Source organism: Tursiops truncatus, chromosome X, assembly GCF_011762595.2.
Source record: "Tursiops truncatus isolate mTurTru1 chromosome X, mTurTru1.mat.Y, whole genome shotgun sequence".
NCBI classification, from domain to species: domain Eukaryota; kingdom Metazoa; phylum Chordata; class Mammalia; order Artiodactyla; family Delphinidae; genus Tursiops; species Tursiops truncatus.
In genome coordinates this window covers 103,305,727-104,459,159 of record NC_047055.1, presented here as the reverse complement: position 1 = coordinate 104,459,159, position 1,153,433 = coordinate 103,305,727, and the positions used below count along the sequence as shown (strand labels likewise).

The 1,153,433-nt window shown below is 37.2% G+C and overlaps 2 protein-coding genes, 1 non-coding gene and 4 pseudogenes across 3 annotated transcripts; 4 read left to right on the top strand and 3 right to left on the bottom strand.

Annotated features, from left to right (window-relative positions):
- Nucleotides 1-89,038: 89,038 nt before the first annotated feature.
- On the bottom strand, nucleotides 89,039-90,286 carry LOC101330102 (UV excision repair protein RAD23 homolog B pseudogene; annotated as a pseudogene).
- A 229,158-nt stretch (nucleotides 90,287-319,444) lies between these two features.
- IL1RAPL1 (interleukin 1 receptor accessory protein like 1) lies at nucleotides 319,445-973,259 on the top strand. Its single transcript, XM_073798899.1, has 10 exons — nucleotides 319,445-319,523; nucleotides 320,322-320,601; nucleotides 412,910-413,096; nucleotides 415,624-415,777; nucleotides 678,577-678,651; nucleotides 928,283-928,415; nucleotides 931,104-931,249; nucleotides 956,804-956,947; nucleotides 971,924-972,094; nucleotides 972,541-973,259. Exons 1-10 carry the CDS (start codon nucleotides 319,445-319,447, stop codon nucleotides 973,257-973,259), a joined length of 2,088 nt encoding a protein of 695 aa, XP_073655000.1.
- On the bottom strand, nucleotides 383,402-387,721 carry LOC101325854 (transcription factor SPT20 homolog pseudogene; annotated as a pseudogene).
- Nucleotides 521,641-522,697, top strand: LOC141277605 (uncharacterized). Its single transcript, XM_073799115.1, has one exon. It carries the CDS (start codon nucleotides 521,796-521,798, stop codon nucleotides 522,528-522,530), a length of 735 nt encoding a protein of 244 aa, XP_073655216.1. The 5' UTR covers nucleotides 521,641-521,795; the 3' UTR covers nucleotides 522,531-522,697.
- LOC101321186 (very long chain fatty acid elongase 5 pseudogene) lies at nucleotides 642,393-643,284 on the bottom strand (annotated as a pseudogene).
- Nucleotides 718,345-718,417, top strand: TRNAE-CUC (transfer RNA glutamic acid (anticodon CUC)). The gene has a single exon. It is a non-coding gene; the product is annotated as a tRNA-Glu (tRNA).
- Nucleotides 973,260-1,047,873: 74,614 nt separating the features above from the next.
- LOC101319182 (large ribosomal subunit protein eL30 pseudogene) lies at nucleotides 1,047,874-1,048,212 on the top strand (annotated as a pseudogene).
- The last annotated feature ends 105,221 nt before the right edge of the window (nucleotides 1,048,213-1,153,433 follow it).

The following is a 1,153,433-nucleotide window of genomic DNA, read 5'->3' as shown; positions in this document are numbered from 1 at the left end:
CAACCTAAATTAATTAATTAATTAATTAATCAAAATAAAGTATACGGGAGGATGTGCATACCTTATATGCAGATACAATGCCATTTCGTACCAGGGACTTGAGCATCCACAGATTTTGATATACTGGGGTGCGGAGGAGGTGTGAGTCTTGGAATCAATCCCCTTTGGTCGCTGAGGGATGAGACTGTACTATTGCACTGTACAATAGTTACAGGAAATAAAACTATATAGAGAAATATCCTCAGTAAGGATGTGAAAAAAATACATTTGCTTTTGATGCTCAAAGAAAGCTTTATGAGGATTGTATCATTTGTGCTGCAAACTGAAGAGTGGGATAGGCTTTGGAAATGGAAAAATGGGGTAGAAGGACATTCTAGCAAGAGAAAGTGGCTGTAACATTAAACTGGCTGTGAATGTTTCTTCCACTGCCACACATCTTATGAGACCTAGCAGGCATAGAGTAATTAATAGCCGGAATTAATTGGCTTGTACTTAACTACAAAGGACTGATCTATAGGGCTTCCCTGGTGGCGCAGTGGTTAAGAATCTGCCTGCCAATGCAGGGGACATGGGTTCGATACCTGGTCTGGGAAGATCCCACGTGCCATGGAGCAACTAAGCCCGTGTGCCGCAACTAGTGAGCCTGCGTTCTAGAGCCCACGAGCCACAGTTGCGGAGCCCACATGCCACAACTACTGAAGCCTGCACGCCTAGAGCTCGTGCTCTGCAACAAGAGAAGCCACCGCAGTGAGAAGCCCACACACCTCAACAAAGAGTAGCCCCTGCTCACTGCAACCAGAGAAAAGCCCATGTGCAGCAATGAAGACCCAATGCAGACAAAAATAAAATAAAATAAATAAATTTATAAAAAAGAAAAAAGACCGATCTATAGAAGAAATATGGCCCCTGACTGACTGGCAGTTCACTATTACGGCATACAGACAACTGTAGAATTCATAATGACTGCTTAGGGTCAAGTGGGTTTGAGAAATTCAGTTGAGATTCAGCACCTAATTTTTTTTAAGTTTTTAAAATTATTTGACGGATTTACATTTTTCATTTATTTTTTTCTAAAATTAATAAAGACTCTCCTTCTGAGCACGTAAGTTTCATTGGGCCTACTCACCCCCTTGGATCTCAGAATGGGTAACTTTGCTTTTTTTGACGCTCTTCCCTTAGACCCATTCTGCCCCTAGCCTTTGAGAAAGATTCGCTTTTCGTGGCCTGAGCTGGATTCAGAGTCCCCTTCCCCAATCCTCAGGAAACTGAGAGGATTGGACTCCTTGAAGATGGAAAGCAGCAAGTTGTAATCGAGATGTGGAATTGAACTCTGGCGCTTACTTGCTGGGTGGCTTTGGTCATGGTACTGAAGTTTAATTTCCTTATTTAAAAAAGAATGGAATAGTTATTGATCTGCCTGAACTGTTGTCAAAATTTGAGATAGTACATGTAAAGCAGCTATAACATTTAGCACCCTTCACAATAATGTGGTGACATGCAACACACATCTAAAGGGAAGTTATTATTGTTATTATTACTTATTTGAATGAAATAATTAGTCTCTAATAGGTTTTGGTAAATAGATATTTATTGAGTACCAGAATGCTTTGGGTTAGGAATGACCACAATTAAACAACACTGTGACAGATAGATGGTCAACAAAGTGGTCTTTTAAAAAAACTCAGGGACTTCCCTGATGGTGCAGTAGTTAAGAATCTGCCTCCAATGCAGGGGCCTCAGGTTCGATCCCTGGTCAGGGAAATAGATCCCACATGCATGCTGCAACTAAGGAGCACACATGCCACAACTAAGACCTTGTACAACCAGGATAAATTAAATAAATAAAAATTAAAAATAAATAAGTTTTTAAAGAGGTAAAAAAAATCAGCTCTATTTGGGTTATATTTTGTGCACCCATCCTGCATGAAACTTCTTCAGAGATAACTGCTGAAAAAAGTTAATTGGAAAAATTATTTTTCTTTGCTTAACATGAATAAGCCATGTGTCTTCATTTGCAGTCTCTATGTGAAGGATTTTAGACTGTCAGCACAGTATTAGTGGACTGTGACTAGGACTGGCAAACTTGGGTCTGCAGTCCAGTCTGGTACACTGCCTATTTTTCTAAATAAAGTTTTATTGGAACACAGCCATACTCATTGATTAATATGTTATCTGTGGCTGCTTTCAGGCTACAATAGAGTTGACAGAGACTATATGACCTGCAAAGCTGAAAATGCTTACTCTCGGCTCTTTGCAGGAAAAGTTTATCAACTACTAACAAACTTTACAATTAGTGTGTTATAGGAAATCAGTGTTTGAAATTTAGTGTCTTATAGAATATCAGTATTTTATGACTACTGTTGATAACTGTGAATATTAATATTATGGCAGTATCTAAGTAAAAATTGTTCAAATATAATGCATTTGCATTTTTGAGGGACAGAATTGGTATCTACTTAGTCTCATTAAAGTGAATATTGTGGTAAGTTCCAAAAATCGGGATTCTACTTTTATCACTTGTCCCACAGTCTCAATTAAGTTATCTTCCCTCAGTTTCTAGGGCAACTGAAAAAGTATCAACTTGCAATGGATTAGGACAGTATAGTTCACTGTAGTTGAACCTCTGAGATCTGGCAGGCTGTATGGTAAAGGAGAAATGCAGTGAATTTTTTTTTTTAATCATGAGGGAATAGAAAATATACCAATTGCTACAGTAAAATAAAGCTTATTCTGGTGCTGGCTGTTAATGACACTATGTCAGTGGCTGGAAGGCAGTATATGATAAGTGTTAAGAAGGATAAAATTGGTGTCAGGGAGATTTGAGACTGGGGCCCAATAACACTACTTATATATTGTCTGGTTGTGGGCAACTTATTTATCCTCTCATAGTTTCAGTTATGTCTGAATTGTGAGGAAAGTATGAAAGATTACATATAACGTTCTTGCACATACTGCACAGTCATTTTTATATTGTGGTATTTAAATAACTCTTTAGAAACTTTTGAGAAATAATATACCATGTGCATTCTAACCAGTATATTTTGTAGTGTGTTTATATATCTTTCTTGAAATTTCAAATCTATGCTGTCTTCCTTATAATATTATTCTCATCAGTAATCTTACTCAAATATTACTTGATGATCAGTAAATAATATCGTTCACATTTGCCGTTACCATTTTAAACTTGAATGATTCAGGAAAAAAAGAAACCCAAGCACATAAGAAAACTTAGGAAGTAATACAGACGTGGCAAATAATAATAGTTAGATTTGTTACTCAGAAATAATTAACTGCATTTCATTAAAATTGTTAAATGGAGGTAATTACCAGTAGAGTATTAGGCCACATTTATTTTGATATTTACAGCAAGTAAAAAAAGTTCATCCATGTTGTTTATACATTAAAAATGGAAATATCTCTAAGTCAATGTATTTTTATTCTTCAATAACTGTATTATTTCAGTTTTTTAAATAAGTGTAACCTACTTGTTTTTTGATGGTGTAAGAGCTAGTAGGCAATGAAGATAGACTGTGTCCTAATTCAGAATGACTAAATGTACTGTAATTATATTTTAAAACCAAAGACTAGAAAAGTATAAAATGGAATAATCATAGTTAATATTTATGAAGCTTGCCAAGCACTATTCTAAGTACTTTCATACTATTCTAAGTAATTTCATGCATTCTATGATGGAATCTTCAGAACACCACCATGAGGTAGGTACTATTATTGTTTACATTATACAGATGAGTAAACTGAAGCACAGATTAAATAACTTTCTCAAGGTCACAGGGCTGTTGAATGTTAGAGCCAGGAGGCAGACTCAGGCAGTGGAGTCCAAAGCAAGAACACATGTGCATAATGGCTGTGCTATAGCTACAAGAAATAAAATACTGTAGAGAGTTCCCCCTGCAAGCTTTCATTTGCCTTCATTTACATTGAGACTGCATATAGATTAAATTATGTCAGGTGACGTTTGGTCTTACATTTAACTAATACTTTAAAAACTTGGTTACTTTTGTATAGTGCCTTTTGTATAGATAATGCTGTTGACTTAGATATTTTCATTATCTGTATATGTTCAGATTCCCAACCATTGATAGCTGTCAATTGCTCATAACCAGAAAAATGCAGTTGACATAGTATAAAAGTTGAATTTCAATGTTACTTAATTTTTAAAATTTAAAACAATTTTAATTTTTTAAGATTTTTATTGAAGTATAGTTGATTTACAATGTTTTGTTAATTTCTTCTGTAAAGTGACTCAGTTATACATATATATATATGTGTGTGTGTGTGTGTGTATATATATAAAATTCTTTTTCATATTCTTTTCCATTATGGCTTGTCAAAGGATATTGAATATAGTTCCCTGTGCTATACTGTAGGACCTTGTTGTTTATCCATCCTATATATAATAGTTTGCCTCTGCTAATCCCAAACTCCCATTCCTTCCCTCCTCTACCCCGCTTCCCCCTTGTCAACCACAAGGCTGTTCTCTGTATCTGTGAGTCTGTTTTTGTTTCATAGATATGTTTATTTGTATCGTATTTTAGATTCCACATATAAGTGATATCATATGGTGTTTGTCTTTCTCTTTCTGACTTACTTTGCTTAGTATGATAATCTCTGGGTCCATCCATCCTGCTGCAAATGGCATTATTTCATTCTTTTTTGATGGCTGAGTAATATTTCATTGTATAAATATATACACCCCATCTTCTTAATCCATTCATTCATTTAGGTTGTTTCCATGTCTTGTCTATGGTAAATAGTGCTGCTATGAACATGTGGTGCAGGTATCTTTTCGAATTATAGTTTTGTCTGGTGTATGCCCAGGAGTGGGATGGCTGGATCATATGGCAACTCTATTTTTATTTTTTGAGGAACCTCCATACTGTTTTTCATAGTAGCTGCACCAATTTACATTCCCATCAACAGTGTAAGAGGGTTCCCTTTTCTCCACACTCTCTCCAGCATTTGTTACTTGTAGACTTTTTAATGATGACCATTCTGACCGGTATGAGGTGGTACCTTATTGTAGTTTTGATTTGCATTTCTCTAATAATTAGCATTGTTGAGCATCTTTTCATGTGACTATTGGCAATCTGTATGTCTTCTTTGGAGAAATATCTATTTAGGTCTTCTGCCCATTTTTTGATTGGGTTGTTTGTTTTTTTGTTGTTGAGTTGTATGAGCTGTTCCTATATTTTGGAAATTAAGTCTTTGTTGGTTGCCTCATTTGCAAGTATTTTGTCTCATTCCACAGGTTGTCTTTTCATTTTGTTTATGATTTCCTTTGCAGTGCAAAAGCTTGTAAGGTTGATTAGGTCCCGTTTGTTTATTTTTGTTTTTATTTCTATTGCCTTGGGAGACTGACCTAAGAAAACATTGGTACGATTTATGTCAGAGAATGTTTTGCCTATGATCTCTTCTAGGAGTTTTATGGTATCATACCTTATTTTAAAGCCTTTAAGCCATTTTGAGTTTATTTTTGTGCATGGTGCGAGGGTGTGTTCTACCTTCATTGAGTTACATACAGCTGTCCAACTTTCCCAGCACCACTTGTTGAAGAGACTTTTTCCCATTTTATATTCTTGCCTTCTTTGTTGAAGATTAATTGACTGTAGGTGTATTGGTTTACTTCTGGGCTCTCTATTCTGTTCCATTGATCCATATTTGTTTTCGTGCCAATAACACACTGTTTTGATTACTGTAGCATTGTAGTGTTGTCTGAAGTCTGGGAGGGTTATTCCTCCTGCTTTGTTCTTTTTCCTCAGGATTGCTGTGGCAATTCTGGGTCTTCTGTGGTTCCATATAAATTTTAGGATTATTTGTTCTAGTTCTGTGAAGAATGTCATGGGTAATTTGTTAGGGATCACATCAAATCTGTAGATTGCTTTGGGTAGTATTACCATTTTAACAGTATTAATTCTTCCAATCCAAGCAGTGTTACTTATTTTAAAACCTTTGAAAATAGTTTCATATAGTTTCTTTCACGTTATAAGATTTGTGAGCCCTGATATGGTGTCCGAAAACCAGGGGTTTGAATTCTATCTCTGTTCCATCTTTATTGCAATTTTAAGTATCATTTTACCTCTTCAGAGTAAAGGAGAAGGAGAGAGATCTGTATAATTTCTAAATTTTTTCTACATCTGAGATTTTGTGGTAATGTATGTGACTGAATTGCTCTCACTTTATTTTCTCAAGTATTATATATTTCTCAAAAAGAAGGTCTTATAAATTTTGATGTTTCTGTGAACATATTAGAAGCATTTACATAGTCACACATTTACAGAATGCTTAAATTATAGATTTTTGAATATAATTAAATTTAATTAAAAAAAGATAATCCTTTGCTACCTGAAATCTCAGTCTCTGAGTATTAATTATAGTGATCTGCAAAAATATTTACCCCAAATCTGAATCAGTAACCTACGATACATTGTCACCCATCTTCCAACAGAAATATTTAAAATTTTAAAATATTAAAAATTATCTCACCTTTCACCAGTAGGTCAACACGTCATGCTCGTATTACTTAAACATATACAGTCTTGTTGTCACCTTTCCCACAAAGATGGTGGGAAAACATCTTCAAAGGAAATGGGAAAGATTATGAAGAAAGTAAGTGTGCCTAGGAAGCCTAAAAATGCCTGTGCATAACAAGTAAAGTTGGAAGTGGTAAAACATAGAAGGAAATTCAATGAAAACATAAGCATTTCCATTCACGTATCCTTATTTACCTACATTCGTGTATTTTCTTGGTTTATTTATATTATAGTATACAGTCATTTCAGTGAAACTGCATTGTGTCATTATATGCCATGCTTAAATACTAATGAATGCATTAACATTTTAAACATTAGCTTATTAATGATGTTAAGTGTATAATTGATTTTTAAATGTTCTATATTATGGGGCAGTCTTTGGTGGATCGTTATGTAGGTGTTAAGAAGTGTTTTGTGACATTTGAAAAAAATTGATTGGGGCTTTTGAATGGGCTGAGTAGGCATTATTATTTTTATTATTTAAAATAATGAAGTATAGACTTCCCCTGACCAATGGTTTCCGTCCAACATGTGACAGGAATGGATTACTTTGGGATCATGGAAGATTCGTGTAATTGAAATGATCTCTTCATTTATGAGAGAGATTTTAACAATGAAATCTGGATACTAAACCCTAACTTCCAACTTTGTGCTGTTTTTTATTTGTTTTTCTTGATAAATTGTGTTTTTTCCTTCTTTCGTTTGTGATGGTTTGGAGAGTAGTCAGCTTGTGTTACATTCATTTTGGATTTTTATTACAGCATTTCACATCTTAGACATTTATCTAATAAGCTAGCACTTCAAAAACATTAGATGGATTCTTTTGAAATTGCTAACACCCAATTGATTTTGATCTATAAGAATGATAATTTCATATAGTTTAACCGAGTTTTAAATTCTTATTATTTCTTGCCTGACATTTCATTTTTATATCCATTAAGTATAAGTGAGATTTAAATACTGTTTTTATTTTCATTCTTCCTTTCTTTTAAACTATGTTTAATGTTTATTTTATAATTTTGTTATATATTTATTCCCGTTAAACATATAACCATTATGTGCATGTATGTTACCCCTTCTTATGTCTTTCACTGGTTTCATTGCTCAGTCCTATTTTTTTCTACAAAAGCATTGTTAGTTCATTAATTCTTTTTTGTTAGTATATCAGTGATTTTTGTGGAGTGTGAACTTGGATGACAACTTTTCTGAGTCAGTTTACATCTCATTATATGTGTCTTCATTTCCTATGGGTGTGATTAAAAACCTGAATGTATATAAGTTCATGGATAATAACCTTTCCTTGCAGAATTCTATGGACATGCATCCAAATTCATACTGGGAAAAGTAAGCTACATAGTGTCTATACTTTGTGCCTTAGAAATAAAGGAGAGGAAGTGATGAATAGTAGAGGAGACCAACATTAATTTCTAGGATGACAAAGGAAAATGATAGAATTGGTTAAGAAAAAGTCTGTCAAGTAATAAGGTGGGAACATAAAAGTTGTTTATCATTTTCTTTTTTTGTTACAGAGAGAAAATCTGAGGGTAGATATTTTCAGCTCTTAGAAAATTAACCTATATTTTCTCTTTAATGTTTAAAAAGAAACATGACAATCAGCATATTTTAACTATAAAGAAATTCAATGTCAGTTTTCGAATGGAAAAGTAAGGACAAATGATTAAACAAAAATCAGTTATAATCTTATGCAGAGATTTTGAAAATTGACTTTTTATTTTACATCTTTCTAAATCTTTATGAGTATGTTTTTCTCTTTTTTAAAAAAATTAGATCATTTAATGTAAACTATTCATATCCTCTTCTTTTTTTTACATGTCAGAGAGCTTTCTTTAATACACTTACATGTTTTAAGAACCTTGTTTATAATGGTACATAGTGTTTTATATTACTAATATAATTTTTGTGCTTTTCCCTATAATGAATAATAATGTGATGAATATACTCAGATATAAATCTTTGCATGAATCCCTAATTATGAGAGGAAATTCCTTAGAATGTAGTTAATATCCTTAATTCTTATCAAATATCCTTTTGCAAAAATTGTACCAATGCACATGAGAGAGTTTTATCCTATTATCCCCAATATACTTTTAGCTTTTACCAATTAGACAGGTAAAAAGTAATATTTTGTTATAATTCCTAATCACATGATTAATAGTTCATTTGAATTTTACCATATTTTCCTGTTTAATGGAAATGTGTTTCTCTTATATGGAATTCAGTTTTATGTTCTTTATGCATTTTTACTCATGTTTTTCTCATTGATTTGTGAGAATTGTTTATATTGATATATTAAGGACATTAACATTTTTTCCACCGAACTACTAAGATATCTTTATTATACAGATGTGGTTGTAGGCAGTATAGAAATAAAACTAATAGCTAATAAGTCCAGGATTTGTTAAGGCCATTAATATTTTACATTCTTTAAATATTAAGATTTTCATCTTAGAAATGTTAAAGATAGAATGTGCCTTTCTGTTGATATGGTTGTTTTCTTGTTTGTGTTTTACTTTGTCTGAAATGCAAAGTAAAATACAGTTATCCATCAAAGATTCTTTTTCTCATTTATCAATTCATTTATTTATATGATAATCATTAAATCCTTATTTGCCTTCTGCAGAAACATTTTTTTTAACATCTTTATTGGGGTATAATTGCTTTACAATGGTGTGTTAGTTTCTGCTTTATAACGAAGTGAATCAGTTATACATATACATATGTTCCCATATCTCTTCCCTCTTGCCTCTCCCTAGAAACAATTTTTGATGTATATGTTGGATCATTGGCATCTATCCTCTAAATACATTTAATTTTTTAAAATAAATTTATCTATCTATCTATCTGTGGCTGCATTGGGTCTTTGTTGCTGCAGGCAGGCATTCTCTAGTTATGTTGAGCGGGGGCTACTCTTCGTTGTGGTGCGCAGCCTTCTCATTGCAGTGGCTTCCCTTGTTTTGAAGCACGGGTTCTAGCCACGCCAGCTTCAGTAGCTGTGAAGTAGTTCACATGGGCTCAGTAGTTGTGGCTCGCAGGCTTAGTTGCTCTGCGGCATGTGGGATCCTCCCAGACCAGGGCTCGAACCCATGTCCCCTGCATTGGCAGGTGGATTCTTAACCACTGTGCAAACAGGGAAGACCCATTTAACTTTTAATGTTAAAATTTATTCATTTCTCATTACATGAAATTTCTAAAAATCTTGTATGTTCTGGTATAATGTTATAAGTCATAATTCTAGTTATTACTTTAAAATGTATATCTCAGAAGTAACTAAAAAAGAAATTGTTCACTTCTTCTGTCTTTTCTTCAATTTCTGAATCACTGGTTTGATTTGCTGTATTTTATGTGACATGGGGAAGAGCTCGAGTCCACTACCAACACAATGAAAGCATTTATTATACATACTCATTTGTACTGTTATTCTCATAGGGACCACATAGCAGTACAAACACACCACAATTAGAGTAGTTGGAAATAGACTCTGAAGATAACTGTAAATGAAGTTTGGGGAGCTTTTTTTCTATGGCCGATTTTGTTACCCAAATGACTTTTCATTGCCCTCAAATTATTTGTGATTGCTTTGGCACAGTATTTAAATTCTCTAAAGTCTAAACCTAAACTATCCAGCCAAGTTTTGTTTGTTTGTTTGTTTGTTTTCTGGCCTCTTGCCTCTACAAGTGTTTACCTACTTTGGTTTCTAACCAACTGAGTCATTCACTGTTCCTGTATTCCTAATGCCTGCCATACTGTTTCAGTATACTCTTGCTTTTGTTTCCAGTGCTATTTAGATGTATTACCTCTAAATCGTACTTTTGTTTTAAGATTTTACTCAAATGCCTCATTTTGAAATTAAGATAAATAGTTTAGCGGGGTACGATTTTGACTTCCGTTTTGAGGCCAAACTTATTTCTAACTTAAATCTTTTGGGGCTATTTAAAATCCACTCAAAGTTATCAAACCTTGTATTCCCTAACACATTTAAGAATAGCTTAAAAGATAATGCTGTTAGTGATTAAATAACGATTTAGTTATATATAATAAGCATATGAGTCCTTTTTATTGCTGTAACAAGGAGAATAAAAAGTGAGTTTCCTCCTCCCAAGGTATATTATCCTTGCATTAATTCCTGTGTATGCAGAATCACACACATATTTGTAATAGAGCTATAGAAAATACTGAAATTATATCCATCTATCTAGATCAAGGTTATATATTAACCTCAGTGCTTACATATATTTTGAGCTTGTAGTTTTTTGTTGTATTGAGAGGGTCTGTGCATTGTAGGATAATTATTAACCTCCCTGGCGTCTACCAACTAGATGCCTGCCAACAACACCTCCCTCCCCACCTGTGCCAACCAAAAATGTCTCCATATATTACCAAATTTCCCCTGGGGAGTATAATTGCCATCCTTTCAGAACCATTGATCTAGATAGATGTAATTGCAGGTTTTCTGAGAAACTGTTATAAATGTTTCTATTCATGTAGACATTTGCTTCAGGCAAAGCATAAACTAGATTTTTTTAATCCTATATTTTTAATATAAGGTGTTACTTTTACTTTAAGAATGCATAAACTGTCCAAATCCACATATTAACATTATTTTAGCCCTCAAGACATAGCCTGGAGGAAAAAGGAAGAGAATTTTGAAATGGCATAGTAAAGATACATTATTTTCTTTTCTGAAATTTAGGAGCATCAAATATTTTGCTGCAATGACTATGTTCTCTAGGAAAAAAAATTCAATTTTGATGTCAATAACCTAGTTCTATATTAGAAAACATAAGCATTGAAATAACTTCTTGTGAAGCTTCATGTGAAGTTCAGATGTTTTGTGTCTAATACACTTGCACATTACGAATATAGTCCTTAATGATGACCACAGTGCTATGAGATTAGAAATCAAATACAGGAAAAACACTGTAAAAAATACAAACATGGGGCTTCCCTGGTGGCGCAGTGATTGAGAATCTGCCTGCTAATGCAGGGGACACGGGTTTGAGCCCTGGTTTTGGAAGATCCCACATGCCTTGGAGCAACTAGGCCCGTGAGCCACAACTACTGAGCCTGCGTGTCTGGAGCCTGTGCTCTGCAACAAGAGAGGCTGCGATAGTGAGAGGCCTGCGCACTGCAATGAAGAGTGGCCCCCGCTTGCCATAACTAGAGAAAGCCCTCGCAAAGAAACGAAGACCCAACACAGCAAAATTAATTAATTAATAAATTCCTACCCCCAACATCTTAAAAAAAAAAAAAGGAGGCTTAAATAACATGCTACTAAATAACCAAGAGATCACTGAAGAAATCAAAGAAGGAATCAAAATATACCTGAAAATAAATGACAACGAACACATGATGATCCAAAGCCTATGGGATGCAGCAAAAGCAGTTCTAAGAGGAAAGTTTATAGCAATACAATCCTATCTCAAGAAACAAGAAAAATCTCAAATAAATAACCTAATCTTAAACCTAAAGCAAATAGAGAAAGAAGAACAAAAAAAAACCCAAAGTTAACGGAAAGAAATCATAAAGGTCAGAACAGAAATAAATGAAATGGAAATGAAGAAAACAGTAGCAAAGATCAATAAAACTAAAAGCTGATTCTTTGGGAAGATAAACAAAATTAATAAACCTTTAGCCATACTCATCAAGAAAAAAAGTGAGAAGACTGAAATCAACAAAATTAGAAATGAAAAAGGAGAAGTTACAACGGACACCACAGAAATACGAAGGATCATAAGAGAGTACTACAAGCAACTACGTGCCAATAAAATGGGAAACCTGGAAGAAGTGAACAAATTCTTAGAAATGTACAATCTCCTAAGGCTGAAGCAGGAAGAAATAAAAAACATTAACAGCCCAAGCACAAGTAATGAAATTGAAACTGTGGTTAAAAATCTTCCAACAAATAAAAGTCCAGGACCAGATGGCTTCACAGGCGAATTCTATCAAACATTTAGAGAAGAGCTAAACACCCATCCTTCTCAAACTCTTCCAAAATATAGCAGAGGGAAGAACACTCCCAAACCCATTCTACGAGGCCACCATCACCCTAATACCAAAACCAGACAAAGATACTACAAAACACCAAAAAGAAACTACAAGCCAATATCACTGATGAACATAGATGCAAAAATCCTCAACAAAATACTAGCAAACAGAATCCAACAGTACATTAAAAGGATCATACACCATGATCAACTGGGACTTATCCCAGGGATGCAAGGATTCTTCAATATATGCAAATCAATCAATGTGATATACCATATTAACAAGTTAAAGAATAAAAACCATATGATCATCTCAATAGATGCAGAAAAAGCTTTTGAGAAAATTCAACAGCCATTTATGATAAAAACTCTCCAGAAAATGGGCATAGAGGGAACTCACCTCAACATAATAAAGGCCATAGATGACAAACCAACAGTGAACATCATTCTCAGTGGTGAAAAACTGAAAGCATTTCCTCTAAGGTCAGGAACAAGACAAGGGTGTCCACTCATGCCACTGTTATTCAACATAGTTTTGGAAGTCCTAGCCACAGCAATCAGAGAAGAAAAAGAAATAAAAGAATCCAAATTGAAAAAGAAGCAGTAAAACTGTCACTGTTTGCAGATGACATGATGACATTTTCTATACATAGAAAATCCTTATGATTCCACCAGAAAACTATTAGAGTTAATCAATAAATTTAGTAAAGTCATAGGATACAAAATTAATACACAAAATTGTCTTGCATTCCTATACACTAACAATGAAAGATCAGAAATAGAAGTTAAAAAAACAATCCCATTTACCATTGCAACAAAAGAATAAAACGCCTAGGAATAAACCTACCTAAGGAGGGAAAAGACCTGTATGCAGGAAACTATAAGCTACTGATGAAAGAAATCAAAGATGACACAAATAGATGGAGAGATATATCATGTTCTTGGATTGGAAAAATGAATATTGTGAAAATGAGTTTACTACCCAAAGCAGTCTACAGATTGAATGCAATCCCTATCAAATTACCAATGGCATTTTTCACAGAACTAGAACAAAAAATTTTACAATCTGTATGGAAGCACAAGAGACCCCAAATGGCCAAAGCAATCTTGAGAAAAAAATGGAGCTGGAGGAGTCAGGCTCCCAGACTTCAGACTATACTACAGAGCTACAGTCATCAAGACAGTATGGTACTGCCAGAAGAACAGAAATATAGGTCAGTGGAACAGGATAGAAAGCCCAGAGATAAACCCACGCACATATGGTCACCTAATCTATGACAAAGGAGGCAAAAATACACGATGGAGAAAAGACAGACTCTTCAATAAGTGTTGCTGGGAAAACTGGACAGCTACATGTAAAAGAATGAAATTAGAACACTCCCTAACACCATACACAAAAAGTAAACTCGAATGGATTAAAGACCTAAGTGTAATGCCAGACACTGTAAAACTCTTAGAGGAAAACATAGGCAGAACACTCTTTGACATAAATCTCAGCAAGATCTTTTTTGACCCACCTCCTAGAGTAATGAAAATAAAAACAGAAGTAAATAAATGGGACCTAATTAAACTTTAAAGCTTTTACACAGCAAAGGAAACTATTAACAAGACAAAAAGACAGCTGTCAGAATGGGAGAAAATATTTGCAAATGAAGCAACTAAAAAGGATTAATCTCCAAAATATACAAGCAGCTCATGCAACTCAATATCAAAAAAACAAAGAACCTAATCAAAAAATGGATGGAAGACCTAAATAGCCATTTCTCCGAAGAAGACAATACAGATGGCCAAGAAACACACGAAAAGTTGCTCAACATCGCTAATTATTAGAGAAATGCAAATCAAAACTACAATGAGGTATCACCTCACACTGGTCAAAATGGTCATCATCAAAACATCTACAAATAATAAATGCTGGAGAGGGTATGGAGATAAGGGAACCCTCACGCACTGTTGGTAGGAATATAAATTGATACAGCCAACATGGAGAACAGTATGGAGGTTCCTTAAAAAGTAAACATAGAACTACCGTATGACCCAGCAATCCCACTCCTGGGCATATACCCAGAGAAAACCATAATTCAAAAAGACACATGCACCCTGATGTTCATAGCAGCAGTAATTACAATAGCCAGGACATGGAAGCAACCTAAATGTCCGTCAACAGAGGCATGGATAAAGATGTGGTACATATATACAATAGAATATTACTCAGCCATAAACAGGAATGAAATTGAGTCATTTGTAGAGACGTGGATGGATCTAGAGGGTGTCATGCAGAGTGAAATAAATCAGAAAGAGCAAAACAAATGTCATATATTAACGCATATATGTGGAATCTAGAAAAATGGTATACATGATCTTATTTGCAAAGCAGAAATAGAGACACTGACGTAGAGAACAAATGTATGGATACGAAGGGGGAAGGGGGGGTGAGAGGAACTGGGAGATTGGGATTAACACATGTACACTATTCATACTATGTATAAAATAGACAACTAATGAGAACATACTGTATAGCACAGAGAACTCTACTTAATGCACTGTGATGACCTAAATGGGAAGGAGATCCAAAAAAGAGGGGATATACGTATATGTATAGGTGATTCATTTTGCTGTACAGTAGAAGCTAGCACAACATTGTAAAGCAACTGTACTCCAGTAAAATTAATTTTTTAAAATGCCAATGAAGGTTTTTTGGCTTTAAAACAAAAACTCCAGTTTTTCTTATCTTTATCTTCTTTTCCTGGCAGTACCACTTTATTTTTAGATAATTGTCCTTTCTCCTCCATCCCCCATTTCTAAGTTTTAGGTAGCAAAATTTGTCATTGAAGATCCAGATTCCTGATGTTGATGTAAGTTTTTTTCTCCCAAAGACTACATTTGATTTTAATTTTAGACATACTGTTCTTTGGCTTCATTAACTGCCATCAGCTTTTCATAATGTGACATTTTTTGATCCATAGTTGTGATACTCTCTCAGTTGTTTGGATTACTCTCTCAAGTATTTTGTTCAAGGAAAATACACAGGTAATATATTTTCTAAGATGCTGTGAATCAGAACATATATTTCTCTTCTGTAATTTCTTCCTGGAATTACAATTATTGAATCACAAGAGTTCTCTCTGAAAAGACCTTCAGGCACTGCTCAACCTTATTCGACTTTTAGTGTTGCAGAGTAAAATGAGGACAGTTTGGGTTTTTATTCTTTTGCACATAACTTGTTTTTTACTGCCTAGAAGTCTTTTTGTTTTTCTTTGTCTTTAAATATCTGGCAAGAATATGTCCATTCACGGTTGCCCCTCAGAAATATTGCCTTAAAAAAGGTAATCTTCAAATATTTTACATTATATGCTCCTTCTCATCATGCCCCCAGTATAGGTATTTTTATTTATGAATTATGTCCATGTTCTGCTCTTCTAATATATCTGTAAATCATATCAATAATTAATATGTAGAAGTTAATAAATGGATATACAAGAAGATGAGATTAAAATGAAAATAGAACCTCCAGTATTTGTTTCCTATGCTGCAAGGGATCGTTCAGTAACACCTCTAGGAATGTACTTGTCTGCCTTGGGAGATCACTGATCTGTATAATGGGGAAAGCTTAAACATGCATATTTGTTTGGATCCTTTTACTTTCCTGGAAAGTTTTCAGTAGTGTGTTGTTGTATCATTCCAAATCCTCTGTAATTCTTAGGTTGGTTTGTTTTTCTGTGCACCACTTCTGTTATCTTATTTCTCCTTTATTTCATTTTTAAAATTTTTTATTGTGGTAAAATACACATAATATCTATCATCTTAACCATTTTGAAGTCTACAGTTCACTATTGTTAGGTATATTCACATTGTTGGATCTCTCTTATTTCTTGCCATTTTTTCCCCTCTCTGCTTTAGAAGCTTAAATAATTCCTACATATCAGAGCTGTCTTTAATTTTATTTTACAGAATTGCAAAAATAATGCAGGAATTCATGTCCCCTATAAATAAAAATTTCGAAATAAGGAGATATAGTAGAATAAAACACAAGACTCACACCTTACTTTACCTTGATCCACCCACCATATACCACCTTCTGGCACAATCTTATTCCTTTAATAATTTTTGATAGGTAGAGTTCTGGAAGGTGATCTGTGTACATTTGTGCATATATATGTACACATGTATTTTATGTAATTATACTCTACATAAACTTCTGTGTCTTTTTATTGTGACCTAAAAATAAATCTAGGAAGCATTTTTATGAGTGTATATTTAGATATAATACAATTTAAAGAAAACTTTGACTATATTTTTCATACTCTTTTAAATTTTCTAAATAAGTGCTAGTTGATTAAGAGATTCATCAGTAAGGAATGGTGTAAAGTAATAAAAAGCCATCCTAAACTTCACCCCACATCTGCTGCCACCATTTTTCTCCCAGGAATAAACAGTTGAGACTTGCTTGTCTATTCTTTCATAAATTATCTAGGCATATGCAGACATATGTTCTGATTTATTTGCACAACATTCTGCTCTGCAACTAGCTTCCTTTTCACATAAAAATATAGATTTATGTCTGTATATATAGATTTTCTTATTTTTCCTTATGTACTGTGCAGTCTTCCATACAGTGGATGTATTTTCCATTTAATGGCTATATTAACAATTCATTTCCTCATGAATGGTTGGTTTGTGTATAAATTTTGTTATGACGAAACATGACATGGTGCACATACATTTACACACATTTTCGCATATTCCTGGGGAATATAGCTGTGGGATATATTTCTAGTAGCCATCTTCCTTGGGCAAAGGGTATGTGCCTATTATGTTTCTAGATATTACCAAATTACTTTCCTGAGAGACTGTGCTAATTTATGTGGTACAGATTTGCTTGTTTGATCTTTCTTTTTTTCATTTTGATTTTAATTTTTCCACTTTATTTTTCTTTCTGATTTTTTTTCTCATTTTAGCATATCAGAAAGTTCCTGTCTTGTGGGGCCTAGGTTTTCCCTCACATTCTATTAAGGTAGCCAAGTAGTTTGGAATTAAACTCTGGTTTTTCTTTTTAGGTTTGCGATGAGATTCCCATTCTACGATTTTGCTGTAGTTTATTTATAGTGTGTGTGTTTTCCTCTTTACTCTTCCTAGATTGTACACCTTGGCTTGGTGGTTGTCATAAGACAGCTTTTTTGTCTTATTCTTGACTCTGTTCACTTGTGTAGAATTATAGGAGAATGTTTAAAAAAAGGCAAGTCATTAAAACTCAGGCATTTATTCTCACATAAGCTCAGAATTCAAAGTCTATTAAGAAATAGGCAAAGAAGTAGTAAACAACACTTTGTTTAACATTCGTACTTAAAAAACTTTCATTCCTTCCTCATAATTCAAGTTGAGAAAGAACTTCAAATTTATTTTTAAACAGCTCATTTAATAGAATTTAAATTGACTTAGTGAGATAACTATTAATGTATATATCAGTATATCTTTTTTATGTACTTAATACCCTGACATCAACACCTGAATTTCAAGATACAGAATTTCAGGCAGGTTCCAGGTGGATCATTTATTTAAAAACGTGTTGAGCTTGTGGAAGGAGAGTGAGCCTTTTTCTCTCTCAGAATCCATGCAACAACTCTGAAGGTCTGAAAAAAAACTTCTTTTGCATAAAGCAATTTACTTAATTGAACAAAGTTTTCCTCCCTCAGTTTCAGTTCTGCCTTTTACCTAGCAGGGAAGATAATCCTTAGGAATTAATTTATAGTCTCTAAGGACAGATTCAAAACTTCACAAGTCATAGAACTGGCATAACACCAGAGAGGTTTGCACTTGATTTCATTTTAAATCCTCTAGTTCTTTGCCTATAAGATTCACACTGATTTCAGTGTAACTTTCATATGGGCCTTGGTAGCAGTATCTGTCTATCAGGAATGTGAGTGCTAACACAATAAAAATAATGAAGCAATCTGTATGCTCTTAGCAGTTGTGTCCTTGTGAGATTTCATTTTCCTTTATACCATGAAGTTATTTAGTAAATCCATCTATCATAAAAAGTACTGTTAGAAATACAATTTCTTCATGATGAATGATGTAAAAATAACCTTTTTACATAACAGTTTGTTCATTTGATAAACATTTATTTTGTCCCTTTTATTCTCGGGCCACTAGGTTAGGCATATACATGAAAGACCCTCATAACCCATGTAATTCTTTGGAATGGAGTAGGTGGTGGGGCCACATAGTGGCACACATATTAAGTAAATATTAAAGCAATTAGGATGAGTAATCTCGCTTTTCAAACACATATAACACATAGATCCCAATTTACAGCAAAACCAGCTATTTTATAATTAGAATTCCAAAGAAGCTTGTAATATTTGTTATAACAACCAGATCCTTAACATTTCAATTGCCAAGTTGTGTTTCTCCACTCTTCTGGAAAAAGAAATGATTATGCTTTGTTTTTTGAAGTGTAAATGGATGTCCTTTCTTAGTCAGTCAGTTATGAACAGAAGTTGCTACTCTTGCTCTTCTTATTTCTTCTTCTTCCAATTAGCTGACAGAACCACAGTTCTAAAGAGGACAGTACCTTGAGGTGTTCAGATGCCATCTACAGCTGGGAGGCAGAACATTGTTATTCCTTGGACAATTCATATGCATTCCAATAGCCAGTGCTTTGGCTTCGTTTTGTGGCCTTTCACAATGGTGATCCCATCCTAGCTCTTCTTCTCCCTCCTTGTAGGTTTTAGTGTATATGACACAGTACTATGTTAAAGTCAGTTTTGGGTGGTCTTTTGTATAAGTATCAAGGAGCATTGTATAAGTTAAATAAACCCAAAGGTTATTTTGCTGTAACTTCAGATGTTGAATACTAAAAGACTGTTTTATCAAGTATTTGGTTCTAGTGTCATCATCTAAATTTTAATGTGAACATTTATTTGCATGAAACTTTTGCTAGAACTATTACAGCTGAGTTTGGGTAGACACTTTCAGTACTTTTTCTCTGAGACTAGTGGTATTGCCTGTCGAGTATGATTTCTATTTGCTTTACCTGTAATCCCTTTAGGCATCACAACAAAAACTTTTGTAATTATAGTTATAGTTTTCTGAATGGTTTTCCACAGGAGCTGGCCAACTCAGTTAGAAGCTGTCCAATTTTTGTCAGCTTTATTTTTTTATTTTTTTTATTTTTTGCGGTACGCGGGCCTCTCACTGTTGTGGCCTCTCCCGTTGCGGAGCACAGGCTCCGGACGTGCAGGCTCAGCGGCCATGGCTCACGGGCCCAGCCGCTCGGCGGCATGTGGGATCTTCCCAGACCGGGGCACGAACCCGTGTCCCCTGCATCGGCAGGCGGACTCTCAACCACTGCGCCACCAGGGAAGCCCTGTCAGCTTTATTTTGGTTGCAGATTCCACCTTTTGGCTTGTAGATTTATTGTTGCTGTGATACAGCGCAACCACCAGTGGGCAAGAAACTAGGCCAGAGCATTGACCAATGATCTCTTTTGGCCAGTTCAGTGAATACTTGGGCGGTATCTGACTTCTACCACTCAAAATATTTGGGGATTCCCTACCAAAGATGAGATTAGATTTGACATAAATATACTACCATTTGTAAAATAGATAGCTAATGGGAACCTGCTGTATAGTACAGATTTCTCAGCTCGGTGCTGTGTGAAGACATAGAAGGATGGAATGGGGGGCAGAGGGAGGTTCAAGAGGGAGGGGATATATGTGTAAATATAACTTATTCACTTCACTGTATAGCAGAAACTCACACAACATTGTAAAGCAATTATACTCAGATTAAAAAAAAAAAAACTGAGGCTCCCATTGCACACACATCACTTTGTAGCTTTATTCCACTGGATTGAATCCGCCCATCCATCATTGAAGGCATATAAAACATGCTCTGCAGTTTGACAGCATTAATGGCCAGAATTAATTTCTTAAGTCTCATATTCCTCTTTCAGTCTCAGAAATGGCTAGTATCAAATCTGGCATTTAGATTTATAACTAGGTTTCTTTTCTTCTTTGCCTGTGTATCTACTTACAAAGTCACAACTCTTTAACTTAATCCCAATGGCCAGTGAGAAAGGTAAACCATTTTTGGAAACCTACTTCCAATAGATAAATAACTTTCTTCTTACGCCTGAAGGATAAGAAATTTTCTTCTTATCTCTAAACAGAGGACTTCTTCGGGACATGTTTAAAGTGATGAAAGGGAAAAAACTACAACCAAAATTACTCTACCCAGCAAGATCTCATTCAGATTTGACAGAGAAATTAAAACCTTTACAGACAAGGAAAAGCTAAGAGAATTCAGCAACACCAAACCAGCTTTACAACAAATGTTAAAGGAACTTCTGTAGGCAGGAAATACAAGAGAAGGAAAAGACCTACAGTAACAAACCGAAAACAATTAAGAAAATGGTAATAGGAACATACATACCTGTAATAAAAAAAAAGTCATGTACCACAACGTTCATTGCAGCTGTATTTACAATAGCCCAGAGATGGAAACAACCTAAGTGTCCGTCATCGGATGAATGGATAAAGAAGATGTGGCACATATATACAATGGAATATTACTCAGCCATATAAAGAAATGAAATTGAGCTATTTGTAATGAGGTGGATGGACTTAGAGTCTGTCATACAGAGTGAAGTAAGTCAGAAAGAGAAAAACAAATACCATATGCTAACACATATATATGGAATCTAAAAAAAAAATGTTCTGAAGAACCTAGGGGCAGGGCAGGAATAAAGACACAGATGTAGAGAATGGACTTGACAACAGGGGGAGGGGGAAGGGTAAGCTGGGACGCAGTGAGAGAGTGGCATGGACATATACACACTACCAAATATAAAATAGCTAGCTAGTGGGAAGCAGCCGCATAGCACAGGGAGATCAGCTTGGTGCTTTGTGACCACCTAGAGGGGTGGGATAAGGAGGGTGGGAGGGAGACGCAAGAGGGAGGGGTTACGGGGATATATGTATACATATAGCTGATTCACATTGTTATACAGCAGAAACTAACAGAACAATATAAAGCAATTATATTCTAATAAAGATGTGAAAAAAAAAGAAAACAAAGGCCTTTTCCCAAGCCTCTATCTTTAAAATCTTGTCTGTTTAGGCACACTACATGGGCAATTGATCTATTTTCGTACTTTCAACTTACTTTCAATTATGACTTTCAGACACCTAGTTCATTCCTAGGAACCGACCATTCCTGTGTTCCGCAGCCCAATTTCTACTTTCCTGATGAAAGTCACCAGTAGTCTGGCTAGAGACTGACATGTATTATGGAGAGTGCTACCATGCAGACATGCATAGCCTAAATCTAACAAGCAGGTGTTATACAATAAATCTGTGTTGAAGCAAAGAAATATCTTCCACTTAAAAGGTTATTTCAGATAACCCCTAAGGGGAGCAAAAACCATCTTTACTTACGTCTTAATTTTTAAAGAGGAAAAAAAAAATATTGAATGAAGCAGACAGAAATCGTGTGCCCGGGGAGAATGTCATGCACCTTTGGTCCCTGTGGTGTGTCTGCCCTTAGTTACTGTAAGTGGCTTCCCGCGTTCTTTTCTCAGGGCTTTATTAAGGGCACTGGGGCCATATGGCATGCTCTCTGCTTATGGAGGATCAAAAGGGAATTTCTTCTTCATAAGAGTTATCTAAAATGTAATTTTGAATGTCTTTTAGGCAAAGATTTCATTTATAAAACCTAATATATAAGTATAAGCTCTTGGCCTGTTTTTGATCCCTTAGATTATTTTGTATGTAGTTAGAATACTGACAACTATTAGTCAAGAGTGATTAGTTCTATAAGTCATTAGTTAATTATTACTGTATAGAAGTATTAGGTAATGAGGTGTGTGTAGTTCATTATTAATATGGGGAGTTCAAATATAAAGTGATATCAGGTAAAACAAGTTTATGGATATTCAGAAATGCAAATTTGGAGTTACTTCATACCTATTAGTTGTATGGAAGTTCTGATCCTGCCATTTCCTGACTCTCTGACCTTAGGCAGGCACATATGTCCCTGAGCTTCTTTTGTCCTAAGTGCATAATGGGAGTAATAAGGTCGGCCTCACAGGAACACCGTGAGGATAAAATTAGGAAATACATTTGTAGGAAGATCCTGTTATAACCAAGGGAAATGGTTATTAAATCACAGTATGTCCATAATACAACATATTAAGAGTTAAGCATTATGTAGAAGGAAAAGAGAGAAGTTTGGAGAGGCCTAACAATGGTGGAAGTACATGTTTTTATTTCTTCTTTGTATGTGTCTTTAGAAGGGATTAGTTGTTAATCTGATTGATTAGGTATTGTATGTACTTCTATTGACTAATTTATTGAATAAACAAGTTATTTTCAACAGTAGAGCAATTGAACTTTTTCATGTAGTCAAAGCTGTCTGTGTATCTAATCATTTATCCATCCATCCAACATACTTTGGCTTTTGTATCAAGGCTATACGTGCCATATGACCAGCCAACTAACTGAGAATATAAGATGCAGTAGGAGGAAGTTTAAAACACAGTGTCGGGCTTCCCTGGTGGTGCAGTGGTTAAGAATCTGCCTGCCAATGCTGGGGACACGGGTTCGAGCCCTGGTCCGGGATGATCCCACATGCTGTGGAGCAACTAAGCCCATGCGCCACAACTACTGAGCCTGCGCTCTAGAGCCCATGAGCCACAACTGCAGAGCCCACGAGCCACAACTGCAGAGCCCACGTGCCACAACTACTGAAGCCCGCGTGCCTAGAGCCCGTGCTCCACAACAAGTGAAGCCACCGCAATGAGAAGCCCGTGCACCGCAATGAAGAGTAGCCCCCGCTTGCCGAAACCAGAGAAAGCCCACACACAGCAATGAAGACCCTACGCAGCCTAAAATAAATAAATTTATTAAAAAGAAACACACATAGTGTCCAACTTCCCTAGATCATGCTGGATTTGAAGCTGGTGTAGTTTTAGATTTATTTATTTATTCATTTAAAAAGATTTTCAAGCCTAAGTTTTGGTTACTTACCAGAACCTACAGAGAAAATGTGTGTTTGAAGTTAATTTTGGTATTCTAAAACTTTTCCTATGCCATTAAATTATGCTGTTTCTCAGCTGAGCTTCTTGAATTTTCTTCTTAAAGTTACATGGTTTGTAGTCTCAATGTCAAGAGACTTGGAGATGTAAATTGAGTTTCTCAGGCAAAATATTGAATTTTAAGGCATTGTTACAAGCCAGCTTGCCCTTATATAGAAACTCTTTTATTTGGTGTAGGCGTTTTTGTCCAGTTTTTAGAAGATTTAGAACATACTTCAATAGCCACATACTGATTTCTTAATCCCAGCTATTAATTCATGTACTTCAGTTTCTATGATGATGTTTGTTAGGTTTATAATCTTGGCTGGCCTTGGTAAGGAAGACGAAAAAATTATAGCTATTAGACTGTCACAGTGGTAGCATCAGCTGTTTTTCTCTCTAGTGTTAATTTCTTTATAGAATAGAGAAATTTTATTCTCAGGTATTCAGGAGTACACGTTTTCTATCTAGCAGTGTATATTTGGGACTTTGGATAGACAGAGTTTTTGCTTACTTTCGTTAATCTTTAAAAACTGGTGTGTTTTCCTGCTGACATAAAAATCTAAACTATGTAAGCACATTTTACTCCTTTATAAGAATTGAGAAAGTAACCAAATTGGTACATCAGGAACAGGTAGTTAATTTATTCAACAAACATTAATTCTTTCAACAATAGTGAATGTGTACTGTTTATCAATTACCATGCCAATTATAAAAGTTCTGATTTTGTCTATTGGTATTCTAACTAATCTTAACTTCTGTGTTTCACAAGTTTATAACCCTCAATGGATCTTTGAATCTAAATAAATTTGATAATCATAATAATTAAAATACTGTTTTGTTTGTGTAAGGTTATGGATGTGACATAAAAAGCAACAGTAGCATGGAAGTTGCAAGCCCTTAAAATAATGTTCTCAAAGATTTTCCTTTAAAAAATCCTACTTATTCTGCTGTATTTTATCAGTACTATTTATATGTACCATTTTCATCCCTTCCAGCCACCCTACTTTTCAGCCACATAACACCAGTCTAAAAAAGCACATGTAGAATATTTATATGTGATATGCATACTCAACTACCTTGCTTATCCAGTCCCACGAATAACAAGTCAAAAAGGAAGGAGAAGTACAGAATTTTCAATATAGTTAAGCCACACTGCTTCCTCTGATCTTGAAGAATCCCTTGAGACATGGGTTTAACTTATTTTCTTGGTTGAAGTGATGGATTGATTGCTTCACAGCCACCTCGGTAACTAGCAAGTGCCGAATGCAGAGCCATATTGTTCTGCCAAGGCAAAACTATCATGGGAGGCCAGAATGTTCTCCTCCTTCCCCATCTTCACCTCTAAGTTATTTATATAGTTTTCATAGTGCACCAGGAAATTGGAAAATTCTGAGTGATTTTTCCATAGTGTTAAATTGCATGAACAAAAACAGGATGAATGTTTTTGGTGAAACAAGTTCAGAATTCTTGATGAAGCAATCCACTGGAGTCAAAGGGAATGTGCTGCCATTGTCACTCAGGGTTCTCCTTTGTAATCTCTAGCAGGTAATCTATAAATCCCAATGACCTACAAGCACAAGACAAGGACTGCAGGTGCTCAGGCAACATGATATCATTAGCAGTAGTCAATGCACGGCTGTGTTTTCTCACTAATACATGGGTAGAGTACCAAATTATCTAGCAATACCAGATCTCTCTCATACTGAGCTCATTAGTCTTGGAAGAATTCTGTAATCATTTACACTTCAAAGAAAAATGTTACCTAGGATATGGCACAACAATCAATGAGACATAAGTGAAAGGGTGTATGTATATTTGAAGAGGAAGACCAGGAGAATTACAAGTTTTAGCATAGAAATTAATTGGCCCCGTCTGTATTTGAGAATGGAAGGGGGTGGGTTATACTATGGCTGCAAACATATGCATAAGTAGAAGACAAAGAACTCATATATCATATATATAATATATATATACTGTAGCAGTTGAAAGTTTCCGTTTTTTTCAAGAAACTATAATCAATATAATCAACTTTCTAACCTCACGTCTAATTGGTCACCACATGCTTTCAATTCTTCGTCAGATTATAACTTGTCTACTCCCTTCTTTCTGTGCTTAGTGCTGGCATCTTATTTCGCAGCTACCTGTATTTTCACCTGAATTGTTCTAATAATCTGCTGATTAGCTTCTCTGTCATTTTCCTCAGTCCATCGTTTATACTGTGTCAGGGAGATCTTCCTAAAACAGTTATTCCTTTCTTAAAAATAGTTCAGAACTCCCCATTTTCTACCCAATGAAATACAACATTTTTAGCATGGATTTAAATAATTATTATTTATTAAGAAACTTATATTACTAGGTACATAACAATTATCTCTATCTCCCAAACTAACCTTGGGAGATGGGATGTTGTTATCTCTTGTTTTGCAGAACAGGAATTTGATACACAGAGGTCATACATCTTTCCAAGTTCCAAGATCAGGTGTAAGGAACAGAACTAGAATTCAAAACATGTCCTGTTGTATAACTGATTCACTTTGTTATAAAGCAGAAACTAACACACCATTGTAAAGCAGTTATACCCCAATAAAGATGTTAAAAAAAAAAGTCCTGTAAGTATAGAGCACAGACATTTTCCGTTACAGCATAGTTCTATTTAAACTTGAACCATCTCACTTTTATACATTCATCCCTGCCACTTTCACCTTCTTGTACATCTTATTATACATATACAGACCTACCCACCCACCATGATTTAAATCTGTCACCCTTTTTTCCATTGGTCATGCCATCCCCTCCGTTGGCATTTCCTTTGTCTGTAGTTGTTTCTCATATACATAACATCTACTCATCCATCAAGTTTCTGTTCATATGTCTTTTACTCTCCAAAGTTTCTTTAACCCTATTGAGTTTGTCCTCCAATGCGGCAGTGTTTCCAGAGCACAGGGTTCGTACCTTTATTGCACCTATCCCATTGTATTACAGTTATTCATTTATGTATTTATCAGTTACCATTACTGCTTGAGAACAGAGCACTCTTTTCATACTTTCTCTTTCACAACGCAATGGATGTCCCATCATAACTGCTTGTAGGTACTTGATGAGTGAATTCTCTATCCACCTCAACTCAGTGCATTTTGGCAATAGCATTAAAATATACACACCACTCTTTGGTTTAGAAATCACTTTAGAAAAGTAAACCAAGGGTATTTTCATGTTACTTAATAGTGCAAATTTGCATATACTGGAATAGTTGAGAATTGGTTATTCCTAAGATTTCTTTCCTGCCCAAATACCACAGCTCCCTACTAAAAAGTTTTCCGACATAACTCATCAGCTTGGTTGCAGAGAACACCTTAATTCTGGCCTTGGGTAGACCAGCTATGCTTGACTATACCTTCTCTGACTGATTAGGTAAACAGTCCTAGGGCTGGACTCACAGTTCTTCATTAGTTTTCTTTTATTCTGCCCTGTTGATACTAGTTCTGTCTTTGGCTCAGTTTTTAAAAAATAAATATCCACCTTGCAAATTGAATGATTCTCTATAATTTTGCTGAGCCCATCAGTCCAGGTTTCTTTCCACATATTGGTTGTAGTAATTATGAATGTTTTTACAACTCATGTATCTAGGTTATAGCTAGCTTCTAGTTTAACCATCCAAGAAATATTTTCTATGTCTATTATATGCAAATTGTTTAGCTAAGATGAATCAAGTACTTTTCCCGTTTTTGAGAAACCCACAGTGAATCCTTTGGTTTATGGTCTGGCCCAGAGTACAAAGACATTAATTTTGAAGACCTCTCTGGAGAAAATTTGTGTTTGTTTTATGGTTATGCTGTGATCAGTGGGTTAACCATATAGTTCCACTTAAACACACGTTTCTTGAGGCCTAGTGTGGGCTTAAAGAAGGGGGCATGTGCTTGTAATAAGTTGGTGTAGTGGTTATAGATGTTGATACTAGAATGAGTCCTGGCTGTGACTTTTGGCTTTTACCCAGGCTTGCTGTGTGATGCCTGCAAGTAACTGAAATGCTCTGAACTTCCTTTTCAACATATATAAAATGTAAATAATGGTAGTATTTATCTCAAAGGGACTTTTTGATGATTAAATGAGATGATGAATGTCAGCATAGAATAGTATATGGTATTTGATAAGCATTAAATTTTAGCTGTTTAATTATTAATGGTAGTTTTCAATAAATATTTGTCAATTAATGAAAAATAAACATGTTACTGTGATGCTTTTCGTGTATATCTGTTTTCTTGAATTTTTGACACAGTTATGAAAACTGTACTCTACTTTGGGTTTTAGGTAAACAAAACTCTACCAAGAACTGAGGTATGGAAATCCTGAATTAATGTTTCCTTTTGTACTACTACTACTACCACCATTCCATAGCATTTATATTTTAATAGAATTTGTCCATTACCTCCTTTCATCCTTAAAGAAATTCATGTGAGGGCTGGTGTTATTTTCCTTGTTTTATAACAAGAAATATAACACGACTAATACACAAAGGGATTAAGAGACTTGAGCTGTGCCATTTGGTTTGTAAATGGTAAGCCAAGTCCTGAAACTCAGGTATACTTATTTCTGTACTTTCTGCCTCTCCTCCCTAAATGCTGGCCAGTTTAAAACTGGAGAATGATCTGATCCTTTATGTAATTAATATAATATGGATATAGTATATTTATTTGGAGAGGAATATAGGGAGATGCAGATGGGGGTATTGGTCTAACTGTTTTTATAGATATAAAGGTAGGTAAATAAACACACATGGACTCTGCCTGTACGTTTTAAATGCATGTAAAGTGGAACACAAAATTTTTCTATATTGACTCAGAGTATGTTTTTTAAAGAAATTTCACCATAAATGTCAAGTTAATTTGCATTCAAGAACATTATGTCCCCACCTGTAAAATTTTTAAGATAAGGTCTTTTGTCATCTGGCCAATTCTCATCTCTTCAATTTCAAGCCCTGCCATTTGCTCCCCTTTCCAAACTCATCGTAAGACTCAGTGGTATGGAAATATTGTGCTTAGTACTTGTTTTATATCTGTGCTTCTTTTCCTGTGATACTTGCTTGGCCAGCAGTCTTTCTGCCCTTCTGTCAACCCAGGAGTTTCCTGGGAAATGCTGGGCTATCTTTGAAGACAGCTAATGAGTTGCCCTCTTTGTGGAGCCTTTTTTGAGTTCTCTAGATTGAACTCTCCCTGGACCTCATAATACTTTAGTTGTCCTTCCACATCAAATCGCATTGATCTAAGTCATTTTGGCATTTCTTAGTCCTAGCACAAAACCTGGCACAAATGTGAGATCAATAAATATTTGAACTGAGCTCAAAAGAATGAAGGTACGTGTGTCTTTGGTTACTGAAGGAAAATTGAAAGGACAAGAAGGAAAAAATGAGCAACTTTCAATTGATTGTCTTCTTTCAACTCCGTGTGTTCATTCAGTCAACACGTATTCATGAACACTTATTAAGTGCCTTCTTGCCATCAGGGATTCAGCAATGAACAATCTAATGTAGAGAGACAAATAATAAAATAAATATGTAAAATATGCTATATCTTACATGGTGATAAATGCATTGGAGAAAGATAAAACAGGAAGGTAGGATATGGAATATGGTGAGGGGGTTGCAGTTTTAAGTAGGATGGACAGGGAAGACTTCACTGAGTAGGTGGTATTTGAGAAAGAGTAGAAGGAGGTAGGAGATCCAGGCATGAGGAAGTCTCAGGGAAGAACATCCCAGGCAAAGGTAAGAGCAATGGTGAGGCTCTAAGGAATGAACATGCCTGGTGTTTTCAAGGAAGAGCCAGGAGATCAGAGTGGCTGGGGCACACTGAAGGATGGAGGAGATAAGGTTAGAAAAACCATGTAAATTCTTATAGGTTAAAAGTGTTAATTAATATGAGTAAGGTAGGAAGTGAGTAGAAGGCTCTGAGAATGGCATAATATCATCTGACTTAATATTTTTAAAGGGTAACCCTGGCTTCTCTCTATATTGAGAATAAACTGAGGGAGGGTGATGTGTAAGGTTGAGCAGAGGGACAGGGCAAAGAACAGGGAGACCAATTATGAATCCGTTAAACAGTTTAGACAAGAAATGATGGCTTGGGCCAGGGATGCAGCAGTAGAGGTGGTGAGAAGTGATTGGCTTGTGAGTATATTTTGAAGATACAGAGGTCAGAATTTGCTGAGAAGTTTTATGTATGGTGTGAAAGAAGACAAAGAGTCCGAAAGAATCCAGAATTTTGGGCTTGAGCATTTGGGAGGATAGAATTGTTATTTACTGAGATGGGAAAAGTTGTGAGGAACAGGTGTGCGGGAAGGGATCAGTGGCAAAATTCTTCTGAAAAGGACCGGATAGTAAATATTTTAAGCTTTGCCTGCCAAAAGGTCTCTTTTGCAACTACACAACTCTGCCCTTTTAGCAGAAAGCAACCATAGGTAACAGATAAACAAAATGAGCATGGCTGTGTTCCAGTAAAACTATTTACAGAAAGAGGCCCTGGACTTGATTTAGTTCACAGGCTGTAGTTTGCAGATCCTTGTTCAAGAAGGTAAGTAAATAAACTATTTCAAAGAGAAAAGAGTTATTGATTGTATTAAAGGCTGATGATTTGTCAAAGAATATGAGACCTAAGAATTGACCATTAGATTATCAACTTGGTAGCCTTTAGTGACCTTGACAAGGGCAGTTTCGGGGAGCGTTAGGAGTGAGAACATGATTGAAAGAAATTCGTTGGCCAAAAAGTTCGTTCGGGTTTTTCCGTTAGATTTTTATGGAAAAACCTGAACAAAATTTTAGCCAATCCAATATTTGGGTCAAGAGAGAATTGGGGAGAATGATAGGAGATAATAGTAGCTGTTGAATTTTTTAAAAACAAGTTTCACTTTAAAGGGGAACAAAGAAATGGGGCCATAACTGTGGGTGGGACATGGGGTCAAAGAAGCTGTTTTTTTTAAAATTTTTAACTCAGTTCTTTCGTTCTTTCTTTATGTTTGGCTGTGTTTGGGTCTTTTTTCTGTACGAGGGCTTTCTCTAGTCGCGGTGAGCGGGGGCCGCTCTTCATCGCGGTGCGCAGGCCTCTCACTATCGCGGCCTCTCTTGTTGCAGAGCACAGGCTCCAGACGCGCAGGCTCAGTAGCTGTGGCTCACGGGCCTAGTTGCTCCGCGGCATGTGGGATCTTCCCAGACCAGGGTTCGAACCCGTGTCCCCTGCATTGGCAGGCAGATTCTCAACCACTGCGCCACCAGGGAAGCCCCAAAGAAGCTGTTTTTAAGATGGGAAAATAATAGCATAGAATACTCATGGGAATGATGCAGAAGGGCAGGAGAAATTGGTGATGCAGGAGAGAGGGAGGCTAATTGCTGGAGCCATGTCCTTGAGTAGGCGAGAGGGGATGGAATCTAGAGCACAGGAAACTCGGCTTGTAATAGGAATACACGTTGGTGATCCACAGTGTTGGGCACAACGCAGCATGTGGGCACATGTGGTGACAGGAGGCTGGGGAGCAGTCCTCTACTGATTGCTTCAGTTTTCTCAGATAAATGAGAAGGAGTGTCATCAACTGGGAATGAGGAAGGAGGTCTTGGAGGTTTGAGGAAGAAGAAAAGAAAAGAAAATAGTTATCAAGAAGAGTTCTTGAATATTGCTTTACCTGGATTACCCGAGGGAACATCTAAAATTTCCAATGCCTAGGTTGCAACCATGGCCAGTTAACTCAGAATCTTGGGGTGATGCTTGACTTTAGCACTTTTTAAAAATTCCCCTGTATGCAGGTAAATTTGAGAAACACCGATCTAGGAGTACAGGAAAAGGTGTCAACTAAGAAATGGAGTAAGATTGCTGGGTCATGCTAAGCGCCAGTTTGAAGTTAGTGGTCCTGAATTTAGAATGAGACTAGTCAGAATGATTGTGTGTTTTTCTCCCCAGAGGACTGAACAACGTGAGAATGAGCAAGGAGTAATTGGAGGGTTGGCTATAGCTGGAGTTTAAGATTTCTCAAGTGAGCACCAGAAGTGAGAGGGGCAAAGGGATTTGAGAGTTTATGCAAGTAAGTGGTTATAATGGTAACCATGGAGTTTATGCTTGATAAGAGAAGTGAGGATAGGAAGGGTGTGAGGGATGGTGAAAAGCTAGTGGAATGAATGGATTGCTGGGCATGATGATAGAAAAGAGTTGTTGGAATGGGGGGTACTAGATGGAGTCCTCTGGAAACTTAGGAAGTGAAGATTTGAAAGTGTAATGCTTAAAGCTGAGCTTATGTCAAAACTAGGGTATGACCGTGGGACCAAGTGGTCATGGCAGAGTGGAAGACAAGATCTCTGGAGTGAAAGAGTTCAGTGAATTAGTAGGCCAAAGTGGTGAGAGAATTGTTTTTCAATGGATACTTGAAGTACCATAAATTATGACAAGAGTCATATTGGAGAGAGTGACAGTAAGCCAGGAGCTAAAATCTTTGGGCAATGAGGGGGCGCCACACTCACTTGGATAGCTCTTTATTCCCCTACTTTCAGAGAGACCGTTTCCTCTTTAGACACTTAACAATGCAACAATGTGAATTTTCTTGTACTTAATTCAAGATACTTTCAGGTGTAACCAGATATTAGCAGTTTCCTTTTTGCCCTACTTTATGCTGGCTATTAGTGATTCACTAGTTTCTAAGGCTAATTGTGTCATCATTGCTTTTTACACTTAAAGATACAATATCCAGTCATTGTTTGGGTAGAGGCAATTTTTCTTCTTGAAAGAATATACCTCTTAGCTACAAGATTGGTCCAGCAATGGTAATAGAATTACTCTGCATGGAGAAAACATTTTGTTTCTCTTGCTCTCACTTTTAGTATTAGCCTTAATCTGAAAGCAAAATCAGCAATCCTAAAGCAAAAAGAAAATAATTATATTTCTGAAAACAGAGAGTCAGAAAAATTAGCAGCACACTGAATATATATTTCAGTCTCCTGGGTAACAAGTTTGTTGTGGTGGCGGTTTATTTTTGTTTTCCCCTTGGGTATGGCAGTATGTTATAGGAAAAGTGCAGCATGTTGATAAAAATCCTATTAAATATTTCAAAAGTTGAAAATACCTGAAGCCCTTAATCCACCACATCAAATGGTAAATGATTCCCAGTGATAGAGTTCTCTGTATTCCAAGTTCAGAACTGACTGATGGATATTTTCAGACCATCCCTGAAATTATAGTGTATTTGAACAATGTGAATATTTGAGGTGTGGAGTACAAATGTTCACCTTTCTATGTCTGAGATAGAAGAGCTTTTGAGCTGAGATTGTGATTCACTGCCTCGCTCCATATCAATCACTAAACGTGCAAATTGTCTCGATTCCTGGCAGATTCATTGAGACCGAATAGCTCTCTGTCACTTGGAGGGAGTTTTCTTCTCCCACCTCCAATCCTTTACACAGGCTATTTCACAAGAGGAAACCAATTTCTTACCTCAATTTTCTCACCTCTTTAAATTGCCATTGTCTCTTCCAGCACATCTTTACGGATTAATTTAGATCATACTCCCACTCCACTAAATGTTCCTGACCAGTCTTAGGCACTCATATTTATATATCAAGTCAAAAGTTTGTCATCATGTGGGAAATTTCTTTTATTCATTAGGTGCTATATTCTCTATTTAAATAATCCTACTTATATTAACAATCTCATTTCCGTTATGCCTTTCCCACAGAAGTGCTTCATCAAATAGCTGAAACCTGGAGTTGGTCCCCCTCACTCTGTACATTCTCTGCCACATTGCACATGTGTGTGATTGTAATTGATTTGGAGATTTGACTTTTTAAGTAAAATACTCTGGAGTAAGAGTTTTCTGTCAAGAGGGGGTTTGCAGTTGTGTTGAAGACAGATGCATATCTGAGTCGCCTAGGTAGTTCCTTCCTCCCTCCCTCCCTCCCTCCCTCCTTCCCTCCTTCCCTCCTTCCCTCCTTCCCTCCTTCCCTCCTTCCCTCCTTCCCTCCCTCCCTCCCTATAAGATACATACTCTTTACTTCCAGCTCACCCCACAGACCAGGTATCTGAAATGTCATCAAATTCTGTGCCTAGCCCAGTGTTGCAGGTAGAATGAGCTTCCAGTAGGTTCACTTGACAAGAGGCCTAGTGCACATTCTCACGCATCGTGCATGTCCCTCAAAGGAGACCTCCTTATTAAGAGCGATGCTAAGTAATTGATGATTGTAATCATGGATTTTTAATTAAAACATCTGAAATGAATCCGAAAATGATCTAAAAGTCTGCATTTTTATTTTGTTTTACAGACAAGGAAATTGAAACAGTCCTATTTAAAGACTCCAAAACCAATACTTTTTCTACTATACCATAATGCCTCTCAAATAAGTATTTGCTGATTAGTAGCTCTATGCAAGAAAGTGCATTAAGGCATTTAAAATGTTTAAAGGGATAGTTCCTCCCTCAAGGCACTCAACATCTAGTTGGCGAGATAATGAAAACTCTTTTTGCCTCTCCCATACTCTTTAGCAGGATGTCCATAATGCATGATGATCCATATTGTGGTTCCTTCTCTTCTCCTTCCAGCCTTGTCTTCCTCTTTACCTCCTAAATATGAGGAAAATGTAGAGCTGCCCTTCTGGGTGGTAAAAGGGGCCTAACCCAGAGGCGTTGTTCACCGCAGTTAGGGGAAGGACTGAAGGGAAGCCTGAACCTTCTCCCTTTCGTGCCTGCTCATAACTACTCCTTCAGTATCCTAACTCAGCCCAGTCCTAATTTTCCCCACCTCTTGAAACCCTCCTCATCATTTAAGGCCCAGAGGTAGTGTTGTCTCCTTCATCTGGCCCTCCCTTCCACTCCCCCAGCCCTTCTCCCATGACTGCTCTTGGGTTTCCACCGAGCTCCCATCCCTGTCCTATGCGTATGTATCAAACATTTATTGAAAGCTTTTACTACATCAGGCTCTTTGACAAGAATTGAAGGACAAAGCAGATATCCCTCTAATTTGAGGGCACTTTCTTCTCCATTTTTCTTGACAACTGATTAGTTAAGCAAAATCTGATGGGTGGTGTGGTATCTGGTTTCTCTTTCAGTGTCAGGTTCACCTTAGGGGGCTGTGTATCCATTTGCCTCTTTGATTTGCAGTTGTTTTCCAGTAGCACTGTCTGACTGTTTGCCAGTATATATACTTTTCTTAGGTCCTCTGGGCAGCCTGCTATAATCATTTGTGAGAAAGCTCTTTGGGAACCAACTCATGAGCACTGGAATCAAAACTTGGCTTCCGTCTTACAATTTCCTCATTTATAATATGGGGATAATTATAGTACCTCCCTTACAGAGTTGTTGTAAGGATTAACAGAGATTTTACATGTAAAGCACCTAGGATACAGGAAGCACTCAGTAAATATTACTATTCATATGGTGTTCTTCAGTAATCAAAATATAACACCACACAGTTTGCATTCAGTACCTTTCTTTTACTGAAGCTTCTAATCAAATAAGAGTATGTATTCCATTTATTTTTAACATTTTGCTTTTAAGGGAGCTTGAGCTATATTTCACAGTCAAATCAAGTAGAGGCACCAATACATTAAATTATGCATCTTGGATCATAAATTCAGTAGTGAAATGCAAAGATCTGACCACGGGGTCAGTGTTTCTGCCACTAAACCTGGATGTCATTAACTTTCCTGTTTCTATACTTAGTTACTCTTGTTCAAAGGTTTTAAACATATCAACATCGTTCTTAATTAGAGAGCAGTACAGGCGCACCTTGTTTTGCCGTGCTTCACTTTATTGCACTTTGCAGATATTGTGTATTTTACAAATTGAAGGTTTTTGGCAACCCTACATTGAGCAAGTTATTGGCACCATTTTTTCCAAAGGCATATACTCACTTTGTGTCGCTGTGTTACATTTTGGTAATTCTCACAATATTTCAAACTTTAAAAATTATTATTATATTTGTTACAGTGATCCGTGATCAGTGATCTTTGAAGTTACTATTGTAATTGTTTTGGGATGCAGTGAACCACACTCACATAAGATAACGAACTTAATTGGTAAATGTGTGTATTCTGACTGCTCCACCGACAGGCCAATCCCCTGTCTCTCTCTATCTCCTCAGGCCTCCCTATTCCCTCAGACACAACAATATTGAAATTAGGCCACTTACTAACTCTACAGTGGCCTCTAAGTGTTCAAGTGAAAGAAAGAGTCACACATCTTCCATTTTAAATCAAAAGCTGGAAACTATTAAGCTTAGTGAGGAAGGCATGTTGAAAGTTGAGACAGGCTGAAGGCTAGGCCTCTTGCACCAGTTAACCAAGTTGTGAATGCAAAGGAAAAGCTCTTGAAGGAAATGAACAGCACTACTCCAGTGAACACACAGATGATAAGAAAGCAAAAAAGCCTTATTGCTGATATGGAGAAAGTTTGAGTGGTCTGGATAGAAGATCAAACCAGCTACAAGATTCCTCTAAGGCAAAACCTAATCCTGAGCAATGCCCTAACTCTCTTCAATTCTGTGAAGGCTGAGAGAGGTGAGGAAGTTGCAGAAGAAAAGTTTGGAACTAGCAGAGGTTGGTTAATGAGGTTTAAGGAAAGAAGTCATCTCCATAATGTAAAACTGCAAGGTGAAGCAGCAAGTGTGGATGTAGAAGCTGCAGCAAGTTACCCAGAGGATCTAGTTAAGATAATTAATGAAGGTGGCTATACTAAACAGTGAGTTTTCAATGTAAATAAAACTGCCCTGTATTGGAAGAAGATGCCATCTAGGATTTTCATAGCTAGAGAGGAGAAGTCAATACCTGGCTTCAAAGCCTCAAAGGACAGGCTGACTCTCTTGTTAAGGGCTAATGCAGCTGGTGACTTTAAGTTGAAGCCAGTGCTCATTTAACATTTTGAAAATACTAAGGCCCTTAAGAATATGCTAAATCTACTCTGCCTGTGCTCTATAAATGGAACAAGAAAGCCTGGATGACAGCATACGTGTTTACAACATGATTTACTGAATATTTTAAGCCCACTCTTGAGACCTAATGTTCAGAAAAAAAGATTCCTGTCAAAATATTACTGCTCACTGACAATGCACCTGGTCACTTGAGTTCTGATGAAGATGCACAGTGAATGAGATGAAAGTTTTCATTCCTGCTAACTAACAGAGTATCCGTTCTGCAGCCCATGGGTCAAGTACTTTCGACTTTCAAGTCTTATTATTTTAAGAAATACATTTCAGATGGCTATAGCTACCATAGCTAGTGACTCCTCTAATGGATCTGAGCAGAGTAAATTGAAAACCTCAGGAAAGGATTCACCATTCTAGTTGCCATTAAGAACAGTTGTGAGTCATGGGAAGAGGTCAAAATATCAACATTAACAGGAGTTTGGAAGAAGTTGATTCCAACTGTCCTGGATGACTGAGGGGTTCAAGACTTCAGTGGAGGAAGTAATTGCAGATATGGTAGAAATAGCAAGAGAACTAGAATTAAAAGTGGAGCCTGAAGATGTGACTGAATTGCTGCAATCTCATGATAGAACTTTAACAGATGAGGAGTCGTTTCTTGTGGATCCATGGTTTCTTGAGATGGAATCTACTCCTGATGAAGATTCTGTAAAGATTGTTGAAATGACAACAAAGGATTTAGAATGTTACATAAACGTAGTTGATAAAGCAGGGGCAGTGTTTGAGAGGATTAACTCTAATTTTGAAAGAATTTCTTCTGTGGATAAAATGCTATCAAACAGCATTGCATGCTGCAGAGAAGTTGTTTGTGAAAGGAAGAGTCACTTGATGTAGCAGACTTCACTGTTGTCTTATTTTAAGAAATTGCCACCCCGCCACCTCAACTTTCAGCGACCACCGCTGTGATCAGTGAGCAGCCATCAACATTGAGGCAAGACCATTGGCCAGCAAAAAGAGTACTCCTAGAGGCTCAGATGATGGTTAGCATTTTTAGCAATAAAGCATTTCTAAGTTAAGGTATGTACATTGTTTTTTAGACATAATATTGCATACTTAATAGACTACAGTTTAGTGAGAACATAACTTTTATATGCACTAGGAAACAAAAAATTCATGTGATTCACTTTATTATGATATTTGCTTTATTGTACTGGTCTGGAACCAAACCTGGAATATCTCCAAGGTGTGCCCGTGCAGCTTAATTATAAAGAATCCAGAATTCAACTATTATTACATATAATGTAAATATGTTTCAACAATTTTATTTAAGTAACTTCTCCTTATGTGAAATAAACATGCATATAATTTTGTTTACAGGACTCCTTGACTATTATTTATTTACTTTGCTGAAGCTTCCATCTGCCCGCCTACCTTAGAGTTATTTAAATTACTTGGACAGCCAGGGTGGATGTCAGACTAAAATATCTCCAGTTGTCCCTCCACTGCTACTTGCTCACATGGGAACTTTCTCCCTTCTGTATGTGGGCAGCAGAGTGCTCTACTCCAAGAAGGCCCTGGGATTCTCAGTCTTTACCCTTTCCCAGCCCTCTTGGCAACTCCCTGTCATTTGTGTAAAGCAGTATTAAAGTTAACCAAATGTTCATCACTGCCTCTTTCTACATTCTATATTCCTTTAGCAGCAGCTTTAATGTAAGGCACGTCTTCCTGGGTTCTCTTCCCTGGCAGCTTATGATTTACTAAGGATTAGCATTAGCCTAGGAGCAGTGTACTTCCAGTCCTCTCTCAGCCATACTTAGACGTTTCCAATTCACACTGACCTTGAGGTTCATTTTTTGAGGGCATTTTTGTTCGACTGTTTGTTTTCTGTATTAATCAGCAGTGCATTTTATTTCCATGTCATATTATTCTGATGTGAACAAAAAATGATACAAAATATAGTTTTTATTTTCTTGATATTTATCTTATCCACTGGGTAGCTTTGATTGTAATAAAATTTTTTAAATAAAAATTATAATTAAATATATATATATAATCCTGAATGAATAAAGTAGCCAAGTAATATAAGGAGGCAATGAGAATATGTCACAAACATCTGTGTGATAAAAATTTCAACAAAAGAAGTAGAAACAAGTCTGAGCATCTCTGGAAATTAGAACACAGAAGACATAAAAATGCACTATCACCGTCACTATTTTATATTCACTGCTTGAGGTGGAATAATGATAAAATATTTTTCTTGGACTATTTTATGCCACTAATAGGACCAAGAACATTTGAATAGCCTGTGTGTGACAAAAGCCCAAAGTTTAGAACAGTGCTGTCCGATAGAATTTTCTGTTCTGATAGAAATTTCCTATATCTACACTGTCTTAAGAGACTTAGACTTCCAAATTACCCTTAAGATTGTCACCCACACAAGCTTTCTAGGTCACTGTGTGGCCATTCTCAGGCCATGCCACCCTATAAAGAAACACAAGTCCTATATCATATCTAACAACAACCAACAAAACAAAGCAAAACAACCCACCAACCAAAACCAAACATAAAACAACATTTAAAAAGCAATTTTGATATTTACTAATTTTTTGGAAAAGTGACAAAAATATTTAAATGTTTTCTTCACTCATTGCTCTTCTTGAAGACCTCTCACCACGGTTCAGTGCTCCCTTCTCACTTCCCCTCCAAACACTGTCCCCAACTTATCTTTTCATATCATATGTCCCTCCACTCCCTCACTGGCCCCCTCATCTCACCCCTTCTCTAGACCTTTTCAGTTCTGCCTCTGTACCCATTATCCCATCCAACACATCAACAGGCCCCTGACTAAGAACAGGAAACACAAAACCCTCATCCCCAGAGAGCGGATGGGACAGGCTGTAATTCTTCCATAAGAATAAATATTTGCAAGGTCTAACTTTGGGTTATATATTAGAATCATTTATAGATGTTACCCTTTTTCTACCCTCTAGGCAAGATTATTTCTAATCTGAATTTCATGAAGCCTCTAGAGTTTTAGAAAAAGCTAATGTTTACTGAATGCCTTGAGTAGTAGCAGCACCCCAAAGCAAGAATAACATCTCAAGGTCTCTTCTACCTCTTTGATCTTATGAAAAAATGAATAATAAATATACACCTAGATATGATGCAAACCAATGAGCGAATGAGTTTGTAAGTGAAAGTAATTACAGGGAAAAACAAAAAACCAGTTGCCCTCCATCTTCCCTGAATTGGGAGCTTATCCTTTAGACTTTATTCATTTGGGATTCATTCAACAAATATTTGTTGAGTCTTGACTGTGTGTTAGGCACTGTTTTTAAGATGATTTATATGTATTGCTAATAAAAAAAAAAGATTGTGGTCCTTACCCATATAGAACCTACAAAGTATAAGGGATGCAGACAGAAAACAACAAAACCCATAACATAAATATAAAATTACCATTTGAGATCGCTGTAATGGAGGAATGAATGCAGTTGAATGATAAAATATAGCAGGATAGGGATGCTATACAAATGCGTGGCTGTTAGAAACTAAGTCCTCCATAAAATAGAGTACGATATGTACAGAGGCTTTCTTTCATGATTTTTAGATTTGACTTTGGTATCTGTCCTTTTATATATTATACATTGTTATCCATAAATGGCCTTTGGTAAAACATAGTCTGACCTTTTGAATAGCAGATGTGAAATGAAAACTTTAGGTCATTCCATGAAGGTGCTGAATGCCAGTCAAAAGTTGAGTTTGAGTGACATTTCCCATTTTGCCTAATGAGCACTAGCAGTGCAGTTGTTTGCATTTTAAAAAGTTGTCCATTTATTTTATGAAAACGAATGGAAATCAAAAAATGAAGTGCAGACATTGATAAGAAGGATAGTCCCATGAAAATTATACATGTCGCATTAGCCTTAGATGCATCTAACATGAGACATAAAGTGGTAGATAGTGGGCTCCACTGGGAAGAAAAATAACAAAATCAAAGAGTACAGGTGACATGTTAGTACTACAGCATCCTCAAAGTTGAACCCAAAAGTTGAGATCTAATTGAGTATTTTTAAAATATATGCTAAGTCTCATGGAATGGGAACCTGTCATATGAGTCTATTCCTGTCATATGAGTCTATTCCTGTCATATGAGTCTATTCAACTTTTGCACATTGAAAACTTCATTTAAAAATTCATTATGTAGACATTAATTGGAGTATTTCTTATATATTGTATTTATTCCCAAGGTGTTATTTCTTTCCATTTTATATCTGATAAAATGGATATTAAGTAACTTGAGGAACATAATGTAGCTAGGAAATTGCATAGATAGGATTCAAATTCAGAATGATCTGGCTTCCAAGCTCATGTTTGTTTTTGTGTGTGTGTGGTGAATGACATTTTTAAAAGTATATCTATCATGGGTTTTAGGTGAATCACCACAAAACTGTTCTCTTCCTCCACTCATGTAGACAGAAATAAAGAGTAAAATTGCAGCGGACAAAAGAGTAGTTGAAATATGCTCCTTTTTCCTGCTGTTGTCAAGGATGAGAACTTTAGATCCTGTTTTCTTTTTAAAACCTAATTTAATTTACTTTCCTGCACAGAAAAGGCATCAATTTATTTTTTAGAAATTTACTAATTTTTTTTGCTAATCCCAAAGGGAGGAGTATTTTTTTAGGATTAAGAGTAGTCAATTGGTATTAGGAAGTTGGGAAGTAAAGTACAAAATTCTATTAAAGACTTAGCGATTTGAATTTATCAAACGAAGAGCCGTTCTTTAATGTATTTGTACCTTGATGTATATGCAGAGTTCTGTTTCAACTTTTAGACCTTATCTTTGAATTTTCACTGATACCATAAGAAACATTAACTTATTCATATTTTAGGATTTATCTTTTCATCATCCTGGATACATATAGATAGAAAGAGTATCTCCTTTGTGTGTTTAATTTTTAAATAATGCCTATGGTCAATTCCCCACCATTAGGGAAGGTGCAGGTTTTGCTAAGAGTCTGAAAGTCTGTACAGGAAAATTGTTTTAGATAATATTCCAGAGGTTACTTGGTCTAATATAGAAGCAAAGTCAATTTATATAGCAGTTTTCTTTGCAGAAACGTGGCCCTATCAGAGACTCGGTGCTCCACTGTTGGGTGGAAAAATTACACTGGCTGATTTCAGAAGTTACCGTGGGAACACATTTTATATAGCACAGTTTTGCTGCTCAAGCCAGAAACCTGGATGCTTTGATCTTCCTGAAGTATCGAAAATAAAAACTCATGAAATCTGACATCCCACCTGCTCCTTTATCTGGGCTAAATGCTGTGGTAAACTTTTCTTGAGGTTGAAATATTTGAAAGGAAAATTAGTACACACAAACATGCAGAGACACATACATATATTTCTTTACTTGGACAATGATGTTGAATCCTAATTACTAAACTCATATACTGCTCCTTCCCAGGGAATATAGAGTATTATTGTTATCAAGATATTATGCCACACATACCCTCACTGGCTACCTTCCCTCTCAGCTCTCCTTGGTAGCTTGTTGGATTAAAAGAGAGAAGCACAAGTCTTACGTGAAGGAATATGTTGACAAATGGTGGTTTTTATCTTCATAGTTTTACCAAATGTCTGAATTGACTTTGTCATTTATTAGAATAAGTGTGCTGAATGCCCTCTGTGTGTGCATCAGGACAAGTGGTCTAATCAAGTTCAACTGTTCTGTGTCTATTTGGCTCGGCTTAATTAAAATTCAGCCCTGCTTTTGAGCAAGCCGCAGTGGTTTGGCAGACCTTCAAAGGGCTATACTGCAGCAGACAATAAAAGTGATAAAGGCGCACAATAACAATCAATACAATGGAAATACCCCTGTTACTTACAAATCAAGTAGAAAGCGGTTCCTTGAAGCAATCTCATCTGATTCTGGTGATAAAATTAAAATTTTGGAAATACTTTATTTCTAAGTTTGCCTACACTCTCCTTGTCAATGGGCTGCTTTTTATTTTTATTTTTTTTGCTACTAATGAAGCAAATGAAAATGACAGTAAGATAAATCAGCACAGTACATATCCTTTTTAAAATTGTACAACTCTTATTTCATTTGTTCTATACGTGGCTCAAAAATTGCGTGAAGGGTTTTTACCTGCATGGGGAAGAGAGCCCTAATTCATCTTCCATTCATTCGTGATTGTTGGTAGGGGGTTATATTCTTGGTGATCATCGTTTTTTATTCAGTCCACTGTTTTTGGCTGACTGCCCTGGTCCCAGATTTTCTCACAAACTGCCATCTGGCATTTTCACTGTCCCCCACATATAGCTCCTTCAGGACCTCCTGCAAGCTGGCTGGAGAATTTCACAGCTTGGGGGCATAGGAGTGTACATGAAGTTGCAGCCACTTCAGGATGGATTTCTCACCTACCACCTACATATCTGTCATTGCTAGATGTTTAGTGGAAAGAGCTGCTTGTGTGCTGGGGATCTGGAGACCTGGGAGGAAGCCCCAAAACACCTGTGGTTAGCTGTATATTTAACTAATCTGCATTTGAAGAATGGAGGTTGAAAAAGCCAGATCTCTGTACTTCATATGTTCATCTTGGAGCGTTAGTGTATATAAATTCATAAGGAAAATGCTTCTGAAAATTCAAAGAGAGATTATCATTACTCTTACAGCACAAGTGATTATAGCGGCTGAAATTTATCAATGAGTGTTATTGTCCAGTTGGGCTGCATATGTAAATATCACTTCACATTGTAACAGATATAAAGGAAGGTTTCACGAGGTATTAAAAATGCATACACAGGGACACCAGTTGTTCAAGACGTGTTTTGATATAGTCTCTTCTCTTTGTATGTTTTAGGTTTGATGTTTAGCTTCTGGGTTTTATTCAAGCAGTGAGATAATTCTAATAAAGGCATGTTTCACCATTTTCTTAGCGTTATCACTGACTTCTATAGCTGAAAGAGAGATGTGCTGGGATAGAGCCATCACAACTGTTCTCAGAATTCTAGCCAGTGGAATTGCCGGTTGCAAGGCCTAGATTCTGTGAACTGTTTCTATGGTTCCATCCCAGTACATCTCTTATCAGCTGTAATGGAAGCCATGTGCTTTTCACTTTCTATTCTGTCCATTACCTATTCATTGTTCTCTTAAATTACCTAAAGCTTTCATTCTTTTGTTGTTCTATTAAGATCACAAATGGGAGAAAGTAAATTTGAAAGTGTTATTTAATTATTAATACAAGAACAAGCTACCTTAACACACTGAAAAAAAATCTTAATTTCAAATTTGAGAAACCAGATCAGGTGTTAATTTGTATTCAAGATGCCGCATTAAGATAAGTTAATAGATAACTAATAAGAACCTGCTGTATAAAAAAATAAATAAAATAAAATCAAAAAAAAGATATGTTAATAGTCTTTGTAAAAAACCTATACTTGTAGTGATATACTAATACATATACAAGGGTCAGTGAAATTTCTGCTGTAGAGTATTGACTGTGACATTTCAATTTTGTATCAAATAATTATATAGATTCTAAATGTCTCTAAGACAAAGTTGTAAACACAACTAATATCATTTCTGTTCTTAGGTAATTTAATCAGGATCTCCATGTGAAAAGAAAATATAGAATAGTCAACGTTTATTCCTTCTTGAAATTTCCATCGTTTCTTTGTGTAGTAAATATTTTGGGAGAACAAATGCATGCTTGTAAAAACTGAAATTTTCTTAAAACATGTCATGCATATATTGCTCAACTTGATTCTAATATAGTTTATGGTAGAAAAAATTATTTCTAGGTAGTTATGTTAAACAGTTAGGACAAAAAACAATGACTGTCAAGTAAAACAAATCAAGTATGCAATATTTTCAAGACGCTCAATGATTTGGTAAATTTTTGTATTTTGACAAGCAGATGTCTTCTCTGATATTGTTCCTTATGTTGTGAATTATAATGTGTTAAACCTGTATCAGAGCAACCAAACAAAGGTAAAAATCTCAGAGAGTCATCTCTCCAAAGTCAAACACAAATAAAAACTCTGATGGACCAGCAGCCACCAAGTTGATACCCCCGTTCTCCACCTGATCGGTTTCATTCCTGAATGGGCATAACCGTAATCCGCTTTGGGCATTATACTCAAACTTCATTAGTCTTTGTTTCAGTCTGTCCCTTTTCTGAGCCAAATCCTCTAGCTTCCCTTTGAGATCATATCTAGAATAAGCTTACCTTGTTGTATTAGATCTCAGAAGTTTCTTAAAGCTAAATCAAGAATCATATCATTGGTAAGTAAAGTTTCATAGATCTGGAGAGGAGATATCTGCATCAAATGTGAATTAATCGAAAATCCTTTGACATACTAAATAGTTCTCTGTATCTGTGAAACAGACAAGTATTCACTTTTTCTCTTCTGACTGTTGTCTCAAGCTTAAGTTTTGTAGTTTTTTCCCCCTCTCTTGCTCACTTTTGACTCATATGTAACAGTGAGGCTAAAGATATATGCCATAAAGTTGCCAGAGGAGAAACAAGATAGGTGGAATCTGAGGCCAGCCACTCTGCCAGTGGATATCCCTTAAGGCCTTTCCATATGCAGAGTCCACCAGCTACAAAGATATATGAGACCAGGACACACCTTTGGACATCTCCAAGCAAAGACTCGAAACGCCAGATTTGAGCACTCTTGTGTGATTCACCCAATAGTAATGATGTGTATATGTAGGATGGTTTTATTTTGGACTCTTTTTGTATTGAGTCTGTGGGGGCTTTTGAAATAGGGATTTTTCTTCTATAATTTCAAACGCCTGAATGACATTCAGGTAAGAAACTCAGAACTCTAACTTCTCATACAATTTGGGACACAAGCTGTAATTTGTAAAAAGAAATGACTAAACAAGTGTGTGTGGACATATACATCCTCACATACAGATGCTTTGGTAATGGAGCCTTGCTCTTAGAAATCAGAAATACAGTTTGCTGATGTATCAACCTACATTTGACTCTAATTCTATTCTAAGTGTAACTCTTAGGTCTCTTTTTGAATTTGTTATGGGAGTCTTTTATTTTTCATTTTTTTTTATTGAAGTATAGTTGATTTTCAATACTAGTTTCAGGCATGCAACATAGCAATTCAGTATTTTTATAGATTACACTCCATTTAAAGCTATTATGAAATAATGGCTATATTTCTCTGTGATACACAGTATATCCTTGTTGCTTATCTATTTTATACATAGTATAAATCCCATGCCATTATGGGAGTCTTTTAAAGAGACAGAAACACAGTCAAAATAAAAACCATGGCTTCCCTGGTGGCGCAGTGGTTGAGAGTCTGCCTGCCGATGCAGGGGACACGGGTTCGTGCCCCGGTCCGGGAAGATCCCACATGCCGCGGAGCGGCTGGGCCCGTGAGCCATGGCCGCTGAGCCTGCGCGTCCAGAGCCTGTGCTCCGCAACGGGAGAGGCCACAACAGTGAGAGGGCCGCGTACCGCAAAAAAAAAAAAAAAAACCAGATAGATTCCGCTGCGTGTGTGTGCATGTGTTTATCTGTGAGAGAATGTTAAAACTATAAACACTAAAGCATGACTATCAAGAGCTTCAAAAGTTGGAGAAGTCTCTGCATATCAGATAAAATATGAAACAGTGTTACAAAATGTAACTGGATCCATTTAAGATAGTTTAAAAGTGTATCAAAGAAAGATACATAGTGTGACGGGGTTATTGTTCTTCTGACCTCATACTTTGACTTCATAATAAATAAAATATAGAAATCCCATGATAGCAGATGTATATCTCATTCTTGATCTTTCTGAAGTAGGATATGTTGAGATTTTTAAAAATCCTGAAATTTGATGGAAATAACAAAATGTAAGTATTTGGACCAGAGCTAATGTTTTTGCAGGGACTGAGATGATACTTGAATTGAAATTCTGTTTTCAAGAGTGACATAGAGACCTGAATCTATTTACATGGCATAGAACCTGAGAACAAAGCATTAATGAAAATACTCAGATAGAATTTTAGGTTCAAGGAGAGTACCTTTTTAATAAATGAAAATGCAGAATATAAAAACTCAAATAGGATATAGATGCACACCATATGACTCACTAATAGTGTTTATCTTTTATTTAACAATTATTTATCGAATGTCTCTTCTGTGGGATACTATAGTAGGCACTAGTAATTATGCGAGTAATAAGACAGACACAATTACTGACCTTATGGGCTTACGTTTGAATTTCTTGCTATAAAACTTGGTGCTCTTTCAAACAAACATAGGTTGCATTCTGGCTTTAATGTTTACTGACTGGATGATTTTGAATTTGAATAGTTTTAGAGAAAACTAAGGCTTAAATAGAGTTTAAAACTTGGTGGTCAATGATGGAGCTGGGAAATGAGGTCAAGCTTATCTCACCCCTAAGTTAATACATTTTCCATTTTTCTAGATTAGATAATAAGTGTATAGGAGAGAATAAAAACTGCAAAGTTTTATAGAAATAACATAATTGTTACTCAATTTGATTTAATATTTCTTATAAATTTAGTTATATAATCAAATATTTATTAAATGCTTACTATTTGGCAAGCATAGTTTGAAATCTTGGGGATATCGTCAGAAACAAAAAACAAGGTTCCACTTCTCAAGTTCTAGTGTGGAAATATAGGTAATATAAAGTTATACATGGAAAAATATCAAGTAGTGGTAAGCACTATGGTGAAAATAAATCAGGGAAACTACTTTAGAGTAGATGATCAAGAAGTTTTTCCCAAATGGACCCGAATGACTAAAAGAGCCATCGATGCCAAGATGTGGGCAGGAACATTTGAGACAGAGGAAAAAAACTAGTGCAAAGACCCTGAGACTGGAATGAGCTTGACGTTTCAAGGACCTGAGAGAAGTCACATGGGACTAGAGCAGTAGCTCTCAGTGTGATTACCAGACTAGCAGCCTCTGCATGTGATTAGTTGAATATCATATTCTCGTTAATGTCCTTAATTTGAAAATTATACTTTGATTAAGTAAGACCTTAACATTTGGGGAGATTGGGTGAAAAGTATACAGCAGGATCTCTTTGTTCTATATTTGAAATTTATCTGTAAGTCTGAAAATATTTGCAAATGAAATTCTAAAAAAGTAACTAGAGCAACTGTAAAAGCAAAGTGAAGGGCTTTAAGCAGTGGAGGCACTGTAGTGATGGGATCTAGTCTGTGTTTTAGGAAAAATATTCGTTCTGTGGTGTGGAAAATGGGTTGGAAGAGAGAACTAATGTTCATGCGATGACCAACAGAGGGACTGTTACCATTGTCCAGAGGAGAAATGGTGGTGCCTCGGTCTGTCATGATGGTGGTGTAAGAGCTGTGGGCAAATCCGTAGTAGTAGGCTTTGAAGTTCTAATTGACAAGGCTTGCTGATGGATTGGCTGTGAGAGGGAGTGACAGAAATAGATCAAGGATGACTTAAGTTTTAGGCCTGAGCCACTGGATAGGTGGCAATGGTATTTACTGAGAAGTCAAAGATTGAAGTAAGAGATTGACAAATAATGACACTTGATTAATTTTATAAGTAAATTATTAAAGTAAATCTAAACAGACAATTCACAATACTTTTATGAGTATTTGTGATTAGTAGCTTTAGTGACAAATTTAGCTTGATGGATGCCATATTGGCTATAAATAAAGTAACTCACTTGGGTTTTCTCATATTTATCCTGAGATTTTTAATTGAATGCATTTTTTTTTTTTTTTTTTTTTTTTTTGGGGTTTGCGGGCCTCTCACTGTTGTGGCCTCTCCCGTTGCGGAGCACAGGCTCCGGACACGCAGGCTCAGCGGCCATGGCTCACGGGCCTGGCCGCTCCATGGCATGTGGGATCTTCCCGGACCGGGACACGAACCCGTGTCCCCTGCATCGGCAGGCGGACTCTCAACCACTGCGCCACCAGGGAAGCCCAATTGAATGCATTTTTGAAACATGAAATTGTGAAATATATTAAAGAAAATAATGATACCAACAGATATTCTTAATTTGCTCTTATGAATTTTTACACTTGTATGTAATTTGTCAGTTCACTAAGCGAATATTTGTGGAGTGGCTGCTTTGTACCAGGTGCTGCTCTGATCGCTGGGGATACACCACTGAAAAAAACAGACCAAAATTTCTGCCTATGGGTAAAATAGATACTTTAGACAACAAGTAAAATGATTCTTAAGTCAGATGATATAGAGACAGAAATGAAGCAGAGAAGGAGAACTGGTAACATGAGGGGAGGAAGGGGTTGGCATCTGGAATGGATTTTAATTTAAAATAAAGTTGCTAGGAAAGATCTTGTTGATTAGGAACTGAGGGAGGGAGCTATGAGGATAACTGTTGAAAGAGCATTCCACCCAGTCTCTGACAAGTGATGAATTTGAGGCTCTCCTTCTAGAACATCTCATTGCCATGCAAATTATTCTACTACTATCTGTCCTCTTAATGTACCTGGAAATTTCCTGTCTTCCTACCTTAATCTTCTTTTCTCTTCTCAGGTCAATAGCAGGGAAAGTGTGTAGCAGCCAAAGGAAAGACTGTCAACCAGGGAGAGAGGTAGAAAGCTAACTTTGAGAAGTATCAGTATAGCAGATGCATCCCCCAAAGCTTCCTGTGTGTTGACATAAACTCCCACACACTTAGCAACTTCTACCAGCCAGAAAAAGGCTCATTCTCTTCTTTTTTCAAAAACATATTTATTGGGATATAATTCACATACCACACAGTTCAGTCATTTAAGATGTAAAGTTCATTGGTTTTTAGACATTCACAGAGTTGTGCAATCATCAACACAATTAATTTTAGAAGATTTTAATTACCCCCAAAAGAAACTCCATAGCCCTTAATAGTCACTCCCCATTTCCCCTAATACAGCTCCCCTTCTTGTCTTAGCCCTAGGTAACCATCAGTCTACTTTCTGTCTTTATGGGTATGCCTATTCTGGACATCTGTAAAAATGGAATACAATATGCTGTCCTTTGTGACTGGCTTCTTTCACCTTTTCTTTTTGGCTGCATCGGGTCTTTGCTGCTGTGTGTGGGCTTTCTCTTTAGTTGTGGCGAGCGGGGTCTACTCTTTTTTGTGGTTTGTGGGCTTCTTGTTGCAGTGACTGCTCTTGTTGTGGAGCATGGGCTCTAGGCGTGTGGGCTTTAGTAGCTGCAGCACGCGGGCTCAGTTGCAGCACGTGGGCTCAGTAGCTGTGGCTCGTGGGCTCAGTAGTTGTGGCTCGCAGGCTCTAGAGTGCAGGCTCAGTAGTTGTGGTGCACGGGCTTGGTTGCTTTGCGGCATGTGGGATCCTCCCGGACCAGGGATCGAACTTGTGTCCCCTGCATTGGCAGGCGGATTCTTAACCACTGTGCCACCAGGAAAGTCCCTCACTTAATACGTTTTTTAAGATTCATCCATGTTGCAGATTCATCAGTACTTCACTTATTTTTATTGCAAAGTAATAGTCCATTGTATGGATATACCACATTTTATTTACCCATTCATCATTTGATGTTCATTTGGGTTGTTTCCACTTTGGGCTATTATGAGTAATGCTGCTCTGAACATTTTGGGGCAAGTTTTTGTGTGGACATATATGTTTTCGATTCTCTTGGGTATATTACTAGGAGTGGAATTGGTGGATTGTATGGTAACTCTATGTTTAACCTTTTGAGAAACTGCCAGACTGTTCCCAAAATGGTTCCAGTATCTTATATTCCAAACAGCACTGTTATTATGGTTCTGATTTCTCTATATCTTCACCAACAGTATTTGTCCTTTTTTTGTGTGGCAAAATACACATAGCATAAATTTTACTGTTTTAACCATTTTAAAGTATGCGAGTCTGTGGCATTAAGTACATTTACAACATTGTGCAACCATCAACATTATCTAGTCTCAGACTTTTTTCGTTATTTGATTATAGCTGTCATAAGGGGTGTGAGGTGGTATCTCATTGTGCTTTTTATTTCTTTGGTAATGATTTTGAGCATCCTTTCATGTGATTATTGGCCATTTATCATCTTCCCAGGAGAAATGTGTATTAAAACCTGTTGTAAATTTTTAAATGATTTGTCTTTTCATTTATTGAGTTGTAATAGTGAAAAGACTCAAGTTAACAATGAATGTGTTACATGAAAAAAATTAACCACCCAATGCTGTCACTTTAAATATATTTGCCACCTCACACCAGTCAGAATGGGCGTCATCAAAAAGTCTACAAACAACAAATGTTGGAGAGGGTGTGGAGAAAAGGGAACCCTCTTGCACTGTTGGTGGGAATGTAAATTGATACAGCCACTATGGAGAACAGTATGGAGGGTCCTTAAAAAACTAAAAATAGAACTACCATATGACCCAGCAATCCCACTACAGGGTATATATCCTGAGAAAACCATAATTGAAAAAGAGTCAGGTACCACAATGTTCATTGCAGCACTATTTACAATAGCCAGGACATGGAAGCAACTAAGTGTCCATCAACAGATGAATGGATAAAGAAGATGTGGCACATATATACAATGGAACATTACTCAGCCATAAAAAGAAACGAAATTGAGTTATCTGCAGTGAGGTGGATGGACCTAGAGACTGTCATACAGAGTGAAGTAAGTCAGAAAGAGAGAAACAGATACTGTATGCTAACACATATATACTGAATCTTATTAAAAAAATGGTTCAGAAGAACCTAGGGGCAGGACAGGAATAAAGACGCAGATGTAGAGAAAGGACTTGAGGACACAGGGAGGGGGAAGCGTAAGCTGGGACAAAGTGAGAGAATGGCATGGACATATATACACTACCAAATATAAAATAGATAGCTAGTGGGAAGCAGCCGCATAGCACAGGGAGCTCAGCTTGGTGCTTTGTGACCACCTAGAGGGGTGGGATAGGGAGGGTGGAAGGGAGACGCAAGAGGGAGGAGATATGGCGATATATGTATATGTATAGCTGATTCACTTTGTTATAAAGCAGAAACTAACACACCATTGTAAAGCAATTATACTCCAATAAAAATGTTAAAATATATATATATATATATATATATATATATATATATATATATATTTGCCAATGATCCTGTGCTTACCTAGTATGAATATATGACATCAGAACATTTAGGTTGGGTGACTGTATGTTCAAGATAGTGTGGAAGAAATTGGCCAAAAAGCAAACACTTTCACACCCTTGTCTCTGAGGATGTCCATCTCTGAAAAACACACATGAAGAAATACGTTGAAAGATACAAGCATTTGTGGTGTAACATTAATTTATAGGATATGAATTTGTTTTGTTATAAACTACCAGAAAGTACTTTGAAGAGGATTTTTCTTAAATCATACTCTTGAGGAAAGTATTAGATAAAAATTTCTTATTCCACATTTCTTCACATACATGTACTTATTAGCAAGTTGCTGCTAAGAGTTGATATGTTGAGGACGTTTGATCTATAGTTTCTGAGAGCTGAATGGAACCTTCCGTTTCCGCAGTTGAAATGGAATATGGTTCACGATGAGACTTGGGATAACTGATGGACATTTTGCCCCCTTTTAGGTCCATCATTTATTTTTGTGTTGCAGGGCAGAGACAAGCGAGAGAGTGTGAGAGCTCATTTTACTTTCAAGTAGGTAACTACAGATATGTACAATTATTATTAAACTGAAAAGGAAGTGATGACAAAACCAAGATCCTGGTTATCCTAACTATTTGCAATTTCTCAGTCTGTGTTTGAAAAAGTTTAGTCCTTTCCAAGATCCCAAGGCTCTTCCCACCTCCACCCTCCCGCCCCAACCAGATTTATTCCAGGCAATAGTAAATACACCAGGTATTCAAGGGAAAATATTCACTTTTAAAGGCAGTTTTGAGGGAGTCTCTAAGACAGTGAAAGGAGCCACATGGTGTGCAGACCATTCTACAAAGTTTATGATTACTTTGGTTAAAGCCTCTGGTTTCTGCGTGAAAAAGTTGTCATGGCAGAAAAATCCCCTTTACCCTTAGTGCAGCTGGGCTTGTCCAAGGAAGGCTTTTCCCAGGTTAGTGTTCTCTCTACATTGGGCGTTTGCAAGTCTGTTGTACTTAGAGTAGTTAAACCAGTTCTGTTGAACCAAGTTGGCAAAAAACACAAATGAGCCAATGTTAATTTTTTTCAGCTCAGTATGGCTTAATTGCCTTTTCTCCCCCAAGTTTTCACCTCTTAGCAGGCCTTTTCTGCCTAGCATCAGAAATAACAACTGAGACTATTCAGGGGGAAAAAATGGCATTCTTCCAAAAGAGAAAGTGAACTTCAACACAATTCCTAGATTCAGAAGGATTGCAAAGGAGAATTATTTCTGCCAGCTTTGGTCATTTGACAGCTACGATTCTCCTTCTCAAAGATGTCATCTTAAATCTCCTTCAATTTACTAATGAGAATCCTGCATTTAGTTCTTTGATGTTTATGATGAGAGAGAAAGAGGGAGAGAGGGAGGGAGGCAGGGGGTGGGGGGAGGAGAGAGAGAAAACTTTTACTCTGTTTATGTGATAAGTTTAAATGTAAGTAACTGTTCTACTTTTGGCTTTAAAATGTTATTTTTGCATTCACAGCCTATGGATTTTAAATTGACACTCAATGTTTTTGCAAAAATGATTTTGAAGTAAATCTGCATGCAAAATAATAGGCTTTATTGCAGCTAGAGGAATATTTATCTGAACAGATACAAAAGTGTTTCTGTAAAGAATGGGTCTATTTTACTTTATCAGCAACTAAGGGGAAGGTTAATGGCTATGATGTATCTTTTCTGTTGTGTGTGAAACATGCAGTGTTCCCCTCCATTGAGATTTATGGTGTGGAAGACAAAGCAGGTGCTATTCCAAGCCCTCTTTCACAAGAGTGTAAACTCGGGCCTGAACTTATCTGTCAAAAAGTACGTTAAAAAAACGTGAGGAAAATCCTCGAATCGCACTTTTCCATACCTTGCCATCTCTAGGTCAGGAATTTAGCCAGCGTGATTAATGACCACTGTTATTTGCGAGCTTTCCAAGTCCCTACAGACATAATGAACTTGACTCTTCAGCCACGTAGAAGAGAACAGGCTGTTAGAGCTCCACACTATGACAAGTTCATAATTATGAGCTCTTTGCAGTTAGAAAGAAAGGAGAAAGAGGGAATGTCATCTCCCCTCATTGCATAGACATACCTTAAAACGTTTTCCACACCCTTTTTTTCTTCTCCTCCTCCCAACTTTCTGCCCCCTGCGCGCGCGCGCGCGTGCGCGCACACACACACACACACACACACACACACACACACACAGAGTCTCTTCTCTATTTTTTGATAATCCACATCAAAGTGTAACTCTACTTAATCTTGCCTCTTATGTTTCCTTCATGTAAAGCCAGTCAGGCCTACCGATTCCTTTGACAAAAATATCTTACAAATTTTTCTTTTCCTCTGTTATATTCTCCCTGCCACCTCATGTTGATGTTATTCTAATCCTTAAGTTATTTTATGCTTCAGACCCTTTCCCCATCTCAAGGTCATGCAACCTCTTTATTCCCTTATATCCTTTGTTTTAACCCCAGTGGTTTCTTTTCTTGTCACTCTTCTGACCCCATATCCAGGCTTATACATTTTCTCTCTCTTTGTTCTCTCTAATATGGGTATCTCTTGCTTCTCACACTCAACACTTACTTCTATCAAGATGCACCTTAAAAAGCATCTTCTAGCATAATCCTCCTCAGACCAGTCTCACCTAGTAATCATACTCTTCCCTTTTTTTGTGGGGAGGAGGATGCATTCTGCTCGGCTGCAGGCAAGGTTTTTACTCTGTAATATCAATCACATCTTAGGCTCCTTAAAGAAAATACAACTTCTAGCTCATTTTAATTCTTTCTAGGGGTAGTTACTCTGCTGTCTACACAGTTAGTAGTAGTGCCTTATCAAATGTAATTCAAACCAGGTCACTTTGCAACGTTGAAGAAGTGAAGAAACACTGACCGTGAACTTCCAGCAATCCCGCCGATTCCCCAGTTCCTCCAGAGTACTCGTGGAAATTACGTTCCTTATAAGCCATTGAAAAATTTGTCTGTTCTTGGTACACGAAGATTTCAGAGATTAACCTGTTGGTTTATCCTCGTGCTGAAAATCTTGTGTTGACCAAAGAAAGAGAACAGTTCCTGAATCTCCCTGTGATATGATCAAGAAACGGGGGAAAATTAATCTCTATCCCCTGCCTGTGTTTGCACAGGATGCCGCTTAGTGTCTTTCCCAATTTATAGTGTTCTTTTGACTAGAGAAAGGATTAGGCATCACCACGGGAGAAAAGCACAGTCTGATGAAGTTAACAGGGATTTTCACTCACGTCCCGTGTTTTAATGTTGGAAATGACAGTTCTTTCTCTCTCTCGTTCCCACCCCAGAAGTCCCATAGGTGAATGGCAATAATATGACACCACCTTTCTTCTCCGTTGCTTGCTGATTCTCCTGTACTCAATTCTGAGGCCCTTGAATACAGATCCTATGTCTTGTTCACCTTTGGGTGCCTATAGTTATCTCTGTGCCTTATACATAACAAATGTTCGATGACCATTTGCTGAACAGAATTGAGTCATTTTCAAAAACTAGTCAATATAATGGACTCTGATGATTTCCTTTTATTCTACAAAAGCTTTTCTATCCTAATTTCCTTTACCAGTGTCATACCACTCACAATTCAGCGTGCTATCCCATCAGGCCAGAAAATGTGGATGAACACAGCTGCTCAGGTATTCATCATTTTTTCTTTTGAACTAGTCTTAAAGACATTGATTATCTCTCTCTTATAAAGATGAATTATCCCATTTTGTGGTAGTTCCATTTTTACAAGTTTGTCTTCCTAGTGGACTGTGATTTTTTTTTTTTCCAAAAAGGAGGCAATTTCTCAGTATTCCCAGGACCTAGCATAGTGTTTGATAAATAGTTGTTGCTCAGTTCATTTTTGTACAGGTTGATCTCTGCATGGTCTTTTCATGCTTTTTCTGCCTTCTCTTCAGATTGTCTTTAGCTTGTCATAGGATCTGTATGTCATAGTCTCTTAGCCTCCTGCACACTTTCATCACCTCCACCTTTCTACATTTCTCAGGTGAGACATGCGATTATCTTTGTTTACCCTAGAAGGCGTTCTCCTTAAGAACAATGTCACATATGACACAGTATGCATTACATGTTCTGGAAAATAAGGCATAACATATATGGGAATAGTCCCATAAATTTCATTGTAATCCAAAAGTATTTTTTGAAAATCCTACTTAAAATAATAATTTTTCATTTCTCCCTGGTACCCAAGATTCCCTCACTTAGCAAGGGAAGAAATAGATTCTTTGAATATGAGATCTGGAAAGAGCCTTAGGGAGACTAAATGTAAATAAAGTATATAGAAGGTAGGAAGTTACTTTATGTTCACACAAGTAGTCAGTGGCAGAGTGACTATATAGCCCAAGTCTTCTGGCATAATTATAAGACCATGTATCAATCATGGTGACTCATGGCTTTATTCACGTTGACCTTGTCTTTTATTGTGTGGATTGTCACAGAAAAAAAATATGGTGGCCTTTGCATAGCTTAAATGAGTGAATACTTTCTGGTACGTGCATTTATTTTTCACATTCAAGTTTGATCTTAGTGGATTTGAATTTTTTAATTTTATTTTTTAGGAAAATAAGTTTAAATACATGTATTTTAAAAGACCTTTAAAAGTTAATCTAAAAGACAGTAAACTTGGGACTTCCATGGTGGTCCAGTGGTTAAGACTCTGTGCTTCCATTGTAGGGGACACATGTTCGATCCCTGGTCAGGGAACTAAGATCCCACATGCAGCGCAGTGCAGCCCCCAAAAAATAAATTAAATAAAAGACAGAACACTTATATGAATTTATGGAAAATGAGCAAACTTATTCAGAGTAACATTAAATGCAAATTCTTTCTGAGATCATCAGATATTATAACAGTGCATTTATCAGCATTATTCTTCATATTATCAAATTGAAACAATTTGAATGTTCCTCAACAGTAGAATGGTTAAGAAATTGTGCTAAGTTAATACAATGGAGAAGTATTTGGAAATGAAAATGACAGAAGTACAACTATGTGCTATAGCATGGATGGAGCTTACAAACATAATCAAAAGAAATTAGACTCAAAGGAGTACTTATTATACAATTCTATTTATATAAAGTTGTAAGTTTCAAATCTATCAGATTAGAAATCAAGAGAGTAGGTATTGCTAGTAAGAGGGAGGGCATAAGGATTGGGAGGAGTTCAGTGGAGCTTAAGGGTCCTGGTAATATTCTGTTCCCTGATCTGGTTGGTGGTTATACAGGCATGTTCATGTTGTGATAATTCATTAAGCTTGTGATGTATGTACTATTTTGTACGTATGTTTTGGTTTCAAAAAAATTAAAATTTTGAAAAAATAAGAAAATTGTTGAATAACATTGGCTTTTTTACGTATTATAATTTTAACTTAAGAGTTTAAAAAATAGTCCTATTTCTTTCTTGAGATATTGTTGGTGAAATCTAGTAGAAAATAGGATAAGGTGATATGTTTTAATTGAAATACCTAAAGAAAATCATCTTGGTAAAAGGTGAACTGCGAGGTTGGAAAACTGGTTAAAACTACCAGAAAGATCAGATGACTGACAGGTTTTTTGTTTTTATTTTTCTGATGACAGCACCATTAAAAAAAATTTCCAACTTAAGCTGCCCTTGTACAGCATGAAATAATTAATTGAAAATTAAGAAGTTCAACCAGTTATCCTGTGTGTCTGAACACACACACACACACACACACACACACACACACACACACACACACTTACAATTTCATAAAGTAAGAAGTTAATTGTAATGATGTTTGCATGTGTACAATGTCCAAAGAAATATCTTAGCCAGAGGAGGGAAAAATGGACCGTGCCTGAGGAAAATATTGAATTAAATATTGTTATGGGACCTAGAGGGAGAAGAGTAGGCCCCTCCTATGAGATTGTTTATGTAAGATTTTGGGTGTATAAAAGGAGTTTTCGGGGCAAATAAAGAAGTTGAGGAAAGGCATTCCCAGCGTAAAGTGCTCTGTGTGACAAACTTTGGAGGTGAGAAATAGCATAAACTCTTCCCTGTAATACAAGTGGGTATGTGAGGGTGGATTTATAGAGAGGTAGGGGTCATATCATCAAACCTGATTTATTAAAGAGTTTGGGCTGTATTTAATCAGGGACTTGGAGATCGTGAGAGATTTGAATCAAGGAAGGGATAGCAAAGTGATGAGTACCTGAAAGCAGAAAGACTTTTTAAGAAAGCTTTAAACAAGGGAAGGGTTATACGGTTGCAGTGATCACGGTACATCTGAAAGATATTTAGGCAATAAAATTGGTGGAACTCGTGTTTGGACAGGAAGTGGATGAAAAGTGGCAGTGAAGCCACTGTGGGTGATTTCTGAGGTTTTATTTTCCAGGTATTGGTACATGGCATGTCAGACATAATGGGGAAATGTTTTTAAAGGGATCTTGGTTCTTCTCAAATTTTACTAAGTTTGCGTGAGGTCCAATACACATTGGAACTATGGCAATTTTATCCAGTTCCACAGTCTCAGTACATGTTATTTTGCTCAGTTATTTGAAAATGAAAGTATACTTGATAATAAGCTGATAGCATATATGCTAATTTGATAGCATTGTAGATCAGAGGTCTCATGATACCTATTAATTTGGGAAATGAGGAAAAATGAAACTATTCTGAAAGAAGTCCCTATGTTATATATATAAGGTATAGTTGGTTTAATAAATGCATATGATGAATGTATATCATAGTTTTTGAAAACAAAGATGTATATGTTCATTAAATATTTTAACAGATTTTTTAAATGATAGCAGATCTTTGAAATCAAAGTCTTCATAGAAAATGTATTAGTTTCATGTGTGTACTCAAAGTAGAAAGGAAAAAACTGATTTGAGGTATTCTGCAAATGCTGCAAATTAGCCAGAGTAGGTAAAGGACTTGACGTATAAAATATACTCAATATCTTACAATAAATTTATCTGGAGAAAACTAATTTTCTTTGGCAGTGAGCACATAAGGAATGTGATCTAAGTCTTACCAAAGAGAAGATTAATAGAAAATAAATTATCTTTGAGTATTTGGTAGAAACACCAGGAAGACTTCATAAAGGGGTAAAATAAATAATCCACAAAGCATTACTAACAAACACAGCTTCAATTTTAGTGAAAATCTTTGGGAGGATTCTTACAAATCTCATCAGGTATATACTGAACATAAAGAGAAAATTCCTAGTCAGCTCCCATTTTGGCTACTCTTGTGGTAGTGACAGGTACAGGGTCTTTCTGACCTTTTGAAACATTGAAGTGAGCCAAATCATGTTGTTTAATGGATTCCATCTGACATTTTGAACTTGTTTAAAGACATGGAAAATAGAGCTATTAATAGTGTTTTGAACTGTGAATTAATATGATCCATGTGAAATTAATTGAGTTTTTGAACTTTATTAATATGGAGAAAACCAACTTAAAGATTATGAATAGCATGCACTTAAGAAATTTGGTAGACTAAACTACCTTAGAGCTAATTATTTAAAATTAAGCATTTACTCACAGGATCTGTTTAACAGTGTGTTATTGTTCGTGTTTTATATGGCGTTTTTCTTTTAAACGCTGTAGTAAAAATTTCCCTCAAGTTTGCCAGTAATTAGGAATATTGTAAAACAAATGGGATAAAACACCAAAGTTATAATGTGTTGTGTGTGTATCTGCATATACAAACATATATGTATATTGTATATATATACATATGTGTGTGTGTGTATATATACACACACACACACACACACTGCATTTCTTTTTTTTTAACATCTTTATTGGAGTGTAATTGCTTTACAATGGTGTGTTAGTTTCTGCTTTATAACAAAGTGAATCAGCTATACATATACATATGTTCCCATATCTCTTCCCTCTTGCGTCTCCCTCCCTCCCACCCTCCCTATCCCACCCCTTTAGGTGGTCACAAACCACCTAGCTGATCTCCCTGTGCTATGCGGCTGCTTCCCACTAGCTTTCTATATAAGTGAAGCTGGGAGGTGGAGATCAAGGTGGTAGAATAAAAGGACATGGAGCTCACCTCCTCCCACAGATACATCAAAAATACATCTACATGTGGAACAGTTCTCACAGAATACCCACTGAGCACTGGCTGAATATCTAATACAACCAAACCTGCAAGCAAGATCACCATGTAACAGGGTAGGATGAAAGGGGAAAAAAAAAAAAGCAAAAGAATTGGGATGGGACTTGTGCCCCTTGGAGGGAGCTGTGAAAGAAGAAAGATTCCCTTACTCTGGGAACCTCCTTCACTGGCTGGGAGCTCAGCTGGGACAGATGGGGAGCTTCAGAAGCTCAGAGAGTGCAGCATTCAGCTTGAAGCAGGCAGGACAGAGAGAAACCAGCACAGATGGTCATTGCCATGTTGCTACACTTCCCAGCCCCAGACACCTGCCTGCTGGTGTTCATGGTGGCTGGGTGCTGAAACTCGGGCTTCACTGGACAGGCCCAGGGAGAGGACTTGGTTTGGCTGCATGGAGACAGCCCAGAGGTCCTGGAGTGTGGTCTATGCTACAACTGGAGGTGTACACAGGACAGAGCCTGGGTCCGCCACAGGAGCCCTGTTGCTAACACGTGTGCAGAGGGGAGGGTGTGGCCCTGCCGTAGCAGCCTCATCCTCAGCATGCTCACAGTGGGTGCAGCTCTGCCTCTCCAAACGATGGGAGCACACACACACAGGCAAGTTGTCCACGTGCGGAGGCTAAAAATCTCAGCTGATTCCTGGTGCTTCCACCTTGGGTGTGGTGCGTGGCTTCCATGGGTTTATGCTGGCTGTTTTGTAAGCACTGACCCTAGGGGACATCCGAGCTGATTACTGCTGCTCCCGCAGCTGAGGCAGGTCCAGTGGCAGCAGAAGCAGGCTTTGCAGGTGTGCACACACAGAAGTGGGGCTGAGATCTGAGTTGATTCCTGGTGCTGCCACAGTGAGTGGGGGTGCATGGCTTTGGCAGTGTTACATTGGCGGCTTTGTGAGCACAGCACCTGATGGACAACCAAGCTGATTAATGGTATTCCCACAGCAAAGGCGGGGCCAAGGGCAGTGCCACCAACATTGTACTTTGTGGATGCACACACCCAGTGGCAGGTGATGTCACAGAGCGCATGTCCAGATGGACAGCTCTTGGGGAGGAACGTGCAACGGCTTCTTTCCCAGCGGGAGCACTCCAGTCCCACCTATCTCACACTGCAGCTTAGAACTGGATCTGGGGGCTTCTATTTCCAACAACTGGTGAGCAGACTCTGCCCTCAACAGGGCTGTGACAAGCACAGAGCAAAGTGAAGGCCCTGCTCAACACCCAGCACAGGCTCTGGTCATCACAACACCAATCACACTATTAAGGGGAAAACAGCCAGCACACCCTGAGGAAAGATGTGACAGGCACCCATACGAAAAACAGCCCTTGCACCAAAAATATTGGACTCATGTCGGCTACACAGGGATGTTCCCACATAAAAACAGCCCTTCAAGACCACAGTAGATAACTATTTCTCCTAAATTCAGAGTCAGAGAAATATAAGTAAAATGAAAAAGCAGAGAAACCACTCCCAATTAAAAGAACAAGAGAAATTAATTGAAAGAACAAACAATGAAACAGACTTCTCTAGTGTAACAGACCCCACATTCAAAAAGGAGGTAATAAAAATGCTGCAGGAATTAAAGCAGACTGTCAATAGAAATGCAGATCATTACAACAAGGAAGTAGAAACTATAAAGAGGAGCCAGTCAAAGTTAGACAGGTCAATGGCTGAGTTGAATACTAAGCTAAAGGTAATAGATAACAAACTAAATAATGAAGAAGGTTGAATTAAGTGATCTAGAAGATAGAATAATGGAAGTCACCAACTCAGAACAGCAGACAGAAAGACAAATGGAAAAACGAAAGCAACATATGAGACCTATGGAATAATATAAAGTGTGCCAATCTACACTTATTAGAGATCCAAGAAGGAAAAGAAAGAGAAAAGGGGATTGAAAATGTATTTGAAGAAATTATGGCTGAAAACTTCCCAAAAGTAAAGAAGGAAACAGCTATCCAGGTACAGGAAGCACAGAAGTTTCCAAACAAGAAGAACCCAAACACACCTACACTGAGACATTTCATAATTGAAATGGCAAAAAGTTAGAGGATTCTAAAGGCAGCAAGAGAAAAACAGAGTCGGTTACAAGGGAACACCCATAAGGCTATCAGTTGATTTCTCTACAGAAACATTGGAGACCAGAAGGGAGTAGCAGGATACATTCAAAGTCCTGAAAGAGAAGAACCTGAAACGTAGGATAGTCTACCCCACAAGATTATCATTTAGAATAGAAAGAGAGAGAAAGAATTTCTCAGACAAGCAAAAACTAAAAGAATACAGCAATGTTAAACCTATCCTAAAAGAAATATTGAAAGGTCTTCTTTAAATAGAAAAGAAGCAAGAATCTATAGTAAAGGGAAAATCAGAACAGGAAAGGTAAATATATAAAAGGATTGTAGATAGCTTAAATAAGCCAGTATATAGGTTAAAAAATACAATCAAAAAATTATTGTGAAAGCGATAATAACTACAATGAACAGCAAAAGGATAAATATGAAGATATGAAAGAAGACATCAGAATCACAAAATGTGGGGGAGGAAGTAAGAAAATGTAGATCTTTTAGAATGGTTTAGATTCCCAGTCTAAAGCATGTTGATAAAGTAATGGGTTAACATACTTGAAAACCAGGGTAACCACAAATCAAAAACATACAATTACAAAAACGAAAAAGAAGAGAGCACAAACATAATACAAAAGAAAACCATCAAGCCACAAAAGGAAAAACAAAAAGAAAGGAACAAAGAAACATACAAAATCAACTGGAAAACAAGGTTTAAAATGGCAATAAATATATATCTATCAATAATTACCTTAAATGTCAGTGGACTAAATGCTCCAATCAAAAGGCAGATTGGATCATAAAATAAGAGCCTACAATATGCTGCCTATATAGACCCACTTTGCAATGAAGGACACACATAAACTGAAAGTGAGGGGATAGAAAAACATATTTCATGCAAATGGAAATGACAAGAAAGCAGGGGTAGGAATACTCATATCAGACAAAATAGACTTTAAAACAAAGGCCATAAAGAAAGATAAAGAAGGACACTATATAATGATAAAAGAAGAGGGTGTTGCATTCCTTATCATATGCATCCAATATAGGAGCACCTAAATGCATAAAACAAATACTAACAGACATAAAGGGAAAAATTGTGAGGAATACAGTAATGATAAGAGATCTTAACACCTGACTGACATCATTGGACAGATCTTTCAGACAGAAAGTCAATAAGGCAACAGAGATCCTAAATGACACAATAGAAGAGCTACACTTAATTGATATCTTCAGGGCACTACATCCAAAAAACCCCAAAAAACCCAGAATGCACATTCTTTTCAAGTGCACATGGAATATTCTCTAGGATAGACCACATACTAGGACACAAAACAAACCTCAACACATGTAAGAGGATAGCAGTTATTTCAAGCACATTTTCTGACCAGAACAGCGTGAAACTAGAAATCAACTATGGAAAGAGAAATGAGAAAAAAATCATTACATGGAGACTAAACAACATGCTACTATAAAACCAATGGGTCAAAGATGAAATCAAAGAGGAAACCAGGAAATACCATGAGGCAAAGAACAAGGAAAACACAACCTTAAAAAAAAAAACTTATGGGATGCAGGAAAAGCACTCCTAAGAGGGAAGTTCACAGTGATACAGACCTTCCTCAAAAAAACAATAAAAATTGCATATAAATAGCATAACCTACCACCTAAAATGATTAGAAAAAGAAGAACAAACAAAACCTAAAGTCAGCAGAAGGAAGTAATAAAGATGAGAGAGGAAAACAATAGAAAAGATCAATAAAATCAAGAGCTGGTTTTTTGAAAGGATAAAAAAAGTCGGCAAACCTGTCACTGGGCTCACCTAGAAGAAAAGAGAGGGGACCCAAGTAAACAAAATAAGAATTGAAAGAGGAGAATTAACAACCTATACTGTAGAAATACAAAAAATATCACAATATAAAACTGTGGGGCTTCCCTGGTGGCGTAGTGATTGAGAGTCCACCTGCCGATGCAGGGGACACGGGTTCGTGCCCCGGTCCAGGAAGATCCCACATGCCGTGGAGCGGCTGGGCCCGTGAGCCATGGCCGCTGAGCCTGCGCGTCTGGAGCCTGTGCTACGCAACAGGAGAGGCCACAGTAGTGAGAGACCCGCGTACCACAAAAAAAAAAAAAAAAAAAAAAAAAAAAACTATGAACAGTTATATGCCAACAAATTTGACACCTAGAAGAAATCGACAAGTTTCTAGAAACATATATCCCACCAAAACTGAGTCAAGAAGAAATAGATAATTTTTTTTGGCCGTGCTGCACATCTTGTGGGATCTTAGTTCCCCAACCAGGGATTGAACCTGTGCCCCCTGTAGTGGAAGCATGGAATCCTAACCACTGGACCAGCAGGGAATTCCCAAGAAATAGGTAATATGAACAGACCAATCACTAGAAGTGAAATAGAATCTCTAATAAAAAAATCTCCCTGCAAACAAATGTCCAGGACTGGATGGCCTCACTGGGGAATTCTACCAAACATACAAAGAAGACCTTATACCCATCCTTCTCAAACTCTTCCAAAAGATTCAAGAGGAGGCAACACTGTCAAAGTCATTCTGTGAAGCCACCATCACCCTGATACCAAAACCAGACAAAGAGACTACCAAAAAAGAAAATTATAGACCAATATCTTCGATGAATATAGATGCAAAAATCCTCAACAAAATATTAGTGAACTGAATTAAACAACACATAAAAAGGATCGTGCTCCATAATCAAGTTGGATTCATCCCAGGGTCACAAAGATGGTTCAACATATGCAAATCAATCAATGTGCTACACCATATCAACAAAAGAAAAGACAAAAACCACATGACCATCTCAATAGATGCAGAAAAAACATTTGATAAAATTCAGCATCATTCATGATAAAAACTCTCACTGAAGTGTGTATAGAGGGAGCACATCTCAACATAATAAAACCTACTTAGGACAAACCCACAGCCAACATAATAGTCCACAGAGAGGGACTTCCCTGGTGGCGCAGTGGTTAAGAATCCACCTGACAATGGCGGGGACGTGGGTTCAAGCCCTTGTCCAGGAAGATGCCGCGGAGCAACTAAGCCCGTGTGACAGAACTACTGAGCCTGCACTCTAGAGCCTGTGAGCCACAACTACTGAAGCCCACGTGCCTAGAGCCCATGCTCCACAACAAGAGAAGCCCCACAATGAGAAGCCTGTGCACCACAATGAAGAGTAGCCCCTGTTCTCCGCAACTAGAGAAAGTCCGCTCACAGCAATGAAGACCCAACACAGCCAGAAAAAAAAAAAAAAAAAAAAGTCCGCAGAGAAAAGTTGAAAACCTTCCCACTGAATTGTGGGACAAGACAAGGATGCCCACTCTCACCTTTCTATTCAACACAGTTTTGGGAGTCCTAGCCATAGTAGTCAAACAAGAAATAGAAATAAAGGGTACAGGAAAGAGATAAAGTTATCATTATATGCAGATGACATGATACTCTATACAGAAAACCTTAAAAACTCCACACAAAAACTACTAGAACTGATAAATGAATTCAGCAAGGTAGCAGGATACAAGATTAACACAGATAAAATATTCCATTTCTTTACACTAACAATGAAATATCAGAAAGAGAAAGTTTAAAAAAAATGGCTTTTAAAATCATGTGAAAAAAATACCCAGGAATAGACCTGACCAAGGAGGTGAAATACTTATATGCTGAGAACTATAAAACACTGATAAAGAAAATTGAAGGTGATTCAAAGAAATGGAAAGATATCCCATGCTCTTGGATTGGAAGAGTTAATATTATTTATATGGCCATATTACCCAAAGCAATCTACAGATTTAATGTGATCCCAATGAAATTACCCATGACGTTTCCCACAGAACTACAATAAATAATCCTAAAAATTATATGGAACCACAAAAGAGTCAAATATGCTAGAGCTATCCTGAGGAAAAAGAGCAAAGCAGGAGGCATAACCCTCCCAGACTTTAGACAGTACTACAAAGCTACAGTACTCAAAACAGTGTGGTATTGGCATGAAAACAAACATATGGATCAATGGAACAGAATATAGACCCAGAAATAAACCTATACACCTACAGTCAATTAATCTTCGACAAAGGAGTTAAGGATATATGAATAGAGAAATAGAATGGAGAAAAGACAGTCTGTTCAGCAAGTGGTGTTGGGAAAGCTGGACAGCTGCATGTAAACCACTGAAGTTAAAACACTCCCTCACACCATACACAAAAGTAAACTCAAAATGGCTTAAAGACTCAAATATAAGACATGACACCATAAAACTCCTAGAAGAGAACATAGGGAAAATATTCTCTGATATAAATCGTAGCAATACTTTCTTAGATCTGTCTCCCAAGTCAAAAGAAATAAAAGCATAAATAAACAAATGGGACCTAATACAACTTACAAGCTTTTGCACAGCAAAGGAAACCATAAAGAAAATGAAAAGACATCCTGTGGAATGGGAGAAGATATACACAAACAATGCAACTGACAAGGAATTGATTTCCAAAATATACAAACAGCTCATACAGCTCAATATTGAAAAAACACACAACCCAATCAAAAATGGGCAAAGAACATGAAAAGATGTTTATCATTGCTAATTATGAGAGAAATGCAAATTAAAACTACAGGGAGGTATCACCTCACACCAGTCAGAATGGCTGTCATTAAAACGTCTATAAGTAATAAATGCTGGAGAGGATGTCGAGAAAAGGGAACCCTCCTACACTGTTGGTGGGAATGTAAATTGGTGCAGCCACTATGGAGACTGGTATGCAGGTTCCTTAAAGAAAGTAAAAATAGAGTTACCATATGATCCAGCAATCCCAGTCCTGGGCATATATCTGGTAAAGATGAGAACTCTAATTCAAAAAGAGACATGCATCCCAGTGTTAATTAGAAGCAATATTTACAATAGCCAAGACATGGAAGCAACCTAAGTGTCCATGGACAGATGAGGGATAAAGAAGATGTGGTATATATATATATGATGGACTATTACTCAACCATAAAAAAGAATGGAATTTTACCATTTGCAGCAACATGGTTGGACCTAGAGTTTCTCATACTAAATGAAGTAAGTCAGAGAGAGACAAATATATATCAGTTATATGTGTAATCTAGGAAAATGATACAAATGAACTTATTTACAAAAAGGAAACAGATTCACAGACTTTATAGAAAACAAATTTATGGTTACCAAAGGGAAAAGGGTTGGGGAGTGATAAATTAGGAGCTTGGGATTAACAGATGTACACTACTATATATAAAACAGATAAACAACAAGGTCTTACTATATAGCATAGGGAAATCTCTACTCAATATTCTGTAATAACCTATATGGGAAAAGAATCTGTAAAGAAATACATATGTATAACTGAATCACTTTGCTGTATACCTGAAACTAACAGAACATTGTAAATCAACTATACTTCAGTTTTTTAAAAAAGAAAAAAAGTGAAGCTAAATGCGTACTGTATATATTAGTATAGAATATATGAGATTAGAATTAGGTGGGTTTTTTCCCTCCATTTGAAATTTTAGCACACCTAATTCTGGCAAAATTGAGTATATATTCCTCCAAGGCCTTATAAAATGAGTCTTTGTGTCATGTTTTATCTCTTCTTCTAAAAATAATAAACTTTGCATGTTGAGAAATCCATAAAAGCAATTGCAGAAAGTACTTATATAGCTCTAGAGTTTTCATTATAGAGGGGTAAACTTCAATTCATTCTTCTTGTAGCAGCAAGAAAGATGTTTGAACATTGTTTCCCCCCCAAAAGTAATAATAAAGCTGGACAGAATTAATGAGAAGAATCAATTAGCACTTTGCAAATTCACCAAAGTCATGTAGTCGTCTGAGGGATAGTTCATAGCTTTGTAGTATAAATTACAACTGTTTAATAATGTGTACATGATGGGAGTCAGTGTCACATTGTGATTAAGAGCCGAAAATCTGAGCTCAGAATGCCAGGCTCAAAGCCTGGCTCTGCTACTTAGTTTTGTGACCAGGGGCAACTTATTTATCCCTTCAGTTTCCTCATCTATAAGATGGATTCAATTTTAGTACCTTTCCTCATAGGGTTATTGTAGGGTTATATGGTATAATACATATTAACCACTTAGAGACTGGTACGTAGTAAGCACTCAGGTGTTAGCTGTTCTTATTTATGTACTTCATCACAATCTCTTACTTGTGAGAAGGGAGGAAAAATCCACTTTTATTATTATTTAGAATAGTCTACTTTTGTTTCAGTTCCAATAAATGGACTTCATCGTATATAGTCTGCATTGACTACAGGAGGGATGTTTCTGTCCTAATGTCTGACTAAATGAACACAGAGCCTATAAGGACGAACTAATTGCAGGGATGTAAAACAGTATAGCCATGTTAGAAAACAGTGTGTATGTTTCTTAAAAAGTTAAAAATACACCTGTTATATAACCCAGCCTTTTTACTCCTGGGTGTTTACTCATGAGAAATGAAAACATACGTCCATGCAGAGTTGTACATGAATGAACACATCAACTTTTTTGTAATAGCTAAAAACTGGAAACAGGCCAGATGTTATGAACAGGTGAGTTGATTTTTTTAAATGGTGGTTATTCCATATGTGGACTACAACTCAGTAATAAAAAGGAATGAACTGTTGATACATTTAACAACATGGGTGAATCTCAAAATGATCATGCTGAGTGAAAGAAGCCATATAGAAAAAGAGTACACGCTGTGTGATTCCATTTCTATGAAATTTTAGAAAATGCAAACTAATTTATAGTGAGAGACAACAAACCAATGGTTACTTAAAAACAGCGGAGGTGGGGTGGAAAGGAAGCAGTTACAAAGGGGCTTGAGGAGAATGTTGGGTGTGATATATATGTTCATTATTTTTATTGTGATGGTTTCCTGGGTATGTACATATGCTAAAACTTATCAAATTCTACCCATTAAATATGAATGGCATTTATACTTGTATGACAATGAAAGGTCAACAAGGCTATTTTTAAAAATACAGGGACTTCCCTGGTGGTCCAGTGGTAGAGAATCCACCTTACAATGCAGGGTTCGCTGGTTAGACTCCAGGTCAGGGAACTAAGATCCTATGTGCCATGGGGCAGCTAAGCCCACGTGCCACAACTACTGAGCTCGCGTGCCTCAACTAGAGCCCATGTGCCACAAACTACAGAGCCCATGCACTCTGGAACCCCCACGTGCCCTGGAGCCTGCATGCCACAACTAGAGAATAGAAAACCCTCACACCACAACTAGAGAGAAGCCCACGCACCACAACGAAGAGCCCACACGCCGCAACGAAAGATCCTGCATGCCTCAACGAAGATCCCGTGTGCTGCAACTAAGACCTGACACAGCCAAAGTTAAATTAAATAAATCCTTAAAAAAATAAAAATACATTTCTTCCATAAACTAAATTGATATAAAAATTTAAACTTTTCTTGGGTTGTTTTATTGCTTCTTTTTAATAGTGAGCTCAATTGGAGTTTTATCGCTAAAATTTAAACTTCAGCTTAGGGTCACTGTCAAAAGATGTCCTACACTCTGTAAAAGATTATTAATGCCCAGTAATAAATTAGAAACTAGAGAGAGTGCTATTTTATATTGCAGTATGTCAGTTGAGTGTGTTTTGTCTGTTATGTATGGATTTCAGCAAGTTCAGTACATGGAAATATTTCTTTGTGTGTGTACATCTTCAATCCCACATGTATATCTACACTGCAGTTCTTTGAAGAGGCGAGCAGTTTATGAAAGTGTTCTCCTAGAGTGATTTGAATCATCCTCGATTTTACATACAGCGATTGAGTCATAAAACTTTAATTTATGCATATATTATGTATGAGGAGACTTCGTTCAAAGGGAGACATATGCATACAGTTATTGTAAGGAGCCATTTCTTATGTTTTTATTTATCAGTTTTTGGATAAAATTGGTTAATAATAAGCAACCTTTGGTAGGGTATTTTAACAGAATTCTGAATATTCTATATTTTAGTCTGCCAAACAGTCAAGTTATAAGGAATGTGATGCTTTATCATTATGTTAGGTCATCTGTGTAAAATAGGCTACATTTATTCCAAAATGAGAATTACTTTGAAACTTCTAATGCTTAGATATTTAAATGCCATGATTACGCTATAATGAATATTTAAATCTTTGAAGTCAGACATAGTTGCTGCTAATGCCAATCAAATCTAAGATGACCAAAGAAACCCTGCTTTCCTGCATAAGTAATCTTTCTCCTCATGAGTTTTCTGAATAGTCTGAGAATTCATGTGAGAATAGGAAAAACACTGTTTGAATGACATTTTATCTGAAAAAGTGGAGCAACCACAGGAGCAGATGTAGTATATTAGAGTCTGCTTGACCTGTTCACAAGGCTTTGTGAGTTTTGAACTCGAAATAAAATGCTTTGTTTGATTTTAAACATAGCTAACAATGTCAGTTTGGTATCTGAAGCCTTTATTATTCTCAGGAATTACATATTGGTAATCCAATATGAATTCTAAAATAATTTAATGGTTGCTGTTATTTTAACTTTATGATGGTAGTAATGTTCTTTTATAAATAAGCCTCCTAAGTTTCAAAGGTCAGTATGACATTGCAGCTTTGACTCTGAAATTTCGTACTGGTCATATTACTCTACTTTAAAACACTTTTTAATACCGCAGTGAACTGTGTAAAATTCTGTTTAAAATTTGAACTATATTATAGAAGTATTTTACTGATGGTAGAGCCAGGATGGTTCAGTTGTAAGGTGTATTATTAAAAGAAAATTTCTCAACAGGATAATTAAAGGTGAGTACTAAGACCTTATATTAGACTTAAATCTCTACTGATACCAGTGGACTTGTAGTCTATTTGGGGAATATTCCTGAGGTTTCAGGATAGAGCAGTATCCATTGTACTTGTAAGGCCTCTCAAATCCATCTCCCAAAGAAAGGACAAGAAATATTATTTTCAGAAAGCAGCTCATCTTGGAAACTAGAACCATGTATATCAAAAGCCTTATGCCTGTGGAGGGCAAAATTTCTCCACTGTAACTCAGAAGAAAATAGAGAAAAGGGAATCATTGTTACTGTCTTAAAAAGCCATTGAAACAATGATAGGAAATTTTGTGATTTGTACTTCTATTACTCCTAAACTTTGCACATCTCTAATTAAAATTTAATATTTACTAAACATCTAAGTAGTGTGCCACGGAAAAAGGTATCCAGATAAGTATAGAACAGACTTGCATTTCTCAAGCATTTTATTATTCAGTGGATAGAGGAAGTGGTCATTAGACATGTACCTAACTGATAATAATACACAGTAAATTGTGATAAGTGCTATGCATTTATTACCATTTATTAATTCAGTAACTATTTATAGTCTGGCTCCATTGCTGGGAAGATCAAAATGCCTAAAGTATGATCCCTGGTCTCAAAGAGCTCACGGTATAAAGTGGAAGGTAAGCACAAACAGTATAGAATGATAAAATCTATACTAGAAGGTTCACAGGGACGGTAGAGGCAGAAGCATGGGCATCTTGTTCTTTTTGTGAACAGGTATTCTTGAGGAACTTCTTTCTAGTGGCTTTCACTGTTGTATAGGGTGTGTTTGCAAAACAAGTAGTACAATAGAGGGAATAATTCAAAATGTGCCGCCTTGTTACATTATTGTTCCTCTTTCAAGGAAATATGTATAGATACTTAACCCAATGGGCTCAAATGGGTAAAAACACCGTAAGTAAATTTAATGTATTTCTTCTTGAATTTTACCAATATTTGTTACTGTAGATCAGCCTTTATACACTCTTCAGAGTAATTAAAAATGAAACATCTTATTTTAAATATCCTTGTAGTTTGAATTTCTAGGTACCTAAGAGGCTTTATAGGTATATCCGTACAGAAAAGAAGCAGAAAGTACATTTGGATAATGATTATCTTTTCAGTGTGCCAATGTATCATTTGCTATGGAGGTTTTTACATACCAGGTATTCAAACATTGTGTGTATGTGTCTTAGTATAGCATCAGTATAGTAACTGTAAAGCATTTCAAGTTTTAAACCATTTTTATGGACTTAATTGTGAAATTTGGAAAATGTTTTTAAACAGAATAATACATATACACATATGCACATACACAGATATATATGTATTTCCAATAGGTGTCTGAAAGTTATATATTTCCCAGAGTCATATGTTATTGAACAAAAACCAATGGTGAATTGCAAACAAGAAAAAACTATTATATTTTATTATTTTTAAAAATTGGGATTGTGGATTATATTTAATAGTAAATCAGTGCTTCACGTTTTTCTTTATTTTGAACATTGTTATTGAATATAACTCTTCCCTATAAACTCTGACCACATGATATGATTCAGTGTGAAAATGTTAGAAGCAAATTGAATAATGAGAAAAGGTATAGTGTTTAATTGTACTAGGACATTCTAAGAGGAAAGAAAACATGGAAGGAGCATTCTGAATGAGTGGTGAATCACTACCACACATTGCATATTGCCTCCATGAATTAATAGAAGGTGGATTTTTGTGCCCACAATCTGCTTCGATAGACTAAAAATGACAGTCGAGTCTCTTCTTGCTTACAACAAATGATTCTTTCTCAAAAACCTTTAATCATCTAAATATCACCAATGCAAAAATAGGACCCAGGTGAATCAAAGAGTTCTTTCTTTGAGCCTTTAGGAAATAGACATTACCATAGCAAAAAGGGACTTTCTATTATAAGGTTTTAATACCTCTGCTTTATTTTCCATTGCAACAGAGGTTTACAAAGGTAGGCCTGAAGGCTGTGTTAGGATTTTCTAGAGCTTCACCGTAGTCATGGTGGATGTTGAAGGGAAGGAACCTTAGGTACATGCAGGAGAAAAAAAAGCCAGACTTTAAAAAGAATCTCAATCTGTTTATTAAAGATGACCATCACTACATGCATATAATGGACAATTATGCTGAAGAAGTGTAGTATTCATACAGGGTTGCAGTTTTCTCTGACATAATATTATTTGGAAGATCTATACTTATCATTACACCAGTGATGGTAGCTGTGTAGCTCCTTTTAAAAACAGTTGATACGCTTTAAAATATATTAAATCTCCTTTCTTCTAATTATGACCTTGTTGATTGTCCAAGTCAGTAATTTGCCTTGACACTCATTACATTCCATTTTCTCAATGCAAAATTGTCTGTATCTACATGGACATATCATTTATTATTGTTCCATAATAAAATAATAGAATCCTCATTTGCATGGTCATGGAAATCATTAAATCTGACTCAGTTCTCAGTTTCATTTCCCCCTTTCACCATCTCCAATTCATGATTATCAACCCTTACACTGAAATTTTCTGATTAAAGAAAATTCACACTGTGCTAATTTCCAAATTTCTGCTCTGATTGTTTCATACTTTTCCTCCAGCAGTTGATCTATGTCTTATGTTTTATTGCTTTATGGACCAGACCAGTGTTTTATAGGATGTCTAGTAATGTTTTAGGTCATTCAATTAATCATTCCTCAGTGTGTTTATATATTAATCCATTGATGCACTCATTCATTCATGCATTTGCAAATACATTTGGAAGGCCTACCATGTTCTTAGAATTCCACAGAGAACTTGAGAAATAGAAATGACTACTTGGTCTTGTCATCCCAAAGACTGCACAGTATAGTGAGGGCAAGAGATACTTAAGCAGATAATTATAAAATAATGTGATAAATGCAGTAATATGCATCTTCATGCAATATTCTGGAAACATTTGGGAGGAGCATCTTTTCCTAGGGTGTCAGGAGAAGCTTCATGAGTAATCAAAGGCTGGGTCTTAAAGGACAAGTGAATGCTGGCCAGGTAAGGAGAATATTCTGAGATGAAGGGACTTGAGCAAACACAAAGCGGGGAAGAGCAGCATTGTGCTTGCAGGGAACTATTAGAAATTTAGTGTTGGCAGATCTTAAAGCATGAGGCATTTGATGTCAAAAGAGACTCAGGACAGTTAGGCAGGGGTCAGATCATGGAGTGGCTTTTAAATCATGTTAAAGAACTTGGACTTCATCTGTGGGTGATTATTAACCACTGAGGAGTTTTAAGCAGGAGAGTGATCTGGTCAGATTTATACTTTAGATGAATCTACTGGCTATATGTCACAGGGATATGTTAGGAGATCATCAGAATAGTCCAGAGAAGCAGGGATGCAAATGAGGATTTGGACTCCAGGAATGATTACCAAAATTATAATGAAAATGTTCTGGAATTTGGTGAATTGTGAATATACTAAATATTGTGAGTATACTAAAGACCAGTGAATTGTACACTTCACAAGAGTGAATTTTGTAGTGTGTGATTTATGCCTCAAAAGAGCTGTCATTTAAAAAGGCCTTAGTGGTGAATGAAAAATGGAGAGAGATGGAAATACCTGAGAAGATTTACAAGTTTCATGCTTTGGTGACTGGGTAGATGATTGTGCTACAAAATATAACGGAGGCTACCAGAGAAGGGGACATTGTTGGCTGGAAGGGGTAGTGATATTGGGGGGTAGGTGGTATTGATTTCAGATGTAGAGAGTTTGAGGTCTGTGTAGCATCCACTTGTACTTGAACTGGTGGTTGGCCTACTCCATAGATATAAATTTGGTAATACCTATCGTAGAGTTTCAGTAGCTCCCCCAATTTTTCTGCCTCCATGTATTCCAGAAGTACAACAGAATTTCATTAGTGGCATCCCTCTTGGCATGCCAGTGATTCTCATTCCAGAAATAGGGTATATTAGAATCTACCATGTGGAGAAGTATAGTTTAAAAAGGCCTGCCTATCAGAGATGTTAATGTGCCATGTCCTTCATTAGAAATTATTGATATCAGTGATAGTTAAAACCATGAGGTTAGGTACGGTTACCTAGAGTTTTATGTCAAGTGAGGAGAACATTTAAGGGGTCAGAGAGGGAAGTACAGTACCCGAATGCTCAAATGAAGAATGAAAACCAACTGGAGGAAAGACTCTTGGCAAATCACTGTTTTAAAATTATTATTTATTTAGTAAATGAATAAATAAGCAAATGAATGTGATTTCAAGGAAACCAGTGGAAGAATTTCAGGAATGATAGAATGATCAAACATTTCATAATCAAGAGGTAAATTCAGTAAGATGAAACAAACTTATCCATTGGATTTGGCAATAAGGAGGGCTTAGGTGACCTTAGTAAGTTGAATTTCAGGGATGACTAGTGAAGTAGTTAGTAATTCTGCAGTGGTCTGTTTCATTCATCCCATCCTCTATTCTTTGTAAATCTCTGCCTTAAATCCTAGAAATAAAAGTTCCACAGGTATTTGTTATACAAGCTATACATATTGACATGTAAAAACATTTCATTATGCACTGTTGAAGCACGCATTTCTAACAGCATTTCTGTCATTGAGAGAGATCCCTTTTCCCTTTCCTACTTTGTGCTTTCTTTTTCTTTGATTCTTCCCTGGATCCCTCCTTTTTCTCTATCATTCAAAAATTAATAATCAGTTTTACTCAGTGTCTTCCTTGCCTGTGACTAAAAGCAGGGGGCTGTCTTTCTGTTTTGTGCGACAACAGCAACAAGTTTTATTTGAACCCTTCATATATTTCCAACTTCCTTTTCCTTCCTTAATTAAGGATGGAGAATTCCAGAATTAGGTCTACAACTATCCTTCCTATTTTTTTAAATTTGTTTAATTTATTTATTTTTGGCTGCGTTGGGTCTTTGTTGCTGCACGTGGGCTTTCTCTGGTTGCTGCGAGCAGGGGTTACTCTTTGTTGCGGTGTGTGGGCTTCTCACTGCAGTGGCTTCTCTTGTTGCAGAGCACGGTCTCTAGGCACGTGGGCTTCAGTAGTTGTGGCTCGCGGGCTCTAGAGCACAGGCTCAGTAGCTGTGGCACACGGGCTTAGTTGCTCCACAGCATGTGGGATCTTCCTGGACCAGGGCTCGAACCCGTGTCCCCTGCATTGGCAGGGGATTCTTAACCACTGCGCCACCAGGGAAGCCCCCTTATTTTTTTTTTTAGTACATATATACTGACTCCTTCATTCACTGCCCTCAACTGTTCATTAAACTGTACTTTTGAAGTGCAGCGATCTCTATTATCAGTCTAGTGGCATTTGATAATCTTCATTCTCCCTGAAATTCAGGCAAACGTAGAGATGGTTAATTACCCCGTTTTCCACTTTTTGGATTTCTTTCTGGAATTTCTTACCTGCCCGATGTCCTGATTCTTTCTCTGCATTCCACTGGCACCTCCACCAGCTCCTTTAGTGGTTCTCTTCATTCCTCCCTTCCGATGTTTGTATACACAAGGCGACAGCTTTTACCCTCTGTGCTATTCTCCCCTTTCACCCCCACCTTTCTCAAGACACTTCTCACCACCTCTGTGTCACCAGTTTTGCAATGTATATCCCTCCCTAGTCTCTGCCTCCTACTAGACCTTGTCTGCTCTCTCTCACTTTCACCTAAATACTTTCACTTATCGTTCCTACTGTAACTTTAAATTTGATATGCTTAAAGCTGTATTTGATAGATAAGTAGATTTCTTGCTTGATAGAGAGGTAGCCTCAACACATGTCATTAATGTGCACCAAGAAAATATTATTTCAAATACAGAATTCAATTGATCAGGATGTAGAAAAGCATAATAAAAAGTGAACATTGAGAAAATAAAATTTCTTTTGCAATTCTCTTTTTTAGTTCCAAACATTGCGCAAATAGTTTTGAAATGCACATCTGCCACAATAATGTTAAATGTTTATCAGAGTTATCAGAGTCCTAAATTAGCTTAGAAATCCCATTTTGAAATTAAAAAACAAAAATTCACCTTTCTTCTTTGAGGGCTTATGCTTAAAACTGCCATTATTCTTTCTCACCTAACACCCAAAACTGCACCTCATTTGATTACTTGTTTCCTGATTGAGCAGTAATTTAATGCAATAGTCTTGCTTAAACAAGTATTACAAGGTAGAGTGGATTATATTTAACCCTTTATCACAAACCTTTAGGCTTTATAGGAATATTAAATAACTATTGATTTTAATGTGTAACATTGTCATCATTCTTCTGATTTAAAAACCAGATGGAATCTCCAGTAAACCACTCACTGCAGCCCACACTTGTTAGCATAATCAATTTATCACACTTGTTTTACAAAGTTGTAAGAAAACCCCACAGAAGGGTGTTACTAAAAATTACAGCTGACGTAAGCTTTTCATATCATGCCAAAGGAAGGGCACTTGACACTACCAAGAAATAAACTCTACTGCAGCCTCTTTAGTCATTTGTCAAGATGTATTATGTGCTTGTCAATATCAAGGGGTAAACACTGTCATTAATCTACAAGTGAGGAAAAATAAGTAACCACATCAGTGTTCGGGTGCCTGGCTTTTAATGGAAATTCATCTTTATTGCATCTTTCTTCCTTTTAAATTTTCTCCTGTTGTTCCCTTTTCATAAAATGTGCAGTTACATTGTAATGTTTGGAAAATATATATAATGCATTATCACGATGTTGGCCATTGTGAAATTTGCTGGGTGTGCTTAGTAAGACAGGCACTGACAATGCAGTAGTTAAACTGAGCCAGCATAGATTAGACTAAATGAGAACTCGCCAGCTATAAATTTAACAAAGAGTTCATTTTCTAAAGTGATTGCTTTATGCATTTGCAAATAGGAAATAACAGAACATCCAACTGTTTTTTTCCTAGACAAATAAAAAACTTGGATCTTGAAAAGCTTTCTTTAGAACCTTTAAATAGTTATTTTAATTTTAGATGCTGTCGCTGATGTGTTATGCAAAAGAGGGATATTACTTATAGTGGATGTGAAATGAGATTGCATTTATAGCCTCTGTTATTTGACTTAAATTGCCACTTATGTCTTGATATCTTTCTATGGAGAATCTATGAGTTATCTATATTAATTAGGTGAATATTCAAATGAATGTTAATGTGTTATATGACAATGTTTCATGTCCATCCGATTTTCCTACAAAATCTAGTGGCATTAGATTTCTCCTTTGTAGGATTTCTAGTTAAAACGAATATATTAGCAGTGTACCCTGTTTATCTAGCAATTCAGTAACAGTTACTCTCAAAGAATTAACAAATCAGAAGCATAACCGTGAAAATAGTTAAAGTCCAAGCGATACAAAGGCTGATTGCCAAAATAATAATAAATAATAATAAATCACTATTTATTGGGTTTATATCTGTGTCAGATATTGTATGTTGTCTCATGTAATCTGTTGAGGAACACTATGAGGTATGTATTATCATACTGATAAATTAAATGCCCTTCTTAAGACCACACAGCTAGCAAGTCATGAAACTTGGATTTGAACTCAAGTCTGCCTGGCTCAGAAATCTCAGCTATTATGCAGTGGGTTACACTGCCTCTTAGAGCATTTGCCCGCGGAAAATCTTCTTAGATTTTACTGTGAAAGATGTCAGGTGTGTTTACCTAAGTCATTAAAACACCTTAATTAGGCATGAGGTCTCTGCTTTCGTGAAATCCTATATTTTTTAGAGTTGTAATTGGCAGTTCTTGTATACCGAACATGATAGGTTGAATCGCATAGTGATTAACAGCACAGATTCTGGACACCAGCTGCCTGGGTTCAAATTATGGCGGTGACGCCTTGTAGATGTGTGACTGTAGTCAAGTTACTTAAATGTTCTATGCCGCAGTCTAATGACCTGTAAAATAGGCATACTTACGTTGTGTTATTATGAATAATAAATGTTGTAAAAATGTAAAGTAATTGAGACAAGGCCTGCAAAATTGTAACTGCTTAGTGAACGGCACCTATGGCTTACAATTTTAAGAATCAGTGTCTCCAGCTCATGTATTTCTTAACATGAATGAGAATATACCTTCCACTTAGTTCTGGAGTGTCCTTAATATCAGTACTACTTTCTACATTTTCTCCCCATCCCTACCTTGATTCATTCCCATTCATTCATGCTCTGTCTCTCTCTCTCTCTCTCAACAGCTTTATTGTGATAGAATTCAAATAGCATCCAGTTCACCTATTTACAGTATACGACTCAATGGTTTTAATATATTCACAGGGTTGTGCAAACATCACCACAGTCTAATCTTGGAACAATTTGGTTCTTCCTAAAAGAGATACTGTACCCATATCCCTCCTCTCCCTGCCCAGCCCTAGGTAACAAGTCATCTACTTTCTGTCTCTATTGATTTGCCTATTCTGGACATTTCCTATAAATGGAATTATGTAACATGAGGTCTTTTTTACCTGGATAGTTTACCTAGCATAATGTTTCAAAGTTCTATCATGTGGTAGTGTGTATCCATACTTGATTCCATTTCTTGCGGAAAAATATTGCATTGTGTGACTATACCAAATTTTATTTATCTGTTTATCAGTTATATTCGTTTGGGTTATTTCCAGTTTTTGGCCATTATGAGTAATGCTGCTATGAACATTCATGCACGAGCATGAACACGTTTTCATTTTTCTTGGATGTATACCTAGGAGTGGAATTGTTGGGTTGACAGCCTGATTGTATCTTATGAGAACCACTGTGGCCTACTTGGTCTTCCAGCTTCTGGCCTGGCTCATTCATGAATGTTTTTACACTGTTGCCAGGGTGATCTTTCTGAATCTTAAATATGATCATGTTAATCTCACATTCATGGCCTTCAGTGGCTCTTCTATTGTTTGGGAAATCAACTATGAACAACCAAGATAAGATCTCTGCTTTGGTATAGGCCACATTCTACCGGATGGATCTTTATGTCCTAATTTTGCATTAACGTTTTACCATTTTGTCATTCACCCTCTTCATTCTAGCATATGCTTTTGTCCTTTTTTCTACCTTCAGTGTGCTAACACCTTCATGTTTTTCAAACATTACCTTCAACTGAAGCATTACCTTCTATGAGAAATCTTCTCAGACACAGGTCTCTACCCTAATCCTCATACCCTTCAGATTTAGATGTGTCTTCTCAACTGACTCATAACATGTTCTTCAAGGTTAGCAGACATATGGTTCTATCCAAATGTCCATAAGACATTTGGTCTGCACCAAAAGGTCCTTGATATTTGGTCCTATCCAAAACATCCATGAACATATGTGGTCCATGCCAAATGGTTTTGGACAGGACCAAATATCAAGGACCTTTTGGCTTGGACTAAATAAGACAAAATATCAAGGACCTTTTGGTGTGGACCAAATGTCTTATGGACATTTTGGACGGGACCAAGTGTGCTGCAAGGGTTCTTCAAACACACATCATAGCCTACAACATATTCCATTATAATAGACTGTTTGCCTTTGCCACTAAACCATGAGAACCTACGGAAGAACCTTAAATTTCTTTATAGTGTGTGTTGCCAGCACAAGGAGTTAATAATTCCTGGAAGAAAGAATTGGAAGAATAGTGTCTCAACATAGAAACACTGAACAATTATAAATAGCACGACCATGCATCATCCTTGAAATCAGGCCCCATTAAAATAAATTACTACTAAAATCAAAATAAATTCTGTATGTGCTTTGATAATAAAAAATACATTCCTCCTTTAGTCTATTTTTCATTACACCGTGGTGCCTAGGAGTAAAGATAAATATGAAAAGACTCTCAGCTACATGACTTTCTAAGTTGTATTGTTGGTAAGTTATTCTGAATCGTGGAATAATAGTAATGTGTCGTGTTTGCATCTCTCCTTATAGAGATACTTATTTTATATTAACTTTCCAACATCCCTTTGAGAGGGGCATGGCAAATTACTCATTTCTATCTTACATGTCAAAACATTGAGACTCAGTAAGTAACCAGAATCACAACACTTCTTCTAAAGGTGCTAAATGTCTGTTGAATTTAAGTCCAAACTTAACAGAAAATCACAGGAAAATTAATAAGCTAATTTAAAATTTTACCTTTACCAAGGGAAATAAATGTAGGAAGTGGGTAAAAGAAGGTTAGAAGACCCTATGATCACATTTGGCCCTAGTTTCCTGATTAAGTTTTCATCCTCTCTCATCTTTTTGGTTAAAACCAAATGCTCTAGTGTTATTGATGATAGCTCTAGTACTTTAACTTTAAATTAAATAAATGAATCAAATGATAGGCAGTGTGACTACTGAAATCATTTGATTATCAGAAGACATGATAAACTTCTTTTTTTCTGTGTCAGATTCTAAAAGTCATTAGTCCCCAGCAGGACTTGTTTTTCAAAGCTTATTGAAAATTACAGTACTGCAGTTTTATTTGTACAACTGTAATTATTATTATAGCTTACAAATGTCATCAAATAGTTATTATTTTATCAGAGTAATTTGATCATATATGAATATTTGATTATAGTCATGATTTATTTTCAAGTAGGATAATGGTTATGTTTTAAAATGGCCTTTTTAAAATTTATTTTTCTCTTTTTTATTGAATGAAAGATTCTTTACGTTTTATAGTGTTTTACAATTTTCAGAAGTTTCATACAAATGATTTCATGTAATCTCATAATAACCCTTTTTACCCCACCCCTATATTGTCCCTCCCCTCTCCCCCCTCCCCACTGGTAACCACTAGTTTGTTCTCTACATCTGTGAATCTGTTTCTTTTTTGTGTTATTCAGTAGTTTGTTGTATTTTTTAGATTCCACATATAAGTGATATCATACAGTGTTTGCCTTTCTCTGTCTGACTTATTTCACTTAGCATAATGTCCTCCAAATCCAGCATCTTGCTGCAAATGGCAAAATTTCATTCTTTTTTATGGCTGAGTAGTATTCCATTGTTTATCTATGTACCGCCTCTTCTTTGTCAGTTCTTCTGTTGATGGATACTTAGGTTGCCTTCATACCTTGGCAATTGTGAATAATGCTGCTTTGAACATTGGGGTGCATGTATTTTTCTGAATTAGGTTTTCATTTTTTTTGGATACATACCCAGGAGTGGAATTGCTGGGTCATATGGTATTTTTATTTTCAGTTTTTTGAGAAACCTCCATACTGTTTTCCACCAATTTACATTCCCAACAACAATGTACTAGGGTTCCCTTTTATCAGCTTTCCTCACCAACATTTGTAATTTGTATTCTTTTTCATAATAGCCATTCTAACTGGTGTGAGGTCATATCTCGTTGTGATTTTGATTTGCATTTCCCTGATGATTAGTGATGTTGAGCATCTTTTCATGTGCCTGTTGGCCATCTGCATTTCCTCTTTGGAAAAATGTCTGTTCAGTTCTTCTACTCATTTTTTAATTGGCTTGGTTTTTTGTTGGGTTTTTTTTTGATGTTGAGTTGTATGAGCTGTTTATTTTTCTATTTTTAAACATCTTTATTGGAGTATAATTGCTTTACAATGGTGTGTTAGTTTCTGCTTTATAACAAAATGGATCAGTTATACATATACTTATGTCCCCATATCTCTTCTCTCTTGCATCTGCCTCCCTCCCTCCCTCCCTATTCCACCCCTCTAGGTGGTCACAAAACACCGAGCTGATCTCCTTGTGCTCTGCGGCTGCTTCCCAGTAGCTATCTATTTTACGTTTGGTAGTGTATATATATCCATGCCACTCTCTCACTTTGTCACAGCTTACACTTCCCCCTCCCCATATCGTCAAGTCCATGCTTTAGTAGGTCTATGTCTTTATTCTGGTCTTACCCCTAGGTTCGTCATGACCTTTTTTTTTTTTCTTAAATTCCATATATATGTGTTAGCATACGGTATTTGTTTTTCTCTTTCTGATTTACTTCACTCTGTATGACAGACTCTAGGTCCCTCCACCTCACTACAAATAACTCAATTTCGTTTCTTTTTATGGCTGAGTAATATTCCATTGTATATATGTGCCACATTTTCTTTATCCATTCATCTGTTAATGGACACATAGGTTGCTTCCATGTCCTGACTATTGTAAATAGAGCTGCTATGAACATTGTGGTACATGACTCTTTTTGAATTATGGTTTTCTCAGCATATGTGCCCAGGAGTGGGATTGCTGGGTCGTATGGTAGTTCTATTTTTAGTTTTTTAAGGAACCTCCATACTGTTCTCCATTGTGGCTATATCAATTTACATTCCCATCAACAGTGCAAGAGTGTTCCCTTTTCTCCACACCCTCTCCAGCATTTATTGTTTCTAGAATTTTTGATGATGGCCATTCTGACTGATGTGAGATGATATCTCATTGTAGTTTAGATTTGCATTTCTCTAATGATTAATGATGTTAAGCATTCTTTCATGTGTTTGTTGGCAATCTGTATACCTTCTTTGGGGAAATGTCTATTTAGGTCTTCTGCCCATTTTTGAATTGGGTTTTTTTTTTTTTTTTCAAATTGAGCTGTATGAACTGCTTGTAAATTTTGGAGATTAATCCTTTGTCAGTTGCTTCATTTGCAAATATTTTCTCCCATTCTGAGGGCTGTCTTTTCATCTTGTTTATGGTTTCCTTTGCTGTGCAAAGCTTTTAAGTTTCATTAGGTCCCATTTGTTTATGTTTGTTTTTATTTCCATTTCTCTAGGAGGTGGGTCAAAAAGGATCTTGCTGTGATGTATGTCATAGAGTGTTCTGCCTGTGTTTTCCTCTAAGAGTTTTATAGTATCTGGCCTTACATTTAGGTCTTTAATCCATTTTGTGTTTATTTTTGTGTATGGTGTTAAGGAGTGTTCTAATTTCATTCTTTTACATGTAGCTGTCCAGTTTTCCCAGCACCATGTGTTGAAGAGGCTGTCTTTTCTCCACTGTATATTCTTGCCGCCTTTATCAAAGATAAGGTGACCATATGTGCGTGGGTTTATCTCTGGGCTTTCTATCCTGTTCCATTGATCTATCTTTCTGTTTTTGTGCCAGTACCATACTGTCGTGATTACTGTAGCTTTGTAGTATAGTCTGAAGTCAGGGAGCGTTTCCATACAAATTGTGAAATTTTTTGCTCTAGTTCTGTGAAAAATGCCAGTGGTAGTTTGATAGCAATTGCACTGAATCTGTAGATTGCTTTGGGTAGTATAGTCATTTTCACAATGTTGATTCTTCCAGTCCAAGAACATGGTATATCTCTCCATCTATTTATATTTTCTTTAATTTCTTTCATCAGTTTCTTATAATTTTCTACATAAAGGTCTTTTGTCTCCTTAGGTAGGTTTATTCCTAGGTATTTTATTCTTTTTGTTGCAATGGTAAATGGGGGTGTTTTCTTAATTTCACTTTAAGGTTTTTCATCATTAGTGTATAGGAATGCAAGAGATTTCTGTGCATTAATTTTGTATCCTGCTACTTTACCAAATTCATTGATTAGTTTATGAGCTAATCAATGAATATATGTTGGGTACTAACGCTTTATCAGTCATATCATTTGAAAATATCTTCTTCCATTTAGTATGTTGTCTTTTCATTTCATCAATGGTTTCCTTTGCTGTGCAGAAGCTTTTAAATTTAATTAGGTCCCATTTGTTTATTTTTGTTTTTATTTCCATTACTCTAGGAGATGGATCCAAAACAATATTGCTGTGATTTATGTCAAAGACTGTTCTGCCTATATTTTCTTCTAGGAGTTTTATAGTGTCCGCTCTTACATTTAGGTCTTTAATCCATTTTGAGTTTATTTTTGTGTATGGTGTTAGAGAGTGTCCTAATTTCATTCTTTTACATGTAGCTGTCCAGTTTTCCCAGCACCACTTATTGAAGAGACTGTCTTTTCTCCATTGTATACTCTCACCTCCTTTGTCATAGACTAAGTGACCTTGATAAGTGTGTGGGTTTATTTTGGGGCTTGGGTTTATTTTCGGGCTCTGTATTCTGTTACATTGATCTATGTGTGATTTTGATACACCCATTAATGAATTGAAGAATAAAAATCATATGATCATCTCAATAGATGCAGAAAAAGCTTTTGATAAAATTCAACATCCATTTATGATAAGAACTCTCCAGAAAATGGGCATAGAGTGAACATACCTTAACATAATAAAGGCCATATATGACAAACCCACAGCTAACGTCATACTCAATGGTGAAAAGCTGAAAGCATTTTGTCTAAGATTAGGAACAAGACAAGGATGTCCACTCTTCCCACTTTTTTTCAACACAGTTTTTAAAGTCCTAGCCACAGCAGAGAAGAAAAAGAAATAAAAGGAATCCAGATTGGAAAGGAAGAAGTAAAACTGTCACTGTTTGCAGATGACATGATATTATACACAGAAAATCCTAAAGACACCACCAGAAAACTACTAGAACTTATCAGTGAATTTGGTGAAGTTGCAGGATACAAAATTAATGAATAGAAATCTGTTGCATTTTTATATACCAACAACAAACTATCAGAAAGAGAAATTAAGGAAACAGTCCCACTTACCATCACATCAAAAAGCATAAAATACCTACGGATAAAACTACCTAAGGACGTAAAAGACCCCAGAAAACTATAAGACACTGATGAAAGAAATTGAATACAACACAAACAGATGGAAAGATATACTGTGTTCTTGGATTGGAAGAATTGATATTGTTAAAATGACCATACTACCCGAGGCAGTCTATAGATTCAGTGCAATCCCTATCAAAATACCAATGGCATTTTTCACAGAACCAGAGTAAATAATTTCAAATTTTGTGTGGAAACAAAAAAGACCCTGAATAGCCAAAATAATCTTGAGAAAGAAGATCAGAACTGTAGGCATCACACGTCTCGACTTCAGACTATAGTACAAAGCTACAGTAATCATAACAGTATGGTACTAGCACAAAATGACCTTCTTAATTTTTAGAAATATAAACTGAACTAGTTTATGTATGAAAGATAGTTATATGGAATTTGTGTAAAATAATATGAGGGGAGGGTGAATGGGAATGGAGAGGAAACAAGATTAGCTTATTGTTTGAGGCTGTGTAATATATACATGGGTGTTCATTTTACTCCTTTCTCTATTTTTGTATATGCTTGAGTTTTTACATAGTAATGTGTTAAAATCTTTTCTATTTTTGCCTTTGTGATATTATTTTTTTGCCAAGGATGGAGCAGAAGGTCAAATAGAATATTGATATTTTGAATTTCCAGTTTCGAAGCTCCTACCAGGAGCTTTAAATGTAAAAGTTGCATGTGGTGGTTTGGTGATAAAGAGCTTTGGTGAAGAGACCAGACTGAGTGTAATGATAATTCCATTGAGATCTTGAAATACTCCTATTTGAAGAGCAAAAATATCCTACTGGGTGTTCCAAAGAAGAGCAAAGTTTGTGAGAAGGCCAAGGACAAGTTGAATATCATATTAAAGTACTGATGAGATTGAAAATGATACTTGGGTCCTTCTGGGTGACAGACTGTCTTAAATTCTTTCTCAACTGTACCATCGTATTTTCTTCCATTTTCATCATTTTGTATAACTTTTTTTGCTTAGTGTTAGCTTGTTAAATGATATGTTTTAAGCTGGTTATTAATCCACTTTGGTTTTGCAAGAGTAACACTTCCTGATATTCTATTTTGAGCTCATAACATATTTGCATGTACTTTTTAAAATCCTGATTATTAATGGTTTACCTTTAATGAAGGTAATAGCATTTTCTTTATGAAAACAGGAAAACACTATGAAACTAAAGCAGAACTGTACTTTCTTGCTTTTTTTCTGGTAATGCCCCTTGGATATAAGAATTCAGTTAGTTATTTTCCCTTTCTAATTTTACTAACCATTTCAGAGAAGTGGTTCAGCACAATCATTGCCAGATCTACTCCAAATCAAGAAATCTTTTAAATATCCTTAAAAGCTACCATAATAAGCCCTTGGCATTGTGTATCTTTAGGGGATAGTTTTCTTTTTCAGGTATTATATTTACTTAATGACATGAAGACTGAGTGGAGGAGGATGCAATATCTTCACCCAGGAAGATGGAGAAGAAGAGTGGCCGCTTGGATCAGTTAGATTTTTAGGAAAAATGAACATTTTAATGGCCTTGTGATTTTCATCAAACCATTTGGAAGGCCGTCCTAACTTACAAGTGGGTTCCTTTGAGGTTGCATCAAAAGCGCAGGGCACTTTCTTGTTATCCTTATCAAGGGTTTGACAGAGTGTTTACTCAGTGAATGTTTGTGAGTTTAAAAAAACTGAAATGCTATTTGATGGCTTTCTTGGTCATTGCTGCAAGAAGATGACATTTATGGTGAGAGCATACTGTGATATATTCATATGGATCCTTTTATGATGTTCCTAGTTCTAGTATCAATACAAAGTACCACCTCATCACAGGTGACTACTTCAGTCTGTTTTCCATATAGAGTTCTCATTGCCCTATAGAGTACAAGGCTGGAATTCTTTCAGTGGTACTGTTCTTCTAATGACTTTTCTTTAATTTTTTGGTTTTAGTTCTCTTGGTGCCAGGCTTACAGTAAACATTAATTGCTGTTTATAAATCGAATGGATGAAGGAATAATTGCTAGCTGTGTAACATGGGGAATGTTAAAGTTCTCTGAATGTAAGTTTCTTCATATGTACAACAGAGGTGATACTACCTAACTTTAAAGATGTTAGTAAGATAGATAGATATAGCTTATATAAGTTATATATCAATCTTGCATAGCACAGTAATTGGCAGATCATAGGTACCAAGGAAATGTTAGTCCTCTCTTCTCCCATCGTACCTTGTACTTTTAAAGGGATGTTGCTCACATCCGTACATGTTGTGCACTGGACAACTTCATAGGGTGACATTCATGTAGCATATAATATGAATGGCACCACTGAAGATATGTGACCTGAAAAACTAAATATAATGACTTTGCATTTTTAACACTCTGTGCCAGTGATTCTGAAAATGTGAGCAGTTAAAAATTCTTGCATCAGAATTAACTAGAAGTGATTTCTAAAAATGCAGATTCCTGTGTCCCTCCAGATCTGCATAAGCAGAATTCCTTGAGGTAGAACACATAGATCTGTATTTTAAACAGCTCCTCAAATAATTATTTTAACAGCTGTATTGTGATATAATTCACATACCAAACAATTTACCTATTTCGCCCAAGTCTTTCTTTTCTTTTCTTTTTTTTGCTATTAAGATTTTTCTTTTAATATTCCATGAGATGTCTTGATTGTACATTTTCCAAAGCACTTTTCCAGCCGCATCTCCCAGCCCTTCCAAAAGATTTCTCCAGTCTGTCCAGTGCAATAAAAGATACTTGATTATAGTTCTGTCCACCTTCTCTTTTCGAAAGCAAATAATCCTAAATGACTTTAATGGTCATACATTCTTATCTAATAAGGAAAAACATTTACAAATATCAGAAACTCAGTTTTGAGACACTTGCATCAAGTTTGAACTGAATCAGCATTTTGTGGGTTTTAAAAAAGGCAGCAGTTGGAATTCACGACTTGCTGACAAACACATTTCTGCTGAGGGAAGGGGAAGACAGGGATGGTGAATGCTGCATTTCTCCATTGGCCCCAAAGTGCTAATTCCACAAAGGGATATGTCAAAAGCAAACATGCAACTGTGGTTTTAAAACTTTTTACTGCAATATAACAATGAAGTAAACAGTAATTAGACACCTACCAATTTTCCCCCCAAAACAAAGCAAAAAAATGTAAACAGGAAAATAACTCTGCCTATACTTGTACAGCTTCTCAAATCATATTAGAAGGGTCTCACATTCAATGATCAAGAAATTTAAAATAGCAGCAATTATTTTCATTTTAAGAAAAGATTCCCCCTCTACCCCCTCAACCCCAAGTATTTATCATGAAAAAAATGGGCTTTCTTACACATTAATTTTATACCTATTTGAAGCAGCAACAGTAACCATCAGTAATTTGGCATTTCTGTTTACAGTTGCTCCAATTTTTTTTTTTTTTCAATTTCACAACGCCATTATCCAGTGTTGCCATGGAATAGGGACCATAGATTCTAGGTAGCAAAGACTCTTTCTGAAACCAATGTTAAGTCAAAGAAGTATAAAGCAGGGCATTACACTGAGTTTCTGGATCTAGTACACTACAAGAGTGAAACCTAGGAAAAGTTACCTACTGTTTTATAGAAGAAATAAAGACCTGCAAAAGCTGACTTTTGGTTGTACAATATTTTACACGCTGTGTGGATTTGTGGCATCTGCTAACTGAAGCAGGCATGCACGGTATTCATCCCCGCCCTGCATTCTAGATCCCCTCTTCCCACCCCCAACAATCCACTACCTTATACCAATTATGTGGACATGAGCCCAAGTCATCCCAGACGATCCAGTGAACAAAGTTAGTGTAATGCACTGGTGTGAAGTGTGAGATGAAAAAAAGTCTCTTTCAATCTTCATCAAAGTTTTGCTGTACAGGAAAATTGGCAGCCAAGTTCTCATTCCTCTCACAAGCAAAATATGCTTGTATCACAAGTCCTTCAGGAAATCCTAATGCCTTTAACCTTTCTATAGCTTCTTCTTCCTGAGGCGTTATTTGAATGTAGTTCATATGACCACTTCCAGCTTCTGCAATTCCTCCACTGCCACTTCCACCCCCTCCTCCTTGACCCCCCACTTCTTGAACTGGTTCAATATAACATCTGAATAAAATGCTCCTGATGGTGGCTAATTTGCTGCAGTAACTGAGGATTTTCTCGACCTATCTGTTGTAGCGATGCTGGAAGCAGGGAAGGATTCTGTTGAATAATTTGTCTCCTCTGTTGAAACTGAGGCTGATTCCGTAAAAATGCAAGAGGGTGTGCTCCAGAACTTGTTGTAGTTGTTGCTGTCGTAGTTGCTGCAGCTGCAGCCACTGAAGACTGAGGAGCCCCACTACTCGCTGCTGGAGGGGAGTCAACCACGGCCTGACTTTCTCTATCTCTGGGAATTCCCATTAAAAAATACTCCACTGCTGTCAGGGTTGTTGAAACTGGCTCTCAGTGCTGCGATTACTTGCTGTCGTTCATAGCCCATTGACATGATCTCAGTTACCATATTCTCCTAAGACTGACTTGTCACAAGGGCACTTGTTGCATCTTCAAAAAGGTTTGACCAAGAAGAATCACCTGATGTACTGTCAGTTGATGTTGGGCTAGCAGCCACTGGTGTTTCTGCTGGCTTTTCTGCAGGTTTTTCTTGTTTCATTGCACTAGCAGGTGCAGGTTCAGAAGATGCTGTCGTTGATGCTGGAGTGACAGATGCAGGTGTGGGAGTGGGGGCCAAAGTGAGGGCAGGGGTTGGGGCCTGAGCCACAGCTGGTGCTGTGGAGGAACTAACTGTGGTAGTGGTGGCAGAATTAGATTGCTAAGTTGTAGCTGGTGCTGGTGGTGTCACTGCTTTGGGTCTTCTCACCATAACTACCACGAAGTTTTTCTCGTCAATTTTATATTCTTTTAGAGCAGTATCATTATTGAGAATTTTGCCTGCTAAATTAATTTTTGACCTGCTACAGGAAAGGCATCTTTACCCTTTTCAGATTCAGTCTTCTCATTCAGTGCTCTTACCATCTCGTTTGGGTCGATGTCGATCTTGAAGATCTGCTGCTGGACGGTCTCCAGGGTGACCAGCATGGTGCCGCTGCGCAGCAACGCTGCCCAAGTCTTTCTTAATTATACTGAACCATTGCTCTCTTGGTTCCCTAGTTTAGTGCTCTTTGCCAGAGGAAAACAAAAAAAGAAATGCCCCCACCCTTTTCTTTCTTTGTGATTCTTCGTGGCTCCAAAGTAGCAAATGTTTGCACACATTGTCTTGTACATGTTTCTTCTGGAACTTTCATCACACTCCTTCATTCTTAGGGCTTGATATCTATCTTTACTTCTACTAGTTTGCATGTGCGCATGCATGCGTGCACACAGAGATGTGCACACACACACACACACTCAGGCTTAGAGTCAAATTAGGTTTGAAATGTGGGTCTACCACTTTTAGGCAAGATACACTCTCTTGGTTAACTGAAAAATGAGTTCATAGGGTTGTATGAGAATAAAATGGAATGAAATGTAAGGTGCTTAGTATATTGTGTGACAAATGAGGCTAATAATACCTATTTCATCAAGCTGTGAGAATAAAATGGAAGTTGCTTAGCATATTATGTGGAACATGCTGAACATCTGAAAATGATAGCTATAATTAAATTGAAGAGAGTAATATGCACCCCCTTATATTCCATAAAGTTACTAATTTTAATAAATTCATCCAACATGTATTGATTACTTACTAAATGCAAGATACTGTGCCTATGGTGCGGTAGGGAACATAAGTATAAATATTTCATGAGCTCTGCCCTGAAGGACCTTACCATTTATACAGTACACAAATAACCACATATAATAAATATTTCATAATGGAATGATAGAATAAATGCTGGTGTAGATTTGCAAACAAATTGTTATCAGAACACAGAGGAGAAAGAATTTTAATTTCAGACGGGTGAGGTCAGCTTTCATGAAGGAGGTAGGTAGTGTTTAGTCTGGGACTTCAAGGATGGTGAAAATATGGTTATGGAGAAAGGGAAGCCTAGTTTTGCTGGAGAATAGATACAGAATGGAGAGTTTAGGGGGATGTGGCTGAAAGGGGGATTGGATCTTGATCTTAGAGGTATCAAATGACAACCCACAAAGCCTTCAGATGACATGTTGTAGGCAGTTGAGAACTAGTAAAGATTTTTGAGGAAGGCAGTGACATCAGCTGATCTGTATCTTGGAAAAGTTACTTTAGCCATATGTAGAATATATTCATGGTATAAGAGTTAGGAAATAGAAATTGCACTTATGTGGGTATTCAGGATATTAGCAAGATTGTGAAATAGCAGTTGGGCAAAGGAGGTGCAAAACTATCCTTCCAAACTCAGGACATAGAAGGTGTTTCAAAGCCGCTACTGGTGAAGTCTTGTGGAAAAGTTAGGTGCTGAACTAGGGCAGTGCCAGTGAGAATAGAAAGAAAAGGAAAGAAAGGTGGGGAGAGGGGGATACACACATACTCAAGAGATAACTGGATTAACTAATGGATATATAACATAAAAAGAAATGAAAATACCTGCAAAAATAATGTAAATTTATTCTGAATAAATCAAGCAAGGCTATTTTGGAAACTGCAGCAACCCTTTATATTGTTCCCTAAAACACTTTACGACAAAAATGAACACACACATCAAAATATTGACTGTTTTCACTTGAAAATTTAACCTGTTTTTCTATTTATGCATGTCGTCTTTTGTGTCTCAAAGTATTTTGTTTTATTTGTGTATAGACTTTTAGGTATTTATGGGTTTTGCTTACTAATGTTGATATGAGGGAAATTTATTGATTTATTTTAATATTTTTATTTTTATACTGAGTTCTCTAATTAGTCCTAATTGTTTTTCAGTTAGTATTTCATATTTTTTCAGGCAGTCCTCTTTCCAAGACTTATATACTTCTTATTTTTCTTGACTCATGTCATTAGCTAGAACTTTTAAAGTAATATTAAATAATAGCTATAAGATCTGGTTACTTATTTTTAACTTAGTCTTTTACTATTAAATAGGATTTTTGAGGCATGATTGACATATAACATTGTGTAAGTTTAAGGTGTACAAAAAGTTGATTTGATAAATTTATGTATTGCAAAATGTTTACCACCATAGCCTTAGCTAACACGTCTCTCATGTCACATAATTACCAATATTTTTTTTTGGTGGTGATAACATTTAAAGCCTACTCCTCTCTTAGCAACTTTCCAAAACAAAATACAGTATTATTAACTATAGTCACCATGCTGTACATCCAGAACTTATTCATCCTATAATTGGAGGTTTGTACAGTTTGACCAACATCTGCCCACCCCCAGCCCCTGATAACCATCATTCTAGCCAATGATCAATTTTACATTCCAATATTAAAATACATATTAAAGCTCCAGTAATTTTTGTAAAGGTATTATTTTTGTAGGGATGGACAGACACATCAGATACAACTATGGAGCAGAATAATGAGTACCCAAGTTTAAATACAAATGTAGCACTTTAAAATATTTATTTCAAATAGTGGCCCCAAAAAAGTTTTATTTTTCGAATTACATTTGGGAAAATTTTATCATTTGAAAAGAAAGAAGTTGGATCCTTACTGTGTAGCATACACCAAAATTAACATTAGGCGGATTAAAGATATAAATATAAAATTGAAACTTTACTAGAGAAAACTTCAGATGAATATTTATGTGACATTGGGGTGGAAAATGCTTTTAAAAATATAACCATAAAGGAAGAAAGCCATACTGGAAAAAGACAAATGGATTTAACTATATCATAAGCTTTAAAGGTTGTCATTAAATATTTGAATTACTAATATTAAATCCAAGAATGCCAACAGTCCATGGTGGAAATGCTAATCTTAACTGTAATATACCTGTCATATTTAGATGGTAGTTGTTTTTGTTTGTTTGTTTTAACAATTCAAAATGTGGTTCCTTTTTCTGCCTTTGATTGCTTTCTGTAGAAATTCCCCCAGATGCCAGGCCAAATTTCTCACCCAGACTCCGGGACTCGAGTCGCCTATCCAACAGGGCATTGATGCTGCCAAGTTGGCATCACCTTTCTTATTAGCTTCAAGAAGACTTGAGACAGAAGCCGTCAACCCTTCATCTTTGGCATCTAGGTGGCTGTGAAACATATCACAATTTAGTCAAAAGACATAATCTTGTCTGGTTATATTTGAAGAAAATCATATTTAAAGAATGCATACTCTTTTCCTTTCCTTTTTTTACACAGTGTTCACAAACATAGGAATGATTGTTAACTTCTTATACTGTTTCCACTTGTAAATTAAAGAAGAAATTCTGCAGAAATTGAGAAAGAGAGCAAAAACACTGATTTTCTGAAATAAAATATTTAAGGATCTGCAGCCAATAATAATTTAATTCCCAAAAGCAGAGCAATTGAAGCCATTTCCAGCCATCAGTACACAAATAGAAAGCAAAATCTTATAATTCTCTTGTGTTTAAAGACAATAGTTATTGAAAACAATTTGTTTTAACTCTAGAGTTTCTTAAATCTCTTAATTACTGCTAGAAAATATTGTCAAATTGTATGCAAACTTTAGCATATTAAATTTTGGAGTCCATGTAGGTAACAATCATTTATTTATTTATTTTTTAATCTTTGAGTAAGCATTGGGAATTAATGATTACCCTAGTTCTCTTACCTGCAAAAAAAATGTGAACTCTCTTACCTGCAAAAAAATGTGATCTCTCTTACCTACTCCACCAGAGTTTGATTAAAGACATACATATGACAGTGGGCCAAACTATATCATAGTATGTCAATTTTCTATGAGATGTTAATAAGTATTCCTTGGTAAATAGTTCTATGGTTGAACAATTTGGGGAAAAACTGGAATCATTGTAGGTAAATTTAATAAATGCCTGCAGGATTTGTCAGACCTTTTAATTTGCTAGAATATATTTTGATGCTCTAAGGGATGTTCATAGCATCCAGCATGTCCTGCAAGCATTTTGCACACAGTATATATTGATATCTTTTGAGAAAGTTGCACTACATTGAATATAATTTGGAAACTGCTACTGCAAAGCCATATAGAATATCCAGTATGAAAAGCTGTACATCATGTTGTAGTAGCTGTTGCTATTAATTCATCTAAATGCTATTTATTGAGGACATTCCCTTGAAGAAGCCATGCTAGATGGCTTTGTAACTAGAAATATGTTCTACTTCAGCTTTATACTGTGGCTTAGATCCAGTGCTTCACGTATGAACACAAATAAATATGACCAGGTCAAGTAATTCCATGCCATCTAAGAGAGGGTATTTCAGGTTTGATTATTTAATTTAAAAGGCAGCTCATTGGTCTTACCTTCTTTTCACCATTGTGCATGTGGTTAATAAGTGAAGTATGAATTCCTTTCAATGTTTTTCATGTTAATATGTTTTATCACCACTTTTAAAATTTTTTTGTGGGAAAGGCCAGTCCCTAGACAAGGATTAACACAGGAGTTTTCTATTGCTTAACTTGTTTCTAATTTCTTACGAGTTTCTTTTATGCATTTTCCTGTGCTAAAAATACAATCATATACAAATTTATAACATATAATCCCCTTCTATATTTTGGGAATCAATTTACCTCTGAATGAGTTAGTAACTACTTCATAGAAATCACTATGTTTTTTAAAGTATGTTTTACATGTTTTCAAAATGAAGGATAATATTCATGTTATAATAGTTTGGTACATTGTGTACAAGGAAGAGTAGTGTACAAACTAGCGTGAAGATGGTATGCCTTGAGGATTGTGGGATAGAAAGGCATAGTCTTTCTAATACAAGAATGTACATCAGAGGTGTGAACTAGAAATTATAGCTCTGCCTTATTGGGACATAACACGAGCTCAAGTGACCCCTGCTCTCCTTGTTCATCTATCTCTGACACTTCCCATTAAGAAGACACGATTGGGTAGCTTTTCCGTGATCCAATATGAAACATCTCTGATAAACAAGGTTTCAGATCAAGGTATCTCAGAAAGGCAGTTGGCCTCCTAGTGCCCTGACTTCCCTTTGGCTTGTGCACAAATTCATCCCAGGCCCAGTTAGTGGAGGACAGCCCCTAGGATAGTTTCTCTCTGTTCACATTCCACAAGATCCAGGCAGAGCTGCTCTGCAAAAAAGATGTTCACATGGTGCCTTTTTTTTCTTAGAGGGGCAATGTTTTAAATACTTGGAGACTTCATGGCATGTCAGGTACACAAATTTGAAGTAATACAGGTGAGAGGTTCTTGTGACAATTTATGGAAAGTAACATTTTAATCTAGAGCTCTATGTTTGTGGGCAGCATGAGACAAGTCTAGATGAAAACCTGTTCACTTTTATATATACTCTTTGTAGATTTTGTGATGTGCTGAGTGTGTCCTCATAAATGTAGTTAAATAGCTGCAATTAGAGAACATGTTCTGGATGAGTGTCACAATTAAATGGTAAACTACATATATTGGTATTTATTTATTTTTAAACATCTTTATTGGAGTATAATTGCTTTACAATGGTGTGTTAGTTTCTGCTTTATAATATATATTGGTATTTAAAGTTGGTACAGATAGTAATAGAACTTTATAAAACGCATGTATGAAATAAGCATGTATTTGTCTTTAAATTAGTGGTTCTCAACACTATTTTATTCCTCAACACAATACCCCTGACCCAGCACATTCCTATCAGTAATACTCTCTCTACAAACTGTGCTTCTGGAATGAGGGCCATTGGCACCAATCTTTGTGGGGGGTGGGGGGGGAGATGGAGTTTGAAAACATGTTGTTGAAGATTTTTCCAAGTGGAGTTGACTTATCTTTCATAATCAAGACAGATGGTTATTAGGCTAAAGCAGGTACCATAAAAATAGATTATACACTTGATATAAACATTTTTTAACGTCTTTATTGGAGTATAATTGCTTTACAATGGTGTGTCAGTTTCTGCTTTATAACAAAGTGAATCAGTTATACATATACATATATCCCCATATCCCCTCCCTCTTGCGTCTCTCTCCCTCCCACCCTCCCTATCCCACCCCTCTAGGTGGTCACAAAGCACTGAGCTGATCTCCCTGTGCTATGTGGCTGCTTCCCACTAGCTATCTATTTTACGTTTGGTAGTGTATATATGTCCATGCCACTCTCTCACTTCATCCCAGCTTACCCTTCTCCCTCCCCACATCCTCAAGTCCATTTTCTAGAAGGTCTGCATCTTAATTCCCATCCTGCCCCTAGGTTCTTCAGAAACTTTTTTCTTTTTTTAGATTCCATATATATGTGTTAGCATACGGTATTTGTTTTTCTCTTTCTGACTTACTTCACTCTGTATGACAGACTCTAGGTCCATCCACCTCACTATAAATAACTCAGTTTCATTTCTTTTTATGGCTGAGTAATATTCCATTGTATATATGTACCACATCTTCTTTATCCATTCATCTGTCAATGGACACTTAGGTTGCTTCCATGTCCTGACTATTGTAAATAGAGCTGCTATGAACATTGTGGTACATGACTCTTTTTGAATTATGGTTTTCTCAGGGTATATGCCTAGGAGTGGGATTGCTGGGTCATATGGTAGTTCTATTTTTAGTTTTTTAAGGAACCTCCATACTGTTCTCCATAGTGGCTGTATCAATTTACATTCCCACCAACAGTGCAAGAGGGTTCCCTTTTCTCCACACCCTCTCCAGCGTTTTTGTTTGTAGATTTTTTGATGATGGCCATTCTGACTGGTGTGAGATGATATCTCATTTTAGTTTTGATTTGCATTTCTCTAATGATTAATGATGTTGAGCATTCTTTCATGTGTTTGTTGGCAATCTGTATGTCTTCTTTGGAGAAATGTCTATTTAGGTCTTAAACACAAAAGACCCCCAATAGCCAAAGCAATCTTGAGAAAGAAAAACGGAGCTGGAGGAATCAGGCTCCCTGACTTCAGACTATACTACAAAGCTACAGTAATCAAGACAGTATGGTACTGGCACAGCAACAGAAATATAGATCAATGGAACAGGATAGAAAGCCCAGAGAGAAACCCACGCACATATTGTCACCTTGTTTTTGATAAAGGAGGCAAGAATAAACAGTGGAGAAAAGACAGCCTCTTCAATAGGTGGTGCTGGGAAAACTGCACAGTTACATGTAAAAGAAATAAACATTTTTTAAAATAAAAATACAAGTACATTCATTTATTAATCTTTTCAAGTAGTGCCAGACCTTTTCCTTAAATATTGGTTTCCTTATTTGAAATCTAAGTCTTTTTGGCTATAACTCTGTTCTTAATGCATCATCTACCATTTCCAATTTCAGTTTCTTTAAAAGGGAGTAAAACATAAATGTAATTGTGAAGCAGTATGACTACAGAATCCTCCTGTATTTTTTATTTGCCCCCATCTTTAAGAATTGACTCATCCACACCTAATTTAACAGGACTTTGTTTTAGTGACCTTTGGGTTTTTTGTGGTCAGATGATGAGGGACATTTTTAATTCTTTAACAACCCTTTATTGAGGCATGGTTGATATGTAAAAAGTTGTAAATATTTAACGTATATACAATTTGATGAGTTTGGGGATAAATACACACTTGTAAAACCTTCACAACTGTCAAGACCATAAATAAATCTATGGCCTCCTGAAGTTTCCTCCTGCCCTCATCATTATTTTTTTGGTGTGTGGTAAAAACACTTAACATGAGATCTATCCTCTTAGTAATGTGATCCAGCAATCCCACTTGTGGGTATTTATGCAAAATTTAAATCAGAGTTTTGAAGAGATACCTGCATTCTCATGATCCTTGCAGAAGTATTCACAATAGCCAAGACGTGGAAAAAATGTAAATGTCCATCGACAGATGAATGGATAAAGAAAATGTAGTATATACATACCGTGGATTGTTATACAGCCTTAAGAAAGAAGGAAATCCTGTTATTTGCAACAACATGGTTGGACTTGTAGTACATTATGCTAAGTGAAATAAACCAGATGCAGAATGACAACTGCTGTATGATTTCACTCATATGTAGAGACTCCAGCCTTTTCAAAATTTTCAACTTAGTTTTTATAGAAACAACCTTTTTATTTTGCACTCACATTTGATCCCTTTGCATAATTTGTAATTTCATAATTACATTATATAGTAAACTAGCAAACATAGGTTCTAGAACAAACACAGTAGACTTATTAAGTAGACTTAATAAGGAAGCATACACTGTGTTGAGGGAACGGAAACGTCCTTTAATCCAAAAAGTCTATTATAAAAAAAAAATTATTGATCTCAAAATCTCCTTCCAAGAGTTCATGACAAGTCCTTCCTAGTTCCTTGGCCTTTGCTCTACTTTTCTATTCACCTGCTTCCTTGATTGAGGTCAATACCATCTGTTAAATACAGTTTTAAAATCAGTCAATACCACGTGTTGAATACAGTTGACCCTTGAACAACACAGATTTGAACTGTGTAGGTCCGCTTACATGCAGAGTTTTTCAGTAGTAAAAATTACAGTATTACATGATCCACAGTTGATTGAATTTGTGGAGAATGGGGAGCCACGGATATGGAGGGCAGACTATAAGCCATATTTGGATTTTCATCTGTGCAGAGGGTCGGTGCCTCTAACTCCTGCATTGTTCAATGGTCAACTGTATTGCCATCTTCCTGAATGAATTGATTTCTTCTTCCTATAAAAATGGAATCCATGGATATTTTTAGCCCTCTGACATGTCTTATTTATTTAAGGAGGAGGGTCACTTCTCGACTGCCCAGGAACTTATGAGCCTGACAAGACCAGGGAAGAAACTCACTTCAGTCTTGTTTCTCTGCTTTACCTCTTTTCTTGCCTAGTTTTTCAATGGTGTAAATTGCCCAATCTATCACAGAGTGTTTTCAGAGGCTGCCGCTCAAGTTAAGCAGGATGAGCTGTGAGCATCAACTTTAGCGGGGGCTCCAGAATTCATAAACCTTATAGAAAAAAATTCTTGGGGGCAGTCTAATGGACACTGCTTCCAGACCAAATCAAGAGATGGAAGTTGCCAAGGCAAGCATTCCTCAGGAGGCACCCTCCTGCAACACCCTGCATATTAACAGCCAAAGAATCAAGCCATAAATCCCCATCCTAATTGTACATCAAAATTAACTGTTGAGTTTTGAAAATACAGTAACCTGGGTCATCTCTCACAATCACCAAATCGGAATATTCCAGAGCAGGAGCCCAGATGAAGGAATTAGTTTTTAAAACATTACGGGCGATTACAATTTTCAGCCAAGTTTGAAAAGTCGCTGGAATAAATATATGAAACATAGTTGTATTTTTGGAAAAGTGAGTTTCTAAATGATAAATGTTTTCCTTCTTACATATGGATGTGCCTTTTAGTTTGGAATTTCTTCTACAACAGCAAATGAAGTCATTGCAGAAACTGAAAAACACACCTTCTGATGTAAATCTGTTTGGGAAAAAAAGGGGTTGGCTCAGTGAATGGGTGCCAGGCAGGCAGCCTGTCCTCCAAGGTTCTTTGCTGTTCCCTCTGAATCCAAAGGAGGGCTCTTGCTTGAAGCAGCTGCTTCTCAAAACATGAATGTGCATAAGGATCCCCTGGGATGGGTGGGAGAGGTTGTTAAATGTAGATGCTGACTCAGCAGGTCTGAGGTGGGGCCCGAGAGTGTGCATTTCCAATGAGCTCCTTGGTGATGCTGCTGCTGCTGCTGGTCCAGGGATCGCTCTGCGTAGCCAGAGTTTCAGCAACATTAATCCACCAGTTTTCAACAGCTGCATCTTCTTGGCATTCAAAACTTAGGTCTGTGTTCTCTGATATTTGTTTTCCGTTTACAACTGCTAAAAATTATTTGCTACCATCCACGAATTATTTCTCTAAGAAATAAAAGAAAGAAGAAGAAAAGAAACGTAAACCCTTTAATCACCTTAAATGGAGGTGGGATGTATTCACGCTAGACCATTAATGGTGTCAGCTCTTTGCATGTGAATACCGGAAACTGGGTCACCTCTCTGTAATCGAGGAGATCAGATCAGCTACATTCCTAATAGAGCTAGCCACCCGCCATCCATCTCCCCTTCAGGCCCAAGTCACTAAATGCCCGTGACTTATTCTTTTCAGGGTTATTTGTTAATTGCAGATGTTGTAGATGATTAATTAGTATGACTATACAAACATGGTGGACATCATGGGGGTGTTTTGCCTTTCTTTCAGTGTATTATCATTGGTGCAGCATTTCTAGTGTGATAGGAATTTTTTCTTTTATAGTGAAGTATGAATTTTGGACTGAATTCTAATGCAGAGCGTATGAATCCTTCTTAGAGATAACTGTGTTCCCATGTTTCCTCAAAAAGCAAAAATATTTTAGTGAATGTTGTCACTGTGTTTGTCTTCATGCAGCCCAGTGAATGTCTGTACCCTTGAGTATTGAGGAAAAACTCTCTTTCTTTTTTCACTTATAAAAAGGCCTATAATGCAGCAGAAATTGTAAACCTTTTTCAAATCCTAATCTGCTTTCCCTGAGATCCCATGGGAAATATCCACTGGGGAGAATTTACTCTCATCTTCATTACTTCTGTCTGCTATTCTTCATTTGCATGTAGATGACAGTCTTCATTTCTCAACATTTGCTAGGCTCTACTTATGCTAGGCAGTATGCTGTGTCCGTGGATACAGCCTTAAAGGCCTGAGCTTTCTCACCCTGCCCCTAAGGGGCTTGCAGTCCATTTGGTCTCAATTTACACAAGAAGCTGAGCAGAAAATTATCCAGTTAAAAGTTGATAATATGTGTATATTTTAAAATACTTTGAAGATTCATTGTCACTTTTGTCTTCACGCACATTTCTGGGAACAAAAGAGAAGAAAGAAACAGTATAGGTTAGGCAATAAATAAGAGAGACTGTGCTGAAGGAGAAGATGAATTACACTGGGATAGAGGTGCTGGGAATTCTAATAAACCACACACTGTATCAGTGCTTCCCTCCTTCTTCAAATATTTACTGAGCACCTACTAGGTTCAGCCAAAAAGATCATAGTTTTATGACAACAGTATGTTCCAGGTACAGTATCAAAATGTTGTCTCCGTGAGCAGTTTACGTAAACACTGAGATTCTGTTCCCTCATTTATAAGAATAGATAATAATATCCTCCCTGTCCAAAGGCAATGAGCTGAAAAGTGATTTCTGGTTTTCTGTCTATGAAATAATCTCTAAGAAGTAGAGAGAAGGGAGATGGGAAAAACTATGAGCTGGAGCTTAAAGTGACTTTCTGGGATAGTCTCAAAAGTAAACCCGACCTGCAGTCTCTCTCACTGAATGTCCAATTCCCCCCCTCGCACCCACCCCCCAAGCAGGTATCAATTTTCCTTTTACCGGTTAACCAGTAATAGCTGGAAGTAAGAACATAGACCCACATGGCCATTTCTGCCCTGAGCAAAAAAACTATATTTAGATGTTTCAGCTTGTTCTCACTCCATAAAAACCCAGTGGGTTTGGGGTCTAAGGCCATATAGAACTTGGTGTCACACCATTGCCTCTCCACTTGATCCTGCAGGAAGACAACTACCAATGATGCACATAAGGTTTTTGACTGTGACTAGGCTCCGTTCTCTAATTCCCATTGGAACTTCCATTGTAAGAATGACTCTTGTCATTGACTCTGAGGCCAAACATAAATGTGTTCAGTGACTCTAACTTTAGGCAAGATTCCTAAACTTTCTTTTCTCAGATTCTCATTTATAACATGTGCATAGAACTGTTTCAAGACTTAATGAGCTCATGTACACATAGTGCCTAGTAAAGTGACCAGGACATTTTCAGCCCTCATTATATTTGTAATTATCGCATTATTGTTTTTATTACAGGAAAGATTTTACTGACCTGGAGAACAACAGAAGACACATAAGACTTTTATCCTTTTCCTTTCTAGATTTGTATATGTTATAGTAGACACATAAAAATGGGTATTTCTCCACAGATTATCTTAGTATTAGGTATAAAATTTAATAAATTAGGGAGAAAATTCATAACTAACTACTTGAGCTTTCTGTGAAAACTTACAGAAATAATATACCTTAATTGGTGTTTTGATTCCAAGCAAAAGCAAAAAAGAAGAAAAAAAGGACCTGTTAGGAATAATTTAAAACGAAAAATTGCCTTAGGATACACTTCCTACCTGGTAGAAGTAGGCAAATTGATATAAATATTCTTATGGCTGTCACACACCTGTCCTTGTCCCTAAAGCAGTTCAGTCAGGGTCATGATATTAAGAGGAAGCAGAGGTGGTTACCAAGTACTAATAAAACCCTTGTTCTAGGGAACCAGCACTGTTGGTGATGATGCATAAAATACTTACGCTTCTCACTGGCTGACATGGTGCTTTATATTGACTTTGGATCTTTTTAACCGTGTGATCTCTTTCTCTGTAAAATCAATTTCCTTTGCCCCCTTCTGAAAATCCATTTCCTGGATTTCGTTTTCAAACTCCATCCATTCTTTTATCTGTTCAGCGTAATCTATGTCTCTTACCAAGGGTGTGGCCAGATACGCTCTTCTTTTCTTTCAGGTCCTAAAACCCTGCAAATACTGTCTTGAAAGGCCAACACATCATGTTGCCACTTATTATTTTTTCTGAGTCCACCTATTCTCTTGGAACTTTTCACCTGTTTAATATGCATCTAAAGCTTACCTGTCCAGAATCCATCCCCAGAGATGCCAAAGCTCACCACTATTTTTAAATCTTTCCGTCTATGTGGCATCTCTCCATTTGGGCATGAATTACAAATTCACCCCAAGTGTTCTCTACCTCATGAAAACATGACTGTGCCAGAGTGCCAATGGCCTTCATTAGCCTGGCTGATCTATGAATCTGAACCCTCCTGAAATTCATTAAAGGAAAAATAGCTAATTGAAAATGAATGTAAAGACACCCAGTGGGATCTTAAAACCTAGTCTTTCAAAGTGATGTGCTTTGGCCTTAATAGGGCTTTTATTTATTTAATTTCAGGCTTCCCTTGGTTTTTGTGACAGGATTAGCGGAGGAAACAAGCCCAAACGTCTTGTAAACCCTCAAGCTGGATGCTCGTCTCAGGGGAGCTCAGAGGGTATCATGTTTTAAGTATTATCTTTCTGGAACTTGGAATGTGTCTGGCTGACAGACAGCTCCGCTGGGTTTTAGCAATGCAGTGCTGTTCAGACGATTGAATAAGCTGAATTAGACAAAGTATTTTATTAAAATAACAAATAGATGGAACTTTGAAAGAACTTTCTTTTTTTTTTTTCCTAAAGACTTAGAAGTTAGGCTTTGTTACAGAAGTCATTTAAAAGATATTAATGATGACTTTTCCTATTTCAAGTAAAAAACCCAGAAAGATCTTGTTGCTCTTTTTTAACCAATTTTAATATGTGGCCAATAACAGAGACTCTTTCAGCCAAACCATGGTATGTGCAAATTAGTAATGTCCTTTTGTATTTGCAGATCTTATTTCTTCAGAGTAATAGAAAATGCTACCTGGCATTGTCTTATTAATCTTCATAACGAATGCTAAGGGGCTAGGTAGGCCGTATTTGGCAATATCCACATGTAATAGAGTTTTAAAAAAATGGGACAATGAAAATAAAATAAGTCTAGAAATTTAACACTCAAAGTGGAAGTTTAGCCGTGGAAATGAACTAATGTTACCAGAAAAGCGCTTACTTTCTGTTACTTTTCATAATGATTAGCTAGAACATTTTCTCTCATGAATGACAAGATTGCCTATACTGTATTTGACACATGGTGGGTTTCCAATTTGCATCAGACTGTGTGTACGGATGTGTCTATGTCAAGAATAAAATACTTAGGTATTTGATAGATTGGGACTCTTTTGCCCTCTAGAGGCAGTTCAAGGGAAGAGGCAGAAACTGTCATTCAATGTTAAGGATTGAAAGATGGTAGGTAAACCTTTGGCAGGGGAACTTGTCTCACAGTGGACCCGATCACAGTGGGACAGGTAGAGCTCAAAGCCTTTTAGCCACATACAGTGGACATCGGTAGCAACAGAAACTCAGGTTTTGTTTTAACTTGGATACTTTAACTGCTAGGGTCTCTGGGCCTGCCACCTAGTTCAAAATTCACTGTACTTTTTAGTTCACTGTAGGGTCTCACAATATGGTAACTGAATGGATAAATGAAAATATAGTATTACCAACAAATACGAGTTCTTTTGTTGGAAGAGTGTGTGAGTGCCAAGTAAAAATATTTTTCTTTATTATGTTCCTTTTACATGCACATATTCATATGCAAAAACATTGAAAAACCATAGGCCAGCTGATTTTTTTCCTTTTCTTTTTTTAAGGTTAGCTTTCAACTTGCTATTTATTACATACTGGTGTGTCATGTTCCTAAAATACAATTACTCCTCTGGTCATTTTAAAAATTTGTTCCCAAGTGGCATGCCATTTGATTTGCTGATTTATCTTTGAAGTAATGTATTGATGGAAAGAGGTGTGAACAGGCGTAAAGAGCAGCAGCAGGTACTTATTTACTAAGTACTCATCATATGCCAGATCAAGCACTTAGTAACTTAATTCTCACACCAAGAATCCAACGAATCACGCCATTTTATAGATGACAAGACCAAGTCTTTAAGAAGCCAAGTAACCTACCAGGATCACATAACCACAGAAATGAGATTTGAATTTGTGCGTTATGATGACAGAGTCAGGTCACCTCACAACCCTGTCCTCCACCTCCAGTTCCAGAACTAGTGACTGTCCTCACCTTTGCTAAGTACTGTCAGATATGGAAGCTGGTGTCACCAGATTCTCTGTCTCACCGCCACCTTTGGAGCAAGGCAATTATAGCATCCTTGATTTTGGTTGTCCTAAAATGGAGGAACGCTTGCTGGTGGTGGACGGAAGACTCACATTCATTCACAGGCTCGAATGGGTAAAATGGTCGCAAGCCAACATCCTGTCGTGTTAATTGCTGCTATTTAGAAATAAGGGGTTGGGGGTGAGAAGTACCTATCCCTTCACAGTTTATAAAACACACTGAAGTTAAGGGATATCAAGGGGTGTACTCAAGCACACACAACTTTTGTGTGGCACAGTCTGGAATTTAATCCACATGCTCTGATGGTAACTGCAGTGTAATCCCCGCCCGTCCAGATGGCCTGAGCCTCTCGTAGTTTGTTGCTTGGCTGATAATACCTTTGAATAGAAAATAAAAACTGGTTGGATATTTTTCAGAATATCTTTCATTTCAGATACATTCTTAATCCATCAAAAGGGACATTCTAAATAAAGGCTTGTTCCTACATGATGTGTTAATGAAGAATGGCAGGGAAAAACAAAACAAAACAAAAACCCTTTTAGGGAAGTTTTTTTCAAGCCAAACTACAGCTGGTTGAAGAATGACAGTACGATATCACACAATTGCCACTACTCCTAATTAATTGACTTTACAGGTTTTTAGATAGTCACTGGTGTGTCTTGTACTTATGACTAAAAAGTGCACTAACAATCTATAGCAGTGTTACAACACAGGTAGCACATTGTCAGATGCTGCTATGGATGAAAACCTCTCATTTGCTCTCGATCTGTTAGCATGAACCACTGGAGAGTTACAGATGCATTTATTACTGGCATTTTCCAAATGGCAGGGACATTTGTTGCTAACAGTCTCTGATGGGAAGGAGGAATTTGGGATTAAGGCTAAAGTTAGCTAACACTTCTTGAACTAGACAGGGTGTGAGTAGTGAACACCTGACACTACTTGTGACCATCGAGCCTGAATCATGTTTAATGAAGGCACCCTCTTTTAATTTTAACCTTTTTCAATATAAATCCAACCTTTTTCCTAAAGCTTCTTCCCTTCATTTAATTGGACATCCTCTTTTATTTTTCCTCCTCTTGTCTGTTACATAATGTGCCCTGTATCTTTTTACACATCTGTCATATTCTTCCCTTGTATTGGAACTATTTATGTATCATACTTTCCCATTTACTCCTCTGTCCCTTCTCTACCCCATTCCTTAAGAAAACTGTATTTTCCATGAGGGAAGGGCTCATGCAATTTTTATGTGTATATGTGTGTGTCATCAGCCTCTAGCACATATTACTGTTATATATTAATGGGCCTGTCTCATATTAGTGTCTCATTATATGAATGAAGAAATGAATTAATGAGGAGTGAATTAAATGGGTGGTGTAGTTTAGCTCGCTACATGGAACCAAGTAAAGTAGGCCATCCACCCTAAGTTTTTTAGTTTGAATCAAAACCACCGTCCTACTAATAATATGGGTTTTTTCTTTTGCTTGCATGAAGGTGGTAGAATTACTGGCCAAATATTTTGTTAGCATCTCATGCCAAAACTTCCACTCATCAATGATTTATTTCAATGATAATTACCCAAAATCTCCAAGTGTAAGTATCAGATGTTGAATATTAGTGTCCTGGTGCTAGGGGAGCCTTTCCCAGGCTTTTACATATGCTTCTCAATGTGATTCCAATTTTAGCATACAGATCTTTTACTTACTGTCAAGTCACTTAGCCTATTGGTTAAGGGAATAGAGTGTTCATAGCATTTCTTGAATATATTCTACATAATATCTTACCAGTTCCTACTTTGCTGCTCTATTAACATTCAGGTAGAGGGGAAAATTAGGGAAGGATGCCAATCCCATGTGTAGGACAAAAGTCGAAGTCATTCACAGTATAATTTGCATCAGTTGTTTTCTCCCAAGTGATTCTGTATTAGTGCTAAATATAATAGTACCAACTTGCATATGAAAAACACAAAGAATTGGTCACCAGTTTTTTTCAAATGTAAGATGCCATCAATTTAAAAATGCATCACTATTTTATGAACCATGGAGGAAGAAAAAAATGGTGCCAAATTAAACAATGTGGGTTATTTTAAGCTGTATCTTGATTTCAGAGATATTAAAATAGATTAAATGTCTGGTTCTTAGAATAGATGAAATACGGCATTTTTTCAGTAAGTAGTTATATAGTGTGTATTCAATGCTCTACACTTTCAACATTGATAACCTTCTTTTTTGAAGGGTGGAGATACACAGGGTGTTCACGACACTTACTCTTCTAGGACACTGTCTAAAGCCAAGTGTGCTTTGCAAGACCTGTCACTGCAACTCTAATTTCTGGATGTGTGAAGGTCTGTTCACTCTCTCAGATTCTTACATACAAACTTAAAGCGTATGTTGCCACAGCTTTCCAGAAGGTAACATCTATCCCACGAAGCTTTCAAATCTTTTATTAGGCACTTTTCGTGGCATTCTTTGGCCTATACTATGGCAGGCTTGCTCAAAGCAGTTTGTTGTACACAGAAAGTTAAATATTCTTAAACATTAAAAACTTTCACCGACATTAGTATAGTGACTTTCAATTAGCTAGCAACAAAACAAGCATATTCTTACATTCCCCCTACGTTTTAATGGCAGTCAAAGAGAGTATGAGTACAAATCTCAGTAATTAGCATAAGATGGGTGAAGTAAGAAGGGTGTGTTGGAATAGGACAGCGAAGATGGAGGGCCTTGGCCTTGCTATTGTCTATTCTACACATATTTGACCTTCAGTCTTTCAATTGAAGGACAGCAAAGTGCTCGAGCCTACTCCTGTGATCCTTTGTCATTACTTTCTTGTCTCCTTTATCTCCCCTATTTATCTTCATCTCTGCTATGGGTGCAGCGGATTAGCACATACTGCCACTACTACTACTACTACCACCACCACTACTACAACCACTACCATCACTACTACTATGACTAACTCATATATATTTAGCAATCGTCATGTGCCTGGCGATATTCTGTCGTTCATATATATATGTGTATATATGTATGTATGTATAGTTGATTTACAATGTTTCTGCTGTACATCAAAGTGGTTCAGTTATACATATATATCCTTTTTCAGATTCTTTTCAATTATAGGTTATTATAAGATATTGAATATAGTTCACATATATTAATCAATTTAACTGATTTACTTTAAAAATAGCCTTTATCTTTTCAATTAATTATAGTTTTACAGCAGAGTTGAAAATGCAGTACAGAGAATTCTCATATACCCTTCATCCATTTCCCCCAAATGTTAACATCTTACACAACTGTGGTACATTTGTTGAAGTTAAGAAATTAACATTGATACATTACTATTAATTAAGTTCTACACTTCATTTGGATTTCACAAGTTTATTCACTCATGTCCTTTATCTGTTCCAGGATCCATTCCAAGATACCAAGTTGCATTTAGTTGTCATGTCTCCTTAACCTCTGATCAGTGACAGTTTCGCAGTCTTTCCTTGTTTTGCATGATGACTGTGACTATTTTGAAGAGTACTCATTGGGTATTTTGTAGAATGTCCCTCAATTTGGGTTGGCCTGCTGTTCTTCCCATGATTAGACTGGGATTATGGGTAACTAATTCACTTTTCTCAACCTATAAGATGATACTGTTATGATTCTATTTTAGAGATGAGGTGACTGGGACAGAGAATAGTTGAGTAATTTGAGGGTCTGGGTTTGAACCCAGAAAGTCTTGTTATAAACCCTGAACTCATGAACACTATGTTATATTAAGTCAGGATTTATAAATTGGAATCGTTACTTCCTTAGCATCTCTCTAGTATTTTTTGGCTTCAGATTACCGTGAGTCACAGATTATCTGTGAAACAATAATAATAATTGTACTTAATATGCTGTTGCTCACCACAGTATTTGCGTTTACTAAGTTTCTGGACCGTGTTCGCTATTAGTATTGCAACTATTTTTTTATGAAGGGGGGCTCTGTCTAATTTTTTAGTTGCATAATCACAATTCTGTGAACCTGAAGGAGATTTGAAATCATAGGTTTTGTTGATTCCACCCTTTATCTCACTTCTCAAAGGAAGTGTGCTGGCGCTCTGTCTGTGTGCCTTATTTGTAGGCAGAAAGTACTCTGTGAATTCTGCAAAGCAATCCATGTACAGAGGAGGAAAACGTGGATACTCTAATAGTCCCTGCAAGTTTGGGAAATGATAAAAAAGTTAAGGCCACTTTCCAAATGAACTTTTAAAATTTCTAGGAATAGACGGCTCTCAGAGTTAGGCTATAGAAAAAAAATAACATTAGAGAAAATTCCAAAAATGTTACTTTAGCAGACTCTGTCTGTACATATGCTTATGCATGTTCTTTGGAAGCTCATACTCTAGCATTTAGCAGTACCAGAATTTCTATGCCAGTAATGTTAAATGGAAATCCCTCCCTCTCAAACTGGAAAATGTCTTGTAGGTTAGCATGTGTATAAAAATGCAGATGCCTTTCTCTAGAGTAAGAATTGAGGAAAAATAAAATAGCTATGAGATGTGTTCATTTATTGAGGAAAACATGAAAAAAAAATTACTCCAGAATGGTGTTATCAACTTAAAATTAGATATGCTTCTTTCTTTTCTTTTTTTTTTTTAACATTCTGTGCACTTTTATTTTTGTAAAATGTAAACTGAGAAGTACCATCTACCTTTCAATAATGGAGATACTGGTACTTCATATGCATAAGCTGCTTCCATTTTTGCTGCTAAGTAAGTCCTTTATTTTATTTTATTTAAAAAAATTTTTTCACATTCTATGTTTTATTTTTTTAACATCTTTATTGAAGTATAATTGCTTTACAATGGTGTGTTAGTTTCTGCTGTATAACAAAGTGAATCAGCTATACATATACATATATCCCCATATCTCCTCTCTCTTGCATCTCCCTCCCTCCCACCCTCCCTATCCCACCCCTCTACGGGGTCACAGAGCACCGAGCTGATCTCCCTGTGCTGTGTGGCCGCTTCCCACTAGCTATCTGTTTTACATTTGGTAGTGTATATATGTCCATGCCAGTCTCTCACTTCGTCCCAGCTTACACTTGCCCCTCCCTGTGTCCTCAAATCCATTCTCTACGTCTGCGTCTTTATTCCTGTCCAGCCCCTAGGTTCTTCAGAACCATTTTTTTTTTTTTTTTAGATTCCATATATATGTGTTAGCATACGGTATTTGTTTTTCTCTTTCTGACTTACTTCACTCTGTATGACAATCTCTAGGTCCATCCACCTCACTACAAATAACTCAATTTCATTTCCTTTTATGGCTGAGTAATATTCCATTGTATATATGTGCCACATCTTCTTTATCCACTCATCTGTCGATGGACAGTTAGGTTGCTTCCATGTCCTGGCTATGGTAAATAGTGCTATGCTTATTTCTAATCTCACATAGATTGAGTTCCTGCTATGGGCAGGGCACTTTCCTTGGTGCTATGTCCTAGATCACATATTACAATTAATACAGAATTTTCTGCTAAAAGGCTATAATGCTTGGAAATGTATTTTTCACATGTACAAAGGGAATATCTTCTCTTAGGAGACTATTGATGCTCTTGAGCTAAAGTATTGAAAGGTAAGCTTCATAAATCACAAGAAAATGCCCAAATTGGAGATAGAAAGCAGTTTGGCCAGGGATCACACAGCAGATGTCCTCATTGGGTGGGATATTGACTTGCTGAGTTCTTTTGTGCTTTCCAACTCTAAAATCCTGAGTTTTTCTAATGTTAAGCTACCTGATTGTAATTACAAACCTCTGTCACCATTCAAAGATTTGGAAGTCAGACTTCCTGCTGGAAGTGTTAAAAAATACTTTGGAAGGATCAGTAAGTAGTCTTGATTCAGAATTTTCAAAACTGCCACCTTCTTGGTGTCATGTGATGTTGCATCTGTGGCTGTAATGCATGTGGTTGTGATTAGCTGACACTTGTCCAGCAGTTCGTATTTTTAGGTTTCTCTCAGTGATGCCAAGCAGTGGAAAGCATTATTTCTTTGCCTGGATTTCTCATTGCATGTGTACAAAATGATATCTTTATGTCTGTAAAGGAATGAGACTCTATAGCTACCTGCCCTGGGTTCCCTTCATATCAAGGGGAAGGAAATATATGTCCAGATTTAAATGGGATTCTAGTCCCTTTATTAATTTTTCACAAGGCTTTCATTCTATGTTTTTGATGGATTATATCAAATCAAGCATGTTTATTTTTCTGCTCTGTAAAGATCAACTGAAACTCCTTATTTCTCACTGCTAAACCTGCATCTCCTACAGTCTGCTCTGTGTCAAAGAAGTTATTCCATTTCCTCAGTTAGTCAGAGCAAAAGCCTCAGGGTTATTCTTGACTCGTCTCTTTCTCTCCTACACCACGTCCAAATCAGCAAATTCCGTTAGCTTTATCTCCAAAATATGTCCAGAATCCTATCACATCTCACATCTCTGTTACTAGCATTCTGGTCCAAGCCAGCATGTTCTCTTTCTTGGATTATTTTAAGAACTTTCTACCTAGCCTGAGTCCAGCTTTGCCAAACTGTGTTCTGTTCTCCGTAAGTAGCCACGGTGATTCTGTTAAAATGTAAGTCAAATCATGTCTCTCTTCATCTCACTCAGATCAAAATCCAAATTCCACGCCAAATATAGAAAATCTCTCTCCCTTTATCTACCCGACAGCATCATTTCTTCTCTTTCTTCTCTCCACACCAGCCACACCACCCGCTTTGCTATATTTGAACACACCATAACTCTCCCACTCGGAACTTTTGAAATCACTGTTTTCCTTTTCCAAAATGCTCCTCTCCAAGATACCCATCCTCAAGGTTTGCTCCCTTACTTTCTTCATGGCCTCTGTTCCCTATTTCACTCATCAGAGAAGCCCTTCTTGACTACCTCAAACCAAAGGCCACCACCTCCAACCCACTCCTCACTCTGTCATTCCTGTACATTGTCGCCATGTCACCTGCCACCACCTAACATACTCATTTAATTTTCTGTCTCTCCCATTAGAATATAAGCTCCGTGAAAGCAGAGATGCATCTGTTCGTTTTGTTGCCTTATCATCAAGTGTAGAATTGTACATGGCACATATACGAGATCAATAAGTACTTACTGAATGAATATAGTTTAAAGACAGACCGTCGTTAAGTTGGACTAGGCCAAACACATGTATAGATCAACTTTCAGTAGAATATATAGCATGGCTTATATTTACACATATTTAAGTCTGGTCTTCAAATGTATTTTCATATTCCCTAACTATAAATATTTAGTGCTATGGGAGGGAATGATGTCAATTATTTTAACTCCTTTGGCATTTGAGAAACTACATGGAACTTTTACTATTCATCAATTGTGTTTTTTCCACTAGATCTAATATCTCTTTTTCTTATTGAACATTCTCTTCAGTGCAGTTTTAAAAACTATTTTACCACAGTTTTGAAATCTTGTTTGTTTGTTTTTAATTTATAAAGTCTAACTATAGTATAGATCAGCGCCTATAATACTATCTATATAATTCAGTATCTTCCGGAGTGTGTTTTCTCTGTCAAAGACTATGGTTCACATTATCATGGATGTGATGCAAATTTGGAACTGAAAGTGTAGCTATGTTCCTGTTACTTGCTTCTGTCAGAATTGTCAAATGCATATGAGTAGAACTTGCAAAAACACTTAATGGTATTAGATTGATAGTAACATTCTTTCACAATGTAGTATTGACTGTGCTATGCTAAAAATAGTCATTTCATTCAATAGGAAAATTAAAAAAAACATGGGCTAGACAAGTGAGAAAACGAAGATATGCCCTAGTCTGTTTTGAGTAGAAAATATATATTTTCCATGTTTTTCTTCACTTTTCTCAAAGCAACTAAAATTTGTAAGAGGATGATTTTTTAAAGTTGTGTACATGATTAAGATTAGAAAAATAATAAAACTGACATGACACATACTTTAAGCTTCAAGACTCATATTTTTGTATACACACAATATGTAGCTTAGAAATCATTGTGCTATTAGATTGACTTTTTAACTTACTGGATATTGGTGTTCTAATTTAGATGCGTGTGTATGACCCCCATGTCTGTTTTAGGATAAAATGGATTTATGTTGGGCAAATTAGAGTAAACTCACTTGAGTAATTAATTTAGGTGTTTTAAGGAGTGAATTTAGGTCACATAAATAAGAACTTTGTCTCAAGGAATCCTTTACTACTCTGTATTGTCATTTTACCTAGATCTTTTTTTCTTTCCATCCAGAAGAAAATCTGTTGATAAGCTATGTGTCATTCTTTGCTGTTAATCGAGGTCTTTAGTATACTGAGTACTGTATTAAAGTCTATGGCATGAGTTCATTAGAAATGAAATTTTGATCAGTCTCTACTTAGAATAATTGCTTTTATCTATATTTTTCAGGCTCATAGCTGAGAATAATTAATATTTTTGAAAATTTGGGTCAATTTATAGTTGATCTTGAATCACAGACTGACAGAAAGGGAGATATCTTGTCACTAATATGTGTGTTATGTATGACTATAGTTATCTATATAGTCGTATATAATATTAACAAGAGAGATTTGTGCACTGTCATGTGCATTCGTCTATAGCTTGTAGTTACTGCAGCCTTTCAGTTCAATAAAATACTAGTTCTGATTTGGTTTAAATTTCTAATATAGGCGTTTATACTAAGTTTCTTTGAGTAATGCTGGGCACTTCTATTAACAGAAAAGTAACTGTTTATATCACCTGTTAATAGAATGCACATTACTTCCACTAAATAATTTTTCTTCTCTTTGTGATCTGTTCTTCATTATCAGACATGGGGAAACATTAGTAGTCATGGCAGTTTAACCACTTTGAAGCTTAAAAATAACTCATTACTTTTTAGGCTGTGAAAGTATTTCCAAAATGCCAAACACATGAGTAGCAAGTTCTATTTTGCATTTTAAAAATAAATTAGATGAAATTATCACATTAACTCTTTCAGGAAGGTAGGATTCATTTACCTAAATGATTGTGTTAGTATAAGAAGTGTTACCCTACTGATCTGAAAACGGTAATTGAAGTTCCAAAAATTACACCCAGGGGGTAATTTCTATCCTGACAGCTGTGTGCATATTAGGACAATTAAAGTGCCAAAGGATTCTCATTTTATTTCTTGGTTATTATGTCTAAGGATATTGATGGCATATTATTGAGATCTGTTCAGGATCCAATGATTAAAATAAAAATGATGATCTCATGTTATTCACATAGCACAGTTATCCATTTCTCTTTTGATTCATAACTTATTTTTGCCTAATGCAGTTTAGTCAAGTCTCCTGGGCTTATATACTTTTTAGTTTTTGATAATCTATACTAATGGACTGCAAGGGTTGCAATATAATCTAATGAAGTGGCTAAGCCCAGAGTCTTGGGAATGGATTATGATCGTGTGAAGCAGATCGTGTTTGTTTAGCCTAATTTTATGACTGATTCACATTTATTAAGCAGGTCCTTGCTGGATGGGTAGTTCAGAATGGCTTAGATTTGAATAGAGAGTTGGAGAATATCAGCAGAGGCAGCTTCTAGGAATAGGAGTAGAAGCCCGACAGATATTTAAAATAAACACTGTGAATCAACATTTGGTGTTACCTGATAATTCTCAAAACTCTATTCTCTGTTTAAGGCTTTTTCAATAAATTTACTTATTTTTATTTTTAGCTGCATTGGGTCTTTGTTGCGGCGTGTGGGCTTCTCATTGCAGTGGCTCCTCTTGTTGCGGAGCACGGGCTCTAGGTGCGCAGGCTTCAGTAGTTGTAGCACGTGGGCTCAGTAGTTGTGGCGCACGGGCTTAGTTCCTCCGCAGCATGTGAGATCTTCCCGGACCAGGGCTTGAACCCATGTCCCCTGCATTGGCAGGCAGATTCTTTTTTTTTTTTTAACATCTTTATTAGAGTATAATTGCTTTACAATAGTGTGTTAGTTTCTGCTTTATAACAAAGTGAATCAGTTATACATATACATATGTTCCCATATCTTTTCCCTGTTGCGTCTCCCTCCCTCCCACCCTCCCTATCCCACCCCTCCAGGCAGTCACAGAGCACCGAGCTGATCTCCCTGTGCTATGCGGCTGCTTCCCACTAGCTATCTACCTTACATTTGGTAGTGTATATATGTCCATGCCTCTCTCTCGCTTTGTCACAGCTTATCCTTCCCCCTCCCCATATCCTCAAGTCCATTCTCTAGTAGGTCTGTGTCTTTATTCATGTCTTACCCCTAGGCTCTTCTTGACATTTTTTTCCCTTAAATTCCATATATATGTGTTAACATATGGTATTTGTCTTTCTCTTTCTGACTTCACTCTGTATGACGGACTCTAGGTCTATCCATCTCATTACAAATAGCTCAATTTCGTTTCTTTTTATGGCTGAGTAGTATTCCATTGTATATATGTGCCACATCTTCTTTATCCATTCATCCGATGGTGGACACTTAGGTTGTTTCCATCTCCGGGCTATTGTAAATAGAGCTGCAATGAACATTTTGGTACATGACTCTTTTTGAATTATGGTTTTCTCAGGGTATATGCCCAGTAGTGGGATTGCTGGGTCATATGATAGTTCTATTTGTAGTTTTTTAAGGAACCTCCATACTGTTCTCCATAGTGGCTGTACCAATTCACATTCCCACCAGCAGTGCAAGAGGGTTCCCTTTTTTCCACACCCTCTCCAGCATTTATTGTTTCTAGATTTTTTGATGATGGCCATTCTGACTGGCAGGTACATGTAAAAATATGAGATTAGATCACTCCCTAACACCATACACAAAAATAAGCTCAAAATGGATTAAAGACCTAAATGTAAGGCTGAAACTATCAAACTCTTAGAGGAAAACATAGGCAGAACACTCTATGACATAAATCACAGCAAGATCCTTTTTGACCCACCTCCTAGAGAAATGGAAATAAAAACAAAAATAGACAAATGGGACCTAATGAAACTTCAGAGCTTTTGCACAGCAAAGGAAACCATAAACAAGACCAAAAGACAACCCTCAGAATGGGAGAAAATATTTGCAAATGAAGCAACTGACGAAGGATTAATCTCCAAAATTTACAAGCAGCTCATGCAGCTAAATAACAAAAAAACAAACAACCCAATCCAAAAATGGGCAGAAGACCTAGATAGACTTTCTCCAAAGAAGATATACAGACTGCCAACAAACACATGAAAGGATGCTCAACATCACTAATCATTAGAGAAATGCAAATCAAAACTACAATGAGATGTCATCTCACACCAGGCAGGCGGATTCTTAACCACTGTGCCACCAGCGAAGTCCCCTCTATTTAGCTTTGATACAATTGCGTATTAGTTAATCAGGGTCATTGTATATATATGACCAGTACTTCTAAGTTATATTTATTATCTTCCTGAATGTGGCTGGCTATTAAGCATGTTCTGTCCATGAAAATTACCGATATATTAATGGTAAAAATATGAAAAAAAGTAGACTTACACCATTTCTAGGTACAGTGTCACACCGTAATTGAAATGCCTATTTGTATGAAAGCATTATGAATTGCAGTTCTGTGTATACATTTCTGAATATGGCAAACTTAAAAAATCATTTTTTCTTTGTGCTTCATGTTCAGTACTAGAAGAAAGTGATTTGTGGCTAATTTAACATTTAAGTAAAATTAACATTTATCCCGGGACATTCTAGGTACTACAGCCTGTCCCATTCATTAGGACATTTTGTACTTATCTGCAGAGCCACTCTTCTCAGAAGAGAATCTGCTAAATTTCTTCAGATTCTTATCCAGCATCAATCACTTTGATTAGGGTCTCACTCCACGAACCAGGCAGCTTCTCTTCCACAGCACCTCCATATGTCTCCTACAGTTGTTCTACTTTCTAGGCAGAACGTGACTCCCTTTGACTCATAGTTTGTGTCCCTGTCAAAAAGACAGTCGATAGCTCCTTTAATATTTTGATTTGCCCAAGACCCTTAGGGCTTGGTATATTACTGGTGGCCAGTCCTGAATCTGGAAACTTCAGAATGAGGGAAATTGTGTCCATGAATGTTTTGATGGGTGAAGTATTTATGTCAATAATGATGGTAAGGAACTGTTTGAAGAGCAGGGATAGAGCAGAAAGTTTACTTATGAAAAAATTTCTCCAGGGAAATTTTCATTGTGCAACCCAGTGATGAAAGGCTACCGTCTTTTTTGTTTTATGTTAATGAGGGTTAGGTTGCCTTTTCTTCTTCTCTATGATTGGTTTACAGTGTGCAGATTTTATATTGGAAAATATTTTTTCAGGTTAATGTACTTGTATTATTATATTATATGATGGAAAGCCAGAACAGCTATTATACATTAACTCCAGAGCCAACAGAATTTTTCTGTGTATTTTAGAACCTCCTCAGTACCCAAAATGTTAGCTGCAGTAGCTTCACTGTAATGAAAACATGTAGAGTAAATAAAATGGGAGAAAACAGGTTCAGAATACAAGAAACTTTCGTTTCTATAAATGGCAACCTGATTCATTCATACCTAAAAATATAGAGTTTTTGTGGATCTTAATGTAAAAAGATAAAGCAAAACATCTTTGAAGAAGCTTGCTGAATAAACATTTTGGGGGAAAGATAATAAAGCTTTTGAACTTGAACTTCTAGGATTTCAATGGAAAGATCAAGCATCTAAAGACTTGATTATCCAGTTGAAAGAATGATGTTGGGATGCCTTTACATAATTTGGTAAGATTTTAGTATTGAGCTTCTGCCTTTAATTAGAATAGCTACCAAAATCAAAAGACACTAGGTACCACTCCATGAATGGTCTAAATGAAACCTCAATGTACCTCCTCATGGATTTGGGAGGGTTATATAAACATGTCCTACCACCAACAGCATGAATGGTTTTTAAAAGAAACTAACATGAAAAACAAAGGTGTTTGACTCCTGGTTTTAGTATGTTATACCCTTGAGTTTCATATGGCTCTGTTGGTAGCAACTTACCTTGTTCGTGGAAACCTAGGAGTCATTCTAAATGTTACTTGATGATGTTTTATCTCAAAGGCAAAAACACTAGAATACTCCAACTTCCCATACAGAATTGTACCTTCAAACTAATGTCTAGTTGTTGAAATGGAAGAAGGAAGAGGCAGATGAAGTAAAGTAGTTACAGACTTGATAGGAAGTGCGAATGAATAAGTAATTGACCATTTGACTAGTTAAGAACCATTGCACATTTCATTATAGCTATAATTTTTTCAGTTTATGAAGCCATATTCAAGTAGGAATATACACACTCATTTTTAATAAATATAACAATCAAAAGTAAGTCATTCTGGGATAAAGATGTGGTACCTATATACAATGGAATATTACTCAGCCATAAAAAAGAACTAAACAGTGCCATTTACAGCAACATGAATATATTAACAAATGACCCATACACTTAAAAAGTTCTCAGTCTTGGTCTTCCCTGGTGGTGCAGTGGTTAAGAATCCGCCTGCTAATGCAGGGGACATGGGTTCGATCCCTGGTTGGGGAAGATCCCACATGCCGTGGAGCAACTAAGCCTGTGCACCACAACTTCTGAGCCTGTGCTCTAGAGCCTGCAAGCCTCAAATACTGAGCCTGCACACCTAGAGCCCATGCTCCACAATGAGAAGCCCGTGCACCACAATGAAGAGCAGCCCCCACTCGCCGCAACTAGAGAAAGCCTGTGCACAGCAACGAAGACCCAACCATCCAAAAATAAATAAAATTTTTTAAAAATGTTAAAAATTCTCATATTTAAATATTCATTTTTCATTGTGTTATATCATATTCTACTTCATTTTTAGGAATAAACTTCAAAAAGAAATTTTCTCTAGAAATGCTCCAAAAACTTGAAACTGATTTTGGTTATGTCAGTTTTACTCTGCATTGAAAGTTCACCAAAGAATTAAAATTAATTATTTTAATATCTTTTGGGAAACTTCAATCCTAATTTATCTCCTAAAATCACAGGAAAATTGTTAATGGTATAATTCATCCCAATTAAAAAAAATTTAAGAAGTTCTCAGTCTCAATAATCTTGGGCATATTTTAATAATCTCTTTAACTTCAGTCTCTCTTATTTTCCTCACCATTGACCTCTTCAATTGGAAACCAAATCTAATGATCCCATCTCTTAATTCGTTCACATAATTAATTGTATTTACTTATTTATTCACATGTCTTTCCATTACTATACGACTTCTTGATGACTAACGCTCCACGGTGGTGTCAAATATTAGCAGTTAAATGTCTGCTGAATTAATGAGCAAATGAATGCATGGAAGAATGCAAAGTAAACGTTTATTAATATAGAGTAGGGGAAGAAAATCTAACCGGTGGTACCAAAGAAACCTTTGTGATTCATAAGAACTAGGTATTTAACCTCTTGAGAATTAGAAATTCTGAACGTGAAGGTTGGGGCATATAGATAACTTACATGATGAAGTTATTTCTTTGAAATGGCTGAAATGAATATGTTGAAATATGTCCACATTTAAAGTTTCAATCTATAATTTTCTACACCCAAGAGCTATTATTAATGGAAATTAAGGTTTCTATTTAATTATTATTTTTAAAAGCAAGATTCCACTCCTGGAGAGACTGAAATAGTCATTTCTTATTTCCCTCTCTCCCTCATCAACTAAGTCTTACCTGTCACTATAACCAGTTGTTTATATCTCTAAAATGTATCTAGAATCTCTATCAGCTTTTATTTCTAATATTTACCTCCATTATCTTTCTTATTTCTGTAGTATCTTACACACTGCTCCTTGATTTCTCTTTTTAAAACCCGTATCTGGTCATATGATTACTGATGCTCAATTTTCATGATTTCCCATTGCATACAGAATATAATCTTCTTGAAAAGGCATTCAAAATTGTACAGCCTGTTCCACACATACATGTTCATCCTTTTCTCTGTCACTCCTCTTTGTAACCTCTCCAATCTATGTAACCCATTATAATCACCAGGCTTCGTGAAGCCCAATTTTTGAATGGTATCAAGTTCATGGAAACATTTGACATTCAAAGAGTAAATAAAAGTATTTCAAAATAATTTCATCTATCTCAAAATGAAACACCAAGGTGGTAGGGGGGACTATTATTAGTTCACAGGTAGCGTCTTAAATATTCTTGCCCACCATTCGTGTCTCCTCAGGGTGCTATCTTGATTGGAAGGACAGTCTCTTATTCTCTTTTCCACAGCAACTCTTCCCACTCTCTGAAACTCTGCAGTAATTGCTTTATTTTTCTACTCTACCTGCCTCAACATTTTAGTTGTAAATAAATTTAGCCTGTTTTCTTCGGTATTTTATCTACTTCACTCATTACTCAGTTTTTTGTTTGGTTTGTTTTTTACAATAAAGGAAAACTCATAAGCTGATGCTACAAGCAAAGCTCTTCTCTATCAAAGTCAGAAATGGGAGAAAGTTTGAAATGCTCATTTTTAAATAACTTTTGTCCTCATTACAAGTCTACTTTATATCACAGTTATTCAGCATGTGCTACTGAGAAAGAGCCCCCCTTTCCTTTTTTTTTCTTTTACTTCTCCTCATTCAAAATACAATGTTTTTTCAGCTTAGATGCCCCAACTCCTTAAGTCAGAATTGTCTATACCCTTCTCTATGCTGTCTCAGCTTTTTGCCTGTTCTTCTGGTGCACTGTTTGCCTTGAACAATTATATCTTGGCTGTTTCCTCTCCTAGACTGTGAAATATGTGATGACTTGGACAGTGGTCTTATTCATGTTGTTATCCCCAGTACTAAGTAAAGTTCCTCTTACAAAGGAGAGATTCCTATATGTGTTTGTCAAATTGATTTCATTTGACGGACTGTATTTCAGAGGTAGGTTTAAATAAATTCACAGGCAGTTATACTTTAGCCTGTCAGTTAAAACTATGTAGAGAAAGTGTATGCATCGTTAATCACTTAAAAGCATTTATCACTGATTTCAGTATGAAATCTAATCATATGGATGGCATGAGGCATACGAAATTATGATCAGTGTATTTGGCCAAAATAATTTTCTCTTCATATTTATAATTTTGTTGGAAGTAGTTGGACCAACATTATAAAACCGTGTCTTTAATTTGATCAGCTTTACCCAGAGTGTACATTTTCTTCATAAATGTGGTTATAAATTGCTTACTTTTGAGTATACATGATAAATATGTCTGCATGACTGATGTTACATCATTCTAAATTTTTTAATGTCATGTACAGTGCCAAGACAAACAACACAATTGTTTAAATTAAACATATTTTGAAAATATTTACTAAATTTGTTTGAAGTTTTGAATCTAAGATTATGAACAAAATTAAAAATTAGTTTTTCAAAATAAAATATAATACGAACACTTAAGAGTTTTATCTAAAAATAAACCAGTTTTAAAATACTTTATTTTTGTTAATCTAATATAGGAATTCTAGCACCTGTATTATTACTGTACAATAATTAGGCAAGGGAAGATGATATAAATATATTTTAAAATATCTTGATTAATCACTATGGAAACTGTCTTTATTCATCATGTTCAGATATCTTTTTTTAAAATACCAACTCCTAAAAAAAATAAAATAAAATAAATAAAATACCAACTCCTAGACATCATGTAAAATTTCCAAATTTAATCAAATTTACTGATATTGTAAATATATGAAAAACAGTTAAAGACTTTAGAACTCAGGGAAATGCTAGACACTTAAAATTTGGAGACAAACTATAGAAACAGTTTGGACAAGCTAAAATATAATTAAATGTAGAATTTTATAGTAAGGAAAAAATAAAAGACTTTTTTCAAGTCTAAACTTATGAAATTCTGTACGAGCTTTTGTTCCTTAATATGAAGTAAAATTACTTTGCCAAACTTGCTAAAAGAAATAACACATGATTAAATCTTTGGACCTGCCAGCATGGGTAAAAATAAGGTGATGTATGGAAAGGTAAAGTCGATTCTTTATAAGTAGGGAATACTTCAAAATATTCAGCTGATGAAATGGTGGTCGTTTATGGTCCTCGCCTTCTGAGACTGTTTGATAATGTGTACATCTGTTATTCTTTCTTGTCCTCAAATGGCCTGGAAGCTATGGTTTATTCACTACCCTTTCGGTTTCTTTCCCACCAGCGTGCAGTAGCCCATTCTACTTTGAATTCTTCACATCTCTTCTCTTCCTTGTTGCTGTGGTGTACTAACCTCCTGGTGGTAGCCTTCATTCCTCAAAGCTTTTGACACTGTCTCAAGTTCTTTTTTCTATGTTATCTTTGTCATTTGGGCAACTACTTCAAAACAAATTTTCTAAAATGTTGCCCGTGTTTTCCCATCACATGGACTTGCACCTGTCTGTGTAAACCCAAGTCAAATGGATTTATTTACTTGTCCAGGCCTACACCCTGGAAGCTGAATAATGACACAGAAAAACCATACAACCGTGAAGTGTAATGTCCCTGTAAATTGTAGTCACCACCTTCATCTGTGTCCTCCATACAGTCAGCCGCTGTAGGTTTCCTTGGCATTCTCCTGCTATTATTGGTATTTCTCAATTAAATATATAGTGTATATTAACTATTACTGTTAAAATGAGTTTGATAGTGGTTACATATAAAAATTAACTATTTGTAATAGACAACTATTATATGAGGTTATTTTCACTTAGGATGAAATGTAAAAGATTGGCTTATTTCAGAGTGTGTTCCATATTTTTATAATGGAGTTAAATATGTCAAGTCCTTATATTGTATATTTGAAATGTTTTACTAGGGCAGCTCCTTTTTAATACGTACAGGTTTAATTTAGTCTCTGAAGAAAGGTAGTCCATGCTTTTAATTTTATTCGTTAATACAATATTTTTTTTACTAGAATATAATACTTAACAAACACAATAGGTAAACATTTATTTACTACTGACTGAACTATTGAGCAGTAATTCTGAAAGTGCTTTACCAGCTATAAAACACTGTGCCAAACTATAAAGTGCTTTTACTAATCAATTTGGAAATCATAGCACCTGGTCTAATAAGCATGCTTGTTTTAAACTGAACAGATGCAGGGTGTGATGATATACCACATTAAAGTTATGAGTGAATGGATTTCCTTGCAATTACAAGTCATGTAGTGAAGGTAGTTAAGCTATATCTACTTCTGCCAGTGAAGGAACTGTATAATTTCATGTATTTTAAATATCATTTATAAACTAGCCTTCAGAAAATGGATATGACACCATAGTGCCTTTTGTTGTTAGTATTGTGTGGTTGTTTTTCAGTTGTCATTTCAAAATTGAAGCTAAACTCTATATCAGAAAAATAAAAAGAAAGTTAATCAAATTTATCTGTGCACAAAGCTTTAGCATTATGGATTCACATATAGCCGAGTACTAGAACGTTTTCAGTTTCAAAAATTGAGCCCTTTTGAAGTTTAGATATTTAATAGCAGAAATTCTGAATATGAGGGATATGTGATATAAGGAAAAATTGTTTCCATTCCGTAGTCTGTGTTGTGTATGTTTTTTGTATGTAATTCATATTGAATTGATATGTTTTCAGACATGAGAATGTTATTGTACTAGAGTTAGTTGAAGGCAGTGATATGGAACTGCATTTCAATTGTAGAAGGAAACTTCAATTTACCTGATTGGTTATAGGTAATTCGAATATTTTTTACTATAACAGTAAAAGTGCAAAGTCAAGCACAGGTATATTCTCCTAGAAAATTAAATACTTCTTGAATGGCGTTATGAAGTGACACGGAATAGCTATGCCTGCATTCTGTTTTCCTGCAAAGGCCTTGTTTCCAAGTTGGATAATTTTTCTTAACACTGAAGAGTGTCATAATGAAATTCTTCTGGAAAAATTATGTGCAATGATAAACATAAATCAGTTAAAGAATACTACAAGGTAGTATATAATTAAACAGTGATGTCTCAGACCAGGTAAATGGTTGCCTCAATGATCCAGTTATGAGATGGTGAGATTCTAGAGGATAGATATTGCAAAGGAAATCAAAAACAAAATATGTAGAGACATTTTCTGAAAGTAATAATTAGCAGTACTCCGAGGTGTGCTTAATGTGAAGAAATAGTAAAAGCAATAAAATTTCAAACAATAAAAATTCATACTGATTTGATAGTATGTTGCATAAATTCTCTTTACAACCCTATTATGTTTTTCCTTTTATCAATTACATTTAGGATTTTTACCATATTTTTCTTTTATTTGTATGAGCTTCCCCTTAACTTTTACCTTCATTTTTATCCTCTTAACTATGATTCCTTTGACCCCAGATTCTTTTGTCATGTCCATGCATTTTAGTATTTCATGAATGGCATCAGGATGTTTTCTAAAATTCTCTTTGGTTTCTGTGGAAAGAATTCCAAAGACCTGTTCGCTTTCTAAGCTTCAGGATTAGTGTGTTGGTATTGATTAGGAAAATTTCTATAGGCAACTTCTTATACTGCTCCCTGAACCTTAAATACGAAGACCCAGTATTTAGGCCCAGCGTTTGGTAACAGCTTGTGTGGTTGGACCTTCTTCTCTTCTTTGTCTTCATGAGTGGAGCTTCATGTACACAATCTAAACCCGTTTCTAGTGCCTAGTTAGCCTTTACCCAGTGCTGCTTTTTGGATGCATGTGGAGTTTTCTCCAAATAAAACTACCATATCATCTAACTGTAGTAGAAAGTCAGAAGCATTCTGTACTTAGACATTTTACCTTAACCTTTTATTACGGAAATTTTGAAATACATACAAAATAGAGAATAATCAATGAAGGCTCATATACCCATAAGCAAATCTCAGTAAGTATAAGCATTTTCCCAATCTTTGTACTTTCTGTACAGGCTTTATACATGGAAGTATTGATCCCCAGGATGCCCTGTTCTAGATTCTCCTCTCTACACCCACTTACACTGCTTTTCTGGAAATACCTACCTATCTGAGCATGCAATATGATCAACCATCCACTTTTTTTTCCCCCAACTATATTTTGATCTGTGAATTAGAATATTAGAATCAATGTAGGAAGAGAGAAGGTAATATGGAAAGGCCAAAGGAAGAAAAGGGAAAAAAAAAAGCTAAGACAGACTTTGGTAGTTCTAGTGAACCAGGGAAGTACAGCAATCCCCCTCTTACCTGTGGTTTCACCTTTCACGGTTTCAGTTACTCATGGTCAACTGTGGCCTGAAAATATTAAATGGAAAGTTCCAGTTATAAATAATTCATAATTTTAAAATTGTGTGCTATTCTCAGTAGGGTGATGAAATCTCATGCTGTCCCTCTCCATCCTGCCAAGGACATCAGTCTTGCCTTTGTCCAGTGTATCCTGCCCATTGGTCACTTAATGGCACTGTCTGGGTTATCAGATGCACTGTCATAGTATCACAGTGCTTGTGTTCAAGTATCCCTTCTTTTACTTAATAATAGGCCCAAAGAGGAAGAACAGTGATGCTGGCAAATCGGATATGCCAAAGAGAAGTCATAAAGTGAAAGTTCTGGACTTAATAAGGCAAAGAAAAAAAATCATATGCTGAGGTTGCTAAGATCCACAGATGGAATGAATCTTCTATCTGTGAAATTGTGAAGAAGGAAAAAGAAATTCATTCTAGTTTTGCTGTCATCCTCATACTGCAAAAGTTATGGCCACAGTGCATAATAACTGCTTAGTTAAGATGGAAAAGGCATTAAATTTGTACAATGAGATATCTTGAGAGAGCAAGGGAGACCACATTCATATAACTTTGATTATATTGTTATAATTATTCTATTTTACTATTAGTTATTGTTGATAATCTCTTACTGTGTCTAATTTATAAATTAAGCTTTATTGTAAGTATGTATAGGAAAAAATAGTATGTATAAGGTTCAGTACTGTCCATGGTTTCAGGCATCCACTGGCAGTCTTGGAACATATCTTCCTTGGATAAGCAGGGACCTACTGTAAATGCTGGATTTGTAGTTATTGTAGTGCTGTATAACAGAGTAGTAGAGCTTACATTCTTGACAATATCCTGGTAGTTCCTGTCCAGACGGCATAAACTATGCATAGTCCAGAATTGTATGCATTCAATTTAACCTAGTAAAGACCTTAGATGATGAAATTTCCCCCAAAATTTGGCATTTGTCCCTATTGGATTTTTAAAAATCCAGTGCTTTATAAAAATGTATATTTAAGTAGATAGTTGGGGATAGGATTTCAGGCATTGGTAATTTTTTACTATGTAAACGCCAAAGTTACTATATAGGCCTATTTCCCTGTAATGTTGGAACTACTGCCACAGTCTGGCTTCCTACAGCCTGCCCTGCTGATCCTTGAGATCCACCCATAGAAAGATGAGTGAATGGGGAAGACATATACACAACCAGCTCCATGGAGAATCATTACCCCACACCGAGGAATAGGGCAGAAAATAAAAAGACGCATTTAATCATTTTTGAAAGATATTTTTACTGGATATAAGATTCTTGGTTGATGCTTTCATTTTTCAGCACTTTAAATGTTTTCCCAATGCCTTCTCGCCTATGTGTTTTCTGTTGAGATGTGAACTTTTGATGTATTGGAGTTCCTTCGTAAGTGATGAGTCATCTTCCTCTTGCTAGTTTCAAATTTTCTCTTTGTCTTTTAGCATTTTTACTACAATGTGTTTGGGTGTGGATCTCTGTATTTTTCATGCTTGGAGTTTGTTGAGCTTCTTGGATGTGTACATTGATTTTTTTAAATCAAATTTGGGCAGTTTCAGCTACTGTTTCCTCAAATATTTTTTCTTCTCCTTTATTTCTCTCTTTCCTTTACTTCTGATACTTCCCCTACATGTATGTTGTGTGCTTAATGGTGTCCCAACTTTCTCTGAGGCTTTGTTAATTTTTCTTCATTTGTTTTTCTCTCTGTTCTTCTGATTGCATATTCTCTGTTGATCTACTTAAAGTTTATTGATTCTTTCTTCTGCCAGTTCAAACCTACTATTGATTCACGCTAGCAAATTTTTAATTTCATTTATTGTAATTTTTAACTCCAGAATTTTCATTTGGTTGTTTATACTAATTTCTTTGTCCTTATTGATATCTTTAATTGATGCAACATTGTCCTCATAGCTTCCTCTACTTTTTTAAACATATTTTCCTTTATTGTTTTGAACATATTTATAATGGCTGCTTTTAGTACTTTGTTAAGTTTGTCATCTATCCCTTTATATAGGCAGTTTCTGTTGCCTGCTTTGTTTCCTTTATATGGAACACACTTTTCTGTTTTTCTGCATGTCTCATAATTTTCTCATTGAAAATTGGACATTTTTGATAATATAGCAACTCTGAATAGTGACATTCCACCCCCCCCCCCCCCCCACACACACACACATACACACTCTGGGGATCCTTGTTGTTCATTGTTTATTTGTTTTGTGATTGGCTGAACTGTTTTAATGAAGTGTATTTCCCCCACAGTATGAAGCCTCTGATGCCACTTCTCAGGGGTGCAGCTTTAGTCATGCACATAGCCACCCTGGGTTGATAGAAGTTTTAGGAAGGCTCTCTGACTTTCTCCTTCTCTGATCTTTCCATTAGGCTGTTTGCCTTTGCTGGTGTTAGGCCCAGTTGTTTGGCTTCATTAATTGTCTGCTGATTGCTCTGTTGTTTTGGAGGATACCTGGGGGTATAAATCACTCCACAATCTGATTCCATTAAACTCATTCTCCTTTGCAAGGCAGTTTTTGAGGCACATCTTTGAGTTATTCCTGACCTCAGAAGGGCTTTTAGCTGTCTCTTTCCTTGATTCTCTCTGGTAAACTAGCTATCCTATGGTTTATCTTGTTGCTCCTACTTGCTTACCACCAAACTCTCCATTGTTTTGAAGAGTACCCTTAGGCTTGAACTCCCCCATACTCTCAGATAAAGTCTGTTCCTGTGGAGAATGCTGGGTCTCTCTTATTGACTGAATCTTTCCTTGTGCAAAATCTCTGAGTCTTTGCTTCCAAGCTGGGGACAGGGAAAGTAGGACAGGATTCTCTTGGACTGGCACGCTTGCTTTATGAGCAGGGGCTGGATAGGATCTACAGCCTCTGTCGTCTTAGCTTACCTCTGCCCTGTGAATGAGATGTGGTGAGGATGATCAGGCCTAAACTCCAGTATTCTTAGCATATCACACCTGGAGTAGGGCCTCTGCCTGTGAGTGGGGGCTGAGTAGAGGAAGAGAACCCCGTTTTTTCAGTTGCATTCACCAGGAATTTAGCCACTGCAACATGGAACTGCAGCGGATGAGAAATGCTGGTGCCCTGCCCATCTTGGGAAGATACCATAGCCCTTGGCTCGGATCTGGGGAGAGAGGGAGCCCTACTTTTTTGGCAACACCTGCCCAGATTTGAGCTTCCATCATCATGCTGAGATGTGGAAGGTGGAGGGAAGGAGGGAACAGGTGATAGCTCAAGTGCCACACACTGTCCCTGTCCTTATTGAGATTTAGTAGTTTCTTGAATAAGTGTTCTTTTATTTGCTGTATTATATTCCCTTAGGATAATTTGCTGTATGCCCTTAGGAAAATTTAAATAGTTGGTTTTTGTGTGCATTTTAATAATTTTTTACCAGTTCTGGTTGTTTCCTGGGGAGTGAGACTATGCAACTCCTCATACTGCCATTCCAGAAGTAGAAGTGTTCCATGGTGTATTTTAAAGGCCTTCTAGGCTCCTTGTTGCTTAAATATTTAAAACACTTAAGTGTTAAATATTTCTTTGTATGTTTGATGCTACTAGTAAGAAAAGTAAAGCAAGATTTCCCAAACATTCGTGACTCAGATTAAGAAATAGTACACACTCGAAACAAAGCATTAATGTCTTGGTGAAATGAGGCAGATGTTAGCTTCGCAATCACAATTGGATGTGGGCTTTGTTGTTTAAATGAAAGAAAATATTTCTCATTGTTAAGCTAGAACTTTTTCATCATTGAATGTTCCACCATACAGCTTATTTCATACCGTTTAAGAGCCTAGCTAGAATTTAAGATGAATGCAAATAACAATGTTTATAATGCAGATTGTAGGGTGGGAGGGACAACAATTTATATAATTTTCTCACCCTCATCAACTCTCACTCTTAGAGCATAGCATAGTGTTGGAAGCAGACTGCTTAGGTTTGAATCCTGGTTTCACCACTATGTGCTGTAGACTTTGAAATAGTTACCCCAAACTTTAGTTTCCCATTTAAAGAATTGAAGTGATAATAGAACATACTTTAGGGTTGTTATGAGGATTATAGGCATTGATCATTCATATAAAGTAGTAAGCAATCCCTAATGTTTAATAATAATACATATATGTATTAATAATCCCTAATGTATAAATAATAAGCTTAACATGGTAATACAAGTAAGAAATTGTAAGTTCATTAGTGAAATATCCTCTTAGCAACTTGACATAATCAATAAAAATTGAAGCCTACAAACCTTATTATTTAATGAAGTATAGATTTGAGTAATAGAGAAGAATCTTCTAACTTGTTCTTATAATCTCTGGTTTCATTTTACTGGATTTTCTTAAACATTATATATTTCTGTTAATACCTTCTCTGTGAGAATATGTAATACTTTTTATTAAATATTAGCCTAGTTCCCATAAAATTGTTTTATCAATGTTGATAAACTAAACAATGAAACTATTGGTGACAGATGTTTTTATAGCCTTCACTCCTTTCAGTCACATAATTTTTTAAGAACTCAAATTGTTTTGTGTACACTCACCATGTAGTACCTGAAATGAGACGAATCTTTATGCGAGGCTTTCTTCCACCTGCTGTTCATTCAGTAGTTTTTACCCAGTCTCCTTCTATTGTGCCAGGTACTCTGCTAGGCATTTGGAAAGCAGAAATGATTTCTTCAGCTGAAAGAGGGAGATGGCCATGAAAGCAAACCACTAGGATAAATTTTGATAGGTACTATTGGAGCCATACCTCCAAAGTGTTGTAGAACACAAAAAACAAAGACTCCCTAGAAAAGCTTCAAAGAGGACAGGAAAGGTCATTCATCTGAGGTTGTTTATAGAAGCCAATGAAGAATCTTCCTGGTATGGTGAGATGCAAGAAAGTCATTTCTGGCACAGAGAACAACAGATATGAAAGCATGAAATAATTGAAGTGTTGTGTTGTTCAAAAGATGCTGAAAAGTTCAGGTATTTGGAGAATCCAGTGAATGGGATAGGAAGGATAATAAGATGGGACAGCAGGGGCAAGTCAAAGCCAGGTTGTAAAGGACGTTTATGCTGTTTCAAAGAGTTTGGGCTTCATCCTATAGGCAAAGGGAAGCCAGGGAGAATTTTAACCAGAGGGAATGACATGGTCAGTTAGGTCTTTACAACACTAACTCTGCCTGCATTGTGAATGATTGAAGGGCATAGTGCTTACATTTCTATTGTAATGGTCTAGGTCAGGGCAGGTCAGAGCTGGATAAAAATAGCTAGATCCAAGACAGCTTTTCTGTTCTGTGCAATAGAGTGTTTCCTTCCTAACCCCCTCCTCTTCCCCAGAAAATGCATTTAGTCTTGTTTTATAAAACTGTTAAAAGTGTTAAGATACAACCACCCAGTTTTCTTTGCTTAGCCAGCTCAGGTGAATCACTTTAATGATGTCCGTGTTGTAAGGGAAGCATACTCTAATTTGGGAAATATATATCAGATGCCTTTGAAATTGTGCATTTTAGTGCAATGAAGAAATTGAAGTACATAGTGAAATGTTTCGAAATGTTGTTACTAATGAATTATCTACTACCTACATAATGTAATGTACATTTAGCAGAAATAAAGTTAATTTTATGTTTCTTTTGCCCTAATGATGAGAGAAAAATGTTAAGTATTTGGGAACTTAATCTGATGTGTAGGTTGTTTTAAAGTGAGCTCTTTTCTTCCAAATGAGGAAATTAAATGAGAAAAATATATTGATGTATACATATGGTAATCACTTGTTTGGTTGGTAGTTGAGATTTATATATGACTTTTATAAATGATTTCCAGTGGCTATTCCTAATTCATTCTTTTGCTGTCTTCAGCTACAGATTGTTGCAAAGGTCACTAAATGGCACACTGAACATGTTCACCCACCATGCCCTTCTTTAGGTTTTTCATACAGAAAACAGACACACACACACACACACACACACACACATACCTACCTCCTTGCCATTATTTTTATTTTTCAGAGAAACCCATGATCCTCTGTCATGTAATTCTATCAAGACATATATTTTTTGCAGCAACTAATTTTTCTTTCTAACCTCTGTTCCCATGCTAGAAGGTGATTTTGAAATTGTTCTTTCTTCCTGAACATTAACAGCCCCACCAGCCGTTGCTGGTGTTGCTATCAAGTTAACACGTGGGGTGTGTAGATTTACAAGTAGGAATGAAATTTTATCAGAGGTAATAGCTCTTACTTTGCTCAAGAACAGATCACCCCATGGCCATCTGGTCGCATATCAGTTCATTTCTCTTATAATTCAGGAATTAGTGTTTTTGGAATGCATGGGATGTGAACTATGCCTAGAAGCTTTGCTGTATATGGGGTTCTCTTGGAAAAATACTTTTGAATGCCCAGTAGTACAAAACACATTTATATTCTTTATATCCTCATGTTTCCTAAAGATGGTTAGAATTTTTTAAAAAACGTGTTTCTCATATTGACCTTCCTACTTTTAATTGTCAAAAGCACAAAAATGATGTAGATTCTTTCCAGACAGAGTACAGTGTTATCTGGCTTACATTGTGCTTCAAGAGCCATAATTTTATCTTTATTATATGAGCCTTAGAGTGTTCATAATTTTCTTCAAAGCAGCAGATATCAGCACCCTAACTAACACCTTCCACCATTCCTCTCCTGGTACTTGAGAAGTTGGCAGCACTACAAATGAAACAGAGGCTGGGACACTAAACATGGACCTGACACAGATGGACATCAGTTGTCTTGTATGACCTTGGGTAATTCCAGATTTGTTTTGTCCAATAATTCCCCCGGATCCTGCTTCCCATCTTCCAATGCCATGTTTTCCTATGTTCCTTGCTCAAGCCTGAGACATTATGAGCCAAAATTAGCAAGTGGTCATGTAAGTCTGGCCCTCCTGATATATTGAATGTGGGATGAGAATGTAATTGATAGAAGTATGAAAAGTTATGCAAACACTTCGGGGTTATTAATATTTTTGCTATACACTTGGTCCACTCTGGAAAATAAGGAGTTGATAATTTCTAAAGATAGTGGAAAATAGGCTGTAAATGATTTTAATGTAGAAAAAAGTTTTAAACTGTTGACTCATGAAGGTAATAATAGCTTAATGTTAATCAGGACTTTTACTTGTGCCTTTCTTTGCTTTTCTGACTATGTTTCCCAAAAACTCAGGGTCCTAGAATTTTATACAGAAGATTATCATATATGTCAGATCTGATTAGAAATCAGTATCAGTCCATAAAATATACTTTTTGTTACTTAAACAACTGACAATATTAAAAATCAAATCACCATGTGGTAAAGATTTGAGATACATGAAGATTGAAAAAGAACTGCTGAAACTTTTCAAGTCTTGAGAACTCCTACAAGGGAATCCTAGTGAAGTCTCCATCATCAGTGAGTCCTCCTTTGTATTGTTAGTGTTTGTATTTGGGTTGTAAGAAAGAGAACTTGACTCAGTCTATCTTAATAAAGGAGAGAGAATATAACAGGAGGACATTGCGTCAGTCACAAAGTTGTTTGCTATCCGTCATAGGCCCCAAGGATGGACAGAAGAAGGACATTTCTAAGCAGCGCAATATCAGAGTTTTATAAACAGTCTCTGTAGACCCTTCTAATCAAGATAAGCCTGTTCTAACAATTTTCCTTCCAAATTCCCGGAGGAGTGCCTCATTGGTTAAGCTTGGGTCTTAAGCACACCCCTGGACTTATGTGGGGAGGCGGACACGGGGGTTGACACTACCACCAGGATCCCATTCATTGGGAAAAGGCACTGCTTGTCCTTGTTTGCTTATTTGCTTTTCCAACTGCTGAGTCCTTTTCTCCATGTCCTCAAACGGAGCAGGATACAGAAATTCTTCCCTGCTGAAACGAACACTTTGTCATTTTGTATTTTCAGGAATTTATACACTGAAGCAAAAGATCATCCCCAAAACAAGCAAATGATGCTAATATTCTTTGTCATCTCAGTTCCTCTCTTTGTTTGCTTTGTGAATCCTATTGGAATTGTTAGGTTGTGTCCTAGGAATCTACTTTTATTTCGATGAGATTAATCTAAATAATTTAGCTAGAGGTATATTTGGGTTGGTATCAAGGTTGGAAATGATTGGATATTTGTTCTGTTTCTCAATCTGATTCCTAACTATCTTTAAGAGTTCCTTTTCATGCACCCTCAAATTCCAGTCTGTGCAGTACGTCAATCAATAAACATTTATTTAGGCCTACTATGTGTCAGTCCAGAAATCGTAGGCTTTTTTATCGTATGTGCCAACTCCTGATTCAGTAGAGGCTTATAGTGTTTTTTCCCTTGTGAGAAAGGAAACAAGGGAAAGAGCACTAGGACCAATTAACAGCATCTATCATGACTGAAGAAAGGGAGTATGGGTATAGCTCCCACACACTTTCATTTTCTGTTCTAGACACTGTAGGGGCTAAGTTGACAAATGTAATGTGGTCCATCTCTTATGGAAATTATTATTATCTGGTTGGACAGACTGCAGCTTGGAATCCGAGTTAGGAAGTTCCCATAGTATTCTAGGTGAGCGGAGATGAAGACGTAGATAGGACAGTGATACTAGAAAGGGAAAGAATGACATGGATAAGTGTAATATTTTCGTTGTAAGAGCTGGAAAGATGCTATAGATACCCTAGCACCGTAGGCACATTCTTTGGTCACTCCAACACTGAAGAAGGGAAACTACGTCTTTTTGTTGTTTTCTTTGCTTGAAGTACTTTCACCAGTTTCTGTAGTTCTGTCCTTAGGTGGTGCTCCTGTTTTCTTTCCATTATGTTCAGTGTAGTTTAACAAGATACACATGCTGGGTCTCACCAACCTGAGAGTCTATTTATTAAAGTTTCTTCTCTGCTCCCACCCAACTTCTTTTTAAAAGTACGGCTCCCATTCAATGACCTGCTACAGGATAGTTAACTAATGTAAGTATTATGGACAAAAACTGTAGAACTTTACTTGGCTCAAAGGGCCCACCTTACATGGATTCTCTGACTCTTCATTAAAGGAAGAAAATTGTTCTATAGACTCTTATTATCATTCGTTCATGATATCAGCATGCCTTAACCATGAAAGGAAAACACAGTTTTGCAATAGAGTCTCAAATTACTGACGGTTCACTGATAAGTGAGTAGGGTAATGTAGAGTCCTTTCTTCTCAGAAACTGTTCTGATCTCGATTCCTGCCGGGTCTGAGGTAAACTAATTTTGATTTAAACTTATTCTAATCTATGTAATTCAATCAGTCTCTTTAGCTTTAACTCAGTCTCATTTAAAGATAGCTTTCTATTTGACATTCCTGTATTTATCCCTAAAATAGCATCTGAAGTATGGAGAAATGGCTCTCATGACACTGTGTAGGTGAGAAGAAACGGAACTCTTCTCCTCATGCTGGTTCTTGGGGATTTAATGGCAGAATCCACTTAGTGGGTGCTCTGCTAGTATGTGATGATTGAAATTGACAGTTGGTGAAATTCATAGTCCAAGTTCTCTCAACTTGGTTAAGGTCTTTTTAAGATCCTTGGCTTATTTAGACACTGTAAACTCATCCCTAAAATCGTCTGCCTTGTCTTCCGTCTTTCTCCAGGTACAGGCTATTTCTCCACTGTAAGATTACCAGACCTTCTTTATAATGGGCTCAGTGGCTGGCGTACAAAAAGTGAGGAAGGCATGGGAGGGCAAACTGAGTCATCTCTGTGCCTAATCATGTCAGCCTGCTTCATGAGCTGAGTTATATGCTCTTGTGTTTCCACAGTTACCCTGCACAACAGCTTCCTCTTAGTGTTCAAAATGGAGACAGAAAGGTCCTCAGTGATTCTCACAATTTATGGAACATATGTTTTCCTCTTGATCGAAGCATAAGGAAGGGGAAATACAGATATGCATCTCCCTCACCTATGTCTATTTCCTGTCCTTTTTCTACAAGCCTCCAGTAAAAAGAAAAAAAAAAAAAAAACTTGCATTCTTAGTTTAGAAAAATCTTAATCATATTACATTATCAGTAGATAATAAAAATTATAGAAATTTTATTAAGTTTTTTCTTTGTGGTATCTATCATCTTTATCTTTTATTCACCTTCACTAAGGCTTCATTCTGTTATGTTTGATTTATGGCAATACTTTTTTAACATGTCTCTTGCCTCTTTTTCTCTTCCCACTCTAAGTTATTTTGCATTCCGTTGCCAGACTGTTCTTCTGATCACTCTACTTTGATTATACCATTTTTTTCTTTAAGATACTCTAGAATTATATATCTTCATTTACCCACTGTTTTCTTTTTCTTTTTCTTTTTTTTTTTTTTTTCCGGTACGCGGACCTCTCACTGTTTGTGGCCTCTCCCGTTGTGGAGCACAGGCTCCGGACGCGCAGGCTCAGCGGCCACGGCTCACGGGCCCAGTTGCTCCGCGGCATGTGGGATCTTCCCGGACCGGGACATGAACCCGTGTCCCCTGCATCGGCAGGCGGACTCTCAACCACTGCGCCACCAGGGAAGCCCAACCCCACTGTTTTCTTTCAGTCCTATTCCTGCTGAGTCCTAAGACCCTTTTCTTCTTATTGTAATTTCCTTAGGACTTATCTCTAGATTTATTTCTTCCTCATGCTGCCTTTGTTTATCATATTACCTCTTACTAATAAGACATCCATACATTGTCTGTTTCTTCAGAGCCTAGCCTTAGACCCACCGGAGTGAAACCTACTCCCTGCATAACTGCACTTCCTTCCATAGGTTTGCTAAAGAATTTAGTCTGTAGAACGTATCTTGAAGTGACATTGTAAGTTTTGGTGACCGCTCTTTGTACATATCTTTCCTCATAACTCAAATGTAAGCATCTTAAACAAAGAATCATGTTTTTCTTCAACTTTCACAATGTCTAATAGGCAGTATTGAGCCCTAAGTATTTACTCTTTAAAACAAAATTGAGTAGGAATTTAAAAATAAAAGCACATACAAAAAAAAACCATGGGTTTGTATCATAGAAATATTGCTTTTTTATGCTGTTCTTTGGATTTATTTTTTATGTTCTCATTAATAAATGTGTACTATTCTTATAATTTAAAACTGAGTTCACCAGTACTGTACTTTAATTACATTGTGATCCAAAGAATTAGACTGTGCAAAGTTTTATTTAAGAAACACCAGTAAGTCTGCAGTTAATCATAAAGCAGTATTTCTAGTGTTGATTTCCAAACATTTTATCTACATTAACTTAGAATATTTGCCACATGCTGCTTCTCAACTGTGACCATGATTATTCACTCATATTTATATTTCATCATTGAAGAGAGGCTCTCAGTTTCTCATTATTCAGTTTTGAACTATGATATAAATCTAATAAAATTAGAGTTGTTTAGAACAGATGGTTCATCAGAGATTTCAACCCAGGCAAACATGGTGGATTTTGTAAATAATCAAGGCTTTTTATTTCCGTTAATAGCCATGTTATACTTCTCTTACAAAATTTTAAGGATTTAGACTTAATGCTACCTTTAGAGTTTGTGTGTATATGATGAGAGGATTGGTTTGGGTGACGTCTTGTTTCTTTCTAGTTGTTATAGTCTGTGGCTATATGATCAGTCTGCCAGATTCCTTAGGGAAATTTGTGTACTAGAGTTAGTAAGGACTTAACAAAATTTAGGTTTCTCTGTAGCACCCAGACATATTTAGACATGGAAAACACTTAGCCTCTTGAATAATGAAAGTAATGAGTAATCTCTTTTCGTATTTCAGAAGTTCTGTAGACTGTTAAATAGAAATACCTCACAAACTAGGATGAAGAAAGCAAGAGAAATATATCTGTTTGGTTGAAGGGGGTATTACCACTGTACTCAGAAATTACTTTGGTTGAAAAAGAGCAATGATACATTCCCTAAGAAGGAATACTTAATTGTCCACCCTTGGAATAAGATGTTCTTTAGCTCTAAACTAAACTGAAGATTTTGAAGAAAATGCCAGAAAAAACCACTTCACTAAATGTTGAAATTATGGCATAGGCTTGCCATTTTTTCATCAAATTTAAACCAACCTTGAGAGTATTGTAAGGGTAATATTTTCTCAAGGATGAAATGTTCAATTTCTATATAGAAAAAGGGTATAAGTGAGCCTGTTATCTTAATATTTGGGCACACAGGGTCATCTTTGAAATGTGTTTTACTATTGTTAAAAAGAAGAAAAGGGCTTCCCTGGTGGCGCAGTGGTTGAGAGTCCGCCTGCCGATGCGGCGGACACGGGTTCGTGCCCTGCTCCGGGAAGATCCCACATGCCGCGGAGCGGCTGGGCCCGTGAGCCGTGGCCGCTGAGCCTGCGCGTCCGGAGCCTGTGCTTCGCGATGGGGGAGGCCGCAGCAGTGAGCGGCCCACGTACCGCAAAAAAAAAAAAAAAAAGAAGAAAAAAATAAGTGCACTTATCCTTGAGTTGGGCGATACCCAGGACTGATACATAGAGGGAAAATCTGAGATGTATATATTTTAGGGCCCTTTGTCTCTTGGTGCACCTATAATAAAAAGTTCATGGTTCCTAATATCTTTTTAAAAACTATTTTCACCGGAGTGTACTTGAAACTGTACATCTCAAGTATTTTAACAAACATACCTAAATATACAATTACTCAATAATTTAATCCATTAAAACATGTGGCTACTGCTTGTATATGAAATGGTTCCTTCTCAAAAGTGCCTAATAAGACTAAAGAGATTAAATCAGTTAGAATGATTAATTTAAAATCATATTGAAGTGTTTAAAAGTGTTACTCTTCCTGTCCTGATTTTGAAAAGAAAATACTTTATCTTCTTTCATAGTTATTGTTTCCAACTCTTTCTAACTCCATTTTAATATTTGACGTGAACACAGTATATTGCTGATAGTCTTTTTTAATTTGTCTTTTTTTTACTCTTCTATACAACTCTCCTTTATTCAAAAAGATATCTGCCAAGATACAACAGGAGAAAAGATCACAAAGATAAAAGAGAATTTCAATGTATACCTAACTCCAAACAGTCATTACCATCATCAAGGCATGAAGCCATGTGATTTCTATCACAAATTCAGTATTTCTCCTAAGGTGCATTGTACTATATTTTTATAACTTAAGCTAAGCAACTTCCCTTTATTTCTAATCACTGGGTATGATTTTCAACTGGGAAAGGAAAACTTTCCTTCCTGTTCCTTGTGAAATCTCATCTTTATATTTGGAGCTCTAGCTCTGATTATGTTTTTCTGATGGGCTTCATGCATTCATTCACAAACATTGCTACTCACCTACAGCAGGTCATAAACTTTATTAGTTATGGGAAATATAGAAATCCTTAGCATTCTGTGTCCCTTGAAGCATGTTTCTATGGGAGAGGATGGAAGTATATATGTAAATTACAGTGCAATAAGTTAGATTGTTTAAGCATATGAAAGGGAAATGAAAAGCAGAAAATGAGAGAGACCACTTGTAGCTGTGTTGTGGATTTGGAAAGACTTCATGGATGAGGTGATCCTGAAGGATCTATGGGTAGTCCATGTAGCTAATGGTGGAGGGGCAGAGGGGGGCAAGAATAGCTCAGATAATGTGAAAAGAATTTGCAAAAATGTAACATGTTCTGAGACTTTCTAAGCCATCTTGACTCCAAAAAGAAGTGTTGAGATAAGTGAATAAAACAGTAAATATAGAGATGACCATGAATAGCCTTGAAGGCCACATGAAGGAATTTGGACTGTATCCTAACAGATGATGGAGAGCTATTGGAGGATTTTGAGCAGCTGCACAACTAGGTTATTCTAGTGGAAGTGTGCAGAGTTGTCTGGGTGAAAAAAAAACGAATGGAGAAAAAGGCCAATTTGAAAGCTGTTGTAATAGTCCAGTGAGAAATGATAAGAAAGCCTACCAAGTGAGTGGAGAAGAAACAAAAGAGTACTGAGCAAACCAGGATATATTGAGAGGCTCAGGTAGCCAGTTTGATGGCTGATGGAGAAAACAGACAATATTGGAGCAATTACAAGAGAGGACAAATCTAGGGAGGAATCAGTCCTGCTTAGTTTGAGGCATGCTGCATTTGAAGTGCCTAAGTAGAGGAGTGTTGAACATTTAGGAAGAGAGGCTAGCAGTCATAAATCTGAGAGTCACTGAGGTATAGACTTATCCTTGGGTTGGTCTGAGCTGGGAGTAGGAGAGTAAGCATGTAGATAAAGAAAAGTCACCCCAACATAAGACCCTGCAGAACTTCAACATAATGGACAGCAAGCAAAGAGGGAGGTTTGTCAATCATGGTTTTAAAAAGTTAAGGTGACTGAGGATGCATAATTCATATTTCAGCGATTTGAAAGTGGCCCCATCTCTTTATACACTTGCAAATGAAATCTTAATCTCGTATGGTTACAATCAGATCAGTTTGATTACCCAGAGAAAAATAAGGCCATGACATAGAACTGAAGGATAATAAAAGTTATAAAATCAATATCCCATAGGTTAGCTAGTTGGAAGCACATTTTGTTCTAGGAAGATTCAAAGTGTTGTTTTATTCATGATAATAATTTACTTCCTTTCAGAATTCCATGGAGAGATAATAGATCATTATTTATTTTATACTGAATATAGACTATGAAGATTAAAAATAGCTCATGAATAAAGAAAATAGAAACCCTATGTGTGAGATTTTATGTAATTAAGGTAACGATTCCTTGAAGATCTTGTGGCCTGTTATGTAAATATGTGTAATTACGATAATTTCAAAAGCCGTGTTATTTACTCAGTAGTTTAACAGGTCCTTCACAAAACAGTCACTTTCAGAACTCAGGAGGGGTATAGCAATACTTGCCAAAAGAATGAGGATGAATATTTCAAGTGAATTTAAAATGTATTTTTATAAGACTTAAGAGTTTAAAGATATTTTCACAGTATTTTTACTTTCATGCAAGAAAAGTACTGCTATAGTATATTACCCAAGATCAGATATGGCATACATGAAGACTGTTGTGGATGAATGGTCAGAATGAATTGGTGGTGTTCTCATAAGCTTTTCTGAGTCATAGTTGTTTTTTCCTTGTTGTTCAAGGGCCCATCATAGGAGGTATTTGAATGTTATAACCAGAGATCTAAAATTTCAGGAAGAAGGAAATCATCATCTGTCCATTCATTCAATGAATATTTTTTCAGGACGAAAAATGTGCTATCCATGGGGCTAAATTTTCGGGTCCACAAAGGTGAATGAAGCACACGTTCTACCATTACATTCCACCTGTCAGGCAGAGGTAGACAAATAAATAAGTGTGTGAAGTTAAGTCCTGAGGGTCATTATATTGCACCGTTCCTGGGGAGTCATTGGCATTGTTGTAAAATGTGGAATGTTTTACAAGTATTACATGTGTTATGATAGAAATATATATAGGGCACAAGTTTATATGAGTGGTGGAGCAAAAGTTACTTGGAATGACCCAAGTTTTAATATGTTTATTAGGCAACCAGTGATAGGTGAGTGTGTGCGTGCGCACACACGTGAACTTGCATATGTGTGTTCACACATGTGGAGGGTTCATCATTCTAGGAAGACAGAACGTTGTGAGAAAGGCTGGGAGGTTTGAATCTTGGCATAAAAGTAATTATTTATGTCCAGAGAGCTGCAAAGGATAAGGCCAGGAAAAAAGACAAATGCCTGACCATTAGGAACATTTTGTACCGTATTTTCAGATTGTGGTTGGGCTTGTATAAGTAGAGGCGTATTAAAAGTACATGAAATTAGAAGGTGACTTAATTTTTTATTCTAGAAAGATTACTCTAGCAATAATGTGAAGGAAACCATGCCATCAATGTATGAATAATAAATTAATAATAACCAACATGTACTGGACATGTTCTATGTGTCATACATTCTGCTCATGCTCTCTTGTATTGTTCAATTTAGTGCTTACAAAAAAACCCTGTGAAGTAGGTATTATCACGTGGCCTTAGATTGAAATCTATTATTGATTTTTTCATATATCAATAATTATAGTATCATAAGATGAATATTTGAAATGGAAAATCAAAGGGCCAATGCACAATCTGAGAAAAATATGAGAACTTTTCATTCGTTTCCAGTTTGCGTCTTTAATGTGGTTATCCATTTTATATGAGGATAAGGGAAAAGGAGAAATAAGATGGTTCCCAGCTTTTTGGCTTAGATGTATGGTGAGGTTATTCACTGAGAAAATAGGGTGAAAGGAGTGCATTTGGAGAGAAGATAATAAATTAAGTTGGGATATTTGATTATGTGTTGTCTGAGAATATTAAGTGAAGATATTTCAGAGGAAGTTGGATGCATGGATCTGAAGCTTAGAATAAAGATGTGGGTTGGACACATGGATTTAATGGTTATCAACACACAGGCAGTAGTGTAATTATCTACAGAGGATATGATTTGAAAAGGAGATTAAGCAAAAGCATCCATTGGCATTCATATCAATATTTAGGTGATCAGCAGAGGAAAAAGCGCCATAAGAGGACAATGAGAAGGAATAGTTAAGGCAGAAAAGGAGAAAAGGAAAAGCATGTTTTATCTAAATGTAAAGAAGGTGAGATTCAAGAAGGCAATTGTTGAAAAGGCCAAGTGTTCCACAGAAGTCAAGTAAGATGAAAGTGAAAATGTCCATTGGATTAGAAAATTTAGTCATGAGCAACTTAGCTGAGAGCATGTTTTGTAAAGATTTGCAAACAGATGAAAGCCACCTTGAGGAGAAGGTGGCTAGGCCAGTAAAACAATTATGACCAATTCTTCTAAGAACTCTCATAGTAAAGGAAGGGAGGGGTGGTGTTCAGGGTCTTTTTTTTCTTGCTTTAGGTTTCTTACTGTGTGGTTTAGTTTATGTTTCCCGTGGTAAATATTTAAGCATGTTTATACACATTAGAGGGAAGGATGTTTATATATGGTAGAACCAGCAGGGGGGAAAAAAAAGGAATCAGATTAAGAGCAAAGAAGTGGCTTTGATCTATAAATGAGGTAGAGCGTTCACCCTTCTCGGAAGCAGGAAGGAGGAAGGATGGAGGGAAGGGTGAGTTCTAATATCAATGCCTGCAGAGAGTCCTTAACCTTATTTTTCATGTCAAATCACAATCAAAGACATTTAAAACAAAGTCACTAAAGAACATTAAAATGTGCTTCTGGGCTTCCCTGGTGGCGCAGTGGTTGAGAGTCCGCCTGCCGATGCAGGGGACACGGGTTCGTGCCCCGGTCTGGGAAGATCCCACATGCCGCGGAGCGGCTGGGCCCGTGAGCCATGGCCGCTGAGCCTGCGCGTCCAGAGCCAGTGTTCCACAACGGGAGAGGCCGCAACAGTGAGAGGCCCGCGTACAGGAAAAAAAAAAAAAAGTGCTTCTATTACGCTAAAAAAAACTACTGTTTTTCCTTAGTTATCACTCTTCAGAGCAATACTTTCTGGCTTGAATATCCTGCCTAATTAGTGTAAGACTTAACCTGTATTGTCCAAGGCACCAGCTAGATTTTGCTCCCTAGGAAAGGACATTAGAAACATGTTAGTTTCTTGTGATCAATATGGCTCACTTTTTAAAGAGGAAGTTGTTAATTTCTTTGAATCATTGATTATCTTTGGGCTGTTTCCGAGAATGTACAATAGTGCTGCAATTAGGAATGACACATACTGAAAAGATTATTGCTCTGGTTTTAAATTGTTTAGTTCTGATTTTAGAAGTTTCATCTGCCTCTGAAAAATTTCAAACCTGCATCTATATTCTTACCATGTAAGAAGTGGATCTAGTACACCATTTCCGCCTTCTACTGGCAATGATATGTCCTAACTCTGGCTTGGGGAGTCCAAATAGGATGCAGAAAATCTGTTGTGGATATCCAAAGTGCAGACTACCTGTTCATAATGAACGCTTTCAAAATCATTTCTTTGTAAGAGCACCCGTAACAGGTCTTTTATAGGAGAGGCTCTGAAATGGAATTTCTATAGTACAGGGGTCCCCAACCCCCGGTCCATGGCCTGTTAGGAACTGGGCCACAGAGCAGGAGGTGAGTGGCCGGTGAGTGAGCAAAGCTTCATCTGCGGTTCCCCATTGCTCACATTACTGTCTGAACCGTCACCCCACCCCCCGGGTCCATGGAAAAATTGTCTTTCATGAAACCGATCCCTGGTGCCAAAAGGGTTGGGGACCTCTGCTGTAGTAGGTTTCACCAAACTTTAAATTCTTGATTACCATGTTATCATCAATGTGTTCATAATATAATGTTACTAAACAACCATTAACATGATCTTCTGAAAACACAATGTTGATTTCACAATGTCACAGTCATATATATAATTTTGAATATGAGTCCTCCTATGAACCCATTGTTAGTAGTTTCTAAGTGAAGTTTATTTGGAAATAATGATACAGTCATCAGCCTTTGACTTTTACTACAATATTTGGCTATTCATAATGTCCCCATACATAAAGGGTGAATGTATAATCTTTTGTTCTAGTTCAGATATTATGCAGAAAATCCAAAATAACATTTTTCTTACTTTTAAAAATATGAGAACATTTACAGTGAAGCTGCAGTAGTTTTTGCTGGGTTTAGCCAAGTAAAATATGTACCCAATAAACTTTTACAGAAAAGGGTTAAAGTATACTCTGATAAAAAGTTACTTTGGGGCAAACTGACCATATTGCAGTTGTTACCTATCACTCAGCTGAAACAAAATCACTGTCTGGCTTTGGGCAACCATATACCCTAAATTGAAAATTCTGTAATCCATTTCATGGCATAACGCTGAAGGGCTCTAGAGTCTGTAGGTCAAATCAGGTACCCAAAGAACATGAAATTTTGGTCAGTTTACTTTTACCTATACCTGGAATCCTGTTCTGTCATGTGTAAAAATTGTGGCAGGTGTCATGAGTCAGTACACAGCTGTAAACATAGCTGTATGGTTGTCTCCCTAATGATGTTCTCATCATGATGTTTCTGTGTAGCTGTGGGAATAAATATCTGTCTGAATTCTCAAAGCCTCAGCACAATTGATCTGGGGCTAAATTAAACCCAAAGAGAGTGTAACATGCTCTTTATCATTACATTGTTGAATATATATATTTGAGAGTTATGTATTAAACTATCTCTATGCACCTAGCAGTGCTAAATCCTCTATAGATATGGATGAAAATGACTCTCATATAATCACTGCTCTTGTATTTGTAGATGCTGGTATGTAATTTTCTTTGGGAAGGTTTTTGGTTTGCATTTGCTTACTTACATGGAAATCAGTTAAAAGAAATTGGGAAGTATTTAGGGGGTGGAAACATTGGGAATGATACAAATATTATTTTAAAAACTTGTGTTAATTTCTGTATGTGCTAGTGATGCATATATTCAAATTTAACCTCCTGAAAATCCCAGGGAATAAAACTCTAAAGATCAGAAGATGCACAGTCTCTTTAACAAGTAGGGCTTGCATTTGCAAGCTCTGATAATAAAAGAGCCAGCCCTCGCATCCTGGTTGTACAAATTGGAAACCCATTTAGCATGCAATTATAATGCGTAAGAGATCATGGTGCTCTAATAAATCCCTAATCATATTCGTGGCCACCATCAAAGTGAGGGGCTGCCCAAGTTAAATATAGAAGCATGTACCTGGAGAGTCAGACTTTTGCTTGGCATGTTTTTAGTCAGCATTCCATGTGTATGCAGTGGTGGCTAGTGTGGTGTGCTTGAAAGTTTGAGGACTTGCCTTGCCACCAATCAGCTAAGGGAACTTGGGAACACCCCTTAAGCTCTCCTGGTACTACAACAATCTATGAGAAGAGAGACTTGGACTAAATGACTTCCAGTGTTCTTAATGTGTAACAATTTGATTAGTTTAGTACTAGAATAATAGTAAAGAAAATGATAACCCTGTCCTGTGGTGGGTGTATAGAGTATAGTGAGTGATTCAGATAAAGGTTATATACAGCAAACAGCCTAAGAATTTTTTTTCAAGAAATAATTGACAAAAATTATATGAAAGCAAAGAGTTACAGAGATAAAACCTTCCAACGTAGTGCTTATGTCTTCAGAGCAAAAGAGAGAGACCAGACAGACTTACATTGCTGGGAAACAGGTAGCCAAGTAGCTGCTTGAAAAGCCACAAAAGGGAGCCTTCTTCAAAGGGACGGGCACATGGGTGAGATAATCCCTGGTTTAGCCTTTGACAGGCTTGCATCTCAGCCCTCGCTTCTGTTTGAGCTATTATGTGCTGACTTCAGCATGGGAGCGCTGAAATTGGGGCATGACTGCACATTTCATTACCGACTCTGCTCTCCCAAACCCTGGGAAAATAATGCTTTTTTACAAACCTATACCTGTCAATCCAATAAAAAGGGGTATACAATAGATAATGAACGTGTCTCATTAGATTATTCATTTATAGAACAAAATCTAGGATGAAACAGTCCTTGGATGAATAGAGGTATGATTTTTATCAATGAAATAAAACGTATCTAACTGCTAAACCGTTTAACAACCAGTGAGCTTGTTAGGCTAAGTATAACGAAAGAGTCACATTTTATAAAAATGACTGGACCCACATTCCAAAATAAAGAAATCTGCTTTGGAAAATATGCAATTAAAGACAGCAAAAGAATTGGGCTCTTATTCAGCCTAAGACTTTTAAATCAATATAATGTTATTTTAGAATATTCATACATGAGAATTTATACTTTTGTATTAGCTTAACAAGCACCTAGGGAGTCTGAACAGTTAAGTTTATATAACTAAAGGAAGTACAGATAATGCAATCCCTATCAAACTACCAATGGCTTTTTTCTTTCTTTTTTTTTTTTTTTTGCGCTACGCGGGCCTCTCACTGCTGTGGCCTCTCCCGTTGCAGAGCACAGGCTCCAGACATGGCCCAGCGGCCATGGCTCACAGGCCCAGCTGCTCCGCGGCATGTGGGATCTTCCCAGACCTGGGCACGAACCCATGTCCCCTGCATCGGCAGGCAGACTCTCAACCACTGCGCCACCAGGGAAGCCCCAATGGCATTTTTCACAGAACTAGAACAAAAAATTTCACAATTTGTATGGAAACACAAAAGACCCCAAATAGTGAAAGCCATCTTGAGAAAGAAAAACAGAGCTGGAGAAATCAGGCTCCCTGACTTCAGACTATACTACAAAGCTACAGTAATCAAGACAGTATGGTACTGGCACAAAAACAGAAATATAGATCAATGGAAAAGGATAGAAAGCCCAGAGATAAACCCACACACATATGGTCACCTTATTTTTGATAAAGGAGGCAAGAATATACAATGTAGAAAAGACAACCTCTTCAATAAGTGGTTCTGGGAAAACTGGACAGCTACATGTAAAAGAATGAAATTAGAACACTCCCTAACGCCATACAGAAAAATAAACTCAAAATGGATTAAAGACATTGATCCTTTTAAATATGGTTTAGGCTAAAAATTCTTTCCTTCTGAGAGTCTGGGATTTTGGTACGTGCTAGATAAATGGGTGCCTATGTGACCAGCCCCCAATAGAAACCGTGGGTGCTGAGTCTCTAATGAGTTTCCTTGTAGATTTTTACATGTGTTGTCCCATCTTGTTGCTGAGGGATTGTGGGCATCCTGTGTGACTCCACCAGGAGAGAACTCTTGCTGCCTTGCACCGGGATTCCCCCTGATTTTGCCCATGTGACTTTTCCCTTTGCTCATTTTGCTTTGTGTCCTGTCACTCTAATAAGCTGTGAGTATGACTTTAAAAAGAAAGAAAGAAATATGTATTATTATTAGTCCAATTTTACAGTTAGGGAAATTCAGGGACTGGGGAGTTAGCCTGCCCCAGGCCACACAGTAAGTGTATGGTTGCTGTTAAAATTGGGGTATGCCTATGGAATGTGAATAAGAATGTTCCAGAGAAGGGCCGAGAAGTGCTGATGGTTTACTTCACTCCAATATCTACAGTGACCAAATAGAGATGTGGATAATATGGTCCATAGCTAGGATGGGTAGATGATATGGCAAACTGGAGAGGATGGATGGTAAACTGGAGAACTTAATACCCATCCATCAGTACATGTGGCGAATGAACCCCAGCCGACTGTGGCCCTCTGGCAATGCTGTACCAGTGTTATCAAATCATCCAAGTTTGTAGAGTCTCAAATCTGGATTCATAAGGGAAACCTCCAGATTAAGTATTTGGAAAATGAAACCTCCAAATTCTTAAATATTTGGAAGTTAATTAAAGATTTTTTAAAGATAAAATGTTAGGTGGGCTCCAGAGAACACATCAATCACTGAGCCCCCATGGCCTGGGGCCATCAGTACACTGTTCCATCCTTATACAGAAGCATTTACTGACTTTCCCAAGTTTCTAGTAGTCTAAACTCTGAACAAAATACACAGTAGTTAAAAGGCACTTTCACGCAATATTAATATTCCTAATTGCTTAGTGAGTTGATTCCAGTGCTAAAATATTTGTTTTAAGAATAAACATAGGAGCATGTAAAATCAGAGTTCAGCAACATATGTTTAGTTTGGTGCCTTAGCATTTATGCTGCAACGTTGGGAGCATCCCTGGGTTTCCTCTGATTAACTTCTCATGAGCTATAGCTGTCTCAGTCCACATCTCTTATACCAGATTATGAAGATCACTGGAAAAAAGAAAAGTCTTATCTCCGAAGAATAAGTTATAAAACCCTGTTAGAAACCCATATGACAACATTAAATCCTTTTATCTGGCAATCTCAAAGTAGAATTGGGCTCATATTTCTGACAGTATCAAATGCCATGAACTGTTTCAAAAAAGAATTGACACGTATACTAGGTGTTTTCTTGCTTGCTGTCTTGCTTGCGTTCGTCTTTGTTACTCCTTTCCTTCCTTTTTCCCTTTTGTTCCCACCCAGTTTGCTCATATTCTGTCTTTTCTGGGCTCTTAATATTATCCTTGACCTCTAATGCAACCATAACTTGATTGTTTTGGCACCAGGTGCTACTTTACAACAAAAAGGATTGAAATTATAAAAACATATTGAGAAGATAAAACATGTCCTCGGTAGAGTAATGTAAATGAAGAGTGTCAACACCATACCTTATGAGGAATACGTAAATAAGTTGCGAAAAAAAGAATCTACAGGAAATATGATAGCAGTTTTGAAATATTCAGGTCAGCAATGAAAATCTAGTGTTTAGCTAGTTTGAAAGGTTATTCTGACTTGGAAAGTGTGGAAGCTATGGGAGGTTGATTTTAGCTTAATAAATGAAATTATCTATCTGTAAAAATACCTAAGTAGTGTAGTGGACACCTCAAAAAATAGTTAAGAGTGGTATCAGGTTCCTGAATTGCCAGGCAGAAGTAATTGACCTCTAAATGTGTGCTCTGCCTCAAGAAGTCTAGAGAGAAACTATTCATATACAGTAATGCCATCATTTAAGATGATTTCTATGATATTACAGAGGATACCATTTAATCTAAACTAATTATAAACATCAAAACAGATTACATCATAAATTGACATTAATAGAAACTCAGTTTGTTGCTATAAAAAGTATGAATGAATGTTACATTCTCTTGTCATATTGAGCTTATTTTCTCAATACATTAATGAACAACAAATAATTGAGCAACAAAACTGACACTAGAGAAAATTTAAGAAACCATCAAAATGTTTTCAGAACTATTCCCCTCTGCCATATATTTTCACACATTATAAGTTGAAGAGTTACATCAGATGATCTTATTTTTAAGTTCAAAAACTCTTCATAGCACTTTCTCCTTGCTTGGGTCTTCCATAAAGCTATGAGAATACATGCACATTATGTCTGCTTTTCAACACTCTGTACCTAGTAATATTTTGTTCAAAATATGTTGGCCTCACTATATTAACCAATGTTTATCAAAAGGTGGCAATGGTTTTCTAGGAAACTCAGAAAATTTAAGATTACTCCAGGAAAAAAAATTGTTTTTTTAAAATTTTAAATTATGTGGTTAATGTTCAGTTGTTTTTTTGCTTTCACTGTACAGGTCTGGATTGGCGTGTATTACCAAGTAACTGGGAAGTAAATGTTGACATTTAAGTGGTTTTTGTTGCATATTTACTTTCAGGAAACACTAGGCTATTGTAGAAAATTCTAATAATTGTCTTCAGAAGAAGCAGATCTTAAATAACTACCAATTAACACATAGTGCTTTGCAAATGAAATTGAAATAAATCCCCAATTATATTTAATTCAACAAAGGGTTATAGAATATCCTTACGAAGGAATAACATAGACTGCATTGTAGTCTTTGTCTGTGGCCCTGAAAATTGTAGTTGCTACTATTATTCTCTACAGATTTCACCGTGTCATGCTTCACTGTTCACCAGTTGTCAGGGAAAAATGTATGTACCCTGGAGAAAATGAGACCAGTCTTACCTGTAAGCAAATTGATATTGATGCCTTTTTCCTAGAAATGCACCTGCATTTTATTAATGTTCTGATTTGGATCATATTGCTTTAACTGGTTATTTTTTCCAGTTATTCTGCCTGGGGAGGGAGCAGTAAAGAGGAGAGAAGTGGGAAAAGGTAGAAACAAAACACTGCTGGATTTAGGGCCGGCAGACATAGCTTGGATCACTCGAAAGCATATTTTCATTTAAAGTTGAAATCTTTTCCTCTAGTTTCTTCACGGTCATTATTAGTTTTTCTACTTGAAAGTAGATAAATGTGAGTGTATATATACATATAAAGGACAGCTTCTTTCTACTTTTCTGCATTCCCTGTTTTGCCCTAAGTTGTTGGTGAACTGCTCTGCTGGAAAATGAGGGGAAACCCATATGATTCAGTTTAGCATGCTCGAAACAAATGGTGTGGCTTTGTTTTCTGAGATCTTTTTCTTACTCATTTCATCCTAGGGAGATGGAAACCTTTGCATGGCTTTGGTTTTCAGGCTAGGTGTCAACAGGACTAGTCACTATGAAAGTACAACTGTAATTAAGTGGCCTGCAGGTGATCTCAACTCTACTGCATTCTGTAACATACTGGGGTGTGTATCTCAAGCTCCTTATTTTTCTTTTTTCCTCTACATCTATTTAAGCTCTTTTACTGTTCAGTAGTGCCTGTTAATCAGGGAACAACATGGTTTGAAATATGATTTTCTTAAAGCTGGTTTGAAAGCTTAGAAGAAATAAGGGGTTTGAAATCCATAAATTTTCTTAGTATTTTCTTTGCCTATGCCCCACCACCCTAGATTATTAAAAACTGCCCACCCCAAATTATACTCATAGGAAGAAAACAATTCAAGTAGGAGAAGCCCTTAAATGCTCTTTTATAAAACTCAAACTGAGAGGAAAACTTTTACATTAAATAATGAGAATTCAACCCTTTAAAAGTTTGATGACTTTTGAAACTTATATACTTATAAAATCCGATTCCATCTCTAGGGAGGAAAAAAAGACATCTTGCTTTCATTAAAGCAAAAATGACCAAAAACGTTGACCATACATTTGCTATTAAAGATAACTATATTTAATTCAACAGAAATTGGTTTTTCACCAAGTCTAAACGACCTGCAGCATTATAGAATTGGCTGCCATTCTCTCAGTCAGAAACCAGGCTATGGAAAGCCAGAACTTTCCTTTATATGTAGTACAAAGATTGTGCTTAGGGTTTAAATAAAATGAAAAGAATAAGATGGAAAATTAGAATATGTTGAAGGTTGAAAGATTTGATCCTGTGACTTTTACATAACTCAGGAAGGAAATAACCCAATTCCTCTCCACTTTCAGTGGAAAAGCAAGTCAAAACCATAGAGGCTGAGAACTTTCTCTACAAGGATTTTCAAAGATTTATATAAACATGTTGGGGAAATTCACAGAGACCTGGATAATGTTGGAAAATCTTATGTTTTGAAGGCAGGACAGAGCTGCCTGATACAACAATGCCATCTATCGGCTTCCAAGGAATGGCACTGACCATAGCTTGTTTTGACTGTCTGAAAAGGGGAGAGTTGAGTAGTTTGGAACTTGTGAATAGAAGCTCATTAAAAGAACAGGTGCCATTTCTCATGTGCTTTGCTTTTGAATGAGAAATTATATGTGATGTTTATACTCCACACATAAAAACATAATGCATATGAATATGTTCACACATCATCAACAACCCTCTCTTTCATGCTAGATGATGAGCTTTTCTTATCATATTTTTACAGTAGTTGGGTTTTGTCTACCTATTGACTAGCAGGTGTCATACCGAGGATTCGGTTTTATCTTAACCGACAGCACTCTCCTTTTTTCAGTATGTTACTTATGTCTTAGCTTCCCACCCCTCCCAACTCCAGTAGTTACTGTGATTTGTAGGCAGACTTAGTATAGAAAAAGCATAGAGGGCAGGGCCTTCTCTCGCTTGAGATGGATCAGTTCTACATCCAGATATTATAACCCAGCATGTAAAAGAGAAATTTTGGCTGCTTTGAGGAAAGAATAAGACATGTGATTGTGGCTGTTTTAGTTTCTTTGCCTTTAAAGTTCATTAAAAGTCATGTCCTATAAAATCAGTTGTAAAAATATGTGATCATTTTGAAAGATAGCATCTCGATTATAAAATAAACACATGCCTGATATTTACATGATTCAGAAATATACAGGGAGTGTGCATATTATTTCAAATAATATTAATATTAAGGGGCTCAGAAGTGGAATAACCTAAAAACACTGGAGATATCAAAATTGTCCACCTAAAATGGAGCTAGAAGTTAACTAAGTAATTAATTCTCAACATTTTTTGTTCTTGAATAATATTGAGAAAGTGCAAAAGAATAAGGATCTTGACATGCAGTAAATTAGGATATATTTTTCCTGGATTTCCTCAATGATGGCAAAAATATATATAACAATAATTGATGCAAGGAATTCTTATGTTATATTTAAGTTTATGGTGATAGTTGTATATGCATAATAAAGTTTTTGAACAATTGTAAATAGAAAAATCTGCACTAAAAAAGTAACATTTTTATTTAAATAATTCCCTTCCCCTCATTTTCATCAATTTGATCACTTGCTTTAGCTCTTGGGGGTTCTAGTTGGCACTTCATCTGACTCCTACTGATTAGTAATTTGGCTAATTGATTGTGAAATTGTAATTATTGCTATGCAACCTAAGTGTTTACTTTAGGGTAGTATAGACTAAGTCTTTCTTATTTAAAACATTTACACTAATAAGACTCTATTCAAACAAACATTTATTTGCATACTGTGGCTCATTTCAAAGAAGAATTGAGTTATAAAATAGGAACCTATTGTACTGTTGCCATCGCCTGAGTAAAAATACAAAATAGCACATTGTTTCCCAAACTTGAGTGCTATAAACCCCAGCTTGTCTATGTTGGCCATGTTGATTGCTATCTGTGCTTTACATACTTAATATCTTTCCTTAAATTGACTCCCATTTTTTTTAACTAAAAAATATTTTTAAAGGAAAGTTTATAATACTTCTATAAATGAAAAACTAGAATTTCCATAAATAGTAGGTTATCACTTTTAAAAATGGGGAGAAGTCATAATATTGCTGTGTTAATTAATATAATAAGTAAACCGTCATTACATCTAATTGATTTGCCAAAAATGAAATAACTTTTTCAGGGAGAAAAATTGAACAATTTTTCATCAGTCAGCAATAATGGCATATTTGGCTTAATTCATGATAAAGTAAGGTTCTTGGCATCAACAGGATGTTTCTATCTTTTAGTTCTAATGTTAACTAGTAGTGAGAATCACAGCTTGCATATGTAAGTTCTAGGGAAGGGTAAACATCATTTAATTAGTTTTTCTGATAGTGTTGGACACTGAGATCAATGCTAAGCATGTTGTAAGTGACTTTGGTTCAACAAACCTTGTGCTTTGCATTAAGAATCCATTTGAAGAGCAGGTCAATTGTACTTGAAAAATAAAACAAAACAAACAAACAAAAAGAAGCCGTTTGAAGAGCATCTGCTCTTCCTCAGAAAGAATCTGGATTAACCACTGATTGCTGCCATGTTGCTTAGAAAATACTTACAGAAATTGATATCAAATTGTTTAACCATCTCTTCATACTGTACAGAATATTTTCAGTAGAGTGTTCGGATAATTCCATAATGAGGTCAATCAGGTAACCCTGGCTATCAATAATTGTTGGTGGATTGAACATATGAATATTAAGAAGACATGTTCTCAGTATGCTGGCTGAGATAATGCAGAATGATCACCTTCTAGAAGGGAAGATTTATTATGTGTCAGGCACTATGCTAAATGTATCACATTAGTTATCTCATATAACCTCACTGCAGCCTTCCTATGTGGGTACTATTATTATTGCCATTTTGTAGCTAACAAGCTGAGGGTCAGACAATTTGACTGAAGTCTCTTAGCTAAACTCGCTGCCTTGGTGGACAATTACAAGGTATTGCATGCTACAGCTCTGTCTTTGTGCCCAAAGGACCTGGTCTCTGGCTCCAGACTTGGCCTATGGGTTTTCCCCAGTAACCAGGATGCAGGCTAGCCCAGTCCTGAGGGATCATTTCCAAGTATCCACCCAACCTTTCCTGCCCAGCCCTTCCCTAGATACCCAGTGACAGAGTCTGATCAAGGATGTGTGTGATTAGGATTAGCCAGGGAAAGAAATAATGACAATCTTTCTCTAATTCTTGCTTGATGTCTATTCCACTTGGTGCAGTCTTCCCCTTCACCCAGCCCTCAGAGCCTAAGTACCTACACTTTAGTCTGGATAACTTTCAAAATTATTTCTTGTACCGTGAGTGTACATACCCATTTCAGGGACACTGACCAATAAAACCAGTTCCAAATTTATAAGTCTTCTGGGAAATGTTTGAATTTCTTAAAAATATATCTATTTTATATATTTTTGTGTATATATGACCATTTAAAAATATGATAGCAATGCGTTCTCTGAAAATGTTAAAATATGTAATACATTTCTGAAAATTACAGTGAATGCCTATCCATTCACTGTGGCATTATGGTTACTTGGGTGGTTTCTTAGCTGTAACTTAGTTAACAACTTCTTGGTTTTCTTTTACATTTCTAGATTTTTTTTTTTGTTCTACTTAAGAGAGATGCCTGTTTTTTGAGAAATTTTAGAAAATAACCTAAGATATCTTTCTTTCTTTGCATTGATTTTTAATTTTGGTTAAATGAGAACTCCATTTCTTTTTCATGGCTTTTGCCTTAAGGGAGCAATTTTCTTTATCTTAGTTGAGAATTTTATATTCATTCCTCTTAAAAATCCTTATTTCTTATGGGTCATGTTATCTTTTTTTTTTTTTTTTCCTGTACGCGGGCCTCTCACTGTTGTGGCCTCTCCCGTTGCGGAGCACAGGCTCCGGACGCGCAGGCTCAGCGGCCATGGCTCATGGGCCCAGCCGCTCCGCGGCATGTGGGATCTTCCCGGTCCGGGGCACGAACCCGCGTCCCCTGCATCGGCAGGCGGACTCTCAACCAGTACGCCACCAGGGAAGCCCTCTTTTTTTAAAAATTTACAGTAGAGACAGAGTATTTTTGCTTCCCCAAGAAGGTATGGAAATTGTATATTTCAACAACATGTGATGCTATTTTCCATGCAAATGATGTAAATGTTTTCTTTTATTTCTTTGCTCTCACAGACTTGTTTATCTTTTCTCTCCCCCTAAATTTTAGGAGGATTCTGGTTCTCCCTTTTTGCTAGGTTGCTCTTGTTAACAGCTAGAGTCACAGTAAAGAAGGCTATTCTCACCGTATCAGTCACTTGATGGTAGTCTGCAAATCCAGGGGCCCTCTCTTTGTAGTTTTGCATTGATGCAATTCAGTGGTTTTCAAAACTGGCTGAATAAATGAATCATTAAAAGGGTTACCATTTTAAAGACAGCAAATGTTCAAGCCCCACCTCAGCCATAGTCTACAAGATATTCCCAGCGTTTCATGGTTGAGAACTTCCTGATTGAACCAACCCCAGCCCACATTATATCACAGTATATCCTATATCACACAGGAGGCTTGATAAATATATATGTTTTAAATGAATAGAATTCTGGCAAGATTTACCCATGTAAAGGATGGGTAGGAAGCATGTAGAGCATTGTTATTTGGTGACCCTAATCTTTTGTACAGAAATGAATTATATAATGCTCACAGTTTTCTCAAAGAATAATGATCCCCTTGCAAAACAATTGGTTTTATGCTATGAGCTTTTAGGTATAATTTAAAGTCATGGCAATACTGCATTTGCCATATCTTTTAGTATCTTTGGAGAAGGCTGCCTGGAGATAAGAACTTAAGTGGAGTGTTTTGTATTTTCGCCAGTACCTTGAGAGCAGTTTTTATTTTGTTTTTAATGGCAATAAAAATTAAATCCCAAAATCCTAGACATAGATGATAAAAGTTTGGTGGTTTATTTGGCAAGTGAATGCCTCAAGCACTTCATTTGTACCACTTTGAAATGGGATTGATTGATTAATAAATGCAGACTTTAATTCTCTTACATTTAAAGAGGTATCAGTGCTCTTTGAATGTTTAATTCCCCTTGGTAATCACCATGAACATTTTTAGGATTTACTTGAAATATATTTGTCTGTTTGAAACTAGGATGCCAGACAGTGCTTATTAATATACTCTTCAGTGCAGTACTATACAAATACACAGTTCTGTGATTGTTTTATCTAATTGTCCCCAGGTAAGGGATTTTTTTTTTAAGTTGGAAAAAAAAAACCCAGAAAAAGTTTAATGAAACACCATCAAATATGGCCTTTTTTCTTACAATCCAACTGCTCATATAAGTCTTCTGCCTAAAGGGGCATATTGGTATAGCCAAGATAGCTGTAAAATTAGTCTATGTGTATTAATGTCAATATTATTTCATTATAGACATGCCTACCCATAAAGAATCTAATTTTTGTATGATTTTTTTTCAAATACTGGCCAATCCCTGAAGGAAAATACATATAATGTAAGGACAGTTGCCAATTATAAAAATCATTGTTTAGATGGAAACCCAGAGTATTCACCCACTGTGGTCACTACTTGTGCTTACACAATGACATTTGATCAAGTTGTTTCTTAATAATTTATTCAGATGCTAATATTCAATTTAAAATATTCCTTACCTGAAAGTAAACACATCCTTGAAGTAAATGATTTGAACAAGAAAAACATGTAAGAAATGTGTGCATATACATATATTTAGAAAGTAAATACATATGTAATATAATATATAGTAGTATAATATACATTGCAATAAAATATATTAAGATTTTTCAAGGTGTTAGGGTGTTAGGTTTTAGGCCTTTACACATGCTGAAGGGTAAGATATTTCACTGTTTAACTTCAAAAGCATACACTTTGGTTATGTCACAATTGTTTGAGATTATTTCAGAGATCATGCAGAAAAGTATACCATGGTGAGAATGATTCAACTCTAATATTTGTTATGCAAAAAAATAAAGGAAAGGAAAGGACAGGTAGGGCATATCGTTCCATGCCATGATTTCCATGTCAAAAGGGATCAGTGCAACATAAATATGAAACAACTAATTTAAGCTATGAACTTAGTCAATAAGCTCATCTTTAAGTATAACTTTGATATGTTAATTTATTCAATTGGAGTATCAGTAATATACTTTATAACTTCTCCCTAAGACTGAGAAAATATTGGAACACCCACCCACACTTTGACTCTTCTTTCAGTAATTGTCATCAGTGTGTCCTAGGAAGCAGAAGAGGCATAGATAATCAACCAGGTAATTGTGCCTTGCTTGCCAAAGTTTGTGTTTTTCTTGCTTTTGTTGTTTTCACATCCACTTTGAGTGTTCTTTCATAAGGTATCATAAACCCATAGGAGTATTAAATGGGGTCTTAGAACTAAAAGGAAAGTTCTCATTCTTACAGTCTAGTAAATGTAGACACACTTAAATGTCTTAAATACACGCGTAAGACAAAGTCTCTTTGCCAAAAGTGCAGAGCGAGTACTGAAGTTTTTCCACTTAGGAACAAGAGGAAAAATCTATTGTTAAGACCATTTGTTCATGCTCCCAAGGTGTTCAAGGAGTTCAGCTTTCAGTTTTTTATGCATTTCTATCCAATATATATGAATTAGTGATTTCAGTGGTTAAGACTAGTCATCTCCATTTCTTCCTTGCTTGTCTATGTTTTATTGGTTATTTAGGTCCAGAACGTTCCCATCTCCATTGAAAATCATTTGATTGGAGCTAAGCATCCTATCCCACAACACTCAGAAGCTGATTTCAGCAACTACTGTACAGCTTAACACACACACATTTCAGCTCATCTCTCACATGGGTGTTGTACAGATTGAATGGGTGTTGAACTTATGACTTGTGGAAAAGTGTCAGCAAAAGCAGTTTTACCAAAAGACTAGATATGTAGCAGTTTTTTCCACCATTTTCATTATTTTTAAAAATTTATACTGATAATGTACCATCTCCTACATGAAATTGCCTTTGAACTGATCAGATGTGATGGACTTAATTATGTCCTTAAACCATCTCAAACCTGATCATAGGCACAGCAAACCAGCTGAAGATGAATAGCCTAGATTTAAATGACCTGGCTGCCTTCTAAATTCTTCTTTTGTTCGTGGGCAGAGTTGATAGGCTCTTGCTCTGGGATATAACTATGTATGGATTTATACAAGTTTGTCAAATGAAAGTTGAAACCTCTATATCTACTTTACTAGAAAGGACACCAATTTTCTAGTTAATTATAGTCTGTTAGAAAAGTTTGAAAGAGCTAATGAAACCTCACAATTGTACAACTAGTCCTTAATGCGGAGAAGAGGAGCTTATCATCTATGGATGAAATCAGGCCTACAGTTCTTTCATCTTTTTGTTTCCCCTATGTTATCTTTTCTTTTTCTTGTAAACCTCTGCTCTGTTCCCTTTGAATCCAGCTACACTTCCACATTCCCCACCACCACAACCTCTCTGTCTTTTCCTGCTCTTCTCTTTTTCTCGTCTTGCATCTTCCACTTACTGCCAGTGTCCCCTACATTTTTGTGTTCTTGTAGTTTAAACCTGTATTCTACCTGGTTATCCTATTTACCTTTGGTATGAATTCATCAGTTTAAAATTATTGTAATGTGTCATCATTTAAAGCTTTCATTACCAAGTTTCATATTGGAGACTTACTACTCAAAGTATGATCCATGAACCAGCAGCTTGGACATGCTAGAAATGCCAAACCTCAGGCCCCTCCCCAGACCTTGAATCAGAATCTCCCATTCAACAAGATCCCCATGTCATTCGAATGTACCTGAAAGTGTGAGAAGCACTGCGTTAGAATACATTTTCTATATAGTAAAGTAGCATTTAAAGAAAGGGTTTACAAAACAGTGTTAGTTATTTGTAATTTAACGGGGAAAAATGCTAAAAGAGTATAGTTTTTTTCTTTTGCAATGAAAGCTTTGTAAGGACAGAGATATTCTCCTTAAGTATTTAACAATGTTCTTAAAACTTTAAAATACTATGGTATTAGCTGTTATTCTAGGAAGATTTTTAATCAGTAAGTATTGAAAACATTAAGATCTGTGGTATGTATATAAACTAAGGGCCCAGGTAAAAATGAAGATTCAGGTATATCCTTCAAAATCTGCAGACCATAAATTTTATTATGTTTATGTTTGGATCATATAACAATATGTTTGAGTATTAATAATTATTATTATAGTTAGTGATTGTGGAAAGTTTATAATTTGACAAGCAGCGTGCAAAACACTTTATGGAAGTTAGCTTGTTTAGTGCTTACAACATTACTAACTAGCAAAGCTATAATTCTCATTTTCAGATGAGGAGACTGAAGCCAAGTTTCATAAGCTTATCAGTGGCAGAGCAGGGATTTAAAGCCAAGTCCATCTGATGTTAGAACTTACATTTGTAAGTTTCATTTTATACTGCCTTCCTTAGTGTATAATGTACAGTTAGGTTCATTAGTTGAAGTAGCAATAAAAAAAACCTTATATCATAGTAGCAAATTCTCATCTGGGAGTTTGAAATTGACATGTACACACTGCTATATTGAAAATAGATAACCAACGAGGACCTGCTGTATAGCACAGGGAACTATGCTCAATACTCTAATAACCTAAATGGGAAAAGAATCTGAAAAAGAATAGGTACATGTATATGTATAACTGAACCGCTTTGCTGTACACCTGAAACTAACACAACATTGTTAATCAACTATATTCCATATAAAATAAAAATTTAAAAATTAGACATCTGTAAAGTTTTTACAATGAAAAGTTGGTATTCTTTCAATATCATGGTGGAATCAGTAATTTCCCTTTATTTTAGTCTTTTTACATTAAACTAAATTAGCTTCTAAAATCCTCAAAACATTTCACTCATGTATTGCTATTTATTAATATATTTTAAAATAACTTTGTAATTATTTATGTATTAGTTTTTCTCCCTCCTAGTATAACATGATAGACACTTACTTCTGGAGTTCAGTTCTCTGGGTTCTCATCTGGGTTTCACCGTTTACAAGATATGTGACCTCATGCGTATTAGTCTTCTCTACTTCAGTGATCTTGTCTTTAAAATGGGGGTATAAAAGAGCATCTATCTCACAGTTTTGCTTGAGGATTATTTTGGATAATTTATGTAAATTGCTTAACATATTGCTGTATGAAAATTAAGCACTAATATCTATTAATATTATTAGATATTCATGTCTTGAGAATAGAGATTTTATCATATACATCCTTGTATATACCAGTTCTGGTATATGATGGGTAGTTTGGGGGATGGTTTCAGCTGTAAGTATCAGAAAACCTATCAGTATCTTAAACAGATAAACATATATTCTCATATAAAAAGAAATCCGGAAGCATGCATTTGAGTACTGATATGCCACTAAGAATTCAAGTTTTTTCCATCTTTCTCTATCACCATTTTTTAATTTGTGTGTTTTATCCTCATGTTCACAGAATTGCTACTGTAAGCCAGATACTGTGTTCACATTCCAGAAAGATAGGAGGGAAAAGGGCAAAAGAAGAAGTGAAAAGGCTGGGTGAGGAATGCTTGCTGAATCTATCCATGCTAAAATCTTTCCTTATATTCCTATCACAGCATTTCTGCTTGCACCTTCTTGGCAAGAAATGAGATACCTAGCTACATTTAGCTGCAAGAGAGTCTAGGAAGGTAAATATTTTAGCTTTCTAGCCCTTATATAAAGGAAAACAATGGAGAAGAGCATCCTGAATGCTTTCAGGGTAACTGATCCAAAAGATCTACTATAGTACTCATTGGTCATTCAATGAACCAAAGAAAAAAGTCAACGTTACCCTTTAAATAGAATGCATCGATCCTTTTTATATAAAATGAAATCCATATATATATTTAAATATGGTGATTCCCTTTATCCAGTATTTTGCCACTAAAGTGTTTGAAGTAAGGAATGAAACTTTGCACAGATAATTTATTTTGGCAGCATTGTCATGGTGACAGGAAAAAAAAAATGTCCCTAGAGCAGTCCCTGAAAAAAACTGCTGTTAGCAAATACTCAGAGGTCTTTTTGCTGCTGCAGGTAATCATAGGAGTTGGCAGAAATTAAAATGTGCAAAGGATAAATACAAATCTTTCCCCTTCTTTGCAATGTTGGGGAGATCTTGATTCTTTTTTAACCTCCATAGTCTTATTGTCACGTTTTGTAGCTTCTTTCTTTGTAGAGTCTCTGTGACAGCTCAGTTTTCACGGTTTCCATCTCTGTAAGCACCCAGACTTTTGTCAATTGTGGATGGGTGATTTCAGGAAATTGTTACCCAACCTCTTTGTCTTTAACCAGTCCTCCTTGAACTCATCCATTGATAACGCTGCCATATGCTTTCCACCCCAGCCTCAGTTATCCTCCATGGATTTCTGTTTTGCTGTGTTTTTAATCTTGAAAGTGCTCCACAAGCTATACCCAATGCAGGGTGATCTAACTATTCTTCCCCTTTCCATACCCTAGTAGCCTCACATTCATGAAGACCCTCTCCTTTCTATCGGCACAAAAAAGTCTTCCTCGTTCTACTTTTAAAGAGATACTCTTGACCTATATTGTTTCATTAATGCAGGATGACCTGAACTAAACTGACTCCACTTTAAATTTTTCTATTCATTCTTTTCTCCTTGTCAACATGTCTTTCTTGATTCGTTGATTTATTCACTGATTAACTAGCAAATACTTTTGGAGCATTAAGTGTGTGCCAGGCCTTTTGCTAAACATAATATTTATGGAAATAAAGAATTTAGGCTGTGTTCTCAAGGGGATTACAATCTATTGGGGAAGAATTATTTTATACTACTATTAGGATAACCTCTAGTTTTTTGAAGTCTTGAGCTGTAGTTGATCAAGTCCCTCACTCTCCCCTTCTATCTCCCCCACAAATACACATACGCACACACACACACTGAAATGAAAGTTTCTTAAAGTAAAGAGGGATTCATTCTACTTCTTTCTTTTTGAATTACATCCTCAACCACATGTACACAATAGGATTCTAATAAAAATTAGGTTTTCTAAAATATTCTGGGAAATACCTGAAAAAATTAGGATGGAGTGAAGTAAGGATAAATATTTTCTTGACTTGTGAGAAGATAACATAAGAAAATATCATATAATGTGATTCAATGAAGATTCATGGAAAAAATATATTATTAAAATTTGGAAATTAAAAATAATGGATATTAAGAAACTTTCCCTCTTTGTATGTATGTAGTATGGTACTGTTATGCTACTTGGTAGCAGACTAGAAATTTGAGCATAATCTAACTAGAGAGAAAAGATGTTTAATCCTAGTTCTGTGTTTTTCCAGTATACCATGTTTTTCAAAATCTCTCAAAAAATGTAAATAAGTAATAATTGATTTTTTTCTATTTGTCCAGAATTTTTTTATTCTATATTTTCTTGTTTCTCTTGCAACATCTTATCTTTGGTTTTTTTGTTTCAATCTCATATTTGCACTGTCCAGTTATTATGCCTACATTGTTTTTTCGCTCACTGAAGGGTATTAGGTACCATAAGAAAGATATAACTCAGTATCTCAGTTCATGGTCAAATACACATAAAGTATACCTCCTTTTGTTACCGAACCAAACTCGGGTTCTCTAGCCTGATGCAGAGCAAAGCCAATCTACTGACACTGAGTTGTGGTGAAGGAAAGTACAGTGTTTATTTGCAGGCCACCAATCAAGGAGAATAGGCAGCTCATGCTCAAAAGACGTGAACTGCCGAATGACTTTTAGGCAAGGGTTTTTAAAGACAGTGTTAGGGGAGAGGGTCTTAGCATGCATGATCAGCTTGTGGACCTTCTTCTGATTGGTCGATGGTGAGGTAACAGGGTAATGTTTTGGGACTATCAATCATCAACCTTCTGGTTCCAACCAGTCTAGGGTCTACTCCTTGTGGTCAGCATGGAGTCACCATCCTCCATTGGGTGGGGGTCTTAGTTCCTGCAGAACAACTCAAAGATATGCGTCAGATTGTTATGTATATCCCTTGAGGAGGAACTAGGAGTCCTGTGACTATGTTGTTCTGATCATTAACTGCTTGAGTCTGTTCTCTGGAACTCAGGGAAGGCCTAGGAGGCTAAATCCTTTTTTCTACAAACAAGAAATGGGGGATATGGGCGGCTTTTGTACTTGGGGAGGTCCCACAGGTTCCTGCTTGGTTTCAATCCATCGTTTGATACTCCTTAACCCCAAGGGGAACAGGAGCAGGACAAGAAAGGGAATAAATTTTGGATAGAGAGATTAATCATAAACTCAGCAGGGGAACTCAATTTTAGGGGGACTCGGTTTCACTTTTACACCCTTGGATGAAAACTGAATGCTCATGATGTATTCTTTTACATGAACATCTAATTATTCAAGTTAAACTCTAAATGAATTTTTTCCATCTTATTTAAGAGTAAGTTCATTTTTTCTTCCATAGTCAGGTAATCTTTTTCAGTGATCTGTAATGTCTCCCAAGAAGTTAGAATCTTAGCGAGTGTTTGAATCTTAAATTATTGTTTGTTCTGTCTTGGCGCAAAGATCCCACTCTTTGGAATTACAAAACCCTTTCTCTTGTTGCTGAAAGCATTTAATGTATGCAAACTTATATTTGGCTTGAAAGCATTTTTAAAAATAAACTTTTCAAATTGGAATGTTCTTACTAAATTCAAGCTTTTATGATGCTGTTTGATTTGGCATATGTTCCTTGTGATATCTGCATTGAAAACACTTTGCATTTGAGAGACATTCCCTGCCTTATTGGGACATTTCAACTCAATTTATAGTTATCAGTAGGAAAAGAAAGAAAACATTTCCATCCAAAAGAGGTTTCAGTAGGATTTAGCAGTAGGTACTTTAAAAAGAACAACAGCATCAACCTTGAACCTTTGCCTACTTTTTAAAAACAACGCAACATTACAAAATTCTCTCTTCCTTTTTTAAGGTTCCACAGAAGGAGGGTTCTTCCTAGTCTCTTTGAAAATCTAGTAGTCTTCTTGAAGAAACTTTTCTTTCCATCTTACCTGATCCACTTACAGTCAGAATAAGACTAAATTTATTACACAGTGTTAATTTTAATGCTACAGTGTTGGCCATTGATTGACTGCTTGGATCCTTCACAGAGAATGTGAATCTATCAGGATGCATTTGGCTTCACATAATAATCATTTCTTAGAGGTTTAGACCATGAGGATGGTTACTTACAAGGAGTAAGTATTTACTTACAAGGAGCTTGAGGGTAGATGTTTCCATGGTTAGAAACACATATCATGGTTAGACGGCTCCATGATTCTTCACAAATGGAAGACATCTGGGAAATTAGCATGTAACTTGATCTTATCAAGACCCTAGAAACTCCCTTTTTGCTCTGTTATAGTCCTTAACCTTCAAAGGCCACCACTGTTCAGACTTCTGACAACAGGTTATTTTTCTCAATTTTGTACCTTTTATAAATGGTATCATATACAGTGTACTCCTTTGTGTCTGACTTCTCTTGTTCAGCATTATGCTTGTGAGATTTACCGCATGTTGTTCATGTAACAGAAGATTGTAGTCATTACTGTGTAATGTTACAGAGTGGGAAATACGCTGTAATTTATATGAACTCTACTGTTTTAGTAGTTTCCAGTTTATAGATATTATTAATAATACTATATCAGCATTCAATATATGAGCATTTAATATGTCTTTAGGTAAACGTAGGACCACAATTTTATTTGATATCTCTGTAAGGGAGGAATTACCTAGTTATAAGGCATACATATATTGAGCTTCAGTAAATACTGACATCCAGTTTTCCAGAGCAAGACATCTTTTTCCTCATTCTGAGGATCATATTTTAAATTTTGTAAATATACTTTCCAATCATCAGGGGGAAAATATAAGCTAAAGCATGTGGGCAATGAATTGCATTTAATTGGAAACGTAGATGTGAAAACTAGGCGGGGGGAGAGTATATTTATATTACTTCACAAAAGAACATATTCCAAAAAGCAAGCAACTATACCTTGGGTGTATTAGAGAGTTAAAAGGATAAAGCCAGGTTTTTGAAAAGTGGCCTAGTTTTCTTTTTCCTCCCTTTTAAAGAATCTTATAGGTCATTGAGGGGAAAATAAATACTTGTCATTTCAGAAAGCATACCTGTTCTTTTTTTTTTTTTTGTAGAAAATAAAATCCACCTATAAAACATGAAAATTAAACTTGGAGCAGATCACAGGAGATAACTCTAGCCACCTAAACACTGTTGTTTTCTTCTTTTCTAAATTATTAACTTAAAATATTTGTAGTTATATTCAAGTTTCCTATATTTCAGTTTTTAATAATATTCAATTGTTTCAGGATATCTGATCTTGATATAAGGTTTTGATGTAATTTTTAGTAAATTTTGTATAAACTAATTCTGTGTTGTGTGTAGAGGAGCAGAGTTTCCTGTGCTATACAGTAGGTCCTTGTTGGTTATCTGTTTTCAATATAGCAGTGTGTACATGTGAATCTCAAACTCCCAGATGAGAATTTGTTACTATAAGTTTTTTTTATTGCTACTTCAACTAATGAACCGAACTGTACATTATACCCTAAGGAAGGCAGTATAAAATGAAACTTACAAGCGTAAGTTCTAACATCAGATGGACTTGGCTTTAAATCCCTGCTGTGCCACTGATAAGCCTACGAAACTTGGCTTCAGTCTCCTCATCTGAAAATGAGAATTATAGTTTTGCTAGCTAGGAATGTTGTTGTAAGCACTAAACAAGCTAACTTCCATAAAGTGTTTTGCACGCTGCTTGTCAAATTATAAACTTTCCATAATCACTAACTATAACAATAATTATTAATACACAAACATATTGTTATATGATCCAAGCATAAACATAATAAAATTTATGGTCTGCAGATTTTGAAGGATATACCTGAATCTTCATTTTTACCTGGGCCCTTAGTTTGTATACATACGACAAATCTTAATGTTTTCAATACTTACTGATTAAAAACCTTCCTAGAATAATAGCTAATACCATAGTATTTAAAAGTTTTAAGACCATTATTAAGTACTTAAATTGATTTAGCTAAAATCTTTCAAAAACGAATCTTAGTTCAGTGGTATTCTTTTAGTTTATTTCTCACTGTCAAAAAGTCTCCTTGCATGTCATTTTAAGTGAGAAAGTCAAATGGTATTTTGAAACATTGGCTTGAAGAAAACTGTAGTTCAGTTTGCTTTGATGAGAAGGAAGAGTAATTTCCAGTATTAAATTAGACTGAAAAGAAATATAAACGAGAGTTTTACTGGAAGATCTTTGCCTTTTATCCTTTTAAGGTTTCATGGAACTATTATAAAACTATTCCGTTTTGTTTAAGATGTTCCTTTAAACAACTTTCTAAACCTCAAGGCATTTGTCTTAGGCTTTGTACTCTGGGGCTGTATTGTCAGAAGTCTTTGTTTAAAAAAGCCTTCAGTAAAATTCTTTAAATTTGAATTTAGGCCCCAACAACAACAAAGTACTTAATATTGCTGCCTTTCTTTATGTAATGGTCAACCCCGCTTACGCTCTCCTTTATGTTGGTGAACCACTTTCTTGAATCCTTTTCTAAAATGAGGTTAAAGAATAATGTGACATAAATCTTATACATATGCTCTGATTTTTAAAGAGTCCTCATTTTTACTTTTGTTGGTCTGGAACTTAATGATTCTACCTCATGTGGTTCTGTTTGGTTGTAATCCTATATTCAACATTGTACTGAAGTCTGTTAAACATTGATAAGCCGGTTTTTATGCAGCAGGTCCTCAGAGAGCATTGCAATAAAATGCTGTAAAGACTGGATTAGGTTTAGGTATTTTAAGGTGGTTTTGAGACATTTTCCTAGTGTCTGTTCTTCCAAAGGTGCCAAATCAACTTGGCCTTGATTTAATATTGCTAAAATTGTAATGCTGAGCTGACTTGGAGCTTCACATACTTCAGAACGAGTTTTTCTAGTGGTGATTTAACAAATATTGCTATTTTTTTTTTAACTACTGCAGAATGCAATGCACACATGGGACATTATTGTGTAGTTGCCGTGAGACACCCGAGTTCTTTGCCAAAATCTTAAGTTCCTTTCATTGCTGTTCTAGTTATACCTTCTTCTGTTATCTCTTGCCAGGGTTCTAACAGCCTCATCTGATACTGTTTTTATTTAGTAAGGAGAGTTCTATTGTGTTTAATTTCTTCTGAGTTGTACAGAATTAAAAATCAGCCTGCATTCCAGAGATAACCACTCTTAACATTTGGGAATATATCTTTCCCATATATGCTTTCTATACATAGACATATTTTGAAAATTAAAATGGTATCATGCTTTACAGGTTGTTTTATAACTCAGTTTAAAACAATATTTTTGTTACATAATATTTTATACACAGAAAGTAATATATATTCATATGTAAGATATGAAAATAAAATAAACACACCCAATAACCACCACCTGACTTTACAGAATAGTACTGATAGTTGGAAGTCCCATGTATCCCTGTGAAATATTAATCCTTTCTGTCTCTTGCAAGGATAACTGCTCTTCTTAATGATGTATTTATCATCCTTTTAATTTTAAAGTTTCAGTATATATACACACATATATAAAATATATACACACGTGCATGTACACTGAGTAGTTTTTGTGTGTTTTTCAACTATATATAAATGTTATAATGCATGTAATCTTTTCTGACTCATTTTTAATTCAACAGTTTCTCTGAGGTGCCTCACAGGAACAAGTACAGCTGTAGTTCCATCCATTAGACTGCTATTTAGTATTCTATGGTATGAACATATGACACTTTGTAGTTATGCTCTTGTTGATGGGAAATGGCTTGATCTCAGAGTTGCTCTAACAAACAATACTCCTGTGAAAATTATTGTTTATGTCTCCTGGTGCACATGAGCAAGAATGTCTTCAGAGCTAGTGACGAGGAGTGAAGTTGATATAAGATGATATGTCCACAACCTTCAAGATGATGCAATATTCTTTTCCAAAATGACTCACGAATAACCCCAAAACCATTAGTGTGTAAAGGTTAACATATTTCCACACTTTTAGTATTGTATAACACCTTAATAAAATGCTGTCTCTTTTAATTTAGATTTCCCTGATTAATAGTGATGTTGAATAACATTTTACATTTATCACTCCTGTCTTTTTTTGTGTGAGTTAACTGTCTGTCCCTCATATTGTGTATAATGATTTTTGTCAGCTTTGTGTTGGTTAATACCTTTTCTCCATTTGTAACTTGTATTTTTACCTTATTAATGGTATGTTTTGTAAACTGGAAGCTCTTACTTTTAATGTAGTCATGTTTATTAATCTTTTCCTTGTGGTTTTTCCTTGAGTCTTGTTTAAAGAATTCTTTCCTACCATGAAATCACACAAATATTCTCCAGTATTTTCTTCAAAAATTATTAAAATTTTGCTTTACACCTTTAAATCTATAATCCATAAGGAACTCAGTCTCCTAATGGTGTGACACAGTGATTTGAATTCTTTTTTCTTTTCAATATGAGTAGTCAGTCATCCCAGCACTTTGTCTTGAATAATATATTCTATCCCCAGTGAACTGCAGTAGTAACCCCTGTCCTATGGCAAATGTTTTAGAATAAAGCCAGTTGCTATGAAAAAAATTGTCCCCCAAATGTCAGGGGCCTCATACAGTGTAAGAAGTTCTGGTCAATGTTTTCCTCCCCTTGATTGTTCAGAAACCCACGCTCCTTCCCTCTTGTGTCTCCGCCATCCGCTAGGACATTATATAGTATTCTGTATCCAGCTGGAAGATGGAGGAAGAAAGGGTAGAGAACGCATGCCAACTTCTTAAGCAACTTGCTCAGAAAACTATCTCATTGCCACTCATATTCCATTGGCAAAAACTAGTCATGTGGCCATACATAAATGAAAAAGCTGCAGGGAAACATGGTTCTCTAGTGGACAGCAGCTTCCCAGAGGTATTTCTCCTATAAGGAAGAATTTGATTTTTGTGGTGCTCAGCTGGCTATGTCAGCTGTATCAGGTTTCCTTGTATGCATTGGTCTCTTCTTCTCTAGTAGTACAAGTCCCTCTACCCTGTTGATCCTCCATTGTGTCTTAGCTAGTATTTGTCCCTTTGTCAAGTATCACAAAGAAAAGTTGGCTATTTTAATTGGAAAGCATTGGATCTACAGAATATTCTGGAAAGAATCAATATATTTGCATAATGGGTCTACTTATCCATTAGCATTGTATCTCTCTATTTACTTGCATGGGCTTAAATGTCTTTCAGTATCTTTTATAATCTTATTCAAAAAAGTCATATACAACCTTTTTAGATTTATTTTTAGGGACTTTATTTTTTTATATTATATCATTTTTGTTAATATTATAAACCATTTTCCAAAATTTTGTTTAAGTCTTTCCTTGACTTGATTTGTTACTAATTCCAATAATTTGTGTTCAGATTTTTTGAAGGGGTTGTATGTGGAAATCATGTTATATATAAATAACTATAGGATTCATTTTTCTTCTCATTTTTATCTTTTCTTTGGTTATCTAACAGAATAGAAGTGGTGACAGGCATCGTTGATTTGTTCCTGACTTGAGAGGAAATTATTTTGACCTTTCTTTATCAAATATAATGTTTGCTATAGATTTTTGCTTATGATACTTTGTTGTAATATATTGTAGGTTTCTGTTTGCTTATATTTTGTTTAGGATTTTCCATCTATGTTCACAAGTAAAATTGGCCTATGATGTTTTCTTCTCATACTATCCTACTTAGTTTTGGTATCAAGATTATATTGAATTCATTTTGGGGTTGATGTTTTCCCACTTCTGTTTCCTAAGAGAGTTTCTATAAGTGTGGAATCATCTGTTCTTCACAAGTTCAGGAGAACTCACCTTTAAAACCATGTAAGGCTGGTGTTTTATTAAGGAGATATTTCAACTACTGATTTTGTTTCTGTAATGTTTAAAGAACTCTTTGTTTTTTTTCATTTCTTTTTAGATAAGATTTTATAGCTTCTGAGTTTCAAGAAATTTGTTTAATATATTTTAAGTTTAGGGACATACTTTTTTCATTGAAGTATGGTTGACTTACAGTACTATGTTAGTTTTAGGAGTACAACATGGTAATTCAATATTTTTATAGGTTGTACTCCATGCAAAGTTATTATACAATACTGACTATATTCCCTATGCTGTACGTTACATCCTTGTAACTTAGTTATTTTATACCTAGTGGTTTATACCTCTTAATCCCCTTCATCTATTTTGCCCCTCCCACCACCCCTCTCCACCTGGCATCCACAAGTATGTTCTCTATATCTGTAAGTTTGTTTCTTTTTTTTATATTTGTTCATTTGTTTTATTTTATAGATTCCACATTTAAGTGATAACATACAATATTTCTCTTTCTCTGTCTGACTTATTTCACTGAGCATAATACCCTTCAGGTCCTTCTGTGTTGTTGCAAATGGCAAATTTTCTTTCTTTTTTATGGCTGAGTAGTATTCCGTTATATATATGTGTGTGTGTGTATATATATACACATATATATACACACACACACACACACACATATATATACATCTCACATCTTCTTTATCCATTCATCTGTTTATGGACACTTAGGTTGCTTCCATATCTTGGCTATTGTAAGTAATGCTGCTATGAACATTGGGGTGCATATATCTTTCTGAATTAGTGCTTTTTTCTGATAAGTACCAGGAGTGGAATTGCTGGATCGTATGGTAGTTCTATTTTTGATTATTTGAGGAACCACCATACTGTTGTTCTCCATAGTGGCTGTACCAATTTACATTCCTCCCAACAGTGCACGAGGATTCCCATTTCTCTGCACTTGTTACTTCTTGTCTTTTTGACAATAGCCATTTTGACAGGTGTGAGGTGACATCTCATTGTGGTTTTGATTTGCATTTCCCTGATGATTAGTGTTGCTGAGCATCTTTTTATGTGCCCGTTGGCCATCTATATGCCTTCTTTGGAAAAATGCCTATTCAGATCCTCTGCCTGTTTTTTTAATTGGGTTGGGTTTTTTGTTTTGTTTTTTGATATTGTGAGTTGTATGAATTCTCTATATATTTTGGATATTAAACCCTTATTGGACATAACATTTGCAAATATCTTCTCCCATTCAGTAAGTTGCTTTTTAGTTTTGCTGATGGTTTCTTTCACTGTGCAAAAGGTTTTAAGTTTGGTTAGGTAATATATGGGCATACATTAAAAATATCATTCAAAATCTCTTTTGTGAATATATGCATGCCTCTTCCCTTTATTTGTGTCATCTTTCCTTTTGTCCTGATCAATTTTCCATGTAGTTTTAAAATTTTATTCTTCTCTTCAAATCTTGGCTGTTTTGGTATTCTCGATTAATTTCTGTTTCTATTTTTGTACTTTTTTTTACTCCTACTTTGTTAGAATTTATTTAGTTCTTTTTCTAACTGCCTATTATATATATTTAGGTTAATTTCTCCTATAAAATATTAACAAAAAATTCCTCCAAGTGCATCAAGTATTTTGTTTGTTTATTTCTAAGTATATATAAATTTCCATTATGATTTCTTCTGTGACCCATGAATTATGTAGAATGATGTTTTAAAATGTCCAAATATATCTTCTAATTATCTTTTCGTTATTTCTAACCTGATTGTATTATATGATGTCAGATTTTTCAAATTTGCTGAGATTTTCTTTATTGCACAGTGCATGGCAACCTTTTGTGACTGTTTTATATTAGCTTAAGGAGAATGTGTTAGACACACATTTGGGAATATGGTTTTTACATGTTCATTAAATCAGGCTTGTTAATTGGGTTGATGGGAACTTCTGTGTATATGTTGAAATCTCCCACTAAGTTTGTGGATTTGAACATTTATCCTATAATTCTTTCAGACCCCTTTACCCTTTATATATATGGAGGCTATTTTAAGAAACTCAGAGGTTAGAACAATTTTATTCACCTTGAGATTGGTCCTTTTATTATGTAGTGACCCTTTTTCTTGCTAGTAATGCATTTACTTTAAAATGGCTTCTGTCTTATATATTATTATATAGTTATCTGAGGGTTTTTTTGGTTTGTATTTGTTTGGCATACCCTTATATTTTATCTTCAAGTTTTGTTTTCCTTGTATATATTCAGGTATGTCTCCTTCTGTCTCTTATAAACACTATATTGCTAGGTTAAAAACTACGTGTATCTGTCTAGATAGCTATCCACTCTGACCATGTTTGTCATTTAACTGGAGAGTTTATTTCACTCACATTTTTTACGTATATTTCTCATAATTACTTTTATACAGTTGACCCTTGAAAAACAAGGGGGCTATGGGCGCCTACCCTTCATATAGTCAAAAATCTGAGTATAATTTATAGTCAGCCCTCCATATCCGCAGTTCCACATCTGCAGATTCAACCCCACCGTGGTTGTGTAGTACTGTAGTATTTACTATGGAAAAAAAAAATCCGAATATAGGTGGACCTGCACAGTTTAAACCCATGTTATTCAAGGGTTAACGGTACGTGAATTTACATGTAGTATAGTATTTTCTGCTATCTAGTTGCTTTGTCTTTCCTCCTTTATTTCCCCTTCTTTACTGCATTCTTTTGGATTGTTTGAGTTTTATGTTCTTATTCTAATTTTCCGTCTTCCATTTCGGAATTTATGTACTCTTTATTATTTTAGTTGTTACCCTTAAAATTTTACTATGGATCATTTTACAAAGTAAAAAAAAAATCAGTTGTCTAATTTTTCCTCCCAAGTAAAGTAAAAACCTTTTTTTTAAAACATCTTTACTGGAGTATAATTCTTTACAATGGTGTGTTAGTTTCTGCTGTATAAAAAAGTGAATCAGTTATACATATACATATATCCCCACATCTCCTCCCTCTTGCGTCTCCCTCCCACGCTCCCTATCCCACCCATCTAGGTGGTCACAAAGCACCGAGCTGATCTCCCTGTGCTATGCGGCTGCTTCCCACTAGCTATCTATTTTACGTTTGGTAGTGTATATATGTCCATGCCACTCTCTCACTTCGTCCCAGCTCACCCTTCCCCCTCCCCATGTCCTCAAGTCCATTCTCTGGTAGGTCTGCATCTTTATTCCTGTCCTGCCCCTAGGTTCTTCATGACCATTTTTTTTTTTTTTAGATTCCATATATATGTGTTAGCATACAGTATTTGTTTTTCTGTTTCTGACTTACTTACCTCTGTATGACAGACTCTAGATCCATCCACCTCACTACAAATAACTCAATTTCGTTTCTTTTTATGGCTGCGTAATATCCCATTGTATATATGTGCCACATATGCTCTACCACCTTCTTTTCATTTTACCTGCTCTGATTATCTGGTGTTTTGTCCTATTTTGTATACTCACATATTTACCACACTCGTTGTGTACCATTTCTAGAATGCTTAGATAAGAATTGAGATTTTATTCAGTAGGCAGAGGAAATTATGGACATATTTGATCTGGGGAAAGACATGATCAGAATGATACTTTACGGAAACTAATCTCATGGAGTCAAGAAAAGAATGGAGGGAGGAAGAGATGAGAAACAGAAACACAAATAAAAGGCTATTTCAACAGTTCAGCAGTTTGAAAGAACGGTCTGAGCTAGTGTGATGGTTAAGGAGAATACATAGAATTTAACAACTGGTTTGATGTGAAGTGGTGAAGAAAAAAATGATGATGAGGTTTTTGAATCCAGGTTATTAAAAGGTTGGCAAAAATATTAGCAAGTAGGAAAGACAGAGGGAATAGCTTCTTTGAGGAGAAAGAAATAGCAATGCCTATAGCGTATGCCAATGATATATATTCCTCACAGAGTTCCACATACAGCAGAGTAATTGGGAGATCATTAAAACTGGGGAAGCAGACATTATAGAGGTAAATGTATACATGTAATAAATGGAGACAGTTATGGAAGACGGTGAATGTGCCAAATGAAAGTGCTTCATGTCAAACTGGTCATAGATATGCCCCAAAGATGATGTTCACATTTGGAAAACCAAGAAGAGTCAGTATTGGATATATAGAATTCAGGTCATGAAGAATTCAGTCTTGTGGAATATCGTCTGTATATGGTACTGAGATAGGTATTTCATATCTATATTATCTCATGTAATTATCTAATAAGGTGGTGGTATAGTATCAGTGGAGGAGAAAGTTTCAAAAAGAACAAGGTGTTCAGCAATGTCAAATGATGCAGAAGCGATAAGAGGAGAATGAGAATTAAAGAAGAGGGATTGTGTCATTAGGATGTAAATGATGAATTTTGCAGAGAATCAGTTCCAATTAAAAGAGATGGAAGCAAAACTGAAAGAACTTAATATGAAAATGAATCCTGTGCAAGGGAACATTGAAATGCAAACAAGATTTAATAATTGACTGGTGAAGGATGGTAGCAAAGCTGAGAGAAGATGCTTTTGACTTAGAATAGATGAGCTCTATGACAAGCATACTGTCTATACATAACCGGTACTCAACAAATGTTTTTTGAATGAAAAACTGTGTTCAGAGTTTGAAAAATAGGATCCAGATGGAAGGACAGATAAGCAATTGAAAGTTAGTGAATCGACAAGTTTTGTGATTTAAAATTTCCAACAATATCTATAAGAAACACTGCTTCGTGAAATTGCACAGATAAAGCTTAAACTTTGGATGTTTTGTGATTTTTGTACATGATTTTAAATGTACAGTAAGTGTAGGAAAATAAAACAAGTGCTGATAAAGTATTAAGAAATGGCAACTTGCTATCAATAACAATTGGCATTTAATATTTAAAAGGCCAAAGAGAGAAGAATTTGGATAAAAGATTTTTATTTGAAAACATGTGTATGTAGGTACATAGAAGAGGTATTCTTAATATAGCATCTTATAATTCATCTCAAATGTTAGTAGGCTCTTTTTATCTTTGGCTTTCAAAACATATCTTCCCCAATCATAATACCAAACACTCCATGCAGATGCCACATGACTGTTATTTGTTGTTCACTTAAACATTCATATACCTGCTGATTTTAAAGTCCCCAAAGTACTTTTGTCCAGGTGGATTTCTCTGTGTATCTCAGCATTGCAATAGTTATTGAAAGTGATTTCACTAGCAAGATAAGAATTTGTTGACACATGTAAATGGCTTTCTCTCCAACAAGGGATGGAACAAATATCAACAACTGCAAAATGTGCTATCATGCCAAAATATTTTTCTTTTTTTACATTTCAATCTAAAGCCTAAAATGTGTGCTGCATAAACATTTGCCATACTCAGTATGACATATTTGCATGCATATTTATTTTCTGTATAAGTAGTGAATGGCTAAAATGTGTTTTCTATATGCTTACATAAAGGCAGTAGCAGTGAGATATTGATAATAATAGTAGAAACATTTATTGACTACTTACTACATGCCAAGCTCTGATCACAATACTTTATAGGTATAATTGTACAAAACACTCAGATAATCTTATGTGAAAGATAGCATTATTTCTATTTTACAGAAAGTGGGGGGGGGGGGGTGAAAAAAGAGGCACAGAGAAGTTCAAATAATTTGCTCATTATAACAAAACCAGGAAATTCTGGAGCTGAAGTTCTAAGCTCTGCATGCCCACCCCACCATATACCTTCTAATCAACAGACTCTATTGTGATTTTATATTAGCTGAAATCCAGAGATGCAGAAGTTTTGAGAAGAGTTCCTGTCCCTACCCATTTATATTTGTGAATAAAAGTAAATCTATAAATTTCCTCTCCTATGATTATATTGTAAGAAAATAGTCATTGAAGCCAAGAGTATATATCATGTTATACTGATAAGTTGTAAAAGTAAGTTAAACTCTAATGTATATAGTTTGGAATAACACACTTACTATGCTCAGGTGGGTAGTTAACATTATTTGGAAGGTTATGTTTTAAGTGGAATTTCTCCATTTTTTAAAAAAATGAATTAGTTTTGAGGAAAACTGTAAAATTGTCAAGAAATTTTTACATATGTTGACCTAGGCTTGCAACGAAATATAATAAGTACTGGTAGCTTTGATTGTGCACATGTATATTATATGCTAGCATGTATGAAGTGATATTTTATAATTAGTTCATAATGGATTACTTAAAACATATAGATCAAGAGTCATTAAGCATTATCTTTAGATATTAAGAGTACAAACGTTAATCCAAAAATAAGAAAACAGTTTATATAAGAAACAACCCAAATCTGAGTCCTTGGGACCATTTTAAAAAATGTGTTGTATTTAATCATACATGTAGGTAAATATATCAAATATATACTAAGTACAGTAAAATACAAATATGTACATATATATATAAATGTATATATATCTAAAGGATGAGTAAATATACATTTATCACATTTAAATAATAAAAGAACACCAGGCAGACATTATGTGTACATTTATTTTTTTCTGTATTCTACACGTATCCGGGGGGTGGGATCCATCTTTTTGTCAAGGTCATTTATGGACCCAAATTCCTCAAAATTAAAAGATCATTTTATAGGCACACTGAAAAGAAACCTAGCCAACAGTTAGGTGGATTTCCAGTTTCTGGAATTGCAAGTAAGGAACTTAGAAGTCGCCACTCAGTCATGACAAGTAAAAAGATTAATAAATTGGGAAAAAACCCAGAACTCTTCATAGAAACCATTAGAGAAGTAAGTCACAGGGTAACCCGCTGTTTCCAAAGTTAGACAAATAGGAAGATATAGAGAATAGTAGTTTACAAGAGTAGAAACCCATGAGGAGAAACCTCCACTGGAACCAGTACTGTGGTAGGAAAACCTAAACTGCAATTAACAAATTATTGGAGACTCAGTGTGGACAAATCTGAGAGTTAAAAACTCCACTGGGGCTCAGTCTTGAGGACTCCCAAGGTTTTGTGAGTTTTACCTATAGGAGCACTACCAGATCCTCACAGTGAATATCAGAGAAAAATCTCCCTGTGCTTCTGGTAGGGGGAAGGGAAAACTAACCATTTTGAACGATTCCAGGGCATTTTGTTATTCTTAACAAAACCTGCCCTCAGGAGCCTAACCTGCTGAGATATCATCTCAGTCTTTGTGGGGAAAAGGAAATACCAAACTCCAGCCCCTTCTGTCCATCCAGTCCCACCTAAGGTGGAGTAGGGAGATAAAACTAAGATGTACTGGTGAAGTTCACAGTGCAGGGGTTCACTGAAAGACTGAGAATTATAAAAGTATAGAATAGTTCTCTTTCCTGACATCTTAACACTACATTACTCAAGGCCCACATACCACAGTTCCTTTCATTCATTGTATCATGTTCACATTTCACCAAAAAAGTACAAGGCTTACTAAAAGGCAAAATACACAGTTTGAGGAGACTGAACAAGCATCAGAACCAGAGACAGAAATGGCAGGAATGTTGGAATTATCAGGCCAGGAGTTGAAAGAAAAACAAAAACAAAAACAAGCCTATGATTAATATGCCAAGGGCTTTAATGGAAAAGTAAACAACTTGCAAGAACAGATGGGTAATGTAAGAAGAGAGATGGAGATTCTAATAAAGAATCCAAAAAAAGTGCTAGTACTTAAAAATGCTTTTGATGGACTTATTAGTAGACTGAACACAGATGAGGAAGGAATCTTTGAGCTTGAGGCTTGAGGATATAACAGAAGAAACTTCCAAAACTGAAAAGTGAAGAGAAAAAAGACTGGGGAAAAAAAGAGAGCAATATCCAAGAACTGTGTATAACTATAAAAGGTGTAGCATACTTGTAATGCGAATACCAAAAGGAAAAGAAAAAGAGAAAGGAAAGGAAGCAATATGTGAAGCAATAATGACTAAGAATCTCCCTCAACTTGATGTCAGACACCAAACCAAGGTGAGGAAGTTCAATCATCAACAAACAGGATAAATGTCAGCAAAGTTACACCTAGTCATATCATTTTCAAACTTCAACCAAAACACGCAGACTGGCTGAATGGATACAAAAACAAGACCTGTATATATGCTGTCTACAAGAGCATATATACTTCAGACCTAGGGTCACATACAGAATGAAAATGAGGGGATGGAAAAAGATATTCCATGCAAATGGAGATCAAAAGAAACCTGGAGTAGCAATTCTCATATCAGACAAAATAGACTTTAAAATAAAGACTATTACAAGAGACAAAGAAGAACACTACATAATGATCAAGGGACCAATCCAAGAAGAAGATATAACAATTGTAAATATTTATGCACCCAACATAGCAGCACCTCAATAGATAAGGCAAGTGCTAACAGCCCTAAAAGGGGAAATCGACAGTAACACAATCATAGTAAGGGACTTTAACACCCCACTTTCACCAATGGACAGATCATCCAAAATGAAAATAAGGAAACACAAGCTTTAAATGACACATTAAACAAGATGGACTTAATTGATATTTATAGGATATTCCATCCAAAAACAACAGAATACACTTTCTTCTCAAGTGTTCATGGAACATTTTCCAGGATAGATCATATCTTGGGTCACAAATCAAGCCTTGGTAAATTTAAGAAAATTGAAATCGTGTCAAGTATCTTTTCCGACCAAAATGCTATGAGACTAGATATCAACTACAGGAAAAAATCTGTAAAAATTACAAACACATGGAGGCTAAACAATACACTACTTAGTAACCAAGAGATCACTAAAGAAATCAAAGAGGAAATGAAAAAATACCTAGAAACAAATGACAATGAAAACATGACGACTCAAAACCTATGGGATGCAGCAAAAGCAGGTCTGAGAGAGAAGTTTATAGCAATACAATCCTACCTCAAGAAACAAGAAACATCTCAAATAAACAACCTAACCTTACACCTAAAGCAATTAGAGGAAGAAGAGGAAAAAAAAAACAAAGTTAGCAGAAGGAAAGAAATCATAAAGATCAGATCAGAAATAAATGAAAAAGAAATGAAGGAAACCATAGCAAAGATCAGTAAAACTAAAAGCTTGTTCCTTGAGAAGATAAACAACATTGATAGACCATTAGCCAGACTCGTCAAGAAAAAGGGGAAATGACTCAAATCAATAGAATTAGAAATGAAAAGGGGCAAGTAACAACTGACACTGCAGAAATACAAAGGATCATGAGAGATTACTACAAGCAACTATATGCCAATAAAATGGACAACCTGGAGGAAATGGACAAATTCCTAGAAAAGCACAACCTTCTGAGACTGAACCAGGAAGAAATAGAAAATATGAACAGACCAATCACAAGCAATGAAATTGAAACTGTGATTAAAAATCTTCCAACAGGGATTCCCTGGTGGCGCAGTGGTTGAGAGTCTGCCTGCCGATGCAGGGGACATGGGTTCGTGCCCCAGTCTGGGAAGATCCCACATGCCGTGGGGCGGCTAGGCCCGTGAGCCATAGCCGCTGAGCCTGCGTGTCCGGAGCCTTTGCTCCGCAACGGGAGAGGCCACAACAGTGACAGGCCTGCGTATGGCAAAAAAAAAAAAAAAAAACAACCTTACAACAAACAAAAGCCCAGGACCAGATGGCTTCACAGCTGAATTCTATCAAACATTTAGAGAAGAGCTAATACCTATCCTTCTCAAACTCTTCCAACATACAGCAGAGGAAGGAACACTCCCAAACTCATTCTATGAGGCCACCATCACCCTGATACCAAAACCAGACAAAGATGTCACAAGGAAAGAAAACTACAGGCCAATATCACTGATGAATATAGATGCAAAAATCCTCAACAAAATACTAGCAAACAGAATCCAACAGCACATTAAAAGGATCATACGCCATGATGAATGGGGTTTATCCCAGGAATGCAAGGATTCTTCAATATATGCAAATCAATCAATGTGATAAAGCATATTAACAAATTGAAGGAGAAAAACCATATGATCATTTCAATAGATGCCAAAAAAGCTTTTGACAAAATTCAACACCCATTTATGATAAAAACCCTCCAGAAAGTAGGCATAGAGGGAACTTACCTCAACATAATGAAGGCCATATATGACAAACCCACAGCCAGCATCACTCTCAATGGTGAAAAACTGAAACCATTTCCTCTAAGATCAGGAACAAGACAAGGTTGTCCACTCTCACCACTATTATTATTCAACATAGTTTTGGAAGTTTTAGCCCCAGCAGTCAGAGAAGAAAAAGAAATAAAAGGAATTCAAATCAGAAATGAAAAAGTAAAGCTGTCACTGTTTGCAGATGACATGATACTATACATACAGTATCTAAGGATGCCACCAGAAACCTAATAGAGCTAAACAATGAATTTGGTAAAGTAGCAGGATACTAAATTAACGCACAGAAATCTCTTGCATTCCTATACACTAATGATGAAAAGTCTGAAAGAGAAGTTTAGGAAAGACTCCCATTTACCATTGCAACAAAAAGAATAAAATACCTAGGAATAAACCTATGTAAGGAGACAAAAGACCTGTATGTAGAAAACTACAAGACGCTGATGAAAGAAATTAAAGATGATACAAACAGATGGAGAGATATACCATGTTCTTGGATTGGAAGAATCAACATTGTGAAAATGACTTTACTACCCAAAGCAATCTATAGATTCAGTGCAATCCCTATCAAACTACCAATGACATTTTTCACAGAATTAGAACAAAAAATTTCACAATTTGTATGGAAACACAAAAGACCCCGGATAGCCAAAGCAATCTTGAGAAAGAAAAACGGAGCTGGAGGCATCAGGCTCCCTGACTTCAGACTATACTACAAAACTACTGTAATGAAGGCAGTATGGTACTGGCACAAAAACAGAAATATAGATCAATGGAACAGGATGGAAAGCCCAGTGATAAACCCACGCACATATGGTCACCTTATTTTTGTTAAAGGAGGCAAGACTATACAATGGAGTAAAGACAGCCTCTTCAATAAGTGGTGCTGGGAAAACTGGACAGCTATATGTAAAAGAATGAAATCAGAACACTCCCTAATGCTATACACAAAAATAAACTCAAAATGGATTAAAGACCTAAATGTAAGGCCAGACACTATAAAACTCTTAGAGGAAAATGTAGGCAGAACACTCTATGACATAAATCACAGCAAGATCGTTTTTGACACACCTCCTAGAGAAATGGAAATAAAAGCAAAAATAAACAAATGGGACCTAATGAAACTTAAAGGCTTTTGCACAGCAAAGGAAAACATAAACAAGATGAAAAGGCAACCCTCAGAATGGGAGAAAATATTTGTAAATGAAGCAACCAACAAAGGATTAATCTCCAAAATTTACAAGCAGCTCATGTAGCTCAATATGAAAAAAACAAACAACCCAATCCAAAAATGGGCAGAAGACCTAAATAGACATTTCTCCAGAGAAGATATATAGACTTCCCACAAACACATGAAAGGATGCTCAACATCACTAATCATTAGAGAAATGCAAATCAAAACTACAATTAGGTATCACCTCACACCAATCAGAATGGCCATCATCAAGATATCTACAAACAATAAATGCTGGAGAGGGTGTGGCGAAAAGGGAACCCTCTTGCACTGTTGGTGGGAATGTAAATTGATACAGCCACTATGGAGAACAGCATGGAGGTTCCTTAAAAAACTAAAAATAGAATCACTGTATGACCCAGCAATCCCACTGCTGTGCATATACCCAGTGAAAACCATAATTCAAAAAGAGTCATGTACCACAATGTTCATTGCAGCTCTATTTACAATAGCCAGGACATGGAAGCAACCTAAGTGTCCATCAACAGATGAATGGATAAAGAAGATGTGGCACGTATATACAATGGAATATTACTCAGCCATAAAAAGAAACAAAATTGAGTTATTTGTAGTGAGGTGGATGGACTTAGAGTCTGTCATACAGAGTGAAGTAAGTCAGAAAGAGAAAAACAAATACCGTATGCTAACACATATATATGGAATCTAAAAAAAAAAAAAAAACAAGAAACGGTTCTGAAGAACCTAGAGGCAGGACAGGCATAAAGATGCAGACATATAGAATAAAGTTGAGGACATGGGGAGGGGGAAGAGTAAGCTGGGACGAAGTGAGAGTGGCATGGACATATATACACTACCAGATGTAAAATAGATAGCTAATGGGAAGCAACCACATAGCACAGGGAGATCAGCTAGGTGCTTTGTGACCACCTAGAGGGGTGGAATAAGGAGGATGCGAGGCAGACGCAAGAGGGAGGAGATATGGGGATATATGTATATGTATAGCTGATTCACTTTGTTATAAAGCAGAAAATAACACACCATTGTAAAGCAATTATACTCCAGTAAAGATGTTAAAAAAAAAAAGAAATATGACCCCTTGAGAAGTGGACTACCATTATTTAAACTCTTATAAGTCAGCATTAATTAGCATCTTTATGTGTGTCTTTGTCAGTATAATAAAATCTTCATTTCTAATTAGAAAGCAATATGTGTCACTTATGATATAAACCTGTATTAACAGATTAGATTAAATATTATTTTCTAGTCATAAAAGTTAATTGCTATGAATATTCCACAATAAATATTCTTAAAAATTAGTTTACTTTGGTTCAAATATTTTTAGCTTTTAAGCTGTCTCTTGATTGGCTGTACATTGGGTGCTTTTCCATACTTCATCGTGAGCCTAACGGGAAACCATTGTATGTTTGTATTACCTAAGATTCCTAAGAAAGCATTTTGAAGTATTTATTTTCCAAAGTTTGGTTGTACTTATGAATTTAAGATTAGCAAAGGCAGAAAAATGTAGCAATTAATAACAGTGGAAAGACTAAACAGTGTCAGGATTAAGGTGAACATGGAGTAGAATCACTGCAAGAGACTACTGGTTGCAGTGCCTTCCTCGTTTTTGATGTTACTCTGGCTTGATGCTTGGAAACATTTCTGAAATAAATGGATCCTAGCTCTGACATTATGCTGAAGGACGTGCTCAGAAAGAGCTTTCTTTTCTTACTTTCTAGCCATGCCCTTGGGCTAAGCACTAGAAATTTCTAAAGGGCAGTGTAAAAATAGAAGAGCAGGCAGTATTGGGAGTATATGTGTAGTTTCACATTTCAGGTTTATAAATGCAAAGGGATAATATCGCTTATAGAACAGCACATTTCTAGAGTGGTTTTATATTCGGGAAACATAAGAAAAGAAGGATCCTTGAAAATTTTATTAGTTTAGAAGGAACCTTTGTAAACAGATTAAAACCAAATTTGATAAGATATTCAGATGATACATATGAAAATATTAAACTGTAAAACATGGTTAAGACTTCTCTGTGATAAATGTCAGGATGACGTACTCCACAGTAAATTGTGGGCAATGTGTATTGATGTGATTTTGTGGGATATCTCATTACTATTGGCTATGTCTTTATAGCATTATTTTTACTTACAATATGCAAAGGAAGAGCAACTATGTCAAGAAAGGAAGAGATGATGTGGTGCTTTTTTATTGATATTACCAATATATTTTAAAATTATTTAAGGTTAATTTTGGAGCTGCACTGTCCAGTATAGTAGCCATTGTCCTTATGTGGCTAGTCTGAACTGAAATGTGCTGTAAGTGTGAAAAACACTGAATTTCAAAGACTTAATATGAAAAAGAAGTAAAATATTATATTTTAATATTGATTACATGTTGAAATGGTAGTCTTTTGGATATATTGCATTAAATACATATATTCTGAAATTTAATTTCAGCTATTCTTTTCCCTATTTGAATGTGACTACAGGAACATTTAAAAACTGTATACGTGGCTCCCATTTGTGGCTTGCGTGGTATTTGTGATAGACAGTGTTGTTCCAGACTTTCCTAATTACTGTGCTATTCCCCATCCATTGTCTTGGGGGATGGAATTTTAATTTACAAGTTAATGATTAAACTACAGAAATATAAATAAATATACTTTTAAAATATACTAAAATTAGCATTTCAAAAATTTTTATTGAATTTAATTCTTCAATCAAGATGTGGGAGAGAATTGACCCAAAGGATATTTACAAATTGTCCACCAATCAAAAATGAGAGAGGTATAAGAAATACTGGAGTTCTGTGTGTGAGAGCCTGCCCTCCAGCCTATACTACTCAGAAAAGTCTGTATCGCTAATAAATAATACTACTCTCATAGATCGTAGGAAATCATTAGACTCCCCTATGAAAAACTAAATTGCATAGAAAAGATGTAGCAAGGAATAAACGATGTATTTTGCTATTTTGTTTTTGAGCATGTGAAGGATAACTTACTCTAATTGAGAAATACATGTGAATAGATTCAGGAAGTCTCTCTGCAGTCCCTTATTCGCCGTTTGCTAGCTGGGATCAGGTTTGGGCTGTGCAATGCATGGTCATCTTACTCTGCAGAGTAGAACACCAGGAGTTCAGAGACTTGGGCTTTTGTTCTGTTCTGACCACCATCATTTTGCTGTGTATCACTTGGTAAGGAGTGGAAGGGAAGACAGGGATTAGATCAAGCAAAAGGTACTCAGAATGACCTTTGAGAAATGTATATGGGCTTACTTTTAAACAAATTTCTGGAATATTTTTAAAAAGGAGTCAGAGATTAGTTAATTAACGTACACAGAGCAAGGTGGCTGAGAGTTTAGATTTTTGGAGTCACAACATAACCTTTTAGTACTCAAATATGCCATCTGTACAGTATGGATAATCCTATCTACGTCTTGGTGTTGGTTGAAGAATTAAAGGTAATACATTTAATTGACTTAACAAAGTGCCTTGCATATATTTAATGTTCAGTTTGTTGTTAGAGTGGCTGCTTCTCGGAATAGCTAATTTTACAGTATAATGACACGGACACAGACTGTCAAGAACAAATGGAAGGGTTTCAGATACAATTTTTTTTCACATATGGCTTTGTGAGTTGAGTGCCCATTTTAGTTGAAAATATGTTTTTGCAGAGAGATAATTTCTAGAGGTGATTAAAAGTTTGATTATAACTACTCTTGGGTTTCATAATTTAAAAACATTTTCACAAAGTCTGTGATTAATTTTTTCCATTTAAAAATTTATTCTCAATAACGTGTGCATTAAATATAATTAGAATTTCATAAGGTATCTTGGGAGTTTCACTTTCACATACTTAGCTATGCAGGAAAAGTTAAATTTCGTAGCTGGTGGAGAACTCAGGGCAAAATGAAAAGATAAGAAGATAGTGAAACACTGTTCATGGTCCTTAAAAGACCTTTTAATGTGGTTAGTTACTTTCTAATGAATGCGAGTAACAAATTGAATGCCCACCTATGAACAGAACCTAAGTTAACAATTTAGAAATGAAAAAGTGACATAAAAGTAAATGAAACTTTTACCTTCATCACTTTTCACAGGGTCATTTGTTGATTAAAATATCTCCTGTGCTTACTGCTTGTCTTACTACATCAATCACTGGTGGATTTAAATTAGAGACATTTTGAAAATATAATTAGTAAGTGATGGCTTGTATCTATTGAGTAGTAAATTTATATTTTTAAAGTACCTCAGCTATAGTGTGTGCCTTTAAATAATTCATTTCTCACATGAAATAGGCAAATTACAAACATCTAGCAAGTTGTATAATGGTTTTTTAAAGGATGAAGAACAATAGTTAAGCTGTACTTTTGGTCACGCATGGCAATATGTAATTACTATCTGTGGGTCCTCAAGATCAGCTTAATCTCTAATATGTAATTCAAACACCTGTTGTACAATACAGTATAATACATGGATAATCCAAATGACCCATTTCATAAGCTGATGCTTTTTTTTTACAAACAGTGTTTTTAAAGTGACTTGGAAGTTAGGCTTATTATCCTACAGTATGGTGGTGGAAGTGGTGGTGGTTTTGTTTTCCTCCTCCTCCTCTTTCTTCTTCATCATTAGCATCATCTAAACTTACTAGATACAGACAAAATACTTTTACATACATTGTCCAGTTCAGTGGTCCTCAACCTCTAGTAGCATCAAAATCACCTGGATGGTTTGTCAAAGCACACAATGCTGGGCATCACCCCCGGATTTTCTGGTTCAGTAGATATGAAATGGGGCCTTAGAAGTACTCAGGTGAGACCAGTACTGCTAGTGCTGGGACCACATTTGGAGAATCACTGCTCTAGTAAATGCCTCTGTCTCCTTATCTATCCCCTTGTCTAAATCTCTGTGGACTCCCCAGATAAATCACCAGCCCTGATCTCTCTCTTGAGTGTCAGTGTCAGTACGATGTAGCAATTGCTACATTGCATCTCCATTTGGAGTTCCCACAGTCTCCTTAAATTTAACCCGCCTAAATTGGAACTCATAAGTCAACCTCCACAAAGATTTTTTCACTCTAGAATCATCAAGCTTTCATGAAGAGCTTATTTGCATGCTGTCTTAGTCACTTCAGGTTACCATAACAAAATATCACAGACTGTGTGGCTTAAACAAGCATCTATTTGTCACAGTTCTGGAGGCTGAGAAATCCAAAATCAAGGTGCCAGCAGATTTGGTATGTGGTGAGAGCCCACTTCCTATCTTGAAGATGGCCTTCTTGCTGTGTCCTCAGATGACAGAGAGAAAAGGAGAGAGCAAGCTCTCTGGTCTGTTTTTTGGGCACTGATCCCATCATAAGGGCCCCACCCACCTGACCTTTTCTAATTACCTCCCAAAGACCTCACCCCCTAATACCATCATATTGAAGATTCAGGCTTCAACATATGAATTTTGAGGGACACAAACATTCTGTCTATAACATATTGTCTTAAATAATCTTCCCACAAATTATTTATAGTTCCAAAGGAAAAATAATAGCCATTATAGTAAATATACATTGGAGAAATTTAACAACACTTTGAATAGGGTGATCAAAAATTCCATCACTAAGGAAGGCAAATGAACACTGTGCGCTTACAGGTGAGATAGTCTGAGCCCACAATATTACCTCATTACCATTTGACCATGGCTCAAACCCATGGCCTATCACATATGGCCCCTGTCTAACTTTTTGGCCTCACTTCTCTCCTCTTCCCACCTCCCACTTAACTAACTTACCTGAATAGTGAAGAACCTGCCAGTTTCTCTCTTGCTTTAGGTTTTTTATTGTTGTTGCTCCCATTGCTTGTCTCACCCTTCCTTCTCCCTAAGCACCTTCTGTCTCTTTGCCCAGTTGAAACCAACTAGTCCTTCAAGACTAAAATTAATATTACCCTTTCTAGGAAGGCTTCCCTGCTGATTCCCCTTTCATGAATGGTTTAGCAGCTGTGTTCCACTTAGGGCTCTCATAGCATTTATCATACTGTATTATAATGTCCTGCTTACTTCTCTGTATCTTTGGCTTGACTGTAAGTTCTTGAAGGGTGGGAACTCTTATTCATCTTTGTTTCCTCAGTTCCTAGACAGTATTAGTTAAGAAATAGCATCTTAATGAGAATACTGAATAAATGAATGGATGGGGAAGTTTTAAATGCCATACATCAGTGGTTAAATCTTCATTTTTATTTGGTGGAACATTGATTTAAGAAATGAACAATAATGTTTAGTTTTATGTTTGGTACTCAGTACTGGAGAGAGACAATTGAATCTGTCCCAAGTTCTTTCATCTCTTTTGCAGTTCAAAACCACTACTTATGGGGACCTTTTCTGCTCCACTATTTACGGTGGTTTACAAAAATTCAGGAGGATATAGTTTATTTTCATATAGAATCTTTTTTTAAAAAAAATTATTTATTTTTGGCTGTGTTGGGTCTTCGTTTCTGTGGGAGGGCTTTCTCTAGTTGCAGCGAGGGGGGGCCACTCTTCATTGCAGTGTGCGGGCCTCTCACTGTCGTGCCCTCTCGTTGCGGAGCACAGGCTCCAGATGTGCAGGCTCAGTAGTTGTGGCTCACGGGGCTAGTTGCCCCACGGCATGTGGGATCTTCCCAGACCAGGGCTCAAACCCGTGTCCCCTGAATTGGCAGGCAGATTCTCAACCACTGCGCCACCAGGGAAGCCCCTAGAATCTTTTTATATGAATGTTTTCGATATGCATAACTAATTTATTACCTAATCGATTTTATTCAAGTAACAGGCTTAAATGCACACACTCATGATTTTGTGTTTGTATGTTTAGGGAAAATTAATAGAGAATGACTAAAAGGATATGTATAATAAAATTTTATATCTAGGTTGTGGAATTAATCTTCTCTTTCATTTTTCTAACTTTTCTATAATTGATGTAAATTAACTTATATGAAGAAATAATTGAGGATTTTTTAATAGCCAAGGTTTAGTGTTAATGTGATTTTCTAAAAAACACCCATGCTTTCTATTTTTCTTTGAAAGGGAAGATTTTCATACTACCCATCATTACATCTGTAAAGTGAATTGATTCACAATTCCGATTCAGATGCAAAGTGACTATAAATTGAACTGATTCAGAAAATCATCAGGAAAACTTTACTAACTACTCTTAGCTCTGCTATTTTTACTAGAGATGATACAGGGAGGCTGCCCTTCCAATAGCTTCTTGTGCTTGCAAGCATTAAAGAGAAAACAATGGGTTTAGAGATACTAGTTACCCAAAACACCGCAGTGCATTCTTTCGATTTTTTGTACGTAAATGCTGATACATCATGAGCCGGGGGGGGGGGGGGGGGGGGGTTGACTCTTTTTTTTTAGGGCATTGAAAACTTTCTAGACATCAGTTATGATTTCATTTTGAAGTTGATTTGTCGTTGGACTTTTTTTATTCTTTAATACATTTGTCCTTTATCCTTCATTGTCTATGTAGATCCAGTGGCAAAAAACTGTTACTGAGTCAAGGCATTGTCGCTTATCAACAACTGACTAAGAATATAACCAAATTATTTTAAATTTCTTATTTGGCTTAGCATGGAGGAGGTCACTGTTCACCTAGCCAAACATTCTGCAATTTCAGAACTCCAGCCCATTTTACTCCTCATATAATTAAACACTGCCCTTCTTTTAACTGTGCCACTTGATAGTGACATTCAGTGGACGTTCCAGTACCATGATTCAACCTGTTGGACTCAGGTAGAGAGTCCAGTTAAATGTGGTGTTCACCATCGTAAGTGACCCATATCAACTGGGCATTCCCCTGTTCACTAGGGAGAAGCAAGAAGCCTATTATGTGTGTAGCATTTAGAGGGGTGCACTCTTCACAGATGCTCAGTGGATGTTAATTTCCTTTCCCTCTCCCACTTTGCCCCCCTTTACCTCCTTTGCTTACTTAGAGTTTCAAAAAAAATTATTTACTTGGCTACCAGTATTTCAAAATACATTTTATTCTGAAAATGTCAAAGCATTAATAACACAGATTTGTAAAGTCAGTTTGACCCTATCTTGGTGGTAATTGGGGATTGTGGCTGTTAGCCAGATGTACCTTTCCATTGGAGTCTATGATGATGAAGAGCAGGGTTTGACTGTGGCCATATCAGCCACTGCTGAGAAGAAAGCAGTGTTCTGCATGCATCTTCAGCTGCCGCATGATATGTTAGCGCATTTCACATTACATATAGCTGCCCAGTGCCAACTCAGTGCAGTAAATCTCATTGCGGGGCTCTTGACATTTTTCATAGTAGCAGAAAAAAAATATGCTTCTCCATTTTATCAAATGAATTTGAATTCATGGAAGGCTTTAAATTGTGCACACTCTCTGGTTTTTGTGCCTGTATACACTGGCAGTATGGATGAGCTGACCATCCTGGACAGACTAATCAAAGAATCTCATCTAATATTTTGGAAATGTGATTATTTCTGGTGGCTGTTTTAACCTCTACTTTTAACTAATGGTGCAGCGTATCAGCACTTCAAGGACCGTTCTGGCCCTATAACCTAGAATTTGGTGTCTCTAATAATAAGAGTTAGGGATGGCCTTATGAATATGCTTTCTTTCTGTTCCTCTAGATCAGTGGCTCTTAAATTTGGTGGCCATCAGTCATCTGGGAAACTTGGTGAAAATCCCAAAGGCTCAGATACTATCTTACTCCAGTGTGGGGAATTCTGATACATCCTAGAATTTGAGAACCACGGCTCTGGGTATTCAAGCAAAAAAGATCTATTATTTGACAAAATAGAAGCTCAGGGAGCTGGAGTTGTCCACTTGGCCTGCTGTCCTTGACCCCCACGCATAGCGGTAGAGCTCTATTGAACTCCCTCGGGCTTTCTGGCTTTACTGGAGGAAGACTGTACGAGAAACAGCCCTCCTAGTATCTGCAATCCACAAATCTACAAATCTCTCAAAACAATACTTTCTCTAAGTCTGATGCCAAAGTTCATTTGAGGATAACTTGAGCTAAATTTATTACCTGAAGTTTCAGTATTTGTATGTTTAAGTGCAGAAATATTAGTATGTTTAATTCTAGATTGCTTCCCCAGGATGTCCTGGGGATTTTTCAAAATATTTGGTATATATACTATATTAATTTCCAAAATCCAGAAAGCCTGCTTTTTAAACATATCTTGGTCCCAAAGCTTTCAGATAAGGATGATGAACAGTGTGCTTAATAATACTGTGCTTCTTCTGAAGAACTGGCTTCTTTTTATCCCATGGACTCTGCAAATGACTTCACTGGCCATGCTTCCCGTAAGTGCAGGGGCTGGAGAGCTCTAAGGCAAGCCTTTGGTCTTCCTTGATCAACAGCTCTATAATGTTATTCCTACATTCACTGTTGAGTCTCTCTTTTTAAATTTATCTTGATATCATCATCCATTTTATTATTATTATAATTATCATCATCATCAATTGTAATTATTTTGCTGAATGCATTTTGTAATCCTACTTTCTGGGATTAGTTTGAATGTGTATAAATTAATTAGATCTTCCTTTAGTTGGATAGATAGACTGATAAGATAGATAAATACTCTTAACTACGGGTCCTGGGGCATTCTCTGTGGAAAGATTTGGCATAACTGCCTTCATTGCATCTCTCTTTATCTCCATAATAAAATACCTTTAATTCTGAGGGTAAGTTTCCTGGTGAAATAATGAGCATATATTTCCTGCTAGGTCAGATTCCTAGTAGGTGGCAGACCAGATATTAGCAATCTCACACTCTGCTTCCCTGCATTCCCTGAATGCTCCAGGAGCATCCACCTACCAAAGACACTTAAATTCCTCTAGTCTGGAGAATTCCAGACTTTTAAGTTGTGCTTCTGATTCTAACACTTATTTCTGCAGTGAGTGGTTGTATGAAGAGTGACACACCCTTAAGAGCGATGCCAGCTCCTATGGAGAATACATGAATCCCAAAGAGAAAACTCATACTTGGTGTTATTTTCCTGCCCCAGATCCCTGGCTCAGAGCGTGAGGAGGAAGACAAGTGACAAATCACTGAGTTCTCCCTCAGGTCTTGACTTATCAGCCTGGATTGCAAACAGCTCTGATTGCATATTTCAGTAATTATTGTGCTTTCGTTAAAAAAAAAAAAAAAGATTAGTATGTTTTTTAGAGCAGATTTGGGTCTACAGAAAAATTGGACAGTAAATGCAGAGAGGTCTTATAGACTTCCTCTCCCTCCGCCCCACAGTTTCCCCATTAATATCTTGTATCAATATGGTAAATTTATAACAGAATGAACCAATACTGATATATTATTATTTTTAAAAATTTTATTGGAATATAGTTGATTTAAAATGTTGTGTTAGTTTCTGCTGTACAGCAAAGTGAATCAGTTATACGTATACATATATCCACTCTTTTTTAGATTCTTTTCCCATATAGGCCATTACAGAGTATTCAGAAGAGTTCCCTGTGCTACACAGTAGGTCCTTATTAGTTGTCTATTTTTTATGTAGTAGTGTGTATATGTCAATCCCAATCTACCAGTTTATCCCTCTCCTTTCCTCCATTGGTAACCATAAGTTTGTTTTCTACATCTGTGACTCTATTTCTGTTTTGTAAATGAGTTCATTTGTACCATTTTGATTTATTATTAACTAAAATCCACAGTTTACATTAGTGTTCACTTTTTGTGTTGTACAGTTCTATGGGCTTTGAGAAATGTATAATGTCAAATATGATATCATACAGGACAGTTTCACTGCCCTAAATATTCTCTGTGCTTTCCCTGTTCATCCCTCACTCAACTCACCCCAACTGCTGGTAACCATTGATCTTTTTACTGTCTCCATAGTTTTTGTTTTTCCAGGATGTCATACAGTTGGAATTGTACAGTGTGTAACCTTTTCAGACTAGCTCTTTCACTTTACGCAGTTAAATTTCCTCTATATATTTTCATGGCTTAATAACGCATTTCTTTTTATCACTGAATAATATTACATTGCAAGGATGATGTACCACAGATTATTTATACATTCACATATTGAAGGGCATCCTGGTTGCTTCCAATTTTTAGCAGTTATGAAAAAAGCTGCTATAAATATTTGTGTGCGGGTTTCTGTGTGGATATAAATTTTCAACTCGTTTGGGTAAATGCTTAAGAGTCTGTTGCTGGATGGTATGGTAAGGTTATGTTTAGCTTTGTAAGAAAATGCCAAACCGTCTTCCAAAGTGGCTGTACCATTTTACATTCCCACTAGCGATGAATGAATTTCCTGTTGCTCTACATCTTCACCAGCATTCGGTGTTATCACTGTTGGGAATTAAGCCATCCTAATAGGTGTGTCATGCTTCACTTTTAACATTTGAGAAATAGCACTTTTGTGTTTACAACATATATTTCCACTACTGACAAATGTATACCATCATGGTTACATGGTATCATTGCCCTGCTTCTTTTTCTACCCACCTTAGGCCCCTTCAGAGTTCGCTGTTCTCTATTCTCTCAACAAGTCTCTGTGGGTGGCCATGCTTGTCTTGCCAGTTCACTGTACTCCCACATTCACTTTCGGTTCTTGGGATTGCCTCTCTAGTGTCTAGCAAGATGATGTTCCTTTCCCTCAGCTCAAGACTCAAAAAGTGGCATTAAGATGTCAACGAGCCCTAATGTAACTCCATTTTCCTACATGAGCCTCCTCTCTTAGGCTTCTTTAGTAATGCTTTTCGAATTCTCTGGGTCTACTGCCAATTTTTTGTTGTTATGGAGAATTTCACACATACAAAAAAAAATAAGTAAATAATAATGAACCACCATGTACCTATCACACACTTCAACGGTCACCATAATCACAAACCCATGGCCAGTCCTGCCCCATCCTTTCCCTTGTTCAGTTTTCCCACTGTTGTATTATTTTGTAGCAAATCCCAGATACTATCATATTATCTCACACATAGATATAAATGTAAATCTTTCTAATATAAACTTAAAGTGATTATCACACCTAAAGTAATAACAGTAATTTCTTTTTATCATCAAATATATAGATAATATTCAAATTTAAGTTATGATCCAATAAGGTCCATGCATGATGATTGGTTGATTTATATTTTGTCTCTTTGAATTGATAGGATCCCACTCCATCTTTTTGCCCCCTTGCACTTTGTTTGTTGAAGAATCAAAATAATTTGTTCAATGAAGTTTCCCATAATCTGATTTTTACTGATTACATCCATGAGATGCAGTTTAACATGTTTCTCTGTACTTTCTATTTCCTGTAAATCAATAGAACCTTTATACGAGTTTGATTTATTTTCACATGACTACTATAACTTAATTTTTGCTTTGTGTTAATGCCAGTTCATTATGGGTTCTCTCATAACCTAGCTCTAGAGGGCATACCAGCATATCAATTTGTGCTAATCCTGAAATCCTTAATAAAGTTTTAGATGAATTATGTAAAGACTTTCACAGTGATGAACATTTAATTAATGAGATAGTGGACTAGAACCCTGGACTCCAGACATTTAAATCAAATCCCCTTTCCCTCTAAGCATCCTGTTAGCTTTGTAAAAGTAGCATGCCTCTTTGTAACTTTTAAATTGTACTATGACTACCTAATCATACAGGTTGGTAGTTAAAGCATTTGGACTCTTCACTGCTAAATAGGCATCCTGATTAGGGTACTTCCTGTGTGATCTGGAAGAAGTTACTGAGCCTAGTTTCTCTGCCTGTCAGGTGGAATTTCTATCAGTAACGACCTTCTGGAGTTGTTTTGATTATGCGGTAAAGATAATGTGTTGAAAATGCTTAGTACAATGCTTTGGGTATAACAGTAAATGCTCTATAATGTTGGGAACTATAGGCAAGGGGAGAACTGTTAGGAGAAAACTGAGGCAGAGATAGGGTGAAGGGGTTGGCCTAATATTACATAGGTGGTAAGTAATATAGTTGTTATTAACATAAGAGCTTGTATCAGAGCTGACCCCATTAAGTATCCCTTAAATTGTGGAGGCAGGAACATGCTTAGGTCTAGGCTATGTGGAAGGAGCAGGTGGTGAGTTGAATATCAAGTTGATGATCACGCTCACAGTGTCAATTGCACACAGCCATAAAATCCGTTAGGCTGCTCCAGACGGCTTACGGCTTACCTTGGCCTCAGCTAGACTAAAATTGTTTGCTTTGTTTAAAAACAGTTACACACACACACACACACACACACACGCACGCATACACACATATATGCATACACAAATGGAGGGAGGGGAGAAGCTCTTTGCCAAAACATATCACATCAAGTTTCTTTTTTTCTCCTCTGCACAAATGTTATAATGTTGATACCTACATTATGTTTAAGGCATAATTCTTTGGGGTAAAGTTTAAGTAATGGAAATAACATCCACTACTATTTGGGTAAAAATTACAAAGGCACTTCATACAGGGTTTTTATCCCCCTTTGAACTACACTTATCAGCTGGTAACATAGCAGAATAAAGCTTAAAGTGTTTTAAAATTTTTTGGAGATTTTCTTCTTTCTTCACTTAAGTTTTCCTGAGTAGGTAGTGGATACATGTACAATACTTCACTCTTCCTCTACTTGAATCTTCCCTTAATACTTCTCCTATTTTAAAGTGAGGATATTTTAACTTTAAATGTCTGTTCTATTTAATGACTGTTTACTTTTTTGTTAATTAACATATCTAAAATCCTAAATTGTTTGAAAAATAAATAATTTCCTGTCTGTAACTTTTTAAATGTCATACGCATGATTAGCAAAAGCAACTGCTATTGGCTTGCCAAAGCTAAATGTTAAAATGTGTGATGATAATGTTGATGTAATTTGTGACCTTTTATAAGTCACTTTGCCCTTTGAAATTAAGTAGGCCAGAATCAACATAGTATGTTGAATAGCTTAGCCTAATGTTTTTGTTGACTTTTAACGAGAACTTTATAAAGCAACTGTTGAGTATTATTCCTTTTAGCTTTTCCAATAAAAATCACTGAAGCAATCTTAATTTGTACATGTAACTCTTCCTTAGCGTTTAAATACATATTTTCCTTCATGTGCTTCCATACCTTATTACTTTACATTTTCAAGCACACACACACAAGAAGCTGAATCCATAAGCTGTTACGTTTTCCCTGAGGTAACTAGAATGCATTAAAACATCGCTTCAGCCAGATATCGTTACTTCCAAAGCTGATTCAGCCCTTTTAAAAGTAATCTTTGATTTTGAAAGAAGAGAACTTGTCATCCTTCAGTGCATGATGTCAGAATGACACTAGTGATTTCACTAGGAAAAAAATGTCAGTGGTTAAATCTTGCTGGTCCACAAATAACTCTCCAGTTGCTAAATTGCATTTTAGCATCACCTTCAAGTATTTAATAGGAGAATTGACAGTTGACAGCTGGGTAAAACTGTATCAGTTTCCTGCAGTAACTGGATAATGCCAGATTAACATTTAAAAGACATTAAAAAGACTATAGGAGAATTAAGAAATGTTGAAATGTCATCACTTAATCTTTAATATTTTTAACATTATAACTTACTTTGGTGTTTAAATTATTAAGGCTATGTTGAATAATAACCATAGGAGTTTTTCCAGAGGCATCATGTAGGAGCCTTTTTTTTTTTAACATCTTTATTGGGGTATAATTGCTTTACAATGGTGTGTTAGTTTCTGCTTTATAACAAAGTGAATCAGTCATACATAAACATATGTTCCCATATGTCTTCCCTCTTGCGTCTCCCTCCCTCCCACCCTCCCTATCCCACCCCTCCAGGCTGTCACAAAGCACCGAGCCAATATCCCTGTGCCATGCGGCTGCTTCCCACTAGCTATCTACCTTACTACGTTTGTTAGTGTGTATATGCCCATGACTCTCTCTCGCCCTGTCACAGCTCCCCCTTCCCCCTCCCCATAACCTCAAGTCCGTTCTCTAGGAGGTCTGCGTCTTTATTCCTGCTTTACCCCTAAGTTCTTCATGACATTTTTTTTCTTAAATTCCATATATATGTGTTAGCATATGGTATTTGTCTTTTTCTTTCTGACTTACTTCACTCTGTATGACAGACTCTAGGTCTATCCACCTCATTACAAATAGCTCAATTTCGTTTCTTTTTATGGCTGAGTAATATTCCATTGTATATATGTGCCACATCTTCTTTATCCATTCATCCGATGATGGGCACTTAGGTTGTTTCCATCTCCGGGCTATTGTAAATAGAGCTGCAATGAACATTTTGGTACATGACTCTTTTTGAATTTTGGTTTTCTCAGGGTATATGCCCAGTAGTGGGATTGCTGGGTCATATGGTAGTTCTATTTGTAGTTTTTTAAGGAACCTCCATACTGTTCTCCATAGTGGCTGAACCAATTCACATTCCCACCAGCAGTGCAAGAGTGTTCCCTTTTCTCCACACCCTCTCCAGCATTTATTGTTTCTAGATTTTTTGATGATGGCCATTCTGACTGGTGTGAGATGATATCTCATTGTAGTTTTGATTTGCATTTCTCTAATGATTAATGATGTTGAGCATTCTTTCATGTGTTTGTTGGCAATGTAGGAGCCTTTTAAACACAGTGTAAAATTGAGGAGAATCATTTCCCAGCCTGGCACTGGCTCCAGTCTCAAGACGGTGTAGAGGAACTCTGGAAAGGGTGTTAAGTATTTTCCGAGTGAACCTGGTTGCCTATCTCTTGCAGCCAGCTACAGAAGGGCAGGCAACAGTGGTGGATTTCTGTGGTAACCCATTTCCCCAGAGTCCATTTGCAGTATGAAGGAGAGGAAAGCAAAGGCATCTAAAAATCCTGGTGTCACAGGGGAAGTCCTTTTAAAACTATCTTTTAGCCTTCAGAGAATATTTTATGGAGCATGATAATAGCCAGGAGGGAAGAATGACCGGTGGAAAGGAAAGAGGAATAGTTTCAAGAGTTACTAATGAGAAAAATAATTACAAAATGGTAAAACAGAAAAGCAGACATGTTAAACAGAAACATAATATTGTAATTTTCTAATAGAACTCAGTAATATGCAGCTCTGCATACTCTTTTTCTCCTGGCTTTAGCTTATGCTTTCATCTTTGCTATCCACTTACCTTGATTCTCCTCTTCTTATTCTTATGTTGTTGAATAGATTCTTGTAAGCCAGTTGTGTTAGTCAGCTTCTGCATAGTTAAACAATGATAATATACAACTCCCAAACCCCAGTGCCTTTTAATGGCATTGGTTTACATCTCTCCCGTGTTACTTGCCATGTAGCAGCTGTGGCGATGTTCTATGTGTCCTCTTCATTCTTGAATCCAGGATAAAGGAATAACCACTATCCAGAACATGGCATTTTCATGGCATAGGGAAAAGAACAATGGTGGAAACAAGAAATGGATTCAAAAATCTGTGCTTGGGCATGACTTGAAAAAATAATATCAATATAATCTACTTTACCACTAAAATCGTTTCTGGGATAAGGTATAGTATAGTAACATTAACTTTATGTATTTATTTATTTTTTAACATCTTTATTGGAGTATAATTGCTTTACAGTGGTGTGTTAGTTTCTGCTTTATAACAAAGTGAATCAGTTATACATATACATATATCTCCATATCTCTTCCCTCTCGCATCTCCCTCCCTCCCACCCTCCCTGTCCCACCTCTCTAGGTGGTCACAAAGCACCGAGGTGATGTCCCTGTGCTATGCGGCTGCTTCCCACTAGCTATCTATTTTACATTTGGTAGTGTATATATGTCCATGCCACTCTCTTACTTTGTCCCAGCTTACACCTTCCCCCTCCCCGTGTCCTCAAGTCCATTCTCTAGTAGGTCTGCGTCTTTATTCCCGTCTTGCCCCTAGGTTCTTCATGACCATTTTTTTTTTTTTTAGATTCTATATATATGTGTTAGCATACGGTATTTGTTTTTCTTTCTGACTTACTTCACTCTGTATGACAGACTCTAGGTCCATCCACCTCACTACAAATAACTCAATTTCGTAGTAACAGTAACTTTAAACTGATGTGTATAAAGGGGTACCATTAAGGTGGAAACAATAAACAGTGGTAAGGATGGTTTTAATTCATTAAATTCTTATCGAGCATCTGATACAGAAGACACTAGAAAGAAGCAAATATTAATAAATACCTGTAGGCTACATTTAACATGCTCTCATTTCAATGAGGAATACAGTAAAATACATAAAACTGATATACATGTATCCACTAATAAGTGCTTTCTTCAGGAATAAAAGAGGTGCTACTTTACCAAAAGTGTGAGTTAGATAAATTTTCAAGCACTGAATTCTGGAAATTTTAGGATAGTTTCTGTGTGAGAATCTGTTAGATGATGATACTAGTAAAGACGATATAGTAACACATGGCTTTTATTGAGCATTTACTATATAACCAAGCACTTTAAAAAGCTTAAATTAGTTTCACAATAAATATTTGACATGTACAATTATTATTCTCATTTTACAGATAAGAATATAAAGACAGACACATATTGAGACTATTATTGTATTGGCCAAAAAGTTCGTTTGGGTTTTTCAGCACAATCTTATGGGAAAAATCCGAACAAAGTTTTTGGCCAACCCAATATTTATAAGGTCTGCTGAGTACGGGTGGATCAAGTGAAGCACAAGAGTGAAAAGGTGTTTATATTCAATTAATGTAAAACTTTTATGATTAATATTAGCGTGTTTGTGTATAAAACTTAGAGAAGTTTCTATGCTTGCTTTCTTGCAATGTTGTGAATGTTCCCATAGCCTAGGCTCAAGACATTTTCCAGCAGATGCGATCAAAGGCTATTTGCAAAGCAATCTCAATAAAACTTAGAAAGGGTAGAATCAATTGATAAGATGTGACATTTCTTTATAAGAAATATTGGGGAAAATAAAACATTATGACTATTGACGGTGTGAACAAATATTTTGGTACCCTATTACTTTTATTCTTACCATTAAAGCAAAGCTCTATCATTATTTCCTGTTGAATCTGCCTTCAGTCTTTGTGTATATCCTTTACATGAGTGAGGGGTAGAATTTTGAAGGGAAAAAAATATAAGAAACAAAGATTTCTACATAATGCTTTGTTAATGAGCAAAATTGGGGCATTGTATCTTCTATGTGAAAAATGTAATATTCAGAAAAATCTGTGGTACAAGTAATCATTATTCATTTATGTATTTATTACCCTAGGGGTATTTTTGTAAATATTCCATTGTTGGAAAGCAGTAAACTCTTTTATAATTTGCAAGTGTTACATCTCTATTGTTTAAAAAGGACCAAATGTGCGTATTGAAAGACAGCAGACAGTCATAACCTAATAAATTAACGAAACCATTAGAGGATATGCTAGTATTTCACAAACTGAAACTGTATGGTGAAGGGAGATTATTTCTAGTAGTTTTTACAGATTTTTTTCAGTTTTGTATCAAAAATATTAATTTTAGTAAGTTTTTTAGAACTCTTTTATGACTCCTGTTTCAGCCAGAACAGGAAACCTTAAAATAAATAAAGTTTTGATTTATTTATTTATTTCAATTGCCTCTGACAGAGTATGGATGAACAGTATTTAATTTGTCAATTTTGATTTATACCATTTGAAAATCATTAAATGATTTAGGATAATTTATGTAGTAATCTTGTCTAATCTCCTCCTTTAAAAAGCAATTTTTATTGAGATAAGAATTAACTGAAGAATAGATTGGATTCTCTCATACGATGTCCTTAGAAGGACACAACATCACTTCTGTGATAATTTTGCTACCATCTGTAACTTCAGCCTAGTTATGAGAATACATCACACAAATCCAAATTGAGGGATATACTACAAAATAACTGGCCAGGACTTTTAAAAGTTTCAAGGTCAGGAAAGGCAAAGAAAGACTCTGGGAACTGTCACAGACTAGAGGAGACTAGATATGGCAACTAATGCAGTGTGGGATCAGTTGGACCCTGGATCAGAAAAGAACCTTAGTGGCAAATCTGGTGAAATTTGAATAAGATCTGCATATCAATTCATCAAACTGTATGAACTGTGATTTTCTGGTTTTAATCATTCTTTTGTGGTTATATAATATATGAACGTTAGGGGAAGCTGGGTGCAGGGTATACGGGAATTCTCTATTTTTGCAAGTTTTCTGTAAATCTAAAATAATTTAAAAATGGCTGATGATATATATTTAACTTGGGAAACAACATAAAACCGCAACCTGTGTAATCAGAAAAAAATGAAACATTTTTATTTGAAGATGTTTATACCTCTGTGAAGCATATTTATGTCCACAAACTTAGTGTCTACTATATAAGGCATCCTACAAGGTGCTATATGAGAGAGAAAACTTAATTTTTAAAGCTTTTATCAAGACATTTTAACAAGTACCATCGATGACATTTGTAAAACTCTAAACTTATGCAATATCTGAACACAAATGTTGAAAGACGCAGTCACACTATCTGATATGATGATCAAAGAGAGGTTTTGAATCTTAGACTCATGGTTGCAGAATTTAGAAGATCCACAGAAACAACATGTTGAGGAGAATCTTATTCTAGTTTGGGGGCTTGGGGGGAACAATGGTATATTGATATGATCATGGAGACTAATAAGTCATACTTAGAGTTCTTGGGTATGGATATAGGGAAATAAGTCTGGAATTAATCCAATTATGGCAAATTTTTAATGCCTTATGAAGGCATTTACCCTTCATTGTATAGTCAGTCTTAACTGATCAAGGGATTTTGATCGAGTAAGCCACATGATTAGTTCTGTGCCTCAGAAAGTTAATGGCAGTATGAAGTGAAAATTAGAGGGAGGCAGGATGGGTAGCCAGGAAACCAGAGAGGAGACAATGGTGGTAATTCAGAAGCACCAGATTCATATACCTGACTGCCTGCTGGACTCTCAGTAGGTAGCTCAACCTCATCCTCACGTGTTGAAAATCAAGCTCTTGATCATCCCCCCAAAGCACCCATCACACCATTCTTTCCCCCGTCTCAGTTAATTGCATCATCATTCTTCTAGTTACTCAAGAGAAAAACTTGAAAGTAATTCTTGATGCCTTTCTTTCCCTCTTTCTCTCACCCACCATTTGATCCATAAGAAATCCTATTGTCTCTACCCTCAAAACATATGCAAAATGTGACCACTTCTCACCAGCTCTGCTGCTAGCATCCTGGTCCATCATATTTCACCTGGATGAATGCAAGAGCCCTCTGACTCCCAACTTCTGCCTGGCTCCCCATCATTTTATTCTCAACTAAGCTGGTGAAGAGTGAGTCTTTTAAAATAGAGATTAGCGCTTGCTATTTCTTTGCTCAAAAACCTCCAAAGACCTCTGATCTTACAATTAGAAAAAGCCAAAATACCAAATTACAAGGGTCTATAAGGTGCTACAAAGTCTTGATCTGGCTTGATCTCCTCCACTCCCATTCTCCCTCTTGTTTGCTCTCTTTCAGCAACACTGGCCTCCTTGCTCTTCCACAAACACTTCAAGAACATTCCTGCCTCTGGGACTTGGCCCTCGCTGTTTTCTCTAGCTGAACTCCTCTTCCAAATATATATATATATATATATATATATATATATATATATATATATATATATATATATTTTATATTTCACTCCTTCGCCTCCTTTGGGTCTTGACTCACATCACTCTATAGTTAAGGAATTTCCAGACCACTGTAAAATTTGAAAGCAACTCCAAGTCTCCTTCTCCTTCTCTCATTTTCTCTTGAGCAGTTTTCACCATCACACTTTATATAGTTTTTCCTTATGTATTTTGTTTTTTCTTTCTCACACACTTACCCATTTAGAACGTGAACTCCATTAAGGCAACAATTTTTGTTTTTTAATCAACTAAACACCATATTGTAAATCAGTATTTGTTGACTGAATTTAATAGGAAGTATTACCTAGAGCCATCCCTGCTTTTCTTATTTGTTTATTCATTGAAGAAAATATTTTGAACACCTTTTATGTGCTTGGACTTGGGCCTAAGAATACAATGCTTTTGAAGTTCTCCTAGGTTCCCAGGAACAGTCATGAAAAAAGTGTTATAAGAGGAAAGGTAAAATCTGGGGGTTTGCTCTCTAGTTTTAGCAGGAAAATATCTCTCAGCCTCTAATCTTACTTTTATTCTGCCAACACTACCCTGTAGAAGCAGCGGAGCAAACTTGTTATCTGGTTTTGCAGAAGTAACCCATAACTAAGAAGAAAAAACTATCAAGGCTACAATCTTCAGTTCTGCTTGAGATCTTAGTTGTAAAATAAACTCACCTTTCTTTTTCCAGTTTAGATGGTCTTCTGTAAGGCGGGTCACAATCCTTGACAGGCAGCCATTCCAAGGAAGTTTGGCACAATTCTTAATTATGGTTTGTCAGGCTGAAGTTTCAGCTGTTCATACCCATAAGCAGACTGTCCTAGAGTGTGGGAGACACAGAAGGAGAATACGTTGGCAGCAATTGTTCTGTCTCTTTCATTTTCTTCCGAATCAGTCCACAGCCCAAGGATTCTGTGAAGTAACAAAATTGGGTGTTATGGTTGTGGTCACATGCCCACCTCAACACAAGCAGTTGAAATTTCTTGAGCATTTTAAGGTAGAGATTTATGTTTTATTTGCAGGTCAGGATTATTCTTATTTAAATATCTATAGATATAAAAGGGAGGGCAAAAATGCTCACACACAAAAGTTGTATACCCAGTTAGAATTTATGTCTATATTGATAAAGAAATCTTTGATTTAGGATTCTTGGTCACTTTTTCCTAGAGGATTGAGATTGCAATGTGTGGGTGTAAGTATGTTTTGTTGCTAAGGGTGGGGTGATATTACCACAGTGACCAAAACTAGGATGAAATTCCCATTTATAAGAATAATGGTTGTACCCTCCCTACCTCAGAGGGGAAAAATGCCTGGATGGATTCATCAGTGCTATGCTTTCTTGCCATAATTTATTCTCTTCTACATTCTGCACAAGTTCTTTAGGCCCTGTCACTTCATCAATCGTAAGCTGTTTTATTATTTCAGAATCATAAGACTGTAGATAGTAGGCATACTCAAAAGGCTTTCACGTTGCTCTACCACATATAGAGAATTTTTTCCAAAGAGGCCAATTAGTATTTTTATTAATCCTACCAACATAGAAAAATAGATATTAAGTATTATTGATCTATACTACAGCCATGACAGACGTCTCTTGAAGTATATGATCACTGCCAGTGGAGCAGAACTTTCCAGGGGCAATGCAGTACTATTTTTATATTCAGTGATGGTAAGTCAGACAACAAATGGAAGCTACCTATTAATGAATTACCGGATGCTAGAATTTTGTAAGAGATTTTTATAATGCTGTTCAGTTATTCAATTACTCCTTCCTTCATTTTAGAGTTTGTGTCATAGAGTGTATATCCCCCCCAACATAATATGTATATACACGTATACACACATGCCCACATTTACGTACATGTACACACATTTACATACACGTATGTAAATCGGTGTGATACATGTACGTACAGTTACGTACATGTATGTAAATCTGTGATATATGCATATATCAAATGTTTTAAAAGTATATATAATGTATGTATAACATGCATATACTCACATATAAACACACATACACATATATTCTATATATAGTATTTATATATTCTATATAATCTCTGGAAGGTATAGGGCTCTCCAGATTTTCACATTATTTTGTTTTGGTGACTGTTTAGGTTTATTGGTAGAAGAATTATGAGTTTCTGAATCACTGATCATTCCTCTTCTCGTGCAAATAAGAGAGTATTTCAGTGATACACAGTCAGCAAAGCATGGCATATTCTCAGATGAGCTCACTATTGCCACATCTGTTGTCAAGGTAAAGACATAATCGCCTTGGCAAAGACACAGTCAATCAAATCACTTATTTGGGGTTAAAACAGACATCAGTCATTAAGCAAAAATGTTTTACTAGATATCTAAATGGTTTAAAAATTGGATCTCTCATATAATTGTCCATCCAAAGACTCAAAGAGTGGTTCTTTGTTTTCGAAGAATATTCTTTATAGAATCAATGAAAACACTGTTACTCTCTTAACAGGATACCTTCTCCACTTAGCAACAAAAAACAGACATTTTAAACAATCATATTCCCTTTTGTCAGTCTGAGTCAGATGAAATCTTTGGAGTTATCAACCCTCTTCCAACAACCTGAGATAGCAGTTGTACATTGGATAACTATGATGTTGGTTATTCCAAGCAAGTGCCTTTCTGAAGCCTTTTTAGTGGTTATATTTATTCTAAGTGCAGACCTAACTTTCTCATGAAAAGAACAGGCTGTATAGTTCCAGGTAGCTGGATAATTCCAAATTCGTTTTGATGTAATACTTTAATTTCAGATGCCTACAGCTGTCTCGTTCCTATCAGTCCGGCACTCAAAATTTTGCCCTGCTTGATAATCTTTTGTCTCTGTGATTTCTTTATCATTGCTTTACTTAGGAACAGAACAAAGAATCCATTTAGACTAAAAGATACCAAACTATGATGGCAATTTTATGTGATCAAAATATTTTGTAGACTCCTCACAGGATAATTATGATACTTGTGGCAGCCATTGGTAAGAAATGCATAATGAAAGATCTAGTATGCTTTATTACTACATCACGTACATATGTTCAAAAAATACTAATACATGTTATTCATCTAGCCTGTTTAGACTTTTGGAATCCTTTCAATAATTAGGATGCCCTCTCAAAGGTCTCCATCTTGAAGCATGAGAACCAGTGGTTTGGAATGATTGAAAGAAACGAAGTCAACCAGTAAAGGATGTGTTACCAAGAAAGTCACCACTGGGGACAGCTGCAGATCCTAATGGGGGGAGGACCCTAGGAACCAGTGTAGAGCATCTGCCTCAGAGTTGTTTTATCTGGGTGTCACAGGAGCTTTATTCATACACCAGCTCCCATCAGTCATCGGCTTAGGGCTATTCCCTAGGGGCCTTAAGTTTTCAGTTCTTTTTGCTTATAGTGCAAGTGGAAAGAGCCACTCAGGCAGCCAGGGAAAGCCCTCAGGTCTGACAGTTGGAAGTCAGGCCAGAGTGCACAGAAAAGATACCAGCCAGGAGAATTACATTGGGACCACCAGGGTCATCTAGGCATATCTTCACATCATAAAGTTGACTGATTAGCGACCTTAATTCCATCTGCTACCTTAATTCCCCTTTGCCATGTAAGGTAACAGTCACAAGTTCAGGAGATTAGAATGTGGATGTCTTTGGGAGGCCATTATTCAGCTTGCCACATTTGGTATGTCTCACTTTTTCCTGGTAACTCAATAAAATAATCCTATTCATTTGAATTTATCTGGTAAAATATTTAAGATGTAATCCAGAGGGGTTTGGTGCTAGAGATTGAGTTACGGTTTTAACAGATGGAATCTCATGTATCATAAAACAATATGGATATTTTATTTTGAAAGAGAAAAGTTAATTTAGAAAATTAGAACGTCTGTGAGCATTTGCATAATAGTTTTGCTACCTGAGGTTCAGCTATTGGCCTACTTTTAGCATTTCCAAAATAAACTTGTCATTTTTGTCATTATCATAACTGATTATAAAATAAATTACACTGAGCACATTGAACAAATTCAATCATTTAGTTTATGGAGATCTATCATAGAGTGTGGCTATTACATTTGTACTTGATTTCAGTAATGGTTAAGGGAAATTAGAAGGATATGCTGCTCATCATCAGACTGAGACCTTACACAATAATGCAGAAATTGAATCATAGGATAAGCATGTAAACTGAACCTGAGGAAATATACACTACAGAACAATTAGAGAGAAAGCTTGAAAACCATCTCCCATAACTCTCTGCTTTTTTCATCAGAAACAGCACTTGTTAGGCCTTGCGTGCTCATGATCCACATCTATTCCAGGAGATTTACTTTCTATAATTTCCTTGCACTCCCCCTCCCAACGAAGCCTTACACATATGCGGTTTCTATGGTGCCCACCTGGGTCTTCATCTTCCGGTCATTGCTCATGATTTGGATATTTCTAGTTCTCTTCATCAAAATTGTTACTAGTTAATCTGGAAAATTCATCCGCAAAAAGTATTAATAGTTTGTCCTATTCTCCCTCTCTATGACAATATGAAGAATGCATATTACAGCTGCCTTCCAGAGAAGCGTGGTTGTAAAGTGATTAAGCTAAGTTTTTACACCAAAAAGGTTAGAACTTAAACAGTAATATTAGTGTGTTTTTGTTTTCAAAGCAGTCATTTTGAGAAGACAAGTTCTTATTCCAGTGGCCCTGACGTTACTGTTATAGCTTTCGCCAAATCTACCTATCGTTCACCCACTTGGTGCCGAAAGGGTTGTCCTTCATTTCATAAATTCTATCCACTTTTGTAGCAATCTTAAATGTTTTCTGAGATGAGGTGTGCTATAAAAGCATACATGTAAAATAAAATTCATTCTTAATTGACAAAGAGTTCAAAATTTTTGTTAAGTTCAAGTTAACTGAATGAGGCATTGTTTGTTTTTAGACTTGGACCCTCTATAGCAAAAGTTCCACTGTTGTCTTTATATAAGTCCATTCTTCCATGACTGGCTAAAAGCCCAGTCTAACAGGAGCCCTCAGGTACATACATTGTCTTCATTAACTGCCTTCGTTTGAAACACTATTCATACAACAGTATGTCCACCAAAAAGAAGTAGATGACTTGACTTATGCTGATTTTTGAATTATAAAAAAATTGTGATTTCTTATTAAATTGGGCATAGTGATCCTTCTCATGAGTCTTTCCTTTAAATATGAAATAGCACATTGAATATAGTAATTTCAACTATGCGTGCATGAGTGGATTGTTTCTTGCAAGCAAGGATTTTGTTATATTCTACCTTCACTCTAACGTGAAATTAGTAGTTACTATTTCAGAGCATGTATTATATTTCTAGCTTCTTCTTAAGTCGTTATTTTATTTTTGCTTTTATTTTTCTAACATTTATTAGCATAATGTGATGAACACACCCAAAGTATTAATTTAATTATAAATCAATACTTTATAATATGTACATTAAAATATAGATCTAATATCTTACTATTATAAACATTATATATTTATAATTTGTTTTTATCTAATGCATCTAATGTAGTCCCCTCAGCAATATTGCAAGTTATGTGTTACTAAAGCATTTCTGCAATGAGGAATCAGAGCTAAGGGAAGGTAAGCAAATAAGCCAAAGGGCTGTCAGCTAGGCAGAATTCAAACCATGATCTGACTCCAAAGGTAGATATAATTCCTTTTCAGTGTGCTACACCACTTGTAATTTTCCATAAGCCTAGCACAGTACACCTTTTTGAGTTGAAGCGTATTTTGGAGTAGAGATATGACAATAAATGAGATAACAAGAGAAGACGGTGATTGTAACACCTATTGAGGTATCTTCTTAGAACCAAAGACTTAGACTCAGAAGCCTACCGTAGGCCACAGTTGGCATTGTATTCACTTAGAAGGATATAAAACAGGAAGTAGCACCAAGTGTCCTTCTCCCTTGAGAGTTGGACTTAAAGCAGTCTGTGTAGCAGTCCCCACAGGCATCTGAGAGTGCTACATTTTAACCATCTCATCCCCCCACTCCCCATACCATGGAACTAGAATCACACTGGGCATGTGTGGGAAGCACCCAGGCTTAAAAGCTTCATTCCTTAGTACTCAGTATCTCTTGTATCAAATCTGTAGTCATAGCCTCTGGGACATGCTCAGTTACAAGTCATCACACTTAAGGAAGTCCAAAGATATGAAATGTACATTTTGCATTTATTGTTCATTTACAGTTTCTTCCAGTCCACGTGAGATTTACCAATCAGGACTCATTTCTACCACAATCAAGTGGCATTATAACGTATTTGATATACTGCCTTTATTTGTTTCTGGAGGATAAGAACTGGAAAGTTTATGAAATATCAAATTCTAATGCAGAAGGTCAAAATGTTCTAGTAACCCTTTACCTAAAATCATTAAGGAGCGGGGTCTTGAAAAGTAGATTTGGGGATTAGTTCCGTTATTAAGATGACAAGATTCGGGTATGACCAAATCTTGGGTATGACCTTTGGGCGAAGGTAAAGATCCTTGCGTTTGAGGGGATAAAAGAACTGAGAAGCCAGGGTGTGAGATGGAGTAGCTTTGTGTATGTTGAAATAACCAAAATGTGGATGGGAGAATGGGACAGTGACTCATGCTCTACAGCTCTTACTGAAGAAGGGGAAATGACAAGGAGGTCCACACATGACTCTAGCTTTGATGGAAGGTGGGCGATGCAGTCTGATGGCATGAACTTCAAACCACCTGAGTTTATTGGAGGAAGAAGAGGACAATTCATTTCGAAGAAACTATTGGGAGGAAGGAAACCACATTCTCTATCTCCACCTTCTAGTATTTATTCTCATAATTCATTGAAGTGTTCTGAAATATTTGAACAAATCTATTCAATGGTAAGAAAACAAACAAAAAACACAGTCAACACATGAATTCCTAAATGTTGTCATGTTTGTATAGGTGGCCCAATATCACTTCTGTAGATCAGTAGTGAGTGTAACTAGAATTTGTAATAAAACAAGAGCAAGCACAATACTTGCGTTACATAGGGAATAATATATTGATATAGGGGATGTTAATAAGTCTTAGTATAGGGAATAACGTGGTGTCGTTTTTTCAGTGGATTGTTATTGGGGAAATGCTTTTTCATAACATAGCAGAAATGGATCTGAATTCTAAGTCTTCCATTTATTAGCTGTGTGATCTTGGGCATATATAATAGTTTACTTCACTAAACCTCAGATTTATCTTCTAAGAGATTAACACACCAATATTACTTACGTCGCAGGATTGTAGTCAGAATTAAATGATATAATGCACATGAAGAGTTTAGTCGAGTGCCTGGTGTGGTAAATACTTAATAAAGGTTAGCTATCATTGTTATTATTGTACTTATATTAAATTGCATTTTTAAGAAAAAATTAGTTTCCCTAGTAGGTTAATATGAAGAGTTAAAAGAAAGTCAAAGGGTAATGCGTTCAGTTATTTTCTGAAATAAAAGATATGTAATATTATAATGACCCAAGTCCCTATAAAGGATTAAAAGCAGAACATTTGTGCCCTTGACTTTAATTTCTTACTTTGTCCCTGAAGCCTTTATTTAGCATGACCCCAAGGAATTTTTTCCATATTTCATTAACAATGCTACACTTTTAAAAGCATTTATGCCCCCCTTACTCCCACCTTAAAGGACTCTTGGGTATATCTCTTGCAAGCACTTACACTTTGTCTAATTATAGGAAAACACAGGAGAAGATACTTTGTGTCCCAAACTCAATGCTGAATCACTGGAAAGCTATGCTGATTGCCGACTACCTTAGGGATATCTCGTTTATCAGTTAGCTAGCATTGATCCGTATTTAGAAAATATGCACTTTTAATTTGGTAATGGTATTTACCAATATTGCAATCTGCAGTGTCAGTGTTTATGGAAAAAAATCTTCTGAATGATGCTTAAGGGAGCCTCATCACACTCGGCACACATCTTTTAGAAATCTGTGTTTTTCCATTGCTCTTTCATCTTAAAATTATGTATTGCAGAGAATGAGCACCATCTTCTACTATCTTTGGGGTCTTGGATAAGTCACTTAATCTCTCACTTCATTTTCTCATCTGTAACAAGAGAATAAAAATGTGTACTTCACAGATTTATCCTCAGGATTTTAACTAGATAATACTTTTCTTTCTTTGTTTCTTTCTTTTTTTGCTGGTTTGGGGCTTTGTTGCTGCACGTGGGCTTTCTCTAGTTGCAGTGAGCGGGGGCTACTCTTCTTGCGGTGCGTAGGCTTCTCATTGTAGTGGCTTCTCTCGTTGCGGAGCACGGGTTCTAGGCATGTGGGCTTCCGTAGTTGTGTCTCTCGGGCTCTAGAGCGCAGGCTCAGTAGTTATGGCGCACACGCTTAGTCGCTCCACAGCATGTGGGATCTTCCCGAACCAGGGATTGAACCTGTGTCCCCTGCATTGGCAGGCGGATTCTTTACTACTGTGCCACCAGGTAAGTCCCTAGATAATACATTTTGAAATGCTTCTAGAGGGCCTTCTACAAAGAAAGTGGCAATATAGTCCCTTCCAAAAGTTTAACTGTATTAGTTAACCACTAAAATTATAATTAGGAGTTGGTAAAATTGTTTCAATGATGTAAACATTCCCAGTTTTCACTGGATGAGTTATGGGGCATGTCTTCATTTTATAATTCAGTTTACGTGGAAATTCTTTTCTAGCCCTCCTCTACAAGTATTCAGTCTACAGCTTGTGACACAGTGTACATGATTTTGGGTAGATGGTGGCTAAGTGCTTTATATAAAAGATGCATTATTTACCAGATCAAAGGTCAGTGTGTTCATAATTTAATATCCAAGGGTCAGACAGTCCAGAAATGTCTCAGAATTTCTGAAGTGACGTACATTTCTGAAATGAAACTGCCATTTTATAATGGATAGCACTTCAACTGAGTAGCCAAGCATACTTACATGATTTACATGGCATAGCTCATCAATGAGGCCCTCCATAAATCTACTCTGGGACAAATTTCCAGATTTCAGTTTTAAGTACCTCAACATTCTTTTCTCATTAAATAAGTCTTTCTCAAGAAAATTATCACAGCATTGCTCTTGGGACTGAATGTCCTTATGTGGTAGAATATTCCATTTTCTGAAAGATTGCTTATTAATTTGGTAAGTGTGATGGAGTCGTTTTTCTATTTTAGTTTTCTTAGATATGTTCATAGCAAAATTACTGTCATCTTTATAGTGAGGTAGAGGTGAAAATAACTTTACTATGATATGGACACTGCATCTCATTTTTCTTAATGAATAATATATTATTGTTGTAAATTTATTCATTAGCTATGGCAATTTTATTCTGATTTAATGTTGATGGATGGTTTTTATATTTTATTTTATAATTTTGTGTTCCATTTATGTATTTTCTTTAAAGCATTGTGAATGGATTTCTTAATTTTACTAAACTGATAGTAAGAATATACTGATGATAATACTAATAATAGTAGCTACCATTTTCTTAATGTGTACCATTTCTAAGCACTGAAGTATGATTTGCATACCTAATTTCACATAACCATAAAAAATCCTGCAAAGTCGGTATTATCTCATTTTACAGATAACCAATCTTAAGGCTAAGCTAGGAGACCAAATTTCCAGTATAAATTTTGTAATGAATGTATTCCTTGGTTCATTTATCTATTCAACAAATTTTATGGACTGCCTACTATGTGCCAAAGGACCTTGAATAGAGCATTTAACAAGATAGACATAACCCCTGCCCTCAGAGCGCTTCTTGTCCTTGAGAAAATTTAACGGTTAGCCAAAACATTACAAAAAAATGTGATAAGTATTTTGATATAACCGGTGGAAGTTTTTATATGAGCATCAGGGAGCCCTAGCCTGGGAGGAGAGAGGGCAAGGGTAGCCTCTTCATGAAAGACTTTTATCAGGTCAGTGGAAGTGCTTAAGGCAGCTATGGAGTGTGCAATAAGCTAGTAGTGATGCAGGAGAGAAGGTCCTGTATAGAGAACTCTAATCCATCATAAGAAAATTAACCTGTATTCTAAGAGCATACTTAATTATGGAAAGGCTGTGTTCAAAAGAAGAATCATAATCCAGGAAACAATCTTAAATTGTCATTTCCCATTGCTTGATGATTATTAAAGCAAATATATTTTGAATAGATGTTTCTTATTGCTGGGATAAAATGATTTCCTCAAGTGAAGTTTCACAAACATCTTTAGGCTTAACTTTTATTCAGTAAGTCAATGAAAATGCTAATTTTTAACACTCTGCAGCAGCTTTCTTCTAAACTTGGAAACTTTTATCTGACTGAAGAAATTAAAAAATCTCACCTGCATCAAATAGTCTTATTCATGCTGTAGTGGAGTCAGTTGTAGAGTTTCAGTTCAGTTCACAAATAGCTCTTTAATTCCTGCAGAACACCATATACTTGGTGTGTCAGGCAGTGATCTGCAAACATTTTTGGTCATGCGATCATATCAGTCAAAATATTTTTGAACAAGCAGTATTTGTCTATTAACAAGGAATTGGTATACATTACTATATTAATAGATAGTACACACTAAAAACCTAAATAACATAGAGAATTAAAGAATGGGATAAAAATAAATAGAAAAAGAAGTTGCAGATTTTCTTCTCATGGCCCAGTTGAGCAAGTGTTGAGTATCACCCAGGGAGTGGGAACTTGTTTTGCTTACCGTCACATTGAGACAGAGATGAATAATCTGTTAACTCCTACCTTCAAGGAGGTAGCAAAATGATAGTAAGACAGGTTCCCCACAACAGAATGCTGTGCTCTGTGGTATTTGAAGTTGGAGCCATCATAGTTCAAAGTCAGAAAGGTGTTTTCAGGACTAATTTAGTCGTGCACTGGGGCTAAGGAAAGGGGGTAATGGGCAACGAAGACAGGAAGGAAGCTCGGCGGTGCTTTTGCGGAGTGCTTCTCAAAATTTAGTGTGCCGGAATCAATCAGAGATCCACGCTGAGGCCTGGGAGTTTGCATTTCTAGCAAGCTCCAAGATGATGTTGGTATTGCTGGTATGCAGACCAGACTTTGAAGAGTGAGGCTTTAAAGGACTTTCACATATCAGGTGAGAAGTTTGTAGTTAATATGGTAGGCAGTTGGCAATTTCTAAAGGTGTTCCAGCTGGGGACAACATGATCCAGTCCAACTCCAGGCAAATTCATTTAGCAATAATTTATAGATTGGAAGGGAGCAGGCTGAGACTAGAAGAAGAGAGATAAGTCTGGAGGCAATTACAATAGTACAGGTGAGGTAATAACGCCTCTGAACTAGGACACTGGCAGTGGAAACAGGAAGAAGATAACATTGAAGGACATTATAGAGGTAGAATCAACCTGAGAAGAGAGATAACAAACTAACACAGGTATAATATATAAAACAAATTAAATCAAGGGCTAGAGAAACTAATGAGAAACCTGACCTCTTCTGTTCATCTGGTGATTTGGAAATATGAATTTTCATAAATTTGAATTCATATGCATAAATTATGTGTTGAGCTAACCACAGGAAAATGTCTAGTAGAAGAGATCACAAAATAAAACCAAAGCGCCGGAAATGGATGACTGGCTTTGAATGTGTTTATCGTCTCTGATCTTTATTTCCAGAAGGAAATGCTTATCCTGGCAATACGTGTCCAAACAGGTTCAGTAAATCGCAATCATTGTAAATAGTGCTTTATTCGTACTGAGCAAACATTTCCTGTTTATCGGCCTCCAGGTGAAAAACATTAATGTCCACATAAAAATCCCTGAAATTTTTGAAGTGTTAACAGCGTGACAGGGAGAAATGTATTTTCATTGTAGGCTCCGAATTTCCATAGCTGTTTTCTGCTGGTTGGCCACTTTTTCCTTTGTCACCTGACTTTATACTGCGCATACTATCAGTCATAGAGACCACTACATTCATTTTCCTTGCACGTGTCTGGCTTCTCCTACTGGATGATAAGTTCCTTGACAGCCAAGACTGTGGCTTACTCATTTTGTATCCCCAGATCCCAGCACAGATGCTGCATAAACTGTTTTGAGTGAATGAGTTATCCCAGAACTTGAAACAGATGTGAGCACAGAGAAAATTCCCTTTGGAATGAATGAATAAGTGGGTGAGTGAAAGAACGACTGTTGACTTAGTCCTTAGAATGGCCATTTTCCAGATTGAGTTTTCTTTATTGCTAAGTAAGTACCAATCTTACTCAGCCCAAAGTATGCGATCAATATTTCCCTCATCCATGCCCACATTCTATAAGTAGATTTCATTTATATGGTGACCTTGAAATCAGAAGGCTAACTCTAAATTTATTATTTAGTATAGGTCAACATTAATGTGCTTTGCATTATAGTCTAGTTTAAATATGTTACATTTCTTTACATCAGATCAATTTACCATTTTTCACTCACATCGACTTTTTCATCATGCTTTCAAGCCTCCCATTTTTCTTTTTTAAAAATAGTTTCTTTATACTCCGTTATTGTTGTGTATGTGTGTTAGGAAAAACACTGACCTCTTTGGTGGCCATTTTGTTACTATCCTCAGTAGTGTAATTTGGGGATCCGTATCAGTAAGCATAAACATGGTTGGACAAAGGATTTTAGCTCTCAGTTCTTTCTGTACTGTGCATGCACAGCCTCTGACTTGTGCTTGTAACTGTGGTTAGGTCTACAGGATATAAATTCTTAAACTAACAGCTGACCCATAGTTTTTGTTGAAAGGCATGTTACATTCAGATTAGTTTTTGTATATGAAACCTGACAAGGTTACTCAGGCTGCTGTATTGTTTCCAAACTTTCTAGGATTCTAGCACATTGTTTTAAATTAGTTTTCACTATTTCTTTAAATAGTTACATTTTCAGGAATCACAAATGGGAGCAGAGCCTTGGAGACCATCCAGTTGAATCCTTTCATGGTAGGGATGGCATAATAAAAAATTAAGTCACTTTGCGAAGGACACGTAGCTGGTTATTGACAAAAATGGAGTAAAAATGAAAATCCCCCAAGTCCCCAGCACAGTGATTTTCTCTTATGCTGTGTTACATCATTAAAGGATTTTATAGTTTCCCTGTGGCAACATAGAAGCTATGTTTAATGTTCAAGTATGATTCATAGTTAACATTCGTTGGATCTGTTGGAAACCTAGATATGATAAAAGCAAAAGACACCTTGAAGAAACACTTCCTATAAGACAGCATATATCTTAAATTTGGATTGCAATCTTTTGAAACCCTCCCAGTTTATTGGTGTCCCAAAAGACTTACCAAATTTCTAGATTCATTGTTCTAAGCTTTGTCAATAAGAGCAATATTTACTCCTGTGATACTTCAGTTCTAAATTTTTTCACTGCACATTTTCTATATATAACAATAACATTGAATCTTCTTGGGGATTTTACTGTTCAGTTCAGCATGAGAGTTTGTTGATCTAAATACAGATTCTGAAAATTGGTTTATGATTTGTGTTATCATGCGCTTTTGCACTGGAGGGCAGTCACTGGCATGTAGAATACAACTTCTGTTGATGCCCACAGTCTATGGTATTTCACAGGATAATGATGGATAATGCAAGGCTAGTGCACATGGTTCTTTTAATACTTTCATTCTTGGCAGGAACAGATTGAATGAGGCAACTTTTTACACAGCCTTTTTCATTCCATTTTCAAAGGAGGCTATCATGCAATATGTCATTGACTTTAATTCTACCTACTTACTGTCATAAAGTAATATTAATGGCTTGAAAAATCCAGAGCCTCTCAAATCTCCTTCGAATCTATGCTTCTTTCCATTTCCACTACCAACAAGCTACTTCAAGCCATAATAACCTGAACAATCGCAGCTGCATCCACTCTTGCCCTGTTTAGTCCATTGTCTACTCAACATTCAAGGCTATTTATAAAAATACAAATCCGATCCATTTATTCTCTGGCATAAAACCAGTCAGTAACTTCCTGTTGCTCCCCAATCCTTACTATGTCCAGCAGATGGCTTCCTGATTTGTCTTCCTTCTCCCATCTTCACCCCATCCATCTCTCCTCTCCCTCTCACTTTCTCAGCTTCTACCCTCTATGAAAGCACATGCTTTGGCTTTGTCACCTCTGACATGCTTTGGCCTTTGTATATGCTCTTTATCCTATCTGCAAAATATTCTTTGCCGATTTATTGGCAGTGCTTCAGCGAGTTCTCTCCTTTTCATGCATGAATTTTCAGATTCGATGTCACTTTCTTAGGGAAGCTTTTTCTCACTTCAGAAACTAGGTTAGAGCTTCTTATTATATATATAATTTCTAACGCTGTGCAGTTCTGCTTTGTAGCAATGGTCACGGATATATTTAATTAATTGTCTATAATCTACTATAAATTTGTGTTGTAATCATTTTTTAGTTCCATGCTAAATGTGGCCGGATATCTTTTGTTCACCATTGCATCACAAGAACCTGCTATACTATTTTGAACATGGTGGGTTCTCAGTAATATTTCTTGAGCTATTGCTTATCAGACCTCAATTTCCTACTAGGCTTGATGAACCTGAGGTTGATAAATAATACATTGTGGGAGAGTGGTCTTCAACATGGTGTTTTGAATTTCAAGGGACCCCAAAAAGAATTTATTACTAAGAAAATATTGGACCATCTCTTCATTTTATTTTATCATTAAAAATTTTTGGCGCCTATTTTATATTTCACATAAAGTATTGATAGAGTGTTACAAGTATACAATTTATATAGAGATAAATGGAGAGAGGGAATATGTATTCACTGTTCTCTTTTTCTTTCTGTCCTTCCACCATCTTTTTTTTCCTGTTTTCTTTTTTTAACTATTATGTGATCAAAAATTCTGGACACTACTGATGTAGAAGAGCTTGATTTGTTTTTACTTAATATATATTTACCCTCTATTTAATAAGAAGAGATGAGCATGTCTTTTAAATTGCATTTTCCTTGGCCTAAATTTCTACCCTATTATTTAAAATTGCCCCATTGTAATTTGTTAAAAAACATTTATTTTACTTCCCCAATGAAGGCTAGTAGACAAAACAGTGATAGTTTCATACTAAAGACAATAAGTGGATGGATGGTGTTGCGATACCATATTACTCTTAATTTTGCTCTGTTGTCTTACCTAATCTGTGCTGTGTATGCCAGCAGGTGTAAGTGTTTAATAGAGGGTGAATAAAATACATTTAAAATTAAACGTCAACCTCCCCGCCTCACCTACGTTAGTAAGAGTACAGTAAAATGAAATAGACCAAGAAATTAGCTTATTGGCAAATGCCCAAATGGATTATTAGATGTAATGGTACAAATTTACCTAAATATCACATTTGTCTCTGATCTTTTAAATTGAATCTTCAACAAAGCCTGGTTTTTTGGCTACTTTTATATTCCTGTGGCTGTTTTATTTCTTTTTAATTTTTTTTAAATGGATTCTGTAGGCATTGCCTTAAGCTACAGTCATTGCCTCACTATAGAGGTTATTTTACTCTCATTTTGTGATGACGTGTTTTAATCAACAACAACAACAAGTCATTTGTAATGATAATATTATAGCAGCTTTATTTATTTGCCTGACTTCTGTAAATTAGAGTTTCAGGACTTCCTTAAATACAATTAAAGCCAAAACCACATGTGAAAATGGAGACAGAAAAATTCATCAGAAAAAAATAATAAATCTTGGGCTTCCCTGGTGGCGCAGTGGTTGAGAGTCCGCCTGCCGATGCAGGGGACACAGGTTCGTGCCCCGGTCCAGGAAGATCCCACATGCCGCGGAGCGGCTGGGCCCGTGAGCCATGGCTGCTGAACCTACGCGTCCGGAGCCTGTGCTCCGCAACGGGAGAGGCCGCAACAGTGAGAGGCCCGCGTACCGCAAAAAAAAAAAAAAAAAAAAAAAAAAAAATAATAATAAATCTTGAATGACTCTCTCTTGAAAGAATAGATGGTCATTTAGTTAAAAAAGCAATTTCAAACTACCTGATAGGATTAGTTATTCATACCATGGTTTCTAAAAGAGTATTCATTGTTGCCTCCCTTAAGTTCAATGAAAATAATTACCAAATTTTTGTTATCTAGAAACTGAGTAAATAAACTGGATCATTAACTTGAAAACATTATCGGGGTCCCAAAGTTTCACTAATGGAATTTTACATATTTAAATGAAGCAATAAACGGGAAGAAAATATGTTATAAAATAGTTCTATTTAATATCTACATGTGGTCCATGGCAAAATCGAATGTCACTTTGAAACTTTGTTCCTATAATTATACTGGTTAAACTATAAAAGAAACAATGTAAGTTACTCTTGGAGTCCTTCTTATGCTCTATAGGTTGCAATTTAAACCATGTAACCGGAAGCAACTATCTTACTATAAAATAGAAATTCTATAAGGAATGTGCTAAATTTATACCCTAATATTAGTTAGAACAAATTTCTGCACAGATTACGTACAATTCAATAAAGTACTGGATAATACTGATTCCTACATGGAAATAAAGCATTTTATCAATACACTGTGGATATTCATATTTTTATGTTATCAACAGTGACCTTTTTCCTTTTTCAAGTCAACTTGCTGCAGAATCTCTCTTTTCTAAAATATTTCTAAAGTCCAATTCATATAGAAATCACCTCTCCTAGTGATATATGCCTATCTGAAAATAGCCAATATTTCTTGGTGTTTTCTCATGCAGTGCTGTACAGGACCTTCCTTATCTGACAAGAAAAATCTAGACATCACCTATGCATCTTATTATTCATCAGAAAGACATGGAGTAAATATGTTTTCTAGGCTTGATATGGGAATTTGACAAAGACGAGATATGAAGTTGAAGGCTGGTATTGAGCTGACTTGCAACTGTACTTTTTCTATTTCAGTTTAGAAGTTCAATATAACTATATGATTTTGGATTATTCAAATATTCCCAGTGTTGCTTGATGAATTATTTGGATGTGTTCTTCAGTAGAAAACATGGGAAATATAATTAGTGAATATGAAATGTATATGTAGAAGTGATTGGTACACAATGTTTATAGCAATTTAAGAAAACAAATTGAAAAGTCACTATAAGTTATGAAGAAGAAATGCATAACATTCCAACACCTTGATAAAATTTCTTTAAAGTCCATATGACCATATAATTACTTTTGGTATTAGAAATATATATTTTAATTTTATTTGAACTCAGATAACTTCAGGAAAATGCTATTATTAAAAAGAATCCTTTCTTCCATCCATTGTACTAGATACTTTAAGGACACAAAAATATGGGTGATTATTAAGTCATTGGTGAGAAATTATATTTAATAAAGTATGACTATGATTTGAATTTTCTGTGGATCAGGGTTTATTTACTGTTCCTTAATGTTGTATCCATTATATTGAAGTCATAGTGTAAAACTGAAAGAGCATGGGCCCTAGAATTAAAATGAAGGTCTTTGTGGATGACCTGAGCTACTCTGGCTCTTAATTTTTTTCACATGTTGGTGTTAGACTTCCTCCTCTCCCAGCAAGTGGTAGGAATTGTGTCATGATTGTCATAAAGTCAAAAAATATAAATCATGTACCCACAATATCTAGAGAATTCAAAATTCTAAGTTAAAATTAATTCAGTTGCCTTTATGTGAGTATGATTAAAAGTAAAAAAAGAAACATTTCATAAGGCAAATGACATTTTTGAAAACAGGGTAAAGATGAAGCCTAAAGCTTTAAGTGAGCACTATCAATAATTATGAAATGCACAGAGGTGAAGTTAGTGAAAATTTGGGAAATAAAGTGTTCAATCAGTAATTTATTAGGCATGCAAAATTAAGACTGTAGACATAGAAAAATAATTACCTGAGAGCAAACTAAATATCATGTCTATGTTTCTAAATGTCAGTACAAATGGCACATAGAGGGAGAGGAAGAAAACCTTTATTTTGCTTTCAGCATAGCACCACATGCTTTTGAATGTTGATTGTGTGTGTTTTTTTCTGGGTAAAATAGGGTCTTCCTAACTAAGAGAATATGAATTTGTGTTCAAACAGTGATTTTCAAATAGTGCAAGTTGTTTTAAGTTCCTTACCAAATTCTAAATAATGATTCATTTTGCCAATAATAACCTCAAGATGTGTTTAATAACTCACGTTTTTTTAACCATTCAAGTAATTTGACTAAATTCAGTTTCATAGCACACATGTGGTTCCTTTTAGCATCAAGAAAATTAGTACGTTTTTCTTTTCAAAAGGTTGTTATCTGTATGACTGAAGTTTTTCAACTTTAAAGTCTCTTTAATACTATATAGGTATAGCTAAAGTCTAGTTACACAATTTGTTCATAAAGGGAATTGTGTGATCTTAAACTATATCCATGGTTTTCAGCTCAATACTTAAAGCAATGGTTCTCAAAGTGTGGTTCCTGGACCAGAAACAATAGAATTATCTCTGAACTTGTTGGAGATGTAAATTCTTTCTCTCCTGTAGGTGGTTAAAATACTTGCTAAAAATATATCCAGTTCATATCTGGCACTTTAATGTCATAAAGTAATGTTGACAGCAGTGAAGTATAACTTGTGAGGTTATTTGAGAAGAGCAATGAGTCTTGTGTGATTGAACGGCAACAAGTCAAAAGAGTTGAGGAATCATGTTAAAAATGACTGGCTTCGAATTAGGAACCAAGATCGCCGAGTAGAAGGATGTGCTCTCACTCCCTCTTGCGAGAACACCAGAATCATAACCAGCTGCTGGACAGTCATCGACAGGAAGACACTGGAACTCACCAAAAAAGATACCCCACATCCAAAGATAAAGGAGAAGCCACAATGAGATGGTAGGAGGGGCGCAATCACAATAAAATCAAATCCCATAACTGGTGGGTGGGTGACTCACAGACTGGAGAACACTTATACCTCAGAAGTCCACCCACCGTTGTGAAGGTTCTGAGCCCCACGTGAGGCTTCCCAACCTGGGGTTCTGGCAACGGGAGGAGGGATTCCTAGAGAATCAGACTTTGAAGCCTAGTGGGATTTGATTGCAGGACTTCGACAGGACTGGGGGAAACAGAGACTCCACACTTGGAGAGCACACACAAAGTAGTGTGCACATCGGGACTCAGGGGAAGGAGCAGTGAAGCCAGGGGAGACTGAACCAGACCTACCTGCTAGTGTTGGAGGGTCTCCTGCAGAGTTGGGGGGTGGCTGTGGCTCACTGCAGGGACAAGGACAGTGGCAGCAGAAGTTCTGGGAAGTACTCCTTGGTGTGAGCCTAAATGCCCATCCACAGATGAATGGATAAAGAAGATGTGGTACATATATACCATGGAATATTATACAGCCACGAAAAGGAACTAAGTTGGTTCATTTGTACAGACATGGATAGATCTAGAGACTGTCATACAGAGTGAAGTCAGTCAGAAAGAGAAATACGGATATCGTATATAAACGCATATATATGCAACCTAGAAAAATGGTACAGATGAACCGGTGTGCAGGATAGAATTGATACACAGATGTGGAGAACCAACGTATGGCCACCAAGGGGGGAAAGTGCTGGGGGTGTGGTGGTTGTGTGATGAATTCGGAGATTGGGATTGACATGTATACACTGATGTGTATAAAATTGATGACTAATAACGACCTGCTGTATAAAAAAAAAGTCAAAAATTCAAAAAAAAAGAATGATTGGTGTCATTCAAAAATTATTGGGTAACTTTCTCTAAGAACTCATTTAAAGGATGGAGAATCAGGACCAAGTAGGGAGGCACTGAAAGAGGAACTGGTGGATTTGACATGAGATCATTTATTTGGCCACAGACTGAAAAGGGAAATTGTTGTGTGTCCTTCAATGTCATATTCCTTGCAAAGAAAGGAGTTCTTGGGTTGGCTGGTAAACCCAACCATGGCAACTGGCTTGAGGTTGCTTTTATCTGAAAAGGGTGGTGGTTCTCAAATTCCAGTGTACTTAATAATCCCCTTAGTAATTATTTCAAGTGCATATGCCTGAGCCACTTCCTCAGCGACTGTGACTTAAGAAGTCCAAGGACCACACTTAGAGAAGAAAAACAAAAGCTGTGCTAAAGGATTTTGGGTAGGCAGAGGGCTTTATTCAGATTTCCTATGCAAGTCAGTATTATGCATTGTGGTGAAATGCAAAATGCATAATTTTACTTAAAAAATAAATAAGAAATATAAACAAATAAAAATATTCTCAAGAAAGCTCTTTATTCTAGGAGTCGACACATATGGGGAATTCCTTTTGTCACTTTCTAGTTTCACCCACTTAGTGAATGAAACAGAATCAGTACCTAAGGACTTTTTAAATTGTTAACAACAGTGAACGAATAGCTCTCCCTCCTCGGTTTTCCAGTGTTCTGCTTTATGAAAGAAACAAAATTCCTACATTTAGGTCCACTAGCTATCCTAAGTGAAGTCTTTCTAGACTTATTTGTTTGATTTTTGATTGATCTGATTACACTTTCCTTATTACTGCTAATGGTGATTACAAGGCCACTCTCTTCTTGTAAATTTGCTCAAGCAGCCTGGAAGCTGAGGCTACTTCAATTATCATTTTTAAGCTATGAGAATAAATGGGTGGTGGAGAGGTATACTGCAAATTTGGAACTATAATGACATATACTCTGTTTACAAAATGGTTTTGACGTGGCTGACAGTAACCAGTAACTCGTGATATGACTCAGAGCCAAGGGGGAAATATATATCAAGAGGAAAAGTGCAATATATAAAAAATTTTATTTTAAAATGCATGTGACTTTTAGATTAAATTGCCTTATTTATGAAGACATAGCTAAGTTATAGTACATAGCAAATGAAAGCTTCTGAACTATGGTAAGAAACAATCATTTTTACATGGGAAGTTGACAGAGGACGATTTTGTTTCGTATTTTACTATCATTTAAAAGTCACGAAACTTCAGAAATAGATTTATAGTAAATGTGGCTTAATGGTATAGAATATTAGATGTTTTATTCGGGTAAAGTACAGGAAAAAAACCTCTCTGTTGAAAATGCATATGAGAGTTGATTTATTTAAATTGTGGTGAATTTACTAAATTCAGTAGATGAAGCTCTGTACTGAGTGTAAGGAGGCATGAAAAAATCCAGGAATCTCAGTTTATGTACCAAGTAAAGACCTCATATTCAAAATTAGTACAGGTTGTCATATTGTATTTAAAATGTTCTAGGATAATTAATTTTTAAAGAAAAATGACGGTGATCTTTTTGTCATAGTGACAAGTCACTGCTTATTTATGTTTTGAATTCAGGTTTGTTTGTTTTTTCACTGCCTTATTGCTAAGCACAATATGTCATGTAAAATATATATCCAAGTGCTTTGGAAAGCCTACAATGAGTTATAAGTGGGCTGAGCTTAATCAGTTTATTATTTCTTGAGCTTAGTAGCTACAAGTAAAAGCAAAATGCAATTCAATAATTGAAAATGCCACATATTGTCCCCTGGAGTTTCCCATGCAGAGGGAGAAATAGAAAAATGATAGTTGCTAGAATTTGGAAGCTACATGTGAGCAGCTTCTTTTAATAAGATTCCAGTGTATGTTCCATGTAGAAATGGGAACACTAATTTTTTTTCTTGAAATAGTATATCACCTCATATAATGCTTTTCTTTATCTTCACAGTTCTAAAACTTTAGACTGCATCAGAATTCCCTGGAAGGCTAGATAAACCCAATTTGCTGGGCCCCAGACCTGGAATTTCTGATTTTGTTAGGTCTGGAGTAGATAATTTGCTTTTCTAACCAGTCCCCAGGTGATGCTGCTGCTGCTGCTGCTGGTTCAGGGACCACACTTTGAAAACCACTGTCCTAGTCTTTTAATAAGCAAATGTGAAACCAAAAAAAAAGAAAGGCAGCTTCAATGGGATGGATTCCTCGACTGTTATAAATGTATTTATTATGAATTATTACCTTTAATTTTTAATGGAAAATCTTGAACTTTTATGGGAGCTATCGAAAGAGTAACATTTGTTTCCTTTGATTATTTTTTCGTCTCTGGCAATTTAACTAGGTAAAGGATCCATGCTTAAACCTGACGATCGTATCTGGGCTTGCACAGGCACTACAGTTCTGTCTTTTCTATATGATGAATGGGCATTAGTTGGAAAATGTGCACACTTTCTGCTGCATTGTGATTTTCCCCCTCTATCAAAGTCATCAATCTTTTGGTCCGTGTATGCCTTCAGATTTCTGTCATTGACAAGCAGAAGGAGGCTGGACAGTGATTCAAATGATGTTGATGAAGTCCAGAAAGCATTCCACTTCAGGACTCCAAAATGATTCACCATTTTCTTCTTTGGGTTTGGGTATAATGGTCTCGATAGTTCCTGACTCATCAGTCTTTTCAGCATCTTTACTCTCTTTACAATTAAATTGAAGGCTGGCACCAGAGAAACTGGGGCTCTGTCAAGTAATATGCATCTCCCCTTGCTTGAAAAGAGAGATGACTGTACAGTCAACCGAGCTGAATTCTGCTTCAGTGGAGAAGGAAAAAAAAAAATAAAAATAAAAAAAAGAGGAGAAGCCAGTTCTGCTGATTGGAGAACGTTCCATGATACATGGCCCATTGCTGGCTATGGGGCTAGGAGAGCCTTTCTCTTTTTCTTCGGAAAGAACAAAGTTGTTTTGCCTTAAATTACTTGTTTTACTGACTCGTTATGAAGATTTATTGAATGATATGGTCATTTCAGTACCTTCAGAATTAAAACAGATATTCTTAACAAATGATGTTTCCTTGCTACACTGTACTTTTCCCACACACTCTAGTGCTGTCTCCAGTTGAATAGACCTTTTTTTTTAACTGCAAAATTTTCACCAAATGATTCTGTTCTTTTATGGAGCAGAAGTGCTTAAGTTTTAATTTGTAATATATGTACTTTTCTTATAATACAGTAGCCAACTGTTTACACATAAAAACACATTTGCACAAAATGCAACAGTTGAAATAAAAGTATTGCATTGTTTAACTGAATTAATATAGTTTAAGAAAAAACACCCTCTCCCTAAGAAGTCTGTTTTATATTTTTGCATGTTCTAGGATAGTGTAGTAGTCACAATAATGACCCCTCCAAGATGTCCAAATCCCCAGAACCTGAACTGTGTTACCCTACATGGCCAAAGGGAGTTGCAGATGTGATTAAGTTAAGGATTTGAGTTGGAGAGGTTACCCTGGATTATCTGGGAGGGCCTAATATAATCCCAAGGGTCCTTGTAAGAGGGATGCAGGAGAGTCTGAGACAGAGGCAGAGAAGGAACCCTATGTAAGTAAGGCTTTGGTAATCAGTGTTACTATTGAATGCGTGCAGAATTTGAATAGGATCTGTTCTGACTTTCCCCCTCTTCTTTAACAACTTCAAACCATGAATGGAATTCTCTTAATAGCTTTCAATACCGGGTCTATTAGACTGAGTAAAAGGAGAATGATGTTTCTACCTCACTGCTGAGTAGAAGAGTGGTTCTCAAATTTTACTTTGCCCCAGAATCACATGGAACGCTTGCTAAAACTAGAGAGTTTCTGCTGCAATTAGGTCCAGGTGGGGTCCACAAATTTGCATTTCTAACACATTCCCAGATTGAGGCTGCTTTTGATCTGGGGACTATAGTTTGAGAATTAGTGGTCTGTGTAATCAACTCATGAGTACTAGTGGTCTAGAACAGCGTTTCATCTTTGAAGCTGATATAAAAGAAATGTCTCTTTCGGGCTTTGATCAAGTTAACAACAATAAAACAATTCATATTCTCTCTCTCTCTCTCTCTCTCTCTCAAAAGCCCTTTCTTAAAAGTCCCATTCAGTAACACATGTTATAATGGGGGACTTCGCATAGGACGATTGTTGTCAGTGCCATAAGAACTACTGTCTTCAAGAAAGGAAATAAAATGAGCAACAAAGGGTAATGTTTTATTTGAAGAACCTCTGATAATCTGCAGATATATCTAAGGTTTATTTTTAAATATTTTAATCTTTTTGCATCTCTTTGAGATAGGTAAGATTTAAATATTATTTATCCCTCTTTTTCAAGAAGAAGAGATTAAGTTATTTTTTTAAGGGAGCAGTGGGACATCAATTAGGCTGTTTTTCCTTGTTTCTAAATCTTGTGCTCTACCAGTTGATCCACTTTACCCAAAACAAGCATATTTCCTTTCTTGTACTTTGCTATATTGCTTAGAATTTAAATGTTACAGTGGAGTCTTGGATTCCTGTATCTTTATATGTGTGTATGTAGGTGTGCAACACACATACTCAAGTGTATCTGTGTATGTATCAAATTGTCTGAAGCAAAATAAGGGAGGCTTAATTCATGGTAAATGTATCCATGTTTTCATTGTGTTTCCTTCTTTGGACAAATATTATTACTAAAAAACAAAAACCACCCAAACCTTCCATATTATAATTTCACTGTGCAAGCTATTTAAATTCTGTAGAACAGTTTACATGGTGATTAAGTACATGAGCTCTGGAAACATCTGCTTTCAGAGCCTGGCTTTGTCACTTGCTAACATGTGAACTGAAGGAGGTTAATTAAGATATTTTAGTCTCAATTTCCTCACCTGTAGTGAAAACAATACTAGTCCCATCCTAGGGTTCTGATGAAGATTAAATGACATAATACTTGTAAGGCTCTTAGCACATTTTGTTTTTGTAACAATTACTCATTACTATCTCAGCTATTTAATGCTATGTTCTCACTACTTGTATTTGTAAAATAACACCGTTGTGTTTTTATAGAGCTCCAAATGAATCTTTTGAGTCTGAGAATATTTTGCTTCAGAATCTTAACGTCTTGATGTTTATATGTTAGGTAATATGTTTAGGTAATACTATTACTGTTGAACATAGATGTGGATGTTAAGCCCGTAACTTTTCATTTTGAAACGTACTTTCTCTACCTGTACTTTGAACATCTTGATCATTTCAGCTAAAGTTCATTGATGTGGCAGACTTCAGAAAGAATTAGGTAGAATAGTTTATTGACTCATTCAATCAAGAAATTATTATACAGTGCCTACTGTGTACCACATCCTCTTTTGGGGGGGATTCAGCAGTGAACCAAGCAGAGAAGAAAATTCTGCCCCTGCAACATTAATATTCTAGTGGATTGATTGCTTTCAAAAGTGTATAAAATAAATAATTGCAATTATATTTATATAACTAAGTCAACTTTATCCCTTTTTTCAGATTTTTGACAAAATGCTCCTTTTTAATTCTCATAACATAAAGCAGGTGAAACTGAAGAAAAATTACATTCATTTTTACAATTTATCTAGGCTCTTTACCATTTTTAATAAGCTAGCTATAAGTGATTTTTGAAATCTAAAATCCCAAACACATTAAATGACAGATTTTGAGTTTTTAGTTGGTGCAACGGACATCAGCCACTTTTGTTTCCGTATCCATCGCCTTCCTTTAATAGAGCCCAGATCTTCCTCCTGGAATCCACCAGGGCCCCCACTTCTGATTTATTTGCATCAAGTCTGGCTAGATCCTGGGACTGGGCTTGGGCCACCTGACTTTGGCCTAAGCTACTCAATACAGTCATTCCCCAAGCCTCATTGATTAGTTTGGAGAGGACCATGTGCCTTAGATTGGCCAGTGAGGATCACTGTTTACCTCCCTGCTTTTGTTTGAGTGATAGGAGTTCCAGCTGGATTTGAAACTGAGGGGCTGTGAAACTAGAGCTGCTGCTGTTTATATAATGTGAGAATGAAGTCACTCACGAAGGAAAGCAGAGCTCAGCCAAGCCCAGAGACAGAGAAACTGAATCTGGCACCTTGCTTTATGCCTCTGATTTAAGCTAGACCCACCCCTGTACTTCTCCATTATGTAACACCCAAAGCAGGAAATTTTGTGTTGGTTGATTTGCAGACAGGTGTATAGCACTGGTGATTGCATTCCAGAAGTGGCAGAGCTAAGGTGATGTGATTTTTCAAAAATGGTGGAAAAGCCTTTGTGAAATTGCAAAGAAAATGAAGCAGTATCTTTCTTTGAATTGTGCATAGTTGAATGACAAGAAAAATAAATATATATTAAACTTTGAAAAAATATTTTGCATGATCGTATTAAATGACATTAGGCTCTAGGTTCATGTAATTATAAACAGTTTTTTTTTTCACTTTTGTAAGTGCCCAAGGGAGCATTCCAAAATCGTGCAAGTTGTGGGACAATGCTTTGTCATTTGGGAATGGCCTACATATTACAAAATTTTAACATATATGCCCTGTGCTTGGCACAATAATGGTCCTCCAGAGATATCCATATCCTGATGCTCAGAACCTCTGAATATGTTACCATATGTGACAGAAGAGACTTTGCAGATATGATTGAATTAGGGATCTTGAGCTGGTGAAATTATCCTGGATTATCAGAGTGAGCCCAGTGCAATCGCAAGGGTCCTTATAAGAGGAAGGCAGAAGGGTTAGAGTCAGAGGAGATGTGATGGAAGGAGAGGTCAGAATGATGCAGGGCCATGAGGCAGGGAATGTGGGCAGCCTGTAGAACATGGCAAAGACATAGAAATGGATTCTTCTGTAGAGCCTCCAGAAGGAATGCAGGCCTTCCTACCTATTCAAGACTTCTGATCTCCAGGACAGTGAGATAATACATTTGTGCTCTTTTAAGCCACTAGGTTTATGGTTATTTTTTACAACAGCAGTAGGAGACTAATACATGTTTCAACCACTAAATGTCAGTATAGCCTTCCAGTCAACATGACAACACAAAAGAAATCACATATTTCTAAAGTGTGCACTGTGGAGATACACTGCTCTGGTCTTTGCCCTCTTGTAAATCCCTACTGCTGCTGCCTCAGGTCACCCTGATCAGCTCCCATCTGGGCTAATGTAGATTTCTAGCATTTCCCCCTTCTTCACATCTTCATACTTGTAATCCAGCCTCGCTACTCTGGATTAACAGTATATTTTCTCTCAAATCTAAATCTGATTCTGTTACTCCTTTGCCTAAGCATTCTCATGGCCTCCAAAATATCTATGGGATAAAGTTCAAGCATGATAATTTCTTTGACAAACTCTCCATGATCTGGTTCTTGATTATCTTTCCAGATATCCCCCTTATCACACTTTTAACCCTTCTCACATCCTGTAGCCCAATCTGTCATCCCCAGAACATGGGAGAGTATTTTCTAGTCTCTGTCTCTTTGCTTATTAAGCTTTTCCTACTGTCTGAAATGCCTTCCTCCCTTCTCCTCAACCCCATTCCCTTAAAAAAAATATTTTCTCCCCCTGTTTTCAAGACTCAGATAGTTTTCAAGATTTTAGATCAATGAAACTTTGTTATTCCTCCAGTTAGAACTGATCATGTTTTTTAGGAGCCCATTTCAGCCTGTATATACTTCTGTTATAAAATATACACCATCACCCTGACTTGTTTGCACTTCTTGTTCCTATTTCTAGACCATGAGTGCCTAAGCAGCAGGAATGGTATTTTACTAGTCTTTGTGTTCCAAGCAACTAATAAATTATCTCAGAGGGTAGTAGTGCCTAATAAAGATTTGATGAATGAATTAAATTAATCACTGCTCATCTGAGCCCATATGATGACATTTGATTGAGAACTGATATTTAAATTATTATCAAGTTAAGGTTTCTTTTCTTCAAAGCACCACCTAACATACCCTTGTAGAATCAAATTGAGCCATTTCAGTTATGTCGTCTTCATAGGCACAGTGAACCTATTCTTTAGCAAGTTTCTTGATGAGTACTTTGTGAAAATGCAAAAAAAATAATATTCTCGTGTCAAAATGAATTATATAGATCACCTTCTATTACTCCACTGGACTTAACACAGAAGAAAATTCCGTTAGTCTATATAAGATGTATTATGGTGTTCCCAAAACCATGATAATTTTTATTATCCCATAAAGGTCTAATAAAGTATTCATGGGGTTAATTGTACACTGCTGGAAACCTGTCATCTTTACCACGTTTAATGATACTTTTTAAATCATCATGCATAATTTGTGAATTAAAAAATATATTTTTAGGTGTCAAAGCAATATGAAAACGTTATGTCAAGTGAGTAACTATGTAAACCTTTACATTTGTCATTCATACAATTACAGAATATTTAATGGACTGGAAACATTCTTTAGAGCTCTCTTCATAAATAGGCGTGGTGGTAAATTTCTAATGGTGTCTGTATTCTTTTTTTTTAAGATCTGTTATTTATTTTATTATATGTTATTTTATTTTATATTTTTATTTTTTTAACATCTTTATTGGAGTATAATTGCTTTACAATGGTGTGTTAGTTTCTGCTGTACAACAAAGTGAATCAGCTATATGTATACATATATCCCCATATCCCCTCCCTCTTGCGTCTCCCTCCCACCCTCCCTATCCCACCCCCCTAGGTGGTCACAAAGCACCGAGCTGATCTCCCTGTGCTATGCAGCTGCTTCCCACTAGCTAGCTATTTTACATTTGGTAGCGTATATATGTCCATGCCACTCTCTCACTTTGTCACAGCTTACCCTTACCCCTCCCCATATCCTCAAGTCCATTCTCTAGTAGGTCTGTGTCTTTATTCCTGTCTTACCCCTAGGTTCTTCATGACATTTTTTTTCTTAAATTCCATATATATGTGTTAGCATACGGTATTTGTCTTTCTCTTTCTGACTTACTTCACTCTGTATGACAGACTCTAGGTCCATCCACCTCACTACAAATAACGCAATTTTGTTTCTTTTTATGGCTGAGTAATATTCCATTGTGTATATGTGACACATCTTCTTTATCCATTCATCTGTCGATGGACACTTAGGTTGCTTACATGTCCTGGCTATTGAAAATAGTGCGGCAATAAACACTGTGGTACATGACTCTTTTTGAATTATGGTTTTCTCAGGGTATATGCCCAGTCTTGGGCTTGCTGGGTCATAAGGTAGTTCTAATTTTAATTTTTTAAGGAACCTCCATACTGTTCTCCATAGTGGCTGTATCAATTTACATTCCCACCAACAGTGCAAGAGGGTTCCCTTTTCTCCACACCCTCTCCAGCATTTACTGTTTGTACATTTTTTGATTATGGCCATTCTCACCGGTATGAGGTAATACCTCATTGTAGTTTTGATTTTCATTTCTCTAATGATTAGTGATGTTGAGTATCCTTTCATGTGTTTGTTGGCAATCTGTATATCTTCTTTGGAGAAATGTCTTTTTAGGTCTTCTGCCCATTTTTGGATTGGGTTGCTTGATTTTTTTTGATATTGAGCTGCATGAGCTGCTTGTATATTTTTGAGATTAATCCTTTGTCACTTGCTTCATTTGTAAATATTTTCTCCATTCTGAGGGTTGTCTTTTTGTCCTCTTTATAGTCCCCTTTGCTGTGCAAAAGCTTTTAAGTTACATTATGTCCCATTTGTTTATTTTTGTTTTTATTTCCATTTCTCTAGGAGGTGGGTCAAAAAGGATATTGCTGTGATTTATGTCAAAGGGTGTTCTTCCTAAATTTTCCTCTAAGAGTTTTATAGTGTCTGGCTTTACATTTAGGTCTTTAATCCATTTTGAGTTTATTTTTGGGTATGGTGTTATGAAGTGTTCTAATTTCATTCTTTTACATGTAGCTGTCCAGTTTTCCCAGCACCACTTATTGAAGAGACTGTCTTTTCTCCATTTTATATTCTTGCCTCCTTATCAAAGATAAGGTGACCATACATGTGTGGGTTCATCTCTGTGCTTTCTATCCAGTTTCACTCATCTATATTTGTTTTTGAGCCAGCACCACACTGTCTTGATTACTGTACCTTTGTAGTATAGTCCGAAGTCAGGGAGCCTGATTCCTCCAGCTCTGGTTTTCTTTCTCAAGATTGCTTTGGCTATTTGGGGTCTTTGTGTTTCCATGCAAATTGTGAAATTTTTTGTTCTAGTTCTGTGAAAAATGCCATTGGTAGTTTGATAGGGATTACATTGAATATGTAGATTGCTTGGGGTAGTGTAGTCATTTTCAGTGTTGATTCTTCCAATCCAAATACATGGTATATCTCTCCATCTGTTTGTATCATCTTTAATTTCTTTCATCAGTGTCTTATAGTTTTCTGCATACAGGTCTTTCGTCTCCTTAGGTAGCTTTATTCCTAGGTATTTTATTCTTTTTGTTGCAGTGGTAAATGGGATTGTTTCCTTAATGTCTCTTTCAGATTTTTCATCATTAGTGTATAGGAATGCAACAGATTTCTGTGCATTAATTTTGTTTCTTGCTACTTTACCAAATTCATTGATTATCTCTAGTAGTTTTCTGGTAGCATCTTTGGGATTTGTATGTATAATAGTATCATGCCATCTGCAAACAGTGACAGTTTTACTTCTTCTTTTCCAATTTGGATTCCTTTTATTTCTTTTTCTTCTATGATTGCTGTGGCTAAAACTTCCAAAGCTTTGTTGAATAACAGTGATGAGAGTCGGCAAGCTTGTCTTGTTCCGGATCTTAGTGGAAATGGTTTCAGATTTTCACCGTTGAAATGATGTTGGCTGTGGGTTTGTCATATATGTACGTTATTATGTTGCGGTAATTTCCCTTTATGCCTACTTACTGGAGGGTTTTTATCACAAATGGGTGTTGAATTTTGTCGATAGCTTTTTCTGCATCTATTGAGATGATCATATGGTTTTTATCCTTCAGTTTGTTAATATGGTTTATCACATTGATTAATTTGTGTATATTGAAGAGTCATTACATTCCTGGGATAAACGCCACTTGATCATGGTGTATGATCCCTTTAATGTGCTGTTAGATTCGGTTTGCTAGTATTTTGTTGAGGGTTTTTGCATCTATATTCATCAGTTATACTGGCCTGTAGTTTTCTTTTTTTATGACATCTTTGGTTTTGGTATCAGGGTGATGGTGGCCTCTAGAATGAGTTTGGAATTGTTCCTCCCTCTGCTATATTTTCGAAGAGTTTGAGAAGGATATGTGTTACCTCTTCTCTAAATGTTTGATAGAATTCGCCTGTGAAGTCATCTGGTCCTGGGCTTTTGTTTGTTGGAAGATTTTAATCACAGTCTCAATTTCAGTGCTTGTGATTGGTCTGTTCATATTTTCTATTTCGTCCTGGTTCAGTCTTGGAAGGTTGAGCTTTTCTAAGATTTGTCCATTTCTTCCAGGTTGTCCATTTTATTGGCATAGAGTTGCTTGTAGTAATCTCTCATGTTCCTTTGTATTTCTGCAGTGTCAGTTGTTACTTCTCCCTTTTCATTTCTAATTCTATTGCTTTGAGTCTTCCCCCTGTTTTTCTTGTTGAGTCTGTCTAATGCTTTATCAATTTTGTTTATCTTCTCAAAGAACCAGCTTTTAGTTTTATTGATCTCTGCTGTGGTTTCCTTCCTTTCTTTTTCATTTATTTCTGATCTGATCTTTATGATTTCTTTCCTTCTGCTAACTCTGGGGATTTTTTGTTCTTCTTTCTCTAATTGTTTTGGGTGTAAGGTTAGGTTGTTCCTTTGAGATTCTTCTTGCTTCTTGAGATAGGATTGTATTGCTATAAAATTCCCTCTTAGAACTGCTTTTGCTGCATCCCATAGGTTTTGGTTCATCGTGCTTTCATTTTCATTTGTTTCTAGGTGTTTTTTGATTTCCTCTTTGATTTCTTCAGTGACCTCTTGGTTATTTAGTATTGTATTGTTTAGCCTCCATGTGTGTTTTTTTTTTTTTTTTTTTTACCTTTTTTCCCCTGTAATTTATTTCTAGTCTCATAGCGTTGTGGTCTGAAAAGATACTTTATATGATTTCAGTATTCTTAAATTTACCAAGACTCGATTTGTGACCCAAGATATGAGCTATCCTGGAGAATGTTCCATGAGCACTTGAGAAGAAAGTGTATTCTGTTGTTTTTGCATGGAATGCCCTATAAATATCAGTTAAGTCCATCTTGTTTAATGTATCATTTAAAGCTTGTGTTTCCTTATTTATTTTCATTTTGGATGATCTGTCCTTTGGTGAAAGTGGGGTGTTAAAGTCCCCTAGTATGATTGTGTTACTGTCGATTTCCCCTTTTATGGCTGTTAGCATTTGCCTTATGTATTGAGGTGTTCCTATGTTGGGTGCGTAAATATTTACAATTGTTATATCTTCTTCTTGGATTGATCCCTTGATCATTATGTAGTGTCCTTCTTTGTCTCTTGTAATAGTCTTTATTTTAAAGTCTATTTTGTCTGATATGAGAATTGCTACTCCAGCTTTCTTTTGATTTCCATTTGCATGGAATATCTTTTTCCATCCCCTCACTTTCAATCTGTATGTGTCCCTAGGTCTGAAGTACATATGCTCTTGTAGACAGCATACATACGGGTCTTGTTTTTGTATCTTGTTTTGTATCTGTGTCTTTTGGTTGAAGCATTTAATCCATTTACATTTAAGGTAATTATTGATATGTATGTTCCTATTACCATTTTCTTAATTGTTTTGGGTTTGTTACTGTAGGTGTTTTCCTTCTCTTGTGTCCCCTGCCTAGAGAAATTCCTTTAGCATTTGTTGTAAAGCTGGTTTGGTGGTGCTGAATTCTCTTAACTTTTGCTTGTCTCTAAAGGTTTTAATTTCTCCATAGAATCTGAATGAGATCCTTGCTGGGTAGAATAATGTTGGTTGTTGGTTTTTCCCTTTCATGCCTTTAAATATGTTCTATCACTCCCTTCTGGTTTGCAGAGTTTCTGCTGAAAGATCAGCTGTTAACCTTATGGGGATTCCCTTGTATGTTATTCGTTGCTTTTCCCTTGCTGCTTTTAATATTTTTTTGTATTTAATTTTTGACAGTTTGATTAATATGTGTCTTGGCATGATTCTCCTTGGATTTATCCTGTATGGGACTCTCTGTGCTTCCTGGACTTGATTGACTATTTCCTTTCTCATGTTAGGGAAGTTTTCAACTATAATCTCTTCAAATATTTTCTCAGACCCTGTTTCTCTTCTTCTTCTGGGACCCTTAAAATTTGAATGTTGGTGCCTTGAATGTTGTCCCAGAGGGCTCTGAGACTGTCCTCAATTCTTTTCATTCTTTTTTCTTTATTCTTCTCTGCAGTAGTTATTTCCACTGTTTTATCTTCCAGGTCACTTATCCGTTCTTCTGCCTGTTATTCTGCTATTGATTCCTTCTAGGGAATTTTTAATTTCATTTATTGTGTTGTTCATCATTGTTTGTTTGCTCTTTTGTTCTTCTAAGTCCTTGTTAAATGTTTCTTGTATTTTCTCCATTCTATTTCCAAGATTTTGGATCATCTTTACTATCATTATCCTGAATTCTTTTTCAGGTAGACTGCCTATTTCCTCTTCACTTGTATGGTCTGGTGGGTTTTACCTTGCTCCTTCGTCTGCTGTGTGTTTTTCTGTCTTCTCATTTTGCTTAACTTACTGTGTTTGGGGTCTCCTTTTGGCAGGCTGCAGGTTCCTAATTCCTGTTATTTTTGGTGTCTGCCCCCTTGTGGCTAAGGTTGGTTGTGCCTGTGTTCTGGTGGATGAGGCTGGATCTTGTCTTTCTGGTGGGCTGGTCCACGTCTGGTGGTGTGTTTTTGGGGGTGTCTGTGGACTTATTATGATTTTCGGCAGCCTCTCTGCTAATGGGTGGGGTTGTGTTCCTGTCTTGCTAGTGTCTGGCATAGGGTGTCCAGCACTGTAGCTTGCTGGTCGTTGAGTAGAGCTGGGTCTTGGCATTGAGATGGAGATCTCTGGGAGATTTTCATCATTTGATATTACGTGGAGCTGGGAGGCGTCTTGTGGACCAGTGTCCTGAAGTTGGCTCTCCCACCTCAGAGGCACAACCCTGACACCTGGGTGGAGCACCAAGACCCTGTCATCCACACGGCTCAGAATACAAGGGAGAAAAAAAGAAAGGATGAAGGAAAAAAATAAGGTAGAATAAGATAAAAAAAATAAGATAGAATAAAGTTATTGAAAAGATAATAATTATTAATTATAAAAATTATTAAAAATTAAAAAAAATTTAAGTAATAAAAAAAGTTAGAAAGAAGAGAGCAACCAAAACAACAAACAAATCCACCAATGATAACAAGTGCTAATATCTATACTTAAAAAAACCCAAAAATACAAAAAATGGACACAGAACCCTAGGACAGATGGTAAAAGCAAAGCTATACAGACAAAATCACAACAGAGAAGCATACACATTCACAAAAAGAGAAAATGGAGAAAATATATATATATCGTTGCTCCCAAAGTCCACCGCCTCAGTTTGGGATGATTTCCTTGTCTATTCAGGTATTCCACAGATGCAGCGTATATCAAGTTGATTGTGGAGATTTAATCTGTTGCTTCTGAAGCTGCTGGGAGAGATTTCCCTTTCTCTTCTTTGTTCAGCACAGCTCCCGGGGTTCAGCTTTGGATTTAGCCCCGCCTCTGCGTGTAGGTCGCCAGAGGGTGTGTGTTTTTCGCTCAGAGAGGGCGGGGTTAAAGGAGCAGCTGATTCGGGGGCTCTGGCTCACTCAGGCCGAGGGTGGGGTGGGGTGGGGTGGGGTGGGGTGGGGGGAGGGAGGGGCTCGGAGGGCAGGGCGAGCCTGCGGCGGAAGAGGCCAGTGTGACGTTGTACCAGCCTGAGGGGCGCCGTGTGATTTCCGGGTAAGTTGTCCCTGGATCACGGGACCCTGGCAGTGGCGGGTTGCTCCCAGGAGGGGAGGTGTGGGGAGTGACCTGTGCTCGCACACAGGCTTCTTGGTGGCGGCAGCAGCAGCCGCCTTAGCGTCTCATGACCGTCTCTGGGGTCCGCGCTGATAGCCGCGGCTTGCGCCCATTTCTGGAACTACTTTAAGCGGCGCTCTGAATCCCCTCTCCTCACGCACCAGAAAACAAAGAGACAAGAAAAAGTCTCTTGCCTCTTCAGCAGCTCCAGATTTTTTCCCGGGCTCCCTCCCGGCTAGCTGTGGCGCACTGACCCCTTCAGGCTGTGTTCACGCTGCCAACCCCAGTCCTCTCCCTGCCCTCCAACCGAAGCCGGGGCCTCAACTCCTAGCCCCGCCCGCCCTGGCGGGTGAGCACTCGAGCCTCTCGGGCTGGAGAGTGCCGGTCGGCACCCATCCTCTGTGTGGGAATCTCTGAGCTTTGCCGTCCGCACCCCTGTTGCTGCGCTCTCCTCCGCGGCTCCGAAGCTCCCCCGCTCTGCCACCCGCAGTCTCCGCCCGCGAAGGGGCTTCTAGTGTGTGAAACCCTTTCCTCCTTCACGGCTCCCTCCCACTGGTGCAGGTACCGTCCCTATTTTTTGTCTCTGTTTATTCTTTTTTCTTTTGCTCTACCCAGGTACGTGGGGAGTTTCTTGCCTTTTGGGAGGTTTGAGGTCTTCTGCCAGCGTTCAGTAGTTGGTGTTCTGTAGGAGTTGTTCCACATGTAGGTGTATTTCTGATGTATTTGTGGGGAGGAAGGTGATCTCCACGTCTTACTCTTCCGCCATCTTAAAGGTCCTTCTTGTGTCTGTATTCTTATATTTTGAGAAAAGAACTTAATGTCCTGGGCTCTTAACCTCACTTTATCTCCAACTTGCTGTATGACCTGAGGGGAAATTATTTACCTATGCTAAGCCTCCCTTTCTTTAACTCTAAAATGGGAATAATAATATTGGTAATCTCAAAGGGTTGTTGTGAATATCAAATGAAAATGCAGGTAAAGCGCATAGCATAATGCCTGGCTCAAAGTAAATTCTCTATAAAGATTAGTGTAAGTATCATTATTAGTTCTGGCTCCCTATTGCTTTATTATTTATAAGGTAATGCTCTTCACTTAGGACACAGTCTATGAATACTGCCGACTCCTTGCTACTGTAAGTCATAAAACATAATTAAACTGTAAACCTTCTTCTCAGTGTGATTTACAGTGTAACAGAGGGAGATATTACACATCTACAGCTAATTACAAGGAAGAATATTATTAATTGCTTGAGAATGTAAAATGGGTGTATAAAGAAAGGGGACATGATATTCACCAGCTGGGCTCAGTTATCAAGGTGATGGTGGTGGCAAGAAAAGGCTCTATTTAAGTATTTAAGAATGGGTCTAATTTTACTAAGGTGTTAAAGAGGTATTCCAGGCGAGGAGCAGGAAATGACTAAGAAAATGGAGAGTGGGAGTACTTAAATGAAATAAATAGCTATAGTTTTAGTCCAAAGTGTCACCCTACTGTTAGTTTTAGCATTTTTGCCACCCTCATCTCTTAAAAAACTCACTGTTAATAGACTTTTTCTTAGCAGACTGCAGTAAACTTTTAAAATGTATTTTCAGGTTTCCATGTGGAAATGTTTGTTTTCATTCACAAAATATTATGACACATACAAAATATAATGCTATAAAAATGAATGATTAGCATATCTGTTGTTTAAAAAGCTAGGTACATGCAGCAGAGTTGAAAGCACGTAACAAAGATACTGGAATGAAAAATGAAGTAATTGGCCTTATATAGCTTCTTTATGACCAAGTTGGACAGAATGCCTGTCCAATATGATTGGTTTTGCAGAAATGAAATATTAGCATGTCAGAAAATGGGTTGACACCATGAGGACAATCCTTTAGTCCAGTCTGTGACAAAGGCTAGGAACTCTACCATGGTGAAAATATTAAGGAGTCATCTTAGGTTGGGAAACTATGGACCAAAAAAAAAGACACCTTCTTGTAGAAGTGGCCCAACAAAAAAGGAAAAAAGAAAGAATATAAGGAAGAGAAGGAGGAGGAAAGACAGTGGTATTTGTCATCCCCTTCCCTGTTCCCATTTTTGTTGCATTATGTTACCATGGTAACCTGAAAAAGAAAATTCATCTCCAAACTGACATATACTAATAAGGTATAATATCATATATTTAATATATGTTTGTATTATGACTAATAACAGTAATAATAGTTATCGATTGATGAGTGTATGACAGATACTGTATTAGATATTTGTATACGTGGTGTACACTGCTGTGTAGATTTTTTAAAAATATCCATTCCGTAGGTAAGGAAGTTGAGACAACAAATAAATGACAGAATCAGAATTTGAGTCTTACTCTGTATGGCAAGAAAACATTCAGCCATTTCACTATTCTACACTGTGGGGTCTAACATGGTGCTTGGCTTATATATTGAAGAGTGAATGAATATTCTATGAAAACATTTACTGATCTTTGCAACCTTCTCCTAAGAATTCTGACAGAGTCTGACCAGGCTGAGATTTGATCCTATTTGCAAGCTAACAAATGGCAAATAGGCTTGCCATTTGTTTCTGGTTACTGACAGAAGACACAGGCTCCGGGGTCAGAGACTAAGGGCCTTTTTACTCATGGCAATAGCAGTTCTCCAAACCGCAGTTCCCTCAGTGTGGTATGAAGAAGGCCAGATGATACCTGTTTGCACAGTGAGTTCCATTACAGGAGGGGAACCCTGTATTGAGGGGAACCCTGTATTAATGGAAACCAAATATTTTATGCTGAACAATAAGCATGCCTGCCCATTGTTCTGGAGGGAGACCCTTTTTTATTTTCTAAGGATATTGCCTGTACAGACATCTTTAAAAAGATAGTCTGAGAAAAACTACCTCTGCTCACAAGATTTACAGAAATGTGAGAGACCTGTGGAGAATGTCTCCCAGCACCTTTCATTTGCATAAATGCATTCTTAGGAACAGGGCCTCAACCCATCCCATCTTCTCCCCTAATTCCCCATCCTCATACTTTTTGGCTTAGATTCCAGTTTGCTTCCTTGTGGGAAACTCTAGCTGCAATACAGGCATACTGACATTCACCAGCCTGAAACCGAAAGGAAACCCTGTATGTACTGTGCAAAGGGAATGTGGCCATTTCTGAAAAGGCGGTCTAACCTGCCCTCTAGAGTGTAGTGCTAAATCAAACCAATTATGTGAGTTCCCATACACATTCCTCTCTTTGTAAATGGGAAGTAAGTGCAAAATAACGGATGGGTCATCCAGCTCCTGTGGAAATTAGAGCAGCTTTCCCAGGAGCCTGCAGTGCTTACAGCCTCCATGCATGTGATTGGAATCATTCTCCTTCAGTAGAATTACCTCTGTTTCTTTACAGTAAACTTCCATTCCCTTAAGCAGTCTCCTAAAGTGTCCTCCTTTGTGACTCTGAGGAATGTGACTGGCAGGATAGCACTGTATTTATCTTCCTAATTTTAAAAGCATTTAATTACTAATAATTACTGCCAATGTGGTTTTTTTCCCCTAGTGCACATTAAAAACTTTGAATCCCATTTTCTGTAATAATTTAAATCAGTCTGTTAGGACAGAGTAATTAATTATCTATAATTTCTCAAAATAGAAATGCTGAAATTATTGAATTGAAACAGAAATCTAGTGGAGAATAAAACTGAAATGAATAGGATTGTGTGAGAAAGAGGGGTGCAGCAAAATGTAAATTTCCTTAAAAGTTGAAAGAGCTGTTTAGTACTATAATTGAGTTGAAAAATACACTAGTTGAATCAGTATTTCACATCATGTTTCCTAAAGCACTTTTTTTTGTCCTGAAACTTAAGAATATTGCTTGTGAAGTATTATTACTCATGATGGGTTTAATATACAACTGTGAACCACCAGAAGGGAGCAATTGAGAAACTGCGGGGCTTTTTTCCACTTCCGTTCCTTTCAGGATTAATTGAGTTTAGATAGCCTGTGTTTTTAACTTGTGAAACCAGTCCACCCTCTTTTGAATTTCTTTACAAAACTTCTTCTTTGACATGATGACAAAGCAAAATAGGCCATGTGTATATGCATTTTCCAGTGCAGTCATGTAAAGGGCGTGGGTTTTGGACTCAACCACACTTAAATTTGATAAGCTCTGCCTATATTAACTATATGATATATATTTGTGTTTGCCTTTATTGAAGAAGGTTAAACGTATTTGGCTTCCTTGTTTATTTATATAGCTAATTCTGTACATTAACTGTTAAGGTAATGATTTAATAGTTGTAAGGATTAAATAAACAAGCACTATTTATATAATGAGATCATAAATCAACCTTACTTCCTAGTTTTGTTTTAAGAGTATGGAGCTCTTGTTCCTCAGGGTCTCCATGAAATGTAACATATATCTTGTGACCCTTTGGATCACCTTCAGAAGGTAAAAGGCCTTCCTCTCAGTAATTAATGTGTCCAATAATAATCTAAAACTCTAAATTTATTTTAAAGTAGTGGCTTTCTTCTCCATATCTCCTCTATCTCCTAGTGTGTCCCAGTGGCAAGCTGGAAGTTGTGGTTTGTTTTCTTCTTTCTTTCTCTGCCATGCACTTTTATATATATTTTCAACATCTTGCTAACTTGGTTTTGGATCCACATGATTAGAGAGTTCAGGGAGGGAAAAGAGGAAAGGGGAGCAGTAGATGTTTACTTCACTGGTATTGTGGTGATGGTCCACAGACTCCTTCAGAGATAGCACTTACCTGCCCCTTAGTGAAACCTTTCACCTGTGGTTTACATCACTGGGCAAAATAGCTCCATTTTAGCTTATTCCAGTCTCCTCCCCCAGCCTCAAGGCATTCAGTGGGTCATCTCAAGTCTTCCTGCTGAGGTCTGTAGCCTTCCCAGATATTCCTCTTGGTCAGCACCAAAGATGAACCTACACCACATCTTTATCACACACAGCCCACCTCTTTTCCATTCGTGTTCCAATAAAATTTGGGATCGGTGCAGTGCAGCAGTCAACTATCTTTAACTTGGCTATGTATGTCCCCAACTGGCCAGTCTACTCAGTTGTCAATCAGACAGCAGTATTCTTTTTTTTTTTTTGGGTCCACAAACTGTAGGGTGAAGGTTTTCTGTTGATTCAGGGTGAAGAGGAAAACATTTTCAGCCCCTCAACAGTGGCATGACTCCAAGGCATACAGACAGTTGGTTCCAAAAGCTTTCTTCAGCTTTTTATGTGTTCACTCCCTCACATGTGTGAGTAGTTAAGAGACATAGCAGTTGGAATATGTTTTGTTCTTCAACTGAAACTTAAAATTTAAATCTTATTATCGATTTTTAGCCGGCCGTAGGGTGCCAGCTTGCCACGTGAGGGGGTAGGGAGTGCAGAGTGGGCGGGGCCGGAGTTGCCATCTTGGACTCGGCTCCACTCAATCTGGTGACCGGCGACGCTGGGCTGGGCTCAGCACAGGGGGTCGGGCAGCACAAAGAAGTTAAGTATTTGACCAAGTTCACACGAAGATTTGAACCCAGGTAGTCTTACTTCAGAGCCTATGTTCTTATCCGTGCCCATTGCCAGCCTCATGGTCCTTTGTTTGTACCGAGAGAGTCATGCTTTATCCCTAGAACTCCTCCACTGGCAGTTTTGTACAGGTTGGAGGAAGTGATGAGCTCAGACAGCAGTCAGGCCCAAGAAGGAGGATATTACTCAGTGTCCACTCAGTTTCTGTGCCTGTTACAGCTTAGTCTGTGGCTTGCCTGTTTACTCTCCTGATGAGCGGTTTAAGCCGTGTGGCTGACAGGGTCTTGGTGCTCTGGCCGGGTGTCAAGCCTGAGCCGCTGAGGTGGGAAAGCCGAGTTCAGGACATTGGTCCACCAGAGACCTCCCAGCCCCACGTAATATCAAACAGTGAAAGATCAGAAAGAGAAATTAAGGAAACAATCCCGTTCACTATTACAACAAAAAGAATAAAATACCTAGGAATAAACCTACCTAAGGAGACAAAAGACCTGTATGCAGAAAACTATAAGACACTGATGAAAGAAATTAAAGATGATACCAACAGATGGAGAGATATACCATGTTCTTGGATTGGAAGAATCAATATTGTGAAAATGACTATACTAACTACCCCAAACAGTCTACAGATTCAATGTAATCCCTGTCAAATTATCAATGGCATTTTTTATGGAACTAGAACAAATCATCTTAAAATTTGTAGGGAGACACAAAAGACCCCGAATAGTCAAAGCAGTCTTGAGGGAGAAAAACGGAACTGGAGGAATCAGACTCCCTGACTTGAGACTATACCCACTGTAATTACTCTGGCATGAAGGAAGGCTAGGAGAAGATGAAATTGGAAACAGAGATTGATAAAGAAGTCCTTAAATATTGCGGGTCAAGAATGGAGAAGATGAATTAAATTCAACAAAGAAGTTGGAGGCAGATTCAACGTACTCAGTAATGAGTTGGATGTAACAAATGAGAGAGAAAGAGAGGAGTTTAGAATAATGTATAGGCTATTAGAATAGTTTACTAGTTGGGTTATGGTGCCATTGGTTAATGGAAGTAGGAGAATTAGGATAATAATGGGGAATAAAAGAGAAGGAACAGATAACATATTCACTTTGGGACATACTGAGTTTAAGGTGCCTGCAGTACCTCCAGGTAGAGAAGTTCAGTAGGAAGTTGAATGTAGGAATTTGGAGTTTAGGAGTTAAATGTCAGTTGTAGTTATAGATTTGGGAATGATCAAGATGTATTACTTGGTTGAAACTTAAACATACAGAACACATAATATGATAAAAAGGGTTGAGGGCAGAAGCCCAGGGCCAGTAAATCCTGGGGGTCTGTAAAATATAACAGAGTTCCAAGTAAGTGAAGTCAGAGATAGAGAAGGAGTAATGAAAAAAGTAGGATTGAAGAAAGTGAAAAAAGTGCCATAATGAAATCCATGGGAAGAGAATTTCACAACTTATTGAATGGACAGTGGTAGGAGATGATTTGATAGCCCTTGAGGTTCTATTGCTTTTTCCTCATGAAATGTTAATAATGCAAATCTATTGAACCGTAAGAGTAACCTAACAGAAATGGGTATTTAACATATTTCTTCTGTATAAAGCAGATTAGATGAATGAAATTTGTAATCAAATAATATTTTGAGTGTTAATATTTTAATTTTTTAATGGTAAAGGATTTAAGGATTTTAGAACTGAGACATCACAGTGCATTTGTTTGGTTTATTGTATCAAAGGGTATAAAGCAGAAATTTTAAAGGTTAAAAAAGAGATTTTTTGATAAATATTCATTACAGGTCAAATTATTGTAATATATCAAGAAAATTTTGCTATGTACACTAAACCAAAATACATTGTAGGAATACTGTTTTTATTTTAGTCTCTCTAGAAGTAAATAATGATGTCCAAAAGATGACAGTATATTTCTCTGAGATAAAAATAATCTAGCTGGAATGTAAAACATTCCATTTGTAAAACACAGTAATGATTATGCTTCTACCCTTTTGGCTCTTGTGGTACAATGTTTTGGTCTGTGATTTGGTTAAAGATAGAAGGCTTGTTTATCAAATTTATGGATTGTGCAAAGTTAAGTAACAGAATAAAGATTTATAAAATACCCTCAGACTAAAAGGAAGTGCCAGTGTAAGAAGATGAAAATTAATAAGGGTACACAAAGAGTTCTCTACTTGGGCCACAGTAATGAGCTGCACAAGTAAAGAATAAGGAAGATACAGCTGGGTTCAGCAAACAAGATGTTACGGGGTTTATGCACCAGCAAGCTCAGTGTAAGTCGACCATTTGATGTGACTGTTAAAAAGGCAATGACAGTTTTTGGCCACTTAAATATAAATATATTACCTGGGTCAGTATTTTCAGAGTGTGGCCGATGGCATCAGAATCACCTGTAAGGTTTTTTTTTTTTAATTTGGGCAACTCAGTTTGTCTTTTTGTGTTTTTTTAATTAATTAATTAATTTATTTATTGGCTGTGTTGGGTATTCATTTCTGTGCGAGGGCTTTCTCTAGTTGTGGCAAGCGGGGGCCACTCTTCGTCGCGGTGTGTGGGCCTCTCACTATCGCGGCCTCTCTTGTTGCGGAGCACAGGCTCCAGACGCGCAGGCTCAGTAGTTGTGGCTCGCGGGCCTAGTTGCTCCGCGGCATGTGGGATCTTCCCAGACCAGGGATAGAACCCACGTCCCCTGCATTGGCAGGCGGATTCTTAACCACTGCGCCACCAGGGAAGCGCCACCTGTAAGGTTTTTAAAGTGTACATGCCAGGACCCAACAAGTTATTCACTGAAACGGAACCTCTAAGGTTGGGGCCCAAAAATCTGCATTAAAAAAAAAATCCCTATGCAGTTCTTATGTAAATTAAACTTTAACCATTGAAATAGACTAAGGGCAATTATAATACTATTCTGTTTTATACTGTTTTATCACTCCAGGATAATTGTGTTCTATTCTTGTTCTTATACTTTAAGAGAGATGTGGAATGTAGGCTGCATTCAGGAAAAAAGCAACTATTAGGAAAATGGGGAACTAAATCATGTCCATGAGGAATGTATGGAGAGAACATTTTTACTTAGACTAGAGAAGACTCAGAGGGCCTTCATAGATTTGTTATGTAATTGAACAATTAAGTAAATTACAGTTATTTATTTGGCTGTTATTCATGAATATGCAATAAATATTGATTAGCAGTTAACAAATTGTTGTGAAGATCAAATAGCAACATGGGAAAATGTTTGTAAAATATAATATGAAGATTACGGTATAAAAGTGTACAAATACTTTTATTATCAATGTCGAAAGCCAGAATGCACCTTAAAAAGTACCAGAAGAAAATGCACCGCAGTGTTGAGTGGTTTTGTTTGGATAATATTATTATAATCACTTTTTTTTTTGCAAATTATCCTCTTTTTCTGAATATTCTCTCAGTTAAATTACTTTTCAACATTAATTAAAAAATGGGAAATTACCCATTACCTCAAAGAATAAAGTATACTCCAAATGATAAACAATATTATGATCTTCCCTAAAATAGGCAGATACAAGGAATGAATATATGAAAGGAAGTGGAAGTGAGTTCAGACTAGATTTAGGGGAAATTATTTCTGGATCTCAACAGACTGTCGTAAAATTCAATTGTTAAATCGTATGTTCCAAGTTCTGCTTTTAAAACATTGCTGAAGCAAGTGCAGTTTACACTTTTTCATTCCATTTCCTTTCATTAAGCACCTACTGTTTGCTCAGGATGTGCGTACAGCTTCTTGCTGTAATAATGTAAGTTTAAAAGCCTCTGCATTAAAGAAATAATGTTCTAAGTTTTAAGTTGTATGTTTAGACTATAGAACTGAGATTAAAATGCTTGTTTAAAAGAAACCAGACTGTAACAATTGAAGAGCAACTCTGTTTTATAATAAAGAAAACATTCCCTGAAAATTGTACTGCTTTACATTGCCTGGATGTTATCATTGCCATTGTGTTCCTTGGCAGAGCCATTCAGAGGCAGTATTTGGCTAAAACTATCAACTTGAGGGTGCGGTGGTTCTCTTACTCTGGCGGGTCCCCCACTTGATTGCATTTAGTATCTCATCCTCTGACTAGGGGCTTAGCACTTTCCACTCAGAAAAATGATGCAGCAATAAATTTCGACTCTATGGAATGATCACTCTTCTTAATAATACATTATTTGGCATCTTTGAATATATTACTATTGCAAATGGTTCATCTGAAATTTTAACAGGTTATTTTTCTCAATTCAAAATCATACTGAAAAAAAATCATATTGAAAAGTGGAGAGAAGGCTGCCACAGTTGAACATTTATGGGTACTCTGGTGAAGCACCACTTTTTTCCCAATAAAATAATGTTTTACCATAAATTCAGTATGTGTTGAGAGTGACAGTTTTATAGTGTATATGAGCAGGATATAATATCTAGAGCTGTAATAATGATTTTCTCTACTGTAAAAGCCATTAAGCTCATATTAATACTTACATATTCATACTATTAAGCTCATATTAATTTTAATATACAATATGAGAGTTATGCTGGTTTTATCATATACTACATGTGGATTTTTCATTCATTCTCTTACCTAGTTTATGATGTATGGTATTTGATTAAGAGCAATAAAAACAAGGAAAAATAAAGGTAATATCCCTTTCTATCTGATAGTTTTCATTTGCTAGAGTCTATAATTGTGTCTTGAATCCTGTTTCATTTCACAATATGGAATATTATGTTATTTACAAACTTTATATCTTATCTACTACTTTACAAATATAGTTCACCATATTTTTGACTTAGTATGCTTTTCAATAATTTTTTTGTCTTTTATTTTCCATTTGCCTCTTTTGGAATTGAATTTTTTTAATTTCTAAAATAAAATTTATTTTGATAACTGTATTTTTCACTGTAGCCAGTTCTGTACATTTTGGAGAATTATAACAATTTTTATAGTCATTGTTGTAACACTTTTGTAAAAATATAACATCTGTAATTTATCTTAAGACAATTTGTTATCCATCTATAAGAATTTGTATTCTTAAAAGTCATAATATAAAGAATCCCTTCCAGAGAGACCTCCATTTCAGTAACATACTTAAGAAAAAAATTGTGCATATGCAGATGACACAGAACCATTGTCAAGCTAGCACTTTTATTTTTCTTTCTTTATTGGGCATAGTTATAGGCAGTTAAATTTGCATCAAACTATTTTGACTTTAGTTATAGTCATTACAATTTCTTTTTCATTAAGTTTCTAGGATTTAATGTGATTATTTAAATTCCCCTACTCCTGTAAAAGAAACATTTTTCACGGAACACTTGTTAAAAACAGCAAAACAGGGCTTCCCTGGTGGCGCAGTGGTTGAGAGTCCGCCTGCCAATGCAGGGGACACGGGTTCGTGCCCCGGTCCGGGAAGATCCCACTTGCCGCGGAGCCCCTGGGCCCGTGAGCCATGGCCACTGAGCCTCCGCGTCCGGAGCCTGTGCTCCGCAACGGGAGAGGCCACAACAGTGAGAGGCCCGCGTACTGCAAAAAAACAAAACAAAACAGCAAAACAGTAGATTTCTTCTACTGAAGTAGGAGAGAGACACTTCAGTTTAAAGTGGAGTTCACCTCCACTGAAACAAAAGTATGGAGCCTTTTTGGAGAGCAAAGTGCTTAGTCCATGTGATTAGGCCACCTCTTTTTGCTAGTTGGCCCCTTAGGCTCCTACCCTCCCACAGAGATGGGCAGACAGGGACCCTATCGTTCTTGATGATTGCATTTCAAGGATATGGCTCACAGGCCCTTGAGAAAGACATTCTTGGGTTGTAGAAGATACATCTCAGAGACAGAAAAAGGATTTACAACTGCAAGTTTTCTAAAGTAAATACTCTAAGAAAAGGGAGGTTGGTGGCCTACAGTCAGGTTTTGGTTGGAACAAACAGTACATTCTTTTGGCAGTGTTGAGCTTCCTCAGGGAGGAACTTAAGGGAGTGTGGTCAACATCTTAGGGATGTGGCCTTGACCTGTTAGAAATTATACTAATGCTCGCTTGATTCTCTTAGAGTGGAGGGTGGATAAAATCATTTGTGCTGAAATTTGCAGTTTTTATAGGCTAAAGTTAAGGTGTAATTGAAAGGATTACTCAGAGGAACTTGAGTGAAGTTTGGTCAAGTGGAGAGTCTTTGTCACCCTTCCCCTGATCTTGGGAAAATTGTCTACAAGTATTGGGTTATACTTGTGAGCATAAATTTTGTAAATGCTTTACTTTCCCAAACTTACAGTTGCAATTCAAACATCTGAATTAGAGAGATAAGAATTTAGACCAAAATATTTGGTTTTATTCTGTGAGATTTTCCCCAAATGTATGCAGTTGCAATGCAAGTCTGGTCATAAATACTGATGTTACTTATAGCATTTTCAACTTCATTCTGCATGATAGATGCAATGGATTCTAGATCCATACTACGTGGTCTCAACAACTGACTCTCTCTCTTACCAGCTATATGTCTTGTCAAGTTCAGTAAATTGTTTAAACTTTAGTTTCCTCATCTGTCCGATGGGCACTATAATAAATAATAGCTATTGCATGAGGTTACTGTGAAGATTAAATGATACAGGTGCTTGGCACTATACCTGGCAAGAAGTAAGGACTCAATAAACATGAATTTCTATGAATTTTATTAGATATCATTAGTATTGAATACGTACAAGTGGAGATAGAAATTACCTGATCCATATCATTAGCTTATTTGAAAATTGGTGGCAATAAGAGATTTCAAATTTTTATTTTTCATTTTTCACTATCATTTGCTCTGTATACTTGCTATACTTAGCTCATTTTCCTTTCTTTGTTATTTCCTCTGTGTAAAGGAGAATTATTTGAAAATGTGTCCTATTTAAAAGCCAAGCAAGCATTCGTCAGTTAAATATGAATTCTGTTGTTTTCAACAACAGGTGAAAATCTTCTTCATTCTGATTTCTATCATGAGAGGCTTGAAAAAACATATGTTTAGGGGCATTTGCTGTGAGTGAAAATTCTACCTAATATCCTCCCAAGCCCTTGCTCGACTTCCAGGGTTACATTTAGTTTTTTGCTAACAAGGACAATGCCAAGAAATATAGTTAAATCACCTGAGAGAGTAGACCTTTGAAAATATATAATCTGCACATGGACTCACGTTTATTTTAAATGATGATTGAACAGAGTTTAAGAAAGCAAATACATTTGGCAGTGTTAATCTTGGGCTCAAAGCAGCTGGGTTGTATACAGTTCCAAACGCTTTGTCAAGTGCTGTTAGATTTGCATTTAATACCCAACTATAATGATTTTATTCCCTTTTTAGAGGAATAATGATGGTAGTAATTATATTTCCTCTGAGTAAAATATACTTGGACATAATTTTGCATGGATTATCTTCTTGTATTGTGACAAAAGTCTTGTTATATAAATAGAACGTATTTTCTCCCTGAAGGAAACAATACTATGTACATATATATGTATGTACTTGTACCCTGTTTTATTACCAAACAAATGGGTCTGTTCCTTCAAGGATACATATATGTGGTAAAAACTTTAAAAAATATATGTGAAAATGGAAAGGAATAATTATTAGAAAAATAAGATAAAGTAGTGGTGAATTATACACAAAGTAGGAGCCATAAGCCCTGTCAACTTTATTACAGTTGGCCAATATGCGTTTAAACTAATAGACACATAAATTTTATCTATGGATCAGAAACTTTCTTATCTAAAACATTTTTCCAAATTCAGATGTCATCTAAACTGAGAAAATTCCTTGTGTTTCCCACCTCTCATCAGTGGGCTGGAAATGTATTTTTATGGAGTTTTGCTTGGTTTCAGGTTTGAAAGAGGGAATGGTACTACATGGCTAAATTTCAAAATTTTGTTCTGATAGTAGAAATTTTAATGTATTCTGCATTTTCTAAAATCCAAGAAATAAGAGATGGCATAAACCATTTTCTGGAATAAATTTAAAATTACAGAGATTGTTCTCAAGTCACCAAAAATAAGATAAAATTAAATTTAAATGATTGAGTTTAAAGTATCTGCAAAAAGAACAAACTTGCTTTTCATTTTGCCATATCCTGGGTCATGAAGGCAGAATAAATGTGCCCTTCAGGATCTCAACTCTTTGTAAACTCTGCTGTTAGTCAGAAATCTAAATTTTGACCTGTTTGTCTGCTTTCTAATTCAATTAAAGTAGAAAGAGCAATGCTCATTTTTTATTTTCTTGCACTGTATAGTGTTCCGCTACATTTGGCTAATGCTTTGTTGAGAAATGCCCCTTAATGTTTCAGTGGATAATTTTGTTACCCTAATATCTTTCTTGTGATTTCTAGTCTGGTTTCTCAAGAGAACCTTTCTACCCATACTGATCTAACCTGGGATATCTTGGAAGAATATGTGTAGTTGTCTAAGGAAGTATGCTTTAATCATATTTGTCTCTATTTTACCACTTTGGTTTCAATCTAGATACCTTATGTAGACTGAAAAACCATGGATATATGAAGGAAACAATTCGTTGTCAAAAAGAATAGTGAAATGTAGCATATTATGTTACAAATGAGGGGACATGTTAATATTAAAGCGAAACTTCCAGTTAATACATGAGCAATCTAATTTTTTTAAAACAATTAAAACAACTTAAGAATGTGAAACTTGGGTGTAGTAAATACATACACATTCATAAATATTTATCTAGCTGGCTATTTTCAACTGATTTTTAAATCACATTTGTTCCCTTTGGAAATGTAAGAGACATTTGCTGGCCTTTCAGTGGACTGTTAAGGTTTGTATTGGTTTACATCTGGTACAAAATAAATATATATATAACATAAGCAATAGGGATATGTTATGCAAGGTTACACAGGGTATGAACAGAATCATGAAAATAAGATTCATGCTAGAAATCTTTTGCCTCGATTCTGGTTTGCCAGTGGCATAAACACAGTAAACAGGGTAATGGAGAGGTTCCCAAATCTCTCATGAAATAACATCTCTCTGAACTGGTGATGAGTCTTCCAGCAATCTCGGTCAGTATAATACCTTTAACCTCAAAACCCAAAATGAATTTGGCAACAAGGAACAAAGCCATAGGAAAGAGTACTGAGCATAAAGAGCAAGAACCTATTGACTTGTGATCATTTTCAGCTAGTTGGAGATTGTTAAATCTTGGCTAATCTTTCTCCATTAGTACTTCCCAAGTACAGGAGGAACACATTACAAGCTCCAAGCAAGTGGGGTGTAAGAGGTGGAGTGAAGTGTTCAGAGTAGTCATATCACATTAGATATCCAGATATTTTCTGGCTTACTTTCTGCTTTAGGACAAAGAAGTCATCATCATTCCTTCATTTTACAATGAAGAACGTTGAGGCCCAGAAGTGTTAAATAATTTAAGAAGGTTATATAGTAAGAAATAAATGCAACTGCAAGTAGAGCCTGATTCTCCTACCTTCTAATCAGGAGTCTTTCCCAGACACCATGTTATAGCACTGCCTAAAATCTATTTATTTTTGTGCTTTTTCATTGGTTCGATGCAAGGTACAGTGGGTTGAGGTAACCATACTATCCATGACACGTGATCTGTGTTAGTCTCTTTAATGTCTCTATGTGTGACTGCACATATATATTCCCTTTTATCTCCATACCCACATTCCATTTTCCCTTTCTACTGAGTACAATTTTTGTGTTTAAGGTGTATCCTTTTATCTGAATGGTGTCCTTTCAAAATGTGAATTGTTTTCTGTTTGTGAATTATCATTTCCATAAAATACATGCTGTTATTATTTCATTGTTTATCCTTTTTTCACTAAGCACTATTATTTGTTAGAATCTTTCATGTTACTGGGTGTACTTCTATTCTACAACTTCTAGCGTTAGGGTGTATACATAATGAACCCTTATGATAATTAGGAACAGCTAATTTCCCAGCTCTCCATGTCCTTGCCAGGCAACCCTTTGGCTAGGTGCTCTTGTACAGGTACAAGTTATACATCTGTGCACATGTGCAACAAGGGCCATAATTTTGTATCCAGAACATTTTACCTTTCTCTTTCTCATTGATGGATATCCTGTTTACTTCCAACTCCCACCATTACAAATAACATTGTACTGAATAACCTGATATATATCTCTGATGGACCTGTGTGAAAATTTCCCTGGGATAAATGCCAATTGTAGAATTGCTGTCAAAGGGTACGTATATACTTAATTTGACTAAGTAATAACAGATGGCTAGGCGGATTGCTGCTACCATTTACACTACCACCAGCAGAGCACCAAGGCTCCTTTATCACCATATCCATGTGATTTCTCTTATATTTCATGTATTCTTGCCTTGTCTCCCCAGCTATACTGAAGTAAAGGACCAAGTGTCATACTTTTAAAATGGCCCAAATTAGAAATCCTAGGAATTATTTTAACTAGCAGTGATTATACTTTAATCCTACAGGTAAAAATCAATCAACGTTCAGACTGGTTCCAATTAATTGGATGTCTTGTTAGATACACTTGGTGTTTAGTTCATGTCTTTAGAGTTAAGCAATGTTCTGCATCAGACCCAAATTAAGCTTGTTATAGTTTGGTTTGATTTTATCTCTGGTTTATTTCTTTATTCCATCCAACTAAATATGATTTAATTTTACCCATTATTTGCTTTTGTTACTAAGACAGTGAAAATGGTAAAAATAAATATGATGTTTCTAAATCTGTCCAGTATGAATGCCATGGAGCATGAGGATTTACTGTTGCAATTTGGGAAGTTACTGTAATAGAAATAGTGAGGCTCTTCTTAAAATATTTGTTGTCACTCTGAGCTCAGAGGTCTGATTTTTATGGTAAAGAGATACTGTCAATGATCTGATAATATTTTAGATATTTCCTAATGAAGAGAGATTCAAATGTGTGTCATTTAAATGTGTTTTTAGACTTTTTTTAAACATCTTTATTGGAGTGTAATTTCTTTACAATGGTGTGGTAGTTTCTGCTTTTATAATCTGTTTGAACTGTTTTTCTTCAACTCTTGATGGAAGCCAGATATTCGTTGAATGTTTTGCTACATCTCAGCCTTGTACTCGTATGTATGCACACTACTTTATGTCATGTCTTGTCTCATTTTCCTTGTCTAGCTGTTTATATTGACAAAGAATATAATCTAAGAGTGGTAGATTAGTTGTGTTCCATCTCATAATGATTTCTTTATTTTTGATGCTTTGCCAGATATGCTCACACAGACACACCAGTCCTAAGTGAAATATTCTGTCACATTCTTCTCTTTTAAATATATATATATATATATATATATATATATATATATATATATATATATATATATATATAAAACTGATTTCAGCTGTTTTGGGAATACATATGGGGACAGGACTGAGGTAAAGATAAAAATTGAGCAAAACAGCGATAAATCATTTGTTCAGAGTGAGCATCTTTTCCCAAATTATTCATTCAGTGCTATTGATATAAACCTTCCTGTGTTCTAAAGAATCACTGGCATCCTGTTTTCTATGCTGTTGCTTATACTTGGCCATGAGTGTTCTTAAAGAGATGACCATGAAATTTATTAGGCATTCTGGGGCATTTTTTTGCCCTATCAATGATTTTGTTGACAACAGGGTAAAGCAAGACATGCTGGCCCTGTCCTCAGGAAGCATCAATAAGAATGGCTTTTCAGGACATGGAAGCAACCTAAGTGTCCATCGACAGATGAATGGATAAAGAAGATGTGGCACATATATACAATGGAATATTGCTCAGCCATAAAAAGAAATGAAATTGAGTTATTTGTAGTGAGGTGGATGGACCTAGAGACTGTCCTACAGAGTGAAGTAAGTCAGGAAGAGAAAAATAAATACCGTATGCTAACACACATATATGGAATCTAAAAAAAAAGAAAAAAAGGTCTGAAGAACCTAGGGGCAGGACAGGAATAAAGATGCAGACATAGAGAATGGGCTTGAGGACACAGGGAGTGGGAAGGGTGAGCTGGGACGAAGTGAGAGTGGCATGGACTTATATACACTACCAAATGTACAATAGATAGCTAGTGAGAAGCAGCCGCATAGCACAGGGAGATCAGCTCGGTGCTCTGTGACCACCTAGAGGGGTGGGACAGGGAGAGTCGGAGGGAGACGCAAGAGGGAGGAGATATGGGGATATATATATATATATAGCTGATTCACTTTGTTATAAAGCAGAAACGAATACACCATTGTAAAGCAATTACACTGTAATAAAAGATGTTAAAAAATAAAATATAAAGTTCCAGTGTAAAAAAGAATGGCTTTTAAATTCCCTACCACCATGATGACTTAAGGGATCAGAAAGCCTCTATACTTGATGCAGAAACATTGGAAAGCATCTGAAAAGTGGCCAAGGTGGTGAGGAAAACCAGTTAACCAGAAGGAGTAAAGCCTATATGATGCTGAACCTGGTAGTAAAATGATTCAAAGGTAGGGAGAAGGCGAAGTAGAGATGGAATTCCTAATCTAGCTGAGACTTGATCTCAACATGCAAAAATTGAGAATTTTGATATGAAATTTGAGAAGGAATAAATCATTACAGTAGTGATGGGCATTGTTACCTTCCTGGTTTCTCTGACCTCTATATATATTGGCAGCTTTGGGCTTAATCCTTCATGCCTTTGGTCTCTCTGCTCTTCTTTATGCTGACATCCTTGTATTCTTAGAAAATTTCCATGACTTTAAATAAAATAGCTATATGCCGATGACCCCAGAATTTATATCTATAGCCCAAACCCTTCTTCTCAATTCCAGACTTGGATATCTAACTTCCTACTCAGCATCTCTAAGTGGAAGTCAGTGGACATCTCCACATGTCCAAGCCTGAACTCCTGCTCTCCTCCAGCCCCAAATCAGTGACTTGTAATTCGTAATAGATAGCAACTTCATCCTAAACTTGCTCAGGCCAATTGGTGTGATCTTGACTTTTCGCCTCTTTTTATACCCCAGCTCTAGTCAGTCAGCCCCAACATTAAAATATACCCAGAATTAGACCACTTCTAATCTCCATTACTAATCTTCATTGTTACCATTATCTCTGTTTCAACTGATGTACTGGCCTCCCAAGATGTCTGAAAATTTGTGCTCCCTATCCATGCCTTACACTGTCTAGTCTCCATATATTAGCTAGAATGCTCTTAAAGCAGAACCCAAAATGTGTCATTGTTGGCTCCTATTTCACTCAGAGGAAAATTTATTGAGACATCGACATTGCTTATTCTCTCTTCTCTGGAAACTCTTCTCCCAAATAGCCCAAAGTTAACTACTTCACCTTAAGTCTTTGCTTGAATGTCTCCTTCTCAGTGGGGGTCCATTTAAAACTCAAGCAGGCCTTCTCCTTACTGTCACCAAAGCACGTACCCAGACCTGCTATAATTTTCTTTGGTCCCTGTCATTTGTCGTCCTCAAATATACTCTGCACATGATTTCTTTTATTTTTTTTATTTTTATTTTTATTCTTGCGTTACGCGGGCCTCTCACTGTTGTGGCCTCTCCCGTTGTGGAGCACAGGCTCTGGACACGCAGGCTCAGCGGCCATGGCTCACCAGCCTAGCCGCTCCGCGGCATGTGGGATCTTCCCGGACCGGGGCACAAACCCGTGTCCTCTGCATTGGCAGGCGGACTCTCAACCACTGCGCCACCAGGGAAGCCCGATTTCTTTTAATATTTATATTACATTCCTCCAACAGGAATAGAAACTCCATAAGGACAGAGATCTTTGTCATTTTTGCTTATAGATAATTCCGAAGTACCTGAAACAGTATCTACTAGATGCCGAATGAATATTTGTGGAATGAACAGATAAAGTGAAAAGCCTAGTGACGTTTGAGTAAATGAATTGGCTTCTCCACACCTCAAGTTGCACACACTGAACAGATTAAATAAAATGGTCTCTACAAGTCAACCCAGTGCAAGTGTATGCATCTTGTGTGGATCAAGATGAAGAAATGAAAAAATAAGAAAAAAAAACCATGAGACAGAATACATTTGACTGTAGTTTGATATTCATTGTCTTAGAAAATTATCACTAGGGAATTTCCTGGTGGTCCAGTGGTTAGGACTTGTCGCTTCCACTGCAGGGGCCTGGGGTTCAATCCCTGGTCAGGGAACTAAGATCCCACAAGTTGTGGGCATGGCCCAAAAAAAAAAATTATTAATATCAATATGTGTAATAATTTTCTTTTGGTAAAATTTTAAGGGCTTACCTGTCTGGGATGCAAAATGAAGTATTTATAAATGACCTGATAGGAGATACAAGATTTTCTTTAAAATACTCCAGCAAAAAAAAATAAGTAAAAGGAATACATCAGAAAAATTGGGAAATTACTGAAAATTATTGATGTGAAATGATAGGCACATGGGGCTTATTATACTACTCTCTCTTATAAAAATTTTAAGTGTGTGGTTTCTGAAATCCTTCCCTACTCAAAATATCTTTCATTGGAGCCAGAATATTATAAGTAGATCATTTGATTCACCAATATTAAGAGGCTCACTGGTGTCCCCAAGACAAATAAAGATCATTCCTCAATATAACTAAAATATAAAGGAGGGCTTCCCTGGTGGCCTAGTGGTTAGGAATCCACCCGCCAATGCGGGGGACACGGGTTTGAGCCCCGATCCGGGAAGATCCCACATGCCGCGGAACACCTGAGCCCCTGTGCCACAGCTACTAAGCCTGCGCTCTGGAGCCCGCGAGCCACAGCTACTGAAGCCCGCGTGCCTGGAGCCTGTGCTCTGCAACAGGAGGGGCCACCGCAGTGAGAAGCCTGCGCAGCTCGACGAAGAGTAGCCCCCACTCGCCGCAACTAGAGAAAGCCCATGTGCAGCAACAAAGACCCAACTCAGCCAAAAAATAAATAAGTAAATAAATAAATTTATAAAAATAGACATAAAGCCATAAAGACAGAAAATACAATATAACCTCATTTATAAACCAAACTTTCAACTATAAAAAATATTCAAAATGTGATTCTATCTACAGAATTTTAACCCAATTTCCATTTATTGTGAATAATTAATGCAAGTAAATGGGTAAATTATGTCTGCACATTTAGTAATTGTACAAATGAGTATCCTGCAATTCCATTAGCAGAATGGAGCATACATTTTTTTCTAAATACTTAATCTATTTATAGCAATAATTATATAAGTTGAGCAATAAACTAACTTTTAAACTGTGTATTATGTGTATCATTGCAAATATAAATACTGAAGACTGTCAAGATTTTTTAAAAGGAGGATTATTTGTTTATCTTCTGTATGCATGTATAGGTCCTAGATATAAACTGTGTAATAAATAATGTATAGATACATAATCGTGTATTCAAGCAATGAAGCACCATTAGATGAATAAGTTCTGAATCATGAGTCATTGTGTTGATAAAACATAGAGGAGAAAGAGATGAGATCACGGATATAACTTTTTTGACAATGGTCTCATGCCATACAATATTGAGAAGCAGAACGTTGTAAATAAGTCAGGTGAAGAAAAAATATTTGGGATTTGGCACAAATATTTGGATTTTTAATCTTTGAAAATCTAGGGAAAATGATAAGGAAAAGACACAGTTAATTGACTAATTTAACCATGATTCCATGAAGCTGCTTCCTTTTGATATGCGAAAATATCCTGATATGGAGCAGCAAAATTAGTTCAGAAAAAATCAGAGATGGTGAACACCTTCTTGAGTTTTATATTGTCACTTTTGTTTCATGGTCTCAAGCTTTTTTGTGGTTGCTGTGTTTTTACTTATATTTTATAAACTTTGATTTTTCTAAATAATCTCCTGAAGTTTTTGAAGCTTGGTCTTTTTCATCACCCCCACCCCTACGCCCTGGGCCACACTAAATGCAATCTTCTGGTCCCTCTTTTCATCTCAAAGATGGATTAAACCCCACATTCTCACCTGAGCTCAACTAGAAATGATCACTTCTCCCTTAAACACAAATTCTCTCAACCAATACTTTGTGCTTGTTTCTTTGCATTTTCTAAATCCGTGGTTTTCAAACTTTTTTTTGATACCTTGACACCTTAACTGGCCTGCTGCCTATGTACATGCTGCCCCCTGGACTTGTGCAGTGCTTAACCTGCACATCCGTACACAACTCAAACACAAGTTCCCGGAGCCTGCAGTTAGTTTTACTCCCTTCTCAGGGAAGAACCCTAACCTCCTAGAGGATGGCAAGGAGTAACAAGGCTCCATAGGAGATGACTAAGCAAGTACGAGGCTGCCTTGTCACAATCCCATAGGTGCTGAAAGTAGACAGTAAGATTCCATGTGTTAGAGCATGACTGCTTCATATTCACAGTATAGCAAACAGCAGGAGCATCAGCATGGTAGTACGAGTTTCTCTACCCCAAGTACCGTGAAGTGACACAGTATGCTGAGATGACGACTACGCACACAGCGGATTGCACCATTGCTGAAGAAACCAGGGCCAAGGGCTCAGCACCTTTGTTGCAAACAACTAACAAGATAGTACCCCCAGCCTTCACCCCACCCCAAGCCCTGAGGATCAAGCAGTCTCATGGTAGTCATGCTTTGGTAACTTTCACCTGATTAATTGCCACACAGGGGATGTTATGGCTTGCATTTTGGCACACTCAAGAAAAAGGATGTGCGTGCATGGGTGTTGCCCATGACAGTCTGCTCTTCCCAGAAAACTTGAAATGTGGAATGGTATTGATTAATTCATCCCATTTTGATAAAGTTCTGGTTAAGGCCAAATAAACTGATTTCATGACCTACTCACAGTTTGAAAATCACTGCCTTATGTACCTAGTAAATGCCTTGCAATTCTGATTAAACAAACCATTATTAAATGCCAAATATTTGCCGGATGGTGTGTTCCATGCTCAATATACGATGTGTTATAGCAGTGGGATTATAGGCTTTCGATCAATAGTTTAATAGTAGTGTAAGTTCCCATTTTGCTACATATTTAGCCATTGTTTAGTACTCCATTTTTTTTTATTGCCTTATTTTTGTGAAGCTAAAACATGATATTCTAGGTAAGCGCCTTGTAAAATGCCTGGTAGGTGCCAGGCATTAGTCTTAAATGATCTGACTTCCGTGGATTTGTTTGCAGTGAAAAATTATATGTGAGTTAAAGAAGGAAATATTGAAAAGCTACTCTAAGAAACTGCATGAAAATTGAAATTATTGACTGAACTCTTGAACTTGGAAAACACAAATCAAGTGTACCCAGAATTTACTTATTTTTTCACACACACACACACACACTTGTACTATGCACTAGCCAGTTAATGGAATGTAAAATAGACTTGAAGCACAGTGAAGCAAAAAACCAAAGGAAACCAAAACTCAGAGATTTAAAAATAAGTAAATTTGTGTTATTAATAGTACGTACTTTTCACTAATTTTCCACTTAAAATCTTTAAAGACAATCAAATAGCATACTTGCTTTTCTTTGTACAGAAATGAATCTCATTTGTCTCCTCTACCATTTAAGCACCATGACAATTTGAAATAAATATAGTTTATAGTGTAGGGTCGTGCTGGATGGTACATGAAACTACTGTCCAGTAGAAGTTCTTTGGTGTGGCACATTTTCATGTGAATATCAATCTGGCTATAACACATCTGGCTAAAATTTTTTATTTTGTAATGTTTGGCTTAACTAATACACTATCTTTGTTATCTCTTTTAAATGTTTATGCTAGCTTGTTTTTGTAGCCTTTGGAAAAATATGGAAGGCTAATATATTAAAAAATAGCTATTTTCTCATATCTCCTACGTAAGGCATATCCAAAGCATTATAAACTAAAACCCTTCTTTATATTAAATCTTGTTGAGAAGTACTTAAAGCATCCTGTGTTTACACTATTTGGGGGTTACTGTGCAACTGGAGATGAGCAATTAAGTCCTGTTGCTCTATTCAGTATGTCTGTGGTCTTAACTTTTAAAAACCCAGAAACATAAACCTAATATATTGACCCCTTCCTAAAGATAAAATGAAGATCATTATGAAAATAGTGGAGGCAAAAAGTTTTCATTATTAAAAGAAAGCATTAACCACTTAACCACTGCACTGGTGGTGCAGTGGTTAAGAATCCGCCTGCCAATGCAGGGGACACGGGTTCGAGCCCTGGTCCAGGAAGATCCCACATGCCGCAGAGCAACTAAGCACTTGCGCCACAACTACTGAGCCTGCACTCTAAAGCCCACGAGCCAGAACTACTGAGCCCACGTGCCACAACTACTGAAGCCTGCGTGCCTAGAGCCCATGCTCGGCAACGAGAAGCCACCACCATGAGAAGCCCGTGCACCACAACAAAGAGTAGACCCCCCTCGCCGCAACTAGAGAAAGCCTGTGCGCAGCAATGAAGACCCAAAGCAGCCAAAAAATAAACAAGTAAAAAATATTGTACAACTGTATATTCACTTGGGTTATTCATCTTTATTCAGGAAGCAGTGCTGATGTCAAACAAGGCAAAGAATATTGAAGAATATTAAGGAAAAATATGATTCAGCATTAGTAGTCATGTCAATGGCATCAAACTATAAAATTTTAATATTCCTGCACTTTAGTCACTTAAAAATAAAATCATTTAATGACAAAAGTACATATTTTAGCAATCTGGGATTTCATATGGAAGAAATATTGATTTGATACTCCATCTGTATGTCACCTCACATACTTCTAATATTTCTGAGTAGACATGAAATCATTTTGAACCTATTAAAATGGACACGGGTGACAAACAGTTGATTATATGAAATGCAGTCTTTGAGTCAACCTGTGACAATTTATAATTGCCTGTGTGTGACACATTTTTAATAGAAACTAAGTCCTATAGCATATTACGGTCAAAACCTATATTAGAAATAATTTAATCCATACCCCTTGATTAACAGATTTAAAAAACTGGGAAATAGGGACTTCCCTGGTAGTCCGGTGATTTAGACGCTGTGCTCCCAATGCAGGGGGCATGGGTTCAATCCCTGGTCGGGGAACTATTAATAAGATCCCACATGCTGAGATCCCGCCTGCTGTACAGCACAGCCAAAATTAAAATTTTTTTTAAAAAGTGGGAAATAAGTGAAATGGCTGAAGTCTTCCAACTAGCTGTTGAGAAAGCAAAGACTTAAATGTAGATAAAGCATGTATTCCACTATACAAAGAAACATCCTTTAAATCATTGTTATGTTTATTCATTCATATGAATATTCTACAAATATTTTCAAATACCTACATTGTGCCACGCCCTGTGCTAGGATAAAAATAGAAAAGACAGTGGTCTGCTTCTTAGATTGTGGTTTAGCAAGGGAGAGAGCTAATAATAGGAGAAAGAAGAAGACAGCATTACTATGGTAGAATGTGGTAATAATGGTTGTGCTACAAGTCATCAAAGGGTACTGGGATTTTGCCTAGTACCTTTGACTGGTGGACAGGGTGCAGGTATCACTTGAATTGCAACCTTTCTTGACTGTTGTCTCTTAAATGATCTTTACACTTTCAGTTTGACCTTCCTCCAGATCTGTCCTCCACATTGCTGCTTGGGTGGAATTTCTGAAATCTGATCAGAACACTTGCCTACATAAGAACCTTTGATAGTTGAAGCAAAGTAATCTTTAGAAAATAAGAGGGAATGTGGCAGTGTAGGAGGCCTATGGGAAAAGTGAAAGTTGACAATAGTGACTGAGATGATAGGGAGATGGGACCTTCTGGACTGCTGGTCAATCAGGAATAAGATACAGTTAGGGTTAAGGATTCTTTCATTTCTCTTATCCTTTAGGGGCAAATCTGTTTTTGCTTGAAAACTTGAAGGTGTTTTAATATAATAAATTGCTTACTGCTATCTGCTACTAGGTTTCTAGAGATTAAATGATTAAATTGGGTGTAAAAAAAGGATCTTCATATTATTAAAAACTCATTTTGACCAGTTCAGTATTAACAGCATAAAAGGAAAACTGAGGTAGTTCAATGGAAAATTGAAAAGAAAGGACTATTTTGATTCCTGGTAGTTTCTTTTTCTTCTTTAGTTATGTGTGAAGGGAGTTTGAAACAACATACTTTTAAAAGACACTATAGTTTATTTGATGATGGCTTTAATCTTTTATAAGTTGACAACTAAGTTAATTGAAAAGTATGTTTGAAACTCACCTCACAAACTGCTCACATGGTTGAAAAGTAAGCACTATTAGATCTTAAAGACAGTTATTTTTGTCATTTGATGTATCTTACTATTCACGTTATTCCACTGGAATTTGATACAGTAATTCTCTACAATTAAAAATCTGCATGAAGTACAAGATATTTACACGTCCGACATATCCACATAGCCTAAAAATTGCGTAAAATGTTAGCAAATTTTTGGAGACTCTTTACCTTATCTTCTAAAAGGTGACAGGTGCAGTTCAAATTGAATACAGGATAGAAATTGAATAATCAGATTATAATTTTGAATAATGCTGAATCATTTCTGATACAGAACTTTTCAAACATGTCTTCATTATGGTAATGAGTGTGCTACTCTTGGTTGCACCAGGGAATCTGGGAACTGATTGTGGCTATGTGGAAATTGTAAATGTCAGATCTCAGTTTAATTGTGGTGGAAATATGTGGTAGCTCATTCTGAGTATTAAACAGCTGTGCAAATATTGGCAGAGCAGAAAATCTAACATAATAGAAGTAATACTTAGATATTCTGAGATTCTTGTCTTTTAAAAATAGCATGAATTAAAATCCTCTGTAGGAAAAATAAAGGTTAAAATGCAGTGTATATATCAGGGTTTCTCAACCCTGCTGCACATTAGAATCACTTAGGGAGCTTTTATAATCAACACACATTGGGCCCCACTGGCAGGTATTCTGCATCAGTTGGTCTGGGATGATGCTTCGGCATTAGTACTGGTTTTAGAATAAGGTCTGCATCTAATTCTGCTGCATCTAATTCTACTCGGATTGAGAATCACTGGTTGACATAGATGAACATGAAGTTTCATATATTTCAGTTATAAAAATTAAGGTAGCAAATTTATCCTGTCTCATCAGAATTTTTTTTCTACAACCGTCATGCAGTGATGTGTTAATAGTTAACAAAAATTTAGTTGGCTACTGCAGTTTCATGATTAAACTGGCCAAACAAATCTTCCAAAGATAAATGAAATGACGCCCAAGACAGACAGAAATGTATATCACTCTGTCTTTTGTGATTTCACATTTGCTTAACTAGGACTAGTAATGCTCAGTAGAACAAATCATCCTGACAGTGCATTTTTATACACCTGTGAAGGTCTCATAAATAAGACATGGCTGAAATTATATCAGAGGAACATTTATCTTGAAAACTCTAAAATCCCTAAATCAAGGGATTATATATTACATATATTATAGCCATTATGCCAAAAGAGTAATAGATACAATACACACATACACATATGCCATGCTTCTTAAGCTATCTGAACTATAAAATATTAACAAAAGCTGCACATGTATATATATATATATTCACCAAATATATGTATAAGCAAAACAACACTTGTCTTAAATAGTCTCCTACCATTTTCATATAGCTCTATTACTTATCATTTTCACTTGGTACAAGAAAACTAGACCTATTTCCAATAGAGAATTCACCTGCAAGGGTTCATTTTTGCCACTATTAAGGATGCATGAAAGAATGTGTCACCCAAACACACACCCACAAAAATAGTACTCATTTTGAGGTCACAAGACTTAATTCAAATCGTATGTCTGCCTACATTTTGTAAGCCTTAACAATTTCATTAATAAAATTGTGATACTGTTAAATGCCTCAATGAATTCTTGGGAGGATTCAAGATGGTAAGAACAATGAAGGTAGTAGTTATGACTGTTTTGTTCCCTGATCCCAAGCCTCTAGAACAATGCTTGGTGCCTAACAGTGTTCCATGAATGAAGGAAATATGAGTACACACAGTTGGCTGCCTGGCATCTAGCAGATACAGGGTTGTGCACCGCTAGTGTTGTGGTCTTCCATAATGGTGTGAAGGATTGGTTCACACGTGTCTTCTTGAAAACATTCACTTTTTTTTTTAACTGAAAATAAGCAATGTAAATAAAACCCAGACTATTTCAGAATATACTCAAAAAGAACACTCAGGTAAAGACAGAACAAGATGATCAGGTAATTGAAATAGAAATGGTTTTTACTATAATGTTGTTGAACTAGCTGGTGCTTATCTAACATTTGCATGTTGTTTTTTATTTGTGCCTGTGCTCCAGTAAGTACCAGTAAGGAGTGATCAATGTTACAGTCTAGAGCAGCACTTCTCAACCATTATTGGACACTGGGAATACTTGGGGATCTTGTTAAAATGGGTTGTCTGGTTAGGGGACAAGGCCAAGAATCTTATTTTTTAAATGCACCTGACCAGTTTAATAGTCAAGGAAGACTTTATTCAAGACTATTCCAATAGGGGAGAGAAGTTGAACTCAACTCCACTGAAACAAAAGGTGAGAGAATTCTTATCGGCTGGGGTAAACTAATGGAAACGTACTGGAGGACACTGAGGGAGGGAAGCTGGAGACAGGAGCCCTATCTGTTTGATAATTACATTTCCAAGGGATGGCTCCCAGGTCCTTGAGAAAGTCATTTCTGGGTTGTAGAAGATTTACATCTCAAAGAGACAGAGAAACGATTTACAGTTGCAAGTTTTCTAAAGTAAATACCCTAAGAAAAGAGAGGTTAGTATCCTACAGTCAGGAAGGAACCTGTCTCGAGTTTAGTCAAGTTGAGGGGACCACTAAGGCAGTCTTGTTCAGTCTGCCTTTCTAATAAGCTCCCAGGTCGTGTCAATGCTGCTGGTCTGCAAACTGCACTGAGTAGCACATGAGTGCACTCTTGCATTGATACGTAGGAGATATTCAATTCTGATGAACCATGTTAACATATTTTTTTTTAGCTTCAAGAGTATGTATAGAAGTGTGAATTTGAAATGGTCAATACCATTGTCCTTCTAGGTGACCTATTAAAAATGCCTGAGAGTCTCTCCTCACAAGATGAAAGTTGGAATAAGGCAGGTTCCAGGGTCCAGAACACATTTGACATTGACCTCATTTCAGTAAGAGTAAAAGAGTGTTACAGTGAAGTTCCAGTGGTATATTTTAATTACTTTCTCTAAACCCCTAGAAAATAGGTCACATCATCCATTTTTAACAGATGAAAAAAAAAAAAACTGTAGTCATTTTTGGTCGGTGAAAGTGCAAAAAGTACAATTCAATTCTGCAAATAGTTATTACCTGATAAAGTCAACCTCTTAAGTAATCAGCTAAACTAGAGTAGATACGCCAAAACTGTAGAAAATCATTAAAGACAGAATAATAAAATACCGTGGGGACTTTTTAAAACATTGAATTCTCCCAAGGACATTATTATAAACGAATTTTCCTAATTGCGTAAGAATGGAGGGTTTTTTGAAAAATGTGAGTCAAAAGACTTTTAAGACATTTGAGTAACCTGTTTGGACACTGGCTTTAATTCTACTAAATTTGATGTGGTAATTTAAAGTGTTCCTCTTAGAATTATCAACATTCTAAAATGGAGTTCATTAACATGTTTTATATAGAAAATAGTGAAGTCCGAAATGTACTCAAAAAACAAGATTTAAATTGCTAATACTAAAAGTGTATAGTGATAACCCAATCCAAAGGTCAGAAAAAAAAACAATTAAAATTGAAGAAAATAAATCAGTGAATTAATAGGATTAAGAACGCTTTGCCTTCTTTTCATAAAAAGCTAAAAAGCCAAAAATGTGATTTTTAAAAGACTAGCTTTACATGAATGGAGTTTTTAATTCACTGAAAGCCTAATCCAAGTATTAGGATTCAAACAAAAAGTCCCTAACATTTTAATTTGCACTCATGAGAGGTTCAGTCAGACTAAGACATTTAATTTGGCAGCCTCCTTTTTAACAGATAGAGGTACCTCTTTAGTTTGCCTCGGTTAATGAAATGGATGAATTCCAATGATTTGGGATGCAAGGTAATAATCGATCAAGTGAATTCTATTTTCCATTGATTTTCATTGTAAAATTGTAGATTTTCTTTTCCATACAGCAAACATCACTCTCTGGAATAAACTAAGTTGAAAATTGAAAAAGAATTATGATGCAGAACATCTCTAAGACTGTCATACATTTGCGGCAATTTGCATCACTGCCCCCTAATCTCTTAGTTTTCTACCTCTGCTTGCTTCCTGGACAGAACCATTTCCTATAATAATAGCTAACACCCACAAAGTGTTTTCTGTCTGCCCCATAGTGTTCTAGAACCTTTACATCTATTCATCTTCAGAATTACCCTGTTAAATGGGTACCATTGGGATCATCAACATCCACATTAGAAAACTGAGGCCAAACTATGGCCAAGGACACATAAGTAGTATCAGAATTTAGGCTTAAACCAGGTAGTCTGACTCCAGAACCTTCATTTTAAAAAATGTATATGTCTTGTGTTTTTATAGGTAACACAAATACTGAAAATATTTGTAAAACAAATTTATAGTTAATGAATGTCTAATTAGTTACTAATGAAAGCAAACACCCTTATTACTATCCTCAAGGTCAGGAGGTAGACTCTTGCCAACCACTCTTGAAGCCTTCCATGTGCCTCCTCCTAACCAGTGCCCCCACACACAAATGTACAAGTGTAAACACAATAATGACTTTTCCAGAATTGCATCCTTGCTTTTCTTCTTAGTTTTATCACCCAAATATACATCCCTGAACACTGTAGTTGTCTTGTCTAATATTTAAAATATTTTAAGTCTCTTTCAATCTATAGGTTTCCCCCTTGTATTAGAGTTCTCCAGAGAAAGAGAACCAATAGGCTGTATATAGAGAGAGACAGATATAGATATATAATAGGAGATTTACTATAGCAATAGGCTCACGAGGTAATGGAGGCCAAGAAGTCTGACAATCTGCTCTCCTCAAGCTGGAGAACCAGGAAAGCCGGTGGTATATTCACTTGGAGTCTGAAGGCCTGAGAGCCAGGAGCTCCAGTGTCCAAGGGCAGGAAAAGATGGATCACCCAGTTCAAGAAGAGACTGGGAATTGGCCCTTCTTCTGCCTTTTCGTGAAATTTGGGTCCTCAGTGGATTGGATGATGCCCTTCTCACCCCCATTAGTGAAGGTAGATATTCTTTAGTCAGTCTGCTGATTGAAATGTTAATCTCTTCCAGAAACATCCTCCCAAACATACCCAGAAATAATGTTTTACTAGCTATGTGGGCATCCCTCAGTCTAGTCAAGTTGACACACAAAATTAATCATCATACCTCTCTATCATTTTTAAGGGGTTGATTTGTTGAAGATGCTGTATTGTTTGTTCTATAAAGTTTTCCATGGTCTGGCTTTTGCTACCTGTGCTTTTGTGATATAGTTTAATTTGTTCCACTGTCCTCTGTATTTCCTGTCTACACTCAATTTCAAGCTCTTCTTACCTGCCCGGCTCCCGTGGCACTCTGGTTCACTCTAGAGGTTGGTGACAGCTAACAGGGTGCAGCTGCAATCACTCGCTCTCCAGTAGGAGCTATGAGCCCACATGTATTTGGCTCTGGGCATTGATTCCTAAATGGCCATCCAAGGTCAAGTTCCAGGGATGACAGATATATGAGTTCAGGGTAGAATGAGAAAAATAAGAAGCACTTTTTTCTTCAAGTTAAATTTATTCTTTAAAAAAAAAAGTACCCTTTATTGTGAAATTTCAATTGTCCTGTTTTATTGTTATCCTTTTCCCTTTGTTGTTGTTTCTTTATATTTTTATTTTGATGAAATAAAAACACATGTCAGTCTTCGTTCTTTTTCATTATGCTGTTTACAAAATTCGAAAATTTTGGAAATACTACTTTAGCCTAACTGTCCTGCCGAAAATTACGGTTTTAATTTTCATAAAAGAAATGATTGCTCTGAACCAATGCTGTTTGATAAAAAGTTGAAAAAAATTCTCTCTAAAGTCAGTCTTGAAAAAAGGTACCTGTGATTTGTCTAAGCTTTTGAATAAAACTCAAATTCAATCTCAAATGTAGTTCACCACTTAAACTGCTGTACCCTTTATGGAAAAGAAAAAAGCACCATTCCTTTTTTTATACAGGAAACTTAGAAGTTTATCTCATGGAGGGAAAGGTGGCTAGGTAATTCTCCTATGGACATTTCTGGATCTGTTCCTCAGTCAAATTGCTTCCATTCACACTGCCTGCTGTCTTGAAAGTCCATGCCTTGCCTGCAATGCCAGCATCAATTCTTAGCACAGAAATAGCTTTGCTTGTTGAGGAAGATGTTCTGAATTACAGAAATTATTTTAAAAATTAGCCACTTCTGCCTGTGCTCTCAGCAAACATATTAGAGTGATCTGGGCTATTTTATATTTGTGGAAGAAAGGCAATCCAAACTCCCTTTTTTTCCTGACTTAGCTTAATACATCTTCAGTACTTGCAAACTGTGTGGTACACAATCAGTCACAGTATACTGCTATTTATTGAGTGTCCATGGCCACTGGCTGACATGGCATTGAATATAATATGGCATTGTTGCTCCAGGTCTTTTTGCCCTCGTGCTAAATGACTCAACCCATCAGAAGAAATTTATAATGGCCGTACAGTTCACCTATTTAGTCCTTATGAGATTGATTTGTTATGAAGTTACTTGCTGTAATGTCTTTGAGAGGGTAGGCCTTCATTTCAAAGCGAGACAGCCTCATCCAGGGATTTCAAAGCATGTCTGTATACAGTAAGTCTGTTTTAAGGAAATGGGATGAAGCCAGCTGTTAAAAATGAGAAAATATGTGTGAAAGGGTTTAGAACTGTGTTCTATAGAGGTACTAAATTAGGAGCTTCAGAGCATATGGAAGGTTAATATTATTTGAAAGTTTCCTTTGAATCTTGTGGAAAAATTAACACTCTTAATTAGATAATATGACTTCAGCATTCCCAGGCCGTCTGCTCCCCATAATATCAAACCTTCTTTCAAGCCCATTCCCTTTACTGTGGTCCCTTTAGGTACTCTATCATTATGTTCCTTTTAAAATATATGTATATGTATATGTATATCTATGTCTAGTTATCTTTTAGACAGGCAGGGATTTTTGTCAGCCTACTTCACCTCTACACCTTCCTACAATCCTTTCCACCACTGGAAACTTGAAAAACTACATCCCATTCTCTTCTGGATCTCCAGGCCTGCCAAAATTTCTTTCCTAGTCTGTCAGACGATCACGAGCTAATCTGATGAATAGATTCTTACTAAACTGTTAATGAGAAGTGACTGACCAGTAGGCAAGGCCATTCTTCAACCACTCAGGCTCTAATTGTAATTTAGCAGTCATCCTCCATAGGCAATGCTGGTGACTGGAATTTAGAGTTTAGAATTTTCTGGGATGACAGCCTGGTGGCTGATGGGCCCCGAGGAGGCTGATGACTGATACATGAGACCTTTGGTAGCAGAAGGAATTTGAAAGCCTCTAACTCACGGCAGTCTGAAATAGACATAGGCAAAGCCTTGTAAAGTCCCAGTGACATTTTTAAGATATCTGCTGTAAATAATCTAGTATCACCAGTTCACTCTGTCCTGTGTTTATCAGAAAAAAATAGAATCTGCTGCTGAAAGGTATTAGAAATACTGGCATCTTAAGCAAAAGACTTGAATTTTCCTGCCTGGCTTCTTCCCTTTGGCTTCTACTTTGCAGATGGAATGGTTGAGAAGGAGGATGGAGCAGTTGAAGGCGTAGCTGCTCTGTGCAGTTGCTTTTGTTTATTTTCTAACTGACCTGGCACAGTGTAGGCGGAGGCGATGCATGTTTCCTGACATTGGGCCAGTGATGTATGGCCTGACCTTCAAAATGAGGAACAAGATCTCTGTGGGTGAGACTATAGCCGTGCAAATGCTTTTATCCCCTGTTGCTCGGCAGTTTGCAACCAGTTCCGACAAAAAGTACCCACCCCGCTGAGTTTGCTGAAGCTTGTATATTGGTTTTAGTTTGAACATTTTGGCAAATTAAGGACTGAGTGAAACCATAAAATTGATTTTATTTACAACAAAGCCTTGTGGTGTCTGTCAGTTGCTTTCATATCTCTTTCCTTCAGTGTTTGAGGTGGTTTCTGTAGGTGGTTTATCTAACTTTATAATGAATCTGCATCTGTTTCAGTTAAAGGATAATATTTCCCCTGGGTGTCCTTTTAATCGATATTGCGCATGGTCTGCCTCCTTTCTAGTCTTTGTTTCATGTAGATCCAGTGGATGCCTTCCTTCCATCTTTCTCATTCAATATCAAGAGCCACTGACAACTTCTTTGTGATGAACAGATTACATGTCTGTTATCTGCTCTGAACTGTTAAGTCTTCTGTTTAAATTTCATCCTCTAACATTGCAAAGAAAGGATGATATAGCAACACGGTTTTTATAATGTGATAGCCAATATATGTGATACCTTTAAAATATTTGAATACATTTTCTTTCTGAAAGTACTATTATCATACTTGGAGCACCTTTTAGGGACACAAAAGAGTACCCTCACTTCCGAATAAACAGGAATTATGGGAGGAGGAATGGCCTGCATGTCAGAGAATTTGGAGTCTAGTCCCAACTTTGCCAATAACTTGTATATTTTACAGCAATATGCTTAACTTATTTGTGACCACAGTTCTTTATATATAAAATGAGGTGCTTTTCCTGGCTCAGTGGTTCTCAACCCTGGTTGTACATTAAAATCTCTGGGGGAGCTTTTTGAAATATACCAATAACCAGCCCCCATCATAGATCAATTAAAAAAGGAAACTCTGGAGGTGAGACTTGGGCGCTGGCAGATTTTTAAAGCTCCCCAAGTTATTATAATGTGCAGCCAGGGTTACGAACCAATGTATTACGTGATTTCTAAAGTCCTTTACAGTTCTAAGATTGTATGATTCTAATCTCTTCACAAATCTCTTGGTTATTGTTTTTTATATCTTGAGAGTTAAAATAAAAGTATTAATTGAATTAGACAAGCATATTAAATCAGTACATGTAGTCCACACAGGAATAAGCAAAACCAAACGTGTCTTAAAAAGTATATTTTTTACACTGTCATTCTGGAACTTTGTACATAAATTTGCTAACAGTACAGAATACTGGTTCTTCCTCACCCCAGGTGATTCTGATCCAGTAGATATGATACAGATACCCAAACTTCACATTGTCAGTAAGCACCCCGAGTGTCTCCCCCACGTGAATCTATTGATCTCATGTTTAGAAATACTGTCTTACACACTATAGTCATTTTCTAACTCTGCTAAATAATGAAGGTGTACAAGACATTCCCTCTCTGGTTTACCGTCAGCTGGTTCAAGTTTCTATTTGGTGCAATAGTGCTGGTATGGATGGCGCTGGAAGCAGTTGTTAAGATTCGGCATAGTATATATATTTTTTTTTTGGCATAGTATATTTTGAGTGAATTTTGAGTTTTCCTTTGAACAAGATTAAAAGTTAGAATTGTAAGGGAGCCATCTAGTGGTTAAGCGTATAGACCTGTGGCATCTTGTCCTAAGATCTTTGCCTTATGGGTTTTATCAGAATATAGATTTAAATATGTGTGCAATTAAGTATAAATTGTAATGGATTTTTAATTTTATATTTTTACTTTTTTGTTTCAAAAAATAATTTCTCATCATTTTATAAATAACATTCTATATTTTATGTAGTTCTACTCCTTTTATGAAACATGGATATAGAGATGAATAAGAAGTGATTTTTTCATGAAATAAAACACATTCTATTTGTAAGGACATAAAAATATGCAAGTAACTAAAGCGTAGTTTTATAATTCCCACTAAATGTTCCTTGGATTTGAATGTAAGAGGGATTTTAGGACTTAAAAATAGTTTATGCAATTAGGGAATGCAGACATAGTGTGAAGGATTCACAGTCTAAGATACATTACCATTTTTTTATACTCTGAAGTTTTTAACAGTCCGTAACACACGCATTGGGCTGATTAGGGCCTTGCCAAAAAAATAGACATCATGCTACTTACCAAATCATTTACAGCCACCAGGTATTCATTCATCAAACAAATATCCTCCTGGTTTTGTGCATGTTGCTTTTATAATGCAGTCATGATGAGTTTGACATTTGAGTGACAGTGTTTGTCTTTTACACATAAAGAGAAAAACAAGTTTATAGAAGAACAAGATGCCCAAGGCATTCATTTTTCTAAGCCCACATTTTAATTTCAGGGTATTTTCACAGGAAGCATTTTTAAAAGTTTACCATTTTAAATTAAATTGAAAATATTCTATCACAGCTTACATTGTATCAAGTTCTTATGCTGGGTCATATCTCCCTCTCTGGTATTCAGACTCCTGGGAGCTCATGCATTTATAGCTGACTCTGCTCTTCAGGTAATGTCCAGGTTTCCTCCCCCTGTGCTGCTTTTTTCCCCTCCCCTCTTCAGGATGCAGGCTTCCAAATGCCTCCTGGACATCACTTCCTGATATTCTTCCAGCACCTCAACATCCCCACATCAAATTAGTAAACTTGGGACTACAGCTCTTTAATTGTGCATTTCAATTAAAAGTTTCTAAAGTCCACAAGAAGAAAAGATTCCAGTCCTCTTTAGTCTTTCTTTCTTTCTTTCTCATGCTCTTCCCACTTTTCTCCTGTTATATTCGAAAATATATCTCGCATCATTCATTTGGGATACGCTGCAAAATGGGGATTATGAAGTCTGATCCTGTGGAAGGCATGTAGCCTCTGAGAGGACCCCCCAGGTTCCCACTCCCCCCTGGTGTACCTGCCCTGTATAATCCCCTCCTCTGTAGCATCAGAGAGACTGTGAATATGATGGATGCCACTACCCTGACTCAGTTACATTCTACAGGCAAAAGTGAAGGGGATTTTGCATATGTAGTTAAGGTGGCGAGTCAGTTAATTTTGAGCTAATCAAAATGGAGATTATGCTGAGTGGGCCTGACTTAATCAGTAGAATAGCCTTAAAATGGGTATTGAGCCCTTCCCCAAGAGAAAGATTCTCTGCTGGAAATGAAGTACTTCTTGATGAACTAAGCAGCCAGGCCAGTGGTAAGGAACTTCAAGTGGCCTCTAGGAGCTGAGAGTGCTCTCAAGAAGAGTAGAGACCTACAACCGCAGGGAACCAAATGTGTTCCTTTAACCCATTTGTCTACCCCTATGTCATTAAAACCTTCTAAATATTACTATAGCTTTATTGTTGCCCATCACCACATAAGTTTGGGTGAGGACCCAAGCTCCATAAAAGAATGCAGTCCAGCCAATACCTTGATGTGGCCTTGTTGGACCCAGAGCAAGGGGCCCAGTTAAACCATGCCTGGACTTCTGAACTGCAGAAACTGTGAGATAATAAATTATATGTTGTTTTAGGCCAGGAAATGTTTGGTTCTTCACTCTGCAGTGACTAATATATTATCTTGTGCTTTGGATCTTTGCAGTAACCTTCGAACTAATCTCTCTTATCTATCTCCATGAAATCCTACATACTACAGCCAGAGTCATCTTCCTTAAAAATGTAAGCTCAGTGAGGTACGGGGGTTTGTCTTGTTCATAGCTGTATCTCTAGAAGAAAACTAGAATATTGTATGTATCTTAGAAGAATACTTTATCTTAGAATAATGCTAAGACATTGTATGCAGGTTACAAATATTGAGTGATGGAGTGAATGAATAAATATCATCTATCCACCTTTACACACACCGAAACCATCGCTGGTCCCCCATTATGTACAGAGAGACATCCTTCTGATACAAGAAGGCTGCATAATAAAGTGCTTAAGTATATGGATTCTAGAGTTAAAGACCTTGCGTTCAGATTAATACTCTAATACTCTCCAGCTCTAATACTTCCTAGCTTTGTGACTTTTTGGAAATTGCATGACCACACTAAACCTCAGTTATCTCATTTGTAAAACATGATAAATAATAATTATTACCACTCATGATGGTTTTGAAGATTAAATAAGACAGTGCATTTAATATATTTTCACAGTGCCCGGCCTACGCAATAGATCAATAAATGTTGGTTATAACACCTAAGTCCCTCTACTATCTGTATTTCTCCTGTCGTCCAGCCATATGGAGTAGGCACCCATGTGTCTCCTGCCTTTGCAGCATGATGGAGAGTAAAATGCATCGATACTGGTTCAGTTTCAGGCTCTGAACTGGCTGTATGACCTTGAGCAAGATTCTTCACAGCCCTTAGTTTGTCTCTCTGTGGAATGGAGCTAATTGCAACATATAGCTCAAGAATTTGTCTTAACTCTGTCTCTACACAAAGCAGTCACATTGAACAACAGCTAAAACTGGCCAATGAGACCGTCTACTATAAGGATGATACGATGGATGTTTTTTCTCAACATGTTGAAGAACCACAGAAAACATTTTCTCATTTTATTGGAAGTAGTTGTGTTCCTTTGAGTCCACGTATTGTTGTTGTTTTCATCTGACCAGGCTTTCATCTTTCAGTTGACTGCTAACTGAAAAAAATCTGTACTCGCTTTAGTGGAAACCTTGCTCTGTATCCTTCTATTTCCCTTTTTCTTCCCCTTACCAATCTCTAATTTATGTTTTCTTGCTATATTTAGGTAATTTACCTTAAATTCTTGAAAAAGTAAAAATAAATATATAAATATCTTCCAGGGTTGTTATATATGTAACAAGCACTATTCAAGTGCCATTTTTAGAAGTGTAGGCATAAGTGTTTTACTGGCGAGAATTAATAGATAATATCAGAAAACCTGATACAGGGAAACAGATAAGAAAGCAACTTCAGAAATCCTGTCAAATGAGTCCCATTTCTTGCCACTGAATAGATCATGGATGCAATTCATAAAAATGCAAATACAGTAATTATTATATCACTCCTTTGGTTAAAAGATCTTGAGCTGTAGCATAAGGAAGTACATGTGCTAGGCAGCCTATGATTTAATGAACTGATGTTATTATTGAAACTGGTACTCTCTCCCCTCACAGAGGTATGGCTGAATCTATGGGTTAGCCAGCCACTTTTCCACCAGATTCTGTTTGAAAGTCAATTTGTGAATCATCCCGGTTGCCTCGTTGAACGTAATGTTGAGCAGCAAGATTTCTGTGCTCTATTGATGTGTTTAAGCAGCACTAAACAACCACACACATCAATGGAAATGCTGGTCAGATCATCTCTCTATCATTCTCCAGCAAAAACAGTTGACTGAGAACTTCCTGGTTTTTCAGTTGTTTGCGTCACTATATTCTAATAAACATGCTTCTCTGTGGAGATAGACTAATGCTTCATCATGGAAAAATAGTTGGAAGGTTTGACTGAAATAAAACTACGTTTGTGGATGCAGTCTCTCTTTCAAGATATTTAAATACTACTTCAGTTTGCAGGCTTAAAAGGAAATAACTTTCCTGTGACTTTATTGAGCAGAGATACGGTAGTCACGCTGTACGTTGGATTGGGGAGATTGACCATGCTCTGAGATCATTAACAAGAGGATTGAGCTCTATTCTGGTTAGCTTAGAATGGCTGTAATTTGTGCTAGCCATCACTGACTTGCACCAAAAAGATAAACTATAGGTACAAGCAGCAAATCTCAAGGCCTCTTATGATTCTTATCCTAGTCCTCCTGTTTCTTAAAATTTTTTTCCCATTTTGAGGTCACAACGGTAACACCTCATATACCCAACATTAGAAATAAGGACATCTGTATTGCATTGATATTGTTAAATTGGTATTCAGTAAAAGAAAACCATCCCTTGCAGTAATGGGTGAGAACTTGCCTTTCACCCAGAGCCAAGTTCATTAGAAATTCATGCTCACAGCCCAGAGAAAAACAGAGATTTTATGCGATTTCAACAAGTAATATATCTGCATGATGGGTTGTTCCAAGAAACTGAGCAAATGAAAATGTCAGTTTGCAGAAACTGTCAAAACCAGCATAACCTAATTTAGAATTGCTGCTTATCTAATAAACTACCAGTAGCCCTACCAGATAGAGTTCTGTCAGTCTTGCAGAAAAAGTACTCATTTCTCTTGCACCTAAGTTAGGTTTATAGACACCCTAGGCTCTGCTAATGGGAAAAGAGCATGAACTAATTAGATACGGCACCCAATCATTAAACAGCAGCAAGCATAGGTATAGTGTTCTTAGCTATGAAATGCCAGAATCCTTGATCTGGGTATGCTTGGGTATGTCAGAGTGGGAGCCAGATTTGTATGCAGTTACAAAAGTGTGCCGTGTTCCATGATTTGCATATGGCACATCCTGAAAAAAATACAAATTGATAAGTAATTTTATTAATGTAATGTTTACTGTGTGAGTTTGAGTTGCAAACATTTTCAGTATGTAACTTGTAGAAGCACTGACAGGTAATTATTTGGATATCTTCATGTTTGCATCTAAGGGACTCGAATACTACTACTTTGCATAATCACCACGCCTTTACCAACATCATCTCTGACTTCATGATTTGTGGCTGTTAGTTATCGTGAAACAAATGTTAGACTGGCAGTGGGTAACACTGCTGCAGTAGCGTATACACATTCAGTGGATTCTAAACCAGTAGTAGAGAAACTCTGAAGAGGGTGGAGCAGGAGATGACAAGAGTGCGGAGGTAGGAGGGGTGTGTGGTGAGGTATTAGTAAAGAAGAAAATATTCATGCACTTTGTGATTGCATAAAATAATTTGATTGCAAGTTTCAAAGACAGACTGAAAAAGAATGTAATCAATTCTCTGCATGTTGGCACAATAGAAATTTATGGGGAGACTGGAGGAAATGATAGGAGAACAGCTGAATGAACTCAATAGCTATGATGTGGAGCCTTCCTTATTGTTGAGAATGGAAAAGAATGCAGAAGCACAGTGCAACAGATTTGGCAGCAAGCTGTGTTTTCTCAGTACAGTAGATCCCTATTGCTCATGAGTATTAGAGAAAGATCTACACACCTGCTTCTGTTATTCTCAAGCCGAATGATGATTACACAGTTTATAAATAGCCTTTCCTTCCTCTCTGCTAATGTTTCTTTATATGTCGGAGAAGGTAGATTATCTAGCTATCTAAATATCACCTGGAATTGTTATACCATGCAGCATGTGTTCAAGAAAATGGAGCAGGACTATCCTGGTGGTGCAGTGGTTAAGAATCCACCTGCCAATGCAGGGGACACGGGTTCAGTCCCTAGTCTGGGAAGATCCCACATGCTGCGGAGCAGCTAAGCCCGTGTGCCATAACTACTGAGGCTGCACTCTTGAGCCAGTGGGCCACAACTACTGAGCCCACATGCCACAACTACTGAAGCCCGAGCACCTAGAGCCTGTGCTCCGCAACAAGAGAAGCCACTGCGATGAGAAGCCCGCGCACCACAACGAAGAGTAGCCGCCGCTCACCGCAACTAGAGAAAGCCCGTGCGCAGGAACAAAGATCCAATGCAGCCATACATAGATACATACATAGATACATGCATACATACATATAAAAATTTTAAAATCCTTATAAAAACCAAAAGAAACTGGAGCAGATGATTTTGGTTCAAAGTTTTAGATAATACGATATTTTCAACATCTTTAATCATATTCTTCACAGTTTCTATCTGTTCTTCCCTCACCATCTATTAAAAACGATCACTGTGGCCTTAGAGGCCTATTACCTGGAGTCATTTTGACACATTGTTGTCATTGCTTGCCATTGTTTGCCGTCCTCCTTGCAATTTCACAAACTACACAATTTGTGTAATTTCTGTTCATATACCATTTCTTAAGGCCGTCTTTGCTTTACTGTTTACTCAATCACTTGTGAATTTGGGAGTTAACCTTCTTGGCCTACATGACAACAGCCTCTCCTTATCTCCTAATTGTCTCCATTTCTTTCTAGCCGTTAGAGATCACCAAGACTCAGTTTGGTCATCCATTGGGTTTGGGAGGGTAGAAGCATCATTTTATAGATATCTTCAGTGACTCACATTTGTTCACCAAGAACCTACAGTCACGTACAGTCATCAGCTGTAGAGGATGGATGTGGGTATGTGGAATTTGAAGACCAGAATGTCACTGAGGTCAGAGGCAGATGTGGCTGTCTTCAGTAGTAGAGTTTTATTAGAACATGGCCTAGAACTTCATTTTTGAAACAAAAATGTGTGTAATCCCCTTTTTCCTTATCAATGACCTCTTAATATCTACTGAATTAGTACTGCAAGTTATGATTTAAAGAGGATTTTTAAAAATCTGAATTTAAACACTTTCATATTTCTCTATATTTTACAAAGAGATAAAATTTTGAATTTTATCATTCAAAAAGATAACAGCCTTTAAAATTAAAATTTATATACCATATATGCCTAGTAATCTAGGAAAATGGAAGTATTGATAGGAAAACTCTTTTCGTGGTCTGTGTTAAAATTGTATAGTCTTACTCATTTATAGTAATCTATTTAGAATTTTTCTTTTATAGTCTAATCTCTGTTGCAGAAGGTGGGATAGTTATTTTCCTTCTCATTAGTACTGCTTTTTTATGTGGTAGAGAATTATTATAACTAAATTACATTACTTTTTAAAAATCAGTTTTTTTTTTACATAAAGACCTTGAATATCACACCACATTCAATTTCCAGTTTTAAATGGTAATTTTTAAAAAAATGAGTAGTGTGCATTAGATCTCCTTTGCAGCTGAAACAAATTTTCAAAAGCTTAATGGCTTACAACAACACAATTTTATTGCCTTCCACTTCTGGAGTTAGAAATTTGACACAGGTCTTACTGGTCAAGTTGTCAGCAGAGCTATAGGAAAGAATCCATTTGCTTGCCTTTTCCAACTTCTAGAGGTGGTACACATTCCATGGCCCATGCTTCTCTTTCACCATCTTAAAGGCCAGCAATGTCTCATTTTTCTGACCATTCCTCAGTGGGCGTATCTCCCTCTCTGATTCTGTTCTTCTTCCTCCCTCCTCCACTTTAAGGGCCCTTATGATTACATTGGACTACCTGGATAATACAGGGTACTCTTCCTATTTTAAGGTCAGCTGATTAGCAATATTAATTCCATCTGATACCTTAATGCCCCTTTGCCATGTTATCCTACCAATTCACAGGTTCCTGGGATTAGGATGTTGGACGGCTTGGGGGGCGAGGGAGGGGCTTTATTCTGCCTACCACATAGTGGTACGTATGTAAATATACCTGTGTATGTTATGTAAACATATATGTATGTTATGTAACTATATTTTTTTCCAAAGTCTGCTTGTTAAAACAAACATCAGTAGAATAGATTAAATATTTTTTAGTTTGTTATTTTGGCACTAGATTTGTACCTATAGGATGAAACAAAATAAACCCAATGATACAGTGTGTGCTTTGACTCAAGAGACTGAAGTCAGAAAATTGCCAACATTTCCAGACTTTTCCCTATAAGCCATTAACAATTGCTGATGCCTCTGTGATACTGTATTCAACAAATGAAGAAAACATTTTCTTTGTTACTCTGTCAAGTGGAACCATTTTCAGACCCAATTCTAAATTCCTAAATTGAGGGATTAAGAGCAAGCTCTCAGTCACTGTCATCCAGAATTCATTTGGCATTGCTGCTTAGAGTGAGTACCCATGAAACTTTGTGTGCAGTGCAGGAATGTTTTGTGTTTGGGGTTTGGGAGTTGTGATAATTTGGATGATTCCTATGGAAATAGGAACTAGTAGAGTCATAAGGTACATGGCCATATTCTTAAGGTAAGCATACTGTCCGGTGACATCAATTGAGGTAAGAAATTGATTTAGGGAACTCCCTTTTGGGCTGAGCTAAGTAGTTCTTAACACAAAGGCACCATGATACCATGGTAAAAATGGTGGATTAGGATACAGGAGACTTAGTTTCTGGTCCTGGCTCTACCTCTAATTATCCATATCCTTTTGAACAAGTTAAAAGATATCTTTTGGCGTCATTTCTCTCATTTTAAAAATGAGTTGAGGTGGAATTATCACTGAAGTCCTCTATCATTCAAAGCTTCTGTGATGTTGTGTTATAATCCCGGTTTTACATGGCCACCATATGCTTCATATTATCTGTGGTGGCTCATGGAATAAAGGGGGTTGGGCTCAAAAAAAGTAATACAGCACTTAGATGTGATATCACAGAGATATTGCAGCTACGAGTATTGGAAACAAAGAGCTCACTGAAATGCTGAGAGCTAAAAAGGGCTCTTTTCGCACGTCTCTGATACTTTACTGTTTCCTGAGTTCAGTTCCAATGGCATTGGTAAATGTGAAGGGGTCTTAAAAAGAAATAGCATAAGGATTTTTTACTATAGCTTTGCCTTATTGTGTATGGAATAGACTTGATGCTAGAAGGTTGATAGCAAAGTGAAATTCTCTGTAGAAGATTTTTATCCCACCTGACTTCTTTTAAAGAATTGAAGTTGCCCTCCTAGGGGAAGACAAATGACCCTACAAGATGCAGTGAAAATAGAGAATGTTACCGTAGTAGAGATAGGAATGGGCCACAAACACACTCTATTCGATGCCCACATTTAACTGATCAGACATGCAGAGAGGCTCCATGATTCACTCAAGGTCATGAAGCGAGTTAGTTACAGAGTCAGGATTGAGACTGGATCTACTCTTTCCCACATTAGCTATGTTCAACCTTTCATACTTAAATTGCATATGATAATATATACTATTAAATGGGGTTTGGGGGGTTAAACGTTGATAATACTCAACATCAGTCACTAATTTGAATGAGTTAATACTTCAGTGGTGCTTTGTAACTGCCAAGCACTGTTCTAGATGCTTGACTCTTTTGGTTTTATTAACTCATTTCATCATCCCAACAACCCTATGAGACAGTTCTCGTTCTACTCATGTTTTACAGGAGGGGGAGCTATGCCCCAGTTCACACTTTGAATACATGGTAAAGATGGGATTTGAACCCAGTCAGTTTGGCTCAAAACGCTGTGTTCTCAATTATTCTTTAATACCTCAGAACTTAAATGCTTTAAGGGCTTCCCTGGTGGCGCACTGGTTAAGAATCCACCTGCCAATGCAGGGGACACGGGTTCAAGCCCTGGTCCGGGAAGATCCCACATGCCTTGGAGCAACTAAGCCCGTGCGCTACAACTACTGAGCCTGTGCTCTAGAGCCCACGTGCCACAACTACTGAAGCCCGCGTGCCTACAGCCCGTGCTCCACAACAAGAGAAGCCACCACAATGAGAAGCCCGTGCATAGCAAGGAAGAGTAGCCCCCGCTCGCAGCAACTAGAGAAAGCCTGCATGCAGCAATGAAGACCCAATGCAGCCAAAAATGAATTAATTAATTTAAAAAAATAAATTGCTTTAAGAAAAATTAAACTACTTGGTTGGACATGGATTCTTTTATGACTGCAATCAAATAAGGCAAAACAATTTATTACTTGGATCTTTTTTTTTTAATTAATTAATTAATTTATTTTTTGGCTGTGTTGGGTCTTCGTTTCTGTGCGAGGGCTTTCTCTAGTTGCGGTGAGCGGGGGCCACTCTTCATCGTGGTGCGCGGGCCTCTCACTGTCGCGGCCTCTTGTTGCGGAGCACAGGCTCCAGATGCGCAGGCTCAGTAGTTGTGGCTCACGGGCCCAGTCGCTCCGCGGCATGTGGGATCTTCCCAGACCAGGGCTCGAACCCGTGTCCCCTGCATTGGCAGGCAGATTCTCAACCAGTGCGCCACCAGGGAAGCCCCTATCACTTGGATCTTTATGTATATGATTTTTCTGTCTAATTGAGGCTGTCATTCATTCACATGTAATGATTAAGCATCTGCCGTATGTACAGGACTTTACCAAGTGTTCTAGGGGCTACAAGGATAATGTAGTTCAAAATGATAGCATGCATGGTAAAATAGTATCACTCAAAGTCTAATAAATAGCATTACAACAGTTCTCACATATTACATATTAAATATAGGCCATGCTTTGTCCCGAGTGCCTTGTATATATTTTCTAGTGTAATTTTCCCATCAGCCCCTTAAAACAAGTCATTTTCTCAGTTTTTATCAACGACGAAACTGAGACCTGAATAGGTAAGCAACTTAGCCATGATCACAAAGCAGCAGAATTAGCATCCAAATCTAGATCTGTGTGAGTGATGATCCCATTTTATTTCTACTACTCTGCTCCGAATCTAAGGAAGGAGTGTGCAGTACTGCTGTCCAGGCCCAGCTGGGAAGATGTTATTTCTGAATGCTTGGCTAGAATCCTTCGGGTCATTTTTGCCCAGATATTAGAGGCTCCTGGGGGCTTTCAGCATCTCCTCACACATGGTAGTGAGGAGAAATCATAGCGTTCATCTCCAGGCTTTCTATTTAGGCTCTGCTCACCAATTAAATTTAAGATCAGAGTGTTGCAAAGTATTTAGGAGTCTGAGTGATGGGATGAATAGAAACAGAGATATGCAACTAACTTTCTAAATGGGGATCTTAACTTAAAAAATAATGATGACTTTTGCCCCTTTCCTGCTGCTCTATTACTTTTTTCACATTACTTCCGTGTTGCTTGTCTTGTCTACCTCTAAAGATCTACTCTTCCTAAGATCTGGAGCCTCCTCTGATTCAGGCTCTCACATAGGAAATGCAATGAGTCTCTCTCCTTTCTCCAAATAATGATGTGGTTGCAGCCTTTTATGCCTATTGAGTGACACTGTTGAAAAGAGGATTGCATCTCTACCATTTAGAGAGTCTTGAATTATGAAACAGTTTTTCTGTCTCTTCCTCCCTTTCTCCTCTTTCTTCTTCACACATGCACGTCAACATTGTGTAATTCCGTGTGTATCCCTGTTATTTATTTGTTTTTCGGTATTATGGTGACTCACAGCTTAGGGGTGTAACTGCATATATATTATATTCAGATGGAGACTTGTTAAGACAAATACAGTCTCCCTGACACTGATGCTTGTAGTCAACACTGGAATAGGAAGTTTAGAGCTGCATTAAAATTTTTGTAATTGGCTGCCATAGAAACCAATGCAAGAGTGACTTTGTACTGAAATATGACATCTCAGGGATGTGTCTGGTGAATCTTTGATGCACGAAGTGAAATAAATTAGAAAGCCTTTTTTTTTTTTGCGGTACGCGGGCCTCTCACTGTTGTGGCCTCTCCCGTTGCGGAGCACAGGCTCCGGACGCACAGGCTCAGTGGCCATGGCTCACGGGCCCAACTGCTCCGCGGCATGTGGGATCTTCTCAGACTGGGGCACGAACCCGTGTCCCCTGCATCGGCAGGTGGACTCTCAACCACTGCACCACCAGGGAAGCCCAGAAAGCTATTTTATATAGACCCTTTTAGATCCTCAAAACCTGAGTCTCAAAGCACTTGAACAAAGTAACTATTTAGAAAAAGAAAAGACATTGGTCATTGGCATTCTTAAATTCATTAAAAAGACTTTCTTTAGTTGTTAATAGCATTTGATGGGAGAATTACTCTATCCAGAGCATGCAGCTCGCCTGAGAAGTGATTTAAGGATTTCATTTTGTGCCTTTTAAAAATTAAGCTTCTCATCTTCCATCCCTAAATCAAAAGTGGCATAAAATTTCAGAGGTCAAGGTTTAATGGTCAGCAAATAAACATTTGCAAAACTGTTAAATGATGATTTTTTTGCATTTACTATAAAATTGCATTCACATTTGCTGTATCAAGGAATATGTTCTTTCATTCACTACATGTATGCAAGCAATAAAAGTGGTGAGTTACCTGCATATTCCAATTACTGAGGTTCCTCTAACCATTCTAACTTCTGTCTTTAATACATGAACCAAACTTGGCATTCTTCAGATACTATAAAAGAACACCTTCACATACATTTTAGCCCCCATAGAATTCTTCAAAGGTGTACTTCCTGTCTTAATATACAGAATATCTCAAATATAAATTTCCTTTACTCTCTTGGTGATTCTTTATGATATCTGTGTGTCTTAGTTATTGTGATCTGCTGGTGCTTTAGTGTAGGTACAAGTACAGAATAAGAATTGTTAAAACCTCTTCCCTTTTTTACGAATGTGACTCGCAAGATGCCTTTAGCAATCAATGCCTGAAGGACAACTGAGCTAAATGCAAGTGGTTAATTAAGCCCCACCTTAGACCCCCGCACTTAGCAACACCAAAACTCTATTCCCATATACAGCAGAAATGTCTTATGCCTCCAGGTGCCACATTGATGAGGTACAGGTGACTCTTTCCCCACCCTACTCCCGATAGCTGACCTACCTCTCATCACCACCATGCTGCCTAGCCTCTGAGAGGATTCTCTTAACAGCCAGTGGGGCTGCTCTGAATGATTGCCATGGAACTCTTTCCTTTTCCCTAAGTTCCCACCATCCCCTTTTTCTTTCTTGTGCCTTTTGTTGCTACTCCAAATTTTCTGTAAAAAGCTAACTTACGTATAGAGTACCAAGCCCTCAGAATGTATATCCTTTCAAGTGGAAAATCAAATAATCACAGCATGGTGGGCGCTCTTTTTATAGTTTTCTATGTTATTGGTCTGTTGCTTGGATCCACAGAGAATGCTTCATTCTTCCCAAGGAGGAAAGGTTTGCACCTCCTCCTTCTCTAACCACAATTGTTCTGAAGTCTAGAGCTGTTCTCCAAGTTTGAGAGTTCTGAAAGTTTGGCCTTAGGCAGGGAAGAGAGTAATGTGTATGCATATGTGTGTACATATGCACTTACAGTCTTGGCCAGTAGTAGGCATATGCTTAAATTAATTTGACATGCTGTTTATTTTTAACATAAGGTGAAGCACAAAAATGAACCACTGCCTCAAAGATGTTAAAAAAAAATGTTCAGATCAAACGTGAAAGAGCAAATCAACAACCAATGATGTAATCATACCTAAATTAGGTTCATATATTTTGTTTTACCTGGAGCACACAAATTAGCTTTGTAAGTTTGTCAGCTATGCCTAGATATTTACTATAACCTATAATTTTCTAAAATCATATATGACTTTTAAATTCATCAAAACTCTATACCACAAAATGTATTAGATATTGGGGAAAGGGGCTTATAAAACAAAACACACATATTCATTAATTTACTTATTTTAGTCTGATTAGATGCTGAAAAAAGAAAAAAATGAGTAGGATCCCATGAATTTCAAAGACTATTACACAAATGAAACTGCACTCACCTGGCCCCAGGGACACGTCACACAGTTATTAAAGACACTACAGTATCATATTCTAATAATACACAGAAATAAAGAACGAAGAGAGAAATACAAAACTGCGCCAACAGTGGTGAAACGTAAACACATTAAAAAAAATCAGAAGCTTTGGGAAAACATAAAGTGAATGTCCTTTGTATAGTAAAGGTGTACAATTTAGAATGTCCTCTTTGGAGTCTAATTTAGACATCAGGGTAAGGAGGGGTTATTTGGTGGCAGTAATGACATGAAGAGATTAAAAACAGGACATGTAAGGCCATGTGTGTTTTGGTGTGGCATTTTGAGCAGTTAGTGGAACCACTAGGATTCGTGACACTATCTCTAGTTGGGGAAGGTACTTTCATATTGTAGGTAATTTTGTGGAGAGGTAGAGGAATAAGGGTGGGGTCTGAAGAGGTGACATAGTTCTTTCTGGATGCTTCAAATTTGCTATAAATTAACAAAAGCAAAAAGCAAACAAAGAAAGTTGCATACAACTCATATCTCACAATATAAGTCATATAAAAGGCTCTTACAAATCAGTAAGATCAACAACTCAACACAAAAATGGACATATTATATGAATAAGCAGCTCATAGGAAAGGAAGTCAACTGATTTTGAAATACGTGAAAATATTCGACCTCCTTCATAATAAAAGAAATCTAAAGAAACAACAATTTCACCCATCAGGTTAACAGAGTTAAAAAATGGCAAGAGTGTAGAGAATCAGATGCTCATACATTGCTGATGGGAGTTTAATCGATGCAGCCTATATGCACAGCAATTTAGCAATACCTATCAAGACGAACATGGCACATACTCTTTGACTCAGCAGTTCTCAAATTTATCTTGCAGTTACACTCATCCATGCCATACGTGTGTGCGTGTGTATGTGTGTGTGTACATTCATTATCTTTTGCATTGCATAAGATTTGAAATTACTTAAATGTGCATCAACAGAGGACTGGTCAAGAAAATTGTAGTTCATCCACACAGTGGACACCATTCAGGTATGAAGAAGAAAGAGACAATTTTATATGTGCTCATATGGAAAGATCTCGAAAATGTTAAATGAAAAAATAGAGGGTGCAAAAAAAATGGATATAATATACTACCAGTTGGGGGAAAGAATATGCTCAGGCACACACACACACACACGCACACACGCATGCACTATAATGACCATAGGATATCTCTGGCCTGTTTGTACTTGAAATTGGTTAAGGAAGTTGCCTCCGGAGAGCAAGACTGGTTGGTTGGGGAGACTGGAGTGGGAGGAAGACTAACTTTCCAACTTAGACACTTTCATGCCTTTCACATTTTATATCTTATTGTTTGGCTTTGTACTAAAAATAATTAAAAACCAAAGGGATTAGAGGAAAGTATGGGTTCTAAGACACATTCTATCTGAGAAAAAAAGTGCGCATTTAGCTTGAACTACTTTTGCTATATTAGGAATCTGGTAATAGTGAACACAAATCAGGAGAAAGAAAAATTTTCACAGATATTTTGACATCATACTGAGATCATTTGATAGTTTCTGCCTGGTTAATATATCTTAAGTGATTGTGGAGAGGATGCTGTGACCCAGAAATGCAATCATTCATTATAGTATCTCGCTTACATCCCATTACCACTGACAGCACTCTGTTACCTTTAAATTTTTTTTTGCATCAGAGTCTCAGTTATTTAACTGTTCTCCATTTATTAAGCAATATATGAATCAGACTCACATTCTGTATTCATAACAAGAATCAAAATATGTATTTCTTATAGCAGTTATAGATTACAACAGTGAAAAATGGATTTCAGAGTATGAAGGGTGGAGAACAAGTCAAAATCTAATATGAATGGGAGAGAACTTTTTTGTTATAATTAGAATGCCCTGATGGCCTAATTTTCCTCGTTACTGCTGAATGATATTTTTGAAAAGTATGTATAAGTTAAGGTACCAAATGCAAAACAGTGAAATAAGGAAAAGACATAAGAAATAAAGGAATCCCCATTTATTACCCAATTTACATGAAAATGTTACTTTAATTGGTAGCGTTAAATGCTGTATCGGAAATTTTACACATCGTTTTATATGACATCTCTTTCCTTAAGGTGTTGAAGTGATTATTTTCTTGTAATAATTTAAAAAATCTTGCACAAGTGACATAACTTAGATATGTAGACTCAAGTTGTCCATAAGAATTGCTGATTCAATTTTCTCCTCAATGTACCTCAACCTATAATTTATTAGTGAGAATATGACATTTTCCTCTTCCATTGGACTTCGTTTCGTTACCACACTTGCCACTTTCATTCACCATGCTGCTTAAGGGACAGATGTCCTAAAGGGAGGAAAAAGAAAACCGCAACTGAGAAATCAAAACAACAACAAAAATTTAGCTAAATAATGAAAGATATTTGGCAAGCATCTTGGTGATGTCCAGGTTAACAAACTTGTTTAAGAGTAGGATGGGCATCATTCAGGGTTTCTCACCTTTTGGAAATACGAAGAAAGCATTAAACCATTAAACTATTAGGCTGTGGCTTGTGGATAAGATTTCAGAGAGCCAGTTTACTGAGTGCTGAGGATGCTATTCTTTTGAGGCCTCTCATTACCTTTTAACATTTGGGATCCAAAGTAGAGAATGATTTCTCCTCAACACCAGAGGCCATTTCATCATCATTTCAGTCTCTTCTGAAGTATTGTTCTCTCATTTCTTCTGCTGCATGATATCTAAAATATTAAGATTTATTTCTCTGCATTGTATCATTAAAAATAAGAATCTTTCCACAAGGAAAAAAAAAGGTGTTCAGCTGAGACCAGGGGCTTCTTTTGATTCTTTTAAGTAAACTCCTGTTTGTGTCGGCAGTGGTACCTTGGCTGCTGTCCAGGAGTTTAATTGGCCCTCATTTGCCCAATCTCCTCTACCAGATAAACTTACTACGGAATCTCAGGACTCCAAAATCCCCCATCAGACAGAACAAGCCTTTTAATGAAAATCCCTCATTTTACCTAGCTTTTGGCTTGGTTTGCGCCACCTAAATCCCTTCTCACTTGTGAGAAATGCATTACTTTTTCTAACAACCATGCTAATTCTAAACCAGGAGACATTTATTTTGGATCATTTCTTTTCTGGAATGATTCAAAGTTCAGGAAAGTAAAATTGGAAAGGAAGTTAAATTAGGCTGAAATAGCAAGGAGACAAAATTAAATTGGATTTTATAACCTCTGTTTTGCAACTAGGTTGATGTTAATTTGTATCTTGAAAGACAAAGCGCTTGAACATTTGCTATTTTTTAATTTACAGTGTTTTCTTCTACACTAATAAATCAGTGTATATAATTCATGTGTCTAGATTCTGTACCTTTTATTCATCCATTTAGTTATTCTTACATTCCACAAATATTTAGTGAGTGTCTTCTAAGTTTAAGGCACTGCTAATAGAGTAGAGCAAAGAAACCAACAAATACAAAAGAAAATCCTAACTCTAATGGAGCTTATCGTTTAGGTAGTGATAATTGTATGAAGAAAAATAATGTATATAAGATAACAGTACAGTGTACATATGGAGATGGGGCAGATAAATTTATATTCCATATAACGTACCTATATCCATATCCATATATATCTACATGGATATAGATTGTATTTTGTATTAGAGGAAGTCACAGATGACACCTGTGATAGGATGACTTTTTTTTTTAACATGCCCACTTTTTTTTAATTGAAGTATAGTTTATTTACAGTGTTGTGTTAATTTCTGCTGCACAGCAAAGTGACCCACCTATACGTATACATACATTCTTTTTCATATTCCTCTCCACCATGGTCCATCACAGGATATTGAACATAGTTTCCTGTAGGAACTTGTTATTTATCCATTCTATATATAATAGTTTGCATCTGCTAATACCAAACTCCCAATCCATCCCTCCCCCACCTACCCTCCCCCTTGGCAACCACAAGTCTGTTCTCTATGTCTGTGAGTCTGTTTCTGTTTTGTAGATAGGTTCATTTGTGTCATATTTTAGATTCCACATATATGTGGTTTCATATGGTATTTGTCTTTCTCTGTCTGACTTACTTAGTATGATAATCTCTGGTTCCATCCATGTTGCTGCAAATGGCATTATTTCATTCTTTTTTATGGCTGAGGAATATTCCATTGTGTATATGTACCACATCTCCTTTACCCATTCATCTGTTGATGGACATTTAGGTTGTTTCCATGTCTTGGCTATAGTGAATAGTACTGCTATGAACATAGCAGTGCGTGTATCTTTTTCAATTATAGTTTTTATCTGGATATATGCCCAGGGGTGGGATTGCTGGATCATATGGTAGCTCTGTTTTTAGTTTTTTTGAGGAACCTCCATACTGTTTTCCATAGTGGCTGTACCAACTTACATTCCCACACCCTCTCCAGCATTTATTATTTGTTATTTTGTAGACTTTTTAATGATGGCCATTCTGACTTGTTTGAGGTGGTACCTCATTGTAGTTTTGATTTTCATTTCTCTAATAATTAGCGACTTTAAGCATATTTTCACGTGCCTGTTAGCCATCTGTATGAGATAGGATGACTTCTAAGAAAATTTTAAAAAGTGAAGAGGTGAGTCATGTAGCCTTATGGAGAGAAGAGAATTATAGGCAGGACATAGCAAATGCAAAGTCCTGTGGTGAAAGCATGTTTTGTGTCTAAGGAACAGCAGAGAGTGATATGGGTTGAGCGGAAATGCTAGAAGATGAAAGAGATGGGGTGGGGGTGGAACAGGTCAAGTAGGTCTTTGGTGACTCTGGAATGATTTGAGAGTGGATTCTTTTAAACAGGTATACATAAAGAAGCATAAATAGTGTACAAGAATATTAATGTGTTTTCTGTAGTTGAGCACCAGATTTCTCTTTGAGTTTCTTAGTAGCCAGGTCATAAAGGGAAATAAAACTTTTTTTAAATGAATTTCCATACTTGATGCACTTGATGTGTATTTCTATCCAATATTAGACAGGGTTTTAGATGATAAAATCTTACATCATTTAAAAATTATCCAGTGCCATACTGAAGCTTTCATGATTTTGATATGTTTTTATTTCAATCCCAATATTCAAGTTGGAAAATCCAGTGAGTTTATTTTTTCTTTTAATTTTTATTTACTTATTTATTTATGGCTGTGTTGGGTCTTTTTTTTAAACTTAATTTTATGTATTTTTTATACAGCAGGTTCTTATTAGTCATCCATTTTATACACATCAGTGTATACATGTCAATCCCAGTCTCCCAATTCATGACACATCTTTATTGGAGTATAATCGCTTTACAATTGTGTGCTAGTTTCTGCTTTATAACAAAGTGGATATGGGGGATTTATGTATAGGTATAGCTGATTCACTTTGTTATAAACCAGTGAGTTTTTAAAATAGAAATAATATTAAATTATTCATGTGCCAAGAAGAAACTTATTTCATTGTGTGTATTGATTATCTCCTTATATTCACTACCTCTTTTGTAAGTCATTTTGGAGACCCTTACTTTGAGACGAATGCAATTTTTTACGGATCTAGTAAATACTTTCTTATGTCCTGTAACATTTCAGGTTAAAATGCCCTGTAATCAACAGAAATGTACTATATTTTATAGTCCAAAATCATAATTTAAGTAATTAAAAAACAATGACCATCATTATCCATCATCCAAGAGAGCTTACTTCTCTGAAAAGCAACAAGAAAGTGAACTAACATGTCTAAGACGGTTATGAATTATCTAATGTTTATAAAAGTGGATAAACCCAATTATAGAAATATAGAAAAGTGTGAATTATATGAAGAGATAGATAAGAGGAAAATATTGCCCTTATGATTAAAAACAGTCATGTTAGCTAATGAGGTAGTGAGATTTCAAAAATTTTCTGGGTATTCTAAAATAGATAGTGATCTCAGCAAGCAGATTGTAAATAGTCTAAGGTAATGCAGTAGTAACAGAAACATACTGCGTGGAAAGAGTTAAGATATGGGTGACAAAAGACAGGAGACAGATTAAAGCAAAAGAAGGTACAAGCATGACAGTGAAAGCTAGTTGTCTATGGAAACTTGTTAAGGAAGCCCAGAATAACTAATGGTAAGAAGATAATAATAATAGCAGCTAATACATATGGTGTTTACTGTGTGGCAGGAACCAGTACAGGCATTTTATGCAAACTCCTCATTCAATCAGGACCACAACCCCATGAGACTGGTATTATTATTTTCATTTTACACATGAGGAAACTGAGAGCAACAAGAGGATTGACTGGATCTTAATACTCAAAGACAACAGAATCTATGGTGTTACATAATTGAAGTGTTTGGTAAAATTGGAGATCATCACACATCATTTGGGCACATCATTTCATATCACTTACAGTAGTTGGATTCAGTCAGGAGATCAGGAAAGGGATGATTTAAAAATCCAGATGAGTACAACTAGGACCTTTATCAGGGATTAGAAGTGAAACTATGGATTTGGGGTGGGAGGTAAATTATTTAGGAAACCTGAAAAATGGAAGGTAAATGGGTGAAAAGAACCTATTGATTCTATGATATCAATGAAAATCATAGTAATGTTTTGATATAAGGCAGTTGGGCTTGTATTTAGTGAACAGTTTAAAAGGTAGGATGATAAAAATCTCACCTAATGGGAAAATGCAGTTGACCCTTGAACAGTGGGAGGTAGGGGGTTAGGGGCACCAGCCCTCTGAGCACAGTCAAAAATTGCATATAAGTTATAGTTGGCCTTCCATATCCGAGGTTCCACATCCCGGGATTCAACCAACATGGATTGCATAGTACTGTAGTATTTACTATTTAAAAAATTCTGCATGTAAATGTACCTGCACAGTTCAGACCTATGTTATTCAAGGGTCAACTGTATCATTGTGCTTAGGCTGGATATAAAAGACTAGAAACAGGGAGACAGACCTATGAGTATTTCTCTAGAGTTTACCATGAGCCCAGAGACACTGTAGGAAAGGAAATTCAATAACTAAAGAACCAAAAACTTAAATGAATCTGAATAAAGAATAGCTGCTTACGTTGGATATATTTCCTGGGAAAAGATACAGGAGTCCTCTCTTAAGCCTCTCTTAAACCAGTAAATAGAACAAATGCCACCACCATCTTTCAAAATTTAATCTTTTCAAGCAACAATTTCAAGTTTACAATTTATGTTTGTGGATGTGATATTCTACTAAGAGACATCTTATATGAAACAATTATCACGTACATTGCAAAATGGAATATACATGTACAGGTGTTTTGGTGCCTGTGTATATGTGTGTGCGTGTGTGTGTGTGTGTGAGAGAGAGAGAGAGAGAGAGAGAGAGAGAGAGAGAGAGAGAGATAGGGAGAGAGAGGGAGAGAGAGAGGGAGAGAGAAAGAAAGAGTGAGAGCACACGTTTTAAGTGTTTTAGAACTATAGGAGAGTTATGAGATATTAATGGAAAAAGGAAATGTTTCAGTTCTAGGTGTATGCATTTATACGCATTAGTATGATGAGGCTGGGGACAAGTCAAAATACTTGAATGGAAGACAGAAAATCATATATAAGACAGATGAAATATTCCAGAGTCACCTTGAAATAAATGTAAGATTGATGTTGGTAGTTCGACAGTGACAGGAGTCAAGAGCTTATGCTGCTGTGAAACCACAAAAGATGCAACTGATGTTTTAATTGAAAATATCATGTCTGAGGGAAAAGCCTGAAACTAGGAGTTGTTCTTAAAAATTAAAGTGTATCTGTTGATATATGTCCGACTTGGCTGCTTTTCAGTTTTTACCCTCATACTGAGAATAATAATAAAGGTATTATAATTTCCTAGTTCAATCTGTCTTTAATTTTATTTCTTAAAATGGATGTCAGCTTTTTAAAAGCAAGACCCTAATGCCCTCTGAGATTATGTCATTAGATAAAAAATTATCGGAGGTGCTTTTATTGTTAGAACACTGCTTTTCTTAAGAAGTGAAGTTAATAACCTTTTGAGTTTTCAATAACTAAGATATTTGTGTGTGTGTTTGTGTATTAAGGAACACTCATAATGTTTGCTCTTCTAAGGCTGTTTTCTTCAGTTCCAGTTTTCTTAGTTGGGAGCAGAATTCTATATTTCCCTTGTTGTTTAGGAGGAGAAATACAATTATTTTGAATATTTTTTCTCCTTCTTCTTCCTGACCCATTTGATCACCTAACTGAATCATCCCTCCTTCCCCTCCTTTCTTCACCAAACTTTTATTAAGCTCCCACAATGTTCAAAAAACAAATTCATCACCTTTGAAGGGTCTCACACGACTCCCAGCCTACCTACTTTCATATCAACCTGCTAAAATTTCTCAAATAATCTTTTAATTATTTTCATGGTCTCTTCTCCTTTAAATGCTTCCTACATTTTACTTTATAGGCCAGCATAATCTTCCTTTAAAAATGTATTATTTGATTGGGGCTTCCCTGGTGGTGCAGTGGTTAAGAATCTGCCTGCCATTGCAGGGGACACAGGTTCGATCCCCGGTCCGGGAAGATCCCACATGCCGCAGAACAACTAAGCCCATGCGCCACAACTACTGAGCCTGCGCTCTAGAGCCCGAGAGCCACAATTACTGAGCCCGTGCACCTAGAGCCCGTGCTCGACAACAAGAGAAGCCACCGCAATGAGAAGCCCGCGCACTGTAACAAAGAGTAGCCCCCCCCCCCGCTCACCGTAACCAGAGAAAGCCCGTGCGCAGCAATGAAGACCCAATGCACCCAAAAATAAATAAATTTATTAAAATATATATATTATTTGATTAACTAATGAATTAATTTATTCTTTCCCCCTTTTCACAAATGATTTCTGGCTGCTTAAATTAAAACCGCATGTGATTAAATAGTAAACAACAATAATATCAAGGGCAAAATGATGCAAATAAATCAACTAAAAGGGACAACCATTTTGTTGTGAGTGCTTTTCTAAATATTATTTTAAGGTTTCTAATAGTGAATATAAAGGGCAATACACAGCCTCCTATGTAAGACTCAGCATCAGAGAGGAAGGTATGTCAGTTGCTGATTTCACTAAATTCCACCCAACCCTTTCATTCTAAAGCCTCAGTTTTTCCATCTGTACAATGGAGATAATGCTGACATTGTAGCACTATGATAAGTAATCTGATAGTTTGGTCTCCAACACTTCTGCATGCTGAACACTCAGCCATTTATCCAGCGGTAACCTCTCTTCGATGGCACTTAGTTCCATAAGGCCTTGTTTGTATAGATGATGATGATGGTGGTGGTGGTGGTGATGTGTTAATGGTGATAATAGTTAACATTTATTGGCAACTTTTATAATATGCTAGATATTATGCTAAGTATCCGCCTAGTTTAATGCCTTTAATCCTGAAAACAACCCTGTGAGATGGGTACTTTTTCAATTCCCTTTTTGAGACCTTAGAGAGGTTGAATGACTTCATGTCCACACATGTAAAATGAATCTGCTCTATGTTTATATATGGGGTACGTTGTCCTCATAATGATAGGTATGGGGGAATTGCCCTGTTTCCTTACCTCCTCCCACTAGTATAAGTTATTAATTGAATGAAATGTGAGAATAGTAAATTCAGAAGATACAAAGTTACACGTTTGCAACATATGAAATCTGAACTGCTTACAGAAATACTTTGAACAAAATAGAAAGCAAAACACCTTTTTAAAAAATTTCCCTCCTTTTAGGACAACAAGCATAGTATGTTTTGGAAAGTTTTGGCCATTTATCTAGTTATATTGTTAGTATCAGTGTATTCAGAAGTTACTTTTTTTTAGCAAAGTCTGCCCCAGTGCACTACATCAATTGAGTGCACAGAAAGATATTAGCACTGATAAGAAATATTAGTAAAACTGAATTTATTAGCCTGTACATTGAGGTTGCTGCATCTATTTACATCTCTCTGTTCTGTACAAAAACAGCATCTTAAATGATGCAGATAAGTAATAGTGACATTTTATCTCCCTTTCTAAAGTTGAATTCCAGAAGGTAGGGATCCTTCCATGCTTACATTACCATGACAAACTGAAAGAGATAAATCCCTAATGGATGGGACGAGATATGGGAGTTAGGGGATTAATGCTTAGATGCTTCTTCCAATTTATTTCTCCTATTATATGTGTTAAAAATACATACCATATGTCATGCAGCATGTTTTAATCCCATCAAAATTTCTCACATGATTCCTCAGGGGATGCGTTTTTTGCTGCCAAGTTTTCACTGCTAGAACGCTGACTTACTATTCCTTTGCAGAGAGCTTCATGGTTTATTTTATAACATGTTGTTATAACTTCTCCAGCTGTAATTTTTATAAGGAAAATTAGTCCTGGGGGAATTTATTTTGAGGGCAGTATGCTTAATGGTGACGGAAAAAGATAGAAATATTTCCAGAAAGCAATGTATTCTTCAGTTGTTTTAATAGAACAGAAATTCCTTTGACAGCACTTGTGAAAGCCTTTATTATACTCAGCATTTAAATTCAGTCCTTGAACTGGGGTCTTCCCAGATCATTTGAGGGTCAATTTTGGAATAGTTCTTGTGTCCTATGTCACTTGTCAATGAGAGCACTTTATGCAGAAGAGCAAATTTAGGGGAAAATTTCTCTTTTAGTAATATTAAGTACACGTGACTTACGGCAAGTGACAGAAAAACTGCATGTAACTTCCTTAAGAATTTTTCTTGTGTGACATTTTTATTTTAAAAAAACATTTTTTTTCAAAAATGAATGCTGTTAGGTAAAGAAAGACAGCTTGAACTAATTTTGAAGTCAAAAAGAAAAGAAGGTTAAAACTTTACCCCAAGAATTGAGATCGCATTACCTTCATGTTCCCCTGTGTGGTGCTTTAGTTTTAAATCCCAATAATGCCCTTGAAGTTTTAATTCATTTTACAGAACATTGTTCAGTAAACTCACATAGGCTGGGGTCCACTCTGACCCCCTGATATTTGATTTTTTACTAATTAGGCATCACTATAAGCTTTACTTGACTTAAGTAATCAAATAAAACAAAGCCAAAGTTATTTCTTTTTAAAAATTAAGTTGTTCCTACATCTATGTACCCTGTTTCCAATCAAGTACACTAATTGTAATAACATTCCCCCACAGAGAAGCTATTAGCATTTATGGGCTATTTTAAGAAGAGATAATAAACACATGTGGGCATAATTCCAGAGGTGCTCTTTGGGTTTCCTTCCTATTATAAGATATAGCATAAGTAGATGTCAGGTTTGCAAATGGTCTATTTTTAGTAAACTATGCTGGTCATGATACCGATGCCATCTTAAAGTTCTTCCATGAGGCTTAATAAATGCAGGAATGCAAACACAGGAGTTACTTGATGTCATAACACCATTTGCAATATACTGATGGTAAATATAAAATAATTTGCTTCTCCCCTTCTCCATCCTCCATCCCATAAGTTTACACGTATCAGACCTCAGCTTCTCTTTGTCAGACTCAAATTGGATTTCCTTTGCTGTCAGCTCTAGGCTCAGACTTCTATGACCCTAATTTGGCAGCTCTTCAAAGGGCTTGTGGTGTAAGCCTTTTCTATTTCTAACAAAAAGCAGAGCTCATATCCACCTTCTAGTAGTGAATTCTATTTGAAGTTTCGTTTTCCCAAATGATACCATACTTTCTGAGCTCATTTAAAAAATGATTTCTACTGTTTCTGTACTGAATAATCAGTAAATTTTTAGTGAAAATGAATTGATTTGAATAAAAAGTGTTCATTAACATTTTTCATACCCCGACTTTATCATCAAATTTTGGGCAGAAACAGTATAAAACATTTGATATACTATAGAATAAATGTTTCTTTAGGCCACAGTTATTTATAACTTAGGTTTAATTCTTCTCTTAGGTATTTCGTATATATTCTTATTGGCACAGATTTTAACAGAGAGTTTGAAGTTCTTAAGACATAATTCCTGAGACTTAGACTTTATTGCTTAGGGGGAGATTTGTAATTATTACAACAACTTTCCTTATTTTTTACTCTTTGTCCCAATTCATTCTACTTGGGATTTAAATTCGGGGGTAATTTATTTTACCATATGTTAGAGGAAACAGAAATGAAGAACACATGGTCAAAACTGGCATAAGGTTTCAAGAGTTAACTGAGGATAAAACTCGAATTTGGCAGACTTCAGTGGCGTAGATAAGAGTGAGTGAACAACATCCTAACCTAATTTACTAGAGTGTAGGTAAGAAAACAGAGTGGGAGGATGACGAGGTTTCCAGTCCAGTTGTGTAGTGTTTAGTCCTTCATCCTTTTGCTACATGCCAAGAAATAGACATTAAATTAAGAATGAAGACTTCTTGATTTTTCAAACTGCCTGTCCGTTGAAAGTACAATTACCCTTTGACTTAACAGGATTGCCACTAGAAGATGATAGCCTGGAGGAAGGCCAAAAAATGTACTGAAATGGATAGTGTGCACTCCAAAGAGAATGCCCTGCAAGAGGATATGTATGTGTGTGTGTGTGTGTGTGTGCATGTGTACACACACATACATATAAGCACAATCACAGAATTAAAAGATTTTAGCAAAGATGAAAAACATCACCCTTAATGTCCCATCATCCTAGTTTATGTATGTATGTCTTCATATCTGTGTGTGTATGGTACTACAACTACCATTCTTACTCCGTGTACACAGCTAATTTTTGTAGTTGGAATACAGCAGTATAAATAGGTAAAATATATACTTAATAAATATAATATGTAAATGAATCTTTATTTCATTAAAGTACCCCCAATTTTTTTCCAACTCGAAATGGGCCTTCCTAAGTATGGTTTTAAAGGCTGTAGATGCATGTCACTCCATGATTCCCCACGATTGCCTTTCAGATTGCTTTGACATTTTAACTACAACCGTCTGTGTGCAGATAGCATTTTCAGTGTTTGAATTATTTATTGGGGACAAATTGTAGGCCAAAAGATAACCTTCCAGCCTGTTTAAAAATGCTTTTTTCTAACTTTCCAGAAGAGGTGCAACCAATTGCATGTCCTAGGCTAAATTCTTGATCTTCCTTGAAGACATGTCCTTCCTTCAGACCTCCTCAACTCAGTAAATGGTGCCATTACCCACCCTGTTGTTCAGATTAAAAACCTGGTTTACAACTTTCTCCCTCTTCCACACCCCCATTTTCTTCCCTTTTAGCATAATTAAGTTTTGTCTCTTCTGCTTCATTGGCAGTGACTTCCACTGCACTTAGAATAAAACCCACATTTTAAAATATGATCTAAATACTGCCCACTTCTCTGTAACTCTCTAACTCTCAGCCCGGCTGAGCAAGCAAACTCCCTAATATATGATGTTTCATCTGTTTGGAAGGCTCTTCTCCCTGCACTTTCCATGTCTGGTTTCTTCTTATCCTTTGGGGGTAAATTTTAACGTTCCAGTTTTAGAGAGGTCTTCCCCAGCTCCCCAATCTAAAGTACCTGTTCTTTCCCCACATAGTACTGTTCCTTTCTTTGGTGCCCTTTTTGCAGTGTATAATATGACTAAATATGCATTTGTTGGTTAACTTGATAAATCTCTCTCTTCACAACTAAATACAACTCCAGGAAGGTCGCTATTTTGTCTGTTTTGCTTATCACTGTATATATGCCCTTCTAAACATACTGCCCGGCACGTTGAATTATAGAAATTCAGACTGTCTGGGTTTGTGTCCTGGCTCTGACATGTATTAACTGCTGTCCTTGGATACAAGTGTAAAATGGGCATAACAATAATAATACCTAACATACAGGATTTTCTAAGGATTACATTAAATTATTCATATATAGTTATTATCCTACTGTTTGTCACAGTATAGGTTTTCAGTACATATTAGTTACTATTGTTGTTGTTCTAATGGGTATTTATTAAATATTTGTTGAGTGAAAGAATGAATTTGTTTTATGATATAAATAAGTAGGTAATTATCTCCTCAGTATATGAATGTGCCATTTTTTATCTCTGTTTCACTCAGTGTCCTTTTTTAAGTTACTAATAGGCAAAAACATCACCACCACCATCATCATTATTATCATCATCTTGGTTTTAACTTATTATTGATTATTAGAGGTAGAACCTTTTCCCATCTGCATGAGTTTCTAGAAAACAATCCATGTTCCGTTTCCCTTCATTAACATTTAAATTGTGGAGTTACCTGTTTCCAAATCTGTTCAATGCAATGTCCAACAGGTTCAATAGTTAAAGCAGTCAGAAATATAACCCAGATTCACTTTTCTCCAAAAATAACTACATTACATAGAGTCCAAGTCTTATGTTAATGTAAATCAAATATCAGTTACCAAAAGATTGAATGGCTATTAAGAGAATCTTTTGCTGATGAATAATTTATTATCAATTTGGAAATTTTAATATCTCTACCAGGTGCTTAGGTAAGATTAGAGGTCAGTGACCTTTCCTCTGTTATCAGTGGTCCCAAAATATTCTGTTCATATCATATCACCATTAGTAGTTATTCATATTATATTACAGTTATTCATTTATGTGTTGGTCCCTCCCATTAAAGAATGAGCAGCTCATTGAGGACAGAAATTATATTTTATTCTTTATGCATCTGGAAGGAGGCATTGAATATCATACAGTTGTTATGAATGTTATTAGCTGTCTTATTTTCCCCCAAATAAAGTAATTTTAGTAAACATAGACTGGGAAAGCATCCGTAGCAAACCAGTCAATACTCAGTTACCATGAAGAGGATGAAGCAGAAGTGTTTGTGTCTCAGTTGTCTTTAACGTAATTGTCAGTAAGGATGGCGAAAATACTCTCTCGGGAGGGAAGAATCCAGATCACACAGCTTGATTATTCCTAAAATATTTTGCTGCTTTGACTCTGACTGTCCTTCAGTATATTCAGTCATGCTGTGCAAAGCACAGAATTGAAATAACATAATCCCTAGTCAAATCATAGGCTTATTTTACAGGGATAAGTCATGTTTGTGGCTTCACCTGAAGTAAGAAGGCATTAAGTCTCCTTATCACATCCTCCCATCACTATTAGGCAAGGGATAGAAAAGACACGAGAGGAGGAGGGAATAAGAGGTAGTCCAGGCTGTAAGTATTTGGCCTTTGTTAAAACTACCCTGGAATTGGCTCACCAGTTAATTCCTTTTTATTTATAATCTTACTCATTATCCATTTTCTCTCTCCCTCTCCCTGTCTCTCACTCTCTCTCCCCCCACCCTCCCAATAAAGCAAAGTTAAAACAGTGTGCTCTTCTTTTTAAAAGTTATAGATTTCCAAATTAAATATGTTCTCATATATTCTAGCCTCCCAATTATGGAAGAGTCAGAAAATATGCTGTTTAGATTTTCTAATATCTTTTAAAGTAATTAATAGCATATGGGTTAAGTTTACTTTAGATGCACATATACACATTCTATAATGAAAATGATAAAATTTCCTTTTTATCCTTTGCTCATGCTATTGTAGTGCTTATAGTATATTACTTTGTGTTGTCGCTCTCAAGACAAATTGGCCCCAAAATATACTATATCAAAAGCATGCCTAATTTTCCTAAGCTTACTGTGATTTTAATAGAGACAAGAATCAGAATTTTCTTCTTTTAAGACCTTCTGGGGTGGGGGCATATTCTCCCCATAGTCTCTGGAATATATATGTTAGCATTTTTGTGTACTTGAAATTTTTGTAAGTAATACACCTTTTACTATTCTTTTATAAGAGTTGATGAAGCTATTCTTTTATAAGAGTTGTGAAGCCATCTGTGGTTGCAGACTGAAGACTGGATTGGTTACAGTTCCATCCTTAAGTGAGCATTCTCAGAAGCAGAAGGGGGTAAGAGACAAGGAAAGAATTACAGTGCCTTGTTTTGTTTCGACTCCCATAGATCCTTTGTAACAGAACCGAAAAATGAGTGTGAATATAATGTTTATTTTATATGAATATATACATTTATAATTTTTAATTATAAATGTATTATGTAACATTGACTTAAGCACTGAAAAAGTATACTTTGTTCTCAGGGACTAGAGTCTCAGTTACTCTACAGGTACATGTACCTGTTTATAAAATACACACCAGTCCTGATAATTACTACACTGCAATTTTTATTAAACTCTGTTTCTTGGTTAGTCTTGCTAGAGTGTTACCAATTTTTTTAATTTTTTTCGAAGAACCAGATTTTGGCTTCATTTTCTCTATTGTAGAACTCTGTTCCTACCGATTGTTTAAAAATGTATTTAATGGAGTCTAAGCTGCATACTTTTCACTTATTTAGAGACATTTAAATAACCATGAATTAATATGTGTCTGTAAGTCAAAGCTCTTTAATTAGAAGTGAAATACCGTGCAGTTTTTCGGACATGTGACATATCGTTAATGCTAATATGCAAAGAATATCTTCCCTTAAAATCAGTCAGTCTTAGTTGGCTTGACCCCAATGTGTTGCATTTATTTGGGGTTGTTGATATTTTTATTTTCTGTTACTTAATTTGGCACTTGTTCATTTACGTTTTATAATAGTCAATGAGCAAATTAGAACCGTGGAGGTAGAATACAAGTGCATTAAGGACTTTCCACAATATAGAAGGAGAATAGAGCACACAATCATGCTTATATATCAGAGAAAATAATTTGGATATACATCATAATCTTATTGAATATCTAGGCAGGCACGCTAAAATGGGAATTTTACTGCATTCATTATATGCTTAGAGAATCTGTATCACAGAACCAGGTTTTGAAAGTATAGTTTGTCTCTTATAGTTGTATAGTTTGTCTCTTGAGGGAAAAAAATGGAGTTGGCAATTTTTTAAGTTTACTGTGGCTTGATTTGTGACCGAAAATGTGATCTATCCTGAAGAATGTTCTGTGCGCACTTGAGAAGAAAGTGTAATCTGCTGTTTTTGGATGGAATGTCCTATAAATATCAATTAAATCTCTCTGGTTTATTGTATCATTTAAAGCTTCTGTTTCCTTATTTATTTTCATTTTGGATGATCTGTCCATTGGTGTCAGTGAGGTGTTAAAGTCCCCCACTATTATTGTGTTACTGTCGATTTCCTCTTTTATAGCTGTTAGCAGTTGCTTTATGTATTGAGGTGCTCCTATATTGGGTGCATATATATTTATAATTGTTATATATTCTTCTTGGATTGATCCCTTGATCATTATGTAGTGTCCTTCCTTGTCTCTTTTAACATTCTTTCTTTTAAAGTCTATTTTATCTGATATGAGTATTGCTACTCCAGCTTTCTTTTGACTTTCATTTGCATGGAATATCTTTTTCCATCCCCTCACTTTCAGTTTGTATGTGTCCCTAGGTCTGAAGTGGGTCTCTCATAGATGGCATATAGTTGGGTCTTGTTTTTGTATCCATTCAGCAAGCCTGTGTCTTTTGGTTGGAGCGTTTAATCCATTCACGTTTAAGGTAATTATCGATACGTGTGTTCCTATGACCATTTTCTTAATCGTTTTGGGTTTGTTTTTGTAGGTCCTCTCCTTCTCTTGTGTTTCCCACTTAGAGAAGTTCCTTTAGCATTTGTTCTAGAGCTGGTTTGGTGGTGCTGAATTCTCTTAGCTTTTGCTTGTCTGTAAAGATTTTGATTTCTCCATCAAATCTGAATGAGATCTTTGCTGGGTAGAGTAATCTTGGTTGTATGTTCTTCCCTTTCATCACTTTAAGTATATCATGCCACTCCCTTCTGGGTTGTAGAGTTTCTGCTGAGAAATCAGCTGTTAACCTTATGGGAGTTCCCTTGTATGTTATTTGTCGTTTTTCCCTTGCTGTTTTTAATAATTTTTCTTTGTCTTTAAGTTTTGCCAATTTGATTACTATGTGTCTCGGAGTGTTTCTCCTGTATGGGACTCTCTGTGCTTCGTGGACTTGGGTGGTTGTTTCCTTTCCCATGTTAGGGAAGTTTTCAACTATAATCTCTTCAAATATTTTCTTGGGTCCTTTCTCTCTCTCTTCTTCTGGGACCCCTATAATGCAAATGTTGTTGCGTTTAATGTCCCAGAGGTCTCTTAGGCTGTCTTCATTTCTTTTCATTCTTTTTTCTTTATTCTGTTCTGTGGCAGTGAATTTCACCTTTCTGTCTTCCAGGTCACTTATCCGTTCTTCTGCCTCAGTTATTCTGCTATTGATTCCTTCTAGTGTAGTTTTCATTTCAGTTATTGTATTGGTCATCTCTGTTTGTTTGTTCTTTAATTCTTCTAGGTCTTTGTTAAACTTTCTTTCATCGTCTCGATTTTTGCCTCCATTCTTTTTCCGAGGTCCTGGATTATCTTCACTATCATTATTCTGAATTCTTTTTCTGGAAGGTTGCCTATCTCCACTTCATTTAGTTGTTTTTCTGGGGTTTTATCTTGTTCCTTCATCTGGTACATAGCCCTCTGCCTTTTCATCTTGTCTCTCTTTCTGTGAATGAATGTCTAAAAATTTTTTTTGATTACAATTTTAATTTACCTTTCTTGAAATAGAATTCATTTTTTAAAATATTTATTTATTTTTGGCTGCATTGGGTCTTCGTTGCTGCATGCAGGCTTTCTCTAGTTGTGGCGAGCAGGGGCTACTCTTTGTTGCAGTGCGTGGGCTTCTCATTGTGGTGGCTTCTTGTTGCGGAGCATGGGCTCTAGGTGCACACGCTTCAGTAGTTACGGTGTGAGGGCTCAGTAGTTGCGGCTTGCGGGCTCTAGAGCTCAGGCTCAGTAGTTGTGGCACACGGGCTTAGTGGCTCTGCAGCATCTTTCCAAACCAGGGATCGAACCCATGTCCCCTGCATTGGCATGTGGATTCTTAACCACTGCGCCACCAGGGAAGTCCTAGAATTGATTTCTTTTTTAACATTCGACTTTTTGTTAGATTTTAGTTTTATCCATTATATGAAAATTCTCAGGAAAAGGGAAATGTGGGATCCTTTTAAAAATTTTTTATTCTTGTGTCAATGGGTAACTTTAAAGATTTAAAATTATTTATCAGTGTGTACTGATGAAACATGATAGATATCAAAATGTTTTCATTAGCAATAAAGGTTAATTGTATTAGAAGAGTTCGCCACTTATGACCTGTCAGGTTGAGGTGGCACACATAAGGTAAGATAATACACAAATAATCAAGCTTCCCTCCCGTCAGCAACTGCCGTAATAAAAACTCATTGCATTTAGGGCTTACCAAATTTAATAAATGGATGACAGTTTTGAAAGTCATCAAAGAGGAGCACAGATAGATATGTAAATTCAGAGTCATCACTGTATACCTGGAAGTTGAAAGGAAAATGTGCAAAGATACATATAGTGGAGAAAACTTCATCAGGACCACCACTGATTGTGGATTTATAAGCAGGTATGGAAAGAATAGAATGGGCACTGAATGTGGGAGTATGCAGTGATATAGAAATAAGTACATATAGCTAGGAAGGTGTGAAATGGATACTCTCATGCACTGCATACAGGAATATAAATAGACACAAACTCTACAGAAGCAATTTGGCAAAACATATGATATTTTTTGACCCAGTAATCTTGATTTAGATATTCATTCTGAAGGCAAAATCAGAAATTCAAACAAAATGTATATAAAATGATATTGATCACAGTGCTGTGTATTAAAATGAAAAAACAAATTAAATATCTAATAATATACATTTATGGAATGAATATGCAGCCACTAACAATAACCTTTACAAATAATATTTAAAGAACAATTCATACTATATTATATTAATGGATAAGGCAGAAAATGAAATCCTGCTTCTTGTAGTACTGTTCCAATTATGAAAATATTTTAATGAGACTCTAGGTGCAAAGTTCAAAACCCTTTCAAATTATTTCAAAAAGCATTTTATTATAAAGATGTGTGGGATTTAGGTTTGGAACTAAAAAGAAGTCAAGAATTAAGTTCTGGGGACTTCGTTTTGGTCTCTGGTCCTTTCCTTAATGGGTCTCTTTGTCTCTCTGCTTTTTCTAAGCTTCATTTTGTGCATTCTCGCCACTCTTACCTTCTAGGACTAGCTTTCTCTATTTATTCATAGTTGCTTTTCTGTTTTAACTTTGAATTACGTGTGATCATCACAGCTTCTCTGGCCTGAATCTGTCTTAAGCACTTTGTTTCTCTTCAGAGAGGAGGAGTTTGATTGGACCGGTTCATTCTTTTCTGAAGAAACCAAGACATGGGTATTTGCCTGCCTAGGAATTGACAGCCCTTGATTAAAAGGTCATCTTCGCACTAATTGGTCATGGCTGGTCTGGGCATGAGGGTAGATAAATAAACAAATTGCCCTTCTTCTTCAACCACTTCCTCCATCACTGCCTGTCCTGGGACTACAAACTCTGTAGTGTAGCCAAACCAAACTTCTTTTCAAATAACCCCACTATTTCACTACTCACATCGTTAGCCTGCCTGTTTTCACTTCTTAGAGTTGCCATCATTGAATTTATGATGAATCTCAAAGCCCCGTCTATTACATGCCCCCCTGAAGTCCTTTTCTGACTCCCCTAGAAAAAGCTAACACTCTCATAGTGCTCTTTGCATGATTGTGGTAAAGAACTTACAGCATTGTACTTCCATGATGAGAGTGATGTACATGACTTATTGACTAAAAGGACATGCTTTTGCATCATTCTGTTGTACAGTTTATGAAAGGAAACTATGAGACAGTAAGTTTATTAAAATTGTAACACTGAACTTAGGGGGGAAAGCAATATACACACACTGCACACACACACAACTCAGCCAAACTTGGTGTTCTAACATCCTCGCATGTGAAAACTCTCAAAGTATTATTTCTAAGCTGTGTTGTTTTTCTCGTGCATGAGCCGTCGTTTTAATGGTAGAAGATGTGTTTTTGAGGCAACGGTGTCATCTTTTAAACACTGGAATAAAAAGTTTCCATTTTCTGCATGAGTCAGTTTTTTCAGTGACTGTTTCAAGCAAATGAACTAACACTGCATTAACTCCATGCTTTGTTTCAGTGGTTTCCTTGGGCGGACTGGTTTCACTGAATGTCATGTATAAATTGGTCAGATAGAATAAGAATTTAGATTTCAACAATCTTATTGGGAACTTTGAAACTTTTATTATCTCACAGGACCCAGAAATTGAATTGAAGCTTTGTTACTAAGCCAGGTTGTAGCAATGGACCCAGGAGTCAGTAGCTCAATTTTCTACTTCTTTGCGTCAAATTTACTCTTGAAAATGATGCATGCAATATTGAAGAAAGGCAGGGAGGAGCCTCTGTGAAGTGTTAAATATTTGGTTCACCGGGTCCTATCAGCAGGTAGGGCCTGCAGGGAGCTTGTTTATCCAGCAGAACGATCTCATTATGAGGACAGTGATGTAATATAGTTTACTTCATACCCTGAAGCCATTCAAGGAAACAACTCAGTGAGTGATATTCATCCCGGGCCCTGTATTGTACTATTATGACTTGCAATAACTGGCAGCATATTAAAATAGAGATCAGGGACTATGGCTCCTCATTGAATGAAGTTCTGAAATTTGAGCTGTTGAATTATTCAGTATTTTCCAATTTATAGAATAAAAGAATAACGTGATTGACTATTTCATGGTACAGTAATGGAAATAAAGAGAATGCACAGGCTTGATAGATTTCACAGTACATATTTATTTCTCATAATTGCATGGCACCCAAGTGGGTCTTTGTATAGGCCAGTGTGACCCTTGCTGTCAAATACAAAGACAAGAACTTGCCTTTGAAAACTAGGGAACAATAAAATATTTTTAAAAACACATTAATGATTGATCACTACAAGGGACCCACAACAGTGCCTTGTTTAGCTTTGAAAACATCCATGAATACTAGATTGAAAAAATAAAGTAACGTTTGAGACAAATGTCCCATCTTGCCCATGACAATACAGTGGGAACAATATAAACTACAAGTTTAGAACAAAGGAAGGGAACCCTGCTTAATGTGATATGCAGTAAGATACCAAATGCTTTATTCCAGCCCCAGCAGTGCCTGAGATAACAGTTTCTACATAAATATTTGTTGCAGTAAAGAATGAATCAATGAGCACCTCCCTCCACAGGTGGCTCACACTAAATATGGTTGAACCATTCCTTCTCCCCAAAATTCAGATATTTTCTCTTTGAAACATATTAAAGGAAAGGCTCAATGGTGTGACTGCTAAGGGTCTAGGTTTTTAACCTTTGAGAGGTACATGAAGGAACCTAGCTATGGCTTTTTGGTACCGCAGCCGAAGAAGGGATATTGAGCTGGATGAACCATGAGAAGTTATATGCTACATGTTCCTCTTTAAAAGTATTTACTAGTTAACCAAATAAAAAGCAAACTGCCACTCCTTGAGAATTTAAACTTTTATGTAAATAATAATAACTAACTGTGATAAACATTATCATGAAGTAGCACCTGCTAGGCCAGAAGATTCCTCTAGTTTTGAGTTTAATCAGTATTAATAAAGAGACTGTGAAGATAATCTCACTTAAGCCAGCACTTGGATCTTTTAATTGCTAAGCAACACTGAAAGTATTTAAATTTGCTTTGAATTTAGTGGATGTCCATATCAACAACTGTCCAGTACAGTTTTTCACATAAGTGCATCATCTCAAATTTATCAGCCCATACCCAGAGGCTGCACTCTCAAAGACAGGGGAAAACAAAGCCAAAAATGATAAAATCTGAATCAATGTAATTTTCTACTGTCTAAACATGGATTTCTACTTGCTTTGATTATTTAAAGAATACCTGAGAGCATGTCAACAAAACCTCTGAAAAGCAGAGTTTAAGGTTCAAGGAAATCTTCTATACTTGATTTTTTTTCTGTTCCTGGCTCTTTAAGTACACATGAAAAAATGCAAAAAATTCCCCATGATTTTTTTCTGAATTTATTACCACTTTTTTTCTTGGTGCAGTCTGATAGTGTTTATGAAAATACTATGTAAATGAAGGAGTTCTACCCAAATAAAATGGAACTGTTGTTTTTACACACATGACAAAGATGGGAAACAAAGATCACACAGGAGGTACAGATACTTGCTCATAATACCCTGAACGAAATACAGTATGTCAATAGATTCCCGTCATAATAGATATATGATTGCACGTGTAAATGCAGATGAATGCCCAAATAGTTGTGTGTAAAGCTAATATGTATATAGCATATTATGTATTTTCATGAGACTTCTACAGTGATAAAAATAGACTCAGCATCAGTAAAAAAAAAAAAAATGGCTCTAACCTTTTTTAAAATTCTCACTTAGAAATTCACTTGAAGGAGCAATACACAAACTGTGTGTGTTTAATTTTCACCCACAATCTCTGCAAGAAATTAATCAAATAGACAATCTCTGTGATATTATTCATATGAAAACAAATGCATATTAAAATACACAGCAGACTTCATTCCCATTTCCCTTGAATCTTTCTCTAACTCAAGGGGACTCTAATGCCCAGCAGAACTCACAATATGAAAAAAGATACACAGCAGTGCTTTCGTTGCACAGACTAGGCAATGGAAGCAATTCGTTCTGCTGTATAAACACCTGTGATAAATGCAGAAAACGTGCTGTAAGATAACAAATGGGTCTTCTACCCCAGCCACACTTGTCATCTGCCACCTCAACCTGCTTCTGCTCCTTATTTCCTTTAGTGATGTCACAATCCTCTCAGGAATCCTGGGTTGAAACCTCAGCGTCATCCTTGACTACTCCTTTCCTCCATCTCTCCTGTCTGATCAGTCTCCCCATCCTGTAGATTCTACCTCTACAATCTCCCCCACTTCTTACTTCATCTCTACTATTGTAAGAGATTTCTAAGTGATCTCCCTGTTTCTGGCTGTCTCCTTCCAATCCAGCCTTGATATTGCCACTAGAGTGATCTTCGTAAAATGTAGATCAAATACCACTTATTTCACGAACTTTTTCCACTTGCTCCATTGACTAGAGCAGTAGTTCTCAAAAGTATCAACCCGGGGCTTTTTAGAAATGCAAATTCTTAGGTGCCAACCAACACCTTCTGAATCGGGAGCTCTGATGGTGAAGCCAAATAATCTGTCTTTTGACAACTCCTCCAGTTGATGCTGATGCACACTAAAATTGGTAAACTACTGGGGTAAGTTCAATTTTCTTGGCCTGGTGTCTTGTCCATCCCACTTTTCTGATCTCATTTTTACCTGGTTATGCTTTTCTCCTCACCCCATCCCACTGTTTTACAACATTACCCTTTACTGTACTAACTGGGATATCCCATGGACTTGGAATTTTCTCTTCACAATTATCAAGTTTTGAATTGAGATATGGTTAAAATACCATCTCTTTCTTATATTCTTTTTGCTCTTCCCAGTTATATATTTCTCCTCCGTTAGTTTACTTGAAAAATAGAAAATAGTTCTGGGTTGAGATAGAGCCAAACTTCTTGCTCTGTGTTTCCTCAGCAATGCTGTCTTTACTCATGGAACCTCTCCATTCTGCCTTGTGTTATATGTAGTTTTGTGTCTTCATTGCTGCAAACAATAGCCCACTTGGAATTGCTCTAAAATTTAAAGACTTTTATTACTTGTAAGCTTAAAAAATAGAATTTTATTCTGCTATATGCTCTAAAACAAAATGAAAGTAAGTATGCACTTTAAACTTTGTTACTCTCTTAAGGATGAGTTTGCAGGGTGGGCGTCCTGCCATCCAACAGGTCTTTCCTGTGAGGTGCCTCTAAAATGGGAAACAGATTAGATTTGATCTCTGTTTGGTTTGTTGCTCATCATGTTGATATTTAATCCAGTGTCCAACAAGTGTCCCAAAGATATAAAATGCCTGAAGCTGGCAACACTTTTTGACCTATCTGTATGCACATACTCTTATCCGTTTCATGGCCCAACTAGAGGGTTTTGTAGAGATACAAAAAGTGAAATTAACCAAATCTTTCATTGAAAATGTATACAGAAATGAATGGATCCAATTATAATAGTGAATAAAATAGCTTGAAATAGAGTAAACTGTGTGTGATGAATTCAGTCAGAGGTTCAGAGTTGATACATAATGGCTGTGACAGCATTGCCATTCAGTTATCAGATAAGTGATTTCTTTTTGTATTAAAATAAATATGGCATTTGGGTACTTTTGTGGATTGTACTTTTTAAATTTTTATTTTATTTATTTTTTTATACAGCAGGGTCTTATTAGTTATCTATTTTATACATATTAATGTATATATGTCATTTCCAATCTCCCAATTCATCCCACCAGCCCCCCACTTTCCCCCCATGGTGTCCATATGTTTGTTCTCTACATCTGTGTCTCTATTTCTGCCCTGCAGACCAGTTCATCTGTACCATTTTTCTAGGTTCCACATATATGCGTTAATATATGATATTTGTTTTTCTCTTTCTGACTTAACTCCACCCTGTATGACAGTCTCTAGGTCCATCCATATCTCTACAAATGACCCTATTTCATTCCTTTTTACGTCTGAGTAATATTCCATTGTATGTATGTATGTATGTGTGTATATATATATATATATATATATATATATATATATATATATATATATACACACACACCACATCTTCTTCATCCATTCGCCTTTTGATGGGCATTTAGGTTGCTTCCGTGACCTGGCTATTGTAAATAGTGCTGCAATGAACATTGGGGTGTGTGTATTTTTTTGAATTATGGTTTTCTCAGGGTATATACCCAGTAGTGGGATTGCTGGGTCATATGGTAATTCTGTTTTTAGTTTTTTAAGGAACTTCCATACTGTTTTCCATAGTGACTGTATCAATTTACATTCCCACCAACAGGGCAAGAGGGTTCCCTTTTCTCCACACCCTCTCCAGCATTTGTTGATGGTAGATTTTCTGATGATGCCCATTCTAACTGGTGTGAGGTGATACCTCATTGTAGTTTCAATTTGCATTTCTCTAATAATCAGTGATGTTGAGCAGCTTTTCATGTGCCTCTTGGCCATCTGTATGTGTTCTTTGGAGAAATGTCTATTTAAGTCTTCTGCCCATTTTTTGATTGGGCTGTTTGTTTTTTTGATATTGAGCTGCATGAGCTGTTTATATATTTTGGAGATTAATCCTTTGCCCATTTCTTCATTTGCACATATTTTCTCCCCTTCTGAGGGTTGTCTTTTCATCTTGTTTATGGTTTCCTTTGCTGTGCAGAAGCTTTTAAGTTTCATTAGGTCCCATTTGTTTATTTTTGTTTTTATTTCCATTATTCTAGGAGTTGGGTGAAAAAAGATCTTGCTGTGATTTATGTCAAAGAGTGTTCTTCTTATGTTTTCCTCTAAGAGTTTTATAGTGTCTGGCCTTACATTTAGGTCTTTAACTCATTTTGAGTTTATTTTTGTGTATGGTGTTAAGGAGTGTTCTAATTTCATTCTTTTACATGTAGCTGTCCAGTTTTCCCAGCACCACTTATTGAAGAGACTGTCTTTGCTCCATCGTATATCCTTGTCTCCTTTGTCATAGATTAGTTGACCATAGGTGAGTGGGTTTATCTCTGGGTTTTCTATCCTGTTCCATTGATCTATATTTCTGTTTTTGTGCCAGTACCATATTGTCTTGATTACTGTAGCTTTGTAGTATAGTCTGAAGTTAGGGAGTCTGATTCCTCCAGCTCTTTTTATTTCCCTCAAGACTGCTTTGGCTATTCAGGGTCTTTTGTGTCTCCATAAAAATTTTAAGATTTTTTTGTTCTAGTTCTGTAAAATAATGCCATTGGTAATTTGATAGGGATTGCATTGAATCTGTAGATTGCTTTGGGTAGTATAGACATTTTCACAATATTGATTCTTCCAATCCAAGAACATGGTATATCTCTCCATCTTTCATCAGTGTCTTATAGTTTTCTGAGTACAGATCTTTCACCTCCTTAGGTAGGTTTATTCCTAGGTATTTTATTCTTTTTGTTGTAATGGTGAATGGGTTTGTTTCCTTAATTTCTCTTTCTGATTTTTCATTGTTAGTGTATAGGAATGCAAGCGATTTCTGTGCATTAATTTTGTATCCTGCAACGTTACCAGATTTATTGATAAGCTCTAGTAGTTTTCTGGTAGCATCTTTAGGATTCTCCATGTATAGTATCATGTCAACTGCAAACAGTGACAGTTTTACTTCTTCTTTTCCAATTTGTATTCCTTTTATTTCTTTTGTCTTCTCTGATTGCCATGGTTAGGACTTCCATGAGTGATGTTTCTGATGATGCTATATTTTTGTAATTTAAGACACCAAAGTTTGCAAACTATACTTGGTGCTCAGTTTAAGAAATAGTGCATAAGAGTTAATACAGTCTTAGCACATGAAGTAAAAAGTACACTTATTTAGGTGGCTATTGTGAAAGGAGGTTATGAGACAGTTTTTGAAAATCTCTTTAAAATTTTGTATAAAGCCTTTGAAAATGTATTATTTGATCCAGGAATTTTTCTTCTGGAATTATTTCCTGAGGAAAGTACACTTTTTTTTTGAGGGGATGGTTGTGGCACGTTGTATATAAAGTTATTTTATCACAGAATTATTTAGAACATTCAAATCTAGGGGAAAAACTTAAGGTAGGCTAACAGCAGAAGGGCTAAGCAAATTATATGTAACACTATTATGGACTGTTATGTAGTTATTATAAAATGTTCAGTAAAATGTCATGATGTAACTTTTAATAGAATTAGGATCTCAACTGAGAAAAGAAACTAAAGGATAGGTTATGAAACTACTACTCCTGTTGTTTCCTTTTATTTTATTTTATTTTTTTATTTTTGGCAGCATTGGCTCTTTGTTGCTGCACGTGGGCTTTCTCTAGTGCGGCGAGCAGGGGCTACTCTTCCTTGCAGTGCGTGGGCTTCTTATTGTGGTGGCTTCTCTTGTCACGGAGCATGGGCTCTAGGCGCGTGGACTTCAGTAGTTGCCGCACTCAGGCTCAGTAGTTGTGGCTCTTGGGCTCTAGAGCGCAGGCTCAGTAGTTGTGGCGGACAGGCTTAGTTGCTCCACAGCATGTGGGATCTTCCCAGACCAGGGATCGAACCCATGTCCCCTGCATTGGTGGGCGGATTCTTAACCACTGCGCCACCAGGGAAGTCCCCCCCTTTTTTTTTAATCAGAAGAATACAAACACTTTTAAGAATAAATCCTTACCAAGTGTGTGTTATGTAATGCATGGGGTTTTGTGTATTAGTATCTAGGATACCTGCTAGAATGTGGAGGCTAAGGTATGATGGAGGGGTAACTATACTACCAGGATGCTATTTGCCTTGGCATCACCTGTCTCCTGATAAAGAGGGAACCATATCTTAGAAGAAATTTGATAACACCTGAGCAAGGCCTGCACCCACCTGGAGATGACCTACATTGAGAGCATGGCAGATGATAACTTCCAGGCTTTGTCAGATAAAGGGTATTCTAGAAACTGGATTCCTGATAATTGGCAGAGTCTCTTGAGTTAACCTCAGTTCTTACCACCCACACAGATCTCTCCAAAATATTTGAAAGAGCTCTTCCAAAATTGTCACATTGTATATATCTTTAAAGCAAGAATCTGGCAATATTTCACATCAGATAAACACAATCCAGAAAGTAGAGATGAAGACGAAGTGTTGTGTGAACCAGCATATACTATAAACATTAACTTATGTCATATTTTGCTGTAATCATTGCTGCTGATAATTTGGGGGCACCTCTGCTTCCTCCTTGGAAGGATTCCAGCATTGCCACTTTTCATTTATGAAGTTCATATGTGGAAAGAGTAGCAGCTAGTGCAGACAAAGAGCAGAATTCACCTCATTGAAATCTAGCCTCAGCCTTTTTGTTCCATGTCTATGATAGCTGATGTGCATGGCCTACACTCCCTAGCCACGGTCATGTCTCAAGTTTGGCTTTTCCAAGCACACTAGGGGTAGAGACAAATGATGCCAATATGCCAGATATTTATTTTTAATCATTGCAGGTTTTCAAAAAATATGAATATGAATATATATATATATGCACACATTCAGGTCTATCTGTGAGACATTTTAAAAATTCATTGCATGTACACACTGCTGTATTTAAAATGGATAACCAACAGGGACCTACTGTATAGCACAGGGAACTCTGCTTAATGTTATGTGGCAGCCTGGATGTGAGGGGAGTTTGGGGGAGAATGGATACATGTATATTTATGGCTGAGTCCCTTTGCTGTGTACCTGAAACTATCACAACATTGTTAATCAACTGTACTCCAATATAAAATAAAAAGTTAAAAAATTCATTACATTTTCATTGCATAAAAGATTTTAAATGAAGAAATTAGAAAAACTTTTCACAGAGCCCACCCCTTGACATGAATGGTTGATTTTCTTGTTGAATGCAAAAGATATTTCAGTCTGTGACAAAAGATATGACTTGCAGAGTAAACTAATATCATTCCTCTTCCTTGATGCTTATATTCAGTTATTCACCTACTCCTGCCAATTTTACCTCCTAAATCTTTCCCGTTTCTCCTTCTCTACTACCACTGCCCAACTTCAGACCTTCAGTAACATCACTTTCCTGGATAAAGCCTTCTACCTGATATGTCTACCTAAAATTTCAGTCAGCATAGCGTATTTGAAAATATTAGACTGTGTCCATCGTCTCCCTGACTGAAAGTCTGTGATATTTCCCCATCACTTTCACAATGAAATCAAACAGTTTTTACATCTTATAAAAATACCTCCACAGTCTGTCTTTGCCCACTTCTTTCCCTCCATCTCTTGCTATTTCCTGCTCTAAACTTGTTGTTTCTACACCACAAAGCCATTTGTAGTTCCTGCAAAACTCTGCTATCTCTTATTTCTGTGCCTTTGCTTTTGTGTTCACCTCCAAATTAAATATCTGTCTGCCAATTCTTTGAATGGCTAACTTCTGACAGACTTCTCAAATGTTTTCTCTTCATGGAACATATTCTTGACTAGCCCTATGCATTTCTTTGTCATTGCATTTCCATTGTGCTTTCAGTTTCTGTCTGTCTCTTGGATTACAGTGTGAGCTCCTTGAAAACAAGAGCTGTGTCTTATGTTTTCATGTCTCCAGCCCCTAGGACAGAAACTGGAATGAAGGTAGTTCTTGCTACATGAATATATAAATCTGTGTTAGATCAGATTTCGTACAACAGAGCCTAAGACAGGATTTTTGATGCACACCATTGATAGAGGGAGTGCTCTTCAGGGAAAACTTAAGAGGAAGGGAGTGAGGGAGGGAGGGAGGAAGGCAGGGCAGGAAAGGGGAGAGAGCTGAGTGAATAGGTCACAGTTAACCTCTAAGCTCGGCCTGGTCCACACACAGAGGAGCTCTGGAACAGGCACTGCACTGTACAATTGTCTCTACTTGAGACAAAGGAACAGGCTTTTTTTTTTTTTTTTACACTCACATCAGTCACTTATTGGCAGTAGGCAGACCCAAGGGGATGTAAACTTCCCACCAAGATGGTTCTTGTCAATCAAGGGTTATTTTCAACAGAAGGAGACAGTTGTGAACTGTTAGCAGGCAATACTCTAAGTTGCTGAAGAATGGATAGATCTGTTTAGTAAAGAGGATGGGGGGACCTCTATTAAACTATCACAGATGCCTTAATTATTTTATCATTATTCCAATGTACCTACTCAAGTAGATACTTCAAGAGTAGTATAATTTGCCTTTTTATAAGTAAAGTCTTACATTTTCATATTAGGGTGCATTATATATGAGCTCTATGATAACACTTTTTTTTTAAAGAATGAAACTTTCAAGCTTGTTACCATGACATATTTTGCACTCTTATATATGTAGTAATAGTGACCAAATTAACAATGCTTTCCCTAATCTCATTTTAATTAATTAATTAATTTTAATTTGGCCACACCACGCTGCATGTGAGATCTTAGTTCCCCGACCAGGAATTGAACCCGAGGCCCCTGCATTGGAAGCGGAAGTCTTAACCACTGGACCGCCAGGGAAGTCCCTCATTTGAATATATTTACGTTATCCAATCTATGTAGCCTTTGTCCATGAAATAGTACATCAATATGAACTACTTGTAAAGGAATTAGTTCTGAATCTTAATTCCATCACCATCTTCATATAATCTACAATATTATGGGCGGTAACAAAAATAAATGAATATGGTGCTTCCTACTCTCACCACCCAGTGTAACTTCATGGCTTTATAAAGTCCCATTGACTCTGAAGGAGTATGTGCTGTATAGGAGACATCGAACTAGAGTATTTCCATGGAATCTTCTCATCAGGGAAAGAGAATACCAATAGCTAACTTTCTGAGAGAGGCTTACAGAAGGATATTTTATTCTGAAAGACAGAAAAACCGATTAAATACTATTGTCCTGCAGAATTACCCAATGATAATTTAAAAATAATAAAGGTTACCTGGTAACTTACATAATGGAATTAACAGTGTATAGAAATATGGAAATATCTTGGCTTGGAATGACTGTTTCCAAGCCAACAGACCTTATGTACTGAAGTAAGGAAAAACTGAACATATAATTGGCAATTCTTGTCATCAAGAGTTAGGTTTTAAGTTATCACATTTTCTTTTAAGATTTGAGATGTCCCGCTGGACAAGATTAAGAAAAACATGGTTTGCAGCTATGTAAGAAAAATGTCTTTATTCAAAGGAGGTCCATACTGAAGTATTTTAGGAGTGAGTGAAATATCATTATGTCTCTATTTTAATTTATTTTCAGATCATTTAGGAAAAAATTGTGATACATGCAGAGTGAGAATGTATGCAAATGTGGTGAAATGTTAACAAAGGAAAAAAAATAGCACTCCTCACTTATTTAATAAAATGCTTTAATTATTGAAAAAATATATGTTCATTTATTTAAATGTGTTTATCAAAATAATTTGAAGATATCTTGAATTGTTCTTTATATTATTTGCCGTCTTTCCCCAAAAAAGTATTAACATGTTAATAAATTTATAGTTTACTTTTGAACATCATACATTTAGTCTAATGGTAGTAATACTTCCTAAGCCACAGATCCTACATTTTATTTCCACATTAAAATTAACATAAAGTGTCTCTGATATCCAAGGTGCTGGTATTTCTTAATTTCACCTCTGCCTTTTCCTTGGCGTGTGAATCAGAGCTGTTTGAAACTTTTTTCCCAGTAGATACTAAATAACTTTAATTTTCAGTAATATTTATGGTTTTCTTTCAACACTATTCTCAGTAAGCGTATTTTGAAAGTATGTATTAATATCTCTATCTATCCCCCAAAACACAACTCTCCTTCTGTTCTCTTGATCTAATTTGTTACTAACTTTTTAGAAATTTCTAGGCTAAGTATTTTTGCTTTTAGCTTCAAGCATTTTGCTTTACCTTACAAATCTTTTGAGAATTTGAATAATTTCATCTTACTGTTTATACTGCTACCTTGAAGGTGTACCAGCCTTTTTCACTGGCAGTGATATCCTCTGAGACAGATGGCCTCAGTTACAATAATGTAATTCTAGAATTGTATTATAATTCATATCGTGGTAAAACAAGATAATTTCATGCTTATTGCCAGAACTATAACTGTTTAAAATAAAATCCCACCTAGGATTCATTTCATGCAGTGAGACAAATGTACAAAATTGTGTTGATAAATACTGCATGTAATTATGTAACCTTGACATCTCTGTTTGTATACAGTTCTGTCATCCTGTTTAGTGTGGTGAGCCAGCTCTGTGGCAGGCATTGGCAGGAGTGATGGTAATGACTTGGATGTTGTTGATGTCCACCAAGCTTCCAGCACAGTTACTCTAGACAGTACCTCGATACGGCTCTTCATTAGGAATCTTAGACCAACATTTGGTAGTAAAAGTAAACTAAATTAAAGAATGGTGTGAAATTTAAATTACATTTATTAGGAAACAGAATACCATGGTGGTAGAGAGAATGAATTCTAGGGTCATATGTAGCTGGATGAGAATACCAGAACTTCCACATATGAGCTGGTGTTGAGTTTCTTCAATTGTAAATCTTGGCATTATTTTGTTTATTTATTCAAGAATTCATTCATTCAGTCAGTCAGTCAGTCAGTGTGTGTTGAGCTGGTTAGCGGGCACAGTTCTAGGCCCTGAGGTTAAAGAAGTGAATTAGAAGGACCAAGTTCCTGACCTCAAGGGGCTTATGTTATGTTGGGTAGACAGAAAGCAAGCAAAAATTGGGTACATGATGTAACGTCAGATAGCAGTGAGTCTTGTGAAAAAATATTAAAGAACAATCTGGGTCAAGTGACTAGGATAGGAAGGTGGTATTGCAGGCAGGGCAGTTAGAAAAGCATTCTTGGAGGAAGTGACGTATGGAGGAAGGGAGGGAGGAAGCCATGCAGTTGATTGGTGACACAAGTTCCATGTAGAGGGAACAATGAGTCCAAAGCCTGAATGGGTGTTTTTGTGAAAGGGGAATGAAAATTTGTAAACTCAGCACATAATTAAGTGCTCATCAGATGTTAGATAATATTTTAAGATAAGAAATTTGGATAATTCCATAATTATGTGTGTTGTTTGCTCTAATATACATCTTCCTTTTCATTTTGATCATTTTCCTTCTTTTGAATTCTACATGAATTTTCCTGTTCTCAGATCCTTCAAGTTGCCCTCTTTTTAATCTCTAGTGAGTTAAACCCTGCTTGCAGTACTCAGATGCTACTGCTGTTAGAGGTCCTCTTTTCTTGGTTTTTGCCCTTTTGCTCAGTATTTGTATACTGTGAGCTATGTCAGATTGATTTTGTTGCTAGGGGTTGAGCAAGTGCTCTCTCTAGGCAGGAGATCCACAACTTCTCCATGATAGTAAACATGGTGATGTACCTGCCCTGTGGTGACCTGTTGTGTGTGTGTGTGTGTGTGTGTGTGTGTGTGTGCGTGCGTGTGTGTGTGTGTGTGTGTGTGTGTGTGTGTGTGTGTGTATGTAGGGGAGAGAGGTGATAAAAATGGTGCCAAGATGCCATTTGGAAGATGGTACTTCCAAGAAACTCAGAAAATACAATTAGTTCCCATCCCATCAGCTCCATTTCCCACCATGGTTTCTACTTTACACTTCCCCTAATGCTCCCAGAAATCAGCAAAGTAACCATCTACCTGTGTCTCTGGCTGTGAATCACTACTAGAGCATGACCCACTTTTGTTGTATTTCTTTTTGTCTTGTTTGGCTGTACAACACTTATTCCTCATTTTATCTGTGTGGATCCAATCAGAGAGAAAAAAAATACACTAAGTTGAACAAGGAAAGCTTATATAAAGAGTTTTTCAATGTAATAGGTTATTGGAGTAATGAAGGATTGGCTAGTAAGAAGGAATGATGTACTAGTCTGCTCAGGCTGCCATAACAAAATACCAGAGACTGGGTGGCTTATACAACAGAAATTTACAGTTCTGGAGGCTGAGAAATTCAAGATCAAGGTGCTGGCTGATTTGGTTTCTGGTGAGGGCCCTCTTTCCTGCTTATAGATGGCCACCTTCTAGCTGTGTGCTCACGTGGCATCTTCTTTATAAGTAATCAGAAGGAGAAAGAGAAAGGTTGCAAGCTCTGGTGTCTCTTCTTATAAGAGCACTACTCTCTTCATAAGTGTTCTGCCCTCATGACCTCATATAAACCTAACTATCTCCCAAAGGCCCCTCCTCCAAATAGCATTACATTCAGGATTAAGCCTTCAGCATGTGAATTTTAGGAGGACACAAACGTTCAGTCTGTAACAAAAGAACTGTAAAGAATAGAGGAATGGCCGCCATTACCCCTAGCTGAGAGCACCCAAAGAAAAGCTCCCATCTTCCCATTCCCAGAGTGAGAGCCAGACCTTACTGGGAAAATTCATGGCTTACTGAATGGCAGAAGTCACTGAGGTGGCACACCGGTAGAACTGGTTGGAAGTCTGCCCTCTGCAATTGGACAGGGACTTGCCTTCTAAGGTATCTGGGAAAGCTGTTCATGAGAAGGTGTCTCACCTGAGGATCTGCTAAAAAATTACCAAGCTGCTACCGTGTACTGCAGGACCTTGCATACTGCAAGAGCCTTCCAAGCAAGCATGCTGGAACCAGGGAGCAAACCCTTTCCTTTGAAATCTCTCTTCAGAACACTTTACTAACAAAGTGTCAGTGCCAGCTAGCAAAGGAAAACTGTTTCACAGGTCCAGATCCATTTTCAAAGAACAGGCAAACATGTGGATTTAGAATGAGAAGGCCATAAGCTAATAACCATCACACTGATTTAAACTAAGAATAAATATCAGCAGAAGCAAACTAAATGTTGAATATATTGTTTGTTAGTAGGATAAATTACTTTTCAGTGCCCTTCTGAGTTTTATCCATTGCTGCATAGTCTGTGCTTAGAGAAGAATCTTGTCCAATATAGATGCTCAATAAATATTGTTGAATGAATAAATGAATGAATGAACTAATTGATTCCATTTTCCTCTAATGTTTTTTCTTTCTCTCTTTCTCTGTCTTTTTAAACTACAGCTGATGGATGCACAGATTGGTCTGTCGATATCAAGAAATACCAAGTTTTGGTGGGAGAGCCTGTTCGAATCAAATGTGCACTCTTTTATGGTTATATCAGAGCCAATTACTCCCTAGCCCAGAGTGCTGGACTCAGTTTGATGTGGTACAAAAGCTCTGGCCCTGGAGACTTTGAAGAGCCAATAGCCTTTGATGGAAGTAGAATGAGCAAGGAAGAGGACTCCATTTGGTTCCGGCCAACATTACTGCAGGATAGTGGTCTTTACGCCTGTGTCATCAGGTATACTCTTGATTTTGTTACTGTTGAATCAATTATATCACATGTTGCTTTCTTATACCTAAATTTTGCTGCTATCCCTTTCACCTCAGGCTATGGTCTCAATATTTGTGTGTGTTGCTGCTTTCTAAAATTTAGAATCTAAATCATAAAACGATGGCATTGGAATTTATATTGAGACATTATCTCTGGCTTATGGAGAAAAGAGATACCATCTGGGTATCTACTTATGTTGCCAGAAATTACTAAAGACTATGAAATAAAATTTATAGAGGAGGTGAAATGTTGCAAATAAAATGTAAGCAAAGACTTGCAGAAAGGATGCATAGTTTATTGCTAAATGGGTTGTAACATTTTGTTATTGCCCTTCACAGACAGATAGAGCACAGATACCTCTGGTTCGAACACATCTGCAAAGATGATTTAGGTAACGTGTTATGTGCACAGGAAGAGGAAAGCAGCCTTGCCATGTTAGGGAATGCGAAGGCTATGTTCCAGATCATTTTATTGACTAAAAATGCTGAGTCAATACAAAAATATTTTGGGTCCCTCAGGGCCAATGCAAAAGTTAATAACAAAGCCTGTGCCCTTAATCCACAAAGAAACCCATTACACATCTACATATCTTCGTCTGCTTTTGGAAGAGATATATGTACTTTGCTTAGTGATAACGCGTTAAGACAATATCCATGTCTCACATTAGCAGTTAAAAGTCTCAGTTTAAGCATTTAGCCCTTCATGGACTGTGAATGACTGTGGATGTCATTAGACTATAAGAACATTGGCAAAGCAGGGCATAGGCATATAGAGGGTGTGTTTAAATCTATTTCTTTGTGTCCCTATTTCGACTTATATATAAAGCCAAATCTAAAGCAGTTGATTCTCAATTTGGAGAAAGTCTCAGAATCACCTAGTGTCTTTTTCAAATCAAAGTTCGACTTGCACTTCTGAAATTCTCATTAGCAGCTATTACTCCTCTATCATAAGGTTTGTGTCTCCCGCTCATCATCAGCCTATAAGAATAACCTTTATGGAGGGTTATGGCTACAGGTGTGTTAGGATGTTAAAATAGGTCAAAGCCAGATGAAAGTTAAACATAACTTTATCTTTTTAACGCTGACAACATATAAATCAGAGTTCATTTTGGAAAATATAAATGAATGCAAATAAAGTTCTGCTTGGGAAAAATGTGGAATGAATTATAAAAGAACAAATGCACTATTCCTTTGCCAACTCTTGTTCTTTCCCTTAAAAAAGGGAATCCAACCCTTTTATGTTTAAACATAACTCTTAATAGAAGTAAAGTTTTTGTAGGTGCATTGATAAATAATCGCCATACTAATATAGTTAGAGTACTGTTTGCACTGGCTGTTCTTACTTGACAAATAGTTATCAGATTTAATTTCATATCTGCTGCATTTTCTTAAAAAACATTATTTCTGATTGTTGATGCATGTGTAGGAGGTGATTCTTCAAGATAGGCAAATGTCCTCATTTATCTGAGATTCGAATTGAGCTGAATGTCCATAGTCTAACACTTAATTTCATTATTTATTTTTGATGGGAAAATAAGGTTGTGTTTATGTTAGTAATGTGAACTTCTGAAGCACTGAAGTTGCAATCCTTTGATGTGTTTAAATATACACAGTGATCCAATGCTCAGAAATTGCGTTAAAATGTCTGAACTTATAGTTGCAGTAATGAATGAAGGTAACAGAATTTCAAGAACAGTGACATTTGCCACATGTTCGTGTGTCTATATTTTAATGGAAGGTGAAACTAAAAGACAAACACCTTAAAGTTTTATATGTGTCAAGTGGTATTCTAGAGAAAGCGATAAACTGCAGGAAAAGATGCTTTTGTCACTGGAATTCGAGTGTTCCAATTGATTTGAAGCTAGTGTTGATCCGGCTTCCTGTTCCAACTTGGAAAGTGGTACTCAAAATCATTATAAACAGCAGTTTAAATAGCATGCCTTGGTGCTGATGACGTGAAGGGAGCCCAGGGCTGTTAGTTGAGTCACTGACATTTTGGCATGTTGTTAGCTATCAGACCACAAAACTGTCACCATTCGTTTTTAAATAATCCACTTATGAAGAGTTTTAGAAGTTTGAAAATGTTAGCTGCTGCTCAAAGGTTCTAGTCTTTCTGATAAGTGTTTTGGGTTATTAACTTATCAATGAAAAGTTTTAACAAGCGTTTTCATGTACAGTGTTTACACCTAAATATGTACAAGTCAATGGTGTAAATAACGGAAACGCCTAAGATTACTCTCAGTGTAATGAACAAGAGCTTTCCTACTCCCATCTATAAGTAGCTATTTTGGATAGAATAATACCACGTAATTCTTGGTTCCATGGTACCTGGCTTTTTACTCAGTTTTCTCCTTCTTGAATGTTTTATTTTTACATGAAAAAGTGAATGAAGGAGAGCTGTGTAACTACTTTCTTTTCCTTTATTGCCAGTTAAAAGAATAAGTTTACTTTTAAAAAAATGAAATTTTCCTTTCCTCTTGACTCCCGATTTTTTAATCCTCCTCTTCCGAGTTATGCCTTATTAGCAGTTTCATATGCATAGCGAGCTGGTGCTTGTGTAAGTAATTTAATGTCCTCTAAATTGTAACATACCAAGTTGTTTGGCACACTACTTTTTGGCTAAAAGTTTATTTTGTAGATTCATATTCATGTGCAAGAAATAATATAGGGAGATCCCATGAATCCTTTAGACAGTTTCTCTCACTGGTAACATTTTATAAAACTATAGTACAAAATCATAATCAGCATATTGACAATGATACATTCAAGATACAGAACAATGCCATCACCTCAAGGATCCCTTCTGTTGTCCATATCCACCTCCCCACCCCAATCCCAAACCCCCAGCAACCACTAATCTGTTCTCCATGTCTATTTTTTGCAATTCAGGAATGTTGGAGGGACTACCCTGGTGGTCCAGCAGTTAAGACTGCGCTTCCACTGCAGGGGGTATGGGTTTGATCCCTGGTTAGGGAAGTTTCACATGCTGTGCGGTACGGCCAAAAAAAAGAAAAAAAAGAAAAAAAAATACTGGAATTGGGTTTTTCATTCTTGTTTATTGTTAAGTAGTGTTACATGGTATGGACGTTGGCACAGTGTTCATTCCCTCATTGAAGGACATCTGGATTGCCTCCATTTTGTGCTATTGAAAATAGATATTCTGTGAACATTCATGTACATTTTTAGTGAACATAAGTTTTCATTTCTCTGGGATAAATGCCCTAGAGTGAATTTGACTTGTATGACAGTTGCATGTTTAATCATATAAGAAACTGCCCTCCTATCTTCCAAAGTATCTGTACCATTTTACATTCCCACCAGCAATATGTGATGACCCAGTTTCTCCACATGCTTGCAGCATTTAGTATTGTCACTATTTTCCATTGTACCCATCAGTGTATCATGATATCTCATGGTTTTAATTTGCATTTCCCTAATGGCTAATGATGGATTTTCGTGTGCTGATTGGCCATCTTTATACTTGTCAGTGAAATGTCTGTTTATGTCTTTTGCCCATTTTGTAACTGGATTATTTGTGTTCTTACTGTTGAGTTTTGAGGATTCTTTGTACATTCTAGGCACTAATCCTTTCTTGGATATGTGGTTTGCAAATATTTTCTGCCTATCTGTAGTTTGTCTTTTCATCCTCTTAACAGGCTTTTTTGAAGAGCAAAAGTTTTTAATTTTGATGAGGTTCGGTTCATTATTTTTTTTCAATTTACAGATTGTGTTTTTGGTACAAAAATATAAGAACTCTTTGCCTAGTCCTAGATCCTGAAAATTTTCTATTGTTTTTAAAATTATTGGTTTTTTGCCAAAAGTTTTATTGCTTTACATTTTATATTTGTCTCTGATCCACTTTGAATTTATATTTATATAAGGTATAAGGTTTATTTTGGTCAAGGTTTAGCTTCTTCGATAGATGTTCAGTTGCTCCAGCACCACTTGTTTAAAAAGTTTAGCTTCCTCCATAGAATTGCTTTTGCATGTTTATTCAAGATCTGTTGGGCATGTTTGCTTGGGTTTACTTCTGGATTCAGTATTCTATACCTTTGATCTATGTGTCTATCCCTTGGCCAGTACCACTCTGTCATGGTTAGTGTAGCTATAGCTGTATAGTAGGACTAAATATCAAGTACAGTGAGTCCTCCCACTTTATCCTTCTTTTTCAAGATCCTTTTAGCTGTTGTAGGGCCTGTTCCTCTCCATATAAATTTTAGCATAAGCTTATCTATGTCTACAAGGAACTATACTGGAATATTGGTAAGCATTGCATTAAATCTGTATAGCTCAAGTTGAGGAAAATTACTGTCTCTACTGTGTTGAAACTCCTAATCTATGAATGCAGTAGGCCTCTCCATTTACTTAGGATTTCTTTTTTTGATTTCTTCAGCATTTTGTATTTTTCAGCATACAATCCTGTACACATTTTATGGAATTTATACAGAATTATTTCATTTTCTTTGGTGTGTTTATAAATCATAGTGCCTTTTGAATTTCATTTTCAACATGTACATTATTAGCATTGTTAGAAGTATGCTTGATTTTTGTGTGTTAAGTTCTTTCTAAAAGCATACTTTTTCAAATTACATATATAGAATGTATTTTATCTAGTATCTAGTTCCTTTGTTCAAGTCTTGATTTTCTCTTTAGAGACTAAAAAGTTCTTCTTTCTCATTGAAAGTACATATTAAGCATCTATCAAAAGGTACTCAGTTAAATCCATTTACTGAGTCATCCATTTCAGAAATAACTACTGATCGCTAGGTAATATGCTAATGCTAGAATTACAAAGACTTTTAAAAAACATTTTTTTTTTACCTTCAGATCATTTGCATCAGAGAAAATAAGTGTGCAATAAATTGTTATAGATACTGTGGCCACAGTTTAAAACAGAATGGGGTACTGCCAAGATGGAGTAGCTGCCTTCCTCCCAGTCCTCCCCTAACAACTGAAAAGGCTGGATAGAACACAGCCAACAAGCAAAGCAAGTGTTGTGAAAGGTGGAAAGAAGGATTGTCTAGGAACCTCCGGACTTGAGGAATGAGATGACCACACTGCTCCACTTGTCCCACCAGATGATGTTGGCAGGGAGCTAATCTTCCATCCCCTGCCTGGTGGAAGCAGGCAGCAATAATATGATCCCCACGCTATGGTAGAGTCAGCACACATGAGTGGGGTCCTGATCTTCCATCTTTCACCCAGAGGAAGTAGGCAGGAATTATATTCTTTTGCAAGAGAAGTGTCAGTGGAATCTAGTGATGTCCTGAGTCTCCACCCCCAGCTGGCATCAATGGGAATCTGCGAGGCACTGTGAGGCAGGGCTAGTCACTGCTAGTCTTCACCTCACTTCTCTGGTATCAGTGAGGAGCAAAGCTTCTACCATCAAAAAGGCAGGACGAGGTGGTGCGAGGTAGGGCTAGTTGGCATCCAGTTTTCGACCTTCCCTCCTCTGGTGTCAGTGGAGCCCAGTAGGAAGTGAGCTGGAGGCAACAAGGCAGGAAGGGTGTCAGCATGGCTGAGGAGGAAGCTGAACATACATATCCACTTGGCCCACATTTTACATTTCAACAGGAAGGTTGCCTTTATTTAAAAAAAGAAAAACATGATGAAATAGGATCCACATCCCCATAATAACTAAAATGTTCAGGATAGAGTTAAAAAAAAAAATACTCACTGACCTGACCGTGAGTCAGGAAAATTACAACATTAATGAGAAAAGATACCAACAATGAGATGAATCTGACAAGGATTTTAAAACACTGATCATAAAAATACTTCAGCAAGTAACTACAAAATCTCTGAAAACCGATGAAAAAAAATGGAAAATCTCAGCAAATAAAAATAGGTTATAAAAAGAAACAGATGGAAATTAAGCAACTGAAAAATACAATAACCAAAATAAAAGCTGATTGGAAGCGTTTAAGAGTAGAGTGGAGATGATGAAAGACTGTTTGACTTCATTGCTACTCTATTAAAATTTTACATGAAAGGGCCAAAGAAATTCGAATTGCCAGATCCCTTGGGTCTCTCTTGGTTTTAACACTGACCTTTATCATGTCTATTATTAGCTCTCTGATATATAACTTAGTAAGTTTCCTTGGGACACCTTTTCTTTGAATTTTCCTTAAATGCTGGTGTTTACCAGAATTTTGTTTTCAACTCTCTCCCTTTATTCTTCTACATCGGTTGCTCTCAACTTTGGCTGCATATTTGAATTAACTGGGGAGGTTTTAAAAACTATTGATGCCCGTGTACCACCTCAGATCTGTTAAATCCAGATATCAGATGATTCTGTTGTGCAGTCAGCTTGTGAGCCACTGCTCCCCTATCCTTATTTATTCCAGTAGCTTCACTTAATAAATACTTATTAATGACTCAGAAACGAAATCCAAACATTTTCACAAGCACCGGAAATATATTTTCACTTTCCTAATAGTCCCCTCTTCCTATTTGTCTAAAAGACACATTGACTTCAACATGTACCAAAATCTATTTTGATACTTACCTCAACAAAGCTATATCCTCCTCAGATGTTTCCTTTCTTTTTCTGATAAATAGAATCACTATCACTCCAGTAACACTAGCTAGAAAATTATCACTTATCATTGTTTCCTTAACGTTCTTTAGCTTGCCTTAATTGCTACTAAGACCTTTCCAATGTACCCTTAGAAATGTCTTTTGAATTCATTCTTTGTTGTTCATACTAATTTCTACTCTCCAAGTGACTGCAATGTCCTCTCAAGTGGTTTCTCTGCCTCCAGATTTTTCCTATTTTAGTTACTGTTCCACACTGTTGTGCAATTATATGTCCACAACAGAGATACTATTTCATTTCTCTACCTAAAAGTCTTTAATGGGCCCTGTCACCCAGTATGAAGTCTGAAGACTTTGCTTGGTGTACACATCCCTTTACAACCCAGCTTCAACCTTTCATTCTAGACTCATCTCGGGTGTTTGACTCCGTAGGCACTTTGTGCTGTGTTCTCACCATCCTGTCTGCTGTTTGCAGATTACAGTATGAATTTTCCTTACTCTTTTACTCTTTGTTCCTTCATCCGAAATTCCATTTTTCACTGCCTATCTGAAGAATATAGAGCTATTTCTTGAAGAAGATCCAGTATATGTTTATCATCTTTCTACTTTTATCAAACTGCTCCAAAGACAGTTGTTTCAGTTATCTGTTATGGGGGGGAAACACCTCCAAACTAAGTGGCTTAAAACAACAACCATTTTATTTACACATGATTCTGCAATGTGGCCTGGACTCAGCTTGGTTGTTCTTCTGCTGATTTTGCCCATAGTCACTTGAGGCTGGAATCAACTAGGATACAGGATTGGCTGAGCCTCTTTCTCTCCATGAATTCTCAGGGTCTCCTTTTCTCCACGTGGTCTTTCCAACTGTCTCTCCAGCAGGATGGCCAGACATTTTATATGGCAACTCAGAATGTATGAAGACTTATCAAGCATCTATTTGCATCATGCTTACTAATAGCCCATTAGCTGAGTCTAGAGCTAATATGGGAGGAGATTTCACAAGAGCTTGAATTCCACAAGTTGTGTTTTTTTGGTGGGATCACCAAAATAACAGTACAACAGAGTCTGCCCTTTGGCCCTTAGTAATCCCTGCCCTTACACATGCAAAGTACACTCACCCCATTCCTAAGACCCCCAAAGTCTTATTGTGACATCAAGATAGGGCTACAAGTCCAGGACCTCATTACCTATGTGTGAATGAGGTTCTTCATGCTTAGTTCCTTGAGTACAACCGCTCAGGAGTGGCTCCTCTTGATCCAAAGGTCTGTGAGCTAGAAAGACTTGTTATCTAACCCTTACACACCCAACATTCTCTGGTCAGACAGGAATAAAATAACTAAGCTAAATAATCCTATCCAAAATGTGTGAGAGATACAGAGCAGTCACTGAACCATAGCAATTCTAAAACCCAGCTGGGCACACGTCAGCAGATTTTTGATTAGGGCCCAGTTCTGCTTACTGGGAGTCGTTCTCTGTGGCTTTTGGGTCCATCCTCTTCTTTTCCATGGCAAGTTAAGGGCCCAGGGGCCTCTTTTTAATTGGAACTTTATCAACAAACTCGGACGATTTCTTAAAATGCTTGTGAGCCTTTTATGTATTAAATTGTAATCTATTCCATTAAGCAGAGGCGCCACACACAAGTATATTTAAGACTGCTGTCTCTCTACTTGCGAGTCAGGGTTCTGGAAGACAGTGCACCAGATTCTTAGACACCCCTTTGCTTAGCCTGTCTTAGTGTATGCCTCATATACCTTCATAGCTAAGTATCTCAGGGTTTTCCTCCAAGACCGTTTAAGCAACCTTCTCTGGATGATAGAGTATGCGTTGCATCCCAAACGTGTTATCACTGATGTGATTTCCCCTCAGAGTTAGTGTGAGATAGTGTTGTTAGTGATCATGCACCCACAAAATAGTTACTGAATAAAATAGTGATTGGGGTTAATGTTCTTAGAATGCCTTGTGGAAAACATTGGCATAGCCAAAATTATACCATTTTCTGGGGCTTCCCTGGTGGCGCAGTGGTTGAGAGTCCGCCTGCTGAGGCAGGGGACATGGGTTCGTGCCCCAGTCCGGGAAGATCCCACATGCCGCAGAGCAGCTGGGCCCGTGAGCCATGGCCGCTGAGCCTGCGCTTCTGGAGCCTGTGCTCCGCAACAGGAGAGGCCACAACAGTAAGAGGCCCGCGTACCGCAAAAAAAAAAAAAAAAAAAAAAAAAAAAAATATATATATATATACCATTTTCTGATTCCTATCATTTTCCATGAAAAAAAATAATTCCATTTCTTATGACAGCTCTTATCTGAAACTAACACCAGTTATGAACTGCTTATCCTCCATCATGACCTTTGGTACTCCAAAACACTGTTCTATTCTCTGCCTGTAATATACCCTCACTGTCACCAGGTGGAAGTAAACAGTAATAATATGTTAGGCCTAAAAGACCAACAGGTAACAGCTGTAGGTGTAGTAGAGGTAAGTTTTCATTCATTTTAATTTGTATGATAGACGATAATTTTAATATTTATTATTGTTTTATGTGGTTATTGCTTAAAAATCAAGTCATTCTTAGATCAAAGGATAAATAATCTCAGCATCATTTTAGAAAGTCTTAAACATTTATGCCCCAAGGAGTCTCCCTTTGTTCAGGACAATCAAAGCCCATATAAATGTTTTATATCTTACCCAGAAATCTTAATGATCATATGCATATGTGTTTCAAGGACCTAATATAGTTTCACAGTCTTGGTCTCTTAATTGTTAAACTACCTCTCTTAATTGAAACCACAGTATACCCTTGAGAATATCAGCTGTAATTTATAGGCTATAAAAAATGCAATTAAGCCTACATAAGGTAGTCCTTTAAAAAAATCCATTGAAATACAATTGAAAGTCTTTAAGGTTTCAAGTCTGGATGCAGTGTCTTATACGGATGATAAATTGAAAATATAGAACTGCATATCAGTTACTCTTTCTATAATCTTTTGGTGGTAACATGTGTCTCTTGCCATAATAGTCCTCAAAGAGAATTTCCAGTTTCATAATTCTGATAATTCTTGGAGATCATGCTGAGGTGGTAAATCAACCTAGGACAGATACTAAAGTTTACCCTTCTTTCCGTATCTGAGACTTGAAGGTGTTTTCTAAAGGATTGATCTATTTTTGAACAGGGCAATAATTAGCCAGATTGTTGTCTTTCTGAGTGCTTTCTTTTCAGAAACAACAAACCCAATTGTTGGAAGTAAAAGCCTAGAGCTGTGTGAATTGGCTATTCAATTTACTGATTTTTAAAATCATCCTGAAAATACATGTCTGCAACATAACAGCCATTTTTTTCCTAAATACTAAGAAGATGAAATAAATTCTGCTCAAGTGATGATGGGATAGTTTCTTAGATCACTGGATTGAGAAAAGCTTTGGCTTATCTTTCCAAGTCTTATAAGAAAGAAAGCTTTGAAAATTCTTTGAAATTAATGGTGGCAGGTTCAGGGAAGACAGAGGCTAATAAATTTTCTCCAAAAAGTATCAAACTAATATGGAATAGGTTGGCTGCTGAAATATACATTTGTAAAATAATTAGGCATGTAAAGGTAAATGCTGAGTTCTTACGTATCCTTTTTTTCTTTCTATTTTAGGTAAAATGAATTACTATGAGCCCTTTTCAGTCATGGCTATAACATGTACATTTATCATATTTCACAAACATTACTGAATATCTATGATATGATATAAATGGTAATTACCTCGAGGAAATTTTAAAATTGCAAACAATATATGTGCCAGGCATAGAGGCCATTGACAATCCAGCAAGACTATTGGTGGTCATACTTTTGTACTCTATTATTTTTTTAATTCTTTTTAATATCTTTATTGGAGTATACTTGCTTTACAATGTTGTGTTAGTTTCTGCTGTACAACAAAGTGAATCAGTTACACATATATCCCCATATCTCTTCCCTCTTGCATCTCCCTCCCTCCCACCCTCCCTATCCCCCCCCCCCCAGGTGGTCACAAAGCACCGAGCTGATCTCCCTGTGCTATGTGGCTGCTTCCCACTAGCTATCTGTTTTATGTTTGGTAGTGTATATATGTCAGTGCTACTCTCTCACTTTTTCCCAGCTTCCCCTTCCCCTAACTGCTAATGTTGGTGCAGTAAGCAAAGATAAAGTGAATAGGCCTAATAAAGTAATAGCAGCTGATCAACAAAGTTTAGGATAAGTGAAAAAGTTGAGTATGAAGCTCCGGTTATCCAGGGTTCTTTCTAAGTCTAATTTTGTATGTGGTTCCCAAGAAAAAAATAAGAAGAATAACCTAATGCCTGTAGGGAAGACAATAAAGAGACTTTTCTTAGAAGGGCTCACGAAGAGCCTGTGATTTGAGCAAGACTTTGAAAAATAAACACATGGCTAGGGAAAGTGTGATGGAGAAAATTTTCCCTGTCAGAAGGGTTTCATGAAGACTAGTATAAGAAAAATTTTAAAATGATCTAGAACAAGGGTTGGCAAACTTTTTCTGTAAAGGGCCAGATGGTGAAAGTTTTAGAGTTTGCAGACAATATAGTCTCTATTGTAAATACTCAACTCTGCTGTTGTAGCAGGACAGAGGCACAGATGATACATAAAGGAATGAGTGCGGCTGTGCTCCAGTAAAACTTTATTTGCAAAAATAGGTGGTGGATGGATTTGGCCTGCAGGCTAAAGTTTGCTGACCTCTGATCTAGAAAATGCCTTGCAAACTGCAAATAGGTAAGCCAAAAGTAGAAACTGCTCTTGTTATTAACAAAGAAAAAAACCACAGTCTATTCATAAAAGAGTGACTAGATCAGTTTTGATGGAAAATGGGGTTTTGTAGGTGATGGTGAGAGGGATGGCTGTAAAGAAGGGTAAAACAAGACTTAAATGGCAGCTAAGTATAAAGCAAAGAATGGAAAGCTGAAAGCAGTTTTTCTGGAATTATCTTCCAGCAAGTATATGAATGTTTACAGAAATTGGAACGTGGAAAGCAGACAAGGGGTTTTTACAATAATTAGGGTGTGAAGTGATGGGGGCTACGGTTAGAGGTTTAATGGTAGGTATAGCAAGGAAAAAAGATTCAAGATCACTTTGGGAAGTTAAAAATACATCAGAGATGGTGCTTGATTGGATGTTGAGAGCCTGATTGGATGTTGCTATGGGAAACAAATAAAAGGAAAAAATAGCAAGAGGCACATCTTATACTTTTCCAGTATAAACCTAAACTTTTTCACCACAAAATCTGAGGGTCTTGAGAAATAAAGTTGCCTTGACTTTAAGCCGTCACTCTAGGAAAGCCTTAAATAGAGTTCCCACCATTGCTCCCTGACACAGCACTTGAATAAATAAAAGATGTCTGGGGTCCTTTCTAGGTTCTATGTTAGTCTACTTGTTAGTCTTTTTTCTTTTTTTTAAATTAACTAAAGTCCATACTTTGCTCAAATTTCTTTTCCTTTAAGGAGCTAATGCTCCTTAATGGCAGAGATTTAACATCTTGTTCATCTTTGCATCTCTGATTATGCATATATGACCACTGAGATCTGAGCAAAGAAAAATGTTTTGATCAGTTGTCAGGTTTGGGGACAGGTTATTTGTATATAACAAAAATCTTAGAAGTAGCAGTAGCTTAAACAAGAGAAGCTTTCTGCTCAAAGAAAATTCCAGATATAGGTATTTCAGAGCTTATATGATGTCTGCCTAATTGTGAATTGTCTAGGCCTCAGGTTTCTTTTCTGTCTCCACTCTGTTCTCCCTGGGGGTATGGTCCTCATCCTTATTTTCCAAGATGAAGTTCTGTCCACCATATCCATGTTAGTATAAACAGCAATATGTAATGAAAGGAACAAAGAACATGGTCCTTTCCACTTTTAAGAACAAGACCCGGGGCTTCCCTGGTGGCGCAGTGGTTGAGAGTCCGCCTGCCGACGCAGGGGACGCGGGTTCGTGCCCCGGTCCGGGAAGATCCCACATGCCGTGGAGCGGCTGGGCCCGTGAGCCATGGCCGCTGAGCCTGCGCGTCCGGAGCCTGTGCTCCGCAGCGGGAGAGGCCACAGCAGTGAGAGGCCCGCGTACCACAAAAAAAAAAAAAAGGACAAGACCCAGAGGTTATTTATGTCACTTCTCCTTACATCTCATTGGCTAGAACTTGTTCACATAATTACATGAAAATGTAGTGGTGGCTGGGATATGTGGTTTTTATTATTAGTACCCATGTGCCTGATAACAACATAGAGGTCTATTACTGAGGATCTTAAATTCGTTTCTCTAGAAGAAAAGCCCAAGACAGGGATTCTTGTGCAAGTGATCTACTGAGGAGTGCACTCAAGAGAAAAAGCTAGGAAAAGGTGAGTTTTCAAAAGTCTAGACTCATCCTGACCCCCAGGGAGCTGTGGAACATAAATTGCACCGCAGAATTTATCCTCCCTTGAAGCAAGGGGGCAGGGCCTGGACTTCACAGTCATCTCTATCCAGGTGGCTCTTGTCATGCTAAGATGAGTCTCTGGAAAAGGGTACAGGTGTGAGCTTTGTCCAGTCAACACCCACAGCAGTTGAGGTATGGGTACAACAGCGGGTTAAGAAATTCTGAGTGGGACACCAAAAGTATCTGCTACACTGAGCAAGAAGAGGAAGCAGATATTGAGGGGAAATTAGTAGCCAATTTTGGCACAGCCAAGAAGCATCCCTCCACATATACTGAAATGACTCAGTAGATCATTTTTGCTATGCATGCGGTAAACACTCTGTCAGTACTTGTTGAATGAATAATGCATATTCTTGAACGAACTTCTATTTTTTTTATTTCCACAGCCTTCCTTCTTTAAAATTCCTGAAAGGATTAAAAAATATTAATATTCTCAATACTACCATACCTGTCCCCAACATATGCATATGCATATGCATCCTGCCCGCAATAGCCTCTCTCTCTGCCCAGATTCACTCACAACCAATTATAGAATTACCTCATCAACATTGCTGAAGAAGTATTGATTGGACAAATCCCTGCTCTTTCAAGTATCTCTAGTTCTGGTTCCCAGAAAATTTCTCATTGTCCAGGAAATAAATGGACAACCAGCTTATTACTCTGATTAGGTTACATAGAAACTCCATATATTCATCTTCTCTAAAGCTTAGGTGAAGAATCAGTAAGACTTTTCTCATCAGTCTCTGTGGCCTGGATTTATGCAGGTTTTACGGTGGCATTTCTGGCTTTCAGGAGGGTTTCCATTTAGTAACAGCTTCATGATATAGAATCTGAGGTTATAAAACAAAAACTTAAAAGGTAATTGAACAAGCGCTTAAATGATTTCATTATATCTCTCAGTTACAGATCCCCATTTTCTCCCATGAATGTCATAAAAGAGAGTCCTATAAAAGGGTCAGGGTTGTGGAGTGAATGAGTAACATCTGAAGTATGTTCCAGTGGTTTCTGGAAAATGTCTTACATTGCCCAAAAAGCAAAAAAGAGAAAAAGAAAAAGAAATGAAAACACTACTTTAAAGCAATATCACATCATTAGTTATACTTCATATTATAGAAAAGTAGCTTAAGTAAGATAGTTTATTCTCCCATGTAAAGTAAAAGATAGGCATTCCTGAACTTGTATGATAGTTTCAGGGTTTGTCAAGGCCCAGACTGCAGTGCTTAGCATGTGACTTCCATTCACAAGGTTACTCCATGGTCCTAGTGCAGCAGAAGAACTGAATTTTAAATGTTATTTAATTTGAAATAGCCACGTGTGGCTCTTAGCCTTTGTTTTGAAATGGTAACATCAAACGATTATTGGCTCTTTCCTATAATATGTTTATATTATACATTTACATTTTGCCTAGAGTCCTGTAATGTAGATGTGGAAAGGATATTAGAACAAAGCTAATATTTAGAAATATTGAAAATCAAGCTGGATCCTCCGACTTCATAGTCACTGATGATTATAAAAATTCATTTTTTAAAAAAAATTATAATTAGGTGATGGATGTATTAATTATCTTGATGTTGGTAATCATTCCACAGTACATATGTATATCAAATCACCACATTGTACACTTTAAATGTGTACATTTGTCACTTACTCCTCAATAAAGGTTTTTTTAAAAAAAATTTTATAAGTTACTTATTTTCCTGATATTCCAGGGAGACTTTCCTTTATTTGCTTCAAGTAAGTAAGTTTATACACAGTTATCATTTCAATTAACTTTGATGGAGTTGTATTTGAAGAATGATTACAATAATCTGGCAACAAATTTTCACTTGATCTATCCTAATATTGAAGGTTAGGCTGTCTTTCTGGTCTTGACACTGTAAACCAATCCACTAATGGCAAACCAACCATTATTTTACATTAAAACAGGAATATTATTTCTGTTACTGAAGAAGCTTTGGAATTGGTTGCACGTAGTTGACATGATTGAAATGTCTAGGAATTTTTGATACTGTATTCATTCTCAATTGAACGAATTTTCTAGTAGATTATTAAGTATCTACTCTACACCAGCTACTGGACTAGCCATTGGGAGCAGAGCAGTGACTTAAGCCAGATGAGATTCTTCCTAGACTAGGCTGGCAGTCTGTTTTGGAAGAGTCTTTCACACAGTAATTACTTGTGCCCTGGCTTTTAAGAAGGAAAAGATTAGGGTGCCTTAAGGTCAGCTAACAGGCCAACCTAGCCCACTTGGTGTATAGGCTCACTCTCAATCAAAGTCTGCACTCTTCTAACTGAAATCCAAATATTTCTGGGGTTGCACAAAGAATTCCCAAGGGGTGTGCCACAAAGGTAGTTTGAAGGAAATTCATCTCCCGAACCTCAACTTCCATATGTACTCTTGTGTAAAATTGCCTGATAGCTCACAGTAGCACTTCTTTTACTTTACAGAAGTGAAATTGCATTATGATGTATTGTATGCAAAACGGACTTAGGTGTCAAACAAAAGAATAGTCTGAAATATTAGTTTGAAAAATCAAGGCTGCTTAAACTCAGAGATCTTCTCTGTGTTACAGCATTTCTGATAAGTTTGAAGCTTAATCCAAGTTGGTATACTCTCAATTCAGAACAGCCAAAACAACATATAGTAGTGATACTAAATTAAATGTAATTGGAATGTTTTATAGAACTATCATATTTTCAAGATACATTTGATAAAACCCAGGGGTAAATTTTATTTGTTGTTTTTCATATATTTGGTATACATGATCACCCCCCCCAAATAGTTTTCTTAAAAAATGAAAATTCTGTTTCATCAAATCATGCCATGATGTATTTTTTCCAGTTATCCTATTTGATATTTATAATATTTAATATTCTTCCCTCCTACTAAACAAATAAATAAACTTCTTTAAACTTACAAAAAATAGATGTCAACTTAAATCACCCAGGATTTTTCTAAGATCTTTCAAGGGAATTGTAACAAAAAAAAAGTTGAAAACTACTACCCACTGTTTCTCAAATTATGATCTGATGTATAATTAGATTTTAATAATCACCAGTTTAAAAAATCACTAGTTTAAAAAAAATTCCTGGATCCTAACACATACCTATTGAATCAGAATTTCTGGGGAAACAAGGACTGGGAACCTGACGGTTCAATGTGCATCCAGATTTTTCTTATCCACAGTAAGTTTGAGAATTGATATTCAGGTAATAGTGATCCTTTTAAGGGAATCATATCCCATACAAGTTCAGGGACAGCAGGGTGCTTTATAAAATCATAGGAATATAAAGAGTCTCTCGATGGAGGAGACCCAGTGCTTGACATGGCACCCAGCATGTAGTAGATTGAAAGTGAGTGAATACAAGGTATATACCTCCTTATAAAATATTAGCTAATTAAATATAAATTATACATCTTCCTTCTAGAATGTTAACGATGTACTACGTAGTTAATTTCTTACAAAGACTATTTACCTCTCCATCTAAATTTAATTTACAAATGGAATCATAGGTAGTAAAGACATAGCAGGGTGCCTTCCAGATTGCACTGCTGTGATCTTCAAATGAATGAGCACTGCAGATTATTCAGCCTTCTGAAAAGTTCTTAATTAGGGAAGCCAGTAGTGTGCAGAGTAACAGCCTGTGTTTTAACTTTGTTGACATGGTGTGGAAATCCCATGTAGATATCTTGTACAAAAGAATGAAAATATTTTAATTCCTAAATCGCAATTTCCAAGTAATTGTACTTCTAATGAAAATTGCCACTATGAATGTCTGTTCAAAGGCTTTGGTTTACAAAGTAAAGATTTGAAAATATCAAACTTTCTTGATCTCTGAATGTTGTTTTCATTAATTAAGTGAATATGACAGCTCTCTCTTTACCCTAATAGCCCCCCTGGAGGAAATAACATTTTTGTTTGTCTAAACAGTACTTAAAGACTACTCTAAAATTAGAGTTTAAGACCTTTAATTCTGGAGTGCAAAGCTCTATGTCCTTGACTCTGATGTTTATCATGAATATTAATTTCTGATCTTAAACTCAAGCCATGAAATTTTTACATATTGTCATACCTTTCCCTTGACAATTTTGGTAATTGCCATAATTTCCTCATCAGCAAGAGTTGTGTGTGGCTTCCCTGGTTTAACGAGGCTATAAAATTGGCAGCTCTGAATTCCTTCTTTTGTTTCAGTGTGAGGCCTATAGACTTGTTTGCTCTGAGCAGTTAACTAGACCTCTGATCTTGAAAGAATTACAGTTTTTATTGGTGCCCTTACATGATAAAGGACTTAAGGTATTTTTGTCATTACAGGATTTAATCATTACCTTTGGAATTATTTTCTTATTAGGTGACATTTATGTCCACTGCTCTAGACCCTTTCTCTGTTGCTCACATAAAAATATTGTTTTCCACAGGATAGCTATCCTTTTTTTTTTTCTTTTTTTTTGTGGTACGCGGGCCTCTCACTGCTGTGGCCTCTCCCGTTGCGGAGCACAGGCTCCCGACGCGCAGGCTCAACGGCCATGGCTCACGGGCCCAGCCGCCTCGCGGCATGTGGGATCTTCCCGGACCGGGGCACGAACCCATGTCCCCTGCGTCGGCAGGCGGACTCTCAACCACTGCGCCACCAGGGAAGCCCTATCCTTTTCTTTAAAATCGATTCATTGCTAGTATCAGATCTCCAAATATCAGGCTATATGTTCAGATTGTTTATCACTATTTAACTTTTAAATTCTTTAGACAGTATACACACAGACATACATGTATACATAAACATGCACATACTTTTTTTAAATAAATGCACCTCAACTGGAATATTGTTCTCTTTTGTTTATTTGTACCTTTAACAAGATTTATTGAACACCTACTAAGCATCAGACCTGCAGTCCTCTGAGGATAGGAAGAAAAATGGACAAGACACACATTGTCTGAAGATACCACAGTCAGCCAGGGTAGATGGACTTATAAAGAATTATCTGTATCACTGAATGGCAAATGCTGTTAGAGATCTGGTGACAGGGTGTTACTGCAATCAGGAAGATTCAGGGATGGATACACAAAACAGTACACTGAGGCTACATGCGATGGATTTTTACTGATAAAGAAATGGAAAGGACATTTTATATCACACAGTGGAAGTAGCACAATGCCAGCCATGGTGATTTGGGAAGAGGTGCTCTGAGAGGGGAAGACCAACAGATGTATGTGCCTGGAGTGAAGAGTGCACAATAGTGCATACAGAGGAAGCTAGAAAGGAAGCTGTGGGCAGATATGAGACGTGTCTGTGGATAGAATACCAGGCTCAGGAGTTTCACTTTTTTTTTTTTTTTTTTTTTTTGCGGTACGCGAGCCTCTCACTGCTGTGGCCTCTCCCGTCGCGGAGCACAGGCTCCGGACGCGCAGGCTCAGCGGCCATGACTCACGGACCCCGCCGCTCCACGGCATGTGGGATCCTCCCGGACCGGGGCGCGAACCCGCGGCGCCCGCATTGGCAGGCGGACTCTCAACCGCTGCACCACCAGGGAAGCCCCAGGAGTTTCACTTTTTTCTTAAGAGATGGAGACAGTGATCCAGGATGGCCCATATGCCATAGAGAAAATTATTCTGGTTACTGAGTCATCTAGATAATTATTTAACCATTCTTTGAGAGCTCCTCTTGGCCAGGTGATGGCTAAGAATCAAAGCCAAGTCTTTGTCCTCAAGAATCTTACAGTCTTTTGAAGAATAAAATTAATTTAGTCAACAATTAATGTCTAATATGACAAAAGTTATGAGAGTGGAAAGAACAGAGTGTAATGTGTATATAGATGAGGCATGTGATTTTGAATGAAAATCAGAAAAGCCTTCATGAAGATATGTGTTGAGTTCTGATGCAGGCATAAAACTTAGATGAAAAGGAGGTTTGGAGGAGGTGGGACAATAATACAAGGATAGAATCATTATACATGCCTTCTGATTGTCTATGACTGTAGCAAAGTGCCTATAATTTGGGTTGTTCTGAGATGTAGCTATGGAAGTAGGAAGGTATCAGTTCATGGACTTGGGTGCAAAACTAAAGAGGTGAAAACTTTTCACTAAAAGATGCAGGGAGCTGCTGAAGGATTTTAAGCAGATGGATGACAAAATCAAATTTGAGTTTTAGGGAGTTCATGTAGCAGCAGTGTGTGAGAAAGTTGAATGGAGGGTTTAGAGTAACAGCTAACTACAGGGATGTCTTAGATTGGGCACCCCAAGAAGTGGACCCCAAGGAAGCATCACTAGAGAAATGGGGAAGTAATATGGGAAAGAGAAGGAAGCCAATAAAATTTGTATTATAAAGCCAGTTACTCTATGAGCAACTGGACATTAGGTCCACTGGAAGACTCAGAGAAAATGTAGGTATGCCCTCAGAGTTATCACACCCAAGGGAAGAGGAAGACAGGTTATTTTTCCACCACCTCTCCATCTATTCCTTATTGAGGGCTTCTTCTAGAAGCTTTAGCTCTCCAGCATTGCTGACTTGCCAGTCATGGAAAGTTAGCTTGGTCACAAGGCCCAACAAAAGCCCTCAGACTGAGGGTTTCAGGTGTTTGTAGGAAGCAGCCTTTATTTGGTAGCCATTTATTTGGGGATCTGGCACCATGGGCTACAAGGGCTAACCAGATGGGAAGTGTTGAGGGTCTGGACTTAGGCCATGATAGTGGGAATCCAGAGAAGGCCAGGAGAGCTACTTGGCCATCACTTTCATAGCATTTGACTATGGATTTAATGTTAGGGATGAATCATCAATGATGACTTCCCAGAAAGTAGATAGATATTGAAGATGTTGTAAAACGTATTTCTTTTTAACAACCAAAAGGTTTTAGTGTATGTGTGAAACCAATATTGAAGCCTCTTTATAATTGTATCTATTTTAAAGAAGTATTATGTTATAGCACTATAAACACTGGCTAGGAACCAGAAGGCATGGAGTAGTTCTTGGATCTTCAAATTTCTAGATGTGGAAGTTGAATGATACTCTTAATCTCTCAGAGCCTCTCATGAAAAAATAAATGGAGGTAAACATCAAAGCATCTTTTTATAGGTTACGTGAACCAAAGTGTAAGGAAGCCTTGTACAAAATTTTCACTTTAAAATAGAATTCACTTCAAGTATTTTAGCCCTCGGACCTAGCAAGTTGTTTATTTTTTAAAAAATTTTTATTGAAGTGTAGTTGATTTATTGATACAATGCTGTGTTAGTTTCAGGTGTACAGGAAAGTGATTCAGTTGTGTGTATGTGTGTGTGTATGTATTCTTTTTCAGATTCTTTTCCATTACAGGTTATTACAAGATATTGAATATAGTTCCCTGTGCTATACAGTAGGTCCTTGTTGTTTATCTATTTTATATATAGTAGTGTGTATAGATTAGTCTCAACCTCCTAATTTTTCCCTTTCCCCTTTGGTAACCATAAGTTTGTTTTCAAAATCTGTGAGTCTGTTAGTGTTTTGTAAATAAGTTCATTTGTATCATTTTTTTTTAGATTCCACAAATAAGTGATATCATATGATATTTATCTTTCTCTGACTTACTTCACTTAGTATGATAACCTCTAGGTCCATGTATGTTGCTGCAAATCAAGTTGTTTATTTTTAATGAATGAGTGGATCTAGTTAAAGAACTTTTATTTCTCCCACACCTGTATTTGGACAACTGCCACTGCCATTAAGTGATAGTGCTTTGTTAAAATATCTTTGCTTAGTACATACTTCATATACTATTTCTTTCTCTGCCAAAAAAAAGTGTCTTTGCTTTAACATTTCAATCAACTAAATCATTTAATAACTCTACATGCCTATGTTGAGAAAAATATACTTAGAAGAGTTAAAAGTGTATTTTCATTTCTGCCTTAGTAAACCTCCTCTTTATCTGTGCTAAAGAGAAATTTCCACAGGACGTACTTATAGGACACTTGATTGTAACAAAATCCTCAGGTCATTGGAACTCAATTGTGAGTTACATCCCCACCCCCTCCAGTATGTGTATTAATTATCTTAGAGGGAATAACCTTTATTCTTTACTTTTTTCCAGGAAATCCTTGCATCTCTTCTGGGAGTCAGGTTAGCATTAGATCTCTTCTTCCTTCTCTCTGCTTGAGAGGGGACTCATTTTTCTGGTTCTAAAGGAAAAAGTTGCAATCCCTATAGGAATCAACACAGGGCAAGCACTGCCCCATTATCAGTCGAGAAGAGATTTCTTTTCCAGCTTTCTCTTTCCTTTCTAGCTTTTGAAGTTCAAGCTTATATAAGAATTAATTTAAATGAATTTGTTTGAAAATATCTTTTAATCACTTTAGCAAACTTCTACCAGAGCATTGGGTTACTTTCTTTTTCAAAGAGTTCAAATTGTCTTTTCCAAAATGTGTACTTAAAATTACTTTGAAAAAGGAGATAATTGGTGTCAGGAATTTGGGGCAATGGGTAAGGATATAGATGAAATTAAATCAGGAACATGTTGATAATTGTTGAAACTGGGTGATGGTATATGGGAGTTATTTAGTGTTTTTTATTTTTGCATATATTTAAAATTTTCCATAATTAAAAAATCAACAATACAAAAAATTTAAATGGCTCTCAGAATCTTATTTTTGTAGCATTTATCTCTTTTGTGTATCAGTAAGCTATGGCTATATAACATATCACCTCAAAAACCAGTGAGTTAAAACAATAATCATTTGATATTGAGCATGACTCTACAGACCAGCTGGGCTCTCTCATGTATCTGCTGTCAACTGCAGGTCAATAGGAAGTTCTACTCATTTTGCCTGGCCTACATGTTTCGGGATTATTTACGTAGAGGCCAGTCTAATATGGCCTCAGTTGGTAAAATTGACCTCTCCCCATGGTCTCTAATCCTCCACAGACTAACTCATGTTTTTCCATCCAGAAGGGGCTGGGTTCCAAGAAGGAGAATGACGGCATTGAGGCCTCTTGATGCCTAAGCTCAGAATTGGCACACTGTCGTAAAATTTGCTGCATTCTGTTGGCCAAAGCAAGTGACAAAGGCAGCCCAGATTCAAGGAGTAGAAAAGAAAATTAGTTCTTGTTGGAAGGAGCTACAAAGTGACATTGCATTGGAGACATGGATACAGGTAAATTGTATCCATCAATGCAATCAATCTAACATGTAAGCATTTCTTGCTTTTAAATCAACCATTACTTATATTCTGATAATTTACAAATTTGTATATCTACCCCTGACTCTTCCTCCAGCTTTAACCTGACTGCTGGTCACCTACTCTTTGATCGCCCATAAACACTTCCCATTCAGTGACTAGAGGGTTTTTTACTGCTTCCCTAAAACTTTCTTCTACTCCCCGCCCCCTTCCTCCCTCCCTCCCTCCCTCCCTCCACTCAATGTCATTACCATCCACTCATTCATCTGTTCACCCCTCTATCCATTATTGAATTCAATAAACATTTATTGAATGCCTATTATGTGGCTAGCACTGGGCTAATTATTGAAGAATCTAAGTAAGACCAGCAAAAACAGACACAGCCTTTGTCCTTATAGGCCTTACAGAGCACAGGCCAAGAAATACAATCAGAAATCACAAAATACATGGAAAATATAACAGCTGTTAAAGAGGAAAGATGGTGTTATGGGAGATTATAATCAGATCTGAGTTTGTAAAGATTTAACTGATCAGACCTGCAGAATGAGATGATGTAGCATAACCCTCAACCAACCCATGGCAGACATGTAGCTTGAGTGAGTCATAAACCTTTATTATTATGTCACTGTAAGATTTGGGGCTCATTGATAGTCTAGCCTATCTTGATGAACGTACATGGTGTTATGATGGGTCATCCTCCAATGTCTTGAAGACACCAAGGTTAACTGGCGGCAGAACTTGATGTAAGCAGGAAGTCTTAAAACCAGGTACCTAAGCCTTCCTTGAGTGAGGCTGGAAAATGAGAGTAGAGACGGCAAAAGATTATAGAGCCAACTGGTATACATTTCAAAGGAGCAGGATTTTAGAGAAGAGAGTGGATAAGTTTTACTTAGGAGCCATAGCAAGAAGCAAGAGCATCAACCCCAGCTCCTTTCTCTGAAGTGCAGACTGTGAGGAAATAAATAGGCACCACTTGAGATGGCTGCAGGGGAAGTGATAATCACAGAGGAGAGCTACGTTTTATTGGGTTCATGCCTGAAAGAGAAGGGCATGCTATGGATTTAAGGTAGTTATGTGATTACGGAAATATTATACCAGAGTGTATAGAGAAAGAGTTTGAGATATGGGATATGTGTGGGCACTGGATATGAATGAATGAGTGAATGAATGAATGAAATACAGACCATTGTGGAGCCGCGTGTGCAGTAAAGGTATGTGTGTCTTGGTGGGGGGATGCTTACAGTTTTAACATCAATTTATGAAACGAGATGACAGACATGGTGACCTCAATCTTACTGTCTCTTTAGGAGGATGATTCACTTGGTTGAGGTGAGGGCAGACCTGGAAGCCATTGAATCCGTTTGCTTTAAATGCCAGGTTGATGGTGAACCAGAATTTCAGGTCCCCAGGGTCCATTACTACTCCTTAATCTCATCTCTCGTTAACTCTCACATGTTTAATTACTTGCAATCCAGCTATTAGAAGTTTTTATTCCTCACTGTTTATAAGGTGATGTTTATAAAATATAAACCTGAACTTGTTACTCCCTGTTTAAAATTCCTTCAGTGATGCCTCAACTTTTCAGGATAAAATTTAAACTCTGTTAAAGCACAAAGGTTCTTTACCATCTCTCCTATAGCTACTACCCTAGGGTACCCTCAAGCCACTTTCCCCTACATCAGCCACTTACAACTACTTTAAGTTTCTTAGAGCTTCCTTGTTTCATGTTGTTGTGCTGGTATCTATTGCTGTTTAAAGTATCTGCAGTCTCTATCCTGCCCTTTTCATTTAGTTAACACTTCTCCTGACTATAGTCTGACATAATGACCCGTTGCATGTGTTTTCTAATGCTCTTTGGAAGTTACTCAATTAACTATCTGAAAGTTTCAGAAACACCTTGTCAAATACTGGTCAATCAACTTATTTCAGTATTTTTTTCTTTAATTGTTTTCTGAAATTTGGGAAGGCATGATTTTATTTCTTTTGGAAGTTTTCAATATTTTATTTATGATCACTAAAATAACAATGGTACATACAAACAGCTCGATGAATGTAAATACATTTTGATGAAATAAGGAGATCAAGGAAATAAAATAGGAGATATGAAAAGCCATTGCAGCAGAGAAAAATATATAGAAAACTACAGGGAGTGTGATTTGGAACTAAGGGCTATACATAGTCTAAAAGGGAAATGTAAGAGAGTAAAATTTGAGTCTTTATGTGGACTTGAATTAACTGGACACACAATCGCAGACGCTTATTTTGATAAGTGGAAAGCTTTGTCATCATTTGTACATTTTTTCCTTGATAGCAACCTTCATAAATTCTCTGCAGACACTTATCTTTTTTCAGTGAATGTAAGACGCCAAATATTGTAAGAGGCACAATATCTGTGCCAATAAACTATGACACAATGCTTTCTTATCACAGCAACTGTAAAAGACATTCCAGTTTCAGAGATGATAAAATGTGAGCAAAATGTGCATCTTAGAATTGATGAAATCTAGAAATTGATGAAAACAGACAAGTAACTAAACGATTAAATATGTGGCATTAGAAAACTTCCAGAGGAAATCAAGCCATGGCCTTACAATCTTTAGAAAAAAATAACTTAAAAAATTCACTAAAACCGCTTGACCAGTATTCGACAAGGTGCTTCTGAAACCTTAAGCGTGTTAATTATTTCCAAACACATGATGAGGGTTATTATCCCGGACTCTGTGAAGTGAGATGTTAACTTGTAGCAAACTGGTAAGTTGTAAATTATTTTCATCTGAGAGGGGTGCAAATTAATTCTCTTCAGAAGAAAACCAAACCCCAGGGTCACAGTTTATTGCCCTGTAGGACATTAGCCAGTTTTGTATCTAACTTTACAATCTTATTCCAAAACTTTTTCCTTTGTCAGAGAGATATTGCACCGGCCACTTGTTACAAATGGCAAGAAGACTTCATTCAAGACTAATGCAGTAGGGACTAGAGATTGAACATAGGGCGTTTTGTGTGTGTGTGTGTGTGTGTGTGTGTGTGTGTGTGTGTGTGTGTGTGTGCTTTTTTTTTTCTCTTTTGTTTGTTTCGGCCGCGAGGCATGCAGGATCTTAGTTCCCCAATCAGGGATCGAACCCGTGCCCCCTGCCGTGGAAGCGCAGATTCTTAACCACTGGACCACCAGGGAAGTCCCATAGGAGGTTTTTAAGCAGTGTGTGAGCTAGTGGAAAAGTACTGGAAGGCGTTAAGGGAAGGTTGGGCAGTGTGTTAGACCACCTATGCTAATTGATACTTATCAAAGTTAGACTCCTTCCCTCCCACAGAGACTGAGAGGCAGGGATGCTCTCCCTGATGATTACATTTCAAAAGGATGGCTCCCAGGTGCTTGAGAAAGACATTCCTGGGTTGTAGAAGATTTACATCTCAAAGAGACAGAGCAAGACTCTACAATTATAGGGCTTCTCAAAGTAAGTGCTCTAAGAAAAGGAAGGTGGCGGGTGGGAGGCTGTCATCAGGAAGAAACCTATCTGAAGTTTTAGTCAAGCTGAGGGAGATGTGAAGGCAGTTCTGATCACTGATTGCATATACCAGTCTATGGCATTCCTTTAGAACGAACTTTGTCATCCTCTGGTTCTCTCTAAACCTTTCACATATATTCACGGTATATTTGTATGAGGTTAAGGTTTTTTACATCTTTGAAAATTATATTGTGACTTCTTTTTCTCCTATAATTGTTGATAGAACTAGCGGAAATCAGACAGTGAAACCAGAAAACAAAACAAAATAACAACAAAAAGACACATTAAAACGCAGATTTAGAAAGGGCAAAAAAATCATTTCTGGAATCTGACTGATGAGACAGCATGGGGAGGCTAATGGAGTAAGGAGAAGAATAAATGGAAATAATTGTCTTTGGAATGTGAACATTAACATAATGGAGAGCAATGAATAAGAAGCATGAGAGTGTTAAGTATATTGTGTCATTGTCCCAAGAGACGCTCAGTTGAGAGATCACACCACAAAAACAAACAAAGAAAACACACCATTTTAAATCATAAGAAATGTATGTGATAACAAAATAATGAGAGAGCTCAGAAGAATCAGAGAATAAACAATTTATTACCAACTCTTAAGTAGCTTCGAATCCTCTTCCTAAATTTTCTTTGTAAATTCAAAAGTTAACTTGAATTCTGACTCAGACATAAATGAAGTTTGCAGCATTTATTTCTTTATTGCCAGGAGAAAGATTTATCTTGATCTATTTAAATCCTTCCAGGCATTCCTATTTATTTAAATTTATAAAAGTCCTTTTCTTTGATGTTACTCTAAGTTTATTTTTTCATTGTCTGAGAAAATGAACTGAAAAACCTAATTTCCGTTTCCTAAATTACTATTTTTCCCCATGAAATTTCTAGGACTCTCCAAATGATTGGAGTAAAATGGAGTGTGGCAAATTGCCTTCTAGAGGGACTCTTCACAATTAGAAGTTGCCAAAAGTAGAGATCAAAGCAGTGTATAATGGCTTTAAAACTAGCTCATGGATGATGACATATAAATCTTTTTGCTTTGACTACTTATATTTCGTAATTATTTTTACCAAGTCCCAAGTATAAAAGACATTTTGTACATAAAATGTACTCAATAAATGAAGATTAAATTTTAAAAACAACTACCTGCTTTCTTTTCATTCTACGTGTAATCGATATGCATAAGCAGTAAAGAATATGGCAGAGTTGCGTTACATTTTGTAGTCTAAAGATTCCTATAATAGTGACATGTCAGGAACAGGGCTTCCCAAAGATTGTTTTCAGGAGTAATATTATCTCTGGGTCAGTGCAATTAGCATTATCGAATGTAACTTTGTGTAAAGAGGAAAACATTCTATTATCTTTGCTGTCCAGTACATTAGCCAATAACCACATGTGACTGTTAAGCACTTGGGGTATGGTTATTAAAACTAAATAACTGAATTTTTTATTTTATATCATATAAATTAAGTAGTCATATTTTGCTGATGGCTACCATAGTGAAGAACACAATCTTCTTTGATGTGTTCTTCAAGAATAAAGAAAAACGTTTAAATTTTTTTCTTTAGAAAACAAAACCCAGCTTAACCTAGTAGTTCCCAAATTTAGTTGAGCAAGGAATCCCTCGTTTACATCTGAGTAGAACATTGGGGTACACTTCTTTTTAAAGCAACAGTAAAAAGTGATAAGGTGTTTAGGGCCATTTACACATTATTCCTTGTTTTATTTGCTTGTTCATTTGTGTATTCACTCAACTAACATCTCTTGAGCTATGTAATGGGCACGGTTGTGATACAGTCTTGTTCGTTTATTAAGCTCTTTCTAATGGGAGAGACTGATTAGTAAAGAAATAACTATAGTACATGCAGTCTGGTAAATTCCAAAAGCACAGAGTGCTTTGGGAATACAGAGGTGGACACATCATCGAGATTTGTCATGGGGAACTTTCCAGAGGGAGACTGGAGGACAAGTAGGGCATTGATTTAAAAAGAGGGCCTTTTTTCATATCTTATTTCACTGACTCCCCTCCCCACAGTTTGCTACTTAACCTGTTTTATTCAAGCTTGCTTCCTTATACCCTTAAGTCGGAGGGATTAAACCAGTTTTTGCAGGTTGGTTTGAGAGTAACATGCACTAAACATTTTCTGCTTCCTTTCTGCCACTCCATCCACTCTCCCTGTCCAACCCCTACACATTCCAACACACACCAAAGAAAGAGATCGTTCTAACTTTAAAAGTTTTACTGCTAATCACAAAAATTAAAAGCTATAATGCAAATGATAACCACAGAGAGGTTTAAATTTTTGTGTATAATCTTCAGTGTTCTCAAAATAACTCTCAAAATTTTAACCTGAGTGCAGGGACAGGTCTCCCATCTTTTAGTCTCCAATAGAACAGACACACATGCAGGTACACACACATAGCTACACATACACACACACTCATACACTCACATGCTCATGTCCTCTGTCTTTTCCCACTTCCAGCAACCTTCCAACTGATTTCTCTGTATCCTCCTTTCTTTCCTAATCTATTCTCAGCAAAGTAAGAAACATTCTAAAATGTAAATCTCATTAAGCCTCTCCCCAGATTATACTCTTCAAGAGTTATCTCAGTTTCTTTCAAGATAAATTCCGTAGCCTTAGAGTAGTTTAAAATTCCTGTAAGATGTAGTCCAAGTTTATTCCTGGACCCTAAGAACTAAAGGTCATAGAAAGGTGTCTAGCACATAGTAAACACTCAATCAATGCTAGCAATTATTTTAGGAAATGGTTCTCTGTCCAGGAAGCCTAAAAAGGTGGCACACTGTAAGATTAGGGAAGCAACTCGAAGTGCAGCAAATGTACAAAAAAAAGCAAATCCTAGAAATGTCACTAAGAACTCACTGTTCCCGACAACACTAATCTACTCCTCTAACCCTGCCGTCAGCCTACATACTTGATAGTTTCAAAGGAAGAAGTGTCTCCATTCACATCAAAACTACCTTTTTCACATAACAATGTATGCTTACAACAATATTGTAGACCCTCTCTTACCCTAAAAAAGTGTAAGTGTTAGGAAGCATTTTTTATAGATACTTAAAAAAACAGGTCATGTAAGACTGATTGGAATTTTAAAAACTACTTTTATTTTATTAACAGAGACAATGTAGGGTGGTTATCTCAAACACAGATTTAGTAAAGGATTTGTTCCTGACTCTGGAAGTGAGTGCCGTTAATTAGTGTCAGATTCCCAAAATACCCACCAGTATAACACATAGATTAAGCAAACCTGAGCTGATTACTTGGTGCAGTAAAAGAGACCAACATCTTGAGAGGTTCTTAGTAGGTTCTCAGAAGATGGAGCTTGAGGGTAGATATGTATAGGTTTGGGGGGGAGTTGGATTCAAGTAGATGAAAGCAGGTCTTTGAATGCAAAGATCAGAATGAAATTGGGCAAAATCCAAGATACAGACAAGGATTGGTGGATGCAGTGAATCAAGGGTTTTGGAGTAAGTCTTAATGAGTAAAGAGCTGTTGATAAGTGAGAGGGTTCATCCAGCTGAACAATGCATTGTCCAATAAAGGGTTTTTTCCCTCAAGATAACTTAGTGTCTTGAGGCAGAGCTGGTTGATCACTCTATAGTTCAGATAAATGTATTTTCAGGAATGTCCTGAAGTCACCAATGAAGCTATATATTAGTTTATAGCATTATTTCCTGGGAAAAGACTTCTTGGAACAAAGAGTAAAGTCATACTGATATAGGGACCTTGAAGATTAAACTATCTGGGTAACAACCTTTTTGAGTGTCCTGAGTTGTAAAAAGGGGATATCAGTGGGAACTTTTTCTTGTGGTTATTTTGAGAACTCAATGAAATACTGTGAATAAAGTCCTTAGTAGGATACCTGTCACTTAGCAGATGTACAAAGACTGTAAAGTATCTTCTGTTTTAAATGAAGTATTCTTAATGTAGCAACCCATTCTTTTATTCACTCATTCTAGAGCATCCACCGTAATCCATATATGTCCTTTGCTATGTGTAAAGGCACAGAGATGAAAGGACCATGTGCTCAAATAACCTTTGCACTAATAGACATGTTACCCTGTGACATGGAGTGTGCTCTGGGAAAAATATGAATTGACATGCTGAGGCAGCCCAGGAAATTTAGAAAAGTCAGAAAAACTGTCCTAGTGAAGTTGATCTTTGACCTGGGCCTTGAAGGATGAAGAGTAATCTGTGAGACAGCCAAGGGTCAAAAGATCATTCCAGGCTAAGGGAAGAGTACAAAGAGTAGGAGCTATTAATTTCCATGCTGGGTTCCAGATATGAGGAGGTGAGATTCCAGATGGAGCAGCAGCAGATGAGTCTGGATAAGAACAGTGTGATAAATAATAATAAATTCAATATATAATTACAGTAATCTGTGTTTTCAGTAAACATGAGTTGATTCCAACCAAAGGGTCAAGGTTTTTTGTTTGTTTGTTTGTTTGAATCAGGGTAAGAAATTGGGCTTCTGTCCTGTATGCTCTAGTGGTTGGCAAATATGTTTTGTTTGTACACTAGAGTCACATGGAAAGACTTTTATAATTGTCCAGGTTATGCCTAAAACCTCCTAGAGATTCTGATTTCATTGATCTGGGATGAAGCCTGGGAATCTGTAGTTTTAAATGTTTTTGTGTTTTGCTTGTTTGTTTAATGCTCCCCTAGTGATTCTAATGTATAGGCAAGACAGAAAAACTGCCTGCAGTAAAGAGTCACAGTCCAAGACCAATAGTCAGAAGCCCAGTATGAGTCATTGAAGCAGTAGCCTTAAGGTCCACATGCACAATTCTGTAAGCAAGGAGTCAAGAGAGGTTTGCTAGTGGAGCCATCCCATGATAACCCATGTTAGGAGGTAATGCTAGCAGTAGAGAGAGACTGAATTCGAGCAGAGTGAGTGTTCAGTCATTCCTGCTTACCTGGAGCTTGGTTTCAAAGAAGAAATGGAAAGAGGTTCTTCAGATCTTCCCAGTGATATCAGTCATAGGCTAAAGCTGAGGTAGTATACATGAGATGAGATGCACTCAAAAGAAAGAAGTAGATGATGGATTAAACTAAGATGTTGGGATAAAGAAGAGAGAGGGAGCTCAGTCAAGGAAAAATCCAAGGGTTGTAGTTATGGGGCAGGAGTAGCAGGTACGGGCATGGAGATGAAGATAGCACATTTAAAAAGGTTGAGTGTAAGGAGCTTCCAAATAAATCATGACTACTTCCCCAAGCATTACTTTACTCCAGACCCAGGCGCAACTGGGTAGTCCCTCCTCTTTCAGAAAATCTTTAACAGCCTGCTGTCTCTCCTTCTTTGTCGAAAACCCCAATGCCCTTAGGCCATTCTCTGACTGCTTTCTCAGTTCCAAAATATTTCCTTTACTCTTCTAAGGGTTGTTTTTTTGCTACAGTAGATCTTATATTATTTTTGAATTGAGAAATGAGCTGTAGTTAGCATCCCAGAGCCACAGAAAATGACAGTATTCATGAACTATTTCTGATGAACATGAAAAAAGTCAAATGTGGTCAATTTCCTAGGTAACCTCAAGGTCAAGCAAAACAGTCCACCTGCCCCATTGCCAAAGGTCCTGGGGCACATTATGAAAAATGAAAATTAAAGGCAAACAGAAAGCCTAAGCATATGTATTTTGATTTGTGATTGAATTATTAAGTGAGAATAATAACTACGTAGGATCAATGATGGTGTTGTCTATGGGATTCTAGGAAAAATTCTCTAATCTTCCCCAAATATTTTAGGATCTTGTGTCACAATTGCTGAAACCCTAACTCCAAGCTTAGGAGAAGGATAACATGGCTGCCAGCTTTTTACTGGTGTCAAGAAAAACACTAGAAAATTTGCAAAATGACTGTCAAAAACAATGGTGTTAACATGACAACAAAAGCAAATTTGTATATTTTTTTTAATCCCTCAGAGGTCAAGGGAGTGATATCTTCTAGTAATTCATCTAGGAAATTAACCACCTCTGGTTTTTAAAATTAGAGGTATGTAGTTCATAAATACTGTCATTTTCTTTTATTTTGAAGAATATGGTTCATAGGTAATTATTTGTTGGAAAATATTTTTATACATAACAGCGTGTTTAGGATAGCATCTGCTGATGCACCACAGATAAAAATTGTTGTAGCTGGGACAGCAATTTCAATCAGAAAGAAAAACCTTAAGGAGCTTCATAAAATTTACCACAATTTATGCTTCTGAGTCCATGCTATATATTTGTTGATTTGTTTCATTCCCTGAGGGATCAGTAGTGAATATTTAAGTAAAAGAGGACATGATTGCACATTAAATACAATGTGTCTTCTGGGAAGATAGAGAAATCTTTCAGTTTTAGCAGCATTCATGTTTGTGTGCCTGTGTATGTGTGTGTGTGTGTGTGTGTGAATTTATTCAATAATAAAAATACCACCTTCCATTTGCATGATATTTAAAAGTTTTTTTTCAGTGCATTTCTGATATATTCTCCTTTTCAGTCCCTCAGTAATCCTGTAAGGTAACAACAATATACGCAATACTCTTTTTTTTTTCATCTTTATTGGAGTATAATTGCTTTACAATGGTGTGTTAGTTTCTGCTTTATAACAAAGTGAATCAGTTATACATATACATATGTTCCTATATCTCTTCCCTCTTGCGTCTCCCTCCCTCCCACCCTCCCTATCCCACCCCTCCAGGCGTCACAAAGCACCGAGCTGATCTCCCTGTGCTATGCAGCTGCTTCCCACTAGCTATCTACCTTAAGTTTTGCAATACTCTTAACAAAATCCTTTGACATGCAGTATCTTATTTGAGACAACAAGCTCGAGAAGTAAGTAATATTATCTCAATTTAAATAATGAGACAGTGAGGCCCAAACAGGATAAGACACTTAGCAACCCGCAACAAGCTATTTGAGAATGAACTGATACTCAAACCTAAGGCTTGTTAACCTAACACCGTGCTTGATTCATAGAAAGATTCAGTAAATACCTGAATTCATAATTTGTATAGAAATAGCATATCACTACCACAACGAATTTTGGCTTTCTTTTGATTATTGTATCCCAGGGAGAGGTTTTGTCTGTAGCCAAGTATCATCTGGAAGAGTTTACTTAACTAATTTGAGCCATATAGACATTTCACTAATGTGGGAAAGCACACCATAATATAGGCTTAAGGAGCCATGAGACCTGCATGTTGTGTATTATTTGAAAAGAAGCAAAACATTTTAATACAAAACTACTCCACATGAATTTGATGGGGTATTTTCCCTTTGTTTTTATTAGTATAAATCTGCCTATCTTTAATAATTATTGGTGAGCATAAATTAAAAGAGAATTATTGAGAAATAACACCAAAGATCTAAGTATGCATAGAGTTTATTTCACAGAAAGATGCCTATAAAACTTGTATAACCAATCGGCAGGCTAAAAGAATAACCTCATGTAAATGCAGAATGCAATTACCATTTTCACAAATTTGGTACATGTTGGGAATGTCATTTCAATCAGGGCTAATCATAATATGTCAGGAATAACTGTGATAACCATAAGTGATAATGTTATGCTGCTCACTTTTTCTAATTCTGGTGGCAAAGTATGCAAAGGAAAATTTTCAAAGAGCCTGTAAAACATGTTCAAGATTTTTCCCACTTTAAAAAATATTTTCAGGGAAGTATTCATCATTATAGAGCAACAATTATTTTGATAACTCAATTGTTCTTAGACTAATCTCGTCTTAGAATTTTTGCCATCTTTTAAGGCAGCTTTTAAGTTGCTGTATTTTTTTAGTACACATAAATTTAAATATTAGTTTGAAAGTGTTGCCTATTTCATTTTTTTAGCAAGTATGCTTCTTATTGATAATGAGTAAAGTACATATAAACAACAAACTAAGCACCTCAGCACGAAGCTCAATGGGTATTCCTGTTGGTTGCATTATGAAGTTGGTATGAATGCCATTTTGATGCTCTCTCATTTTCTGGCTCCTGATGAACAAACACGTTAATGGAAACATTATTAATTTCATTACTGATTTTAATGGGTCTCACAAATAAATGCATTTATTTTGAATGCCTTAAATCAGGTGATCTTTTTTTCTGGTTTACATTTTTATTTTTTAATATTTAAAATTTTTTATTTTATATTGGAGTATAGTTGGTTAACAATGTTGTGTTAGTTTCAGGTGTACAGCAAAGTGATTCAGTTATACATATAACCATTGTTTTTCAGATTTTTTTCCCATATAGGTTATTACAGAGTACTGAGTAGAGTTCCCTGTGCTATACAGGAGGTCCTTGCTGATTATCTATTTTATATATAGTAGTGTGTATATGTTAATCCCAAGCTCCTAATTTATCCCCCCTGCCAAGTTTCCCCTTTGGTAACCATAAGTTTGTTTTCGAAGTCTGTGAGTCTGTTTCTGTTTTGTAAATGAGTATCATATGATGTCATTTATATGTGGAGTCAAAAAAAATGATACAAATGAACTTATTTACAAAACAGGTGATCTCTCTTATTATTGAAGTATAGTTGATTTACAATGATGTGTTCATTTCTGCCGTAGAGCAAAGCGATTCAGATATATATATATATATATATATATATATATGCACACACACATTCTTTTTAAAAATATTCTTTTCCATTATGGTGATCTTAAGCTGTAATTCATTGTAATTACTGCTTTTTATATTTTGAAAAATAGCAGCATGTGTATGAGTATATAGAATGTGTGTATCTCTGTGTGTTTGTGTGTGTGTCTGTGTGTGTTGAGTCGTGCTGAGATATTTTCTTTTAGCACACGTATTTAGAATTATCAAAAAAATATTTGTTTCTTAAAGGGAGGTCAGGTTATATCACTTTTCTACTCTCGAAAGGAGTAATAAATTCAGATAATAATTCTCTAAATTTGGGCTTAATAACCCAGAATCCTATAGGATGTCACTCTACGTTGTATTAGGCGACTACTCTATGTGTACATTTCGTGGAGGGTCATGGAAAAGGTATTTATGTGAAGTGTAGGACAGATCTTTGCCTACAAATAGAAGGAAGAAGTGTAAGCAGAGACATAAATCAAAATATAAATAATACAAATCAATGTTAATAATTTATTGTTAAATAAGGCTTTCTTATTAATGGTCTAACCTTTAAACGTTTTCAGAATGATATTTCCTGTTATGAAGCTTAAATCTTATAATGAAATCCATACTTGGGAAAAACCCTTTAATTTTCCAATTACATTATGAAATAAAATAAATTAAATAATGAGTCTTCGTGATAGAAAAAAAAATAACAGAAGCCAAGTTCATGGAGTTGCTTTCTCTTGGTGTGTTTATTAATTGTAGTCTTACACAGCAGTAAGAGCTCTTCATCAGTATTTTACTTGTCTGAGCTCAGCTCTGTTTAAAACTCCCCTGAAGGACAATTCCAAAACTAACCTATTCTTCTCAGGTTCCCTATTTGACCCTTCTTTTCCCTCCTCTCCCTTTAACCTATATTCTTCCATCTGGTAAGTTTTTAAACATTTGAGACCATCAGCTATGAATGCTCTTGCCTTCCCTTTATCCTAATTATTAATGTATTCATGACCACAACTAACCTCATGCCTTTTTTCCTGTCTCCAGGGATGAGGGTCTCATCTTCCACTTAAGAGATAATTATTTCACCTGTGTCCTTGATTCTTTTGATTCCTTTTCTCTTTCAACTCTATGGTTAGCTTCATCTTCTCCTTGCTCATGGAACTGCCGTTTCACTCTCTTCTTTTCTGAGCCAAACTTCTCAAGGGAGTAATCTCAGTTCTTTATCTCTGTGACCTAATCTCCCATTTCCTCCTAAGCCAGTGCAGTTCAGTCTCTACTCATCACTGGGCAAAAAGTGTTGTTTTTATGATGAGTGATGACATTTGTATTGGTAAATTTAGTGAGTACGTACTAGTTATTCTTTACCAGGTCTCTCTTCTGCACTTGACACTGTTGATTACTCTGTCTTAGAAATTCTCAACACACTTGACTCCTATGACACCATCCTCTGTTCTCATTCTTCTGTGGACACTTCGTCAGTATTGGCCATGAGCTCCTCTTCCTCCAAGTTACCTTTTAGTTATAGGTGCTGCCATGCTTCCATCCCAGTTCCTTTACTCTTCTCACTCTGCACACCGTCTTGGTGCCCCCATGCCTTCTTCCACCCTTTGCTTCACCATCTGACACTTTCATGTAGTGGTTCCACAGGTATACGAAACTCACCATGTCTGAACTCATGCTGAGTAAGTCTCTCCCCCTCTTCTCTTAGCACAGCATCTTTAGGGTGACCTAGGTGAGGAACAGTGGAGTCATTCTTGTTCACCAACATCCTCACTTTCCCATTCAATCAGTCACCAAGATTTGCACATTTTGTCAACTAAGTATTTTCTTTCTTTCCATATCTTCTCTTTTATCCCTAGCACCAAGCTCTGGTTCAGATATTTTTTCTTTATTTCTTTCTTGGTCTCCGACAACAGTACACGGATTTTCACATAACAACATGACATAATACTCTCATTTACAAAAGGATATCATTTTTGGATTTGGAATAATATCATATATTTTAAAGTGTCTATAAGATTAGTTTATTTCCTCATAAATTCTTATACAGTCATATGAACAATTCAACATCACTGCTTTATACACATGTGGCTTATATAATATGCAATTAGTTTTATAGTGTTGTTATTATTCAGTGGTATTTTAAATTTGTGAAATGTGCTAGTAAAGACCAAGCTATTCTACATTTTTTTAACCCGCAGAAAGATTAAACTACTTGTTATTTAAAAAAATGGCTGCTATTGGTTTTAACATTTTCATATTTAGCTTTGTGTGGAATAGCTCATGAATATTTCTCAGTTCTCCTCTCTCTTTTTCACATAGCATCAGAAATTCCTCCATTTTGACAGATATTTAGGTTAATTTCTTGATATTATGGTCACTATTCATATTTGTCAAGTGTTTTGATATAGACAGTTAGAAAGCATAAAGTACGAGTATATGTCTCAGTCACACAGATGATCCTTTCCAGGAGTAGAATGTGCATTTATTAATCGTGTTTCTACTCACAGTACTTAGCGTGGGATCTGTCACAGAGTGAGCACTAGATAAACATTTTTTAAATTAATGAAGCTGTCAAAGGTCACCCAGGAATGTAATTCCAGAGGACAGATGAAGTTTTTCACATCTTCATGTTCATACTCCACATTCTTCCTTATGCAGTTATTCAAAATTAATTGGCAAGAATTGCCACTGTCCTTTTTTTGTACTTGTTCTGAATTCTAGATTTTATTTTATTTTGCCATCTGTATTCTTTACACTTCCTTGAAAAATCAGGCACCGTATAAAATCAGACACCGTTTCAGTTGGTTGATACATTTCACAAGGGACCATTCCAATCATTATCTTCTTGGTCATTTAAATACCCATTTGTCTACTTATTTTCATGTAAAAAATTGGTATCTCTTTGAAAACCTTACATATGTAGCTATGTAGAAACACCAAAGCTGTTTTTTCTCTTTTATGTTGTGAAGGTTAGGGTAAGAGAAAGTGACACCTGGTTTCATTCAAGGTATTTTGTTAATTCATTGACACTTGCCTTTGAAAAAAGGATCCTGTATCTCCTTGTCTTATTTATGATGAATTGGTTTGTATATATATAAAGACATATTTATGACCTTAGATCTAGTCAAGTATAATATCTCTCTAGTTCAGTTGTATGCCTTTCCAAGGACTCTCAATTTTTAATCCAAAGTTTCTTGTTGAGTTTTAACTCCTACCAAATAGAAGCAAATTATTAGCAGCCACTGTACTTTCACTGTAGAAAATTGTATAAGGTGTTTTGTACATTGATGCATTTTTCTACTTCTACATCTACTTTTTTTTTTTTTTTTTTTTTTTTTTTTTTGCGGTATGCGGGCTCCAGACTCGCAGGCTCAGTGGCCATGGCTCATGGGCCCAGCCACTCCGCGGCATGTGGGATCTTCCCGGACCGGGGCATGAACCCGCATCCCCTGTATCGGCAGGCAGACTCTCAACCACTGTGCCACCAGGGAAGCCCTACATCTACTTTTAAATGTATTTTTTTATAAATCTATTTTTAATAATACTTGAAAAGATTAGTACTATTGAGAATGCATTGTTCGAAAGGGTCATAGACTTCACTATCATCTCATTAAGTGAACAGCCTAAAAAGATAATTATTTAATTTATGTTTCAACTGTAATAGTGACTTATTTGAATAATAACGTAGCCACCACTTGTTATACTTTAATGATAGTGATATTACACTTTTCCTTATTCTCACAATGACCCTGTAAATAAATAGACTATGATTATTTCCAATACCCAGCTGAAAATTCAAGGCTCACAGAATTTATGTGACTTCCCACTGTCATACTGGGACTGGAATCTGTACCAACTTTGTAGAACTTGAGAATTTATGCTCTTTCTTTTGTAGCAATAGTTTTCAGTATTTTTTTGCTTGCATATTTCTACATGGCAACACACTCCCATTATTTTACATAAAATATCTGCAGAAAAAAGTAAGGTAATATGTATAACCTAAACCTGTCGTCTTTTACATTTCCCTCCCAAACTTTAGCTGTTTAAATACCCATGATCCTCATGAGAATTATGACAATATATAGTAGTGGTTGAAGGCTGGCTCCAAATATGAATCTCTAATGCTCAGGTTTAATTTTCCTGGGTACTAGGATATTGGTATTTTTACAAGTTTCCTTGGTGATTTTAATGTATAGCTAGGGTTGAGAATGAATACTATATATGCCGTCTTCTCAAGGTTTCTCTTCTATTGTATTATATGAAGTGAAAAAGGCATATTAAAAAAATTAAAGTAAATTTATATTGTTTACTATCAATGACAGAGATCAAATCATTTCTCAATTCTTAATATCATGATTACAGTGGTTTTTCTCCTGATTCTTTTCAGTTTGTTTAATTTAATGCTTTGACCTTGGGCAATTTTCTCTTAGAGGCTATTTTCTATTCTTTCTAATTCTTAAATTAAACTTTTAACCAGGTAATACTATTTATTAGTTACTGTTTTGTATAAAATGACTCTTTACGGAAATGTGGAAAGGTGAGTAGGAGAATAACTGCTAATGGGTTGGGGTTTCTTTTACAGGGATATAATGTTTTAAAATTACGTTGTGGTGATGGTTGCACAACCCTATGAATACATACTAAAAACCATTGACTTGTGCGTTTGAAATGGATGAATGATATGTTATATGAATTATATCTCAATGCTGCTGCTTTAAAAATGTATATTTTGGTACATATTGGTGAAGAGGCTCAACAGGTACAAACTTCTACTTCTCTCTCCTTTCCTCTCTCCCCTCTCTATCCCTCCCCCCACCCTCATGCCCTGCAGGTTCCTTGACCCAGATAGAGCCATCTTTATTCTGTGTGAACAAGACTGGTGATTATATCCTTCTTTCCTAAAAATCTAGGCTTCACCTCCAGGTTGTTGCTACTGAGGTTCCTCTACTCTTGTAGATGTCCACTGTACAGAACCCCAGTCATTTCCATGTTGACTCTATTTTCTGTGTGTTCCAACATTAGGGTGATTATAATCCATCATACAAACTGAGATACTTTTCTGAATGAAAGAGGACACTACTAATAATTACAGTGGGATAACAGACATAGAATGGGGCTGTTCTGTGAAGATGAGTCTTATAGACACCCAAAGTATAGAAAAACACTCACACATCTTGGCCTCCAAAGTTTTGAACATAGTCTCATCTTTCCTGCTGTAGCAGCTGCTTTGCCTCACTCGGGTATGAGGTAAAGTTCATTCCTCCATGTCTCTCAACTGCAAAGAATATATTCCATAGATTTTAAAGGGGTCCCCTTAAAGAACCCTTTAGTTGGCTGGAGATGATGGGTCATAATCCCCAATTCTTCCCCAAGGAGATAGATGACAGCTCTTTCCCAAAAGTATCTGCACCAAATCCTACCTCTGCATCTTTGTAAACCATTTATAATCTGAAAGTCATCAAAGTGTTCAAGAGTGAGGAACAGATGCTTACCCATTTCCTTTAAAAATCTCTATTTAGTGATTTGTAACTCACATTACTATTTCACATCTGTTGCAAGTTGGTGCCTAGTTCCAACTTCAGTGTCAACATCTTGTTTCATATATATATATTCTTTGTCATCACAAATGTGAGAGTTATTTTTGAGTAGAATGTTAAAAGGAGTTCTTTGCTTTACTGGTTAAGTGTGGCACAGGCTTTGAAAACAGAAAACTAAGGTTATTAGATTTATGACTTTAGGAAAGTGACTTGGCTTCCTGAAGTCATAACTTAATCCTCAAAGGAGGGTAATAATACTACCTACCTCTAGGGCTATTATCATGATCATCACATATGTAAAGAAATTACTACTATGATTGTTGTTAAGATCTATATTAAACCATTAGTAGAACAAAAAATGAAAAAAAAAAACGGTGTGAAAGGTCACAGGCTAATTTTCAGGATACCATTCTAATGTCTTTAGAAGCAGGAGATGCAGTTGAGAATTCCTCAGAGCACAGAATCACAAAAATATCTACATAGATTTGATGCATAAACTTGTCTTACAGAGGTGCTCAATTAATACTGAATGAATGACACTATATAATTCTATACTTTAGCTACTAAGCAACTTTTAAAAGTATATGGGACCATAATGTTACTCCATTAGTTTCCCGAGGCTACTGTAACAGGTTACTACAAACTTAGTGGCTTAAAACGTGAAAATTTATTCTATCACAGATCTGGACATTCCAAGTGTGAAATCTGGCAGAACCACAGCTTATCAGAGGAAGTCAGCCAATGAGAATGCTTGATTCTGTGTATTATTCTAAAGTGATAGACTTGGCTTGAGGTCTAGTTGGTTCCTTGCACCTTTTAGAGAACAAAGGGCAAGGACTTTGTGACGGGTACTTTTGTCTTTTATTTTTTCCCTGTATTTGAAAATGTGTTTAAATTACAGATGTTGCATTCATTAGAAAAGTATCAGTGGTGATTTAAGTTTTGAAAAAAAATACCAGTTAATAAAAAGGGTATTTAATTTTTAAAGTATCCTTGATTCTGTTGTTTTGAAAGACACACATGTGTATGTAAATACTTCCAAAAGTATATGATAGCTACAGACTTTTTGCCTGTTTATGAAAAGATATCTGCATTATATTGGTTATTCTTTTTTTATAAACCTGACCTTCATATTCAATTACCTGTATTAAACATATGTATACCTATATGATTCTGATTTCTAGCTTTATCTGTAAATACCTTTGTTTTCTTTTGTTTTTAAAGATATGCACACGAATATAAATAGTCTAAAATGTAAAATGCTAATTTCAAACGTACACTTACGTTATAAAATGGCTTTGGAAGTTTTACTGCATTACCTTAAAAGATAACAGAAGATTTGCCTAGGTTTAAAAGATATATGTCTAAATACTTATATACATTTTTTTCTTATATACATTTTTCATGTTTATCAGAATACTGACTAGCATAATTTTTGAAGTTTAAAATTCAATTGAACCTTGTCAGTCTTAAATTTTAAGCTGACTATGGATTATTTTATCTTAAAGCATTGTCAAAGAGATAAAAGAGCATATCTGTATAAAATGACTTTCTTATTTATAGAGGAAAAAAGATTAGTATTCTCAACTTTAAATGGAAAGCAATAGCAGTAAGGGAATATAGTACCATACTGGCTAAAAGAGATGCCTTGCAGTTCATGATCCTTGAGTTCATGCTCATGATGTGTGTGACCTTGGAAAAGTAACTTGACCTCAATTAACTGTCATTTCCTAATCTGAAAAATGGGAGTTATAATAATGACACATGCAATATGTATCATAGGATTGTTTTCTGTATTAAATAAGATACTACACCAAAGGACTTAAAATAGAAAATAATTAACAGATATTAATTATTATGATTATTATACATTACATTAAAATTAGTTTTTAAATTTTTTTCTTGAGATACCTCTTTCTCTGGATTGAGCTTCTTGAGAACAGAGAGACCGTATCTTATTTTTGTTTTTTTGGCTTCAACAATTAGCACGATTTTTATCCTTAAAGGCTTGAATAAATGACTCCTTGAGTGAATGAATAAGTTGGCTGAGTTAACTGTAAAGTGCATGAGTGGCATATGAATTTAATTTCTTCAGGAGATGTTTACTTTTAGTATTATATGATAAATAGCATATATATATGTGTGTATATATATATATATGTGTGTGTGTATATATATATATATATATATATATATATATCTGAGCCAAATACATTTGAACATAGAATGCTATATTTATAATGGGTTTAAAAATGTTAAATTATGGGGTTTCCCTGGTGGCGCAGTGGTTGAGAGTCCTCCTGCCGATGCAGGGGACACGGGTTCGTGCCCCAGTCCGGGAGGATCCCACATGCCATGGAGCGGCTGGGCCCGTGAGCCATGGCTGCTGGGCCTGCACGTCTGGAGCCTGTGCTCTGCAACGGGAGAGGCCACAACAGTGAGAGGCCCACGTACCGCAAAATAAAATAAAAATAAAAATGTTAAATTATGGGTTTTGATTCTTTACATTTTCAGGAAGGCTCTGTAGATATTATTAAAAATTTGCTTTGCTAGGTTGTTAGTTATTTGCTTTTAATTTTAGGCAACAATTGGCTTAAAAGAGAAGCTTGTGTATTAGAAATACTGCTTTTTCATACACATTTTCTGTATTATAACTCTCTGAGGGACTAGTGACAGAAATATAACTCAAAAGAGTTCAAAAGAAAAATCTTGACTCAGTGACTGAATACTCCAATGGTAGGACTGTCACTGTTACGACTGCAGATATAGCTGAATCCTGAAACTCAATTGATACTGTCAGTACCTGGCCTCTCTTCTTCCTCCTCTTCCTCCTCCGCCTCCTCCTCCTCTCCCTGTTCCTGTCTCTGTTTCTCCATCTCTTAAATATTGTTTCTTCTGTATCCTTATGTTGGGTTCATTCTAAATCAGTCTCTATCCTTCTGATGACTAAAATGGCCCCTGATAGCCTCAGGCTTGTGTAATCTCTTGTGCCCCCCATTTGAGAAAGCTCTAGATTTTTGTTTGGTCTGGTTTTGATTGTGTGCTTTGATCATATGCCCATGCCTGAACCTACCCAAGGGGCCAAGGGGGTGTAGTACTCTGAGCCACGTGGACTGAGAAATGTGATCCTTTTCCCCAAGCATATACTGGTCAAATGCAAACATAGACATGTACATTCATATTCTTTCTCTCTCTCTCAAATATTGTACCTCACCATGGTAATGATCCTGTGAGAAACATTGGACCAGTCTCCTAGTCAGCTTGTCATACTGGAAGGATATAGGAAGCAGAGCAGTTTGACCCCTTTCCATTTTAGCTGTGTACTATTAGCCACGTTAGAAAACATTCTGAGCATCCATTCCCTCGCTGTCAACTAAAGATAATATACAAGATTGTGATGAAGACTAAATGATATATTACATCACGATGAACCTAATCTAGTACTTAGCACATAGTAAACATTCAGTATATATTAGATATATCTTGTTACTTGCCCTTTGACAAAACCACTTTGATTCAGAAAAGGGGATTCAGGAGTGGGGAAGAGGTATAAAATCTGGAGAAATACCATCTATACCCTTTTCATAAAAATAAACTTTTAATTGTATAGCTGTTTTAGATATGCAGAATTATTACAAAGTTAGTTCAGAGAGTTCCTATATACCTTGTGTCCAGTTTCCCCTGTTATTAACTACTTATATTGATATGGTACATTTGCACAATGAATAGGCCAATATGTACATATTATTATTAACTAAAGTCAGTACTGTATTCAGATTTTCTCATCTTCTCCCTAATGTCCTTTTTCTATTCCTAGATCCCATCCAGGATACAACATTACATTTAATCATCATGTCCCAGGCTCTTCTTGGTTGAGCCTGTTTCTGTTATTCCTTGTTTTTGATGACCTTGACAGTTTTGAGGAGTACCAGTCAGGTGTTTTGAAGGATGTCCCTCAACTGGGGTTTCTTGATGTTGTTCTCATCATATGTTTCTGGGTCCATTAGAAGATCAGGAACTTGTCCACCACTTTCAACACTGTAGCTTTGACCATTATCTGTCACACAGTAGGTAAATAAATAATTGTCTGCCAATTGAAAAAAAAATGGAACCAATGGCAGAGACTACTGGTTGCCTAAGCAATATTCTACTTTTCCCTCTTCCTTACCAACAAAAATTTAATTTAAAAATCCTTATTTATTTATATATCTATCTATCTATTTGATTGAGGTAAAATTCATATAATATAAAACTAACTATTTTAAAGTGAACAATTCAGTGGCATTCAGTACATTTACAATGTTGTACAATCACCAACTATATCTAGTTCCAAAACATTTTCAAACATTTCCAGAAGGAAACCCTGTACCCATTAGGCAGTTGCTCCCCATTTCCCCCTACTCCATAGCTTCTGACAACTACCAATCTGCATTCTGTCTCTATAGATTTGTCAATTCATGATATTTAATATAAACAGATTCGTACAATATGTGACTTTGTGTCTGTCTTCTTTCACTTGCCATACTGTTTTTGAGGTTTATCCACATTTTAGCATTTATAAATACTTCATTCCTTTTTATGGCATAGGGCTACTTTTATTTGGGATAACAGTGTTCCCAGCTTAAAAGGTGTGGTTATGTGGCACTGGTCTAGCCAATGAGGTGTAGGAATTCCTGAATGGGGCTTCCAGGCACTTTTCTTACAGGAAGCTGATTCAGTCAGCAATTCCCCTTTTGGCCCTTTGCCCTTTCCCTTCTTCCATCATGAAACATAACCATTATGGCGAGCACTCTAGATCTAAGGAACAGAACAGAACGATAATAGAATAGAAAACCAGAAGGAACTGACATCTCTAAAGAAACCATGCGGCTGCTATATCCAATCTGTAATCTGGACTCTGGACTCCTTTCATGTGAAAAAGAAATGAGCATTTTATGTATTTAAAAATATTGATATGACAAAACCTATTTTACTATGCATTAGAGATCCAGTTAAAGTTAGAGACATTTCTCAGTCAATGAGTTTATCATAATTCTACATTAAACCTAAGTAAGAGACTATTCAAATGTCCACTTACATAAATGTTTTAATCATTTCACCATTGTCATCCTTAGCTTAGGACTATTCCTGTGCACCTAATACGGCAGAGAGAAAAAGGTGAGCAAATTATGTCTGAAAATGGAGGTTGCTGCTTTATAGAGGAAGATGACAATGCACTGACATAGACTCCTTCTAAACATATATATATTGCGCTTCCAGGGAATAAACCCAAAATGTCAAGGGCGCCTCTGCAGCCCTGACTAAAAGGTGAGGCTCTTTGTATTGCCTGCTGACATCCACTTAGGAGAGAATGAAGTGTGATAATTTTGGAGTATATAATATTTTGATTCTTTTATTAAAATATATGGTAAATGAGTACAGAGATAGAGGCCTAGCATACTTCCTTAGTGTATAAAAAAGATAAACTGCATAGGAGGCAAGATAGGATAAGTGCTTGAGTAAAATAGAGGTAAGGGTTGAATGTTGGAGCTGCAAAGAGAGATTGGAATAATGATGACTAAAGTTGAAGATGAAAAAAATGGAAGTTGAAGGACAATGAAAAGCCAGTTAGTGGTTTTGAGAAGAAATGTTGAGTTGAAACAATTTTAGGGGAATAACGTTATTTTGGTAGGAGGAAAATTTTCAATGACATGAGTAAGATAAACTAACAAGGGGACTGGAACATGGAGTATGCTAGTATTCCAGTGAAAATAGCGAATGCATTGAGAGCAGTTTTAGGGGTGAAAATAAGCTCAAAAACTTTAAAGGAAATGGAACAATTTGTGTAGATGCACTATGATTGCTGCGATTTTTTTAAATTTTTATTGAAGTATAGTTGTTTACGATGTGTTAATTTCTCGTGTACAGCAAAGTGACTCATTTATATATGCATACATATATAGAATATATATATATGTTCTTTTTCAGATTTTTTTCCATTATAGGTTCTTATTTTTTTTTTTTATGGTGGCTTCAGGAAAAACTTTCTGATACAAGTAAGTGGTATGGGCTTAAACCTCAGGACCAGAATAAGTCCTTCATTCAAATGCATTTATTGAGAACCTACTATGTTTCTGGACTCTGCTATTTATCAGAGATTAAATTGTGAATTTAAAAAATATGGCTTTTGCCCCCATTAATCTTAGGTTATAGTGGGGAAATGCAGTAAGCAGATAAACAAGTGCATATTTGAACAGAAAGTAATAGTGTCACATTTTCCCCAATTTTAATTACATAGCAGTAAGAACACAGAATAAAATGAAGATAGGTGTGATTAGAAGAAAGAGGTCAAGAATGTAACATTTCTCGAGGACAAATCATTCAACAAGTACATTTGCATCTGCCCATTGGTGATGCATTTGGGCAGCTTTGCCTTCACCTTCCTCAGTCACAGCAAAGCATGGACCTCAGTAGAGGAAGGTGTAGAGAAAGGCAGAAACACATCAAAATATGAAGACTAATTTAGTCTATTTTTCTAATTAAATGTCAGTGTTTAAATTGTAAACATGACTTAGGATGTAGGCTAGTATCACCTGAATTTGTCTAATTACGCTAACATGCAGCTTAAAATAATGATGGTAACAATACATTTCTCTTTAAATTCAAGTAAATATCGTTAAAAGAAGCACAAAGCAAGTGGACTAGAAAGTGTCAAAGAAGCAGGATAACAGGGCACGGTAGCTGGGTCACAGGTCCCAATGTTAACAGAATGAAGCTTTTTTTTTTTTCCTGGAATCAAATTTCAAAGATTAATCTTCAAAAAGCTCCCTTAGACAGCTCAGTGTCATTACTTCTGGAGGTCTCTCTCTTAAGTGCCTGATGAAGATGACAGTTCCTAAACTGTCTGCCAACAAGTGTTAATTACTTGGGTAATCAAAACAATATACTTGTTGATTTCCCCTCTGTATTCGTCATTTACAATGAGAATAGCTTTAACTTTTGCTGGCTGTTAAAAGAAAATGCAAGCTCATTGCGAAAATACAGAAAGTAAATAGCCAAATTATTAATAATGGTTTTCTCCTATGGTGGGATTTCAGGTAATTTTTGGTTTTGTCTATTTATTTTCCATGTTTTGTACCCATGAGCCTAACAGGGAGAAGCTGAGATGTCATGAGTGGAGACCAAATGGCTCATGAGTAAATGGGGCAGGGACAGAGAAGTGGTACAGGTTCCATAGAACCAAGCGCATGGTAGAAACTCAAGAATCAAATACCTCATTCATTTTATTAAATGCCTAATTGTCTGAAACTATGAAATAGCATTATCTGATAGAGATACAGTGAAAAAGCATTCTGTGACGAATTCCAGGAGAAGGAAACACTGCATAAAGTATTAACCAACCTCATGATATTCTATGAGAAAAGATTGATTTGTATGGTTTTACATCAGAATATCCATATATGTATGTGCGTCTGTGTGTATAATATTCATTTAGTTAAGGGCTAAATTTTCCCAACAAACATCAGTGAGAAACTCTTTTTAATTGGGCTTCCATTCTTGTCCTACATTAGTGACTCTCTCTCTCTCTCTCTCTCTCCCTCCCTCCCTCTCTCTCTCTCTCTCTCTCTCTCTCACACACACACACACACACACACACACACACACAAGTGTAGGTAGGAGAACAAGGGAGGAAATTCTGCATTAGGGCCACTTCAAAGGTAGGTTAATGCAAATGAACAGGATGCCAAGTACAGTACGAAAATTGACATTTATTAGCACACTTTGCATGAAGTGCAAAATTTTCAAAGCTTTGCCATGCATATGAAACTGTTCCATTTTTATGCCCATGTTTTCATTATTCAGTAATGTATTACTTTCTGTTGTTCCCAAATGCAAGTTGTAAATCTGCTCAAAAAGTTTCACTGATCTGGGATTTCACTTAGTCTTTTGCGGTTGACCTGGTCATTTCATTATGACCAGAAAAGTAATTCAATGGAAATGAGTAAGAATAGAAGGCCATATGTCTTTGAAATTAAAAAATAATAAAATTAATTGTTCATTCTTAGTGGCTTATTTTTGGCCACACTTAAGTCCATATTTTCATCTCTGGAATTAAATTCTATCGCCATAAACATGAAATATATTTTTTGTGCACAGGAAAGGAAAATTTTAAAAACCCCATTCATCTATTCACTCATCTAGGTATTCATTTTACATAGACATTTGCCTTGATTCGCTTTCCTTTTTAAAAAGTATTTATAATTTCCACATAGTTTATGTAGACAAGTAAAGCATGAATCCATTCCTACTGTAAAAAAAAATTAAAAAATAAAACACACACAGAATGTATTAGTCTGCCTTGGCCAATACTCATCTCTATTCTCTAACTTCTCCAGAGCACAAGCAATCAGATTTTGTTTGTTTGTTTTTCTACTGAAATTGTATGAATCATTTTGTAGATCATTTTTATACATCTGCAACGTTTCCCCATGTCAGTATATATAGGCTTATTAACTCATGAAGAATATTTCACAGAGCGCACAAAAATTGTATTAAATCATTGCCCTACTGGTAGATATTTAGGATTGTCCAAATGTTCTACCATTACAAACAATATTTCAGTTATAATCCATGATTATGCTTCATTGTGTACAGATAAGCAAGTATTTCTCTGGGTAGATACTAGGAGATGGAACTGATAGTCATAGGGTACAAGCATTGTTGACTTTAATAGATACTGCAAAATTGCCCTCCAAATGTCGGTACTAATTTACTTTCACACCAGCAGATTGTAAGAGTTCATAGGCCCCCTATCTTTTAGAAGCATTGAAAAGAGAAAATGCTACTACCATGTTATTTTAATATGTTTTTCTCTGATTCCTAGTGAGTTCAGATTTTCATATATTTACTGGCTCTTTTGTCTTTCTCCTTTTTGAAATGCCTCTTCATAGCCTGTTCTTTTAAATCCTTTGTAGATTTTATACATTGCAGATATTTTCTTAGAGTGTGTTGTTTATCTTTTTTACTTTGTTTAAGTTGACAATTTTTAAATTTTATAAATTAAATATATCAATCTTATCTTTCATGGTTCCCCCACCCCCCTGCCTTGTTATATGTTATTTAAGAAAGCCTTCCAGCCTTCCCTATCCCAAGTATCAGAATCTAAACTCTGGTACATTTATAGCTTTTTTAAAAAAGCATTTTGATGTATAATCCGTCTAGAATTTATTTTGTGAATGGTGTACAGTAGAAATTGGTGTATATATGAATATGTGTGTGTCATAATATATGACAATTTCTTTGAATCATTAAGTCACATTACAAATAGTAGTCCAACAACTATGGAATATTAACTCAATTACATGGATAATTAGCAAGAGTTTTATATTTGTTTTCTCTGTGCTTTTAATATTTCCTCTAAAATAGGAATGTTACTTTCTGGCTATTTGGGTTATCACCAAAATATATTCCTTTTTGTTTACTGAGGCCAGTTCAGTACTTTGATTTAAATCCCAAAAGGCTCCAGTGAAGAACAGACCCATTTCCATTTCTTCTCTCTTTTGTACTGGTGTCAAGGTCCTTACCCAGTATAGTCAGTATTAAAGTAACACCTACCTCTTTCCCTTATAAGGACCCTCGTGATTAGATTAGGTCCACCTAGATAATCCTGGCTAATCATCTCATGATTCTTAATTTAATCACATCAGCAAAGTCCTTTTTGCCATATAAGGTAATATATTTACAGGTTCTGAAGATTAAGATGTGGACATCTTTGGAGAGCCATTATTCTACCCTCTACAGTGCTCATCACTGTTCAACTTGTCCTCATTTGTAGGGATTTGTGGGTGGGGAAGGGAGGCGGGAATAGAGTGGTAGGAATAGGAAGGATGTTTAGTTGCCTCCAGCTGAGCTTGAATCTGTGCTCTCAGTGGGGCAGTTTCATTTAAAACGGTATGTGGCTAAGCAGGCATCATAAAAGATACCTTTAGCATCATCCCTGAATTGAAGGATTGAAGGAGTTAACATAGGAAATTGCAAGTTAAAATTAAATGAGTTATATTTTGTAAAGCACTTAGAACAATGTCTGAGCAAAGTAAGCATTATAAATAGATATAGAAACATTATATATAGATATAGTGTATATATATATATATATATATATATATATATATATATATATATATAAAGTAAACACACCCAAAAGATGTTCACAAGGAAAGGAGTTTTAAGCAGACAATTGATTTGCAAATGTGATATATCCTTTTGACCAAAAGAGCTGATGGATTTAGTGAATTACTTTCCTTAGGGCATATTAAACTTCCACTGTTGACTGTCAGGAGGGAGTACACCTTGCCAGGTGTGTCCACTGGCGGTGATGATTGTGTATGCATTATACACTTATTGTCAAATTTTTATGAGAATACCAAGTTAAAATCAAAAGTGAAATGCATATACTGGAAAATGGCAGTATTAATTGGTCTATCTCATATTTATTTATTGAACAGTTACACTGTGCCAGATGCTACAGAGCCTCAATGACGAGTAACAGTCCTTTTGCTTGAGGCTTTTGAAGTATAACGGGGTGAATTCTTCTGGGTGTGCAGATACTTACAATACAAAGCGGATTACATTATAGCCTAAAGAACATGTAAACAAAGGGGTATAAAAGATTATAAATGAGAGTAATCATACATGTAAAGATGTCTTTGAGTAAGTAGTGTTTGAAATGAGTTTTGGTGGTTTTTTTTTTGCGGTACGCGGGCCTCTCACTGTTGTGGCCTCTCCCGTTGCGGAGCACAGGCTCCAGACGCGCAGGCTCAGTGGCCATGGCTCATGGGCCCAGCCGCTCCGTGGCATGTGGGATTCTCCCGAACCGGGGCACGAACCTGTGTCCCCTGCATCGGCAGGCGGACTCTCAACCACTGCGCCACCAGGGAAGCCCCTGAAATGAGTTTTGACTACAAAGGTGAAAATTAGACAGGCACAGTCCAGGCAAGGAATTAATGTTACCTAAGTTAGATAGAACATCCAAGGATGTAAAATCAAAAGCTTTGGCAGAAATGGAGCGTGTTGCACCTATGATCACAGTGAGAACAAGAACGGAAAGGTTCCATGTAGCTTTTAGATCATATCCCATTGTGAGGGCGTTGTATTAATTCCGTAGGAGGTAATGAATTTCGAAGAGGGAGATGTGTCATCCAGCCTACTTTTAAGAAAAATTGATTTGGCTGTCATATATTAGATAAATAGAATGGAGGTGAGGTCAGAGGGAAGGATAATAGTTAACAGCTCATTACCAAATGGCCTAAGTGAGAAATAGTGAAGGCTTTGACTAGGGTAGTGGGAAAGAACTGGAAAGGAGGGGGTGGATGTGAGAGACTGTGTAAAGCAGAATTTACATGATTTAGCAACTGATTGAGGAGGAAAAGGGAGGGGCCCATAATGACTGGTTGCCTGCTTGGATGACTAGGATAATGTGGTAGCAGAATAAAAACAGGAAATTGGGCAGATGATATATTCTGGTCTTTAACTGAATGGATGTAAGATACTAGAAGAATTTTGAGAATGACTATTTCAAACAAGTATTTGAAAATGAGGTTAGATGTTCAGGAGAAAGTTAAAGAAAGGGAAGAGATTTGGGAGTTTTAGTCTAAAATAATCTCAGGATGGGGGAGGGGGGACTTTGTAGCTCATTTAATCCTAAGAACTCTTCTCACGTGCCTTTTCCCCATATCTGCCAAATGGGCGTCTATCCTATATTTGAACTTTGGGTCCATGACATCCTGAGACAGGCATTTTTGTTTGCACCATTCAGTTTGAAATTCCTTCTTTATTTTGAGCTCATCAAAGTTCTTTCCTTTTGAGCCAAGTTCTCTGTCTTCGGACCCTACCCTAGAGCAATTGCAGTTCTTCAGTCTTACATAAGCTCTTCTGATATTTTAAGAAAGCTGTAACATCCCTGTTTAGGCTACTCTTCCAGTAAAGCAGGGAGTATAAATGGTGCTCAGAGGCAATTTAATATCTTAATGCCTTCCTTGGCTGTGATCCTTGCTAGAGTTTTCCCAGATATAAATAAACTTAGAGAAAACACAAAACAAAATTTGAGTGGGTTCTAAGCTCAATAAATCTAATGTGCAAAACTGAATTTCTAAAATCCCTGATGGGAATCATTAGGATCTCCCTATGGACAGATGCCTGGGGACACATGTGTGCCTCTGTCACATCTCCTACTTCTTACACTCTTATATTCTTTTATAAGCTAAACATCTCTAGTTCTCACAGTGATTTATATGACACAGTTTCCAATCACATCATTCTTCTTTGATCTAACTACCACAGAGAAGAGCAAGACGAACCCCTCCCTTGGTCTAAATATTGTGATTTAAAAACAAATTTTAGCTGAAATCAGTTTGGCTGCATCCCCCAACTGGCTCATAGTCAGCATGCTGCCACTGGTGTCTGTTAATCCTCTACAGCTGGCTGTGAAACCAAGTGGAGCCTCTTCCCTTAAGTGATGTTACATTTTGCCTTGTTGTAGCTGATGTTACTCTAACCCATGTGATTCTTTAGATCTCAAATCAATCATATTTATCAAGTTGCCTCATAGATCTCCACTTATGACATTGTTCACACTGTGGAATGGTAAACAACTTATATTCAGGATATCCTTTTACCTAGCAGGGTTCTTCTAGTTTGATAGTAAGTTGTCAGAGTTAGAGAAGGAATTTGGGGGAAATGTCATTGAAGTGGTATAGATGTAAAAAGTGCTTTTTAAAATAAAATGACACTGCTCTTTTAACCTGAATTTATTTTTATATAAAATAACACTATTTTTAGTTAAGAGCCTGAGCTATTAAATCAGCAGATCTGAGTTCAAATCCTGTTCCATCATTTTCAATTTATTTCTCCTCAGAATCTGTTTCCTTAAGTGTCAAAGGAGGATATGAATTTCTTCTTTCTAGGATACTGTGAAGGTTGAGAAGATGATATGCATAAAACACTTGGTGCCTTGTTGGGTACACAATAAGTGCTTGGCTGTTATTTTTCTCTGAAAGTCTGATTACAGTTTAGAAAAATCACTTTTTATGCTATTTAAATTCATTTTCATATTGAAAAGAAAACTGTATAATTAAATACTTGGGAAGAAACTTCTAACATATATATGGCGAGCATCTGTTTTGTTTTTGATTTTTCTAAAAGTAGATTTTGATTTGCTCTACCTTCTTCCTATCCTTTATATAAGCAGCAAAACATTCATTTTAAGGATGATCAAGGCCAAGGATGCAATCTAGAAATATGTGGCCTTGGTGTCCTTACATCTGTACTACTACCAAAGCTGACCTAGCATCATCTGTGACCCTCAAGAACCTTCCCATTTATAAAGAGTATTCCACTACCAATTTGTCATGGCTAACCCTGAGTAAAGAAGGATATTTGGGAGATGGTGGGTACTCCCCTGTTTCAGTGACTGCCCCCCTCTCCATCACTGCATGTATGTTTCACTTCTATTTTCTCATCAGCTGTAATTAATGTGGTATTAAACCTATCCCTTGAGATTTTAATTTTATTTATTATATTTTCTTTTCTAGAAGTTCTAAGAGTTGTCTTATTTTAAATTGGCTAGGTAATTTTTATAGACAGATACAGAAATATCTATATATGCTTATGTTTGTCTTTTATTTCTTTGTTTTAAAATGGCTGGTTGGTAACTTTAAATCTGTAGTTTCACTACAGAGAGTGGAGAGATAGCTTCTCTTTATTCTTTCTCATGATTCTTGCTCAAGGCACTTTATTTCCCCTTTGTGCTTAGTTGGTTTTTGTTTGTCTGTTTTTTCAACGAGCTGATCATTTTCCTTAGAATATTATTTTGGGGGATTCTCTGAGGCCTAGGATGAAGGGGAACTCTTCTGGAAAGGATTTCCATTTGCCTTGGCAAGTGCCTAAGGTGTGATCACTCTGGGATCACTATAAATTAAATGAAATTCATAGCTTGAGGTTTTTGGGGGAACTATGTAAGTAATATGAATTTGTGCTATAGATCTACCTTAAGGATGTGTAAGACGTTGGAGAGGGTCAAGTTTAGTTATGTTTCATCATTTTCTTAATGATTGTAGGCCTTAGCTTTACTGGATGAGGGTTCTCTCCAATTTGAGATTTGATTAAACCCCCAATCCCTAGGCTATCAGACCTGTGCCACCATTAAACCAAGATTGTGGTTACTGAGATTACTGAGTTCAGTAATGCCCCCAGGAAAATGTCTTCAGTGGGCCACTTAATTCTTTGAGCTCTGGTTTTACTTAGATTTTGGCCTAGCATCCTTATGAACTATTTCATTTTGAGGGAAATAATCTAGTATTTTTACTTATTTTCATTTCTTGGTCCAAATAACCTAGTTTGCCATATTACTAGAAATAGAACTTCCCCACTCTTTCTTATATAGGACTTTTCTCAACCAGATTTTCTATTTAACATTTCAGATTTCTAGGACATAATTCTCATTCTCTGACCTTGCTTTCTTGCTGCTGTCAGCTTTATTTCTAATCTACATTTTAACTTAATTTTCTCCTTTGGACAATTTCTATCAATCTTAAGCACCTTGAAATAGTACTCTCATTAATATGATAGGGATTTTACGAAAAATAATCTTTAAATAAAACGTCTGGATGGTTTGGTTGTGTGATTTAAGAATGAATTCATGACTTTGAAGAAGGAGTCAGGACTTGGAAAATTGGGTGAAATAAAAAGATGTAGTGAGAAACTCATGGGTATTGAGATGATTGATTTAGATTTAGATTTAGATTTAGATTGTCAGGGAATTAAATGAAGCCAGGAAGGAGTTATGGGATTTAAACTGATTAAAAGAGGTTAGACAGGAAGGAATGATGGAGGAATTAGACGCACAGGAGCCCATGTTAATCTTGGAGAATTCTAACCTGTATTCAGATTTTGAAGAAATCAATTAATGAATATTTGAGTATTGACCACATGAATCAGGGCTGTTGTGTAGTCTTCTCTTTTCTTAGAACTACTTATCAGATATTATCTATAACAAAGGATCTTTTGGCCTCAAAAGAATATTTTTGGTACATTTACTCATCAAACCAATACCTAGAAACAACAGAGAAATGGAAAGTTAATAATATGACGTCTGATACTTTATAATTTTTTTTCATCTGGAGATAATAGAAAGAATCAGAGAACGTCTAAGAATCTGAGAAAGTCTCACCGTATTATTCTCATGTCAGATTTTTTTTTTCTCCAGCTATTTTTTCTCATTCGGAACAGTTTACTACAAATGAAAAAGGGTATAATATGTGATTATATTATGGAGTATAATATATGTAAATAATACTTTATCTCCAAATTTCTAAGTTGTTTTAAATGTTTAAAGTTGTACAACCACCATTATTTATTGAGCTACTCCTCTGTCTCTGGCATTATGGTGTTTTGCATGTTAAGTATTTTTCTATTGAATCCTCAGAAAATCCTGTGAGCTAGAAATTATTATTGCTATTTTATAAGTGAAACTCAGACTCATAGAAAATTAGTAATGCGTAACTTTATTGTTTATGAATGTCTTCCACTTTTATTTACTTTCATGTGCATTTTAACTGTGATCCTCATGTCAAGCCTATGAGTTAGGTCAGATATTGTTATTCACTTTTTATACATGAGAGCAAAGAGGCTCAGAGGAGTGAGACTTGCCAAATCAATCAGCACACTGATATAGATGGTGCTCAATCTCAGTGCTTCTAATAAACAATGAATTATTTTTTCCACAGTGCCACACTTCTTTAAAAGATAAGTCATGATGATGATTATAACTTTAATGATTGTGCAGAGTTTGGGATTTAGAAAATCATTATTAACCCAGTAACTGTATTTAATAATTTGTGTATCTTATATCTAATGCTATGAGAAGAACCCAAGGGATGCATACAATGTGTGAAGAATTCTAGGAAGAATGTAAGAAGTAGACAATATAATCATAAATAGCAATCTGTATTCCAACAATTTAGTTAGCTTTGTCAGATACATTTTTTAAAGATACTTTTCTTTTTCATGTACTCCAGTGATTACAACTGGGAAACATTTGTAGCATAAAGCTATCACCCCAAGATAATTATTTATTTCTTTTTGGGTGTCAGAAAAATTTTTGTTTGTAAATTTAGGTGTGATGATCAAAGTCAAAAGGAGTGTGTGAGGTAAACTGTTAAGCTAATGGGCTAAAATTGTTTTTTTTCATTTTAGATTCTTATTATAGGTAAGAAAGTATGTCATGGAGCTATAGAATCAGTGGGAACAAAACTATATCTGTTAGCTAGTAATAATTCCAACATTAAAAGGTCATATTCAGTGTAGTTCAACTCTGGAATTTCAAAAATGTTTATAGTAATACGTTAAAGAGTTTAAATAACTGACCTGAGGTCAGGCAGTGAATAAATGTTGGAGATTGGACTTAAACCCTATCAACCTCACCTTAGCCCCATACTCTAAACCCTAAACACTCCCAATGGGAGATAAGCGTTTCTGTGATTTAAGGTTTGGTAAATTGGACAACTGTGTGTCTTGGGATCATGCTAAAACTGCAGGTTTTTAGAGTCACATAAATGTTTCTTAGCCATGTAAGTCTTGGGTTACCCATGGAGTAGATTAGTCACAAAATAATTATAGGAGTCAGAATTAAAATAAAATAAAGTTCAGATTAATTATAGCTCACATATTTCACTCTTTTATATTTTTGTTTCCTTTTTGGGCATAAATACAAATTGAATATTTTAAAATTATTTCTGTCAAAACAAATTTTGTAATGCTCATTTTTGTGTTGTTGTTGTTTATAGTATTTGGTTGAATTAGGATTTTTAAAATTTGAGTTTACCAAGCATAACACTTAAAGTCCAAAGGCTAATCCTATTTTGTATCTCAGAACTTTGGGCAATGAGTAACACACAGTTTCTCAATAAATATTTATTGAATTATGAATATTAATTTGTCTGTCAAATATTTTTTCAGCTACTAGACTAAGGCCTTTAATTGAAAAATGTTTCCTTTTAAGAAATGCTCAAATTCTGATACATCTTTCTTCTTAATAGAGTATGTTTCTAAAGCCTATTGAGTATTTAAGGGTGTTATTGAATATATATCAATAATGCTTAATGGAAAATCTGTTCCTTCTTAAGACAGTGATATGTACCATCCAACATAATGCATTTGTTCCAACTGATGATGATAAAAATATGACTCTCAGAGATGACAAAGTATACTATGTCCTAAACCTAGCCAGCTACGGCTGACTTCCTCTCTAGAAGTCAGCTACTTGTTGTCTGATTTAGGATGGCCTCAGATGGAATAACTGGGGTGGCTAGAATCTAACTCTGTGAGACTTTCATCCTCCAGAGGCTAGCTCAGGTGTGTTCTCATGTCAACAGGAGAAGTGCAACAAAGGAAGAAGAGATGTGTAAGTACTGATTTAAGCCCCTGCTTCATTACTTCTAAGATCCCATTGGCCCAAGCAAGTTACATGGTGGACTCAGACTCAGAGTGGAGGTTACAGGTTCAAGGGTATGGGTACAGGCAGGAGTGAAGAACTGGGACTATTAATACCACGCATACTTAACTAATTGAATCTAATAAAGTGTATTTGGAATTTGCACTATAACCTTCTCATTCCCTAATTAGAACTGAATCGTAAAAGACTACCTTAAACAATACACACAGACACACACACACACACACACACTTTGTTCATTTTCTGCTTATCCTGTACTTTTTGCAAATATAATTCATTACCTAAAATATTCATTTCTGTAGAGACTAAGCAAAAGAATAGCAGGCTTTTAAATAGAAATACCACATGGTATGGACTTTGTGTTCAGTATACAAGACAAATATTATCTACATGTTATTTATCAAGTAAAATATGTGTGTGTGGACACTTTATTTACAAGCATACCTTGCAAGAAAAGCACATTTTTAAAAATAAAAATGAGCTGATCATTCTACAAACATTCCAGTTGCCTATCATAATGAAATTGTGTTACGTGTCACTCTTAAAGCAATGGAGATGGCATTTGCACATCAGTTTAATTGCTTTGGATTAAACACTGAAAGATGAGAGCCAAGAGAGCTTATTAAGCTGAAATGAGGGCAAGTGATAAAAAAGTGATATTATGTCAACACTACATCTGGAAGTCTTTTGCTATTTCCATTTTAAATCCTAATTGGCAAAGTTTCTTAAAATTACCATTGAATGCCATAGAGTCTTGAAATATAATTTTAAAAATTAGAAGGTTAATGCAGGAATTGTGCTTGATCAATCCGATTTGAAAGCCAAGCTAGAGTTTTCTCTATTAATATTTACTTGTTCTTAATGTACTAGGCTGTAAGCTTTTGAAAGGCATTGTCTCATTTATTGCTGTGTCTTTAGGGCTTTGACCTCGTCTGTCCTGTTATAGGTGCTCAATAAATATTTGTGAATGAATGAATGCGAAGTATGGCAACCCCATCGTAGTTACTGTTAAGCATTTTAGGTGAGGAGTTGGGCACTACTGGTTTTGATTGGTGCCTACAATTGTACCCACAGGCTTCTTTCCACTCTGAAACACTGGGTGGTCACTGGCCTCCTCCCTCTCTTTATAGGTGAATCATCAGTCATTAAATACATAAAGTCCTCAGCCACCTACACTGAAGCAGGCTATGTGGAGTGGGGAATGGGTGAGGCAACTTAATTTGCAATTCAGAAGGTCTCCTGTTGGGATGTTTGATTTGGGGCTTGCATTAGCAACTACCATTTGTTGGCTGTGTCCACAGCGTCAGAAAACTGATAACCACATCATTTGATAAATCAGCGATAATGCTGATCTCACTCATTTGCATTGGAGAATTAGCACCACTTCCAGGTGGCCCCCATTGCTCATCAGAGGGATTTCACATTTGCCAGATAGCCTATATTGTTAGATCATCTGAAACATATCCTCTAAATTTGGTGAGAATAACTCCTCCATTTCAGTCATTCTGGATAATTTACTTTGTGGAATGTCTCAGCAGCTTACAAATATTATCTTCTTTAATACTTATAACAACTGTGTGAAAAGGGTCCTATGAAATATCTCCATTTTGCAGATGGAAAAATTGAAGCACAGAGAAGTTAGGTGACTTACCTATGGCCCCACAACTAGTAAGTGGCAAAGCCATGTTTTGAAATTAAAACTGGCTGGCTTCAGAGGTTTGTGCTTTTAACAACAGGGCTGTGAACCCATAGGTGACTGAGGTTCCCCTAAGGACCCTGAAAATGAAGTATTTTGTATGCCACAGTTTTATTGTTGTTTTAAATTTTTAATTGTGGTAAAAAACATGAAACATAAAATTTATCACCTTAACCATTTTTATGTATAAGTTCTGCAGTGTTAGGTATATTCACATTGCTGTACAACAAATTTCTATAACTTTTTCATCTTACAAAACTGAAACTACTTACTGAACAACTCCCCATTTTCCCACCACATCGTTTTTAAGTCCTGTCATCCCAAACATCTAATAAGACTATCAGGCTGTTATCACGTGACAATAACAGGGAAGCAAAGACAGGAGGACATTGTCTTATTTGCATACATTGGTATATGCCCAGAATTCAAAACTTCTAAGAAACATAAATGCACCAAAAATGAGGTGATTTGAAATAAAAAGGAGTATCTTACTGGTTTGTCTTCTTCTTGTTCCTTAGTTTAGCCTTGGAATTTTGTAGAAGGAAACATATGTTATAGTTCGTCAGAATGACCTATGACTGAATTGTGAATTCAGGAATATTTTCTTGGTTCAAATCCAAGAAAACAAAAAAAAGCTTTATTTAATTTTCTTATTTCTTATCATCATAATCTCTGTTTAAAGTTAAATTATATTTAAATAAGTAATAATTCTCATTTAGTATTCTTCTGATGTTTTAAAAAGACAATTGTGACATTCAACACAGAGTTAGAGAATATAAATGTACATTACATATGATTATAATTATAGTAAAATTTTAACCATTCAAGTAAAAGTACTAATGCTATATAAGTAAATGCAAAGTCATACAATCTATGTTTGAAAAAATAAACAAAAATTTGAAAAGGATGTTTATATTAATTTACCTTTTCAATTCTTTTTTAATATTTACTACCATATTTGATTCACAAATAATCCTGTGAAATCGTTTGAACTGTGCTGTAATAAAGGATGATATGGAAGTAGACCCAGATCCAGATTGGTGGTACTTAGGCTGAGTACTAAGCTATGAGCAGAGAATGGGAAGGAGTTCCTGCTTGAGGGTCTCCACCAACACATGGAGGTGAGGATGAACATGGCACATTGGGAGCACCAAGTGTTAAGTACTGCCAAAGCCACAGATGTGAATGGGGAAGTGGTAGGAGATTGGGAAAGAGATACAAGACAAATCCTGGTCTAAAAAGACCTTGTATAGCTAAACAAAATAGTTTGAATTTGATTCCACAGAGTGTGCAGATTCAGGGAAGGATATTAAGCAAAGGAGTGTGACTTGGTCAGAAATGTCACAGATGAAAATATTTTATCATTAATCCATTTGCTAGTGTCAGGACTCATTCAAGGTGGGTGATTGTTCAGCTATTAAGAAGGAAGCCTGAGAATTTCTCTAGGCATCCCTCAAAGTTAGAGTAGAAACAGTTAGGGATAAGAAGGGTATGCAGATAGATTTTCTATTTTTTAAGTTATTTAAAATTACTTGGTAATTAATTCAGTTACTTTGTGAATTATTCTAACACCAAACAGTAAAGGTTCTAATAGGATCAGGAAAAAGATGAATGTCATCGTATTTGGACATGTTAAATGAAAGATGTTTACCGGTCATCCAAGGGGATGTCTCAAATAGCAAATATCATTACAATAAAATTAAGTCTTTCAACAAAAATAACTGTTAACAAATATATTTTTCTGATATTTTCAAATATTCCATTCTTTTCAAGCAACCTTCCAGAAAATCAGGAAGATGATATTTTTGAGTGATATAAATCTTTACACTTACATATAAAATATTTTAAAAGTATTTTCCACATGTATGAATTTACTCAGGGTTTTTTGGGGGAGGGTGTTTGAACTAGTCATTTAGTTTCTTACCTTACATTGTTATCCTAAAATATATTGTTTAGGAGCTACAGAAATAATTTTTTCAATTAGCATATATATTTAAAGATATCTTCATATCACAATTATTCATTCTTTCCCCTATAATTCCGTTGTCATTTTTTTCAGTTTATCTAAACTTATTTTTTATTCACTCATCTGTTACAAGTCAAGAAACTTTTACCCTGTCTCTCTTGTGATTATTATCCTGTCTGATGGAGACAAAATAATTGAGACAGAATAGAGGAGCAAGATGAATGGCAGACAGCAGGTGCATTTGTATACTATGAAGTGTTTGCAAAACAATAAGCACCACATGAATAATACATTTGAAGAATATTGTCTGGCAAATGATATTGAGTTATATATCCAAATCGTCCCTCAATTACTGAAGAACGAATTACAAATGCCTAATTCATTTAGATTTATCAGACAGAGAGAGAACTCACCATGTAGTGCATCTAGTTAGAGTAAAAAGCTACTGTTTATTAAGAAAGGATTAAAATCTTTACCTATATGTATAATTTGAAAACCTAAGAAATATACAACTATAAGAAATAAGGAGGGCTTCCCTGATGGCGCAGCAGTTAAGAATCTGCCTGCCAATGCAGGGGACATGGGTAGCCCTGGTCCGGGAGGATCCCACATGCCGCGGAGCAACCGGGCCCTCGTGCCACAACTACTGAAGCCCGTGTGCCTAGAGCCCATGCTCTGCAGCAAGAGAAGCCACCACAATGAGAAGCCCATGCACCACAGCGAGGAGTGGCCCCCATTCACTGGAACTAGAGAGAGCCCGCACTCAGCAACGAAGACCCAAAGCAGCCAAAAATAAATAAATAGATAAATAACTAAACAAATAAATTTAAAAAAAAAGAAATAAGGAATATATAAATATAAGGAACCTAAAGAATAAACATGTGATAATATATAATAATAAAGATATAATTTGAAAACCTAAGGAATATATAATAAATATATAATTACATATATTTAATTTGAAAACCTAAGAAATGCATATATAAATATATATTTTTTTGCTTATTTATTTATTTTTATTTATTTATTTTTGGTTGTGTTGAGTCTTCATTTCTGTGCGAGGGCTTTCTCTAGTTGCAGCGAACGGGGGCCACTCTTCATCGCGGTGCGCGGGCCTCTCACTGTCGCGGCCTCTCGTTGCGGAGCACAGACTCCAGACGCGCAGGCTCAGTAGTTGTGGGTCATGGGCCCAGTTGCCCCGTGGCATGTGGGATCTTCCCAGACCAGGGCTCGAACCCGTGTCCCCTTCATTGGCAGGCAGATTCTCAACCACTGCGCCACCAGGGAAGCCCCTATTTTTGCTTATTTTTAAGTCTGGTGTGTGGGTTTTTTTTTGAGGAATTAAACATCTATGGCATATTTGCCATTGATCATAAAGTTGACTTTTATATAACGTAACAAAACTATCATTTGCACTAATATTATTACGATAGTTTATTTTCAGCTTAAGTACTTATGCTTATTTCTTTCAAATATTTAATATTTCATTAATTTAAAGTTAACTTGAATTTCAATATTTAATATATCTTACATTAACCCTGACAATAAACTTAAGAAGTAGATATAACTATTTACAGGTTTATAAACAAGGAAATGGAGATTCAGAGAAGTCAGGCAATAGGCTTGAGGTCAGTAAATTGCAGAGGTGGGATTCTGACATGGTGGTTAGCACCATAGCCCATTTTTTGTTTTTCAGTAAATCATTTCCATTTAAAAAAAAAAAAAAAACGCATAGAGTTGTGCTTTTGTGTAATTTGTACACCTGCCAATGTAAAATACTGAGACATTAAACACCAAAATGGAGTGAAAACTTAGAAACCCTTTGATCCAATACTCTTGTGTTGTTTTAAAAAAGATTAAAAAGTAATGCAAGACTCAGGGCTTTGGAGGGGTTGGTCTGCTTCTCTTCATTTTACCTTCTGACTGGCTTGCTGTATGCTCACTAGGTGGAAGGGGCTGAGCTGTCTGGGCTGTTACTCTTGTCACAGCCACTAAGGGCTGCAAGGTTCTGAACTGTATTGGCTGAGGCTGTGGCTGCAGCTGCAAGGCAGAGGAGAGCTGAGATCCCTGCTGAGGGAGGTTTGGCCCTGGGTGGCTCTGGGCAGAGCCCAGCTGAGACAACACATCTACCTGGGGCTGCAGAAAACCCTCCACTTTATTGAGGTTAATGGCCGTCGCTTGCTGAGCAGGTAAGTCCGTTCTCTGACTGGCCGAACTTTGTGCAGGAGCCTGTGACACTGGCTGCTGAGGATGTGAAGTTGCGGGTTGTTGAAGTTGTTGCTGTGGAATCGGGTGGCAGAAGCACTGCTGCTGGGTGTTCAAAATGAGTAAGCTTGGTGGAAGCTGGAGTAGAGCTAAGGGCCTGAGACTGGGAGCATTTTTAACAATAAATTGAACACATCCTTGAGAAGGAGCCGGTGGTGCAGCAAGCAGCACATTTGGTGGCTGAGCGCCTGCAGGCTGCTGGCCAGTCTTGATCCTTGTTGGTTGGTGGCCAAGAGTGATTCCTCCAGGCAGGGGGCTAGGCTTGATCCCTGTAGACAGGGGGCTGGGCTTGATCCCTGTTGGTTGGTGGTCAAGCCTGATTCCTCTGGGCAAGGGGCTGGGCTTGCTTTCTGTAGACAGGTGGCCAGGTCTGATCCCTGTGGGCAGGGCGTCAGGCTTGATTCCTGTTGGTTGGTGGCCAAGAGTGATTTCTCCAGGCAGGGGGCTAGGCTTGATCCCTGTCGACAGGTGGCAAGGTCTGATCCCTGTGGGTAGGGGGCCAGGCTTGATTCCTGTTGGTTGGTGGTCAAGCTCGATTCCTCCAGGCAAGGGGCTGGGCTTGCTCCCTGTAGACAGGTGGCCAGGTCTGATCCCTGTGGGTAGGGGGCCAGGCTTGATCCCTGTTGGTTGGTGGCCAAGAGTGATTCCTCCAGGCAGGAGGCCGGGCTTGCTCCCTGTAGACAGGTGGCCAGGTCTGATCCCTGTGGGCAGGGGGTCAGGCTTGATCCCTGTTGGTTGGTGGCCAAGAGTGATTCCTCCAGGCAGGAGGCTGGGCTTGCTCCCTGTAGACAGGTGGCCAGGTCTGATCCCTGTGGGCAGGGGGTCAGGCTTGATCCCTGTTGGTTGGTGGCCAAGAGTGATTCCTCCAGGCGGGAGGCCGGGCTTGCTCCCTGTAGACAGGTGGCCAGATCTGATCCCTGTGGGTAGGAGGCCAGGCTTGATTCCTGTTGGTTGGTGGCCAAGAGTGATTCCTCCAGGCAGGGGGCTAGGCTTGATCCCTGTAGACAGGGGGCTGGGCTTGATCCCTGTTGGTTGGTGGTCAAGCCTGATTCCTCTGGGCAAGGGGCTGGGCTTGCTTTCTGTAGACAGGTGGCCAGGTCTGATCCCTGTGGGCAGGGCGTCAGGCTTGATTCCTATTGGTTGGTGGCCAAGAGTGATTTCTCCAGGCAGGGGGCTAGGCTTGATCCCTGTCGACAGGTGGCAAGGTCTGATCCCTGTGGGTAGGGGGCCAGGCTTGATTCCTGTTGGTTGGTGGTCAAGCTCGATTCCTCCAGGCAAGGGGCTGGGCTTGCTCCCTGTAGACAGGTGGCCAGGTCTGATCCCTGTGGGTAGGGGGCCAGGCTTGATCCCTGTTGGTTGGTGGCCAAGAGTGATTCCTCCAGGCAGGAGGCCGGGCTTGCTCCCTGTAGACAGGTGGCCAGGTCTGATCCCTGTGGGCAGGGGGTCAGGCTTGATCCCTGTTGGTTGGTGGCCAAGAGTGATTCCTCCAGGCAGGAGGCTGGGCTTGCTCCCTGTAGACAGGTGGCCAGGTCTGATCCCTGTGGGCAGGGGGTCAGGCTTGATCCCTGTTGGTTGGTGGCCAAGAGTGATTCCTCCAGGCGGGAGGCCGGGCTTGCTCCCTGTAGACAGGTGGCCAGATCTGATCCCTGTGGGTAGGAGGCCAGGCTTGATTCCTGTTGGTTGGTGGCCAAGAGTGATTCCTCCAGGCAGGGGGCTAGGCTTGATCCCTGTAGACAGGTGGCCAGGTCTGATCCCTGTGGGTAGGGGGCCAGGCTTGATTCCTGTTGGTTGGTGGTCAAGCTCGATTCCTCCAGGCAAGGGGCTGGGCTTGCTCCCTGTAGACAGGTGGCCAGGTCTGATCCCTGTGGGTAGGGGGCCAGGCTTGATCCCTGTTGGTTGGTGGCCAAGAGTGATTCCTCCAGGCAGGAGGCCGGGCTTGCTCCCTGTAGACAGGTGGCCAGGTCTGATCCCTGTTGGTTGGTGGCCAAGAGTGATTTCTCCAGGCGGGAGGCCGGGCTTGCTCCCTGTAGACAGGTGGCCAGGTCTGATCCCTGTGGGTAGGGGGCCAGGCTTGATCCCTGTTGGTTGGTGGCCAAGCTCGATTCCTCCAGGCAAGGGGCTGGGCTTGCTCCCTGTAGACAGGTGACCAGGTCTGATCCCTGTGGGCAGGGGGCCAGGCTTGATCCACGTGGGCAGTTGATGGAACATGATTCCTGCAGGAGCTGTGGCCCTGGTGGTAGAGTCCTGCATGGGCTTGGAGCCTCTCCCCGAGGCCTGGCATCCTTGACCAGCGTACACCACTCCGATGATATTCAGGCCAGATGATATGGCCAAAACTTGGGTCCTTTGTGATGAGCCCGCAGTGGACAGGGCCGTGGCAGGAAGCAAGCTAACTCGATTCACCTCCGCAGAGAATTTCTGGGAAGGACTTGGTGGCTTAGGAGCAGAAGCAGGAGATGGAGATTTATGAGAGCTGCTTGCCTGCTGTGAAGTGAAACTGTCACCACTGGAGCTCCTTCCTGATTTCAAGGGAAGTGTGATGGGTGGAGGTGGATGTTTGGCTCCCTTGTCTGGCACTGAAGACTGAACTGACCCAGTCTTAGGCTGTTCTGGTGCTTTCCCTGGAGAAGGTTGCCTGAGACCAGCTGAGTCACTGGAGCTGTGTGATACCTGCACTGGACACTGGGCGCTCTTTTGGACCAATTCCTTGGACTGACTGACCACCCTCCCCACATCAGTCTTTGGCCCTGGCACGAAACTATAGAAATGTTCATCTGTGGAGGATTGCGGGGGAGACAGCTGTCTCTCACGTCTGACTTTTTTATGGGAGCTCCTTTTTCCAGAGATAAGTGGATCATTAAGCGACTGCAAGGTCAGCTTAGTTGTCTGGGACTGACTGCCCTCTTCACACCCAAATACAGAACTATCTTGTACCTCATGGGTTGGCCAGACTGTTGATTGTGAGTCATCATATTTGACAGATTTCTTCCTTTTAGCATATTTCTCCATGTCCACTTCAGAAGGTACAGCCAAGTCACAGGGTGTCTGTTTCCACACATCTACACAACTTCCTGTTTTAAAAGTTTTGAGGCCATAATTCCCACCTGTTTTACTTTCTCTTATTCTTTTGCAGGAAGTCAGGGCTCTTAGCTCAGGAGGAGGGGGACGAGACAGCTCCTGCTGCCGATTCAGAGAGGCCATAGAGTACCTCTTGAAGTTCCTTTTCATGGGAAGAGTGTTCATCTTTTGTTTGTTATAGAGCAGTCTGTTTTCAGTGCAGACTACTGATATAGAAGGGTCTAGACACAGTGGTTCAGCCGTAGCTAAGATCAGTTGGCTCTCAAGCAAAAGTTTGTCCTCCTGGGTCCAATTCTGATTATCGCTGGCTATGGCCTCTACATCACAGGCTAAAGTCTGCATCGTGGGACGTAAGAGAATATGCCTGCTTTGGTAATGGGGAGGTTCCCTGTCACTGGACTGCCTGTAGTCCCGTATTTCTGCTATGACACACCCACAATAAAAAACGTTAACCTGAGACTTTTCCAGGAAATCCACCAAAACAGGAGGTAATTCTTCTGCATCCAAGTATTCGAGCAATTCCCCTTCTTCATAGGGCAGTCGAATGGTCTCTGCAGATGATCCATTTTCCCCCTTGAGCATCAGCGAATAGCCCTCGTTTCCTGGGTACAGGTTGACCACCAAACACGGCAATGACTTTCTCCTAAGAAGCTTCTCTAACAGGTTCACATTGCTTCTTAATTCCTCCGTTACCCCAGGCTCCTTTTCACATTCTTCAACATAAATGTCATAAAGTTTTTCATACAGAGACTTTTCCCCATTAGATGAGTATTGCCTTTTTGGAGGTCTCTGTTGGGCACTTGCAATGACATAATCTGCACGATCCAAAGCTCTTTCTAGAGATTGTTGCATTTTGGTACAAAATAGGGGCCCTAAAAGAAGAGAAAACGTTATTGACGAAGCGGGTGAAAATCGCGTCTTTCATATGGATGTGTAGTTCTGCAAGCTGCCCCAACTCCACAGTGGAACTACCAGCCTAACTTCAGTACGGACACCAAGAAACCCGCCTCCAAGGAAGTGCTACACAAAATTCTTGTGAGTTTCTGAAAATACCTGTATCTATAGGGGCGGCAGCCTCTGAGATAGGTCTCGCCTCGCCTTGCGTCCTTGATCCTGACTAAGCCGGAAGTCGACGTGGGGGTTTGACGGGCTTCCGTGCGCCTGCGTGCTGTGCGTGCGCCTGCGTGCTGTGCGTGCGCCTGCGTGCTGTGCGTGCGCCTGCGTGCTGTGCGTGCCTGTGCAGTGGGCTGTCCTTTGGCCTGCATTTCGTGTTCTCCTACCTGTACTTCCTACTGGAGAGTCGGGCCAGGCGTCCATATCCAGTCTGTGCAGTTGTGCAAGGTAAACGCAAAAAATGTTTTTTAGGAATCGAGGCAGTGTTATTACTTTTTTAATATGTAAATTCAGAACTTTTATTTCAGCAAAGTTTTCTTGAATCATTGTCTGAAAATGTTTCTTCTGTTTCTTTGATTTGCTTTTTTCCCGTCAAGGATTTCACTTATAAGTATGTCGGATAATCTCTTCCTGCCTTTTTTTTTTTTTTTTTTTTTTTGCGGTACGTGGGCCTCTGACTGTTGTGGCCTCTTCCGTTGCGGAGCCCAGGCTCCGGACGCGCAGGCTCAGCGGCCATGGCTCACGGGCACAGCCGCTCCGCGCGGCATGTGGGATCTTCCCGGACCGGGGCCCAAAGCCGTGTCCCCTGCATCGGCAGGCGGACTCTCAACCACTGCGCCACCAGGGAAGCCCTCTTGCTGCCTTTTCTATCATATTATTTCTAAAGCTTTTTGTATTACTTTGTTTTCGTGTCTCTTTTCTATTCTGTCCTTTATGATCTTATGTTAATTGTGGATATACCTCTTCTCCCTCCGGAACTGTATTCGTTTTGTATTGCTGCTATAACAAGTTACCACGAACTTGGTGGCTTAAAACAACACCTGTTTTTTTTGTTGTTTGTTTTCCCCCTCATAGTTCTGCAAGTCAGAACACAGAGCAGTGTCAGTTTAGGGTCTCAGAAGTCCAAAATCAAATTTGCCTGGGCTAGGCTTCTTAACTGGAGGATCTGGAGAACAATCCACTTGTAAGCTCATTCAAGTAGTTGGTCAAAGTCAGATGTGGTTATAGGATTAAATTTCCTTTTTTTTTTTTTGCCAGTTGTCTGTCAGGGGCCACTCTCAGCTGTTAAAAGTTGCTCCTGGGCTTCCCTGGTGGCGCAGTGGTTGAGAGTCCGCCTGCAAATGCAGGGGACGCGGGTTTGTGCCCCGGTCCGGGAAGATACCACATGCCGCGGAGCGGCTCGGCCGGTGAGCCATGGCCGCTGAGCTTGCGCGTCAGGAGCCTGTGCTCCGCAACGGGAGAGACCACAACAGTGAGAGGCCAGCATACTGCCAAAAAAAAAATTGCTCCCATTCTTTGGCAAGTGTCTTCCTACATACTCAAGCCAGTGATTGCATATTGAATCCTGTTTATGCTTTTCGCACCTCTGACTTCCTCTTCTGTCACCAGCTGGAGAAGATTCTATGCTTCTAAGGGCCCATGTGGATAATCCAGGATAATAGTCCCTATTTTAAGTTATGGTGCCACATAACGTACTATAATGACAGGAGTGGTAACTCATTGTTTTCATATGTTCTGAGATTTAGAGTGGGCCATATTTCACTGGCCATTTTAGCAATTCTGCCTATCATAGGTACTTTGTAATTTAATCCTCATTTATTCCGTTTCTCCTGAGCTTGACCAGCTCGTGTTTCATACTTCATGTTGTTTGTTCTTTTGTCTTTGAAGTTAAAAAAAGAAGTTTATGATTCCAATTCTGCAATGCTTATTTAAGTACAAAATTCCTGTTGGAGTGTCAAGTTAAATTTTTCCTCTGCTTTGTGCAAGTGTGGATTTGGACGTGTGCAGATGTGTTCTGCAATGGTTTCAGCTGCTGAATCGATTCTCATTTTTTGGCCTTTTTTCCCCCGAACCAGCAAAAGAAGACACTTTGAAGTGGGTAGGGTAGGGAGATTGCATGGCTTACTTGATTTCATATTTTAAGGTCACCTCCTTTTGCTGCCATTACGATACATAGATTTTATTATTGTTAATGTTGGTGGTTGTGGTGGTATTTTTAACAAATTTTACATTTTTTCACAAGTCTTAATTTCTTCTGATTCTTTGTCACAGTCTTCGTTCATTAGAGCCCTTTACCTTCAGTCAGTTCCTTTTTTCCCTTCACCACTAAGTCTTAGAAGCTCATGTTTCCTCTCGAAGGTACCTCACTCTTCCTAGGAAGGGATGAACACCTCTGGTCCTGTGCTTTTTCTATACCCCTTTCTTTTGATTTCCCAGTAACCAGTGCTCTAATATACCTGGTCTCAAATCATTTCTCAGTATTTCCCATCTTAGAGTTTGACCTCAGAATCTCTTGCAAATTAATAAAAATAAGATCATTAACCCAGGAGAAGTAAAAAGTCAAGATGACAGGTCACAAAATAAGGAATACAAAAGCTATTTAAGTATATGAAAAAATCTTCAACCTCACAATTAATAGAATTGCAAGTTAAGACAAAAATAAAAGACCATATCTTTACCTATTAGATTGCCAGAGATGAAAACACTTCATAGCTTACCATGTTAGCTAATGGTATGAGGAAACAGGCCCTCTCAGACGCTGTTGTTGAGGGTGTTAATTGGTCCAATTCCTGTGGATAACAAAGAACTTAGTGATAGGATTTGCCCCCCAGGATTGGCTTCAGGGTGGCTGGGGCTCATAGGTGGGGATTTTTCACCACTGGCTTGTACTCATTAACAATTTACATACTTTTCAATTTTTTTTAAAAAGTGCCACATTTACCCTGTTATTTTGTACACCATTAGCACACAACTGGACCCATCAGTGGGGTGCAGCAATTTTTCATTCTGAATAGCTAACATAAAAGTGCTCAAGAGGAAACAAATAAAATGGACAAAAACCTAAGGAAATCCCGGTATTTAAGGGGAAATGAGAAAATGAATCGAGGCACAAAAGGAAAATATGCTCTGATAAAAACTCAAGATGAATGGACATAAATAAAATTAAAATTTCATATTGTGCTCAACCCAGATAACGGAGGAAAGCCAGGTAATTGACAACTCTAGTAACAACGTTTTCTGAGAAATACTAGTGAAGAAACTCAGACCATAGTAGAGAAAGGGATGGGCTTGTGTTGAGAAAGTGAGGAGAATAGTTCACACTACCACTGAAACATTTTTATTAGTGAAGGGAAAGAGGTAAATCATAGGTAGATATAGAGGACACACACACATGCACATGAACATAGAATATCTCTGTGTAAAATCTGTCAATAATGCACCCATAGATCAGGGAAATAAAACGTGCATAATGATATTATCAATAATATTATTTTGGAATTTTGGGAAAGGATGTAAGCCCTCATGTAGACTTTTATTCGACAAATGAGAAACTAACATACCCAAAGCCACAATTCAGATTAATAACTTATTCATGTTATGTGCTTTATACATTATAGACTTAATAAATGGTAAATAAAAACATCAGTAAATGCAAAGTCAAATTATGTAGCGATGCTTTGTACAATTTGGATACCAAATAAGTCCATATTAATAAAGAAAACTAGAAGCCAGAAGCAATGTAATAGCTTTTGCAAATTAGTCACCAAGGTGGTCAATTACTGTTGTATTCAATAGGCTAGTGAACAGAAGGGTTTTGAGAGTGGGAATGATTACAGTGCTGTTACATAAATTGTAGCTTTGAGAAAGCACTCAAGGAAAAGATGTCTAGTTAATCATTATGATATTCTTCATGTATGTATGAAGAATAATTTGGGAAAACCCTGCATCCTGATAAGACTGAATATAACATGGTTGAATTCCTCCATTCCATAAGAGTTCTCTCTCCCTTTTGTTTTCTTGCTTGCTATTATCATAACGGACTTTTAAGGAAAAAGCAGATTTTGTGGCTGGAAATCATGTATACAGTAGAGCCATTTTCAGTACTTTGTAACAGTTGTTTCATGTGAGAAGAACGTGAGAGATAATCTTATAGTATTGGCAGAAAAGTATTTTGACAGCTGACTGTTACAAAGTATCCTGTGTAATTATTCCACCTCCCCTCTGACTAGGGATAAGTGTTTTACATATGACCCATACTAATGAAAATACTGAATTTCAAAATGTCTGTTCTACGTTGACATCTGCAAATATTTAACTATCCAGTTCTAGAATCCCCTTGGTGATTCATTCCTCTAAAACTAAGAGAGCAGACCTAATAACAAGCCCTCATTCATGGTGATGTGGTGATTTATTTATTTATTTATTCATTCATTCATTCATTCATTCATTTATCTCCCTACTGCTGCATCTAGGGAGGCCTTCACATCAATGGCAGCTCTTTCTGGCGATAATATGAGGCAAGTGTAACTTAATATCAAAATGTATGAGACTTCACTCCCAGAAAGAGTGTTCTATTCATATTGAGCCTTTCTATAAAAATGAAAAGTTGGATCTGCAGAACAGAATTGGAGGAGGGCTATATTTGCAGTAGGATAAGGAGATTAAATATAAAGAGCTATAGGATTTATCTCTTTTATGAGTTGCTGGAAAGGAGCTTAAGCTTTTAAAAAGTGGTGACCTTGATATAAATTCCATATTTAACCAGTAGTGAAAATATTATGAAGAATGAAGAGGATGTGGAAGAACATCAGGCATAAGTGTGAAGATTCAAGAGGTGCAGTGAGGTTGACAATCTAAGCCGTTAAACCATCAGAGCAGAAAATGGTAACATCAATAAAACATACTATGTAACAGTTTGTCCATTAGGAAGTGTTTTTATATCAGGATGTTATTTACTTCTCACAACAACTCTATGAGGTTAAGTATCCTTATAATTTTATGATCAGGTAACTGAAGTTCAGGGAAGATAAGTTATTTGTCCATGATCACACAGCTTGTTAGTAGATTCTTCTGCCCTTGCAAATGTCCTTTTCTTTTTATATTCTTTATCACATTTTGATAAAGATGCGACCCATTCATATTTTACTTTTAACTTTTAATTATATCTCTAATATCACTCCATGGCATTACATTCTGCCCACCCGAGTGTAAAGTATTTTATTCCTGTATTCTTTGTTGACAAGAATCCGTAGTATAATTGTCACGTTCTACCATGTTTATATTTATGAAGATATACAAATCATTAGCCCATTTTCTTTTCTCTGAAAATGGCCTATTTAAACCATTTGTTCTTTAAGTGAATTGTAGGTGATTCAGATTGATGGCTCTTCTTTCTAGTCAGAAAAATCTAAAAATTGCAGTTGACTGGAATTGATACTAAAATTGCCTAAAAAGTATCGAAAAGAAACCAACTGTGAAATGTGCATAAATTATATAGAATAAAAAAGTCTCTTCCCAAAAACATCTAATTCTGCCTTTAAATTAAATTAACTCACAGTTTAATTCTGTTCTCCCCCCCATTTTTGTTTTCGATATAGAAATAAAAGACTTTCATCATAGATAGGAAAATGCAAAAGCAGCTTAATTTATTAAATGTACCATGTTTAAAGAGTGTTATATGTAATATTTGCAAATGTAGAAATATAATTTGTTTACCTCTTTTTTTTTTTAACCTCCTGGGAGACTTGTAGGAATTTACGTATAATGTAGATTAAGCACTCGGATATTTGTTTCCTAAACCACTGTATAGGCCAGGATCTAGTCAGCTAAAGCAAATTCTTTATAAGCAGTTCAGTAGGGAGAATTTAATGTGGTAAATGGGTTATAAATATGTTAGAAGAACTGAAATGGTGGGACATAGGCAGTCCAGGGGTTAGCAACCACCCCTGTGTCTGAAGGGAAGAAGAAAGGAAGGAAGTGGTGTTAGCAAACTCAGAAGCTGAAACAACAGATCCTCTCAGAAAAATCCAACCTGGAAGTCAGTTGGCAGGAGAGCCTGGGAAATGGAGGGCATATTTATGGGATAAAGTGGTAAACAAGCAGATAAGACTTCCTTTCCCATGGTACTTACACTGTATGGAAGGGAAAATATATACCTATATAAAGAAATAAAATCAGGAAAATATCAATTAGTGATAATTGATAGGATAGATATAAAATAGAGTGGTATACTAAAGAATTATAAGCCTTTATTTTCATGGATTTTTTGTATTCATTGATTTTATTCAAAATTGCATTGAGATAATATTTACCTTAATTTTTGAGCACCCCCTCACTGGCATCAGAGTAGTTCCATTGGGATAAGACTAATGTTTCAAAGGGCTTCTAGCTATTTTGCTTGAGCAACTAGGTGAATGGTGTGTTTATCAGTGAGACAGGGGAGACTAGGGTGAGAGTAGATTTGAGGGTAGAAGTAAAGATTTATTTGTGGGTCATGTTAGATCTAAATAAATTTTTTAGATTTCAATTGAGTATGATAAATAGGCAACTGGATATATAAATCTAGAGTTCAGATAGAGGTGAGAGCTGGAGATAGAAATACAGGACACAACGGAGAGTTGGTATTTAAAGTGAGGGTTAAATGAGATTATATAGAGGGAGATTAAATGAGATAATGCATATAAAGATTTTTAAAAACGATAGCTTTATTGAGATATAATTCACATATCATAATATTCTCCCATATAAAATGTAAAATTTAATTCTTTATTGTGGTAAAATATACATAACAAAATTTACCATTTTAACTATTTTTAATTGTACAATTTAGCGGCATTAATTACATTCACAGTGTTGCTCAATCATCACCACTATCCATTTCTAGATATTTTTCATCATCCCAGACAGAAACTCTGTACCCATTAAGCAGTAATTGCCCATTCCTTCCTCCCCACCGCAGCACAGGGTAACTGCTATTCTAATTTTATCTCTAGGAATTTTCCTATTCTAGGTATATTATATAAATGGAGTCATACAATATTTGTCCTTTTGTGTCTTGACTTATTTCACTTAGCATAATGTTTTCAGGCTTCTTCCATGTTGTAACAAGTATCAGAATTTCATTCTTTTAAAGTCCAAATGATATTGTATGTATATACCATGTTTTGTTTATTTCTTCATCTTTTGGTGGACATTTGAGTTGTTTGCACCTTTTGGCTATTGTGAGTAATGCTGTTATGAACATTGTTGTACAAGTATCTGTATACATCTCTGCTTTCAACTCTTTTAAGTATATAACTAGGAGTGGCATTGCTGGATCATATGGTAATTCTTTGTTTAACTTTTTGAAGAACCTCCAAACTGTTTTTCCATAGCAGCTGCACTATTTTACATTCCCACCAGTAATGCACAAGGGTTCCAACTTCATATATTCGCCAAAACGTGTTTTCCTTTTTTTTTTAATAGTTATCATAATGGGTGTGAAGTAGTATTGTATAAAGCTTTTTGTGCAGTGTTCTTTCCCCCACCATTTCCTCTCAGTAGAATATAAGTGTCATAAAACCAAATATTTTGTATATTCACTCCTTTATCCCCAGCTGGGCCAAGCATATAGTCTTTGCTCAATAAATATGTATTGACTGAATGAATGCATTTTAAATGCTCAATAAATGATATTTAACTCACTCTTCTAATAAATGATAGTTAATATATTAATTCCTGTATTATGTTGAGTGTCCCCTGTTGGGCTTAATGGTTTTGTTTTGTTTCTGTGAAATGACTTGCCTTTGCTATGAGAAGTTTAAGAGGCAATATGCTGAATTTACATAGAATGAAACTGCCTCAAACCATAACAACGGAAAAGGAGGGGAAAGACTTGAAAAATATGACATTAGAAAGCGATGGAAAAGCAGGCAAGATCTCACATGTTATCTTCAAATTGGAGCACTCGGTGCTATGAACATGTAAATTCAGGAAGGTGGCTGCAATCTCTTCTTCAAGGAGACTATCTAGCTTCCGTTTCCATTTCCCCCAAACCTTTCTTGAGTGAGGAATAGTTTTCCCGGATAAAGATACACTGTTCTATCTTCCTTGTGTCTGTAGAAGTTGGGCCACTTTCTAAATATGCTAAGTTCAAAGAAGTCACTCTACATGAGAACTCTGACTGTGAATTTCAGTAAACACTGTGTCTTCAAAATTACACCAGTCTCCAGAGTCTGGAAATATGCACCTTGGTCGATTTTATGGAATAGATTCAGTTTTTGTCTCCTATATGTAGTTAAGTATACAATATAAATGCCCATTATCACTAAGTTTATTTACCATCTTCACAGTTAATTTTACTTATCACTTATATTTTTATTTTGAAGTCAAGGAGAGCAAAGCTATAATCAGGAAATACTGACCTGCAAAGTAAAAATGAATAAAACATATGCCATTATTATATTCCAAAAATATTTAGAGAAGTATTCGTAGAAAAAAAATCACTGATTTATAGCAGCTATTTGCTGACATTGTCAAGATTTGGTTTACACACAGTAGCGGAAAAAGTATTGATATGTTTTTAAATTTCAGAAAATTGGTATAACTGAAAAATCTATTTGTACATGGGTAAATTTCAGCAAACTCTGGTAGTTCTCTGTCTTCTTTAAAGATCAGTGTAGACTTTCTTTTACTCTATTGGAAGTTTCCCTGGAATTTTCATTGTAAAATGAGAGGTGGGGTGCAGGATTAACCATGTGTCTGGATCCTGGTTCACCACTTTTCCACAGCATTCTAGGAGCAAGATTTAATAGTACAAGAACTATTATAATCACGTTAGAAAAAACTGCCTGTGTGCTGCTTGGAGAGAAAAAAGTGATTTGCAACTGACACAAATGTGGCTCACACATTTATTCTTCTGTTCCCTTATCTTTCCTTTATGTTTCTTTTTTTAAAAATTTATTTATCTTTTTTATTTTCTTCCAGGTTTATTGAGATACAGTTGACACATAGCATTGTGTTAGTTTAAGGTGTACAACATGAGAGTTTGATATACAGACAGACTGTGAAATAATTACCACAGTATGATTAGTTAACACATCCATCACTTCACATATTTAACTTCTTTTCTTTTTTTTCTCTTGTGAGAACATCTAGGATCTACTCTCTTAGCAACTTTCAAGTATACAATACAGTATTGGGTTTTTTGTTTTTAATTTTTTTGGAGTATAGTTGCTTTACAATGTTGTGTTAGTTTCTACTGTACAGCAAAGAGGAGATATATGTATACGTAAATCTTCCTTGGATTTCCTTCCTAGTTAGGTCACCACAGAGCATTGAGTACAGTTCCCTGTGCTATAAAGTAGTTCTCATTAGTTATCTATTTTATACGTAGTATCTATAGTGTGTATATGTCAATCCCCATCTCCCAATTCATCCCACCCCCTCTTTCCCCCTTGGTATCCATACGTTTGTTCTCTACATCTGTGTCTCTATTTCTGCTTTGTAAATAAGATCGTCTATACCAATTTTTTCAGATTCCACATATATGTGTTAATATACAATATCTATTTTTCTCTTTCTGACTTACTTCACTCCATATGACAGTCTCTAGGTCCATCCACGTCTCTACAAATGACCCAATTTGTTCCTTTTTATGGCTGAGTAGTATTCCATTGTATATATGTACCACATCTTCTTTATCCATTCCTCTGTTGATGGACATTTAGGTTGCTTCCATGTCCTGGCTATTGTAAATAGAGCTTCAGTGAACATTGTGGTACATGACTCTTTTAGAATTATGGTTTTCTCAGGGTATATGCCCAGTAGTGGGATATCTTTCAAATCAAGAAGGTCAACTACGCTGAAAAGAAGGTCTGTTGTATGCAGGGTGGGAAGAGATAATCAGGTGGTTGCAAGTAGCTATTCATTGCCAGGAAGTCTTTATAGCTGTGTTATAGTTTTTGCCTGGCCTGGAAGAGACATTTGCTTACTACATCCACTGTCAAGAAGTGTGTGCTATGTCGAAGAAGCATACAGGGAGAGGAGGGAAAAGTAGTGCAGTAGGATGTAGGTGAGGGTTGTTTAGAGGGATTAAGCAAAAAAATAAATGTAAATCAGAACTTCGTAGCCATTAACTAATAGTTCATTCATTCATGCATTCATTTAACAAATGTTTATTGAGAGTGCCTGTTATATGCCTGGCACTGTACAAGACACTTAGGGAAATCGTTAGGCTTCTTAAGTCCTTATGCTCCATTGGCCATCACTGAATAAATTCTTATAATGGATTATTCTCCATGTGTCAGAAGAAACTGGAGTGTTCAGAAAGGGAGAAAGAGTATAAGAGATTATTTTTTGAAAAGTGCCTGAATCATTTAAAAGTTAAGCATAGAATAACCATATGACTCAACATTTCCACTTCTAAGTATGCACCCAAAAGTACTGAAGGAAGACACGCAAACAAATACTTGTAGGTGAATGTTCATAGCAGCATTATTCTTAATAGCCAAAATGTGGAAACAAACCCAAATGTTCATCAGCTTATATACCAAGAAACTAAATATGATATATCCATACAATAGGCTATTATTAAGCCAAAAAAAGGAATGAAGTACAGATGCATACGGTAGCAGGAATGAACCTTGAACATATTATGCTAAGTGAAAGAAACCAGACACAAAAGTCCACATATTGTACGATTTCTTTTATATGAAATATTCCAAGTAAGCAAATCCGTAAAGACAGAAAGCAGATTGGTGGTTGTCAGGGGCTATGGGGATGGAGAAATGGCTAGTAATTGCTAATGGGTATGGATTTCCTTTTGGAATGATGAAAATGTCTTAGAATAAGATAGAGGTGATGGCTGCACAACATTATGGATGTAGTAAATGACACTTCACTGTGCACTTTCAAACAGTTAATTTTACGTTGCGTGAATTTTACCTTGTTAAAAATATGTGCCTTTAAGAATTCAAACAGCATACAGCTAACTCTCTCATTTTACCTCTTATGAGAAGAATACATATTAACAGCGGAGGCAGCAAAATAAGGGAAAACAGGTAATTACAAATTGAGATTGTTATGAAGAAAATAAACAGAAATAAGATGGATGGTGATAGAGGAGGTCAGCCATAGCTTCTCTGAAGAAATTTGTCATTTATATGACCTTGAGACCACTTCCTGAGCCTCAGTTTCCTTCAGTGCCATGTTTGTTTGTTTGTTTGTTTGTTTGTTTAATCTCTCTCTCTTTCTTTCCCTCCAGAAGAGGTCTAGAAGGAGACCTTGGGGTCTATAGTGGTGAAGTTTGAAAGTTCTCGTGCCCAAGAATAACTCAGGTGGAGAAATACTAGACTAGAATTTCATACACTGAGGCCTCCTCAAGTCTAATATTCCAGGAATACTAGGCTAGAAAAATTAAAATGATAAAATTATATTATTCATTTTCTGTCAAAAAGTGGGAGATAATTATTTTGAATTTATAGTTAGCAGAAGATTGAGGATGAAGTTCAACTTACAGGTTAAATTATTAAGAAAGAATTTCAAACAAGAAGACAATAAATTGGCATTTTTAGGTCTTATCAATTGCTCAGTGTTCTTACTCTAATCTTTTCAGAAGCACTGATTTCAACCACAGTTAAATCAATAGGTCCTCCAGAGCTCTTCTGAAAAGAAAACCTAATCCAAACAAATTTCACATTTAGTGTCAGTAGCTGGAAGCATAGTGTGTGTAAGGAAGATAAGATAGAGGGGCCACACACATAGCTTCAGGCATCACCATAAGGACTGATAGAAAAAAATTACAGATAGAAAAATTGGAAGGCTTTAAGATTAGAAATAAACTATCAAAGTATGTTTAAGGCTTAACAAACTGTAAGAGGTTCCCTCCACAATCTAACCCTGACTTGTTTTTTTTTTTTTTTTTTTGCCATACGCGGGCCTCTCACCATTGTGGCCTCTCCCGTTGTGGAGCACAGGCTCCGGACGCGCAGGCTCAGCGGCCACGGCTCACGGGCCCAGCTGCTCCGTGGCATGTGGGATCTTCCCGGACCGGGGCACGAACCCATGTCCCCTGCAACGGCAGGCGGACTCTCAACCACTGCGCCACCAGGGAAGCCCTAACCCTGACATTTGTGATTCCCAACATTTTATTTTCACAACGAATGATTAAACAGTACAGTCAAATTTATGGTTAAGTAGTCACCTTCCAAACAGTGGAGTAACTGAACTTTCAGATCTTCCATCCCTCTGTGCTGCTTTTCAGTGCCCAAGCGTTTGTAACACTTCAAGAATACTCTGTGCTTTTGTTTTCACACAAAAAAATTATGTACAAAAGATTATGACTTGAAAAAAGACCAGTGAATGTTAGAGTAAACCATGTAAAACATAGAAGCCTAAAACAACTTAATCCTTAAAAAACATTGATCAAATCCCTGTCTTTCTCAGCACTTCCTAAGTGGGAAGAGATTTCCAAACATTATGGAAATGTTATTATTTCCCCTAGGGACCAGGAAATTAACATAATATACAGGTCAAGTGTTTCGTGGCGCCGCCGTTAGAGGACATATTTAACAGTCATGTTACTGGTAATTCTGTTAGAGTGGAGAGAAACACTGAATACTATGGATTATCATTCATAGGGGGTGTGATTACAGAATGATTGAAACTGTGCTACCCTTAGGTATGGCATAACATGGCTTTTATTTTACTCTATAGCTAATCAGGCAATATACAAAATTTCTCTTCCCCCATATATTTTTCTTTCTTACCCCCTGCCTGCACTACCCAAATTTCCACACCTCGATCTGTAGCTGCGTGATGTTGTCATCCTTCAAAAGATAAATTATAAAATCTCTGGTAGCTCCCATGCATGCCAGTTCAGAATCTTTCACTTTTTCAAAGTAACACACCACTAAGGAACCTATGGAGAACTTCGATACACTGTACTGACTTCCAGAGACTACTTACAGAAAATATTCTAACTTTATTTTTTGTGTCATAGATTTACTTCTTGATTATGTTCCAAAATATTTGTTAATCCCCAGTATTTGCACTGGACTTAAGGCTAGATTTCCTTCTTCCTTATAAGACAGGGCCCTAAGCCAGTCCTTTCAGAAGCCATTTCTTTTACAAGTATGTATATATATATGTAGAAAGCGTGTAGTAGAAAGAGCTGAAGAAGCCATGATATTTCTTTAATACCTGCTGCTTGCTCCATCTTATTCTTTATTAGATGTTTGGGAGCTTAAGGACCTAACTTTTCAAAGAAATCTAAGTTAGGGCGTGTTCTGCCTTTCTCCAGTAGGCATCTATTCTAGAATATAAAATAATATAAAATCAGGGCTAAGAGTAGGTAACTTTCTTTTGTTTTAAACAATGTATATATAGTTTATGTGTGCTAACCCAGCACTACTTATCTTCAGTAGTATACAGAAGAGACCAATGAATTAGAAGTTAGGAGATATATGTTCTAATCCCATTTCTGCCACCAATTAGTAGAACTTAGACAAATCATTGACTTCAAAAAAAATAAATAATTGACTTCTTTAGGCTTTGGGTCCCTTTGCTGTAACCTCAGGAGGCTGAAAGAAGTAACTCTCTCTAAACTGTTTGTACAATACATTTTGTGTACTTGGTGTGTCCTGCAGGGTTACCCTTGCCAGAGAAAACTAGGTTTTGAAAAAATTTCACATTAATATCATTTCTTCACTGGAAAAGATGAGTATTGACTCTCAATTATGAACAACTGTTTTGTCCACATACCTGTAATATCCTGTCTCTCTCTACCCATTTTATAAACATTGGAACCAGCAGTCATGATTTAACTTTTGCCTAGATTGCAGCTCATCTTTTAAAACAATAGAAGCTGAGTAGATATGTGCTGATGATTTTTACCGTAAATCCTGGAGGAGCATTCTTTCCCCGTTTACCCCATTCCACTGTATTTCCCCGACTGCAGAGAGCCACAGTGCCATAGCAGTCATGCTGCAAATTTAATGATGGTGGATGGGACTCTTCACTTTGAGAGTGTCTAATTTCCCCCAGGGCGATCATATGTTTATTAATGTGTCACAGGTTGCTTGCTTCCTGTTAACTCTTCTCAGTAAATAGGACTGTAGCATTCATTGGATGCTGCCTTATTTTTAGCTTTTTAAATCACCTCCTGATGAACAGAAACAGTAAACAAGTATTAAAACATGGAAAGTAATTTGAAAGTAGTGCTATCCTGGGGAGTCTGGAATTCCAGACATTACCAGACAGTAGTAAATCAGCAGTCACCTCACAAAGCTAGGGAATAAAAGACAGGAGAATAACATCTAAGGGTGCTCATCTGGAGCCACTTTCTGAAAATTAGGAGTCAGTTGCATTTATAGTAGAGCAAGAGGGGGTGGCTGAGGTAGAGTCGTATTTTTCATAAACTTCTCATTCTTGTCCAACGCAGTCAGGTATCCCAGGACTTATCTGGATTCTTATGCTTCACAGTCATTAAACACCACAGAACTGAAGGCATCGTCATGGTGATATTGCCTATCTAACCTGCCTTGTAAACAAACACTGTTTAGCCCTACTGCAAAAGAGAAATATAAAGGAAGTAGGAAAAAGGGACGAAGTACTGCTGATAAGCTCTAATACTTACTGAGTGCTCACTAAAAGACTGACACTGTGTTTTAACATGCTTGATTCCCACAGTAACCTATGAGGTCTGTAGTATTATTTTCTCCTTGTACAAATGAGGAAATGGAAGCCTAAGGAGTCAAGTAACTTTTCCTAATTTCAAAAGTAATGAGTGATTGGGCTGGAATCTGAAACTCTGCAGTTGGGCTTTAGAGATCTTACTCTTAACCCAACTGCCTGTAGAAAAAAAGGCCTGGTATTTGATACAAGGAAGTGTGGGGAAATCGACAACAGTGTAAGTTTGAATAGAAAGAAAACATAAGATTTTTGAATTTAGAAGATTAATGTGGAAGGTTCAAGATTAGAATTCACTGATTTACTTCCTAGAAAAGTCTGTTCTTTAAGAATTCTAACGTGTTCTACAAATATCAGTATTTTTCTAAAACTTTGAATATTTTCTTAAGACACATTTGAATGCATCCTAAGATAGCTAATAACTTAGTTATTTTTTTCTGAAAAAAATTATCTTAAAATGAGCCGGAGAAGAGCATGCTCCAGTCTGTACTGGAGTTAAATTAATAAATAATGCATGAGCAATATTGCTGGCAGCCCCAAAGAGGATTTTTTTTTCCCTCTTGAGTGTGAAGCTCAAGCTAAAATTTAACACACTTTGCTTTCTCTCAAAGCTGTTTCTTTTTCAGTATCTTACATGCTAAAAGATTGACTCTACCTTTCATATACTCATCTGAAAAAAATTCTTTATCATCTTGTATGCCTCTCTCTTTCCTTCACTCCTTCACTGTCACATTATTCTATATCTTTAATATATTTTGAACATGATCCCTCCTTCCTATCTCGCTGGGCATTGCCTTTGTTGGAGTTGCCTTTTTTTTTTCCCTGAATGAATGCAGTTGCTTTCTAATTTGTCTCACTGTACTTAGTCCTCCTTGCAATCCAATCCAATCCATTTTTCTCACTACAGTCAGAAAAATCTTTCCAAAATCCAATTGTCATCATTTCCCAGCATAAAGTCCAAAGTCCTTACGGTGGCTTTACAGGACTTTCAGTCTGGCTCCTGCCCGCATCTCCAGTCTCAGTTCCTGCTGTTCCTTTATCACTATTTTATAACCCAGCCACACCAAATTATTTGCAATTACTCAAACATGCCAAGCTGTGTCATGCCTTCAAGCCTTTGTGCATACTATTCTCTGAAATAACCTTTCTTAAAATTGTTAAATTCTTACTCACACTTTAAGATACTCAGATATCACAATTTATGAGGACTTCTTGTTTCTTTCTTTGACACTACTGTGTGGTACATACCCCTTTGTAGTACTTACCACCTTGAATTTTTTTTTTTTTTTTTTTTTTTTTGCGGAACGCGGGCCTCTCACTGTTGTGGCCTCTCCCGTTGCGGAGCGCAGGCTCAGCGGCCATGGCTCACGGGCCCAGCCGCTCCGCGGCATATGGGATCCTCCTGGACCGGGGCATGAACCAGTGTCCCCTGCATCGGCAGGTGGACTCTCAACCACTGCGCCACCAGGGAAGCCCCTCACCTTGAATTTTAACTATTTACTTGTGTATCACTTCTGGAGTGTGAGGGACTGGGGGCAGGAAATAGGTCTCATCATTCTAGCAAAATCCCTAAGCGCATTCTCTCAGGATATTTTTCAGGCTACTAATTGACTGTTTAATGGTTGATGGTGTCACCTATTAACTATTTTAGATATACTTGTAATGTACATATTATATGAAGCTAGAGAAATCTACAATCAGTAGCCCTAAATTCTAATTTTGTGGACATTTTCTTTGTTACCCAATATAAAGTTGAATAACTAACAGTAATGGAAAACTCTGTTTTTCTCCTTTACTCTCAACACTTCTCATGCCAGTTATGTGGGGTTTTTCCCACACCAAGCAATTCTTCAACCTGCTGGATATCCTACAATTAAGTTCATTTCGGACACTGTTTACCTGGACTTAGCATCAGATCCTACAGGTTAAGGGCTCAGTTCTGCATGACTGCCCCCACCCGCGACACACACAATTCAGATGCCAATTGCTAGTCCACAAATTTACCTCCACTTCTGACTGACTGGTTGTAAATCAGAGGTCTGCAGAATGCGCTTCTCATATTCTTCCATTATGCTTAATAGGTCAGTTACATTTTTCTCCTTCTTTGTTCAGTTTACCAATTTTATTTTAAACTAATTTGTATTGGAGTATAGTTGATTTACAATGTTGTGGTAGTTCCTGCTGTACAGCAAAGTGCATCAGTTATACGTATATCCACTCTTTATTTTTGTTTTTTTTAATTTTTACTTTTTGGCACACCGCGTGGCACGCAGGATCTTAGTTCCCTGACCAGGAATTGAACCTGTGCACCCTGCATTGGAAGCACAGAGTCTTAACCACTGCACCACCAACGAAGTCCCTATCCACTCTTTTTTAGATTCTTTTCCCATATATGTCATTACAGAGTATTGTGTAGAGTTCCCTGTTCTATACAGTAGATTCTTACTAGTTATCTATTTTATATATAGTAGTATGTATATGCCAGTCCCAATCTCCAAATTTATCCTTTACCCCCGTTTCCCCCTTGGTAACCATAAGTTTGTTTTCTAGACCTACGACTCTATTTCTGTTTTTTGGTTTTTTACTTTTTCATAACATCTTTATTGGAGTATAATTGCTCTACAATGGTGTGTTAGTTTCTGCCTTATAACAAAGTGAATCAGCTATAAGTATACATATATCCCCATATCCCCTCCCTCTTGCGTCTCCCTCTCACACTACCTATCCCACCCCTCTAGGTGGTCACTAGACACGGAGCTGATCTCCCTGTGCTATGCGGCTGCTTCCCACTAGCCATCTATTTTACATTTGGTACTCAATATATGTCCATGCCACTCTCTCACTTCATCCCAGCTTACCCTTCCCCCTCCCCGTGTCATCAAGTCCATTCTCTACGTCTGCATCTTTATTCTTGTCCTGCCCCTAGGTTCTTGAGAACCTTTTTTTTTGTTGTTCTAGATTCCATATATATGTGTTAGCATACGGTATTTGTTTTTCTCTTTCTGACTTCACTCTGTATGTCAGACTCTAGGTCCATCCACTTCACTACAAATAACTCAGTTTCGTCTCTTTTTATGGCTGAGTAATATTCCAATGTACATATGTGCCACATCTTCTTTAGCCATTCATCTGTCGCTGGACACTTAGGTTGCTTCCATATCCTGGCTATTGTAAATAGAGCTGCAATGAACATTGTGGTACATGACTCTTTTTGAATTATGGTTTTCTCAGGGTATATGCCCAGTAGTGGGATTGCTGGATCATACGGTAGTTCTATTCTTAGTTTTTAAGGAACCTCCATACTGTTCTCCATAGTGGCTGTATCAATTTACATTCCCACCAACAGTGCAAGAGGGTTCCCTTTTCTCCACACCCTCTCCAGCATTTGTTGTTTGTAGATTTTCTGATGATGGCCATTCTGACCGGTGTGAGGGGATACCTCATAGTAGTTTTGATTTGCATTTCCCTAATAATTAATGATGTTCAGCAGCTTTTCACGTGCTTCTTAGCCATTTATATGTCCTTTTTGGAGAAATGTCTATTTAGATCTTCTGCCGATTTTTTGATTGGGTTGTTTGTTTTCTTCATATTGAGCTGCATGAGCTGCTTGTATATTTTGGAGATTAATCCTTTGTCAGTTGCTTCATTTGCAAATATATTCTCCCAATCTGAGAGTTGTCTTTTTGTCTGGTGCATGGTTTCCTTTGATGTGCAAAAGACTTTAATTTTCATTAGGTCCCACTTGCTTATTTTGTTTTTATTTCCGTTTCTCTAGGAGGTGGGTCAAAAAGGATCTTGCTGTGATGTATGTTATAGAGTGTTCTGCCTGTGTTTTCCTGTAAGACTTTTATAGTGTCTGGCTCTTTAATCCATTTTGAGTTTATTTATGTGTACGGTGTTAGGGAGTGTTCTAATTTCAATCTTTTACATGTAGCTGTCCGTTTTCCCAGAACGACTTATTGAAGAGGCTGTCTTTTCTCCATTGTGTAGTCTTGACTCCTTTATCAAAAATAAGGTGACCTTATGTGAATCGGTGTATCTCTGGGCTTTCTGTCCTGTTCCATTGATCTATATTTCTGTTTTTGTGCCAGTACCATACTATCTTGATTACTTTAGCTTTATAGTGTAGTCTGAAGTCCGGGAGCCTGATTCCTCCAGCTCCGTTTTTCTTGCTCAAGATTGCTTTGGCTATTTGGGGTCTTTTGTGTTTCCATACAAATTGTGAAATTTTTTGTTCTAGTTCTGTGAAAATGCCAGTGGTAGTTTGATAGGGATTGCATTGAATCTGTAGATTGCTTTGGGTAGTGGAGTCATTTTCACATTATTGATTCTTTCAATCCAGGAATATGGTGTATCTCTCCATCTGTTTGTATTATTTTTAATTTCTTTCATCAGTGTCTTCTGTCTCCTTAGGTAGGTTTATTCCTATGTATTTTATTCTTTTTGTTGCAATGGTAAATGGGAGTGTTTCCTTAATTTCTCTTTCAGATTGTTCATGATTAGTGTATAGGAATGCAAGAGATTTCTGTGCGTTAATTTTGTATCCTGCTACTTTACCAAATTCATTGATTAGCTCTAGTAGTTTTCTGGTAGCATCTTTGGGATTCTCTATGTATAGTATCATGTCATCTGCAAACAGTGACAGCTTTACTTCTTCTTTTTCGATTTGGATTCCTTTTATTTCTTTTTCTTCTCTGATTGCTGTGGCTAAAACTTCCAAAACTATGTTGAATAATAGTGGTGAGTGTGGGCAACCTTGTCTTGTCCCTCACCTTAGAGGAAATGGTTTCAGTTTTTTACCATTGAGAACAATGTTGGCTGTGGGTTTGTCATATATGGCCTTTATTATGTTGACGAAAGTTCCCTCTATGCCTACTTTCTGGAGGGTTTTTATCATAAATGGGTGTTGAATTTTGTCAAAAGTTTTTTCTGCATCTATTGAGATCATGTGGTTTTTATCCTTTAATTTGTTAATATGGTACATATGTCACATTGATTGATTTGCATATATTGAAGAATCCTTGCATTCCTGGGATAAACCTCTCTTGATCATGGTGTATGATCCTTTTAATGTGCTGTTGGATTCTGTCTGCTAGTGTTTTGTTGAGGATTTTTGAATCTATGTTCGCCAGTGATATTGGCCTGTAGTTATCTTTCTTTGTGACATCTTTGTCTGGTTTTGGTATCAGGGTGATGGTGGCCTCGTAGAATGAGTTTGGGAGTGATCCTCCCGCTGTCATATTTTGGAAAAGTTTGAGAAGGATAGGTGTTAGCTCTTCTCTAAATGTTTGATAGAATTCGCCTGTGAAGCCATCTGGTCCTGGGCTTTTGTTGGAAGATTTTTAATCACAGTCTCAATTTCAGTGCTTGTGATTGGTCTGTTTATATTTTCTATTTCTTCCTGGTTCAGTCTCAGAAGGTTGTGCTTTTCTAAGAATTTGTCCATTTCTTCCAGGCTGTCCATTTAACTGGCATTTAGTTGCTTGTAGTAATCTCTCATGATCCTTTATATTTCTACAGTGTCAGTTGTTTCTTCTCCTTTTTCTTTTCTACTTCTATTGATTTGAGTCTTCTCTCTTTTTTTGTTGATGAGCCTGGCTAATGGTTTATCAATTTTGTTTATCTTCTCAAAGAACCAGCTTTTAGTTTTATTGATCTTTGCTACTGTTTCCTTCATTTCTTTTTCATTTATTTCTGATCTGATCTTTATGATTTCTTTCCTCCTGCTAGCTTTGGGGTTTTTTGTTCTTCTTTCTCTAATTGCTTTAGGTGTAAGATTAGGTTGTTTATTTGAGATGTTTCTTGTTCCTTGAGGTAGGATTGTATTGCTATAAACTTCCCTCTTAGAACTGCTTTTGCTGTATCCCACAAGTTTTGGGTCATTGTATTTTCATTGTCATTTGTTTCTAGGTATTTTTGATTTCTTCAGTGATCTCTTGGTTATTTAGTAGTGTGTTGTTTAGCCTCCATGTGTTTGTATTTCTTACAGGTTTTTTCCTGTAATTGATATCTAGTCTCATAGCGTTGTGGTCGGAAAAGACACTTGATACCATATCAGTTTTCTTAAATTTACCAAGGCTTGATTTGTGACCCAAGATATGATCGATCCTGGAGAATTTTCCATGAGCACTTGAGAAGAAAGTGTATTCTGTTGTTTTTGGATGGAATATTCTATACATATCAATTAAGTCCATCTTGTTTAATGTATTATTTAAAGCTTGTGTTTCCTTATTTATTTTCATTTTGGATGATCAGTCCGTTGGTGAAAGTGGGCTGTTCAAGTCCCCTACTGTGATTGTGTTAGTGTCAATTTCCCCTTTTATGGGTGTTAGTATTTGCCTTATGTATTGAAGTGCTCCTATGTTGGGTGCATAAATATTTACAATTGTTGTATCTTCTTCTTGGATTGATCCATCCATCATTATGTAGTGTCCTTCTTTGTCTCTTCTAATAGTCTTTGTTTTAAAGTCTATTTTGTCTGATATGAGAATTGCTACCCCAGCTTTCTTTTAATTTCCATTTGCATGGAATATCTTTTTCGATCCCCTCACTTTCAGTCTGTATGTGTCCCTAGGTCTGAAGTGGGTCTCTTGTAGACAGCATATATATGGGTCTTGTTTTTGTATCCATTCAGCCAGTCTCTGTCTTTTGGTTGAAGCATTTAATCCATTTACATTTAAGTTATTATTGATATGTATGTTCCTATTACCATTTTCTTAATTGTTTTGGGTTTGTTATTGTAGGTCTTTTCCTTCTCTTGTGTTTCCTGCCTAGAGAAGTTCCTTTAGCATTTGTTGTAAAGCTGTTTGGGTGGTGCTGAATTCTCTTAGCTTTTGCTTGTCTGTAAAGGTTTTAATTTTTTCATTGAATCTGAATGAGATCTTTGCTGGGTAGAGTAATCTTGTTTGTAGGTTTTTCCCTTTCATCACTTAAACATGTCCTGACACTCTTTTCTGGCTTGCAGAGTTTCTGCTGAAAGATCAGCTGTTAACTTTATGGGGATTCCCTTATATGTTATTTGTTGCTTTTCCCTTGCTGCTTTTAATACTTTTTCTTTGTATTTAATTTTTGATAGTGTGATTAATATGTGTCTTGGCATGTTTCTCTTTGGATTTATCCTGTACGGGACTCTCTGTGCTTCCCAGTGGGCTTGATTGACTATTTCCTTTACCATATTAGGGAAGTTTTCAATTATAATCTCTTCAAATATTTTCTCAGTCCCTTTCTTTTTCTCTTCTTCTTCTGGGACCCCTATAATTGAAATGTTGGTATATTTAATTTTGTCCCAGAAGTCTCTGAGACTGTCCTCGATTCTTTTCATTCTTATTTCTACATTCTGCTCTGCAGTAGTTATTTCCACTATTTTATCTTCCAGGTCACTTACCCATTCTTTTGCCTCAGTTACTGTCCTATTCAGTCCCTTTACAGAATTTTAAATTTCATTTATTGTCTTGTTCATCATTGTTTGGTCTTTAGTTCTTGTAGGTCCTTGTTAAACATTTCTTGTATTTTCTCCATTCTATTTCCGAGAGTTTGGTAATATTTACTGTCATTACTCTGAATTCTTTTTTGGGTAGACTGCCTATTTCCTCTTCATTTGTTTAGTCTGGTCGGTTTTTACCTTGCTCCTTCATCTGCTGTGGGTTTCTCTGTCTTCTCATTTTGTTTTACTTACTGTGTTTGGGGTCTCCTTTTCACAGGCTGCAGGTTCGTAGTTCACGTTTTTTTTTGATGTCTGCCCCCAGTGCCTAAGGTTGGTTCAGTGGGTTGTGTAGGCTTCCTGGTAAAGAGGAGTAGTGACTGTGTTTTGGAGGATGAGGCTGGATCTTGTCTTTCTGGTGGGTAGGATTGCGTCTGGTGGTGTTTTTTGGGGTGTCTGTGACCTTATTATGATTTTAGGCAGCATCTGTGCTAATGGGTGGGGTTGTGTTCCTGTCTTGCTAGTTGTTTGGCATAGGACGTCCAACACTGTAGCTTGCTCTTCGTTCAGTGGAGCTGGTTCTTAGTGTTGAGATGGAGATCTCTGGGAGAGCTTTTGCTGTTTGATATTATGTGGAGCCAGGACGTCTCTGGTGGACCAATGTCCTGAACTCAACTCTCCCACCTCAGAGGCACAGGCCTGACACCCAGCTGGAGCACCAAGACCCTGTCAGGCACATGGCTCAGAAGAAAAGGGAGAAAAAAAGGAACGAAAGAAAAAAGTAAAATAAAATAAAGTTATTAAAATAAAAAATTAAAAAATATATATTTAAAATAAAAAAATTAAAAAGTAATTAAAAAAAGAAAAAAAGTATGGACAGACAGAACCCTAGGACAAATGGTAAAAGCAAAGCTATACAGACAAAATCACACAAAGAAGCATACACATATGCACTCACAAAAAGAGAAAAAGGAAGTAAGTATATATATCTATATATAAAAATAAAGGAAGAGAGCAGCCAAATCAATAAACAAATCTACCAATGATAATAAACTCTAAATACTAAACGAAGATAAACATAAACCCAGAAACAAATTAGATGCAGAAAGCAAACCCCAAGTCTACAGTTGCTCCCAAAGTCCACTGCCTCAATTTGGGATGATTCGTTGTCTATTCAGGTATTCCACAGATGCAGGGTACATCAAGTTGATTGTGGAGATTTAATCCGCTGCTCCTGAGGCTGCTGGGAGAGATTTCCCTTTCTCTTCTTTGTTCGCACAGTTTCTGTGGTTCAGTTTTGGATTTAGCCCCGCCTCTGCGTGTAGGTCGCCTGAGGGCGTGTGTTCCCGTCCTAGGAGCAGCTGATTAGGGAGCTCTGGCTCACTCAGGCTGGGGGTGGAGCACGAGGTGCAGGTACAGAATGCAGGGCGAGCCTGTGGCGGCAGAGGCCAGCATGAGTGACTTTGCAACAGCCTTAGGTGGGACTCTGGCAGCAGCGGGCTGCACAGGCTCCCGGGATGGGAGGTGTGGAGAGTGAGCTGTGGTTGCACAGAGGCTTCTTGGTGGCAGCAGCAGCAGCCTTAGCGTCTCATGCCCGTCTCTGGGATCCTCGCTGATAGCCAAGGCTCGCGCCTGTCTCTGGAGCTCCTTTAAGTGGCGCTCTGAATCTGAATCCCCTCTCCTCGCGCACCAGGAAACAAAGAGGGAAGAAAAAGTCTCTTGTGTCTTCAGCAGCTCCAGACTTTTTGCCGGACTCTGTCCCGGCTAGCTGTGGCACACTAACCCCTTCAGGCTGTGTGCACGCAGCCAACCCCAGTCCTCTCCCTGGGATCCGACCCTCCGAAGCCCGAGCCTCAGCTCCCAGCCCCCGCCCGCTCCCGCGGGTGAGCAGACAAACCCCTCGGGCTGGTGAGTGCTGGTCGGCACTGATCCTCTGTGCGGGAATCTCTCCGCTTTGCCCTCCGCACCCCTGTGGCTGCGCTCTCCTCCGTGGCTCCGAAGCTTCTCCCCTCCACCACCCACAGTGTCTGCCTGCGAAGGGGCTTTTAGTGTGTGGAAACGTTTCCTCCTTCACGGCTCCCTCCCACTGGTGCAGGTCCCATCCCTATTCTTTTGTCTCTTTTTTCTTTTGCCCTACCCAGGTACGTGGGGAGTTTCTTGCCTTTTGGGAGGTCTGAGGTTTGCTTCCAGCGTTCAGTAGTTGTTCTTTAGGAGTTGTTCTACATGTAGATGTAATTCTGATGTATTTGTGGGGAGGAAGGTGATCTCTGCCTCTTACTCCTTCGCCATCTTAAGGGTCTCCCCAAGGGTGGTTCCTATTAGGAAAACTTCCAGCTCAAAATTCTGCTTTCTTGGGTCATTAAACTAGCAGTGGAGACTCTCCAGCCTTCTGTTTCTTTATATTTTGGTGAGGCACAGCTCTCTCCAATAGTCCATAGATGGCTTCTTTTGTATTAGATCCCAGCTCAGGTCCGGCGCAGACACAGCTGACTGCGACCAGACTTTCTCTATTTATGTTTTGTAAATAAGTTCATTTGTGCCATTTTTTTTTTAGATTCTGCATATGTGATATCATATGATATTTGTCTTTCTCTGTGTGACTCACTTCACTCAGTATGACAATCTCTAGGTCCATCCGTGTCGCTGCAAATGGCATTATTTCATTCTTTTTTACGGCTGAGTATGAATTTACCAATTTTAGCATATTATGACCAGGCTTGACTTGTTTCTTGACCTAAATCTTCCTTTATTTTATTTTCCTAGATAAAATCTAAATAAAAATGTCTATTAAACAGTTTTTCAAACCAAACTTTTATATAATATAAAATTTTTTTCTAGCATATGAAAAATATACAAATGGTTTAACAGAACCAAGCATTGTTTAGCTGGCTGACAAGATAGAGCCCTGTGGAATAAGCCATGATACCATACATTAATTATCAGTAGAGTTTTTATCCCTCTCTTCCTCTCTCCCTTTTTGAGTGAAGTAAATACACTGCCTTGACAACAGTTGCTTTTTGTTCACACCAGGCCACCATATTTATTCTGCTTCATTACAGAAACTCCACTTACTGTATGAAAGTATCCATCTCACTGACAGTGGGTGAAAATGACACTGGACTGTGCTACAATTCCAAGATGAAGTACTTTGATAAAGCTGAACTTAGCAAAAGCAAGGAAATTTCGTGCCGTGACATAGAAGATTTTTTACTACCATCCAGAGAACCTGAAATCCTATGGTATAAGGTATGGACTATGAATGATTTTATCACTTATAAATAGATTAATGTGTACCTTATTCTAGGGCAAGTTGGATAAAAACATTTAAATGGGTGTTATATAGTTCAGTTCTGCCTTCCTAAGACACTGCAGCAAGTTGTGCTGGTCATTATAAGTTTTTAAACCAGGGGCTTTGATAATCCAAGTCAATATTTGTATTTTTAGTACATTGTAATAAGCTACTATGTTAATGTTTATATCTAGTTTATGCTGATAATCCTATCAAGTCTATTATAATCTGTGTTGATAATTTCAGGAACTAAAATGCATTAAGCATTCATTTCAAACTCTTCATATAAGCAGTCCAAAATGTCCCCAAACAAGGAGAAAAAGGATTGACTTGCTTCTGTGATAAAATGGTGTACTAGTTTTATTGAAATATTCTGTTTAATAGAAGTATCTTTGTGCATATCCTAATCCCTTTTGTATAAAAGCATACATGTTTTTAAAAATCCGATGAAAATGTATACGATTATAAAAATAGTGTTAGATTAACTTCTTTTCAAAAACCAGAAGCAACTTCAGGCTTAAGCAGAATAATCAGACGCTGTTCTTCCTGTCACATCATTGACTTTGACTGAATTTCAAGATTTGAACATGTTCTTCAACTTATTTATATCTAAAAGATGCTTTTGTTATTGAACATACCCAAGAAAATACAATATAGATGTTATGAACATTTGTCTGGAATATGTTTTCCATGATTTAAAGATACCTAGTGTAAACTTTTGCTTTGTCCAACTAACTGGAAATAGGAATTTAGGAAGCTGGATCTTTTAGTAACTAGATTCACAAATGTCAGTATACAGAATATGAGCCCTCAGGACTGATAACGAATTCAAAACTTGTTAGAAATGAAACAGGAAGTACATCTTTAACAATTTTTAAAGGATTTTTCCAAAATTAGTAATGCCCTTCTTTGAATGACTTTCTTTTGATTCTTGACAGTAAGCAATGGAGTATTCAGAACATCAAGGGAACTGTTGAAATATTTTTCTACTTTTCCCTCGGATTTCTGTATTAGACAGTATTAAATAGCCCTTAAATATTAGCCCCACTATTTCTGTTCCTGTACATGTGAGCTTTATTTACTTTTAAAGTTTTTTAATTATATATTTCTCACCCTGATTTTCTGTAGTTTGCCTCCACAGGAGGATTCTAAGCAAGCCCTGATGATTTCCTCAAAGGGGAGAGGTATTAGGGGCGTTTGACACAAGATCTTCAAGTACAGATATTTTTCTAATACTCATATGTGTACATTCAGCTTCTAAATATGCAATTTCCTTGTTGTTTGCCAATAAGTTGATCTTAAGAGTCATGCACTTTTCCTCACTTTTTGCAAATAGTATCTCAAAATTTGCTGAAACATTAGAGGCCACACACACACACACACACACACACACAGAGTCACACACTCAGTTTTTTAAATGGCTGGCCTCATATTGGTCCTTTAGTCATGCTTCCACCATCTCCCCAGTCATTGTGACCTTACGCTATAAAGACCATCATTAGTGAAGTGATGGGTGGAGATGCAGTATATGTGGAATTTAGAAGTTTTGTAACAATTCAGATTATTTTTCCATAGTCAAGGTAATATGTATTGCATACATTTAGTGTATAATTTATGCAACTATGACAGTTTATGCAACTAATATGAGGATATTAAGTGTATATTTTGGACTGAAATAACCAGATAATTGTCCTCCAATTATACACAGGCATTGAGACACATAATCAAAATAATGGTCTGCATAAATTTGATCTGGCAATAAATTTTTAACAAAATAATATTACCTCTGACTAGTGTTAAAAGGTTTAAAGTTATTTTATCCTCATTCCACTGATTTCGAATATGGCTAGAGAAAATGGACTTCTGTTTGGCAAAAACAGAAATCTCCTGAGCCAACATCATTATAATCCAAAGCTTAAAGCAGAGACCATAATTTGGTAGACTGTGAGACTATAAAGACCTTGCATATAAATAATGGCCCTTTCTTCCAGGGACTGTAGAATATATATGCTATGAAAAGATTGAATTATTTCTAAATGCAGCCTTAAAAGATTTAAAATACTGAACTAAAGCATTTTTCTCTATAGAATTAGTTTTTCTGCTTTCCACTAAAAAATTCATTTTATATTTTATATTATCAGTATCAAAGTAGTTAATTTCATAATCATCAAATGCAGACTATTTGCTTCTAAAAATGATGTCTGGAGTAATCTTAATAAATGTCATTTTCTTATATCTAATAATCAATACATATATGATTTAGAGACACTAAAGTTAGACGTTAATAAAGTGACTCTTGCTAAAAGTGCTTTTTTCAAATTGAGGTGCCTGATTTCCCAGAGATGTGGAGAAGTTTTGAAAATCTGTAGCATTAATTCACAACTCTAGCTCTTTTAAAATCTAACTTTAGAAGCTTTTAGTTTAGTTATTTTAAATACTTTAAGTTACTATATGTACTATAAAAATTTTGTCTTCTTCACGTAGGAATGTAGGACACAAACATGGAGGCCAAGTATTGTATTCAAAAGAGATACCCTGCTTATAAGAGAAGTCAGAGAAGACGACATTGGAAATTATACGTGTGAATTAAAATATGGAGGCTTTGTTGTGAGAAGAACTACTGAACTAACTGTTACAGGTAAGCACAGTCTTCAATATTTCATTTGCAAGTAATGAAACTAACATTTTAAGTTTCATTTTTTGTGCTGCATATTGATTTTTTTTCAAATCTTTGCAATGAAGGAAGTGCTTAACCAAATGCTAAGTGGATTCCTATAAGTGAAATTTATTCCTCCTTGCTTTCAAATCATGTTGCCCTGAAATGCATATGAAAGGTTAAAGAAAATAGGCTTAGGGGATTATAGAAATGTTAGCTTTTGAAAGTTCTTGAAATAATGAGTTTACAGTTTCAGAAAATTATGCTTATATTTTGTAGCGGTATAATTTTTGGAAACACTTCCTAGAATGTTGAAATGGAATATATGAAATCTACCTCTGTCTTCCTGTCTTGCTCCAAATTAGAAGAATTACTTTTCTTTTCATTTATCACTCTATGAACCTGATATACGTGTTCTCATGAACTTGAATATAACAAAATTTCAGATACAATAATTGAATAATTATGTGAGATGCATTGCATGGACTCATTCCCATACCTGGTTGCTAAGGTAGAAGGGCATGAGAACAAGGTTCAGAACACTGTCTGAAATCACGAATCTACAGCTCACTAGTCACATGACTATATTTTAATCACCACAACCTTCAAAATATCACTTTCCTCGTGTATAAAATGGTGATGGTAAAGTTTGCCTTGTTTATTTCATAGCATTTTTGCAAGAATTGAATGAGGCAAGCTAATACATATGAAATCAACTTGCAAAACATAGAATTATATCCAAATATGCATCGTTTTGTCATGTTAAATGATGTCATGTTAAATATTGTATTCGTTCCCTGTTTTATGTTATTGAATACTTCTCTCAAAGTGGTTCCAACACAAAAAAGGGGGGGATCAAGACCAATACTTTAGGCAGTTGAAGGCATTATTCTCATCTTATTAAGAGAGATTCTTCTTGGTGACATTCTTTGTACAATCTTTTTTTCTTTTTTTTTTTTTAATTTTTGTCCTACTGCATGGCAAGCGGGATCTTAATTCCCTGACCAGGGATCGAACCCGCATCCCCTGCAGTGGAAGTGTGCAGTCTTAACCTCTGGACCACCAGGGAAGTCCCTGTACAATCATTTTTATGAAACATATATATAAAAGTAAGAAAAGGATATCAGATACTTTAAAGAGATTTCCATTTGTTCATTGATTCACTTAAAATAGTTTTCCCGTATATGAAAATTGTTTTGTGGTAGTCACCTTCATCTTACAATAATCACCTTGAAGTCTTGAAATTATGATATGATATAGTTTGACTTAAAAACAAAATCTGATTTCATGAAATTCATTTGATGGATAGTAATTATTCAGCTTGAAAGGAAATTTAGTTAAATAAGTAAGATGCTCTTTGGTAATGCCTTTGATAGATATTAGACCCAGTAAATAACTGACAATAGCAATACATGGTACACTTGAATAGTAAACACACATTTAATCATGTATTACGTACCTATGATGTACACATGTATGATTTGCACTAGTTTTGTTTTCAGCTTTGTTGTGTATAATAGGTCTTCGTATAGAAAATTAACACTTTTATCACTTTACCTCCCTGTTTAATGGAACAGTGAAAAACATAACTATCTGTACTTGGGTTTTCTTTACAATAAATGTTGAATATTTTATTATTTCTTTTTTGCTCTTAATCTATACTGAAGTAGCTTTTCAAGGAGTAGGTACTGAGACAAAGGAATTAAAACATACTGAAAATAATGAAAAAATACCTATTCTGTAAAGAAAATAGAATGAACTTCTAGTCTTTATTCTTTGGAGTGTAGAGCTAATTCTTGGTAAGCACATCTTTCCCCTTTCTAGAAACGCTAGGTTACTAAAACACTGTCTAGAAGAGGTGATTGGAAAACAGTCTCCTAGAGACTGGAAACTGGGTCCCAAATGGTAAAATCATGTAAGTGAGGCTATTTTGTACAATCAGTAATAGAATTGTTTTCTCGTAAATGCTACCCAGGGCTATTATATTTTTGTACATTCATTTTCTCCAAACAATATCTCCTTTTCTTTATGCAAAAAGGAGGAATAATTATTTCTTGATGTCCAAAAGGAAGTTAATAAAAGTTTACATTCAGTTGAATATTATGAATACCTCTAATTTAAATAGCTCTACCTGTGACATTGATTTGGGGAAATAAAGTATAAAGCAAAATTTCATTATATATGAAATTTTGGTTGAATCATAGAGCTGCATATCCCATAGTTAAAAATAATATGTATTAAAATGCATTTTAGGTTTTAACAAGAAGTCTGTTGACAAGATATATTTATGCATAACATTGCTTTAAATAGTGTTACACTATAGCTCATTTACTTTGGCTATGGCCAAAGAGCAATTCTTAGAACCCAAGTTAAACTCTCAGTAAAGCAACGAAGGTGGGCATTTTCTCTGAGCAATAATTGATCCCTGCTTTGTATCTTGTTTTTCTGCATATCATGGTCATGTTATACTTAATGTAAATCTTATGCAAAGCATGATATCATTTAGTTTTAGTGGATCTGCCTTAGCTGATAATATATATTTTGAAGTGTGTTACAATGTTTCTTTAAAATAAAACAAAAGAGAGTCCAATACATGAAGAGAAAAGAAAATTTCTGGATAAATAAAGTGGCATCTTACAGGCCATATTGTAAGCTTTTATGGGAGATCTTTGGTTTATTAAAAGTATACGTGTCGGGCTTCCCTGGTGGCACAGTGGTTGAGAGTCCGCCTGCCGATGCAGGGGACGTGGGTTCGTGCCCCAGTCCGGGAAGATCCCACATGCCGCGGAGTGGCTGGGTCCGTGAGCCATGGCCGCTGAGCCTGCACGTCCGGAGCCTGTGCTCCGCAACGGGAGAGGCCACAACAGTGAGAGGCCCACATACCGCAAAAAAAAAAAGTGTATGTGTCTACTAACTGAAGTAGTGGTTCAGGAAGACAGATCACAGTGAAAGAAACAATAAACCTGCTTGACACTTTTGGTATACTTTAAACATTTTTTAATAGATCTTTATTGGAGTATAATTGCTTCACAATAGTGTGTTAGTTTCTGTTGTACAACAAAGTGAATCAGCCATATGCATACATATGTCCCCATATTCCCTCCCTCTTGAGCCTCCCTCCCATTCTCCCTATCCTACCTCTCTAGGTCATCACAAAGCACTGAGCTGATTACCCTGTGCTATGCTGCTGCTTCCCACCAGCCAACTGTTTTATATTCGGTAGTGTATATATGTCGATGCTACTCTCACTTTGCCCCAGCTTCCCCTTCCCACCTCGTGTCCTCAAGTCCATTCTCTATGTCTACATCTTTATTCCTGCCCTGCAACTAGGTTCATCAGTACCATTTTTTTTTTAGATTCCATATATATGTGTTAGCATACGGTATTTGTTTTTCTCTTTCTGACTTACTTCACTCTGTATGTCAGACTCTATGTCCATCCACCTCACTACAAATAACTCAATTTCATTTCTTTTTATGGCTGAGTAATATTCCATTGTATATATGTGCCACATCTTCTTTATCCATTCATCTGTTGATGGACACTTAGGTTGTTTCCATGTCCTGGCTATTGTAAATAGTGCTGCAGTGAACATTGGGGTACATGTCTCTTTTTGAATTATGGTTTTCTCAGAGTATATGCCCAGTAGTGGGATTGCTGGGTCATATGGTAGTTCTATTTTTAGTTTTTTAAGGAATCCCCATACTGTTTTCCATAGTGGTTGTGTCAATTTACATTCCCAGCAACAGTGCAGGAGGGTTCTGTTTTCACCACACCCTTTCCAGTATTTATTGTTTCTAGATTTTTTGAAAATGGCCATTCTGACCAGCATGAGGTGATACCTTTTGTCTGCATTGGGTCTTCATTGCTGTGCACGGGCTTTCTCTAGTTGTGGCAAGCGGGGGCTACTCTTCTTTGTCGTGCGTGGGCTTCTCATTGTGGTGGCTTCTCTTGTTGCGGAGCACGGGCTCGAGGCACGTGGGCTTCCGTAGTTGTGGCACATATGTTCAGTAGTTGTGGCTCGCAGGCTCTAGAGCACAGGCTCAGTAGTTGTAGCACACGGGCTTAGTTGCTCTGTGGCATGTGGGATCTTCCTGGACCAGGGCTCAAACCCATGTCCCCTGCATTGACAGGCAGATTCTTAATAACTGCACCACCAGGGAAGCCACAGTGAAAGAAACAATAAATGTGCTTGACACTTTTGGTATACTTTAAACATTTAAAAAAAATAAACATAAGATGTTTCAGCATCGTTTGTAGCCTCTACCCTCTTCTGTACGCCTCAGCCACACTGTTTTACTGTTTTTCTCCAAATATCCTCCCTCTTAATCCTTACTCCTTGTGTGCTGCCTCTGGAATGTTTCTTCTTCCACGTTGTCACAGAGCTGACTCTTACTCTTTCTTCGAGGCACAGCTAAAATGTTTACCTCTACCACACTGCATTATAACTATTTGTTGCCACTCCTGGTTTTTCACAAGAACATGAATTTTTCAGAGTTAAGGGCAATGTCTCTTTTTTTATAAACATTTTAGTTTAGAATAGTTTTACATTTACAGAAAAAATAAAAAGGATAATAGGGAGAGATCCCGTATTCCCCACACCCAGTTTCCCCTATTATTAACATCTAACATTAGTATGGTACACTTGTTACAATTAACTAATGTTGCTATATTATTATTAACTAAAGTCCATATTTTATTCAGATTTCCTTAATTTTTACCTAATGTCCTTTTTCTGTTCCAGGATCCCATTTAGGATAGCACATAACACTGAATTGTTTTGTTTCCTTAGGCTCCTTTTAGCTGTTACTGTTACTGACTTCCTTTGTTTTTGATAATCTTGACAATTTTAACAAGTGCTTATTTTGTAGAATGTCCTTCAACTGTGATTTGTTTGATGTTTTTCTTATGATTAGACTTGAGTTATATATTCCTGGAAGACCATAGAGGTAAAAATCACAACATATCGTACTATCAACATGGCGTCACTGTTGATGTTGACATTCATCACTTGGTAGTATTAGTCACTTCTTGGTCAGATTTTGCCACTGTAAACTTACTCTTTTTTACAGCTTTCCCTACTCTGCTCTTTGGAAGGAAGTCATTATCTGTAGTCCACACTTAAGGAGTGAGGAGTCATGCCCCTACCTCTTTGAAGTCAGAGTATATGCTTAAATTATTTGGAATTCTTCTACATGGGACATATATCTATTTTCCTACATTTATCTACTTATTCAATCATTGTCTATATCAGTATGGTATGGACTCATGAATATTTCTTTTATACTTTGGTTTGTATCCACCATCACCTTATTTATTTTGTTGTTCAGATTGTTCCAACTTTGGCCCTTTGGAGCGTTTTTAGTTTGTGTGTGTGTGTGTGTGTGTGTGTGTGTGTTTGAGTATTTATTTATTTTCAGACCCTACAAGGTGCTCCAGGATCATCTTATGTATTTCCTGCCCTAGCCCTGCAGTCAGCTATTTCTTCCGAAGAGCCCCTTTTCCTTTTGTTGGAGAATGGTGCTAGAAACTAAGATCTGGGCATTGGGAGTACTCCTTGCTAATCAAGTATAGTTGCTTCTAAGACCTGTCAGTTGACAGAGCAAGGAAATATGAGTATACTAACCCAGGTATATACACATATCTAGAAATATTTCTGTATGTAACCATTCATATCTATATTGAACTAAACATGAGTTCATACTTATGTCTCTAGCTCTAATCCATTACCATAGGGATCATTCTGGCCTCTTCCTTTGGCTTATGTGTAACCTTCTGTCCAATAGTGAGAAACCTGGTTACCACCATCTGCCATCTATTTCCTTAATTGTTTTTTTTTTGTTAATTTATGTATTTATTTTTGCTGTGTTGGGTCTTTGTTTCTGTGTGAGGGCTTTCTCTAGTTGTGGCAAGCGGGGGCCACTCTTCATCGCAGTGCGCGGGCCTCTCACTATCGCGGCCTCTCTTGTTGCGGAGCACACGCTCCAGACGTGCAGGTTCAGTAGTTGTGGCTCACGGGCCTAGTTGCTCCACGGCATGTGGGATCCTCCTAGACCAGGGCTCGAACCCGTGTCCCCTGCATTAGCAGGCAGATTCTCAACCACTGCACCACCAGGGAAGCCCCCTTAATTGTTTATTTCCAAATAGGTGTGCAATGGGATCAAAGTTGTTGACCTGTACCCCTATGAGAAACAACTTTATAGACTAGAGTATATTGCTTATATACAGTTTCTTTTGACTTTAGTCTTACAGACTCCACCCATTTCCAAAGTTACTTAGGTCAGCACCTTTTCCTCCCATCCCCTTCAGTGAGGTTGTAATATATTGATAGTTAGGTTGTTTTATCACATTCTGCATTCCCTCCGGAGATCTTCCATCCTCCTAAATAATGTCTTCAAAATTTTGCATATATTAAGGTTTGTAGGGGAGGAAAAATAATTTTCTGTCTACCCTTCAGAGTTCTTGGCTAAGACCCCCTGTAATAAAAGACAAATTAACAAGAGAAAAACAAACAGAAGTTTATTAACATGTATATGTCACGTGTACCTTGAAGATACCCAGGGAAACTTAGTACCTCACCAAGATGGCCAAAGCCACTCCCTTAAATATCATCTTCAGCTAAAGACAAAAGAAAGGTTTTTTGGTTGGGGGACGGGGAGAAAGGCCAGTTATGGGGGGTTACCAGGAAAAGCACAGTAAGCAAGGGTAAGTCTAAATCTAAATCTAAATGCCTTCTCCATTGGTAAGAGTTTCTGGAGATTTAGTCATTTTTCTCTTCCTGGTACAGAGAGGGAGACACCCTTACATAAATGAAGATTTTTTTATAAGTGTAAATTCCCCTTACAAAAGGGTAACTCTTAGTTTATTTTTAGAGCTTCTCCTGTGTCTGCAGTTTCTCAAAATAACCAGCTCAAAATTATCTTTATATCAAAGAGGCATATTTTTGGGTGGCACATTCTGCTACCCTTTATTCCCACCTTTGAAACTTCCCCAATAAGTTTTATAGTCTAGAATCTGAGTTGGTAGATGGCTTCATATCACAATGAACCATTCTTAGTCCTGAGAATAGGTTAGTTCAGTTAAGGAGTTGTTTTATATCTGGAGGCAGTTTTTCAGATGAGCTCCCAAAGTTAAACCTATACGGTGCAAGCCATCAGGGATTTATTAAGAGACGTTTCTATAGAAACACAAGAAGAACAAAGGTTAACGATTGGAGCAGAATATAAGCCCAGTTTCTGAGTCCTGAAGTCAGCTGGTTAAAAAGATTTCTAGATGTTGGGCTCAAAGAAGCTTTTTGTGTTTTTGTTGTAAAATATAACTAAAAAAATTTACCATTTTTGCCATTTTTAGGTATACATTTCACTGGCATTAACTGCATTCACATTGTGTGCAATGATAACCACCATCTACCTCACCACCATCTACCTCTAGAACTTTTTCATCTTTCCAAACCGAAACTCTGTACCCATTAAACCGTAACTCCCCATTCCCTTCTCCCAGCAATCCCTGGCAACCACCCCTCTATTTCTGTATCTATAAATTAGACCATTCTAGGTACCTCAAATAAGTGGAATTATACAATATTTATCTTTTTGTGTATGGTTTATTTCATTTAGCATAGTGTCTTTAAGGTTCATTCATGATAGCTCCTCATTTCCTTTTATTACTGAATGATATTCTGCTGTGTGGCTGTACCATAGTTTGTCCATTCATCTTTTGAATGGTGCATCTTGGGTGCTTCCAGTTTTTGGAGATTATGCATAAAGCTATTATATACATGATTGTGCAGGTCTTTCTGTTGATATAAGTTTTCAAATTAGTTGAAAAAATACCTAGGAATATAACTTTTAGAGTATATGATAAGATCATATTTAGCTTTGTGAGAAGCTGCCAAACTGTCTTCTAAAGTAGCTGTACCATTTTGCATTTCCATCAACAATGAATGAAGAATTTTAGTGATCTCTATCCTTCCACCAATTCTGTTGTTTGAATTTTAACATTCCAATAGTTTTGTAGTGGTATCTCAGTTTTTCAATTGCCAATTCCCTAATTATAAATTATTTTGAACATCTTTTTATATGCTATTTGCATTTTGTATATCTTCTTTGATCTGTGTCTGTTCAAATATATAGCCTCCTTTTTAAATGGGATGTTTGTTTTTCCATTGCTCAGTTTTAAGAATTCTTTGTATACTTTTCATACAACCCTCTCATCAGATGTATGTTTTGCGAATATTTTCTCCCATCCTGTAACTTTTCTTTTTTTCTTTCTTTTTTTTTTAACTATTGAATTCACTCCACTTTATTCTGGGATGTCTAGTACAGAGAACAGAACTCACAAACATACCAGCGGACATAAAAAACTAAGGCCATTCTGTGAGTTATTTTTAAAACGTAGTGTTTTTGCACATGATCTTTTAAAAAATGAATTACCTAAACCAAGATTCTCTTCTGAAATAAGAATTTAAGGTCAGCACAAGACAACTTTAGGGCCGTGTCTAATCTGAAGCTCATCATGTGACTATAACTTTTCTTTTGATTTTCCTTAGCAATGATTTTCACAGAGCAGAGGTTTAGAGTTTTGTTTTAGAGTTTTCTTTTTCCCTGAAACGTAGACTTAATTCTATAAATTTCTTCTAAACACTACTTTTGCTGCATCCCACAAGTTTTATGTTACATTTTCATATAGTTCAAAATATTTTTAAATTTCTCTTGTGAAGTATTCTTTGACCCATGTGTTATTTAGAAATGTGTTAATTCTAGACATGTGGTGATTTTCCCAGCTATTTTTCTCCTATTGACTTCTAGTTTATTTTCAGTGATCTGAGCACACACTTTGTGTGATTTCTATTTTTAAAATATTGTTAAAGTGTGTTTTATGACCCAGAATGTGATCTTTCATGGTGAATGTCCCATGAGAGCTTGAGAGGAATGTATATTTTGCTGTTGTCAGATGGTAAATTCTATAAATGTCAATTAAATCAAGTTTACTTACAGTGTTTTTCAAATCAACTGTATCCTTACTGATTTTCTGCTTGCTTGATATTTCAATTACTGAAAGTAGAGTGTTAAAATTTCCAAAAATAGTAGTGGATGTTTCTGTTTATCCTTTCAATTCTCTAAGTTTTTGCCTCACAATTTTGATGCTCTGTTGTTAGGTGTGCATGTGTTTAGGGTTATTATGTCTTCTTGGAGAATTGATCTCTTTGTCATTAGGTAATATCCCTCTTTATTCATATTTTCCTTGTTCTGAAGTCAGCATTGTCTGAAATTAATATACCTAGCTTTCTTTTGATTAGTGTTAGCGTGGTATATCTTTCTTCATCCCTTCACTTTTAACCTATCTGGTTCTTTATTTTTAAAATGGGTTCCTTGCAGACAACATGGTTCGATCTTAATTTTTTTCATCCACTTTGACTTTCTCTATGTTTTAACTGATGTAGTTAGACCACTTACATTTAAAGTGATTATTGAGGGAATTCCCTGGCAGTCCAGTGGTTAGGACTCCACGCTTCCGCTGCTGGGGGCCTAGGTTCAATCCCTGGTCAGGGAATCCCACAAGCCACATGACGTGGCCAAAAAAAAAAAAAAGTTAAAAAAAATAAAGTGATTTTTGAAATTGTTGGACTAATGTATTTGTCAGTGGCCAAAAACAAAAAGTTAAAAAAAATAAAATGATTATTGAAATTGTTGGATTAATAAGTTTGTCAGTGTTTTCAGTTCATTGAACTTATTCTTTGTTTTCCCTCTCTCTTCTGCTTTCTCTGGTTTTAATTGAACAATTTATATGGTTCTACTTTGTCTCTCCTTTCTTATTATCAGTTTTACTTGTTTTAAAAAAAAATTTAGTGGTTGCTGTGGATATTTCAATACTTTTTTTAAACACCAATCTCAGCCCACCTTCGTAAAACACTATGCTACTTTGTGTGTAGCGCAGGTACCTTATTACAAAGTATTCTCAGTTCTTCCCTCTCATCCCTTATAACATTGCTGTCATTCATTTCACTTATCTGTATGTTATAACGTCCAATAAATTCTTTTTATTTCTTTTTTTACTTTAAAAAATTTATTTATTTATTTTTGGCCGTGCCACAGTGGTTTGCGGGATCTTAGTTCCCCGACCAGGGATGGAACCTGTGCCCCCTGCAGTGGGAGCACAGAGTCATCCAATAAATTCTTATTATTACTTTAGATAAATAGTTATCTTTTAGATCAGTTTTTAATAAGGTAAATAAAATATTTTACTTTACCCTCATTTACTCCTTCTCTGACACTTATCTTCTTTATGTTGATTCACATTTCTGACATATATATTTCCTTCTGCCTGAATCACTTATGTTAACAATTCTTGCAGTAAAAGTCTGGTGGTGATAAATTCCCTGTTTTTGTTTGTTCTAGAATGCCTTTATTTTTCACCACTTTAAATGTTCCACTCCTCTCTCTTCATTCTTGAATGTTTTTTGAAAAGAGGTTCACTGTGATTCTTAGCTTTGTTCCTCTATAGCTATGGCATTTTTCCTGTGATTTTTCAAGATTTTCTATTTGTCTGTGATTTCTTTCCTGAAGTTTGAATATATCTAGATGTAGTGATTTTTGTTATTTATCCTGCTTGGTGTTTTCTGGGCTTCATGGGTTTCATATTTGGTGTCTGTCATTAATTTTAGAAATTCCATGGCCATTATTATTTCAAATATTTCTTGTTTGGTCCAGTTTTTCTTTCTTATTCCTTTTCTTCCTTCTCCTGCCTGTGGACATTATCCCATAGTGCTTGGATGTTCTGTTACATTTTTTTTCATTCTTTTTTTCTTCTGCATTTTGGTTTATGAAATATCTATTGACCTATTGACCTAGTTTCTATTGACCTTTTTTAACTAAGTCTTTCCTTGGCTGTGTCCAGTACGCTGATGAGCCCATCACAGACAGCCTTCATTTCTGCTACAGTGTTTTAATTCCTAGCTTTTCCTTTTGATTCCTGCTAAGAATTTCCATTTCTGTGCTTAAATTATCCATCTGTTTTTGCATGTTATCTTTCTTTCCATTAGAGCACTTAAGATATTAAATATAATTATTTTAAATTCCCTGTCCAATAATGTCAATATCTGTGTCATATCTGGGTTTGGTTATGATGGTTGCTGACAGAGTTTCTGGCTCCAGTGTCTTGTTCAGATAAGCAAATCTCAGCTCTGACTCTGGATTCACCTGTGTTTCCAAATTTTGGAGTGGTGGTTTGCCTTGAAGCATCAGTTCTCTTAGAGGTCTAAGAAAAGCTTTTGGTTTTCAGTTTTTTCCGCTTCTTGTTGTAGAAATGGGAGTGATGACTTCTAAGCTACTTACTTGGGGAAGCTGAAACCAAAAGCAGCAGTGTCATTTCTGTCTTGGGGTTCTCAAACCCAGTGAGAATCTAGCATGTCTGACCCATAGTAGTCACTAAACAGATGTATATTCTTGAATGAATTAATTCGGTATCATGGACATATTCCTCTTTAAATCAATTGCTCTTAAATTGTGTTTACAATTGAGCAGAATGATACCTTGTCACCCCAAAAGTATAAAAAATAGTGGAGGAATAACTCCCTTGATCCAGATCCCATATCCCATACTCCACTTTTGCTAACACTACTGAGTATTACATCAACCCTTTTATTTCCTACATTGTATTGTTGCTTTGTAGTGAACTTTAAGTCAAATAACTTCATCTCCCATATATCAATTGTTAACTCAAGTGCCTACCTACGGTTGAACTTTTAGGTATAAACATAGGACTGAGTTTTCCTATTAAGATTGCTTCATGCTCATTTTTAACGTCTTCCAGTTTATCAAATTCTTTTCAATTCTTGATTGTGTATTCTACTATATTAGCTTCTCTTTCTGGACAAGTGTCAATAAATTTTGACCCAGAAGATATTGCTGTTTTGATTGAAATCATTGTTTAAAGTGTTCTATGCAAAAGAGTCCTAAATAAAGCTGTGTAGCATTCTATTATACTCCTCTTTTCTTTTTTTTTTTCCATTAATGTACCTCTCTTTAGGTACAGTATTTTTATGCTACTAAGAAATCCATAACCCAGCCCATATTTCTTCACTTGCTTCTTTTCATTTAATAGTCAAATATAATAAAGTACATAAAATATAAATATGCAGCTACTTAGTGTATTATCAAATGAACCCACCTAGGTGAAGAAATGGAACATTACAGGCAGGACTTCCCTCATGGCACAGTGGTTAAGAATCCGCCTGCCAGTGCAGGGGATACGGGTTCGATCCCTGGTCCAGGAAGTTCCCATATGCCGCAGAGCAGTTAAGCCCGTGTGCCACAACTACTGAGCCCACGCACCACAACTACTGAAGCTCGCATGCCTAGAGCCCATGCTCCGCAACAAGAGAAGCCACCGCAATGAGAAGCAAATAAGTAAATAAGTAAATAAGAACATTACAGGCATCACAGAAGTTCTCCACATACCCTTCTGAATATAAACTCCTTCTTCCCTGCTATTGATTATGTTAATGCCCTCATGACTTTTATGTTGTTTTCTTGTCTTTTTTTAAAAGTTACACTAGTGGATAGTGCATACCTAAGCAATATAGCTAACATTTTGCCTGTTTTTGAAACGTATAAATTTGGACCCACACACTGTATTCTATTGTGTCTGGTTTTTTCAACTCCAGTTTGTTTTAAAAATTCATTATGTTATTCCATTTAGCTGCAGTTTATTTATTACTTTTATACTATAGTATTCTATTCTGTGAATATCTCACAGTTTGTTTACAGACAATTGGGATTGTTTTGATTTTTTTGCTAATGTACATAATATTGCCATTAACCACCTTGCAAGCACACACACACAAGCACACGTTTTTCATTGTACATATAAGTAGGAATTTATGGAGGATTTTACCTAGGAGTGGATTTGTTTATTCACAGTATGTGTATTTTCAAATTTAGTAGATATTGTTTAGGCTGCTTTGGGTCATGGGCCTACCCGAACCACATGGACTGAGAGAAGGAGGGGAGTAGTAATCCAAAGGAAGTTTGAGGTGCCAAGAGAAAGTGAAAAATATTCTAGGGAATATAAACAACAGATGTTCACTGCTTCTAAACATTGTGATTTCTTGGAGATTATAAAATGTGGTTTGATATTCATAAAATTATGTTGTGGGTCATATGACAATTTTCTGTACTTTATCTATTGATATATATATCAAGTTTGTATTGCTATACATTGCCATATCCTAGGGTTCCTTATACTAAACTCTAACTCACACCCAAGCTGTATCTTTAGCCCTAACCCTCTGCCAGATTATTTGTGGGAGTGCAGCTATAGGGAAAACATGTCAAGAGGTGGTCCATAAGAGACCAAGTAATTCCAAAATGAATTAGATGACCTTGGCTCTTCATACAGTGTGACCTATTTAGACAAAAAATACAGACATTATTGGTTTATGGTACATGCTTTTGGATTTGTTTAGGTCTAAGAAAAAAATGCACACTATATAAATTTTTCCAGATTTGTTTAGGTCTAAGAAAAAAATGCACACTATATAAATTTTTCCAGAGGTATTAAATTATATATTATTCACTTTTATCTGTTAATACTTATTTTTCCTTCTGATGAAAACATTTTTCTTTAATTTTAAAAGAAAGATTCAAAACAAAATAACAACCATATTTCCATCATAAAATTTTGAATGAGTCAGACAAGTTGAAAGCCATTTAATTTCTAGGGCTAGATCATGAGTAAAGTAATGGTAAGAAAATGGATTGTGAAAATGTTATATCAGGAAAAAATTTTTCCAACACAATGTAAGAGTCAGCAAGAATAGGGATGAAGTGAGGAAAGGAAAACTGACTTGAAAAAAACAAAAAGAGTGAGGTTATTGCTACAAGAGTGTAGCATTTTTTATACTTGGTATAACATTTTTAACAGAGTTAATGTAGCAATATACTTAAACTACTTTCCAATCAGCAATAGGCTGAATTTATGTTCTCAAAAGGTACATCTTCCTCCTGTTTTTATGGAGGAGGAAGCTGAGGCAAAGAAAGGTTAAGTGGCTTTATCAAGGTTACAGAACATCATTGTGACAAATTTAGGAATAAAACTTAATTTCCTGAACTTCAGTTTATGATTTACTACACTAGATAATTAATAGCAGGGCATCATACTTTTCATATTAGCTCTGCTGATCACTATGAAAGATTCATATTTTAAGTTCAACTGAAACACATTTTACTATGAGACCTTTAATTCTTCTGCCACTGATATAATTAGATGGTGTCTCTGTGGTCTAGCCTGGGGGTGACGTGATTACTTTTAATGTTTTTTCCATTTCTTTAAAAACTGGTATCTTTTATCTCCCCCTTTAAAAAACTGTTTTTGTTAAAATATTTCATAGACTCTAGTGTGCTTTGCTGACTGTAACTTAAAAAGATTTGATGAAATTGATAATAGGCGCATATCTTTTTAGACTTTACCTTGTGTGTTTAGTAGTGTGCAAGAATTAATGCCAAGAACAACCATCACGTATATTATTTTTGATAAAATGGAGCATATTACAGTCTTAGCTATTTTATAAATAAAGGTCTGTCATATTTTGTAACTGAAAGATCATTTATATTAATTGAAACTCTTGAAATCAAAGAGATTAAAGCTGATCAATATAGTGAAACTGAGTTTAATCATTTTGGCTGTCTAATCTTTATTTGGAGTTCAGTACCTAGAGCAAAAGATCTCTCTTTTGAGTAATTTCTAATGATAACTCTCCTGACACAAATTACCTTAAATTATTGTTTAATCTTTCAGTATATTGAGTGAGTTATCCAAAATGTATTAATCAAGCAGTGTTTGATTAATGTCATTAATGTCAAGATGTGATAACTTTGAATTAAAAGTACGATGTTTTTATCTTAAGCAAAAATGTATACATTTTAGACTATATCAATAGCAAGGTTGGGATGTGCCATTTCTAGCCATAGTGGCAACAAGGCATTATTCATTTAGATGATTTCCATCAATATAAGCAATAATAATAAGTATTAGTAATGAAAGTTGTTAGTACTATTTGTTCTGTGCCCAGGATCTGTTCTAAGTTCTTATTTATAATGACTCATCCAATCCACAGAACCTCAATTTACTCACCCTTTACAAAACTTTTCAAGTACTTGCTAAAAGGTACCTGATTTCCTTCTAGATTTTGTAAATTGAACTTAAAAATATTCATTTTTTCATTATCCACTTCATATGATGCTTTGAACTTAAAAAGTAACAGATACCCATTTCTGAAAATGTGGTTGAATAGGTACCCCCCTTCGCTGCTTTGAAACACCTGGAAATGCTGGATAAAATAGAATAGATAGGCCTTTTAAATGATTAGATGAGCTTGCAAGAGAGTTTTTTAAAAATCTCAGGGGCCTATATGGGAAAAGAATCTAAAAAGAAAAAAGAGTGGATATATGTATATGTATAACAGATTCATTTTGCTGTACACCTGAAACTAACACAACATTTTAAATCAACTATACCCCAATAAAATTTTTTTAAAAAATATCACACACATCCACACACACACACACACACACACACACACACACACAGCATCTCAGGGGTCAAAAGGAAAGAAGGAACTTTTAACTAGAGCAGTTAAAAGAACCTGAGGGCTTCCCTGGTGGCGCAGTGGTTGAGGGTCCGCCTGCCCATGCAGGGGACACGGGTTTGTGCCCCAGTCCGGGAAGATCCCACATGCTGCGGAGCGGCTAGGCCCGTGAGCCATGGCCGCTGAGCCTGCGTGTCTGGAGCCTGTGCTCCGCAACGGGAAGAACCTGACTCCGAGGCCACCATGGGGTCGGGGGTGCGGGGGTGGTCGGGAGCAGATGAGTGTTGGGATTGTAATTATCAGCAACCAAGTGCTTTGGTTTTATTAGTTACATGGCGAGATGAGACTAGGACTTGGACCCTCAAAGGGTAGGCAGTTGGAACTGAAGTTCCCATATAAACCAAGGATTCTGAATGGGCTGCCATGAAAAGGAAAAGGAAAACAAATATGACCGCTGACACAAGAAGACAAGGCAGTTTGCCTGTCCTGGCATTAGCTCTTCATTTATTTAAAACAAGGCTATTAATCCATAGCCTGTGTGTTTGGGCATTTGAATTTACACCACTTGTCTGGCCTGAAAGCCCTTAAGTCAAAAATTTACATAAAAATGGTACCAGGCTGGTAGTATCCAAGAGCAGTGTAAAGCAAAATGTCTAGAGGAATAGAACCTCAACACATACTGCATAATATTCCCATGGATGAAACCCCACTGAGGGTTTCAGGAAGAAAAAGAACATGACTGGCCACAAAAAAGTGTCTGAGGACAAAGTAGACTAGGACCCTTGTTTTATAAGATTTAAACATTCTTTTGGTGGCGAGACACAACACACTGAGTTGAGATAAAAAGAAAGGCAGAACTCTGTTACTTACAGATCCAACTGAAAGAAGGCTGCCAGGCAGGGGCACACAGGGGGTTGTACCCAGGGATGGGGTAACAGCAAGCTCCAGCTGTAGGGAGTAGCTGATGTATGACAAGTGGAGTGGGATTAGCTGGATTTTGAGGGATCCCTGCCGATTGGCTAATTTGAATACTTTCACGGACTCAGGGACATAGGAGCTGTCCCTAGTGCTCGGTGCCTGCCTTCCAGGGTGAGAGCCAAATAAGGGAAGTAGTTGAGGTACATTAATCGACTGAGAAGGGGAATTGACTGACCTCCATCCAGGACCTCAAGTGGGCCTGGGACAAGACAGCGTTAAAAAAAATCCCTATATTACACCCCTAAGAATGTCAGGTACTAGAGTCCATAGATACAGGCTATAAATTAGCTCTGCTTAAGATGATGAGTGATATTTTAAAAACCTAAATGAATGCTGCCATTTTTGGTGCTGTGTGAGAGCGTACATCTTAAGAAGAGTGCTTGGTCAGCAGTACTCCTTACCCCAGACCTATGTGCCTTTTGATTCGATTGAATTTTCTGGCCTTGATTTTGGTGTTACTGTGTTGCCTGATACAGTTCATCAGCAAGACCTAGCCTTGAATTTCTTGTTGCTTTTGATAGCTTTGGATTTTTCAGTGCTTAGAATGTGTTCATTATGATAGTCCTACCAGTGCAATCCCATGGACTGCTTGCCTCTTAGAATGGTTCATTATTCCTGTCACCAGTCAACCTTGCCCAGGTGTTAGAACTGTATTGCTTCTAGGCTTGCAGACCACTAACTGAACTCATACCTACCTCCTTGTTAGAGAACAGTTACTTTTCCTTTGACTGCTAGCTATATGGAGGCACTGTGCAAAATGATTTATGGGCATTATTATCTACATTTTACAAAGGAGGAAACTCAAAGTACATTGTGGACATGAATTTATAATTTTCAGTATGAATCATCATCATCATTTCTAATGAAGTTCCATTCTTTCATTTGCACTCTACTGTTTCCGATTGTCTTACACTCATTCCAACAAACTCAATTGTGAGAATGGAAGAGCTGTCCAATAAATACTCTTTGATAGAATGATTAGTTAAGCTAATTAGAGAAGCGGGCAAACATCTGCAACTGTGCTGTCCAGTACAAGAGACATTAGCAACCTGTGCCTAGTGAGCATGACTAGACTGGATTGAAATGTGCTTCAAGTGTAAAATATAGACCAGGTTTCAAAGACTTTATATAGCAAAATAATGCAAAATATCTCATTTGTAATATTTTATATTGAAGTGATATTTGGTAAAATAAAATATATTGCTACATTAATTTTACCTGTTTCTTTTCAATTTTTTAAATGTAGCTACTAGAAAATTTTTAAATTTTATATGTGACTTGCATTATATTTCTATTCAGACAGTGCTGCTCTAGAAAGTGACTATGATCTCAGTCTTGAAGAGTGTAAGGGAAAGACACAGGACCCAGAACCTTGGGTATAGTTCGATTGGTGGTTCTTTCATGCCTGGGCTAGAAGACCTTGCCCACATCCCCTGACTTCATTAGGTGTTGTCTTAATGTTGAGACTGTAAATACCCACTCGCAGTACTATGGTGAGGAGTAAATTAGCTTGTGCATGTTAAAGCATGCTATAGAGAAATGTACAAATGGAAGTGTCCTCTGTCATGATTTGGTCTGATATGTGAATCTTTACCTTTCTTTGTTATTAATTAATGGAGTGTTAATATTTATAATCTTAACCAGGTCTTTCAAAGGACACTGATTATCATCAATACAAATCATTGATTAATATTCATTGTTCACTAAGTAATTTTTTATATGTGTGAAGACATCTCAAAATATCTTATTTCTATGCAGTCTATTAACAAGTGAAGTCCAATGTCTAGAAGTGGTATAAATAATGAATGTATGCATTTCTGCATTTGATCTGATTATATATACATGTATATATATTTATATGCAAATATTATATGTGTGTATGTGTGTGTGTATATATATATATATATATAACTTTTTAGCATCACTTCTTTTTTACAAAACTGGTTCCTTCATAGGTCATCTTTCAAAAACCCATTTGAGTATGTTTCCACTTATATGAGGTACCTAAAATAAGTAAATTTATAGAGACAGAAAGTAGAATAGTGGTTACAATGTCTGGGAGAGGGAGGAACGGGGAGTTATTGTTTAAGGGTATGGAGGTTCAGCTTGGGATGATGAAAAAGTTATGGAAATAGATAGCAGTGGTGGTTGCACAACATTATGAATGTACCAAATGTCACTAAATTGTATACTTAAAATGATTAAAATAATAAATTTTATGTCATGTATAGTTTACCACGAAAGAAGTCCGTTTTAACATAAATGACTATCCTTAACAGTTTGGAGCATATTATATTTTATTTTATTATTATTTTTTATAGCTGACTTTAGGGTTCACTCTTCGTGTTGCACATTCTGTGGGTTTGGACAAAGGTATAATGACAGTTATCTATCATTATATCATAGAGAGTATTTTCACTGCCCTAAAAACACTCTGTGCTTCATCTGTTCCTCCTTCCACCCAACCCTTGGCAACCCCTGGTCTTTTTATTGTCTTTATAGTTTTGTCTGTTCTGGAATGTCATATAGTTGGAACCGTACAGTATGTAGCCTTTTCAGACTGGCTTCTTTCACTTAGTAAAATGCATTTAAGTTTCCTCCATGTCTTTTCATGGTTGATAAGCTCATTTCTTTTTAGTGCTGAATAATATTCCATTGTCTGGGTGTAACACAGTTTATTTATCCGTTCACCTACTGAAGGACATCTTGGTTGCTTTGGAGTATATTTTAAACTTAGCAAATCAAAGATTTTTGTAAAAAGAGCATCCTTTCCCTACTTCATGTTGGCTCTCCTGTTTGACAGGCACTGATATTTCCATAAAACTTATGAAACTCTAGTCATTATGTTGGCATTTAATATTAACTACTTCTAGTTTTGATGTCAGCAAAATTAACTGAGAACTCAACATTGGACCTATTTCAATATGGAAGCTCTGGTATGGAAACATTAGTAGGACAAGCTTAAGGAAACCTCTGTTCCCCAACATTCTCCATCATCTCCATCTCATTAAATCTGAGATTGAAAATGAACTCTAGGATCATGCATCCTTGGTGAGGATAGATGACTGCATACCTAAAAGTAAAACTGTTAGGCGTAAAATGTAACATAATAGGATCTAGAATCTTGATGAAATATTCCAACATATTTTATGGTAATTAAGTCTTTGAGCACCATGAGTAAAGATGACTATAACCTCAATGCTAAATTGCATTTAGTACCTCACTTCATGCAAACTCTTTAAAATATGAAGACTAAACTTGATATATAATGTCAACACTAAAACTTTTAAAACTTATATGATACTGGGCAAGATAAGTGGTTCAGTAAATTAATTAGACATTTTAGTGTGATAACCTATATCTTCATACACACATATGTGTATATATATGTTTTTTTGTCTTAGAGAATTTTCAAACCTATTTTATACATGGCTCCTATATTCTTAATTTTATTGTTGCTACTTAGTGGCAAGAAATTTATTACTTGGTATAAATAAAGCCAAGTTGATTTGTTTAAGCAGTAGGTTACTACTGGACTTAGTGATATTACATCATTCCACTATTAGTTTGAAAAAATTCCTATTATCTTATTTTTCAAAATGAATAATAACTCATAGAGTCTGCAGTTGAATCATTGCAAAAGCAGTATGATCATGCTGCTACTTCACTACGGGATTTTTTGTTAACAAACTGATCTCTGTCAGCTTAATGTATTCAGGACTAAGGAAAAAATGAAAACCACAAGCCAATTTCCTATCATACTCACTTTGTGTATTCTTTTTTTTTAAAAAATAAATTTATTTTATTTTTGGCTGCTTTGGGTCTTCGTTGCTGCACGTGGGCTTTCTCTAGTTGCGGCGAGCGGGGACTACTCTTCGTTGTGGTGCGCAGGCTTCTCATTGCAGTGTCTTCTCTCGTTGTGGAGCACGGGCTCTAGGCACGTGGGCTTCAGTAGTTGTGGCTTGTGGGCTCTAGAGCACAGGCTCAGTAGTTGTGGCGCATGGGCTTAGTTGCTCTTCGGCACGTGGGATCCTCCCAGACCAGGGCTCGAACCCGTGTCCCGTGCATTGGCAGGCAGATTCTTAACCAATGTGCCACCAGGGAAGCCCCTAACTTTGTGTATTATTCTTAATGGAGTCCCAGGTTTATATTTCTTCTTTCCTAGACATTAAATTAAGAAGGACAGTAAGAACTAGTGAAGAACTGTGGGGAAAAAGCTAATGATTACAGATGGAGAAAAAAGAAAAGGTTAAATAGACTGAGACTATTACTTACTACTATTATTTGGATTTTTAAAAACCTATGATGTGATATAATAAGATGTCAAGAATTGGGAGAATTCAGAATAATAGAGCAACTTGCATTTACAGCATTAAAAATATAAGTAATAGGTTTCATCACGATTTAGATATTTTTTAAACAATTGTCTACTGTGTACATGGCAGTATGTTTACTTTCTCTAGATTTCATCTTCATCTTCATCTCAAGTAAGGAGATTAAATTTATAGCTCTATGAGGTTAACATTTGACATTGGTTCCTGAAAAACTCATTGCTCAATACTGGGAGAGATTGCTGGTGCTGTCCTCCTTGCAGGTTTCTAAAATACGATAGATCCCCACCTCAGATAGGTTTAGGCATAGACAAGCTGGCAGAAGGTCACTGAGAGTCTAGTGATTTTGCATTATGTTCATTTTTATTAGTCATATTTTTCAAAGATATTTTATAGTTTAAAAATCAGGAAGCAATTAAAATCAAAACATTAGGTTTTGATATGACAGTTTAATAATTTCATAATAAGATTTTTAAATGACGGATGTTATTTTCAAAAGGTTTTGACTATTTGAAAGCGCTTTTCTTATTTTTGTACTGTGAAAAGGTCCACTAAGTATGTTCTAGGGTTTTCACTGGTCTTTCCTGTAGTGTTGAAGGCTCTTTCTTGATGATGAGATCAAAAGGTAACTCTTAATTTGCAATCAATGTGTATATTGTGTAATACATATTTAGAAGAATTTTTAAAACTACCTTTGAGAAAACTGCATGGAAATGGAGTTGGTTTAATTCATGTCAAAACATACGACTTTTGGGGCTTCCCTGGTGGCGCAGTGGTTGAGAGTCCGCCTGCCGATGCAGGGGACACGGGTTCGTGCCCCAGTCCCGGAAGATGCCACATGCCGCGGAGCGGCTGGGCCCGTGAGCCATGGCCGCTGAGCCTGCGCGTCAGGAGCCTGTGCTCCGCAACAGGAGAGGCCACACAACAGTGAGAGGCCCGCATACCGCAAAAACAAAACAAACAAACAAACAAAAACATATGACTTTTACATCATAAGAGGATTTAATGCTTTCACTTCTTAAAATGCTTGACCAAAGCTTTTAGTCATTATGTTAGCATCTGTTGTTCCGTCTGGAGGACTTAAAAAATCCTTAAAATGAATTGTAAATGGACAGTTCAACATGAATATGCAAATTATAGCCATGTTATGAATTCTGCGTAAGATGTAGAGTAGTAGCTTACTCTATGCCTTAACTAGAAGATCTTCCAATATATTTCTTAATCATCTGTTGGGTTTAGCATTGAGTTTCACTCCAATATATCAACCAGGACCTCCTGGAATCAGCATCCAAGATTTATTATGAATATTATAGACTTTGTTTCAAATGATGCAGTGCAGTGTGTTTACCAGGGAAATTTTTACAAGTGCAAATTAACATTTAAGAGGTATTTTAAATATAAAAGTATTGTCTGTAGTCACTGCTTTGTTCTGGTGTCAACAAAAGAAACTTTGGAACTTTTAATGAGCACTTATTGCTAATGTTCCATTAGATAACTATCCTCTGTTTACATACTACTGTCTTTTGAAGAACACATTTGCCCTATTCACTAAACCTTGAAACATACTCTAAACACAAATATAAATGCTATTTCTCTCCCATGCCTAATTCTCTAAGTCTTTTCTCTAAGTCTTGTAATTTCTAATCTTTGTTTAGAATTTTTGGTTTTCAGTACTTCAGTTATGATCACAAAGCACATGCTGAGCATTTTTTAAAATTGAGGTTTGCTCTATCAAAGGATGAAAGAAAGACACTGAAACATATGTCGTCTTTTTTAAAAGTAAAAATACATTTTAAACTTTTAAGGGAAATTATGGCTTCTAGATGTCATGAACATGTCATGTTTCTTCTATGCATCAACTTTTATGAATACTTGATTAAAAATAAAACTGGAAGGCAGAATGTATCTAATTAGATATTGTTGCTATGGTATTATTGAGCTAGTTAATGATATAACCCTTTGAAAATAATGAAGTTGTTAAAGTTGTCAACACCAAACATGAAGGAAGGGAGTGAAGTAGCAGGGATGTGAAAAATATCACATAATATTAAAACAATATGTTATGGGGGCAGCAAAAATGTCCTAAGCTATTTACTATTCACTGATCGGTTATGACATTGCTAAAATTAGATTAAAGCAAAAAAGCTGAGTACCAATATAATGAAATAGTTTTGTTGATGTTTTCCATTTGGGGTATAGAGAGTGGCCATCATCAAAAATTCTACAAACAATAAATGCTGGAGAGGGTGTGGAGAAAAGGGAACCCTCTTGCACTGCTGGTGGGAATGTGAATTGGTACAGCCACTATGGAGAACAGTATGGAGCTTTCTTAAAAAAAGTAAACAGAACTACCATACGACCCAGCAATCCCACTCCTGGGCATATACCCTGAGAAAACCATAATTTAAAAAGAGTCATGTACCACAGTGTTCATTGCAGCTCTATTTACCATAGCCAGGACATGGTAGCAACCTCAGTGTCCATCGACAGATGAATGGATAAAGAAGATGTGGCACACATACAGAATGGAATATTACTCAGCCATAAAAAGGAATGAAATTGAGTTATTTGTATTGAGGTGGATGGACCTAGAGTCTGTCATACAGAGTGAAGTAAGTCAGAAAGAGAAAAACAAATACCGTATGCTAACAGATATATATGGAATCTAAAAAAAAAAAAGTTTCTTCTGAACCTAGGGGCAGGACAGGCATAAAGAAGCAGACGTACAGGATGGACTTGAGGACACGGGGAGGGGGAAGGGTAAGCTGCAACGAAGTCAGAGAGTAGCATTGACATATATACACTACCATATGTAAAATAGATAGCTAGTGGGAAGCAGCCTCATAGCACAGGGAGATCAGCTGGGTGCTTTGTGACCACCTTGAGGGGTGGAATCGGGAGGGTGGGAGGGTGACGCAAGAGGGAGGGGATATGGGGATATATGTATACCTGTAGTGGTTCACTTTATTATACAGCAGAAACTAACAACAACGTAAAGCAATTATACTCCAATAAAGATGTTAAAAAAAACCAATATCGGTAGGGAGGGAGAAGAAAAATCACACTAACAGTTTGTAGGTTTTAGATTTTCCTTATTGATAAACCAAAGCCATCTCCTTGATTTAGATTTTATTTTAATGATTTTAATCTCTTTCCAAAAATCTTATTGAAAAACATTTACTTTTAATGGCAAAATGAGCCTCTTCTTAGGAATTCTCCTACTTGGGACATTTGCAAAAGCTTTTATTTTACTAGGTACAATGATTTTTGCATGCATTTTCAAGTACCTAGGAAGCCGTTATTGCTAAATAGTAATTGACAAAGTTTTGAGGATTCTGAACAAAAAAAAAAGTAAATGAATACAGGTATCTTACAATAATTCCCATTCCTTGTTTTCTTCTTCACTTGTGTGTGAGACAAGACCCAGGAGGTGATTGAGGGAGCAGGAAGCTCCCCTTCTCCTTAGTTAGTTGAGCAGGAAGCCATCTTCTAGGGATGGCTGCATTACCTGAGTTCTGATAGATGAAGGCATGCTGCTTGAAAGTGAAATTAAAATTTCCTGGAGTGACTGAGGGCAAAATCAAGAATTAAAGAGTGTTAACAAAGGGAAATCTATGGATTACTCTGTACAGGTCCCAAATGAGACCCTCGATATTATAATATTTTATCATAATGTATTTAAAATTGTCTTTATGTTTGACTATTTTAATGAAATGTGTTTGTTTTATAATTTGTTGGAGATTCTTGCTATCAGTTCTTGATAATCTTGCATTATAGTTATTTGTAATATTGAACCAGTCATGAGAATGAACTCCATTTTGTTATAGTAAATAATTATTTTTATATATTGCTGAATATATTAACTTATAATTTGTTAAAGATTTTTGTGTATTTGTTAATAAGGAATAGTTGGTATCATGTTAATAGTAGCTTCATAAAAGGAATGGAAAGCATTCTGTCTTCTGTTTCTTGGAAGAGGTTGTGTTGAATTGGTGCTAATGGTTCTTTAAATATTTGGTAGAATTCTCCAGTGAAATCATCCAGACATGGAGATTTCTTTTTTGAGAGTGTTTTAATTATAAATTTCTTTTCCTTAATAGTTATAGGGCTATTCAAATTATCAGTTTCAATTTGAGTTATTGTATAAGTTTGTGTTTTTTGAGAAATTGGTCCATTTCATCTAAGTTGCCAAGTTAATATGTATAGAATTCTTCATAGTATTCCCTTATTATCCTTTTGATGTTCACAAGGTCTGTAGTGATAGTGATTATTTCACTTTTGATATTAATAATTTGTGTGTTCTCTTTTTTTCATTGTCAGTCTTGCTAGCGGTTTGACAATTTTCAGGAGCTTTTCACAGAACAAGCTCATTGTTTCATTTTTATTGATTTCTGCCCTTGGCTTTTATTTTTTCCTTCATTCAGCTTGCTTTGGGTTCACTTTGATCCTCTTTTCTATATTCTTGAGGTGGAAGCTTTGATTATTGGTTTGCAATTTATCCTCTTTTCTAACACGTGCATTTAGTGCTATCAAATTTCATCTTAGCACTAGTTGGGCCAAATTCCATGAATTTTGTCGTGTTGTGTTTTCATTTTTTTTTTTAGGTCCATGCAATTTTTATATTTATCAAGACTTCTTAGACCCATGGATTGTTTAGTAGTGTGTTGTATAGTTTCCACATGTTTAGGTATTTTCCTCCTATATTTCTGTTATTAATTTCTACTTTAATTCCACTGTGGTCAGAGAACACACTTTGTATGATTTCCATTATATAAAATTTGTTCAAATTAGTTTTTATGGTCTAAGATATGGTTAGTCTTGTTATGTGTTCCATGGGAACTTAAAAAATGGCTTTTCTGATCCCTTTGGGTGGATTGTCTTATAAATTATTATTAGATACTGTTGATTGATTGTGTTCTATCCAGTCAGAAGATTTGGATCTCTAGTTCCTGAAGAATCTAACCCGGCATATAATTGGTGCTCAGTAAGAGTTTGTTGAATTGCATAAACCTTCTGTATCATTATCCTCATTTCTATTACCTCATCAACCTTTCCTGTCATCTGCTAAAATTTCTAGGGGAAAGGCAAGCAGCTGACAAAGTTACTCTGCCACAGGATTTGACTAGGCAGGCTACAATGATAATGCTGCATAACAAACAACCCAAAAGCTCAGAGTTTGCAATACTAATTATTTATTTCCTTGTCAAGGGTGTATAGTTTGGCTGTATTTTGACTGATCTTGTCTGTTCATGCCAGAGCTCCACTGAGCTATGCTGAAATCCAGGTTTTGGGTTAGATTCAAGTCTCTTCCATACACGTTAATTTTTGGATCCATGCTGAAGGAGCAGTAGTTATCTGGAACATGTTCTTCTCATGGCAAAGGGTGGAAGCTCCAGGGGAGCTGGCAGAAACATGGAATACCTCTTTAATGCTCAGCTTGTAATATTCACAGTGTCAGTTCCACTATCCATCGTTCCATTGTCCAAAGGAAGTCATAGCAATGTCAAAAGCTAATGTGTTGAAAATATATACTCTTCCTCTTTCAGTCAGAGGCACCTCAAAATCACATGGATTTTGAGGCATGAATGTAATTCTGTTACATTGAGGATGTGAAGAATTGGGAGAAGTGATCCAGTTCACCTCTGACTTGCTTTCTGAATCTGTTCTACTTTCTACAGGGATCAGGAAAATGAAAGTTAATGCTCCACATGAAAAAGTGGGGAATCTTTATTTGACTTAAAAACCGTAAGGGATATTTCCTTTAACATACAATTAAATTCTATACATTATGTTTTGGAGAATATGAAGAAATAGCTTTAGTAATCTAATGAGAAAGTGCCTTAGAATATACTTCATGCTACATCAATGACAATGTATTTTTTTAAACGTCTTTATTGGAGTATAATTGCTTTACAATGTTGTGTTAGTTTCTGCTGTATAACAAAGTGAATCAGCTCTATGTATACATATATCCCCGTATCCCCTCCCAATCCAGCCTATTTTCTCTGATTCTTTTGGTCTTAAACTATAGGTAAGCATTTGGTTGGGAGAATCTGGAGGGAATCCATTGTAAGCTTGCACGGCTAAGCTAAATACAAAGACTTAAAATAGAGTTCAGTTGACATGTCTGTGAGTGTGTGTGTGTGTGTGTGTGTGTGTGTGTGTAAACATTTGCACTTACCATTTATTTTTGCAAATCTTCAAAATTTTTCTATGAATCTGAAATGTATAGACTGTTTGGTACCTCTCAGATAGTCGTCACCGAATCCTATAGGATGATAATTGCCCAGGATTTTTCAGGCCACTATTTGAATTTTATTTGAAGAGACACAGTAGTCATTAAAAATACAACAAAGAAAACCCTGGGGAGAGAATTCTTAATTTAAATCCAGAACAGGCATATAGCACTTGGTATTTCATATACTCACCGGGTGACAGAGAACTTTCCTTACCTGCAGAGAATAAAGGAAACGGTTCCTCAGAGTCTATTCAGGATAGTAATTGGTTACAGTTGAGGTAGTAGTTTTAACAATATGGACACTTGTTCCCCAAGAATTGATCTGGGACCACCAACACATTAACACAGACTACTGAGCACAGAAGGAACCAGTGGTGACTTTCAGTCTCTTCTTATCAGATTGATTTGAATTAAAACCAATAACCCAGAAGACAGGTGCCACCTCATTATCAGCTTTCTTAGAACAATATCAAACAAAATAAAGAGCCATATTAAAAAAAGTATTTGTGTTCATTGGTATTCATGTGAATGACATTTGAAACACAATCACTAGAACAAAATAAAAGCAGCTGAATTAGAATTCAATTAGAACCTTTCTAATATTTGTCAAATAGAAAGTAACAAATTTCACTAAAAAGAATGAAGGAAACAATTTAGAACATGGTTATTGCTATTTGAATTGTGTCAGTTGGAGGGAAAGGGACATAGTTGAAATATTGGCGGTAAATAAACTTTAAAGTTATTATTTTTCTTCTAATTTTCCTTTCCATAATGACTTTCTAGTTCTTGTAATATAGCAATAAAAAATAGGTCAGGACTGGATGTGAGTGTCTCCAGTTGCTATGGTTGATATATTCTTCTCTAGTGATGTCTCTGTCGTGGCTCCTCTTTTCTCATTTTTTCTTTCCTTTTTTCTTTCATTATCTACTTTTTTCTTTCTTTTTTCTTACTTTTCCTTTTTTTCCTTACTTTTCCTTTTTTCTTTCATTATCTACTTTTACAACTTTAACAATGACGCTGAATATACTTCACTAGCCTCTCTTCCAAAGAACCCATTCCATACCTCCAGCTACCTACTGGAAGTGTTCACTGGGACATATCTCCATGTTGCCTCGGCATATCCTCTCCCTTATTTCCCATCCTTTTTCTGCTTTCCCCTCCCTTCAAATTAAACAACAAAAATCAATGCGCTATCTCTTGATTTACCAGTTAGTTAATTCTGCCACCTATGTCAAAATCTCCACTATCTTAGATTCTTGCCTATCCTTTAACTCCAAATCTCCTTTGTTACTGGGAAAGACAAATTGACATGTTTTTCCAGATGTGACTCTGGTTTTCACTGTTAAATTTCTATTGTTAATTATGTGAGTAGCCTTAATTCATATCTGCTTCATAGTTTCACTGATCTCACCTGCTTCAAATTTTTACTGCCCAATGGCTAGGTCAAAAATGGTAAGCACATGACACATGCTCCTCGGCAGACATTTCATTTGACCTTGACATTCTCTCCTGATGTTCCCAGACATGGCTTCAAAATTCATGTATCAGAAAGTCAAAATCAGGACAGTATCATTGGTACAGTATGAAATCTGCCTGCAATCTTGGCCTAAATTATTGTATTACTGTGTAAAACACTCTTCTTGTCTGCAGCTATTTCTACTCTAAGTATGTTGTAGAAACTTCCTTCAGATAAATCTGCCTAAAGCACACTTCTCATTGTATCATTTTACCATTCCACATGAATGTAATCGTTGTCTGTGTATGCTGGTATGTGGAAATGTTTGGGAAATCCTGATTAATAAGTTGACATGATTACTGCTTCATGACTTGTGTCTGAACTCATTGGTGCTAGTTTTGGAGGGTCTCCAGAGATCTGTTGGGAGGAATAGCTCTTCCCTGTATAGCAGAATCCACCTTCTCCTATTTGGGGTAGAAATTTTCTCAACTCCGGTTCCTCAGACAAATGATCCCACCTGCTAATTTTTTTTTGAATTTTATTTTATTTATTTTTTATACAGCAGGTTCTTATTAGTTATCCATTTTATACATATTAGTGTGTGTATATATATATATATATATATATATATATATATCAATCCCAATCTCCCAATTCATCCCATCACCACCACCCCCCACTGCCAGTTTCCCCCCTTGGTGTCCATACATTTGTGCTGTACATCTGTGTCTCTATTTCTGCCCTGCAAACCAGTTCATCTGTACCATTTCTCTAGGTTCCACATGTATGCATTAATATATTTGTTTTTCTCTTTATGACTTACTTCACCCTGTATGACAGTCTCTAGATCCATCCTCATCTCTACAAATGACCCAATTTCATTCCTTTTTATGGCTGAGTAATATTCCATTGTATATATGTACCACTTCTTCTTTATCCATTGGTCTGTCGATGGGCATTTAGGTTGCTTCCATGACCTGGCTATTGTAAATAGTGCTGCAATGAACATTGGGGTACATGCGTCTTTTTGAATTATGGTTTTCTCTGGGTATATGCCCGGTAGTGGGATTGCTGGGTCATATGGTGATTCTATTTTTAGTTTTTAAGGAACCTCCATACTGTTCTCCATAGTGGCTGTATCAATTTACATTCCCACCAACACTGCAAGAGGGTTCCCTTTTCTCCACAACCTCTCCAGCATTTGTTGTTTGTAGATTTTCTGATGATGCCTGTTCTAACTGGTGTGAGGTGATACCTCACTGTAGTTTTGATTTGCATTTCTCTAATAATTAGTGATGTTGAGCAGCTTTTCATGAGCTTCTTGGCCATCTATATGTCTTCTTTGGAGAAATGTCTGTTTAGGTCTTCTGCACATTTTTGGATTGGGTTGTTTGTTTTTTTCATATTGAGCTGCATGAGCTATTTATATATTTTGGAGATTAATCCTTTGTCCGTTGATTGGTTTGCAAATATTTTCTCCCATTCTGAGGGTTGTCTTTTCGTCTTGTTTCCCATCTGCTAAATTTTATCCACAAAATTCTCACATCTTCTGGTTAGCTGATGGCACCCATCATTTTAGCGTGAGCTTTCCTTCATCCATTTTTTGTCATGTTAGTGGTATTTCATTGGGGAAAAAAAAGTAAGATAAATAAATGTCCTTAGTCCAGTATTTTATATATTTTCAACATGTTTATTTTGAAATAATTTTAACTTAGAAAAATTTTCTCAAAACAGCACTTAGAGTTCCTGTGTATCCTTTGCCCACCTTCGTCAAATTTTTTTTTTTTTTTTTTTTTTTTTTTTTGCGATACGTGGGCCTCTCACTGTTGTGGCCTCTCCCGTTGCGGAGCACAGGCTCCGACGCGCAGGCTCAGTGGCCATGGCTCACGGGCCCAGCCGCTCTGCGGCATGTGGGATCTTCCCGGACCGGGGCATGAACCTGTGTCCCCTGCACCAGCAGGTGGACTCTCAACCACTGCGCCACCAGGGAAGCCCCACCTTCCTCAAATTTTAACAACTTATGTAATTATAGCCCAATTATTGAAATCATGAAATTGACATTGATTCAACAGATTAGTCTTGCTTTGTAAAGTGTAATGTTCAAATATTAGTATATTGACTGTGTTTATCCAAAGTTTTGTTTCTACTTAATTTAACAAAGAAATATTGCACTAGTGATTGATCTTAATATTGATAAGTAAAATAGTAAAAGATCTAAAATAATATTTTCATTTGATAACCATTTTCAAAATTTTTTTGCATGTTATCTTTTACTTATATAATTAATATTCGCCTTATAGTTATAGTCACCAATAGTTAACTATTTGGATTGCAAAGAGCAACCTTTACCCTTGTATGGTCTAACGTTCATGGGTTTTTGTTCTTTGCAACCTAAAGACTAAGAATCTTTTAGAAGTCTCTGTGCAGGAACCAGAATGTAATGTGTCTCATTCAAAGTGGAACTGGGGCCTAGAAACTTACTAGGAACTGAAGTGCTCTCTCTCTCACTCAGTGTTCACAAGTTGTCTTATTCAGTACTCAGTAGTATTTTTCCATGTTTTAATATATCTGTTGTGTTCTTCTCTCTCGTTCAGACCTTTTTCTCTTCTTACAAAAGGCACCATAATGGCCACTCTAGTCAAAGTGGGTCATTTTTCAGCTCTGTTATTCATCATAGACTGGAAACTCCCCTTTATGACTCTTTGTTCAAATCCAAAAGAGGAATTTGTTGAATCCAACTTGTCCCAGAAGCAGCAAGAGAGTGAAAGCCCTAATACAAAAGTACTTTTCATGTCTATCCTTGTGTCACTTTTGCTGATATCTCATTGACCAAAGCAAGTTCCATTGCCAAACCCAGATTCAAGGGATGGAAAAGTAGGTTTTACCTCATTTTGGAAGTTGCAGCATCACACTGAAAAAGGATATCATGCAGAAATAGAAGAATTTATGACTTTTTTATCTATCACACTAATCTAGGAAATTGATGTGTTTTGCTATAGAACATAACTATTAAGGACAAAAGGGGATGTGAACAAATATTTCCCCAGTCAGGTTTGTGAATGAGCAGTTCCAGGTTCATACAATGAGTTTAGCAGGGTGCTGTACTTCATTTATATAGATGTAGTTCATTTTATTAATAATTATGATGATCTCAAAAAGAGAGTCATGAAATAGTTTGAAGAAAATATATAAATGAAAAGTACATAGTGTATGTACAGTCAATCCTTTGATTGTAATCTAGTTGAGACCAGATAGCAATGACTGAAAATCATTTTCCCTGATGGCTGTTCTGTAGCATAGGTAAATTAAAGATGTGATGCACTTCCTGATGTGAAAGAACCCACACTGGGAGAAAAAAAAACAAAAGATGAAAACACTATCACAATGAACACTAATTGGGATCAGTACTGGAAAAAAGGGAATGTATTCCAGCTTTCCTTTCTTCATAGTGGCCCTCAAGGGTCAAAGATGAAGTACATTTATTGGTTTTGCTAGAAGATTGCACTGGTACTGCCCATATTGTGCTTCTTTGTGGGTAAATAGAAGCAGTAAATTCCCAATAAAGTTATGCTGTGTAAAAATAGACAATTCATTTGTACCTAGTCATGTGAACCTCTCTTTTCTGGAATATTCCTCAGATATAAATATTGGGTTGGCCAAAAACTCATTTGGGTTTTTCCGTAACATCTTATGGAAAAACCTGAACAAACTTTTTGGCCATCCCAGTATTAGAATTGGACATGTTCATGAAACAGTTTACTATGAGGTCAACAGAATGCCGTACTTCTTTCTGTGCACTGAAAGGTGCACAATGGTTCTGAAAGATTTAATAGACTTTAAAAAAGTGAACACTCCATTCTCCACACTGCTTAGGTTCACTCTTGGGAAGAGAAGGGAATCCCACTAAAGAGCAGAAAATCAATTGCTGACTTTCTGGAACAGCATTAAGTTTTACTTACCAGTAGGACACCATTATCTCTTTTGGAACCCCGCTGGCCTAGCCATTAGCTCCCTTTTCACCAAAAGAGTCAGGCCTTTGCTGCTTCTGAGTTAGAAGTTTTATATATTATACAGAAATGCCTTTGTTTTTAAAAATGGAATTGCATCGAGAAATGTGTTGGTATTCCTTAGAGGTAGCTGTTATCCAAGAAAATCTCCAATTAAGTAGATTATTATTGACCTCTACCTGACCCATTATCTGGCTATATTTAGATTCTGGTCTGTATAAAATTATTGCAATAGTTTCAAGTGTTAAAAAATAGCTATTTAAGTTCATGTGAGTCAGATATTTTAGTTATTTAGTTATTCTCTGTCCTAGTTCATACATATGGGTCCTGAAACATGTGGCCTAAAAGTTTAGATTTCTGAATTTAAAAACAAGTTTTAACTTGTTTAAAAGTTAAAAACAATGAGCCTTTGATTTAAAAAGGGAAAATGATCCTTTACCAAGATATAATTCTTGTAATGAAGTTGCTGTTTTTCAAGTATCATTTATTAATTCCAAAATCAATTTAAAAACCACTTAAATATATTTTTAATAATTTCAATACACTAATAGAAAATTGTTTTGACTGAGAGAAAATTGAACTAGAAATAACTATCACTTGAGTGAATACTGCTTTTATTTTGAAACAATAGTTGAAAGCAGTACAGTTATCTAAAATTTATTATACAGTACCAAATGAGTCTCAAGATCTTTTGCCTTGTATATCTTTTAAATTATAAAACTCTCTTTGAAATTTATGATCCCTCAAAACAATGGCATATCTTGAAAAACAAAAAAGCAATGTGGCTAAACATTGAAGAATTGAGAAATGTTAAAATCCTCCCTGATGAGTGTGAACTTCATTTTATTACATCTGTGATTTAAAAAAAATAAGCAAACAGGGCTTCCCTGGTGGCGCAGTGGTTGAGAGTCCGACTGCCGATGCAGGGAACACGGGTTCGTGCCCCGGTCCGGGAAGGTCCCACATGCCGCGGAGCAGCTGGGCCCCGTGAGCCATGGCCGCTGAGCCTGCGCGTCCGGAGCCTGTGCTCCGCAACGGGAGAGGCCACAACAGTGAGAGGCCCGCGTACCGCAAAAAAAAAAAAAAAAAAAAAAGCAAACAAGTACAAAACTTTGATGGGCATTTTTAGTAATCTGTTTTTAATAAGTCATGTTATGTATTCTGACTCCTAAATTGAGGTGTATGAGCCAGTGCTTAGATTATTCTGCTTAAAAGCTAATGAAACCATTTTTAGGGGAAAAAAGGACTAATATATGCTATATTAATTAATCATCTAAAAATAAGAGCCAGTTTTATTTCTTATATTTCCTAAGTCTTGATTAATCCATATATAGCCAGTATAGACTGATGACTAAGCGACAACACATACCTTAATTTCAGGTAGCTGTTTTCTTTCTGTAAGGTGATACTTGGAAGGAATGCTTCTTTAGGGTTAATATACCTGACAATTCATAGCAGTAAACATATTAATCATCATTTAGCAACATACAAGTAGTCATACACGTAGTACACCCTAGGAGAAACCTAGTTAAATATAACCTAGTTATATTTTCAGAGTATAGCCATTTTCACAAGACAGAATACTAAGTTTCATTTGGAATGGTCTCACAACATTAAAACCAGTGTTAGGCTGGAGCCAACTTGTACCAACTCACAGGACCTGACAGATGGTACAAATCACCCCCACACAATGTGAAACTGTTGCTAAACATGCACCAGCACGTGACAAAATTTTTGAGGGTTTTTCCGTTTTATTGAAAGGTAATATGTATACATCAGTGTATAAGCTTAAGGCATATATAGCATGATTATTTGAATCACATATATTGTGAAATGATTGCCACAATAGGTTCAGCTAACATCTATCTTCTCATATAGATACAATAAAAAGAAAAAAAAAGAAACAAAAAAAGGACAAAAAAATTCTCCTGGTGATGAGAACTCAGAATTTACTCTTAACTTTTCTATATATCATGGCAGTGGTGTTAGCTGTAGTCCTATATATAATTTTAAAATAACTAGGTTCTACATGATGTGATTTGGAATGAATATTCATCTTTTATTGTTCTTATTGTGGACTCTCAGTTTAAGTTAGCAAAATGAGCTAAGCATTTAAAAAGTCTTTAATCTTGAAAACCATGATCCATCTATACTTGTCCATATTTGCTATTACGTCAAACTTGCATGGCCTAGTCCTCATTTATGTTCATATGGTTTGATTATGTAGTGCCTGTGGAAACACTCCCACTCCCCCAAAGAGATGCTTCTTCTTGCCTATAAAAACAGAATTTCCACTTGATTAGTTTTCATTGTGAAGCTGCCTTTCACAGTTTCATATTGAGACAATTAAGTGAAACTCATGTAAAAAAATGTTTCATTAACTGCCTTCCAAAAGTAATCAAAATAATTTATTTCTTCAAAAGTATATGACTTTTAGTGTTTATCCATGAATTTCACATTTTTATATTTATTATAATTGTCCTAGTACTTTTCACAGTAAGATATTTTTGTAATTATCCATCTAGAATAATTTGGTACTTGAAGCATTGATATTAAAGACTGGACAGTAGCTGTGGGTCCCAGAACTTTGCTTTAGCATTACTTGTTTTACTACAGAATTCAATGAAAGCCAGGTATCTCATCTCATGGACTTTATTATAGCAATTATGAGCAAGAGCTCTTATAACATTATGTCACAAATGTCCATACTTAGAATAGTTTCATTCAACAAAGCTCTTCCTTTGAGCTCCAACGACACAACTCTGTTTTAGGAGGTATTACCCTGCAGTACAATTGTTGACTTTCTCATATCTAAACTCCTCAATGATAGAAAACATAGTATATATTATATATCATTGAAAGAAATTGGGATTCTGGCATACAGGAGTCACTCAATACCCATTGCAGAATTAATGAATGATGACTAAGAGCAAAGGTTGGTGGTATAAATAAGAAATCCACTCATTAATGAAAGGGAATACCTAGCACATATTTGAATAGTCATGGAAGACTTCACTGTATTGGCAGGACTTCCATGAACATTGAGTTTATATATGGAAAGGACATCAAAGTGGTCTGGACAGAGAAACCTTCACAAGCAAGGTTGCATACAGGAGTCACTCAATACCCACTGCAGAATTAATGAATGATGACCAAGAGCAAAGGTTGGTGGTATAAATAAGAAATCCACTCATTAATGAAAGGGAATACCTAGCACATATTTGAATAGTCATGGAAGACTTCATTGTATTGGCAGGACTTCCATGAACATTGAGTTTATATATGGAAAGGACATCAAAGTGGTCTGGACAGAGAAACCTTCACGAGCAAGGTTGCTGAGGTATAAGTAATGCATTTGAAGTTCAGTAGTGGGCCAGCTTGGTTGAAGCCAAGGTTAATAGAAGTTAATTCTGGAGGTTGAGTGGAGAGAGTTGGAGTAAAACCAGGTCATGAGGAAGGTTGAAAGTTTATCCTGTTGGTTATGGGGAGCCACTGAGATTTTGCCTAAACACTTAATTTAGAAAGATTCCTCTGAAATAGATTGTGAGAGGGTTGAAATTAGAGTTGGAGAAAAGTGAGAAAGTCTGGACTATTAAACTGTTAATGCCATGAAATTCAATGTTATTTAAATGTGTCTCATTCTCCCTGCTAAAATCTATAAATAATCTTAAGGCAAAATTATTCTCAAATATTGAATTGTTTTAGGCCCTTTTCTAAGAAAAATAATACTTTGAAATTCTATGTCCATATTATGGAGATTGTAGAAAATTTTATCACCAGCCAATACAAATCTATTGACTGGCCTAGTCCAAAATGTGAAGAATTAGAGTAACAATAATTTTAAACATATACTAATATTTACTGAGACTCATTGACAAACAAAATACAGAAACAGTCATGAAACTGAACACACAAAAAAGGAAGAAAAATATGCAGTGGATAGTTGAGAAATAAAAGGCATTTAAAAATTGTTTTTAGGTATTTCACTTCTCAGAGGGAATTAGTAATAGCTAACATTTGCCAAGCATTACTATATACAAGGTATAGAACTTGTCATTTGCAGTTGTCTCAGCTCGGGCTGCTATAACTAAATACTATAGTATGTATATACCACATCTTCTTTATCCATTTATCTGTTGATGGACCCAGGGTGTTTCCATATCTTGGCTCTTGTGAGCAACGCTGCAATAAATATGAGAATGCAGATATATTTTCGATTACCTGATGCCTCCACATTCTCACCAACACTTGCTATCTCTTGTCTTCTTGATGATAGCCATTCTAACAGGAGAGATACACACACACATACATAATGGACTATTATTCAGCCACGAGATAGAAGGAAATCCTGCTATTTGTGACAACATGGATAGACCATGAGGGCATTATGCTTAGTGAGGTAAGCCAAAGAAGGACAAATATTGCATAATATCACTTATATGTGGAAATTAAACAAGCCAAATTTATGGAAATGAAGAGTAGAATGGTGGTCACCAGGGGCTGGGGGCTGGGGGAATTGGGGAGATATTAAAAGATACAACTTTGCAACTACAGGATGAATAATTTCTGGGGATCTCACATAGAGCTTAGTGATTATAATCAACAATACTGTATTATATACTTCACAGCTGCTAAGAGACTAGATCTCAAATGTTCTAACTACAAAAAAGAAATGATAATTAAGTGAGTGTTAGAGGTGTTAGCTAAAGCTACGGTGGTAATCATATTGCAATATATAAACGTATCATATCAACATATTGTACACTTCAAGCTCACACAATGTGATATGTATATTTTATCTAAGAAAAACTACGAATAAAAAATTCCATAGGATGGGTGCCTTTTTTTAAAATTAATTTTTTTGGAGTTTAGTTGCTTTACAATGTTTTGTTAGTTTCTGCTGTACAACAAAGTGAATCAGCTATACGTATACATATATCCCCTCTTTTTTGGATTTCCTTCCCATCTAGGTCACCACAGAGCATTGAGTAGAGTTCCCTGTGCTATACAGTAGGTTCTCATTAGTTATCTATTTTATACATCATAGTGTATATATGTCAGTTCCAATCTCCCAATTCATCCCATCCCCCGTTCCCCACTTGGTATCTGTATGTTTGTTCTCTACATCTGTGTCTCTGTTTCTGCTTTGCAAATAAGTTCATCTGTATCATTTTTCTAGATTCCACATATAAGCGATACTGTACAATATTTGTTTTTCTCTTTCTGACTTAATTCACTCTGTATGACTGTCTTTAGGTCCATAGTATAGGTGCCTTAAACAACAGACATTTATTTATCATCATTCTAGAGGCTGAGAAGTCTAAGATCAAGGTGCTGGCAGATTTGGTTTCTGGCGGGGGCACTTCCTGGCTTACATGTAGCCACCTTCTCAGTGTGTCCTCACATGTCAGAGAGGGAGAGCTCTGGTATCTCTTTCTCTTTTAATAAGGGCCCTAATCTCATCATGAAGGCCATGTCCTCATAACTTCATCTAAACCTAGTGATCTCCCAAAGGCCCCACCTCCAAATACCATCACATTAGGGGTTAAGACTTCATCATATGAATTTTGGGAGGGGGGACAGAAACGTTCAGTCCATAACAACAGGTATTATCTTATTTAACAGTTATAACAATCCAACGAGAAGTACTCTTCCTCCCATTTTGTAGATGAGGAAACTAAGACAGAGATTGGTAAATAACTTGCCCAAGATCAATGGCTATGTGGTTGGGGGTGGGGTGGGGTTGTGAAATAGCCAGGATTTGAACCCAGATGTATTCCTAAGAATGATGCTCTTAACCCATCCTCTGGGTCAAAGTAGAGTATTGGCAGTTTAATGATTGGGGTAGCAGTAATGTGCAAGTATGAGTGTTTGAGTGTTGTCTGTATGTGTGAGAGAATGAGTAAGAGAGAGGGAGAGAACATAAAGTATAAGAGATACTGCAGTGATTTACCATTTTCACTATGAGATATGGATGTATTGTTCTAAAGGTGTAGCTAAAATAGTAATTTTAATCAGATTCTTTTAAACATGCCCACCAGGTAGTCATTTTGTAAATTCCCCCAGCTTTTCTAACAGTATATCTGGACAGTGAAAAATATCTTGCTAAATCTAAATTGGGCTTTGTGGGTGAAGTGCTAGTAGTAATGTATCCCTTTTTTTCCGGGAATCTCCCCTTAATAGTGAAGAAACATTTTGCAATGTTGACCAATAAACAAAGCTTGTTTTAAACAAGACTAACTTATGTGTACATATGCACACACCTACACGTACACACACATACAGAATATAAGGTGGAATAAAGTAATCTTATTTTATAAGACACTTTAATTATGTACCGGTGTTCTTCCTATTGAAAACAAGAACATATTTAATTGACTCAAAGGAAAAAAGAGGAAAGAAATGATAAAGAAATGAAAGGAGAAAAGAGTCAGGGGAAGAAATCTGTATTAAGGGAATTCTCTTGACAGCTGGTATGCTTTTTAGCTTTCAATTTCTACTTCCTTGACAGTATCAGCAATTTTACTATCATGAGCTTAATGACTTGGGAAATGCAAACTGGTTAGAAAGTGTCAAGGTAGAAAGGAAAATTTCCAAATCTTTGGCTTTCTAATGAGGGCTTAAGCTGACAAATCTAAGTCCATTTTAGCATAATGGGAAAATATGTTATCAATTAGGAATATTTAGCTAGTGTTAGAGGAAAAAAATTCAATACTTTACCATCTAATAAGTGCTGAGATGGCTTCAGTGTGTTGAGAGGATGTGATGGGTTTTAAAGACACCAGGAAGAGAAACACATACATATGCATACACATACATTTTCAACTATCTAATAGAGGGGTGGGCAAACTTTTTCTGCAAAAGGCTAGAGAGTAAATATTGTAGGCTTTGCAAGCCAGGTGGTCTCTGTCACAACTACTCATCTCTGCTGTTGAGGCATGAAAGCAGCCACAGACAATACGTAATAAAAAGAGCATGACTGTGTTCCAATAAAACTTTATTTATAAAAATAAGGAAAGAGCTAGATTTTTCCCACAGGCCAGTTTGCTGACCCATGATCTAATATTTTTCATATACTATATATTATAAAGAGATATAGCTTCAACTAGCAAGCAGTAGAAATGGATATGTATGTAACTTTATGCCTCAAATAGTTAATGCATATCAAATCATTCAAAAATTTTTTTTAATTGTACATTTCTATATTTTATATTTCTTCTGAAGCATTTAATTTATATTAATGTTTAATTCAAGTGAAAGTCATTAAAATGAAGTAGCATCTTCATGTTCAAAACCACCTTAAATATATTCATGCTTGTCGGTACCTTAAATAGAAATCTGGGAGCAATTCTCAGAAAATAGCTCCTGAACTATGTCAAATCAACTTGGAAAATAATTCCAAAATATTTATTTACCACTTTCCATAGGGTGCCAGTATTTGTGTATGATAGCAAATTACATGGTGGTGGGTTGGTATTTATCTTAAGGGATCACAATGACATTAATAATTGGTGAGAAACAATCAAGTTCAAAGGAGGCAAGTGCAAAAAGATAGGGAAAATCAGTTTATATATAAGATGGAAAATGTTTATGTGTACCTTATGCCTGATAGGAAAAAAGAACTATAGTAGATTTTTAAAAATATTTTAATCATAATTTTATTGTGATCTGGGATGTAGAATTGAATTCTTTTATGAATTAATCTCTAAGGGATCATTTGTTCTTACTTAGGAATTTGAACTGGTTCTCTCTCTCTCTCTGCCTTCCCCTGTCTGTCTGTCTCTCTCTCCGTCTAGAGAGAGAGACAGACAGACAGACCGAGGCAGTAACATTGCTGTTAAAAATGTATTTGTGAAAATAGTGGTCCCACATTAATATCAGTACTAATTTTGCTGCTCATTACTCAGAACAAAAGGGTATTTGTTGATTAAACAGAAAAGAAAATTAATTTAAAATTAGAGCAGAAAATAAACTTAATAAATATGATATTTTCCATTAGTTCTGTAATTTATATTAATAAGGAAGGAATACAAGTTTCAATGCAGAATTATTCTAAGGCTTATTATGCATACCAGGATATGGATTAATACTTCATAAAAGAAGAAGAGAAACACTTGTCATGGAAAAAGTTATGCAGTTAATCAAAGTCAAGATGACAAAGTAAGAAATATCAAGTAATTAAAAATAACCTGGGAGTTTTGAAACCAAGATAACAAATAGATCTCATCAAGTGTCAAAAATCTCCATCTCTAAAAGAGTAAAGCTATCATTATAAATAAAGCAGCATTAAATTTACTATTTTTAATATTAAACTGTAGGATATGTGTGTAATTTGCTTCACTTAAGAAGTTGTCTCTCTTCTCCAATTACTTCTCTTTGGGTTTTAGATTAATTTTCCAGAGCTGATTCTCACTCAGGTTTAGGCAGTAAAATGTTGGGATAGAAAATGTGCCCACTCCAGTGAAGTCACTCATTACATTTGTGGGAAATATATTGCAACAGGACAGTGAGAAAATGTCTCTCTGGGATGGCAGTCCCCTTGAAGCTAATGCCAGGGAGTGTACCTATCTTTTATTGAATTATTTAGAAGACAATTAGGTGGGGCTAGGGAAGATTTTTCTGACTTATCAATCAATTCCACAAATTTTAGTTAGCAATAAAAAACATGACATACTCTTCCCTCATGGATAGTCTAGCTTTCTTAACATTTGGTTTTAACTTTAGGGTAGGGACCACCTTCTCCAAGCTCAGTAAGGGATTTTTGTCTGTTTCATTCTCAACTGTATCTTAAGCACCTACAGCAATGTCAGGCCCAGGGTGGACGCTCCATAAATATTTTTGGAAGTAACAATTAAGCTTTACATTGCCAGCAGAAACGTAGGACAAATGTGTTTTAGGTACTCGAACGAGTGCCTATTAAGTGGAAGGAGCAATTACGAATAAAGAACTACTGTGCCACTTTCCACAATGGGTCTGTGAATTTTACCCTTGTCAAGCAGTGGAGTGTGTCCCTTTGAGAGTTTATACAGATTATTTTCCCCACATAATGAGAAGCTGGACGCGATATAAATGCTGGAAGAATGATTTACCCTGGCTTAATATTGTCTTTATGACTATTACTTTAAAGGCAGGAAATAAAAGATACTTTTAGTTCACAATGCCTATATGTCAAGTAAAATGTACTTTTGTTTGCAGGTATATATGACCTTATGATTATATGCCAAGCAGGTATTAACTAGGAAAAAAAAATCCAAGACACATAAATAATTGGATTTTTAGGTTATCATGCGTTATAGTCTAGTTTCAACATTAGTAGTTACCAAGAGAACAATACTTATCAATTACTACAGCCACAGAATTACATAGGGAGATATATTAGGATTGATGACTTCAAAATGATTATAAAATCGAGCTCTATGCACCACCATTCCCTCCCATTAGGGAACTTGCACAAGCCTCTTAGATAGCCTCATCCACCAGAGGGCAGACAGCTGAAGCAAGAAGAACTACAATCCTGCAGCCTGTGGAAAAAAAACCACATTCACAGAAACAAAGACAAGATGGAAAGGCAGAGGGCTATGTACCAGATGAAGGAAAAAGATAAAACCCCAGAAAAACAACTAAATGAAGTGGAGATAGGCAGCCTTCCAGAAAAAGAATTCAGAATAATGATAGTGAAGATGATCCAGGACCTCGGAAAAAGAATGGAGGCAAAGATTGAGAAAATGCAAGAAATGTTTAACAAAGACCTAGAAGAATTAAAGAACAAACAAACAGAGAGGACCAATACAATAACTGAAATGAAAACTACACTAGAAGGAATCAAGAGCAGAATAACTGAGTCAGAAGAACGGATAAGTGACCTGAAAGACAGAATGGTGGAATTCACTGCTGTGGAACAGAAAAAAGAAAAAAGAATGAAAAGAAATGAAGACAGCCTAAGAGACCTCTGGGACAACATTAGACGCAAAAACGTTCGCATTATAGGGGTCCCAGAAGGAGAAGAGAGAGAGAAAAGACCAGAGAAAATATTTGAAGAGATTATAGTGGAAAACTTTCCTAACATGGGAAAGGAAATAGCCACCCAAGTCCAGGAAGCGCAGAGAGTCCCATACAGGATAAAGCAAAGGAGAAGCACGCTGAGACACATAGTAATCAAACAAGCAAAAATTAAAGAAAAAAAAATTATTCAAAGCAGCAAGGGAAAAACAACAAATAACATACCAGGGAACTCCCATAAGGTTAACAGCTGATTTCTCAGCAGAAACTCTACAAGCCAGAAGGGAGTGGCATGATATACTTAAAGTGATGAAAGGAAAGAACCTACAACCAAGATCACTCTACCTGGCAAGGATCTCATTCAGATTCGATGGAGAAATCAAAAGCTTTACAGACAAGCAAAAGCTAAGAGAATTCAGCACCACCAAACCAGCTCTACAACAAATGCTAAAGGAACTTATCTAAGTGGGAAACACAAGAGAAGAAAAGGACCTACAAAAACAAACCCAAAACAATTAAGAAAATGGTCATAGGAACATACATATGGATAATTACCTTAAACGTGAATGGATTAAATGCTCCAACCAAAAGACACAGGCTTGCTGAATGGATACAAAAACAAGACCCAACTATATGCCATCTATGAGGGACCCACTTCAGATGTAGGGACACATACACACTGAAAGTGAGGGGATGGAAAAAGATATTCCATGCAAATAAAAGTCAAAAGAAAGCTGGAGTAGCAATACTCATATCAGATAAAATAGACTTTAAAATAAAGAATGTTACAAGAGACAAGGAAGGACACTACATAACGATCAAGGGCTCAATCCAAGAAGAAGGTATAACAATTATATATGCACCCAACATAGGAGCACCTCCAATACATAAGGCAACTGCTAACAGGTATAAAAGAGGAAATCGACAGTAACACAATAATAGTGGTGAACTTTAACACCTCACTGACACCAATGGGAAGATCATCCAAAATGAAAATAAATAAAGAAAAGCTTTAAATGACATAATAGACCAGAGAAATTTAATTGATATTTATAGGACATTCCATCCAAAACCAGCACATTACACTTTCTTCACAAGTGCACACAGAACGTTCTCCAGGATAGATCACATCTTAGGTCACAAATCAAGCCACAGTAAATTTAAGAAAATTGAAATCATATCAAGTATCTTTTCTGTTCACAACGCTATGAGATTAGACATCATTTACAGGGGAAAAAACGTAAAAAACACAAACACATGGAGGCTAAACAATACGGTACTAAATAACCAAGAGATCACTGAAGAAATCAAAGAGGAAATCAAAGAATACCTAGAGACAAATGACAGTGAAAACACGATGATCAAAACCTGTGGGATGCAGCAAAAGCAGTTCTAAGAGGGAAGTTTATAGCTATACAAGCCTACCTCAAGAAATGAGAAAAATCTCAAGTAAACAATCTAACCTTACACCTAAAGGAACTAGAGAAAGAAGAACAAACAAAACCCAAAGTTAGCAGAAGGAAAGAAATCATAAAGATCAGAGCAGAAGTAAATGAAATAGAAACAAAGACAACAGTAGCAAAGATCAATAAAACTAAAAGCTGGTTCTTTGAGAAGATAAACAAAATTGATACACCATTAGCCACGTTCATCAAGAAAAAGAGGGAGAGGACTCAAATCAATAAAATTAGAGCTGAAAAAGAAGTTACAGCAGACACCGCAGAAATACAAAGCATCCTAAGAGACTACTACAGGCAACTCTATGCCAATAAAATGGACAACCTGGAAGAAATGGACAAAGTCTTAGAAAGGTATAACCTTCCAAGACTGAACCAGGAAGAAATAGAAAATATGAACAGACCAATCACAAGTAATGAAATTGAAACTGTGCTTAAAAATCTTCCAACAAACAAAAGTCCAGGACTAGATGGCTTCACAGGTGAATTCTGTCAAACATTTAGAGAAGGGCTAACACCCATCCTTCTCAAACTCTTCCAAAAAATTCCAGAGGAAGGAACACTCCCAAACTCATTCTGTGAGGGCACCATCACCCTGATACCAAAACCAGACAAAGATACCACAAAAAAAGAAAATTACAGACTATTATCACTAATGAATATAGATGCAAAAATCCTCAACAAAATACTAGCAAAGAGATTCCAACAACACATTAAAAGAATCATACACCATGATCAAGTGGGATTTATCCCAGGGATGCAAGGATTCTTCAATATACGCAAATAAATCAATATGATACAGCATATTAACAGACTGAAGAATAAAAACCATATGATCATCTCAATAAATGCAGAAAAAGCTTTTGACAAAATTCAACACCCATTTATGATAAAAACTCTCCAGAAAGTGGGCATAGAGGGAACCTACCTCAACATAATAAAGGCCATATACGACAAACCCACAGCAAACATCATTCTCAATGGAGAAAAACTGAAAGCATTTCCTCTAAGATCAGGAACAAGACAAGGATGTCGACTCTCACCACTGTTATCCAACATAGTTTTGGAAGTCCTAGCCATGGCAATCAGAGAAGAAAAAGAAATAAAAGGAACCCAAATTGGAATAGAAGAAGTAAAACTGTCATTGTTTGCAGATGACATGATACTATACATAGAGAATCCTAAAGATGCCACCAGAAAACTGCTAGAGCTAATCAAAGAATTTGGTAAAGTTGCAGGATACAAAATTAATGCACAGAAATCTCTTGTATTCCTATACACTAAAGATGAAAAATCTGAAAGAGAAATTAAGGAAACACTGCATTTACCATTGCAACAAAAAGAATAAAATACCTAGGAATAAACCTACCTAGGGAGACAAAACACCTGTATGCAGAAAGCTATAAGACACAGATGAAAGAAATTAAAGAGGATACCAACAGAGGGAGAGATATACCATGTTCTTGGATTGGAGGAATCAACATTGTGAAAGTGACTATACTACCCAGAGCAATCTACAGATTGAATGCAATACCTATCCAATTACCAATGGCATTTTTTACAGAAGTAGAACAAAAATCTTAAAATTTGTATGGAGACACAAAAGACCCCGAATAGCCAAAGCAGTGTTGAGGGAAAAAAACGGAGCTGGAGGACCCAGACTCCCTGACTTCAGGCTATACTACAAAGCTACAGTAATCAGCACAATATGGTACTGGCACAAAAACAGAAACATAGATCAATGGAACAAGATAGAAAGCCCAGAGATAAAGCCACGCACCTATGGTCAACTAATCTATGACAAAGGAGGCAAGGATATACAATGGAGAAAAGACAGTCTCTTAAATAAGTGATGCTGGGAAAACTGGACAGCAACATGTAAAAGAATGAAATTAGAACACTCCCTAACACCATATACAAAAATAAACTCAAAATGCATTAGAGACCTAAATGTAAGACCAGACACTATAAAACTCTTAGAGGAAAACATAGGAAGAACACTCTTTGACATAAATCACAGCAAGAACTTTTTTGATCCACCTCATAGAGTAATGGAAATAAAAACAAAAATAAACAAATGGGACGTAATGAAACTTCACAACCTTTGCACAGCAAAGGAAACCATAAACAAGACGAAAAGACAACCGTCAGAATGGGAGAAAATATTTGCAAGCGAATCGACGGACAAAGGATTAATCTCCAAAATATATAAACAGCTCATGCAGCTCAATATGAAAAAAAAAAAAACAATCCAAAAATGGGCAGAAGACCTAAATAGACATTTCTCCAAAGAAGACATACAGATGGCCAAGAAGCACATGAAAAGCTGCTCAACATCACTAATTATTAGAGAAATGCAAATCAAAACTACAATGAGGTATCACCTCACACCAGTTAGAATGGGCATCATCAGAAAATGTACAAACAGCAAATGCTGGAGAGGGTGTGGAGAAAAGGGAACCCTCTTGCAGTGTTGGTGGGAATGTAAATTGATACAGCCACTATGGAGAACAGTATGGAGGTTCCTTAAAAACTAAAAATAGAATCACCATATGACCCAGCAATCCCACTACTGGGCATATACCCAGAGCAAACCATAATTAAAAAAGACCCATGCACCCCAATGTTCATTGCAGCACTATTTACAATAGCCAGGTCATGGAAGCAACCTAAATGCCCATCGACAGACGAATGGATAAAGAAGAAGTGGTACATATATACAATGGAATATTCCTCAGCCATAAAAAAGAACGAAATTGCGTCATTTGTAGAGGCGTGGATGCATCTAGAGACTGTCCTACAGAGTGAAGTAAGTCAGAAAGAGAAAAACAACTATCGTATATTAACGCATATATGTGGAACATAGAAAAATGGTCCAGATGAACCGGTTTGCAGGACAAAAATTGAGACACAGAAGTAGAGAACAAACGTATGGACACCAAGGGCGGAAAGCCGCGGGGGTGGTGGTGGTGTGATGAATTGGACGATGGGGATTGACATGTATACATTGATGTGTATAAAATTGATGACTGATAAGGACCTGCTGTGTAAAAAAATAAATTAAATAACATTCAAAAAAATGATTATAAGATCATCCTTAGTAGTAGATCACAATGCAGCGGTTCTCAACCTTGTCTGCAAGGGATAATCACCCGGGGGAGCTTTTAGAAAATGTTATCATCAGGCCCAGATCCTAGCTTCAGAGATTCCCCAGTGGTACCTGAATATCTGTATTTTTTTTTTAAAGCAACTTCAAGTGATTCTTTTGTGCAATTATGGTTGAGAAGTTCTAGTGGTCTTCGAGTTGTTTTCCTCAAAGAACTCTAAAGGAATTTGGAAAAACTATGTAATCTCTCTCACATTTTAAATATAAAACATTTCATCGTATATTGAAAGAGTTCCAAAGAACATAATGCTCTTTTGTATGATATATGTGCTATAAATACATTCTTGTTGAAATACTCATTTGATTTATGGAAAATGTCCTAAAGTAAGATAGTCTGAGACAGAGACAGAGATTTTCCCATAGTTTGTTTCTCAGATAAAATACGGGTCTATCCCTTTTAATATTTCTTTAAGAAATGCTCTCAGTGGACTCTTTCAAAGGACCAATGCATTCTCTAATAATTCCTTTGTTTGGTGTCCTGGAGGGTTTTACTCCTTGGAGCAATACCTGTTTTGAGTTAATTTTTGTAAATGGTGTGTAAGATAGGGGTCCAGTTTCATTCTTTGGCATGAGAATATCCAGTTTTCCCAACACAATTTATTGAAAAGATTATCTTTTGTCTACTGAGTGTTCTTGGCTCCCTTGTCAAATATTAGTTGACCATATATACATGGGTTTATTTCTGGAAACTTTCTTTTTTAAATTCAGAGAAAAATGATTAGGAAAGAGGCAAGGCTGATCACAGGCATACTATCAGATCAATTTTAGATATATCCAAAAGCTGAAGATCTGGAAATGGATTCCCTTAAATATATCTATGTTTGTATACTCCCTGAAAAGCCTTCACGTTGTAGTATGTCTACCCAAGTTGGAAAGTAGCAGGATTAGAGTTGGAGCTGGTGGTATGATGAACAGACTATTGGACAGGCATGAGACTTAGCCTGTCCCTTACTGAATATCAAAATTGGCCAACAAGTGGATTAGTAGTTGGGGATGGGTGAGCATTTTTGAATTAGGGCAATGTGTGTACCACATGTCAGAGCAAGATAGGAGAAGTTTAAACTAAACAGACAAGCATCATTCTAAGTATACATTCATACTAGCAGAAGGGCAAAAATGGGCAAGAAACCAGGAAAGTAACTAGGAATCAATAGAAAAAAATCTGAAGTGTAGGAGAAAATAGAAAAATCAGGTAGTAAAATTGTTCAGTAATCAACAAAACCATCAGGAATGAAAGATTATGATAAACATGGCTAGAAAATCATTGAAAGATGCCATCACCAAGTAAGTGAGTATATATAAGGCTCCCTTCTCTCCCACTCAAAAATCTTTCATGTTTCCACTTTAAAGCAAGAATAACTTGACATGCATAGTAGATGAATATCTGCAGGCAAAAGCAGCAAATTGGTAGTTCCATCTTTTTGGTGTGGAGGTGGAAGGCAGGAGAGAGGGAGATCCTGACATCTGAAGCACGGTGAAGGCTCAGAAAATTTACTTCTGTTCAATGAAAAGCCATAGAATCCAACTATAGATGACATTGGCCAGAGATGTATGACCACAACTAATGACATTTTTTACATCTCTCTTTTCTGTGACATATTTTTTAATAAAATCTTTTATAGACTTTTCCTTTTCAATAAATTTTCTTGGTTCTTGTTTTAACCCAAACAGAATCCCAACAGTTATCTCTAGAATGACTAAAAGTGTTTCTTAAGCTTTGAGTGCTACCTGAAGTATTGAAAGAGAACTTTTTTTTAAACTCAAATTATAATATACACTTCAATGACTTTTTCAAAGGGAAAAGAAGCAGTGTTAATTTTTAATTATATGAAAGTGTTGAAGCAGAGGAACTTTTACCTAGAAAGGCTTTACTCTTGAGCATCAAAATAAATGTAAAAGTCCTGTGGTATTTAGGGGAGCATATTTAAAATTGCCCCTACCCCAGAAATCTGGATAAGGGTTAATATAAATTATAACAAAATATAAATTTAATTAAGTAGTTATCCAAAGTTTTATCACAAATATATAATGTGAGTTCATAATTGAGGCCCTTACATTTTCATATTGCATGGCCTTTGTCTTTTTAATTAAGAAAAAAACACATTTCTATTGCATTACCATGGGGTTCTTCATTTAATTTCCTATTTAAAAGTAACTTCATTTCTCCTTTTAATTTAATTAAAAAAGTGAAAATTATGAGAGAAAAAAATGTTAAAGAAAATCCTGAGTCATCACTTCACTCTTTCCTTCTCTAATTATTCACATCACTGATGAATGTGTGTCTAGAACAAAACACTGATACCACTCACTGGGTGATAATGAGCCTTTGCAGAATTTTAGATCAGACATGCAATGAAATGTATTTATCCCTTTAAAGGCAGTGTATCACTGAAAATTTCCCTGATTTGATGAAATTAATAGAAAACAAACAACCAAAGTATTTCTTTCCTGCCTGACCAGTTTTTTTAAATTGTGGAAACAAAATTTCCTATGTATAAAATCCCACATTTACCCGCCAAAGGAAAAAAGAAAATGTTTTCTTGTATCCCTGGAGTTAAAACACCTTACAACATCATTCGTTCAGATATTTTGTTGCACTTTTTGGAAGTGGCACAACATCTTGCTTTTCAGAGATCTCAGCTTAAGAAATGAAAGAAGTAAATGGTATTGGCTAATAATCATTGCCGAAGTCAGGGCAAGTTTGCTGGGGGGCAGGGGTGCAGGGAGACTGATGTGCTAGTAGTCATGGCTAACTGCTAGAAAACTTGTATTGGTGCCACTCAGTTGGGTAGCATGCGATTGAATATGAGCTAAGACTTCGGTTAAAGGAAAGTTGTTTACTTGGAAGTGTTACACCAGGATTTTCCCAAGTCATAGAATAGAAAAATGGAGAAATGAATCATTCATTTATTTAAAAGATTATGTATTGAACCACAACTAAATGCTGTGAACTATATGAGATGCAGAGGATACAATAGCAACAACAACCAAAGTCATGGCCAGCAGAGATTAGAAAGGGGCCTATCTCTTACAGAAGTCTCCAAGCTTTCCAAAGCTTTAATACCACCCACTTTTTTTATTGACCTTTTATTGACTCGTTTTGATTAACTAAGGGGAATGGAAGAACATTTACATACATGTATATTTTGATCATTATTTATATATAGTAAAATATTTTCTAATAACACTTGAAATTGCATTAAAAAAACTATTTTACAGAAGAATCTTGAGCCCAAACTATTCCATTAAAATAAAATTTTATTATGCAATTTATACCAGCTTTTATCTGCCTCTGTTCTGAAAAGTTCAGTCATACACCATAAATATTTTATGGCAGTAAGTTAGGTAACACATTTGAATAATTAATTCAACATCCTGAAGTATGGATCACTGCCAGATTGATACAAGAATGTGTGTGAAAAGGATTGTACTACTTGGGTAGTCAAATCACACACACATACACACACACACACACACACACACACACACACACACACAGAGTGTTCTCATGGATCCTTGGACCACCTCAGATAACATTGAAGTGAACAATAGTTGGTCATTACATCATGGTGATATTATATTACAAAAACCTGTATTTTAAATATTTTCTTTAACTAGGACAATTAGTTATAAAAATTTGTATTTCCCTGATCAGCATCATCTAGATCTGGGGTCAGAAAACTTTTAATTTAAAAGGCCAGATAGTAAATGTTTTTGGCTTTCTGAGCCTTGCGGTCTCTGTTGCAGCTGCTCAACTTCAAGCCATTGCAGCATGAATGTAGCTGCAGATAACAGGTAAATGAATGAGCATGGCCGTGTTCCAGTAAGACACAATGAGACTGATTTGGCCTGTGGGCCATAGTTTGTCCACCACTGATCTAGACAACATAAAAGTTGAAAGGAGGAAAAATATAGTTTCAACTTTAGGAGATGGGGAAGTGTTTCGTTGAAGAGGTAGCATTTGGGACAAGCTTGAAGGCTGGGAGGATTTTGGTGAGCTGAGATTGTGATTTCTGCTGGAAGGAATATGCAGAGTTTAAGAAGTAGAATTGTTATGAACACCAAGCGTTCTATCATGGTAACTCTAGATGTACAAATATAGATTTGCTCATTTTTGACAGTGTTCAGTGCTAGGATGAGGAATTTGAGCCTAATTTGATGAGCAATGGCAAACTGTTAAATATTTTATATTGCAGGGAGATTTTATAGAAACCACACCTGAAGATAGTCAATCTAGGAATGGTGTGCGGAATACCTTAGAGAAGTGAAGGACTGTGAACAATGGGACAGATTAGAAGACTATCATAATAGCTTACAAGGGAGATAATGAGGGCCCTGCTTATTGGGGCAAGACGATTTGGAAATAAGGGCTGTTAAAGTGAATTGTAACATTTTAATGATTAACAACCAGGAACTTAAGTTATTCCCAAGCTTTAGTTCCACCATATGCAGCAGTCCTTTAACTGTCTGCTTGGTTCCTGTTTCTAGAAAATTGTTCAATAAAACATCTGTCTTCCTTGAACCCTGTCTTCTGGCTAAGTCATCTCCTGGAGACAAAAACCTTGCCTAGATTCCTGAGGCCCAATGCTTCCAGACCTTGCTATCTTGTAATAGTTGCCTCTTTGAACTTGCAAGTAGTAGAGTCAACTCCCCTGACATTAGTTTGTAACTCCCTACCTGGATCCTACTGCATCTCAGGCCTTGTAGCTTTTTGCCCCAACTCTCACTAGAGCAATTCATATTTTGGGGGCAGCATTGTAATGACCCATCATATTGATTCATAACCATCAAGCCTGTGGTTGGGCAAATTCTCCCTGCAGCTATTGTGTCCCACTGTATCAAGTAAATGCCATGTCCCATTTCTTCTTACTCTTTTCTCCTCTAAACAACCACCCATACCACAGACCTGAATCCTGAGATATGCCATCCTTTAGCTCTTTTTATAAAAGTGTGGAGTAAGAATTATAGATATTTGATGTATTCCTGCATATATGTATACTAAATCAAGTGTGTGACTTGTCTGTTAAATACTATTACATACAATTAGAAATTATATTTAAAGTAGTTTACAGGTGATACTGCCTAGTCACTGACCCATCAAACCAGTTGCCAGACATAAATAACTGCTTACCTACCAGCTAGAAATATCAGCCTTGTCTGTGACAAATAAATAAATCTTTATAAAAAATACTAGAGATAAGAGATGAAACTATGAAATGTCTAGAAGAAAACATAGGAGATAATCTCTGTGACCTTGGGGCAGGCCAAGGCTTCTTTTGATACCAAAAGGGTGAACAGTATAATAAAATATTAATAAATTAAATTTCATCCACATAAACTCTTTTGTTCTTCAGAAGATATCATTAAGGCAATGAAAAACTAAGCCACAGACTTGGAAAAAGTATGTGCAAATTATATATCAGATAAAAGACTTTTATCTAGAACCTAGAAAATGTATGCAGCTCAATAATAAGAAAACCCAATATGAAAACAGGTAGAATATTCAAATAGACACTTCGCCAGTGAAGATTTACAAATGACCAATAAGCACATGAAAAGATATTCAACATCATTAGTCATTAGGGAAATGCAAATTAAAATCATATTGAAATATCGCATCACACCCACTAGAACGGCTAAAATCCAAAAGAATGACAGTACTAAATATTAGCATATAAGTAGAAGAGCTAATGCCCTCACACGTTACCGGTGCAAATGTAAATCAGTATAGCCACTTTGAAATGTACATTTATTATAAAACGCAGCAGCTCCACACTTAGATATCCACTCAAGATAAATGGAAACATGTCCATACAAACACTTGCACTTAATTGTTCAGACTATAATTATTCAGAGCAGCCAGCCACAAACTGGAGACTCTTTGTACTTTCATTAACTAGTGAGTGGATAAATAAAATACAGTATAGGTATACAATAGAATGATGCTCTATAAAAACAAATAAACTGCTGATACATATCATAACATAAATGAATCTCCGAGGAGATTATGCTGAGTGAAAGAATCCAGTCACAAAAGACTGTATATTATATAATTCTGTTTATATGAAATTTTCAGAAAAGACAAAACTAGAATGACAGAGACCAGATCAATGGGTGCCTTGGGCCCAGGGGTAAGGAGCAAAGATTGGCTACAAGTGGGTATGAGGAAACTTTCTGGAGTGACGGAAGGGTTCTAAAATTGGGTTGTGGTGATAGCTGTGCAAATGTATAAATTTACTAAAACTCATTGAACTGAACACTTAAAATGGTGAATTTTATTGTATGTAAATCACACCTCAGAAATGCTGTCCAAAAACTATAGAATATTGTTATAGGAGGATATATTTTAGTTTAAAAAGGTAATTTTTGTATAAAAATAAAATCATTGATAAAATTTCATCACAAAGATTTTTAGAATGTCTCAGATATAAAATAGTGCACATAGGTGTATTATAAGAGAATTAGTGCATATAAGTAAAGCATCTTTTTTGTAGGCATGCATACTGCAAAATTGTATGATACTGTTTACGACCAACAAAATGGAACTTTTTATAGTGAAACTATATTCATAGTTTTGAAGGGAAAAACAGCTCCGTGAAATAAAATATTGCTTGGGGAGTTCTTTCATACTGCTTGTCACCAAGCTTATAAGTTATAATTGCTCTGTGATAAAGGCATGTGCTTTTCCTTCTCTCTTATAAAAATTTTAATGAGAACTTGAAGTGAACTCTCACTGAACCTATTTTCATTCCAAAATCTAACGATTTTAATCTTATGATCCTCCTGAGACCCAGCACTGTAGTTGTGACAGCATGAATACTTCATAATTATTCCTCCTGTTTGTAGAAAACACCATGAGCATCCATCATTCCCTCTCTCCCCGCTGCCTCCAGGGAGCCACAGCCTCTAGCAAGGTCAGTAATTGCAGTTTGGGTTGACAGTTCCAGGCCAGCTGAAGCACACCCAGGTGGTGAAGACCAGCCACAATGGGTATTGACTGACTTCCCTTCAGTTTCTATCCTCCTAGTTAGTTCAGCCTCAAAACTCTTCCTTAGCGATGTGATAGATGGGCTTGAATCATCTCACAGGAGATTCCCCAGAACAGAGAAAATGAATAGTTTCTCTACAGCCACATGTATATGTGTCTGTTGGTATTTGGGACACAATTGATCTAACAGTCCTGGGGTACATCAGAGGTCTTCCCCTTGAGTATAAAGAGAAGGTTGTGTTGGCGCTTGACATTTAATATTAAGTTTGGCATTTCACTTCGCTGTAGACGACCTGCATAAAATAAAATATTCAGCCATGTGGATTAAGATGGTGTTTTGGAAATAGATATGCTTCATCTTGGTAATGTTAAAAATTTTAACTACCACATTGGCCTGTGATTAGAAAAATAGACGTTTTAGAGGCAATTCAAATAATTAAAATTTATTTTCTACTTTATTTTTAACAAATGCATAGAGAGATTCACACAAGAAATACTAAACGAATGCCACAGGCTTTATGAAAAGAAAGACATTATCAGTACAACGAGTGATAAGCACCTAGCCTTCATAATGCATACAATATTGGTTGATGTAGATTTAGGGAAAAGAAGTGAACTTCCTTGTGAAATATTGGTGAATTCCAAAAAAGAAAAGTGGCGGGGAGGGGGGCTGGTGGTAGGGTGTAGTGGTGTGATGAATTGGGAGATTGGGATTGACATATATACACTAATATGTATAAAATAGATAACTAATAAGAACCTGCTGTATAAAAAATAAATTAAATTAAAAAAAAGAAATGCCTTTAAAAGTGATATATTTTAACTTTCTAACTTCTCACTTTGTGCTTTACTCATTTGAGTACACATGAAAGTGCTTGCAGAAGCAAACCCAATTAGGGACAGCCTATGGCCACCTAGATGCCTAGAGATCCTTCAGTATCTTTAGGTTTCAAATAGGTCAGGAATTTTGGTTTATTTTCTTTTTTTCCTTTTTGTCCTCTGTTTCTCAGCTTACTTGGAGCTTTAAAAATGAATTTACTTGAGAATAACTTAACTACCCATTCTGGATGAAATTTTAACTGAATTTAATGAGAGGCTTAAATTAATATAGTCATGGCTCCAAAAGTGTTTGACTCATGTGAAGTCTGAGCAGGCTTGTGGTTGCTCTAATCAATATAATAAGGCCAGAGTGCTATATAACTTCTAAGGCTAGTTTAGAAAAGGCCATTGGTTCTCTTGGGATGTGTACTCTGGGGGAAACCAGCTACCATGTATAAAACTACCCTGAGCCCACCATGCCGGGGAGGCCACAGGTAGGCATTCGATTTGACAGCCCCAGCCGCCAGCAGCCAGCATCAACTGCCAGTCCTGTGAGTGAGTCATATTGGATACCCAGCCCAGTCTAGCCTTCGAATAACTGTAGCCCCACCTGGTATTTGACTGCAGTCCCATGAGAGGTGCTGAGTGAGAACTGCCCAGCCAATTTCTTCCCAAATCCTTGTCCCACAAAATTTTGATAATTTAATATATATGTAATGGTAAACTGCTTTTACTCTCTAATTTTGATATATTTTTTAAAATATTTATTTATTTACGTATTTGGTTGCACCGGGTCTTTGTTGTGGCAGGTGGGCTCCTTAGTTGCATCATGCGGGCTTCTTAGTTGTGGCATGCGAACTCCTAGGCATGGCATGCACGTGGGATCTAATTCCCTGACCAGGGATCGAACCCAGGCCCCCTGCATTGGGAGCGCAGAGACTTAACCACTGCACCACCAGGGAAGTCCGCCATATTTTTTATATACTTGTTTTGGATATTCAATTCTTCATGCCTCATATTCAAATAATGATTGAATTTCTATTACAGACACATGTTCAACCATCTACCATGAAACTTAAAATGCCAAAATCACACAGGGTCACCAAGTATCACAATTCTGTCATATACCATTCACATGATATTCTATGTAAATCGTGCCCCCTTGAGTTGTGCACCGGGGTGTTACTGGGAAGATAAGACAAAGAAATGTTTTAGCACTAAGCGTTATTTTACTGGTAATGTCTCAGGGATTGCTGCATAAGAGTGGCGAGGAATACTACTAAATTTATATATTTTCAACTTTCTTTACATTATTCCGTTGTTGACAAAAGCGAAGAAAAATCTAGTTAGAATGTAAAAGTAACCAGGAATATATTTTTAAATATATTTTTGAAATTTAGGAAATCAAAAGTTTATATTGCACTGTATGCAATAATTTGTAACTGCTTATTATGGTCTTCTAACACTTTTAGACACTTCACTGTGTCTCATGAGAATATGCCAGGTTGACTGACTAAATGTAAATGTTCCATCCTTGACTGTACATTGGAATCACCTGGGGATTTTAACAACCAGTTGATGTCTTGGTTCTGTCTCCAGGGAATCTGATTTAATGGGCCTGGGTACAGCCTGGAGTTTGGGATTTTTAGTAGTTGCCAGCCTATTGTGGGCAGCCACAACTAAGAACCACTGATACAAGTTTCTTCTTTTAATTTAATAGCACTCATTCTTTTTTTTTTTTTTTTTTGTGGTACACGGGCCTCTCACTGCTGTGGCCTCTCCCACTGCGGAGCACAGGCTCCGGACGCGCAGGCCCAGTGGCCATGGCCCATGGGCCCAGCCGCTCCGCGGCACGTGGGATCCTCCCGGAGCGGGGCACGAACCCGTGTCCCCTGCATCGGCAGGCGGACTCCCAACCGCTGCGCCACCAGGGAAGCCCGATAGCTCTCATTCTTGACTGCTTGCGAGAATCATCTGTGGAGCTTCTAAAACTATCAGTGACTTGGTTGCATTTCCAAATATTCTGGTTTAATTGTTCTGGGGTTGGGCCTGCTTTTTGGTACTTTTAAAAATGCTCCCTTTGTAGTATAATCTAAAGTCCGGGAGCCTGATTCCTCCGCTCCGTTTTTCTTTCTCAAGATTGTTTTGGCTATTCGGGGTCTTTTGGGTTTCCATACAAATTGTGAAATTTTTTGTTCTAATTCTGTGAAAAATGCCATTGGTAGTTTGATAGGGATTGCACTGAATCTGTAGAATGCTTTGGGTAGTATAGTCATTTTCACAATGTTGATTCTTCCAATCCAAGAACATGGTATATCTCTCCATGTGTTTGTATCATCTTTAATTTCTTTCATCAGTGTCTTATAGTTTTCTGCATACAGGTCTTTTGTCTCCCTAGGTAGGTTTATTCCTAGATATTTTACTCATTTTGTTGCAGTGGTAAATGGGAGTGTTTCCATAATTTCTCTTTCAGATTGTTCATCATTAGTGTATAAGAATGCAAGAGATTTCTGTGCATTAATTTTGTATCCTGCTACTTTACCAAATTCATTGATGAGCTCTAGTAGTTTTCTGGTAGCATCTTTAGGATCCTCTATAGATGTATAGTATCATGTCATCTGCAAACAGTGACAGCTTTACTATTTTTCCGATTTGGATTCCTTTTATTTCTTTTTCTTCTCTGATTGCTGTGGCTAAAACTTCCAAAACTGTGTTGAATAATAGTGGCGAGAGTGGACATCCTTGTCTTGTTCCTGATCTTAGAAGAAATGGTTTCAGTTTTTCACCATTGAGGACGATGTTGGCTGTGGGTTTGTCATATAAGGACTTTATTATGTTGAGGAAAGGTCCCTCTATGCCTACATTCTGGAGGATTTTTATCATAACTGGGTGTTGACTTTTGTCAAAAGCTTTCTCTGCATCTATTGAGATGATCATATGGTTTTTCTCCTTCAGTTTGTTAATGTGGTGTATCACGTTGATTGATTTGCATATATTGAAGAATCTTTGCATTCCTGGGATAAACCCCACTTGATCATGGTGTATGATCCTTTTAATGTGCTGTTGGATTCTCTTTGCTAGTATTTTGCAAGAGGGGGGAGATATGGGGATATATGTATATGTATAGCTGATTCACTTTGTTATAAAGCAGAAACTAACACACCATTGTAAAGCAATTTTACTCCAATAAAGATGTTTTTAAAAAAATGCTCCCTACATGATTATGATTTAACTTGTACCAATATGCTCATCCTGGGCTTGTAGATGAATGTTTTTCATCTGTATACATGTTTCTATACATGTGTTTCTCAGCCACAGTTACCATATCATTAGTAATAGAGCACAGCTTAGATTGCCAGATTTTTCAAAGAAAAATACCTAGACATTATGCCTGGATAAATTTAGATTTAAAGATAAATGATGAATACTTTTTTTAGTATATCTAATGCAATATTTGGGACATACTTATAACAAAATAATATCCTTTTTAAAAAATCTAGAATCCAAATTTAGCTGGGCACCTGTATTTTATCTGACAACCCTAGACACAGGTTTTAGGCAAGAAACAGAACCAGACCCAAACAATTCATTAGGTGAAGTCTGATCCCATTGGAGTTCAATTCATTCTCAAGGACAGAGTTAAAATACTCTCATTGTCCCCTAACTGCCACTGAGTATCCATTTTCTCCCCTAATACTATTTCTAGTTGTCTTAATCTGTAGCCTATTATTTATTGAACAAAAGCAATGGACAGATGTAGGAGAAAAAGAGGAAAGAACTAAAACCTCCTCTGCCATAAGTGTTAAGTCTGTTGGCAGCAGAAAATGGATAAGGTGAAATGGTGAGAATGAACCTTATGTCTGAACCTAAAAACAAACAAATGAACCAAAAAAACCTTGTGAGTTTCAGTTGCTAGTACTTAGACAACTTCTCAATTATTTTTATTTAATTATAGAAGAGAGAAAAGGACTAGTGCTGAAGTTAAGGTACCTGGCAGAACTTCATAGCCTTAGAAGCCATTGTGAAACTCAGAGATTCTCTGTCCCATTTATAATGACAGCATTTCCCTCAGAGTTACACAGTAGTTGCTGGCCAATATCATCTCACATTTGGCAAGGGCTTGCATTTCCCATGCTCACTTTATCATTTGTTCTTCTCAACAAGGCTTCAAAGTAGGCAGGGAAGTTATTATGACATCCACTCTATAAATAAGGAGAATAAACTCAGATTGCCTTGTCCTAGAGCAGTATTACTCAGAGTGTGGTCCCCAGACTAGCTGCCTCAGCATCACCTGAGAACTTGTTAGAGATGCAGATTCTCAGGTCTCACTTCAGACTTACTGACTCAGAAGCTCTGGGGTACGCCCAGCAATTTGTGTTTAACAAGCCCTCCAGGTGATTTTGTTGCACATTCCAGCTTGAGAACCTCTGCCCTCGAGGATACGGTTAATAAGTGAGCTAGTAAGAAACAGAGAAGAATTTCAATCCAGATCTTTTGAGGACATTGGTAGTGGGATTTGCATCACTTTACATGGTCTCCAAATACAAAACTAAATTAAAAATGAAGAAGAAAAAGAAATACATGAATTTAAGGAGGACTGGATCTAAAGCTAAACATTTAAAAGCACATTTATTTAGTTATGTCCAAATTCATTAATTAATTTATATGAAGGTTCCTGAGAGCTTTTCATTTACTTCAGGGGAAAGTTCAAATTTCACCTGAATAAAATATCCTTCAAGATTTGATATCTGCCTTCCCTTCCTGCATTGGCCAAGATCCTAACTTAAATATTGCTGTTAAAATATTTACTTGTTGAATTTCTAGTTTCTTTTTCCCCACTGGTTTTTAAACTCTGTGAGGTCAGCTATGGTTTCACACTACCTGGCCACATCAAAGTGTGCAGGAAATATTTCAAATGAATTAATAAACACTAGAATGAAAGAATGAATCCCACATGTGGGGGTCTTCCATTGGCAAGACTTGCCTTACTGGAAGTGACCTATGCCTAGAAAAGTCCATTGCTTTGCCACCATGCAAATGATCATTCTCTGTTTGGCAGGATCTCAGCCAATGGGAAGAAAAATGGTTGACTGCATGAATTTACCGAAAGGGATATACGTTAGTGCATTATTTCTCTACAGGTATATAAGAGGGAATTCTTACACTGTTTATAAGAGGGAGAAACTGGAAATAAGCATTGAACACTTTTGTAACAAATTTTTTATGATATATTAAGTGAAAATACATTCTGCATAAAGGTGTTTAAAAAGTAGTCTCCTCACTTATAAAATGGGAGCAATAATAAGTCAACATATCTCATAGGGTTGTCATGACAATTAAGTGAGCTTTCTTTTTAAAACCCCAACCCGTGGCACAGTCAGAAATACTTATGATTATTAATGTTCTTGTTAACGTCATTGTCGTATTTGGATGGAGAAATTACAGGCAGTCTTCTTAGACTGACTGGTTTTTCCCTAAATTATGGCACTTTAACCAAAAATATGTGTTGAGTTTGTTGTCAGATACAGATATTTTGTAAAGGAAAACTACTTCAGTCAAAGAAAGGCCTAACCCTAGGAAAATTTTTAAGTAGTCCATTTTGACTTGTCTTCTACTTCCTCACTTTTCAAAATTCCCAGGGTTGCCCTTGTTTACCTCATTCCCGATGTGCCTACTCAGCTGGCTGTGAACTAGTTCTTACTAAATCCTTTCCTGAGGATGAAGTTAGTTATCAGCTCTCTCAAGGATTTTTGTTTTCATAAGGATGCTCTAGGAAGAAAATGTCCCAAGCAGCTATATATTGCCTGGAAGGTACCTTAGAGTTTAACTAGTTCATTCCTCTCATTGTTCACATGAAGAAGCTAAATGCTAAATTTGCAAGAGGTGAGATCTGTCTGTGCAATAAAATACTTGAAGTGCTTGGACTGGCACTCTAATGTCTTAACTCCTTAGCTTTTCATATGCAAAGAATAATTTTGAGCACAGTGCTTTATGAAGAATGTTTGAAATTTCATCAATGAGACTGTCCGTCCTGCTGTCTCTAGTTTGACTTATCCATTAATTTTAATGTTATTCTTATTTTACAAAATTTTCAAATTCTTATACTGAATAACTATTGTAAAGATGGAATTTTGTGTTTATGAGAGAAGTAATTTTTCAGGAAGCTGTTTTGCAACTAAGGGAAAATGTTGATGACCTTTCCTTCAAAGCAGGAAAAAGGAATATACAAAAGTTTAAGGAAAAATGCAAGCTGATCACTTAGCTGAGTATCTACATTAATGTTTTTGGGTGGGTGAGATACTTCTGTAATTCTCCAATATTAACTCATTCTTTATTCCACCAACAAAGGTATAACACTGATTACAGTATGTTTTAGGGAAAACATTTCTCGTAAGCATGAGGGCCATCTCTTTACTCTGCTGTCTTGGCTCATCACAGTGACCTTTCATTCATTTTCTCTTGTCTGCTTTGCAGACATTATGAAACCACTATATGGTGTCTATTGAGCTAAAGTCAATTAATCACAGGGTGACTTTTAAAATCAAGATTAATAATAGGCTATTTCATAGCCAAAATACCTGATTAAGATGGGCACATTTGTGGCTCCCCTCAAGTTCAGAAATAATTTAGTCAAGTTCCAATATCTCAGATAACTTTTTCTCTTATATAATTTTCCTAACATGCACTGTTTGCAGATGACATGATATTATAATAGAGGATACTAAAGATGCTACCAGAAAACTACTAGAGCTCATCAATGAATTTGGTAAAGTAGCAGGATACAAAATTAATGCACAGAAATCTCTTGCATTCTTATACACTAATGGTGAACAATCTGAAGGAGAAATTAAGGAAATACTCCCATTTACCCCTGCAACAAAATGAATAAAATACCTAGGAATAAACCTACCTAGGGAGACAAAAGACCTGTATGCAGAAAACTATAAGACACTGATGAAAGAAATTAAAGATGATACAAACACATGGAGAGATATACCATGTTCTCAGATTGGAAGAATCAACATTGTGAAAATGACTATACTACCCAAAGCAATCTACAGATTCAGTGCAATCCCTATCAAACTACCAATGGCATTTTTCACAGAATTAGAACAAAAAATTTCACAATTTATATGGAAACAAAAAAGACCCCGAATAGCCAAAGCAATCTTGAGAACGAAAAACGGAGCTGGAGGAATCAGGCTCCCTGACTTCAGACTATACTACAAAGCTACAGTAATCAAGACAGTATGGTACTGGCACAAAAACAGAAATATAGATCAATGAAACAGGACAGAAAGCCCAGAGATAAACCCACGCACCTATGGTCACCTTATCTTTGATAAAGGAGGCAAGAATATTCAATAGAGAAAAGACAGCCTCTTCAATAAGTGGTGCTGGGAAAATTGGACAGCTACATGTAAAAGAATGAAATTAGAACACTCCGTAACACCATACACAAAAATAAACTCAAAATGGATTATAGACCTAAATGTAAGGCCAGACACTATGAAACCCTTAGAGGAAACCATAGGCAGAACACTCTATGACATAAATCACAGCCAGATCCTTTTTGACCCACCTTCTAGAGAAAGGGAAATAAAAACAAAAATAAACAAGTGGGACCTAATGAAACTTGAAAGCTTTTGCACAGCAAAGGAAACCATCAAGAAGACGAAAAGACAACCCTCAGAATGGGAGAAAGTATTTGCAAATGAAGCAACTGACAAAGGATTAATCTCCAAAATATACAAGCAGCTCATGCAGCTCAATATCAAAAAAACAAACAACCCAATCCAAAAATGGACAGAAGACCTAAATAGACATTTCTCCAAAGAAGACATACAGATGGCCAACAGACACATGAAAGAATGCTCAGCATCATTAATCATTAGAGAAATGCAAATCAAAACTACAATGAGGGCTTCCCTGGTGGCGCAGTGGTTGGGAGTCCACCTGCCGATGCAGGGGACGCGGGTTCGTGCCCCGGTCCGGGAGGATCCCACATGCCGCGGAGCGGCTGGGCCTGTGAGCCATGGCCGCTGGGCCTGCACGTCCGGAGCCTGTGCTCCGTGGCGGGAGAGGCCACAGCGGTGAGAGGCCCGCGTACCGCAAAAAAAAAAAAAAAAAAAAAAAACACTACAGTGAGATATCTCACACCGGTGAGAATGGCCATCATCAAGAAATCTACAAACAATAAATGCTGGAGAGGGTGTGTAGAAAAGGGAACCCTCTTGCACGGTTGGTGGGAATATAAATTGATACAGCCACTATGGAGAACAGTATGGAGGTTCCTTAAAAAACTACAAATAGAAGTACCATATGACCCAGCAATCCCACTCCTGGGCATATACCCTGAGAAAACCATAATTCAAAAAGAGTCATGTACCAAAATGTTCATTACAGCTCTATTTACAATAGCCAGAATGTGGAAGCAATCTAAGTGTCCATCGACAGATGAATGGATAAAGAAGATGTGGCACATATGTACAATGGAATATTACTCGGCCATAAAAAGAAACAAAATTGAGTTATTTGTAGTGAGGTGGATGGACCTAGAGTCTGTCCTACAGAGTGAAGTAAATCAGAAAGAGAAAAAGAAATACTGTATGCTAACACATGTATATGGAATCTAAAAAAAAAAAATGTTTCTGAAGAACCTAGGGGCAGGACAGGAATAAAGACGCAGACATAGAGAATGGACTTGAGGACACAGGGACGGGGAAGGGTAACCTGGGACGAAGTGAGAGAGTGGCATGGACATATATACACTACCAAATGTAAAATAGATAGCTAGTGGGAAGCAGCTGCTTAGCACAGGGAGATCAGCTCGGTTCTTTTCGACCACCTAGAGTGGTGGTTTAGGGAGGGTGGGAGGGAGATGGAAGAGGGAGGGGATATGGGGATATATGTGTAGGTATAGCTGATTCAATTTGTTATACACCAGAGACTAACACAACATTGTAAAGCAATTACACTGCAATAAAGATGTTAAAAAATTTTTTTCCTAACATGAACTGCTCAGCTTAAATGGACTTTCTTAAGCTCTCATCAGGTGTTCCGAAACATGTTTTACAAAATCACTTCTCTTGGCTACTGGCTACCTCTAGATAGCAGTGTCTTTATAAGCCATGCAGCACTGGCATCTCCCCAAGAAACGTGGGCAGAGGAAGTGAAAAAATAAGAGAAAGTCTGGCTGAAAAGATAGCAGCATCTGTCATCAACATTGTGCACATCTCAGCCATGCCCTTGTGGCGGGAGAAAAGGGCTTCTCTTTTTCTCTCTTGTTTTGTGTCAGATTTTTTCTCCCTCTCTGCCTGAATCCAATAATGTCATTGGTGGGAGGATCTTGGTTTATTAGTAGATCTAAAGCATTTCATATTCATATTCTGCTAAACAATGTGATGCTACACCTTAGCAGTTTAGCAAAATGGCAAATCTGTTTTTTTAATAAGCCGTATAATGTGCTGCATCATCAATTTGATTTTGCCGGGTAAACTAAGAGAACCAGTCAACACTGATGAAGTTGAATTTTACAGGTCAGTGCACCATCCACATTAAGGAAATCCAGGACACCCTCTGTGCCTGTATATTGTAGGTAGGGGCTGAATACATTTTGTACAACATTTCATTTGCTGTTATAAGGAAAAAATATGAAGCCTCATACAGCTCCTATAGAAATGTTTTTAAATTTTATTGCTCCCTTTCTATTCCCCAGGTAGACCCTTTCCTAGCATCTCCACCCTAAACAGAACTGCCTCTGAAGTACCGATATATGTCTGAGTGAATGACAATTTCCAAATCCCACTTGGAAAACACAGTGCTAATCCTGACGTAATATAATTGAAGTACAAGGAGTCGTTATGGGGCCAAATATCTTCTGGTCTCTACTCTCTTGAGACCTTACGAGAACCCCATCCTGGTATCCTTGCCTTATTGAAGAGGGCTAGTTTATTTGATATTAATAGGAAGGTGTATGCCATCTCACAGCTCTCTTCAATTTTGTGATTTTTAAAACTCTAGTGAAAACGGGGGTAAATTTATTCTATAATGTTAATATAGTTAATGATATGGAGACCACAGAATGAAGAATATAAAGTTAATTTTCACTGCAAGAAAATGGTTGCTCTTGAGCTCTTTGGGGGCAAATTTGTTGCCCTTGTTGCTGGATTGGAATTAATTTACCTCTCCATCTGTGGTACCATCCGAGTTTCACTGAAGCGCCTAAGAACATACTAGTTTGATGAGGTGCAATCTTCCCAATTACACGTTTGTCCTGTGGTCCCACTATTTGGGAAGACATACCCATATAGGACTCTTTCCCATTGATAGCTTAGTCATCTGAAACAGAACACCTCTTGTTGTTGCATGTTAAGTCTCCAAGGTCTTAGTCAGAGTCCATATGCTGCTTTGAGTTCTACATCAGTGACCCAGTAAAGGCTATTTATTCATGCATTACCAGAGCCCTTCTTGGTGGTAAATCATATAGTTATGTAATAAAAAAAGAAGAATGGGAAAAATAGTTCTGATTCATATAACCTATTTTTCCAACAATTATTTAACTGACAGGTGATACCTCAATACCATATACCTGTCCAACCACCACCTAATGTCCCTCCTCTCCTTTATGGCCAAACATCATTATTCTTATAAAAATTTAAAAATTGAGATATAATTCACATACCATTAGAGCTATCATTTTAAAGTATACAATTCAGTGATTTTTAGTATATTTACAAAGTTGTACAAATATCACCCCTAATTCCAGAATATTTTGTCACCCCCAAAAGAAATATTGTACCCAATAGCAGTCATTCCCACCCAGCCCCTGGCAACCACTAATCTTTGTTTCTGTGGATTTGCCTATTCTGAACATTTCATAAAAGTGAGATTATATAATATGTGGCTCTTAATGTCTGACTTCTTTCACTTAGCATAAAGCTTTCATGGTTCATCCCTGTTGTAGCACATATCAATACTTCATTCCTTTTTATGGCTGAATACTATTACATTGCATAGATAGATATCATTTCATTTATACATTTATCAATTGATGGAAATTTACATTGTTTCCATTTGGGGGCTATTATGAATAATGCTGCATAACCAACCATCTTGATAGAGTTGTCTATATGCACTGTCTTCATCTCTTAATTTCATGTTCATTCCTCACCATGCTTCATTTGATTTTTGCTTCAAGCCCTCACCTGAAAACGCTCTCTCTGGTGTCACTAGTGATGGATATGCCAGCTAATCTAAACCATTTTTTAGTATAGCTTGTCCCGTCTTACAGCTGCAGTCGACACTGTAGACCGTGTCCCTTCCTCCTTTGAGACGTGTGACATCACACTCTTACGGTTTTCCTACTATCAGCATGGTTGTTTCTTCTCTGTCTTCTTTGCAAACTCACCTTCTCTCCTTGGCCATTAAAACAGGATTTGCTCAAGACTCAGTCCATGGCCACCTTCTCTTCTCATTCAAAAGTCTCTTCCTAGGCAATGTGATCCCCACCTATGCCTTCAACAATCATCTATGAACTTTTGAGTACAAATTTATGCTTATAAGTTAGATTTCTGCATTACATTTCTATATGTTCACTGGTGTACTTGACTATTTTAAAGGTACCTTTATCTAGTCAAGGCTAGACTCATTATCTTCCCTGCGCAAGAATCATCTTTTTTGTTTTTTTTGTTTTAATTTTCTGAATAGAATGACTTTCGTTACTCACCCAGCTTAGCAAGGCATAAAATAAAGAATCTTCCTGAAGGATCATGGTGAAGTAGTTAACAGCTCTGGAGACTGGCTGTCTGGGCTTAGATTCAAGGTCTACACATATTCCTTCTGTGAACTTGGAGAAGTCACAACCTTCCTGTGCCTATTGTCTCATTAATAAGATGAGTAATCCTCAGAGTTGTCGAGATGATTATGAGTTTAAATACAGTAAAGATTTTAGAATCATGCCTGACACAAAACAAGAACTTTAAATGTTCACTGTTTTCCCTCTGCCTCATCTCTCATTTCTAATACTTGCTTTCCTAAGTTGTTCTCAAATTCCTCAACTTGCCTCCAATCCTACCACCTTGAAACAAACTCCTGTCATGACTCACTTAGATTCATTGGTGTCCTCCACACTGCTTACCACACTTTGGCTAAAATCATCTTTTTAAAATACAGATATGACCAGGGACTTCCCTGGCAGTCCAGTGGTTAAGACTTTGCCTTGCAGCGCAGGGGATGCGGGTTTGATCTCTGGTCGGGGAGCTAAGATCCCACATGCCTCTTGGCCAAAAAAACAAAACTTAAAACAGAAGCAATATTGTAACAAATTCAGTAAAGACCTAAAAACAATAAAATAAAATACAGATATGAGGGCTTCTCTGGTGGCGCAGTGGTTGAGAGTCCTCCTGCCGATGCAGGGGACACGGGTTTGTGCCCCAGTCCGGGAGGATCCCACATGCCACGGGGCGGCTGGGCCCGTGAGCCACGGCCGCTGAGCCTGCGCGTCCGGAGCCTGTGCTCCGCAACGGGAGAGGCCACAACAGTGAGAGGCCCGCGTACCGCAAAAAAAAAACAAACAAACAGATATGACCATATTAAAAACTCTCTAAGAGATGAATTCACGCATGTGCATGAACACACACACACACACACACACACACACACACACACACACACACACACACACACACACACACACACACACACACACGACTTCCCACTGTTTAAATATAAAGACCATCCACAGCCCGGCCTGGTGTATTAATTTCCTAGGGATGCAAAATACCACAAACTAGGTGACTTAAGCAACAGAAACTTATTTGCTCACATTTCTGGAAGCCACAGGTCTGAGATCAAGGTGTTAGTAGATTTGTTCCTTCTGAGGGCTGCAAGGGAAGGATCTGTTAACAGGCCTCTCTCCTTAGCTCACAGAGGGCTAATTTCTTGCTATATTTCTTCACATCATTTTCCTTCTATGCACATCTCTGTGTCGAAATTTTCCCTTTGGATAAGGACACTAGTCACATTGGATTAGGGGCTCATCCTACTCCAGTATAATCTCATCTTAACTAATCACATCTGCAATGATCTTATTTACAAATAAGGACACATTCAGAGGTACTGGAGGTTAGGACTTCAATGTATGAATTTGAGACTGGAGGGGCGCAAATCAACCCATAACATCTGGTCAGTCCTCCATCTACCTCACTAGCCACAAAAATACTTCATGCTTTCTCAGCCTCTCTCCTTGTCACCCATATAATAGCCTCATTTAAATGGGCCACAATATTCCCACCTTTCTAGAACACTTTCTGGAAGATGTTTCCTTGATCTGAAACATTCTTCATTCCATCTTCCCCATCCCCAAGCCATTTTGCCTGGCTTATTCCTGTTCATCATTCAGATTTCAAGTCAAGATCACTTACTCAATGAAGAATTCTCTCATAGCCTAGGCTGGGTCACTTGGATTATGAATCTATCAAAGAATGCAATCCCTAAAGCATCTATGTTGATTTTTAATTGTACATTAGTTTCGTGTCATTTTTTTCTAGTAATACCTATTTCACCCTGAATAGTTTGTCTTACCCTTTGTACTGTATGTCCTTTTAAGCATACAGTGGGAACTGAATCAGTATTTCTTAAATCCAAATATTACTAAAGTATTGTTACTTTGACAAATCAAGGTCCTTACTATTTATTACACACAGTTACTTTTTTCCTGCTTCTTTAACAGCTCATTCCCTCTAATAACATTGCATACACCTTGAAATCCTTTCACTTGACTACATCTTTTGCTTGAGGGAAGATTTGAGAAAGGACACATTTTTCATCAAATGATCTATTCCCAACACAGAGAAGTTGATTGAAAGGTTCTTCTTTGTTAGATATTCATAATATCTGATTATTATGTTAAAGGTGATAACAGAATTAAGCCCATTGTTTCTATCCCCCAGAATCTTAAACACATGGTTAATTGCTAATATGTGTATATTTGTGTATACATTTTGACTTTCTCCGAGATGTATACAATTCAGCCTCCCAAAATGCAATTGAATGTGAAATTTGTAACAACTGAAGCCAGAATACCAAAGTTGCAATTCCATCTCGTATACTACTCCAGCTGTGGATGAACTAATAGTATTTACTTTGTAGCGTTATTGTGAGGATTAAACGAGTTAATACTTGTAACTATCATGTGGTAAGCACCAGATAAGTGTTACCTAGTGGTAGAAAGAGGAGAGGATTAGTAGGCGTAGGAGTAGTGATATTTGTAAAGAAGTGTCTCTCCAGCTACAATGACATGTTTTACCCTTCTCTATGCCTCACGAGAAAGAGGTCTCTTTTGGTCACCTTTGCATCCTCAGGACTTGGCACAGGGTAGGTGCTCAGCTAAATATTTAGCTGTTTATGTTTATTGTACCAGTGGCTGTCTATACTGTACTGCAGGTCTGGAATAAACATTACCCTTTACATTTAATTTGGGTGTTGATTTGTCATCAAGACAAATCTTTTGAATATATGCCTACCTGAGGTAAGTATGCAGGATGTTAATTAGTACTCCAATACAGTTGATATATATTTTATAACTTGAGGTACTCCTACTCTTTAGCATCTATGTGTAAATTAACATATAAAGATATAAGTAATGGTTTTAATGAAAATTTCACCTCTGCACTTCAGTGTGAATGCAATCAGGTTTGCCGTAGCCTTCTCCCTGTGAGCCTGTAGATAAGGCGTGGAAAAAAATTGTTTCTTTTACTATAATCCTCCTGCTGAAATATGATAGGAAGCACCGATTAATTTAATATCATTAATGTTCTTTCTGAACTGGAACTCTTTAAATCATAAAATATCATCTAATGTATTTTTTTATTAAAATGTTGACATTATTTCAAAATGTGTGTTTTAGAGCAAGTTTTATACAAGTTCTTACAACATACAGATATATTCTTCATTTGGTCTTTCAATTAACATGATGATAAAGACAGAATGTTTATTTCTGCTACGGATGTGTCATTTTCCTGCCACTAGTTGCATGTGGCCTGTAATAATTTATCATACATTCTGAAGTTTTGTTTTACATAAATAGTTTCTTTTAAGTTTTTCCTTCAGTATACATCTGATGATGGCCACCTACAGATCATAGATTTTTCTTTTGGAAACTTAGTATGACTATATTTTAGTTTCATTAGAATGAAAGAGCATTAAGAGATGGATTTAAAGAATGATTTTTTTAGAGTTTCTCTACTCAAAAATTGAAGCCCTTTAGGACTCATAAGGGCATCTTTGTCTTACATAAAGTAGCAGCCAAGATAGAGTAGAACATAAAACCAGACACTAAGGTCATCACCTGATCTGGATGGATTAGCTATCTATCTGACTGAAGGTCAGAGACTAAACAAGATTTCTCAAGGCACCCACAAGTTCTGTGATTCTATGATTTTTTGGCTGTTGAGCATAACAGCATACAAGAGGACCATGTTGTGGGAAATCACATAGAAGGAAAAGTTAGCTCACACCAAAGGCAAAAGCAACATATGGATCCAAAGTTTCAATAGTTAGTGGTAATAGCTAAGGATATCTTGTGAATAGCATCACCCCATCTTCGCTAAGGTAATCCTATGCATTTTTCTCTCTGTATTTCTATCATAAATGAGTGCTGCTATTAACATACTTACCATGTTACATTATTGTCATGTGTTTACATGAGTTTATTGTAGGTAAGTCTTGTTCATCTGTTCTCTGCAGGACCTAGCAGAGTATCTGGTACCATACATATCAATACTCATTAGATTAATGAACTAATAAATTAAAAGTGTCTTACCACATCAGTAACAAACAACAAGCCCAGAATGATCATTTTATTCAAAGCATTTGATGTCTTAATATTAACTGATTTTTACAGTCCATTGTAAGTTCCAAGAGGTCAAGGGCTGTATTAAACCACATCTCTGAAATTAACACTGTACCTGAACGTAGCAGGCACTCAGAAACACTTGTTGAAAAAACAAACTAATTATTACAGTAATAGCTTTCATTTATATAGCACCTATGTGCCACACAATGTTCTAGGCACTTTAAATATACTGACTCATTTAATTTTTTACCTATGCTTTGAACTAATACACAGTATGGACTCTACATGATATAGATCTGCTGTACTTTCACTGAATATATGATTCATTTATAAAATGGAGAAAAAGGACTGATCTCCTAAGATGTTTTGTGAAGATTAGGTGAAGCAATGCTTGAAGCATACTTGGCCTAGTGTCTGGCATAGAAGTGCTTAAGATATTTTTGCTAGTATAACTGTTATTGCTATGATTATCATCTCTTCCAACAGTGGGCATAAATCAGGTTGTATAATTCAGAGGGCCAGAATAGAGAAAGCTAATGCAGTCTGTGTAAATCACTGCATGTTATGTGTACATTTATGCCCCTCATTTCATTTTTTTTTTTTTTTTTTTTTTTTTTTTTTTTTTTGCGGTATGCGGGCCTCTCACTGTTGCGGCCTCTTTCATTGTGGAGCACAGGCTCCGGACGCGCAGGCTCAGCAGCCATGGCTCACGGGCCCAGCTGCTTGGCGGCATGTGGGATCTTCCCGGACCGGGGCACGAACCCGTGTCCCCTGCATCGGCAGGCGGACTCTCAACCACTGCGCCACCAGAGAAGCCCTCTGCCCCTCATTTCTACACCCTCATAAACAAGCACCATCTTCCAAGATTTCCTATGTCAGATGGCACTTAACTAGCCCTTGGTATATGTAGACACTGCAGATCTGACTAGACTGAAAACAGCAAAAATGGTAATAGCTAACACTTCTTTAGTGATTCTCTAGGCCTAAGACAGTACCTTCTGCCTGTACCCTTCACTCTCTATCTGCCCTTCCCTGCATTATTTGCTTCATTCTCCCAGTCATTTTATATATTTAAATTGTGAATTTGCTTATTCTCTGCTTCCTCCCCACCCCTCAAGGACTATAAGATCTAAGGACAGGAGATATTTTTTTCCCTCACTTAATGTATTCTCAGCATCAGCCCTTAATGTAGAGTATCTTTTAAATGAACAAAAGGGTATGAGTATTCTTCATATTTATCACAGATGATGAGTTCATTCATTCATCACAAATGTTGAAAAATGTTTAAGAGAGTAAAATTTCACAACCTTCTCAAAGGATTATATGGCCTATGACAATTTAAAATGCATATAACCTTTGATCCAATTTTTCCACTTCTAAATTCCAAAGAAAATGAAATACACAGAGGGCGGAAGATGAATGTTAGCCATTCCAGCATTGTATTCAGTGGGTAAAATTGTCAACAATCTAGATTACATTTAAAGAATAAACACAGATGAATGGATACAGAAGATGTGGCACATATATACAATGGAATATTACTCAGCCATAAGAAGAAACGAAACTGAGTTATTTGTAGTGAGGTGGATGGACCTAGAGACTGTCCTACAGAGTGAAGTAAGTCAGAAAGAGAAAAACAAATACCGTATGCTAACCCATATATATGGAGTCTAAAAAAAAAAATGGTTCTGAAGAACCTAGGGGCAGGACAGGAATAAAGACGCAGACGTAGAGAATGGACTTCAGGACATGGGGAGGGGGAAGGGTAAGCTGGGACGAAGTGAGAGAGTGGCATGGACATATATACACTACCAAACGTAAAATAGATAGCTAGTGGGAAGCAGCCACATAGCACAGGGAGATCAGCTCGGTGCTTTGTGACCACCTAGAGGGGTGGGGTAGGGAGGGTGGGAGGGAGACGCAAGAGGGAAGAGATATGGGGATATATGCATATGTATAGCTGATTCACTTTGTTATAAAGCAGAAACTAACACACCATTGTAAAACAATTATACTCCAATAAAATGTTAAAAAAAATAAATGGTCATTTATTCTACAGAATATTATACATCAGTGTTTAAAAGAATGGGGCAGGTCTCTGTACTGTTAGCAAAAAGATTCCTATGATGGGTTTTTTTTTTTTTGGTTAAAAAAGTAAGCTGAAAAAATAATGTGTATAGAATAATTTCCCCCCCATAGGCTCATATTTTACCCTCTTCCCCTATTTTCACTTTTACCATGTTATTTTCCTCACGTCTAGTTTCAGGCACTCGTAGGTGCCCACCATTGTCCGTTCATCTCTACTCTCTACACTAATGACAGCCGCATTTCTCTTTCAGTTCTTAAACTAGTTTTATTATCTGTTCTATAGGTTCTATCTGACTCACGTCTTACCTCCATTTAGTTTAGCTTCAAGCCAACCACTTCACAGAAATCAATCTCTCTTTGCCCTCCCACTCTTCCTTAATCACTAACAAATGTTCAGTTACTCTCCTTGTACAAATTCAGTTGCTTCATTCTGTCCCATTTCTTTCTGACCTTGAAACTCCATTGAGTACTGTGGGTCCCAATCTTTACTTTTTGGGGAGTAATAAATTAGTTTGCTGAACTGACAGTTTACTGATTATATGTATACATGCATGCCTATGTATGGATACATATATATATATATATATACACATAAATATTGTATATTACAATATATAATGTTTATTACAAATAAAATATGTGGATCTATAATATCATTTGTGACCAAAAGAATGTGTCAGTCTAGCCTGGTGTACTCCTTTTTTTTTTTTTTTTTTTTTTTTTGCGGTACGTGGGCCTTTCACCGCTGTGGCCTCTCCCGTTGCGGACGCGCAGGCTCAGCGGCCATGGCTCACGGGCCCAGCTGCTCCGTGGCACGTGGGATCCTCCCGGACCGGGGCACAAACCCGCGTCCCCTGCATCGGCAGGTGGACTCCCAACCACTGCGCCACCAGGGAAGCCCTACTCCTCTTCTTTTAATATTTTTCTTTGCCTGTTCTCACGAAAAGGAATAAAATTGTTTGAAAAGAAGGAAAAAATTCAGCTTATTACAGCACTGAACTTAATATTTGTGTTGGCACTTTTGCCTTTGATGGACATAATTTCTACCATAATAATATGCATAATTAAAATTTCAGTCTTTGAAGAACTACTTATTTTGGGGGAGGAAGGTGGAATGTTTTAAAAAAGGTAACCCATATTTTATGTGTATAATAGTAAACACAAAGAAGTAAATTTTAAAAAATAAGTTGCAGTCTCATCATTTTGCTGCCATACTGGTTAACAGTTTGATGTATATTGTCTTCCGTCTTTCCTTCTTTCCTGTAATGGAATTTTAGTATTTTACTAGTTGATTTTTTTAACAGTACATAATAGCTAATGTTATTAACATAAGAGTTTGCTATTAAATATACTTCCATACTATCATTTTATGACTGAACGAAAATACCATTTTTATCTTAAATTTTTTTACTTGTTCCAGTAGCTTTCTTAGTTATATTTTCTTTATTGCAAAAGCAAATGTTAATAGCATCTGTCCTCAAAACAAATTATACTTAGTGACTCTATTTTATACATGATGTACTTTCAAATTTTGCTGATGTTGAATTTTTAGATATTTGGTGAACATAACAAAATATTCAGGAATCAGCCAATAATGTAACTTTTTTTTTTTACATTCTCTGCTTCATTTGGCTAAAGTAAATACATCTTTAGCAACTAGTTAAAATGATAGTCATTTGTTAATTAACGACAACCTTTGAAGTTTAGTATATAAGATCTTTTGACAAATGGGATGCATTCGCCAAAGCTTTTGCATTAATTGCATCAGCATGATAAATTTAGTCACTACACTTCTTTCAAAAATCATTCATGTAGGCCAACAAACCTTCAGTCATTAAAAAAAAAAAAGCAGTAACATAATACACTAAGTCCCCTACATACGAACCTTCAAGTTGTGAACTTTCAAAGATGCGAACATGCGTTCCATCATGTCAGGGGTGAGTGAAATTGCAGCTTGCCTTCTGTCTCTTATTGCTGACGATCCTTCAGCTCTACCATCTCCCACCTCCTCTCCCTCCTCCAGTCAGTAACTCTTCTTGCCTGTTCACTTGATGCCAGCCCCTGTATGCCAGCTGTCGTACTGTACTACTGTACTTTTCAAGGTACTATGCTGTAAGATTTAAAAGGTTTTCTTTATTTTTTGTTTGTTTGTTTTTTATGTATAATTTGTGTGAAAAGTATTATAAACCTATTACAGTACAGTACTATATAGCTGATTGTGTTAGTTGGGTACCTAGGCTAACTTTGGTGGACTTACGAACAAATTGGACTTACGAATGTGCTCATGGAACAGAACTCATTTGTATGTAGGGGATTTACTGTAATAGTCCAAGGCACTAGCAAGCCATGCATCCCTGGTAACTGAGAGGGTGTTCCAAGGATTTTGGCAGAGACACACATTTGAAAACCAAAGCACTAAAGACATTCTAAGCTCAGAGAGCCAATAGCAGTTGCCTCCTTAGCTGAAATAGAGGTGTCATTCTGGAGAGTCTGCCCTAGGCCCTATAAACTCTGTGCAGCCAGCTTCCAGGAGGAAGATTGCGAGAGATGTGGGGGCCTTTGGGGAGATGTAATGGTTACACAGAGGGGCCATTCCATCCCCATCCCACTATTCTTGTGGGAAAGTAAGCAGTGCTTTCTGGGCAAAGCAGTTAATTGACTGGCTAGCTCCTGCTTCCTGCTTCCTGGAAGTCAACCATCATTTAAGAAGAGCAACTGCCCTAATGTGAGAAGCCCCACCTACATGGTGAGTTCCTGGAAGAAGAGACACCGTGGGGGGAGAGAGAGGGACCAAGGAGCACCTAGGCAACAGACATGTATGTGAAGAGGCCACCTTAGAGAGAATCCTTCCCGCCAGCTGCTCCAGCTGATACCGCATATCAGAAATGAACCACCCAACTGAGCGCTTCCTGAATTCCAAACCCACAAAATGGTGGGCAAAATAAAATGAGATGTTTTAAGTCAGTAAACCTTGGATTGAGTTTTCACATGAGAATAGATAATTGAATCAAAACATACTTGTGGATTATTGTATCATGTCCTCTAATATTGTCAGGCAGATTGACTCAAGAAAGCCTTGAGCTTCTGGAACACAGGGATTACTAAGAGGAGGAGGAGGAAGGGGTAGATATGTTTACATGTATAGACTTCTTCTTCTGAAAAATTTAAACAGGAACTTGTCTAACATTTATATTTTTAAAACTTTAAAAAAGTTTTTCCCCATTATGAAAATAATATGTGATCAATATGGAAAAACTAGAAATAAAGATAAACAAAAATTAGTTTTAAATTACCACCCATGTTCCTTGCACTCATTACTTACCACTGTAAATGAAGATTATAAACTTTAAAGCATTTTTTTCAATATAGGTAACTATGTCTGATTATACTTATGTGATTAGCAGAGGCAATATCACATAATAATTGAAGACCAAGGCTCTGAAACCAAACTGTTCAAGCCCCAGCATCCTCTCCTCTACCACCCCTTACTGGCTTTGTGACCTTGGCCAAATTTCTTAACCTTTCTGTGCCCTATTATACATATAGGTATGATACTGGTATTTACCAGTCACAAGGTTGTTATGAGGATATTTCATCACTTAGACTTAAACTTTCTAAAGAACTTAGAATGTGCCTGGTATGTAGTATGTACAAAATTACTGTTTGAAAGTACAATAATTATATTTGAAAAGAAAAACCAAATCATAGAGTATATAGCATTTTGAAACATGCTTCCTTTACTCAAGAATATAGAATAAGCATTACTCATTAATAAATACATATTTGTGGCATCAATTTTTAAAAGCTGCATAGAATTGTATCATATGGGTGTAATTTAGTTCCCTCTTTTCAGACATTTATATCATTCCACTTTTGCTTATAATACATTTTACCTCATTATGCGAGTCTTTAAACAAAGGTAGGTCAACTTGTATAATGAACCCTCATGTACCCGTCACCCAGATACAATAATAACTGACACATGGCCATTCTTGTATTCCACTTTAAATACTCATTTAAAATCATCAATTCTGATAAAACTAAAATGATGGCTGTGTCTTAAAGTGTAGGAGCCTCCATGTCTTAAGCAAATACTATTAGGTATTTGTGTTTACATTAGAAAGACATGCTTAGTATCCTCAGGATACTAACTTTTATCTGATGCCAAACTTAAAATGGTCAGTTCCCCTTATTCATCTCCAGTGAACATCCTTCATTATATCTTGTTTCCTTTGATATATCGGAGAAGAAAATGGAATAATTTAAAAGATGCCAGTGGGATAAAACACTGTATTCCTAAATATAGTGACATTTTCAGAGCTATTTTAACCAGTGTAATTGAAATCCTCTTGTTCTCCACTGACATATTTTAGAAGCTCATATGTTTAGAGTCTGAAATTTCATTCCAAAAATGATAGAGAGCCTCTTGAATTCAGTGGAGAGTTACTGAGCTGAATTATGATGGGCAAAGGCTTCAGTCAGCTTAGGGAAGTATGTATGCTCTTCCACATGGATTAATTTCACAATCTATCCTAGACAGAATGGTGTGTAGGTAGCCGGTGTGAAAAATATCATGTCATTGACTTCCATGTGCTACCACATTATGGTTGAAGCCATAAATTCTGAGATGCTATTTTCCAGGCAAATTTGTTTCTTTGGAGTTATAGTGGTATGTTCAATAGCACACAGAAAGAAGTTAAAATTATCGGAGGGAAATAAGCTTCCCTAGTCATACTACTACTGTGAAGCTATAACAAATGGATATTAAAATAGAAATAACTGGTATTTGTTCTTATGACACATAATATAAGCATTTAATATTGTAGTGGGTTTTAACAGTGAGTATTGCATGAAACATTCATTAAAAATATCTATTGAGCACCTATATTGTAATAGGCACTGTTCTAACTGAGGATAAAAAGACACATCTCCTTCCTCCTGGATCTTGCTTTCCATAAAGAAAGACAGATACACAACAAAAAGGTGAACAAATAACCATATCAGTAAATCTGCTTTCTTACCCTAAAACCATTTTAAAATTAGCCCTTGCAATTTATTCCCTATGGTTCTTGGGTCAGTGAATAGTCTTGCCAACTGCCACTGTAACGTTCCAGCATGATACAGTGTCTCTCTGATTCTGTTTCTTCATCTAAAAATAAAAAAAGGGAAAACAATAACCTCTCTGTCAAAGAGGCCCATTTCTCTCCTGTGCCATCTAGAGTACTGAATCAAGAGCTGCTTGACTGGGGGGAGGGGGCAGGAAGAGGCTGGGAAAGCAACAGATAAGATTCTTGGAGGGTGTTAAAGGGATGAGGATCCTACTAACTGTGTTGCAGACTACATCAGGAAGATTGCTTATGAACCACCAGAGATACCTTGCCCACAAATCCCCCCGGCTGGATCATGGGCACCCCGGTAACTCTGTATGCCTCACCCACACCCCACCCTGTGGTCTGTTCTGTGTGTGCAGCAAGATGAAAAGCAGCAAGAACAAGCTGTAACAGACAGTTAACGAACATGAGTAGAAAGCTGGCCCAAACCTGTGAGCCAGCGAGAGACCACAGATTTGAGCTTTAGCACCATCTTTGGGAAAACAAAAAGAAGACTTGGCCTGGTGTGTTACAGGATCAAGAGAAGGCGTATAAGATGAAGAATTCTGTCACAAGAGGGAGCAAGAAGCATGGAGCATATGTATCCATAGAAGGTCTGAGAAAGCCTCAGAATCACTAGCAGGGATGATGGGAAGATAGCAATGCAAAACTTCAAAAAACATGAAAAATCAAAGAAACATGACACTACCAAAGGATCACAATAATCTTCTAGTACCTGATCCCAAAGATTTGGAGATCTGGGATTTACCTGATAAAGAATTCAAAGTAGGATTTTAAGGAAACGCAGTGGGCTACAATAAAACACAGAAAGAAAATTTAACAAAATTAGTAAAACAATACATGAACAAAATGAGAAGTTTAACAAAGACATAAAAATAATTTTAAAAGAACCAAACAGAAATGCTGATGGATGCAGTGAATGAAATTTAAAATGCAATAATGAGCATCAACAGCAGAATGGATCAAGCAGAAGAAAGAATCTATGAGTTAAAGACAGGAACTTTGAAATTATCCAGTCAGAGGAGAACTAGGAAAAAGAATGAAAATGAATGACAGAAGCCTACACGATCTATAGAATATGATCAAAAGCAACAATTTATAAATTATTGGAGTTCCAGGAGGAGAAGAGAGGGAGAAGGGGGCCACAAAGCTTTCATAAAGGAGTAATGGCTGAGAACTTCCCAAATCTGGAGAGATTTGTATATCTAAGTTCATGAAGCTCATAGGTCACCAAACAGTTTCAAGTTAAAGATGTCCTCTCCAACACACACTATAATAAAAATGTCAAAAATCAAAGACAAAGAGAGAATCTTAAAAGTAGCAAGAGAAAAGAGCTTGTAACTTACATGGGAACCTCCATGAGGCAATCAGTGGATTTCTTATTAGAAACATTACAGGCCAGGAAAGGTTGGGATGATATATTCAAAGTGCCAAAGAAAAAAAGAAAACTGCCAACCAAGAATACTCTATGCAGCAAAGTTATCCTTCACAAGTTAAGGAGAGAGAAAGACTTTCCCAGAGAAGAAGAAAGCTAAGAGAGTTCATCACCACCACACTTGCCTTACAAGAAATGCTGAAATGAAATGATGCTAATTAGTAAAATGAAAACGTGAAAATATGTAACACTGATAAACATAAGGATATAATGAAATTTAGAATACTCTAACACTGTGATATGGTTGTGTATTAACTACTTCACTCTAGTAGAAAGGTTAAAGGACAACAGTATTAAAAATAACTATAGCTACAATAGTATGTTAATGAATACACAATATAAAAAGAGGTAAATTGAGACATCAAAATCATGAAAGGGGGAGGAGAGTAAAAAGGTCATTTTTATATGCAATTGAAGGTAAGTTCTTGGCAACATAAAATATACTGCTATATCCATAAGGTATTTTATGTAAGCCTCATTGTAACCACAAAACTGCCATAGATTCACAAAAGATTAAGAGAAGGGAATCAAAGCATACTTCTACAGAAAATCACCAATTCACAAAGGAGTGCAGTAAGGGAGCAAGAAAGGAACAAAGGAACTACAAAACAGACAGAAAACATCTAAAAAGATGGTATTAGTAAGTCCTTGCCTATCAATGATTACTCTAAATGTAATTGAATTAAATTATCTAATAAAAAGGCATAGAGTGTCTAGACGGACAAAACAAAGCCCAAATATATGCTGCCTTCAAGAGATTAACTTCTGCTTTAAGGGCATACATAGGCTCAAGGTGAAAAGATGGAAAAAGATAATAATGATAAAGGGCTCAATTCATCCAGAAGATACAGCTATCAGAAATATATATGCACCAAAAATTAGAGTACCTAAATATATCAAGCAAATATTTACAAATCTGAAGGGAGAAATAGACTACCATGCAATAATATTGGGGGAACTTCAGTACCCCACTTTCAACAATGGATAGATCATCCAGACAGAAAATCAATAGGAAATATTGGGCTTAGAACTATACTTTAGATGAAATGGACCTAACCAACAAATATAGAACATCCATCAAACAGCAGCAGAATACACTTTTTTCTCAAGTACACAGGGAACATTCTCCAGGATAGATCCCATCATAGGTCATAAGACAAGTCTTAGCAAATTTAAGAAGACTAAAATCATACCAGGTATCTTTTCCAACCATGTTGTTGTGCAACTGGAAATAATTAACAGAAGGGAAGCTGGAAAATGCACAGATATGCAGATATTAAACAGCACACTCCTGAACAACCATTGGGTCAAAGAAGAAATCAAAAGTGACATTTGAAAATATCTTGAAACAATTAGTCATAAATCAAAGAGATAACTGCACTCCCATGTTCATTGCAGCACTATTCATAGTAGCCAAGATATGGAAACAACCTAAAATTTCATCTACGGATTTGTGGATAAATAAGATGTGTGTGTGTGTGTGTGTGTGTGTGTGTGTGTGTGTAGAATTATTATTCACCCATGAGAAAGAAGGAAATTCTGCCATTTGCAACAACATGGATGGATCTTGAGGGCATTATGCAAAGTAAAATAAGTCAGAGAAAGACAAATACTATCTGATATCACTTTTATGTGGAATCTGAAAAAGCATAATTTGTAGAAACAGAGAGTAGAATGGTGCTTTCCAGGGGTTGGAGAGTGGAGGAAATTGGGAGATGTGTGTCAAGGGGTACAAATGTCTAGTTATAAAATGAATATATTCTGGGAATCTAATGTACAGTATGGTGATTGTAGTTAACAATACTATATTATATACTTGAAAGTTGCTAAACGAGTAGGTCTTAAATGTTCTCACCACACATACAATATCAATTATGTGAGGTGATGGAGGTGTTAAATAACCTTATTGTGGTCATCATTTTGCAATATATAAGTGCATAAAATCACGTTGTACGCCTTAAGCTTACACAATGTTATATGTCAATTATATCTCAGTAAAACTGGGGAAAAAAAGAAGAGCAAAGGATATCCTAGTACAAATTAGAGAAAAGAACTCCTTCTTCTGGGTAGATGAATTTCACTGTGTGGGATATAGCTGGATTTCCACCCCCGTAACCCTTTGGCTAGACACCTTGTACAGAGCATGGCTTACACACTTGATACTGAATGTTGTCTAAGCCCTTTCATCTAGTAGTATCTTCTTTCTCTTATACCACATTACCATTGTTCTCTAGCTTCTCTTTTGGAAACTGTATAGTTTTTCTTTCACCTGTAGTATTCCCAAGAGCTTCCTGGTTTATTCACAAGGATGTATAGATAGAATCCAAGTCCTTACCTAGGCCTGCATCTGTATTGCACAGTTCAACAGAGAAAGACATTACTGAGTCACACAGCCCAACTCCATACATCAGAGCATAGGCCTTACTGATATAGGTACACATAGAAACAATGGAATCCAAGGAGAAATGAAGTTCTGACTACCTGTAGTGTTTGCTTGGATAACTAACATGTTAACCAACGTAAAAAGGATTCTGATAGGTCTAAACTTAACAAAAATTTTAAAAATTTATTATTTTTCCATTAACCCATCTTTTAGTGATTTTACAAAATTACAAATTTGGTGTTTATTTTATATTAACCCAGTGTACAAATAGTACATTCATTTTATTTTCTTTAAAGAGTAACTTACAAAAATGTACAGTTTTATTTTAATTTATAATTCACCTAATCATGTCATTATAGTTGTATTTATAAGGGGCTTTATCATCTATTATTTAAAAATACTCTGATAAATTTGTGGTTCTGATGTCTGCTACTATAATTTCATAGTTAAAATAGCACATGAGATAGTGGTTATACAGATACTTATTAGAACAGGCTTAAGAGTATGCAACAGAAGAGATTATTTCACTAAGCCTTTGGTTTTCTCATATGAAAGTTTACTTCTTTAAAGGTGTATACAGAAAAGAGTAGAGCATTTGGCTAGATAATGCTATCCTCTTCAATGTCACTGTCATTCAAGATCTTCTGTGACCCCTAAAGTTAAAGAATTTCAAAGATCACCTCATTTAATTCTCAGCATAGCACTTATTTATCTCTGATATTGTGTGGTGGATTCACTCTTAACTCTTTCTTTGGCTATCCCAACTTCAAGAGGGTAGGAGACTTCTATTATTTGTTAATTGACATATTCCAAATATTTTAAAAAGTTCCAGGCATGTTGTGTAGGGCCTCAGTAAAAATTGTGGACAGGAAACAAATGTTGGCAAGGATGTGGCGGCAAGGGAACCCTCGTGCACTGTCGGTTGGAATGCAAATTGGTGCAGCCGCTATGGAGAACAGTGTGGAGGCTCCTCAAAAAAATTAAAATAGAATTACCATGTGATCCAGCAATTCCATTAGTGGGTATTTATCCAAAGAAAACAAAAACACTAATTCGAAAAGATATACGTAGCACTATTCCATTGCAGCATTATTTACAATAGCCAAGATATGGAAGCAACCTAAGTGTCTACTCATATAGGGATAGATAAAGACAATGTGATACACACACACACACACACACACACACACACTCACACTCACACACACATATATATATATGTACTTACACATACACATATACACATACATACATATACAGTGGAATGTTACGTGGCCATAAAAAGAATGAAATCTTTCCACTTGCAGCAACATGGACCTGGAGGGTACTATGCTAAGTGAAGTTAGCCAGACAGAGAAAAACAAATACTATATGATTTCACTTATATTAGGAATCTAGAAAGCAAAAGAAATGAACAAACCAAACAAAATAGGAACAGACCCATAGATACAGAAAACAAACTGGTGGTTGCCATAGGGGAAGGGGGTGGGGAGACAGATGAAGTAAGTAAAGGGGATTAAGAGGTACAGACTTCCAGCTATCAGATAAATAAGTCCTGGGGATATGATGTACACTTATGGCATATAGACCATAATATTGTAACAACTTTGTATGGTGATGAATGGTAACTGTTCTTATTGTGGTGATCATTTCATATTGTATAAAAATATTGAAGCACTTTCTTATATACTTGAAACTAATATAATATTTTATGTTAATTAAAACTCAATTTAAAATTGTTGAAAAAGTGAATGCATACATGGTGGATATATTATAATAAAAGTTAAATATTTTAAAAACAAGTCTGAAAAAGAATACTTTGAAAAAAATGGAAGTAGCTCAACATATACTATGAATAATGTAACTAGTTTGATTTTGTATTTCAAAATCCAATGTAGGTAAGACACTGTTCTCCTTTACCTTTTTTTTTAAAAAAACATCTTTATTGGAGTATAATTGCGTTACAATGGTGTGTTAGCTTCTGCTTTATAACGAAGTGAATCAGTTATGCATATACATATGTCCCCATATCTCTTCCCTCTTGCGTCTCCCTCCCTCCCACCCCTCTAGGTGGTCACAAAGCACCAAGCTGATCTCCCTGTGCTATGTAGCTGCTTCCCACTAGCTATCGGTTTTACATTTGTCCTTTACCTTTTCTTTTCAAACATTTTTCTTTTATTACTCTACAGCATACCAAAATTTCCTTAGTTAAGGGAATTTTTTTTAACCTTGCATCCTTCCTAAAAATAATAAATATTTACATACACACATGCAGAGGTATGTGTAACACATATCTACACATGTTTATGTGTATTTATGCATATTTCACAGCTATAGTTGTTTATAAATGTGTTTCTAACCACTTACAGTCATCTTTATGTCCTTATCATTATTGTCATTGTTTATAAATAAATATGTGGTAATTATGTCTCCATCATTAGGTTGTAAATTCCTTTTGGGCAGCAAGCATCTTCTAATGAAGAAATTAAAGAACTCAGAACCATTACATTAAAAACATGATGCTTTCAAATACACTTTTGAATGTTCACCTCAGTGTTCTAATTAGATTCTAATTTCGGTATCCATATCTGCTTATCTGTTTGCCCTTAGCGATTTGAAATGACCGAGTATTCTAACTCATCCCATATTGAATGGAAGCATATCAAAATTGTCTGCTATTCAAATGTGCTATCAGAAGCTATAAATAGAACACTGCTCGCTGCCAAAGGTGAATTAATTGTGATAAAGCTATTTTGATAAAAGTTATTCCTCACTTAAGTGAAACATGGAGTAGCTGATTTATTTCTACAGCAGCTATGTTAAAAGCTCACTATTCAATAACAAACCTCTCCTTCAGTATATGTCACCATAATTTTTTTAGAAAAATAAGAAAGCCCTTGCATTTGATTAGCTTCAAATGATGCTTCATTGATGAATGCAAATAATTCAACAAAAGAGGCTAATTGTGTAGAACAAGTAAATATTATACATACAGTGCTCATTTGCCTACAATTACACAGGTAATGTCTGTATTTAGTTTCTTAATTTCTCATTATAAGATAATTGCATGTCATCTAGCAGTATTTAATTGCATTGTTTCTATTGCTAGAATAATAGCACATTCCCTTTTTTAAGATGTTGAATGACAAATAAATTTAGATTGCAATCACTTATTATTCCTTCTCTAAACAAAAGCACTCAAGAGTTTCAGTTGCAATGAAAAAATCTTATTTCCTACTAATGATGGCCAAATGGGAGCACTCTAGAAAAGTCTGTATCCTGTCTCATATCTCCTTCAGTTGTAGTCATAACCATTATCTTAACAAGTTTAGTTGGCTAATCACTTTACTGTTTGCTAAAAGTGTCACTCTAAAACCTTACAGTATTTAATGTCACATCCCAAACCCCTATAATAGTCTTTCTGGTTTGTTTCTTTTATCCAACCTGACATGTCTGCTTTGGCAAATGTTAGGAGTGACAAATGTGCAGTTACACTGAGTCTGGTTCATAGTTTCTTATCCTAGTTCTCATTCTGACCTTAATATAAATTCTACGAGGAGACAAGAATGTTAGATAAGATGATCGCATAGCTTCTTGGTTATCATTTAACAGTAGATGAAGTCTTATTCACAATTAATATTTACATGTGTCTTTTCCAATTTATTTTCTAAATGATTCACCACCTCCTAGTCTTTTGTGAGGTGTAATTATCTTTATTACTGCCATAACAAATCACCACAAACTTAGTGGCTTAAAGACGACAAATTTATTATCTTACAGTTCTGTGGATCAGAATTCTGACATAGGTCTCAATGTGCTCAGATCAAGATGTGGGTAGGGTTTCATTTCTTTCTGGTCACTCTAGGGGAGAATGTTTCCTTACCTTTTCCAACTTCAAGAGGCTGCCCAGATTTCCTTGGCTTGTGGCTTTTTCCTCCATCTTCAAAGCCAGCAACGGTCAATCGCATTCTTCTCACATCACATCACTTGACCCTTCTATCATCACGTTTCTCTCTGACTCCTGCCAGGAAAGATTCTCCACATTTAGGGGCTCATGTGATTAGATTGGGCCCACCTGGATTACCCAGGCTAACCTCCCCTTCTTAAAGTCAATAAACCTTAATCACATCTACAAAGTCCCTTTTGCCATGTGAGGTAACATATTCACAGCTTTCTGGGATGAGTGCGTGGATGTCTTTGGATATCTTTGGAGGAGTCATTGTTCTGCCTTCTATACACAGTCCCTTACTATTCATTGTATCTAATGCAGCTGACTGCTTCCTATGGATGACATGCTGTACTTCATAAAATATGACATTAGGCTTAATGAAATCAAGCATTGCGATCATTGCTTACTTTTTCTCATTTTTTTCTTCTTTTAAAATTGATGTCTCTTTATTGGTATTCTGTCACCATACACGATCATTACTTATTAATGCTGTAAAAAGTTTGAACACGGTCAGACTTTATTTTCAGCCCCACCTTCCTCTTGTTCTTTTCTCATTGTTTTAAAATAAGAATGGATGATAGTTTTTTTTTTCTTTTTGCAGTATTGCAGTGCAACATTGAGGAAATTGCTAATTTTGTTGATTAGTAGAGAAAGACTGAGAGTCCAGTTCAATTTGTATCAGTTCAGGGGCAAGAGCTCAGCTTTTTCAGCCCAAGAATTATGGGAGGATTGGTTTTATCTGGTGAGAAAGGAGCCCAAATCTCTAGGCAACTCCTGTTAACTAATGTTGTAGATACCACTGGTATGAATAAGGGAGCCTTTACAAATTTATATCATTTGATTTATTTAATAGTCGGTGGTTATGAATATTAATTAATGCATGTTTAATATTCATATGTTGCTTGGATAGATAATTTAAATGTAAGTATGATTGATTTATTCTGGCATTCTTTAATAAATAACACCCTTATAGCTATACCTTTAAGGAATATCTCTACCTTATTTTGCAATATTTTATTACCCTCCCTTAATTGCTGTGTGCGTTTGGTTAAATAAATCAGGATGCAAAGTATGTGGCTTATTTTTTAAATATTTTGATAATTCACCCAGAGGAAAAATATCTGTCAGTGCTTGGTGAATAAACTTAGAGTATGTATGTGAACTTATAGGTTAAAGAAATCAATTTCCAAAAATACAGTGAAATGCTGGACATTCCCTTGTATTTTAGACAATCCATTTTGAAATGTGTGTTATTAGGTTTACTCATTCCTTCTCATATAGTTGCCTTTTGTGAAAAAAGACAGTGCCAGGTTGGTTGATGTACTGTTAAAATTAAGCATGTATATTTACCTGTTTTTTTCTAATGCTGTTATGTGTAACTTTTTCTGTATAAGGTAAACTTAGTGAGGTTCCTAAATTTGTTCCTCTCAGTATCTAGTCTAACTAGTGCCTTAAGGAGAGTAACTGCTTGTATTGTGTCTTTTTACTGAAATCCCTTTAGATGGGCTTAAGATAGACATATGACTGTAAAGCTACTAAATGCAGAAATTTTAACTTAGCTTTACTACTTTCATTCTTAGGAAAACAATCTTCATTTTGTTGATTAACTTTCGTTTAAATGCTTATTTTATACTGTATTTGGACTATGCTTCATTCAGCCTCAATTCCCACTTAATTTTGCTTGTGTCTTATTGCTCGCGTTCCTGTATCTCAGTTCACTAATGAAATGTTTTCTAACCTGTGAAAATTCAAAAGAGCTCAAAGACCAATATAAAAGTACATTTCAGGTTTCTAAAAGAAAAATTCAGGTCTTCTGGGGCTATGGTACACTGCCACATATAAACACTATTCTTACTGCAAACTATAGTCATTTAAGTCTTTCAATTTCCAGTTCCCATATGTTAAATCTACCTATCTGACAATGACATCAATTGGAAGTGCCTTGTTATTTCTCTTTCTGTTCTGTTTCAGTGATTATTCTTTGTGGCTTGATCTTGACATCTCTGAATTCAATTTGAAAATATAAGTAAGATGTACCATCATTTATAGAAAATGAATATTAAGTGATGTTACATATATATTTAGGTAAAATAAGAAGAGAATGCTCAGGTATACTTAAAACATTTATTGCTGTTGTTGTTGTTATTTCAGAAGGTATATAGGTTCAGGTCATGGAATAGTTTGGGGCAAAGACAGTAGAAATAAGGACACAGAAGACAGTAGGATTTGTCAGTCTTGTGCCTCTATCTCCTAATCCCATATCTAGGCTAATGGGACTTTACATTGAATCACCTTTCCAGACCAGGGCTCCAGTCCCAGCCAAAGTTGCTTTCTCCACCATTCATGCCCAGATCTCTTTTACTTAACCTCTGAATAGGGATTGTAGTGCCTTAGAGGTGAGGTATAGCAAAGGGGTCACTATTCCCTATTTCTCCTACTTATGCCTTGTTTACAGGCTTGAGTTCTTAGTTCTGGTTTAGAGCCCTAGATTCCAGGTCTCTTCCACATGATAAATTCAGATTTTTTCCTGCAGTCCCTAACTAGGTAGATCTGAAGATCTCCAGTTGTTGAACATCTGGCAAGCTTTGCAGTTGACCCTACTCTAGCCATGACCATGCCTAACTTTTATTATACTTAACTTATATAGAAGCTTTTTTAATACACTATATACATCATGGATGACAAGTTTGATATATTTATTGTTAATGTAAATAAAAGTCAACTGAAAGTTTCTAAATTTACCTTTTACCTGTATATAAGGTAGCTTCCTACATGTAGAATATTAAAATTTGCTGAACTAAAAAGTATATTTTTCTCATTAAAATCTCCATAATTTGATAAAATTAAATCACATAGTTTAATGTGATGAACTCCCTCCCATTCATTTTAGTAGAAATATCTCCACTTTTAATCATTCATTCATGAAAATTTTGAGAAAAATGCCAAATGAAATTTTCTGCATTGACCATTGAAAGGAGGAAGCTCTAGTACAAATTCCTCGTCCTACAAAAGCTTACAGTTTGATGGGTGAAACAGACTGGCCATAAAAAATGCTCGTAATCCCTGGTGATTGGAAATACAAATAATGCTCCATTTAAAAATGAAATTTGGTTGTAATAAGGTTTGAGAAATATTTATACTTTTAAAGAGCAGACCCTTCAGTATTCTAGGTATGCAGTGCTAGACTCATAGGGCATGAGAGACAACATAATTCTGATAATGTGAGTCATTTTGATGAGCTCCCCATATTTAAATCTAAACTCTGTACCTTGATAGTAAGTTCCATAGTTTCATTATCAAGTTTCTTCATATGTTTTGGAAAAACCTTGCAGGCTTCTGAGTGTTTACAATTGATTTGTCGGTTAAATGTAGAATTTCCTGTACTTTGATCACTGTTTAATGTAGGATTTTATGTATTCATTAAAAGACCATTTAGACTGGATGCTTCCTTAACATTTCTTATTAACAATAGGTATTTTGTCATACTCTTTCATAATTATGTGATTCTCACTCTTGGAGTCCCTAATGCCTCTACCTTACCTGCCACATTAACATAATTCTCTGTGCCCCATTTTTGAGAGTTTTCTGTATGTTGAATAATACCTTTCCTCAAATATAGAATCTTTTACTTTTCTACTTAGTCTTTCTTCATCTGTCTTCCTTTTGAGACCCGGTCTTTATCAAGACACAGGTTCCAATGAATTGCTAATGTAATTTCTACACTTTTTTGTTTTAAAAAATAATTCTACCTTTAATTTTTAAAATTTTATTAGCGTATAGTTAATTTACAATGTTGTGTTAATTTCAGATGCACAACAAAGTGATTCAGTTATACATATACACGTATCTATTCTTTTTCAAAATCTTTTCCCATTTATTTTACTACAGAGTATTGAGCAGAGTTCCATCCTTGTTGGTTATCTATTTTATATATAGTAGTGTGTTTATGTTAGTCTCAACCTCCTCATTTATCCCTCCCTCCCACGTTTCCCCTTTGGTAATTATAAGTTTGTTTTTGAAATCTGTGAGTCTGTTTCTATTTTGTAAATAAGTTCATTTATAGTATGATATCACTCACATATGGAACCTGATTTTTTAGATATGATATTTGACATAAAAGTAGGCTTTAGCCATGGCTGTTCCAATACTGATAACACTTACACTCTTTAAATTTTTATAGAAAAGTATGTTGAGAATTATATTATTTGGGAATTTCATTGATTTGTTTTAAGGCTTAGCTTCTCTGGCCAGGAGCCATTTGGATATTAATCTGTACAAGATCAGTGTAAACCCTACAAATTATACCTGGAGAGTCTCCAACTTGCTTCCTTAGAAATGCTATAAGATTCAGGAACTGTATAAGTATCGTTTTCCCACAGATAACAATTTGATGACATAAATCTTTATTCTGCAATCAATCCCCTTCCTCCACTGTTTATTTTTTAACTATTTTTTTAGCTTTTAAAAATTAGTTATCTGGGTTTATTGCTCTGTCCTGTAGAAATTAAGTACTTTTAGTTGTTAACTAAGAATGCACATAAGACACATGTAAATAAGTGGATTCCTGATCCCAACTCAAATGCACGGAATCCAAGTATCCAACACTAGGCCCCAGGATTGTGAATGCTTTTTACAATTTGGGGATTTGAATCTTATGTGAACTACAAGGTTAGAATCATTGTAACCTACGCCATGGTATGGGCTTGCTGTCTCTCAAAAGAAGGGTGTCTATCGAAAAGGCTAGCTTAATTTCAATGGTTATGAAATGAAAATATTTTTGTAAGATAGTTTCTAAAAGGTGATTGTTTTATATCTATCAGCTATATATAGTGAGCTTGCTAAAGCTAAATTGATTTCGATGTTTGGCTCTGACCCTCCTGATAGTGAAAAGAAAAAAGGAAACAAAATTAATTCTAAATGCATCGTATCATCTATGTTGAATTTTTTCAAATTCCAGTATGATTTAATAGTCCTCCAAGGATACTGATGCCTCATAAACTTGAAGGGTCAAGACATCAGAAGTGAGTCCACTCTCATAAATCCCTTAAAATCAGCCAATATGGCATGGAATAAGTCTTTCCAAAAGGAAAAACAAAAACAGGAATAGAATTGGTGGAGGACTGGAGATTTTTATGTTAGTGTTTCTAGGTACACTCATATCTTTTGGTAAATTATATTTGTTACATTAATCCCATTCTCTTTTTTAATATAGGAAAGCTAACAATTGGTATCTATGAATTGAGAGAGTAACCTGCACTTCTTTAAATTCTATAACATTTTTGTTAACATTAAGTACCTGCTGTACTACTTTATGCCAGTCACTAGGTTTATCATCATCCTAAAAATACTATGGTAAGAGCTTAACCAGTGAAACAGAATCACTGGGAAACATATATTAAGAGATTTATTACAAGGAATTGGCATGTGCAATTTTGGAGCCTGGCTCGACAAGTCTAAAAGCTGTAGGGTAGGCAGTCAAGAAGGGCGGGCTGGAACTCTTAGACATGAGCTGAAGCTGTAGCGCACAGAGGCACTTTCTTCTTCAGACAAGCCTTAGCTCTGCTCTTTAAGGCCTTGTACCTGATTGAATCATGCCCACTCAGATTGTCCAGAATAATCTCCCTTATTTAAAGTTAAATATAGACTTTAATCACATCTACAAAATTCCTCCCCAGGAACACCTCAATTAGTGCTTTGTTGACTAACTGAGGTCTATAGTGTAGCTATCAATACACTGTCACATAAAACTAACCTTCACAGGCGAGTACTTTTATTGTTGTAATGTCCCAGATTCAGAAAACTGACTTTGAGAAAGTTAAATTGCTACAAGTAGTAAGTGATGGAACATGATTTGAACCCAAGCTTATCTAACCCCAGAGCCCATACTGTAAAATCCAGATGCCAAACAGAAAAATTGGCAATTGACCATTTACCTGGTAAAGAAATGATTACCGCACACGTACGTGGGCACACACGCCCAAACCCACCCACGCCCACTACCACCACCACTATACAGCTATTAATGTAAAAATGATAAAAAGAATATTTAGGACATTCGAATGAATTTTTTAATATCATGGAGATCGGCCAGCATTTTCATTAAATCAGGTTAATTTTCTTTTTGGAAGTCAGGGAAAAATGATCTGTTCATTATGAATTAAAGTAATCTTGGAAATGATTTGACAGTCAATCATCATTTCGTAAAACTGAAATAAAATGTCAAGAGTAAACTATAAAAGACAATGGGATCATTCATAGTAATTACTGTCAGTTTAAACTGAAGAAAACAGAATATGATTTCTGTCATTATTAGAATTAGGTAGCAAGTGAACTACAAATGTGAGTCTGTAAAGTATTCCATTTAATTTATTGGATTTCTGCATATTGGATTAATAGATGAGTGGCAGAAATTTGTAAAATAGTCATTCTGACACCTTTAGCACATAGATTAGGCAATAGCAGGTAAGGAAGTGTTTATTATTACTGATTGAATTTGTGATACATTTTATTCTTCTGTGTATATTCAGACATAGTACTCTAATTTACTCTAACTCTGAAATATGTACCTACTTTGAAAAATAGGAGAGGCTAAATGGAGAACACTGGTTTCCCACAGTGTGCTGGGATAAGGACAGAGAAAAAGAGAACAAAATCAGAGGTACAATCAACAAAAAACCCGGTGAAATGTGGCTTTTTTCTTAAAGTTTCACGTTTTCCAATGTCACATTATTGTAACTTGCTCTAAAGTTTAAATCATTTGTGCATGCTTTGTTTCATAATTTTACCACTTTACTTTTACTCAAATATCAGAAAAACTCCCAATTAGACCAAACATGTCTTGGAATAGCACCCCTGCTTTGGTTACCTTCTTTGAGAAGTCAACCTTATATAAAAAAGCAAGACAATGTCCTTCCCTACAAACGTTCCCTTTCTTTACACTAACTCTTTGCTCAGCATGAGATATTGCCCATAGACTGCAAGAAACTTCTTTTCTTTCTAGTTCCCAAATTACCATACAATGCTTATATCCTATTACTTTCCAACACAGACATCTTCTAGTCATACTGGGCTATTCAATTCTCATCATAATTGTCCTACACATTCCTAGAGCCATACCACTGTTCACACTGTTGCCTTAATAGTCTCCCTTTTCTTCATCAAATATCGGAATCCTGTCCACCTCCAATTCCAAACCTTATGAAATTTCTTCTAGTGTGATCTCTCCTATCACTAAATTCAGATAGATTAAATCTGAAAGGGGCTTAACAATAACTCTAGAGCTAGAAAAGAGAAGTCTATAAGGCCAATATTTTTTGTATTCCTTGACTCTGTGAATGGCACCAACATCCACTCAGTTAGAAGTCTTGGTAGTTATCTGTAATTTCTTCTTCCTAACTCCTGGGAACTCTTTGGATCCAGTGATAGAAGAGGATTTCCAGTATTGCAATTTGTTTGTTTTATCTGCTGAGACACTATGTAATATTTTATTTGAATAAAGGATTCCATGGATCAGAAAAAATCTGAAAGGAACTTGAAGATAACAGGTACTGATTCTTGAATCCCTTCTCTCATAGTCAAGTCAAATGATCTATGTCCATGGAGATTATGCTTGCAAACTTCTGGCAAAGGGGAACTCATTACGTTCCAATGAGGTACAACCTTTGGACAGTTTTGAAAGGTAGAAAGTTCTTATATTAAGACTTGCCTCGATGTAACCATTATCATTTTTTCCTTACTCTCCTTTTCCTTGATACTAGACTCTAAACTTCTTCATAGCAAGAATAGGTTTTTATTCTCCAATACCTAGCACAATACTGGGCATGTTATATATGTTAAAAATATTTTTTAACATCTTTATTGGAGTATAATTGCTTTACAATGGTGTGTTAGTTTCTGGTTTATAACAAAGTGAATCAGTTATACATATACATATGTCCCCATATCTCTTCCCTCTTGCATCTCCCTCCCTCCAACCCTCCCTATCCCACCCCTCTAGGTGGTCACAAAGCACCGAGCTGATCTCCCTGTGCTATGCAGCTGCTTCCCACTAGCTATCTACCTTATGTTTGGTAGTGTATGTATGTCCATGCCTCTCTCTCACTTTGTCACAGCTTACCCTTCCCCCTCCCCATATCCTCAAGTCCATTCTCTAGTAGGTCTGCCTCTTTATTCCCATCTTGCCCCTAGGTTCTTCGTGACCATTTTTTTTTTCTAGATTCCATATATATGTGTTAGCATTTGGGATTTGTTTTTCTCTTTCTGACTTACTTCACTCTGTATGACAGTCTCTAGGTCCATCCACCTCACTACAAATACCTGTTCCGTTCCTTTTTATGGCTGAGTAATATTCCACTGTATATATGTGCCACATCTTCTTTATCCATTCATCTGTCGATGGACACTTTGGTTGCTTCCATGTCTGGGCTATTCTAAATAGAGCTGCAATGAACATTTTGGTGCATGACTCTATTTGAATTATGGTTTTCTCAGGGTATATGCCCAGGAGTGGGATTGCTGTGTCGGATGGTAGTTCTATTTTTAGTTTTTTAAGGAACCTCCATGCTGTATAGTGGCTCTCCATAGTAGCTGTATCAATTTACATTCCCACCAACAGTGCAAGAGTGTTCCCTTTTCTCTACATCCTCTCCAGCATTAATTGTTTGTAGATTTTTTGATGATGGCCATTCTGACTGGTGTGAGATGATATCTCATTGTAGTTTTGATTTGCATTTCTCTAATGATTAATGATGTTGAGTATCCTTTCATGTGTTTGTTGGCAATCTGTATATCTTCTTTGGAGAAATGTCTGTTTAGATCTTCTGCCCATTTTTGGATTGGGTTGTTTGTTTTTTTTGATGTTGAGCTGCATGAGCTGCTTGTGAATTTTGGAGATTAATCCTTTGTCAGTTGCTTCATTTGCAAGTATTTTCTCCCATTCTCAGGGTTGTCTTTTGGTCTTGTTTATGGTTTCCTTTGCTGTGCAAAAGCTTTGAAGTTTCATTAGGTCCCATATGTTTATTTTTGTTTTTATATCCATTTCTCTAGGATGTGGGTCAAAAAGGATCTGGCTGTGATGTATGTCATAGAGTGTTCTGCCTATGTTTTCCTCTAAGAGTTTGATGGTGTCTGGCCTTACATTTAGGTCTTTAATCCATTTTGAGTTTATTTTTGTGTATGTTGTTAGGGAGTGTTCTAATTTCATTCTTTTACATGTAGCTGTACAGTTTTCCCATCACCACTTATTCAAGAGGCTGTCTTTTCTCCACTATATAGTCTTGCCTCCTTTATCAAAGATAAGGTGACCATATGTGCGTGGGTTTATCTCTGGGCTTTCTATCATGTTGCACTGATCTATATTTCTGTTTCTGTGCCAGTACCATACTGTCTTGATTACTGTAGCTTTGTAGTATAGTCTGAAGTCAGGGAGCCTGATTCCTTCAGCTCTTTTTCTTTCTCAAGATTGCTTTGGCTATTCGAGGTCTTTGGTGTTTCCATACAAATTGTGAAATTCTTTGTTCAACTTCTGTGAAAAATGCCAGTGGTATTTTGGTAGAGGTTGCATTGAATCTGTAGATTGCTTTGGGTAGTAGAGTCATTTTCACGAAGTTGATTCTTACAATCCAAGAACATGGTATATCTCTCCATCTATTTGTATCATCTTTAATTTCTTTCATCAGTGTCTTATAATTTTCTGCATGCAGGTATTTTGTCTCCTTAGATAGGTTTATTCCTAGATATTTTATTCTTTTTGTTGCAATGGTAAATGTGAATGTTTTCTTAATTTCACTTTCAGTTTTTTCATCATTAGTGTACAGGAGTGCAAGAGATTTCTGTGCATTAATTTTGTGTCCTTCTACTTTACCTAATTCATTGATTAGTCTAGTAGTTTTCTGGTAGCATCTTTAGGATCCTCTATGTATAGTATCATGTCATCTGCAAACAGTGACAGCTTTACTATTTTTCCAATTTCGATTCCCTTTATTTCTTTTTCTTCTCTGAATGCTGTGGCTAAACCTTCCAAAACTATGTTGAATCATAGTGGTGAGAGTGGGCAACCTTCTCTTGTACCTGGTCTTAGTGGAAATGGTTTCAGTTTTTCACCATTGAGTATGATGTTGACTGTGGGTTTGTAATATATGGCCTTTATTATGTTGAGGAAAATTCCCTCTATGCCTATTTTCTGAAGGGTTTTTATCATAAATGGGTGTTGAATTTTGTCAAAAGCTTTCTCTGCATCTATTGAGATGATCATCTGGTTTTTCTCCTTCAATTTGTTATTATGATGTATCCCATCGATTGATTTGCATATATTGAAGAATCCTTGCATTCCTGGGTTAAATCCCACTTCACCATAGTGTATGATCCTTTTACTCTGCTGTTGAATTCTGTTTGCTAGTATCTTGTTGAGGATTTTTGCATCTATGTTCATCAGTGATATTGGCCTGTAGTTTTCTTTCTTTGTGACATGTTTTTCTGGTTTTGGTATAAGGGTCATGATGGCCTCGTAGAATGACTTTGGGAGTGTTCCTTCCCCTGCCATATTTTGGAAGAGTTTCAGAAGAATCGGTGTTAGTTCTTCTCTAAATGTTTGATAGAATTCGCCTGTGAGGCCCTCTGGTCCTGGGCTTTTGTTTGTTGGAAGATTTTTAATCACAGTTTCAATTTCAGTACTTGTGATTGGTCTGTTCATATTTTCTATTTCTTCCTGGTTCAGTCTCGGAAGGTTGTGCTTTTCTAAGAATTTGTCCATTTCTTCCAGGTTGTCCATTTTATTGATAGAGTTGCTTGTAGTAGTCTCTTAGGATGCTTTGTAATTCTGTGGTGTCTGTTTGTAACTTCTCCTTTTTCATTTCTAATTCTATTGATTTGAGACTTCTCCCTTTTTTTTCCATAAGTCTGGCTAGTGGTTTATCAATTTTGTTTATCTTCTCAAAAAACCAGCTTTTAGGTTTATTTATCTTTGCTATCATTTCCTTCATTTCTTTTTCATTTAATTCTGATCTGATCTTTATGATTTCTTTCCTTGTGCTAACTGTGGGGTTTTTTTGTTCTTCTTTCTCTAATTGCCTTAGGTGTAAGGTTAGGTTCTTTATTTGAGATGTTTCTTGTTTCTTAAGTTAGGTTTGTACTGCTATAAACTTCCCTCTTAGAACTGCTTTTGCTGCATCCCATAGTTTTTGGGTCATCGTGTTTTGGTGTCATTTGTCTCTAGGTATTTTGTTCTAGAATCATGGTATCTAGTATCTGCTAAGTTGTGTAGTCCCAATAAAAATTTGGGTCTTTCTTGATTGTGCTTTCCAAATTCAGTATTGATGAATTGACTTCTGATGTAGCATTAAGAAGTTATTCTCATAAATTAGAAGAATTAAAATAAACAGCATTGGTGCTTTCTCATTAAAAAAAGAAAAAGACTTGCTGGATGCTGGTGGTTGGATATGTAAGTAAAAATGTGCAGCTATTTTTAGAAAATGTGGTACTGGGACTTGGATGAAAGCAGTTTTGCAGGTTCAGGCTCAATAGTTTTCTATCTGTACAGAGCTGTTCACACACTCAGTATAGTAGGTCTGTAAGGAGACTTTAAATATCATCTATTCGGAGTCCCTCCTTTTACAGATGAGACCCATTGGTGAAGTAACTTGCCCAGTGTCCTGAGTGGCAATGACAAATCATATTTCTTGAGTCTCTGCTCCTTGCTCTTTACTGAACTTTAGAGGTTGCAAACTGGTAATGGACCACTGATAGTTGTGTTTGGCCAGTAGAGTAGATTGTATTATTGATCACAAATACTTGCCGCCTCTCTCTAGGAGAGGATGAAACTCCTTCTTCCCATTGAAGTCAGCCTTGGCCACGTGACTTGTTTTGGCAAAGGAAATGTGTGCAGAGGTGATGTGCAGTGTTCCGGAGAGGAACGATAAAGCATGAGTTAAGTACATAGTTTCAGTGCATGATTCACCAGGTTTTCTTTTTCTTCTGCTACGAGTTTGTTTATCAACATTCTAGATAGAAGTAGAATATAGAAGTAGCTGTGTCAGCCTGAGTCCTGGACTAAACATGATGTGCAGCAGATATACAACTAACCTGTGATGGGATTATAATGTGGGTAAGGAACAACCTTTTGCTGTAAGCTAAGAATCTGGGGTCATGTGTAAATACAGTATAACCTAGTCAATCCTAACTGATACAATCTACATCATTAAAAAAATGAATCAGTGACTAACATTTGGAAATTTTGAGAATTAGCAGAAAGATCCAGACTTCAGATTTCTGATGAAAAATCGGCAGGGGTGACACATTTGGCCAACCCGGCACACATTGGCTGGGGCTGTATAGCATCTACCCCTTAGAAATAGAAGCTAATGCTATAGTTTACCCCCAGCATCCTATACTCCCTGTTTGTATCTTACACCCATCCATCTTTTTCTTCAGTTATCTACATTACCTGTCTGGCCCTTGTAAGCACTTGAGTTTGCCACTCTGGCTTTATATCAAACTTTCCCACCCCTCAGCAAGAAAATGCTAGAGGCAGAAAGAACAGAGGACTGAAGACAGAACTTTAGTTAATACCCACCTGCAGGGATGAGATAAAGAATCAGTGGGGAGACGTTTAATAACTGGTTAGAAAAGGAAGAAGAAAACCAGAATTGGACAGTTACCAAAACAAACAAAACACAAGGAAGAGACGAGTCAAGAAGTGGGGATGGTCAACCTCAGGGAAAACTACAGAGTTCAACAATAAAGACAGTGATGAGAGCAGGTCATATGTGACCTTTGAGAGAATAATTGCCGTGTTTTGATGATCATGGAAGACAGAAGATAGGAGATTAAGGAGCAAAGGGCTGCTGAGAAAATGGAGGTGTTGAGATAAAAATTTTCACAAGTTTGGTATTGAATGGAAGGAGAAAAATAATTGATTTCTAAAATGGCAGCAGAATCAAAACAAACAAAAGTGTTTTTTTCCCACTTCTTGTTTTGGGGGACAAGGGCAAGGGGCGACACATGTTTGAAAAGCATTGGCAAAAGAGCCAGTAAAAAGGAACCAGGTTATTGAGGGAACAAAGTTTGGGAGGTGGCTAAGAGTAATGGATAGAGAGCATGGGTGAAGCAGCTAGTTTTGGAAATAAAGGATAATAGACCTTCATCTAAGTCTGTTAGTGTGCAATATGGGGTCCTAATGAATCATCAGTAGTAACTCAGGAGAAAGCAGTATCTGGGTCCCATGGTGGGGGTGGGGTAATGGAAGAATGATGACCTTGTCTAGTATTATTAAGTCCATTTCACAAGTGGGGACATTTAGGCTCAGGGAAATTAAACAGCTTAAATTTTTTATTGACGTATAGGTGATTTACATTATCTTAGGTTCAGTTGTGTAGCATAGTGATTTTGTAGATTATACTCCATGATAGGTCATTACAAGATAATGGATATAATTCCTTGTGCTATGCAGTATATCCTTGTTGCTTTTCTATTTTATATATAGTAGTTTGTATCTGTTAATTCTATACCCCTATCTTGCCCCTCCCCCATTCCCTCTCGCCTTTGGTAACCAACCACTAGTTGTTTTCTGTATCTGTGAGTCTGTTTCTGTCTTGCATATATTTCCATTTGCATTACTTTTTAGATTCCATATTTAAGTGGTGTTATACAGTATTTGTCTTTCTCTGACTTATTTCACTAAGCATAGTATTCTCTAGGTCCATCTATGTTGCTGCAAATGACAGTATTTCATTCTTTTTATGACTAATATTCCATTGTATATATACTACATCTTACTCCAGTAGTCTGTTGATGGGCACTTGGGTTGCTTCTTTTATTATAAATAGTGCTGCTATGAACATTGTGGTGCATGTATCTTTTCAAATTAGTGTTTTCATTTTTTTTCTGGATATATATCCAGGAGTGGAATTGCTGGATCATATGGTAGTTCTATTTTTAGTTTCTTGAGGAACATCCATACTGTTTTCCACAGTGGCTGCACCAATTTTCATTCCCACCAATAGTGGGGATGAAACCAGTGAAAAGGGTTTCTTTTTCTCCACATCCTCCCCAACGTTTGTTATTTGTAGACGTTTTGATGGTGGTCATTCTGACTGGTGTGAGGTGATACCTCACTGTAGTTTTGATTTGCATTTCTCTAATAATTAGTGACGTTGAGCATCTGTTTATTAAATGGCTTAAAGTTATATAGTCAGTTACTGAAGGCAACCTGAATGTCAGGTGAAGGAGTTTTGACCTGAAGGCAGCAAGGAGTTACTGAAGGTTTTGAATAGGGTTGAGGTTGTGGGAGTTACGTGGATGGGGTAAGGAGATGATTGTACGACAGCACTGACACTTCAGCAATAGGAGTGGCAAGAGCCAAGATAGTAAGCCAGGTCAGCTATTCAGATATGAATAGATAAGAAGCATGGATACTATTGATAGCAATCAGACTGAAAAGGAAGGGATGGATGGAAGAAATATCAGGAGGACAATATTTCTAGAGCTTCATGACTAGCTGGAGATGGGGGACTAGAGAAATAAAAGAGATAAGGATGATTCCAAACATATTAGTTGGATTGTTAGTGGAACCGTTTACAAATAAGAAAATCAATGTTGGAGTGAAGAGCAGCTTGGATTAAGACTCGCTGGATGGGGATGTCACGACGCGTCCACAGTGGCGGCTGCGTCGACAATGGCGGCTGCCGTCAACAATGGCGACTGCGTCAGCGTGAGCGGGCCTCCGTTGTCAAGCGGTTTCCAGACATTGCAGCGGGACCCGCAGTCATCTTAGAATCCGCCGGCGGGGAGGACAGAACTCCTGTGCCCGCTCCCGCCGCGTTGTGGATCGAGCGGCGGTGTCGAGACCCAGCGGGGCGAGCCAGCGTCACTTCGGCCTCTTCACTCTCCCGGACGCTGCACCTGGGCTAAGTCGGCAACATGAGCGGCAACAACTCGGATGAGAACGACGACGAGTTTGTCGTCACCAGAAATATGTTTCACCCTTGCATATTTCAAATGAATGTTCAAGAAGCCGCAACTGAAATGGAATTTGAAGAACCTACAGATGAAAAGAAGTTTGAAAAAACAGAAGATGGGGGAGAACTTGGAGACGATGCTTCTGAAAAAGATGCTAAAGAAAGTGGCCCTGAAAAAGAGGCTGAAGAAGGCTGTCCCCAAAAGGAATCTGAAGAGAGCTGCCTCGAAAGAGTGTTTGAGGAAGGCTGTTGCAAAAGGACGCGTGAAGAAGACTTCCCCGACAGAGAGTGTGGAGAACGCAGCCCGGAGAAAGAGCATGAAGAGGGTAGTCCTAAAAAAGAGTCGAAAGAGAATGGTGCAGAAGGGGAGCCCAAAAAGAAGAGACTCAAAACAGATCCTGATGAGAACGGCCTTGAGAAATATTTTGAGGAAGAGAGTTCGGCGAAGGAACTTAATGCAAGCATTCTTGAAAAAGAGGTAGAAGAAAATAACTCTGAAAAATCAGATTTTGAAGGTGACAGCTCTGGGAAAATGTTTGATGAAGAAGGCTCTGAGAAGGGGTTTAACGAAGAGTCAGATGAGAAGGAAGAAGATTCCGATGAGAGAGGGACTGTGGGTGATTCAGGGAATGTTAAGGAGGAAGGGCCCCTGTCCACAGGCTGCAACTTTGTCCTCCGTAGTGATGATGACGTTTAATCCCTTAAACTTGCTTTGTAGGGTGATTCCGCTTTGCCTTTAATTTTTGCTCCAGGGTAATTACTAGTAGTGTTACATGAACGTGTGCATAGAGGTAGGATGCCCTCAGATCACTGCAGTGAAGTGTTCGTGATTATCTGTCCTGGCCGATTTTAAATATATGTGAACAAGACAACTGGATTCTTGTCTTTTGTCATATTTGTTAAGTGCATGCAGAATAATATTTTTTAAAGTATTCTGATTGAAGTTTTTGATATTCAGAAATCAAAAATAAGTTGTTAATATGCAGAAACAGAAAATTAGACCTGAGTTAAATTGCATTTTTCATTCTTGCTATTGCTTTATTCATACTAAAGTTTGGTTTTTCTAAGGACCTGAAAAATCCCTGTAGGAGTCTCCTTGCTTCAGCTTATGATGTTACCACTGATGTCCCCATTTCCCCTCTCTAAACCAGAACATGTTACTAAAACTTATGAAGTAAAGAACACTTTGGAGTTTCCCCCTGCCCAGTCCTCGCAAGTTACTTTTATTTTTCTTTTCTACCCTCTTGCCATGAAAATTGAGTCTTAAACGTGCAAAAATAAACTTCCCAAGGTCCACAGCTTCCATTATTGAAAATACAGAGGAAATCAGAATTCTCCCGTGTACTGTTTGGGCCCCTCTAGAAGCTGATTAAAGTTACAGGACCTTTACCCAGAAAAATCTATGCATGCACTACACAATCTTTTGTATACAGTTTGGGGTGGTTCATGGATCCCCTGGAGTTTAAGAACTTTTGTCATGCATATTTCAGATTTTTGCTTTTGATTTTGTTCTAGAATCATGGTATCTAGTATCTGCTAAGTTGTGTAGTCCCAATAAAAATTTGGGTCTTTCTTGATTGTGCTTTCCAAATTCAGTATTGATGAATTGACTTCTGATGTAGCATTAAGAAGTTATTCTCATAAATTAGAAGAATTAAAATAAACAGCATTGGTGCTTTCTCATTAAAAAAAGAAAAAGACTTGCTGGATGCTGGTGGTTGGATATGTAAGTAAAAATGTGCAGCTATTTTTAGAAAATGTGGTACTGGGACTTGGATGAAAGCAGTTTTGCAGGTTCAGGCTCAATAGTTTTCTATCTGTACAGAGCTGTTCACACACTCAGTATAGTAGGTCTGTAAGGAGACTTTAAATATCATCTATTCGGAGTCCCTCCTTTTACAGATGAGACCCATTGGTGAAGTAACTTGCCCAGTGTCCTGAGTGGCAATGACAAATCATATTTCTTGAGTCTCTGCTCCTTGCTCTTTACTGAACTTTAGAGGTTGCAAACTGGTAATGGACCACTGATAGTTGTGTTTGGCCAGTAGAGTAGATTGTATTATTGATCACAAATACTTGCCGCCTCTCTCTAGGAGAGGATGAAACTCCTTCTTCCCATTGAAGTCAGCCTTGGCCACGTGACTTGTTTTGGCAAAGGAAATGTGTGCAGAGGTGATGTGCAGTGTTCCGGAGAGGAACGATAAAGCATGAGTTAAGTACATAGTTTCAGTGCATGATTCACCAGGTTTTCTTTTTCTTCTGCTACGAGTTTGTTTATCAACATTCTAGATAGAAGTAGAATATAGAAGTAGCTGTGTCAGCCTGAGTCCTGGACTAAACATGATGTGCAGCAGATATACAACTAACCTGTGATGGGATTATAATGTGGGTAAGGAACAACCTTTTGCTGTAAGCTAAGAATCTGGGGTCATGTGTAAATACAGTATAACCTAGTCAATCCTAACTGATACAATCTACATCATTAAAAAAATGAATCAGTGACTAACATTTGGAAATTTTGAGAATTAGCAGAAAGATCCAGACTTCAGATTTCTGATGAAAAATCGGCAGGGGTGACACATTTGGCCAACCCGGCACACATTGGCTGGGGCTGTATAGCATCTACCCCTTAGAAATAGAAGCTAATGCTATAGTTTACCCCCAGCATCCTATACTCCCTGTTTGTATCTTACACCCATCCATCTTTTTCTTCAGTTATCTACATTACCTGTCTGGCCCTAGTAAGCACTTGAGTTTGCCACTCTGGCTTTATATCAAACTTTCCCACCCCTCAGCAAGAAAATGCTAGAGGCAGAAAGAACAGAGGACTGAAGACAGAACTTTAGTTAATACCCACCTGCAGGGATGAGATAAAGAATCAGTGGGGAGACGTTTAATAACTGGTTAGAAAAGGAAGAAGAAAACCAGAATTGGACAGTTACCAAAACAAACAAAACACAAGGAAGAGACGAGTCAAGAAGTGGGGATGGTCAACCTCAGGGAAAACTACAGAGTTCAACAATAAAGACAGTGATGAGAGCAGGTCATATGTGACCTTTGAGAGAATAATTGCCGTGTTTTGATGATCATGGAAGACAGAAGATAGGAGATTAAGGAGCAAAGGGCTGCTGAGAAAATGGAGGTGTTGAGATAAAAATTTTCACAAGTTTGGTATTGAATGGAAGGAGAAAAATAATTGATTTCTAAAATGGCAGCAGAATCAAAACAAACAAAAGTGTTTTTTTCCCACTTCTTGTTTTGGGGGACAAGGGCAAGGGGCGACACATGTTTGAAAAGCATTGGCAAAAGAGCCAGTAAAAAGGAACCAGGTTATTGAGGGAACAAAGTTTGGGAGGTGGCTAAGAGTAATGGATAGAGAGCATGGGTGAAGCAGCTAGTTTTGGAAATAAAGGATAATAGACCTTCATCTAAGTCTGTTAGTGTGCAATATGGGGTCCTAATGAATCATCAGTAGTAACTCAGGAGAAAGCAGTATCTGGGTCCCATGGTGGGGGTGGGGTAATGCAAGAATGATGACCTTGTCTAGTATTATTAAGTCCATTTCACAAGTGGGGACATTTAGGCTCAGGGAAATTAAACAGCTTAAATTTTTTATTGACGTATAGGTGATTTACATTATCTTAGGTTCAGTTGTATAGCATAGTGATTTTGTAGATTATACTCCATGATAGGTCATTACAAGATAATGGATATAATTCCTTGTGCTATGCAGTATATCCTTGTTGCTTTTCTATTTTATATATAGTAGTTTGTATCTGTTAATTCTATACCCCTATCTTGCCCCTCCCCCATTCCCTCTCGCCTTTGGTAACCAACCACTAGTTGTTTTCTGTATCTGTGAGTCTGTTTCTGTCTTGCATATATTTCCATTTGCATTACTTTTTAGATTCCATATTTAAGTGGTGTTATACAGTATTTGTCTTTCTCTGACTTATTTCACTAAGCATAGTATTCTCTAGGTCCATCTATGTTGCTGCAAATGACAGTATTTCATTCTTTTTATGACTAATATTCCATTGTATATATACTACATCTTACTCCAGTAGTCTGTTGATGGGCACTTGGGTTGCTTCTTTTATTATAAATAGTGCTGCTATGAACATTGTGGTGCATGTATCTTTTCAAATTAGTGTTTTCATTTTTTTTCTGGATATATATCCAGGAGTGGAATTGCTGGATCATATGGTAGTTCTATTTTTAGTTTCTTGAGGAACATCCATACTGTTTTCCACAGTGGCTGCACCAATTTTCATTCCCACCAATAGTGGGGATGAAACCAGTGAAAAGGGTTTCTTTTTCTCCACATCCTCCCCAACGTTTGTTATTTGTAGACGTTTTGATGGTGGTCATTCTGACTGGTGTGAGGTGATACCTCACTGTAGTTTTGATTTGCATTTCTCTAATAATTAGTGACGTTGAGCATCTGTTTATTAAATGGCTTAAAGTTATATAGTCAGTTACTGAAGGCAACCTGAATGTCAGGTGAAGGAGTTTTGACCTGAAGGCAGCAAGGAGTTACTGAAGGTTTTGAATAGGGTTGAGGTTGTGGGAGTTACGTGGATGGGGTAAGGAGATGATTGTACGACAGCACTGACACTTCAGCAATAGGAGTGGCAAGAGCCAAGATAGTAAGCCAGGTCAGCTATTCAGATATGAATAGATAAGAAGCATGGATACTATTGATAGCAATCAGACTGAAAAGGAAGGGATGGATGGAAGAAATATCAGGAGGACAATATTTCTAGAGCTTCATGACTAGCTGGAGATGGGGGACTAGAGAAATAAAAGAGATAAGGATGATTCCAAACATATTAGTTGGATTGTTAGTGGAACCGTTTACAAATAAGAAAATCAATGTTGGAGTGAAGAGCAGCTTGGATTAAGACTCGCTGGATGGGGATGTCACGACGCGTCCACAGTGGCGGCTGCGTCGACAATGGCGGCTGCCGTCAACAATGGCGACTGCGTCAGCGTGAGCGGGCCTCCGTTGTCAAGCGGTTTCCAGACATTGCAGCGGGACCCGCAGTCATCTTAGAATCCGCCGGCGGGGAGGACAGAACTCCTGTGCCCGCTCCCGCCGCGTTGTGGATCGAGCGGCGGTGTCGAGACCCAGCGGGGCGAGCCAGCGTCACTTCGGCCTCTTCACTCTCCCGGACGCTGCACCTGGGCTAAGTCGGCAACATGAGCGGCAACAACTCGGATGAGAACGACGACGAGTTTGTCGTCACCAGAAATATGTTTCACCCTTGCATATTTCAAATGAATGTTCAAGAAGCCGCAACTGAAATGGAATTTGAAGAACCTACAGATGAAAAGAAGTTTGAAAAAACAGAAGATGGGGGAGAACTTGGAGACGATGCTTCTGAAAAAGATGCTAAAGAAAGTGGCCCTGAAAAAGAGGCTGAAGAAGGCTGTCCCCAAAAGGAATCTGAAGAGAGCTGCCTCGAAAGAGTGTTTGAGGAAGGCTGTTGCAAAAGGACGCGTGAAGAAGACTTCCCCGACAGAGAGTGTGGAGAACGCAGCCCGGAGAAAGAGCATGAAGAGGGTAGTCCTAAAAAAGAGTCGAAAGAGAATGGTGCAGAAGGGGAGCCCAAAAAGAAGAGACTCAAAACAGATCCTGATGAGAACGGCCTTGAGAAATATTTTGAGGAAGAGAGTTCGGCGAAGGAACTTAATGCAAGCATTCTTGAAAAAGAGGTAGAAGAAAATAACTCTGAAAAATCAGATTTTGAAGGTGACAGCTCTGGGAAAATGTTTGATGAAGAAGGCTCTGAGAAGGGGTTTAACGAAGAGTCAGATGAGAAGGAAGAAGATTCCGATGAGAGAGGGACTGTGGGTGATTCAGGGAATGTTAAGGAGGAAGGGCCCCTGTCCACAGGCTGCAACTTTGTCCTCCGTAGTGATGATGACGTTTAATCCCTTAAACTTGCTTTGTAGGGTGATTCCGCTTTGCCTTTAATTTTTGCTCCAGGGTAATTACTAGTAGTGTTACATGAACGTGTGCATAGAGGTAGGATGCCCTCAGATCACTGCAGTGAAGTGTTCGTGATTATCTGTCCTGGCCGATTTTAAATATATGTGAACAAGACAACTGGATTCTTGTCTTTTGTCATATTTGTTAAGTGCATGCAGAATAATATTTTTTAAAGTATTCTGATTGAAGTTTTTGATATTCAGAAATCAAAAATAAGTTGTTAATATGCAGAAACAGAAAATTAGACCTGAGTTAAATTGCATTTTTCATTCTTGCTATTGCTTTATTCATACTAAAGTTTGGTTTTTCTAAGGACCTGAAAAATCCCTGTAGGAGTCTCCTTGCTTCAGCTTATGATGTTACCACTGATGTCCCCATTTCCCCTCTCTAAACCAGAACATGTTACTAAAACTTATGAAGTAAAGAACACTTTGGAGTTTCCCCCTGCCCAGTCCTCGCAAGTTACTTTTATTTTTCTTTTCTACCCTCTTGCCATGAAAATTGAGTCTTAAACGTGCAAAAATAAACTTCCCAAGGTCCACAGCTTCCATTATTGAAAATACAGAGGAAATCAGAATTCTCCCGTGTACTGTTTGGGCCCCTCTAGAAGCTGATTAAAGTTACAGGACCTTTACCCAGAAAAATCTATGCATGCACTACACAATCTTTTGTATACAGTTTGGGGTGGTTCATGGATCCCCTGGAGTTTAAGAACTTTTGTCATGCATATTTCAGATTTTTGCTTTTGATTTTGTTCTAGAATCATGGTATCTAGTATCTGCTAAGTTGTGTAGTCCCAATAAAAATTTGGGTCTTTCTTGATTGTGCTTTCCAAATTCAGTATTGATGAATTGACTTCTGATGTAGCATTAAGAAGTTATTCTCATAAATTAGAAGAATTAAAATAAACAGCATTGGTGCTTTCTCATTAAAAAAAGAAAAAGACTTGCTGGATGCTGGTGGTTGGATATGTAAGTAAAAATGTGCAGCTATTTTTAGAAAATGTGGTACTGGGACTTGGATGAAAGCAGTTTTGCAGGTTCAGGCTCAATAGTTTTCTATCTGTACAGAGCTGTTCACACACTCAGTATAGTAGGTCTGTAAGGAGACTTTAAATATCATCTATTCGGAGTCCCTCCTTTTACAGATGAGACCCATTGGTGAAGTAACTTGCCCAGTGTCCTGAGTGGCAATGACAAATCATATTTCTTGAGTCTCTGCTCCTTGCTCTTTACTGAACTTTAGAGGTTGCAAACTGGTAATGGACCACTGATAGTTGTGTTTGGCCAGTAGAGTAGATTGTATTATTGATCACAAATACTTGCCGCCTCTCTCTAGGAGAGGATGAAACTCCTTCTTCCCATTGAAGTCAGCCTTGGCCACGTGACTTGTTTTGGCAAAGGAAATGTGTGCAGAGGTGATGTGCAGTGTTCCGGAGAGGAACGATAAAGCATGAGTTAAGTACATAGTTTCAGTGCATGATTCACCAGGTTTTCTTTTTCTTCTGCTACGAGTTTGTTTATCAACATTCTAGATAGAAGTAGAATATAGAAGTAGCTGTGTCAGCCTGAGTCCTGGACTAAACATGATGTGCAGCAGATATACAACTAACCTGTGATGGGATTATAATGTGGGTAAGGAACAACCTTTTGCTGTAAGCTAAGAATCTGGGGTCATGTGTAAATACAGTATAACCTAGTCAATCCTAACTGATACAATCTACATCATTAAAAAAATGAATCAGTGACTAACATTTGGAAATTTTGAGAATTAGCAGAAAGATCCAGACTTCAGATTTCTGATGAAAAATCGGCAGGGGTGACACATTTGGCCAACCCGGCACACATTGGCTGGGGCTGTATAGCATCTACCCCTTAGAAATAGAAGCTAATGCTATAGTTTACCCCCAGCATCCTATACTCCCTGTTTGTATCTTACACCCATCCATCTTTTTCTTCAGTTATCTACATTACCTGTCTGGCCCTTGTAAGCACTTGAGTTTGCCACTCTGGCTTTATATCAAACTTTCCCACCCCTCAGCAAGAAAATGCTAGAGGCAGAAAGAACAGAGGACTGAAGACAGAACTTTAGTTAATACCCACCTGCAGGGATGAGATAAAGAATCAGTGGGGAGACGTTTAATAACTGGTTAGAAAAGGAAGAAGAAAACCAGAATTGGACAGTTACCAAAACAAACAAAACACAAGGAAGAGACGAGTCAAGAAGTGGGGATGGTCAACCTCAGGGAAAACTACAGAGTTCAACAATAAAGACAGTGATGAGAGCAGGTCATATGTGACCTTTGAGAGAATAATTGCCGTGTTTTGATGATCATGGAAGACAGAAGATAGGAGATTAAGGAGCAAAGGGCTGCTGAGAAAATGGAGGTGTTGAGATAAAAATTTTCACAAGTTTGGTATTGAATGGAAGGAGAAAAATAATTGATTTCTAAAATGGCAGCAGAATCAAAACAAACAAAAGTGTTTTTTTCCCACTTCTTGTTTTGGGGGACAAGGGCAAGGGGCGACACATGTTTGAAAAGCATTGGCAAAAGAGCCAGTAAAAAGGAACCAGGTTATTGAGGGAACAAAGTTTGGGAGGTGGCTAAGAGTAATGGATAGAGAGCATGGGTGAAGCAGCTAGTTTTGGAAATAAAGGATAATAGACCTTCATCTAAGTCTGTTAGTGTGCAATATGGGGTCCTAATGAATCATCAGTAGTAACTCAGGAGAAAGCAGTATCTGGGTCCCATGGTGGGGGTGGGGTAATGCAAGAATGATGACCTTGTCTAGTAGTTCAGAGAAGGTCTCTTCTCTCTGGTTACAGTCTTGAAGGAGGAGCAGACAGGCAGAGAAGGATCTGATAACTGAGAGACTGAAAGCCATTTGAGGCAGGAACCCGAGCCATGTGCCCAGATGGAATCTTGGTGCCTTTCTGGCCCCCTTTTCTGTCAATTCTGCAATTGCACTAATAAGAAATGTCTCTTATCTCACATAGGTTAATGAGTTTGAGAAGGAAAACAATACAGTTTATTATGATGGCAGGAAGGGCAATGCAAATGGCAACTGAGAAACTTGAAATGCAATTAAGGGCTTTGAACTTCATTTCAAGAGGCAATCGTACCACTCCTCAAATCGCACCCTCTGAAGAAGGAACATAGAATGACAAAATATGCTAAGTTCAGTAATTTTCAGCCTGTGCTCCTAGACCCCCAGGAGACCCTCTTAGTGGTCTGCATACCGGGCCCTTATACTATTAGTGTTTACAATATGTCGGTGTCTATATTTCTATTAATGACATAAAATAGGGATTTACTTATGCTACATTAGCATCTCATTATCATGCTTGGGTTTGGACCAAAACACAACAAGTGACCTATAGATCTTTCCTGTCACACAGCAGAGAGAGAGAAACCACTGTGCATCATGATGTTCGTGGAGGCCATGCTGTCATTCCCACTACAGCCACAATGAGAGTATTGCCAAGGAATGCATTTCTAGTGGAGTCTTAGTGGAGAATGAAAGCAAATAAGATAGTGGGTTTTTTTCCTGCCTTAACAAAAGCGTCAGTATTTATGCTGCTATAGCTGGTAAACTCTGTTTTGTGAAGGCACGTTGATGGGGAGGGTACTTGGGATAGATTCTGATAGTAGGTGGCCCATAGGTTCATTTGCCTTGGAAGAGACTGGAGCATAGAAACAAAATGACACTCATTGCCCCATTCTTCTGGGGTTTCAGTTACTTTTCCATTACTTCAGCAGGTTCATTTTCTGAGTTTTGAATGGGGTCAGAATATAGAGTGGGGATTGATAGTGTGGTGGTGCGAAACGTGCTGCAGGAGGGAATGTGCAGGGAGGAATGGGACCGATTCTTGGACTGTAGAATAAAAATCAAAGAGAATGAGTCGTTCTCAACTCTGTTTAATTTACCTTTGTTGTATCTTTCTTTGTCACTAGGCTACACTAGGCACAAAATTTAAGAATTAATTACAATGGGCAAGACTCATAGTCTGATCAGCTTATTCTTCCAACTATGACAATGACACTAAGGACATGCTATTACAGACCTTTCCTGACATCAACTGTTTTTCTTAATTACATGAATATTATAAACTATATACTGGTTCAAATAGGAGATTGAAAAATCCAGGGACCTCAAGGATGAGTAGGAGCTAGTCAGTGATGGTGGGGTGAGGAGAAGAGGTTGTATTCTGCACAGAGAAAAAAGCATATGCAACTGCCCTGAGATGGCAGAAAGCAGCAGACATCTGGGGATTTGAAAGAAGGTCAGTGGAGCCTGGTGAGCAAGTGGGAGGATGGTATCAGTGGAGACTGAAGAGATAGGCAAGAACTGGAAGCCTAAGAATATCCTTTGTGGGACACAGTGTCCTGAGTCCCATGAACGTTCACTGAAAGCAAGTTCATATTACTAGCGGTATTATACTAGAAAGTCTCCATATTCTCGAGCTTATGTTGTATTGTACAGTCACTCGTTTGAGCATTCATTCGACAAGCATATATTGAGTGTCTGCTGTATGCCATGTTCTTTGGGCCAGAGTTGTATACCTCCCAGACTTTTGTAAATTACAGGCTGCCACTTACAATGTGGTCACTTTGTCAGTCCCGTCATGATAGAGTCAGATTTAGCTTCTTTTCATTATTATTATGTTGGGTATAGTATTGACGGTTTGGAGAACAGGGCCCAATGTCAGTGAGTTCTGCTGTCAGCAATCTGGAATACATCTTCCAAGGGTGTCCTTAAGTTCCTGGTGGGCAAGAGCAAGAGAGGGAAAAAAACTAGAGTTGTGTCTTTGTGCCACTGAAGCAGCATTTGGGGAGATGTTAGGCTTAGTTCTCACGACTCTCTTATCCTCAGTGCTATGAGCTTTGACGAGGAGCCTATAATTGTCATTTTGAAGACTGATGGATGCCACTTTTTTCTTTCTCTCTCTTTCTAGCTTTGCTTTATTTAGACTCTGTTTTTTTTTCACCTACTGCCTCTTTCCATTTTTTTCCATCTCTTTTATTCCATTATCCTAGCTGTCTCTCTGAGAATGAGTACCAGGAGTAAAGACTCTGCTCTCAGTAGCAGGGAAAGCAGAGTGACTCATATGGGCTAGCCCTGACCTAGGAATGAACCTTTACAGATATCTTCATCTTCATCCTTATTCACAAAGAGCACTTATGCTAAAGAAATTAAGTCAGTGGCAAAAAAGTGGCTTTCTCATCTGGACACCAATTTAAGAAGCTTTCTCCACATACTCTGGCCTTCATTGATCTCACCTTTTTCTGTAGTTTATACTTCATTGAATAAGAATCATAAGATTTAGTTCTTGATAATATATTGTATTGGGGAATCTTGCATGTTACCACTACACCAGCGGCGCTGCTTATATTGTATTGGGATAGTTTCTAATTCTTTAATAGATGATGATTTTGTTACCCTAACAGGATAGGTCTGTAAACTCCCACAGGGAAGGGACTATGACCCTACTTAATTTCTGTCACCCTTAGAACTGAGCAAAATGGCAGGCATACAGTTTAGCCACTCAGTGGCACTTGATTGAATTAATGAGACCTGTCATATTATTGTACATAGAGGAACACCTTTGGATTCCTACCTGCCTTTCTTTGATTGTTAGAGGGTAATAGAATTTTTGATAATAATTCTTCCATCGTCACCCTCCCTCATTTGTCTTTCTCTTTGTGCACCAGTAAGGAGGCATAGATTTAGATGAAACATCCATTTCTTCATGTCCAATTCTGTCCCTTTGTGTGGCAGTTTCCATTATACAAGTATGCCTTTGCCTTGTCTCTACATCAGGGCAAGTGAAAGCCAAGTAACCAACATGAGTGGTTGTATCCCTTTTTTGTTCTTTTACCCTCTGAAGCAGCCCAGGAAGAAGAGAGGACAATAATGTAGGAGGACAATAACATGAGAAAGTTGGAATATGGTATAAATGAAGGGGACAGATGTCATTTGAGGCTACAAATTAATCCATCAGGTCTTTGGATTGTTGTAACTAAATGGCAAGAGCTGAGAGAGGAGGTGTGTGTGAAGATGAAGACATCCCTTGGTTTTGGCAGCCTGTGCTTGGTAAACCAAGATAAGAGATTGAGGTGCTGATATTCCCATTGAAAAAATTGCATGAGATTAGTAATGGAGAAAGAGAAAGGGCTTAGAAATCAAAGAAATGGGAAAGGAAATGTATTTGTTTCCTATGGCTGTTGTAACAAATTACAACAAACGTGGTGGCTTAAAAAAACACCCATTTATTATCTTACAGTTCTTGAAGCCAGAAGTCCAAAATGAGTCTCACTGGGATAAAGCAAGGTGTATATAGGTCTGCATTCCTTTCTGGAGGCACTAGGAGAAAATCTATATCTTTGCTTTTTCCAGCTTCTTGAGGCTGTCTGCATTCCTCGGCTTGTGGTGCCCTTCCATCTACAAAGCACCGAGTAACCATATGTGGACAAACTTGGGTGCTAAGTCGGTAGATGACATAGGAGACATGGGCCAGGAAACACTGAATGAGAGCCAATGCCCTTCTAAAGATGTAAAAACTGTTACATAAATATTATCAGAAACAGCTTAAGAGCCGAGTCATGCTATTTAAAATAATTTCATTATGATTTATAGTGCATATGAATACATCTTGCTTTGCACATGTAGTGTGTTTGCATTAGAGTTCTGTGACTTAAGATGTAGTATAAGATAAAGTCCGTGTAAGCAATTCTGTAAATGTTTTTACATTTAGCTTTCTAATGCCAAAGCTAATTGTTTAATATCTCCTCTGTCCTCTGCTTCATGTCCTTCTGTTTCATTCTGGGCCACTTCCCTCCCTCCCTCCATCCCTCCCTCCCCCTTTCCTATTTTTTCCTATTGTTTTTGGTTCCTATGCTTTTCATTTTGTCCTTCTACTGATATCACATAAGTTTTTAACTGAGCAATTAATAGAATAAATAGAGTCAAGTCCAGCATATATACATTTTGGAGGTAGAATTTCTGTTTTGGGAAACCCCTTCAAATTTAATCCCATGCTAGTTAGATTTCATGTTTATAGATAAAATTTTAATGGTTCCCTGTAGCCAATCTCCTAGAGCCCCTCTATGTTTTTACTCTTTCTGCGCTTTGACATGTGACCTGCTTGGAAAAAAATAGGTTTTTTTGAGGATATTATATAACTTGTATGACTTTTCTCTAACATACTTTGGCCAGAGCTATGGATTTGATTTTCCCATGGACTGTAGTGTAACTCTAGTTCATTACTCCAGTCAGTGCTCTTTACCCTGGAGGTTATTTTACAGAAGTTGTTCAGAGGAACCCCCAAAAAAGTGACTAGATGTGTACTAGCTTTCCATGTCTGCTATTAGAGAAAGAATTCCTGAGTTTCCACCCTACTGATGGTGGGTCAATACTCTCATCTTTGTACATGCAGGAAGCCTCACAGCCAGCCCTGTAGACAAAGAGTGTTTTCATTTTTCATCTTATTCTCTACTAGTCCTTCTTTCCTAGGATGGCCTCATGTCTCTCAGAATGGCTAACAAAGAAATATGGCTTTAAAACTGAGCATAGCTGCTAATGACTTTATGATCCTAAGGCAAAGTTGTCTTTGTACCATAAGAGCTTGGCTGTGATTTGATAGTCTGAGGTGTGGTGATGAGGAAATTAATGATGGCTGTTTAAATCTGTCTGTGTGGCAAACTCAACAAGGTTGAGTATAGCCTGGTGGTTAAATTTTTGGTCTCTGGACCCATGAAGAGTTGGATTAAGTTCTAAGTCCAACACTTACTAGCTTTATGTTGTTAAACAAGTTACTTTACCTTTTTGAGCTTAACTTTCTACATATGTAGTAATGTATATCTTCGAAGGTTAACTGAATCACAGGGAGATTGTTGTTGAAGGCTGTTTTCCCTAAGCAAGTGGGCAGCTGCCCATCCAAAAAATTTAATAAATACAGAGGCACATTGTACATCAAACTGAAATAGGGCAGCCTAGTGTAGTGGCTAAAAGGATGGATTCTGGAGCCTGATGCCTCGGATTCAAATCCAACCTTTATCATTTAATAGATGTGTGGCTTCAGGCAACTTATTTCATCTTGTGGCTCCAGTCTTCTCATTTATAAAGTGGGAATAATGATAGTACATACCTCAAAAGCTTGGTATGAGGATTAAATGAATTAATACAGGTATAACACTTAGCACAGTGCCTGGCACATACTAGGTGTTCAAGAAGGGCTATCTCCTCTTATTATACAAGTGTACTTATACAAGTGTATACTTATACAAGTGTTGTTAACACTACTACTAATAAATAAATAAGTAAAGATGACGGATGTAGAGATTGGGATAAAGGATGATACCTTGGTCTCTAGCTTAAGCAACTGGTTCTGTAATGGTACCATTTATTGAGATGGAGAAAACTGGGAGAGGAGTAGATTTGGGCATAAGTTTTGGGAATGGCAAAGTTTAGTTTTTGATGTGAATGTGAGGTGCCTGTGGAATATGAATATAAAAGTTTCAAATTAGGCAGTTTTTCTACAAGTCTGGGGTTCACAGAATTATGGACCAGGGATATACTTTTGAGAGTAGTCAATATACTATATTTTTAAGATTATGATACTGGATGACATAACCAAGAGAGAGAATTTAGAAAGAGAAGGAATGAGGGTGTCCAGGATCAGTCTCTGGGGGTATGGCTAATGAAGAACCAGTGAAGGAGATGAAGAGGTATGGCAAAAATAAAAGAAGGAAACCTACCTTTTAAGTAGGTTTCAAGAAGGAGGGCATTGTCAACTGTATAAAATGAGGGCAGAAATATCCATTGAATTTGACCCTTTTGAGAAGTTTGGTTATGAAGAAGCATAGATTAATGAGGATGATAGCTGGATGTGTCATCAAGGAAGGATCTCTTTTTTAAAATATCGAAAATTGTAGCACATGTTCATATGTCAGCAGAGGTGATCTGTTAGAGAAGGAGCGATCAAGGAAGAGAAAACAGGAGGAGATAGAATCCAGAGCATAAATGGAGGGGTTGGCCTTTGACAGCGGCAAGAACACTGCCTTTATTTCTATGAGATAAAGCGCATAGCACAATGCTTGACATATAGTAACTGCTCAGTAATTAGTAGCTGTTATGCTTGTTGTTTTTGTTGTAAGCTCAAGAGCCATGCTGACTTGGACATGGAAAAGGCAGTTTGAGTATGCTCAGAGCCCAAGCCTTAGTGGAAGGAAAGCCTGGGTAAGGAGTTGGCATTTAGGGTGTGCTATTCTAAAGAAAGACCCAAGAAATGTGAATTTTGAGATATAAATGCATTTGGCTAGGCTGCCCCACCTAACGTAGCCGTATTTTTTATGTCAGGGGAGGGTACGAGGCATCTCTGATTATGACATGGACAAAAGACAAGGTACTTTTATTTTATCAAGTGTACTTCAAAGACGTGGCTCTGAGAAATGGGCAGATTGAGCTCCATTGAGTTTCACTGACCAGCATCTCTCATAGTGCGTGTTGTCCCTGTGACACATGTAATTAAGGAGAAAGTGTTCCCATCCATTATATGTACCTCAGCAAAATGTGCTTCCATATGATGACATTAAGCAGTAAGTGCTTTGTGATTTATGCTGTTTCTATGATGTCATTGTCTGTGCTCTCAATATAATAAGCTGAAGGTGTTTTAGCTATTATTCCTTTAGAGACAAGTACCTTTTGTTAAGGGCCGATTTTTTTCAGCATCCTGAAATGCCTTTTGCCTAATCATCTCTGAGCATAAATGCAAGCTTTGTGATTTTTCAAAAATGCTTCAGAATTTCCTATAAATGTGTGCTTTTTAATTCTTTCCTCTAGTGGTCTTTGTGCAACCAATAGAAGTCTAAATGTGTGATTGTTTTTTTTCACCTATGTTTTTTAGATTAAAAAAAGAGTTTGATTGGCATTAGATATGAAAGAATACGCTTTAAAGCTTTCAAACTGTTATTTGAGATCAGTATTAGAGAGAGAGGCTCTTTCAACAACTATCTGTCGTCCTGGTTAAAGTGTGTAAGAAGCTACCTGGCCAGGAAATGGGCTGCATTGGTTTTGAACCTGCCTTGTTATTGGTACCATCTGTCTGTTCTCCTAAATACTGAGCCTGGCCCTTTGGTTTCTGTGAATTTCCAGATTCCTGCATATTTGCCTTAGCCTCTAGGATTTAGGCCTTTCTAGTTCCCATATCTTTGCTTGGTCTGGCCTGTCATGCTTTGTCCTGTGTGTTTTCAGACATGTGTGTGCTTGCCTGGTTTAATTCACTAACTTTTTTCAAATGCTCAATCAGGTATGCCTTCTGACTTTTGATCCCGGGACTGATCTCTGTCCTGGGGTACCAGCTTTTTACCCTGGCCTCCATGTTATACTGTAACTCCCAGCACCGGCATTGAGAGCTGAATAAATCACTGATCTGACCCAGTACAGCATTTCTGATTTTCATAGCAGTAGTCGCAGAATGTAAAGGATGCTGTGCTTGACGTTTGAATCTCTGGGGTTAAATTCTGGGACTACCAGAAACTCACTAAATGTCTATGAGCAAATAGCTTAGCTTCTCTGAATTCAGTCTCTTCTTTTGTAAAATAGGGATAATTTTTGCTTCATTCACTTTTGTGAGGATAAATGAGAAATAAGATATCATATGTTGAAAAAAAACCCTAACATGATAACTAGCACATGTCTGTTAAATCTGATATTTTCGTACACAATTCTGTTTCATTAATTAGTTTCTTTTTATAGGCAAGTACTTTGTTTTCAGAGCAAATACTAGCCCATAAGTAAAAAGTATCAGTGACAAAAGTTTCCTGCTTAAAAGTCAGAAAGACATTACCACACAAGTTCATTTTAACAATGATCCCAAGTTTCCCAATTAATTTATCTTCAATTCTTATGTATTCTGACCACCAATTGCATTATGTCCCTTCTGAAAACAATTAATATGACAACTTGTAGATTTCTTGCAGAGAAACGGAATATTCAGAACTGAACAAAAACATGACAATGATCATAAGAACAAATATTTGTGTATTTGGTGGTGAAGCTTTTTGTTATCCAAGAAATAATTTGAACTTTTGTCCATTTATAAGATGTGATTTGCTTCTTATGTTCAATGTGCCATTCATTAAAACAGCAACATAACATGGCATTTTAATCTATATATTTTTGGTGAAGTCATGCTCTTGAAATACAACTTCATGTGATTAAAATGATTGCTGTCACATTATCTAACCATAAAGAAGATGGGAAAGTAAATCAGCTCTTTTAGAGTACTTGGTGCATAGAGAGGTATTTAATATACAGCATTCTGTTCAATGTTCAGGGAGGCAAATATCATTATTCCTGATTTACGGATGTGAAAACTGAAGCTCAGAGAAGTTGAGTAACCTGTCTATGGTTATACAGCTAGTTCAGAGTGTAGCTGAGATTCGAACTCATATCTTCTTTATTCCAGTTCCATGTGTCCTTTTCACTACTTGAGGTAAACTGCTACTGTCTCCTGATACCAGAATGGTAGGGAAGACCCTCTGTACTTGGAGCTGTTCAACGGTTAATCCAATTCCTGGCAGTGAACACATACAACTGAGTGTGAAAGGATAGGTTAGTAAGGGAACAGAGAACAGGCAAAGGCTGAATAGCTCACATTCAGAGGCATGTTGTATTCAGCTAATTCATAAACACTGCACATTGGACCTGCAGGTATATAAAACTCAATGATTACAACCTCCCATCTTCAAAAAAGGGAAGGTCAGTGTAGAGGAAGTATATCATATGTGGAATGAATCTGTAAATCATTTTGGTGTCACGTCATTCCCGTTACTGTCTTACTAGGGGATGGCAGCAGTGTTTTTTACTCAATGTGTGCATGTGTGCCGTTGTTTTCACTGGGAAATAAATCAGCGGTGCTATAGTCTTATGACCCTAAGAGAATTGTATAGGTTTTTAATGCATCTATCACGCATCCTACAGATAATTTTGCCCAGGACAATTCAGCCATCAGTTTCATTCTTGTTGTTAACATATACGACATCCATAATGTTATAGTGTAGATCAGATTTCGTATTTCAGCTCTTCCATTTTTGTTTAAGTGTCCATGATCAATTACTTAATGTCTCTGAATCTCAATTCCTTCTATCAAATAGGGCTAAGACTACCTTATAGATGTATAATAAAGAGGAAATGAGGAAAAATAGATGTACATATTCCCTTATATTCTGTTAAAATGTTACATGGAGATGAATGAAAGCCAGTTCCATTGCTGTTCATGACAACACTCTTGTAGTAGCTTAAGTTCCACTAGCTCTGCACTGCTCATGGAAGCTATTATGTGTGTATGTGTGTGTTTTGTTTCCACATCTAGACTGCTTTGCTCTTGAGGACAGGGCAAGTGTCTAGTAACATTTTTGTATCTCTAGGGCCTTTCATAAGTATTTAATACATGGCGGTTGCTCATAATGATTACAAAGTGTGTGCCTACAACAGCAGTATTCAGATCGCCTTTCTTTGTTGTCCACATTCCATTCCATAAACCACCAAAGCTGATGCAGAGATGGAGCTTCTTTAGGCCTGCTCATTCATTCATTCATTTATTTATTTATTTATTTCCATAGCTCTTTGCAGTGACTATCCTAGAAAAGTTATATAGTTATATTTTGAAGGTATATTATTTTGAAGATAATTATTAAAATTTTAAACTATTTTTACTAGGTATTTTGTCTGCAATTAATGAAAGCTATAGGTGGGAGTGACTTTCATTATGTCATGTGGTTTGACTAATAGCCTTTTACTGTAAGAGTAGTTTATTGAAGACATTTTTTTTTCCAAAGTTGGAAATTCCTATTTAAATAGCTAAAATTAAAGATTCGTAGTAAACACGGTATTTTAAAACTAGCTAACTAACAATTATCAAGTAGTATTATGTGTCAGATTCTATACTAAGTCCTCTGTACACATTAAATTATTTAATCTTCATAATAACTCTGTGAGGTAGAATATTGCTGTGATCCACATTTTACAGATAAAGAAACTAAGGCACAGAGAGGGTAAGTAACTTGCCCAAGCTCACACAGCTAACATGGGCAGAGATTCACACATAGGTGATCCAATTCCAGAATCTGCTCCTAGTTTCAAAATTATGCTGCCTCTTACTATACCTTGGTACTAGGTTTTTAAATGAAATGAACTCTGGCTATCATTATCATTGATGCTGAAACATTATGCATTTATTCCAGTTCTTGGTCTCAGTCACAGACCTTAATTAGGATTTTTCCTTTATAATTTGCTTTGTTTCTCTTAGCTGGGAATCCAAAACTTTTGTATTGTTTTTACCAACTTTGCATCAAAATCCATTGCAGGGATGTGGAATGTTCTCATCACAAGAAAAAACTGTAAATATGTGTGGTACAGATGTTAACTGGGCTTAACTACGGTGATCACTTTGCAGTATATACAAATATCGAGTTATTATCTTGTACACCTGAAACTAATATAATGTTATGCTAATTATACCTCAATAAAAAAATCTATTACAGTTACCTTTCTTCATGTGCTGCCTAATTAAAATATTCCACTTTGACAGTTCCTATATTTTAAAGATATGTTTATAAATATACTTACATATTTATCCATCCACATTTTCTGATATTTTCTTGCTATTCTGCCTATGTGAAATTGAAGCTCACAGATGTCTGTCTCATGGAGACTTGACATTGACATGCAGTTAGATATGCAGTCAAAAGAGAGCAATTTTAAATTTTTTTCTTCAAGAGTATCTCTTTGCCTGTCTGCCTGTATAGGAATCTGTCTGCTGTGTTCAGTGTTATTTGACATTTCTATACAATGCGTTAGCCTTTTATAGCCTTGGCTACATACTGCTTTAGAAACGCACTTGTCATATGAATTTAAAAACCAACAGATATGTATTCCTCCCAGACAAAAGATATTTTGAGGATAAATGTAAAGTATTTTCATCATAACATTTGAGTGATTCCTTTGGTTTCCAGACACTAAAACATTAAACATGTCTATTCAACTCCAGTTGCCTTTTATTAATCATTATGATCTTTTCAAAAATATTATTTAAAGGTAGCTAATATCTGATATTTCAAACCCCAGTTGTTCATTCTGGAATATTTGATTTTGTCTACTTTCACATTGGTTTTTCTCTTAAACTCGAGTCTCTGTTCTTCTTGGTATGTCTTTCTGAGCAGGAAGATTGAAAACAAAAAGGAAGCATTTTCTGAGGAGGTGGCACAGTTTCTTTTGAGAACTTGATGTATAGGATGGGTAGCTTTCTTTCCCATACTTTATGGATATTTTCATGAAGTAAATTGCTTCTTTCATAGGATAGGTTAGAGCTCCTGTTCTTTAGGTATTCTGACTACAGTGAAACCTTAAACTGGAACATTTCAGTTTGAAATGAATGCTTATGGAAGAATTTCTTGAGGTTCACTAAAAAAGTACTTTTTCCCCCTTTCCTTCAAACACATAGAAGTAATTCATTTTCACCTCAGTCTGATTTCTGTTTCTGCTAATCCAGCTCTGCCTTGGATTTCATTGCTTTAAAGGTGCATCTCTTTATATACATGGGCTCAACATCAGTTGAAAAGTTGAGTTTGGTTCCCCAGACAATTTCATTTTGCTCTATTTGTATTCTGAATCTCATAGAAATTTTACATATACATTTAATATATGAAACGAGAATTATAAGAATGGTAATTTGTATAGAAAATATATATCATATATTCTTTATGAATACAAGATTACTCCTGCACATTTTTTTTATCATTTCAGTACATTGTTCATTGTCATCTGACTTCCTCCACTCACTTGCATTTTAATATACACCATAAGTGCTGTTCATTTTTGAATGGTGAAAGCAATTTTCAGGGTGACCGTGAAGAAATCCTTTCATGTTTAAATTATAAGCATTTTATGAAATCGTTTAAGTTTATTAAATCTGAATTTGGTGTAAAATCATTTGGTTCTTCAAAGAAAAAAAATCAGCCTTCTGAGTCATCCACTCAAAGCTAGGCTGACTGGGTAAATTAGAAACAGCTGAGGTGCATATGGTGCCATCAGAAGCCTCTACTATAGGAGAAAGAGTCCCATTGGGGAGGTTTGCCCTAGGAGAAGCTTGCACTATTTGTGCCAAGACCATAGCAAGAGTTAGTTAAGGACAATTCAGTAAAGTTAGTTGGAGTATAGAGACTTCTACTGGTCAAAAGGTTTGTAAGTTGGGTTTTTAAACACTGGGTTTTGATTTATCTAGTGAGGATAAACTAATTTTGGGAGAGCTAAATCAATATAAAACTGAGAAGAAATTTATGAAGTTAAGAATCAACACTCCATTTTTCTTTGAAAAAGTTTTCCTCTTTGTTCTTTGCTCTCTTGAATATTACACGAGTATATTAATTGTTTTTCTTTTGTTATTGGTTGGTTGGTTTTAGTAATGTAGTTGGTTTTCTTCATTCATAATCTACAAGTCTTTTAATTTGAACCTCTAAGTCTTCTTTGCTTCTCTAAACAGAGGAACCACTGATATTTGGTAATAGCAACTAAAGTAAATTTAGGCATTATCTTTGAAACTAAATAGTTCATTTAGGATGCATCCTAACTGATCCCTAATACCAAGCCCAACTATTAAGTAGTAGCAGACATGTTCACTTAGAAGCGTTTTGATCCTATCTTGGTGCAAAATTTTTTCCATCTATTTTTTTCTGTTTCTTATGCCACTTCTCCGTGTCGTTTAATATGTTGCTGAAAACGTCTTTTACAAAATCTTCCTAATTTGATGGAATGAGAGACAACGGAGCTACCATGGTGACTCAGTCCCTTCCCTATTTTATTCAGAATCCTTGCCCCCACTGATCATTACTCTCTGCAGTGTTTTATTTTATTTTATTTTTTAACATCTTTATTGGAGTATAATTGCTTTACAATGGTTAGTTTCTGCTTTATAACAAAGTGAATCAGTTATACATATACATATGTTCCCATATCTCTTCCCTCTTGCATCTCCCTCCCTCCCACACTCCCTATCCGACCCCTCTAGGTGGTCACAAAGCACCAAGCTGATCTCCCTGTGCTATGCGGCTACTTCCCACTAGCTATCTACTTTACCTTTGGTAGTGTACATATGTACATGCCACTCTCTCACTTTGTTGCAGCTTACCCTTCCCCCTCCCCGTATCCTCAAGTCGATTCTCTGGTAGGTCTGCATCTTTATTCCCGTCTTGCCCCTAGGTTTTTCTGACCATTTTTTTTCTTAGATTCCATATATATGTGTTAGCATATGGTATTTGTTTTTCTATTTCTGACTTACTTCACTCTGTATGACACTCTCGAGGTCCATCCACCTAACTACAAATAACTCAGTTTCGTTCCTTTTGATGGCTGAGTAATATTCCATTGTAATTATGTGCCACATCTTCATTATCCATTCATCTGTTGATGGACACTTAGGTTGCTTCCATGTCCTGGCTATTATAAATAGAGCTGCAGTGAACATTTTGGTACGTGAATCTTTTTGAATTATGGTTTTCTCAGAGTATATGCCCAGGAGTGGGATTGCTGGGTCATATGGTATTTCTATTTATACTTTTTTAAGGAACCTCCATACTGTTCTCCATAGTGACTGTATCAATTTACATTCCTACTAACAGTGCAAGAGTGTTCCCTTTTCTCCACACCCTCTCCAGCATTTTTTGTTTGTAGATTTTTTTGATGATGGCCATGCTGACTGGTGTGAGATGATATCTCATTGTAGTTTTGATTTCCAATTCTCTAGTGATTAATGATGTTGAGCATTCTTTCATGTGTTTGTTGGCAGTCTGTATATCTTCTTTGGAGAAATGTCTGTATAGGTCTTCTGCCCATTTTTGGATTGGGTTGTTTGCTTTTCTGATACTGAGCTGCATGTGTTGCTTGTATGTTTTGGAGATTAATCCTTTGTCAGTTGCTTCATTTGCAAATATTTTCTCCCATTCTGAGAGTTGTCTTTTCGTCTTGTTTATGCTTTCCTTTGCTGTGCAAAAGCTTTAAAGTTTCATTAGGTCCCATTTGTTTATTTTTGTTTTTATTTCCATTTCTCTAAAAGGTGGGTCAAAAAGGATCTTGCTGTGATTTATGTCATAGAGTGTTCTGCCTCTGTTTTCCTCTAAGAGTTTGATAGTGTCTGGCCTTACATTTAGGTCTTTAATCCATTTTCAGTTTATTTTTGTGTATGGTGTTAAGGAGTGTTCTAATCTCACTCTTTTACATGTAGCTGTGCAGTTTTCCCAGCACCACTTATTGAAGAGGCTGTCTTTTCTCCACTGTATATTCTTCCCGCCATTATCAAAGATAAGGTGACCATATGTGCATGGGTTTATCTCTGGGCTTTCTATCCTGTTCCATTGATGTATCTTTCTGTTTTTGTGCCAGTACCATACTGTCTTGATTACTGTAGCTTTGTAGTATAGTCTGAAGTCAGGGAGCCTGATTCCTCCAGCTCTGTTTTTCTTTCACAAGTTTGCTTTGGCTATTCAGGGTCTTTTGTGTTTCCATATAAATTGTGAAATTTTTTGTTCTAGTTCTGTGAAAAATGCCAGTGGTGGTTTCATAGGGATTGCATTGAATCTGTAGATTGCTTGGGGTAGTAGAGTCATTTTCACAATGTTGATTCTTCCAATCCAAGAACATGGTATATCTCTCCATCTATTTGTATCATCTTTAATTTCTTTCATCAGTGTCTTATAATTTTCTGCATACAGGTCTTTTTTTTCCTTAGGTAGGTTTATTCCTAGATATTTTATTCTTTTTGTTGCAGTGGTAAATGGGAGTGTTTTCTTAATTTCACTTTCAGATTTTTCGTCATTAGTCTGTAGGAATGCTAGAAATTTCTGTGCATTAATTATGTATCCTGCTACCTTACCAAATTCATTGATTAGCTCTGGTAGTTTTCTGGTACCATCTTTAGGATTCTCTATGTACAGTATCATGTCATCTGCAAAGAGTGACAGGTTTACTTCTTCTTTTCCGATTTGGATTCCTTTTATTTCTTTTTCTCCTCTGATTGCTGTGGCTAAAACTCCCAAAACTATGTTGAATAATGGTGGTGAGAGTGGGCAACCTTGTCTTGTTCCTGATCTTAATGGAAATGGTTTCAGTTTTTCACCATTGAGAACGATGTTGGCCGTGGATTTGTCATATATGTCCTTTATTATGTTGAGGTGAGTTCCCTCTGTGTCTGCTTTTGGAGGTTTTTTTTTCATAAATGGGTGTTGAAGTTTGTCAAAAGCATTCTCTGCATCTATTGAGATGATCATATGGTTTTTGTTCTTCAATTTGTTAATATGGTGTATCACGTTGATTGATTTGCATATATTGAAGAATCCTTGCATTCCTGGGATAAACCCCACTTGATCACAGTGTATGATCCTTTTAATGTGCTGTTGGATTCTGTTTGCTAGTATTTTGTTGAGAATTTTTGCATCTATGTTCATCAGTGATATTGGCCTGTAGTTTTTTTTCTTTGTGACATCTTTGTCTCGTTTTGGTATCAGGGTGATGGTGGCCTCATAGAAGGAGTTTGGGAGTGTTGTTCCCTCTGCTATATTTTGGAAGAGTTTGAGAAGGATAGATGTTAGCTCTTCTCTAAATGTTTGATAGAATTCGCCTGTGAAGCCCTCTGGTCCTGGGCTTTTGTTTGTTGGAAGATTTTTAATCACAGTTTCAATTTCAGTGCTTGTGATTGGTCTCTTCATATTTTCTATTTCTTCCTGGTTCAGTCTCTGAAGGTTGTGCATTTCTAAGAATTTGTCCAGTTTTTTCAGGTTGTCCATTTTATTGGCATATAGTTGCTTGTAGTAATCTCTCATGATCCTCTGTATTTCTGTAGTGTCAGTTGTTACTTCTTCTTTTTCATTTCTAATTCTATTGATTTGAGTCTTCTTCCTATTTTTATTGATGAGTCTGGCTAATGGTTTATCAATTTTGTTTATGTTCTCAAAGAACCAGCTTTTAGTTTTATTGATCTTTGCTATTGTTTCCTTCATTTCTTTTTCATTTATTTCTGATCTGATCTTTATGATTTCTTTCTTTCTACTAACTTTGGGAGTCTTTGTTCCTCTTTCTCTAATTGCTTTAGGTGTAAGGTTAGATTGTTTATTTGAGATGTTGCTTGTTTCTTAAGGTAGGTTTGTTTTGCTATAGACTTCCCTCTTAGAACTGCTTTTGCTGCATCCCATAGGTTTTGGGTCATTGTGTTTTCATTGTCATTTGTTTCTAAGTATTTTTTGATTTCCTCTTTGATTTCTTCAGTGATCTCTTGGTTATGAAGTAGTATGTTGTTTAGCCTCCATGTGCTTGTATTTCTTACAGATTTTTTCCTGTAATTTATATCTAGTCTCATAGCGTTGTCGTCGGAAAAGGTACTTGATGTGATTTCCATTTTCTTAAATTTACCAAGGCTTGATTTGTGACCCAAGATATGATCTGTCCTGGAGAACGTTCCATGAGCACTTGAGAAGAATGTGTATTCTGTTGTTTTTGAATGGAATGTCCTATAAATATCAATTAAGTCCTTCTTGTTTAATGTATCATTTAAAGCTTATGTTTCCTTATTTATTTTCATTTTGGATGATCTGTCCATTGGTGAAAGTGGGGTGTTAATGTCCCCTAGTATGTTTGTGTTACTGTCGATTTCCCATTTTATGGCTGTTATTATTTGCCTTATGTATTGATGTGCTCCTATGTTGGATGTGTAAATATTTACTGTTGTTATATCTTCTTGGATCCATCACTTGATCATTACGTAGTGTCCTTCTTTGTCTCTTGTAATAGTCTTTGTTTTAAAGTCTATTTTGTCTGATATGAGAATTGCTACTCCAGCTTTCTTTTGATTTCCATTTGCATGGAATATCTTTTTCCATCCCCTCACTTTCAGTCTGTATGTGTCCCTAGGTCTGAAGTCAGTCTCTTGTAGACAGCATATATATGGGTCTTCTTTTTGTATCCATTCCTCCAGTCTATGTCTTTGGTTGGAGCATTTGATCCATTTACATTTAAGGTAATTATCGATATGTATGTTCCTATTACCGTTTTCTTAATTGTTTTGGGTTTCTTGTTGTAGGTCTTTTCCTTCTCTTGTGTTTCCTGCCTAGAGAAGTTCCTTTAGCATTTTTTGTAAAGCTGGTTTGGTGGTGCTGAATTCTCTTAGCTTTTGCTTGTCTGTAAAGCTTTTAATTTCTCCATCAAATCTGAATGAGATACTTGCCTGGTAGAGTAATCTTGGTTGTAGGTTTTTCTCCTTCATCACTTTACATATGTCCTGCCACTCCCTTCTGGCTTGCAGAGTTTCTGCTGAAAGATCAGCGTTAACCTTATGGGGATTCCCTTATGTGTTATTTGTTGTTTTTCCCTTGCTGCTTTTTATATGTTTTCTTTGTATTTAATTTTTGATAGTGTGATTAATATGTGTCTTGGCATGTTTCTCTTTGGATTTATCCTGTATGGAACTCTCTGCTTCCTGCACTTTATTAACTGTTTCCTTTCCCATATTAGGGAAGTTTTCAACTGTAATATCTTCAAGTATTTTCTCAGTTCCTTTCTTTTTCTCTTCTTCTTCTGGGACCCCTATAATTCGAATGTTCTTGTGTTTAATGTTCTCCCAGAGGTCTCTGAGACTGTCCTCAATTCTTTTTATTCTTTTTTCTTTATTCTGCTCTGCAGTCGTTATTTCTACTATTTTATCTTCCAGGTCACTTATCCATTCTTCTGCCTCAGTTATTCTGCTGTTGATCCCTCCTAGAGAATTTTTTATTTCATTTATTGTGTTGTCCATCACGGTTTGTTTGCTCTTTAGTTCTTCTAGGTCCTTGTTAAACTTTTCTTTTATTTTCTCCATTCTATTTCCAAGACTTTGGATCATCTTTACTATCATTATTCTGAATTGTTTTTCAGGTAGACTATTTCCTCTCCATTTGTTAGGTCTGGTGGGTTTTTGCCTTGCTCCTTCATCTGCTGTGTTTCTGTGTCTTCTCATTTTGCTTATCTTACTGTGTTTGGGGTGTCCTTTTCGCAGGCTCCAGGTTCGTAGTTTCCGTTGTTTTTGGTGTCTCTCCCCAGTGGCTAAGATTGGTTCAAGGGGTTGTGTAGGCTTCCTGGTGGAGGGGACTAATGACTGTGTTCTGGTGGATGAGTCTGGATCTTTTCTTTCTGGTTGGCAGGTCCACATCTGGTTGTTTTTTTTTGGGGTGTCTGTGGCCTTATTATGTTTTTAGTCAGCCTCTGTGCTAACGGATGGGGTTTTGTTCCTGTCTTTCTAGTTACTTGGCATAGGGTGTCCAGCACTGTAGCTTGCTGGCCATTGAGTGGACCTGGGTCTTGGGGTTCAGATGGAGATCTCTGGGAGATTTTCGCCGTTTAATATTATGTGGAGCCTGGACGTCTCTTCTGGACCAGTATGCTGAACTTGGCTTTCCCACCTCAGTGGCACAGCCCTCACACCTTGCTGAAGCACCTAGACCCTGTTCTCCACCCGGCTCAGCATAAAAGGGAGAAAAAAAGATAGAAGAAGATAAAATAAAATAAAGTAAAATAAAGTTATTAAAATAAAAAATGATTGTTAAGAAGAAAAATTTTTAAATAATAAAAGCAAACAATCAAAAATGGACAGACAGAACCCTAGTAAAATGGTAAAAGCAAAGCTATACAGGCAGAATCACACACAGAAGCATACACATACACCCTCACAAAAAGAGAAAAAGGGAAAGAAATATATATATCGTTGCTCCCAAAGTCCACCTCCTCAATTTGGGATGATTCGCTGTCTATTCATGTATTCCACAGATGCAGGGTACATCACGTTGATTGTGGAGATTTAATCCGCTGCTCCTGAGGCTCCTGGGAGAAATTTCCCTCTCTCTTCTTTGTTCGCACAGCTCCCGGGGTTCAGCTTTGGTTTTGGACCCGCCTCTTCATGTAGGTCGCCTGAGCACGTCTGTTCTTCGCTCACACAGGACAGGGTTAAAGGAGCAGCTGATGTGGGGGCTCTGGCTCACTCAGGCCGGGGGGAGGGAGAGGTACGGATGCGGGGCCAGCCTGCAGCGGCAGAGGCCAGCGTGACATTGCACCGGCCTGAGGGGTGCCATGTTTTTTCCCGGGGAAGTTGTCCCTGGATCACAGGACCCTGGCAGTGGCGGGCTGCACAGGCTCCGGGAGGGGAGGTGTGGATAGTGACCTGTGCTTGCACACAGGCTTCTTGGTGGCGACAGCAGCAGCCTTAGTGTCTCATGCCGGTCTCTGGGGTCCACGCTGATAGCCGTGGCTCGCGGCCGTCTCTGGAGTTCCTTTAAGGGGTGCTCTTAAATCCCCTCTCCTCATGCACCAGGAAACAAAGAGGCAAACAAAAGTCTCTTGCCTCTTCGGCAGCTCCAGACTTTTTCCCGGACTCCCTTACAGGTAGCTGTGGCACACTAACCCCTTCAGGCTGTGTTCCCGCAGCCAACCCCAGTCCTCTCCCTGGGATCCGACCTCCGAAGCCCGAGCCTCAGCTCCCAGCCCTGCCCGCCCTGGCGGGTGAGCAGACAAGCCTCTCCGGGCTGGTGAGTGCCGGTCGGCCCCGATCCTCTGTGCGGGAATCTCTCCGCTTTGCCCTCCGCACCGCTGTTGCTGTGCTCTCCTCCGCGGCTCCGAAGCTTCTCTCCTCCGCGGCTCCGAAGCTTCCCTCCTCCGCCACCCCTGTCTCCGCCCGTGAAGGGGCTTCCTAGTGTGTGGAAACCTTTTCTCCTTCACAGCTCCCTCCCACTGGTGCAGGTCCCGTCCCTATTCTTTTGCCTCTGTTCTTTCTTTTTTCTTTTGCCCTACCCAGGTATGTGGGGAGTTTCTTGCCTTTTGTGATGTCTGAGGTCTTCTGCCAGCGTTCAGTAGGTGTTCTGTAGGAGTTGTTCCACATGTAGATGTATTTCTGATGTATTTGTGGAGAGGAAGGTCATCTCCACATCTTACTTTAACGCCATCTTGAAGCTCTCGAAAAATATTTTTTAAATGCAACCTGTGTTTGAGTTCTTTCACTTTCCTAACTGTTCTTCCCCGTGTGAACTATGGTTTGTTTATGTGCCTCACAGGGAATACATAGGTATAGACTTAACTTTACAATCCACAGTGGACTACAGTCACTACAGCAGAGTTCTTGTATTTTCTAGAAAGGCAGTCTGTGTTCACATTTGCCACTATTTCATAGCTTTGTCGTCCTATTGACAATAATTGTGCTTGTATTCAATTAAAACCAAACTCTACTGCTACGACTGCTGCTGCTGCTACTTATTTTTATTTTTACCCTGAATCATATCTTCTTTACCCTGTTTTGTACCTTTTGTGTTTTGGCATCCAAATGTACAATATGTTTTATTCCTGTAACATTTATGCTATTATATTAGGCCTCAGTTCCCCTCATCAAGATCGTTTTGGATTTTTATTCTGTTATCCTCTATTCGGTAACCCATCCAGATTCACATTACTGGTAAATTGCATAATTATTCCTTATATGACTTTATCCATGTCATTGGGTTAAGATATTGAAGAGAATATGAGAAAGGCTTGAGGCCTGCCGTTAGAACTTTCTCTCTCTCTCTCAAATAGATCCATTAACTTATACTATTTTACTATAATATTATATACTTATGCTATATTTCTATATATTGCATACATATATCTTCTATTACTATATACTGTTGTATATAGGAATATATACTTAACTGGTTCCTTTCATGTAAATAAACTTTGGTGGGGGAGATTCATGGTAGGAATATAATGAAATAACAGGCCTTATTCAAAAGAAATGGATTGATAATAGAAATGTAGCATGCTTAATGTAATCATATAAAACTGTAGGGGGTGCACAGCACATGCTTATTGAAGTTATTAGTTGTCTTTATTATGTATATTCTCTCTCTCTAATTAACTTGTTAATTATTTGACTATACTTCCTGAAACCAAGCAAAAGATTTCAAGGAAAATTTGCAAAAGTATTATAATTTCATCCTAGAATAAAACATATTCTGAAACATATTAGGAGTAAAGTAAAACAATTAATTTAGTGATGAACAATACTCTGAAGAAATAAAATGATCAATACTCTCTAAAGTTTGTATGCTAAAATTCCCTAAAACTCCTTAGGTGATGTGTGCTATTGCTGAAGTTGTTTTATTATTTGTTTTGGAAAAGCTTAAAGACTTTAGATGGTTAAACCAGTAAATTTACAGACAGTTATAGAAGCTTGTGCTATTCATGTTGTTAAATAATCACATAATGCTTAGAGCTTGCCATTTGTTACTGATCTTCTCCCTGTGATTAGGTGTTTAGTTTGTATATTAGAAAGAATAACTGATTCCACACTTCATGGATCAGGAAAATAACCACACTTTGTCAGGATATAGATAATCACTGTCTTATAAACTATAGTAAAACCAAACATTTTTGATATCTTTTAAAAACACTCCTTTACTCTTCAAATGATTTTCGTGTATTAGAAATTCCTATTGTTTGTCTGACTTAATGACTCATGAAAATGTAACCTAAAAGTGAAAACATTAACATAATAAAATAAATAATGCCATTAAATCACTAGTGATATGGTCCATTTGTGTTAATGGTCTGTATTTCTAGACAAGTAATTGTGCCCTCTTGTAATTGTGTTTCAGTTACAAATCTCACTATCTAATTTTAGTAGAAAATGTCAGCTTAAAAGTATATGTTTTCTTATCACAAAGTAATTGTTTTTGCTGAGGTAAATTTGGAAAACATAGAGAAGCATAAAAAGTAAGAGGGAAAATCTGTTGCCATTCCATCACCTAGGACCACCACCTATAATTTTAAAATTGCTCTATATCAGTATATTTGTAGTTTCTTTTTATAAAATGTAGATTATAATCTTCATCCTTTTGGGTAGCATTCTTTTCTTTCTCTTAACAATGAATTCTAAACATTTTCCATGCCATTAAATATTCTTCTAACACATCTTTGGCTACAGCAGAATTTAGTTACCAATCTCCTATTGATGGGTGTTTAAGTAGATTTTAATCTATTGATGAAAGCAAAGAGCTTGATGTTTCTAAAACTGCTTTTTAAAATGAATGCATAAAACTCTGAGTCTGATTTTGTACAAGAAAAATGTATTTGTCTTATATGCATTTGAAAGAGCCCATCATTTATTCTCTACTTAAAATTGTAGACTTATGTCAGTGTTGTAATGAAACAAATGGTTAGCCAGAATAATTTTAATGTATTCTGATGGAAACTTGGAGATGCCTCTATTAAAACCTAGATTTGGACTTTGAAATTACTGCAGTAGTATTGAGTATGTCTAATATTCCTTAACACTCAAGTAACTTTTTAAAAATAGCTGGATCTAATTCATTGATACATTTGTAAAAGCACAGGGTACCTTACCAAAATAATCAAATATTTATTCATATCCTCAGCTAATGTTAGAATATATTTTTTACTGAATTTTATTCAGAAATAGGCAACAGTATTTATAAAAACAGTGGCTAAAGTTGACCATGCTTCTTTATTTATTTATTTGTGTGTGTGTGTGTGTGTGTGTGTGTGTGTGTGTGTGTGTGTGTGTGCGCTACGCAGGCCTCTCACTGTTGTGGCTTCTCCTGTGGTGGAGCACAGGCTCCGGACGCTCAGGGTCAGCGGCCACGGCTCACAGGCCCAGCTGCTCCGCGGCATGTGGGATCTTCCCGGACCGGGGCACGAACCCGTGTCCCCTGCCTCGGCAGGCATACTCTCAACCACTGCGCCACCAGGGAAGCCCGACCATGCTTCTTTAGGTTTAATATAATCTTCCATAATTTCTGGAAACTTCTTTAAAATGCTACTTATCTTACCTGGTTTGACCAACATTTTTTTATATAAACTTACTTATTTATTTTTGGCTGTGTTGGGTCCTCATTGCTGCTCATGGGCTTTCTCTAGTTGTGAGCGGGGGCTACTCTTCGTTGAAGTGCGTGGGTTTCTCATTGCGGTGGCTTCTCTTGTTGTGGAGCATGGGCTCTAGGTGTGTGGGCTTCAGTAGTTGTGGCACGTGGGCTCACTAGTTGTGGCTCATGGGCTCTAGAGCACAGGCTCAGTAGTTGTGGCACATGGGCTTAGTTGCTCTACGGCATGTGGGATCATCCCAGACCAGGGCTCGAACCCGTGTTCCCTGCACTGGCAGGTGGATTCTTAACCACTGCACCGCCAGGGAAGTCCCTGACCTAACATTTAATATATCTGTATTTATTTTTCTATTTCTATGGGCATAGGTGATTTTCAAGGTTGTATTGGTCCATAATACTAGCAGAATTTTAAGCAAACAATTATAAGTGAGAAAATGTTAATGATTGATCATGTTTTCATTATGTAGTAAGAAGTATATGTCTATACAATATTTGCTAGATTGAATTTTGTCAGAAAATTATAAAATAGAGATATAAACTGTCTGCTGGAATGTACAATATCTGTACTAGATTTTCCTAAGTACCAGAAGTTAAGTATACTAAAGTAAATAACTTTGAATTTTTTTCACACGTTTTTCAGATTTTGTGTTAAATGAGACACCGTATAACACATGTTTAACTGACCACATAATTATGTGCTGAGTTTTCATTTTTTAAATGTTTTTACTTAAAAAATAAATATAAAGATGCTCAAGTTCACTGTTAAATGCAGCTATATTTATGCAAATGCACAGATTTAATAAAAGTACACCATAACTGATTTTTTAAAAATCAAAATCGATTTGTAAAACCTAAAGAATTGTAGTGAAATCAGTCAAGTTGGTTGTACTTAAGTGGACTTCCTTAGTGCCATGAACTTGTTCACTATTTCTCTTGAAACATAATGCTCTCTTTTGCTTTCTTTATGCAAACGCCATGCCATTGTAGCAGAAGCTGTCACCTCAGTGCAGCTATAGGCAGTGTCAGTTCCTTTTCTAATGATTAAATTTTTTATTGACACATATTGATCCACAGTAACTCTCAGTCAATTTTTCCTGGGTGAAGACATGTATCCAATGAAACAGTAGCAGTGAAATTGTTGTTTGGATATGCTCACTACTTTTTTATGAATGTCTCTTTTTGTATAATTTTTACTGGAGTATAGTTGATTTATAGTGTTATGTTAGTTTCAGGTGGACAGAAAGGTGAATCGGTTATACATATACATAAATCCACGCTTTTTTAGATTCTTTTCCCATACAGGTCGTTACACAGTATTCAGTAGAGTTCTCTGTGCTATACAGTAGGCCCTTATTAATTATCTATTTTATGTATAGTAGTGTATATATATCAATCCCAGTCTCCCAATTTATCCCTCCTCCTTCTTTTACCCCCTGGTAACCATAAGTTTGTTTTCTATATCTGTGACTGTATTTCTGTTTTGTAAATAAATTCATTTGTACCATTTTTTAGATTCCACATAAAAGTGATATCATATGATATTTGTCTTTCTCTGTCTGACTTCCTTCACTCAGTATGACAGTCTCTAAGTCCATCCATGTTGCTACAAATGTCATTATTTCGTTCTTTTTTATGCCTGAGTAATATTCCATTGTATATATGTACCACATCTTCTTTATCCACTCCTCTCTTGATGGACATTTAGGTTGCTTCCATGCCTTGGCTATTGTTAATAGTGCTGCAATGAACACTTGGGTGCATGTATCTTTTCGGATTACGGTTTTTCTCCTGATATGTGCCCAGGAGTGGGATTGTTGGATCTTATGGTAGCTCTATATTTAGTTTTTTAAAGAACCTCCATACTGTACTCCATAATGGTTGTACCAATTCACATTCCCACCAACAGGGTACGGGGGTTCCCTTTTTTCCACACCCTCTCCAGCATTTCCTGTTTGCAGATTTTTTGATGATGGCCATTCTGACTGGTATGAGGTAATACCTCATTGTAGTTTTGATTTTCATTTCTCTGATATTAGTGATGGTGAGCATCTTTTCATGTGCTTTTTGGCCATCTGTATGTCTTCTTTGGAGAAATGTCTATTTATATCTTCTCCACATTTTTGGATTGGGTTGTTTGTTTTTTTGATATTGAGCTGCATGAGCTCTTTGTATGTTTTGGAGATTAATCCCTTCTCAGTCACTTTGTTTGCAAATATTTTCTTCCATACTGTGGGCTGTCTTTTCATTTTGTTTATGGTTTGCTTTGCTGTGTGAAAGCTTTGAAGTTTAATTAGGTCCCATTTGTTTATTTTTGTTTTTATTTTCATTACTCTAGGGGGTGGCTCAAAAAAGATATTTCTGCAATTTATGTCAGAGAGTGTTCTGTGTATGTTTTCCTCTAAGAGTTTTATAGTACCCTGCTTTACATTTAGATCTTTAATCCATTTTGAGGTTTTTTTTTTCTTTTTTAATAGTGTTAGGGATTGTTCTCATTTCACTCTTTTGCATGTAGCTGTCCAGTTTTCCCAGCACCACTTATTGAAGAGGCTGTCTTTTCTCCATTGTATATCCTTGCTTCCTTTGTCATAGATTAGTTGACTGTAGGTGTGTGGGTTTATCTCTGAACTTTATGTCCTGTTCCATTGATCTATATTTCTGTTTTTGTGCCAGTACCAAACTGTTTTGACTACTGTAGCTTTGTAGTATAGTCTGAAGTCAGGGAGCCTGATTCCTCCAGCTCCGTTTTTCTCTCAACATTGCTTTGGATATTTGTCATCTTTTGTGTTTCTATACAAATTGTAAAATTTTTTGTTCTAATTCTGTGAAAAATGCCATTGGTACTTTGATAGGGATTGCATTGAATCTGTAGATTGCATTGGGTGGTATAGTCATTTTCACAATATTGATTCTTCCAATCCAAGAACATGGTATATCTCTCCATCTGTTTGTGTCATCTTTGATTTCTTTCATTAGCATCTTATAGATTTCAGAGTACAGGTCTTTTGTCTCCTTAGGTAGGTTTATTCCTAGGTATTTTATTCTTTTTGATGTGCTGGTAAATGGGATTGTTTCCTTAATTTCTATTTTTGATCTTTCATTGTTAGGGTATAAGAATGCAGGAGATTTCTGTGTATTAATTTCGTATCCTGCAGCTTTACCAAATTCATTGATGAGATCTGGTAGTTTTCTGGTAGTGTCTTTAGGATTCTCTATGTATAGTGTCATGTCATCTCCAAACAGTGATAGTTTTACTTCTTCTTTTCCAATTTGGATTCCTTTTATTTCTGTTTCTTCTCTGACTGCTGTGACTAGGACTTCCAAAAGTATGTGGAATATAAGTGGCAAGAGTGGACATTCTTGTCTTGTTCCTGATCTTAGAGGAAATGCTTTCAGTTTTTGAATGTCAATTATTTTTGAGAAATATTTTCCTATACTTGCAGACCTTTCCATTGCAAATTTAATAATACTGTTGTAAAAATAATACTAATTTGACTAAAGGAATGTTTAATATAGAATTTAATTAATTTAGATAACATTTTGGGCTAAATGTGTATTCTGATCATGATAGATATTTGCAGGTTGAATAATTAATATTCTAAAAGCTTTTTCTTAAACGTTTTACATTGTGCCCCTCACAAATAAAAGCAGAATATTCAATGAAGTTGGATATCATAATGATTGTTTTTGGTGAAAAGAATTAGGGCACTCATTTTGACAAGGGAAGATATGCAGTTCCCTTTGCTCAGAGGTGTGTGTCCTTCTTTAACTTAAATCACTTTAAAAATTCTATTCCCCATTTATTTTCATTAAGATTTTTGATGCAAACTAAGTGTATATGTGTTTTGTGGATTTCCAAATTGATTGCTACATAGGGGAATTGGGGATTAAAACTCTTGCAGTTATTTTTTAACATTCTCAAAAAAACTTTTCTGCAAAATATATTGAGCAAAGAACGTACACATGTATTTTCTTTGGATTCATGAAAAAAATATCAAAACATTGAGAACTTAAATGTAGTCAGAATTTCTATGTAAATATTTTTAATGAATTATAGAATTCCCAGGAAAGCTGGAGAATTTTTGTTGTTGTTCTGGTGAAAAACATAGCTTTGGCATTTGTTACTATACAAAATAAATACATACATGAACACAAGTCAAACAGCCTTACTGTCTACCTGTAGGAATCTCTCTGTCTTGTGGTACTGAAGTACACTTTGAGTGGATCTGCTTTGGTTATTTGAAACAAGATCTTTGGCAAAGTTAGTTAAATGAGTTGCAGTCTCTTTCCCTGGCCTTGTAAAAATCAAGAGGGCAAATCTGAATGAACCTATTTGAAGTGTCTCACTCAGTGATCTCTTACTCAACTTTAACTTCTACAGCAAACTCTACAGATGTTTACTGAATAGAATTTAAGTAAAAGTTTGGAGGAAGTGGAAGGAATGAAGCTCTACTATAAAGATATGAAAAAAAATAGCAAAATAAGCATATGCTTAAACACAGTGATGGCCTACAGAGAGAGATATCTTAAGTGATGTCAAGGGTATTTCATGTTAAGAACTGAGAAAAATTTCTCAGTTCAAGGGAAGTCATCTAATTGCCAACTCAAGAAATTTTAAAGTCTCTACTAGATATCTATCTCAAACATGGGTTTTAGAAATGATTAAATAAGTTAATTTTAAATTCAGGGGTGATGTGATTCCTTTGCAGCCCTTCTGATTCCAGTGATTTATTAGTGATTCTAGTAGCTTCTGTCACTTAGTTGTACAGCAGAAACTGTAATACAGATCTCCAACATGGCCATATCTAAATTGGGCTGTAGGAAATACCTACATAGCTATTTACTTTGTGTAAATAATGGTTGCTAGGAAATATAGGGATATTATTTAATGAATTATGGAAATTTTTTATGTTGATTTACTGTAATGCCTTTCATTGTACCTATTTATACTTTTAAAGAAATGTAAACTATGTTATAGATACAAAATAATGTATGTACCACATATAGAAAGTTTTAAAAATAACAAAAATGAACTCCTTTGTGTCAGCCACCAGTTTTGAGAATAAAGCAGTATAATACCACACTTTGTAAACCCCTTGGGGCATGGCTGCCTGGGTCTCAACTCCCATTTTCCCTTCATACACAGCTAGCCTGATGTGTAACTACTGTCCTAAATCTTGTGTTACTTATTTCCTTCCTTTCCTCTGTAGTTTTAAAATATATTATACATTAACTAAAAAAATACATAGTTTAGTTTTGCTAATTTTGTTATATAAATGTATTCATTTGAATATATTCATCTTCTGTGACTTATATTTTACTTATTGTTTTTTTGGATAATATTGTAATGGTGGCAATATCAGTATTTATTTGTTTCTATTGCTGTATAATATTTAATTGCATAAATATACCACAATTTAATTTACCATTTTACTGTTGAAGGACATTTGGGCTGTTTTAAGTTTTTTTGCTGTTAACAATGCTGCTAGGACTATGCCTATATTTGTCTCTTGGTGTACATGTGGAAAAATGTCCCCAGGATATGAACTCCTGGGTTTGTATGCATATTTTGAGTTATATTAGGCAACAATAAATTCTTCTCCATATGTGTTATAACACTTTACATACCAACAAGCATGTTCAGCCACATCTGTAATCAAGCCCATTGCCTTTGTTTGACCATTTTACTTTTATGTTATTTGTCTTAAGCCTCTTGATTCAAAGGAGTATATTACATATCCTGCATATGATGCCTTTTCTGGTAATACGTAGTGCAAATATCATCTCTTTGTGGCTTATCTTTTTACTCCCTTTGTGGTACCTATAATCAAAATCAGTTCTTAATTTTAATCTACTAAAATTTTTTATCCTTTTTCTTTCTGGTTTGAACTTTGAAAATAAAGTTTCATATCAGTAAAACATTTACCAGAATAAGGCTATTTGTCTAGAATGATAGTATGCACTTATCTAAAAATTATTATAAAATATAATAATTATAAAATGTGATATGTATATAAACTGTATATATATATATGCACTATATATATACATGTATATGTGTGTGTATATATGTATGTACATATATATATATATATATATATACACACACACAAACACACAGTTGACCTTGAACAACGTGGGGGTGGGGTGTAGTTAGAGGCACTGACCATCCCCAAAGTTTAAAATTTGAGTATAACTTATAGTTGACCCTTCATGTACATGATTCCTCCCTACCGTGGTTCTACGTCAGCAGATTCATCCAGCTGTGGTTCATGTATTATAGTACTATGTTTTTTACTTTCGAAAAAATTTGCATATAAGTGGACCCACATAGTTCAAACCTGTGTTGTTCAAGGGTCAACTGTACATACACACACACACATAACAAAGTGTCTTTCAAGGTTTTCAACTTAATTTTAAATTTCATTTATCTGCCTTATCATGCATGAACTACCTTTTGCTTACTTTATTATTTTAGGCAGCTCCTGAAAACACTTCTACTTTGCAGAAGGGGTGGTAGTTGTGAATTTTCAGGTGTTTGTCTTTGAGTTTTCTCTTTGGTAGATACTATGATTTTGTTCAGCAACATGAGAGAAACTATGGGATTTTTAACTTTATGAGGCATCATCATGCTCATGATTTATTGTTCTTTGGACAATTGATTCCAGCTCAAATGTCCCATGAAATAAAATAACATATTCAGTGAAATTTGTTTTAGTAATTATTATATGTAGCAATCATTTGACTGTGCCAATCAAGTTTTACTTTCTTAAAGCTCTTTCCATTAGTGCTAATGTGTTTGACTCTTTTTTAATAAATCTAGTAATCATCGGGCAGTTGGTGAGGAGAAACAGATTAGAAGATTGTTTATCTGTATTTTCAAAGTGATGAAATAGAAATTCTTTTATGAACTTTTGCTGCTTGGTTTCTGGCAAAGTGTATTTTTAGTGTTAAAATGCTGAAGCACTGAGTGTAATTAGTCCAGGGAGAAAAGGAAAAGGAACTGTCATTGGTTAAACACTCAATATAGGTTAGGCAGTGTTCTGGCCATATTATCACAGATATTCTTTATTCATGCATGCATTCATTCATTCAACAAGTATTTTTGAGTACTATTCCATGTGTCAAGTTCTGTTGTAGGAATTGGAATAAAGCAGTGAATTAAAAAGAAAAAAAAATCTCATCCTCATGGAACTTAGGCAAAAAATATAATAGCTTATTGCCTTAAAGGTATGGAAAAGTTGACAAGTACTATAGAAAATAGCATATGGCTCTGCTTCTCATATTGTACTATGCATGTGAATCACCTGGGGATTTTGTTACCATGCATATTATTACAGTAGTTCTTGGGTGGGAGCCCGAGATATGGCATTACTAGCAAGTTCTTGAGTGATATCAGTGCTGCTAGCGTAGGAGCACACTTTGAGTAGCAGAGATTGTACAGTAAATGGTGAGGAGTGGGGATCAAGAGTAGAGAATGAGAGAGAGACTGGCTGCAATTTTAAATATGATGATTAGGAGGAGGCTTACTGAAAAGGTGATGATTGAGTAAGGGTATGAAGAAGGTGAGAGATTTTAGCCATACACTTATCTAAGGAAGTATAACCGGACAGTGCAGAGGCCTTAGATGGGAGCATGCCTGGCAAGGAGGCCAGTATGGATGGAATGGAATGAACAAGGATAGCAGTTGTAGATCGGATTTGAGAGGCAGTGGGTGGGGGACAACCTTGCAGGGTCTTGTAGACCATTATAAGTTCTTTGGCTTTCACTTTGTGTTTGGGACTCACTCCAGAGTTCTGAGCAGGGGAGAGACATGCTGTAACTTTTGTCTTTAAAAGATCACTCTAGCTGTTATAGAGACGATAGACTGTTGAAGGGCTGGGGTAGAAGCAGTGAAACCAGTTAGGCTTCTGCAGAATATATGCTGGCTCAGACTAAGGTTGTAGCAGACGAGATGATGGAAGTGGTCGTATTTGGAATCCACTTTGAAAGTAGAGCCAAGCGAACTTTTTGACATGCTAGTTGTAAGCTGTGAAAAAAAGAAAAGTCAAGGATGACTGCAAGGTTTTGGCCTGAGTTTTTTGAAGGATGGAGTTGCCAACAACTGCAATGGGAAAAGACTGTGTTTCCAGGAGCACATTAGAATTTCAATCTGTGTCTCGTTGTGTCAGTTAGTCCTCCAAGTGGAGAGGTGGAGTAGACAATTGCATAGGAGAGCCTGGAAGTCGAAATTTGTTCTCCCATAGCATTCTCATAATCCTCTGCTGTTCATCTTTTGTCCTTGTTTTGTAGTTGGGGAAATATGATCAGAGAATTTAACTAACTGACTCGGCTGGCAAATGGTGAAGCAGAAACTCAAGACAGTATCTGTCTGGCTCCAAATGTCATACTGCTCTCCTGCTCCAGTAGTAAAGGAATCAACACTGGTCATTGTAACTGGTTATGCCTTTATTCAGAGCAAATCAAAAGTAGTTTTAGGCAGGAAAATGGAGTTGGCTGTTCATCTTTTTAGCTGACTTGTTTGCTTACTATAGACAGATTTCTTTAAGTCGATACTTGGCAGGTTTCCACATGTTCTAGAGTGCCATGCTCATCTGAGTGTGACTAAGGTTTTCCTGAATCACTCTCTTTTTTCTACAGTTTACTAGGGGAGAGAATAATGTATGGTCAGTGATCTGGGGTTCATAGTGAATAAATCTGTGCTTTCTCCGTGTTAGAAGGGCAGAGAAGTGGGTCGATAACATTGTAGCCTCCCTATCCTCCATGCAGATGATTATGAAGAATGTTCTTCATGGTTTCTCAGAGGTTCGCAGCAGGATTGAGCCCCAGTTGCCCACAGCAATAACCCACTGATTAATAACCATTTACTGGCTTTCCTTGTATCCCTACCTCACCGTTCCCATTCTTCACTTCTTGGGATGACCTCCGAAATAGACCGTCTGCACCCAAGTGCATGTCTCTGGCTAATCTAAGGCAGGTGACAATGTAAAATGTGCTTAATTGGTGTATCCAGAATAGTTATTTCTAATTTCTACCACAGCACCTGGCGAATAGTCTCAATAAATATTTGCCAGACCACCAAATGGCTACAACTTTCCTTAATGATCATTAAGTAATAATAGTAGTTGGTGTTACTATTATGTTACGCAAATCTATTTTTAATAGGATAAAGATAAATTCCCCTTTGTCACTGCTGCTACCAATCTCATTCCTTTTCATACCTTCCCAGAAGCAAGAATTCTTAAGAATTTGGTGTGTGTGGTTCCAGTCAGTGGGGGTGTGTGTGGGGTGGGTTTTTGACATTTACTTAAGTCACATCATTTTATACATATGATTATGTAATTTGCTTTTTATCAAATTTATTATTTTGAGCTCTATGCATACTATTTATTTCCTGCTTTCTAGTTGATTAAATTTTTCCTATTTCCCCCTTCTACAGGATTTAAAACTATTAAATTCTATTTCTTTTTTTAGTGATTTTCTGTAAATTTTTAAGGAACATATGAATTTATATTTTTAAGTACAACTACGAGTAATAAGCTAATATTTTAATGTTGTTAAAATTAATGAGCTTCTCTATTCTCTCCCAAAAACATAAGCTGTAGCTTACTTTTCCTCCTTGCTACTCCTGTCTGCTTCCATATTCATGTTTCATATAATTTTTTGTTTGAGATTGTTCTTAAGCAACAAAAGGCTTTATTATTATTATCTTCATTGGTTCTTATTTAGATTAATGAATTTTTATTTCTTTCTTTCATTTGCTTCTTGAATGTATTTCTTTCTTCACATGAATTTTTTCTTGTTGGTGAAGTGTCTGCTTGAGTCACTGACTGTGGTAATTAATCTAGGTCTTGACACTAGGGTTTTGCCATGAAGAGGGAAAAAAGGAGAATCTATGCAAGGTGATAGTGTCTGGATTTCCTTTGCATATGCTGGAAGGTCTATGCATTACCCTCTGAAAGTGGCTTTATGTTGCTGTAATGTTTGCAATACAATCCATGGTATAGTATATATGTATGTTAAAAAGAAACTGATGAGAAAATGAACAAACCACACATTAAGAGGTGACCCAAAAGAAAGTATTATCTAAGACAGTATATTTGGTATGTTAACCTAAGTGCCCATCATCGGATGAATGGATAAAGAAGATGTGGCACATATATACAATGGAATATTACTCAGCCATAAAAAGAAACGGAATTGAGCTATTTGTAATGAGGTGGATAGACCTAGAGTCTGTCATACAGAGTGAAGTAAGTCAGAAAGAGAAAGACAAATACCGTAGCTAACATATATATATGGAATTTAAGAAAAAAAATGTCATGAAGCACCTAGGGGTAAGACAGGAATAAAGACACAGACCTACTGGAGAATGGACTTGAGGATATGGGGAGGGGGAAGGGTAAACTGTGACAAAGTGAGAGAGTGGCATGGACATATATACACTACCAAATGTAAAATAGATAGCTAGTGGGAAGCAGCTGCATAGCACAGGGAGATCAGCTCGGTGCTTTGTGACTATCTAGAGGGGTGGGATAGGGAGGGTGGGAGGGAGGGAGACGCAAGAGGGAAGAGATATGGGAACATATGTATATGTATAACTGATTCACTTTGTTATAAAGCAGAAACTAACACACCATTGTGAAGCAATTATACCCCAATAAAGATGTTAAAAAAATACATAAAGATTTGTTTAGAACTATTTCCCATATTTCTTAGAGCCTCATCAAATGCCAGCATAATCAAATATAGTGAAATCAATGAAATGAATTAAATTTTAAAACATAATTTCTGCAGTGTGTTTAGCCTCACTGAGTAGGCATTATGACTATAATTTCCAATATTTGTAGACTGTAGATCTTCCTTCTTACTCATAGAGTCATTTTTAAGTGCTAGGACAAACCATTTTTTCCCCTCTCTTTGACACTCATGCTATTGTATACCTAAATTAGTTCTCTAGTTATTCATTTTATGCAATTTCACCATCACTGGTACTTTTTTTTATTAATCCTCAGTCCTACTGTTAACATTCTTACCAAAGGGTTATCAGAAAATTTAAGTGACTAAAAACACATATAAAGCACGAAGCCTGTGAAAGGTAGTTAAAGCTGGAATTCCTCCCACTGTTAGAATCCCACTCTCACACCTTTCAGATCGCCTTTGCCCTCAGCTCTGATCTTGCCATTGGGCATGATGTGGTCCTGGCTCTTAGCTTTTTGAGATTTGTATGGTAGATGTCACCTCCAGTACTTCCAGGACCCCAAGAGTTCGACCCAATTAATCAAATCATAGGCCATGATAACACTTTAAATTCTCCTATATACTCCTCAAAGCCTAGTAATGGGAAAGGGGAAAATGGACTTTTTTTTCTCTTCTCACGACATCTTCTTTCATCCTTTCTGGTTTCTCTCGATGTCTCTCTTTCCAATTACCTGCAAGTTTACTTTTTTCAGTGGTTTCCTGTGTTGTCTGTGTGTTATTCCCTCTTGGAAGAAGGCACTGACTAGGCTGACAGTTTGCTAATATCACCACTGTCTGATTACAGCTCTGTTACGCATGTGCAGCAGAACTGCATATCCTTTAAGAGGCCACTACAGCATTTATCAGCCTTTGTGGGTTTTAGACTAATTTGACCATTCATTTAGACTTGCAATCCATGCCGTGGGCAATCCAAAACCACCACCATGACAAATCAATGCTTTGTCAGAGGCATAGCAGTTGTCTCTCTATATCCTGAGACCCTCAGAGCATTGTTAAAACATGGCAATGTTAAACGTTAATTTTTATTGCCCGGTGGGGTTAATCACACATATCCATGAAGAGTCAATTTTAAATTAAAGTTCTCTGTTCACTATTTATAATTCCTTCAAAGGAACCAATCATACCAAAAAGGAATCAGAGCCAGTAGTATTTCTTACTGTCCATTTCGTGAGAGCATGTACTTATTGTATTGGATTTCTGGCATTTAGTGTTCTAGAAATATAAATTCCATTTTAAGTGCCCTAAAGACTCCCATCACCGAAATGAACAATGAAGTGTTAACTTTTCATGCACACGTATTTAGTGGTTGTTGTCAAAATTTAAATTTATGCTGCAGGTCCCTGTATTGACAAAGTTTTAGGATCTGTCAATTTTAGTTCAGAAAAAGATGTATTTTTTAATATTGGAAGTTATCTTTAGCTAGTCATTAAAATACTTAATTCATACTAAAGCTTGTTAAAAACAGCCTCTTCTCATGTTTATACTATTATAACATTGGGGTTTCTAAGCCACTTCTATAGTACACATTCTAATTACTGTTTCTTATGTTATATTCTTATTCTACTTTTATCTTAAGGGAATTTATGACTTCATAATATTTTGTTCTGGCATCATAGTTTAAACTTTAAGTCCACTAAAAAGTGCATTTTGAATAACAGTAAAGAGATAATACAGTATAGTCTTCTGAAAACACAAGTTCACTTAGTTTTTCTTTTTTTTCATGAGACAGGTTTCCAGTAATTCAACATATGTTTTTTGAATTTTTTCAACCTATGTTTTACTATTGAATTTGCGTTCTCAATGTTAAATCTGATGCCGAAAGTATCTTCCCATATTTCTTCTGGTTCCAAGAACACCATCCACTTTCCCAAGTACTGCATTTTATCTGAAAAAATATGAGAAGATGTAAACAACCTTGAGGCAAAAGCATTTGAATTTGATTATTTTCAAAATTTGACAAGTAATTTCAGGCTAAATTTGAAAATAAAATTAATTTCTAAATAGTAAAAGGATAAATAAAACTAAATTTATTATCACTGAGAATATTAGACCATCTGTAATTATATCTTTTAAAAAACATTAAATGTAGCTTTCACAGATTATACCACTTTTAAGGTGACACTATCTCCTATGTGCTAGATAGAAAATGAAAGATAATCTTGAGAAAGATTAAAGTGCAACAGAGTGCATCATGTTTGAATCTAAGTTTTAAATTGTGTGACCAATACTTTTATCTTTAGATTGGCCCTGAATATATTTTTCTCAGCCAGTATATTTTTCTCAGCCATTAGCCATTAGAAGAACCAACATTCTACTTGGTTTCTTATGACAGTTTAATTTACTAGCTTCTCTGGTTCTTCCAACTGTACATGTTATAAAGAATAGTTATTCTTTATTTCTTTGGTAAATTTACTTCAGATTCAACCATGGGAGGAAGATACTCCCTAACACTTCTCCATTTCTTTCAGTATTTGTTCATATGCCATTTCATCCAGGAATATTATCTTTCATTTCTGCCTCTTACCTAGTTGAAAATAAAGATGAGTCTAGAAATCCAAAAGAACATAGACACCTTAACAATAATACCTTACAATTTATTATGATGATGAAGTTGCCATTTTTTAAAACTAAAAAAGTTGTAGTTTTCTGACTGTTTCCAAATGTATATTGCAGGACAATGCTGTAAACATATTTTTTCTCATTTAATTAAGCTTAATTAATTAAGCTTCAGTTTTGCATACTTGAAGTATTTACTCTTAGGAATATTCTTAAAATATTCCCCAAGTCACATTTATGTAAGCTAAGCAAACCATGCAATAGATAAAAACTCATTATTTTATAATAACTCTTTATTATATAACAAGAGATATATTTGTGTGTGTGTATATATGTGTAAGTATATGTATATATGTATCTGTATATTTATTAGACACATTTATTAAATTTCTAGAGACGTACTATGGATTTTAATCTTTGATTTAAATTATATATAATTTGCAATTACACATACATCTACATGTCAGCTTAAGTATTTTAATCACAAGATTTGTATGTAATTTGTCTCTAAAGTTCACTTTTTTCTGGCCATGGTAAATTCTCTATTCTTTGACAATAGCTTTTGTTTATTATCACTAGAAACACTTCTCTTGAACTAGGTTGTTAATTAACTGTCATTTTTGTACAGGGTGTAGAAGAAAAATGAAAAGAAGAGTACATAAGCAAACGGAATTTCACACACTATTGACTGTTATAGTGTCTTCAAATTTCAAATATATGTATTGAAATTCTTATCGTATTTAATTTCATCAGAAGCATGACTTTAACCTCTGATTCATTACACTAGAGCACTGTATAGATACAGTTTAATATTGACTGAGAATATATTAATACAGACTTTAAAGTGGCCATTAAAAGCAGATTTCTGCTTCTCAATTTGTACATTTTCTGTGATTACTGTCATTGCCATTGTAGCTAGCTTTGTGTGCATTTATAAAGCTTCTGTTTTAAACCTAGAAACATACAGCTCTGAGAGAAATAATATCAGCAGTGTTTAACTTTTGGCCACTGTTGTAAATTGACAAGTGACATAAGTGCCTTTAGATTTTTTTTAAAGAAACAAAACAAGTAGAACATATGCATCTAAATCATTAGGATCATCTCAAAGGAGCCACACTTCTTTATTTAAGTGATTCATTAGCCCAAATACACTATAATTTCCTCTTTTAGAATTGCTTTCACAGGCCAGTTTATGAACCAGAAAATAAAGACTCATTTCTTTATAGTTAAAACCTAATTTTTGGCCAAAAGTTATATTGCCCAGTATACCACTTAATCTCTTATTGAATCTGATTCTCAGTGAATTTTGTTTCTGAAGTTCATAGCAGTTCTTAAAAGACTGAAGACTTTTCAACCATTGAGACTATTGAGAAGGCTGAGATATAAGATTTAATAATTCAATAATTACAAATGGCGTAACTACTTTTTACTTCCAAAGAAGGTGATAGGGGGCTTTCATCAGACATCCTCAGAGGTTCTAGGGAAGGCGGATCCTGTTCAGAAAGTCCTGGGAACTAGAGGCAGATTGCCATGTCATAGGCAGTCAAGTCCCTAAACTTTAAAACTTATTGCAAGGACATGGTAGCTCATTTGAGCAGATTGATAAGCTTTTTGCCTTTCAGGACCGAGGAAGCACTGCAATCCCAAGGTCCAAGCCCCAGGAGGCTTCTCAACTAAACATTGATGCTTTAGAAATCACCTGCTGCTATGAATTTATGAGTGACTCGGGGCATTAAGGTAAAACAGGAAACTCCATAGGGAGGCTTGGGGCTAGAGGAGAGATGTAGGTAAAGGAGATGGAGTGGAATGGTTGAAACAAGGGTCTGTTTAGACAGTTGGCACATGGCTTGTTTTACTTAGTCCAGACAGAAAGTGCTGACACCTCAGCCAAGGCTGGCCATTTTTCACTGGCAGGGATCAGCGGGGATGAAGGAACCACACTTTCACGTGCCAGATGTGGTAGCTTAACATCTTTACCAGACGTGTGGAAGTCTGCAATCTGAGCAGGGAAGGGAGTTTAGAGTGTCACTGTATAATGAGTGGAAGTACTGGATATACAGGAATCTAATGAATAAGAGAAATACTAAATGAATCTTCACAGAGTGAGGTGAAAGAAAAATGATAAAAGTGTGACTGGTGACAAGAGATTAATAAAATTGAATTAGTGTGTGTGTATACACACACACACATAAATACATACATATATATATGTCTCGTTTAAAATTAAGAGTTCAGTGAACTGTCCATCAGCATGTCTTCTTCATATCATTGAAGATTTAAAATATACCTAGGGCTTCCCTGGTGGCGCAGTGGTTGAAAGTCTGCCTGCCGATGCAGGGGACATGGGTTCGTGCCCTGCTCCAGGAAGATCCCACATGCTGCAGAGCAGCTAGGCCCATGAGCCATGGCCACTGAGCCTGCGCGTCCAGAGCCTGTGCTCCGCAACGGGAGAGGCCACAGCAGTGAGAGGCCCGCATACCGCAAAAAAAAAAAAAAAATATATATATATATATATATAAATATATATATATATATAAATAATCCAAAATAAAATATAATTGAATAGACTCCAATATCACACTATGAAAATAATCCAATGTGACCAAATAGAATTGCAAGAATGGTTTAACTGGAAAACCTATTAATATAATTCACCATAATAATAGGTCTAAGAAAAAAATTTATACTTACTCCATAGATGCCAAAGAGATAAATCAGTTAGAGGCATAAGATTTAGAAAAGAAGTAAAACTCCCTTTATTTACAGATGGAGTAATAGTATACCTGGAAAACCCTAGTGAATAAATGGTATTCCTAACTCAATAAAATAATTCGACAAGTTGGCAATATGTAAAATTGAGAAGTAAAAATTGATACCCATCATATGCAAGAAATAATAGCCAATAAGAAGAGTTGGAAATTTTTTAGATGAGTTATAAAATCGTGTTACAAAAGCAACAAAAAAGATAAAATAGGAATAAACTTAACAGAAATGTGTAAAACCTATAAGAAACTATAAAGCCCTTCTGAAAGACTGAAAAGTAGACTTAAACAAACAAAGAAAATCCCTTGTTCTTTGATAAGACATCATTAACATCTGTTCTCCCTAAATTAATTTATAAATTTAATGTGTTCTCAATAAAAATAACAATACTCTTTGTTATATGGAGCTAGACAAATTGAAATTACGGTTTATATGGAAAAATAAGTGCAAGAAATATCTGGGAGAACACTGAAAAGGAAAAGCTATGAGAGTGGCTAGCCCTACAAGATATTAGAACATGCTACAATGCCCTAGTAATTAATTTTAATGGCATATGAGTAGACAGACCAATGGAACAAATTCAAAAGTCCAGAAATAGACCCAAGTACATACGGAACTGTAATATATAATAAAGGTAGCATCTCAAATTGCTGAGACAGAGGTGAATTTAATAGTAAATAGTATTCGTAAAAAGAAGTAATTAGATTTCTTTCTCAATCCATGCATAAGAATAAACCTTAAATAAATCAGAAGGCTAAATGTATAAAATAAATCTATACAAGTACTGAAATAAAATATTGGTGAATTCCTTAAGGTAGGGAAAGACATTGTAGTCATGACTCAAAATTCAGATACCACAAATTTAAAAATTAATAAATTTTACTACACACAAAAGAAAATTTTCACAAGGAAAAATCAAAAGACAAATGAAAATTGGGGGAAAATTATGTAACATATATCACATAGGTTTAATATTCCTAATATATAAAGAACTTTTAAATCTTAAGTGGGAAACAAAAGTCCTATTAAAAATGCTTAAAACATAAACAATTTACCAAAAGTATAAAAATGATCCTTAATCATATGAAGATGACTGCTTTCAGTAACAGTAAGAGAAATGCAAATAAAAATTGTAATGAGATACTCTTCTCAACCATCAGATCGGCGAAAATTTAAAAGTTTCACAATGTACTCTGTTAAGGAAGCACTTTCCTACATTGTTGTTAGAATTGCAAAATGGTCCACAACAAGTGGAAGGGAAGTTGGCAGTATCTCATAAAAGAACATGTGCAGTTAAACTTTGACCTAGCAATCTCATTTCTAGGAATTAACCTGAAGATATACCTTCGATAATGCAAATACACATATGCACAAAGTTCTTCATTGCAGCATTACTTTAAACTGCAAAATATTGGAATCTACCTAAATAGCCAAACAGGATGTTAGTTCAATAAACTATAGTGTATGCACACAGTAAAGTAGTAGGCAAATGTAAATAAAATAATTAGGATATATTGATTGACTGATATGTAATTTCTAAGGGAAAGAAAGTTTCTCTTGTATGCTACCTTTGTGTAAAAACAGTAAAAGAAATAAGAAGAAACTGGACATCACCTTATGCAAGTATTCCCTGTACAGTACAATATATCCTTGTAGCTTATTTATTTTATATGTAGTAGTTTGTACCTCTTAATCCCCTACTCCTGTTTTGCCCCTCTCCCTTCCCTCTACCCATTACTAATCACTAGTTTGTTTTCTATATCTGTGAGTCTGTTGGTTTTGTTATATTCATTTGTTTGTTTTATTTTTGAGACTCCACATATAAGTGATAACATACAGTATTTGTCTTTCTCTGACTTATTTCACTAAGCCGAATAACTTCCAGGTCCATCCATGTTGTTGCAAATGGCAACATTTCATTCTTTTTTATGGCTTAGTAGTTTTATATATATATATATATATATATATATATATATATATATATATACACATATATATACATATATGTATATATATATATATAACTACTATATATATATTTTGTTGATAGACACTTGGATTGCTATCATATCTTAACTATTATAAATAATACTGCTATGAACATTGGGGTGCATGTGTCTTTTCAAATTACTATTTTAATTTTTTCTGAATATATACCTAGGATTGAAATTGCTGATCATATGGTGGTTCTATTTTTAGTTTTTATGAGGGGCCTGCATACTGTTTTTTACACTGGGTGCTACATCCTACATTCCCATCAACAGTGTACGAGGGTTCCCTTTTCTCCACATCCTTGCCAGCATTTGTTATCTGTGGCCTTTTTGATCATGGTCTTTCTGACAGGTGTGAGGTGGTATCTCATTATGGTTTTGATTTGCATTTCTCTGATGATTAGTGATGTCAAGCGTCTTTTCATGCGCCTGTTGCCCATCTGTATGTCTTCTTTGGGAAAATGTCTATTCAAAACATGGTCTTCTGCCCATTTTTTCATTGGGTCAGTTTCTTTTTGATATTGTTTTATGAGCTATTTTTATATTTTGGATATTAACCCCTTATCACTCATATTATTTGCAAATATTTTCTCCATTTCATTGGATTGTCCTTTCATTTTGTCGATGGTTTCCTTAGCTTTGCAAAAGCTTTTAAGTTTAATTGGGTCCCATTTGTTTATTTTTGCTTTTGTTTCCTTTGCCTTAGGAGACAGATCCAAAAAAATATTGCTATGATTTATGTCAAAGAGTATTCTGCCTATGTTCTCTTCTAGGAGTTTTGTGGTTTCCGGTATTACATTTAGGTCTTTAATCCATTTTGAGTTTATTTTTGCATGTGGTATGAGAAAATGTTCTAATTCCATTCTCTTACATGTAGCTGTCCAGTTTTCCCAGCACCACTTATTGAAGAGACTATCTTTTCTCCATTACACACTCTTGCCTCCTTTGTCGTAGATGAACTGCCCAGCGTGTATGGTTTTATTTCTGGACCTTCTATCCTGTTCCATTGTTCTATGTGTCTGTTTTTGTCCCAGTATCTTGCTGTTTTGTTGACTATAGCTTTGTAGTGTTGTCTGAAGTCAGGGAGTGTGATAACTCCAGCTTTGTTCTTTGTTTTCAAGATTGTTTTGGCTGTCGAGGGTCTTTTGTGTTTCCATATAAATTTTAAAATTATTTGTTCTTGTTCTGTGAAAAATGCCATTGATATTTTGATAGGGATTACATTGAATCTGTAGATTGTGTAGACTAAGTGGTGACCAGAATTTCTACTAACTTAGTGTCACTGTATTAATTGATTATTTTGATTTTGGTTCCCTCACAAGCAGACCCTAGATCCTGGGACAGGGATTCAAGAACAAATAGTTCATTTGGGAGGGGATACCAGGAAATAATAGGTATGGGCAAATGAGAAAGGGAGGGGAAGGTCTCTAACAGAGGATGCATCATTGACCCAGTTACCACTAGGAGGACGAGCTTAATCCCTGTGGGGGACTGGGCGACAGTGTAATACACACCTGAGAGTTATCCTGCCCAAGGAGGGAGGGGGATGAGGTATTTGTACACTGATTCTCAGACATAGATTGAGGGCTTTTGGGGCATGCGAATTAATTCTCGGCACTTCCAGACTGCCCCAGTTCTCCACCAAATTCCCGTAAGCAACCAGTTGCAAGAGCTGATATTTGAGAGACAGGACCTCACATGTGAAAAATGATGAATGCTAAGGGGTTACTGGTGAGTGCCTCACAGCATCTGCTGCCTTGCTGAGGTGGAAAGCTGCTGAATCAGTCCCCCTGGCATTTCAGCCAGCACTCAGAGGGATTGCAGCCATAATTATGATGAGGTCTTTACCTTAACTCTGTTTCTAGGGTCCAACAGATTTGAAATACATTATTATTTCTTCCATTTACTAGCGCAACAACCTTGGATGAGTTTTTTGTTCAAAACTTTAGTTTCTTCATCTGTAAAATAGGGACAGTAATAGTGAATCCTCATCGAATTTTTTAGATGTAAAGAGATCTTGCTTTTGAAAGCTTGGCACTAGAAAATGATTACTAAGTGTTAGTTTTAATTATTATATTTGTATCCCTTACAGTTGTTATTACTTTTCATTTTTAATCAGTCTGTTAGAGATCATTGTTCTTACGTTGAACTATAAAATGCACCCCAGTCTGCTAGATTAATGTGTACCTTAGCTCCAACAAATGTGAAATTTTTATAGCCATTGAAGACTCAGGACTATAGGGACTCCTATTTGCCATCTCTTCTTGAAAATGACAATCAGTTACTTAGGAAAGTGACACTGAAAACTACAAAGGAAAGTCAGAGAGATTGGAACCAAATCATGAAGCTCAAACACCATCAAAAGCATAAGTTGTGAGTGGCACATAAAGGGAACAAAAATAAACATATGAGGACTGGACTAAGCCATGTGCACTATGCTTTGGATATATTTATGGAATAGTCACAGGTTAACTGGTTAATTGCATGAGGTAGATTTGGTTGGGTGTAGAAAATCACCTATTCTTTCCTACACTGCCCCTTCAAACCTGTTGTTGTGGCTAGTCCTTTCCCAACCCATGAATGAAACCTCAGGCCAATCCCATAGTTTACCAGTCTCATAGTGTATTAGTTTCCTAAGGCTGCCATGATGAAATACCACAAGATACGTGGCTTGAAAGAATAGAATTTTATTCTGTCACAGTTCTGGAAGCTAGAAGTTCAAGATCAAGGTGTTGGCAAGGCTATGCTTTCTCTGAAGGCTCTAGAAGATGATCCTTCCTTGCCTCTTCCTAACTTCTTGTACCTACATCACTATGATGTCTACTTCCATCTTCATATGGTGTTCTCCCTGTGCCTCTGTAGCTTCATAAGGCCATTGTTTTATAAGGATACCAGTCATATTGGGTTAGGGGCCCACCCACTCCAGTGTGACCTCATCTTAACTTAATATCATCTCTAAAAAACCTATTTCCAAATAAGATCACATTCTGAAGTTGTGGAGGACTTCCACATATCTTTTTTGAGGGCACATAATTCAACCCATAACATGTAGATAATTATAATCTAGGCCCATCAATAATCAAATCCCCAAATCTCCTCCACTGTAAACAACTTCCCTTCCTCAGTTCAGGACTGCTCTATGCCTGAAAGCCTACATTGGGGTGAGAGTAACGTGAATGCCATCTTCCCTGCCTCCTCACCTTGTTCTGCTGCTCCTCCTCTCCCACTGGCTGACAAGGGTGGGGCTGGCTCTTTCAAGGCTTGAGCAGGTGGAGAGGGTAAAGGTACTGACACTGGAAGGAAAAGAGGAGAAAGGAAAGTATGAAGAAACTTCTTTTGACTGATAGAATTATTTTGGCTTTTGTGTCCCCTGAGGCAGCAGATTCCAAATTCTTATTCTTATTCTGACTATTAGGTGGGTTTTATGCTTCTTCAGAAACTCACTTACCCTGAATTCTAGGTATCTTTCACTTAAAACCAAATTTATGTGGACAGTGTCTCCATCACTATCAATCAAATCTTCAGACCCTTGATGTGTCATACTGTTTCTCAGTTGGGATCTCTGTACCCTCCAGGCAGTCATCTTGGGTGGAACTTCTCTTGAAATGGATTCAGCATCCTTCCGCAAGGTTGACAGAGGCCTCACAATAAATGTAAATCCTTGTCCCATGAAGCTGGAACTATTTCCTCAGGCATTAATTAGTAAAACTCCAGCCTCAGACACTTGCTTTGAAGTTCTAAGAGTTAGATACCAGTCCCTACAGTCGTCAGTCTCCATTGGATACATTTTAAGTTCTCCAAGTCGAGGTTTTCTCTTATGGGGGGCTCTCTCGCTAAGCTTGTGGTGAAGTGAAGCGCTCCTCTTTCGTACCCCTTTGACTCCCAAGAAGGGGTAGGCAGAGAAAGTGAAGGGATTGTCAGTCTTGCAGAAACACAGCATGCTAACAATTCTCTCCAAAGAAAGCCACACTACTGGACACCCTGATTTGTCCAAAGATTTCTTAACCTTATATAAACAGCCTAGAGGTAAATAGCAGCCTAATCAAAACCTGGTAGAACTTGTCAGAACCTGTCTTTTTTTTTTTTTTTTTTTTTTAATGGTACGTGAGCCTCTCACTGTTGCAGCCTCTCCCGTTGCGGAGCACAGGCTCCAGACGCACAGGCTCAGCGGCCATGGCTCACGGGCCCAGCCACTCTGCGGCATGTGGGATCCTCCCGGACCGGGGCACGAACCCATGTCCCCTGCATCGGCAGCCGGACTCTCAACCACTGCGCCACCAGGGAAGCCCCAGAACATGTCTCTTAATATTTTCTAATATGTATTTTTGTAAAGTGGTTGACTGAAATATAATTCACACAGCACACCTTTTACCTACTTAAAGTACACAATTCAATGTTTTTTAGTATACTCACAGGGTTTCACAAGCATCACACAACCTAATTTTAGAATAAAAACCCCATACCCATTAGCTGTCATTACCCATTTTTTCCCTCCTTCCAGCCGAAGGCAAACACTAATATACTTTCTGTCTCTGTAGATTTGCCTATTTTGGACATTTCACATAAATAGAATCATACAATATGTGGTCTTTTCTGACTGGCTTCTTAGCGCAATGTTTTCAATGGTCATATATTGACTTGTAGCATGTATGAGTATTTCATTTTTTTTCTCCAGATAATATGCCATTCATGCATATATCATATTGCATTTATCTGTTTATCAGTTGATAGGCATTTGAGTTGTTTCTACTTTATTACTGTTATAACTAATGTTGCTGTGAAGTTTTGTGTACAGTTCTTTTGTGGATATATATTATCATTTCATCTTTGGTATATACCTAGCAGTGGAATTGCTGGGTCCTATGGTAACTTTATGTTTTAACTTTTGAGGAACTACCAGACTGTTTTTCAATGTGACTGCATCACGTTACATTTCTACTGCTTCTCCATATTCCCACCAGCACTAGTTTTTGTCTGTCTTTTTTATTATAGCCATTCTAGTGGGTAAGAAGTAATTGTTTCATATTATTTCACTATATTTTTGTAGGTGTTCTATTGCTTTTTCTTTGCGATGTCTGAAGAGTTTATACTTTCTATATTTTTTCTCAGACTTATTAGTCCTAAGCTAAATCTCTAAAATGACAAGAACAGTGATAAATGACAACAATCTCCACAGCAGTCAGACAAGAAAAAGAAATAAAATGCATCCGAATTAGAAGGGAAGAGGTAAAACTGTCACTATTTGCAGATGACATACTTTACATAGAAAACTCTAAAGTCTCCCCCAGAAAACTATTAGAACTTAAATGAATTCAGCAAGGTTGCAGGATATAAGATTAATATACAGAAATTTGTTGTTACTATACACTAATAATCAAATATCAGAAAGAGAAAGTAAAAAACCTATCTTGTATAAAATCACACCAAAAGGAATAAAATACCTGGTAATAAATTTAACCAAACAGGTAAACAGCCTATACTCTGAAAACTGTAAAACATTGATGAAAGAAATTGAAGGTGATACAGAGAAATGGAAAGCTATCCTGTGTTCTTGGATTGGAAGAAATAATATTGTTAAAATGACCATACTACCCAAGGCAGTCTACAGATTTAATGCAATCCCTATCAAAATACCCATGACATTTTTTCACAAAACTAGAACAAATAATCCTAAAATTTGTGTGGAACCACAAAAGACCCCAAATTACCAAAGCAATCTTCAGGAAAAAAAAAAAAAAGCTGGAGGTATAACCCTCCCAGATTTCATATTATGCTACAAAACTATAGTCATCAAAACAGCATGATACTAGCATGAAAACAGACACATAGATCAATGCAACAAAATAGAGAGCCCAGAAATAAACCTACTCACTTATGGTCAATTAATATAAAACAAAGAGACAAGAATATACAATGAAGAAAAAAACAGTGTCTTCAATAAGTGATGCTGGGAAAACTGGACAGCTCCATGTAAAAGAATGAAATTAGAACGTTTTCTCACACCATATGCAAAGATAAACTCAAAATGGGTTAATGACTTAAATGTAAGACTGGAAACCATAAAATTCCTAGAAGAAAACATAGGCAGAACACTCATTGACATAAATCGTAGCAATATTTCTTTGGATTTGACTCCTAAGGAAAAGGAAACAAAACCAAAAATAAATAAATGGGACCTAATTAAACTTAAAAGCTTTTGCACAGCAAAGAAGACCATTGGAAAAATGAAAAGAAAGCCTAAAGAAAGGGAGAAAATATTTGCAAACAAAGTGACCAACAAGGGATTAATAGCCAAAATATATAAACAGCTCTTACAACTCAATGTCAAAAAAAAAAAAAATCCAATCATAAAATGGGCAAAAGACCTGAACAGACATTTCTCCGAAAAACCATACAGATGGCTAACAGGCACATGAAAAGATGTTCAACATCACTAATCATCAGAGAAATACAAATTAAAACAGCATTGAGATATCACCTCATACCTGTCAGAATGGCTATCATGAAAAAGACCACAAGTAACAAATATCAGTGAGGATGTGGAGAAAAGGGAACACTCTTACAATGTTGGTGGGAATGTGAGTTGGTACAGCCACTGTGGAAAACAGCATGGAGGTCCCTCAAAAAACTAAAAATAGAACCACCATATGATCCAGCAATTCCACTGCCTGCTTGGTTCTATATATACCCTGAAACAACAAAAAACACAAATTCGAAAAGGTACATGCTCCCCAAAATTCACAGCAGTATTATTTACAATAACCGAGACATGGACACAATCCAAATGCCCTTCAACTGTTGACTAGATTAAGAAGATGTGGTATATTTATACAGTGGAATAAAAAATAATGAAATACTGCCATTTCCAGCAACGTGGATGGGCCTAGAGAATATTATGCTAAGTGAAATACATCAGAGAAAGACAAATACTTTATGATATCACTTATTTGTGCAATCTAAAAAATAATACCGATGAATGTATATACAAAACAGAAACAGACTCACAGATACAGAAAACAAACTTGCGATTTCCAAAGGGGAGAGGGAAGAGGGGGGCAAATTAAGGGTATGGGATTAACAGATTACAGACTACTACACATAAAATAGATAAGCAACATAGATATATTGTGTAGCACAGGGAATTATAGCCATTATTTTATAATAACTTCTGATGGATTATAATCTGCAAAAATACTGAATTACTATGCAGTACACCTGAAACTAATATAGTATTCCAAATCAACTATACTTCAATTAAAAAAAGACAAAAATTTCAACAAAAGGCGTTGGTACAGCTCTACTCTAGAGTTAGCATAATATCATATATGCAAAAAAAATCATGCATATGTCATGAGATAGAGAGTAGAGTACATGTGAAATAATCTTACTACATCCTGAGTGCTAAACACTTATGAAGGCCTTCAGACCGGTTACTTGCTTTATAACAATAATCACAACAGTAATAATAATAATGATAATAATAGATAACCTGTACTGAGCTCTTCCTATGTTTGTACCAGGCATTGTTCTACATATATTTTACATACATTAACTTCCTTGGTTCCTGTGAAAACCCCACTAAATAGATACTATTATTAATCTTAGTTCCAAGATGAGCAAACATCCTTAGATGACAAGGTTAATCTCTAACTTTTCACAAGTAGGGGAAAGAGAAGATGGAGAATATATTAAAAATAGCTAATGCATAAAAATCTGCAAAGGTAAAGGGCAGTAATTTTACTTAGCTCTGTCCAGATCTTCTCAGGTCCCTTTTGGATATTTTTGTTGTCTACCCTTTCCCCAATTTCTGTGCTTTCATGCTCATCAACCAGTTCTTTTTGGAGGATTGTCCTCAGGCTACTGGAGCCCATCTCCCTCCCCACTCCCAGGTGGAAGAGCTTAAAGCCTGGAAATTTCCCGTGAAGTTTTAGAAGTTTCCCTACTGATAAAATCCGTTTGCTTTCCCCAATCCCTCACTGGTTTTCCCTGAAAGTGTTTTTGTTTTTTTTTAACAAATCACTTATACACAAATCCTCATCTCAGGGTTGGCTTCTTTTCATGGAGACATGCTGGGGAAGGAGAATTTTAATGACATTTATATAGAACTTGTTATGTGAGGAAGAGAAGTTAAAGTTATCATCTCAAGCTAAAAAAAAATGAGAACAAAAGAAAATTCCTTAAGCCAGCAGGAATTTATATTAGAAATAAATGGATTGTCATGATTTGAAAATGTTAAAATGGGCTATTTACCCAGAAAAATCTGTGTACTTGCTTTCTGTGAAGACTTTAAAATGTATATAACCATTTTTTTCTGGGTTGGTTTAGATATACTGCAGTCCTTCTGGAGCAACATGACTAACTCAGTGTCTTCCCAGAGCCTCTTTCGCTCTGAAAATTGTATAAGAGCACAACATTATCATTAACCTAAGCAGCAAAGCCTTTTTGATTATGCATTGTGCTAAGGGCTTTACAATGATGGTTAAATAGATTCAGTCCCCACCTTTTAGGAACTTAAGAGAGCAAACTTTGAAAAAGAAATAAAAGAAATCTACTATTTATAGTATACTACAAAGAAGCATTAAAATAAATAAGAATGAAGGTCACTTCAAGGAAACATTAATTGATTACAAACATCAGTATTTCAGAAAAGGAATATTTAGAAGTGATATCCACATTGATTTTACAAATGAGATATAGAGAAAAAATATATTTATGGCATGTGTACTCCAAATTGATCCATTTTTCAGAGCAAGTAGAAAACTAAAGAACATAATGGAAAATAAAGTTTATCATTATGTAATATTAACGGAAAAGAAAGAAATGCGTCAGAAAAATGTGAAGGTATGATGGATATATGTGAAGAAATTTTTAATAAACCGATGAAGAAAGAAAAATTTTAGTGGTCAGGATAGGATATTAAAAAAAAAATTTGCAGGATAAATTCCCATTGTGTCATTGGGGAAGCAAATAATACTTCCTTGTAGAGGGCGGCAAGTCAGGATCTAATATCAAAAATTATTTATTAAAGAAATGAATACTTTTTCTTCTCAAATCTCAAAACATATGTGGACCTGAGCAATTTTGAAACAATTTTCTTCTGAGTTTCTTAGAATGATAAAATAGTTCTCACGTATGAAAATGACTGAACTTTAAATATTTGTGTGTATATATTTGATTTAAGAGGTTGGGAAAAGATTTGAGTGGATAAGTAGTAGTTAGGGGAAAGCAGAGGAGATAAATAATACCAACCCTTTACATAATTTTATTATATAAGTAATTTCATGCACATTGTAAAATCGGCATTTGTAGTACATATATATATTTCCTAAAACTGTTACTACTTTCCCTCAATCAGATAGATAATGAAGTTGTTTTTAGTTCTTTTAAATAAACTAGAAATGTGGGCAGAGATGAAAAAACAAATCCAAATCTATTGCCTTCAAACTTCACCTGTGTGAATATTGAATAAAGACACATTTTCAGATGTGCAAAAACAGAGAATTTGTTTCACCCTTTCTTAAAATATTATTCAGGGATGTTATCCATCAGAACTAGAGAGTAAACCAAAAAAGAGGAAAGCAGTGAAGAGAAGTTCCTTGATTATAGCTATTTGGAAGTCTCTACCAAGGAGCTATCTGTCCCAAGTTAAAAAGGAGGGAGGACTTCAGAATAGAAGTTTCTGGGGAGTGATTTTATTTTATACTTTATAATTTGGAACAATGTAAGGAAGCAATAGATGCCAAAGATAAAAGGATAATAGAAAGGTAATCAATCATAAAAGATCTTAGCAGCCCCTTTTATGGGAATAGGAGGACTATTAGATGATAAAATCCAAGCAATCAAGATGAAACCAAAACAAAAAAACTCAGGAATATTAAATATGTGGTAAAAGAACAGAAGAGCTTTCAATACAAATAAGTGTAGAATTGGAAATAAAAATAGAATCATTTGTAGAATAGAATGTAAATATTATAAACATGGAAAAGTGAATTAATATAAAATTGAAACAAGAAGAGGGACAAGAAGCTTATTTTCTTGTTTTTCCTACAGGAAAGAAGTCAGTCTGGCTTAAAATTGAAATACTTATTTTAAAATATTATAATTGTACTGAAGCTGACCTCTTAATGTAGATTCATGTTTACTTTTTAAGAAAATTCTAAAGCACCTAGAGGGATCATTAACAAACTAATAATTATTTTACTTCTGATTATTTCTTCATTTATTTGCAAATAAAATTGCATTAATTATGTCATTCAAAACATGACCGTGTTTAACATAATCCCATTTAATAAAATTATATCTATCTATATTTATCTCTATACATGTATTAGAGAGATAGCTGGGATAATCATTACCTGATGTTTATTATTACTATTTCTTATCTATAGTTTTTAATATTGTTTGATTTTTTTAATATTGAAAATATATTATTTTGTAAATTAACAAATCATTCCAAGAAAAAGTCAATTAGTAAAATATTGTAAAAATCAATACAGCTGTAGGAGTGACATCAGCACCCTGGTGGTGTGAGAACTCCCTTTGTCTCGCCCCTTCAATCTGCAAGTACTAAGACATCCATAACTGAACAAAGATTCCTTTGCCCAGCACACCAGGATGCAGAGAGACCCACACATTTGTGTGCCTGAAGATGGGTAGATTGGAACACATTGAGGAAGCAGAACTGGGGAACAGTGGCAGCAATGCCTGCGATCCTGGCTCCCCAGCTGCAGCAGCTGAGACTGCAGGCCCAGAGAACTCAGTAGCAGAAGTGGAGGCAGCACACACAACTCTGACTTCTTGGTTGGAGTGGCACCCACGGCCATAGGGAACTGGGCAGCAGTGACAGTGAGGGCCCCACAACCCCTGTCCCTCCAGCTTCAGTAGCATCTGCATCTCTGGTCCCCCAACCTGCAGTGGCAGAGCACCCATGAACCCGACGACCCCAAAGGTAGTGAAGACACCTGCTACCCCAGCTCCTCCTGCTTCTTCCTGTTGCAGCAGCAGTGCCCGCAACTCAGATGAACTCAGACATGGCAGAGGCACCTGCCATCTCAGTGCCCCTGGTGGTGACACCAGCAACAGCAGCAATACCAGCAGCAGCAGCAAGGCACTGGATACCCAGGAGGCACAAGCATCAATGACGAGGGTACATCAACACCTCTGGCAGAGGTGGTAGAGGGTAGAAATGGCCTGTTCTCAAATATAGTCCAAGGCATCAAGTAAAAGAAACCAAAATCGTGTGCTATAGTGCCAATTGAAAAACAAAATAAAGGCCTCTAGTTACCAATCTCTTGAACAGTTAGAATCAAAGTAAACAGAGCTTTACCTAAATAAGAAAGGTGTTTTCTACTTCAAATGTGCCAGCAGGGGAACAACTCATCAAGCACCATGAAAAACTATGTTAATGCAGTATCACAAAAATAAAATGACAGTTCTTCAGAAACCAAACTTACAAATGTCTTAAAATCATGGAAGACTGTGACCTAACTGATAGAGAATTCAAGATAGCTGTCACGAGGAAACTCAGCAAACTACAAGAAAACTCAGAAAGGCAGTTCAGTGAGCTCAGCGACAGAATTAATGAACAGATGGAATACTTTACCAAAGAGATTGAAACTCTCAAAAATAACCAAACAGAAATTCCGGAGCAGTAGAATTCAATAAATGAGATGAAGAACGCATTAGAAAGCATTGGAAGTAGAGCAGACCATATGGAAAAGAGATTTAGCTTAAAGTTAGAATTCTAGAAATTTTCAGGTTGAAGAGGAGAGTGAACTAAGTTTTTTTAAAAAAATGAATAAACTTCACAAGAACTATTAAACTCCATTACAAAAGGGAACATAAGGATAATGGGTATACTAGGAGGAGAAAAGAGGGAGAAGGGAACAGAAAGAAATATTAACATAAAGAAATAATAGCTGAGAACTTCCCAAACCTGGGAAATGAACTGGATATACTACAAGTCCACAGAGCTAATAGAACACCTAATTATCTCAATGCAAAAAGACTTTCTCCAAGACACATTATATTAAAATTCTCAAACATCAATGGTAATGTCAGCCAGGGGAAAAAAGACAGTATCTTACAAAAGTACCTCACTAGGCTATCAGCAGATTTCCCAGCAGAAACTCTACAGACCAGAAAGTGAGGGAATGGAAAACAATATTCCATGCAAATGGAAATCCAAAGAAAGCTGGAGTAGCAATTCTCATATCACACAATATAGACTTTAAAACAAAGACTATGGGCTTCCCTGGTGGCGCAGTGGTTGAGAGTCCGCCTGCCAATGCAGGGGACATGGGTTCGTGCCCCGGTCCAGGAGGAATCCACGTGCCATGGAACGGCTGGGCCTGTGAGCCATGGCCACTGAGCCTGTGCGTCCAGAGCCTGTGCTCCGCAACAGGAGAGGCCATGGCAGTGAGAGGCCCCCGTACTGAAAAACAAAAAACAAAGACTATTACAACAGACAAAGAAGGACACTACATAATGATCAAAGGATCAATCCAAGAAGAAGATATAACAATAGTAACTATTTATGCACCCAACATAGGACAACCTCAATACATAAGACAAATGCTAACAGCCATAAAATGGGAAATAGGCAGTAACACAATCATAGTAGGAGACTTTAACACCCCACCTTCACCACTGGACATATCATCCAAAATGAAAAAAAATAAGGAAAGACAAGCTCTAAATGATACATTAAACAAGATGGACTTCATTGATATTTATAAGACATTCCATCCAAAAACAACAGAATACACTTCTTCTCAAGTGCTCATGGAACATTCTCCAGGATAGATCATATCTTGGGTCACAAATCAAGCCTTGGTAAATTTAAGAAAATTGAAATTGTATCAAGTATCTTTTCCAACGACAATGCTATGAGACTAGATATCAATTACAGGAAAAGATCTGTAAAAAATACAAACACATGGAGCCTAAACAATGCACTACTTAATCACTAAGAGATGACTGAAGAAATCAAACAGGAAATCAAAAAATACCTAGAAACAAATGACAATGAAAACACAATGACCCAAAACCTATGGGATGCAGCAAAAGCAGTATTAAGAGGGAAGTTTATAGCAATACAATCCTACCTCAAGAAACAAAAAACATCTCAAATAAACAACCTAACCTTACACCTAAAGCATTTAGAGAAAGAAGAACCAAAAAAACCCAAAGTTAGCACAAGGAAAGAAATCATAAAGATCAGAACAGAAAGAAATGAAAAAGAAATGAAGGAAACAGTAGCAAAGATCAATAAAACTAAAAGCTGGTTCTTTGAGAAGATAAACAAAATTGATAAACCATTAACCAGACTAATGAAGAAAAAATGGGAGAAGACTCAAATCAATAGAATTAGAAATGGAAAAGGAGAAGTAACAGCTGATACTGCAGAAGTACAAAGGATCATGAGAGATTACTACAAGCAATATATGCCAATAAAATGGACAACCTGGAAGAAATGGACAAATTCTTAGAAATGCACAACCTTCCGAGACTGAACCAGGAAGAAATAGAAAATATAAACAGACCAATCACAAGCACCGAAATTGAAACTGTGATTTATAATCTTTCAACAAACAAAAGCCCAGGACCAGATGGTGTCACAGGCAAATTCTATCAAAAATTTAGAGAAGAGCTAACAGCTATCCTTCTCAAACTCTTCCAAAATATAGCAGAGGGAGGAACACTCCGAAACTCATTTTATGAGGCCACCATCACCCTGATACCAAAACCAGACAAAGATGTCACAAAGAAAGAAAGCTACAGGCCAATATCACTGATGAACATAGATGCAAAAATCCTCAACAAAATACTAGCAAACAGAATCCAACAGCACATTAAAAGAATCATACACCATGATCAAGTGGGGTTTATCCCAGGAATGCTAGGATTGTTCAATATATACAAATCAATCAATGTGATAAACCATATTAACAAATTGAAGGAGAAAAACCATACGATCATCTCAATAGATGCAGAGAATGCTTTTGACAAAATTCAACACCCATTTATGATAAAAACCCTCCAGAAAGTAGGCATAGAGGGAACTTACCTCAACATAATAAAGGCCATATATGACAAACCCACAGCCAACATAGTCCTCAATGGTGAAAAACTGAAAACATTTCCACTAAGATCAGGAACAAGACAAGGTTGCCCACTCTCACCACTAGGATTCAACATAGTTTTGGAAGTTTTATCCCCAGCAATCAGAGAAGAAAAGGAAATAAAAGGAATCAAATCGGAAAAGAAGAAGTAAAGCTGTCACTGTTTGCAGATGATATGATACTATAAATAAGGAATCCTAAAGATGCTACCAGAAAACTGCTAGAGCTAATCAATGAATTTAGTAAAGTAGCAGGATACAAAATGCACAGAAATCTCTGGCATTCCTATACACTAATGATGAAAATCTGAAAGTGAAATCACTCCCATTTACCATGCAACAAAAAGAATAAAATATCTAGGAATAAACCTACCTAAGGAGACAAAAGACCTGTATGGAGATAATTATAAGACACTGATGAAAGAAATTAAAGATGATACAAATAGATGGAGAGATATACCATGTTCTTGGATTGGAAGAATCAACATTGTGAAAATGACTCTACTACCCAAAGCAATCTACAGATTCAATGCAATCCCTATCAAACTACCACTGGCATTTTTCACAGAACTAGAGCGAAAAATTTCACAATTTGTATGGAAACACAAAAGATGACAAATATCCAAAGCAATGTTGAGAGAGAAAAACGGAGCTGGCGGCATCAGGCTCCCTGACTTCAGACTATACTACAAAGCTACAGTAATCAAGACAGTATGGTACTGGCACAAAAACAGAAAGATACATCAATGGAACAGGATAGAAAGCCCAGAGATAAACCCATGCACATGTGGTCACCTTATCTTTGATAAAGGAGGCAGGAATGTACAGTGGAGAAAGGACAGCCTCTTCAATAAATGTTGCTAGGAAAACTGGACAGGTACATGTAAAAGTATGAGATTAGATCACTCCCTAACACCATACACAAAAATAAGCTCAAAATGGATTAAAGACCTAAATGTAAGGCCAGAAACTATCAAACTCTTAGAGGAAAACATAGGCAGAACACTCCATGACATAAATCACAGCAAGATCCTTTTTGACCCACCTCCTAGAGAAATAGAATAAAAACAAAAATAAACAAATGGGACCTAATGAAATGTCAAAGCTTTTGCACAGCAAAGGAAACCATAAAGAAGACGAAAAGACAACCCTCAGAATGGGAGAATATATTTGCAAATGAAGCAACTGACAAAGGATTAATCTCCAAAATTTACAAGCAGCTCATGCAGCTCAATATCAAAAAAACAAACAACCCAATCCAAAAATGGGCAGAAGACCTAAATAGACACTTCTCCAAAGAAGATATACGGATTGCCAACAAACACATGAAAGAATGCTCAACATCATGAATCATTAGAGAAATGCAAATCGAAACTACAATGAGATATCCTCTCACACCGGTCAGAATGGCCTTCATCAAAAAATCTACAAACAATAAATGCTGGAGAGGGTGTGGAGTTAAGGGAACCCTCTTGCACTGTTGGTGGGAATGTAAACTGATACAGCCACTATGGAGAACAATATGGAGGTTCCTTAAAAAACTAAAAATAGGGCTTCCCTGGTGGCGCAGTGGTTGAGAGTCCGCCTGCCAATGCAGGGGACACGAGTTCGTGCCCCGGCCCGGGAAGATCCCACATACCGCAGAGCAGCTGGGCCCGTGAGCTGTGGCTGCTGAGCCTGCGCGTCCGGAGCCTGTGCTCCACAACGAGAGAGGCCACAACAGCGAGAGGCCCGCGTACCACAAAAAAAAAAAAAAAAAAAAAAAACAACTACAAATAGAACTACCATATGACCCAGCAATCCCACTACTGGGCATATACCCTGAGAAAACCATAATTCAAAAAGAGTCATGTACCAAAATGTTCATTGCAGCTCTATTTACAATAGCCAGGACACAGAAGCATCCTAAGTGTCCATCAACAGATGAATGGATAAAGAAGATGTGGCACATATATACAGTGGAATATTACTCAGCCATAAAATGAAACGAAATTGAATTATCTGTAGTGAGGTGGATGGACCTAGAGTCTGTCATACAGAGTGAAGTAAGTCAGAGAGAAGAACAATTACCGTATGCTAACACATATACGTGTAATCTAAAAAAAAAAAAAAAGTCATGAAGAACCTAGGGGCAAGATGGGAATAAAGATGCAGACCTCCTAGAGAATGGACCTGAGCATATGGGGAGGGGGAAGGGTAAGCTTGGACAAAATGAGAGGGTGGCATGTACATATATACACTACCAAACATAAAACCGATAGCTAGTTGAGCAAAGATCAAAACAGGAGATAGATATAGATATATGAACAAGTGGTAAGAAGCCGCATAACCCAGGGAGATCAGCTCTGTGCTTTGTGGCCACCTAGAGGGGTGGTATAGGGAGGGTGGGAGGGAGGGAGATGCAAGAGGGAAGAGATATGGGGATATATGTATATGTACAGCTGATTCACTTTGTTATAAAGCAGAAACTAACACACCATTGTAAAGCAATTATACTCCAATAAAGATGTTAAAAAAATTAATTAGCTAATTTAAAAAAAAACCTCTACCGACCGGTCGAGAGTGGAATAACATAGTCAAAATTTTGAAATATAAAAACTGTCACCCAAAGATATTCTATCCAATAAAGTTATCGCTTCATATATGAAGAAGAAATAAAGGTTTTTTCAGACAAACAAAAGGTGTGGGAATTCGTAACCACTGCACCTGCCTTAGAAGAAATGTTGAAAGGAGCTCTTCTACCTGAAACAAAAAGGCAAACGTATACAAAATTGTCAATAATGTGATAAATAGCCAGAGAGAATCAGAAAATTGCAGTTGTATATCAGAATAGGTTGTTAGACAGTTAATTATGGCATAAAGGTCAAAGGAAAAAACCGCAGTAGAATAACTGTAGCTACTTCAATTTGGTAATGAACTCAAAACATAAAAAGGGATAATTTGTGAAAACAAAAACACAAAAGGGGAAATGGAAAAGGATGGAACATGTATAGGCAAATGAAGATGAAATGCTATCATCAGAAAAAAGGACCATTTTATCGGTGAGATGTTTTATACAGACCTCATGGTAACCACAAAAGAAAAAAGAAAAAACTAGAGAAGAAATTTGAAAGGTGAAAAAGAGGAAACTGAGAAAAAAACCATACAAAACTGGCAAACTAAAATGGCAGACAGAAACACAAGTAAAAAGAAACAAGGGAGATGTAGAACAACCAGAATACGAAAGGTAAAATGGCAGTGCTACATCCTTGTATATCAATAATTACCCTAATTGTAAATAGACTGAATTCACCAATCAAAAGACACATGTGGCCGGATGAATTAAAAACCAAGACCCAACTATATGCTGCCTCCAGTAGACTGATCTCAGTTCTAAAGACCAACATCTGCTCAAAGTGAAGGGATGGAAGATGGTACAGCAAATGGCAGCCAAAAGAAAGATAGTGTAGCCATACCCATGTCAGATAAAATAGACTTCAAGCCAAAAAAAAGTAACAAGAGACAAGGAAGGACATTATATAATGGTAAAGGGGACAATCCATCAAGAAGTCATAACATTTATTAATATATAGGCACCTATAGCAGGAGAACCAAAATATATAATGCTGTTATTAACAGACCTAAAGTGAAAAATGACAGCACCACCCCATTTACATCAATGGATAGATCATGCAGATAGCAAGTCAACAAGGAAACAGTGGCCCTAAATTAAACATTAGATCAGATTTACCTGATAGATATATGAACATTCCATCCAAAAGCAGCAGAATACTCATTCTTCTGAAGTGCATGTGGAACATTCTAAAGGATAGATCATATGTTGTGACACAAAACAAGTCTCATTAAGTTCATGACTGAAGTAAATTTGATTTATAATATAGCAAAATATCCAGAGTATAACCCAGAAGTTTTTTTTCAAAATAATTTAATAACCTTCCAAATTATTATCACCATTCTTATTATAAAAACATGTAGTCTTCACCTCTGTTTTCAACTGGAAAACAATTTTACATTAAGGGTGTAACTGCTGACCAAATCTTAGTAAGCCCATAGAACTGTAACATAAGATAGTTTAGATTAAAACCACAAAATACATTATTGACAAGGTATATGTCACAATGGGGTGAAGTTCAACCCAAATTACTGCCTTTCTTTTGCAATGTGCTTCAGATTTTGTGAACTCCTTTTGCCCTTCAAAAAATGTCTGGAAATGGAATATATTTGCTTTTACTTACATAGGGACAAAAGTAAACAATAATACCTGGTAAAGTTTAGAGGCATAGTATACTTACTTGTTTGGATAAGAGCATGCATTAGAAAACACTAGTATCTAAGATAGCCAGGTCCAAAACACTAATTTACAACCGTCTAGATGCCTTCATAATCTGAATTTATTATAGAGAGAAAGCCTAACCTAAGTCAAGTATTTTATGTGCTTTTCATTTACCAGTGAAACTAATCCAAATGGTGTGAGACTGAAACCAGGGGTATCAGCTTTCATCATCTGGGCCAAGCTTGCTCTGCTTCATTTCCTTCCACTTATTGTTTTCCCGCCAGGTCACTGGTTAGCAGACCATGCAGCCCATAATTATGACCTGGGGTGCTGAATATGAGTTTTTCATTTTCAGTAAGCATCCACTTTGCAGCAAGCACTTCTGAGTTTATTATCCAAAAATATATAATAAAAAATCCTTATACTTGGACCAATGGGTTTGTGGAATAAATTGTATTTGGACAAAACTAATGTGCTCTTGAAATGTTTATAAAATTTTGTTAATCCAGCTTCTTCTCTGATTCATATTAGTTATCTGAGTTAGAGACTTGATATCCTTTAGCCAGATTTCCATATTTCCTATAATATTAGATGTCCCATACACCCACTGTGTCCTACTAGCATCACAGGGACACCTCCACTCCAGTTAGATTATCACTCTTGTGCACTCTTTTACATTCAGATAAGTTCATATTATTTCTCCATTGGTTCCTGTCCCAGGAATGCCATTTCTTCTCACCCTTTTCTATCCAGCCGTACTTCAGAATGTATATAGTGCATGAAGAACTTTCTTGTTCTCGAAATCCCTATGGAGAGTAACATGCAGTTCAGTACTTAATCAGCCTCGAATTGTTTCCTACAAGCTAGTTTTATCTCCACAACTGAGTTGTAAATTCCCTGAGTGCAGTAACATCCCCAGATCTTCTTTATCTAGCACTACCATAAACAGTGCTCAGCATATTTGTTACCTGTTTTAACAAATAGTTGTTTATGATTATTTGATATTATGATTTAGGCTAGTGGTGCAGACCTGCTTTCAGGTAAAAATAAACACAAAGACAAATAAAACAAAACTTCACACCTGTTATGCAACATTTCTAGTCTCCTCTCCTGGCTCCTCTAAATTACTTTAATGCTTTTGATTTGAATGACTCAAACTAGAACATACTTAGAAGGAAACCCAGTTGTTGTGAATATCTATTAGGATGACTCAGGGTAGATAAATAAAGAAATAATAACTCAGAGGAAAGACTGGAAGCCAAGATTCAGAGTTCATGTTTCCAAGTATAGGTCAATGTATCTCCTTTGATCCAGATAAGTCAGCCAGTTGGTCAGTGGATCCTATTTGTTTGCCTATAGTAACGTGCATTTCTGTTTTTTAACACTTCTCCCATTATTGTAAGTACCTTTGCATATATTCCTCTTTTCTGGGCCTGTGGGCCCATTATGTAGCCCAGCAACTGTCTTCTCTTCTCTTCACCATAGTATTATCAAGGCTGAACAAAAGGCCTAACACTTAGTAGGTGTTTAAAATATGTGTTGGAAGAATGAATGTATGGATGGATGGATAGATGAGAGATGAAATTATTTACTGGGTCATAAAAGAAGATATCCCTTCTTATGAAAATAAGTGGCCTTTTTTGTTGCATTGTTTGATGCTCTAAGATGTTAAGAAAGCAAAAAGGACATATTAGAGACTAAACCTAATCAAGGCTCTCTTCCCATACAAACACACAAATTAGAACACATGACCTTATAACATGGAATGTGAGTAGCTGCCTTAATCATTTCAGGGTGGCATTTAATATCTCCTTTAAGCAAAAGGTGTCTTTGTGAATAAGATTCAGTAGTCATTTAGCCTTCTGTTTCTCAATGTTCTCATCTCTAAAATGGACATAGTAATTGTTTTTTTTTTTTACCTATTTCATAGTTGGATTAAAATTTATACCTTGCCATATGACCATTTAGACCACAGCCCTTGCGCACCTTTCTGTGGATACTGACAAGGTAGAGAGGTCAGGGAAAGGAAATTTATACTGACATAGTGGAGTGACAGTAATGGGACAATAAGGGGAAGATTATGTGAAAAATTCATGCCAGGGAATAGGGGCAAGATTCTATAAAACTTAGAGCAAATCTCAAAGGGGAGGAAAGTGTCAAAATGATTAATATTAGGATTCAAAATCCACACTAAAAACGGATTTTAAAAATTGATTCTTTGCTTACATGTCACATATATGGTCATACAGTAGTAACATTTGAAAGAATTTTGAGTCTTATGGTCACATAGATAGGTCACATTTTTACCTAAATATCTCCTATAGTAAGTGTTCAGGGACTTGGCTAATTTTATATTTTTTAACTTGTCACCCAGCCCTTTGTTTCCTCTCTCCAGACATGCAGAAGGATTCTAAAATATATTTATGCCAAACATTTTTCTTTCATGGGAATTTGGTTTAAACCAGCTCTGTTGCTATGGTACCTAGTTTTCAGTTAACGGAAAAACACAGAATAGAAATAATACTGGATTTGTAGTGTGTGTGTATGTATATATATATATATATATATATATATATATATATATATTATATATATATACACACATACCCAGTTGCATATTAGTTTACTCACATCAATTGAATATGCAAAAGGTCAGAAGTTGCCCAGTACAGTAAAAAAAAAAAAGTTCCTAACCTATTTAGAATTCACATAATAATACATACTAGTATTTATATCTTTCAAATATGTGTGTGTGTATAGTAGAAGAGGCGGCATGATATAATAGTGTTTGGAGGTAAAGACACCTGAGATTGAATCCCAGTTTAGCCAGCTAAGAGCAAGTTAACCTTGAATAAGTTACTTATTGCTCTGGATCTGTTTTCCCATCTGAAGTGGGTATTAATAATAATATTACTAATTTTTAATTTTAATAAAATTAAAACAGTGCCTTAATGTGAAACAGTGACTGGCACTGAGCAGGTTTGCATAGGCCTACTAGTTTTTTCAAATGTGGAGGTAAAGTATATATATTTAGTCCGTTATATATATTGGACTAAATTGTTTTCCCTCTCTTCCAAAACTACATGTTGAAGCCCTAAACACCAGTACCTCAGAATGTGACTGTATTTGGAGATAGGGCCTTTAAAGAGATAATTAAGTTAAAATGAGACCATTAGTGTGGGCTCTAAGCCAATCTGACTGCTATCCTTACAAGAAGAGGAGATTAAAACACGTAAAGAGTTATCAGGGGCTCTCATATAGAGGGAAGTCCATGCAAAAACACAAGGAGAAGGCAACCCACTGCAGGCCAAGGAGAGAGGCCTCAGAAGAAACCAAACTTGCTGACACCTTGGTCTAATGCTTCTCGCCTCCAGAACTGTCTGTGGTACAGATGGTCTCTGACTTCCAATGGTTTGACTTGGAATTTTTCAACTTCAAGATGGTGCAAAAGCGATACACATTCAGTAGATACTGTACTTTGAATTTGGAATTGTGATCTTTTCCCGGGCTAACGATATGCAGTATGATCCCCTCTCGTGAAGTCGGGCAGCAGCAGCGAGCACGGCTCTCAGTCAGCTATGCAATCACCAGGGTAAACAACCTGATAAACTTACAAACATTCTCTACCGATAACAACCATTCTGGTTTTCACTTTTAGTACGGTACACAATAAATTCCATGAGATATTCAACACTTTGTTATAAAATAGGCTTTGTGTTAGATGGTTTTGCCCAAGTGTAGGCTAATGTAAGTGTTCTGAGCACCTTGAAGGCAGGCTAGGCTCAGCTATAAGTTCAGTAGACTTGGTGTATTAGATGCATTTGTGACTTACCGTATTTTCAGTTTATGAAGGGTTTTTCAGGACCTAAGCCCATGGTAAATCAGAGGAAAACCTGTACTTTATTTGGCAGCCCTAGCAAATTAATACTATCTATCTATCTGTCTATCTATCTAAAACAGGTACACAAATGGTCATAATAATATAAAAATGATAGAACATGCTGGGTTTTCCTGAGTCTTTTCCTCTTCATTCACTGCCTAAAGTATATAGATTTTTAGTTATTATTTACTTTTTATTGACTAATAACTTATCTGGAATAAAGAGCACAGATCTTAAATGCATATACCAATGAATTTGTATGCATGTACACATCCATATATTTATCACCTAGGTCAAGACTTAGAACATTTCCAGTTCCCTAGAGATCTCAGTCACATTCCTCCAAATCCCCATCCACTCCTCCCTGTCAAAGTAAACACATGTGACTTCTAGTGTTGCATGTATTTTGAACTTCACATAAATGGAATCACACGTTACTCTTTTGAGTCTGGTTTCTTTCACATAACATCATATGTGTGAAATCCATCCATGTTTCTATATGTTAAATAGTTCATTTTTTTCTGTTTCTTAGTAGTATTCCATTATATGAATATACTCCAGCTTATCTATTTTAGTGTTGAGCATTTGGGTAGTTTCTAGTTTTTCATAATTATAAATAAATTTGCTATGAACATTCTTGTAGCTGTTTTTGGTGGACATAAGCACTCATTTCTCTTGGATAAGAAGTACATAACAATTCTATAAAATGTCTCCATTTTAATGTTAGTCACACTATAAAGTCAGTATTTTTCTACCTTTTATTGCCTTTATTCTCCCCTCTAGAAATTTCTAATGTTTTCTGAACCAGGGATGACTTTGCCCCCTAGGGAATATTTGGCGATGTCTGGAGATATTTTTGGTTATCACAACTGAGGAGATGCTCCTGGTATCTAGTGGGTAGGGGCCAGGATTGCTGTAACAGCCTATAACACACAATATAAGCCCCGACAACGAATTATCCTGGCCCAAATGTCAGTAGTGCTGCTGTTGAGAAACCCTATATCTAGATCAATAGGATTTCATTTTTATTTTTACCTGGTAGGTATCAACACCAGCTTTTATTGCTTGACCAACCAGCATATTCCTTCCACTGTATTTTGTTAGGACTCCTAAAGGGAAGTTGTAACGGGCAAGAGTATCTTCTTCCCCGTTATATTTGGTGTGTTAACTCTCAACACCTATATGACCTGACTCAAATGAGCTCAGGCATCAAAAGAGCTTGACTTTGTCAATAAACATTTCTAGAAAAGGGAAATAGCAGGTCTCCCCTTTAAGCTTATAGTACTGCATTCTGTGCAAGAAAAAAATGTCATATGTCTATCTATGCAAATGCCACCCATTGCCTCTATTTAGGACCAACTAAGACATCCATGCCATTGATGCTTATTCTGTTTCAAAATTTGTACAGAATATTCTTGAAATTCCTCCTGTCATTTTTCCCATTCTCTGAAACTGTGATCAGTCCATTCAGACAACCGCATGTCACTCATTGTTTTCTCAGGCAACCTCTTCTAACCTTCAGAGTAACTGAAGGTATATTATATTCACTTTAGTTATCACAAATACTTAAAAGAAGAAAATGAGCATGTTATTTCCATTTCCATGTATCTGAGCTTTCTCTTCTCCCATATTCCTGTCAGTCTTTGCTTCTGGAAACTGAGCTTAAGGGCAATACCTTAACTAACACTTTTTGCTGATTTTATATCATCCATCTAGCTACAGGGCCAACAGAGGTGATTACTTGCCTCCCCAAACAGGCATGGAGTCTCCACCTCATATGATTGCCTTCATTTATTTCAGTGACATTGAAATGGAGGAATGGTGTTCTTTGGCTTTCGGCTTTAAACACACGATATGCAATATTTTTGGCTGACATCTCAGGAGTGCCTGACACTAAAAAACTGAAAAGTCATCAGTTTCCCTCTTCACTTTCAAAAATTGAAAAACCACTGATAACTAAGAGTATTAAATGTGAATATAACCCATTTTAATAATACATAACTGCCTCTTAAATTTAAAAATTATTACAAATAATTCTGTCTGTGCAACTCTAACACGTCAAGAAATGTTTGTGGGTGAGGGCTTTTGTAACTTAAACTTTAGCTCTATGGTTCCTTAATTTTAAAACTCATAGTTATTGATATTTGGTGCCTTGGCTCTGTGATGCCCACAGTCATACTATGTTTCAAAGTGTCTCATAAAAAGAAAGACCATCTATTTTTAAGATGTACTAATGACCTCATTGGCAATCAGTGACATAAAAGAAGAGAATAATTAATTTTTCAAATGATCCTCAATGAAAGGTGCTTTTCATGATTCTAGAATCATGGAAAAACTATGGGGGAAAATTATATCTGCACTTGAACTCTTGGGAAATATTTTCTTTAAGCTATTAACCATTATTGTAGAGAAATTACTACTTTGGCTTATTTTTAAAATATTTGTTTTTTCCTTTCATCTTCAGCAAAATTAACTAAGTATTAACTATGATATGTCCTTGGAAAGAAAAGAAAAGGGTTCTGTGGTTGTTATGGTAAGTTTCATGTGTCATCTTGACTGGGCTAAGGGATGCACAGATAGCTGGTGAAACATTAATTCTGAGTGTGTCTGTGAGGGTGTTTCTGGAACAGATTAGCATTTGAGTCTGTGGACTGAGGAACGAAGATCTGCCCTCACTGTTGTAGCTGAGCATCATCCAATCCACTGAGGCTCTGAATAGAACAAAGGCAGTGCGTGAGCTGAGACCATCATCTCTTGCCCTTGAACATCAGTGCTTCTGGTTCTCAGGCTTTTAGACTCAGACCAGGACTTATACCATCTAACCCCGATTCTCAGCTCTTCAAGTTCAGATCTACACCTTTGGCTTCCCAGTTTTCAGACCTTTGGATTTATACTGAATTACCACCACCAGATTTCCTGGTTGTCCAGCTTGTGGACAACAGATTTTAGGACTTCTAGACCTCCAAAACTCTTCTCTTTTATGTATCTGTATATATCCTTTCGATTCTGTCTCTGGAGATCCCTGACTACTACAGTGTTGCGACAAATTAATTAAATACTGCATACCATTTTCCTCCACCCTGACTATGCCGTAGTTTAACCATGTGGATTTGAATATTAAAAGCTTTAAGAGTCATTTTAATCTGTTTTTCTTTCCCCATCCTTCCTTCCTTCCTTCCTTCTTTCTTATCATGATAAGAACATTTAACATAAGATTTACTCTCCTAACAAAATTTTAAGTGCACAGTATAGTATTGTTAACTATAAAAGCACTGTTGTATAACAGATCTCTAGAACTTATTCATCTTGTATAACTGAAACTTTATTACCAATGAACAGCAACTCCTCATTTCCCCCTCCCCCCAGTTCCTGGCAACCACCATTTTACCCTCTGTTTCTATGAGTTTGACTATTTTAGGTACCTCATATAAGTGGAATCATGCAGTATTTGTCCTGTGACTGGCTTAGTTTACTTACATGATGTCCTCCAGGTTCATCCATTTGTCACACAGATGTATAAACCCAAGGAACAGAATAGAGGGTCCAGAGATAAACCCATGCACATTTAGTCACCTGATCTTTGACAGGAGTTCCAAGATGGGAACAGGATAGTTTTTACAACAGAAGTGCTGGGAAACTTGGATATCCACATGCAAAGAATAAAATCGGACCCTTTTACTATACACAAAAATCAACTCAAAAAAGATTAAAGACTTAATGTAAGACCTGAAACTGTAAAACTCCTAGAAAAAATCATAAGGAAAAACCTTCATGACATTGGTCTTGGCAGTGTTTTCTTGGATATGACACCAAAAGGACAAGCAACAAAAGCAAAAATAGACAAGTGGGACTATATCAAACTAAAAAGCTTCTGCATGGCAAAGGAAGCAATCAACAGAATGAAAAAGCAATAAATATTTGCAAAACATATATCTGACAAGGGTTTAATATCCAATGTATTAGGAACTCATACAGCTCAGTAGCAATAGTAATAATAATAACCTGATTAAAAATAAGCAAAGGACCTGAATATACATTTCTCCAAAGAAGACATACAAATGGCCAACAGGTATCTGAAAATATCACTAATCATTAGGGAAATGCAAATCAAAACCACAATGAGATCTCACTTCACACCTTTTAGGATGGCTGTTATTAGAAAAACAAAAGATAAGTTTTGGGGAGGATGTGGAGAAATTGGAACATATGTACACTGTTGGCAGGTAAAATGGTTCAGCCACTATGGAAAATAGTATGGAGGGCCCTTAAAAAAATTAAATATGCATTATTTCTTAAATGTATAGGACTATAGGATACTTTTTTCATCTAACATCTAGTGATATGAACTAAATGTTCTGTGGAAAACACTTTGAAAAATGACTATGTGAAGTCAGAGTATCCAGTAATATTTCTCATTCTAGTCTAAATCTAAAAGTAATATTCAAAAGCCAGTCCTTCTATTGCATAGAGTAAAAGACTTTAGAGTTTCATAGTACCAGAAAAGATCCCCTAGTAAACCTTCCTTTTGAATCTATGGTTTTTAATTATCTAACTGATGAATCCAAACAGATTCTCCAACATTATCTTCTCTGTGTTAAGACCACCCCTTATGTTGCTACCTTAAAGACAATTTGCATTTCAGTAATGAACATAAAAATGAATCAGTTCCTTAAATAAGAGTCTGAATATAAGACAAAGCAAGCATAATGTGAAACCATAATAATCATTGTTTTGAATTGTGGTCAGTAATTTGGGTAGAGAACATTTTTTTTTCAACTCTAGAAAGAAGGTGTGACAGAAAAGTTATCCTTAAACACAGGAGAATCAAGATCAATTCCATAGTCACAGTCATGTGTGACATTCTTCTGAATAAGATTTCAAAATAAATGCTGCAAAATGTTCTAAAAACCAGAAAATTATCATTAATCGTATTCATGCTCATTTCCTTGTCTATTTTCCAACAAAGATTTTTTTTCCACTTTCACCTTTTACAATCGTTGGCTATACAAGTGATACACTTGTTCCATTTCAAGTCAAGTGACAGGGTTAGTTCATTACTGTTGCAGCTCTGGCAAATGAGATCTGAAGCGAAACACCTGTCCTTCAACCCTAACTTGTTCTTGGCTTATGCAAATGAAGAGGGCAGGTAGGCGTTTTACATGTTTTACGTCTCATATGATGCTGTGGGTTTTATGCTGACAAGGGACATTTTAATGTGTGTGAAACTAGTTTTCATAATCTGGTTTGGTTTTAGCTTTTTTCATATTGGACAGATTGTCACTGCTGTCTTTTTATCTGGAGAGCAGATGGAAGTTACCCAGGTTTAAACTTGCACATAAAATCCAGGTTAGGCCCCATACACAAAAATAAACTCCAAATGGATTAAAGACCTAAATGTAAGGCCAGATACTATAAAACACTTAGAGGAAAACAAAGGCAGAACACTCTGTGTCATAGATCACAGCAAGATACTTTCTGACCCACCTCCTAGAGAAATGGAAATAAAAATAAACAAATGGGACTTAAGGAAACTTCAAAGCTTTTGCATAGCAAAGGAAACCATAAACAAGATGAAAAGACAACCCTCAGAATGGGATAAAATATTTGCAAACGAAGCAACTGACAAAGGATTAATCTCCAAAATATACAAGCAGCTCATGCAGCTCAATATGAAAAAAAGAAACAACCCAATCCAAAAATGGGCAGAAGCTCTAAATAGGCATTTCTCCAAAGAAGATATACAGATTGCCAACAAACACATGAAAGAATGCTCAACATCGTTAATCATTAGAGAAATGCAAATCAAACCTACAATGAGGTAACATTTCACACCGGTCAGAATGGCCATAATCAAAAAATCTACAAACAATAAATGCTGGAGAGGGTATGGAGAAAAGGGAGCCCTCTTGCACTGTTGGTGGGAATGTGAATTGGTACAGCCACTATGGAGAATAGTATGGAGGTTTCTTAAAAAACTAAACATAGAACTACCATACGACCCAGCAATCCCACTCCTGGGCATATACCCTGAGAAAACCATAATTCAAAAAGAATCATGTACCACAATGTTCACTGAAGCTCTATTTACAATAGCCAGGACACGGAAGCAACCTAAGTGTCCAGCGACAGATGAATGGATAAAGATGTGGCACATATATACAATGGAATATTACTCAGCCATAGAAAGAAACAAAAGTGAGTTATTTGTAGTGAGATGGATGGACCTAGAGTCTGTCATACAGAGTGAAGTAAGTCAGAAAGAGAAAAACAAATACCATATGCTATCACATGTATGGAATCTAAAAAAAAAAATGGTTCTGATGAATCTAGGGGCAGGACAGGAATAAAGACACAGACGTAGAGAATGGACTTGAGGACACGGGGTGAGGGAAGGGTAAGCTGGGGCGAAGGGAGAGTAGCATCAACATATATACACTACCAAATGTGAAATAGTTAGCTAGTGGGAAGCAGCCACATAGCACAGGGAGATCAGCTTGGTGCTTTGCAATCACTTAGAGGGGTGGGATGAGGGTGGGAGTGAGACTCAAGAGGGAGGGGAAACGGGGATATACCTATGCATATAGCTGATTCACTTTGTTATACAGCAGAAACTAGCACAACACTGTAAAGCAATTATACTCCAATAAAGTTGTTAAAAAAAAAAAAGAAACAGGTTAGATTTAAGTTTAGATGTCTGGATGACTTAAAGAAATAGATTAGAAATACACCTATTAAATTTACCCATATCTTAACATTTGGTTTATGCATTATGACTGTTCCAATATGCTATGCCAATGTGAATATTTTCATAACTAATATAAATTATTTAAAAATAGAAAATGCAAAACAAAAGCTCTTATATGAAATATAGTTATCAGCATGAAGTGTTTACTCATTTAGTACCTGGCTATTGTAAATGTATTAAATTTAATGATTGCATTTTCTCCATTAAAGTTCTCAATAATAATCTGGATATAAAATAAATCTACTCATGTTATTTTAAAGAAAAGAAAAGAAAATTCCTTGGAATAAATTGTGTAACTGAACTTTTGTGATAATTTATTTCAATTGGGATAGAAAAGATTATTACTATGCAGATATGGTGGCAATGGAAGTCCAATGAGAAATAAAGCCTGTAGACATTGATTGCAGTAAACTGGTTGCCCTCATTCTTCAAGGGGTTTCCAAAATGTTATTACAAAGTTCTTATTTTCAATAAGTCACATCATAGGGAAAACGTCTTTAAAATGAATAGACTATTATAGCCATGGAAGTCATCTATTGGAATTCTTGGCAACAAAGTGAAACCAGTAAGTTATTTATTTGTAGGTTTTTCTATGCACATATTGTATAGAAAAATGGGAATATCCTTTTTGATTAGAAAAGTTTTAACGATGGGAAAGCGGTTTTCCTGTAACAGTGATATAGGGTTGAATACCACTGACCCAAGGTTACCAAGAAATTCATAATTATTCCAAGGGAAACAATTTGTAATCTTTTCACCTCTTTATTTTAAATACATAGACAGTAACTTTCCCCCAGGTGGCAAATACTCAATGAAAAATCCAAAGGAGATGTGTTTTGTATTCGGTGGAACTTTGGCATACAAACTAAATTGGTGGCAAATAGGTTGCTGGCTCTTTGATTTTTTAGATATTTGGAAAGATGTTTCTTTTGTAAGGAAGCTAACCAAATGACAACCAATGTGTTTCTTTTGTAAGGAAGCTAACCAAATGACAACCAATGAGTGGTGTGAAGAAAGCAAGGGAGCTTTCACCTTTAATAGCATGGTTTACAATGCAGCTGCTTCTGGGGAAGAGAGTTACATTTCCTTAAATCCCAAGGTGAAAGGTTGCTGTGAGTTGTTTTTTCTGAAAGAAGGGTTTGATTAAAGAAAGTCATAGATTATTTGTGGATGCCAGGCTCCTGAGAAAATAATGGAGGCCATTCTGACAGGGAAGAGAGATGCAAAAAGGATGGGCATTTGGGGATGATTAGAGAGTCTCTCATTTGAAGCAGAAAGTGTTAAACTTGGAAAGAAGGGCAAAATAAAACCATGATCACGGTGAACTGATGACATATTGCCAAGAATTAGGTCATTATTAATACATAAACATTTAATAGGATGCAAATTTGGATCATAAAAGACCAAAAGGTAAGTTTTAAGGAAGTAGAGTTATTAAGTTATTAAGTTTTAAGGAAGTAGAGTTACTCATACATGAATATTTATGTTTACATGTTGTCAGAGACTGTTCATACTTGTTCATATTGCTAATTTGAGTATTAGAGGGTTAAAGTGCTTACTCCTTATGGATATTATTTCCCTCCCAAGATTCTTTCTATCACCAAACCTCCCAAAGTTTGTTATGCTCTATGAATCTTACATTTTTAGTTATGGCAATCAGAAAAGCAGATGGAAAGGCATTCCTTATTGGGAGTGGCATAGACAAAGTAATTGATACTGTTGGAAAGATAGAACATGACAGACAGAACATGACCATCCCATCAATTGCAGTGCACCATATGGTGGGTGAAATGGTGTACCAGTCAGGATGTGCTAGATTATCATGCAGAAGTTAGTAACCTTATTGTTTTTTTAAATTACTGTTATTTGAGTTTTCGTAAAACTTGAGAAACATGACCTCATGATAAACATTTTTTGAAATGTAGAACTATTTATATGAATCCATAAAAGAGATATAAAGATGAAGTACAACAGATATGGATAGATAATAAATTATTATGTGATTCTTTGATATTCTCATGTATAGTTTTATATTTTACAAATGTGCTTTCTAAATAAGAACCTACATAGACCTTTATATTTGGGTCATTCCAATTCTTTCAATTCTAAAGATGTTAATTTTGGTCCCACTGGAATTTCAATAACAGAGATAAATTAAAGCTGTTATTCAGAGATGTTTTTTTAAATTCTATGTTAATAAAGGGTTCCTCAGAGATGTTATACCTAGTTTTCCAAAAATAATACCTATCTTCTTAGTAATCTACAAGTCAGATTTTAGGCAGCAGCTGTTAAGAAGTTTAGGGCACTCATTTCCATTTTTTCAGATTGTAAAGTTCTAGTGCTGGTCAATGCAATTAGGATATTCATCACACAACATTATTTTTTCTAATATAACTTAAATAGAGATTATCATTAAATGCTGACTTCCGAGAGTTCCTCTTAAATGAAATTTTTTTTTTTTGAAATCTCTGAGCAGGAAGAGGTAGAACTTCAGCTCCAAGCTCTTGACTATTTGTTTATTTTCATCACTTTGCACAAAAGTCTCAGATCCGAGCTGGCTACCTTATTTACAGTCATTATCAACTTACTTGCCTATAGTGCTGACATTGTTGATGGATTCAAAGCAGTGAAACTGGCAATTCTGTATCTAATGTTAAAGTCCTAGGAGCAATAAAGGGAGTTTCAAAGGGAGGCTGAAATTGAACACTCATATACCTCAATTGTTGGAAATCATTATATATTTTTTTGTTTTGTCTTGCCTTTTACCTTGGAGAAGAGTTTCTTTACTGCCATGGACAATTATACTTATTCAATATGTAGAAAGGTCGTGACTTCCCTTAAATATTTGGCTTTCCTTTAAAAATTAATCTTATTAGGAGTCTATTTTAAACTGACGTGAGCTAATTTATTTAAACTGTGAGGAAAAGATGTTATATCTTTTGGGCACAGCGGGAAAATCAGTGTCCTAGAACTTACTGGTGGCACCTTGTTGCCACTTGTGCATGTTCTCAGTGTTTTTTTTATCCCGAAGTCTAAGTGAAGGGAAAAATCAAAGTCTTCCCTTTTGAAGTGTATGAAGGGGAGAAACAGGAATGGGAGGGAGCAAAAAAAGCAAGAGAGGAAAGGGCTTGATATCATAAATGTATGCATTGATTGCTATTAGAATAGTAGGGCAGCCTCAAGCATTACTTTACAAAACCGTATTCACCAAGTCAATAAAATGTCATCACTATTGTTCTAATAGTAATGATGGATAAAATATGAAAACAGATAAAAGACATATCCCAACAAAGTAAATATCTCCAGACCAAATCAAAAAAAAAAAAAAACAGAAACAAAATGTGCACAGTATGACAGGCAGATCTAAGGGCATAAGTGTGCTGGGATCAGAGTCTGTAAGTAGGAAGAGGTATCCTGGAATTTATATCCTCTGGGTCTATAGAACTAACACTGCCCTTTATGAAGCATGTAACTGGAACTAGGCTCAGTGTGCAAACTGGTAAGTAGGCTGGAAACTGATTGAAGAGATCTTCTGTTGGCAGACTCTAATTCTTAGGAGGCTATAGTGGAGTAAGCTAGTATGTTGGTTTCCTATTGTTGCTATAATAAATTATTAGAAATTCAGTGGCTTAAAACAACACAGATATATATCTCATAGTTTAATAGGTCAGAAATCTAACATGGGTCTCACTGGGCTAGATCAAGGTGTAAGGAAGGCTGCATCCCTTCTGGAGGCTTCAGGGGACAGTCTGTTTCCTTGCCTTTTCCAGCGAAACCATCTGCATTTCTTGGCTCATGGCCCCTGCTTCCATCTTTAAAGTAGCAGCATAGCATCATCATATGTCCTTCACTGACTCTGCTACCTTTGTCACACCACTTTCTCTCCTCTATCTCTCACCTTTCTGCATTCCTCTTTTTATTTATTAAAAGAGCAATGGCTATAATATGACTGAATAAAGGTACCTGATCATATTTCATAAAGTAATAACTTTATCAAAAATGACAACAAATTTAAAAATTTAAAAGAAAACAGACAATGAATCAACACTCAAGTTATAAAATTACTTCAGATGAAATGAAAATAATGGGAAAATACTAAAATAATTATATTCATGATTGTTCAAGAGATAGCAGTTATGCAAAAAGAGCAATTTTTAGGGAAAGAATGAGAGGCCCTAAAACCTAAAAGAATGAAGGTAGTGGATATATACAATAAATTTCATTATTGGAGAAATTTTTGTACAATATATAGAAAAGGATCACTATTCTGAATATGCAAATATTTCCCACTTAACAAGAAATAACCTAATTCAAAATAGTAAAAATATTTAAACAGATAATCAAAGAAGCCAATAAACATGGAGATTTTCTCAGCTTCATTAGTAATCAGGAAAATGCCAATTAAATAACACATGTACTATACTATGTTCTACTGATCAGATTGGTAAAATTTTAAATAGACATTTGTAAGGCTGATTACATAGCTACACTTACATATTGATTAAATCTAAAACCTTACCCCAAATTTGACCTTTTCATATTTCCCTGAGAGAAATACTCATATACATGTATAAAAAGACATGTACAAGGTATTGTTTATTTTCATTGCTGTTTATAATAGAGAAAAATTGATGCCAAAAATAGACAAAAGCTAACAAAAGAGGACTAAATAAGTAAAATGTGGCAAAACATATAATGAAATATAAAACATAATGAAATTAAATGCACTAAATTTATGTGTTTCATCATATGGTAGAATGTCAAAAATATTACTTAGTATATTATTTGATTGTAATAGGAAGAAATGTTTATATTAAAACATAAAATCACACTAGAGAATTTACATTGGTACATATTCATATATACAAAAGCTTTTAAAAATTACTTCAAAGATAAAAACCAAATTTTTAATAGTATTTACCTCAGTATAGTGGAGGAGTGGATCAGCAATGGAAGTGGTGATTGAAGATAACTTGAGCTTTATGAGTGAACTCTCTGTTTTTGTTAAAAATATACCTAGATTCATATTTTCAGTAGTTTGTAGAGCACACACGGGGGTAAAAGGTGTTCATTAGTAAATTAAATCACAAAAGTGGTTAAATCTGGCAGCTGGTAATATAGGTGTCTGTTATTTTTATTTCTTTTTATGTACTTTTCAAATATATAAACATTTTTTCAGGATAATTTTACCAGAAGTAAATCACTTTTTTAAAAAAAAAAGCTCAGCTGATTAACTTTAGAAAGCACAGAGCCAATATGAAAATTAGTGAGCAGAGAAATTTATACCAAAAGCAGAATAAGGAGACAAATAGATTCAAAATAGACACATAAAGGAGTAATTAGGAGACAAGGAACATAGCTTGTGAAGTTCCAACATTATTCGTTTTATAGGAAGTGATTTTAAAAATGGCAAGGAAGCAATAGTTGAAGTAGTAATGTCAGAGAATTTTCTAGGACTGAAAATTTTAATCATTTTCCATTGATTAAATGTGCACACTGAATGTCCAGTAGGACCAATACAAATAAATCCACATGTAGACACATCAAGGTTAATAAGAGCATCTTATTAGCTACCAGAAACCAAAGACAGACTACCTACCAGAAACTAAAGGAAAGACAATTAGAGCAATAGCAGACTTGTCACCAGCAAGGATTGATGCCAGAAAACAATAGATTTCATGAAAGCACCACGGTTAAGATCTATCAACCTCGAATTCTATGCCTAACTGAACTATTACTAGGAAAATAAAATAAAGATATTTTCTGACATTGAAGGACTGAGACAATATTTTGCCCATAAATTCACCGAAGGGTGGGGAGGCTTTGAAAGCAAGAAGTGAAGCCAAAGGGCCTGAATGGATTTAAGTAACAATACATTTTTTCTTTCCTCTTCTCTCAAAAAAGATAAAGCTTCTGCTTATGGGTCAATCAGATTTCCAGTATTTTTCCTATAGAAAATAAGTGAAGTAAGAAAAACCTCATATTCTGCTCCTAGAAGTTTATTCCTGATAAAAGTTTGTGAAAAGTTCAGAAAAGTCAAGTATTTGACTGATGAAATTGATGCAGTTCATGGCAGTATACAGTAATTGGCAGTCTGATCCTAATGCAGGCTGACATAGAAAACAATGTAAAAATGACATGTAACATTACTTCCATTAACAAAAAAGAAGAGCTAGACATTTAGGTAAGTATACAGATACTCTGTGTACAGGGTACCAAGATTTTCTTTCATTTGAAGTTCTTTTTGGCAAGCATCTTCCCTGTTTGGAAGATAAGAGAGTTGTGGCAGTTTCAAAGGGACTTGCAAGGAAGTAGTAGTGCACAGAACCAGCAACTGGCTACATGAGAGTTGTCATTACTTTCATACAAATGCATATGGAAGGGGAATGGAATAACCCAAATTCCAAAGTAATGTTTCAGATTACTAAGGGAAATGTATTATAGTGCATGGTACATAATAAGCACTCGATTATATGTTGAACCAATAATATCTTTCCCTTCTGACCTATTAAACTTACTTTTAAGGTCAAAAGTAATCAATTATTTATTAGATTATTCATCTGATATACAATGAATTCATATAAGTATAATTAAATCGAATAAAAAAGCCATGCATGGATCACTGATGTTAATATGTCATAAACCTAGGATTAAGAGTATACCAATTGTGGGCTCCCCTGGTGGCGCAGTGGTTGAGAGTCCGCCTGCCGATGCAGGGGACACGGGTTCGTGCCCCGGTCCGGGAAGATCCCACATGCCGCGGAGCGGCTGGGCCCGTGAGCCATGGCCACTGAGCCTGCGTGTCTGGAGCCTGTGCTCCGCAACGGGAGAGACCACAACAGTGAGAGGCCCGCATACCGCCAAAAAAAAATAATAATAATAGAGAGTATACTAACTGTGTACACAGGAGCTTTTTCAGGAACAAATAATGAACTTTATGTTCTTTTGAAAACTTTAGAGTTCTATATAAATATAAGATAATGTATTGTTATTTCACCAGCATTAAAATGGTGATTTCTGGGTAAATATTCCATATTGTTTCAAACTAAATTATTCACAGTTATCAAGTGAACTCTCAATTGGCCATATTTATTTTGATCCATGGATCATATATAATACAGAAGTGGTTATTAAGTCAAATAGTATTTAGGACTAGGCCTCGTTCATATTTTCAACTGGGATGATTTCTTAAGTTTGTAAGGAGAATAGCATTTGTCATAACTAAATACAGTGTAATAGAGACCAGCAGTTTTCTGGCCCTTCAGAAACAAGATTTCAATTTTATAGAAAAAGAAAAAAGAGAGTCAGGAAGGTCTTAAACAGAATATTTATTCAACCCTATATCACTTGGTTATAAAAGAGATGTGGTAGTCCTTGAGAATGTCCATGGAGACAACTGCAGATGACTTTGAGAAAATATCCACCATAGATTTTTTTGTCACTGAGCTTTGACAGCCACTTTAGATCTCGTCTGATGCAATTTCTGTTCTACCTTCTTCATCAAAACTGAAAAGAATTGTTTAATAGATAATATAGAAATGTGCCTTATTCCTCCACATTCTAGCAGTTAAATGCCTTATATTTTCTAGTTAGGTGATCCCAACCATTGAAGCTTTATCATTACAGACTTTGGGGATGGAGCAATGAATATGATATATGATATCTTATAACAATATAAAGGTTCTCACTAGAGTTTGATTGAAAAGAATATAACAGATGGTATTTTCTTCTCTGTAGCCTACTGTCTTCATGCATCTCTTAATAAGATCATGACTCCAATCTCAGAGAATCTGAGGAACTTTTCCAAGGCCACATGGCTAGAACATGACTCACCTGGGGTATGTTAACATCAAGGCTCATTTTCAGGCTGAAAACAGGAAATGCTTTGCATTTTGAGCATGTTCATATAAAGTTCAAATGGAAAAAATACCATATAACTTCAAAGCCTAACACTCCTCATTTTATCATATTGCCCCAACACTATACTCTTAGTTCAGTGTGAAGGATATATGATGATGATGATTAATTTTCTTGTTATTTTGTCATGACCATAAATACAATGCAAAAATAATGACAGATGCCATCTTTTTCCATTTTATTTTTAATAATTAGAAAGCAGATTGTCTAAAGAAAAAATTCACAATTACTTTTCAACAACTTATAGTCATGTTAAAATGCCTATCAATGTAAGATAAATGAAAATATATTATGATTTGAATATTAACATTTGCCTAATTCACATATTCCCAGGATAGTATCAAACTATTGATTTGGGCTAGAAAGAACATTACCAAACACAGGTTTATAATTTAGAACCTATTAGTCTGATAAACCCATGTATTACCATGGATATAGGAGGAGATTTAACTAATGTTTCAATAGGTTCCATCATATGAAAATGTGTGAAGGCAGGTCCAGTCTTTAGTAAGGACACAGCAGTGTCACTGTCATATAGAACAATGTAATGACTATTTTTTTGCTCCATCAGACAGATGTATTACTAATAAAAGATAAAATATATTGTACCCTAAAAATTATAGCTGATATCCAGAACTGTGAGATTTATGTTTTAGAAAGATTCCATAGACACCTAATTGTAAAATTCATTATCAAATGTATTTTTTAATCAAAAAGTAGCTAAGTATTTTGTGTGCATCTATAAATTTATGTTCATGCTCCTTATTTCCAAGTTTACTTCTGAAACAGCAGTAACTAATCTAAGTGACAAATTAAATGAAAAAAAATTTTCCAATGCATATGAAAATAATTTTTTAATACAGTGGATAATAGATTTTCTTAGAAAAAGATCTGAAGGTGAAAAAGCCCAACAGTATCACCTTTGCTCTGCTATTATATTCCACTGGTGAGTTTACAGTGATATTTATTCTGCCCACAGTTACTACTAAAAGTAAGGGGGTGTTGAGAATTTGGACACAGTGCTTAAGGTTGTGAAGATTTTTATTGTAGCTTTAGGTGGTTTCCTTACTTCTAGGTCTCAGTTATAAAGAGGATATTAATAAGTATGAACACATCTACAATTTCTGCTTTATTTACTAAATACTAGGCTGATTTAATACTAAGTCTGCCTAAGATCACAGCCTTGAACAAAAGAGATAGATAGACGAGTATCACAGAATACCAGGAGGGGATTCCATTCTTGAGCCACTTAAGCCTCCCCTGACAAATGATATTGAGTACTACATTTCACTGAATCACCTGCCCGCAAACGGTTGTGATAAGAGCTTCTAATCTTATACTTGAATTTCTTTATTGTCCTTGTATAAATGAAAGCAGGAGAAAACATATGAAGAAGATTGTGTATGTTACTTGTCTTTCATCCAAAAGATACATGTAAAATCATTTGTCTAAGCAGTTATTCTTGAGCGTACTTTTCATATTGTAATGCTGATTCGAAGTCCCTAACTATTCCAAAATTAGAATTTAAAGACTGTTAAGACACAGGTATCCTCAAACTATATTGAAGCTTAGCCCTAATGCCCTTTTACGAAGCCTAGAATGCATCAAAATAAGATTAGTTCCTAGTAGTTACTATTTATCCATTAGGTCCATCAAGAGACCTGAGAACATTTGATGTCAAGGAAAATATAGTTGTTTATTTCCAGTTAGGTTGAAGTTTTCCTTGTTCTTCTAATAGATGCCTTTCTAATCTTGTTTCTGTAATCTGTAGTTGTCTCCTCTATTTTATTCTATTGTATATTTCCCCTCCCATATGTAAAGTATATAATGTACAGAGAGACATGGATATAACTGCAATGTAGAACTCTCCCAGTTGCATTTCAGTAGCTGTTTTGTGTCATGCTGATTTTCTGGGAGAGGGTGACAGAAACAGAAGGGATGAAAGAATGGGTTTTTCAGTGCCAAATTATCATAGCATTTATGTCCCTTCTTCCTATGATGCCACTATACTCTGTAATGTTTGTCTCAGAATTAAGAGCCCCTGGAGGTCTTAAGAGTTTCATGATGCTGCTTTTTGTTCATCAGTTTATTCAATGAATAATTATTGAGCAACTATATGCTGCCAAGTACTGTTCTTGACTATAAAATCTGGCAAGACCCTTAAAGTCCCTCACAGTGTCTTTTATCTTATAAGTAGTTAAAAAATTCTTGACGATAATTATTTCCTTCGATCATAAATATTTTCAGTTCACATCAGGATATTACAGGATTAAGGATTTTATCTTGACAAAGTTTTCTGGTTTTGTTTTTTTTGTCTCTGATTTTGTTTTATTTTTATTTTTAAACTGATACGAGACAAAAGGATTTTATTTTTTGTCCAATATGTAGTTTTCACTTCAAGACAATTGTAATTTCTTACAGTCCCTATACTCATGAATGGCAATTAATGTATATAATCATTCAACTCTAATGTGTCACCTTAAAACCTATTCTAGGAAGTAAAGCATTGTTTATAGAAAGTTGAAGTCAGCAGTATTTCAAGTCATTTGTATTAGATACTCTCCAAAGTCATTTTATTTATATATATGTATATATATATATATATATACATATATATATATACACACATATATATATATATAAAACTGATGTAGAATGAATACCCTGGTCATTACAATTTCTTTATCTTTAAGTTCACAGTAGGAGGATGGTGTTGTACAAGAACTCGCATTTTTTTTTAATGCAGAAATTCTTGACACAGTTACACAATAAAATTGAAACAAACCTTTTTCCAAAAGTACTCAATGTTTAGAGGCACTGCATGAAAATACCTCTTCTAGTATTTTTCCACATTGTATGCCAAGTAAATGTTGTGTTCAAAAAAGTGTTCCATGGTCAAAGAAGTTTAGGGAATGCTGGATGCTTAAGCCCCCCTTAGAAATTTATAATGCACATTTCTACATCAGAAGAATCATAAAAGATCTTGCTTATCTTCATTTGACTCCTTTTAGAAAATGAAAACTATTTGAAACATCTTTCATGAGTATTTAGAGAATACTACTACTACTAAAGTATTTTTTATTGATCTTTAAATTTTTACCAAATGATGATACAGTCAAGTTACATGCATATATACATGCATTATCTTTAGTTGCTTGAATTTCACATATCAATTTGGGGAGAATTTGAAAAGGAAACTGGGAAATACAATTGACTTGCCCAAGTTCACAGTTAGTGACAAAGAATGAACAATGCCTTTGTTCCTATTTTTCCCCAACTCCAATATATTTATAGATAAAGAATTGTTTTTTCCTAGGCCTGTTACACTGGTCTGTTTCTTGAAAATTTGTTTTTCCTTATGAAATGAGACTTTTATTTGGTAAGATGAGGGAAAGGTAAGGCAGTGTGGCATATGAGAAAGGGATTTTGGGGGACAGGATCCTAAAATGATGTCAGGAAGGTAGTCTACTTTTCTACCTCCAATTATTCTGGTTCTGCTATAACCTGACTTGATTTTTGATTTATAAGGTACTTTTTATAAGTACCTTTCTTCAGAAGAGGGGAGTAGGGAAACGAATACTCTCTCATCACTTTGTACCAGTTATTCTCAACCTTGGCTGTACCGTAGAATCACCTGGGGGAGCTTTTAAAAATCCTGATGTTCAGGCCATACTCCAAATCAATTAAATCTGATTCTCTGGCAGTGGAATCAGTATATTTAAAGCTCTCAGAGCCACTGCTCTAAATAAGGATGAGGAATGCAGTAGATGTCAGATGCCTACAGAGGACAAATAGTTACACATTAAGAAGCCATGTGAGACGAATTGGGAATAGTGGTGTCCGTGGCGACTGGAGAGATGATTGTGGCTACTAAGCTCCAAGCCAGTGTTGAAGGGAGGGGAACAGGTTGATTAAGAGGACCAAGCAAATCTCCTGGGGTTAAAGCACTTCTCTGCCCTTTACTGTGTAAGCTTGAGCAAGAGATTTCTTTATACTTCAGTTTTCTTATTAGTAAAATGAAGATGATAATTATACCTATCTCTTAAGGCTGTTGTGAGGATTAAATGAAGTCATAAGCATAAAGCACTTAGCCTTATGTTGGACACGATACAGATACCCCACATTTGTGCTGATTATTATGATAATGAGCCCAGAAATACCAGAGTTCTTCACTTGTCTTCTTTTCAATAGGCAGTTGGTTTCCAATCTAGGGAGAGGAAAGGAAGAGTACACAAGAGCTAGGGAGATGGACATCAAAAGTTTCTGAAGAAGATCTTACTATTTTTCAATTATTTTTCTTATTTTTCTATCACCTTGTCCCCATGCTCAGCCTCCAAGAATTTCTTGCTCTTTTAGGTTCTTAAACCTCCAGTTTCATGATACTCACACCAGGTTGGAAGTGACATTTCTACATGAGTGGATGAATTAGTAGGTTATCAGTTTAGAGTCTACTGTGTAGCAGACTATGTCAGAACAAAGACTATTTGGGGGCTTAAAACAAGAACTATTTTTGGTTTTGCCTCACTATACTTTGAGTTGACAATTTGGCCTGTGCTCTCCTGAGTGGTTGTTTCTCTGGGCTCACACATGCATCTGTGTCAGCTGTTTGTCATCAAGCCAGCTCTTTATTTTGGGGTTGGCTTACTGCGACTGGCGTGATAGACTTGACTGAGTTGTGTGTCTCTCATTACCTAGCCAGTTAGCCTGGGCATTTTTACATGATGGTAACAGTTTCCAGGAGTGAAGAAGTGGAAGCTCTTGTGGTCAAGGGTCAGACTGACACTACATCATTTCTGCCACATTCTTTTGGTCAAAGGAGATCACGTGGCCAGCCCATATCCAAGGGATAAGGAAATGGTCTCCACCTTTGATGGAAGTTGCTGCAAAGTATTGTGGCCATTTTTTGTCACCTTTCACAGTCGCCTGTTGAAACAGGGCTGATGGGAGGAATTGAGGTCAGAGTGAGGGTGATGGCACGGGACGTATAAAAGGCATATTAGAGATAGGATTTGGCAGATGATCCAGTGTGGATGGTGAGGGACAGACGTATTTACGTGGAAGCTGAGGCCTCAGTTATTATGAGAACTGAACTTTTATTAACTGAAATAGGAAAGCAAAGGCAGCAGATGAGCACAGGGTCTTATCTATGTATTCTCTTACAACAGACCCTGGACTGTATTTCCTTTCTGAAATTGCTTTTTTCTATAACCATTTTTTCCCCCAGGGCAGGGCATATTTTAAAACTCATTAATTAAGGTCTCAAATGACCAATTAGATATTCTGTTTCTTAGTTGACTCCTTCATGAACTTTTAGAATGCTAATAAAATGTATAAATAATATATGTAGTTTCTAGTTCAAAAGGATGTTCCTCTAATCTCAACTCCAAAGCAAGTTATTCGGTTTCAGACTCTGAGCCAAGACCAAAGTCTATGTAACATCTTAAGAGAATCTGAGAGAAATTTATGGGAATAAAAAAGATACAGTGGCACTTAGCCATTTTCTGTATTTGTTTATTGAATCTATATAGAATTCTTCTCTGAAGTTTATAGACTTTTTGTTATAGATTTGCTCTCATGAATATAATTTTAAATTGCTTTGCTCTTATATAACCATTTTATATAGGCCACTAGACTGTGAAATAAAATCAGATAAAGGTAGACATTGTTTTTTTTTTTCCTTTCTTGATTTAGTATTCTCCATGATTTTCCTATAGCAAGATGGTCTCTCCTTTTCCTTTTGTGGTATTTTGCCCCAGAAAATCTTTCTTTTCCCTTTGATGTACATTATTTCAAGTACTTTTAAAGTAGCATATTTTCCTGAATTAAAATTCTTTAACATTAGTTTAGAAATATCCAGTACCACTTATACTAGTGCTTATTATTGATTTTTGATTATTATTACTATTTATCATCATTGCTTAAAATGTGTTTTTAAGTAATTAGATAAATTACTTTTTCCTCTTACTTTCTCCTCCCTCACACTTGGGCACGTGTTACCAGCCCTGATTGTATGTGTGCGTGTCTCCACATGGAGAGCTCTCTCTACAGGATGAGAGAGCCTGTGTTACTGGCTCAGGCAGAAGAACTATTTATTTTTATTCACCTATAGTTTTTCCTTGATCTGTTACTTAGCTACTTCCCCATTACTGCTGCATAATAAACTATCCGAAAACTTGGTGGCTTCAGACAGCAATCCCTAATTCTCACTCATGCATCTGTGGATCTGCTGGGCGGGAGCAGGGTGAGGGGGGGTGGCTCATCTAGACTGGGCTCAGCTGCATTAGACTCCAAGATGTAAGTTGGATCTAGGTCATTGTCATGTGTCTCTTATCCTCCTTGGACCCATTATAGGTTTTAGAGCATGGTGTGTTTTAGGTAGATGACTCTGACAGCAATTTTTCTATTTGGCAATTTGAGTGCAGACTACTAGATGTCTCAGTATATAAGATGTGAAGACAGGAAACAACATGCAAGGATGCCTTATTAACTTACACAAGACAACAAGCAATTCCATTTTCCTTTACTATTGAATTCTCTGTTCTATTTGTGAATTTGAGCCTTCATCAATTTATGGGATTCACATATGACTCATTCTGTCTTAATCTAAGTCTAAAATAACTTTATATTATGGAAATAAAACATCTTCCATCTCAGTACAGTCCAAAATAGGTTAAATGAGATGGATTCCCCTGAGTAAGTGGAGCAGGTCTACAATATAGCTTTCTCACATATATTATGTCACGTATTCTTTTAGCATTTATGTGAGTTGTGTACATCACACAGATAAGCATATGTAAGTGCAAACAAAGATGCTGGCACAGTACACACTTTAAAACTGCTTTATTGTTTTTAGATTTTGCTTGTGCTGATTTAAAAGGAAATCTACAAATATTTTTCATATAAGTAACGGATATGAGCTAGAATTCTAAACTATTAACACTGGAAGTGATTTTAGAGATCATGCATTATATACAGCACCCACATTTGTCAGATTAAGGAGCACAACTCAGATACATCAAGTGGCTTCTCAGAGATTGGATTGTAAGTTAGTGGAAGAGCGGGAAAGGAATTCCAGCTCTCCTGAATAACCAGTAGGCTTTTTCTATCTTACTGCCATACCTCCCAGGCCCCTGCTGAACAAAATGCCAACAGAGTTTGCAGAGGGACAAATTAGACATAGTTGTGTCCTGATCTCTATTATTGTGGAAACTTTTAAAAATGTGTTTTAGTTCCTAAACTAGTCTTGCAGGCACCTCAAAGCTAAGAGCAGGTCCTTCTGAAACCTTCCCTGGAATCCTGTTGGAAACGTTGACACCACTGTTTCTCATCTTTAAATTTTTGTGGCACATAAACATTTTGTCATGAGGATAAAGTTCTTCAGGATAGAAAATATATCCCTTACTCCTTTGTACCCCCTCACAAGGATAAGAGCAGTTCTGGCTATTTAATGCTGTTGACTGTAAACTCCCCCAAACGACAACAGAATAACCTGTTGATTGAGCAAAGCTAATTAGCCCTACTGCAGTAAAGGGAGAACACTAACTAGATGGAGTCTTGGTAGTGTGTCAAAAAGGGATATTTGGGGGGTTTCTAACCCAGGCTGGATAATTTCATGGTGGGTTTTGCAAAGTGGGGATATGGTTGCGATTGGACTGAGTTTATGTCAAATGGTTTTGGATGAGTAGACACACGGTGTGTGGATCTTTATATGATTATTAATGAGCGTTAATCTTTTTCAATAAAGCATTTGGTTGGTTCACACTCTGTTTGTTCAAGAGCAGGTATTTCTTGGAACACATAGTTAAATTATATTTGTATGATTCCAGCATTTTTAGAACAAAACCAGGAAAGTATACATCCTCCCATAATTGCTTAGCAAGGAAAATATGTTGATACCAGTTTTCAATATTTACTTGTTAACTAGTCATCATTATATCATCCTAAAAATGAAACTAGGCCAATCCAAAGTTACATGCAAGGGGCATTTCTCAATAACACCCTGAAATTTGAAACCATGTAATTTAGACTGCAGATATAATTAGCCATGGACTTCACAAGTTCTTATGTGAAGCTGGCACTAGCGAGAGGTACCATTCGAATTTTAAGGGGCAAAAGAGGCGTTTACTCAGTTATTCCTTCATGTGTTACTGAAATTTGTATCTTGAGTCCCAGTGTCAAAACTAATGGAGCAAAAGGAATGTGAGAGAATTCTTTCTAGACCCAGTCCCACCTTTCCCTCCTTCCGGAAAAATGGTATTTCGCAAAACTTTGATTTTTATAAACATGGTTCAAAAGAAAGAAGCCACTGGGCTTACTCCCCCTACACACACACATTGCTCTTCCCTGGGGAAACTGATGTCAGGGGCAAGATAAGATGCCCAATGTTCCAAATGGGTAAATGATACCAATGGGCCTCTGCTTAAGAATATCTACTGTCCCCATTCTGCCAATTGCAACAGCGCTCTTGAGTCCTGCACGTGTACACTGTTGAATGCCAAATTATAGCTCCATTTTCCCTCTGCTTTTGTCTATTCAAACTACTGCAGACACTTCATTTGTACCTTTTGTTTTGTTTTATCCACCCAATGGAACTAGTTGACTCTGATTCAGTCATAAGCACGGATACATCTCCAGCACTGAAATATTGTGGCAATGCTTAATTACATAGTAGTTAATATTTTTGGATTATCTCCAAAATAGAAATACAATATTTTAAATTTTCTCTCATGAACTCTTAAAACTCAGTTTAAGAAATGCTGCCCTAGAGGTCTACTAGCATCAGCATGCTTTGTTTTAATATGCGCACATTCATTCACTCAGTAAATATTTACTGAGCACCTATTTTATGTCAGCCACTATTCTTGGCATTAGAAATTCAGTGGTAAGCAACAATAGGTAAGACCTTTGCCCCTATGAATTTACTGTATAATAGCTAAGGCTTTCTTTGAATGAACCAAAATGATAATGAACAAAGTAGCGAGGAACATGGTCTTATTTGTGTGTAATATGGAGAGCTGTAGTACTGAGAATGGTTGGAAGCTATGAGTGAAATCATATGCAACTTAGAGTGAAGTATCTCTAACTACTGAAACAGTAGGAAATCCGCACATGAGAGCTTGTTTAACAGTATCATCACCTCGGCATCATCCACCATGTACATGGAGGGTGTGGTTAAAAGAGGGAATATTGTTTAGTAACGTGATTCCTTGGTAGAGAACACGTTTTAAAATTAATTTTTATTGGAGTATAGTTGCTTTACATTGTTGTGTTTCTGCTGTACAACAAAATGAATCAGCTATACGTATACATATACCCCTCTTTTTTGGATTTCCTTCCCATTTAGGTCACCACAGAGCATTGAGTAGAGTTCCCTGTGCTATACAGTAGGTTCTCATTAGTTATCTATTTTATATATAGTAGTGTGTATATGTCAATCCCAGTCTCCCAGTTCATCCCACCCCACCCCTTTTCCCCCTTGGTATCCATACATTTAGAGAACATGTTTTGAAGGGTGGTCACACTAGGATGGAAGAGAGAGAATCAAAGAGTGGGAAAGAATAAGGAGAGAATTGGGAAGGCAATAAAGATAGGCTTGGCCTCTGTCATTTTTTCCTAGTGGTAAGTGCCTGGTGATCATCTAGATGAAGCTCTGGCAGATGGTCAGATGTTGCTGATTGCTGGTGAGTTATGTTAAAGTAAAACCAGGCACCAGCTGAGTTAAAGAATAAATAATTCAGTAGAATGCTTATATATGTTAATCAATGACATCAGGTCTGATCATTTATGCTACTTGCATTCAGCATTGTTCAGAGCAAGCCATGGTGCCTGTGCTCCAGATCCTAAGGGAGAGAGCCCCTGAGAATCATGTATACCACTCAGGAGAACCCAAAGTATGGTCCTTGAATCAGCAGCATGGACATCTGCAGGCACGGTAAGAATGCAGAATCTTAGGCCCCACCCATACTGAATCAGAATCTGCATAATAACAAGATCTGCAGGTGATTTGGAAGAACATTCAAGTTTGAGAAGTACTGGTCTAATAAACTGACTTAGCTTCTGTGTTAGTCACTGCTCTAGGTGCTGGGGATAGAGGACCCCAACAAGCCGTGCCCCTGATTTCATGAAGCCTTTAGTTGAGTGTGTTTTCCTTGGTGGTCCTATTTTCAGATACTGTCTTTGCTTTCAGACCATTCGTCCTGATTTTTGGTGTAAAAAGTTAAGCAGCATGACAATACAAAGTTCGTTATGATGAGGTTGAAAGAGCAGAATGTTTTGAGTCAGAGAGGCCTCTGTTACAGTCCTGGATGTACTATGGCTTACTAGCTACGTGGTCTTGGGAAAGTTACTTAATCTCTTTGATTCAGTTTCCTGAGCTGTAGTATTACGGGTTAGTTCATAGGACGAAAGAAAATTATATTTATTGAATGGGTAGTAGAGTACCTGGTTTAAGCGTCTCTCAGTAAATTGGAGGAAGAGTAACTCTGGCTGTTATTCTCAAAGCTTATATGAGAAACAGCATGAAGTTCTTTGAGACTAGTCATTAAATCTGTTGAAGCCTCTATTACATATAATGAAATTACACACCTTTTAGAAATACACAAAGAGGTCTAAACTTGAGTGGGCTGATACTTTCCCAAGGGCAGTGATTCTCACCCTCTGTCTAACTTCCTCTCCTAGGTGGAGGATTCCTGTGCATGTGTTGGAGGGGGATTTAGCAGGATGCTACATGTAGACTATTGCTATGCTGGCCATGTCTCCCATGTTTCCTGTGGAATCCACAAGCACAGCTAAAGTGCTGTTCTTAAAGGGATGGCAGTATTGCTCTACCTGATTTTCCCATGTCCATTGACTCCGTAGAGGGCTTGTCAACAAGGTTCATTAAAGCTCAACCTCCAAACTCTACCTTGGACATCAGAGAGTCTGAAAGAGCCCAGGAAGCTTGGCTCCCTACAGGTGTCACTGTGACTATTACCCATTGGCTCCTGTATGGACTGTAGGGTCTGATGACCTGACCACACAAAATCACTAACCCAGCATGGTTTACCCACCTACTATGGCTTCTCCTGCCTTTAATGTATTCCTCTGATGTGCTTTCCTGTGAAATATCCAGGAGCCTATATTTTGTGCTACAACAATCCAACAATAGTTTTTAAAAACCAGACAACTCTTTAACATGTTGAGATCTTGGAATATGATTAGTTCTCTGGCATTACAAACCCTAGAAGCTTTCCTGTAGGCTGAAGGACTATGAGAAACCAATGGCCTGGACAAACAGTTACTTTTACTTTGGGGCAGTAGAGAGGAGCAGAGGTGGTAATGTTGTTGGTGTTCTCTGATTAGCTAAAGGTGATTCTCTACCCACAGTTGCTGGGGAGAAGTCTACTTGCTACTCAAATAACAGAAGAAGAGTAGAGCTTGGCAAAAGTTAGGAGGGCTTCATGGCTCTCTGCAGCAAATCACATATTTGTGGGGTGAGCGTCTTGACAATGAGGTTTCTGTGTATATGAAGTTTAATAGGCATTACATGGCAAGAAAGGTTTCTTGGATTTATACAAGCACATATTCCAAAGAGCTCTAAATACATCTCCAACACTATTTGCTTTATTCTTGGGACACTCCTGTGAATTAGCCAAAGGCCAAGCTGGGTCCTTCTGCTTTAGAAAGATGGTGGAAAGAGGCAGAGAGAGGGGGAGTCACCAGGCAGAGGGGAGCAGAGAGGAAACTAGGGTGAGAACTGTCTGGTTCACGGATGTAGACCTGGCTGCTTCTTCTGTGTGGCACTTTCCATCTCTCCTCTAGGTTCAGCAGGCCATGGTTTTCACAGCCAGTGGCCCAAGGACCCAGCAATCACATGAGAACCAGGCCCATCGATACCTCAAGGAAGCATGTGTAAATATCCGGTCTATAGGGAATGAGAGATATACAGCTATTTAGTAAGGGCACCGTAGCAGGCACTGTGTTATGCAGCAGTATAGTTACAAGAGTAATTAATTTTAGGGAAAACTGGAAGATGGAGGAACTCTTATTATCCGCATTTTACACATAAAGAAACTGCTGACCCGAGGGAATAGGTGAATCTCTTAAGATCCCTTGGCCAGAAAGTGGTGAACAGAGATGGCAAACCCAGGGTCTCTGATCCCACTGTTGAAGCTTACTGGGCAGCCTCTGATCAGTCCTCTATGACAGGCCAGGAGGCAACACAGAGTAACCCTGAAGCATCTGATAAACATGACGCAAGAGGGAAGAGATATGGGAACATATGTATATGTATAACTGATTCACTTTGTTATAAAGCAGAAACTAACACCCCATTGTAAAGCAATTATACTCCAATAAAGATGTAAAAAACAAAAAAAACCTCAAATGTTGACACTCACGGGGAAGGGGTCAGTCTTCTGCAGTGCTTCAGGTGACACATTTGTTTTCTTTTGTTTTAACACGGCACATGAGAGTGTTTATAAGAATTGCATGTTCTTTTGAGTCCATCTCTTGGGACAGAATTTATGTAGAACGTACTATGCCTCTCAAAATAAATATTCAGCCATTGATAATTCTATGGTGCTCTCTCAGATATGTGATTTTTGGATAGATTAGGTGTTTCATCTGGGAATGAGGTTGATAACTGTTTGCAATGATATATATTTATATATAAGCATATTCTTTAATAACTAACAACAAACGTCTTCCCTCTTACATTGTAATAAAACCAGTTTTACCTCTATTTACATAATCATTTCAGTATTCCTAATCAATATTCTAGTGTCTATTCTTTGGATCCTTTTTTGAATCAGTTATAGCACCTTCCCATTCACTCATGAGTTAAATTAGAATCTTTTATCATGTGCTCATTTTATATCTGTATGAGCGCCATGACTTTATCCCGTTTGAAAAATATTTTTTAAGTGTTGTGGAAATTGCAACAAGATGTTCAGTAGATTCACATGACAGAGCCAGGCAAATTTCCATGACAGATATGTGTACGTCATAGCAGTTGAAGCTCAGATGTGCTTTTCTTAGCTCTCCTTCGGTGAATCCAAAGCACCAAGAGAACATTGCTGACTCTTTGTTTTTCTGGTTTTAATTTTCCTCTCTACTAATTTTGTGTTTCTGTTCCATCTTGGTTCATTTACAGCCAATGAGTTATTACCTATTGTTGGCAGCAATGGTTGGGAACTTGATTTTAAGGTCTGACAATTTGGACATCCCTCTAAATGGATTAATGGTTTATAGAAATCTAATCCCTATGAGTGAGAGACAACAGAACCTAGTTTGTTAGTCTTTTTGTTTGTCTATTTTTCAGCTCAAATCAATGAAGAGTGTCTTGCTGTCTAGGAAGAGAACAGCTCTTTCATCTGGACTGGGCAGTATTTCTGTTTCTTTCTTGACTCTTGCCCTATGGCTGAAATTATAGAATTGAAGCTGTAAGGTCTATTTTTCTGCCCCTGTATGTCTATATATTTATAATTCAGAAATACCTTCACTGCTGATTGAGTCAGTATATACTATTTTCCTACATCCAGGTGGTATTAATATATTACCTTATAAAGCTCTTAAATTAGAGGAGCTCTATTCTTATGAGCATATCAACATACCTACTTATATAAGCTGACTTTTCCTAAAATTCCCTGAAAATAAGGAAATGGAACTACTGATCCTTTAAATGTGTTGGATTAAAAAATATATATCCTCCAAAAAACAAACACAGAAGCATTATAAGAATTCAAATTTATATAATTTAGGTAAATAGTTGGCAAGAAAAAAGTTTAATCTTTAGTGTTTAATAAAAGCAACTATATCTTCTCTGATTTGTCAGTGTTAAGTATCAAGTATAATACAGCATACTTTTTTTCTATATGAATATGTTTTTCCTAATGTATACAGGTCAACTGATCATATAAACCAGCATACTTCTAGTTATCATTTAACATTATGAAAAACATACACTTATATTTAACCAAAGTAAACCATTATTCTGACAGGCTTTTTTTTTAATTTCCACAGTAATTAAGTTTAAGAATATGTCAGCTTGAACGGAATTTCCAAGATGTTCAGCTAACCCTTGGACAGATATTGAATTAATTGATGGACATCCATTGAATGCCTAGATCATTTCTATGTAAGATATAATACTGAAGTACTGATTGTTAAGCATAACTTTTAGGGTATATACTTCTGCTCCTTACTTGTATGTGCTACAGAGAAGGTATATCTTTGGCTTTGTCACTGAACATGTTCTTTTCTGCCATGTTGAGAAATAAGGGAATGTGCTGCTGTAAGAAACTGAACTGTATATATACTGAGCTCTGCTAGTCCACCAATATGACAGACTGTTCACAATTATCCACCCTTTAGTTTTCTCTGTGGAATAGATGTAACATTGCATAAAAGCTATAATTAATATATATAAATGAGACTCTATTAGGAGTTTCAAGATAATAAGGCATGTTTTAGTTGATTAAGGGGAAAAAAGAGAATGCTTCTGTCTTGAAGTGAAATGACTTTTGTTCCAGAATAAGAAACAACATGGTGAAGGGCAACACTTAGCATACAGATAGATCTGAAGAAGATTCACAGAAAGATAACCTGAAAATGAGAACAAATTTTTGTTAGTATTTTGCCAAATAGGACTCAGTTTTGATAGGTTTATTCATGAGATTTTCAAAAAGAGCTGTGTCATGTATTTGTTGGTGGTCTGTATATCTTCTTTGGAGAAATGTCTATTTAGGACTTAGGCCCATTTTTGGATTGGGTTGTTTGTTTTATTGTTATTGAGCTGCATGAGCTGCTTATAAATTTTGGAGATTAATCCTTCGTCAGTTGCTTCATTTGCAAATATCCTCTCCCATTCTGAGGGTTGTCTTTTGGTCTTGTTTATGGTTTCCTTTGCTGTGCAAAAGCTTTGAAGTTTCATTAGGTCCCATTGGTTTATTTTTGTTTTTATTTCCATTTCTCTAGGAAGTGGGTCAAACAGGATCTTGCTGTGATTTATGTCATAGAGTGTTCTGCCTATGTTGTCCTCTAAGAGTTTGATAGTTTCTGGCCTTACATTTAGGTCTTTAATCCATTTTGAGCTTATTTTTGTGTGTGGTGTTAGGGAGTGATCTAATCTCATACTTTTACATGCACCTGTCCAGTTTTCCCAGCACCACTTATTAAAGAGGCTGTCCTTTCTCCACTGTACATTCCTGCCTCCTTTATCAAAGATAAGGTGACCATATGTGCGTGGGTTTATCTCTGGGCTTTCTATCCTGTTCCATTGATCTATCTTTCTGTTCCATACTGTCTTGCTTACTGTAGGTTTGTAGTATAGTCTGAAGTCAGGGAGCCTGATTCCTCCAGCTCCGTTTTTCGTTCTCAAGATTGCTTTGGCTATTCGGGGTCTTTTGTGTTTCCATACAAACTGTGACATTTTTTGTTCTAGTTCTGTGAAAAATACCACTGGTAGATTGATAGGGATTGCACTGAATCTGTAGATTGCTTTGGGTAGTAGAGTCATTTTCACAATGTTGATTCTTCCAATCCAAGAACGTGGTATATCTCTCCATCTATTTGTATCATCTTTAATTTCTTTCATCAGTGTCTTACAATTTTCTGCATACGGGTCTTTTGTCTCCTCAGGTAGGCTTATCCCTAGGTATTTTATTCTTTATGTTGCATTGGTAAATGGGAGTATTTCCTTAATTTCTCCTTCAGATTGTTCATCATTAGTGTATAGGAATGCAAGAGATTTCTGGGCGTTAATTTTGTATCCTGCTACTGTACCAAATTCATTGATTAGCTCTAGTAGTTTTCTGGTAGCATTGTTCGGATTCTCTATGTATAGTATCATGTCATCTTCAAACGGTGACAGCTTTACTTCTTTTCCAATTTGTATTCCTTTTATTTCTTTTTCTTCTGATTTCTGTGGCTAAAACTTCCAAAACTATGTTGAATAATAGTGGTGAGAGCGGGCAACCTTGTCTTGTTCCTGATCTTAGTGGAAATGGTTTCAGTTTTTCACCATTGAGAACAGTGTTGGCTGTGGGTTTGTCATATATGGCCTGTATTATGTTGAGGTAAGTTCCCTCTATGCCTACTTTCTGGAGGGTTTTTATCATAAATGGGTGTTGAATTTTGTCTAAAGCTTTTTCTGCATCAGTTGAGATGATCATATGGTGTTTATTCTCTAGTTTGTTAATATGGTGTATCACGTTGATTGATTTGCATATATTGAAGAATCTTTTCATTCCTGGGATAAACCCCACTTGATCATAGTATATGATCCTTTAAATGTGCTGTTGGATTCTGTTTGCTAGTATTTTGTTTAGGATTTTTGCATCTATGTTCATCAGTGATATTGGCCTGTAGTTTTCTTTCTTTGTGACATCTTTGTCTGGTTTTGGTATCAGGGTGATGGTGGCCTTGTAGAATGAGTTTGGGAGTGTTCCTCCCTCTGCTATATTTTGGAAGAGTTTCAGAAGGATAGGTGTTAGTTCTTCTGTAAATGTTTGATAGAATTCACCTGTGAAGCCCTCTGGTCCTGGGCTTTTGTTTGTTGGAATATTTTTAATCACAGTTTCAATTTCAGTGCTTGTGATTGGTCTGTTCATATTTTCTATTTCTTCCTGGTTCAGTCTCGGAAGGTTGTGCTTTTCTAAGAATTTGTCCATGTTTTCCAGGTTGTCCATTTTACTGGCATATCGTTGCTTGTAGTAATCTCTCATGATCCTTTGTATTTATGCAGTGACAGTTGTTACTTCTCCTTTTTCATTTCTAATTCTATTGATTTGAGTCTTCTCCCTTTTTTTCTTGAGAAGTCTGGCTAATTGTTAATCAATTTTGTTTATCTTCTCAGAAAAACAGGTTTTAGTTTTATGATCTTTGCTATTGTTTCCTTCATTTCTTTTTCATTTATTTCTGATCTGATCTTTATGATTTCTTTCCTTCTGCTAACTTTGGGTTTTTTTTTTTTTTCTTTCTCTAATTGCTTTAGGTGTAAGATTAGGTTGTTTATTTGAGATGTTTCTTGTTTCGTTAGGTAGAATTGTATTGCTATAAACTTCCCACTTAGAACTGCTTTTGCTACATCCCATAGGTTTTGGGTCATCGTGTTTTCCCTGTCATTTGTTTCTAGGTATGTTTTGATTTCCTCTTTGATTTCTTCAGTGATCTCTTGGTTTCTAAGTATTGTTTAGCCTCCATGTGTTTGCATTTTTTACACTTTTTTTCCTGTAATTGATATCTAGTCTCATAGCGTTGTTGTCGGAAAAGACACTTGATACAATTTCAGCTTTCTTAAATTTACAAAGGCTTGATTTGTGACCGAAGATATGATGTATCCTGGAGAATGTTCCATGAGCACTTGAGAAGAAAGTGTATTCTGTTGTTTTTGGATGGAGTGTCCTATAAATATCAATTAAGTCCTACTTGTTTAATGTATCATTTAAAGCTTGTTTCCTTATTGATTTTCATTTTGGATGATCTGTCCATTGGTGAACATGGGGTGTTAAAGTTCCCTACTATGATTGTGTTACTCTCAATTTCCCTGTTTTTGGCTATTAGTATTTGCATTATGTATTGAGGTGCTCCTATGTTGGGTGCGTAAATATTTACAATTGTTATATCTTCTTTTTGGATTGATCCCTTGATCATTATGTAGTGTCCTTCTTTATCTCTTGTAATAGTGTTTGTTTTAAAGTCTGTTTTGTCTGATATGAGAATTGCTACTCCAGCTTTCTTTTGATTTCCATTTGCATGGAATATCTTTTTCCATCCCCTCACTTTCAGTCTGTATGTGTCCCTAGGTCTGAAGTGTGTCTCTTGTAGACAGCATGTATATGGGTCTTCTTTTTGTATCCATTCAGCCAGTCTCTGTCTTTGGTTGGAGCATTTAATCCGTTTACATTTAAGGTAGTTATCGATATGTATGTTCCTATTACCATTTTCTTCATTGTTTTGGGTTTATTATTCTAGGTGTTTTCCTTCTGTTGTGTTTCTTGCCTAGAGAAGTTCCTTTAGCATTTGTTGTAAAGCTGGTTTGGTGGTGCTGAATTCTCTTAGCTTTGCTTGTCTGTAAAGGTTTTAATTTCTCTGTCGAATCTGAATGAGAGCCTTGTAGGGTAGAGTAATCTTGGTTGTAGGTTTTTTCGTTTCATCACTTTAAATATGTCCTGCCACTCCCTTCTGGCTTGCAGAGTTTCTGCTGAATGATCAGCTGTTAACCTTATGGGGATTCCCTTGTATGTTATTTGTTGTTTTCCCCTTGCTGCTTTTAATAATTTTTCTTAGTATTTAATTTCTGATACTTTGATTAATATGTGTCTTGTCATGATTCTCCTTGGATTTATCCTGTATGGGACTCTCTGCGCTTCTTGGACTTGATTAACTATTTCCTCTCCCATATTAGGGAAGTTTTCAACTATAATCTCTTCAAATATTTTCTCAGTCCCTTTGGTTTTCTCTTCTTCTTCTGGGACCCCTATAATTCGAATGTTGGTGCGTTTAATGTTTTCCCTGAGGTCTCTGAGACTGTCCTCAATTCTTTTCATTCTTTTTCTTTATTCTGCTCTGCAGTAGTTATTTCCACTATTTTATCTTCCAGGTCACTTATCCATTCTTCTGCCTCAGTTATTCTGCTATTGATGCCTTCTAGAGAATTTTTACTTTCATTTATTGTGTTGTTCATCATTGTTTGTTTGCTCTTTTGTTCTTCTAGGTCTTTGTTTAATGTTTCTTGTATTTTCTCCATTCTATTTCTAAGATTTTGGATCATCTTTACTATCATTATTCTCAATTCTTCTTCAGGTAGACTGCCTTTTTCCTCTTCATTTGTTAGGTCTGGTGTGTTTTTGCCTTGCTCCTTCATCTGCTGTGTTTCTTGTCTTCTCATTTTGCTTAACTTACTGTGTTAGGGGTCTCCGTTTTGCAGGCTGCAGGTTCCTAATTCCCAGTGTCTTTGGTGTCTGCCCCCAGTGGCTAAGGTTAGTTCAGTGGGTTATGTAGGCTTCCTGATGGAGGGGACTATGCCTGAGTTCTGCTGGATGAGGCTGGATCTTCTCTTTCTGGTGGGCTGGTCCACGTCTGGTGGTGTGTTTTTTGGGGTGTCTGTGGCCTTATTTATGATTATAGGCAGCCTCCCTGCTAATGGGTGGGATCATTTACCTGTCTTACTAGTTGTTTGGCATAGGGTGTCCAGCACTGTAGCTTGCTGGTCCTTGAGTGGAGCTAGGTCTTGGCATTGAGATGGAGATCTCTGGGAGATTTTCGCTGTTTGATATTATGTGCAGCTGGGAGGTCTTTTGTGGGCCAGTGTCCTGAACTCTGCTCTCCCACCTCAGAGGCACAGCACTGACGCCTGGCTGGAGCACCAAGACCCTGTCATCCACATGGCTCAGAATACAAGGGAGAAAAAAAGAAAGAATGAAAGAAAACAATAAAATAGAATAAAGTTATTAAAAAGACAATAATTATTAAAAATAAAAATTTTTTAGGTAATAAAGAAAAAAGAAAGAAAGAAGAGAGCAACAAAAACAACAAACAAATCCACCAATTATAACAAGTGCTAAAATCTATACTTAACCCCAAAATAGAAAAAACGGACAGACAGAACCCTAGGACAGATGGTAAAAGCAAGGCTATACAGAGAAAATCACACAGAGAAGCGTACACATACACACTCACAAAAAGAGAAAAAGGAAAAAATATATATACATCGTTGCTCCCGAAGTCCACTGCCTCAATTTGGGATGATTCCTTGTCTATTCAGGTATTCCACAGATGCAGCGTGTATCAAGTTGATTGTGGACATTTAATCCGCAGCTCCTGAGGCTGCTGGGAGAGATTTCCCTTTCTCTTCTTTGTTCGCACAGCTGCTGCGGTTCAGCTTTGGATTTGGCCCCGCCCCTGCGTGTAGGCCACCTGAGGGCGTGTGTTCTTAGCTCAGACAGGGCGGGGTTAAAGGAGCCGCTGATTCGGGGGCTCTGGCTCACTCAGGCCGGGGGGGAAGGGAGGGGCACGGAGTGCGGGACGAGCCTGCGGCGGCAGAGGCCGACATGACATTGCACCAGCCTGAGGCGCACCGTGTGTTCTCCCGGGTAAGTTGTCCCTGGGTCACGGGACCCTGGCAGTGGCGGGCTGCACAGGCTCCGGGAGGGGAGGTATGGATAGTGAGCTGTGCGTGAACACAGGCTTCTTGGTGGTGGCAGCAGCAGCAGCCTTAGCGTCTCATGCCTGTCTCTGGGGTCCGCGCTGTTAGCCGCGGCTCGGGCCTGTCTCTGGAGCTCCTTTAAGCGGCACTCTTAATCCCCTCTCCTCGCGCACCAGGAAACAAAGAGGCAAGAAAAAGTCTCTTGTCTCTTCAGCAGCTCCAGACTTTTTCCCGGCCTCCCTCCGGGCTAGCTGTGGCGCACTGACCCCTTCAGGCTGTGTTCACGCCGCCAACCTCTCCCTGGCCGAAGCCAGAGCCTCAGCTCGCAGCCCCGCCCGCCCCGGCAGGTGAGCACCCGAGCCTCTCGGGCTGGTGAGTGCTGGTCGGCACCCATCCTCTGTGTGGCAATCTCTGAGCTTTTCCCTCCGCACCCCTGTTGCTGCGCTCTCCTCCGCGGCTCCGAAGCTCCCCCGCTCCGCCACCCGCAGTCTCTGCCCGCGAAGGGGCTTCTAGTGTGTGGAAAGCTTTCCTCCTTCACGGCTCCCTCCCACTGGTGCAGGTCCCGTCCCTATTCTTTTGTCTCTGTTTTTTCTTTTTTCTTTTGCTCTACCCAGGTACGTGGGGGGTTTCTTGCCTTTTGGGAGGTCTGAGGTCTTCTGCCAGCGTTCAGTAGGTGTTCTGTAGGAGTTGTTCCACATGTACATGGATTTCTGATGTATTTGTGGGGAGGAAGGTGATCTCTACTTTTTACTCTTCTGCCATCTTGAAGCTCCTCCTGTCTTTGGGCGCTCTTAATAAGAGGTTGTAAAAGTTTGCTCTTTACCTCAGAGGCTAATTTTCCCAAATAGCAAAGGTTCCGTATCTCACCAGAATGACGTTCTACACTGTGTTTCTGACTTTGTCATGTCCTTGAGTATTCTCCTCAACATAAAAGAAACAACAAATGTTCTTCATTTCTGAAAGTGTTGAGTGTCACTTCGATTAATAGATAGCCAAGTCACAACCATTCATGTTCTCAGGCATACCTGATCTCATCTGAAGTGCTCAGGTCTGTCAAATTTTGAATTTTGCCTTCCCCGAATCAAATCCTTGCTGAAAAATGGAATAAAAAGTATGAAAGTTTCACAGAAACTTTCACATCTAAATCTTTCTTTAAGATTTCCCACAGGGCCCCTGGAGAAATCACAGAGATTTGTTCTTTTGCATTATGGAAAAAGATGTTATGGAAATAACTATGTTTATTGGTTATGTTACGGTTGATGAGCCTCAGAACTGTCACATCAAAAGAGTTGCTACTTTGTCCTTTTAAAGACTACTCTGAGTTCACGTCATATAATCATCATTTGTGAATGAATGCTAAAGATTATTATGGGTTTTGATAATTTAGTACAATGGTTATAATCAAATTCAGATATGATGGTTAGTTATTTAAGAATGTTTATGAAATCTACTCTATATTATTAGTATGAGTTTTAAGAAATTGGTATTTATAGAGATTTTATTTTGCCCAGAAGTTTGCGAGTCAGGAATCCCAAATGAATATCCTGCATAGCCATCCTGCATCTGGGAGGCAGGCAACAAGTGAATAAGGCTGAAGATAGCAGACTGGACTTACATTTCTGTGTGTTAATAACTTTCTCTTATTTTTTAAAAGTAGTTGAATTGGAGTTTTCTTTTTCTTGTAATTTATAACCTTCTGACAGATATCTACCTATACTTGGATCATAGACTTTTATATGTTACAGCTTCACTCATTGTTATTGACTATTATTCACCAGTAAACTTTTTAAGAAGTTTGCTTGCCTAGCTTCCCTACACATAGGACTTTCAAACCAGGAAACCTTAAGATTAACATCAGGCTGTTAAAGGCAAGCACATGACAGCGGGAGATGTGGAAGCTGAAAGGCTATCTTTGAAGGAAGGAGAGGCTAAAAAGGCAGAGAGCTGGGAGACATAGAATTGTACCAAAATACACAAAATAGATGCTCATAATGATGACTTTGACACATAAAGAGAAAAGTTAAACTATCCTTTTATTAAAGACTGAGAAGTATATATTTTGCAAAGACTTCCATCAAAAAATCTTAAAATGTATTAAATATGTAATGTTGTTTCAAGGGAAAAGTTATGTAGAATGTTAATTGACAAGATATTTTTTATTTCCCAACACCTAGCACGGAGAAAGGCATGGAAGAGACAGTTAAAAGTTTGTTAAATGAATGAATAGATGGATTTGGAGGATGGACAATATAAAATTATAATCTAATTCTATTTTGCACAGTTTCATAACTCATCTGACATGGAAATGATCACCTCTAAATATCTTTTTCCTCTTAATTTTCCATGAAGTCTATCCCCCCAATTTGTCTTTTCCTGAGTATTTAAGAAAAAACATTGCAAAAGAGTTTTTATGGTTTTCCACTATAAGTTATGCCCAGAAATGCATCAACAAAATTTTGAATTTCTTGTCAAATTTCATTCATGTAGCACAATGGAATTTCAGGGACAAAATGAAAGGCTAACAATGAAATCCAAATGTTAAATCAATTCATATCTGTGAATCATGGGGTGGGATGTGATGGACAGCAGTCCTAATGGGTTGGCAATGAGGAAGTAAAGTGTCTATAGAATAATTTAGAAACAAACATTGACTAGAATTTGTTCTGATTTTTTATTATCTTCATGTACCAGCAATTCTAAACAGTGTCTGTGATAAAATATTTCTTCCACCCAAAATATTTTGTTGATCTAACTTCTAAACAATTGATGTGGCTACTGCTGTGCTGTGTTTAATATTTATGTATGCTTCAGATTAACACATTTTTATTACTTATCCTTCAATAAATGTTTAATTCTACTTAGCAGTTAACTCAAAGACCTCCAAGTTACATATTAAATCCCCAACATACAGTCTCAGCTACAATGCATTTATTTCTAGACTAAGTTTGTAATAGTTTAGAACCGTCTGAGCTGACTTTGGAAAAAGTTGCTTTGTCCAGTCCAGTGGTACTTGATATTTCTTTATTTAAATAGGAGATTTGATTTAAACAGTGATGGGACAGTGATTGTAAAGATGAACAAATAGAACTTGAATTCCTTCAATTTTGACATTATATATGACCCCTTAGAGTTTTTGTTTGTGTTTAAAATTTAAAACATTGAAGCAGAGTGTGAACTACACGGAGTAATGTTTTTGTTTGGAAAGGGTATATCTTTGATACATGAAATATGTTACTGAATTTGAAAAATATCTTTATAATTGAAATTTTTTTCCTTTTTATTGTTTTGAAACTAAAGAACAAATTGAGAAAATGACTACTACTGATTATTACATGGGTTTTACTGAGACTAACTTTATCAGACAGAAGAAGGAGATTGTAAAATATGATCCACTTCAGCAGTCCAATACCCTCGTTACTCCACTGGATCATACCTTCCATGTAACGTGCACAGTGTTATGGCATGAATTATACATAATTATCATGGAAGTAATGATAATTAAATACCCAATAAGCCAGTGCTACAATTTTCCAGTCTCTATCGATCAGTTTGGGAGCCAACAAAGGGATCACAATGAGCCTTACAATATATAGACAACCTTCCAATTATTCATGCCCTTGCAATTAATTTAAAACTGTAAGTCTCTGTGCTTGTTCATTTTCTGTCTTGAAATGATTGTGTTTAAAATCAAATATGAATAAGCATTTACTTGGTGAAAGGTGAAATGGGTATATCATGGATAGGTTAATGACATGGCATCAAATACTTTCCTTGAGGAAATTAACTCTCTAGATGATGTTAATGATATTAAACCTCTTGGAGGCACTTTTCATTCTGTATATAAACTGGATCCTGTCATCATACTTCTTGGCAACATTCATCACAGGAGTTCGTGTTTCTCCGTCATGGGACCCTTCTCTGGGCGTTAGTGATTGCACATTTTTTCTGTTTTTCTGGCTCTTCTTCTTTCTCATTTGTTGTCTCATTCCATATGAGCCATATTCTTCTTTCCTTATGAGAGTTTGTCCTAGACTCCTTCCTCATCTCATTTTATACTCTTGTGATAGATAATCTCTTGCATGTTCCTGACTTTATTCATCATCTTTAAGTGAATAGCTTCAAAATCTGTATTTCCAGTTTCTCTATGCGCTTCTTACAGCTGGAGATCGCTGCCTAACTATCTCAGAGACACCTCAAACTCAACCTTTCTGTTTCAGTTTTCTATTACTTCACAAATATAGTAGCTAAAACAATGAAGGTCTATAATATTTGAGAATTCTGTGCATAGACTGGGTAGGTTTTCTGCTCCACTTGGTGTGGGCTCTAGAGTCGTGCAGCTGTTTTCAGCTGGAGGCTAGACTGGGCTGAAAGGTCTAAGATGGCCCCACTTTCCACATCATGTCTTTCCCTCTAAGTCCCCTCCATGTGGCCTCTCTCTTCAGCAGGATAGCCTAAACTTCCTAATAGCATGGCAGCTGGGTTCCACAAAAGCAAAGGTGGGAGCTGCCAGACCACTTAAAGGTTAGTCCCAGAAGTAGCCCAGATCAGGGAAGCCTGTTGCTTTAGCCAAAAGTAGGTACCTGTAAAAATATTCTTATTAAGTTTTAGGGATAGAGTAGCTACTGACACCATCAAAGGAAGTTTCTAAAAACAGAAAGGAAGGAAGAAAGGTAGGAAGGATGGGAAGTTATCTTCAATCAACTTCTCAAAATAAAAGGGACAAATATTCAGCAGTAGGAGTGGTGTATTAGCTTCCTTGGTATTTGAAGTGTGAGCCGCCTTTCAGCAATTCCCCTTATACATATCAAAAAGGGCATATAGAAAAAGGAAATTACATACACATAATTATCAAAATAGTTTCTTCCTTGGACTACCAAGTTCAAAGTATTATTGCTTTTCCATAATTTATGCTGATAACCTTGGAATCATGGTTTGATTGGTCGAACCCTCTCCCTTCCATATCAGTTCAGCCATTTATCAAATCTTATGGACTCTCCCTTTGCGTGATTTCTCGCATCAGGTAATTCATTTTCATCACCACCATCCTGCTCCATTTCCTTTCCACCTAAAATGTGAGGTATTATGGAAATCCCATACCTGCCCACCCTGCATCCAATTTTGCCCTGGGTCAAGCTATTTTACACATTAAAGTGATTACACAGATTCTCTATTGCCTGCACAATACAGCCCAAACATTTTAGCATGGCTTTTGAGTGTCTTCAAACTGTTCCAACTTTATTCCTAGCTCTCTCATATACAAACTCTCTCTAGTGGCCAATTGGATAGGTTTCCTCTGTGTAATTGGTCAAGCTGTTCCCCACCTGAATTGTCCTTCTCTCATATCAGTTTTCTCAAAATCTATCCCTTTTTGTGAGTTTTGGGTCACATCCCATCTTATATCTTTCTGGGCTACCCCAGACCTCATGATCCTCTCATCAGTGTACCTCTTTAACTCAGAGTCAGTTGGCCTTCAGTGTAAATCAACTTACTGTTTTTTAATGTTTCACATGTCTCAAATGACACAATAAAGTCTTCCTGGATAGATCAATATTTTGAGCCCTCAGTAGTTCATGGAGAAGAGATGTTCAGCTTCTTTTCTTTTTTACCTTTGAGGAATAAGTAAATTACTAGTCTCAGATTATGTATCCACTTTATAAAGAGCCACTGTCTACCACTGAATTTACTGGAAATTAAAGGAAAAGCATAAGAATCTGATTTAAGAAAGATTCAGAGACAGAGCAGCTCTGGGGATCTAAGTACGAGAACCTCCTAGGATCCTCAGGGTCTGACCACCGGGATGAATGAAATCCCACCATTTTTCATTTTTCTGTTGCATTCTGTTTGTAAGAGTTCAGTCTGAAGAAAAAGCCTGATTGCCAGAGCTTGAGCCACACATTCTTCTTGAAGTATGTGTCGAGGGTGGGTCTAAAGTGAACTTCTTGGCTTCTCATTAAGACTCTCTCCAGTGAGTAAGAGGTAATTTTCCAAAAGAGACTTGGTGACCTATTATCAGAAAAGAGGGGAGCAAAGGCTGGGCAGGCATCTCATTCCTCCTTTGTATCAAATCATAAGATTTACCTGTATTTAATATATTCAGAGCCGACCCTGATAGAGCCTAACTTAGAAAGTAAGGAAGCTAAATGCCAGTAAGAAAACAGATACTGATTTCATTAGGATGATTGGTGGTATGGGCAGAGGAACACTTTTAAAGATGTTTGGGACCTACTTTAAAATTTTTCATCGTGGCCAAAATTGATTCCAAAAATACTATGTTTCCAGTAAACAATACATTGATTTGCATTTTCAAACATTTTTATAGCTGTTAAATTATTTTTGTCTTTTTAGAATATTTTACAGTGTTTTAAAATGTTGATCGGGCTACCTGAAATCTCTAAGAAAAGTTCTAGAAAGTCAAACCTCTTGGGTAATGTGTGAAAAACAGAAAAGGATCCAGTGCTTTCCAGCCAAAGGATAACTTTCCCTAATGTTGAAACCAAAACAAGATGTCATTATCTTACTTTCACCCTGATCCTATTTAATGTTGCAGTAGAGCAGTGGCTGGGTAATATGTTTATTGTCATTGGACCCCTTTGATGACAGCCATAGTATTCTCTCCCCAAAACATACATTTGCACAAGTACAATTTTGCACACATTTTTGGAGGATATATGTGTCCCTGAAGCCCATCTATCAATGCTAGATTTAGAAACTTTTGGGGGAAAAAAAGTGTGTTAAACCTGTAGTGAAAGGGCACGATATTTAGTTCCATTCCTATGTTGTATGGTAGCAAATTTCACTAAAAAGGAACCAGCAGATCCCAGACTGACACTCCTCCATTCATCTCCCTTCTGTAGTATGTGTTAAAAAAGAAAGTCACTAGTAAGTTTCTGAAACTTGTTCCTAAGTTGATTGTGCACTTCACCAATAGAGAGCCTTAATTATTACTGAAGAATTTCTTGTTGGTTAGGAAGTATGTAAGGACCTTAATACAGTTCTTTAAAAAATATTTGGTGACACTCAAACTAACACTTTCTCTCTACTTATTTCATAATTCTAATTTGAGTGATTCGTTATTCATGCATTTATTTGCTGTGTACTTAGTACGTGACAGAAACTGTGCTAGGTGCTGAGAATGTGCAGATGAATATGACACACTAGGTTCCTGCCCTCAGGGAATGTGTATTCGTTATTTATTGGCTTTTAAATTCAACATATACCTCTGTTAATTTGACTATTTTAAACCTCTAGTTAATTGGCTTAAAATTTCTTTTACTCATTCTTTCTGAAGTGATTTTTTTTAAATCAGCACTATCGAATAGAATTGTAATGCCAATCACAATATGTGATTTTAAATATCATAATTAGTTATAGTAAAAGTAAAAAACAGGTGAAATTAATTTTAATAATATATTTTTCTAACCAAGTATTTCCAAAATATTGCCATTGCAACATGTGATATCATAAAAATTTATTGATGAGCTATTTTACAATCTTTTGTTGTACTGTCTTCGAAATCCATCCACATTTCAAGTGCTTAATAGCTACAAGTAGCTGGTGACTACCCTTTTGGATAGAACAGGCCAAAATATTCAAATCCACGTACTTGCTCTTCCTCTGAGGACTTCAGTCTCTCAACATTTTTGTCTGCCTACCTATCTATTTTATTGAAGTATAGTTGATATACAGTATTATATTAGTTTCAGGTGTACAGCATAGTGATTCGGTATTTTTGCAGATTATACTCCATTATAAGTTATTACAAGATAATGGCTATAATTCCCTGTGCTATATACAATATATCCTTGTCGCTTATCTCTTTTATACACAGTAGTCTGACTGTTAATCCCATACCCTTAGTTTGTCCCCTCTTCCCTCAGCATTTCTTATGCAAGGCTATTTGGCTCCTTCTCACGTTCTGTCTTAATAATTCAGTACCTATTTGCTCCCTCCCCAAATTGCTTAATAGTGTTCTTATTTGCAGCAGAAAACAAAAGAAAAAGAAAAAAAGACTCTTACCATCAACTATCTGCCTAGGAGGGCAATGAAAAATCATAAATTTAACAACAACAACAAAGTTTGCTATAAATGATAGAGCTAAAAGGGGCAATAGGCTTATTTGATCAGGGAAACTTTGGACATGGTAGGACACGACAGAAGAGATCGATTTTTAAAATACTATGTTAACTGTGTTATCAAGCACTTATTTGTCATCTTTTAGGCTCAAAATTAGGGTCAAGGATCTTCTTAGAGACTGAACTCACCTGGAATAATTACAGCAGCTAACAAACGCACACACACTGCCCATGGTCTACTTGCCTTATTTGCTAAAACTTCCAATTTTTAGGCAAACTGCCAGATTCTCAAGGTAATATCTGTGTCCCAGTTGAGACTCTGGTGTGCACAAACCTCTATTGCGACAGCTCCCTTTGGTGCTTCTGTGGCCTAATGAAGTGGAAATAATGATGAAAGAGTTCAAGATTTTGAAAAGTAGTTTTGACTATTTAAAAAGTGGCTATTCTAAAATAATTTCTATTTTATAGTATTTAGAGCTTAAAGAACTGAATAAAACTCTGGAAACTATTTGACTCCCTTAAAATTCTTCTGCAAAAAAAAAACAATTCTTCTGCAGATTCTGAATAGGAAATACTTATTAATCGGCTGAGTTAGGGACGTTGCATCACATTTTCTTTCATTAGTAAAAAAAAAGTAAAACACAAAATAGACTCACCACCTCCTTTTATTTACACATGAAGTTAATATTAGTCCAGACAACTAGGAAAGGAGCAAAAAAAAGTACGTTCTTTCCTTTGAAAGCTGCCTGAACAAATACCTGGTTTTCCTCTGAGCAAACAGTAGTGTCTGCACAGCAAAAAATGGTTACTGTAAGAAAAAAAAAAAAAAAAGAATAGATCAGAATAGACTATGTCTGTTATTTAAGTCGATAGAAGTTTTTTTTTAATGAAACAAAGGAAATCTTTTCTCAAGAATATTCTGCATGATAACATCATTTGCAGAGTTCTCAGAATTCCAAAATACTTGTTGGAGTATGCACACACAGATGGACAGAAGAGTGCTCTACGGAGTTAATCCCTACCTCCAGATATCTAAAGACTAAGATTTTATGGTATCGTTCATTTTTTTAGTGAATGCTAAAAATATATGTGTTTTAAAAAAGCACATATTATACAGCTCTTCTAAATGTATCTGCACAAGGGCAAAAATAGGAAAAGCAGTGTGGTTGTAAATCTAATTCTCCTGCCAGAGAAAAAAAGTGTAGTGTGGCCTTGCTTGATATTATGACTTTTCCAAAGAGTTACTCTGTATGGTTTAACAGAACACCACTTCCACCAAAAATATGTGCTGCTTACAAATCTTAGGAATTGGAAAGTCTTTCGATCCAACTTGAAGAAGAACAAATGAGTAAGCATAAATAGTATATACACAAAATGTTATGTACCATAGCATTTTAATAATATAAAAATAACATGAATTTAAATACTTTTGTTTCTCTCTCATAGTCAAGCACTACTCAAGGATGGAAGTGTGGAGAGGGAGGTTCTGGGAGAGTTCTTGAAGTAGAGGTGTGGGGAGGGAACCTAGGAATTGTATCTGTGGAAAATGTATTCCAGCATCCTATCTGTGCACTTGGTCTTACTGCTAGATTGTGGGCAATGAGTGATGTACTTTGAACAGATGGGTATTAAGGGGGCCCTCCAATGAGTGAGGCTCATTGGAGTTTGCAGAGATCATTAAATGCTGGAGACCACATATTCAAATAGTTTCAGTAGGAACAGGAGACAGGGTCCCTACAAAAGTATCACTGTGGATGCTGGAGCAGGTGAGAGAACTCATCTTTGTGGGTGAGGCCACAGTGATCAGAGTGTCACCATTGCTCTGAGATGGAGACAGGTTGGAAGTAAATTTTCTGAGATAGTTCTTTTGGGAGTCCAGGAGATGGGCAAGAAGGGGAGTCTTCAGAATTCCTGGTTTATTCTTGTACTCTTATAGCTATCAATGTTAGTGGTACAATGCGTCATGTTATGTTATGCTAATTCAGGGTCACTAGAGGCCCATCAGAGCCCTGATTTGGAGGGAACAAAATGAATGGGCACAACTGGAAGATCCAGGAGGGATTCTTGAGGGAAGCCAGGCCAGGGGAGTGGATATACAGCAGGAAAATCCACTCCAGAGCCCCTGAAAGGCGTGTTTGCCACTGGAAGCAATACTGGGGAACTCTGTTGAGGGTGGCAAAGTCCAAACCAGGTATTGTCCCTTATACTCGGACTGTTATAAGCACTTATTTTCTGATTTCCCTATCATCCGTCTCTACCTTCTCAACTCTGTCCTCTAAGCTTACTCACTCATTGGATAACAGTTTAAGGATCACCTATATGTTAGGCACTATTCTATATTCTTCTAATATCAAAATGAGTAAAAATAAGTGCCTGTCCGCATAGATCTTCCAGTCCAAGCAATCCCAGTGAAGTGGAAGAACTTCAATAGGGTTTACAGGAGCATGTAGCAGTGACTCCCTAGTGTCTGATTATCACTTTTAGTGATGCCAAGATTGATGTGGGTTCAAGTGGTAACCTGATCCCTGCATTGTCAAATTCCCCATCAGCCTCAAGATTCCTAGAATTTAAAGATCCTGGCTAATGATTTTGTCAGAAGACTTATCCGGAGTTTCCTTCCATTCATTCATAGAGCAAACATTTATTCAGCTTTTTCTAAATACTAGGCACTATGCCGGTGCTAGAGACACAAAAAGAAATAAGCCAAGATGCATGTGGGAGAGACAGATAAATGAATAACTTCAGTGCGGTGTGAAAATGTGCAGGAGTAGATGCAGAGTCCTCTGGGAACACAGAGGAAGCAAGGTCCCTAATGATGGCAATCTCTAGCAGTCAGTGGGGAGTTCATCTAAGTCAGGAGCTGCTGGTTATCATGCATTAGCAAACAGCCAACATCGGGGGAAACTCAGCTATACAGCTTGAATTTCTGCATTTCACAGCCAGCCACCAGAGAAGCTTTCACTAGAGGCTTGATACATCAGACTTTCTGGGTTCATCCTGCTGGCTCCCTCATTTTTTTTAAACTCTAAAGCTCTCATGTCTGCACTGGGCAGCCCTGCTTCAGCCTCTTGAAAAACAGGGCAGGACGCTCTAGGCTTATGCCCTGGTCGATTTGTTTCTTTAGAGCTCCTAAAGTGGTTTGTATCAGTAATTTAAGGAAAAATACTCCAGGTAGTCTGCTTCACAGCCTGGATCCCCACTAATATAGTATTGTCAGTTGAAGAACTGTTGTTTCTTGTCTATTTTGTCACACCCAGTATTGACGCTTTACTAAAGGAAATCAGCTTTCAAATAAGAATGGTGTTGCCTCCTGTTGGTTCAGCTGCTCTGCAAACCACAGATTTTGTAAATTACAAATAAGATCCAATCTTTCAACCCAGAGAGGAGGAAGAGGCCCTATTTTCCCACTGGGCCTTATATTCTAGAGTGAGCCTTTTACTTAATTTCCCAGAGAATACTGAAAATGTTACCAAAAATGCAATAAGAGAACACTGCAAATATTATCTAAAATACATAAGAAAAACCAGAAAATTCATAACTAGCCCTGAAATTATCCTCTTAGGATTTTAATATTAGATTTAAAAACGCTGATTAGCCTGTAAGTTTTCAACCCCACCCCCAAGCAATCAGCAATTGATTTCCTTGCATTCTGTGTGTAAAAATATGATAGACTGGGTAGATTATAAATAACAGAAGTTTATTTCTCACAGTTTTGGGGGCTAGAAGTCCTAGTTCAGGGTGCCAGAATTGTTGTGTGAGGGCCCTCTTCCACGCTGCAGACCTCTTCCTGTGTCCTCACATGGTGGCAGGGACATGGTAGTTCTCTAGGTCTTCTTTTTAAGGGCATTAATCTCATTCATCAGGGTTCCACCCTCATGACCTAATTACGTCCCAAATGTCCTATCTCCTAATACCATCACATTGGGCACTAGGATTTCAACATATGAATTTGGGGGGGGACACAAACATTCAGACTGTAACACTGGGCCAGTATCCTATGGCATATGATACTTTAAAATGTTTTATTTTGGTAAAGATATTTTTCATGTTATCCTAGGTAGACTAGTTTCTGTGGCTGCTGTGACAACTTAACACAAACTTGGTGGCATAAAACAATATACATTTATTCTCTTTAAGTTCTGGAAGTCAGAAATCCAAAATCAGTTTTACTGGACCAAAATCAAGGTGTCAGTAGGGCTATCATTCCTCTGGAAGCTCTAGGAGAGAATCAATTTCCTTGCCTTTTCGAGCTTCTAGAGCTACATTTCTTACATTCCTTTGTCCCTTCTTCCATCTTCAAAACCAGCAGCATAGCATCTTGCATCAGTAACCCACTGATTTCTATCTCTGTAGTCAGATCTCTCTGCCTCCTTCTCAAAAGGAGATTTATGATTAAATTTAGGGACCACCTGAATAATCCAGGATAATCTCCCCATCTCACAATCCTTAACTTCCTTGTATCCGCAAAGTTCCTTTTGCCATATAAAGTGACATTCACAAATTCCAGGGATTAGGACCTGGCTCTTGGGGGCCAATATTCAGTTTACCATACTAGGTAACAAAAACATTCTTCTCATCTGAAGTATCCATTTTCTCAAATAATCCACCCCCTTTGGTCTACCAAGGTTGTTTCAAACAATATTTTTTCCTCAAGTATGTTAGCTGCCAAACTTATAAATTATTACAGATGGAATCATTGTAGATCTGTAATATACAGCCTGCTGAGCTACACAAACAAGATCCCCTTTAGCTTTCTTTTTTTTTTTTTTTTTCTTTCCGGTACGCGGGCCTCTCACTGTTGTGGCCTCTCCCGTTGCGGAGCACAGGCTCCGGACGCGCAGGCTCAGTGGCCATGGCTCACGGGCCCAGCCGCTCCGCGGCATGTGGGATCTTCCCGGACCGGGGCACGAACCCGTGTCCCCTGCATCGGCAGGCGGACTCCCAACCACTGCGCCACCAGGGAAGCCCCCCTTTAGCTTTTTATCCCGGTTTGACATACAACATGGTCAAGGGAAGACTGTTTCAATGACTTCTCTAAAACCCCATTGAATACTCAAAATGTCATCCATTATGTTGTTGAGTGTTCCTTATGGAAAAATTCATGATTTTTTTTTAAAAAGTTGTGTCCCTTAGATTTAAAACTCGAATTTATCTATCCTGATTAACTACAACTAGACATATAGGATTCATACTGATTTTTAAAAATTTGTCTTGACTTCCAGGAAGTACAGGCTAAATTTAGTAGATAATTAAAGTAACTATTCTAGTTAATACTATTGTATAATTATATGTTCTTCACCCACCCCCTCAATAACCATTTCTTCTCTTCCTTACTGTAATGCTTTAGATAATTTATCTTCCGGTCAACAAGCCTATTGCATGGGCCTTTTATTACAGTCTATCTCAAAATCCTTTTTGAAAGCAGCAGACATGAATAAAGCAAACAAACAAATTTGGAAGATATATAGACCCTATGAATTATGGCCCATCTGCAACTTTTTTGAGTGCCAAAGGTATAAATTCAGCGATAAATACATTTTGTTACTACAAAAGCATTTTACAATTGTGTTTCTGTGCGTTATATAGCTTATTAGAATAGATAAATTTAGATGTCAAGGATATGCTAACTAATGCCAATATAGTCTGTAGTTGTCTTGATTTCATTCAATATCTTCCAATTTTAATAATTTACAACTGGTATCAATGACACTAAGAAAACTTTAAATGGAAATGTATATGAGCTGGCTTTTGTTAATACCTTCTTCAATAAAGACACATAAACACAGTTTTGAAATCATAGGTATATTTTCTGAAAGGTTTCCACAGGATAAGGGCTTCATTTTGGAACTATTTTATACAGGTTTCTCCCCCTGCCACCTCCCACTCAGTTTATTAGAACTTAACATACTATCTGACATAAGTGATACATAAATGGAGTAAATAATTTGTGTGTATCAGAGGCCAAGCATATTGGCTATTGTGGAGGCTTTGAAACCCTGTCCTAGTAGAGAAAAATAAGAAAAAATAAATAAATATAAGGGTCAAAAGTCATTGGCCTGCTTTCTCATTTATTCTCTTAATCTAGTTTCTGATGGTTACTCATCATGTAAGGATTTCTCATTACATTTCCAGAGTTACATCTCCAAGAAACCTAAATGATAACTAACTTAAAAATGCCAATATATTAAGCTTTAATTCAAATACAGCAAAATAAACATGTCTGAATGGGATTTAAGATTTAGAAAAACTTTGATTTATAAAAAGCAATTTAACTCAGAGAACTAAACATTAAATTGTAACTCAGAGACTCTTAGTTCAAATTTCATGTTCACTGACTCATCTATCCTTTTGAGATATCAATATTTTTAAAAATATATTTAACATTATAAGTGGTTAAACAGACCTAATTCTTTCTGTGATTTAAAAGTTATAGCTGTCTTTTAAAACTCTACTGATTCCCAATATTTTTGATTAATAATATATTTTTTTAATTTAAATATGAAATATTTTGAAAAGATAGAAATGGTACAGAATAATATAATACAGTACCTTTAAAACATTTCTACCCAAAGTTCAGAGTAAGAAAACCTATTTTATATCACATTTACATACATACATAAGTATACAAATAACTGAAGCAAACTATCCACAAAACACTGTTTAGATGTACTGCAGTTTACACTGATATTTCTTATTTTTTTTTACTTTATTCTTTTTAAAAATATAAGCCTCAATCTTTCAAAGTGATTTCAGACCCACAGTACGGGTATCATCCTACAGTTTGAAAACACTGATATACTATTTACATTTATGTATCCACCATTCATTCAGCTTTATAAGATCTTAACATTTTGCCATATTTACTTTAAATAAAAAGAAAATAAAACATTAGATAAATTCCAAGTTCCCCATGTACTCTTTCTTTTCCCTTTTCCTACTTTCACCACAGAAGTAACTGTTATTTTAAATTCGATGTTTGTTTTCATGCATGTTTAACAGTTTTCACTTCCTATAGATGTGAAGAATACAGAGCATAATTTTGCATATTTTAAAGTTTATATAAAGCTATTATGCTCACCTATTCTTCTGAAATTTGTCCTTTTTGGTTTATCATTATGTCTTTTTTAAAATTGAAGTATCGTTAATTTACAATATTTTATTTCATGTGAACAGCATAGTGATTGAGTGTTTTTGAAGATTATACTGCATTATAGTTTATTATAAGATAATGGCTATAATTCCCTGTGCTATAAATAATATCCCTATTTCTTATCTATTTTATACATAGTAGTTTGCATCTATTAATCCCATGTCCCTACTTTGTCCCTCCTTCCTTCCCTCTCCCTTTTGGTAACCACATGTTTGTTTTCTATATCTGAGTCTTTCTATTTTGCATCTACCTTCAGTTATATTATTTTTTAGGTTCCACATATAAGTGATATCATACAGTACTTGCCTTTCTGTCTCTAACTTATTTCACTAAGCATAATATTGTCTAGGTCCAACCACATTGCTGCAAATGGCAGCATTTCATTCTTTTTCTGGCTGTGTAGTATTCCATTGTAATTCTGTTCTGAGTAATTCCATTCCCTTGTTTATCATTATGTCTAGATACGTATCAAGTTTGATACCTGTAGCTCAAGTTCATCCATTTTAACTGCTCTATAATAGCCCATTGAATAAATATTACTCATTTTTTATTAATCTATTGTGATTGGTAATTTAGAGTTTCTTGTTATTGTGGCAATAATGAACAATACTGTAATGAACATTCACGTACCTGCATCTTTATGCTCAAGAATAAGTGTTTCCCTAGGGTCTATAACTAGAAGTGGAGGCATGAAGCAATAAGACTTGCACGTGTTTGACATATATTTCCAAATTGTTCTTCAAAATAGTTGTTCTGATTTGTGTATGCAGTAGTACTGTCTAAGAGTTTCTATTTCTCCATATCCTTGCCGTTTATAAGTATGATAAAAAATAATGTGATTGAAATCTTGTGTAATCTTAATTTATATTTTATTGATCAGTAGTGAAGTTGAAAATTTTCATGATCTTTCGTCGAGTTCCCTCTTCTATACATTTTCCCCATTTTCCTAATGGGATATATTTTTTATGTATGTATGCTATGAGTATTTTTCCTCCTTTTTCTATCTTTTACAGTGAGGCCAGGTCTACACTATCAATATTATAGTAAAAATTAATTATTCAAATCAACAAAAGAAAGGTGTCAGACTTGCTATTCATGCTTACAGCCAAAGTGTAGTAGTTTTTCTGGTTTGTTTTAGTTTTGATACTTGGTTCCTCTGCAAGAAGGGCATTTAAAGTAGGGTTTGAGGCCTAAGTTGACCTGAGTTAAGCTCATAATAATAGCTCTCCACTTGGGGTAATGTATAGCACAGACCTACATGTGTTCCTGTATTTCTCATTTTTCAAAACTTCAACAGTGGATCAAATATCTGGTTTGATATTTGATCCAAATACTTGATCCAACAGTGGATCAAATATCTGGTTTGGATAATTTACCTCGGACAATCCATTGTTTCCTTAGTGATTTATTCTTAATATCTTCTCATTACAAATTATTGGGGAAGTCAGTTACAATGTGAATGAAGAAAGCATACATTTAACATATACTTACTATGTGCAGTATGTTGTAGTTGAGGGATGGGTAGATATGGATATTACGATATAATATCTTACTTCAACCAGAACATGGCTTCATTGGGGTCCTAATACCAATATACGTAAATGCAGGGTCTGTATGCTAGATTGGATCTGGATCTCAGGCTTTAGTTCCAGTCTCATCCTTCATGGCCATGCCACCTTAGCATGCCACTTCCTCTGTGGCTTCTAAACACTTAGGTAACTCAAGACCATGTCTACTTTTTTTTTTTTTTAGAATGTAAAAAAATGACATGCCAAGTCAAGGTTACAAATTGTTTTTTAATCAAAAACATTTTAATGATTAATGTATAGACATTATTTAACATTGTGGGTATATGCAGATGAGCTAAAGCACACTCTGACAGCACACTATTGAATGTTATAGTTTCTGTAATGAAATATGTAAAGACATTCGCAAGCTAGTACCTAGGAAGACATACACTTACAAATATATACATTCTAGATTTGATAAGGTAAATGTAAACAGATGCTGTGACTCCTTCCAAACAGAAAACCCACAAGACTAATTAAGAGAACCAACTGGCTCCCTATAATATGAATGTGCAAAATTAAAGCATGATAAACTGATATTTACATAAATATCAAACCACCAATTCATTTATACATTGTCAACGACCTTCTCAGATGTGTCATGAGTGGTTCAATGAATGTTTTTTCCTCCAGTGGAGGAGGTATTCAGAGGCTAAATTCCAGTACTTTAAAATGACACACACAACAGTCCTTATCTGTTCGATCACGCCTCTAGGGTGTGAGACATGATTTTATGATAAGCGGTCTTATTTTTAAACAAGTATTTCTAGACAAATCTTTAGATTCGAAGCAGGAAAAAAAATTACAGGTGCTATTAGATTTACATTAAACAAACCATCTCTATCCAGTTTCCCAGTTCTCTCATGCTGCAGCTATCTGTTTAATTTTACCTTAAATGTAAGGTCCTTTCCCCACCTTTATTCATTTTGGTAAGCTAGGCACATTTTCAAAAGAAGTTTGTGTCAAAACAGATAGCAGTACAGAAATCAATCCAAATTTGGACCCTGGCAACCAGTTCCCCACTGCTCATCTATGGGACTCTGTCAAATGGTAAACATTTAATCATCTCTCTTGGAAAATATATATCTGCTCTCACAAGTGGAAAGCAAAATGGGCTTTGTCTCCTGTATAAAAACACTTAGCACTTCTGAAATTTAAAACGGGCTACTCATCCTACACACTTCCTAAAATCTTGAAGACAAAGAATATATATTGGAAGTTTCATCAAGACTGCTTTAGAACCCCCCTCCCATTTTACATTATTAATAGTGGCACTCAATAAAAAAAAAAAAAGATCTATTAAAAAGTTAAACTGACTGTTCCACTAGACTTGAACCTGCCTGATTTAAAGCCAATATTACAAAACTGAAGGTGCCGATTTCACTTGTACAAGTCACTTGAAATTATGTGTCACACGATAGTTTCATAAATCATGGTCTTTGAGTTTTCTGAACGGAGCTATTAGAAATGAATAAAAACTTGAAACATACCCTAATTTAAACTAATAAGCTTTGGGCCCTGCTTTTTAAATTTTAAGGCATGTGTGTTTCTCTACTGTAACAACATTATACAAATTTACAATCACATGCATGATCTACAGTAAAAAAAAAAAGTGTGGATTACAATGTTATTAAATTGTGAATCACAATTCAGCACCTATCATGCTATAACTAATGAGGCAACAGCAGTGTTGTGTACTACAACACCTTGCCCTCCACAGTCTAGCGCAAGGGTCAGTGAGAGCCCAGAAATGTTAAAACTCTTATGCCTACTTGGAAAATCTGTCTACATTTTCTAGGGGTTTGGAACTGATGGAAGAGGTCCTGCATGAGTCACACTATTGTAGGCCGACTAGTTACAGCACCTGTTAACTAGCATTGGGCACAATTCATACCTGCTTACAATCAGACGACGTGGTTCATAAGCTGTCAACCCTTGGGCCTCAGTCCTTATGCTGCTTCCTCGGCTTCACATTGTTTTCCAGGGAAGAAAAGCTGCTGGTGTGGCCGTTTATGGCCGTCACATAGCCGTTCTGGTGGTCCTTCTGGTGTTCTCTCCTCCGGGAGGCCCCCTTCTTGTTGTAGGTCTGAATATAGAAGTTTGTGAAGAGGGCAACCAGAGAAATCACGTATCCAATCTGTAAATACAACCAACCAAGAGGGAAGGCGCGCGGCTAGATGACCCTGCAGCCGGTCTGGATGATGGTCAGCACAAACTGAAGCAGCTGCCCCTGCGTGATGTACTTCTTCCGCCAGAGGTACGGCCTCATGGAAGGGACGGACGACAGACTGTAGTACGAGTACACGTGGACGTGGATGAAGCTGTTAAGTGTGGCACCAAAATAAGAGTGCCACAGGGGACCCAGTTCATCACGAACCACCAGATGTTGAGCATGGAGGCGCGGTGGTACACGTGCAGGACTGTGATCTGGTGGTGGTTCTTGCGCAAGATGAAGAAGGTGTCCATGAACTCGATGAGCTTGGAGAAGTAGTACCACTAGAGCACGCGGGTGATCTTCATGTCTGCTTTTCCTCCACTGCGTGTGCCCTGACAGAAGAAGTTGTACTGGCCCTCCCATACTCCCGTCACTAACTCACAGAACATAGAGAGAGCAGTGTGCATTCAAGGTTATACACCACTAAAATCCCCCGGCAAGAGAACGGCTGCCTATTCTTCATATATTTTGGTCCCAGCCATACAATTAGCAACTATAGGATGGAGCAGAGCAAAGTAGGGATATAATTGTCCAGAAGAAACCATCCTTTTAGTCTGGGATCTCGGGGGCCAAGCAGTGCCTGGTAATAGGTACTAGGTGCTGCATCAGAGTGTTCCATTTTAAAACCTCTTAGGCCGAGGGCGGCTGCGGCTCCAAGAAGTGGCGAGGCGGCGTTGGCGGCGGCATCCGGAGCCAGCTGAGCCAGGAGGAGGCGGGAGGGAGGCACCGGCCAGCAGGACCCGCCACCACAAATTGATATTCATAATGTACATATGTAACTTACTAAGTCCGTACCATAAAAATGACATCTATTGTGCTATTCAAAAGAATAATGGTGAGATTAATTTTTTAAAATATCAGTTCATTGTACCATGTGGTTGGTATGTACTTGTAATTTAACACAAATATAAAGAATATGAATAGCTTTTTTTCAATTCTATCAGTAGCTCTTTGAGTGAGTATATAAATTCATTTGTAAATGATACCAAATCTAAATTTGAATTCTTCAATCTAAGCCATGGGCCAAGGGGTATCTTGCCCCTCATCCTTCTCCAAATACCATGGAATTGCCTCTGACCTCACCTCAGTTGACTTATTACTCTTAAGCTGTAAAATGATTTGTAAGATCCCATCCATATCTAACATCTCATGGTTTTAAAGACGTTCTCTTCGTAGTTATTTGTGATGTTACAAACATAGGATAAATTTCTTTGGTGAAAGCAGTCTTATTTGACCTTGATGTACCACTTGGCATTTTTGGAAATAGAGCAACTCTTCTGCTATGTTGTTTCAGAGAAAACAAATTCCCATATTATCCCAAACTCTTCAGTATAAGGCTATGAGTATGTTTAATTCTTCATGAAGTTAAGGTTTTTTTGTGATGTGGTGCCAGGAAATAATTTTGTGATAAAACAAACACTTGGTTTAACCAACTAGAAAATACTGGCATCCTACAAACATGAATTCATTAGAGAGGAATTCTGAGCTGCAGCTTTCATAAACTAAAATAGCTATGCTAGTTAATGTCCCAGAAGTTCTTAGTAAATATAAAGTACAAGAAACTGTCAGTGCTTCAAAAGCAGAGATAATATCTTATCCTTTTTATAACCTCAGTTATTAACTAGAACTTGCCACGTAGTAGGAGACCGATAAGAACATTCATGGATTGGAGTGTTAAGTCATTAATTTTCAAACCTATATCCTTTAAATAACAAAGGATTGTCTTCTATTATTTCTCAAAAAGGTGGGTATGTGGCCCATAGGTTTCTTACCTTTGCTTTACATTCCTTTAGAGCTATGATAAACTAAAGCATTTTTTAGGAAAAGTGACTTCTAAAATATTTTTGTTAATGTTTCAAATGTGCAATTATAGTCTGAAGATCATCAGGGCATAGATAAGTGCCTGTGGCATCCATTTCTTATAGTGGCAACCGTTGTTTATGTGTTTCAAGTGCTGCCTGCAGAATTTTTTCTTATATGAGAAATATAAGTAAATCAACATTATAAAGTCTATAGGATCTAAAAAATACAACAAACTAGTGAATGTAATAAAAAAGAAGCAGACTCACAGATATAGAGAACAAACTAGTGGTTGCCAGTGGGGAGAGGGAAGGAGGCAGGGGCAATATAGCGGTATGGGATTGAGAGATACAAGCTATTAGGTATAAAATAAGGTACAAGGATATATTGTACAGCACAGGGAATATAGCCAATATTTTATAATAACTATAAATGGAGCATACCCTTTAAAATTGTGAATCACTATATTATACACCTGTAACTTACATAATATTGTACATCAAGTATACTTCAATTAAAAAAATAAAGTAAAATAAAAGCCACATGAGGCTAAAACGAAAACATATACCTATGCAGATACCAAGAAACAAGTGTGTAGGAGATTGGAATACTGTTTATGACTAGAAAAGCTTGACTATTTTTATTCCTAGACACCTATATGCATGGCACATGCAATATGACATTTGACTATGAAACAGTTTTAGAATAGTTAAGGTGCATTAATTGATATTCATGAAATAACCATGACTGCTACAAGATGGCCATTTGGAAACGTGCCCTAAGACAGGGATCTGCAGACTTTTTCTAAAGGGACCAGATAGTACATATTTTAGTCTTGTGAGATATACAGTTTTAGTCCCAACTACTCAGCTCTGCTTTTGCAGCACAAAAGCAGCCACAGACAATGCAAAAAAAGAATAGGCATGGCTGTGTTCCAATAAAACTTTTTTTTTTTTTTTTTACAAACACAGACATGGGCCGTAGATTGCTGACCCCTGTCCTAAATAGCCATTGACCTCATTCAATTTTAAGAATTTGAAACTTTTAGCAAAAATGTTACAGTTCTTCATATAACTTGTAAGAACAGTACTTTTTAAAAAAATAAATGAATGAATCTCAAAAAAGGAACCTAAGTTTCATTTTAATTATTTGAATGGAAACATGATTTTTTTCTTATATTTGATTATACATGTATTGAGCTAGACTTACTTGCTTTTACCACTAGACCAGCTGTTATTAAATATACTTAGATAGCAATTTTTTAGATTATTTTCCCTAGAATATACTCGAATCTTGGACAAATGTCTCCTTGTCATTGAACTTTAGGTTTCATGTCTGTAAAATAAAGGGTTAGTCATGATTTCTCTAAGGAATCGTCAAACTATACAATTCCATGTTTCTATGGGTGTCATATCATTTGCCAGTAGGAACAATGTCCTTGTTTAGAGACTTCTTTTAAAATTCTTTTATTGAGAATGTCATTTCTCCAAGAGATCTTATTCTCTTTGAAAGTCACTTCTAGTTTCTGTATGAAAAAAATGTCTTTTAAAATCAATACCAGTGAAAGTTAATCAGGGATAGAATGATTACAGGATGCCTTGCTTATCATTGGAAAGCCAAGATAGTGATCTCTGTGATTATCCTCACATCTGATTTGAAAGGACAGAGAGGCAGCTTTTCTGGCCATCCCACTCTTACTTTGTGAAATGTCCCCACTATAATCCCTTTGTAAGAAGGCTGCCTGCCTTTATTACCATATTCTAAAGAGATTAACCAATATTATGCCCAAGTGCCCAGGATATCCCCAGCCCTACTTCCATCTTAAATTTATCACACATTCAACATAGTCATAAAGGGAATAATCAGAAAGTCTTGTCACATCTCATCTCATTATATTATTGTGCATAAGGAAAAATAGGTTTAAGGTATAGAGAAGAATGAATCGGGTCATGCGGCTGCTTCCCGAATGTTCAATTTTTGTCTCCATTGCCTCCATTATTTTTTCTCCCTGAAATGCAGAAATTATTCATATTGAGATACAACAGTTCTCCCCCCCCCCCCAAACCAAGTCTTCAGTGCCTGCTTCTTTATTAACACATAATAAAAGGTAACTGTAAGGATGTTGATGCAAGTGGCGGGCAAAGATCACCAGGTTTCTTCTTCATACAACCCTCTGCAGGGTTTTGCCTTCCCAGCAATCCCATGTCTGTGGGAACTGGCTTTTCCTCCTCCCTCCTCCTTTTGAATGGTTACAGTGGAAGCAAACACATTTTTATAAAGTGACCCCACCTCATCTGTAGAGATATAGCCAGAGGTTGGCTCCTGACCCAGGCTGAGCTAATCTGAGTCCATTCTCAGGATTTTAGAGTTAGAACTGGGAAATGATCATCCAGTGAAACTTTGAGCTCTTAAATGGAAATGTTGCAAACTCACAGGCTGTTGGCAGTAGATATTTTCTGACGTGTGCTTTAGAAATAGAACCAAAAAGTGATTCTACCCGTGGGGGTGGGGGTGTGGAGAGAGAGAGGGAGGAAAGGAACGAAACAAATATATAATGAGAGGCAGAATTGAGATATGAAGAGCAAATTCTGGTTTCTCCACAGTTTTTGGATAAAGCTCCATTTCACACCATCACCCTGCCCTTGGGTTGTTTGAGATAGCCATATATGCGTTTAAGAAACTACCTTTTGCTAAAACTAGTTCAAACAGGTTTCCATAACTTAAAACCAAAAGAACTAATTGTGAAGTTTATTTTTTACTGTAAACATTCTATGAAATATAGACTATAAATATAATGCTTACAAAAATATTCTTTTAAAGGTGCTAAATTACTGAACAGAATTAATTACCCACAAGATACTCCCCAGAGAAAGAGATCACAAAATGTGTGTGTGTATAATATATTTTTTCAAAAAATAAGTTTTGAGTGCCTTTTGTGAACCAGGCCACAGTGGTAGGTAGGCAACAATGAACAAATACAAAAGTAGTCTATTGGGGGAGACATATATTAACAAAATACTCACAAAAATTAGTAAATGATTAAAGACTATGGAAAATTCTATGGCGGAGAGGTAAGGAACAGGGAGCCAGGTAGAGGAAGCAACATATGTGAAGGCCCTGTAGCTAATTCAAGCAAAGAACTCCAGTGTTGCTAATCCAAAGGATTTTTTTCACAAAGCCATTTATTAATTAGGTCCTGAAAGCATCACTTCTGTTTTCTGATTACCATATTTAGCTCTCATGTAGGAAGAGCATTTTTCGTTTGTGTTCCAAATTTACTTCTCAAATAGTTTAAGACCCCTATTTCCTTACCATTATTCAAGAAAGACATGTAGTATACAATGTTATTTGCACCATCAATTTGTTCAGCAAACTTTCTTTGTAGTCAGATCAAAAAAAAAAAAATCATCTCAGGTATATTCATGGTTTTACCATGGATCCGTGAGTGGATTAATGAAATCCTCGTTAGAGAGCTGCAATTGTGGTAGTGTTCCAGCACATTATTCCAGGCCACCAGCTCCATCTCACTCAGGTAGGGTCCAACAAAAGTATGTGAGCCCAGAGCCATGGGAATGTTCATCTCCATCAAAAATTAATAGGAAAAGACACTCTCTTTAGCAAGATTTACTTAGGAAAGCAGCGTGCAGTGCTTTCTTGGGCTAGCATCCCTCTGTTCTTAAACCACAACCAATGCTACTGTAACATTTCGGTAGTAATCTAACAAATGGTGTCAAAGATATAAGAGAGAAAAATTATACTTTGTGATTTCTCTAGGTTTCTGAGCAATGCATGAACTCTTTTAACTGTGTACACAGAGAACTGTACATTTAGTTGCCGTGGCACTGCTTATCTGTTGTCTTTAGGAGGAATAAAATGGTACTTTAACTACTGTGACTCATCCCCCTAGGTATAATTGATAAAGCTACCTTTCCTAACTTTGAACCAGAATCCTTCAACGGGCAAAGACTTTTTGTTGCTTTTGTTGTTGTTAAAGAAAAGATACTTGTTCACAAACCTAGGCTTAAACCCATTCTCGACAAATGATAGCTTTAAGCAAAGATCACAGTTTACTGAATCTAACTAATAATTCACATATAATAGATGGACAACAAATCAAATGGCTGTCAGGGAAATAGCATTTTCCCAACATGTGTCCTCTTGAGTTACTATGTCTAAGCACTGACGAATGTTTGCTACTAATGACCCCTGGCACTAATAATGAGGCTCTAATCAAAGATCTGTTACATAACCTGCCCTTGATAAGAAATACTTAGTGTTCCTTAGCATATGGTCAGGGGAGAGTCCAGTGAGTATGGTATGTGAATTTAAAAATTCCTCACTATGCATCTTAGTGATGGAAAGTATGAGTGATTCTAGGACAAACGTGAGACTCCATGTGTATACTGATAGGTGTGACACCCTCGCATAATTATTAAGACTGTCCTCTGTGCTCTCATAATACTGTGCCCATGCTTCCATCATGACACTTTTCACTTTGCTTCATAATTTTCTTTCTACACCATTGAGTTACCAGCTTTTAGAAGTACAATAGGCCATTATTATTATTGCTGTTGTTATTATTATTCTTGATTACCAAGTGCCTAAGAAGGAAAGGCTCAATACATGCTTGCGGTATTATTCTCAAAGAATCTACTTTGAGAAAGCTGTGTTCATTATGTCTTAACATTCTGCAAGAGTTACAAACAGATGAAGCAATTAAGTCTGAGAACCATGGATTACTGGATGTCCAAGATCAACTCTCTTCTAGGGAAATGCCCTGGGTTGAGGTTGGCCTAATAATAATAACTCTGGGGCTTCCCTGGTGGTGCAGTGGTTGAGAATCTGCCTGCTAATGCAGGGGACATGGGTTCGAGCCCTGGTCTGGGAGGATCCCACATGCCACGGAGCAACTAGGCCCGTGATCCACAACTACTGAACCTGCGCGTCTAGAGCCTGTGCTCCGCCACAAGAGAGGCCGTGATAGTGAGAGGCCCGCGTACCGCGATGAAGAGTGGCCCCCGCTTGCCACAACTAGAGAAAGCCCTCACACAGAAACGAAGACCCAGCACAGCAAAAATAAATAAATTAATAAATAATAATAATAATAACTCTGATTTCACCTTATCCAGAGAAGCTTAGGAGAAAACACCCCAGGATTTAGAATGCTCTTTTTAATTTTTTATTAAATTATTGATACCTTTGAGAAGACTCTAGAAGCTACACTTTTGGAAGTCCTTAGGAGCAAAGACAAGTTATTTCTTGGACCTGGCATATATTTCAGAATGAAACAAATGAAACATCCTAACAAATTGTCTTTTTTTTCCTTTTTTTTTTTAAATTAAAGTATAGTTGATTTACAATATTGTATTAATTTCTGCTTTACAGCAAAGTGATTCAGTTATACATATATATACTTTTTTGTATTCTATTATGGTTTATTAAAGGATACTGAATATAGCTCCCTGAGCTATATAGTAGGACCTTGTTGTTTATCCATTCTATATATAATAACTTACATCTGCTCACCCCAACCTCCCACTCCATCCCTCCCCCAACCCCCTCCCCCTTGGAAACCACAGGTCTGTTCTCTATGTCTATGAGTCTGTTCCTGTTTTGTAGATAGATTCATTTGTGTCATATTTTAGATTTCACCTATAAGTGATATCATGTGGTATTTGTCTTTCTCTTTATGACTTACTTCACTTAGGATGATAATCTCTAGTTGCATCCATGTTGCTACAAATGGCATTATTTCACTCCTTTGTATGGCTGAGTAGTATTCCATTGTATATATGTATCACATCTTCTTTATCCATTCATCTGTCAATGGGCATTTAGGTTGTTTCCATGTCTTGGCTATTGTGAATACTGCTGCTATGAACATAGGGATGCATGTATCTTTTTGAATTATAGTTTTGTCTGGATATAGGCCCAGGAGTGGGATGGCTGGGTCATATGGTAGTTCTATGTTTAGTTTTCTGAGGAACTTCCATACTGTTTTTCATAGTGGCTGTACCAACTTACATTCCAACCAACAGTGTAGGAGGGACTCCTACATCCTCTCCAGCATTTGTTATTTGTTGAGTATTTAATGATGGCCATTCTGACCAGTGTGAAGTGGAACCTCATTGTAGTTTTGATTTGCATTTCTCTAATAATTAGAGACGTTGAGCATCTTTTCATGTGCCCATTGGCCGTTTGTATTTCTTCTGTGGAAAAATGTCTATTTAGGTCTTCTGCCTATTTTTCTTTTTTTTAATTTTTAAAAATTTATTTATTTCATTTATTTATTTTTGGCTGTGTTGGGTCTTCATTGCTGTGTGCAGGCCCTCTCTAGTTGCAGTGAGTGGGGGCCACTCTTTGTTGCGGTGCGCAGACTTCTCATTGCATGGCCTCTCGTTGCAGAGCATGGGCTCTAGGTGCGTGGGCTTCAGTAGATGTGGCTTGCAGGCTCAGTAGTTGTGGCTCGCAGGCTTAGTTGCTCCACGGCATGTGGGATCTTCCCAGACCAGGGCTGAAACCCGTGTCCCCTGCATTGGCAGGTGGATTCCTAATCGCTGAGCCACCAGGGAAGCCCCCTTCTGCCTAATTTTCAATTGGGTTGTTTGTTTTTGGTTCTTGAGTTGTATGAGCTGTTTGTATACTTTGGAAATTAAGCCCTTGTTGGTCACATCATTTGCAAATATTTTCTCCCATTCTGTAGGTTGTCTTTTCATTTTGTTTATGGTTTCCTTTGCTGTGCAAAAGCTTGTAAGTTTGGTTAGGTCCCATTCGTTTATTTTTGTTTTTATTTCTTTTGCCTTGAGAGACTGACCTAAGAAAACACTGATTCGTTTTATGTCAGAGAATGTTTTGCCTATGATCTCTTCTAGGAGTTTTATGGTGTCACGTCTTATGTTTAAGTCTTCAAGGCATTTTGAGTTTATTTTTGTGTATGGTGTGAGGGTGCATTCTAACTTCATCGATTTACATGCAGCTGTCCAACTTTCCCAACACCATTTGCTGAAGAGGCTATCTTTTTCCCATTTTATATCCTTGCCTCCTTAGTTGAAGATTAATTGACCGTAGGTGTGTGGGTTTATTTCTGGGCTCTCTTTTCTGTTCCATTGATCCATATGTCTGTTTTTGTGCCATTACCACACCGTTTTGATTACTATAGCTTTGTAGTATTGTCTGAAGTCTGGGAGAGTTATGCCTCGTGCTTTGTTCTTTTTCTTCAGGATTGCTCTGGCAATCCTGGGTCTTTTATGGTTCCATATAAATTTTAGGATTCTTTGTTCTAGTTCTGTGAAAAATGTCATGGGTAATTTGATAGGGATCACATTAAATCTGTAGAATGCTTTGGGTAATATGGCCATTTTAACAATATCCTTCCAATCCAAGAGCATGGGGTATATTTCCATTTCTTTGAATCACCTTCAGTTTCCTTTATTAACATTTTATAGTTCTCAGCATATAAGTCTTTCACCTCTTTAGTCAGGTTTATTCCTAAGTATTTTATTTTGGGGGGTGCAATTTTAAAAGGTACCCTAACAAATTGTCTTGAATCAGATAACTCCCTGACAGAAACGAGGCAAAGTTTTCATCACTAATTTTGCCTTTGCAATAAAATTCCTAAGAAAGAAGTTAATTTGGCAATGGTGAAACAAAAAATTCTGCAGCATCAACACTGCAGATACAAATGGTACTGAAGGTAGTAAAATTGAGAAGTATGCATCTTTTATCTTTAGCAGTAATTTTTATATTAAAAACTCACCACCCAAACTGTACTAAAGTTATTGTAGGTTATACAAAGGTTTTGAGAAATATGGATGTGATAATGTAAAAGGGATTAAAATTTTATATTCTGTGAGATTTTACAATTTATTTTTCTTCCATGATATAGAAACAAGTACTGAAATCTCAAAGTTATTCCACATAGTAATACTGTAAATACAATAATGTATTATATTTAGAAAACTTGACTCAATTTACTACTTAGAAAAGTAAGTAGTAGTATTTTGCATAGTTTAATGGTTGGCTTTCTAAACAAATGCATTTAGTTCCTATTCTCCCATGATAACCTCTATGTTACCTTGTATAATTCTTTGTGATCTTTGTTCTCTGTTTTAGTTTCTCTAACCACATCTAATTTTGATTTAATTAAAAAAATCAGATCCCTCCCTGTGACTGTGGACCTCTTCCTAGCTTGGTGGCCATCCCAAAGTCATTTCTGTATCTTCCATTCCCAAGTGGCCTGCAATGTTCGTCTGGAATCCATTCAATCCTGTTTGCATTCAACAATACTCAGTATATTGGGGAAATTTTCCATCTTCTTTTTTAAAAAATATCTTAATATACCTAAATTATGGTATGGTAAGACTCCATTAATTCAAGCTAATTGGGGAGAAGGTGACTTGAATTTATAGGGAAAGAGTTTGTTGTTGTAGTTGTCTTGCTATTGTATAATTTAACTTCAGTGTTTTTACTTGGAGTGATATCTGAAGTCAAGAGCTGTGGAGTGGCTTTCTATTAGAGAGCCTTCCTGTTTACTAGGTAACATGGTATTTGAATGTAAAGAGGGACCTCTCATAGGTTGAAAAAGTTTGTTGCCCTTAGTAAGCTGAGTGATCTCTGAAATCTTGTTTACATTGTCTAACAGCATATTAAATTTATTAATAGGAAAAAGCATACCATAAATAACGTTCCTATTTTTATGACTCAAACAATGCATTAATTTTCTGACTTGATCTTGTAAGAAAAAAAAGTTCAAACAGGATAATATTATGTGGGAAACTTATGTAAACTTATGCTATTTTACCCAGAAATCTTAAGAATCACCAGTACACCTGTGTAACTGCTGGTGTCTCATTTGAAATGAACCATTTAACCGTCCATAGAAAGTAGTTTCTCCAGATATTATTTAAATGGATACCAGGTTTAAATATTTAACTTTTATATGTCCTTTGTCTTATTATTCAGTTTACACTTTGACTTTTTAAAATGTTAAGGGTGCATTGAAATTGTACATTTTAGGTTTAAATAGCTGAATCATAGGTGGGCAGCTATTAAAAATATGCCCTATTATGAGAACTTGTATCGTGACAGGAATAATATCAGTGAATGGCCGAATTAGATTACAACCTTTAACTAAACAAGCACTTCTTGTAATTGTGATTGTCTTGGGGCTAATGTATGTGACTATGACATTTGTTTCCACCATGATTTGATACCTATTTGAAAAGACATGCTATATGTCACAGGTATTCAGTTAAAATATTTCAGTGTAATTATAGCTAATTAAATCATACACACAATCACAAAACTCCATTCAAGAAATACTTGGTACAAATCTAAAGCATACTAAAAGGAGTAAAATTTAGTGTGAAGGGTCAGATAGCGCTGCCCTTGATCTTCCCAAGAGATTCTAATCATTGTCGACTGAATTTCTAGATGTTAATTAATGTGACACAGAAATCAAGCCCTGTCTCCCCTTACTTTGACTAATTATACATTTATTTGAGTTTTAAGTTCCTTCCATTCAATTTCAAAATGGTGCCTTAAGTTTATAAAGCCCCTCAGAAGCTTAAGGATAAGGCAGATGTAGTTTGGGTTGTAATTTTAAATAAACTATTTAAGTTATTTCATTGAATTCAGTGCTGCTAAAAGTAAGTATTCTTGGTTTTGTGGGTACTTGAAAAAAAAACATGTATCTTAAAGTTGTTCATTTTCATAGGATCATAAGACTGCTAATACTCTGGTGATAATGAGTTCGAATGGATTGAAATAGCATTCTTCATGTTATGCTGATGATGTGTTGTGTGTTAGCATTGTCATCTGTGTAGACAAGGAGGTGCCCCATGGTCACTTCAACACATGTGAGCTTTACCTGAGTAAGAGTTTCAGGAGTAGACAGGAATCATGTCATTTTTCAGCCTTTTCCAAACCTTTATAGTGATGCAGTATTGAATGGATGTACAAGACACTAATGATTTCATGTTAGTCAACACCATGCCACATATATTTGGCTGCACATGATATCCATTCATAATGACACCAGCAAGATACCTAAACATTCCTGAAAAACCCCAGATACTGATAATGGAATGTATATTAACACAATCATTTTGTAAAACTGTTTATTAGTGTCTACTAAATCTGAACATCTACAACCTATCCATCCCCTCCTAGGTCTATATCCAGCATACATACAAAACAAGTACATGAACATTCATAGCAGCACTATCTGTAGTGGCCTCAAATTGAAAACTACCTAAAGGTCCATCACCAGTAGCAGGAATAAATAAATTGTGGTGTGGTCACCTAATAGAATAATTTACATTGATAAAAATGAGTGAACTCTGTTATACACAATAATGTGAATGAATCTCATAAACATAATATTATATGAAAGACACCAGGCTGAAAGTGTATATAATATATGATTTCATTTATCTAAATTTTTAAAATAACAAGCAAATATTGTTGGACATCAGGATAGTGATTACCTTTGCTTAGGGGAGAAGTGATGGCAAGGGACCATGAAGAAAACCTCTGGGATGTTGATATACTGTTCTGTTTCTTGATCTGGTTGCTGGTTAAATAGGTATGTTCAGTTTGTAATGATTCATCAAGATATATACTTATGATTTGCGCATACACACACACACACACACACACACACAGATACACTCATACATAGATATATAAAATACTTCAATAAGAAAATTAAATTATTGAAAAGTTCTGAGGTTAAATATGTTAAATTGAGCCCAAGTGTTCATCTGTGCTTGTATTAGTGTCCTAGGGCTACTATAACAAATTACCACAAACTGGGTGGCTTGAAACAACAGAAATTTAGCCTCTCACAGTGCAGAAAGCCAGAAGTCCCAAATCAAGGTATTCGTAGAGTTGGGGTTTTTTTGGAGGATCTGCGGGAGAATCTGTTCCATGTTCCATGTGGCTCTCCTGCCTTCTGGTGGCTGCTGGCAATCCTTGCCATTCCTCGGCTTGTAGACACATCACTCCAATCTCTACTTCCTTCTTCACATGAATACCACCCCCCACCCCGCCCCGTATTTCTTCTCTGATATGAACACAGGCCTTTGGATTTAGGGCCCGCCTGGGTAATTGAGATTATTATCTTAATTACATCTACCTTTTTCCAAATAAGGTGGCATTCACAGGTTCTAATAATCTTTTAGGGGGGCCACCATTCAATCTGCTGCCGTATTCCTTCCTCAAACTCCATGCAAATCATAGAAATAGAAATATAAAAATATTACACAGACAAAAAATATGAGAAGAGAGGAAAACACAAGAGATAGTTTCAAGATTTTGGAAGATGGAAAGTAAGTATTGGTTGATTTAGCAGAATGCAAGAAGTTAAAATTGGGTGTCAGTAGAAAGCAATTACAAGCAGATGCAGGGTTTGGAGATACCAAGTACTTCTGGATGCAGGGGTAACAAGTGAGGCAGAAAATAGTAAGTTTGGTTGAAAGTCTATAGAAGGAAGTTAAAGATATCCTCCCCTGGCCTAGGCATCCAAGTGAGTAATTATCCCATACCTAGGCGGACAGAAAATGAACAATCCATATGAAAGAGAAGAATCAAAGTGGCCCTAGGCTTGTGGAACTGAGGAATTGCCCAGGTAGGGAGGGAGGCGCTGTACTGAAACAAAGGGATTAAGAAACAGTCCATATTTTGAATGGTGCTGACACCCTCCCCCCACCCTTCTATGTTCTAGTCAGGAGCTTAGAGGTTTCTTATCTGGGGAAAACTGCAGCCAAAGAGAAAAGAGCTGCAAACGAAAGGACTAAAGTCCACTTTTCAGCCACCATACACACAGAGCTTTCATTCTGTCAGCCAAGAGTTACAGTGTATTTGAGGAAAGCTCACAATGTAAAAGAGATTTTTTTTAAAAAACATACAGATAAAAAGAACTGTGAGGAAACAAAGACTGTTCAGGAAGATGAAAGCTTAAAAAAATTATAATGAATATTCCCCAATACATTAAAGAAGCAATTTATAACATCCAGGATACTATAAAAATGGACATTCAGGGAACTCATAAGAACTTTTGAAAGATTATTATAGCACAAATCTTCCAGAGTGTAAAACAAATTATCAAAGAGAGGAGAAGATTTTTTTTTCAAAAGGAGATCAGTACAGGAGGTCTAATTGGAATTTTAAAGACCTGGGGAAAATGGAGAAACAATAGAGAAGAGGAACTTATAAAATAAGTAACGTAAGAAAGTTTTTCTTAATTGATAAACTTAATTTTCCATATTTAAAGGGTTCAGTGGGTGATCAGCAGAAGGCATTCAAGATTATTCATATCAAGGCATGTCTGCCAAAAGTTTTAGGACACCAAGGGTAAAGATTCCAAAAACTTTCCAAAAGGGAGTGGAGAAAGGTCATATACAATGTCACGGGAATCAGCATACACTGGACTTCTCAAGAGCAACGTTTGAAGCCAAAACTCAACTAAGTAATGTCTTCCAAATTTTGAGGAAAAATTACTACTTTCTACCTACAATTCTTTATATAGCCAATTAATCAGTTAACCTACAAGAACAGATGTATAGAGGTTTTCAGAAGTACGAGATCTTAAAAATATATCTTTAGTATACTGTTTCACAAGAAGGTCCTAGAGGACATATTTTGCCAAAATGAGTGAATAAACCAACAAAGAATGGTTAAGAATCAGAAAACAGGGTACACGGGAGAGGAGAGGAGAGGAAACCTCTGGAGAGAAATATATTGCTGACAAGTAATAGAGAAAACAGAAACATGAAAGAAAATGATTTTCAGTGAAAGAAGCCAATAGGAATTTAGATGATGTACATATAAGTGGAACGCTCCCAGAAAAGCAAACCACTCAAGATCTCTGAACACTTGCTGTATGTTTCTGCCTTTTCTGTTTCTTCTTGACATGCCCTTTCTCCATCTTCATTGTTGCTACACTAGTCCTTAAGAGACCCAACTCAAGATGTAATCTTTGCCAAAATGTAGGGGAGCATCTCTATGTCTTTGGTTAAGGAAAGCTTTCTTAACATAGATACAAAATACAGCCATAAAAATAGAAAGTAAAATCTGACCACATTATAATTTTAAACTCTTGTGAAGCAAAAAAATTTCATAAACAAGTTTAAGAAGGTGACAAAATGGAAAATTGTATTTCCATTGGTTATCATGATAAAAACTTGGTACATAAAATATATCAAGAATTCCAAGTCAATAAGAAAGATACACAATAAAATAAATTCATGCAAAAATGGTCAAAGTTGTAGCATATAATTCACAGATGAAAAAATCCAAATATGAGAGGATGGGCAACTTCACTTTTATTAGTGCAAAAGAAATTAAAACAATAATGAGTTATCCGTTTAACCCATCAGATTAATTTTAAAATGTAATTAGAAAATCTGGTTATCAGTTGTTGGGGAAAATGTGGGGAAAATTGTTAGGAAAAATGTGGGAAAAAAATTATACTCTCAGATGCTGCTAGTGGAAGTATAAATTGGTGCTGGGGAAAATTGTTAGGAAAAAATGTGGGAAAAAAAATATACTCTCAGATCCTGCTAGTGGAAGTATAAATTGGTGCAACCATTTTGGGGAACTATTTGGCAGTAGCCCATAAAATTGTAAAACTGTATGCTAGGATGCATATATATATATATATTTTGTTGCATAGCATATAACAGCAAAAAACTAGGAGCAATATGTCAAAAGGGAACACCATAACTAAAACATATATTACAGAATACTAAACAGCAAAGGAAAGAGATAAACTAGATTTCTCTATATATCAACATCAGTAGATACCCAGAACATAAACTTCAGGTGTGAATAGAAGACCCCAGAATGTTATACACAAAGATAGATGGATAGAGTGACTGATTGATATTTATATAATAGTAATTGATAAGTTCAATTAAATACAGCCCGAAATTATAATAGTGGTTGCTTCTGGTAATTGGGAAAGGGAGTCCTGGTCATGGTTTAAGGGGAATTAAGCTGTTTTAGTCATGCCTTATTTCTTTAAAAATAATTTGAAGCAAGTATGACAGATGTTAAAGTTGATAGATCTGGATTGGGGTGAGGTACATGTATATTTTAAGAAATATTATTCTTTGTATTTTAATGAGATTTTTTTCTCAAAGACAAAATGATGCCTTTTCCGTGAAGCCTTCCTTCATCTCTAAGCCAAACATCACCTCTGTCACTCCTGTCTCTATAGCTCTCTTATGAGTTATGCTATTCTGCTTATTGGGTTTGTCTCTTACATTAAATTGAAAAATTCCTTATTGAAAAAATGGTGTCTTGTTCCTTTTTGAATCCGTCCACAACACCTGGACAGATAGCTGATACATAGTTAACACCCAATAAGACTATTAAACAGAACAGAGAAAAAATAGGTTGGTTTACATAGAAATACTTGCCTCACTTTAGGTGACGCTAGAAAATTTTCAAATTTTCAACTTTTCTGTACTTCTCTTTGCATAATGGACCTATGTTTTCTGCCAACTTCAATTGACATTCTTTCAGAATAGATCTCTAATAAAAGTGAAATTACAGTGTTTTATGTTCATATGTTCCTTAGCATGTTGAAGATGCTCCAGACAGTAATTACCAAAACAAACCTAGGCTAGCATGGTGATTAAAAGCATCTGCTTCAGTTTCTCCTTTCTCAGAAATACATATTCTTTTTCCTAATGCTGAGTTCTAGACTGTTGAATGGGATGTGGCATTTTTCTTGGTTACTCTTTTGTGTCACTTTGGCTCTGTTGACCACTTTAGTAATGTTAACTTCTGCCTGTCAACACTAATTAACAATTTTTTTTAACATATACTGAGTCCACAACAGAATTTCAGTTTCCTGCTGTTCATTTAGAGTCTACTTGTTAAGCAAAGCTTGAATACAATATGGCATTTGCTTTGCAGTGTTTTTTTTTTATAATTTCAAGTTTCAAGGCTTCAGTTTTTCCACTCTCATAAATAAAACATAACGCTTTTATTTTTTTCAAAGTTATCAGAGTTTGTGCAGTTGAACAATGCCCAACTTGCACATGAGTACTTTTGAAAATACATATGGTGGATATATAAGTACATATGTGAATTCATTTGGCTCCGATGTGAATTTATTAAATGTGCTATGCCGAGTTATCTTTTATCAAAAGAACTGTTAGTAAGTGAAGATATCAAGTGCGCTTCCTCATACATACATAAAATGCTAAATTTAGGTTTTAATGCTGGCTTTTAAAGTGACTTTTTTGCCTGCTACTTATACTAAAAGACTGCCTTTATTCTTGAAAGTGAAATGTGTTTTTAAAGAATACTTTTCTTAATTTTTTTAGATTCCTTTTGTTGTTGTTTTCAGCTTTCTCTGCTGTTTCAGACTTAGGACCAGATATGCCCAACTGCAATGGCCCCCTCAACCATTATCTGGCTTTCCTTTGAGGCAGTACTTTGCACAGAGCGTGTTTTCTTAGCTGGTTGACTCCTGTGATTGCTGGACTATATGTGCTGTGTGATGTGTCTCACAATTGGATCTGACTAGTGATCCTGGCACTTTGAAAGTGTTCTTTTCAGGTACCTTTTCACCCATACACACAAAAGATGTGCTGATGATAGCACTGACTTTTCAGAGTGATCTTTTCATCATAATTAACATTAAAAAAATTCCCTGAGTTGAAATATACAATCCCGCGTGGCTTTGATGCTTCTGTAGTTAAGAAAGGCAGGAACAGCCTTGGGGAACACTTGCTGACTTGGCAGCATAAAGCAAGTCACATGTACCTCCAGATGAGCAGAAAAACAAGCTGATTTCGTTCATTTTACCCCCCTATATTACATGGACTGGCTGGTCATTTACTTATGTTGTCAAAACTGACCCTTAAAGACAATTAATCTGGCTAAAATTCAAGTACTTTATACCCATAGTATTAGATATGCTTCTGAAGTTGCTAGGGTTTTAAGGCAGGAGCTATATTATGGGTGCCTGGCATTTTGCAGGCTCTTATGAGCACACTGTTAGGCATTCAGGTATTAGAAGGGTTTTGGAAATCCTGCTCAGCCCCTGGCATCTTATCAACCCTCTCTCGATCGCTAGTCCAGCTGTTCAATTAAAAGAAATGAAGCTGAAGAGGCATCAGCGTGGCTCCAGCTGGTGCTATGGAGGTTGGCGTTATGCTACCAGATAATGCACGCATTCTTTTTACTGATGTGGAAGGCTGCTTTGCTGTGTATTTCTCAGGCTGTCAGAAAGATTGATTCTTGAAATAGTTTGAAAAAATGCTAAGTACTAGCTACTTTGGGTATTTACCCAGGGGCATTGCAGCTGCCTGACATTGCTGCATGGCAGCTGAGCAGTAATCGGTGCTATTTCTCTGATTTGTTTGTCTTGGTCAGCATCTGAGAGGAAGGAGGTTCAAACCCAGAGTGGGGCCCTCCTCCCGCAGTGATCTCATCCAGGCCATGGCTTTAAATATTCTCTGAGTTGCTAATGACTCCCAAATTCATTTCTTTGGCCCTGATGTCATCCGTGAATCTCAGACTCATACATCCAGCTGCCTGCTAAGTAGCTCAGATTTGATGTTTAAGAGGTATCTCAAAGTGAAAATGAACAAAACCAAGCTCCCGATCTGTCCATCCACATGCAGCCCCAGTTGCTCCTCCCAGCATCTTCCCACAGCAGTAAGTGGAAACTCCTTTCTTGGAGTTACTCCAGCCAACGCCTTGCAATCAGCCTTGAATCTCCCCAACCCTTTACCTCGTGCCCCGCATTCCAAGGATCTACCTTGAAAGTAGAGTCAGTACGTGAACACTTCTCTGCCTCTGCCACTGCTGCTGTAATCCAAACCAACAAATCTCATCTGGACTATTGTGATTGCCTCCTAACATGTCAACCTGCTTTCCCATCCCAGCAGTGGATTTTCCCACAGCCGCAAAAGTGAACCCTAAAACATGAGTTCGATCATGTTATTCTCTTCTTAGAAATCACCAATGACTTTCAATCCCTAGGTCCAAACCACATGTGCAGAGCCGTAAGTGATCTGGCTCTCTGGTATTTCTCTAACTTCACACCGTTCTGCTGTTTCCTTAGCTCATTTCCTCAACTCATTCGCCTGTGTATACAATGGAGTCTTCACTACTCCTCACATATTCCAGGCATGGTCCCGCCTAAGTGTTTTTGAAATTGCTCTTCTCTTCACCTGGAATGCTGTTCTCCTGGATATTTACATGGCCTCTATCATCACTTCCTTTAGGTTTCCACTCAAATGTCTCTTTATCAGTAAGGATCTTCCCTCACCAGCCTTTATAAAAGACAGCACTGCTCTCCATACTCTTACCTTGCTATATTTTCTTATTTGCCTCTGTAATCTCCCTGTGTCTTTCCCCTCTGCATGCAGGCTTTGTTTCGTTCACTGCCAATTCTCCAGCACTAAGAACAGTGCCTGGTGCACAGAGGTCTTCAGTGAGTATGTGCACAAAGCACACCCATCGGACTATTCGTTCTACCTCAGTCTCCACCAGCTGTAAAATAGTACTTAAAGTACCTGGTTCTTTTGTTATTTTCATGAGAATAGCTCTGCGGTATCTTAGCTCTTCAGTAGAAAAGCCCATTCAAATCCAAGCGCTCACGGAGCTCATCTCTCCATCTCTGACTTGACTAGTCTGTGCTCTGGAAACTGGGCTGTGAAAAGCAGGTACTGCTGCGTCTTGCGTTCCTTGGATTGCCTAGCACTTAGTACCAGAGTGATAATGCCTGCATAACAAAGGTTTTTCCAGTGACTTAAAATCATTATAAAGAAAAGACACTTTCTGTATCTTGGGGAACAACTTGAAAGTTCACAAACACTTCAGTGCTACCAATTTCCTAGACTTGCCGTTTGCTTCCATCCACTTCTCAAATAACCATGGTGTCTGCAATTCATCTTCTGTGTCCACAACAAGCAACTCGCCTTTCCTCTTCCTCCTTGTCTTTTTGCTTTAACGAGAAAGAAGACTTCCTACTCTTCTTTTGTCTTAAAAACTTGTCCTAAGATTTCAACATTCTGCTTTGTGATTTATATTGCCAGCAAGTTTCCTAGTTCTTTGGGGGTGCAGGAACCATGAAATTCAACATCAGTGTTTGTCATAACACTTTGCAAAAGCCTTAATAGTCAGTGATATCTGTCAGCTTGGGTTTTAGCCTTTTTCAAATACCTTTGACATTATGATTACCTGTCTTTTTAATTAGAAATACAAACCTGATTAGTAATTGTTTTTCAAGAGGACCAGACACTATACTTCTCTGATGGTGTGGGACTGGACATCAGCTAAGGCACAGCTTTCCAACTGATGTGCAGTGACACATGGCTGTGCCCCAAATGCATTTCAGGTGTGCTAAGATACCAACTCCTCTAAGCTCTTCAGGGCAGCTGGAGCCCCTAGACCGATCACTTCTGACCACAAGATTTTTTACCCCAGGGTGCCCTACAAAAATAATTTCCAAATGTGTCATGGCATGAGAAAGGTTGAGAGTAATTCTAGTCCATCACTGCATAAAAGAACTTTCTGCAGTAACAGAAATGTTCCAGATCTGCCTGTCCAATAAGGTAACCACAAGACGTGGTTATTGAGCTCTTGAAATGTGGCTAGTGTGACTCAAGCTACTGGTTACTATATTGGATACTGCAGCTCGAATATAAACTCTAAACTATATAATCTATTAGGAACCAAAGATGAAAAATAAGCACAATTTAGCAATTTATCAGGCTCAACAAATATTAATTTGAAGTGTTAACAACCCATTGTGGGACCAGCAGGCACAAATTAAATTAATGGAGCACTAGCTTGAGAATACAGGCATCAAAGCAGACCTGATCTTTTAATGTGGCTAACATAGTTGGATATTTGCTGGCTGACTCTAGCTGTGCTCCCTTGTTGTCTTCTTTTTGTTTGATAATGTGGTGATGTGGCAAATGACAGTGTCGTTGCCCGAAAGTGGCTTCAAAGTCATACCTGCAGGCCTTACCTTATCGAGTTCAGGTCAGTTGTGGCATTTACATTGTTCTTCTAATGGGGCCTGGAGCAATCTAATAATTTGCCTTTAGATCCTACAGACCATGTGGTGTTTACCATCCACCTCTCCATCTTAAATGAGCTGACAGTCATTGATGAGGCCAGGGCTCTGTGTTTAGCAATGCTTTTATGCTAGGTTAATCAGTATGGAATTAACTATTGCTTGCAGCCATTGTCTTTGAAGCATTGTTTAATCTAAGCAAGAGCATTCTGGAGTATGTAGATGTATGAATCAAAATTCACAACCTAATTCCAATTTACAGTGAGGAAAAACAGATTAGATAATCTATTGTTTATTTACAAATTAATCCTATAGCAGATGATTAATAACTGGCCTTTACCTCATGATTCCTATATTTGTTCATTCTTTCAAAAAAATGTTTTTGGAAGTGCCTATTTGCCCATATTTCTCGAAATGACTCATTAACCTCTCTGCTTACATGATATATCAAGTCCAGCTCTGTTTCTTTATTCATGCTGCTCCCTCTTTTTGGAATGACCTGTTCCTCCTCTCTTCTCAGGTACATTTTATCCTTACTTCTGGAGGTCTTCAAATCCCTAATATTAGTGTTAATGCACACTAGCAGTTATGAAGCACATTTTCTGTGCTAGGCCTAATATCAGCTACCCTTACGGGGTAGCTCATTTAATCTTCACGACACACCTTTAAAAGATCAATTTCTTCAAGAAATATACTTTATATCTACCTTAGAGATGAGGAAACTGAGTTTCAAACATGTGAAGCAATTTTCATAAAAAGTTTATAATGGAGCAAAGCCAGGGGTGGAACCTAGGACTTCCTGACTCTAAATAAAGCCTTTGACTTTTCCATTGCAGATACAGAAGACAAAGAGGTCTAGTAAAGGAATCTAATAAAGGAGTCTATTAACTATTAACCTTGTACTCCTTGGAACACATTTTCTGGCTTCCTTGTTTGACTTCTTGATTTCCATTCCTTGTTTGCATTGTGCTGTCATCTTACTTCCTACGTCACGGTGCCTTCTAATACCAACAGAAAACCAATTATTTGCCAAGTGTGTGAGAGAGAGCACGGTGGACAGGGAAAGTCTTGGTCTTTCTGGGTAGTCTAGTTCAGGTACAATTATCTACTCTACCTATTACATGTTGCTCATCCATGGATCTCTCTCTGATTAATATCCTATTTCTTCCACCCCTTAACTTAGAATTGTGATATCACCCATAGCCAGGAATACAGAGTTCATCTTTTTATTAAATAGGGTCTTTCATTTGTTGTTGTGTTACTGGTCATGTATCTTCAACCAGAGTGTAAATTACTTGCGTGTATCTTGTTCTGTACTTACTTGGCCTTGCCCTATGGCACCAACCCAAATGCTAGGCTAATCACTGGCATACAGTGATTACACACTGTTGACTGAGTGATTATCTTCATCTTTACATTATAAGTGGACAAAAAGAGACATCGTAAAATTAAAATTCATTCCCCAGAGATGAGAAACATAGCTGAATATACTAACTCCTGGTCATAAATCACTCAAACAAGGATGACATATTTCTCATATAACTATACAAATAGTTGGTACTTATTATTTTTAAAGGGTACTAATAGTTATTTTCTGGATTCATGTAGTGTATTTTCTAGATAAGTTTTCTAAACTAACTGAAGCTTGTCTCAGCCATCGAAAATGTATTTTTAATGAACAGTTTTTAATGTAAATCTTCAGGAAAAAAGGAGCATACAATTACTGCCTTTTAAAATAGAATGCATGAAATACAGTTACGTTTTTCCTTAAGTCATTCTACAGAAGTTTTTTGAGCATCCACTATATTCTACCTGTTATAGAAGACACTAAAAACATTAGGGACATGAAGGTTAAAAAAATTTTTTTTTAACCACCATAATCCCTGTTCTCAGGGAGTTTACACTTTCAAGAGGAAGTCAGATGTGTAGAAGGAAAAGTTACAACCCAGCCTCTTAAAGGTTGGATAGACGTGAGGAAACTAGCCTGAGAATTGATACCTGTGGTAGTTATGGAAAGTGAGTTAGGATTTAAGAAGGAGCAATCTGACGTTCCAGAATGAGCATAGGAGGCACGTTCCAAAAGAATCTAAGAGAATGGTGAACTGGAAGAATGGTAGACTGTTCAGTGTGCTTGATGCAGAGCAGCCTGAGGCTAGTTCTAGACTAAAGGAGCATAAAAAATCCACATGGGATCATGTTCCTTGCCTCCTTACCTCCATTGATCCCAAATCAATTACTGAATAAAAGTCTTAACTTGCTAAAGTATCTAAGAAATGTAAGCAAGCCCAGCCCAGATGAGCAAAGCCACATGTTTGACCGGGAATTGACCACAGATGCGTGAGTGAGCTGAGCAAAGATCATTCCAGCTTGGGCGAGATCCACTGAACCCCCCATGTGTCTCATAGACTCACGAAAAATCACTGTTTTAAGCTACTAAGATTTAGGGTAATTTGTAACTCAGTAACGTTTAGCTGATAAACTGTATTAGTGCTTTTTTCCTAAAGTAAAATGCCTTTGCTCTATTTATTATAAACAAAGAAATGGGAAGACGTATAGAAACAAATTTTGCTGAGCAAATAGCGCTGTGGTATTGCTTTGAGCTGGCATAGATACAGTTCAATTTCATTTCATTTCTTGTTATAAACTTGGCTCAAAATTGCTCATTTATACTTCACTATATGGATATATGTAGATACATGCACATATTCATGCTATATATAACATTCAAAAAATTTACCAAACCAAACCCTAAAGTTTTCATATCCGTGATATTTTTGAAAAACTGTTTTTATTTTGGATAATTTCAAGCATAATGGACACAAAAATAGAGTAGCATAATGAAATTCCATGTACCCGTCGCTCAGTTACAGTAATTATCAACATCCTGTGGATGTTGTTGTTTGTAACAGGCTTTTGTTTTGGTACTCATTTTCTTTTCGAGGATATGAGTGGTGTTCAATGCAACTAAGAACAAATTTGCAGTTTGTTCCTGCACTGCTGAAAAGAAAATTCTTAAAATGACTAACCCCAGTTTGTTGCCAAGTAACCCTTAGCTATGCACTGATAGCAAAAGTAATATAACAGCATTTGCAGCATAATTAGATTTTAATAGCAAGTTTTATTTAAAGAGTGCCTGATCTTATTGCTCATAGGCATGCTTTTCTTTCTTGGATTTCTTTTCTTTTTGGTGGTAATCACGTTTTTAATGACTTGTGATAGACTTTCCTTTTATGAAACAACAGGAAACTGCCATAGGAGCTTTTTAGTAAGCGTTTAGACGTTGTTGAAGCTGCTTAGAATCCTTTTAGGTAGGAGGTTATTATTTGGCAAATAACCGTTTTTATAAAATGATTTCTGCAAAAAAGATGAATTCCCACCAGTGTTATTTGAATGAATGATACCAGTCTAAACAGGAAAAAGTGATGATTATGTAGCCGAGTAAGTTATAGCTGAATAAATGAATAAATGGAAATTTAGGTTTCTGTTTTTTCACTGTAACCAGAATAGAGAAAACAAAACGCTTTTCCTTCAGTCTGCCTTCCAGATGGAGTTCTTGGGAAGGAAGGAAGTATGATATGAAAGGAGGGAGGCAGGGAGAAGAAAAGGAAGAAAAGAAGGAAAGGAAGATAGGAGGGAGGGTAAACAGAAAGCAGGGAAGAAAAAGGAAGAAAGGGGTGGAAGGAGAGAGGCTAATTATCTGTAGGCGTATTTCTTTAAGCAGTCATGTCATTAAATATCACAAGCAGCCTGTAACTTAGTATACAGTATTTATATTACTATATAATATAAACTGTACAGAAGTTAGATTGGATTCAAAGACTATCAGAGGAAACTGTTATCTCCCAGTGCAACCTTATCATTGACAGAGGTCAAGAAAGTTAAAGCAAGTTCAGAAGTTGAATATATCAGTGTTTGACAAATCTACTGTTACTGTCCCGTAAGAAGCTGACCACCAGTGAAATTTAATTCATCGAGAAGAATGCAATTCAGCAATAGTAGAATTGTTTGTTTAATTTATGTTTCCACATTTTATGCAAAAGTGATGTTATTTTTTACAGGATATGGGTGGTTATAAAGTCACTCTAAAGGAATTCTCTAATATTTTATATAATTACTACAAAAATTTAAAAATTTTAGTTCATATATATAAACCTTGGATTTCAATGGAGAATATGCTTTTGAAGGTTCATTTTCTCTTTGGTAACAATTTTAATGGGATTTCTAGAACGCTTCCCCTTATTTTGGTCCACCGTCATAATGAGAGCCTCAAATTTTATGTCATCATCAAGTTCTGTATTCAGTAAAGGGTTCTGCTTATGAGAGCCAATGACAGATGTAATCCTCTCTTCTAATCTTAAGAAATCAGTGTTAGGCTTATTCAAATTCTACAGTAAAAGCTTCATGATTGTGAAATACAGTTGAGTCCTAACACAGACCTTTCCGTCTCTCTGTTTCCAAAACCCATCAAAATGTTTTTCCCCAAGTCTTCCCCATATCATCAGAAACCCCAGGAAAAAAATAAGGTGTCTAATAGAAACTACATTAGAAATCACAAATGTTGGAAAGTAGACTACAGAAATGGAAAGCATGTGACCATTAAAATCAAATGACATTGGTTCAGATCTTGGCGTCTGTCCTCACTGGCTGTTGGTTTGGGGAGAAGCTTCTAGATTTTTTCATTGTAGCAAATGGATGATCAAATGAAATAATGTAACTGCACACCCCAAAATAGTGTGTTAATTTTTCTTACACATATGCTTATTTGCAATCTTACATTTATGTTCTTGTGTCTTAAAAGCCTTCAATTTATGCTGAGAGTTCCAGCTTACCTTTCAATTTAATAGTTTGTGAATGAAATTAAGCAAAGTATGCTATGTTAGCTTTTAATGATAAATTGAGATATTACATGGGCTACTTTGTTTTTACTCCCTGGCTAGATCCCTTGAATACTTACTGCCACTTATCAAAAAAAAAATGTATATATAATATGTATGTATACATATATATACTTTTTAGACTACCTTCTCTTGGTAAATATGTGTTCAGTGATTGCAAACAACTTTCAAATTAAGTGAAGTATAATAGTACAATATTAGGAAGATTTTGCTGTGAAATAATTATGTAATATTTCATCACCTAAATGTTTTATAATAGGTTCGAATTATTTCTGCAGTTCTGGGTTGCCTCCACTACTCTGCGTTAGATGGTTTATTCTATGTCTTTAGAGAAGAACCTCTTATTTTTTAGTTGTTTGGGTAGGGACAAGAGGCCTTGGTGGTGGTCATCCTCGCTATAAGGGTTTGGAAGGAGGAAGAGGTTACTAATTCTTTATATGGACTCTCACATTAATTCTTCTCATTTTGGCCTCCCGTCTCTCCCTTGTACCCTGTCAGACATACCTGACCTTTCTGTGTGCTAAGCCTATGCAGACTTTCATACACCCTTCATGGCTCTCTCGATTGCTGTGGTCCACTCTACGGTGACCCAGACTACAGCTTCCTGCATCCTATTTCATCAATCCTCATGTTTTCAATAGCTTTCTGTCTACTAGAAAATTAAAGTCTCTTGTCCAATTCAGGCTTGAAATACAGCATTCAGGCTTGAATATGGCATTAGCCTGAAACATGAAACTTTTTTTTTTTAGACCATTTTCTCAGTCCTCTGGGAGACCAGAGGAGAAGATGAGTCGTCAGCCAGTGGCTTGGTTTTTCAAAATATAAATCATTGATCAGTAGTAAAATTCTCTAGCCTCTATGCATAATTGGAGGTGACTGAATTGATTTATAAAATCGTGTCTCTTGATTCCTACTATCTTATAAAACTACCCCTCTTTAAATATATGGTTATCATAAGGCAGGGCTTCTCAAGCTCAGCATTATTGATATCTGGCACAGGATAATTATTGTGAGGGGCTTTTATGTGCACTGTAGGATGTTTAAAAGCATCCCTTGTCAAATAGTACGCCCCTCGCCAGTTGTGACAACCGCAGTTGAAAACCACTGTCAGAGAGCCATACCAGTGAGTAATCGTGCAAGATACTATAACATGAAGAAAAAGCCAAGAGGTGTGAATATCTTCTACTTTGAAGTATAAATAAACCAACCCAATATAATTTGGGAGGACTTTAAAGTACATTACACTATACTATGGAAATGTGATGTCTTACTGTGATATTCCAAGCCAAGCAGAGAATAAAATGTTTTCTGACTTTCAGTAGTAACATGGTGCCTTTTGTGTATTCCACAATTTCCCTTAATAAGCATTTCCAGACAGCCTGGGATTTATTATTTTTGTTTCTTGAGGGCCTTTTATCTAGTAATATAAAAAGAAAAAAATGATATGATAATTTTGCTTACTTTCTCATTACTAGGGAAGAGATAGTTTCCCTCATAGGACATATACTTTTTTGGAATTGACTATTGTCCCTAGAAGCTAACTGGTGACCGTTAGTTCCTTCTTTGCCTGTCAGCAGAAGTGAAAACAGTAGTGGACATGCTCACCTACTTGATTACAGGTATTATATCAATCAGCATTCTTTTCCTAGGGTTCATCATAATTTCTGCAGATAATTATGTATTGTTTCCTTCTTCTCACCACTTTTTTGCTTTAGCTTTGACTACACACAGATTTATTTAAGATGGTTGAAATCAGTCATGCAGTCAGAATTTATCCCCACAGCAGTTGTGCAAAATTCACTGCAGCAGTTGTTTTAAAAATAAGAATTAAAAATATTAAACCACCTTTATTTATTCTGTCTACCTGTGCTCTCTTTTGTTTGCCCTTCATATTCTTCTCAGCTCATTAGGTCAGAAACAGGGTGTAGTGGGTGACTGAATGAGTTCTAGAATCGACCATGAGTCTTGGTGCAGCAAGCAGGACTGCAGACAATGGAAGCTGGGAAGCGGGGCTTAAGAGACAACCATAGAAGGTGGCAAGTGAATAGAAAACCTGAGCCCTAACATTAGCTCCATGTTAGTTAACTTTTCCTATGATGTTCTTAAGTGATTCAATTTTAAAAACAAGTATTGAATGAATGTAATCTTTTCATTGCTTATGTTACCTGGGAGGTTTATCAAGATAATGGGAAGTGATGAAATATAAATTCCATAATGTCTTTGTTAGTACTTCACAATTAATATTTTTAAATAAGAAAAAACTAAATTATATATGATATTAAATTTGCTGATTGAATATGTGCCACATATCATTGAACCAAGGGAATACTAGACAGTCGTTCTTATTATCTTGACTAAGCGTGCTCCTGATTCTATTAGTCAAAAATAAGTTTGGTGGTATACATATTTTTTTATGAATGTTGTTAAAGCAAAGAATAGTAGAGGTTAGCCAAGGTTTATCTCATGATAAGTGAATATGGCATTAGCCTGAAACATGAAACTTTTTGTTTAGACCATTTTCTCAGTCCTCTGGGAGACCAGAGGAGAAGATGAGTCGTCAGCCAGTGGCTTGGTTTTTCAAAATATAAATCATTGATCAGTAGTAAAATTCTCTAGCCTCTCTGCATAATTGGAGGTGGCTGAATTGATTTATAAAAACGTGTCTCTTGATTTGTACTATCTTATAAAACTACCCCTCTTGTACTGTCCCCCGTATCATTAAGTAGCACTGCCCTTCAGGTGTTTGCTCAAGTTCATAACTGGGGATCTCCCTTAATTCCTAGATTTTCATTTACATTCCATATCAAATCCATCAGTAAATTTTGTCAGTTCTACCTACCAAGTAGGTATTTAAAGGAAAAAATCCTACCATTTCCAGCAGCAGCACTAATGTATCATCACCATTTGGTGTACTGCTTCAATACCCTCCTTACTGGCCTTCTGCCTCCACATTACTCTGTCCTCCTAGACATGAACACCAAGGTGCCAGAGTGATACTTTTGGCATATAAATGCTATCAGAAGCTCTCTCCGCAAGTCTCCAGTGCATTCTCATTAGGTTTAGAATAAAACCCAAGTCTTTTCCATGTTCTACAAGGCCATGCCTGAATTGGCCCATGACTATCTCTGAACTCATTGCCGCTCTTTCCTTTTGTCAAGATAGCTATAATGATCTGTGCCTTCCCTCAAACATGCCAAGTGCACTCCCATTTCATGGCCTTTGCACCTTCCTCTGCCTGCCATCATCTTCCTCTAGGTATTTCCATGACTGGTTCCCTCCTTTCACAGAGATCTGTTTCAAAGATCTTTAAAGCAAACTTTCCTGGCATTCCTCTAAAATAGCACCTGCGCTAGCTGCTTTGTTTTCTTTTTCTTTTTTTATAAATTTATTTATTTATTTACTTTTGGCTGCATTGGGTCTTCGTTGCTGCACGCAGGCTTTCTCTAGTGCTGCGAGCAGGGGCTACTCTTCGTTGCGGTGCGCGGGCTTCTCGCTGCAGTGGCTTCTCTTGTTGCGGAGCACGGGATTTAGGGGCATGGGCTTCAGTAGTTGTGGCACATGGGCTCAGTAGTTGCAGCTCGCGGGCTCTAGAGCGCAGGCTCAGTAATTGTAGCGCACAAGCTTAGTTGCTCCGCGGCATGTGGGATCTTCTCGGACCAGGGCTCGAACCCATGTCCCCTGCATTGGCAGGCGGATTCTTAACCACTGCGCCACCAGGGAAGTCCAGGCTGCTATATGTTCTACAGTACTTAGAACTACCTGATATTATGTTATGCATATATTCATTTACATGTATAGTTTCCATCTGCCTCTCTGGAACGCAAGCTCCATGAGAGCAGGAGTTGTGTCTGTCTGGTTCACTGTTATACCCTCTAGTAGCTAGAAAACTTCCTGGCAAAGAGAAGATGTTTTAAAAATATTTGTTGAAATGAATGAATGAACATATTTTTTAATTTGCATTGTAAGCTACACTTATCAAACTATATGAATAAAATATTAAGTATCAAAGCTAGTCAAATTAATTTTTGATTTTCCTGAATACATACATTTTGATAGATTATATTAAGAGTTACATCCCTGGGAGTATTTGCTTTATCACTTTGACATGACTTCTAGATCAAGGTTATCATTTATATGGTGTTAGTTTGTTCATAAACCGCTTTCCCTGCACTCTCTGCTCAGTTGATTTGCCACTCCTTCCTCTTTGAGGCTTCTGAGGCTCCATGGCTCCATTGGGAGTTACCATAATTGTTTGCAACAGAAAGGAGAAATTTTGCCAATCCCAGTGCATTAGAGATAAGTGAAAAGTTAAGCACCTTTCTTCCCCCAAATGGCTCCACCTAGTATACACTCATATTTTCTCCCATCCGTTCATTTTTTTTCTCCCAAGGAACATGAGGTTTTGTCTACTTGCTATATATCTCATGAGTGCTATGCTCCACTATTAAGAACTAATGTTAAAACACTCCAGACCGGGGCTTCCCTGGTGGCACAGTGGTTGAGAGTCCGCCTGCCGATGCAGGGGATGCGGGTTCATGCACGGGTCCGGGAGGATCCCACATGCCACGGAGTGGCTGGGCCCGTGAGCCATGACCCTGAGCCTGCGCATCCGGAGCCTGTGCTCCGCAATGGGAGAGGCCACAACAGTGAGAGGCCCGCATACCGCAAAACAAAACAAAACAAAACAGAACAAAAAAAACATTCCAGACCAAAGAAAGCAGAACTGAAATCCCATTTTGAATCATTGAAGCTCTATGAGTAATTCACATTCCGTTGACTTGCTAGGACAATAGGCAGTTGGTTGTCAAGTCTTATAAGTTAAAAAAAAGTACATGCAGACAGCAAAACAAACCAAAAATCTCCATTGTAAAATGGCGCATGTTGGTGGGATTGCCACAGAGCGTGTTTTATTGTCAGCTGAATAAATCTGTGAGTATTGTTTTGTGACCAGATTTAGCTGGTAGATTTAAATAGGGTCATAAAGAAATTACCTCTGAGTATAGCACTCATTACAATGCATCATATATGCGTTCTCATCTCATACATTCTTATGTATAACTCCATGCCTTATTGGTCATTTTATTTGTAATATAGTACTTATTATTTGCAGGTACTTCATAAAGGCTCTTGAAACTGACTCGTGGAGTTATATTTTAATTATGTATCTAGGTTGTAAGCTCTGTGAGGGTTAAAAGCTGTGTTTTGTTTACCTTTCTTTGAGTCCTTTACAATCCCAGTACCTTGCTTGCATATCTAAAAATCTTCAAAATGCTTTTGTTGAATTGTGTTTTTGAAGGATGGACCAGTTCTCCTGCTATGGAAACTAATGTAGGAAATATTAATGATTCTTAAATTCGGAACTTAAATGCCTTTTGAACCCTTATCTAAATATCCAGTTCATTATTTTACAAACAATATTTTTTTTTTCTTCTCAGGCTACAAAGAATGCTAAATGCTATTGTCCCAAACTTCGATGGATATCATTAGTACAGATGTATTTTCCATCTAATATATCCAGGCATTTAATCTGTTATCCTATTTAATCCTCACACCAAGCCATAGGGGAAAATGTCACATTTTTTATATAAGGAGACTGAGACTCATAGAGTTTAAATAACTTCTCCAACTTGCCAAACCAACCAGGTCTAACTTCTGTCAGAATTTATTAGACCCATGTCTCCCTGAAAAATATGTGTATTATCTTTCTTACCTTACCATAATGCTTCTAAGAAACAAAGCAGAGAAGGCACTACTTAAAATACATTTTGAAAAGTATCTATGATTTTGAAAGAACAGATTTTGTGGTAGGACAACTTTAAGTATCCAAGAAATATTAATTATTCTCAAGAGTATTTGAGGGACTAAACTTAAATTTTAGAGGGATGTCAAAACAAAGATACACTCATCCTAAATATCTCATATTTCTCTTCTCTTTAAGAACATTAGAAAAATTCGAGAATACTGGCCTCATTGCCCTGGTCTCTTGTCACTTTTGCTTTGGAAAATTGGATCCTCTTTTTCACTATTCCATAACCCAAGTGTACATGGCATGGGGAAAAAAGAGAGAGACTTCATCTCTTCATAATTATTTAGGGAACGTTAACATAGGAATTATTCCTATACACAACTTTGTGTATACCACCTTCCAGATGTTTCTCTAACTAGCAGCTGGTAAGCAAAACAAACGTCCTTTAAATTGTTCCTTCTACTCTGAAGAACGGTTTTGTCGATCGGGACATATTAATAACTCTGTAAAAGATTTTTATTTTAAAATAGAAATAAAGATTTTTAATTTTAAAATAAAAACACTTTTAAAATAACTATGTTATCTTTAATGTTGTCAATGGGATATTCTGAAGAATAAAATGAGAGCTTGAAAATATTTTTGTTGGTGGATTCATAGAAATATTTCAATGCATAGGTAGCCAGAGAAACATCTCTACTATAATTGTTGTGTATTTTTTTTTGTAGACAAAATGTGATTAGGATTTAAAATCAGCCTGTGCTTCATGTCACTACTGTCAGACTTGCTTTATTTTTTCAACGATTTCAGCTTAGTGAGTGTGTGTGTGTGTGTGTGTGTGTGTGTGTGTGTGTGTGTGAATGAGAGAGAGAGAGAGAGAAGGAAAGAAAGGGTCCCAAAAGGAAAGATGTTTTCTTGACAATAAAATGTTAGTTGGTCTAGTCATGGTCTAATGCTTATTACTTTGCTTTTTATTGTAACTAATTTGTTTGAGTTCCTTCCAGTCGTACTTTTGCCCATGCAGAAAATGAAGAGGGCTTTGTGTTTGTGTGTTCATTTTGTTTGGTCATTACCATTCCTGCATTTGTTTGCCAGTTCTGTCTTCTGTCAGTTCGATTCAACTGATATTTGTTAAACACCATAAAGTGTCAGAAACATTCAAATAATGGATAGTTCAGCAAATGTCTTTTCTTTGTGGCAACACAATTGTTTGCCCTCAAATGACTGGACCTATGTCTTAGTTTTAATGGTCACTCCATTTCACAGTCATGTGTCAAATCTGTAGTCAGCTCTTGTGTTCTCTGACAGTTTCAGTTCACTTTTATCAAAGACAAGTGAATCATACAAGAAACATGCCTCAACAATATCCCTCTAGAGCATAATATCAGAACTTAGAGATGACAGATTGCACAGTACAAGCGCTCTGCTGTAGGTTATAGTCACTTATTTGTATGTTTTTGCTCTCCTAACAGATTGCTCACACCTTGAGGGGAATCATTGCACAGGACTAGTAGTTGCTTGACAGAACTGGGAGGCAAAGATCTAGCAAGGACTCTAGCTTGAATTTGCTCTTTTACCTTTGGCAAACCAGTTGTGCTTTTTACACCTCGGATCTTTGACCTCTAACACAAGGGAGTTGAATTATAGATTTGTCTGGGTATATTCCCAGGAGTGGGGTTGCTGGGTCATATGGTAACTCTATTTTTAGTTTTCTTAGGAACCTCCATACTGTGTTCCACAGTGGCTATACCAACTTACATGTACAAAACAGAAACAGACTCATAGACAGAGAACAGACCTGTGGTTGCCAAGGGGGAGTGGGGACAGAGAGGGGTGGACTGGGAGTTTGGGGCTGGTAGATGCAAACTATTACATTTAGAATGGGTAAACAACAAGGTCCTACTGTAAAGCACAGGAACTATGCTCAATATCCTATAATAAACCATAATGGAATAGAATATAAAAAAAGAGTGTATATATGTTTATAACTGAGTCACTTTGTACATCAGAGACTGGCACAACATTGTAAATGAACTATACTTCAATTAAAAAAAGAAAAAATGTAAAAAAAAAAAGTAAAAAATTAAGTAAATAAAACAAGAGAGTTGAATCAGCCCAGAATTGTTCACTATTGCCATTATTTTTTAACTTCTGATTACTGTAAGATGTAAAGGCAGAAACCAAAGATATTCCAAAGCCACTATCACGATACCTAGCACATTATAGTGTCCAGTATACATCAGTTGAGTTGAATTGGATTTGGGGGGTTAAAATCTTGGACGGAATACTGATGTATAAGTAAAAGCAGAGCTACTTATATCAAGAGAGGGGTAGGCAGTACAACAAGGTATGGAGTCAAGGCCCTCAGTCCACCCCTTATCTGTATCTGCATGTCACCTGCCCAGAGGGGTGCTGTAGAAACCATAGGGCTTTAGGGAACACAATTTAAAAATCAAAGAATTTAATAAGCTTATAATTTTTTTCTGGCTTGAACACTCTGATTCCTCTGTTAACTTGAACTTGTCCCATGAGGATAATATAGAAAGATCTTAAGGATGTAACATTATGCCATGGGGTGGGTGGTGTGTTGGGGTGGAGAACCACACAACCATTTTATATTTCTGAACAAATGTCCTATCTATGGATTTTATTATCTTTCTCTACAGATATTTTCTTTTATTATAAATTAGTGTGAGATGTGTTTGAACAGGGAACATTTTTCTCAGCTGCTTTCTATAACTGTTGAATTGTCTGCTTGTGACTCTATAATCACAAGCTTTTATAAATGGAGTTAATTTACTGAAGAAACAGGTTATTTTGATGCCATATTGCTTTTGAAGTTACCTGAAATCATTTGATAACCAGAGCCTAGGAAATGTGGCTCTTTGACCTATTAATGGTGAACTGCTTTGCCAACATTTAGTGACTAACCTACTTATTTAGCTATTAGGAGAATAAAAATCTGTTAAGATCATTTTAGGCAAGACATACAAGTATTTGAGGTTAATCAGAGTGATGTCAAATTCTTTGAAGAATTTCAAAGTGATTTATCTCATCTTATTACCCCAACTATCCTTTCCCCTTCCTTCCCATCCCTGTGTTAAATATTAATGAAGATGAATGAATAATGCATTCAATTAGTTATGAACAAAACCTACTGATCCTATGTGAGGTTGGTCTTCCAAACAAGGACTCTTAAAACTCATTCCTGTTTTTCGGAGCTGGGATGCATCATCCGTTTGCACTGACTGTGTTTTCTGTTAAGGAGAGATAGAGGTGAGCTTCCGAAGCAGATTGCATTCTTGAATCCTCTGGTGATGAGGATTTGTGGCCACAACTCCGGGCATAGCTGTCTAGATCAGCCTTCTGGTTGTCAACCAAACTGGCGTGTCCTCCTGGCAAGGAAGGAAGCCCGCAAAGCAAAATCATTTAATTTTTCAATCAATTTCAGCAACCCTTAATTGATCATTTCTGTACTTCTCACAGAGTGGAAGTTGCAGTGACAGATTTCACAGGGACCTGGGCATTTCAGTCAGAGAGGGTGAGGAGGGAGTCTTTAATGAAGGATCACTGACTATTTGTCTAAAGTCCAGATAGTCTAGTTAGCTAGGAATGAAGTATGCAATGGGAAACCTATCTTCAAGATGCTTAATAGCCAACTCTTAGATCTGTACACTGATCATTGATAAATTGATAAGTGCACAGAGCAGTAATGTGTAGAAGCTAAAAATCAAAGACAGTATATCATGCAAATTAGTAATAAGTACTATAAAATGTCATGGATAATAGTAATAAGGGGTTCTGACTAAATGAAAAGTATTACTTAAAATATACCTTGGTGACTACTTTTATGCATGTTTGAATATGCTGCTTGTATTTGTAGTAATGTAATGCCACATTGCTGCCTCATTTATAGGAGATGTATGTGAGAAATACTTAATCTAATTACTAAATTATGGGTTTTGAGGCAATGTGATCCAGGGTAGGGAAACTAGGAATGGGATTAAGAAGAAAGAGGCAATATTATGCCCCCCCAAAAAATCATTGAAATGCACGATACAGATATCATGTGTATCTTTAATTAACATAGAGAAAAGGTAGGGTACCCTTTAAAAAGGAAAGCAAGGTGAAAATTGAAAATATTTGGTGAAGTACAATCATACGTTCTTAAGGACTGACCAATCCTGATTCTGTACTGCAACAGTCTCATGTGACTGCCAATTTGGTAGTGTTATATTTCACTCATGTATAATCTAATAGCTTTTCAACTCGCCTGAAGGTACTACCTGCAATATGTAAGTCATTACTTGGTAGAATGCTTTGACACACTACTCAGAGAATGAAAACTACTTGGGAAAATAAACTGTGTTCTATCCTTCAGTTTATTCAGCATAACTATAAGTCTGTATTATTATTGTTTTTCAGCCCCTCTGACTGATAAACCACCCAAGCTTCTGTATCCTATGGAAAGTAAACTGACAATTCAGGAGACCCAGCTGGGTGAGTAATTCCTTAATTCTAGTTAATACACTTTTCTCGTTACATTCTGACTATTAATAAGCCTAGATTGTAACCTGGGGTAATACTCTGAGCTAAGCCCATGTTTATTTAAAGGGAGCAAAATTAGAAAATACCAGCAAATATGGCGTATTCCATCCCCCTGGTGCGTGCATTAGGACCAAGCTGGACATATGGATGTAAAAACTTATGTGTTAGTTAGATGGTTGTTGAAAAATTAGATGGACTGAAGGGTTTGCTGATGGTATTATTTTGTCATTTTATAAGGCTTGAATTGTTGGGTTATTTAAATTTATTTTACTTATTTATTTATTTTTGGCTGTGTTGGATCTTCGTTGCTGTGCGCGGACTATCTCTCATTGCGGCTAGCGGGGGCTACTCTTCGTTGCAGTGTGCAGGCCTCTCATTGCGGTGGCTTCTGTTGTTGCAGAGCACGGGCTCTAGGTGCGTGGGCTTCAGTAGTTGTGGCATGTGGGCTCAGTAGTTGTGGCTCGCGGGCTGTAGAGCGCAGACTCAGTAGTTGTGGCGCACGGGCTTAGTTGCTCCGTGGCATGTGAGATCTTCCCCAACCGGGGCTCGAACCCATGTCCCCTGCATTGGCAGGTGGATTCTTAACCACTGTGCCACCGGGGAAGCACTTGAATTGGTTTTAAAACAGGCAGTGTGGAACTGTTTGACTTATAATACTTATTATAATACCCAATAATATGTTAAAATACAATTTTTTAAAATTGGGGGAAAGGGTAGAGATTCATTAAAGTAAATGACACTGTTACAGTTAAAAATCATTTTTATCCAGCCAAATATAATGGACCCTGTGATAGTTAAGTTATGGATAATATATTCATAAAATGTGAGTGAGTGGCTTTTGGTTAAAGGACTGAAACATAAGAATATGTACAGAATATTCTGCCTTGGTAAAAATATCTAGTCCACAAATAAGAATTTTAACATATTTATCTTAGAGTTAAGTCTAGAATTTCTTAGTCTGATTTATCTATCTATATTTAGTTATACCAAATTATGGGAAATTTCCCCTCTTGTTTATAAATATATACAGCACATTCAATTATATTTTTTATTTGAAATATGATATGCATGTATGTATATATCATAAACTTTAGCGGAAAATTAGTTGTTTTTAGTGGTTTGATATAAAAGGTTATCAAAAGTATAATTTAAACCATATATTCATGTTTGTTAAGGAATTTTTTCTTACATTAACCATTTGAAAGTAGAAATGCATTTAATGAATACAACTAAAAAAAATTCATAGTCCATCCCTTATGTTATCAATGTTATTGTCACTGGGGAGAGTTTAAATCAAAATTGTAAATCTGTCTTCAAAATGAAGATTACAGATCTGATAATCTTTACTAATAGCACATCCACAGTTATAGTGCAAAAAGATAAGATGATGGTTTTAGAGACTATAAAATTATTGTAGTCAACAGATTTCCAGCATTGGAAATATTCACTCACTTTGAGGCATGAACATATGTAATTTTTATACAAGTCAGGGTTTTAATGTTTCTTTGATGATAAACCTAAGGCTTTGGATTAATTCCATATACATGCAAGTAGTTTTATAATTGTCATTATTTTGAGATGGGAGACCAGAAGCAGCACTAAAGCCATGCTGTATATGAAACAAACGTATTAAAATTGTATCGCGCTCTTTACTCATGCTGTGGTATATTGAGATATATTAGATGTTATTGCTACTTTGAAAAGAAATTTTGAAATATAAATTTTCCTAAGCGGCCATTCTCATACAGACCTTTCAATAACTCCTAGGAAGATATATTTCTAAGAAGTTATGCAAAACTATAAATATCTTGGACCAAGAGGGAGTGGTTTATTGTCCCAGTTATCTGTAATGAGCATAGCCAAAATGATATTAATTGTATCTCTTTACTTGAAAAAATGATTCAAAGAATTTTACAATAGATGGTTGCCCATTGGGTTTCCTTATATTGTCCCTGAATTTGGAATAAATCAAATTGTTCTGTCTTCTAAAATGTTTTACAAAATGGAATAAATAATTTGTAAAGCTTTCCTTTTTTCAAAAATTACTTTTTCTTGAACAAAAATTATAAAAACAAATCAAATTGAAAATATGAACATTTCTTATGCAAATTGGAAGGTTTGGCTGTATATTTGTTTGAAGAAAGATGGGCATGTCTTGATAACAATCAAAATGCTCCAGAAAATACTCTAATTAACTCCTTTATTGTCACTGCCGAAAGGAACACCTTTTAAACACCAAGTAAACCATAGACATCAACCTGGGACTTGTATTGTTTTAAACAACTTTCGTTTTATTTTCTAACTCCACTTCTCAGTGTGATACATCATTTACTAGTTTGAGAAATTTAACCTTAATCCATGAATTTTTGAGCAACAGTTGATTTGAAATAACTACCTTTTAGTGTTGCTACTTTAATAGTATTGGGGTAGGTGAACAGCTGATCACAAAGGATAAGTGAAAATAGGAAATAATGTTAAGGACCAAAAAAAAGGAAAGACTCGAGATGCCTAAAATATGTTTGTTTTCTACAATATGTACTTTGATTTTTCACCTCCTTTGGGATTTAATTTTTGCCCTTTCCAGATTTGAAAAAGCTATTAATTTCAACAGGCTCAAAATGTGTTGTCAAATCCTAAGGAAGGGAACTGAGTGAAGAGTCATGGGCAGGGGAGTAAGGAGGGTGGCCAGGACCAGTGATAGGGAACCTGTAAGTGGTGCCTACTCTCATGAGATGGTGAAAATCTCCAACAGAGTTTCATTTATCAAGAGCTTGGGGGTCTGACTCAACCTTGTCCTAAATTGAGGGTTAACCTCAGAGGTTAATAAAACTACTATGTGAGTTAATTATAAGAACAATCATTAGAAATTACACAAAGCTGAGTTAATACATGGCTGGTGACCTAACATGAACATCTTGGCTAAGTTAAACACATATCCATTCACCTGTCCTTGGTAACTAAATCCATCAAATCTCCAGTTTGTGTATGAATATATAAAACATATTAATAATGAATTAGATAAAATCATGAAATGCATAGATTTGTTTTCATCTCCAAATTCTCCTTTCTCTGCCATTTGCTAGCCATGCCTACCTTTCCCTTTCCACATCCCTTTGTGTCTTCCTTTTCTTACAATTCTTTCATCTTCTCAAAACTGGAAAGATTCTGATAGTGATAATTTAAACTGTTTCAGTATAGAAAGCAAAAGGCACCAAAAATCAAAGTACTTAGGAAAAAAATAGTATAATAGTAACTAAATTCATATTAACCATGTAAATTGGTGGTTTTGAATTTCAGTCAATATGGGGTTATAGCCTAGTATTTTCATTTTAAGTGGCATCTATATGTTATTTCTAAATGTGAAAAAAAACCAAAAACAACTCTGTCCCTTTTAAATAACTTTCAGGCATCAGCGAATATGTGGACAGAACTTTCTTGGGCAAAAGGCCCAGAAATCACACTGTGCAATTCTGAAGGTCAATCCAGGGGGTGAGCCTGACTTAGTCTTTTCAGGTGGTTGTAGTCAAGGGAATCAAAAGACAGACACCAGTGTCTTGCTGAACTTGAGCCCTGAGGATGTCAATCAGATATATGGCCTTCTTATGGCTAGGAGCCCATTTTCAGAAACTTCTAGTACAGAGGATGTTATATTCATCATTACCAGACTTTCAAAGAGTAGAAATTCATTCCACCCTTGTCCTAGTAAGACACATTATACTTTACAACGTAGAATTTACTGAAAATTATCATTAATTACTCATTTAGATATGGGTATTTCTTTATTTAAATTTTGCTTTTTGCTTTAAAAATAATTTTATAGGTTAGTTTTACAGGTTAATTACAGGTAGACCTTTGGGGGAAATACAGAAAAGAATCTTGTTTCTTATACTTTATGTTGTAGAAACATTCTGCTCCTATTAAATATGCTGAGAAAATACTCCTTTAATGGCTGCATGACATCCATGTGAATGTCCTATAATTTCACGTATACTGCTGGAAATTTGGATTTTTCCAAATTTCATTATCATAAATAATGATGCAGTTGTCTTTAATCATACATTTTCTCTTGACCTATTTCAACAGGACAGATTGCTAAAAGGAAATGGGTAAAAGGAAATAATTTCATCAAAGTTTCTTGCTACATAGTTTCAGAATTCTTATCAGAGTAATACAGACTCTCACTAGAAGTATGTAGTGAGTTTAATAACTTTTCATTTTTTTGATACAATGCATACAATGATACATCTTTGTAACATAGAGCTCTTGAAGGAAAACTCACTTTCCTTGGGTATCAGAATCACTTCTTCCTTCCCCCCCTTAGCTCCTTCTCTTCATTCATTGAATATGAGTGTGGCCTCTCTTTTTCAGGATTATCCTCATTTGGAGGGTTTCGAATAAATCTAATCCATATTGTTGAAGAAATATAGAAACCTAATCAAATGTCTGCAGTCTCTATCCATTTTTTTTCTCTTGCTTATCCTAATGCTCAACTGAAAACTTCCTCTAGGGCCTGCGTTTCTTAATATAAGTACACAGGAATTTTGTGATGTGCTCTGGGCATAGGGAATGTCAGTAAATACTAATTGACAATAAGGTATACATGCCACAAAGGACACACATCTCCAAATTTTCTGTAAGAAAAAAGTAATGAGACTGAACTGAATAAGCTGCTCAACAGTGCTTTTGTTTTTCTTTAATATCCACTTTCTTTTGTTAAGTTTGTTAAAAAGAAAACACATGTATCTGAGTTACAAGGATTCACCAGATGTTAACATCTCAGGGAAAGTGGTTGATGACAGTATTGAAACCTCAAATTTTTAAACATCTGTCCTCGTAAAGGACACACTACACATGTAACTTTATTCAACTTAATTACAGGCTAATTAAAATGTCACACTAGAACTTAACTAACACATCTTGCCCTGTTACACCATATTATAGTTTGCAGAATTTTAAGTTTCAAGCAGACTGAGGGAAAAATGTCTATATAATAGATCCTGATTGATAATTTAATAGGAAAACTTTTTGCCATGAAAATTTTATGTTTAATTTACTGTGTTGCTAGAGTAATTAGTTATGGAAATATATTCTACTTCAATCCTTTATATGTTCTGGAACTGTATATATGCATACATATATACATATAGTGCATGGAATGTGTTGTATTACAAATATACTAGTTGAGTTTTTAATCCAAGGAAAGTATATAGGGAATTATTTTATGGAGTGAAAAATAGCCCTCTAACATTTACTATCTAGTTCTATATTTTCATAGCTGTTATTTTCTTGAAACAGAACACATCCTTTCTGAATAGTTACTTAATTAGGAGGCCTGTTTGTTTCCTTTCTGGAGTAGGGAAGTACTTTATGTCAGTATCCTAGAAACAAAACAACTCAGGTGTTGAATTTGATACCTAATTCTGAAAATGACATACAATATTGATGATGCTAAAGAATACTTTGTTGCTGAGTTATGCAAGTGATGCAAATATGACCTTCCTTCCCAGAGGTAAGGAAGTCAGGATTGACTGTTTGGGTTTTTCCAGCCACAATTGCTCTTCTGGTTGTCATCAGCAAATGTAATGCTGCTGACTTTGGTTTTACTGCTCCATGTGGAAGATACAAAACATATTTTCACTGACAAACTCATATGAAAAACCATAAAACTTCTCTTTCACTCTGGATAAAAACATTTGTATCCAAGTCTTGATTTTAGATGACAAATGATGTACTCGTTGCCCACTTAAGAAAGACATGCAGATCAGCATAGTTCTACTGCCCAAAATAAAGCTTGCTAGACATAAATTAGAGCTTCTGGGCAAATAGACATCATAATTAAAGCATGTAAAGGCAAATACAGACTGGTGTTATAATTATTTAAACTGATGACATTCAGGTGTACTCAGTCCAAATTTATTGTGCCAGGATGAATGAAAGTAATAACTCTTGACAGCTGTTGTATTTTACTTTTGAAACCAAAAACACCTTAAGAATTGTGATTCTAACCTGAAGAGGAATATTTTGATATTAGTATTTATTTAACATTTCATATCCTTAAACAAAAGATGAATCAAGTAATGAAAGCTAGTATTCATATTCTTAGATCATTATATGGCCTAGCTTATATGATAGGAATCTCACAGATTCTCAAAATCAGTCTTTCCTTATGCTAGAGAGGAAGATTAGGTTGGGGGAAAATGCAGCTTTGCATGTTTGCTTTAAAAATTACTAGGTAAAAACTCACAGATATAGAGAACAAACTAGTGGTTACCAGTGTGGGGAGTAGGGGGAGGGGCAATATAGGGAAGGGAGAGTGGGAGGTGCTGCAAACTGTTGGGTGTAAGACAGGCTCAAGGGTGTATTGTACAACACGGGGAATATATAGCCAACGTTTTGGAATAACTGTAAGTGGAAAGTACCGTTTAAAAATTGTATAAAAATTTTCTTAAAAAAGGTAAAGAATGGCTAAGTAGCAATGATGAGAACAAACATACACTATTTTTTTAAATAACTTTTACTATTTTTAATGTTAAGTAGCTTATTGCAATTACCCCTCAATCCAGAAAAAAAATCAAAACAAATATTAAAAAAATTGCTAGCTAAGCAGAAGTCAGACTTCCTTTTTAAGTGTTACATGCTCGAGGCCTAGTGCTAGGACAGGCTTGAAACCCAAAGAAAGAAGGAGATGAAGGTTACAGCGGCTCCTATGGGCCATTGATTTCTGAACGTTTGGAAGCCAGCTGAAGCACTTGTATTTAAAAACTAGAATAGAGAAAATGTGAGTCTGCTGGTTCTTACTTTGGAAAAGGGCCAAAAGAGAGAAAAGAAAGGAAGAAAGAAAAAGTGCAAGAAAGAGTGTTGTCACAAAACCAGAGTCTTTTGAAATTCCCAACTCCTGGTGTAGTTCTGGTCTAGTTTGTTGGACACTAACATGAATCATGCAGATTGCTCTTTTGCTACAGCACTGAGAGTACAGTTTTGTTTGTCTGTGGCCAACTAAGAAACTAGATATGTAACTCTTCACAATTCTAGATTTAGAAACCTTACGAAGTGGAGGGACTTTGATAGTTATCAAGTCAAATTCTTCTCTTTAAACTGATGAGAAAACACAGATCAAAAATGGCTACATGTTTTTATATCACAAAATTTTCAAAAACAAACATCATCATCAACATCATCATTTTTCTTCTTCATTATTATTATGATTATTATTATTTTACTATTTTGGTTACTTACAATAAAGAGGCAGCATATAGCAGAGGTTCCAAATTCAGGTCATTCTGTCAGACAGACCTAGGTGACAATCCAGCTCTACCACTTAGCTCTGCTGTAACCTTAAACAAACAGCCCTCATTTTCCTAGTCAATAAAAAAGACACCATGATAATACGTAGCTCTGTAGAGTTAGTATGGGTATTTAATGAGATAATGCATGTAAAGATTAGTACATTGCCTGTATATATTAGGTAGTCAATATGTGCTTGCTGCTGTTAGTTGAGATATTTCAATGCTACACATATATGTATATATGGTGTAGGTATAAATATATAGAGATATATAGAGAGGGAGAGAAAGAGGAGAGAGATAATGCTGTATATACAAGATTTCTGAGCTACATTTTGAATGTCAATGATTGTTTGATCATGTTTATGTTCTTATTAGAATGTAAGTCTGCTATTGTACAGGATGGATAATATTTTAGACAATTTCCATCTAAGAACAAAATATGAATACTAAATTTTTCTACTTAAATGAGACTTTATCTTAAAGAAATTATTGATTTTAGATTACTTAATTGTTCAACAAATCTATCCAAATGCATACAGTAAGTACTTAGTCATAGCAGAAGAAAATGATACCCATCCTTTAAAAAATGACCATGTAATGGACACTATGCCGCACGAATTTGTTAATAACCATCAAGAAGAAAGACTGAAAAAATTACTTTTTCAACTAAAGAACTTCAGATATAGTATTTCTTAAGACAAGGTACATGAGAATAATTTTACAAAGCAAAGCATCAAACCATTATGCCTGTCAAGTTCCTCCAGAAGGTTTTGGCAATAGCCTTATTCATTTTATAGAAAAATACTGCTTTTCCTCTGACAAGTACTATTATCTTGAAAGTACAGAGCTTGAAAATGCAAAGCTTTCTGAGTTGTTCTTAATGATTGAAGTTTACTGCATAGAAAAATGCAGTGAGTATCCTATGTTAACAAGAACTTCTGAATTTGCAAAGTAAATGCCAATTTATCAGAAATAAACCTATCAAAGGACATAATGGTGTAGAATATTAAAAGAGGTTTCAGAATAAGAATATGTACCACATGACTGATGTTCATTAAAATAGAAACTATAAAAAGACCCACATCATTTAAAATTTGAATATAAAGAGAGATGTTCATCCATAAATTTCCTCTTGAATTTTGGCTAAATAACTGAGCATTCCTAAATTATATGCAGACTCTTCATGAAAAATAACTCATGCTTGAATATGATTATAAAAATAGGATACCAGTATTTTATGGTCTAACGTTAACACACTTAGCATTCCAGTCATACTTTACCAACTTAGTATGTTCCTACAGATTTGTGGGTAAATTGAATCATCATAATTTCAGAGAAGTGTTCCCTTCATTTTTGATTGATCTTTAATTGGTAGTGGCTTAACATGTCAGTTTTAAGAGGCTCTGACCCCCAGTTCTTTTAAGCAGCTAATGATCAGTGAAAGATTTATATGCACAAGGGAAGTACTCTATTTAAAGAAACTCTGTGGTGAGTAATTTTATATAAGAATCTTTTTTGTAATTGAATAATCACCCCTATAACTCTTCTCTGTGTTAGTGAAGATTTTTACATTTTCATAAGATGTGGTTCATTGATATAAAACTGGCAAGTGGTATTTCTAACTAACCCAGATAAAGGATCATCCACCTATCACTGCAATATGGCTTCCTCTTTATCAGTGGAAACTGGTGTCCCCATTGTGACTTTTTGCCTCCTCTGAGGAAATATTAAATTTAATTCACCAGCCTCAGATCAACAGAAATTCATTTTAATTTAATTCTCAAAAATTGATGTGGTAGGGTAGATTCTTTGAGTAACCAGACTATCTCATGTTCATTTATGACTAAACAGTTTATTTTCATAAGAGGTACATTTTGAAGGCCATCGTACAATCTTATCTGCCTTGATTTTATTGAAATGTATCCAATAGAATGACTGTCCGTGGTGTCATTTGTTTTTCCATAGCTATAACTGTTGTTATTTCCAATTTTAAAGAGAGCATTTTGTATTTTGATTCTTCTGGAATTTATATGGACCTTTTCATTACATCATTTTGTTGATTACTTCCTTTTTTCTTAATGTATTCCTATGCATTTAATAATGTTTAACTTTTTAATATGAAAGCATATACAATGAAATTTGATCTGTTACTTCATGAATGCTTAAACGTTCACATTTTAAGATATGCCTAAATGTATGCTCCAAAACATGCCAGATAAGGGACTTCTCTGCTGGTGCAGTGGTTAAGAATCAGCCTGCCAATGCAGGGGACACGGGTTCGAGCCCTGGTCCGGGAAGATCCCACATGCCTCGGAGCAACTAAGCCCGTGTGCCATAACTACTGAGCCTGCATGCTGCAACTACTGAGCCCACGTGCAGCAACTACTGAAGCCCACGGCGCCTAGAGCCTGTGCTCTGCAACAAGAAAAGCCACGGCAATGAGAAGCCCATGCACCGCGACAAAGAGTAGCCCCCACTCACCGCAACTAGGGAAAACCCACGCGCAGCAACAAAGACCCAAAGCAGCTAAAAATTAATTAATTGATTATTATTTTTTTTTTTTAAAACATGCCAGATAAGCCCAATGCATACAGTATCCAGAAGGTTTTAAAACCTGCGCCTCACAGCAAACTCTCAAGAAGAGGCCTCCTTTGCAATTCACCACACACAAGCCCAATGTTACTTTCTCAGAGACACTAAGGATTTTTTAAAATTTTGTAGTTAAGATATGTGAATTTTAATTATAGCATATATTATCCAATTGAATAATTAAGAAAAATAAAAGTAAAAAGCTTGATAAAGAGTTTTTAATTTTCCAGTGGTCTGAAGATATCTCCCACTTCCACTTCTGGTCCACAGTGAGCATGAGAGAAAGATTTCAAGTTGCCCTGAGGCATCCAGGAAAGCCAGTACTTCCCTCTCCCCTCCCACTACCCCGCAAACTTACAGGCAGGCTACAGGCTTTCTCACTCTTGGAGAATTTTTGTTTCCAGTTTAATAAAAGCAGGATACTTACCTCAGACTTGCCTGACAAAGAATTGTGTTTATAGAAACTTGGCACCTCTTTGAGTAGGAAGAGAGCAAAGGAAAGTGCATTGCTTTTCTGGAAAAATTAAATTAAATTCATCCTGTCACATCAAGCTATCCTTAGAGATAGGATACTTACAACATGACTTGTTCTAGGAAACATTTGCAAGGCATTTTCATATGTTGTCTCATTTCGTCTTTTCAACAGTCTGTGATGTTTGTATTGTGCTTCCATTTTACAGATTGTGACCGAAGCTTACGTGCTATATACTTCTTGAAACATTTCTATACACTAGCGTATTGATTATTGTTTCTTTCTTCACTCCTTTGTTAAATTCTAATTGTAAATAAATGCTCTCTTAAATCCATGACCCTTCTGCAATATTTAGAATGATCTCATCTTATCCTTATGGACTACAATATTTAGAATGGTCTCATCCTATAGACTGCTTCATTTTATTTTATCCCACTGTTAACAGATTCTGTGTCTCATCAAATAGCACATCTAGTAATAATGCAATTGAATATGAACTTGTCCTTGAAATGTTTCTCAGGGGTTTTTTTTTCCCTATTCATTTGCATGTCTCCTCGATCTGCTTCAGTTCATCTTTGCCTCCTATTTTCTCATTCCCATTTTTTGGTACTTCTGCTCTCTCAAGTACATTTTAACAGACACTTTTCTTCCTCTACTGATCTTCAAGCATGAAATTTCTTTTCAAGGCACTTAAGAAAATGGGAGTACTTAGAACATTCATGAACAGAATGTCCCGTGAGCTGTAAAAGTTAATGTGAAAAAAGCAGAAGAGTCAGTTAGTTCATCAGTTTTTACTCTTTAAAAACAGCAAGTTATAGTCCTTTCTTAAACAGCAAGCAGAAAGCAAGTGTTCTCATTTCACTTCTTAAAATAGACAAAGTAAAACTAATAATTGACTTGTCAGTTTACTGTGACTATTAATTCCCTGTGCCCAGAGTTGGTTTTTGTAAATTTAGGATTCACATTTTCTTTCCGAATATTATTATCTGACTCTACATAGATAAGTAATTTAAAGACTACTGATTGTTTGAGCATTTAAAGTTAAAAACTATGTAGACATTGGTAAATTATCCGTTTAGAAAACCTGTAACAATTGGATTAAAATTAATGTTAACCCAGAAGTTAAATTGGACTTATGGTATTTTTATGACATTTACAGTGCATCTTGCACATGGCTTGTAAATATACGTTAACTTTAAAGAACTTGGTAAGATTTTTATAGAAATGGAGATTCTTTTATAATGTAAATGCATGCTGCATTAACATAACAAAGTAATTTGCAATTTCTCCTATGGGCTGACATTTACTAGGTCAAGGCCCCACAAACAATGGTATCAAAAAACCTCCACCAATTGTAAAAATGCTTTTATGAATGAAAGTAGCATAGTAACTAAGTTAACACTCTGTTTTAAACTTCAGTGACTAAAAGGACCTAAGCATTAATTTATTTTATTTTCACAACAGCAGAATATTGATAACAAGATGGAAGTTGTCTTTATTCTAGCGTATGAGAACAGTTTCTCAATGGGGAAATAAGACTAAGATTCTCAAAGGTTGTTGAAATAATGATAAATTCTCTTAAATGCAGATGAGCATTTTATGTTCAGTTTAGTAATTTGGAACACACGTATTTTAATTATTTTAATATTATAGGTTAACATTTTCACTTTTAATTTACATTTCTTCCTCTAAATAAAGAGGTCCTTGGCATCATGGTACACTGACACAAACCAATGGGCCTGTCTTGCCCCTGACTAATTAAGTGAGAATCTCAGTGACCTGAAGATCTTCATCGCCAGATGAACTGTCTATAGCAATGATTTTTAATGCGGAATGAATGACATAAATACCTGTAGAGCTTTTACAAAACACATGCGCCTGGTTTTCTAGCTCTCCTGCCTCCCCTGTACTTGAAAATTTAACTTATTAGATCTGAAATGGAGGCTGAGAATCACTGTTCTCTGTCCTGTTGGGACTTTTAAGTTCTGCAAACAGAACATTCTTATAATTATGTCTCTATATCTATATATGTCTATGTCTATACCTATCTATATCTATATCTCTTCTGACCTGGTGGATCTGATGTTTTCGTAGTCATAATCAGGATTTCTGTACTTTCTGGAGCTCTTTGCAATGCGTATGAGGAAGCTAACAGACACAAACACATCTGGGTTATCTCATCAGTCAGGTTGTTATTGTCAAGAAAGAGAGACTCTCTAACTCAGGCACAGAAGGTACAAATGAGATCTGTATGTCCTTCCAAGTGGAAGCTATGTATGATACTGAGGACTGAAGGTGGGAATGAAGTAGAGAAAGGGAACTTCTCAAAGCCTAGTAGAAATTCAGCAACAATTTGCGTCACTTAACCTTTCTGAAAACTTATCTTAGTATCTTTATTAGTTTCCTGTGGCTGCTGTAACTAAGTACCGCAAACTTGGTGGCTTAAAACAAGAGAAATTTCTTCTGTCAACAGTTGTGGAGGCCAGAAGCTTGAAATCAAGGACTGCACTGCCTCTGGAGGCTCTAGGGGAGAATCTTTGCCTCACGTAATGAATGTCGGGAGGCTGTCAGCCTCCTTGACTTGTGGTCCCATCACTCCAATCTCTGCCTTTGTGGTCACCATTGCCCTCATCCTCTTCTGTGTGTGTTTGTGTGTATGTGTGTTTTGTCTTCTGACTGTCTCAAATCTCACTCTGCCTTTCTTTTATTAGGCACTTGGCATAAGAGTTAGGGCGCACATGGAAAATCAAGAGAGATCTCATCTCAAGAGCCTTACTTTAATTACATCTGTGAAAAATCTCTTTTTCCAAATACAGGCACACCTTGGAAATATTGCAGGTTCAGTTCCAGACCACTGCAATAAAGTAAATACTGTCATAAAGTGAGTCACATGAATTTTTTGGTTTCCCAGTGTATATAAAAGTTATATTTACACTATACTGTAAGTGTGCAATAAAAAAACAATGTACATACCTTAATTAAAAATACTTTATTGCTAAAAAATGCTAACCTTCAGGAAGTGGCATCAAAGATAGCCATAAGAAATGTAATAAAAAAGTTTGAAATATTGTGAGAATTACCATGTGACACAGAGACACGAAGTGAGCAAATGCTATGGCAAAAAATGATGCAAATAGGGTACCGATGCAGGGTTGCCACAAATCTTCAATTTGTAAAACAAACAAAAACAACCCACCATAACTTCGAAGCACAATAAAGTGAAGTACAATAAAATAAGATATACCGGTAAGGTGATATTCACAGCTACCAGAGATTAGGACACAGACATATCTTTTGGGGGCCAGCATTCACACCAGTATGGTATATATCACATGTTCTACTACATTCACAAAAAGTGTGATATTGAGTAAAAGTTCACAAGATGAATTAACAGTGAAGTGTCGACAAGAGCCCTCATTCAATGATTATCAGGGCCTGCTCCTCTGTGTGTGCCCACAGGGTGCATGTGTGTGAGTGCACGTACATGTGTGTTATGTCTTGTGGTGTTTCTTTTTCACCTGAAGAATTCTTTGTAGAGGTAGCCCTTGAGGTTAAATTGGGAAAGACACCATTACGAGATGTCCAAAGCACAAGAGTTTTAAAGTGCCCAATACACAAAGCAAAGGGAACCCTTTCCCAAGAAGAAAAAACATGATCGTCCCGTAGTTCTGAGAGAGCAAAGAAAGTTTGACTGTGAATTAGGCGATATTCAGTTGTCCTTTTACATTTGGCAAGAGTTGATTCACCTGTATTAATTAGAAACGGATGACTGCCGATAAGTGGATTGGTGATTATGTCTACTCATGGAGAGTCGGATATTGTTTCCAAACAAAGTGTTCACAAATAAAATGTTAGGAGTAATATGTCCCTCTCCATTAGTAGACATCCTGGTATCTAGCCGTAACAATTATAGGCATAACTTCTTAAAACTACGGAGATAGTCATTTACCTTGTACAGCATTCTAAGACTTATGATTCATGAGCAGAGTTGTAATATTAAAAGTTTTCAAGGTACTAATAAGAAATCATTCGTTTAATCAAGCACTTGTTGAATACTTGTCATATGACCAGCATAGTATTAGGCAATGCAGTAAGTAAAACTAAGAACGTACTGTGTGAATTTAAAGAAGAGCTGTTTTCAAAAGCAGGATCAAGTAAGGCCTCATTGTGAAAACATTAGATGAGCTATACCTTAGTTTAGAAGTAAGATTTCAGCAGACAGATATGAAATAGAAAGGCACTGCTGAACAACCAGTGTTAGGAGAGGCAGAGAAATGAGGAAACATATGTTGACTTTACAAGCTGGGCAATATTACAGCCAACTGAAGCAGTTGAGCCAGCTGACCTGATGAAAAAGAGTAGTGCCAGAAAAATTATGAATTTAGATACATTTTCACTAAAGTGAAACCTTCACGTCACTGAAGCCTTAAAATTTTTTAAAAAGAGGAAAGGAGGAGAGCCCAGTTGGTAAGTTAGTCTCAGACCATAGAATGAGTAAGAGAAAAAAGAAGCCAGTAGCCAGAGAACCAATTGGGAAACTAATTGCCTAGGTGAAAAGTAATATTAGCCTCTGAAAAAGGTCAGATTTCAGGGGGATCAGAGAGAATCGGAGGTATAAATCTTGTTAATGTATCAACTTATAGGAAGTAAAGTTGACAGACCGAGGAATTAAAAAGAAAAGATATTAATTATGGCTGACTGAAAAGGTATTAATTATGGCTGGCTGGGAGGAAGGTAATGCCAATAACAACAAGAATGTCAAAAATAGGAGGAGTATTTGAGGGGAATATGTTGACTCAAACTGTGGTTATAGGAGTGGTACGTTTTTGGCAAGGCTTTCCCAAAACTGGAAATGTGGACATAGGTTGAGTAAGGAGTCTGAGCTGGACAAGCATTTGGGAGATCCTCCTAGAGAGAGAGTCAGACAATTATCGGCCTGAGAGATTACTTATTTTTCTCACCCTGTCTCAAATTATTATTGTAATATGTAAGTATACTAATTTCTGAATGTCTTATTTTCCTCTTGAGCATGGGATATTTTATTTATCTCTGAGTAACCAATGGGGGAATTTTGTTCAATAAGTTCTTGTTGAATGACTGAAGGTTAGTTGCAGTGTTTTTGAGAGTATCTTTGTTTTTCCAAGTAAAATGGAAATTGTTTCATATTTACTATTGTGTCCTTTAAAAAGCATTTTTAGGAGTTTTGCTACAATCGTATTATCATATCATTGTCTAATCTTTCATGTTTCCAAGTATTTTAACTTACTTTAATTATTTCACAGCCTAATTATAAGATATAACTAACTGATTATTTTCGCAATTGAATTGTATCCATTCAAAATCACTCATCCCCGAATACTAATTATCAGATTATTATCCCAATAGAGATACCATAAATTATGCCTTTTCTTTTTGCTACTGCTTAATTTTCTTCTTCTGTCCAGGAAAGAAAGGTACTACATATACATATTATTACAATATTTAGTAACTGAATAATTTAGGCAACATTTTAAATAACTGGGGATATGGTAGGAGGTTTTTAAAAGATAATTGACTCAATTTTTTTCAACAATTTCTTTAAAATATACAGACAGACACATATTTGAATGTTATTGATTTGGAACTGTGTCTATTTACATTTGAATTCCTGTGACCTGCTTACCAATTTTAGGTTTCATATTGTTTTATTCTTCCTTAGTCTATCTTTCCATGCTATATTGATTTCTGAGTGTTCAGGGAACTTCCATTTTCCACCTCATTTAAGTGCATTTCATCCTACTGTGTTGGTCACCAGCAAGTCACAAAAATGGTACACAAATGGCCATATAATGCAATGTGATTTGAAACAAAGGGGAATTGCACTTGTCTACGGGCATGGGATTTTTATCCTGAGTTGTTCAGTGTAGTTAGAAAGTAAAGAGTTATTGGGGTTTTTTGTCTTCATAAAAAGAATGAGAAGTTTGAATGCCATTTAGAGCAGTGGTTCCAAAACATATAGATTTCAGGAACCAGGTGAACTACAGGAAGGAAGGAAGGGAGGGAGGGAGGGAGGGAAGGAAGGAAGGAAGGAAGGGAGGGAGGGGACCATCACAAAGTTGTCAATGTATTTAGTTTGCCAAATTATATTATTAAGAAAATAAAGAAGCTAACATCTGCTATTAGTGTAATTTATAATTTCTTAAAAGGGCAATTTAAAATCCAAAACTGTGGAAGTTCTTCAGAGAAAACACCAGTCATTTGAATTGAACTGGTCATTTGAATTAAAATTTATATTTATTTTTTAAACTTACTATATTATCCTCTCTCTCCCCCCAAATTTTGCATCTAAGAGTATCTCAAGACTGTTACTGATCATGTCCTGCCTCCAGGAATGACTATAATCATAATACCTCTTAATTTTTCCACACTAACATAAAACATTTGACAGTGAAAACTAATTAAAATGCACAATTGCATTTCTTCTGTATATTTGGAAGTGGAATATCTTCATTGATATGTGTCTTTACATATTTTATTTGCAATGCAAGTGAAACTATTTTCATCTCAGTTACATGTACTTACACTTTGGAGTCATGTTATGAAAGCCATCTTATGTAAAATACAAGCACCCCTACTACACAACTGTGCATCACCTGCTTGCCCATCCTTCTAGATGGTAATTTTGGCTTCATCACCATCTGCTGGTCGCTTGTGACTATGGAAACACTAGTGAAAGTTGAGCCACTCAGCATAGTACTTTCCATCTTTTTCTCTTTTTGCCTTACTTTCTGGAAGATTTCCTAAACTTTATCTTCCCACTCTCTTACTGATTTTTTTTTCTTTTCTGATACATACTTTTAATTATTAAGTGTTTTTTCTTTGTTTTCTACATATATCTTTTTCTATAGCAGCCTGTTCTTGTTGTGTGGAGGCAATGGCATCTCTTCTCTCTCTGAGAGTATTTAAGTTAGATCTTTTGGGGGTTTTGTTTTGTTTTGTTTTAGGGGCTTTGTTTTCTCTATATATATTATCTTTATTCTCCCCAAGTTCCTATTGTCTGTTTGTTTGCATGTTTAAGTCTCCCTCCTGTTAAAGGCTTCCCTCAGTGTTTTGGTGGTCCTTGGTTGTCCGCTTATTATTAAGTGTAAGGCAGTAAAGAGATGCTTGGGAACTCTTCACAGCTAGTTGACTTGGGACTTCATGGTTTGTTTGTCTGGCTTATTGGGAAACCCCTGCTCTCAGTGTCTTTGGGTCTTTTGTCTTGCACTGGTCAGATTCATAGAGAAGAATCCTCCAGTATTCTGCCTGTCTGTCTGCATCTGATAGATGAGTGGGAAAAGATTTTACATTCAGCATAAAAGCACACCTTCAGTTGTGCAGAGACTGTCTTTGACCCTCTCCACGGAATAAACTTCTAGTCTCTGCCATGGTGGAGGGAAGAATTGTTATCTAATTTTCTTTAAAATATTTTTGAACAATCCTCTTGTTTTCGCCCCATTCTCATCCTCCCTTCCATAAATATCTAGTATCATCAGTTCCCTAGCCTTCGGGGGGTTCTGCGTTGGTAATCATGTTGTTCCTTGGCATCAACATCTGTTAGATTAGGTTTCAGCTTTTGCAAGTCTTCTAAGTGAGTTATTACTTGTTCACTAACTGTCTAGCTTCTAAAATTCTGTTGCTGTGGTTCTCTCCCCTGTCTCCTTTGTGGGTTTGTGGCTAATTAAAAAGCCCTTCATTTATATTTTCATGTGTACTCCGGAGGGAAAAAAACCCTGTATTTCTGTGTTCATTCTACCATCATTACCTGATAGTCTGCATGTAACTTTAGGAAATTGTTTTTGACATTTTGTAAGATGATGGAATAAAAATAAACTGTCAAGAAGTCTTCATAGAAGATTTATGAGCTTGAGCAATAATTGTAATACTCTCTATTAGCTAACCTGGCACAACTCTGAATTAAAGTGAACCCAGTCATGTTTGCTATTGTTGATATGCTGTGAACAATGTGAGTGACACTCATTTTTAATTAGTCCATGGATAATTGCAGCCATGTACCTAAGTCCCATTAGTGGTCACTTTTTAACATTCGTAAAATAGAAGTACTGAAACCACTCTTTTCTTTTCTTCTTCTTTTTTTAATGTGGTGGAGAAGGTCAACCATGTTTTATGGGTTGGAATTATTGATAGGATACTTTTCTTTGGCTTAGCATTTTCATATCTTTTTAGCTTAACTGTCCACTGTGAGACTAAGCTTATTACTGTCATGTAAGATTTGTTAAGCAACACTAGTCATACCTAAAATCCACCATGTGGAGTGATTTATCCTCATTTCAGAAAACCAATATACCAGATATAATAGGGAGCTATTCTTCTTTTTAACCTTTTGATACATATTATAGACAGTGGAATCAAAACAGAATCTGTCATCTCTTTAGAACCCAGGCACTTCTGTACACTTGGAGAAAGTGTACCCTGGAATCACCTATAAAAGGATCCTTCTGAGTTCTGCTTTTTCTCCATCATCTTATCCTGTTAAACATGGGACTTTTCTCCTCTTCAGTTTCTCAATGATAAAGGTTTAATTTCAGCTTGTAAATTCAGTTTTATCCTTTGTAACTAGAGCAAGATATCTCCTAGTACTGATCCTGTTTTCACATTTATGTAGGGCCCTGTGTGCCTGTCATATACATACAGATATCAATCAGGAAGCACGTCATTCCAGGCAGGGACGCTGATGCTTGCATGTGTATGTATATATGAATGATAATATAGTGTGAAGGATATGGATTGAGCTCTTTAGGGTATGTTATGGGTAGAGATCTTTAAGGACACCGTAGATGGGAAGGCTGTGTATGCTCACAGGGGCTAGAATTGAGCTCTTTAGGGTATGTTATGCGTAGAGATCTTTAAGGACATTGTAGATGGGAAGGCTGTGTCTGCTCACAGGGCCTAGACAAGCCCCTCTCAGGCAGGCAGTGTTGACTTTGAGACTCAAAGGATGAGTTTAATTTCTCTAGGTGGAGAAATGCACACTAGACCAAAAAAAAAAAAAAATAGTATCAGCAAATACTTATGAGTAGGAGGACCTTTAAGATTGCGGAAGAGTAAGACGCAGAGATCACCTTCCTCCCCACAAATACATCAGAAATACATCTACATGTGGAACAACTCCTACAGAACACCAACTACTGAACGCTGGCAGAAGACCTCAGACCTCCCAAAAGGCAAGGAACTCCTCACGTACCCGGGTAGAGCAAAAGAAAAAACAGAGACAAAAGAATAGGGCCGGGACTTGCACCTCTGGGAGGGAGCCGTGAAGGAGGAAAGGTGTCCACACACTAGGAAGCCCCTTCGCGGGCGGAGACTGCGGGTGGCGGAGGGGGGAAGCTTCGGAGCCACGGAGGACAGCGCAGCCACAGGGGTGCGGAGGGCAAAGTGGAGAGATTCCCGCACAGAGGATCAGGGCCGACCGGCACTCTCCAGCCCAAGGGGCTTGTCTGCTCACCCGCTGGGGACGGCGGGGGCTGGGAGTTGAGGCTCGGGCTTCGGTCGGAGCACAGGGAGAGGACTGGGGTTGGCGGCATGAACACAGCCTGAAGAGGGCTAGTGCACCACAGCTAGCCGGCAGGGAGGCCGGGAAAAAGTCTGGACCTGCCTAAGAGGTAAGAGACTTTTTCCTGCCTCTTTGTTTCCTGGTGCGCGAGGAGAGGGGATCAAGAGCGCCGCTTAAAGGAGCTCCGGAGACGGGCGCAAGCCGCGGCTAACAGCGCGGACTCCAGAGACGGGCATGAGATGCTAAGGCTGCTGCTGCCGCCACCAAGGAGCCTGTGTGCGAGCACAGGTCACTCTCCACACCTCCCTTCCCAGGAGCCTATGCAGCCCGCCACTGCCAGCATCCCGTGATCCAGGGACAACTTACCCAGGAGGAACGCACGGCGAGCCTCAGGCTGGTGCAACATCACGTTGGCCTCTTCCGCCACAGGCTCGCCCCGCATCCGTACCCCTCCCTCCCCCCGGCCTGAGTGAGCCAGAGCCCCCGAATCAGCTGCTCCTTCAACCCCGTCCTATCTGAGTGAAGAACAGACGCCCTCAGGCGACCTACACGCAGAGGCGGGGCCAAATCCAAAGCTGAACCCCAGCAGCTGTGCAAACAAAGTAGAGAAAGGGAAATCTCTCCCAGCAGCCTCAGGAGCAGCGGATTAAATCTCCACAATCAGCGTGATGTACCCTGCATCAGTGGAATACATGAATAGACAACGAATCATCCCAAATTGAGGAGGTGGACTTTGGGAGCAAAGATATATATTTTTTTTTTCCCTTTTTCTCTTTTTGTGACTGTGTATGTGTCTGCTTGTCTGTGTGATTTTGTCTGTATAGCTTTGCTTTTACCATTTGTCCTAGGGTTCTATATGTCCATTTTTTTGCTTTTTGGGGTTTTTTTAGTACACTTTTTAGCACTTGTTATCATTGGTGGATTTGTTTTTTGGTGTGGTTGGTCTCTCCTTTCTTTATTTCTTCTTTCTTTTCTTAAATAACTAGTTTTTTTTTATTTTAATAACTTTATTTTAATTTATTTTATGTTATCTTCTTCTTTCTTTCTTTCTTCTTTTTCTCTCTTTTATTCTGAGTCATGTGGATGACAGGCTCTTGGTGCTCCAGCCAGGAGTCAGGACTGTGCCTCTGAGGTGGGAGAGCCAACTTCAGGACACTGGTCCACAAGAGACCTCCCAGCTCCATGTAATATCAAATGGCGAAAATCTCCCAGAGATCTCCAACTCAATGCCAACACCCAGCTCCACTCAACGACCAGTAAGCTACAGTGCTGGACACCCTGTGCCAAACAACTAGCAAGACAGGAACACAACCCCACCCATTAGCAGAGAGGCTGCCTAAAATCATAATAAGTCCACAGACACCCCAAAACACACCACCAGACGTGAACCTGCCCACCAGAAAGACAAGATCCAGCCTCATCCACCAGAACACAGGCACTAGTCCCCTCCACCACGAAGCCTACACAACCCACTGAACCAACTTTAGCCACTGAGGACAGACACCAAAAACAATGGGAAGTATGAACCTGCAGCCTGCGAAAAGGAGACCCCAAACACAGTAAGATAAGCAAAATGAGAAGACAGAAAAACACACAGCAGATGAAGGAGCAAGGCAAAAACCCACCAGATCTAACAAATGAAGAGGAAATAGGCAGTCTACCTGAAAAGGATTTCAGAATAATGATAGTAAAGATGATACAAAATATGGGAAACAGAATGGAGAAAATACAAGAAACATTTAACAAGGCCTTAGAAGAACTAAAGAGCAAACAAACAGTAATGAACAACACAATAAATGAAATTAAAACTTCTCTAGAGGGGATCAATAGCAGAATAACGGAGGCACAAGAACAGATAAGTGACCTGGAAGATAAAATAGTGGAAATAATTATTGCAGAGCAGAAAAAAGAATGAAAAGAATTGAGGACAGTCTCACAGACCTCTGGAACAACATTAAACGCACCAACATTTGAATTATAGGGGTCCCAGAAGAAGAAGAGAAAAAGAAAAGGACTGAGAAAACGTTTGAGGACTTTATAGTTGAAAACTTCCCTAATATGGGAAAGGAAATAAGTCCAGGAAGCACAGAGAGTCCCATACAGGATAAATCCAAGGAGAAACACTCAAGACACATATTAATCAAACTATCAGAAGTTAAATACAAAGAAAAAATATTAAAAGCAGCAAGGGAAAAGCAACAAATAACATACAAGGGAATCCCCATAAGGTTAACAGCTGATCTTTCAGCAGAAACTCTGCAAGCCAGAAGGGAATGGCAGGACATATTTAAAGTGATGACAGAGAAAAACCTACAACCAAGATTACTCTACCCAGCAAAGATCTCATTCAGATTCGATGGAAAAATTAAAACCTTTACAGACAAAGCAAAAGCTAAGAGAATTCAGCACAACCAAAGCAGCTTTACAACAAATCCTAAAGGAACTTCTCTAGGCAGGAAACACAAGAGAAGGAAAAGACCTACAATAACAAACCCAAAACAATTAAGAAAATGGTAATAGGAACATACATATCGATAACTACCTTAAATGTAAATGGATTGAATGCTCCAACCAAAATACATAGACTGGCTGAATGGATAGAAAAACTAGACCCATATATATGCTGTCTACAAGAGACCCACTTCAGACCTAGGGACACATACAGACTGAAAGTGAGGGGATGGAAGGAGATATTCCAAGAAATTGGAAATCAAAACAAAGCTGGAGTAACAAGTCTCATATTAGACAAAATAGACCTTAAAACAAAGACTATTACAAGAGACAAAGAAGGACACTGCATAATGATCAAGGGATCAATCCAAAAAGAAGATATAACAATTGTAAATATTTACGCATCCAACATAGGAACACCTCAATACATAAAGCACATGCTAACAGCCATAAAAGGGGAAATTGACAGTAACACAATCATAGTAGGGGACTTTAACACCCCACTTTCACCAATAGACAGAGCATCCAAAATGAAAATAAATAAGGAAAGACAAGCTTTAAATGATACATTAAACAAGATGGACTTAATATTTATAGGACATTCCATCCAAAAACAACCGAATACACTTTCTTCTCAAGTGCTCATGGAACATTCTCCAGGATAGATCATATCTTGGGACACAAATCAAGCCTTGGTAAATTTAAGAAAATTGAAATTGTAGCAAGTATCATTTCCAACCACAACGCCATGAGACTAGATATCAGTTACAGGAAAAAAGCTGTAAAAAGTACAAACACATGGAGGCTAAACAGTACACTACTAAATAATCAAGAGATCACTGAAGAAATCAAAGAGGAAATCAAAAAATACCTAGAAACAAATGACTATGAAAACATGATGACCCAAATCCTATGGGATGCAGCAAAAGCAGTCCTAAGAGGGAAGTGTTCTGCCTATGTTTTGCTCTATGACATAAATCACAGCAAGAACCTTTTTGACCCACCTCCTAGAGAAATGGAAATAAAAACAAAAATAAACATATGGGACCTGTTGAAACTTAAAAGCTTTTGCACAGCAAAGGAAACCATAAACAAGATGAAAACACAACCCTCAGAATAGGAGAAAATATTTGCGAATGAAGCAACTGACAAAGGATTAATCTCCAAAATTTACAAGCAGCTCATGCAGCTCAATATCAAAAAAACAAACAACCCAATCCAAAAATGGGCAGAAGACCTAAATAGACATTTCTCCAAAGAAGATATGCAGATTGCCAACAAATACATGAAAGAATGCTCAACATCACTAATCATTAGAGTAATGCAAATCAAAACTACAATGAGATATCATCTCAGTCCGGTCAGAATGGCCATCATCAAAAAATCTAGAAACGATAAATGCTGGAGAGGGTGTGTAGAAAAGGGAACCCTCTGGTACTGTTGGTGGGAATGTAAATTGATACAGCCACTATGGAGAACAGTATGGAGGTTCCTTAAAAAACTAAAAATAGAAGTACCATATGACCTAGCAATCCCACTGCTGGCCATATATCCTGAGAAAACCATAATTCAAAAAGAGTCATGTACCACAATGTTCATTGCAGCTCTATTTGCAATAGCCAGGACACGGAAGCAACCTAAGTGTCCATCAACAGATGAATGGATAAAGATGTGGCACATATATACAATGGAATATTACTTAGCCATAAAAAGAAATGAAATTGAGTTATTTGTAATGAGGTGGATGGACCTAGAGTCTGTGATACAGAGTGAAGTAAGTCAGAAAGAGAAAAACAAATACCGTATGCTAACACATATACATGGAATCTGAAATAATAAAAAAAAAAAGGTCATGAAGAACCTAGTGGCAAGACAGGAATAAAGACACAGACCTACTATAGAATGGACTTGAGGATATGGAGAGGGGGAAGGGTAAGCTGTGACAAAGTGACACAGTGGCATGGACATATATACACTACCAAACGTAAAATAGATAGCTAGTGGGAAACAACTGCATAGCACAGGGAGATCATCGGTGATTTGTGACCACCCAGAGGGATGGGATAGGGAGGGTGGGAGGGAGGGAGACACAAGAGGGAAGAGATATGGGGACATATGTATATGTATAACTGATTCACTTTGTTATAAAGCAGAAACTAACACACCATTGTAAAGCAATTATACTCCAAGAAGGTATAAATTATACTTAAAGAAGGTAAAAAAAATACTTATGAGTAGCAATAAATCTGAGTGACTACAATAAAGAAATGCCCTGGAACATAATGAAAATTCACCATCAGATCTAACTGTAAAGTAGCTAGCATTGACTGAATATTTCTTCTGTGTCAGATACCGTGTTAAGAGCTTCTCCTGAATGATCTCATTTAAAACACAAACTATTTTATCAATCACATTATGAATATTGAGGAGCTTGAGGCACAGAGAGGCTTCCCAGTTTCACACAGTTACTGATGAATATGAGACTTGAACCCAAGCAGTCTGATGCTAAGACGCATGGTATTCATCGCTGTGCTAACAACTGACAGAGACACTTCCTTCTGTGAAGTATAATTGTTCTTGGCCTCCAATTATGTAACTGGGGGATATGGGGTACCCAGAGAACCATCGCATTTGGGACTGTGGTTGACTATGGTGGTAAAGATGCTTAAACTCTCAATTCTCTTAGTGCTAAAAAATAACCACTCTTTACATTTTAGTGGAATACTTCACTATAGATGGCAATGTTTATTTTCATAATAAAAATAAATTTTTTAAATCTCATTTGGTAAGTTTAAATACCTATTAGTCAAGTGGGTAATTTATGGAATGCCTTATGGATAAAAATTTCAAGCAAGTTCAGACCTTAAAATAGGTTTCTCAACCTTGGCACTCTCGTTGTTTTGGGATAAATAATTCTTTGTTGCGGGAAGAAGGGTGTGAACTGTAGGATATTTAACAGCATTCTTGGCCCCTACCCACTAGATCCCAGTAGCATTCACCCAGTTGCCTCCAGACACTGCCAAATATCCCCTGTAGGGTAAAAAAGCTCCCATCACTCAGGTTGAGAAACCACTGCCTTAGAAAAATCTAGTGCAATTCCTCAACTTTACACAAGAAGTGTATTGAGGTGCTGTAACAAATGTCACACAGCTAAGTAGTGGCAGAATTTTGATAGATCTCAGGTCTCCTAATCCCAAATCCATAATTCACATACAACAAACTGCCTAAGGCGATATCTGCCATTTAAAGCGATACCGTCAGGATATATGGTTTTAAAAGTGCACACACATCGTCTGTAACAGCTCAGTAAATAGGTCAGACAGGTGGTGTAAACCCAATTTTACCAGTGAAAGTGCATAACAAAACATGTTATGATTTTCCAAGATCACACATTTAGTAGGGAAAAGAGCCTGGACACAAGATTTCAGACGTCAACCTTGTTGCTATTTCCAAAATCGACACTTGCCCCAGTGGGTGGGCATGGGCTTGATTTGAGAAAGGAGCAACAGAAAAACTATTGGGGAACATTTCTACATCATGTTTTCGTTTCCAGCACTCTGATCCTGTATCTTTTGCAGGCAGAAAAATAGCAAATAGTCTTTTCTAAATTGGTAGGGAGAAGGGAGTCACAGTATCTTCAAAGATGTTTACTACTTACTAGCTTGTATCTAGCTATACTTTTTCTTATATCTCAATGATTAGAGAACAAATGACCTCAAAAACATAAAAAATAAAATTAAGTTATTTTATATTATGGATGCCTCAACCATAGAAACCTAACTACTGATGATTTCCAAAGACTTATAAAGAGATACGGATGAAGTCATATTTCAAAACTTCTCCTGTCTTGGATTTTGTTATAGGTCTCTATCATGTAGTGATATGAAATCTAAATATTTAGCTACCCGCCTCTTTCCATTCATCACTGCACTGCCAGAAGAGAGGCCTTTATGGAGATAAATGATCTCTCCTTCGTCAAAAACCTAGCAGGTCACCATGGTAAAGTCTCAGCCGTCTTTGAGAAGTGAAGAGTAAGCAGTTCTGAATAGGCCTCTCTGCTGTCACTCTGCATGTGTGATTGTTTCTCTATGAAAAATAAAGTTAGTCTGAAAGTTTAAATTCTGTTTAGTTTGTGTAGTGGCTTACGTGAAACTATGAACATGATTAAAAGAAAGAATTAAGAGCAATGTTTGCACATCTGCATAATAATGTTTTAATTTTTAAAATGGCCCTAAGCTAACACAAGACCTGTCGCTTATGTTTTTAACTTATTATTGCTATCTGTGGGCAAAATGTGTGTGTGTGTGTGTGTGTATTGTCTGTGAATATTGGGTGTAAAACTAAAATTGGTCTAATAAAATGAAATTAGCATCTGTAAATATCTGGAATAAATTCAGAAATGTTCTGTATATACTTCAGAAATTTCAAAATAAAGGGATTTAAAAATTCCTCTCTGCAATTATCAGTTGTGGAGCTAATGGAACAGTATGCACATCTGACCCCTTACATCTAATGAATCACCAAGTTCTGTTGACAACATTTCCTAAATATATCACAAACCTCCTCACTTCTCTCCTTCACAGCCGACATGAGCACATTAGCCAGTGTCAGCATCTCATTAGGAGTACTGCAGTTGCTTTTTAATTGTTCCTCCACATCAACTCTTGCCCACTTCTAATTAATTTGTCCCAAAGCAACCAGAGTGACCTTTATAAAGTGTAATATGGACCATCGCATCATCTTTCTTAAATCCCTTCCATGGCTTTCCATTGCACTTGGAATAAAATTCCAAATTCTTCACACAGAACATAAGAGCTGGTATAACCTAGCTCTCCCCGATCTCTTCTTTGGCCATTTTACCCCTTCCTCACTAGCTCCAAGGACACCCCACCATGCCTCAGGCTCTTCCCAATTAGAGCCTTTACACATGGTCCTTCTCTTTGGAATGTTATTTCCCCATGCTTTCATTTGGCCAATTTTTACTCATTATTCATTTCCAAGCTTAAATATCATATCATCTAGGAATCTTTCTATGATTTTCCCAGAGTATGCCGGATATTCACTCTTAGCACCTTGTACCCTTTCATTGTAACAGTAATCTCATGGAACTCTGGAATTGTTTGTTAAATGTCTGTCTTCCCCAGTAGACCCTAAGCTCCAGGATGGCAAAGTTATAAATCCTGTTTTGCTCATAGTGCATCACTAGTGGCTAGCACAGTGCCTAGCATATAATAGGCATGACATAAAAGCATGTTGGATGGATCAGGAGGGTGGGAGGGAGGAAGTTAGGAGTGGGAAGGTCCTACCTTTAGTAGTCTAACTGTAAACGTCTTTCTTCAATTTTTATTACTTTCTCCATGCAGACAGCAATCCTATATAGTACAATGAACATCCCTAACTTCATAACTGACACAACTTTCCGAAATAGGCCAACAGTTTAAAGGTTTGAATATAAAGTTAGAACAAATACTATCTGTACATATAGAACCTATAAAAATAGTCATATTTATTATTAAGTATAGAATTTCTGGTTTTATTTTATTTTTTAAAATTTAATTCATATTTTAAATACATAATTCTTTTGCTAGAACATAATTCAAAAGTTCTGGAAAGATATCCAGTGAAAATTTATGTCCCAACTCCAGCTACACAGTTCTTCACCCTAAAGGCAACCAGAGTTTCCAATTGCATGCCAAAATTTGATTTTGATTTAATGATTTCTGAATTAGTTTACAGTTTGGTTTCCTTTCTTATTCTCAGTCTTGACTTCTGTCAGCATTGAAATAGTTACCTTAATGATAATTACTATTATATTTCTTTCTTGTAAAATATAGCGTTAAATATAGCGTTACAATTACAGGAAAAAAACTGTAAAAAGTACAAACACATGGAGGCTAAACAATACACTACTAAATAATCAAGAGATCACTGAAGATATCAAAGAGGAAATCAAAAAATACCTAGAAACAAACGACAAGGAAAACATGACAACCCAAAACCTATGTGATGCAGCAAAAGCAGTTATAACAGGGAATTTTATAGCAATTCAATCCTACCTCAAGAAACAAGAAACATCTCAAATAAACAACCTAACCGTACACCTAAAGCAATTAGAGAAAGAAGAACAAAAAAAAACCAAAGTTAGCAGAAGGAAAGAAATCATAAAGATCAGATAACAAAAAATGAAAAGGAAATGAAGGAAACAATAGCAAAGATCAATAAAACTAAAAGCTGGTTCTTTGAGAAGATAAACAAAACTGATAAACCATTAGCCAGACTCATCAAGAAAAAAAGGGAGAAGACTCAAATCAATAGAATTAGAAATGAAAAAGGAGAAGTAACAACTGACACTGTAGAAATACAAAGGATCATGAGAGATTACTACAAGCAACTGTATGTCAATAAAATGGACAACCTGGAAGAAATGGACAAATTCTTAGAAATGCACAACCTTCTGACACTGAACCAGGAAGAAATAGAAAATATGAACAGACCAATCACAAGCACCGAAATTGAAACTGTAGTTAAATGTCTTCCAACAAACAAAAGCCCAGGACCAGATGGCTTCACAGGCGAATTCTATCAGACATTTAGAGAAGAGCTAACACCCATCCTTAAACTCTTCCAAAATATAGCAGAGAGAGGAAAACTCCCAAACTCATTCTACAAGGCCACCATCACCCTGTTATCAAAACCAGACAAAGATGTCACAAAAAAGAAATCTACAAGCCAATATCACTGATGAACATAGATGCAAAAATCCTCAACAAAATACTAGCAACAGCACATTAAAAGAATCATACACCATGATCAAGTGGGGTTTATCCCAGAAATGCAAAGAATCCAGTGTATGCAAATTAATCAGTGTGATAAACCATATTAATAAATTGAAGGAGAAAAACCATATGATCATCTCAATAGATGCAGAAAAATCTTTTGACAAAATTCAACAGCATTTATGATAAAAGCCCTCCAGAAAGCAGGCATAGAGGGGACTTACCTCAACATAATCAAGGCCATATATGAGAAACCCACAGCCAACATCATTCTCAGTGGTGAAAAGCTGAAACCATTTCCACTAAGATCAGGAACAAGACATGGTTGCCCACTCTCACCACTATTGTTCAACATAGTTTTGGAAGTTTTAGCGACAGCATCAGAGAAGGAAAAAAAATAAAAGGAATCCAAGTAGGAAAAGAAGAAATAACACTGTCAATGTTTGCAGATGACATGATACTATACATAGAGAATCCTAAAGATGCTACCAGAAAACTACTAGAGCTAATCAATGAATTTGGTAAAGTTGCAGGATACAAAATTAATGCACAGAAATCTCTTGCATTCCTGTACACTAATGATGAAAAATCTGAAAGCAAAATTAAGGAAACACTCCCATTTACCATTGCAACAAAAAGAATAAAATCCCTAGGAATAAACCTACCTAAGGAGGTGAAAGACCTGTATGCAGAAAACTATAAGACACTGATGAAAGAAATTAAAGATGATACAAACTGATGGAAAGATATACCATGTTCTTGGACTGGAAGAATCAGCATTGTGAAAATGACTCTACTAGCTAAAGCAATCTACAGATTCAGTGCAATCCCTATCAAACTACCAATGGCCTTTTTCACAGAACTATAACAAAAAATTTCACAATTTGTATGGAAACACAAAAGACCCCGAATAGCCAAAGCAATCTTTAGAAAGAAAAACAGAGCTGGAGGAATCAGGCTCCCTGACTTCAGACTATACTACCAAGCTACAGTAATCAAAACAGTATGGTACTGGCACAAAAACGGAAATATAGATCAATGGAACAGGATAGAAAGCCCAGAGGTCAACCCCCACACATATGGTCACCTTATCTTTGATAAAGGAGGCAAGAATACACAATGGAGAAAAGACAACCTTTTCAATAAGTGGTGCTGGGAAAACTGGACATGTACATGTAAAAGAATGAAATTAGAACACTTCGTAACACCATACAGAAAAATAAATTCAAAATGAATTAAAGACCTCAATATAAGGCCAGACACCATCGAACTCTTAGAGGAAACTATAGGCAGAACACTCTATGACATAAATCACAGCCAGATCCTTTTTGACCCACCTCCTAGAGAAATGGAAATAAAAACAAACAAATGGGACCTAATGAAACTTAAAAGCTTTTGCACAGCAAAGGAAACCATAAACAAGATGAAAAGACAACCCTCAGTATGGGAGAAAATATTTGCAAATGAAGCAACTGACAAAGGATTAATCTCCAAAATATACAAGCAGCTCATGCAGCTCAATATCAAAAAAACAAACAACCCAATCCAAAAATGGGCAGAAGACCTAAATAGGCATTTCTCCAAAGAAGGTATACAGATTGCCAACAAACACATGAAAGGATGCTCAACATCACTAATCATTAGAGAAATGCAAATCAAAACTACAATGAGGTATCACCTCACACCAGTCAGAACGGCCATTATCAAAAAATCTAGAAACAATAAATGCTGGAGAGGGTGTGTATAAAAGGGAACCTTCTTGCACTGTTGGTGGGAATGTAAATTGATACAGCCACTATGGAGAACAGTATGGAGGTTCCTTAAAAAACTAAAAATAGAACTACCATATGACCTGGCCATCCCACTACTGGGCGTATACCCAAAGAAAACCATAATTCAAGAAGAGTCATGTACCACAGTTTCCATTGCAGCTCTATTTACAATAGCCAGGACATGGAAGCAACCTAAGTGCCCATCAACAGATGAATGTTTAAAGATATGACTCAGCCATAAAAAGAAATGAAATTGAGTTATTTGTAGTGAGGTGGAGGGACCTAGAGTCTGTCCTACAGAGTGAAGTAAGTCAGAAAGAGAAAAACAAATACCGTATGCTAACACATATATATGGAATCTAAAAAATAAAAAGGAAATGGTTATGAAGAACCTATTGACAGAACAGGAATAAAGTTGCAGATGTAGAGGATGGACTTGAGGACACGGGGAGGGGGAAGGGTAAGCTGGGATGAAGTAGAGAGTGGCCTGGACATATATACACTACCAAATATAAAATAGCTAGTGGGAAGCAGCCACATAGCACAGGGAGATCAGGTCGGTGCTTTGTGACCACCTAGAGGGGTGGGATAGGGAGTGTGGGAGGGAGGCTCAATAAGGAGGGAATATGGGGATATATGTATACGCATAGCTGATTCACTTTGTTATACAGCAAAAACTAACACAATCAATGTAAAGCAATTTTGCTCCAATAAAAATGTTAAGTTAAAAAAAAAAACAGAAAAGAAACACAAGGAACTAGAAAAAGGAAATTACTATAGGTAAAATATAGTTAAGACCTTAAATTAATTAAAAATAAAAATCAAAAATTAAGGATAAATTGTATTTCTCCTTTTTACTTCACTCTGTATGACAGACTCTAGGTCTATGCACCTCATTACAGATAACTGAATTTCATTTCTTTTTATGGCTGAGCAATATTCCATTGTATATATGTGCTGATTCACTTTGTTATACAGCAGCAACTAACACAACATTGTAAAGCAATTTTACTCTAATAAAGATGTTTAAAAAAAAACCTTTAGGAATATTGATTATAAAGAACATCCAAGAAAGGAGAAGTGAAATTTCATGTTATAAAATTTTTATACCAACATATTTAATCCATTGTTAGAGTTAAGCAAACATAGGGTCATTTTTATATCTTATATTTAAAAGAAAATAACCATTTATTGAGGCATGTAGAGGCAGATTATCAAAGTGGTTAAAAAGACGGGATCTGGAGCCAGACCACCTGGTTTCAAATTTCATCATGTTAAGTGATTACTTAGCACCTTGCTGAGATTCAATTCATCCATCTTGAAAATGCTGGTAACATTCATGTTTAGTTCATAGGATTGTTGAGAGGATTAAATAGGCTCATATGAATAAGGACAGAAGAATCATGATGAGAGCAAAGCAACCATATCAAGAAATTTTAGTTGTTGTTGTTGCTGTTTGTCGTTCTTACTAGTATTATTTAATAGGATGTGAAAATTGAAGTTTTGCCTGAAGTGTCAATATATGATAATTATCTGATACCCAGCTGAGTGTGAGACAGAATATCCTGGAGGAATCTTCAAAGTGGATAAATCAGAAGAGATTCCATGGCTGTTTAACCTTTCACCCACTTTGAGAATATAAAAGAATGTAGAATGGATAGGCAGAGAGGAACTGGAAAGATTTCTTTAGAGAGCTGCTAAGGTGTCTCCTCTCCCTCTGATGGGGTCAGTGGTCTACCTTCTTCCCTGAAATTCTGAAGGGTGGAAGTTTTAGGGGGACTGCTAAGAGAAGTTAACGGGTATTTCCTGGAGTACAGAGATGCAGTATACTTATGTCTCATTCACATCTGTGAAAGGTGAAGCATGTATGCGGGGGCGTGGGAGGGGGTGCTGAGAGGGAGAGAGAAGAGGAGAGGGAGAGAGAGGGGGAGAGAGAAGGAAGGAGAGAGGATAAAGGACCGGAAAGTGATACTCCTGCAGGGAGTTGGGGGGAGGAGAAGGGGTAACAGGCATGAATGTTTCCCATGGAGCAAATTTGGTCCACATGAAAGAGAAAGCCTACCTGGAGAAGTTGTTGTTGTTTTTTTTTTAAGAAGATGTTGGGGGTAGGAGTTTAGTAATTTATTTATTTATTTTTGCTGTGTTGGGTCTTCATTTCTGTGCGAGGGCTTTCTCTAGCTGTGGCAAGCGGGGGCCGCTCTTCATCGCGGTGCGGGGGCCTCTCACTATCGCGGCCTCTCTTGTTGCGGAGCACAGGCTCCAGACATGCGGGCTCAGTAGTTGTGGCTCATGAGCCTAGTTGCTCCACGGCATGTGGGATCCTCCCAGACCAGGGCTCGAACCCGCGTCCCCTGCGTTAGCAGGCAGATTCTCAACCACTGCGCCACCAGGGAAGCCCCCTGGAGAAATTTTAAACCCTGCCCAGGAAGAGATGAGTCCCCAGAGATGCTTGATCTGAGGAGACGGTGACCAACCAAAGGGGAGGCTCTCACCATCTGAGCTTAGTTCAAGCTGGAGAGCAATGCCAAATCCACATCAGTAACCTTAAATGAAAGATTCAGCTTTACACATTTGCCAGTCACCAACCAAATAAGAACAGTTCTGCCCTTATGTCTCTTTACTCCTCCCTGCCCCTTTGTACCTGGGTGTGGATATGACAAGAAAGACAGGTAAGCTGGTCACATAAGTCACCTTATATAAGACGTGTCCAGGAGGATGGGAGAGCTCTTTAGCTTTGATTGAAGATTCTAAGGTTGATTACTATGATGATCTTAGACCGTACACTAAGGTAGTACTTATAACTTAAAGTGACTGTATGACCAAACTTTTCCTAAGAGCATGGAATCATGGGAATTTCTGAGTTTTCATTCAGTAGTAGGAGAAATTATCCTAGAAAAAAATAGTCCTTAAAAGGAAAGAAGTCAAAAGTTCCCCAAATTTTGAATTGCTTATGCTGTTCTGCTGGTTTGTTACAACAAAAGAGAAAGGAACCCTAAACTATACATACAGAGGACATAAATAAATAGGAAGGGTCATGGCTTAATACAGCATTGATAAAGTAAATACTTACATGATTCAGTACCTAGGCTACCACATGAATTAAAAATGACCATGTGTAATAAATTAATTTCCAACATAAATAGAACAAAGAGAGAAAATAAACCTTAACATCTTTTTACCTTATGTGAATACAGAAGAGGTCAGTAAGATACGACATTGTTTCCGGATGATTAGAATGTGTTGAAAATATAGTGTATCAATTATAAGTGGTCATAATTTGCAAACTTTCTACTGGATTTTATGTACATGCACAGCATTAAACATTTTAATTAGTATTTTCCCTCCACTTTTTGAAAGCTAGATCCCAAAATGGGGTATTGATCTAAACAAGATCTAGTGAAAAATATGTATTGATAGATGACGTTTAGCACAGGGCCTTGCACATGGAAGATGCTTTTTAATACTAAGTTTTTATTTATTTTAGCTTGATTTTAAGTTCAGCAGAAATACAGAATTCATATATTTGCTTATGTAAAAAGGATTTTTCACTCCAAAAACATGAAACAATGTGTACTGTAGTTTCCTTTGGGATATTAGAAGTGTTGAACCTAGAAGCCTAAATCTTGAAAGTCATAAATATTTTTGTCATAAAATATTATCTGCAGGAATAATTCTAAATATCAGATTTTTTAAAAAACTCACTATACTAGTTTTTATGATATTGAGTTTTATCGTTTTAATTTTACTTGTTGATATCTTAAAAGTTTCCTCTTACATTTTAATAAAATGTATTATTTATTAGTGCTTGAAGCACATGATATTGATATTGTTTATTGGAAAATCTACTAACATGTTAAAAGATCCAAACAAAAAACCTGCCTTAGAACTATAGAAATTTCAACCAGATTGAACTAAATTAGGTTTACTTTTCCTCTGTGTACTATAAGAGAGATTGGACATCAGAAATTTTCTTCAAAAATATTAAAATCTGTTTTATTATATGTTGTATTGTCTAAAAATAATATCTGCTTTGATCCAACTCATAACTATAATTTCAATTTAACCTTATTGCAACTCAGTGAGCAAAATATTCTACCCTTCAAGTATTAAAGTAATAGTTCAATTTCAATAAATTTACTATGAGTCTGTAAATCAATATTAGAAGCATCAATCTTAGAAGATCCAATAGTAAGGAATGATAAAATAGTAGAGTAATAAAAATAAGCACCTGTGCTTTAATATCCTGGACTGTCCTTTGTGGGATATATGAGTTGCTAATGTCATATTCTACTCTTTGCTTTTATCTTAGTTAGATTCTGGTTGCTTTTTCTATCATTAATATTAATGTAATCAAATTCATCTATCTTTTTAGTTTATGCTGCTTTTTTTTCTTTAAGAAATGCTTTCATTCCTCAGGATTAAAAATATACTCACATATATTCATTTTAAAACATAATATTTTTTCCTTCACTCTGAGCCTTTTTAATGTGAGATTTATTTTAGTATCTAGTGTGAACTTAGGAATACACTTTTGCATTTTTCATGTAGATAGTTAAATGTCTCAGAATCTTTTACTGAATAGTTTTTCTTTTCTTATTTTTTTGTGACACCTTTATTGCTTAATAGGTTTCCATATAAGTGTGGATCTGATCTTGGGTTATCTATTTTTTTGTCTATTTGTCCGTTTCTGTGTGCATACCTCACTACCTTAATTCATACAGTTTCATGTTAAAAGTTTAAGTAAATCTTGATATCTGATAGATATTGAAAGAGTTACTCTTTGGTAGTCTTCTTAATTTCTTTAACTTTACTATCAAATATGATTTATTGTCCTTTCATTTTACTGAAGTATAGTTGATTTCCAATATTATATTAGTTTCAGGTATACAACATAGAAATTCAAAATATTTATAGATTATATTCCGTTTTAAAATATTGGCTATATTTCCTGTGCTGTACAGTATATCCTTGTAGTTTTTAAATTTTACACCTGATAGTTTATAACTCTTAATCCCCTACCCCTATCTTGCCCCCCTCTCCCCATTGGTAGCCACTAGTTTGTTCTCTATATCTGTGAGTCTATTTCTGTTTTGTTATATTCATTCATTTGATTTATTTTTTAGATTCTACATACAAGTAGTAGCATACAGTATTTATCTTTCTCTGTCTGACTTATTTCACTATGCATAATACCTTTCAGGTCCATCCATGTTGTTGCAAATGGAAAAATTTCATTCTTTATTATGACTAAGCTGTATTCCATTGTATGTATGTATATATGTGATATATATAAGGTTGCTTCCATATCTTGGCAATTGCATATAATGCTGCTATGAACATTGGGGTTCATGTATCTTTTCAAGTTAGTGTTTTTGTTTTTTTCAGATATGTACCCAGGAGTGGTATTGCTGGATCATATGGTAGCTCTATTTTTATTTTTCTGTGGACTGTCCATACTGCTTTCCATAGTGGCTACACCAGTTTACATTTACACCAACAGTGCACAAGGGTTCCCTTTTCTCTACATCCTTGACCATCACTTGTTATTTGTGGTCTTTTTGGTGCTAGCCATTCTAACAGGTATGAGGTGACATCTCATTATGGTTTTGATTTGCATTTCTCTGATGATTAATGATGTTGAGCATCTTTTCACATGCCTGTTGGCCATCTATGTGTCTTCTGTGGAAAAATGTTTGTTTGGGTCTTCTGCCCATTTTTTAATAAAGTTGTTTGGGTTTTTTTGATATTGAGTTGTATGAGCTCTTTATATATTTTGGATATTAACCCCTTATTGGTCATATCATTTACAAATATTTTTTTCCCATTTAATAGGTTGTATTTTCATTTTGTTGATGGTTTCCATTGCTGTGAGAAAGCTTTTAAGTATAATTAGGTTCCATTTGTTTATTTTTGTCTTTGTTTCCTTTGCCTTAGGAGACAGATCCGAAAAAAAATATTGCAGCAATTTATATCAAAGAGTGTTCTACCTGTGTTTTCTTCTAGGAGTTTATGGTTTCCAGTCTAACATTTAGGTCTTTAATCCATTTTGAGTTTATTTTTGTATGTGGTGTGAGAAAACGTTCTAATTTCATTATTTTACATGCTATCAATTAGCTATCAATTAAATATGAATTTTAAGACCAGTTTATCAAATTCTGTGAAAATTCCTATTGAAATTATTATTGAATCCAATTTATATATTGATTTGGAGAATCTCCATCTTTACAACTTGGGGTCTTACCATACCCTTCCCATGTTATGTGTATATAGATAAGATATAGATGGATTTAGTAATTTAAGCTTTTGGTATATCTTTGGTAAAATTGTTTGGAAAAAATTTAGATGTCCTTTGTTCACTTCATCAGGTCCAAGGTTTCTCATTTGTAAATTGAAGATAATTTTTTTCCTGCCTACATTTCAGGGCTACTTTGAAGCAAAAATGAAATTATGCTTATGAAATAAATACATAAATGATAAGATTTTGTTTTTTATTATTTTTAGCCAGAAGTGTTGGTATATTATATGCTTAATGATACTCCATGATTTTCTGAGATTCTGTTTAATTAATCTCTTTTCCTCCTAGTGTAAAAGTTTGGATCTTATAATTATTTAAATAAAATCATTGTTCTGTTTAATGATTTCTGCAATGCTCTGTGAACCATGACTTTTTATTCATTCTGTGAAGTCTTTGATTAATGAGGAGTATAAAAGTTCATTTCATCAAGTATTTATTGTATCACATACTGTGTTGCTAGCACTGAATCAGTTTTGAGATAATTATTTTCATTTTAGGGGACAAAATGCAATAAGGAGTTTTGGTGACCTGTTACCCATCAATATTTTTTACGGTTATCAGCCTAGAGTCTCTAGTAAACATGGAAGTTTTAAGTATTATTTTTATTATTGTTATTTTTAGGAGAAATTGATCCCAAGTTTTAAGTTTTTCCTTTGTAATAAGTGAATTGAAATATAAAGCTTATTTTTCTATTGTCTTCTTTTAATTAATCATTTCAATAACATGTACTGTCTAACCTTGCCAAATCAACTATATAATCACTTCTTCCTTCTAATTTTATCAGTGTATTATCTGAAAATAAGGTAATATCAGAAAATATCCACTTGTTGAATGAGTGAAAATGAATATATATATTCAAATCCAGAGAATTCATAGAGAAAATACAAGATTCCAAGGAATGAAACCATACACAGATAAAATACTAAATAATAAATACTTTTAAAATAGGACAAGATACCTCATACATTGGAACATGGTATCAAGATACAAAAATATTCTAATAGATTAAAATAAGGAGTTACATCTAGTAAATGAGTGATCTGTCAAGTCTAATTATGAAGTTCTACACTCAGGTTCAACAACTCTGTTATATAAATGCACACTTAAGTGTATTAATATTGTTAGGCGTTAGTTGATGATGACCATATGTACATGTGCTGTGTGGACTTAAACATTTCATGGATACTTAGGTCATATGAATAGAAGACGTTTTCAATCAAAGGAGAGGGTTTTTTGATATTAGCCTTTCTGGCAGGGGTGAAGTGGTACCTCATTGTGGTTTAGATTTGCATTTTCTTGATGATTAGTGATGTTGAGCATTTTTTATGTGCTTGTTAGTCATTTGTATGTCTTCTTAGGAAAAATGTCTGTTCAGGTGTTCTGCCCATTTTTTTAACATCTTTAAAATGGATTTTTAAATATTAAGTTGAATGTGTTCTTTATATATTCTGCATACTAACCCCTTATAGATATATGATTTGCAGATATTTTCTCCCATTCAGAGAAATGGGAGAAAATATCATCATCTTGTTGATGTTTTCCTTAGTGTGCAAAAGTTTTTTAGTTTGATATAATCCCATTTGTTTATTTTTGCTTTTGTTTCCCTTGCCTGAAGAGACATATCCAAAAACATATTGCTAAGACCAAAATCAAAGAGCATACTGCCTCTGCTTTCTTCTAGGAGTTTTATGGTTTCAGGCCTTACATTCAATCTTTAATCCATTTTCAGCTTATTTTTGTATATGATGTAAAATAGTGGTGAAATAGATGAATGAATTAAGAGGGAGAAGTGTACAGTTATAAGATAGATAAGACATGGAGATGTAATATACAGAATAGGGAATATAGTCAATAATATTGTAATAACTTTAAATGGTGACAGACGGTAACTAGACTTATCCTGGTGATCATCTCGTAATGTATTTAAGTGTCAAATCACTATGTTGTACACCTGAAACTAATATAACGTTCTATGTTGATTTTACTTTGATAAAAGTAAACAAACAACAATAACAACAAAAAAAGGTGAAGGTATTCCTTGTGGATCGTGCATTGGCATGCTATGTTAAAATATAAGAACATTTTTAAGAGGGGTATTGAAAAATTAAACTGTGTTCTGATGTAAGTAACTAAGTTGATGAAAAAGATCTGAAAACTCTTCCTTAGGAATGGGTTGGAGGTCTAGAGGATTTTATGCTGAGAAGGGAAGACTCGTGCATGGACACAGGAGATCAAATATTTTAATAGCTGTTTCATGGAACTAGATTAAGTTTAATTTATTCTGTAAGTCAGAACCATCAGACTTTTATTTAAAGTTCAGTTTCAGCTCAACCAAAAGTTATTTTTAGCCAATTAAATTATCTAAACATGATAAAGCCTCGATTATAATTAGTGGAGGAACTTCCTGATTTGAGTGCAAGACTGAACTACATCACTCCATCAGCCATTCATTTTAAAGTATGTATTGGGACTTCCCTGGTGGTCCAGTGGGTAAGACTCTGCGCTCTCAATGCAGAGGGCCCGGGTTCGATCCCTGGTCAGGGAACTGGATCCTGCATACATGCCGTGACTTGGAGTCCACATGCCACAACTGAGAGTCCGCATGCCGCAAGTAAGACGCACTGCAATCAAAATATTTTAAAAAATAAAAAATAAAATAAAAATATGTATTAAGTACCTACAATGTGCTAGATGTTGAAATTTTTTTAGGAAATCACTGATCAGTAATAATATGTGATTCTAGATTTTAATCTATGTTTCTGATAGACATTTAACACATAAATTTGATAAAGAACTTGTGATACTTATTAGAATATTACATATATTAGGTAGTGTTGAGTGTATACTAAGGCTACAGTTCTGCACCAAGTAGAGGGAGTAATCTGAAAATACTGACATGAGAAGACAGTACTGGATTAAATTTTAAGAATGGATTCAGCAGTTGTATTAATTTGTCTAGAGCAGAGGATTTTCTTAGAAGAAATAAGAAAAGTGACCTGATGAAGTGGCAGTTAAAGAGAAGCAAAGAATGGGATAGAACAAGGGTCCCGAAGTGTAGCCTCTGGACTGGCAGCATAAGCATTACCTGGGAACTTGTTAAAAATGTAAATTCCTGGATCCCCCTCTAGACCTACTATATCAGAAACTCTGGGGGTGGGGCCCAGCAGGCTGCAGTTGAACAAGCCTTCAGGTGATTGTAATTCATGCTCAGTTTGCGAACCACTGGTGTAGACTGCTGGTGTGAAGTCGGGTTTAGATACGCTTTGGAAGCCAATTCATCATCACTGCACATCAGTGGAAATAAAGGATGCAGAGATCCCATAGATTATAGTAGCCATGTGATTGATTGGCTAACTTATGTAGGCATAACCCGGAGAGCACTTACAATAGCAAATGTTGAAACTCTTGCTTTGAAAAAAAAATTCATGAAGGTTTTTCTTTATTTTAATTTTACATCTACCATTTTACACGATAGAGCTGGGTATCGTCGTCTGCCAGAAACAAGGCCTGTATATTTTGTTTCACAGATAATGAATTCTTTCTTCCTCTAAAACAGTGTTGGGTAATGTTCCAAAAAAGTAATCACAGGCCAGTTAGTAAATATATGCTGGGACGGTAGAGTGCCTGATAGCAACAGCTATGTCTGCCGCTGCTGATTAATCACCTAGAGAACAGACCTATTTTTTGACTTAATACGGAATAGGGACTCCATTAAGGACAGAATCTGCATCTCAGTTACTAAACATATTCCCCCACTGTTTTCATCTTCAAAGGTGTATATTTTCTTTTGTTGTCTAGTAGAATGACAATCAGGGCTGCACACTTTTTACAAATTGTTCCTTCCCCTCCTGTCTTCCTCTTTTATTCAATCAGCTTGTCAAGCTGTAAGGGATTATGAAAGTTTGGGGAGTTAGAAATCACAGCCAGTTCAATCTCATTTTCATATAAACTGAACAGTAAGTTATTATATTGTAACAGCTTATCACTTTGGACATAAATTACAGCAAAGTAGTTTGTAAATCCCGTAACAGAGATAGAATAGTCCATTTATGTAGGCATGTTTCGTACAGTTTGCTGTAACTTTCAGCTTTAGCTCATTTTATATAACATTTTAATATATTGGTTGGAAAGATATAGTCATGATCTGTGGGGCTTTCTGATTTTGCTTCTCTCTAACATTAATTGCTGAAGCTAGTTAGAGACCCGTTTTAGGTTCTGCTGCTTCATCTTCTAGGATTATTCCTGTTTTAGGTCAAAGGAAATACAAGAAGTGCTATGTCTGGAAATGAAAGTGGCCATTGAGTCAGCCTTGCTCTTTGTCCTCCTCTTATGTTGTACCCTTGTCTGATAATTAGATTCTTGCCATATTACTTGTGATCAGACCTTTTTCTCATACTCAGTAATTGCTCTAGAGCTCTACCTTGATTCTAAGGCTTTTCCTCTGTTTATTTAAAACATACTAGGGAATTCTTGCCATAATCCCCAGTCTCACTTCCTCCCAGTCTCTGAGTACCTGTCCACCCAAACAGGTATTAGAGCATTCTGAGTACCCCAATTTGATATGCATGCACATTGAGCCATCCTGCTTTGTGGTCTTAAGGATTTATGTGAGTATGATCTTTTGTTGGCTCTTAGAAAATTCCTTGATCGTCACCTATGTGGATGCTGTTGGTACCCTACCTAGATGCTCTTAACCTGCAAGTACACCCATTCTCCATCTACTGACAGTATTGAGTTATAACTCACAGCTAGCAAAAGCATCACTATCCTATTTTATATATAGTAGTGTGTAACAAGGACCTGCTGTATAGCACAGGGAACTATACTCAATATATTATAATAACCTATAATGGAAGAGAATGTAAAAAAAAGATATATATATAACTGAATCACTTTGCTGTATACCTGAAACGAACACAACATTGTAATTCAGCTATATTTCAATAAAAATTTTCAAAAAACAAAACAAACAAGGAAAACCCACCACCATCCTTCTGTGGAGAATTGCCTTAGACCAGTGGTTCTCAAGCTTTAGCTTGCTTCTGAATCACATAGAAGGCTTGTTAAAACAGCTAGATGGGCTCAGCTCCCAGGTTCTGATTCAGTATGTCTAGGGCAGAGCCTGAGAATTTGTATTTCTAACAATTTCCCAATGATGCTGATGCTGTTGGTCTGAATAACAAACTTTGAGGGTAACTGGTCTAGTTTAAATAGGAATTTCTTTGTCCCTGGAGGCTATGTGTTCCATCTCCTCTCCTCAGGGCAGATGATGATCAGTGACAGATTGCCATCAGTTTTTAAAGGGCAGATTCTCCTGCCTCAAGGTGGGACTATTTCTGTGTGTCATTCATGCTCCATTGCTGCCTGGTGGGATCAGAATTAAATAGTCACCATCAGAAACCACATTTTGGCTTAGCTTTTTACCCCTACCATACCCTACTTCTTTTACTCTCCTCTTGAAGGCACTCTGTGAGTAAATTACCTGAACAAAATCTCCATCTCAGACAGTGCTTCTAGGGAGCACAACCAGAGACTTGTATCTGTGGATTTCTGGTTTCTAGTCTCTTTAGTTCAATTTATTCAACAAATTTGTATTGAATGACTTTGAATGCCCCAGGCAATATATGGTATATGGGAAGTAATTAAGACCCAGTCTCTCTCTCCCAGTCTCTGTCTCAAACAGCCCACTATTAAGTTGAAGACTGGATAAATAAATGTACAATTGAAATACAGTATGGCTGATGCTATGCTACACTAGTGCTGAGAATTTGAAGCTATGAAAACTTTTATCTGAGCCTTGGAGGGTATCATAAGCCGGGTTCTTTGGGGAAAGAGACTCTGAGATGGAGATTTGTGAGTAGGAGGTTTATTGGGGCATATTTTGGGCAACACCAGTGAGGAAGTAAGGGAAGCATAATTGTACAGATGGAGAGGTTGGATGAGACCTCAGGCAAACCCATGGGGAACTCTGGAGAGGTCCAGAATTAAGGAGGAAAGGAATCAATCACTAGATGCAGACTGCCTACTGGAAGAAGCAGTTTTTTGGCTAAAGGATGCTCAAAGGGTGACTCAACTGTAAGGTACCATTAGCCAGTTCTCCCAGCTGCTGGAGAAATACACATGTCAGTCCTGTAGTAGGCATCTGGGTGGAGAACCACAGCAGCCAGTACAGAGGGCAGATGGATGCAAGGAAAGATCAGTCCTCAGCCACTTTATCCCAGGACCATAGAAAGTAGGTTGGACCTCATGAGAAAAAGTTTGGGGATCCAGCATGAAGAGTATTGCAAACACACACACACACATACACACACACACACACACACACACACACACACGCACACACACGTTGGTTCCTGGAGAACTGTCCTTGTGATCATCTCAGTTAATATATACTGGCTTCATTCAAGCCAAACAACCAGCAATCCTAGTACACCCAGTGTGAATTTTTTTTTTTTTTGCGGTACGTGGGCCTCTCACGGTTGTGGCCCCTCCCGTTGCGGAGCACAGGCTCCGGGCGCGCACGCTCAGCGGCCATGGCTCACGGGGCCAGCCGCTCCGCGGCACGCGGTATCTTCCCGGACCAGGGCACGAACCCGTGTCCCCTGCATCGGCAGGCGGACTCTCAACCACTGCGCCACGAGGGACGCCCCACCCAGTGTGAAGTTTAATTGAGTCTGTTCTTAAGCACTGAATTTCTCAAATATCACAGATGCTAAATGCAAGATAAACCTGAGATTTCCTGAAAATATATCCTGTAGACAGACCTGAAAGAGTTCTAAACCTTGTTGAAATGACTCTGAGGAACAGTTGCAGCAGGTAACAAATCTGCCGACAAGCAGCAATCTTGAGAATAAACATATGTGGGCCCAGAGTTCAGAGGCTAAAGTCGATTTAATGAGAAAGCTGTTGCTATTCTTTTTTATGTAAATTAAATGTATTCCAAGTAGCCAAAGTCACAGCCTAACGGTAATGGTCTGGCTGCAGAACTGAGCGTTTGTTTTATGCTCTTCTCAGGGTCACCTAAAGATGCATGTGAGTTACCTGGATTGAACAGAATTCTATCCGGTGTATTGTAAATGTGTGGTGATAAAATTCGAGAACCTAATTAAAGAGAACTGATTTGAATGTAAAATTGTTTATTTTGCAATTTATCTATGCCAAACATTGAAAATTTTCCATTGAGATAATAACAGCACATAATTTGTAAAGTGGAATATAAAGTCTTAGTGAATAAAGGGTAGGCTATTAATGTCTTCATAAAGTTAATTACACAATGTTAAGACAACAGAAGGAAGACTTGAGTAACCCCCTACCTATCCAGAGTAAATGTCGTAAAAATTCACACATTTTATTTTCTGTATTTAGTGCCAGAAATCCAGCCCATGCAGACACACACAAAAGAATGAAATAGGTCTGCATCTATCCCTGCAGTAGCTGAAATCTGTCCTGATGGAATGGCCTCTGGCAGTATTATGAATCAGCATGAAAGAATAGCAGACCTGGTCTCTAGAAACTATCCCCTCGCTGAAATGTGCATTTAAATTACCGCATGGCAAGGCCAGTGACATTCAAGGATTGAGAATGAGGCTAGAAAAATGGAAATGTTTCTCTACTTCAGGGAAGGCCTTTTGCCTGATCGACATTATGTAAACATTTTGCCAAAGAAAGAGTAGTACCAAAGTTTTGCAGCCAAATTATTATAGAACAGCAAACCGCTTTTATGCCCCCTATGCTCTAGTCCAAGGGTTGGCAAGCTGGCCCTTGGGCCACATCCAACCTGCCACTCATTTTTGTAAATACAGCGTTGTTGGAACACAGCTATGCTCATTTGTTTATGTACTGTCTGTGGCTGTTTTTGCGCCACAGTGGCAGAGTTGAGTAGTGTGAAATAGACCATATGGCCCACAAAGCTTAAAATATTTACTATCTACCCCTTTACAGAAAATGTTTGCTGACCCCTGCTTTAGTCTCTTCTAGTTCAGTGTATTCCAGATTTACTGATGATAAGAATCGCCTGGAGTACTTGTTAAACCTACAGCTTCTCAAGCCCCTCCTTTGGAGATCCTGATTCAGTGAGTCTGCGTGAGACACAGAAATGTATATTTTTAACAAGTACTAGAATTTTTAAGAAACATCGGTCTAGTTCTTTTACTCCCCAGTTCTTCTGCATACCTTTTTATGCTCATCAAGTCCACATTCTTTTCTTCAAGCTCTTCTTCCTCTCCCCACATAAGTGCTCGCACAGACCAGTGTGCTGTGTGACATTGTCGTGGGTGGGGTTTGCTAAAAGCAGAGCTTATGACAGGGATTTGGGTGTGTATTGTTTATGGACAGATCATGCCTAGGAGCAAGGAAGTTATGGAAGCAACATATGATATAGGAGAAACAAGCTAAGCAAGGTTGTGGTCTCAACTGGAGATGTACTTCAGCCTGATCCCACGAGGACCTCTGCAGCATGAATTGCACTACAGGCTTGTTCCCACCTTGAGGCAAGAGGTCTGGCCTTTTGTACACTCTCCCTCATGCCAACGTTTGGATGTAGGGTGCTCTTGAACAGGGGATAGCTGAGAGCCATTAACAGCAATAACTGAGGCACACGTGCACCTTCAGTAAAGGAGGATGGGGGGGGGTGATGTACAGTATCCAGTGCAAAGGTAAACCCCCAAATGAATGAAATTTAGATAAGCTTGGAATGTGCCCTCCAGAAAGTCATATCTATGATAGTCTTTAAAAGGTAATTTGAAATATGTTTTTAAATTAATAAATCTTTAGAAGTAATAAATGTATTTGCTAGAGTTGAGGTCTTCAGCCTTCTACCATCTCTGAAAAGTAAGAGGAAATTATGTGTCAGAGAGAAGTGACTTTTCCAATAAATAATCATTGTTTTGTTGACCAGTGTCTTTGACCAGATACTTGGTAAGATCTTTTGGTTATGATCATCTCTGTTAGGATGACATGGGGTTCTTATGAATTTGAATGCATGCAAACATTGCAGAGGCCTCTTGGAATAGTACTCCTGTCCTAGAACATCTTTTTTCCTAGTCCCCAACATCTCATAGTAGATCCACTAGCATCCTAGAAGAATCTATCAATGAAAGGTACATTATGGGAATGTAAAATGAAGTTCATCTCTCCATAATTATGATTTACTTTCCAAAGAATGGCAATAGCTACCACTACTAGCAAGTAGCAAATTAACTATTAGTAACTATTAGCAAATCCTCCCAACTAGCAAGGTAGGCATTATTTTCCCCATCCTCATGTTAAATCACATAGCTAGTCAATGGTAGAGTTGAATGTTCTGAAGAAAGGCTGACACCGACCCTATTAAAAAGTTATCTTGCTTATTTCTCCCAAGTTGTTTGAATAAAATTGGAACTCACAAGCCTAGGACAAAGACTCTTTCAGACATTTCCAAATTATTAATTCTTGGATTTTGCAGTAAATACCCTTAAAGCTCTCAGGAGAAGTTGGTCGGGGGAGGAAAGGAAAATGTAATATGATGAGAGTTGTGCTCTTACTATTCTGACCAGTTCTCACTTTCATACTGCTCTTTCTGAAAGATGGGCAGAGAAAAGACCTGTGACCCCATGAGAGGTTGTATGACCTGAGCACCTCCCAGGGTCCTCTCTACAGCCCTCCCTCTGTGAATACAGTGGGGGCAGCTCAGGCAAAGAAGGTGGAGAGTATTATACTGTTTTATAAACTTGGCAGAATCAAGTTACAAAAAGCACCTAGAATCTTATCTCATGGTATTCTGCTTTCCGTGTCCTCGAGGCAGAGTTGCTTAACCTTTTCTTGAAATAAACACTGTGTGAAATAAGAATTTTTCCCCCAAACAACTTAAGGACATTTTCAACAATTTTTAAACAGAAAAACAGCTAGCAAGATATGGTTACTCAGAGTAACTGTGTTTTTGTAAGTTGGTGACAAAAATAGAACTTTGATTTTATCTCATGTATTTTGGGGAAAGAGCAAAAGGCAGCATGTAATGGTGAGTGAAAAAAAGAAAGAGAGAATTGGCAGGGTCCAGGATTTTCCCATGATTCTGCTGTGAACTTGGGATTCCAAACCAAATCCAGCTCATTTCAAAGCCAGTTTTCTTTCCAATTTGCCATGCCAGTCTCTTACAACTCTCCTTAGACTAGGGCCAAAGAGTGGCATCCCTGAAATTGACCCTCATGAAGGGATGGCTGAATATGGGCACCAGTGAACCACCTCAGGGAACAAAACCAAAACACAAGGATCAGGGTCAGCTGCTGGGTCATCTCACCCATGAAGCCTTTCCTTCTCTCTTCAGAGAGATTTTGGTGGATCTTTTCTTTCTGTATATCTGTAGTACTTGTACTGCATTCCTCTATTTTAGAACTTGGCACATGGTTATACCTTTTTTTAACCTCTTTTTCAAATGTGCTAGATTAAGAGCCCACCAAAAGCAGGTTTTCTGTTCTGTTCAATTTTGTATGTTGTGCTCCATGAATTCAGGCATTCATTCAAAACCCATTTATTGAGTGCCTACAGGTATTGTTTTAAGTGCTGAAGATACAACAGTGAAAAAAACAGACCAAAATTCTTGCCTTTAAGGAACTTTCAATTTAGTGATGGAGATAATATATTGTATATTCTATATAGCTGAGTGCTGAGGTCTAAAATGGAGGCTAAATGGAGACTTGAGTGTTTGGGGGAGGATTGACATTTTAGACAGGATAAGGGGAAGCCTCACAGAGAAGGTGACATTTGATTAAACGCTTAAGGAAATGAGGGAAGTAGTCTACAGATATCTGGAGGAAGAGAAGTCCAAGGAGGATAAAGGTAAAGACCTGGAGTTAGGAGCATGTCCAGTGTGTTCAGGGAAAAACAAGGAGGCTTTTTAAGTCTGGAGTAGTAGCCACAAAGGGGAAAAGTGATAAGAGATGAGATCAGAAAGGAAAGAAGAAGGTGGGGGCAGAGATCACGTATGACCTTGGAAGGTACAGTGATAACTTTGGCTTTTGCTTTGAATGGTATTAGAAGACATTGAAGGAGAGCTATCTGAACTTTCAGTTTTTTTGGTTTTTTTTTTTTTTGCGGTATGTGGGCCTCTCACTGTTGTGGCCTCTCCCGTTGCGGAGCACAGGCTCCGGACGCGCAGGCTCAGCGGCCATGGCTCACGGGCCCAGCCGCTGCGCGGAATGTGGGATCTTCCCGGACCGGGGCACGAACCCGCGTCCCCTGCATCGGCAGGCGGACTCTCAACCACTGCGCCACCAGGGAAGCCCTGAACTTTCAGTTTTAACAGGATCTCACTAATGTTGAAATAATTAATAAATTACCTAATTAACATGTATTCAAGAAGTGCACAGAAACGCTAGAGATTGGGTTGAATTGGCACAATGGATCAGATCAAGCCTAAGTGCACATTCCTAGAAGCTGAGGGTTCAAGATGGAGCCATGAATCTCATCAAGTAGACAAGGAGAAGGCAGCCACAAACAGTGAACATGAGATAAGACCCATTTGCCCTGAAAGTCTTGCATAACTCCTACTTCTATCAACATATGGAATAATTTTCTTGGGGCAACGTTAACTTACGTTAGGGAGTGTGAGCAATTCCTACATAGCAATAAGCTAGGTGAGGAAAGTTGTGATACCTGTCTCTCAGTACCCAAGACTGGCCCCTATATCCTGGCTTATATAGAGAAGCTCTATACCATTTGGGTAAACATACTTAATGATATGCTGAGTCCTCTTTTCTTTAAATCATTGTTGAATAGTAACCTGGCCAGCTCACAGTATAAAACCCTTTAGTACACACTAAAAAAACATTGTAAGCTCCCAGAAATATTCACAGGTCAGAAAGAATTAAAGGATGAAAAGAAACTGAATGGCAACAATGGACACAGACTCCCAGCACCACAACCATGGGAGATGATCAAGTTAAAGGAATCTCAGTGAATTAGAAGATGAAGCCAGTTATGACCCCTACTTTATGTCTGATTTCACTCTTAAGTCACAAGGCTAATATCTTTCATAGAAAATATTGATTAAACCAGAAAGTACAGTGTCTTATATGTATACATTTACAGTATGATTAAAGATAATCAGGAACACTTTTACTTTGAGAACATATGAGGTTTGAAGAATGTCAAGACAAAGTTTTACTTTAAAAAAGGTCAAAGTATGGAATTTAAAAAACCTTTGTAATAGTAAAACTTAAATTCCATAATTGGAATTCTTGGAATGTTTATCCAAGATTTTTTTAAATCAGTCTTTGTTTTAAACACAACTTTCCATTACTTAGACTGAGCATCTTAGGTTTTTAATTTTCTTTTCTTTTTTTTTGAATCTTATTTTATTTATTATTTTATACAGCAGGTTCTTATTAGTCATCCATTTTATACACATCAGTCTATATATATCAATCCCAATCTCCCAATTCATCACACCACCACCACCCCACCCACTGCTGCTTTCCCCCCTTGGTGTCCATACGTTTCTTCTCTACATCTGTGTCTCAATTTCTGCCCTGCAAACCGGTTCATCTGTACCATTTTCTAGGTTCCACATATATGCATTAATATGCGATATTTGTTTTTCTGACTTACTTCACTTATAATGACAGTCTCTACGTCCATCCACATCTCTACAAATGACCCAATTTCGTTCCTTTTTATGGCTGAGTAATATTCCATTGTATATGTGTACCACATCTTCTTTATTCATTCAGCTGTCGATGGGCATTTAGGTTGCTTCCATGACCAGGCTGCAGTGAACATTGGGGTGCATGTGTCTTTTTGTGTCTTTTGTGTCTTTTTGAGTTATGGTTTTCTCTGGATATATGCCCAGGAGTGGGATTGCTGGGTCATATGGTAATTCTATTTTTAGTTTTTTAAGGAACCTCCATAATGTTCTCCATAGTGCTTGTATCCATTTACATTCCCACCAACAGTGCAAGAGGGTTCCCTTTTCTCCACACCCTCTCCAGCATTTGTTGTTTATAGATATTCTGATGAGGCCCATTCTAACTGGTGTGAGGTGATACCTCATAGTAGTTTTGATTTGCATTTCTCTAATAATTAGTGATGTTGAGCATCTTTTCACGTGCTTCTTGTCCATCTGTATGTCCTCTTTGGAGAAATGTCTATTTAGGTCTTCTGCCCATTTTTTGATTGGGTTGTTTGTTTTTTTAATATTGAGCTGCATGAGCTGTTTATATATTTTGGAGACTAATCCTTTGTCCATTGATTCATTTGCAAATATTTTTTTCCTGTTCTGAGGGTTGTCTTTTCATCTTGTTTGTAGTCTCCTTTGCTTTGCAAAAGGTTTTAAGTTTCATTAGGTCCTATTTGTTTATTTTTGTTTTAATTTCCATTACTCTAGGAGGTGGATCAAAAAAGATCTTGCTGTGATTTATGTCAAAGAGTGTTCTTCCTACGTTTTCCTCTAAGAGTATTATAGTGTCCGGTCTTATATTTAGGTCTTCATTCCATTTTGAGTTTATTTTTGTGTATGGTGTTAGGGAGTGTTCTAATTTTATTCTTTTACATGTAGCTGTCCAGTTTTCCCAGCACCACTTATTGAAGAGACTGTCTTTTCTCCATTGTATATCCTCGCCTCCTTTGTCATAGATTAGTTGACCGTAGGTGCATGGGTTTATCTCTGGGCTTTCTATCCTGTTCCATTGATCTATATTTCTGTTTTTGGGCCGGTCCCATATTGTCTTGATTACTTTTTCCCTCAAGACTGCTTTGGCTATTCGGGTCTTTTGTGTCTCCATACAAATTTTAAGATTTTTTGTTCTAGTTCCGTAAAAAATGCCATTGGTTATTTCATAGGGGTTGCACTGAATCTATAGATTGCTTTGGGTAGTAGAGTCATTTTCACAATATTGATTCTTCCAATCCAAGGACATGGTATATCATTCCATCTGTTGGTATCATCGTTAATTTCTTTCAACAGTGTCTTATAGTTTACTGCATACAGGTCTTTTGTCTCCATAGGTAGGTTTATTCCTAGGTATTTTATTTTTTTTGCTGCAATGATAAATGGGAGTGTTTCCTTAATTTCTCTTTCAGATAGTTCATCATTAGTGTATAGGAATGCAAGAGATTTCTGTGCATTAATTTTGTATCCTGCAACTTTACCAAATTCATTGATTAGCTCTAGTAGTTTTCTAGTGGCATCTTTAGGATTTTCTATGTATAGTATCATGTCATCTGCAAACAGTGACAGTTTTACTTCTTCTTTTCCAATTTGTATTCCTTTTATTTCTTTTTCTTCTCTGATTGCCGTGGCTAGGACTTCCAAAACTATGTTGAATAATAGTGGTGAGAGTGGACATCCTTGTCTTGTTTCTGATCTTAAAGGAAATGCTTTCAGTTTTTCTCCATTGAGAATGATGTTTGATGTGCGTTTGTCATATAAGGCCTTTATTATGTTGAGATAGGTTCCCTCTATGCCCACTTTCTGGAGAGTTTTTCTCATAAATGGGTGTTTAATTTTGTCAAAAGCTTTTTCTGCATCTATTGAGATGATCATATAGTTTTTATTCTTCAGTTTGTTAATATGGTGTATCACATTGATTGATTTGCATATATTGAAGAATTCTTCCATCCCTGGGATAAATCCCACTTGATCATGACGTATGATCCTTTTAATGTGTTGTTGGATTGTGTTTGCTAGTATTTGGTTGAGGATTTTTGCATCTATATTCATCAGTGATATTAGTCTGTAATTTTCTTTTTTTGTAGTATCTTTGTCTGGTTTTGGTATCAGGGTGATGGTGGCCTCATAGAATGAGTTTGGGAGTGTTCCTTCCTCTGCAGTGTTTTGGAAGAGTTTGAGAAGGGTGGGTGTTAGCGCTTCTCTAAATGTTTGATAAAATTCACCTGTGAAGCCATCTGGTCCTGGGCTTTTGTTTGTTGGAAGATTTTTAATCACAGTTTCAATTTCATTACTTGTGATTGGTCTGTTCGTATTTTCTCTTTCTTCCTGGTTCAGTCTTGTAAGGTTATTCCTTTCTAAGAATTTGTCCATTGCTTCCAGGTTGTCCATTTTATTGGCATAGAGTTGCTTGTAGTAGTCTCTTAGGATGTTTTGTATTTCGGTGATGTCCATTTTCACTTCTCCTTTTTCATCTCTAATTTTATTGGTCTGAGTCCTCTCCCTCTTTTTCTTGATGAGTCTGGCTAATGGTTTATCAATTTTGTTTATCTTCTCAAAGAACTAGCTTTTAGTTTTAATGATCTTTGCTATTGTTTTCTTTGTTTCTATTTCATTTATTTCTTCTCTGATCTTTATGATTTCTTTCCTTCTGCTAGCTTTGGGTTTTGTTTGTTCTGCTTTCTTTAGTTCCTTTAGGTGTAAGGTTAGATTGTTTATTTGATATTTTTCTTGTTTCTTGAGTTAGGCTTGTATAGCTATAAACTGCCCTCTTAGAACTGCTTTTGCTGCCTCCCATAGGTTTTGGATCGTCGTGTTTTCATTATCATTTGTCGCTAGGTATTTTCTGATTTCCTCTTTGATTTCTTCAGTGATCTCTTGGTTATTTAGTAACGTATTGTTTAGCCTCCATGTGTTTGTGGTTTTTACGTTTTTTTCCCTGTAATTGATTTCTCATCTCATAGCGCTGTGGTCAGAAAAGATGATATGATTTCAATTTTCTTAAGTTTACTGAGCCTTGATTCATGACCCAAGATGTGATCTATCCTGGAGAATGTTCCGTGTGCACTTGAGAAGAAACTGTAATCTGCTGTTTTTGGATGGAATGTCCTATAAATATCAATTAAATCTATCTGGTCTGTTGTGTCATTTAAAGCTTGTGTTTCCTTATTTATCTTCTTTTTGGATGATCTGTCCATTGGTGTCAGTGAGGTGTTAAAGTCCCCCACTATTATTGTGTTACTGTCGATTTCCTCTTTTATAGCTGTTAGAAGTTGCCTTATGTTGAGGTGCTCCTGTGTTGTGTGCATATATATTTATATTTGTTATATCTTCTTCTTGGATTGATCCCTTGATCATTATGTAGTGTCCTTCTTTGTCTCTTTTAACGTTTTTTATTTTAAAGTCTATATTATCTGCTATGAGTATTGCTACTCCAGCTTTCTTTTGATTTCCATTTGCATGGAATATCTTTTTCCATCCCCTTTCAGTCTGTATGTGTCTCTAGGTCTGAAGTGGGTCTCTTGTGGGCAGCATATATATGGGTCTTGTTTTTGTATCCATTCAGCCAATCTGTGTCTTTTGCTGGGAGCATTTAATCCATTCACGCTTACGGTAATTATTGATATGTATATTCCTATTACCATTTTCTTAATTGTTTTGGTTTTTTTTTTTTTTTTTTTTTGCAGTACGCGGGCCTCTCACTGCTGTGGCCTCTCCCGCTGCGGAGCACAGGCTCCAGATGCGCAGGCTCAGCGGCCATGGCTCACAGGCCCAGCCGCTCCGTGGCATGTGGGATCTTCCCGGACCGGGGCACAAACCTGTGTCCCCTGCATCTGCAGGTGGACTCTCAACCACTGTGCCACCAGGGAAGCCCTGGGTTTGTTTTTGTAGGTCCTTTTCTTCTCTGTGTTTCCCACTTAGAGAAGTTCCTTTAGCATTTGTTGTAGAGCTGGTTTGGTTGTGCTGAATTCTCCTAGCTTTTGCTTGTCTGTAAAGCTGTTGATTTCTCCATCGAATCTGAATGAAATCCTTGCCGGGTAGAGTAATCTTGGTTTTGGGTTCCTCCCTTTCATCACTTTAAGTATATCATGCCACTTCCTTCTGGCTTGTAGAGTTTCTGCTGAGAAATCAGCTGTTAACCTTATGGGAGTTCCCTTTTATGTTATTTGTCATTTTTAAAGTCTGTGTTATTTCCCATTTTGTATGTATCTTTTACTTTAATCACTTTCAACCATTTTGCCCACCCCCCAACCCACCATCTCTAGCAACCACAAATCTGTTCTTAGTATCTATGAGCTCATTTTTGTTGTTCTGGTTGTTGCTGTTTTTCAGATTCTACATGTAAGTGAGATCATACTGTATTTGTCTTTCTGTGTCTGACTTAGTTTACTTAGCTTAATGCCCTCAAGGTCCATCTACCTCATCGCAAATGGCAGAATTTCCTTCTTTTTATGGCTGAATAATATTCCACTGTGTCCATTCATCTGTCATTGGACATTTGGGTGGTTTCCATATCCTGACTGTTGTGAATTATGCTGCTGTGAATATGGCAGTGCAGATATCCTTTTGAGATAGTGATTTTGTTTCCTTTGGATAAAAATTTTAGTTTTTCATAGGTTATATTGATTGATTAATATGAATGTTTATTTGTATTTAATTTGTAAATTGCCTGTTACTATCTTTTTGCCCACTTTTCTGTTGGCATGCTCATTCTTATTGATTTATATAAATATTTTATATTTCAATGGTATCAGCAGTCCATTACAAAGATTTTTTATTTGTCTTTTGCTTTTAAAGTTTACTTTAAAAATTAAATCTATATTTTTTAGATAAATTTGGCCTTTGAATATCTGTTTAGAAAGCTTGTTTTTACCTCTAGATGAGACAAATAAACACCTATGTTTTCTTCCAGTGCTTTTAAAATTACTTGTCATATATCTGAATTTTTTTGTGTCTGGATTGTTTTTCTTCTTTATTATTTTCCCACATGAGTTTCACCTTATTTGAGTGGTAAATCCCCATCGATGCGAGGTGCTATATGTAGTGTTTAATAAGTTCTTACGTATGTTTGGCCTGTTTCTCTACTTTCTCTTATGCTTGACATCTCTGTTCTTGCACCAGTAGCACATCAGGAATGTTCTTTTAATTATTATACCTTTGATTTACATTTTGAAGTTTGCCACTTCAAGCCTAACAAAACTTTCTTGGTTATTCTTGCATTTAATTCGTCCATACTTTTGGCAAGAATTTCAAAATGCCTTGGGGATTTTTGTTGAGAATGCAGTCAAATATTTTTATTAATTTAGGAATAATTGGCAGTTTTCCCATATTAACTTTCCATACAGAGCATATGCTTTCTCTGTTTCTCCAAGTCCTTTAAAAATTTCTCACTGTGAATTGTTATAGTTTTCTTAATGTAGATCTTGCACATTTCTTATTAAATTTATTCTTATTTATTTTATAACTTTGTTACTATCATAAATGGAATTTTTGGAACCATATTTCTAACTTTTATTGCTGGGTGTACAAGGAAACTATAGCTTTATATATCTTTATTTATTTTAAAATATTTCATCAGATTGGAAGGAATGAGGATCCTGCTGATTTCAATGTGACTGTAAATAGAACATTAGCACGCTTGCATGTTCTTTTACATTCCCAAGGATTTTAAAACAGTATTTCCTTTGATAATGAGTTATTCCTGAGAGCTTTCCATATATCTCTGCATTCCTTTTTGTGAATATTTTGCCTCCTATCTGTGGCTGATAGATCAAAGGAAAAATGAAAAGTAATATGATTAATGCTAGAATTGACCATCAGTTTTTAGAAAGCTATACCTTCCAAATGAGATAATTCATGTGTTCTAGATAATTTAGCAACCAGCAAGTAGGAAATAATGAAGTAAATAAACTTCGTTTTCATTATGTTGGTATTTCAAGTTTTCTGAGTCAAGCAAGCAGTGTAATATGTATTTACTATTAATTAATATGAAGATATTGATATGCGTGAATGACACCCTCCCTGGGGTTGACATAAAAGTTACAAATCAAACATGGATCCGTTTATTCCCCTATTCTCTTCGCTGTACCCTTGCTCAAATTTTCCCCCTGACAGATATCTGAAGACCATTGAACACCCCCTCAGGAAATCTCTGGAGCTACATACGCACCAGACGTCAGTAGAAATAAATTGTAAGCTATACTTCCAGCTCTCTAATTAGACTTTCCAGTCTAATTGCAGGAAATGAAATCCAGGGAGATCAAATTTACCTAGATGACAGACTTTAGAATTGTTACAAAGAAATACATTGACAAGTACAAAGCCAGCATGCTCCTGGGAATAAAACTGAACCTTTCTCTGCCTCATCAGAGTATCAGATGGGGATAAGAATATCTTGTCTACCTGATTCACATGCTTGTCCACCTGTTTTTGGAAAGAAAATGCAAATAAACTTGCTGCAATGCCGTCCATGTAATATTTAATTATTTTGACTCTAGAGTTTGACCTTGATTCAAATCCTGACTCCACCACTTCTAAACAGCTCACCAAGGACCAGATGTCTCTAACTCCTTAAGCCTCCACTTCCTGTCAGAAAAATTAGGATAATTATAGAACCTACTAAATATGGTTGTTTTGATGATAAATGAGATTATATCTATATACAAGTTTTAGCCTAACACCTGATACATAGAAAGCATTCCATAATATTATATATTGTTATGTTTACCTTTGCTAATTTCCAGGTTGTTTTAATTAAAGTATAAAAGAATATTTTAAAGAATATTTTTAAGGAATATAGATGATTATTCAGATAGGAGTGAAATTCTAAATAACTGTTTTCCTGGAAATTAATTTTGAAAAGAATTTTTATGAAAATCTTATATTTAGAGTGAGGAAAACAGTCAATTGTAAAGATATCTATATATTTATATACCTTTACATATGTGAAGGTATCTATATCTACCTATCTATTTATCTATCTCTATCTATAGTATGTACTAGAGACACAAGTCAATCCTATGGTATAAGAAGTGTTGAATTGGGAGACTGGGATTGACATATATACACTAATATGTATAAAATAGATAACTAATTTAAAAAAAGAAGTGTTGAGAAAAATGTTGCTCCTTTATTTCATCTTAAACTGATTTGGTCTCCTTCATGAGTCCTCATCCATTATGTAATAGAAGATAAATAAATTCTCACTCTTATTTAAGCTTTTTATTTAGGGTACAATCTCTCAGAGGTAGGAAGGCCCAGTCTCTCATTCAGCTTTTCTCTACTTCTGCTTATTGCAAATAAGATGTTGCTCAGATATATGGGGTAAAGGGGAGGCTTCCTAGGCCCAAACGTTTACGAGGAAGAATCAGTGCCCGTGGGCATAATGTTCCTTGATTTCTGAGATAATATCCCTTATTCTCTAGCCATTGATGAACTTGTCAGCTGGTTGAATGCATAATCAGTCTCCTAACTGGATTAATTAGTATCCAACATCATTCTCTGTTTTACCTGGATTCCTTTTATATTGGAGTGACTCCAGACCCCCAAGTCTCTGCTATGTTTTCTGTGCAGCCTTCTGGCCAGTGATCCAGCCCCAGCGTCCTCCATTGGGCCAACTTGTTCTGCCACTGTAAGCCCACAACAAGCCCCTTGGCAGCATCCAGCTAGATAGAATTCACTGTCTGTAGATATGCATGTGTGTATGTGTGTGTATATGTATGCATGAGTGTATATTTCCATCTTTACCCATGTATGTATCTATACACTAGACTGTCTCACAAAATTTATATGGCAAATTTTGTTCCACCCCAGCTAGGGAAGATTGTGAAATGTTCCAAAGTAGAGATTATTTCTCATTCGTTTGTGACTCACCAGCACCTCACCTGATATTTGGAACAAATGTAAATAATCAGTGTGTTTTCTCTTCATGACTGGCAAAATTTCTCCATACTTATTGATGGTGGGTTTGTGACTACTAGTATTGGTGTGAATGCACAAAATATTGATACAGTAGCACAAATGGAAAATAAAAAACATTGAGGGACATGTTGGGATAATAATAGATTTTGGAAGGGTTCTCTAGATACCGTTTGATCCAATTTCTGAATTTATAATGTAAAACTGGCATCTGTGCTCAATCAGCTGCACTAGTCTGAAGAATTATTGGGGTGATTCTGGACCCAAACTCAAAGAACATGGTGAGACCGGCCTAGTCTCCTCTTTTGGCTCTAGTGATTTTTACGTAGCGTTGAACATATAAATGGTGCTTTACAAAGTACAGAAAGGGATCAAGAAGTTGATCTCAAATACTTACATAGAGAGGCTTTAAAGATATTTGTTTTACATTTCCTAAAAAAGGAAGGAAGGAAGGGAGGGAGGGAGGAAGGAAGGGAGGGAGGGAGGAAGGAAAGGAGGGAGGGAGGGAGGAAGGGAGGGAGGAAGGGAGGGAGGGAGGAAGGAAGGAAGGAAGGAAGGAAGGAAGGAAGGAAGGAAGGAAGGAAGGAAAGAAGACCTCCACTGAAAAGGAGTGTGTGAGGAAAAAAAGAAAACAACGAGAAGGAATTCAGAGGCGGGTTGACGTTTTGCGTTTAGACTGAAATGATGCGTTCATTGCAGTGAGCACCTTTGACATGTCGAAGGTGGTACACAGTCATTGATGATTACTACATTCTCTCTGGCTTTGGGTTCACAGTGCTTTGCAGTGCTATATTATTCAGAACTAAATAACTATTGTCCCTGCTCTATAATTTGGCCATGAGCTATCTGGTTACTTTCAGGCAAAAGAAAATGTCTCATAATAATGGGGTTTTGTATGAGTCTGCTCTTAATTTCAGAAAAAAAAAGTGTATTTGAGGATTTATCTCTGTTCACATTGAGGAAGAAGCTTTAAAAAGTTTTACTCCTCCCTCCCTGTAGCAGTTTTCGTCTGGCTTTCCATCAGGGAGAAGTGTTACCTTCAGCATATTCTGCGTATGATATAGACAGTGCCAGATGCTTCAGATGGTCATAATTGTGAAGGATATGGAAAAGGAGGCATCTTCCTACTGTGTTTCATTTCACTGTGGAGGGGAAAAGCCCTTTGGGTAAATTAACACTTGGAGGATTTAGCAAAAGTGAATTAACTATGACAGAGTCCTCTATCCCATCTATTTGATGATTTTGTGAGTCTTATTCCCAGTTACCTGGGATACTACCATGCTTTGGGATGCCATGGGGTCATTAAAATGTGAGACAGAGTCTCTGTAAGAGAAAGAACAGATGAATCTTGACTTGCAGACAGTACGTCTTGCTAAATAGCATTTCCTTTGATCAGCCCTACCTTTCCCTTGGTGCTGAATTTCTCTTTCATATGCTCATCTGAAAAAACAAACAGGTGATTGTGAATTTCAGCTGCCAAAACCAAAAGACTGTTGGGAAGACTTTGTACAAGCAATTAGCAAGTGTGCAATCAAAAAATCTATATATAGGTGATTTTTTATTTGTAAATTGGTATGAAAAGCTAGCCTCTATTATGTCATAAGAATAGGGAAAAGGGAAATGAATGCAGAAGCATGTGATAGAAACGTATATGAATATGAGTCTACTATCCCTTACACACAATTCCTTATATATGATCAAAAATAGCTATGGAAGATTTAGTGTCTTTGTGGTAACTCATTCAACCTGACTTGGATGGATTTGGTGGCTAAGCCTTACCTGATCTACTGTGAATTATTTATCTTTACTTCTCTTTACTTCCCTTGATGTAATTATTCACATGCTTCACTGCAGAAATTTTAGCACATTTGATCCACGGGACTGTTGAGGACCCTGTGGAGGGACCCCTCAGCAGGGTCTTACAGAATATGTATAATGTAGCTTTCCATAGATATGAAAAATTCTGAATTTTGGAACAGAAAATTTTGAATATTGGAACAGACAATATCTATCCTATATGCTTTTCTTACTACTGTGTGAGGCATTGTGCTAACTGCTTTACAAACTTTATCTCAATGAAGGCTCACAGCCTCTATCGGAGATAGACCTTGCAGTTTTTAGATGAGGAAACTAAGGATTAGAGAGGTGAAACAAGTTGCTCAAGGTCACTCTTCCAGTTATCTACTCTTACGTAACCAACATCCCTGAAATTGGGCAGCTGAAAACAACATTTTGTTGTTATCACGCACATTTCTGTGGTTTGTCCGGGTTCAGCAGAATGGTTCTCGACATGTGGCTACTGTCAGAAGCTGGGAATGGAATCATCTAGAGGCATCTTTGCTCACACTATCTGTCCCTCAGCTGAAACACCTCAGGGCTGATCAGGCATCTCACTCTCCATGTGGCCTCTTTGTGTGACTTCCCTGGTGGCGCAGTGGTTCAGAATCTGCCTGCCAATGCAGGGGACACGGGTTTGAGCCCTGGTCTGGGAAGATCCCACATGCCGCAGAGCAACTAAGCCCGTGCGCCACAACTACTGAGCCTGCACTGTAGAGCCCGTGAGCCACAACTACTGGAGCCCGTGCACCTAGAGCCCATGCTCCGCAGCAAGAGAAGCCACCACAATGAGAAGCCCATGCACCTGAGTTACTCCCACCAGCATGGTGGCCTCAGCATAATCAGGCTTAGTACATGGTGACTGGCATTCCCTAGACTAGAGCAAGTGTTCCCAAAGACAAGAAGTGTAACTTGCAAGTCTATTAAATGCTGAGCTCGGAAACTGGCACAGTGTCATTTCTACTTTTTTTTCTATGGGTGGAAACAGTCAAATATCACCCGGAGGGGAAATAGACTCCAACTCTCTAAGTAGGGATGGAGGCTGCTTAGCTCATAGGTGAACATCTGGGGCTTGAATGTAGGTCTACCTAGTACCAAAGTCCATTCACAAAGGAGTAAAGTCTGCCTCTCACCCCTTCTTCCTTCTGAATGCCATCCCCACCTTGAGGTCTTTTGCTGCTTAATACTCCATTTTTCCCCATCATTTTCCTATGTTCTCCTACTTCTGCCAGGCTATCCTGTAAGAAGGATATGTCAATGTAGAGAACTGTGGCATATTTAAGGGGGTGGGTAGGGAGAATCCTCTTTTCTCCACATACTGCTCTTACCTCATTGATCCTGACTTCATCCCATTTTTTATTTATTTATTTTTTTTGTGGTACACGGGCCTCTCACTGTTGTGGCCTCTCCTGTAGCGGAGCAACAGGCTCTGGACGTGCAGGCTCAGCGGCCATGGCTCACGGGCCCAGCCGCTCCGCGGCATGTGGGATCCTCCCGGACCGGGGCACGAACCTGTGTCCCGTGCATCGGCAGGCAGACTCTCAACCACTGTGCCACCAGGGAAGCCCCATCCCATTTTTAAAATCCCCACCTCAATAGGAGAGAATTTGGAAATAACAAAGAAGAATTAATGTGAGGAAGGGACAGGAGGAAAGGGGAAAGGCATACATTCTGGAACATTCCAACTACAGTGAGCACCTTTACTCCTCCCTCTACTACCCCTGTACCCCCAAACTCTAATGTATTCCTCCTACTAAAATATAACACATTTCTTGTGGATTCTTGTCAATATTTGCTCCAGCTCTAGCACAGTGACTGGCATATATTAGTTCTTCTTTCTGTGGCAGAATTGCATGCATAAAGCTCTGTAGACCTGTGGATATGCTTCCCAGACATCTCACTTATGACCTGTCTCTAGGTCTGCCTTCTATCCAACCGGAAAGTAGGGGGAAAAAATAGCCAAGGTGTGCTTCTTAGCTGACAAGGTTTTAGTTTGCACTATAATGAAACCTTGAGCTGTTTTTGCCTTTGTGGGTTAAGCTTTGGAGTCCAACCAATCTGGAGACAAATAAAGGGGGCCTTGAGAATTGAGGTTCCATACTGATTTATGGAGGAATAATCACAGTGTTATTTAGAAGGAGAGTTGATGCACTTGAGGTTTCTTCAGGGAAAGTCAAAGCTTCACTGGGATTTAGCTAACTGGCAGTCATGATTTTGAACTCTATCCCCATTTGGCCAAACTTATCACATGTGTCAAAATGACACGGTTCTTTCAGGGGGCTTTTGGGAGTGAGACCCACAGCACGCAGCTGTGCTGAACAGTACAGCTGAACAGAAGCACTACATTAGTCAGCCTTCCTTAGAGACATCTGGCATCTGCTTTCCATCTCCTTTCCCTCCACAGCCTTGCCTCCCTAATGCTAAACATACAAGCAGCCTTCTTTGCCGTCTTCCCCTACTCTCCCAGTAAGTACACGACTTACTTCCTGTTTCTTAAACAAACTCTATGGTTTTCTGATTCCTTCCAGGTTTTCTTGTGAAATGAAAACTATTGATGGCTCCTTCCTACAAATACAAATGTAACTGCCTGGAACATTCCTGAATTCCAGGTCATTAGCACAGGGGCATATATCAAGTATAGTTTTATAGGGCTTACTCCTGTTGTTTGAGTGAAGATGGTACAGTGGCCAAATTTTCTGAGAGAGAATAATGGTCCTCAGGGCCAAGTATTTAAGCCCAGTGGTCATGGTTGCTATGCGACAAATACCAGGAGCGAACTTGCTGCCACCTCAACATGGGAGGGCCTTTAGGGTCTCCTCGTGCAATTGCCTCATTTTTCCTGTTAGGAAATTGGGACCCAGGTAGGCAAAGCCATATTCCCAAAGATCTGCAATGACACAGTGAGGCTATAACCCAACCCTCCTGGCTCCTAGTTTAGTGACCATTCCACAATGCTGCGTTCATATCAGAATTTCTGCCTTTGTCCATCACCATATCCTGAGTGTTTTATTCTGTCCTACACTTCCACACCCCTGTGATTTATACTTCTGTCACCTCAAAGCTATCTTTAAATTTCTAGATCTCCTATAATGAGCGGGTACATTGGTCAAGAGAGCTTTCCATGTTCTCATTCATTTGCTACCAACACGTACTTTCCTGCCCTCTGTACTTATTGAGCAGGTGAGCCCATGTTGACAGGGAAACTGGTATGTCTTTTGGCCAAAAGACAAAAGGGAAGAGAATGAGGTCAGGTCTGCTGGTCATCATATAACCTTCCTTTTAGTCTCACCATGCCTGGGTGATGGAGGAGCTTTGCCCCCTCAGCAAAGATTATAACTCCAGCAATAGTGGATTGTGTTCCCAATTCTACAGTAGCTCATGAGGAGACCCACCCAATGTGGAAAAGTCCCTAAGTACAGTGTAGCCATCTTCAGAATCTGTGACAGAATCCCATAGATTAGGGCACATATCAAAGACATCTGATGTGGAGATCTACTCCTCACTCAGGATCGGAAAGACAGTGACTCTGGTCCAGGTGTCTCCATGGCAGTCTCAGTGAGGGAGCTCCCAGGAAGCAAACACAGTGCGGGGTGAAAGTGGGATGCTCCTGCCTTTGACCTTTCACGTAAATCTAATAAACTTACCTTTCTCAGGAAAAGAGGTTGGAACTGACCTTTTGTTTTTGGCAACTGGGGTCAGCTAGTATGTCCTCTGACAACAAAACTAGTGTTTCACCCCCCAGCTGGGAGCTGAAGGGGAAGCCCGTCTTCTACACGTTCTTAGCATGCTTGAGAAACATTAAGCTGAACACTTTTCAGCAACTTTTTCCTGCAACTCATGTAGAGAGCAAGGGCTGAGGAAGGAACATTGTCTAGAAAGGAATTTCTTCCAAAGGTCTCAAGCAGAACCTCAAAGCGGAACCTGGAAACACTAGAACTGCAGACATGAATTCTTTCTTTCTCAGCAAAGAAAGCTCATGCTTTTAGTCAGTAGAGGGTCCTTTACTTCCTTCAGCCAGCTAATGACCTCAAGAGGTCAGGGGATTTTATTTTCCTTACTCTACTAAATTTGAGTGGCATATTCTTTTTTAAAAAAGGATATATACTATCCTCAAAATGACTGGCAAACTTAGAAGGACAAGGAGCAAGAAATGGCCCGAAAAGGCTTAAAATAACATATTCCACTAATGGAGTGCTACTGTGTGGTGGAAAGACAGACGAGGAGGATTTTGTTAGTTGTCATAGTTTTTCCTCCACTTGCCCTCCCCCCAAACAATTGTAACTGTTATGGTAGCTAGAACCAGGCAATATGGGATAAAATCATTTTTCTGACCATAACTTTACTGGTTTTCAGTCCTTATCTCAAAATTTGCTACAGTATAAGGTCAAGTTCCATTTGTACATTCAGAGAAATGTATACATATCACAATATCACCTTAGTCTTCCTCTCAAGCATAAACTCATGGGTACTTCCCTTTGATCTACCCCATCTCTGCCCTAACTCTCCCAGACTAACTGAAAAATGCTGTGGACTTTCAACAAATGGCACATGCTCCTTCCTTTAGGGGAATGTACATTTCCTTTGCTTTTACTAGTAAACCATTACGTGTCCTGGAAGTTCCATCTGACTTACTTCTCCTTCTGCCGGACTCTTGTTATGGACCGTATCATGTCTTTCTGCCACATCTTTATGAATCGACCTTGGAAAATGTCTCCTCAGCTGATCTCAGGCTCAAAGCAGTTTTACCTCACCGAAACAATTGGTTTGTATTTGTGAGCTCAATACTCAATAGTGACACCCACCCGTTTTCCCTTTTAACAGTGGTCACCAGAACTTTCCAAGCCAAAATTGTAGCCCATCTACATTCAACAATATGAATTTTTCCAACTACATTCCTTACTACATTTTATGAGCTGAACTTTGCTTTTCTTTTACTTTCAAATTTGGTATTTTGCCTTTAATGTATCATTTTATGGAACTACTTTCTGGAACAAGGTGGCTAGGAAGGGAAGGAAGGGGATAGGGGAAAGAATCCAAACTCAAAAGGTAGTTTACTTATGATTCTTTCACCTGGAAAAGTTAATAATTTTCCCTCTGAATTCTCCTAGCACTTGAAAGAAGCCTATATTGTAGCATTTATATCACGATGTGTCAATTGTTCATTTTCTTGGATTTCTTTCCTCCTACCTGACTGCAAATTTGTTAAAAACAATGATTACTTCTTACTTTTCTTGGTATTCCCAGCTTCTGGCTCTGCTCCTGGCTCAAGTAACGGCTCGATATATGTTTATTGAGTGAACAGTAGCTGAAAAGTAGCTCCAGAGATTTAATCCAATCACATAAATTGATTTAACTAATTGGAGTTCTGTTCAAGATTGAGATTCATTCTCTGAATCAGACTTCTGACCTTCAGAACTTTATATGTGACTAGTCACAGTCATATTTTTCATTGTACTTGTCTCCAACTGACTTTTAGCAAATAACCAGCAGGTTTAATACAAATAAGATCATATTAAATATAATTAAAAATCTCTCCATGAAATAGGATAAGATCCCATTGGGGCAGCACAAAACACAATTATACCTTCATAGCATATGCTCTTTTTAAGTAAATCTATTCATGAATATTAAAGTCTGAAAATCTTTTCTCAAAGTTTGTATCATCCTATAAATAACACCATACATCAAAGGAGAATTAGGAAGCCGTTGTATTATCTCTATCCTGGATTATTTCTCTAAGCAGAATCATCAACATTGATACATACCAGGGCTTTATTTGAATTTAATGGTAAATCAGCTACATCGGTATAACAGCTAATTATATTCATTCTCTTTAATAGATGATGAAATTCTACAATATGTATATCCCAGTGAGCACAGGGCTGGTACAAACTTCCTTTATTTGCAAGTTGAAACAAGTTTGACCACGAGAACATTTATTCATTTAAATCTGCCAGGTCATTGCTAGGGCAATTGCCTGAAATGTCCTTTGAAATGTTAAAATAGAAACAAAATAGTCTGAAGAAATTATTATTGATTCTGATTTTCTCTCTGTTATTTGGAGAAGTCATAGGCACAGGAAGAAAGAAGAGAGTGTTTTTAACTGGAGAATGGAGAACCTTACACATTGTTTATGAAGTTGGGAGAATAGAAGGATTTGACAGTTTCTTCAAACAGTCATGGACACATTGTCATTTAAATAAAGAGACAAGTGAAAGAAAGTGAATTAAGTATTCACACAGATGTGCGTTACATACCCATACATTCACACGCATAAGCACATGCACTTGTGGGTCAGAGCTGCATCCAGGTAAATTGTAATGATCTCACAGTAGTCACCAAAAGTGACCAGACACCAGAACAGAGTGTTAGACAGTACGACCTCTTCAGCTAGTTCCAGCTCCCCACCTTGCTGACATGCTGCCTTGCCGAGATTCACTCAAAGAACAGGAAAAGTCATCAATATCTGCAGCTGATGGTATCTGGAAATTTACTTCCTAATCTAGTCAATAATTGTAGTCCTTTCAAAGATGCATAATTTTCTTGACAAGATATCTCATCAATGACTTAACTCGGAAACACCTCCTTTCAGTTTAGTGTCCAGTGTTCTCAAAATATCAGCTGTTTCAGCCAGATAAGGGCAAGTCACACCTCCTTTGTATTTTTCTTCTTCCTTGGTCTCAGCACCATCAAAAACTGGAGGGCAGGGTAGAGATTATAACTGAAGGAGGTAAAACCCAAGGTTGTGTGATAAATATGACCATTTTGGCCCCCAGATTCCTTGGGGAAAGCACCTATCTTACACCTTTCTCAAGGGGCCTCCTTTAGATTGCATCCTTATTTTCTCCTCTTGTTTCACATTCCTTACAATTAAATCATTCTTCTAAAGTGAATATTAGTTTTCTATTGCTGCTATAACAGTTACCCCAAACTCAGTGATTTAAAACAATACCAACTTATTATTTTACAGTTCTGAAGGTCAAGTCTGGAATAGATCTCACTAGACTCAAATCAGAGTATTGACATGGCTGCATTCCTTTCTGTAGGGTCTAGCGAGGGTTGGTTTACTTGCCTTTTTCAGCTTCTAGAGGCAGCCCACATTCCTTGGCTTATGACTCCTATGTTTAAAGCCAGCAATGGCCAGGTTAGTCTGTCTCATGCTGCATCCCCCGCACACTGACTCTCCTGCTTCCTCCTTCCTCTTGTAAGGATCCTTATAATTACATTGAGCTCACTCAGATAATCTAGGATAATTTCTCTCTCTTAAAGTTAGCTGATTTGCACCCTCAAACCCATCTGCTACCTTAATCCATCCTTGCCGTGTAACATAATATATTCACAGGTTCAACAGATTAGGACATGGACATCTTTGGGGGGGGCATATTCTACCTAAAGCAGCATCTTCTGGAAGAATTACCTTCTACTCAAATGGACAGACCTCAATCTAGGGGCCACTCCTCCTCATTTGTGAATTTTTTCAACTGGAGTCCTTCACTCATTCAGTATGGAGTGGGAGTAGGCAGTGGCAGTTCAGGAGGCTAAAGGTTGCTGCCATTCCAAGCTCTACAGAGGTAGCGTTTGCAAGGCGCTCTAGGCTTGTGATCTTTGTCTCTTCAAGCCTAAGAATTTAATCAGGGATCTCATTTATAAAAGTTCCACCAGGATGTCTTCATTTTCTTAGAATTTTTTGATAACTGTTGGAGTCATTGTCAGTTACATATTTGCGCCCACTAGAAAATTAGTTATAGAAACAGAGACTGCACACAGATAGCCATCAGGCAGAATATGTTGCTTTAAAATAAAGGGTAAAAAAAGCAATGTAAAAGTACAAAGGTATAGCAGACAGTGTAGGGCTGGTTCTGGACATAGGGCTAAATTGGTAGGTATTTGGCAACTGTGCTGCAAAACCAGTGAAACTATTGTGGTCAGCTAGATCATAAGGAGAAAGGAAGCCTATAAGAACATAGACACTTAACTCTGTGTCCACGAAGAGTTGATTCTAAAGTGAAGGGTATTCACCCTCAAAATTACTCAATCTAACCCATTGGAGAATGGGAAGACAATGTAAGCATTTCTATACCCATATCTCTACTTTAAAAAAAGAACTTAAGCTTTACTAATACTTAAAATACAAATTGACACTCTCATGATCATTTGGTTTGCACTTTAGCCACTTACATATCACATAAATTAAAACATTTGTTTGAGAAAGAGTGGGAGTCCCACCCTGCAGAGAGGTTGACCAAGGTATGGTCACTCATATGCTGTTACCTTAGTGTGACTAATTGCAATACTCATGAAACCACTAAGTGGAGTGATGGTTATACTGTCTTGTTTTAAGTAAGCTAACCCTCACAAAATGGACAAGTAGCTTAAAAATAGGTAAGTGTTTAAAGATTCCTGTAAGAAGCTATGTATGAAGATAATACTAATAAGATGAACATGGGTGAATAGCAAGCAAATAGAAAAAAATGGTGTTTCTCTAACCTCTAGTACTCTGTTCATCAATCACAAAAAATTCCCATCTGGTCAGATCTGACACATTCAATTTTGAGCAGAAATTTTTTTTTTTGCATTTTGAATGAATACAGTAAATAAAAATTAATGCAATAAATAAAATTACAGAAATTAAATCATTTTGCATTAATAACTTATTTCTTCTTCAACTCTGTTTAAATTTCTATTCAGTGCATATCTTACATTTGTAATATATGAGTACAATAGGCTATGTTTGTACTTTATAAATATGTACACATATACTGAGTATATGTATTAACGTTTGTTTTATGGATAAGGCTGCATTATCAAATTGTTTGTAGACTGCTTTTCTACAGGACAGAGCTTTCGGAGGGAGGCAGTGAATAGCAAAGAAAAGGTTCGACATGGAGGAAAGTTTAAAAGGTCATCAAAAGAGGATGTATGAGGGAGCTCCAGTATAGGTCACAGGACATGCTTACACTAAGCTGTGAGTTTGTCCAGATCTGGCACTGCCAGGAACTTAAGTCTTATACTGACCTTTGGGTGGTACTTCTATCCTTTAATAGGGTCCATGACTTATTTGATAAAGAAAATAAGTCATAAAGGTCTCAGTGAGATCCTTTAAATTTTAAATATCCTCTTTGTTTTCATTGCTTAGAAAATGAACTGCTGCAAAGGTTATAGCAAAATAAGTCCTTTCCTATTACTCTGAGCCATGAAGCATCTCAGAAATATATTCATTCCAACATTAAAATATCAATCAAAATTTTCTATGAAGTGGATTTAATTGGCAACTTAGCTACAGCTAGCATACAATGAGTCCTTCTAATAATCAGTAGTTCTCCCTTCTGGACACAGTGATCTTGCATTCAGCTATTTTTTATTAACTTTACAAAGTATGTAACTATGCATTTTGCAGCAAACAACTAGAGAATTTCAGCTACAAAGTGCTCCATCCTGTGAAGGTTGATTATTTTATGGGTTATGAGATTTTCATAACTTCTGTTCCAACACAACACAGAGGCATCCTTCAGAATGCTGTCTTTAAGATCACAGAAGCTAAGAGATTTAAATTTCAAAGTGAATATTATCCATTTCCTGTTCCCTTTTAGCACTCCCAGGCAAGCTCTCTGATGCACTCATCGTTTGTTTAATGTTTTTCATTCTTCCAGCTGCTTTGGGAATCAATTTCAGATCACAAAGGAGAAAAAACCTTTTTCCTTCCTTCTGCCCCAAGCTCACCTTCCCAGACAAGATTTTTGTCTGCATTAAATAGATTCACTGACCCGGGACTAGCAACCTACCCATAGCAGCAGCTTCTGTGGTGCTCAGTGGAGCATGGGAAAGGCTCATAATGCCTGATTAAAGCCATCAGTGAAGCCTGAGATCATTTTAAAGGATTCTGGGGCAGAATGGCCCTACAAGCCATTCTTGTAAGTCCGTGTCATTTTATTACCATTAATACTTTCCTCCAGCTCTTGGTCCTAATGCGGAGAATCATGGGAATTTGAACAGGGTTCACATGAAGAGTAGTACATTCTATGTTCTGGGACAGAAAGATAAACTCTTCTTCCCTGGTAAAATGCTCTGGCAGAAGTTCCTGCAGGTGTTTCCTCCAGGCGGTATCACATCAGTAGTTGCTTTAGAGATAATGTTTTGGATTGCACCAAAGAACAAAGTATTTGGTCAGATAATCTAAAAAGAATAACAGCTGACCTGAACATTGATGCGGTTCTTCCATGTTATCACATTTCATCCTCACAGATCAGAGAAACCCAGTTAGGTAGTATTTCCCCACTTCATAGACCAGGAAGGAAATTTCTGAGAGGTTAATTGATGTGCTGAAGGGCACATGGTAAAATACATGTCCCATAGTCCAAATTAACAGTCCCATAGTCCAAATTCCTTTTTAGTTCTTCTACATTATGCTGCCCATTCTAACTGGATTATTAGGTTGATAATGCTACTGTTATTAATTCTGCCCAAATGGTGGATAACAGACAGATCATACATTTAAGATGTTGGCATTTATCTCAATTTTATTGCCATCTATGACTAAAAATATTCAAAACTTTTTGATACTAATAATTTTTGGAAAAACATAACTTTTCCTTAGATATTGTTTCTTCATTAGTTTTTTCCATTAAATATTTTCCCCCTTTGGCTATCACAATCCTTAAGATTGATTCTCTCTGCTGAAGTTGTAACTCTCTTTATTTTAACCAGCAGTCGCCTTGGAAATGCTTGTGCTATATGTCACACTTCCTTAAATACGATTACTCACAAGATGCAATAAATATATGAAGTGTATTTATTTGAATATTTACTTGTTAAAGTCACACAGCTGTGTTTGCTTTTAAGCCATCTTCTCACACCTCTGTGGTCATAGCTACATAAAGTGCCAACCTTTCTTGTATCCTGGTATTAGGAAGTGACATGTTACAAATGTAGAGCACCTTGCTCTGAGCCAGCTGTAAATATTAATTCCATAGGAAAATATCTTCAGCCAACTTGCACGCACCGTGCATCAAATTATGCCTCTTGTCCCAGTACACATAACACATTAAAAGTCCAATGTGATATAGTAAGTGCTTTCTCTGTTGGAGATCTGATATAATCTCAGAATTTAATCTTTCACCTAAAATTTACTCTTAAGTCAGATTCTATGGCCTAGACAAGTATCCAGAGCTTTAGTTCCTCATCTCTAGTTTCCTAGGAGAAATAACCAACTGGATGTCCCACTGTCCCCTCCAATTCAACTTGTCTAAAATCAAACTCGTTATCTTTCCCCCAGAATTAAGCTCTTTTAGAACTTCGTTATTTCAGTATTCAATCTGATCGTTCTCTTAGTTACTCAGGCTTGAACTTTTGTGAGGCTATAGTCTTTTTTTTTTCTCATTTTCTCTCATGTCCTATGTCCTATAAATTATTCTGAGCTTCTAACGGCCTTTCCATTTCCATTGCCACCCTCATTACCTTGCTGGGCCTACACTATAGTGACTTTACCAGCCTCCCTTTCCCTCGCTCTCCTCCTTTTGTCTGCCTTCCAAACTACTCCATGGTTATCTCTAAGTCAACAGTTTGCCTATACCCCTAATCTCCCCAAAACCACCACTCCAACACCTACATTGCTCCCCGACATGATGAGAGCTGAACGAAGCTCCTTGCCCACACGCTATCCTCATGTCCCTTCTGGTTCTTTACTTATGATTTGTGCGTTGACAGCACTCAATTTTCCGTTGTTGGTAGTTACATGGATCTTTGGGGGAAAAGAGATACTATACAAAGATAGTCTAAAGAAAGAAAAAGAGACATATTCTAAACATTAGCCTTCTTATATCTGTGTTATGTCGCTACTAAATCAGCTTTTGTTTGAAATAAGAAGGTATAGGTTTATATATTAGTTTAACTTATAAAATTTGATAATTTCAAACAATTCATTTATATCACTTTGATTATTCTTCTGGAACCTGGGTAGTTTTCCAAAAGTAAAATTAACATTCCATGTTTTGCCATAAAGGAAACTTTTCAGTTATGTTCAGGTCAACAATCATTAGAAAAGTTTTAATTTGGGAATTAAAGAGAGATCTAATATTGTCAATCCAGCTCTTCCCTGGTGGCGCAGTGGTTGAGAGTCCGCCTGCCGATGCAGGGGACACGGGTTCGTGCCCCGGTCTGGGAAGATCCCACATGGCGCGGAGCGGCTGGGCCCGTGAGCCATGGCCGCTGAGCCTGCGCATCTGGAGCCTGTGCTCCACAATGGGAGAGGCCACAACAGTGAGAGGCCCGCGTACTGCAAAAATAAATAAATAAATAAATAATATTGTCAATCCAGCCAACATTCCCTTGAGCACACAACTGGCCTTATGGCCATCATTTTAAGCAATGATAGGTAGGTTGACTTCAATATTTTTGTCCTCCAGCTGTTATAAAAATGAAGCAGAGATCTAGGGTCTGGCATAGTAATCTTGAAAGTGAGGGATTCTTAACTGAGAGTGACTCTGGAAGCTTCTCACCTCTTTGGGACTTTTCTGCAGTCACAGGTCCAAGGAGGAAAAACTCATGTCTCTTTTCTGGCCACCTACAAGCTTTTAATTAGCACAATGTTGTTGCATTTCAGCCATCTCACAAAACTGCATTTCTATTCTGAAATCATTTTACTTTTCCCAGAGAGATTGATGGACCAAACAGATTCCTGAGTTCATACCCGGGTGCTTGCATATTATTAGGAAGCTAGTAGGAAAAATATCCTCATGCAAGAGCTATAAACATTATTTGGGAATGAGGAAAATCATGTGTGTGCTAAAATGAAATGGTCCCTTTGACGCTTCTGTCTGAAAAGTATGAGATTAGATCACTCCCTAACACCATACACAAAAATAAGCTCAGAATGGATTAAAGACCTAAATGTAAGGCCAGAAACTATCAAACTCTTAGAGGAAAACATAGGCAGAACACTCTATGACATAAATCACAGCAAGATCCTTTTTGACCCACCTTCTAGAGAAATGAAAATAAAAACAAAAATAAACAAATGGGACCTAATGAAACGTAAAAGCTTTTGCACAGCAAAGGAAGCCATAAACAAGACCAAAAGACAACCCTCAGAATGGGAGAAAATATTTGCAAATGAAGCAACTGACAAAGGATTAATCTCCAAAATTTACAAGCAGCTCATGCAGCTCAATAACAAAAAAACAAACAACCCAATCCAAAAATGGGCAGAAGACCTAAATAGACATTTCTCCAAAGAAGATATACAGACTGCCAACAAACACATGAAAGAATGCTCAACATCATTAATCATTAGAGAAATGCAGATCAAAACTACAATGAGATATCATCTCACACCGGTCAGAATGGCCATCATCAAAAAATCTAGAAACGATAAATGCTGGAGAGGGTGTGTAGAAAAGGGAACACTCTTGCACTGCTGGTGGGAATGTGAATTGGTACAGACACTATGGAGAACAGTATGGAGGTTCCTTAAAAAACTACAAATAGAACTACCATATGACCCAGCAATCCCACTACTGGGCATATACCCTGAGAAAACCATAATTCAAAGAGTCATGTACCAAAATGTTCATTGCAGCTCTATTTACAATAGCCCAGAGATGGAAACAACCTAAGTGCCCATCATCGGATGAATGGATAAAGAAGATGTGGCACATATATACAATGGAATATTACTCAGCCATAAAAAGAAACGAAATTGAGCTATTTGTAATGAGGTGGATGGACCTAGAGTCTGTCATACAGAGTGAAGTAAGTCAGAAAGAGAAAGACAAATACCGTATGCTAACACACATATATGGAATTTAAGAAAAAAAATGTCATGAAGAACCTAGGTGTAAGACAGGAATAAAGACACAGACCTACTAGAGAATGGACTTGAGGATATGGGGAGGGGAAAGGGTAAGCTGTGACAGAGCGAGAGAGTGGCATGGACATATATACACTACCAAATGTAAAATAGATAGCTAGTAGGAAGCAGCCGCATAGCACAGGGAGATCAGCTCGGTGCTCTGTGACCATCTAGAGGGCTGGGATAGGGAGGGTGGGAGGGAGGGAGACGCAAGAGGGAAGAGATATGGGAACGTATGTATATGTGTAACTGATTCACTTTGTTATAAAGCAGAAACTAACACACCATTGTAAAGCAATTATACTCAATAAAGATGTAAAAAAAAACACCTAAATTATAATGAAAACTCAGGTAAATGAATTTGTAATGACTAGAGAAAAAGAAAGAGGACCATAGGTGAATAAGTACTGAATTTCTATTCAGGTCATTTACCTTTAGACCCTTAAAAAACATACTAGCTACTGGAATTGGTGGCCAAACTATGGTGTAAATGGAGCTACGATCAGAGTTAAATTCTGTTTGGACCAGAAGAAAAACCTGGCTATGGCCATAGTTGGTACTCCTCAACTAATTCACCAACTCTTTTGTGTTACAAGGTGTATGATTAAAAAAAAAAAAGACTGATTATTTTTTTAAAAAAACCTTAAATAGCAAAACACATGTCTTACAGTGGTTAGGTTTGTTGCAATGGCTTTCTATAAAACAGAGCAGAATGGAAAAAACATCAAAGTTATGCACTGAACTAATGAAACATACAGATTGGGTCAGTATTGCAACCAACTGAATACCCAACTTTTGATGGTCAGTAATCATAAACATTGTCATCACAATTAAAATATGAATATTCAGTCTGGGTTACTAATATATAAAACCACTCTGTATCTTTCCCATTTTTTTTCTGGATTTGACAAGAAAAGAGGTTGTGGCATGGAGGAAGACCAGAGGTCTTAAAGAATCTCAGATTTAGGTTCCAGTTCCAGTTCTGCCCTTTCCTAGCTGTGTGACCTTGATCACATCAACTAACTTCTCTGACTCCTATCCCTTTACCTGAAAGTGGAAAAGTAACAATTTATAAATGATCATTTTATATATATAGGACGTATATATGACATAATACATATGTAATATAACAATACTTAAGATAAACTCCTTATATATTCTATATTAATGTAATACAATGTATATTAACACAAATGCATGTATATTAGTTTAAATATATAATAATAGTTATATAATATTTTATATATATATACAATTGCAGTATTCTTCTGTGACCAAATACACATGACAAAGCATATATGTAAGTAGTATGTCTATACATACCTATGTAATGTGTGAGGGGTCATAGAAGAGTACTGTATTAATTATTATGTTCACTGGGAACATTACAATCAAAAGCTTCTTAATCAATATTATTAGACTATAGGCACATTGAATGCAGCTGGCTTCTAAAATAATTTACTTTAGAAGAAGCCATTGATGAGATGATCTCTCTGTTTTCAACTTTGTTTTCAATACCTGGCTTGACTTCTATGCTATTATATTAGGTAAGCATTAATTTTCCCCTGGAACAAATTGCCACCAAGCACACACATAGACATAGTGCAGTGAGGAGAATGGAGCCAGTGGTGAAGTTCTTTTTCTGGAAGGTAATAGTACAGCTTTTCTTATTACTGCAAGTGCATGAATGAATGAACAAAATTACAGGCACAGACGTTCCATACATTATCTCATCAAACAGCCCCATCACTTCCTCAGTCCTGTTTTTTCTCTTCAGCATTAACTGATTTTTTCCAACAATTGAGCTTGTTTGCAATAAGCTGAATCGGAGCATAACCTTCCATTAATTAGAAAAAAATATATGGGTATTAGCTTGAGGAAACAATAGCAGTCCTTGTGTGTTTTCTAGTGCAAACTCACAGTGATATTTTGTTTGATTGCTATTATTTCTTTTTCCCCTTGTGACAGTGTTAAGTCTGATGCAGAAAAGTCTGAAAACTTTTAAATAGTTTGTGCTCATTCCAGAGAGAAAAAGACCTACCAAGTTCAGCTCTGAATGGATGTGAAACTAGCATCTTAGAATACAAATCTGTGCCATTACCCTGTCTATACTTCTAAGCCTTTTTCATCACTTACAATTGTTTTTACACTCTAGTCTACATTGAAAGCAAACATCTTAATTGTCTTCTTTGTTTTAACTACAGAATTTCGAAAGTATTCCTTGATTCATATTTATATTCCCTTGGTAATTATCACTATGAAATCATGTTGGACTAAGAAGCTAGGCTTATATGTGATTTGCTATTTAGTTTTTCACCGTTTCTGGTCAGGCTGATTGAATTAGCCAATGCAGATTTCTTCAACTCAGCAAAGCTTGATTATGTAAGTAATTTAATTATATAATAAATAAAAGCCACTTTACCTCAGCATATCCACAGTGATCTATTTTTGCTGCACAGTGATTAAAAATGACTCATTTTTCTTAAACTTTGAAATCTGAAAGTATTACTTGAATGAAATAATTTATGGTAGAAATAAATTGAAAATGAGGACAAGGGTCACTGAGGTACAATCAGATGCAGTAGACTAAAGGTAAAATGCAACTTGGAATTATTGACCAGAAATCAAGGTGCCTATACAAATATGAATTAGAAGTTGTTAGGGAAATCTCTAGTATGAAAAGGAAGCCACAGATCATCGCATTTGCATTACCATGAGATGTCATCCTATTTCTTTAATGTAAAGATAAGATCATCATAACTTCTCCATTTATATGGAGACTAAACAGGTAATGGTCTTGAGTCCATCACCTTTTGAAAACCTTAACTGCATAAGATGGGTATTTGGTGGATGTATTCTTGCCTGAACAGAAGTTCTCATGGTCAACAGGGCACTATCATTAAACAACAAAAGTGCTGAATCCCAAGAATAAATTAGTGCCTCCAAATTCCATTCCCTCATTCTCTGAAGATCATTCTCATAAAGGGGATTCCATGTGTGACATCTGAAAGCAAGCATGTTATTAGTTGGACAACCAGTGGCTCTGTGAGAATGAGTAGCAGGGGGAAAATGACCTTCTCTGTCTTCTCTGAGTTTCCGATAGCTTTGGTCTTCACTAGTGTTACTACAGGGACATACTTAAGTTGACTGCCAATGAGGAGTATAAATCCTATTTTAAATGTATGCACAAAGCGAAGGTCTCTGCTCTTTGCCATGCCAATGTGGGTTTTGGTCACCATTGGGTTACTTTAGTTCTCAGGGAGTAACTACCGTATTCGTCATGATTTCTTCCTATTGACACCCTATCATTATTAAGAAACACATTATTTGAGGGCACCAAAATTCCTAGTCTATTATTATTATTATTATTATTTTTTGGGGGGGTATGCAGGCCTCTCACTGCTGTGGCCTCTCCCGTTGCGGAGCACAGGCTCCGGACACGGAGGCTCAGCGGCCATGGCTCACGGGCCCAGCCGCTCCGCGGCATGTGGGATCTTCCCGGACCGGGGCACGAACCCGTGTCCCCCGCATCGGCAGGCGGACTCGCAACCGCTGTGCCACCAGGGAAGCCCCCTAGTCTATTATTTTATGTCAAATTAGCACAAAGGACAAATGTATGTTTCTTGACCTACTTTTCTTTTTATAACGTGAATTCCCTACATAAAAAATGATGGTAGCATGTTTTGGCACTTGTGGAACCAACTGGCAGTATGTAAATTTCCAAATAGCGTATTGTTAAAATGCTTCTATTCTTCAAATCCTAATAATTTTCTAAGAAATTATAGTACTACATCTTTAAGGAATTTTTGCTCAGTGCACAGAGAACTTTGAAATATTAATACTTTAGAAAAACTTATCATTTAGAGAAATAATTTTATTATAAGAAAAGTTTAAAAGTTGATAATAAGCATAATCTAATGAATAATTTTCTGTGGTGAGTCATCATTTCTTTGTAATAAAAAAAATTTTTCTCTCTGTGTACGCATGGAGCAAGTTTCTGCTAAAAGAATCCAAAACTTGGGAGGAGAAGAAGCCAAGGGATTACCAAAAACTATTCTTAGAATCTTTTAAGTTTTATATTATATTTGATAATACATTGAATGGCTCTTTGTGAAACATTTAATAAGAGAGTGCAGGAGAAAGGCTATTATTTATTAATCATGACATTACTTTTTAAAGTAAACAACAATAAGTCATTAGGTTGGTTTTGTTCACTGATATAGCCAAAGCACCATAACAGGGCATGGAACATAGTAGGACCTCAATAAATAATTGTTGAAATAGCCATCTGATTAGTCTCCATACACAAAGGCTGAAGTGAATTGTTGGATGGAAGCTACTGGCTAATCAAGCACATAATGCTGGCCTTAATTATGTGTCTATTCCAGAGTTGAAAGACATCCTGAAGCTTTGGCCACTGGGCTACTTGGATGGCCATGGGCTTTTTGCTGTTACTCCACTGTGGATTTTTGGAGCAGAGGCAGTCTAATTAGGCATGGAGCAGGTATTATAAATATGTAGTGAATGCCAGTGTTTCATATAGTGATAATGTTTCATACCGATTAACAGTAAATTCCAAATACTATGCCAATGAAATTTCAAGTACCATTATTCCATTGGCTTGTCCATGAAGGCAATAATGCATATTTATTTCTTCACCAAGAGGGTCCTTATTGAACACACTGAGCTGTCTATGCCATGTGCAGTGTACCAACTCATTAGGAAGATTTCATGAAGTAACAATGGAGTCACTCTGAAATGACTTCATTTCAACACAAATTCTGTGTAAAAAGATTTTTGGTAAACAATCTTTCTTCATGGGGTTTCAGTTACCTTTTAGGAATTGGAAACTAATGGATAAAAAATACAGGAACACGTTGATTTTCCAAATAATTTCTCAATCACTTCTAATTTTAAAAAGGGGAAATAATGGCTTTAAGAAAGAAAATAATAAATTAATTATCAAGCCATTTTGTGTGATATAGAAGACATTTAAAGAATAAATGTATCTAGGTGTCTTATTGTGAGCATTTATCTCCATATTTGACTTCACTGGCAAATGTGACACCTTACAAAAGAAATTAGGCCATTTCAGAATTCAGTGCTACAGAGCTTGTTTTTTTTCCCCAATCTGAAGAGACTTCATGAATATTTTAATGTCAGATTTTACAATTTAACATATCAAGACTTGATTACTAATGACTGATAATCCTTGTCTCTGCTACTTCCCCAGTTCATTACTGTCATGCACTCTTGGGACACTTCTAAAGCCAGAATCAACAACTGTAATACAGTGTGGAGCACTAGATGCCTTTAGTTTCACTGCTCACAATATCAGTCATGTTCCAGAGTGTTTGTTGAATAGCAGCATGCCTCTAACCTTCATGAAGGTATCCTTTTTCCTTTATTTTTCTTAAAAAGATATTGTCCGTGGCAGCTAGCATAATGAACAGATCACTCAGTAAACACATTTGATCACCAAATATATTCCAGACTCCAAAATCTTTCTGGGCACACACAGCAGAGTTTAAAAGTCACAAGAGGACTAGACATGAACATATCCAACTATGTTCCAATAAAATGTACAATAATAGAACTATGCAATTAGTGCATTGGAACAGTTCACAATGCCATTAATTTTGGGGGGAAGTAATAAATATAACAGCTAATATTAACTGAGTAATTACCATGGGTCACATTCTCTTTTTTTTTTTTTTTTTTTTTTTTTTTTTGCGATACTCGGGCCTCTCACTGTTGCGGCCCCTCCCGCTGCGGAGCACAGGCTCCGAACGCGCAGGCTCAGCGGCCATGGCTTGCGGGCCCAGCCGCTCCGCGGCATGTGGGATCTTCCCCGACCGGGGCACGAACCCATGTCCCATGAGTCGGCAGGCGGACTCCCAACCACTGCGCCACCAGGGAAGCCCCACATTCTCTTTTAAGTGCTTTACATACACTACCAGAAGTAAGAGTGAGTGGATGTTATCTCCATGTTTTTAGACCCTAAATGATGATGCATCTTGCCCAAGGCCATAAAGCTAATAGACAGTGTGGCTAGGATTTGAACTCAGGAAGCGTGGGTCCAAAGCCAATACTCTTGATCCCAGACCACACTGCCTGTCTGTTTTCTTTTGGCGTCATAAGGGAAAGGGTCAGAAACAAGTTCATATCTGAGTTAAAAGCCAAAATAGAATGATGACTTTATCAATTATAGAGAGAAGATAGAGAACTTTTAGCAAAGGAAATATTATGAGCAAAATCAGGAAGAAATGAAAGAGATGAGACACAGGTGGGAAATTTCCCAAAGTCTGAATTGCTAGATAGGGGGCACGGCAGAGGCAGTGAGGGAATGAGATTGTAAAGGTAGGAGCCCTGATTCAGAGTGGTCTGGTAGGCCATGAAATAGAATTTGGGCCTTATTCCATGGGATCCCTTAGGAGTATTGTTACAGTCACTCTGAAGATTATACTGACTTCCGAGCCAGGTCAAAGTACAATTTAAGCTGTCAATGAAAATTATAGGCTTTAAATTTTGTCACCATTTTTAAAGTGCAGTACAGTGTTGAATCAATCAGCCACATGCTATAGACCAAGGAAGACATTTTACTCTAAATAAGCTGTTTGAATACTGAATGGTCTAAGTGTATTCCTTTCACGTAATTTATATAAACTCTCTTTGAAATAAGGTATTAAGTAATTTTATGTTAAAAGTTTCAATACTTTAAAAAATTAAAATGTTCTTATTGAAGCCCCCAAGTCATATGCACCATATGTAATCTTTTGTGTCAGAAATACCCATGATAAAGGAAAAGAAAGCAAACAAGACACCGCAACCACAACTACCACCCCCACCAACAATAAAATCTCACTTCGCTTAAGACTTCATGTAGCTTTCAAATAGCCAGATCTTCATTAAAAGTATTCAGTACAATGTTTAGAAATCATTGTGGTGAACAGAAAACACCATCAGCTAATATTAAGTTTGAAAGTTGCATGTGGTGACCGAGACACTGTAATGTTCCAGTCTCTTGGAAGCTTATTTATCATGAGTAGTGCTCCATCTAACTCCCTTGTAATCCATATGGTAATACGTGGAATCTTCCTGTCTCCAAAGCCACTGGACTTCTGTCCTCATTCTTATCCCCAGATATCCTGTAGTAGGGCCCCTTTTCCTGACTTTGGAGTTGGGCTTTCTAGCTTCTTTCACTTTGTTTGGTTTTGTTTAGTTTTGGGGTTAACTGCATCTTTTCTTGAGCACATCCAGAATCTTCTCAGAGAAGCAACTGGTGCATTCTTTCCTTGCGGCACCTCAGTATTCCATCCCCTCATTCTAATTGAAGCATCCTTTATCTAGGGAAGTGTAAGAAGCAACAAAAAGCCTCCTTTATGTGTCATTTTCCTTTCAAAATTATCTTTTGATTCTCAGAAAACTTGTAGCTACTTTCCATCCAAGGTGAAAAACCTCTTATCCATGTTTCTGTTTTAAGAGAAGCTGGGTAACTTAACATGACACATCAAGAAGCAGATGGACAATCTGTTAGAGACAAGGTGTTTTGTATTTGCATCCTCTGTCCTGTTCCCCACTTTTTTTTTCAGAAAGCAAGTCCATGGCTTTGAACTCAGATGTTTAGGAAACAAATTATTGAGAATAATTAGTAATAATAATAGGTTGTATTTCAAAAGATATTTCAATTTTATGTCTTAAAATACAGATGGCTATAGTACAGTTTTGAGGAAAATCATCTTTTACTCATTACAAACAATTATCAATGGTCTCACTAAGAGAGAAAAGAATATGAGCCTCATAAAGGATCCACTGTTTTGAACTATTGAAGGGTGGTTCCATATTTTACTAGGTCACCCATCTTTCTCTCATTAGATATTAACATATCTATATCTGTAATGAAATGTGACACTTAGAATTTGCCACAAATAATTGAAGTTTGTTTTTGTAAACCATTTATTTTTTAACCAAATAGAATCTTTTAAAAATTATTCCTATAATTACATTTTCAGTCTGTTATGTGTCATTTTTCATGTGTTTGAGAGATGGAATTAGAGCCACAGGCTAGCTTATCTAGTAGGCCATGAAATTGAAGCATATGTGCATGCCATTCATCTCATGTGACTCGGTGGAAAAAAGGGTGACAAAGGCTGTCCAGAATAGATCACTGAGCATCATAGGTATGCTTAGATTCAGTTCTCGAGCTATGACTTTAGATCATTAGAAGTCCACTGTTTATTGAAAGCTATACATGGAGAGGTAAAGTAATCGAACTCCTCAACTCTAGTCTCTGCTTATTGCTATATATAAAGTCAAGCCCTTACTTCATTCTAAAAATCATAGTTTTATATATATGTGTGTATATTTTTTTAAGCAATATAACATGAGTATGTGGTTCTGTCAGAGCAAGTGAGAATTTAAAACTAGATTCTAGTTAATATTTCGGGAAGTATTAACTAAAAACCTATGTGGTCACAAACTGTTGATAGAGATATAATCAAATTAGACATGATCCCTTCTAAAGTATTCAGTGTACAATGGAGATTGGCTTTAAATAAATCATCATGCACTTGCCAAAATAAATAGATGATTATCATTACTGGATCTCTGATGTTCTTGCAAAAACAATTTGGAAAAAAACTCTAAGGATAAATATGCTTCAGAATATGGTAGGGTATTCACCCTCTAAAATGAAATCTACCATAATAACTTACGGTTGAAAATATATTTTAAAATAACATAAAGTAATACATGCTTTGAAGTAAAGATTAAACTTTCTAACAAGTGATTTTATTTTTGATCATGCAATTTCAAAAATATGGAAAAAATATGAATCTGAATGTATATATGTAAACTTGTTCCATAGGTCAAAAATATTTTTGTATGCTTTTATTGTAAATAAGCATTACTGGAATCAGATATCAAAAATATTGTGATATTAAGACTTGCTAATTGTTAGAAGGTTTACTGAGGGAAATCATCAAATCCGCTCCTCTAATTAGGTAAGATTCTCATTCACTGGGGCTCATTCCTTTGGGAATACTTGAAGGCAAGGGAGTGGATGTTCATGTTTTCTTTGAATGTTGAATCAACCCTTCCCTGAGTAATTTTGCTTCCATGGTCCTTTCACACTTTAGAGTTTGTTTTACGTCCTCAGGTATTTTACAGTAGTTGTAATCTCTCCGCCAGTTGGTTTAGAAATAATACACAGGACAGATAATAAAATTAACCAGTTTAAATATGTCCTTGATAGCATCTTTTATGTGTTTCTAAGGGAAAAAGAACTGAAAATCAAACAGTTAGCTTTACGGAGTGACCTCAAACAGATCAGTTAAGGTATACAATGAAATCTATAATAGTCCAATATATATTTTCCATTAGCATCATTGATCTAGTGCCTGTAAGGTTGGGGCTTCATAAAATGAGACCCTGTAAAGAGAGGAATACCATACAAAGAGAAGGTAAATTAAAATGTGTGCTTTGTGTCATAGTTGAATAGAGGGACAGTTAACTGAAAATCAGGTAATTCTGGGTAAAATGACTTAATCTGCCTAAAACATTCTAGTCATTTAAAAATAAGTGGTAAGTAAAAACATGGAAATCACAAAAGTTATTTATCAGTCAAGAACACGTAGAATAATTTGATACCATTAATACCTCATTCAAGCAGGTGTTTCTCAGAGGCATGCACTTCATTGTTTATTTGTCATCGCTCCTAATAAACATGTACTTGAGTTTATGTCATCTTAAAATAATTGGCATGCCCTACAGAGACATGGAAAACTGATGTAGGCATATGCCCGCCCAACATTTAATGACCTTAATCTATCTCAGTGACTTGCCTTTCTATTCAAATAACCAGTTTGGGATGTAATTTACTAAAATCAACTTTTGTAGTATTACTTCAACAAAGGACAGCCTTTTGTGTGACAAGCTGTAATATTTAGCTACTGAAAGGCCTACCATATTTCTCTCCCACTGAGAACTATTTGTTATCTAATGTCACTTATAGGCTGCCTGTAAATCAAATTATTATTTCCGGCTCTGCATGGTGCAATACTGATTAAAAACTTGTCAAGCTATCAGAAGAATAAGGCCATTTCCCAGCATGGAATGATGTTATTTATTCTAGGCCCAATGATTGGTACCAGGACCAATGCCTAATAATAATATCTGTGACCAAGGGGAGAGAGTCATTTAAAAATGATCACTCTTATCACAATCCTAAGGCATTTGAAATTCTGACAATGCTCAAATAATTGTGCAACTTTAAGGAAATGTATAAGAAGGTAAGTAGACTGTCACTGAACTCACTGAAGTCAGCAGAGACAATGGCTTCATGAAAGCATTTAACACTGTTCGCCACTGTCCTCTTGACATGTTCTCCCACACTCTCTTGGTTCTCCAACTTTTTCTGTATTATTTCTCAGTTTCCTTGGCTGGTCCTTTGTATTCTATTCCTCCATTAAATGTTGTTGATTCCATGATTTCTCTCGTGTTCTCTTCTTTTTTTCATTTTAGTTGCTTCCCTTGAAAATTGTATGTCTTTGTGTGTGTTTACTGCTCCCCCAGATAGTCTCCAGGCATGATCTCTTTCTTTACCTCCAGGCCCATATATCAACAGACCATGAGACATCTCCCACTGATAACTGAAATTCAACCTGTGTAATCTCACTCTCTTACACCCCAAACTGGCTTTTCCTAATCTGTGGCTCCAAAATCCATGCAGTCATGTGGCAAAATTCCCAGGAATCATCCTAGAGTATCTTGTCTTCACTCACATTCCCATTCATTGAAACCTGTTAAGTCAAGCTCTTAAACACTGCTCAACTCTATTCTGGGTCTTCTCTCCCCACTGCTCAGGTCTGTGTTCCCCTCAGCTATGCACCATCACTATCCCCAAAGGCTCCCTGCCTGCATGCTTGCACATCTCTAATCCTGGCTTCCAGAGGGTGTGTCTCCCCCCCCCCCCCCCCCCCCCCCGCTGCAAAACTGAACTGATTATGTGATTTCCAGCCTTCAATAATACCACACCGCCTGAGGGCCAAGCTCATGAGCATGGCATGAGTAGCCTTTGTGGTTACATCTCGGTCTGCCTTTCCAGACTCAATCTTTAGCCTGAACACCTTTATGTTCTAAGTTTCAACAAGTATAACAGAGTACCAAGGCATAGCAAGATGTATCACACTGTGTCTCTCTCTCTGTGTTGTGTGTTTTACACAGTTCTCTCAGCTTATAAAGTCTACTGTATTAGTTATCCATTGCTATACCAAAAATTACCACAAACTTAGACTTAAAACAACACACATTTATTATCTCACAATTTCTGTAGATTAGGAATCCAGGTGAGGCCCTGCTGGGTCCTCTGCTTCAGGATGTCTTGAAAGCTGTAATTAAGGTGTCAGTCAGGACTTGGGTCTCAGCTGAAGGCTCTGCTGGGGAAGGATCTACTTCCAAGCTCATTCAGTAGTTCTGACAGTTCAATTCATTGAGGCTTAAATTCTAACTGGCTGTTGTCTGAAGACTTCCCTCGGGTTCCTTGCCTCATAGGCTTGCTCATAGGCCACTCCTTTACAAATAGAAATTCATCAAAGCCAACAGGAAAAGAGTCACAATCTTATGCAACCTTATCATATAAGTGACATCCATCACCTTATTATATTGGGTAGAAGCAAGTCAGTAGGTTCAGCCTACACTGGAGGTGAGGAGATTACACAAAGATATGAACACCAGGAATTGGGATTGTTGGGAGCCATTTCAGAAGCTGCCTTCCACGTCCTCCAACCCTAACTTCCTCCACCTGCATCCACCTCACAACACTTGTGCAAATTTTTGAAGACTCATCTCAATCATCAAGACTTCAGTTCCATTGTAAAACAATTATTACTCCAATAAAGATGTTTAAAAAAAAAAAAGACTTCAGTTCCTCAGAGACGATTTCCCTGACCAAGCCACCCCAAAGTTGATTACTCTGGCTTTTTATTACTCACACTGTACATCTAACATTATTTTTAAATTATTTGTTCATCTAGCTTTCTCCTCCACCAGGACATTGAAAGCAGAATTGCAGTTTGTATTTTCACTCTCTGGTAGGTTGTCATTCCAAAGAAAGTGCTCATTAAATGTAAAATAACAAGTGTTTAAAAATAAATGAAATGACAGATATTAAGTACATGAAATTAATCTGGAAACATAGTATCCCCTGGGGATATTAACATCAAATAATCTAACATCTGAGCATTGCATTTACTTTAGTTAGGGTACGAAAGGCAATCTTCTTTGAGTGACATCGCAAAGTGACAAATTTGTCTGTTATTTTTAAGTTCCTTCAAATAAAAGACAACTATAGGGCTTCCCTGGTGGTGCAGTGGTTGAGAGTCCGCCTGCCGATGCAGAGGATACAGGTTCGTGCCCCGGTCCGGGAAGATCCCACATGCCGCGGAGCAGCTGGGCCCGTGAGCCATGGCCTCTGAGTCTGCGCGTCCGGAGCCTGTGCTCCGCAACCGCAGAGGCCACAACAATGAGAGGCCCGCGTACCGCAAAAAAAGAAAAAAAAAAAAAAAAAAAAGACAACTATAAAATGAAATGCCATGTGGCTAATATGGGGAAGGGGTTAAGATCATAGGCTTTAACATCAGACTACAGGATGAAAACCCAAGTCTTCCACTTACTATCCGTGTAGCCTTGGACAAATTATTTAACCTCTCTGTGCTTTGGTTTACTGGTCTATAAAATGGGAATAGTAATCAGACCTACATCATAGGGCTGCTTCAAATATTAAATAAAATCATTCATGGTAAGCAGTTAAAAGAAACCTGTCATATATCGGACCCTCAGTGAATATCAGTCATTATTATTTCCTACTGTACTAACGTGGTAAGATGTCCGTGGCATGTAATTAAGTGAAAAAAGCAACTTGGAGAACAGTACGTAGAACCTCAATTACCTTTTTTTGTTTTTGCGGTATGTGGGCCTCTCACTGTTGTGGCCTCTCCCGTTGCGGAGCACAGGCTCCGGACGCGCAGGCTCAGCGGCCATGGCTCATGGGCCCAGCCGCTCCGCGGCATGTGGGATCTTCCCGGACCGGGGCACGAACCCACGTCCCCTGCATCAGCAGGCGGACTCTCAACCACTGCGCCACCAGGGAAGCCCTCAGTTACCTTTTGCGAAAAAAAAAAAAAAAAAGTACATAGTTTATCTCTATGTCTATATATAGGGAATATTTGGGAGTATACACATTAGACTTTTTTTTTTTTTTTTTGCGGGATGCGGGCCTCTCACTGCTGTGGCCTCTCCCGTTGTGGAGCACAGGCTCCGGACACGCAGGCTCAGCGGCCATGGTTCACGGGCTCAGCTGCTCCGCGGCATGTGGGATCTTCCCGGACCGGGGCACGCACCCGTGTCCCCTGCATCGGCAGGCGGACTCTCAACCACTACACATTAGACTTTTAACTATGATTATTTCCAGAGATTGGGGGAAGGGTGAGAGTTTTACCTTCATTTGTTACTTCGCAGACTTTTGCGCTGCTTGAGGTATGTTAAATAAGCACTTACTACTTTTATAACTTGTTAAGGGCTGAATTATTTCATTTGAAATAATATGTTGAAATCCTAACCCTCAGTACCTCAGAATGTGACCTTATTTGGAAATAGGGTCATTGCAGATGTAATCAGTTAACATGAGGTTACAATGGAGTACAATGGGCCCTTAATCCACTAAGACTACTGTCCTTATAAGAAGAGAAAAGACACACAGACACACAGAGAGAAAGCCATGTGATGATGGAGGCAGAGATTGGATTTACACAGGTGCAAGCCGAGGAATGCCAAGGATTGCTGGCAAAACACCAGAAGCTAAGAAGAGGCAAGGAAGGATTCCCCTATGGGTTTCAGAGGAAGCATGTCCCTGACAGTGCTTTCACTTTGGACTTACAGAAGCACTTACAGTGGACTTACAGAAGCACTTTGGACTTACAGAAGCACTTACAGTGCTTCATTTTGGACAACAGAGTTTTGGATGAAGTAGAAAAGAATGGCTTTATTGCTTTGCCAGGCAAAGGGGGCCACAGCAGGCTCATGCCCTGGAAACTGTGTGTCCCAGCCCAGATGTGGAGGGACAGTGAGGAGTTTTATAGTCAGGGTTGTTGATAAGGATCAGGGTGCCTTCAGGGCCTGCATTCCTCCAATTAATAGCAGTGACAGGCTTCTGTTGTTCTCAAGGTTGTCAAACTGTGACCTTCTCTCTGGGAAGAATGCTTCATTAAGTAGTTTACATCTCCTATTTGGTGGAGGTTTCAGTATCTGCAAAACAGCTCAAAGACATTGTTATGGGTATCCCTTGAGAAGGAACCAGGACCCTGCCCCAAGGCTACACTCGTTTCTCAACTCCTCCTCCCTTGTCTCCGCATCCCCTCCCTACCCTGAGTAGCAACTGTTTGAACCTGCCCTTTGAAACTCAGGGAAGGTCAGGAAGGCTGAATGAAGCCTATTTCCTGCAAACAAGAAACGAGGGACACAGAAAGAATTTTGTGCCGAGGAGCCCCACAAGGTCCTGCTTGGTTTCAATATTAGGAAGCAGAATAGGGTGAGAAATAAAGAGCTTTTTCTTTTCTCAACGTGTTTGTAACCATGGAAGATAGCAGAAGGGAGTGAGAAAAAATGCAATCATTTTGATTAATAAAATGAATGGAGGGGGACTTCCCTGGTGGCGCAGTGGTTGAGAGTCTGCCTGCCGATGCAGGGGACACGGGTTCGTGCCCCGGTCCGGGAAGATCCCACATGCCGCGGAGCGGCTGGGCCCGTGAGCCATGGCCGCTGAACCTGCGCGTCCGGTGCTCCTCAGCGGGAGAAGCCACAACAGTGAGAGGCCCTCGTACCGCAAAAAAAGAAAAATGAATGCAGGAAGCAGAGGAAGTGGTAACCCCAAATAGTGGGACATATATTATTATTTATTTTCTTTGCCTATCTCTTTCTCAAATATCTAGCTATTCATCAAGTAGGCTTTCCCTCCAAAGATCAAGGAACTGCCAAAGATTTAAATTTAACTTAATCTATCACTTTCATTTTTTTGTCTGATGGGATTACTTGTTGTTCTTAAGACTCTTCCAAATTAATGAAAATTGTTTAAGGTTGATACTGTCCAAAAACTTTCCTGTCCTCCAATTTAAGAGATTGTAAAGAATACATGAAAATTACATTACAGAATATGGCAAGAAAAATAGAAAAAGGGATGGGAATGAGAGAGAGGGAGGGGTGGAAGGAAGGGAGGAAGGAAACTGAAAATGGAAATGCAAATCTTCTATCATCCATTTACACAAGTGTGAAATATTTGCCATTATCAGTACAGAAAAGGAAACAAAACAAGAAAACTATGTCACAGTTGTCCTGAAAGTAATTACTGTTACTTATTAAGAGAGCAAACCAACAATGTTTTCCTCTGGGACTAATGCAAAGGTTAAACGGCCTGAGAATTACCTGCGCCATGGAAATTACTCTGGGGTTAATAGGCACAAAGTGTCCATCTTTGAGCTATCTTAACTACCCTAGAGACCAAAGATAAACTAAAGGACAGTAAAGAAATATAATTAAATTGGACACGAGTGTCATGAAGAGTTAATTAGGCTTCAGTGGGTCGTAACTTATTTTGAGGATGTGGCATTTCAGAAAACCACCTAGCTCTCTTCATATTACCTTCAGACACTAAAAGTATAATTGTTGTCATTATTGTTTTAATCAGTGCTGCAATTTAATGGCTATATATGTGATTGTCGTAATGTCTTTTAAGCTATTGGGGATTTCAATATTTGACATATAACCTGAAAAAATAATTCTTTCATAGATTTAATATTGCCCTTTGTGGTTGATGATAATATTGCCTTTTTGAAATGGTTATTATTGATAGAACACATGCTTAAATGGCTTACAGGGCTGCCTTGCACTGCACCACATTTCTTTTCCTCGGAGGTCACTAGGATTATCTAATTAGACCAACATTGCCACCATATTTACTCAGTATGTACTGTATGTCAGTATATTGCAAAATACTAAAATGAAGGAAAAAAACACTTGCAGTAGTTTGTACTGGAAAAACATTATAGTTGCTACAAATGATGGCAGGAATCATATTTTATTAACCATAGTTCCTGATTTTCTTGATTGTAAATGCTAGGTACCATATTAGGCACACAGCTTGAAATACATGTAGCACAATGAATAGAAAAGCTTACTTCCCTGAAATATAAAAGGAATGAAGGATAGGTTTTCAATGATCACATTTAAATATTTTCAAGAAGGGTTATTTTCCACCCAGTGGTAGAATAATTGATATATAATTAAAAAGAGGCTATGCCAAGGTTCTTGCTAAACCCTTTATATTGAGCACAGTGGTCTGTACATAGTGTTTATTGGGAAATCCATCATTTCCACTGGGGTAATGGCCAGTTCTTTTACCACTGTAGCAGCTTACATGCCTCTGTTTCTAGATTTTCAGTTAGCTGCACTTGCTAAATCTTGAAAATGGGCAAAGCACGCATTTCTAAGACAAAGACTTAAAGGGCTGTCTTCACCCTTAGTACTTGGGGTGGCTTGCAGCTTGCAAGCCTGGCTTCTGCTCTGAAACTAGCCAGGAAGACACTGAGTGTCACGGTACAGCAGCGGCTCTTACCTAGGCTACATATTAGAATCACTGGGGCGGGGGGTGTCCAGTCACTCTCAGTGATTCTGAATTAAATGCTCTGGATCTGGGTCCTGGATATTTTTTATAAAGCTCTCTAATGTGCAGCCAGGGCATTAGTGATTATTAGATCAGTTGTCAAAATACAGTTTGCTTAGCATTGGTGAATTGTGTCGTGCTAATATTCCTGGTTATGTTATTGCACTGTGGTTTTGTAACAGGTTACTACTGAGGAAAACTAGGTGCATGGAATGGAATTTCTCTGTACTATCTCTTACAACTGCATGAATCTACAGTTATTTCAAAGTAAAAAGTTTAACTTAATTTTTTAAATTGTCTACCCCTGAATTCCATTGAACTCACCTGTAACTCTTAATGCAGAAATGGGGCCCCAGCTGATCAGAGTATTTGTGGGTGGGTCCTGGAATCTACATTTTCAACAAACTCTCCAGGTGATTTCATTGAAACTGCAGAGATTGATTTAGGTCCTTACATGTTTAGATTTTGAGGAATACTGGGCACCTGGCCCGTCCTAGGTAAGGGAGAGTTAGACGAATTGGCATTCTAACATCGCTCCCCCATTCAGTATTCTCCTGCTATTCCCACTTTACTTGTCCAAAAAAAGGGGTGGGAGTTGTACACCAAGGTGTTATGATCATCAGTCATTCATCCCACAGAAGCAGTAAAAATAACCTTTGTAAACCAATCATCTCAGGCATTGTGATAAACTATACACAGATTTCTTATTTAATACTCAAAACCACCCTGGGATATAAGTTCCTTTATTCTTCCCACTTTGTAGAAGAAAACACTGAAACGTAGAGAAACTATGTTGCTTATATATACATTTCTAATGAGTTTTGGATCTAGAGTTAGAATTCAGACTCTGAAATCAGAGGCTGTTTTTTGTTGTAAAATATACATAACATAAATGTTTACCATTTTAAAGTGTACAGTTCATTAGCATTAAGTACATTCACATTGTTGTGCACCCATCACCACCATCCATCTTCAGAACTTTTCAACACCCCAACTGAAACTCTTGCCCATTAAACAATATCAGAGGATCTTTTTCTTAGGCAGTATTCCCTAATCCCAGTCCTTCCTCCCTAAAAACAATCTCTAAAGGTAGAATTTCAGGCAAAAGGTAAAAGAAAACAATTTGGGAGACGAGCCCCTTGCCAGCGTTCCCCAAATCACGCCACGTAGACACGCATCTGTGTGTAAGGCCAGCCTTGATTTGGCTGCATTTTTATTGACTCTAAAAGAAGTAATTATCAGCACTATTGAATATTGATCAAAAACCCAGCTGTAGAACCAGGCTGCCCAGTTTGAAAGCCAAAGTGGCCACTTGTTAGCTGAGTAACTCTGGGTAAATAATTTAACCTATTTGTGCTCCACTTACTTCTCATTTGTGAAACAGACATATGAATGGTGCCAAAGCAAAGTTTTACTGTGAGGATTAAATGATTAACGCATGAGAAACCCTTAGAACCTTGCCTGGCACCACCTAAGTCCCCCTGCCAAAAGTTAGTTATTACTATTTCCCTAGTTGTCAATTTTATGTATTTAATTTCATGTACATAATTTTCTCACATCTGTTTCACTGTTTGTTAATCTTATAGTTTAGTAGTAAACACATCTAACAGCTTAAATTTATTTTTATTACAATTATTTTTCAAAAAATTACAGTAATACATCCTCAAATGTAGGTTTCAAGCAATTTGACTTGGAAAGTTTCTCAGGCACTGAACCCAATCTTGAGAAAACAGTAACATCCCCCTGTCTGTATTTGAGCGCAAGAGAAATTGCTTTCATGAACACTTGTTTCTGTTTTTCTTCCACTTGATTAGAAAATATGCTGTTGATGGCCAATCTAAATATGTAATTAATTATAGGAACAAATTGAAATTGACCAAATCTGCTCAAATTTCTCAGAGCTTTGGAAAAAAACGACTTTTCAAATGGTCAAAACAATTACTTAGAATTTAGGCATGCATTCAAATGCAAGTCAGTGTGCAGTGGAGATACAAAAGAAAAACCAGGCTCCCCATGATATTATAAGTGCTAACCCTGCTTCTTAAAGAAAACTAAAGTCTCTTTCTATTGTCAGTAGCTGTCTTCTAGGACAAATAGTTTGGTATTTTATAAAGGAAAAAAACTTATCAAAAACATTTCTATGAAATGTATCTCTTTTGAAAAATTACTCCTTGAATTTGAGTAAAAGGATTCTTTAGAAGATAAACTATTGAGATGATTCATCTGCACAAAAGAAAAATGCTAATTAAGAAGCATATTTGAAGGCATGTCATTGAAAATCAAAGATGATTTTTATGATTTTTTTTGGCTGCGTTGGGTCTTTGTTGCTGCATGCGGGCTTTCTCTAGTTGCGGCAAGCGAGGGTTACTCGTTGTGGCGCGCAGGCTTCTCATTGCTGTGGCTTCTCTTGTTGCGGAGCACAGGCTCTAGGTGCATGGGCTTCAGTAGTTGTGGCACATGGGCGCAGTAGTTGTGGCTCGCAAGTTGAAGAGCACAGGTTCAGTAGTTGTGACACACGGGCTTAGTTGCTCTGCGGCATGTGGGATCTTCCCGGACCAGGGCTCGAACCCATGTCCCCTGAATTGGCAGGTGGATTCTTTACCACTGCGTCACCAGGGAAGTCCCCAAAGGTGATTTTAAAAATGAGCCTCAAATAGGAAAAAAAAAAAAAGGGAGAGAAATCTATGTTTAATGTTATTGGTGATTTAAGTTTGGTAATTAGTGTCCATTTATTACTTTATTATGTTGCAATATAGTGGTAAACAAAACAAAGCAAGAGTTTTGGTTACTCTACTGTCCAGGAAATTGAAGCATGTATGAAGCTTAGCAACTGATATGAATTTTGCTTTCATGGTAATTATGAAACAGTTAGCAGGGGTTTCACTTCCAGATAAAGATGGACAATGAAGGTCAATTTCTGACCTGCCTTTCTGGATATTCAGTACCAGCACAATTTAATTGGAATCAGGTAATCTCTCAGAAGGCTACACTGAACGCGTTATCATCCCTCAGTGTCACTCCTGCACACCTAGTTATCCTGACGTTGTTTGTCAGAAACTGTCACAAGGGAGTGTGTCTCACTGAGAAAAATAACCCATATGTCATTGCTCAGAGCTTCAAGACCAAACCCTAAAGTGATGAGAAAAAGATTTTTTTAAAGCAAAACTCCCTTTTCTCTAAACTGATTAAATCAACCCATCCTGGTAATATGAGAGAGCATTTTAATAATATAAATTACTTAGGGGAGGTCAGTGATCTTTGTTCTTCTAGCTTTAATGTGATGGTTTCAAATGTCCCTCTTACCCTCTCTTGGCTTTGAAGAATATTACATCAGTCTTGAATATCTTTTGTACAATATTAGGAGTTATGCAAATAAAATATGTAAATATTGTTTTAAGGACTAGTGTTGTGGGTTTTATTTTTATTGCAAATAATCTATCTTTTCTGATTCTTGAAGTAGAGCAGAAACAAATTCATTGTGGCAGTATTTATGCTTTTTATTATAAAAGATGACCATGAGCTCAGGAATTGTCTAATATCATCAAAATAAAAACACTCATAATAAGAGTATAACATAATATATATAAAAGAAATTATTGTGATTTTTAATAACTATAACATTAAATGTTGTTTGAATTGACATTCTTAAATTTTAATTCACTTCTGACTTCTGTCTATTGATGTGAGGACTAAAAAGACAGTAATAAGTATAATATTTCTAGTCCGTTCAACCTAGACAATGAACCAAACAAAAAAGTAATTTGTGCTACATTTCTCTCTGTCTCAGGACATGGTATCAAGATAATTTCTAATTTCGTAAAATGAAAGTAGTAACAAAGAAGCCACCAAGTTTTATTTCTTCAGAATAACTGTACATAATACTATATACACTGTAAACTTTACACAAATATTGGAATGAAAAAGGAGGAATATTACAAATGATAAGTTTACCACTATATATACATAATAGCATTATTTCTCAAAGGAAATACACACATTTAACGTGTCTTTAGTGAATACATGAAAAAAGGAAATACAGAACTGTAAATGTCTCTACAATTAACATGATCGAATTATGTAAATGATAGTTTTAATATATAAAGGCCCTCAAAGCATGTTATAAATGAGGTAGAAAACAAAATCAAATTTAAACTTTGCTAGTATTAAAAAATTATTTGCATAATTCTTTTCCGTGTTGAAGGTGTAGGGATTTTTCACTGACACAAACTTTGGAGAAAAACCTGTTCCAGTGTGTAAGGCAACACACATACAAAACACCACGGCTACTTTTAAAAGGGCTTAATGTCCTCAAGTGTTGTTTGCATTTTTATATGCGGAGAAAATAAGATATGGGTGTACCTGTGAGAAAGAATTGTATATGCAGAGGACTGCTTTCTCTTTGCCTCTGAGTAATAATGAGCACCCAAGTGGTTTTAAGGAAGAAGCACCCTTACTGGCTTTTCCTAGGAGACAGACTTTCCAGCTTGCAAAAAGGTGCAAGTAGTAAAATTCACATGACTCTGATGAGATGGTCACCTTTCTTAATCTGAATTGTTGATATCGAGTCATTTTTAAGGATCAGTCTATACGCAGAGCAATAAGGCAGAGGGTTTCCCAGCCTTCAGCATGAGTTAGAGCTGGAGGACACAAAAAAGGGAAGTTGGAAGCACCGGACACACATTGGTACCTTTTTTCTTTAATATATTTGCCTGGTTTAAAAAAGACATTTTCTTTGTCCAACTCATATGGTGTATTCCACATTTAGCTGTAGTATTAAAATAGAAAAAAACAAACAAACGAAAACAAACAAACAAACAAACAAACAAACAAACGTGTGTTGGCAGGCAGGCCCCTGTTCTGGGCTGCACCCAATGGTAGGAGCACACTTTTTTTTTTTTTTTTTTTCACTCAGAGGCCTGTCACAGTGAGAGAGTCCATTTTATGGTCTTTCTGCCATCAAGAAGTGGATTTACTCTCCCTGGCCAAGTCAGCTCATACCTCTGAACAGAGCTCAACAGCCTGCTGGAGAATGAGATACTCAAGGAGAACAAGAGTATCAACTGGAAACTAATTAAAATTTCTATTACTATAAATGATCCCTCCACTCACTCAAGTGACAGCAAAGCGAAAGAAAATCATCCTTTGTGCTTCCTTTGTTTCATGCAGTGGGTTATATGATACATTCATTATAGCCTTTGTTCTCAAGAGGAATAAAACAGGCAAGTAAAGGAAGAGTTTTCTTCCTTGGCTTCAAAGCAGTTTTCCTTTTTTTAACAGGTACAACTCAGCACTCAATTACTTTTAGGCGTGAAGTTAACAGCAGTGGTTCTCTGCCCCCTTTTTTTTTTTTTTTTTTTTTAATAAATGGCTCTGCAGTCGTCATGCCTGGTTATTTACGTGTGAATGTAGAGGCTGTATTCTCCCAGCTCTTAGACTGCCAGGGCATTGCCATTGGTATAATTTATAACATTACTAATTAAAATGAATTTGCTTGCAGTAACACTCCGTGTGCTATTTGTGGGAAAGAAGTTATTAAAATATTCAGTACAGCAACAGTAAACTTGAATGCAAAGTAATAATAATCATACGTTTTTAATTACATGTTTAATACCCATTTGGCTAATATAGAAGTATTCTGAATATTGCTTAGGCTCAGCATAATGTTTTTGCACTTAGTAGTATTCAAAGGCACCCTTGTGAATGGGCTTAGCAAATGCACTGTCATTGAGATATAGCTGTTTAAAACGAGGACACACATTGTTTTTTTGTGATACTTTGCATAAGCGCAGCTATGATCAATACGAGTTTATTTTGCTTATCGCAGGCATATTGAAAGATTCCCATTTTTCCACAGATTTTTTTGAAAAATTTCAGCCTGCAAAAATTGCAAGACTAGTACAATGAGCAACCATATGCCCTTCACCCAGAATCAATTGCTAACATTTATACTGTCTTTCTCCCTTTCTTTCTTTCTTTCTTTCTTTCTCATTCCCTTTCTTTCTTTTCTCTTTTTTTTCTTTCATTCTTTATACATATATAATTTTCCCAGAACCATTTTAGAGTTACTTGAAGATGTCATGATACTTCACTTGTAAATACTGTTGACCCTTGAACAACAGCGGACTTAGGGGCGCTGACCCTCTGTGAAGTCCAAAATCTACTTATAACGTATAGTTGGCCCTCGTCAACTTTGGTTCCTCCACAACCTTGTTTCCTCCCTTGTCAAGTCCTTTGTTCTTTTAGCTGTAACACCACAAGATGTTTCCCCCTCACTCATTTGGAGGGTGTTTCAATTTACTTGTGGCAAGGTATTCTCTTAGCTCTTAATAATGCTATTGATTAAAATATCCTAATATGAAGAAAAGTATGAAGTGTTACTATTGCAAAGGAAATTATAATATAAATGCTGAAAGGAAAAGGAAACATGGGGGAAATCAGTATAACAATTGAATAAAGTTTAAAATAAAGATGCAACATATGTTACAAGGCAGTTTAGCATTACTTGCTAACTAAATGGTATAGGAAATAAGTCTATATTGTCTGAAATTTATATAATGATTGATTTTTTAAGGCTAATGCAGTACCAGTTGTCCAAAATGGGCAAGAGTTAATGTTGACTTTAGTAATAATCATTTACATAAGTGTACGTGTGATTTCAAGGACAACAAGATAATGGTGGCTCATAAATAGGAAAATTTTTCATTGATCAAAACTGTGCCCATAAACTTCTGGTGTCTGATCTTTTAAACATTGTACAACATTAAAGTAATTAAGAAGAGAACTGAGGCAAATAAGACTGCTTTTAAAACACATCTTTGCGTGATTCTTCATCTTGAATTAGATCATTACAAATGTGATAAATCTCTCTGCTAAGTTTATTGTTTAATAGTTCTAAATTAAAAAAAGAAAACCTCCATTATATTTATCAAGACTTCCAAGCCTTTATTCACCATTCTAAAAAATTTGATTTTTCTACTTCATGACCTCAGGCAAATAGTATACAAGGTTTAACTATAACTCTTTAAAAATTATACTTATTTTTTCTATTATTATGACAAGTGTTACGATGGATCTTCTTTTAGAATTCAGTAACCTAGGAATGAAAAACTATTTTAGATTCAGTGATTCTAACTTCATGAATCTTCTGATTAATAAGCTTTCTCAATTGCATTTTAAGCTGAAAGAAAATTGCTGAATATAAGCTTTTCATTTTGCCTTTTCAAACAAAAAATGAATGTACAATGAGCTCGGTTCTCTTTTCACCACTCAGTGCACAGCTCAGGGCTATAGTGTTAGTCCAGTGCCCTCCTCTTTCTTGCTACCAGTTAGTATTGATTGACTAATAGATTGCACACTTGACATCCATGATCACTAAGATGCATAAACCTGTGTGCAAAGCCTGCCAGGCCGTTGTGTGTGCCTAGTATTTTACTGGAGTTCAATAACAAAACTGGAGATCAATTTCAATCAGCTGTATATAGAGTACAGAATGTGGTCTCTGTCTTCCTATGTATGCTTACTTTTGCTTAGTGATTGTATTTTCCGAGTAACAAATGTTAATTTTATATTAGACAGAAAAGTTATATTGTATTTCATTCTCTCTCTTTTTTCTAAACTTTTATCTTTAAAGAGTCTTTTTTATTTTTGTTATTTAACAGGCACTCATACAGAGCACTCGGCATACTCGAGGCACTGCTTTAAGGGCTTTATAAATGTTAGTTAATCTGAAAGACAGCACGAACAAGCTCTCGTACCCGTCTCTTGTGAATTCAGTAGCTAGTCTGAATTTTAGTAGCGGATGTTTCTGTTTATAGACAGGTCACAGAACCACTGCTGCTCAGGCCCCCTTCATCTGTTTAGTATGGTGTCCAATACAGCCTCCTTCCGGTCTGTCTGCCAACACACTGGAAAGAGTGCATGTACCTTACCAGTCACTCCCCATTCCCTCATCCCCCTGCCCCTTGCAACCACTAATCTGCTTTCTGTCTCTGTGACTTTGCCACTCTGGACATTTCATAGAAATAGAATCCTACAGTGTGTGACCTTTTGTGTTTTCATTCTTTCATTTAAGATAATGTTTTCAGGGTTCTATCATCCATGTGGTAGCATATGTCAGTAATTTACTTCCTTTTATTGCTGAGTGATATTCCATTGTATGGCTATTCCACATTTTCCTTACCTAACTGATAGATATTTAGGTTTTCTCTTCTTTTTGACTATTTTGAATAATGCTGCCATGAACATTCATGCACACATTTTTGTGTGGACACATGTTTTCCATTTTCTTGGTCTTATATTATGGGTAGAATTGCTGGGTCATATTTTTGAGGAACTGCAAACTTTTTCAAAGTGGTTACACATTTTACCTTCCCAGTAAGTATACCTTTATATTTCAACTGACTGATAAAATTGAAGCACACAAAGCATATAAAGAGATTTTCACTTCAAGTTACATCTGAAATATTTGGCCATATTTGAAAGCAGATATTCAGTATTTAACAATAAAACCTAATAACATGCCTCTTTATGTGACTGACATTATTATGCTGGATAGCAACTACACAATCATTGGTGAAGCACAGTCTGAGGGATTCCAGAAATAAAATTGGAGGCATGTGGCCATTTAGCCTTCCAGAGCCCAATGTGAAACCAAATAACAGGTTTTGGTCTAGTACCAAGGTTGAAACTGAAATTTGGTGCGTCTCTCTTTCTTCCTGACTTCCTCCATTCCCATATCAAAATAAAAGAAAATAAACAAAATTCTTCCTTCCAACTTATTTTTCAGTGTAAGGAACAAATGGTATAATGAGAAAGCTAAAGTGCATACCAGTTAGGAAACCTGATATGAGACACATTTTGTCAAGTATAAAACTGTATAGGACATTACATTTATTTAATGCTCACTATATGCCAGACACTATTTTAAGTCCTTTACATGATTATTATAAGCCTATGAGGTAGGTGCTGTTGTTCTCCATATCGCGCAGATGAGGAAATGAAGGCTCACCAAGAGTAAGTGTCAGAGCTAATAAGTGACAGAGCTGGAATTCAGATCTAGGCAGGCTGGCTCGAGAGTGTGTACTTTTTAACTACTCTATCCTGCTAAAATGGTTTCTTTGACCACCATTATCTTATTAGGAACTTTAAATGTGTTTGTGTAACACTTGGCAACTTCACACACTGTAGCATTTTGTATGCAAAATTAAGTACATATCTCCAATATCTAACTTCCTGATTCAAATTTGCAGGTCCATACTATGGATATCTGAAGGGCATTTCCATCCACTCGCAAACTATTGACTTACATCTTGTTTTGTGGGAGAGTAGAATTTATTGAGGATTTCCACAGAATGGAATCAGGATGGAGGGCTGTATGGCGTGGTAATTCCGCTTAAACATTCATAGCTCAAGCAAATTATTGTTTCCTGAGAATGTTCTTCAGACTGTAATTGTATGTGCCTGCCATATCTTTTCCCTGAAAAAGAATGATGACCTTACGGGTTCTAAGGTTTTATGCTACCATGAGTATCACCTCCAAGTTTAAAATATTTGAAGCAGGAGAGTATGTGAGTTTTCAGAAATAAAATTGTGTCCAAAAAATATATGTCCACCTTTGATGGACATGGGTGAGCATGACTGTGTATCATAGGTCATAGTTTTTGGTTCACTACATTTCCTTCCAACAATGTACCATGTTTTTCAAAAGAAAATATTGCTATATCATTTCAAATAAAGAAGGTTGTACTGAATGAGTTTTCTCTAAATAAAAGGGAGGAAAAGGTAATTCTTCCAAGTTTTGTAGATTTAAACCCTGTCATTGACAATATATCTTCACATGAGATCAGTCAAGGCTTTGTAGTAGATAAGATATTTGGTAGGGCTTCTCTGTTGTTTGAATTCCCATTACAGGAAGGAAAATGTAAGAAAAAATAAATGTCTCTTTTCTCACCTGCTCTTCGTTTGGGGTCACTGTTTGGAAAATCATAAGAAACCATAACGGCTTGAATAAATAGTACAGAGCAAACCACTTTAACCTGTGCTATTTATCTGTTTGCTTCTACCATCAATTCCAGCTCCATTTTTAAGAGAAAAATGCAACACGGTATTTCTGACTTAGACCACATCGAAGTACTGGTTTTTTCCATCCTTGAAAAGTAATTTCACCCTTGCCTTTTAAAATATAAAATTAATTCTTTGTCAATTTTATTATATAATTATTATGATGAGATAACTATGATGTGACAGAATCTTCTCAGACAGTATCTGTTCATCCATAAAGGAGATACATATTAATATCATATATTAATGACTGCATCACCCTTACGAACCATTTATGAGTGTTCTTTGTATGTACATCTGGACGTATGTGTATGTGTTTGTGTATGTGCCAAGCTTTGTGAAGGATGCTGAAGTTCTCTAAGTGTCCTTCTGATCTTTTTATTTGAAGTTCTGAGGTCTGTGATCAGAGTCAATGTCAAGGAAAGCCCTTAACTTCATTACTGTGCTTTATACTAAATTCAAACAGTACTGGTTTGTTTATTTCATTTCAAGTTTACATTTTAAATGTTTTTTGTTCAATATAATGGGTAGAAGTTAATTACTATTGTCCATTGGAGGGGAGGAGGGAAAAAGGGGGTTAACAGTGAAATCAAATGCTGATTAGTTTCTCCTCCTCTTGCTTTAGCCCTTGATAACTAGGTACCTTCCACTTTTATTCCCAACACGGTTACAGAGAGAAAGCAGTACTCTTCTCCATTTGTGGGAAATCCCTGTGGGTCACTGTTATTATCATTTCCTCATGAACTCCTTTAAAGGATCCTGCAAGGATGCTATAGTCTTAGAGTAGCTTTACGCCTTGCTACCTATTCAGTACTGTTTCTAGGGTTTTTTTGTTTTTGTTTTTGTTTTAAATCACATGGAAGAGAGAGTTGATAATATTACAAGGGGAAAAATTTCTTTTTCTGCTCAAAATGTGAGAATTTGAAGTAATGCTAGTGGAGGCAACTACAAGTAAATACACAATTAACTCTTACCATACAACTTCACTGAAATTGTGAGGAAATATTCCAAGGCTAGTAAGGCAAAGAGTTTCATTCCTAATGTTTGTCCCTAAGTAATAGTTTCCTTTCTGAGTTGGTTGTCTACATGCACCTAGAGATGGCACTGAGGATAAAGACTCTTTAACTGTGCTCCCACTACTTTTTTCTGCTAGTTTCTAGCGGTGGCACGAGTTTTCATTACTTATTCAAGAACTGGGTGTGCTGAACTACCATTGCTTCTCTGTCTGCACCCACGTGTTTCTGTAGCTCAGAAATTTGCCTTTGAGTTTATGTATGAGGATCTTTTATCTGTCACTGTGTACTACATTTAGCATAATTGCATTTAGAGTTAGAGATTAAAGCTTATAACTTAATTATGAATCCAACTACTTAAGAAAGAGTTTAATTTAAATTTAATATTTTGATACAGCACAGCTCAATTCATATGTGTCGTTATTAAATTGTGTCTCATTGAATTCACCTTTGTCATTACCTTGGACATCAGTGCTTTTTCAGAGTTGCAGGCTGTAGCAAAATAACAATGCAGACCTGACTTTTGTCTGAGCTAATCTTCAGAAAGGGTATAGGCTAATGATGACATAAACATCTTTATACTTCATCTGGGTTAGTAAATGCCTTGTGTGTGTGTGTGTGTGTGTGTGTGTGTGTGTGTGTTTGCATGCACACATGCACATGTGCTCACGTGTATATCTTGCTATGCAAGGGCCTGGACAAATAACCTAATTAAAAATATACCTACAAGGCCTGACCTAAAATGATAAAGTAGATGATGTTAGAGGGTACATTTGGAATAAGAGTGAGGGAGAGAGAAAGACCTGGCCAGAGAGCCCCCGGTGCCTGTTCACGCGCCTCTGAGAGGTTGTACTGGCATGCTTGTGTGTGGGCGTGAGTGTGTATTTGCTGGGACTGGAGCTGGAAAGTTCAAACTAAATTGTTGCTCGCACCGCTCACTGAGACCGAGGCGGAGGCTGCCCAGCTTCTCTGGCCAAGTGCCCTGGTACTCAGGGCCCTTGGCGCAGCGGTGGCCCCTTGGCGCTGCGCTCGGGGATGGGGGTGGTGGCGGCAGCGGCGGCTCGGCTCACACCAAAAGGAAACTGCAGCCAGGGCTGGACTCTCGCCCAGCCAACTCCAGCAACGCTCCCTGCTCAGACTCCTCGCCTGGCGACCGCAGCAAGACTTGAATGCAGCAATCATCTAAATTAGAGAAAGGAGATAAAAATAACCTCTGGATATTGCTCTCTTGTGATACATATTCTGGATGAAGCATTTAGATCACTACTAGAGGTGCATCACTCGTTATTTTACCCACATCCAAGACTTGGGGCAGGTGGACTAAATTATATTTTAAATGGCTGTGTGGCTGACAGGCTCTTGGTGCTCTGGACAGGTGTCAAGCCTGAGCCTCTGAGGTGGAAGAGCCGAGTTCAGGACATTGGTCCACCAGAGACCTCCCAGCTCCATGAAATATCAAACGGCAAAAGATCTCTCAGAGATATCCATCTCAACGCCAAGACCCAGCTCCACTCAACGACCAGCAAGCTACAGTGCTGCACACCCTGTGCCAAACAACTAGCAAGACAGGAACACAAGCCCACCCATTAGCAGAGAGGCTACCTAAAATCATAAGAAGGTCACAGACAGCCCAAAACACACCACCGGACGTGGACCTGCCCACCAGAAAGACAAGATCCAGCCTCATCCACCAGAACACAGGCACCAGTCCCCTCCACCAGGAAGCCGACACAACCCACTGAACCAACCTTAGCCACTGGGGACAGACACCAAAAACAATGGAAACTACGAACCTGCAGCCTGTGAAAAGAAGACCCCAAACACAGTAAGTTAAGCAAAATAAGAAGACAGAGAAATACACAGCAGATGAAGGAGCAAGGTAAAAAAAAAACCCACCAGACCAAACAAATGCAGAGGAAATAGGCAGTCTACCTGAAAAAGAATTCAGTGATGATAGTAAAGGTGATCCAAAATCTTGGAAATCAAATGGAGAAAATACAATAGACATTTAACAAGGACCTACAAGAACTAAACCGGAAACAAACAATGATGAACAACACATTAAATGAAATTAAAAATTCTCTAGAAGGGGTCAATAGCAGAATAACTGAGGCAGAAGAACAGATAAGTGGCCTGGAAGATAAAATAGTGGAAATAACTACTGCAGAGCAGAATAAAGAAAAAAGAATGAAAAGAATTCAGGACAGTCTCAGAGACTGCTGGGACAACATTAAACGTACCAACATTTGAATTATAAGAGTCCCAGAAGGAGAAGAGAAAAAAAAGGACTGAGAAAATATTTGAGGAGTTTATAGTTGAAAACTTCCCTAATATGGGAAAGGAAATAGTTAATCAAGTCCAAGAAGCACAGAGTCCCATACAGGATAAATCCAAAGAGAAACACACCAAGACACATATTAATCAAACTATCAAAAATTAAATACAAAGAAAAAATATTAAAAGCAGCAAGGGAAAAGCAAAAAATAACATACAAGGGAATCCCCATAAGGTTAACAGTTGATCTTTCAGCCGAAACTCTGCAAGCCAGAAGGGAGTGGCAGGACATATTTAAAGTGATGAAAGGGGAAAACCTACAACCAAGATTACTCTACCCAGCTAGGATCTCATTCAGATCAGATGGAAAAATTAACACCTTTACAGACAAGCAAAAGCTAAGAGAATTCAGCAAAACCAAACCAGCTTTACAACAAATGCTAAAGGAACTTCTCTAGGCAAAAAAACACAAGAGAAGGAAAACAATTACAATAACAAACCCCAAACAATTAAGAAAATGGTAACAGGAAAACACATATCGCCAACTACCTTAAATGTAAATGGATTAAATGCTCCAATCAAAGGACATAGAATGGCTGAATGGATACAAAAAAAGAGACACGTATATATGTTGTCAACGAGAGACCCACTTCAGACCTAGGGACACATACAGACTGAAAGTGAGGGGATGGAAAAAGATATTCCATGCAAATGGAAACCAAAACAAAGCTGGAGTAGGAATTCTCATGTCAGACAAAATAGACTTTAAAATAAAGATTATTATAAGAGACAAAGAAGGACACTACATAATGATCAAGGGATCAATCCAAGAAGAAGAATTGTAAATATTTATGCACCCAACATAGGAGCACATCAATATATAAGGCAAATGCTAACAGCCATAAAAGGGGAAAGCGACAGTAACACAATCATAATAGGGGACTTTAACACCCCACTATCACCAACAGACAGATCATCCAAAATGAAAATAAATAAGGAAACACAAGCTTTAAATGATACATTAAACAGGATGGACTTAATTGGTTTTTACAGGATATTCCATCCAAAAACAACAGCATATACTTTCTTCTCAAGTGCTCATGGAACATTCTCCAGGATAGATCATATCTTGGGTCACAAATCAAGCCTCGGTAAATTTAAGAAAATTGAAATCGTATCAAGTATCTTTTCTGACCACAATTCTACGAGACTAGATATCAATTACAGGAAAAAATCTGTAAAAAAAAATACAAACACATCAAAACTAAACAATACCCTACTAAATAACCAAGGGATCACTGAAGATATCATAGAGGAAATCAACAAATACCTAGAAACAAATGACAATGAAAACACGACGACCCAAAACCTATGGGATGCAGCAAAAGCAGTTCTAAGAGGGAAGTTTATAGCAATACAATCCTACTTCAAGAAACATGAAAAATCTCAAACAACCTAACCTTATACCTAAAGCAGTTAGAGAAATAATAACAAAAAAACCCCGAAGTTAGCAGAAGGAAAGAAATCATAAAGATCAGATCAGAAATAAATGAAAAAGAAATGAAGGAAACAGTAGCAAAGATCAATAAAACTAAAAGCTGGTTCTTTGAGAAGATAAACAAAATTGATAAACCACTAGCCAGACACATCAAGACAAACAGGGAGAAGACTCAGACCAATAGAATTAGAAATGAAAGAAGAGAAGTAACAACTGGCACTGCATAAATACAAAGGATCATGAGAGATTACTACAAGCAACTCTATGCCAATAAAATGGACAACCTGGAAGAAATGGACAAATTCTTAGAAATGCACAACCTGCCAAGACTGAATCAGGAAGACATGGAAAATATGAACAGACCAATCACAAGCACTGAAATTGAAACTGTGATTAAAAAATCTTCCAACAAACAAGAGCCCAGGACCAGATGGCTTCACAGGCGAATTCTATCAAACGTTTAGAGAAGAGCTAACACCTATCCTTCTCAAACTCTTCCAAAATATAGCAGAGGGAGGAACACTCCCAAACTCATTCTACAAGGCCATGATCTCCCTGTTACCAAAACCAGACAAAGATGTTACAAAAAAATAACACTACAGACCAGTATCACTGATGAACATAGATGCAAAAATCCTCAACAAAATACTAGCAAACAGAATCCAACAGCACATTAAAAGGATTATACACTATGGTCAAGTGGGGTTATTCCAGGAATGCAAGTATTCTTCAATATATGCAAATCAATCAATGTGATACACCATATTAACAAACTGAAGGAGAGAAATGATATGATCATCTCAATAGATGCAAAAAAAAGCATTCAAAAATATTCAACACCCATTTATGATTTAAAAAACCCTCCAGAAAGTAGGCATAGAGAGAACTTACCTCAACATAATAAAGGCCATATATGACAAACCCACAGCCAACATCGTTCTCATGGTGAAAAACTGAAACCATTTCCACTAAGATCAGGAACAAGACAAGGTTGCCCACTCTCACCACTGTTACTCAACATAGTTTTGGAAGTTTTAGCCACAGCAATCAGAGAAGAAGAAGAAATAAAAGGAATACAAATTGGAAAAGAAGTAGTAAAGCTGTCACTGTTTGCAGATGACATGATACTATACATAGACAATCCCAAAGATGCTACCAGAAAACTACTAGAGCTAATCAATGAATTTGGTAAAGTAGCAGGATACAAAATTAAGGCACAGAAATCTCTTTCATTCCTATACACTGATGATGAACAATCTGAAAGAGAAATTAAGGAAACACTGCCATTTACCATTGCCACAAAAAGAATAAAATACCTAGGAATAAACCTACCTAAGGAGATGAAAGACCTATATGCAGAAAACTATAAGACACTGATGAAAGAAATTTAATATGATACAAACAGAGGGAGAAATATACCATTTTCTTGGACTGGAAGAATTAACATTGTGAAAATGACTATACTACTCTAAGCAATCTACAGATTCAATGCAATCCCTATCAAACAACCAATGGCATTTTTCACAGAACTAGAACAAAAAAATTCACAATTTGTATGAAAACACAAAAGACCCCGAATAGCCAATGCAATGTTGAGAAAGAAAAATGGACTGGAGGAATCAGGCTCCATGACTTCAGACTATATTACAAAGCTACAGTAATCAAGACAGTATGGTACTGGTACAAAAACAGAAATATAGATCAGTGGAACAGGATGTCACATTATCTTTGATAAAGAAGGGAAGAATATACAGTGGAGAAAAGACAGCCTCTTCAATAAGTGGTGCTGGGAAAACTGAACAGCTACATGTAAAAGAATGAAATTAGAACACTCCCTAACACCATACACAAAAATGAACTCAAAATGGACTAAAGACCTAAATGCAAGGCCAGACACTATAAAAGTCTTAGAGGAAAACATAGGCTGAACACTCTTATGACATACATCACAGAAAGATCCTTTTTGACCCACCTCCTAGACAAATGGAAATAAAAACAAAAATAAACAAATGGGACCTAATGAAACTTCAAAGCTTTTGCACAGCAAAGGAAACCATAAACCAGACGAAAAGACAACCCTCAGAATGGGAGAAAATATTTGCAAACAAAGCAACTGACAAAGGGTTAATCTCCAAAATATAAAAGCAGCTCATGCAGCTCAATATCAAAAAAACAAACAACCCAATCCAAAAATGGGCAGAAGACCTAAATAGACATTTCTCCAAAGAAGATATACAGATTGCCAACAAACACATGAAAGAATTCTCAACATCACTAATCATTAGAGAAATGCAAATCAAAACTACAATGAGTTATCACCTCACACCAGTCAGAATGGCCATCGTCAAAAAAATCTACGAACAGTAAATGCTGTAGAGGGTGTGGAGAAAAGGGAACCTTCTTGCACTGCTGGTGGAAATGTAAATTGATACAGCCACTATGGAGGTTCCTTAAAAAACTAAAAATAGAGCTACCATATGACCCAGAAGTCCCACCACTGGGCATATTCCCTGAGAAAACCATAATTCAATAAGAGTCATGTACCACAATGTTCACTGCAGCTCTATTTACAATAGCCAGGACATGGAAGCAAGCTAGGTGTCCATCGACAAATAAATGGATAAAGAAGATGTGGCACATATATACAATGGAATATTATTGAGCCATAAAAAGAAACAAAATTGAGTTATTTGTAGTGAGGTGGAGGGACCTAGATACTGTCATATAGAGTGAAGTAAGTCAGAAATAGAGAAATACTGCATGCTAATACATATATATGGAATCTAAAAAAAAAATGTTCTGAAGAACCTAGGGGCAGGACAGGAATGAAGACGCAGATGTAGAGAATGGACCTGAAGACATGGGGAAGGGGAAGGGAAAGGGGAAGCTGGGACGAAGTGAGAGAGTGGCCTGGACATATATACACTACCAAATGTAAAATAGATAGCTAGTGGGAAGCAGCCACATAGCACAGGGAGATCAGCTCGTTGCTATGTGTCCGCCTGGAGGGGTGGGATAGGGAGGGTGGGAGGGAGACACAAGGGGGAGGAGATATGGGGACATATGTTTATGTATAGCAGATTCACTCTGTTATGCAGCAGAAACTAACACACCATTGTAAAGCAATTATACTCCAATAAAGATGTTAAAAAAAATAAGATGGTACATTTGTGGTCTCCTAATTTTGTGCCTCATGAACGCACAACATATGCATATACGTGGAACATTATACACACAACACACACACATATATGTATACGGTACTTGTAACATTGTAGTAATTATAGGTTTCCAAATATGAGAACCCAGAATTTATAGATAGCGTTCGGTAGTATCTCCTTCCCTATCTCTCCCCACCTTCTCTTCCTTCTCTCCTTCCTTCCTGTTTTGCTTGCTACTTCCCACCCTCCGTTTCTATCTTTGTTACAAAAAAATAATGGCTTAGTCAGATAAATAACTTCTAAACTGTTCCTTTTTAGAGGAAAAATGGACTTTGTAAAGGTATTTTGTTCTAAGTAATAACTGTGCTTGCAGGGCTATGGGGGACCGATCTGTGCATATAAGGCGTTTTATTATCAATGGAAATCTTCCATTTGTCATTATGTTCACAACAACATCAGAAGCAGGAACATATACAGCATCTCAAAGAAAAGTCTAGGCAGCTTTGTGATCTTCGTATATAATTAGGCAAAGAAGTGATTAATACATATTGCAATATATGTGTCAAATCAACAGATTATACACCTTAAACTCACATAATAATATGTCAGTTATTTCTCATAAAGCTGGGGGAAAAAGTGAATAATAGTGAAAGACTTGAATAAGTCCCTTTCATAAACAACGTTAAAGCAACAATAATAGGAATTTAAAAATATACATGAGTATCATGCTAAGGTGGCAACTGTTTATTTTTCTCTCCATCTAGTTAAAATTCTAATTTATAAGGTTTTAGTGGATATAATTCTTTATACATATAAATCCCCCACTAAACAAAGAATTGCTTGTTATAAATTTTCGTGTCAGAAGTTTTGAACTAGATATGTGTTCCTATAGAGATAATGTAGTTCAAACTTCTCCACCAAGTACTAGTGAGGTGCTTGTGCTGGGAAGACATGGAGGCTATGGTGGGTGTCTTTCAATGGCTTAACTTCACACCAAGTAGCTCCACTTCGGTGTGTTTTTTTTGTTTGTTTGTTTTTTTGCGGTACGCGGGCCTCTCACTGACCTAGCCTCTCCCGTTGCGGAGCACAGGCCTAGCGGCCATGGCTCACGGGCCTATCCACTCCGTGGCATGTGGGATCTTCCCGGACTGGGGCACGAACCCGTGTCCCCTGCATCGGCAGGCGGACTCTCAACCACTGCGCCACCAGGGAAGCCCTGGTGTGGTTTTAAATTGTATCTTCTGACATCTCACCAGAAACTAACCCTGAAGGAACCTTCATGTCAGGCTTCCAGCCTCTAGAACTGTGAGAAGATAAATTCCTTTTGTTTGAAAAAATAAAAGTGGAATGCTAGTTGCCGGGGACTGGAGGAAGGAGAAAATGAGGAGTCACTAATCAAAGGACATAAAGTTTCAGTTAATTAAGATGAATGAGTTCTCTAGGTTTGCTGTACAACATTGTACCTATAGTCAACAATATTGTACACTTAAAAATTTAACAGAGTAGGTCTCATATTAAATATTCTTACCACTATAAAATAAAAATTTAAGAAATGAAATGAATGAACTAGAAAAAAAGAAAATAACAGAAACAGTGGGATAAAATAAGGGTAATTGAAACCTAAACATCACTGAGTAGGATTTTTATTTTATGCCTTGAGCATGATGCTTAAGGAGAGCACATCTAATTAGAGAGACAGGAGGCCAGTGAAGATTTTGGTGGGAATTATACACAGACGATTAGGGCATTTTCAAAGGCCTTGAGCTTGAGGGTCATTATATCCTAATTCACTTTCCATTTCCTTGTTGTTACTTTCATTACTCCTACACTTACTCATCATTGGGGTCGTTTGGGAGGTTACAAGTGAGTTAGAGCTGAGAGAGAGAAATCTCCTGTGATGATTAGACAAGCAAAGAGGGAAAAGAAGAAGTTGGGAGAAATGGTGTGCTTTCATGTGATGTGCTTGGGGTGGAAATACTTACCTGTGAGAAGCAAAAGGGAAACACAGACAGGTCATATGCCATTGCTCACAAAGAAACTCACCAGGTATTCATTCACTTACTGAGTATTTCCTGAACAAGATTGTATGAATACAGTGTCCTAGGTAAAGGGTATTCACTGATGAACAAGACCTGCCGGGAGCTTTCAGTCTACTGGAATAACAGGCGTAGAATAAAGAAGCAAACATCTTAAGTGCTAAAAAGAAGTAGAGTGTAAAATGAGAACCTGTGATAAGGGCACCTATTATGATCTCAGTGCTGAGGGAAGACTTCTCTGAGAAAATAATGTTTTAACTGAGAACTGAATGATGAGTGGGAGTTAACTTGTGTGTTGAGGGATGGGAACAGTGTTCCTGATCAAGGGAATAGCAAGTATTAATCTGAGGAGTGGATGTGGTATTTTATGTGTATAAGACATGCTCCTTCTTTGGTCTTCCATGAATAATGTGATGAAATCAGCATCCTTCCAGTTACAAAGCCAAAGACTAAGAGTGATTTTGGAGCCTACCTTCTTTGCCACCCCTGCATCTTCTTTACCCTTACTACTCACCATATCCATTTGATCAACAATTCTTTCCTTTCCTATCTCCAAATCCCCCTTGATCCCTTCTCCTGCACTTCATGCTCAAATTAATTCACATCTCAATCACTTATTGATGAACTTGTTGCTTTCTCACTTCCCCCAAAATTGACTGTCATAAATATTTGATCATGAAATCCTCACCACAAACCTGTTGAATGACATAGCCCTGCCTACATAGTAAGAGCATCATCTCTATATGCTCTCTTTTTTTTTACTTTTATTTATTGTTTTATACACCAGGTTCTTATTAGTTATCCATTATATACATATTAGTGTATACATGTCAATCCCACTCTCCCAATTCATCCCACCACCACCACCAGCACCCCCGCCACTTTCCCCCCTTGGTGTCCATACGTTTGTTCTCTACGTCTGTGTCTCTGTTTCTGCCTTGCAAACCAGTTCATCTGTACCATTTTTCTAGGTTCCACATATATGCGTTAATATACGATATTTGTTTTCCTCTTCCTGACTTACTTCGCTCTGTATGACAATCTCTAGGTCCACCCACATCTCTACAAATGACCCAATATTGTTCCTTTTATGGCTGAGCAATATTCCACTGTATATATGTATGACATCTTCTTTATCCATTTATCTGTCGATGGGCATTTAGGTTGCTTCCATGACCTGGCTATTGTAAATAGTGCTGCAATAAATATTGGGGTGTATGTGTCTTTTTGGATTATGGTTTTCTCAGGGTATATGCCCAGTAGTGGGATTGCTGGGTCATATGGTAATTCTATTTTTAGTTTTTTAAGGAACATCCATACTGTTCTCCATAGTGGCTGTATCAATTTACATTCCCACCAACAGTGCAAGAGGGTTCCCTTTTCTCCACACCCTCTCCAGCATTTGTTGTTTGTAGATTTTCTGATGATGCCCATTCTAACTGGTGTGAGGTGATACGTCACTGTAGTTTTGATTTGCATTTCTCTAATAATTAGTGATGTTGAGCAGCTTTTCATGTGCCTCTTGGCATGTGTATATCTTCTTTGGAGAAATGTCTGTTTAGGTCTTCTGCCCAATTTTTGACTGGGTTGTTTGTTTTTTTTAATATTGACCTACATGAGCTGTTTATATATTTTGGAGATTAATCCTTTGTCCGTTGATTCGTTTGCAAATATTTTCTCCCATTCTGAGGGTTGTCTTTTCGTCTGGTTTATGGTTTCCTTTGCTGTGCAAAAGCTTTGAAGTTTCATTAGGTCCCATTTTTTTATTTTTGTTTTTATTTCCATTACTCTAGGAGGCGGGTCAAAAAGGGTCTTGCTGTGATTTGTGTCAATGAGTGTTCTTCCAATGTTTTCCTCGAAGAGGTTTATAGTGTCTGGTCTTACATTTAGGTCTTTAATCCATTTGGAGTTTATTTTTGTGTATGGTATTAGGGATTGTTCTAATTTCATTCTTTTACATGTAGCTGTGCAGTTTTCCTAGCACCATTTATTGAAGAGATTGTCTTTTCTCCATTGTATATCCTTGCCTCCTTTATCATAGATTAGTTGACCATAGGTGTGTGGGTTTATCTCTGGGCTGTCTATCCTGTTCCATTGATGTATATTTCTGTTTTTTGTGCCAGTACCATATTGTCTTGAGTACTGTAGCTTTGTAGTATAGTCTGAAGTCAGGGAGTCTGATTCCTCCAGCTCCGTTTTTTTCCCTCAAGATTGCATTGGTTATTCGGAGTCTTGTGTCTCCATACAAATTCTAAGATTTTTTGTTGTAGTTCTGTAAAAAACGCCATTAGTAATTTGATAGGGATTGCACTGCATCTGTAGATTGCTTTAGGTAGTATAGTCATTTTCACAATTTTGACTCTTCCACTCCAAGAACATGGTATATCTCTCCATCTGTTTGTGTCATCTTTGAGTTCTTTCATCAGTGTCTTATAGTTTTCTGACTATAGGTGTTTTACCTCCTTAGGCAGCTTTACTCCTAGGTATTTTATTCTTTTTGTTGCAATGGTGAATGGGAGTGTTTCCTTAATTTCTATTTCTGATCTTTTGTTGTTAGTGTATAGGAATGCAAGAGATTTCTGTGCATTAATTTTGTATCCCGCACCTTACCAGATTCACTCATTAGCTCTAGTAGTTTTCTGGTGGTATCTTTAGGATTTTCTATGTATAGTAACATGTCATTGGCAAACAGAGACAGTTGTTTCTTCTTTTCCAATTTGTATTTCTTTTTCTTCTCTGACTGCTGGGGCTAGGACTTCCAAAACTATGTTGAATAAGAGTGGCCAGAGTAGACATCCTTTTCTTGTTCCTGATCTTAGTGGAAATGCTTTCAGTTTCTTACCATTGAGTATGATGCTTGCTTTGGGTTTGTCATATATGGCCTTTATTATGGTGAGGTAGATTCCCTCTGTGCCCATTTTCTGGAGAGTTTTTATCATAGATGGGTGTTGAATGCTGTCAAAAGCTTTTTCTGCATCTATTGAGATGATCATATGTCTTTTTTTCCCTTAATTTGTTATTGTGGTGTGTCATATTGATTGATTTGCATATATTTAAGCATCCTTGCATTGCTGGGATAAATCCCACTTGGTAATGGTGTATGATCCTTTTAATGTGCTGTTGGATTCTGTTTGCTACTATTTTGTTCAGGATTTTTGCATCTGTATTTATCAGTGATATTGCTCTGTAATTTTCTTTTATTGTAGTGTCTTTGGTTTTGGTATCAGGGTAATAATGGTGGCCTCACAGAATGAGTTTAGGAGTGTTCCTTCCTCTGCAATTGTTTGGAAGAGTTTGAGAAAGATGGGTGTTAGCTCTTCTCTAAATGTTTGATAGAATTCACCTGTGAAGCCGTCTGGTCCTGGATTTTGTTTGTTGGAATATTTTTAATCACAGTTTCAACGTCAGTGCTTGTGACTTGTCTGTTCATATTGTCTGTTTCTTCCTGGTTCAGTCTTGGAAGGTTATACCTTTCTAAGAATTTGTCCATTTCTTCCAGGTTGTCCATTTTATTAGCATAGAGTTGCTTGTAGTATTCTCTTAGGATGCTTTGTATTTCTGTGATGTCCATTGTCACTTCTCCTTTTTCATCTCTAATTTTATTGGTCTGAGTCCTCTCCCTATTTTTCTTGATGAGTCTGGCCAAAGGTTTATCAATTTTGTTTATCTTCTCAAAGAATAAGCTTTTAGTTTTATTGATCTTTGCTATTGTTTTGTTTGTTTGTTTGTTTTTCTGCGGTACACGGGCCTCTTACTGTTGTGGCCTCTCCCGTTGTGGAGCACAGGCTCCGGACGCGCAGGCTCAGCGGCCATGGCTCACGGGCCCAGCCGCTCCGTGGCATGTGGGATCTTCCTGGACCGGGGCACGAACCCGCGTCCCCTGCATTGGCGGGCGGACTCTCAACCACTGCGCCACCAGGGAAGCCCTTTGCTATTGTTTTATTTGTTTCTGTTTCATTTATTTCTGCTCTGATGTTTATGATTCCTTTCCTTCTACTAACTTTGGGTTTTGTTTGTTCTTCTTTCTCTAGTTCCTTTAGTTGTAAGGTTAGATTGTTTATTTGAGATTTTTCATGTTTCTTGAGGTAGGATTGTATTGCTGTAAACTCCCTCTTATGACTGCTTTTGCTGCATCCCATAGGTTTTGGATCATCGTGTTTTTGTTGTCATTTGTCTCTAGGTATTTTTTTATTTCTTCTTTGACTACTTCAGTGATCTCTTGTTTATTTAGTAACGTATTGTTTAGCCTTCATGTATTTGTGTTTTCTATTTTTTTTCCCTGTAATTCATTTCTAATCTCATAGCATTGTGGTCAGAAAAGATGCTTGATATGATTTCAATTATCTTAAATTTACCGAGTCTTGATTTGTGAACCAAGATGTCATCTGTCCTGGAGAATTTTCCATGTGCACTTGAGAACCAAGTGTAATCTGCTGTTTTTGGATGGAATGTCCTATAAATATCAATTAAATCTGTCTGGTCTATTGTGTCATTTAAAGCTTGTGTTTCCTTATTAATTTTCTGTCTGGATAATCTGTCCATTGGTGTAAGTGAGGTGTTAAAGTCCCCCACTATTATTGTTACTGTCTATTTCCTCTTTTGTAGCTGTTAGCATTTGCCTTATGTATTGAGGTGCTCCTATGTTGGGTGCATGCATATTTATAATTGTTATATCTTCCTCTTGGATTTATCCGTTGATCATTATATAGTGTCCTTCCTTGTCTCTTGTAACATTCTTCATTTTAACGTCTATTTTATCTGATATGAGTATTGCTACTCCAGCTCTCTTTTGATTTCCATTTACATGGAATATCGTTTTCCATCCCCTCCCTTTCAGTCTGTATGTGTCCCTACGTCTGAAGTGGGTCTCTTGTAGACAGCATATATATGGGTCTTGTTTTTGTATCCATTCAGCGAGACTGTGTCTGTTGTTGGAGCATTTAACCCATTCACATTTAAGGTAATTATCGATATTTATGTTCCTATTACCATTTTCTTTCTTTTCTTACATATCGATATTTATGTTCCTATTAACATTTGTTTTTGTAGGTCCTTTTCTTCTCTTTTGTTTCGCACTTAGAGAAGTTCCTTTAGCATTTGCTGTAGAGCTGGTTTGGTGGTGCTGAATTCTCTTAGCTTTTGCTTGTCTGTAAAGCTTTTGATTTCTGTGTCAAATCTGATTGAGATCCTTGCTGGGTAGAGTAATGTTGATTGTAGGTTCTTCCCTTTCATCACTTTAAATATATCGTGCCACTCCCTTCTGGCTTGTAGAGTTTCTGCTGAGAAATCAGCTGTTAACCGTATGGGAGTTCCCTTGTATATTATTTGTCTTTTTTCCCTTGTTGCTTTCAAGAATTTTTCTTTGTCTTTAATTTTTTCAATTTGATTACTGTTTGTCTAGGTGTGTTTCTCCTTGGGTTCATCCTACCTGGGACTCTCTGTGCTTCCTGGACTTGGGTGGCTATTTCCTTTCCCATGTTAGCTAATTTTTCCACTAGAATCTCTTCAAATATTTTCTCGGGTCCTTTCTTTTTCTCTTCTCCTTCTGGGACCCCTGTAATGCAAATGTTGGTGCGTTTAACCTTGTCCCAGATGTCTCTTATGCTGTCTTCATTTCTTTTCATTCTTTTTTCTTTATCCTGTTCTGCGGCAAGGAATTTCACCATTCTTTCTTCCAGGTCACTTATGCGTTCTTCTGCTTCAGTTATTCTGCTACTGATTCCTTCTAGTGTATTTTTCATTTCAGTTGTTGTATTGTTCATCTCTGATGGTTTGTTCTTTAATTCTTCTAGGTGTTTGTTTTTTAATTCTTCTAGGTCTTTGTTAAACATTTCTTGCATCTTCTCCATATTTGCCTCCATTCTTTTTCCGAGGTCCTAGATCATCTTCACTATCATTATTCTGAATTCTTTTTCTGGAAGGTTGCCTATCTCCACTTCATTTAGTTGATTTTCTGGAATTTTATCTTGTTCCTTCATCTGGTACATAGCCCTCTGCCTTTTCATTTTTTCTATCTTTCTGTGAATGTGGTTTTCATTCCACAGGCTGCAGGATGGTAGTTCTTCTTGCTTCTGCTGTCTGTCCTCTGGTGGATGAAGCTATCTAAGAGGTTTGTGCAGGCTTCCTGATGGGGGAACTGGTGGTGGATAGAGCTGGGTGTTGCTCTGGTGGGCAGAGCTCAGTAAAACTTTAATCTGCTTGTCTGCTGATGGGTGGGGCTGAGTTCCCTCCCTGTTGGTTGTTTGGCCTGAGGCGACCCATCACTGGAGACTGCAGGCTCTTTGATGGGACTAATGGTGGATGCCAGGAGGGCTCATGCCAAGGAGTGCTTCCCAGAACTTCTGCTGCCAGTGTCCCTGTCCCCGCAGTGAGCCACAGCCCCCCCCCCACCTCTGCGGGAGACCCTCCAACACTAGCAGGTAGGTCTGGTTTAGTCTCCTATGGGGTCCTTCTCCCTGGCTCCTAATGCACACACTACTTTGTGTGTGCTCTCAAAGAGTGGAGTCCTTGTTTCCCCCAGTCCTGTTGAAGTCCTGCAATCAAATCCTGCTAGACTTCAAAGTCTGATTCTCTGGAAATTCCTCCTCCTGTTGCCAGACCCCCAGGTTGGGAAGCCTGACCTGGGGCTCAGAACCTTCACTCCAGTGGGTGGACTTCTGGGGTATAATTGTTCTCCAGTTTGTGAGTCACCCACACAGTGGTTACGGGATTTGATTTTATTGTGATTGCACCCCTCCTACCCTCTCATTGCAGCTTCTCCTTTGTCTTTGAATGTGGGGTATCCTTTTTGGTGAGTTCCAGTGTCTTCCTGTCAGTGATTGTTCAGCAGTTAGTTGTGATTCTGGTGCTCTCGCAAGAGCGAGTGAGCGCACATCCTTCTACTCTGCCATCTTGAACCAGTCTCTCTATATGGTCTCTTGATATGATCTAGATCTCTCCTCATCTCCTGCCCCTTTCTTCACATTCTGGCCACATGCACCTCCTTGCTATTTCCTGACAATAGCAGGCACTCAGGGCCTTTAACGCTGCCAGCATGCCCTTCCTCCCTTAATTACCAGTCACAGTTCTTCTTCTATCCAGCCTATTGATTTCCTGGAAACCACTTTTACCTGTCTCTCCCACTCTTCAGCATTTACTTCACTCTGCCTTACATTGTACTGTGTCATTTATCATCTCTCCAAACTAGATTGTAAATTCCATGAATCAAGTAATTTGTCTTATTCACCTTTGCATTCCCTTTATGCCTTGTTTTTATAATTTTCCACAGTTAGAAATAAAAGTTTATATTCCAGACTTGATCAGCTGGGGGTACCCTCAGAATATTGGTTGTTGATAATGACCCAAGTCATCAAATAAAAGAGACTCAGGCTTTGTCTCTATGAGGCCAGGCACTCAGATTTTGAAAAATGAACATTTTTAGCAACCACATTTAAGCCCCTTAATAGCTGGATGTCTGGTGCTAGAGCAGACAGCTTTAAATGCTTGCTTTCAAAGACTTACATTAGGAAAACTGAAGATTTATGATCTTAGACAAGATGTTATTGATTATAATTTATTTATTCATTCAACAAATACTGATTGTTTACTCACTGGGGATCAGGTACAATAAAACCCCAAACTCTTTCTTGGCTTTGGTCATGCTTGCTTTACTTTATTGCTAATTGAGTCTTAAGACTCACACCTGGTCTAAAAATTACCTGACCTCTACTGTTGGCTCCTTCCCTAACCCTGACACTAATCACACAAAAATCCTGAAATGGAGAGCTACCAAATTTTCACCCCTCATGTTTGAGATCTTATTTTTTCCTTAACTAGTCTCTTGTACAAACCAAAAGACATGCAGACAGAATAACAAATGAAAATCCTTTTCAGCCAATAATAAAATATTTCTATAAAAATGGAAGTGTACAAGATAGCAGCCATCTGTTGTTTAAAAACAGCAGAACTATATTGAAACCTAATTACTGTGTAAGGTATGGGCCTTGAAAGCAAGGGCAAAATTGTTTACATTCTTCTAAACAGGAGAAGCTTTTGTGTTCTACTTTGTTCATCTATGCTGGTATCAGATTGGGTAACTATTACTGACAATATAGTTACTCATATTTAATTATAGGCAAGAATGGTTGAAAAAATTGCCCTTTTATTTTATTATTCATGAATCACATGGACATGTCGAACTGGATGGTTCTGATTTTTTTCCTCTTTATTTTGAGTGGCTTGAAATCCAGATGTATTGGCTTAGCAAATCTATAAGAAATCAGTGACAATGGAAATCACTAACAGAGCCTGAACTTCTTCTCATTTTCTTCCCCTGAAAATTTGAAACATATAAATCATGATAGAAATAACAACTAGAATAATTGTAAAAAGTTTTCAATGAAGTACATACTAATGGGAGTTAGGGCCTTACTAAAAAAAATATTCTTCCAGCTATTCAATAAAATTGATACTGTTAAATTATATTGTTGATTTTTTTTTTTACTTATTAAAAATGACTGCTGTGAAAATCTACATTATTCTAATTCTTGGTATATTTTCAATGTTTAATAGAGGAATTGCGTAAGTTAATCTTGTAAAAGGTTTTCATTTGTACCATTATGCTTTATATAAATGAAATATATGAGATATACATTCTTTGAAAAAGATGTTAATATCACTAATACAGCAGATTAAAAATTTTTTTTATTTTATTTATGTATTTTTGGCTGCATTGGGTCTTTGTTGCTGCATATGGGCTTTCTCTAGTTGCAGCAAGCGGGGGCTACCCTTTGTTGCAGTGCATGGGCTTCTTATTGCAGTGGCTTCTCTTATTGCAGAGCATGGTCTCTAGGCACACAGGCTTCAGTAGTCGCAGCTCATGGGCTCAGTAGTTGTTGTGTGCAGGCTCAGTAGTTGCGGCGCACAGGCCCTAGGGCACACGGGCTTCAGTAGTTGTGGCATGCAGGCTCAGTAGTTGTGTTGCACTGGCTTATTTGCTCCACAGCCTGTGGGATCTTCCCGGACCAGGGCTTGAAGAACCCATGTCCCCTGCATTGGCAGGTGATTCTGAACCACTGTGCCACCGGGGAAGTCCCTACAGCAGATTTTTTACAGAGACTAATAAGCTATGTCTAGCAAGCACATACTGCTCACATATGTTTTTTGTTTAATCTGCATTGTAATTTGAAAGCATGTGCATTGTTGCCAATATTTTGCCAACATTAAAATCCAGATTTTTGTCTTCCTTTATAAAGTATGAGAAGCAAACATTGCACATCCAAACCAGGATGTAGGGAACAATCTCAAAATACCTAAAATAGGAAATGCCAGGGGGGAAAAATGTATTGTCCTCTTAAGATGACTGTGCTCTCTGAGGCCATGATTGAAAATGTAAAGCATTTCTACCTGGGTGAGATGACTTATGAGGTAACATTTCAAATTTGGAGTCTCCTTCACTAGAATACAGACTCCATGAGGGCAGAGATTAAGCCCTGCTGTATCCTCTAATCTACCACAGTGCTCAAAAAACATTTTGTTGAATGAACAAATGAATGAATACACTTTCTTTCTTTCACCTTCATCCAATACTTGTGTCTCCTACAATAATCCTCTGTCACCCAGGGTTACTATTCTATTATTTGATGCCAGAAAATCCTCCAATGGGAGTACTCTATGTGCTTGTCTTTAACACCTTTTTTAGCCTCTTCACTTTTATACCTGTAATACTAACAGCAAAGGAGCCAAAAATCCACACACTGAGATGTGGTTCAACCAGAAATATTTAAAATTTAAAAGTGAGTGTATTAAGCCAAATCTATATCTTATAATAAAATGTAGAGTATAGGATGATATTAAAAATTTCAAATAGCATATGAGAAATAATGTGGGGGAGGGAATCTAGTACTAAGCCTTGCTTCCCAAACTTGATTGTTCCTGTGAATCACGTGGAGATCTTGTTAAAATACAAATTCTTATTGGGTAGATCTGGAGTGGATCCTGAGAATCTGCCTTTCTAATAAGCTCTCAGGTGATGCTGATGCTACTGGTCCATGGGCCACACATTGAGTAAGAAGATAGTAAGCAACTGCTTAAATTATTCATTTGAGAACAGTCATGGTTTGAAGCTGTATGTGATAAAATTGATGGGCATTTATCAAACTGCTGAAAAAACTTAGATTGCTGAAAATATACAAATGGGACACGTACTTGGAGTAAGAACTATATAGGAGTAGACTGCAAAGCACCTGAGATATAATCTGTTGCCTCATTTTACACAATGGGACTCTGAAGCTCAAAAGTATTCAGTGACTTACACAGAGCACGCAACCACTTTGATGTTGCACCCAGTTAGAACCCAGGTTTTCTTATTCCCAGGTCCACCCTCTTTTTTACATCATGCTCCCTCTTAGCTATTGGAATTATAGTAGCATTCCTTAAATAAAGCACTAAAAGGTTGTTGAACTTTAAAATATACTTAATTTCACTTACTATTGAGTGCTTCGCTGAAGTCAGTCACAATGAAGGGAAATAGTGCATTTGTTTCATAGCGGTTTTCATTTCTTGTGTGTAACATTTATTAAATTTACAATTTTTAAAAATAGATTTATTTATTTATTTTTGGCTGCATTGGGTCTTCATTGCTGCGTGCGGGTTTCCTCTAGTTGCAGCAACCGGGGTCTACTCTTCGTTGCAGTGCACAGGCTTCTCATTGCGGTGGCTTCTCTTGTTGTGGAGCACGGGCTCTAGGCACACGGGCTTCAGTAGTTGTGGCACACTGGCTCAGTAGTTGTGGCGCACAGGCTTAGTTGCTCCACGGCATGTGGGGTCTTCCTGGACTAGGGCTCAAACCCATGCCCCCTGCATTGGCAGGCAGATTCTGAAGCACTGTGCCACCAGGGAAGCCCTACAATTATTTATCTCCATCAAATATTGAAAATAATACTGAAAAATTTGGGATGCCTTTTATCAAGTATTACTGAATATAAGATGATGAATGACTTCAGTGGACTAGTTTGTTTTTGCCCTAAGAAAAAGCTTAATTTTATGACTAAAAAATATAAAAATTTAGAAAAAAAAAGCAACAAAATACCAAAAAAAAATTTTACTGCTTTTACTAATAAAAGATATGTTTTTACTAAATTGAATGGTTTTTTATTTTAATTTTTGAAAATCTGCACAGATTCCCCTCAACTCCAATGTCAAAAAGGTTTCTGTCTATTTTATCCTATAGTCTTTCACATCTAATCAAAGCCATCTTCCTTTTACTGTATATGTGTATGTGTGTATAAGTGCAAGCGTTACAATTTCTTAAAAGTAGGTAAAAAAGAATTATTTTTACCCCAGTATGGTACAAAATAGCATGAAAAGTGAAGTGATCTAGTGTGCATAAATTAGACACTTAACATTTCATTTGCAGTCTTGTCAAACTTGAAACAATTAGTTGGAGTCAAGATTTAATCAGAGGTTACATATATCCATGGGGACTTAATGGAGCTTCTTGGGTTTTTATGGGACAAAGAAGATATTTTTGTGTAGAGTAGAAGGATCCATCACCAACCCTTCTCCTCTATTCTACCGTCAACCCTCTACTTCCTTGATCCATGTTAACATTATGAAAGTAACAAATGGAAGCTTCTCCTGACACAGGTTGTAAGAGCACATTGCCATGATGTGTAGAGTATAAAGGGAAAATCAGGCAACATAATTGCTGTGCTAATTAGGCTCAGACCATTAAAGATCATATAACATTTGTATTGTTGTTGTTGTTGTTAATATCACCTGGATATTGTCTCGCAGATTACAGACCACTTCCTCGTATGTTATTTTCATGTGATAGATTATGAAATGCTAGCACAATAAATCATAATAATATTAATATTATTTTAATAGTGCATGAATCCTTGATTCTCAGCGAAGCCATCCTGTTTGCATAGTGACTATGAGTAACTAACTGCTATAGATTCTCAATCAGTGTTTTGTTTTGAGAGTTGACAACAAATGCTGGCATTTTTACAAAGAGTAAATTAAATAATCCATTGCATGCTCAGAGAATTGTAATGGTTACTAGGAATTTTTAAAAAGCATAATGATGCTTGGGTGATGCCTAGAATTTTCTGCTATGTATAAGTTTTTAAGAGGCCTACGCAGGCCTCATTTCTAGTCCTTTATCTGGCAATCACACCAATAATTTCTGACTATCGTATATTTATGTCTGTCAGCTAATAGCCCTCTTTTAAATATTCCAACATGCATGAAAATGATAATACATTAAGGCCATTTTATCTACAGTTCTCATTTTGTTGTGAGTTGGTTTAATTTGTTTGCTTTGGCCCAAAGTATAAGCCAAAGTTAGTCCACAGAGAATAGGCATCTTGTTCATAGGGAAAGAGGATGGAGCTGCAAAAAAGTGGTGAGTCCTCAGATGCTACAAGGAGAGTATCAGGATCTGCCAAGAAATAGAAGGGCAGCCGCCAAACCAGATTTGTGTGGGGCCTCTCCTTCCCTCATGCCTGAATAAAACCCATAAAACCTAGATAAAGTATATTATTACAGTTGAACGGTAGAAACTTGTATGTGTGTGGAATTCTGAACTTCTAAACTTATTCTTATACCCCTTGTTAAGTGTACTTTAAAACAAAATAGTTGTTGTAATATAATGTGCCAGTGAATCCGAGTCTGTCTTGCTGAGTGACCCATAACTCTTGAAAGGTCACTAATTTTGAACTTCTTCAGCATCCTTAAAAGAAGTTGAAAACTGACTGCTGCTGGCCTATGTGACTTGAAGATTATTTTGTTTAGGCCATACACTGTTTCTCATTCTGTGTCAACTGGCTGCCCACATTTAAAACTGAGAGGTCTCCTGTACACATCCATTTTTTCCTCTTGAACAACTGAAGATCTAGCAGTATTGGACTTGTGCTCTGCTGAAGCTGAGTATCCTTGTCTCCTTTGGAAGGGACCTTCCCTATCCAGTTTTCCAGGTCCTGGCAAACCTGCTTCTCTCTGTAGAGACAATTGTTTTGGCACCTCTTGGCTTTCAATGTAGAAATGGCATTCCTAAAATTTGACCAGTGTGGTGACTGATTGATTGATTATTTTATAAAGAGTTGAGTGAACCATTTTCAGTTTTATTATTGCTCAATTATGTACATTGAATATGTAAACTGTGGTGGAAGTTACACTTTTAAATGGGCCAGTTTACCACTGTACAATTTTAAAGGCTACATTGAAACAAAAGATAATTTTGAACATGTTCTTCCATTTAAAGATACATGTCTTTATAGGTGTGAAAATAGAAAGGAAAGAAGAAATCGACACAGCTTTTATATATCCTACTGGTCCTACATGTGTGAATATCACATGTTTAAGGAGGAGTCATTCACCAAGATTCTACTCTGTGCCAGAAATACATGCTTCTCCTCTAATTCATGCTAGAGGTATGAATAGGACATGTTCCCTAGTCCTGTACCAACTGCAGAGTCTGGTGGATACAAAATAAAAATATAGCAATAATTAAAATACAGTGTGATTAGGGCTGTAGTACAGGCAGGTACACACTATATGGAAAAACTGGCCAGAACTAATTCTGACTGAGATAGTCTGTGAAGGTCCCACAGAAGTGTTCATTGAGCTTATTCTTGGAAAATAAGTAGAGTTTTATCTGACAAAGGAAATAGGGAAGGACATTCTAAGATGAGGAAATGGACTAAGCAAAGACCTAGACATGTGAAAGTTGATTTTATATCTATTAAAATTTCTAACTGAAGCATATGTTGGAAATGAGGTATAGTCAAGGAAGATGTGGAAGATAGAATAGGTGGATAGTGAGATTTGAAAAGGCTTTTTATTCCTTCTCAAAGAGCTGGAGCTTTTTATGATAGGCAGTAAGGAGTAGTAAATGCTTCAGGGGTGGATATGAGTGATTGGAAAGGCAACTCTAGCGGCAATGCAGAGTTCTGATGAGCAGTGGGAACAAATAAAGTCAAGAGGTTCGTTAGGAAGCTTTGGGTATTGGCAGGGAGAGAAGCTGTGAGTAAGAAAGGAAGTAATTGGCAGGAAGGAGGAATCAGAAGAGAAGTAACTGAAAGCTATCCTTGAAGACATTTTCCTGATTGGATGTGGGTGCTGAGAGGATGAGATGAGTTTGAGGTGTGTAGCCTGAGAAAGAGTGAAGAAATCATACCAAAACCAAAATCATTGTATCTAGGAAGGGAACCATCCCTCGCTACACTTCCCATTGTGTAACTCTCTAATGCAATATATTGAGTGAAGTATGATACATTCCCACTTGCATTGTGTAGTCACACACAGACATATATCTTATATTCGAAATGCAATAGTGTTTTTTTGTTGTTGTTGTTAAAAACATATTGAATCAGAGGTCTTTCCATTGTAGGATTAGCAAAAAATAAGGTTGTACTTTTGAAGAATATATGTGAATATGAAGGATCATGAGTAGCTGTTCTGCTTTGTCAAATTCAGAATTAAAATAGGATTTAAGTGATTAAAAATAGAGGCATTTTCAGTTTATGGACTTATTATCTTTAAAAAAGAAAGTGATAGTAGGATTTCCAGCTGAGAGGAGTGGTTGCAAAAAACATTTTGTTCCAGTTAGTTAATTTTTCCCTACATGTGCTATATTCATCCATTTTAAAAGCAAATGAGCCGTCTCTATCTCCTCTCGCATTTGTGGCAAACTCTTGCTGTGCCAATTTCAGATTACATGTATCTTAGGGAGAATAATATGTTCTAATCTTGATTATAATTTTAAATTAAAAGAATGAAAATAATTCAATATGAGGATATTTCTAGGTTGTGCCAGTTAGTCTGCCTTTGCTTCATCTCCTTGAATTTGAAATTGAGTCTTTTGCAGTTTTTTTAGACATCAGTTCTTAAATGATCAACCCAAAATCTTTATCAGAAATCCGTGATACATTCATGCTTGGTATGTTGACGCTTTGAATCACTAAATAAATTTAAAACAAAAGACCAGTCTTTCAGTTTTCATTAATAAACTTGCCATAATTAACTACATTTATGATGAAGGAAGAAAAACAAAAATAATTTAGGTAACTTCAGTTTATAATCAATCAATTCAGGATGTATTTATTGTAGCTTTTTATTGGTGTATCATTTGTCTCGTTATTTATGCATATGCTTAAAGCAGTGAATATGGAACATCAAATGTTATGCTTTGTTTGTTTTTTGAAGAATTCTATTCACATGAGTTTTAATCCACATTGATGTTGCTTTCTAGTGTTGACTACAAAGGAGCAATTATCTTTTGTGTATGTCTGGGTGTTGCTTTTGAAGAAATTATATTCACGTGAGGTTTAGTCCACCTTAAAGTTTTCTTTTTATTAAGCTTGTGCAAAATTGCTGGAGTAAAATTTCATGATGCCAAGTCACTAAGCAACATTCCCCAAAATAACAACTGTTAAAAGAGCGAACTGAGGGCAATCATAGGCAGTGGGCAAACTGCCCAGTTATGAACCCTGAACTCATTCAACTAAGAAATCTATATATGATACTGGTATCTATTAAACTTGACTTCCTTTTAACCAGCTTTAGTCTAGGTTTCAATTCCCACTTTTTATTCTAAGGTACACGGGAAATAGAAGAGAAGGATAATCTTGTTCTGGGTGATTGGTAACTTTGGAAAAATTAAATTTCTTTGGTATCTTTCTGGCAATAGTTTGAAATGAAACAACTTTTTTTTTCAACAGATTGAAGCAACTTATTTCCTCCAGAGTAATAGTTTGCATTTGACATCAGATAAGTGATTCTTCTAATTTGTCTAGGCTTTCAGCAAACTATTGAAAACAATCCTTTCATTTATTTTCCATCTTTCTTTTGAGTTTTATATATATATATCTTTCAAGGTGTTCTTGGAGATTGGGGGTTGGCTATCAGCTCAGAATAAGAATCTAAGAAAAAAACATACCATTAAGTATTTGAGCTTCTCAAATCAAACTCAGTATTTAACAGCAAAATAATATTATGCAAGGTTTTCTGATCATAAAGAGACAGATAGATAGTGACTTTGGGCAGAATGATTGTATATGGTAGCCACTGAATTAACATTTCTAAGTCTAATACTCCTGATGAATTTCCTTCTGTCTCATATTTTTCTTAGGTATATAGCTCATGAGGCTAAAGCAGTATCCAGTCAGCATAAACATGTTATCACTGCCGTATATTTGGTGACTTTTTGTTTCTTTAAGGGAAATAAAGTTGCTCTTTAATGATTTGGTGAATTTATATGATTTCTTTGGAAAAGTTACCACTAGGATTCACCATGAATCACAACAATATACTTGGTGCTATTCAGAAAATATTTCATCCCTTTCCCTGTTTTTGTGAAGGTTTATTTCCTTTTAATGTCTCTTTAATTCCTCTTATTTAAAGCCTAAGTCTCAAACATTCATGGCTCTTATTACAGCCTATAAAATATGTGCTTAATGCCATTATCCTTTCTAAAAATTGTCTTGAATCCTTACAGTTTAATCACACATCTTGCTTGTAACTAAATTTAACAATATATGTAAATTGTCAGACCTCTGGTAAAACAAAATGACTAAAAACATTAGATAGTGCTGTGGCTTTTTAGCAGTGGTTACATCACTTGTTTTATAAAATTATTTTATTTAGCTTTTAAAGTGATATTTGCCCATTATCTGTATCTAGTAAAATCAAAACAGAACTTAGACGCTGAATATTTTTAAAGCCAAGAACCTTGGTGCCATCCTTGGTTTTTCCTTTTTTCTTACCTCTGACATCTAATCCGTCGAGTCCTATTGGTTATGTCTCAAATTTGGCCCTGTACCTGTTCATAAGTCTTCTGTCACCATGTTATTCCAAGCCTCCTCACCGTTCCCTACAATCCATTCTCCACACAGCAGTGAAAGCCGCTTCTCAAAAGTAAATTGGAGTGAACCACTTTCTTACTTAAAACTGCTCAATTACTTCCTGGAATCAAGTCCAAATTAGCTAGTCCCTATATCAACTGGCTCCGCCTTCCTTCTCTGATCTCATCTCCTGTCACGTCCCTTTCTGGTCACATACCAAGCTGGTTCCCACATCAGAGCCTTGGTTCTTGTTGTTCCTTCAGTTGCCGCAAACCTCTTTCTCTGCTTCATGATTTCTGCCTTCTCATCCCTCAGGTATCAGCCCAGATATCATCTCTCCGAAGAAAGCTCTGACCACCCAGCCCAAAGTAGCCCCAAGTCAAGCCCTATCATATCTCCCAGTGCTATTTATTTCATTTCAGTTAGCTCCATCTGAAATTACTTATTTGTTTGTTTCCTTGTTATTATTCCTTCCCCTCCCCCGAACCCCCTTATAATTTCCAGGAGAGTAGTGTCCTTATCTTAGTGCAATACTTGAGATCCTAGGTCAGAATCTGGAACATAGTTTATGCTCTATATAGATTTGCTGAATGGATCGTATATGAATGTGTCAAAATTCCGGGCATGTATTGAACAATTTTTTTGAAGCATTGATTCTCAAACATTTTTTTCCCACTGTAACCTTATTATTTTTTTTTACATCTTTATTGGAGTATAATTGCTTTACAATGGTGTGTTAGTTTCTCCTTTATAACAAAGTGAATCAGTTATACATATACATATGTTCCCATATCTCTTCCCTCTTGCGTCTCCCTCCCTCCCACCCTCCCTATCCCAGCCCTCTAGGTCGTCACAAAGCACCGAGCTGATCTCCCTGTGCTACACGGCTGTTTCCCACTAGCTATCTATTTTATGTTTGGTAGTGTATATATGTCCATGCCACTCTCTCACTTTGTCACAGCTTACCCTTCCGGCTCCCCATATACTCAAGTCCATTCTCTAGTAGGTCTGTGTCTTTATTCCTGTCTTACCCCTAAGTTCTTCATGACCATTTTTTCTTCCTTAGATTCCATATATATGTGTTAGCACACGGTATTTGTCTTTCTCTTTCTGACTTACTTCACTCTGTATGACAGACTCTAGTTCCATCCACCTCATTACAAATAGCTCAATTTCGTTTCTTTTTATGGCTGAGTAATATTCCATTGTATATTTGTGCCACATCTTCTTTATCCATTCATCCGATGATGGACACTTAGGTTGTTTCCGTCTCCTGGCTATTGTAAATAGAGCTGCAATGAACATTTTGGTACATGACTCTTTTTGAATTATGGTTTTCTCAGGATATATGCCCAGTAGTGGGATTGCTGGGTCATATTTTTATCTCATGAAACTGTCAAGTTGTCTCACTCTACAAGGACTCCCTCCCGTAAAACTGACTCAGTGTTATCAGGCTTTTCTGTTCATTAGTAACACATTTCCTACCAGTGGAATTTAATTTTGGTGAAGTGTTTCACAGGTCTTGAGTTATATAAATCATGTTTGAATTGTCTTCCAAATAAGGAGACCAGGGAAATGACTGACCACATGTTGTGATTTCTAGGGTTTTGGAAAGCATCTGATCACTTCCTTCTACCTCCACCTGCCCATCCTCACTTATACCTGAAAGTCCATGTTTAGAGTTTTAGTTTTTTAGTTTATGTTTTGATGCATGTTAAGATAAAAATACTTCTAGAAGGGTTAACACTTTAAACTCGTCCAGCCACTTGAGTATAAGCTCTGAGGATCTAAAAGGATGTTTTGAGAAGGGAAAAAGGCAAACATTAGAATACCAGGAAGCTGAGATATAGGTGGAAGGAAGCACCCAGAGGGAGTGCTTCCATTTGGGAGCCGCTCAGAAATTATCTGCTTGTAGGGCAGGTGGGGGGATATCCATGGCATTCTGGTCCTTTTCCTGGCTCTGCTGCTAACTGTGTAAATTTGGACATGTTATTCCATCTTTATGGGAGAAATTAAGAGATTCAGCTGGGTGTTCTCTAAATAATTCCAGGTTGGTGATTCTATACTCATTCATTTTACCTGTGATGAACACTCTCCACTTCTCGTGGATAATGGAAAATATAAGAGAGTCGATGTAATTAAAAGCCAATATGGTTTCTATTAATTCAGTAACACAGGAAAAAACAGGAACAGACCTTGAATTTAATTTTTAGCATATGTATTTTATTCCACATATATTCATCGTGTTTCATTATGCATGTATTGAGACATGAATGTGTGTGCATGTGCACGTTCACAATGCACACTGTCTCCTTCACTGAGAAATTACAACACCATTATCCATCCAGAGACACTGACTCTGAGAAGCGAAACAGAAGATACTTCTCTCTTACGCAATGTCCAATAAGCTGCTTCATTTTCTGATATTCCTCATTATATTGCGTTTTATTTATCAGTATTACTTTGAGCCAGAATGCACAAAACCATAACAGATTGAGCAGGTTAGCAAGAGATCATCTGTTTCTTCCTTCAACTCAACTTCCTTTCAGACAACTCATTCTTGGTGATTTTCTTTTTAAATACTTTCCTTCCTTTCACCTACTCCCCTGATTAATCTATTAGTATAGGGTCAATTGTAGGGATCCTGGCAATGTGATAACAATGAGCAATTACTGTGGCAGTAACAAAAGACTTAATATTTTGTGAATATTTTCATTCTCAATCAGGGTCACAATTATTCTTATTACATTATTACACTTAATACACTTATTATTACATTTACAATAGTCGTCATGATCAAAAGTGATCCACTGATTCTCTCAGGAGGCGCTCAATACAGAGTTGGTGAGTGAATGAATAAATGCAATGTTGGAATTAATACACTGTCTAAACATTTCAACAAAACACTTCATTAAAAAGCGTGGGGGGGGGGGAATACGGCATTGGAGGCTGTGCACTGGAACAGTTATATCTTTTTCCATAGCATGAGATCCTGTCCTCATTAAAATACATATAATATGGAGCTATTGCTCCTAGAGGACCTGCTGTGTCCTGTTGAAATTACCCTTGCCAGTCCGTGGATTAACTAGCAGTAGGGGAGGATAGGGCTGATGCTTCTCTGTGCCTGTGTATTTAAATGACTGAAGAACAGAAGTAATAGTGATTAACATTCTGCTTTTACAAGTATAAATATACATTTGACAAAGAGACAACTTTATTTTTAGTGTACTTCATCTGTGCATTATGAATGGTATGTTCAGGTCATGCTTCTTTTGCATTCATTTTCTATTTTTGTGGAATTGTAGCAAACTCATCCAATTTATCAATGAAATTCAAAACTGTACTTGAAAATGAAAGAAGAAGGCATTATTTTTGAAAGAGTAAGTATAAATAAATTATCAAAACTTTGATACTGTTCAAAAAATAGTTTAAAAACATACTTACCTCAATCTGTTATTTCTCCAAGTAGATGCTTTAAATGTTTTAAACTTCAGTTAGAAAAACTAACCTAGACCAATTTGTTCACTCAGCAATTTTCAGGCTCTTGGAGTAAACTTTGTTAGAGTCCTTCATTTAGAGACAGGTGGGAAATCCATGGCAACCTACCAGGTGGTATGCTAAAATTAACACAAGCCTGATACCAAATTGACCAAATTCTGTCAAATGTACCAACATTTGTAGCAAATAAGCACAAAAACTGTTCTTGAGCTTAGGCCTTTAAGTTCTCACTCTCAAGCTGCAGGAACTTCTACTAGTCACCTTGCAAGAAAGGTTCATTATGAGGAAGATCGGCCAACCTTCTGTTCAGATCAGAGGACAGAATCTTCCAAGAAATAGAGTAGAGGGCAGACCGCAGGGAGTTTAGACCTAGACTGAATGCACTTATCTGAAGTTATTAGGCTCCTGGCCTTGCTGAGGGCTTGTGCCTTATTCATGTTAAGGTCCATAAAATCTATCTAGCCATCTGAACATCTTGACCGCCACTTATTTCATCAATGAATAATTATTCTGAGCATCCCTCTTCTTGAATTAATGAAACCTCTAGTGTAGATTTTCATAAGGATACTTGAAATTCTTACATAACCCTTTTATAAGTGTGAATTTTTGACTAGGGAACTAAAAATGCTCTCCACCTTAGATATGACTCAAAGTTAATTTACAGATACATAATTCACAGGGAAGTGAATTTTAAAGTCTACCACCATTCCTGTAACATAATGGCTTTATATATTGATTTATTAAGTATTGTAACATAATAACTTTTTCATTAGATTTGTGCTATAATGTTACATCTCCACCAAGAAGATATTGATTGAAATATGTAACATTTCATAGATATTCTACACATGTGTTTTAATATATATTTCTACTCCTACGATGATAGGGTGATGATCAGATGTATCTGTCATCATGGATGATATATCTGTGATCTATTGATTATCGTAGAAGTAGGAATCACAGAAAACAAGGTCATTTGAGCTAATGTCCCTTGTTTGTGTCACTTAAATGGTCTTAAATTTTAACCATATAAATTATTAAATACTCAAATAATGCAAATTCTACAGGTGTCTAAGGAATCGCTTCCAAATTTTAACTCTTTTTGGCGACACGTAAGTTTCTCATATTTAAGAAAAGGATTGGCTAGTGAAGGAGACCAAGTCTGGAACTCAACTGAGTTCTTAAAAAGGTTTGGAAGGAAAACAGGGACAAGTTAAATGTCTGCCTCTGCCCAGAGAGGAACTCCCTGGATGAAGGCGAGCTCTAAAATTTCTTTCCCAAAGAAAAGTTTAAAAACATAAAACAGGGCCCTAGGGAAAAAGCTCTGGGTGCTTGCCTGAAAGCTAGGTCAAGAAGTAGACTAAGAAGTAAAATTTCAGGGAACCTTCTCTATACAATTGGAGGAATACCTTATGATATTAGTCTGCTTTCCACCTTTCAGTTAACCCTCTGTGAATGAATCAAGTGGTTTGCTTTTAGTCAGTATATTGATTTCCTTTACCCTTGGGAAGATCATCTCTACTCACATACTTGGATCTGTTGTTTCCCTAGGATCAGTTATATATGCAGGCTTTAGAAATCAATAGAACTTTCCATTATATCTCTTTACAGGTAGAATGTTGAGAATAAATCCACCTGAGATTGAGCGCTCCCATGTGGAATCACTGAGTCTCATACTACCTACATATTCTGCTGAACAAAGACTCATATATCCAAATGACTACTAGAAAAGTCCTTTTGAAACTCTGGTGGGCAACTCAACCATAACATTCACAGCAAAAATACCAGTTACTCAGTCCCCCAAATGGCTTCCCAACCATTTTCCCCCATTACAATTAATGTTTACAACACACCCACCATTATTCAAGCCAAATACCTAAGAGTCATTATCCATTCTCTTTATCCTTTATACCCCACAGCCAATCTATCAACACTTTCTACGGGCTCTGACTCACCATCCATCTCTGCTGCTATTCTTCCAGTCCAAGCCTCCATCCACTCTCACCCAGAATGCTGCATTTTCTACCTACTACCTCTCCTTTCTTCTACTCTAGCTCTGCTTCTCTGGTCAACACAGTAACTGAATGACAAGGAAAAAAAAAAAAGATCATATCACTCCTTTGGTTAAAACCCTCTTATGCCTTGTCTTTTTACTCATGGAATGAATCAAAACCCCTAACAGTGGCCTACAAATCTCCCAGAAAATCACTGGCCTCTCAAATCTTCACCAGTTTCCTGCTGACTCTGGCCAAATAGGGTTTTCTCCTGTTCCAAACAGAAAACCAACATAACCCATCCTCAGGACCTTTGCACTCAGCCTTCCTCTGCCTGGAAAGCTCTGGCCCCTGATATTCATGTATGGTTCTTTGATATCCAGACCTCATGTCAGGCACTCTCTACATCCATACCTGCCTTCTATTCTCCAGAGTGTTTTTCACCAACTAGAAGTTTCTTATTTATTTTATTGGTTGGTTTTTGTCCTTCTACTGTGACTATAATATAAATTCTGTAAAATCAAGGATCTTGCCTCTCTTCTGCTCTACTTTATTTGCCTTTGCACATAGTAGGAGTCCAATTTGTTTAATAAAGGATTGAGGACTCCCGCCTGTCAAAGTTCTTCTTTTAAAAAAGGGAGAATCAAAGTGACCTTTTCTAATGTGGTTGAGGTCCTTGGTAATATGCTGACTTGGGAGAGCTGTTCTGTCTAAGAGACCCAGGAAATGGTCCACCCTAGTGAAATCCAACTCTGAATATATTAACTGCCAAGGAGCCACCAGAGGACCAATAGGATCAATCTGAGTGTTTCTTGTTCCCTCAGGCTCCCTCGTCCTTCTGTTTGATAGATCCCTACAAGAGGAAGAGGAGTGGTATCAAATGCAGTGACAAGGATGACCTGTGATAATTTGCATCATTTCCAAAGAGAATTCAAAGCGAGTGACTCAATCTTAGAGCCCTAGGGCAGTGGTTCTCAAAGTATGGTCCCTGGACCATACATATGGTCTCTGGACCATACATACATCAGCACCACCTGGGAACTTGTTAGAGATGCATATTCTCAGGACTTGCAGAATCTGAACCTTTAAATCTGTTTGAGCAAACCCTCTGCTGAACTGTGAGATCTATTGTGCTAGATCTATTGTACTGCCCAACCTCGGTTGCACTTTCTAATCATCTACCAAGCTTTTAAAATTTCTCATGCCTGAGCCTCTTTGCCAGAAATTCTGATTTAGTTGGTCTGTCATGGGCGAGGGCTCTCTTTTATTTAAGTTCTCCTGGGTGATGATGATAGATCTCCCAAGTTCAGAACCACTGCTCTAGTATGGGAGCAGGGTAATTTCAGGTACATCTAGGTACTTGGCAGAAGTTCCTCCTGGAAAAGAATGCAATTTGGAATTCAAAAATCGTTTGCTTCACAATTTTACAGTAGAGGAGAGGGGAAATAACTTGGCCTAAAACACAGCATATGGTTATAATTGCTAGTGTTATATAGCCTCATCCAAAGCATCAATTCATAGGGAAGCACATTAAAGCAATGTAATGTTCAAAACCAAGTTGTGTGGTAAGCATCCGCTATAATAGAATGACTTATTCCAGAAGTGAAGTTTCATTTTGGGGAGCTTATCATGATATCAGATATGTTTTGAGTTAATGAAAACGCAGGAAGCACCAAGTTAATAAGGCAATTTTAGACCATAAAACCTAATTTAACTGCACTAAGAATGACAATGCTCCGCACAGAGAAAGTCTCACAATCTGACTGATCAAATGGAGAATTCCTGGGATGCTCTGTGGCATTTCTTTTGAAGAAGCTAAGTTGGCTGGGAGAGCCAGGCTTATTTAGAATATGGTTATTTACTTCTTAATTAAACACAGAATGATTAAAAAGAGATTTCACTTTAGAAGGCCACAGAACTGCTTGTTTGATAAAATTGTTATCAGCCTCTAGACTCTCATTTTCATTTTAGTATTGATTCCTTATATTTGTTTCAGAAATATTTAAAAAGAGATTCTTCAAGTTCTGTTTATATATTTGCTTTTTTAGTTGTTGTTAGAGGTAAGATAAAGTTTGAATGATGGGAGAAAGAGTGTTTATTGTCACAATAAAAAAACCCTTTGTGTAATATTGAAACTATCCCTTTTGATGTAGATAACTAGATTTTAGCTGCTTAATTTCAAATTGAATTATTTAGTTGAAAAATTAAAAGTCAATACTATTGAAGCAGAGCTGCTTGTCTCTCTCATTTTATGGATATTTTATGAAATATAAAACCAGCTGTTTCATTATAATTTTCCTGAACTGAATCTCCTTAAGGGCTTTGCTGAAATTATATTTGATCAATAGCTCTTTTAAAACTTCCCCTATAAAATTTACTTCTTAGTAGTATTTTCCTTACATATAAAAATTGGCTACTACTGTTGTGGGTTAAGAACTTTTGTGAGGTCTCCTTAATTCATTAGAATGCCATATTATGGTTTGTAAAACCAATTAGACCGTTTACTAAACAGAATATTAGAAACATGCTATATACAAAAAGCATTGTGTTACAAGTGGTTCACTTTTCTAATTTCAAAGTTAGTTTTGGAGCATAATACATTTACAAAGTGAGAGTAGTTAAATTTAAATTTAAAATAATTTAAATGAAATAGTATACAAATTTAGTTCCTCAGTCACACTAGGTACATTTCCAATGCTCAATAGCCATGTGTGGCTAGTGGCTACTAGTATATTGGACAAAATATGGAACACGTCCATCACAAAGTTCTACTGAAAAGTGTTGTATAGGCTTGTTTTTGAGGAATATTTTTTAAAATATTTTTTAAAAGCATTGCTTTATGGAATATTATAGGATAATTTTAAGAATTCTTAAATAGAATCAAATGAAATATTAAATAAATAAGGAAATATTATGACACATGGAATATTTCTTAAAACAATTAACCCTCTAGAAGAAGAGCCCTGAGTGCACTACACACACCATTTCCTATCAGAGGTGGTTGCCTAGAGCTGTTGTACATCTCGGCTCTATAACCATAACCAGGTCATAAGGGTTTTGAAGGCCATATCTGCTCTTCTAGCCAGTGTCCTCACAGCACCAAGAAAGAGTGTTGTGCGTAGAGGGCACTCAATGAATTTTTACTAAAGCAACTTGAAGCAAGGAGAGACTCCATAAATATTGACTTTGAACTTGAACAGTAGTTTGTGACCCCTGACCCAGTCTAGCACTCCACTGTACAGTCATTCTGAACATTACTAAGCCATGACCTCCCTCTGGATCAGATGCTTCCAGGTAGAGTCACAAAAGCAAGTATTCTCTCAGCCAGTCCCTGAACTAGAAGTTACCTAAACTAACGCAGAGCTCCTATTCCCTGTCATACCCTCTTTATACCTGGTCTAAGACCAGCCAATGTGAACAGACACTGGCTCACCTAGTTTCTCATGATTTAATTATTCACCTTGAATTACCATATGACTTCCTCCAACAAAGTTTACCCATCTTTAATTCTCTCTGTTTCTTTCCCCATTATAGGAGATTGATACTCCAAATACACACACACACACACACACACACACACACACACACTCACTCACTCACTCACACTTATACATAAAAGCAGTTGAAATCCCTCTCTAAATCAGCAATATAGTTTTGTTTCAAAAAATTTCAATGCATAAATTTCACAAGGTAGTTTAAAATTTAGTTTAAAAAAGATTATTCAGAAAAAAGTATTTTGGAATATTAGTTTAAAACTTCGAGAAGCACACACAAACAGCTTCATTCCTAGATTCAAGAAAGGCAAATATTTCTAAGTATTTTCTAATCTTTTCATGATTAGTTAACCCAGAATAGTGTATCTCTTTTCCAACTAGACTGCATGTATCTCAAAGGTACAGAGGCTATTGAAAAAGAAGGTAGAATAGGAAATATTGACACGACTTTGGTCTGAAAATCTTTCCTTAATACATCACATGTGTTTTTGAGACAGATGTTTGGAGGACATGTTTTTTAGGGCAGAACCAGCACAAGTGTAAAGCTATGTCTGGACACCTGTTAAGCCCTTCTGTGCCTTCTACTTACAGGAATGTACATATGACCTTAAAAAATGGGTGCTGCTTTTGGAGGTCATTTACTAGGGTTGAGACTACACCTCCAACAACCGTAAGACTTAAAAAGAGATTTATCTCAAAAGGAAGTGTTGTCTCTGAGCATGAGCTCATTTTTATGAGCTGAGCTCAAAGTCCCTGACATTTAGAAATGACAGTGTGTCAGTGTGAGGTTCTTTCAAACAATCCTTCTAAGTTTTATCAGCTTTGCAAAATGTTACTAAGTGTCAGTATTCAGTTTATGAAATGTTTTAACTGTTGAGACTGTGATGGTGACCAGAAAGGGTAGAGTCTTTAGCTAAGATTGATCAAAGATAGTTCGGTGAGTAACTGTTTTATAAGGGGAATGGCGGTGGTGGTGTTTGATGGTTTTGGAGAGAGAGAGAAGGATTCCCTGTTGTGGTTATAAGATATATGCTCAATTTTATGTCTTTTAAAAGTTTTTTTTTGTCATAACATTTTAAAATTGTTGTTTGGAATTACAGTGAATCAAGGAAGTGTCTTTAAAAAGTATTCATAGGGCTTCCCTGGTGGTGCAGTGGTTGAGAGTCCGCCTGCCGATGCAGGGGACACGGGTTCGTGCCCCGGTCCGGGAAGATCCCACATGCCGTGGAGCGGCTGGGCCCGTGAGCCATGGTCGCTGAGCCTGCGCGTCCGGAGCCTTTGCTCTGCAACGGGAGAGGCCACAACAGTGAGAGGCCCGCGTACTGCAAAAAAAAAAAAAAAAAAAAAGTATTCGTAGTTAAGGGAATATAATTCTGCTATCAAAAAAGGAATTTAATGACTTCCAATACATCTTAATGGTAAACAGTTATGTGATCATGAATAGTAATTGGGAATTTTATGAATGAAAATCCCAAGAATGCACATGTTCTTGTGTGTACAGATATGTTTGTCTGTGTTTGATTTAATGGAGGCCATGAACAGATTACTGTCCCATTCATTTGAACAGCTTGCCTCAGTATAAGCATCATTGAAAGAAAATAGGCATGGAAATGTCTAGTAAATAGCTTCTGATAGACTCATCAGAGAAAAATTGTGATAGAGAAACTGAGACTTAAGAAAGCAAGCTTGGTGATGTCTAAGCTTGGTTCTTAGATGAGAAAGAAAAAAATTAATTTAGCTTTTAAAATTATAATAACTTTAGCAGCAATAAAACATACCAGTGATTCTGAAACTACCTGAGGTTAAGTACCAGGTGTTTTGTTCTGCTTTAATTTTCAGTTCCTTAAGGACCAATACTTCAGTAAAATATCATAAAAATCAATAACTAGAAAGAGTAATATAAAAAAAAAAACAGACATAAAAAGTAGCCAAGTATTTTTTATTGTTTCATTCAGACGACATTATCCAGTTGCTATAAAAGTTACTAAATGCTTACCCTCACTTTATATACTTCTTTTATGAAAGAACAATAAAAACAATTTGTAGACTGGCTCTGGTCTGTGAGCCAGGTTTTAAATAGAATTGCTTTACATCACTATGTATTACACTGGGTACATGGGTGTATTCTCAGGGAGTTATGAGATACCTACAGAAAAATATTATCTATATATTAGATATAACATATTTTATTTTGATGATCATTTTAAAAATAGTATAAACGTGTTCTGTAGTATCTGGCTGACCAGAAAGTACTGATGCATGGTATGTGTCCACATCTGTGTTTGTGTTTTCAATCAAGTCAGCAAAAGTAATGTTATTCTAAATGTCAAGGTCTGATGAATGAAGACAAGAGGAAGCTAAAGAATCTGATATTTTGAAGAGTCACCTCTATTAAATGGGAAAGCTGGGCCTTGAATCCAAGGCTTTTAATTCCTACTTTAATGTGCTTCACTTTAGTTTTAAGGCAAATGTATGCTATAAGTGAACTGATTTATGTGAATCTTTCATTTTGAAGCAGATTTTATCACTTCACACCATATGAGAAAGTAATAAAACCAGGCCCTTTATTGGCACTGTTTTTCAATCACAACTTATATAACATTTTCCCCTATACTACTTTTATTTGTATATTTGCAAATTTTAATGCAGAATTAGAAACCAAGAATAGAATGTTTGTGAAATCCACCTTGGACTCACTGTTTTTTAGGACCCTGCAGGGAGAGGTCAAGGGAAGCACATTAAATGTATTAGCTGCATAATCCATATTCTCAAGGTTTTAAATGTTCATTCTCTTTTAGGGAGTGTGTAGGGAAAGAAGAGTTGCAAACATGTAAAATGCAGAATAAGACCTTATGCATCAATAGGCCAACTTGTGTATTTCGTAATTAAATATACGAGGAATTCAGAGAAGAGGAAGCTCAAGCTCAACATGAACTAGCTTCATCAGTGGTAGCCTCACCAAGGAGCCTGACCAAACTTCAGTATGAATTGTGTTTCCCTCCTTTCTTAAAAAAATAAATGTACAGTTGAGCCTTGAACGACACAGGTTTAAACTACGCAGATCCACTTATACACAGATTTTTTTCAATAAGTATGTATGACAGTACTACACAATCTGTGGTTGGTTGAATCCGTGGATGCAGAACCATGGATACGCAGAATCCACTGTAAAGTTATATGCAAATTATTGACTCTGTGAAGGGTCAATGCCCCTAACCCCCTCGTTGTTCACGGATTATTGTTGTTGGAATGATTGTCTGATGCTGAACATCTAAACATTAATTGTGATGCAAAAAATAAAAACTTTTGTAGGCCCCACCAACTTAGTAAGAAAGACCCTGGCAATTAATTATTTTCCTTAATGATTATAGTAAAATGTCATTCTCGCAATGACAAAATATTAGTGAAGGATTTGGGAACATATTAAAGTTACTTAGCGTTCATTGAAATAGTACATGGTGAAACATGCACTTGTATTCGTGCAATATGTCAGTCACCATTCCACCTTGACAAAGGGAACAGCACAAAGGGAACAAGAGTAAAAGTTTTATCAATAGAGAATTTCCAGGGTCACATTGTAGCAGATGGGTTGGGACTGATATAACTTCCCATTAAAATAGTTACACACAAACATGCCCTGGTATGCAGTGTGATGTGCTTGTGTGAGTATGTTTCCATTTGGGGAACTGTCCAGCATGAGTGCTAAAACACTCCACTGACTTTGGGCATATGCCAGGCCTGAATAAGTCGTTTCTCATTGGAAAAAGGGTCTATACCTAACTTTTCTAAATGGTATCTATTAAAATTATTCTGCATTATAAGAGAAAGGAAAGATTTTCCTGAAGGTTCAAAGTAGCAACATATTTCTGACAGTACGTTTCCATTAAAAGAAGTGAAACGTTTAGAGGGTATCTTGGTGTCCTCAAAAAGAAATAAGAATACATGATCACTATTAATTAAAAAGCTGGGGGGCGGTTGGGGGAAGATGGTGGAAGAGTAAGACGCAGAGATCACCTTCCTCCCCACAGATACATCAGAAAAAGCTGGGAGCCCTGGGGAGAAAATTTAATGATGAAGGGCAGAGATGCAAAAGAACTTGTTAAAATGAGAAAGGAATGAGAAGAAAAGCAAATGCAACTAGGACTCTAAAAGCTGCATTGAAAGGAAAGCTGAACAAATTATATGAGTAAATGAAGAAATGTCTCCAGAAGGCAAAGTAAAATAAAAACATATATATATATATATATATATATATATATATATATATATATAGAAGAATGAGTGAGTTATAGGGGGCAGAAAGTAGATATCTAATCTCATAAGTACATCTAATTTAGATGAAGAAACCATAAAATGGAAAAGTGGTCAATATATTTGCAATAAACAATTACAAAGATGAGATAATGGGAGTAATGCAGTCCTGGGATCTGACTGCAATCCTTGAAGCAGCCTTATAACCTAACTTCAATGCTGCTCTACTGTAATCTGAGGCATTCCTGCCCATCCAGAGACCCATCCAAGGGACTAGGCAGAAGCCAGGCCTATGGTCACCCCTGGTAATAGGCCCTAAGACATTGGACACGACTGTGGTCCCTGAAGCAGACTTGAACATGCAGAAGAAAATCAATGACCTTGAAGACAAGTCATTTGAAATTATCCAGCTAGAGGGAAAAATAGAGTGAAAAGGAGTGAAAAAGAGCCTGGGTGACTTACGATGCACCATCAGGAGAACCAATAGATGCATTAAGGGAGTACCAGAAGGAATAGAGAATGAGAAAGGGTCAGAAACCTTATTTAAAGAAATAATGAGGAAAAGCTTCCCAAATCTGGGGAAGGAAATGAACATTCATATCCATGGTGCCCAAAGAACCTCTAGTAGGCTGAACTTCAGTGAGACACTGAGACACATTATATTGTCAAAAATCACAGACAGACTTCCAGTTTCCAGTTCCACATGTAAGGAGCTTGGAGGCTGCCACTCCATCCTAATAACAACTAAAAAGCTGAACAGACTGAAAAACCAACAACACTTCAAGGATCCATAAGAGAGATGAAGAAAGAGTGAAAACACAGACAGTCAAATACAAAGGAGTCACAGCTCACCAGAGCAGAGACTCATGAACAGTAACTACTGCAGAAACCAGTGCTGCGTAGGAAAACTTGAACTATAACTAACAAAAAAGTATCTTTTTTGACCACAATGGTATAAAACTAGAAATCAATAACAGGAAGAAAAATGGAAAATTCACAGTTATGTGGAAATTAAACAACATACTCCTGAACAACCAATGGGTCAAAAAAGAAAAGTGAAATTAGAAAATATCTTGAGATAATCAATCATAGCCTGAAGAGATATCTGTACTCTGATGTTCATTGCAGCATTATTCATCATAAGCAAGATACGGCAACAACTTAAGTGTCCATCAATGGGATGAATGGATAAAGAAAATTACACACACACACACAGAGTGGATTATTATTCAGGTGTAATAAAGAAAGAAATCCTGCTATCTGCAACAAATGGATGAACCTGGAGGACATTATACTAAGTGAAATAATCCAAAGAAAGACAAACACTGCATGATCTTACTGCATGATCTGTATGGCATCTAAAAAAGTCTAATTCATAGAAGCAAATTGTAGAACGGTGGTTGCCAGGGCTGGGGAGTGGGGGAAATGAGGAGGTATTGGTCAAACACTACAAAGTTTCAGTTATGTGGGATGAATAAATTCTGGAGAAGTAGTATACATCATGGTGACTGTAGTTAATAATACTCTACTGTATACTTGAAATTTGCTATGATAGTGTGTCTTAAGTGTTACCACACAAAAAAAAGTAACTATGCAAGGCAATGTATATGTTAATTAGCTGGATTGTGATAATCATTTCACAGTGTATATGTATATCAAAACATCATGTTGTACTCATGAAATATATACAAGTTTTGTTTGACAATTATATCACAATAAAGCTGGGGATAAAAAACAATATGGGTCTAACTTAAGATGAGCAGACAAGTCAATGGATAGGACAAATGGCCCTGAATTAAATAAATTAAAAATATATGTATATACACAGACACACACATATATATAGACATACACATATATGTGTATTTTTATATAATGATTTAGGGAGTTTATATTAAAAATGAAACCATAAGATACGTGGAAAAGTTCCTGGTTAATCTCTAGATAGAGGACAGTTTTCCAAGAATTTTTTTATTAAAAAAGAGATGGTCCTCACAAGAGAAAAGATTTTGACTACATTAAAAAGAACATCTTTTTTTTTTTTGCGGTATGAGGGCCTCTCACTATTGTGGCCTCTGCCATTGCGGAGCACAGGCTCCGGACGCGCAGGCTCAGCGGCCATGGCTCATGGGCCCAGCCGCCCCACGGCATGTGGGATCTTCCCGGACCGGGGCACGAACCCGCGTCCCCTGCATCGGCAGGCGGACTCTCAACAACTGCGCCACCAGGGAAACCCCAAAAAGAACATTTTTAACAGCAAATATCAAAAGATAAAAATGACTAACAAGGTTAAGTATATTCAACAGGCATGAAGGGATTGAATTGTTCTTTAAATTTATTTTTTAAAAGCAGCAAAGCACATAATCGAATGATTAAACAAATAATAAGAATAAATAAAATGGCCAAGAAATTTACGGACTGTATTCAACATCATGAATAACTTGGTTATCAAAGATATGCTAATCAAAATGATAAGATTACAATTTTTCCTGACAGTTTTGTCAAAAGTATTGTAAAATAGACACCCTCATATCCTGCTGCTCAGAATAACATTAGTAAAACTTTTGTGCAACACCTACAGGGAATTTTAGGTCTAATAATTCATAGACTTGTTCTAACAATTCAAATACTGGGAATATACCCTTAAGAAAGTAATTAGACTCTTACAATGACTTCTACATAATAGAAGCTTTGTCACAGTGGTATGTATAGTAGCAAAAAATTTAAATTACCCAAATCAGAAACAATAGAGTAATTATGCCATGATTATTCAATGAAAAATTAAGATGCCTTAATAGTATGCAACATGGTAATTTACTTTAACTATCCCTTTTTTTGGATTAGCATTTTTTTAAATAAGATCTCACATATAATCTTAATATAACAGATAAAAACAACATTGTATTAGGATAAATTTATTTAATGATACTAATCCTTTTAAATTTATAGAGTTGCAATAAGGCTCAGTGTATCACTGTCGTTAATGCTCCCTGTGTGTTTGAAAAGCTTTTGTGTTCTGAAATTGTTGGGTGCATTAGTTTGAGTGAGTTGGTTGTATATCTCAAATTTTAAAATTTTATGTATTGTGCTGTTTGTTTTTTCTACCAACCTATCAGTTGGTAGGAGGAATTTTGAAAACATTTTACTCAGGTGGTCTATTTGTGTATTTCTCTTCACAAGCTGACAAATTTTACTTTATATATTTTGACACTGCATTTTTAGATACATAATTATATAGTCTCAGTATGTATTCTAGATATGTCTTTCTGATAAGGTGAAATTCTTACTCTTATACAGTGGCCCTCTCTATATCTAATAATACCTTTTCTTTAAAGTCTATTTCATGTATTATTGATATTGGCAAGCCAGCTTTATTTTGTTTATATTTGCTGTATATGAATATTTTATATACCATTTTGTGTACTTTTTTTTTTTTTTTTGCGGTACACGGGCCTCTCACTGTTGTGGCCTCTCCCGTTGTGGAGCACAGGCTCCAGACGCGCAGGCTCAGGGATCATGGCTCACGGGCCCAGCCGCTCCGCGGCATGTGGGATCTTCCCGGACCGGGGCACGAACCCGTGTCCCCTGCATCGGCAGGCGGACTCTCAACCACTGCGCCACCAGGGAAGCCCCATTTTGTGTACTTTTAATTTACATGTGGCACTTATGAACACATTTAGTTGGATTTGGTTTTTTTGTTCTGGTCTGAAAATCTTTGTTAACTAGGACTTTTAGTTCATTTTTAATTGTAATAAGTGGTGTTTCGAACCATGGCTACCATATTTTGTGCTTTCTTTTTTTTTTCTTTTTTTTTTTTTTTTGGAGAACTGAAGTGTGACAAATAAGAAAACGATCATCTTTATTCTTTTGATACACATATGCTTACTCAAGAAAATTTTAAAAATCACTTCGAAGTCAAAATATATAAAACTAAAATATATTTTATGCCAACATAGATTTCAATTATGAATATTTTTAGGTAAGTTTTAAAAAAGAATTTACTGGAGTATAGTTGATTTACAGTGTTGTGTTCTACTGAGGTTTAAGGCAAAATGAGACAGTTATACATTTACATATATCAACTCTTTATTAGATTCTTTCCCCATATAGGTCATTACAGAGTATTGAGTAGAGTTCCCTGTGCTATACAGTAGGTTCTTATTAGATACCTATTTTATACATAGTAGTGTGTATGTGTCATTCCTAAATTCCCAATTTATCCCTCCCCCACCTTCGTCATGTTTTCATTATCATTTATTTCTAGTATTTTTTTCATTTCCGCTTTGATTTCTTCAGTGATCACTTGGTTATTAAATAGTGTATTGTTTAGCCTCCATGTGTTTGTATATTTTACAGATTTTTTCTGTAATTGATACCTAATCTCATAGCATTGTGGTCAGAAAAGATACTTCATAAGATTTCAATTTTCTTAAATTTACCAAGGCTTGATTTGTGACCCAAGATATGATCTATCCTGGAGAATGTTCCATGAGCACTTGAGAAGAAAGTGTATTCTGTTGTTTTTGGATGGAATGTCCTATAAATATCAATTAAGTCCATCTTGTTTAATGTATCATTTAAGGCTTGTGTTTCCTTATTTATTTTCATTTTGGATGCTCTGTCCATTGGTGAAAGTAGAGTGTTAAAGTCCCCTACTATGATTGTGTTACTGTCGATTTCCCCTTTTATGGCTGTTAGTATTTGCCTTATGTATTGAGCTGCTGCTATGTTGGGTGCATAAATATTTACAATTGTTATATCTTCTTCTTGGATCGATCCCTTGATCATTATGTAGTGTCCTTCTTTGTCTCTTCTGATAGTCTTTGTTTTAAAGTCTATTTTGTCTTATATGAGAATTGCTACTCCAGCTTTCTTTTGATTTCCATTTGCATGGAATATCTTTTTCCATAGCCTCACTTTCTGTCTGTATGTGTCCCTAGGTCTGAAGTCAGTCTCTTGTAGACAGCATATATATGGGTCTTCTTTTTATATCCATTCAGCCAGTCTATGTCTTTGGTTGGAGCATTTGATCCATTTACATTTAAGGTAATTATCGATATGTATGTTCCTATTACCGTTTTCTTAATTGTTTTGGGTTTCTTATTGTAGGTCTTTTCCTTCTCTTGTGTTTCCTGCCTAGAGAGGTTCCTTTAGCACTTGTTGTAAAGCTGGTTTGGTTGTGCTGAATTCTCTTAGCTTGTGCTTGTCTGTAAAGGTTTTAATTTCTCTGTCAAATCTGAATCAGATCCTTGCTGGAAAGAGTAATCTTGGTTGTAGGTTTTTCCCTTTCATCATTTTAAATATGTCCTGCCACTCCCTTCTGGCTTGTAGAGTTTCTGCTGAGAAATCAGCTGTTAACCTTATGGGAGTTCCCTTGTATATTATTTGTCATTTTTCCCTTGTTGCTTTTAATAATTTTTCTTTGTCTTTAATTTTTTCAATTTGATTACTGTTTGCCTAGGCGTGTTTCTCCTTGGCTTCATCCTACCTGGGACTCTCTGTGCTTCCTGGACTTGATTAACTATTTCCTTTCCCATATTAGGGAAGTTTTCAACTATAGTCTCTTCAAATATTTTCTCAGTCCCTCTCTTCTTCTCTTCTTCTTCTGGGACCCCTATAATTCGAATGTTGGTGCATTTAATGTTGTCCCAGAGGTCTCTGAGACTGTCCTCAATTCTTTTTATTCTTTTTTCTTTATTCTGCTCTGCAGTAGTTATTTCCACTATTTTATCTTCCAGGCCACTTATCCGTTCTTCTGCCTCAGTTATTCTCCTATTGATCCCTTCTAGAGAATTTTTAATTTCATGTATTGTGTTGTTCATCAGTGTTTGTTTGCTCTTTAGTTCTTCTCATTCCTTGTTAAACGTTTCTTGTATTTTCTCCATTCTTTTTCCAAGATTTCGGATCATCTTTACTATCATTATTCTGAACTCTTTTTCAGGTACAGTGCCTATTTCCTCTGCATTTGTTAGTTCTGGTGGGTTTTTACCTTGCTCCTTCATCTGCTGTGTGTTTCTCTGTCTTCTCATTTTGCTTAACTTACTGTGTTTGGGGTCTCCTTTTTGCAGGCTGCAGGTTCGTAGTTCCCGTTGTTTTTGGTGTCTGCCCCCAGTGGCTAAGGTTGGTTCAGGGGGTTGTGTCGGCTTCCTGGTAGAGGGGACTAGTGCCTGTGTTCTGGTGGATGAGGCTGGATCTTGTCTTTCTGCTGGGCAGGTCCACGTCTGGTGGTGTGTTTTGGGGTGTCTGTGGGCTTATTATGATTTTAGGCAGCCTCTCTGCTAATGGGTGGGGTTGTGTTCCTGTCTTGCTAGTTGTTTGGCATAGGGTGTCCAGCACTGTAGCTTGCTGGTCGTTGAGTGGAGCTGGGTCTTGGTGTTGAGATGGAGATCTCTGGGAGATTTTCGCCGTTTGATATTACGTGGAGCTGGGAGGTCTCTGGTGGACCAATGTCCTGAACTCAGCTCTCCCACCTCCGAGGCACAGACCGACCCCTGGCTGGAGCATCAAGAGGCTGTCATCCACACGACTCAGAATAAAAGGGAGAAAAAAAAGAAAGAAAGAAAAAGATTAAATTAAATTTACAAAAAAGTTATTAAAATAAAAACAAAAAATAATTATATTAAAAATGTTTTTAAGTAATTAAAAAGAAAAGAAAGAACAACGAAACCAAAACCCAAATTCACCAATGATAACAAGCACTGAAAACTATACTAAAAAAAAAAAAAGACAGAACCGTAGGACAAATGGTAAAAGCAAAGCTATACAGACAAATTCACACACAGAAGCATACACATACACACTCACAAAAAGAGGAAAAGGGAAAAATATATATGCATCGTTGCTCCCAAAGTCCTCCTCCTCAATTTGGGATGATTCGTTGCCTATTCAGGTATTCCACAGATGCAGGGTACATCAAGTTGATTGTGGAGATTTAATCCGCTGCACCTGAGGCTGCTGGGAGAGAGTTCCCTTTCGCTTCTTTGTTTGCACAGCTGCTGGGGTTCTGCTTTGGATTTGGCCCCGCCTCTGCGTGTAGGTCGTCTGAGGGCGTGTGTTTTTCGCTCAGACAGGGCGGGGTTAAAGGAGCAGCTGATTCGGGAGCTCTGGCTCACTCAGGCCGGGGGCAGGGACGGGTACGGAACCGGACGAGCCTGCGGCGGTAGAGGCCGGCCTGACATTGCACCAGACTGAGGCGCGCCGTGCGTTCTCCCGGGTAAGTTGTCCCTGGATCCCGGGACCCTGGCAGTGGCGGCCTGCACAGGCTCCGCGGAAGAGGGGTGTGGAGAGTGACCTGTGCTCGCACACAGGCTTCTTCTTGGTGGCTGCAGCAGCAGCCTTAGCGTCTCATGCCCGTCTCTGGTGTCCGCGCTGATAGCTGTGTCTCGCGCCGTCTCTGGAGCTCCTTTAAGCAGCGCTCTTAATCCCCTCTCCTCGCGCACCAGGAAACAAAGAGGGAAGAAAAAGTCTCTTGTCTCGTCGGCAGCTCCAGACTTTTTCCAGGACTCCCTCCCGGCTTGCTGTGGCGCACTACCCCCCTTCAGGCTGTGTTCGCGCAGCCAACCCCAGTCCTCTCCCTGCGCTCCGACCCAAGCCCGAGCCTCAGCTCCCAGCCCCGCCCGCCCCAGCGGGTGAGCAGACAAGCCTCTCCGGCTGGTGAGTGCCGGCCGGCACCGAGCGTCTGTGCGGGAATCTCTACGTTTTGTCCTCCGCACCCCTGTTGCTGTGCTCTCCTCCGCGGCTCCGAAGCTCCCCCGCTCCGCCAACCCCGTCTCCGCCCGCGAAGGGGCTTCTAGTGTGTGGAAAGCTTTCCTCCTTCACGGCTCCCTCCCACTGGTGCAGGTCCCGTCCCTATTCTTTTGTCTCTGTTCTTTCTTTTTTCTTTTGCTCTACCCAGGTACGTGGGGGGTTTCTTGCCTTTGGGGAGGTCTGAGGTCTTCTGCCAGCGTTCAGTAGTTGGTGTTCTGTAAAAGTTGTTCCACATGTACATGTATTTCTGATGTGTTTGTGGGGAGGAAGGTGATCTCCGCGTCTTACTTTTCCGCCATCTTGAAGCTCCCCCGTTCTGTGCTTTCTATTTACCTGACATTTTTATGTGTCATTTTCACTGATTTTTTTCCCTTCTTTCACATTGGTTGAGTTTGGAAGTTTTATACTTTATCTCTGTTCTTTTCATTATATCCTAGAAAATTCGTATATATACTTATCAAAGTTCACTTTTAGCTATATTTTTATTCTTTTTCAGGCAAAGTAAATACCTTTATTTCTGCTGCTTCTCTCAACTTTTCTTATTGCTGCTCGGTATCTTAGACTTTTTTTTTTAATTCACAAAAGGTGCACTGTTATTGCTTTATACAGTCAGTATTTGTTTAGATAGTCACTAGACTGCAAGCTCCATGAAGGGAGAAATTTTTGTTGTGGTGGTTATTCCTCGCTATACCTCAGACAGCACTTAAAAGAGGGCCTACCACATAGTCATTGCTCATAAATAAATAATTATTGAATCAGTTGACTGAATATACCCAGGTATTTAACACTTTTTTTCACATCATACCTTCCTGCATCCCTCTGCGATCATTTTCTTAATGCCTGCAGAGTAATTCTGTATGGTTTCCTTCAGTGAGGGCAGGCTGCTACCAAATACAGTCTGTTTGCTGTCTGAAATGTTTGTATTTTTCATTCATGAATGGTACGTTTAGTTCTAAATTCTTTTTTGTTTATTGGGGTATAGTTGTTTTACAGTGTTGTGTTAGTTGTACTGTACTGCAAAGTGGAGTAGACTTCCCTGTGCTCTACAGCAGGTTCTTATTAGTTATCTATTTTATACATATCAGTGTATTCTTTTCAGCACAGTCTCTTCTCTATTTTAAAAGTTTTCTCTTTGTACAAATATATGTCAGTCCCATTCTTTCATTCTTTTTCTCCACTTCTTATGGAACTCCACTTAGAATAAGATATACCTCCTTACTCTATTCTCCATATCTCAAACCCTCTTTTATAGTTTCCATCTCTTTGGTTTCCTTGTACATTGTAGATTGTTATCTTCAGATCTAACTTTCAAATCACTAATTATTTCTTTAGGTGTTTGTACTCAGCCATTAACCTAAACATTCAATTATTCAATCATTTTAACCATCTCCACATTCTATTTTTTATTTCTAAAAGTTATAGTATTTTCATTTCTAAATCTGCTTTGTCATTTTCCATAGTCTCTTGCTTCTAAATCTGCTTTGTCATTTTCCATAGTCTCTTGCTTCTTATTCATATATTCACCCCCTTCTTTTTTTCTTCATAATATATTAAACATACTTTATTTTATATTCAACCTTTAATGATTCAGATATCCCAGCAATTTGTTAGAAGCTGCCATCTGTATTTTCTGCTGGTTCTCAACATGGTGCCTGGAGAGGGCTTCATGATGTAATGTTGAGTAAGCAGAATAACACATAAGCAAATCGTTTACACTATGATAATGATTTTATAAAGATTCAAAGACAGTGAGAGAAGATAGACCAAAATATTCACAATTGTTAGTTACCTTGGAAAAGTGGAACTGCGGGTAATTTTTATTTTCTGTTTTATGCTTTTCTTCATATTCCAGATTCTCTACCATGAATATGCATCACTCCTCTCATAAAAAATAGTTTAGAAAATGACTAAAAGGAACTTTCCCAAAGAATTTCTCTTTTATCTTTCAATAAGATGGCATTTTAAAGAATGCTCTCATAGAGGATTTCAAGCACGTCAAGAAACTTGTTCCAAACTGCTGAGAGTATTGTGGTGAATGTAACAAGGTTATATTCCAGCTTTTGACATGTTCATCATTAACGTTTCGCTGGTCCCTGGCCTGTCTGAATGGAGAGATGAATTCATTAGAGATGGGTAAATAAAAAAGTGATTTTCTCTCTAAATTAATATAATGACACACTTCCATGATGAATTTGCTAAATCATTTTGGGTTATACCTTCCTCTCTGTGAGTTCAGTTATCTTTGTCATAAAAAGTTTTTTTTTTCCATAGACAACCTTTACCCATTTTTCATAGCCTAATTTAACTATAAAACTGTTAACATCCCATTTTAAAGCTGATGATAAATTGCCTTTTAACCTGTTTGAAATTTTTGAAATTAGGTGGTATAATATTCGTAGATATAACCTTACCAATTATGTGGAGAAAAAATGAAAACATAAATATGGCTTTAACCTTGAAACCTGACAGGCGTTTGGATAAGAAAGAGATGAGCCTTTTCATGTGTGTAAATTTGTCCAGACTCCTCACTCTGCGTGTCAGTGTTAGGATTAGTCCTTCTTAACATTTGTTTTCTACTAAATGTGTGAAGAACATATGTTTCCTATTGTTAGTGACTCAATACTGTTTTACTAAAGAATTGCATAATCTGAGAAAGTTTCAGTAATAAAGAAAATTCACGTTAGCATTTCCTGGTTATTTATTTGTATATATGTTTCACTCCTTTCTCTTTGTAGGTAATCAAAATAGTGTGAACATTCAGACTGAGGCTTAGAACAGTGTCTCTTACTCTCAATCCCTTAGGAAAGGTCCCTAAAATTAATCACAGTGGGCACCATATCTTATATATACATATATATATATATATATATATATATTTTTTTTTAGGGAAAATCTTTATTTCAACAGACCCAGGAAGTCTGGGCCCATATCTTATATTTTAAATGAATACCTTCTAACACCTTTTTAATTATACCATGCCATCTACTAGCCAAATCCATGATTCTGACATAAAACAGTAAATAACTTACTTATAAAATCAGAAGAAGAGAATCTTTTAAAAATTCATTTGTTTGGGGCTTTATTTATGTGAGCCATTATTTTCTAGCATTTAACCAGTTCATTTATATTCAAATTATGTGTTGCATTCTCTTACAGTGACTACTTTTTAAAAAGGGCTTTTAATGTGTCTCCTTTTTCCTCTTTTTTCTGACATTTGCTACTACCCCATGATTTCTGTTGTATCTAACCCTAAGCAGGTGTCTTAGGAAATAATCCAGTATCTTGTAAAAGAGGTTCTACAGTGGCCTGTATGTTAATATAATTTATCCTCTGTCTTGTTACCAAGATAATGTGAGGCATTTTATTATATTCTCTCTCTCTCTCTCTCTCTCTCTCTCTCTCTCTCTCTCTCTCTCTCTCTCTCTCTCTCTCTCTCTCTCTCTCTCTCTCTCTCTCTCTCTCTCTGTGTGTGTGGCACATTTGAGAACATTAAAGCCCTAATCAGGCATTTCAATTCCTACATGCCACCTCAAGTATAGTTTGGGAACTGTGGGAGCATATAACGCATTGTCTATTTCTTCCTCTTTGCTTTTTGCACAGTACCTTTTGATTTGGATGGAGTCTTCTATTTGCTGCACAGTTAGCCTAACATTCAGTTTAGTTTCAGGGGTCCCTTTGGCTGCTTTGGTGGTATGTTTGACAGCCTTTTGGCCTTGTAGATTCTAATGCATTTCACATTAGTTATATCTTGGTTGTCCCAGTATAATGTGGCTGGTGAAATTCCACTTGTTTACCAATTTTGTAGAAATGTTTTCCAGTTGATCTGCATTGTACCTGTGGCTCATTTCCCTGTATTGCCAAAACCCTGAACTGGGAGGGGTGTGAGGTATAATGCATTTTTTTGCATGTTCTTCGTAGCAAGTTAGCTCTAAATGTACCGATGCGTATAGTGTATCTCTACAATGATATGTCTCTCTGGGAAATCCCATTTAATTTGAGTTACAGGCAGCAAAGGTAACAGTAATGGCATAAACACAAACTTCTCAGAACTTTTAAGGACAAAGATCTTAGACAATTCATAAGAATTAAGATGCTTTTGGCTACAAGTAACAGAAATCCAGACTCCAACTGACTAAAACAATAAAGAACAAAAGATCTCACTTGACTGGAAGTTCAACGGTGGAGTGGGCTTCAGGGCCGGGTGATTCAGCAATGTCATCAAGGGCCCAGGTGCTTTCTATTTCTCTGCTCTGTAATTCTAAGTGTGGCTTTATCCTCAGTGTAGTAGCAAAATGACTGCAGCAGTCCTAGGCATCATATCTACCTCCATTAATATCCAGGGGACATTCCTATGGCTATCTCACAGTAGCAAGGAATTCTCCCTTACTCCCTGGAAGAATTCCCATTACACTTCAGGTCAAAATGGGGTCATATGCTGGTTCCAGAACCAATCATAGGCAAGATTACTCTTGAAAGAATCCCTTCCTAAAATCGGGGTGAGTTCATTTTCTCTTGAGACATACAGCTACATGGAATTAAGGAGATATCTGATTGAAATTGGAGTTCTAATATACAAAAAAGCGGAGAAATGAATACTAAGTAAGCAACAAATAGTATCTACTACCTGGTTGTATCATCATAATTGAAACCTGAAAAAAATACAGAGGGAAATGAGAGCCCCTGTGGCCAACTTGCTATGACCAGCATGTGTTTCTAAAGCATAGGTTGAAGATAAAAGAAAAGGACAATGAGATTGCCCATCTTTTGGCCTGAGGCTAAAATAATTAATAAAATTCTTTAGTGAGCAGATACTATAGTTTGGCTCACTCAGCATCCTTTCCATCCCCCTTTTCTTGTTCTATAGAGATTAGAAAGTAATGTCCTTGATTTCACAGACTGTAACAGCTTGGGTTGGCCATGAGCAGAGTTGTGGCTAATGAGATTTAGGAAGAAGTCACTGGAGCAGGCTACCTTCCAGGAAATAAATATTAGATTTGGGTATGACATTCAGAAGTTCAGTGTCTGCCTTGAAACCAGGAAAATAAAAGTCACCTATTAAAGAGGGTGGAATTACAAGGAGGCTAGGGTCTCAATGGCATCGTTGAGCTGCTGTTTGAGCCCTGAACTATGCACCCCCAAACTCTTGGTTATGTGAGGAGATATCAGTCACGGTAGTAACTGAAAGTGACAGTAGAAAATATAGAGTATCCAAGTCAATTCTATAAACTTATTCATATTTTATCTCACTTACTTTAGCCTTTCATTGTTTCCCTAAGGCCAAATTAGAGAAACTCCTTAAATAGCATGTATCACAAATATCTTAACTAGTGTGAACCCAGGAAACCAACTAATCATGCTCTTGGTGCCTAAGCAGAGATGATGCCCATTTATATGAATACAACTTTGCATGTGCCACTGCCACCTGAACCACCACAAGTTTCACAAATCAGTCCAGTTTGAGCCCACATGTCAGTCTTATTAAAGCATTGAACGCAACTTAAGTGAACAAAGAACAGTGAATTATATTTTATCATATAAACTGATCCTGAAATACGTCTGAAAACATTAACATGAATGAATGGGGTTGTATAACGGCAAGGAAGTGAAAATGTATATTAAGGATACTTTGTTTAACAATATTTGAACTCCATAACAGTCAAATAGTAAGCAAACTGTCCTTTCTTCTTTTACTTGATTAAAAAACAGATTGTCTAGAAAGTAGAACTTTTGACTACATGCAACCAGATGACAAAAGATGTTAGCTGGAGGGAAATTTGTTCTCTACCAATAAGTAAAAAGTACCTTTAAAATACACCATTATGGTGTGGAAAAACTATGTTTAGTTTAGAATTACAAACTCCTCAACTGCTTTAATACCACAGTTTCATTCCATTTGCCTCTCAACTCTTCCTACTGGGGCTTCTGCTGCAGTCTATTGACATATATAAGGGTTTCCATTACCTTTGAAAAACAAAACCAGCAATCATTTTTCAAAAGACGTTCATGCTGTCAGTATGTAATTATTGCTGATATTAAGCATTCATTATGTTACTGAATGCAATGCACACACAAACTACCTCCTCATTGGGATAAACTTGCATTCCCACAATGGAAAAAAAAAAACCCTAAACACTTAAAAGTAAGACTTAAGAAAAGTTCTCCAGTATAAATATGATCTTAAGTAAAGGTGGGACAAACAGGTCCCTGTGAGATATTTTACCAAAATATTTATGTTAAAGATAAGGTTCTACTGTATTTGGGATCTGGTTTCCATCAAAATACCTCATAATTACCTAATTTCAGTAAAGCAGGAGTAGAAGGACTAGCCTAGATAAATATGAAAGGGCTTTTATTCGTGCCCTGTCATACAGTTAAAAGTGTTCATCTAAGCTGCTGCATGGTATAGGATAGTTTATTCTCCTCGGTAACACCAACCATTAACGTCATATATCATAAGACAGAGACAAAATGCTTAGGAGGATTCAATAATATACTGGGGCATTTGTCACTAATAGACGTATGTAAAATTCAAAGACAGTGACTTTGAAATTTTTTATATTACTGTTTTTAGCAGTGTAACCGTTTCTTTAAGCCAGAGCTTACAAAGATGCCAATGCAGAATACAGATAAGGTCATGAAGTACCTAGGGGTAAGATGGGAGTAAAGACACAGACCTACTAGGGCATGGACTTGAGGATATGTGTGTGGGGGGGGAAGGGTAAGCTGTGACAAAGTGAGAGAGTGGCATGGACATATATACACTACCAAACGTAAAATAGCTAGCTAGTGGGAAGCAGCCGCATAGTACTGGGAGATCAGCTCGGTGCTCTGTGACCACCTAGAGTGGGGGGATAGAGAGGGTGGGAGGGAGGGAGATGCACGAGGGAGGAGATATGGGGATATATGTTTATGTATAGCTGATTTACTTTGTTATAAAGCAGAAACTAACACACCATTGTAAAGCAATTATACTCCAATAAAGATGTTAAAAAAAAAAAAGCAAATCTCATGGTGAAGCAGAGCTGGCATTTAAAATCTGGTCTTCTTAGCTCTCCCACCCCCCTGAGAGGCTCCTGAGGCACCTCTGCAGAAGTATTACAAGCCATCATAAGGACCCAAAGAAACTTGAGGCACTAATGTTTTCTCCTCTATTGTAATAATTGTAGCTATTTTAGCTTCCCCGCGGGGATGATTTAGGTGGTCAAAAACTGAGAAGGACCCCTCTCCTGAGACATGGGAAGAGTCCTGAGTTCCAAACTACACTTCGTATTGTCTCTCTAGTCCTCTTAGGACATCTGATTAGTTGTACAAAGGGGATGTCTTAGGGGTCCTTGGAATTTCCTAATTGGAACTTCCAACTCACGCTTTACTGCTTTCATAGCTGTATAAAGTTGATAGCGCTATCAGATTACTAGACAATAGAGGTCTTTTCCTTTTTTTTTTTCGCTCGGTTTCCTTTTTCTCGTGTATCACATAGCATTGGATATTCTCGTAGTCAGTGTGTGCATGTGCACATGCATGTGTATTTCCTGATCTGAAGTTTAAAACCCTCCAGTTAGCTTTGGGCCAATCCTGAGAAGGCCACAGAGCTTATATTAATACTGGTCTAAAACATAGCTGTTGACACCTATAAAAACAGAGTGGACTTCAGAAATGGAGTGACTGTGCTATTTTGTTCTATTGTGCTAAGTTCCTTTAAGCAGAGAAACTAGCCTCTATGGCATCCATAAGGAACCACCCAAGATGTGACACAGCCACAAATTGCTGTTTTGCTACAAACTGCCTGAAACCCATTTCATATATTTCAAGCCGCCTGGAGTCCCCTTTTATGCCTTTACTTCAGATTGTATACACATCTTCATTTTTCCTGGTTAACACCTGGGCTTCTCTAGGATACACTAGGCTTTTTGTACCAACAGTATACACTTAGATTCTCATGTATTGGGGTGTATTCAGCTGGAATTAGGTGGTAGACTCAATGGGGTCGTGGGGAGAGAGAACATGATGTAGCTGCAAGGGGGGTCTGCCCAACTTGACCTGTGACCTTTCTAAAGGGACACAGCCAAACAGAGGGTGCTCAGCCGAGAGCTGAGAGAATAAATGTCTTGACCCCATTCTTTCGCACTCTTCTGCTAGTACTTCCCATTGGCCATACCCAAACTAAAGCCAAAGTCGTCTTCTGGGGCAGGTAAAGAAAGATTGGAAAGTAGAGTACTAAACAGGAAAAAGGAAAAAAAAAAAAAACTAGCATTCTTGGAAATGCCTTTCCTATCTAAACCTTTGTATCTGGAAATGCCTAATATCAATAACAAAAGCTATTATTTATCTAAAATTTGCCATATTCCAGTTTCTGTAGTAAGCGTTCTGTAGACATTATTTAAAATCGATAAGTACAATTTTTCTTCCCATTTTACCTACAAAGAGAGTGGGAAGTAGAGAGTTTGAGTTATTTTCCAAGGACTTAAATGCAAGTAGATATGAGAATCAGGTCTTGAACCTAAGTGTGACTCTAAAACTCATGCTTTTCATCAATTTTTATGTAGTCTCCCATTGATACCCCAGTAGCATCCTCAGCCAGCTCATTTGGTTTTTCTCTGCTGAAATTCTTGAATTCTTAGACTGCATTGGACAATCCCTTCCTTTATTTTTTTAATTTTATTTTTTTATTGAAGTATAGTTGGTGGACAATCCCTTCCTTTAACATATAAGGTTGAAACTGTAGCGCTACATATTGTCAATTAATTGTGACAACGTTGATGAGAAAACCACAAAGCTTTTGTCTTTTGTGGGAGGATGATATAACATATAGAAGTTTGGGGAGGGGACTAAAGAGATCTAGTAATACCTGCAGATCTAAGCATTTAGCAGTTAAAAATGATGAATGGGTGACCTTCCAGAAACTGAAAAAATCCTTACCTCTTATTCATGCAGGCAAACAATAATGTGACCAACCTGATATTGCCCCATTAGTAATCAATTATTTCTCTCTGACTTGGGTACCATAGAGAATGAATTTTGAAGGTACATCCTTACTTAGAACGTTAGTTTATTTTCCCCAGGTCACTTACAAGACACCATTTGTTTATGACAAATTCCTATCATGACATGACCCATGTCATTAGCATGGCATTCAAGAGTATAGATTCAAGCTATTTCTATTCAGATGGCCAGGGCTAGAGCTATATAGAAAATTAATTTAACTTTTTAATATGTGAAACCATATTCTGCAGCAATAATGACTTTCCATTTCAAAAGAGAAAGTTTTATCTAAAAACACTCATTTTTTCAAACTAGAATAGACATAATCCTATACCTTAAACATTTTATTCTTAGTGCTCTAGATTTCTATTGAATTATAATGGAAGGTAGGATGGCTCTCGACAGGACTTCATTTTCTGGTGAGAGCAAGTTGACATTGATCTGAATTATTTTGTATGCTTGTTGAATATGCCATCCAATCTTCCAGCAATGTGTGTGTGCAACATATAAGTATCAGAGTGAGGCAAAGTTACCTTAGTTATCTTCTAACTCCTGGCTTATAAGCATTCATATAGAAGCCAGAAAATAAAGTCTAAGATTTCAATTTTCTTATATTTAGCATCATTTAGAATAACAATCTGGATACTTAATCTAGTGTTTTACTTCTCAATTTATTTGAAATCATGTGAACATGATTATCAAGAAAATATATTTAATTATTATTGCCTCTCAAGAATTTCTAAAGAAATTCAGATTAAAACATGTGGTCAGTATTTGCAGAAAAGTATTGCATGTAGCAAGCTTGTAATATATTGTACTGTTAAAGAACTAATAGAACTAATTAACAGTGGAGGTTTATCATCTGTGAATCATAGGAGATCAAGAAATTAACAGTAGAACAATGTATATATCTATAATTTATATAAAACAGACAACATTTTTCAAACTTCTTTTGTCTTTGTGTTTTAAAATGTATATATATTTTTTTCTTTTTATGTCTGCATATGTAACATTTAGATATTCTAAAAGTTAATCTGGTAAAGTCTTCTTCTGCAATAGAATTTCCTATTAATTTAATTTATTGTGTTATAAACCAGAACTTATGCTGTTGAAAGTGAGATGGACTACTCATTTATTTATTCCACATATATTTTTTCAGCACCAACAACGTGCCTGACATTGTACCAGACAGTGGGAAGGCAAGGATTAGATTTTATTCAACTTGGCAGCCTCCGTAATGTCTAAAACATTGCTTTAAAAGCTGTTGGTGTTCTGTAAATATTTGTTGAAAGAATGAAGTCAAGGTCCTCGACTTTGGGGAATTACACATGCAGATAATGACAATGTTGTACTACGGTAGAAGGATAGTTCTGACATTTATAGAGCTCAGAACTTCCGGTGGAAGGAACGGGAAGTTTCCACGGAGGGGAGATATTATGAATGACATTTAAAAGATGGGGAGGAATTTGATATGTGGATATGGTAATAGGGGATAGTGTGGCCAAAGGCACAGCTTCAGAAAAGAATTAAGTATGCATTTCTGAAGAAAGAAGTCCAGACCAATTCGGCTGGACATAGTCCCATGTAAAAGGAAACAAACTTGGAAAGGTTGTTGATTGTTTTCAAATGCAGGCTGAGAAGGTTGAGCTCTATTTGGGAGTCACTGGAGGCTTTAAGCATAAGCATGGTAAGATTGAAGCGTCCTTCATGAAGGTCAATCCAGCTGCATTGTACAGGATGGGTTGTCGCAATGGGAGATGAAAATGGGGAAATCCACTGTGAGACTAATGTAATTGTTCATGTGGAAGGTAAAAATAGCCTGAGTGACCAAATAGTGTTCCTGTATTTGAGACTGACTTTGTTTCTCCAAAATGCTTCAAACTGTTTAGAAGAGATTTCAAGGAGTCTCAAGTTCGAAGCAGTCACTGTTACTCTAAAATAGAAACATTGTGTGAAGCTACCTCATTTACTCACTTCTTTAGGATATCAGGCATCCTAAAATGTGCAAAACACTGGAACGCAGTTGTAAATCTGTACTTTTTGCTAGTCTCCATTAGAGACCATCTTAGACCTTCACTTAGGGTCTATTTAAACTTTTAAATACAATCTAAAGAACCATACTACATTGATTTCTATAATATATGAGATTAGAAAAACCTAATCAGAAGGTGACAGTAAGCTATCAAAAAGCATAGACCATTCTGTGTAGGCAGAGTAACACCTGAATAAATTCTGATGCTATTAGTGTACTTTGGTAAATAATATGCAAAACGATAGTAGTTATCACAAAAAGCTTAAACTGTTTTTCACAAGTTCTTTTTGAGAAGGATAGAATATTCACTTTGAGGAAACTGAGGCCATATATCTTGTTTTTGCTTCATAACCAGCACCAATGCCTTGAAGAGTGAAAATTGAAGTTGGAGAGGCAAATAAGACTTTCTATAAAATCATCACTGTTTTAAAGGTGCAAGTCTTCAAAGTACATTTCAGCCTCCTGGAAAACATATTTCCAATGTAGAACTTAATATCAAATAATGATGAATGTTGAGGTGCTGTGACTGCATATTTATGGAAGCATTGTCTCTCCATGCAAATGCCTTAACATATAATTAGAAATTTAAAAATTAAGGAACTTGATTTCATTCACTATCATTTAAGCTCCGTATATTTGTTTGAATTTTTCTCTGAAGAACAGCTGCTCTAAAGTACAGTCAATATTTCTCCCATTGTGATAGCTAGTTCTACTCAAAATTTTGATATCAGCAAAATTTATTGTGGAAGGATGTGTGTGTGTGTACTCATCCTTCCTTCTTTTTCTCACTTTCTCCGATAACCAGCATCCTTATGCCTTCCATCGGTTCTCAAACTTTAAAGTACTTAAATATCACCTGAAACAATTCTTAAAAATGTGTATTCCTGGTCCTACACTCCCTGGAGATTCAGATTCCAAAGTGTGGGGAGCCTGGGATTCTACATTTTGATAAGCCCGACTAGGTGATCCTGAGGCCGGTGTAACTTAAGCTTACTGTAAGTGGCTATAACTTTAGCCCTCTCTTTACTTTTGTGGGGTGGCATGGTCCTGACTTTAAATAGGTGCTATCAGTTATTTAATTCAATTAATGAGTAAAGTCAAGCAGTGTAGATAGCCAGGAAATCTTCTGTACTGAGTCAGAAAAATGGTGTGCCCATATAGAGTCTGGTCGTTAGTAGCATCACCCCACATTGAGAACTGCAGTTTTACACTGTCGGTCCTGAGATGTTTTATAGTAAGTTAAATGATCTGATGTATACTAGGTGCTGAGATACTTCCAAAGACAGAGCACTTCCAAGGGTAGTACCTTTTATGCATTTAATTACATTGGGGTTCCAATCCAGTTCAAAACCATGTCTACAAAGGGTGGCATTTAGTCAGCTAAAGATTTGAATGCTTCTTTGTTCCTAAGGAGGAAAGCACAAGACTAATTTCTGTTCAAGTAATTGCAGGTGCAGGTTATGTTTACAATCTTGAAAAAGGAAGTGTCTCACTGAAGGGAAATTAAATGAGAGGGTTAAGTGCATGACCTGGAAAGGATATTTGAGTCACCTGTGATTTTCCATCCTGTTTTAGAATTCATCTTTCCTTTGAGGTGGGACCACATTACCAGCTATGTTCCTCTTAATAGGAGGAAGTTGGGTACTGGAGGGAGAATAAAAGGGTACAAAACATTAGCCAAACACAATCACAAATTAAGTTTTTTTAAAGCTAGCAGGAAGCATTTAAAGATCTGCACAATAAAGGGATAAATAAAAACACATAATGGAAAAAATAATTGAGTGTTTTCCCATCCACTAAAGATAATCACGTTCCACCTTTAGGTCTCCCTTTACACAGTTCGCTTTGGAATGAACTTTCACAGCTGAAATTTCAGCTGTCATTTTGTTGTCAGAAAATATATCCAAGTTACTCAGTCTGATAAAGAAGTATCTCTGAGGAATATTAACATTAGTAAGACAGATAACTTGAGACCGTTTCCCCTTCAGTGTGGAGACCATGGCCACCTTTGTCCTTCTAACAAGCTCCCAGGAGATGCTGATGCTGCCTGTCTGTGGGTCACACTTTGCAAACCACAGATCTAACATGTACTGCTTACTCCTAGTAAATTTAGTATGCTGTGCATAATTAATTTTCCTTTATATGCATAGTCATTGAGCTGCACTTCAGATATTGAATATGGAGGAAGAATTTATCCCACAAGATTTTACTGAGAACCTGCTACATGCCAGGTGCTATTCTAGACAAAACACATCTCTTAATAACAGAGACAAAAGTGGAGCTTATGTTCAAGTGAGAGAAGATAGACAATAAGTAAGCATGTAACATATCAGGTGGTGATATATGCTGTTAATAAAAATGAGAGAGGGTGTGAGGCTAGAGAGGGGACAGTAGGGAAGAGTAAACTGTCCAGAGAAGGTCTCTCTGAAGAGGTGATGTTTGATCAAGGATTTGGAAGCAGTGAGAGAGCAGGAAATGCAAATTCAATGCACATTGTGGTAAACGGCATGGAGTCAAGCCAGGCAGAGTCCAAAACTTACCACTGGCCCTCTCCTAGCAATTTGACCTGGGACAAATTACCTAACCACTCTGTGCTTCACATCCCCATCTGTAAAATGGGAATAATATCTCTCCCCATAGTATCATTATGAAAATTAAATTAGGTAGTATATTAAAGCATTTAGAGTAGTGCCTAGTGTATAGTATTATAAGAGAGGTGGATTTACTGTGAGAATAATGAAGCTAAAAGTCCAGTCTTCATATGTGCCTCTTCTGAGGCCCTCTATTGAATTTTATATACAAAATGTCATATTCTTTCTCTTAAAAAGATCCCCCAAATTGTATGGGCCCCAGGCCTTACATAACCTGGACCTGCCCCTGATCTTAGCTACCATTTCTTTATCTCTGGGATAAATGATTCCAGACAAAGGCAACAAGATGTGTAAAGGCCCAGAGGCTGGGAGAAAACATTGTGACCAGAGGAAAGTCAGTGAGAGACAAAAAGAGTGAGTGGCAGAGGTGAGTCAGAGGTGACCAGGGGAGGAGATCATAGGCTTGGAGCAGGCCTTGGCAAAGTATTTTGTTATTCTGAGTGATATGGGGAAACAGTCCAGGAGAGACATGAACTGATTCACATTTTAATGGGCTACTCTGACTAAACGTTCAGAGAATAGACAGTTGGGTGGGTGGGGGGGAGGATTGTTTAGGATTAGAAGCTGGAAGTGCTATGAAGAGGCAACAAGCTAGGGAGGAGATAATGGTGCCCAAGACTAAGGTGAAAGTGGTAGCTGTTGATAGTTTCTGAATATATTTTGTTGATGGAACATACAGGATTTGCTGACAGATTTTGTGTGTGAGCGAGAGAGCTGTTACAGATGATTGGAAAGTAACTGACTAATGAGGATCAGGATTGGATACGCGAGTGAAGTGGAAATCAGGAGTTTGGTTTTGGACATACTAGTTTTTGTTTTTGTTTTTGGTTTTTTTTTTTGCGGTGCCGGGCCTCTCACTGTTGTGGCCTCTCCCGTTTTGGAGCACAGGCTCTGGACGCGCAGGCTCAGCGGCCATGGCTCACGGGCGCAGCCGCTCCGCGGCATGTGGGGTCTTCCCAGACTGGGGCACGAACCCGCGTCCCCTGCATCGGCAGGTGGACTCTCAACCACTGCGCCACCAGGGGAGCCCTGGACATACTAGTTTTGAGATGGCCATTTTATATGTAAGATTCTGGATTATTCTTTCCAGGTTATATAGCCTCGATGGACATTTTTCTGAATTGCTACAATTAAATTATTTTATAGTCATATGCCTATTATAAAATTCTGTACAGAATGTACCATATAGGCTCTTTGGAGTTATAACACAGATGACGTTTATGGCAAATTAATTTTCGAAATAGGGTGGAAGTAGCTTTCTCCTGATAAAGGCTTTACAACATTTATCATTATCCCTTGACTTTTTAGGAGCATCTAAAACATTATTACTTTTCCATCTAACACAGCATTTTACGTCCACTATCTTAGGAGCTTCAAGATATTCTGTTTCTTTTGAATTTAGTTCTTCCACCTTACACGGGCTTTAAGGTTTGCCATGGGTATGGGATTTTTAAGAATGTTGCAATACTTGAGGATTTACTACGTCTGAAAGAGCTAAGTTTATTTAAGAAAATATTTATGAAATGATATCATCATTGATCCCAGAGTTCCAAGCATTAGCTGTTCTCTACTCAGAGAAAATACCCATTGAGTTTCTTTTCTTTTTTCTTTAATTAAAAATACTAAATATGTCAAACTTGTAAAAGGTAAAAAGAATGATTTAAAGAATATGCTTATAGTTTCTCATATCTCTTGGCCTTTACCAACTTATCCTCCATGGAACTATCATGAGTCTTTCCCTTTTATGTCACATGATATGGAAGGTTTCCATTTAAAATATACTATCTGGGACGTCCCTGGTGGCGCAGTGGTTAGGAATCCACCTGCCAATGCAGGGAACATGGGTTCAAGCCCTGGTCTGGAAAGATCCCGCATGCCGCGGAGCAACTAAGCCTGTGAGCCACAACTACTGAGCCTGCACTCTAGAGCCTGCGAGCCACAACTACTGAAGCCCACGCAGCACAACTACCGAAGCCCGCGCATCTACAGCCCGTGTCCCGCAAAAAGAGAAGCCACCGCAATGAGAAGCTCGCACACCGCAACAAAGAGTAGCCCCTGCTTGCTGCAACGAAAGAAAGCCCGCACACCTCAACGAAGACCCAACGGAGCCAAACAAAACAGAAAATAAATAAATTTATTTTAAAAATAAATAAAATATCTTATCTAACTAGATAATACTATCCATATTATTAAATATATTTTATTCTGTTAGACCCGAAGGCCCTGAGGAGAAGCGCCATGTTTACTCATCTTCCTAATCTACTGCCTGCCTCTGTGCTTGACCACAGTAGGTGCTAAAGATGTTACATGAATAAAAGTTAAAATAATGTATATTGAGGATGAGCTCTTTGGAGCATTTTATTTTTTTCTAAAAAAGACCTTATATCCATAAGGCAGTGACTATCAATAACAACTTAAGAATGGATCGTGTGTTAAACGCACATGACTTCAAATTCCAAGTCTATCCATTTTTGGCTTTATTAATTTGGCAAGTCACTAATTTATCTGAGCATGATTTGTAAAATGGAATTAGTAGTATTTGTCCTATTTCATAGCGTTGTAGTCAGAACTGAGTAAAATAATATATAGAAAAACATGATCTAGAAAGTACCAAAAATTGTATTTGGTTCTACCTAATCTGGAAGAGTTTTTATTTACAGTGTCTAATCCTTATTCTGAGAATAAGGTACTTCGCTATAGTTTCCAAACACTTTGCATAGAGGTAGTGAAATGGACTTTCAAAAACTTCATTTCCCTTAATATAATTTACAAAGGTTCAGTCATTTAACTTCAACTCCCATTACCATGTGAGAATCTTTTTAGGCTAAATTAGCTCTCTTTTGAGATTCACATGTGGAAAATAATCTTACTGAACTCTTACTGAAAAAGTCCTGTGACATTTGATTTTGAATTTGACATTTCAATGTAATTATTCTGAACTTAAGGTTTGTTAAATCAATGAATAAATTTGGAGGATAAAATATCCCTGTACCTTTGCATATCTTTCATAACCTCTTACACATTAGCCAGAATTAGAAAAAGAAATGATCATCTTCCCTGCCTTAAACTAAAATGAATAGTTGGCACATTTAAACAATAAATGATGAAAATAAATGACATTGATAAAAGTTTCACTGAGTCATTATGAAGCCCATCGTAGCTCCATTGGGTGATCATATGCAAATTTCCATATAATTCAACACTTTATCCTAATTATACTAACATTTCAAACAGTATTTATTCTTTGAATGTATTTCCTTATTTTCCCATCATTCAACTCGTATTGATTCACCATTAACCAGCTCTCAGACTCTTTGAAGAGATGGCTGAATGGAGTTGACCCAGTCAATACAGGTTCCAAAGGGCAGAAGTTGGGAGCTCCTTATGTCCATATCTCTAGTTCTGTAGTGGCAGAGAGGCAAAATCATGTTCAAAAGGACTTCAGGCCTCAAGGCTAGAAAAACTGCCTTTATCCAATCGGATTCTCAAAGCAAGGACAATATGAAGCAGGATTTAGGAGATGGGCTTTGGTAATGGGCCTGAGAGCCAAGGAAGAATGGAATAAGATATAATGTTCTAAATTAGAATTCACAAGGAAAATTAGAGACAATGTCCCTGGAAACCGAGGACCCCATTTGTCTTTTTCACTGCTGTGTTCTCCATGCATAGTACATGGAACATAAATATTTATTAGCTAGCAAAATGCTGTTGTTCAATTATGTTTGTACGTACTCCTGCTAAGGTGCCATGTGAGCAAACCAGACACAATGACTGGACTAAAGAGAGAAAGAACAATGTGCTGAAAACAAAAAGGTGAACAAGGTGGGATTCTTGCCCTCCAACACCAGGCAATTAAGTCTCCCATGGAAGTTAGCTTAGAGGAAGCAGTACATTTCCTGGGAGAGAAGAGTCTCAAAGGATGAATAGAAACCAACCAGCAGACAAAAAAGGACTGGAATCCCAAGAAGAAGCAAAAAGATGTGCAAAGTCTTTGGGCTGTACAAAAGGACAGGTTGTTTGAAAGATGTCTTACAGTTTAATATGAATGTGATGACAAATGATACTGGGAAAATAGACATGAGTCAGATTATGAGCCATCTTCAACGTCGTGCTAAGGAATTTGAAGTTTGTTAAGACTAAGTTAAACCTCAAATACTTAGTTCCAGCATGTTGACATAAAGGTATGACCCAAATATTTTAATCTTTTTATAGGAGAATTTAGCTTGTTAGTAAAAGTATTAAACTGACCTAAAAGAACATACTTAAGTCATGAAAGTGGAGAGCCTTTAGTTTTGAGGAGAGAAAAAATATATATTGTCAGAAGCAATGATAAAACAGTCACCTCTCCCCTCCCTTTCCAACATTATCTACTTAAAAATCTTTTATATCAGCCTGAAGGGATATTAGCTTCCAATATGAGTACGCTCTAGTTTTATTTTATGAGTATTAATAACCTCATGTGTATTTCTGGTTATGATTAACGTACAAAGTGGATTAAATTTATGGTAGTTCACAGTTTTAGTTATTGTTCATATAGTTTTTCATCATGTTGTCAACCTGTTGGACCACTGATGACATTCTCTATCAGGAACCAACATCACAACTAAGAGGGTATGTGAACTTAAATGAGACATGGTCATGAGACGAAAAGAAATGCCATTTTATTTCTCGTAGATTCTTTTCAAGGACTGAGAAAACGTCATATTCTAGGTATACTTGGTGGGAATGATTTTATGTGTGCCGTTGAGAAGGATAGGATTATAGAGGATGAAATTAAAGCCATACTCTATCTGCCTTATGGATAAAATGCCCACTCCAAAATATCTAGCATCCTTATATAAAGAAAAACAGTTACCAAATAATTATTTCTTTCCTACCCACCATATCCAAACCATCAAATACAAGCTCTGTTTTCAGTTTGAAGAAAGAAGGAATAGTCACCAGCTAAATTTGAGGGCGTGAGTAGGGAATTAGGGGCAAAAAAAGAAGAGATGGAAAGATAAAGCTTTATGAACATCCCTGTCTTTCTACTACAAAGGAAATTGAACATTTCATGCATAAAACTAAGTATCTTTTGTTAGGCAGCATATGATCATATCAAAGGAGTAGCAAATAGCACGTGCCACTGACTGACTGGTAAAAAGAAAATGTGCTCAAGTAGGTCAAGATTCACTTCTCAATGCCTCACAAGCTCCCCCGCCCCACCCTTATTTCTTCAGTAAATACCCACGGTCATTTTATTGGCATGCAAGTGCGCACACACGCACATTGTTATACAGCGAATTTCCTTCTAGATCTGTTCGTTGTTTAAAGTCCTCCCTGACTTCTCCTGTAATGCGTGTCTGTTGGCTTTGATGTTCACTGTCAGGGATAAAGAAATTTTACAAATGTTTGATGCATGCTGCTCAAACCTGTGACATTGAACAAGATGTTACTCATTAATAAAAGGTGGGGGAGAAGCTCAAAGATTAATAAATGTTGTCATGGTTGCTGATGGAATAGCATACAAGAAGAAAAATACCCACTATTGCCCTCTTGCGAGTTTAAAGTACAAATATCAAGAAAAAAATAATATGTATATTTAAGGTATTTGGTCTATTAAAATTCTGTTCAGATATAAAGTAACCATTATATTGGTATATACTAAAAAATTTCAACCCCATGAATTTTTCCAGAATTATCTTATATAATAAGCTAGAAATATAATATTCAGATTATATAGGTGCATATATATATACATGCACATATATGTAATAGATAGATATAAATGGATTAGAGATAGATAAGTAGATAAGTAGTCTTCTTTCTTCCTTGCTGCATTAAAGAGGCAGAAAGTGAAAAACTAATTGTATTTAAGTGGTTGTCAGATTTTCATCATATTTAGTATGGGTTTGGTCTATTTTTATTTTTAGGTCCCGGTTATTGTGACCCACACTTATGTTCTCAACCGTGGAGCTGAAGGTTGTCTAAGTGGCCTTACAGTAGCACACCTTCTTACATGAATCCCCGATAGAGCCCTTTCCCAGGGTGTCCCCGAACAGTTCCCAGAGACTTTTAGGAACAGCATTCTACTCTCAACACATTTAAAACTTAGAAATTTATTTATATGGGTTTAAAATCTGCCTCTAGGGCAGTTGGGTTTATTCTACTTGGAGCTCACCTCAGAAATAGTACATATTTCTGAGATGACAAATAGGTTTCATCTCTTGAGAAAATTCCAATTAGTAGTGGCTGGCTGGAGTGTTAGGAACAATTCTAAGGTGTTTTCAGTGTCATCAGGAAGGACTATAGTGATCTATTAGTGATGCCTGCCATGGGCAGGGTATAGGACTGGCCAGGTTTAGATTGAGTCTAATTCTTCTTCCCTATGAAATTCCCTCAAATATGTGGACATAGCAGTCATGTTCTTTTTAAGGAATATCTTTTACCTACATCTGAAATCTAGCTGCCTCACAACACATGGTACAGCATCCTCTCTAGCCTCCCAGCATGGTGTAGCTTTTTCTACGACTGTCCTTCTAGCCATCCCCTCACTCATAAAGCACAGAGCTATTCTGTGCTTGCAGAACTTCCCTAGGAAAAGCTTCTTTTCAGGGTCACAAGTGAAGCTTGAACACCTCTTAAAAGTTCCTCTGAGTTCATATCTATATGCAATTCAGTGTGCCAAAAGCAAACCATCATCTTGTCATTTGACTACTGAGATAGCTTGCCAAAACCATCAAAACTTTGCTTCAAATTGCATTTTTATTTCCTACTCTGCTTTTAAAGGGTATTGCTGATCAGCTACATATTCTGTTTCTACCTTGAAGATTTTGTATCCTTATATGTCTGTATGGACATAGCTAAGGGTATATTGATGATTCTAGTATTGAGTGTAAAAGCACAATTGACACAAAAACTGCTTACATATGTTAAATGGAAATCCAGTTCCGGAACCATCACAGCACAGCCCCTCACCCCTACTCCCTGCCAGGAGGCTGTGAAACAAGCATGAATTTTTTATTTGTATTTCTATTGGGATGATATTCTTTTAAAAGCTAGTAAGACAAGGTGGAATGTTGTCACTTTTAGTTCTACTCAAGTCCAGATTCCACGTGCCCTCATATAATGGACTTCCAGAATAGCCCTACGTCAATCAATAGAACATCAGATAATATACTTTGACTTACAAATCTATCAATGCAAAATGATTCAGTTGTGAATATCCTCCATTCATGCTGCATTACCGGTTAAACACAACCATTTAATGTTATGATGGACTTCCATACATATTTTATTTTTGATATACTGGTATATTTAGGATTTTATCTTTCCATTTTATATGCTGGGTTATCTTGCATCAACAATGTATATAAAACCGGTCATGTTTGCTGTTATGACAGCTGTACAAAGTCCATGTCTCAGAGCTGTATATCAAAGTGGAAAACAATAACAAAACACAGATCTGTTTTGACACTAAGATGCATTTCATGCTTGTTTCACAGCCCCTTGCCCCAAACATTCAAAAACATTGTAGTACCCAGTAAATAACAGTCCAGAAGCAAAATCCAGAGACTGTATCTATTGTTTCAGATCAAAATTGTGAGATACAAGAATGCATACTCCTTTTCTACATTTTGCATTTTATTCTGCATCCTGTGTTTTTAGGATTAAAGTACTTCACTCCCCAAATTCAAAATGTGGCTAAAGGTGAAATAAGAGGTTTCCTTAGAGGTTTCTCTTACATGTAAAACAAACATATCATTGTTTTGCCATCAATCATCTTGATTTCTTTTCAGCTTACTATGCCAAGCACCTTTTCCCGCATTGTTACAAGAATTAGGTTGTTTCAGTCTTAAAAATGACCCTATTAGGTAGATTATACTATTGCTCCATGTCACAGATGAAAAAAAAAGGCTCAGAGGGGTTAAGTGACACACTCAAGATTCCAAAATAGTAATAGTGTGGTCAGGATTTGAACCCGGAAAGTATGGCTCCAGAGCCCACAGAGATCAACATATCATGCTGTCTGGTGTGTAAATTATAATGAAGGGTTGAGTAAAGTACTAAAGTTTGTTGAGTCTCTATTTTATATCAGGAATTATGACAGACTATCAACATCAACAATCTTCCTTATTCCCCACAACAGCCCTGTTTGTTAGGAACCAGCATTACTCCCTTTTGTTAAGTACAACTTGAAAGATAAAACAAATAGGCAATAAAATTAGAAGAGTGAAGACGACCTTAGTTACACAGCTGGTAAGGGAGAAAAGCTGGATGTAGACTCCATTTGCTTGCATCTGAACCAGACAGTTCTTTCAGCTTTCATATTCTAAAAAATCTAACCTTAATAAAGTGGTTGACTAAATTTTCTTACGTCTTTTCTCATCTCCATGATCTTTCTATCTTGAAAGTCCAAGAAACTGAAGGGCTTTGGATGAAGCAGAACGTACCACTGTGTTTAAACATCTCCAAGCCACATTGAAGTCATTTTAGAGTCATCTTGTGTGAAATTTTTCTTGGAAATTGAGTGGCATTGTTAGTATTTTGAAAGGCAGCAAATATATCTGCATATTATATCATAAGAATAGACAATTATAAAAAGAGTATAAGATGAAGTACCTTTACATGAGCTGTAATTGCAGCTGGTAATTAAACTGAAGTGTTTCATTTTCCCAGTCAGCTCATCAGTGACACCAGAAAATAAATAATTTGAAAGTGAAATCCTTAGGGGCAAACAATTGTAATTAATTGCATTTTCCAAGGGAGAAAGCATTCCTAAAGCCTGTTTGGGATGACCTCTTTAGTAACATACACAGTGATTTATGCTGTGAGCAGGAGGGTAGGGTTCAGAACCAGACCTGATTTAATTTGAATATTCATGAAGTCTCCAGCATGATTTATACTTCAAATCCATCTCCATTCTCAAATTTATTGTCCCCTAGGTGAAAAAAGAAAGCAGATTTATATTCTGAATAATTCACATTGCACAATGAGATGATCAGCATAGAAAGACTTTACCGTGGTGGAAACACATAAAGTGGGGCTGCTATTCATTTCTTCCAACTTGGAATCTCCTCAAGTATGAAGAGTATTTTCTTAGAGATGCTTGGGAGCTGAAATGAAAATATTTATGCATATAAATGTGGATCCATATCTCATAATCCTATGGGATTAGAAGCATAAAATTCAGACAGTCTGGTTTGCCACTATTCATTCACACAGAAAGTGGCATTTGGGATTTGTGCACATCTTTTTGGCTATTCAGATCACATGGAACAAATTGCTGTGACTTTTCTGATTCGTGCTGCTTGCTCTGAGACCTGACCTGAAGTAGGCTTTCTTCTGTATAATTTCACATAATTTAATCGAGAACTCTAGTACTCATTTCTCTTCTCTTCTTTCCTTTTACTTCTGATGTGAACATGGCCTTTGGACACAGAGAGGCATGGATACAGAGCCCAGCTCACTAAATCAGTAAGCTTTTACCATGTAACAAAGAACCCTAAAACTTAGTCGCTTAAAGCAATAACTATTTATTTAGCTTATGATTATTCAGGAAGGCAATTTGGGCTGGGTTCTACTAGGTGGTGCTTCTGTTCTAGGCCAGGCTCACCTGATCTGAGGTGGGGCTCACATATGCGTTTGCAAGGGAGTGCCAGGTTGGGTGGGGTAGGGTGGTCTAGGGAGGCTTCAGCTGACATAGCTTATCTCTGCTCCATGTGGTCTTCCACTTTCTAGCAGGCTAACCTGAGCTTTCTCAAACGGTGGTGTGGCAGGGATCCCTAGATCAGTAAAGGAGGGCGAGTCCAAAAACACATGCACTTTTCAAGCCTCCTATTGTCCCATTGGCCTAATGGCCAAGCCCAGAGACAGGGTGAAGGTTACTACCAAAAACTAAGTATACTGAGAGGCATGAACAAATTGGGGGCTATTGCTACAAGAATTGACAACACACACATAGAAGAAACTATGGGCTAGTTTCTCAGTCCTTCCTTCCCAGTTTCAGCATCATCTCATAGGGTTGTTTGGGGGATTAAAATTAACTAATATTAAGTAAATTTAATGGGTAGACTGCCTGGCCTACTTAATAAAGGAAGGATGCTTTTCTCTTTGAGATATATATGTAGTCCCATTTATTAGTTACACAAAGCAGGTATTTTAAATATGAGAGCAAACTGTTAGTGACATGTCACACCACTGACCTCTAGAATTGTTTAGTATTTAGCTGGAGAGGCTAGTATTTATCTCCTCCTTCCTTAACAATTTCATGTCAGTCTTTACTGAAGCTATGCATTAACTTGGAGGATAAACTTCTGCAAAGAAGTATATTTCTAAAATAATATGTGAATGCATGCATGTATGTAAAATGTATTTCCCATAAAAACTAAACGTTTATTGAGCCATTTATTTAAGCTCCTCTTTTATTTCTTTGCAACCTACCAATCAGAGGCCAAACTAGGCCAACACGGTCCATGCATTGCATTGGGGATCATAGGCTAGAAGAGGCCATAAAGGTTCAAAGTTTTCCAACTATTGACCATGGCCATTGAAGCAGCTAAGGTGTTTTAAAGTTAGCTTGACAATGTAAGCAAATAATCAAGAGCCCTTAAAGTGAACTCAACTTTGGCCTGATTGTCTTTAAAATCTGGCTCCGATATTAATGCATGGATGTTCACATCTTTAATTTGGAACTAGGCCACCAACACAATAGAGTAGATGAACTTCTGTGATTTTCAAGTGTACCCATGCTTTTTCCCATTGATCTGTGGGTAATAGACCATTCTATTGGCATCTCTGCAGCATTCAAATACAGTCTGCATAATTCAAAACTGGTCAGTGAATGTACCACTGAAGTACCTTGACCTGAAGATCATATAGATGAAAAGCCATTAAAAAAATCCAAAGAGATCACTGTAGTTGTCATATTTTACTCTGTGAAATACCCAATTTATTTCACCAAAATATATTTCTCGTACATCTGTTATTTTATAGGTCATTAAAATAGTGCAGAGCATATCAGATTTATTTCAGTGTGCAAAGACATCTTGTATGTATCTCTTGGGCCTTTCAGGACTGATGGAACCTCTCTGATCTTTGCTGACTTAAAAAGGAAAAGAGCATTTGGTCAGCATGGGCTGAGGCAAAGAGCTATGTTTATACTTGGCAGTACTTTGATATTGAGTGTTTTGAGGGTAGGGGAGTGAAAGAATTTGAAGACTTCATTGGGCTCATATGTTTATAGGGGACTAGGCAAAAACTACTTTTTAAAATGTAATATTGCATGTGTCAAAATACCATTTTCTATTAGTCCAATAATAATTTAACATATAGTTTTTAATTTTTGATTAATCTGTTTCAGTGAGTCAGGCTGCTGGAAACCAAAGTGATTGATTGGCTTTCTGAGATGAAAAGATTATAATTTTATTTTTGTAGTTGAAGTAATCACTTTGAACCAGATACAGGATTCCAGGCAGTAACTACTTATACTTATTATAACCCGATTAACTCAAATGGATGAAAAACCTACTGTGAAAAATGAACACCAGTTGTAAAATCTTTTCAAGGGGCCTAACAGAAACATTAGCAGGGTCATTACTGCTTTGTGAGCATTTATTAAGAAGTGGAGTTTTAAAACATAAAACTAGTCATGAATTTGCTGAGATCATATCTTAAAATACTACATGAACAGCCCAAGATTTTCTGAGGTGTGTTCTATATTAATTTTATTATTGATCACTTCAGTCACTGTCTCTATGGCAGAACAGTCTTTCTCCAGATATACAGTTATTTAAAAGCAATCAATTTAAGGGAAAATGTAGAATGACAATGCTTTAAAAAGTGTTCACATTCTGATCATAGAAGATCAAGCATATAGGAAATAAAATGGCAATTACTTTTATTTGCTAATTACAGATCATTACAAAGGCCATTCTGAAAGTAAAATTCAAAATTTAAATCTGTGTGGACAGAATATGATCTTTATTATATTGTCTTGTTTTGCTTTATAATCTAAAGTCTGTTTATGTGCTAAATCGTTTGCTTAAGCAAAAATACCTTTAGTTATTAGAAAAGCTAAGAACGTAAGGATGCCAAAATTCATGCTTTTGATTGTATGCCAGTAATTGTATTTGATTCTCTTTTTACAAGTTGCACCTCTGATGACAGTTCAACTGAACTAGTATTTATTGAGCAATTATCTAGTTTATGGTCACTGTGCTAGAACACAGTGATACAGAGATGAATAAAGCATGATGCGTGTCCTCAGAGGAGATAGACATATACACAGCAACCGTAATATATCATGTAAGAGCTATACAAGTGGTATGAATTGGGTTACTCAAAACAGTCAAGGGAGTGATTCTTCTGGGGTGGGAGGAATGGGAGAAGGTGACATTGGAGCTGAGAATACAGGAAGATGTATCAAGGGTCCCCAGGCCACCCCCAGTTTCGGTGATGTACTAGGCAACCTCACAGGACTCAGCATATAGTTGTTTTCATGGCTGTGATTTATTACAGCAAGAGGATACAAAACAAAAACAGCAAAGAAAAAAGGGGCATGGGGTGAATCCCAGAGGAAACCAGGCACAAGGTTCCAAGACTCTTCTCCCAGGCAAGTCACACAGGTTGCACTTAATTCTTCCAGCAAGGAATTGTGACAACACATGTGAAATGTTGTCTGTCAGGGAAGTTCATTAGATTCAGCACCCAGGGATTTTACTGGGGGCTGGTCACATAAGCACCCTGTGCCTAGCACATCAAAATGCCAGACTCCCAGAAGGAAAGCAGATGTTCAGCATAAAGCATATTGTTTGCAGAAACCATTTAGGCACAGTGAGGCATACTTATAAGGGAATGATGGGAGCTCTCCCAAAATCCAAGTTCCAGAGGCCAGTCGAGAGTTAACCTTGTAATCCGGCCTTTCTAGGGATAGCAGTCTCAGTCCTGGTAGGTTAACTCTCTTCTGCACAAGGTAAACAGGATCCGTCCAGATAGAGTTGGTGGAGAAATGAATTCAGACTGAGAAAACATCAAGAAAGGGCTCAGAGGTATGAAAAATGATTCAAAGCATTTCATTCAGTGAGATATTAAAGCCTAAATGCTACCGGAATGACTCAGAATGTAAAATCCACATTCCTCAGGCCCTGAGTGGATTCCAGCATCCCTAAGCAGGCATCATCTTGTAAAGGGGATTAAAGCAGTGATTGTGTTAATTCAAAACACTTTGCCTCCATTGTCTACTTCATTCGTATGATGATGTATTTCTAGTTTGGAATATCTGGATATTTGTCTTGGTTCAGTGGTTTTTTTTTTTTTTTCCACAGTGTGTACAGTTTCTGACCATCACACGTTTGAAGTGTATAGTTCAAGATCTCTGTCACAGTACAATGGAGAGTGTAATGTCCTGGGTGTGGAGTATGTACCATCAGAGATGACATTTCAGAATAGGGTACATTTATAGAAGTGATAGACGCAAAATGTCATTTTTATCACTAGTACTTACTGCATTAACTATAAACTGTGGAATTGTGCTCTTTCTTTTCCCCAGCCAGATTAAGACATGCTTCAATGTCTATCAGATTGTACAATCTAAAGCAGAACCATCCCTCTATTTCACTAAGAGAGAAATGAAAACTGTTAAGCTCATAAATATTTCACCACAGATCGCTATGTATTAGCTGCTCACTGTTGAATTCAGCTGCTGTGAAATGCTGATAATTCTGTACTGAGGACTTGAGGACAACCTCTATTTCAATAAATGGTATGGCCTGTACTGATTTATGAGTTCCATGCATTCCCTGACAGACAAGATGGAATATGTTAGCCTTATTAATGCAATTGGTGTAATGTACTCAAAGAACTAAGTCTCAATTTCAGAGATTTAGCTGCTTGGGTATGCTACCACTATAACATGCATGGGCCTTGGTGGTGTAGAAATATATATCTTATAAAACATTGCACAAATGATATCTCTGTATAGTTTGGAAATATATTAGAAAAAATATACATATTGCTTATCTTTTATTTTGTTAAACTCTTAGGAAATTATAAACGAATTCCAAAACTAAAAAAAAGCATAAAAACAAAGGATTCTTTTCTTTTATTATCTTCTTTATTGAAGGTAAATTAGGACTCTGAAAGAAATGTATTTGTGTCCTATTGCTGGTGTAACAAATTACCAAAAACGTAGTAGCTTAAAGCAACACAAATACATTATCTTACAGATGTGGCGGTCAGAAGTCCAAAATGGGCTCTACATGACTAAAACCAAGGTGTGGGCGTGGCTGTGTTCCTTTCTGGAGGCTCTAGGGGAAAATCTGTTTCTCTGCCTTTTTCAGCTTCTAGAGGCTGCCTGCATTCCTTGGCTCGTGACTTCTTTCTCCATCTTCAAAGGCAGCAGCACTGCACCTTCAAATTTCTCTCTCTCTGTCTCACCTCTGTTTCCATTGTCACATCTTCTTTTCTGACTCTAACCCTCTAAGAAAGATCCTTGTGATCAACTTTGGGCCCACCTAGATAAACCAGGATTATCTCCCCATCTCAAGATCCCTAACTTAATCACATCTGCAAATTCCATTTTGCCATGTATGGTGTCATAATCACAGGTTCTGGAGATTAAGATGTGGACATCTTTGGGAGGCCATTATTCTGTCCATAACAACCCCCATATCTTTATTTTGTGTAATTGTAAATACTATAAATTATTGAAAGCCAATTAATGCTAGTCAACCAAACTTGGGCCCTTCGGTAAGTATTTATTGATCACCTACTATATGCCTTGTAATGTTCTAGATGCTGAGGAACAGCAGTTAACCAAACAAAATGTATTCTTATGGAGATTACGTTCTAGAAGGAGAGATGAATAGATTAATATTTGAAATATTCTGAATATTTGGTACTATGAAGAAAAGTAATTCAGAATTAGATGGGAGAGTGTGATCCTATATGTATCATAAATACTGCTATTTTATCACCGAATGTGGTCGGTGATGAACTCTCTCAAGATGCAATATAACAGGTTGAATAGTGGCCCCCAAAAGATATGTCCAAGCCCAAACCCCTGGTATCTGTGAATGTGACCTTATATGGAAATAACATCTCAGCAGATACAACTAAGGATCTTGAGGTCATCCTGGTTTTAGAGTGGGATTGAAGTCCAGTGATGAGTGTCCTTACAAGAGACAGAACAGGAGAAGACACAATGAGGAGGGCCATATGAAGACAAAGGCAGAGACTGGAGTGACCTGTCTGCAAGCCAAGCATCACCAAGGATTACCGGCACCCAGCAGAAGCTAAGAGAGAGGCATGGAAGGGATTCTTCCTCTCAGCCTCTAGAAGAAACTTACCCTGCTGACAACTTGATTCTGGACTTCTGCCCTCCAGATCTGTGAGAGAACACATTTCTGTTGTTTTAAGCCACCCAGTTTGTGATAATTTCTTACAGTAGCCTTAGGAAACTTAATACTGGCAGTGTTTGAGCAGAGACCTGTTTGGAATGAGAAAACAAGTCATATAGATGTTTGAAGGAAAAGCAATATAGACAGAGTACACAGAAGTGGGAGGTACTTTGTATCATCCAAGTAACAACAAGGGGGGACAGTGTGACTAGAACCCAGAAAGCAAGGGGGGAAAGAGTGTTTGAAGATGATTTTGGGACTGTTGTACAGACCAGATCTCACAGGCAGTACCTTGTGAGCTATAGTAAGGATTTTGGATTTTACTCTCTCCATACCTTAGTATAATTGTGACCTAGTAATAGGTAGTATTCTATATTAAATACTTTAATCTTTTTTCTTGTGCATGACAGTTATTAACTGCCAGAGGAAGTAATTGTGACACAATTCATGATAATCACAAAACCAGATTGTATTCTGGTGGGCTCCAGCATATTCCAGTAACTTAACTATCAAATTTCTAAGTAATATTGGCTTTGGCCTGAACTAAGATTTATCAGTCCCTCCACCTCCACCACCCAATAATTTATTTCCTTTTGTGTCTGCCTGTAGAAAAATCTGTTGTGTTCGGCTCCTTAAGCAGCACTGTTCTGTATACTAGTAGTATCACTGATACACTCTGATACTCACACAAGATAATCCTGCCCATCAGTGAGAACAGAGGACACATTGTAGAATGAGAATCTCGCACAATCTAAAAGCTTTACTTGCTCATCAAAGCTGCAAACTACTAGTAAAATGAATGAATGTTTCACCTCCCCTGCTGGCCCCTGCTAACTCTGACTCTAGAAAGCCATAAAACGTTATCAAGAGGTGGCAGAAGAAATAGACTCAAAAAATAATGAATGGCTTATTAAAAATTGCAACATGTGTTATAATAGTTGCTAGAACTGTGGTAGAAATAAGAAAATTATAATGGAGTAGGAAGTTGTATTTCTAACCAGATGTCTCTATGTTAAGAAATAAAGGTCAAGTCTTAGAAAATGAAAGATAATGTTCTAATGGCTTTAAAACTGTGTAATTGGTAGGATCATCTCAAGGAAATGAGTAGTGCACAGAAACATAATCAATGCGAGCTTGGTAGGAGATGCTTTACTTCTTTAACATTTGCCCCTCACTCTACTATGTACAGTTTAGATATTTGCAGTGTATGTCCATCAATGAAAGTAAAATTAACCATCCTCCAACTTCTGTTCCTATATGTGTATATATACCTTGTATACATACATACAGCGAATCCTGTGGGCAGGAAAAAGATGCATATAAGATTGTATCTCTGCTCACTTTCCCATGCTCCTTCATTTTATTTTTTATCTCATATTAAAATGTTTTTTATGACAAAAGAAAATTTCAGTTGTGGGAAATTAAAGATCAAAAAGGAACTGAATCTTGATTTTAGAATCTTAACTGTTACTTAGAACCTTTCACACCCTTTTTAAGGGAGCACCTGCTAAGTTCATTTGATTCCAATGTGGAAATCTCTATAATACTTTGGGTAGATAAGAATAATCTAGAAATGTGAACTTGAGCAGAAGAATGATAAAAGTTCCATGGAATCAACAAGTTTGAAATATGCTTACAGTAAACATTGCTTTAAAAAGGGCTATTGCAATCCGGAAGGAATCTGTCCATATAGCCCACTAAATTATCCTCAGAAAGATGATCACCATAGAGTGATGCAGTGGTACAGAGTGCCACGGTTAGCATTACAAAGCCAGGATTCTAGATCTGCCTTTATTATTAGTGGAATGACTGACCTCATGCAGGTTATTCAACCTCGCTGTAATTCATGTTCCTTAAATTTAAACTGAGCTGTATGAAAATAAGAAAAATACACATTGTCATTTTGGGCTGTATAAAATATGGAAAATGTTTCATTTTAAAACATCACTGATGTTATTAAAACCATATATCTAGATACCAACAAGTGATCTAAGTACAACATATTCATATAGATAGCATATCTAGACTACATATACTACTTATGTGCCATTTTGAGTGTGAAAGGGTTAGCCAGAGCTGTAAATTCTGTCACTGAGGGAAGTTAAATACCTTGAAGGAAAATACAAATCAGTCTTTCCAATTATAATTTTATATCTAAATCTACCTTATCTTTGGTTTGACATAGTTAAGATTTTTATCCTGTGCACAGAAGTAGAAACCTTACGACCTAAAGACATTTTTTAGTTACTTCTCCCATGCTTTTTCATTCTGTTTGTAGTTTAATATACAAATAAAATGTTTTAGAAAAGTTATTGCCATTTTTTTTTTTTTTTTTTTTTGTGGTACGCGGGCCTCTCACTGTTCTGGCCTCTCCCGTTTCGGAGCACAGGCTCCGGACGCGCAGGCTCAGCGGCCATGGCTCACAGGCCCAGCCGCTCTGCGGCATGTGGGATCTTCCCGGACCGGGGCACGAACCTGTGTCCCCTGCATCGGCAGGCAAACTCTCAACCACTGCGCCACCAGGGAAGCCCCCAAATTTTTATATTTTGACATTTTATTCTGTAAATATGATCCATTCTGCTCATTTCTTTTCCAACACTAGATATTTTTACTAAAAATAATCGGATATAATGAAAAGGAAAGCAGGTGCATGTTCCTGCTCAGTAGACACAATTCTTCAATAGAAGAATTCAGCCCTTCATGAATGATCAGAAGTAAGTTTCATTGAAAAAATGTGAAACTTAAAAAGTCACAGATTTTCAGATGATGACAACTAACAGCAACCGAGATTCTTGCAGGAATATACCAGGCAGGTTGTAGGAGAAGGAATACCTATTATCACACATGTAAATGAAAATTGTTGATTCAGCCTCATAATTTATAAGATCTGTGTAAACTATTTTTCTCCACTTTGGGTTATCTCCAGTTTAATTATTTTTTGGTCATAACTTTTCATTGGAGCTAGTATATACTACTGATTCCTTCCTAATCGTCTGTGGCTAAAGCTTGCCGTATGCTATGTGGAAAACTAAAATCAGAAGTCACCACATATATGCGTTCAAGCTTTTTCTTCCCTTTCCCTCATAGAGCAAGAACGTATTTTATTATTCCATTCCAAAAAGAATAGCCTTTTTGATACATGTGTACACCTGCTCATCTCAGGGGTTTCAAGTAGTGGCACATAGCATGTAGGTGATACAGACTTTATATAAAAGGCTGAAGCAACTAGGTTGTTATGTTTTTGGTTGTACTTAATATTATTTTGGTTTTGGTACTTTAGCCATATTTTTTTCAAAAGGAAGCAATAAAGTTGGATAGAATTTTGGACGGAATGTAGACTGGACCAATCTCAAGAGAGCTGTGCTCTGGTCTGGACTATACCGTTAACTTATCACATACCTCTAGTTTACCTGTCTGAAATACTAACAGCAAAACTTGCTTTTATCATCCTCCTGAGGATAACTACAAGAAAGAACTAAAGTAAGCTGCTAGCAAATCTTTTATATTTAAAAAGTACAATTTGATCTTTTTTGCTGTATTATGAAATTCTCACTCATGTTTCAATTTATATTTAACTTTTAAAACTGTAAATGAAAATTGCTAGTCTGCCTTGAGGCCTGTCTCTGATACCAGAAACTTGAAGGATAGTCCCAATTATACAATCTATATTTTCTGAGATGTAGTATGAGACAGGAAGTCTTCTAGGTGCTGGAATGTCTGATGACCAAGACAAATCAGTCCCCCTAGAACTATGTATTCCGTGGAGTAGACAGACTCTATACAATTAAACAAACGTTTTCTCAGTTGTTGGTAAGTACTCTGAAGAGAAGAATACTGGATATTGAATAGGAAGTGTCCGAGGAAGGGGATACTTCTGTATAGAGTGGTAAGAGAAGACCTTTTTGAGATGGTGACGTATGGGTTGGGACCTGAAAGTTGAGAACAGCCGAGCCATCCAAAGGTCTTAGAGACAAACATTCCAGGCAGAGGAACAAAAGGATCTAAGATTCCTGAGGCCTCAAGGAGCTTGGCAAGATGGAGGAACTTGAGGCTTACTGGACTGGACAGAAGTGAAGCGGGGAGAGAGCCTCAGATCAGCTTGAAGAGGCAGCCAGGGGCTAGATCAGACAAGGCCTTGCAAGCCAGGACAAGGAGTTTGCATTTTATTCTTAGTACAAAGGAAAACCATTGGGAAAATCTGCATATTGTTAAAACAAATTTCCTCAACATGACAGAATTGGGGTGGCGAGTGTTTACTCAGCATATTACCCAGAAAACTTCACCCCAGTTCCTCTACAGATTTCTCTCTGTCCCAACAAGAGTGAAACTGTTCCATTGCCTTCCCCTTTAAACACCTTTTTCTTTGACATTGGCGCACCTGCTCTCAGCCCCCCTGGCTGAGTATAGTTCCTTGGGAATATAGTTTCTCTTCTCTACTCATCTTCTTCCATTGAGAATCCTCACACTCTTCAAAATAAGAAAAATTCTACTGAGCAAAATTCTTCCATTCTGCATACCGTCTACCTACTTAAGCCTTTGTGGTCGTCTGCCAAAGGGCACAGTATTTGTACATCCAGGAGTACTTCCTATTCCTAGCCTCGTGGCCCTCCTCCTTTGGATTTTTCTCAAGGGCCTTTGGAGATGCTTCCAGGTTTGGCATGGCCATGTATTTCAAAATGTGGTCCATCAGTTCTAGCAACTAGCACATAAAGAACTGTCCTTACCAAATCACCTTCGCGTTTAATCAGGACTCCTCCAAGGCCTCTCCAAGAAACAAGAAGATGTGATTAGTGGATGAAAGGACTCAAGGTGCAAGACCACCACAAGTGAGCTGGTATTCACTCTCCCTTGCTGGAGTTCACAAGGCAGTCTGGGGTAGGTGGCAACTGTGGAGGGCAGGGTAATAATACAGTTACCTTCCAGAGGGAATTCACATTATCACCGCTCATGGGGGCCATGCTGATTTGGGGTCCTCTGGCTTCAAGCAGTTGGGGCCCAGCTGCATCCCTACAGAGTTCTCGGTTGGCTCTGCAGCACTTTCTCTTTTTCAGACTTAAACAGCTCTGCAGACAGTGAGAATACAGCCCATGTTCTTCCATTCAATGAAGTCTAAGATTATTCAGTAATACTTGACTATTTGTTGTTCCCATAATAACTTAATCTGGCCTTCCAAACTTGGTGTCCTGTGGCATCCTGCATCACCCTTCATGAGCATTCTTCCAATTCTTTACATGTAGAACAGAACTTTCCCCTTCTTTTTCTTCTCTCTGAGATGAGTTTAGGAATTTGACATCTGAGTCCTAAAGTCTGTCCACATCACTGCGCTATGCTGCTTTAAGTTAGTAAGAAAATGTGCCACCAAAGTTGTATTTTTATTAGTTCCTTGTGGGGAACTGGGGAGATTGCCTAAAGAAAAATTCTGAATCATCTCTCACATAGGCATTTCTCAGTAATTCTAAAGTTAAAATCCTCTTGACCCATATTTCTGTATATCTCTGGTCGTGTTATTAAAACCATCAGGGCTCCTGCCTGATATATCATGCCCCTTTAGATCCTAAGGCTATGACATAAGTCAGTCATCATGAAAATGCACAATTAGCTTAGCTTTTAATCTAAATTGTGGCTGGGTACCTTTGGTCAGTCCTGAACAAGTAGCCCTAAATATCACCTGATTATATAGTACTGCCCCTAAAAGTCCTGTGGAAGCACCCACAAAAACAGGAAGCCATAATTTCAATTCCAGAAAACCACAGAAATCGTGTCGATTCCTAAAAAGAGATTATATGGAGGGTTTTTTTTTTACTTCTGTAGTATTCTGCTATGTATTAAATTTCATGAACACACAACTAAGGAGGGTTTTAATCAATGCATCATACTGAAATTATCCTAAGAATCCTTCTTTAGATATTTGTGACACCCCCCAAATTTCCTTATTCAGAGCAGTCCCTCAAATTTCTCACCTTCTCTGTCATCTGTACCCCTCCAAGCTTACCTCCATTGTCTCTGCAGAGTTCCGCTCAGTTAAGCCTTGATCTGCACACAGGTCAACCTCTGACATGCATCTACCCATGGGAGCTGTGGGTCCTTTTCTGTTCTTTTCTTTATATATATAAATTTATTTTATTTTATTTATTTTTGGCTGCATTGGGTCTTCCTTGCTGTGTGTGGTCTTTCTCTAGTTGCGGCGAGCGGGGGCTACTCTTCCTTGCGGTGCACAGGCTTCTCGTTGAGGTGGCTTCTCTTGTTACGGAGCACGGGCTCTAGAGCGCAGGCTCAGTAGTTGTGGCTCACGGGCTCAGTAGTTTGGCACGGGGGCTCTAGAGCGCAGGCTCAGTAGTTGTGGTGCACAGGCTTAGTTGCTCCGCGGCATGTGGGATCTTGCACAGGGCTTGAACCTGTGTCCCCTGCTTTGGCAGGTGGATTCTTAACCACTGAGCCACCGGGGAAGCCCCCCTTTTCTGTTCTGATTGCTTTTCTTGTGAGCTGTTTCCTTTTCCATCTTCCCACCCTCACCTCCACAATTCTGGTAAAGAAAAACTTAAAATAAAAATAAGAAGCCTTTCTTGGCTTTTGCTTATTGCTAGCAAAAGACTCCATTTAATTCAACAAATATGTATAGACTGCCTATTGAATATTGTGGACTGCAATAATCAGAATTACAAGTTATTCTTAAAACATGGTTAAGCTCTTAAAATATTTTAGCATGAGCTATCTGCTTCAGTTCCAACTCACACAGAAAAATTTCCCACAGGCCCAGGGGCCACTCCTCAGATTTACAGCACTGAAAACATAAATGAAGCTGCTCACTTAGGGGTGACCAAGCTGTGGAGAAGTGATGAATGCCAAACCAAGCTGCCAGAAACTGATTTATAAACCAGAATGCTGATTCATCAAATGAAATGGGAGATGAATCTGGTAAGATAACTGGCATCGATCATTTGAACAAGACACACTCCCTCTTAATGAATAAGTCATTGAAGAGACTAAATTGCAGATCAGGAGGCTTCTTGAGACAGAATTAGAGGAGAAAGGAATGATAAGGGACCTTCCTTTGAACTCAGGTCGCTCAGACACTTTGTTCCTCCCCACTCTGAGGGGCTTATAGTCTGCGAGTCTGGCAGCTGACACTGCCAGTTCTTACCTTCAGCTGGCTTTTGTCCCTTCTCCATTCAGACCACCACCCTTGTCTTAGGACAACAAAGTCCCAACACTGTTAGAAAGATTTAGGTCAGAGTTTACTTTGCATTCATGATATTTAGTCTCCTCTGCTTGTAGGAGATAAACTAGAGAATTCGGTAAAGATATTTGGGGAACACCTTAAACTCATCAGCCACCTTTGTTTTTATTTTATTGAAGTAAAGTTGATTTACAATGTTGTGTCAGTTTCTGGTATACAGCAAAGTGATTCAGTTATACATATATATAATAGTTTGCATCTGCTAATCCCAAACTCCCACTCCATCCTTCCCCCATACCCCCCACCTTTGGCAACCAGAAGTCTGTTCTCTAGGTCTGTGATTCTGTTTATGCTTCATAGATAGGTTCATCTGTGTCATATTTTAGATTCCACATAGAAGTGATATTATATGGTGTTTGTCTTTCTCTGTCTGACTTACTTCACTTAGTATGATAATCTCTAGGTCCGTCCATGTTGCTGCAAATGGCTTTATTTCACTCTTTTTTATGGCTGAGTAGTATTCCAGTGTGTGTGTGTGTGTGTGTGTGTGTGTGTACCACATCTTCTTTATTCATTCATCTGTCAATGGATTTTTCGGTTGCTTCCATGACCTGGCTATTGCAAATAGAGCCACATTGAACATTTTGGTACATGACTCTTTTCGAATTACGGTTTTCTCAAGGTATATGCCCAGTAGTGGGATTGCTGGGTCATACGGTAGTTCTATTTTTAGTTTTTTTAAGGAACCTCCATACTGTTCTCCATAGTGGCTGTATCAATTTACATTCCCACCAGCAGTGCAAGAGTGTTCCCTTTTCTCCACACCCTCTCCAGCATTTGTTGTTTCTAGATTTTCTGATGATGCCCATTCTAACCAGCGTGAAGTGATACCTCATTGTAGTTTTGATTTGCATTTCTCTAATAATTAGCAATGTTGAGCATCTTTTCAAGTGCCTATTCATCAGCCACCTTTTACATAAACCATTTTTATAGTGAATAACCATGTCTGTTTCAGCTTAATGCTTATTAGCTTTAATTTTCAAAAAGGTGACCGTTTTTCCCATTCAATTTAGCAATGACTTACTAAGCTCCTCAAGAGCAAGAAAACTCTCAGGAGGAAACAGAAATGAGCAGGACAGTCCTCTACAGAAGCTTAGAGAAAGGTTCAAGCAATAACAACAACAACAGCAAAAGGCAGAAATTATTATGGTACAGAATTAAGAAATCATATAAGACAGACCTTTCCAGAAAATGAAGCCATCATACATCTGAATGTGAGAACGGGGTGGCTTTTGAGCTGGACCTTCTAGGGCACATGGGGTTTTGCCGAGAGGAATAGGGAAGAGGCTGCTCTGCACAGCTGAAGAGCTACATTCTAGAGTGAGAGCAGCCCCAGGCACATTAAGAGAAAAACGACGGCATGGACCCTATTTAAAGACTGCAAGGAGTACATGTGAAAGACCTGACCTGCCAATTCTCTTATGGCTTTTAAAAATCCAAACAAACAAACAGAAACACTATTCCAAATTGTAACCAGAAGTGATTAAGTTACCTGGTGTATTTTTCTTTACTTTTCTGGGTGACACCTGAATTTGAAAAGCCAGGACAATTAAAAGATAATGATTAAGGCAATAGCATAACATTTAATGATTAATCATGTTAGGAGCGACTTGACTATAACCAGTCATCAACTGCTGATTCATATTTAACCATTCGTTCCTCAAAGTCTATTCCTAGTAAAAAGAAACATGCAAAATTAATATAAAGCCTTTAATTTCTGAACTTTTGGCAGCTGAACTCTGTTCAGCTCTGGAGTGCCTGGTTATATGCCATTTTCTATTATGTAATTTCACTCAGAAGTGCTATCTTTTTATGGTATTTTAATTGCTGAGAAATCAATAGTTAATCAGAAGATAGTTTGAACTATTAAATGACAAGATTGTTTTTAATTCATTATTTTTAACTAATTACAAATGAATAACTTATTTTCTTTTTACCTGTGTCATGTAAATGATGGAAAGGAATCTCACTATATCTAACTTATGACTTTTTTTTAATATCTTTATTGGAGTATAATTGCTTTACAATGTTGTGTTAGTTTCTGCTGTACAACAAAGTGAATCAGCTGTACGTATACATATATCCCCATATCCCCTCCCTCTTGAGCCTCCCTATCCCACCCCTCTAGATCGTCACAAAGCATCAAGCTGATCTCCCTGTGCTATGCAGCAGCTTCCCACTAGCCATCCATTTCACATTTGGTAGTGTAGATATGTCAACGCTACTCTCTCACTTCGTCCCAGCTTCCCCTACCGCCCCACCCCCGTGTCCTCGAGCCATAGAAAATCCTAAAGATGCCACCAGAAAACTACTAGAGCTAATCAATGAATTTGGTAAAGTAGCAGGATACAAAATTAATACACAGAAATCTCTTGCATTCCTATACACTAACGATGAAAAATCTGACAGAGAAATTAAGAAAACACTCCCATTTACCATTGCAACAAAAAGAGTAAAGTACCTAGGAATAAACCTACCTAAGGAGGCAGAAGACCTGTATGCAGAAAACTCTAAGACACTGATGAAAGAAATCGAAGAGGATACAAACAGACGGAAAGATATACCATGTTCTTGGTTTGGAAGAATCAACGTTGTGAAAATGACTATACTACCTAAAGCAATCTACAGATTCAATGCAATCCCTATCAAACTACCAATGGCATTTTTCACAGAACTAGAATGACTTTTTATCTGAGTCTTCTCTCATCCTCCTTCCAAATTTTTGAGGTATAAAAAATGACTCTCTGCCTTCACATAAATTGCCCCTGAAACGTTTCTGTAGTTAGTGACAGCCGTCTTACACTTCCAGGAAAAAGACTATTCACATACTGTTCAGCCCCTTTCACTGGCTTGAGCAGTTTACAACAGGGAAAAGAATGTGACATGATCAAAGACTTCCTTCTGGCTTTTACTGTATGCTGTCGTCGAGAAACACATACTGAGGGGCATGGAGGTGGAGTGAACAGACCAGAATGCATTTACCTCTTGGAGACAGGGGCTTTCTAAGATGAAGTAGGGAAGGTGTTGACGAGGTAAGAGCCACTTTAAGAATAGATGTTTCACTTTAATGACTTCTTATTTTATTGGTATATGGTGTTATTTTCTTTTCATGTTAACTTTTTTTATTGAGGTATAATTGACAAAATAGTATATATTTAAAGCATAAAAAAGAATAAATGTTTCATATGACATATATGTTTATTTTACTTCATTCTTGGTCCAGCTCAAAGTGCAGAAATATTGGAAGAATATTATTCCACCTGGTCATTAGAATTGGCAAGCCACCCAAAGGCAGGACTGTGGGCTGATCAGGTTCTGAAATAAGGTGGCTCACTTGAATCCCAACTTTCCATTCTTACTCACTGTGACTTTGAGCCAGTGACTTACTTCCCTACCATTAGATTAATTTTCTGACTTATCTGATGGAAATATACTTTCTTGGTATTATAGTAATGATTAAAGTAATGGTATGTATAAAACATTAGCACAATGCCTGGCACAGAGTAATCAAGCAATAAATGGTGGTAACTTTTATTAAAAATAAGAGGTATTATTTCTTTATAGCACCTTTTTATTTTGTGTGGGTGGTTGTATACCTCTTTTTTAAGAAAATTTGTCTTTGTAGACTATAGGACACCGATTGGCTATTTCTGAAACACAATTTAAATAGACTCTTCACCACGCACAGTGTAGAAGTAGAAAGAGGAATTTGGGGACTGGTATTCAAACCATTGAATCAGGGAGACAGTATTAGTACAGGAATTGCCACCTAGCAAATTTCTCTCTGTGAGAAAGGTGTCCTTTCATGTCAATGTAGGAGGAGATTCAATACCCATTAATTTTTTAATGAGACAAACAGTAAGCATCTACTGGAATTCACCTACCTAAGTATAGATAGTATGTTCGTGTATGTGTACACACACAACTACAGCACCTAACATGTATGCTCATATATACATGGGATGAGAGAGGGATTGGTTGATTAATTCTTATATCTTTTTTTTTGGAGTATAATTGCTTTACAATGGTGTGTTAGTTTCTGCTTTATAACAAAGTGAATCAGTTATACATATACATATGTCCCCATATCTCTTCCCTCTTGCACCTCCCTCCCTCCCACCCTCCCCATCCCACCCCTCCAGGCGGTCACAAAGCACCGAGCTGATCTCCCTGTGCTATGCGGCTGCTTCCCACTAGCTATCTACCTTACATTTGGTAGTGTATATATGTCCATGCCTCTCTCTCGCTTTGTCACAGCTTACCCTTCCCCCTCCCCATATCCTCAAGTCCGTTCTCTAGTAGGTCTGTGTCTTTATTCCTGTCTTACCCCTAGGTTCTTCGTGACATTTTTTTTCTTAAAATACATATATATGTGTTAACATATGGTATTTGTCTTTCTCTTTCTGACTCACTTCACTCTGTATGACAGACTCTAGCTTTATCCACCTCATTACAAATAGCTCAATTTCATTTCTTTTTATGGCTGAGTAATATTCCATTGTATATATGTGCCACATCTTCTTTATCCATTCATCCGATGATGGACACTTAGGTTGTTTCCATCTCCTGGCTATTGTAAATAGAGCTGCAATGAACATTTTGGTACATGACTCTTTTTGAATTATGGTTTTCTCAGGGTATATGCCCAGTAGTGGGATTGCTGGGTCATATGGTACTTCTATTTGTAGTTTTTTAAGCAACCTCCATACTGTTCTCCACGGTGGCTGTATCAATTTACATTCCCACCAACAGTGCAAGAGGATTCCCTTTTCTCCACACCCTCTCCAGCATTTATTGTTTCTAGATTTTTTGATGATGGCCATTCTGACCGGTGTGAAATGATATCTCATTATAGTTTTCATTTGCATTTCTCTAATGATTAATGATGTTGAGCATTCTTTCATGAGTTTGTTGGCAGTCTGTATATCTTCTTTGGAGAAATGTCTATTTACGTCTTCTGCCCATTTTTGGATTGGGTTTTTTTTTTTTTTTTTTTTTTTTATTGTGCTGCATGAGCTGCTTATAAATTTTGGAGATTAATCCTTTGTCAGTTGCTTCATTTGCAAATATTTTCTCCCATTCTAAGGATTGTCGTTTGGTCCTGTTTATGGTTTCCTTTGCTGTGCAAAAGCTTTGAAGTTTCATTAGGTCCCATTTGTTTATTTTTGTTTTTATTTCCATTTCTCTAGGAGGTGGGTCCAAAAGGATCTTGCTGTGATTTATGTCATAGAGTGTTCTGCCTCTGTTTTCCTCTAAGAGTTTGATAGTTTCTGGCCTTACATTTAGGTCTTTAATCCATTTTGAGCTTATTTTTGTGTATGGTGTTAGGGAGTGATCTAATCTCATACTTTACCTGTCCAGTTTTCCCAACACCACTTATTGAAGAGGCTGTCCTTTCTCCACTGTACATTCCTGCCTCCTTTATCAAAGATGAGGTGACCATATGTGCGTGGGTTTATCTCTGGGCTTTCTATCCTGTTCCATTGATCTGTGTTTCTGTTTTTGTGCCAGTACCATACCGTCTTGATTACTATAGCTTTGTAGTATAGTCTGAAGTCAGGGAGCCTGATTCCTCCAGCTCCGTTTTTCGTTCTCAAGATTGCTTTGGCTATTCGGGGTCTTTTGTGTTTCCATACGTATTGTGAAAGTTTTTGTTCTAGTTCTGTGAAAAATGCCAGTGGTAGTTTGATAGCAATTACATTGAATCTGTAGATTGCTTTGGGTAGTGGAGTCATTTTCACAATGTTGATTCTTCCAATCCAAGAACATGGTATATCTCTCCATCTATTTGTATCATCTTTAATTTCTTTCATCAGTGTCTTATAATTTCCTCCATACAGGTTTTTTGTCTCCTTAGGTAGGTTTATTCCTAGATAGTTTATTCTTTTTGTTGCAGTGGTAAATGAGAGTGTTTTCTTGATTTCACTTTCAGATTTTTCATCACTAGTGTATAGGAATGCCAGAGATTTCTGTGCGTTAATTTTGTATCCTGCAACTTTACCAAATTCATTGATTAGCTCTAGTAGTTTTCTGGTAGCATCTTTAGGATCCTCTATGTATAGTATCATGTCATCTGCAAACAGTGACAGCTTTACTTCTTCTTTTCCGATTTGGATTCCTTTTATTTCCTTTTCTTCTCTGATTGCTGTGGCTAAAACTTCCAAAACTATGTTGCATAAGAGTGGTGAGCGTGGGCAACCTTTGTCTTTTTCCTGATCTTAGTGGAAATGCTTTCAATTTTTTCACCATTGAGGACGATGTTGGCTGTAGGTTTGTCATATATGGCCTTTATTATGTTGAGGAAACTTCCCTCTATGCCTACTTTCTGGAGGGTTTTTATCATAAATGGGTGTTGAATTTTGTCAAAAGCTTTCTCTGCATCTCTTGAGATGATCATATGGTTTTTCTCCTTCAATTTGTTAATATGGTGTATCACGTTGATTGATTTGCATATATTGAAGAATCCTTGCATTCCTGGGATAAACCCCACTTGATCACGGTGTATGATCCTTTCAGTGGGCTGTTAGATTCTGTTTGCTAGTATTTTGTTGAGGATTTTTGCATCTATGTTCATCAGTGATACTGGCCTGTAGTTTTCTTTCTTTGTGACATCCTTGTCTGGTTTTGCTATCAGGGTGATGGTGGCCTCGTAGAATGAATTTGGGAGTGTTCCTCCCTCTGCTATATTTTGGAAGAGTTTGAGAAGGATAGGTGTTAGCTCTTCTCTAAATGTTTGATAAAATTCGCCTGTGAAGCCATCTGGTCCTGGGCTTTTGTTTGTCGGAAGATTTTTAATCACAGTTTCAATTTCAGTGATTTGCACATCTTTAATGATTAATGATGTTGAGCGTTCTTTCATGTGTTTGTTGGCAATCTATATCTTCTTTGGAGAAATGTCTGTTTACATCTTCTGCCCATTTTTGGATTTCTTATATCTTTAAATATGTCTTTAAATACACTTGAAAGTTCTTGAGAGAGTTATCTTTTATTTAGTTATCTTAAAAGTTATCACCACAAAAAATGGTAATTATGTGATGGGGTAGATGTGTTAACTAACATTATATTGGTGATCATTTTACAATATATTCATATGTCAAATCATCATGTTGTACACTTAAACTTTCACAATGTTGGGACTTCCCTGGTGGCGCAGTGGTTAAGAATCCACTTGCCAAAGCAGGAGGCACGGGTTCAAGCCCTGCCAGGAAGGTCCCACATGCTGCGGAGCAACTAAGCCCGTGCGCCACAACTACTGAGCCTGCTCTCCACAGCCCGCGAGTCACAACCACTGAAGCCCACGCGCCTAGAGCCTGTGCTCCGCAACAAGAGAAGCCACTGCAGTGAGAAGCCCGCTCGCCGCAAATAGAGAGCTACTAGAGAAAGCCCACGTGCAGCAACAAAGACCCAACACAGCCAAATAAATAAAGAAATAAATTCATAAAAAATAAATAAACTTACACAACGTTATATGACAGTAATATATCAGTAAAGCTGGAAAAACAGAAACAACAGAAGTATATATATTCAAGTGCCCTAGATTTGATTTTAGAAAATACTGGTCAACACACTCAAGTACTCCCTTGAATCCTTTCTCTTGAATCTTGAGATAGAGCCCAGAGTCCCTGATGTTCTGGTAACTCTTCAGACCTCCTAAAAGTACTTCACTGAGGGAAAGGGGCAGTGTTGAAGACCATCAGCTTCTCAGGAGGGTCTGGGACAAGATGTGGCTCAGAAGTCAAAATTATTTAGAATGTAGTAAGATAATGTGGTGTATCTGGATCAGATACGACATTCCATCCCAAGAGAGTTCACGGGCAGTACCCCATAATCAGTACTATTTCTGAAGCAAAACATATGAATATTCACACTAAGTGTGATAAATAAAGATCATAAATAGCCTTAAGCAGTTTCAAGGAAATTTCTGCCACCAAATGAGTTATGTTACTGAAAAGCAGCTTTCAGTTTTTAGAGCTTCTAGGAATTCTGAATTACAAATAAGGAATTGCAGACCTTAGCTGAAGTCCGGTATCCAGGGAATCAGTAGAAGACTCACATTCCTCTCTATTTCTACACTGTACCTAAAAGATTGTAAATTGCTACTAGAACAGCCCTAGGTGTCTTGTAGTTTATCAAGATGCATAATTTGTGAATGTGTGAATTATGTAATCACAGACTAAGCATCTAAAAATTCATATATGTTGCATTATATTTATTATTCTATATAATTCTTCTTTTAACAGCATTTACCAATGCATCCCAGTAGCGCCACTTGAACTAATATAAATTGCTTGCCTGGCCCAATGCAAACATATAAATCATTGAGAAAAGACTTGAAAACCACAGCTGGAAATTAGAAACCTATCTCTGCAATAAGATATTTTTATGCAAAGAGGAAATGAATTGAGTACTTAAATCTGGAGCCCCTCTCAGCTTCACTTGAAATAGTTTTGCCTGAAAAATTGCATAACATGTGTTCACTGATAAGAAAAGCAATGAGTTTTAATAAAATAAGTATGTCTAAATTTAAACTACCTTTCAGATTTCAACTGGTGCAAGGGAAAAATTTCCTCAAAGGTTTAAAACCTACTGAAAACAGGAAAAGAAATGCGGAAAAGTAACAAAGTGAGCCAAATCTTTATGTCTATATCCTTATTTATATTTATCCATTCACCTGTCTTTAGCTAGCTAGCTAGCTATCATATTATATTCAAGCCACTGCTAAAATAAAGTGTCATCAATGTAAAACTAAAGACGGTTGCTCCCTTTCAAGGAATATCTAACTTTTAGGTATGGAGAATACCTTCTTATGCCTCCTTCATCTTCCATCTATCAAGAATCGATTGGGGCTTCCCTGGTGGTGCAGTGGTTGAGAATATGCCTGCTAATGCAGGGGACACGGGTTCGAGCCCTGGTCTGGGAAGATCCCACATGCCACGGAGCAACTAAGCCCCTGAGCCACAACTACTGAGCCTGCGCGTCTGGAGCCTGTGCTCCGCAACAAGAGAGGCCGCGATAGTGAGAGGCCTGCACACTGCGATGAAGAGTGGCCCCCGCTTGCCACAGCTAGAGAAAGCCCTCACACAGAAACGAACACCCAACACAGCCAAAAATAAATAAATAAACAAATGTGTGGTTTAAAAAAAAAGAATTGATTGTATACCTACTGGTGCTCCAAATGTGGCTTTGTAAAGCTTTGAATCTAGGAGGAGTACCAGAAACACCCTCCTACTAGAAGAACTTCAATCTAGTTAGAAAAGATGCTGCTAGGGTCATGTGGATGAAAAGGGCACACAATACGCCACAAAGTGTTTTGCACATGATAAGAGTTGCTTGATTATCAAGCATTCACATTCACAGCTAGTACCTCAGAACCCTTATTTTTCAATTTGGACTCTATTCAGATCCAGGGACCATATGTACCTTGGCTGAGAAACAAGATTTATTACACTGAAACATATGAAATTGCCACTCTGTAGGTCTGAAATGCTGGCAATTTCATATGGTTCACTATAACGTAAGATGGCGATCTGGAATCTGTTGCCCTAAGTCAGTTAGTCTTTTATTCCACTTGTAACCTTGATCTTGACATCTTGTCCTGGAGCAGCAGCCACTCCCCACCATGAATTAGTCCCTAAAATCTGTGTGCCTCCAGATCTCCCCAGTGCTAACTACTTAACCTGGAGTTTGACCATTGCCTGGGCATCTGGCCAATGGGCTTTTATCTGCCTACTCTTCTCTCCAGACTTGCAGGACCCTGAGAGTGAGTGTTTTCTTAAATCTTGTTCCCTAGGTGCCTTGTTTGACTCATCCTAGTCCCAGACCTGCATGACATCACACTTGATCATCAATCCAGAGCTGTCTGAATTCACCCATCAAAATTCAATTGAAAAGGTCTCACTCCTGGGGAGATATTTTTCACCCTAATCACATTACCTCCTCTGCTGCATTTGACACTATGAGTCACTCTATCCTTCCCAAAGTTCTTTCCTTTTATAAGTTATCATGAAGTAGCTGCCTTTGTTCCTTGTACATCTGTGTTACTCTGACCAGACAATCGCCACTCACCTCTTGGAGCTACCCAAGGCTTGGTCTCCTGTCCTCTCCCCTTTTTACATTCTCTCTGGACAATGTCATCCCAGAATGGTTTTGACTATCAACTATGTACCGATGGCTCTCTAAACTCCACCTCTAGCCCACACGTCTACTCTCCACTGCCATCTCAACCTGAAGGTGCCACAAGGGTCACAGACTCAACTGTCCCTCTTCTTCCAGTGCTTTCTTTCTCAGTTGGTGACACCATACAGTCACCTAAGTTAGAACTTTGGAATTCATCTCTGATCCCTCCCTTTCTCTTGCTTCCCCATGGCCAGTTCACCGCCAAGTCTTTTCTTTCTCTTTTAGCTAAGGATTTCTTAAAACTTTTTGTTCCTACCCATCTTTTCTGCACTTGCAATGGAGTTCACCATAGTTTACCCAAAGTCCTTCTCCTATAAGACCTCTGAATGTGATCTTTCCCCTTTCACCTGAGAACAGCATGAGAAACATTTAGACACTGATGCCATGATAACATGAATGATTTTCATACAGGCTTGTATAAAAATAATTTCCACAGAAGAAATGATTTCCTATATTGACTTTTATTACACATGTTAAAAATTGAGATAAAACGCTTGTCCTTTTAAAACAATTTTGAACAGTTATTCTAAAAGAGGTAAAGATACACCATACACAGTGAGTCCAATTGCCATTGGTTTTTACTATAAAACTCTATTGGTAAATTGCTAATTGCTGGATTAAATAAATGTTTACATAGGAAAGATCTTCAAAAAGAAATCAAAGTGCCATTTAATATCTTCTAAAATTTATATTTAAAAATAAAATACATTTGATGCACTTTAAAAAATACTTTGGGGCTTCGCTGGTGGCGCCGTGGTTGAGTCTGCCTGCCGATGCAGGGGACACAGGTTCGTGCCCTGGTCCAGGAAGATCCCACATGCCGCAGAGCGGCTGGGCCCGTGAGCCATGGCCGCTGAGCCTGCACGTCCAGAGCCTGTGCTCCGCAACGGGAGAGGCCACAACAGTGAGAGGCCCGCATACCGCAAAAAAACAAACAAAACAAAACAACAAAAAAAAACCTTTAATTTTTTAGAGAAGTTTTAGGTTCACAGCAAAAGTGGACAGAAAGTACAGAGTTCCCATTATAGCCCCTGCCCCATCACATGGTAGCCTCCCCCATTATCAGCATCCCCTAACAAAGTGATATACTTGTTACAATCAATGAACCTATACTAACACATAATAATAACCCAAAGTACATAGGTGACATTAGTTTCACTCATGGTGTTGTACATTCAGTGGATTTTGACAAAAGTATAATGACATGTGTCACCAATAATAGTATCATACAGAGTAATTTCACTGTGCTAAAAGTCCTCTGTGCTCCGCCAATTCATCCCTTCTTCCACCTAACCCCTGGCAACCACTGATCTTTTTATTATCTCCACAGTTCTTTCTTTTCCAGAATGTCATATAGTTGGAATCATACAGTATATAGCCTTTTCAGATTAGCTTCTTTCACTTAGTAATATGCATTTAAGTTCCCTCCAAATTTTTTTATCTTTTGATAGCTCATTTCTTTTTAGTGCTGAATAATATTCCATTGTCTGGGTGTACCACCATTTATCTATTTACCTACTGAAGAGCATCTTGGTTGCTTCCAAGTTCAGGGAATTATGAATAAGGCTGCTATAAACATTCATGTATAGGATTTTGTTTGGGCATAAATTTATAACTCCTTTGGATAAATACTAAAGAGAGTGACTGCTGAATCACATGTAAGAGTATATTTAGTTTTGTAGGAAGCTTCCAAAGTGTCTTTCAAAGTCGTTACCATTTTGCATTCCCACCAGCAATGAATGAGTGTTCTTGTTACCTCTACATCCTCACCAGCACTTGATGTTGTCAGTGTTCTGGAATTTGGCCATTTCATTAGTGTGTGGTAGCATCAAAGTGTTGTTTAGTTTGCATTTCCCTTATGACATATGTTGTGGAACATCTTTTCATATGCTTATATGCCATCTATATATTGATATTTTCTTTGGTGAGGTGTCTGTGAAGGTCTTTGACCTATTTTTTAACAGAATTGTTCGTTTTCTTATCATTGAGGTTTAAGAGTTCTTTGAATATTTTGGAAAACAGCCCTTTATAAAATGTATATTTTCTCCCAGTCTGTGGCTTGTCTTTTCATTATATTGACAGTGTCAGAACAGAAATTATTGATTTTAATGAAGTTCATCTCATTAATTTCTTCTTTCATGGATTGTACCTCTGATGTTATATCTAAAATGTCAATTGCCAAACCCAAATCATCTACATTTTTACATATGTTATCTTCTAGGAGTTTTATAGTTTTGTGTCTTACATTTAGGTCTACGATCCACTTTGAGTTAATTATTGTGAAGGGTGTAAAGTCTGTGTCTAGATTCATTTTTTTGCATGTAGATGTCCAATTGTTACAGCACCATTTGTTGAAAAGACTATCTTTGCTCCATTATATTGCCTCTGCTCCTTTGTCAAAGCTCAGTTGACTATATTTATGTGGCTCTATTTCCAGGCTCTCTATTATGTTCCATTGATCTAGTTGCCTGTTCTTTCCCCAGTGTCACACTGTCTTGATTACTCTAGCTTTACAGTACATCTTGATCTTGGGTAATATCAGTCCTCCAACTTTGTTCTTCTCCTTCAATATTGTGTTGGCTAATCTGTGTCTTTTGCCTCTACATATACAAACATTAGAATCACTTTGTTGATATCCACAAAATAACTTGCTTAAAGGGATTGCACTGAATCTATAGATGAAGTTGTGAAGAACTGACATCTTGACAGTATTGAGTCTTCGTATCCATAAGCATGGAATATCTCTCCATTTATTTAATTATTTGATTTCTTTCATTAGAGTTGTAGTTTTCGTCTTGTGGGTCTCCTACCTATTTTGGTTACATTTATACCTAAGTATTTGATTTTGGGGGGTGCTGATGTAAGTGGTAATGTGTTTTTTATTTTAGATTCCACTTGTTCACTACTAGCATATACAAAATCCGTGGGTTTTTTTTGCATTAGCTTTGTATCTTGTAGCCTTGCTATAATCTCTTATTAGTTCCAGGAGTTTTTTGTCAGTTCTTTCAGATTTTCTACATAGACAATCATGTCATCTGTGAACAAAGACTGTTTTGTTTCTTTCTTCCAAATACGTATACCTTTGATTTCTTTCCTAGCTATTGCAATAGCTAGCACTTGCACTACCATGTTGAAAAGCAGTGGCGAGAGGAGATATCCTTGTCTTGTTTCTGACCTTAGTGGGAAAGCTTTGAGTTTCACACCATCAAGTATGATGATATCTGTAGGTTTTTGTGGATATTCTCTATCAAATTGAGGAAGTTCCCCTTAATTCCTAGTTCACTGGGTGTTTTTAACCTAAACGGTTATCGAATTTTGTCAAATGCTTTTTCTGCATCTATTACATGATCACATGATTTTTCTTTGTTGATATGATGGATTACATTAATTGATTCTTGAATGTTGAACCAGCTTTGCATACCTTTTAGAAATCTCACTTCATCATGTTGTATAATTCTTTTTATCATTTGATTTACTTTTTAAATAGCTTTGGTAGTTTAATAAAATACCTTTTCTAAAAATGAGCATAAATGGGAGTATCAGTATGTGAGGGGGGAGGACTGATAAATGGCCTGAGAGGTGGAAATCTCAATACTGATGCTATTTTCTGAACTAGAGTTCTAAGAAAGAAAACTGGAAAACTTTGCTTGTATGAAATATATAATTATTATAATATATTGAGAACTATTTATCAATTATGACTGAAGATACCTCACAAAAGCTAGTAAACATATCATTCTATATCAAATCAACCTTACAGTAGGTATCACTTAAGAACCTACCCAGAAGAGTGATGTGTAAAGCAACACAAGTCACAATGCATTGTTCTTACTCCAAAAGAGTTTATAATTTAATAGTGTAAATAAAACATATAACTAACTATAATACTTTAGCTGCATATGATGTAGGTTGTACAAATTGGTCACAGAGAGTTAAGTGACATGGCGTGCACAAAGTCACCAAGTCTCATTTTAGCCCCTCTTTCTTTAACTTGCCTTTGGAAATCTCTTTTGAAAACCTTTTCTAAATTCCTGTACAAAAAAAAAAATATTGTAGAAGAAAAGATAATAAAGAAGAAGAGTAGGAAGAGGAGAAAGTAATGAACTGTGGTTGAAGATGAAAGCTTTTGTATGGGGGCTAGGGGTATATGGGAAAACTCTGTACCTTCCTCTCAATTTTGCTTTGACTCTAAAACTTCTCTAAAAAAAATTGAGTCTTTAAAAAGAAACGTTAAAGCTTTTCCAGAGGAGCACTTGATTAAAAGTTCCTAGAGAGCTTAAGCGTTAATGTGGATCTAATGCGCACTTGTTAAGTGGCAATGGATGGAAATGACCTCTGGAAAGTACGTTTTTCTTTAAGAGTGGAAAAAAATATTCCTCCAAGTGAATAAAAAGGAATGTTATGCCCAAATATTGAGGACTTGAGGAGCAAACAAGGACAAGAAATACTTGTAGAATGAAGGGATTTTGTTCCCTTTGTTCCTCTGCTTTTTCTTCATTTTAGCAAGAGGTTCTCAGTATTTGAATCATCCATGAGAGCTTTTAAAAAATCCCTGTTCTTGACCTCGACACCAGATTTGGAGAAATTAGATCCAAATATCTGGGGCTAGAACCCAGGCATCTGTATTTTAATAAACTCCCAAGGCAATTCTAACATAAAGTCACAGTGGATACCCATGCCCCAAGAGATCTGGAAGAGAGATGGCAGGGAATACTTAAACAAAGAAGTTGAGAGGAAGTAGATATATCACCTTCAGCTAGTGTTACCTCACCAGCCAATCCTGCTAAGATTGGTAGGAATATAGCAGCCAGAATAAGCAAAGAGGCCCTCACATATTCACCAGTAAAAATGAGAGGTTTGGATTCAGTGATCTCAAAAATTACCATTTGCAATAATAGCATTTTGAGCTAAAACTGAAGAGTTATAGTGAGGAGGAAAAAGTTTTCCTAGCTGTTAAATCCCTGATGTGATATTTCTTCTTCTAGCCTGCATCTAAAATGGCCAGTCTTGGTTCACTAATAAACATACACTCACTGTAACACACATTAAATGATCTAGCCATTTGGGAAGATGGTAATATGAAAAGTCAGCTGTGAGGTTGGTACTCGGATGGATGATTTCAAAAGCTCTTAGCTCCTGATATCAGTAAATGTATTATATTTTTCCTCCCTTATAAAATTCATGTTCTGCTTATTGCTTCCATAGTCCCTTTGAGCATGTAAAGACACCTCTCACTCATTCTCATTCTTAAAATGCGCCAGCTCCTTGGTGTATAAGAAGGAAAGCTACAGTTGGTTATAAAAAATGTGATGGATGATTTAGGTGGCTGTATTCAGCTGTAAGCAATAAGCGCTGAGCTTGGCAGAAAGTACTATAGGCAAAGCGATAGTGATTTACTAGCTATCTAAAGCACATGAGATCTGTAATGCATGAGACCCTCAGGTCCATCGCTTCTCTTCAGTAATGGGAAACAATATTTTGGTGAAAAATGACACATTTAATTTCAACTTTGTGTTGTAAAACAAAAAGGCAGTCTAATTTTCATTTTATTATTTTTTTCTTTCATAAAGCATCTTTGCATCTTATTGGAAGCACAAATGGTTTCTTAAGACACAGAAACAGTAGAGCATGTTAGAAACACTATCTACTGGTAGACATTATTGGCTGCATGTTTGCACATGGTTGGTAAGATCAAAATGAGAAACTCAGAGTGCTGTGACGGATCCGTTGTATTCAGCTAGACTCTCTGGAGAACTGATTCTAATAGCTTAGTGCTGTTTAAGGCAGATGTGTATCCAGGTGATTGCCATGGTTACATATGGATACTGAAAACAGTTTTGGCATTCTCCAAAACAAGAAGGAAAAAGCCAGAGGGGAAAAAAATAGTAAGAGAAGTAATGTTACCCACTGAACTGAGGGTAAAAAAAAAATGTAGTTTCCAAGGACCATGAACTCAAATCCCAACTCTGTTAAAGATATATATAGTGTGAATGCCATAAACTTTCTGCATCTCATTGTATCAGCCTGTGAAATGCTGATCTATTTTGCAATTTCAATGTGAGAGGTAAATAAAACCTCTTCCAAGGCACTTTGAAAATAGATTCTGCATTTCAGAATAAATGTTAAACAACAATATGATGATGGAATAGCTGACACAATGCAAATTTTAAATAGAGCAGAGTAACTTTCTAATTATGGGCTACATTTTATTCTTTGTAACTGTGATTAGAAAGCGGCCATGTTCCCTTAATTAGAAAGTTAATTAGATTGTGACCTCTTTTCCTGTCTTATTGTCTTGGACTACAGGCCAGAAGTAAATTACAAACTCCACTACCGACATGTCTATACCCACCCGCCAAAAAATAAGACTGTTAAACATAAATATGATTACAAGGAATAAATTAGGAGTTACAAGTCAGATAGGCTATGGAATAGATCTCCCATTAGAGAAAAATTGATCGGGATAAATGAAGAAGTTACTCTTCTAGGTCAAGCCTGTATAGTAAGATCCCTAAATTGTGTTCTTCGGGATACTGGTTCTCATACTTTAGTATGCATGCATGAGAATCACCTGAAGGACTTGTTAAAACACAGATTTGTGGGCTCCACACATAGAGCTTCTAATTCAGTGAATCTGGGGCGGGACTGAAGAGTTTACATTACTAACAAGTTTTCAGGTAATGCTGTTGCTGCTGGTCTAAGGACCATACTACAGGAGCTATTCCTTAAAATATTAAGAGTGTTAAGCTGAACTATTGTTTTCTTATCACATAAGTTTGAGAGTTCTTAGAGTTGAACAAAGTTAAGCAAGTCTCTTTACTGTGTGATATCGAGAGTCTTTTTTTTTTTTTTTTGCGGTACGCGGGCCTCTCACCGTTGTGGCCTCTCCCGTTGGGGAGCACAGGCTCTGGATGCGCAGGCTCAGCGGCCATGGCTCACGGGCCCAGCCGCCGCGCGGCACGTGGGATCTTCCCGGACTGGGGCACGAACCCGTGTCCCCTGCATCGGCAGGCGGACTCTCAACCACTGTGCCACCAGGGAAGCCCCTCACAGAGTCTTTCATAGATTACTGTGCTTTAGGAATCTTCAAGAAGAAGGGTAAAGTATGCATTGCTCCTCAAATGTATTTGACCTCTCCACCTGTTAGAATGTCTATAATTTATTTTAAAATGTAATTTGTCAGCTTTGACAACATGACAGGCCTTCAGTATTACCTAGTTTACGCTAAACTCTTAACGGTGGTGAGTTGCCCTTATGGTAATAATTTCCAAAGGAGGTCCCTGCAAGCACTTTGGCTCTCTTTCCTCAGAGCTATACTGGAGGATTTGCTATTTCACATACTGTTGTTAGAATGGGCTGTTAGAAGGATTTGTTAATTAGCATTAACAGCAGAATGTTACAGTTTTCATTGGTGTAATTAGTGATTTCCTCATGTGTGTACTGGTTAAAATATCGTAGAGACACTCCCTACCCTTGCATGAACAGGGTATACAAATCTAGTAAATCTTCATCCTTTAATGTGAGAAATAGTGTTCTAAATTTGATTCCTAATTCTGGAAACTTCTTGATTGCCTGGCTCCTACTAGCCTAATTAGCTGAATTCTTTCTCTAATATTATGATATTTGCCTTGGGTGAAATTTTTATGCAAAATGATGTTGGATCACTTTAAAAGAGATTTTTGACTTCATAGAGTTGACTGGATGTTTTGTGATTGCTTGTTAATAAATGTCTAAAGGAGAATTTGCTTTGAGATTTGCTCACATTACAATTTAGCAGTAAAACTCCTAGAGGAGGAGGCTAACCCCTCTCCACCTCCAGCCAATAGCAGTTATGGATATCTACAAGAAAAGAACATACTAGTTGCGCAAGATGAGATTGCCTTAGGTCAGATCAAAGCACTGTCCCTGCTCCCCACTCCTATTCTTGTTTGAGTCTTTGTGAAGCATTTCATACAACCAGTGCCCTTCAAAAATACTTGGGGAAATGCTGCGTTATTATTTTCAACCTCTTAACAAAGGAGGCCTCCTGTGTCACAGGAAACAAAACAGCATTAGGAAACTGTTCTGTAGCATCTCTGTTGTGTTCTACGTGAAAATTCCATGCAGAGCCAAATAGAAGCCCAAGGATCACATAGAAGCAAACAACTGGAGAAGAGGCAGTGATTTCATGTTTACCTTCTTGGTAGCAGTTTCCTAGGGAGATAATTACTTGGGAGAAATAATCAGTTTGCCTTACTTGGTGGTATAAATTGCATTTTGTCTAGAAAAATAGTGCTCTAGAGCACGAGTGTTTTGGCTAAAAAAAATCGTGCACATACATGACAGTGGGAAATTCAAAGGTACCCTTTTGGTCTGTTCTTATTTTACTTCGTTGAAAGCAAGATGCTCACATGTACATAATCTCAATATTGAGTGAAATTAAGAAATCTCATTTCTTATATGATGTTACATAATAGAAGCTCAGGAAACATCTATATTTGCTTTGGGAGTCATTTCTGTTCATGCACTGTTGTCATTTCAATTTCAACTTATGATGTGAGCTTAGAATATATTTTAAAAGATGGGTATTTTGATAGTACAGTAATCCTGATCTACAGTAGGACTTTGAATGAGTGCCATTTTAGGCCAGAATTAATGGAGTGCACTCTGCTTTGGAGTTAGACTTGAGTTAAATTGTTGGCCATATCACCTAACCAGCTCGGTCGGGAGGAGGGACACCCTAGAATTTGCTTGATTTATTTGAGTTTCAGTTTGACACTCCCCAAATATGACTAATAAAACCTTACCTCATAGGATGACTCATTCATTCATTCAACATTTATTGACTGTCTACACGTGACGGGCACTGTTCCAGGACTGGGAGCACAGCACTGAACAAGCACATTAGCTACTGTCATGGAGCCCCCATCTAGTTGAAGAAGACACTAAAGGCCACCAGCAAATACGTTGTATAGTATCTGGAGATGACGAGCACCATGACAAAAATAAGTCAGGATAAGGGGGCAAGAGAGAATTATAAGGCTGCTATTTTATTAGGAATCAAACACAGCCTTTATGATAAATGGACATTTGAACAGACTTGAAGGAAGTGAAGTCTTCTGTGCTGCAAGGATAAAATGAGGTAGAGCGTGTGTAAAGTACATTGTAAAATATCTGACACAGGATAGGTATGCAGCAAATGGTATATTTTATTTTTATTATGATTTTCATTACCAACGTTATCACTGATGTTGATATATTTTCATAAAGTCATGCCACTGTTCAGTAGAAAAACCTGAGGGAAGAATCCGTAACTAACAAAAGGCCCTCATGAATGAACTGTCACTTAAGGAAGGCACCAGACTTCTTGACATCACTGCAACAGGAGTCTGAGCTCTGACCACTGCTTGAGGTGAGAGCCTTCTTATGATCATCAAAATAGTTTGCGCTCCCTGGATTATTGCTAGGGAAACTGTGTGTGATAGTGGATATTACAATAATATCAGCTACCACCATCAATTACGGATTACTTTTTATGCATCATGCAATGTGCTAAATGCTTTATGTTCACTATTGCTTTGAATTCTCCCAGCAATCCTGTAAGGTAGATATTGTTGGGATGCAACTTGCTCTGGATCGCTGTGACACTTAGGATCACACGTGAGATTGGAGCCTGGAGTGGTGTGAAAACAATGTCCATGCCCTTATTCACCACATTCACAATGTAGAATATATCGGCAAAAAAAAAAAAAAGAAAATTATAAAATTGTATATATTGAAATTGTATATATTCCAGTTAATGTTATGGAATAAATAAGCTTTTGCTCCTGACTTTGGAACCCAGACTTATGCATGTTTTTGCTTGTTGTTAAATGAAAAACATATTTTTGATACTATATAACAAAAATAAAAATTAACTTCTGGAGAACATACTTGTTCACCCAGAACTTCCTAGAGATGACAGTTCTTGGAATTCTAAGCACTGAGAGAATAAACAATGTACTTTGGATTTTTTAAATAGTGAAGCCTCCCCTCAAATCCATATTTATCCATTATCTCTCTCCAGTGTTGTAGGTCACAAACTCTTGAATAGAATCATTCATACAATTCTCAATCATCACTAAGACCTATTTAAGATGCGGAGATTTTATAATTTACATGTTACTTAAGAAACCGAATACCTAACTAAGACAGCTTATTAGATTTTTGAACTTTATTTGGTGGAATGACCTCTGGTGGCATTAATAATATAAATTGGTTTTGAATTATTATTCAGGGTAGCTTGAATAGACAGACAGGTGGCGAATTTATTACAAAGTAAATCCCTCATGACCTACTACTGTTTTTCTTTTCTAGTGAAGTTCTTCAAAGCATAATCCTATCACTTTTGACTCGAATGAACTAGTCACTGTCTCCCGAGCTGAACTATGACATCACATAGAAGTTTAATTTTCTTTTTGTTTAATTTGACCTTTAGCAATCTGTATCATAAAAAGGCAATATGATCTCCAGTTCTAAACTTTACACATCTTGTAACTACTCCACCCAGAATGATTCCCAAGAGATCTCACAAAATTAAAAAAAAGAAATTGGTCAGATTTTCCACCTCTAACTTTATTCCCCCAGATATTTTGGAATCTCTTTCTTCCTATCAGTCAGTGCCTCTCAGACTTGAGTGCACCCAATGGACAACCCTATGCATGGGGGAGAAACTTGCAATAATAAATCCCAAACATCATCCTCTTTGGCTGGATCCCCTGCTCTAATGCTTAACACAATGCCTGGCACATAGTTAGCAGTCATGTGGTGTTAGTTGATTGAACTACTAACTCAGTGAATTAACGAAGCGAACAACTATCCAATACACGGACAACAGAGTTGGCCTTTGATTTTCATTTGTTTGGAGTTCAGTTCAGGGCCAGAGGACCAGTTGGAAAAAGTATTGTATAGAGATATAGTAGCAAATGATTAATGATTTACATTTTCTGGAAACATATCTTACTCTAACTTTTTGTAAACATCAAATTAAAAGAATGCTTAACTAGAAAGTTCAGGTTCTCATTGGCAAAATCAAGAGGGACGCAGTGTGGAGAGGTGACTGCATACGTCTTTTTACCTCCTTTTCAACATCCTAAAGTGTAAAATATGGGTTAGATTTCCACTCAACCAATGGGAATTTCAGATTTCTCAAACTATACCCTCTCTATTTCCTCTTTATACTTTCATGTGCAGATACAGAGTTCATTAGAGAGCATAAAATGAGCACCACCTTAGGTAGAGGATGGACAGGACAAGGGAAGCTACTGAGAGCCTTCTTTTGATGTAATGATTTCTTAGTCTGTGCACCAGTACCCAGGAGTTTATCTATCCTAGAATTTCAAAGTAGTAATTATAGTGGGACAAAACAACATTCATGTGCATTCCAGAGTTTTACAGCACACTTAGAATACATCCATGCCCATTATTTGATCATTGTGAGATTAATGTGCAGCCAAAAATATCGTTGGCATTTGAGTGTTGTGGAGTGTCAAATACTTTTTTCAGGTTAAGACATCAGAAGGCCCACATCCCCATGGGAGACTTCAAGAAGGGGAGCCACTGTCCCTAAGCTTCTCAGTAGAAGGACTGGTGATGGTTAGTGCTTTCGATGAGCAGCAAAATGGAGGTCACCAGAGACAACTTCATAAGCTGTGGTGGAACACAGAGTGCTGGGCCAAGGCTTGTGAGCCATGGGCTTCAGCAGAAGCTAAGAGTCTCATTGTAGAACTCTCACATAGAATCAGACTGTTTTGAGCAAGAATTAGGGTAGTAACATGAGCTTCTTGTTTTAGTCCCCTCCCTGTTGTAAAATTTGTTTCATTTCATGGAGGGATACAACAGCTACTGCTGTTCTATGGGTAACCAGGGTGAGCACTGTACATTATCTGTCAATTACTATGAACTATTTGAGAATTGTTGAGTTACTTGAACTTGAAAAAAAATAGAACAAAAGGCCTTCCTTGGGATAATCTGGAGGATGCTGCATGGAGCAGAAATGGAAAATTGGGATGGAGTGAGGGCTTCTGTAAGTACAATAGAGCGCTCACAAAAGAACTGGAGCATTTTTGTAAATATGGGCACAGTAGATTAGTGTGCCACCTTTGGCTTCATTATGGAAGTGTGATAGAAAACTACTGTGCGAATGAAAGACAGTAGTGACCTAAAGGAGTTACTGACAAGATGACAGCTGCTCAGGGAAGCTGCCTTAGAAGGTGGCCAGTCAGGATCAATTCTGGAAAAGGACTGATGGAAGGTATTCAGCCTGCTGAATGGACATGGCTTGGTGGTAGATTGGATAATGAGAGCAAAAGATAGAATGGTGTAAAACATCATTCAAAGTCAAGGAATCTGACTCTTGTCAGTTACAGAGAGAGAGAGACTAATAAAGGGAAAGTATGAGAAGGAGGAAAAGAAGAAGACATTTTAAATGATTGTTTTCAGTTTCTTTGTTATTTCTTCTGCTTTGGAGTCTTGGGGAAGAGATGGTCCCACGTTGAGGATCCTGACTGAGGCAGAGGGTATTGAGGCTGCTCTGCCCACCCCATTCAGTGGAAGGCTTAACATTAGTTACGGGTATGGGATATGAGATGCAGGTGCTGAACTGCTAAATCTACTCTCCCTCCCCAGGCCTCCCAAATCACAGCTCTAATAGACTGTGCGTTCCACATCACAGGAAACCTCTTCCACCTCCTTTCTAGTTTTCCTGGCTTGCCTTCATCATAATTACCTAAAGAAAGCACCCCTCCTTGTCCTTGTGTTCTGGTGTTAGTGCTACTTTATGGATTGCTCACCTAATGACCCTCACTTTCGATTCTGCCCATTGATCAATGCCAAGCATAGGAACAATTGTGACTTGAGAAGAGTGTTCTTTTTAGAAACTGCATCTTGCCTTCTGGCTATATGTCTCTAATTCTCTATTCCATCACCAGGTCATTTTCTCCAGCTTCTGCCTCATCCTAGAGAGCTTCTGTTGTTTGTAATAGTTACAACCTACTATGTATAACAGTATGTATAGGACTCCCTGATATGTACTCTGCCTGTGTTATCTCAATTAATCTTCATGGGTATCCTGAAAAGTAGATATTATTACTTACTTTTGTAGATGACAAAACTGAGTCTCCCAAATATTAAATAAAATAACTCATATAAGGCAGGAAATAAATAACAGAGCCAGGACTTAGAGTGGTGTCTGTTTGAATTTGAGACTTGCCTTTTTCCAGTGTGCTACAGCAAAATATGGATGGGGAGAGGTGTTAGGAGATAGCTTCCTGCCTGTTGCTACCTGTCCTGTTTGCCAGGCTGAACCATGAGACCTCATATCTCAGGCTCAGTATGGTTATATCATCCAGCTTAAGTTAAAAGTTACTAAGCAATATCTAAAGCTTGATATTCTTTAAGAAGAAAGTGCGACAAGAGTAGGTACAACTAGAATGCTAGAAACATGGATTGGAGATTTGTCTGTATGCAGATTGTATTAGATTCCTATTGCTGCTGTAACAAATGACCACAAGCTTAGTGGCTTAAAGCAACACAAATTTGTCATCTTACAGTTCAGAATATCAGAAATGTGACATGGGTCTCATTGGGATAAAATCACAGTGTCCACAGGGCTGAATTCCTCTCTGGAAACTCTAGGGGAGACTCAGTTCCCTTGCCTTTTCCAGCTTTAGAGGCTGCCCACATTCCTTGGCTTATGGCCCCCCTTCTCTATCTTCAAAGCCAGCAACATCTCATCTCCCTTCTCCCTTCATGGTATCAATTGCTGACCACAGCTCGAATTGAGTCTTTGCTTTTAAGGACTGATGTGATTAGAATGAGCCCACCAGGATAATCTCCCAACTTAAAGTCCATAACCTTCATCACATCTGCAAAGACCCTTTTCCCATGTGAGGTAACATAGTCACAGGTTCTGTGGGTTAAGATGTGTACATATTTGGGAGGCCACCATCTGCTTTCCACAAAGATGTTTTCTGAACCAGTGAGAGCATATGAGAGCCTCATATGCAGTATCCACAAGAGCCATTTTGATACACAGCACAGCCACCCAAATGACAAAGAAGTCCTCTGAGGCAGTGTAGACAGTGATACTCCATCTTAAATTCTGCAGAACTATAGATTTTACCCTATGAGGGCAATGGTGTCTTCCCTCAAAGTGACAGTGACTCACACACCTTGCTAGATAATGCTGCACACTCCAGTTCAGCTCATCTAGCCATTAGAAGCAGACCTTGCTTAATTAAATGAAGCAAAGGGATTTCTGTCATTTTCTGTTGTTCTTTCCATAGGCATCTGATTTTGTGATAATTTGAAATCTAGACCTTTTTCTAAGTTACTGAAGTTGACATTTTTTCTTCCTTGCCAATTTTTCCCCGTTTGGGCAACCATAGGCTAGAAGAAGAACGCATGCCATGCGTTGAATCTTCTACTAGTTGGATCTATAAGAGAATGAGTGTTGGTAGTGTCTTCTAACGCGTTCTCAGATTCACGGGTTATCTGTTTGACCTGGTCATTCATGATATTAATTTGGCATATCCTAAACATCATCAGAGCAGAACATAAGGAATGTTATGTCAGGTAGCTTTTCAGCTACCCATAAATATAAAGCCTATAAATACCCTGCCTTATATAAGAAGGAAATTTGTACCAAATGCTGGGTTGTCAATCATCAGCAAGCACCCAGCATGTCTTGTCTGCAAATTATCCTTCACCATTTCTTTTTCTAACTAATTGTCATTCAGCTAACAAGCTCTCTTGCCTCAGTGAACTGCTTTTCCAAGATTGACTCCCATGTGCCTACACAGCGAATAGCCCAGCATTATTTCAGACATTCAAACTAGGTCAGAATGGATTCAGGGCCTTCATCACAAAACACTCATCTCAGCTGGATATCACTATCAAAAGCACACTTCTAGCTCTACCCCATATTGGCCAAGAGAACAGTTTCTAATTTAAACTAAAAGGTGGAAGAAAGAATGGAAGAGTAACAATATGGAACATAAGCAGCATGTGTACTTATTTCTGCTTCCTTTCTCTTTTCTCACTAATTAAGACAGATAACAGAGCCCTTTGGTCATAACACCCATCTTTGCAGGAAGTTGTCTTTGATGATGCAGTGTCACTGGTGGGGATGTGAGCAGTGATGAGCTGGAGGACTTAGGAAGGCAAAAGGATCTCAAACCATGTGAATGAACCTTAGCAGCAACCCAGTAACTGACATCATGTACCAAAGAGGACCCTTTAGATAGGCTGTCTCTATTTATACAGTATGTAAATAAATACCAGGTGATTCTGCTTCAGCATCTGTGGTCCCCAGCAAGTATGTACTGCATTTTCATTGGTGTGGTTCAACTTGGTCCTCAGGTGGTGTGCCCTAATGTCTGCTATTGGTGAGCTCCAGTGGTGATGTTTCTAGAGCCTGGGTTGTTTTCCTGTCAGTTTAATATTAATCAGGGTAGCAGTGCCCAAAATAGATCCATTCCCTGTCTCTCCTGTGATACAATGTCTCTTTTTCACAAATCAGTATGGATCAAGGTAGAGGTAGATGTTGAGAGGTACTAATCAGTGCCTTTCTAGTCTGCCCTTTATGTTATGGTAGTCTTTTATGTTAGAGTCATCTTCCTATATACTATGAACCAAATACCTCATAAAAGCAATGTACAAATTCTAGCCCTTAAAGGTTATTGCTCTGAACCACAGTTTTCCTCCACCCATCAATTTGCTTCCAGTTGAATGTGTTTTGAATCGTCTCCATATCCCAGGTTCCTGGCACTCATATTCCCCTTTGGATTTCCTCAGTTGAATAGATTCTTTGGAATTAACCCTTTAGCTGGTAAACCCTTGGTTATCTCTGACTGAGTGTCTTATTACCTAAGGTGACAATTTCCTATTCTAAACCCCTACCCAAGTGGAATTCCACTCCTACCCAGGCCAGCCATATATCCACCCTCTCCCTGCCATTTTCAATAAGACAGTTAGGTGTTTTATTAATGTTTATTGTTTTGTGGAAAAAGATATGTTCTAAGATGGTTTAAATCTCTTCTTCACAATAAGAAGTGTGTCATTTCATTTCCAAGACATTGACCTTCCCACCCTCTTCTCTTCAGCTACGCGACATGATAATATGGAACTTCTAAATTTTCTTCCACAAGTTCATGCTTTATTATTTCCACTATCAGGATGATATCAAGTTATATTACCATTCCTGGGATCCTTGAAGTGATGTCTTAGAGAAATTACAGTGCCAACAGAAATTATAAAATAAAGGTACTTGCATAAGAGGAATGATCGCTTGCCAAGCATTTATGGATTCAGATCGAAAATTTTACCTCTCACTGTCACTAAACAGTGGGTTCCATTGTTTCATTCACAATAGGCTATTGGTACACTTTGGGAAAACCATTTTGCAAAGACTCTTCCAGCAACATGAACAGTGAAAGAGATCCTGAAATAGCTGCTAGGAGTATCTTATGGATACAAATATCTACCCTCCAAAAATCTCACTTTAGCATTTATCTTTGACTTTGGGTGGTCAATTTTAAATATGACTGGCTCTTTTGACAAAATAGATTCCTTTCAGTTTTTCCTTTCTCTTAAGGAGAATACCATTTTAAGGACTTTGTTTGTTTTTGTAAAATCGGTGTAATGGCTACAACACTTACCTATTTCCCTAACATACACATACACACACAGATTTTAAATTCCCAGTTCTTAAAAATATTCCCTGGTCAAGTGCTTGTTTACATGGTATTACTGCTTTGTATATACTGCCTCCCGGTGGCGTGAATCACTTTTATTGTCCCCTCAAAGTGAATTTTAGAAATCCATCTATGATAGAACCATTATTTCATAATGGTTAAATATTCAGAAAACTGATGATTTCAGAATTGTAGGCAAATTGCCTTGGAAAAGCATACGTTGAAGGGAACTGTACAGATTTTAAGGCATTACAACCTTAGTCAACAAATGATCTGAGGAACCTCCTTCATCAGCTTCCCCTGACGTTCTTGTTACCAAAGTTCACTTCCAAGCCTGCTACAGACGTACCGAAAAAACATCTTTGAGAAGGAGGCCAGGAAAGGGAATCTGCTCTGATGATTTTCATGCACACTGAAGTTGGAGAAGCATTGTCCCTCAGAGACATTAGAAATTCAACTTGGGACAGCCTAGAATTCTATAAGAGGCACACACAACATGCTGTCTAAAATAACCCCATATTTACAATCCTGAACCAAAATCTGTAAATTTCAGTTGTTTAGTTCCCCCTAAATCTCTTATCCCTAGAAAAGGGGCAAGAAGGGATAGTGGAAAAAGCATTGAAGCAAATGTGTGGCGACCAGATAGCATGAGTATGAGCTGACATTAGCTCAGGGGAGAGGGGAATGGTAGAGAAAGCAGACCCTGCGCACCTCCAGTTTAGAGCTGGTTCTGCCCTCTTTGGCTGTGTGTGACTGTGTGACTTAGACAAGTTAAATGACTTGGATGGTCAAAATGTGAATGATAATATATATCATCGTATTGCTGTGAACGTTAAATGAGAATAGTAGACATGTAGTACGTCCCCACGTATTAGTTACCTTTCTTCTTGTTTGCTGTCACTTCTACTCAAAAGGGAGACTTTAAAGCTTGAGGGAGATCTGATGGCAGAATCTAAAGTTCCTTTAGGCCGTGTCTTTAAGCCACATAGAGATATATTTTGTTTGCCAGAAAACGTAATCTTCTGTACAGTTCAGGAAATGGACACCACTATGCTTTATCCATTAGCAGCAACAATACTCTAGTATTTGGTGACCTCTGGTGGGGCTCCTCTTAAACCTTCCCAAGGATCCGGTCTCATAAATGAAAAGGACTGTACCTACAGAGTAAGCTGCACAGAGGAGAGTCTCCGAGGAGGAGAAATAGGGTTGTAGGATCCTATAGTCCTTACTTTTACTTTCAGAAAAGAGAAAATAGTAGGAGAGAAGAGTGAACAGCCCTGGAAAATGGCAGCAAAGGAGAGTAAATAGGATACAACAGACTAATAAAATGAATAGAGTGCTGAGAACCTAAATAGGCTGACAGCTCATGATAAATGGTCTTCATATTTTGACTCCTGATTCCTAAATCAGAATCCCCCACTAGCAAACTACTAAATAGATCAGCCCAAGTATGCCTTAGCACCCTCTGCACAGTACAACGTACTAGACAGAGTGACCCAGAAATAAACAAGGCTCATCTTTGCCTTCTAGTATTTTGCCAGGTAGCAGGAAACCTCAACAAATTTGGCACAGAAAATAGGTAGCTAATCAGAAAAAGTTAAGCTTGTATCAATGTACTTAAGCTAAGAAGAAAAGCCCCATACTTCTTATTAAAAATAAACGTAGTTTAACTGCTCAAAGAGATCCCAGTCCACAGATTATCACAGTAACTAAATGCACACCCATCTCTTTTGCAAATCACAGAGCAGCCTGCTCCCTGCACCTCAGATGCCTTTCCAAATCACCACAGGGGGAGACTTTTAATCATTTCAACAACCAGAGCACCAGCTTTGTTCTCACATAATGCTGGAAGGTTTCTAACATCTGTGCTATCTATAGTGCTATACTCTTTTGGCTTTACACAGTCAGGGTTTCGTTTTGTTTGTTTGTTGTTTGGCCTGCAAATCAGTGCAACAGGCACAACTATGCATATATTCTACTCTTCGAATTTCTACTTGCTTGATTGGGACTACACAGTGGCTGGAGGTGTTGTCTGCATCTGCCTTTCATCCTTAATTTGGGCAAAATGAGTGAAGATTGATTCTTATACGTGCTTTTTTTTTAAACTGAGGATCTGCAATTAGCCCTGGCTATACTGCTAACATCATGGAACCACTTGGTGAGCAGCATCCCTAGGAAAGATGACAAATTATGGACAAATTAGCATCAATATGAACTATTCTGTAGAAGGGTCAAAATACAAATACAAAAACCACAGAAGTGAATCCTTTTAATCACTGCAGTTTCAATAACATTCTACTGAAAAGAGTAATTAACAAATTATTATGGTAACCTAGAAACAGGACATAATCACTATGTAATCACTAAGACATTAGATACTGATAAACAGGTGTTTACATATTCACACATACATATTCTCATATTATCTCAGAAATAAGATTCATTAACCCATAAAATGAGTAAGATATAAGCTAATAGGCAAGTTCTTGCAGTGATAAATGTCTAATGTGAGGCCAAGTTAGCTCTGATTTTCAAATTTTTTTAAACAGAAGTCAAAACTGTTTTAACAATTTATAAATAAATTTCTGCACCTTAGAGTTTGGCTTAAGGCTTAGACCAGAACCATCATGGAAAAACACAAATGTCTAGTGCTAAATCATTTTGACTTATATTGGAATGTCAGATCCAAGAGGACAGGCATTTTTGTCTATTTTTGACCACCAGTGTATCCACAGTGCCTAGAAGAGTACCTGGCACATTGTGAGCTATTAGTGAATTTTCATGAAATAAACAAGTGGACAAAACTTAGATGTTTCATTACACTTTCTCTGTCAGAATTACAGTCATCAGTCAAAACCAGGTAATAGGCATGGAAATTTTTCTGGGGAAGTAATAACCATAGGAAGATATGGTACTGAAAGCTACCTCAAGGAAGGCATGGATCAAGGTGTCTCATGGCTGCCCTATCTCATAATGGACTCTATACAACCCTAAGCCCAAACTAACTAGAAAATTAGGGCAGCCATTTCTCTGTCATTTGCTGCTGTTTCTAGCAGCTTTCACACTCTGTTGCCTTCTAGACACAACTCGGGGAGCTCTCCTTCCCATTTTTCCTGCCCTTTGCTTTCTTCATTAGGAACTATTTACCCTTCAATTCTCCTCTACTATGTTTATTTGCATTTAAGAGGATCATGTTTGTTGTTCTTGTAACTTCATTTTTGCAACTGATACAAGAACAGAATTGGAAGCATTGAGATGAACAAAAATGGGGCAAATTGTCTGAATCCACCCTTTCTTTCCCAGTCCATTCTTAAGCTTTTCAGGTTCTTAATGAGGTTGTAGGAAATTTCAGATGACTTTGTGACCATGAAAAGAACTTTGAAATAACCATCCATGGTTTTGTGTTATCTCCAATCATAATCCTTTTTATTAGCTAAATAATGAGGGAAAATATTTTTCTTTTCTTTCAGAATGAAAGGCAACTGTGTTGTTTTTCTGAAACTTTCTAGAATTTCACATCTCAGAAATGGCATTAAAATGTATCCATTACAGAGGAGGACTTTTTTTATTTTTATACAGTATTTTTCTGGTAACATTAATACTATTTTTATATAGTGAGTGTTATATTACTTCCTGCCAAGCTTGGAAACAAAGATGACGAGTGCCATAAGTGTTAGAAATATATAAAATTAATAGTTTCATGCCTAAGAGCCTCTCTTTGCACATGAGATTAGTACACCATTCTTAGTTTCATTTTGTAGTGTAATTTGCCTCTTCAAAGAGCTCACTTTATTCCATTCAGTTGTAAAGCTGGAATGATTGCTATGCCTGTAATAAATTTAGAAAATTAAGTTATTACTACAGTGAAATTTTCAAAACGCCATCCACTCAAAAGTATTTTAGCCATACTTTTCATAACAGAGTGAATAGAAAGACAGGTACTATTAATATTTCTCTTTCTTCACTGAATTCATCCTCTAATGCCTTAAAAATGAGAGCATGAGGGCTTCCCTGGTGGCGCAGTGGTTGAGAGTCTGCCTGCCAATTCAGGGGACACGGGTTCGTGCCCCGGTCCGGGAAGATCCCACATGCCGCGGAGCGGCTGGGCCCGTGAGCCATGGCCGCTGAGCCTGCGCATCCGGAGCCTGTGCTCCACAACGAGAGAGGCCACAACGGTGAGAGGCCCGCGTACCGCAAAAAAAAAAAAAAAAAAAAAATGAGAGCATGAGATGATACCACATATGAACACATGTGTGCACATATAAAAGATGAACAATTACATACCTTTGTAGCCATATCTTTTTGCTCTATACTTTAATTTCAAAATATAGTTACCTTTTCTTATGTTAGAATCTCAGCAAAATAAAATTAAATATCCTATATAATTAATACTTCCCTTTATCCCAGATTAGGTTTCTTCCTGTGTTTTGCATATAATGTGATACAAGGTTGCTGGGGTTTTTTCCATTGAGATAAATTAAAAGAAATCTTTAAAATGATCATGAAGCATGGTCTCTAGAAAAACTATGTGCAATATGCAACTCATACTAAAGAAGAATAATGAAATGAGGTATTCAAGTGGCTACTGAGAGGTGAATGAATTGTTTTGTTCATTTTATGACAACATCTAAATTTTTCATGTTTCCATTATATGTCAAAAGTTAAGCTTTAACTGGAATAAAAAATTTCCTTTCTTGGTAAACTCAGTTGATTTAGCAGTTTTATGCATGAACTGAAGCTTTCAATCAACATGTTTTTCTGTCAAATTTCCCTTTTTATGGGAAATTCTGTGCCTGATTCTTTTTTCTTTAAACATCACTGAAAAGAATAATAAAAGAGCACCAAATGTCTCTTTTGGTTGAAAGAGTTTTTAAGGAGACACCACAATAACACTTTACGTTCTTGTTTGGAAGTTACCTTTATAAAAAGGGTAATTGTGTGACTAATGTCTCACTGTGAATCAGGGTAACAAACAGGGTCGTCGTATATGGCAGAGCTGAGGGATGCTTGTCAACAACCATTCAAAAATAGATATTTGTGGGACTTCCCTGGTGGTCCAGTGGTTAAGACTCCACGCTCCCAGTGCAGGGGGCATGGGTTCAATCCCTGGTGGAGGAACTGAGATCCCACATGCTGTGCGGCCAAAAAAAATAGATATTTTCATGAGTTTTGGTTTTATTTCCCCTATTTTCACATGCAAGATCACCTTCATTTCTTTCTTCTCAAGGCATTCCCTTGCACCTACCCTTGGTCCTCCATACATCTGAGCTCGCCTCTTCTCACAGACTGTGATACCCTCCACAGTCAATGGCCTGTGAATCTGGAGGGTTTCTTGAGGCACTTCCAAAATTCAATTCCTTCGTTGAGTTTTTATGACTGCTCACAGCCTAAGGCAAAACAAAAGTGAGGGTTAATTGATCATAAACAGGGCTGAGACCACCCAGAGAAGTTGTCAAGGGCCAGGTGACTGAGTTGATTGAATTTCCAAAGTCTAGAGGATGTGTGTAGCCAGAGGGAGGAGGCTGCCTTATTTTGGAGTCATCAGCTGAGGGCTAAGGAAAGAATATTCTGGGAATTCTACTCTGTCAAGACACTGGTTGGGCTTTTAGAAGAAAATAAGGACACTGAATTTACCATAACAAGACTTTCAGCAGTTGCTTTTGGCTAAAATTCTTGCTATTCTTCCTTTTCTTTGATTCTGTTCCATTCTCATTCTTTTCTTTTTAATTTATTTTTATTTTTGGCTGTGTTGGGTCTTCGTTTCTGTGCGAGGGCTTTCTCTAGTTGCGGTAAGCGGGGACCACTCTTCATCGCGGTGCGTGGCCTCCCACTATCGCGGCCTCTCGTTGCGGAGCACAGGCTTCAGACGCGCATGCTCAGTAGTTGTGGCTCACGGGCCTAGTTGCTCCACGGCATGTGGGATCTTCCCAGACCAGGGCTCGAACCTGTGTCCCCTGCACCAGCAGGCGGACTCTCAACCACTGCACCACCGGGGAAGCCCCCCATTCTTATTCTTGACCTTCAGAAATCTCTGGTCTGTATTATTAGAGACTTAGTAATATTTATTGATCAGAATATAACATTTGAATAATTTATTCTTTTTTATATATGCAAAGCAATGATTGGCTAGGAAGAGGTCTAGGTTCAAATATCTACCCTGGCACCAGCTCCTCGGTGACTTGGTCAAGTAATCCAAATCTCAGATATCCCAGCCCTGAAATATCTACATACTATACTGTGAGAGATAAGTGATTCCATAGAGGAGAACCCTTGCAAAAGTTATATGTGCTCTACTAATATATAATATCTATAGGTAGTAGAACTGGTGATAGATTGTTTCATTTATATAGCATTGATTACAGTTGGACTTAGTTTTTTCTCTAAGCATTTGAAGTTGCTTACCAAACAATCTGTCTGTATTCACTACATTTCTTTGAAGCTGAATAATGTTGCTAAGTATATCTAGGGTCATCCTGTTCTCAACACAAGTTTTCTCTGCACTGTGACACTTACATTACTTCTGCATACATGGTGACCTTCAGACATTTTGCGGAGGTATTGCATGTGGTAATTAAGATCATAAGTTTGGGAGCTAGTCCTAGATTCAAATTTGGGGTCTACTACTTTCTAGCTTGTAATATTGGGCAATTTATTTAACTCCGCTGAGGTTCAATTACTCTTCTTCCGTAAACTCGGATAATACTAGTATTTACATCGAGGGTCAACAGATGTTTTCTTTAACAGACCAGATAGTAAATATTTTAGGCTTTACAGACCATATCATATATAGTGTCTTTCACAACTACTCAACTTTGTCTTTGTGGTGCAAAAGTAGACCTAGACAGTATGTAAATGAGTGGGCATGGCTCCAGTAAAACTCTATTTACAAAAAACAGGCAGCAAGCCGGATTTAGCCCACTGAACCTAGATTGCTAACCACTGACCTGCATTAATGCTTGGCACAGTTCTAAACATTAATTTTAATGAATGTAAATTAGATTATATTAATTCCGTGACATAAATGTAAACTTTTACCATTATTCAAGAATATGTCACAATTATATGGGGCTATGAATACTATATTAATCACAGACTATTTTACATTAGAAACTAAAATCACTAGATCCTGAAGGAAAATACCATGGTTTGAAGATTTACATTTGTGGAGGATTCTGCAGTAGAATCTTCTGATCTGATGAAAGGGAAGTAATAACCATTGAACATTTTTCAGTGCTTTCAAATCAACTAAATAGGCAGGGGATGCTAGAATATTGAAACAAAAGTCCGTTAGATGAAATTTTCAGTAAGATAGGACCACATATTTATTCATTCTTCAGTCCTTTGACTGTCATTTCCTTCCTAAATGTTGCTAAACATATGCACCTAGTGGAAGCCTAATGTGCTGAACTTGTACCATTACAGTCCTGTTCCTTGTCTTCCTAATATAATGAAGCTGATTATATTCCTTGTTTTATAATGTTCATCCTATTAGGATAGAGAAATTCATTGGCTTCCAAGCACAGCCTTATGTTCATGTTCTTATCATTAGCCCTGCTCCAGCTATGGACCTATCAGCATTTTCAGCCTAAATGCTGCTTTCAGGGCTTTGCAATTCAGTCATAAAAATTAGCTGCAGGCAGAAACTTGACATATAAAGTCCAGACCCAAGAGAAAAATGTTATTACATTTTTAACAGGAAGAGGAAAGTACATTTGACTGTTATAAAAAGCATAAAATTCATTGTAGGGGACTTGCTCTGGATCCTTTGCTGTCCTGGCATAATTTAAGATTGCATTTTTACTGCTTCCTCTGTTTTCCATATATCCATGGAGGAACCTATGGACTTCCAGTGTTACACAACTTTGCAATAAGTGCCCTTAAGGCTATTGTCCTATTTAAGATTGAACCAAAGCAGCTTTTTGAGTACCATTTGTCAATGGGAAAAGGAAATTTCAACCTCTTACTATAGCCTTCTATGAATTCAAAATTTGAATCATTCTTCTGCCATAATATAACTACCCAGAGTATGACCTGCATCAAACTTCATGTTTCATACTTGAGCTTTAGGACTGGCTTGTGTGTGCAAAGACATTTCTTTGATGCAAGATTGAATTAAGGAAGCTTAATTAATATTTTCTAATTAAATACTGCATGGTGAACTCAATCACATTGTATTCTGCAACTTTGATGAGATTACGCTCTCCTTATTTAAATAAACAAGATGGGATATAGGATTGAGAGCTTGGACGGTAACCATTCCTTCCCTTCCTCAGCCGTCACCCCTGTTTTTCAGAAACATTTTTAGCCACTCATCTAATTGCAGGAATTTGGTAGAAACGCATTTCTCAGAAATGCTTAAGGATGTTAAAAATGATACCTAATCTCGTGATTGAGAGGAGTAGTATTTTACCCATTTAATACCTGATTCAAAGTTATTCTATTCATTGGCGATAAAGCCTATTTTTTCTTCCGTTTTAACTTATTTTCTATATGGAATATGTGATATATAATATGTGTCATGTAATACATAATATGTGATTTCCAGTGACCCCCATGTTGTTCAGTTTAATGGCCAATGTACCATCCTCATGTCACGTGGTCTGAGAATAGCACTCATCCCCCTCCTCCATGAAACACTGTTTCCTCTGGCTTCCAGGACACCACAACCTCTGGATTTTTCTCCTGCCTTTCTGGTCACTCTCTCTCTTACTTTCCTTTGATGGTTACTCTTGTTCCCCTGGCTTCCTAATATTGCAAAGCCCAGGTCTTCTCCTCCACTCTCATTCTATGCATTATCTCGTTCCATCTGTATGCCAGTGACTCCTAAGAGTATATACTCAGCCCTGACATTTCTTTAAAGTTGCATGTCTAACCATCTACCCATCTCCACTGGAATAGATACCCCAAACACCATATCTACAAAAATCAGCTCCTGGTCTTTCCCTACAGACCTGCATCACACATAGCCTCCTCTGTCTCAAGGACAGAAACCCCAGTCCTCAATTGCTCAGGCCTGAAATCATTGGAATCATCCTTGACCTTTCTTTCTCTCACTCTTCACATCCAACCTGTCAGGGAATTCTGATGACTCTAACTTTAAAATTATCCATAATCTGATGACTTCTCACTTCCTCAGCTGTTACTGTCCTGGTCTGAGGCCCTTCTCGTTACTCATCGACTCAAAAGCTCCCCATTTCGCATTGTGAGCCACAGCCCTTACAATGGCTTACAAGGCCCTACCCAGGTGAACTCTCCACCCGCTGTATGACCACATCTCTACCTGTCTCTGTCTTCCTTATTCCACACCAGCCCCTTGGCCTCCTTCCTGTTTCTCTAACAACCTAGGCACTCGTCCTTCTTAAGGCTTTGTACTCACTGCTCCTCTGCCTGCAATGCCCCTCCGTAACATATCCAGCTGGCTAACTCCTTCACCTCCTTCAAGTCTTTTCTCAAATGTCAACGTTTCAGTACATCCTATTTTGATCACTTACTTAAAATTGTAGACTCACCCTACTGCCAGCATTCCTGGGTTCTACTTTTTCTCCTTTCCTGTATATCTAATCACCTTTGAACATACTGTATAATTTTTGTCCATTCCCTGTCATCCTGCACTAGGACACAAGTCCCACGGGAGCTAAAAGTGTTTCTTTGTTCTTTTACATATCGCAAGCACCAAGAGTAGTGCCTAGCACATAGAAATAACTCAATAAATATATAAACTGCTAAATGCATACATAATCATTGAAAAAAATCATAATATTTAACAATAAAAATTCAAGCATTCACAAGAGAGTAACAATGCCAAATGATTTGTTAAACATTTTTAATTTAGGGGAGTGATTTTTTTACAAATAATATTTGTTTTAAATTATCCTTATTAACATTTTAAAAGATTGATTTTTATATAATTAAAGATGGATGACTTCCTTGGTGGTCCAGTGGTTAAGACTCCATGCTTCCACTGCAGGGGACACGGGTTTGATCCCTGATCAGGGAATTAAGATCCCACATGGGAACTAAGATCCCACATGCCACGCAGCGCAGCCAAAAAAAAAAAAAAAAAAAGATGGATGATGATATTCTATATTAAGCAATTTTCAAAGAAATAATAGTTAATAGTCATAGAGTTCTAAAGAAAATTTTCACATGGAAAATTAAGCATGATAAGCAATTGCATCTTCACAATTTAGTTAATAAAATGTCCAAAAGAGATAAACTTAGTTGTAGATCTAAGTGCCTCACAACAAAAGCCGTTTTTTACATTGGCAGCAAAAGTAAGAACTTTAGAAGACTTTTCTCCAAATTTTTGGATGTTGTTATTTCTTCCTAAAGTACCGTAATTTATTTAGCTATGTATGCTTACTGGAAGCAAGCAATCTTCTTTAGTTTATAGTTTACTTCCTGCTCTATGGGTATGTTCTGCCCCATGTTCTGTTTTCTCCACTCCAGAGGTTTTGATCTTAACAAATTTCTCTCAATGAAGAAGATTAGAGGGTGAAAACTAGTAATAACTTTGGGGGGGCAGTACAAGGTTCTCTGAGGCATAAAATTCTAACCAAGTTAGTTAAAGCTATTATTGATACTTATTCAGAATTCCATATTAAAGCATTGAAAATCTTTAAGAATGATGATTGTGGAGTCACTGCTAATAACATAATGACAATAGAATATGTTAAGTGCTAAAAAATAATGAGATAGACCTAGATTGCAACTGCTGACTCAAATAACTATAATAGTTTTTTAATAATCACCATTCTCAGAATACAATCTAGGTAGAAATAAAAGCAAGAGTTAGATGCAATATGGAGTAGACCTAATAGGACCTAGAAACTGGAGTTAAGTTGAAAATTATAGTTCCTAATGTAATTGTTTTGCAGAAGCCTTTCATGAAAAAGATAAACCATGAAATAAAATTTGTATGGAGTCCTTACTGAGACCTCATTTTTATATACTCACTACTTTGATGATTTACACATCTAATTTTACATCTTTAGTGAGTGTGCACTAAGCAAAATTATGAAAAACATGTTTCTCATTAGAGTACTTGAAATCCCCTGCATATAACTTACCCTAACCAATGAATAGGAATTTCCTTTCTGCATTGAGTATTGCTGCTATCCCATAACCTATATTGTACTCGAATATTAAAAATGCTTCAGTACAAATAGGGAAGGAATTATTAATTCTTCAGTTATTAAAATAGCCTAATCAAGTCTCACAACTCCCGCTCATAAAAACAGAAAAATTATCAGAGTAAAGTCACTACAGATTATGTCCTCAAATTATAAGAACACGAAAATTGTAAAATTTCAGCCAAATATGTTTTTAGTATCATTCAACTGTTTTTCATAAAGCACTTAACGTTATGAAAATATTGTGATCTGAATAATTTGCATAACAACGTACCATGTTGAAGATACGCTGTAGCGGTGTTTCTTCAACTTTCCACACCAGCAGACCTGACAGTGGAGCCAATTTGAGCTTTTTATGCTTATTTCAACATTAAAACTTTTGAAGATAATCTACCATTGGAAGCTTATAGTTGCACTGGATAATGAGTGAGATCCAATTACACTGACTCTCTCAATTAAAAAAAAAATGGGCTGACACACATTTCAGGACTTCTCTGATGAGGTGTCAAAATATTTTGATTCAACAGACATAAAATTATGAGGATGCAAATAGCAAGAGATTGTTTTTGTTTTTCAATTCTCTTGATCTTGGTCAGAAAGATTTCTAAACATGGATACCCAAAATCATGCCAAGAGGTGGAAAATAGCAACTTTTTTAGGCTGCTGGTGGATATTTTAATAAGTTTATCTTCTTTTAATAGGTCAAGTCACCCAGGGTCCAGTGATGGATGTAAAGGGTCTATGATACACTGGTTAGTCTTCCTTATTGCCTCAGAGAAAAATAAAAAGCCTTTATCATTAAGAAAAAAAAATGACTGATAGAGTTCTATATTTAGAACTTATGGTGTAATTTTGAATTTGTCAATCAACTAAGAATCCCAAACAACTCATAATCCTCATGAACTCTTCACCCAACACTCAATATTCATTTTCACTGTAGTGAACTTATCATGAGTAATAAAAGTATTCAAAGCTTTGCTTTACAGTTGTTGATAAGGGGGCTCAGCTTTGAGGGAAAATCTTATCTGAGTTTCTACTCTTTCTTACTGTATTACTTAAGATAATGATAACTGTTCTAATGCAGGGGGAAAAAACAATTCCTTGGAGCTTAATATAATAGAAGTTTATTTTTGGATCACATGAAACAAAGCCCATTAGGGGCAGGGATTGTTGGAAGAGTGCTCTGTTCCAGACAGTCATTTAGGGACCCAGGAACGTAGAGACTCCGTCACATTCAACACATGGCTTCCAAATTCACCTTGGGTGTTGAAATCCTGGATGGATATTAGAGAAACAAGTGAGTTTTTTAGGGAGGAGGAATAGAATGAATAGGTCAGGCCTGAACGTTTCATTGAGCACTTCTGCCCTTTTTCCATTGGCCAGAACTCAGTCATATGGCTCCACTTAACTCCAAGGGAGGCTGGTAATGTTATTTGGCTGTCTGCCTAGAAGGAAATGTATACAAAGTTGGTGAATGGCTAACCAGTCTCTGCCACAGTCATGTTTTATTTGTTTGTTGTTTGTTTGTCTCCATAAAGATAATTAACAATTCTGCATAAAGTTTGAAGATTCTTCCCTGCACCATATGTCATACATATGTGCAATAAATGGGCTTTTAAGGTCACTTCTCATTTTGGTAGTAGTATGTCTAAAGGATGGAAACTTCAGCCACAGTTTACGAAATTTATGAGTTTTACCACTGTGTTGAGCTCCTTGAAAAAATCAAAGGGTGAATTATTTGAGATGGTTTCTGTTGTGAAAGACACAGCAGCTGAGGAATTTGGGTAAAAAATAGCTCCAATGAAGGCTACCATACTTCACCTCTGTCTTTTATGATGTGCCCCTTTCAGTGTACATACCCTTCTGGTTACTTTTCCAGTCAATTTCATGCTCACTAAAAAATGTGTACCTTGTTGAAAAATTTCTCAGCAACTATTTTCCATCAAAAAATTCTTCACAGGGCTTCCCCGGTGGCTCAGTCGTTGGGAGTCCGCCTGCCGATGCGGGGGGTGTGGGTTCGGGCCCCAGTCCGGGAGGATCCCGCGTACCGCAGAGTGGCTGGGCCTGTGGGCCGTGGCTGCTGGGGCTGCGCATCAAGAGCCTGTGCTCCGCGGCGGGGGAGGCCACAGCAGTGAGGGGCCCACATACCGCAAAAGCAAAAACAAAAACAAAAATTCTTCACAGGTCTTCATAGGAATCATCATTCTAAATATTGAAAATCAAAGACTTTATTAAACACTAAATCATCTAGAGATTTAGTACAGCCCTTTTTGTAGGCTGTAATAAATCTATAAGATAAATAATAGAAGCAATCTGAATCTAGTAACCAACTGTTCTACAATGTTTTTGAGTACTTTAAAAGATGTCCCTTGTTAGTATTGGTAAATAAAGGCACATTTTTTTTCAGCTTGGCTACCTCCTTTTGGCTCAAAACAGACTCCAGCATCTTTACGATCCAAGTTTTCAACTAAATTTTCTCTTATAAGAAATTCACCTTCCAAAATGATACTTCCAAGATTTTTTTTTTTTTTTTTTTTTGGCCACACCGTGCGGCTTGTGGAATCTCAGTTCCCCGACCAGGGATTGAACCTGGGCCCTCGGCAGTGAGAGCATGGAGTACTAACCATTGGACCACCAGGGAATTCCCAAGATGAATTTTTAGTTGCTTTTTTTTAAAATAGCCAAAATTCTCTTTGTAAATTGTAAACAACAAAAAAAAATAGCTCATTGTTTTTTTTAAATGTGCATGATTAATTTTTAAATGCCAGTGAAGAGTCGTGGTTTCGTGGAACATAGCTTCATGTTTTTTTTATGTGCTAGATGCTAAAATGTAGGCTCATTTACATCACCAAATTAAAAATCATATTTGAAATAAGAAACTAAGTACAGCATATACAGTTTAGATTCACCGCTGTTTATTACTGATTGGAATAGTTTTGGTATGAAATTTCGTGTCTGTCACAACCTTTCATCATTTCAGATTTTTCTTTCTCATTTATCGTGTGTGTGTTCACCAGTTTCAAATTTACACTTCAAATTTGGTATTTTTATCCATGACCCATTTCAAAATATATGTTACACTTTACTGTAAAGCTATTTATTCAAAGAGGTTGAACGCAGCCCTTTTTATAATAATAAGTACCAAAACTAACATAAAAATGTTCGTGAATATGGATTGGTGAAATAAGCTATGATCCACATATTAGAATACCCTGTAGCTGTTGGAATGACAAAATAGGACTACTTGTACTGGTATAATGTAACTTGTACTTTGTAAAGGATATATGTGTATGTGTTCATATACGTACATGTACGTATACTACACATGCATGTTCATATTTATATAAATGTACATGTACCTATGCATATGTTTGTATATGCATAATATTAGTTGAGAAACATACAGAAGAAACTGTTTTAGTGGTGACCTCTGGAAGAGTGAAGCCAAAGGATGAAATGTGGGTAGGAGCTCTTTACTCTTTATTATCTTATGCCTTTCTTTTTTTTTTTTTTTTTTTACGAAGGTGCAAAGTAATCTATTTAAAGATGAATAGTCTTTTCAAACAAGAAAAAGTAAACTACACAGATTTTCACGTTTTATAGAAAAATTCACTCAAACTAGATCATAAGTCCAAATGTAAAATATGAACATTTTAGAGAAAAAAACAGAAGGAGGGCTGCCCTGGTGGCGCAGTGGTTGAGAGTCCGCCTGCAGATGCAGGAGACATGGGTTCGTGCCCCGGTCCGGGAGGATCCCACATGCCGCGGAGCGGCTGGGCCCGTGAGCCATGGCCGCTGAGCCTGCGCGTCTGGAGCCTGTGCTCCGCAACGGCAGAGGCCACAGCAGTGAGAGGCCCGTGTACCCCCCAAAAAAAATAAATAAAAATAAAAAAACAGAAGGAAATTTTTGGAAATTATGGCCCTGTGACAAGTTCTTGGGCATGACATCAAATGCATGATCCATAAAAGAAAAACATCAGCAAATTGGGATTTATCAAATTTTAAAAGTTTTGTTCTGCAATAATACTGTTAAGAGAATTGAAAAGGCAAGCTACTGACAGAGAAAATATTGGGCACCCCAAATATCACAAAGAACTGTATCTACAACATATAAAGGACTCTCAAAACTCCACACTAGAAAAATAAGCACAGTGAATAATGTTCGACAACACTAGTCATTAAGGAAATGCAAATTAAGAACATGATGATGTATCACTACCTATTAAATTTAATACCTATGTAAAAAGCTAAAATGTAAAATACTGGCAATGCAAAATGCTGGTGAGAATGGAGAGAAACTGGATCTCTCATGCGCTAATGGTGTAAAATAGTACATCCCTCTGGAAACTAGATGGTAATCTTATACCTTTCTTAGCTGTTTGAATTTTTTACCATGGCCATCTGCTTTGGCATGTCATTTATTCCATGTATGTGTGTATATACATATATACATACATATGGAATACATGCATATACATATATATCTCATATATATATACAACATTGTAGCACCTATCACTAAAGAAGTTTTAATATAACTAAGGAATAAGAATATTAAAGATGGAGGAAAACTTCAAAGTCCAAATTCCTTTGTAGTGTTTAAATTCTGCTTTTTTTTTTCCTATTCTGCCACTGTCTATTCCATTTTTCAGCTAAATTCATTCCCACCTGAGAATTAAGGGAAGCAGCTTCTCTAATCAATGGGAAACTTGTAACTGGGGAGCAAGACCATAACTTTAAATCAGCTGGCATCCATTGAAACTAAATACCAGAAATAGCAATGGTTGCAAAAGAGCCCAAGCCCACTCCCCCTCATGCAGCCGGGCTACAGTGATTGGGGTGCAAAGAGTGAAGAACTTTTTGGGACTTCCCTGGTGACGCAGTGGTTAAGTATCTGTCTGCCAGTGCAGGGGACACGGGTTCAAGCCCTGGTCCGGGAAGATCCCACATGCCATGGAGCAACTAAGCCCATGCGCCACGAATTACTGAGCCTGCATGACACAACTACTGAAGCCCGTGCGCCTAGAGCCTGAGCTCTGCAACAAGAGAAGCCACCGCAATAAGAAGCCCATGCACCGCAATGAAGAGTAGACCCCGCTTGCTGCAACTAGAGAAAGCCCATGCACAGCAACGAAGAACAAACACAGCCAAAAATAAATTAAAAAAAAAAAAAGTGAAGAACTTTTTGAATAAGGCAATGCTTACTCTGGAATAAGACGATGCTAACCAAAAACCTGACCTACTACTTCCATCAAATTCATTCTGCCCCAGGAAAAAGATGATGATTTTATCCTAATTATGCTAACAACATTTCAATAGCCTCCAGAGAAAATGCCTGTTTTCCAAAATACAGATCATTAAATTATATTGTACTATTTAGCAACTCCTACCACTGAGAAATCAAGGCTTATTTATTTATCCCAACTTCACCTGGTTTAGCCATCCCACGACTCCAGTTCATATTTTTCTCATAAATTCTGCCCACCTTTTAGAGCCAGACCTACCTGCTAGTCTTGGAGGGTCTCCTGGGACACAGTTTCTAGGCATACGGGTGTTCAAACCTTCATGATTACTCTGATCCACTCGAGATAGCTCAGGTTCCAGCTGGGGCTCGCCATTGCACTCACTCAGAAGGCTCCATCCACTGCCTCTAGTATCCCAGATTTGTTTATTTCTGTCACAGCAGATAAAACCCAGAGGTTCCAAAACGTGCTATGCACCTGAGTCATCAGGAAAGCTTATTAAATAAATAGTTCATTGATTTCTGGGCTACAGTGATACACAGCCAGGTTTGAAATCCCTTCTCTCGGGTCATTGTTCCTGAGTCCTGTGTACTGGAGCACCACCAGGGCTGCCTTAGTGCTAGCCGCCTCCTCTTGACAAAGGGATTCCTACATTCCATCGTGTGTAACCACCCTTTTTATGCATAAGCTGCCCTCTGTTTCTTTAACTCTCAGTTTCTTTTTTATGAACTATTCAAATCAACTCATTAAAAATATTATAAAAGATGCCAACACCAATAGAATAACAGTCAAGCCTTTGCTTTGGGCCAGATTTCCCTCTGTTCCTCTGCTCACTGAGGAAGGTCTAAGTTTCCAGACTCTTTCTTGATTCAGGGTAAGAGTCCTACTTTCCCAAATGAGCAGGGACTGAGGGGTTGTCACCGTTAGTATCCACTGAAAGGCTTTTTACTCCCAACTAAACGTTAGTCCTCACAAGCTCTGAGGTTCAGGATTCTATGAATCTCCTCTAAGAAGTCTCATTTAGCTGGATGTATTGGTGATGTCATTGATGGACATTGTTATATTCATGTAGATTTGAAGAAGGGGGCTTCTGTTCCCTAAGACCTACCCAAAAGATTATTATACACACTGTTAGGAATGAATAGGAGGCCCAGGTTAAAATAAAAATATTCACCTAAGAGCTTTCAGTTTGATGGTTTGATTTATAATGTGAGTTGCAACACCTATGAAAATCTTCCTGTTATCTTACAGTTTACATAGGAGAATATGATTTTTTTTAAGTAGAGAAAAATCTGGTGAGTCCAATACCAGTATAACGTATCTTAAGAGATTTTACCCTGTAGCCAGTGAAGATTTGGAAAGTTTTTCATTAATTGTGGGTGACTGTTAATACCATTTCAAGGAGTTTGCTGGACATAGAAAGCCTTTTTTTAAAAATAAATTTATGTATTTATTATTTATTTTTATTCTTGGCTGCATTGGGTCTCCGTTGCTGCACACGGGCTTTCTCTAGTTGTGGTGAGTGGGGGCTACTCTTCGTTGCGGTGCCCGGGCTTCTCATTGCAGTGGCTTCTCTTGTTGCAGAGCACGGGCTCTAGGTATGCGGGCTTCAGTAGTTGTGGCACACGGGCTCAGTAGTTGTGGCTCACGGGCTCTAGAGCACAGGCTCAGTAGTTGTGGCGCACGGGCTTAGTTGCTCCATGGCATGTGGGATCTTCCCGGACCGGGGCTCGAACCCATGTCCCCTGCCCTGGCAGGCGGATTCCTAACCACTGTGCCACCAGGGAAGCCCAAGAATGCCTTTATTAAGTAATTTTACACATGTCTCATACACTTAGAGATTTGAAACATAATGTAGGGAGAGAGTTCCTCAGGCAGAGTTACAAGTTTTGGCACTCATCTAGGTATAGTTGCTCATAAGTTCTGAAAGTGTTAAATATAATATTGTGGCTTTGATTACATATCACATTTTCTTTTCTCACTCAAATGTGGTTTAACATGGTTGCGTAGATTTGGCTTCTAATTTACCTGCCTTAGACTCTCACTTAAGTATACAGTTAGTTTTTCAGTATTGAGAAGAATATGTTACTGTAAGTAGTTCCTGAAAATAGGAGAGCATTTTATAGTTCTCTGGACTTGAAGGTTTTTTGTTTGTTTATTTGTTATCTTGTTTGCTTATTTGTTTGTGAATGAACATAAAGTGAATCCTCATAGGACAAGGAAAAGTATCTTGTGTTTCCTTATGGATTTAACCTCTGAAACTTTTACACTATCACTAATGATATCCCAGGAGTCCTTGGAGCTAAAATAAGAGGGTGTACAGTTCATAAAATTTTATTTAGATGCAACCCTTGCTTGCATATAAGTTTACAATCTGGTAAAGAGACAAGGGTATAAAAAAGATGTAATGAAGTTGAAGAAATGGATTGAATTTAGACCGTATCTGGAGGATATAGCAAGGGCTTCTATGGCCACTTGGGAAGATGATGGGGTAAAATGGTAGAAATATGTGAGAAAGTTTTTCTGGATGGGCTGGATCAAGTCTAAGTTCTAAAAGACAGCCATAGGGCTTCCCTGGTGACGCAGTGGTTAAGAATCCGCCTGCCAATGCAGGGGACATGGGTTTGAGCCCTGGTCCAGAAAGATCCCACATGCCGCGGAGCAACTAAGCCTGTGCACCACAACTACTGAGCCTGCGCTCTAGAGCCTGCAAGCCACAACTACTGAGCCCACGTGCTACAACTACTGAAGCCCGCCTGCCTAGAGCCCGTGCTCTGCAACAAGAGAAGCCACCACAGTGAGAAGCCCGCACACCACAACGAAGAGAGTAGACCCCACTCACTGCAATTAGGGAAAGCCCACACGCAGCAAAGAAGACCCAACACGGCCAAAAATAAATAAAATGAACAAACTAAAAAAAAAAAAAAAAAAAGACATCAAAGTTGTCTGTTTATGGTTTTTTGGGGTTTTTTTTTTTTTGCTGTATGTGGGCCTCTCACTGTTGTGGCCTCTCCCGTTGCGGAGCACAGGCTCCGGACGCGCAGGCTCAGCGGCCATGGCTCACAGGCCTAGCCGCTCCACAGCATGTGGGATCTTCCCAGACCGGGGCACGAACCCGTGTCCCCTGCATCTGCAGGCGGACTCTCAACCACTGCGCCACCAGGGAAGCCCCAAAGTTGTCTATTTAAATAAATAAATAAAAAATAAAAGACAGCCATAGAATGATAGATAAGATAGCAAGTTGAAGTGAGATTAGAGATGGGAAAAAACTTGAGCAAAGAGGAGATGGCAAGAGTGGGTGTATCTCAAGATGAAATTCATCAGAACAATGCAAAACAGTAGAGAGCCTTCACTTCAGTGGACAGCACTTGCTCTTTCATCCTTTGGATAAGTAACCTTGAGTTCCAGTGGTGTTTTTGGAGACTAATACAGAATGAAGGGAAACAAGACAATCTATTAAATCAAAAAGCCTAGAAAAATTGGGTGGTGGAAAAATAGCATGATGGTGTGAAAATTATGTGGACTCTTATTAGCAGAAGAGTAGTTCTGTTTTATCAAGAGATACTTTTCAGCCTGGTACCTAGTAGGCACCATATTTGTTCCGACTGTGTACCATTATTTTTACTAGTACTAACACCCACCATTCTCTGTGCTAATTTACAGTGTGCTAAGTGCTTTACATAACTTGTTCATATGTTTAATCCTCATCATAAACCCAGGAGTTAAATATTTTTGCACTCAGTCTTGCAAAAGAGAAAGTTAAAATATTTGAGAGGTTAAATGACATAACATCCTTAAGGTCAAGGAGATAATAAATGGTAGAGTCCTATTTGGATATAGATTTAGCTGACTCAGGGACCTGACTTCCACCTACTACATTTATGCTTTAGAACACGGATTGTAAATTGGTGACCAGAGCACCAAAGTCGGCCTGGGGACCTGCTTTGTTCAGCCTACATGGTGTATTTTCAGAGAATCTGTATGTGCCTTTTTTATAGTGGATGAACTATTAACTGGGGTCACCATGCATCATTGCCTTAAATCATCTTGACATTTAAGATTTCAGTTTCTCGTTTGAAGTTACAGGTCAGATACCCCCTACTTTACCTAATATCCATTGATATATATGTATGTGTGTATATATACATATATACACACATACATATATACTGACACAATACATACTTAAAGAAAGTTCCATTTTTTATGCTGAAGAATGCAAAGAGAAAATATTTGGGGAAGGTATTAAAAACATTTTTAATTAATCCAGGGACACTGATTTTGCAATCTTGAGGTAACAAATTTCCAAAGATTCCTTTTTTCTGATTTCACTTCTTGCTCCCCATGAATAGACACAGCCAGAGGGATTCCCTTCTGTAATCCCCATCCATATGCCTCTGCCAGCCAATTAATTGCTCATTAATGCATCAACCTAGGTGTTAATTTGTTGATGGACAGACATTTAAAAAAAGAGGTTGTGGGGACTTCCCTGGTGGTCCAGTGGCTAAGACTCTGCTCTCCCAATGCAGGGGGCCCGGGTTCAATCCCTGGTCAAGGAACTAGATCCCACATGCCACCACTAAGAGATCGCATGCCACAACTAAAGATCCTGCATGCTGCAACTAAAGATCCCACACGCGGCAATGAAGATCCCACGTGCCGCAAATAAGACCCAGGGAAGCCAAATAAATAAATATTTAAAAAGAGATTGTGAATACTGTCCCAATCGCCCTACCTACTCTGGAACATAGGGGAAACTATAATCAAATTTCTTGTCTCAGATATGTATTTCCAACTACTGTGATGATAATATTTCATTGATATTCTACTGTGACTATATTTGTCTTTTATTTTACATTATTCTCCATTATGGAACTGCATTTTGTTTTCAGAATAAGCACACTCTGAGGGAAGTAGCTGTTTTTTTAAAAATTCATTTTGTCTTTCCCAAAAGATGGTAAACTGGAGAAAGAATGGTTGAAAATTCATTTGATATGATCACTGTTTTTAATATAGAATAACAGGTTTTCACTTTTTTAGCACATAAAAGCAATTTTTAAATGGATTTATTAAATTCCATCTAAATATTATGACAATAAAACCTCACAAATGATATCTTAATATCTTAAACAGAATAGCTTACTTTGTTTATACCTTTTGCTACTTTACTGTCATCAGATAAATCATCAGTATTTTAGTTATTGCTTTTCAAATTCCCAGTAGGACAATCATGTTTGTTTTGACGAACAACTGTAGGTTTTCATTTCTATTAACTCAAATGGACAAAAAAAGATAACTGAAAGCAGCACGAATCCCGTAACACCTTCCTGTGAGATTATAGCTCACATATAAATTAACATTTTCTAGCATCGTATTTTAACCAGATCACAGATTCTTAACCCAGGATTCTTGGGTCTGTGAATGAATTTCAGTGGGCCTTAAAACTGTAAACACAGTAAATATTTTCATAGTGGGGGCAGGGACTCTATCTTTCATCAGTTCTTTAAATTAACTGTAAACCAAAAAGAAAAAAATACAGCTAACTTGGAGGAAAAAACTTGGAGGTTATTAGGCTGAGTCTTGTTCATTGAAATGTCCCTTTCACCTAATTTGAATAAGAGCTAGTTGTGTGCGTTAGGCTGCTATTATTCACCCTCAGCATTTAATAGTGGAGAAATCTCTTTTCTGAGCATGTTTATTTATTCTTTAACTTTCCAATAAGGATTTATTGAATGCCTAATGCGTGTTAGGTAATGTTCACCAAAATAGGGAAGTCAGAAGAATGAGCAATTGGGGGAGAAAGATGGGAAGTTTAATTGCTGACATGTTGAGTGTGAGATGCATGTGGGAGATGTTCATGCAAGAGAAAAGTTCAAGCCAAAGACTTAGATTTGGAAATCAGTAAAATATGGGTGGTAAAGACATTAAGGTCATTGATATATATGAACCCATCCATGTATGCAAAATAGTGTGAGAAGAGGGTTAAAAGGAGAAACAGCCAACATAAAATACGTATACACACATGTATTTATACATATAAATTTATTTATTTGCAGGGAATTGGTTTACACAATTATGAATGTTAGCTAAGCAGCCTTCCCATGGCTATCTCTGCATCTAATGCTGAAGTCTGAAGTTCACAGGCAGGAAGTCAGTAAGGGAAGATAATGAGTGAGATAGAACCCAATGAGCACGAGCTGGACTTGCAGTCCACGGGGCAAGCAGTCAGGTGGGGAGAGCATGAGCAGGCTTGAACTCCACTAAGATGGACTGAAACCCATGTCAAGTTCTTGTTGCCTTTGACCTGACCAAAAAGAATGATCCAGGGCCCTTTATCATAGAGCTAAACACACACCACTGGTCCAGGAGTCGGAGACACTGGCAGAAGATCCAGGAGAAAAGAGAAATTTCAGGCACAACTGCTACTCCATGTCAGTGAAGTGAGCATATCAGTAAAAAAGTACACACACACACAGACACACACACTCATACCCCCAAATGGCTGCTACCTCTTTTCCATCCTTCCACTAGTGTGAGAGAATCTCTCTTGTAGCCTACCCTAACTGGACACATACAAGAAAATGGAATTCTGGGAAATGAAGTTCAGCCTAGTCAAGTCAGTATATTACAAAGCTATCACAATGTGCAGTCTCAAAGATGGCAAGCCATGGTAGGCGCTAGGGTTAAGGTGTCTGGTAATCATTGTGCTTCGTGAACGTACCTGCACTGAGAGGATAAGTGAAGGAAGTAATGTAGACATCAGAGGGTGGGATTAAAAAATCAGCTTGTTTATCTTCACAACTGTTCCAAGGGCACTGCTCACATGTATGTATACAAATACTCAATTTACCTCTCTACTTTCTCCCATCCCAAACAGCCATTCCTAATATTGAAAGGAAGTGTGTCCACTTTCCACTTTTTTTTAAACTTTTATCGGGGTATAGTTGACTTACAATGTGGTGTTAGTTTCAGGTGTATGGCAAAGTATATCAGTTATACATATACATATATTCACTCTTTTTTAGATTCTTTTCCCATATAGGTGATTACAGAGTATTGAGTAGAGTTCCCTGTGTTATACAGTAGGTCCTTTTTAGTTATTGATTTTATATATAGCAGTGTGTATGTGTCAATCCCAATCTTCCAATTTATCCCTTCCCCCGCCTTACCCCCTGGTAACCATAAGTTTATTTTCTACATCTGTAACTTGAATTCTGTTTTGTAGATAAGTTCATTTGTAGCCTTTTTTTAGATTCCACATGTAAGTGATATCATATGATATTTGTCTTTCTCTGTCTGACTGACTTCACTCAGTATCACAATGTCTGGGTCCATCCATGTTGCTGCAAATGGCATTATTTCACTCTTTTTGTGGCTGAGTAATATTCCATTGTATATATATACAACATCTTCTTTATCCATTCCTCTGTTGATGGACAACTTTCCACCTTTTTTTCAGGCACTATTTTTCTAAGATGAATAGTCTCGATCATTATAGTGAAAATAGAATGCTCTCTGAAAATTTTAAGAGAGTAGTTGAACAAATGGAAGTGACAGTGTTGGCTTAAATAAAGGAGAAAGCATAAATACTGTTCACACCTCTTCTTTGTCTCTCCAAAAAGAGCAAGTATTGCTACAAGGTATAACCTTATTTATTGTTGGGAAAAAACTGTAAGTGGAAAGGTTTCATTCATACTGTACCAAACCCCTGTTTTTGGAGTAAGATGTTGATGAAAAGGGGAGGGCAAGTCTAAAAATAAACACACTTTCAACAATGCTGATTTTAAAATTTTATTTGTGTGGGAAAAACCCACAGTCCCTAACTATGGATGAGAAAGATGTCTCCTCTAGTACTTATGTTAATGCTGTGATTCCAAGGAGTATCACTAATATGTAGTCTTTACAACTGCACTTTTCTTAGCATATTTAGAGTCACAGAGCTGATCTTGACTGAGGGAGAGTTGTTTTCTCACAGAGCCTTCTATGACTGGAGGCTATTGGAGAAAAGAGGTAGGGGAGGAAGATGGTGCCTGATCTGCTGTGACACCTTGAAGTAGAATATATGATGACATTTTAATGCTATTATTTATTTTTTCCTCAATTATAAAAGCATTATTTTTACATTGTATAAATTTGGGAAAATAAAGACAAAGAAGACAAGAAAGAAGTAACCAAGATGTGTCAAAAGTGCTTTAAATCTTCATCTGCAGAACCTTAAGAGTCTCTCTCTTACTTCAGATGAGAAAGTTAAGGAGCATATCTTTTGACTAAATAGTGGTAGAAAAAAGTGCTAATTAAATAATGTTTTAGCATTGCAGTTCTGCTCACAAGAATCTGGTTAGGTTTAATAGCTATATTAATTTTTTCTTAATTTTTGCTATAATTATATTTTTTACTATGTGATGGGCATGGTCATGGTAAATTAAAATATCAGATTGATCAAGTTAGTCAGATCAATGAGTATTTTCACTAAGTCAAGATGGTGTTTGATTCAGAAGGCACATCCTATCAGCAAAACTTGCCATTAACTTTTCAACACAGGGTATCCCAACAGCTAACACCAAGGAATTAATCTGTTATAAAACATCATCCAGATATGAACAGATGGCTTTATTCTTCCTCTATCTTAGGCTGTGTAAAAGTAGCCAGGGTTTCCTGGAAAAGATTTAGAAGTAATTGCCACATTTTACCTATATCGATTAGGTGTACTAAAGGGCATTCTCTCTGAGATTCAAGTGTTAGGGGAAAAAAATCAAACTCATTAATATAGCTACAGATAGAACACCAGTCATGTGAATGAGTCCAGAAATATGTGGATCATCTTTATGGAATGACACAAGTGGTCATTTTCCTAAAGACAAGAAGATTCAGTTATTTTAAATACTTCTATAACTTTCCACCTAGAGAGTTGCTAATATTAGAACATAAATTAAAAATCACAGAATAATAGGGATAGGCACAAAGATAGAATTCAGAAAATCGTATACCTTCTTTAGGTAAGAAAGCTGTAAAAATATCCTCAAGCGATAACCTTTGTTAGATGCTGACACATCTCAGATGGTACTTTACAGTCTTTTTTATTGAAGACATCTTGACGGTTATAAACCTTCTAGATTGGTGTCTCACAAGCCTTGCATAAGGCAGTTGTGATTAAAAATCATGTGGAAAACCTCCCAGTAGCTCACAGAAAAGCAACCAGTCTGTCTGGTATTGGGATATGTGTGTGAGTTTTAATAAGGTGGTGTTTTAGTTTAAGGGCCAGGAGTAAAGATAACACCATGAGAGAGAATTGAGTTCTAGAAAGTGAGATTGGGAACCCCAAAAGGAAGGAAAAAATTAAGAGTAATGTCGTAGCTTCTCAAGACATTGCAGGTTTAGAGACAATAAAAGTACTTTTAAGCATGGGGGAAAAGATGTCTCCTTGAACCTAAGGTTCTATGATCAGGAAAGAGGCATGAAAGTTAGAATAGCAGGGTTACTTTCAATTGATATTAAAGACACCAATAGTAGAATAGACTGAGAAGGGAGATACAGGTTCCAAAGAGAAATAACATGTCTTTTTCAAGAATGAAAAGAACTGGAAGAAATAGCTCTTTCGTAGACTGGAAATGAAAATAACAGTGAATTTTTTTTTAAGTATTGAAAATATCTATGAGTGCTATCAACTTCTGAAACTTTTCCTGATTAACTCAGCACAGAAAATTCCCTCCCATTTTGAACTTCAGTTGTTCAAACTGCTATCATTTTTCCTTCTATCAAATGTGGACCAAAAAACCAAACTTCGTGGTATATTTTAGGCTCAGAATCTGTCAGAAGCGTTTTACTAAGCCACTGTGGAGGAGAGACAAGCAGAGGAAAGCACTATTTGAAACATCAGCAGTTACACTGAGTACTTTTTTTAATTTATGTATTTATTTGGCTGTGCAGGGTCTTAGTTGCGGCATGCAAACTCTTAGTTGCAGCATGTGGGATCTAGTTCCCTGACCAGGGATCGAACCCAGGCCCCCTGCATTGGGAGCGCGGAGTCTTAGCCCCTGGACCACCAGGGAAGTCCCACACTGAGTACTTTTAATATAATGCTGACCAACAAAAGCCCTTGTAGGCAGGAATGAAGAAAACACAAAATAGTGAGTTCACTGAATGTTCATTTACATTTTAAATAATAAACATCATTCATGAGCTATCATTATGTCCTACATTAGCCATGTTTTATAAGCTTATAAAACCTCCTGAAGAATATTTCATTAACCTTGAAAGCCACATAAACCTAAGGATTACGGTTTATATTTTTTAAAAGATAAGAAAAGCAAGCTTTATGAATATCCAGATTATCTCTTAAGACCCTGAGTGTTAGGAAACTTGGGGGGTTCATTAAAATGCAGATATAGCCAAATGTAATTGGAATTGGACCTTTTATTTTAGTGCAGCCAGTTCATTTAAAAAGCAACAAAACAAAACACCCTTTTTAAGTCACAAGGTACTATGTGTGCTTTAGAACAGGTGCTATTGGGACTTTCCTGGTGGTCCGGTGGTTAAGACTCCACGCTTCTACTGCCGTGCAGTGCGGCCAGAACAAACAAACAAAAATAGAACAGGTGCTATTGACTGTATTACCCCTAAGTAAATTCCTTATAGTTTTCCTCCAGTTAAAGCTAAATCCTTTCTTAAAAGGAGACTCATTCTTAATGTCATATTTTCCTTCTCAGAGAGAACATTTGTAGTTTTCTGTTTCTGCATTTTGTATATAGGTATTATGGGAAATTATTAGAGGATTAGCAAGAGATAAATGTGGTTCTTGTCTACATCGATAAGTAGATCAAATTAGTTGGTATAGTGTCATGAATTTTATCCTGCCACACTGCAACCTGGGCGACAAGGTGAAAAAAATACTTTCTAGAGGTACTGGTTGGATGACAGAGGTACTGGTTGGATAACAAAGGTACCCCAAAATACAATGTCTTCAGTAAATTAGATGTGTATTTCTCTCATCAAATAGACAAGTACAGGGAAGTCCAGACTGGTGGACGATTCTGTTTCATTATGTCATTCAGGGACCCAGGTCCCTTACATCTTATTGCTCTACTATTTTGTCTTCACATATATGACAGAAACAAGTTCACTGACCCATCTGCTTTCCAGCCTACAGGAAAGGGAAAAAGAAAGTCCAGGGATGAGGCATCATCATAAAGGAGATGAATGGGAAATTGTAGACATCACTTCTTCATGCATCCCATTGGCCTGATCTCTGTCATTTGGCCGTATCTACCTGCAAAGGAAGCTAGGAAGCTAGGAAATATAGTCTGTAGCTAGGTAGCCATGTGCCCAACTAAAAGAAAGGATAATAGGCACTGGGAGGCATTTATTGGTCTTTACCTCAATAGGTATCAGCCAGGGTTTGGAGATGACAGATTAAGCACAAAAAAGATGAAGCCGTTATCAGGACAGTCAACTCAGGAGCATGGCAACCTAAATGTAACACTTACACTTGATAAGCTGTTGTGAACATTTCAGTACCCTTCACCACCTCCACTAATATCCCTTCCTTTTCCTCCTCCTTTCGTTTTTCTTTCCCTCTCATTCCTCCTTTTCATATGCCTATTTTTCATCTCCCTCTGTCTCTTTCTTGCTTCAATTGCTTTTGATACTGTGTTCTAAAGAATTTGCTGATCACTGGCCACAGATAAATGCTTTCTCTATGTATGTTAATGGATGATTTAAATATACTTGGAGGCTGAAAATTTGCTTTAAAAATGTGAGACTCCTGAAGGATGAGAAAGCACCATGAGAGCTAAAAGAATCAATGAGGGATTTAGTACAGTGGCTGTGTAATTAATGGAGCAAAAATAAAGGAGATGTCTTATCAAGATGCAATCACAGAGGGCTTCCCTGGTGGAGCAGGGGTTAAGAATCCGCCTGCCAATGCAGTGGACACGGGTTTGAGCCCTGGTCCGGGAAGATCCCACATGACTCAGAGCAACTAAGCCCGTGCGCCACAACTACTGAGCCTGCGCTCTAGAGCCTGCAAGCCACAACTGTTGAGCCCGCATGCCACACCTACTGAAGCCCATGCACCTAGAGCCCATGCTCTGCAACAAGAGAAGCCACCACAATAAGAAGCCCGTGCACCGCAACGAAGAGTAGCCCCCACTCGCCGCAACTAGAGAAAGCCCACGTGTAGCAATGAAGACCCAATGCAGCCAAAAATAAATAAATAAATTTATTTAAAAAAAGAAAGATGCAATCACAGAAATTTGAGATTAGTAAGTCCTCTGCAACAAAAACCTAAAAATGTGTGTATTACCCAAAAAAAAATCTACTTGTGGATGACTCAAAACAGTTTTAGAAATGAATAAAATTATAAGCAGTTCTGATGTCTTTGGCAGAAAGCAAACCACAAATCTCTTTTTGCATCCTCTTTTTCAAATGATGGGCAAAAGTGACCCTACTTCCCTGTACATTTAAAAATGGCTAGGATGGTGAATTTTATGTGTATTTTAACTCAATAAAAAATATCCCCCCGAGGGCTGCCCTGGTGGTGCAGTGGTTGACAGTTCGCCTGCAGATGCAGGGGACATGGGTTCGTGCCCCGATCCGGGAAGATCCCACATGCCGCAGAGTGGCTGGACCCGTGAGCCATGGCCGCTGAGCCTGCGTGTCCGGAGCCTGTGCTCCGCAACGGGAGAGGCCACAACAGTGAGAGGCCCGCGTACCACTTAAAAAAAAAAAATCCCCCCAAATCGTCCTACTTCCTCTCCATCATCACCAAAAGTTTCTGAATAACATTTGTAAGCAAATCCATTCCCTGGCAGTTAAACGTTTACTACTGAGCAGTTATCAGTTTCCTACTTCTTTTTGCTAATACCCATTTTCTCAACACTCAGGTGCAACATCACACCTCCCAGGGGTGAGGTCATCAGGTGGCACCAGATGTTTAGTGATTCCTGATGAGTCCCCCTCTTCAGCTTGGTGTCCATTAATTGTTCTAGATGCTTTCAGGGAGGAAGAAATTATCTTCTACCCTTCTAGGTTCTTCTGGCTGGTCTAAGAGTTAAATTGACGTGAGACGGATTAACAGGAGAAAATCAAACAAAAGTATAATGACACATATACACGAGAGAGACCCAAGCAAATGAGTAACTTGCCAAAATGGACAAAACCCTCACCTTAAATACCATCTTCAGCTAAAGACAAAAGAGGATGTTGGGGATACTGGTTTGGGACTTGAAAGGGAAGGCAATTCATATGGAGATAGAAAAGCAAAGGTTTTGTAAACAAATGCTTTCTGGGCCAGGCAGAGACAGTGGGACACAGAGTGGACTCTGATCTTTAGGTTCTGCCTAAAATCTCCCCCACCACATGTAGCCCATATTCTTTGCAGATAGCTCTGGTGATAGCTCTATTCCAGGAACAGGATCTCTATCTAAATTCTTTTAGGCAGTTGGGGGATAGTCAGAGTTTCTTGTTGAGTCTTTTGGGCCTTGATTGTTTTCAGCTCGGAATAATCCATATGCCAAAAAGACATTTTGGGATGGCAAGTTTTGCTCCTCTATACTGCCAGAAACTTATGGACCATGCATCTAGAAGGTGGCCATCAAGAGCTACCATTTCAGTCCTTACAAGAATCTCTGAACTATCTAAAAACAATGCAGTAATGATATTCCTATTTTGTACACCCTTTCCTTTCAAACGCATGAGATTTCCTCTCCATTCTGGAGGGGCTGTGCCACTGCCTTCCTTCCTCTGATAGGTGTAGGAAATATACCCAATAATTCATTCAGGTTCCAGTATGCGGCCCTCAGGTTCCTGAAGGGCATAATTTGGCCTAACTTGATACATGAACTACAAGTCATCACTTATAGAAAAGCTTAAGTCCCATCATAATAGTAACACTAGTAATAGTAATAATTGGTAACAATTTGTGAGCACTCATTCACCATGGGTACTGTGGATGTACATTAACTCATTTAACTCCAGGTTATTTGTGGTTACTTAAATCCCCTTGCAATCTGCTGGCCAGGCAAATAAGTTGTAATGTTCTTAAGATCTACAGAAATATGCTGTAAGATAGTACGAAATACATTTTCATAAGGAAATCTGACACTACAGCTGAATTATGGTTAGCAAATTTTAAAGTGCATGTCTTGTTTTTCTGTGATTTTGTTCCCTTGAAATTTGAGCAGACGTTGTTACATCCTGCAGGAATAACAACCTCAACTATGAGCTTAATATAACCTATCCCTTCCATTTCTTTCCTTTCTTTTGGGATCCTTAGATAAATCTCTGATTTTCAAAGAACTCTGTGTGGTTAGTTACTGGCAACTATTACGTGCCATAGGTCCTAATACTTATTTGGGTAAAATGTCTTGAGCAAGTTGCAAGGGAACTTTCTCTCTCTCTCTGTGTGTGTGTGTGTGTGTGTGTGTGTGTGTGTGTGTGTGTGTGTGTGTGTGTGTGTGTGTGTGTGTGTGTGAGGGAGAGAGAGAGAGAGAGAGAGACAGAGACAGAGACAGAGACACAGAGACAGAGAGACACACAGAGAGACTGAGAGACACAGAGATTCTTCATTTCAGAATAAAGTCTTCTGGAAGAGGAGCCATTTAGTTTAACTAATGACAAAAGAGAAATATGTTTTGTAAACCACTTTGCTTTTATCTTAAATGGAGAGTCTTTGGCAAAACATTTATTTTTACCGTGATCATAGAGTAATTTCAATACCCATGATTAATGGTGCAAATGAAATTAAAACCCCCTACTATTCAACATCTTGTTTAAGAACGAAATGCTCACTGTTTCCTCATTCCAACTAGTAAGATCTCTGGATGCTGATGCTTTTTAATTAGGGAAGAAATTTCCTTTTAATTGAAAAGAAAACTTTTTTTTTTTTTAATAAGTTAGAGAGTGTCCTCTAGTGGAGAGAGAATCTCCGCTCTCAGCAGATTTAGAAATGGCCAAATGATACCTAGTTAGAAGAAGGTTACACTAAATAGCAAGTGTCCCTACTGCTGATTGGAATCTGCTGGTTTAAGAGAAAATGCATTATTTTTCCTCTAAGGCCCCCTCACATTGTGGCCTACTTGAAAGCCTGCCGTATGACAAGCATTGTTCTCATTTTAGATAACAAATGATTTTTTATGATCAATTTTAGAGTGCTTCCTTCGGAACTTGGTAAGATTGAGCTGACAGTGCACCTTTCGGCCAAAAAGGCAGCAGAAGCATTTAGTGCAATTTACTGAAGCTTTTACAGATATCAACTTGATACAGCAAGAATACCATTATCTTCGGGACTCCAGCCCTGGCTGACTGATATATTTGATGTGTGTGGCTCCCCAGGCCATAGCTTAAATTTTTCTGTTATTATTTGAAGGAAGACAAAGAAACAAAATTGAGGGGGAAATTAAAGTGACTCTTTTCTATAACCTGTGGAATTCTAATGCTAATTTCCTGTATTTCTGGTTATGTATAGTAAATAGTATTAACGTTATCACTTGGGTATCAGAGGTCACACTAGAGGAGACTTTTTTCAATATATAAATGGAAAGGGATAAGGGAGAGCTTTGGTGCTTGACTCTCTAAATCACATGCTAGGCTTGCCTTATCAGAAATTGCATGTTACAGCAAATTAGAGAGCAAAAGATAGAAAAGATGGATAGTTTCTCTTGATAACAAGTTAAATAGTTTGGACTTAAATAGAGTAAAGATAAAATTATATTGCTGATTCTTCTATTGGAAAAAAAGAAAGAGGAATAAGGAGAGTGTTCTTAAATCCTTGAGTAGTCGAACACATGTCAGAGACATAACGTGTATGTATGAATATCATGTGTGTGGCTTATTTGAATGGTAATAATAAGCAGTAAGGCTAGCATTGTATTTCTGTTAACAGGTAATGTTCAGAAAAATGTATCATCACGACTTTCATACAGATATTAAAATGAACACATGTTAAAGATTTTTTGCTCATATGATATGAAGGGAACAGGCAGGTGTTATGACCAATTCAAAGGTAAAGTCAAAATAGTATATTAAACAGAAGAAAGGAATGCTGAGATAAATTCCAAGTAGAGACAAAATTGATTTTTCCCTGGGGTGAGGAGCAAGCAAGGCTAGGGGAGCGGATAGGGAATTAAGTCGAATGGCTACTAGACATGAGAGAATTTACATATCAGTTACCTACAAAGAGTTACAAAGAGTTGAAAAATCACTCAAAGACAGGAAAGGGCTAAAATCTGATAACTCAGAATGGTGTGCAATAGAAAAATGAGTAGTTTTCCACAGAAACACAAATGTTTTTCCTACATTCCTTTGGAAACCTAGTATATTTCTATAGCTTGGATTGGCTCATCAGTGACCCAGTTGTACAGTCTACTTCTTGTCTATGCCAGCAACTTCTCTAACCACCACTGTCATTATTAGGAACCCTCTTTCCTAGACTCCCTGTCCTTGCTTCCTGCTTAAAAGCCCTGATGGAATGTTTTTCAATCTTGTTGCTTTTCTCAGCCCCAACTCCAATTTAAACAGAGTTCAAGGTAAAAAGAAATTGTTCCAGACAGTTAACTGTAACCACTTGCATGAAAATCACCTGGGAGTGCTTGTTAAAAATGAAAATCCCTGGAACCCTATACACTTGCTGAGTCAACATCTGGTTTTGGGAGAGTGAGAGTAAGTTTTTTTGACAGTAAGTTCAAGACTCACTGGCTTCAGTAAAGAAAAAAATATAACATCTGGAGCCATATTCATCTAAACTAAATGATATTGTAGAACATATGAGTGTATAAAATAAACTCTGGCCTGAAAGTTAGTGGAAATTTGCTAGAAGAAACAAGGTTAATGGTAGCATGAGGAGTTGCAATACCAATAACCTTTCCTCTAGTTGCTATCAAAATCTGGCTATGGGGACTTCCCTGGCAGTCTGTTGGTTAGGACTCCGTGCTTCCACTGCAGGGGACACGGGTTCCATCCCTGGTCAGGGAACTAAGATCCTGTATGCCACATGGTGCAGCCAAAAACAAAAATCTGGCTATGATTATTTTAAAGTTGAATATCTGGAATAATCTATTAATGATTTTTCTAGGCACTATGCTGCGTCCTTTTATTGTTTTTCCTTTTTAATTGAAAGCATACTCAGGTACACATTAGACAACAAACACAATAAAGAAAAATTTGTGATCATTCACTATTGTCTTAATTTTCTTTGTATTATTTTCTGTTCTACTGAAGCTTTTCTAATTATATATTTAAATCTGTCAGTCGTGAACTTTCTTGTTACTTCTAGGCTCTAATTCTAAGAAAAGAGTTTTTTTCCTCTACCGATTTATAAAATAATATATTTTCTCCTAGATAGTATATACATTTTATAATAATATTTAACTCTTTAATAAATCCCAATTTTTTTTGTTGTATTATGTGAAATTAATTTTTGTTTCCAGGTCATAATTCAGTTCTGATAACACATTGCCTGGAGTTAAGTCTGGTACAATTTCTGAGCATTTATATCATTTTTCTTTAAAAGCATAAGCCTTCAATAGTTTATTCATTTCCTATAAATTCTCAACTAAAATTATAAATACATCACAGGGCCTATAGCACAACAGTGGGGAAATAAGCATTTTAGGTATGATGTTGATAATTACATTCTGTGGTCTAATAAAAGCCCTTTTATCTTGATAGTGTTTTTATAATTTTGAACAACACTGGTTATTAATAAAATAATTATATGTAATAATAAATTTTTGGTTTAATAGTAAGAACCACAAAAATACTGCTTCACATTCACTAGAATGGCTATAATCAAAAAGACAGGTAACAAGTGTTGGCAAGCATGTGGAGAAATTAAAACTCTCATACATTCCTGGTGAGAATGTAAAACGGTGCAGCCACTTTGGAACAGTTTGGCAATTCCTCAAACATTTAAGCATAGAATTATAATGTAGCAGTTCCATTCCTAGACATATAACCAAGAGAAATGAAAGCATATGTCCACACAAAAATTTGTACAAGTGTTCAAAGCAGCTTTATTCATGATAGTCAAAGAGTGGAAACAACCCAAATGTGCGTCAATTGATAAATGGATACACAAGATGTGGTATATCCATACAATGAAATATTATTTAGCCATAAAGAGGAATGAAGTATTGATATATACTGTGACATGGGTGAACCTTGAAAACATTAAGCTGATCAAAAGAAGGCAGAAACAAAAAGCCACATACTGTATGATTTCATTTATATGAGATATCCGGAATAGGCAAGTCCATAGAGACAGAAAGTAGAAATAGGTGAGTGATTGCCAAGGCCCAGGGGTTTGGGAGGAACTGACTAGTGACTGCTAATTGGTTCAGGATTTCTTACTGGGGTGATGAAAGTCTCGTATACATTGATTGTGCTGCTGGTTTCACAGTTCTGCGAATATACTGAAAACCATTGAATTGTACATTTTAAGTGGGTCAATTGAGGATATGTGAAATATACCTCAAAAGAGGTATGAAAAATATGCATGCAATATCTTTGAAAAACAACTTTATAGAAAGTGGTGTGCTGGTAAATGTTTAACAATTGGCTCTCCCAGTGTCATTCTGAGAATTACACCACCATATAGGTGGTTGATATTTTCATTTATATTGGAAATAAGAGTGAAACATTGGAGACGTATGTCAGAACTTCATTTGTTCATCAGTGATGTAAGCAAATCCTTTGCTGAATTAGATGATAATTTTTGGATGCCAGAGGAATTTTTTTATGTTTGCAGTATTACCAGTGTAACAGCTATAGACATGACACTTTGAAGTTTAATCTGCATTATTAACATTTTCTCCATATTGTCTTAAGTACAGACAATCAGCAAAACAGTAAATCATAGCCTGATTTGTAGCATTTGGCAATTTGTGGGGTAAATACTCTCACCATGGCTGATTGCTGGCTACTAACATAATCTCACTTACTGTGCATTTGGGAAGAGATGTGCAGTAATACACTATTATATGGTATTTCTGCCATACCAATACCACAGAAGAAGAATATGGAAAAATAAATAGGAGAGTTAGAGTTTGGGGTATTTTTTACCTTAGTTTTTAATATAGTATATTTAATTATAAGTTTCTATAATTTAATTTTTAATAATGACTATGTTTAACAACCTGCTTAAAGAATTTCTGAAAAATGTAATAGCTGATTCTTAACAGGCTGGTGTGAGCCAGCTCCGACCCACAAGAGAATTAACACCTGAATGAGGAGGCGCTGAATGTTGAAGACTAGTTTACAAGATAGACTTGGCCTGTTGAGATAGGCTGGAGACATGTAACCTTTAATTAATGAAGCTTTGAAAAAAGAAATCAAGGAAAAATGCAAGTACAAGAGATATTAAGCAGGGTATTAATTTGAAATTATTTATTGAGTTGCTAATATATTCAACACGCTGTAATGGGTCTAGTAATATACAAAGGTAGTTACAGATGTAATTTCTGCCTTTGGGGAGTGAATATCCTAGTTGCTGCACTAGACATGCAAACAAACCAACTATTGTGAGGAATATATTATGATAAAGTACAGATATGTTCCAAGGACTAGAGAGGAGAAAAGACGGAGTGAAGAGGTGCTATTTGAGTTGGGACTTAATGGATGAGGAGTAATTTACTAGGTGGAAATGAGGAGAATTTAAAGCGAAGAATATAACATTAAAAAGCATGAGAATGTGAAATAGATCATGGATGGACTACTCATAAAACTCAGATGCTAAAATCCTGTTATGTAACTGGCATGTCCTGCTTCATCAGCCTGAGTTACAAACACAGTCATATTATTTTTATTTTCCTAATTCCTGTTTCCTAATTGCCTAATTAACTTTCTAACCAAAATTTGCTAATTATATTTTCCTAATTTTCCTGGTTGTGCTTATGAATCTCTATCTATCCTTATTGAGTGGAAGTGCATCATCTGTCCCTAGGATCTAGAGACTGTCATACAGAGTGAAGTATGTCAGAAAGAGAAAAACAAATATCGTATATTAATGCATGTATGTGGAACCTAAAAAAATGGTACAGATGAACCGGTTTAAAGGGCAGAAGTTGAGACACAGATGTAGAGAACAAACGTATGGACACCGGGGGGGAAAGACGCGGGGGTGTGGGGATGGTGGTGTGCTGAATTGGGCGATTGGGATTGACATGTATACACTGATGTGTATAAAATTGATGACTAATAAGAACCTGCTGTATTAAAAAAAAAAGATGAAAGAAGGATAAATTTTAAAGAAACAAACAAACAAAATTAATAGTAAAGGAACCTATTTAAAGCTGCATTTGGGCTTCCCTGGTGGCGCAGTTGTTGAGAGTCCGCCTGCCGATGCAGGGGACACTGATTCGTGCCCCGATCTGGGAAGATCCCACATGCCGCGGAGCGGCTGGGCCCGTGAGCCATGGCCGCTGAGCCTGCGCGTCCGGAGCCTGTGCTCCGCAAGAGAGGCCACGGCAGTGAGAGGCCCGCGTACCGCAAGAAAAAAAAAAAAGCTGCATTTTGCCTCTTAAAAGTTTGTAGACATTTTCTGGACTTGACTTACCTGGTCACTAATAACGGTTATTGTATATAGAATCAAAGTCCATAAGGAATCACTTAGTTGGAGAACATTCAGACATAAACAAGCATAACATAAAAGGAGAGGCTATGTCATGCACCTTAGAAATATTAGAACAGCAAGAACTTAGTTATGAACTATTCTTACACAGTGGACATAAGTAAAATAATAATACGAATTTTATCCAATAAAAATTTTCTTATTGTGGAACTTGGAGAATAAATTTTACATATAAGTTGACCCATACCAGGACTTAGAAAGAATGCATCTGTAACTGCATTGTGCTTTGCTCTGGGTTCATGTTGTAGAATCACTTGTAAGCCCCGTTTCACGAGGTGTGCACTATTAACTCATAGTTTAGCTGTGAGGCTTGCAGTCTTTAGGAACCTCGTTCTCTTCACCTTAAAGTCAGAGTTGTCAGAGTCCTCTAGAATATTCTCAGGAATTTATGAAATGAAGGAAGTTTCCTTACTTCAGATGCCTATAAAGGTATCCCTGGAGCCTAGTTTTCAGCCCTTCATGTAGTCCTCATCCTTGTGAGTTCCCCTGCTCCAGTCTAAGCTGGAGTAGGTCTCCACAGGTCTCTATCCCACCCTGAATTTTCTAGCTCTACTTGGAGACAGCAAGACCTTAAAACTATAATGGTGCTGGTGTATTTCAGTTCTCTAATGCCGCCTGAGGCTTGGGGAAACCAGGTGTTTGCAAAATCACATTACCTGTCCAGAAATACGCCTTATTTTCTGCAGGCATTAAATTCGCTTCCACTTTTCAGTCAGGGACCTCCACTTACCTTATTAAATAATCAACCAATCTGTATTCACCATTATAGTGGTCTCGCTTGAGTAGCATATTGGAAGAAACTCATCTCCACAGTAGTATTATTGATTTTACATCTTATAAACATCCCAAATATTTATTCTCAGGAGTTGTTCATTTGTATTTTAATGCGCTTTTTTACCTGAGCGTGTGTTGGTTTCCTAATTAAAATACTATTCCTCATATAGTACAAATATTTTAATAACATTTTTAGGGGATCCTGCATTTTACAATTTCATTTCTTTCCCATGAAAAGATTTTGTTCTCTTTCTGTTTTCCACATTCAGGACTGAGAAACATCTTCTACCTGCTTTACAAAATCTTATATTATCAACATTATGTACTGTCTGATATCATGCTTTGAGAAGGGCACGTCACCTCCATGGTACCATTCCCAATAATTCATAACCTCAATTTAATCATGTGGAAAAATCAGGCAAACTTAAATGGAAGAACCTTCTATGAAATAACCGACCAGTGTTCTTCAAAATCTTATAAGTAATTCACTTTCCACTAAATAAGCTGTCAAAAGCCCACATGAATTTGACAAAGATAGAAAACATCTGAAAAATGTGACTTTAGAAAGATGTTTCATTAAAACAATGAAGTGATTAAAATGTTACCTGCCACTTTGCCTAAAATAAGAGTGTACAAACAGTTTTATAACACATTTTCATCACTTCTCTCAACAGGCGATTCAGCTAATCTAACCTGCAGAGCTTTCTTTGGGTACAGTGGAGATGTCAGTCCTTTAATATACTGGATGAAAGGAGAGAAGTTTATTGAAGATCTGGATGAAAATCGAGTTTGGGAAAGTGACATTAGGTAAAGTAATTTTTGTCTTTTAACTTGTACAATCAAGATTAACTTTTGTTCTCTTAGTGAATAGAAAGTGAACTAAAAGAAAAGAAGGGGTTTGGGGGAGTGTTTTACTATTATAATAAAAATATTGCAACATTTAGTGGCAAAGAGGCAAAATAGTCTTGAGAGTGTGACTATGAAATTGTCAAACAGGAGTGCCATTTGCAAAGAATTTAAGAGAATTAAAAAGGAGTTTTTCACTAAGGAATAAACTGAGTGTGAGAGAGACCAAAATAGCATCAAATATGGAAAATGTCTGAGATCAGATGATACAGCCACTATGTAGAACAGTATGGAGGTTCCTTAAAAAAACTGCAAATAGAACTACCATATGACCCAGCAATCCCACTACTGGGCATATACCCTGAGAAAACCATAATTCAAAAAGAGTCATGTACCACAATGTTCACTGCAGCTCTATTTACAATAGCCAGGACATGGAAGTAACCTAAGTGTCCATCGACAGATGAGTGGATAAAGAAGACATGGCACATATATACAATGGAATATTACTCAGCCATAAAAAGAAACGAAATTGAGTTATTTGTAGTGAGGTGGATGGACCTAGAGTCTGTCCTACAGAGCGAAGTAAGTCAGAAAGAGAAAAACAAATACTGTATGCTAACACATATATATGGAATCTAAAAAAAAAAAAAAAAACAAAGGTTCTGAAGAACCTAGGGGCAGGACAGGAATAAAGACGCAGACATAGAGAATGGACTTGAGGACACGGGGAGTGGGGAGGGTAAGCTGGGACGAAGTGAGAGAGTGGCATGGACATATATACACTACCAAATGTAAAATAGCTAGCTAGTGGGAAGCAGCCATATAGCACAGGGAGATCAGCTTGGTGTTTTGTGACCACCTAGACGGGTGGGATAGGGAGGGTGGGAGGGAGACGCAAGAGGAAGGGGATATGGGGATATATGTATATGTATAGCTGATTAACTTTATTATAAAGCAGAAACTAACACACCATTCACTGTAAAGCAATTATACTCCAATAAAGATTTTAAAAAAAACATGGAAAATGTGATATTATGCCTTCGGTTTATAAGAGCTCTTTTTCTTAATTGTTGAGAGAAGATATTAACAGGTTTCTAGGATTCAACCAAACACAATCTTTCTAACTTCCTTTTATATGTTTTTACATATTTTAGGCATCATGTTGACTATAAAGCACTTGATAGGAATGATAAAGGATACAAAAAATGTTTTTATCACCTTTTTTAGTCTGACTTTAAGGTCTAAACATTAATATAGTGGGAATAATAGTGAATAATTAAAATACAATCGATTTTGAGGGCATCATGCTTAAGCCTCTTCCTTCTTTTTTAAAAAAAATAATTAATGTATTTGTTCATTTACTTCTAAATATTGAGGTATTCAATTATGACCCAAAGTAGGCTTATACACAGATACTCATTTTTAATCATAATGTAAATTGGCAAATATATTAATAAATAAGCTATAAGTGAATCAAAATACTGATCAATTGTAAACATTCTCCCATCTAAAGATCGCCTCTTCTGGGTATATATGAGCATTTTAACTAAATTCTTCTTCTTAAATGTGAGGAGTTTTAAAACTTGATGAAAGATATAAGAGAAAAAGGTTTTCGATAGAAAATAAAAACCTATAGAACTGTCATATAAGATTATTTCTACTGGAATTTTCTTCCTGGCAACAAATACACAAGAATATTGCACTGCAGTTGGGTTCTGAAATGCCCAGATGAGTAATTCTCCAGTATGTACTAAAATGTTCCTCTGCCATTTCTCATGTTCAGAACTTCACTATTATCTCATACCCATACACTCTGAAATGCTAAGGTTAAAGAAGGATAATAAACCTCCTAACTTTTCCCCTCTCTCCTGTTGTGGGTGCTCAGGGAATGTTCTAGAAAGGTATTTTTCTTTAATTCTGCATTAGGAAGTATTGTGCAGAGATGAGTTACCAAGCAGGTGGGAGGGTAGAGGTGGAAACTTTGTGAGCAAGGAAAGGGAGGCTTACTTTGAAGTTTTCCATTTGTTCTAAAAAGATTGCTAAAATCCTTGACACTGAGATTAATGAGCGTTTACCATTAATTTTAAATGTCAGAATTAAACACTTCATCAAACATTTAGTCTACAGTTTTGTAATTTCATGTTTCTTTTAAAATAGGAATTGATTTGCACCATTAAAAAAAAATAGGCTAGAGGTTTCAATTGAAATGTCAAAATAGCTCAGACATTTTCTATTCTTCCTTTTATTTTTTTTAAATTAACCTGGTAGATAATTAGTCCTCCAGCGAAGACATTAGAATTTCTTATCTCACCCTTACATCATATTTCTTCTTAAAGGGAAAGCAATTTGTAAACTTTTCTTCAAGGTCTCTCTCACCTCTTTATTATGATAGTGTGATTGTCCTGCTAAGAGAGATAATTAACTGCAACTTAATTAGCATCTATAAAGACAAGCTTCCTTATTAGAAGTGAAGAAGAAAAGGGCATGATATAATTTAATTAAGATAGCATTAATCCATGACCAAATTTGAAGCACAGATGCTGTAGGTTTTTTCACATCAGATTCAGATTCATCTAAATGTTTTTCTTTTTCATGTATGTGTATGTTTGTGTGGGGTTTTTTGTTTCGTTTTGCTTTATATTTTAGAATCCTCAAGGAGCATCTTGGGGAACAGGAAGTTTCCATCTCATTAATTGTGGACTCTGTAGAAGAAGGTGACTTGGGAAATTACTCCTGTTATGTTGAAAATGGAAATGGACGTCGGCATGCCAGTGTTCTCCTTCACAAACGGGGTGAGTGTAACCTTCTAAGCTTGAGTGGTTGACTTAACCTTTAATGGAAGGGAAGTAATTGGGAAGCAAAAAGTTCTTTAATTGTTTTTACGTAAATTTATTCTAAATAAAATAATTACATTAGCATTAGGGCCATCAAAACATGTAACACAGCAGATAGGTGACTAGCTCATACACTAGAGTCAAACTCAGATTCCTTGCTTTGTTTTTTTGTTGGTTTGTTTGTTTTGGCCGGGCCTCATGGTATGCGGGATCTTAGTTCTTGAACCAGGGATCAAACCCACCAGGGATTGAACCCATTCCCCCTGCAGTGGAAGCGGGGAGTCTTCACCACTGGACCACCAGGGAAGTCCCCCTTGCTCTGTTTCAATACCAACTGTATAACCTTAGGAATGATATCTAACTTCCTTAAGCTTCAGTTTTCTGATAATATGGAATGGGGAAATAATAATATCAACTCTTCAGTGTGTTTTAAGGATGAAAGAAGACAGTAAATGTGAAGAGCTTGGCATGGAGCCTGTACACAGGAAGTATTTAGTTAGATGCTACTCTTTATTATTAGATATAGGCAAACCAATTAAAAATAACCAGGACAGTTTTAAGTCAAAGATTGTGCTCCTTATTGGAAGGTTGTTCCTTGAGTGTAAGAATTATGTCCAATGGATTCCCCATTGTAGTTGTTTTTGACTTTTTTTCTGCCTTGGATAAGTTTCACATGTGTAATATCCTCCCATGATTAATAATAATTCGCTAGTGAATTATTTGTCAATTATTATTCATGAATAGCAATTCACTAAATCTGATTCCACGGCAACCCCAACACCTTACACACAGGGAAAAAATATATATAAATAGATATTGAATTGTTTGAAATTATAGACGATTGTAAAATTTGAGCCATGCCTTTTAGTTGGTGAAAATTTTCATGTACATCGCAGAGAAAAATATATTTTTTCTACATTATGCTAAGTGAAAACTTTCTGGATGTTCTCTTACTCAGCAAATTCACAATGATTTTAATTTCAAAGCACATGTTTAATCCTAAACTCTTTGAGGTTGGAAAAGAAAGAGAATGCCGAAGACTGTTCCCCTCACTTTAGTGGACAATAGATTCTCTTTGAATAATGTTACTGAAAGCTATTAAAACAGACACTTCTGTTGTCAAGGTGACTATAATATTAAAATACTTTACTTTTGGGGGGATGTTAACAGAGGGAAAAGGTAAGCAGCAGTTAGTAAGCAACATGATTGTTTGTTTCTCTAGCTTAACACATATATTCAGTCAATGAAGGGATTTAGAGTAGAAATATTATACATATAAAAGGACAGAAATAGCTTCTCACGGTTGGAAGCAATTTAAATGTGTAATTGAACTACTCCATAACATCTTCCTCAGTGATCGGTCAGCTTATACTGGATCACATTCCTCCTCAAGGAAGCCAATTGTATCTTTGGAAAAACATAACTATTACAAAGCATTCCTATTTCACTGTCTGTCTACTCCTTGACCCCACTTTCAATCTCTCTTCCCCAAAATAGCCCTTCAAAAGTTTGAGGACCGTCACCATAATCCTTCTGGGCCTTCATTTCCCTAGATTCAACTTCTTTAGTTCCTTTTATTCATTCTTCTTTTATGTGGATAAAATACTTGCACCATTCTGGTTACTCTCTTGAGCAACATATATTTCTTTTTAGGACAAAGTAGGAGTGACAGTTAAAGTACGGAAGCTGGGTTGTTTCCAAGAAGGATACAATTATTAAAGCTCTCTTCTAGCAGCCAGGCACACAGCCAGGAAGGGGCACACAGCCCCACGCTATTTTTAGCATGTGTGGCCTAAGGTTAAGTTGCCCATAGCTACAGAAGCTTCCAGTACTACAAAAATAAATGACTGAGGAATCAAGGAAATTGTTTGAAAAAACTTTTCCAATACTGTCTAATTCCCCAAACATGAAGAAGAAAGTAGTGGACAATGTTAGAGCACTCTTGAATACTTAGATCTTCCACAGTGTTTTTCAAAGATGTATTTATGCCAACAGCATTTTATTCTTAATAAAATAAAAGCAGTAAGAAGCCAAAAAGAGTTCTTCAAGGTCATGTTCTCCAAAAGTCCCTCTTAAAGTTAGTGTTCACCTTCCTTTTAAGGGAGCTGCAGCAAATAAGTCATCAATTCACAATGACAGCAGTGTGGAATGGTCTACCCCAACCATCTACGGGGAAAAACAAAGGACTCTAGTTAACAGATGGCATAACTGCAAGTTCCCCAGCCCTGAAAGGTTCAGAAGGTCAAGACACAGCACATGTGAGCTGATAGTTTGAGTCATTGATCATAGGGTCCCTGAAAGAGTTAAATTGCTGTCATGCTAGCAATTATGTAATGACCAGATGTGTTACTGTATTGCTTGAGGGGCTTCCCTGGTGGCGCAGCGGTTAAGAATCCACCTGCCAATGCAGGGGACACGGGTTTGAGACCTGGTCCAGGAAGATCCCACATGCCGCGGAGCAACTAAGCCCATTCACCACAACTACTGAGCTGCTGAGCCTGCCCTCTGGAGCCCGCAAGCCACAACTACTGAGCCCCCATGCCACAACTACTGAGCCCCCGTGCCACAACTACTGAAGCCCGCACGCCTAGAGCCTGTGCTCTGCAACAAGAGAAGCCACTGCAATGAGAAGCCCGCGCACCGCAACGAAGAGTAGCCCCCACTCACTTCAGCTAGAGAAAGCCCGCGTGCAGCAACGAAGACCCAACGCAGCCAAAAATAAAATAAATAAATTTTTAAAAAAAGAAAAGGAAAATCCTTGCTTGGGAATATTCAGAGTTGTTGATTCCTGCAGCCAGGGAAGGTACTTGGACAGTTAGGATCATGTCACATGCTATACAGAGAACTAGGTTATACAGTGAAACAGAGACAAAGGGCCATGGGGCCATATTAGTGTATGACTACCCTGCCTCTTATTCCTCACTCTAGTCCCTGGCCTGACAAGCTTGAGGGTTAGATCCTTGTTCCAAAAAGAACCAAAGCAAAGAGTAGAGCAACATTCACTACTGTGCTATTTCTTGTCTCCACCATTGCCTATTGAATTGAATTCCATATATGTCTCTGAATCTTTTACCCAGATGTCTTTGCTTAGATTCCTAATTGCTGCTACCCGATTCGACCACACATCAAACACTGACCTTCAGTTTCCCTCCAAAACCCCGCCCTTTTATTTTCCTTTCATTTTTACGTTTTCCATTTCTCTAACACAAACAATTCTCCAGATGGGTACTCAGCAGCACTGTGCTCTGGCCTCTGGGCTAGCCCCTCTTGCACCGATCAGGCAGTCCTAAATTTCTTACTCATCCGCTGAGTTTTTCGTCCATACTCTAATTCTGGATGACCTCACAGCGTGGACATGTTTACTGTCTGGAGCAAAGTAGTTTAATGTTTAAGGGTTTGGACTCTGGAGCAAGGCTGTCTGTATGAAACCTACTCTCTGCTTACTAGCTATGCTATCTTGGACAAATCCCTTATTCTCTGTGAGCCTCAAATTCCTCTTGTGTAAAAGGGGAATAATAATAGTACCTTCCATATAGAGTAGCTATGAGGATTTAATAAATGAATATATATCAATATGTATCACAATGTCTGACACATATTTATCACCTAGTAAACGTTAGCAGCTATTACATGATTTTTCTACTCCAACTACATGATGTTCTGGCTAATTTAGGATGCAGCAATAATGTGTTCCATTAAAAACTCCCTGAAATCTAATTTATCGTTCATTAAAATGGTCAGCTGCAGCTCCAGCAATTTTGTTCTGTTGATTCTGTATTTTTCTTTATAACAGATTTACTTTAGTTTGAATGTGCTGTCCGAAAGGAGATCTTCATTTATTTATTCATGCATTTAATGATAATTGTTAAGAACCTACTATGTGTCTGGCACTCATAAAATTAAATGAACAGGGAATAAGAACCAATATAATTTGAAATGCCATCATCTGCTTTTTAAATTACATTGATATTAAGCACTTCTAATGTATTGATAGAATTGTGCTTCTAGGGAATATTTGGCTTTGAAGCTGTCACATTAAGGGAATGTTCATTAACAGTCCTGTTGTGAATGGTTATGTTTAGATATATCGATTACAGTATTATGGCACTTCATTCATCACGAAGTAGTTTGGGGACTGGCAAAGTATCTACCTCAGAGACTAGCACTAGTTAATAATGATAAATATCTGTTTTTTCTCTATTCCCCCTCAAACCCATTTTAATTGTTGCATGTGCAGTCTCTCTCTCCCCCTCCCTCCCTCTCTCCCTCCAAAGAGTGTAATCAATGGGAATTAGACTTGCTCTATAAACTCCCTAGTCCTCGGAATATCTTTAGTAATGTAATTAACATGTACATCATTTAGGACGCATTGTTTTAAAGCCAGATGAATTTAGACCCAGTGGAGTCCTTATCCCTTCTTATAATGAATCATTTTTGTACTCTGTGCCCCTATCCTTGTTGGTATTTACCTAGTGCATTTATTTGCTGAGAGATACAGTAAGACTGTAGAACTGTTTAAAGCTCTCTCGGGGCTCATCCTTTGACATCTTCGACCATAGATTTCAGAATATGGAAAAGCCAAACTTTGCCCAGACATCAAAACCTCCTACATCTCTTTATGGCTGCATCTCCCTAAAAAGACCATGACCCATTAAAAACTGAGTAGACATCCACAGAAGAGTCACTTTTACTGAGTCGTTACTGTGGGGGAGGAAAAATCATTTTCCCTCTACCTTTCTAGGTTCTTGGCTGAGACACACCGTGTAATAAAAGCTAGATTAACAGGAGAAAAACAAACATAAATTTAATAGCATATATTCCTCCTGTATACGTGGGAGAACCCAGGAAAGCTGAGTAACTCCCTGAAGTGGCCCAAGCCAGCACCTTAATTACCATCTCCAGCTAAAGACAAAACAAGGTGTTGGGGAGCAGGGAGGTGGCCCGGAAAAGCACAGTAACCATGGGCATGGTTGTTCTGCAGATTTAATTCTCTGCCTTCTCCACTGATGAGTTTCTGGAGATTCAGAGTCATCCTCTCCCTGGTACAGCAAGGGAAACACCCTTACAAATGAGGATTTCTTTTATAAATGTAAATATCTCTTACAAAGAGTAACTTCTACTCGGTTTTTAGAGCTTCTCCTGTGTCTGCTGTCTCTTAAAAATAATCAGCCTTAAATAATGTTTATATCAAAGAGGCATATTTTCGGAGGGTATATTCTGTCCCTCTTCTTTGCTTGTGCAATGCCAAAATATTAAAGAACTTTAGTTATGTTGCTGCAGCATCTCCAAATCAGAGCCATCAGGTTTAACAAATTCTCTCTTTGGATAAGATCTGACATTTTGAAGTCAAAGTTTTATTCTATCCTGTAACATTTTTCTTGCTTCTCTGCTCCTCAGTTATGTAAGACATTTAATCTGACCTCAATTCTTTTTTTTTTCTTGGCAACTAACACCAAAACAAATAAACAAATAAAAACCACGTTGGAGGCTATTATGGATGCCAAGAGCACAAATTGTCTGGTACTAGTGATTTTGTACCTTTGAGTTTCTTGATATGGACATTGCAACAAGATTATTTGACTGCCACCAAAATTACAGGCATGAAAACTAAACTTTTGAGCTATTTCCTCAGATATAGAATATATGATTTAAGTGAGGTTAACTCCAAGTTATTTTTGCCTCAACAGTGGAATATCTTTTCAAAGGTCTGTTGATCCCAGTTTTTCTTGATCAGCTACAGCATGGATATTTGTAACGTAGCATAGTTTTGCCTTTCAGTCCTTTTGGTTATTGTTTTCCTAAGTGTGAATTGGAATATCCAAGCAGCATCTTTGTTAGGAAAGAAAAGGACCACTCTTAGCTGATGATTAGCTTATTTCTCAATTAATAAGTAACAAGGGAATGATCCAGGACCACACCCATATTGAGAGCCGAGAATGATAAGCCCTTCAGTTTTTATCATTCCTGTTAACCATGTGGGCCAGAGCTCTTAGTATTTAATTTATATATGGGCATAGTCATTGGAAGTCCTTTATTTTGTTTGTTTTCCTAACTAAATGTTAAATTCTTAATAAAGATCTTTAACTTGTACTTCTCTCTTATATCTTTAACTTGTACATCATCACATAAATGTGATGTACGGGATGGTTAAAGTTCAGTAAGGAATCTCCAGATTGAACTTTTAAATGCCCCCGAGGCGAGGAAGGCAAGCCAAACACTCGCCATCATGCTTGCCTGTAATACCTGTAGCTTTGGGTGAATTCCTCACTTTCTGAGGTCCCCCAAATATCCTGAGGTTCCTGCACCTGCCAGGAAGTGACCTGCCTTACTCCCCTGGTAAGGCTGCCGGGAACCCTGTAAGCAAGGTGCCAGGCTGTTTTTCCAAAGGGCCTTATTGGCTCCATAAAGTCAACCTTAGTTCCTTAAAGCTGTCTGGTCATATCTGAGTCTATGCATGTCTCTCTCAAATAAGACATTCCAGTGAAAACCTTGGTAATATAACAAATTTCCAATTGTGTCCTGTTCCAAGGAGAACAGATTCTTATTGAACTTATGTAAATATAACTAGAATGCCCTGAAAATAAGAGTATTCACCATGAGTTTCTGAATTCTGGAGGGATCAGGTAGGGAGAAAAATATAAATGTTTCAATTCTGCTTATAAAGATATAACTTACCAAATTGCTGTTATGTCATAGTGTAAGATTAAAGGTTTTCTTATATCTGAAAAACAAAGATTAAAAATGTAGTTATAGTTCAGACAAAAAAGTCAAAATTATAATCATATTCATCAATTTATTCAGTCCCATGTGATTAATTCTTGTTGCTCTTATCTTTTGTTAGCAGTTTTGTGAAGCCATCAGTTTTTTGATTAGAGTTCTATAATTTCTTACCCAATTCAGTGGTATCATCTGAAAGTTATCAGAAGGATACATTGTCAAAAAGTCCTTTCTATGGATCTTCTTGAAGATGAAGTTTTTGTTTTGTTTGCAAAAGCATCAGAGTAAAACAATAATTGTCAATAAATGACAAAAGTCTTAAAATGGCATGGTTAAAGATCTGATTCACTGTAGTGCAATTGAAAAGGAAATTTGATTATTTCTGTGACATAAAGTTTTAAGATAATAACTAGAATTATGGCTAATAACGTTGTACCAGGAAATATCTGAATTTTATGAATTTTATATAATTTCTAGAACATTTATATTAATAACATTTACCCAAATAATATAACCTAAGAACATTTATCATCACTTATTTGACAATGCTTCCCATATCATTTAGCATACCCAATAAGCCTAATTAGTTTAATATCTCTCTTTTATAAGGAGAGAAAGCAAATATTTTGAGGTATTCCAGGGGCCTTTTGGAAAACCCCCAAATTATTTCCAGGTCAATAAGACTTCATCAGAATTTTACTTGTGGGAAGTTTGTCAAAAATATCAAAAAATTTTAAAACACTTGTCAAATAGGATCCTAGGTCACTATGAAACAATACTTAGTTATTCACTTAATCAGAATGACAAAGACTTCACAGGCAAATACAGAAAGTTAAATAGTTGTAAAACAACTTAGCTCTTATAATATTTGAAGAGACTCGGGTTTCTTTCCTAAATAATCAGAGACCTGATAAAGATAAAACATAGAATTTTTGTTTTTCTAGACAGATGCCATTAATGATAAAGAAAATATTTGTTTACAATTGCTTATTAAGAGCAGACCAATGATCTAAAAAAAAACCTTTGTGCTTTTAACAGAAAGCAAAACCAAATTCTAATTTTGTACAAGTGTACCTTTGATACTGAAATTTATTCACATAATTAAATTTATCCCCATCTTAGCCAGCTTGATCACACATAAAATTTCTTTCCCAAGATCCCTTTTTCACAAAACTTCTACAACTTTCTATGGCCACTTTAATTTGCCCCTTTTTCTCTTTCCCAGTTTGAAATAATCAGCTCTAGGACAAAAATCACTTTTATTTCTCTCAACAAAATGCACCTCCATTATCTCATGCCTTTTCTTACCCAAAAATACATTTTACTTCCCTTGCATACAGAATTGTTTCCCTTATTATCTCTAGTATCCTTAATCACATGTAATAATTAGAAACCTTAATTTCTAGCGAAAACAAAGAAATAATTGTGAACCTACATTAGCATTTTGTGGTGTGGAAAATTTATAAATACACTTTTTTAAAAATTTCAGCTCTTTTAATTTTTTATTGAAGTATAGTTGATTTACAATATTGTGCCTATAAATACCTTTTATAATTTCTAGAAATATATGCCCTTTTAAATAGTGCAATCTTTCAATGTGGCACAAGACATGGTTACTAAAAGACTGAAATTCATCTTTAGTTTCTCCGCAATAGGAAGTCAAAAGTAGATAAGACTATGTCCAATAATTAATGTTTTATTATTTTATCTTATTTGGAAATGATCTAGATATTTAATGAATTTCCATCATTTAATTTGATCTAGCAAAACCCTAAGGGTGTTAAGTTACCAGAAAGATTTGGGGACCTATTTAAGTAAACAATCATCCTTTTAGAAAGTTCACCTGAAAACTCTTATCTCATTTACATCTATTTAATACATTTGTTTTTAATAATTGCACTTAGATTACCCCTAAAGGTTTTATGAGACATTAAAGCAGTTAACCATCTTAAGTTATTTTTCTTGTTGACAAATTTTGTAGCAGAGATAACATGAACTTATTTGACTTTTAGTAAACCTAGGTAGAATAAAAGTATTGTACTGAATGCTGATAACTCTAAAGGTACACCTGTTTTAATTAAACCAGTAAGTTTAAATTTGCTTTTATTGACTAAAGATTAATCATAGATCACATGAAGTTAAAAAACATTTGCGTTAGTTCCTATGACATTTAGAAATAATTTATGTAAGCATTTACTTTAAGCTGAGTAAATAGAGCTCTTTTACAAATTAATTATGGCATGACCATCTAGAGATCTAAAAATAACCCTATCTGTAATGCACACACCAGAGAGAATATTCCCACTGGTCCTAAAGGCAAGCTGGGTCTACCTCACCACACCTTTGCCCACGATCTTTGCAGATATCTCTGGTGATAGCTCTATTCTGGGAACAGGTCCTTTATTTAAATTATTTTAGGCAACTAAGACAGATGTAAAAAGAAAAACTTCCTGAGTTTCTATTTCTTAAAAATAACCAGACTAAGGCCTCCCTGGTGGCGCAGTGGTTGGGAGTCCGCCTGCCGATGCAGGGGACACGGGTTCGTGCCCCGTTCTGGGAGGATCCCGCGTGCCGCGGGGCGGCTGGGCCCGTGAGCCGTGGCCGCTGACTCTGCACGTACGGAGCCTGTGCTCCGCAACGGGAGAGACCACAGCAGGGAGAGGCCCGCGTACCGGAAAAAATAAAAAAGAACCAGACTAAGTTGATCCTCATACCAAAGAGACACATTTTGGGGTGGCAAAATTTGCTCCCCTACACCACTCTTGGAAAGTCAACCCAAAGTCCCTAGAGCAGTGCTTTACCATCTTCTGTTGTGGTTGTTATCGCAATCTTTACAGTACACAGAAATCACCTAGGAAGTTTGTTAAAAAGTGATTCAAAATCACTCATCTGGGACTTCCCTTGTTGTCCAGCGGTTAAGATTCTGCACTTCCACTGCAGCGGGCATGGGTTCGATCCCTGGTTGGGGAAGTAAGATCCCACATGTCGCGTGGTGCAGCAAAAAAATCATTAGTTTGAGGTGAACTCCAGATTTGAATTTCAAACAAGTTTCTTGATGCTGCTGGTCTGTGGACCACAGTTGGCATACCAAGGTCTTTGCCTAGGCAATAGGTACTCTAATAAACTTGGTAGAATCTAACAGGTGAAAAGCAACTAGCTCTCTTGAGTTCACTGTTGCCATCACAGAGGAATGAAATAGGGGTATAGCCAGTCACTGGGACTAATTCTAACTAATTGCCTCATTCTTTTTACGTGGTCAACACCTTTGAATCTGTTTGAACGTTTGTACATTGCCCTCACATCTAGTCTTAATGAGGTTACTTGCCTCATGTATTCAATGAAATTGTGCTTTATAGAACACATTTGCTACTCAGAGAGATGTCTGAAAGAGCACTGTCTTCAAGTATTAAATAATTAACCTCTTAAATGAAGAGGGCCTTCATTGTTGGACACAGTTCCTCCATATCCCTTTTTAAAAAGGAAATCCACTTAGGGATGTCTCAACAACCTATATATGGATATATACATATATTTCAATCTATGCAAATAGGCTGTATACAGTGTTCAGCCTGTGCAAATAGCAGTTCCCAAGGAGGAACAAGATATATGATGGGCAGTAAGTACTGCTAATTTCCTGGGTTTTTTTTGTTTGTTTGTTTGTTTGTTTTGGTTTTTTTGCGGTACGCGGGCCTCTCACAGTTGTGGCCTCTCCCGTTGCGGAGCACAGGCTCCGGACGCGCAGGCTCAGCGGCCATGGCTCACGGGCCCAGCCGCTGCGCGGCATGTGGGATCTTCCCGGACCGGGGCACGAACCCGTGTCCCCTGCATCGGCAGGCGGACTCTCAACCACTGCACCACCAGGGAAGCCCTAATTTCCTGTTTTAAACACTTGTATTCAGCTAAATTTCAATTATGTGTAGTAAGGAAGGGCAGACAGTGTGAAGATTGAACCTCCACATATTATTGGTCAATGATATGATCGCAAAACAGGCAAAGAAAAAAATAACACAGTAACAGAACCTGGATAAACAGTTTCTATGTGTTCAGAAGTTCAAATCATTTTTTACAGGCGTCTTTCTAGCATCTAAAGAGGTTGTAAAAACACAAGTAAACCTACAGTGAGAGCAGAGGGAATTCACTGGAACTCAGATCTTTGTCTTGGAAAGTAACACACAGGCACTTTAGAAAATAATAATTCAGTTTAAGATATTTGCAAGAAGCCTACAGATATCATTGGGCACGCACATAGCACAATTCCACATATGTGATCAGAGATCACAAGCAGAATAGCATATCCATGGCCACTACCCACCAACACACCATTCACTTTTACTTCTCAGAACTACCTTAATATTCTCATTATTTCTGGGTCAGGACAACCTATTGACTGACAATTCTTCATATCCTGCTCAAAGTCTCACTTCACTGCTGGTTAAAGATGATTCATATAATGCTGTTGTATGAGAAAGCAATAAATCATTCCCATTCACTAAAGATGAATTAAGTTCCAGCTCTGGGCAAGGCACTGGGTTAGTTGTCCTCAGTAGTTGAGTCACTGCTGCCAGCAGGATGTCTATCACCGTCCTGGGGCATGAAAGCAACATTGTTGGGGAGAGGAAGATGGCTGTGCATTTTTATGGCTGTGAATTCCTGCACTCGGTTGAGAAATGGCACAACTGGGTCAAAAATGCAAGGTATAACTTTTAATAAGCAGTTCCCTGTATATCGAACTTTGACAACCAGGTCAGTAAAGTGAGAAGTTAGACGTGACACATAAAAAAATGCTAACTACTCTCTGAGGTCATATATTAGGAAAAAACGTGTTGATTTCCAATAAATTTCCATGGTAACTTGTATTAGATTTTAGTGCTGAGAATTACATTTGCCATCTGTAAGAAATATGTTAGCTATTAGTCTCTATTTTTAGGGCACATATACTATTTTTAGCATGTGTTCTATGAAGGATGATATATCTGGAGGTAGATTTCTCTAAATTAAAGATGGACATTTAAATGCTATTAAAATAGATTTTGTTTGTACTTCACAAAAAGAAATCCAGTGGTATATTTAAGAAAGCACAAAAAGGTCATTTTAAAGGTCACCCAGGAATCATTACCATGAATTAGAATTTGATATGAATGAGGATTGACTGAAAAATTGTGAACAGGGATGAAGAAATGGACAGTTACTTGAGAGTGTATTTGACTCTTCACTTGTGTGTGACCTAAAGCAAGTCTCTTTATGTCATTGTTCTTCATTTTTATCATTTGTTAACTAATTGTCCTTAAGCCACAGTGCAGTAATCTTGTAAGACTATATTAAACTCCGGGTGACTAATAGTATCTATTAGCCCATTCATCAGATTTTATAGGTTCTCAGAGTTTTGAGTCATTGTACCTCATTTTGCAAATCTTGAAAGTGAAATGAAACAGTTGTTCTTCCCAGGAATTTTCTTATAGTTTTAAGTGTTTGTAAAGTTAACTCAGATCTTTAGATAAGTTCCTGTAACTGCAGAATAGAAATTATAATTCCTTAAGGTATGCTATGGCAGATCAAAGTACTGACTGGTAATGGTTACCAAATTCATGGAAACTAAAATGGAAGAGGCCATTATCAAAAGCTAAAGAATGATACTTAGATCAGCCTGACTTAGATCAGTTTGGAATTCTAATTCTAGTATGAAATATAAAGTGAATATAACTTGAAAACTCATTTATACTACTTCACCATTTCAAGGTAATGACTCACAACTGCTTGGGTGCATTTCTGATTCTCCCCAAGTGAACAAATGCATCTATATTATTTAACTATATCACTATCGAAAGTAGCTAAAAGGAATACATTAAAGATGTCACAACAGAATTCCGTATTGGCCATCATCTTGTGCAGATTAATGTCAGTGGCAACTCAGTAGTCCCGTAAAAGTTGATAATATTAAAAAATATATTTTCAACTTGCCACGTGGCATGTGGGATCTCAGATTCCTGACCAGGGATCAAACCCGCACCCCCTACAGTAAAAGCACGGAGTCTTAACCACTGGTCTGCCAGGAAAGTCTGTCAACTTTTAACTGTTCTCAGACCAGTTTAGCTTCCTTGTCTGTAAAACAATGCAATTAGACTAAATGAAATTTGAAATTTGAAATCCATATTTTCTCTAAAGTGGGATTATGATTTTTTAAAAATATTTATTTATTTTTGGCTGTGTTGGGTCTTCGTTTCTGTGCGAGGGATTTCTCTAGTTGCAGCAAGCGGGGGCCACTCTTCATCGCAGCGTGCGGGCCTCTCACTGTCGTGGCCTCTCTTGTTACGGAGCACAGGCTCCAGGCGCACAGGCTCAGTAGTTGTGGCTCACGGGCCTAGTTGCTCCGTGGCAAGTGGGATCCTCCCAGACCAGGGCTTGGACCCGTGTCCCCTGCATTGGCAGGCAGATTCTCAACCACTGCGCCACCAGGGAAGCCCCTGGGATTATGTTTTAACCTGCTTTTTCAGGGAATGTTTGTAAACTGTTGCAAAAAAAACATGGTTATTATTTATATAGAGAAAAACTCCCTATTGGTGTTAAATAATTCCTGCTAGACTTGCCTGGCTGAACTAGGCATCTATAAATGATGATTGGGTAAACAGACAGGTGAATGAAAAATTAATTAGGCTAAAGAGTTTGCCATAAGGGCTCTTAGCAAAACACAGATTATAAACCACCTTGGATAACTCTATTCCAAACTGTCCAGAGTAAAAGGCAAAATATAAGCTATTTTGAAGTGTTAGCATGTAAAACTATAGGTCACTTGCCCCTGTTAAGTTCAATTGAAACCTAATACACTAGAAAGAGATGCATTTAAAAAAATTTTAACTGAAGTAGTAATAGTGGTTATCTCAGGGCAGTCTGATTCCATGTGACCTTTAATTTCTTTTTCTTATTGTTATATGATTTTCAAAATTTTTACAGTAAACATTTTATAGAGTCAGGAAAAAAGGTGAGAAAAAATAAATGTATTTTGATACAGTCTGAAGAATTTTAAAATTCTTACAGGAAACCTACCATTAATCTGTTTGCTATAAAATCAAGTTATTTCCACATTTTAAAAGTATGTTAAAATATGTTTCCTTGGGCTTCCCTGGTGGTGCAGTGATTGAGAGTCCACCTGCCGATGCAGGGGACACGGGTTCGTGCCCCGGTCCGGGAAGATTCCACATGCCGCGGAGCGGCTGGGCCCGTGAGCCATGGCCGCTGAGCCTGCGCGTCCGGAGCCTGTGCTCCGCAACGGGAGAGGCCACAACAGTGAGAGGCCTGCATACTGCAAAAAAAAAAAAAAAAAAATCTGTTTCCTTGAATGTATTCTTGCTTCCACTTTATATCTGTCTGTATTAGAAAACATTGCATGTTAGGGGACACCTTGACTTTTGCATTTTCTCAAACCACTGCTAATTTTCACACACCAAAAATCAATACATAGAGTGAGACAATAAGATAGTGCCTTACTCTTTGTGAAGCAGGGCAGTGTTATCGCTGTTTTGGTAAAAGAGAATTCATTATTGAGGACAGACTTTTCATATATCCTGACAACACAGGCCACTAAAACATATGAGCCACCCACTTTATTCTCAACTTTGTTGTGGCTTAAGGAACTTTTTACTGTTCCCTTAGGAGGAATCAAGGAATGGTAGGTTCTGCCATTGATAGTTCCCAAAGCATGCCTATTCCTTCATAGAGGGTTGATGGGAGAAAAAGAAAAAACTTAAATGTTGATAAATTCTTGATGAGTATCTCTTTACAAAATGAGAAAGGAAGGCAAACTTACCACTATTTTCCTCAACATTTTTATGTTTTCAGAAAACAGAGAGTGGTCAAAAAAGATTCAAAAGGGATAAGAAATGGATTTTTCTGTTATGTCCTTTGAGGGAAATGATCCAGCATACGGTTTTATTATTGTTTTTGCCTTAATAGTCTCTAGCTCTGTGGAATCACCAAGATTTTTTTTTTTTTTTTTTTTTTTTTTGCGGTACGCGGGCCTCTCACTGTTGTGGCCTCTCCCGTTGCGGAGCACAGCCTCCGGATGCGCAGGCTCAGCAGCCATGGCTCACGGGCCCAGCCGCTCCGCGGCATGTGGGATCTTCCCGGACCGGGGCACGAACCCACGTACCCTGCATCGGCAGGCGACTCTCAACCACTGCGCCACCAGGGAAGCCCTCACCAAGATTTTGAATGAAACTTGTCTCATGAGAGAAACAGCTTTTGCTGAACACGTTTTATCCTAATGCTCTCAATAATTATGAAATAAGTTAAAATCTTAAGGGAAGAAAATTATAATAATAACATAAAATTCTAAAGTTTATCAAAGCATCCCATTCTGTATATTGCAATAACTCCGTTTTTACATGTGTAAAATATTTTATAAATCGATTTTTAACAACTGAATATACTGACTATACTACAGATCATCATACGATTTTTTTTAGAAGTGTTCAGTGTTTCTGTCGAGAGCATGGTTCCTTCTATTGGTTATCTAAGCAGTCCAGATGTTCTGGGTTCTTTGGCCAGTCCAAAGCATTCCCAGTGGAAGACCAAATTCTTTTAACTGTGACTACATATCCTCTGGTGGAGGATTGCTTTTAGGATAAACACTGCAGCCCTTAACAAAAAGGAGTAAAATGGCAATGCCACGTTCCCTCTGACAATTTTCTCTCCAGAGGCGTTTTGTAACATTCCATCTGTGACTGTCTATTTGTATGACATGTTGAAAAGGAAATTCCTAGTAGAGGTAAAACAAATACTTTTTCTTCTAAGAGGTTTTCTTTTAGTCATCAGTGAGGTTTGACACCTTGATATACAATGGCCCTGTCTTCTAAGCTGGTCACTTGAGGCCCATTTAGTTGTTTATTATAGCAGTATCTTTCTTTGTCTGGCTTCTCCCCATCATGCTAAGTTGTACGAGATCTAAGATGACGGAGGCCCCATCTGAATACTTTGTATGTGTCTGTGTGTGCAAAAACCTAATAGTCTGTGTACAGACCACATTATGGTCTTTGGATAGACCTATTTCAAACATTGCTTTCAGAATCCAAAGGGGAAATGTTTTCAGAGATAAAGCTCTGTCTGTGTTAGTAATACCATATGGTACATTTTGAAAATATATGTCAGTTTTCCACTAGGGAGAATCATTGTCCTATTTTTCTGACCTAATTTTAAGAAACCTGACTTAATTGATACCATGAATCCTTCAAACAAATATTTATTTTCAAGGTGCATGCTAGCTGCTTGGAAAAGGAAAAAAAAAAGATAAATATATTCTAGCTGAGAAATCAGAGCATGAATTTGCCTACCATCACCCATCACACCATCCACTTGCTTTCCCCGTACTCCACACCAAACTACTTGCCAAACTCCTTTGCAGCCACTGTCCTGTACTGTGCCACATAGTGTCTGATCCCTATCTCTAAGATCCCCCAACAGAAACACAAATACACACACAAACACCCTGAGTGAGTTGCTCACCCGGTCCTTGGTTATTATTCTTATAGTAGAGCATTTTTTACACCCATATAAAAAGCCTAGCAGAGTGACACTTAGGCGCACAATAAATATTAGCTCTTATTATTTTGTTTTTAAATATTTCCTTGCATGCCTGACTCTACAACTACACATAAGCTCCTTTAAGGCAAGGAGCATATTCCATCCATCATTTTATCACTAGAACCCAAAGCACTACACCTGGTACATTTAACGCACTTACAAAACAAAAAGAAAGTGAATGAGTGAGTGAAAAGACAAAAATGAGTAATAATATCAAAGATGTAAAACAATACTTTCCTCATTCTTTAAGTCTATAAAGATTATGTATGTTGTCATTGGATTTATGGATGAAAGAATCCTTTTTAAATCTGTACTGTGAAGTTGACCACTTTTCTATAGAATGAAGTTTTATCATCAAACTAATAGCCTGTGTATTAATAATTATACCCCATCAGTTGCTTGAACCTCATGACACATTGTCTGGAAAAATGGCTCACAGAGATATTCTTGTCATTTTAGAGTGGGAATGCACAAAAATCTAACTTTTCATTAGCAAAGTACATTTGTTCTTATCCAGTCATCCATTTATTCAAATATTCATTGAGCTCCTACTATGTGTCGGATAGTTTTCAAGGCACTTGAGAGAGAATCAGTTAAAAAATATGAACAAAATAGACAAAAAAAACTTGCCCTGATGGAATTTAAGTTCCAGTGGGAGGAGATAGACAATAGATAATAAATATATTAATAAGAAAATTAAATACTATGTTCTATAATGATAAATGCTATAGTGAAAAATAGAGAAAGGAAAGTGGATACAGCCACAGGTTAGTGACTTGGAATGAGTGGTCAGTGGACCGAGTTGCAAAAGTGTTCTATGAACAAAGACTTGAAGAAGCAAAGTGGGAGGCCCTAAGGTAAAGCAATTGTTTATCATGTAAAATCATGAACAACACTTAGTGGTATAATACAGTATGATAAGTCATCAAAAAAGCTACAGAAAATACAGGTTCTAAGGAGACAAATTGCTTTTAGTTGGAAAAGCTTCACTGAAAGTACAGATCTTAGCCTTACCTTGCAGGATTGGTAGGGTTTTGATAAATGGAAAGAAATTCTAGGTTGGTACAGAATTGGGAAAACATATGTCAAATTCAATTCACATTGGAGGGATAATTCCTGCTGGAGGTTAATCAGCTGCTTCAATTAAAGGAGTGAAGGACCTTGAATGCCAACACAAGGGGTTTGGACTTTTTCCCATGAGCAATGTAAATCAGCTAACAATTACTGAAGAAAATTCCAAGATGAGGACATGTTTTTGGAAGATTAAACTGAAGGCTTTGCAAAGATTATAATAGAATAGTTGTGAATAACTTTAATCCAAAATAATCAACCCAAAATATTCTCAAATTACAATAACACTTGCAATATTGTGATCTTACCGTAATTTCCATATAGCCTCTCCAACTAGATTCACCAGTTATTAACATTTGCCACATTTGCCTTATCTCTCTTCATCTAGTTAGGTAAATAAAAAGATAGAGCTACACTATGTATACAAACACATATTATTGCTGAACCACATGAGAGTAAATTGCAGACATCATGACTAGATTCTTCAACATGAATCTTCCTAAAAACAAGGATATTTTCTGATAAGACCAGAGTATATTTATCAAATTTAGGAAAATTGAAAATGATAGAATGCTATTCACTAATATGTAGTCTATATTCATATTTCAAAGGGTATTCCCATAATATCCTTTTACCACATTTTCCATCCAGAATTATGCAATCCATTTAGTTTTCAAGTCTTTTTAGTCTCTTTTAATCTGGGATTGTTCCTCAACCTTTCTTTGTCTTTCATGGCATTGACATTTTCAAAGAATAGAAACCAGATTTTATTTTTTACTCCTTTTTAGGATATTTACTTATATGTGGCTGGAATACTGCATAGATGATATTATACCTTCTTAATGCATTACATCAGGAGGTACACGATGTCAATTTGTCCCATTACTGGTAATGCTAATTTTGGTCACTTCCTTAAGATTTCTCCCTTAATCATTAATAAATAATCAGTAGGGAGGTACTTTAAGACAGTAGGAATACCCTACCTCATCAATCTTTCACCCATTAACTTTAGCCTCTGTTGATAATTCTTGCCTGAGTCAATTATTATTAGGATGGTGGAAAAATGGTGATTTCTAACTCTATTATTCCTTCTGTATTTGCCAGTTGGCATTCTGCCCTAAAGGAGAGCTTTCCTTTTTATTAATTTGTTTATAATTAATATAAATTCATAGATTCATGTTTTATTTGATTACTGTCATTATTTTAAATTGTCTTTTAATACATGCCACTTGGGACTTCCCTGGTGGCACAGTGGTTAAGACTCCACGCTCCCAACGCAGGGGGCCCAGTTTCGATCCCTGGTCAGGGAACTAGATCCCACATGCATGCCACAACTAAGAGTTCGCATGCCACAACTAAGTATCCCATGTGCCACAACTAGGAGCCCACGTGCCACAACTAGGGAGCCCCCGTGCCACAACTAAGGAGCCAGCGAGCCGCAACTAAGGAGCTCACCTGCCCCAACTAAGACCCAGTGCAGCCAAATAAAAAAAAAAAAAACATACCACTTATGAATATTCCCTACTTCATAGAAAAAAATATAAAACAAAACTTACCACCCTCCTATCTGGTTGGGGAGAGAAAAAAGACATTCCAAGGGTAGGCTCTAGCTAACTGTATAAGGAATGATGCATTTTTTCCATCTAGTCTTTCATTTAATTTTTTGTTTTAATAGTTTATTAATGTGTAACATTTCAGATCCAAGGGCTTATGGGAGCTTAGTCTAACTAGGCCCTAATCATGGGTCCCAGCCAATACCATATTTGCATTCTTTTTTGAATTTTATTTTATTTATTTTTTATACAGCAGTTTCTTATTAGTAATCCATTTTATACATATTAGTGTATATATGTCAATCCCAATTTCCCAATTCATCACACCACCACCACCCCCCTCTGCCACTTTTGCCCCTTGGTGTCCATACATTTGTTCTATACATCTGTGTCTCAGTTTCTGCCCTGCAAACCGGGTCATCTGTACCATTTTTCTAGGTTCCACATATATGCGTTAATATATGATATTTGTTTTTCTCTTTCTGACTTACTTCACTCTGTATGACAGTCTCTAGCTTCATCCACCATATTTGCATTCTTAATTGACAGTAAGTTAAAGTTAATTTGATACTTTGGCTGAAAACCTCTTTCCAAAACTGCAAAATATACTACTTGGAAGGTAACCTTTTGCCCAAATGTTTGGTTGCACAGATCACATTGTTAAATTCAGAGACCACTTTCATTTATTATTATTATTATTATTATGTATACCTTTCCTTGTTCCAAAAAGCACTTTTGCAAGAGCAAAACTACTATCTTTACATACCAGTTTATACTTTCTGAAAACATTTTCTTGCTATTATGTGAATAGCAATTCAGCTTCTTAATGTGTTACCAAAAAAAAAACATTATAACTGCTTCTAAATTGCATTGATGTATTGTAGAATTGAGTTGAATATCTTTGTAGGCTGAGCATAATTATCCTCCTGCCAGGAACAAATAAGTTATACTGCTCCAGAGAAATAAATATGCATATGAATTTATGTGGATGGATAAATCCTTATAAAGTTTAGCTCTTTATAACACAGTGAAAGAAGAAGAAATGTACTTGGTGACGCTAATGAATAAACTGGGATCATTATATTATCTATCATGCATTTCCCCCACAAACTTGCATTTTACTGCATATAAATCAGGGCAGAGCATTTCAAAGGACTTTATATAACGAATGAGGCAATTTTAGGATAAACTGTATAAGAATAAGCCACCTAAAGTCTTCAGTTATACTTTAAACAAGATTATATATATAAATATAGACAGAGATACAAAATGAATACTCCAAGTGAAGAGTTCAAAATTACATATAGGGATTTCCCTGGTGGTCCAGCGGTTAAGTCTCCACGCTCCCAGTGCAGGGGGACCAGGTTTGATCCCTGGTCAGGGAACTAGATCCCACGTGCCACAGCTAAAAGATTCCGCCTGCCGCAACTAAGACCTGGTGCAGCCAAATAAATAAATAAATAAATATATTTTTTTTTAATTAAAAAAACACAATTACATATAAACTTTGATTTAACTCTGTTAACATCTTTACCTCTTTAAAGATACCTAGCAGAAAAAGTTTGCAAACAACACTAAATACAAGCCAATTTAAAAAAATAGGATTCCAAACTATACTAGGTAATTGCAGCAAGATTAGTGTAAACCAAATGCGTTTATTATTTGCAGTGTAATCCAATATACTAGGGGATGGCATGCGCTTTATTTTAATTAGCTGTTTCTTTTAAAGGGTTGCTTGGTCCAGCTGTCTTGATAAGAAAAAATTGTAGTCATTGCTCAAAATGCTTGTAGCAAATCTAGTTTTAAATTGAAGCAATTTATTCCGAAAGCAGTCTACTACTGCAGCAATAATCAATGTGTTTTCCCTTAGCCCATACTGGAGCTTTCCACAGACTATTGTTAATTGCCTGTAACTAAATGACTGCTTGTGCCTTTAAATGTAACTCTTTGGCACTTGTTCATTTGTTGTGTTTAACCAAATGCCGGTTTCCCTTAGGTTTTGCCCAGCGATTTTGCTTTACAATTTTCAATATTCAGTCTCAGTCCCTTAAAGGGGGCAGAGTCTATCATTTTAACAAAATAGCACAAAGGCTAAACAGATTTTTAAAGGTTTGCACTTTCTCTTTCCATCCTCTGATGTTGAATTGTGCTGAAATGGAATCTTTATTTTTTAAATGCTGCCACTCCAGGCAGCTTGAACTTGAGCTGAAAAGCAGATCCCATTTCAAAAGGAAATGACATTTACTGGGGCAACACCATTCACATTGTAATATAAAGATAAAATACAGCAGTGAGCCCCAATCATTTCTTTTAACAGTAACAGAATTTAACCCCTAGTAATTTTGTCCTGACCTAATGTATAAGCAGTAATGGCTGGCACTCATATTAATGAATGTGTCCAGCTTGGAGCAAAAGAATGTGGAAACTGAATCTAATGCACCATTTTCTTTGGGAGAATTTACACATGCTATATAAACCAATGGAAAAAATTTCAATGGAAAAATTTTTAACCTGCACGCATTTATAATATGAAGGCAGGTGTATTAGTCTTTACGCTATAAAAATAACGTACTAACTGAGGAGCAAGCACTATTGTGTGGACTGTGGGGAAAGACACATTTCTTTTCTGACTTACAAGTTTGTTATAAGCACACCGTGCTTCTCCACGTAATACTATGGAGGTTTCTGGGGGAAATCCGAGATACTGTCAAGATCTCAGAATAAGTTAGCTCTTTGTAAATGCTGTTTCTTGGTCTAGTTTTGGGTATCCCTAGTATTAAGAAAATGACTATCATATGGCTCAGAAGAATTTTTCTAGCGTTATTGCTCACACTCTAGGTATATGTAAGTTTTCATAAGTTTGTACCTTAAAGGAGGTATTCATGTGACACAAGACCATTTCTGTAATTGCTAAGCCTCATCAACCCTGCTCTCTTTTTCTCATTACATTTTAGATAGTATTATTGGTTAGCCTAATAAATAGTGTATTCAAGGTAGTATATACAGTTTTTTGAGTGGCTCATGACATCTAGCAATGGGAATAATTCACATTTGGGCAACTACTTTTCTGAAAACAAAAAAGACTTAACTGTCATAAAATTTTTCTCTTACACATATTCAGTTTTTAGAAGTTAAAAAAAATGTGTGTAGAGACCAGTGTTACAAATAGCATTTGAAGAAAATGAGAATGCTGCTTACTGGATTAATAGAATTATATTTCAGGCATAGTTTTTGATTGTTCTAAAAGCTATTCAATGAGATACGGGTGTGTAAGGCATGCTAGATGCCCAGGCCCAGTGCCATGGTTCCAGAATCAAAGGATGTGCTTAGGGGCACCATGAAAGAACCATTCTCTGCCTGGGCGCTTATCTAGAGCAAAGCAGCTGTCCTGACTCGCAGCTTTCCTTACAGCTCCTTCCCACATAGCCCTTGGGTTAGAACTTACAATGACTCTTTTTTTAAAAAAAATCAAATTTTTAAAGAATTGAAGTACAATTAACGTAAGATAAAACACGTAGATCGTAAGTGTTTAGGTCAATGAGTTTTGACAAAAGTATATATCAATACTTGTATCTACACCTGAAAAAAGACACAGAGGTTTTTTGTTGTTGTTGTTGTTGTTGTTGTTTTTTACCCCATTATGTTCCCTCTTTCCCCTTCCCAATAAAATTTCCCATCACCCATCCACAAAGCATCCATTTTGTGATTTCTATCCCTGAGGTTTATTTTGGCCCGCTCTTGGACTTCATTTAAATAGAATTATACGGAAGGTATTACTTTGTGTCTGGCCTTCTTCACCTAACATAATTTTGTGAGATTCATGCATGTTGCAGTAGTTCATTCTTTTTACTGCTGAGTATATTATATCACACGGTCACACACAGTTTGTTCATCATATCCTGTTAATGAACATTTAAGTTGTTTCCAGCTGTGGTTACTATGAATAAGACTACTCTGAACATTCTTGTACAAGTCTTCTTATAGACATCTGCTTATATTTCCTTTGGGTAAATACGTAGGAGTGTAACTGCTGTTCATAGGGTAGATTCATATTTAACTTTATTAGCGGCTACTCAAAATTTTCTAATATAGTAGTACCATTGGGCACTTCTGCTAGCAGTGTTTGAGAGTAGAAGTTAAGCATTCTCCATTATTTTTTTATTTCTTTTCTCACACAACAAATTTCAGAGTGATGAATTCCAAGTGTGTAATGCATTATATTAGAAAACAGAATGAATATTCAAAGGAGCCACAGTCCAATATATACACTACCAAATGTAAAATAGCTAGCTAGTGGGAAGCAGCCACATAGCACGGGGAGATCAGCTCGGTGCTTTGTGACCACCTAGAGGGGTGGGATAGGGAGGGTGGGACGGAGGGAGACACAAGAGGGAAGAGATATGGGAACATATGTATGTGTATAACTGATTCACTTTGTTATAAAGCAGAAACTAACATACCATTGTAAAGCAATTATACTCCAATAAAAATGTTAAAAAAAAAAAAAGTAGCCATAGTCCAAATGCTTCTCTTTCCCATTATATCCAGTGTAATTTAAATCAGATTTTTTCTGGTATATAAATTAGCCTATGGGCATAAGTTAGAGTTTTATACAGGCTTCTATGTGTGGTGGAGTTTAACTGATATCCTGAGAGAACAAGACTCAATGTACCCCACAGACTTATCTACCCACTAATCTTTTCTGTTCACATAGTAGTGGGAAACATTATACTAAATTGGGTTTTGTATTTTATTCCTGGTACTTTTGTAGTACTCTCTTGTTGTAGTCCCTCACAAGATTCAGCAGATAAAGCTGTCTGATATTTACAAATAAAAAATATATAAATTTCCTTGAGGTACTTTTTAGTATTTCACACTTCGTATTAATTCACTTAGACTCTAAAAGATTTAATAACTCACTTTACTTTTTCTTTCTTAAATTCATAAAGTCCGATCACTTTTTATAAGTTTTTCTTCTGTGTCCTATTTAATTTTAACAAGAGCAGAAAAATACACTTGATGAAACAGTAGTTTATATGTATTTTTTTTATTAAACTGTTGAATTAGAAATGAAGGACTAGATAATGAGAACTATGGCTGAGGGTTTTTTTTTTTTCTGTAATCATCACAGGAAAAGTGACATCACATGCAAGCACACACACACACAAACATGTCCTTGTGAGAAAATTATGGCCATACTTTTCAGATTATTAATCACTGATACTACATTGCACCCATGATGATTTCACCCTATTTGTAAGATCTCAGGAGTGATCTTGTAACCCAAGAGTACTTGTCACTGCAAAGCCATAGATTATTTTAAAGTTCTCAGTCTAAAACTACACTGACTATGTTACAAAATTAGATAACCCATTAGTGGATTGTAAATTACAGGATCAAAAATGCCATTATTTTAGAGCCATAATTTCAGGAATATTTATCTTTAATGGTAATTAAGGCAACTAGTATTTTTCAAGGTGGTTGTCAACTGCAGGGAAGAATGGATACCCATAAATAACATTTGGACTATTATTATCAATGTCAACATGTATAAATAGGCAGTTAAAGTGAGTTTCAAAATCTGTGCATTCTGGCTTAATGTTTAAATATCAGTATCATTGAATTTGTTACAATGTTCATGAGCTCTAAAGGAGAAGAAAATAAGTGAATATTTTATCCCTTAAATTTTCTGATCATTTTTTATGCAATATAAACATTCAGTAGGAATAAGAGAACTTGTATACAGTGAATGGCAGGAAAATTCCTCTTTTGGATAGAATGTAGTAACATACCAAGTAAAAGCGGAAAGAAAGGATAAGAAAAAAAAAATTTAAGTAGCTTAGTGAAAGGAAAATACTACCAACATAGTCTGGTGTGACATCCACTCGAGAGCCTATTTCTTAAGCCCAAGTTAGCACTCAGCCTCCAAGACCGTGGTCAGCCACATTGACACCACTCTATTCAGAAAGCTACAGGACAAGTGTTATTGCTTCTGACAGGAGCCAGCAGACAGTATTCATTAGGTGGTCCACCCAACACTCTATGCGACAGTCCGCACTGCCCTTCAGGAACTGTGCTATTTGACTCCTCATCTCTTCTCAGCCCCAACTCCCAGGTGACAGCTCAGGTGGGAAGGATCAAGATTCATATTGGGTGAGTTCAGAAACCATCCTGGCTTAAAAGCTTCATACCACAGAAACCGATTTTTCTTTTATCAACTCCATGAGCATAGCTTGCAGGATTCCCACAAGGGTTGGGTTTATATGTAAGAGTCACTCGCACCCCAGCAAGCCCAAAATTATAGTTTCCAATCAGGTATTTATAATTCTCTCAGTCCAAATGCAATCTACCAATATAGGTTCATTTTTACCAGAAGCAATGTTGCTTAGAAACACAGCTACCACACACTACCTTATCTGGTTACCAAGGCAACAGCTAGAAAGTTATCAAAAGATCAAATTCTCAGGCAGAAAAGGAAGGGGTTGTGTTAATCCATTACCTGCATCTGATCTCATCCACAAAACTGTGAAATCAAGTTGAATTTATGATTTTGTATGTGAATATAGTATAATTCCCTCTTGTAATTTTTTTTTTTTAGAGCTGATGTATACAGTTGAACTTGCTGGAGGGCTTGGTGCTATCCTTCTGCTGCTTGTTTGTTTGGTGACCATCTACAAGTGTTACAAGATAGAAATCATGCTCTTCTATAGGAATCATTTTGGGGCTGAGGAGCTGGATGGAGGTAAGATGAGTTCCCTCTTTTAATGTTCTTTCTGAATATTCTGTTTCCTGCTTTTGTTTTTTTGAGGGGAAGAAAAGTTACCTGAATAACCATTTGCAGCAGCTCTTACAGTCTTTCAATGTTCAGTTTGTAAATTCATCTTTTATATGGAACTATATGTGTGATGCTTTGCAGCCAGTAGGTATTTTCCTCTGAAAATTGTAAAGCAATACCTACTCTTTTTAGAATGGTATTCCAAACAGCACTTGCGAATTACAAACACTGACTAGAGTGGTATCAGAGTGTTCATTTTCTCTCACCTTGTAATCAGTACTGAAAGTCCAGCTTTACTTCTATATAAGTAAGGAGTGTCTCTTTTTGTTTTTTTTTGCGGTACGCGGGCCTCTCACTGTTGTGGCCTCTCCCGTTGCGGAGCACAGGCTCCGGACGTGCAGGCTCAGCGGCCATGGCTCACGGTCCCAGCCGCTCCACGGCATGTGGAATCTTCCCGGACCAGGGCACGAACCCATGTCCCCTGCATCGGCAGGTGGACTCTCAACCACTGCGCCAGGGAAGCCCAGGAGTGTCTCTTTTAATTGTGTTCCCTGGCCCAATAGTTTGAAGTGAATCTCACTTTGTTCCTTGTTTAGACTGGTCAGTTATAATAAACAGTACCAAATATTTTAGAAATCATCCAGCAGTCTTTTCAATCCTGTTTATTTAGCTATATTTAGACAGGCTAATTTTTATTCCAAGTGGGGACCAACAGATAGGAAAGTGTACAAGCAAGTTGTTCTCATAATAATAAATCTAATACTTTTACTTAAGTTGGATAAGTAAATATTGTTTTTGTAGAAATCATAAGTATTATTTGCCTCTGGTCAGTCATGAATATGTGTACAATCTAAGAAGAATTTGGAGTCCTTACAATTGAGTTCCATAAACCGCCCATGAGAGGACTAAAGTTTTTTTTTTTTCCTTTTTTGGTCGTTTGAAAGTAAGTCATAATATAAGATAGACTTGCAATATAGGAAGCATATGTGAAGTGACAATAAATTGTACAGATGGTCAAGATTTCTTGATCATTTTTGTAATCTCTTTTTATTGACTATTCATTTTTCACTAATTGGTACAAAGGAAAATAAAGCAATTGCCCATGCTACCACATTTCCAGGGGCCTCTGGAATAAATCACATTTATTTGTCACTTTGTCAGACTTGTGAAGAAGAGCCATTTATTCAGCATCCCTAACACTCCTCTCTTTTTAAACTTCTCCCCTTCCCATCAGGGTGAAGTCTGTGCTGCAGCAAAGCTGTTTGTTTGTTGTTGTTTTTTTTTTTATTTTAAAGTACTGATTAGCCTATTTATTCTTTGTTTCTAACTTTCTTGCCTGTTCATACAAATTATTGTTCAGTACTGCTTCAAAGAGAAATGAGAAAATTGCCAATGTCAGAGTCGTTGTTGAGTGAGAATCAAGCAAAGTGCTAGGCATTCTTAAAATCATTTTTGCTAAGCCTCAAAAAAAAAATCTAAGGTCAATGTTATAATATCCATTTTACTGATAAAGCAACTGAGGCTTAAGTAAGCCTCAGTTAAGTGGTTAAGTAAGTGGTTAAGTAACTTACTAAAGAAGATAGCACTAGTATTATTGTAAGTGGCCAAGATGGGATTTGAATATAGGTCTATTTACAAAGCCTTTATTTTATTGGACACTGAGCCCCTATTGTTTTTAGCTTTTTAAAACTTTGGTGTGTTCAATATAACCTAAAGATCTGCTGTTGCTTGCACAGTTAGCATAGTAGAAGGTATTTGAAAAAGCAGATTACCTAAACAAGTCTCACTTTATCTATTTTGAACATATTTTGTGTTCTGAATGATATGAATGATTTCACCGAAACTATCAATTTCCAGTATAATTTTTTGTCGTGTTCTGAATGGTAGAATATTCTGAAGAGTTTAGTTGCCTCTAAACCTATGTCTCATCCCCTTAGATCCTTCTACACATGCTATTATGGTTGAATAAATATCTACTCTTCCATTGTTGAAAAATTTCTCTGACATCATCAAATCCCCATTCTTCCTAGCTCTCCCACAAGTCCTTTCTTTTTCCAAAGAAGAGATAATTGTTAAGAGATCCCAAACTTTTCATATTCTTGACTTGGCTTCAAAAACTGTAATTTGAAAGTCAAAGTTGATCGGTCTTCTTTATTCTTGGCTACCATGTTATCTCCCCTGAAAAGGGAATACATAAAGTGTTCTTGGAAGGAAAGGCAAAGAGTGTGAAGAAAAAGAGGGAAAGAAAGTTTACCTCATATTTTGAAGTAATGTCAGAACTATGGTGATTGATAATAACAGATTCACTGACTATTTATTGACTATGTATTAAATGACAAGGGCTGTGTTGACTATTTTATTGATAGAGAGCTATACAACCAGGAAGACAGAGTTCAAACCCAGGTCTAAATGACTCCAAATCCCCCAAATTTCCATCGCTGTATCAGACTAGGAGATGGACTATTTGGCATCTAGACACATTTAGTCAGTTCCTTTCAAGTCATTGCAATAGGCATTACCTGACTGTATCAGTTCTATATCAAAAGGATTCTATTTTTCCAAGATGGAACATATTGATGCTTTGCTCTCTTAGTTTGTTCACATCACTCCTTGTTCCCCTCTACACAGCCTTGCATTTTATTGTTTGCCCTAGACTCAGGCCTTAGCACTTCTCTTCTAATTCTGCAGCACCACCTTTTTGGATCACATGTACAACCCTGTCTACACTTGCATTTGTGTACAAATGACTCCTAAATCTAAATGTCCTTCTCCCAGTTCTCTTGTTATTTTTTTCTCTGCTAACCTGTTGCTCTTCTCCACTATGATAGGTCCCAACCCCAGCTTTTGAGTCACGCACCCCCCACACTCATTTCTTATCAGCCTCCATTTTACGTCTCAGTTCTTTGTATCATCCTCTACCTCATTTGCTTCACTTCCTCCTCATCTGCCATTTCCAATTAGTAATCATGGTCAGTTAATTGTACCTCCTGAAAATAGACTATTCCCTCAGTCTTCATTGCAAATGCCTTGTGTAAACCTCCTATACCACCTTCTTAGCCTTTTTCTGTTCCCCTCCATTTGATCCTCCACACTCAGCCAGACTTCTCTTTCTAAGTACAAATGTACTGTGATTCTCTGAAAAAAAAACAAAAGAGCATGCCTCTATGTTGCCTGCCAGAGCAGAAAGTTTTCTTAGCTAAGAAAGCAACTGCTGTAACAGGGTGACCCAACTTACATTTATAGCCTGGCCACCCCCATGGAATCTGATCATGCATAGTTCCAGTTAAAAGGAGGTGCTGGTGTTTGGACAAACACAGCTATTGAGAATGGACCAAGACAATGCAGTTACACATAATTCTCAGGTCCCTTTGAGTAAATGAGGTAACCATAATGGTTAGGGGTAGGAGAAGGTAAATTACTCCTCTACCACCTTGATTCCACAAAATAGTGAAAGAAAATTTGGACAAATTCTGCTGCATATACATTTATTAATAAACAATCATTTAACCTATCCTATAAACTTGAAGAAGTCCCAACTCTGTGTCATGTGAGTGTGTGTGTGTCTGTGTGTGAGTTCCCAAAAAACCTTGCAAAAAACCTTGCGCCTGAGGCAAATGTGACAATGCCAGGGGCAAGATTAGGCTAACCATCTAAAGACACCTAAGGATATTCTTCATTAACTGGGTAGCGATACAGAAAAATGTCATGCTATTAAATGAAAAGTAGAAAACAAAAAGATTTGTATACTGTGATCATCAGCTTTGCACATCCCTGTGTCTCCATGTAGATAAGAACTGAAGGATAATATTTAAACATGAAAACAGCATTGTAGGGTGTTATGATTCGAGATGTTTATACTTACATTTTTTCAAAAATTTCTCTAATATTTACCATCTTTTCTATTACATGTAACTTTTTACATTCTTTCTGAAATAAATTTGAACTTATGAAAAAAAAATTCATCAGGACAGAGGACCATTTGGAATCAAGCCTGAAACAGTTTCCCTAAGGAGGCAGGCCACTGACCCCACTAGATACTTGAGGGGTGGGATGTGTCTCTAAATGATGTTATGTTATCCATATGTCTTTTTTTAATTGAAGAATAGTTGATTTACAATGTTGTGTTCGTTTCAGGTATAGAGCAAAGTGATTCAGTTATAAATAAATAAATAAATAAAATTCTTTTTCAGATTCTTTTCCCTTATAGGTTATTACAAAATATTGAGTATAGTTCCCTGTGCTACATAGTAAATCCGTGTTGTTTATTTATTTTATACATAGTAGTGTGTATATGTAAATCCCAAACTCCTAATTTATTCCTCCCCCCCTTTACTCTTTGATAACCATAAGTTTGTTTTCTATGTCTGTGGCTTTATTTCTGTTTTGTAATTAAGTTCGTTTGTATCATTTTTTTTAGATTCCACATATAAGCAGTATCATACGATATTTGTCTTTCTCTGACTTCATTTAGTATGCTAATCTCTAGGTCCTTCCATGTTGCTGCAAATGGCATTATTTCGTTCTTTTTATGGCTGAGTAATATTCCACTGTGTGTGTGTGTGTGTGTGTGTGTGTGTGTGCGCGCGCGCGCGTGTGCGTGTGCGTGTGCCACATCTTCCTTATCCATTCATCTGTCAATGGACATTTAGGTTGCTTCCATGTCTTGGCTATTGTAAATAGTGCTGCAATGGACATTGGGGTGCATGTATCTTTTTGAGTTAGAGTTTTCTCTGGATATATGCCCAGGAGTGGGGTTGCTGGATCATATGGCAACTCTATTTTTAGTTTTTTAAAGAACCTCCATAGTGTTCTCTATATAGCTGTACTACATTCCCACCAACAGTGTAGGAGGGTTCCTTTTTCTCCACACCCTCTCTAGCATTTATTATTTGTAGAATTTTTAATGATGGCCATTCTGACAGATGGGAGGTGGTACCTCGTAGTTTTGGTTTGCATTTCTCTAATAATTAGTGATGTTGAGCACTTTTTCATGTGCCTTTTGGCCACCTGCATGTTGTCTTTGAAGAAATGTCTATTTACATCTTCTGCCCATTTTTTGATTGGGTTGTTTTTTTGATTATGAGCTGTTTGTATATTTTGGAAATTAATCCCTTGTCGGCTACATCATTTGCAAATATTTTCTCCCATTCTGTAGGTTGTCTTTTCGTTTTATTTATGATTTCCTTTGCATATGTCTCGAGTAGCACTGATTTCAACATGGAGGGTCCATTTCCAAGATCTACTATACTTGGTAAAAAGCCACTAATTTTAGCAATGAAACTTTATTTCTAACATCCATTGTGCTAATTAATGAAGCATCTACTTTTGATCAGAAATAAAGATAGTTGAAGTGTTTGTAGTGGCTCTAGAGTGTTGCCTTATTCTAATTAAATGCTAGCTGACCATCCTCATAAAGGCAACCTACTGTCTCTAGAGCTGAACATACACTAACATAATATCCTACCATCTTTGCTGGAATAATTACAAAAAAAAATACAGTTATCACAACAACCAGAATTCTTTGCCCCTCCATACCTCTGACTGGGGTTTCCCTTCCACTTTTGTTTAAATGCTTGTATAAAGGTAGTCCTTTCTTCCTTCCTTCCTTCCTTTCTTCCTTCTTTCCTGTCTCTTCTCCCTCCCTTCTCTTTCTCTGTCTCATATACAATTCATATATCCCCCTAACTTACAAAGATTCCCCTCTTAATCCCAAGGTCTAGTTATTTTCTCCTTCATCTTTACTAAAATGGTACTTCAGGCACATCATTTTTGCAGCCCTTTTCACTTTGAGTAACGAGCACTTACTAGTGAATACTTACAACTTGTAGAGCATTATGAATTCAAGATTCCTTATCACATTTATTTATTTATGAGAGCAGAAGGACCTCTTTTTTGAGTTCCTATGGATTCAAATAGTCCAGAAAAGTACCAAGTAGTAAAACATGTAAACTAGAACAATATTGTTAAATTTTCAAAGTGTAAAACTCAATCAGCTTTATTTTCGAGTATAATTGTCAGATGCCACCATGGCTGAATTGACATGAAAAGTGGAATTTATTAATACAGTGACATTCAATAATCACAAAATCAAAATATTAATATATGCTTAATGTTTTGTTTTGTTTTGTTTGCGGTACGCGGGCCTCTCACTGCTGCGGCCTCTCCCGCTGCGGAGCACAGGCTCCGGACGCGCAGGCCCAGCGGCCACGGCTCACGGGCCCAGCCGCTCTGCGGCACGTGGGATCCTCCCGGACCGGGGCACGAACCCGCGTCCCCTGCACCGGCAGGCGGACTCTCAACCACTGCGCCACCAGGGAAGGCAATGCTTAATGTTTTTTATTCAAAGATCTATCATCTATTTCTGCAGAGTTTTTAATTGAAAAATTATTAGTTGGAAATATAAAAAAGCATATGAAGGCAAATCTGAAATACAAGAAAGAAATGACTTAATTTTTTTTAAACTCTTATTTATTCAGATTATGTCAATGCTAGTTTTTAATGATCGCATAATTCTGTGCTAATATACTACATGCAAACATAGAAAATCGCCTTTTAAAATGAAATACACCGTTCATCATTGGGCCCTACCCGGGTCTCCTTTTGGTAATCCATTTGCTGAATAATGGCCTCTGTCACTAGTCAATTTCACATATGTGACTTATAAATATTTGAAAGTAAATTTAAAAAAAGAAGTGGCCACCTGCCAATAACGTCTGACAACCATTCAATAGGCGTTTAAAGGTTAAGAACTCCCAAAGACCTGAATGTCAATCCCAAGCCATTTATATTGTCAGTAAATCTCTTTCCTAGCCCACATCCAATATAGCCACCACCTTCATCTTGATAAGGGAGTCTTCAGTCTACATTTTCTTAAAAGCTCTATTGTTCTAAAAAATCCATGGATCCTTTGGCTTCTCAATCCTTTTAAAGAGAATTGACTAATATCCTCTCATATGTCAAAGAGGAAAATATTTATCATTTTTCCAACCACTTTTTTTTTATTCCTGTTACACAGTTCTATATTTTCCTTCTCTCTTCAAGATTTCTTAATAATATTTTTAATTCATATTTTTATTTCTTAACTCTCCAGAGTCTAAACGTTTTCCCCCTCAAATATATCTTTTTATAAAACATAGTAGTTCATTCGGTAAATTGAAGGAGAAAATTCTACTGGACTAATTGTTTGACTTAAAGTAACAAAGCAACTAATTAATTGGTTAGGTTTGGTGTTTTTGGTTTGTTTGTTTTTCTTTCTCCCCCCAGCTTTATTCAGATATAATTGACATGTAACATTGTGTAAGTTTAAGGTATACAGTGTGATGATTTGATACACATATATATTGTGAAATGATTGCCACAATAATGTTACTTAACATATCCATCACCTCACGTAATGATTTCTAAGATCTATTCTCTGCAACTCTCAAGTATATAATACAGTATTGTTAACCATATTCACCAAGCTGTGTATGTATCCCTAGAAATTATTTTTCTTATAGCAGGAAGTTCATTTACTTTGACCAACATCTCCCCCTTTCCCCTGCCCCCAGCCCTTGACAAACCACCATTCTACTCTCTGTTTCTATGAATTCAGCTTTTTCAGTCCATATTGTAAGTGAGATCATGCAGTATTTGTCTTTCTCTGTCTGACTTGTTTCACTTAAGCGTAATGACCTCAAGGTCCATCTAAATAAAATGGAAGGTTTCCTTCATTTTTATGGCTGAATAATATTCTACTAAATAATATTCTACTGTGTGTGTATGTATTTTTATATATATGTATACACACACACATATACACATTTTCTTTATCCATTCATCTGTTGATGGACACTTAGGTGGTTTCCATGTCTTGGCTATTGTGAATAATTCTGCAGTGAACACTGGGGTACAGATATCTCTTTGAGAGAGTGGTTTCGTTTCCTTCGGATATATACCCAGAAGTGGGATTGCTGGATCATATGATACTTCTATTTTTAATTTTATGAGGAATCTCCATGCTGTTTTACATAGTGGCTGCACCAACTTACATCCCCACCAACAGGGCAGAAGGGTTCTGTTTTCTCTACATCCTTGCCAACAGTTGTTACCTTGTCTTTTTGATAATAGCCATCCTAAGAAGTATGAGGTGAGGTCTCATTGTGGTTTTGATTTGCACTTCTTGATGATTAGTGATGTTGAACATCTTTTTATACACCTTTTGGCCACTGTATGTCCTACATGTCTTTTTGCTATTGAGTTGTATGAGTTCCTTATATATTTTAGATATTAACCCTCCCCTTATCTAATATATGGTGTGCAAATATTTTCTCCCATTCTGTAACTTGCCTTTTTATTTATTAATTGTTTCTTTTGCTGTGCAGAAGCTTTTTACTTTGATATAGTCACACTTGTTTAGTTTTGCTTTTGTTGCTTGTGCTTTTTGTGTCATAGCCAAAGAATTATTGCCAAAACTAATGTTAAGGAGTTTTTCCTTATGTTTTCTCCTAGGAGTTTTATGGTTTCAAGTATTACATTTACGTCTTTAATCCATTTCAGATTAAAATTTGTGAATGGTGTGAAATAGGGGCCCAACTTTATTCTTTTGCATGTGGATAGACAGTTTTCCCAACACCATTTATTAAAAAGATTATCCTTTCCACATTGAGTATTCTTGGCCCCCTTGTCAAATATCAACTGACCACATATATGTGGGTCTATTTCTGGGCTCTTGATTTTGTTCCATTGGTCTATGTGTCTGTTTTTATGTCAGCACCATACTGTTTTGATTACTATAGCTTTGCAGTATAGTCTGCAATCAGGAAGTGTGATGCCTCCAGCTGGGCTCTTCTCTCTCAATATTGCTTTGGCTATTCAGGGTCTTTTTTGATTCCATATGAATTTTAGAGTTTTTTTATATTTCTGTTAAAATTGCCATTGGAATTTTATTTTTTTTATTATTATTTTTTTTTTTTGTGGTACGCAGGCTTCTCACTGCTGTGGCCCCTCCCGCTGCGGAGCACAGGCTCCGGACATGCAGGCCCAGCGGCCATGGCTCACGGGCCCAGCCGCTCCGTGGCATTTGGGATCCTCCCAGACTGGGGCACAAACCCGCGTCCCCTGCATCGGCAGGCAGACTCCCAACCACTGCGTCACCAGGGAAGCCCGCCATTGGAATTTTGATAGGGATTATATTGAATCTATACATAGTTTCGGGTAGTATGGTCATTTTAACAATATTAACTATTCTGATTAATGAACATGGGATAGCTTTCCATTTGTTTCTTCTTCAGTTTCTTCATCAGTGTCTTATAGTTTTCAATGTACAGATCTTTCACCTCTTTGGCTAAATTTATTTTTCAGTATTTTATAATTTTTGATGATATTCTAAATGGAATTGATTTGCATATGTTGATCCATCCTTGCATCCCAGGAATAAATCCTGCTTTCCTTTTTGCCCATGCCACACAGCGTGTGGAATCACAGTTCCCCAGCTAGGGACTGAACCCATGCCCCCTACAATGTACGCATGGAGTCTTAACCGCTGGACTGCCAGGGAAGTCCCATAAATCCCACTTGATCATGTTATATTATCTGTTTAATGTACAGTTGAATTTGGTTTGCTAGTATTTTGTTGTGATTTTTTTGTATCTATATTCATTAGGGATACTGGCTTATAGTTTTCTTGTAGTGTCCTTATCTGGCTTTGGTATCAGGATAATGCTGGCCTCATAAAATGAGTTTGAGAGTGTTCCCTCCTCTTCAGTTTTTCCTTGGAAAAGTTTGAGGATTGCATTAATTCTTCTTTAAATATTTGGTAGAATTCACCAGTCAAAGTAGTTGCTGGCTTGAGGATTTCTGTCTGATTCTTTTTTATGGTTTCTGTTTCTTTAATAAAATTCTCATTTTGTTCATGCATTGTTTTCTGATTTTGTTAAATTGTCTATCCGTGTTATTTTTTATGTCACTGATTTCCTTTAAGATGATTATTTTTAATTCTTTGCTGGACAAGTTGTAGATCTCCGTTTCTTAGGGCTTGGTTACTGGCGCTTTATTAGTTTCCTTTGGTGATGTCATATTTGCCCGATTCTTTGTGATCCATGTATCCCTGCATTAGTGTCTCTGCATTTGAAGGAGCAAACATCTCTTCTAATCTTTACACACTGACTTTAGCAGGTAAAGTTCTTCTCCTGTCTGTTCCCCAGGCCAATGGGATTACCTCCAGAATCCTAATCATTCTGGGCTGGAACTGGTTTTGAGTCTGTTGCCGGGTCTGCAGTGAAGTTCTTGGTTGACAGGCTTGTGAGCAGGAGCTCAGGTTCACATGGATCCTGTCTGGTCTCTGGGTGGAGAGGAATGCCTCTAGTATCTTGTTCAGTAGTATAGCACTTGGACAAGTGTTCACTTCAGGATCCACAATCGGGTCTTCACTCGGTGGACCTATTGTCAGGTGTGTGGTTGGGTATGTCTCCCACCAGGTTTCTTGGAGGGCTTCTATCTAGTCATTGGATGGGTCCTTGGGTGGGCAGGACTGGCTCTGTACTGCAGCTGAGAGGATACATGCAAGGGATATCTTATTTGACCATCTTGCTGACTTCATTCCTATTTTTCTTTTTTGTGGGAAATTACAGTCAGAATCTCTTGAAAATCATGGAAAGAGTAAACCAATGACTATATTAGAGCTTATGAATATTATTACAGAGGGTGTGTACATCAACTGTTTTCCATCTCTGTAGTCAATAGAATTATAGTTGAAGGTTTAAGTTACAGAAAATAAAATTTAGAGAATAAAGTTCAGAATAAGAAATATATTGTTGTACTCTCTTGTTATGACTAACTAGTTTTCAGCTGGTTATAAACTTAAGTTGAATTTAAAAGATCACAGTCCTACCTTTAAAAATCTTAGCATAATTTTTTTTCTATGATTATAAAAAATCTCAATTTTTCAGTTTCTTATACACATTAAGATTAGTCAATGTATGTTCTTACAGATATAAAAAAAAATCTAAGAGATATTTCCCAAGATTCAGATTCAGCTGGTAACTGGGAAAAAAGAAGAAACCTTAGAATCCATATGATTTTGAATCAGAAAACATTGCTGAAATTAGCATGATATCTGGCCTGGTGTTTGCAGTCTGGTAATTTTCAAGTCAGGAGTTTGCTTCTGTGGGTAAATAAATGCCTAGCCCAATACTGCACTGACATAGACTCTGGGGAAAGAGAGGAATTAGATATCAATCAAGTGTCCCATTGATTTGAGGGAGGAAGCTGCTGCAGATGCTTGCAAGGGGACTTATTACCAGAATTACCTACATGTGAGCGACTCCTTTTTATCTGGGAGATATTAGCTTAAATGTTATAAATTCACTCAGATGACATAAAGAGATAGAAAACTGACTGAGACCACAGCACCTCTTCCCGAGGTTCATTTAAGCTTAATACAGTTACTGAATATATTAGTCTAGGTAAGAATTTATCCCCTTTTTGATGAAAGGGGATTTTCAGCTATTTTATTTAGAGCACATGCCCTGTAAGTATCAAGACCACTCATCATGGAGCTGAGGCTGCAGTGTGTAGGTTTTGTGGTACTTTGATCAATTACCTGGCAGCTGACTGCAGTTCTTTGATGCCTTTGAGACCTTTGGGTACCTATACCCTGTCCTAGAGCAGAATTTCTCAAAGTATTGTCCCTGGACCGGCAGCAGTATCACTTGATAGTTTGCTATAAATTCAAATTCTAAGGACCTATTCCAGATGCTCTGAATTGAAAACTCTGGAAGTGGGACCTAACAGTGTGTATTTTTATCAAGTCCTCCAAATTGTTGCCGTTCATGCTTCAGCATGAAAACCACTTTTTCAGAAAAGTTTACAAGGACTCTGAGGTCTTCAACTGAGTCACAGTGAGAAAATACAGTTCAAGATTATTCCAAAGGAACTTTGCTAAACTTTGACCCTGTAGCTCCTAGTAATTACTTGAGGAGTCCAGGCAGCTTGGAGTGTGTATCACCAAAGCCATCTCTCCTAGGAAATGGCCCAAATCTTGAGAAAATCTCCACACTAGCCATAAGGTATGTCATGTGATACCCAAATGAGAGGCCATTCATTCATTTCATCAACAGATATGTTTGAGCATCTACTAAGCCCTAGTCACATATCTGAGGCAAGGATCTTGTGGTCAAAGAAAGAAGATAAAATGTGAGCACAATAATATAATACATGGAAAAAGAGATCACCTTCAACTCAATGATATCAGACTCAGATTCAAAGGAAACAACTGCAGAGTTAGCTGCTGTTTTTTTGACAATGGATAGCCATAAATATTTTTCAAGCTACCATAAACACAATCAGTGGTGAGGTTTGGAAAAATAAATTTTGTGATTCTATGCGGAATGGGCCAGAAGAATAAGGAAATGGAGAGGGAAGACCCACTAAAATATAATTATAACAGTTGAGAAGAGAGTAGGGCCTCACCTAGGATGGAAACAGAATCCAAAGGATTTTCACCAGTGAATGGCTGTGAGGTTATTGGTAATGCAAAGAGATAAGTGGAACATGCCTCTGAAGTTTGGAGACTAAAGATGTGAGATTGTTATGTTAATAAAATTTAAGTGAAATAAAATGTGAAAACAAAGCTTGAGATGGGAAGCTTGTTTCGTTGTGAACATGTCAAATGTGAGGTACATGCTGAGCATCCAAATTAAGGGGTCCAGGTTACAGAGTCATGAGAAAGAAGACGAGATTGGACATCTACATTAGAGAGACGTCTACACAGAAGTGGTTGTTGATGTCATAGGAGGAAAGGAGATTTTTAAGGGAAAACAGACTGAAAGACAAATGAAACAGGCCACAGAAAACATCTTGAGAAATGACAGTATTTATGGATTGGAAGAGAGATGTCCATTGAAGAGGCAGGGGAACCAGAAACAGTGTCATGTAAGCAGAAGTGATATCCAGCTGGAACTTACGAGTATTGGTGGACCATTGTTTACATCTCCTCTGAGTCATAAGTGCTCTGTTCTTTTTGTTGTTCATATTGATCTGGTTATCAAATATTTTTTAAGCCTACAGAAGGCAAAAAGCAAAGAATGAGAATCTAGTCATTATACATCTCAGGTCTGAGCAAACTTCAGCACTTTACAGTACTTTGTAAAAATCTGGAAGAGGAAAACCTCCCAGAAAGAAAGTAGTATATGCATGAAATCATTCTACAATCTGCAGTCTGGCTTAAAGAGTCCTCCCTTTGGCCCATGACCCCTGTACTACTCTTTGCAACACATTTATCCTCTGGAAATAGATTGTTGACTTGTCTACATCTTCTACTAAACTGGAAGCTACTGACCCATATTGCAAAGGGGAAGATTTTATCTCATAGATATGGCATGTGATTATCTAATAAATTGACATTTTAATTAAATACTAACTGGTATTATATTATAGCTTTATTATGTGCTATTTTCTATGATTTCTTACTCAACTGAAGTATTTACATCAACAAAATGGTACCACTGTAGACTGCTGGCGTGTGTGCGTAGACATGGTATAACAAACATAATTATTATTTTTTGTGAGAATTGAATTTTATTTTTACTATGTACAACTATATCCTGGTTGAAGAATAAAGAAAATATCAAATACCAAAATATGATAGGGATGATTACTTTTTTTTTTTTTTACCTGAAATGTGCTTTAAAGAAATCTTCCATAGCTAAAGGTTCTTTTCCCCAGGGATCCTATAGTAGAATTGCTAGCTTCTTATATGCCTGTGTTAACTTTAGGTGAAGTAAACAGTTTTTTGAGTTTTCCATGACAAGTTATAGAAGTGAGCTTTAGTGTCTTTGAAGTCAAAAGGAGTGTCCCAAAGCCATCCAGAGCAAGTCGTGGATGCCCCTGTATCTTTGATGTTTTATACCCCAAAGATCTTAAATTTTCTATACCAAATGCCCAGTTCATTTTGTTCTGAAATTTAAGAGTGTTTCAATTCAACTTGATCTAATAATCAAATAATACAATGACAGTCATTGGGAAAGAAGCACAAAAGAGACCTAAGCATATTGATATTGATAGGCTCAGCATACTGATAGTATTTAGAATTGAGGTGAATTATGAATCCTGATATCACACTCTGAAAAGGAAATTGGAGAATGAGACTATGCAGAAGATAAATGACTTCTTATTCTAAGAAACAACAAATGAGAATTTGGGGATGTTTACGTTAAGATAAAAATAATGCACAATAGTAATCATCAAATATTTGTAGAGTTCTCATGTAAATATGGGGAAGAATGAGGAAAGAAATCAAATTTTAGAACTAAGTTTCATTCATTTATATTATAATTTTGGATTCTTATAGTCAAACTGATTAACATGATGAAAAATAATTTGGCAATAATTTACATGTAAGGTAAATGAAGATCAGGAAAACAATATGTTTTTCTATAATAATTCAGCATACCAAACTCAGTTCTAAAATCCAAGAACCAGCTCCCAAAGAAAAATTATTCCAAATTTCAGTTTATTTTTTCCCCAAAAGAAAATCAGCACAACACACACAACCTAAAAACCATTCCTCAAGCCAGTATCAGTGTTCTTTCTTTGATTAGGTGAATGTACATTTATGTAGAATAAGAACGTACTATCCAAATATGTCGCTTTTATAAGCTGTCAAAATTCTCTCTGATCTGTGCATCAAAGATGTTGAGCGTTACCATTTCATTGCTCTTTTCATTAATTTTTCTCCTACTGTCTTGATAACAACAAAAATAGTGACTCCTTTATACCCCCAAATTCATTCCACGATACTTGGCATTATTGTATTCTTAATGAAAATTACTAAAGACTTCTTTCTTTGGCATCCCAGAAGTGGGACACTTGGAGATATTTATGAAATGAGGTGAATGTTCTCATGTCCTGCTGTTTTCTTTGTAGAGTAGTGACTTCAGCTTTACTCTGTAATGTTCTTGACAGATAATAAAGATTATGATGCATACTTATCATACACCAAAGTGGATCCTGACCAGTGGAATCAAGAGACTGGGGAAGAAGAACGCTTTGCTCTTGAAATCCTACCTGATATGCTTGAAAAGCATTATGGATATAAGTTGTTTATACCAGATAGAGATTTAATCCCAACTGGAAGTAAGTTAATGTTTTCATTTAAGAGTGTGCATATACTTGTGTCCGTCTGTGTAATCATCATTTTTAAACAGAATTTAAACTTTTAGTTCTTCTACATCTTTCAGTTTCTCAAGAAAGAAATGGCATTATGTGTTCAAATGAAAAATAAGTGTTGATACCCCTGAGGAAGCTACTTCTATTATTCTATAAAGCGTCTCATGTTATAAGCCTTGACATTTAAAGAAACGAAGTGAGAGATTTGTACCTGGGAAAACATTTCTATCTTTGAGAGAAGAAAAGTCCCATACTCTGTTCAAAGTGATCATTGGCTATTTTCATCTTCTCAAGGGTTTACCTAGCAAAAAGAACCAGCAATTCTCATTTAATGTGTGAAAGAGAATTTACTGGGGCTTTCTGGACCCAATGTTCAATTTACTTATTCTGATAAACCCTCTTCTCTGTTGTAGCATATATTGAAGATGTGGCAAGGTGTGTAGATCAAAGCAAGCGGCTGATTATTGTCATGACCCCAAATTACGTAGTCAGAAGGGGCTGGAGCATCTTTGAGCTGGAGACCAGACTTCGAAACATGCTTGTGACTGGAGAAATTAAAGTGATACTAATTGAATGCAGTGAGCTACGAGGAGTTATGAACTACCAGGAGGTCGAGGCCCTCAAGCACACCATCAAGCTCCTGACCGTTATTAAATGGCATGGACCAAAATGCAACAAGCTGAACTCTAAGTTCTGGAAACGTTTACAATATGAAATGCCTTTTAAGAGGATAGAACCCGTTACGCACGAGCAGGCTTTAGATGTTAGTGAGCAGGGGCCTTTCGGGGAGCTGCAGACTGTCTCAGCCATTTCCATGGCTGCGGCCACCTCCACAGCTCTAGCCACTGCCCATCCAGATCTCCGATCCACCTTTCACAACACTTACCATTCACAAATGCGTCAGAAACACTACTACCGAAGCTATGAGTACGACGTACCTCCTACCGGCACCCTGCCTCTTACCTCCATGGGAAATCAGCATACCTATTGTAACATCCCTATGACACTCATCAACGGTCAGCGGCCACAGACAAAATCGAGCAGGGAGCAGAATCCAGACGAGGCCCACACAAACAGTGCCATCCTGCCGCTGTTGCCAAGGGAGACCAGTATATCCAGTGTGATATGGTGACAGAAAAGCAAGGGACACCCCGTCCCTGGGAGTCTGAGTGGAGTCTGCAGTCCAGTGCCTGGAACTAAATCCTCGACTGCTGCTGTTAAAAACATGCATTACAATCTCTAGAACACGAGGAAAAACAGGGTCTTGTACATATGTTTTTTGCAATTTCTTTGTAGCATCAGTGTCTTCCTGTTTTACCATGTCTCTTACCATTACATTTTTTGACTTTGTTTTATATGTCATTAGAATTTGTAAATTTACCTTTTTTTAAAGAAGAGACTTATGTATAGATAGAAAACCCTTTTTTGCTTCATTAGTTTAGTTTTAGAATGGGTTTTTATTTCCTTTCCTTGATTTTTGTTTTGCTTTTAACATTTCCTTGGGGTGCTTGGACAAATCTATCCGATGGGACAAGGAGCGCCGGATCCTCTCTTGGGTTCTGCCTAGGATCAGCAGGGCCATGAGGGCCTTCAGAAAGCAGTGCAACGAATGCCAGCATTGCCATTTGGGAAAAAAAAAAAAAAAAAGATGAGAAGAACACTTGTTCATAGGAGGGCCGCGCCAATCAGAGCCCTGAATATCTTCCTTGTCCCACCTCATTCCCCACCTCTACCCTTCTAATGGCGGCATGATGTGTAAACTCTGAGAAGGGGTTCGGGGGGGTCTAACTGTCTTAACATTTAATTCACTGCTCGTCAGAATACACTCCAGACCCAAAAGTGTGCTAGTCACTTGACAGTGACCACTACAGAGTGCTAAGAAGAGAAGATCAAGGGCAGAAAATGGGGGAGAGTGTGCTGTTTCCGTTTTTTAAATGAGTTGATGTACCCTTATATAAATATATATATATATACATATATATATATAAAAACACACAACAAAAGAAACAAAAACAAAAAAAAGCAAAAAGACAAAAAAAAACAAAAAAATCAAGCCCTATATTTGATCACTTCCTGGAAAGGCATGAATGTGTTTGTGGCTGTTTTTGTTTACTATTCTACTTCCTCTTTTCCCTCTATAATTTTCTGCAAATGAGATTATGTGCAAATGCCTGGCAAGTTAACTCAAAAGGGTGAATCAACACAAGTCAAAGTGAAATTTACATTGAAGGCTTCCAAACCAAAGGGAAGGGCAGGATGTGTCATCAAATATGTTTTGTCACCTTGTATTATAGAAAATGTTATTTTCTAAAGAGTCAGTGCAAATCTGTGAAACTTATTATGGGGTCCCTTTGTATTTAAATGTTAATTTACTGTATTTAATTTTCAGTGCTATATTCAGAATCAAGTGTTTGGTTTCAGTTTGTGAACATAAGCAACACTTATTAATATCAAAGTGTTTATATAAGCACTCAGGAGGTCAAACATATGAATACCAACAGAAATCAGTATTTTCAAAATAAACATTATTTACACAAAATAGTTTTTAAATTAGGTGAGAAGGTATTTAAAATAATTAATTTTTACTGTATAAATAATTAGTTTTACTTTAACTGTATAATTCTATCTGTCAGAAACAGAAAGCTGATGCTCCCAGGAAATTCATCTCTTACCATTTAGTTTTACGTTTGAATGACATAGCAGCTAATACATAGTCATGTTGAAAATGATGAAACATCAATCATAAAGGAACTTGCAGAGGGCAGAATTGCTAAAGGGAAATATTACCTAAGTAACTTTTAGTTTTAAAAAAAAATCAGTGTGATGAAAACACTGATAATAGAACTCATGCATTACTTTAGTGATTCATTATAGGAACTTCCATTCCAGCCATCGTCTGTGGGCTCGTGTAGTGAGTATTGTATGTTTGGTTTATTCCTACCACCATATAATGAGAAAACAATTCTACACTTTTGGTCACAATACTAAGGTATGAGTTGGCCACACACACAAAAATGTAAACTTCAGTAGAGTTCACTGGGGAGGGTAAAACTGAATTGCAGATGTATGAGAGATGAGTATAAGAATTTTGTAACAATGCAAACGTCTCATATTTGTGTGACAAGGTAAAGGACCTTCAGGATGTGCATTGATTTTTATTAGCTAAAAAAATGCTTATTTCCCTGACAACTCGCCTCGGTCCTTCTCTACAATCTGTTCTTTATTCCCGTGCTCCCCTTGGACCTGTGTCACATTTTCACAAACCAGAACTGAAGTTGCAAGGACACATAAACTTTAAGGTCAGCTTTGCACATTGGTTTATTTTCAGAATCCAAGAAGGCCATTGTTTACTTTGTACTATGGACACCTGTCAGGGACTGGTGGCAGTCAACCTCATTGGACTGGATTCCAGATTCCCCCAGTGCTCAGAAAACTGTAAACATGGCAATGGCCTGGTTTATTTCTTTGTTTTTTTTTTTATTTTTTTTTAAGTGCACGATGAAAGTGTGGAATAAATGTAGAGGAAGTATTCAGACCACAGTCATATTTTAGGCATCCATAGGTGTTAATTTAGCTGCATTGGGAGTACATTTTTTGTTCTATTTTTAGTGTAGATTTAAGAACTTTGAATAGCATGATTCAGGGATTGATGGGTAATATTTGATATTCTCACAACTTAAAAAACGTTTTTTTTCCTCTAATGCTTTGTCATATTTTTAGAAAATAAATGGAAGAAGAAGCTATCTATGGCTTTAGAAACATTCCTCCCAAGTATTCCTCTATCAGCTCCATGTGAAAACAAATGAAGGAAACTGTCATGTGTTTACGTGCTCTATGTTTAACAAAAGTTATGTTAGAATTCACAATAAAGAGAGAGAAAAATGTATTTTCCCTAGTGCTTAGGTTTCATCCTTCTCTTTTTTCGGTGGGGACTGTGGGGGATAAGAATATTCTAGCTGTAAAAACACAGTTGAAAGTGTGAATATGTTAGCCAAGCAGAGGGAGATAATCAGCGTCTGGACTTGGACATGTGTGTTGTTTGGTATTGCCTGTTTTTCATCATTCGCTGCTCAGACTCCAATGTGACATGTTATGGATTCGTAAGTCCACCTGGTTCTTTAATGTAACCTCTACTTGCTGCCTATGAGCGTCCTACCCTTTATACTGGTGCTCAAATCTTTGATTATTTAATTTGTAATCCATTCCATAGGTCTTCTATGGGCAGAGAAGAAATTTGTATCTCATGCAGCCAGCTGATTTAAGTTAAGATCAATTTTATGAAATAAATCTAACACAGGATGAGTTCAGACACCTGAACCTACTATAGTTCTATAGATGAACCCCTGATTGTTCAGTCAACCATTTTGCATTTATTACTTTCTTCATAGTATATGTATTTGAACCCTATTGACTTAAATACCTAAATACTGCTTTTTTCCTTATTTCAATATTATTTAGCATTGTATGACAAGAACAAATAATAACTGAGAGCCGACCCTAAACTCCAAGTAAGTTTTATTTATCCTAGAATAGTCATTAACTTTTGACAGATACCATCTATGTAAATTTAGATCACCATTTCTAGGAAAACATTAATTCATACATTTGTGAATTATCTTCAGATTCTGGAATGATACCCTAGTTCTCCTTTTTCTAAGAAGTATTTTTTTATCTTGTGCTTAATTTCTTTCTTATTTTAATTTAGTTTAAGTTTATATCATTAGTCCCAGAAGAAAGCTTATTCAAATTCAGAGGAGACCATTGATACTGTGCAAGTAAAATGACTGAATGGAACTAAATGAATACATAGACACGGAAGTGGAAAATCCCTTATTGTTCCTGATCTGAACTTGCTTGGTCATTATTCCCACTATTGTTATAGTTGATTAAAAGAGGTGAAATATTATTAAATGGATTAGAAATCCTACCTACATATTCCCTATTGCTGAAGAATTTTTTTAACAACATATACAGTCATTACAAAGACATGATAATGCAACTGAGTTCCCTAAAAGGAGCAGCTTGTCAATGGAAGCAGAGCTATTCCTTGCCTTATCACTAACCCTTCCCACTTTATTGTTCTGAACAAAGAAAGTAACCAACAGTTAAATTTGCATTATCCTTAACAACAGACCTTAAACTTGGGTTTAAGGACACCTTGAGTCTGTAAAAAGGATTAAAGAAAATAACGAAGCACTTGAAATTTCAGACAGAATTGTGAATGTGTACAAAACTGTGATTTCTGGGATGTTAGTCTCAAAGACATCCATCACCTAAAAAATTGTCGATGTTTCAATTTAGAGCGTATTCTCGGAAACTGGCATTCAGATAAACCACATGTCTTGTAAGCACTGTTGTGGCTACTATTCCTTACCTTTATTCGTGAAAATTCAGGGGATGACTGTTGTTCTCTTAACAAACAGAGGCAATTCCTCTTCCAGCATGACCCAGCTTTGTGGGAGGATTGGTTTACAGTGAGGAAAAACTTTGATTGATGACAAGTAATTCATGCCCAAATAAGTAAGAGTTGATAGTTTATTCATTTCTTAATTTACTCAAAAGATACTTGGGGGTGGGGGGATGTGAAATCATGCAATGTGGCATGACGCCTTATTTCTTTAAACTTTGTTATGGGTTGATCTAATCATTCTACTACAACGAAACTAAGAAGAATTAATTTAGTGCAGGAGTAGAAGAAACAGCCATTTGACGTGTTTTTCCAAAGGGACCCAGTTTTCTTATGCCAAGATTTAGAATTGGTTATATACTTGGTTTTCAGCAACTGTGCTTATGCCAGTTTCAGGATTTATGATATAACTTTAGGGTAGTATGAAGAATTTTGAGAATGAACTGAAGTTAGGTGGTGGTTATTTAAAGTTTTACTTTTTACTCATTATGGGCAGCAAGATGAAAGTTTGTGCTACGTTAATTAAGGTACTGTCACAGGGAGCTATAAGACCTGACTAAATTTGAGTAAAGAGAAGGATGATGATGATGATGATGACTTAATCCTAATCCTAATCCTATGTGTTTTGTCATCGTCAAACTTCAGTCACATGTATAGAGAATGCCCAGACTAAAAAGAAGGAACTCAGCTCTAATTTTCCATCAAGTATCATTTCTTCCTTCCAGGCTCAGAACACAAAACATCTCTCCATTATATGCACATAAGATACATAAAAAGAAAACTTTCCTTTTTCCCTTTAGTAAATGTTCCTCTAATTAGTCTCTGAGTCCACTGACAAACTCATGTTTCTGAATCGTTCATTAAAGTTAAGTAAGACACTATTGTTTTCTCTACCATTCACTACCTTCATTGATGCATCCCCCAGGGTCTACAGCCCGAAAGGAATTCTCTTTCTAACAAAGGCAAGTCATTACACTGTACTCCCTCCACTACTAAATGAATAGAAACCGAAGAACTGCACATGAACTTGAGACTCTTACATGTAATATTAATGTTGTGTAAATTTCAGTCTTCATAGTCCAGATAACCTTAAATTTCAAAGGGCATGCTGGTCATTAAAAAAAAAATTTAATGTAAAACTACATATTACATAGTGCATGAACATGTGGCAAAGTAATTCGGATCTATCCTTACTAGTCAATGAGAGACTAAATTTGGGGAGATCAGATGTGAGTGTTTTAGGTTAATTCTCAACTGGGATGAAGACATCTTTCTGTTAGGATATGTGGACAGTTGTCCATATTCCTTGCAACATATGCTCCTGGTAGCTAGAATCCTTAGTGTGTTCTTTCGACCAAAGTAGTGGAGATATGTTCATATAATCTGCTATTGAATTGTAAAAACTTTTACATTTTCAGAGTTTGAGAGAACCCAAATAGGAAAATGAGTTTAGTCATTTTCCTCTGCTGGTGTTCAAGTCAAATTTTAAACTCAGACACTCTCAGATATGTTCAGCAGTCAGTAAAAAGTGCATTTTCCCCAGTGTTTCCCTTTAGTTCTGCCCACCCTCTTCGATTTTGTACAACCTGGAATGTATGTAACTCGTGTAGGCGATGGAGGCACTCCTCTTTTTCTTGGAATACTTACAATTATATATTTGGTTTTGCTTTCACTAGCAATAGGAAAATAGACAAATACAAGTGTAAAAATGAGAAATTTTAAACTTGAATTATAATTTGTGTTTTACAGTCGTTTCATAAGTCTGTTGCTCTCTATGAGTATGCTCTCTATATATCCTGTAAAAATAAATTTATATGTTACATAGAAATTCAAGAAATTAAATTATTTATTAAGCTACAAATGTTTCTTCTGGTTTCTACCTGATCATCGATGAAAATAAATTAATAATGTGTTGTTGGAACCTCTGTAAGTACCTTCGTTAATTTGACAACTCTCGTTATACTTTTCTTTCCCTCTCTGTTTATGTCTGTATAAGCTTATAATTCTTAGACTTGATTTCTGTTATGATTATGGAGAAGGGGACTTAAGAAATGGCCAATTGGCTGAACAAAAAGAAAACCAGTGTTAAAAAGTCAAGTCCACTTACAATCCCCCTTTTTTTCTTCACTACTGGATTTGTGAGAAGTTTGAATCACAAACTCAGTCACTTAAAAGTTATTATCACGTTAATGATCTTTTCAAGGTTAAATTCTGCATTTTCCCTTCATCTATTTCATAAAATGATTTCAGGAACAGAAATGAAAGGAATGATAACACGTGAATCCTCTTTGCTGTTTCTTTTCCTTACTTCTTGCTCCCCAGGTATTTTATTCCTTTCTTTTTAAGGTACTACTCACATAAGGACCTTAAAATAAAGTCCCCTCAGGTAATATTATAAAGTGACCAAAATCTTTAATCACTTTATGATTTTTAACCCTGTTTCCACCTAGTTGTAGTGCACAGTTATTCCTAAAGGGAAATGTTTTGGCCTTACTTTTCATTTTATGTTAAAGATAAATAAAATTATTAATATTATTTATTTATTTGGGGGGAGGGGAATAGTGGTAAATCTTTCTATCACAAGTGTAACAAGTGAACAACCATAAACCTTTTAGAACAAATGGGCTGCTTAGGCAAAATTCATGTCTTAGGAAAGCCTTTTAAGGAACACTTATTAAAGAAAGGTAAAGCAGAGATAAATCATTATGAAAAATGGAAAGTAATTTTTTTTTAAAAAACCGTAAGGCTATTTCAGATTGGATTTCAAAGTAATTAATATATTTAAAATTTCACAAAGTCATTTCTACCTCAGTAGGATTTTTCAGTGTGAAAAAATAACTTCTACTGAAAAAGTAAAATGTTATGTGGATTATGACTCAGTGTATAATTTCTATATTGTATTTTAAGCTGTGACTCATAGGACCTGACATATTATTAAAAATATCAAGAAAGAACTCTATAGTTGAAGAATATTTGGGACTATGTGTGCGCCTCATACACACACATAAATTCTCAGGAACTTTCAATTACACTCATTAACAGCTGGTTAAAAGACTGATCGTCAAGGAACATCTTACTTATTTCTAGAAGATTCCTAATTGATATCAGATCTACTTTTACTGGAAAAACAGAAACATAGAAGGAGGCGAATATTCAGAGAATTAAAATAGTAGTAAACTAATCGCTGCTGTGGGATTTTTAACATGTATGTATGGCCTGTAAGAGTAATGCAAACAAATTGCTTGATTAAGCTTACATTTTCAATCAATGTTTAATGCCCAGTGATACTGATGTGGCGGCGGGGGTGGGGGTGGGGGTGGTGGAGGGTGGGTGAAGTTCTGAAGGATCGAGAATATCTGAAGTTGATGAATAATTTAGCCAATTGTTTGCCCAAATTAGGGATTTTTATTCCAGTGTTATGTTGATTTGAGATGGTACACAGAGGGAAGTTTTTATTTGAATATTTATGTATTTGATTTAAAATGTGTTAGAATTAAAAAAAAGACTTAAGTAGTAGATCAAACTTGACCTTGTGGATACTATTTCTGGTAGAATAATATATACTAAATACTTTAAACAAAAACATAGGTAAATAAGAGTCTAGGAAAGGTGATATATGGCAAAAGTCATCAAGATGGTTCACAAATGACTGGATTATGGAAAAACTGCTAAGGCAGTCCAATTTCCACCTTCTGGGAAACAAAACCAATAAAAGGAGAATATCCAAAAAATCAGAGAGCAGAACATGCCAAAAGCCTATGTATATGACGAAGAGAACTATAAAATTATGAAAATGAATAGCGGGTTTAAATTAAGCAATGAAATATCTCAGTTCTTCTATTGTCCTTGGCAATAAAAAACTGTTTACACAACTATGAACTTGAAAGGAAAACTGGACTCTGAATGAAAATCCTTTTTTTCAGTGGTCTCAGCATGCTTTTCCTCAGTAAAATGGGAAATTCATTGCTAAATGTTATAATGTATGAATAGAAATTATGATTTTGGCATGTTTGATACTGTGCTGTAAAGGTTTGGTGAGGAGTGAGATAGTTCTTTCATAGAATCCTTCTAATGGGCCTACTAGTAATAATTCTAAGACCTAGGTGCACTTAGAATCGCCTGGAAAGGTTTAAAAACTCCTAAAGTCCCACAGATTTCAGATGTTACTAGTCTGAAGTTTGTCCCTATTGTTAGTTAGTCAGTTGGTTGGTTTATTTAATAAACCCTCCAGGTTATTCTATAAGACAACCAGAGTTGAAAACTATAGGAGCAAAACAGATGGGTCTCAAATTTTAGACTCCAGAACAATTGCCTGGAAAGTTTGTTAAAAATGGAAATTCAGATTGAACGCCAATAATACTGGAGTGGGGTCCAGAATCTATGTATTTAATAAGCTCCACAGGTGACTCTAATGTGGTGGCCCAAGGACCCCCATCACCCCCATCCCCGGCCTCTTTGAGCAACAGGCGTGTAGGATTTATTGTTTCTGTCATTACTACTGCTGTTACTCTTTGGAATACAAAATTAAAGTTTGCAGCAGATGAATGTCACCATAAACTGGGTCTTCCTTTTTTAATAATTCCTCCCAGTTTGTCCACCAGAACTCACAATGAAGAAGTCCTGAAAAGAGCTGAACTATATAGACAACAACATTTTATTTGAGAATTTCTCGAAAAGAAGGACAAAAAAAGAACTAGTCAAGAAAACCAACTTTGTCATGAAATATATGACTTCAAAAAAGTAATTGTACCATCGTAGAAGAAGCAAATAAAGCTAATAGTTAAGTGTTAATTAAAAACACACCTTCCTTCTAAGAGACTACAGATCTATTGTTACTTCCATTTCTGTTAAGGAAGAAAAATGACAAAATTACACAGGGATACCGAAGATATTGGTTGTGAAAATAAATACATCAGTATAAAATGTACTAAATTTTTTGGACTTAACAATTATTTTTCCTCACATTAACAATGAATTCATTCAAAGATGAACTCTGATGAAGACTTTTCCAGATGTCCTTTAGCATAAGAATCGCTTGTAGCATTTGTTAAAAGCATAGATTACTGGCTCACACTCCAAAGCAATGGAATTCCAGGAAATATTTATGATCATGTAATTTGGGGAACCGTATCTAGTGAATGACATAAAGTCCAAGACTATATTCATCCAGCGCCAAAAATTTAGGTAATTCTATGTATGTGGGATGATACATTAAATGCATCATCTCTCATTATTTCAGAAAAATGACAACCTACACAACAGTGACAAATCAGTTGGTTCTTTATTTCATACCTCAATCACTTATTCTGACAATATATTTCCAGCCACATAGATTTGTCTTACTAGGCTAATGTTGATCTTTATGTTCCTTGTTATGCCAGGAATGAGTACCAGTGATGAGGTTGCTAGCTTCTGTTTCTTAAGAAGAAATGTCCTATTTGATGTCTGATTCTCACAAACTAATCACGTCACTCATCCTAAGTGCAAATTTCAAGGACAAGGCTTCTGTTAGTTAAGAGAAAATATTCTTATACATGCTTTGTGGATTAGCCACATCAAAGAGTTTCTTCTAGAGAATTGGTTTAAGTTTTCCCACACATATGCTAGTGACTTCCACAGCCACTGTAGGCCCGCTTACCATCTAGAGTTTTATAACGCTAGAACATCCAAAAAATAATATTCAACAGTAGAATTTTATTGAGTGCATTAAAGCCTTTTTTATTTCTATACTAAACTGAAAGAGACAATATACCAGTTGAGCTGGGTTTATTTTCAGAACACATTCTGGACAACAGCAGTTCGAAACAGTCAACTTTGACAACATGAAGTATTTAGTGTGCTAAATTAGTCTACATGCGTGCGTGCATGTGTAAGGCGTGTGTACTCTAATCGAAAACACACACTAGCATTACATTTAAATAAGCTTAATCAATATATGTACCACATTAAATAAACAGTTATATGAATTCCCAAGATAATGCACTCCATCAGGAAATTACCAGTGAATCCTTTTGGCACAGGCTAAAAATAAATACCCAAGTTTCTGTTCAACTCACTTTAAGAACATGCATTTTATCTTAAAGGAGAGAGCCAGCTTATTCTTGTTTCCCCATAAAAATTCTGTGATTGTTTCCGTTTCCTACTTTTTCCATTACGTGGTAGCCCTGAGTTATTTATTTATATAAAAAGGGGGAGGCATTGCACTCAGCAACTATCATAAGAAAAGCCGATGACAGCACCAAGGTTATTACCATGAGTTTCCTATTTTAGTTGATTTTATTTTTCCAGGGTTGTGAAATATCTTATTTTTTCAGATTTCATTTAAATTATGTCCATAGCAAATAACATGTCCTCAGCAAAGCCTAACTTTAGAGATACAGTTACTGATAAGATTTTTTTTTTTTTTTTTAGTTTTCTCTTACTTGACAGAATCCATGCCATCACTGAAGTGAAATAGAAACACAATAGAATTAAGTGAATTTACAACCGACAATCTTATGAGTACTGCACCTTAAGTATTCTGTGCCACCAGGTGACCTTGTAGTCATAGTCATCTTCAAAATGGGCATCTGAATAACTTGCTGTGTATTTTCATGAGAAAACTGGACATGCAACGAGAAATTACAGGAAGGGGATAGCAGATTCCTGCTGGTGTAGCATTTGTGTTGATATCTTTAAAGAAGTATCCTTTTGTGTTGATATCTCTAAAGATTTTCACTACGGCTTAATAGGTAAGACTATGTAATCGACTGTAGCAAGCATAACATACTTAGCATTTTGTACTCTCATTTTTAAGAGGGAAGGAGATCACTCACTAACTAGGAATGCTGCATATGTTAGCAATAGAGATAGTGATTTTGTAATTTTGATTGCACTTGCCTTAAATTTTTTTCCAAAAAGAAATTATATAAATAACAAATATAGATGAGGATGGTTAAAGAACATTGTTTAAAAATAGGCAAGTTCTGCACTGATTATAGTTTTTTTACATAATTTAATGCATAATGGCAGAGTATATTTGCCAGATCTATGTAAAGAGTATATGAGCACATGATAACAGCAGTTTGTATAAGCACAAGGTGTTCTATGTTTAGACTAAAAATTAACAATAATAAGTTTTGGTGTGTGCTTTAAATTTCAAAAAAGTTGGATGTTTAAAGATAAACTTATTACTTGCGTAATAATATTTTTGTATAATATCCGCAAAGGTTTAAAAAATGGACTTGCTTTATGGAGTGCATTTTACAGAGAAAATAAACAGGGTATGTGTCTAGTTTGTAAAATGTTTTCTTTCAAGATTACTCTTTCACTGGTTAAATGGGAGGATATGATGACTTGAAGTACCTTTTTTTTTGTGAACTGAACAATACGAACAACAAGAACAACAAAAATAAAGCAATGTGAATAAGTTGCGTATGCAAACTTCTTTTACTCAGTGCCAGTAGATTTCGAAAAAAATAGCAAGGTCCGTTTTTGTGAGTATAATGCTAAAAATAATTGTATAAATGTGGTTTGCCATTCGATGCATGAACATATATCCATTATAAGAAAAATATAAAAAATGTTTTGATTTTAGGAAAATTTTTATTCTTCATGCTTCAGTTTAAAGTTATATTTATTTTGTAAAATTAAGAACAATAAGACAATTTAATAGCACCTCATACTTCTTATTACATATTTATGACATGAAAGCTAATATATAAAGAAAGTTCTTGAATTAATAAAAGGTTCTATGTGTACCTGGCTATTAGGGAATGTATGTCCTGGGCTAAAAATGTTACAAGGTTTATTAGAAAGAACGTATTTACAAAAATGGTGTGCTGATATATATATATATAAACTTTCAGTCTCCGAAAAAATAATTTATATCCTTATAATGTACCTGTATTTAGTTAAATACCCTGCTTCGAAATCTATAAATGTGATTGTGAGCTGATTTGGAGACCAAGGAGCATCTACAAGGCTAAAAATATCTCTTGAAGATTAAAATGAGAGGCTTGATCATTTAAGAAGACAATAGTCCCAGATAAGATGTGTGGATTTTCATACATGCTTTTATAAGAATTATCCAGTAAGTGGTTTTAAGAAGGTTCTATAAACTTTCAATCAAGAAAAAAATGTGGAAACTGAAAATAAGCCTTCTTTGCTGGGGAAAAGACTTGTGACAAGAAAACCAGAAAAAGAATCACATTTTTTAGACATGAGGTGTCATACCTACAGCACTATGGGGTGTGGAAAAAGTGCTGGACTAATACAGAATTTTTTTTTTAATTTTGTAAATTTTTTTTTTTCAAGAGGCCAAGGGCATTAAAATGAAAACCTAATTTCTGGTTTATCACAGACATTCCTACACCCATGGCAAGTATTGCTACTTCTTAATGATGCACAGGTATTCAATATTTTGAGCATCTGTGTAAAACTGTGCAGTTATTACTGTATTAGGTCACACCCAGGGGAAATGCCAAAATCAAGAGTGGGTGGATGCAATTGCTCAAAAAAGTATTACGGGCATTTATTTGGAAAAGAAAAAGAGTATTTAAATTAATAAAACTAACGATGAAACATTAACCTATAGAAGTTGACTCAATGTCTTACTCTCCCCCCCAACAATTGTCCTACTGACTGAAATGTATTAACACATCCTCCTTTTTTTCTTATGATTCATCTAAGAGTTTGGCAAAATTAACAACAGAGAGTCCTCCTCTTTGTTCCATCTCTATAATCTCTGTCTTTAAAAAAAAAAAAGAAAGGGAGACAAAAATTTCCTTTAACTGCCCAGCCCCCCCACACACAGAGAGGGCATAAGTGTCTTTTTTTTTTTTTTTTTTCTTCCTCTAATGTTCCAAGCATCTCTGCTCCTCTGCTGGTGGGTTGTCATGTAGATACAACCCCAGTTCTGTGTTGCCGTTATAGAATTCAATTTTTCTGTGATAGTGTCGACATATTCAGTGAGTCAGCTCGGGGTAGGACCACTGGGATAGCACTTAAGTAAGCCTTCATGGTTAAGGGTCTGAGAGTATGATCTTGAGTTGTCTAAGCCAAGATCTGTTAACAGACCTATGAATGATCATTCTCTCTTGTTCAGACTCATGCTAATCAGGCCTTTAAGACACTGTCTTCAATGCAAATGACAGTTACTAATAGTGGACAGAATGTTCTTGCCATCTTGTAGGAAAGTCACATCATAACTAAAATTTGTTTGCAATATGTGGAATCATAAAGAGGAAACTTAGTAGAAAGAAATTAATGTCAATTGTCGTGATAAATCTATCTCCACCACTGAGATACAGCTGTTATGCAAAGTCTCTGTTCTGGGCATTTTCTACCTTACACAGAACTAGAAAAACAGACAAATGCTGACTACTGACGTTTCCTTCTTCTGGACTCCCAGATGCCTCTCACCCTCCTGTTAAATCATATGGCTTTAAGTATGATGATATAGCCGCGCCTTGTTCTCGCTGCCTGGAATATGAGTGTTAACAAAACTCCTAAGCCGTCCATTGTCAATATCTGCTTTGGGCAGCTGGTCACCTTAAGCACTTTGTCTACAATCAGTCCCAGAGAACAACCTTATTTTTCAACTTTTCGTCACGTGTTATTTTTGGTTAAGTAAGCTCATTACACCATTAAGACCTATCGATTTGAGCTGATGATGTTTAATAATTTAATTAAACTTTAAAGCGCTCGTTTACCTCTTAAATTGTATGGGAAAAAACACCAGAGGAAGTGTTCCTAGGGCTTGTTCTGAGATTCTGGCAGAGGAGAGCAGCTGTTTGCTCTGCTCAGGTCATCTGTTTTGGTCTTTTCTAGACCGCCTTTAAGATCGTGCTTGACAGAATTGTTTATCTGCTAACCTAACCGCATGGAAACCCTGGAGGGGACAGCAGGATAGGCTGAAGAGCAGACAAGTCATTTACTTTAAGTTGAGAGACCTTGAGCATGGTATGTGACCTCTTTTACCCCTGAATTCCACATGAGAAATACAAGTGGACAATAATACCTTCTCTGAAGGTAAGTTGTAAAAGTTCCTTCCTTCCTCGCTTCATTTACTTATTAGTGTCAAGCATTGTTCTGGTTGCTGGGGACATAATAAAGAATCAGAGACGGTATTGTTGACTCACAGGTCTTACTCTCTGTTTGAAGGTGACACACAAGGCAAGTTCCCGAATCAATGAGAAAATTTCAGACAGTGATACATGCAATGACAATATAAACTAGGGGGATGTGACAGGAAGTGACTACCTGAAGAGGTTAATTTACAGAGTGGCTATGAAAGGCTACTTGGAAGAGATAAAATTATGGCTGAACCTAGAATCAAGAGAAGGGGACAACCAGGAAAAGACTTGGCATTAATCCGAAGGGCAGACTAATGCAAAGACATTGAGGCAGGAATGAGCTTGGTGTGTTGGAGGAAGAAAAGGAAGGCCATGTGGCTGGGTCCTTGTGAATGCAGGTTACAAGTAATATACAGAAGGCATAGTACCTAGTAGGTGATAGATAAAGGGTAGCTAGTATTACTGAAATCAGGTTGGAAATTACATTTTAAAATTTGGGTTGTCTTAATGTAAAATGAAAATATATTGTAGTAACTTTTCATTCCATCTTTTTTATTGTCCAAAATATCTTTGAGTTGTAGTTTATCACTGATGAAGGACTTCAACAGGTTGTATTTAAGAGCATTTATTCTCAAATCTCTAAGTATGTCACCAAATCAGCTATAAGAAAAACCAAACCAAAAACATACTCTCAGCTTATGGACTTGATGTGCTATATCTAACTGGCTAATTAGAGTCTATGTGGTTCTTGGGGGTGTGGGTGTGGGCAGCAGAAGGTTAAATGTGTAATGCCCACATACTGGGGCAAGAACCAATGCAATAGTCTCTCGCCTCTCACCTCACCATGATGTGCAAGGAAAGAGGTGGGAAGGAGAGACATGGGGAAAGAGGCCTGAGAGAAGTGCATTGATTTAGTTCCCTATTGCTATGTAACAGACCACCCCAAAAGCCAGTGATTTGAAACAATAAACTTTTTATTATCTCTGATGTGAATTGAGTAGGATCAGCTGTGCTGCTCTACTGCTGGGCTCCTTTAGGAACTCTCATGCAGTTGTGTCATATTACCAATGGAAATGGAGACATATGGAGGGTAAACTGAAATGCTACAATGGCTTGCTTTCTCTCCTTCCTCATGTAGTTCTCCGCCTCTACTCTCCACTTGGTCCCTCCCCCAAGGTCTCTCCATGTGGTCTCTCCAGCTGGGTATTAGACTTCTTACATGGCAGCTCCAGTTTCCCAAAAGTGCAAAAGTGAAGGCAACTAGATCTTCTTCAGGGTCAGCATGACTTTCACCACATTCTGTTGGTTAAACTGAGTCAAGTCAGATTCATTGGGATTGATTGTGGGAGGGGACCACACAAAGGCATGAATTTCAGAAGGCATGGCTCTTGGAAGCCATCTTTGCAGACTGACTACCACAGAATCAATGAGAAAGACAGGATGCATGGGACTGAACCCTTGGTGTCCAGGACATGGTCCCACCTCATGCAAGTACTACATGGTTGGCCTCTGAAAGACATGAAGTCCACAACTGCCTTCGGTATCTAAACAAAACTGAGTAAGCTCAGGTGGTCACTAATGCCATTAAGTTTAAATGTAACAAAACATACAAGAAGAAAATCTTGTCTTCCTTCTCCCCCCCACCCCAGCCTATAAGGGTTCTTTCTTATCTTAGTCAAAACTCACTCTGCTTACAGAACAGGGAGCTAACTAGGGAAGGCTTTATATTAAGGTTTCCTTTTTCTAGTAATGAACTAATGCCAAACCTCCATCAGCAAAGTCCCCAGGGATCACTCCGTAGATAAATAAAGATTCTATGGTCAGGCCACTCAAGATGGCTGTTCTCTTGCTCCCTGTACCTCCCCTGTCCGGCCAGTGCCTGCTTCACCTCTACCCTATGCACATGACTGACCTTCCTACTACTCGCCCCAGGCCCCAGCTGGTGATTGTTCTTATCAAAGGGGCGGGGAGGGGCGTGCCCTTCTACTGGTTTCCCTGGTAACTAATGAGCCCACCTGATGTCAATTTTCCTACAACTGGTAATCTCCCCTTCCGCCGGGGAGTGAAGACTGCCGTCATGTCCTGCCTGCTGTCCGCTACACACGCTGGGGTGTCGCTCCGGGCCCTTGCTTCAGACAGGTAAGCTCCCCCATCTGTTAAACCATTGATGTCTCTGTCGCTGACTCCGGGCTCTTTCTTCGGTCTCAAAGCTGGGCAAGCACAGGCCTTGTAGGCTTGTGGGATGCAGCCCAACAGGGCAGAGCAGCCAAGAGACCGAGGAAACTCCCGTGAGCGCCGAGATGTCGGGAAATACAGGACGGGGAATGGAAACTTGCGGGTAATCCTGGAGTGGCTGTCCACTAACATGTGGGGCCCAAAAGTTCCAAGGGTGACCCCGAAAGTTACGGGGAGATCGCAGGGTGGCTGTCCACTAGTATGTGGCGTCCTGTGGTGGCCGTCCTTGCTGAGTGGCGGCTGCCGAGAGATCTGGAGAACAGTGCCCTCCAGTGGCTCTGCTATTGTATCAAAGTGAGCCTTCTGTAATTGGTTAAGCCAGCTTTCTAGAAGGAATTGGTATTTCTCTTGTGCCTTTGAGATGTAAATGGTCTGCCTGGGTTTTCAGGAACTTTAATCTTCTGTGATCTCTAAGAGTAAAGGAGAAAAAAAGAGCTTTTAGGTAAACTCTATAGAAATAATTATGTTTTGGGAATGTCTGTCTAAAACTGTCTCTCCAGGTTTTGGTAACTTGAAACTACACTAAGTTAAATGAAGAGAATTCATTGACTATCTGGGTCATTTCAAATAGGATAAAATATTAGAACATTAATTGCTGAGCGGGCCTCAGTTTACCTGCCTTTGCCTGCTTAAGAGAGGTAGACTAAAGTGTTGAGTTTTCCAATCAGGAAATGCACAATTACTTGCTTCTTGGTTTTTGCCAGACATTAAGGTTTTCAAGGCTTAAGGTTATAATCAGTCATAATTCTTGTAACCAAGTTTCTTTATCAATTACATTGTGATCAGGTGTTTAACCGTGCCTTTTAAAGTCATTCGTCATTTATAGGTAGTTATTTTTGTACCCTGATGCTTTTGCAAAAGTGTTTCATCTTCAGCAAGATTCATACGAAGGATCTTTTGACAATAACAGGTCTCTGATAAGTTTCAGATTATACTGCTGAACTGGGTAAGAACTTAAAGAATCCTAATGGAAGACCTGATGGCTTCATAAAAGTTAACAGAAGGATTGGTTACTGAGTGAACTGGTGAAAATAGTTTTAATTTTTATGGGTTTTGCCTCGAGTGTTACTGGTTTTGATCTGTGTTTTCCAGATATAGGGAAGCCCTTCCCCTCAAGTTGGTTATGAATTATAGCAAGTTGGTAAACTATACCTGTGGGTAGGATTGAAACATTTTCCTTTTTCTCTCTTCCTGGTCCCTCCAGAAACTGGGGACTCTTGTGTTCTGAGCAGCCGTATCAGGGGAATGGAAAAGACTGTCTCCTGGCATGTGCAGGAATCTTGATATTTTGGGGACTTCTAGAAGAGAAAAATCCACCAAGGCAGAGCCTGGTAGCAGGCCTTTGGCATGGCTTTGCTGGCCTTGAGAGGCCTTTTGGGAATTCAGTCTGAGACTCCTGAGGACTTCCCCCTCAGGCAGTTTGGAGGAGCCTATGTGATCTATTGACCAGACTTATTTTGCAAACAAATTAGTTTTGATTGGCTGTGTTTGGAGATGAGGGTAATTTTAGAGAGAACAAGATTATGTTTCAGTGGATGTTAAATTCTAGTGTTGTTAATTGAGGTCTGTATTTATGAAAGTTACTGTGCTAACCATACTTTTGCCCTGGTGTTCTGGATGGAAAGAAAATTAGTGAAATTGTCACAGAGTATAACTACTCATGAAGTGTGACACTACTTGCTTTAGTCTGCTGCTGAAAGCCCATGTACAGTGGTTGTGTGACAGTGGGTATAAGTGAGAAAATATATAGCCTACGAAGTGTCTCTCCATTAACATACCTCAGAGCCTGTTCACGAGATCTGACTAGCTTTCCCCCAACGTGAATGACTAGGCGAATATAAAGGAGGCCTAGCACCGAGGGACATGATCTGAACCTGGGGTAGGAGTCAGCACACCCGCATTGCAGGACAAATATTTTATCAACAGTGCTTTCTGTTGGAAGATTTTCAATCGAAAGGCGAAATGCTGGAAAAGTCTGTGCATGTTGAGGTATGGGGAAGTCATTCTGGTTTATATATGGTTTAACTTAAATTTTACTGAGCAGAGCAGCCTGATTTGTGGCCTTTCAGACATGCACTGTGTGTCTGCTTTGGCCATTGAGGAAGGGAATATCTTTGAAAGTCAAAATGGAGTAGCTGTGGTTCAGACATCCAAGGTGAAACTAGGTGGCCATCGAATACCTGATTTTAGACACGTTCTTATATTATTGAAAAGTTGAGTTTTCTGAACTATATTGCAGACTAGGACAAACACCACAGGCAGGTGTGGTATTATCTCTGAGTGTGGTCACTGCTTGTATTTTGCTTAATTGTCACGAACTCCCCTGTGTCGTGCCTGTTAGATGTCTTACATTTTGTCCATAGCCTGAGGGAGGAAATCTATTTGAGGGCTGAGCAGCGACACTGGCCTCACTGCGAAATGAGTCGAATCGCTGGGTGTACAGTGAGGTGCTGTTGTCGTCCTCCTCTGGACTTCCATGAAAAATCGACCGGGCTAATGTGACTATGTCGATGCTACTGACAATGGGGAGAAAAGACTCACCATCTTCCGGTCCCATATGCTAATATGTCAGAAGGACCCCCATTGGTAAACGTTACTTTACAACTGACTGCCATGAGCCCCCCTGGGCTATGCTATGTGGAATGGTATAGTTGGGCTTTTGGACACCCAAGTCCAACTAGTGGGATTAACTGTTTTGTTTGGAAAAAACTGATGGGTCCACCCCTAATGGCACTCAACATAGCATGGGGTGGCAGACCTGTACTGTGACCACTGACTCCTGGCTAGGCCACCAGAATGTTTCTTGTAGAGCCAGGGCCCACCCCTCCCCATGTGGGTGGCTCTGGGTTTGTGAAAACCAGGGGTGGCCTTACCTTCCTTACAACTGGGCAGGGCACTGCTGCTATTGACTCCCTCTCCATTGACCCAGTAAGCGTTTGGCTCCAAAATTTGTCCACATCGTGCTAAATGACTCTTCTGAGCATGCTAGGTCTCTTACTCTTTTTTTTTTTTTTTTTTTTAGTATTTATTTATTTACTTGGCTGCTTCGGGCATGTGGGATCTTCGGTGCCCTGTGCGGAATCTTTTAGTTGCGGCAGGCAGGCTCTAGTTCCCTGACCAGGGATCGAACCTGGGCCCCCTGCGTTGGGAGCGCATAGTCTTAATCCCTGGACCACCAGGGAAGTCCCTAGGCCTCTTACTCTTGCTACTCTTCGGCTGCTGCTGTCTGTACTGTATTCGTGGTATCTGGCTGCAGTGCCCCTCTGCATATCTGACCCCAGGGATACCGTGGAAGAGCGGTGGACCAAGATGGTAAGGGTCGTGCAGGGTCTGTAGGGGTGGAGGGTATGGTCAGGCCACTCCAGGTGGCTGTTCTTTTGCTCTCTGTACCTCCCCTGCCCGACCAGTGCCTGCGTCACCTCTACCCTGTGCACATCCTGTGCACATGACTGACCTTCCTACTACTTGCCGCAGGCCCCAGCTGGTGATTGTTCTTATCATAGGGGCGGTGAGGGGCGTGCCCCTCTGCTGGTTTCCCTGGTAACTAATGAGCCCACCTGCTGTTAGTTCCCTGATAACTGGTAATTCCGCCGCCGCCCCCCCCCCCCCCCCCCCCCCGCGAATACTGCCGCCATGTCCTGCCTGCCGTCTGCCGCACACGCTGGGGTGTCGCTCCAGGACCTTGCTTCAGACAGGTCAGCTCCCCCGTCCATTAAACCATTGATGTCTCTGTTGCAGACTCCCGGCTTTCTTTGGTCTTGAAGTTGGGCAGGCATAGGCCTTGTAGGCCTGTGGGATGCAGCCCAACACTAGGGGAGACTTTATATTAAGGTTTCCTTTTACTAATAATAAACTAATGCGAAACCCCCATCAGCAAAGACCCCAGGGGTCACTCCGTAGATAAAGATTCTAAAACACATAGAGTTCATTTATTTCCTACATGAAGTCCCCAGAACTGGGAACAAACCAGATAGTTCTCTACCCAAGAGGTCATGCTAACACTTTGAACAAGAATGGAAAAGTCGAAGCTATGTTAAATTCTCGTTAGCATTTCTTTGATCGAATGTATATTTTCCTCCTTTTCGCAACTTTTTTTTCAAATGCAAATATGTGCTTAAACATTAGCCACTGAGCTGCTACTGGGAGAGCCTCCACAGAATATTTAAATATGCAAACCAGCACCTTAGAGAGGAAAAGATGAACCTTCCCTACTTTGTTCTTTTGTACACAGCAGCAAGCAATGGAAAGTACAATTAAATAGTCTCTCTGAACTCCTCCATCAAGAAGTATGTATTATCAACTGAACTATATGCAGCTGTGCTGCCAGAAGTCTTAGCGAAATGCCACGTGTGCCCCAGAGAGATTCCAAATAGAATACAGTTGCAGTTAAACTGAGTCACCGTTAAGGAAAGTGGCCCAAATCTTTGCTTGAAACTGGGCTCAGTCATATCTGTGGATGATTTTGAAAGTAAATATGGATTAGGAATATAAAGGAATGAAGGCAGAGGCCTGTCGGAGTAATCCACTCGTGCTATGAGGAAACTGTCCAATTAATAAAGAGCGACATTTACTAAAATTTTGAAATATTTTTTTTCAAAAATATGAACAAATGCAAATAAATCTGCAGATACTAATTAAGTGCTGCACCAAGTGTTGATGAGGTCATCAGAAGATGAGGAAATGGGTATGCTTATTTACTATGGGTTAAAGGGTAAATTGGCACAATGATTCCTTTAGAGTAGAAAGATAGCATCAGTTCTCGTCTACTTGGAACCTTTCTTTCTCTTCATTTTGAAGTCTGTTTAATAATCTATAGCGTACTGGACATTCCACTGAGAGCCTTATCCGGGATTTGTAGCACACCACATTAATGGAAGAACACATTTTAAGTTGGCATCCTGACGCACAGAACCACCCTCTTCTAATTCCACTCTGCTCCTCCTAATTATATTTCTCCCCCTCTTCTTTCTTCTCCTTTTCCTCCCAGATTTTTAATGAAAACTAGCATAATATAAAGGAAATGGCATGAGTTTTATATTTGGGGAAACATAATTTTCAGTCCTAGCTTCTCAACTTTTTTATGGACCTTTGTCAAGTTAGTTTTAATCTATTTGAGCCTCCGTTTTTCTCGTCTGTAAAACATAATACCACAGAGTGTTTTGTGAATATTAAATTATATGTATTGATATGACACATAGAAGGTATCTAGGTGGGTTATGTAATGCTAGGTGCTACGACAATTTAAAAATATCCAGGGGCCTAACTCACTCAAATTTTATTGCTATAGGAGTTCCTGGTCAGCTAAGACCTAATCCTAACTGTTGGCATTTTTCCATTTTGTAGCTCTACCATCCCCTAGGTCTCAGACAAGCTATGAGTATGCAGGAGCCCGTTCCCACCTCACTGCTAAAAGTTACGTCACTTCCACTCAAAGTCCATGAAGTCAAAACTGGGCATTTGTTGATGCCTGAAGTGAGTGGGCCAGAAAAGTATAGACTGTGGCTGGACTGTCCTCAGCGATAGCTCAGTGTTACAGAAGTCCCCATTTGTGGTGGTAGAGCGCTGGCATCTTAACAGTGTTGCCTGCCAGGATTTCAGAATTTCCATAAACCGGTAACATCTCTGTTTATTATTCTCTTTCCAAATGTATTTTTTAAAATTGTGGTTTTCTATCCTTGCTCCACTGTATCCTGGAGATAAGGACAGGGCATACAATTTATATTTTAATCCATAGATCAGGGGAAGAAATTGGGCTCTGGTGCAGTTCCACAGAAGACCTCAGCTGACACCCATGGGGAGCTGTGAAGTTGAGATGGTTCTTTAGAGTTGTCCCATGTTATGACAAGGGTGCCAGTTGTTTGTACTCCAGTATAGACCACTTGTTGGATACAGGCTGCCTCTGGAGATGGGTGTGAAATTTTTAATCTTCCTTTAAGTGGCAATGTTCTTTGAAATCAATCATATAATATTGCAATAGTTCCTGAAAAAATACATTTCTTGAATTCAAGTCCATGGCTACATGTATAGCATGAAATCAAAGGTGCCTAGAAAGCTCCAAATTGGGTTGGCCAAACAGAGATGATTTTTCATTGAGATATGTGTTTTGACATCACTAGGGACTTCCAATGAATGAATGTTTCTTCCAATTTTGATACATAAATCCCACCTTCAGCCTAAATTTGGGTTGTAGTCTTCACTGTTTCGAGGGGAACCGATCCAAGTAAACCTGAACTTAGACAGTGAGAGGGAATCCTATGATATTCCCTATGGCATTCGAGCAACCAGCTTCCGTCTCTTAGGAGAAATTAACCACCCTGAGGCCCTAACCACTCCAGTACAATCTGACTCTCAGCTGGGAAAATATAAAAATCCACTGTCCCTTTGGCTTAGTAATGCCTAAAATTCTAGCCCTGCAGGTCCAGTTGCTTAATCTAAAAGCCCATGTTCAGTTAAGATACAAACACCTTGTGTGAAGTAAGGGTAGCTTTACCATTTATGAATACCTTGACTTAAATAAATCTTTCAGATTGTTTTACAAAATAGCTTACTAGAAGAAAGATGAACCTTAATGCCAACTGTATTGATTAGAGAAATAGGAATACCAAGTTTGTGCATGGGAAGGATGTGTTAGGTATCTATTGCTGTAGTGAAATTACCCTGAGACTCAGAGGCTTCAAACAATATTCATTTATTATCTCCCAGTTTCTGTAGAATTTGGGAAGAGCTTATCTGGGTTTAATATTTCAGGGTCCATCACAGACCTACAGTGCAGGTGTTTTCTGGTTCTCCGGTCTCATTTGAAGGCTCAATTGGGGAAGAGTGTGCTTCCAAGCTCAATTACATGGTTACTGGCAGGATTTAGTTTGTTGCTGGATTGTTTTGAGTGACTCATTTCCTCACTGGCTGTTGAACAGAGGTTTACCTCGGTCCCTTGCCATAGGGGCCATTCCCACATGGCAGCAGGCTTTATCAAAGCAAGGTAGCTGCCATGGCAAGAGAAAGAGAAAGTAGAAAGTCACAGTCCTCCATAACCTAATCATGGATAGAACATTCCACTACCTTTGCTGTATTCTAATCATTAGAAACAGGTCACTATGTCCCGGCCACACCCAAGAGGAGGGGATTACACAAGGGTGTAAATATTAGGGAATGGGGATCATTGAGGGTCATCTTGGAAAGACGCATGCCACAAGACAGTTGACTGTAGCATAAAGAGAATGGAGGTTCTGATAGCAAACTTTGCTAAAATCACATGTCTTCTCTGGGATTCAGCTCAAATGATTTTTCAGATATTCTCCACCATAATCTGGAATTCATTAGAACACAGGCTGAATGAAATCCAGAGCTTCTTGGATTCTCAGGTTCATAATCAACAAAATAAGGATGATAATGCCTATTTCAAAGGGTTGTCGCTGGAGATTAACTGAGAATAGTTTTAGAAGTAGAATTATACCTAATTTTTCTTCTCTGCGTGTTTGCCAATGCGTTAGTATTTTTCTAAGATCATGTGTACAGTTAAACTTTTTTAAACATGCAAAAACACCATTTAGGGTATATTAGATGCTTGAGTTAATATGAGGATATCTTAAATCTATACCTGAACTACTAAGTAGAAAGGATTTTTGAGCTATGGATTTGATGAGGCCTTAATTCTCCCTTATTTAGAAGTTAATCACTGCAAGATAATCATTATACAGTGATTAACTTCTAAATAAAGGAGAAATAAGGACAGAGCAAATTCATATCTCAGTGTTGTATGCAGATTGGCAATCTGTTGCATCAATGTTCAGTATACAAGAAGCTGATAATTATATTTACATGGATGAGACCTGCCTTATCGTGTACAAGATTCTTGCTGACATTTAAGAGAAGAAATCGGAATACTCTAAATGCAGGCAATTTATCATTGTCTTGATTCACAGCAACCTAGGGACTCTTCTTTATCAAATTTTCTACTTATGCCAAACACTTAGAACGCTCTGTATTGTTGCCCTGCACTATTTTCTCTATTCTTTCCCTTCTAATACAAAGAATGACAATTTGGGTTTGTTTTAGTTTTTAGTTTTTGTTTTTTGTACAACAGTCTTTCTTTTAAATGCATTTTAAGCTCACTCATTCCACAAAGATTTAGTGAGTTTTTATATAACCAAGGCATTTTGCGAATTCAGTCTTAAAAAAAAAATGTACTCACTGACTTTAAAAATCTTAGGATCTATGAGAGAAATTATACATCCATTAACAAGACAAATACTGTGAAAGTGATCATTTAAACTAGTGTTAGCAACAAAAAGCAACATTAAGTGCCACTTGACATGGGACCAAGATCTGAGATGTGCACAGGGAATCACAAACAGTGGCTCAAAGTATAATTTTCAAAATGTCAAAAACATGACACATACAAATACAGAATGAGTATGTATCAAAAATTTAAATCATTAATGAGAGAACCAGCAGGATGGTAAAAATGGTTCAAAGGAGAGTTTAAAAAACAGATTTATATAGACACTCAGTAGGTCAAAGGCATAATGAAATGAATTTCCTGGTAGATGAAAAATTAATATCCTACAGAGTAAAAACACTATCTTTTGGAGTAGTCTTTCCTCCTAAATAGATATTTATAAGTTAATATGTAACTTCAGAGTCTGGGCCCTGATCAGTAGTGAACAGTAAATCAAACAACGGTAAATCCTGTAGGAAATTAAATAATCGTTGGGTCGGCCTGTCAGGCGATGCTTCAGTATGACACCAAAATGACATGCGGTCATTCTTTTGTCTTATTTCTAAATTTTGAATACTTTTCCTTAACAAGGGTAAATAGCATGTACATGGCCACAGAGGTATATTTTTAGAGAAGGGCACATGCACGAGGGGTTGGCAGACTTTTTCTATAGATGGGCAGATAGTAAATATTTGGGGCTTTGGGACGGCCATGTGATCTCTGCTGTAGCTACTCATGTCTGCCATTGAAGTCTAAAAGCAGCCATAGATAATAAGTAAACAAATGAGTATGACTGTTACCATAAAACTTACTATATGAACGCTGAATTTCCTATAACTTTTACATGTCACAAAATATTCTGCTTTTTGGATATTTTTTTCAATCATTTAGTAATGTGAAAGCCACTCTGTAGACCATACAAAAGCAGCCGGTGGGTTGGATTTGCTCTGCATGTCGTCTGCCGACCCTAGCAAAGCAATGACTTGCTATTTTACGTCAGTGGCCAATAAGACAGCAAAGAGGTTGGGGCTAGGAAATGCATGGTCTTAAAAACCCTACTCAGACACAGACAAGGAAGGAATCAATTTGAGCCTTGGTGTGGGTTTGCTAAATGACACTGCAATGTTTTCATAAGGTTAATCTGAAAGCAGTGTTTTAGATGAGGTACAAGAGGCCAGAGATAGAAAAACTAGGTAAGAATTCTTTACTAGTTCATTTTGAGGAGCTAATCATGTGGTTCAGAGTGTGGTCAGAGAAAAATTTCCCAACAGATGAGATGTATGGGGCGGGAGAGAGCAACTATTGAAAGCTTATGCAGAGGGTTCAAGCCAGAGACACTGGGGAGTGAAGATTTCCTTGTCAGAAAAGGAGCATAGTGACTATGTTGGTTATAAATCAGCTGAGCTGGAGGTAGCCATGGAATTCCAGCTGTAGGAAATCAAGCAGAGTGTTGGGAAGCCTTGAATGGATTTTGGGAGATAGTCCTTGCCCACAGGTGAAAACTTGTAGGAACTTTCCTCATGGAGGGGAGAGTGAGGGGGCATGGGAATGGATGGAGTGTCCGATAAAATGCCTAGCCAGAGGGCTTCCCTGGTGGCGCAGTGGTTGAGAGTCCGCCTGCAGATGCAGGGGACACGGGTTCGTGCCCCGGTCCGGGAGGATCCCATATGCCGCTGAGCGCTGGGCCCGTGAGCCATGGCCGCTGAGCCTGCGCGTCCGGAGCCTGTGCTCCACAACGGGAGAGGCCACAACGGTGAGAGGCCTGCGTACCGCAAAAAAAAAAAAAAAAAAGAAAAGAAAAGTTACCTCAGCTTTTAAAATAATCATATATCAAACCTTTGTGTTACATCATATTAGTATAAAATTTCTTCTATTTAAACTCCTCACATTCAATATTCAGATATCAGCACGTGAAAACTAAAGGGAAAAGCAGGCTACAGTGTAGTTCAGCGGTTTTGCTCAATTATCTCACACAGCTCCTGTAGCAGCTGCCACATTTTTCATGGTCTTATACACCAAATGTGCCTTCGATTCTTTTCTCTCTCCTCCCAGACCTGATCCTACTCATAAAGAGAGTCAGCAGCTCTTTACCTGCTGTAATACGCCTGCAACTACCTCATATTCCAAAATTAGTTTCTCATATTGAATGGGTCAGGTGGAAAAAGCAGGGGCATTTCTCCCCAGGCTCACAGATAGAATGCCATATGCATTGACATTTTAGAGCTGGAAGTGACATAGGGTCTTTTAGTTCAGCCATCTTCAAAATCCTTGTTTTAATTAGAAAGCAATGGAATTCCCTCCTCAAATTTCCCAATGAGGGACTTCCCTGGTAGCGCAGTGGTTAAGAGTCCATCTGCTAGTGCAGGGGACACAGGTTCGATCCCTGGTCTGGGAAGATCTCACATGCCACGGAGCAACTAAGCCCATGTGCCACAACTACTGAGCCTGTGCTCTAGAGCCTGCGAGCCACAACTACTGAGCCCACGTGCCACAACTACTGAAGCCCGCACGCCTAGAGCCTGTCTTCCACAACAAGAGAAGCCACCGCAATGAGAAGCCCACGCACCGCAACGAAGAGTAGCCCCTGCTCGCCGCAGCTAGAGAAAGCCCGCGCGCAGCAACAAAGACCCAACACAACCAAAAATAAATAAATAAAATTTAAAAGTTTATTTAAAAAATTAATGTGTCAAATTTCCCAATGAAATTTTTGGTAAGGCCCATGACTTAGAATAGATGGACGCAGATTTTTCTTGTTAAATACAGAGTAACGTATGCAGAGCCCCACCCACTCAGCTTGGACTAAGCTGAAACTAATGGAAACATTGTGAAAGAAAGTAAATTTTCCTTAGATAAACTGTTCCAGTTTTGAAGATCGAGTTCTTTTTTCCTTCTGTAGCACCAACAGGTGCTAATACATGGCATGTATGTTGCCAGTCTGCTTCCTGTCCCTGTGCAGACGTGACTAATCAAGTATAGCGCTCTTTCCTACTAAACCTGAAATTGGCATCAGAATTCTTGTCAGTATAGAACTCCAGAACTTCACTATTTATCAGTATAAATTTGAGTTTGCACTGAAGATGAAACCTATTTGCAATCCCTAAGAGACTTTCTGTTTACACACACACACACACACACACACGTATATCTTCTTTACACACACATTACTTGTCCTCTATTTAATACTGATGTTCCCTGGCTATCCATTCAGGTGAACAAGCTGTGAGGTCTGTAGAGGCTGAACTAGGGAATTACAGCCAGCTCTTAGAATCTCAACAGCCTCCCTCACCCAGGCAGCCCGCACTCCAGCAACTCTGAACAGACAAATACTGGTAGATGTGTGGGTGTTTGAGGAGTCCCCAAAAACCAGACCCTGAAGAGACCTTCATTAGTTTACAATATTCAGAGGCTGACTGAAGGGACATTAATCCCTCTTTTTGGGTACAAAGTATTGTTTTAATATAAGAAATGACATTTATATATCTAAACAGTTTACAATTCTACTTTCCACCAATCCAAAAATTGTTTATGCCCCTCCTTCGCTAACCTAGTCTGAACTGAAAGAGTAAGAAGAGGTGAGCAGCATCTTAGTGGATTTAAGGTCTGGATGTTGTCTTTAAGAGACCTTTATTTTCACAAATCAGTTTCCCCCCACCCCTTGCTTGCTTAGTTTTTGGAGTTAGTTAGACCGAGGTCTACCTCTCAGCTCTGCCTCTTGCTGCTATGTGATCAAATATAGTTTTATTATTTTGGGGAACCTCAGAAAGTCCTATTATCCCAAAGTTTCTTTAAAGAGGACGTATCAGTGTGGTGTTTCAGTATCCCTAAAGTCAAGAAACTGAGGTTCTAGTATCTGTGACGTGCTTTAAAGATCTCTGTGAACTTCAGTGTCTTCCTTTGTCAAAGAAGGTAGGGTTTGATATGCTGTGGGCCAGCAATTCCTGAGCAGCCCAAGCCAGGGACTGAGCATGGCAGGGCCACTAGATCCTGACATTTTTTCTTTAAGGGTCAACCTTTGCTCCAGAGCTCCCAGCTGGACTGGCTAAGACTTGGAGCTGGATCGTGGTCACTCCCTGACCAATGCTGTTCCTCTTTTCTTTTCACAGGTGTCAGATCTAAAATGCAGTTTGAAAGCTTTCCTTGCCCATTCTCTCCTCCTCCATCATTCACTGGAATTAGCCTCTTTCTTCCTCGAGGAAACCCCTCACACTCATTAACTCCATTTCAGAGTGTGCTTCTTGATTGACCCAAACAACACATGCTATAAGGTCTATTAATGTTTTAATAAATAAGATCATGTTAGAAATGATTCTGTTTTCTCTTACCTTTATGTTTGGCACTTTAGCAACAGACTTGGGAAGGGTGAGTGGGATGCTTAGGAGATCATACATCTCGGTTTGCCTGCAACAGTGCCAATTGACACCTTTTGTCCAGATGTCCCTTCTGACATAACATTTGCTACTATATAAATTGTTTTGGAGACCATGCATTGTGGTCCCCCTAGTGATACTGAATAACATGTTTAATGCCTTCATTTCTAAAATTTAAAATGCTCCTATATATATCCAAAATAGCTCAACATATCCATCAATGTGATGATGTTCTATTCATTCATGTATTCATTTAATTCTGGAAATATTTATCGAGTTTAATTCAGTACAGTATTATAGACTCAGGACTTGGATAAAAGACAGTAAATACTTGAGTAACATTTTAGGTCAAGTTATTGTATTTTATTGGCTAAAAGACTAATTTGAAAGATCAGTTTTTCCTTGATTTTCTAGTTCACAAAGAGCATTCATAATGGCTAGTCTACCATGACAGATCCTTCCTCCAGTGAGGATGACATGTTTCCCTTGGGAAAATTTCTCTGGGCAGCTGCAGCCACAGCGCAGGTTGCTGACTTCAGCTAGACCATATTCGACAGATTGAAAGCTCACAGGTGCCTGAGCATACCAGAAAACATTTGTCTTTCTTAGTAGGAAAGTTGGAAGGATTTTAGTTGGCTGTGCCGTTTTTTTTTTCACTTATACATGTTTTAACGGTACATTTCTTTACGACAAAAGTAAGGTTACCAGGATATGGGCTGCTATGTGTTAAAGCATTACAGATTTTTCGCTTTATTCATCATTTTAGTGCAAATTCATTAAATAGCTTTACTAGAATATTCGCTTCTTTAACAAGTCGAGACACTTTTGGGATTTTTCCGTGTTTCTTATGGTTGAAAAAAGCCTCCTTCTGTCCACTTCTCCACAAATCCCCATTTGCCCTTCTCATGGCAAAATCTAATAAGCAGGGTTAAAGTGGGCTATCACAGGGTACACTCATTTTTTTTTATTGACGTATAGTTGATGTACAGAATTGTGTTAGTTTCAGTGTACAACATAGTGATTCGACATTTAAATAAATTACAAAATGATCACAACAATAAGTCTAGTAACCACCTGTTACCATACAAAGTTATTACTGTATTCTTTTTTTTTTTTTTTTTTTTTCGGTACGCGGGCCTCTCACTGCTGTGGCCTCTCCCGTTGCGGAGCACAGGCTCCAGATGCGCAGGCTCAGCGGCCATGGCTCACGGGCCCAGCCGCTCCACGGTATCTGGGATCTTCCCGGACCGGGGAACGAACCCGCGTCCCCTGCATCGTCAGGCGGACTCTCAACCACTGCGCCACCAGGGAAGCCCATTACTGTATTCTTGACTGCATTCCTTATGCTGTATTTTGCATGTGTGACTTATTTATTTTATAACTGGAAGTCTGTAGTCTTAATCCCCTTCGCAGGGGATACTCATTTTGAACACAATGGAACAATTGTTTCCGAAGGTCAGTATCCACTTTGCATTCTAAGAGCTAGGCTGGATTCTATTTCAGTTGAAAGGGTTGAAAAAAATGATACATGTCAAAAGATGAATAACCTAAAGATTGGTCACTACAGAGACTAATTATATCTCTCTTCCCTACCTTTAAATTCTCTCTTTAAATCAGGAAATGTTTGCAACTAAGATGGTTGCATACTCAATTCATTGGCCTCAGACAGTTCTGAATTTCCACTTAGGGCACAAAACTGAGGTGTTTATTGTGTAAAGGAAGACATTTTAAAAGATTTTTAATATTAGAAAGTGCCATGGTAGATTATCACTTATATCTTTCAAACAGTTGCCTTAAATTTCCTACAAATCTCACTTTGATTATGCAGAAAGTATGAATTGCTCCACAGCATATGAGGTGTGAATAAGGTTACAGTTAATTATTTTCCCCAAGTTGACTAAAATCAGTTCCAAAGCCCACCTGTAAGTCCAGTATCACTCATTTTGGGGGACATCTCTTCACCTCCTTTATAAAGTCATAGTTAAAGTCAGGAAAGTGGAAATCATTATAGATATTTCTAGTCGGAAGGGATTTTTAATACAGGGCAACAGAGGCTTCCACAGGTTTTGCAGTGCTGCTGACATCAGGGAAGCAGAAAATGCAGGGATCAGAGAGGCCTGCCACTCATCACCTCAGGACGCTATAGGAGCCGCGTGGCTCCTGGAGATTCCTGGAAGAGGCCGAGAAGTTGTTGTCAAAGCCCTGCCTCTCTCAGCCGGGACCTTGTCTGCAACTTCTAGAGGAGAAGTAATGGCTTTTTCTTTGATTACATTTTCCAAATTTCACATGAGTCCCTTTCCATGGCATCTTCTAAGCTAGAGACCTGTGCTCAAGGGGATCCCGAAAATGTATTTCTAGGATTTCTGTTTCCGGGGCAACATAGAAGGGTAGAAAGGATACAGATTCAGGAGGGGCAACAGCTGGCAAATAGCCCCAAGAAGACAGTCTTCCGTATTTCTAATCTCATCATGATAGGCTGTGGTTTCTTAGTCCACGACTGTTGTCACTGCTATTACGTCTTGTTATGACTTGTAGCTGTAGAAAAGCGATCCCATTTACAGGCCCGTTTTTCTTCAGGCTTGGAGATGCTGGTCCAATTCCCTTTGCGAGTAAGCAAGATCATCCCAATGAGGATATCTCTCTGTGAGTTCTCTCCCCCCGCTAAGCTTGGCTTCGGCCCACCTTGCAGGCTCCCTGGGCTGTGGAGTTATGCTCCAGTCTACTAACACGCTCTTCACCATTGCCATGCCAGCTGCACTCCATCCCTACCCTCCACTACCCAAAACACTCCATTGTTTTCCCTCTGTCCCAGTCATGGAGTTACATCTCATATAGTTTGGACAAATTTTTAAGCAGAAAGATTTGTTCTGACTGCTTTTTCAACAGCAATGCCTAATTGCATCCATGGGCCTCTAAGTCCTCTCAACAAAAAAGTCTGTTATGAGGTAGACTTCTGTTGCCACCACATGAAAACATCTCCTTCAGAGCCCTGAAACCCAAAAGCCGATTAGCTTCCAGCAGAGGAAAGGGAACCCCAAACCTTAGGGAGATAAACACCTGAATGGCTTCCTAGAGGGGTAAAAATCACTTTTCGTTCTTTCCCAGTGAATCTCCAGCGGTGAGAACACGGTGCTTTTTCTCTTTAGGTCACCCCATCACAGCAAATTTGCAATAAATCAACCTGCCACACTTGCTAGAGGATTGTCTTTGTCTGTAGATGCTGAAGTGAAAAGCACTCCTCTCAGGAAATCATTGTGGATCTGGGGCTGTGTCTGTCTCCTCAGAACGTAACTGCTGTTAAATGAGGATGGATTCTTGCTCTATGCTCATCTCTTCAAGAAGAAATCAAAGCTCAGTGATCCCCATTATATGACTTTGTGAGGAGATACAGTGATGCTCTTAGATGCAGTGATGGGGGGTGGTTAGACATTCTGGGCCACCGTACTAACTGGTCACTCTCGGTTTGAAGGATGGGAGAGAACAGAGGAAATCTTAGAGCTCCTGCAGAAGAGGTGTGGTATTGGGTCATATAGTAGGAACCAAACAGAAAGAGAGGGAGGGAGAGAGCAAGGGAGCAAGTGACCAAGTAGGAGGGAGTTGATGGACATGAAAGACAATACACTTCGGGGAACTAAGAGGCTGAATAGCATGCATGTATGAAGAATTAGAACCCTGAAAGGTACATATTCATACCTGACCAAAACTATCATACTACCTCCAACAGGGTGAGACAAAGGAGAAGAAGTTAGGATCTGAAGCTAGATTGATTTGTAGGAGTGGGGCAGGTACAGACTCTGACACCAAGCCCAGACTCAAAGCTAGGAAGTAGAACTCAGAGGGTCTAATGCAAACCTGTGGGCGTATCCTGCTGGATAAACACCATAGTGGAAAATCACAGAACAGGCCACATGCAGAAATCTACAAAAGTAGGTAGGAGACGCCCATCCAGAAAATCCACTAGTAGAAAATAGGACTCCAACCCCTCGGCTGGGATTCAGACTGATATCATAACCTCCAGGAAGATAGGGCAGGGATAACCAAGTCAGAAAGCCATGCCTAGATGATTATGGTATAGGGCAGATTACCGGTTCAAAGACTCAAGACATAATTTATTCACTACTAGAAGAATGCAAGCTGTCCTAAAAATAAAAAAAAGTTCTAGTTGTGAGAATCAGGAATAGAGCCAGGACTGAAGTAACAAAATTAATAATAACATTAATAATATAACTATTATTTATAGACATATTACCAGGTTCCAAGAACTCTGCTGTGTCTTTTTCATATTATTTTCATTTAATCATTACAACTACTAGTGACGTAGGTATTATTATCTGATTTAACAGATGAAGAGATTGCGTCCCAGGGAGTTAAATTATCAAAATCATACAGCTAGTAAGGGACAGAGCCATAAATTGTACTCAAGGCTCTCAAATTTCAATTATGATTCAATGATAAGCATAGAATTGAGCTTGATTTCTCTCAGTCATTGAGGTGACCAAGAATATTTTCCAAAGATGGCTGCAACATTATCTTCTATTCCACATGGTTTTCTGCAATGTCACTTTACCCCTCCCTCTTTTTTTTTTTTTTTTTTTTTCCCGTCGCACCACTGCTTGCGGGATCTTAGTTCCCTGACCAGGGATTGAACCCATGCCCCCTGCAGTGGAAGCGCACGGTGTCCTAACCACTGGATTGCCAGGGAATTCCCTACCCCTCCCTCATTAAAAGGAGTCTATTTCTCCACTCCCTTGAAATGGGCATAGAATACAGCAGAAGTGATGCTGTCCCAGTTAAGGATTCAGTTCTTAACTGGCCTGGCAATTTATACTCATAGCCTCTTGCAACGTGTACTCCTGAGAACGCTCCACCTCGGAACGCAGCCACCGTGCTGCAGAAAGCCTAAGGCACATGGGAAGAGTCACACGTAGCCCAGTTGACAGCTCCAGCTAGCTCCTTGCTGACATCCAGAATCAACTGCTAGCATTTAGGGTGGACTGTCTTGGGCATCCAGCCTAATTGAGCCTTTAGATGACTCCAGCCTCAGCCACCATTTGTATGACTGAGCCACGTGAGAGCTGCCCAGATGAGCCCAGGATCATGAGAACTAACAATATATTATTCTTTCTAGCCACTAAGGTTTGCAATAATTTGTTATATATTAAAAGATGAGACTACAACGCCAAGGTAAAATGTGGTCCTAGCTATTGAGCTGAGACTGAGCCTGGACACGTGGGGTGGGAAGGTCTAGGTGCTGGGGGGTGGAAAAGAGGGGAAACAGAAAAGTAACTACACAGCACATTAGTTACTCTTAAGTTTGGGGTAGAGGATGAGTAAGATGATTAACGTGAAATTTTATACCTGTTACTTAGCTCAGCTGTATTAGTTGTCCTGTTAGTTTTCAATGCACATAAAAATTACTTACCTTAGTAACTTAGAACACATATTTATTATCTCACAGTTTCCTTGGGTCAGGAATCTGGACACAACTTAGCTGGATCCTTTATTCAAGTCTTGCAACGGCTACAGGCATGGTCTTGGCCAGACTGTGTTCTCCCCTGGGGCTTGGGGTCCTCTTCCTGGCTCACCTGGTTGTTGGCAGAATTCAGTTCTGTGTGACTGTAGGGCTGTGGCTCTCAGATCCTAGAGGCCACCTGCAGTTCCCTGTCACATGGCTCTCTCCACAGGCAGTTCACATCCCAGGAACTTGCTTCTTCAAGGCCAGTGGGAGAGTCTCTCTAGTGCGTGCTAGCAACATAGATAGATAGATAGATAGATAGATAGAAGATATTTATATATAAAAATAACATAACCATGGAAGTGACATCCCCTTACCTTTGCCATAGTTTTTTTCCTTCTTTTGGCCAAGCCACGCGGCTTGCGGGATCTTACTTCCCCGACCAGGGATCGAACCCGTGCCCCCTGCAGTGGAAGCGTGGAGTCTTAACCGCTGGACCGCCAGGGAAGTCCCCACCTTTGCCATATTCTGTTTGTTAGAAGCAACTTAAAGGCTCTGCCTACACTCAAGGGGAGGAGATTATTCAGGATAGCAACACTGGGATCAGTTGAGGATCTATCCCCAGCAGTTTCTCTTACTTAATATATTCAGTATTCAGTATTCAGTCATCTACTCATCCATCCATCCATTCATTCATTCTCTAAACATGCTCCCTTAGAACCTTGGCATTTACTTTTCCCTCTCTCTGGAACAATTCCCCAGAAATTTACACACCTCATTCTGTCTTTCTTCAGGTTTCTACTCAACTGCCACCTCATGAGTGAGGGATTCCCTAGACCAGCCTGTTTACAGCAGCTGATCTTGGGCCCTAGAATTCACTGTCCCTCTCATCCTGCTTTATTTTTCTCAATAACTCTTACAAGAATTTGACACATGTGTTTACAGCTTTGTTCATTGGCTGTCTCTCCCACCACAGTTTTATTCACTGCTGAAACCCCAAAACCTAAAACAGTTCCTAGCCATAGTTGGAACTCAATAAATATTTGTTAAGTGGATGAGTGAATGAATGAATCCACAAGTGACCATTTACTGAGCACCTACCTTGGGTAAAAGACGGGGTGCTAATTGCTTTAGAGACCTGAATAGTTCCAGCTGTGAAAGAGTTTGCTAGGAGAGTACCAAAACTTGAGCCTGAGAATGAAGATTTCCAAGCAAAAAGACATTTTAAAATCAAACCCAATCTGGAGCAACTTCAAGGGGGCATCAGAAGTTTCTACAAATCCCAGAGAAAGCACAAATTAAAACTGAGGCAGCTGGAATTAGTGTTTGAATGAAGATAGGCACTCAGAAAATTAAAACTGTCTCAGAAGAAAGATGGAAAACAATTCATTTCAACAGCAGTGGTTTCAGGATTCACTTTTCCCAGAGGCTGAGATTTATTAAGAGGACCACTAATTTTGGCAGTATTAGGAAGTGCTTTACCTGAGGGCTGGTGTGGTATGCTAGTTTTAATTGTTCCAGTGGACAAGGTAGCTTCTTTTTGTTTTTTCATTTTTTTTTTTTTTTTTTTTTTTTTGGCGGTACGCGGGCCTCTCACTGTCGTGGCCTCTCCCGTTGCGGAGCACAGGCTCCGGACGCGCAGGCTCAGCGGCCATGGCTCACGGGCCCAGCCGCTCCGCGGCATGTGGGATCTTCCCGGACCGGGGCACAAACCCGTGTCCCCTGCATCTGCAGGTGGACTCTCAACCACTGCGCCACCAGGGAAGCCCTAAGGTAGCTTCTTGTAGATGGCCCTTGACAGGTCCTGGATCACCTTGAGATGTTTTCTAGAGCCGTGTATGATATTGCAGGTGTGAATATTGTTCCAGTGAGGAGACACTGACTGATTTCCAAGTGCTGAGTCCTGTTGAAAAGAACATGAAGGTATTACTTACAAGCAAATTTTGGAGCTAACAGTAGCTAAAAGGAAGAACATTTCTGGGAAATGGAAGAGTGTGCAAAGACAGAAAAATTTAGCCCTTTAAAGCTGGTCTTGGCAAGGAGAAGTGAGGATGCAAGTGACAGTCATGGTATAGTTCAGTGATAAATCATAAATAAAAACCGATCACAGTATGAGGAGAAATGGGTTGGTTCCCTTATGTTTCCAGTCTTATTTTTGGATGCGGGGGGTCATGCCCCAAATGTCAGAATACCCATGGAGGAAATATCCAGAGCAGCAACAACAGGACTGGGTGGCCTGTAGCAATTCCCTCCTTATCAAAGGAAAAGCTTGATTCCAATTTCAAAGTGTGAAACCAAATTGGACTTTGCTTTCAGCTAAGTGCCCAGCTTCCACCACTCCTTGCCACTGGTGAGAAGAGCTGGGGACATCTGATTCAAAGAACAGTGCAAGAATTATGAGATGGTGATGGTAGGGAAGTAAAATCAATTTCACTGTGAACACTGCATACATTGCCAAAGCACAGTGGGGACTACCTGTGCACTACCCTACGCCAACCAGACACAGCATCTATCTGGCAGAGAAATGCAGTAACTAAAAGGATTTGTAGCCAAGTAGGCACACCCAGCCACATGACATCTGGGTGCCAAAGCCTCGTGCGTTGCAATTAGCTGTTCAGTGATCATAGATTGGGAGTAATTGGTATCTCTGCAAAATGTAATGTGTTTGCAATTTGGAAATGCCAAATTTTAAAGTAATGGTGCCAGTAAAAGTGACATTTGGCAATGTTGGAATCTCTGAGTTGAAAAAAGAAGAAAAAATGGATCATTGAAGGTGTTTTTTGTCACACGACAATATGTGTATGTCAAATTTGCCAAAGGAACTTTCGACTTACAGATTCCTGGACCCTACCTCTTAGAGACCATGGATTGATAGGCCCAAGATTCAGAATCTATTTTTTTTTTAAATCCCAGGTGATTTCTGATGGGCATTTTTGAGAACCTTGAAAACAGATGACATGAAGGAGGTTTACAGCTTAATGTAAATAAAGGATTGAAAGATGTTTAAGAAACATGATTTTTACACTTTAGTGTTACATAATACTTTGGTCCCAAATGACAGAAGGTCACTGAATTGAAGGTCTTAGAGGGCAGATTCTGGTTCAACACAAAGCGGAACCCTCTCAAAATTGGAGTTGAGGAGATTAATGAAAAACCATGATCAAAACCCATGATCAATGGGGTGATAAATGTGGGGACTAGATTGCTGTCACATGTATAGACATAACCAGTGGAGTAGTAGCTTCTGGTGGTAATGAGTATCCTTTTGTCACTTGTCTATGAGAACGATTTTATCAATAGAATATTGACCCACTTTAACCCACTCTGACCCACTGCTCTGCTAACTCTGCCTTTACTGTGTCACTAACACCCTCCATATTGCCAAATCAAAAAAATACTTTTTAGTGCTGTTAATAGCTAATGTTCATTGAATGCTTGCTGTTTACCAGGTACTGTTCCATGTAACTTAGGTGTTGCATTTAATTCTTGCAAAAACCCTATGAGGTAGGTAATATTCTTATCTAATTTCACAGATGTAGAATCTGAGGCACAGTGAGGATAAATTATTTTCTCAAGGTCAGGTGACTAGCAAGGCATGCAACTGGTCTATGATTCTGAGAAGTCAAATTCTAGAGCCAGTGGACTTCCCTGGGGGCACAGTGGTTAAGAATCCGCCTGCCAATGCAGGGGACACGGGTTCGAGCCCTGGTCTGGGAAGATCCCACATGCCGCGGGACAACTAAGCCCGTGCGCCACAACTGCTGAGCCTGTGCTCTAGAGCCCGCAAGCCACAACTACTGAGCCCATGTGCCACAACTACTGAAGCCTGCGTGCCTAGAGCCCGTGCTCTGCAACAAGAGAAGCCACCGCAATGAGAAGCCCGTGCAGCGCAACAAAGAGTAGCCCCCGCTCACCGCAACTAGAGAAAGCCCGCGTGCAGCAACGAAGACCCGACGCAGCAAGCAAGGAAGCAAGCAAATAAATAAATAAAATAAAAATAAAACAGATTACCAACAAGGACCTACGGTATAGACAGGCAACGCTGCTCAATATTCTGTGATATCCTAAATGGGAAAAGAATTTTAAAAGGAATAGATACATGTATATGTATAACTGAATCACCTTGCTGTACACCTGAAACTAACACATTTTTAATCAACTATACTCCAATGTAAAATCAAAATTAAAAGAATTAAAAAAAAATTCTAGAGCCAGGACTCATAAATAGTTCACTATACAATCTCTCTTACCAGACCTCCATGTAACACTTGGCACGGCTGACCTCTCTCTCTTTGAAATACTCTTAGTTTCTATGACACCACAATTTCAAGGTCTTCCCCTTACTTTTCTGCCACCCGTTCCTAGCTTCCTTTACTAGCTCCTCCTCCCTTAACAAAACAATGGCTTTATTGTATCTATTGTCATCATTCCCCCGTCTCCATTCTTATCGTTTTTTTCCAATGCCATCTACATACATAGGACTGTGGAATTTATATGTTTAGGCTACTTTTTTGAGATTTTGTAAATATATTTGAAATCCCTACATCAGTGCCTCCCAAGCAGCTTACAATTAAGCTGTTAAAAACAGAACTCTTGGTTTCCAACCTCTCTTTTCAAAAATGAGATGAGGAAGGACTTCAGAGTTACCCTTGACACGCTTCTCTCCCAGCACACCTACACCCAATCCATCACCATGTCTGGTCCATTCTACTTTTACAGTATTTGGAATCTGTTCACTTCTTTCTGATCCATTGCCACTAATCTAGTACAAGGCAATCTCTCATTAGACTGTTGTAAGAAGAAATTTATTAGCTCTTTGCTTAGACTCTTTTTCTCTCCTGAGTGACCCCTCTTACAAAAAAAGTTAGTTCTGGGTGTTGTCCCCCTCTCCTTCCTGAATGTGTTCCTTCAGGTTTAGGCTGGGAATGATTTTTTTTCCCACAAAAGTAATTTTTTATTGTATAGCATTCAACCTTATAGTTCAAAAATTAATAGACCTTATTTTTTTAGAGCAGTTTTAGGTTGACAGAAAAACTGAGCAAAAGATCGAAGTTCACATATACTCCCTCCTCCTCCCCCCATACACACAATTTCCCCTATTATTAGTATCTTATATTAGTGTGGTATACTTATTACAATCAATGAACCAATATTGATACATTATTATTAACTGAAGTCCATTGTTTACATTAGGGTTCACTGTTTGCGTTGTACAGTCTTATGCATTTTGACAAATGCATAATGTCATGTATCCACCATGACAGTGTCACACAGAACACTGTCACTGCCCGTAAATCCCGTGTTTGACCTATTCATGCTCCTTCCTCCTGAGCCTTTTGGCAACCACAGATCTTTTTACTTCCTCTTTACCTTCTCCCCAGCTCTGCCTCCCTCCCCACTCTGCAAACACACGTACTCTCCAGGCACCATCACAAGAACTAATATCTCCAAACACAGGCTTTGAAGAAAGATAGGCCTGGCTCTATAGTTTCCCCCTTTCTCATAGAATTTTAGAGCTTTGAGGAATCTTAGAGATTATTTAATCCAATGTATTCGTCCTTCACTATGTTTTGTATTGTTTATTATTCTATTTCTTTGACTGGAGATGGGAGGAAGTATGAGACTGAAGCAACATGGCATTTTAGTTTGTAAGTACAAAAAGCGAACAGAATTATAAACTACAGAGCTGGAGACACCAGGCCAGCTTAGCATAGTCCTGTCAATCAAATATCTTCTGGGCCTGCTTAGACCAGTTGCATGTTGGCCCGTGATTTCAGCATCCCCAGGTTCACGCATACTTGCAATGGCGAAGAGTTAGAGGGCAAAGGCCCAGTTAAATATTACATGGTGTGATGGTTAATTTTATGTGTCAACGTGGTTGGGCCATGGTGCCCAAATATTTGGCCAAACATTCTGCATGTTTCCGTGAAGGTGTTTTTTAGATGAGATTAACATTTAAATTGGTGGACTTTGAGAAAAAGTCCATATTGCTCTCCGTAATATGGATGGGTCTCATCCAATCAGTTGAAGGCCTGAATAGAACAAAAGGCTCATCTAGCCTGAGCAAGAAGTAATTCTGCCAGCAGATGGCCTTCTGACTTGAACTGCAACATGGGCTCTTCCCTGGGTCTCCAGCCTAATGGCTCACCCTGCAGATTTTGTACTTGCCAGCCTCCGTAGTCGAGTGAGCCAATGCCTTAAAAAAAAAATCCCTGTCTATGTATCTATCTATCTGTCTGTCTATCTACCTACCCACCTATCTACATTTTATTGGTTCTGTTTCTCTGGAGAGCCTTGACTAATACACATGGCTAAAAATTCATGGGAAACCCTGAGTCTTATTTCTGGTAGACAGGATTGAGAACATGTGAATTCTTGCGAATTGTTATTAAAAGCCTACTTTTCACTTGGACTATTTGTGATTCCCACTGTGGAGTCAAAAGGTGGAAAAATGGGAGAATGGGAGGTATGTATGGGAGGTATGTGGGAGGATGGGGGTGGGTGACTATTACCGCCTTAGCCTCCTAGCGTCCAATTGAATATAACTCCCTGGATAATATATTTTCCCATGGCAGGCAGTGGCTTTCAAGATAATTACATGGACTTCATGACTCCTCAAAGTTATATGATTAATATTCTTGTGGTATGGGTAATGATACATCTTCCTCAGAAAAGCATTTTATTTTATTTTACTTTATTTTTAGAAAAGCATTTTTAAAAATCAGGTCTGTTGCATAGTTTCTCCCTTGTATACCTTCTTGTCTCCTCAGCTTATAGAAGGCTACAATATGAGACTAAAGAAGTAGGAAACTATCATGAAATCTTTCCTTCACTATTTTCAGTGCTCCAGAAAGGTGACATCTTTTCTCATCTAATTCTCTCTTTATAGGAAAAGTACTAGCAAGAACGTTTTTCAAAGGAAACTTCAAAAGAAGCACTTACAGAATTTGTAAGACCAGTAGGAAGGAACGGAGCTGCTTTCAAGTGTTAAGGCAGATGATGGAATGCATCAAAAAGGCAGCAATAGTTGTGTGTGGATTTTGTTAGGCAACATTCATTTACTTAACAAATACTTGGGATTTGCTTTGCGAAAGGTTTTGTTTCAGGACCGGTTTACAATGACTAGTAAGACATTTTCCCTAACTGCAGGAAGTTCGTCATTTAGAAGAAAAGCAGTAGTCAATCAGTTACCTGTAATACATATGATAAGCATTATAATAGAGTTATCTGGAGGACATAGTAAGAAATCTGTGAGGAAAACACATTCAACAGTTTTCACTGTCTGAATAAAAATATGAATAAATGGCATGAGACAAAACTCCACTAATAAATTCAGTTTTCAAAAAAATCACTCTTACAGTAAAGATAGTTTATTTTCAAAAGCCGTCATTTTGGAATGATTAATATTAAGTTCATGTTCTTTGAGTTTCTTGAGTTAAAGCTGGATTAGTTTCATGTCTTAGTTTTTAACCTTTCCAGAAGATTACAGAAAACAGAACAGAAAGCAAAGTAGTAAAGATGTGCATATATGTGAGAGAACTGATAGATGAGATTTTTCCTTTTTAAAAATATTAAATTGTTAAATTTTATACGCTAAATAAATTTATGAAAAAATAAAGACTGGTTGTACAAATGTTTGTAAGAAGTTTTCAAATGGGTCTATAATCTTCAAAGTCTTGCAAGAAATGGAAAATCATGCTTGTCTGGATGAGGTATGCATTGGTGGTTGTTTGTTAGGATTTTATGACTAACTTTAAAAACAAAGTATGTTCTATCATTTAATCTGGTGAAATATCACATTTCAAGAGAAAACACAATATGGGATAGCTCAGTTTCTGAGACAATGTAGAATGATTCCAGCTAAACCAAAAAGAAATGATTTCCCTTGATCCCAGTCATCTACAAATTATAGAAAGAGATTAAAAAGTGAAAGCATTAAGTATCTTATTTGCCTTTGAGTTTGTCTTTATTTCTTTTCTCTCACTTATATGTCTGTAAAAAAGTCTGAAGAAATTTTAAAGTCTCTGAAACTTTTGAGGATAAAAAGGACACAACTGCTCTCTCTTTTCTGTACTGCTGTACAGGAAGCCACTGTCTGTGCTAATGGGACTGCAGTGAAAGCATATGTATCCCTGTGAAATTAAAGTGATTGGACGTTGTTTTAAGAAGGATTAACATTTTGTTGTTTAAAAACAGTGTGGATATGGTAGATACATGCATATTTTATCTTAAAGTGTAACAAATTACGTAAATTAACTTCACTCTGAGAAGTAGAGATATTATTCAATTGTACGAAACCTTATCCTGGGTGATAATTATTGTACAATTGCCTCTGTGTTTTGAATGAGGCACTTCAGTGTGAATAAAAAGATACACATATTGCATTCTAGAAAGGAAAATAATGACTTCACATATGAAAGATTCATGCTATAATTTTTCTGTTATTTTATGCAATTCAAAAGTGGCATGAGTGCAGATTGGAGAACTTCGTGCAAATCATAAGTTTTCATTTTCAAAACAATACACTTAACAATTGCATTAGCAGTAAAGAGGGTTCTTCTGAGCTATTGTTCGTGATGACTGTGTCTCAATTTGGAATTTAAAGGACTCTAAATATCAGTATTCTGTGAACAACGTGGAAATCACCACCTAAGTCTATTGCAGGCGCAATTTTCCCCTTTTCATAAGACCCTGATTTAAGACCTGAAAAATACTAAGAGAAATAAGCTTTTGAAACATGTTTGTCAAGCACTAGACTATATACAACAATGTGAAGGGAATAAACCAATTCTAAAGATGCAGGCAAGTTGACATTGTGAATACAAAACGTGGCTCTAACACTCATGTTTTCTTTTCCACGACTGAAAAATGTCCCTTTGCTGGAGTTGCATTCTTGGTCATACAGGTAAATAGAGTTGGGTAACTAAAGTTTTATAGGAATTTTTAAAAACCAAACTTACCTTTCAAAATTAGAGGTAAGGCTTGAATAAGCTTTAGCCACCTTAATAGAAAACAATAGCTATCTTTTTTTTTTTTTTTCTTGCGGTACGCGGCCCTCTCACTGCCGTGGCCTCTCTTGCGGAGCACAGGCTCCGGACGCGCAGGCTCAGCGGCCATGGCTCACGGGCCCAGCCGCTCCGCGGCATGTGGGATCTTCCCGGACCGGGGCACGAATCAGTGTCCCCTGCATCGGCAGGCGGACTCTCAACCACTGCGCCACCAGGGAAGCCCACAATAGCTATCTTTTAATAGTTACGCCTTGAGAAATACAATGAAATGAATGAAATAACATAAACGATGTGGTCTTTCAAAAGCGGAAAAAAATTATGTAATGGCAGACGCTTATTCATAGGCCCAAAGGAAGAAAATAAAGAGAAGCCAGAACAAAGAAGTGGAGACTTATTTTTAAGAATGCCTTCTATGCATCTTCTGAGTACCCCTAAGACCGTGGTAATTAGTCAAATTGATTTCAGCTGCCGTCACTAATCAAGCTCTTTTTAACTGTTGCTACAAAGGACTTGCATATCCTCCAAGTGGCAGGTAGCCTAAACAGTAAGATGTTTGCCCGAGTTCTTTTCCAGGAGCTCGGAGTCAGCTGTGTCTCGTTTGAGCTGAGCTGCTTAAGACTGGAGCGGACCACCGATCCTCCAACTGGGCATGCGCAAGTGACCCCTTGGTGACCTTCAGAAAACTCCACCCTCGCAATGCGCTACGCGCTTCCATTTTGGAACGTGCAGAGGCCTGCAGTTCAGTTACTCCTGCGCAGAACGACAATTACGCACGTTTTTGCAGTCGCCTCTCGGCATGCTCACCACGCCTTAGACCAGCCTGCTTCTTCATTTATCCCCCATCCGGCAGCCCTTGCTTTGGGGAGGTGGGTGTGAGACGTGTTCACCAGTCTCCTCGCTTGGCTGCCTTGCCAAACGTCGGCACCTCAGTGTTTGGCTTGCTGCCCGTCGTGCAAAACTGACCCGGTTCAGGAAGGCCCCAGCGCTGGATGAATAAGACGTGGCCAGAAAGGTAAGACAAGCGGGTCTGTCAGAATAAAATGTATAGTCTCTGAAAGCGTGGCCTCAGGCTGGAACAAATAGGACCTCAGGAGGGGCAGTCTCCAAACACAAAATTTTTCTTTGAAGAACCCTTAAGAAATCCACGTGTAAAATGTTTGAGTGCTCTATATATTGCAGTGCGTTTCTACTAAATGAGTAGCAATGGGATTCTGTCCTTGTGAAGTTACTGGGAGCAAACTCGCTCTCCTGCTGTAAACAACTAGAATATGGCACAAAATACGTGAAACAGCAGCTTTCAGACGTTGGATAACAGACAGTGGGTTGCAGAGATTCCCCAGGAGAAAGGAAACAAATGAAGCCCTGGGATTGCCTCACCTTTCTGCCACGAGGCACTTTCTGGGGTATGATGCTGGGAAGGAAAACCCGGGCAGAGCACGGTGGTTTCTTTGAGTTGAGGAGGGGTTTAGGGAGGCTGAGGTAGCTAGAATTTCAGAGCAGAGTATCAGAAAGGAGTTACACAGAGAAAGAGCTCTACAGAACTTCCTAGAGGTTCCCTTGAGCCCATGGCTGTGTACTGTGCACGTGTGTAGGGTGAAGATCTACAGTGCTGAGCACAGAATGATCAGGGAGCTGACACTGAGCAGTTCCCAGCAGATCATGTCTCTTTATCCATTTGTGTTTCTCTGGAGCAATTTGAGATTTTGATCACAGTTTTAGGGGAAAGATGATTTTTAGTTTGAAGTGTCGTATTGGAACATCTAGGCTAGACACATGAAAATGATGAAAGAAAACACACTTTTGAAAACTGAACGATAGAACCTGAGACACAGATCTGAGACTCATTTCGTAGAGGTAGGAGTTGACGTCATGAAAATGGATACGTTTTCTTAGAGAAGGTATGTAAAGAGGTATGAAAATTAACAATTATTGAGCATCTACTTCATGCTAGCACTAAGGTGGATGCAGTCTAAGGTATCTGAACTTAAAACGTTGTAACAATCCTGTCAGTTGGGTAATTGAATGCCATTCATAAAGATCAGAAAAATGGAACCCAGAACGTAAAGCAATTTGCTCAGGGTTCTACAACTGGAATGAATAACTTACTGAAGATCTTAAAATAGTTACCCAGATGTGTGATAGTCCAAAGCCCAATCTCATTCAGCTAAGACAGGCTGACAGGATTCCTGTACAGTACTGAATTTCAGAGAAGGAAGGGAAATGGGTGCTCTTGAGGGTCTAACCTGTTCTCTGGTTACTTCTCTAATTCACTTCCCAATACTCTCATTCACTCTGGTCAGCCATAATGACTCATGAGTATTGCTTGTAGGGACAAAGCATATTTCTACCTCAAGCAGTGAACCTCAGCATCCCTCGCAGAAATGCTCATTCCCACAGTGTCCACGTGGATTACTTTCTCAGGCTTCTGTTCAAATGTCAGTTCCCGGTGGAAGACTGCCTGACCACCCTATGTAAAATACTAATTTTTTCCATTCTGTATCTCCTTAATTTGCTTTACTTTTTTCTCCATAGCACTCTATCAGAAAATATGGCCTATAATTTGTTAGTTTTTATTTTCTGCTTCTCCAGATAGAATTAAGCTCCATGAGGTCAAAGACTGTATCTGTTTTAATCATTGTTCTCTCCCCATTGCCTAGAACAGGGCCTGGCATATTGAATGTTCTCATGTAAATGAATGAAGGAGCGAACCTGTTTTAGCTTACACCCCTAAATCACATATTTATACCTTTGCTTCCCAGTGGTATAACCAGTAATATATAACCTATTCGACTTTCACAGAGCTCCATTTAAAAAATGAAGAATTAGAGAAGTACAAGAGTGAGGGTAGTAATTTTTTTTTAAAGGTGGGGGGAGTGGGAGAGATAATTGAATATCAAGAAATGGCTAATTGTGTCAAATAAACCAGAGAATTTAAAATGAATGGGTTTGATACACTATTTGATTTGGCAAAGACATTGACCTTCAAGGGTTCACTTTCCACATAGAAGAGGACAGATACTGATGGACAAGGCATTAAACAAAAACGGAGTTGACAAGGGGCTGGAGTCAGGTTAAAGACAATTTTGGATCGTGCTAAAGAATAACTACTGAAGCTTTTAAAGGTGACTTGCCTTCTCAGTGATGCAGGAGTTACTGGCAGGATTAAGGCTAAAACCCTAGGTTTCTTTTTTTCTTTTTCTTTTTTTTTTTTTGCGGTACGTGGGCCTCTCACTGCTGTGGCCTCTCCTGCTGCGGAGCACAGGCTCCGGACGCGCAGGCTCAGCGGCCAAGGCGCACGGGCCCAGCCGCTCCGCGGCATGTGGGATCCTCCCGGACCGGGGCACGAGCCCGCGTCCCCCGCATCGGCAGGCGGACCCCCCAACCACTGCGCCACCAGGGAAGCCCATTCTTTCTTTTTTTTTTTTGAGAAGATTTTTTTTCTCTTTTATTACGTCAATATAGTGAATTACATTAATTGATATTTCTAGTTAAAATACTCCAATCCCCAGGTTTCTTTTTTTTTAAAAAACATCTTTATTGGAGGACAATTGCCCCACAACAAAGCAAATCAGCCACACATATACATATGTTCCAATATCTCTTCCCTCTTGCGTCTCCCTCCCTCCCACCCTCCCTATCCCACCCCTTTAGGTGGTGACAAAGCACCGAGCTGATCTCCCTGTTTCTTGATAGCTGTCTTTGAAATAAAGTATGGTTGCAGAACTTCCTAAGGGCAGCAGTAGAGGGCAGACGCTAATATTGAAGCCCTTTTCAAGTTTCTGTTTGCATAATATTGCTATTGTCCCATTGAACGGAGCAATGGGACAGTGGTCAAGAGTCATTGTGGGTAGGAACAGCGCAAGGCGTGGACAACAAGAAGGGTAATCTTTGTGGCTACTGACAGGTTAAAAACATGCATAGGGTAGATCTTATAATGGAGCATATTCAATGCAGAAGGCAAGTTGTTGATGAAAAACACGAGACAAATGCATAGGACCAAGGATTCTTAAGAGCCAGAAGGGGATCAGTCTTCCTCTGAAACTAAAAGGAGACATGAAATCATGGGTACAATAGAAGATGTTTTTGTAAAGAGGAGTAAGGCAGTTCACAGCAGACTCCTCTTATTTAGTCTTGGTCAGACGTCTCAGTCATCTTGCTCTTTCCCTTTCAGCTACTCTCTATTCTCATTGCGCTCCCTAAGGCATCTATCCTAGGCCCTATTCCATCTGAACTGCAAACTTCTCCTTCATGTTTGCACCGTATTAGAAGACCCAAAGTCTGGAAAGCATTCTAAAATTAATTATACAGGCAATCAAAGAGGTATTTTGAGAACACTTTCTTGCTGATTGTTCACAAATTCCAGATCATCTCACTTTGACTCTGTGGGCTACAGAAAACCCAAAAAACTGAAGCTTGTATGTACATAATTTCCTCTTAGTGAATACACTGGTCCTTGAGCTGAAGCAACCTGGCAGACCCATTTCAATTCAACATTCTGTAGAGATGGCCTTAGATCTAACCACTTTTTCTCGGGACCCTCCGATGCTTCATTTTTAGAAGAATAGTTATAACAAAAAATTTAATCTTAAAATTGTTTTAAATTTTTTTTTGAATTTTAAAAGATATTATGTTCAAATTAGGTTTAAAATTTGTTAAAAAGTAATACATAAGTATTATATAAAAATTCAAATAGTAGGGCTTCCCTGGTGGCACGGTGGTTGAGAGTCCGCCTGCCGATGCAGGGGACACGGGTTCGTGCCCCGGTCCGGGAGGATCCCACATGCCGCGGAGCGGCTGGGCCCGTGAGCCATGGCCGCTGAGCCTGCGCGTCCGGAGCCTGTGCTCCACAACGGGAGAGGCCACGGCAGTGAGAGGCCCGCGTACCGCAAAAAAAAAAAAGAAAAAGAAAAAAAATTCTAATAGTAAAAAAATTATTTAAATGAAAAGAATATCCCCTTTCCCAAAGACAACTACTGTTGAGTTTCTGACTTGAACACCAAATGGATTGTTGATATTAACAAAGTAGATAATTCTGTTTAGGTGAGATAACTGTACTATTTTTCTTTTTTTGAGTCATTATTTTCTATAGATACACATTTATGGTCAAAAAGTTTCTGTATCTTACCTGAAATTTAGTTTTCTATGCACTTCCTGACACACACATACATGTACACTTCTATATGCATTTTGAACACTGGCGTTAGCTTTGGGTTGCCATGTTTCCAGAGTATTTTTTGGCTGAGGGCACATTACAAGACCAAATCATATTTACTGGAAATCATGTTGCTTCATTTTCCTTATTCCCATTAGCCAAAGACATTATCTGGGACTACATCCAAATAAGTCTTTACTAGACACTCAGCTTAATTGGTGTTTCTCAATTTTATGTATTTTTAAATAATTGAAAAGTCACCTGAAGGGAGCTTAATATATAAATATGGCAACAGAATTCAAATTATGGAGTGAACAATCATGTTTTCAACCACAAAAGCATTTCTTTTTATTTTAATAGACATTGAATTATGATCAAGTAGCTAAGAAGTGTGGCATTCAGCAGTAATCAGTTCATTGACTGGTTCTTCCATGTAGCTACATTTGTGGAACAAAATTCAGAGGCAAGGGTATTGGCAAGGTAATTAGTGCATTGATTTCATGGTTGTCTTCAAGAAAAAAATAAAGAAAGAAAAGCTCACAATAGGAAAGAAATTTAGGCAATTGTTTTATTTATGAGACAAGTTGAATTCTTCATACTGTTTAAAAACAAAAGACACTGGTGCTCTTTGAAAAAGAATGGCTAGTTCCCGATTCAGGAAAATTCAGAACAGCACAGTCTGTACTCAAATACAAAAAATAGGAAGTGGTTATTCATACTTTAAAAGATCCTTTGTTATCAATGGGATAATAACCAAATTCTTCTAACTATTAAGTATGATTCTAATTTCTAAAAGTCAAATCTCATATTCTGTCAACAATTTTGGAATAGATTTGCTGTCCTTCCCTTCCCCAAATTAGTACACTGGGTATGCTGAGGAGTTAGGAGATCTCTTGGTCTTGAAATAATTTATTCCTATGGGAATGTGCCAAGTATAATCTCTTCACCAGAAAAGATGGTAGTATAGCAAGTTGAAAGAGGTTTAATGACTCAATCTCAGAAAGCTTTGTTAGTGCATAGAAGAAGATACAAGGATTACCCTAAATCGTTAGTAATAAAAATATATTTTTAGGAATAATATCTTTTGCATCAACTATATGTGGCTAGTTAGATTTGACTTGCATAAATATTTAAAATTTTTTAAATCATGTGTTAGCCAATAAAGAGAAAAAAACTTAAAGGATATTTCCTTTTCTACATTTTTTTCTAAATGAAGAAATTATTAATAAGCAATGTTGATGTTTTAAAGACATCAGCTTGGATTGGTTATGTAGTGGGTTTTTTTTTTTTTTTTTTGCGGTACATGGGCCTCTCCCGTTGCAGAGCACAGGCTCCGGATGCACAGGCTCAGTGGCCACGGCTCACGGGCCCAGCTGCTCCACGGCATGTGGGATCTTCCCGGACCGGGGCACGAACCCGTGTCCCCTTCATTGGAAGGCGGACTCTCAACCACTGCGCCACCAGGGAAGCCCTGTAGTGTTTTGATTATAACCATTATAAAATATCTTGAATCATTCCACTCTTAAATTTAGGAAGAGTAAAAGCTGGAGAAGATAACTGACTGAGTGTCACATATAGGAAGGTAGCTGCATCCTATAGATGAATTCTGTAACATTTTCTGTGTAAAAATGTTCTTTAATTATCCTAGTAGTGTTACCTTAAAGGAATCAGTCAGAACTAAGATGGTAGTGCCTGATCTCTATGTTATTACTACAATTCCAGTTGAAAAGTATGAGATATTAGAAATGGTTGGAAGATAATGAGACTAAACCAGAATGCCTCTGGTAACACTTCAGATGAATAGTGGAATTGCATATCTACTTATACTGTCAGAGTCCTTCATCTATAATTAAGGTCATAGAATCTTTCTCAGTATCTCCACCCAGGCATTTTTTCTTCTACTCTGGCACCTAAAAATCTAAAAGAAGAAGTAATAGACAAATGAACAAAAACTGAAGAGTTAGACCCTTGTGGTCCATACCTCTACGGCACCTACTTTCTTGAAAAATTTAAAAGTTTCGTAAGGACATCCACAAATAGGTGGAAATTTGCCATCATGGAAATCTAGCTTCATGTGAGACTAGAAATTAACAGCTATGGAAACTTACTCAGAGAATAATATGGGAGAAAGAATGAATTTTGCAGTCAGACAGATATGAGTTTGTGTCCTGGTTCCATCATTTACAAATAGAATAGCAATAATAATTGAGTGCTTTGCCTTAGAACAATTACTTGTATGCTCTGAGTCTTAGTTTCCTCATCTGCAAAATAGAGGTAATACTTACTCATATCTTTGATATGAATGTACATAAACTGCCTGAGAGAGGTAAAAATCCACTGACGTTTGTTTTCTCCTCCTTTTGGCTAGACAGTATGTAATACTTGACATGCCCATTTGCCCTAGCCATAGATTTGATGTAAAGTGATCCTCTCCTCTCATAACTTAGAATTAGTACATGTAATTATGTTATAGAAGCTAGATTTCTGCCTCCCTGCCTCTTTCCTTTGTTATTCTCCCTTCCTATCTAGAATACCTAAAATCCTAACAAAAAGTTTGGAACAATTCTATACATAGCTATAGATTATTCTTGACAATTTGATTTGCCTTCACGTTAATTCATTTAAGTACTTTATTACAATTACTAAATAATCTCCTGAGAATGGAAAATTGAACAGAGATTTATGCCTTTAAGAATTTTTTTTTTTTTTTTTTGCGGTATGCGGGCCTCTCACTGTTGTGGCCTCTCCCGCTGCGGAGCACAGGCTCCGGACGCGCAGGCTCAGGGGCCGTGGCTCACGGGCCCAGCCGCTCCGCGGCATTTGGGATCTTCCCGGACCGGGTCATGAACCCGTGTCCCCTGCATCGGCAGGCGGACTCTCAACCACTGCGCCGCCAGGGAAGCCTGCCTTTAGGAATTTTGGGTTCAGTGATAGAGTTAAGAAATTATCTACCACAATATATTGTGAAAAGAGGGTTAGGATTATCCACGGCAAGTAAAGGAAGCAGGATATGGGGAGGAGCATGGGGGTGACAGTGGATATGATGTGAGGGGTAGTGGTCAAAGAAGTTTTCTTCTCAAAGGAAGAGAAACTGGAGATAAGTTTTACCAAATGAGTATTACTAAGTTAAATCAAGAAGAGGCAAAGACACTTGAGGAAGTGTGAACAGCATTTATGAAAGCATAGGAGTTTGAAGAAACAAGATACTTCTTCTGGAAAGATTTCTGTGGCAGATTGTGTTTTTCAAAATATCTGCAACAGTGTTTCCAGACCCACATGTTTCCAGAACCTTACCTCTCCTCCATCAAGAGGTTGAGTCTATATCCCTTCCCCTTGAACTAGGGAAGGCCTTGGGGACTGCCTCATTAATAAAGTATAGTAGCTGTGACACCGTGTGACTGCCAAGGCTAGGTCATAAAAGGTGATGCAACTTCCTCCACTTTTTTCTTGAAAATGTGCCTTTGAAGTCCTGAGCCACCATGTAAGAAGTCTAGCCTCCTCAAAGCTGCTATGCTGAAGCAAACACACAGAGATGGGAGAAATGTCTGAGGAACATCAACTGTTCTGGCTCCCAGCTGCTCAAGACTTCCCAGTCCAAACATATCAGTTAGGAGGCCTTTGAGATGACACAAAAACTTAGGCATTGAAATCACTGAACCTGCATGAGAAATTCTGAATAAAAGCCACTGAGCTGAGTCATTCCAAACTCAAAACCATTTAAGACAGTAGTCTTAAATGATTGCTGTTGTTTTTAAACTACTGTACCTAGCGCAACGCCTGGCATACAGTATGTGTTCAATATATTCAATGAATATATATATATTTATAAATATATATATTCAGTGAATGAATAAATGAATGGATTACCTTTATATGTTTAGAGAGTGAGAAAGGCAGGGTCAGTGGGAGCTGAGCCTAGAAAAGCAGGTAGGAGACACATCATGAGCATCATTGTGTACTAAGCTGAAGCATTTGACCTTATTTTGAAAGCTACAGAGACCTGTAGAAGAAGAATTTAGGCAGTAGAGTGACACGATCAGATTCATACTTAAGAAGATCAAAATAGTAGTGGTATGGGAATGGAATAAGATCAAAGTAAGGAGTAGAGATACGCTCTATGTGAAAGGTCTGATCTAAAGAAATGGCAGTGAAATTGCAAGAAAAAGAAGATAAATCCTGAAATGTTGAGGGTAGAGAATTTACATGATAGATTTAATAGCAGTCTTCTGCCACATGGGCTTTCATTTATAGTTTTAAACGAAGTTAATTACCTCTCTTACATATGCCCCTTTAGGGCAATTTTTAAAAGTTTCTTTGTTTGATTTTGTATTGTCTTCATAATTACTGATTATTTCTGACAGACAGAAATCAGTCCCAGTGGTACCATCTCCTAGAGATAAGCAACTGTGCCTTATGTATTAATTTCTTGTGATCTCAAGCAGTTAATAGAGTTGAGCTAACTCATCATAATAATATTTTGGGAAATGAATTTCCTAGCTACTCACATGTCCTCTAAACTTAGGCATCTTCTTTGTGAAATGTTTTCCAACCAAGTTAATTATTAGCTGCAACCCTGAATCTTCAATATTAAGAGTATACGTTTTCTAGTAGACCCATTAACCATGAAATACTAGTTACTTTCCATGTTTCCAGTTGCTTTGAATAAAGTGTCAATTCCATGGTGTGAGTATGTGTGGAGTAGAGGGGATATAGGGAAAGGGGAGGAAGATGAGATGATGATAATCTTTGGAAAAGACGAATAATCCTTGAACAGTGGAAGACCAAAACAATATCTAAGATGAAGTAGCGTTCCAGTATTAAAATGAAGATCAGTGGACCTAAGAACCAGAGTAAGTTTAAGGACCAGTCCACAGATCTGAAGGGGTATGGCAGACACTGCTTGTAGCTTATCCAATATCTTTTCTATTAGAATAGAACCCCAACTCTGTTTGGGCAGTGTGCCCAGCCAAAAGAACTAAAATTTCCGGCTTCTCTTGCAGCTAATGATGGCCATGGGACATAGTTAAGGCCAATAAGATATAAGTGAAAGTTGCTGGATGGGATTCTGGGGAAATTTCTTTGAAAGGGTAGACTCAACTCACGTACATCATGTCTTTAACTTTTTCTCTTTTCTGAAACACAGCCTGTTGATGGTGGAATAAGTGCCTTGCAACCATGATCATAAGGACAAAAGCTGTCACCTAAGGATAGAGGAGTAGAAGGCTAGAAGAAGCTCAAGTGTCTGGTGGCATCATGAAGCCATTGAACTGGTCCTGAGCTAATAACCTCTTAATTTTTTTTAATGAAAATTAAGAACTCTCTGGATTAGGGATCTTCAGAGAAACAAAACACACCCAACATACACATATATATATATGTGTATACACACACGTATATATACAAACACACACATGCATATAAAGAGAAAGAGACAGAAACAGAAAGTGAGATTTAAGGAACTGGCTCTCATGTGATGATCATGGGAGCTGGAAGTTTGAAATTTGCAGGGCAGGCCAACAGGTGGAAACTCAGGCAGGGTTTCTATGTTGCAGTCTTCAGGCAGAATTCTTTCTTCAAAAAACATGTCTTTGCTTTTAAGGCCTTCAACTGATTGGATGAGGTCACACCTACATTATGGAGGGCAATCTACTTTATTTAAAGTCTGCCCATTCTAAATGCTAGTCACATATAAAAGTACCTTCACAACAACATCTAGACTGCTGTTTGACCAAAAACCTGGATTCCATAGCCTAGCCCAGTTAATGTATAAAATTAACCATCACACTTTTAAAATTGTTAGAACCACTGGTTGATTGGGTTTCTATTGCAAACACAGGTACAGAATGTCTTAATTATTAATGGCAAGGGAAAGAGATTGTATCTGTAAATATGAGCAGTTCTAGGTGGTAGGAGTGGAAATGAGCAGGAATAGGGACGGAGGAAAGGGAGGATATCAATTAATAGTCTTGTATCTGCTTGATCGTAGCCTCTGTTCACATCTGCTGATGTTCACCTTTTAGACTTCAAAGTGCCTGAATCTAAAAGTTTGGAATCTCCTGACCATCAAGGGAGACAATGCAGCAGTCATTGCCCTCCCGCTTCCCGATTTTGTTACAATATGAATATTGTAATAGTACTGCTTAGGCAAAATGCATTGACAAATTGAGTTAGCCATCTGAACACATATCAGTGAGAAATGAGAAAGTTGGAGTTCCTTATTTCTCCGACCTTTCAATAGGGCACTTATCCTTGAAATACAACTGTTCCTCTCCCCAAGCTGCAGGATCACAGTTACATTTTAGTGCATTATTTTGAAGGCCTGGTGTGGTGCTTTTGTTTCTTGGTGAGATTTAACTTGTAACGTCAGCTCCTAGGATTGCTTAGATTTATTTAGACCACTTGTTTACAGTTTGGGGTAAATCTAGTAGGATTGTTTTGAGGGCCATTTCTACCCGAGCTTTTAGACTTGGGGTTTCTTGGATGAGTCATCCAGCTTCTTTAGGTCTTCATTTCCTTACCTGTAAAATGAGGTATTCATCCTGGATAATCGCCAAGTTCATTTCCAGTAAAAACTGTTAGAATTTTGTGGTATTATCTAAGAGTTCTTTGTACCTTGGCAGGGAAAAAATTTCTTCAAGTAACTCTCTGTCCTGGAATTCATAATTTCACTGCCTGCACACACAAAATCAAGTACTAGGACTAAAGTGGTTGGTTGTACCCTGCAGTGGGTACTATCATGTTTTTTTTAACTTTTATTGAAGTATAATTTTAAGTGATAAAATTTACCCTTTTAAAGTATATACTTGTATAATCATGACCACAATCAAAATATAGACCATTTTCATAATTCACACAAGTTTCCTCATGCCTCTGCCTAAGTGGTTCTCTAGAAACCACTGATGTGTTTTCTGTCCCTTTATTTTTTCCTTTATTAGAAGCTCATTTAAATGGAATCAGGCAACACTTAGTGTGACTGGCTTTTTCGACCAAGCATAGTGATGTGAAATCTGCCTGTGTTTTTACATGTTCCTTTTCATTGTTGAATAGTGATCTCTTGTTTGAATTTAAAACTGTGTGTTTATCCATTCACCAGTTAAGGAAATTTGTGTTGTTTTCTTTTTTTTTAACTTCTGCATAAAGCTTCTATGAACATTTGCATATAGGTATTTTTCTTTCATTTTTCTTGTATTCCACATAGGAGTGGAATTGCTGAGTCATAGTGTCAATATATTTTTAATTTTATAGGAAGTGATCAAAGTGGCCGAATCATTTTGCATTCCAACCAGCAATGTTAAAATTTTCCCACATTCTTACCAATGCTCACTAGTTTTTCTTACTTTTTTCTTTTTGAATTTTAGCCATTCTAGTGGATATGTAGTAGTGTCTCACTGTGTTTTTAATTTGCATTTCCACGTTGACTAAATGTGTTGAGCATCTTTGCATTTGTTTATTGGCCGTTCACATATCTTCTTTAATGAAGTGTTTGTTAAAATACTTTGCTTATTTCTTTATTGAGTAGTTTGTCTTTTTATTGTTGAGCTACAAGTGTTTTTTATATATTCTGGATACAAGACCTTTATCAGATACATGTTTTGCACGTATTTTCTCCCAGTCTGTGTCTTGTCTTTTCAAGTACAGAAGTTTTTTTTTTTTTGATGAATCCTGTTATTAGTTTTTTCTTTATAGTACGTATGTCTTTGTCTTGTCCAAGAAATATTTGATAACCCAAGGTTACGAAGATTCTCTCCTGTGTTTTCTTATAGAGGATTCATTGTTTAAGCTCTTATTCTTGGACTCAGGATGCATTTTAAGTTTAATGAGCATAATTTTAAAAATTGCTTTCTGCATTCATTACTTTTGCACCTTTGTCAAAAATTAACTTACTGTTTATGAGTGAGTCTGTTTCTGTACTGTCTATCTTGCTGCATTGATCTATGTGTTTATCCTTATGTCAGTACCACATTGTTTTTTTTTGTTTTTTTTTTTTTTTGCGTTACGTGGACCTCTCATTGTTGTGGCCTCTCCCGTTGCGGAGCACAGGCTCCGGATGCGCAGGCTCAGTGGCCATGGCTCACGGGCCTAGCCGCTCCGCGGCATGTGGGATCTTCCCGGACCGGGGCACGAACCCGTGTCCCCTGCATCGGCAGGCGGACTCTCAACCACTGCGCCACCAGGGAAGCCCCAGTACCACACCGTTTGATACATAGCTGTATCAAATACATGTACACGAGTACTCCAATTTTGTCGTGTTTTACAAAAACATTTTGGCTGTTTTAGGTCTTATGCATTTCAGTATAAATTTTATAATTGTTGGTTAACTTCTCTAAAAATCTTGCCATGATTTTAATAGGATTGCACTGAATTTAGAGATCACATGGAGAGAATTGACACCTTACTAATATTGAATTTTCTGATCCACGAACATAATATATGCCTCTAATTTGATCTACTTTAATTTCTATCTGCAATACTTATCAATTTTCAATGTACATATCTTTCACATATTTTATAAAATGTATCCTTAAGTGTTTCATGTTTTTCTTGCTATTGTAAATAGTACTTTAAAATGTTACTTTTCAACTGTACATTAATAATTCATAAACATACATTTGATTTTTTTATGTTGACCTTTTGTCCTTGTGGCTTTGCTAAACTCACCTAATCAATTTTTTGGTAGATTCCTAGAGGTAGTCTTTGTAGATAATTGTGAAATGTAATAATAAAAGCAGTTATACTTCTTCCTTTCCAATCTGTATGTCTTTTTTTTCCTTTGCCTTATTGTGCTAGCTAGAATTTCCAGTTAATGTTGAATTGAAAAGGTGAGAACAGATACTCTTGACTTGTTTCTGATTGTAGAGGAAAAGAATTCAGTGTTCACTATTAAGTGTAATGTTAGCTATGTTTGTAGAGCCCCTTCATTAGGTTGAGGAATTTACATTGTACTTTTAAATTAATGAAAACTTTGTCATGAATAAGTGTTGAATTTTGTGAAACGATTTTTCATATGGTATACATTTTAGTCTGTTACTATGGTAAAATACATTGGTTTTTGAATGTTGAAACAACTGCATTCTTGGGAGGAAGCCTACTTGGTCATGATATACTACCTACTTTATATGTTGTACAAATTGATTTGCCAATTTATATTAGGGATATTGCATTTATGTTTAGGAACAATATTGGCCTATAGCTCCCTTTTCTTGTAACATCTTTGTCAGGTGTTAATATCATGGCAATTCTAGTGTCAAGTAGTCAGATGCCCCCGCCTCTCCTCCTCATGCTTCGCTTTCATTGTTTTGTAGAGTTCATTAGTGAAGCCATGTGAAACTAGAGTTTTCTTGCAGAAAGGTTTTTAACTAAAAAGTCAATTTTAATACATATAGGGTTATTCAGATTGTCTATTTCTTCTTGAGTGAGAGATGGTAGTTTGTGCCATTGGAGGAATTTTGTCCAGTTCATCTAAGTTGTCAAATTTATTGAAATAGAGTTGCTCAAATATTCCCATTATTGTTTAATGCCTGAAGCATATGTCTTCTGGCAGTATGATCTCTTAGCTTTTTCTTTTGTCTCAAAAAAATTTTTATTTCACTTTCATTTTTGAAAGATGTTTCAACTGTGCATAGAATTTTAGGTTGCCGTGGGGGGGGGGGTTTGTTTATTTTTCCATTAAGTACTTTAAAGATATCATTATGTCTTATTTGCATATTTTCTGATGAGAAATCTGCTGACATTCTTACCTATGACCCACTGAGCATACTGCTTTTCTTTTCTCTGAATGACTTCAAGACTTTTTGTTTTCTCTTTTTAGTTTGACTGTGATATGCTTAGGCTGTTTTCTTTGCATTTATTAAGCTTGGGATTTTCTGAGCTTCTTGGATCTGTGGTTTGTTGTCTTTTTTTTTTTTTTTTTTTTTTGCCATGCCGCGTGGCATGTGGGATCTTAGTTCCGCAACCAGGGATTGAACCTGTATCCTCTGAGTGGAAATGTGGAGTCCTAACCACTGGACCTCCAGGGAAGTCCTTGTGGTTTGTTGTCTTTTATTAAATTTTTGAAAATAATCAGTCATTATATGTTCAAATGTTTCTAATGCTCTATTCTCCCTCTTTTTTGGTGGGGGACTCCAGTTACATGTATATTAGACTGATGGTTTCCCACAGCTTTTGGATGTACTATACTTGTTTCCTTCCGTTTTTTCTCCTTCTGCTTCAATTAGTTACTTTATTTCTTTCAATTTTTAAAATTAAACTTTTTATTTGGGAACACCTTTATAGAAAAGTTATAAATATAGTGCAGAGAGTTCCCATATATACTTCACCCAGCTTCCCCTAGTGTTAACCAGTGGTACATTTGTCAAAACTCAAATATTAACATTGGGACTATTAGCTAAACACCACCATTTTTTCTACTAATGTCCTTTTCATGTTCCAGGATCTAATCTAGGATACCATGTTACATTAGTCATCATGTCTTTTTAGTCTCCTCAAGTCTATAATAGTTTCTTGGTCTTTCCTTGTTTTTCATTATCTGTACAGTTTTGAAGAATATTGGTTGAGAATTTTGTAGAATATCCCTCAATTTGGGTTTGTCTGAAATTTTCTCCTGATTAGAGTGGGTTATGGGTTTGGGGGATGAATACCACAGAGAGGAAGTGCTCTTCTCATCACATCATATCAGGGGGTACATGCTATCCACATGACTTACCACTGGTGATGTTGACCTTGATCACTTGGTTGAGGTGGGGTCTGCCAGCTTTCTCCCCTTCATACATTCTTTGGAAGCAACTCACTAATTGCTTCAGTGGGCCACTGCTCCTGTTTTGTGTTTGGTGTGATACCTGTAGTGCTATAGAGTTTCTCTTATTGTTTCTCCTCCACCCTTAGCTTTCAGCTAGCTCTGCATGCTCATGACATAGAAGGATGTTTTTCTGTGTACTGTTGCCCCTCTCCACAGTGGTAGGCTATTACTTAGTGCGAGACTTGTGGATATAAGGGGAATTTTGCTTTCTCCTGCTATAGCCTCTGCCTTAAGTCTTAAGCATGCCCTGTGTAACTCTGCCTCAAAGGCGGATCTACCTGTGTTTTAGCCCTTCCCCAGTGGCAGACCATCTCTTTCTTGACTCTGAGGATTGAGCAGTGAATAAAACACAGAATGAATTTCATAAAGCTACATCTACAACAGCTGGTAGAAAACTGATAAACACAGGCATGCTGATTACTTGGCTTCAGGTAGATGAAGAGCCCAGCTAATTTTACCCAGTTTGGCCAGTTTGAGTCATTATTTTGTTTATTCAGGCAAATTGTTAGTTTTCCCAATCACTGAAAGGAATTCTTGCCTTTTTATTTACTGAAGGGGAAGACACTTTTCCCAAGTAGAACTCATCAATTCCCTCTTTGTTAGGGTGGATGCCAATTCAATATTCAGATAACTTAACTCTGAAATATAATATAATTATACTTAATTGGGGAAATACCAATAACATTAAAATATTCCATTTGGAAATACGTTATCTGTATTTTTTCTGGATTTATTCTAAATCTTCTAAAAGCAGTGAGGACAGAGGTAATTACAAATCTAAAATGTGAAATAGTTTAGACTCAACACAGTGTTTGGTAAGTGAAAAGGCTGCTTCAAGTATAATTGCATGGATAGAAATCATGTATTTTAAGAAAACTCCTCGTTATGTATGTATGACGTTTAAATTTTAAAGCTTGTTATGTACTATCAAATGCTGGCACCCCAAACATCACCAATGCATCCTGTTGATAAGACAAATCGAAATGTATCACTTACCATGGTAAGGGAGATCACCACCTTGACAGAATTTGATCTTGTCTCAGAGAAGGACTAGGTTAGATTTTTGTTAAGCATTTGAAGTTTGGTTTAAGATGGTTTTTCAATGTGGAGGCTTACTTAGGATTAAGTGAGGATCATGGTATATTAGTTTACAATTGGGGGCACAGCAAGGTGAGGGCACAAATTGTTAATTTCCATTAAAGAGTCAATGGACCTTTTGGAAAGTCCTGTAATGTAATGAGCAATATTATTTGCCTGGGCAAGAGTCTTCTAGAATAATAAAACTGTACTAACGTAGACAACTGAATGCCATGTCAGTGATTCTCCGTGAACCATGTGAGTGGTTCTCAACTGTGGCTGTTTTGCCTCCCAGGGGAATTTTGGCAAAGTCTGGAGACGTTACAGTTGTTACAAGGGGAGTTGGGGTTCTTGATGCTACTGGCATCTGATCAATAACTGTCAGCCAGGGATGCTGCTAAACATCCTATGCAGAGAACAACCTCCATGACAAAGAATTATCCAGCCCAATATGTTGATAATGGCCAGGTTGAGAAATCCTGGTGTGGACAAGAGGTCTATAAAGGGCCAGATGGTAAAAAATTTTACACTTTGGATCATACGATCTCTGTTGCAACTACTCAACTCTGTTACTGTGCAAAAGAGTCACAGATAATACGGAAATAAATGGGCATGACTGTGTTCCAAACTTTATTTACAAAAACAAGCAAGGAGCAAGATTTGCCCTGGTGGGCTGTTCTTTGCTGATCCCTAATGGAGCCAGTAAGCTGTATGGGGATAGCAGGTTTCAGTTTTCAGTGTCTAAGTGTATGAGTAGATGGTTTCTGATCTCAGCAGTGTGCTTTGAATCGTCAATAGAAGAAGAAACATTTTCAACTAAACATAGGTAAATAGCAAATAAATATGGAATGTCACATGAAAACCCTAGACTTCCCAAAGAACACCGTGAACATTTCTGTGGAGCTGATTTTCTGTGCTACATGAACTATACCAAAACAACAATCTGTTTGCTGAACCAGTAGTTTTCCAGGATGAACTAATGAAACTAAAATTACTTTTTAGCTGGGTTTTATCTGTATTATGAAACTCATTTAAATAAAAAAAATGGTAACATGAGACAAAAATAATTATTTCTTTTAAAACGAAATATAACACTCTCAATGACAATGGCTTAAAAATTATCCCTTTAACACTTAGTACTTTTTTCTTCTTTTTTCAGTTTTTTTGCTGCATTAATCACTTCCTGAGATTATATATATATTTGTTTATTGTCATGCCCTCCCTGTGAGGTCATGGTCATTGTATATTTCAGTCACAGCTGTATCCCCATCACCTAGAGGACCAGAATGAATAATTACACCGCTCATAGAGAACCATTATTATCATCATAGATAACAGAGCACTTACTGTGTGCCAGCTACTCTTCTAAGGACTTTACATGGATTAGCTAGTCTAATCACATTACAACCCTGGGTAGAAGGTACTATTATTATTCACAGTTTAAGAGACGAGAATAATGAGGCATAGACAGGCTAAGTGACTTGTTTAGGCCCACAGAGCTAGCAGGTGACAGCTAAGATTTGAGTCCATGTAGTCTGACACCAGAATCCACGCTTTGAACTATTACACTACAGCTAATGCTCTCATGCTGATATGTTGCATAAATACACATATATACATACATAGTTTGCATATTTCACAATTTCTCTATTGTAAAGCTGGTTACACCCTTACCCTAGGTCTGCTGGCTCTGTCATTCTGCATTATTGTCGTTCGTGATATTCAGGACCCAGGTCCTTAGAGGTCTATCTCTGTGAGGCATTGAGGTGCCTCATGGGAAACAGCAATTCCTAAGGAAAGAGAGAGTTGGAAAAATAAGCTTGTTCCACTATAAATGTTCCTACTATTAGAGAGAAAGATGGTATTGGTATTGGTCAGAGCACAACGTGTATTGCTTCCTGTGAATGGACATCTGAACCCTTCCTGTGAATGGATACCTGAACTCTAGTGGAGAGAGGCTTCCGTTGATAAAATCTCAAAGGGAAATTTTCTCACAAAACTCTCAGAGACGTCAGGAACACAAGGAACACTACTTGGTAAGAAAGCATGACACAAAGGTAGAGGTCGGGAAGGATCCCTACTGCACCAGCAGTGGGGTTACACCTCAGTACTGCCTTGTATCCACAGTCACTGCTATTTCGCCAGGGCTGGGGGCATATAATCATGTGTGGCACCCAGGCAACACAGCACAGGCAATAAGGCATGGCAGCAGGAGAGTGGTGGCAACAGTCACAGAGCAGCTGCAGCTGAGGGTGGGAAGGGCATTCTGGGAGGTCTCAGCAGCAGACATTACTGCAGGGAAAACATATTTCTATGTTGCAATGGGGAAGGCCACATTGATGCCTATGAATACTCCAGAGATGTACTCCAGAGGCCCCAAATGATTGGGTTAGGAGAAGGACAGAGCTAAAGGTCAAGTGCTTTTTATGGTAGCAGCTTAGAGTTACCCCGTTTTTCTCCTTATGACTGTGGAGCTTCAGAATAATGGCTTGCAACTATTATAGAGCTAAAGCCAATATTATCTTCAAGAGTAAATGTGTGTATGTGTACGTGTATGTGTGCGTACTTGAGAGAGAGAGGGTGGGGAGAAGGCAGATAGGCTGTATATCTGTATATTTAGGTCTAAATCATCTTCGGTCATACAAACTGAGCAAATTAACACCAATGCATTGGGTCTTTACTAAAAAACACAATGGTCGCGGTTGTTCTCTGAATTACTAATGCCCTGAAACTGCCTGAAAGTCATTTGGATGCTTGCTGATAATACTCCTGATGAGGAATAGAATTTATTTTTTGCTTGAGAGCTAATTAATGTAATCTTTAAAATATATAAATCCCATGGTGAGCCCAAATAATTATAATTGAAATGTGGACCTTGCCAAAACTGAGAAAATTAAAATGCAGACAAAATCTGTTAATATATCTAAATTAAAAAAAAACAAAAAGGAAAGAAAACCAATTAACTTCTGGAAACAGGGTTTGATATTTAGAATGAGGAGATTAAACTATGCAGATATCAAATTAACATTTGGAATGAAGATGGTGTTGCCCAGCTGCCTTTCAAAGCTTTGCCTTGCACAAACTAAAGTTGCTACGGAGCAGGGAAGTGAGCTGTTTAAAAGGCCACAGTTGTGTTCCCTAAATGGTCCACACAGGGATCATAAAAATTCCTGATGGAATCTTTAGCAGCATGGAGGTAATTGGAAGGAAGGCATGGGGCTAGTAATTAAATCACAAATCTTTTCTGGGGAAATTATATGTAGATACACATATAGAGAGACATATATAAATAAATAGATGAGCTAAACAATATATACAGGTATGTACATATATATTCACTTATACAACACCTAGTTAGTCATTTTGGTCATTTCAGCAAACAGCTGAGCAACTCCATCAGAAAAAAGAAAAACATTGGAGGTATGGGGCTTAGAGTACAGTTGTACGGGCTTCCCTGGTGGTGCAGTGTTTAAGAATCTACCTGCCAGTGCAGGGGACACGGGTTCAAGCCCTGGTCCGGGAAGATCCCACATGCCGCGGGGCACCTAAGCCCGTGCACCACAACTACTGAAGCTCGCGTGCCACAACTACTGAAGCCCGCACGCCTAGAGCCCGTGCTCCGAAACAAAGAGAAGCCACCACGATGAGAAGCCTGCACACCACAACAAAGAGTAGCCCCCGCTCGCCGCAACTAGAGAAAGCCCGCACGTACCAACGAAGACCCAATGCAGCCAAAAAATAAATAAATTTATGAAAACAAATACAACTGTAAAACTTTCAGAATATACATTATCATATAACATCTGTACATCTGGTGCATTTCAGCAATTTAGTAGGAAAAACAAAATGGCCAAATTAGTTTTTTTGTTTTGTTTTATACCTGAACTGACCAACCAGCTCAATCCAGGTCCTCTGGTAGTTCCATGTTATTACTACATTTAGGAAATCAGATAAATGTGTCTTTGGTTCTTAGGGATATTTCTATGTGTTTCTCACTTTTCAAACAGCTGTTTTTAGCATTGTGTAGGTACCGTCACAGCCTCTTCCACTGCATTATTATAAAGAGTTCACGGTAGGATTTCTGTAGACACAGTACCATAAAGAGGTTACGGTATATCAGTGTGAATGGATCTGTTCTTACCTCATTAGCCAGCCAGACAGAAGTAATTTTGAATATCAGATCTGGACCCTGGGGGAACTCTTGTCCTTTTCTAAGACAAGCTGTAGAATGTGTACTCTGCTGCACAACCTTGAGATGACCATTAAAGTTCAGAACTCCATCATGAGTACCATCACCAAATGGCCATATTAATAAGACACCTGAGAGAGCAGAGATGAGAATGCTTTCAGAGACTTATAACTAGCACTGACAGGGACACAAGACCTTCATCTTATTCTGATTATTCTGGCTTCTTAGCCCAGAGGAAAGAAAACGAGTCAGAAAAACAAAAGGTTTGTGGAATTAGTTTGGTGTCCTATCTATTCCCCAAGGGAACAGAAGAGCAGAGAATGGGGAAGAAAGCAGAGGGAGAATGATTTCTTACCAAGTACTGTATTTGAAAAGCAAACTGGTAAGATGAACAGTTAATGAACGCATCAGCTCATTTAGCAAATATATTTTCTTTCATTAATCATTTAGCAATATTAAGTATTGTAGGCTTGGAGTTAACTAGGATGAGCTAACTCAGAGAAGGCCCCTGCTTCAATAGAACTGCAGCCTAGTGTGGCGTGCAGACCTTCATTGAATAGTTACTCTGATGATAAACCAGGTCTATGGACATGCATTTGGAAGGAAGCAGATGAAGAATGGGGGTGAACAAAATAATACAGTGTTTGGAATATGACTATGTTAAATCCTACTCTAAATTGGAATGACCGCCTACCTAAATCATTCTTTTATATAATCATATCTGCCAGAACTTTTGTAATACCCCATCTCTGGTATCTGCAAAGCTCTTTTTACACTTAACAGCAAAACTCTCATTCTTGGCAGCAATTTGGATCTTAGAATGGTCAACCCAGCGAGTATGGTACATCTCTTTAAGATATGCTACAACATAATTTTAGAGAGGAATACTTTGTAAATGAATTATGCATACTTTGGTACTGTTAATGCAAATATCCATAAGATTTTTAACTTTCAAAATTATTGTTAAAGATTTTTTCCCATAAAGTTTCCCTAATTTGATACCAATGGCATTTTTTACAGAACTAAAACAAATCTTAAAATTTGTATGGAGACATGGGGGACCCTGAATGGCCAACACAGTCTTGAGGGAGGGGGGTGGAGCTGGGGGAATTGGACTCCCTGATTTCAGACTGTACTGCAGGGCTGCAGTGATCAGGACAGTGTGGTGCTGGCACGGGAACAGAAATATAGATCAATGGAGCAGGATAGAAAGCCCAGAGATAAACCCACACACATATGGTCACCTTATCTTTGATAAAGGAGGCAGGAATGTACAGTGGAGAAAGGACAGCCTCTTCAATAAGTGGTGCTGGGAAAACTGGACAGAGACATGTAAAACAGTAAGATTAGAACACTCCCAAACACCGTACACAAAAATTAAGTCAAAATGGAACAGAGACCCAAACTTAAGTCTGGACACTATAAAACTCGTAGAGGAAAACATAGGAAGAACACTCTTTGACGTAAATCACAGCAAGATCTTTTTCGATCCACATCCTAGAGTAATGGAAATAAAAACAAAAATAAACAAATGGGATCTAATGAAACTTCAAAGATTTTGCACAGCAAAGGAAACTACAAACAAGACGAAAAGACAACCCTCAGAATGGGAGAAAATATTTGCAAACGAATCAACGGACCAAGGATTAATCTCCAAAATATATAAACAGCTCATGCAGCTCAATATTAAAGAAACAAACAACCCCATCCAAAAATGGGCAGAAGACCTAAATAGACATTTCTCTAAAGAAGACATACAGTTGGCCAAGAAGCACATGAAAAGCTGTGCAACATCACTAATTATTAGAGAAATGCAAATCAAAACTACAATGAGGTATCACCTCACACCAGTTAGAATGGGCATCATCAGAAAATGTACAAACAACACATACTGGAGAGGGTGTGGAGAAAAGGGAACCCTCTTGCCCTGTTGGTGGGAATGTAAATTGATAATGGTCACTATGGAGAACACTATGGAGGTTTCTTAAAAAAGTAAAAATAGAATTACCATATGGCCCAGCAATCCCACTACTGGGCACATACCCAGAGAAAACCATAATTCAAAAAGACACGTACACCCCAGTGTTCACTGCAGCACTATTTACAATAGCCAGGTCATGGAAGCAACCTAAATGCCCATCAACAGATGAATGGATAAAGAAGATGTGGTACATATATACAACGGACTATTACTCAGCCATAAAAAGGAACGAAATTGGGTCATTTTTAGAGACGTGGATGAATCTAGAGACTGTCCTACAGAGTGAAGTAAGAAAGAGAAAAACAAATATCGTATATTAACGCATATATGTGGAACCTAGAAAAATGGTACAGATGAACCGGTTAGCAGGGCAGAAGTTGAGACACAGAGGTAGAGAACAAACGTATGGACACCAAGGGGGGAAAGCGGCAGGGGTGGTGGTGGTGGTGGTGGTGGTAGTGGGATGAATTGGGAGATTGGGATTGACATATATACACTAATATGTATAAAATGGATAACTAATAAGAACCTGCTGTATAAAATAAAATTCAAAAATTCAAAAAAAAAAAAAAGTTAGTTTCCTGAATTTGATATCAGTCTAAAAGACCTTATTTTCTGGGCTAGAAATGAGTATATGGATGTTTGTGCAGCTGCTGATTATTATTTTGCAATTTTGCAGTTTGTACAAAACTAATCTGTTTTTTGATGGAGCTGGTGTGGCAGGTAAAAAACTGAGTCCGTGTGTTCATGTGTCCTGGAAAGGTAAAAAGAACTTTATTTATTTTACTTATTTCTACTGGCTAGTGGAAATTTATCTTAATTCATTCACTTTCTTCCCTTTATCCTTGTTCTTTCAGGGTTCAGTCTAATTACAGGAAGATTATATACTGTCTATGCAAGTTGGCATCTTCTAAGTTGTCTTTATTCCCATCTGTTCATTGGTCCCCATGAGTCATAGCTAAGTCCCACTCCTAGCTACAGGCCATCTTCAGTTTGCTTCTTTCTACACCACTGTGGATGCATGGAAATCATCTTGTTCTTTTCCACATTTGGGCACAGTTACTCTGTGAGCTCTCAGTCCCATCGGCCTGGACACCAGGTGCAGATATTTCTAAATCTCTTGCCGCCTCGCTACAGTGTTCTGGAAAAGGGAGTGCAGCTTCCCTGTGCTCTTGGATCTCAAATTTATCAGGATTTCCCCTCACACCCCACCTTCAAGATGAGGCTGAACTTGGTAGAAATGTAAGGCTCAAGTCTAACCTTTCTGAGGGATCCAACACTGAATGTATTTAGTCAATGTTTTTCATGGAGGTTTACTGCAACCCCATTAATCTGGAGTATCTTTTCTAGTCTTGGGGTGGAAAGCTTTGCTCTGAACCATTATATAATCTTTCTGCCATGAATCCGCTTATTAAAAGTTCTTCTCAGCTCCTTTTGCAACACCATTTTTTTGAGATATAGTTGCTCTGTTTTCTAGTTTCCTGAATGGGACAAGGATCGCTAAGGATCACAGGTCACTGAATATGCCACTGAATTAATAGCATAAAGCCTTATGTTAATATATTTGTGGTGCTTTTTTTTTTGAAGATTAGTGAGTGATTCAAGCCTCAAGCAAAGCAACAAACAACGGTTTTGTATGGGTCTTGAAAGAGTCTCAGTGTTCTGGAAAGAGAGATCCCACTCAGATAACAGGTACTTCATATTTTCACAGAGAGCTGTAGGATTGTATGCTTATCCATGTCAATATTTCCTGTAGGCTTCATCTTCTTTTGATGGAGGAGGGCATTACTATGGATTAAAAGGTTTATTGGAGTTTAGATTTTTAGAATATTCCAGAAGTGAGTGAGCCACAAACAAGTTTTTTAGAAATTGTTTTTGTTCTCAGTATATGCTTTCCAAAGTAAAATATTCTCTGAATTTTTTCTTTCTCAGATAGAATAGAAAACTGATACCTGTGTGTGTGTGTGTGTGTGTGTGTGTGTGTGGGTGTGTGTACCACTGATTCAATTATCACCCTCCAGTGTTGTTGGGGTTTTTTTAACATCTTTATTGGAGTATAATTGCTTTACAATGGTTTTTTAGTTTCTGCTTTATAACAAAGTGAATCAGTTATACATATACATATGTTCCCATATCTCTTCCCTCTTGCGTCTCCCTCCCTCCCTCCCTCCCTATCCCACCCCTCTAGGTGGTCACAGAGCACCGAGCTGATCTCCCTGTGCTATGCGGCTGCTTCCCACTAGCTATCTATTTTACATTTGGTAGTGTATATATGTCCATGCCAGTCTCTCACTTTGTCACAGCTTACCCTTCCCCCTCCCCGTATCCTCAAGTCCATTCTTTAGTAGGTCTGTGTCTTTATTCCCGTCTTACCCCTATGTTCTTCATGACCTTTTTTTTTTCCCCCTTCAGGGTATATGCCCAGGAGTGGGATTGCTGGGTCATATGGTAGTTCTATTTTAGTTTTTTAAGGAACCTCCATATTGTTCTCCATAGTGGCTGTATCAATTTACATTCCCACCAACAGTGCAAGAGTGTTCCCTTTTCTCCACACCCTCTCCAGCATTTATTGTTTCTAGATTTTTTGATGATGGCCATTCTGACCGGTGTGAGGATGATATCTCATTGTAGTTTTGATTTGCATTTCTCTAGGGTTTTTGACTTCTTGGTCTGTTCATGAGCTTCATACCCTGTCAGAATCTCAGGAATTAAGCTTACATGAATGCAATTATTTCTTCTCTACAAAAGGAGGCGTAAATTGATATTTTCTTTCAGATAATGCCCCTTGGAAATCCAAACAGGATATGTTTCTTTCCCTTTTGTGGTGAGTGAGTTGTATGAAATCTTATTGCTATGTATACAATATTTATTTACAATGGCACCATACCTCTCCATTTATTTATTTATTTTTTAAAATTTATTTGTTTACTTTTGGCTTAGTTTGGTCTTTGTTGCTGTGTGCAGGCTTTCTTTAGTTGCGGCGAGCGGGGGCAGCTACTCTTCATTGCGGTGCGTAGGCTTCTCATTGCGGTGGCTTCTCGTTGCAGAGCACAGGCTCTACGTGCGCAGGCTTCAGTAGTTGTGGCATGTGGGCTCAGTAGTTGTGGCTCTTGGGCTCTAGAGTGCAGGCTCAGTAGTTGTGGTGCACAAGCTTAGTTGCTCCGTGGCATGTGGGATCTTCCCAGGCCAGGATTCGAACCTGTGTCCCCTGTGTTGGCAGGCAGATTCTTAACCACTGTGCCACCAGGGAAGTCCCCTATCCATTTACTTTTATTAAAGCATGATATGGAGGAATAGCGCTAGACTCGTTTCCAGAATTTCTAGGTGTGTATCCCCAGTTCTGCCTACCCATTAGCAATGTGATTGTGTTCATATTTACCACATTCACAACCTCATTTTTCTCATTTTTAAAATGGAAGTAACAATTTTCCACCCCAGCTGACAAGGCTTTTGCATATTCGTTGTTATTGCTAAATATTTTGCCTTAAATAGTTCTTAATCTTTCCATTTATAAGATAGAAATATTCTCTCATTGTTGATTCTGAGTTTTCCTTAGACTAGGATAATACATAGTATGGAAAAGACTCTCAAGTTCAGTATAATCTTCATAAAGCTCCAGTCAACCTAGACATTCCCATAGTAAAGGTTTTCTTTGGTGAGTGTGGAGGGAAGTCAGCATGATGGCACTGAGGTTTGGTAAGAAGGTCAAGGAAAATGGCTGTGGCTGAATTCCTGAGCAGACAAAATTGCCAAATCTATGTAAGTCTCCTTCCATAGATTTACTTGAATGGGAAGGAAACTGTTTTTCTTAATCAGTCTAATGACGTTCAACCTCATAGCCCAACTTGGTGAGCCAAATTCATGGTGATAAAGGCATTGCATGATGATGATGAGATCTTGGGGTGATAAGAGCAATGAAATGATGAGAGGTATTATATTCTCTATGTAAAGTAGTCTGAACTGTTAGATTTGCTAGATTTTTGTGTGTTTATGTTCATAGTATTTTAGAAAGACAAGTGTCCAATAAATAAAATGTTAGAATGTAGATTTTATCTATTTGAGGAGAATATATATGGTCCTTGTGAAATTTAAAAACTGAAGTACATTCCAGATGAATCATCAACAGCCTGTTCTGCTGTAGTAATAGTACTAGTTGTTGATACAGCTGAAATGAGAGGACCAGCTGGGCTTTCACACGCCTGCTTTCTCCAGGCTAGGGGACTACCCTGTGTAAGAGGCTCCATTTAGTAGTGTGTTGCTATTCACTTGCTAGGTCAGTGATTGTTTTCCATGTTAGTTTGTGCTACATGTTTTGCTTGGTGAGCCTGAAATTCATCAGAAAATAAGAGAAAGTTCAGGAGAAGAGGAGAGAGAACAAACAAGTTGAAGCTTGTGTTGTTTTAGGAGCACAGTGATTCAATATTAGGCATTTTGTTTGAATTCCTGTGTATTATGCTTCAGTGAGTCAGGGTGGAAGTAGTTTACAGCTGAATTTGGAAATAAAGGGATGTTTTGTTGATTACATGCTCATCCATTGTATAGTATATTTTATTGATACCCAGTGTAAGATCTCCTGGTGATGAAAATTATATCTAATTTAAAAGAAAAATAAACAGCAGCAGCATATAGTGTGAACTCACTCTAAATTGCTGCTCAGCTACTCATAAACAATTAAACATGGTCTCTCCTTCGATTCTTTATAGCCAATGCACTTAAAAAAATTTTTTTTGGCACATCCCACAGTTTGATAACATTCAGTATCCTTACTGAAATGTTGAAAGGATTTTAGTCCATCTTGAATTAAAAAACCAAATGTAAGATAGAAGATTGAAATACAAGCTGATGGTAGAGACGTGAAGCTCTTGCCAACATCATATTTCTATTTTATCTAGGAGAGTGTTTCTCAACCATGAATGATTTACCACCCTCCTCCCAGGGGAACATTTGGCAATGTCTGGTTACTCTTTTAGTTGTCACAACTGGGAGGTGCTACTGGCATCTGGTGGGTAGATGCCGGGATACTGCTAAACATTCTACAATGCATAGGATCCCTCTCACCCCCTCCCTCCTCCCACCCCGCATTCACAACAAGAATTATCTGGGTCAGAATGTCAATGGTGCCAGATGTCTGTCCTGACCTAGGACAGACATCTGATGAGATATTAGGATTTTTGAGGAAGAAATTTTCCTAACATTTAAAAAATGAAATCATCTATGGTTGAGGGCACTGCTGCTTTGAGTTCAAAGACACAGACTTCTCATCTGAATTCAGGGAGTTATAACTTCATGAATACCCTCAGCAAATATTCTCTTCTTACACAATATAGATTCTGTGAAGAGAAGTCACCATTCCTATATGGGAAAAAATGATGTAGGTTCCACTAAAAATCCATTAGAATGAAGAGATTATCATAGCCTTAGGTTAAATCATAAGACATTTCTGTTTCTGTAGGTCAAAATTATCAAGTATCAGTAATATCATAGGGTTCAACTCTGTACTATGACATCTGTTGTCAGATGATCATGATCTGAAAGAAGGTCCCATTTGGGAGAGAGATGTCAGGATGCCTCTTCAATGTGCCTTGCTTGTATTTCAACCTATTGCAATAATTATGGCTAGAATCTGGTAACATTTGTGGTATCTTAATAATTAATGACACACTGTTCAAAATCCATTTTTGTAATAACTTTTGCCAACATAATTTCTGTTGACATACATTTTTGAGATAACAAAATTGCTATTGCTTGGAAATTTTGAGAATATCTGTGTCAGGCTGGTTTGGGAATTTTAAAAGTCACTCTAAGAATTAAGGAAATAAGAGGTTTAATATAGCAATTAGGGGTTAAAATGGGAATTAGGAGTGTGAAGGCCTGGAAGTATATGGCTGAAGGATCAGAGAAACAGCCACTGTGACATCAGTCTGAAAGCTTGGAATGAGTGAAAAAGCTGCCAATCCTGGGAAGTCCAAGAAACTTCAAATACCACACAGTTGGAGTTTGCAGAGTGGTCTGGAACTAGATGCCTGCCCCTCTGATTGTCATGATGTATTGAGCAATAATAGCTTCTTTATCGTTTCTACTTTCCAACATTCACAAGAGTTCCTCTCACTGGTAAACCATAGCCTGGGTCTATAGCGTGAAGTTGATCCTGAGAAACATAGTTCCCAGACTGAGGAGGGACTGGAAGCAGTGAGGCCAAGTTGACCACCACCAATTCAACACAATGAAAATCTCCTTGATGGATTGCTCACACTCATCATTGAGGGTAGGTGAGAATGGGCAACTTAAAGTTTCTCAAGATTTCACAGAGTTATAACTGCATTTTCATAAGGACAAGAAAGGATGGGCAGCCAAAGCCTCTGTAGAATTCACAATGATATAATTGCCTGATCATAAAAAGTCATCAACATTAAAATAAAGGCCATGAAGAAAGATAAAGAAGGACACTATATAATGATAAAAGGGTCAATACAAGAGGAGGATATTATACTTGTTAACATATATGCACCCAATATAGGAGCACCTGAATACATAAAACGAATACTAACAGACATAAAAGGAGAAATTGATGGGAATACAATAAAAGTAGGGGACTTTAACACCCCACTCACATCAATGGACAGATCTTACAGACAGAAACTCAATAAGGCAACAATCTGAATGACACAGTAGAACAGTTGGACTTAATTGATATTTTTAGGATGTTACATCCAGGAAAAAAAAAAAAAGCAAAAAAAACCAGAATACACATTCTTTTCAAGTGCAATTGGAACATTCTCTAGGATAGACCATGTTCTAGGGCACAAAACAAGCCTCGACAAATTTAAGAGGATAGAAATTATTTCAAGCATCTTTTCTGAACACAAAGGCATGAAACTAGAAATCAACCACAGAAAGAGAAATGAGAAAAAAAAAAGATTATGTGGAGACTAAACAACACGCTACTAAAAAACAAATGGCTCAATGATGAAATCAAAGAGGAAATTAAAAAATACCTTGAGACAAATGACAATGAAAACACAACCATACAAAATCTATGGGAGGCACCAAAAGCAGTCCTTAGAGGGAAGTTCATAGCAATACATGCCTTTCTCAAAAACAAGAAAAATCTCAGACAACCTAACCTACCACCTCAAAGAATTAGTAAAAGAAGAACAAACGAAACCTAAAGTCAGTAGAAGGAAGGAAACAATACAGATCAGGAAATAGAGACTGAAAAACAATAGAAAATCAATAAAATCAAGAGCTGGTTCTTTCAAAGGGTGAACCAAAGGGTAAATCAACAAATCTCTGGCCAGGCTCACCAAGAAGAGATGACTCAGATAAACAAAATAAGAAATGAAAGGTGAGAAATAACTACTGACACCCTAGAAATACAGAAGAACATAAGCTAATACTATGAACAATTATATGCCAACAAGTTGGACAACCTAGAAGAAATGGACAAGTTTCTAGAAACATACAGCCCACCCAAACTGAACCAAGAAGAAATAGATAATTGGAACAGACTGATCACTAGAAATGAAATAGAATCTGTAATAATTTAAAAAAACAAAAACAAAAAACACCTCCCTGCAAACAAGAGTCCAGGACCATAGGCTTCACTGGGCAGTTCTACCAAACATACAAAGAAGAACTTATACCAATTCTTCTCAAACTCTCCCAAAAGATTGAAGAGGCAGGAACACTCCCAAAGTATTCTGTGAAGCCACCATCACCCTGTTTTCAAAACCAGACACCTTTCTTGCTCCCTAGCCATGTTGGCGGCTCCACTTGGTTGGGGGAGTTCTGCACCTAAGGCAGGAAGATGGTGGCCACGAAGAAGATGAAAAAGTCACTGGAGTCAATCAGCTCTAGGCTGCAACTCATTATGAAAAGTGGAAAGTACCTGCTGGGGTAGAAGCAGACTCTGAAAATGATCAGACAAGGCAAAGCAAAACTTGTCACCCTCGCCAACAACTTCCCAGCCTTGAGGAATCTGAAATAGAGTATTATGCTATGTTGGCCAAAACTGGTGTCCATCACCACAGTGGCAGTAACATTGGGCACAGAATGTGGAAAATACTACAGAGTATGCACACTGGCTATCATTGATCCAGGTGATTCTGATATCATTAGAAGCATGCCAGAGAAGACTGGTGAATAGTAAGTCATGCACAATTTTTCTGTAATAAAACTGTCCAGAGCTTGTTTAAAAACAAAACAAAACAAATACAGCACCAAAAAAGAAAATTTCAGGCCAATATCTTTGATGACTATAGATGTAAAAATTCTCAACAAAATATTAGCAAACTGAACCCAACAACAGTTAAAAAAGATCATACACCATGATCAAGTTGAATTCATCCTAGGGTCACAAGGATGATTCAACATATGCAAATAAATCAATGTGATACACTACATCAACAAAAGACAAAAGCCACACAATCATCTCAATAGATGCAGAAAAAGCATTTGATAAAACTAAACATCCATTCATGATAAAAACTCTTGCCAGAGTGGGTATAGAGGGAACATACCTCAACATACTAAAAGCTATTTATAACAAACCCACAGCCAACACAATACTCAGTGGTGAAAAGCTGAAAGCCTTCCCACTAAACTCTGGAAGAAGACAAGGATTCCTACTCTCACGATTTCTGTTCAACCTAGTATTGGAAGTCCTAGCCACAAAAATCAGGCAAGAAAAAGAAATAAAAGGTATCCAGGTTGGAAGGGAAGAGGTAAAATTGTCATTATACGTAGATGACATGATGCTCCATATAGAAAACCCTAAAGACTCCACAGAAAACCTATTATAACTGATAAACAAATTCAGCAAGGTAGCAGGATACAAGATTAACATACAGAAATTGGTTTCATTTCTTTACACTAACAATGAAATATCAGAAAGGGAAAGTAAAAAAACAAATCCTTTTAAAAATTGCATCAAAAAAATAAAATACTTGGGAATAAACCTGAGCAAGAAGGTGAAAGACTTATATGCTGACAACTTTAAAACATTGATAAAGGAAATTGAAGATGATTCAAAGAAATGGAAAGATATCCCATGCTCTTTGATTGGAAGAATTAATATTGTTAAAATGGCCTTACTACCTAAAGCAATGTAGAGATTTAATATGATCCCTATCAAATTACCCACGACATTTTTCACAGAACTAGAACAAATAATCCTAAAATTTATATGGAACCATAAAAGACCCAGAATTGCCAAAATAATCCTGAGGAAAAAGAACAAAGCTGGAGGCATAACCCTCCGAGACTTCAGACAATACTGCAAAGCTACAGTAATCAAAACAGCATGGTATTGGCACAAAAACAGACATATGGATCAATGGAACAGAATAGAGAACCCAGAAATAAACCCATTCACCCATGGTTAATTAATCTTTGACAAAGGAGGCAAGAGTATACTATGGAGAAAAGACAGTCTCTTCAGCAAGCAGTGTTGGGAAAGCTGGACAGCCACATGTAAATCAGTAAAGTTAGAACACTCCCTCACACCATACACAGAAATAAACTCACAATGGCTTAAAGACTTAAGTAGAAGGCATGACACCTAGAAGAGTCCTAGAAGAGAACATAGGCAAAACATTCTCTTACATAAATCATATCAATGTTTTCTTAGGTCAGTCTCCCAAGGCAATAGAAATAAAAGCAAAAATAAACAAATGGGACCTAATCAAACTCACAGGCTTTTGCCCAGCAAAGGAAACCATAAAAAGTGAAATACAGCCTACAGAATGCGAGAAAATATTTGCAAATGATGCAAGCAACAAAGGCTTAATTTCCAAAATATACAAACAGGTCATACAGCTCAATTAAAAAAAAAAAGCCCAATCAAAAAATGGGTAGAAGACCTAAATAGACACTTCTCCCAAGAAGGCACGCAGATGGCTAATAGGCACATGGAAAGATGCTCAGTGTTCCTAATTATTAGAGAAATACAAATCAAAATTAAAATGAGGTCTCACCTCACACTGGTCAGAATGGCAGTCATTGAAAAGTCTACAAATTGCTGGAGAGGGTGTGGAGACAAGGAAACCCTTCTACACGGTTGCTGGGAATATAAATTGGTACAGCCACTATGGAAGTCACTATGGTGGTTCCTCAAAAAGCTAAAAATAGAGTTACCATATGATCCAGCAATCCCACTCCTGGGCATATATCTGGACAAAACTATAATTTGAAAAGATGCGTGCACCCCAATGTTTATAGCAGCACTATTTACAATAGCCAAGACATGGAAGCAACTTAAATGTCCATCGACAGAGGAATGGATAAAGAAGATATGGTATATATACACAGTGAAATATTTCTCAGCCATAAAAAATGAAATAATGCCATTTGCAGCAACATGGATGGATCTACAGATTATCATACTAAGTGTAGTAAGTCAGAAAGAGAAGGACAAATATCATATGATATCACTTATATGTGGAATCTAAAATATATGTAACTTGCAAGAGGCCTATGCAGTATCCTTCCTTCAGAGTACAATATCTGATGTGTAGTCCTTCTCTATCTTGATATCTTTCTAAGAGGTTGCTATTTTTCCTTTGGTATATTAGGGTAGAATAGCCAGTGTTTATCAAACACATCTGAACTTTTAGTGACAAGATGAAAAATTTTTGAACTAGAATGAAAATATATGAAATGAAAAAATGATTGGACACAGAAGAAGGGAACAGTAAATTTAAGACATATTAATAGAAATTATCCAAAATGAACCAGCTAGAGAAAATAGAACATCAATGAGTAGGCACAATATCAAACGTACTAATATGTATGTAGTCGGATTTTCAAAAGAAGTGGAAAAGCTGTGCTCCTAGAATCAATGAAATACGATATTATCCCCAGTTGTCAGGTAAGAGAACTAAGGTGCTGGAAGTGAAGCAGGAGGTGGCAGGACTGGGCTTCAAACCTAGGAGTGCCTGATGCCAAAACCCACGCTCTCCGCTGCTTGGCCCTGAGCCCAGAAAGCTCGAGACTGCTTGAGTTTTCTTCCTTGAAGCTCACCTGGGCAGCCCCTGGAGAGAGCTGGGCAACCGCCCCTGTGTGAGGGTTCCAGCCCCAGACTGTGACCCCTCTGCCACCCGGACCCTGGGAGCACAAGTGTCCTTCCTTTCAGGCTCATCTGCCTACTGCCCACCTTCTCCCGGTGGAGCTGAGCCACGTGTGAGCTTGGGTCCAACCCAAGGACCTTCTCCTGTTACATGGGGGCTCCCATCAGGGGCAACTTCGGGGAGAGGCTGTGACCACCACCCCGTTAAGTAGGGCCCCCAGGGCGAGGACTGGAAGATCAGAGGATGCCCCCTTTGTTGTGGTCTGGTGCCTGTTCATTCTGAACCGCCAGAGAAATTGAGCTGTTTCCAAGTCAAGACAAACTCCTTTTTCTAGCCCATTCTCAGAACTGGGGGTCTTCTGGGATTTAGCTACCCAGGGCAGCTGCTCCCCTAAGTATAGCAATGCTTTTTCAGTCATCCGACAACCACTGGTCAGCGTGGCCTGTGTTCTGGACACAGGGATGGGAACCGGGTCTAAAGACAAGGCCCGTAGGGAGCTCGCAGTCCAGAGCAGGAGGTGGGCAGATTTGTAAACTTGTATTTGACCCACCCAGTGCTGGATCCTGTGGTAGCACATAGTAGGTACTCATTAAAGGTTTACTGAGTAAATCAGAAATCAGGTTGTGAGTCTTCAGGGTTTGGTAAAACACCATGTATACATGCACACAAAGTCATTCAACAAACATTTGCTGAGTGCCCACTAGGTGTGCGTTGCCAGGAGGACAGAGCTGAGAGGACAGGGCCCCAGCTCTGATGTCAGAGGGAGTGACATTGTGAGACATTTGGGGCAGAGTCCATGGGCTTTCCTGGCCATCCTGTTGCCTCGGGGGGTCTATCTTAGTGAGTACACAACTGCTTTCCAGACCCAGAGCCCCCTGCACGCTTCAGAAAGCCTCCTCTGCATTAGGAATGCCGGGCATCTTGTAGTCACTGAGCTGCTGCCGAAATGGCCTTGGACAGAACCCTCAAGAACCCCACCAACCGATAATCGCCTTCAGGTCTTGCCAGGGAGACACGGGGACATAGCTACCTGCTACTTTCAGGCCTTGGGACTGGTGGCTGGCAATCAATTCCCAAGTCGGCAGAGAACCCCCAGTCAGTTCCAGAATTGGGTTGTGCAAAGTCTTGGCGAATGAGAGGCGGTCACCTTCCACTGCTCAATCCTGTCTCTGCCCCGGTTCTGGCAGAGGGACTCCGGCTCAGGAACACGTGGCCTCCTGGCATCTCTCGGTATTTAATTTTCTCACCATCTTTCTCAAGTCCCTAGTGAGATCACCTGTACAACAATCTGTCTGTGCCTTATGAAAGTGTCTGTGCACTTCTAATCCTTTTTAAAAGCAACTTTAAAAAGTGGGCCAGGGACTAGCATACGTGGTAGTGTTCTAGAAATCTGTGCTCATCACTGAAAACCTTCTGCATTGTGTATTTGATGTTGGCGTGAATGTCTCTTTTTCTGATTCAGTACTGTGACCTCTCCAATACAGTCTAATCTTTGGGGATCTGTAATAAAGGTTTTGAAACCTGGGGGGAGTGGTGGGGGAAGGGTTTGCACTGGTCTGGTGGTGTGTTGTGCTTTTGCATGTTGTGTGTTTTGATTTTTGTCCGTTTTTATCTTTTATATTAGCATAATTTTCCTGTTTAAAAGAACAAATACAACTTTGGCTTGTTAAAAAATAAATAAATAAATAAAACAAATGCAATAACTGGGATTTGGTGTCAGAGTTGCTACTCTAGAATTTACAGTGAGGTGTGCAGGAGATTGTCGGGCTGGGACAAGTCGTTATGTATCAGTTTTATCAGTCTAACATTTCTTTTGCCCTAGGACTAAGCACAGCATCCGAATCTAGAGTCATTCAGGCAAGAGGAAAGTCCCCGTAAATAATAAAATTTTAGAATTTTATTGCTGGAACTTAAAAACCTTAGAAATCATCTGGTATAACCCCTGTGTTGTTTTTTTTTTTTCATGAAGAAATTAAGCTACAAAGACAGTAAGTGACCTGACTGTCATATGGCTTGTTAGTGGCACAGTCTGGTCTCCTGCGTCCATCTGGTATGTTTTCCAGCAAGCCCTCCTGAATCTGTTGTCTCCAGAAACATACTGGGAAATGTACCAGTTATGTTTTTCTTCTCTTCCACTGAGAAAACATTTCCATTGTGTGAAAGGGCCAATGAATCAGCATGCTTGTAAAAGTAGATCAGTATCAGCATTCTTCTTCTTCAGTAGTGTGCTTCTCTCTCCTTTGCTCTCACATTCCACTGTTTCCTCCCTTATTCTTTCACTTTGCTCCCCTCATCCATTTCCTTTTTCTGTACCTTTTCCCATGCTGTAAAAGGGTAACATGTAAAATAAATGTCAGAAACAATTATCAAATTAATCTCTTATGCAATAATACTCTTCAAATAATATTTCTTTAGTCAATGAGTTGGCCTTTATTTCAAATTAATAGTAAATTATAGTAAATTAAATTGAATTTCACATAGGTTACTAAAGTTTCAAAGTCTTATATTTCATATGAAGAGACTAAGCTCTGTTAACACCGTCATATGGAAATACATCTAAATGGAGGAATAAACCATAGCTTCAATGAACAGTCGTTCATCCTTTGGATGTATAATCAGAATTAATGAGTTGAAAAATTGTCTTTACTGCCAGTAACACTGGCCAGTAAATATCTAAAATGGCCATAAAATTGAAGTATGGTTGCGTCTGACTGAGACCTTCAGATGTTAGCTGAAGCAGAAATGAGAAAATGAGAATGATGTTGTGTGAGTCATTGGTTTGTTTGCTCTCAGATCCTGTTGGGGTTAACCGTTGGTGTTTAACAGCCCACCACACCACTTAGCGGCTTTAACAACGGCAGTATTTATTTTTTGCTCGTGGATCTGCAATTTGGGCAGGACTCAGTGGGGACAGCTTGTCTCTGTTCCATGTGGCGTCAGCAGGGGTGTCTTGAATACTGGGGTTAGAATCATCTGAAGATTCACTCCCTCACTTGTCTGGCCCTCAGTGCCATCTGTCAGCTGGAACTTCAGCTGGGGCTGTGACCAGACCACCTACATGGGTCCTTTATTCATCTTTGCTTGGCTATTGCTAATCCCTAGACTGCCTCTCTGCCGTCTTTTTAATTTTTCAGGTTTTTTACAAACTGTTTGCAACGATTTCCCTATATTAAATTCCCTCTGTTGGATTGCACCTCAAAGAACCTGGGTTCCAACAAGGTGGAAGCTGTATCTTTTACGAATTCAGAATTCACGCATTCACTTTTTGCTACATTCTGTTCCTTAGAAGCAAGTTGCTAAGGCCAGTGATATTCAAGTGGAGGGGAATTAGACTCCACTTTTGGTAGCAGAAATGTCAAAGAATTTATGAACGTGTTTTAAAACCACTGCAGTTTCCCTTCTCTAGTCGTTTGCTTGTTTGCTCAGATACAATCCTTGCTGTTTTTGTCTTCTTATCTGTGTTTCAGGGCACTTATTTCTGCACATTACATTCCCCAAAACCTCTTGCTTTATGGCTTCAGGTTTGGGGCAGCTAGTGGAAGGCACTGAGAAGAAATTGAAGGATAATATGAGGGAGGAAGCCCAGATAGTTACTTCTACTCTTTCTGCTTCAAAGTCTTTGGCAGTTGATGTACCTCCTTTTTTGTTCCAGTTCCCATTGGAAGTGGGACAAAAAAGCCCTGGTCGCTAAAGAACCTGTACACTAGTTCCCCCATTTCTTCTTGTCCCATTCACATCATGTTGCTGAATTGTTTCTGTGATAAGCTGAGTTCTTATGTGTTCTTTTTATATGCCATCAAATTATAAGGAACTTTACTACGTGTTCAAATAAAGAGTTTTCCTTGAACTTTCAAATACAAAAATAACTATTAAAAACTTATGATCTAACAACAACAACAACAAAGTCTTTATGATTTTTGGAGGAAAGTGGGAGGACAAATTGGAGGAATTTTGGCACTCAGTGGGGTAGCGTTGTAGGAGCTATGAAATTACAACTGCTTCCTCTCTTTACATTATGGATACACTTTATTTGTAATTTTTTCACTTTAAAATTGAAGTCACTAATCTTATGATTCCTGTGCTGCCTTGACTTTGTTAATAATTAATTTCCTTTGCTTGGCATATCTTTAATTCGCACCATGGTGTTTGAGAGCTTCCAATCTGTGGATCTGAGCAAATGCATTATTGAACATTCTTCCAACAGTTCTCTTTTCATTTTGCTCCTCAGGCCTTCTTATTACCCAGTCTCTAAAACATACCAAGCTTGTTGCTTTTCTTAGCGAGTGAATTGTTGATAGCTTATTCTTTTTGTTTATGCCACTCCTCTTTCCCTTTGTAGGAGAGTCTTAAGTTTTACTGACGCCACTGTCGATCAGGACAGGTAGGTTTGTGTCAGGTGGAGAAGCATTAGCCTCTTTCTCTTAAACTGAAGCATCTATTGTCCCAAAAGGTGTCTTTCTCAGAAAGAAGAAAGCAAAGTCACCTAACATAACACAGTATGTGAACATACTGTTTCTGTGGTGGAAGCTTGCATATATCAAAGGATATCCGGTATATTCAAATATACAGCAGACTCTGACAAGGACACTGCAGCTCAGGCACAGTTCCTAAGGGACTCTCATAATCTCTCCTTTTGCTGGCCTCAGGCAAAGTGGGGAGAACTCAGTATAGTCCCAGAGTAAGCTCTACCAGGCCCCATAGAGAACTCATTGATTAATATGAAAGGGATGGTTGAATATAAGATGTGTAGGGATCTGAAGATTTTTTGATGCCTCCTAATCCCAAATGTTTAGACTTAAGATGTGAGCCTACCACATCAAAAATCCTAACTTATTATGTTTCCTCAATATTCCCATACTGTCAACTAAATTATCATTTCTTATGTAGTCCAACTCATCTTGGTAAAGATTGTAAGTTCTACAGGTCACTTCAAAATCTGTGGTGTGCTTACATCTTAAAAAAAAATTAAAAACATTTTTTTAAAGACACCTAATGGCCATTCATTCATTTCATTTATTAAATCCCTACTCTGTGTCATGCCCTGTGCTATACACTGAGAATTTATAGTAAATGGGAAATAGTTTCTGTTCCCAATATACCAACACATATTTATGGTAATTTATTACCTACTGAAGCTACTGGCTTTATGATTTTTGTACTGTCTTTACTCTGTAAATAATCACACAATATTTGCACTGATTATCACTTCTGCTTAAAAGTTCCTCTTCTTCCTTCTCCATCTGTGAATGCCATATTCATTCATTCTTCAATATCCAGCCCCAAACAGCTTTTATCTCTCCAGTGAAGACTCTATTTTCCCTCTTTTGAGCTCCACAAGGACCAGCCATTTGTGTTTGTTTGTAACAAACAAACAGAATTTATGCATTGGTCTCCTTGTCAGCAGTGTGATGTTCATCTTGTTATCACTAGCACCTAGCACAGAGCCTGGCACATAGTAGATGTTCTGTTAGTGTGAGCTGCGTTGACTTGGGTGAAATAGCTCAAGGGCATCTCACCTGTCTGGAGAGGGTAATTTTATAATAGAGTGATCAGAAGAGACTGCACACCTCACTCGCCCAAGGAACAAAGGGCGTGAGAAAGCAAACCCTGTCCGTATCTTTTTTTTAATTTTAATTAATTAATTAATTTTTGGCTGTGTTGGGTCTTCATTTCTGTGCAAGGGCTTTCTCTAGTTGTGGCGAGCGGGGGCCGCTCTTCATTGCGGTGCGCAGGCCTCTCACCGTCGCGGCCTCTCCTGTTGCGGAGCACAGGCTCCAGACGCGCAGGCTCAGTAGTTGTGGCTCACGGGCCTAGTTGCTCCGCAGCATGTGGGATCCTCCCAGACCAGGGCTCGAACCCGTGTCCCCTGCACTGGCAGGCAGATTCTCAACCACTGCACCACCAGGGAAGCCCACCGTGTCCGTATCTTAAGGAAGGTTGTTCTTCAGTGACACATCCTTGTAAGTGGAATTGGGCAATTTTCTTCCTGCCGTGGGCTTTGGCCTCTCAGCGCTGAGGGCCCCACTCTTGACACAGCTGACCATGTTTCCATCAATTCAAATGAAGAAGCTGTTTGGCAGCAGAGTTATTGGCTGTGACACCGGCATACTAATCGCATTGGCACTTTCCTCCCTCTTCTGACCAAAGGGAAAAGGTTATAAGGAGATTGCTGCCGGGGAGTGAAGGAAAGCAAGTCATGAAAGGCTCCATGCACAGCCAAAAGTGGCGTTAAAAATACAAGAATATCTCACAGATTGCTGGATGTCATAATTTTTCCCCAGCTACCTGCAAGAGTTCAGTGCTAATCTTATATTCAGTTTTGTGGGCATTAATTTGCATAGAGGAAATATCATAGGTGACAGAGTTGAACTGTTGGGTGCTAAAAATTTTAGTTCCCAGGCTCTGTTGTAGACTTTGACTAGGAATTCAAGACTTAGTTGTGCCTCACTTAAAAAAAAAACATAATCCAAAACTAATGTGAAAACCAAAATTCTCCAACAGGTCTGGACTCAAAGAGGGCGAAAAATCCTCAACAGAAGCTCTCCGGTAATTAAGCAGCGCCCAGCAACAAGTGAGGACAGGTGAGAATTATTATGCTACAAAATTATGCCAATTCATTGAGACAACTTGTTTGTCAGGTGTTAAAAAAGGTGATATTCACCCACCCATTATTATACTGGTATATCCCGCTGAGGCTGTGCCTATAAGGAAGGTTAAAGGTCGGGGGCCGTGGTGTTCGCTATATACCATATAGCACAGGAGGTGTATTGGACATCTGCCGTCTTCCTCTGTAGGTAAGCTCTCATGCGTTCTCTCCCCGCTCCTTGTATGGTATCCCTATAGACCACATCATCAGGGCTCCTGTACCCTCTGTCTTGTGGTTGGGTTTAACCTACAGGGAGCTCTGGGAGACTGAAGGGAAGAAGGAGAGAGAGAAAAGGGTATTTATTCCCCCAGATCCTTTCCTGCAATGTTGCTTTGGACTGGCTCCGTCGTTCAAGTTATCTTCTTTTTTATCATCATTTTCTGGATGAATAGTTCTTAGTGGAAATAAGTACCCCTGTATCTGAGTAGAAAAGCATGTGTAGAAGTATTCATTGTATTTTTGGCATTTTAAATTGACTTAGCATTAAAAGATTGGGTATAATTGTCAAAAATCACCAAATAATAAGACTGAAGAAGGATTTAACAAGCATAGCCCATTCTCTGTACAGTTTTACAATGTTGGTGAAATATACCTGTGTGAGCAGAGGATGCCAACTTCTACCCTGACAGGGAGCAGTAAATCAAATGTCCCAGGCTTTAAGCAGAATAAAGATTCTCCTTACATTATCTGGTGCTACATGTTCTAATAAAATAAAACTTTCAGCAGTTAGGAGTCTTCATCTACTTATAACTTTTGAAAGTATCATTTTTATATTTACCAGATGCCTTAAGGAGTCCAAGTTCTTATAAGTGAGAAAATAAAACTTTTTTCCTTCATAATTATCTCACATTTTTATCTTAGATAATACATCTCTTTTTAAGTTTTTAAAATTAAAAAAGCTGGGACAAAGTGAGAGAGTGGCGTGGACATATATACACTACCAAATGTAAAACGGGTAGCTAGTGGGAAGCAGCCGCATAGCACAGGGAGATCAGCTCGGTGCTTTGTGACCACCTAGGAGGGGTGAGATAGGGAGGGTGGGAGGGAGGGAGACCGCAAGAGGGAAAAGATATGGGAACATATGTATGTGTGTAACTGATTCACTTTGTTATAAAGCAGAAACTAACACACCATTGTAAAGCAATTATACTCCAATAAAGATGTTAAAAAATATATATAGAGAGAGAGCATATTAACTATAACTCTCAGTAATCTGGGAAACTAAATCTGCATATCTGAAGACTCTTATGATTAGGGTAATGGTGCAACCACTCTACAGTCATATCAAAATTGTTACACAACTTTCTCACTTGGAAAACTAAACCTATTAGCATTTATTAGCATACTAGAAATCATATTTTATGAATTATTAAATATATGTCATGTTATTGGTTTGTAAAAATCAATACCTATTGTTTAGTAATGTAAGTAAATCAAACTGTGACTTAGGAAATCAGCTAATATATTTGCTGTTGAATCCATGGATTAAAAAATTTAAATAATAGAGTTATACTGGTAATACCGCTACAAAAAATTTTTTTAAAATCATCCACTAACTTCCAGGTGCTGTTGGAGATAGCAAGATGACTAAAACACAGTTCTTATCCTTCAAAAAATTGTAATCAAAAGGAAGGGAGAAAGCATGCATGTGATTGGATAAAATGTCAGTTTAAACATGATAAATTCTTTCAGAGAAATAAAAGTATTACAAGTGTTTACAGGAGTAGATCATATTTGGTTGAGTTTATCAGGAGAGAAATCACTGAGGATGTCTGAGAACAAGATAGGTCTTGAGGGATCAATAAGGTTTCAGAATGGAAAAAATGAGACCAAGGGTGGGAATTAAAGGGCAAGAGCATTACATGAAGAAACAATAGAAAAGGCATGGCAGTAGGAAGACCTAGAGAATATTTAAGGGCTAGCCAGAAGTCTAAGTTAACTAAACATAGGATAAGAGAATTATATTCAGCATCCAATAGATTTTGTACTATGTACATGTAGTATAAATAAAAATTTCTGCTAGTGTCTGTGGTAAACAGTCAATAAAATGACATTGTCTTTGCCTTCCGGGAGCTTGCATTCCTGATGGGCAGAGAAAGACAATGAATAAATATCTATTTAGTTAAAATTCTGAAGCCTCACTTGGCTTGAAGGATGGGAGAAAAAGTGACAGAAGTGGATGTGCCTTGGCTTTGAGGAAAAAGTGTTTTGCTGTGAGCAGGCTCGTCCTAGGGAGAACACGAGGAAAGGCCAAGCATGAGCTGTGGTCTTTATCTCAAATTTCTCTAATCAGATTTCTGATGCACTGGAGAGGACCAAGTGTGAGGTAGAGAGAACAGTGGGTGTTTTCTTCCTAATACTTCCTAAAGAAGGCATAAGAGAAAAGGAAAAGCACAAAATTTTATTATTATTATTTTGCTGTAAATTAAGGTAGTTACAATGTATGAACCTGCACTGACACGTTGTAATCTCCCAAAGTCCATAGTTTACATTAGGGTTCACTCTTGGTGTTGTACGTTCTATGGGTTTTGACAAATGTATAGTGACACGTATCCACCATTATAGTATCATACAGACTGGTTTCACTGTCCTAAAAATCCTCTTTGTTCTGCTTATTCATCCCTCTTTCCCTGCTAATCCCCGATAACCCCTAATCTTTTGGTTATCTCTATAGTTTTTTCTAGAATGTCGTATAGTTGGAATCATACAGTATGTAGCCTTGTCAGAATGCCTTCTTTCACTTGGTAATAAACATTTAAGCTTCTTCCATGTCTTTACATGGCTTGAGAGCTGATTTCTATTTAGCACTGAATAAATATTCCATTGTTTGGATTGTTGGTACAATTTATTCATTCATATACTGAAGGAAATATTGGTTGCTTCCGAGTTTTAGCAGTTGCGAATAAAGCTGCCATAAACAGTCAGGTGCAGGTTTTTGTGTGGCCATGTTTTCAGTTCATTTTGGGTAAATACTAAGGAGCACAATTGCTGGATCATATGGTAAAAGTTTTTTTACGTTTGTAAGAATCTGCCAGACTGCTTGCAAAGTGGCTCTACCATTTTGCATTCCCCCAGTCAATGTATGAGAGTTCCTGTTAGTTCGCATTCTCAACAGCATTTGGTGTTCTCACTGTTTCGGACTTTAGCCATTCTAGTAGGTGTACAATAATGTCTCATTGTAATTTGCAATTCCCTAATGACATATCATGTTGAACATCTTCTGATACACTTAATTGCCATCTGTGTATCTTTGGTGAGGTACCTATTCAGGTCTTTTGCCCATTTTTATATTTGGGTGGTTCACTTTTTTTTATTGATGAGTTTAGTTTTAAGACTACTTTGTATATTTTGGATAACAGTCCTCTTTCAGATGTGTCTTTTATAAATTTTGTTTTCACATTCTGTGTCTTCTCATTCTCTTGACATTGTTCTTCACAGAGCAGAGGTTTTTAATTTTAATGAAGTCCATCTCATGAATTCTTCCTTTCATGGATTATGCCTTTGGTGGTGTATCTAAAAAAAAATCATCACCATGCCTAAGGTCACCTAGATTTTCTCCTATGTTATCTTCTAGGAGTTTTATAGTTTTGCATTTTACGTTTAGGTCTTTGATCAATTTTGAGTTAATTTTTGTAAAACGTATAAGATCTGTGTCTACATTTATTTTTTTGCACGTGAATGTCCCTTTCTTCCTCCCTCCCTTCCTTCTTTCCTCCTTTCCTTTGCTGACTTCCTATTCTGGTTTATTTTTGCTTTTCTCCCTTTTTCTCCCTTATTGGGGAAAATTTTAAACCCTGTCAACCCCAAAAACCCTCTCCACAATATGTAGAAAAGGAAGAAAAAAGATTTATTTTTTGAAAAAGCATTAAGTCAAATTACAATGTGCTTCTTCATAGGAAATCAGATAAGAATAGAAAGAAAGAAATCCCATTCTTTTTATATATCCGAGCAGTTAAAATCCATTAGGTACATATTCACTACACTAATGGTAATTTGTCTTATTATAAGAGAACTTAACAGCACCCTTGGCTTTGCATTCTTTCATAGTTCATCCAGCGTTCACCTGGTAATTGAGGCAGCCATTTTTTTTGCTAATTTCTTTTATCCAAAGGAATATTGTAATTTCTCGTATCTCTATGAGAAGCAAATTGTTTACAGCTCAGAGAGAGGCACCAAAGCTAGATTCCCAAGGTAACAGAAAAATAGCATAACAGAAAAACCTTCCTTAAGGTCTGCATTTCAAAGAGATGGTTCTTAGGCCCTTAAGTGAAACGTTCCGTAGTTGTAAAGCTGACATAAAGTCTACCTAGCCCTTGCAAAGGTTTGCATACAGATCAGAGAGTTAGAGAAAGGATTCACAAACATTAGATTTCTCAGGGGAATGCTCTAAGTGGGAGGGAGAAGAGGTCCCTTTCCCTTTGACAATAGGGAAAATTCAATTTTTAAATTTACCTTTATATTTTCAACAAATATTTACTTATTCCCTACTATTTGCTAGGCACTGCAGCATGTATAGGTATATGACAGTGAAGTTACTGTAATGTAGTGTAGAAACAAATTGCAAGATTGGTCGGGAGTAGGGGGAGCATGATTTAACATGAGAATGGTAATGGAGATGGGATGATGGCGACGATAGTCTGGTCTTTTTAGCACCAGCTACATTGCTTTCTTCTGCAAGTGGCTGACCTCGACTTCGCCAGGATAGGAGCATGAAGACCAAATCTACTGTGATCTTTGGAGATCTTGGCTGTAACAGAGCTCCTTTTGTTGAGATACATAGTGTATGGTTGAACTAAAAAGGCATTACATCTGAATGGGGTATGCTCTCATTTCACTGACTTTATCTGCAAAGACCTAAAGGCAACCTGGGAGAAAGCAATGTGATATACTAAGTAGGACCTGCATTAGCCACTACTAAAGACACGTGGCTCTTAACCCTTATGAATCTGTTTGTTTAACTCTTGAGAAAGTTGCACCAGCTGATCTTCAAGGCTCCTTTCAGTTCTCTCAGCGTGGTCCACAGCCTAGCTACTCAAAGTGTGGCCCAAGGACCAGCAGCAGCACCTGGGAGTTGATAGAAATGCAGAATCTCAGGTCCACCCCAGATCCTCTGAACCAGAATCTGCATTTCAACAAGATCCTCAGGTGATGTATATGCCTTGACATTTGAGAAGCACTGCAATCAAGTACTGGAAAAGAAAAAATAAAGGAATGACAAAAGTAGTGCAAAATGTGAAGGAATTTCTGGAATAAGGAGACCAGATGACGGTGACCGATAGAGGAACAAGAAGAGTAAATTGCAATCCCAAAGAGTTGAACAGAGGATTGCTGCAGAGTGAGTTGTGGCTGGAAAAAGAAGCACAGCAGAACCTGGCAACTTCGGGACTTCAGAAACAAACCAAGGAACAATGTGAGGAGGAGAAAGAAAAAACAAATGAAAGGAGTAACACTAAACTTTTTCAGGCCCAAGACAGTTCTTTATTACACTGAAAATCATGAGGATCCTCAGCAAGCTTCCTGCTCCTTTCAGATAGAACGGATGATTCCCTAGAAAAATGTCAATTACCACACCTGACTGAAGAAGACAAAGATAGACTGAAAGGGTAAATCGCTATAAAATATTAAGAAAGTAATAAAAATACCCACCCTTCTAAAGGTAACAGGCCCAATTAGTTTCATGAGTCAGGTCTACCAATCTCATCAAGAACAGAAAATATTTTTTCTACTTCAAAATTTTAGAGCATAGAAAATGATGAAAAGCTTCCCAATACATTCTAGGCTAGCATAACCCTGATACTCAACTCTTATGAGACCTTATAAGCCAATTTCACTTACAAAAGTAAATGTAGACGTCTTAAATAAAACTTCAACAACAACAAAAAATACTAGAGTGAAAGAATGTTAGATCCAAGGATTCATTCCAGGAATGCAAGGATAATTTGTATTAAGAACCAAAAATATAATTAATCACATTAACAGAATAGAGAGAAAGTCATATTACTTCTATTAGATGCTAAATTATTTTGACAAAATTCAAAAACTTTTCCTAATAAAAACTCTTAATAATTCTAAGAATATGAATTTCTTAACTTGAGAACAAGTACCTACCAGAAACTTATAGTAAACATCATAGTTAACAGGGAAACTTGAACAGCATTCTCATTATCAGTAGGAGCAAGATAAGAATGCTCATTATCTCCACAACATTGTTCTGGAAAGCCTAGCCAATGTAATAGGACATTAAAATGTAAGAAGAGCTAAAAAATACTAACAAGGGGGCTTCCCTGGTGGCGCAGTGGTTGAGAGTCTGCCTGCCGATGCAGGGGATACGGGTTCGTGCCCCGGTCCGGGAAGATCCCACATGCCGCGGAGCGGCTGGGCCCGTGAGCCATGGCCGCTGAGCCTGCGCGTCCGGAGCCTGTGCTCCACAATGGGAGAGGCCACAACAGTGAGAGGCCCGCGTACCGCAAAAAAAAAAAAAAAGACATTAGGGCTTCCCTGGTGGCGCAGTGGTTGAGAGTCCGCCTGCCGATGCAGGGGACGCGGGTTCGTGCCCCAGTCCGGGAAGATCCCACATGCCGCGGAGCGGCTGGGCCCGTGAGCCATGGCCGCTGAGCCTGCGCGTCCGGAGCCTGTGCTCCGCAACGGGAGAGGCCACAGCAGTGAGAGGCCCGCGTACCGCAAAAAAAAAAAAAAAAAAAAAAAAAAAAATAATACTAACAAGGAAAAGAAAAAATTATGGGAATTTACAGACACTATGAATCCAAGAGAACCAACCACAGAACTATAAAACTGATTAGGAAACCCGTACAAGTGGCCAGGTATACAATAAGAATACCAAAGTCCTTAAAGCTTTGCTATGCATCAGAAATAACCACTTTCAAATGCAGTGGACTCATACCACCTATCAATAAATATTTCTTGAGTGAACAACAAAAAAATTGCTATGGAAAAAATGCCCCACTCACAATAGCAATAAAAACTATTTTCAAAAATCTCCTGTGAATAAGACTAAAAAGAAGTGTGCAAGATCTATTTTAGGAGAAAATACTGAAGGCCATAAAAGAAAACCTAAGTAAGAGTCATACTATGACAGTGGGTCTAAGAGTGAATATTAAAAATATATCCAGGGCTTCCCTGGTGGCACAGTGGTTGAGGGTCCGCCTGCCGATGCAGGGGACGTGGGTTCATGCCCCGGTCCGGGAGGATCCCACGTGCCGCGGAGCGGCTGGGCCCGTGAGCCATGGCCGCTGGGCCTGCGCGTCCAGAGCCTGTGCTCCACAACGGGAGAGGCCACAACAGTGAGAGGCCCACGTACCGCAAAAAAAAAAAAAAAAAAAAAAAAAAAAAAAAAAATATATATATATATATATATATATATATATCTCCAATCATACAGAGAATCGATTGGTGGTTGCTGGAGGTGGGGGTGAAGGGTGGAAGAAATGGGTGAAGGTGGTCAAAAGGTACAAACTTCCAGTTATAAACTAAAAAAGTTCTGAGGTTGTAATGTACAGCATGGTGACTATAGTTAATAATACTGTATTATATATTTTAAAGTTGCTAAGAGAGTTGATCTTAAGATTTCTCATCACAAGAAAATTTTAACTGTGTGATGATAGACATTACACATATCAAATCTTTATGTTGTACACGTGAAACTAATATAATGTTATATGTAAATTATACCTCAGTTTAAAAAATGAATTTTCAGACATACCTCAAAATTATATCAAATTAATTAATGGATTAAGTAGCAAACAAAATTCTTAATAAGATAGTTAATAACTTATGACAAACTGAATTTTATGTTCTTTTGAATGGTTAAAAACGTAATAGCCAAAAGATATTTGGAAAAGAAAGAAATGAGGGGAGAATTTATCTTATCAGATTGAAAATGTTCTTCTATTTCAAATTTCCCCCTCTCTCAACCCCTGGCAACCACCATTCTGCTCTATGAGTCTATGAATTTGACTCTTTTAGATACCTCATACAAGTCATATTTATCATATTTATCCTTTTGTGACTAGGTTATGTCACTTAGCATAGTGTCCTCAAGGATCATCCATGTTGTCAAACATTGCAGAATTCCCTTATTTTTTTTTAAGGCGGAGTAATATTCTATTGCATGTATATTTCACATCCCCCCCACCCTCAGGTCTTTAATTTAATGTCCCAAAGTTATCTACTCATTAATAATCACAATGATGATCATAATGTAGTGATTTGTTATTTTGGTTTCTCACAAAAATATTTCTGTTAATTTTTAAATGACCTGACTTCTCTTTTTTATTGAATATAATTTGACATATAACATTGTGTAAATTTAAGGTGTACAATGTGTTAGTTTGATACATTTATATATTGTAAGAGGATTGATGTTGTAGTGATATTTATCACGTTACATACAGTACAATATTATTGTGTATATTCATTATACTTATTACAGTTTCTTTATCCATTCATCTGTTGATGGGCATTTATGTTGTTTCTACATCTTGGCTATTGTTAATAGTGCTACAGTGAACATGAGAGTGCTAATATCTGTTTGAGATCCTGATTTCAATTCTTTTGGATAAAAACCCAGAAGTAGGATTACTGGACCATATTGTTAAGAGGATAGATCTCAGGCTTCCCTGGTGGCGCAGTGGTTAAGAATCTGCCTGCCAATGTAGGGGGCATGGTTCAAGCCCTGGTCTGGGAAGATCCCACATGCCATGGAGCAGTTAAGCCCGGGCGCCACAACTACTGAAGCCCGCACGCCTAGAACCCGTGCTCTGCAACAAGAGAAGCCACTGCAATGAGAAGCCTGCACACCGCAACAAAGAGTAGCCCCCACTCGCCACAACTAGAGAAAGCCTGTGCAGAGCAACGAAGACCCAAAGCAGCCTAAAATAAATTAATTAAAAAAAAAAAAGAGGATAGCTCTCATGTGAAGTGTTCTTACTGCAGTAAATCACCACAGACTTTCCCTGGGCGTATTTATATGGTCCAGGCGACTTAGGTCTGTGCATCCTGCCTCATTCCTGCCAGTAATATTTCTTTGCATCTGCCCACTCTCTGTGCCATGTCTGTGTTACTCTCATACACATGGGGAATATTCTGAGATCCTATACCACTCTAGGGTCTGGGGTAATAAGCTTCTGTACCCCACTCAAGAACATGGGCCCTTCTGTCACATCTACACTACAGAACAGCATGGGGAATCCTTGGAGACTGTAGCAAGCCCAATGACTGAGCAAAAAATAGCTCTTTTGCATCTCAAAGCCGCCTTGCTCTCAGCTCCCCCCACTCCCCACCCCCACACAAAAAAACACCCCAGGGGCTTCTACACCCTAATCCCCCTGAGCCAGGAGCTTGGTTGAAGGCTGGGGTAGGAGTTGAGGGCATAGGACCCCTTCTCAGTACTCACCAGTGTGTAAGCTCTCATCACTTCCCCTCTTGGCTCTTCTCTGCCCTCAGCCTAGAAAGTCTTATCTACACTTGAATCAAAGAAAATTTGCTCTGAGTCATCATCTTTAGGTTATGCTAGAATTAGGCTTCTGAAATTCAGTGAACAAGACTGAGCCTTTTCTTAAAGGGTTTCACCGTTTATGAGACAATATATCTTGCAGAATACCAACCAGAGATACCAAGAACAAAAAAGAGCTACTAACATATCTGTTTATAATATATTTATATTTCCACCTCTTTTGAATGTGGATATTTGTAAAGCCTAGAAAAAGCTTTATTAGGTCTTACTCCAAATCAAGTAACAAGGTTACCTCCAGGGAAGTGGGTACTGGTGAATGGAGACTTTCAATTTTACTCATTCTTCTGAATTCTTTGAATGCTTTAGAGCCGCAATTCTCAAATTTTAGCATGGATCAGAATCTCTTGGAGACCTTGGTAAAACTCTGATGGCTGTGCGCCAACTGGTAGTTTGCATTTCTAACAAATATCCAGGTGACGCCCACGTTGCTGGTCCAGGGACCACACTTGGAAAACCACTGCTTTACAGCAAGTCCATATTACTTTCAGTAAATATAAATTATATACAAATTAAAATTAATGATTTTTTAAGAGTTCCCACTGAATCTACACAAGAATGTCCCATTTTCTAATGCAGTAAGTGTTCAGATGCTGCAGAGAGAATACTCATGTGTGGTGCCTCTGTCCTCCTTTACACCAGCCCATTTGTAAGCTGAAATGAGCTGCCTCCATCTGGGAACGGCCTTCCCATCACTGGCTTTGGTGATTGAAATTCATTCTGCTTATATTATTCCTTTTCCATTTTTCTTTGAAAATTTCCTCCCCACATCTTCTCAAAAGAGAAACCAAAATGCAGTGAGGCAGTGAGGAAACAGTAAAACTTAAAAAAGAAATAGCTGACCACGGCTATCAGAGAAGAAAAAGAAATAAAAGGAATACAAACTGGAAAAGAAGTAAAACTGTCACTGTTTGCAGATGACATGATACTATACATAGAGAATCCTAAAGATGCCACCAGAAAACTACTAGAGCTAATCAATGAATTCGGTAAAGACGCAGGATACAAAATTAATACACAGAAATCTCTTGCATGCCTATACACTAACAACAAAAAATCAGAAAGAGAAATTAAGGAAACAATCCCATTTACCAGTGCAACAAAATAAAATACCTAGGAATAAACCTACCTAAGGAGGTAAAAGACCTGTACTCAGAAAACTATAAGACACTGATGAAAGAAATCAAAGGTGACGCAAACAGATGGAGAGATATACCATGTTCTTGGATTGGAAGAATCAGTATTGTGAAAATGACTATACTGCCCAAAGCAATCTACAGATTCAATGCAACCCCTATCAAATTACCAATGGCATTTTTTAGAGAACTAGAACAAAACGTCTTAAAATTTGTGTGGAGACACAAAAGACCCCGAATAGCCAAAGTAATCTTGAGGGAAAAAAATAGACCTGGAGGAATCAGACTCCCTGACTTCAGACTATACTACCAAGCTACAGTAATCAACACAATATGGTACTGGCACAAAAACAGAAATATGGATCAATGGAACAGGATAGAAAGCCCAGAGATAAACCCACGCACCTATGGTCAACTAATCTATTCCAAAGGAGGCAAGGATATACAATGGAGAAAAGACAGTCTCTTCAGTAAGTGGTGCTGGGAAAACTGGACAGCTACATGTAAAAGAATAAATTAGAGCACTCCCTAACACCATACACAAAAATAAACTCAAAATGGAATAGAGACCTAAATGTAAGACTGGACACTATAAAACTCTTAGAGGAAAACGTAGGAAGAACACTCTTTGACATAAATCACAGCAAGATCTTTTTTGATCCACCTCCTAGAGTAATGGAAATTAAAACAAAAATGAACAAATGAGACCTAATGAAACGTCAAAGCTTTTGCAAAGCAAAGGAAACTACAAACAAGACGAAAAGACAATCCTCAGATGGGAAAAAATATTTGCAAATGAATCAACGGACAAAGGATTAATCTCCAAAATACATAAACAGCTCATGCAGCTCAATATTAAAAAAAAACAAACAACCCAATCAAAAAATGGGCAGAAGACCTAAGTAGACATTTCTCCAAAGAAGACATACAGATGGCCAAGAGGCACATGAAAAGCTGCTCTACATCACTAATTATTAGAGAAGTGCAAATCAAAACTACAATGAGGTACCACCTCACACCAGTTAGCATGGGCATCGTCAGAAAATCTACAAACAACAAATGCTGGAGAGGGTGTGGAGAAAAGGGAACCCTCTTGCACTGTTGGTGGGAATGTAAATTGATACAGCCACTATGGAGAATAGTATGCAGGTTCCTTAGAAAACTAGAAATAGAATTACCATATGATCCAACAATCCCACTACTGGGCATATACCCAGAGAAAACCACAATTCAAAAAGACACATGCACCGCAATGTTCATTGCAGCACTATTTACAATAGCCAGGTCGTGGAAGCAACCTGAATGACCATTGACAGAGATATGGATAAAGAAGATGTGGTACATATATGCAGTGGAATATTACTCAGCCATAAAAAAGGAATGAAATTGGGTCATTTGTTGAGACGTGGATGGATCTAGAGACTGTCATACAGAGTGAAGTAAGTCAGGAAGAGAAAAACAAATAACGTATACTAACGCATATATGTGGAAACTAGAAAAATGGTACAGATGAACTGGTTTGCAAGGCAGAAATAGAGACACAGATGTAGAGAACAAACGTATGGACACCAAGCCAGGAAAGCGGGCTGGGGGGGGGGATGAATTGGGAGATTGGGATTGATATATGTACAGTAATATGTGTAAAATAGATAACTAATAAGAACCTGCTGTGTAAAAAAATAATTAAAATTCAAAACAAATAGCTGAATAGATAGAATCCTTGGATTCACCAGTGAATTCCATCAGTATTGTCTGTTTGCTCTGGATATTTAATGAACTCTTATCAGTATACTTTTCAGTATCTTTTGCAAGTGGCATTACATTTCTGCCTCAGATTCTAGTTTCCTGCATTTGTTCTATAAAGTAATATGTGTGGTTTGTGGTTTTTTTAATTTATTTATTTTTTGAAAAGGTGTCCTTAGAGACCTGGCCTGATTTCTACCCTTTATGGCTTTCTCAGTTGCCTTTCATGTCTCTGTGCAGTGCTGGATTTGGCTACAACTCTTTAACTTCCCGATTTTTCTGTATTCTGACAGATAGAATCTTGCTGTTTACGGAATTGTTTCTGTGGATTAAAGTTTTTACCTGCTCTTTTCCCTTGGCTCAGTGAATCTAACCAGTAGACTCATTCTTTTCACACCATTTTATTTGCTTACATAGCCAATTGAGTATTCCAAATTTTTGGAATATATTCATACCAATTTCTTCTTAAGCTTCTCTTCTAGCATGACTGGGACTTTGTGTCACAGACATTTTCTTTCCATATTAGCTTCCACTTCTGTTTTGTCTGTTCTCCTTTTGGGTATGCATGCTGCAAATACCTCAAGTCTATCTTTGCCTCCTTGGCTTGTTTTGCAGCAAAAGTGAATAGCAGTGCTAAAGTGATGGACTCTTAATGTGAATGTATTTTAATTAAAACTTCACGTGTAGGCTGATGAAAATGTCTAATTTAAACTGACTTCTAAAAACTCTTATTTTAATCATGGACGTAGAGTGGCATGTTGTTTCAAGCTGCTGCACATGTACTCTTTGGAGGCAAATAATAAAGAAGCAGGAGGAATTATTATTGTAAAGCAGGGCTTGGCATTAGCATATTTTAACCCTTTCAAAACTGTTTTTCAGACCCAGAATTTTTCCTCATAGGTATATACCCAACAGAAATGCAAACATATATTCACCAGAAGACTCATACTACAATGTTCATAGCAGCAATATTTATAATAATCTAGAGCCAGGACTTATCCAAATGTTTATCAACAGTAGAATGGATAAATGCAGTATTGCCGTATAACAGAATATTATACAGTAATTAAATTAAATCATGGAAAACACATGTAATAGTATGGATAAATCTCACCACCATTATGTTGAGTGAAACAACAACAACAATAAAAAACTAAAAAACTAGTCCCAAAGGGAACACTCACAAAAAAGTATATATTCTATGGTTTCATTTAAATTAAGTTCAAAAACAGGCAAAACTAATCTATGGTTAGTGGTTACCTTTCAATAGTGTTTACCCTTGGGGAGTGGTTAGTGACTGGAAGAGAGCACAAGGGAGTCTTCTGGAAGCTGGAAATCAGCTCTTTGTTAATCTGGGTGCTGTTTACATGGTTGTGATCAGTTTTGAAAGTTGAATTGTGTGATTATGGTACATGCATTTTGCTGCGTGTATATTATATATCAATAAAAAGTAAAAAAAGAATATCGAAGAAAAAACTTCATTATACATTATTGTATTTATCCTCTCCTCTTCACCTGTTTCCTCGTCAGACCCACTCTGTGTTTGTCTTTTGGGGGGACAGTTTTTCATGTTTCTCTCATGTATCTGCACATCTTCTGAGTAGAGGCACTGGCGGCTTTTGTTCTGGACTCTCTTTTCAAGGATGTTTGTAAGCCAACGGTCTTGGACAAATAGAGATGGTATCTCCCTCTGGGGAAGAGGGACGATTTGTTAGCAGTTAAGAATAATAAAAATAACATCTCCCTTGGGGCAAAGTTTAGGCAGGTTTGCTATCAACCCCTGCTAAAAGATTGGGAGTACCTAAGCGCAGGGTTCCTCCTGTTTTGCACTCACTGCAAACAGGCATCCACCTGACATGCTCCACATTGCCCTTTGGGGACTGGGGTGGCAGGGGGTGGGGGGGAAGCAAAGGAAGCTGGCACAAATATGCTCATGCTTCCCACTGTGCTGTGAGTAATAACGTAACGTGTCTGATTCAGGAGTCCCGTGCCTTCTGCCAACATTCACAAAACTGCAGCAAGCCACCCAGTTAGCTTGCGAGTAGGGTAAAATCTCAGATCCTTCATAGTGCTTGGCACTTTCCTGGTCCAGCAAGCCATGCTGGGTTAAGGTGCTGTCATTTCTTTAGTCTTACTATGTTATATGGGCTTGCCAATCACAGTAAATCAATTTATTGTAATAACCATATTGGAAAAACATAATAAGAATTAACATTTATTGAGCACATAATATGTGTGAGACACCATGGTAAAAGATATACATATATGTATTGTTACTTTAAATACTCTCAATGATCCATAAAATAGGTTGTCTTTTTCTTCAGTTCATAGATGAGGAATCTGAGGTTCAGAGACAAAGTTACCATAGCTACTATCTATAGTTACCATAGTTACATAGTTATAGTTACATAGTTACCACAGTTACACAGCTAGCTACTGACTGACTTGGGATTTAAACCCAGTTGGTCTGACTTCAGAGCCCATACTCTTCTTTTTAATTAATTAATTTATTGATTGATTTTTGGCTGTGTTGGGTCTTCGTTACTGCACGTGGGCTTTCTCTAGTTGTGGCAAGCTCTTTGTTACGGTGCACGCGCTTCTGATCGCGGTGGCTTCTCGTTGTTGAGCACGGGCTCTAGGTGCACGGGCTTCAGTAGTTGCAGCACGTGGGCTCAGTAGTTGCGGCTCGTGGGCTCTAGAGCGCAGGCTCAGTAGTTGTGGCGGACGGGCTTAGTTGCTCCACGGCATGTGGGACCTTCCCAGACCAGGGCTCGAACCCATGTCCCCTGCATTGGCAGGCGGATTCTTAACCCCTGCTCCACCAGGGAAGTCCCAGAGCCCATGCTCTTAAGTCTTTAGTCTCATATATGGACCAAGTTCATATAACAATAGAGACAAGAACCGCTAGTATGGATAGAATTAGTTAAAATCACTGCACACAGGCAAGTTCAAAAGGAACTATTTGTTAAAGCCATTTGTGGAAGCATCGTAGCTTCACTGTTAAAGAAACCATGACTCATAGCAGCGTGTAGATGTTTGTCCGCCCATAAACATTGGTTCTGACAAATATTCTGATGTAGAAAGAGCCATCTCTGTTAGCTTCTTCTCATTACGCCCTGGAGTCTTTTAATCAAAGGGATGGATGGCATGGCCCACCAGTCTAACATTTACATTGAAAGTTTTTCTGTTTTAGGGTACACCTAGGAACAGATTAGACTAGATAGGGAATAATGTGCAACAAGAGAATCTCCAAGCAGAGCAAGGTCTTAACATTTAGCTTTCCTCCTTTTTTGAACCTGATATTTTACTATCACCAAGATTTAAAGAACATGTTTTCCTTTGAAAAGAAAAACAAATGTTCTAAGTGTAATTCTTCGGTGTCTCAGTTTAGCTGTTTTTCAACAAGAAACCTGCAAGAAAATATAAAGTAAGAGGGAGAAAAGGTATGTGCTTGGTTGGTGGTTATATATTCACAATTAGTTGATGTTAGATATATTGCATTGTTTCTTCAATGTAAATTTATCGAAGTAAATTAAAAATTTCTCTCTGTGACAGAAGAATTAACTAAATACAAAAGTAAAATGCATTTGCAATGGTTGGGAAAGGTTTTGTTAAAAGGACTTCACATGCTTTAGCTAGGAATAACCAAGAAGAAAATCTACTATCAGGTCTATTTTCTGTGTATAAGATATATGTTCTGATACGAGTGTGGCTGCATACACTGCAGTTCTCAAAAATCACTTACAGAAAATACACTTACCGACAGTTAGGAACGCATGCTGAAGGGCAAAAACTCCTTTTCTCTATAAGACAGAATGCAGAATAAGGGAGATCCAGGTGGTAGCAGGATTCTCCTCCACGCCCCCTCCCAGACCCTGCTGCTTGCCAGATTCAGTGAGTTCAGAGAAACCAGGCAGTTGAGGCTACATGGAGAATCATGGAAACAAGACGTATTTTTAGAATGCAACCTGGTTTTACAGCAAGTGATAAGGGTGACTGCACAGTGAAAACCAGCTACACCAGGATGCTATCTGTTCCATCCCTGCCTGCAGGAACCCTTTGCAATTAGCTGGCCAGGAAGACCATAATCAGAAGATAATAAAATAAAATAATATAAAACGTGGCACAAATCCAGAGAGAACACAGGAAAAACAAAAATGCTTTTAAAATTTTATTTTTAATCTTTTTAGTTATAAAATAGAGTATACTTACTAGAGAATGCACAAAGCATGAATGTACTGCTAAGTAGTTTCTCATCAAACAAACATCCATGTAACCACCAGCTAGTCCAAGAAATGGAATCTTGCTTGGACCCTAGAAATCACCCTCATTTTTCCTCCCTATGATTATCTTTCTTTGCCCCCAAAGTAACCATTATCCTGACTCATATGGTAACTACTTCTTTGTATTTCATTATAGTTTTTCAGCTTATTCATGAATTCTTAAACAGTGTAGATAGTTTTGAAGACTTTTCAGTTATATTTAAATGGAATTATACAGCATATGTTGTTTCGTGCTCAGCAATATGTCCATGAGAGTCATCCATGTTGGGGTGTATAGCTGTGGTTTATTTTTAAGGAGTTGAATTGCTGGGTCATAAGGAATGCCAGGCTATTTCCCACAGTGCTGGTGGTCAGTTTATCCCCAACAGTATACGAGAATTCCAGCTTCTGCAAATCCTCATCTTCTCTTGGTGTTTTCAGTCTTCTTCATTTTACCCATTCTGGTGGGTGACTGGTGATATCATATTGTGTTCACATTGCATTCCCCTGATGATTAATGAGGCTTAAATTCTTTTATCTGTTTATTAGCCATTACGTAATCCTATTTTGTGAAGTACCCATTCAATTATCTTACTCATTTTTCTATTGAGTTGTCTCTCTTTTTCTTAAGGATTTATAGTGGTTTTTAAAACATATTCAAGATAAGAGCTTTTGTCAGTTATATGTATTGGAAATATTTTCTACCATTATTTTGATTGCCTTTTTACACTCTTAATGCTCTGGGGGGAATGAGGAAAGAAGTCTGAGTAGCCTGAGACTTCCATGTTGTGAGGGAGCCCAAACTAACCACATAGAAAGGCTACATGAAGAGATATTTGGTTAGCCTCAGCGTTCCAGTCATGCAGACACCAGACATGAAAATGAAGAAGCCATCGTAGACATTCCCGCTGCAGCAAATGTGATGTGAAGAATACGGAAGACAGCCAGCAGCCAGAACCAAGACCTCAGACATAGGACCCGAACTGCGCCATCGCAGGCATCTCTAGGTATTCATACCACCCAACTAAGACCCTAGTCAATGTGGAATGAAAACTATCTATCCCTGGTGGTCCCTGCCCAAATTCCTGACCCATGAAATCTCAAGCATAATAAATGTTGTTGTCTGATGCCACTAAGTTTGGGGTGAATCATTATGCAATGATGCATGTTGTAACAGAAGGTTTAATGAGGGCCGATGTGGAGCCAGGCTCCGAAAGACTGCAATAAGTGCAGGAGAAGAGGGGTTCTGGGAAAGTAGAACACATAAGCTAAGTTGGTAAGTAAAGAATAAACCTGAAGCCTTCAGGTGTCGGTGAGGTGATCATACCAACAAAGTGGAAAAATTATTTTTGGATAAATGTGGCAAGATGTTCTTCACCTTTTACTGGTTAGACAGAACAAAGAGAAACTTTGTTAGCATAATAGCACATTAAAATGAAGCTATATAGTTGTCATCATGGCAAGAAAAATATGATATGACTTGTGGATGTTTCACTCAGAAGAATCTGAAGCCACAACTCTTGGAATGGACCCAGAGCTCTGATCGAGGTCACCTTTAGAAAGGAAAAGAAGAAACAGAAGAGAGAATGATCTCATAGGTGTTTATCCTAGATATGCCTGGTATGTACTAAATGGGTGACTCCATGGGAAAAGACTATTGTTGGTTTATTTGTTTTCATTCCCCTAATAGATTCTGAACTCAGCGTATGTCCGTTACCAGCAGATGATAGTGAGAATCCTCTCTGGAAATGAACTTTACCTACAAGCTCTAAAAGATTTACCAGGTTTCTTTATAGAAATGTATTAACTTAGCTAGTAAGAAGCATCAAATTATGAAAGACGTTGCCAGAGGCAGGGGGTGGGGCTTAGGTGAAATGGGTGAAGGTAGTTAAAAGATAAAAAGTAAATAAGTCATGTGGATGTAGTATACAAACATGTTAATAATACTGTACTGTATATTTGGAAGTTGCTAAGAGAGTAGATCTTAAAATTTCTTACCACAAGAAAAAACTGTAACAGTGTAGTGATGGGTGTTATTAACTAGACTTATTGTGGTGAGTATTTCTCAACATGTACAAATATCTAATCATCATGTTGTATATCTGAAACTCATATAATGTTATATGTCAATTATGTCTCAATTTTTAAAACAAAAATCATGAAAAATCTTGAAATCAAGGAACAGGTGTTTAGATATAGTTTTGGAAGCAACTGAGAACTTCTAGTCTGTTAGAGGAGTCATAAGTATATATTACAAACATAATTCTTATGTACCTTTGGGGACAGAAGGAAGGAAAGAGACAGATGAGTTTCTGGAGTGTAGAACTGGGTAAAAAGATGCAGTGGTGAAGTTGGCACCAGAACAAGACCAAGAACTAGCACAAAGGGACAATGATGGTGGAACAGAGTTGCTATATCACTGTGTCCCATCCCTTTCATTTCTCAATGTTGAAAATTGCCTTTGAAGCCGTAAGTGGAACGAGGTGGTGATTTGAAGGGAAGTTTATGATAACTGCATGCCCCATCTGTGAATAATAGCACAAAAAATCGTGGAGTTCAAACTGGATAGTGCATATTGGCTTTTCTTGTCAACATCTTGTATGATAGCTTATTTCATAATGCTGGCATTTTGAACTCTAGTAAGTAAAAACTTTACAAGAGGACTATATTTTTATTCTTAGTGATATATAACTTCAGGTATCTTTAGAGGGAAGGGGAACATACTGGAGTTCAATAATAAGATGTTTATTATAGTACTGAATGTGAAAATGTCTAAGCAGTAGTTTTTAAAAATGCATGATGAGAATGCATGGCCTTTCAGTGCAGTGATAATAAATAAATAAAGCCTAGAGGCAGAAAAGCCTAGCCAGATTCTGCAGAGTCAAGATATGACCAAAACAATGATTCATAAAATGAAAAGTTAGTGAGACTCTGTTTCCTATAGATATTTCTTCTGAGCTCTTCAGTCCTTTTCCTTAATCAAATTAGACACTTAGATAATTATATAAAAAAATCTTTCCTATTTCTTTGTTAATTCTTTATCGTGCTAGATATTAGATTTCGTGTCTAAATGGTAGATTTTGAGCTCTTAGTCTAGTTAAATTTTGGCATTGGGAAATTTGGAGCTTCTGAAATCTGTTTAATATTTTATTTTCTCTTAATGTGAAAATATGTGAAAATGCACGGTATTGCTGATGTCAAGACTAATATGGGATACTGTATAGAAAGTGTTTTGAAAACCATAATATACGATATAAGACGTTCAAATAGTAACATTGATGTTGATAATGACGATAGTGTTCCCAGGTACACATAGACTGAAACGTTAAACATCACATATCCCTAGAAAGAAAAATGGTCATTTTGTTCTACTGAAAAAGGAAAACAGATTTTCCCTGGCCATGGTCTTTAACATAGGCTACTTTCTTTACAGTAGTCTGTCAGTCTGTATTTATTGAGATCTACTGCATGTAGAATTCATTTCTTGCTGTTTTGGAGAACTAAAAAGTAGTCATGAAGTCTCTGCACAGGAGGAATTTATTTTCTAAAGGGAAAGAGAAGAAAACAAGTTAATATACTTAACATGTACGTGAAAGCATATGTATGTATTCAAATATGTACATACTTCATTGTACATTTCTCGCCCATACATCCATTTTTTCAGTGATTTAGTAGAGGGATGGCAAACTATGTCCTGCGGACCAAATCCAGCCAGTGGCCTATTTTTGTATGGCCCTTGAGCTAAGAATGTTTTGTACATTTTTAAAGGGTTTTAAAAAATAGAGACAATGAAGAATATGCCATACAGACAGTATATGTCCCGAAAAGCCTTAGCTATTTACTATCTGGCCCTTGGCAGAAAAAGAAAAATTGCTGGTCCTTGATTTAGAGTCATGTGTGAAACTATGAAGTTTTGCTAAATTAGAGGGACCAGAATTGTGTCAGTTTAGTGTGAGAGCAAGTGCCAAATGATCTATAATCCTATAACCCCACTGAACGAAGCTTAAGTCAAAATACTGCTCACTTGTACTGCGTTGGCTTTCAAAGCCTTTCTTGTATGAAAGGCAAAAATATACACTGAAGTCATACTTATTACTGCGGGAAGTTTCATGTGTCGATTCCAATGCAAGTGTATACATTTCTGTCATCTCTGAAAGTACAGACTATTCAAGTCAAGTAAATCTAGGTCTCCATTCTCTCTTCGCTACCACCAAGCTAGTTTTCAACGCTTTAGCATTCTGTTTATAAAATGTGCCAGTAAGGACCTTGGAGTGCTCACTCAGTGACAACTCAGCCTTCTATACTCGATTCTGTGACTAATTGTGACATTACTGCTGATTGAAGTTGCCATTGGATGTGACAGAAAAGACCTGTATTTTCCCAGCGTTTCTTTGCTTTGTGTACCAGAAAGCTGCCTTTTGATTCAGAGCTGGAATTTGCAGCGTGTGACTCAGCCATTTGGTTTATGTTGTTTCCAATGCCTTTGCGGGGAAGTGTCCTTTCGTTTCCGCTTCAAAAGCATTCTTTATGGGAGTTTTACTGGCATTTAAAAAAATATCCTGCATCCCACTAGCATCCCACCCTCCCTCAGCAGCTCTCAGCTCTGCTTTATAATAAGAACTTGTCCTCTGGTTTATCATTTGAGTGTGTGTGTATGTGTTTTCATGCAGTTTCTTCATGAATATTCCATTCTCAGTTTCTGAGCACAATTTTAGGGGATTCCAATCTTATCTAGTGGAACGATTATCTGGGAAGTGTGTGCACCTGCATTACTCTTGGAGCAGTGATTGGGATTTCTGCTCTTTATCATTCAGCTTTGGTTGACCAAGTAGCCAAAAGTATGCATAAACTATTATGCATATTATACATCTCTTGAAACTTCCTGTGCCTCACTTTTCTCACATGTTAAATGGGGACAGTAATAGAACCTAGCTCATAGGTGTGTTAGGGAAATTAAATGAGATAATTTATGTAATTGTTTAGCTCGGTGCTTGGCATACAGTAAGCACTTGATACATGCTAATACCATTATTGTCATCATTATTATCTTTTTTCTCTGACAGAGCTTTTTATTCCCTAGAGTGTTTGTTTAGTCATTTCAGTGATATTTGGTGCCTACCATTTGCTAGGCACTGTCTTAAACACTGGATTAGCAAAGATACTCTTTAAGTCTTCACTGAAAATATAACAGATTTCTGCTGAACACAGATCTGGTCAGGTGCCTGATACATGCCTAAATCAGTGGTTTGGAGGATATGCCCAGGTCAGTGAGCTGATTTAAGTCTTTGTGGTTGTTCTTATCTCTAAGAGCAAACCCACGGGCTGGCCACAGTTGTTTACATTGACATATTAGTCATCTCTGCCTAGTCAGGCTGCTCATTCCACTGTCTTATCAGTGTACCACATTTGTTCTACTTCGGCCTCTCTACCTCTCTATATGTACTACTGTCTATCCATGATCACATGAGGGCCTTGTTAGGAAAATCTGCACAACTGCTTCCTGTGACCTTCATCATAGCTGTAATAGCTGATTGAAATTCCTTGTCTACTGGCAGCCATGTTCCTGCCACACACAGACACCTGAGAAGGTACAGCCAACCCACAGACACTCAGAGGCTTTTTTTTTTTTTTCCTGAATCAGGAATAAGAGACAGACAGAGTGACTCCTAGGAGTGGCTTCTGACTTGAGGCTCCAGGGGACTCCCTGATTCCTACAGTTCTCCCATTCTGTGAGCATCCAATATTTGTATCCCAGACCCCTATTTTGACTTAAGCTACTTCCAGTTGTATATCTGTAACTTGCAACTGAAAGAGTTCTGTCTAAAATCCTCTCTCTCTCTCTTTTTAAATCCCAACAGTGACTGAATTTGTTCTTTTCCAAAACAGGTTATAAACTCTAAAATGACAGTTGCCTTTTAAAATTAAATATTCAAAGGAAAAGCTATCTTAGCCATAAAAAAAGATGAAATCTTGCCATTTGTGACAACATGGGTGGACCCTGAGGGTATTACGCTAAGTGAAATAAATCAGACGGAGACAAATGCCATATGACCTCTCTCATATGTTGAATATAAAAAACAAACAAAAACAAAAAAAATGAACAGACCAAACAAAAAGAAACATGTGGATACAGAGAACAGAGGAGTGGTTACCAGAGGGTAAGTGGGGGGCAGGTGATATGGGTAAAGAAGGTCAACTGTATAGTGACAGATGGAAACTAAATTTTTGGTGGTGGGCACACTGTAGTGTATACAGAAGTAGAAGTATAATGTACACACGGAACTGATTTAATGTTATAAACCAATGTTATCTCAGTTTTTAAAAAATCACTTCATTAGGCATTTGGCCACCTCCTCCCTTGAACAGAGCATCTTTTCTCCACATGCATGGGGGGACCTGCAGCCCAAACCCAGGCACCCTCTAAGACCCCCCCAGGTGGAATCTGACTGACAAATACTGTTTCCTCATGGTAAAACTATTGGGGATGAAAAATAATAATACAGGTAAAAGTATTGGGGATAAGTCACGTGTGATAGTCCCGAATGTTGGACAAGGAGGAGAGTTTGCCAGAGAAATACTAGGAGAGTGAATTGTAGTTTAAAAAAAAAATAAAAGATGACAAATTCAGCTGGAAGTAGGACCAGCTCCCTTTTTGGAAGAATGACCACGTTCTGAAGATGACTCAGTGGAGTAGAGACTGTCCCCAGGTCATCCTGGGGAGGTGCGTGCTGCAGATAGCAGGGCCACATGAGGGGAGGAGCCCGGATCACTGAGTCAGCACCAGCGGGGAGTCATCCTCTTCCAGGACACTTGGATTGAACAGGAGAAAACTGGCTCCACAGAAAATCCTGGAAATTTTAAGACATTGCCGGTTCCAGTTGATTTTTCCCAAGTCCTTACAATTGAAAAACAGGTCTCCTAGTTCTCAGCTTTGGTGAGACTAAGCAAGATCAGGCTTCCATGTTGCACAAGGAAACTTTAAATCAGGAGAATGAGCCTCACCCAAAGATGTGGGCACATGAGTCCTCTCCTACAGCATGCATCACTGTTATGCCCTGGCATGCTCGAAGGTGTTTTGGCATGGGACTGGCTTGACCCAGGTTTGTTGTAAGGCCAGGTGGGGCGTAGTGTGGTCAGAACTCATTGGCCTCCTCTGGCTGCAATCAGTCCTTTCCACATTTCCAAATGCTAAATGCACTGTACAAGTAATGTGACTCTATTTGTGCGGGGAGCAGAGCAAAATGAGGGTACTCCTTTACAGAACCTTGCTGTCTCCTCTCAGCCCCACCAGTTGCCTCTGTCCTTGTTTCCAGGTGCTTGTTTGGGTTAGAATCAGAACATTCTACAAGATTCTGGTCACTTGTGGCCCACAGGATACTGGAAATCAGAGGCAGAGCTGCAGTGGCCTTTGGATCCATGGATGGTGTGCTGGTTACCATAAAAATGTCTTTCCAGCTGGTCCTGGAGCAACTCTGTGGTGCTTTGGCGGTGTTTTCCAGATATTTGATTCAAGCTCCAAGTATCTTTATGTTTTCCTGGGAGATTTTGTATACGTCACCTTGATTCTTTTTATGATAAAGAGACGACATACTCTAAAGAAGAAAAAAGAGGCAGCCAAAAGATTTTCTGCCCAGCCTGAAGAATATCATGAATTCACTCAGAAGATTAGACTGTTCACACAAGCCCATAAAGCCTTCATGTCACCTGCAGAGGAAGCCAGTCCCCTAAAGTTACAAAGTCTGTGTTTGGTAGCACTTCATAAAGATACGAACAGGTTCACCTCTTCACCTGGGGACTTTCTGAAAAAAGAACAAAACAGTAAAGCTCCCTAAACTTTATTTCACGGAGTGATGATGGCTTACCTTGACGTACAGACACAGTTACTCAAAGAATCATCGAAATCCCTCCAATTCCAAGTTGCGGAGACAAAAAACATCTTAAGAGCATTTCAGAAGAATGTAAACTAAGTTCAGAGGGAAATGCTATATGGTTTGGGCAAAATCATGCATCTTCAGGAAAACCTAAAACTGCTTTCCCAAGAAGCAGCAAAATGGACTGAAAGAGTCTGGGAAGTGAGAGAATAACAAAAATGCTGGAAAACCCAAATACATGAATAAATCAGATTTTAAATAATAAAGAGAATCAGTTAAAATCTCTCCTAAATAATATCTGGTCTTACGGTCCATCTGTGTTGATTGCCTTTTCTCTTCAGTTTGGGTCACATTTTCTGTTTGTTCATGTCTAGAATCCTGGACATTATGAAAAATAGGGTGTTCAGACTCCGGATTCTGTTATGTTACTTCAAAGAATATTGATTTAAAAAAAAATTCAGGGGCAGTTGACTTGGCTGGACTTGAAATCCAAACTCGGTCTCCCCTTTAGTGAGCAGCAGCTGAAATCTTTGTTCGGTTATTTTTGCCTTATCTGGGTTGCTTGGACTTTTGCCTTACACATGCATAGTTCAAGGGTCAGCTGAACTATAGTTCAGGGTAGAGTTTATATGAAGAATTTGGAGTTCCCTTTATTGAATCTCTCCTTTTTGATGTTTCTCTCTTTTCAGAGAGAAAAGATTTAGTCACCTTACTTGGGACTGACTATATAGCCTGCCCTCAGCAAAAAGCTGTAAAAGGGGAAACTTACCCCATTCCATTTTCTACTTCCAACTGTTTACTCTCCTTTAATATTTATCTGATTTTAGTTATTCTCCATTGACTTTAGATCGACTTTTATATTATGTCCAGAGTTTCAAGTTGTTTTCTGTGGAAAGGTTGGTCCAATAGGAGCTACTTCTCCATTTCCAGAAAGAGAATCTCACCCCTCCCACAAGTACTCCTGATGCAGTGACAGTAGTCCATGATGTATGGATGTATATAGTGGTCTTCTGCTACAGAGTGAAGAAACTTGTTGTGAATTAAACCCCTACCATCCCACCAGTAAAAGGTCTACATAAGTCCCAACTGTAGAAGGCAAGAAAAAAAAAACTGGTGCTCTATTTTATTTCCAAGTATACCCACGTGGAGAATGAAGTCTAATCCCTCCACACCCCCGCCACCGCCCCGCCAAAAGAAATCCCTTGAAATCACAGTACTTCTATTAATTCTTAGTACATGATTATTTTAAATAAAGATCACTGTTTTGTCAGAGCCACTAATTGCCTAGAATGAATGAGACCTATCAGCAGACAATGATGGACAAAGACAAGTGGCATTCCCAAGGAATGCTTTTAAAAATTCAAATCTCATTTCCCCATAATTAGTCCATCAACCCAAGGGAAAATTTTCAGAACTTTCCTCTTCTTCCCAGCTGTAATTCTGCCTACAGTAACATTTTTGCCTCTTTCATACCTTCCCTTGATGCCATTTTAACTGGATTTCCTCTGTGGAAACACTTTAGAAGAGAGAGAGAGGTGGGAAGGGAGTGGGGAGAGAGAGAAAGAGAGAAGCATACCCTGTGATTGGTTGGGGTGTATGTGTGTGCGTTTGATGCTGGGGAAGAGATTAGAGACTTGGAAAAAAATCTTTGTTGGGTGAGGTAACAGTGGAGAGGCAGAAGCTGTGCAAATATTGCTAGATGGCAGTGGTGCCTGAATAATGGGAAATGATGACAAAGACCTTCTGTTTGTCTCCAAATCATGACTTACATGTACCTAAATATGTTCATGAAGTAAAAGTCCGTACTCTTTCCTTCACAAATATTAATGGAATACATATTTTCACTTGTTTTCCATAACTTTGACCTCAGTCTTCTCTCCTACATGATGATTTTCTGCTTTTGTAGCGGGAGTTAGTTCTCAATTACTGAGAAAAATTGGCTGCATTCAAAACCCTCTCAGCTTGAGTGATACTAACAAAAACAGACCAAACTAGCATTGAAATGTTTGGAAGGGTGAGGGATTATTCAAGGAAAATATCAAAGCCAGGATGGGTTGGATCTGCTGTCTGATGAGTAGTTTTATGTAAGTCAAAGTAGATTCTGAAAGAACTGATATTTTCTGTTTAAGAAGTTTTGTTCTGTTTAAAAAGTTTCATTGGTAGACAGAACCCTTTGCTTATCTCAAATAAAGTAAGCTGCTGCTTCTAATTCATTGATGCTTATTTGTGTGTTTTCTCTTTTTGTGTCTGAAGGATGGACTGTGTCTGAACGATAAGTACATAACTTTCTCAGTGCTGGTCAAAGGCAGTAGTACATAGCAGAGGGTTTTGTATATAATCTTTGTCAAGAAATAATAGTAATTATGGTGATAGAAATTTGTCTACATCTTTCAGAGGCAAAAAGGCAAAAAATAAATTACTGATACAGTAATGCATTAGTGGCCCCAATTTGGCAATTAGAGGTGCTGAAAATGATGACAAATTGCTTTCTCAAAAGGTATGTTTTTCCCCCCCAACAGTGTTTTTCAAGTTAGTGATTTTAAGTTCCTCATACATGAACTTTTTCTACTTATATGAGAAATGACCGTATTTTAAATTCATTTTAGATATGAAGATGACAAACTTAAAATTATTAGGTTAAAAAAATAACTTTTGGGCTTCCCTGGTGGCGCAGTGGTTGGGAGTCCGCCTGCCGATGCAGGGGACCTGGGTTCGTGCCCTGGTCCGGGAGGATCCCATGTGCCGCAGAGCGGCTGGGCCCGTGAGCCATGGCCGCTGAACCTGTGCATCCGGAGCCTGTGCTCTGCAACGGGAGAGGCCACAGCAGTGAGAGGCCCACGTACCGCAAAAAAAAAAAAAAAAAAAAAAAAAAGATAACTTCTATGCTTTCTTTAGGTGGTACCTTTTAAATATCCAAGGAATTAGAAGAACTTTTTGCTTACAGAAAGGTGAAAAACTTACTTTCATTTTCAGGAAATCATGAAAGCATAAAACTCTTCTATAGAATATCAATGTCAATTAAGGATAATACATTACATAGAGTCAGAAGTACTGGTGTTTAGCGAGTTCACCTTTGAGAGACATTTGGCATAAACTAAAAAATCAAGATCACTTAAGTTTTTCTACTTCGGTAAAATGGTGAAGACAGATTTTGTCTTAGTGAACACTTCAAAAGTGTGAAGTGATGTGTACAATTGAAATAAAAGCAATGAAGAAAGAGGGAACTTTTCTCAGCATAACAGTTTAAAACCACATTATGGATACAGAATGACTAGTTACTGTTAAAGGCTTGACTATTCAGAATGAACTGTATACTTATTGGTGTTAATACATCTTTCTCACTATGAGAAGCTGTTTCCCCATAAACCATAAAGAAAATGTATTCTCCAAAAATAGAATAGCGTTTTAACAGACGCATGTCTAGCTGAAAAAATTGAAAGGCAGAAATAAGAACAAAAATAAACTCTAAAAAACTTAACATTTTGGATGAGTTTAAGATTTAGAAAAATGTTTCAAAAATTAATTAGTTTGTGTGGTTTTTCATAATTATCCTACATAATAAAAGCAGCAGATATATTCGTCCAGCAGGGATCTCCTGTGTAGATCCCCAGTGCTTAACACACCTCTTAGCTCACAGAAGGCATTCATGTGATGTTCACTGAATTAGAGTGAGATGAACTAAATTGATGTGCTGAGGCTTATAAAAGGAGAGAGAATGCTGGTTTTATATCCTAGAAAATTGTATAACCATCATAATACTGACTTAAATTTGCATTAGTTGGGGAAAAGTCCATTATAAATATTCACATGGCCCTTGGTTGTACCAGTACACCCCAGTACACCCAACATATGTAAATCAAACTTCCACTTTAGTCTCATGCTGCAGATTTTTAGCAATCGATGGTTTCTGGCTTGTTTTCCCCCTTATCCTTCATTATCACCCTTTAGGTGGGCTGCACGTTCAATTTGTAACCCTATCAGAAAACCTTTCCTCTACTTACATACTATAGCTCATCTTCTCATTAGTGGGAAAACCAGTCTATTATTTTTCAAGCACACAGGATAACATATTGTGTCTGAGACTCACTTTTATGTGTAAAATGGCCCCCCAAAGCCACTGTAACTTCATTCACTAACATTGTCTTATGATGGTTGCGATTAAGATCTTTTATGTATCCTCACATTCATATCACAGCTTCCCTAATGTGGTGCCCTCAGGAGAGTGAAACACAAGCAGGTCCATTTCTAAGGGAAAGAAGTTGCATCTTAGCGACCAAATCACAAGTTCTGGCTACTCAAATGGATGAGTCACAAATACCAAAGAATGCTGTGGAAAATTTCCTTCCCTCAAGGAGATAATGATATATTTAAGGAATCAAGATTCTCAACACAATTAGCAAGCAAAGCAGAACTGCAGTAAATTATGTGGTACAGAATTCAAGTGCTACAGGAAATAAGAGCAAGGAAAATTGCTGCTGACTAGGGAAATCAGAGAAGGGAAGGGTTTTGCCAGGGCACTAGTCCCTGCTCGTGACCCTCTTTCCAGCTGTAAATTGGGCACATGCCAGACTACTCAGAATGCTTGCTCTTATAATTCATCACAAAATACTCCTTTCTTTTTGATCTCCTTTTGATTAGCCCAATCTCATTTGAGTCTCTTTGGCTCCCTGTTTCACAACACTGAACTTTCAGTACACTGAGCTTATATTGTCCTTTAAGTTATATATGCATACATATATAATATATATACATATATAATACTAATTTATTACATACATACATATATAATACTAATTTCCGTTTTCTTTCTCGATTTGTTTAGGGCAGGAACACAGGTTTTATCCCTATCATATCTTCTATTGCATTAGTATAGTGTCCTCCACAAATTACCCACTCAAGTGAAGTTTTTGATTGATGGAATAAAATGACTGGGCTATGGCATGTTTGCATCTAGTAGAGTGCCTGGCATATAGTAGGTAAACAATAAATAGTTTGATGAAAATCCATCTAACTGTTAAATGAATTGTCTTATTGGTCACTATTCATCGCTTTATTTTCAAATTAATCAGTTAGCTAATAGAGAGCTTTACATTTGCAAGTAATGAGGACACAGTTAATTTAGTTACCCTAAGTAGGTACAACTTGGGAGTGGATTGTGGTAACTGGGATATATTACCTCAAAAATATGTGTGGGTGTATGTATGTGTATATATATACACATACACACATTGCCATAGCGACAGTTTGAAGTCTGTTACAAGAGCTATATCTTTGTATAGCAATTCCTCATTTTTAGTGTAAATATGAGTATATAAAGTATTCGTCCTAAAAATTAAACACTACCCAACCGTTTTTCTGTGTCTCTTTTATTGATTAATTGTCGTATTGATTCATTGCTTGCTACATTGAAAACAAAAGGAAAAAACTGGACCAGGCTTTGGAAAATGCCGTGTAGGGAGCAACCTATAACAACCAGCAAATGCTTAATGACTGTAACATTTCTTTTATTGTTAGAGACTAAAATATGTAGAGTAATGGATTTCATAATTAGACTTATATTGAAACCTTGTCTCTACATCATGCCATATTGATACAATGGAAAAACTGGATTGCGATGAAAATGAGCTATCTACAACTACTTTCAATCTTATTAATGAATCTTGCAGACCTGGTGTTGAGTGAAAGAAGACAGAAGAGTACATACTCTATGATTCTTTTATCATAAAATACTAAAACTGGCGAAACAAATATGTACTGTTAGAAGTAAGGCTATTGGTTTCCTTGAAGGGGAAGGATTTGTGATGGAAAGGAAGTAGGATGGTAGCCTCTGTAGTGTTGATCATATTCTGTCTCTTAATGTGGCTGCTACTTTCACAGTTGTGTTCAGTTTGTGGAAAATCATGGAGGTGTATAATTAAAATATATTTGTTTACCTGTATTTTTATGTTTATAAAACATTTTAAAATTAGTTTAATATTTACCTCCTAGGGTTAACATGAGGACTGAGTCAAATGGCATTTATGAAAGTGCTCAGCAGACACTGCATTCAATAAACAATCAATAAGCATTACTACCTAATATGTTAATACCTTTACCCTAAATATCTTACAAATAGGGTCCTCACATAATTTGTGTCATATCTGTTTTAATACATGGTATGATGAGGCAGTGCACTAGTACCTTTTAGAACATACCTGCTCTAGCTTCTTCTCCTATCCTGTAGACGTTCACAAACAACAAATGATGCCCAAATACAGGGGTCCCCAACCCCTGGGCCATGGATCGGTACCGGTCCGCGGCCTGTTAGGAACCGGGCCTCACAGCAGGAGGTGAATGGCGGGCGAGTGAGCGAGTGAGCGATGCTTCATCTGCTGCTCCCCATCGCTCGCATTACCGCCTGAACCATCTCCCCCCCAACCCCCTTCCATGGAAAAATTGTTGTCCACGAAACCAGTCCCCGGTGCCAAAAATGTTGGGGACTGCTGCCCTAATAGATCTGCTTTGTCAGGTTGCTATCTGTGAGTCACTCCTTGCTGAAAATAGGTGCACATATAGCAACTGTATGATAGTATCCATCATAAACTAATAATGAGTGAACAGCAGCGGAATGGAGCTCATAATAGAACAAAAACAAAGTACAAGCAGAGTAAATCACCCTTCTATGTTTTCAACTGGCAGGAAAAATATTGCTTGAAATTTTGATTTGACAGTCCATCTCAAAGAAAGTAATATGAAATGACTTCCTACATCATCTGTTTACTGATCAGGGCCCAATGGATATAAACATTGTTCTGAGCACTTCTTTCTACCTCTTGGACCAAAAACAGTGTGTTGAGAACTGATAATCCCTGGGTTCTCTGTGCATGTCCTGCAGATTGCCTTAAATTAAAGACTGGATAATTTTTAAAGAACAGAATCAAACGTGATTACTTTTATTTGCCAGGTTTTGTCTAATTATAGTTAGTTGTTTAGTCTGGTTTGCTCACTAATGATAGCCAACGTCTTTCTTATCTTATTACATCTCATCCATTACCCAGTCTGATTATCACATTGAAGTTAAAGGATGGTCATTGAGGGATTAGGTTTTACAATGAAAGCATTATACACTGGAACTAAGCATCCCTAGTAATTATTATCATGTATATGTATTGTACACTTGGGCTTCCATGTCTTTATAAAAAAAGTTCCTGCAGCAAAAGTATTTTATGGTTGCTGGGATTGCTTTGCATTTACTTTTTTTTATCGATACAAATAACTGTATTAAGGTTTGAAGATCAATGTTGAACCTGCCTTCTGAAATCTTAAATAATCAACTTTTCCCTAGTGGAAGCAAAAAGAGAAAACCTAGGAGTCCTATTGTAATTGATTTTTCTTAGAACTGCAAAAGTGTTTGTGAAGCAGCAAGAGAAACAAAGGGAAAAAATCTCAGCCAATTAGATATGACGTTTCAGAAGATGGACTTGTTTATCTGGAGACAAACACCAACTGCAAAATCCTTCTTAACTAACTTTATGACAATACTTCCCCAAACCAATGATATAACCCCCACGATTGTAAAAATAAAAAACAATCTTACTGAGTTAAACACAGAAAAGAGAAAGAAATGCTGATTTTGATGGAGTAAGTGGGACTCTAGTGTATTGGTAGAGGTTTTCATGATCCTCACACACTAGCTTTGCTAACCTATACTTAGGTGATGTACCCATCAACCATGGATGGTTTTATTAAGTAAACAATGTTAGCAGTCAGAGAAAGTACACAATAGCAGGTGTGTGCCATTTCTGAAAACTAATGTTTTTGAGATTAGTGATGATGTTAATTGGTCTACTTATTCAAGGTTGTTTTAATGGATACCATGTAGATATAGCAAGATCCCCTTTTTCTAAAAGGGGAAGGGCTACAGGTAACATAACTGAAGTCATGTAACTTCAAGAAATTTTGAACCTCAGAAATAATTATTCCTCCGCAAAGACATACAAATGGCCAACAGGTTATACGAAAATATGCTCAACATCACTCATCACCAGAGAAATGCAAATCAAGACTATAATGAGATCCCCATACTTGTTAGGATGGCTATCATCAAAAAAACAAAGCAAACAAACAAAAAACCCAAGAGACAAAAAGTGCTGGCAAAGATATGGAAAAATCAGAACACTTGTACATTGTTGGTGGGAATGTAAAATGTTGCAGCTGCTATGGAAAACAATATGGAGGTTCCTCAAGAAAATTAAAAATAGAACTGTCATATGATCCAGCAATCCCACTTCTGGGTATATATCCAAAGGAATTGAAATCAATATCTCAAAGAGATACCTGAACCCTCATGCTCATTGCAGCACTATTCACAATAGCCAAGATAGGGAAACAGTTTAGATGTACATCAGTGGATGAAAGGATAAAGAAAAAGTACATATACAATGAAATATTATTCAGCCTTTAAAAAGGAGAGCCTGTCATTTGCAACCACATGTATGAACCTGGAGGACATTATGCTAAGTGAAATAAGTCATATGCAGAAAGACAAATACTGCATGATCTCAATTATATGTGGAATCTAAAGTAGTCAAATTCATAGAAGCTGAAAATAGAATGGTAGTTGCTAGAAACTTGGGGGAGGGGGAAGTGGGGTGATGTTAGTCAAAGGGTATAAACTTCCAGACAATTTTTCTATTACTATAAATTGCAAAAGCATGGTGGTGAAGATAGTATAAAATGAATTTAATTATGCAGAAAGAACTTAATTATTAATGCATAGGTAGTTCCTTCAAAAATCCATCTATCCATCCATCCATCTTTGTATCCTTTGTTTATCCATTCAACCATTCATTCATTCAGCCAAATACTTAATGAGATTCCATCATATGTCAAGCACTGTGCATTTAAGTAGCTTTAAAAAAAGTTGTCTTTGGGGGTAGAAAAATGTGCTAACAATTGAGAAGCCCTAAGCATTTGAAAGCTGTAAGAAAATAAAGAGCTTGGAACTTTTAATCAAGCCAAGTGGCTTCAACTACCTTCCACATGCTTTGCTGGGTAGGTGCATTATAGATTGCTTGCACCTTATTTGGGAGTGATTGCCAGTGGCAGGAATAGTTTCATTTAAAGAGATGGCAGTGGAATATTTCATTTTACATTTCTCTTTAAACAGTCACATAAGTTAAATATTTAAAGGATACAAGTATAACTTGCTATGATGTTTTGCATAATATCCTTCACTCTCTGTAGACCACATGATTAAGAGAAATTTAAAGTATGATAGGGCAGAGTCAAGATGGCAGTGTGGGAAGACGCGGAGTTAGCATCTCCCCACAACTAGGGTGTGTGCCGGCCACTGGTGGGGGACTCTGACACCCAAGGAGACGGGAGGAACCCCAAAGTGAACCGGTAGGATGTAGGGGGACTGAGGGGGGGAGGAGAGGTGGAGGCCAGACAGGAGCGGTGCCCCTGAGGCTGGGGAGATCAGGAGAGGCAGGCAGGAGGGGCCCTCCCGGAAGAGCGGAAGAAGAGTGGAGGGCAATTGCCCTCCCCACTTGGGCATGGGGAGTCTGCTGAGCGCCCAGGCCGATCCCCTGCCCTCCACACCCCCCTCCAGGCCACGTGGGTCCTTGGGGGCATAGGAGGGAGGCCGGGGAGATCAGGAGGGGCAGGCGGGAGGGGACCTCCCAGACTGGAGGAGGAGGAGAGGAGAGGAGGGCGTTTGCCCCGCCCACTCGAGCCTAGGAAGCCTGCTGGGCTCCCAGGTGAGGTCCCCTGCCCTCTGAGACCAGGGGTGGGGGGCATGCTTGGGTCCCTTGAGTTCAGCCTAAGCCCCAGCCCCCACAACTCCCAGGGCCTTTTCCAGCACTGTGGGTCCTAAGCATTGGCCCCACCCACCACCCAAACCTTGCGCTTGCTTAGGCCCTGCTCTCCACAGCCAAGGCCTTCCCCCCCTTTTTTTCTTCTTTTCCCTCCTCTTTTTTTTTTTTTTTTTTTTACTATTGTGATACTGATGTACCTTCCAGTTGTTGATTCATCTATATTTTTATATTCTTCCTAATATATCTGTTAGTTTCCTAATCTAATTTTATTTTTTACTTTGTTATTGTCCTTTTTTTGTTTGTTTGTTTTTGGGCACCCCAGGCAGCTTGTGGGATCTTGGTTCACGAGCCCGGGGTCAGACTGAAGCTTCTGCAGTGGGAGCTCTGAGTCCGAAACACTGGACTAACAGAGAACCTCAGACCCCAGGGAATATTCATTGGAGTGAGGCCTCATGGAGTTCCTCATCTCAGCACCAAGACCTAGCTCTACCCAGTAGCCTACGAACTGCAGTGTTGGAAGCCTCAGGCCAAACAACCAGTAAGACAGGAACACAATCTCACTCATAAAAAAAAAAAAAAGACAGCAAAAGAATATGTCATAGATGAAGGAGCAAGGTAAAAACCTACAAGACCAAAGAAATGAAGAGGAAATAGGCAGTCTACCTGAAAAAGAATTCAGAGTAATGATAGTAAACATGATCCAGAATCTTGGAAATAGAATGGAGGTACAGACTGAGAAAATACAAGAAATGTTTAACAGAGACCTAGGAGAACTAAAGAACAAGCGAACAGCGATGAGCAACACAATAACTAAAATGAAAAACACACTAGAAGGAATCAAAAACAATAACTGAGGCAGAAGAACAAATAAGTGAGCTGGAAGAAAGAATGGTGGAAATAACTGAAGAGGAGCAGAATAAAGAAAAAAGAATGAAAGGAATTGAAGACAATCTCAGAGAACTCTGGGAAAACACTAAATGCACCAACATTCGAATTATAGGGATCCCAGAAGAAGAAGAGCAAAAGAAAGGGTCTGAGAAAATATTTGAAGAGATTATAGTTGAAAACTTTCCTAACATGGGAAAGAAAATAGTCACCCAAGTCCAGGAAGCACAGAGAGTCCCATACAGAATAAACCCTAGGAAAAACACACTAGGACACAAGTAAAAAAATTAAATTCAAAGAAAAAATATTAAAAACTGCAAGGGAAAAGCAAAAAATAACATACAGAGGAATCCCCATAAGGTTATCAGCTGATTTTTCAAAGGACATTGCAGGCCTGAAGGGAGTGGCAGGATATACTTAAAGTGATGAAAGAGAAAAACCTACAATCAATATTACTCTACCCAGCAAGGATCTCATTCAGATTTGATGGAGAAATCAAAAGCTTTTCAGACAAGCAAAAGCTGAGAGAGTTCAGCACCACCAAACCAGCTTTACAACAAATGTGAAAGAAACTTCTCTAAGCTGGAAACACAAGAGAAGAAAAAGACCCACATAAACAAACCCAAAACAATTAAGAAAATGGTAATAGGGGCATACATATCGATAATAACCTTGAATGTAAACGGATTAAGTGCCCCAACCAAAAGACACAGACTGGCTAAATGGATACAAAAACAAGACCCATATATATGCTGTCTACAAGAGACCCACTTCAGACCTAGGAACACATACAGACTGAAAGTGAGGGGATGGAAAAAGATATTCCATGCAAATGGAAATCAAGCAAAGCTGGAGTATCAATACTCGTATCAGATAAAATAGAGTTTAAAATAAAGACTGTTACAAGAGGTAAGGAGGGCCACTACATAATTATCAAATGATCAGTCCAAGAAGAAGATACAACAATTATAAATGTTCATGCAGCCAACATAGGAGCACCTCAATAAATAAGACAAAAGCTAACAACCATGAAAGGAGAAATTGGCAGTAAAACAGTAATAGTAGGGGACTTTAACACCCCACTTTCACCAATGGACAGATCATCCAAACAGAAAATAAATAAGGAAGTAGAAGCTTTAAATGACACAACAGACCAGATGGGTCTAATTGATATTTATAGAACATTCTACCCAAAAGTGGCAGAATACACTTTCTTCTCAAGTGCACACCAAGCATTCTCCAGGGTAGATCACATCTTGAGTCACAAATCAAGCCTCAGTAAATTTAAGAAAATTGAAATCGTATCAAGCATCTTTTCTGACCACAACACTTTGAGATTGGAAATCAATTACAGGAAAAAAACCTGTAGAAAACACAAATACATGGAGGCTAAACAGTGTGCTACTAAATAACCAAGAGATTGCTGAAGAAATCAAAGAAGAAATAAAAAAATACGTGGAAACAAATGACAACAAAAACACGATGACCCAAAACCAATGGCACACAGCAAAAGCAGTTCTAAGAGGGGAGTTTATAGTGATACAATCTCACCTCAAGAAACAAGAAAAATCTTAAATGAGCAATCTAACCTTACACTTAAAACAACTAGAGAAAGAAGAACAAAGAAAACCAAAAGTCAGTAGAAGGAAAGAAATCATAAAGATCAGAGAAGAAATAAATGAAACAGAAACAAAGAAAACAGTAGTAAAGATCAGTAAAACTAAAAGCTGGTTCTTTGAGAAGATAAACAAAATTGATAAAACCTTAGCCAGACTCATCAAGATAAAAAGGGAGAGGACGCAAATCAATACAATTGGAAATGCAAAAGGAGAAATCACAACTGACGCTGCAGAAATACAAATGATCATGAGACTACTGCAAACAACTATATGCCAATAAAATGGAAAACCACGAGGAAATGGACAAATTATTGGAAAGGTAGAATTTTCCAAGACTGAACCAGGAAGAATTAGAAAATATACACAGACCTATCACAAGTAATGAAATTGACACCATAATTAAAAATCTTCCAACAAACAGAAGCCCAGGACCAGATGGCTTCACAGGTGAATTCTGTCAAACATTTAGAGAAGAGATAACACCAATCCTTCTCAAACTCTTCCCAAAAATTGCAGAGGGTGAAACACTCCCAAATTCATTCTACGAAGCTATTGTCACCCTGATACAAAACCAGAAAAAGATATCATAAAAAAAGAAAATTAGAGACCAATACCACTGATGAACATAGACGCTAAAATCCTGAACAAAATAGTAGCAAACAGAATCCAACAGCACATTAAAAGGATCATACACCATGATCAAGTGGGATGTATCCCAGGGATGCAAGGATTCTTCAATATACGCAAGTCAATCAATGTAATACACCACATTAACAAATTAAGGAATAAAAACCATATGATCCTCTCAATAGACGCAGAAAAAGCTTTTGACAAAATTCAACACCCATTTATGATAAAAACTCTCTAGAAAATGGGCACAGAGGGAACCTACCTCAACACAAACCCACAGCAAGCATCATACTCAATGGTGAAAAACTGAAAGCATTTCCAGTAAGATCAGGGACAAGACAAGGAATGTCCACTCTCACCACTCTTATTCAACATAGTTTTGGAAGTCCTAGCCACAGCAATCAGAGAAGAGAAAGAAATAAAAGGAATACAAATTGGAAAAGAAGAAGGAAAACTGTCACTGTTTGCTGATGACAGGATACTATACATAGAAAATCCTAAAGATACCACCAGAAAACTACTAGAACTAATCAATGAATTTGGTAAGGTGCAGGATAGAAAATTAATGCACAGAAATATCTGACGTTACTATACACCAACAACGAAAAATCAGAAAGAGAAATTAAGGAAACACTCCCACTTACCATTGCAGCAAAAAGAATAAAATACCTAGGAATAAACCTACCTAAGGAGGCAAAAGACCTGTACGCAGAAATCTATAAAACACTGATGAAAGAAATCAAAGATGACATAAACAGATGGAGAAATATACCATGTTCTTGGATTGGAAGAATCAATATTGTGAAAATGACTATACTACTCAAACCAATCTACAGATTCAGTGCAAACCCTATCAAACTACCAATGGCATTCTAAACAGAATTAGAACAAAAAATTTTACAATTCATATGGAAACACAAAAGACCCCGAATAGCCAAAGGAATCTTGAGAAAGAAAAACAGAGTTGGAGGAATCAGACTCCCTGAATTCAAATTATACCACAAAGCTACAGTAATCGAGACAGTATGGTACTGGCACAAAAAGAAATATAGATCAGTGGTACAGGATAGAATGCCAAGAGATAAACCCACGTACATATGAGCACCTAATTTACAACAGAGGAGGCAAGAACGTACAATGGAGAAAAGACAGTCTCTTCAATAAGTGGTGCTGGGAAAACTGGACAGCTACATGTAAAAGAATGAAATTAGAACACTATCTAACCCCATACACAAAAATAAACTCAAAATGGATTAAAGACTTAAATGTAAGACCAGACACTATAAAACTCTTAGAGGAAAACATAGGAAAAACACCCTTTGACCTAAACCACAGCAAGATCTTTTTTGACCCACCTCCTAGAGTAATGGAAATAAAAACAAAAATAAACAAATGGGGCTTAAAAGCTTTTGCACAGCAACAGAAACCATAAGACAAAAAGACAGCCCTCAGAATGGAAGAAAATATTTGCAAATGAAACAACAAAGGATTAATCTCCAAAATATACAAACAGCTCATGGAGCTCAGTATCAAAAAACAAACAATCCAGTTAAAAAATGGGCAGAAGACCTAAATGGACATTTCACCAAGGAAGACATAGAGATGGCAAAGAGACACATGAAAAGCTACTCAATATCACTAATTATTAGAGAAATGCAAATCAAAACTACAATGAGGTATCACCTCACTCCAGTCAGAATGGTCATTATCAAAAAATCTAGAAACAGTAAATGCTGAAAAGGGTGTGGTGAAAAGGGAACCCTCCTGCACTGTTGGTGGGAATGTATATTGATACATCCATTATGAAGAACAGTATGGAGGTTCCTTAAAAAACTAAAAATAGAACTACTGTATGATGCAGCAATCCCACTACTGGGCATATACCCTGAGAAAACCATAATTCAAAAAGACACATGTATCCCAATGTTCGTTGCAGCACTATTTACAATAGCCAGGACATGGAAGCAACCTAAGTGTCCGTCAACAGATGAATGGGTAAAGAAGATGTGGCAAATATATACTATGTATACTACCAAATGTAAAATAGTTGGCTAGTGGGAGGCAGCAGCATAGCACAGAGAGATGGGCTAGGTGCTTTGCAATCACCTAGAGGGGTGGGATAAGGAGGATGGGAGGGAGGCTCAAGAGCGAGGGGATATGGGGACATGTGTATGCGTATGGCTCACTGTCTTTGTTGTGCAACAGAAACTCACACAGTATTGTGAAACGATTATACTCCAATAAAGATCTATTAAAACAAAAAGTATGATAGCACACCTGGGATGAGAGCATACACATTCTCCTTGAGGCTCTGAGAATTCTAGAAGCAACAGAAGGAATTTATTGAAAAATATCACTCAGGGAATGACCACTTGGGAATCTGTGGCAGCAGCATCAACAAGGGGCTGTGATAAGCTGGGGCAGTGTCATATATTACAAAAATCCTTCCCACACCAGGAAGAGTGATAGGAAAGCCAGCTCACTGCAGGTAAAAGGTGTGGATGGTGACTAAGTGCCTTATAGAGCACTGTATTTTAGGCACAGCCTCACTTCACCACTGAATTCTGTGGGGAGGAAATGCATGTAACTAATTAGAGGGCGCTTTTATTTTTGTAAGATCAAGATCTTAGAATTGGTTTGTTTTGTTTTTCCTCCTCAGTGCTACAGGTACAATTCTACCTTTCAAGGCAATCACACAATTCAAGTTTAATTCTTAAATTGAAATGTACTTTTTAAAGTGTTTTATTTTAAATCCACATAGAGAAAAATCTTCTAACAGTATCTAAGAACAGGCTGATTATTATTCTAGTTTATTTGAAACTGAACATCCTTTGAGCAGCAAACATTACTCCTCTCCTTGCTGTGTGCTGTATGCTGAGGACTCATTGCTTTACTGGTGTGTTAGTTTCTGCTTTACAATGGTGTGTTAGTTTCAGACTTTTCCCGGACTCCCTCCCGGCTAGCTGTGGTGCGCTAGCTCCTTCAGGCTGTGTTCACGCAGCCAACCCCAGTCCTCTCCCTGCGCTCCAACCGAAGCCCGAGCCTCAGCTCCCAGCCCTGCCCGCCCCGCGGGTGAGCAGACAAGCCTCTCAGGCTGGTGAGTGCCGGTCGGCACCGATCCTCTGTGCGGGAATCTCTCCGCTTTGTCCTGCACCCCTGTTGCTGTGCTCTCCTCCGAGGCTCTGAAGCTTCCCCCCACCCACCATCCCCGTCCCCGCCAGTGAAGGGGCTTCTAGCGTGTGGAAACCTTTCCTCCTTCACAGCTCCCTCCCAGAGGGAGGGTCCCGTCCCTATTCTTTTGTCTCTGTGTTTTCTTTTCCCCTACCCAGGTTCGTGGGGAGTTTCTTGCCTTTTGGGAGGTCTGAGGTCTTCTGCCAGCGTTCAGTAGGTGTCCTGTGGGAGTTGTTCCACATGTAGATGTATTTCTGATGTATTTGTGGGGAGGAAGGTGATCTCCACATCTCACTTCTCCGCCATCTTGAAGGTCTCCCCCCAGGACTCATCTTTTTTTTTTTTTTAAATATTATCTTCCATTATGTTTTTTTTTATTGGAGTATAATTGCTTTACAATGGTGTGTTAGTTTATGCTTTATAACAAACTGAATCAGTTATACATATGTTCCCATATCTCTTCCCTCTTGCGTCTCCCTCCCTCCCACCCTCCCCAGGACTCATCTTTATTAGGAGTTTTACCTGATGGGCTGAGGAGGGTTGCAGCATCCAGACTTGGTGGAGAGGTTCACACTCTGGCGAATGCTTGTATTTATTCTTCCTCATTATCTCATGTTCGTGTGTCCTTTTAATAGACGTTCATGCGGAGACAAGGCTGTAAACCTTCTATCCAGATGGCAGACCCCTCTTTGAAGGAATATTTGCAAAGGTCCCTGCCCAACTGACAACAGTTTATTCCTTCCTGACATGCTTATTTGCTGCCATAGAGCGATGGGAGGTACCTAATCTGGGCAGTATAAATTTGGCAATTCATGTATAATTGTTGGCTTATTGAGCCAGGGGTATTTTCACTTTTATGACTAAACTCACTTTTATACTCTTGCTGACGAGTTTTCTGCTGCCTAAATGTAAGCCCATTTGCTTCCATATTTATTGGTCATTATTATCAGCTGGAAGTTTCTTATGCTTTCTCATATGCAACACGAACAAGAAACAACTTAACCAGTGGAAAAGCAACTCCTGCACTGTCAATTTTAATTATTATTGAAAAAATGTATTTATATGTAGAGAAGTACACAGATCATAAGTGTATATCTCAGTGAATTTCTATAAAGTGAACATACCTATGTAACCAGCCCTCATATCAAGATACAGAATGTTACCTAGAAGCCTCAACTGACCCACGTGGGCACAATCCCCCTTCCTGATATAACCACTATTCTGACTTCTCCAACACCGTAAATTAGTTTCTCTGAATTTAAACTTTGTAGAAGTAAAAAAAATTCACTGTGTCCTCTTCCATATCAGGCTTCATTTACTCAGCATTTTGTCAGTGATTTTTATCCTGGCACTTGCAAGTAGTTATAATTTATTCATCCTCACTGCTCTAGAGTATTCCACTGTATGAATATGCAGTGATATATTTATCCTTTTACTCTTGATGGGCAACTGGGCAGTTCCCATTCCAGGGCTATTACAAGTAGTGCTGCTATGTACATTCTTGTCCACGTCTTTTGGTGCACATGTCTTTTGACCTGTCGCCTTCTTGTTATAAGTAGAAGAAAAATTATGAAGTAAAGTGGAAGTAGTCACCTAAAAAAGAAAAGCCCATGATGCTACTGTTATTTGGGACTTGCTATGTGACTAATTGTATTTTGAACACAAACAACTCCCTCTGCCACAGTGCTTTCCCTCAGGAACCCAGACTCATTGAGTAACTTAGCAAAATGGCCCCAAGATACTCCTGTTCTCATTCGAAAATCAACCAGATTTCAGTTAGGGATGAAAGCAAAGTTTAGGATAAAAATATGCAAGCTTAAAGCCATATAGAACAGCACAGCTAAAACACTCATTAAAATTACTCATGGACAAAAGGGATTTGCACTAATTAAAATGCCTAGTCACCGTAGAGTGGGTTAAGAGGGAAGATTGACTTAATACCAGATGGCTTTATTTTATGGCTTTCCATCAAACTTTTGAAATATTATCAGTTAAGGAAATGAAAGGAAAATGAAAAAAACCTTTTAGCGAAACAGATAAAATAGCACAGACATAAGGAGATCCATTGTAATTATTATGGCAGCATTTTCTATCACATTTATGAATTTGGGCAATTTTTATTGCACTTGTTAAGGGACGATTGAGCGGGTGCCATTTTATGAGCTACTAACTCTTCAGTGATGCCAAGTGGAGCACCCACACACAAGGGTCAATTATGAGTCTAATAGAAATGCTGTGATTGGGAAAAATGCAAAGTAATGTTTATCTCCCCATTGCTCCCTTGAGCAGAGTTCAGCTGTCAATTTTAGTCCCGAGGAGCTTAGAGACCGCCAGCGTGGCCAGAAGGTTTTGGATTTGTTACCTCAAGGGCAGAGTGAGGTGAATATTTTTAATATAACTTTATAAAACCAGTTCCTACTTTTAACATTACAGGGATATTTAAAGCAAGAGAAGACTAAATATGAGTCCTATAATTAAAATATAGACTGTGTATTTCAGTATATTATCCCAAGATTTTAACCTTTGATTTCAAAATCATTCCTACTTTAGACCCAAAGTCCTGATTCTTCTCTGGCTTTTATTTCAGTCTTAATGTGACTAAGCATGGAGGATTTTATTCAGGTGATAGAGAATTTATATTCTTATTTCCCATGAAAATCAGAACAACCACAAATCCTTCTAAAAATTGAAACAATAAGTGCACACTACTTAACACCATCATTACACATTTGGCACTCAATAATGTTAGATTCCTTCTAGCATATGTTTGCATGATATTGACACATAACTGTCATTTACCACATATGAATGGGGCCATAGAAATAGGAAGAAAAAGAATGAAAGGTGAAAGGAGACTAATATTTATTGATGGCTTCTTATGTGCAAGGCAGTAAGCTCAATATTTTATATGTGGTAGCTGATTTCATCCTTTCAGTAATGCTGCAGGTGTGACTTAATTAGATTAGAAAGTTGAGACTCAGCTAGTCACACCTACTTGTCCACTGCAGTACTTGGCCTTCTCATTTTAAGAACTGATTCTCAGTAGTTAAGATCCTTAAAGTCCTGTGGAAGAGCTCAAAATGAAAATGTTCATGGTTTACATGCCAGTGCACCAAGAAGTTCTCCAAGTTCAACATTATTGTGTCTCGTACAGTTTTGATGCTGGCAATGCTTTTTGAGGAATCTCAAGGGATGCCTACCACCTTCCAGTAATGGGTCCCAGGACAATAAGGAATGCTCAGCCAGCAGCTAAAGGCCTCCACTGGGCCACGATCATGAGGGAACAAGACTGCTACAATTCACTGTCTCCAGGCTTACCCTGCCTCTCGATTTAGCACAGTCTACATCCTCATTTCCTCATTCCTTGCACCCAGTTTGCTGTTTTCCCTGTATCCATTCTCCTCCAACTCCAAACCATCCTCCAAGCTGCTGCCAGAGATCTTGAGGTTTATGAAATGCAAATCTGACCATGTTACTGTCCTCCAAAAAAAATCCTTAAATTCCCATAGCATTATGACAACTTCTCAGATTAGCACAGAGGAATTGGACCCCTTCTTCCTTTTCTGACCTTGCCTCTCCCCTTCTCTCTCTTCACCCTCATATCTTTTTTTCTGACCATTCTGAAATATTCAGGATATTTCAGAATATCCCTCAACGTGACAAGCTGCTTCATATCTCCAAGCCTTTGTTCATGCAATTTTATTTGCCTAGAATATCCTTTCTTCCCCTTTCTTCTAAGTAAATCCAACTTTGTCTTTCATAGTTCAGCTCCAATTTTAACTTATTTAGACCTCCCTGTCTGATTTGTATGTCCCATTATATACTAAAATATCATAGAATTACATTACTGAATTACAATAATTTACTTGACTGGATTTCCCATTACATGGTAAGCTTCTTGAGCACAGGGACTATGGTTTCAGGCATGTTATTCTCTATACACAGCGCGAGAACCTGGGCTCTGTATCTTGCCTATTGAGTTAAAATCTAAGCTCTGTCACTTACTGATTGACTTGTCCCTTCTAAGCCTCACTTTTCTCATCTATGAAATGGAACATTACCTACCTTGTAGGGTTATTGTTAAGATTAAGTCAGATTAATTTATGTCAATAAATTACAGTGTCTGCCTATGTTAAGTAATCAGTAAAAGTTAGCTATTACTGTGATGAGAAGAATAGCAACCACTTATTTAATGAATAATCATTCACAATGTATAATAATGATTATGAATTTAGTAACCTTTTAATAGAGTTTTGAAGGACTTCCACATTTGTCACACTTATCAAAGGGACTCTTAACAAAAGCTAAAATTTTTGGTATCTAACAGAGAAGAACTAAGATATCTTCTAGTATCCCTGTTACATTTTACAGATGAAGTAACTGAGGCTCTGTAAGGTCACCTTTATCAGGGTTTGATCAGAGAAGCAGGACCCTTTTGAGTGACATGGAATGAGGACTCTTTGTATGGATTAGGTCATGGGCAATTGTGAGAGCTGGTAGAGGAGTCTACATAAAGCTGTTACTTTCGTGTCTCGTGGTGAGTCCGAAGTCACAGGAGCTCAGCAGAACCAGCAGTCAGGGAACAAAGCTTGACCTGGGGTAGAGGAGCATGAGGACAAACTGGAACCTTCAGAAACAAACTGGAACCCACTGGGACAAACCGGAACCCATGTTCGTCTCTCTCCCTCCAGCCTTGATGATGGAGACAGTGCCCTTCATCATTGAGCTGCACGTATGCTTGGCCTAAGACTTGGAAAAACTGAAGGGCAAGATATGGCAGGAGCTGAAGGAGTTGAGAGCTAGTGGCTACTGGTGTCAACAAGGTGAGCTGGCAGATAGGCAGTAGTGTGTGTGAGCCGCAGCAGTTCTTGGGGCCCTGCACTGACCTTCCGAGCATAGCGCCTGCTGTTCATTTTCACCTTCTACGTCTCATGCAAATTTCTCTTGTGGCCAACTGTAACCAGGAGAAAGAAATGGCTGGAATTGCATTTCCAGCTCAGATAAGTTGGCACAGTTGAAAGCCACCACATCAAGTAACAACTTCAGAAATATGCAATTGTAGTACTGGCCCTAGAACCCAATGTTCTTTTCATTAGATTGCTCTCCCATCTATAATAGATAGTATCAGTTACAAAGTTAAGAGCATACATTTTACTTTTGTTTTTTTAAAAATTTTTTTATTGTATTTTTCTAACATCTTTATTGGAGTATAATTGCTTTACAGTGTTGTGTTAGTTTCTGCTTTATAACAAACTGAATCAGCTATACGTATACATATATCCCCATATCTCCTCCCTCTTGCATCTCCCTCCCTCCCACCCTCCCTGTCCCACCCCTCTAGGTGGTCACAAAGCACCGAGCTGATCTCCCTGTGCTATGTGGCTGCTTCCCACTAGCTCTCTATTTTACGTTTGGTAGTGTATATATGTCCATGCCACTCTCTCACTTCATCCTAGCTTACCCTTCCCCCTCCCCATGTCCTCAAGTCCATTTTCTACATCTGTGTCTTTATTTCTGTCCTGCCCCTAGGTTCTTCAGAACCTTTCTTTTTTTAAGATTCCATATATATGTGTTAATATACGGTATTTGTTTTTCTCTTTCTCACTTCACTCTGTATGACAGACTCTAGGTCCATCCACCTCACTACAAGTAACTCAGTTTTGTTTCTTTTTATGGCTGAGTAATATTCCATTGTATATATGTGCCACATCTTCTTTATCCATTCATCTGTCGATGGACACTTAGGTTGCTTCCATGTCCTGGCTATTGTAAATAGTGCCACAACGAACATTGTGGTATATGTCTCTTTTTGAATTATGGTTTTCTCAGGGTATATGCCCAGCAGTGGGATTGCTGGGTCGTAGGTAGTTCTATTTTTAGTTTAAGGAACCTCCATGCTCTTCTCCATAGTGGCTGTATCAATTTACATTCCCACCAACAGTGCAAGAGGATTCCCTTTTCTCCACACCCTCTCCAGCATTTATTGTCTGTAGATTTTTTGATGATGGCCATTCTGACCGGTGTGAGGTGATACCTCATTGTAGTTTTGATTTGCATTTCTCTAATGATTAGTGATGTTCAGCATCCTTTCATGTGTTTGTTGGCAGTCTGTATACCTTCTTGGAGAAATGTCTGTTTAGGTCTTCTGCCCATTTTTGGATTGGGTCATACATTTCACTTTGGAAGGATTAAGTATTGCATTTTTGAAAATAGACATTAAATCACTGGATTTTCATCTAAAGCAATGCCGGTCTTTCCAGTAATTCTCATAAAATTTGCTTTTGTATTATCAAATGGTCTGTGAAGTCATTCAGGTCCAAACTTCTTGTTCAGTATGGCATCCATGGTGGCAACATTCGGCTTAACACCAATCCACACAATGTGTCATTTCTTGACAAGATAGGGAAGGTAGCTTCCAGAGTTCTGTTCCTTGTCAGGAAATTCCAAATTGTTCAGTTTTGGGCAAAATCACACAAACCTGTTTACCCATGGAGGCTTTTGATCTCCCAGAGATGGCCTAAGACCACAAAACCAGAAGCAGCCAACAGCTATTTTGTGAAAACCTTTCTAACACTCCAACCTCTACTACCTAGTAGCGAAGGAAATTTAACCTATAGGAGAACCTGAATATCTATGAAATTTTGGTTTAATTAGCTTCATCCAACTAATTACATATTGCTTTAAAAACTAGGTGAAAAACAGAATGAAAAGAATACTCAACTGAAAGCCATAAGACTGTTGAAGAACGACCTCTAGGTGGCCCCAGAGCTCTGTTTCTGCTCTGACATCTTTGGGTTCTTATCGAAACGGTCTCCACTAACAACACACTCTGATAGTTACTAACTTTATGACAGTCTGTATTCTCTTACCTCTTTCAGTTCCACTTAACTTAATTGTAACTTCTTTAAAGTGCTCTGTTTAGAAAACACATTTCTTCAGTTCTTCCCACAGCTCTTGTTTTGCCTTTATTGTCAATGATTTAGCTCAGAAACGTGAATCAGTAGAGTCTCATAATATCTTATACTGTATATATTGTATAAGGCATCTTTAAAATATCCTAATTTTTTACAATTGTCATTTGCTTTGAGGAGGACAGTGAAAGCCCTTTAAGTGTGCCTGGAAACCATTTCCTTCCCATGATAAATGGCAGACTCCAAGAATCTGGCTCCTCCTTTTCTGTGGCTGAACCATCACTTAAAGGGCTTTGCTTATGCAATCCAGGCTCTCCATGTCCCAGGCAGGGTTGAACCACAGGGCATGTTTGCCTTCTTGAGATAGCGGGGTCTCCAAGGGTAGACTGACATGTCAGAAACCACAGTGTGAGAATGGGAGCTGACTTTGGAGTCCAGCTTTAGGGCAGTGGCTTTTCTGAATTGGATGATCAGTGTTCAGTGGTATCTTCAGAGGACCTTCTGCATGCAGGCCAGTGTTAGGAACATCTCTATGCAAAACTCAGCTCACCTCCTCCCCTGAAGCCATTTTTTTTCCCCTTCTGGGACCATTTCTGCCTGCCATTCTTGTTAATTCTTTCTATGCTAACAAGTGAAACCAGGATATTTACTGATAATATTTTATTGGGTTGGCCAAAAAGTTCGTTCAGGTTTTTCTGTCACATCCCGAATGAACTCTTTGGCCAACCCAAATAGTACACCAAAGATGTTTCCATCTAATAAGATACTCTTTACTCTTAGAATAAAGCAGTGGTTAAGACCTTGGGATTTAGAGTCAGAGATGTAGGCAGAGGTTTCGCTTTGCCACTTACTAGCTATGCAGCCATGGGAAAATCAGTTCACGTCTCTGACCTTGGTTTCCTACAGAATACAATAAAAACAATACCTCCGAGCCTTGCTGTGAGGATGAGATGAAATGTCAGTGCATATAGTGATTAGCACTGAGAGAGCATGTCATAAGTGGTAGCTCTTACTTTTTTTAATATTGTTTATACAGAAGTGAAATTATAATGGCGCCTGATAGGAATGGGTTAAAGCATGGAGTCTGGACTCACATCTTGAGTTTGTATCCAGTCATCATCGTTTATGAATTGTGAGACTTTGGACAAATTGTTTAACCCTTAACCTCCTATGGCTTTGTCTCCTCATCTGCAGAATGGGGATTATAGCTACTTCTTAGGGCCATTGAGGATTAGATAGTTAGTTAGATAGACAGACAGATAGATAGATCAGTCTTCCTGGACTTAGAATGGGGTTACTTCCTGATAAACCCATTGTAAGTTGAAAACATTGTTAGTCAAAAATACATAGAATACACCTAATCTACCAAACATCATAGCTGAGCCTAGTCTACCTTAAACGTCCTCAGAACACTTACGTTAGCCTACATTTGGGCAGAATCATCTAACACAAACCCTATTTCATAATGAAGTGTTGAATAGCTCATGTAATTTATTGAATACTGTACTGAAGTGAAAAACAATGGATTTATGGGTTCAGAATCGCTGTAAGTGTACCCATTGTTTACTCTTGTGATTTTGTGGCTGACTGGGAACTGCTGCTGCCAGCACCACAAGAGAGTATTAGACTGCATTAATCACTAGCCCTGTTTGAAAAGGTCGAAATTCCAAATTCTAAGTACAGTTTCTACTGAATGTGTATTGCTTTTGCACCATTGTAAAGTGAAATTGTAAGTTGAAACATTGTAAGTTGGCGTGGAGATATATAATCACTGAGGAAGGGCCTAGTGCATGATAAATGCACTATAAAGTTTAGCTCGTGTTCGTCACGAGCATTGGCCCTAGAACCCAATGTTCTTTTCATTAGATTGCTCTCCCATCTATAATAGATAGTATCAGTTACAAAGTTAAGAACATACATTTTACTTTGTTTTTTTTTTTTCTTTGCGGTATGCGGGCCTCTCACTGCTGTGGCCTCTCCTGTTGCGGAGCACAGGCTCTGGACGCGCAGGCCCAGTGGCCACGGCCCACGGGCCCAGCCGCTCCACAGCACGTGGGATCCTCCCAGACCGGGACACGAACCCACGTACCCTAGCATCGGCAGGTGGACTCTCAACCACTGCGCCACCAGGGAAGCCCTATTGTATTTTTTTAACATCTTTATTGGAGTATAATTGCTTTACAGTGTTGTGTTAGTTTCTGCTTTATAACAAACTGAATCAGCTATACATATATGTATATCCCCGTATCTCCTCCCTCTTGCGTCTCCCTCCCTCCCACCCTCCCTATCCCACCCCTCTAGGTGGACACAAAGCACCGAGCTGATCTCTATTTCTAATCACTACTCAGAATGAGCAACACAGACACAAACATACACACACACACACACACACACACACACACCAGTTTTTTTTTGTTTTGACGAGGAACATGTCATGTTAACTTTTTTTTTATACAGCAGGTTCTTATTAGTCATTCATTTTATACACATCAGTGTATACATGTCAATCCCAATCACCCAATGCATTACACCCCCCCCACCCCACCGCTTTTCCCCCTTGGTGGCCATATGTTGGTTCTCCACATCTGTGTATCAATTCAGCCCTGCAAACCGGTTCATCTGTACCATTTTTCTAGGTTCCACATGCATGCGTTAATATACGATATTTGTTTTTCTCTTTCTGACTTACTTCACTCTGTTTGACAGCCTCTAGATCCAGCCACGTCTCAACAAATGACCCAATTTCATTCCTTTTTATGGCTGAGTAATATTCCATTGTATATATGTACGACATCTTCTTTATCCATTCGTCTGTCGTTGGGCATTTAGGTTGCTTCCATGACCTGGCTATTGTAAATAGTGCTGCAGTAAACATTGGGGTGCATGTGTCTTTTTAAATTATGGTTTTCTCTGGGTATATGCCCAGTAGTAGGATTGCTGGGTCCTATGGTAATTCTATTTGTAGTTTTTTAATGAACCTCCATACTGTTCTCCATAGTGGCTGTGTCAATTTACATTCCCACCAACAGTGCAAGAGTGTTCCCTTTTCTCCACACCCTCTCTAGCTTTTGTTGTTTGTAGATTTTCTGACGATGCCCATTCTAACTGGTGTGAGGTGATAACTCATTGTAGTTTTGATTTGCATTTCTCTAATGATTAATGATGTTGAGCATTCTTTCATGTGTTTGTTGGCAGTCTGTATATCTTCTTTGGAGAAATGTCTATTTAGGTCTTCTGCCCATTTTTGGATTGGGTTCTTTATTTTTTTGTTATTGAGCTGCATGAGCTGCTTGTAAATTTTGGAGATTAATCCTTTGTCAGTTGCTTCATTTGCAAATATTTTCTCCCATTCTGAGGGTTCTCTTTTGGTCTTGTTTAAGGTTTCCTTTGCTGTGCAAAAGCTTTGCAGTTTCATTAGGTCCTTTTTGTAGGTCCTTTTTTTCTCTTGTGTTTCCCACTTAGAGAGGTTCCTTTAGCATTTGTTGTAGAGCTGGTTTGGTGGTGCTGAATTCTCTTAGCTTTTGCTTGTCTGTAAAGCTTTTGATTTCTCCATCGAATCTCAAGGAGATCCTTGCTGGATAGAGTAATCTTGCTTGTAGGTTCTTCCCTTTCGTCACTTTAAGTATGTCATGCCACTCCCTTCTGGCTTGTAGAGTTTCTGCTGAGAAATCAGCTGTTGACCTTATAGGAGTTCCCTGGTATATTATTTGTCATTTTTCCCTTGCTGCTTTCAAGAATTTTTCTTTGTCTTTAATTTTTGCCAACTTGATTACTATGTGTCTCGGCGTGTTTCTCCTTGGGTTTATCCTGTATGGGACTCTCTATTCTTCCTGGACTTGGGTGGCTATTTCCTTTCCCATGTTAGGGAAATTTTCGACTATAATCTCTTCAAATATTTTCTCGGGTCCTTTCTCTCTCCCTTCTCCTTCTGGGACTCCTATAATGCGAATGTTGTTGCGTTTCATGTTGTCCCAAAGGTCTCTTAGGCTATCTTCATTTCTTTTCATTCTTTTTTCTTTATTCTGTTCTGCAGCAGTGAATTCCCCCATTCTGTCTTCCAGGTCACTTATCCGTTCTTCTGCCTCAGTTATTCCGCTATTGACTACTTCTAGTGTAGTTTTCATTTCAGTTATTATATTGTTCATCTCTGTTTGTTTGTTCTTCAATTCTTCTAGGTCTTTGTTAAACATTTCTTGCATCTTCTCGATCTTTGCCTCCATTCTTTTTCCGAGGTCCTGGATCATCTTCACTATCATTATTCTGAATTCTTTTTCTGGAAGGTTGCCTATCTCCACTTCATTTAGTTGTTTTTCTGGGGTTTTATCTTGTTCCTTCATCTGGTACATAGCCCTCTGTCTTTTCATCTTGTCTATCTTTCTGTGAATGTCAGTTTTGATCCACAGGCTGCAGGATTGTAGTTCTTGCTTCTGCTGTCTGCCCTCCTGTAGATGAAGCTGTCCCACAAAACAGTTTTAATACATGCATTTAAATTTGTTAGAAAATCTTTGAGGAAATATCCACTCTGATTTACATGACAGGCTATGAAGAATTAGCCTCTATGCAAGAAACTGGACACATTTCTGGAGCAGGACAGAGAAAGTGGCTCCCATATCTTTCATACACGTCTTTTCCACCTTGATTTTCCTTTCATTTCACCTGAACGTTATTATAGGGGATATGATATTTAAGTAGGCGCCATCGCATTTGTGTCAACAAATTTCAGGGTAAGGAAATGTTGGAGGTGGTATCAGAGTTGACTAAGTGTGCATCACAGCTATGGAAGCTTCTTTAAAAATATAGAACTTCAATATTCAAGAGAGAGGGTTTGACTAAATAGATCTAGGTCATGAGCAGGAACTAGCATTTTCACTAGCACACCAGGGGATTCTGACACCCCGCATTGAGATTCATATGAGTAAGAACATTTTAAAAGGGTAAAATTCCATTTCTAGAAAATCTAGCACTAAAACCCAAGATTTTAATCACAATTTCATTTTGGTCTTAAAGACTGTGCCAACTATTTATGTGCAAATGTTTGTGAATGAATCTTTGCTGAAAGTTTAGCAGCTGTGTAAATGTCCAAAAGTAAGGGATTCATTAAGTGAACCATGTCAGTCCTATCTATATGATGGAATGCTATGTAGCCATTACATTTAAGACATGTTTTCATAATTTAGTGGTAAGTGAAAAGCTAAGACAGTGAAGATATATATGTACAATATGAATCCATTTTTGTCAGAAATATATTCATAGAAACTAAAGGACATATGCTAAAATGGTACTGTGCTTAACCTTGGATAATAGGTTATAGATAATTTTACCATTTACTTTGTGCTTTCTGGTGCTTTCAAGATTTTCTGTTAGCTCCATGATTAGGAATTTTAAAATACGGTATTTTTAAGATTAAAAAAGTGAATATATATTTACTGCAGTGCTTAGTAAACACATTTGCCAGGACAACTGTCATAGGCAAAATAATGGGCCCCCCCAAAGATGCCCATGCTCTAATGCCCAAAAACTAAATATGTTACCTTACATGGTGAAAGGGACTTTGAAGATGTGATTAAGTGTTTGCTAAAGACCTTGAGTTGGAAAGATTTTTCTGGATTCTCCAGTGGACCCGATCTAATCAAATGCGTCCTTCAAAGCAGAGAACTTCCGTGGGCTGTGGTCAGAGAGAAGTGTAATGACAGAAGGGTCCAAGAGATGTGATGTGAGCAGAACTCAGTCTGCCTTTGCTGACTTTGAAGATGGAGGAAGAAGGCCACAAGACAAAGAATGCCAACAGTCTCTAAAGCTGCAAAAGACAAGTAAACAAATTGTCCCCTAGAGACTCCAGAGTACAGTCCCTGCCTACGCCTTGCTCTTAGCCCATTGAAATCTGTGTTGCATTTCCAAACTACAGAACTGGAAGATAATACAATTGTGCTGTTTTCAACCACTAAGTTTATAGGTAATTTGTTACAGCAGCAATATAAAACTAATACAAAGACAAAGCTAAATATTTGCCAGTGTCTAAGCTTTTTGCTAGTGTGTAGCCCCTCTACCATAATCAGGAACCAAATTGCTGCCCTTATGAACACTGTCATTAAAATCATAAATGTTAATAGTGGAAACAACTTCAGCAATCATCTAATTCAAGACTTACATTTTATACATGAAGAAATTAAGGCCTGGAGAGGTGACTTAGTTGTTGAAACATCATAATGGTTTAAATGGGAAGTATCAGAAAAGTTTCACTCACCCCGATTTATACAATACGGGGTTTCATCATCTCACATAAGAAGAAACAGGGCAGCCTTCACCATAGCGTATCAGAACTCTGGCTGTTGGGATGTCCCTTGGCTCTGGGTATTAGCAAGATGACTGCCCCAGCACTAGGCCTCACATCCACACATGACAGTGTCCAGAAAAAGAATGGGAGTGTGTCATCCTGTCTCTCCTTCTTAACAGTGAGGAATACTTTCCCTTACACCCCTCAGTTACATATGCTGTGATTCTGAGCATGAAGTCTACATCCAGACTGATTGGGTTCAAATAACAATGCTGCCACTTAGTTGTGTAACCTTCCTTGGGCAAATTATTTAACCTCTTTGTGTCTCATTTTCCTCAACTGTAAAATGGACTGAGTACATTTTGCCTGCCTCACTGAGTTTTGGGAGGGTTGAATGAGTTATTGTGTTCCAGGACTTAGAACATTAGCTGGCACATAGTGAATATAGTAGCTACCAATTTGTTTAAGCCTCCCTGTATCCACATCCTAAGGGTTGTCTCCTTCTGCAGTGACTCTGGGTTCAGCCATGTGACTTACCCCGACTGTGGAAATGATACTGGGCATGACACGAGCAGAAACTTGAAATACACTTGTTGCTCTTGAACACTGCTGTTGTATGAAGGAAGCCTAGGGTAGCCCGCTGGAGAGGAGAAACACATTGCCTCTGTAGCCCTGGCCAAGAGGTAGATACATGAATGAGGTCACCTTAGATCAACTAGTCACCAGTCATCCTTCGAGCTGGTCACAGACAGCTGTGCAAGCCCAGCACAGATCAGCCGTGTCAGCTCAGATCTGAGGAACTTGGCAGCCAACACATAGAATCATGAGATAAGTTGCAGATTAAAGTCACTAAGTTTTAGGGTGGTTTTTTATGTCGCAAAGGCTAACTGATACAGTAAGCACTCAGTAAGAGTTGGCTGTCCTTTGCTAGTAAGTCTCATTAATCAACCACCAACAATGGAATGATTATCTAAATAATCATAAAAATGATTAGCTTAGACCAGAGGCCCTCCTCCTTGCCTATGTTTCATTAATTGGATGTGAAGTATTAGCAAGTGGCAGAGGTGATTCTGGTACACAACCAAGGTTGGGAGTAATCATTTGATTTGGAGTAATCACTGAGAAGGAATGGATATTGGGGTGTCAGTCATCAAAATCATTACACGCATGATCACACAGCTGGTCAGTAGCAGCACAGTGGTATTGTCTGGTTCTCCTGAGCCCCTGCCTGCTGTTTTTTCTATCATTGCATGCTGTGGAAGACGGTGATACCCTCAGGCATTCACAGTAAGTTAATTATTGGGCATTTTGTCCAACAGCAGAGGGAAACTTGTTCACACTGTTTTTCTTTGAGCTGCACATATTCTGAGGCAAAACAGAAAATTTCACATACCATTACTGAGACCATTTTTCTTTTTTTTCCTGCATGCCTAGCAGCTGGTGAGTGTTCAGCATCAGATATGAGAAGTTAAGCTGAATATACTGGAGGAAAACCTTCTAGAGAAAGCAAGCTCAGCTTTAAAAAAAATGCTAAGTTTGCCGACTCAAGAGCCCAGGACAGCTTTATTAAATTGAACAGAGAAAAACCAATTAAACACTTTAAACTGCTATTCTGGGGCTCACCAAAACAACACAAATCAAAAGGGGAAATATTCAGTTATTACTAGCAGCTGGATTTTTGTGAAAGTTTTTTTAGTTAAGCCAAGTTCCCCCTCTTGCTGCTGCATCCAAGAGGGCTGAGTGATTTTTCAGTCTCCAGAAAGTACTTCACTGTGGATTTGCCCACAGCGGTAGTCAAAGAAATCCTAATGGCCTAATGCATAGCTCTGAGCATCCCACTTCTCTTTTCAAAAACTTTCAGGGGCTCCCCATGGCTTGTCAATATCCTTGACCTGGAGGACAAAGCTTTTTGCAATATGACTCCCTGCGCCCCCTTACCTTTCTGGCTTTCTCTATTACTCTATGTACTTGTAGCCAGAATTTTTGACATGTTATGGGGCTTACATCGCCTAATGAATCCTGTCCTCTGCTGCCTCATTGTCTGTGCCTATGCCCCACTGCATTCCCACCTCTCCCATATATCCTCATTGACTAAATAACACATTTTTCAAGACCAACCTCAAATGCTAACTTCATGAAGCCTTCCTTATCTTTTGTTGAAACTCACCAGCCATGGACCACCTAGAATACTTAACTTGCTGTAGCTCAGAAGAACACATATCAGAGGAACCGTGAGGAATCAGGCTTGTGCTGGGTGATTCTAAGGAGGGTTCAAAGAGGCAGGGGCCATTTCTGGACTGGATGCTGTCAGAAAGTGGGAATACTTGGTGACTTGGTATCTTGATAACTTTTATCTAAGAGGCAGGAAAATTAAAGCAATTCTAGAGTTGTTGGTGAAGAAGCACATATTAGACAGAAGAGGGGGTCATTTGGTGACTTTAGTGTTGCAGAGTGTCCTTCCCTCTGTGGCTCGGTCTGATCATTGTTTGTGCACACTGTGTTTATAAACCACCCTGTATGTTATGTTCAGTGGGGACATCTCAACTCTCAGGACAGTTTTTCATTGTCTTCCTGTGCAACTGGTTGGATCCATCTTCTCAGGATCTCCATAGTACAGAGATGAGGGAAATGTCCCACAGATATATCTACATGAGCCCTCATAGATTGTTCTTCTTTTGTTTCTAGTCGACACTTAAATCTGTTATATTTCACATTAAAAACACAACTTGATTTTAAAATGTAGCGTGTTCTGTGAAAGAGGAAATTTTGGCAAGACTCAGCTTGTATGTAGATCTGCATGGAAGAAGCTGAATAGCAACTATCTTATTTATTTATTTACTTACTCATTTAATTTTTTTGGCCATGCCACACAGCTTGTGGGATCTTAGTTCCCTGACCAGGAATTGAACCCAGGCCCTCAGCAGTGAAAGAGTGGAGTCCTAACCACTGGACCGCCAGGGAATTCCCACAAGTATCCCTTTTAGACAGACGTGTTCTCTCCAATTGACCACAGTCCCAGCCATTACACTAGACTCATATTCCTTACTGGCTTGATGTCTGAGACTACAGTCTCATCTTATTCATGTTTCAAAGTTAAATAAGGGACTGTATAGAACAGTAGGAAGGATGGAACAGTGCCCTGTTAAGGACCAGATACTGAACATTTTAAGCTTTGTGGGTCAGGCAGTCTCTGTCACAGCTACTCAACTCTGGCATTGTAGCAAGAAGGCAGCCGGAGACCAGACATAAACAAATGACATGAACCCAAAGAAACTATTTCCGAAAACAAGTGGTAGACAGGATTTAGCCCAGGGGACTAGTGCTAACTTTGAGGCCCATTTCTGCCATTTGATCACAAGCCAATGACCATGTCTGGGTTTTGCATTCTCATCTGTAAAATGGTGATAATACTACTTGCCTTACATATGAGGATCCAAATGGGATATTGTTATGTGAAAAATCTTTTAAAAATATGAAGCATGGTACACTTAAAAGATATTAGCTTATTGTATATTTCGGGAACAGAACTGTTCATCTTTCTGCAGCAAGACTGTGATAGGCATGGAAGTTGTGCCTTCAAGGAGACAGTGTGAGAAGTGTGCACAGCAGGTAGCCTCCAGCTGTCAGCTCCTTCAGGGTCAGCCGAGAGCTACCTCACCCAAGGCAGACATCACTGTGACTGAGCAGGATGGGAGTATAAAGTCTCAGCCATTTTGACCTCAGCTCTGATAGGCAGTGCTCATTGCACAGCTCCTCGCCAGATTGGCCAAGGCTTTGTGGGATCTGCATGTCAGTCTAACTTTTCCCTCTGCCCAATCATGCTTTCTCCCCCTTTCCTTCATGAGTTGAGCCTTAGTAAATATCTTGTACCCTGACCTCCATCTTGGAGTATACTTCTGGAAAGCGCAACCTGTGACAAGGATAAGTTACTGAGATACTACTATATGTCATGTTCTTTTTGGATGTTTCCTTTCTTCGTTCCAAGAACATGCCCAGACCTTGCCTTGGGACCCTTTGCGTTCTTTGAAGATAATCCCCCTTTTTGGCCAAAATCTCTGATGGAAATATGCTTGAGCTTTACGGGTATAGATGGAGAGATGAGCTGATAGGGAAGTAGCCAACTCTGGTGGAATGGGATAACTCTGGACAAGGAAGAGATCCATGGTTTGGTGCCTGTGTTCTATGAGCATCAAGACCTGCCCACCATGTATTTACAACACCCCAGCAAGACCTTGGAGGAGACCGGCAGAATTACGTAACTCAGAGCCTGGAACTGAGAAATTGGGGTACTGATGCCAGCAAAATTCCTGGGTCCAGAGGGCCCTTCAAGGAAACATGCAGGCTTGGACCATAGATCAGCAGCAAGATGGGAGCTGACAATCAAATTGATTTTATTTATTTATTTATATTATTTTTTAACATCTTCATTGGAGTATAATTGCTTTACAATGGTGTGTTAGTTTCTGCTTTATAACAAAGTGAATCAGCTATGCATATACAGATATCCCCATATCCCCTCCCTCTTGTGTTTCCCTCCCAACCTCCCTTTCCCACCATTCTAGGTGGTCACAAAGCACCGAGCTGATCTCCCTGTGCTATGCGGCTGCTTCCCACTAGCTATCTATTTTACATTTGGTAGTGTATATATGTCCATGCCACACTCTCACTTTCTCCCAGCTTACCCTTCCCCCTCCCCCTATCCTCAAGTCCATTCCCTAGTAGATCTGTGTCTTTATTCCCATCTTGCCCCTAGGTTCTTCATGACTTTTTTTGTTTTTTATCCTTAGATTCCATATATATGTGTTAGCATACGATATTTTTCTCTTTCTGACTTACTTCACTCTGTATGACAGACTCTAGGTCCATCCACCTCACTACAAATAACTCAATTTCGTTTCTTTTTATGGCTGAGTAATATTCCATTGTATATAAGTGCCACATCTTCTTTATCCATTCATCCGATGGTGGACACTTAGGTTGTTTCCATCTCCTGGCTATTGTAAGTAGAGCTGCAATGAAAATTTTGGTACATGACTCTTTTTGAATTATGGTTTTCTCAGGGTATATGCCCACTAGTGGGATTGATGGGTCGTATGGTAGTTATATTTTTAGTTTTCTAAGGAATCTCCATACTGTTCTCCATAGTGGCTGTATCAGTTTACATTCCCACCAACAGTGCAAGTGGGTTCCATTTTCTCCACACCCTCTCCAACAATTACTGTTTCTAGATTTCCTGATGCTGCCCATTCTAACTGGTGTGAGGTGATACCTCACTGTACTTTTGATTTGCATTTCTCTAATAATTAGTGATGTTGAGTAGATTTTCATGTGCTTCTTGGCCATCTGTATGTCTTCTTTGGAGAAATGTCTTTTTAGGTCTTCAGCCCATTTTTGGATTGGGTTGTTTGTTTTTTTTAACATTGAGCTGTGTGAGCTGTTTATATATTTTGGAAATTAATCCTTTGTCCATTGATTCATTTGCAAATATTTTGTCCCATTCTGAGGGTTGTCTTTTCGTCTTGTTTATAGTTTCCTTTGCTTTGCAAAAGCTTTTAAGTTTCATTAGGTCCCATTTGTTTATTTTTGTTTTTATTTCCATTACTCTACAAGGTGGATCAAAAAAGATCTTGCTGTGATTTATGTCAAACAGTGTTCTTCCTATGTTTTCCCCTAAGCTTTATAGTGTCTAGTCTTACATTTAGGTTTCTAATCCATTTTGAGTTTATTGTTGTATATGGTGTTAGTGAGTGTTCTAATTTCATTCTTTTACATGTAGCTGTCCAGTTTTCCCAGCACCACTTATTGAAGAGACTGTCTTTTCTCCATTGTATATCCTTGCCTCCTTTGGAATAGATTAGTTGATCATAGGTGCGTGGGTTTATCTCTGGGCTTTCCATCCTGTTCCGTTGACCAATATTTCTGTTTTTGTGCCAGTACCATATTGTCTTGATTACTGTAGCTTTGTAGTATAGTCTGAAGTCTGGGAGCCTGATTCCTCCTGCTCCATTTTTCTTTCTCAAGATTGATTTGGCTATTCGGGGTCCTTTGTGTTTCCATACAAATTGTGAAATTTTTTGTTCTAGTTCTGTGAAAAATGCCGTTGGTTGTTTGATAGGGATTGCATTGAATCTGTAGGTTGCTTTGTTTAGTAGAGTCATTTTCACAATGTTGATTCTTCCAATCCAAGAACATGGTATATCTTTCCATCTATTTGGATCATCTTTAATTTCTTTCATCAGTGTTTTATAATTTTCTGCATACAGGTCTTTTGTCTCCTTAGGTAGGTTTATTCCTAGATATTTTATTCTTTTTGTTGCAGTGGTAAAAGGGAGTGTTTTCTTAATTTCACTTTCAGTTTTTTCATCATTAGTGTACAGCAATACAAGAGATTTCTGTGCATTAACTTTGTATACTGCAACTTTACCAAATTCACTGATTAGCTCCAGTAGTTTTCTGGTACCATCTTTAGGATTCTCTATGTATAGTATGTCATCTGCAGACAGTGACAGCTTTACTTCTTCTTTTCCGATTTGGATTCGTTTTATTTCATTTTCTTCTCTGATTGCTGTGGCTAAAACTTCCAAAACTGTGTTGAGAAATAGTGGTGAGACTGGGCAACCTTGTCTTGTTCCTGATCTTAGTGGAAATGCTTTCAGTTTTTCACCATTGAGGACGATGTTGGCTGTGGGTTTGTCGTATATGGCCTTTATTATGTTGAGGAAAGTTTCCTCTAAGCCTACTTTCTGGAGAGTTTTTATCATAAATGGGTGTTGAATTTTGTCAAAAGCTTTCTCTGCATCTCTTGAGGTGATCATATGGTTTTTCTCCTTCAATATGTTATTATGGTGTATCACATTGATTGATTTGCGTATATTGAAGAATCCTTGCATTCCTGGGATAAACCCCACCTGATCATGGTGTATGATCCTTTTAATGTGCTGTTGGATTCTGTTTGCTAGTATTTTGTTGAGGATTTTTGCATCTGTGTTCATCAGTGATATTGGCCTGTAGTTTTCTGTCTTTGTGACATCTTTGTCTGGTTTTGTTACCAGGGTGACGGTGGCTTCGTAGATTGAGTTTGGGAGTGTTCCTCCCTCTGCTATATTTTGGAAGAGTTTGAGGAGGATAGGTGTTAGCTCTTCTCTAAATGTTTGATAGAATTCGCCTTTGAAGCCATCTGGTCCTGGACTTTTGTTTGTTGGAAGATTTTTAATCACAGTTTCAATTTCAATGCTTGTGATTGGTCTGTTCATATTTTCTATTTCGTCCTCGTTCAGTCTCGGAAGGTTGTGCCTTTCTAAGAATTTGTCCATTTCTTCCAGGCTGTCCATTTTATTGGCATATCGTTGCTTGTAGTAATCTCTCATGATCCTTTGTATTTCTGCAGTGTCAGCTGTTACTGCTCCTTTTTCATTTCTAATTCTGTTGATTTGAGTCTTCTCCCTTTTTTTCTTGATGAGTCTGGCTAATGGTTTATTAGTTTTGTTTATCTTCTCAAAGAACCAGCTTTTAGTTTTATTGCTCTTTGCTATCGTTTCCTTCATTTCTTTTTCATTTATTTCTGATCTGATCTTTATGATTTCTTTCCTTCTGCTAACTTTAGGGTTTTTTTGTTCTTCTTTTTCTAATTGCTTCAGGTGTAAGGTTAGGTTGTTTATTTGAGTTGTCTCTTTTTTGCTTAAGGTAGGATTGTATTGCTATAAATTTCCGTCTTAGAACTGCTTTTGCTGCATCCCATAGTTTTTGGATAGTCTTGTTTTCATTGACATTTGTTTCTAGGTATTTTTTGATTTCCTCTTTGATTTCTTCAGTGATCTCTTGGTTATTAAGTAGTGTATTGTTTAGCCTCCATATGTTTGTGTTTTTTACAGATTTTTTCCTGTAATTGATATCTAGTCTCACAGCGTTGTGGTCGGAAAAGATAGTTGATACGATTTCAAATATCTTAAATTTACCAAGAATTGATTTGTGACCCAAGAAATGATCTATCCTGGAGAATGTCCCATGAGCACTTGAGAAAAATGTGTATTTTGTTGTTTTTGGATGGAATGTCCTATAAATATCAATTAAGTCCATCGTGTTTAATGTATCATTTAAAGCTTGTGTTTCCTTATTTATTTTCATTTTAGATGATCTGTCCATTGGTGAAAGTGAGGTGTTAAAGTCCCCTACTATGATTGTGTTCCTGTCGATTTCCCATTTTATGGCTGTTAGTATTTGCCTGATGTATTTAGGTTCTCCTATGTTGGGTGCAATAAATAGTTACAGATGTTATATCTTCTTTGTGGATTGATCCCTTGTTCATTATGTAGTGTCCTTCTTTGTGTCTTGTAATAGGTTTGTTTTAAAGTCTATTTTGTCTGATATGATAATTGCTACTCCAGCTTTCTTTTGATTTCCATTTGCATGGAATATCTTTTTCCATCCCCTCACTTTCAGTCTGTATGTGTCCCTAGGTCTGGAGTGGGTCTCTTGCAGGCAGCATATATACAGGTCTTGTTTTTGTATCCATTCAGCCAGTCTGTGTCTTTTGGTTGGAGCATTTAATCCATTTACATTTAAGGTGATTATTGATATGTATGTTCCTATTACCATTTTCTTAATTTGTTTGTGTTTGTTATTGTAGGTCTGTTCCTTCTCTTGTGTTTCCTGCCTTGGGAAGTTCTTTTAGCATTTGTTGTAAAGCTGGTTTGGTGGTGCTGAATTCTCTTAGCTTTTGCTTGTCTATAAAGGTTTTGATTTCTCCCTCAAATCTGAATGAGATCCTTGCTGGTTAGAGTAATCTCCTTCATCACTTTAAATATGTCCTGCCACTCCCTTCTGGCTTTCAGAGTTTCTGCTGAAAGATCAGCTGTTAACGTTTTGGGGATTCCGTTGTGTGTTATTTGTTGTTTTTCCCTTGCTGCTTTTAATATGCTTTCTTTGTATTTAATTTTTGATAGTTTGATTAATATGTGTCTTGGCATGTTTCTCCTTGGATTTATCCTGTATGGGACTCTCTGTGCTTCCTGGACCTGATTAACTATTTCCTTTCCCATATTAGGGAAGTTTTCAACTATAATCTCTTCAAATATTTTCTCAGTCCCTTTCTTTTTCTCTTCTTCTTCTGGGACCCCTATAATTTGAACGTTGGTGCATTTAATATTGTCCCAGAGGTCTCTGAGACTGTCCTCTATTCTTTTCATTCTTTTTTCTTTATTCTGCTCTGCAGTAGTTATTTCCACTATTTTATCTTCCAGGTCACTTATCCATTCTTCTGCCTCAGTTATTCTCCTATTGATCCCTTCTAGAGAATTTTTAATTTCATTTATTGTGTTGTTCATCACTGTTTGTTTGCTCTTTAGTTCTTCTAGGTCCTTGTTAAACGTTTCTTGTATTTTCTCCATTCTATTTCCAAGATTATGGACCATGTTTACTGTCATTATTGTGAATTCTGTTTCAGGTAGACTGCCTATTTCCTCTTCAATTGTTAGTTCTGGTGGGTTTTTGCCTTGCTCCTTCATCTGCTGTGTGTTTGTCTGTGTTCCCATTTTTGCTTAACTTACTGTGTTTGGGGTCTCCTTTTCGCAGGCTGCAGGTTCGTAGTTCCCGTTGTTTTGGGTGTCTGTCCCCAGTGGCTAAGGTTGGTTCAGTGAGTTGTGTAGGCTTCCTGGTGGAGGGGACTAGTGCCTGTGTTCTGGTGGATGAGACTGGATCTTGTCTTTCTGGTGGGCAGGTCCACATCTGGTGGTGTGTTTTGGGGTGTCTGTGGGCTTATTATGATTTTAGGCAGCCTCTCTGCTAATGGGTGGGGTTGTGTTTCTGTCTCGCTAGTTGTTTGGCATAGGGTGTCCAGCACTGTAGCTTGCTGGTCGTTGAGTGAAGCTGGGTGCTGGTGTTGAGATGGAGATCTTGGGAGATTTTCGCCATTTGATATTATGTGGAGCTGGGAGGTCTCTTGTGGACCAGTGTCCTGAAGTTGGCTCTCCCACCTCAGAGGCACAGCACTGACGCCTGGCTGCAGCACCAAGAGCCTGACATCCACACGGTCACGTGGCTGTAGGTAAGAGGCCTCACTTCCTTGCCACATGGATCTCTCCTTAGGGCTGGTTGAGTGTCCTCATGACATGGCAGCTGGCTTACTGCCAGGATGTGTGATCCAGGCTGCGGTCCCCAGGACTGTCATGGCTTTGGCTGCTGGGGCCCCTCCAGAGCCGGCAGCCTCAGTGAGGCTGCCCTCCCTTCGGGCTCCTGGGCAGTTCAGTGACAGTGGAGGGAAGAGACCCCGAGCCAGGAGTTCCAGCTCTGTGGAAACCAATCAAATTGATTTTAAACTTTGCAAGGAAAAGTAATGTGATATGTCTTGCATTGCCTAGTTACTGAATAAAATCCAGTCTGCTGCACTTATATCCCTTTAAAAAACCTTTTCTAAACAAATAAGTTCAATTATTTTTGAGAAAATCTATAACAAATGTTCAATTACTAATTGACTTCATAAGTCTGTATTAAGCACCTACTGTATCCCCGGCATTCTGCTGGGTGTGCAGTGATGAACAAGGTAGATGGTCAGTGTATCAGGACCAGGCAGCTGGAATCACAGGAAGCTGGCAGGGCCTTCAAATCCTGAAGGGGTTAGTGCAGCCTCCTGCCACTTCCTGGGAGATTCTGATTCACTTCAATGCAGATAGAGCACCTCAGAGGCTTGCTTCTCTTGCTGCCAGCACCTGTGACTCTCGAACGCTTTCTCTAACTGCATGAACATACTCAGCTCATGTGCAGGACAGACCTGAGGTATGTGGGCAGGGGGAGAGGAGGGTGTGGAATTGATGTCTTTGGGAGCAGCCCTCAACCATTGCAGATGGGATTTGGTGGATACACACCCCTGCTTGCCTGCCCCTTGGGTGGGAGAACCCTGAGTTGTGCTCTATACCATCCCCCAGAGATCCCCAGTGGGATTTAGACACAGTTGCCCACAGCAATAATATACTCATTAACACAATCTGTCTTGGCTTCCTTCCCTTCCCTGTCTCATTTTCCCAGTCCTGTTCCAGGATCACCTAGCAAATAAACTACTAGCACTTAAATCATCTTAGTCATCTTGTCATCTCTTTCCTGGGGAACCTAAAGTAAGATTCCACCACCTTCAGGTATGCATGAAAGCTACATCTCTGGGTCCTTGTTGATAAATGTGTGCTTATAGAGTAGCAGATCTCTAAGCACTCCGATTGACATAGGCTGAAAACAGTAGGCAGATGATTTTCTGTCTTCCTAATTAACAGAAAGTGCACTGGGGGCAGGTTTGTGTTACTCCTGCTTCCCTCGGCACTAAGCATGATGTTAGGCACCAAGTAGGTGCTCATGATGGAACTTTCTTCCCCAGTGAGTTGGTCCCGACTTGTAACTAAAGAGACGTTTTAGGAGTCAGGTAGGTCCCTTAATTCACATTTCTACTTAGTATTTGGAGGCTGAAGGAATGGCCTTGTGGTCTCTTGAGTGAAAGAATTGAATGCCTCTGGTATTTCCGTGAAGTCTTTGAGCATTTCTATGCAAAGTGTCTAAACAGACATGATTAAGAGCAGTCTAAAGCAGTGGTCAACAAACGTTTTCTGAAAGGGACCATATCCTAAACATTTTAGGTTTTGTGGCTGGTCTCCATCACAACTACCCAATTCTGCCATTCTAGCTCAAAAGCAGCCAGCGATAATGCATAAATGAACGTTTCAAGAAGACTATTTACAAAAACAGGTGGCAGCCTGGATGTAGTCCATGGGACTTAGTTTTCTGATCTTTGGTCTAAGGCAGTGTTGTCAAACTGGACTTCTGCAGGATGAAAATATTCTATAATCTGAGATATCCAGTACGGTAACTAATATGTGGCTAGTGCTACTGAGAATATGAATTTTATTTTATTTACATTTAAATAGGCACATATGGCTAGTGACTACCATACTGGACACTGCATGGTGTTGTTTGGCCAATCTTGGCAAACCCATGACCACTTAATCATGTTTCTGTCAAACTTTCTGCCCCAACTGCTTATTCATTGGGAAACACAATATTGGAAACAGTGAAAGTGAGAACAACATATGTTCTGTCTTTCCAGTGAACCTGACAGCTTCCCTTTTGCTTTCAGTGTGGTTGCTGAGCATCATACATATGGAGCAGGCAAGCTATTATTTCTCCCTGAGCAAGCTAAGGCATGGGTAAAGCTCTTAGGCGTGTAATTCATGAGCTGCAGTGTCTCTGCCAGTGATTCAGACATCTTCAGGTGGTCCTGGGTACTAGTATAGGTCTCATCAAGGTTGGGGCTTAAGTTTTCCTTCTCAATAGGCTTCTTCACTTTATGAGCACTGTCAGCTCCAAAATTCTGACCTTTTAGCCATTGATGACTCAATTTTGGCAAGCTCAGTTTCCATGCCACCCTCCTCTCCTTTTTAAAGTTTGCTTTTCAAAACCAGCCTAACAGGGATCATTTCAGTGCATGATAAAGTGGGCACTTACTGAACAATAAACCTGTGGGTTTATGCTTATGGGTTTCCACAAGCAACTTTGCCACAATCCTGTGAAATCTTGTTCACAGTTCATTGACCTCTGACTGGATCTTGAATTACAGTTGATGCTCCAAACAGAAAGTAATATTTGTCACATTCTATAACTATGTTCTGTGGCTTTGGAAAACTATGGATTGCTTTGACAAATTCACTCTGCTTGAGCGGAAGTAACTCTTTATATCCTGGACCACACACTTCTAAGGTACCACTGTGTTTTATGAAGAATTTGTATGTAGGAAAGTACACATACGAAAAATTGATGCATTTTCACAAGCTCAGCACAGCCATGGAACCAGCATGTGGGTCATTCCCACCAAGGTAGCTAGGAAGCACCATCCTTACTTTTAACTGTAAGGATCAGGTTTTTTTTTATTTTTCTGCTTTTTATTTATTTATTTTTTGTTTTTGTTTTTTACTTCATATAAACTGAATCAATCATGTATACACTGTATCTGGATTCTTTTTTTTTTTAACATTTTTTTTTTAGAGGATAAGTGATGGCTACTTTATTTTTTCATTTTATTTTACTTTTCTTAACATCTTTATTGGGGTATAATTGCTTTACAATGGTGTGTTACTTTCTGCTTTATAACAAAGTGAATCAGTTATATATATACATATGTTTCCATATCTCTTCCCTCTTGCATCTTCCTCCCTCCCACCCTCCCTATCCCACCCCTCCAGGCAGTCACAAAGCACCAAGCTGATATCCCTGTGCTATGCAGCTGCTTCCCACTAGCTATCTACCTTACGTTTGGTAGTGTATATATGTCCATGCCTCTCCCTCGCTTTGTCACAGCTCACCCTTCCCCCTCCCCATATCCTCAAGTCCATTCTCCAGTAGGTCTGTGTCTTTATTCCTGTCTTACCCCTAGGTTCCTCATGACATTTTTTTTCTTAAATTCCATATATATGTGTTAGCATACGGTATTTGTCTTTTTCTTTCTGACTTACTTCACTCTGTATGACAGACTCTAGGTCTATCCACCTCATTACAAATAGCTCAATTTTGTTTCTTTTTATGACTGAGTAATATTCCATTGTATATATGTGCCACATCTTCTTTATCCATTCATCCGATGATGGGCACTTCGGTTGTTTCCATCTCCGGTCTATTGTAAATAGAGCTGCAATGAACATTTTGGTACATGACTCTTTTTGAATTATGGTTTTCTCAGGGTATATGCCCAGTAGTGGGATTGCTGGGTCATATGGTAGTTCTATTTGTAGTTTTTTAAGGAACCTCCATACTGTTCTCCATAGTGGCTGTACCAATTCACATTCCCACCAGCAGTGCAGGAGTGTTCCCTTTTCTCCACACCCTCTCCAACATTTATTGTTTCTAGATTTTTTGATGAGGGCCATTTTGCCTGGTGTGAGATGATATCTCATTGTAGTATTGATTTGCATTTCTCTAATGATTAATGATGTTGAGCATTCTTTCATGTGTTTGTTGGCAGTCTGTATATCTTCTTTGGAGAAATGTCTATTTAGGTCTTCTGCCCATTTTTGGATTGGGTTGTTTGTTTTTTGACATTGAGCTGCATGAGCTGCTTGTAAATTTTGGAGATTAATCCTTTGTCAGTTGCTTCATTTGCAAATATTTTCTCCCATTCTGAGGGTTGTCTTTCGGTCTTGTTTATGGTTTCCTTTGCTGTGCAAAAGCTTTGAAGTTTCATTAGGTCCCATTTGTTTATTTTTGTTTTTATTTCCATTTCTCTAGGAGGTGGGTCCAAAAGGATCTTGCTGTGATTTATGTCATAGAGTGTTCTGCCTATGTTTTCCTCTAAGAGTTTGATAGCTTCTGGCCTTACGTTTAGGTCTTTAATCCATTTTGAGCTTATTTTTGTGTATGGTGTTAGGGAGTGATCTAGTCTCATACTTTAACATTTACCTGTCCAGTTTTCCCAGCACCACTTATTAAAGAGGCTGTCCTTATCCACTGTACATTCCTGCCTCCTTTATCAAAGATAGGTGACCATATGTGCATGGGTTTATCTCTGGGTTTTCTATCCTGTGCCATTGATCTATCTTTCTGTTTTTGTGCCAGTACCATACTGTCTTGATTACTGTAGCTTTGTAGTATAGTCTGAAGTCAGGGAGCCTGATTCCTCCCGCTCCGTTTTTCGTTCTCAAGATTGCTTTGGCTATTCGGGGTCTTTTGTGTTTCCATACAAATTGTGAAAAATTTTGTTCTAGTTCTGTGAAAAATGCCAGTGGTAGTTTGATAGGGATTGCAATTGAATCTGTAGATTGCTTTGCGTAGTAGATTCATTTTCACAATGTTGATTCTTCCAATCCAAGAACATGGTATATCTCTCCATCTATTTGTATCATCTTTAATTTCTTTCATCAGTGTCTTATAATTTTGTGCATACAGGTCTTGTGTCTCCTTAGGTAGGTTTATTCCTAGGTATTTTATTCTTTTTGTTGCAATGGTAAATGGGAGTGTTTTCTTGATTTCACTTTCAGATTTTTCATCGTTAGTGTGTAGGAATGCCAGAGATTTCTGTGCATTAATTTTGTATCCTGCTACTTTGCCAAATTCATTGATTAGCTCTAGTAGTTTTCTGGTAGCATCTTTAGGATTCTCTATGTATAGTATCATGTCATCTGCAAACAGTGACAGCTTTACTTCTTCTTTTCCAATTTGGATTCTTTTTATTTCCTTTTCTTCTCTGATTGCTGTGGCTAAAACTTCCAAAACTGTATTAAATAAGAGTGGTGAGAGCGGGCAACCTTGTCGTGTTCCTGATCTTAGTGGAAATGCTTTCAGTTTTTCACCATTGAGGAGGATGTTGGCTGTGGGTTTCTCATATATGGCCTTTATTATGTTGAGCAAAGTTCTCTCTGTGCCTACTTTCTGCAGGGTTTTTATCATAAATGGGTGTTGAATTATGTCAAAAGCTTTCTCTGCATCTATTGAGATGATCATATGGTTTTTCTCCTTCAGTTTGTTAATATGGTTTATCACATTGATTGATTTGCGTATATTGAAGAATCCTTGCATTCCTGGAATAAACCCCACTTGATCATGGTGTATGATCCTTTTAATGTGCTGTTGGATTCTGTTTGCTAGTGTTTTGTTGAGGATTTTTGCATCTATGTTCATCAGTGATATTGGCCTGTAGTTTTCTTTGTTTGTGACTTCCCTGTCTGGTTTTGGTATTAACATGATGGTGGCCTCGTAGAATGAATTTGGGAGTGTTCCTCCCTCTGCTATATTTTGGAAGAGTCTGAGAAGTATAGGTGTTAGCTCTTCTCTAAATGTTTGATAGAATTCGCCTGTGAAGCCATCTGGTCCTGGGCTTTTGTTTGTTGGAAGATTTTTAGTCACAGTTTCAATTTCAATGCTTGTGTGTGGTCTGTTCATTTTTTCTATTTCTTCCTGATTCAGTCTTGGCAGGTTGTGCATTTCTAAGAATTTTTCCATTTCTTCCACGTTGTCCATTTTATTGGCATAGAGTTGCTTGTAGTAATCTCTCATGATCTTTTTTATTTCTGCAGTGTCAGTTGTTACTTCTCCTTTTTCATTTCTAATTCTATTGATTTGAGTCTTCTCCCTTTATTTCCTGATGAGTCTGACTAACGGTTTATCTATTTTGTTTATCTTCTCAAAGAACCAGCTTTTAGTTTTATTGATCTTTGCTATTGTTTCCTTCATTTCTTTTTGTTGTAGTTTATCTTATGACAGGGCCGAAAGTAAGCTCATCACACGAGATGAATTGTGCCGAAGCAGAGCAGTAGAGGGCTGCCGCTCGCTCAGGCAAAACAGCGCTGTCTGTCCTGCTGTCGTAGCTTTTATTAAAGAATTATCTAGGTTTACACTTCAAGACTTGTTTTCTTAACAATTCAGAAATGCCAAAGCAGCAACCTATGTTTTTATTAATTATACAAGCAATAATTGGCTTTCTTGAAAACATGCCGTACTTCGTCCTTGAGCGCAAAAGCAGCACAAAGCTCCCACCATTATTTTGATTATACTGAAGTAAAACAAGGACATTTCCTTGCGTTCCCACCATTCTGATTACACTGAGGACATCTCATGGATCAGTGCCCAAAGCACTCAATGCTTTTTCGCAGGCCCCGGTTTGCCCCGGGGGGGCGGGGGGGGGGCTCAAAGCATTCAGGACTGTTCACAGCTCTGGCTTATTCGCATGCCCCCGGTTTGCCGGGGGGGCTCAAAGCAATCAGGACTGTTTGCAGTTCTGGCTTATTTGCCAGCCCCCAGTTTGCTGGGGGGGGTGTGGTCTCATGGATCATGTCTCATTTCCATGTCCTCAGTTATTCCACTACACTTTTTTATTTATTTCTGACCTGATCGTTATGATTTCTTTCCTTCTGCTAACTTTGGGGTTTTTTTATTCTTCTTTCCCTAATTGCTTTAGGTGCAGGTTTAGGTTGTTTATTCGAGATGTTTCCTGTTTCTTAAGGTGGGCTTGTATTGCTATAAACTTCCCTCTTAGAACTGCTTTTGCTGCATCCCATAGGTTTTGGGTCATCGTGTCTCCATTGTCATTTGTTTCTAGGTATTTTTTTATTTCCTCTTTGATTTCTTCAGTGATCACTTCGTTATTAAGTAGTGTATTGTTTAGCCTAAATGTGTTTGTATTTTTTTTTACAGATCTTTTCCTGTAATTGATATCTCGTCTTATGGCATTGTGGGCAGAAAAGATACTTGATACAATTTCAATTTTCTTAAATTTTCCAAGGCTTGATTTGTGACCCAAGATATGATCTATCCTGGAGAATGTTCCGTGAGCACTTGAGAAAAATGTGTATTTTGTTGTTTTTGGATGGAATGTCCTATAAATATCAATTAAGTCCATCTTGTTTAATGTATCATTTAAAGCTTGTGTTTCCTTATGTGTTTTCACTTTGGATGATCTGTCCATTGGTGAAAGTGGGGTGTTAAAGTCCCCTACTATGAATGTGTTACTGTTGATTTCCCCTTTTATGGCTGTTAGTATTTGCCTTATGTCTTGAGGTGCTCCAATGTTGGGTGCATAAATAGTTACAATTGTTATATCTTCTTCTTGGATCGATCCCTTGATCATTATGTGGTGTCCTTCTTTGTCTCTTCTAATAGTCTTTATTTTAAAGTCTATTTTGTGTGATATGAGAATTGCTACTCCATCTTTCTTTTGGTTTCCATTTGCATGGAATATCTTTTTCCATCCCCTTACTTTCAGTCTGTATGTGTCTCTAGATCTGAAGTGGGTCTCTTGTAGACAACATATATATGGGTCTTGTTTTTGTATCCATTCAGCCAATCTGTGTCTTTTGGTGGGAGCATTTAGTCCATTTACATTTAAGGTAATGATCGATATGTATGTTCCTATTCCCATTTTCTAAACTGTTTTGAGTTCGTTATTGTAGGTGTTTTCCTTCTCTTGTGTTTCTTGCCTAGAGAAGTTCCTTTAGCATTTGTTGTAAAGCTGCTTTGGTGGTGCTGAACTGTCTCAGCTTTTGCTTGTCTGTAAAGGTTTTGATTTCTCCATCAAATCTGAATGAGATCCTTGCTGGGTAGAGTAATCTTGGTTGCAGGTTTTTCTCCTTCATCACTTTAAATATGTCCTGCCACTCCCTTCTGGCTTGCAGAGTTTCTGCTAAGAGATCAGCTGTTAACCTTATGAGGATTCCCTTGTGTGTTGTTTTTCCCTTGCTGCTTTTAATATGTTTTCTTTGTATTTAATTTTTGACAGTTTGATTAATATGTGTCTTGGCGTATTTCTCCTTGGATTTATCCTGTATGGGACTCTCTGTGCTTCCTGGACTTGATTAACTATTTCCTTTCCCATATTAGGGAAGTTTTCAACTATAGTCTCTTCAAATATTTTCTCAGTCCCTTTCTTTTTCTCTTCTTCTTCTGGAACCCCTATAATTCGAATGTTGGTGTGTTTAATGTCGTCCCGGAGGTCTCTGAGACTGTTCTCAGTTCTTTTCATTCTGTTTTCTTTATTCTGCTCTGCAGTAGTTATTTCCACTATTTTATCTTCCAGGTCACTTATCCATTCTTCTGCCTCAGTTATTCTGCTATTGATTTCTTCTAGACAATTTTTAATTTAATTTATTGTGTTGTTCATCATTGTTTGTTTGCTCTTTAGTTCTTCTAGGTCCTTGTTAAACGTTTCTTGTATTTTCTCCATTCTATTTCCACGATTATGGACCATGTTTACTATCATTATTCTGAGTTCTTTTTCAGGTAGACTGCCTATTTCCTCTTCATTTGTTAGGTCTGGTGGGGTTTTGCCTTGCTCCTTCATCTGCTGTGTGTTTCTCTGTGTTCCCATTTGTGCTTAACTTACTGTGTTTGGGGTCTCCTTTTCGCAGGCTGAAGGTTCGTAGTTCCCGTTGTTTTTGGTGTCTGTCCCCAGTGGCTAAGGTTGGTTCAGGGGGTTGTCTAGGCTTCCTGGTGGAGGAGACTAGTGCCTGTGTTCTTGTGGATGAGGCTGGATCTTGTCTTTCTGGTGGGCAGGTCCACGTCTGGTGGTGTGTTTTGGGGTGTCTGTGGGCTTATTATGATTTTAGGCAGCCTCTCTGCTAATGGGTGGGGCTGTGTTCCTGTTTTGCTAGTTGTTTGGTATAGGGTGTCCAGCACTGTAGCTTGCTGGTCATTGAGTGAAGCTGGGTGCTGGTGTTGAGATGGAGATCTCTGGGAGATTTTCGCCGTTTGATATTATGTGGAGCTGGGAGGTCTGTTGTTGAGCAGTGTCCTGAAGTTGCCTCTCCCACCGCAGAGGCACAGCACTGACTCCTGGCTGCAGCACCAAGAGCCTTTCATCCACCCTTCTCAGAATAAAAGTGAGAAAAAGTAGACAGAAAGAATTAGTAGAAGTAGGAAGGGAGGGAGGGAGGGAGGGAGGAAAAAAGAAAGAAAGAAAGAAAGAAAAAGAAAGAAAGAAAGAAAGAAAGGAAGAAGGGAAGGAAGGAAGGAAGGAAGGAAGAAAAAGAAAGAACGAAAGAAGGAAAGAAAGAACGAAAGGAGTGAGGGAGGGAGGGAGGGAGGGCAGGACGGTGGGAGGAAGGAAGGAAGGAGGTAAGGAAGGAAAAAAGAAAGAAAGAAAGAAGATAAAGTAAAATAAAATAAAATATAATAAAGTTATTAAATTAAAAAATAATTATTAAGAAAATTTTTTTTTAAAAACGGACGGATAGAACCTTAGGACAAATGGTGGAAGCAAAGCTATACAGACAAAATCTCACACAGAAGCATACACATACACACTCACAAAAAGAGGAAAAGGGGAAAAAATCATAAATATTGCTCTCAAAGTCCACCTCCTCATTTTGGGATGATTCGTTGTCTATTCAGGTATTCCACAGATTCAGGGTACATCAAGTTGATTGTGGAGATTTAATCCGCTGCTCCTGAGGCTGCTGGGAGAGCTTTCCCTGTCTCTTCTTTGTTCGCACAGCTCCTGGGGTTCAGCTTTGGATTTGGCCCCGCCTCTGTGTGTAGGTCGCTGGAGGGCGTCTGTTTTTTGCTCAGACAGGGCGGGGTTAAAGGAGCCGCTGATTCGGGGGCTCTGGCTCAGTCAGACCGGGGGGAGGGAGGGGCGCGGAGTGCAGGGCGAGCGTGCGGCGGCAGAGGCCAGCGTGACGTTGCACCAGCCTGAGGCCCGCAGTGCGTTCTCCCGGGGAAATTGTCCCTGGATCCTGGGAACCTGGCAGTGGGGTGGGCTGCACAGGCTCCCCGGAAGAGGGGTGTGGATAGTGACCTGTGCTCGCACACAGGCCCCTTGGTGGTGGCAGCAGCGGCCTTAGCGTCTCTCGCCTGTCTCTGGGGTCCGCGCTTTTAGCCGCGGTTCACGCCCGTCTCTGGAGCTCCTTTAAGCAGCACACTTAATCCCCTCTCCTCACGCACCAGGAAACAAAGAGGGAAGAAAAAGTCTCTTGCCTCTTCGGCAGCTCCAGACCTTTCACGGACTCCCTGCCGGCTAGCCATGGTGCACTAACCCGTTCAAGGCTGTGTTCACGCAGCCAACCCCAGTCCTCTCCCTGTGCTCCAACCAAAGCCCGAACCTCAGCTTGCAACCCCGCCCGCCCCGGCGGGTGAGCAGAGAAGCCTCTCGGGCTGGTGAGTGCCGGTCGGCACCAATCCTCTGTGTGGGAATCTCTCCGCTTTGCCCTCTGCACCCCTGTTGCTGTTCTCTCTCCGAGGCCCCGAAGTTCCCTCCTCCACCACCCGCAGTCTCCGCCCGCAAAGGGGCTTCCTACTGTGTGGAAACCTTTCCTCCTTCACAGCTCCCTCCCACTGGTGAAGGTGCCGTCCCTATTCTTTTGTCTCTGTTTTCTTTTTTTCTTTTGCCCTACCCAGCTACGTGGGGAGTTTCTTGCCTTTTGGGAGGTCTGAGGTCTTCTGCCAGCATTCAGTAGCTGTTCTGTAGGAGTTGTTCCACGTGTAGATGTATTTCTGGTGTATCTGTGGGGAGGAAGGTGATCTCTGCGTCTTACTCTTCCGCCATCTTTCCTTTTTTAACATCTTTACTGGAGTATAATTGCTTCACAACGGTGTGTTAGTTTCTGCTTTATAACAAAGTGAATCAGTTATACATATACATATGTTCCCATATCTCTTCCTTCTTGCATCTCCCTCCCTCCCACCCCTCCCTATCCCACCCCTCTAGGTGGTCACAAAGCACTGAGCTGATCTCCCTGTGCTATGCGGCTGCTTCCCACTAGCTATCTACCTTACGTTTGGTAGTGTATATATGTCCGTGCTACTGTGTCACTTTGTCACAGCTTACCCTTCCCCCTCCCCATATCCTCAAGTCTGTACTCTAGTAGGACTGTGTCTTTATTCCTGTCTTACCCCTAGGTACTTCATGACCTTTATTTTTTTTTTCTTTCTTAGATTCCATATATATGTGGTAGCATATATATTTGTTTTTCTCTTTCTGACTTACTTCACTCTGTATGACAGACTCTAGGTCCATCCACATCACTACAAATAACTCAATTTGGTTTCTTTTTATGGCTGAGTAATATTCCATTGTATATATGTGCCACATCTTCTTTATCCATTCATCTGTTGATGAACACTTAGGTTGCTTCCATGTCCTGGCTGTTGTAAATAGAGCTGCAATGAACATTTTGGTACATGACTGTTTTTGAATTATGGTTTTCTCAGGGTATATGCCCAGTAGTGGGATTGCTGGGTCATATGGTAGTTCTATTCGTAGTTTTTTAAGGAACTTCCATACTGTTCTCCATAGTGGCTGTACCAATTCACATTCCCACCAGCAGTGCAAGAGTGTTCCCTTTTCTACACACCCTCTCCAGCATTTATTGTTTCTAGATTTTTTGATGATGGCCATTCTGACTGGTGTGAGATGATATCTCATTGTAGTTTGATTTGCATTTCTCTAATGATTAACGATGTTGAGCATTCTTTCATGTTTTTGTTGGCAATCTGTATATTTCTTTGGAGAAATGTTTATTTAGGTCTTGTGCCCATTTTTTGATTGGGTTGTTTTTTTGTTATTGAGCTGCATGAGCTGCTTGTAAATTTTGGAGATTAATCCTTTCTCAGTTGCTTCATTTGCAAATATTTTCTCCCATTCTGAGGGTTGTCTTTTGGTCTTTGCAATGCCTTTTTTAAACTTCAAAATGTGGTTGTAATAGAGATAATCTTAGGGACATTGTCTAATTTAATGGAAGGCCAGTTTGAGCCTAAGGAACATAACATCCTCACCAGTGACTTAAAGATCAAGGACGATTATATTTCCTCTCTTGATTCAGGGAAAGAATTACTGGAAAAAGACCTACTTTGATTGAGGAAAATCTTATTGAAACTGGGATCACCTAAGTTTAGGTTGCTTTCAAGAATGTTATGAACTTCAGCCATTGTTTGCTTTGCATTGGTTGGCTCTCTGCAATCAGCCTCAGGCGAGGTGTTCAAGGACATCTGGATTGTGGAAAACTTCAGCAAATTTATCCTTGACATTTCAGTGGGGGAAAAATGATATTTGCTAATGTGAGAGCATATTACACATTGCATTTTACCTTGACAGAGTGTTGATTCTTTCTGATATGTGGATAGTCCTGAAAGTTACATTTGACAATAGGAGTTATATTTTAAGTAAGCCTATTACTGGGAAAAAGTACTTTTCTGTAAGTGTGCAAAGAGTGCACTGCGTTTTTACATTGCTTCCCTAAAGAACTGGTAGGATTTTTCAGACTATCTCCACTAAGTGTTTATATACTTGCTTCCCCTTGGCCACACTCCTTCAATATTTAAGAACTACACATCAGAGCATTTCGCTATTCCCAGTGTCAGAATATCAATTTCATTTGCCACAGGTTGAATAGATGGAATGTTTGGGTCGTAACACTTAGGGGAAAATCCCACTGTAGGAAAGAAAAACTTACAAAATAAATAGAAAAGTGTAACCCTAAGCCCAGGGTCCATTTTAATATTCAGTGATGTTCAACCCTTTGTTAGGATTCCAGATTGTCAAAGTTGGAAGAAGCTTTAAAAATCATCTAATCCAAATGCTTCTCTTAACAGAGAAGAAGTGAGGTGACTTATACAAGGTCCTATGATTAATTTATAGAAGAAGACAAAGAAATCTTACCGCCCCAGGATCCCTTCTACTTTGCTGTAACTCTGCTTCCATTTTCCATAGTCTTCTTTCCACAGTTAAATCTATTCATTCCTTTAAAAAGCATTTAGTGTGGTGCGATGTCACCTCACATATGTTAGGATGACTATTATAAAAAAAGAAAAACAGATAAGTGTTGGTGAGGGTGTGGAGAAAAGAGAACCATATACACTGTTGATTGGAATGGAAATTGGTGCAGCCACTATGAAAAACAGTATAAAGTTCTAAAATACATGAAAAATAGGTCTACCATATGATCCAGCAATCCCACTTCTAGGTATACATCCAAAGAAATTGTAGTTAGGCTCTTGACGAGGTATCTGCACTCCCATGTTCATTGCAGCATTATTCACAATAGCCAAGACATGGGAGCAACCTAAGTATCTATCAGTGGACAGATGGATAAAGTGTGGTATATACATGCAGTGGAATATTGTTCAGCCTTTAAAAAGAAGGAAATCCTGCCATTTGTGACACCGTGGATCATCGTGGAGGACATTATGCTAAATGAAAGAAGGCAGACACAGAAGGACAAATACTACATAATTGCACTGATATGAGAACTCTAAAACAGTCAAATTCATAGACTCAGAGAGTAGAATGGTGGTTGCCAGGGGCTGGGGGGAGGGGTTAATGAGGATTTATTAGTCAAAGGGTACAGAGTTTCAGTTATGCAAGATGAATAAGTCCTAGACATCTACTGTATAGCATAGAGCCTATAGTTAATAATACTGTATCATCTAGTTAAAAATTTACTGACAGAGTAGATGTTAAGTGTTCTTATCACTAATAATAATAATAATAATAATAAATTAAGAGGATGGGAGGAAGGTTTGGCCAGTGATAGATATATTTATGGCATAGATTATGGTGATGGTTTTAAGTGTGTATATAGTTATCTCCAAACTCATCAAGTTATATATGTTGAATAGGTACAGACTTTTGTCTGTAAATCATACCTCAATAAAGTGGTTTCAAAAGAAAAGCATTTATTGAACATCTGTGATGGGGCAGATGTCCCTTGATGCTACAGATATGAGGACATATAAGATAGATGAGAAGTCACAGTCTCAAGAAAGATTGTCACAAAACTAATATGATAATCTTTATAAAATAGAATGTACTACATGTTGTGGGAACATAAACGAAGGGATAACCCATTTTTCCTGGACTCATGGGTGATACATTTCCTCAAAGTGAGTCAATTTAGCCATAAGGAATCAACTTCTTTAGTTTACCTGGTGCCTGAATGATCAGTATGCAGTTCCCATACTTTGTAATCTTTGTACATTCAACCTATATTTACTGAATATGTACAGTTTATATACAAAGTGATGGAATATCAGCCACAGACTGCATAGCCTTTACACTTAAGCAGCTTACAACTAAAAAGAAGATAGACTTTAATGAAGCTTAACACAGTCTGTAACAAACGTAGCCAAATAAAGTAGAGTGTGAAGGGGAAGAGAAGGTGGGTTGGAATTAAGAAAAGTGTTATAGGGGCTTCCCTGGTGGCGCAGTGGTTGAGAGTCCGCCTGTCGATGCAGGGGACACGGGTTCGTGCCCCGGTCTGGGAAGATCCCACATGCGCGGAGCGGCTGGGCCAGTGAGCTATGGCCGCTGAGCCTGCACATCCGGAGCCTGTGCTCCGCAACAGGAGAGGCCCACGTACCGCAAAAAAAAAAAGAAAGAAAGAAAGAAAAGTGTTATAAATTAGAATGTTTCATGAAAAAATTAACACAGTAGAAATTCCCTGAAACGAGAGATATAACAAGTAGTTTATCTTATGAATGTAAATATATTATTTAAGGAAAATTTGGGGTAGTTATAATTGAATGAAAGAGAAAAATTTTTAATTTTAAATTTAAAAGAGAAAAATTAAAAAACCCTATAACCCTACCATCCAGAGATAAGTATTAAAATTTTGATATCTAGTTGTTTACACAGATTTTTCTTAGGTACACAAAATACAAATTTTTTCTTAAAGAAATTTGGTTTGTAGGTATTATTTTATAATCCAAAGATTATATTTGATAATATAGTGTAGGCATGTTTCACTCTAGTTAATCCTCTTCTAAAATGTGATTTTTATAGTAGTGTATATCATAGAAATAATTTATTAATGTTTTAAGTTAATTCCCTATGTTAATAATGTTTCCTGTTTTTTTGCTATTATGAGTAGCAGCATAATGAACACACTTGTACATAATTCTTGGTTTGAAGCTTTGATCCTTTCATATTCCTAGAACTTGAATCACTAGGTCCCACTTTAAGCTTTTGATACACACAGACCAGTTACTTCCCAAAAAAGTATAGCCATTTAAATCCCATAAATGATTCAGCCTAGGCAGTAGAGTTACCAATTTTTAAAAAAAAGTCTTTTCAGAGGCACAAATTAGGTATCATTGTTACAATTTGTGTTCCCTTGATTTAATAATATATTATCATTATCTACTTTTATTTTTTCCATTGTGCGTTGTTTATTGATGTTCTAAAACCAATAATCAATTTTTATAAGTAGTGCGTTTTTCTTTTCTTTTCCAGAAAAATAAAATCAAACCTGTATACATTAAGGTAGTTAAAACTGTTGCAAATATTTTTTTGATCTGTCTTTTCCTGTTAAATTTGTTTATGGTGCTTCATGACATAGGATATAGAGTTCTTTTTTATCTTTTCCTCCCAAATTTTAACCAGTTGTCTCAGAACAGCTTAGGGAATAGTTGTCCATTTCCTTGATGAATATTTTCACTGGAAATTTCACATGTATCATGTACTAAAATATTTTATATTGGGTTTGTTGCTGATTTTTTTTATTTTATTTCAATTAACTGATTACTTTTACGTTCATTTCTGTGATAAATTGTGGCTACAGTTTTACATTTGTAGCATGAACTTCACCATCCATCAGCACAAGTGTCTTTTTTCAAAATTACCTTGGCCATTCATTCATTCATTGATTCTAAAACACTTACTCGGCTCTACTATTTGCTATGCTCTGTTTCAAGCTCTTGTTGCTGAGTTGGGTTTTTGTAACATTATAATAGCATGTATTATTTCATCATAAAATAATATATTTTCAGTAGGGACATTTTAGAAAATTCAAAAATGTACAAATTAGAAAATAAAAATACCTGCAATCTAATTACCAGCGTTAATACTTTGGAGTATAAACTTGAGTGATAAGTATTCCTGACAGACGGATAGTGTTTTTTTAAATGTATACTTAATATGCAGACCTCTTTAATTTTTTTTTTTTTTTTTTTTTTTTGCGGTACGTGGGCCTCTCACTGCTGTGGCCTCTCCCGTTGCGGAGCACAGGCTCCGGACGCGCAGGCCCAGCGGCCATGGCTCACTGGCCCAGCCGCTCCGCGGCGTGTGGGATCCTCCCGGACTGGGGCACGAACCCACGTCCCCTGCATCGGCAGGCGGACTCTCAACAACTGCGCCACCAGGGAAGCTCTAGACCTCTTTAATTTTAAGTATATCATGAACATTTTCCACCGTAACCAAATATTTTTGACAACATAATAATGACTTAGTTGTTTCCCTTAGTATGGATATACCATAATCTATTTACACATGTTAGATATTTTCAGAGTTTACTATTATAAAGTATGCCATGATTAATATCCTCATACATATGTCTTGCACCTGAGTATTCCTTTAATATACATTCCTGGAAGTAGCTCATCTATTTAAACTTTTCAGAGGAAATTTAAAACAGTTTTCTCACATTTCTAAGTATCCCATTGATATTTTGATGAAAATTGCATTTTAAAGTCATAAATTATTTTTTGTCCAGTTGACATTTTTGAATATTGAATTTTCTCTGCTTTGATACATAATTCTCCATTTGTTCAAGTATTCTTGAATTTAAAATATCATTTTTCATTAAATAGGTCTTTTATTGATAGACATTTTACTTGGTTTTTAATATTTTGTGTTGCTGTTGCAAATGGCATCTGTGTTCGGCAATATTAGGTTGTAAGACATGGTTCTACATTCAGAATGCCTTCTGTTTTTAGTTCTATTTCCACATTTTCACAGCTTTTCCAATCAGGCCTTCTAGAAATAGACTAGTGACCAAATAGAATGACAAAACAGCTCTACCAGTGCAGTACGTAAGTGACTCAGCTCCTCCAGGTCAGCTTCTCTGCCTGAATCTTCCTCCACGTCTCTGCTTCTCCTCTCCCTTTCTGCCTTTGGGAATATACAAATTTCCTTCTCTCTGTTGTGTGTCTCAGCTCCTGAGGTGTTCTAGTGACTGTATCCCTAGGTGTGTTCACATTAATAGAGAGAATCTGGTTGCTTCAGAGATAACAAATAAAGATCACCTCATTTCGGCAGACCGAGGCTCCTTTATGCATGACTGCTTTGATCAGATTTTCTGTGGATAGGGAAATGAAGGCATGTGGTATAAATAAATCATGGCAAACTGTGTTTTGAATGCTTGCTTAAGAATGTGGTGTGGATACAGTGGGTACTCAGAGCATATTGTAAATAAAAGAACTCATTATATTTTAACTAATTATTGTTTTATAGAGGTTGTATTAATTTTGTATAATTTTGTAATCAGGTGCTTTGTTGAGATTTATTGTTATTCTAAAGTTTTGGAAGTTTCTTCTCTTAAATTTCTACATAGATATTTTCTTCAAATGGTGATTTTTCCCCCACCTTTCTAGTACTTATACCTCATTTCTTTCCCTTAACGTACAGCGGTGGATAGATATTCTGGAAGAAAATTGCAATGCACTAGGGATAGAAGGCATCCTTAATCTTGTTTCTGACTTCAGTGGGATTGCCTCTGTGTTCAATATTTAATATGTTGTTAGCTCTTGGTTTGAGACATATATACTTTATCATGCTGTGGTGGTATCTTTCTATTCTTAATTTACAAATAGTTATTATTAAAAACAAATGTTGAATTTAGTACATGTTTGTTGGACATCTAATGAGTTGATCATTTGGCTTTTGTCTCCAATGACTAATTGGTATGATAAAGTGTGTTCTATTTTGTCTGACTCTGTGGTTTATTTTTGCTATCATTGGCATGGCAGAGGTTTACCAATTCCTGTAATCTTTCTGACTTTGTTTTCCGTGTCATTCTATAGAAAATAAATAGTTGCATTTTTTATCCAATGTATTATTTTTCAATAGAAGGAGAGTTTGATCTTACTTTTTCTTCTTGTTTCATAATTAGGGCCTTCAATCATTCTTGCATTTACTTTTACCAAGTGTGGTGGATTTACCAATTATCTCTCCCCCTCTGTTAGAGGAATATACATCCCTGCCCATTGCCATGAGGTTTTCAGAAATGTCCCATGAGAAGGGTGTATGTGCTTTCCCCATTGATTCAGTCCTTTCTTTTTCTCTCTGAAATGAGAAATACATGTTCTGTATAGGGGCTGATCCTTCAGAAGGGATCCTGGAATGAAGACGACACATGGAGCAGAGCCTCAGTCACCACAGCCAAAACGTAACATGAGTGAAAAGGAAACATTAGCTGTTGTAAGGCACTGAGGTTGATTTTTATCACAGCATAAGCAAATGAAAGCTGAAGACATTAATAACCTGTCTTTTGAAAAAATCTGTGTAGTTAGCCAGTTTTTCCAGGTGGCTCCTAATTTAACCAGAGTAATTATTTTTTTATATTATTTTCTGACCCCTTCAAAGAGTAGGCTAATTGAGCAGAGGCACTTAAACAATGATCCAAGGCCTCTTTGTTAGAAGTAGAGGATGAGGAAGAAAGTGACCCAAATGGCTAATTTCCCCTAATCTTGTTGCTGAGCAGAATCTTTTTAATGTCTTGATGTTCTTCCCTTAGATACATATAGTATACAAGGGATGCGTATTATGTTAGTTATGCATCTCAAACCATGATTTGTTTGCTGCTGCCAATTTCTCAGTTGATAGATTAACAAGAATGACTTAGGACTCAAGTTCTGGATTACAGCAGCATCCAAAAATATATGAGCTGAACTACAGTAGTACAAAGGTTTTTACAATCAAAAGAAGGATTTTTTTGTCTTGTTAACTTATTTATTCATAAATCATGCTGAAATAAGCAGGATCACAATTGTTGTTGCCCCTTTTGTTTTAGTTTACACAGGGAATCAAAGTTTATACTTAAAAATGAAAACATTTTTATCATCAGGTGTTACCAACCAACTAAAGTTTGCTTTGACTCCAGTTCATACATAACAATACATTCTAGATCAAAACATAATACCTAAAATGAAATGCAATATTTATTTATTTTTATTTATTTTCCAAGGTGTGAAAAATCATATATTTTAGGAAATTTTCCAAACATTTATTTTGTTCTCTCTCTTTTTTTTTTTTTTTTTTTTTTTTGCGGTACGCGGGCCTCTCACTGTTGTGGCCTCTCCCATTGCAGAGCGCAGGCTCAGCGGCCATGGCTCACAGGCCCAGCCGCTCCGCGGCATGTGGGATCTTCCCAGACCGGGACATGAACCCGTGTCCCCTGCATCGGCAGGCAGACTCTCAACCACTGTGCCACCAGGGAAGCCCTGTGCATCCTTATTTTCAAATGTAATTTCCAACTTTTTCCGCTTTACTAAACTTACCACCTCACCAGGATCTTCTTTAATGCCAGGAGTTAAATTTACCTCTCTCTTCATGTTAAATATAGAAATTACAGATGGGAACACATTTACCTTCCTGCCTCCAAACTTACAAATTTACCAGTATCCTCAACTATTCTTTGTCCTTTTCCCTTATAATGGAAATGGTGTCCATTTTCCTACACTACCATTTGTCTCTGAAAGCGTCTAGAACCCCCTAACCTATTCCCACACAAATAATTCAAGGATAATTTATCCCATGGGCCATTTTTGAAATCTTCCTCTTCCTCATTCCTCTTACCTAATCCAACACTTTGTTCTCTAAGTCTGCTGCTATCGGCCTACATGAAACAATCATCATCTATAGACTAGACCACTGCAGTTGCCTCTGAGAGATCTGCCGTGATCCACTATTGTATCCTCCAGTTTTTCACTAGATTATAGCCAGAGTGATCTTCCATGTCTATCAGAAATACAGATCTGATCACATCCCTCTACCGCTTAAAACATTTAAGTGCTTCCTATAGGAGAAAGCAAAATCCTTCACGTGTCTCTACCAACCTTTCCATCCTAAACCTATGACCCTTGCCCCTCATGACACAAGGCCTTTCTGCATCCATTCCTGACTCATAGAATATGCTTTCCTTTTCTCCTTGCCTCATGAATTCCTATTCACTTGTTTTTTAGTCATCAATATTTATTTACCATCATTTTGGTCGAGTTCTCTAGAGATGGTGGAGAATTAACAAACTGTGAATATATACCAACTCTCATGAAAGTTACAGATAGAAATACTAGAATAATCACAGCTGATGTATGTAAGCAGAGCTACTCAAAAAGTACCAAATAGGATAATGGAACAATTACATTTAATATGTGTTTGGTGCCCACTATGCATGAGGTTTTGTACCAGGCGTTGGGGATATAAAGGTGAATGAAAAGCACAAGATTTCCAAGTTCTGGAATAAGTGAAAGAATTGAAATGAAATGAAAGTAACATGAGAAACTATAATGGGAATATCTCTTCTACATATTCTGGGATAAATGAGTGAAAAGTGGGGAATGAAACCTATAATTTCATTTATTGAGTATAAAAACCTTTCAATAATACTAAGTAATATTTATATCTTGTTCAGTGGATGCCAGGAGCTCAGTTAAAAGCATTAAATGAACTAATTTCATTTAAGCCGCAGAAAATCACATGAAATAAAGACTGTCCTTATCCTACATTTCTAGAATATTGCCCTGAGGCTCAGAGACTTTAACTTACTCTAAATTTACACAGCTTTTAGAGGCGGACTGATCCTGGAGGCTGTGCCCTTAGTAACTACACTGTGCAGTCTAAGAGTTGAGTATGAGAAAAATAGTAATGGAACTCAAGCCTGGAATAAATAACATTCTCAGGTGCACAACTTTTATGAGAAAGAAGTGCTATTAAAAGTAACATCTAGGGCTTCCCTGGTAGCGCAGTGGTTGAGAGTACACCTACTGATGTAGGGGACACAGGTTCGTGCCCCGGTCTGGGAAGATCCCACATGCCGCGGAGCGGCTGGGCCTGTGAGCCATGGCCGCTGAGCCTGCACATCCGGAGCCTGTGCTCTGCAACGGGAGAGGCCACAACAGTGAGAGGCCCACGTACTGCAAAAAAAAAAAGGCAGAGAATAAAGTTGAGTCTGTTGAAGTAAATTTCAATAATAATCGTACCACATAGTCTGAGTCTATCATAGGCAGAAGTTTTGTTGTTTCTTTTTAAATTTTTTGACTTTGTTAAATGATAAATTTGAAGACTGGGGAAGCTTGTTACTGTGGACACTGATGATATTTCAGCAATGAAGTAAGCTTGCATGTTGCTGATGAAGGTAAAGTCTACCCCAGTTCAATCCAAGATCTATATCCTTTTGCTAAATACAAGAGAGTCATCTTGTCCGTGCTCCAAAGGAAAGCGATTTACAAGTTATCCAAAACAGGTCAGCATCTCCTGGGCTGAAAAGATATGTCATGAGAATAAATGTATGGGGAGGTTATCAGGGGAATGTTTCCAGATGAAGCCTGCAATTTTTAAATTTACTCTATTTCCTTCATTAAGGTTCTCCTTTTAAAAGGCAAATGGTCCTTTAAACATAGCATCTAAGATTTTGATCTATAGAAAACCAGATGTTAGTGCAGTTTGATTTAAATGTCTTTGGGGGTAGCTGTGATTTTAGAAGCGGTATATATTGCATTTATGTGGCGGCCTCCCACGTAACATTTAAAGATTTGTGTGTCCCTTGGAGATACAGGTGAGGGAATTGTTGCTCTTTTACTTCATGCTAACAGGCTCAATTTTTCAATCTGTAATTAAATAGCCCATAGTCATCTTGAGGGGCTATTAGAACTGGTGCTATTCAAGCAGACCTTGAGGAAGTTATGGCAAGTAAAGGCTAAGAAGATGACCACCTGAGAAATCAAGATGATTAAATAGTCAGACCCACCAGGGCTCTCAGAATGCAGTTAGCAGTGATTGTGAGCATTTGAAAGAAACATGGATCCAGTCATTGCTAAATAAAATCAAGGTTGAAAAGTAGATTCTGCTCTTATCATCTGGCTGTAAAATTTAGGAAAGGAAATGTATGAATGAATTTTTGCAAAATGTCTGAAAGGCAGGAAAAAATAGAATTTCAACCAAGGAAGCAAGGTTGCTATAAATGATATTAGCTTGGATATTATGTGATTCACATCCCATGTTAGGTGTGGTCTTGTTTTAGGTATACGTATGTACTCTTCACAGGTGTTCAGGATCAAGGTAAAATGGACCTATTGATAATTTTTTAAGTTCTCAATTTGCTAACCTTTTCGCTTCTGGCTGTTGGGAGAACAAAACCCCAATGAATGAGACTCTTTAGTGCTTTACGTTATTCAGAAACGATAACATTTAGTGCTTTACATGATTCAGAAACGATAAGAAGAAAATGTAAAAGAAACAAGGTATTGGACAGTTTTTTCTTTTGAAAAAGGAAGGAAAGAAGGAAGGAAGGGAACACGGGCAGGAAGTCAGGAAAGCAGGGAGGCAGGCAACCTGCTTAACCTGATGTGCTTCACTAAAACTTCAGCCCATACCTTCCAGAATATCATCTCCAAATAAGATCAGTTTATGATTAGGTATTGTGAGCAGCTATCTTGTTAATATGATTCGATTGGAACTACAAATTGATATCCTACCTCAAAGTAGCTCTTTCTTTTGTCATATCTTTGGGAAATTCTTTTTCAAGTTATAGCTTTAAAAGGCAATAACAAAAACATATTGTTTGTGTTCTTACTATAAAAGTAATGCACTGTCACTGCAGAATGTTTAAAAATGTAGACTAACAGCAAAAAAAAAAACAGTTTTGACTATATCACCTAAAGAGTTTACAGGGAGTTTACAGAGTTTAGTTACATCTAAGGTACTGTTTACATTTGCCCATTAAGTGTTGGTTTTTTTGTCAGTACACACACACACATTATAAAAAATAATGTTTTGTAATGTAACAACTTCCCTTAACAATATATGGGAAAGGTCCTTATCACTGCATATTCTTCTATAACTTAGTTTTTTAAAGATCGAATAGTCTGCCACTTTGTGAATTTGTAATAATTTGTTAATCCACTCCTACTTGGGAATGTTTATATTATTTTTAATTTTTTAGTTTTTAGAAACAGTGCTGAAATCAACATTATTGTAGCTCAGTGGTTCTCAGCCTGGGGTAATATCTCAGCCTGGTTCAGCAATATCTGGGAACATTTTTGGTTGTCATAATGGAGAGAAAGGAGGAGATGGCATTGCCATCTAGTGAGTAGAAAAATATATTTCACAAAGTTATTGAAACCTAAATGAGATCACTGGTTGTCCTTATGAAAGCAAGATATTAGTTTCCACTTATTGACCATAATACTGTTTTTAATTCTGTCTACCGAATAGTCATAGTTTCTGTTGAAAATTTTTTAAGCATGAAGGTATGAGGATTTTTTTATAGGTGACATATTGTGAGTAACCCCCCCACACACATATCAAAGGAAAATTTTCCAAATATTCATTATCTAAATGAGCTCTCCGTAGCATGCTTTTTCCTGGAAAAATAGTTATTTTCTCACATATTGTTAATATGTTGCCTTTATCTTGAACAGATAATGTGTGATTTAGATAGATATTGTTTATTTTTGCCTGATCTCTTGTTTCCTTGGTCAGGCTTTCCAGAGGTTTGTCAATTTAAGAACCAACCTTTGATTTCATTGATACCATGTTGTACGTGTATTTTCTGTTCCATCATTTTCTTCTCTTCTCCTTTTTTCGTGCTTTCTTTGAGTTTATTTTGCTGTTCTAACTTCTTTGGATATATGTCTAGTTCATTAATTACCTTCTTTTGTAATATACACATTTAAAACTATATCTTCCCATCTAAGTATTCTTCAGCTTCATCTCACCTGTTTTGGTTTAAACTGTTAATTATTACCTCAAAATATTTTCTGAATTCTATTACAATTTTCTTCTTGGATTAGTGGATTTAGAACATATGGGAGACTACCAAATGTAAAACAGATAGCTAGTGGGAAGCAGCCACATAGCACAGGGAGATCAGCTCAGTGCTTTGTGACCACCTGGAGGGGTGGGATAGGGAGCGTGGGAGGGAGGGAGATGCAAGAGGGAGGGGATATGGGGATATATGTAAATGTATAGCTGATTCACTTTGTTATAAAGCAGAAACTAACACACCATTGTAAAGCAGTTATACTCCAATAAAGATGTTTAATAATAAATAAATAAATAAATAAATAAATAAATAGAACATATGGAAGTATATTAGTTTTGTTGTCATCACTGTTAAAGATCTTGTTTAATTGCATGCTCTGTGTGGTTTGTCAAACCTTTGAAATGGATAGAAAAAATTATGGCACAAAATGGTCAATTTTTCAAAAATGTTTTATTTGTGTTTGAAAAGAATGAATGTTCTTCAACTATTGGGTACAAGTGCTATATATTTCCATTAGTTAAAATTTGTTAATCATAATTAAGTCTATATTCTTGGTGTTTCTCTTTGTTTTATCAGTTTTTGACCAATGCATTTTGAAATTTTTCACTATGATTGTATTTTTGCTTATTTTCTCTCGTTGATTTTTGCTTTATATGTTTTGAACCTATATTATTAAGTATTTACAAAATTATTTTTATAATTTTGTCATAAATACATCATTTATTATAATGATGTGACCCATAATGGAATATGACTTTTCTTTAAAAGTCTATTTCAGGGATTTCCACGGTGGTCCAGTGCTTCCACTGCAGGGGGCGGAGGTTCAATCCCTGGTCTGGGAACTAAGATCCCACATGCCGTGTGCTGCGGCCAAAAAAATAAAAAATAAAAATAATAAACATAAGTCTATCAAATAAATCTGTTAATACAGGTATTAGGCTTTCTTGAATTTGGTATTTGCATGCTAATTTATTTTTTATTATTTTGTTTTCAACCTTTTGGAAACTTATGTTTAGATGAATTTATTAAAAACAACATATAGTTGGGTTTAATTATTTTTCCAGTCTGACAATCTTTGTCTTTTAAGTGGTGCAGCTAGTATATCTAATTCAATGTAATTTTTGATAGATGGGATTGGATATACCTACATTTTTTGTACCTTATATCTTTCCCACCTGTTTTTCATTTATGTTTCTCTCTTTTCTTATCTTTTGGGGGTGTGTGCATTAATATCTTTATTTTTCCTTACTTTTCATTAACTCACTTGAAAATTATACAGTGTGTTTCTGTTCTGTTATTTGTTACCCTAAAATGACAATAATATGCCAAATGCATCGAATTATAAAATATATCATTGCTTTTACCTTCCTCCTAGAAAATTTGAGTGCTCTAAAACAACTTAATTCCACTAACACCCTTACTAACATGTTGTTATTTGCCTATTTTTAGTTCTAATTTGTAATTGTATGAGACACAGACATAATTATGATGACTTTATTTAGTCACCATTCATTATTTAACCACACATTTACCACTTTTTGCAGTTTTCATTATTTTTGTATCTTAGAACTTCTGTTCAACGTTATATTTCTTCGCTCTGAAGTAATTTTCTTAGAATTTATCTAGGAAATTAGGATCTGCTGTTGGTAAACTGTCCCATGTTTATTTATTTATTTGTTTGTTTTAATTTGAAAATGCCTTTATTTAAACCTCACTCTTAAAAGTTATTTTCCCTGGATACAATTCTAGGTTAGTGGTTATTTTCTCTTAACACACTGAAAATATTATTCCACTGTCTCTGTTTTCTGTGTTTTCGCTGTAAAAGTCATTCTAACTGTTATATACTTGATGTTCCTTTTAATATGTCGCTCTTAATATTTCCCCTTTGTCTTTATAGTTATGCATTTCTACTCTGATGTGTCTAATTGTGGATTCTTCCAGTGTTTATCCCTTGAGAAGTTCATCAGTCTTAAGTCTGTAGAATGATGTCTTCATTCTGTTCTGGAATTTTTTCAGTATTTAAATCTTCATGTATTGCCTATGCCACATTCTTCTCCTTCTCTCTTCTTGACATTGTAATTAAATGTATGTTAAACCTTCACACACAACCTTGCATGCCCTTCTGTTTTCACATTTTACACCTAAATAGAAACTCTGTCCTGCAAATGGATACTGCATCTATAATTTCTTCTAAATTATCAACAATTTACTAATTTTCTCTTCAGTCATGTCTGCTGGTAAACTTGTTCATGAAGATCTTAAACTTGCTTATATTATTTTTCTTTTCTAGGAATCATACTTGATTATTATCTATAACCTGCTAGGTTTTTTTATATAGATATCTGTTCCTTGTTGATATTTTCACAATTATGAGTTTTTAGAAAATATAATAAGCATATTCAAGCTTATGTTTATGGCCAGTGTACCCTCCCAACTTAAACAACTACATTACTGAACAAAATATATCAAACAACAGTTTTCAGACATTGTATGACAGGCAGCACAGCAAAGTGATCTCTGAGGGAAGAGAAATAAATGAGATAGTCCAAACTCACTGCCTAGAGAAAGTTTCAAGGCCACAGTGCAGAGAGGGAGAACCCAAACAGAACCTCTGTTCTCTCTTAGTTGAGGAGACAGAGTTTAAAATCCGGGAAGGTAAAGGTGGTTAGAGTTTGCTGGGTAGAGAAACAGAGGAGATAACCACTAAAGAGAGAGCTCCTGAGTCCTACAGAGGGTTCTCCTCCAGTCTTTATCTGAACACTGGTGAGCATCTGTGTGCGAGGAAATAGCCAAGGCCAGAGAAAGAGCCATCAGTGCCTGGAATAGTTCATGTGCCCACCAGAACAGTGGAAAAACCTTATTATTCCTAAGGCATCAGGTAGAGTATTCAAGATAACTTAGTACCTTATTAGCAGAGAAATATTAACCCCAGAATAAACATTTTTCTGGTTTTACCTAACAAAGCTTTAAAATAAAACTTAACAGAATCAAACCCTTTTGACATAATTTAACTATGCTCCAGACAAAACAAACCTCAAGAATATATGCCTTCTTCCAGCTCACAAGAAGGTAAAAATCACAATGTGTGTATCCAATAAAAAATTATTAGACATGCTAAGAATCAGAGAAATGTGACTCATAAAGAGAAAAATCAACCAATGGAAACAGAAACAGAAATGACACTGATGATAGAATTAGTAGACAAGGACATTTAAAATGATTATGATAACTATATTTCATATGTTTAAGAAGGTAGAGCAGAGCATTAGCATGTTAAGGAGAGAAATGGAATATATTTTAAAACTCTAAAATTGAACATCTAGAGATTTAAAAAATGATTTTTAGATGAAAAATACATTAGATGGAATTAACAGCAGATTAGGTACTCGATGCAGGAGAAAAGATCAGTGATCTTGAAGACTAAGCAGTAGAAACTCCAAAACCAAACACAGGAAAATGACTGAAAAAAATAAATAGAGCATCTGTGAGCTATGGACAACTACAAGAGGCCAAATATATGTGTAATTGGAGTCCACAAAGGAGAGGGAAGTGGATGGAAGAAACATTTTAAAACGTAATGGACAAAATTCTTCCAAATTTGATTTTAAAAAAAAGCTATAGGGGCATCCCTGGTGGTGCAGTGGTTAAGAATCCGCCTGCCAATGCAGGGGACACGGGTTTGAGCCCTGGTCTGGGAAGATCCCACATGCCGTGGAGCAGCTAAGCCCATGCACCACAACTACTGAGCCTGTGCTCTAGAGCCTGTGAGCCACAACCAGTGATCCCACATTGCTGCAACTACTGAAGCCTGAGTGCCTAGAGCCCATGCTCCGCAACAAGAGAAGCCACCACAATGAGAAGCCCGTGCACCGCAACCAAGAGTAGCCCCCGCTCGCCACAACTAGTGAAAGCCTGCACGCAGCAACGAAGACCCAACACAGCCAAAAGTAAATAAATTTTAAAAAATGCTAAAAAAGAAAAAATCTCAATGAACCCGAGGGATGAGAACTATTTTTTTAATTAATTTTTATTGGAGTATAGTTGCTTTACAATGTTGTGTTAGTTTCTGCTGTACAGCAAAATGAAACAGTTATACATATACATATATCCACTCTTTTAGATTTCCTTCCCATTTAGGTCACCACAGAGCATTGAGGAGAGTTCCCTGTGCTATACAATAGTTTTTCATTAGTTATCTGTTTTATACATAGTAATGTGTATATGTCGATCCCAACCTCGCAATTCATCCCATTCCCCCTTCCCCCCTTGGTAACCGTAAGTTTGTTTTCCACATCTGTCTCTATTTCTGCTTTGCAAATAAGTTCATCTGTACCATTTTTCTAGATCCCACATATCAGTGATATTATACAATATTTGTTTTTTCTCTGACTTCACTCTGTATGACAATCTCCAGGTCCATCCACGTCTCTGCAAATGGCACTATTTCATTTCTTTTTATGGCTGAGTAATATTCCATTGTATATATGTACCACATCTTCTTTATCCATTCCTCTGAGGGATGAGAAATATTAAACACCAATGCACTTCATAGTCAAATTGTTCAAAATTAGAAATCAAGGTAAGATCTTGAAAGCAGCCAGAGAAAAAGTACAGATGAATAAAGATATAAATGACAGCTGACTGCTCATTAAAAAGCACAAGCCAGAAGATAGTGGATGCATGTCCTTAAAATACTGAAGGGGGAAGAATATGTCAACAGTTGTGGTGTTGGTATGAGGGAAACAGACTTACCCTGAGTAAAATGGTCCCAGTTCAATATAGAAATAATGTCTACTATAATTCCCAACTAAGATGGGCACCAAATTTTGTAGTTTCTACCTGCTTTTCCCTATTGAGTCATTAAAAGAAAAGCTCAAGTTAGCTGGTACTGATAAATGCCTAGAATAAAAGAAAATTCAGTGTTGTGCTTGTCTCTCTGGATTCCCATGTTGTCTTAGATTTTTGTCCCATAATGTGTTCTCTTAACAGCACTTCGATGTCTTTAGTTTGTTTTCATTAAGAGGATGGTCTGAATAACCTAGCCTCTCCATATTTCTGAAACAGTAATTAGTAATTTTCATGGTCATTTTCCACCTCACTACAAAGTATTATAAACATTTTTGTTATTTAAAGGTCATAGTTTAGATAATTAATCATATTGGTAATATACAATAACATGGTAAGTTGCATACATCATTAAAACGCACAATGTGTAGAAAGAAAACAAAGTAATATCATTGCCTCTCTCCATTTTTCTGCAATGTAGAACTACAACTCATCCCTCAAGGACCTCACTGACTGTGGGCAGGATACTCTGACGTGTGAGGAGGGCACGTTATCAGTAAAAAAATGAAAGCTTCATAAAACTGAATTTACTCTTCATTTTAAATTAAAAATAGACATTAATAGGATTTCTAATATTTTCTGATCTCCATGGATCATATTGTTGAAAGCTGAACCATATGAGTTTGTGATTTTGCAGTAAAAATGAACAAATATTGGCAATTTCTTACGGTTAGACTTAATTCACCTCATTTCAGAAACCATTGATATAGCCAGAAGGGCACAGAATTGAGAGACAGAACTTTGATTCCACGATTTAGCTATCCCTGGAGCTTTTGAGACATTACTTTGCATCTCTGAACCTCTGGAATATTGTGAGATTTAAACAGCATGACTTTCCTAAAATGATTACCAAACAGTGATTACCGCATTCTGGCACAGCAGGAAATCAGTTTAGCACAATGGTTAAGATGCTGGTCCAGGCATCAGTCAACTGTGAGATGAAACTGATTCTATCATCTACTAGATGAGTCACCTTGGTAATTCCATAAATTTTCTGTGCCTCAGTTTCCTCATCCATAAAACAGGGATAAAATAATACCCATACCACAGTGTTGCGATAAAGATTAAATGCCTATGTTTATAAAATACTTAGAAAAGTGCCTGGCACATAGTAAGCAAATAGGTATTCACTTTTTATTACAGCTGGATATCATTAAAAATAAACAGCATCCGTTCACCCCCTTCGAGTGAACACAATCAAGAAATGCAGACAGAAGAAAACTAATGCAAATGAGAATCATTACTCATCTAGAAACCAAAAACATCATTGAAAGTAACAGATATCTGGAATTCCAATCATGATGGATAAAAGGTTCATGCTTATAAGAAGGCAAAAGACTGTAAATGTAATAACTATTTGTTGATGTAAGAAATGGCCATGCAGAAGAGTAGAAACTACCTTAAACATTTCCACTTGCATCAGATGGAAAATCAAGCAGCTGCTTTAGTTACTTGCAGTTTTTCAGTAATGCACTTCACTTTGTCGTTGTAGAAATTTGGTGCATTGAATTGTTGAAATCCTCTGTATTCTTTCTCCACATGGCTTCTGCTCCAAGGAAAATGTGACATAAGGGGCTCACAGCTAGAGTTACTATCAAAAACTAGGCAAGCAGAGAAATATTCATGCTCCTGTAAGATGCTGCAATTATGGAATACAATAGCAACTTTAGGCCAAATGTTGAATCCTACAAGGATCAGTTTGAAATGTTTGCCCCAACTTTGTCTTATACCACACATGTTTTGCGGTTTTGTAGTCTTTCTAACAGAGGTTCCTAAATTTTCTTGGTTCGTGGTGCCCTTAGTTTCTCAGTAATTTTTTCATGACCCTCTAGCCAACCCCCCCCCCAAAAAAACTTAATAGTTCTGTTTACTAAGCAGTTAGGTCCAAAGAACTTAATAAGTATTCATCTCCTAACAACTTAGTAGTTGTTTGGAATAATATTTTTATTTGTACTTTATAATACTTAAAAGTTGAAAAAAATAATTTTAAATAATCAGTTATTTACCAATGGGATATATGTGCCTGTTGGTCACTGTACAACTTCTCAAACCTTGGAATCCAATTGGACACTGCCTCCCTCATTTCCTGTTCCACATTGATTTTTTCACAGCACTTGCTTTTTATCACAACTACCAGAGTGCCAGCTTTGCAAAGATATGACATCGTCAAAATGAATGTAATCCACCTGGTAGCCCACATATGTCGCTGAGTTTACCTTGAAATTTTAAACTATCCTAAGGTGTTCCTGTAAGTTTACTGTGTTGCCCTGTGACACGTTGGCACACAGTTTGGGAACCACAGCTCTATGCCATTTCCTATGTATTTGAAGTTATTTCAAATAGGTATCCATTATAGACAGATTGCTGTATGGATCTAAATATCACTTTCTGCCTTTCAGAGCGTTTTTATTGAGAAGGAGGCTGGATGGTGGTATTTGAATAAGTAAATATAAGGAGTTACATCATCATAAAATATTTATTGAGACTTTATTGAACGTAAAGGGTGGTGAGGAAGGCAAACAGAATTTATGTTCCTTAAGAAGTTTAGTGTATTTGACTAAATAGTTTATATGTATGAGATCTGATTATTTCATTTTCTCAGTGAACTTTGTTAATACCTCTCCTATATCTCTACTATATAGTCCTTCAAAGTTTGGGCTCCCTTTGTTTTTTTCTGCTCATACCCTGTCTCTTTCTGATATTATATCTCTTCCCCTGCTTCCCAGCTCCCCATACTCAAATATAATCATTTCATCATCACCCTAATAAGCTCT

What these genes read in the sequence shown, in the direction of transcription:
- IL1RAPL1 (XM_073798899.1), top strand. Translation starts at nt 319,445, where the DNA reads ATGACCTCATATAAACCTAACTATCTCCCAAAGGCCCCTCCTCCAAAT. An exon ending in AATTCAGGAGACCCAGCTGG is followed by an intron (nt 678,652 to 928,282) that starts GTGAGTAATTCC and finishes TTCTCTCAACAG; the next exon opens with GCGATTCAGCTAATCTAACC. An exon ending in GTTTGGGAAAGTGACATTAG is followed by an intron (nt 928,416 to 931,103) that starts GTAAAGTAATTT and finishes TTTATATTTTAG; the next exon opens with AATCCTCAAGGAGCATCTTG.
- LOC141277605 (XM_073799115.1), top strand. Translation starts at nt 521,796, where the DNA reads ATGAGCGGCAACAACTCGGATGAGAACGACGACGAGTTTGTCGTCACC.